Source organism: Marmota flaviventris, chromosome 1 (genome assembly GCF_047511675.1).
Source record: "Marmota flaviventris isolate mMarFla1 chromosome 1, mMarFla1.hap1, whole genome shotgun sequence".
NCBI lineage: Eukaryota > Metazoa > Chordata > Mammalia > Rodentia > Sciuridae > Marmota > Marmota flaviventris.
This window is the reverse complement of record NC_092498.1, coordinates 199,055,573-200,209,005: the sequence shown is the minus strand read 5'-3', so window position 1 is coordinate 200,209,005 and position 1,153,433 is coordinate 199,055,573. Positions and strand designations below refer to the sequence as shown.

General features: G+C 40.5%; 10 protein-coding genes, 1 long non-coding RNA gene, 1 other non-coding gene and 2 pseudogenes across 38 annotated transcripts; 6 read left to right on the top strand and 8 right to left on the bottom strand.

Moving 5' to 3' along the window:
- Positions 1-15,274: 15,274 nt before the first annotated feature.
- On the bottom strand, positions 15,275-26,881 carry Zbtb47 (zinc finger and BTB domain containing 47). 2 transcript variants are annotated; one of them, XM_071600186.1, is made up of 7 exons: positions 26,720-26,881; positions 26,177-26,187; positions 22,137-23,708; positions 20,639-20,786; positions 19,437-19,552; positions 18,743-18,887; positions 15,275-18,438 (listed from the first exon to the last, which is right to left on the bottom strand). In XM_071600186.1, the coding sequence occupies exons 1-7, from the start codon at positions 26,868-26,870 to the stop codon at positions 18,104-18,106; spliced, it is 2,478 nt and encodes an 825-aa protein (XP_071456287.1). In that variant the 5' UTR covers positions 26,871-26,881; the 3' UTR covers positions 15,275-18,103. The 2 variants fall into 2 exon arrangements, with proteins under 2 accessions (XP_071456287.1, XP_027788430.2); XM_027932629.2 differs by lacking the exon at positions 26,177-26,187 and having other exon boundaries at positions 26,792-26,854.
- Positions 26,882-35,350: 8,469 nt separating this feature from the next.
- Positions 35,351-79,238, bottom strand: Nktr (natural killer cell triggering receptor). 12 transcript variants are annotated; one of them, XM_071600137.1, is made up of 18 exons: positions 79,116-79,224; positions 78,874-78,951; positions 64,688-64,762; positions 63,462-63,569; positions 62,904-62,948; positions 61,091-61,178; positions 52,035-52,064; positions 51,356-51,501; positions 50,147-50,369; positions 49,563-49,718; positions 47,157-47,244; positions 46,519-46,664; positions 41,812-44,706; positions 39,381-39,476; positions 38,292-38,348; positions 37,523-37,549; positions 37,240-37,344; positions 35,351-35,512 (listed from the first exon to the last, which is right to left on the bottom strand). In XM_071600137.1, the coding sequence occupies exons 2-18, from the start codon at positions 78,929-78,931 to the stop codon at positions 35,425-35,427; spliced, it is 4,431 nt and encodes a 1,476-aa protein (XP_071456238.1). In that variant the 5' UTR covers positions 78,932-78,951; positions 79,116-79,224; the 3' UTR covers positions 35,351-35,424. The 12 variants fall into 12 exon arrangements, with proteins under 12 accessions (XP_071456238.1, XP_071456247.1, XP_071456243.1 ...); XM_071600146.1 differs by having other exon boundaries at positions 37,240-37,341; XM_071600142.1 differs by having other exon boundaries at positions 79,103-79,218.
- Positions 66,293-67,609, top strand: LOC114090117 (high mobility group protein B1 pseudogene; annotated as a pseudogene).
- Positions 79,239-91,896: 12,658 nt separating the features above from the next.
- On the bottom strand, positions 91,897-95,712 carry Ss18l2 (SS18 like 2). The gene is made up of 3 exons (XM_027932447.2): positions 95,543-95,712; positions 95,210-95,286; positions 91,897-92,877 (listed from the first exon to the last, which is right to left on the bottom strand). Exons 1-3 carry the CDS (start codon positions 95,609-95,611, stop codon positions 92,790-92,792), a joined length of 234 nt encoding a protein of 77 aa, XP_027788248.1. The 5' UTR covers positions 95,612-95,712; the 3' UTR covers positions 91,897-92,789.
- An 87-nt stretch (positions 95,713-95,799) lies between these two features.
- On the top strand, positions 95,800-128,946 carry Sec22c (SEC22 homolog C, vesicle trafficking protein). Of its 6 annotated transcripts, none has more exons than XM_071600130.1 (7): positions 95,800-95,979; positions 112,366-112,574; positions 115,955-116,118; positions 117,968-118,147; positions 120,655-120,773; positions 122,126-122,191; positions 124,147-128,946. In XM_071600130.1, the coding sequence occupies exons 2-7, from the start codon at positions 112,393-112,395 to the stop codon at positions 124,345-124,347; spliced, it is 912 nt and encodes a 303-aa protein (XP_071456231.1). In that variant the 5' UTR covers positions 95,800-95,979; positions 112,366-112,392; the 3' UTR covers positions 124,348-128,946. The 6 variants fall into 6 exon arrangements, with proteins under 6 accessions (XP_071456231.1, XP_027788245.2, XP_027788247.2 ...); XM_027932444.3 differs by lacking the exon at positions 95,800-95,979 and adding an exon at positions 101,133-101,424; XM_027932441.2 differs by lacking the exon at positions 95,800-95,979 and adding an exon at positions 101,675-101,762.
- A 7,267-nt stretch (positions 128,947-136,213) lies between these two features.
- Positions 136,214-176,728, bottom strand: Vipr1 (vasoactive intestinal peptide receptor 1). 2 transcript variants are annotated; one of them, XM_027932430.2, is made up of 12 exons: positions 176,653-176,728; positions 171,770-171,877; positions 149,037-149,143; positions 147,546-147,649; positions 146,970-147,102; positions 144,406-144,559; positions 143,835-143,895; positions 143,543-143,609; positions 143,106-143,197; positions 140,523-140,652; positions 140,238-140,279; positions 136,214-139,562 (listed from the first exon to the last, which is right to left on the bottom strand). In XM_027932430.2, the coding sequence occupies exons 1-12, from the start codon at positions 176,711-176,713 to the stop codon at positions 139,371-139,373; spliced, it is 1,251 nt and encodes a 416-aa protein (XP_027788231.2). In that variant the 5' UTR covers positions 176,714-176,728; the 3' UTR covers positions 136,214-139,370. The 2 variants fall into 2 exon arrangements, with proteins under 2 accessions (XP_027788231.2, XP_027788234.2); XM_027932433.2 differs by lacking the exons at positions 146,970-147,102; positions 147,546-147,649; positions 171,770-171,877; positions 176,653-176,728 and having other exon boundaries at positions 144,426-144,559; positions 149,037-149,062.
- Positions 139,172-142,466, top strand: LOC114090285 (uncharacterized). Its single transcript, XR_003582316.2, has 3 exons — positions 139,172-139,317; positions 140,809-140,934; positions 142,076-142,466. It is a non-coding gene; the product is annotated as an uncharacterized lncRNA (long non-coding RNA).
- Positions 176,729-219,026: 42,298 nt separating the features above from the next.
- Trnam-cau (transfer RNA methionine (anticodon CAU)) lies at positions 219,027-219,099 on the bottom strand. The gene has a single exon. It is a non-coding gene; the product is annotated as a tRNA-Met (tRNA).
- Positions 219,100-247,345: 28,246 nt separating this feature from the next.
- Lyzl4 (lysozyme like 4) lies at positions 247,346-253,293 on the top strand. Its single transcript, XM_027932042.1, has 4 exons — positions 247,346-247,484; positions 247,582-247,731; positions 249,694-249,772; positions 253,224-253,293. The coding sequence occupies exons 1-4, from the start codon at positions 247,346-247,348 to the stop codon at positions 253,291-253,293; spliced, it is 438 nt and encodes a 145-aa protein (XP_027787843.1).
- Positions 253,294-356,349: 103,056 nt separating this feature from the next.
- Cck (cholecystokinin) lies at positions 356,350-360,349 on the top strand. The gene is made up of 2 exons (XM_027932058.2): positions 356,350-356,563; positions 360,216-360,349. The coding sequence occupies exons 1-2, from the start codon at positions 356,350-356,352 to the stop codon at positions 360,347-360,349; spliced, it is 348 nt and encodes a 115-aa protein (XP_027787859.1).
- A 16,425-nt stretch (positions 360,350-376,774) lies between these two features.
- On the bottom strand, positions 376,775-490,805 carry Trak1 (trafficking kinesin protein 1). Of its 7 annotated transcripts, XM_071600105.1 has the most exons (17): positions 466,442-466,599; positions 458,715-458,909; positions 421,045-421,121; positions 415,133-415,249; positions 412,221-412,321; positions 411,249-411,357; positions 409,202-409,280; positions 408,087-408,217; positions 406,542-406,616; positions 405,728-405,865; positions 401,350-401,426; positions 399,559-399,795; positions 398,268-398,584; positions 391,517-391,735; positions 382,495-382,597; positions 381,612-381,704; positions 379,502-379,588 (listed from the first exon to the last, which is right to left on the bottom strand). In XM_071600105.1, the coding sequence occupies exons 1-16, from the start codon at positions 466,458-466,460 to the stop codon at positions 381,632-381,634; spliced, it is 2,067 nt and encodes a 688-aa protein (XP_071456206.1). In that variant the 5' UTR covers positions 466,461-466,599; the 3' UTR covers positions 379,502-379,588; positions 381,612-381,631. The 7 variants fall into 7 exon arrangements, with proteins under 7 accessions (XP_027788383.2, XP_071456191.1, XP_071456196.1 ...); XM_027932582.3 differs by lacking the exons at positions 381,612-381,704; positions 466,442-466,599 and adding an exon at positions 490,530-490,805 and having other exon boundaries at positions 376,775-379,588; positions 391,379-391,735; XM_071600090.1 differs by lacking the exon at positions 381,612-381,704 and having other exon boundaries at positions 376,775-379,588; positions 391,379-391,735; positions 466,442-466,601.
- A 92,389-nt stretch (positions 490,806-583,194) lies between these two features.
- Ulk4 (unc-51 like kinase 4) lies at positions 583,195-1,100,138 on the top strand. Its single transcript, XM_071600065.1, has 38 exons — positions 583,195-583,353; positions 583,987-584,093; positions 586,072-586,254; positions 597,621-597,720; positions 599,349-599,488; positions 605,617-605,779; positions 609,924-610,025; positions 610,576-610,659; positions 615,141-615,216; positions 618,372-618,464; positions 620,805-620,920; positions 621,060-621,129; positions 621,873-621,969; positions 626,444-626,548; positions 628,779-628,839; positions 632,214-632,395; positions 633,189-633,235; positions 640,733-640,811; positions 679,067-679,174; positions 683,936-684,019; positions 697,160-697,321; positions 711,725-711,907; positions 741,161-741,288; positions 766,264-766,397; positions 767,873-767,994; positions 768,160-768,216; positions 773,428-773,479; positions 773,576-773,670; positions 800,207-800,258; positions 800,356-800,500; positions 814,089-814,181; positions 839,470-839,518; positions 886,203-886,308; positions 948,429-948,595; positions 954,649-954,747; positions 992,977-993,162; positions 1,093,180-1,093,265; positions 1,095,995-1,100,138. Exons 3-38 carry the CDS (start codon positions 586,117-586,119, stop codon positions 1,096,071-1,096,073), a joined length of 3,840 nt encoding a protein of 1,279 aa, XP_071456166.1. The 5' UTR covers positions 583,195-583,353; positions 583,987-584,093; positions 586,072-586,116; the 3' UTR covers positions 1,096,074-1,100,138.
- On the bottom strand, positions 682,450-683,618 carry LOC114090116 (E3 ubiquitin-protein ligase RNF220 pseudogene; annotated as a pseudogene).
- Positions 1,099,594-1,134,525, bottom strand: Ctnnb1 (catenin beta 1). 3 transcript variants are annotated; one of them, XM_027932090.3, is made up of 16 exons: positions 1,134,328-1,134,525; positions 1,113,821-1,113,881; positions 1,113,159-1,113,386; positions 1,112,742-1,112,995; positions 1,112,374-1,112,612; positions 1,112,084-1,112,285; positions 1,110,700-1,110,844; positions 1,106,558-1,106,661; positions 1,106,141-1,106,479; positions 1,105,730-1,105,888; positions 1,103,816-1,103,935; positions 1,103,174-1,103,324; positions 1,102,957-1,103,078; positions 1,101,879-1,101,939; positions 1,100,701-1,100,921; positions 1,099,594-1,100,397 (listed from the first exon to the last, which is right to left on the bottom strand). In XM_027932090.3, the coding sequence occupies exons 2-15, from the start codon at positions 1,113,831-1,113,833 to the stop codon at positions 1,100,713-1,100,715; spliced, it is 2,346 nt and encodes a 781-aa protein (XP_027787891.1). In that variant the 5' UTR covers positions 1,113,834-1,113,881; positions 1,134,328-1,134,525; the 3' UTR covers positions 1,099,594-1,100,397; positions 1,100,701-1,100,712. The 3 variants fall into 3 exon arrangements, with proteins under 3 accessions (XP_027787891.1, XP_027787892.1, XP_034492183.1); XM_027932091.3 differs by having other exon boundaries at positions 1,099,594-1,100,238; XM_034636292.2 differs by having other exon boundaries at positions 1,099,594-1,100,921.
- Between the last annotated feature and the right edge of the window lie 18,908 nt (positions 1,134,526-1,153,433).

Here is a 1,153,433-nt window from a genome sequence, read left to right as displayed (position 1 = left end):
AGGAGAGCACCTGGTGTTTTCCAGGAACAGCAAGGAAGCCAGTGGGTTTGCAGCGGTGAATGAGGAGAGAGGGAGGAGGAGATTGGGGAAGAGGTGAGGGTGGGGACATCAGGTAGGGCTGTTATGGTTTGGATGTGAGGGTCCCCCAAAAGCTCATATGTGAGACAGTGAAAGGTTTGGAAGAGAAATGATTATGTTAAACCGTAACCTAACCAGTAAATTAATCCCTGATGGGATTAACTGGGTGGTAACTGGAAGCTGGTGGGATGTGGCTAGACGAAATAGTTCATGAGGGTGTGGCTAGGGGGTATATATTTTGTATCTGGAGTGTGGAGTCTCTCTCTCTCTCTGCTTCTGATCATCATGTGAGCCATTTCCCTCAACCATAGTCTTTTGCCATGATGTTCTGCCTCACCTCAAACCCAGAGGAATGGAGCCAGCCTTCAATGGACTAAGATCCCTGAAACTGTGAGCCCTCAAATAAACTTTTCCTCTTCTAAAATTATTCTGGTTGGGCCAGGCATGGTAGCACATGCCTATAATCCCAGCAGCTCAGGAGGCTGAGGCAGGAGGATCTCAAGTTCAAAGCCAGCCTCAGCAAAAGCAAGGGACTAAGCGACTCAGTGAGACCCTGTCTCTAAATAAAATACAAAATAGGGCTGAGGATGTGGCTTAGTGGCCGAGTGCCCCTGTGTTCAATCCTTGGCAGCCCCCCCCCCCACCAAATTGTCCTGGTGGGGGCTTTTAGTCACAGCAGCAAAAAATCTGACTAAAACAAGGGTCATGTGGGCCACTGTGAGGACTTTGGGTTTTTTTCTCTGAATGAAATGGAGATCCACTGTTTATTTTAGATTATAATTACAGAAAATGCAGAAACATATAAAAGTAGAGAGAATGGTATTCTGACATCTTGTGTACCTGTCACCCTGCTTCAGCAACTATGAAGTCATTGCTTGATATGTCCTTATATGTCCTCCTAAAGATTATGTTGGAGGCTTAGTCCTCATGTGTGGTGGTGGACTTTAAGAGGTGGAGCAGGGTGTAAATCATGGGTGGAAATGAGATCTGACCTTAGAGATTTTTTGGGAGGTGGGTTACAAATAAATCCCTGGTTTCTTTTTTTGGCTTTTTTTTTTCCCCCCGCAGTAGTGAGGGTTGAACCCAGGGCCTCGCACACATTAGGTGAGTGCTCTACCACAGAGCTACAACCCCAGCCACTCCCCTTTTATAATTTTATTTTCTGATTTCAAGACAGGGTCTCAATAAGTTGCCTGGGCCAGGCTCAAACTCGCCCTCCTCCTTTCATGGACGTAATGCCTTACTCATTTTCATGGAACCTACTCAACACTGCTTCTGACCTACACTCTCATTTGATAGAAGTGAAGAAAGTCTCCCAGTTAATGATGGCATATTAAATTCACACATTTCTTTTGCTTCTTCCTGGAACTTTACTACGATTAAAGTAGAGGAATCAAAAGAAAAAAATACATAATGGGAACTCCCAGGACTTACTAACCAGCAACACACCATGGACTGTGGAAAGTGGGCGATTTGTGAAGAGCAGCTTACCACCTGAGAGAGCAATGGAAACTCAGGTGCAACCCCTTCATTCATTAGAACCCCCAGAACAGATCCAGAGTTGGCAGCGCCAGAGCCTGAAAGTAAAGAAGGCTGAAAACAGGAGGATTGGTTTTAAGATATGTTAAGAAGCAGAGACACAACACACACCAAAGCACCTGGGCAGAGCTAGAGGTTTCATTTCTAGAGAAGACAAACCAGAGCGCTCTTGACAGACACCCAGGAGGGCTGGCGGTTGCCGTATCATGTGAAAACAGGGTGATCACAAGTGAAAGGCGAGTGACTCCATCAAGTGAGACAGAGATTCAACCAAGAGATTTATTGGGGGGATGCCCGGAAAGGAGAGGCAGAGGGCAGAGAGAGGAGAGGAAGGAAGAGAAAGAGAGTAGAGGAAGAAGAGGAAGAGGGCAGAGACAGAGAGCTTGCAAGCTTGGGCTTAAGAAGGGTTGCCTAGGTGACGTGGCGGGTGCTGATTGGCAGGGTGACTCAGGAACAGCGATCAGACACCGCGTCCTGCCGGGATCAGTTGAGAAAACTTTTGAATTTGGCGCTCTTGGGCTTGGCGTCCTTTGGAGAGAAGGGGGAGGGGTAAGGGATTCCATGATGAAGGGGGAGTCTCCCACACACCCAACAAGGAGCAACTCCATGTTCTAACTGGACAGCTCCTGCTACCACTTGGTTCCCCCAAAGCTGGCAGCCTGGTGATGCCCTGCAGACAGGGAATCGAAATTGAGTGATATGACTGTCCAAGAGGAAAACAAGAGAGAGCAAAAACTGAGGGATCTTTAAAAGACAACCTGGCCAGATCACCTTATAGGGATGCTGTCCCTTCACACATGTTGAATTTTCAATGAGCTTTTTGGTTCTCCGCTTTTAAAAATAATTGAAAAGACAACTTATATCTTAGACAAGATAATGTATGAATATAAACCGTAAAATAATGTCATCAAAGCATAACTCTGACAAGAGAATGATGAATTGGTTTGGGACCTGAGAAGGAAGGAACTACTCAGCAGCCATGTGTTTTACATGCCCCCCAAGAGAAGATGACCCTGATCCCCCCAACCTGGCAACAGAGGTAGCCCAGATAGGCTCATTTCGCTTGCAAGTTGAACAGGAATATTTCCAACAACTCCAGGCCAGTATCACCAACAAGGGGGATTAATCAAAAGCTCCACTAACAATAAGTAGCCATGAGAAGTGCTCTCCTTTCACACGGGACCAGAGACTTTTTCCCCCACTGGGAGACACTGGGCAGACTTGCCTAAGGAAGCTCCTTTGACCATCAGGCAGCACCAGCAGGAGCCAGTGTGAGCCACAGCACCCTCAGATAAACCAAGCAAGTGAAAGCAACATTACACAGGTTCTGACAATTAAATCTTCATTTGAATCTTAGCCCACAAGCATAGGCTGGGACCTGCATTCGACACTTAAGCAAGATGAGTGCCTCTTACAACAAAAGAATGACACGAGAATCAGAATTTCCTCACGTGATGATCAAAATGTCCAGGATGCAATTGAAAACCACCCATCATACCAAGAACTAGGAACACCACAATTGGAACATGGAAGAATCAATTGAGGCCAGCACCAAAATGAATCGTTAGAATTATCTGGAAAGGAATTGAAAGCAGCTGTCGTAAACTACTTCAATGATAATTTAAAGATTCTCCTAAAACAAAAATTTAAAAATAGAAAATCTCAGCAAATAAATAGAAGTTATCCAGAAGAACCCTATGGAAATGATAAAACTGAAAAAAATACAACAGAAACAAAATTTCCTGGATGGTCTCAATAGAAGAGAGGAGGTGACAGAGGATAAAATCACTGTGATGAGGGACGGAGCAATAGTTTCTTAATCTGAACAACAGAAAGAAAATAGATAGGTGTGAATAGAGTCTCAGGGATACAGCAACAAAGATCCAATGTGTGTATTATTGTAATCCAAGAAAGAGGAGAAAGAAAGTGGAGCTAGCTAAAAGAGTAATTGCAGGGGCTGGGGTTGTGGCTCAGCGGTAGAGTGTTCGCCCAGCACATGTGAGGCCCTGGGTTCAATTTTATTTTATAAAAATAAATGAGTAAAGATATTGTGTCCAACTAAAAAAGAGTAATTGCAGCAATAATGGCTGAAAAACATCCAAAATTTAAGACACAATTAAGCAGAATGAAGAAGCTGAACAAATCTCAAACAAGATCAACCCAAATAAATTCATAACAAAACATATCATAATTAAACTTCTAAAAGCTAAAGACAAATAAGAAATCTTTTTTGGGGGGGGGTACCAGATACTGAACCGAGGGGCTTTTTGTCACTGAGCCACATCCCCAGCCCTTTTTATATTTTATTTAGAGACAGAGTCTCACTGAATTGCTTAGGGCCTTACTATGTTGCTGAGGTTGACTTTGAACTTGATTCTCCTGCCTCAGCCTCCTGAGATACTGGGATTATAGGTATGCATCACCGCACTTGATGACAAATAAAAAATCTTGAAAGCAAGAAAAGCGATACATTACCTATAGGGTAGGAGTGGAGTTAGAAATTGCCAGTTCAAATGACAGCAGATTTCTCACCAGCAACTATGGAAACTAGAAGGAGGTGGCACAACATTTTTCAAAGACTGAAAGAATTGTCAGTCGTGGATTCTATATACAAGAAGACTATCTTTCAGGAATAAAGATTAAATAATCCAAGAAAGTTAATAAGAAAACTCTGGGAACTGATAAATGAGTTCATCAAGGTCAGGGGACTTAAGATCAACACAAAAATCAATTGCATTTCTATCTATTAATGATGAATGAGTAGAAACTGAAATTTAAAACAATATCATTTATTTATAGTCACTCCAAAGAAAATTTACACTAGGCATAAACTTGACAAAACACACAGGATCTATATGCCAAAGATCACAAAATGCTGATGAAAGAAATCATAGAAGATCTAAATAAATGGAAAGATATACAATATTCATTGGAAAACTCAACAGTGTAAAGATATCAATTCTTCCCAGCAAATTTTGTTATTGTTTTTATGATATTGCAGATATCAAACCCAGGGCCTTGTGCATGCTAGACAAATGCTCTGCTGCTAAGTTACATCCCCAGTTCTTGTTATTTTTTTTATTTTGAGACAGACTCTTGCTAAGTTTCCAAGCTGGATTCAAACTTAAGATAACCCTGTCTCTGCCTCAGAAGTGGCTGAGATTACAGGCATGCACCACCACACCTGGCCAGCAAAGTTCTTAATCAATTTAGGCAAACTTATTCTATAATTTATATGGAAAGGCATAGGCCCTATAATAAATACAATAATCCTAACAAAGAAGAATAAAGTAGGAGGAATCACTCTATCTGATATCAATTCTTCCTATATAGCTATAGTAATCAAAATTGTATGGTTTTGGCATAGATTAGACACAGATCAGTGGGACCCAGAAATCGAATTTAAATATGCTCAACTGATCTTGGACAAAGGTGAAAAAACAGATTAATGGAGGAAGGACAGCCTTTTCAACAAATGGTGCTAGAGAAACTGTAGACCAAAACAAACAGACTTTAATGCTAGATCTCACACCACATATAAAAATAAACTCAAGATGAGACATAAGCTTGAGATGTAAAATATCTAAAAACAATCTTGAGAAAGAAGAACAAAGTTGGGGGTCTCATACTTCCTCGTTTCAAGACTTCCTACAAAGCTACAGTAATTAAAACAGTCTGGTATTAATATGCAGACAGACATATGAACTGTGGAATAGACTTAAAAGGAATGGAATATAATAGAAAGCCACTAAATAAACCCTCACATGTATCATCAAATGATTTTCAGAAAGGATGTCAAGACCATCCAAATGTTCATCAATGGATAAATAATAAAACGCAGTATATACAAACAATGGGATATATTCAGCCTTCAAAAGGAAGAAAATCCTGCAACACAGACAAAACTCGAGTGCATTAGGCTAAGTGAAATAATCCAGTCACAAAAGGACCCATATCGTATGATCCCATTTATATAGTTTCCTCGAGTAGTTAATTCATACAGACAGAAAGTAGAACAGACATTGTCCAGGCCTGGAATGGGAATGCAAGGGGAAATTATTGTTCCATGGGCACAAAATCTCAATTTGGAACGACAAAGAATTCTGGAGGTGGATGGTGGTGACGGCGGCACAACATTGTGCATGTACATAGTGCCATAGAACTGTATGCTCAATCGTGATTAAAACGATAGGGCATGTGTGTCTTACCACAACTACACACACACACACAAAAAAAAAAAAAAACACGGCAGTTCTGGTCAGGGTCTGACTCAGAGAATTAAATAAATGAACATATTTTTAAAAAATGCAAAACATGATACTATAAAGCTTTTAGGAAAAAAACACAGGATCCATCTATTATATATAACTATAATACTCCAATTTTTTTAAAAAAGAAAGTTAACACATGATTAAAAAAACAACACATGAGAGTATATTTTTTAAAATTTTATTTATTCTTTTTAGTTATACATGACAGTAGAGTGTATTTTGACATATCATGCATACATGGAGTATAACTTCCCATTCTTGTGGTTGTACGTGAGGCGGAGTTACACTGGTCGTGTATTCACATATGAACACAGGAAAATTATGTTTGATTCATTCCACTGTCTTTCCTATTCCCATCCCCCTTCCCTTCATTCCCCTTTATCTAATCCAATGAACTTCTATTCTTCCCTCCCCCTGCTTATTGTGTGTTAGCATCCACATATCAGAGAAAACATTCAGCCTTTGGATTTTGGGGGTTTGACTTATTTTGCTTAGCATGATATTCTTCGACTCCATCTATTTACTGGCAAATGCTATAATTTCATTCTTCTTTAAAGCTGAATAATATTCCATTGACTATGTATACCACATTTTCTTTATCCGTTCATCCATTGAAGGACATCTAGGTTGGTTCCATAGCTTATCTATTGTGCATTGAGCTGCTATAAACATTGATGTGGCTGTGTCACTGTAGTATGCTGATTTTGAGTCCTCTGGCTATATACCAAGGATTGGGGAGTGGGATAATGGAGTCAAATGGTGGTTTCATTCCAAGTTTTCTAAGGAATCTCACAGGAGAGTATCTTCAGTGTTTAGGGATAGGGAAAGAATCCTCAGACACAACACCAAAAGTGTGACACGTGAAAGTGAAGTTTGACCGATAAAACCTCACCCATAGTTTAGCTTATAAATAATGCTGCAGTAAACTTGGGAGAGGAGGTATCTTTTTGGCATAATGATTTCATCTCCTTTGGATGTTTACCCCAAACTGGAATTGCTGAATCTTTTGGTAGTTCTATTTTCAGTTTTTTGAGGAATCTCCATACTGGTTTCCATAGCAGCTGGGCACATTTACAATCCCACCAAAATGTAGGAGAATTCCCTTTTCTCCACATCCTTGCCAGCATTTTGTTTTGTTTTGGTTTTTTTGATAATAGCTAAACTAACCGGGGTGAGGTGATATCTCATAATGATTATGATTTGCATTTTTCTGATGATTAGTGAAATTGAGCATTCTTTTCCACATACCTCTTGGCCATTTGCATGTCTCTTTTGAGAAGTGTCTGTTGAGTTCTTTGGCCCATTTTTTTAATTATTTTTTTTTTTTTGCCTTCAGCTTTTTTGGTTCATTATATATTCTGGATGTCAATCCCTTGTCAGATGTACCATTTGCAAAAAATTTCTCTCATGCTGTAGGTTGTCTCTTAATTCTATTGATTTTTTTCCCCTTTGCTGTGCAGAAGTTCCTTAGTTAAATTTATATAATCCGGTGCAGCCAATTTGGAAAGCAGTATGGAGATTTCTTGGAAAGCTGGGAATGGAGCCACCATTTGACCCAGCTATTCCCCTTCTCGGTCTATTCCCTAAAGACCTAAAAAGAGCATGCTACAGGGACACTGCTACATCGATGTTCATAGCAGCACAATTCACAATAGCTAGACTGTGGAACCAACCTAGATGCCCTTCAATGGATGAATGGATAAAAAAAAATGTGGCATTTATACACAATGGAGTATTACTCTGCATTAAAAAATGACAAAATCATAGAATTTACAGGGAAATGGATGGCATTAGAGCAGATTATGCTAAGTGAAGCTAGCCAATCCCTAAAAAACAAATGCCAAATGTCTTCTTTGATATAAGGAGAGTAACTAAGAACAGAGTAGGGTCGAAGAGCATGAGAAGAAGATTAACATTAAACAGGGATGAGAGGTGGGAGGGAAAGGGAGAGAGAAGGGAAACTGCATGGAAATGGAAGGAGACCCTCAGAGTTATACAAAAGTACATACAAGAGGAAGTGAGGGGAAGGGGAAAAATAATACAAGGGGGACAAACGAATGTCAGTAGAGGGGGCAGAGAGAGAAGAGGGGAGGGGAGGGGAGGGGAGGGGGGATAGTAGAGGATAGGAAAGGCAGCAGAATACAACAGACACTAGTATGGCAATATGTAAATCAATGGATGTGCAACTGATGTGATTCTGCAATCTGTATATGGGGTAAAAATGGGAGCTCATAACCCACTTGAATCAAATTGTGAAATATGATATATCAAGAACTATGTAATGTTTTGAACAGCCAACAATAAAAAATTAAAAAAATAAATAAATAAATTTATATAATCCCATTTGTGTATTTTGACTTTTGTTGCCTGTGTGTTTGGGGTCCAATCTGAAGAAAAAAAAAAAAAAAGATCATTGCCTTCAAGATCACGTCTTAAAGTGTGGAAAGGAACTGCTTACAGCCAGAATTCAAGAATGCGTCCCAGACTGAAAGAGCTCACCAAGTATCTAGCTTGATGGATGAGGAAAAAAACAATCCACACCAAGTAGAGCGTTGTGAAGGTTCATGAAACTGGAGACTGTAAGCAAAGATTCTGAGAACTTCCATGGGAGAAAAACAGGTCACAACAGGATAGGAGTGGGGTGGAGCAACAGGCCAACATACAGGATCCAGAATCAAAATAACATCTACAATGAAAGGAAAGTAATATCCAATGTAGAATTCTGTACCCAGGCAAACTCATTCCAGTGTCAGGGTAAAATAAGCAGTCACTATCTCCAGAAATTTAATCCTCTGAAGGATCCTAAGGAGGAGATAAGTTGTAGGCTTAGGAAAAAAAAAAAAAAATCAGTCCACTAAGCAGAAACCATAAAAGTTAAAGATTTCTGCCATGAATTTAAAAGGGTATAGTCTTAGCCAAGTGTTAACAGGGAATTGGCCTAGGAGGGTTGTTTTTAAGCAGTTTCTCAAGTTTCCAAATTTTAGCCCTCTTATTGTGCTGTTCACAAGTTATGATGATGGTGACGTTGCCCGTGGGTGTGGCTACTTGGCAGCTGTGTAACGATGGCTAGGTGCCTCCTACACCACTGTCCACGAAAGGATCAAACAAGGCACCAGTCTGGAGACTTGGGCCTGCCGGGCTGGGGAGCAGTCTACAGGTCACAAAATATACTCTAAACCTGCACCCGGTATATATGTGGCACAGTTTTTCTTGGCATGCCTGAGCCCCAGATCCAGGATGTGGAGTGGGGTAGGGACTTCTTTCTCCCATAGCCAGAGGCCCAGTCACAAGGAATTCACGTCCTTGTTTGTGTCTTAGACTCTGCTGATTGAAAAGGTCATGGTACCTGAGAGAGGACTGTTTTCTTAGGGAGCTCAAGCATCTTTCCATTTCTTTTGGAAGCTGAGACTGCCACTGGACCATTTGATTTGCAAGAACAAGCCAAAGAAGGAGTCTGGCCCCATCCTGAGAGACCCAAGACAACAGATTCTATTAGTCCGTCATAAAAAAGAATGAAATTCTGCTACAGAGTACATGCTAAGTGAGAGACATCAGAACAAATGGCTAAATACAGTGCGATTACATGACATATCCAGAGTGGGCAAACCCACAGCAACAGAGAACAGATCAGTGTTTGCCAGGGGCTGGGGGCAAGAGGGAATGGGGACAGGAAGTTTCCTTTCAAGGTGGTGAGAACGTTTTGGTACTGGAGAGAGGTGGTTCTTACCCAACATTCTAAATGCACTAAACGGTCACTGAATTGTTCACTTTAAAAAGCTTAATTTTATGTGACGTGAATTTCACCTTGGGTGAGCTTTCTGTCACTGGGACCAAAATACCCAACAAGAACAAATTAGAGGAGGAAACGTTCGTGTTGGCTCAGTTTCAAAGTTTTAACTCATGGTCGTCAGACTCTGGGTCTGCAGAGGAAAGCTGCTCATCTCGTGGCAGCCAGAAGGCAGAGAGTAAAAGAAGCCAGGGACAAGATAGAATCCCAGGGCCACACCCCCAGGGACCTACTTCCTCCAGCCACGCCCCCCAACCTACAGTTTTGACTCAGTAGTCTATTCAAATTATTAATCTGTAGAATGGATTCATCCACTGATGAAGTTACCGCTCTCATAATCGTATCATTTCACCTCTGAACATTCCCCCATTGCCTAACACATGAGCTACTTGGGGGAGGCCTCGTACCCAAATCATATCACATTGTAATTTAAAAAATTGGGGAAAATTATAAAAAGGTAAGCTGGTGACTAAAGCCACCCCCTGCAGGACTACTAGGGGTTCTTATTGTTCAAGCTTACAGAGTTGGGACACCCTTCCAGGTGAGTTCCTGTGACCATCCCAGGTGTGTTTCTCGGGGTTCTTCAGAGAATCAGAAATATATAAGGTACGTATGTGTATTGGGGGGGGGGGGGTTGTTATGGAAATTGGCTCACATGACTATGGAGGCTAACAAGTCCCGCATCCTGCCATCTGCAGACTGGAGACCCAGGAGAGTCAGGGGTATTTTCTGGGCTCAGTCTAAGGGCCTCAGAACCAAAGGAGCCAATGCCTTAACTCTCAGCCAAAGACCAGAGGCCTGAGAACCAGGACTGAAGGTCAAGGACGGAGGAGAAGATGGATATTCCAGCCGTGGCAGAGTTAGAATTTGTGCTTTTGCTGCCTCTTTTTAAATTTATTTTTTAGTTATAGTTGGACACAATAGCTTTCGCTGTAATCAATTAATCCCCTGAACCCCAAATTCAGGTAGTTTCAGGACGTTATACCCAGTGTGTAAGGGGAGGGGCTCAGAAGTTCACAATCTGTAGAAGTTCACATAAAAGCAGTTTTGTTTTTTTTTTCTGTCACTGTTCTGGGCAAGTAAACTCTTCAAGGACAACACCTGAGAAGGGGAGAGCTGCTTCTCCCCTTTCTTTCCTCCCCCTGCCAGCTGTTACCATGGAGCCCAATTGGTTACTTCTCTTATCTTAGAAATGTAGACATCTCTGTGAAGCTCCAATTCAAGGCCAGAGGCCTTGTTAAAGGATTTATCTTTTTATTATCACAGTTTGCATTTTTTTAATTTATTTATTTTTTTAGTCGTAGTTGGACACAATACTTCATTTCACTTATTTATTTTTATGTGGTGCTGAGGATCAAACTCAGGGGCTGGCGTGTGGGAGGCAAGCAAGCACTCTACCGCTGAGCCACACCTCCAGCCCTTGCTGCCTCTTTGTTCTGTCTGGGCCCTCAGTGGAATGGATGATGCCCACCCACATTGGTGAGGATTTTCTTTTTTCAGCTGCACCTCCCTGGGGCAACCGGGGCATCCCTTAGCTCTGTCAAGATGACAACTAAAATTAACATCTCACTGGATAAGAGTTAAGTGTTTATCTTGTTTTAAATTTTTTTTATTTGTTCTTTTTAGATATATATATGACAGTAGAGTGGATTTTGACACATTATACCTACATCGAGTATAACTTCCCATTCTTGTGATTGTACATGATGTGAGTTACACTGATCATGTGTTTATAAATGAACATAGTAGAGTTATGTCCAGTTCATTCCACAGTCTTTCCTATTCCCATCCCCCCTCCGTTCCCTTTATTCTCCTTTGTCTAATCCAATGAACTCCTATCCTTCCCTCACCTGCTTACTGTGTGTTAGCATGTGCATATCAGAGAGAACATTCAGCCTTTGGTTTTTTTGGGGGGATTGGCTAATTTCACTTATCATGATAGTCTCCAGTTCCATTCATTTACTGGCAGATGCCATAATTTCATTCTTCTTTATGACTGAGCAATATTCCATTGTGTATATATACCACATTTCCTTTATCCACTCATCTGTTGAGGGCACTTATGTTGGTTCCATAGCTTAGCTATTTTAAGTATTTATCGTAATGAGTTTTCTTTCCTCCTCCCTTTTCCCTTTTGCTTTATAAAGGGTCTGGTTGGTGGTGCTCACATTTAAATAGAGTCCACACATTTCTAAACACTGAAAAAGGATCACAGTTGAGCTAGAATAGGAGCAGCGATTGCCAGCAGATTCTGGGTTTGGAGATAGACACAGTTCGCAATGAGAAATTACATGGTCCCCTTTTGGGGAGAAGATGGATCTGTTCTTATTTCTATGAGGAAGGTTATTAGTCAAGAGCCCTTTTGGTGGGTGTGAATATTGTTCCTGTTGTATGGAGGAGGATTTTGCTGCCACTGGGCAGTAAGATGCTAGATGGTGGTTTCATGTTACAGTTCCTGGCACCCAACAGGTTGAGACAGCCTTGTTCTGATTGGGAATGAACTGCCTTGTGAGCACCACCTGTCCAAAGTGGAAGGCATAACTCTCTTTCCCACCCTGCCTTGCAGCTAGGGTATAAACATGTGACCTGGATCTGTCAATTAGATACTCCCATGTGAGACTTGGATTCAGATGGGGCAAGCTAAGACAGCTTCCTGTGTGCAGCCCATGGTACCATTACTTTCAAGTGGGCAAGGCACCTGCACCCCCCGGGGCAAGTCCTGGAGAGTAGTTTGGGTTTGTTCTTGACTATGTAATCCTGTTGTAGGAGACAGACGAGGCAGAGCACCAAAGATAGCAGGAAACAGTTTTATTTTGCTGCAGCCAGGTTCAGAGGGCATAGCTTTCGTTGTAATCAATCAATCCCATGAACCCCAAGTTCAGGTAGTTTCAGAACTTTATACTCAGTGTGTAAGAGGAGGGGTTCAAAAGTTCACAGTCTGTAGAAGTTCACATAAAAGCAGTTTTTTTTTTTTTCTTTCACTATTCTGGGTAAGTAAACCCTTCAAGGACAACACCTGAGAAGGGGAGAGCTTCTTCTCCCCTTTCTTTCCTCCCCCTGCCCGTTGTTACCAAGGAGCCCAATTGGTAACTTCTCTTATCTTAAGAATGTAGACATCTCTGTGAAGCCTCAGCTCAAGGCCAGAGGCCTTGTTAAAGGATTTATCTTTTTATTATCACATTTCGCATTTGCAAACACATTTCTACAAACTACTATACTGAATAAATGTTTGTGAAAAACTAATAAAGAGGCATTCAGCACCTGGAGTGCTGATTTCTTCCAGGCCAGTAGCCAAGTAAAATAGAGCAACAGGAAAATAGGAAGTTCACTTACATTGAACTCTTTTGTAGAGACTTTTTGCTGATGGTCCTAAAATCAATTATGGTGAAGATTTTTGGAGAAGCTTAGCTCAGATTTTCGGTGGAGGAGGAGGTGCCACAACACCCCCAGAGATTAAGTCTCTGGTTCTGTTCAGATTTAATTGATGCCTTCCATAAAATTGTTTTCTGCTTAAATTAGCTAGAGGGGCTCCATTGTTTGCAAACATCCCTGGTTCTCCTGAATACCACCATGGGCCCAGCTCTGTGTCGATCAGAGGGGAAGGGGCATTGTGCAGTGCCTAGAGAATGTGGCCTTGGTACCTGACAGACCTGAACTCAAGTCCTGGATCCACTGCTTTTTGAGGCTTTATTTCTCTGAGCCTACACTCTTAGATTCTGACACTTCCGAAGGTTGCAGGGTAAGGGGTGACTGTACAGTGTTCTCAGTCTGTGACAGCTGCTGTCTTTGGCAGAGGCCTCAGGGTGCATGGGGATAGGTTTGGCCACAGGGTTTTCCAGAGGCTCTATCTCAGCTGGATTCAGGCAAGGGTGAGAAGATAGGCTCAAGAAGCCGTCCAACCGAGCTGCTGCTTCTTCCCTGGAGATATGGTTAGAGGATGGATGGACCGTCCTCCTCCCTGCTCTGCATAGGCCTCAAGCCTGTCATCTGTGGATGAACCAAGTAGGTTCATTCCACCTCCAGCTGCCCAGAGCCTTGTTAGATGCTGCTCTTCTATTTTGTTGCTGACCCTCCAGAGACTTTAGAAATCTGCTCCACAGGCTGGTCACCTAGCAGCCTGGCCGCTGGAGAGCATGTTGCTGCTCATCCGTGTTTCCAGGATGAGCACTCAGCAGGGGTGCATCTCCACATCCCCTTGAACTGAGGCATGGCCATGGAACTTTAGATAATGATAGACAAGCAGAAGTGTTCTTAAGCCACCTCTGGATGGCAGCCCTGAAAGGTCAAGGTGTCATTCCCCGGCCTGTGTCCTCCCTGGCTCTAATCACTCTGTCAACATGATGGATCCACAGAGAGCTTCCTTGTAGAGAATTCCTGCTCTGGAGCTGCATCCTGAGCCAGGGGCATTGAGCCTCTGAGATGTGGAGGTAGTTTGTCACTACAGCAGAACCCAGCCTGACCGCTTCTTTACCAGCCATGGCTCTGAAAGCCACATAATTGGGGTGTAGGCCCAAGGCGGGGGGTGGGGGGGTGGGGGCACGTCCTTTCTCATGGCTGCCTACCATGCTTTAAGACAGAAAGTTCAACCTCCCCCAGGGGCCCTTGCTGTTCTCACCTAGGCTTCTGGGTGAGAGGGGTCTGTGAGCTGCGTGGACCCAAAGGGCAAAACTGGGTGAAGGTGAGTGTTCGAGTTATGCTGACCACTGCGGCCACCACTCGCAACCCACTGCCACCCAGCAGTCTCTGCCGTGGCCCAGTGAGAGCCCAAGGCTCTGTGGAATGTGAAGTTGGAACTATTGTGAAAATAGTAGCAGGTAGAAGGGTGAGGTCAGGGGCAGAGGACAGACAGCTAAAGGAAAAAAGGATGTGTAGAGAGACGAGAGAGGAGAAACACAGATAAAGAATCCTCACCAGAAGTTCCCAGGCATCTTGGCAAGCCTCGTTTTGAAGTTGTGGCTTTCAAACAAATGGGACTATGCAAAGGCAACATCAAGCTCTTGGGATCCTTTGCCTTCTCTCTGTCACTGGACCTGCCCACACGCTTCTCTCCCAGTCCCGGGAGGTCCTGTCTGACCCTGCTATATGTATCCAGGGGTTAGGGTCTCATTTACTGTATGTCCCCAGGGCCTAGGATTCCATTTAGCACAGAGAGCATGCTACATATATTAGCTGTGCAATAAAATAATCCTCAGAGGTCCCCAGGGACTGAAGGGACAAGAGAGGGATAGGTTCATATAGAGCACCCCTGGGGTTGAGCACACGGATGGGAGACACTGGTCCCTGCCATCCTGGGGCTCCATGCCTGGTGCTCATGGGAAACTACATGGCAGGGCCCTGGCTTCCTGTGGACATTGCCATTGTTGCTAGGACCTCAGCAGCCCCAGGACCTGTCCTCTTTCAGGCCCCTCCTTATCTGACCCAGCCCTTGCCTCAGCTCTGGGGTTCTGTGAAGCTGAGCCCATGCTGACAGGAGGGAGATGAGGCCCTCGGTGCTCCAGGGCACAGATGCCAGCGGAGCCTGCATGCCAAGCTGCTGGATGACGTGTTGCGTTTGCTCGGGGCAGCGGGGCAGCAAGGTGTAAAGAAAAAGGCCAAGGGACAGGAGTTGTACTGACTTTATTCCCCTTCGCTCTTCTCACTCTCACCCTGCTGTCCCCCACATTCTGGGGCTGCAGGGCACCCACACCTAGGCCCCTGTGAAGGGCACTGTGGAGCTTGTGGCAGCACAAGCCAGGGTCACAGGCTCAGGTTCTGAGCCCAGTCCTGGCTCCTAGAACTGTGGTCAAGGGGCTGGAGGCCCACCTCTCACGCTCACCATCCCCCACAGCTGGCCCAAGACCACAGTTCCCAGGGAAGCCGAGGCGGTGGCAGGCCCAGGCTCTGCCACCTGAGATCTGGTCCAACAGACTGGAAAAAAACCCAGCTGCACAGAGGAATCCCAGCAGTTCCACCCCAGGTGATGATCCCCAGCCTCCCTTTCCCCAGCCCCCTCACACCAACACCTGGGTACTCAGCAATTTGTCTTAAAAAGAAAACTAAAGGCTGATAAAACGAGAACCCCAATCCACACCGGCACTGCTGAGGTTCCATTATTGCTTCTGGCCTTGTGGTCTGACCGGAAAGGTGTTCCCCCTCAACACGGGCCCAAGATGAAGACAACGTTTAGCACCAGGAACACAGGGCCTCCCAGGAGAGGGGCTGGCCATGCCCACCTACAGCTACAGTGACCATTTTGACAAGTGCCCAGCCAGTTGCCTGGACCCCCTTGCCTACCTCTACAGAGGACACGTACAAGACCAGGAAATCCAGCTCCTGGCACACGGTTTCTCTGCCATTTCCCTGCCTTTGACCTCTGCTTGCTAAAATATGGCGGGACAGACTGCAGGTCAACTCAGGCTGAAGGAGGGCCATGGAAGACCCTAGTGCCAGTGATGAATTGGAGAAGCCATGGGGTACCTGCCTACAGCCCACATGGGGAGATCCACTTTGGGGGGGAAATGTGAGCCAGCTCTAAAGAGCTGCCAGGCACTGGGGCCAGAGGTTAGAAATAACAAGTGGGAGGGAAGGGGACCCTGAGGACATCACGGAAGCCCAGAGATCAAGGGGGATGGGGGAGGAAGAAAAGCTATGTAAAGCAGGAGGCTGCAAGGCTCAGCCCTGACTCTGCAAGTTGCTGGAACCTCATCCCCGGGAAGGGGCTTCTCTCCCAGAGGACACACAGGGGTGCCTGAGGGTCTATCTATAGACTCTGGTTGGTATTGCTCCAACAGCAGTCTCAGACTCAGGCAGGCCAGGGAAGGGCCCAAGCACCGGGAAGCTGCAGGAATTGCCCCTCCAAGCCCAAAATAACTAGCGTGGTGTGGCTTGGACTATAGATCCTCAAATCATTCGGGCACCTTGGGCCTGCCCACATCTGTACAGAATAAAGTGCTTCGTTTATTGATGATTAAAATGTCCCCAGCCCTCTGCCCCCCCGCGCCATGGGCCTCCAAGAAGGTCAGAGGGGTTCAGTTCCTCTACCAGTCCCTTGGGCCCAGGCCTCTTCCCACTCCAGCTGTACTGGGAAGGTGGTGGGTGGTGTGGGGGGAGAATTGGGGGTGTAAGGTGCAAAGAGTATAACAAACAAAAATCTAAGAAACACAATAGGAAAGAGCTTAACTAGGAAACATGTAGCTTATGGAACCTTCCTCCCACTTTTAAAGGTAGGAATAAAGACGTTAAATGACAACAAAAAAAGGTATCCTATTAGTAGTGCCTGCCTCCTGGGGCAAGCATTGGGCACAGGCTGGGCTCCCCCAGGGCCTGAACATGCAGGCTCCTCTCACAGGCAGGTCTGTGGGTGCCCACCCATCAGTGCAGAGACCCTGGAGGGGCATGGAGCCAGCTGGGCAGGTCGTGGCTAGGCCTAGGGAGGGGATGAGGCCTGGAGCTAGCCTTTGGGGAGCTGACAGACTCAGACATATGTGCACGTCTCCTGGTGTAGGTAATATAGCCAGGGTAGCTGGGAAAGGACAGGGGTGCTCTATGAACAGCAGCCCTCTCCCCTCCCCACTGATAGCACCTTGGAACCCTAAAATGTTTGCCTAAGCCTCCTGGGGCCCTGCCCCTGGGGTCTCAGCCATTTGCAGGGACTCCTTGACTGCAACCCCAGTGAGAAGGTGCTGCAGAAAGTCAGCCTGTCTGCCTACCCAGGGCCTGGCCCACAGCAACTGAGGTCCAGCAACTCTGGGACACCTCCCAGACTTGGGGCCCCGGGTGCAGTGTGGTGCAGGTTGGTGATCTCTGTGCCTGATAGCAAGGGTATAAATGAGTAAAGCAAATCCTTGGGGGCCAGCCCCCACCTGGCGTACTACACAGGGAATAGAACTGGGTCTGCACCTGGCTACTTCCCATCCCACATGCTCACAGATGTCCAGTCTCAAGGCCCTGCCTCTGTGTCCACAGCCCTCAGATCGGGTACACAACTTCTCCAGGGGGAGCTGATACTCCAACTTCTCCCCAAAGCCTCCAAGGTGATGGGGCAAGTTAGGGGCCCAGAGGAGGTGAGGATGAATTACTGAGGCTAACCTAGGCCCAGCCTGGCTCAGGACTCAGAGCCATGACCAGCCATACCTGTGGCTCATGCTCAGGCCCCTCCCTCCCACTGTACCTGCTGCCTCCAGCACCCCCCTCACCTGGAGGGGGTGCTGCAAACTATCTTTTATCCTTCACTTTCAAAAAAAGAAAAAAAAAAAAAAGTAAAGGCTTCAAAAAGTTGCAGAAAGGGGGGCACTTCGGAGTGAGGTGTCCTCCACCAGCTCTGGGGGGCTGCCAGCCTGCGCGCCCCTCGGGGTCAGGGCCTCCGGGGCAGCGGCCCCAGGAAGGAGGGGAGGGCAGCGGGGTCCCTCCTGGAGCAGCCCTGGGCTCCAGGTCCCGCAGGAGCGCTGGGTCAGTTGTTGGCGTCCACCCTGCCGCCGCCGTGGGCCGTGGTGGGGAAGAGTGGTGGCGGAGGTGGCAGGTGCGGTGGCCCCGGGAGGAGGGCCAGCGTGTGCGCGGGCGGGGCAGTGGGCAGGCCGGGGGCCGGGGACCCGTCGGTGGCCAGCGGGTGGCTGACACGGAAGCACTTCTCCTTGTGGGCCTTGAGCATGTTGGAGAAGCGGAAACGCTGGCCGCAGACGTCGCACGGGTACGGCTTCTCGCCCGTGTGCGTGCGCCGGTGCCGCTTCATGTTGGGCCGGCTGGTGAAGCTCTTGCCGCAGATCTCGCAGATGTAAGGTTTCTCCCCTGGGGTTGGGGTGGGCAGCACGGTGTCACGGGGGTGGAGGGGTGGTCGCCATGCCCAAGCCTGGGCCAGCTTCTCTGCCCCATCGAACCCCGGGGGGGGACAACCTCAGCACTCTCGGGTCCTCCCCACCTAGGATCATTTTTGTGCCAAGGCTCACACAAGCCTGGGCAGAAGGAAGGATGCCCTGCTGAGCCTCATACAGAATGGGAAACTGAGACCCAGAGTTGAGAAGAGCACGGCCAAGGCCATCTCAGGCATCTTGAGAAGGGGGCAGGTCCAGCCCACCCCTGGGGGCGGCCTCACCTGTGTGGGTCTTCATGTGCTCATCAAAGTACTGCTTCATGTTGAAGTCCTTGCCACACCACTGGCACATGAACTGCTTGTGGCCGATGTGGATGCTCATGTGTGACCGCAGCTGGTATTTGTACTGGAAGCGCTCATTGCAGTTCTGGGGGTAGGGGTGGGTGAGGCCCGGGGCAGAGAAGAGCAGCCTTCAGGGAGGGACCAGCTACCCCTGGCCCCAGCGCCAAAGACAGACATGGGGCAGGGGCTCCTGGCCAAGGAGGTGAGGCGCTGAGGCAGTACTAGGGGAGGCCAAGGGCATGCAGGAGTCGGGCTGAGATCAGGGGTCAGAAACAGCAGAGGGTCCCAGCCATAAAGCCCAAAGCCCCTCATCCTTCCTCTCCCAAGGGCCCGCATCCCACCTGCAGCTCTGCATCTCCATCTGTCCTCCCAGCAGGGAGGCTCCTTTCTCCACCTCTCCCCCAAGCCCACAGACTTCCAACCCCCAACATGGGCTGGGCCGGGGTGGGGAAAAGGCAAGGTGTGGGTGGAGCAGGGGAGGGGCCCTGCCATCAGAGGGGGGGCATCTCTGGTTCCTGCATTCCATTTCCTGTCTCCCCCCCCCCCCCACACACACACCTCTGGTATTAAGCTGCTGGGATCCCCACCCTCCTGGATGGTTCCTGGGCAGGACAGGCAGGAGACATGTGCTCACCTCACATCTGAAGGGCTTCTCCCCCGAGTGCTGCAGGGAGTGCACCTTGAGGGACATGCTGCGCTTGAAGGACTTCCCACAGGTCTCACAGGTGAAGGGCATGTCCTTGGTGTGGGCTGGAGGTGGGCACCGTGGCCGTCACATCTCAGGGGCCTGCCTGAGCACCCCCGCATTGGGCCACACCCCACTTCCTGGGGCATCCCGCACCACCACCCATTCCTGGGGACTGACAGTGGCACTGAGCTCCAAGGACCGCAGGCTTTACCAGAGATGGCATGCATCAAGGCCCCAGCCTCTGGACCTCAATAGTAACCCACCAAATCTGTGGATGGATGAGGTCCAAAACACCTTTCAAAGACGATCTGGGAGGAGGCAACTGGTGATAGAGAAGAGCCTCCACTCCCACCCTCTGAGCTCAGAGCTCACTAAGCCTCGTGGTTACCCAGCATGCTCCTGGCTTAGACCCTGGGGGTGAGGGGTACCTCCCTTAGTTCACAATGGAAGGCCCCCAGGACTCTCCAGTGGAGAAATGGAGCAGGGCCTGGCCACAGACCTGCGCTCCACCTTGACCGCCCTTTCTCAAACCCTGGGCCCAGACTAGTCAAGGTAGGGAGGGCCATATGGTCACTAGGCACCCAGCCAGGCCCACCTAGAGGGAGTGGGCAGCCTTTCCCAAGGCAATGGGGTGGCCAACACACACCCAAGGGGCCTCCTTACTGTGTCCAGGTGTGAGCCCTGGGGGAGGTTGCATTCAGAGAAGACTGAAGCCCTGTGAGGGCCAGAAGTTGAGAAAAAATCAGAGGCACAGCTGCTGTGAAACCGAGAGAGGACCTGTGCCTGTCCATGTGGCACTTTGTATAATTTAGAAAAAGGTGTTCCCTTCCTTGGGTGGACATAACCCCCTGCCAGGACACACAGCCTGGTTAGCAGCATGCCAGCTGGATTCCAGTTTTCACCTGCCATTTTATCCAACCATCCTGTGCAATAAGCAACCTGGCCAACTGTACATAAAACCCCTGGCTCCAGAGCCTGTCTAGGTCACAGCAGCCTCCCAAGCTTCCAGCTGAGAAGGGCCTCCTTACCCCTTCACATTATCCTCCAATTGGAGTCCTCCCATCCGCCTGGATGGAAAGTCCTGCCCAGCACACCTAGTAGCTGAGCCTCCTCTCTCCATAGCCTGCACCTCACCAGCCTGGACTTACCCACCATGTGCTTGCGCACGTGGGCCATGGTGTAGAACTTCTTCTCACAGATCTCGCACGAGAACTTCTTCTCCGCGTAGCCATGCACGATCTTGTTGTGCTCGTGAAGGGACCAGAGCTTTTTGAAAGCTTTGCCACACGTCACACACTGCAGGGTGAGAGGACTTTAGGCCCTGGGTCCCTATCAGGACCCTATGGGGGTGGACAAGATGCCCCTCTCTGGCCTGCATCCCACCAGAGCTGGGAGGCGACCCTGCCACCTGCTGGCTCACACCCCCAGGGTCACACCGGGCCCTCCTCCTTCCCTCAGTCACCTCTTCCAGGAGGAAACCCTCTGTGCTCAGGGGACAGAGCTTCTCTGCAGAGGGGAGATCCCACTGGCTGAAGGGCTGCCTGAGGTAGGCAGCTCCACAGCTCATGGGGAAGCCCCTCAGGATGCGACCCGACAGAGCTGAGGCATGATCACTGCTGGCCCTGGCTGGGACCTGGCTCTGACACCGTGGAGATCCATCCCCCAGAGGATGGGTCCTTAGGGGGTCAGCCAGGGAGGCCTGCCCGAGGCAGAGGCGCCAAGTCCTACCAGGCCACAGAGGGGCCGTTCCACTGGACCCTGCCCTACCCATCCCTGCAAAGCACCCAGAGCACTCATGGCTAGGCCAGGATGCTGGCTGTCAGGATCCCCAGGTGGGGAGGGGGCTCAGGTGTGCGGCAGGTAGAGCCAAAGGGCAGCCCGGGGGTAGGCAAGTAGGAACAGGTGCATAGGAGTAGGGCCAGGTCCCAGCTTCACTCCCAAACAGTGCTGTCTCCTCGGGGCACTGCAATTAGCAATTAGCACAGGCAATTAGTACCTACTGCTTCCTCTCCCCCTTCTGGGCCAGAAAAGGTAAAAGCCACGTGGGGGGACTGGGCTGTCCCTGTGCCACACCCACCCTAAGGAATTAGACTGGCACAGACTCATACTGGACAAGACCTGGCAACCAGCCCAGCTCTCCAGCTTGGCCCCAGCAGGCCTTGCTCTTCCCAAACTTCTTATCCCTTTTTCCTCAGCCGAGGAGCTGAGTACAGGTGTTTCCCTGGCTGGTCTGTCCCCTGATCTGCACAGTGCTCTACTGGACAAACCTTTCTTTCATGTGTACTTATGTGCAGTGCACAACCTGTGAAACCATATAAGACGGCCCGGATGGCCTTTCTGCAGCCCTCAGGATTTATTAAAACACTGACTCGATGCTCCTCAGACTTGGCTGTCCCATGGCCTCATGTGCTCAGTTCTCTGCTCACATCCTCCCATGTCCACATTCACCTTTGCTCCTCTGGCCAAGGGTACTGTCTATGCCTGTCCTCTCCATGTTAGAGCCCAGCTCTGCCCACCTCTCCCAGAAAACTCCCAGTACTATCCCTGAGAACCTGGGCCCTGCCTTCCTTCCTGGGCTGGTCTCCGCAGACCACCTGGGCAGTGCCGCCAGCAAGGTGGGGTGTGGGAACCCGCCCTGAGGCCCACCTGGATGTTGCGCTCACAGTCCGTCTGCCGGTGCAGCAGCAGCTCGCTCTCCAGCAGGAAGCGCTTGCCACACTGGTCGCAGATCTGCATGCGGCTGTGGGTCACGTTCATGTGTTTCTCCAGGTACCAGCGGTTGTTGAAGACCCGTGGGCACTTCTGGCATGGGTGGTGCTGCTTCTCCTCCAGCTTCACCTTGGCCCCCAGCCCGTCGGTGGCTGGTGACCCACGGGCGGGTGCAGGGGCCACTCCAGTGGGCTTCGGCCGCTTCCCACCCCGCCGCCCAGCCTCCTCAGGCTCAGCGGTGCCCCGGCGCCGGGCATTCTCCCGGGACCTCGTGGCCATTCGACTGTGGGCAGGGGGGTCTGCTCGGCTGCCCTGGCGCCCCCCGGTCCCCACTGGCCCCTGCCCACCTTCGGCCTCTCCTTCCTCCTCCTCGTCTTCCTCCTCCTCCTCTGAGCTCTCTGGATCCTGCTCACTGTGCCCTTCCTCTTCCTCCTCTTCTTCCTCTGGCTCTGTGTGCGCCTCCTCCTCCTCCTCGTCCTCCTCCTCTCCCTGGCTGCCACCCTCCTCCTCCTCCTCCTCTTCCTCCTCCTCTCCCCCTCCACTGCCACCACCCTCCTCCTCCTCCTCCTCCTCCTCATCATCATCAGCCTCCTCCTCCTCCGAGTGTCTCTGCAGCCTGTCCTCCCGGCCCAGCACCATGGTGGCCGGGTTTGCCCCAGTGCCCGGTTTCCCCTCGGGCCCTGTGGACACGTGCAGCGTCTGGTTGTTGAGGTTCACCTCCACGATGATCTGGGACTGCTCCTGGCGACTGTAGCTGCCAGGGCCCCCGAGCTCCTCCTCCAGCTCCTCACCACCCTCCAGCTTGCAGAGGCTGGCCGGGGGCCCTCTGGCCTCTTCAGTACCTCCCTCTTTTTCCTCCTTGAAAAAAGGCTGGGCTGGCCCAATGGTGGCGGGCACTGTGCCAGCAGCGGTCCCAGCCCCGTCCTCCACACGCACCGAGTAGGGGTCGGGGCCCTCACGGGCATAGATCTTGGGCAGGCCCGGGGTGTCAGCCTCCTGCTTGATGTCACAGTAGTAGGGTGGCGTGGCTGGGGTGCAGCTGGCCGTCGGCTGGGCGAGAGCCACGGTGCCTTGGCCCGGGGGTCCGAGGGAGCGGGCGTCCAGCAGCTCCTGGCAGGACGCGGCAATGTCGGCCATCTGCAGCAAGGAGGCGGCACTGAGCACCTCGTGGACGTTGGTGGCGTTGACCAGCAGCTTGGACGTGTAGATGAAGTTGAGGATCTGCTGCAGGCCGCCCGGCGCCAGCGCCTCCAGGGACAGCTCCACGCGCTGCAGCTGCTTGTTCTGGGTGAAGAGCGAGTGGAAGAACTGGCTGTAGGCGGCCAGCACGCCCTTGTGAGCCGGGAAGACGCTGCGCTGGGGCACCAGCACCAGGTCCACGTCACAGAGGTCGGGCTGGAAGAGCCGCTGCTCGTTCAGACGGCCCATCAAGCAGGCGAAGTGCAGCGCCACGTCCTCCACCAGCGAGAACTCCACCGCTGGTGAGTCGGTTGTCTTCTCAACCAGCAACTGCGGAGGCAGAGGCATGGCAGAGGTCAAGGGCAGCGGCCCCTGCCCACCCACAGCTGAGCCCGCTATCAGGGAGGGAGGCAGCCCATCTCCTGGCTCCACCCTGCGAGGAAGGAGTCCAAGCTGAGCAAGGAGGTGGAGGGCGGGTGCCAGCCTGGGCCAGCTGCCTGCAGAACTCAGACCCCCCAGGCTGAAGATGAGCTCCTGGGCCAGCCAGGAACTTTCCTGGGCCTGGGGGGCTCTTCCTCTGTGAATGGGAAGAGTCAGATAGGAAGGGAACAGGAGGAAAGGTGACTTTGGTGACACCCATTCAGGTTTGCAGGGCAGATGGGGTGTCCTGGGAGGCAGGACTTTGAGTGCTAGAACCAGGAGAGTCCCAGGCAAACCTAGAAGGATCCTGCTCACTGTGCCCTTCCTCTTCCTCCAACACACCCCTTCAGCCTTTCCTGAGCCTCGTGGATTCCCCCTCAACTACTCACACATGGGAAGAAAAGCCGGCCCAACCCAAGCACCTCGAGAACAGGAGTCAGGCGAGCTCGCTCACTCACTGCCCGGCCTCTGCTGACCACCAGGCAGCACCCAGGGCCCCTTCCCTTGCCAGTAGTGGGCCCAGGCCCAAGGGCTGCAGAAGACTTTGTGACGTTTCTCTCCCTCACCCTGTTCCTGTAGCCCTCCCAAGGAGGCTGGAGAGCTCCAGAGCTCACTCATTGCTCTGCTGCGCCCCTTTGCCCATGGCCCAGCAGCTCCCTGTCAGGGATAGCCCAGGCCCAGAGGCTCCAGGATGGCCCTACCTTGGAGGCCACCCACCTGGCGAGCCCTGGGGAGGCCCTCAAGGTCTGATAGGTCAGACTCTGAGGCCCAGGGAGCCATATTCAGAACATATGAATTACCCTGAATAGGAGCCAACCCACCATCCGTGGCCCCGACACAGCAGACTCCCCAGAAGATGGGGGTGCAGACGGACAGCCTGCCCAGTTCCAGTGCACAGCAGATGTTCCATTAGTATCCGCTGACTCCCTGCTGGGCAGACCAACCCCACAGATTCTAGGTTCTGACTGGCCTCGGGCCTTCTCAGCTGGGCAGAGCCTCCCTCATTTGAGGTACTTTGCCCCAAAGCCACAAAACCAGTAGCTCCTTAGAGGACCTGAGATGGGCCCTGCCTCCTGCCATCCTTCCTTGTCTGGGGCAGCAGCGGGTGGGCCCAGACTGGGCAGGCATGATGATGTCCAGCCCAACTCCACAGTCACCTGAATGAGTACAGCCTCGGGATGAAACTTAACAAGCTAGCAAGGGCCACCTGCTTCTAGCCATACCCTGGACCCTGCCCCCTGCAGCCACAGTCCAGAGCAGCATCCACGCTGCGCTCTCTCAGATCCTAGTTTGGCCAGGCCACAAGCCATGGACACCATCTTCCTTGAGTTCTCCCACCATACCCTTTCCCCCAGCCAAGAAGCCACCATCGCCCCCCCCCCCCTTTGTCCTAGACCTGCTGGCCTGTCCAAGCCTGGCCAATCTAACTAGGACGTGGCACCAAGCCCCTCCCATCTCCCTCCTCTGACTCATTCTGATTCATCTTCTGGGATCAACCTCTACTGCACAGATGGGGAAACCAAGGCTCAGAATGGCAAGGTCCACAGTCCAGAGCCCTGGCCTCCCAGCTTGGCCAAGCCATGTCTGCCTTGCTGGACGGGGCACTATTTCCTGTGATCAGATGACTGGCTAAGCAGGAGGAGGCTTCTCCCAGCCAGGGACCAGTGGTACTTCCCCAAACTCCACTCAACCCTCCACCTGCCACCTCTTCCCCAGAGCCACTGCCCCACACGTCAGTGAAGGGTCAGGGAACAATTTAGGCAGGGACAGGGTCTCCTTAGGGCCTCCAGGGAAAGCAGCCTGAGTAAGGGCTCCCCAAAGCCAGGCCATTTAGGGGTAGCCCATTTCAGATCAGGAGGCTCCATCCCTTCTGTTCGGCCATTATGAAACACCCTTCCGTGCGCCCCAGCCCTCTGGCCTCAGGAGGGAGAGGAGGGCAGTGACTCCATCCTAAGGCCGTCCGCCCAGTCACGATAGTCACATCCTGGGCACAGAGATGCTGCCGGAATCCCTAAGTGGCAGCCCCTCAGCAGGGCACAGCTGCTCCCTGTATGGCCCCTCCTCTGCGGTGGCCACCAGCTGTGCTGGCCTCCCCAGCCAGATGTGCCAGTACTCTGAAGCTGGGGATGCCCCTCCCCATCTGGCTGTGCCAGCTGCAGCCACACACCCCAGCCCCAGCCCAGGCCACTCTCCTGGCAAAGATGCAGGACCAGGAGGGTGGTCAGGCACCCTGGGGCCAGGGGATCTCATGCCCTTAAGCCCTTCCCAAGTCAGAAGACACCTGCTGAAGCTGCAGAGCTACACCTGAGGGGTACTGGCCTCACTTCCAGGAAGGCCCCAGAATGACACCTGGGGCATCCATCTGTGCCTCCCTAAGCTGGTGTCCACCCTTTCATCCCTGGGCAGCAGTGGGTGAGCCCAGGCTGAGCAAGGGGGCACAAGCTGGTGACCTCTAGGATCCTGCTTTTGGTTGTGGGGTGTCTATGCCAGTCTTCTTTGCCCTTGCCTCTCCTCCTCCCCTGGCAAGCAGACCAGAGAGGGCGGGGGACTGGCCCAAGGTCACACAGGAGTTTGGACCGGAGCTAGGGGCACCCCCAGCCCTTGGCCCGAGCCACCCTCAATCCCCAGGCTGGGCGGCTCCAGCGCCCACGTGGCCCAAGGCCCGGGCGGGAATCCGAGTCCCCTTCCCCCCATCACCCAGCCGGAGGGCGGCGCCGTCCCGGGCGCAGGGAAGCGCCCCCTCCGCCCGTGCCGAGCAAGACCTCAGCCTCTCGCGCCGGTGCCCCCACCCCAGGAATTTAACCCCCTCCCCGCCAAGAGCGGCGCGGTAGCGCTGCATTCCGGCCCGCGGGGACCCGGCAGATGGGGTCGGGAAGACCGGGGGAGGGGCAAGATCGCTCCAGCCCTTCACGCGAGCCCGCGGGCCGTGCGTTCGGGAAGGCAGAGCTGGCAGGTGGGCGGATAAGCGGGGGGACAGGCAGGGCCCTGCGTACCATGGTGCCGTGGCGCTGGGGGCTCACAGGGCCCCGCGGGATCGCGCTGCCCCCGGCGGCCGGGCCGGGGCCGCTCCATGAAGCGCCGCGCTGGGGGCCGCCCCCGCGCAGGGCCCCGCGACCATGGCCCCGGGGGCGCGGCCGGGCGGGCGGAGGCGCAGGGCCGCGGCGAGTCGGACGCCGAGCAGCTGCGGCCCGGAGCCTCGGGCGCGGCGGGCGGGGGGCGCGGGGCGCCGATTGGAGCCCGCGCGTCAGCTGGGGCCGCCGTCTGGACGCTTAAAGGGCCAGGCCGTCCTGCGCTCCGGCGGGGGGCGCGGACGCGCGTGGTGGGTGCTGTCCCGCGCAGCCCCCTCTGCCTCGGCCGCCGGCCCCCAACCAGGCCCTCCTGTTCCTATTCGAGCAGCTTGACCCCGGCTCACCCTCCCGCGCCGAGCACCCCCTGTGCCGGGAAGTTCGTCCCGGAATCTAACCTCGATGCCCTCCAGCTGCACCACGGAGGCGGGGCCAGGGTAGGAGGCTGCCTTGAAATCGGGAAGCTGGGCGCGCCTGGCCCCCAACTCGCCGCTGAAAAGACTTCCACCTGCTCCCCCAGAGCGATCCTACGCGGAGGGACCGAGCCCCGCACCCCAGCCTCGCTTGCCACCCCCATCCTGTGGCCTGGGCTGCTGACTTGGGGGTGAGTCTGGGGTCCCCAGGGCAGCCCAGGGCTCATTTTACTCTGTGCCTCCAGGACTTGTCTCTCCTTGATCCATACCTACCTGGTGGCCTACTCTGGAAGCAGCAGATGTAAGACCCCCAAGCACAGTTGCAGTAATTAAATCCTTTAAAGTGACTGGCCCAGAACCAGGAGGAGATGGTGGGACCAGAGAGGTGGGGGCCAGAGGCCCAGGCCCCACTGGGTCCCCCCAGCCTTGTGACCTGATCACTGCTGAGTGGCCTCCCTGCCCAGCCTCTGCTGGGGAGATGCAGCCAGGCTTGCGGAATGCTGCTCTGGCACGGACACCCGTGGGGGCAGGGGGCTGGCTGTTCTGCCAGAGGCTGCAAAGGAACCTTGCCAGACTGAGCAGGCAGCTGGGTGGGGACCATGGGGTACTGGCCCGGCAGAGTCCAGGTGGTGACTGGGGCTACCATTGTGGAGAGGAGGCCTCTATGGGCTTCTCCTTTGGCCCATGTCATCACTCTGATGCCTGTCTGCCCCACCCTGGGTCACCCCAACCCTCTCACACAAGTGCACTTGGTTCACCGACAGGCTTGTGCCAGCTGCAGCAGTATCCCCAGGGATTGCCACCTTGCTCATGGGTGAGCAGGGAATCTAGGGCCTGCCCCGGGATGATTTGTTCTGGGTGTTGGGAGAGGGAATGGAGCAGAGGCAGAGTCCTAGGCTGGCACCGTGAAATAGCCTGATGGCCTGTCCTGTAAGATAGCAAGGGCCAGAATGGGGAGACCCTCAAGAAGGAGGAGGAGAAAATGTCTCAGGGACAGAGATGGGGTCAACAGAATGCCCAGGATAAGGGGAGGAGTGCACATGGTCAATGGAGAGGAGAAGACACACTCACTGGGTAGAAAGAGATGAGATCAGAACGTAAGGGGCCCAAACTGGACATGCCCCTGGAGCTTGGGCATCTAGGAGGCCTCTGGCAGCTGGTTCAGCTCCAAGAGGCCCCTGGCCTACATTGTCTCTTCCCTCCCAACCCGCTTCCTCATCCAATTCAATGTGGATCCTTGCATTACTTGTGAGATGGCAAGGAAGGGGCTGCGAACTGTTTGGTTAGATGTAGACACTGAGGCAGAGTGAGATAAGTCAAGCAGACAGACATCAGGGTCAGAAGCTAAAGAAAAGTGGGGCTGGGAAGCTGGGCACCGTGGCACACACCTGTAATCCCAGAGACTTGGGAGGCTGAGAGGTAGGATTCCAAGTTCAAAGCCAGCCTCAACTCAGGGAGACCCTGTCTCTAAAGAAAAAAAAAAATACAAAAAAGGGCTGGGGATGTGGCTCAGTGGTTAAGTGCCGCAGGGTTCAATCCCTGGTACCAAAACAAAACAAAAAGGCTGAGTGCCACCTCCTGTGGGCTGGAAGGAGCCTGGCTGGGCTGCGTGGGACACTCCTAGACCCACATCCAGCCACAGCTTGGCCAAGAGTGGCCAGTGTGACCAAGGGAGGGAGGCTGGTCCTTTTGAGAATAATCTTGGCTATGGCAATCAGGCTGGAGGAGGGACTGGAGATTGGTGAGAAGGGAGATGGAAGTGCTCAGTGTCCCCAAAGGCTCCAGCTGCTCTCCTCTTGCTTTTTGGGCTGCAGGTCATCGGCTGGGGAGCCCCAGGCAGAGCCTGAGCTCTGTGGGACACTGGTGCCTGGGTACACTAGACCTGTCAAGAAGCCGTGTGAGCGGAGTCTGGTGGACCCAAAGGGCTGCTCCCCTCAGCTGTACTACTGCAGAGCCTGGAAGGAAACAGGGTATCACTGCAGGGAACTGGAGAGATGGGTGCAGTGGGGTCAACACACTCTTTGAGTGGGAGTATGTGGCTGGCGGACAGGCAGCACTGTCTTGGCCTGGTGAGGGACACACAGGGAACTTTACCTCCTGGAGGGGTGGGTGGGACTGAATTGCAGGGAGGAGGATCCTAGACCAGAACTGTGTGCCCCAGGGAGTCCGGAGTCTGCAGAAACACTCACTTGGCAAGGGCAGAGCTCAGTAAGCCACCTGGAGCTGAATGGTGGTGGTCAGTAAAGCCATGCCCCTGCCTCTGAAGTACAGCTCCTGGGATTTCTCGAAACTGCCCAAGTACCTAGCCCTTGGCTTCTCTCTCATGATAAGGAGGCTCCATGCCTCAGATTGTGCTTGGAGTATCCCCAGGCTTGGCTAGATTCACCCCTCCCCCCCAGAACCTGGAAAGAACAAGTTCTGCTTGCGGTAGGGAGGGCAGAGTGCAGGGCTCAGCCTCCCTCCAGGACGTGGAGCTGAGCTGAGGGAGGAAGGAACACAGCATGGGGCTGGTAGGGGCGGCAGGAAAGTTCAAAGCCACCCACTGGGAGCTGACCCAGGGCCTTAGATCTCCTGGGTGTGGGGTTGTGCCTGTGTTGTTCTGCATCGTCTGGGCCCAGCACTAATAGGCTACAGCTGCCCCAGGGTGGGGCCTAATGCAAACCAGCAGCCTGCCTGGTCCCCTTTCCTAGCATCAACATCATGACCTTGGCATTCCAGGCCTTCCTGGCAGCTTGTAGAATCCTCTCCTGCCCTGCTGGTTCAAGAGGAGACCCCAGACTCTCACTAGGGATTCAGCCTGGCCCATCCACCATGAATGTGGTGGGACTCCACGCTTCCTAGAGGTGGTGACCCCTGGGCCACTTTGATAGATGACTGGTTCTAAGCATTTATCCACCACAGATCCTTCAGGCATGAAATGTGAGGTCAGTAGGGTTTTTTCTTCAGCTTCCCCTAGAAATCTGGCCTGGTGGTAGACTTTAGTTGCTGGAGGACCTGGGTGACCTGGGGCTGTTGAAACACTCTGGGCCTGGCCTAATGGGAGGCAGGTCTGAGATGAGCACCCTTAGTTATCTATCACATCTGGTTGCAGCAGTCACACATACCCTTTTAGGGCTCATGAGCTAAGGGGGCCACTGACCGCAGATCAAACGTGCAATCAGAGGCCCAGGGTCAGGGCCCAAGATGCAGAGTACAGGAGTTTGTCCCTGAGACCTCAGGTCACTCCTTCCATGTTTTCACGGCTCTGCCTGGTTGAAGGGATCCCCCTCACTGGCCTGGGTCTTTCCTGCATGCTGTAGAGCTGAGCTAAATGGAGCCCAATGGGCCACAAATGGTGAGTAGTGGGTCTGGGCCTCCAAGAGGCAGAGTGCTTGTCCCTGGCCCCTAACTTGGCCACAAACTAGCATGGCCAGGCACAGCTTGGAAGCCACACCTCACAAGGTGGCAGGACTGGCTTCAGGTTTCCAAAACGACACTGGTTTTTAGTTGGTGTTGATTGCTGCTACCCATAGAGAGGTGAGCACCCACAGGGGGCCTCTGACCCACAAGGAGGGGAGGATGCAGCAGGGTGGCACTGTGCTGTCAGAACTCTGAAAGAAAACAGACCATGAAAGCCCTGGTCCCTGTGTGTGGCCACAAAGGCTCTTGCCTGTGCCTTCAGGCACTGAAGCCTCTCAGCACTACAGGGATCAGGTGTCTTCAGGGTATCCAGCTCCCTCCCAACACTAAAGAGACTGCAGCCTTCATAGTGCCTAGCTGAGGTCCCCCCACCCCTTGCCAGCTCACTCTTAAGCCCCTCCTGGGAATGTACGCTCTCACCTCTCTGTCTGCAGTAGCAGCAATCAATCAATTCCAACTGCTAAAACCAGTGTCTTTTGGAAATCCGAAGCCAATCCCTGCCACCCTGTGAGGCATGGCTTCCAAGTCTGCCACCTGGCCATGCTAGTTTGCAAAAGTCCTTCAAGGCTGAACACTTGCTGCTAGGCTTCTAATACCAAGCAGAGCCTCCTTTCTCTTTCAGTATTATGACTGCAAAGAGGGGCATTTTCCTTGAATTCTTTTTTTTTCTCTCCTACAAATGGACACATATCTTTATTTTGTTTATTTTTATGTGGTGTGAAGAATCGAACCCAGTGCCTCACATGTGAGAGGCAAGCACTCTGCCACTGAGCCACAACCCCAGCTCTCCTTGAATTCTTTCCGTCCAATTAATGCCTTCTGAATTAGCTAATTCAGAAGTCAAGACCAAAGCCCCTGACACATTTCCCAATATGGCCCAACTAATCAAGCTTATCAGTATCTCAGAATGTATATAAAAACTCACTGCAGGGCTGAGGATGTGGCTCAAGTGGTAGTGCGCTCGCCTGGCATGCGTGCGACCTGGGTTCGATCCTCAGCACCACATACAAACAAAGATGTTATTTCTGCCGAAAATAAATAAATATTAAAAAAAAAAAAAAAAAACTCACTGCAAAATAAGACCATGAAGAACTTCCTGAGGGGATTTCCCCACAGTTAACACACTCTACCGTTTTCTTTAAAATTTAAAGCAAAAAATTCAGATTTGACAATTTTTGGTTGTCGAACTTGGGAGTCCAGTGTTAATTTAGAACTCGATATCTGCAAGTGAAAAGTTATGCTAATTCACTAAGAAAACACATTCCTTTGAGCTCTGAGGAGAAAGTTAATTGTACTTGCCTGGGAAATTCTCATGTGTGTGTTAAAAATATCACCATGAATGCTGTCTCTGGAGGTGAGTGAGAATCTGCCCCTCGCTTGCTTGCTGGCTGCCTGGTGCTTGCTGCGCTGCCTGGTAAACGGCTACTGGGGAAGGGGGGGATGGAGAGTTCGTAAGTACACAGACTGTCCCTAGGCAGCAAATCACAGATGGGTTGGGCATCTTTCCTCCTCAGCAGAGACATCTGTATGCAGGTCACTTCAGCTGGATGACAAAGCCTAAAGGAAATCTGGAATTTCCAGAGGGAGAGCAAGCGCCATTGATGCCTATCTCTGTAGGGTAACAGCTCTGTCTAACATTCTCCCTGGCTCCATTTCTTACCCCACCACTAAATCGCAGCTAGAAGACAGTAAGCTGCAAACAGAGAGAAGGTCTCTTCACTGGCTAAGTCAGCCAAGATGCTCAGTGGTTTATTTTTCCCATTGCAGACAAACTAGTTGAAATCTGGGTGAGTAAAGAAAGATGAAACGGGGCTGGGATTGTGGCTCAGTGGTAGGGCGCTCGCCTAGCATGCACAAGGCACTGGGTTCGATCCTCAGCACCACATAAATGTAAAATATATTGTGTCCACCTAAAACTTAATACTTAAAGATGAAACATTCACAGACAGATTTAGACTAAGTATATATTTTAATTTCTACAAGGTCCCCCTTTCAAGTTTTAGGGAAATTGAGGTGTATACAAATTAGACATTGCTAGTATGTACAAAAGTATTTTCTATATTTTTTGAACAATACCAGCTATTTCATTTGCAGTAAACAGGGCGTTACAAAACCAGTCCAATAATGATTTTCTATTAAGAAGCACATTATATGACATAATTCAGTTTTATTAAAAAATAACTTCAAAATACAGAACAATCCCCTTTTAGGAAGAAAAGCTATTTCTGTAGCTCACTTCAGTAAACACACAAGTTGAACACTTGAGCAGAGGGCCATCCTTGTCTGTAGAGAAAACACACGAGGCTTCTACCCTTTTAGGATAAAATCCAACCCACAACTAAGGCGTAGGCAAAGTCACTGCCTCTCTGCCGTCTATACACTAGCAGCCCCCAGAACCTGTGAATATGATACCACTCCTTTTATTACATCATTTCTATGGCACAATTGACCTTAAAAGAGATTATATCTGGGGCTTGATCTCATCACCTGGAACTTAAAACACGAGGAAGGTAGATTTGTAGCATGAGAAGCAGGAGGACTGGAAGGGCCACTGTTGGTTGGAAAGTGGCAGGGCCTACACCAGCAGGAATGTGGGCAGCCTTAAAGGAGTCAAAAGTCCCCTTTCTGAGGCGAGCAAGAAACGTATTCTGCTAACAATCTGAACAAGCCTGAAGCAGAGTCTTCCTCAGAGTCTTCATAAAGGAAAGTTGCCCTGCCCACCCCTGACTTCAGTCTGTTAGACTTGAAAATCCAGCTATACCATGTTGGACCCGCAAGCTGCAGAATTATGAACCAAAAAAAAAAAAAAAGGGTGTTGTTTTAAACTACTGAATTTGGAAGAATTTGTCATACAGTAACAACTCATATACTGCCCAAGAGTAACTTTTCTGAACCTAATTGGATTTAGTAGTTTCTTTTTGGGTTCTGAATGCATTTTTTTCCCCCCACCGACTAGTGTTATTAAAACAGTATCCGCCTTTGAAGGCAATATTTGAAAATCTTTAATATGAATCAATCAAACATTGTTCTGTATTGTGTGATCAAGTACTGATTTTTTATTTAGTTCTGTTTCCTAATGTACTTCTATCTTCTGACTTGATAAATAATAGACCACCTAATCTGGTTTACCTACTTCCCATGGTTGACAGCTGTATATATTTTTTGGTGCTGGGGACTGAATCCTGGGACTCAGGAGGCATGCTAAGCACATGCTCCACCCCTGAGCTACACTCCCCAACCCTTGGACAAGAATTACAGTACCTCCAATGTGGTGAGTGAGCCCTCCCATCCATCCAGGGTTGTCATATCCCTCATCTGAGGGCTCTTTTCCACTTCCCAAATACACCAGGCAAGGTCTGGGGCAGGATGGCACAGACTTCTACACCAACATTCAAAATGAATTTGTCCTGCATAACTGGATTAAATTGGCACTAAGGTGATTAAGTACACTTGGGGGGAAATTCAAATTGAAGATTAAAAAAAAAAAAAATCAACACTAGTTTTCACAGGTCCAATTATTTTTGGAGGAACACCCAAAGCCTTGGAAATATGACATACAGTACTCTACAGCCCTCTCTTCTGGTTCACTCAGGTCAAGCAAGGCTTTACTGAACTAGTGGGTTGCAACACAAATGAGAAAAACATGCTGTTGGAACTGTTCTGCTGCCTCTGTGGTACATTCTTTACTTGAAAGACTTCAAAGTAAAACCCTGTAAAATGGCTCCAGGATGGTGGCAGCTAAGGTTCCAGTGTTATTCTTGAAGTTCCCTTTCTAATCCACTCTTCCACAAGCACACACATGTGTAGACCTAAGTGGCCACCCCACCACTTCCAATCCTGCCTGCTCCAGGGGACCCCAACCCACATATGTTTGAGAGAAGCCCCCCAATATTCAAAGTGAAGACAGCTCAGAAGAAACCATTTTCAGTGCCAGTGATTTAAAAAGAAATTCCTTATTCTCATAGTATTATTATGTGGAATATGTAAGAATAATGCTTAGAGAGGCACCAAAAGGTACCAAGCACCAAAGCATGAACTGGAATAGAATTGTTTTTTATAATCTAAACTTCTGATAGTCTTTATTAAAAAGCACACAAAGTACTAATTCCTTAGAGACAGTGCAGGTATTTATAGTTAAGGCTGATTTTCTCTTCTCAACCTTGTCCACCAGCCTGAAATAATGCAGACTGTGGGCAGTATGATGACTGCTTTCCTGATTGAGCCAGCAAAGAAGCAATGTATGAATTAAGAACCCCAGAGCCACACTGCCTTATGCTCCTGGTTACCATTGGTATGGATTCGGGTGGTTTGTTTTTACAAGACTGTACAACTGGTATATAAACATTTGGCCGCCTTTAACAGTTCTTCTTCACAGTTCTATGCTTGGCAGCATGTATGCTAAAACCTGAAAAATGGGCAAAAAGAATCTGTATTCTTAGGAATACATGAGATGGAAAGAAATAGTCTACCTAAAATAATATTGCAAATTATACTTACATAGATTTCGCAATTTCTTGATTCAAGAAAATGAAAATTCCAAAGTTGGCTACTGTAAAATGTGGCATAAAAATATTTCTAGGAGACATCTGTATTTTAAATTATTCTACACATGTAAATGAATAACAATTGTCTTTGAAATTCATCTCTAATACTGAAATAGAACAACAGACTGCCATTAAGTTTCTTAAACTTTTTTAAGTTATCAGATATTTACAAATACGATATAATTTGTATCAAAAAAGGACATTTTCAACTATATCTGCTGCTTTCACTGGGGCTGCGGTGATGAGAGTAACTTCGGTCACTTTCACTGTCAGAGCCATAAGATCTACAACTCCTGTATAACAAAACAAAACATACGAAAACCTTTTAACTATCCACCCTTTCAATTCCTCTTGGAGCTTCCTTTTTGATATAAGTGACTTCAAAACACTATTGCTACAGCAAGCGCAGGGGATAGACAAGTACAGTTCCGACTATGGCTTTTACTATGGACTTTTCAGGATGTTTAAAATGATATATGGTAGCAATATCAAGATTAAGATAAAATAAAGAACTAGGCACAATGGCACAGGCCTGTAATTCCAGCACTTGGGAAGCTGAGGCAGATGGATTTCAAATTCAAAGTCTCACAATTTAGCACAAAAAAAACTAAAAAGGCCTGGGGACGTGGCTCGGTAGTAAAGCATACCTCAGTTCAATCCCCAGTACCAAAAATCAAAACAAAAAACTTCAAACTTGTGACATTTACTTGAAATCCATTCATGCGGAGAAGCAAAATAATTTTCTGTGTTACCCAAAATGATCAATATTTGATTAGCTAGTCTAAGGAAGTTAAGTAGGGGGAAGATGCATAAATAGTTTCATTGAAGGAATGGACACCAAAATTTGGGCCCAATGAGGTGTAGAAATGGATCTGTACATGAAGGAGGCCACTGGGATATTGACTCAAGAGGACCTGGTCACAGGTCACCCTTTAGTTAAAAAAATATATTGAGTGTCACAGTAGGCATCAAAGGGGAGGTGGGGCAGGTGACTATAATATAGTTTCTGGGGCTCAAGGATAATATAGAATAGTGTGCAAAGCAATTAAATTAGAGGCAATGAGAACCCCAGGGGAGCAAAGTCTGCTTCAGAGGCACATTGGAGGGGCTGTATTTCCTGACTCCCAGGGGCAGTGGAGTTGCAGTAGAGACCTGCAGGGTAGGTGGGATTAGTTATTTTAAGAGGCAAAATGGGGGATGGTGGAGAGGGCACTTATGTCTCTAGGCAGAAAGAAAGGTTTCAGCACATCAAAGGAGAGACACCGGGATCAAGAGTCAGAGATGGTGTTCATAAGTGGTGGAACCTTGCATGCAATGACAAGGAGCCTGAGCCTAACTGAAGACAGCAATGAGTCCCTGAACCATCTTAGCAATAGAATGTCCAGATCACTGTAAGGAAACATTACAAAAGTCACCATAAAGACTTTTGCAGTAGCCAAAATACATTACATACAACATAATACATATGTGTGTGTGTGTGTGTGTGTGTGTGTGTGTGTGTGTATGTGTGTATTTGCATGAAAAATATATTTTACTAAATAATTGACTCTAAACCTCCATTCTGCCACTGGAACAAATGATGATTAACATTTCTTTCTTTTTTTCCCCTTGTGTCCAGTAGATTGAACCTAGAGGTGCTTTACCACTGGGCTACATCCCCAGCCCTTTTTTGCTGACTGTTGATTGAATGACCGATTGACTGAGACAGGGTCTCACTAGGTTACTAGGGCCTTGCTAAATTTCTGGGGCTAGCCACGAACTTGCAATCCTCCTGTGTCAGCCTCCAGAGTCATTGGGATTACAGGCATGTGCCACCATGCTTGGCTTGATATTAACATTTATTTTATTTCTTTGTTTTAAAAAATGACAAATTGGCTATTTCTAGCAAGTAACCCAACTTAAGAAAGTAGGACATGGTTTGTTGTTTTTTCCCTTTACTCCTTCTAAAAGAAGTATTTGTTCAATGATATTAAAAGAACCCAGTTTAGATTAAGAACTAGATGTGCTCTAAAGGACCCACCTGGACCGCCTGTTGTAACTTCTGCCTCGGTGGTAACTGTCACTCCTCTGGCTCCGGCTTCGGCTCCGACTCCTGCTGTAGTAGCTATCATAAGTGTAGGACCTGCTTCAACAGCAACAACACACACTAAATTTTCCCATTCAAATATTCACAGAGATTTCCATTTCTTTGTAAGTCTCTAAGAGTGTTTTAACTTAGAACACAGGCACTCAATGACAGTGTGAGGACACAGTTGTATAACAAGTACTAGAAACATTTAGTAATTGCCCTAAATCAGACTTACCATGTTAAAGAGAAAAATGTTTCTTTTCTGCATTGAAAAATATCACAAAATTAACACTGAGTTAGTTTGACTGAATCTCATAGATCTTATTAGGCAATTATATTCAACAAACACCTGGTATTACCATTTTATATTAGTTATAATTCTGACACTGAAGTATAATGGGCTGACAGATAAAAACTGTCAAAAAGATCTCATTTACAAATGGTATGATTACAGAAGACACATATACATTTAACTTCTTCAATAAAAAATACAATGTGACCTGGGCATGGTGATATGTCTCTGTAATCCCAATGACTTGGCAGGCTGAGGTGAGAAGATCACTAATTTCAAGCCCAGCCTCAGCAACTTAGCAAGACCCTATCTCAAAATAAATAAAAAAGAGGGGCTGGGGTTGTAGCTCAGCACCATGTATAAATAAGTGAATAAAATAAAGGTCCATCAACAACTAAAAAAATATTTTAAAAATAAATAAATAAATAAATAAGAGTTGGGGGACTTAACTCAGTGGTTAAGTGCCTGGGTTTAATCCCTAGTATAAAAAACAAAAGAACAAAAAAACCAACAACATGCTAGGTGGTGGGTATAGTTCGGTGGTAGAGCATATGCTTACTAGCATGTGTGAAGTCTTGGGTTCAATCCCTGACACCAAAATCACAACAAAACAAAACAAAAAAAAATGTCCACCACACTTTGAACTGAGAGTTTATAAAATGAAGCCTCTCCAATTTTCCCCTGTGGGTGGGTACCCAATACCTGTCCTTACCTGGAGCGACTGTGGGGATCATACGAGCTGCTCCTGGATCTGCTCCTGCTAGATGTCCTAGTATGAATCACAGGAAAGACCATCACCTTGTGGATCAGAGTAAGGCAGGCAATATAAAAATTCTAGACTATTTTTTTGTCCATCAAAGTGAAAATAGAGCAACATCTTGTAACTATATATTTTTAAATATTTTTTTAATTGTAGATGGACATGATACCTTTATTTTACTTTTTTTATGTGGTGCCAGGGATCAAATCCAGTGCCTCACGCATACTAGGCAAACACTCTACCCCCGAGCCACCACCCCAGCCCCAACTATATTTTCTTTTTATATCCAAGTACACTAGAATCTTTAAAAGCCATTGGTTTCTGAAGAAAGATTAAGTTTTATACAGTTCTTCCATGAGATGTACATAAAGTCACTGGAGAGGGTCTGTGAACTAGATGGGGAGGGGGAAAGGTCCAAATAGATAGGTCACTCATAAATGAAGTTACAGCAGTGGAGCACACCTCAGAGTCCAAAGGGGGACAGAAGCTGGTGAATTAGAAATGTGGCTAACACAGACTTCTCCCTCTTGGTCTACTCCCTATAATCCTATCACAATGCTAACCCCCAAGGCAAGGGGTGATTATAGCTAGAGACTACAGTTAAGGAGATGCATTTGGAGAAGGCAGAAGTAGTGGTCACAGGCTTCTTTTTTTTTTTTTTTTTTTTCTCATGCCTTACTGTGATAAGGTCCCATCAGAGGACTATCCAAAAGAATTCCATAAGTCTTTGAAATAAAAAGCTAAGAGAGCTGGGGTTGTGGCTCAGTGGTAGAGGGCTTGCCTAGCATATGTGAGGCACTGGGTTCATCCTCAGCACCACATAATATAAATAAATAAAATAAAAGCACTGTGCCCACCTACAACTAAAACAATATAAATAAATAAACAAACAAATAAATAAAAAACTAGAGGAGACGATAGGCCAGTCTGGTGTTCAGCAATGATAAGGTTCTTCTTAATGGCTACACCACTCTGCCTATGCAAACCCTTCAAAAGCAGTCCTGATAGAGACCACAGTGTGGGGCAAGACCACAAACTCACCTGTGACTTTTGTAACTCCGATAGGAACTGCTCCGGCTTCGGGTTCGACCTCTGCTGTACCATCCTCTGCTCCGACTTCTAGAATAGCTTCTTGATCTACAATTAAAACAAGTGAGAAAACACACGATTATATTAACTCATAATGTTAAAATTAATTACAGGTGGAGAAGGACAGGAATACAAACAAGAAGAAAGGTCTCTCACAAACTCTGCATAGTGGACATGACAGTGACATTGCTAATGGGGCAATCTGGAAATGAACCATAAAAGGGTGGTATGGATGTGTTCATAGGAGCCCCAGTTGTAATACCAAAAGAGGAGATGGTCCAAATCTCCATTACAGTTATGTGTATCAACAGAGATACAGGTCAGGACTACAACACCGAGTGAAAAGGGCAAGTATAGAACATACACATGTATAAAAGACTTTTATTTATAAAAAATTCTAGAACACATAAAAATAACACTGTGTGAGAATAGAAACATCTGTAATAAAACTGTAAAGAGAAAAAAATAAAACAATAACACATATTTTAGAATAATGGTTAACTCTAGGAGAGAGGAAAAATGCCCAGCCTCAGCAAGACCCTATCTCAAAATAAATAAAAAAGAGGGGCTGGGGTTGTAACTCAGCAACAACCAGAGGATGGTACAGCACTGGCACCCCAGAGCTCTATTTTTCAAGATGACAGGTACAAAGTTATACATTTTATTACTTTTATACTTTAATCATGTCTTATTTTTAATATTAAATATTTAATAAAATATTTAAGAACCTCAGTTCTTTTCCTCTGAATTCACTTGGCTCCCTACCTTCCTCCCTCTACTTTAAATCTGACATTCAGGAATAGTGTGTATAGCTACTTATGCAATATCTCCATAGATTTTATTCATGATGTACTTATGTTTTGGAATATACGACCTGCTTCCAGTTTATCTGCAAGAGAATGAATATAGTATGTTCTAATGAGATTCTAGTCAATTTATGCAAACAAAAATTACAGATAAATCCTATGAGGTGACTGAAAAAGAATTAAGACATAGTCTTCAAATTCAAGCAGTTTACAGCATAGTTGGGGGGCCAGGCCCAGGTGGGTAACCAGAAAGGAAGGGAGGGCAGTGCCCAGGCTTAACCATCTCAGTCTACTACCCACTGAGCAAATTCCTTAGCATTTTTATGCCTATTGTTTCCATTTATTAAATGAGATACCACCTACTCCAAAGTCAAGGGTAGAAAGGCAAATGAAGAAGAATGGCTTGCATCACCAATAGATCATAGCTGTCTAAGTAAAAATGGCAAAGCTGATCATGAGCAAACAGGAAGCTCGAGTAGCTGAACAGGCAGCCACCATCCAGTGATAAGAACACAGAGAAAAAAAGCCAGGATTCACCAGCTCTCTGGGCCTAGAAGGAGTCGGGACAGGAGGAGGGAGAGCCTGTGACACAGGATGAAATGGTCTGAGAAGAATGAGGAGAACTGGCCCAGGGCTTCCAGTAGGTGGGGAAATAGTGAGTTCAGGGAACAGTGTGGAGAGAAGGCACAGAAGACAGCAAGCAAGCAACGGAGGAGTGAAGTAGAGAAAGTCACTGTAGATGGCAAGTAGTGGCTCCTTTTATAAGAAGTCTGGGTGAGTAAAGGAAAAAGAAATGCTGATGAATACGGGAAAAAAAAAAAATGATCAAAAAACCAGTGCAGGGCTAAGGCTGGGGCTGAGCAGCACAGCGGTTGCCTAGCATGCATGACGCACTGGGTTCGATCCTGAGCACCACATAAAAATAAAATAAAGGTATTCTGTCCATCTACAACTACAAAAAAAAAATAAATTAAATTAAATCAGTACAAATGATACAAAGCAATCACAATATAATAGGGGATATGAATAAAACAGGTAAATCAATTAAATATTTCTATGGAAAAGAAAAGGCAATGTAACCACTTATTACCTCTTACCACCACCAATTTTCTTTTTTTGTTTTGTTTTGTTTTTAACTCTTTCTCTGCTCTCTCCTGTCTACACTAATGACAAAAAGTAAGAAGCAACCTAGAAGATGAAAAAAATCTAAAGATGATTTTGACATCTTCTTCCCTATTGCCACAAATAATTATTTATAGATGCATGTCTTGGTAAGATAACTTTTGACTCTCTGGCACTCACCTTCCCACTCACCTTGCCAGTAAAGTGGAAGTTAGGCAACGCATTTCCACTTTTGATAGTTTTCTATAACAATAGTGTTTTAAACTGAGACCAAATTTCTTCTGAAATGCCCTAAGTCCCATATTCTATGGATCTTGCAAAATAAGACTTTTTATTCCTTTTCAGATATTTGGAAATAGTAATCTCTTCCCTAACTCTTATGTTTTTCCCAGCTAAACAATAACAAACTCTCCTTGAAAGGGGAAAAAAAAAAAAGGAAAGAGAATACTGCTTACCGATAAGATGATGTAGAACTTCTTGATCGACTTCTAGAGTGACTATAGGAGACAGACCTTGTTCTGTGTCGTGATTTGGTTTCAGATTTACTTCGAGATCTACTTGGACTCCTGGACTGACTATCACCATCCCGACTAGGCGTCTGTTCATCACTTGAACTCTCCTGATTTCTTGGCCTTCGGTTTAGGCGAGCTGTCTTCCTTACTTCATCAAACAGAGACCCAGGCCGAACTTTATTTTTGCTTTTAATTTCTATTCTCAAGCCCTGAGGTTTCAATTCAGGTACAGCAGTCAACGCCTTTACTTCTATGGCACTAGATGTGGTGGCTGTAGGTGCTGCCAGGTTCCCCACACCTTGCAGGGGCTTCCATTTATTATCTGTGAGGTGGATCTGGCTCTTCTCAGCTACCTCCTTCTTCCCAGTACTTTCTACAGCACTGGGCAAGCTGACAGAGTTGCCGTCCTGTTTCCCCACTTCACCTAAGGTTTTGTTTTCAGACACACTGCCTTCTTGTTTTGTCTCCTCTGTTTCAGGATGTTCTATATGTATGTCTTGCTTTAGAACCACACTTATCTCTGGGGTGTCAAGCCTTGAATTTGCTAGAGGGGAAGACCCCTCTACCTTCGCTGGGGAATTCCTATCAGGAGTGCAAATCTCCATGTTATCATCTGTTTGAAGCACATCCTCTGTTCCACTTGGAACACTTTCTTCAATCTGCTGGGTGTTTGGGGGTGAACTGGCAGCATTTTCCTCAGCATTTAAAGCAGTGGGACAAGTGCTGGGCTTACTATCACCTTTAGTAAGCTGGTCAAGACCTGATGACGTAGTCATTGTATTATGTTTACCTGAAAGGCTGCCCTCGTCACAGGATTTATCAGTTTTTGGAATATGATCTTTTATGGTTTCACAGTTTTCAGAAATTTGGGTTTTTTCTTTTGATTCCTGAGTAACTTGCTTTTCATTAATCTCCTCCTCCTCCTCTTCACCAAATTCTAGTGGAGGCTGCCAGTGAAATGCCTGTTTTCGTTTTGGAGCCTTGTGTTTTTTTTCCTTTTTCCCTTTCTGTTTTTCTTTTGCTTTTTTAGTGTGTTCCTTTCTAAGATTTTCCTTTGACCCATGTTTGTGCTTCTGTGGCTTTCCTTTATTGTTTTCTGAGTTGGAACAGGACCCCTCAGAATCAGAAGTTGATGGCCGCCGTTTACTCGATTTCCAAGCACTGGTATCATCAGGCAGTGAAGTATTTGCTGAAGATTTTGTCTTGGGTTTTGCTCTGATGTGACTTTCACTAACCTCTGATTCAGAATCTGATGTGGCCTCACCTTCCTCCTTATCAGACGATCGTCGGGAATCGTTTTTACTGTTTTTAGTTCTCTCTCGCTCTGAATTTGACTCAGAGTCCCATTTACTCCCAGCATAATTCTTCCTTTTGGACTTACTGCCATTTCTAAAGTGATCAGAAAGATTCTCTTTCAAAGTTCTTTTTTTGGTACGAGGGCATTCCCGTTCAGGCTTGGGTTTCTCTTCATCTCTGCTTTTTTCCTGCTTGTCGTTCATTATTTCCATTTTGCCCTGCTTCTCTCTTTCTTGGACTGACTGTGTAACCTGAACACTTGACTGTTCACTGTCTGAAGAATAATCTAAAGATGACCTGCTTTCACTATACTTTCTCTGACATGAAGACTTCTCTCTACCTTTGACATATTTACTGCGAAGTGTCTTTTCAGAGCTGCTGCTGTGCCTTTTATTTGAAGTATTATTTTTTTTCCCATTGGATCTGAATTTCCTCTTGGCTCGTCTTTCATCATTACTGCTAACAGAAGTGTATGAAGATGATCTACTAAACGGTGAACGATCACTGTACTTACTTCGTGAATGAGATCTAGAAGATGGAGACCTAGACCTTGAATGTGAACTAGCTAGACTACGAGACCTTGTATATGATCTAGAATAAGATCTACTCCTAGAAGATCTGCTACCTGACCTTGGTGAACTTTCAGAACTTCTATCACTATATTTTGAATAAGCACTCCGATCACTTTCTGAATTTTTTTCTCTTTTACGGTAGGATGATGAACTACCAGTCTCTTTAATGTTTGCTGAACTATAAGTGCTTTGAATGGGCAACAAATGGGTTGCTTTTGCTTTCATTTCCTGAATTCGCTCATAAGAGGGCTTCCAGGGTTTCTGTCCAGGTTTCCACCTTGAAGGGGGGGGACTGTCACTCAACGGTATTACAGGAATATTTTCTGCTACCACTGTCTGTACTACTACATTTTCACTCTGTGGTACTGTTGCCCTTAAAGGTTCTGTTTTAACTGGTTTATTTTCACTTAACTGAGAAGCTGTTCTTCTTGGTGATTTTGATGCTGTCCTTTGGCGCCCTGACTTGGAACTTGACCTGGACTTTGATCTACTTTGAGAATGTGATGAAGATTTTGATGCAGTCCTTGATCTTGAGCTTCCTCTAGAATAAGACCGTGAATGAGACTTGGATCTGTAGGAATCTCTACTGGAATGGGTTGAAGTGCTCTGGTCATCCTTGTCAGATTTAGACCAGTCCCTCTTACATGAGTGATGAGATGAAAAGGAGGAAGATCGAGATCTCCTTTCTCTATCACAAGAGGACTTCATTTGTCGAGTGGAAGATTTTGAAGATTCAATGTCAGAAGGTACAACAACTCTTCTCTTCTTAGTCTGTTTGTGTCTTCTGCAATGTTTTTGCTTTTTTGCTTTCTTTTTATGCTTAACCTTTTTTTCCTTTCTACGTTTTTTATGGTGACCATCAGAGTGTCTTGCTGTACTAACATCTGAATAATATCCATTATAAGACCATGATCTAGATCTCTGGGACAAGCTTCTTTCATCCCATCGACTTGAACAGGGGTCACTCAACCTAGAGACAAGGCCATAATACGCATGTAGTTATTTATAAGCATATTTCTATGCTTTAAAACACATTTCCTGTTGACATCAAAGTACTTGACTCCATCAACACTTTAAACACATGTAAAAGCATGAATCAGAATTACAGGCCTTGTCTTGACCTTATACTTTCAGAGAAAAATAATGACAACTACTAACAGATTCACTTACAAAAGTTTTTTTTTTTTTTTTTAAGCTAAGTAAGGAATTTCCTATTTGATAGAAAATGTCTATGAAAATCAAACCATCAACCAACCATAGGAGCAGAGGTGACATACCAAGCTCCTGGCTGTAATCTACTCAACACTACTCTTCCACTAGGAGTAAAATTTTTGGGGGCGGGGGGGGCACTAGGGAATGAACCCAGGGATACTTTACTACTAAGCTATATCCTTGGCCTTTTTTGAGACAGGGTCTTGCTAATTGCTACGGCTGACCTTGAACTTGCAATCTTTCTGTCCCTGTCTCCCGAATCACCGGGATAATAGGGATGCACCACCAACATGGGCACCAGGAGCAATTTTTGAGGGAGAGTCAAACTACGTTCCCCAACATTTTTGTTGAGTCTCTGCAGATACCAGAAAGATATCTAATTTTTTTGGTGTGGTACTGGGGATGGATCCCTGGACCTCACAGTTCAGCAAGAGCTCTACCACTCAGTGAGTCACACACCCAGCCCTTATAGTTTTGTTTTTTTTTTTTAAGAGAAAACTCTTTTTCTTAAGCAGCTAGCATGACTTACTTTTTCTCTACCTCACAAAGGTAATCAAGACTATCCCCTAAGACTGTAATTAAGCTATGCAAGACAAAAATTAAGAAAAAATTATAAAAAAACGGACTGAGGCTTTACGATTTTAGTGGTAATGTCAGGGCTTAAAATTGAGAGCTCTGAGCTCCAGTGGGTTGCTCCAACATAGCAGGTGTTTGCCTTTTTCTACTTCTCCCAATGCAAGCCACTCTGTCAGATGCTTGCAAAGAAAAAGAGAATTTCCCACAAAGAACTGCACAGGCCGGGTGTGTGTGTGTGTATGTATGTGTATATATATATATATATATATTTTTTTTTTTTCCCCTAAATATTTATTATTTAGTTGTAGTGGACACAATACCTTTATTTGTATGTGGTGCTGAGGATCAAACCTAGCGCCTCACGCATGCTAGGTGAGCGCTCCACCTCTGAGCCACAAACCCAGCCCAGTATATTTTTTCATTAGCTATTACAGGACCAGCCTCATTTCTAACACAGATATTCCACTGTGATGTTATCTCTGAGATGAAGAGATAAGTATACTCCTAAAGATGCAACCATCTCTGGGGACAGAAATAAATGCACACACTGGGTGTAGGTTTTCCCATCAACCAATTAATTCATCAGTGACTCTAAAACACATGGCTAGGAAAGAACATGTTTTTGTTTTTTTGCTGTGAGCTTCACTTAAGTTGCTGAGGCTAGCTTTGAACTTGCGATCCTCCTGCCTCAGCCACCTGAGCAGCTGGAATTATAGGCATGTGCCACCACACCCAGCTAATATAATTTTGAAGTCCTGATTACTTCTAAAATTGAGTAAGGGTTCTTTAAACATTCAATAGAGAGAAGTCAGAATTTTGATTTAAAAGCTCCCAAAGCCATTCATCTCACCTAGTTAACGGCACTACTTTCACCCTCTGGTCACAGTCTAATTCTGACTACAAATCTTACTGAAAAGTCCAGGATTAGGCCTATAATTGCCTTAACATTTAAATAAAGCAGATACTGGATTGTGCTTATTCTCAAAGCTCTTACTTATCTCCTTTACTCCATTTTTCTCCACTAGGTGGTCTGTAGGCTCTTAATCTCTGCATTTCCTCTTTCCAGTGAGGAGGAGTTTCACTGCTGTCATCATTATCTGACTCAGAACAGGATCTTGATCTTGGAGGTGTGTGATAGCGCTTTAAACAAAAGAAGAGAAACTATTTTTAAAATGCCTCTCAATTACAATCTACTATAGGACAGAGACATGTAAAAGATCCAATCTCCGATTCCTTCAAAGGCAATCATGTAAGTACTAAAACAATGATCTGAAGTTATTTCAGACATAAGTCCTTGAGATGGGAAAGGCAGATGTTTACCTGTAAACCCATATGAAATCTTACTCTTCAAAGTCTTAACAGTTACATTCATTACCTGAGATTACTCAATATACTAAGATTTCTCAACATACTCAACAATTGTTTCACATGTTCATTTCATCCTTGTTTCATCCAAACACAGCCATAAAATTTGACCCAACAGCAGTACTTTCTCATAACTATGGAAACTACAACTAAGTCCTTGAACAGTTTTTGTATTATAATCAAAAATCAAAGCTAGGATTTTAATAGGTTAAAAAAAAGTTACTGTTTATTTAAGTAATTTGAAAAAAGAAGTCTTAACACACATACAATTGTACCCCTTCCTTTAATCTTCCGTCCAGACTTTGATACAGATGGTTTTTGATCACTTATAATGGGTGCAACATCTGGAATCTTCCTAGAAAAGAAGTTATGAAAATTAAAAATTAGCAAATGTTAGGCATTCCCCCCTCCATGTTTCAATGCAGAATTTATGCTTTTGTGCAGTTTTCTATTACTTTGTGACATGAAAAATCACCTGAAATTCTGATTTTAATATCCATAAATAAAAATTTATTGAAACACAGCCACTTCCATCTCTTCACCTATTTTTTCAGGCTGTTTCTAATGTGGTGCTCTCATTGTTTTACACTGCTACAAGGAGTGCTAGGAGTATGTCAGGCTAGGTGCAGTGGTGCACACCTGTAACCCCAACTACTAGGGAGGCTGACATGACAAGATAACAAGTTTGAGGCCAGGTTGGGCAACTTACAAGACCCTGTCTCAAAAAAGAAAAGAAAAAAAAATTGGGTTGAGGTGTATCACAGTGATAGAGTGGTTGTCTAGCATGTACAGGCCTTAGGTTCAATCCCCAGCAAAACACACACAAATACACATACACATACACACACACACACACATATCATAGGATTTCAAGTACTATGCCTATCACTCATGTGTATGAAAAATGTTTTCCAAGTTGAAATGTATAAAATCTCACTTCAAATCAGCATCACCAGATGAATGCTATTATCTACTTTAATAGGAAATTTTGGACCCTAATTAAGTGAAGTCACTCCCCCACAAAAGAATTCTATTCTTCTCATAAAAAAGACCTGCCTTAAAAAAAAAAAAAAGATACTCAGGCCAGCCATAGTGGTGCACTCCTGTGATCCCAGGTACTTAGCAGGCTGAGGCAGGAGGATCACATGTTTAAGAGCAGCCTGAGCAATTTAGCGAGACCCTATCTCAAAATAAAATTAAAAGGGATGGGGACATAGTTCAGTGGTAGAATGCTTACCTAACATGTGCTAGGCCCTTGGTTCAATCCCCAGTAATCGGAGCGGGGGAGATGTTAAGTTTTGTTATATTATATTTTGCATTTTGTTGATATAACATTTGCGGTGAGCAGGAGGGATAGCTCAGTGGTAGAGCACTTGTATAACGTGTGAGGCCCCTGAGTTCAATCTCCAGCATCCCTTCCTGCCCCATTTTTTTTTTTTTTTTTAGTTTTTGATAGCACCATATATAAATAAATAAAATAAAGGTCTGAGTATCGAACCCAGTACCTCACACATACCAGGCAAGCGGGCTACCACTGAGCCAACAGCCTCAGCCCTTGCTGCAATTTTTTTAAAGGAATGGAACAATAACCTTATGTGAAGACCTAACTACAAATAGGGTCACTTACATACATTCTTGGCTTTCAAAATAACTATTCATATAGAACTTACCAATTACACTAGCTATTATCTATTTCTGTATACAATGAATTCTTTAAATAATTGTTAATTCAAGCCTAATATACAAATACATTAGTATTTTTAGACCAAATCTAAAGCTTTTAGATTAGTTTTTATAATGCAGAGAAGTTATCAATGAGCCAATTTAATAACTGTAACAAATTTGATATTAAATTTTTTTTGTTTGTTTTTAGTTGTAGATGGACACAATACCTTCATTTTTATTTGTTTTTATTTTTATGAGGTGCCAGGGATCGAACCCAGTGCCTCACGCATGCTAGGCAAGTGCTCTGCCACTGAGCCACAACCCTGGCTCCTGATATTAAATTAATCTCCAATCACCATGTTATTACTTTTGCAGTATTAAAGTTAAAATACATTTCATCCCTCAGTTGGACCCAGAGTCCAACTAACCCTCTATTCTGATAACCAAAACCTCATCCCTTTAAATGAAAGGTCAAGGTAAACGATCAGTAATAAAATCTTTTCTAGATCTCCAATAAAACCTCTCCACTCTACCACTGAGCCACAACCCCAGCACCATCAAATGTGAATTCTAAAAGTTGAGGTACATGTCATTTATTAATCTGGCATCTCCTATAATATCTTCCAAAGTGTTCTGAACATGGATTATATTTAGTCAATGAGTGTGAAACTGTAATATGCCTATGAAATTTGTCTATCAGCGTGGGAAGAGAAGGAAGGGAGCATGGGGTTAGAAATGATAGTGGAATGTGATGAACATTATTATCCAAAGTACATGTATGAAGACACGAATTGGTGTGAATATACTTTGTATACAACCAGAGATATGAAAAACTATGCTCTATATGTGTAATAAGAATTATAATGCATTCTGCTGTCACATATAAATAAAATTTTAAAAATAAAAAAAATTTTAAAAGAATAAAAAGTTAAAAGCTAGGAAAAAAAAAAGAAAGAAAAAATTATCTATCAGAGAAATAAAAGTACAAAAGTTAGTCATCCTACTTACGGTTCAGGCTCCACAGTGACCACAGGCATATCTCTTCTCAGTAAAAATCTGTTCTCAGGCACTGGAGGAATCTCTTCTGGGCGGACTACAGGCTTTTCCCGTTTAGCATTTGAATCAACTGATCTTTTCTCATTTGTATCACTCCTCTCAGAGTGACTGTCAAGGATCAAACAAGTCACCAAATAAGATGAGTCATGCTTGAATTTCATAATAATAAAAGCACAGAAAACTAGACATTAATGGCAAAACTACTGACAGCTTACAAGTCTCAAAGGGTAGTATAATTTAACATATAAAACATCAACCCAGAGAAATACAATTCTGACAATAAAATTATTGAATGATCTTAACTTATTTTTCTTTTTACAAGTTTCAGGAATTATTTTCACCTGGAAAAACACAAATCTTGAATATAAACGCATATGCTACTCCAAGATGTCAGATTTCAATTTAGTTACAATTTTAAAAAATGCTATGCTTGTCATCCATTAGAAATAAACTGGATTTACATAGTCTCATGTACTTTGCCCATTCCAGGGTGAGTGTATGTTTTAGTTAAGACTGAATTGGTGTTTCATACTTACTCTTTTGGGCTCATTATATGTTTGCTCCTTGGTTCTTCTGAGCTGCTTGCTTCCTTTCTTCTCCTTTTAGAATGTTTAACTTTTGGCCTCCTCTTATGTTTCCTTCTTCTGCTTCTCCCATGTTCAATTTCACTTTCTGAAGATGATTCGGAAGATGAAGAGGAACTGGAAGAGGAATCCGAGTCTTCTGAATGTGTTGGTTTCTTCCTTTTTTTCTCAAAAACTTTTAATAAATATTAACAAAAATATTAGTAATGAATTCCTGTGTCTACCTTTAAGAGTAAAAAATTGATTACGTAAAATTATATGATAGTTTATAATAAATCACATACGATTCTAGTTGCTTCATGTATAGTAAACTAAAAAAGAAATTTAAATAAACTTTTTAACAAGTTGATAATACAATTGGTTGCAAGACTCTAAAGTAATGAAGTTGCTCATTCTCATGAAGTCTACATTAGAATGGGAGAGATAAGAAAATAAATGTGTATTATAACAACAAAAAAAAGCAGTATAAAAGGAATACAGAGAGTAGGGGGAATTTAAGATGACATCTGAACAGACCTAAAGGGAGGGGGTCGTGCATATCTTAACCAAGAGTGTTCTAGACAGAGAGAACAGCCAGCACAAAAACCTTGAGTGATTAGCATGTCTGAGTAAAGGTCAATGTGGCTAAAAGGCAATGAATGAGGAGGTCAAAAAGACAACAGAGGCAGATTGTCCATAGCCTTACAGACCCCTGCAAAGACTTCAGTTTTGTTAACTGAGAAGGCAACCTTTGGAGGGTTCTGAGTGGAAGTGGCGTGGATGTGAAATGTGGTTAAAAAGATCACTCTAGTTGCTGTTACAAACAAACCACAGAAGGATATAATCAAGGAGACTAGTTAGGGTACTGCTGCTGAGAAAAGATTACAAGAGAACATGGAGACAGAGGCAAGGTGAAAGATTAGGAAGCCATTGCTATAAATCCGGCATGAGACAGTGGTGGTTTGGATCCGGCTGGCAACAAAGGAAAGTAATAAGAGGAGGTAAGACTTGATAGGATTTGCTAATGGACTGGAATAGGGTATGATATAGAGGCCTCAAGTGTTATTGTTATGCCACTAATATGTTTTGTCCACTCCTTCAATCAAGGAGGTATCTTTAAATAAATTAGTCTTTATAGTTCTTCACTGCATCCTAGTCTCTTCCAGTCCCCAAAGCTCTTACCATCTTTTGTTGATTTTGTGGCGAGCACCCCACAGTCAATAACTCGCACATCTGCATAAGGTCTGCTTGCAGCATCAGTTTTCAGATTTTCAATTTGTTCTATGACTTCAAATCCAGAAATAACCAGTCCAAAGACAACATGTACCCTGTCACAATATAAATTCAAGAAATTATTGGTTTGGTGACAGCTAACCTATGAATAGTAATCAAGATAACTTGTTAATAAATGACACAGCCAAAGACCTGAAAATAAAATGAATGTATTTGATGCATGAAGCCACCAGAAGGGAAAGAAAACTTGAAATCTGTTTCATAAAAGGAAACAACGAAAAAATTTGGCCTCCATTAAACTGAGTCTGGGTTTTTCTCCCTTTCTAATAATGGCTCTTAACCATTTTAGGGTAAAAAGTCTGCACTCAATACTGAGAAACTGTCTTTCCAAGGATATTCAATACTGCATGGTTGAGAAGCCCATCCACAGACACAGGTTAAAGATTCCTTCCGTGACATAAGAGGCATAGTGCCTCAAAACTACTGCACCTTGTGATGCTTGAAGAGCAAGGTTATAAGAGATGACCCAGGCATCAAGAGTATCCACAGAGGACACACCTGAAGTCTAATGTGTCCTTATGACTGGCTACCCTAACCACCACCAAGATCATAAGAATGTAACTCTTACCCATCCAGGTGTGGAGCAGGTTTTGTAGTACTGTGTAATAAACATCAACACAAAGATGATGTCAAGAACGACGTGTTCGGGTGAAGAGAGCAGAAGGGTTTAAACACAGCATGTAGAGAACAAAGAAGTAAAGATAAAAAGATGGAGAAAAAGTTAAACATAATAAATAAATATCTAACCTTCAAGACCCCAAACCAGCAATAATAGCCACTTTACTAAGAAAAAAAAAAATCAAAGCAAGATTATAATGAATTATAAAATCATACCTATTAGATAATATGCATATATAGAACATATGAAATAGGTTTCATCTGAGTTATATCCACAAATATTAACATAAATACATATTAAAATTAAAAATACTTTCAAATCCAAAACAACAAAAAACAAACATTAAAAAAACCTCAAAACTTATAATTAAAAAAGGAAAAGCACCTATCATGTCCCCTATGGATTGCAAAGTGGGATCAACACTTGTCCCACACACTTAGATGAGTTCTTCTATTTATTATTTCTCATACTGAGTCAGTCTGCAGCTTTTAGGCAGGCAGATGGAGGAAGGCCTCAGGAGTCCTGTTTTCAGAACTTCCTGCCCCTTTCCTCACACAAGGTGAGATTCTGCCACTTACAGTAATTCCGAAAATGCAATGGGGAGAAAAATCTTCATCTAACAATTTTGATAGCAAAGTCATGATGGACACTATAGACCTTAAATTTCTATTGCTCAGAAAATACTCAATCAGCTTCTTCTACAGTCACAAACTTCTTGGACAGTCTACGGGGTATATTTGGTTAAGGAACTTTAAACCCAAGCTGATTTCCCATAGCATTTTCACAAATCTTCAAACTGCTTGAATTGCAGTGCAAAAATCCAAAAGCAGATAATCAGAATTATATACCACAAGTATCTTAGTTTATAAGAATGAAAAGCAGATATCTGAGAGAGAGGTCACTGGATATCAGGCTGCACTAAAGCAATGAATAATACTAGAAGCATCCATATAAACTTCTATGTTCATTTTGAGGAAGTTTAAGACATCTAAGTACATTAAAACACAAATTTAGCCTTTGCAACAATGCCAAACTTTACTGTAAAAGAAATTGTAATGCTTATACTTACATTAAGCATATTCAGTTCTGTAAGATGACTACAGTTATTTTTAAAAAAATTAAAATGTCAAAATTAAGTTTTAAACTTTTAAAGGAAATCTTGAGTTTTAAAACTAAAAGTCTCAAATATTCCTTAGAAGAACGAGAATTTAAAAATTCAAGCCCATGTAATTATAAAAATGAAAACAGGCAGCAAAAAAAAAAAAAAAAGAAAAGAAAATCTAGTGAATTGTGAGGAGCCACTAATGCCCCTAAATTATTAATCATTAAACTAGCATTAAAAATGGATAATTATTTTATAATAGAAATGTACTTCCCATAATTATAAAACTCTACCAAGCACACTAAAAATAAGAGACTACTACATAAGCTAGACAGATTCCAATATATAAAAGATGTAAAGAGTGCTTCTAAAAATGTAAAAATTTCTCAAGAGATCAGTCTCAAATACATAAAAATGAAAGCAATGAATGGATTGTTGGTTAGATACGTTCCTCTTCCTTACTTGATCCTTTCTCATAGTTCAGATATTCAAGTATTGGGGAAAGCCTACAGATTTTTCTAGAACACACAAAGTCCTATTCCATTTGCCATCTTGGCTAATAAAAAACCACCTTATGGCAAACCTTTGGTGAGATAAGACAACCTAGCAAACTACTGTGATGCAGTAACATACTACTTGAGAATAGAATACATATCGTTAAGACATTTAAGTTTTTTGTTTGTTTTTTGGTGTGGGGGACTGCACCCAGGTCCTCCACATACTATTCCACTGAGCTATACTCCCAGTCCCAAGTTTTGTTTTCAATTCAAATGAAAACTGAAGGATAAATAAACTTGGTACTTTTATTTGTAGTAGTGAAGAAAAGAAAGACAGAATTGCCTCTTTCTTTTGAAGACAACTTTCAGTCTGCCCATGGTGCCTAAAGTGATGTAAATAATTTAATTTACTCACATCTGCACCTGGGATCCAGAATTGGAATCCAGAAATGTAAATGTGTACTTTAACTGGGCTGGACTACATATTAAGAATTACCAAAAAGAAGCCTTCTAGGGTTCTAAGCCTACATCCCAGGAGTAGAAATCCCAAGGTAAAGTAGGCTGACTGGCACTGGGCTGAAGTCTATAAGAACGAACAGAGAACATTAACTAAATTACAAAAAAAGGGGTATAAGAAGACAGGGGACATGATTTTGTACAGTGTAGACTACTAAAACAGGCAAAGAGATCTTATCCATTAACTTTTTGTTGTTGTTGTTGTTTGTGGCACTAGGGATTGAACCCAGGGCCATGTACATGCTAGGCAAGTGCACTACCACTGGGTCACATCCTCAGTCTTCATCCCTCTAACTCTTAACTGTATTCATCTTTCAAAACTATAAAGCTCTTTAAAGAACCAAGTAGTAGTGACACACTCAGTAAGTGAAAACCTTAAGAAGGCCAGAGACTATAATAAATGTGTAAGTTTATACAAGCTTATTAAAACATACCTAAGGGAGAAACAAACACAAATAGCATTTCAGTTATAAAACCTTTCAACATATATACATTTCCATTTTCTCCTGTCACTTAGAATTTACTTAAAAATGTACATGGCAAGAGTTCATTTAAACCTTGTAAATCCTAGAAATCAAAAAATATCACTGTTACTCCAAAGAACAATCTACATTTTTACACTATTAGAGAATCCTTTGAACTTATGCAGAAATTACTAGTTCTGTACTGAAAGGAGACTGAAAACCATAATATAAACTATAATCCCTCTACTCTCCCACCAGAAGATGTTGTAGAAACAGAGTGGACAAGCCACCAATATTAAAATACACTTCCCAGGATTAACCATGAGCTATAAAACATACTTGTTGTACATGTAATGCTGCTTTACAGAACAAGCAGAAAGCTTTTTTATTTTTATTTTCTTAAAATGTTTCAAAGCACATAACAACAGGCTTAAAGAGATAAAGGCAAAGAAAGAGAAAGAGAGAGCCTTAGAGTAATGAGACATTACCTTTGGAGCGCACGGTGTAACACTCTTTCTGTAAATTTTACACAAAAATGGCAAGAAATAAATTGTAATACACTTTTAAGACAAGACTGAATCTATGTTTTAATATCAATATAACTTTGAAATTAAATATTTTAGAGTTTAATGCAAAGCAAGAAAGCTTTTTAAAATGGAGGGCTCTAAATTTTCTTTCACAAAGGATATTTATGTAGAGATGATTTATGCTTAAAAAATAGCACTGTGGTTAAAGCAGGAATCTGCTCAGATCATTAATAATCTAACATAAAAGTGCTGATAGATAAATAATGATTAACAAAACATTACATTTCCTTTCACAAGTCCCCCAAACTAAATAAGGCAACTAACATCTTCTTCAAATGAGAATAAAATTACTGAGTATAAGCATAAATATGCCCAGGAGCAATTAACACTAGTCAAAAGTTAAAAAAAAAAAAAAAAAAAATTCACTGGAAAAAACTGAGTTAAGATAATTCAAAATAAAGTTTCAAGGAACTTTTTACTAATTCACTTCTAATAATTAAAGAATCAACCATGTTTGTACAATTTGACCTTTTTGTCAGTTATATATCACAACAGACCACTTTCAGGAGGTGTTGAGTAAATGTAACATACACTTTTAAGTCAAGTCACTGAACATACTAATAAAAAATAATAAAGCAGCATAACTAGAATTTTAGGGATTTTCTCAGAGGATAAAAATGCAAGAGAGATGAAAGTATAAGAGTGTACTAAAAGGAGACTGAAAACCATAATATAAACTATAATCCCTCTACTCTAGAGGGATTATATAAAATATAAACTATAATCTTGGCTATAGTAAATAGTTTTCCTATCTAGTCTCTGATTTTCCACATTTTTCAAAGAACACACACTGCTCAATTTTAACTGTAAATGTATCTACTACTACTACTTAGATTAAAAAAAACAAACAAACCCTATTCTGCCATGGACAAAAAGCTTGATGGGTGCTTTAGACATATTAACTCCTGAAATATTTAAAAATAAGTTTTAATTTCTTGTAAATGATACATGGATTAGTGTCAAAAGAACATGTTTGAAAGAATGTGGGGTTTCATGAATACTGTAAAAAATAAGTACTCCACGTATAAAACAGTACAAAAAAAGGAAATAAAGATAACCTACTTCTAATTTAGCTTTTAACATGCAATTCTCTCGGTTCAACTCCTGAAACTATGACACTGAACGGAAGAGGCACCAAACTGTATCTAATGATGAAGCTTTTATTAGGGCAACAGAAACTAACATAGTCACCTCACAATGCTCTACCTATGTATCCCAAAGTCACCAAAATATAAGAGCTTTCTAAAATTCGGCACTAGTATTAAGGTAATCAAAACCACAAAAACTACTAGATATAAAATTTCTTCCATGTTGCTGATACATGTGCCACATAAACCCTAAGTAATATTAAGCCTGAATTTTAGGGATGATATTTGATAATCAGAGAAGCTGGCTTATAGGTTAAGACTCATATACATCTGACAAATAAAAAAGGAAAAAAAAAAAAGATTCACACACATTTTAGCTCATGAAAAACTCCAAAACTAACATGCAAAGGTTTAATCCCCACCCCCCAAAAAGGAAGGTTTAAAAAGCTAGAATTTCTCAGATTATTAACACTTACTAGCATTTTTTTCCTCACAAAATTAATGATAAGTGGGTAAAAACAACATTTCTATCCTCAATCTACCCCAAATGTTAACATAGCTTTAAAAAATACCTTAAAACCAACTGCCCTTACCTCCCTCTTTGCTCTGGTATCCTGAAATGATGAGCACTCACCTCTCATTCAGGTGGGTAGCCTCTTGCAAGTCTGTTTTTTAAATGATGTCAAACAATTCTAGAGCATCAAATTCCACTGCCCCAACACACACACACACACACACTCTCACACACACTCTCTCTCATTTTGTGACAGATAAAATGTAACAGGACTGAGGTGTAGCTCAGGACTAGAACACATGCCTAGCATGCACAAGGCTCTGGCTTCAATCCCCAATATTGCTGTCTCCCAAACTGTTTAAGGGTCAAAGCGTGGCTTTTCCATATTATCTTGTTTACTTATATTTTTATAATTATCATGACTACTGACACTAGCCAGCAAGAGGAACTGTTCTCTAAAGTTCTGCAGGTTTCTCTACTCCATGGCTGTGACATAAAGCCTACACAGACTAATATTCTTTAAGCAACTCATGGACTGCTGCTCCTGATTTAGATAAGATGGGCCTTAAGCTTCTTTGAGACACCTTTCAGACTGATGAAACTTAGGCAAATATAAATATTTCCTTCAGGCAAGACAATGTTTGCATATAAACATTCCACATATTCAGAAACTTGGGAGCATTTTACAAAGCATTTATTCCTTTTATGACAACTTCCACATCAAAATGTTTCATCTTTAAAAGTAGGAACAGATACTTAACAAAAAAGAAAAGTTAAAAAAGAACTCAAGGTATATAGGAAACAAAACATAACCAAGGCTTTTGATAGCTAGTGTCCTATCTAAGAAAGGTCATTTAATGACAAAATATAAGCTATGAACCTAATCTTAATTCTGTCTTATTCCACATCTTTACCTTTTCAAATAATGCATATAAAACAGTAAAAATTAGATCCATAATTATTACTAACCAGCAAAAAGGAAAAAGGTTTCCCCAAATATCACTTTCTCAGCAAAATGCTTGCTGTCTCTAATACTTAACTAAATTCAGAACAGAGACATTAACAAAATTATGTAGCTGATAGTGTGCAGCATTCTTTCCCTAACAATTTCTTTCATATTATGAATCAAGTTTCTATAATCTGGATTTTCCATGGTTCTTCTTCCTTATTTAGCATTACCTGTAGAATGAAAAGGTTGTTTTAGATGATTTCTAATTCTATTTCTACTCTAAGACTATGATTCTATGGCTTTTATTTATTTATTTTTGCAGAGCTGGGGATTAAACCCAGGGCCCTACACGTGCTAATTAAGTACTCTATCGCTGAGCTACGTGCCCAACCCTTTCTATTTTGTTTTGAGATAAGATTTCACTAAGATACCCAGGCTGGCCTCTAACTCGCAACTCCCAAGCAGCTGGGTATAGGTATGTGTCATAAACCTAGCTCGAGGTCTTTGAATTCCTTAAAAAAATGATTCAAATGAACAAATCATTGTTTCCTTAATGATTTGTGGAGACAGTGGCATATACCACTTATTTCATGTTTGAGAACTATCCCAAAAAGAATTAGTTTTCTTCTATATAAGCCTCCAAAAGCAAAAGTCATTAAGACTAACCAGCAGCAGATATAAGCAGTTACTGTAAAATGTACAAATAGCTTTATATAAAAATCTGACTTTCATCACATGTACAATTATCCCAGTCAAAGAAAGCAATATATGCAAAATTATGTTGAATAAAAATGACATATGCCTTAGAAGGGGAGTTGTTAACCGTGTAAAACAAGAATTCACAAAGCACATGAATCCTTGTGCAACACTGTGCCAAGAATCACACTAACAGCACCAAATTTAGCCCGTAGGAAATGTAGAACAACAGATTTATAACATAAGCTACACTTAAGCAAAAATATATGAAAAGTCCTCATTAAGCCTATTAAAACATGAACTATAAAGGCAGTCCTTTTCAACATCACTTCTTTAGCTATCCTTTATTTTTCAGATTTCAGAACTGCTGCTAAAGGTGTCCCTAGGAAGGGCTGTGGTAATAGGATAAAAGGCAGTGGGAAGCCATCACTTAGCTTTATGACCATCACAGCTATTATCTGTGATAACATAACACAACTTAAACACTGTACCATACACTTTTTTACTACTTTCAACTCCAAAAGGATTTGGGCTTGTGAACCATGAAGTTTCAAAGATTTTTTATGGGTCACCATATCCACTTTACCTACTCTTTCCACAAATGCAAAGATGTGTTTTATTCAGAAATGTGAATGTTAGTTTGATTTTATCCTGCATCTCATGATATTGGTATTTTCAGCCATCATAAGGAAACAGCACAAACACAAGTTTCTTAAAAAAAAGAAAAAAAAAAAAAGGTGGATGAGGATTTTGTGTACACGTGTACAAAATTACTCTTAACTGTTAAACTTTTTTCCAGAAATAAACTTCAGACTGAATTTTCATGAGATAATAATAAGCAGGAAATTTTCTTTTCTTTCTTCTTGTTTTTTTGTTTTTAATTTTTTTAATGGTAGTGGAGGAACCCAGGTGCACTTTACCACTGAGCTCTATCCCCAGCATTTTTTTTTTTTTTTTCAATTTTTGCAACAGGGCTAAGTTGCCCGGCTGGTCTCCCGGGTTGCTGGGATTACAGGCTTGTACCACTGTACCCAGTGAAAATTTTCTTTTGATCACAAGCTCATAGTGCCACATGAAAATGAGTTTACAATTTTTAATCCTAACTTATTGATGTTAAAAATTTCACTTGACAGTCCTCTTCAAAAATAGCAATCCAATGTAAAAGTAGGCCATGCTGAAAATAGTAATGGTTTTTACTAAACATTCCTAGAAAAGAGTTATTAACTAAATAACACAAAAATAAGATACTTCTATGTTTTCTGAAGAGAATCTCACAGACTATGTCTTAATTATTAAGTGAAGTGCAGCATCTTTAATTCACTTTGTAGACAAACTCATCTACATGTGATAATGGCAAGAAGCTGCTGCTACCTGATAAATCAAATTCTAAATGTAAAGATATAAAAAAAGGAAATCTAAAAGAAACTTTAGAGCCCTCAGATGGTAGCTTCTTGACCAATGAGTAGTTTTTCATGTTCAGAGTTCAGATAAGCTTAAAAATGGAAATGGGAAACCTCAGAGTAAACAGTTTATACATTAAGTCATTACAAAAAAGTTTTAAAAATATTTCTATTTTTTATTGGCCCTTAAGAATGTTAAGAATAAAAAACTACTCTAATAAACACATATTATAACTAATAAGCTATGGGATCAAAACAAGATACAGGAACAACTGTCTTAGGATTTTTTCCTGTATAACTCCAAGCATAATCATCTTTTATCAGCTTTCCATTTTTAGGACATTCTTAGGAATAGAATGTCCCTTATCTGAACATTATCAGATCATGTTGGAAATCTATTTTTTTAGACAAATTTAAAATATGAGTTTATATGAATAATTTGGTCCTTTAAAGACAGGGAAGCGCCCTTCATACTCATCCATTCAGAAAGATGTCAAAGAAAACTTTTTCTGATAAACCATGAATAAAATATTTCTCCAACGTATACAGGATAAGTGAGACTTTCAATCAAAAGCATTAAACCTCATGCTGCACACAACTATCTTTATTCCATATGATGGGATTGTAATTAAAATAGGTTTTAGAGTACATTTAGACAAAAATTTAAATTTTTTAAAATGCTGGTTCAATAGCAAATCACCTATTTCCATGACATCAGGAAATAATGGTACCTCTCTGAAAATTAGCTCAAAGAGCAACAGTAAGAGAGAAAAATAAGTATACAATGGTTTACTAAAACCAACTGCTTTCCATGCTGAAGGTACATCTATATGGTCCTATACTATGAAGAATTTTTAAATGTGCATCAATAGTTTATATTCCAATCCAGTTTTCATAAACCAAGTTATCAAATTTGGTAAGGGCCAAAGCCAATTTATTTTCTCATGTCAACAGCATAAATAATATATATCTTTAAGTTACATTTTTTAAGTTCCATTCTTCAAATCCAGGATGTATGCTGAATGCTGAGGTGGTTATTAGAGATTACCAGTTACTATATAACATTAGAAATTAATAATAAAACCCAAGTTGACAGAATTTTAGCATTAAAGTTGCTTTAACTATACCATCTTTCTCATGAACAGCGCTTCTCTGTTTAGGAAAAGCTCATCTCTGAATTATGCCTACTCACATGAAAAACTGGGAACCATTGGTATGTTTCCCTCGATTTGCCATTGACAAAAGGAACGCTCTGTCATGTTTGAGAATAAAGTTTTCATCTGTTTGAAGAAAACACAAATACGTCAGTCTCCCAATTATAAGACACTTTTAAAGTAATGCTCAAGTAATAAATAGAAAGCAAAGGATGAAATTCCTCTTCTGGTCAGTACAGATACTTGACAATATTTAGGAAAAAATTTTTCAACTAATCAAAAAAGAGCATAAAAATGCCAAAAGATACTAATGAAAGCCTTAAAGAAAAGAACATATATTTAATATTTTATACAAACAGCCTTAGAATAGTCACTTTTTGTAGTAACATACTTGGCTAAGCAGTACATAAGCTATTAACTTGCAGGAAAAACTAATAAGGAAATTTTTAGATAAATCTCTACAGTAAAATTCATTTCTTCCAAAATTTCCAATTAGCCTGCCAAATGTACTATATGTGGGTGTTTAATAATCCTTTTATTTGTTTAATTTTCATATGGTAAATTATTATTCAACTGAGTTGAAGTTATAAGAGCAAAAAGAATTAGATACTTTAAGTTTTAAGGACATGTCTAAATTAAGTATATGGATTATCAATCAGATCACAAAATTATCTAAGGAATTAACTTTTGTAAAAATAAAAACTGAAATGGCAAAATACAATTTTAAGATATAAAAGTATCTGCCACAAGGAACAACCACATTAAAGTGGCCTACAGCATTAAATTTTAAATTGCTAAATGCAGATAGAAGCAGCTAAAGAGCTGTTTCTTACTCATTTAGAGGAAAAAAATTCACCATAAAGATCACTTAGAGATCATATTAATTCCAGCAGAAACACCCTTATTAACTTAAAATTCCTTTTGACATTCATACAAACAAATCTTTCTTTAGAACAAACAGAAACATAGAAAACTTGAAAACATGATTACCTTGGGAACAGGCTTCTGAAAAAGAGTAGTAATCCATTTTCTCCCAAAGGAAATATAAAAGACTATTATAACACTGAAGCTTTTATAGCATTAAAACCTAGTAAGATTGGATCCCATTATAAATTTCTGCAACTGACTTTTCTAAGGCTTTTTGGGGCAAGTGCAATAGTTAGATTTATGCAAATGCTACTACTGTAGGAATAAAATACCATCATATATTTCTAGTATACAAAAGAAAACATACAAACCTTTGAGAAAGAAGAAAATACCAATTTTTATTCAAAGAAATTGCTTGGCTTAGGGGGAAAAAAAACAGCTAGATTCTTTCCCCTGATATGGAACGAATAACTCATTGGGAAAGGAAAAAAAAGATACACATACACTTATGAAATAACATAAAATTATTTTCCAAGTCTTCAAGCAATATAGAAATCCAGCCACAACCTGACCCAGACTGTCCATAAATTTATTAGGAAGGGTGCAAGGGAACAGAATTGGAGTTTGTGTTACTGAGCTTTGTTCTCTTACCTTTTCATTTTGCAAAAGACCACATTCTCTATAAACAAAAGAATATGTTGACAGTTTTAGGCAGGAAGATAGGAGTTTTCATGAATATAGTTGCCTAACCTCCATGCTGAAAGTCATGTTTAACCATAAAGTTAGCCTTAATTAATCTTGTCAATTAAAAGTTATATTACAATATAATTTATCCCCAAATTCATGCAAATAAAGTATTTTCATGCAGCATTAGTTTCATGCAAAAAGTGAACTATAAGTAAACCTCTTTTCATTAAAAGTATATGACCAAACTTGCTTTAATATCAGAACTGAAACAAAAGACCATAAAATATTAGGCCTTACCTTTAAAATATCCACCATAAATTGATTCTCCACCTTTTCCATTACCTGTAAATAATGAGCTATATTAAGCCATACTGAAAATTAAAAATGTACTAATACATATAGATTATTTTGAATGGTTTTAATTTGCTGAAGGAAACCGTGAACTTTATAAGTGGTGCATATAACCATAACTTAAGAGTCCTCAATTAACTTCATCTTTAAAATATTATAATATCATTTTTAAAAAATGACTCTAGGACCCACTTATTTCAAGCATTAATCACACCAACAAAATTCTAGAATAAATTCAATTGGACAGTACTTTAGCATTCATTTTAAGGGTATTTATCACATAATTGTAATATTACTAAAATAAACTACATAAAAGCAAGTTAAATGTCATAGTATCTTATGTTTTCATACATTTTGGATCCATAGCACCTGTCCATCCCACAACTATGCACCAACCATATATATAAAATTTCAATTATTCTGATATGATATTTCAATTAAAAAGTAATAATGAGATCTTTAAAAACTGACAGATGGAATTGAGAACATAACTTTTAGCTCTACCTTCACTGAAATCCCCACCCTGAATCATGAAGTTTTTAACCACACGGTGGAATGTAGAACCTTTATAACATAACTTCTTCCCAGTTGTTTTCCCAAGGCCTTTCTCCCCTGGGGGGAAAACAGAAAAAAAATCAAAGTTTAGCTACAAACCCATCCTTCCAAGGAAAAGAACCAACCAATTATTCCACTGCCAAATCTCTCCTGTTTTTAGTTGGTATTTTAAGAGATAAAAAAAATAAATGATGTGACAATTTAAAAACATATGTATACACGCAAATCAAAGTAAACAATACAAAGCAGTTGTTAGCTCACACTCTACATGCTACAAGAGAGAAAACTGGGGATGTTTATTTCTCTATAAACGAATGGGATCAAGGAAGTTGATGCAAAGATTGTGTGTGTGTGTGAAGAAGTACGAATTTTACATTTTTAGTTTGCTATTTCTCATTTTAAACTAATATTATCTCCATTTTTCTACTTATTTAGGACATAAATACAATTATACACAATAAAGAACAATTTTATTATGTTCTACCTCTCCATCTTCTAGCCTTAAATTTGTTTTTTTCTTTTCTTTCTCTGTGTGTATGTTTCTAGGGACTGAATCCAGAGAGCTCATTCTACTACTAAGCTAGACCTCCAACTCTTTTTACTCTTTATTTAAAGCAGGTTTCACTAAGTTTCCAGGGCTGGCCTCAAATTTGCAATCCTTCTGCCTCAGTCTCCTAAGTAGTTGGGATTACAGGTGTATGCCATTACACTTGGCTAGCCCTATATTGCTTCTGAAATCTGAAGTGCTAAATTTGTAAAATACTGAAATTTGTAAAGTTCTACCAAAACAAATCGATTTTAAATGTCTATTATTTTATAAACTACAATGTATAGAAGATTCCATCACATGAAGTAGATTCTCACTTTCTTTTTCATTTTTAAGACCATTTCTTTCTTTTCCCTCTTATGAAATGCTTTCTTAATTTCACATAGGTTGGTATGATTATGTTTTTGGTTGCAAAAGCCATTTCCAAAGACCTTTATTTTTTCAGGAAAATATCTATTCTGTTAAAGGTAATACTATGCTGGGAGGGGGAGGGGGAGGGGGAGGGGGAGGGACAGGGACAGGGAGAAAGAGAGAAAGAAAGAAAGAGAGAGAGAGAAAGGAAGGAAGGAAGGAAGGAAGGACGACATGCCTTGACTTCTCATCAGAAATAATTTAAAAATTCACTTACCTGAGCATAGGCAAAGGAAGTTTTTGCATGTTTTTGGACATATGTCTGAGAAGAGCTGAAACATAATGCGACCAACTGAAATAAAACACATGGGGAAGAAAAACCAATAAGCAAATTGATTATATATACCACATTATATATAGGAAAAAGAAAATAAATAATTTGAAAGCCCATTTTTTAAATTCTTTTTAATTTCTAAAGAGTTACTGGGGAAGAATTTAACTGAGAGATATCAAGTAAAAAGAGTTCCACTTTTTTTGTTTGTGGTGCTGGAGATCAAATCCATTTACTCTTTTTATTAGTAAGAAGCCAAAATCATTCCAGTCCTAAAACTATAGGATGTTAAGTGTCTTTTACCGGGGCCCTGAATATCATATCCCTTTTAGTACCTTACCTGAACTATGAACCATATTTAAGGCTTTTTTGTGGTGGTGGTGCCAGGGACTGAAACCAGGACCACATGCATGCTGGGCAGGCATTCTACTAGTGACCCATATCCCACAGCCACTTTTTTTTTTTTTTTTTGGTATCAGAGATTGAACCCAGAGGAGCTTAACCACTGAGCCAAAACCCCAGCCCTTCTTTTATTTCAAGACAGGGTCTCACTAAGTTGCTGAGGCTGGTCTTGAACTTATGATCCTCTTGCCTTAGTCTCCCTAGTTGCTGGGATTAGAGGCATGTGCCACTGCAACCAGTAGAATACTCCTTTTGTTTAAATATTTTTAGTTGTAGATGGGCATAATTCCTTTATTTTATTTATTTATTTAGTGGTGCTGAGGATTGAACTCAGTGCCTCGCACATGCTAGGCAAGCACTCTACCACTAAGCTACAACTCCAGCTCCCAGAATATTCTTAATTAACAGTTATATAACCTATAATTCCAGCAGCTTAGGAGAACTTGAAGTTCAAAGCCAGCCTCAGCAACTTGGCAAGGCCCTGTCTCAAAATAAAAAGTGAATAAAGGGCTAGGGATGTGGCTCAGTGGTTAAATAGCCTTGGATTCAATCCCCAGAGCCAGCTTCCTGAACTGTACCACCCACACTTAATATTCATATTCTATTCCCCAAAAAAGCAGAAAGAGAACAGATCATGTTTCCCCAGAAGAACTAATACTTTCTACAATAACTAAGAAATGAGAAGTCTGCAACTTTGATTTAACCGTGCCATAGAGAAATAGGTCACAAATTTGATCTCAGGGAGTCCCTTACATTTGGATCTTAGCCCAAAGGCTGAGAAGTAATAAATACTCCTTTAAACTCTTCAAAGCAATTGAGACTGTATATGTAGACTATGTCCGATGCTATTTATCATATTATAAATCCAAACTCAAGACAATTTTAGAACACAATACACAAGCACACATTCCATTCACTGTGAGAGCAGTGATGCCACAAGTTACAAGTGGTGTGATTGCTAGAAAATGGGAGAGAATGAGAGCTAATACTATCTTAACATAAAAAGTTTTACTTTGAAAGGGTCTTAATAAAATTGGAAAAGGAGTTTTAATTTATAATTAGTCTTCGGAGTCCCTTTCCCCCTTATTTAACAAAATCTTTTTCAGTATGAATATTTTTATTTATTCAGATTTAATAGAGTGAGTCAGAATGAATTGTGGGTCAAATATAAGTCATATTTGGTACAGACACGACATCACTTGATTTACTCTATGCATCATTATGGTTTTAATTTACTCCTGACCATCTCATTCAGTTACTTTAAGGACAAAACAAACATACTGGATTACAAATATCTCTAATGCATAAGTGGGATCATAAATGACATCATATGACAAGATTTTCCTCTGTCAACATTCTGAGCCTATAGTTTTAATGAAGCCAAAGTCCGAAGCAATTTCAAAAATTTGAAGCTGATCTTGAAGAAAATAATGGAGGAAAAGGGGAAGATTTTTAAGTTAGGAATAATGTATATAAAGTCATGTCAGAATCTTGAAAAATCTATGTATCTATATTAAATATCACTTTTATGTATATTTTATACCAGTATAACAAAAGTATTTTTTTTAGTTGTTAATGAACCTTTATTTTATTTATATGTGGTGCTGAGAATTGAACCCAGTGCCTCACCCATGCTAGGCAAGTGCTCTACCACTAAGCCACAACCCCAGCCCAACAAAAGTATTTTCATCAATCCTTATAATCTCTGGCAAAATTTCATCATACACGTTCTTTGTGCAAACATGTCGGGAGGAGCACAAGAAGCAGCACCCAGATGCTGCAGTCAACTTCTCAGAGTTTTCTAAATGCTCAGAGAGGTGGAAGACCACATCTGCTAAGACGAAACAAAAACATGAAGACATGGTAAAGGCAGACAAGGCCCATTATGAAAGAGAAATGAAAACCTTTTTCCCTCCTATAGGGGAAACAAAAAAGTTCAAGGACCCTAATGCATCCAAGAGATCCCATCAGCTTTCTTGTTCTAAGTAGCACCTAAAAATCAAAGGAGAACATCCTGGCCTGTCTATCCATTGATGTCGCAAAGAAATTGGAAGAGGTGTGGCATAACATTGTTGCAGATGACAAGCAGCCCTATGAAAAGAGGGCTGCTAAATTGAGGGGAAAATATGAAAAGGATATTTCTGCCTACCAAGCTAAAGGAAAACCTGACAGGGCAAAAAAGGGAGTGTTTCAGGTTGAAAAAAGCAAGAGAAGGGGCTGGGGATGTGGCTCAAGCGGTAGCGCGCTCGCCTAGCATGCGTGCAGCCCAGGTTCGATCCTCAGCACCACATACAAACAAAGATGTTGTGTCCGCCGAAAACTAAAAAATAAATAATAAAAAAATTCTCTCTTTTAAAAAAAAAAAAAACAAGAGAAAGAAGGAAGAACAGTAGACAAAGAAGATAAAGAGCACAAGGAGTAAGTTGGTTCTAGTGCAGGTTTTTTTTCCTTGCCTACAGAGTATTTAACCCCCCTGTATATAAGTCACTCTTTTTTTTTTTTTTAAATTTTAGTTGTACACAATACATTTATTTTGTTTATTTATTTTTATGTGGTGTTGAGGTTTGAACCCGGGGCCACGCACATGCTAGGCAAGTGCTCTACCGCTGAGCCACAACCCCAGCCTCTAAGTCACTCTTTTTAAAGAAAAAAATTAAAAGTGTAGGGCTGTATAATGTTTGTGTTAAAACTATACAGGATCCTTTTTTGTATACATACTGCCAAACGTGTCTTTAGATAGTCCTGTCCTGGTGGTATTTTTTCTTTTGGTTCTGGGGATTGAACTCAGGGATGCTTTACCAATGAGGTACATCCCCAGATCTTTTTATTTTTTATTTTGAAACTGGGTCTTGCTAAAATGCTGAGGCTGGTCTTGAACTTGTGATCCTCCTGCATCAGCCTCCCCAGTCACTGGGATTATAGGCACATGCCACCCTACCCAGCTTCCTGGTGGTATTTTCAACAGACACCAACTTTGTCTGGCACAGTATGCGCGTTAAAAACTAGCACAGAAATTTAAAGCACGTTCTTGGTGCACGGAACAAATTATGGGAAGCTTTTTCATCTTCAGGTATCTTTGATACAGCTTATAGTGTTGTTTTTATTAAATGAATACCATTCTGTAATTGAAAAAAAAGTTGTCACAGTTTTGTTGACATTCTGAATGTTTTGAAGTAAACACCATTTTTAAATTCAAAAACAAACAAACAACAATGACAAACTACCAAAATGCAGATCCTCGAAACAAGACAGGAAAAACCAAGATCCAGGTTTGTCAATCCTGATTCAACCACTAGGTGTCAGGAATAAAATCAGCAAGTACAAAGACCAAGTAAAACTGAATATCACCTTGCAATATTTTTTTCTAGTCAAGCAACTCTAGAATAACAAGGATTGTTTAGAAAACATCATAGTAGTCACATCACATGGCTTAGTGATAGAGCTAAGGCTCATATGCAGCTTTTTTTTTTTTTTAATATTTATTTATTTTTTTAGTTATCGGAAGACACAACATCTTTGTTGGTATGTGGTGCTGAGGATCGAACCCGGGCCGCACGCATGCCAGACGAGCGCGCTACCACTTGAGCCACATCCCCAGCCCCCATCATATGCAGCTTTACTAGTTGAGCCTATACTGTTCTTACTAGACATTAATAGACATTGTTTGCTTTTCTACAATCTGAGATGTATCTCTCATTTTTATTAGAGTAAAAGTATGTAATAAATAAATATTTTGAATGACTGAAGATATACAAGACTATTTCAAATTATTAAATAAATTGGATATCCAAAGAAAACATTACATTGTAGGACATGACATATTATATAAGGCAAGAAAAGCACACTGCCCAACTAACTACAAACAAGGATTGAGGATAAGAGCAAAGGTAGGAAAAGATCACACTGGCTAGGCAAAGAGCAAAAAAATAGGAAGAAATTAAGAAACAGGAGCAACATTTCAATAAAATCAGGCCAGTTGATCAAATAATTCTGTGTTATCTCAAAAAGTCCAACAGTATACAAGACACAAATTCCAAGGAGTTCACATTTTAGCTAAGAATGACAAATAGAAATACAGTTGCTACACAACATGGCAAGCCATCAGTGGGATGAACAAAGTTTCCTTCTGCATTCATAGATTCAACCAACCATGGATGGAAAATACACTTTTTTTAAAAAAATTTTTTTGGGTATTGAGTTGGTGCTCAACACTTGAATAACACTCAAAACAAAATTATTCAAGGGCAGAGATTTATAAAATAAAACTTTCACAAATGAAGGAATACTTAAATATACAGATCAAAAAGATCACTGACTACCAGGAAAATTATTACAAGTGGAGCAACACCAAACAAGGCTTAACAAAGCTATTTAGTTTCAGAGATATAAAGGAAAGAATCTTTTTAACACCCAGGCAGTAGAATCACATTGCTTGCAAAGAAAAAAAATGTAAGGCCAGTTTCAAACACTTTATAGAAGCTGGAGACAACAGAGCACTATCTGCCATCTTCAATGGAAGAATATGCTATGAACCAATAAGTTTATAACTAGCAAAGGAAATACGATAATCAGATTTTATCTCAAAGAATATATTTGAATATGTAACTTTGAGATGAGTCAAAGAACTAATGAATAAGAAAGAACTAGTAGGACAGGAGTACCATTGGGAACTGAGTCTACTGTAATACCAAATTAAACCTAAATAACTGAAAATTATTCAAAAAATATAGGGCTGGGGTTGTGGCTCAGTGTTAGAGCACTCACCTAGCATGTGTGAGGTACTGGGTTCGATCCTCTGCACCACACAAAAAATAAAGGTATTGTATCCATCTACAACTAAAAAAAAAAAAAAATCAAACAGTTCAGCTGGGCGCAGTGGCACATACCTAAAATCCCAGAGGATTGGGAGGCTGAGGCAGGAGGATCCCAAGTTCAAAGTCAGTCTCATCAACTTAGCGAAGCAACTTAGTGAAATCCCATCTCAATTTTTTTTTAAAAAAAAGAGGCCAAGGATGTGACCCAGTGGGTTTAATCCCTGGTGCCATAAATAAATAAATAATAAAAATCAAACAATCCAAAACGATATAGAATGAGAAGTCTTGTTGCCATTCCCATAAACAGGTATTTGCTTTCACTAATCTCATGTGTGTTTCCTCCAGTTTATTTTCATACACGAGAAAGTATTATTTATTTTTGTATTTCTTCCTTTTAAAAAAGCTGTAGTGCATATGTAATAAATTTTATTTAATAATAAATTTAATTTAAATAAATTTATTTACTTAATAATAAATCATGAAAAACTTATTTTATCTGCAATGTAAAAAATAAGTTAAATTGAAAGGAGGCAATAAGGACTCACAGTGTCAAAAAACAAGAGGGGGTTGAGTCTTTGCTGAAGATGACAGAATAAGTAAAGATTACACTTACTTAGACAAGTAACTACTTTTAGAACTAAAAATGTATTACACATTTTTCCAGCTTCTATGACTGAAGGGGAACCAACCTATAGTAAAATATATAAAATGAAGGAAATAAGAAAACAAACAAGAAATAAGTTAAGAGAAGACCAAAATAGCTCTGTAATTATTCAGCCAACTAAACTTTTTTCATGACTTGTCAATCAATACTGACTTTTAAAAGTATTTTTAGATGGTATAAACAAAAACTCAGAAATTATTGGCTCACATAATTAGATAACAAGGATATTTGTGCAGATTAGAGAATTAAAGATCCAGGATGTAAGGGATTAAGAGCAGATGTTAGAGCTGCCAGGTTTCAGGAGATAGTAAATATCATTGCTTTGTCCCAGTCAGTGCAAGAAGCCCAGAATATTTTCATTGGCAAATAAGACTAAAGATAAATTTAATAACTCAAGAAGATAAAGAGAAATAACAAAATTTGGGGAAAGAATTATACGAAAGCACAGATTATAACTCCATGCTAACACAGACTATAAAAGAAACCCAAGAAAGAAATTAAAATGGTTATTCAAAGGAGTGCTGTTAAATAACTTCAGATAATCATTGAACTATTTTTAATCTCCAAGTAACACTAAAGTGTAACTGCTTCAGAGCAGAGAAAAAGATGAAAAGCTTAACAAATATTATTAAACAAAATAAGAACTAAAACCAAAGACAATATATAAAACAAATTAAGACTTGGGTGGCTAAGGCAAGAGGATCACAAGTTTAGTGCCAGCCTCAACAACTTAGTGAGGCCCTATGTAGCAAGACCGTCTCAAAATTTAAAAATAAATAAATAAAAAGGGCCGGGGATGAAGCTCAGTGGTAACAGTCCCTGGGATCAATCCCCAGTACCAAAATAAAATAAAACCCCTAAACATTAATCTCATTTAAAAAGATATACCATTTATATTAAGAAATCTATTAATATAATTGAAATGAAGGAAAAACTTTATAAAATCTTATGATATAAATCAAAACAGAATTTAATGAAATTCAACAGTCATTCCTGGGCATAACACACATTCTCAGATACTCTTCAAATCATCAGCCAGTATCATATTTATTGGTAAAACACTAGTTTAGCATTAATTCTATTAAAGTTAAGAACAAGTGCTTGTTAGCATACTATTATTTAATGTTCTAGAAATTCTAGCCAACATAAATAGAAAAAAGAACAATGTGACTGATATACAAATTAGAAAGCATTTGTGTCACTATTTTAAGAACATTAAATGTATACCTGGAAAACTCAAAAGAACCAATTGAAATAGTAACAGAGATAATGAAGTTGTTATTTATCCTAAGACCAACAAGAACTAATCAAAAAACTAACAGAATAAAAAAAAATCACATCCTCTATAACCACAAAAAAACATTCTAGCTAGTTACATAAAAGTACAGGACAAAATTACAACAACTGAGAGGCTTTAAAGGCAACTTGAATAAAAAAGAGAAATACCTTCTTCTTGGATAAGACTCAAAACTGCAAGTATGGCAAAACCCCCCTAAAGTAACCCATTTTAATTTAATCACAACCTACAAAAATACTAATGAGATTTCTGGAGGAACTTAACAAAATTATTCTGAAGGTTTTTTGGGGAAAAAATAAACATGCTATTTCCTTCTTGTTGAACTTTTTTAAAAAATATTTTTTAATTGTTGATGGACCTTTATTTTATTTATTTGTATGTGGTGCTGAGAATCGAACCCAGTGCCTCATGCATACTAGGCAAGCGCGCCACCACTGAGCCATAACCCAGCCCAGCCCCCTTCTTTTAGAACTTTTTATTTTGAAAATTTTAAATCTACAAAAATGTTTCACCATATTTACTTTATTTCTCCCTTTCTACACATAACTTTTTTTTTTTTTTCCTGAAATAAACCAAAGGTTAAAGACACAACATTCATCCTTAATTACTTTAGCATATAGTCCTAAAAATATAGGTATTCTCTTGGGCTGGGGTTGTGGCTCAGCGGTAGAGTGCTTGCCTAGCATGCATGGGGTACTGGGTTCGATTCTCAGCATCACATAAAAATGAAATAAAGATATTGTGTGAAAGAAAGAAAGAAAGAAATGTAGAAAGGTATTCTCCTCTTAACCTCAATGCTATAATCACATCCAAGAAATGTTAATCACAATATAGTCTAACACATGTTGTAGCATTATTAGGAATAAAGTATTGGGGTTTTCCCTGGTTCCTGGCCAAGTGCTCCTAAAACCCTCATAATTTGGTCTTTCTCTCCAGTTTCTGATAAAGAGCTTCAAAATCCCTTGGAATTTTCTGGGTGATAGGAACATCTTTTGGTCTATAGAGACAATTCTTGGCACAGCTTCAGGAGCATTAGGAGGGTGACTGGTTACCATAAAGATTATGCCACAGACCCAGAACTTTTAGCCCCACTCCTAACCATCAAGAAAGGACAGGGGTTCAAGATTAAGTAATAACTTATTGATCTATTTGATGAAACTTCCATTAAAACACCTAAATAAGAGTTTGCAGAGTTTCCAGTTTGGTGAGTTCAGTGAGGTCTTCAAAGAGAAGGCATAAAAGGTCCACACACTCCCTACCCCCATACTTTGCTGTATGTATCTCTCCTATTTGGAAATTGCTTCTGAGTTGTACAAGTAACAACCTATTTGGTTGTTGGAGTAGGCTGAGTTGTGACCTGCTGTAGCAGATTATCAAACCCAAGCAGAGGGTTGTTAAGATTCCTTGATTTACAGCTAGTTGGCCATAAGCTATGTGCGGCCCAGAACTTGGCACTGGCATCTGAAGTCTTATGGGAATGAGTCTTTCAACTCTAGGTAGAGAACGTCAGAATTAAATTGAACTGTTGGTGTTAGAGGACTAGAGAATTCATTGCTATAGGAAAAAACTCACTGTAGTCCACATTCAAATTTACCCAACTCCCTCCACAATGGCCTTTATATCTTTTTTCTTTACTTTTTGTTTTAACCTTCTCATTTTTTTTAAATGGTTGAATGAATTTTATTGTTTGGCTAAACTGAATTTTCAACCAACCCTCACTTGATTAGCACTTGAGTTCCTTCTAGGTTTTTTAACTTTTTATTTATTTATACTTTTTTTTGTGGGAGGATGCTACAGATCAAACCAAGGCCTTTATGTATGCAGGCAAGCAAAGCACTCTACCACCAGTCCCCCCCACCCCCTTCAATGACAAATATACAACTACTTTTAAAATCCAGCACTCTGATCAACCATTACATTTTAATTTAATTTACATGCTTTGGACTCTTAATCTAAAATAGTCCCCCATCTCCATCTATTTTTTTGCACTCCATCAGGAAAGCCCATATCAGTCTGACCCATTATGTAATGTTAAAATATTAGCCAAATCATAGTTGTAAGGGTATTCACACCATTTTTAAACTACTCTGTGGGATAATACTTTCAACCTATGTGCATGTTATATTCCAAACAACTATTCACCAAATGGTGTTACATTCCAAAAAAGCTTTTCACTGATGATCCTTTTCTGAACTAAAGATTACACTTGGGGTTGCAAAATAATGATTCTTCTGATTCCATCATTTCTTCTATATTTATCCATCTTGAAATCTTCTATTAAGAACACCACCTCATAGTTGGGCAGGTGGCCCACACCTGTAATCCCAGCGGCCCAGGAGGCTGAGGCAGAAGGACTGGGATTTCAAAAAGGCAACCTTAGCAACTTAGCAAGGCACTATGTAATTCAATGAGACCCTGTCTCTAAATAAAATATAAAAAAGAAAAAGGGCTGGGGATGTGGTCAAGAGCCCCTGGGTTTAATCCCTGGTACCAAAAAACAACAACAACCAACAACAACAAAAAATTCACCACCTATCTGCTTCATGTCAAGATTAACCAAGAAGCAAAGAGTCTGGGTCCATCGACAACCCTGATATGCTGAGTGAGTGCTATGTCAGAGAAAAGTTAACACTTGCATCTTGTTTAAGTCACTGATATTTCGTCTTCATGTTAGCAACCAACCCTATCCTCCAGCTACCTTCCTATGCTACAAAGCTAATAAAAGTGGTTATATGATACGTAATTTATGTTTGATTATAAACACTGCGTAATTATGAATCAGGCCTCAATTGTGCAAGTATACATAGTTAAGGTGGAAAAACGGAACTTAAGATTTTATTCTGTAGCAATTAGTCTCTTGAACGTCAAGATATTATCTTAAAATATCTATATGTAACAAGGGATCTTGTTGTAACAAGATCTATATGTAACAAGGCTTACACAGGAGGCATTCACAATTAGGGGTTTTGAATGCAAGTTTTGACATAATTTTGAAAGTATTCCTCAGATCTAGACAACTTTGTCAGTAATAAGTCTTTCCCCCTCTAGCCTGATCTCTTTCTGCATATTTAAAGAAATCTTTTTAGTTTCAATCTGCTTTTATTCCCAGTAGATTAAGTATTTGCTAAACACCTGACTATCTGTGTAAGTACTGTGGTCTACCAAGAATTCAGGCTGAACTGTACACTCTGGAATGCCTTAAGACTCTCCAGAACAAGACAAACCTTGGTTTTCATTCTCCTCAAACTCTTACAAAATGATGTACAATTCCTATAAGGAACCATATTAGAAAGTTTGCATCACTAAAGCCATAATTCCCTTTGCAACAACCCTGACAGATGAACACCAATCTTTGTCAAAAAATAAAAGCACAGGGAGTCAAATAAAGAAAAGCAGGCATTTTATATTAAAGGTAGAAATGGAGAGAAATCTTTGACTATACATTTCACTTGGAGTCTTGAAAAAGAAAGGGGAAAGAAAAAGGAAGGTATTAAGAAGTAAACTTTCCCCTTTCAAAATTCCAGTAAAAACCTAATGTGTTTGCCTACAACACCCATCTCAACAAGTCTGGTGTCATTACTGGAATTCTCCAAGCCAGATTCTTTAAAAAAATTAAAAAATTTAAAACTCTTACAGAAACCTAAAACAAGCCTCTGCTTAACGTGAAGAAACAGCTTAATTAACAAGGGTCTAACTGCATAGAAAAGCCCTTCACTGACTTAGTGAATATGCAATAATTGAAGCAACTTTTGGAAAAAAGTAAAAAAACTTTAAAAAAAAAATCAGATATTGTGCTTAGGTACTTTACACAAACAGTATCTCTGCAAGAATATGAAATCAGAATTTTAAGAAATGCTGCATTATCAAAAATCATATATACAATTGAGTATATCCATGGGAAAATGGAAGTTGGGGAAGACAAGGGAATTTCAAGTTACAGTAAGAATTATTTCTCATTAGGAATATCAGTAATAAAGGAATGTTTCAGGTGTATGTTATAAAATCTGAACACTACTAGGAAAGTCCTACAATTGACTGCATCTCACTTGTGTGTGCCTCCTTTCCCCTCATGGTCATTAGCAAGCATAGTGGCCTTCAAATTACTGTATGGGTAAGAATGACAGTGCTGTCCAACTGCCCTTCTCTTCTCATGCCATTAGTATCCCATATGGATATCTGATTATGTTATAACATATAATAATTTGCTTAATTAAAATTGTGCTCATTAGTTAATAAATCCCATTTAAAAGAAAAAAACCTCAATCTATAAGACAGGTGGCTATTATTTAATAACTCTTCTCAACAACTTAATTATATAGGCACTATTATTACATAGAAATTCTATTTAACTCATGAGCATATAGAACAGTGGGAGGTCATTTAAATATAATAATACAAGTCATCACATCCACTATTCATAAACTTATAACACAAGGTAAGTTTGGGCAGGGAAATGCATTTCTCTTGTTCCTTTGGTACAAATCAGATCCAATAAGCCTCCTACAAAATCTTAACTATTTTGAATGTGAGTCTAAAGGTTAAAGGGTAATTGTAAACTGCCCTACTGCTATCTTTAGAATCAATGAAGACAAAAGTATATAGTACTTCCATTTTACAAGGAGGTTAACTGGCTCAACCAAGTCAAACACAAGTGGTACTAAAACATTCCTGACTACTACATTACCTTTTAAAACCAATTTCTTGGAATCATTTCCAAATACTTTACAATGTTTACTAAGGGCACATTTTGAGTCTGTGAATCTTAGTAAAGTAAAAACTATATTCAACTGTCTTCCCATTTTCATCTATTTTGATAAACTTTGAGGAAATTATGATATTACTCTCAGACCTATATAAAGAAAAGAAATTCCAAAGTCAAAGTTCTTTAAAGAAACGACCCTTTCATTAAGGTAGATGCCTGTAATCCCAGTGACTTGGCAGGCTGAGGCATCACAAGTTTGAGGGTGGCTTCAGCAACTTAGCAAGACCCTGTTTCTAAATAAAAAACAAGCTGGGGATGTAGCTGGGTGGTAGAGCACCCTTGGGTTCAGTCCCTAGTAGCAAAAAGAAATTAAAACACTTCTTTATAATTCGTTAGTCAAAGACTAAGTATCAAAGAACATATCAAAACTTGTGGGTTGCATCTAAATTTTCTTCTATAATTGTATAATTAAATGTTTATATTAGAATGCAAAGTATCAAGTCAATGATCTAAGTTTTCACTTAAACTAGAAAAAAAAACAAAATAAAGTAAGCATTAGAAAGGAAATGATAAAAAACAGAATTTGATGAAATTGAAATACACAAAAAATTTTAAAATCAAAATCTGAATATAAAAATGGTAAGTACTAGGCAAATTAACAAGGATAAAAGACAAAACATGTACAAATTATCAATATTAAGAATGAAAAAGGAAATATCAGTACAGCTGTGGAGAACCACTCTATGGACACTATGGACATAAATTCAACAACTTAGATAAAATGCACCAATTTCTTAAAAGCCACAAACTACTAAAACTCACTCAAGAAGAAATATTTATTTATTTATATGTGGTGCCTCACATATGCCAGGCAAGAGCTCTACCACTGAGCCACAACTCCAGCCCCAGAGTTCTGCTATTTTTAATTCTTAAAAAAGAGCAGTTACCTGGAGCATGGATTCACTATAAACAAGGATTAAGATCCCCCCTTCCAAAAAAAAAGATCCTGCAAGGCTCAAAATATTTGAAAAGAAAAAGAGAAGTAGGGCTGGGGGTGTAGGTCAGTGGTAGAGCTCTTGCCTAGTATGCATAGGATGGCCCTGGGTTCCATCCCTAGCAAGGGGAGGGGATAACAAAATTTCTGAGCTTATTCCTTTGCTCCAAACTTTTAATCTTCCCATCTCACAGTGTTAAAGTCCTACAGGTCTTTTCCTACTAACTCTTCCCTATACTCCAGTCACACTGAGCTCCTTGCTATTCCTTTAAAAGGCCAAGTACACTCCTCCTCAGGGCCTGTTAACTGTTTCCCTCTACCAGGAATGCTCTTCTTAAAGATATCCAGATGGTTCACTTCCTCATCTGTTTAAATGTTATCTTCCCAAAATGGCCTTATCTCACATCTCAGTACCCCTTTTACTAGTCACTGTATCTTCCCCTTAGTTTATTGTCTCTGACCTCAACAGAAAACAAACTACAAAAGAAAACGCCTTTGTTTTATTCACTGCTATCTCTCAATAGTCTAGAACAGGAACAGGGTCTCATAAGAATGTGCAGAACAAGATGTTGCACAACGATGGCATACACGCCTCCAATCAAAACCTGGCAGATACCAAAAAGAGCTAAGAAAACGGTTTAGAACCCTGCACGCTCTGCTACTTAGAATGAAACTGGCTACCTTTTAAACGAAAATACTTTAAAAAAGAAAAACCTAATGAATGGGTGTATTCCTAAAGACAAAAAATATTAATGCTAAGCGCCTCCATGCTGCAATTTCGCTGGCTTATCACACAAAACGATCCCTGAGCCATCTTTCCAGAAACTAAGAAACTCTAGGTATAAAGATTCTTAAAGGGAAATAGAAGGGGAGTTAACGAATTAATGATATATAGTGGCTAGGTAATACAGAATTAAAAGAGTCCAAACTTCGGAGTACAGAGCAAACTACCCCAAATCGGAATCTGCAAGGCTTGCCCCCTGGAGTCACTTGGAAGCAGAAATTTTCTATTTTGGGCGGCAGGCTGGGTATGAGGACTAGATCCGGAGGAGCAGGGGGCGTGGGGTTTAGGAGAAAGAGGCCCGAACTCCGAGCTGGAGGCTGGTGCTGAGCGGGGCTAGACTCCTCTCCTTTCATTTTCTTGCAAGAGAAAAGGGAAAGTTGATTGCGTCTCCCTGCTCCCCAAAAGGCCTGAGCGAGGGCTGGTGAGGCTGACCCTCCCCTTGCGCTAGCCAGCAAGGCCACGGCGGCCGGCTCACCCGGCTCACGGTTGATCTCGATGTCGAAGTGGCACTGCGGCCGGTCCTGAGCCCCCATCACGACGGCGGCGGCGAGAGCTGGAGAGAGGGGAGGAGAGCAGTCAGGGCGGGCGCCGGGGCGGGGCGGGGCGGAGCCGCGCCACCGTCGCCTCGCGCGGGCCGGTCGCGACCGCGCTGGAGGCCAGATCGGCCCTCCAGCCCCAGCCTCCCAGTTCCCAGGAGCGCGCACTTAGGCTCGTCACCTGGCTGGCTCCAGGCTGAACCACTCCGCGTCAGCAAAGGAGAAAATACTGCCGCCGCCGCCAGACCCCAACGCCACTAACGGAACGCCGCCTCCTACCCCGGGCCGGCCTCCCAGTGCCACGCCAAACCCCGCGAGAAACGGAAAAAATACCGCGAGAAGTGGGTGGATAACCGTACTGGGCAGCCGGAGGCGGTTCCGTACTGGGCGTGGCGGGAGCGCTTCGGAAGGCTCTAGTGGGCTCTCCAGTATCTGCGTGGATCCTTTCTGCCCCACCCTTTGGAACCAGTCGGCCAATCTGGGAGACTTGGACGCGCCTGCGCCCTTTACTGCTCCTTACTCTGGGGAGCGGCTGCGCTTTCCCTAACATCGCGAGACTTCCTGGTGGTAGAGTTCTGTGATTGTGCGGAGAAAATCGATGAAGTTTAATGAAGCAGGTGGCATTGTGGCCTGTTTTCTTTTTTCGCGAGTAGTGGTTATGACTGTATGGTACTGTTAGGTCGACCGGCCCACTTTAAAGGCCTTTCAACTGAGGAGTGCGTTCGTTTCTGCCCTGTCGGGGGTAGTTTCTGGCCGTACGCTCACTGAGAATTCTGCAGCTTTTGTGAATGGTCAATTCCAGTCTTTTGCCCATTTTTTTAAAATCTCTCTCTTCGTCTTCCTATTGAGTATAAAAATTCTGAACACAAATGTTTTATCAGGTGGATATATGTATGTTCCAGATACAAATCTTGTTAGACATATGATTGCTAATACTTTCTCCCAGTGTGGGTCTTGATCTTTCATTATTTTGACTTTAAGCTTTTAGTTTCGTTGCTTTTCTTTTCTTTTGTTGTTTGTGCTCTTTCTGTGCTCAGAATTCTGACTGTCCCACGTTTACGAAGATTATTTTCTCCTGTTTTCATGTGGAAATTTCAGTTTTACTTTTTATTTAAGCCTGCTGCCTCCCCACCCCACCCCTACCCGACCCCGGTACTGAGATTTAAACCCAGGGACGCTTTATTCCCACCCCTTTTCATTTTTTAATTTTAAAACAGGGTCTCACTAAGTTGCCAAGGCTAGTCTGGAACTTGGCGATCCTCCTCCTGCCTCATCCTCCCCAGTGGTTGGAATTACAGGCATGTGCCGTTGTGCCCGGCTGGAATTTTTTGTTTGGGTACTGAGGATCAATCCCAGTACCACACGCATGCTGTGCAAGCACTCTTCCACTGAGTCCCATACCCATTCCTTAGAATTAATCTTTGTTTATGGTGTCAGGTAGGAGTTGGAGTTCACATTTTCCTGGAGGGATATACATTTATTGAAAGGGCTATATTTTTTAATCCCTACCACTTGGGAGGTTGAGGCAGGAGGATTGCAAGTTTGAAGCCATCTTAGAAATTTAGTGAGATCCTGTCTCAAAAAAAGGCTGGAATGTAACTTAATGGCAAAGCGTCCCTGGGTTCAATCCCCAGTACCAAAAGAAAAGAAAAAGCTTTCTTTTATTTATACATTGAATTTTATTTATACATTGAACACCTTGACTTGTGGTGTATCTATTTCTTGACTCTTCCATAGATTCATGTGTCTATATCAGTGTCACGTTATTTTTGTAAAATTGCTTTTTAAAATTGTAAAGTATGCATTACAGAAATTTTAGCATTTTAACCATTTTTAAGTGTATAATTCAGTGGTGTTAAGTACATTCACGTGTGCAACCGTTACTACCACCACGTTGCAGAACTGAAGCTCTGTACCATTAAACACCTCCCCCTCCCCAGCTCCTTGCAAACACCCTTCTATTTTCTGTCTGTATAAATTTGACTACTGTAATTACCTCAAATGAGTAGAATCATACAGAACTTTTCTTTTGTGACTGGCTGATTTCATTTAGCAAAACGTCTTCAAATTTCATATATGTTGCTACATGTAAAAATTCCAGTTTTTGAAGTTATTGTGTTTATATACCAAATCTGTTTATCGACATTGAAGGATACTTGGGTTACTTCTATTTTTTTTGGGTGTTGTGATTAGTGCTACTATGAATGTGAGTGTACAAATACCTCTTCCAGCCCCTGCTTTCAAATATTTTGGGTATATGCCAGAATTGGGATAGCTGGATCATATGCTCATTCTATTTAAAAAAAATTTTTTTTTGGTACCAGGTATTGAACACAGGAGCACTTAACTACTGAGCCACATTTTTATATATTTAATTTAGAGTCAGGATCTCTTTAATTTGGACCTTAAATGTCCCTCAAAGGTCATGTGTTGAAGGTTTGATTGCTCGTCTGTGGTGCTATTGCAAAGTGGGACTTAATGGAAGGGAGTTAGGTCTTTTGGAGCATATCCTTGAAGGGGATATTGGAACTGGACCTTTTCTCTCTCTCCTTCCCCTGCCCCTTTATTTAAGCTAGGGTCTTGCTAAATTGCTGAAAGTCTTGCCAAATTTCAGAGCCTGACCTTGAACTTGAGATCCTCCTGCCCCAGCCTCCTGAGTTACTGGGATTACAGACAGCTTCCTGGAATTCATTCTTTTCTCAACATTTATAAAGTCTCCTTCCTACTATTGATACTATTGATTATTTGACCTGGGACAAATGACTTTGATCTCTTTGGAGTTCAGTTTCTTTACCTGTAAAATAAGTGAAATCACATCTAAGGTTCTGCCATACTCAGATTTTTTTAATTATGCCCTGTGAGAAGAAATAACATTTTAGATGATTTGAAGATAAAATATGTTATTTGGTGTGATGTTAAGTTGAAGAAATTCCTGGAACAAGACAGGCCTGGACTGGAATCCACAAAAGGACCAACTCCTCCTCCCTCATCCCTAAAGTGGTAGAAATTGGTATCTAAGGAATTTACAAACTTAGGCTTAATTTGCCCACAATTACCATGAAGGAAAACTCTTGGTAGTGAGAATTTTCAGGTACTGATTCTGGGTATCTAGCACTTGAGAGAGAAATCACATCAATAGTTGGAATTATGAATTCATTATTCATAATTAATTGTGAATTCATAATTCAGGCAAATTAATCAAGAATGCTATTGGTGAAATAGATGAAATAAGTAATTTTCTAAAGATGGAAATGACTAAAACTGACTCAGAAGAAAGAAAAGTTCTGAATAAATCAATAATCATTGCAGAAATTGATCTAATAATCTCAAATTTTTCTCCAAACAAATGTGGGAGACATTTTGAGACAATCAAATGGGAAATTTAATTGTCTTCTAGAAATAAGACCAATATATTTAATGTGTTAAATGTCATAATTGAAAGGAAAGTGACCACAACACTTGGAGCAACCAAAAGATCTTTATTGCAGCAGTGCAACAAAGAGAAAGGAAAGAAGGAAAGAGAGAGAGAGAGAAAAGAGAAGAGATGAACAGGGAGAGAGCAAGAGCAAGAGAGAGACAGAGAGCGCGCGTAAGAAAGATAAAGAGCAAGAGAGAGAGGTAGCAAGAGAGAGAGCAAGAGAGAGGGGGGCCTGGCAGGAGGGAGTTTTTATAGCCCAAATCTAATGGGGCCTCTGGGTCTGCAAGCTGCCTTGTTGGCCCAAGGGGGGGGGGCGGGTTAAGTGTTCAGTCTTAAGCAGGGTTGAATGTTCAGACTTGAGGCAAACAGGTGATAAAGGACCAGATAGAGGGGGGTTTGAGTGCGTGGGCTATCTTGCAGCCAACATCTGTTCAGCCTGCTCTGCACCCAACAATAATGAAATTTGGATGTATAAGAAAATATCCTTTTTTTTTTTAAGAGATGCTTAATGAAGTACGTAGGGACGAAAACCCGATATCTGGTATTTGCTTTAAAATTCTTCATAAAAGAAAAATAAAATAGCCAGGCATGATGGTGCAAGCCTAAAATCCTAGTGACTTGGGAGTCTGAGGCAGGAGAATTGCAAGTTTGAAGCCAGCCTCAGCAAATTATCAAGGCTCTAAGCAACTTAGCAAGACCTTGTCTTAAGATGAAAAACAAGAGCTGGGAATGTAGTTCAGTGGTTAGGCACTCCTGGATTCAATGCCAGCCCCCAAAAATAGAAAATAAAAATAAAATAAATTTTAAAATAGACATCGAGTGAAATAAATGTGTCAAAAATCTTAATTGTTGCCTCTAGGTGATTAAAAAAAAGGGGGGAGGTTTATTTAGCTATGTTCTCTATTTTTATATTGTTGAGAGCCACAGCCAAGTTGGAATGGCGCCTGGTATATTACCAGAAGGAGTGGTTGAGAGGTGATGCCAGGGAGCCATTAGGATGATGATAATTAGGTTAAGCTGTGTATAATTGCTATGACTGGATGATGCTGGATTGAAACAGGCTGTGTATTCAGTTGTATATGGACCCCTGCTGTCCGGCAATAGGACGGCTCCTGCTGCCTTGGGTGCCATTGAGTTCTCGTGGAGCCCGGTGGAGGGCGAAGGAAGTTCCAGGGGAGGGAGTTCCGGTTGGAGTGGTGTTCCTGGAAAGGCCGAGTGGGTGACTTTCCCGGGAGTTCCGGCAATAAAGTAGTTCCTGTTTGAATCTACAAGTGCCTTGTGGCGGCTCAGTTATTTTGTGCCCAGCCAGACTGTGGCATTATATATCTTTGAAATTATTCATAATAAAACCAGTAAGAACAAATATAGCCTCCTCTACAAAAGATAGGCCCAGATTATTTTATAGGTAAATTTTATCAGACCTTTAATGAATAATAATGCTTTTCTCAAAGCATTTCAGAAAATAGGAAGAGAGCTATGACACTTATTTTTGTGATATCAAGACCAAAGTCAGTGCAAGAAGGTTGTAGACCAATCTCATTATAAACAAGAATTTAAAATTCAAGTAAAATATTAGGAAGGCAAGTTTGGCCATATTTTAATCCCAAAATGTTCATGATCTAATTGGTCTTAGCTCAGGAATATGACTCAAAATACATCAAATAAATATATTCCTATAATTCCAGATTAGCATTTAAAAAGTTATACAATTATCCCAATATATGGTGTATTGGTTATCAATTTTTTGGCCCCTCAACTCTGAATGCACTCTTCATTATATATCTTCTGTTATATACTATTCAGCCTCAAGCAGGGATCCCTGATCCAACCGCTGTCCCCTAAAAGTAACTTTCACATGCTTATAGCCTGAGGAAAGGAGAAAGGAGAGAATAAGAATAAAATGAGAACATACCTGAACAATGTCTATTTTCTTACAGCATTTTGGAAATCAAAAAACTATCCTAGGTCTTAAGTAAACCAGTCCCCAAAAAACAAAGGCTGATTGTTTTCTCTACTGATCCATAACAGGGGTGGGGGAATGGGAGGAATGGAGAAATTTTGGAAAGGGCAAAGCGGAGGGAGGGCAAGGGAGGGGGCATGGGGGTAGGAAAGATAGTGGAATGAGACAGACATCAATATCCTAGGTACATGTATGATGACACATGTAGAAGAGAAATGAAAAATTGTGTTCCATTTGTGTACTATGAGTTGAAATGCATTCTGCTGTCATGTATAACTAATTAGAACAAATAAATAAATTTTAAAAAGAACTCATCAAAATGCAAAAAAAAAAAACCACAAAACTATCCTAGGTCTTATTTTTTAGGATCATGCAGAAGGTCTCTATTAATGTACATAATTGATCTGAGACGAGAATCTTCTGAAAGGTCTGATCCCAAAGTTAACCTTTGGCTGAAGTCCGAGAACTTGAATGGTAAATACTCCATTCATAAAACTCTCCCTTTGCCTAAATTATTTGTGCGAACAATATGGCTTAGACTGAACACCTGCTTTCCTTCTGGGAGTCTGGAATTTGGGTATGTGCTAAGCCGAGGACACATATACGTCCTGCCCCCAACAAAACATGGGCACTGTGTTTTAATGAATTTCATGGTAGACAATATTTCACATGTGTTATCACAATTCATCACTGCAGGAATTTCACATCCTGTGTGCCTGCACTGGGAGAGGACTCTTAGAAGCTTGCACCTGGTTTCCTCTGGGCTTTGCCCCATGCCTTTTCCCTTTGTTTTACTTTGTGTCCTCTTTTTATAATCTGTCATAGCTAAGACTATATACTGAGTTCTGTGAATCCCTCTACTGAACCGTCAATCCTGGAGGTAACCTTAGGGACCTATTGTTGAGAGCCACAGCCCAAGGGGCCCCAGCAAACTTTCAGACTGCCAGCTGATGATTGGCTCACAGCGGCCCCAGCAACTTCTAGCTGATTGGCCCCTCTGCGGTGATGCTCATTGGGCTGTTTCCCCGCCCTTTCAGATTACAGAGCTGCTCATTGGGGGACTTTTTTTTGGCTCTGCCCACGGGACTCAGCCAATTGCCTCAAGAGCAGGAGGAGTTGGGGAGGTTGAGAGGCTTGGGGGAAACCGGTGGTGGCAGTTGGGCTCTGAAGGTTTTTCCTCAGGAGCTGTTTTGTTTGGCGAGTGTGGTTCTAAAAATAAAGTTCGTTTCTTTTGACAAGTGGCTCCTGAATTATGCCCAGCCAGACATAAAAGTAGGGCCAGAATTTAGTTTAAAAATATATGTACAGCCAGGCATGGTTGCCCACACTTGTAATTCCAGTGGCTCAGAAGGCTAAGGCAGAGAGATCATGAGTTCAAAGTTAGCCTCAGCAATTTAGTGAGGCCCTAAGCAATTCTATGAGAACCTATCTCTAGATAAAATACAAAAAGGGCTGGGGATGTGGCTCAGCAGTTAAGTGCCCCTGGGTTTAATCCCTGATACCAAAAACAACAATAACAACAACAATCCCCCCCCCCCATAAATATATGAAAAATTGTGCTCCATTTGTGTACTATGAGTTGAAATGTATTCTGCTATCATGTATAACTAATTAGAACAAATAAATAAATTTTAAAAAAGAACATCAAAATGCAAAAAAAAAAAAAAAAACCACAAAACTATCCTAGGTCTTAAATAGGATCATGCAGAAGAAACCCCCCTTCTCTCTCTCTCTCTCTCTCTCTCTATATATATATATATATATATATATATATATATATACACACACACACACACACACACACACATAACTTTTGAAAATATACCTTAAATCCTTGATTTTTCCCCCTCTGTTGACTACAAGAATATTTGATGGGGTACAGAAAAGTATGTATTTTGATAGAAAAATATCCTTGTGGTGTTGATCAAAGTCAGATGTTCTTTCTGCATGGACACCAGGGAACACTGACATGGCAGCTTCAAGCATACATCTTTATAACCTAGCAATCTCAGGGGAAAGCATTTTTCCTGCCAGATTCAGTGAGGAAAAAAATCCTAGGGAAAGCTTCTGATTGGCTTGATCAGGTCCATATGCCCATCTCTGTATCAGTCTGGGTGATCAAGGAAATGGGCAGATACTATGGTTGATCAGCTTAGGGTGGAGCCAGTAACCAGGAGAAGGCATGGAGGTGTGGCAGAATGAGATGGTCACTGAGGCAATGGCTATGAACTAAAAAGCTACTTCAATTAAGAATACTACACCCGGCTCTGGAGGTGGAGGCAGGAGGATCTGGAGTTCAAAGCCAGCCTCAGCAAAAGCTAGGCACTTGGCCACTCAGTGAGACCCTGTCTCTAATAAAATACAAAATAGGGCTGGGGATGTGGCTCAGTAGTCCTTGAGTTCAATCCCTGGTACCCCCCCACCCCCCAAACAAAAGAATATTGGCCTTTTAGGTTAGTGACCTTTTTGCCATTAACTTGTTTTAAAGCATAGTTGTATTTTTACAAAAATGTGCTGCTTCATCCTTTTTAGGAGGGAGCATGGATCCCATAAAATTAAAATAAAAAGCCGACTGCAACATATACCTCTTGTCAAATGGGACCCTTACTCATTTTATTTTAACCCTACTTGTTTACTGGTTTCATTTCCCCTCAGTTCTTCTTTGAAATCTTGGCTCTGACACTTTTCCTGGACACAAGCCTTTGAAAGCAGGTTGGGTTTGGGTAAAAAATTGTTCAAGCGCTCCCAGTGATATTGGAAGCCAGGTTGGCTGAGCCAGTCCATCTTCGTCTACCCACCAGGAACGAGGCATTAGACAACTAGTATCTTGGTTTTGTTTTACTCTAGAAGTGGGCTCTGAGACAGTGACTTTAGTGCAGCTTGTTTATTTAGGAAGTGCTGAATGTTTGTGTCCTTGGAGGATTCTAACCTCCAAGGTGATGGTTTTAGGAAGGCAGGGTCTATAGAGTAGAGACCTCATCAATGGGATTAGAGTCCTTATAAAAGATTCTTGAAAGAGACTCCTTGCCCATGTGAGGATACAATGAAAAGAGGGCTGTCTGTGACCCAGGAAATGGGCTCTCACCAAATTTTCTGGGACCTTAATCTTGAGCTTCCTAGCCTCCAGATCTGTGAGAAATAGACTTTGGTTATTTATAAACTATCCCGTCTATGGTATCTTGTAATAGAAGTCCAAAGGGACTAAGACAGGAAGTAATCCTACAAAAGTACATTCAGGGAGCAGGGAAGTAAAAAAAAAAAGATAACCAATAGTGTATGATATTAAGCCAGCTATCACAGTGGGAGACTGGAGCGTCATCCTGCTGAGGAACTCAGGCAACCAGTACAAATGAAACACATCAGAATCATCCCACCAGAGGGGTGAGGGTGCTGAATATTCATATGTCATCTCCTGAGAGTCCTCCCTTGAGAGCAGCTCTCAGGAGGGATAATCCCCTGATTCTTCTGGCCTACCATGCCTCACAGCAAAGGCAGGCTTCCGTCTTCAGGAAATAGCCCTCAGGAATAGAGACACAGAAGCAGACAGCTGGGAGTCATCTGGAGCCCAGGTGTAGGAATGTTCAGTGAAGTTGGAAAAAAGTTCAAGGAATGAGAATGGGATGCTGACTGCTTCAGCTACATCTGACAAGTCAGCTTTTTGTTTGCAGACAAGGAAATGCTCAGGAATTGAAAAATCATGAGACTTTTCTATGACACACAAGAAGCACTTGATAATTTCCTCATGTAATTCTTTTCAGCTTCAACATCTGGGCAATTGCTCAGGCATCTCTGAATCTGCAGGGTGCCCTGTCTCTGCAGAGTGTAGGTCTTTTCTATATTGCCAGGTTTAGAGGTTCACCAAAGGCAGGGCCCAGTGTCCCTCCACCTGTTTTCCTCACTGGAGAGCCCTGTACAAGGCCTTGTCAAGTGAGGACTCCTGTTATAATTGAATCCATGAACACATAGGTATTGCTCTATAAATAGAATAGACACAGAGAGAGAAAAAAACATAATGGAGGATCTTTGTTAAGCTCTTGCCTCTGCTGTTCCCTTTGATGGTCATATGTCACTTTCCTTGTTTATATCTCAGCTGCAGTTTCAACCTCTTCAGGTCATCTTGTATTCCATAATCTAAAGTAACCAGCAAGCACTTTTGAGCACATTACCCTGTTGTAATTCTCTGCATAATAAAGCTGTTCTTATTTATGCTTATTGTCATTTTGCTTCCCGCAGGAAGCATAAAGAAAGGTTCCATGAGATCAGGGACACCATCTGGCTTCCTCACTGCGGTATCCTCAGCATAATTCTAGTTGATCAATAAATATTTTTTGAATTAAACAGCACAGAGATGGGAAAAAAACTTCCTTTGGGTTTAGAAAGGAAGAAGATCCAATAACTCAAGAGAACATTTAGATTTTGGAGGAATCTTTGGGACTTTGAAAACAGGTGACAAATTAACTCCTGAAAATTGTTTTCATTAAACTGGAATAGATTTTCCAGGCACAGTGGCGTGTATCTATAATCCTACTGACTCAGGAGGCTGAGGAAGGAGGATTGCAAGTTCAAAGCCAGCCTCAACAACTTAATGAGGCCCTAAGCAACTTAGAGAGACTCTGTCTTAAAATAAAATATTAAAAAAGGCTGGGGGTATGGATCAGTGGTTAAGTGCCCCTGGGTTCAATCTCCAGTACATAAAAAAAAAAAAAAAAAAAAGGAATAGATTTTAAAACAGTATCAGGTGGCACATGCCTGTAATTCCAGTGATTTGAGAAGCTGAGGCAGAAGGATAACAAGTTCAAGGATAGCCTGGGCACTTAGTGAGACTCTGTCTCAATTAAAATTAAAAGGGCTGGGGATGGAGTCAGTGGTAGAGCACCCCTGGATTCAATCCCCAGTTTTAAAAAAAAAGTGGTAGAGTAACAATAAAATAGAGATACTATGTATTCAGCTTAATTAATACACTCTGGTCATCTCCACTAATGGAGGTTTATTGCAAAGGTTCAAGGGCACATAAGATAGTGCTTAACATCATTTCCTTGCTAGTCATCATGACTAAGAGTCTCCAGAGGTAAAATTGGGATGTCAAGAGACCTCATGAAGTGGAAAAATAGCCTAACATTCTGTGAAACACAATTCAACCTCAAATTATCTGCTTTCTTTGTTTTAGCTGATACCTTCATCCGAGGAGTGTGATAATGACAAGTCACCACTGTTGTAAATCTTAAGAGGCAAGTTTGGGATGGTATCCCTAGAGAACAGACACACTCCTGGGCTATTGGAGATCAATCAGCTTAAAAATGTGAGTTGGAGAAGGGCTCAGATAGGTTGCGTGGCGGGTCAAGTCTTGAAGTAGGTCCTCTGAGAAGGGAGAGCGATTAATATAGTCTGATTAATATAGATCATTGCTGGGTCTTTTTTCCCCTCAATCATTTTTCACAGCCATATTGGTTCGTAGGCCCTTTGAATTTGATGGTGGCTGCTGTGTTTCGGATGGGCAGGAGTGAAGATAGCTATCTGGCCTGCACCAGCTTTTCCAGGGTATTTTCTGGAAATAGGTCATAGGTTAGGCTGTGGCCATGTAACCCCAGCCATTCTCAGAGGCTTGGGATTTGCCTAGTCTGTCTACAAATTAAGCATCCTTCCAAAAGACAAAAGGAGAGAAACACAGCCATCACAAACCTACTTCCCTTTGAGGGATAGCTGAGTTTTGTCTTCAAGACTATTTCTCTTCCCATGTCAGAAGCTGCACTTAATTACTATAGGCCACACTCTCTTGCTGAGCCCGTATTCCCCTGCAGAGGAGCCTCTGGTGTTTTGTCATAGACCCTGTCCCATCCAATGGGCTGCAGCCAGTATCAGATAATTCCTACAAAGTAAGACTCACTTTTTGCTGGCAGAGCCCAACTTAGAGGCCTGCCACGCAGCTCCTTTATTCTGTCTCCTTTGACATTCAGGGAGCCCATTAAAGCCTGCTTGTTGTAACAAGGGGTTAACACAGGTTGCCTCATCTCTCTCTGGTTGTCTCTCTGGGACATCTTGCATGCTTCTCAGAAGTTCCCACAATTGAACTTCTATTACCTATCACAGCAATGCAATGGCTTTTCTTCCTTCCTTTCATACTCTCCCTATGGCCTTACTCCTACTCCCTGAGATCATCTTTTAAGTAATCGTATTGCTCTCAAGGTCTTGTTTTGGGCTTTGCTTTAGAGAAGGCTCAAGTTGAACAGTCAGCCTGTGCCCACATCCCAGATGGAACTAGTCTGGTGGCTCCATGGGTGCCAGGTCCTATGTAAACAAATCAAGCTGCCTAGCAAAGAGGGACAGCTGCCATCCCACTCCAGCTGATGGTTACCACATATTTCTGCAAGCCCAGAACTGCTAGAAACCTAGGCTTTAATGGGAAATATTTTAAATGTTAGCAACAAATTCAAAACTAAAAAACAATGCACAGTCCCAACACATCTGCTGACCAGATCAGGCCCATGAGCAGCCCACTGTGCCAACTGGTATCAAGTATGGGCAACAACTTCATGAACAGTGAAGAAGACTATAAATGAGCTAAAACCATTAGGATAGCCAATTGAGAGGGAAAGCTAAGGATCAGGCTCTCTCCCAGATTTGAGAAGGCCTAGGGAGGGCCAGAGCCCTCAGATAATACATCTGAGCTAATACACCTGAGTATTTACTATGGCCCAACACATACTGGTTTATTTCAATCTCAGTCTTAGGAGGCAGGTAGTTTTTTTGTTTGGGGTATTTTTGGTACTAGGATACTTGAAGGATACTCTCAAGGATACTTGATCACTGAGCCACTTCCCCAGCCTTATTTTGTATTTTATTTAGAGACAGGGTCTCACTGAGTTGCTCAGTACCTTGCTTTTGCCAAGGCTGGCTTTGAACTCTCGATCCTCCTGCCTCAGCCTCCCCAGCCACTGGGATTACAAGCGTGTCACTGTGACTGGCTCAGTTACTGTTTTCATTATCACTATTTTATAGGTTGAGGAAACAGAGATCTCAGAGGTTAAGGAATAAAGCTGGGATTCAAAATTAGTTCTCTTCACCATTTGTTTTATAGCCACTCTGGGTTGCGATCCCAACACTTACTGTTTCTTCTTCATGTTCCCAGCAAAAGGAATAGGGACCTGGGCTTCTAACTGGGGTTCACTTAAAAGAATCTCTTTGCCTCATTTAAAATATAAATAGGGAAAAAGTTTTTTAAAAATAGAATTCAGTTAATAAAGGCAGAAGAAATGCCAAAATTATAAAATCACCACTATGCAATCTTTAATGAATTAAAAGATCCAAGCTGGGAAGATCATAATTTAAGCCAAAGGCTGTTGGGAACTTGAAAATAAATCAGGTCAAGTACTTATTATTTCCTATGATTTTTTTCTTGCCCCAAATATCAGAACCTGAGTCTGAATAAGCCTCTAGACCAACTTACAGGAAAAGTGGGTGACAGTTGCATATATTTAATGACACTACCAGGATACAACCGGATGAATCTATAACATGAGAAATTCTAGGCAAATCACCTACATTTTTTAAGAAGTGGCAAAGAAAAAAAGAGGAAGAAATATTAAGTATTTTTAAAAAATATTTATTTAGTTGTAGATGAACATACAGTATCTTTATTTATTTTTATGTGGTGCTGAGGATTGAACCCAGAGCCTCACACATTCGAGGCAAGCACTTTACCACTGAGCTACAGTCCCAGCCCCACTATTAAGTATTTTTAAAGTGACATCAACAAAGTGCAAAGTGTGAATCTTACTGGGTCCCAATTCAGACAAATGAATGTAAAGACATTTTGAGATAAAGAAAATTACACATCTTTTATTATCAGATGATACTAGATAATACTAAAGAATCACTATTAATTTTGTTGGCAACATATAACAGTAGTAATATAAAGTAGTATTGTTACATACCTTATGGTTATTAAATCCTTACAATTTTTGAGGGAACCAAATACAACACTCTACATGGAAATATCTATACCTTCATATCGTTCTTTTGTGGAAAAGCAAGCTTTATTTCAAAGTAACCCAAGAAGAGAAGAGGGGTCAGGGGGAACACATTTACAAACTGGATGGGAGCACACAGATACTGTATCCATTTGGCAAAGGCTCAGTCAGAAGTCTCAGCAATTCCTGCTGATCCTCCAACACCTACTCAGTTTCCTCTTCAGGCTGAAACTAAAGAGTAGTCTTGAAGATGCCCATGATGTCTTTGTTATCCAAACACACTCCCATTTCAGGAAAGAGGACACCTGGGGTCTACTTTCTGGGGGATCTGATTAATTATTAAAAATAAATATTTACATTGAGAATATAGTTAAACTAGTAGCTTCCTTCACATTTTCACATTTTAAAAAGAACCAGAGGTTTCATGTTTTAAGCAGTTGAGTTGGTAAAGATCCTGTCTCCATTTTATAGGAGATGGATTACATTCAATTACTTCTTACAACTGAAAGATCATTCCATTGCTTTTGAAGTACTGGATGGGCTGGCATCTGCGATGGTAGCTAAATAAATGAGATTTCTATGTAACACATGCTGGTACCTAAGAGGGAAAAATAAGCAAAAATTAGAGGCTTATTTTTACTGACCATGAGCAAAAAACTGGAAGAGAATCTACCTACTCTAGTAGAATGGCTTATCCACTGATTGGATGATTCAGTATTATCAACCTTCTTGCATAACATATTCAAGGAAAACATTACCACTTCTATACCTCTTCTACCTCTGTAGACCTAGCCACCATAATTTCTTGCTTAGACTCTAGGAATACTCTCCTAGATCTACCTTTGTGGCCCCATTTTATTCTTCAGCAGTCTGAGTGATCATTGTACAATTTAAGTCAAGATCATGTCATAAGGATTTAAAACCCCTCCCTTCTCATTCAGAGTAAAGCTGAATCCTTCTTATGCTCTACAAGGCCCTATGTGATAAGGGCCTTCAGTTACTTCTCTGATCCCATCTATGGCTTTTCCTTTGTGGCCTTCTTGTGACATGAAGGTATTCAGAGAACTCATACCAGGGAACTTTTCTACTTGGTGCTCTCTCTGCCTTATTTACACACACAGGTATGTGAGGGAACACATAAAAGAGTACAGCCCTCCCCACATTCCCTATTTTATTCATTTATTTTGCAAGCTGGGGATCAAACCCAGAGCCTCATTCATGCTAGGCAAGTGTACTACCACCGAGTTACATCTCTAGTCTTCTGCATTATTACCATTCAAAGCACTTAATATTATGTGCCTAATTATTTGTTGTCTCCCTGTAGATTCTAGAGTCTACAATGTCACCTCCATGAGAGCAGATTGGTATCTTTTTTTGCTAATAATTCCCCTACCTCAAGCACTGCCCTCAACAATTTTTTTTAATAAAAAAATTTTTAGTTTTTTTTAATATTTATTTTTTGATTGTAGTTGGACACAATACCTTTATTTTATTTATTTATTTTTATTTGGTGCTGAGGATTGAACCCAGGGCCTCGCACATGCTAGGCAAGCGCTCTACCACTGAGCCACAATCCCAGCCCCTTTTTAGTTGATAGATTTTTATTTTGTTTATTTATATGCAGTGCTGAGAACTGAACCCAGTGCCTCATGCATGCCAGGCAAGTGCACCACTGCTGAGCCACAGCCCTAGCACAACAATTTCCAAATCAGTGAGTCAAACTCCCCATTCAGGAAGACAAATCAGATCAGGGGTCAGGAAGCATGATCTTGTGAGAAAAAGCTCACTAGAAGATTTTGATAAGTTTCCTACCCCTGCATTAATAATTCACAGTATCAAAAAAAAAAAAAAAGTATTGCAACCACTTTTCATATAGAAAAATGAGAGGGTTTACTATAACCTGCCAAAAAGAAAAGTGCCAAATATCAGAGTCAAACATAAAGATTTACCCTTAATAGATTTCTCTACTATTCTATTGAGGTATTCAGTGAGGAATGTAGATGACTTTTTTGTTGTTGTTATTGTTATCAGGAATTGAACCCAGTTGTGCTTAACCACTGAGTCACATCCCTAGCCCTTTTTATTTTTTTATATTGAGACAGAGTCTTACAAGTTGCTTTGGGTCTTGCTAAGTTGCTGATGCTGGCCTTGAACTTGAGATCAATATCCGGTTGCTGGGATTGTAGGTGTGTGCCACCACACACAGCTTGTAGGCAATTTTTTTAATGGGTAAAGAAAGCACGGCACCCTTAAACATTTCTTCATAACAATAAGAAATGGGGCATAATTCCTGGACTAGATTTGGAAAAGCAACTCAGACTCTACTTTGTCTCATTTTGGTATTTGGCTAGAGAGCGCATTAAATTACTACGTAGAAGTTATCTTTGGTTTGGAAATCCTTTCTTGGTCTTCGACTATGTCACTCACAGATTAACTACAAGTCAGAAAGGGGAGGGAGTGGGCTGAAGATGTGGCTCAGTGGCAGAGTGCCTGCCTAGAATGCATAGCATGCACAGGACCCTGGGTTCTGAGTTTGATACCTAGCACCATAAAGAGAGAAAGAGAGAGGGAAAGAAATGAGAGGGAGTTTAGCAGCCAAATTGTCTGACTTTCTTACTTCACGAGGAGATGAAGCAATATGACCTATGATGATAAAGGGGCCATCCCCATCCCCATCCCCATCAAGGGAAGATGGCTTTGCAATGAGAATAATCAAGTTTTGGAGAGAGACACATTTAACTCCAGGTTCTACAATGTACTCGCTGTATACTCTTGGGCAAAGAAGTAACCTCTGTACCTCCATTTACTCAACTGTAAAATTTGGTTTTTCTACGATCCATCACCCAAAACTCCTAGTTAAGGACAGCTGCTGCATCATCATACTGGCTTCCCCTCCACTCAAAGTTCAGGGGCGGGAAGGAGATACTTACTGGACACACTCATTCGCTCGACCCTTGTTCTGATACTCCACGATACAGCGGATCAGCTGGTCATTCTCCTCCAGGAGCTGAAAGATCAGAAGAAAAGTCAGAGCAGTGTGACGTCAGGACGGCGGCGAAGCCTGCGCCGCCCCCCACCCTCCAAGCCAGGATGTCTTGCTGCGGTGCCTTAGACGATTTAGTTCCCATCCTACTCCACACCCCAGGCAGGTCAGCTCGCTAGGTGGACACAGGTCTCAACCAGGGTCGGGTCACTCCAGGAAGTTCTCCTCACCACCCAGTCCCTCTGGATCTCCACTCCTCTCAGCCCATGTAGACATTCACCTGCTGGATAGTCTCTTGATTGACTTCCGCCTTGCCCCTCATCCAGTCAGGTACAAAGGCCACCGACATCGCTGGGGGCCCGGGTCGGCACCCCACCTCGGAAAAAGACACCCACCGTGCGTCCAGATAGACGCTGTCTCCGCGCGGAAGTGCCCAGGGCGGGCGGAGCTACCCTCTTTCCCTTGACTGGGTCCTCCAGCCTGTGAGGCGGGACCACGAGGGACGTCACTTGTGATTGGACGCAAGGCCCACGATGGGCGGGGCTATGATATTGACGTTGATTGGGCCCTCCTGCTTGGGGCGGAAGAGACGTCACTTGTGATTGGACGCGCGAGACCTCCTCTACGGTCCCCGCCTCTAGGGCCCTGGAGCGGTTTGTGCTTGCTGGGACGGTGGTGACCTTCCTTATCTTCAGCTACTGGAGTTTTGAGCTCTGGGTGTGTAGTCTGCATGGGCCGATGTATCTGGTTCACTCAAGATTCGTGGCTTAAACCCATATAAAAGGCTCCAAGTAGCCAATATGGCCCTTTCGATATTGCTTTGGTGCCTCTGGAGCGTGAACCATGGGTATAGCAGGGCCAGGAAGATACCGGTGTTGCTTTTACTTTTTGCTGAGGAGAAACTCTCGCATATAACTATATTTCCCCCGGTCACTAGTAATGCTTATTATATTTACAACGCTAAAAAGCACCAGTATTTTCTCCATTTCACAGATTAGAAAACAGGTTAAGTAACGTGCTCAAAGTTCTTAGTTACTAATGGCCAAGTCTGTGTCTGAACACAGGCAATCTGGCTTTAGAACTCCCGTTTTTAACTACTACCCCGTACTGCCCATGCAGCATACTGTGAGGGTGTTTTGCTGCAAGATTCAACGAGGAACCTGGGCCTACCCTCCTGTGCCATGTAGCTGCTTTAAGTGACCACTAAAACTTTGAACTGATTGTATCTAGCCCATCCTTGGTGGACATGCTAACAAAGTTGGTTTTCCCTGAAGCACACAGACGGCCATGGGCACTGCATTTAGGAGGGAGATCTTAGGAGCTTATACTCCTCCAAGGGGGAACTTTCTAGAGCTCCATTTCTCTGAGTGGCTTTGCTGGGCTCTCCCTACAGAATCCTTGCATTCGACCTGTTTTTTTTTTTTTTTTTGGTGGGCACAATATTTTTATTTTATTATTATTTTATTTTTATGTGGTGCTGAGGATCGAACCCAGTGCCTCAAGCATGCTAGGTGAGTGCTCTACCAGTGAGCCACAATCCCAGCCCCTCGACCTGTTTTAAGAGTCGGCTTTCATCTCATTTCGCAGTGAGGTAAATTCAATGAGAAGTAGGATAATATACTTGAGCTGGGGCAAAATTAAGGGCTTCCTGGTTCCCAAGCCTGCACTATTACCCCTATATCAAGATCTCGCCTAAGGAAATTTCCCCAAAGATTGTACAGAACAGAGTGGGCAGGGAAAGACCCATTAGAGCAGGATGCACACCTTGCATAGTCCTGCTCAGCCTTATTCCTATTTAGACAAGTGAGGAATGATAATAACATGAGATGGTGTTAATATGGGACAGGTGCAGGGAACCAACCTGATCCAGCATACAGGGAACACCCTCCAGGAGAAGAGATGTCTTACTATGAAGAAGTGGAAATTACGCAGGTGGCAGGAGTCTAGCATCTGGACTCTTTTAGGAGTAATTGGAGCCTGAAGAGTGATGAAGTCAGAGATGTATCTCGGAATTTTCCTGGCTATAATATGGTAAAAGGTAGGTCGGGAAGCCAGATGAGAAACAAAAAGAGCAGTGAGAAGTGGTGTGCAGGCCAGTGATTGAATGGGAAGGGAAATTAAGGATAGCTCCATGAGTTTGGGCTTTGGCAACTAAAAGACTAGTGATGCCATTAGTGGAGGAGAAGGTGGACTGGAAGTGAGGGTGATACATTCAGTACAGTAGAAATGTATTGTTTGGAGTGACGTCATACAGAGATGTTGAAGTTCATAGTTAGCTATTTGGGTCTGGAACTCAGGGACAAGGGTTTGGATAGAGATATAGCTTTGAGAAACATCAACTGTGGGGATTGACTGGAACCATGTAGTGGATGGATAAGACTGCCCAAGGAGAGTGTGCTGATTTCCCTCATGGCAAAGGAAAAGAAACTGCAATAGAAACTGAGTGGAGAAAGAGATTAAAACCAGAGGAGTGTAGGGTCATAGAATTTAAGGATAAAAGAGCAATTGAGAAGGAGAGAGATTATCAATGATAAATGTTGAAAAGTCAAGCAAGATTAAGACTAGATCCTTGATGTCCTTGATGAGGGCAGTATAAGTAAAGAGGTAAGGCAGAAATCAAAACTGAAGGGGACTGAGAAATGATGGGAAAGATAAAGCAATGGAATGTTCAAACATAGACCACTTTTTCTAAGAGATTTGGCTATTAAGGGATCAAGGAAAGAAGATGGTAGCTGGAGGGAAGCAGAGTCCTTGGGAGCTGACAGATATCACGTTGATGTTTGCTCTTTCTTCAGTGTAGGAGGCACCTAGGAGAACAAAGAGGGGGTGAGGAATGGGAGATCTGGGGGCATACAGGAGATTTGGAATTTGGTGTTGGGGAGAACTAAGAAAGAGCAGACCTGTCAAACCTAGAACTGCTGGATGGCTCAGAGGATCTAGTTGAGGTTGGCAGTCTATTTAACACTGTGATTTCTGTGGTTGTAAGATTTAGTCCAACAGCATTGACAGCAAGGAGAAGGCTCAGAGAAGACAGAAGGTTGTCTGGAAAGGTGGAGCACCACCAGACAGGTGGAGCACTGCCAGGCAGGTGTGACCATGTAAGGGATGTAAGTATATTGAGAAGAATGTTATGGAATGATGGACCCTGGACTCTTAGCTGATGGGGAAGGAAGTGAAAACTAAAAGGAGTTGATAAATAGAACAAAGTAGAGAGACAACTGGACTGGAAGTTTCCACAGACCAGAGAACAGTAGGAGGAATTCAGAGATTAGCTGGAGGACAGGTCAGAGATCAGTGTCTGAAGTTATACATAATTAGAGATGGAGGTTTTTTTTGTTTTTTGTTTTTATAGTACTGGAGAGTGAACCCAGGGCCTTGCACATGCTAGGCAAACTCTCTACCACTGAGCTGTGTCCCAACCCTTTTTTTTTTAAATTTATTTTTTTAGGTGTAGATGGACACAACACAATACCTTTATTTTTATGTGGTGCTGAGGATTGAACCCGGGCCCCGCCTGTGCTAGACACGCACTCTACTGCTGAGCCACAATCCCAGCCCTTCCCTTTTTATTTTGAGACAGGGTCTTGCTAAGTTGCCTCAAACTTGTGATCCTCCTGCCTCAGCTTCCCTTAGCCAGGATTACAGGTGTGCACCACTTGCCCCACAAGATGGAGCACCTCTGTGGTGATACAGAGGTCCTCGGAAGAGAGGGCTGAAGAGGCTTTGGAAGGGAAAGCCTATGGAGATGACAATGGCCTGGAGCCAAAGTGACCAATTACTCGAGATAAGGGCTAGAACCAGAGCTACTACATTTTACTGCTCTTGTCCAAATCGCTGGTGTCTGGGCCACACCAGCTGCACCAGTCAAAAGTATAAGGGCCTATTCTAGAGTAATCACATCACAGGTTCTAAGCCCAAAGCTCCACATTTGAAAGCTTCAGAATTTTGTAGGTCCAGCACCTGTTTTCTCTCCTTATCTAGCCCTGGCATGTTCAATTTAGTCTCCTCCCCAACTCTGAATCACCTGTTTTTTTTTTCCTCCTTTGTGCCTGTTATAACTTAGCCCCATTATCACATGGTCCAGTTCTGACTCATTGTGGGAGGGGACTACACAGGAGGCAGTGATATCTGGAGCCCATCTTGGACTCTTAACACAAGTCTCTTCTGTTTCTATTTTGTAATTTGTCTCTCTGTAAGCTCTGTTTCCATTTCTACCCATGTGATAATGACTTTCGGAAGTCTATGTTCAGCTCAGACCTCTACACTGAACCTGTCTATCCAACTGCTATGTTGACACCTCTACTGGGGGTTCTCCAGAGGAACAGAATTAGTGGGCTATATATAGCTATAGGACAGGGATTTATTAGGCAAATTGTCACCCATAATTATGGAGGTGGAGAAATCCCATATATAAGATGTAGAACTAAGGAAGCCAGTAGTGTGGTTCAGTCAAGTCTATTTTGACTTGGACTTGGCCTTGAGTCAGGGAGAATGTTATTGTGTAATTCCTGGTCTGAGGCTGCAGTCCTGAGAAATTGAGGAGTCACTAATGAAACTACCAGAGTTAAAAGGCTGGAAAACCTGGAATTTTGATGCCAAAGGCAGGAGAAAAAATGATGTCTCAGTTCTGGAGGAGAGAGAGTGAATTTCTCTTTCCTTTGTCTTTTTGTTTTATCCAGCCTCTCAGCTGATTAGATGGTGCCCATCCACATTGAGTGAGGACAGATCTTCCTCATTCTTTCCAGTAATTAAAATGTCAGTCTCTTCTGGAAACACTTTATAGACATATACATAAATAAAGTTTTACCACTTTTTTGGGGGTATGTCTTAATTCAGTCAAGGTGACGTTCAAAATCAGCATCACAATATTCTACAAAGACGTCTCAAAGGTACCTGAAATTCAGCTTGTCTAAGACAGAGATTGTAATCAGTGTTCTTTTCCAAACCAGACTTCCTTCCAGCATTCTCCATATCTGTGAATGTCTCCACTATTTATCCCTCCCTCCAAGGCTGAACAGTGGCATCATTCTTGAATCTACCTTATCCATCCTTCACATACAGTTGGTCACCAAGGCCTGATGATTATGTTCTTCATTTCTCTGCAGTCTGCTCTGTTCTCTTCCTCTTCACCAGCATCCCATTTCACACTCCAACTCCATCCTTTCTTGCCCAGATGACTGAGGTTAGTTCCACCACAGCTTCATTGAGCCGTCTCTATTTTAATCTTAACTTTAGCAGCCAAAAGTGATTTTTTACGAAATGCAAATGTGGTTTTCTGCTATTCAAAACTTTCCACTGTGGCCTGTGAAAAGGGCCCCATGGTTCAGCTCCTTCTATTCTCTCTAATGGCTCTCATTCCTCTCCTTTACTCTGTACACTTTGGATGTCTTTTCTTGTTTTTTTTTTTGGGGGGGGGGAGTAGGGAAAAGGGATGTTAAATATACATAACATACATTTTGCTATTCAGTGAAGTTCTATGGCATTTAACATTTACCTTGTTGTGCAACCATCACCACTATCCATTTTCAGAGCTTTTTCATCTTTCCCAAATAAAATTCTGTACTATTAAACACTAAATCCCCATTATCCCCTCTCCAGGTTTTTTTCTCTCTCTCAAATTTGAGGAGCTCTCTTGCCTTCTACATAGATTTCTTTATACATGCTGATCTCTCATTCTGAAACACACTTCCTCTCTGCCTAGGGACTACTACTATTTCCGCTCTCCTTTGCCTAGTTACTGCTTGCTACTCGGGGAATCCTCCTGAGTCTAGGTTAGAAGTGCCTGCAAATCCCCCACCCCACCCCAAATCCTGCTCCTGTCAGCTGAGTAATTTGTATATATGCAGGTTTTAATTGTTTTGTGCTCTCACCTATCTAGTCATCCACGGGTGTCTCCGCCCCCATCTGGGGTGTGCCGCTCAGGGGTCGGACTTTGGCACCTCCTCCAGGCTGGCAGTGGGCCGTGTTCTTCGGTTTGCCTATCTCGGGCCTCCCGCCCAGCCGCGCAGACCGCATAACCCACGCCAGGGAGAGTCGCTCAGTCAGGCAGAGCCTTCCAGCCTCCAGACGTCGGTCTTGTCCGCTACCCGGCAGAATTCGAGCTTAGACCACGAAGCCTCCTCGCACCTTCAGAGGCGAGATTTGGACCTCAAACCCGCGAGGGTGAGAGTCAGGAGATGGGAAGAGAGTTGGGAAACGCGCGCTCCAGTCACGCCCCCTCAGCATTTGGGTCTCAGCCCTTTAAGAACGGTTCAATTCCGGACTCTGCAGGGACTGGGCAGTGAAGGCGCGCCAGGATTGGTCTGTTTGGGTGCGGGTGTCGCCTAGCAGTAGCGAATGGGAACTCGTGGATGGCGCGTGCGCACCACTGCCTACCTGCGCCCGGGCCACCGGTGTCCTGCGCCGGGTCCTCCCGATGGGCTAAGGTTGCCGAGGAGGCGGCGGGCGGCGCGGCCAAACTGTGGTGGGCGCCGACTTCTGAAGGCCGCCGTCGGGGCGAGGTGAGGGCCGCCGGCGGAGGCGGGCGCGAGGTCCGTTAGCCGAAAACAGGCGGGGTCGGGTGTGGCGCAGGGCGGGCCTGGAGGTGGAGGCGGCCCGGGCTCGCCCCGCCCTCTCTCTGGCTAGACCTCTCTCTGGCTCCGTGGGGCCCTTGGGGTTTCCCGAGTCCTTGGTCCCCTTTCTCCCGCCAGCGGATCTCTGGACCCCGTACAAATCCTGGCGCTCGCCTGAGGGTGTCTTCGACTGACAGATGCGCGCCCAGCCCTGCCCTCAGTGGGAGGAGTATCCTAGGAGAGGGAGGAGACGATTGTTTCCTTAAGTATCCACAAAGCTTATGCCCAGACTATTGGCTACTCGAATAGCAGACTTCCCCTTAGCGTGTCTTTAGAGTTGCACTACCAAATGCTGAATACCCTGGACCAACTTTTCGGAACATCAGGTGTAGGATGTTTCATTTCAGGTTTTGTGTCCATTACTTAGACCTCCAGAGCCAGAAAATTAGAGCGTTCCAGAGAAGCATTAGGTTTGGAGAAATCAAAGCCACGAAGGAATATCCCCGATGGTGAAACTAATGGGTGAAATTTGTGACATTATCAGGGAAAAAAAAAAAAATCACAATTTAGAACAATGGATAGGGTAAATCTTAATTTTTTTTTATTGGTGCGTTATAGTTGTGCATACTGATGGGATGTGTTACATATTCTTATATGCACACAATAGAATCTTAAGTTTTGCAAAGAATTGATTCTATTAAAGAAAATTTTAGTAAAATAAAATGAAAATAGTTGGAAGTGGTTTAACATCGCTAAATAAAATTAAACTGGCAGTAGTTTCCTCAGGAAAATATTTGTAAACAATGTTGTTAAACATCTAATTTAATTGTATTTACGACATAGAGGACGTCTTGAGGTCCCATTGTTTTTTAGTCCTAGAAGGAATTTAGAGATCAGCTGTATCCAAAAGATGACTAATGGTCAGAAGAATACTGACTAAGGGAATCTAGTGGGTAAGGGCAGTTCTTAATAAGTGTAATTTTAGGCTCCTTTCCTGCCAACAAGTATCACTGATTGTTGTTGTTGAGGGGTGTGTGTGTGTGTGTGTGTGTGTGTGTGTGTGTTTTGATGCTCTAGGAGAAAGAATTATTTAGAGAAATGGAGTAGCTGAAATGGAGTAGCTAAATTGGATTTAGAGAGGCAGGATGTGATGGAAAGATCATATGAGGCAAGTTTGAGTTTGAATCCTAGTTCTACCTCTTAAGCCTGAGAGCTGAGTTTTCCCACATGTCCAGTATAGTTTATGCCTGTATCATAGATAGTTATGAGCAGTTAATAATATTATCAATATAAAAAAGTTCCTAGCACAGTGCCTGGCATATGCAGTTGTACCTCAGTATCCTCAGAGGATTGTGCTCAATACCCTTATATAAAATGGCATATACAGTGTGTACAATTTATACACATTGTCCTGTATACTTCAAAATCATCTCTAGATTTCTTACATAAAATAATAAAACACTATGTTATATAGTACCATTTAGGGAATAATGACAGGAAGAAAAGTCTGTAAATGTTTAGTATACATGCAGTTTTTCATAATATTTTGCATCTGAGGTTGGTTGATCTGCTGAATTGGTACCCATGGATACAGAAGGATGACTATAATATTAATTCCTATCAAGTTCAGTTTCATACTCTTCTAAGTTCTTAATAAGTATCATAATTGACCTCTATTTTCCTCTCCATCCCATCTCCAAGTTACCCAGAGGATCTACAAATTAGGTGACCAGTATCCCAGTCCTGTGGCTATAGGAGAATCCATTTGGGGGTGACACAATTGAAGTTTTGTCTTCTATATGATATATTTGAAGAGTGGGAGATACACCTTATGGTAAATAATTTTAACAAATTTGTGTGCCAAATTAAACTTATTTTTCTAGTTTAAATTTCTATTTTGCAGTGCCCAGTCATCTCTCACAGCCCCTCTCCCTGTATGTGGTAGGGATTTAGGGGTAGGATTTTAGGGCAAAAAAAGGAGTGGGAATAACAGGAACAAGAGTGGCATAAAGTTCTTACTGGTACAATAGGGATAATCTATGAATAGATGATTGGAAGTGGTAGAGAAAATGCTAGAGGCAGATTAAAATACAAAACCTAGTAATATGGAAAAACACATATGGATGCTGTGTATTTGATTACTACTTCACATTTCTACCTAAACAGAATTCCATCTGTATAAACCTTTCTTGTTTTCTAAGTAGAAGATTTATTGTGGGAAAGTGTTCAAAATATAGTTCAGAATTATGGCAAGGGATGTGCACTCCTACATTTCTTGTATCAGTGAACAAAAATTAGACAGCCTTCTCATTCACTCATTTGCTTAGTTGTTTTGTCCTTACAGAATTTATACTATTCTTTCTATAATTGTGACCTGATTTTCCAGATTCATACCATTGCTTTCCTGTTTTAAATTCAGTACTAATTATCTTCAAGCAGCTTTATTTTATAATATCAAGTACTGATATTATATTATCTTCCAGTTTGAAAATGTCCTATAGTCTTAGAGCTGTTCATTATAAAGCACACCCTTCAATATCCATTCACAATCAGAACTACAGTGAATTAGTGGTTAAGACAATTATGATATTGGTGGAAATATTTTAAAATGATATATAAACAAAAATGAAGTATGAGTATTATTTGAGTGGCACATGAAGGACCTTAAGTTAATTCTGTTTTTTAACTTTTATTTATTTATTAACTTATTTACTTTTTGTGTTGCTGGGGATCAAATGTAGGGCCTCATGCTTGTCAGGCAAGAGCTCTACCACTGAGCCACATCCCCAGTCCTCAACTTTTATTTTAAAATAATTATAATCACAGGAAGTTACAAAGATAGTGCAGAGAGGTCCCCCAGACCCTTCACCTAATTTCCCACATTGGGTACATTTTATATAACTATAGTACACCATCAACTCCAAGAAATTGACTTCAGTATAAAGTATATATATCACACTATGCCATCTTATTATGTATTAATGCCTGTAATCACCACCACAATCCAGATACCAAATTATTCTGTCATCACAAAGATTATCCTTTTGCCATCCCATCATAGTCACGCTCATTCCCATCCTCCTCACCATCCTGTTCTCCATCCATGATTCTGTCATTTTTAGAATGTTACATAAAAGGATTCATGTACTATGTCATCTTTGATGTTGACCTTTTTCAATCAGCACAATGCTCTTGAGATCCATTCTAGTTGTATCAAAAATTTATTCTCTTTTATTGCTGCATAGCATTTTTCATGGTATGAATGTACTATGATTTAACCATTTACAATTTGTAGGGCATTTTGTTCAATTTCAGTTTTTGATTGCTACAAATAAAGCTGTAATGAGCAGTTATGCTCAGGTTTTTATGTAGGGGACATAAGTTTTTATTTCTCTGGGATAAATGCCAGAAGTGGAATTGTAGTGACATCCCTTATTTTATTCCTGACATTGATAATTTGGTTTTTCTTATTTTCTTGTTGTCAGTTTTGGTAGAGGTTTGTTAATTTTATTGATCTTTCCAAAGGGTCAGCTTTTTGTTTCATGGATTTTCTCTGTTTTTCTGTTTTCATTTTCATCTCTATTGTTTCCTTCCTTCTTCCTGCTTTGGATTTGTTTTCTAATTTCTTGACATGTGAGCTTAACCTATTGTTTTGAGACTTTTTTTTTTCTGTTATAAGCATTTAGTACTGTAGATTCTTCTCTCAGTATTGCTTTAGCTGTGAACCACAAAATTTGATATATTTCCATTATTATCCAGCTTTATAAAAGGGGGGAGTACTGGGAATTGAACCAAGGGACACTGTTATGGTTTGGATATTAGGTGTCCCCTTATCTCATGTGTGAGACAAGGCAAGAACATCAAAGGTGAAATAATTGAATTATGAGAGTCTTGACCCAATCAGTGAACTAATCCCCTGATTGAAATTAACTGAGTAGTATTTATAGGCTGATAGGATATGACTGGAGGAGATATGCTTTGGCAGCATGCATTTGGGGTATATAATTTGTATCTGGTGAATGGAGTCTCTCTCTGCTTCTTGGCCATGTCCTGGGTCACTTCCCTTCACCACACTGTTCCGCCATGATGTTCTGCCTCACCTTGAGCCCTGAGGAATGGGGCTGGCTGTCTGTGGACTAAGACCTCTGAAACTGTGAGCCCCCAAATAAACTTTTCCTTCTTAAATTGTTCTCGTCAGGTCTTTTAGTCACAGCAGCGAAAAAGCTGACTAAAATAGACACTCAACCACTGAGTTATACTATAGACCTTTTTATTTTTTATTTTGAAATATAGTGTCACTAAATCAAAGCTGGTCTGGAATTCACAATGCTCCTGCCTCAGGCTCTTGAGTAGCGGTTATTACAGGAGTGTGCCACCATACCTAGCATCATTGTATTTTTACAAATTTCCTTGAGACTTTCTTTTTGATCCCTATATTATATGTGTGTTTAGTTTTCAGGCATTTGGAGATTTTCATTCCCTTTCCATTGTTAATTTCTTGGAAAACACTGTGGTCGTAGGACACACTCCATATGAATTCTTTGAAATTTATTAAGGTTTATTTTACATCCCAGGATATGGTCTCTGTGGGTGCTTATAGGTAATTCTGCTGTTGTTGGAGGGAGTATTTTATAAATGTTGATTATATCCTTTGGTTGATAATGTTGTTGAGTTCTGTATCTTTGCTGATTTTCGGCTTAGTTTTATTTTGGGGGGGAAAGGTGTTGAAGTCTCTAACTGTAACTCTGGATTTGTCTAATTTTCATTTTACTTTGTCAGTTTTTACTTCACCTATATGCATCTCTGTTGTTTGGTGCATACGTGGTTAGGACTATTGTGTCTTTTTCATGGGTTTATCCTTTTATTATTATGTAATATTACTGTTTTTCCCTGGAAATTATCTTTGCTCTGAAGTCAGCTTTATCTGATAGTAATATAACTCTTGCATTATTATTACTGTTGTTATTGTTGTTGTTATTATTATTATTATTTATTATTATTATACTGGGGAGTGAACTCAGGGGTACCTTACCACTGAGCTACATCCTAGCCCTTTTTTATTTTGAGATAGTTTTGTCAAGTTGCCCAGGCAGGCCTTGAACTTGTGATTCTCCTGACTTAGGCTTCCAAGTCACTGGGATTACAGGTGGGCACCATTGCATCAGGATCTCACTTTATTCTTAAAAACGTATTTATTTGTGGTGCTAGGGATTGAGCCCAGAGCCTTGGGAATGCCAGGCATGCTCTCTACTACTGAGCTATATCCCTACCCCTTGCTTTATTTTGATTATTGCATGCTATATTTTTCTATCTATTTACTTTCAACCTGCCTATATTGTTAATATTTGAAGTTAATTTCATACAGATATTATAAAATTGGGTAATATATATCTACTCTGCAGTCTCTCTTTAATTGTGTATTTAGATCATGTACATTCAGTGTAATCAGAAATGTATCAGAGTCCGCCCTTTTATTTTTGTTTTCTGATCTGGTTTTTGTTGTTTATTGTTTCTCTATCCTCTATTTGCCTTCCTGTGGATAATTCAAATATATTATAGACTAAAACTTTTAAATATTTATAGTGTTTTATTTATTTATCTGTCTATGTATTTATTTTGGTACCAGAGATTAAACCCAGAGATGCTTAACCACTGAGCCACATCCCTAGCCCTAGTTTGTATTTTATTATAGACAAAGTCTCACTTAGTGCCTCACTTTTGCTGAGGCTGGCTTTGAACTTGCGATCCTTCTGCCTCAGCCTCCTGATCTGCTGGGATTACAGGCATGCACTGACCAGTGATTTTCTGTTGTAATTTGGACAGTTCAGATATTATTTTATGAGATCTGGATCATATGAAATGTAAAAAAATGTGGAAAGACCTACATGTTCATGGATTGGGAGAATTAATATTATTAAAATGCCCATACTAAAAGTGATCTAAAGATTTAGTGTAACTCCCATCAAAATACCAATGACATTCTTTACAGAACTAGAATAAACAACCCTAAAGTTTGTATGGAAGCATAAAAAGACCCAACAGCAATCCCAAGCAAAAAGAACAATGCTGGCAGCATCACAGTACTTGATATCAAGACATACTATGGAGCCACAGTAACAAAAAGAGGATGGTATTGGCATAAAGACAGATAGAGACCAGTGCAACAGAATAGAGGATCCAGAAAAATTCATGCATTTTCAGCCAACTGGTTTTTGACAAAGGTGTCAAAAATATACATTGGAGAAAGGACAGCCTCTTTAACAAATGGTGCTTGGAAAAATTGGGTATTCACATTTAGAAGATTGAAATTAGGCCCCAATCTAACCCTGCACAAAAGTGAACTCAAATTGGATCAAAGACCTTATTGTAAGATCTGAAGCCACTAAAAGGAAACAGAGGAAACACTTCAAGATATTGGCACAGGCAACAATTTCCTGGACAGGAATCCAAAAGCAAGGAAGCAAAAGCATAAAACAAATGGGCTTATATCAAACTAAAAAGCTTCTGCACACAAAGGTAGGAGTGAAGCAATAACTTAGAGATTGGGAGAAAATCTTTGCCAGCTATTTATCTGACAGAGAATTAATATCCAGGATATGTAAATAACTCAGAAAACTTAACATCAAAAGAGGTAATCCAATAAAAAATGGGGAAAAGATTTGAACAGACATGTCTCAAAAGAAGAAATGCAGATGGCTGAAAAATATAAAAATGTTTGATATCTTAATACATTTGGGCAATGCAAATCAAAACTACAATTAGATTCCATCTCACCCTAGTTAGAGTGGCTATTATTAAAAAAACCAAAAAGCAAATGCTAGTCAGGTGGAGGTTATAGAGAAAGAGGAACTGGTATGTACTGTTGGTTTGAATGTAAATTCGTATAGTTACTATGGAAAACAGTGTGGGGATTCCTCAAGAAACTAAAAACTACCATATGATCCAGATATTCCATTCCTGAGTTTATGTCTGAAGAAAATGAAGTCAGTTTATAAAAGAGTTACCTGCATACCTGTTTATTATAGCACTGTTCACAAGAGCTGAGTTATAGAATCAGCCCAGGAGCCCATCAACAGAAGAATGGATAAATAAAAAAGATTTATGTATAATGGATTATTGTTCAGCCACAAAGAATAATGAAATTCTGTCATTTGCAGGAAAGTGGATGGAGCTGGAGGATATGGTGTTAAGCAAAATAAACCAGATTCAGAAAAACAAGTATCAGACTTTCACATGTAGAAGTTAAAAAAAAAAAAAAAGAGAGAGAGAGAGACCTGAAAGTAGAAGAGGGACTGGGCGGGGGGGGGGGGGGTTACTGAGAAAGAGAGAAGGGAGAGAGCTGGGGGGAGAGAGGGTGCAGAAGGCTGGATGGACATGACCAATGCATAATATACACATGTGTGAAAACATCACAGTGAATCCCTTTAATTTATAATTAATATGTGTTTTAAATTAACCTTTGTTGACACCACTCTGGCAATGGTGAAATTCCAGGTTCCTTGCATGACCTTTATTGATACCTAGGGGAAAGGGGTTGCTTATTGCTAGGCAGAGATGGGCAGTTTATTGCTTTAATAATGCAGGGGGAGAGGATGGCGCATTACTGCCCTGTAGCTCCCCACTGGGCGTCCTGTCTCACTACTCCACAGGGTGGGAGGTAGAGGGCGGGCCACCTTGTTACTGCAAGGCGAAAGTGGGTAAATAGGCTCTTCACTGGGCCTTTGTTGGTGGGCCTGTGGTAAGTGTAGTTTTTTGTTTTTGTAGGTTTTCTTTTTTTAGTACCGGGTATTGAACCATGGAGCCACATCCCCAGCCTTTTCTGTATTTTATTTTTAGTCAGGCCCTCACTAAGTTGCTGAGGTTGGCTTTGAACTTGTGATCCTCCTGCCTCAGCTTCCTAAGCTCCCGCTGGGATTACGGGGTGTGTACCACCATACCTGGCAGAGTGCAGTCCACTCCCCCCCCCCAACCCTGTGGTGTTGGACTAGAATAGAGGGTTGTTTATCTTAAAATTTTCAGATTTGATAAACTGTACCTTTTTGAGGTTTGTTGTTGTGATGACTTTTTTTGGGGGTAGTGGTGGATATCTCTGCCCATTGTTGTTTCTGGTTGCTAGTTTCTCCCACACCAAGCCTGGGATGTGTGATGCAAAAAGAAAACCCACCAAACTCACATTCCTCAAGGCCCAAGGTCCAAACCAGGCTGTCATCTCCTCTCTACCTTTCAGAATCTGCATATTTATTACATATATAATACTCAGGGTTTGTAAATTGTATCTCTTGGGAAGAGTTGGAAAATTCTTCTACCTCTCTTTCCAGAAGCAGAACTTCGCTTTGTTTTTTCATAATCATCATCTCTTACTTGATTATAGCCTGTCTCATGATAACTCATAAATGGCTTCCAATAAAACAGAGTACCTGAAAGGAACTTGGATCGTTTAGTGAGGAATAGAAGTGATTCTTGGGATTACTAGCACTCAGAAATGCAACCTTTTTCTTCTTACTGGTTTAACACAACATTTGGCATGTGGTAGATACTCCATGAAAGACAGCACTACAGAGCTTGTTTGGGGGTTAACAGTTGGAATAAATGCACACTTGCTTTCATTTACAAGAGTATACAGTTTACTCTGTCTCCCAAAAGGACCTTTCTTATTTTGCTGTAGGGTGTTTCTGTCCTGTTCTGACTTTTGGTATATTATTAATTATCTTTTTTTCTTCTTCTGAGTGTCTTTATATCATGGTTTAAGGGTCTTACTGGAGTTATAAACCCTTGGTTTAAATTGATCTTGTAGTCTCTGCCTAACTCTCTTAGGACTTCATGCCATATCATTCTTTTAAAATTGTTAAATTAATATTTCGAACATTCATGAAAGTATAGCAGATAGCACAGTTAACTTTCATACTCCTGTGCCTTCCTTTTCTCTCTGGTACTAGAGGTCTCAGCATTGGTCAAGCAAGGGTTAAAGCCCATTGAACCTTCTGGCAGTTGGCCTGGGCCTGCTGGAAACTCAGTAGCTTTTGCACAGGGATGTATTTTTTTCCTGGGGCTTTTCACAGTTTTACTCCCCAAGGGGAGGTATGCAGAAAGAGGACAAATGGACAGTGTTATCACTGCAGCTTCTCATGTGTACAATGGAATAATCATTCATTCATTCCTCCATTGCAGATGTGATCTTTGTTCTTAGAACTCACTCTTAGGTGGTGGAAATGCTAAATTAGTACAACAGAGAAGTAGTGTCTTTAGATTCTTACAAGAGGGAGAGAGGGCTTCCAGTTGGACACGTCTGGGGAGGTTTTATGTAGTGGGTGAATCGAGACAACCCTTGATGTGGATTTGGATATGAGGAAATGAAAAAAGTGACATCATAGACCCAGGTGTAGACTGTGAAGAGGAGCAGAGGTGAGGGGTGGTGTACATGCTGGGGGCTCCTATATTTGAGAAGAGGAAGAATTGAGATGCCAAGTCAGGTTGCATCACTTGAGTTCTTTGGAAGACAAGTTCACCAGTATACCTATTAACATCCTATCAAGTAGAAGACCTGATAAACAGGATCTGTGAAACAGGATATGTGCACACTTGGACAGACACATTAAAATTATACTGGCTGCCTCACTAATCCTGCTGCAGGGCTGCCACACAAAGAAAAGTGTAGGTTATGCCGTGTAAGAGCATCCAGTGGAGTTGACAGGTGGGGCTTCAACCCAGTCAGACTCTGCCAGCTGACCTGGTGTGGGCCTGTTTCCACCCTGAGAGGCACCTTTTTCTAATTTGCCAAAGGCACCGTGAGGGCTTAGATCCATTTTATTTTGTTTCTTAATGTGTTCTATATCATAGCTAAATATTTAGTGTTTTACTATAATATAATTTGTTAAATGACTTCCTCCTTTAGCCATCTGTAGGGACTCAGTCATCATTTTGAAGACTGGCTCTGTATCAGACATTTGCAGAAATTCAGGAGGACATGCTTGCTCAGTCCCATTTTTGCCTTCTGCTCTCTTTGTCACCAGCGTTAGGTTAAATGCTCAGAATCTCTCCACTTTCCTCCATCTCCTTTAGGTGAGGATGTGGTAACTACACTGCTTAGCCCCCACCACCCTGGGTGACCTGAGTTGTGCAGATCATTAGGCTTCTATCCCCACCTCTTCAGTGTTAGGTACTTCCTGTCTCTGTAGGTCTGTCTGGCACTGTGTCCTACTGTTAACTGCTGCCACTCCTGGGGCTTTTCACATGTTTATTCACCAAGGGGAGGTGTGTGGAAATGAGACAAATGGACAGTGTATCACTGCCCCCTTGCTTCTCTATCCCATTACCCATCATGCCAGTTGGTTTAATGCTGGAAAGGGAGATATTCATTAATTGGAAGGAAAAGAAGGATTACAAATGAAGAAGAGACAGGAAAATTGGGATCCACATAGCTGTAGAGGGCAGAGTAATAATAATAAAAGCAACATTTGCAGTTATAGTGGGGCTGAGGGTGAAACAACATGGAGTTCATGTTTGGAGGGTGGCTGCATCTCTGGCACTAACAGGATGACCTTGCTTCCCTCAGGTGTCCTCATGACTTCTCTTGCGGACCATGTCCATGATCTTTTTTGCCAGTGTGGTACGGGTGAGGGATGGACTGCCCCTCTCAGCCTCTACTGACTTTTACCACACCCAAGATTTTCTGGAATGCAGGAGACGTCTCAAGACTTTAGCTTTGCGACTGGCCCAGTATCCAGGTCGAGGCTCTGCAGAAAGCTGTGACTTTTGTATACAGTAAGTGAACATATTCGCTTTTTCAGAACAGCAGCAGAATTTAGATTACTTTTTTCCACACATTGAAGTCACATTATGCTGATCACCGTGTGTGTTAAGAGTAGATATGGTGTCAGACAGTGGTCTTAGGTTGTATGTTTACAACAATGGAATTAAGAACGGTTTGGGTGTCCTCAGGGCCTCAAGCATTGCTGTTCCAACTGCTGGCTTCTGTCAATGGAGTGCTCACAAGCATTGGAAGACCTGAGTTCAGCCAGTTTTTCTGGCTTTAGGTTGTTAGTTATTTTTTGTTCCCCCTGTACTTAGATTCAGGGTAGGAAAAGGATAAGGAGGAAGAGGAGATGATAGATGAAAAATGTTAGAGAAAGCCAAGGAAATTAAAATACTTAATAGCTATTATCTTCAAGAGCTATTTTTTTTCACTTTAATTTTTTTAATATTTATTTTTTAGTTACAGGTGGACATAATATCTTCATTTTATTTTTATGTGGTGCTGAGGATTGAACCCAGTGTCTCACACATGGTAGGCGAGCACTTTTATCTCTGAGCCACAGCCCCAGCCCCTCGTTTTAATTTAAAATTCTTGTATTTTGGGCTGGGATTGTGGCTCAGTGGTAGAGTGCTTGCCTAGCAAGTATGAGGCACTGTGTTCGATCCTCAGCACCAAATAAAATAAATAAATGAACTAAAGATATTGTGCTCATCTACAACTAAAAAAAATATATTAAATAAATTTTTTTTTTCACATTTTAATTTTTATTATGTGACAGGATCCATGGAGTGAAAAATTAGTGAGTAGGTCTCTTGTTTTCAAACAACTTACAGTCTAATGAAGGAAGAAGAGAAATATATAACTGAACAGAATACAGTGGAAAAAATCCCAGTGGAAGTAGGACTCAGGTGGTCATAATAATCCTATAACAGGTAATTGTGTGGAGTGCTTTCCATATGCCAGGCACTGTTCCTGTGCTTCCTGTGGCTTATGAGGCAAGCAGCAGTATTACACAGAGGAGGAAATTGAGGTTAAGCCACTTAACCAAAGCTGTACTGTTAGCAAGCGGTGGAGCTAAGATTTGAATGCAGGCTGTTCAGGCACTGAGGTCAGTTTCTCACATTTTATTCTAGGACTCAGAGCAAGAAGCCAACTATTTTGTGGAGGAATCAGGGGCAAGACAGGTTTTAAAATATCAAAATTTTATAGATAGTTATAGACACTACATCTATGTTTTGTAGTATTTAGTCTTCTTTTACCAAGTCCATTTTGCTTTTCTTGAATCATAGATTTTTAGTTGATCTGATAATATGGAGTCCTTTTAGGGTAATTCAGATTTAGAATCATAAAAACAAAAGGGACCGTCCAGGCTAAGTGATGGTATCAGGTAAGAAGGTCTGTGTCCTATCGGCAGTGTCAGATGGCCAGCACCTACAGCTGTCACTTTGTGGTGTGGACTCTGAGTGCTCAGGCACAAAAAGCTGAGCTGCATGTGCCCACATTTGCAGCTCCTTTCTCTGCTTGCCTGAAAGCACCTGCCTTCCTTGACTGGCCCTTCTTCATGAGGCTGTGATGAGCTAATGTGTGCTGTGCCTCAGATAGGACACCTTTTCTCTGTTGAAGGTTATATTTCTCAGTAAAAAGAAGCCTACAGTTTCAGAATGAAATCTTGGGTACCTCAGTAGTTTTTTGGAAAAGGAATATAAAACATTCTACTCATTTGTATTTTGAATTGAATATTCACCATTATTTTCCCAGAGCTAAGACTTTCTTATCTTACAGGTGAGCAGTATCATAGCTTTTTTTAAAATATATTTTTAGTTATAGATGGACACAATGTCTTTTTGAAAAATATTTTTAGTTGTTTATTTAATTTATTTATTTACATGCGGTGCTGAGAATTGAATCCAGTGCCTCACATGTGTTAGGCAAGCACTTTACCACTGAGCCACAACCCCAGCCCTGGACACAATATCTTTATATTTATTTATTTATTTAATGTGGTGTTGAGGATCGAACCTAGGGCCTCATGTGTGTGAGGCAAATGTTCTACCACTGAGCTACCAATCCCAGCCCAGTATCATAGTTTTTTACAGTTGAAGGGTCATATTAATTTCTTAGGGCTGCCACAACAAATTAACACACACTGGCTTCAAATAGCAAAAAACAGAATCGCTTATAGTTCTGAAGGCCAAAAATCTGAAATCCAGGTATCTCAGGGCCTGCTCCCTCTGTAAGGCTTTAAGACTCCTTCCCATACCTCTGCTATCTTTTGACGGTTGCTGGCAATCCCTGGTTTCCTTGGCTTACAGATACATTATTATTTCATTGTCTGTCTGCATGGTCACATGGCCTCCCCTCTTTCCTTCTATAAGAGTGCCAATCATTGGATGGGGGGCCTACCCTAATCTAGTATAACCTCATTTTATCCTTTTTACATCTGCAAAGATGCTGTTTCCAGATAAAATCACATTCATTGGGAGTTAGGATTTCAAGGTATCTTTTTGGGGAACACATTCAACCCACAATAGGGGTCCTTTTTCATGTAGAAACACCTCTGTCCTAAAGAGGTTAGGCCCCTTCTGGAGAATTCCTTCTGACAAAAGGAGAGTCATCCTTTTCTTTAAGTTGAGGTCTTACGTAGAGACTTGTAGTTACAAAAGACAGAAAATGACAAGCCCCACAGTGGAGAACTTTGAGCAAAAATGATAATCCCCGAGGAGATATTCCATCATGAGCGACAGCTAGTAGACATCCCATATAGGTGAACTAGACCCTTTCAACCCCAAAAGTGAAATGATAGCATGGCAGTCTAAAAAGGAGTATAAAAATAAGGAATGGATTTTTTTTTTTTTGAGTCCAGAATAACTCTAATACCACAACCAGATGAAGTCAGCACAGGAAGGAAAATTGTAGATCAGTCTAATTTTACATAGACACAAAAATCCTAAATAAAACATTATCAGACTAAATCTAGCATGTGATTAATAATGAATATGTAGAAATGCACAACAAGGATTTATTTCCAGGAGCCAAAGTGATTTAACATTAGAAGATGTGTTGAGGTAGATTAAAGTAGGAAAACATTATTCTCAGTGTAGAGAAGTTGGAGGCTAATTCTCCCTAATAGAAAATGCATCCCTCATGCATGCATAAGTGAATAATCACACAGTGTTGGTGACTAATACTGTTAGACATTTTAAAGGAAGTCTTAAGAAAAACAATCTTAGAAACTGGTCTGGCTGAAGAGATAATATGTATGCCACAGGCAGCTATAAGACTGTTGGAGGCCAAGCAAGGGTAGAGGTGAGAGAAGGTTGTATGTGGGTATGCTATGAGAACCATGAGTCTATTTCCTGGTTATGCAGATGTTGCCCTTTTATTTCAGTTTTTCTTCTTCTGGGGACGTAGCCTGCATGGCTATCTGCTCCCGCCAGTATCCAGCAGCCATGGCCTTCTGCTTCCTGGAGACCCTGTGGTGGGAATTCACAGCTTCCTATGACACCACCTGCATTGGCCTCGCCTCCAGGCCGTACGCTTTTCTCGACTTTGGTTTGTAACCCTCTTTCATGTTTACTGTTCTCTCCTGTGGCATTTGATGTGTAGAACTTACAGTTGAGGTTTAGCTTTGATCATATAGAAAAGCCCTGAGAGGCACAAGCACCTGGCTCTGAAAAAGAGCCTCACATCATGAGATTTCACAGCCATTAAAATGGACTAGAAGGCCTTCAGGTTTAATACTCTGGCTTTTCATGTCTTGGGAGCCGGGGGAGGTCGAGGAAGGGTGAAACCTATGTAGGTTATTCACCACAGGCCTCTGAAGCTGGGATCATCAAACTGTGGCCCAGAAGCCAGCTGCCTATTTTTGCAAGTAAAGTGGGACACAGTCATGTTCATTCTTTTATGAGTTGTCTTTGGCAGTTGTCTTTTGCCCCACACAGCACCATTGAGTTGTCCTGACAGAGACCACAGAGCCCCCCAGCCTAAAATACTGTTGGGTGCTTGAAGAAAGTTTCGCCAACCCCTACACTAGAGCAGTACTACTCAGAGTGTTCTTCTTTCATGATGTAAGCACAGAAAATGAGAAAAAGTATTCAGAAACTTACTGTAATTTGACATTCCTGTGATTTTAAAAATGGTATTTTATCAAAAAGTATCAGTCTGTAACATTTGGAAGAAAAATATGGTCCTCCTCTCTTAACTTTGAGAAGCCCTGCTCTGGAAAGGATACTTCTTTTCTAGGCTCTGCTAGAAAGGTCCTGTGGAGGCTCAGGGGCTTTGGACTACAACATGATAATCATAGAGGGTGCTTGGTTTTTGTCCGTGGGTCTCATTTTGAGCTCTTGGGGTTGGGGAATATTCTGGGTCCCTGTGATGTTCTTGAACAAGAAGCTGGCAGCATCTGATACGCGTGGTCAGGCAGGGGACGGCACCTAGAAATGTTGCCAGTTGGGCTTTCCGGCTGCTATTGTGATAGCCTCACATTCCCTCTTGTTGCCTGCTGGCTTTTTAGAAATGGAACCAGCGCCCTCTTTTGGTGTCACTTGAAGGAACTGGGGAGCTTCCTAGTATGCCAGACCCACTCTGGTAGACCCGTGATAGGTGGAGAGCTCTGGCTCTTGCTCTTTCTTGAGGCTTTCAGTCCCACTTTTCCTTTTGAAGAGAACACACTATTCCCAACGCAGATCACAGCTGCAGCAAGCCTTTGGCTCTCCGTTGATTTGGAGTGGAGTGGAGTTGGGTTCTTCTCTTCCCTCATCTCTGCATGTGCCCTTCTTCCAAAGCAGTGTGCTTGATCTGATAGGAGCCCCTTCCTTGGCACCACATTTGCTCACTATTGAATGGGAGTGGAAAGAGTCAAAGCTCATTGATATTAGAATTGTACATTATTTTGTTTTGCCAATACATAGCAAGTTTCACTTCAAAAGCTTGTTAAGACTTGGTGATAGAGTAACGTAAAAGAATTAAAATCAATCACTTTCAAATATGTAATCCTAGTTTGCACTACATATTCATTTTCACTTGTACTTTCAAACAAGCTTTTTTTGAGATAATCAAGTTAGGAAAAACTGGCCCCATTTTCAAGGGTAGAGATGTTGTGTGAATCACCTAAGATTGTACTTTCTAAGACTCCATCCCCTTTCCACCTGACACCCTTGTCACTTTTGTCCTGTGATGCATTATTGCCTTCTCTGTAATCACTTTTTAATCATTCTACTTTGAAGAGATTGATCAGACTTATGTTGATATTTAATAATCATTTGACCTTGATGCATATATAACTTAACTCTTCAGAATCTGCCTGACTTACTAGCTTGCTTAGAAATGTGAACTTTGTTCAAATGTTACTAAACATCCATTCTTATGAGAATGCTCAACTTGGGTTGCTCTCTTTTTCCAGACAGCGTCATTCAGAAAATGAAGTGGCATTTTAACTATGTAAGTTCCTCTCAGATAAAGAGCAGCTTGGAGAAAATTCAGGAGGAGCTGGAGTTCCAGCCTCCAGTAGTTCTTACTTTGGAGGACACAGATGTGGCAAATGGGATGATGAACGGTCACATACCAATGCACTCGGAGCCTGGTAAGTGGCCTGATTTTCTCTGATATTGATGAATATGAAGTGATTCTATGTATTTCAAATAGATTTTTTTAATATTAGAAATGTATACTTGAGATGGGAGGATATATGTTGGGAAGAAATCAGACTGATTCTGTTTCCAGGTGTTCATTATATAGACCTTGACAGTTCTGATAGTGGGTAGCTTTGAGAGGATGCTTTCTTTTGATGAAATTCAAGAGTTGAGAAGAGTGACTTGGGAGGTTGTTTTCTTAATTAGGGTGAAATCTGTAAGTTTAAATTTTGCAAATGATATACCTTCTCTTTCACTAGAAGCTACTCATTGAATCATATGGATATATATATATATATATATATATATATATATATATATATATATATATTTTTTTTTTTTTTTTTTTTTTTAAATATTTATTTTTTAAGTGTAAATGGACACAACACAATACTTTTATTTTTATGTGGTGCTAAGGATCGAACTCAGGCCCCGCCCATGCTAGGGGAGTGCTCAACTGCTGAACCACAATCCCAGCACGGATTTATACATATTTTTACCTCATCACTTAATGAAATGTTGCAAATCTCCACTGAGAATCCCTGTGTACCTTCTTGGAGAGAGGGCTGTGGGAATGGGTGTTTTGATAGGTGCCAAGGCTCCTAGTGCTGTTGCTGTCTGGCTCTCCATGAGACCTGGAGAGCTCCCTTTGTCTCAGTGGATTTCACAGTCCTCATCTGAAGAATGTGATGTTAATGACATGATCACAGTGGCCCAGTACTTTGTAACTTTGGAATTAACACCATTAGCCACTTAGCACATAATGAAGCATGATTTTTTGCATTCCTAGTTTTGTAATCACATAAAGTTAAACTAATATTTAAAGTAGATATTTACTAAGGTATTCTAAGAATTTCATAATGATGTAAGAGCTGAATCCCCTGAGAGATAGAGCTGTCTACACTGTAATAGTCTAATTATTTCGTTTTTAACTATTTTGTACTAAACTCATTGCTTGAATTTAAAAAGTGGTGTATTAAAAATGTTCATGTTTTTGGCTTAACATTGTGTTTTGGTTTAATATGTTTCAACCAGTAAGTTCTTAGATTGGCTCTCATGCCAATCAGTAAGTTGTTCTAATTTGTATTGGGAGAACATTTAACTTTTGTAGAAAGAAGACTGGGTAATTGAATCCCAAGTTTCTCCCTAAACACAGGGATAACTTTATAATATATGTTTTGTTTTTTAAACACTTAGATAAGAGAAGCAAATCCAGAAAGTGTCAGCTTGCCTTCTTTCTAGGACATTTTTACTGTGGTTTGACTCATCTTATTGTCCTGAGGCTAGATCTTTACAGGTAGCATGTTCTGTTCTAATAGGAACTTTGAATTACTGAGTGAAAACTCTAACACACTAACAATAGGCATAAGTTGTGTTGTGGCCAGGGCTATGAGAGTGTGTGTGGGTGTGGTTGTGTGTGTACATGCTCATGAGCACACACATGCACACGAGTGTGAGAAATGTAAGGACAAGAAAGGATGATTTTAGAAGAGCATAGCAAGAGAATGGGTGGGACACCATTTAATTGTGTGAACCAGAATCCACTTCAACAGTTATCTTTCAGGAGAAAATGGAATATTTGTTCTAATTACAATTCCAGAAACAGCTTATAGCCTAAATAATCAATGTTTCCCTCCTCTTCCCTATTATTTTAGAATTAAAACCACATTTATTTGTCATCAGTCTCTTTAGATGCACACATTACCCTGAATATTGTCTTTATAAGAAGAGTGGAACATTTTACAAGCTGGGGGTTGAGGCATCTAATAAAAAGCCAGCCTTAGCAACAGCGAGGTGCTAAGCAACTCAATGAGACCCTGTCTCTAAATAAAATACAAAATAGGACTGGGGATGTAGCTTAGTGGTTGAGTGCCCCTGAGTTCAATCCCCGGTACACACCCCCACCAAAAAAAAAAAAAATCTATCAGAATTTGACACCCAATACAAACAAAGCCATGGTCCTCTCTTATAGCAGAAGTTGTTTAAAATCATAGTTTCTCCATCTATGGTCGATTGACATGTTTGTACCAGTCCGTTCTTTACTGTTGGGGGCTAACCTGTGCATTTTAGGTTGTTTAGAAGCATTCCTGGCCTCTGCCCGCTGGATGCCAATAGAAAATGTCTCCAGACGTTATCAAATATCCTCTGGGCAGCAAATCACTCCATTTGAGAACCACTGCTCTAAATAGAAAGGAAATAGGCACTTGAAAACCTGCACTTGCCTATAAAAGGGCTTACTGGAAGATACTCACCTCAGATTTCCAGGTCCATTCTGTCCTTCATTTCTTGCCTTTTTTCTTCTAACTTCTGCTGCTTTTAAAATTAGCATGTTTGTAATTTTGTGTTTAACATCATAAACCTATCATTAGTGGAGGTCTAGTTAATGGCTTTGCTTGTCTTTCTTTCATATAGATGTTATTTTCTCTATAGACACTTATTTTTTCTTTTCATTGTGAAGCTCCTAATTTCCGAATGGAGCCAGTGACGGCCCTGGGGATTCTCTCCCTCGTCCTCAACATCATGTGCGCTGCTCTGAACCTCATTCGTGGTGTTCATCTCGCAGAACATTCTTTACAGGTAACCTCTTTTTTTTTTTTTTAACAGTTTAAATTGAAGGACACATCTAAGAAGAAACTAGGATATATTTTATTTATAAAGTTATTATGCACTGAGGTTTAAAATTTTTAAAATTCAAATGAAAATTAAAAAATTTTATACTTTGTAGTAAGTTGAACATACATGGAAATTGCCTGCTGGGATATTAGTATAAAATGGACAACTCAATTCAAGGATATTGGACTACCTTGTTTTCCTTGGGAATACAGGTGTCTTTCCAGGGCATAGATTATTCACCTATGGCAAACATCTGATTCAGACTTTAAGGTTAAGTCTCTTTTTGCCCTGGGAGAAGGTTGTCCTACAGTCTGATTTGTAAAGACCTGTATCACTAGGATAGGATAGAGTTCTTTGTTGGCCTGCTCATCTCAAAGCAACTTTCTGTTTCATTGTTCTTTGTTTTGTCACTGGGGATTGAACCCAGGGCCTGGTGCATGCTAGGCAAGTGCCCAAACACTGAGCTACATCTCCAGCCATTTTTATTTTATTTTGAAATAGAGTCTAACTGAGTTGCCCAGTCTGGCTTCAGACTTTTGATCCTCCTGCCTCAGCCTCCCAAGTAGCTGGAATTACAGGTGTGCACCATCATATCCAGCTCATTGCTTTTTAAAATATGTTTTTGGATTTTGAAGAATTTCAAATACTTTTTAAAGGAACAGAATCACTATTAGTATAAGCAAATAGATATTGTTTTAAAAGATAGAGCTATAATGCTGATACCTTCATATGTGGAGGCCATAGTCTAAAGTGCAGTGGATGTTAGACCTCAGAGACTGAGGAGAGTGTGGAGAGTGGCAGCAGGCCTGTTACCAGAGTGGTATTTGCTTGATAACACATCTCATCTTTGACCAGTGTTTGGTGTGGTTTCCACTCTTAATTGTTTGATTATTAATAATCAGATATTTGCCAACTGTTTGTAAAACTAGAAGAGATGCCAATAAGATGGTTAAGACCTTGTCCCTGAGGACTCTTGTGGTACAAAGCGTAGTGTGGTGACAGCACTGAGGACGTGGCAATGGCTGGGGCTGGGAGGAATTAGAGAAATTGTGGTATTGACAAAAAGTAGGATTTTGAGAGGTGGAGTGATTGTGGGCTCATTACAGGTTGAGGACTTAGATCTGTGGGGACAGGAGGGCACATGGTTTATCTAGTTCATTGAAAATAGTTGCATGCCAGCCCCTGATCTGGTATATAAGAGGGACTTAGGTCTCATTGTGCTGTCAGCCATACCACACTGAATGAGGGTTAAAATGCTCTGGGTTATAGTGTTTCATCTAAATATTCTTTCCTTATGTTTCTTGTACTTATTTTAGGTTGCCCGTGAGGAAATTGGAAACATTCTGGCTTTTCTTATTCCTTTCGTAGCCTGTATTTTCCAGGTGGGTGAAGTGTTGATGGCCTTATTTGGTTGTTCTGGAATTATTGGCAAGTTTTAGATCCTGCTTTTGTTCTACCAAGGCCTTGGTTCAAATCCTGGACCGTACTAAGTGAAAGGATCTGTGGCCCATCCTGCCTAATTCTCTCATTTTAGAGGAGGAACTTTAGGCTCAGAAAGGGAAAGCCACTTGTCCAAGGCAACAGGGCCACTGAAAACAGCGGAATAGGAACTAGGAATTTGGGTTTGATTCTCTAGAAGGGAGGGATGAGGTTGCAGGGTAAGGCAGGATGTTACCCTGTGTTTATTCTTGGGACAATTCAAGTGCAGAAATATCCTTCTGTATAAGGAGCAGAAAGATGTGTTTTGTTTTGATTTTTTTTAAGTTGTTGATGGACCTTTTATTAATTTATTTATTTATATGCAGTGCTGAGAATTGAGCCCAGTGCCTCACACATGCTAGGCAATTGCTCTACCATTGAGCTACAACCCTGGCCCTGAAGATGTGGTTTTTAAACTTACGACTAGGTAAAAAACAAAAAAATTACAGGTTCTTTAATAGTAATACCTTCTGACTCAAATCTATCCCTAGGAAAATTAGTACATTAACTAGAGGGCTTGGATTATTATTTAGTTATTTTCATACCAGCTGAGTACTTAAAAGGGGTAGCATGATAAGGAGCTTTTGCATTCCTTGTAGACAGAGTTAATTCTAGCAAAAACCCAACTCAAATTCTCCATTCTTGATAAAATTTTAATACTTTCTTTACATTCTTAAGCTTTTTTTTTTGCTTTTGTTTTGTTTTTTAATTAAAATTTCTGGCTGGGCACGGTGGTGTATGCCTGTAATCCCAGTGGCTTTGGAGGCTGAGGCAGGAGGGTCCCAAGTTCAAAGCCAGCCTCAGCAAAGGCGAGGCACTAAGCAACTCAATGAGACCCTGTCTCCAAATAAAAGACAAAAAATGGCTGGGGATGTGGCTCAGTGGTTTAGTGACCCTGAGTTCAGTCCTTGGTACCCCTCCACCCCCGTGGGGGGAAAAAGTGTCTGTTCTCAGGGCACATCTTAGAATGTTTTTTTTTTTTTTTTTTCAAGAATTACTTGATTGTGCCAAAAGAAGCTTTCAACCCTAGATTAAAAATGCACTCACTTTTTAGGAATCTGGTCTCTAAAACCTTGGGTATAGCCAGCAACAGTTTTCTAGAGCTGGCATTTCAGGGCTGCAGGGACCTTACAGTTCCACCTTCATTCCTTCAGCTGTGCTCCTATCCTGGATCTCTCTCTCTCTCTCCCCTGCTGTAGCTTAAGCCCTGTTGATTGCTTTATGATCTGAGAATATGCTTTATTTTTCTTAAAAAAAGAACAAAAAAACTCTTTCCAGCTTTTGCAGAATAAGAATAGCCCCTTTTCTGTGAGGTCACCCTACATGAAATACGTTACTCTCTCTTTTGGGAGAACTTTCTCTGACTCAGAGATGCTTTTGAAGATGTGATTAAAAAAATGTGCCCAAGGGAACTGAGTTGTGACTCAGGAGAAACCAAAATAGTAAAATCATGACTTTCACCGGCTTGCTTGCCTGTCATGGCTCCCTGAAGAAAAACTTCCCTTGGAGGCTAGTCAGTCCTGCTGGGAGACCCTGGCTATCTGCCCACTCCCCACAACCCTCTCCCTCTCCTCTGCAGCCTACAGCCTGGATACCATTTTTTATGTCTTCAGCTTCTTTCCAGCATTCCTGCTGTAAACGTCTGTTTCACTTTCCTCTTTTTCAAATCCTGTCTTTCATCCAAAGATCAGCAGCAGCCTAACCAGGAAGTTCAAGCTTCACTGTAGTGAATATAATTTAATTAGTGAATGCATGTGAAATGATGCTGTTGGTGGCACCTGCAGGAGGTGACTCTTGCACCTAATCTTGTGGCTGTTTGATTATCTCTGATTGGTTGTGTTGTGTGGTCTCGTTTCAGTGTTATTTGTACCTGTTCTACAGTCCAGCTAGGACTATGAAGGTGGTGCTGATGCTGCTCTTTATTTGCCTGGGTAATGTGTACCTGCATGGGCTGAGGAACCTCTGGCAGATCCTTTTCCACATAGGAGTGGCTTTTCTATCTTCATACCAGATACTGACAAGACAGCTTCAGGAAAAGCAGTCTGACTGTGGAGTGTGAGGACACCATGGATCCTTTGATTTTCTTTGGAGAGTCAATCTGTGTTTCCCTTCTTGCTTCTCCAAGTTCACCTCAAGTTTCCATGCTTAACGTTCCTTTCAACTAAACTGGACTGAAAAACCGAGATTGGGGATTTCTAACAGGTGCTGTGGAAATCATGAGGTCACTCAATACCCACCTGGTCTTGGTTGTGTGCTGAGCATCATTGCAGAACCTCTAGTTGAGCATGTTTACTTAGGACAGCAGAATCCGAGGGCTTACATAGAAGGAGAATTATTGGAAGATCAGAATGGAAACATTTTGGTCTTTTAAATTAAATGATACAATAAACTACTAAATTCAATAATACTAGTTTTAGTAATTGGCACTTGTCTCCAAGCAACTACTTTAAAACGTAAATAGTGTAAATGTGACTTGGTTAGTTTTTTACAGAGGGTCAGTACAGGGTGAATTAAAAACTTAAACATATAGTTCATGGATATAAGCTAGGTAAATTTTGTTTACATTTTTGATAACTTAGGTTTGATATGCCATTGAAATATTTAAATATATTTTGGATATAAACTGAACTTCATTTAGGGTGAAGACAAAAGTAAGCCAAGAAAATGGTTAAGAAATCTGAGGTCACTTAATTTATAGATAACCTTTTATGGTGGTGGGACTGTGGGTACAGAAATGTTGTATATTTATTTTCAGGGTGTATCAAAATATTTTAAAAATTAATTGATTAATCAATACTGTTGAATCATAAGCTTATAAGCATGAGCAGACCATAATTGACCACAAAGTGGAGTAGGCAGATGGTGTGGATTCATACTTCTCAGCCCCAGTTGGCAGAAACTCCTGGCATCAGCCTTTGAAATAGCAGCTGAATGCCTGTCATTTTAATGGTGATGACTATGTGATCCAGTGTGCCTCTTCCCAAAGGCCCCCAAGTTAATTACTCCTCTACATCTTTCCTGATAATCTTACTTAGATCAAGAACCTCATTTTTTTTATTAATAGTAATGTTAACTTTTTAAAACTTTATTAAGCTATAACTGATACATGGTCTGGAAAGTTTATTTCATTGTCAAAAAAATTGATTGGTCATCATTTTCCTAAATATGGCTCAGAATGAGATCCATCCTTCAAGTCTCCAGAAATTTCAGCCTGGGTTGTCAGGCTCAAATGGCCCAGGAGGTCATTTGGGAGTTTGCTCTTTGGTTGTTTTGGTAGAAGTCTGGAATCTGAATAACTCAACCACAATTGCATGGAATACTTTGGGTTGAATTATGTAACTTGATAAGCTAAAATTCTATTTTGATAATTTTTAAAGTAGAAAACCATTGTGAGAGTGATTGAGTTGGTGGGGAAGCAAGAATGTAGTTTTAGAGAATTCAGATTTGGTTATTATTGGTATTGTTATTGAGCTACCTTGGTATCATTTTAAGAAACACAAGTTTATATGACGCTGAACTGGATTGGGAAAATGTTGCCATAGAAACTTTATTTTCTTATAATAGAATTTTCTATTTTTAACCAACTACAAAATATCTGGATATGAAAAGTATATGGGCAGCATCCTCAGACATAAACTTCAAGGTTATATCTCCATTGACTTTGCATCTTCAAAATTTCTACATACCTGACAGATAAATTTTCAGTTTTCCTGGGAGATAATTTTGAAGAGGCAGTTAAGATAGAATGGGAAGTCCAGAGGAGAGAAGAATCCTTTTAAATTAAAGCACACGCACAAAAAAAGCTTTAAAATTTGATAAGAAACAGCTTTAAAATATATTGTTTTTGAGCCAGTTTGATGTTGGTGTTGCTGTGTAGCCTGCACCCCATGTGTTTTGGGGTCTGAGACTGTGATGCCCATTTAACAAGCAATAAAGAAGCAGTCCCTGAAGATGAACCCTTGTTGGTGAAGCTCTGCGCCCACCCACCTGTGCACCAGTGGAGATATTATCTATACTTGATTGAATGTGGTCTTAATCAGGTAACATCTAGTCGGGGTTTGAGATTTATTTTTTCAAACATAAGGAAAAAGGTGTACTAGAAGAACAGTGTAAATAATGACCACAAGAACATTGTTTAACTGAAATCCCGCTAAAAGATACCTCAACCTGCTGGAGGGAGAGACTAATGACAGGAAAGAAGTCTGGTGATTTCCTCCAAGGGAAATCCCAGGATTGGGGTTGACTTAGCTCAGACTTGGAGATTTGTAGCCCTTTGTGTGATGCTGATGACAGAAAGCTGGTTCCACGTCCCAGGAGTTTTCTTTAGTCCACCACGGATCCACTGCTGTTCTGGCACCTTCACTGTCCCAGTATTTGATGCTACTCGCCTAACCATCTCATGGGGCCAGATCTAGCGACAAAGGAAGCAGTACTGAAAACAAAACCTTAGTGGTGTCTTCTGAGATCAGATGCTGTGAGAGCTTGAGCTTCAGAGAGTGTTATATCTCTCTGTAGCACCAGGGCAGGAGTGTGGCTCCGTGCTCTTAGGCAGGATACAGAAGATTCTGTTTTACTCTTCCTGCGGTTGGCCTTATTGTGCTGGTGGAGACAACTGGGGCCCATTTGGGGTGGCATTCCCTCTCAGTGCTAGCAGTGTGACCATAGACACCTGATTTTGCCTCTTAGGAGTGCACCCATTATCTGTGAACTCTGTTGACATGCCCTGGGGAACATAGCCCAACATTTTCAAGTTCCTTAAGGGATGGGGGAAAGGGTTTCTGGAGGAGTGCCAAAATGAAAGCAGTTAGTCATTTCAGTAGGCCTTACCCCTTAGCTCCTCTGTTCTTTCTTAGGTGCTCTGATTCTCCAACTCCCCTGCCTTTTTCCATCTCTGCCTACTACACTCCAGACCTAGGGATAGAGGTAGAACCAGAGTCTCTAAAGAGACAGGAAAGCCACTGAATTGTGATTGAGAGGGTAGGCAGAGGGACTTCAGAATGAGAACAGACTGCATTGAGGCTGGCCCTCTTAGCCTGCCTGAGAGTCAGGCCTCAGGGAGGATTAGTACTTTGGTGGTCAGCCCTGCTCAGAGTCAAAGATGATGGCTAACAGGCCACAAATGGCTGGCTGTTTGGGACAGGGGGGTTAGGGGAGCTGAACTGAGGGCTCTATTGTCTGCTGGAAGATAACAGCCACCCCTTGGCATGCAGCGGGTGCATGTTGCACCTTATCAAGGGATGCCATTTACTGCTCCTTAACTAGCAGTTGACTGCTAGTAACATGCAGGACAGTGGCTCTCAGAGAATCTGCTATATGCACAGTCTAGCACAAGTGAGGATAGGGATGGGAGTGATTACTGCAATCAAATGTGCCCAGCAAACCCTGCTCATTCATTGCTTATATTCCAGAATCCCAGGCAGAATTCTACACAGGTATGGGGAGCTCTGCCTGTGTACCCTGACTGCTAATAATAATGGTGGAGGAAGAGTATGTGGACATGCCCTCAAGGGATGAGGCGTTGGAAGGTGTGCATTGATCAGCTGACCAGATGACCTTGAGATTGGCTTGTTTCTTCCACTCAGTCCTACATCACAGTGGAAGTCCCTGCCTGTCTGGCCTCAGTTTTCTCTTCTGGGAAATGATGAAAACATCAATCTTCAATCCTGTATGCTGCTGTGAGAATCAGCAGTGGTAGTGGAGGGTAATACTGGGTGATACATTGTTCATGTGCAGGAGGAGGAGGTCTTTGAGTCAACCTGGTCCTGTAGGCTCTGGGTGCATTAGGCAGCTTGGCACAGCCGTGTCTTCTGACCTTTGCAAAAAGGCCTTTTATGAGACTGCAGTGCAAAGGACCTCATTCTTTCATTCCAGAAAGGTAGTGGCCTCTGTTCCCTTGGACCTCCTGCTTCCTAGGCACAGAGCTCCTGGTAGCATTGGCATTGGGTTTACTCCAGGATCTAAGGAGGCCCATTCTGTTGGTTGGACCAAACCTCAGTGTCTATCACCAACTCAAATTAGCAGACCTTTAATTCTCCTATCTGGGAACAGTGATATCAAACTTCTGTTGCTGGGGAAACCTCATTAGCAGGGAACGTGTGGAAAGGGGCTTGTTGTTAAAATCTGGGAATGGTTGGATATGGAAACATCTGCCCATGTGTACTGATGTCAGAGCTTTGTCTCACAAGCGCCTTTTATTTTAGGGTAAAATTATCAAACCCATTCTGTTCCTTTAACTTGTATGTGGTACATATGACCTTTAGCCCTTACATTTGTATAATTCTGGGATTGCTTCAGAAGTATTAGCTAATGAATTATTAATATGACTTAACCCCCAGGATTCAATTTTATTTAATGGAATTTTCTACTAAGAGCATAAAAAATTGAGGCTGATCTAGCCAGGGGAAAACCATTTATCTTACATACTCATTTCCAGTATTTGCTGTCCTTGTCATACAAGCTTCTTACTGTTTTCATGTAACAGCAAAGATCTATTTTGAGTACATCATGGGTACATTTTAACAAACTTTCACATAGTGATAAAACCTAAACTCGTGTCAGTGTACATACAGAATGTTGTATAGCCATTTATATACTATGTATATATAAATTAAATGAGGTGGCTTCAGAAGTGGGAGAATAAATCTAAGGTGTTTATTAATGTGTGTGTTTGTGTTTGTACTGTATGAACAATTTGGAGATGTAGGTCCTTTTTCCTATGTGGTATGAGGTGGGCCTGATGAATAGGAAGGGAGTATTGAGAGAAGTGACATTTTGGTTTTCTTGTCCAGTGACATCTGGACAGGTACAGTTCTTTGCAGGAGTCCCCAGCCAAGACAGCAGTCACAGTGCTGCCTTGGGGGCTGGGCTGCCTGCCTTCTCTGCAGACTCTGTCCCCACCTGCTGTGTGTCTGTAGGCAGGCATATCCCCTGCTCTGGGTTCTGGGCTTCTGTCTGTACTGAGGGTGATGGAAGTTTTCATCTTCTGGGACCAACCTGGTCACAAAATGACCACCAGGAGGCGCAGCTGCTGGCCTCATCATGGGGTTCCCAGCCAAGAGATGGTGTCCTTTTACAGATGCTTTCCTGCAGCAGCTGACAGAATTCCCAGAAAGGAAGCAAGTGCGCCATCCTCTCCTGACCATCTTTCGTTTAAACATCGGGGCTGGAAGTTCCAAGTATCCCTACTGTATCTATCTTGAGCCCAGTTCTTTTGGAGAAAGGCAAAGCTTCCAAAATAAGTATCAAATTATTAGATTTGGGATTTGAAGGTTAGCAAAGCCTTGTTGCTCAGGTGGGGAAGAAGAGACTTGTCCCCTGGGCTGGAACAAGGGACTGCACATAGGCTGGCAGCATTCTCAAAGAACAAAAGGGAATCTTAGCCCATGAAGATGCCCGTTCTGTGCTAGGAGGGCTGGGTGAGAAGTTCACGCTGCTGGGTTGCTTTTTTATTTATAGGCCCCACCCCTTGAAGGTCAAGAAGTGCCAAGCATCTTTGGGCAGTGCTGGTGGAAGAGAAGCTCAGAGAGGAAGGGGCCCACCTGCATGCACCCAGCAGGGAGGCCCTGTCTGGCTCTGCTGAGTCAGCTGTAAGACATTGGATCAAATATGCAAGGCCAGATCTGTACAGTTCATTGAAGAACAGGAAAAATATCCTTTTGGCCTGGGGTAGAAATGTTCTTCTTCTTTTTTTTTTTTTTTAGAGAGAGAGAGAATTTTAATATTTATTTTTTAGTTTTCGGCGGACACAATATCTTTGTTTGTATGTGGTGCTGAGGATCAAACCCGGGCTGCACGCATGCCAGACGAGTGCGCTACTGCTTGAGCTACATCCCCAGCCCAGAAATGTACTTCTTAAACAAAAACATCACAGGCACAACCCTTAAAGCAAAATAGTTCATAAATTTGTAAATCTTATTTGTAAGGTTTCATGGACAAACTTAATGGGAGATGATATTTATAATGCTTAAAACCAATAAGGGTTAATTTAGAAGCAGTTTTTGTAAATCATCGAGAGAGACAGAAGTCCTGATTTTTTTCTTAACTATCTTTATCTTTCTCTCTCTTTTTAAAAAATATCTTTATTTTGTTTATTTATTTTTATGTGGTACTAAGGATCGAACTCAGTGCCTCACAGGTGTGAGGCAAGAGCTCTGCCACTGAGCCACAACCCCAGCCCAGAAGTCCTGATTTTAAAAAAAAATAATCAATTTACAGAAGAGAAAACCGAAAAAGCTAATAAGTATATGAAGATATTCAAGATAATTAGATACAGATTAGATTTAAGATAATTTTCAATATACTTTAAAATCACAGTAAGATATCATCTTAGGCTTGTGAGTTTGCACCACGTGTTGGAGGGAATGTGGAGAAAGAAGGACCTTGTTGGGTGCTGGCAGTGAGAAGACAGGCACAGATCACTTGCAAAGCCATGGTGTTTTGTATCTCCCCCAAACTCATGTTTAAATCTTACCCCAGACCTCAGAATGTGCCTTTCAAAGATGTAACTAAGGTAAAATAAGTTCATATGAGTGGGTCCAAATCCAATAGGACTGGTGTCCTCATAAGAAAAGATTAGGAGGACACAGATACTGGGAAAAAACTTGTGAAGGACAAGGAAACAGCCATCAGACATCTTCATCTCAGACTTCCAGCCTCCAGAATTATGAGGAAATAAATTTCTGTCATTTAAGCCACACTGAGTGATGTTTTATTATGGCAGCTCAGGCAGACTGATACAGCCTACCTACCGAGTTAAGTGTGCACATGCCTTATGATGTGGAAACTTCATTCCTGGTTTTATGTCTCAGTAAAACTCTTACACAGATCCTTCAGGAAGCAGGTATGGAGATAAATGTTTATGGAAGTTTTATTTTTTGATGGTGGAATGTAACCTGTACAGCATCATGGACAGATAAGCTCAGGCTGCCCATGGAGCACCACGAAGCAGGCAGAAGCACTGGGTTTAGATAGAACGTCAATGTGGACGTTCACTCAGAGCTGAGTGAATAATAGTTTTTATATGGCTAGTAATATATGCACAAAATGATAAAATATTTTGTAAGAATATAGGCAAAAAGATCAAATAACATTCAAATGGTTGCGTATAAGGCCAGCATCATGGGAATTAGATATTGAGATAATAAGGAATTAAAAAAAAATTGCTAGAGTCAGCAGTCAGGTTTGAGAGTCCTGGGAGGAAGAAGTGGGCCTGTATTTTTCCTGGAGTTGACATGACAAGACAGAGAAGGCCAGCCTCCGGGGCTTCCAAAGCCTTGCATGCTACTGGATTATTTTAGCTTTCCGTGAGCAAGGGGAGGAACTGAACCAGAGGCCAGGGACTGTACTCATCAGGAGTGGTTTTCAGAGGCCATGAGGGATGCGGAAAGGGGAGAGAAGAGAGGAGGGGACTCCAGAGAGAAGAGCTGGTGAGTGGGAGCCAGTCTGGCCGCCAGGGACTCTCTCCTCCCTGGACTGAGGCCGCCTGACCAGTAGTTTCCTGGCCAAGATTCTTTCCCACAGGAGGCACTCAGCTGAAGGGCTCTCATGAGGACAAGGAACACAGCTGCTGGGGGACAGAGGTGCCTCCAAGGCTATTTCTTCCTCCCACCCCAGAAATAGCCTGTGCTAGCCATGGAGCTCAGATTGTGAGCCTGGGGTAGTGAAGCCTGAGATGGCTGGGGGTGGAAAGGGAGAAGGTGACCGAGACCACCATAGTCCTGGTAGAGAGGTTGTTTCAGACACATTTTCTGAGGCCCCAGGGATAAGAGCAAGGGCCAGACGCATGGAACGCAGGGCCAACATTAGAATGAACTTTCTCACAGAGCGGTCCAACAGGGCTGGGGAGCAGTGAGGTCTCTACCATAGAGGTGTCCTAGCGGAGATGAGATGGGACCTTGGAACATGTTGTTCTCATCTAGCAGACGTTGTCTTGTCCTAAATGCTGATATCTGAGGGGACATTTGCCTATCTCCCGGAGTGCCTCCTGTTGTGTCCATCCCACGGGTGAGCCAGACGCCGGCTACAGGAAACAGCTCGTGCCAGCTCCCATTTGAAGAGTAAATATTAGTCTTTTCAAGAGCTGCCTGTTCTCTGTCACTTGGCATGGAGGACACTGAGCCGAGGGGTGGGGGGGGGTAGTGGAACCTCTTGGTCCCCATGCCTAGATGGAGTCTGTGGTCTCTTGTCACTGCTGCCATAGAGAGCTCAAGAAACACACCTCATCCCTGCTCCCAATTGCTTGCCAAGCAGTGAGCAGCTGAACCCCTCCTAGGGGAGGTTCAGACCATGCTGTGGCCCTCAGCCTTAGCCTTGGCTTCTCCTTGGACACTGTCCAGCTGCTGCTGCAGAGGCAGGGGATTGGATGGTTTGAACAGGACCTCAAGGTCTCTGGGCCTCAGTTCTGGCATATGTGGCTTAAAATCGTCTGATCACCAAGAAGGGAAATGACCTGCTCTACTTGAGCCCCTTTGGGAGGCCTCCTCTGACCACCCGAACCAACAACATAGCCCCTGATTCTAGCCTCTCATCTGCTTCTTTCCTATCTGATCTTCCTCATTTACTACCTGTCTCCACAATTATAGCACCATGAGGGCAGGGGCTCAGCCTTTCTCCCCACTTTACCCTTAGTGTCTAGAATTCTGCACATGGTAAGCACCCAGTTATCATTTGTTGGATGACTATCATGGTGGTGATATATTGAAAACATTTAATAGACATAAATTTCACTCCTTCACTCCCGAAAGTATATTCCTCTGAAGCTACTCCACTATTATGACCTGGGGAGGGGGTTGCCATCTCTGGAAAGCAAGAAAGGAGATGGGGGAGGGAGGGAGGAAAGCTGGTGAAGAATGGGAAGGAAAAGAATCTGACATCAGTATCCTGGTCTCATTATCTGGGACAACATCTTGAAGGAAGAAAATGAAAGCTGAAAATAAAAAGTGTGTATGTCCCATTCTGTATTTGGAAGACAGACCCCCAGGCAGCTTGTGCTCTGCTTTCTGGGTAAAAATGGTTGAGTATAGATTTAACTGCAGGACAGTGTGAGTGAGCGACACTAAGCCACCTTTGGCTCCCAGAGGCCTAGAAGGGATCCAGAAGCTCCTGCATGCCACAGGACATGAGGAAGTTGGAATTGGTGGGCCTATCAGAGTACTGCCATGGTGAATGGTGGGGTGAATCTGCCATGGAGGTCCTGGTGAGGGCAGGTCACACCCAGGACCGGGCGGGGCACAGCTGAGACCAGAGGGGCCTGAGGGGCCAGAGAGAGCCACAGTGGTGCTGAGTCAGCTAGGGTAAAGTGAGACCAAGCTATGAGTACCAGCAACTAACTTCAGCAGCAGGGCCAGTGTGTGTCCATGAAGACCCTCATGTGCAAGGAACGTTGGGGTCACCTATATGGGACCCTCCATCTCATATCCTTCTGGCCTACCTTTGCTGATTTTCTGCTGGGGTAACCTGACAGCCCCTCACCTCAACCATGCCTCATAGCCAGCACTTTCTGCCCAGAGTTCCTCTGACGCCATGGTGTGGGATACCTACAGGAACCTGGACACTTACACATGCCTCCCCTGAAAGTGTATGGGGGTGGGTATGGGCACACCTTGAGCAATAGTTGATGGGATTCAGTGGCTCATGCTCTCCTTTTATGCCCCTCAGGAGGACAATTATGATGCATGTTCTGCCAGGTCCCCAGTGGCAATGAGTCCCCATTGTCCCAGCAGCGACCAGTTCAATAATTTACCTTTAGATTGGTTTTCTTCACTTCCCTGTTTCACTTTCTCTGTTTCCTGGTCATAGACCCTGCTTTCAGGGAACTGGAGTACAATACCATTTGAATCCCTGTGTTAGACATTATCTATTGTCATTAACTTCTTCTTTAGTCCCTCCCATGTTCCCCTGTGTTGCATGGGCTGGCAGCCTTAAGACTATGTTTCCTGAATTATGCAGTTTAGGCTCTGCCAGAGGAAGAAATACAGCCAAGAGAGCAGGCACAGGGAGGTGGAGGCAGCTCTTTCTGTAGGATGGTGGCTACTGGGTAGAACTGGCAGACATGAGTTTTTGTTGTTGTGATGATTTTTTTTTTTTGCAGTAGGACACTACATTCTGTACTTTTTTGGTCATTAGTTTAATGGATGTACAATTGGGACATTGGCAATGATTTTTCTGCAAGGTGGCAGCTATGGAGTGTGACCATGAGCATAGAAGTGTGCCCTAACTCCATTCCTGCAAGTCTTCCTATATCAAATTTCCTTCATTGCGTATCTCTGCACCAAACCCCTAGACTTTTCTGTCTCCTCACACTGAATCGTGACCATTTTGGCTCCCTCACCTCTATCACATATTTCTGAGTAGGATTAGGTGGAGTAAATCCAAAGATCACACACTTACCCAGAGATATCCAAAAACAAGCTGAGAACCAGATTCTGTTTCCTACTCAACAGTAGGAAACTAACTTCCTAACTTCCCTTATAGAACCCTGCTGTCTCTTACAGCTGGGGTTAGGTATGTTCCTAATCTGGGTGTAGGATAGTATGCAGAAGGTGGGTCCTGGATAGGTTATCTTCCCTATTTTTTCTTCCTGCTGGTGGACCAGGTTCTAAGAGAACATAAAGCTCGGGACAGTGACAGCCATCTTGCATTCACAAGGGAATAGTCTTGAGGAGGAAAGCCAACACACTGAGAATGGTAGAGTGGAGAGAGAGAGAAAATACTAGGTCTATGACAACATTATTGAGCTACTGAATTAGCCTGGGAACTGCCTCCTTCTCACTGGCATCACGCTGACAGGATCCTTTCTTTCTGAGGCACTAGAGGCAGACCCAGAAGTCACCAAAGTTTCTTCTATGTCGACATCCTGCAACTCAGGGATGCTGGGACCCCTGGGAACAGAACTGGGACTAAGGTGAGATAAGTGAGCAACTTGCCTCAGGTGCAGAATTAAAGAAGGTGGAAAAAACAACAATAATTCGGTAATCAAGGTATATAATGTTTTAATGCAATAGTTAAAAAATCAAAAGTAATGAAAAAATACATGATGAACAAAATATCAAGATTTTAAATACAGACAGAATCAGTATTGCTAACTAGATCTGCTCTTCTTGTGTTTTCACAACAGGGCATGCCCAAGGATCTCCCCTTCCCAATCCATACAATAGAAGAGTTAGGGTTCTGGGATGTGGAGAACAGGGTTCAAGGTCAGGCTCTACCAATGCCTTTACTGGTGATCCCAAGCATATCCCTTCCCTTCTCTGGACTTCATCTGTCATGCACGGAGGCTGGGGCTTTGCCAAGATGGCCTCCTGACCTGTCCTCCTTGTCCCCATGGCCTGTTGAAGTTACTGTCCCTCTTCCTGGGAGGCTATGTCTCCAGGGCCATTGACTCCTGGCTATTAATATCTCAACCATCCCTGCCCCAAGCAGGGTGTTTAATGACTGCCAGCTGTGGCTCCGGCCCCCTCCCCCAGGAGAGATAAGGGCAGTTCCTGTTCCCACATGCGGGGAGAAGGGGGACGCTGGGTCACTGCTCATTAAAAACAGGCCCTGGGCAAGCAGTGGAAATGTCAGAACTGATTCTGACTCCTCACCCCACTCCTGCCCAGCACACTGTGTGGGGTGTCTAGGGGTACATACCCCTGCACATGCTCCCCCATCATGGCCATCCACATTTCTGCCTCCTCAGGTCCTGATTTCAAAAGTTTTGGGGCTTCTCCCCAGATGTGCCACATACATTAAATTCAGCATGTCCCAAACCATGTCATTCTCTCCCAGCTCTCTTTTTCCTCCCTTGCCTGGTTGATGAACTGGAAACCCTCCCCAGATCTGCCCCTTGGGCCCTTTTCAGCAACCAGAGTGGCCTACCACAAATCCCCTGACTTCCCCTCAACCTCATTTGTGAACCCTCCCCTTTGTCTTGCTAGACAGAGCTCCCAGCATCTGCTCACCTGGATTTAGGTGTCCCTGGCGCCCAACAAGCCTATGGATTCGGAGATCCCTACCTAATCCTTAGAGACCACCTCAGTGTCACCTCAACTGAGAAACTGTTCTCCATCAATTCTGCTGGCAGACCAGAAAGCTTCGTTGGATTGCCTGTGCCCTGGAGTGGCAACAATTATCCACATGGTGGCCTCTCCGGCAGAGGGGATTGCAGCTCTCTGGGCTGGGATGGTGGGGGCGCCTTGACTAACCTGAGCTAACTGGCCTTGACTTCAGAGTCTGGGGTCAGGGCTCAGTAGGGAAACAGAGTCTAGCCTGTGGCCAGTCCAGAGGCTGGGGCTCTTACTTAGGGTTACAGCTGGGTCAGAGGCATGGTTCATGTATGGTAGAGGTTAGGGGCTTGGTCTGAGGGCCAGGCCCTGTGTCTCCTTAATCCCAGACTAAACCTGAGGACCAGTCCTGTGGCTATACAACTTCCTCTTTTCTTTTTTTTTTTACATCTCACTCTGAATAGAGCTCAGGACAGAGTCTACTTTCTGGGTCACTTGGCCTCCTGAAGAGGGACCTGCATGGAGATATTGAGGACAGCCTTGGTGAAGTCCTTGAAGCACCCACCAGGTGGCAATAGAGATGAGTTAGCCTGGCTTGACAGTTGCCTGACCAGGCAGGAGAGGGACTTGGGAACTAGGGTAACCCGAGAGGTGAAGGGAGAAGTTCCTGCTCAACTTCATGGCTGTTCTCAGCCTGGGGTGTCTGTGTTTTCTAAGCCTTTCGCCTGAGACTGTTTCAGCTTCTTCCCAGCTGGAATGCCCAGCACTCTGCTTCTCACCTCCTGTCACCTCTCTGAACAGGATCCCCAACTCACTTCTCACTTTTGTTGTCCACATCTTGGGTCTCTCTTCTTAGTTCACTCCCTACCTTCTTGGATAATACCTGCTTCCCCCTCCAGGCTTCCCTGCCTTACCCTGAAGCCATGAGAGGATTTCAGGCACTGTGGTGAATGGCCCAGGTCCAGCTCCTGCATGGGGCTCCTCCTGACCTTCACACAACTCAAGCAGTCCATGGGGTTCTCTCATTTGGTGGGATACATCTTGGGATGTTACTGAACAGGACGGGCTTTATAGGAAGCTTGTAGGCAGATCTGAGCCTTTGCCAGTCCTTTCTGACCTCTTTTTACCAGTTTGGCATCTGTCACTGGCTCTTCCAGCAAAACAAGCTCTTTGCAAATTTGCAGAGGTGGAACCCAAAGAGGTCAGCTTGGGCAACAGCTTTGGAGGTATCTCTTGCTGACAGATGTCATACTGTCTCTGGGTCTAAGCCTTTCTGTTAGTCATACTGTCTCTGTTCCCTGTCTCATGTTGGTGACATTTATTCTGTCCTCTATCTGCTCTTGGCTGAACCCTAGGTAATGGTTATATATATGATCATTATATTTCATGTTTCCTTCTTGCTTTCAGGAATGACTGTGGCCTGTGAAATTTTACCATTTCTAGGACCATGGGCAGCTCTGTCAGCTGTATTGTATTGGTCCAAGACTAAAATGGTCTCCCCTTGGGCTAGATTTAGGGGGTTGGAGTCACAATGTGGATGTGTAATAACTTTATTGCACTCAGAAAAAGAGAGAGGATACAACTCAAAAAGTGATTTGAAATCCCTCAAAATTTGTGCTCCTTAAACATGGGATTCCTATCAAAAACCAGAGGGATGGAGGCATCTGGCTTCACCTCTCTTTGGAGTAGGGGGAGACGCTGTAAATAAGAAGCCAGGCCACATAGGAACAACAACTACCAGGGGGAACCAAGCCAATTAAAGTCAACATTTATTGTTGCATGAGCCTGTTGCAGTTGGAAGGGATCTTCCAGCACAGGCTTGGATGAGAAGCTGCGTGGCCACATGGGTGAATGACAGACATAGTATACTCTGACCACCAGACTGTTGTGTCGAGACACATGGGCTAGAGGACTCAGCCACAGTCCATGAAGGTTGGGGTAGTGATGGGGATTCAGGAATAATGGCAATAACAATATCAGTGGTAATACAAAAAGCCAAGAAGATTTAGCTGGTTACAATACATAAAAAGGTAGTAAAGTAAGAGTCTTATGTTTTCACTTCTCCATCAGCCAGATCTGAGTTCAATTCCTGTCTATAAGACAGGGTGAGATACCTGCTCTCTCTGAGAGAGAGTCTCCCATCTGTGAAATTGGGAGATTAATTCCTGCCTGGCTGGGTTGATGTGAGCATTAAAGGGCCCATGAGTGCACATCTCTGAGCCTAGTTCAATAGTTGGCACATAGGTGAGCAGCCAAGGAGAAAAGATCTTGAATGCTTTGGTTGTGCGTAAGGCTGGTGTGACTGATCCTACTTTATAGATGAAGCCATGGAAGCTTGGAGAGCAGGTGGGCTTAGTGTTAGGTCTCAGCATTTGCTGATGCAGTCTCCTTCCTTCCCAAGGCCCCAGAGTTCCTCAGTCCTTGGGTTGCATTGCCCAACCTGATAGATGCTGGAACCCACTCCACTTCAGTGGGTCTCACAAAGATAGCTGTGCTCCCTAAACACAAACTCCAAACCACAATCTTATCTGCCCGAGGTAGAGAAACTCACTCACCTGGAGAGATGGCAGGTAAGAGGGCATGGGGGAGGTGGGGGGCACTGCCTCTTCAGAAAGATGCCTGCATGGCAATGCTTAACTTAAAGGAGTTTGACTGCAGTGGTGGAATTTCAGGCATCATAAGGGTTGTGGTGGTGGATGATCTGTAGGGACAAAACCTCTTTGCCCTCAGATGACAAAAACTTTGAGGATGGGTAGTTTCTTTGCTCCGATTCGATTTGTCAGAAAAGACCACGGGAGCAATCCGGAGGAGAGTATGCAGATTTCTTGCCTTTGATCGGCAGGGGACCCTTTGGAGGAGGAAGGAGTCTGATGATATTTCCATCGCATCCTCCAGGGGAGGAGCTCCCAGCTCTCCAGCCCACGTAGAAGTACTGCAGAGGTGCAAAAGTTCTACAGGAGTGTTTGAACAGGGCTCCAGGGCAGCCTTCCAGCCTCAGCCTGTGGCTGCCCACGTTCGGGCAGGCCTCTGTCCGGGTGCTGGCCATGGTGGGTATGAAGAGGCTGAAGGGGCCCGCCTTGGTTCCCCGGGCCTGGGGTGATCAGACCAGGGAGACTTCGGCCTGGAAGCTGGAGGAGCGGCGCGCGCTGGGGCTGACGCGGGTCAGCATAGAGACTTGCGTGCTGCACGTGGCGCCGCTGCTGCCTCCCCACGGGTTCTGGTGTTTGGGGTTCCATCCCAGAACGCCCTGCAGGTGCCAGCGTCGCCACTTCCGCCGCAGCTCAGCCTGCACCTAGGAGAGAGGAGGGTGGTCGGGCCCGCCACTTTGGAGCTTTCTCCACTCCACGGGCCAATTCTGCTGTTGTCTATTTAGGGTGCTGAGCCAACCAGTCATATCCTCTTTGGAAGTCTAAATTGAGACACCCAGATGCTGTTTCTCGGGCTCTGCAGAGTTGGGAACGTTTTGGGGCCAGGATCAAATCAGGACCTTGGAGTGGGGGGAGGTGGGAGGCAAAGAGGATCACAGAATGCAGCCTAGACTGCAATGGTGGAATTTCAGGCACCATAAGGGTGCTGACTGGGGGTGGCTGTACCCCGGTTCTTCCCATCGCCACACTCCAACTCACTGGAGCTCATCCATGAGGATGTCCCTGCTCTGTCGCCAGGACTCCACAGCAACTCCACCTTCCCTCGCTGCCCTACCCCCACTCAACTCTGTATACAGACAACTAGATGCCTCTCCAGCTCTGCTGAGCACAGCAATCAGCCCTGAACCCAGAGGAAAGGGTTAAAATGCAGATTCTAGGTCAGCAGGTCTGGGGTGGTCTCAGAGATCTGCATTTTTAACAGGTTTTAGGTTGACACAATTGCTAATAGTCTAATAGTGAGGTTTAAAACCTGTCCTTGCTCTGCATATAGCCCATCAGTGTTAATGGACCCTGGCTCTCAAGGTGTAGGAAGGACTTACCTCACCATTGAGAAAGCAGTAGAGGATGGCCACCACAAAACCCTGGGGAGGAAGGGGACAGCATAAGTGAGGTGGTCAGATAGCAGGAACTCCCAGCCCCACCCCGCCTTTGGCCTCACACAATCCCTGTGTTCCTCTGGTTAAGAAAAGGACTAAGCAACAAAGTAGATGCTCAACCAACACTTATCACAATAAGATTGGAGTTCAGTGGCAAGAGCCCAAGAGTCCAGGTTGAAATCCCTTAAAGCCCTAAGAAGAATGCATCCTGAAGTCAACGGTTCATACCTGGAAAGATCCCACGACGAGCTCAAAGACCATTTTCACTTCAGCCTTAAAGTTGTCTGGGAAGAAGGCGAACATGATGTAGTGCACTCCAAACAGGGGGATCAGCAGGAGCGTGGACTTGGCCAGCCTCCTGGGGACAGGGAGGGCCAGCTGTGGGCAGGTGTGTCTACTCATGTGGATACCATAGGGCCTGGTGTGGGGTTGCTGAGGCATGACATATGCAAACAAGGCGAGGAGGGACTGCTGGCTCCCCTACATGTCATACCCACATCTGTTCCTGTCCTAGATCTGCATTGCCACTGTCCTCACGCCCTTGGCCTCCAAGCCCGGAGGAAAGCATGAGAGAGAAAGTCCCTCTATTCTCATCTTTACAGAGAAGAGAATATAAAGGAGAGGCCAGTGTGGATGATGTGTAAGTGTGGGATTTCAGCTACTAGGGAGATGTTCTCAGGCAACAAGAGATCCTGGTTCTCCCTCTCCTGGTCTTTGGTTTCTCCAGTCTATACAATTAGGTAAATGTATGCACAACACAGTTAAGTAACAGAGTCGGGGGCCTACTGTAAACTCAGAAGTGCTTTGGGTGCTACAAAACAGTGCATTTTCCTAATTGGGAATGAGGACTTCGGGGAGGGAAAATCTTTCCAGCTGCAGTGCCATAGGTCCAAGGCCCCTTGGGAGTATGGCGAGTGCCCAAGTTTATGCCTGGTCACTAGGGTTACTCAGTACAGCTCTCTGTCTTCAGCTTTTCTGCTGTGTCCACCTCTCCAGGAGTTGCCATCTTCCCTGGGATTGCATCCCTTTCCCGCACTCCCCCACCTCTGCACACCAATGCACACGTTCCCAGTATGCTTCTCTCATGTTGCTAAGGACCAACTCCTTCTTCACCAGTGCTCAGCAGGGTCAGCATTCACTCTAAATTCTCTCCTCTCTTCCATGGCACAGGGCTCATTCTGTACCAGTTGACCTCACAGCTGGTCCAGGCAGTGTGAGCCCATGGTTTCCTGGATGGGGGAAGTCTGGGAAGAGGTTGGTAGGGGTTGTCTCTGCCCCTATCTTTCCTCTCCTGGAAGTCAGTCCAGGGGGGAGGGGCTATCCTGGGTCTGAGGTCCCCCAGTAACCTGGGAGCAGAGGAGTTGGCCTTACCCCCTCCCACTCCTTCCTGGGCTTGGCTCCCACCCATGCAAGGATCCAGAGCACTGCCCACCCTTCCTTGGCCACAAACCTATCCTTCACTGAGGCTGACAGATGGAGGCTTTCTTTAAATTGAAGGCTTATGGGGAGGTGGAGAGTGGGAGCTGACAGCCCCTCCTCGGGGAGCGCCATCTCCAGCTCTTGCCACCCCTTCTGCCTGATGACAGCTGTTCCCTTCCCATCTAGCTCACCCACACGGACCTGGCCAGGCCCAGCTCAGATTCTTTCCCTCAGATTCAAGCCCATTTGCGTGTTGGGGGAAATGAGGCTCCACGGGCACAGGAGAGGGTGAGCATGCACAACCGGATGTGCTGCTCCTCAGCAGATTGCAGACCCTCACTGGGCCTTCCCTTCTTCAACAGGAGGGGACGCTCCACCTACACGCCTGGCAGGCAGGAGAGGACGCGGTCACACCAGGGACGTGAGTCTTAAGTCTCATCAGAGAGAATCACACGATTCCAGAATAGAATCCTAAATCCAGCAGCTCGTGACATTATAGCTGGAATCTGGAGCCACAGCACACAATGTCGAAAGAAAAGCCGGGCCAAGAACATTCTAAGATCCCAGGACCAGAAATCCCATGTGGCACTGCCAGCTTTGTCTTGTCTGCACAGCACGGATGCTCAATCTCCTGTTCCCGTCTCTGGGCATGCAGACCCTACTCACCTTCCCAAAGCCCTTTTCATATTTTCACGTTTCTTTATTTCTGCTTTTCAATCCTGTTGCTCCAATAAAAACCTGCCTCTGTCTCTAGTCCTTGCAAGCACAGGGAACAGCCCTCATGCCTTTCCAAGCAAGGAACATATTTACTGTCCCATGGACATCATTCCCCTTTCTCCTTGCCTATGATCATGTGATCCCGAGCCCTGGAGAGCAATTTTACAGGGGACTGTGTGGATACGATGAGACAATACATGGAGATCCCTTAGTACATGTAAATTGCAGATGTCCTTATTATAATACTGAGTCTGAACATGGCTGTCACACTGGTAGACTGGGGACTCCCCTAGGGCTTTCATCTGCCATGCATTTATTGCACCCCTTTTCTGTACCATGCACATGCCAGGGACTGGGTACACAGTACGAACAAGACACAGGTTATCTCTGTCCTCTTGAGCTCTGTGGCTTGACAGCGATGTGTACCTGGGAACGACGCCAGGTGAGCTAGTGGAGAAGAAGCAGACAAGGGATTCTGAGGGCAGCCTGGTGAGGTGGGCAGGAAAAGGGACACTGGTAGGCTGAGCCAGGCCATGGAATGGTGGTGGGCAAGAGCAATGTGGTTTTTTTGGTGACTCTAGAGGTTCGGGACAGGGGTTCTTCAAGGGGATGCAAGGTTTTTTGAGGGCTGGGGTTAGAGGAGGTAGGGGACAAGAGCACTGGGGCCACACTCACGAGTATGGACTGCTGTCATTCTTCCCAATATCGGGGGGTCGCAGTTTCTGAACCAGGATTCGGATGATGCAAATAAATAGGACGAAATTCACCTGGTGGAATGGGGACATGGAGGTTGGTCACTCAGAGAGGGGATGTTTAGTCTTCCAGGCTGATGGCCTGTCTTTCTGGGGTTATGCTGCCCCTCACTAGCTCTTCCCTCTTTGGGATGGTCATCTAGGACCTCTACTTCACATCTCTAATGACCGTGCCTCCCAACCCATTTACTCTAGAGGAAGAGCTGGTGGCATGGAGATGGGATGAGCCCATATCAGGCAGCGGGAAGCCAACAGTTCAGCTCTGACCTAGACACTAATTTCCTGTGTGACCTGAGGGAAGTTGCATCTCCAATCTGGGTCTGAGTTTCTCCAACTCCACGGGGTGGGAGGAAGTCTTACCAAGATGGAGGTGAGGATGGGGGCCTTTATGATCCACCATAATGAGGAGTTGATGGTGTCCCAGCACCTGATCAGAGTATGAGCAGGGGAACAAGAGATGGTTCTCAGTCAGAGAGAGTCAGTAGTCACCCCCACTGTCCCTGGCTCTGTCCCAAGCCCTAGAGACAATGGGCCCAGAGTCTGTTCTTCCCTCCAACCTCCCCTCTGGGGGACACTGTCCACCTGCCATTCCACCCAGGGGATCTCACCCAAGTGATGGAAGCTGAGGGGTGGGGGCAGGGTGACCGCTCACCCATAATCCTCAAACTGGATCCTGATGATGGTCCACACCATGGTGAATGTGCTGGGCACCCCTGTCAGGGACAAAGGAGAGAGAAAGAGAGGAGAGGGCACAGGAAGCAAGGGTAGAAGAGCCAAGGGAGAGATTTAGGACAAAGAACCAGAGAGAAGGGGGTGAGAGAAAAGGGTGTGGTTCAGGGCTGCTGTCTGTGGTTATAAGGGGTTTTCCTTGTGCAAAGATGCTCAAGGTGGCAAAGTTGTGTGCCCATAGGGCTGTGGTCCCACCGTGAGGGACAGTCTTTTTCTAATTTTGATAGGCATCTTACAGATTAGCAGTGGCTCTGAATGTGACAGTGACTAAAGGGAAAATGGAAAGCTGATCTGTCCCTCAGAGTGACCCTAGTTGCATCTGCAGCCTAACGGCTCCTGTCCCAGGGTCAGATATTCCAGTAACTTTTATTATCCTTGGTCAAGATCCTTGTAGGCAGCAACTAAGACTGTGGGTTGGGCTGGCACCCCCCCAGTGAACTTCCCAGGCCTTGCCCCCTCTTTTCCCAGCCTGACAGCCCTCCCTGGTACCATACCCCAGCCGATGAGTATGTACCCCCAGAAGTACTTCCGCTCGGAGAAGAAGGAGACGGCAAGCAGGGTATGCAGGTAGAGGCCCTCCACCAGCAGCCAGAAGAAGTTGGCCATGACACAGTACTGGAAAAAGACCACGGCTGCCTTACAGCCCACCTGCAGGGAGGAGAAAAAGGGGGTTCATTAGGGCTAGCAGGGATCCCTTATTACCCATAATTCTGCAGGGACAAACACAGTTGTGGCCCAGCCAACTTAATCTCTTTGTTGTTTTAGAATGTACTTGATGGTTTTCCCACCATTCCTGATTTTAGATCATCTGATGCTTTGGGATAAATCAGCAATTCTTTTTTGGGGGGGAGGGTCCCAGGATTGAACTCAGGGGCACTCGACCACTGAGCCATATCCCTAGCCCTATTTTATATTTTATTCAGGGACAGGATTTCACTGAGGCACTTTTGCTGAGGCTGGCTTTGAATTCAAGATCTTCCTGCCTCAGTCTTCCGAGCTGCTGAGATTACAGGTGTGCGCCACTGCACCCAGCAAGTCAGCAATTTTAATTGTCCATCCATTTACACACCCATTAGACATTTGTCACCAACTCATCTGTTCATCTGCTGTCCATGCATTCATCTATCATCTATTCATCTTCCCCACCATCAATCCATTCCCTCACTTGCCTATATATCTCTCCATTCGTCTACCAACCTTACCCACTTACCCAGCTAGCCATCCTTTCACCTATCCATCCACCCATCACCCCACTCATGCATCCATTCCTCCACCTGCCTACCCTCCTACCCCTCACCCATCATCTCTTCAATCTTCCTTACTTAATCCATCTCTCTTTCTGCCTACTGAGCCACCCATGGACCCATTTACCATTTACCCATTCACCAACCATCCCATCCCCTTCCCGTCCTCTGTCCCCACGCATTCATCTTATTCCAATTAGGACTGAAAGTAGCTGGGAGAAATATGAGGGCAAAGTCTTGCTTGAGTTTTCAAGAGTCTACTGACCGCTTGGGGGTACAGGCTGTGGGCCGTGGAGTGGGGCCAAGGAAGTGTGGAGGAGAGACTGGGACTGAGAAGAAGGTAGAGGAGAAAGAAGTAGAAATGAGGAAAAGAAGAAGAGGGAAGGGGTGGTCATTTCTCTGGGGGCCAATGGAGCTACTGGACGAATGGGTTCCCCAGGGACGTAAGGACAATGAAGGAGTCAGGGAGACCCTAGAGTAGAGCAATCAGTGGATTCTAGGTGGCCCATCTGGCATGACTGGAAAGTCTTCTGGGCCTTTTTGTCCCCTCCCAGAAACAGTCTCTATTTCAGATGAAACCAAGATGCCTTGAGCCAGGGCTTAAAGCTACTCTCCTCTTCTACTTCCTTGTACCCAGAATATGGGTTCCCACCCTTCTTTCTCATCCCCTTGGTTTTGAGATATCCTCAGAGAGACGCTTCATATTCCCTCCCTAGGGAGGTGAAGTCCTTCCTTAGGCCACATTTCTGTCCCTCCAGCTGCAAGGTGTGCTTGCTTCCCTACCTTTCCCCATCATTAGCTTTACAACAAGCATACTCAGTTCTTTAACAGGACAATTTTCGGTGCTTTTCCTTTGCCATAGAAAAGCTTCACAAGGCTGCTAATAAAATGAATTGGGAAGACAGTTTTCACAATTATCCTCAGCAAGGGTGCTGGAGGCCGCAGGCCGCTCCCCAGGCTCTGAGGTCCCTACTGCACTTGGTCCCCACCTTGTGGAATGAACACTGGGTTTTCTTCCCCTCTTCTGGAGATTCCTGAGATTCAACCATCATAGGTTCATTCCCTGGGGGAAGGTATTGCTGACCCTTGATATCAGGTACTTTCTCTTGGATCATTCATGAAACAATGAGTCCTTGACCACAAGGGATGGGACAGAGCCAGGGCCACTGTCAAGCTCTCTGTCCCAGGACAGGGACACCCAGAGAGGGGTCTTTGGCTCAGAATCACTTGGAGATGAACCTCTTAGTGACGAGCAATTAATTCCCTAGAGGCTCCCTTGACCTCCCCTCCACAGGAAGGTCCAGAACTAGACCGAGGGCAGGGGAAGAACAGAAGAGGAAGGCTTCAGAACAGTGTTTGGACGGAATCCAGATGGCAAGAGGAGCGGGTGGGGAGTAGGAAGGGTGGCATGGTGAGCAGAGCCCTGGTTGCAGATGGGGAAACTAAGGCAGGGAATTTTCAAGGCCAACAGAATGTTAGCAGTGGAGGTAGGATGTAGGCCCTAGTCTGTGGCTGTGAGATATCCCACTTTCCACCTGTGTTGCTCACTGGTAGGAAAGGTCTATAAGAGGAAAGGCTGTAAGATCAGGTGCTGGGAGAGGAGTGAGATTTGAGGAGCTATCACGGAGTTGGGTAGAGGGGTTGGCCATTCCTGGAGAGAAAGAGAGAGAGAGAGAGAAAGAAGAGGGAAGGAGGGCAGGGTAGGAGGAGGGAGGGAGTGAGAAGGGAGAGGAGAGAAGTAGGGAGGAAGAGGAGATTCACATGATTAAAGATGAAGGCAAGACTGAGGGAGGGGGCCAGGGCAGAGTCCTCACCGAGCCCTCAGAACAGTGGTCTGAGTCCCCGCTGTCGAAGAGGGCCAAGTCTTTGATGAAGACGGCAGCAGCCCTCAGGATGAAGGATACGAAGAGATGCGTGTGGATGTAGTTCCGCGTGCAGTGGAGCTTCCTGCATGGGGCAGGCAGATAAGGGAGGCTGGAAAGACCTGGGACACTCCTCCCAGCCAACACGGACCTGTGCTCTGATTAAAGGGGTGGGGCTGAGAAGCATGTGGGCTCCAGAGTACAGGTCCAGCCTCCAAGGGGGTCCCATCCCAAACGGTGGGCCCAGCTTCAGGAACCCCACTCTCTTGTGCATCCGAGGAGCCTCAGCTAGGGTGCACCCAACCTCTGGTGCCATATCCACAGCTATAGGCCATCCTGTGGGTGACTAGGCTGCGGCAGACGGCACATCTTGACCACCTGCCATCCAGAGGAGGCTGGCCTCTCAGCCTCCTCTGGGGCAGGGACTGTGAACTAGCTTGGGGTTTGACAGTGCAGAGGCGGGGCTCAACCATGGGAATGATACTCGTTGGGACTGCTTTGAAGCCTAATGCCCAGGCGGGGTCTTACCTGAACAGGCTCAAGATTGCGGTGGCGATCAGAAGCGTGGCAAGGGACAGGCTGTAGCCGATAGTGTAGCCAGTCTTCACGGAGTGGTAGAACATTGTCTGCTGCTGCTGGAGGGAGGCAGGCAAGGATCTTGGGTGGGGGGGCGAGGTGGGCTCACCTAGAGGCTCTACACTCTGCCTGCCAGACCCTGGCAGATGAGGAGGCTATGGCCCAGGGCTCCTAAGAAGAGCTGAGCAGTGCCCTTTGTGCCACCAACCCCCTAACACTTCAGTTTCCAGGACACAACCATGTCCCGGGGTGTGGTGAGGGTTGAAGTCACTCCCTCTCTTCAAGAGGGATGTGTCAGTGAGGGACAGAATGGAGACCTCACACATTCCACTTGTTGATTCATTCATTCTTCAGTCATGTGTCTGGCCCTGCTGTGCCAACTCTGGGCTCAGGGCCCCAGGAGACCAAGGCTGCTGTCCTTTCAGACCTGCACATGAAGCCCTCTTTCTATGTAGCTTGGGGAGGCACACAGGGAGTGCAGACTGTTAAAGAAGACATGGGGCGTAATTTCCCATTTGGGGTTCCCAGTGGCTGGGGGCAGCAGGGTGAGAAAAAGCTAGCCTTTCTGTAGGAGACAGGACAACACTGGATCCCAAGGCTTCTCACTTGGCCCCCTCCCTCAGTGCCCTCCCTATGGACACACATGCAGAGTGACAGTCTCTTGGTAAGCCCCACTTTCTCCTCCATGACCCACATTGTGCCTAAGGAGAGGTAAGGGGTTAAGAGGGATTCTGGGGAGTTAGGGCTGAAGGCTCTGGTAGGCTTCAGAAGCCTTTTAGGAAATTACTGCTCCCTTCAAAGACAGGAAAGCTGTCTGATGGGGTGTCTTGGAGTGGGGCAGATGTCATCACAGTCCCACAGGGATGTTTACACCCCAAAGCAGTGAGGGGCTTCTAGCTAAAGACTACTGTTATCATCCAGCCTTCACATCCATATTACTAAGTGGTTCCTCAAATCTCTTCAGAGACCACCTGTGCTCTACTTGCTTCAGGGACAGATCCCTGTCCTCAGACTGAGGACAATGTGCCCTTTTCCTATCCTGTCCCTGATGTGATGTTGGGTATCTGGGGCTGGTTCTTTTTGCACCTCAATTTCCATCTGGACACAATAGGGTGATGGTATCTGCTTGCCGTGCCACCCCCAGGCTGGAACCAGGTTCCCTCAAGACAGTGGGGTGGCCTAGCTTGTGGTTACTGCTTCAGCTTCTTCTACTGGGGACAACTTTCTGTGTGCTGTCCTCATGAACCACCCTCCACCTGCAATGCACCCGGTCAGGGGGATTGAGGGGATGAGTCTCCAGAAACCCATGCTTGGAGAGGGAGTCTTGGAGGGCAGGTCCCAGGAGTCCAGCTCCTGCACACATGGCAACCTCATGGGAGGCCGAAAGGAGCATGGGTGGGCTGAGGTGAGCTGGGGGTGGGGGGAGGGTGCACTGAGGCCCACCTCATCCAAACTTGATGCCTTGTCATCCAAGCCACAGGCAATAGGGTAGGGGCCAGGCTCCAGCTGTGTCCAGCCCTCATCTGTGCAGCTGCGGCTCACGTTGCGGCCTAGATGGGAGAGAAGAGCAGGGAGGAGAGAGGCTGAGACCAGGAGGAGGACTAGTCCCTGGAGCAGGCCACAGGGGCCTGGCGGCCTCTGTGCTGGGCACGAGGCAGATTACAGTCCTATTCCCACTGACTCCTGATGCTGCCAGGCTCCAGCTGCTCTCATTCAGACCCTCAGGGCACCTGAGGCAGGGAGGAGCCCCTTCAGAGTGCCAGGGGACCTTCTGAACAGACAGCAGAATCAGATCACACAGTCCTGGGCTTAGTCCTACCCCTTGTCATGACCCACCCTCATTCCAGGGGAAATGTAAATTCTATTATTGTCACAGTCTCAACTGGATCATCATCACAGAAGGACCCCTGACCCTTGCCATGAGCTGAACACTGACCCTTGTCACTGGGCCAGAGCTCAGGCAGGAGGCCATATCAGCCTAGTCCTCCTTGGTCAACCTAGGTGGGGCTGTGAGGCCATGTCCTCCCACATGTTCAGATGTGCGTCTGGAGAGGGACCAAAGGTAGAGGTGGACAGGGTGGGGGGTGGAGGACACCTGATAAGGGTACAGATCTGAAATTCTCATAAATGCAGAAGTAAGGGGTTCCTGGCAGGGGAAACTGCAAGGCAATGCATGTGAGAGGGCACTCAAGCAGGGCAGCACTGCAGGATCTTGAAGCTGAAACAAGTTGTGGCTGGGGCGCCAGGGCACGCTCCATCAAGTCTCTGTGCAGCAAAGGGCAGGAATGCTAAGGGGGCATGTGAGGTTAGGGGTACACCAAAGCTCCCCACTCTTCAGGCCTAGGGAGGTGTCTTCTCCCCTCAGAGAGAGGGGAGGGGCTGAATAGATAATGGGGGGGACAGTAGAGTGCCCCTCTCCCACAGGACCACCATCACCATCACCATCATCAACAGCAGCAGCAGTAGCCTCATAGAATGGCCAGTTTTGACCTTTCCATGTGTCAGAGTTAAACAGAGCACTTTAATCCTGCACCCACCCAATGAGGAAGGTAACTCCATTTCACACTTGAGAAGGGGAGGCTCTACGGGGTTGGTACCTTGCTCAAGGTCACTCATAGGGCAGGGTGGAGCTGAGCTGGTCTGTTCTCCCAAGTCCTGTCAGGTAAGCTTGTCCCTCGCCTGCACTGAGGGGACCTGAGAACTTGTTTCCATGTCCAGGTGCAGAGCCACAGGAGGGGTCGAGCTGTCCTGTGAACTCAGGGAGGGTCTCTGTGCAAGAGTGTTTTAATATTTCTAAATTTTTCCCTGTGCCTGGAATACACCAGGTGACTCCATAGTCACTTTTTCTGGAGTAGGCTACAGGAGCCTCCTGACATTGCTTTGAAAGAGGTCCTTATCTTCCTACTTTATGTGTGGGGCCTTGGGCAGCTGGGGCTTGGGGAGGAGAGCCAGTGAGGAGCAACCCTGGATAAATGGCCTGGGGATTAGGTGGCTGGGGGAAGGGCATTGGGCCGGGTTTCCTGCCTTGGCAGCCTGTGCTGCCCAGGATTCCCAACCACACTGCCATGGAGGCTTGCAGGACTGAGCGGTCTCTAGTAGCCCCCTCTCAGCCCTCTCCACTTCCTGTCATTGTGGCTGAAGGTGGGCCCGGCCTGCAGCCTTCAGCAAGTCCCTTTCAAACTGCAGCTCTGCCTCACCCCAGTTCTAAGGATTATACCCAAGGCCCCGAGGCCATGCCTTCCACTCAGGATCAATTCTTCTGGAGACTCCACCTACTAGGGATTGCGTAAGTAGAAAAGAGGGACAGGCCAAATCAATCAGCCTTGAAGCAGGGGCATTAAAATGTTGGATTCCCTTTTCACCAGATGGATCAGGGCTCAAAAGGTCAGGCTCAAGGACAGAGCGGGCACCTGATATTATCACACTTATGCTTAGCAAGACTGGGTGACTCATGAGTGTCTACACAGTAGCTTCACATGCTCTGTGTGTGTGTGTGTGTGTGTGTGTGTGTGTGTGTGTGTGTGTTGGACAAACATTAATGTGTTAAGGCCAAGGATTGGGAGTTATCACTAGTCCTGCAAAAAGATGGGGAACCAAAGGCTAAGAGAGGAAGTAACTTGCTCAGTCACAGCAAGAAAGCTACAGTCTCAAGCCAGCCTGACTCCAGATCTATCTGGGCTCCTGGCAGTGGCCAAAGGGAGCCACCTTGTCCTCTGGAGCCATGGCCGCTCTAGGTAATTGGGGAAGGGAGAGCAGGCGGCCTCTTTGAGGAGCCTGGGAGAGTGGCCTAGGCCACAAAGAGAGCTACTCTTGAGGGGATTTCAAAGGCAGTCACCATGGGACCCAAGGAGCAGCCAAGTCTCTGCCATTTAGCTCTGTGTCTGCAGGGGGGATACAGGGGGTGGGAGGGAATGGCCAAGGGACTTTAATCCTGAGCTAACAGGGATGCCCCACATTCTGTTTCCTCCCACTCACCAATGGCTCTCAAAGCAGTCACACCCCTCTCCTCTCCGGGGTTCTCTGTCTTCTAAAATTTGCTGCTCAGTGACTTGAGCCAGAAATTAGGAAATTTTTGTTTCTCCTCTCCTCCTCCAGGATCCACAAGTCCTGTCCCAGATTCTTTTTCTTCAATTCTCCTGTATCTTGTCTTCCCTGGCTTAGGTAGGAGCCTCCTGATGGGTCTGTCTGCTTTCCTGAGCCTTCCAACCAGATCACTATCCTGAGATAGCTAGAGGGATAGTTCTAGCATCCATACCTGACCCTAGTACTCTCCTGTCGAGATGTGTCTAGGGTTCCCCATCCAGTTAGCAAGTGTAAACTTCTTAGATTGGGAATCAAGAACTGGGTAGGGGAAAGAGGGTGCCCACAGACTCTGCAGACATAGCTGACATAGACTGTGTATTTGTTTTTCAAACCAAAATAACCATCTTATTTTTTATTCTAAAAAAATCCTTCAAATATTTAAAGGTAAAAGCCCCACAGATGAAACAGGAGCAACAATGCATGCCTGTAATCCCAGCTACTCTGGAGGCTGATGCAGGAGCATTGTGAGTTTGAGACCAGACGGGGAAACCTAGAAAGACCCTATCTCAAAAGGTCTGGAGATGTAGCTCAGTGGTAGGATGATTGCCTAGCCTGCTTGAGGACTTGGGTTTCATCTCCAAAAACCAAATACACAGATATATGTATGCATATTACAAACTAAAGAAATAAACCACCATAAACATTTTGGTACCTTAATGAGCAATCACTTGCCTAGCCAGCCCCTCTCCCCCAGGTATTATATCCAGCCTAAATAGATGACTTCTAACCCACCAAGATTTTTTAATTTTATAATTTTTTTTAGAGAATTTTAATATTTATTTTTTGGCGGACACAACATCTTTATTTGTACGTGGTGCTGAGGATCGAACCCGGGACGCACGCATGCCAGGCGAGCGCGCTACCACTTGAGCCACATCCCCAGCCCCGCACCAAGATTTTTTATCTTCTATAAGCTTTCTTTGACTTTTCCTGTAGAACCAGGTCACTTCCTAGGGGAGTTATCCTAAGGGGCAGGAGAACTTCATCCCTATCCCACTCTTGCAAACATCCCCCTTTGGAATTTAAGGCCAGTTCCTCATGCCTTCTTTGCCTCAATGCCCAGATATGTTTTCAGTCCCAGCCACAGTCTCCGTCATTTTTAGAGTGAGGTCCTCTGAGTTAGCTGTACAGGTTGTTCACTGCATGTGACGTCTGGCTGGTGAATGACAGACTAAAATTGACTTCACGTTCAGCTTGCCACTAGGTGAGCTCTGGTGAGAGGTTGATTCCACCTGAAGAAGACCTGCTTTTTTCTCATTTGCACAAAGCCACCGAATGGGTCCTGTTGAGGCCAGCACCCTCAAGGTCAGCCAGATGGTGAACTGGAGTCTGAGTTCTTAAGCAAAGGAGCTGCCTGGATACATTCCGGCAGGGACAGAAGGAAGTAGCACATGGAGAGGAAGCATTTAGTTGATGCTTGGAGAAGGCTGATTGTCAGACTCTGCTCTTGGGACTCAATATGGGATCTGCCAGAGGAGCTCATCTCCTACCAGCCCAGGCCCTAGGTCCTCACTGGAGAAGGGCTGGATAAGGGGGATGCTGACCTGGAATAAGGCACACCTTACTGCTTCCAGATTCTTAGAGGGCGCTTCAAGGTCTGTCCTTCACAGTGAAGGTCATAACCCTTAGCACGGAGGGAAAACCTGGCATAGGCCAAAGAGACCATTGTTCTACCTTCTATCTCCACTTTACAAACAGGAGAACTAAAGTCCAAGGACTAAAGTCACCTGAAGTGAGGGACATCTGCTGAAACCTTATCAAGGCCCTGATCTTCCCCCCCCTCCCTCTGCCTCCTCAACCCTGCTCCACCTTTAGTCTTCCCCATCCAATCTGCTCTTCTCTCAGTCCTCTCCATCCACCCAGCTCCTCCATCACTCATACACCCTGATTCTCCCTCAGTCCTCTCAGTTCACCCTGCTGGACCCTCACTCCTCCTCATCCACCCTCCTTCTCCCTGTGTCTCCCACATCCACGCTGCTCCTCTCCTCCATCAGTCCTCCTCATTGACCCCGATCCTCCCTTACTGGCTCCAAACACAGTCCTCCCAATCCACCCTGCTCATCCCTTAGTCCTCTTCATACACCCTGTTCCTCCCCCAGTGCCCTCCACCCTTCCTCACACCTCTACATTAACCATGCTCCTCCCTCAGCCCTCTCCTACCCTGATCCTCCCCAAGTCCATCTTGTCCCTCCCTCAGTACTCGCCATCCAGGCTGTGCCTCCCTCAGTCCCCAACATCCACTCTGTGCCTGCCTCTATCCTCTGCCTCTTTCCTGCTCTCCCCATCAGTCCTACCACCTATCTGCCACCTCCCTCACTCTGCCTTGTCACCCTGGCAACTCCTTAGGTCTTCCCCATCCACACTGCTCCTCCCTCCGTCATCTCCATCCATCTGACTCCTCCCTCAATCCTCTGCATCCATACTGCTCCTGCCCCAGGACTACATTGATTACCCAGCACCTCCCTCAGTCCTCTAAATCCATCCTCATCCTTCCGACCTCTCCATTGTTCTGAACTCCCCTCGCTCCGATTCATCCATGCCCCTCCTGCCTCAATCCTCTCCATCCACCGTCCTTCACCCTACATTCCTCATCAGCACTCCACATCCAACCTGCTCCTCTTTCCGTATTGTCCATCTGGTCCTCGCCTCCCCCTCCTAATCCATGCTGTTCCTCCCTCGGTCCTCTCCCTTTACCATGTTCCTACCTCAGACCTCTCCAGATAGCCTGCAACTCTCTAAGGCCTCACACGCTCTCATTGAGAAGGAATGTCCATGTGCCCTCACCCCCCACACTGCTCCTCGCTCTATCCTTTGCATCTACCCTGCTGTTTGCACATTCCTCTCAGTTCAGCCGATTCCTCCTTCAGCTCTCTGCATTGGACTGCTCCATGCTCACTACTCTTGACACCTTCTCCAGTCCTCTTTGTAGACTCTGATACTCCGCTGGCCTCTACATCAACCCTTCCCTTCCCTCACTCATGCCAATCCACTTGGCCCATCCCTCATTCCTCTCCATTCACCCTGCTCTACTCTCACTCCTCTCCAATCTTCCTCCTTCTTCATTCCTCCTCATACATCTTCATTCACCCTCATCCTCCCTCCTCCTTCTTCATCCGCACACATCCTGCCCCTCCATCAGCCATAACTTGCTGCTCACTTCCTTCATATCCAACCTGCTCCTGTTGTGCTCCTCTCCACCCAGCCCCATTTTCCCCTCCCTCCTGCTTTCCTTCCTGGCTCCTCCTTCCCTCCTTCCCATCTATCCTCCTTCACCTTCACACTACTCATCTAAAAGCAATCCTGTTCCTCCCTCAGTCCTCTCTATTCAGACTGTTCTCCTTCATCCTTACCCATAAAACCTGCTCCTCCTTTAGTCCACTATACCCACCTCCTGCTCCTCCATAATTCCTCACCCACAAAAATTCTCACTGTATTCCATTCACAGTGATCCTCCCTCAGTCCTTCCTATCAACACTTCCCTTCCATCATGCCAACTCATAAAAAGAGCAACATCCCTCAGTCTTCTCCACTTGTTGTCCTCCTTGCTCAGTTTTCTCCATTCACATCAGTTGCCCTTCTCTAGGACCTTTCCATCCCTGTTGCCCCCCACCCCCACGTTGTCCTCTGCATCCACCTGATTTATTCCTCTAATTCAACCCTATGTTCCTTGCAGTTGTCTCCAGGCATCTGACTTCTTTGGTCCTCCCCATTGACTCTGCTCTTCCCTCGGTTCTTTCCCTTGAACCTCCTCAGTTCTTGATCCCGAATGTGGAAGAGTTAGGAGGCAGCATGGTGGATAGAGAGGACCAAGGTGGGAGTCTACCTGGAAAGAAGGTTGGAGATGTCTACCTGGAAAGAAGATTGTTGTGGATGAGGGGAAGTGAAGAAGGAGCAGTGTGTAAAGGAAAAGAGATGAAAGAGAAATGCGAATGAGGAAGAGGGGCATGGTGGATGAAGGGGACAGAGAGAAGCAGGATGGATGGAGAGGACAGAAGGAGAAGGAGAGCTATGGTGATGAGGAGAGTTGAGGGATCAGGATGGACAGAGAGGACTGAGGTGGGAGAAGGATGGATGGAGAGGAGTGAGAGAGGATCAGAATGTATGAATAGAACTTAGGTAAGAGCAAGTCCAGATAGAGAGGCCTGTGAGAGAAGAAGGGCTGTGGCAAGTGGGAGTGTTGGAGAAACAGGATGGATGGTGACTTGTCCATCCATTAGTCCTCTCTATCCCTCCAGCTCTCCCTCAGATCTCTTCAACCTCCACCTCCTCCCTCAGACCTCTCCTAACATCCCACTCCTACATCAATCCATCAATACCTTTGTTCCAATCTGTTCCTCTCCCAGTCATCTCCATCCATCGATATCCTCCCTCATTCCTCTCCTTCCATTCAGTTCCTCCCTAGTCCTCTCCTCCCAATGTGTTCCTTCACTCAGTCTCCTCCGTCCATCCTGATCTTACCTCAGTCCTCTCAATAAATCCTGCTCCTCCCACAGTCCTTTCTATCCATCCTTCTCTCCCTTAACCCTCTCCTCCCATCCTGCTCCTCCATTAGTGTGCTTCTCCCAGTCTGTTTCTCATCCAGTCCTTTCCACCCAGTCTGGTCTGCTCCCAGTCCTCTTCATCCATCTTGGGTCCTCCCTCCCTCCTCTCTATCAATCCTGCTCCTCCCCCAGTCATCTCCTAACCAATCCTCCCCTAGTCTTCTCTATCCATCCTGATCCTCCCTCATTCTTCTCTATTCATCCTACTCCTCCCTGAATTCTCTCCTCCCTCAGTCCTTCTCACCCCAAATTTCTATTTCTCCCTCATTCCTCTACATCCATCCAATGCTTCCCTCATATATCTCCCAATCTGTACTTTTTCCAAGTCCTTTCCACTCATCCTGTTCCTCCCATTGGTCTTCTCCTCCCAATCTTCTCCTGCCTCCAGTCCTCTACATCCATCGGGCTTCTCCTTCAGTCCTCTCCATTCTCCTTCTCATCACTCAGCCCCCTCAACCGAATCTACTCCTCATCCAGTCCTCTCCATCCTTCCTGCTCTTCCTTCAGTCCTCTCCTCCCAATCTCTTCCTCACCTCACCCCTCTCTATCAATCCTGATCCTCTCATTCCTTTCCATCTATCCTGCTTCTCAGTTTTCTCCTTCCATTCTGTTCCTCCCTCAGTTCTCTCCATACATCCTGCTTCCCCATCCGCGCTATTTTTCCATCCTGCTCTTCCCTTGGTTCTCTGCACCAATCCTAGTACTTCCTTAGCCCTCTTCATTCATTATTCTCCTCCCCCAGTAATCTTCTCTCAATCTCTTTCTCATCCAGTCCTCTCCACCCCCTCATTCACCCTCATCCTTCTTCATCCTTCTCCTCCCTCAGTCCTCTCCATCCATGCTGCTCAATGCTCATGCCCACTCCTCTATGTTTCTTTTCATATGATCCTCTCCAATCGCCCTGAAACAGAATGTGGAAGATCTAGGAAGAAACATGGTGGGTGAAAAGACTGAGGTGTGAGTAGGATGGTTAGGAAGGACTGAATGAAAAGAGGGTTGTCTTATTAGAGGAGCAGTGATGGAGGAGCAGTATGGAAAGGAAAAGGGATGGAGGAGCAATGTGATGAGGAGGCATGATGGAGGGTCATGGTCAGTGTAGAGGGGAGAGTAAGGAGTGAGGATGGAGCATTAGGGTGGAGAGGACTGCGGGAGAAGCAGGACTGAACTGAGGAATGAAAAAGGAGAGGGAGGGATATGATGAAGACGAATGATGGAGAAACAGGATGGATAGAGCGAACAGAGAGGAACAGGGCTAGATAGAGAGGACTGAAGAAGGAGGGCTATGATGATGAGGAATGATGGAGGAGCCAGGTGGAAGATGAGGAATGATGGAGGAGCCAGGTGGAAGATGAGGAATGATGGAGGAGCCAGGTGGATGGAGAGAACTGAAAAAAGAAGGTTATGGTGAGGAGGACTAACAGAGGAGAAGAATGGGTGGAGAGGACTGGGGTAAGAGCAGGAATGGATGGAGAGATCTGTAAGACAAGAAGGAGGGCTGTGGAAGTGAGGGGTGTTGGGGGAGCAGAACGAATAGTGAAGATGGAGGTGACCTGTCTATCCATCCAGCTCCTGGCCCAATCCTCTCCATTCATCCTACTACTCCTTACAAAAAATTTTCCATTTCTCCTGTACTTCTACACCCATCCTGGTGTTTCTTCAGCTCTTTCTTCCCAATCTATTCTCCCCACAAGTCTTCTTCATTTATCCTGCTCTTCCCTCAGTACATCCCATCCTGCTTGCTCCTCTCTCAGTCCTCTTTATCCATCCTCAGTTCTCTCCTTCCACCCAGCTTCTCCCTCAGTTCTCTCTTCCAATCTGTTCCTCCCTCTAGTACTGACATCCATTCCATTCCTTCCTCACTACTCTCCATGCATTCTGCTCCTTCTTCATTTCTCTCCATCCATTCTTTCTTACCTCAGTCCTCTTCTTCCAATCTTTTCCTCACCCCAGTCTTTTGCATCCTTCTGATCCTCTCATATTTCTCTTCATCCATCCTACTCCTCTCCCAGTTATTTCCATTTATTCTGTTCTTCATGGAGTCCTTTCATTTCAATGTATTCCTCCTCTAGTCCTTTCCTCCCATCCTGCTCCTCCTTCCCACTCCTCCATCCATCCTGCTCTTCCGTTAGACCTCTCTTTCCAGTCTGCTCCTCCCCACAGTCCTCTTCATCCACCCTGCTCCTCAGTCTTGTCCTCCCAATCTGTTCCTCCTCCAGTCCTCTCCATCCATCCTGATATTCCTTCATTCATCTTTATCACTTCTGCTCCTCCCTTAGTTATCTGTTCCTCTCCTAGTTCTCTCATTCTATCCTGCTCCTCTCTCAATATTCTTCTCACATCAGTCTTCAACACCCATCCTGATCCTCCCTCTCTATTGTTCATCTATTCTGCTTTTCCCTCAGTCCTCTCCTCCCAATGTCCCCCCACCCCCAGTCTACACATATCCAAAACTTTATCATTCCTCATCATCCATCCTGGTCCTTCCACACGTCTTTTCTTCCATCTTGCTCCTCCCTGAGTTTTCTCCACCCAACCTGCTCCTCCCTAACTCCTCCTCAGCCTACACATTTCTGTTTATTCCTCACTCCTGGCTATCTGTCTTGTGCTTCCCTCATTCTTTTCCTCCAAATCTATTCCTTACCATGAGTCCTCTCCGTCCATACTGATTCTTATCCACTCCTCTCCTTCTACCATGTTCCTCCCTCCCTTAGTACTTTCAATCCATCCTGCAGCTCCATCAGTCCTCTCCATCTCCCCTGCTCCTCCCTCAGTCCTTTCTATCCATCCAACTCTTCATTCAGTCCTTTCTGTACATCCTGCTACTCTCTGAGATGTCTACTTTCAATATGTACTTCCCCTGGTCCTCTTAATCCATCCCGACCCTCCCTCACTCTTCTCTATCCACCCTTCTCCTCCTTCAATCCTCTCCATCCATGGTGCTCCATGCTCACACTCACTTTTCTACACTTCTCCTCACATAGTTCTCCCCACCCACCCTGAAGGATGTGGAAGAGTTAGAAAGAAGCATGGTGGATGGAGAGTACTGGTGGGGCGGGGGAGACATAGGATGGTAGGAGAGAAGTGAGTGGATAAAGAGTTGTTGTGGATGAAGAGTAGTGAGGAGGAGCAGTGTGGAAGTGAAATGTGGATAATGAGAAGGAATGAAGGATCGTGGTCAACATAAAGGAGAGAAGAAGGAGTAAGAATGAATCAGTACAAATAGACAGGACTGAGGTAGGTGCAGGATGGATGGAGAGGGCTGAGAGCAGAACAAGGCTGTACAGAGAGAACTGAAGAAGGGAAAGGGCTATTTTGAGGAATGATGGAGAGAACTGATGTGAGGAGCACAATAGATGGAGAAGACTGAGAGAGGAGCAGGGCTGGATGCAGAGGACTGAAGAAGGAGGGCTATGAAGAGGAGGAGTGATGGAGGAGCAGGATGGACAGAGAAGACTGAGGAAAGACATTGAATGGAGAGGGTTAGAAGAAAAGAAAGGGCTGTGGTGATGAGGGATGTTGGAGAAGCAAGATGGATGGAGTGGCCTGAGCTGGCCTGTCTATCCATCTAGCTCTGGACTCATTCCTCTGCATCCATTCTGTTCCCCTCTCAGTCCTCTCTATCCATCCTGCTCCTCCTTCAGCCATTCTGCTTATTCTTTAGTCCTCTTATCCCAGTCTCTTCCTCCATCCACCCTCTCCAGCCATCCTGACTCCCTCATTCCTTCCTATGCATCCTGATTCTCAGTCCTCTCAACCCAACCTGACCCTCCCTCACACACCCTCACCCAAAATTTGTGTTTCTCCCCTATTCCTCTCCATCATCCATTCTCCTCCTCCTTCAGTCCTCTCTTCCCAATCTGTTCCTCATCCTCTCCATCTTTACTGATCCTCCCCATTCCTCTTCATCCATCCTGCTCTTCACCAGTCTTCTCCTCCTAATCTCTTTCTCATCCCAGTCCTCTCCATCCATCCTGTTTCTCTCTCAGTTCTCTACATCTAATATTCTCCTCCTCTAGCTATCTCAAATAATCTGTTCCTTCTCAGTCCTCTCCTCCCAATCTGTTCCTCACCCCAGTCCTGTACATACATCCTGATCCTCCCTCATTCCTTTACATCCATCCTGTTCCTCTTTCACTTCTCTCCATCCATCCTTCTCCCTCCATCCAACTTGCTCCTCCCTAACTCCTCCTCACTCCAAATTTGTTTCTCCCTCACCCTCAGTCTTTTCCTCCCAATCTTTTCCATAACCTACTCCTCTCCATTCCTCCTGATTCTTCCCCTTCCTCTTCTACCATCCTGTTTGTCCCTTTGTTCTGTCAAATCCATCCTACTCCCCTCTCAGTCCTTTCCATCCCTCAACTCATCTGTCAATCCTCTCCATTCATCCTGTTCTTCGATCAGTCCTCTCCATCCATCCTGCTGTTCCTTTCACCCTCTCTATGCCTCCAGATACTTCCTTAGATGTCTATTCCCAATACTCATCACCCTCATTCTTTCCATCCCTCCTCTTCCCTCCCTCCTCTCCCTCTATCCTGCTCCTCCCTCATTCCTCTCAATCATTCCTGCTTCTCCCTCGATTTCCTCTATTAATCCTCTCCAGTCATCTTCCCTATATCTTACCCTACTCCTCCCCAGTCCTTTTCATCCTTGTGATCCTCCCCCATCCCTTTCCATTTATCCTGCTTCTCCCTCAGACCTCTTTACTCATCAGATCCTCCCTCAGTCCTCTTATCCCAATGTGTCCCTCCCACAGCCCTCTCCTTTCATCTTCCTCTTTCCTCAGTCATCGCTTCCCAATCTACGCCTTCCCCCAGTTAATCCCCATACAACCTGCTCCTCCCATGGTTATCTTCTCCCAGTATTCTCCTACCTCCAGTCCTCTCCATCCATCCTCATCCTCCCTCAATCTTCTCCATCCATCATTATCCCTAGGTTCTCTCTGTCTGTGATGCTGCATTCTCATGCCCACTCCTCTATACTTCTCCTTATATGATCCCCTCCAACCACCCTGAATAAGGATGTGGAAGAGTTAGAAAAAAGCATGGTGGATGAAGAGGACTAAAGAAGGGAGTATCATGGTTAGAGAGGTTCTAGAGGAAGGAGAGTTGCTGTTGAGGAGCAATTAGGGAGGAGCAGTATGGAAAGGAAAAGGGATGGAGGAGCAATGTGGATGAGGAGAGGCGATGGAGTGTCACGGTGGATGCAGGGGACAGAGGAAGGAGTGAGGACAGAGCAGTAGGAGGAGAGGATTGAGGACAGAGCAGTAGGAGGAGAGAATTGAGGGAGGAGCAGGATGGATAGAGAGGACTGAGAGGGCAATAGCAGCAGGTTGAAGAGGACTGAGGTAAGAGCACGGCTGGACAGAGAAGGCTGTAAGACAAGGAGGTCTGAGGTTAGGAGGGGTGCTGGGGGAGCAGGATGATGGAGTGTACTGAGGCATCCTGTCCAGCCCTCCAGCTCCTGGCTCAGTCCTCTTCATCCATCCTGCTCCTCCCTCAGTCCTCTCCATTAAACCTGCTCCTCCCTCACTCCTCCTCTGCCACAAATACCCTACTTCTTTTGTCCTCTCCATGCATCTTGCTTCTCCTTCAGTATTTTGCATTCACACTGATCCTCCCTCACTACCCGTCAACCTTGATCATCTCAGTTCTCTCCCTCCAGCCCTGCCACTCCACCCTTCTTCCATATGTGTCCTGAATCTCTCCATGCTGCCCTCCTCCTTCCAAACTCCCTTCATTAATCCATTTCATCAACATCCTCACCCATCCTTCTCCTCCATCACATCTCCTGCTCCAAATCCATCATGTTCCTCCCTTTGTCCTGTACATCCAGAGAACATCTTCCTCCGTCCTCTCCTTAGACCCTGCCCTCCCCTCCTCTTCCTCATGATCAGTCATCCTCTCTCAGTCTTCTGCCATCCTCCTCCTTCTCCCTCCTCCCTGATCCTCCCTCACACCTTCTCCTCAGCCTTGCTCACCCCTCCAACTTTCATTCACCTGCTTCATTCCTCTGTCCTCACTCTCCTCGTCATCTCCTCACCCCTCTCCATCACTTCTTCTCCCTCAGGACTCTTCTTCCATCCTGCTCTGTCATCAGTCCTCATCAACTGACCTTTCTTTGGTCCTCTCCATCAACTTTCCCTTTCCTTTCTTCTGCTCATCTAAATGGCTCATCTCGAGCAGACCTGCGACAGACTGGCGGATCAGGCCCAGCGGCCTGCCAGTGTGGTACACACGTCACCCCAACTGGAGTAGGGGCAGAGCAGAGCCTTCGCCCGCGCCCGGATCAGGCCCCGCCGGTGTGGTGGTCACGTGACCCCAATTGGAGTGGGGGCGGAGCGGAACCGCCACCCGTGCCCGCAGGGTGAGCAGACCTGCGACCAACCTGCAGATCAGGCCCAGCGGTCCGCAGACGTGGTAGGAGGGGCAGGGCAGAGCCGCCGCCCGTGCCCGAAAGGTGGGCAGACCTGCGACCGACCAGCGGGACAGGCCCAGTGGCCTGCCGGTGCGACAGACACGTCACCCCATTTGGAGTAGGGGCAGAGCAGAGCCGCCGCCCGTGCCCGCAAGGTAGGCAGACCTGCGACTGACCGGTGGAACAGACCCAGCGGCCGGCCGGGGTGGTAGGCACGTCACTCCAATTGGAGTAGGAACAGAACAGAGACTTCGCCCGCGCCCGGAACAGGCCCAGCGGTCCGCGGGTGTGGTAGACAAGTCACACCAATTGGAGGGGGGGCAGAGCAGAGCCGCCGCCCGCACCTGCAGGGTAGGCAGACCTGCAACCGACCGGCGGATCAGGCCCGGTGGCCTGCCGGCGTGGTACACTCGTCACCCCAATTGAAGTAGGGGCAGAACAGAGCCGCCGCCCGTGCCCGGAACAGGCCCAGTGACCTGCTGGCGTGGTAGTCACGACACTCCAATTGGAGTAAGGAGAGAGCAGAGCCGCCGCCCGTGCCTGCAAGGTAGGCAGACTGCCGCCCAACCCTGCAAGGGAGACTTTTCAACTATACAAGAGCAATATAAATATATAGGGGAAAAAAACATTTCAAAAACACAACAGTTTCACCAAGCAGAAAGAAACGCAAGCAGTATGAAAAGACAAGGAAAGAAAGGACCACAAGCAATGCAGGTCAACTCAACTTTAGAAGAGGTAACAGCTGCAGCAGATGGAATGTCAGATAAAGAATTCAGGATATACATGCTTCAGATGATCTGGAGTATCAAGGAAGACATTAGACAGCAAAATCAGACAATGAAAGATCACTTCGACAATGAATTACACAAACAAATCCAGGAAGCAAAGGATCAACTATACAGGGAGATAGAGGTTATAAAAAACAAACAAACAGAAATCCTAGAAATGCAGGAAGCAATAAACCAACTTAAAAACTCAATGGAGAATACTACCAGCAGAGTAGAACACTTAGAAGATAGAACATCAGACAATGAAGATAAAGTATTTCAACTTGAAAAGAACATAGACAGCTCAGCAAGACTGTTAAGAAACCATGAGCAGAACATCCAAGAAATATGGGATAACATTAAGAGACCAAACTTAAGAGTCATTGGGATACAGGAAGGTACAGAACTCCAAACCAAAGGAATGAGCAATCTATTCAATGAAATAATACGAGAAAACTTCCCAGACTTGAAGAATGAGACAGAATCCCAAATCCTAGAAGCCTACAGGACGCCGAATGTGCAAAATCATAAGAGATCCACACCTAGACACATTATAATGAAGATGCCCAACATACAGAATAAGGAGAGAATTTTAAAAGCTACAAGAGAAAGGAAGCAGATTACATTTAGGGGTAAGCCAATCAGGATAACAGCTGATCTTTCAACACAGACTCTGAAAGCTAGAAGACCCTGGAATAACATATTTCAAACACTGAAAGAAAATGGGTTCCAACCAAGAATTGTGTTTCCAGCGAAATTAAGCTTCAGGATGGAAGATGAAATTAAAACCTTCCACGATAAACAAAAGTTAAAAGAATTTGCAGCTAGAAAACCATCTCTTCAAAACATCCTTGGCAAAACATTACAGGAAGAGGAAATGGAAAATAACAATGAAAACCAACAGTGGGAGGTAGGACAGTAAAGGGGGCGAAAATAATCAAAGAGGAAAACAAACCATGTTTAGTAACAGAAATAAACAAATATGGCTGGAAGAACAACCCATATCTCAATAATAACCCTAAATGTTAATGGCTTAAACTCACCAATTAAGAGACACAGGCTAGTAGAATGGATCACAAAACAAGACCCAACAATATGCTGCCTACAGGAGACGCATTTGATAGGAAAAGACATACATAGGCTGAAGGTGAAAGGTTGGGAAAAATCATATCACTCATATGGACTTCGGAAACAAGCAGGAGTGTCCATACTCATATCAAATAAAATAGATTTCAAGCCAAAGTTAATCAAAAGGGATAAAGAGGGACACTACATACTGCTTAAGGGAACCATACACCAACAAGACATAACAATCATAAATATATATGCCCCAAACAATGGTGCAGCTATGTTCATCAAACAAACTCTTCTCAAGTTCAAGAGTCTAATAGACCACCATACAATAATCATGGGAGACTTCAACACACCTCTCTCGCCACTGGACAGATCTTCCAAACAAAAGTTGAGTAAGGAAACTATAGAACTCAATAACACAATTAATAACCTAGACTTAATTGACATATATAGAATATACCACCCAACATCAAGCAGTTACACTTTTTTCTCAGCAGCACATTGATCCTTCTCAAAAATAGATCATATATTATGTCACAGGGCAACTCTTAGACAATATAAAGGAGTAGAGATAATACCATGCATCTTATCTGATCATAATGGAATGAAACTGAAAATCAATGATAAAAGAAGGAAGGAAAAAGCATACATCACTTGGAGAATGAACAATAGGTTACTGAATGATCAATGGGTTATAGAAGACATCAAGGAGGAAATTAAAAAATTCTTAGAGATAAATGAAAACACAGACACAACATATCAGAATCTATGGGACACATTGAAAGCAGTTCTAAGAGGAAAATTCATTGCTTGGAGTTCATTCCTTAAAAAAAGAAAAAACCAACAAATAAATGATCTCATACTTCATCTCAAAATCCTAGAAAAAGAAGAGCAAAACAACAGCAAAAGAAGTAGAAGGCAAGAAATAATTAAAATCAGAGCTGAAATTAATGAAATCGAAACAAAAGAAACAATTGAAAAAATTGACAAAACTAAAAGTTGGTTCTTTGAAAAAATAAACAAAATCGACAGACCCTTAGCCATGCTAGCGAAGAGAAGAGAGAGAACTCAAATTACTAGCATACGGGATGAAAAAGGCAATATCACAACAGACACTTCAGAAATACAGAAGATAATCAAAAATTATTTTGAATCCTTATACTCCAATTAATTAGAAGATAGTGAAGGCATCGATAAATTTCTTAAGTCATATGATCTGCCCAGATTGAGTCAGGAGGATATAGACAACCTAAACAGACCAATATCAATTGAGGAAATAGAAGAAACCATCAAAAGACTACCAACTAAGAAAAGCCCAGGACCGGATGGGTATACAGCAGAGTTTTACAAAACCTTTAAAGAGGAACTAATACCAATACTTTTCAAGCTACTTCAGGAAATAGAAAAAGAGGGAGAACTTCCAAATTCATTCTACGAGGCCAACATCACCCTGATACCTAAACCAGACAAAGACACTTCAAAGAAAGAAAACTACAGACCAATATCTCTAATGAACCTAGATGCAAAAATCCTCAATAAAATTCTGGCGAATCGGATACAAAAACATATCAAAAAAATTGTGCACCATGATCAAGTAGGATTCATCCCTGGGATGCAAGGCTGGTTCAATATACAGAAATCAATAAATGTTATTCACCACATCAATAGACTTAAAAATAAGAACCATATGATCATCTTGATAGATGCGGAAAAAGCATTCGACAAAGTACAGCATCCCTTTATGTTCAAAACTCTAGAAAAACTAGGGATAACAGGAACATACCTCAATATTGTAAAAGCAATCTATGCTAAGCCTCAGGCTAGCATCATTCTGAATGGAGAAAAATTGAAGGCATTCCCTCTAAAATCTGGAACAAGACAGGGATGCCCTCTCTCTCCACTTCTGTTCAACATAGTTCTCGAAACACTGGCCAGAGCAATTAGACAGACGAAAGAAATTAAAGGCATAAAAATAGGAAAAGAAGAACTTAAATTATCACTATTTGCAGATGACATGATTCTATACCTAGCAGACCCAAAAGGGTCTACAAAGAAACTATTAGAGCTAATAAATGAATTCAGCAAAGTGGCAGGATATAAAATCAACACGCATAAATCAAAGGCATTCCTGTATATCAGCGACAAATCCTCTGAAATGGAAATGAGGACAACCACTCCATTCACAATATGTTAAAAAAAATAAAATACTTGGGAATCAACCTAACAAAAGAGGTGAAAGACTTATACAATGAAAACTACAGAACCCTAAAGAGAGAAATAGAAGAAGATCTTAGAAGATGGAAAAATATACCCTGTTCATGGATAGGCAGAACTAACATCATCAAAATGGCGATATTACCAAAAGTTCTCTATAGGTTTAATGCAATGCCAATCAAAATCCCAACGGCATTTCTTGTAGAAATAGAGAAAGAAATCATGAAATTCATATGGAAAAATAAAAGACCCAGAACAGCAAAAACAATGCTAAGCAGGAATTGTGAATCAGGCGGTATAGCGATACCAGACTTGAAACTATACTACAGAGCAATAGTAACAAAAACAGCATGGTACTGGTACCAAAACAGGCGGGTGGACCAATGGTACAGAATAGAGGACACAGAAACCAATCCACAAAACTACAACTATCTTATATTTGATAAAGGGGCTAAAAGCATGCAATGGAGGAAGGACAGCATCTTCAACAAATGGTGCTGGGAAAACTGGAAATCCATATGCAACAAAATGAAACTGAATCCCTTTCTCTCGCCATGCACAAAAGTTAATTCAAAATGGATCAAGGAGCTTGATATCAAATCAGAGACACGCCGTCTGATAGAAGAAAAAGTTGGCTACGATCTACATACAGTGGGGTCGGGCTCCAAATTCCTCAATAGGACACCCATAGCACAAAAGTTAATAACTAGAATCAACAAATGGGACTTACTCAAACTAAAAAGTTTTTTCTCAGCAAAAGAAACAATAAGAGAGGTAAATAGGGAGCCTACACCCTGGGAACAAATCTTTACTCCTCACACTTCAGATAGAGCCCTAATATCCAGAGTATACAAAGAACTCAAAAAATTAGACAATAAGAAAACAAACAACCCAATCAACAAATGGGCCAAGGATCTGAACAGACACTTCTCAGAGGAGGACATACAGTCAATCAACAAGTACATGAAAAAATGCTCACCATCTCTAGCAGTCAGAGAAATGCAAATCAAAACCACCCTAAGATACCATCTCACTCCAGTAAGATTGGCAGCCATTATGAAGTCAAACAACAACAAGTGCTGGCGAGGATGTGGGGAAAAGGGTACACTTGTACATTGCTGGTGGGACTGCAAATTGGTGCAGCCAATTTGGAAAGCAGTATGGAGATTTCTTGGAAAGCTGGGAATGGAGCCACCATTTGACCCAGCTATTCCCCTTCTCGGTCTATTCCCTAAAGACCTAAAAAGAGCATGCTACAGGGACACCGCTACATTGATGTTCATAGCAGCACAATTCACAATAGCAAGACTGTGGAACCAACCTAGATGCCCTTCAATAGACGAATGGATAAAAAAAAATGTGGCATTTATACACAATGGAGTATTACTCTGCATTAAAAAATGACAAAATCATAGAATTTGCAGGGAAATGGATGGCATTAGAGCAGATTATGCTAAGTGAAGCTAGCCAATCCCTAAAAAACAAATGCCAAATGTCTTCTTTGATATAAGGAGAGTAACTAAGAACAGAGTAGGGACGAAGAGCAGGAGAAGAAGATTAACATTAAACAGGGATGAGACGTGGGAGGGAAAGGGAGAGAGAAGGGGAAATTGCATGGAAATGGAAGGAGACCCTCAGGGTTATACAAAAGTACACACAAGAGGAAGTGAGGGGAAAGGGAAAAATAATACAAGGGGGAGAAATGAATGACAGTAGAGGGGGTAGAGAGAGAAGAGGGGAGGGGAGGGGAGGGAAGGGGAGGGGGGATAGTAGAGGATAGGAAAGGCAGCAGAACACAACAGACACTAGTATGGCAATATGTAAATCAATGGATGTGTAACTGATGTAATTCTGCAATCTGTATATGGGGTAAAAATGGGAGTTCATAACCCACTTGAATCAAAGTGTGAAATATGATATATCAAGAACTATGTAATGTTTTGAACAGCCAACAATACAAAATTTAAAAAAAAAAGAAATGAAAGAGATTTGATTGACAAGAAGAAAAAAAAAATAAATGGCTCATCTCATAGTCTTCTCCATCCACCCTGCTCTACCCTCAGTCCTCTCCATCTTTCTCCTTCCTCGTCCATCTTGATAATCCCCCACCATTCTGTTCACTACCCATATTCCCCCTCTTTCCTCATCTGCATACTTCTTGTTCCTGTACCAGGCATCACCATCCAGCCCTGCTGCTCACTCATTCCTTCATATCCAACCTGCTCAGTCCTCCCCATCCAACCCTGTTTCCCCCTCACTCCTGCTTTCCCGCCCAGTTCTTCCTTCACTCCTCCCCATCTATCTTCCCTCACCTTCACACTTCTCATCTAAAGCCATCCTGTTCCTACCTCAGTCCTGTCAATTCAGGGTGACTGTCCCCCTTTCTACCCCACACAACCTGCCTTTCTCACAGTGAAGCTCCCTCAGTCCTCTCCGTAAACCGTGCTCTCTCCTTGCACCACCTCATAAGTGGTGTTCCTTCCTTGATCCTCTCCATCCATTTTTCCTCTGCACTTAGTTTCCACATTAACATCATTTTCTGTCATTCATCCTCATCAGTCATGCTCTTCCCTAGGACCTTTTCATTCCCTTTCCTCCCTTAGTCTTTTTCATCTGCCTGGTTTAGCCCTCTGTCCTCCTATAATCCCTTCGGTATTCTGCCTGTATCCAACTCCTCCCTCGGTTATCTCATTCCAACCTGCTCCTACTTCAGCCCTCTGGGTTCAGCCTGCTCCCTGGTGGCTCCTCCTCATCCTTCCTTCTCCTCCCTCAGTTCTCTTTATTCACACAGTCCTCCCTCTGTCCTCTCCTTTTAGTGCCGCAACTCTCATTCCTCCTTACCCTTCGTGTTCCCCTTTCTGTCTTGTCCATCTGTACTTGTTTTCCTTAAGTCCTCTCCATTCATCCATCTCCTCTCTTTGTCTTCTAGGTCAAGCTGGTTACTCCCTCAGTCCTCTCCCTTCACCCTGCTCCTCCCCTAATCCTCTTCATTTATGCTGCTTCTCGCTCAGTCCTCTCCATGCATGCTGTCCCACCCTCTCTCGCCTTCCACACTGCTCCTTATGTGGTCCTCTCCAACCATCCTGATCCAGGATGTGTAGGAGAGAGGAAGAAGCATGGTGGACTGAGAGGATTGAGGGAGGAGCAGGATGGCTGGAAAGGATGGCAGGAGAAGAGAATTGTCATGGATATGGAGCAGTGAGGCAGGATCAGGATGGTAGGAAAATCAAGATGGAGGAACTATGTGGACCAGGCAGACCTGGGGAGGCACGTGGCAGATGGAGAGGACACAGTGAGGAGGAGGAAGGAGCAGCAAGGATGGAGAGGACAGAGGGAGGAGCAGGATGGAAGGAAAGGATTGAGAAAAGAACAGGGTGGATGTATGGGTCCAAGGCGGGACCAGGGGTGGATGAAGAGGCCCGAGGAAAGAGGAACAGTGCTGTGATCAGTAGGAGTTATGGAGAAGGATGGATGGAGAGAACTGAGGAGACCTGTTTATCCATCCTGCTCCTCCCTCAGTCATCTCCATGTAACTATGCTCCTCCCATACTCCTCCTCTATCCTGCTCCTCTCTCAGTCTTCTCATTACACCCCTTTCCTCCTTCAGTTCCCTACACCCACCCCAATCCTTTCTAACTCCTTATCCCACAACCATCCCCTCTTTACTCAGTCCTCTCTGTCCATCATGTTCCCCTGTCTCTCTTCTCTCCATCCATCCTAATCCTTTACCAGTTCACTTCACCACATTGCTCTTCTATCCATTCTTTCCATATTCTCTCCTCCTCCCTCAGTTCTCTCCATCCATCCTGCTATTCTCTGGATCCTTCCTGCCCCCTTATAGCTCCTCCTACACTTTCATGCAACCTGGACTGGTGTGGAGTGCATGTACATTCTCTCTCTGTCCCCTCTCTCACCTCCACACTGTCATTACACAAACCTCTCACACTTTTCTCCTCCACCACAGTTTCTAACTGAATTCAAGCCACCATCAAATATTGTATGCCTTGTCACTGAGTCTTCCCATTTCCCTCTCAGAGAAACCAGAGTTTCCAACAAGAACCTAAATTGGACCATGCCTGTCCACTGCTCCAAATCCCCGATGGCTTCTCACCAGACTTGGGACAAAACTCACATAGGTCATCAATGCCCTGCAGAGTCTGTATCTACCCTCACCTCCTTCCTCTGAACTCCAGCCATGCCATCCTTCAGGGGTTTCCTTAAATATTTATTGTACAGTTAGTGATTCTCTCTCACACTTATCCCCTGGCTCAGGATCTCTGCCTAGTGACCCTTTCTCACCTCCAGGTCTTCACACTGTTAGCTGAAGCATCACCTCCTTAGAAATGCTGTTTGTAAACACCTGCCGTACAGTGCCCTCGCTCTCTTCTTTCTCCTTCCCAGAACTTCTGACCCCTTATGACATATTTATTTATTGCCACATTAAATGCCTCTCCAGCTAGATCCTTGCTCCCCCAGAAGGCAGGCAGAGGGTGGTTGTTTCTAGTAACCCCTTCATACTGTTGTCTAACCCTGTTCTTCGTGTACTAGCAGGTACTTCATCCACTGAAAGGAAGAACGAATGACCGTGTGTTGGAGGCTTCTAATGACTCAGGAGCAAGAAAACCCACTTCCTAAAGAGTTCCCTTTTTTAAAATTTCTGTCTCACATGTGAACATTCATTTAAGCAGAACAAGACAATGTGTGTAAGCAAAGCTGTGTGGCAGTTTCATGGAGCCCAAAAGACCATCGGCTCCAGGCAGCAAAAGACTGAATCACAACCAACCCAAGACAACAGGAACACGGGAGCCATAATTTAATCAAGCACCTGTCAGTCAATCAGTTATCAATTGTTAAGCAAATATTTAGTGAGCCCTTCCCACATTCTTATCTCTCTGTGAAGAGCTAATCAAATCCCCTGAGTCCTTCAAAGATCCAGGGTTGTTGCTTCCCCTGTCACCCCCCATCACTCCAACCCCTTTGTCTACGTCCCTTTGCCTTTCCCCTTCCTTGAGAAAGGGAGGCCCTACTCCAGCAGGCGCACATACACCACCATAGCTCCTGCCCTTCAGACCAGGATTCTTACCTTGAATGGGGGAGAAGAGCTTGAAGATGAGGGGGCAGGCCAAGACGACTACCTGGCCCCGAGGGGTAGCCGGCCAGCAGGTAAGGTTGTCCCACATCTTGCTGCAGCCTGTGTGGTGAAGGCAGAGGACACATGGGTCACCAGAGAAGCCCTGGGACCTGAGCTCACAGGTACCACTCTATTCCTCCTCCGGACAGTCTCTTACCTTTGAGGAGCTCCAGTCTGAGAGGGGAGGCACAGACTTGCCAAGGCTGTTCAGGACATGTCCTGACAGGGAGAGGGGAGAGAAGGCATGACTACCACTCCATGGTCCTCAGTGAGGGATGGAGTGCCCCTTTGGGGTGTTTTGAATGCTTGGAGGTTTTGTTTATTGCAGTGATGGAAGGCTTCATCTGGTATTTGATGGGCAGTAACCAGGGATGCCAGGCAGGTGACCTGGATGGTCCTACACAGTGATAAATCCTCTTACATTCTGCATGACTTTCAGATGTGCCACTGGGCATCTGTGTAGATGAAAACCTTTTGCAATGACCAGAGCTTGGACTCTTGCTCTATTTTACGTAAAAACGTAAAGTGCTTTTTGCACAGGCTTAACATGCATGAAGTTTTCTAGGAATGTAACCATTGAGAAAAGGGGGAGAGGAATATACCTTGTTTTGTTCTGAACTTTAGAGTCATTTGATGATTTGGGAAATCATGTTACCCACAGCAACACTGTTTGTGATATTTGAGTCACTGATATAACCACCTGCATATATCAATCTGCATTTATTGCCCTCACATTCCCAGAATTTATATTTATAGGTACAACCTTCAGACCATATCTTCTTATCTTTTAGTGCAATCATGCCTGAATGTGTACACAGCATTGTATTATAAGTTACTTTCCTTTTTGTTTGTCTTTCATATTATAGCTAGAACATCTTTTTTTGGTAGCACAATGACCTTTCTTTTTACGATTTTTGAGAAAACTGACATTTAGATTTCAAAAATGTATCACAAAATTCTCATCAGCAGCAGTTTAAGGAATTTCAACAATGGTGATAGATCCTTCTTTACTGACACAAACAAGACTTTTACGACACATTCAAAAAGCAAAACATGTCCCAGAAGGGCCGATTATAAACCCTAATTTTTTTTTAAAGAATGAATATGAGTGGATTGTGAATCTCATTTTATAATAGTAAAAAGAGACCTTAGAAAAAATGTTGTTATAAAAAGGAGGTGTTGGGTACAATGGGGTGACAAGTATATTAGGGTTCATCTAGGTTTTGAGACTCTGCATAAAGCTCACACATCAGAACAAATGTCTCCAGCTCAGTTGGGTTAGGAATGGTGATGGGGCATCAGAGAAAAGCCTGCAGCACAGGCTGTGGGCTTCACTGTGTAGCTATGAGTTTTGCAGGACCTGGCTAGTCAGGGGCATCTCCAGAGATCTGATTTACTAGGCAGATGCAAATGCCATAATTTTGCCTCTTTAGGATCAGGGTGCCCTTGAGTGACTACAACTACTCTGGACCCCCTCCCCTGAGGGAGGCTTAATTGTCTCTTTGCAATCCTGCCAGTCCCATAGATTTGCTCAGGAAACCCAACCCCTGAGCCAAAGTCAACGCCAGCTGGGCCAAGCCCAGCCCAGCCCAGGTCCGAAGGTTCACAAGTTCCCAAGAAGGGGGCCTGGGAAGAGGAGGTGGAGGGATGTCCCCACTTAGGGGAAGAGACTCTGAGTGCTGGATTGGGGCAGCGGTGGGAGTGGAGACTGGAGGCAGGGACCTCTGGGTTTGCAGTAGTCAGGTGGCACCTGCAGCTAAAGGCTGAAGAAGACACTTGAACCCTGGGGTCTGGTCGGACTAGTCTCCCTTCCTCGTGCGCTCCAACCGCTTCCACCCCAACCTACCCCAAGAGCACCTGCAGCCTTGGTCTGGCTGCCGGTTCTCCTCCTTTCCTGTGCCAGCCTCTCTTGAGGCCACGTAGAAGCCTGTCGGGCCAGTCAAATTCTGCTTATGGTTTAAGACCCTGTTAATATCAAACACATGTAGGCTTGGTATGTGCCTGGCACTGTTCTGCCCTCTTTAAAGGAATAGCTTATTTAACCCTTCCACTTCACATCTGAGGAAACTAAGGCATCATGATTAGGCATAGCTGAAGGTCACCTTGCTGGTAGGAGGTGCAGCCTATTCGCCTGTTCCCACTGCTGGTTTGAAGGGCTCCAAGACATTTCTCTGGGGATTTGGTTGCTGCTGGACTTTGTTTACCCTTCTCTGACAGTGCCTGCCACACCCTGTTTTGTAGGCCAGCTACTGTTGTCTGGGGTCCCCTCCAGACTTCAGACTCTCTGAAGCTCCAGCTGCCAGCACAGTCTGGGGAGCCGATTCAGAACCCGGCTTCTGGCCCGGAACTTGGCTTCACCAGAGGTGGATCAGAAGAGAGGGAGACTAGGCCCTGACCTCAGGTAGGTCACATTGGGCCTCAAGGAATCACAACCAAACAACTGGTCCTGGGGTGCAGGCCATCAAGTAAGGCAGGAAGCCAGGGAAGAGGACAATATGGGGGATGTGTTCGGGGAAGCCTCTTGTAGAAGTCAGGGTAGGACTGGTTGCTGAGGTAGCAGGGTCAGGGAAGAAGTGGAGGGGTCATAGCCATGAAAATGCTTGGTATGTGGAATGGCCTGTTGGCCTGGGAATATTTTTTGTGTGCCCACTGGGTGGGGTTGTTATCCCAATAGGAAAGCCCACCCTGAGGCATGAAATAAGGAATGGCAAGGCAGGGTGGCATTGGGCCTCTGCCGTGTCATTTTCTAGAAGTGCATGCACAAAGAGACACACAGAACCCCAGGCACGCGCACACACACACACACACACATACACACAGACACAGATACTTACATGGACATGAGAAGACTAGACACAAGCAAACAGGTACAGAGGGCCACACAATTCACAGAGACAGACATGCACAAGGACAGACCCATCTGAGCATACCATGGACATTTACTCGAATAGAAATGCTCACAAATTGACACACAGGGGTACAGGATACCAGGCAGATGCATCTAGCCATGCACAGGCACACATCCACGACTCCTGGGGATACTCAGAGTCAGAGCAACAGACCCCAGAGAGACAGACAGAACCCCAGATAGGTATGCACCAGAAGTGTGAACTCACATGTACAGAAACACACACCCAGTCCCACACAAGGTCACGGGCAGACTCACAGCCCATAGACCTACGCCTGCCCTCCCCTGGATCTCAGGCTGGCTGCCGAATGACAGGGTGTTGGCACTCAACAGGCACCAGGTGCCAGCAGTGATCTCATCAACATCACGAGGTGGCCTGCCCCAGGGCTGGGAAGGCGCTAAAGTGGGGCCTAGAGTCTGGGGTCTGGGTCTCCCAGGCCAGCCCATGATCTGGAGGCCTGCTAGGGCCTGTCTGCAGCCTGATCCTCCTCTCTACCCTCACAAGGGCAGTATGGGGCACATAGGCAGAGGGCAAGTCCAGCTACCCCTTGACCCAGCCTCAGTCCTGGACTCAGGAGACAGGGGCATTTTACCCTGTAAGGGGCAAGGCCCATCTGTGAGGTCACATACCCTCACTTATGTGTGCAAGAGATAGAGCTTGGGCATCAGAGCCAAGGAGCAGGGGCTCAGGAGAGGTTCCATAACTGTCAGCCTCAGGGCCATGGCTGGGGATCTGGAGAACCCAGCAGGGCAGAGAGGTGCTCCTGACTCTTACAGGCTGTCCCATCCCTGTAAGCCCAGCCTTGTGGAGATGACCTGGGACGGAGGCCCAGAGCAGATGCAGTTACTTCACTCTCTGCCTAAGGAACCAACTTCTATCCCCAGTGAGCCTTGAACCTGACCCGCCTGGCTCTCAACAGGCAGTCTGCCTTGGTATCCCCACTTTCCCAGCTTCTCTAAACCTGTTCACCCTCCAAAATCTGGCTCAACCTCCTGTTGCTGAGCTGTCCTGGTGGCCCTGTCCTGGGCAGCTGGGTACCACTATTCATACTACCAGGCTGGAGTTCTCCCAGATCCTTGAGGAGGAGCAGCAGGGACTCTCATGTGCTCAGCCTCTAGGGCTGACCTTGACTGGTCTACTAAGCAGGACAATGAACTGATGGTTCATTGGGCCTGCTGATGGTGGGTTGGGATGGGTAGGCCACTGTGTGTGCCTAAGGACTATTATGTATGGGCAGTGTCACTGTTAGTCCTTTGGGTGTTGTGCTGGCAGCATTTAGGGTTGGGAGAAAGAAGCAGGGCTCCAGCTTCTCTTATGATTAAGTATTCCAGATTTGTCCAGACTAGCCTAGTACTCCTTGCTCTGCATTTCCAAGATGGCTTTGAGCTTCCAGGTAGTCCCTGTGGAGGTCGCTGACTGAATGCCCCACTCTTCCTCCTGGCTCTAACCAAGTCCGTGGCTAGAGACTTGATTCAGTAGTGCTCCCATTGGGCAGCTACTCCAGCCTTTCTATGGGCTGGGCTGGGTGTCCTGGAACTTGCCTGCCTTCTTGTCCATAAGCCTCTATCACCTAGAACCCTGGACCTCCATCCTGGATGGGTCAGCAGCCATAAGTATCATCCCCACTCATTTTGAACCCCCCAAAGTAAAGTTGGATCCTCCACCAATTTCAGAGCCCCAAATCAGTAGGTTCTTTGTTGATCGCTGGGAGCTCCCCAGACCTGGGGTAGGGTGAGGAGAACAGGAAGACCTGTTCGACCTTCTTTCTCCCAACTTACCACCTAGCAGCTCTGTGGGGCAATCCCTGTCCCTTGTGATCTCCATCTAACCAAAGTGGAGTGTATGTGACTTGGACTTCAGCTCACAACAGGAGGAGACATGGGGCTCCATGGGGTCTGCGGCTCCTCTCTTCCCACGGGGCCTCACCTGCTGTCTCATTCTCCAGCTGGGCCTCCTCCAGGCACTCCTTGTGCTGCACCTCGATCATCTGCAGATAATCACATTCCTGCTGCAATCTGGCTGCCCGGCCGCCCTGCAGGGAAACAGATGGGGGACGGGGGGGAGGGGTGCTTGTCAGCCTTGTCCACAGCCTGCCTCTCATCCACGATTTCCAGGAGCATGGGACCAGGTAGGACCCAGTCAGGACTTCCCTGGGGTGATCCAAATACCATACTGAACCCCCATCCCAACCCCAGACTACATATCCATCCTAGGCCCAGACTGGACCCTGACCCTGACCTAGATCTGACCCCAAATTATTGTCCATTATTCCCAAAGTTCGTCTACTTTGAGAGCACTGTCATGGCTTCTAGGTGGCTCCCCAGTAACGCTGCTTTGACTGTAAGTGGTAGCATGACCCTGGCAAGGGATAAGAGAGCCTCTCCTTAGATCCCCAAGGTGGTCCATTGGAGTCTGCCATTCTCCAGCTTGGTTTGGGGTTCTCTACCCTTACCTCAGTCTCCCTAGATGGCTGGGGCTCAGCTGGCCTACCCTGTTCTGAGGAGCTGGATTCCAGCTTCCAATTTGTGTGGCCAGGCCTTGGAGGAATCCGGGAACAGAGGCATTTTGCAGCTTCTGATCCCACTCCAGGAGCCTGTCAGTCCCATGCTTACCAGATTGGGAAGGGGTGTGGTTCCCCTTGTCTAGACCTTACCTCCCGCCTCCTTAGCTTCTGGATGATTCAAGCTATACCAGATCTAATAAAGGTCAGGGAAGTTTAAGGAAGTAAGAGAGGCCCCTCTAGAATGTCTTGAGTTCCCACTAGGCCTCCTCTGTCTCTGGAAATTGGAGGGAAGGGGTGGAAAATCCTACACTTCTCTCCTGCTTTCCACAGTGCACTGGCCAGGGATCAAGGTGCAGGTAGGGCAGATCAGTGTGGCAAGACATTGGCACTTGGGCAGACATGTGAGTAGGGGGATGGCTGTATAGAAGCAACCAGAAAGGAAAAACAATAAACAAACAGTTTTTAGAAACTCTTGGGTGGGAAAAGTGGGTAAAATCTACCATGGAGGAATGACTGGGCTGGTGGTAGCTCCTGTCTGTCTCTTTGACTTTAGAGGAGTAGCAGCCATTCCTGGCAAACCAACAAGTTTCCTTTTTTTTTATGCCCAGGAAGGATAACATTGCATTAGCACATAGGAGAGGATCCAGCAAGACTTCTCCAGAATCAGAGATTCTTAGTGTCTCTAACAAGTTATTCTTCCCATCCTGGGACAGGCTCCTTACCTCCCTGGGGCCTCAGTTTCTCTTTAGGCAAAATGGACCCCAACCACCTCCCCTGCTGATTTGAAGTTTTCTTGAAGTGAGTCTGTGGGAAGAGCATAGGTGGGGGCTTCCTTTCATTTCCTTCCTTTAAGGGGGTCCCTATATGGACTGCAGGCACCAAAGTACACAGCAAGTTGACCACTGATCTAAGTAAGTCAACCCTGTGAAGAATGTGCATCCCAGGTGACAGTGGCTCTCCATTGTCATCAAGGGAGAAGGGTCCCAGCTGAGGCTGGACAATCCAATGCCTCTCAGGCTGCAAAGCTGAGACTCTTTCACACCAATAACTCTCTCATTCTTTGTTGAAGGCTTTATGGAGCTTTGTTGTTTGCAGCTCTCCTGTAGTCCAACTTTCCCATATGTAGTTGGCACCATGGCTGACCTAGTTCAGGTCCAAGGAAAGGTATCCTTGTCCAAGACACCTTTCAGACTCTCCCAGCATCCAGAACCCTGCCCATGTGCCACTGGCCTAGAAGCTAAACAGTGAACATGGGTCTCATCTTGGATCATTTACTTTGCCAGTCAGTTGGGATAAACACCTGAGCTGGTAAGTCATTTAAAACTTGGCATATTAAAACACATCTGTCATGGAACAGGATACAGTTATTTGCAAAACAGTTAAGACAGGAGACTTAAAGGAAACTGTGCCGAGGGATCCTCATTGGGGGGGGGGGGGGGTCACGAGCTTCCCCTCTTTTCCATGAGGGTTATTCAGGCTGAAATGCCTCACAATGCCGTGTCTTAAGCATTGTGCCTGGCTCATACTCAAGTTTGGGAAGAAGGATGGTCAAGAGGATCCCAGAGATGGTCTCTGAAAGAGAAATCCAGGGACTGGCCACCCTAAGCAAGATCACTGGTTTATCTTGCTTGTCTAGGAGCACACTTCTCCTGCAGGTACCTTGCCAGCCCTGTTGTCCACCAGCAACAGGGTTCTTTATGCTTTCCGGCCCCTTCTAGCCTCTCCTGATTGTCCTGCCCATTCTCACCTCCCATCACACTGTGACATGAAAGCTGGATGGAGGTAGTGGAGGGGACATCTGTTGTTTCCACCTTCCACCACCCTTTACTATTCTCTGGTGCCACATCCTCATCTCTATCTGGGAAGCTGTTTCCTTCCCTACCCCTAGTTCATGGGGTTACGATGAACCCTTTTCCAGAGGATGGACATATGCCCAAGACTTAAGTCAATCAGTGCATTCCCAGCCACACTGCCTGGCACGTGCCCAAGTCAGGCTGCTCAGAGCCAGAAGGCTCACTCCTGGGACTTTGGATTAAGCTACTAGGCAAGTGGATTTACTTTTCCCCACTGGATTGGAAACCTAAAGGAGGCAGGGGCTGGAACTTCCATTACCATCTTGTTGACAAATGGAACACAGTAATGAAAACCATACAACTGAAGGCAGAATAAAGAGATGGAGAAAAACCAGGTTTTCTGAATATCATCTAAGCCCTTGATTGAAGCTATGCCTGAAACCAGAACTGTTTCCCACAACATGAGCCAATGCCTTTATTTATGGCTTAAGCCAGTTGAGTTTTCTGTCTCTGGAACTCAAAATGTTTAATGTTATGGTCTGAGGACAGGAAAATGGATGCCCTTACTTTCTAGGTCCTCTTAAGCCAGGGCTATGATCTTTCAGTTGACCAAGAGATACATTCCCCTTGCCCAGACACCGTGGGGACTAAGATTCCTAGCAGCTTATGCCTGGAACTCTCTGAGAGTGAAAGAGAGTAAGGCCAACTTTGCTAACCAACTCTGCTTCCCCAGAAGCACAGCCACAGAGCCCTTCCTGAGAGGTAGTTTAGAGAAGCACTTTGGAAGAGAGGTGGGCATAGGAGTGCCCAGGGTAACCCAGGAGCTTGGGATGTCTCTGAATCAAGTCGGGGTGACCTAGAAGATGAATTCTTCCTTTGATGGAATATAATTGAATGATAGACCTCATCTGGAAAAGATTAGAGGAAATGGAGAACCAAAGAGGGACCTGAGGTCATCCAGAAAATGTGCATTCCCAGATGGGACCAAATCTCTGACTATTGGTCTGGACAGTATCAATTCTTTTTCATGGTCCTGCCTTTGGCCTTCTGGTCAACCATTGCCCTTTAAGGGCCAGGGCCAGGACAGCTCCCTGTAGTCCTTATCACTGAGGAATTCAGGCAGACTTTGGACTTCCTCTCCCACTTATTTCCCTTTTTCTAAACATCCTAATTATCCCTCCAGACTCCAGGTACACACAGAGAGTTGGAAAATTCGCTGGCCCAATGTAACCAAGTCTTTTCCAGGGCTGTACATAGCTGGAGTGTGGGCATCATACAGAATGGGTAGTAAAGCTTGGTCCTGGAGGATGTGTAAGAGTTGGACAGTTAGAAGTAGAGTATGAGCATCCCAGAAAGCAAGAGCAGTGTATGTATCAGCATGGAGGCATGACAATACCTAACATGTTCAAGTTGCAAGAGGCCTGGTGTGGCTGCAGCAAGCAATTCTGAAGGCATCGGGAGATGAATGGAGAGATGCAGGCAGGGGTGGAATTGGAAAGGACCTTGAATAACAGTTCAAAAGTGCCAGGCTACAGAGGACCCTCAAAGATTTGAAGCAGGAGAATGAGAATGGGGGGATACACATTTTGCTAAGATCCCTTTGGTTGCAGCTGGAGGGGTACAAGGGAACGTGAGTCCTTGTGAGGAGCAGCTATTCTCTGAGGGGGATATAAAATGCAACAGGAGGATTAAGAGAGTCAGGAGAAAGCATTTTCTGCCTGCAGATTGGCAGGCACTGGGAGCCAACCATGGATAATTTGGGCTTCTGAGGTTTGTCAAAGGTGGGAGTTCTTTTTCCTGCCTGGGACCATCAGAGGAGGAAGGGGAGTGGGGAGGAGAGGACAAAATGCTCAGGAGTGCTCATTTGTCATCTTTTCTGTTACTGCAGTCCTGTGAGGAAACCATCATGACCCCGACATTTATTTAAACCTTCTCAACTTGAAATCTAGAGGTCACAGACATTGAGGAAAACTGAGAACCCAGAGAGGAAAAAGCAGTGTGAGCAAAGGCACATGGGATTTTGTGTATGGCATTTTGTGTCTGAGACAGAGATCTTGTAGTCAGGGAGGTGGGGTGGGTGCCGGGGGGCGGGGGGGGGGGGGTGAAGGAGAGGAAGAGAAAAGGGCAGGAAGGGAGGGGGCTGGGAGTGGGAAAGCAAAGTAGATCATGGTACCTGGAAGTCACAGAAGAGAGGAGAAACATTCTCTCAGCTTTGCAGAGGGCACTAAAAAAGTTGATAATAAGATATTTATCTTATTGTGAAATGGCATGTGGAAGCCAGCTGGGATGACAGAAAAACGTGTTATCCTGGGTATAATGGTTTGATCTGGGAACTAGTCACACCATTATGCATACATATACAATTCACTGAGTTGTCACTTCAGATTTATACATTTTACTAATTAAAATCTCAGGGCAGCATGGAGCATGCCATAACCCCTCTGGAAGAAATAGCACTTCTTACTGAAGCAAAGTCCAGTTAAAAACCACAGCTTCTGGAACCAGACTTCTGCCAGCCTTGTCTATAAAATGGGGCAAAAGTACCACCAATTTCTAGGATTGTGTCCAAGGTCACTATTGGAGGATATCAGCCTGGCAGTAGGGGACTGCCTATAAGGATTAACAGTTATTGTCACATCCAGTCCCCAAGCCAGGTTGGCCCTGACCCCATCTTAGTGCTTTGCATAAGCGCAAGCAGCCTGAATGGAATGAGAACACGTGTGTGTGTGTGTGTGTGTGTGTGTGTGTGTGTGTGTTGGGGTTGAAGTGAGGAAGAAGGGGAAATATAAGGATACAGGTCTGGGCTTGGGAAAACAAAACAAAACAAAAGTTTCCAGAGCTCAGAGAGGAACCAGGATGAGGGCTCTCATAATTAGCAGAATCTAAGCAAAAACATGCATCCAGTTCCCATCTGAGAGTGCTTCTTAGAAGATTTCCTTTGGGACATGAAGTTTTTCAGGCTAAATATTCACTTTAAATCCTCTGCCCCTTGAAAGTCATCATAGGCACCCTCTGGGAAGTGGGGTTGACAGGATCTAGTTTACAAACAAGTTGTCTGTGAGCCATGCTGGTGTTGGGGCCATCTGCAGAAGGCTAGGCCCCTAGAACAAGGAGCCACCAGGCTGCATGTCCTCAGTACCGGGCAGTCTCCTCTGGTGACTCAATATACAGGAAGAACTTGTTTTGGAATTAGATAGGAGGAGGCACTTCCTGAGAGATATGGATCTTCATATCTTGAGCTACACAAGAGGGGGGATGCATGTAAGACTGATCCAACTGGGTGGAGCCCCGTTAGATGCTCATTGCCCATGCACCTGCCACTTTGCTTTCCAATTCCATCAGATACAGATATGAAAGCTCCTGGGATAGGACAGTTCCCTGATGTCACCACTCACTTTGTGGTGCTTCATTAAATGTGCTCGGGGATATTTGAATATTAGATATGAAGGACACTAACATTCGAATTTTGTTATGTGTGATAATATAGTTCTATAAGAAAATGTCCTTTGATTTTAGATGTGTATTTCAAAATAATATGGGGTTCAGGATGTCTACAATTGACTAAACATACTTTAGCAAGAAAAGCAAATGATGCAAATATTGTTATATGCTAATAATTGTCAAACCTAGCAAGTATTTGCATGCTCATTATACCATTCTTTCTACTTGTTCATACCTTGGAAAATTTCCACAGTAAAAATTGAAAAAAAAAAAAGCAGCTGGGCATGGTGGCATGTGCCTGTAAATCCCAGAGGCTCAGGAAGCTGAGGCAGGAGGATCTTGAGTTCAAAGCCAACCTCAGCAACAGAGAGGTGCTTAGCAACTCAGTGAGACCCTGTCTTTACAAAATAGGGCTGGGGATATGGTTGCCCCCAGTAACCCCCCACAAAAAAATCTAGTCTTGGGGGATGGTACCAGAAGACCTCAGAAATGACAATCTCCCAAATTAACAAGTGAATTACAACTCCATACAGAGAATGCATGGAATGTAGCCTTTGAATCACCTCTTTAAAAGTCCCCTGTTCCCCCATGGGCAGAATCACAGCCTCTGGGACAGGAGTCCCCTGTGCTTCCCTTTGCTAGCAAAGAAATAAAACTTCTTTTTTTTTTTTTTTAAAAAAAAAGGCAGCTGGGCATGGTGGCATACACCTCTAATCCCAGCTACTTAGGAGGCTGAGGCAGGAGGATCAAGGTCAGCCTGAGAAAGTTAGTGAGAATCCTGTATCAAAATAAAAAATAAAAAGACTGGTGGTATAGCTTACTGATAAAGCCCAGAATTTGGAAGTCCTTGGTTCAATCCCTAATACTAAAACAACAACAAAAACCAAAACTCATACTTGTTGTAGGGAGATTAATTTTTTTTTCTCCTTCAGAAAAATTTCTAAAGTACATCTTAGGTACTTAAGGTACAAGAGCGGGTGTAGACATAGTGCAATTTTGCTGGGCACAATGAATGAAGACCTTGTGCTGAGAATTCAAACAGGAGGGTAGATTCTGGGAGACTGAGAAAAGGGTAGGGTTTCCTTTAGTCTCTAGGCTTTGTTCATTCTCATCCATGGCCAGAGGGGCCACCTTAGGGGCTCAACAATGGCAGGAGGTTGGCAGGCTAGAGGTCCTATGTTGATGTTATGACCCAGTTTGGATTGCCACTGAGGCTGTCCCACAGTATGCATTACCCACCACCCAGCTCTCTCTGAGAGGGCCCATCATCTACCTGGAGCTGGAGCTTCACCCCCAGATTGGCCACCTCATGAGGAAACATCCCCCATTCCCAGAGCTCCTGGCTACCTTGGATAAAGGTCCATAGGTCTCCCTAGCTGAGGATCAGCACCATCCCTGGGATCCCTGTCACAGATAACACAACACTTTTGCCACCTTTACCTCCTTTGAAGCTCATAAAGGTCCTAATGGATGCCCAGCCGTATTTCACAGAGGGTCTGGGGCTCAGGGAAAATGCCCCAGTCAGGAGGGGGAGCTGGCTCTATTCCAGCCCTGTCTTCCCATTTTTCCTGCACACTGAACCAATGGTTCTTGCTTTCTCTTTTGAGATGAGGAAACAGAGGACCACCTGCAGAGATTAAAAATGTTTCCCAGGTCAACTGGCCATTGCTATAGATGGTATATGGACTAGGTTTTTAGTCCCCAATGGGAGCTCCCCATGGAATCCCCAAAAACTTCAAGGAAGGCTGAATCACAGGGCACCAGGATGAGAGGATGAAAACTTCCAAGAATAGCTTCTTCTTCCAGCATAGCTCCCTGGAATCCCTGAGCAGGCCTAATCAAGGTGTCACTTCCCTCCAGGGGGCAGCGACCTGATTCAGCTGCAGTCATGTCCCCCACCCCCACCCTTGTACCAGAGATTGAACCCAAGTGTGCTTAATCACTGAGCCACTCCCCAGCCCCCTATTTTTGTATATTATTTAGAGACAGGGTATAGTCATGTTTCCTAAAGCCCACAGGGTGGCCTGCTGGGGGCCAAGAGGCCAGGGCAGCTGTGGATAGCCCTGTAGTGTTTGGAAGCAGGTGGCCAGGGCAGAATGCCTAGGACAAAATGATGTCCCCAGAGCAGGTGGCCAGTCCCCTGCCTCAGCAGATAGAGGAGTCATGCTTTCCCTAAACCCCTGGCCATCCCACACTGAAGGGAGCTGGGGGAGTCCTCTTCCTTCTGGGATCAGGCCAAGAGAGGATGTTTTATGGTCTGGGGTGGAAGGTTGATTCATTTAGTTAATGTCTTCAGGACATTGTCCTGCTTCCTCCAGAGAGCCTTCCCTGACTACCCTCTCAGTGTCTCTGCCCCCAGTTCTGAGAGGCAAAACCCCAGGACCCTTCCTCCTGGGTTCCCCACCCAGGAGGGTGAGAACCTCCCAGGTTCTGAGAACATTCCCAGGGTAGGATCTGGGCCCCTGCCCCAGTCTTGTGCTGGCATGGCCCTGGGCAACTCTGCTTCTGAGGGAGGAGCCCGGCGTCTGCTGTCCAGGGGGCAGGAGCAGTGGAAGGCTTGACCGGTGGCCTTGGGGCAGACTTCCTCCTCTGAGACACTAGAGGTTTTCTTTCCTTTTTTTGCTTCCCTGTTCAGAGATTTCCCTTCCCCAGGCTGAGGTCAGGGCACCATAAACAGGAGTGATAAGGCTTTGGGCTTTCAAACTGAACTTTGCAGCTGCCATTTTATGACTCTGATAACTTCTCCCCACCCCCCCTCCCAAGTCCGACTGGAGCAGAATTGCCTAGTGTCCATTCCATGAGGGAGCAAGTATGAAGGGAGAAGCAGAGAGAGAAATGGGAACCTCTTACTCCAGCCCACCCTCAACCAGGCTTCTCCTTGCCCTGTGGACCCAGTCCTGGTCTGGGCTGTGAGGAACATGGGAGAGTGAGACACCCTGTCCCTGATCCTGGGGGATGGGCAGAACAGCCTGGGCTGGGAGGTGAGCAAGCCTGAAGGGTAGCTGAGGGAGGCTGAGTAGGCTAGAGCAATCGGAGAAGGTCCTCGGAGGAGTGCTAGGATCGGGCACCAAATAAGTAGTGGAAAGAGAAAAGAATTAGAATTGGAGGAGCCTGGTTTGGGTTGTCTCAGGATGCAGAGGGCAGATATGGTCTGGTGTGAGAGGCAGGCTTCTCTGAAAACATTCTGTCTCAGGGCACAGAAACTTCCAAGGATGAAGGAATGTGTTGCCAATGGTAGCCCAAGATCCTTGGCTCATCCAAAAAGATTTTGAGGTGGCTGGAATCCAGGGATGTGAGAACCAGAAGGTTGTTGGAGTAGCCTGTTGGGGTAGCCTCTGTGAGCTTGGTGAAGCTTGGAAAGCTTAGAAGGTGGGTCTCATGTCTATCAGTGTGAGGGGTAGGGGCTTAAGGCCAGCTAATGAGCTTCCCGTCCCCAAGGTATGCAACACACCAACTAGGTAGAAAATCAGATTCCTACCATGGGAGAGGATGGTTAGAGATCATGGGACAGAAGGGACTCGATGATTAAGATCACCCACCCTCCCACAGCCAAACTGGAGCTGGTTCCAGAACTGGAGTTCTCTTGCATTGTAGGTCCTGCTCCAGCAGCAACTCTAGGTTCCTCAAGGGATGGGGTAGATGTAGGGAAAAACAAAAAAACAAAACCAAAAACATCCTCTGTCCAGTTCTGCTTGGTGGGGAAAAGGTATGGCTCTGATGACTCTTGAGCTTCACTTTGCCCATTTTACAAATGGGCTTGGGTAGACTCAGTGAGTCTTGAGGATTTTGTTGTTCTTGGGGAGATGACCCAGCATCTGCCCTGTGGCCTTGAAGAGCCATCCACAGCCACAAGTGAGCACACCCGCAAGTGGGGCACAGGGGTATACATGGGTCAGGGGCATACATAAGCTTGTCTGGAGGAAGCAGAAGTAGGAGGAAGAGAGGGAAACCACAGCTTGTTGGCCATTGGCTCCCTGATCAGCTCTCCCCATGCATATGACTGGTCCCTCCTGTTAAAAACCACCCCTACACCCTCACTGCTCACCACCATCCTCCTTGGACTCCAGTATTTTCCTGCTCTCGTCGTCTGCCTGTCACCCACCTGATCCTAAGAGTCCCTTCCCAGGACCTGGGCTCCAACGCTGGGATCTGCTGCTGAGACCTCATCCCAAACGTAGCCACAACGTCCCAGGGACACCTCTACTCCGGCACCACACAGAGAGCAACCCTCACGGTCTCCCACCCGCAGTCTATCAGATCTTCCATCTCAACCCACCACAGCACCGACTCTGCCACTCTGTCTCTTTACTCTGCGTACACCATGCACTCAGAAGGCAAGTTCCGGGCCCTCTCTTCTTCCCAGTCTGTCTATCAATCCCGGGATCACCTCACTGTGCGGGTTCTGGGCTGCGCTGGGAAGGACTGGGCACAAACTAGACCCCACCTCTCGGGTCTAGATCCGGTTGGGGGTTGAGGGAGGAGGCGAGAACCTGGAGCTTTGTGCGCCTTATTCCTCACCGGGTGCCCCTCATCGACCTTACCCAGACGCGCGCACAGATGGCCCGGCTCCCGCCGCCCCCACCTCACCCCCAAGTGCGGGAAATCTGGGCAGCTGGGCAGACACTTACCGCGGGGCCGAGGGCGCAGGCGAGGGCTCCTGCCAACACGCAGAGCCAGCGGGCGGGCGGCGGGCTCGGCGGGCGCATGGTCCGCCCTGAACCCGCGGCGGGCGGCCGGTCGTGGGTAATGGGTTGGCGGGCGGCGTAGCTCGGAAGATGGCCCGCAGCCTGACAGAGTGGCGCTGGCACAGTGGCCCCAGCTCTAAGAGGCGCTGCTCTGGGGCTGGGGGCGGGCCGCGGGGGCTCGTCTGACGGGCGGCGGGTCTAGCCAATGGATCAGTGGAGGCGGGGCCGGCGCGCAGGTATGGGGCGGGGCTGGGGCGCCCCCGAAAGTGGGGAGTCCCCGGAGCTTCCTCTTCCAATCCCACGCGTCAGTTTTTCGTCGTGAGGCATTCATAAGCTTTCGCCCCTCCGGGCTCATCTCCGGGGATTCTCAAGACCCCAACACACCCCATTCTTCCTTGCTTGGCTCACGACTTCCCCGAGCTCCGGGATGCGGTGTCCCACCTCCGTCCACCCCCTCAGTTCTACTCCAGAGCTCATCACGTCTGCCTTTGGAGCCACCTTCTCCAGGAGGCCTCCCCGCCAGCCTCCCTATTTCCCACTTTTGCGCATCTTTGGTCTCTGGAACGTGAAACGGATTACAAGACAGGAAGTGCCACTTATTTTCCCAGGCCGAGGGCTGGGGCCCGCATTGGGTTCAGGGCTGGCAGCGACCGGGGGTAGGTGGGACGCGTTGTTTGGTACATTTTCAACTGACCGGTGTTCTCTGTCGCGCCGGAGAGGCTGGGCGAGGGCAAGCGAGCGGCAAACGATGCCCGATTCCGGGATCCTCGGTGCCTCTCCTGTTTTGGGGTCAACTGGCGGGACCTGCTCCGCACAGGCACAAGGCCCTGGACTATTGTACCCCGAGGGGCCCTGCTCCAGGGAGATGGGAGCGTCCGCACCCTCGTGCGTCTCGGCTCGGGCACCTCCCAAGGGAGGCTGGGCCGAAGTTCCAGCGCCCTCGCGCGGGGAGGGAAGGTCTGTTCCCAGCTCTCGGGCCCGGGAACTGCGGTTGACCTAAAAGGAACCAAGAAACCTTGTCCTCATCCCGCCTTCTTTATTTTACAGCTGGAGAGACTGAGGTCCAGAGAGGGTCCAGGACTCGGCTGCCTGCCTCTGGCGCTGCGCTTCCAGGCCCGTCGGTCGCTGGGTGATTTCGGGTTAGCCTCTCTCCATAGCCGGTGCTTCAGGCTCTGTTTATTCGACTCTAGAATGGGGCGCCCTCTGAGAGTGTCTTTCTTATGAAACAAGCTCAGATGGCTGCCTTGCCTCTTTCCGAGGGCTCGAACTAGCACCATAGAGACTAGAGGTGTGGTGGCAGCGGCCAGGATGGGCCGAGGGGAGTGGATCAACATGAATAGAAGGAGTGGCTGTGTCCAGTGGAGAGACGGAGAGGGCTGCGCGTCTACACAAGTGAAGCAGAGCTTGCAGCGGCTTGAACGAAATCTGATTCCAGGCGTCTGCTGACCAGCAGGTGCGCTGGAGTTTCTGAGGACCTGCTGGGATTTCCCTCCTTACAGCGCAGGAAGCTCCAGTTTCTGACTGCTGTTGGGGTGGGCTTGAGGAGAGCCGGTAAAGCATGAGCACTCTGGCCCCTCCTGGGTTCCTCTTACTTGTGGTGTACCCTGGCTGTCTACTTTCCCTCCTTTCTCTTTTCCAGCATTCCGTCACCCCTCACCTCCTCCTCTCCCCTCTTTTGTCGACCTTCTTTCAATGATCCTCTATGAACCACTGGCTATGCCCTGGATCCTGTGCTATGCACTGGTGGCATAGAGGTGGATACCTCTGAGGCACTCCCTTAACAGAGGAGGACCTGGCTAGTTATTGCTCTCCCTATAGTTTCCACCTCCGTTTTCATTAATCAGGGAGCTTCCCAACATGTGGGACTGGAAGTGTCTCTGCTCTGGTCTTTCTGGGGTTTGGACCCAACCACTCAGTGAAGGTAGTGTTTGAATGATTGCTGGCCAGTTCCTCAACTGTCAGTATTCCTGGGGGCAACACTGTTTGCTCAGGACTTAGCTTCTGCTTATGACCCTGTGTACCACCTTTCAGGCCTCAGTACCCAGCAGGGCAGTTGCATCATGTCTTTATTCTGAGGAGTCACCTCTGCTGGTGCGGCACCCAGGAGCCCTCAATGTGAACAGCAAATCTGTGCATCTTGGCTCTCATAACCACCACCACCCCTTTCACACACACATTGCCTAGCCAGCTGCAGGATGCTGGTATCTCACTGATGATGGGATATCCTCCTGGCCTGTTGACGTTCTCCTGTTCTCTCTGAGATCAGTGTTCTCAGGCACTTGAGAGAGTACTGAGAGGGATGAGGATTGGGGAATAGGGGGGACCCCACTTTGCCATGTGACCCTTACCAGGTGGCTGTTGGACAGGGTAAGAAGGGAGAGAGAGAGAGAATCTTAAAGTCATCAGTGAGAACGGGATACCCTGTCTACACGAATCCCCTCTTCAATTGAGGGCTGGATGGCCGTGCTGGAGCAGAGAGGGAGACTAATAGTGCCTCCTTGTGTCCTTGTAGTCCTCCTCCCAGAAAAGGGAAGGTGACTCAGGGAGAATAGTTTTGCAGTAGATTCTTTGCAATGAAAATCATTTCTTTGTTCTTTCAGAATTGTTCCTCTGGGGGATCCACCCTTTCTTACTATCTGAGGTCCCAAAACATATTCAGAAGTGAAAAGGAGCAGAGAAGAGAAAAATAGCAGAAATAAACAAAAACCTAAAAAAAATTCAACCAAGGCTAAACTTGACCATGCTTCCACTAATTGCTCCAAAATGTCTTGTCCTGTGTTCTCAGACACTGGGGAAACCAAACATGGACTCACTCTTGGGGAGTTCTGATGAGGAAGCCATTTTTTTGCTTACTCAGGTGACCTGAGGAGGCTTCTGAGAGGGGAGGAAGTGGAGGTGGGAGAGACAGGCTACAGGGAGTGGAAGTAGTTACGTGGGATGTCTGTTCCCCACCCTGCTACACTGTGCCAAGTCTGAGCTCCTCTAGTGGCCTTACAGTACAGACTGGGGAGGAGGGCCACAGACACCTCCTGCTCCCAGTCCCCATGTCCTTCTGCATTTTCTGAGCATTTTGTTCAGAGTTCTCCCCACCTGGATTCCTGGCATTTCCCCCTAGACTTTGGTTCAAGCTCCCGCCTCCCTCCTGCTTTTCAGAATCACAGGGGTTCAGAGGATGCAGGAAGTGGGGGAAAAGAGATGGAAACAGAATCACTTGCCATCCCCCGTGACAACAGGCACAGCACAAGGGAATCTGCAGTTACTCATTGGGAGCCTGCCTGGCTTCCTGCCTGCCTCATCCCTGCAGTGTGTGCCACCCTCGCCTCCTCCAGTCCTTCAGCCCCTCTCAGAATCATGCACACACTGTCTTAAAGATCCTGCATAGGAACTCAACGGTGGCAAGGTTCTTCAGTAGAGTGAGAAGGGTGGGGACCTAGAGTGGCCTTGACCTGCATAATGAAGGTCAGAGGAAATGACCTGACCAGGGGAGTCGCCACTCCAGGATTCTCCATCCACATTACTGTTAGGATACAGGCAAGCTTTGCCTTCTCTGGATTTCTGGACCAACACCTTAAAGTCTATATTCATGGAATGGGTCTGGCAGCTCCAGGGATATGGGGTGCTTACTACCTCCCCAGGCTGTTCCTTCTTTGGGGGCCATTTCTTTCTGTGTGTAGGTATATTTTAACTCCAACTTGTGGTTTAGTGGAGGGTAGGAGATCCCTTTGGTAATAGCATGGATTTTGTTCATTCATTCACCTCTCACGTATCACTTATCCTGGTCTGGCCTTGTGATGGGGCTAGGGATTTGAGAATAACTTAGACACATCCCCTTCAGGAGATTCTAGCATTGCTTGGGCAGGGGTTAGGGAGGAACTCTTGCTGTTGCTAAAGGTGCATTTAGGAAGAAAACAAAGTTCATGGAGTACAGGTGATAAAGAAAGAATTGTTCAGACTGCCAGATACAGAAATAAAGCCCAGGGACCAGTTCTAGAAAGGCCAATCATTGATCCTGAAAAATGGGACTTAGAGCTGTGTGGGGGAGAGGGAGTGTCAACTATAGGTACCTCAGTTTAGCTTGTCCTGGGAGCTTGTCCTGGAAGTTTATTGGATGGCAGGGGGACCCTATGAAAGATAGAGGAGAAAGAAGAATTGGGCAGAGAGATCCTTGGACGTTGTACAGATCTGAAAGTAAATTCCTGCCAACCCAATTGTGAGTCCCAGAACAAAGATTGCACATAGAAGCCTTAGTCACTCTACTGTGCTTGGTCAATGGTTGGGGTTGTCAAGAAGAACATAGTCATGGCTTAAATGCTGTGGTGGGCCCTGAAGGTAATATAGCTAAGGCTGTCACATGGCATGCCCTATAGCTAAATGGCACAGGAAATCCCACAGTGGGGAAACTGAGGCTTGGGAAATGAAACAGGGAGGGGAGATTCTGCCATGCTCTAGGGGATAAAGAGGAGAACTTGGTCTGCCCTTGGGAGCTCTTAGTATAGGCACAGAGAAGAATGACCTGAGAATTCCTTTCCTCACAATCATGGGCTCAGTTTGGTCCAGGGGTCAGCAGTCTATCACCAGGCAGCTTGGCATGAGGGTCATGGTGCCTTGAGTCTGGGAGACTGAAGAGGGAGGGACTGTTCCCTCCCATTTATTCTCCAATAACAGCCACAGACTCTGGTCAAATGGTTACTGCAGCAGGTACGAGTATGTCTATGCATGTGGGTGTGTGCATGCATGTATGCACGTGTATGCCTGTCCATATGTGTCCGTGTCTGTATGTGTCCTTGTGTATGGGCATGGGTCTGTACGGATTCATCTGTTCCCAGGTGGGAGTCAGAGTAGGGCTTGGCTGGTTCCCAGGAGAGTAGAGCTGGGGAAAGCTAGGGTCAGAGAGGGATGAATCTCAGAGATGGTGCCCAGGACCACAGACATCTCCAGACTGTTTCTCAGAGCTCATTTCTGGGGCAGTAGATTCCACAGGGAATGGCATATTCAACCATAGGGAAAGCTCAGAATGACTCCACAGGGGAGCTCAAAGTTCTCATTCACTTCCCTACTCCAAGGCCTGTCTTCCTGAGTTGGTATGTCATTGACCTTGGGCAGAGATTTGGAAGAGAGACATAATGTGAGTGTGACAAAATAGACATTGACTTTAAATAAACATAATGCCACCAGAGATTCGTGTGAGTTAAAAATTCGTAGAAGTACCTGTGAAAAAATGGCAATCTCCATGTAACTCCCAAATAACCAAAAGAAAAAAAAAATGAAACTTAAGAAAATACCAACAATCCAATAAAAGGTTGTGTGTATGGGAGGATAACCAAGAATACATGATATATAGAAGCATAAAAGCAGAATCAAGAATAACTGTAAACATTAATTATCATAGTCAAAGTAAATGAGAATTTTTAAAATTTGTTTTAATTAGTTACACATGACAGTACAATGATCTTAAGTAAATGAGAATTTAAGGTGGAAAACAAAACAAAAAAAACCACAAAGAGGACAATTCATATTATTAGAACATTCAATCTATCAAGAAGGTAACCCCAAACATCTATGCATCGAATCAAATAGCCTCAAGGCATATAAAACAGGTATTTTAAAAGGGAAGAACTGTCAAGTCTACAATGCTTCTCTCAAGAATTCTATTCAGCCATTAAAATAAATGGACAAGAGCCACACATCTCTCAATAGAGGTGTACATAACTAAAATAAGCTGTTGAACAACCAAAGCAGGTTGCAGAATGATATGTATGTTACAATGTTACTTAGGTAGATTTAAAATTCTGAGAACAATACTAAATAACTTTTATGGACACATCATAATATAGTGAAGGTATAAATAGTGTTCAGGCATGGTAAACACCCAAGCCACATTAGTGGTTACCTTTGCATAAAGAGGGAAGAGAAAGGAATAAAGTATATTTATTTTTAATTGCTGTGTAACAAATTACCACAAATTAGCAGCTTGAAACAATATTCATTTATCATCTCACATTTTCTGTAGTCAGATGTCCACATGTGGGTTAGCTGGGTCCTCTACTGAAACCAAGGTTTTGACCAGAGCTACAGTTTTGTATGGAACTCAGGGTCCTCTTTCAAGTTCATTCAGGTTGTTGGCAGAATTCAGTTCCTTGGAGCAGTAGGACTCTTTTTTTTTTTTTTTAAGCTCTTAGAGGCAGACTTCAGGTCCCAGCCCCATGACCCTCTCCATAGGTGTTTGTGTTTACCAGGCCAGTAAGACAGCACCCATTGTATCTTTGAACCTCTCTGATTTCTGTTTCCAGACTTTAGATCTCTTCAAGAAAGGCTCACCTGATCAAATCAGCACCCCCTATACTCAAGGGGAGGGGATTATACAGCTCCCCCCCCCCCACTACAGGAATCTTGGGCACTATCTTAGAATTCTATTAACCATAGGAAAGGATACACAGTGGGTCTCCAACAACACTGACTTATTTTAAAAAAAAAATCTACCGCAAATATGGCATTATATTTCTAATGGGACTAGGTGGTAGATACAGTGGATCTGATTTTCTTATTCTTTTGTATGTTTGGAAATATTTCACACATCAACACATTAAGTTTAATCTCCCCCATCCCTGCCGCCACTAAGTAACTTTTGTATTAAAGGAATAAAAATTGGGGGCTTTAGCTCAGTGGTAGAGTGCTTGCCTAGCATGTATGAAACACTTGGTTCGATTCTCAGCACCACATAAAATAAATAAATGTGTTCATTTACAACTAAAAATAGTTTTTAAAGAAAGGAATACAAATGAAATTATAAATTAACCTATAATTCCTCTAAATACCAATGAATATTAAAAACCAAGTGGTCTGGATATTATATAATTAGAGAAAAGTTTTAGCTTTAATTTCATACATTAAAAACACTGAAAAAAAATTTACAACTAAAAATTGTAGAAAAGAGCCAGGCAGGGTTGTGAGTTCAAAGCCAACTTCAGCAATTTATCAAGGTCTTAGGTAACTTAGAGACACCCTGTCTCAAAAAATATAAATAAATAAATAAATAAATAAATGAAAAGGATGTGGTTTGGTGATTAAGTGCCCCTGGGTTCAATCTCTGGTAAAAAACAAACAAACAAACAAAAAAACACCAACCAATCAACCAGCCAAAAACAACAACATAAACTATAAAGAAACAACAAATTAAGTCCAAGGAAAGAAGAAGAAATTACTAAAGATAAAGTACTGAAATAAAAATAAAATATTCAATGAATAACTGAAATAAATTTTTTCCTGAACAGAAGATCTTTGAAGAGACAAAGGGTTAGCAAATATGACCAAGAATAAAAGTAGAAACATAAAAGGGATATAGTTCCAGGAATAGAGTATTTTAAAACTATAAAAAAATGCTCTTTTTTATTCCAATATATTATTTGGACACCTAGGTGAAATGGGTGCTTTTCTAAAGAAACAGAAATTATTAAAATTATCCCTAAAACTAAACTCAGATAGTTTTGTAGGAAAAGTCTATTAACCTTTAATGGGTGGATAATTCCTTTCAAACTGCTCCAGAGTAGTAAAGAAGAGGTCATGTTTACCAGCATGTTCCATGAGTTGCCATGATGCTCATGATAAAACAAAGGATAGCACAAAAAGAGAAAACTGTAATTCCGTTTTACAATTTAATGCATACTAATAAATTCATGAATTTAACACATAATTTCATTAACATCTACTTCGCATTTCTGTTAATACAGAAACATAGAAGTAAAAATGAATCAACAAGGTCAATAAAATACGAAGTCATCATCTCACTTCCTGAGCTGAGGCAAGGGAGACAAACCATGGCTGCCCCACTGGGGAAGGGTTGGGACAGCATGTATGAAACACTTGCTGAGGGAGCGTGTTGCTGGCCACTGCCTATTGAGGTGAGGGCACCCGGGCAAGGAGGGGTATAAGGCAAATTTTATCTGCAAGAGGTAAAACCCTGCAGAAGAGGACCCTGACTGATAGCATGAAGGTTGCTCTTGATAAGCCAGATGTAAGGGAGGGCCCCAGAGTCTGGGCTTCTTCCATCACAGAGAGGGTAGAACCCAGCCCAGCCCTGGAAAATAACAGGCATGGTCTTTGCTCTGGTCCTTGCAGGGTAGAGATGGGAGCTGCCACTTGACTTCCTTTTTACCCATCAGCAGGACCTAGGATTTTACCTGGCTGGGGCTTTTTCAGCAGTCACTGTGTGATTTGATTTTCCAGATTGAAGGATGGGTTCTAGGACTGGGGCCAAGCTAATGGCTTGAAGACTGGGAGAAAAAGCAAGAGACCTGGACTAGGTTGGGAGAGCCTGACTCAGGTTCTGCCTTTGTCTTCTCAGGACCATGTGTCCTGCAAAGAGGCCTTGGAGTCCCTGGGGCCTGACTGTGGCCACAGGCAAATAGTGAAATGCTCCTTCTTGTCTCCTTTATTACTCTGATTGCCATCAGAGTCCCAGCTTTTCCCTCTCACATCTTTGGGAATGTGCGTCCACTCTCTTCATGGACACAAAGCCATTTTAGGATTGCAAGGTTGTCTCTAGAATAATCCCTGATGGCCACCCACAGGTGGCAAGGTGGGCTAGTGTGCTGCCACTGGACAGGAACTATGGTCTACAATATGGGGCCCCTATGAGTCAGAAGCCCCCAGTCTCTCTCCCAGTCTTTTCTTCATTTGGGTAGGAATCTCAGTCCACAGATTGGAGTTTCAAGAAATATATTCATTATTAGTTTTTAGAATTTAAATTAGTTTTGACTATAAAGACATTACGTCAGATGGTAGGAAATAGAAACTCAGCCTTTTTGTATCCTTGAGTGGTTTGGGCTGGGAAGGCATTAGGAAACCCCTACTTTCCATCCTCCCCTTGGTTGCTGGGCTGTGTTGGTTGGTGCCAAGATCCACAGTAGCTCAGCCTGGGTGGTCCTGGCAAGTCCAAGGGCTGAGGCTTTGGAGGCCTGGGAATCTTGGTGGAGCCTCATACAAGGTTCAGCCTCCTGTATACCCTCCAGTTTCCTCCTGAGGTGGGGAGCAGGTGCAGGAGGCAGTCTGGAGGAATCAAGAAGTCCTCCCTCCTTCCCGATTCCCAGGCTTGGCACTTGAAAACAAATGCCTGGACAGGAAATGTCTTGAGGCCACTTCTGCTTTCCTCCCAGCCTCAACCCCCCTCTGTGGTAAGAGATGATTTGCCCAAGAGAGGAATTATTTCTAGGGAGAAGAATGGCAAGGACTGTCCCATACTCCCAGTGCAAATCTGGGCCTTACCAGCCACCCCCACATACCCACCCTCACCTTTTCCCCAGTGGGGCCAGAACCGCTTTAGGCTATGGTGATACCTGCTCTGAGGATGGAGAGGCACCCCATCAGCACCCTGTTTCCTTTTTTGAGGGGAAACATGGAGGTGGTAGCCCTCAGCAAAGAGAGCAGCAGGAGCCTGCGGGGAGTGGTGATAGTGACTGGGTGTATCAAACTGGAGCTGCCTGGCAACCTAGCTGCCGAGAAGACCCAGATGAGTGTGACCACCTGTGCAAGGCTGGGAACTAAGCCAGGGTGACACTTGCTGAAGATGAATAGAGCTTTGAGGAAGAGAGATGAGGAAGGAAAGGTGGGGGAAGAGGGGCGGGGAGGAGGCATGGGGTAGAGGGGTAGGAGGAGGGAAGAAAATTTGGGAAGGAAGAAAGGAATGGGCAGGGGAGGAGGAGGGAGCCAGAGGAAGCAGAGGGAGGGAGCATCTTCTCTTGCAAACCTATCCCAGTCCCCCTCCCATTCTTTGCTTTCTGTCTCAGGTTATCTTTATCTGAGGCCACCTGCATACTCCAGTAGCTTGCTGAGGACCTCTGGCTTCTCCATGGCACCCCAAACTCCAAGCTCAACATCTGGATTGACTATTATTATTTTTTAATTCATTAAAAAAAAACCTCAAAAGGTATGAAGTGAATACAACACAACACTATAATGAACTCCTGTCCACCCACCTCTCGGTTTGTTTCTTCTTGTTTCCTCCCCAGTCACAATCATTTTGAATCAAATTACAGATCTATCACTTTTTCTGTATTTCAGTATGGACCTCTAAAGGTTAAGGATGTCTAAAAAAAGTAACCACAGTGTCATTACACACAAAGATCCTTTTCACACCCATTAAGAGCATTTCACACCTTAAGAGCATTAAATGATGTCATTATTTAATTTTCCTTCCTTGACTTATGATGTTTTTATTTTTTAACCAGTTTGTTGGAGTAAGATCCACACACTAGAATTTCATATAGAGACTACCCCTTGTCTCTCTGCTTATGCCTCTCTTTTCCTTCCATTTTCTCTTTTGAAGAAAATGGGGTCATTGGCCCCCTACATTAGCATTCCACAATGGGAGTCTGCAGGCTGCATCCCTGCAGTGTTATTTAAGCTATTTCTCTCAGAGCTTAGTTTAAAACATGAGTGAGATCTTGGTGCTCTATAGTGCACAGTGCTTGCCAGACCCCGAGTGAGCCCTCTGTCACTCCCCTTTCCCTCTCTTGTCTTCTGCTCCCTCTCCAGTCACACTGATCTCCTGCTCTCCCATGAACTTATTCCTAGACCAACTCTTGCTTTTGGGTCTGCATGGTGTTCCTTCTCTGCTTGGAATGCTCTCTCCCACAGGTATCCCATGGCCCCCTACCTCTTTTCGGAAGCCCTGGCTTCACCTTAATACTGTAAACTGCAAACTGCTCCCCCCTCCCCCCCCCCCCCCCGGACTCCTAAACTCTCTCACCTTACTTTTTTATTTTATTTTATTTTTTAAGCTCTGATCATCTTCTAAGGCACCATACCACTTGATTATCTGTGAGTTCATTTTATTACATTCATTATTTATCTCCCTCCCCTGCTAGAATGTAAGCTCTACAAGGGTAGGGATTCAGGACCACCTTTTATTCCCAGGATGTCTCAGGTTCCTGGAGTGGTACCTGACACACAGTAAGTCCTCTGTATGTTACTGAATGAATGAATCTTCCTAAAACCCAGGACAGACCCTGCCCTCTCACTTAGCTCTGAGGATAACTCCTCCAGGCCCTTCTTTCCTTGGCCTTGAGGGCTCTTCCTCCACTGGAGCCTGCAGTCCTCTGTGCACCCCAACCTGGGCTTTACCTTTCAGGCTTCTGAACCTTTGCCTGGCCTGTTCCTTCTCCTGGGAATGCCTTCCTTCCCACAGGTCCCAGGGGACCTTTGTCATGCCTGGGGCTGGAATCCATGTCCACCACCCCTCTGGGAGGACTTTGGGGTTCTTTGCTAGGGATGATAGGCCCTGAATCAGTGAAGGCTGGAGAAGTAGGAGAAATGACTAGGCTAGGAGACTTTTCTGCTTAAATCTATTTCTGACTCTAGGCCTGGCTGAGCCTTTCCTGTGACCCTAGGCTAATCCAACCTCTGATCCTGGGCTACCACCCAGAGTTACTCATGACCCTAAGCTGATTCCTGAGCACAGCCTGACCTCTAACCCTGATCGCAGATCTCAATCTAGACTAGCCCCAGATCCTGATCATAGGCCTCAGCCCAGTGTGACCTGTGACCCCAGGATGTCCTTGACTCTGATCACAGACCTCAGTCCAGCTAACTTCTGACCCCATGGTGATCCCCTAACCTTGAGTCCAGCCCAGTTCGCACTGTCTGGCAGGGGAGGACACAGAGTGGGGCCGGATCATAGCAGGCAGCCATGGAGCCTGGGTCCACAGCACCCAGAGGGGACCCAGGGCTTCAAGGCTGGGGAGCGACTGGGAAGCAGTTCTTATATCTGCCCTTTCTCTACTCATCACTCTTCTTTGGCTCCTGACCCAGTGGGCACTGCCTACCTGGGAAGGGACTTCTAGGCCAGGTGCCGGGGAAGGGAGGAACTGGCCAGACCAGCCCACGCCTCTGTTTGCACAGGTCTGGGTAAAAATAGCCTCAGCTACTTATGTCTCTCTCACTTCCTCCCTGTCCTGGGTCCTGCCCCTGCCCAAGTCACTTGCCATTTTTTTCTGCCCCTACGCTTTTTTTCCTGGGATGAGACAGGACCTAGAAGGATAAGGCAGGGTCCCCTCACAGCCCTCAGAAGAACCACCTCTTCTGTCAGTACTTTGATCTCAGATGTCAAGCCTTTAAAATTGTGAGAAAATGTGTTTCCATTGTTTAATCCACCTAGTCTGTGGTTCTGTGTCATGCCATCCTAGCAAATCTGTCTGTCTCTTATTTTCCCCTTTTCATAAGGCCCATTATCCCTTTTTAACTTAGTTACCTCTATGAAGACCCTATCTCCAAATGGCATCACATTCTGAGATACAGGTTGGGGGCAGGGTTAGGATTCACCAGGTGAATTTGGAGGGAACACAACTTAACCCATAACAGTTACCTAAGATAAACAAAGTACCCCGAAACTTAATGGTTTAAATAAACCATATATTTTTTTTTTGCCTCTTATGGTTTCTGTGGGTTGTGATTTTGGAAGCAATTCAGCTGTACAGTTTTGGTTTGAGACCCTCTCTTGAGTTTGCGATCAGATGACCAAGTTAGCAGTCTTCTGAAGGATAGACTGGGTTGAGGATCCATTTTCAAGGTGATGTGCTCACATGTATTAATCAGATTTCTGTTAACAAAACACCTGACAAGAGCAACTTAAAGGAGAACACATTTATTTTGGCTCATGGTTTAAGAGAGTTCAGTCCATAGTTGGCTGGTTACATTGCTATGAACCTGAGATGAGGCAGAACATCATGGAAAAAGAGTTTGGCAGAGGAAGGCTGCTCAGTTCATGGCTGCCAGGAAGAGTGTGTGTGTGTGTGTGTGTGTGTGTGTGTGTGTGTGAGAGAGAGAGAGAGAGAGAGAGAGAGAGAGAGAGAGAGAGAAAGAGAAGGAGAATGGATCTATCTCCTATAGTTTCCCACTTCCCAATAATCCATTCAAATGATTAAATCTACTGAAGAGGCCAGAACCCTCATGATCCAATAAACTCCCCAAAGCCTTACTTATGAACATTGCTGCTGCACGGGGGACAAAGCCAACACATGAAACTTTGTGGACACTTCATATTCAAACCATATCCCACGGCTATTGGCAGGAGGCCACCTAGAGCTCTCCACAGGGATGCTTGAGTGTCCTTCTACCATGGCTGCTGTCTTCCTCTAGAGCAAGGGACCCAAAGGATTAAGATAGCTAGAGTGCCTTTTCTGACTAGGCTTCTGCTATGTCCTATTGGTCACAGAAACCATTCCTCTCTGAGTATAGGAGAAGGCTCCTGGGAATACCAGGAGATAAAGATATTTGTCCCCATGGCCAGGGTTGGCTCACTCCTACTTCTGCTTTCCAGTTAGTAGGAAGCAGTAGAGGGGAAGAAGAGGGCATGCCCCTTCCTATTAATTGGGTTATCTGGAAGTTTCACAGTCACTTCTTTTCACTTGCCAAAACTTAGTCTCATGACCACATACACAGCTGACAAATGTAGACTTTATGCCCAGCTTAGAAATTCCAATCCTACTTGTCTTAGTTTGGGTTTCCTTGAAAGAAGAAGCTGGGACAAAGGACTTGGGTCTGGATCATTTATTTGTGAGAGGACCTCATGGGGGTTAGAGGAAGGGAGCAGTGAGAGGGCTCTTGAGGTCTCTACTTCAGGGGTGGGGGCTCAACTCAGCAAGGACCTCAGAAACCTCTCTGAGTGGGCTAGAAGTTGGGATCTTCATCCATGGGTCCCAGTCTGGGAAATTAACACCTCTGCATTTTCTGGCTATATCCCCTTCCAATACTCCCATGACTCTGCAGCTTAAAGATAACCTTGTTGATAATGTTGATAAGTAAAGGGAGAAAATTATATGCTCCTGAAGTGGAACTTTGAGATCTTGTACAGACCCATCTATCACAGCTGTGGCTATAATTAGAGGAGGTCCACTCCCTGAAAGAAAACACTGGTTATCTGGTAGAAGCAGCAGAGGTCAGACTGGGGAATCACCCTGCATGTCTGACAGAGGGAGTTTGCTAGTTTTGCCTACCCTTCCTCCTGAACAGGGGTCCAGGCTGTGAACTTTAAAGGCCTCCTGTCAGCCACTAGCTTCCCAGGGAAGGCAGTGAGGGTTCACTGTAGTTTGTGCCGAGGAGCTCAAACCCTGTCTCACTAGTCTTGAATGACAGATAATATGGTTGTTGTCCAGGAAAATCTTGGGACTTGGGCTCTATTATTCCTGGGCCTCCAATGGGGAAACTGAGGGCTGCTCTGTGGGTCCCTGGCCACCACTTAACACCTCAATTCAGAAGGCCACAGACTAGTGCCCGTCAAACTCTTTTTTTCTATTCTACTCTGCTGGGAACCCTCTTCTGCCAAGTTGCATGCTGGGCACAGTGGAAAAGTTCAGAAGTTGAAGCCAAAAATACAAGTTAAAATAAAGTAGAAAGAAGACAAGATGGAATAAAGTCCTTTTCTGGGAAGTCTGCCCAGCCCCTGCCCCAAAACAATGGTTTCTAAGATTCCCTGGCCCATTTCTGCAAGATTGAAGAGGACTCTTCTTAACTAGAGGCCACTCCTTCTCTCTTTCTGGGGGGAGATGTGTCTCTCCATGGCAGGGGTTTGGACTTTTTTATAGCCATGGATGTTTTGAAGCCTGTGGACTTTTGTTAGAATAATATTTTTGTTACTTATTTATTTATTTTTGCAGAGCTGGGGATTGTGCCCTCAATTTCTCAATAGGAAGCCCAGGAATGACTGAGTCCAGGTCCCAGGGCTCAAACTCATGCATGCTAGACAAGTGCTCTATCACTGAGCTACACCCCCACGCTGGGATAATATTTTCAAATATGTTAAAAAAAATGTAACCGGTAAAAAAGGAAATGCATTGAAACACATCTGTCAAAATACTAAAAACAAATCTGTGTCACAGTGATACATGGGCTTCTTTATTCACGTATCAAATCTCAGTACGTTTTAGTGTCAGGCCAAGTAGCCACAATGATGTTAAAATACAGTAGTTTCTTCTCCCTGGTTTCTCTTTGTGGTTTCAGTTACCTGTGGTCAACTGGCAACTGGTTCAATGATTGTCCTTCTGACTTATCGTTGGTTGATAGTGGCCTAGGACTACACCACAGTACCTATGTCATTCAATTCTCAAAACATAGGCACTGTCATCTTATACCATCCCAAGAAGGGTGAGTACTGCACAATGAGGTATTTTGAAGTAGAGCTCATTCCCATCACTTTTTTATTACAGCAATTTGTTACAAGTGTCCCATTTTATTAATTATTGCCGTTAATCTCTTATATGTCTAATTTATAAATAATACATTATCATAGGTGTGTACAAATAGGAATATAAAAAACATAAGGTATAGAGGGTTCAGTACTCTCCAGATGCAAGCATTCACTAGGGGGACTTGAAATGTATTCCTTGCTGATACAGGGGGACCACTATAGTGATGAGAATAAGTGACATTTTGAGGCATCTTCACCAGTGGTAGTGAGATGAAAATATCTGAGTTTTCCATTGGTGACACAGTCACAGTTCCATTGTGCTTCATTGTCTCATAGCAGAAGAAAACACTGGATTTCAGTTCAAATGGAATAAAGTAGACATTTTTCCCACCCAAATATATGAACTCCCTAAATTTCTATTCATGGATTCCATGGGGGGGGGTAGTGGATTCAGGGCTCTATCCTCTGACCTATGAGGAGCCTTAACTGGATCAGTTGCCTTCTCAGTCCACATGCCTCCACTTGGAGATGCTCTCCCTGCCTGGGCTGGTTGCTGTTGAGCCCTCAAGCTCGGGAGACCTGGCAGCAAGTGTGGCCTGTTTAGATATTCTGCATCCAGACTCTGGGGAACCACAGGAGACTCCAGCCTTCAGATATGAGCACCCTGGCTCCAAGGGAGGGTAGGGTGGGGCTGGAAGGGATCATCTGTCTCATGAGGAGGTACTGGGGGATACCTCCAACTCTGCCTTCAAAAGATACTTGCTTTCTCTTGATGGATGGAGAGGGTGAGTCCCTGATTGTTTCCCTGCAGTGTCTGCCCCTAGAAGGCTTTGACATGTGCTGGGGAAGCTCTGAATCCCAGGAGATCCCAAAGCAAGGTATGTGTGTATGGAGGGTGGGGAGACGTGGAAGCTGCTTCTCTGCATTCCAGAACTCTCACTATGGATTCAGGGTGGGGTTTTTCAGGAAGGAGGTCCTAGCTTCATTTCTAATGCACATCTTTTGCATTCTGAGTGGTCCTCGGTAGGCAGACTGGTGAGGATCCAGAGGATAAAAAGAAGGGATTCTTGTTCAGCAGCTACTCCAGGGCCCTTAAACTCCAATGTGTAAGAAGCTACCTCATTTCACAACTGAAATTATTTCTGATTTTTGCACACTGCTCTGCTGCACTATTAGAAAACAAGATTCCAAATAATTTTGTAGCCTATTACCTTTGGGGGACAGTAAGTTAAAACTCAAGGCTAACGTAGGTCCAGGCACTGGGGGTTCCCATGGTGGTTCAGTTCTGGGGGATTCCCTGCTGCCTCCAGGCTGTGTCTGTGGTCAGAACTTGCCTGGGGTTTCTGGCTGGGCTTGGGAATCGGGATCTGTGTGTGGGAGGGCAGGCAGTTCCTTCAGCAGGGCCAGCATATATCCATTCCCTCCTTGGGCTCCTTCCACCTCTCTTGGGGCACTGCCTGGGGAGTGGCCCAGGACACTAGGTTCTAGAGTTTCATGGACATTTTCTACTGCCCATGCTTCCTCGTTAATCTTGGTGTGTCTTCCTCAGGGACATCTGGCGTCATTTACAAGCCAGGGGGACTCAGACATTTCTCTGCTTTTATTCCATTGCCTCCTGTTTGATCCCTCTAGACACAGACCCTGAGACCAGACTTTGAGCACAGGTCATTTACTTGGAAGCGGTTTTAGAAAGTACTAGAGGGAGAATGGGGACGCGAGATAGGAGGGAGGTAGCCCACAGGGGCTGCTTAATGGCCAGGTTAGCCCTGTGGGTCACCAGCCCTCACTCTGCTAGGCCCTCTGGGAAACTGTGTAGGAAACAGCTCAGAGTTGTCTCACCTTGTAAATCAAGGAACATGGGGTTTCTCTCACCGAGTCCCATCTGTCACGAGTCAAAGGCTGATCTCAGGGAGGAAATTCCCCAGCCCATCTCACCTGCCCCACGCATTGTTCATACAGGTGCTGCTGCCAAAAAAAAAAAAAAAAAAAGCTCTCTGGCAGGGAAATGCAGGTGCTTGCAGTAAATTTGCTGGTGTATTTTGCTAGGATCAGTGAGTGCAGAGGGGATCTGGGCAGGTTGCCCTCTCTTTCACCCTCCTCTTCCTTGGGTGATAGATCCGAGGTCCACAGATTATTTGAGAGGAAAGAGAGAAAATGTCTGCTTAGGTGTTAAACGTGTCCCCCTGGGTGCAGGCCTCCTATAGGCTGCTTCTCCCCACTAGTAGTACTCTCAGGTCTGTACTTGTATGTCCCTGAATGGAACTCTGTAGGCAGAAGGAGGGACACTGCATAGATAACCAGACTTAGCTCTGACTGTAGGCATCTCCGTCAAGGAAGAAAGGAAACAGAAAGTGCTATTATGTGAGGCAAAATATTGTCACCACCACCACCAGAGAGGGACAAGAGGACTGGGGGCCTTAGAGAAGGGAGACATCATCTCCTATAGGAGGTGTAATGGAGATTCTGGCCTGTGAGAGCTGAGTGGGGTTTACAGGGGTGGTGGAGGAGAGCGAGGACAAACCAACAGGTTGCAGAGAAGGAGAAAGAGTGCCATGCTGGGGTTCAGGTTGGACAGGACTGGAAGGAGGTGGGCATGGCCATTCTGGAAGAAAAGAAGCAGAGTAGGCAGGCAGGCTGGACTGCAGCTCCTCTCTGCTGAGCCTCAGGCATTTCCTTCTGCAGAGGCCACTGGGAGAGCCGGTCCAGCTACCAGTCTTGGCTTTGGGGCAGCTTGCAGAAGTGCCAGCTGCCAGTCACTTCAGTTAGAAGCCACCGTCCTCATTAGCTAGCATGGGATCAGCTGCTTTGAAGCTCAGTGCCCTAAATGTTTAAGAGGTTTGAAATCACCAGATTAAAAAAAAAAATAATTGCAGCATTGGCCCTAAGTCTGGCTCATCTTTGTTGAGGCCCAGTTTTGTTTAATTTCTGGTAGGGGCTGTGGAAGCTGCAGAGACGGGCTCAGTGGGACCCTGGGCAAACCTAAGCCCAGAGTACATTGGGTGCTATACCCTGGGGAGTGCAAGGTTACGATTCCATAGTGTCTTTGGCTATACCCACCTGGCCTTTGTGTACCAGGCAATCACATTCTCCCTGAGTCCTCTGCCCAGGAACCTTTGGAGGAGGAGAGAAGAGCATTCGAGGGCTCTGGTCAATTGCCCATGGATTGGCTGGGGTCCTATGAACTGGAAGGCTCAGACCCTGTTGGCTCCACGGCTCCTTAAGGAGGAAGAACAGGTTACGGACTCATAGAGCAGAAGTACAGAAGTATGAAGGCTCAGAGACCATGGGCTCACTTTAACCCAGCCTTGGCCCCAGAGAGGCTGCTGACCATAGGTGGCTTTTTATCCTCATCTCAGTGCTGCCCCTTGGTCCTCCACTACCACCTGTCTATCCCAGGTACCTGGCTCTGAGTCTCCCCTCTGAATCCTCTATTCTCTACAAGTTCCACAGCCTCCAAGCCTCCCTATAACCTGCCCCCCAGTCTCCTTACTGCTTTCCAGTGGACAGTGCCACTCTCCTGTCCCCTGCTTGCGAGGCTGCCATTGCCTGAAGAATATAGCTCCTGAGACTGACATCCCAGCATCCTTCACTCTTGAAGGGGAATGGCAAAGACCTTTAAATAGGGGCAATGCATTTGGGCTTCTTGGTTTGAGTTTCAGGGCTGCCACTTATCAGCTGTGTGAACTCAGGCAAGGTGCTTAACTTCTCTGCACCTCCGTTTACTTGTTTGTAAAATGGGGACGATAACAGTTCCTAAATCCTTGCATTTGTGCGAAGGAATGAAGTAGCATTTGGGAAGCTTCCCTCCATGCCTTAAGACCCTCCTGGAAGGGCTGAGTGGCAAACCCACTTTTCCAGTAGGTGCTCAGCCAAAGGTAGCCATTATCATTTACTTCACACCATGCCCTGCCCCGACTTCTGCCCATTAGTTTGACACTTGACAGCCACCTTCATCTATTTCCAATGACCTGTATTATTATTATCTACTGTTGTGTAACAGATGACCACTAACTTATTGACTCGAAACAACCATCTATTCTCTTGCAGTTTCTGTGGATTGAAAGTCTGAGCATGGTTCAAGCAGGCCTTCTACTTCAGGGTCTCATGAGGCTGCAGCCAAGGTGCCATCAAGACTGGGGTCTCATCTGAGGCTCTGCTGGGGAAGGATCTGCTTCCAAGCTCATGGAGTTGTTGATGGAGTTAAGTTCTGGGTGGCTGCAGGACTAAGGACCTCGTTTTCTTGCTTGTTGCTGGAGGCTGCTGCAGGAGGACCCTGAGCTCCTTGTCTTGTGGGCTTCTTCAACATGGCTGCTTGCTTCCTCAGTGCTAGTAGGAAGGGAAACACAAGCAGGATGGGCACTACAGTTTTATGCAATATACGCATGCAATCACGGTTACATAGTCCCCCGTGCACACCTTGCCCTCTTTCCTGTATTCCATTGGTTAGAAGCAAGTCACATGCACTGCCTACACTCAAGGGGAGAGGGTGATAAGGCATTAACACCAGGAAGCGAGGTGAGGCCACCCCAGGCTTCAACTCTATTTCTGCACGTTTCTTCTTTTGTCTCAAAGGCTCTTGCTATAATTTCAAGATCAATCTTGCTCCCTCTGCTCCATACTTCCTGAGCATCTAATCCATGTCAGCCCCTATATCAGGTAAGACAGTAAATAAGACAATCCAGCCCATTGAGTTTTCCCTTCCAAAAAGCTCCCTGTCATTGCTCCTAATTCCCACTTCATCTGTCTAGTATGACAATTATTTCATCATTTGTGCAACAGCGTTATTTTTGTAAACACCCTGTCTCACTGGGTTCAGATTTCTTTTGGGATCCCAGCCTCAACACTGTTAGGTCTGAGTCTAGATCAAGGTCAGGGCTTGTTCTCAGATCAGGTTTGAGAATAGAGCTCTGAGGACATGCTAGAAAAGGTCTGGGATTTAAAAAATTGAAATGAGAAATGATCAATTTGTTTTCAGACACTGTCTTTTCAGAAGCTGTAGTGAGTCCACAGTTATCAAGACCCTGGGTTCTCTCCATGAAGCAGAGTGGTTGCATTGGGGGCAGAAGGAAATAGGGAACAGCAGGGGTTTATTTTTCATTCTCAGCAAAGTCCCTCTGCTTATCTGGGATAAAGGCAGGAATTGCTGGCTATATAGGCGCTGCTCAATCCCACTCCCACTTTGGGCTCAAAAAGAAGAGAGCATGATTTCTTCTGGGCCAGATCTTCATAGATGAGGCTGCTTCTGGGCCTGGTCATTGTTCCTTAATGATGAGATTGCAGGACTGCCTGAAAGAAGGGGGAGAATGGTCTGATTTTCTCTGCGGCATGAGAAAAGTACAGTGTGGGCAGAGGAGTAAACTTCCAAGCAGGGAACAAATGGAGCAGATGTTAAGGAGAGTCTGGGCTCTAGGCTCTGTTGTCTATTAAATGGATGGGGAAATTGAGTCTGGAAGAGATGAGGGACTTGGGGTAGGTCATATAGTGCATTAGGGCAGAGCGTTCCCACAGCCCTCAACCCTCTCCCATGCTGCAATGTCACAGACTTTAGGGCCAATATGTATAATTTGCGTTTTTTTGCATCATCCTTGGGCAGTGAGATACAGCTGAGAGATCTGGGGGATCTTGGGACTCAGGAGGACAACTGCCTTCTGGAATTTCCAGGTGTCTCTGCTTTGAGGAGGACTTGGGTCTTCAGACCAATGATGATTAGGAGGAAGGTTTAACCTCCCAGCCTGCATTCTATGGAGGCATAGGATGGAAAGATGATACTAACAGATGACATACATATTAGAAATAAGTGATTCAGGCTGGGGTTGGAGCTCCGGGGCAGATCGCTTGACTCACACATGTGAGGCTCCGGGTTCACTCCTTAGCACCACATAAAAATAAGTAAACAGAAATAAGAGGTGATCCCTATGCTGGTATGTGTTAGAGATAAGAAGCAATCCCTATATTGGTGGGGTAGATTTTTCTGCACACCTTTGAGGAAGCTGAAACCCAAAGATGACCCACAAGCCAGACAAGTACACAGAGTGTGACTGGGATGGAATTTGGAGTTCTTTCCCCATTTCTGACAGCCTCTCTAGAGGTGCAGGGACCCAGGACATATCCACAAAACCCAGATTCCCACAGGAAGGTTCTCTGCTGGCTGTTTGAGCCAGAGCAGGGCATGTTCTGGGTCATCTAATGGCCTGGTGCACAGAGAACTGTTGGACTTAGAGCTCCACCAAACCCTGCTGCCCTGTTGGATGGCTAAACTTTCTGTGGAGGTGGCAAGGGCCCCCTTTCACCAGGAATACCAATCTTTGCTCTGACGTGGTGATATTGAAGACTAGCCAGATCCTGGCCTCCTCTCAGGACTGTGGGCTGAGGCCAGCACTGGACAATGGCACACACACACACACTCAGACCTGAAGGGCAGGTGTCCTGACCTCCACCTAGTTCACATGCTCACAAGGCCTGAAGTTGCACAATGGCCTGAGGGAACTGGCAGGAAGCAGCAGAAGCGATTTAGGTGTGTCACAGGATGAGGTGTTGTTTCTAGCTGCTAAACACCCATCCGGAAGGAGTGAATGGCAAACCCACCATCCCAGCAGCCTTGTTCCAAAGTCTGGGCACTCCTCCCTGCCAGGGAAGAGTCAACAACCTCTTTGTATTCCAGAGTGGGAGAGGGGAGGCTGCCTGGGAGGGCTGCCTCTTAGACACCTGTAACCTGGCTCCTAGAGGAAACAGGACAAAGCTGGATTGTACAGGAACAGAGAGGGTGAAGACTTTGCTTTGAGAGTAGGGTGGGGGGTTGGTGGACCGGATTCCAGAAAAGTATTGGTTTCCTGGGGGGGGGTCTGAGAAAGGTTGGGGTGCTTCTAAGAGGTGTTGTTACCTGAACCTAAGGCACTGGCTGGGTCCCAAGGGAGTGGCCATTGGGTCTATGTGAAGTCCAGAAGTGAATGCCTTCAGGCTTAGATTTTTTCCTGCATCCATGGGGCTGGGTGATCCCACGTATTGGATGGTCCAAGAAGCAGAACCTTGAACATCAACTGCAATGGGCAGTGTGTTGCCACACTCAGATCCTGCTTACCAGGTGGACCACCCATTGCAGCTGCTGTAAATGTGGTGCTAACAGCTCTCAGCTTCTGCCTGCTCTGGAGAATTGCCCACTACCTGTGGGAGCCACATCACCCTGGGGTGGGTGGGTGGTGTCAACCTGCCCCCACCATCTCCCCATAATTTAGGACTGAAGTCCAATTGACACAGGGATAAAAAGTCTGACTCTTTGCCTCCAAGTGGGAATGACTCCGTGGGGTTAGTCTGAAGTCGTCTGATTGAGACCATCCTTGTTCATCTCCTGTCTGCATCCCATCTTGCTTGCCCCTAGTCCTCTTCTCCTGAGTCCCTCCCTCAATAAAAGTTGTCATAGGCTCTGCTTCTGCGGATCCTGACTCAAAGACACTGACTGTTATAAAATTTCTCACCCATTTCAGTGGGTAAGCTTGAGTCAGGATAAGAGTGAATCTGAATTTTAAAAAATAAAGAAATATGAAATTCCACTTAGAATGTCATGAAGCAAAAAATTTATGTCTTTATCAGACCATAGAATGATAGAAAGGACTTCCCAATGTAGATAGTCTGTTTGATCATGGAGATGGTGAATTTTTATTTGGGTAGGGGAGTTGAAATCATTAAAAAGGAGGTTTTCACTGTTGGAGAATGCTTCAGCCCTGGGTACAGAGTGGTGATATGCAGGGTGCAGGGGGCGGGGAAGAACATGCCATGGCCCTTAGCCCTCCCTGGGGCCAGGTCTGAGGTACATCAACTGGAATCTGATGGCCACAGTGACTTGCTCCAAATGAGAGTGAGCAGCCTGTTGAAAGCCAGGGCTGGCGAATCCCAATGTGGTGCTGTTACTCCAGCGCAAGGCTCTTCTGAGGGCTGCATTGTGTGCTGGCTCTGTGGCAATCCAGATAGTTCAGCCTCTGCTCTTTGTGAACCTTAATGTCCTCACTATGAAATGATAGTATTTAAGGGAAGAAGAAAGAGGAGAGGAGGAAGAGAGAAGGGGAAGGGTGAAGGGTCTGTTCAGATGAACCCCAGTTATGCCATCTATAGATTATTTTGGGTCTTTGACCTATTGGCAGTGTGGGAGGGGGTGGGGGGGAGGGCATACCCTTGCTTGTTAATAGGACATATCTGGTCTGGGAATCAGGACTCAGGACTTTGAGCATGTGGAGGAAGGGGTGGTGCCTGCAGGGTGACTGAGGGCTGGGCTGAAGGCTGCCCCGGAGCCATTGCTACTAATCAGCTTTCTGTCACTATCATTATATACCTGAGATAATTAACTTATGAAGAGAAAAGATTTATTTTAGCTCATAGTTTTGGAGGTTCTAGTTCAAGATTGGGCAGAACCATAGCTTTGGGCCTCTAGTGAGTGTGCTAGAAGGCAGTGATGGGGAGGGGAGTGCTTGGTGGAGCAAACTGCTTACTTCAAGGCCAGGAAGGAGAGAGACCTTGTTCCTATATCTGTCCTTTGCCCTGGGACCTGGAACATGGAATTCTGCCCTAGACCTGGATCTTGATTTTGAACATTGGATTAGGAACTCTAATCTAAGTCCTGGACCTGCACTTTAGACATGATCTTTGGATCTTATATCTACACTGTGGACCTGGATCTTGGATTTTATTTTGGCTTGGATACTGGGAAGACCTTAGATATGGAAACTAGATACAGACTTAGGTCTTTTACTTTTACTTTGTATCTGGACTTTAATGTTGGAATCAAAATTGGGACTTTTGATTCTGATTCTGAACTTTTCTTTCTTGTTTTACAAGTACAGCTGATTTCATTTAACTTGAAGTAAAACATACTTTTGAGAATAGTGTATGAGGCTGATCTTGTTAATACATTTTGGAGAACTATCTTTCCTGACACTTATCTGACTCATCTTAATTGGCTCTAACTTGCAAATAAGAATATACTTCTGTTAACAATGTGTAAATATGGACTCTACACAAATACCATTTTGATTCACTTTCACTCTGACTTGCAATGGGAAGTTTTGAGAACTCTATGTGAGTCTTAGCTCATTTTCACAAATCCTGCTAGGATTTATCAATGTAATTGGGAAGAATGTTTTTTTTTTTTTTGACTTTTGCTTAGATAATGTTTGTTTCTATTATGATTTATTCTACATGGAAATATGGAGGTTCGTATCTGAGGTTTAAGTTGTAGGTTTGAATTCCATTTTTTAAATTTCTAAGTCTAGCTCCAGGTCTATGTCCAGGGTTCTAATCCAAGTTCTAGGCCTGAGGTTCAGATCTAATGTGAGTTCAAAACAAGGTCCAATATCCAAGTCCAAAATCTATATCCAAGTTTAAGGTTCATGTCCAAGGTCTAGATGCAATGTCTGGTCCAATGATAAAGTATATGTGAAAGTCTAAAACTAAGTTTCATGGTCCAATTCCAGAGCAAAGTTTCATTCCTGAGGCCAGGTCCTACATGTAGTACAAAGCCAGGTCTAAGTTACAGGTCTAAGATTCATATACAGAGCTGAGACCAAGTTTTAGTATTCAGTTTCCAAAGTCTAAGTCCATGGTTAAGTCCAATGAGTCAAATTCCAGTTCACTATGAAGATCTAAGGTCTAGAACCATGCATGAGAGTAAGGTCACAGTCCATGGCCTAGGTTCAAAGTCCAAATCTATCTTCTACGTCTAATACTAAGTTAGACTTTAGCTCCCAAATAAATCCAAATGAAATTTGATGTTCAAGATTCTACAGTGAAGAAAATATTGGTGGTGTCTATTTCTGTAATAGCCATAGTGGTCATTTTTGCCTTCATGTTCTCAAGACCAATCCCATGTTCCCATGGCCCTAAACAGCCTTGTAGATGAGTTTTAATCTGTGGAGTGGCCTGGGCTTCATCCCTGAGGTATCTGAGCCTTTCTTTCTCTGTTGCATGGTGATGTTGTGGTTTTACTACGAACTTTTACATTGAACATGGCAGAGAAGCCCATGAGGATTACCTGGGTTCTAGTCATAGCCTCTGCTTCCATTATGCAAGATAAACATTATTCACCCCAAAACTTTATTTACTGCATTCTCATCCATTTTGTTAAATAAATGCTTTACAATTTATTGTAAGCTCTTCAGTATTCAGAGACTTTGAATGATTATCTTTGATCATTTAAATCCATTTAATAGGTATTTCTCTGTGGAATGGTTTCCCAAGCTCCTCACACTTCCATTCTGTTGTAAGATTCTATTTTATGTGTTAAGTGGCATCATATTACTAGAAGGCAAGTTAAAGAAATAATCTAAATCTCAAAGCAAATGTAAAAATAATGAAACAAAGAGATAAATATTAAATCATAAAATATATGTAATACGAAAAATGGTAGGAAAAAAGAACAAGGCACAGATTAAGCAAATAGAAGCCCAACTATACCTAAAATCACATTAAATGTTAATGGTCTAAGTACCACAATTAAAAGGCAGAAATTGTCAAACTTTATTAAAAAATAAGCCTACAAGAAAACACTTTAAATGTAAAAATAAATTAAGTTTAATGTTAAGAGGTAGGAAAAGTTGTTAATAATAATCAAAGGAAATATCAAAGTGAATTTCATAGCAAAGACTACTAATGTGAGTTCAAAGCAAGCTCCAAGATTCTGTAGTCATTAGTTTGACTACAGTGTATAGTGCTTTTGATAATATTAATTCTGCCTATCCAAGAGTGAGGTAGATCTTTCCATCTTCTAAGGTCTTCTTTGATTTCTTTCTTTAGGGTTCTGTAGTTTTCATCATACAGATCTTTCACCTCTTTTGTTACATTGATTCCCAAGTATTTTATTTTTGAGGCTATTGTAAGTGGGGTAGTTTCCCCTTGTTTCCTTTTCTGAGGAATTGTCACTGATATACAGAAATGCCTTTGATTTATGGGTGTTGATTTTATATCCTGCTATTTTGCTGAATTCATTTACTAGTTCTAGAAGTTTTCTGGTGGAGCTTTTTGGGTCTTCTAGGTATAGAATCATATCATCAGCAAATAGTGCTGATTTAAGTTCTTCTTTTCCTATATGTATCCCTTTAATATCTTTAATCTAATTTCTCAGGCCGGTGTTTCAAGAAATATGTTAGATAGAAGTGGTAAAAGGGGGCATCCTGTCTTGTTCCAGTTTTAGAGGGAATCATGATCCAAAGTTAGGATCCAGTTCAGGCTCAGGATGTAGATATAAGATCTAGATCTAAGGTCAAAATTCAAAATAAATATCTGGGCTTCAGAGACAAGATACAAAGTTCATTTCTAATATCCAGGTCTAAAGTCCATATTTATTTGAGTTCCAAGTCTAATATCCATGTCCAAGGTTTGAGACTCAGGTCCAAAATTTAGAGTTTGAGGATCAGATCCAAAGTCCACATTCACTACAAAATTTTCCCACATAAATCCTCAATCCAGTTCCAGGTACATGTTCCACATATAAGGTCAGTTCCAAGGACCTTGAAAATTCCATGTCCATGTCCAGACTCAAGGGCCAGGGCCAGGTCTAGGTCTGAAGTTCAGGTTCTGGTTCAATGTCCAAAGCTAAAGTCCAGATCCAATGTTCTGTTTCAATATCTAACCAAATAGAACTTTGAATGTGGAAATGTCACACGAACTTAGACCTTAGAGTGAAAGCTTGAAAACTAGCTCTGGCTCTGACCCTGTATAATGATCTGGTCTGGGACCTAGACATTGGAAACAAACCCTGAAGAATACTCCTTAAGGTAATTTGTGGACTTTTCACCTGAATCATGGAACAACCTTGCAATATTTAGTCTATCAGTTCCTTGACCTCCTCTCTTCCAAAAAAAACTTGTTCTCAATCCAACCTTTGCCATTCACTACTGTCTTCACACCCCAGATTTTGTCATTACACAAAGTTGCCACTCCCACATGATCTGAAAGTCAACATCCCACTTTCTGACCACACCATCTGCTAACTTTTATGCTCACACCTTTCAACACCCCAAGACCAACATGTTGTTAATCTCATCAGGATATTCAATCCATGGATCTGGCCATCTTTTTGTCTTTCACTTACCCTTTATGTCTTTGCGTCCAACCTTACCCAGCTTTTTTATTTCCATGATCATTCTTTAGAATCATTCCCTGGCAAATACCCTTAACTCCCTTGACCCTCCCTTGCTTCAGTGCCTGCACAAAGCTAAACCACAACCCTGATCAAATCCACCTGACCACGTACCATGTGTCTGTGCCCACATTGCCCACATAGCTGTATGTGGCTGGGAAATATGCACAACCAGGGGCTACTATGTTGCCGAGTTCACCCCTCTCCCGACTGCATGTGTCATCTCTCCTCAAACCTCAAACGTCTTCTTAGTTTCACTCTCAGCTTGTGACATCACTTCATATTTCACTCAAAGTTTGCGTAATCAGAAAACTTCCACAGATTCCAATCCCATTTCCACAAACACATCTGTTTGCATCTAAGCCCATGTGTTCTAGCTTCTTTCTTGTTACCAGCAATGAGCAGTCCATGTTCTTATCACGTGCCAACCCCTCACACAGACACTAGATTCCATAGGGCCTTGCCTTCTAAAAAGCACTGCGTCAGTAGTTCTTTCTTTTCCTTCATGTGTCATCCATTTCCTCTTCCTTATGAATCTTTTTCATCAGCATCCAAAACTTTTGCTATTTTTTTTTTTGGCCTTAAAGTTCATATTTAGCTATAATCCCAGGGCTCAGGAGGCTGAGGCAGGAGGATCGTGAGTTCAAAGTCAGCCTCAGCAAATTAGCAAGGCCCTAAGCAACTCAGTGAGACTGTGTCTGTAAATAAAATACAAAAAGGGCTGGAGATGTGGCTCAGGGGTTAAGAGCTCCTGAGTTCAAGCCTGGTACCAAATAATAATAATAATAATAATAATATTTAAATTTTTAAATTTTTGCTCTCTTTAGATATACATGACTATAGAATGTATTTTGACATATTATATATACATGGAGTTAAAGATCATTTTTGATATTAATTTCCTTTACATTTATTATACCATTTCTGATCTCTTTACAGAAATTCCTACAGACTTCTCTCTGCTAATACTTTCCAAATTTTTCTTTTGAATCTCTCTTGCACAACTTCATTCAGGATTTTATCTCCATTACTGCCCTCAAACTTCTGGAGTCAAGGTCTCTATGACCTCCTCGTTGCTCTATCCAATGGTTAATTTTTGGGCTATGTCCTATTTGATTTTTTTTCAAAATCTGATGTAAGTGGACACTTTCTTCTTTTGAAATTCTTGGGAAGTGGTACTACATTAGCCAATCTTAAGTGAAGATACCACAGAAGGGTACCAGCCTGACTCCATCTATTGGAGTTCTCACTACACACCCCAACGGATCCCAATGAGGTCATTGATGTTTGATTGGTAGATGGGCCCATGGGGATTGAAGGGGGCAAGCATCAGTGGTATATAGTGTCACCTTTTGAGAGGTGAGTGGGTGCGGATGGGGAGGTGATGTTAGATCTACTTACTGTGGTGAACTTACTCATGTAAACACTGGAAATAATGGAAATCTGAAAAAAAAAATTCAGGGTACTCTATTGATTGTTCTCTACTTGCCCCTAGTATAAACCTTCATATTAACATCAAAAATACTATGATAAAAATTTGTGTTCATATGGATATCTCCTTCACTAGAGTTTTAAATCCTAAAATAAGAGTAAAGACTTTACTCATGTTTATCATTGCAATTCCAGAAAATAGCATAAGCATCTGGCACATGTAAGCCCTAATGAGCTTTCATTGTTCTGATGAGGAAGGGGGTGCGGGGTGGGGGGGGTGGGGAGAGGGAATTTCTCTTGTGTTCTTGAGAGCTAGGTGATTGAAGATCTACACTTTAGAGGGGGAGAGAAAGGATTTAAAACTGTGAGTTTTCTAAAGTTATTGCTGTAAGGGTGCAGTGTTCAGGGCTTGTCTATTACCAGGCTTTGCCTGGAACAAAGAGTAAATTCTCCTTGCAGCGTTCAGCTTCCTTGGGTGTGCACTGCGAGGGCACTAGGGTCATCCTAGAGAAGGCCTTGAGCTGTTAGAAACTATGTTAGTGTTCAAGTGTTTGGGCGCGGAGGTGGGTGAAATTGTTTTGAGGAGTCTAATTTTTAATAGGCCAACGTTGAGGTCTCCTTGAAAAGAGAGCACCTAGGAGCCTGTCTAAAGTTTGGTCCGGTAGGAAGTCATTGTCACTTTCTCCCCACCGACTGGCTCCAGGTGGTAAGCAGGTCCTCTAGAAGAAGGCCCTGAGACTCCCTGGATTGGGGCCATCTGTTGGGGTGGGTATTCAGGAGAAGCCTGTGATGGACAGAGGCATGACAGGGAAGAAGTGAGTTTGCGTGAGTTATGTGGCTAGCTCCAGCATTGGTAGTGGGGCCTTTGAGCTGTAAATCTACCCGGAGTTGTTGTGTCTCCAGGACTGGCCTGGGGTCCCTCTCCAGCTGTTGGCAGGGTGTACATTGGCAGGATGGGGACTAGTGACCTCTGTGAAGATGGAGATGTTCCACAGAAGGAGTGCCGTTGGCATGTTAGCAACAATGCAACACATGGAGAGGGATGGATGCACCCACCCTGGTGGAGGGGAGCTGGCCTGGGTCCCCACCACATACAGATTAGGGCAGCCACCTGTACCTCCTCTGTTTGAGATCCTGGACAATCTGGCTTGAGATCTCTCAAATCAATTTCATCTTTCAAGGGTAGGAGCTCTCTGGTGAACCCCACTTGATTTGGGAGCCTACATCAAACCGACCAACTAGGGTCTGGAGGCCAAGCTCACTCACTGGCTTGTGTGGGTGGTAGTGGGAATGGCAAGAGCTTGGCTGAAGCCCCCAGAAGCATCATTCATGTGACAATCTATGGGGTTGTGCTCCAGGGATGCCAGTCACATAGGGCACAATGTGGAAAGGGCTCAGAGTAGATACCACAGGGCCGATAGGGGGCGAAGGACATTTTCCAGAAACAGGTTTGTAATATGAGCCGAGTGATAACTGTCCATCTAAAGTTTGAAGCTTCCTAGGGTGTGAGGTGGGCAGAGGTGACATGAGGCTAGACAGGTCAGAACATTCAGAGCACAAGAGGACTTTATAGTTCTCCTTAAAGATTCCCACCCACATTTTTCCACCTAAGTTTGGGAGTTGGTAAAACAACAACAACAACAACAACAACAACAAAAACCCGGCCCAGTGGAGAAAATTATAATGTATAATGGGGCCGTCACTTCAGTGCCCTAACCCAAAGCTGACCTCCTGGGTGAGGTCCAGTACTTCAAGCCTTTCTATTACATCTTCTTTAAAACCTGCCTGTCTGGGACCCATTCTCTTGGCCTTTCTTTTTTTTTTGGTGCAAGAGCTGTTCATCTGTTTTTTTTTTTTCTTAGTTTTTACCCCAGGCTTTGCGAATGTGAGGCAAATGTTTCGCCACTGAGCTACATCCCAGCCCAGGAGCTGGTTTCTTCTGGAAAACAGCTAACACACTGATGTGTTGGTGACACACGCAGACCTTGGTGAGCATTGATCTCCAAGGTCCTTTCTTCCAAGGAGCAGCCCCCTAGTCGTGGGAAGCCCAAGCCCTCTGGGGACAATGTTTCCAGGGAGGCTTTGGGAGCCATGGTGTTCCATTGGTCAGACCACTCTGTGATGCTCCTCTGTGCTGAGATGTCCCCAACTGTGAGGTTGCCGTCAGGATGAGTCTCAATCACAGGCCATGTGCAGTGTCACCACCAGGTGGCAGTGGCGCCATGTTCCTGACGCCCAGCTAGTGAGTTTTCCTGAGGTGCAGAGAGGAGGAGGTCAGAATGGAGCCCAGGTTCTGGAACCACTCAGTAGAGTGGAACTTACTGTTTTGCCACTTAGAGACTCCAGGCCTTGGGCAAGAGGCTGGATTTATACCTCCCCTACCTCCCCTATAGTGTGTTTGAATCACTGATCATCTCAGACTAAGAATTGGGTCACTGCGGCAGAGTTCAAGCTAACCCTCAACCTCCCGGGATCATAATTTATTGAGGGTTTATTATGATTCAGGTTTTCTCTGAGATCTTTACATATATGAATTATTTTGCTCCTCAGAAAATCCTGTGAAGCACATCCTATTATCATCCTTATTTTTCAGATGAAGAAACTGTCACAGAGAGGTCCAATGTCACCCAGCTAATATGAGGCAGAGCTGGGATTAGAACCCAGTGAGCTGGCTTCAGAGCCCCCCAGCCTAACTATTTGGCCATCACACCACTTCTAACTCCAGTAGTCATTACACTGTGTTCCCATGTTGCAGTCACTTGTGGCAGACTGTTTTCTGAGGAAGACAGTAAAATCAGAAGAAATGCAGTGGGATGCTTCGTCATCAAGTCACCCCAAAGCCTTGTCAGCTTTCCTGAGCTCAGGACCTGAGGTCCTAAGGTGATTGGAAGAGTCATCTGCAAAACAGTTCCCAGCACCCCTGCGAGTTCCTCTACTCTAGTTGACAGGGTCCCTGCAGCCTGGCTTCTTAGAGGTGGGGGCACTTGCAAGGGAGGGACTGTTAGCTTGCTTCAGGGGCCAGCGCTCTTCTTTGGGGCCCATCTTGAAGGTCTAAAACTCGTTGTCTAATCTCCTCTTGTATATCCTAGTGTGTTCCTGCATTTCTCTCAGGCTAGTGGTGGCTGAGGCTCCTCTTACTTTTTTGTGGTGGTGCTGGGGATTGAACCCAGGGCCTTATGCACATGAGGCAGGCACTCTACCAACTGAGCTATACCCCCAGCCTGGCTGAGGCTCCTCTTGGACCACAAGTCTGATAGTCATCTAGTAATGGCAGAGGGAATTCTGGAAGGAACATTTTAGAGCGGTCACACCGGTCCTGACTTGCCCACCTCTGGAATGTATTTTTAACACAATGGAATAAAAATCTCTATGTTTTAGCCAATGCTAATTAGGGTTTTCTGTTACAGTCACTCCCGACCCTAAAGGCTATGCATGGCCTGTAGATTGTAGAGGCTAAGAGTACAGACTCCTTAGGTAACCAGACAGCTGGTCTCACACCTGCCACCTGCCAGCAAGGTGAGTCTGGGACACTCACTAACTTCTTTGTCTCTGTTTCCTCATCAGGAAAATAGAAATAAAAACAAACACCTACCTTGTAAGGTTGTGGCAAGGATTGGAGGACAAAGGAAAATATAGTGCATTTAGAAAACATTAAGCATAAGATTCTGGGAATGGTCCCTGGTAGACAGCAAGTGCTCCTTAAGTGCTCTTATTGTTTTTGTGCAGACAGAAGCACATTGTGTATGTGTGTGTGTGTGCACTCACACGCCAGCATGTGCAACACAATCTGCAGGATATTACTGTCCCCATTGGTGCTGTCTGATGAGAAGGTCAACCTCCTGACCCCAAAGGCTTTCTTCCTGCATGTGACTGCTGTCTCTCCCCATCTGACTTCTGAGACCTAGTCCAGAAATGGAGTTGGACTCTCTCTGAGGTGCAGAGCAGTTTCCTTCTCCTGCCAGTGGCCATGGGGTGGTGATGCTCTCTGAGAATGTCCTAGACGCCGTGCCCTGCAGCCCTCCCTTGTCTTTACTATGCTGAGGGTGGGGAGGTGTTTTAGTTCCCCCAGGGAGTGGGGTAAGTAAGGCTGTCAGATTTACCAAATAAAAATACAGGCTATCCAGTTAAATTTGAGTTTCTTGTCAACAAGAAATAATGTTTTAGTAGACCCGTGTCCCAAATATTGCATTTTATCTGCCAACTCTAGGTGTGGAACCCTCTCCCCCATATCTGTTTGGGATCTCTGACATATCCTTCATCCCCTGCAGTTTCCATCTGATGGGTGGGTTAGGGGGTAGGTCTGTTTTTAGGGGACTCCCGGTGGCTGTCTCTCATGTGGCCCCTTAGCTTTCTAGTGCCTCTTCTCATCTCTGCTTTGTGAACCTTTTTCACCACTGAAGTGGAGAGAATTGGTACTAACCTATATCTTGGGTCTTCAAAGTTTCTAGATTTCATGTCCTGACTCCTTTGGATACTTAAACTCAAGCAGGACTTTAAAATTAAAAAAAAAAAATTGCCAGATGTATTGGTGCACACCTGTAATTCCAGTGGTTGAGGAGGCTAAGAAAGGAGGATTGCAAGTTCAAAATAAGCCTTAGCAACTCAGTGGGGGTCCTAAGCAACTTGGAGAAACCCTCTCTCAAAATAAAAAATGAAAAAGGGCTGGGGAGGTGGCTCAGTGGTTAAGTACCCCTGGGTTCAACCCCTAGTACCAAAAAATTTTTTTTTTAAATTGACAGATAATAATTGTACATCTTTATAGGGTGCAGTGTGATGTTTCAGTCCAATTATATATATTTGTACTACTCGAGATAGTTAGGGTATCTGTCATCTTGAACATTTATCTTTTCTTTTTGATGAGAACATTCAAAATCTTCTTCTCTTCTAGCAATTTCATAGTGTACAATACAATATGCAAAGTTGACTTTTGAAATTTAAAGTTGAGCCAAAATTTTGACTCCCTCCTTCTCCCATTCCTTAGGTCTCAGCTGCCGGGGCAGAAGAAGAATCAGGATGCATAAGCAAATGCAGCAAATGTTTCCACGTGTTCCCCAACGACACACAGAGGGGCTCCTTTAAATCTCCAGCAGTCTGGCCTTATTCCTGTCCAGACCCTTTGTTTCCATGGCCACTGGGATGCTCCTTGTTGCATTTGTCAGACTATTAAAGGACAGGTTACCTGGGCTGTTCACATCTCCCTCTCCCATGATCTGCCAGAAAATTTAGCAATCAGCAGTTTATGTGGCTTCCCAGAGGGGGACTGTCGTTGTGCCTGTGTTGTAAATCTGTGCCAAATACGTGGGCATCTGAGAGAATCCCAGCCCATCCATCTGCTATGTGATCAGGACTGAGCTGAGCAGAGACAGGAGACTATGGAGACTTTGGAAACTTAGTGCTTTGAAGTGGCCAAGCACACCTTCTGGCAGATGTAACTGCAGTGTCCCCACATCTTCCTGCCTGAGCAGCTGCTGAATGAGCTTGGAACTCATAGCCTGGCCTCTGCAGGTGTGTCCAGGGGACTGAAGAGACCTGGCATGATGTTACCTACATAGCACGGTGAACCTGTGAGACCAAGGGAAATGGGCGCTTAATTCTGGCCATGTTGGTTTTCTTTTTAGCCATCAGGCTAAAAATGTACCCATTTGTGTTAGTCACTGAAGAAAGTGAATGTGTGACGAAGAGAAGCGTCCTACACTTGGCAGACTAGCTATGAATTCACACTTCCTGATTCAAAGCCGCTGACATTTTTGGAAGATCCAAATTTAATCAAGGCATTCTCAAAAGATCCAAACTGAATCAGAGAGACGTGAGGCCCTATTAGCAGCACAAATCTTGACTAGTTGGGACTGCGTTTGCTAGGGAGGATACTTTCCACTAGAAGGGATAGGAAATTTGATTTCACGGGGCTTGGGAGAGGGGCCTGTTTTAAGTCACATTAAACTTGGAAAGAACATATTTGTGCCTGAGATGCCCTGTATACCCCAATGTGGAGCTTGGAATGTCTTGGAAACATAGTGGGTTTTTGAAACATGTTATTTCAGCCTTGAGAATTGTAGGTTCCAAAAAAATCTTATTTATTTTTCTACCTATTGTAAATATCAAATATTTTTTCTGCTCCAGAAACATAATCTTATGTAAATGCTAAATATGCAAAACATGAAAGTGGTCTGCCTTGCCCCGCCTGTTCCTCTCTGATGTCTACCAAGTCTGTCTGCTTATTATTTCTTGTCCCACTGGAGTATAAGCTCCATGAGGGCAGGGCTTGTCCTGATGCTCACCACTGCAACCCAGCACTTTGACACTGTCAAATATAGAGTGAGGAGAAGACCTCTGAGGCTAAGCAAAGCACATCATTCACCACTATTAACATTTCTGTTGGCATCCACTTGGGTATCTATCTTGTGCTCTAATACATTTATTAAGTAATTCCTACTTGGGATCTTATTCAGTCCTTATGTCACAGAGCTGATGCTTTCTGGGTAATTGTATGTGGTGCTGAGGCTCGAACCTGGGCCGCACGCATGCCAGGCGAGCGCGCTACCGCTTGAGCCACATCCCCAGCGCTTTCTGGGTAATTGAGGCAACACAGATAACCCCTCCCCTTCAAGCCCTAATTCTTGTGATCAAGTCAGAAAGATTCCAGACATGTCACTCAGAGTAACAGGCATGAGTTTGTTTGGGAAACGGGACACTGTCAATGAGAGAGTGGGTCCTCTCATGTCTCATCTGCACTCCAATTGATTGGGGATTCTAGAGAAGTTTCCGGAGAGTCCTGCTGACAGGAGTAAACATCAAGGATGAATAAACAACATGGATCAGAAGAGAAACTTGTTTGGACTTGTTTGGACTTGTTTGGACTTTGCAGTAACTCAGTGACTTTTTAGTGCTGGTCACAAGATGACCAGAGAGTGTGTCTATGTTAGATAAGTGGATGATATAACCTTTTTGAGTGTGGATGATGTAACCTTCTAAGTTGTGGTCATAGGATAATAAAGTAGTCAGGCAGTATGCTTATGTTAGATAAGTTAGGTGTGAACAACTTGTAAAGTATATAAGCGCGGGGGAAACTCCATGTAATTGCTCACAACTAACTCTCGTCGCCTGAGAGTAAGATCGTGCAGTTGTGTGCCAGCCACCTCGTGTATTGCTTTGTGTGGTGTGCGAATAAACCAGCATTTCAAAAGGCAATCGAGTTCGTGCTTGGTGTTCGCGTACGTCGCGGTCCGGGGTCCAGTGCAGATATCCGGAAGGGAACTCCTGGTAACCAGACAAGGCTGAGAAGCTGCTCGTGACACCTGCCCAGGTTCACCTTTTGACTTTTGACTGACATCAGGATGACATCAAACTTTCAAGTCCCCTCTGTCATGACAATTCTAGGTTACCTTGGCCCATGCTGACCAGTTCTAGTTGGACTCTTAACCATAAATTCTTACAGATTTTATGGTTAGGAGGAATTATCCTTATCTTCCTGAGTTCCAGAGTCTGTGGGTCTTCTGGGTTCCTCTTATTGACATTATTTTGGGCCTGCATCTCTCCTGAAGATAACCTGTAGTTTGCTGAGGAATGGGACATATCTTGTTCACTTAGGCCAGGCAGTGTTACAGGCAAACTGCTTCTTGGAAAAGAAAGCGTGTGGGTTTCAGCACAGAGGGCCATTTTATAGAATCATTCCTTAACCTCTTGTTCTATTCCCACCACACACATCTGTCTTTCCAATATCACTTACAACAAGCATATGCAGTAGGCACGTATATCCCCATTGTATAGAGGAAGACACTGAGGCTTTGAGAGGTTAAACAACTGCCCAAAGCCTCATGTTTGGTAGGTAGTGGAGTGAGTGTTCAACCTTGGCTCAAACCCTGTGATGTACCTCTCTCCCTCTCTCAATTATGGCTTAACTGATGTATAATTAATATGCCAAATAATTTACTTATTTAAAATGTACAGTTTAGTAGTTTTTAATATAGTCGCACAGTTTTACATCCATCACCACAATTATTTTTAGACCATTTTCTCCATCCCCAAAAGAAACTCACCCATTAGTAATTCCTGCCTATTTCTGTCCCAAGGCCGCAGGGTATATAGGTTTAGGATTGACTAGTCCAAATAATTTCAGCAGGCTCTGAGGTACAGGGGCTGTCCCTAGTTGCCTGGTGATCAGAGAGGGTGGACAATGGCCCAGAGTTTGAGAACTTGATAAAGATGTTAGTGGGGTAATGGGCTTTGGATTGGTTGGTTTGCATATGAACGCCATGCTCAAAGCCAAGTTGATTTTCTTTTAAACCACCTCTAGGAGTTGGCTAGCCCTGAGAGAGTGGTCCCTCGAGGGTGAGCAAGGCTGCAAGATGTCAAAGCACCAAAAGGAAGGACTAGAAGGACGTGATGACCACATCACTGGAAGGTGAGATTTCTCTCCCTGCTGAGGCCTGTGATTGCCAGCAGCCTTCCCTAGGGAAGGAGGGGTGGCTTCTGCTCTCCTGCCCCCTCCCACCTTTTTTCATTCAAGCTACTGCTTGGGACTCCACTAAGCCTAAGTAGATGGAGGCAGGATACAAGTGTTGACTGGCAGTGGCACCATCAGTATGCCACGGTCCTGGGTTTGCCCAGAGGCCTGCTATTTATGGCCCTCACCCACATCAGGTCCACAGGACGGACACACACACACACACACACACACAAAGAGTCTTGATTTCCTAAGTGAGAGTGAGACTAGGCCATGGTGCTGCATAACTCATAGAGCCTCAAGATGATCTCTGTCTAGCCCAGGTCAATGCAGGTAGCCCACCTAATCCTTCGAGGGGCCAGTTCAGCCTCCTCCAAGAAATCCCTCCTTAAATCCTCTCTCTTTCCGTACTGATCTGGTGGAAAGATCCAGTTGAGGGTGACCACTTTCTTGATAGGTCTGCCTGTGGGGCGCTGTGCCTCAAACTCCCATGCTACTTAACAGGGATGGGGAAGTATCCTCAGGACTGAGGCCGGAGAGGCTCCATTTTAACATCCTACTGCACAGGCACCAAGACCATGCACCTGCTTGGGGTTTCTTCTGTTCCTACTGCCTGATATTGGGCTTCAGGATGCAGAGAATTGAGTTCTGCTCTTTATAGTCGAATAGAATCACAAGGTAGCAAGATCCTGTTCTCCATAGACTTATGGAAAGATGTTACTAGAAGTCCTGTTGACAACTTTGCCCACCCAGAGAGCTGCCCTGGGGAGGCGCCAGAGCTGCTCAGATGGTAGGTAGCTGCCTCCAGGGACAGTCTGGTCTGGTTTCCCTCATCTTATTTACCAAAGACATTTATACACTTAAGGAGAGCCCTGGAGGGCTGGAGGCGGGGCTTACAGGAAGGCAGGTGGTTTGGAGAGACCTCTGGGGACATGAATTCTGGGTGGAGTTGAGGCTTTTACCTGAGATTTTTACCTGTTTATCCCTAAAAATCACAAATGCCCTCCTGGTGTCCACCTAGCTTGGAAGGTTGTATTTAAATCCACAAAAGCAGGTCTTATTGGGACTTTCTAACATACCTAGAGGTTGCAGGGAGGAAAAGTGAGTGGGGTTTAAAATAGAGCTTTCATGGAGCCACAGCCCTGAGAAGACATATTTCCTAATTGTCAGTTCTCCACTTTTTCGAAGATTTTATGCTTTTGTGTACACACACACACACACACACACACACAAAGGCATTTAATATTTCTGAAACCCAGAACCCTTAAAGTGTGTCTCAAATTGTGATCACAGAAGCAATAGGCTCCCTCTGGAGCTGAGCTTAGGGCACTTCATGATAAATTTATTAAAGCCACAGGAGCCAAATCTTTATAAATAATTCTGGCACCTTCATTACTCATGATTTGCCATCAGCCCACTGGGGGCAATTAGTTTCCATGGAAAGGAGAGGCTTTTCCCATTCACACACTTGTGCTCATAGCACTTTGATTTTTGTGGACATTTTGTTTCCTCAAACTCCAGATTCATTTTGCAACGTTGGAGATTTGACTTTTTTTTTTTTTAATAATGAAAACACTATAAAACAGTTGTGCTGCATTTGAATCTAAGGATTTATGTATCCAATTGGGGTCCTCTTCTAAAAGGTTGAACCCCCACGGCTCACTGGGCACTGTGTTAGGAACGGGGTGCCGAGACCTTGCAGGCACGTGGGAGCGGGAGACAGTCATAGAGGTAAAGATTAAGGAGCAGAACTCACTGGAAGCATGCTGCCACCCAGGCCCTGACAATCAGATAAGATAGGGAGAAGGTTTTAGTCAACTTTTGCATCACTGTGACCAATATACCCAACAAGAACAGCTTAGAGGAGGGAAAGTTAATTTGAGTCCATAGACAGCCAACTTCATGGTTCCGGGCCCAAGAGGAGGCAGCACATTATGGCGGAAGGGGCCAGTGGAGAAAAGCTGCTCAGCTCACGATTGGGGTCTGGAAGCAGAGAGAAGCCTCAAAGATTAAAGGCTTCCAAGGCACGTCCCCCAGTGATCCACCTCCTCCAGCCACACCCCACTTGCCTACAGTTACCACCCAGTCAGGCCATTCAAACTAGGATGGATCAGAGCTTATAGCTCTTCTCATCTAATCATCTCACCTCTGAATAGTCTTGCACTAACCGGAGCTTTTGGGGGACATCTCCATCCAAACCATATCAAGAGGATAGCAAGGACTGTTGGGTTTTGAAGGAAGACTCCTCGAGGTGTAGGGAACAGCATGTGTGAAATCTTAGGGGTCTGAACCATGCAGAGGTCTGAGAGCAGAAAGGACATTTCCCCCTCCTGCTGGATCCTGGGGAGACAGCTAGACCTTGGAGGGACAGTACAGTGTTTCTAGGCAGAAAGGGCTTTTGATGACTGGTGCTTCTGAGAGGAGAAATATGATCCTCAGTAAATACAAAAAGCTTAAAAAGCACTTTTTGTTTTTGCAAATAATAGGATCACATTAATAAAATTAAAGTGGAATGAAAATAAAGGAGACTGGTTTGAGGAAAATAGTCCAAAGAATAATTTCTCAAGTTAGATTTGGAAACTGTAATACATATGCAAGATATTACATATATTTTTATTTTAGACATACATAAACATATTTAATGTATACATATGGGGTGTGTATATGTATGTGTTGGTATGATATATATATATATATATATATATATATATATATATATATATATATATATACATATATTTATTTTTAAAATTGAGGTCTATTATATATGGTAAGATTTTAAAATTTTAAGCTTTATGAATTCTCACATATGCATATACCAAGAAACAGAAAACTTCCATCATTTAAGAATGTTCTCTCATGCCTCTTTCCAATCAATCCTTCCAGTCCAGTGGTCTTCTGTCCCTATAGATTACTGCTGCCTGTCCCTGAGCTTCCTATTAATGTCATTGTATAGTATGTGCTCTTGTGTGTGTGTGTGTGTGTATGTTGGTATATGTTTGCTCAAGTTTAAATATTTGAGAGTAAAATGATTTTATTGCAAACTTGATAGTTGATTCTTTTTCATCACTGAGTAGTATTCCTAGTACTAGTCTGTTTATCCATTCTGCTAATGGACATTTGTGTTGTTTCCAGTTTTTGGCAATTGTGAATAAATTAATTATGAACATTTTTGTACATCTTTTTTTTTTTTTTTTGGCTTGGAGGATACAAACTGATTTCTCTTAGATTAGGCATGAAACCAGTTTATGCTTTCAATAAGAGTGAATTATATATTTAAGGTGGATAATTTAGCATCAAGCTGCAATCCCTGGACACTCACATTTCTGGAAGACTTGGCAAAGGAGCCTAGGGCTGGAAGTTAGAATCCCTGGGTCTGAAGTTCAAGCCCTGCCACTCAGCCTTGTAGGTTGTGCTGATCACCTCATTCTCCAGTACTAAGTTCTTTGTAACATCAGTGTTTTGGATGTAGATGGCTAACGTCAGTAAAATACTGTGAGTGGCAGTATGATCATTAAATGTTGTCTCACATTTCCTTTCACAATCTCCAATCCCACTCCCAGTTGAGCCAGGAAGGCCATATGTCCTTCTTGGCCTCTCAAAAGCCAAACCAGGACGTGAGAGGAACTCATGCCTGAGTAATTGGAAGCACTACCTGATGAATAAAAGATCGCAGTTCTCTTCTTCATCCTGCCTTGCCCCCCATCCAGGAAAGGTTCATTGAGTGAGGTATGAGTAAAGGTGGAGAAGAAGAGAGGAGACAGTGATTTTTTTTTTTTTGCTGAGAAAGGGCAGCAGCTTAAAACAACCACCATTTTATTATATCTCACAATTTTGTGGGCTAAGAATTTAGGTAGGGCTCAGCCGGGTGATTCTTCTGCTCCGTGTGGTATGAACTGGGGTTGCTCAGGAGTATTTAGCTGGTGAATGGCTGACCTGGAGGGCCCCCGATGGCTTCACTCACATCACAGCATGACTGGAAGTCTGGGCTTAGCTGGGGCTGAGGATTGGTGCCCCTGTGCATGGCCTCACCATGAGGATGGACTTGGGGTGCCTGGTCTTCTCATATGATGGCTCAGGGAGACTGTTTTAAGGAGCAGGAAACTGCTAGATTGCTAGGTCTGGGTCCAGCAATAGATGCAAGTTAACAGTGTTCCTTCTCCATTTTCTGTTGTTCAAAGCAGCCACAAGCCCACCCATGTTCAAGAGAAGGGTACATAAATCTTACTTTATGGAGAGAAATGTCAAAGAATTTGTAACCATGATAATCTGCCACAAGGGACTCTGTCTCCCAAACCCCATGGAGGAGGAAGGACACAGGTGTCCCTAAATAGGTTTCTAGAGTATCAAAGCAGATTGGCACCACTTATGGTGTTGATCTGTTGGAAATAGCAAGACCCTGAAAAGAGATAGCTGTGCGGTGTGCATTACATAGAGTCCTCTGAATCCCAGCCTGGTGTGGGAGCAGAGGAATTACTGCCTTACATCCAGGTTCATGGAAGACACACATAAAAATGTTGGCAGAAGGCATCAGGGGATACTTAGCAGGGACCAGTGTGGAAAGAGCTCTGAGGACCAGATGGGATGCTGGTCATCTCAGTGATATTAGTGTAGTTCAACAGTATCAAAAAACTACATCATCATTCTTCCCAGATCCCACAATTACACCCTAACCTTGATGCTTTGGGTTTATGCAAGCCCCTGACATTAGGCACAACCTGGGACAATGGAATGGGTCCTTTTGCAGGTTGGGTTCCTGAGCATCAGATTCTGAGATGGAGATTAGCTTGCAGGATATTCTTTTAGGGTGTGCTCTTGGGACCAACTCCAGACCTGGGCAGAGAAACAACTTGAGGGGCAATGGAGTCCTAATGAAGACATCAGCCAACCCTACAGGCGGCTCTGGAGCTGAGATGGACCTGCAAAGCTGTTCTGACTTGGGGCAAGGGTGGTAAATGCTCCTGTACTGATCAGATCTTGGATGCAGCCCCAGGAAACAGGAACATAACCTTGGGTATGGAGGCTCCCTTCACCTAAGCCAATCCCCAAAGGATCAGACAGCTGAGGGCTCTCTGACAGCAGCACTCCAAGCAGCTGGGACAAAAATTTGTTTACTCCAAAAGGGAGATCTGGAAGGCACATCCTAGTACAGGACTTATTGGGAAAAAATTATGAGGACTCATAAAATAATGAAGATAGTTACATTACCTCACTACCTAAATTCATGCACTGTGATTCATGCCTCCAACACATGCATTCTTTCCATTATTCAAGAACAAAGTCCATATGAGCCATTACTCTGGTACATGACTGAGAATCTTCAATGTGCCTTTTAGAAAGAGGGAAGGCCCCTTATCTTCCTCCCCACAGACCTGGACATAAAACTGACCCACATAGCCATTTGCCAAATGCAGGAGGGATCGTTTCTCTTTTGTTTTCTCTGGTGAAAGGACAGAGAAACCCATAAAATAAGAAGTCCTTATTTCTTGATTTTCATAGATTCATGAATCAAATACTATAGGAGCCAGGAGCCTTGAATAATAACTGCTTTTAGCAATAAATGAGCCTTTTTGCCAGGTTGTCATTGAGATTGTGAGATGATTACCATGTGCTAATAGTTACTTAGAGTTAACTAATATGCTGTGGCTGAGACACCTTTCCATCTTCAAAATAGGAATGACTGGTTGTGAGCAAAACCAAAAAATGAACTGGGCATGAGGTAGAACAAAATGAGCCCAGCTAGCAACATATTGTGGTCATGAAAATCCCAGGATCCCTCAGGCAGGAACTCTGGGGAACTCCATCCAACAAGGAAGAGCAAGGATTTCTTCTTGAGGAATTGTCTTAGTTTGGGCTGCTATAACAAAGCACTTAGACCAGATGGCTTAGAAGCAGCAGAAATTTATTTCTCATGGTTCTAGAGATTGGAAGTATAGGATCAGCGTGCCAGGAGGGTAATTTTGGTGAGTACTTCTTTCAGGTTGCAGACTGACAACTTCTTACTATATCCTCACATGGTGAAAAGAGGGCTGGAGAGCTCTCTGGGTCTGTTTTGTGAAGGTACTAATTCCTTTCATGAGAGTGGAACCACCCAACAGCCCCATCTCCTAATACTATTATGTTGGGGGTTAGGATTTAACATATGAATTTCAGGGGGGCACAAATATTCAGCCTGTTTCAGGGGGCCATTGATCCTTCCATGCTGTTCAAATGAATGTTTTGTGATGATGAAGATGTTCTATATTGTTTTGTTCAATACGGTGGCCATTGAGCACTCGAAATGTGGCTGATGTGATGGAGAAGCTAAATTTCAAACTATTTAATCTGGCTTGTCTGCCGTATCAGACAGCTAGGTCTAGAGTCTTACTTTCTAAGCATGATCTTAGGAGAAAGAAGCAGCATCCACATCACTTGGGCATTTGAGAAACAAAATATAGACTCCCAGGTTCCACTCTGGACCTGTGACTCAGAACCTGCATTTCAGCAGGATTTCCATTGTCTAAACTGAAGATGACTTGTTTTTTTTGTTTTTTTTTTTTGTACTGGGGACTGAACTCTGGGACACTCAACCACTGAGCCACATCCCCAGCCCTATTTTGTATCTTATTTAGAGAAAGGGTCTCACCAAGTTGCTCAGCACCTCGCCTTTGCTGAGGTTGGCTTTGAACTCTCAATCCTCCTGCCTTAGCCTCCCAAGACCTGGGATTACAGGCATGTGCCATAGTGCCCAGCTCTGAAGATGACTTTTGAAGACCAGCCCCCATTCCAAATCCTCACATCCTATTATCATATGGTTAAAGATGGAGATGGGTGAACAGAGGATTGGAAAGGCATGGCAGGATCCTAGGGTTCAGAATGAAAGGGCTGTTAGAACCAGGTGGAGTTTCCTGGCAGGTCGTTGTGGGTGGAGGCAGGTCCTGTGAAGGGGCAGGCAGGGTGGGGGGACAGTCTCCCCTGGAGAGTTTGCTGCCAGCATTCAGGATAACAGCTGGGAACCCACTTAGAGATCCCGATTGCTCTGCAGGACAGCAGGTTCAGGTCCGAACATTCCTGGCGGTCCCCTGGCAGGCCTTTTAGATGGGTAGTGCCTGCCTGAAAGACCAGCCTTCTCTCTTTACCCTTCCTTTTGTCAAATTCAGAATCCTCTGAACTGACTGAAAAATATCTTTTGTGCTTTTCTTTTGGGTCAAACCCATTTTACCTTATGTTTTTGTGTCTCAGATGGTTTCTTTTCTCATCTCTCCCCACCCCACCTCATTTCTGCTTTAGTGTGAGCTGTCAAGGCTGTTCCTGCAACCCATTCTTACTTGTTTTAATTGCTACATCATGTTTTTGAGAAAGCCTAGAATTCCTGTGATTTCTGTCCTCCCCTCCCTCCCTTCCCTCACCAGGCTTATGTCTGTCTTTTTTAAATACACGCTTTGCTTTTCTCGCTGTTGTTCTTTCCCTGGGGGCTTTGTGGTTGTTTCTGTCTCCACATGGCCGTCAGTTTTGCTTTCCCTGTGTTCCTGCTATTTATGTGTAAGAGCTATGAAATCTGAGCAGTAACGCTTGCCGGCGATGGAAGACGTGCTCAGCCTTACTGCACTCTCCTGTTCTTTTTGAGTTTGCTTTGAAGAAAAGCTTACGAGCAGGAATCCTTCCCTGATGATCTCTCTGTTAGCAAAACAGCAAGACTTTTTGCTGCTCAAGCTGGGAGGTAGGAACAGGGGAAATGGATGGCATCAGGAGTACACAGAGAAGGGCCACTCAACGTGGGCTGTGGAGGAGACATTAAACACTTTTCCATCTGTTCAGTACATAGCCATTCACTGATTGAACACTGTGAACCTTGAGTTCCTGGTGGAAGCCACACAGAGAACTGAACCACCTAAGCCTGGGCCTCAGAAGCTCACAAATAATTATAGCAACTGGAGGTTACCAAACATAAATGGGGGCCTCATGGAACAAAGTTCATTGTTAATGTCTTCATGGCAAGAGTGGAGGAGTGAAACTTGTCCCTGTCCCCAAATCTGAAAATGGGGAAGAAGCCATGTGGCTAGAGCACTCACCATTTTGGAGTTGACCTTTGTGGTTTACCAGATGTTTCTTTAGGAAAGAGTGGTAGAAGGGAACAGGACAGGGAGGAGTCAGGAAGGGAGTAAAGGAAACAGGTGATAAGGAGTGTATGGAGGAAAGAGGCAAGTCACTCAACAAGGCTCACATGGGACACCAAAGGCCTTGGGGGACTCTATATGGAAACCCAGGAGGTGGAGGCAGTGAGGCCTCCATCCTGGTGGTGAGAGTGGACAACCTCTGGAGGACCAAGTTGGCTTTGAAACAACTCTATGAGTCTTTCCAGTTAGAACTGTTCTAACCTTGGGAGCCCAGGGATGTTTCAGGGAAAAAATGGGTTCAATTCCTGGTACCAAAAAAAAAAAAAAAAAAAAAAGAATACCATTATTGCATCTAAAATTTAAAAATTCCTTATTGTATATAGTCAGTATTTGGATTCAGATCACCTCAAATTTATTTTACAGTCGGTTCATTTCAGTTAAGATCCACATAAGGTCCATGTATTAAATTTGATTGTTATATATGTTTTAACCAGTAGATTACCTTTTGATCTTTTATTTGTTTTTTAAATGTTTGTGTTGAAGAAAAACTATGTTGTTCATCTGTAGAGTTCTTGTGGTCCTGATGTTGTGGAGCGTAAATACGATGATATATAACAGTTCCTTTACCCCTTGTAGTTTTTGAAAATTGGTGGTTTGATAGTGGTTTGACCAGATTCTGGTTCAGTGTTATCAGGGGGTGCTGTGTCCCTCTATTAGCAGGCACACACTGTCTGGAATGAGAGCAGCTGCTTGATGCTCGATGCCCAAATCCACTAGTTCATCAGGGGTTGCAAACTGGTGATGTTCTGATCCTATCATTCTTCATTTGTCAGCTCAAACTTTCCCCCAACTTTTCAGTTACCCTAATTAAGATACATACAGAGGAAGCATGACACATTTTTCCTTCTATAAGTTTCACAACAATGAGTACATCCCTTATACTTTTGGAATTGTATTTATGGGTGGCAAAGAGCTGAGCCTGAACTCTACATCGGAGGGTCTTACTCCCCTGCTTCACTCCAGTCTTTGCTCTCAAATTCTAATAGTTTAGCAGGAGAGGTATGAATGCACCCCCTGACTTTTTTTTTTTCTATCAGGGATAGAACCCAGGAGCTCTCTCCAACTAAGACACAGCCCTTTTTAGAATTTTTTATTTTGAGATAGGGTCTCGCTAAGTTACTTAGCTAAATTGCTGAGACTGACCTTGAACTTGCGATCCTCCTAACTCAGCCTCCTGAGTTGCTGGGATTACACTCATGCCCCACTGCACCTGGCAAATACACCCATTTTTATGAAGGAGGAAGTGAATACACAGAGGCAGCATGATTTAATATGTGGAAGAACCAGGATTTTATCCAAATCTGACTGCAGAGACCAAACTATTGCCTATAGGGAATTCACCTAATCCTGGAATCTAGCAGGCAGAAGATTTTTCTTGCTCTGGCATGTCAGAAATCAATAATCTGTAGCCTGAAAAAATGACTATATATATCCTTGAGGCTGAAGAATTCTCTTAATCAAAATTGCATTTTAATCACAATGATAGCATTTAATTGTTTGGTTTCAGAATACTTGTGCTGTTAAGTAGTTTCCCCCAAATTTTGACCTCAGGCCAGGCTGTTTTGATCAGATTCACATGCTTCACTTACTGCAATATGATATGATATCAAGATTTACAACTTTGTGTACATGACAAACATCACTAATAGAAATGAGTGAAGGATCTTTGTTTCAAAAGGGGTTTATCTATAAAGCGTCTGGAGTTAAAGCAGAGGCTTAGCTGTAGGAATGAAGAGATTAACTGAAACTGAAAAGATGATGAAGAACATTCATATAGTGACATTATTTGTTTAGTTGGCAGCTGCTGGAAAGACCATCAAAACATCCAATGTATTAATGAAGATTTATTCACTGAAGTGCTTTTTACTGCAAGGGACCCAAGCTGCTTAGAGCATGGGCTCATAATATTTATTTGCTAAATTGTCCAGGGGCAGATCTGACGGTACTCTAGGGCAAACATGCTGTGTTCAGGACCTGGATTCTCTCTCCATTTCTGAGCTCTACTTTGTGTTGAATACGTTCTCACAGGCTCTCCTCTGGGGTCCCAACGTGGCAGTTGCCAGCTCCTAACTCCTGTGGCTTGACTAGGAATCAGTGAGAGTCTTCATTTAATTTTCACAGAGTCATATTGGTTCCAAGTGGGTCGTGCGCCTATTCTTGAGTTAACCACTTTAGCCAGGGAAATAAGATCCACCAACTGGCTCAGCTCTAAGGCACCTGCTCCAACCTTGAGCACAGGGGCTGAAAGTTGGTAGATGCTAAAAGAAACAGGGATAGTGGCCAGGCACTGAGGTGTACGTCTATAATCCCAGTGACTTGGGAAGGCTGAGGCAGGAGGATTGCAAGTTTGAGACCAGTCTGGTCAACTTATCAAGATCTTGTCTAAAACAAAACAAAACAAAAGAAACGGTTGGCGATGTAGCTCAGTGGTAGAGCACCCTTGGGCTCAAATCTCAGTACTATGAGATATGGATTTTGTCAGGAGAATCCCATTTTAGTCTTACCTAGGAAACTCTGGGATAGGTTCAAGGAAGGGGTTCATTCAGGGCTCTACAGATTCTCTGAAGTTGTAAGCACAGATTGTGTTTTTATCCACTTCCTAAGGAGATGATCCATAACTTTGATTAGATTGTCAGAGGGGTCCATGACCCAAAAGAGTTGGCTATTCCGAGTTAATGGTGGACAGATAACCGGACTGAATTGCTTTTCTAAAACTTGAGACTTCATATATGTCCTGTTTTCTTGAAAGCTTTCCATATTGGATGTAGAATTTGCTCTTTAACTGCCTTTTGCCAATGGTGGTGGGCCCACCGGGATTACTAGAGAGAGTAAATGCTGCTAAGAATTTAGTTGATGTCATTTCTCCAGATTCTAGAAAGCTTCCAAGAAAGCTCCGTGGCTGGGGCTGCAACGTGCTGGCGTTGCCAACTCCTGAGATGAAGTGATGCTTAAGGATCATAACAGGGCTTGTCATTGAATCTCCAGATTGGTTGAGTCAGAAGCTCTGGAGGTGGGACCCAGCAATCTGTGTTTTGAGGAGACTTCCTGAGCATCTTTCCAGTGGAGAAATAGCACTCTAAGGATTGTTTAGCCTTTCACTTTGTCCACAGAGGGCCAGCTCCTGTCCTGGCTGCTCAGCTCACCTTGGAGCCTACCTCAGCAGCATCTGTTTGCCCAGGCTCAAAGACCTGCTCATTCTGGGTAAGAAAGGCCCTCTGGGAATTGTTTCCTTATAATAATTCCAAGGCTGATATTTTTCTGCAAATCCCAGGCCAGGGTCCAGTGTGTGCATTGTCGATACCAGATGATGTTAGTTTTCTGGCTGATACAGTGGCGGGTGAGCAAACATAGCGCAGCCGGCAGAATCCCTGACTTCCTGAACATCCACAATCACAGATTCATTGAAGTTGAAACACACAGAGACCTACTGCCCTTGCCCTTTGTGTTTGCCAGGAGATGAGGTTACCCGTAAGCGATCCTGGTAAATAGCCGTCCCTCATTTCCCCTTCAGCCTGCACTTTGGATTTTAATTAGGTTCAAATCCTGCTTGGCATTTTGCTTATTTTCCTCATCTATATGACTCAAAGGCTCGTCCGGGGATGCTTAGACTTTGGTGCACACGGATCTGATTCAGCACATCTGGGATGGGGCCTGAGATTCTGCATGTTAACAAGATCCCGGTTGACAGTGATGCTCCTACAAGGTCAACATGCCTAATAGCAAAGGGCTAGGTCAGTGACTTTCCAAACTGGCAGCACATTGGAGTCACCTGGGAAGTTAGTTATAGGAGTACTGATGGTTGTGTCCCACTCTAACATATTCAGGTTTAGCTGGTTTGGGTGTGACTTCTCAGGTGATTTTGATGTGCAGTCAGGGTAGAGAACCTCTGACCCTCACAGCCTTCAGCCTCTGCCCACTAGCTCTTCCCCACTTGCCAGCCTGGCCTGCCCATGCCACCTCTGTGCCACATTCCTGTATATTTCTCTCCTCTTTTGCGTTCATGGACAGCTTATTATGGACCAGGAACTTGCCACACAAATGGATGAGATTAGTACTACTTCCACTCATTTTGCACATAGAGTCACTGAGGTTTAGAGACTGATTTTTTTTTTTTTTTTGTCCTAGGTCACGCAGCTGTGAAGAAGCAGCACTAGGACCTATCCTAGAACACAAAAGTAGCAGGGTGTGGGTTTTTAAACCTTTTAAGGGTGACTTCAGGAGTCAGAGTTAGGATCCATTACTTTCCTGTGTGAGCTTACCTAGGTCCTGCAAGTATTGTCTTCCTGTAAAATGAGGGTGGTAAAAGTACCCACTTCTCAGGACTATCAGGAGCATAAAAGGAGACCCACATGGAACATGCTTCTGGAGCCTGGACAACAGGAAAGGTCATCACCAGCTCAATGCCACATAGTATCTCCATGGCACTCCATGGGTCCCTTGTCTGTGACACTGGGCACAAAGCCTAGACTGTAACTCATCTTTTCTATGCACACATTAACTCTTCAAATTAAAGGTAAAAGTATGAAATGGGTGTAAATGTGACTTTGTGTGTGTGTGTGTGTGTGTGTGTGTACCAGGGAATGAACCCAGGGGCACTTACCCACTGAGACACATCCCCAGCCTCTTTTTATATTTTATTTAGAAACAAGGTCTTGCTTAGGGCCTCACTAAGTTGCTGAGGCTGGCTTTGAACTTGCAATCCTTCATGCTTCAATCCCCAGAGCCACTGGGATTGCAGGTATGCACCACGGTGCGTAGCTACTTTTTGATTCACAGCCTCAGATGTATTTTCTTCACTCCATGGGGACTCACAGTGGGAGGCAGAGGATCACCCGAGTTGACCAACGGATGGAATTTACACTGTAGTCGATGGAGAATAATTGTGTAGGAACAGAACTTTTAGATACATGCAAGAAATTACTCCAGTGAAGTCATTCACTCATTGCTTTCCATTGACTTAGACCTCAAGGCAACTCAGCTGAATCTCTCAAGCCACAGGCTAGGCTTGTCCCCAACTTATGTCCCCCACGGGAGGAGTGTGGGGGCTGTACCTTGGGTAGATCTCATGTGTTCATGTGACTCCTTTCTATGGGCTCCAAAACCAAGACATTTCTGTCCAACACCCTGACAAAACCCTGAGTCCCAGATAAATAGGGACAATCGATCACCCTGCTACAGCCACATAGGCCCGGGGTGACATCCTTTCCTTTCTCGTGCCTGATGCCTCAGGGTCTTCCAGCCTTTCATCTTGGAAAGTCCTTTGTGGTGGGGTGGTCCTGCTGGTTTTTTCTCATCCCCTTTGTGATGTGGGGTCACCAGCTGCCCAGGACTAGGAATGGCATTCCTGCCTGCCACCATGCTGGGACATACGGATTGGATCGTGACGGGTCCCCTGCCTGCTCCCTGCACAATATTTCTCTCTGCACAGCCTGATCTCTTTCTCCATCCTTGCAATGCACTGTGGGTAGCCGAGGGAGGTAACAAGAAGAGTATTCACAACAGACGGGCACCTCCACTTCCCTCCGCCTTTACCTGGCCTTTGTCAGGGCTGTGAACACACTTTCCCTCAGACAATGAATACATTGAGTGGGGCTGCTTTCTTTCTGATGCCAGTTGAATATTTTTAAACCAGGCAAGCAGCGCCACAGCTAAGAATGCCTGGATTTGAAAATGAGTGTGTGGCAGATTTACACAGAAAACCCTTGCCTACATTAGGAACAATATGTGACCACAGGCGCTCACGACCACAGAGCTTTATCTTCCTTGCAAAGGAAGTTTTGAGGTGGGGGCTGTTGATATGGATTCAGGGGTCAGCAACGTCAGGCTCTGAACTGGTGCCAGTGTCATCCTCAGGGCCCCTCGGGGTCCAGAAATGACAGTAGCCACTCCAAACATCAGACCTTGCACAGATGAGAAGGAAGGAGAGAGGTGGCCTAAAACAGTCCCCTCTTCCTTGTCTCTCCTTGACAAGGGAGGAAATGATTGCCAGAGCCCCCTCTCACAGCACACATCCCTTTCCATCTTCCTGGTCAGAACTGGGCTGGATACCACCCAAAGGGTCTCTGTCCTATGCATAAGCAGTATTGGGACTCTTTTAGGTAAGAGTGGCTTTGACTGACTGACCAAAAATGAAGCCCTGAATTTTGGTCCTGGCCTTGTTATTGTCTTGTGCAGATGTATGAATATCATGATGGATGCCTTATCTTGAGCCTTGATATGGCCCCTAGGGCCACTTAGAAAGGACAAAACGGAAAGTGAGTCAGGAGTAAAGTTTTCTGCACGATATTGCTTTTATTAATAGCTTCACAGCAAGAGACAACTTTGAAAGCAGGTAAACTAGAATGTTTTTAAGGTGGACTTGTATCTCAGAGGTTTCTGAATGTCTTCCAGAGGCCCATGTGGGATTGGCCAGCCACCATTCTTTCTTGATGCCAGGCATTTTTTGCAGACACCATAGAGACAGAGATGCAGATATTGACACAGATACAAGTGTAATTATAGAGTGTGGTATCTGAGGATCTCTGCAGAGCAGATGGAGATCCATCTGTTAGGGAAGGTGCCTGAGTCGTCCAGTGAGGGCCAAGGGCTGGGGCAAACCGAGGATCCTTAGCCCCAGGAGAACAGTGAGACTCAAAGGTTCTGGGCTGCTTCTCATCTCCAAGTTCAGAAGTCCGGCCCCAGTTCAGGACTTCTGGCTTCTGAAAGGGACTTGGGACTTGAACTAGCTAAATCTATCTCACTGTTGAATTATAGCTGACAAATAATTTTAAAACAGAACAGAATTCCAAAGCTACGGCAGAACCACTGGCAGAGTGCCTTTTTGCCTTCATCTCTGTATTCTGGAGCTAAAGGCCGCCTTCATGCATATTCAGATGCTCTCCCCCTGTGAGGGGTGGGATCCCCTGAATTTTACTGGAGGACTCAGGACCAAAGAGGCTAAATCATTAGCCTCATGGTGTGTTCCCTTGGGTGCCCAAGCCTGGGGAACGGAAGATGGACAGCCAGGGGTTTGGTGACTGACAGTAGTCTGTCCTCTGGTATTTCCCAGGAAAGCTTAGAGGTAGGAGATCAGCATGGACATCACTGAGCAGCATCTGTTGAAGGCTTATTAAATGGGCTGCCTTTACAATATTGGATATAATTTCGGATATAACCCTGAGAGCTTTGAGATCAGACTTTTCCCCAGATATCTGTTCTGTTTTGTTCCCTTCCTAATCAAGTTGTATCATACGAATTGATGTGTTGGTCAGAAGCAAGACTCAAGGTCAACCCAAGTAAGGGATGGGGAACTAGACAACATGGCTTGATGGTGAAGGGGAAAGATACAGAGCACAACGGTGGCCTTTTTTTTTTTTTTTTTTTTCTCAGTCTCCCTCAGTGGATGAATAGGGTGTTTCTGTTTTGAAAAATCTTCCCAGAGACGGGAGTTGTGCAGATAAGATGCTTCCCGATTGGCCAGTTTCTGTGGAGACATATTGGTTCTCTGTCAATCAGCCTCCAGCTGACCCTTCTCTCGTACCCCACCTACATCTGGAGTTTTCCAAAAGATTCCCCTAAAGCCAGGGGCCCCAGTTCTCATCAGGAATGAGCCTGAACTCCAGATTCTTTCAGGCCCAAAGCAAGGAAAGACGGGGACTTTTGTTCCCAGTTCATCTGAGCATCCTCCTGGAAAGAAAAGGGAGTTAGCTAAGAACTTCACCCTGAGTAATTACAGTTGCCTAGGGTTGGACCCCACCAAAATGAATATGAACACCTGCGGCAGTTCCCTCTTGTTGGCCCCCGTTCTCTAGTGGCTCTGAGCTTTGTGCACAATGTCTTATTTTAGCCTCACTACAACCCATCTTATAGATGAAGAAATGGAGGCACAGAGAGGAGTAACTTCCCTAGGTCACACAGCTCATTGGTATAAACCTAGAATCACATCAGTATAGTAAAATCCATGCTCCAGGGGGTCAGTTTTTTTTTTTGTTGTGGTTTGTTTGTTTGTTTTTTTGGTAAAGGGCTGAATCATAAGCACTTTAGATGTTGCAGACCTCTCAGTATCTGTCTCCTCAACTCTGCTATTATGACCCAATTCGGTGATATGTAATTGATTAGATGTGACTGCTCTCATACAAAACTGTTTGTAAAAATAGTCAGCTGCCTAGATTTGGCTTGTGGGCCGTAGTTTGCCAAGTCCAGCCCTGCACCGTTCATTCCATGGCCTCTTTGCTTCAGCCTCTGTAACGATACATGCTTTGTGCTTCCAGTGTACACCAGTGACCCCCTTCCTCAGTCCAGTGCACACACCAAAGTCCTTCACAGGAATGGACATCTGCACTCACAGCACTGGGGTGTGGGGAAGGCAGAGGAGGTCTAGAAATCAGGCCAGCCCCGAAGGGAAGGATCTATGATCTCTTCCTCTGACTTGGGAGAAGAGACAGACAGACAATCTCACCATTTTTTTAAAAAAATCATTGCCATTCTCTATGGCTACTTTTAAAAAAAAATTGTTACTTTTAGTTATACATGATAGTAGAATGTATTTTGATATATCATACATACATGGAGTATAACTTCCCATTCTTGTGGTTGTATATGTTGTGGAGTTATATTGGTTATGTGTTCATATATGAACATAGAAAAGTTATGTTCAATTCATTCTACTATCTTTCCTATTCCCATCCCCTGTCCCTCCTCTTCATTCTCCTTTGTCTAATCCTAAGTACTTCTATACTTCCCTATTCCCTCATCCCCTTTATTGTGAGTTAGCATCCACACATCAGAGAGAACATTCAGCCTTTGGTTTTTTTGGAATTGGCTTATTTCACTTAGCACGGTCGTCTCCAGTTCCATCCATTTACCAGCAAATGCCATAATTTTATTTCTCTTTATGGCTGGGTAATGTTCCATTATGTATATGAACCACAATTTCTTTATCCATTCATCTGTTGAAGGGCACCTAGGTTGGTTCCATAGTTTAACTATTGTGAGTTGTGCTGCTATCAACACGGACGTGGCTGTGTCACTATAGTATGCTGATTTTAAGTCCTTTTGGGTACATACTAAGAAGTGGGATAACTGGGTCAAATGGTGGTTCCATTCCAAGTTTTCTGAGGATTCCATACTGCTTTCCAGAGTGGTTCCACCAATTTGCAGTCCCACCAACAATGTTTGAGTGTGTCTTTTCCCCCACATCTTCGCCAACATTTATTGTTACTAGTATTCTTGATAATTGCCATTCTGAATGGAGTGAGATAAAATCTCAGTGTAGTGTTTAATTTGCATTTCTCTAATTGCTAGAGATGTTGAACATTTTTAAAAAATTTATTTGTTCTAATTAGGTATATATGACAGCAGAATACATTCTGATTCATTGTACACAAATGGAGCACAGCTTTTCGTTTCTCTGGTTGTACATGATGTAGAATCACACCCTATGTGCAGTCATACATGTACCTAGGGTAATGATGTCCATCTCATTCTATCATCTTTTCTGCCACCATCTCTCCCCTTTGCCCAATCAAAGTTTCTCCATTTTCCCCATGTCCCAAGGGGAATCATATTTCTTCTGTGGAGTGCCTATTAAGTCAAAAGAATCCCTCTTGACTAAAGTTTTTCTGGAAGCCATAATCATTCAGGATTATCTTTAAAAAGCTATTAAAAAGTACATAAAGTAGAAAAATGTTCTAGGTAGTGAATAGTACTGGTGAGTTTTTGCAAATTTAGTTGAAAGGTTAAAGGAAGTAGAGATGTACCATCAGTACACATCTGTAAATTATAGGAATATAAAACTTAAGGTAAGGGGACCAACCATCCCAGACAAATACGTGTTGGTCTCTAAAGTTTCAGTAATAATCAAAACCAAGTAGAGTTCTTTGAGATAACTTGACAAAGGCGAATTATGAAAAAGTTTTTGCTGAAGGAGTAAATGTAGAATAAGTCTTTCTCTTAGGATCCTTCACTATATCATTTAAATCAATCAATAAATTGCCAATATTAATTAAGTCACCGAGATGCACTTTTGGCTTTCAAAAGGCCAATCACCTCAACATATCCTGACTTCTGGAGCTTGGAGGATCTTAAAGATAACCCAGTCTGATCACCCATGTCACAAATGAAGCTACCCAGGTCCCAAAGAGCATGTTCTTGACTATGGGCCCACTGTGAGAAAGGCTTCTTCCCTGCTCCACCCAGAAGGAATCCTATAGGGGCCCAGGAGAATCCTGTAGCTGGTGAAGCCCTGGTTGCTCAACAGTGTCCATGCCCCAAGCCCTGGAACCTCTGAATAGTTATTGGCAAAAGGGACTTTGTGGTTGAGGTTAAGGTCCTTGAGATGTAGAGATTATCCTGGAATCTGGTGACCAATGGAATCAAATGAGTCCCTGTGAGTGGGCGAGAAGTCAGAAGAATAAACCGGTGCCATTTAGATGGAAGAGAGGTCCACTCTTGCTGACTCTGAAGACAGAAGAAAGGAAGCAAAGTTAGGAAGTGCAGATAGCTCCCAGTAGCTATGCATGGCCCTCAGGTGACAGCCAGCAAGGAAACAGGGATCTCAGCCCTACAGCTGCAAGGGCCTTTATTCTGCCATTCAATGCAATGAACAAGAGAATGGGGGCTTCCCTAGAGATGCCAGGAAGGAGCCCGACCTGCCCACACCTTGATTTTTAGCATTGTGAGACCCATGTTAGGCTTCTGGGTGGCAGAACTGTAAGATAATTGACCTGTGTTGTTTTAGCCTGGTTGTTTGTTACAGCAGCAATTGAAAACCAGTACAATATGGTAGTGACAGACTTCTCTTTTTTTCAGAATATTCTGTTGTATTGAACTGATGTCATAGAAAAAAATTCTAGAACAGTCAGTCATAAAGAAGGACCAGTGGTTCAAATGCTCTTGGGTGTATTATTAAGAAAGTGCTATCTGAAAATTCCAGGGAACCCAGTGTAGGTAGAGCGAATTCCCTGCAATCAACATTAAAGTTGCTGCAGTGGCTACTCTTTCCCTCCTGCTCGGGGCACCGAGGGCCTTTGGAAACACTGGTGGACTGGTAAATGAGTATATAGTGGGCAGGAGCTGGGACAGGTAAGATGATTCCCATCTAGAGGAGACACTTGTCAGAAAATTCACTTTTTTTACTCATCCGATGATGATTTCGTTTGAAAGAGTCATTTGTGGATTCATTCATTCAACGAAAAGTCACTGAGCGCTAGGCCATAAGTTCTGGGTATAAAACAGAAAACAAAACAGACCTGGTTGTTGCACTCTGGTATGGAAGACAGGCAACAGGCAAGTGAACAAGGTCATTACTGATAACATCACAGAGAAAATTGAAACCTTCTTCTGTGATGGTGCAGGGGTCTAGAAATTCTCTTGGTAGTGGTGAACCATTTAAGTTGAGAGCAGGCGAAGAAAAAAATCAAGCCTTGTAGTGATTGGAGGAATCATGTTCTAGGCAGGAGGAACAGCTGGTGCAAAGTACCTGTGGTGGAAGGAGATTGGCCTGTTCAAGGACAGAAAGTGGAGTGAAGGCAAACAAAGGGGAGTAGTGTGGAGTCAGGCTGGAGAGCTGCTTGGGGGTTAGATCAAGAAGGGGCTTGTCAGCCAGGTGGAAGAGTTTTTTGATCCTGTTTAAAATACAGGGGAATCCATTGGAATTAAGTAATATGATTGGATATGTGTACCCTACTCTCCATCCCTGGTACTGGGGGTTTGAATCCCGGGACATTCTACCACTGATTTAATTTTATTTTGAGACAGGGTCTTGTTAAGTTTCTGAGGCTGGCCTTACCTTGCCATCCTCCTGCCTCAACCTCCTAAATAGCTGGGATTACATGTGCCACCATGCTGGGCTCTGGGTACATGTTTTTAAGAAGGCCTTTGAGCTGCTACCTGGAGACTGGGTTTAGGGGAAGAAGGAAGAACGTGGTGGAGGAGTATAGTTTGGAAACCTCCAGTTAGTCAGAGATGGTGGTGGTTCGGACCAGGATGGTGGCAGAAGGGATAGTGAAAAGTGGATAGGTTTTGGAAGAACACCACAAGACTCTCTTTTGGATTGACTGCTGAGGAAGAGGAAAGAGAGAGGACTCAGCATGCCTTTTATGAGTTGAGATGGGGCCTGCCTTGTGGGAGACAGACAATATTGGCAGAAAATATTGTTTGCTCTGTTGGGAAATGCAAACAGCCTTTTCCCACATGCATCGAAATTCAGTTCACTAACAACATGGGGTGCAAACAGGGCTCAGAAAAAGCTAATGTCCACAGGATATCTAGTGCTCTGTGTATTTAACTCATTTGCTCTTCAACACAATTAGGAAAGCACTATTTTAAACTGTCATGCATGAGAAAGTTAAGAGACAGAGAGGTTGAGGAACTTGTCTGAGATCACTGCTGGGATCAGCTGACATCCCCACTGCTGAGAGGAAAAGCTGGGATTTGGCCCCAGGCAATCTGAGTGCCAAGTCTGGGCTCACAGATGCCAGACCCTCCTCCAGAGAGCAGCTGGTGTGGTGACCACGCCTGCACCCAGTTACGCAGCTTGAAGCAAATAGTTGCAAGCACAGCTTTTATTGCTTATGAATGTACTCATTTCTAACTTTTACCCATATTGGAGATTTCCTTGTTCTCAATAGGAAGCAATTTTAGCCCTCAGAGGACATTGTGTTTGTCACATTGAGGGAAGGGAGCTACTGGCATCTGGAAGCCAGGTGTGCTCCTAAAGAACTCCAACGCATAGGTCAATCCCAAGAACAAGGAATTTTCCAGTGCAAGTGCCAAGGCTGAGGACCCCTGTGTGGGTGAATGCAACCCAAAGGCATGCACTCGTGTTTTTGGATAGTGACAAACAGGACGTGCAACTGATTGTCCAATTTATAGATATTGAAAAAGTGTTAGGGGCCGAGGGGGAGTTTCCAATTGCTTCTTTTTCTTTTTCATTTTGGATATCAGGGGTGCTCCACCACTGAGCCACATTCCCAGCCTTATTTTGTATTTTATTTAGAGATAGGGTCTCACTGAGTTGCTTAGCACCTCATTGTTGCTGAGGCTGGCTTTGAACTCGCTATCCTCCTGCCTCAGCCTCCTGAGCTGCTGGTATTATAGATGTGCCACTATGCTCAGCCTTCCAATTACATCTTGTGTGAGGAAAGGGACACAACACAAAACAGGTCAAATCATCTGCTAGATGTCATAGAATGGACTGAAGAAAATAGGGGCTCAGAGGAGAAAGGGAACTTTCACAAAAGATCCATCAGCCTTCAAGGAGTAGGCATGTGGGGTGGGAACCAGAACAGGAGCAACATTTGGGTAGGGAAAGGCAGAGTAAGGTAGGGCCGTGTGGATAGGGAAGAACCAAGCATGAGGGCACCAGGTAAGACCTAGCAGATGCAGGGCCAATGGGGAGTGGTGCCGGGAGGTGCAAAGAGGGAGCATAGTGAGAATTCTGGGTTGTCTGAATTGGTTCCTCCTGATAGAGGGTGCGCAGGGAAAAGCCTGGTGGTAGAGGGTTTGGAAAACCAAGTGTGATAAGGAAGAGGGAACCAGCAACGTTCCCTAAGTGATGTGTTTTGAAAAAGTGTTAGGGGGCTGAGGGGGAGTTTCCAATTGCTTCTTTTTCTTTTTCATTTTGGATAGCAGGGATCTTTTGTGAAAGTTCCCTTTCTCCTCTGAGCCCTTATTTTCTTCAGTCCATTCTATGACATCTAGCAGATGATTGACCTGTTTTGTGTTGTGTCCCTTTCCTCACACAAGATGTTGTGGTAGAAAACACCAGCAGCATGAGTTGACCCCAAGGCATGGAGACCAGAAGGCTGCCTGCAACTCAGTGTGCAGTGATAAGATGATAGGATTAGGTGGTGGCAACAGAAATGGAGAACGCTAAACTCAGAGTCAGTTCTCACCAGGCACTGTGGTGCACGTCTGTAATCCCAGCAGATTGGGAGACGGAGGCAGGAGGATCATGAGTTCAAAGCCAGCCTCAGCAAAAGTAAGGTGCTAAGCAACTCAGTGAGACTCTATCTCTATATAAAATATAAAATAGGGCTGGGGATGTGGCTCAGTGGTCAAATGCCCCTGAGTTCAATCCTCATACCCGTCTCCAGAAAGAGTCAATTCTCCAAGGCACCCCACAAATGACCTCATTCTGGAGATGAGGAAGCAAAGACCTAAGAAGTCAGTGAGTCATCTAGAGTTTCCCAGCTAATAAGGGATGGGTCTGGGCTGCATCTTGATGGGTCTCCTTCTGTAGACAGTCAGGAAAGAGCTCAGGAAAGAGCTCAGTGGAGTCTGGTTTGGAAAAAAAAAAATCTGGGGAAACGACTGTGCAGAGAGTAAGACCACAACTTGGGGACATATTTAGAGCTAAAAGGCATCCGTGAAACAAATTCAACATGGCAGAAGTGTTTGAGTGCCAATGGTGGAATCATGATATATGGTCTTCTTTTCTCTTTTTCTGTTTGCCAAACTGTGTTTGATGACTTTTACCATAAAGGGGAAGAAAGAAGCCACTGTATCTGATGTCGGAGTGAAGGGAGTGAGACACAGCCCAAGAAGAAGTCAGTGGGTTTGTTTGAGGGAACGAATCAGGGAGGAGGGGAGACTTCAAGGGTGCAGTTTCTTTAGAAAATAGGGGGTCAAATAAGGAGAAGAGGCAGAGCCTCAAGTGCCCCAGGCTTGTAGTGACACGAGGCAGAGAATCAGGATAGAAGAAGGGAAGGTCAGGAGAGTTTTTTTTTTTTTTTTTAACACACCGAATTGTACACTCCTTTCTCGGCCCAGTGCCCTTCTTCTCCTTGGAGGAACAGTGTCCTAGTGATCTTGGTAGGAAATTACCTGAGACTCCATCCACTTTCTTGGCTTCTGTTGTGCTGGGCTACCGGGAGCCAGGAGAAGATGAAGGCATCCGTGATGCTCTTCCTCCTTGGCTACCTCATGGTTCCAAGTGGTGCTCGCGTCTTGGGGCGTTGCACTGTGGCTGAGATGCTCTACAGAGGAGGCCTGGATTATTTTGAAGGTTACAAACTTGAAAACTGTGAGTAGGATCCCCAATCCCCCTCTGTCCTCCTTTCCCTCCATTCCCTGCCCAGGTATCCCCAGTTCCTCAGACCACACATTCTATTCCATCTTAGGGGTTTGCCTGGCTTATTATGAGAGCAAGTTCAACCCCTCGGCTGTGTATGAGAATGAGATTACAGGCCACACTGGCTTTGGCCTCTTTCAGATCCGCGAGGACCTGTGGTGTGACCATGGCAAGAATCTCTGTGGTGTGTCCTGTTCTGGTAGGTCACTTCTTTTCAGTCCATGCTGGCGCTCTGGGGGCTGCGGGGTCACACTTGGAGGTTGGCCTTCTTGATGACCAGAGTTCACACGCTGGGAGGAGGCAGAAGGAGGGTTCTGGGTTAGGCCATATCCACCACGGGGAGGCTGGGCATTGCCTTGCCAGGGTGGATGGTGAGAAAGGACCAGGTGAGTCAGGCAGCTAGCTGGGATGGAAAGATGGAGACCCACATCCTATGGGAAGAGAAACTGCTGCGTAGAGGAGTGCGGAGGTATTGGAGCCCACCCAAGACTGAAGGGAGGGAGCAGAGGGTTCCCTGTGGGCCTGATGTCACCCACACTTGACCATTATTCTGTTCTTAGGGGAGACGGATGCTGCCTAAAGCATAGGTTTAGTGGTCACTGTGTATCCAGGTAAGGACGTACATTGGAGACCTCCACACCAGGCCACGAAGCCAGATGACTGCACTATCAGGATAAAGTCCTGGAAGTGAGGACATTCTAGACAGAGAGGGAAGCAGTTTTTCCTGGGAATTTGTAACCACAGCCAATTAGGATTCATAAGCAAGCGAGTGACCACCTAGAGGGACAAGAGCCTGTGCCAAGCACTCCTGACAGTTCAAGAGGAGCCCTGTGCCTGGAGGCAGGGTGGGGACAGAAGGAGCGCAGGTTTTGAGGCCACTCAGAAGGTTGGCTCTGCCTCTTACAGTTGTGTGATTTGAGCCTCAGTTATCTGTGAAATGGAGATGATGGTAATAATACCCACCTCATGAAGCGTTTAGGCGTTTCAGTGTATGTCAAGCGCTGAGCACCATTTCTGGCACATCTATGGCATGGGGCTTGGGAACACACCTTCCCTTTTTTTCAAGGATGGGACGAGGTAGTTGAGATTAGGGAGTGTGTCTGCCTGCCTGCCTGTCTGTCTGTCTACGTGCCACAGGCAAGCGCTGACAAAGTGGCGTTTATTCAGAAGAGGAGAGCTGGCACATGGGCTAGTGGGCCAGGGAGACTTTTAAGGACTGCAGTTTGGGATGAGCAGATCTGGGTTGGGAGATGATCTGAACAAGGGGCAGGATCCCTAAGCTGTGGGTCTCCTGGGTGGAGCACGCTCCTGAAGGCCACCGTCAGTCTCCCACCTCAGCCTGTCCTGAACGTAGGGTTGTAGAAAACAATGGGATAAGATTATGGAGTGAAGGGGGGAGCTGGGCACCACTGGACTAAGCCAGGGGCTTGGGGTTCTGGTTTATAGGCAACTTGGAGGCAAGTGATGAAGTGATGTTTAAGGAAAAAACTATGAGCCTGGTTCAGGGAAAGGGGAGACTAGAAGGATGGGCAAGAAGACAGGTATTGCAAAAGTCCCAAGTGGGAGGTCTTGACTTCCACCTCAAGGAGGGACTGGTGCATAGACAGGTTGGTTCCTGAGAGGCATTGCTGGCCCCTCCCACATGCTGTTTCCTGTGCCTGGAACAATTTTCCTCTGGTGATTCCCTCAATCCCTTTTCCTTACCTGCCCCTTTAGATGTCCCATAACCCTTCCCTGGCCCTTCAAGTCTGAATCACGTGCCCCTGTTAATTGCCCACCCGTCAAGCTGCCTCATCCTTCCAGCTCCATGGATTACAGCTGCCTCTGACTCTCCTCTCCTCCAGCCTGCAGGTTCCATGAGGGGGTGGATGGCATTATCATGCCGGCCACTGTCACTCCATCGATTCTCATGGGACAGCTGACATATATGTATATTTTTAATGGACATATATGTATATTTTTAAGGGAAAAAACCTAATGGATTCGCTTTAAAAAATGACAACATTCTTCTGGTATTTCCTGAAAAACAGAATCTAGAAGTAGACTAACTCTTAGAATTACATGAAGCCTTTCTAGAGAGTCCTCTCTGCCTTCCCCACGTCATTCCGACTTAGCCGTCACATGGTGGTGTGATGTCATTCCAGTATATTCTCTCCTGCAGAGTTACTGAATCCGGATTTAAAGAAGACGATTGAGTGTGTCAAGAAAATCGTAAAAGGAAAACAAGGAATGGGGGCGTGGTAAGTGGCAGATCTTTACATGCCCCTATTAATGACTCTCCTGCGTTACCTTTCATCTTGAGCTCAACCAAGTCTTGGCTATTGCTCATCCCACCTCAAAGGCCGCAGAAGGAAGGAAAATAATTTTCTGACAAATTGCCTCAAGATTTTCCCCAAATCTCGTTCAGGATTATATAGGATGCCAGGATGAACATACTTAAAATAACTCTCTCTTTTTTTTCCATATTTTTTTATTTGTTTTAATTAGTTACACATGTCAGTACAATGATCTTGACATATCAATACATTTGAATCAGATGGGGTATAATTTCTCATTTTTCTTTAAAATAATTCTCTGTGTATATATATCCCTGATTATTTTTTTCTTATAAATTCTTACAAGATTTTTGAATACTTTTGAGGTGCTTTTTTAAAATTTTTAAGATTTTTTTTTGTTCTTTTTAGTTACACATGACGTAAGAATGTATTTTGACATATCATACATACATGGAATATAACTTCCCCTTCTTGTGGTTGTACATGATGTAGAGTTTCACTGGTCATGTATTCATATATGAACATAGAAAGTAATGTTTGATTCATTCTACTGTCTTTCTCAATCCCATTTCCCTTCTCTTCTCTTCAATTCCCCCTGTCCAATCTGGTGAACCTCCACTTCTCCCTACACCCAGCCTATTGTGAGTCAGCATCCACATATAAGAGAGGACATTTGGCATTGGCTTATCTCACTTAACATGATAGTCTCCAGTTACATCCATTTGCTGGCAAATGTCATAATTTCATTCTTCTTTATGGCTAAATAATATTCCATTGTGTGTATGTACCACATTTTCTTTATCCATTCATCTGTTGAAGGGCTCCTAGGTTGGTTCCATAGCTTAGCTATTGTAAATTGAGCTGCTATAAACATTGATGGGGCCAGGTCACTGTAGTATGCTGATTTTAAGTGCTTTGACTATATGAGGAGGGGTGGGATAACTGGGTCAAATGTGGTTCCATTCCAAGCTTACTTTTTTTGAGGTTCCTGATGTGTATTGTAAAATGCCTCTCTAGCAAGCTTGTACCAATTTGCATATCTGTAAAGAGTTTAGCAAGTGCCTCTTTACTGATCACAAAACCTTTGCCATTTGAAAGATGAATAATAATCATTCTTTTTTTTGGCTATATATGATTGATACCCCATTAGGTATTTCCTCCTGTGTTTTTTTTACAGTGATATTCTTTTGTGATTTTTTACCCTGTCCCTGTCCTTTGCCCATTGATTTGAAAGAGCTCTTTACAGTTCAGCATATTAACTAACTGTTGTATATTTGTTGCCAAAAATAACTGCATCTCTTAATTTCCCCTTTTGCCAGGTATTTACACAGGAGAGTCTTCTAAAATGTTCATGGTTGGGCCTGTGTCTGAATTCTCTTACTCAACATTATATTTGTTCATATTGTCACAGGTATTTCTTGGTCATAACGATATTCTCCTTTTTTTCCCTAAGAATTTTACTGCTTTCCCTTTCATACTTGACTCTACAACACCTTTTTTTCTTTTTCTTGACTTATTGCTTTTGCTGGGATCTCCAGAAAATGCTAAAATAGATGTGAGGATAGTGACATCTTGTCTTGTTCCCAATCTTACAGGGAAGAAATTCATATTTTGTCATTTATTACATGTGATGCTTTAAGTTTTCTGAGCTATTCTTAGTTAAATTGAGAATGTTCCTTTCCATTTCTATGTAGTTACATGATTTTTTTTGCTACAAATACATGTCTAATTTGGGTTACTCCACTTTTAGTTTCTTGGCAATTCTGTTAACTTATCCATCTTCTTTTTAAAATTCAAACTGCTGTCTTTCTTTCTAAAAGTATCTCTTTAGTTTTTTCCAGAGGTCATGTCTGGATATATCTTACGGAGGAGTTCAGTTTTATGAAATTTACTTGTGGATCCTGCGGTATGTTGTTTTCGGAAGAAAGTTCCTCCAAATTTCTTCTTATTTGCTCTTTTCTGTGTCCTGTAAATTAGGGACATCTCTGTGTGAACCATTGTTTTCAGGTTTGTTATTTGTATTTTGACTTTGTTTATAGTATTTTCACTTACACGAGTTTTATAATTTCACAAACTTAAATCCCTCAATCTTTTCTTTTGCAGCTTCTGGGTTTATATGACATTTCCTTCTTAGAAAAGTTTTTCATACTCTTAAGATTATAGAGAAATTGAGCCATATTTCCCTCTATGTTAGAACAATGCTAGACAAAACAAGCCCTATATTGAATTGTTTTTAAATAAATTAAAAATATGATTTTAACAATTTTTTGTTCTTATGCTTAAAATTTGGGCCCCCTTGAAATTTATTTGGGTATAAAAAAGGCCGGGATCCAGCTTTATATTTTTTTAAATGATCAGTCATTGGTCTCAACACCATTTATTCGTTAATCCATTTATACTCACTAACTGAATAGATTGCCTATTAAAGTGGATGTCCCCTCATTAAAGTTAACTGTTCCCTGAATGCTTGAGACACCTTTCATACATGGTCTTGACTTTCCAATTAATTGGTAAATGTGGCTGACCTTCTGGGGTAAGCGCTAACAAGCTAAAGTCATCTTTGTTGTATGTCCGGTCCTTACTTGCTCGGGCTCCAGGTGAAGTGACCTCTCATCAAGCTAATAGGCAGCCATGGTTTTCCCAAAGCTCAGATGGGGGCCACTCTTCAAGGTCAGGGCAGACAGGGGGCAAGTGGATCAAGAGCTGGGTGTCCCAGGAGTCCCTTCGGCATTGTCTAGCCCTTGGTGTTCCTGAAAATGAGTGTGTGTGTGTGTGTGTGTGTGTGTGTTTTCTATAGCTACAGTGGGGAGAGGGGGATGTGTTCCCTTCTTCCAGGATGGGACCCTCTACCCTGGAAGACCCCTGGAGGCCTGTCTGGCTGAGTTAGCTGCAGCTAAGCTGGTACCTCCCCAGCCTGTAGCTGGGTGCTAGCACTGGGTGGAGAATGAGACAATAACTCTTAGGGGCACCAGGAAAAAAAAGATTGGAGAAACTCAGTTTCTTTGTCCTAGGAGGATTGGGGAGTTGAAAGGTATTTAAGGAGTGAAGTAGGTGCACGGAAAGGTGAAAGGGGGCCTGGCCCAAGGACAAGTGTTCTGGACACACCATGTGACCAGTCATAGAAATTCTCTAAAGCTCATTTCAGAGAAGCTAATCCTTACCTTGAAGGATTGAGGAGAACTTTGTGGTTCATGGTTCAGGCCTCTCTAAACCATCTGGGGCTTAAGTTGCAAGGTGAGAGTGGTATGGACCCTGGGACAGGGGAAGCACCAGCCTTCATGTCAGAGTATGGTGTCTCCAGGGGCCAGGCAAGCAGTATGAATGGACTGGGCTGGGGTGGGAATCCTGGGATCCTGAGCACTCACTTTAAGGAGTCCTCCCTCCTGATCACTCTCCCTGACCTTCCTCTCTATAGGCTCAACTGGACCCGGAACTGCCAGTTTTCTGACACTCTGTCGCGGTGGCTGGATGGGTGCAGGCTGTAGCTCAGAGGTTCTGCAACACTCAGAAGCTGCATCTTGTGACAGAAGAGGCTTCTCTCTTTGCCGCTTCACTTAATCCTGATATTATCTCACCACTTGACAGCTCTGGATGGACAGGGGGAAAGTTTGCTTTATTCAGGGATGTGGGATACAGAATAAACCAAGTTTGTTACTCATCTTGGGCCCAAGGTCTCCAGTTGTGTATCATGATGCTTAGTGTGATCACCATGATTTGCCCTTTTCGTGATTTATTATTTAATCTCGGATGGAGGACTTGGAGGAAGGAAACTCTCTGGGAGACCAGATGTGTCCACAAATGCCAATATTAAATAGAGAAAAGAAGAATAGACACAGTGGAGAAAAAAGGAATCAGAGAAGAGAGGAAGAGAGGCTGGGGCAGGCAGGGCCTTCCATCCCATCCCTGGGACACACAGGTACAGGGAGGAGACCACGAAATCCTCTTTGTTCTTCTACGGAGAAAATCAAGAGACAGTTGCTTTCTTCCTCTAAAATTAAACTTCCAATAATTGTAAATAACACTCGTATTGGATGATTTTTAACTTATAGAAACATTAAAAAAGAGAAAAGTTCTCCTATGATTTCGATACCTCAAATAATCACTCTCATACTTTGTTTTCATTGGTTTCTGATCTTTTTTTCTGTATAAGGTTTTTATACTTTCTGAACAATGAGAGGTTTGTTTTTTCACTTTTTTTTTTTTTTTTTTGGTACCAGGGATTGAACCCACGGGCGCACTTACCCATTGAGCCACATCTCCACCCCTTTTTATTATTTTTATTTTGAGTAAGGTCTCGCTAAGTTGCTTAGGACCTCGCTAAGTTGCTGAGACCAGCCTTGAATTTGCAATCCTCCTGCCTCAGCTTTCAGAGCTGTTGGGATTACAGGCCTGCGCCACCACCCTGGCTTCTGTTCCTCCCTTTTTAGAAGGAAAACAAATATGATAACAAGCCTTCCTCCTCTGTGTCTTTTAATTTTAAGCAGAAAGAGGTCTATTTCAGAAGCCCAGGATGGAGCAGCATGTACCAGCTTGGGCTTTCTGGATATACCTACTAAGACCTGGTAGTAACTGCAGCAGCAGCCACAGAGACAACTGCTTATCAGAACCAGGTCACCCATGGGACCCAAGCCATGATGGGCTATGGAAAACATAATCCTTAATCATTCAGTCCTTGGACAGGAAGGAAAGTACTGGAATGGTGTTGAGAGGGTCTGTCTGCATCATCTGCCTCCTCATGTTGTCACAGAGTCTTTAAAATGAAAATGTATTGACAGTTACTATTCCGTTCTATGAATATACCATATTTCATTTGACTTTCTCCCTACGTTAGATTTTTAGGTGTTGCCTTTTAAAAGATCATTACAAAGAGCACCATGGTGTCTGTCTGGTGCTGCCATTTTATTATTCTTATTTTTTCTTTTCTTACGTTTTAAAAATCATACCAACAATGAAGAGAACTTGGAGAGCTAACTCGAAAGTCATAAATAAGGGAATTGAAAATACTATCACCCCCTACTGGAAACAGGAGTTTTTGCCTCATTTTTTGGTAGTCAAAAAAAAAAAAAAAAAACCCAACTTAGAGATGGGTAGAGTTAAACTGTATGTGCGCGCACACGCATGCAATTTTTCCCCTTATAAAAATGGACTACTGCTAACTAGTTTTATATCTTGCTTTTTTTTTTCTTTTTGCTTAATAATATATTATGGTCTAATCTTTCCATGATGACACCAGGAATCCCAGCACCATTAATGACCACCCACTATCCCATTATACGGACAAATTATACTGTAAGTAACCATTTATTGTTCCTCTTTTCAAGCTGGAGATAAACTAAGTTAGGGAATCTTACAGGTAGGCAGGGCCTAAAGCAAGTCTGCGCTTCTCTCTGGTTGCATTTTGGTCACTTTGAGAAAGGAGAAGAAATGGTTCCAAGTTACAATTTCAGGGGCAGAACTTTTATTCAAGTTCAGGATTGCTCCATCAGCTTGATCCAGTGCTGTTAGGTGGCTTTCTGTCCTCTCTAGAGGACAGGGTATGACATATTTTCCCCCCACATGACATAAGTCATGCAGTAAAATTCCTGCTGAAGGCAGCGCTTACTATGGGGGTCAGTGAGAAGCCTTTGAGATCTCGAGAGTGATTTTTTTTTTTTTTTTTTTTTACATTTTTGTTGAGTTCAGAATCTGCAGTGTTTCTGAGGGAGGTCTCAAGAGTGATAAGGTGCCTGATCTCAACCCAACTTTAACCCAGATGTGAATGACAACCTGTGACTGATTAAAACGCTATCTTCTCAAGAGCCAAATCCAACATGCTGCCGCCTCCTTCCAGCCCATTACTTCTGCTGCTGCTCATTGTCCCCTAATGGCCACTTGTGTCAACATGGGCGTGAGGCTCGAGGAGAAAACAAATGTTAATGTATTGATTGGAACCACCTCACTGAGTTTTCCCAAGGGCAGCTCCTGGCAGGGGGCTGTCCTCTCAAGCCCACTGGTGCTGGCCATGATGGTGAGGACTCAGAATCATATCTCCTCATCTGGTTTATAGCATGGCTAAAGCTAGATTAGGAAGTCCCAATAACAATGACTCCTGCTAATTTTATTTGTATTACCAGAAGCTACCGTATTCCAGTTTTACAAATATCACCCAGAAACCTTTACATACAATATTTCCAAATTTTGCAACAACCTCACAAGATCGATATGAATTATAACTATATACAGATGGGCAAATGGAGCTACATAACTTGGCTTCACTCCATGCTGCTAAGTGATGGAGATGGGATGGGTGTCTCCTTAGAACCTGTAACCTTATTTATAGTCCCCTTCAAATGCAAGGAGGTGTGTTGATGTTAACTCTCATTCCATCCATTAGCTAGAAAATTGAGTTTCCAGTTGTTTTTTTTTTTTAATTAAGATGTCACACTATAGAGATATTGGGCAACTAGCACAGGGCAATGGGTCATTGTCATGGTGTTCAGTCCCAAGACTGGGAAATGGAGGGAACTTTCTCAACAGTACAAAGTCAGTCAATAGGGAGGGCAGTGTGGTGATCTATAGCATCTCCAAATTTATGTCAGAATAAAAATCAGCTCATTAAAAAGCTCATTCCTGGGTCATGCCTGGACCAGCCAAATTGTGTTTGCAGGAGTGGGGCTCAGGAGCATGCATTTTCACCAAGTATCTCCAGACAAATCTGTCTCTGGGAGTCTGAGCACGGGGTTGAGGAGAGTCAAAAGCCACAGGGCTCATTCCTGGCTCTGCCACTTACTGTTGAACCACTTTACTCTCTGAGCTCAGTTTTCCTAGCTGTGAATGACCCAGGCGGGTGGTGGTATTGAGAGAGTGGCAGTCAGGTGATGGGGGTCTTCCAACACCTGAGCCCTTTCCTACTTCTCAGACCTGTGTTAAATTTGTATGGAAATCCACTGCTACAGATCTGCCATCAGGAGGGGAGGGCCTGTGTGTGTGTGTGTGTGTGTGTGTGTGTGTGGTGTGAATGCACACCCATTACTATCTTGTACTATTATCCTGAGAGTATCCTGGCCAGGTCTGTTACTGGAGTATGGAGACTATAACTGCCTCACCCTCAGAACACTGTTTCAGAATCCCCCTTAAATAGAGGGTGTTTTTTTCTTTTAATCTCAAATCCTACATACTTCAGGGGCTGGAGATGAACCACACAACCTCCTTCTCATTGCTGCTTTCTCCTTGCTCCAGAAAGTTCTCTGGCTTCTTTGAAGCAAGTGTTCCCCCTCCATTCTCTGTCCCTCCCCGTCATTTGTGGAAGATTTTGGCTCCTGACTCATGGTTTTTCCAGCCCTATTGGGGTCATCATTTTTGGTGCTACCAGCACCTTGGCATCTCAGTCCCTCAGGGCCATCACCTGCAAAGATTTTTATCTTCTACCTCATTTCAACCCCCACTCCCAATGCCATACCTTGGCCTTGTTGTTATTAATAACTCCACCATCTTCAAAAATCTCAGGTGTAGGTGCCCCCTCTTTGCGCATCCTTCCATTCCGTGAACGGTTGGCTAACTCCCCTTCCTTGACCCTGCTGTGGTCTCTAAAATGTGACGCTAGCAACCTCACTGTCCTTCACGTCCCTCACCACCTCACTTTTCTTCTGGCTCAAATTCCAAACTGCTGTGATAATGTCATGTGTGCACCCCACCCTGGTCCCTTCTCCTCTCTCTGACCTATTCACCTGACCACTCAATCCCAGTTAAGCCCAATTCTCTACCTACTCTGATTTGTACCCCAGTAGCTGTACATATCTGGAGAAGAAGAAGAAGAAGAGAAAAACAAAAACAAAAACAAAAAAAACAAAAAACAAAACAACAACCCCACAAAACCATGTGGAATGGTGTCACTTTAAATTTTAACAACCATCATCAAATGGACCTTTACATTTCCAATCTCTTAGATAAGCATTTCACACTTTTTCTCCTCTCTCTTTAAATCTCTAACACCTCCTCCCTCATCCACCCTCTTCACTGATGAGATTGCTTCCTATGTCACTGAGGAAACAGAAGTCATCAGATAAGACCATCTGCAGGCTCCTGTAAACACCTCTGCTCACCCACATACTCTGCCTACCTACCCCATCATCTTTATGGATGAACTGGGTTTAAATTTCTTTCTTATTTTTTTTTTAGCTGTAGGTGGACATAATACCTTTATTTTATTTATTTTTATGCGATCCTGAGGATCGAACCCAGTGCCTCACACATGCTAGGCAAGTGCTCTGCCACTGAGTCTCAACCCCAGCCCTAGGATGAACTGTTGATGCCCCGAATAAAAGGGCTCTCCTTTCACACCCTGGCCCCGTCCCCCTTGCCTATTCTCAGACTTGTCAAGAGACAAGTCACATGGGGTCACTTTCCCCTCCTGCTCGATTGATAACATTATCTAAAACATATTGCAATATCTCTCAACTTAAAAGCCTCTCTCTTGGCCTCAGATTTCTTGCCATGTCCTCAAAGGACTCCTCAAAAGAATTGTCCAACTTTCCTCTTGTCCCTTCCTGACCCTTCCATTCTCTCTCAGATCCACTTCACTGCAAGCATGTTTATTGGGGCCATAGGTGACCTACCTGCCCCCAAATCCTAAGGCCAACTCTCAGCCCACATCTTACTCTCAGCGGCATTTGACATGGGCGATCACTCTCTCTCTTCTTCTTTTTTTTTTTGTTTGCCATTTACTTTTTATTTTTATTTTGGTTAAAAAAAATGTACTAATCACACTCAGCAGCAACTCAGAGACAACATAATCACATACAAAATAACTTACTGTGAACCATATGACACCTTTACCCCCTGCATACATAAAAGTCTTCCTCACTTTGGGAAACCTAATCATTAATCAGCATGAATCTTTCCAAATTACCTGTTTATACCAGTGGCTATTGAGCTACAGAGTGCACATCCCATTAAGGTGACCCTAAGTCCTCACAGTCAAAGAAGCAAAACCAGTGTGATATGGCACAAGAGGGAACTGATGAATGCTTGTCCAGACATACTGGGAACATCAGCATTAGGATGCTACATATTAGAGAGACTCTCTCTTCTTACAACACTCAGTTCACCGACTTTGGGGACAGTATATACATTCCTGGTATTTGTCCTATCTCACTGCTCCTTCACCTTCTCTGTTGGTGTCCCTTCCTGTTCCTGGTCACTGTTAGGTTTCAGTCCTCAGAACCCTTTTCTGTTTGAATCTACACCTGACACTAAATAATTGAGTATGTTTTTTCTCTTCCCCAAAGTTTCCCCAGGCACTAAATTCATCAGCAAAAATACTCCTTCCGGACACCTGTACATATGGGACAAGAGCAGCAGAAAATAAAATTCAACGGGATTCAGCGATCTCAGGTACGATCTTCCTTGTCCTCACATTGCTGATTCCCAGGGGATGTCCCCTGTCTCTGGGCTTCACAGCAGCACAGTGGTGAAGCATATCAGGAACAGAGTCTGGTCATGGAGGTGTCTGACAGTGAGCTGGTTATGTAAGTATGTAAGCATGCTCCAACTCTATGACCAGCCATAACCATTGAAATCCCCTCTCCCAGGCTCCAACAAAACCAGGTGCAAATTGTCAGTCAAATTATTTTATTCAATAATGCCGGCAGGCTGGTTCATCTCATGCCAAAGCAACTTACCCAAGGGTAGAGAGCATCACTTTTATTTAGTTAATATGTCCTGTGGGTTCCTGGGGCACCATGCTGGTAGAAAGCTCCTATCAGGGTTTTCTAGAGGCTTCATGGAATTTGTTGCTGGCCACATTGGCCAAAGAGCTAATGGAGAAAAGTCAGTTGGCTCTAGGGTTTACTGCAGCAGCTCTCTCTTTCTTGTCCCGAGAGAGAGAGAGAGAGAGCTGCTGCCATTTCCAGGATGTCTAGTACTTGTGGGAAACTGCTGCCAACTTCCCAACCATTCAACATGCTCAAGTGAGGTGACCGGCAGGGTAGACAGAGTCTGCTGCAGAGTCAGCGGCTCAGAAGGCTGAGATAGGAGGATTGTGAGTTCAAAACCAGCCTCAGCATCTTCCGTAGGCCCTAAGCAACTCAGCAAGGCCCTATCTCTAAATAAAATATATAAAAGGGCTGGGGATGTGGCTCAGTGGTTAAGCACACCTGGGTTCAATCCCTGGTACCAAAAATAAAAAAACAAAAAATGGGGACTTGCGAGGTGTGGACATGCGCCAGCTTCTGCTGGGTGAAGCATGGCAATTGCCACCCTCTGTCTTCTAAATCGCTGTGAGTGTGAAACCTACACTGTAACTGAAACCAGGTTGGTACAGATTCCTCCAGGCCCCAGCTCCTACACCAAGGAAGAACACAGAAGCAGGTAAGCAGAGCTGAGTACCAGGGACAGTGTCCTGGCCATTTGTGCTTTGAAATGAATGAACACTGCAGCTTTCAGTCCCTCAATACCAGTACTCCCCAGCGGACAGGGTCCTCCTTGGATGGCCCTGGGGGCCTCAGGGGTGCACTCCCTTGCTTCACCTCTCTGCCACCCCCCTGATTCCCAGTGTCTAGTCAGGGCCACTGTCATGTTGCTTAGTGACTCACTTTTGCAGAGGCTGGCTTTGAACTCGCCACCTTCCTGCCTCAGCTTCCTGAGCTGCTGGGATTACAGGCGTGAGCCACCACGCCCGGCTCTACTGTCATTTTTTTACAAGACATTCACTGGTCATGTATTCATATATGAACATAGGAAAGTTATATCTGGTTCATTCTACTGGTTTTCCTATTCCCATCTCCTCTCCCTTCCCTTCATCCTCCTTTGTCTAGTCCAGTGAACTTCTATTCCCCTCACCTTTATTGTGTGTTAGCATCCAATATCAGAGAGGACATTCAGCCTTTGGTTTGTTGGGATTGGCTTACTTCACATAGCATGATTGTCTCCAATTCCATCCATTTACCGGCAAATGTCATAAAGTCATTCTTCGTTATGGCTGAGTAATATTTTGGGACAGATTTCACTCAGCCAGTGAAGCCAGGGAGACCCTTCCCACCTGTGGGCCACATAGCCTTCTCCTGTGACCACATGGTAGAGAGCACAGGCTGTGGAGGGAAGATGCAGTGGGAGACCTCTTCTTTCACCTCCTGGTTGGTCACCACCCAGGTAAGTGGGGCTCATTTGTGAGAGGAGATTGCCAGAGAAAACGACAAAGAGTAAGTCTGATGCAGGAAATAATGTGAGGATGAAATGCATGGTGGGAGTTATAAATGTCCCCCCTCACCCAAGGAGCAAGTAAAGAACATTTTCTGGAGCCCCCTGGAGCCCCCCTGTCCAGGGTACCAGATGGTATCAGACACCTCCACAGTTTCCCAGGAACCGTGCAAACCTGGATTTCATCCTGACCATCATGTACAACCACAGAATGGGATGTTATACTCCGTGTATGAATGATATGTCAAAATACATTCTACTGTCATGTATAACTCAAAAGAAAAAATAAAAAAATTAAAAATATATTTATTAAAAAAAATATGTTCCAACTATCATCTGGAGAGAGTCATCCTTCTGAAGTCATAAATAGGAAGGGATGCAACCAGAGGCCAGGCTGGTTGGGAGAGGTGGTCTCTGTTGGAAAGAAGAGGACCTAGCAAGGGAAGCAGGGAGGTGGTGATGAGTGTCACTGAGGTGCTGAGGCACCGTCACCAAGCTGGGAAAGCTGAACAAGTTTCAGGTTCTTGGTATGCTTCCTCTCCATCTTCCCTTTGATCTCTCTGAAAGCCCTCCACCCTATGCCCGTCACCTGTCCAAAAGGAAATCAGTGGAAGCAGGGAGCCAGCACCAAGCGAAGATGGGTATGGAAACTGGATGTTTCATTTAATGGGGTCCCTTAGGAGGCTCCAGGCTCCTTCACAGGAGAAGTTAGGCTCTATTCATAAGAGGGTATACTGCAGCAGGATCACACTCCTGTCCTCCACCTTCCACCATGGGTGGGTGCAGCATGATGGCCCCCACCAGAGGCAGCCCCTCCATCTTGGACTGTCCAGTCTCCAGAACAGTGAGCCAAATAAACTTCAGTTCATTAAAATGTATGCAATCTCAGAGACTCTGTTTTAGCACTGTGAAGGAACTAATAGATCTTCAAAGGCAGAAAGGTGTCAATAATACAGGAAGACTTAGGCTCAGAATGTTTCAATAACAACAAAGTTCACACAACTAGAAAGTGGTCCTCTGAGTATAGAATCATGTTGCAGCAAATAATGATTGTCTGAGTTCTTCTTTTCCTATTTGTATTCCTTTAATTTCTTTCATCTCCTCTAATTGCTCTGGCTAGAGTTTCAAGGACTATGTTGAATAGAAGTGGTGAAAGAGGGCATCCCTGTCTTGTTCCAGGTTTTAGAGGGAATGCTTCCAATTTTTTTGCCATTTAGAGTGATGTTGGCCTTGGGCTTAGCATAAATAGCTTTTACAATGTTGAGGCATGTTCCTACTATCTCTAGTTTTTCTAGTGTTTTGAAAGCCCTCTATAATGAAAACTACAGAACACTAAAGAAAGAAATTGAAGAAGATTTTAGAAGATGGAAAGATCTCCCATGCTCTTGGATAGGCAAAATTAATATTGTCAAAATCACCATACTACCCAAAGCACTATATAGACTCAATGCAATTCCACTTAAAATCCCATCATCATTCCTTATTGAAACAGAAAAAGCAATCATGAAATCCATTTGGAAAAAATAAGAGACCCAGAATAGACAAAGCAATTCTTAGCAAGAAGAGTGAAGCAGGAGGCATCACAATACCAGACCTTAAACTAGACTACAAAGCTATAGTAACAAAAATGGCATGGTATTGGCACCAAAATAGACATGTAAACCAATGGTACATAATAAAAGACACAGAGAGAAACCCACATAAATACAGTTATCTCATACTAGACAAAGGCACCAAAAACATACACTGGAGAAAAGATAGCCTCTTCAACAAATGGTGGTGGGAGAACTTGAAATCCATATGCAGCAAAGTGAAAATAAACCCCTGTCTCTTAAAATGCACAAAACTCAACTCAAAATGGATCAAGGACCTAGAAATTACACCAGAGACCCTATGCCTAATAGAGGAAAAAGTAGATCCAAACCTTTATCATGTCGGATTAGGTCCTGACTTCCTTAACAAGACTCCTAAAGTGCAAGAAATAAAATCAAGAATTAACAATTGGGATGGACTCAAACTAAAAAGCTTTTTCTCAGCAAAGAAACAATCAATGAGATGAAGAGACAGCCTACATTTGGAGAGCAATGTTTGGCACACGTATGTAAAATACAGAACTAATCTCCAGGATATGTAAAGAACTCAAAATACTTAACATAAAAAAACTAACAACCTAATTAATAAATTGGCTAGGGAGTGGAACAGACACTTCTCAGAAGAAGATGTACATTCAATCAACAAATATATAAAGAAATGTTCAGCATCTCCAGTAATTAGAGAAATGTAAATCAACATCATCTCACTCCAGTCAGAATGGCAGTTATCAAGAATACAGACAACAATAAATGTTGGTGAGGATGTGGGGGAATAATCACACTCATACATTGCTGGTGGGACTGCAAATTGGTGCAACCACTCTGGAAAGCAGTATGGAGACTCCTTAGAAAATTTGGAATGAAACCATGCTTGACCCATCTATCCCACTCCTTGGTCTTTACCCAAAGGACTTAAAATCAGCATACTATAGTGACAAAGCCACATCAATTCACAATAACTAAACTGTGGAACCAACCTAGATGCCCTTCAATAGATGAATGGATAAAGAAACTGGTATATATACACAATGGAATATTACTCAGCATTAAAAGAGAATAAAATTATGGCATTTGTAGGTAAATTTATGAGTTGGAGAATATCATGCTAAGCGAAGTAAGCCAATCCCCAAAAACCAAAGGCTAAATGTTCTCTCTGATAAGTGGATGCTGATCCATAATAGCGTGGGCATGGGGAAAATGGAGGAACTTTGATGGGGCAAAGGGGAGGGCAGTGTGGGGAGGGGGAATGGGGGCAGGAAAGATGGTGGAATGAGATGGACATCATTACCCTAGGTACATGTATGACTGCACATATGATGCAATGCTCCATTGTGTACAATCAGAGGAATGAAAAGTTGTGCTGCAATTGTGTACAATGAATCAAAATGCATTCTTCTGTCATATATACCTAATTAAAATAAATAAATTAATAAAAAAAGAAAGTGGTCAGAGTGGTACCTGAGACCCAGATCTTTTCAATTTCCATCCCCCCATACCCCTGGGCCTCCCATGGTACTGCAAGAACAGTATCTCTTCCTTGGTGAGAAGGAGATTCACTTATTTGAAAAGAGACAAAAAAGACTGTATAAATCTCAAGAGCTCTGATTTAATAAGGTTAATTTTTTATGTACTTATTGCAGTGGAAAACATTAAGTGAGTGCAGTTTAATTGTGTCCTTTAATAATTGATTCTTTCATCAAGTTATATAAGCTCATAATACAAAGAGCAAAATAGGTTTTGTAATGAAAACAAGTACACCTTCATCTTTCTTCTCAGGGAAAAAGAAGCATGTTCAACTCTTTGGGCTAATGCTTTGGGTATTTATCTCCAATTCTCTGAAGAAAATGCTCTTTATTCTACTTGGTTTGTGTGGAATTGGGATTGTCTTATATTAGGAAGATGGAGATTCAGCTGGCTCTGCCTCTGTCCTGTCTTCCTTCCAGTACAATCCAAATCTAATCTGGGTTCTGCTGATGTTCACCTTCATCTGGCTGTAAAAATGCTCTTCACAGACAAGCTCAAGTATTCCATGATTACTTCCCTTTCCAGAAAAGTCTGTTTTCCTCTTTAGCAATCACTGTTTCTGCTTGTTTGCTTGCTTGGTCTCTTATGTACTTACTACCCATTCAACCTTGACTTTGCTCCAGTGGTTCAGTTCTCCTCTTACGATGTTCATGCTATTTTTTTTTTCCAGTTCATCTTTTTTGAAAAAAATTCTCCCTCCTGGAGGTTCCTGACACTCAGGTCTTCCCTGATCTCTGCACCCCCCCCCCACACCTGCCATTCTGGATTCTCCCTTTATGACCATCCCTGTTGCTAACTCCTGGGTTAGAGCCCTTCCTTCCTCAACCTATGCCTCCTTCTTTCTTGGCTTACTACTTTGCTTTATTGGAACACATTCTCTTTAAACTTTTTAAAATGTATTTATTAGTGCATTAGAGTTATGCATAATACTGAGTTCATTATGACATAATCATATGTGCATGAGATATAATTTGCTCTGCTTCAGTCCCCAGAACTTCCTTTCTCCCTCCTCTCCTCCCTCCCTCTACTCTACTGTTCTTCCTTCTATTTATAGTTATTTTTAAATTAGTGTTTTATAATTCGTGCTGTATAGTCACACATAAAGGTGAAATTCACTGTGGTGTATTCATATATGTCCACAGCATAATTTGGTCAATTTTGTTCCACTGTTCCTCCCTTTTCCCATCCCTCCGCCTTCTCCATCAATTCCCTTCCTCTGTTCCACTGATCTACTTCTCTTCTTTGTTCATGGGAATCCCCTCTCTTCCCCCTCCCCTTATTTTGGAAAGCAGTATGGAGATTCTTCAAACAACTGGGAATAGAATTCCATGTGACCCAGCTATCCCGAGCCTCAGTATTTATCCCACAGAATGAAGGTCAGCATACTGTGATACAGGCACAGCCCTGTTTTAGCAGCACAGTTCACAATAGTCAGGTCTTGGAAACAACCATCAACAGATGAATGGGTAAAGAAGATAAACCATGGAGTTTTAGCCACAAAGAAGAAAGAGATGATAGCATTTGCTGGTAAATGGATGGAACTGGAGGGTATCATGCTGAGTGAAATAAGCCAGACCCAGAAAGTCAAGGGTCAAATACTTTTTAAGAAAGAATACTGGGGATTCTTTTCAATTTTTTTTTTTTAGAAATTTGATGTCTGTAGTGCCTATATTCCCCAACATTTAGTTGATCCATTGGTTGGATATAGAATTCTAGATGAAGAATGATTTCCCTTGAGAATATTAATTATATTACTCTTAGTTAGTCTAAAGCTATTCTGATTCTGTTTCTTTGCATATGACCTGTCTTTTCTTTCTCGGTATTTATAAGAATGTCCTCAACATTTTGAAATCTCACATTGACACACCTTACTGTGGTTCTATTTCCCCCAATATAAAGGGTATTTCCAACCTGGAAACTTATATACTTCAGTTCTGCATATTTATCTTGGATTTGGTAGATAATTAGTTCTTTTCTGATTTCTTTGTTCTTTTTCTGATTTCTTTTTCCTATTATTTGGGTGCTGTGCATCTTATATTTGTCATCAATTCATTCATTTAATAGTTCCTTTCCATCTCCCTCCTCTCTCCCTCTCCCTTTCCCTCTCTCCCTCCATCCCTCTCCTTCTACCTCTCCTTCTCCTTCTCCCTCTCTGGATTTTTCTACTTCTAGGAAATTTCCTCAACATCTTCTTTCAAGCCTTCCACTGATCATTTTCATGCTTTTTAATGTCCAAGGACTTTCATTATATTCTGAATGTTTCTTTCTCTTTTCCTCCCAGTATCCTGTATCCTGTACCTACTTTGAAGATGCAATGTTTTTCTTTTTATGATAGATTTTTGTTGCTGGTTTTGCAGCATAAGACCTTTCTTTTAAATTTGTTTCTTTCTAGTGATTTATAGTCTTTGAAATAAAGATGTCTGTTGACACTTGCTTGCTGGTTTATATTTATAAAGAGTAGGATACTAAAAAGTGGATTGGGAATTCCAAGGCTGTGGGTGGATTATTCTTGGAGGCAGTGGTTGGGCAATTTCCTTGAGGGCATCACTGATGTCAGGTCCTTAAGTCTGACCTCTTGGCATGGTCATATCCCCCAGATGAGGCTCCTGGAGCCCCTACCAGGAGAACATAGGCCTGGCTGCTTGATTCTTGGAGCCTGTTTATGAAGAAGGTTGAGGAGTGGTTTGGGTCTCAGCTTACAAGTGAATAAATATTTACTTAAACCTCTTGTCTTCACTATGGTACTCTTGTACTAAATTGTGCCTGATGCTCCCAGTTCAGAGACTCTGGCTTGGACCTCTCCAGGTTATAGAATGACAAATTTTTTCAGCTACAGTGGTGAGGGACGGGCATCTAGTTTTATGCACTGAGAAAGGAGAACTAAGGTCCAGGCTTTGAGCCATTTAGCCTCACCTCTACCCAATTCCCAGGCATAATTGCTGCCAGTCATTCCTGAGATTCTGGGGGCTTTGAGGGTCAACCCAGGCTGCATCTGATCTACTTCTGGCCAAGAGTCAGCTTTCTGAGTTCTGCTAAGTTTGTTACCACATATTTATCTGCTTTCTCACTTCCAACAATCTGTGCAATTAGCTCTTCTCTGTCCTTAAGAGTTTATGTACTTAAAAATTCATTTATGATAAAATAGAGTTGGTTTAGAGAAATTGTTTAGCACAGAGACCTGGGAGTTCAGTGGATATGTGTTCTACCTCCAGCCCTGTATCTTATTAGCTGTGGGAACCCCTGGAAAGTTGGTTATCTCAGTTTCCTGATCTACATAAACTGGTCAACTGATAGGGAAACTGGGAAATTAATATAATGATTGGGATTATATGAGGATTCAATGAGATGTACACAGTGCATAACATAAAACAGTCAGTAAATAATAAGTTGTATATCTCTATAGTGCAATAGTAGTTTTCTTGACAATTAATTATCAGTATGACATACAATCTTGAATAGAATGAAAGCATGGTTAACGATGATTTGTAAATGATGATTTGTCACACGCACACACACACACATTCTATATTGTCTATTATGGGCTAATTTGAGGCATTACATAATTTAGGAATCCCTTTCTAAAACTGTTGAGCAAGGGAAGAGAGGAAAGGATCAGTCATCGGGATGCCACACAGCCTGATTCACAGAAGCGGGCCATACATATTAACTACTGCTGTTAGTCAAAGATGTTGGATATGCAACATCGGGCACCCTTCCTGGCACACTGGCAGTGATTCATATGTAGGTGAATCATGGTATGATTCATACAAAGCTGGCTCTGAATTACTTTATTTTTTAAAAATTTGAATCTGTTCTTTTTCCTTCTCCTCCCCAGAATATCACTGACCTGCTCTGTTTTGCCACATTGGAGACTTTCAAAAGTTTTAAAGTACCTGTTAGAATACAGCGTGATCCCGAAGATTTCTTTTTCTTTTTCACAGAAAGCTATAGTTTCTAGCTTTCTGTGCTGTAGGATAAGAAGCACAAGTCAGAATATAATCCATTTGGATTCTAATGCAGGTCAGTGATTGAGACTAAGAAGGTTTCTCCACTGAATATTTTGAAGGTCAAATGTAAATAATAGTTTCCATGACTACTCCTTGGGGCAGAGGCAGATTTATTTCTGTAGAACTTTATATTCTCCAGTGATCTCCATTCCATGAAATGGGACCTGACAAAGAGGTCAGTAAATGGCAAAAACTTTCCCATGAGACCTGGTCTTTAATATTTATAATTTTGGATCACTTTTTGCTATTTTGGAGAGATTTTTTTTCCTTCCACATTCCAATTTCTTAGCAGTAAATTTTTGCTCCTCCCAGATGTGCTATCATTTCAATGTTTGGATTCATTTTTTCCAGCTTTGTTCCAAGTTCAGAATCATGTGTCAAGGTTAAGCCAGTTGGTTTTGATCACTCTACACAGCCAGCCAGGTTTATGGCCTCATTCATTCTTTCTTTTTTCTTATTATTTTTAAATAAAATTCTTAAATAATGTTTAAGGTTAGTTAATATTTTAGGGGAGGACTTTTTTATGAATTAACATAGATTGAAATCTTGAAATCTGGCAAAGCCAAATTCAAATTCTTATCAAGTCTTAGGATAGGCATTTAAAAAATAATGAGGCTCAAGGAATAATTTAAAGAATAGGAAAGAAGTGACCTTGGTCATTATACCAATTAACTCTTGCTACAACAATGCTGCATAGCCACCCACTGTAGTACTCACTAGCTGATGACAGCATTTGTTTTTCTCTCTGTGTCTGCAGGTCATCTGATCTAAGCTGGGCTCAGCAGGACTTGGGCTCAGGTCTGCTCCTTTGAGTTTTTCATTCTTCTGGAACCACTGAGCTACCCTTGGAAGCACATTTCACATCAGAAGCACGAAAACAAGCTCAACCACACCAGCATATTTCAGGCCTCTGTTCATGTCACATTGGCTAACATTCTATTGGTCAAAGACAACAACATGGTGTCATGGTTGAGATCTGGAAAGTCCCCCGAAAGTGCTTGTGTGTTGGAAGTGTGGTTCCCAGCAAGGTTCAGAGGTGGGGCTTTTTAAGGCAATGATTAGATCATGAAGGCTGTAACTTCATCAGTGAATTAATCCATTTGATGGATTAATAACTGGAATGGACCATTGGGTAGTAACTGTAGAGATATGGGGTGTACCTGGAGGAAGTAGGTCATTGTGGGTGTGGCCTTGGGGACTATATCTATCCCTGGCCCCTTCCTGTCTTTCTCTCTTCCTGATCCCCAGCTGCTACATGCTGAGCTGCTTTCTTCCATCATGATGTTTCAGCCAATTATAGACTGAATCCTCTGGAACCATGCACAAAAAAAAAAAAAAAAAAAAAAAAATCTTTTCTTCTCTAAATTGTTCTTGTTGGGTATTTTGGTCACTGCAATGAAAAGCTGACATGAGAATGTTCATATATACTCATCAAACTGGTTACTTTGGATATATTCACAGAAGTGGAATTGCTGGATCATATGGTAATTCTATTCTTAGTTTTTTGAGGAAATTCCATACTATTTTCCAAAATGGCTAATTTCCATGCTTACTAATAGCAAATAGGATTCCCATTCCTCAACAATACTTGTTATTATTTTTCTTTTGATGATGGTCCTTTTAACAGGTATGAAGTCATATCTCATTGGGGTTTCAATTTGTGTTTACCACAAATTGAATGAAAAGCTGACATGAGAATGTTGAGCATTATTTAGAGATGTTGAGCATTTTTTTCCCAGATATCTGTTAACATTCATATCTCACTTTTATTTTTGTCTTCTTCTTTCTCCTCCTCCTCCTCCTCCTCCTCCTCCTCCTCCTCCTCCTCCTCCTCCTCCTCCTCCTCCTCCTCCTTCAGATTGAACCCAGAGCCACTCTACTATTGAGATACATCCCTAGCACTTTTTATTTTTTTTATTTTGAGACAGGGTCTCACTAAGTTTCTGAGACTGGCCTCGAACTTGCAGTCCTTCGACTTCAGCCTGCCAAGTTGCTGGGATTACAGATGTGAGTCACCATGTCAACTCATACCTCTATTTAGAAATGTCTGTTCATATCCTTTGCCCATTTTAAAATTGAGGTTTCTTGTTTTCTTGTATTGAGATCATTCATATTTTGCATATTAGCATCTTATTGACTGCAAATATTTTCTCCCAACCCATGGGTTGTCTTTTTACTATGGCTTGCTGTGCAGAAGCTTTTGAGTTCAGTGCAATCCATTTTTCTATTTGTTGTTGTTGTTGTTGTCTGAGCTTTTGGATCCTATCCAATAGCATTGCCCCTATGTTTTCTTCTAATAATTGCCCAGTTTCAGTCTTATATTTAAGTTTTTAATCCATAGTTAGTTGATTTTGCATATGCTGAGAGATAAGAGCTCAATTTTATTTTTCTTCACGTGGCTATCTAGTTTTACCAACAGCATTTATTGAAGAGACTCCCCTTTTGCCCCCATGTGTGTCTGTGGTCCTTTTGTTGAAAATCAATTGACCATAAATACTTTGTTTTATTTCTGGGCTTTCTATTCTGTTCCACTGGTCTATGTTGTTTTTATGTGAATAGCATGCTATTTTTATTATTATAGTTTTGTAATGTATTTTGAAAGCAGAGAGTGTGAGATGCCTCTGTCTTTGTCTTGCCACTCGAGTGTCTTTGCTATGTGCAGTCTTTTTTTGGTTTCCATACAAATTTTAGGATTTTTTTATTTCTATGAAAAAAATAACTTTGATATTTTGGTAAGAATTATATTGACCCTATTATAGATCATTTCGGATAGTATGGGCAGCTTGACAATAGTAATTCTCCCCAGTCATGAACATAGATTTTCTTTCCATTTATTTGCATTGTATTCAGTTTCCTTCACCAATGTTTTATTGTTTTCAGTATACAATCTTTCACCTCCTTAGTGTAATTTACTCCTAAATATTTATGTTATTTTTTGATGCTATTGTAAATGGAGTCATTTTGGAATTTCTTTTGCAGATGGTTTGCTGTTAAGATATAGGGATGCTATTGACTTTTGCATATTGGTTTTGTAACCTGAAACTTTATTGAATTTGGAATATGGTGCATCTTCCAAAGATTCAAGAGCTGTAACGTTGGTCACCAGTGTGATATTGTTGAGAGGTGTTGCAATATTTAAGAGGTAGTGTCTATTGGTGGGGTAATTAGGACATGGAAACTGTGCTCTCAGAAATGAATAATGTATTTCTCATAGGACTGTGGTTAGTTCCTATGAGAGAGACAGTTGTTATTGAAAAAGTAAGCCTGGTCCTTGAATTTCTCTGGCTTGCTGTCTCACCATGTTCTCTCTTTCTCTTGCAGATATTACTACTATGATGCTGTGGGTCATACTGTGATGTAGTCAGAAGGCTCTCATTGGTGGCAGAAAAGATGTGGCTGCTTGATCTTGAACATTCACCCTACAAAACTGTGAGCTAAATAAACTTTTTTCTTTATAAAATATCCAATCTCAGGTATTTTGTTAGCAATAGAGAATGAATTGAGACATAGCTCAAATTTTGTGGGGAGAGTGAAGTCATCAGGATTTTCTATATAAAAAACCATGTCATCAGCAAACAGAAACACTTCACTTTTATCTTCTTTATGGACGCCTTTAATTTCTTTTTCTTGTGTAATTGCTCTAGCTAGGAGTTTTAGTACTATGTTAAATGGAAGTGGTGTGAGTGCATTCTTGTCTTAGAGGAGAATTTTCATCTTTGAGTGATGAATTAGGTTGAGGTACATCCCTTCTAATATTTTGCTAGTATAATTTTTTTGAGAATTTTTGCATCCATGTTCATCAGAGATACCGGCCTACTAGTTTTCTTATAGTGTTCTTGTCTGGCTTTGGTATCAGGGTGATGTCCCTGATATCAAATACTTCTAAATTAATTTTTAAATGATTTTTTGGGGAAAGTTTTGAGAAGGTTTAGTATTAGTTCTTTTAAAAATGTTTGGTAGAATTTAGCAGTAAAAGCATCAGGGGGCTTTTCTTTGATAGGAGCCCTTTTATTATGAATTTAATCTTTTTACTTGTTATTGGTATATTCATATTTCTTATTTCTTCTGAATCATTCCTGGTAGATTGCAATTTCTAGGATTTATCCATTTCCTCTAAGTTTTCAATTTATTGGTATGTATAGAAGTATGGTTTGAGGATCAATTGTGACATCTGTCTGAACTTGAGTTTTCCCACCTGTTAAATTAGGAGATAAATCGAAAAATAGTGACTTTTCATTAGGTTGTTGTAAGAATAAGTGAGATTATGCATGTAAATTATTTAGTGTAGTTCCTGGTGCAGTGAGAACAGAATCTATGCATGTTAACTATTTGTAGAGAAATGGATTTCAGGAATGTTCTGCAAGGTAGCATGACTTAGCACAAAGTACCAGCTGAGTGGAGATGGGGTAGGAAGAAATGAGGAGTTTTTGACCCCAGTATGGAGTGATGGCGATCCTTTTTTACATGTAGGGATTAAACAATCTATTAAACCATCTCTTATTGTCCTAAAGGCCAATTCACATGGCCAGTGGTGAAGCACTTGGAAACAGATCAGCAAAATGTCAGAATATTTCAGAGCTTAGAGATAATCTATAGACTTTCTGAAAAGCCTCAAGAAGACAAGCTCCAGGCAAGCAGGACAGGCTCCTAAAAGTGCCATCAACAGAGTGGATACATTTTTTTTTTTTGGCACAGGAGATCCTTATTCCCAACCCTCTGAGACCCCAGGAATCAAACAGTTGAGTCTTGCTTAATTTCAGAGCCCAGATACTCTGCTGCCTCTACTTGAGCACCTGATGAACGTTGTTTGCCCCCAGAAGCCAGAGGAGACAGAAAGACTTTTTTTTTTTTTTTTTGCACCAATTCCAGCACTTCCTGCCTGAACCCTAACGACTTTGCCAATACCAGACTGGCTACAGGTTCCCAGAGTCCTCTGAGAATGACTCATGGATCCTATGTGGAGGAGCCCTTGTGGGTGGGTTTTATCTACACTTCATGTCCCCACACCCTTGACCATCCTGGCAGGTTCAAGGGAAAACTCAATCTTGGCCACATGCCTTACATTTTCTGTCCTTGAACTGAGAGGCCTGGCCCTTGGGGAGCTGAGTCAGGTCAGTCCACCAGAGAGGCAGTCAGCAAACCGGCTGCTCAGTCCACAGACCCGCTGTGGCCTCCGGCCCTTCTCCAGCCTTGGGTTGACGTTTCCTTTTTACTCTCTGGGACATGATAGTATTTACCTAACAATTATGTATTGCTTTTGGCTTCAGCTCTCCACCCAAAGAAACCCAATATAATGGAGATTTTAATAACCCAGTAAACGACCCATCTCATAGGCACACAGTGAGGCTGAACGGAGATGATACAGCCAAGGTCACCACCAGCCCAGTGCCTAGACAAAGGAGGTCCTCGGTGTGCTCCTTCCTGTCTCTTGGATATGTATTCAGGGGACACATTTGTCACTGCAGAGGCCAGTCTGCTCTGGAATATTGTCGTACTGCTTCAGTATCCTGTGGCTCATTACATTTACATACCTAACACAATTTCTAGGCATGATATATAGTGAACAGCGATGAAATTTCTGGGAGATTTATCACATTCCCTAGTTCTATAGATTGGGGGTAAATTTTTTCATAAATCTTCACTGTTGTTGAACAATTTAATATGCCATTGTCTGGGCAATAGAATTTTCCTCAATTAGATTTTAAAACTAATCTGGGAAGGAACTTTCCCCCTTCCTCTCCAATAATATTAGGTAAAGCCATAAGTCCTGACCAAGAACAAATCTTGCTGGTACCTCATGAGCACCTCAAACTGGATTCTCTTTTGCAGCAGTACCACTTCCTGCCTTCTGCTCCAGGACTGGTGTCTTATTGAGGTGGCTGAAGCTCTTAGGGGCACCGAGGAGCCCACAGCCACGGTGGGTCCAGGTACGGGTCCTCCAGAGAGGACATTGATCTTAGAAAATGAATCACTGATGTGGGATCTGGCCCGGAGCCATGTAAGCTCAAAAATTCAATTTCTTAAGTCCCAGAAGTTATTGGATGCTTGAATAAACACAACCAGTGTGGGATCTGAGAACAAACTGGAAAGAAAATTTACTAATTTCAAGCAGGCCGGAGGTTCACAACAGCCAGATGAGCACATTTTCTCCCTGGAGGCAGTGCTTCTTGGGAAGCAAGGCATCCCACAGTGGCTTGGTAAACATGCACTCCGAGAACACTGGGCTCCAATGTACAATGGGTAGCCCTAATGGCTTCAGGCATCCCAGGGCCCAGGGTGGGCAGGCCCCTCCGCCAACCTGACTGTATTCTGACTCTACTTCTTCAGCCTTCTCTCAGGGATCAGCCTTCATTGAGGGGAAGGGTTGACTTCATGACAGACCTGGGGCTTGGCCTGGGGCCTCTGCACACCTTCAGAGTCCATCAGATTCCACGGCTTTGCTCTCAGGACATCCTTAATTCCTTCCTTTCAACTCCTGGGGGGGCAGAGACTCTTCTAGGCACCCCCATATGGGTAGAAACTTGACTCTGACTAGGCTTCAGGGTGGACATGAGTTCCAGTGGACTCAGATGGTAGATCTGGTGACAGGCTGGGTGGCGGGGCTGTTCTGAGCCCTGTCATGATGATGGTCCCTGTTTATGGAGTGCCATCCTCCACCTCAGGATCACCAATTTATTTAATCCTTAACAATAATCCCACGAGGAAAGTACTATTCAACTTCCCAAATGGCTACAGGGTGAATTGGATCAATTTACTTTTGTTTGGTTCAATTGTTTCGAGTTAACGGATGGGAATGTTCGTTCTGTCTTTACAACAGCACTTAAGAACATCCCACATCCTCCTCCACTTCCCATAGCTGTCAGTGGAACCCCAGGATAAAGAGAGCAGAGAGGGAGGGTTGGGGGAAAATGTAATATATTCTTTAATAAGGGAAATTCTTATGAACACATCCTTCAGTTGTGGTTTCTTATTCACAAAACTAGTCCATGTATGAGAATCTTCATTTTAAAGGACACATTCTCATGACCCTGTCTCCCTCATCCCTTTCCCTCAAAGTCTCCTTTTCTTGTGTTTTAATCTCCAGTTGGGATGCAGAGACAAGGGAAGAATATGCCATAAAATCTTGTTATGGATATACCATGAAAGCTGGCCAACAAAAACAAAATACTTAAAACAATCAAATGATTGATGAATCACCCATTTGTTCGATTGTCACTCAGTGTCTTGGACAAACCTGCCATTTGGCTTGGCTTTTGGCTATCTTGACATAAATGGACCTGGACTTATTTTCCAGATGAGGAAGCCGCGGCTGGAGAAGCCAAGGGAGTTGCCTGAGGTCACAATAACAAGTATTAGATGCACAATTTTTAAAAGTTCTGTCTGAAATTGAGCTGAGGTCTTTGTGCCATTCAGCAGGATAAGGGCACAAGAGAGAAGACAGGGTAAGATCAGGATGGCCCCTGGTGTGTCTAAAGAACATAGAACTCAAACATCTTGAGAGGCCAAGAAAAAATAGAAGTAAGTGAGAGTAAAGGAATTAGAAAAATCTAATGTACTTTAAGAGCAAAGTGTTATGTTGTGTGGCTCCTGTCCCTTGGCATGTGTGACAGAGGTATAGTGGGAACAGGTGGGGATCACAGTGAACCAGACCGGGAGCTGCCATCAGTTTTGTTGATCCTCTGATTTTTCAAAAAGAGGTAGAAATTCTGATTTTTAATATCAAGTATCCTGAGTTTTCAGTGTAATTTCAAATTACCTGTAGACACCACAGAGACCCATGTAGACAAATACTGGATCTTGTCTGTACATTTGCATTCTTGACATTTGTTTGTCATGGAACCATCACCAAATCCCAAGTTGAGTCAATAGTACAGGTGTCATGCCATGCTGCGGGGAACTGAGAATTTTGATTATGATGAGGAGTGGATGAGGAGGTCAAGAAATGTTACAAGGAAAACGTTTTACCAATGAAAGGAAATCAAACTGGGCATGGTAATATGTACCTATAATCCCAGCAACTGGGGAACCTGAGGCAGGAGGATCACAAGTTCAAGGCCAGCCTTACCAACGTAGCAAGACCCTTCGCAACTTAGTGAGACCCTGTCTCAAAAAAATAAAAAAGGGCTGGGGATGCAGCTAGCTCAGTGGTAAAGCACCCCTAGGCTCAATCCCCAGTTCCAAAAAGAAAAAGGAGAAGAGAGAAAAAATAAGGAGAAGAGAGAAAAAGAAAGAAAAAAAAGAAATGAATTTCAAATATATCACCTAGTTCTCTGAGTAAATAATTTAGAGGGCAGATGTTGGAACCTGGAAAATCCGGTGCTAAGTCCCAGTTGTTTTGCTTATCTTCTGTGTAGTGATGAGCAAATTAACTAACCTTTCCTCACATCTGAATTTTTGTTGCAACTTCAATGAAATAAGACATTAAATGTAGGAGAAGTGCCAGATGGGAGGTTCTCAAGACATGGGACTTGTTAAAATAGCAATAATGAGAATTATCATTATGATAATAATGATAGCTATTATTATCAGTACATACATTCATAAACCCCAGGGAAGCTCTAATGGGAACTCAGCTTCTAAGAGTTCTTGTCCTAGATGATTTTATCTATGAGGAGGATGAGACACTTTGGCGTTACTTTCTCATCTCATTATACTTGATTTTGAAAGTCACAAAGCCTAGCCCACCCCCTCGCTTTTTAAGTTCTGTCTGCACAGCATCATTCATGAAACTCAAGTAAACTATTCAAGCCTAAACTCAGTGAAAACTTAGACATTTTTTTTTGCTTTCTTTTTTTATTGGTTGTTCAAAACATTACAAAGCTCTTGACATATCATATTTCATACATTAGATTCAAGTGGGTTATGAACTCCCATTTTTACCCCAAATACAGGTTGCAGAATCACATCGGTTACACATCCACATTTTTACATAATGCCATATTAGTAACTGTTGTATTCTGCTACCTTTCCTATCCTCTACTATCCCCCCTCCCCTCCCCTCCCATCTTCTCTCTCTACCCCATCTACTGTAATTCATTTCTCTCTTGTTTTTTTTCCCATTCCCCTCACAACCTCTTATATGTAATTTTGTATAACAATGAGGGTCTCCTCCATTGCATGCAATTTCCCTTTTCTCTCCCTTTCCCTCCCACCTCATGTCTCTGTTTAATGTTAATCTTTTCCTCCTGCTCTTCCTCCCTGCTCTGTTCTTAGTTGCTCTCATTATATCAAAGAAGACATTTGGCATTTGTTTTTAGGGATTGGCTAGCTTCACTTAGCAAAATCTGCTCTAGTGCCATCCATTTCCCTGCAAATTCCATGATTTTGTCATTTTTTAGTGCAGAGTAATACTCCATTGTGTATAACTGCCACATTTTTTTTTTATCCATTAATCTATTGAAGGGCATCTGGGTTGGTTCCACAGTCTAGCTATTGTGAATTGTGCTGCTATGAACATCGATGTGGCAGTATCCCTGTAGTACGCTCTTTTAAGGTCTTCAGGGAATAGTCCGAGAAGGGCAATAGCTGGGTCAAATGGTGGTTCCATTCCCAGCTTTCCCAGGAATCTCCATACTGCTTTCCAAATTGGCCGCACCAATTTGCAGTCCCACCAGCAATGTACAAGAGTACCCTTTCCCCACATCCTCGCCAGCACTTGTTGCACAGTGATTGGTTCCCGCGTATTGAGAGGAGAAGCTTGGCCTGGTAGGCACAGCTCCACCTACTGGAAGAGAAGTTAATCAAACTCTAAGACTGCATTTATTAATTTTTTAAAATTATTTGGGTTTTTTTCATTTTCATTTTTAAAATTTTTAAAAATATTTTTTATTATTTTTTTAATTTTAATTTTTTTTGATTTTTTAAAAATTTTTTTCTTTTTTCTTTTCTATTTTTTTCTTTTGTCTTTTCATTTCTTTTCAATTTCCTTATTCCCCCTTCCTTGAATTCTACCTGCTTACTCTCATTCTCTTTAGTGACTTCTTCCCTTCCCTTCTAATACCTTTCCTCCCAAGCATCAAATAAATTTATAGGAGTAAACAGTAACTCAGCAGTCAAACAGAACAAGAAGTAACATAAGCAGCATGAAAAAGCAAGGAAGAAAAGGAGTACAAACAATGCAGGACAGCCTAAATATTCAGGAGGACCTAGAGGCATCAGAAAAATGGTCAAATAAAGAACTCAAGGAATACCTTAGACAGATGGAATGGAATCTTAAAGAGGATATGAGACAGCAAATTCAAACAGTGAAAGAACACATTGAAAATGAATTACATAAACAGATAAAAGAAGCAAATAAGCATCTTTATCAGGAGATAGAGATTATAAAAAAAATCAAACAATAATTCTAGAAATGAAGGAAACTATAAACCAAATTAAAAACTCAAATGAGAGTATCACCAAACTTAGACATTTATACAGCTTAATGCATCTCTGAAACTTCTATTCACTGGCTTTTAAGGGAGACTTTGCCTTGGGAGGATTCTCCCAGAATTCAGCCCCTTTCTCATGCACAGGATTCCTTAATTCTCTCATCCATCCCTTCCACGATGCCCATCTTTCATTGTGCTACTCAGTTTAGTCCAATCTGAAATTGCTGCAGGTGATAAGAAAAGTGACCATCCTTGAGGCTTTTCTCCCAGGACCTGCACACCCATGTGCACACTTTCTTCCAATCCCATGTTAAGGTTAGAGCTAAAGAGCTAGTTCCAAGTGCTGGGTAAGGATGTGAGTGTGCGAAACCAGGATCCTTGTGTTTTGAAAAGAGCGAGAAAGTCTCACTTGCTTAACCCCAGTTGCCTGAGGTCATCCCAAGAGTAAGAAAGCAGACCTGCCACACTGTATGTCAGCACCCAGGAACACCCAGCTTGGGGGCTTCTGGGACACATGAAGACAAATGTCCTGAACCCTCATCTTATTCTCAACTCCCTCCCCACCTTCCAGAACCAATTCCCCTCACCAACTCCCAACTTTTACATTTTGCATCCTGATTCTAGTCCAAACTCAGATCTGGCTTATCCTGATGAGCTTTTGGCCCTTGTAACAGAGCTAGACATAGCCGACCAGCTACCAGAACACCAAGTATCACACTGTAAGTAAGAGGCAGGACATTATCATTCAGGAACCAATTGTACTGAGACAGCTGGCTGCAGCCCACAGAGGCAAGCAGAACTATTAATTTATTTACTTTTTTAAAAAAATGTGGTGCTGGGGATTGAACCCAGTGCCTCATGCATGCTAGGCAAGAATTCTACCACTGAGCCTCAGAACTATTATCTTAAGAATCCTCCTGGGCATTGAAGAGCAGCCTTTGTGTCTGTGGAGGTTGGCACAGGGATGGCAGTGCCCTCCTCACCCAGCAGAAAAACCCAGCGAGGAGGCCTTCTAGTCTGCCATAAAGTTTCTATTCCCTATAATGAATAGAGAACTAAGAATCTTTTAATTCCCACTGTTTTCTCTATTGTCTGCATGAATTTGAGCATTTAAAAATATATATATATATATATAAATTGTAGGTGAACACATATATTTTATTTGAATGTGGTGCTGAGGATTGAACCCAGTGCCTCATGCATGCTAGGCAAGCACTCTACCACTGAGCCACAACCCCAGCCCATAAATTTGAGCTTTTTGCATCCCCACGCTGGATCTCAGCTTTTTGCATCCCCACGCTGGATTTCATGGGTGGGACATATATCGAATCTTGGAGCACAGACTGACATGAACCTATCAATTGTAGCAGGAATTATCAAGTGAATTTTAAGTATTGGATGCTTTGTTTGGACATTTTCCAATACTGTCTGATCTGTGGAAGAACCAACTTCCTCCTTGGATTGGGTAAATAAAATGGCGGCCATGTCCCACCTCAGATCCAAGGAAACACGTGACAAGCCAAAACTATTTCTATTATGTATTATACTGGTCCAGGATTCTAGAAGAGATGGATATTTATTTGTTCATTCTTCTATTCAAATAGCCAACAATCCTTTAAAGCACACCTTTGTTCTGGGCTCCGAGCTTGGATCCATGGTCACAAAAGTAGACAATTATAGGGATCTTGACTCCAGGTGTCAGGAAATGCTGGTGGGAAGTGATGAACATGATGAGTGTGCTTTAAAATGGTTTAAACTCTCTGCTATAGTCCCTTCCTCCCCAGAATCTCAGTGATGGCCTCAGTGAGTTCCTGCAGTAAGGGAATAATTCCCAACAGCATTGCTGAGGAAGACCAGTACCATCCAATCAAAGGGCAACTGCTTCCAGCATTGCCCAGGGGATGGGGGGAGACAACAGGGAGGATCAGGACAGGTAGGGAGTAATAAACATTGTATCAGTCAGGTAGTGCTGCAAGAATGCTGCTTAACAAACATCCCCGAGTTTCAGTGGCTTACAACAATAAACATTTTGTTTTTCTCATCTGTAGGCCTGGGTGTTGGCTGGGGTGGCTCTACTTCAGGTTAAGTTTAGATCCATGATAGATGACTTTTCATCCTTTCTGGAGCTTGTCTTTCCATAACAGTGGGCGGAAGAGTAAACTGGACAAAGAACATTTTAAGTCTTTCGTTCCTGCCATCCTCAGTAATATTCCATTGGACACAGCAAGTCCTATGGAGAAAGAGAAGGAAGAATAAGCAAGTAGGAATCCGCGAGGGGATGTTGGGTGGTGGGGTGGGGTTCAAGGAAAGGTGCTGTAATTTCCAAATCAGGACAGTTTTTCCCATGGGGATTACAACATTGGAGGCCAGCTAGCTATAGTCCCTTCCTCCCCAGAATCTCAGTAACTCCAGCTCTTCCTCACTTCTGTCCTGACCCCTTCTTGTGATTGACGGATGGAGAATATCTGGAAGAATAGATAACATCCCAGCCTCAGTGTGAGAGCTCTCAAAGTGTTTTACACATTCCTGCTCAGATCCAGGTAGAAAAGCTGAACTCCTGGGGATCAGCCCGCATGCCCAAATACTTGAGTGAAGTCTTGAGACCTGTGACTCCGCATTACTGACCAACAGCACTGGGGACCCAAGAGATCAGATCACTCAGGGTTGAAAGGTAGGGGGGTTTGGTCCTCCATTCTGAGTCCAAGTTCAAAGCAGACAACTTCTCACTACCCTTCAGTATGGGAAGTAAGGCTTCCAAGGGTGTCTCTGAAGCCATCCTTCCGCCCTAGCTCTGCATCTGAGCCTCCAGAGCCCAGGGTTCCTCTGGGAGGACAGCCTGGGCTGTCACATCTCATTAGGTGCTGTGTCTTTGGCTGCTCTAGAGTTCAAAGATAAAACTTTTTTTATTCCAACTGGTGATTTTCCTCTCTTGGCCAGGGCCGAAGCTTCTGTTTCTATAAGCAGAGCCCTGGTTGCTAGGTGACACCCTCACTCCTGGTCTCGGAGGCATCCGAGGCAGAAATGAACCAGAGATCTGAAGCTTCTACTTTAAAGAAAAAATATGCAACCCAAAAGAGGAACTACGACCCTACATTAATTGGAGGGTTATATAATGATCTGACATGCTTCTAATATCCTCCCCACCACTCTGCCAAGACCAGTGGGGTATGTTTAAATATATTTTTTAAATAGGAAAAAAAATAGGAAATTGAACTGATAAATATACTTGGCTCTTTTGATTGGGAGAGGAAACTTCTAATTACACAGCTTTTCTAAGCTCACTCAATCAGATCTACACCTTCATTAGCCTCTGAGTCATTAGTGGAACTTATTAAAACAATTAGATCTGCAGAGAACTGCGGCCATCAGCGTTTCTGACAGCTGCATTGGGGATTTAAACTTTTCATTAAAATTGGATGAAAGCTTTGCGAATCAATAAGAAATAGATGAACATTTCAAATGAAAAATGAGCAAAGAACAAGAATAGATGATTCACAAAAGAGACACAAATGGCCAATAAACAAATGAAAAAATTTCCAAATGCATGAACCACTGAAGACATACATTAAAACAATAATGAGAATAACCATTTTTAATCTGTCAAGTGGCAAATGTTTTTAAAATAATGCACAGATTGGGCAAATGTACAGTGAATCTGCTATTTCAGTAAACTTGGTTGGAATGCAGTTAGGGAAGGTCTTTTAGAAACCAATTTAGCCACATACTGAGAGTCTTAATATGAATACACCTTTTGGCTGAGCCATGTGGTGCCCTTATTTACAGAGTTGTTTGCATAGCATTATTGATAAAGAGAGAAATCTGAAAAAAAAATTAACACTGGGATACTAGCTAAATTGAAAAAAATCATTTATTACATGCAAAATTATTCCCAAGATTTTAAAAAGAACAACTCTGGTCATAAAACTGCATACCCATTATGAGTCCATTTTTGTGAAACGAAAGGGAAGGTGATATATACCTGTGCAGAATACTATAAATTGGAGGTTCCCAAACTTTCTCAGTTCATGAAAGCTTTAGGATCTCAGTGATTCTCTGATGGAGTCCCTAGCACAACCCCTTTTCCCCACACGTCAAATAAAAACCTGATCATTTCATTTATTAAGTATTTGGGTCCAGACAACTTAACAGTAGTAGTTTATTCTGCGTCCAACAGATATTGCTGTACTTGCACTGAATCTTTCAAATGCCCCACAAAGATTATTGCAATGCTATGGGGACCTCCATACTGAACTTGGAACTGCAGGTATAAACAAAAATGTACTAGTGGTTAAACAAGAAGGCTCTGGAAACCAGGCTGCCTGTGTTAGGATATGGGCTCTTTCATTTGCTAATGATGATCTTGCACAAATTTCTTTTCTTTCCAGTGTCTTAGTGTTCCCATCTAATAAATGGAACTATTGAGCACCAACCTCTTTGGATTCTTGTGAGACGTATACATGCTGGTGCCTGATTCATAGCAAGGGTCAGCTCACTCTCACAGGAGACCAAAGGTGACTTCTGTTTTTTTCCACTTTCCAAATGTTATAATAAGCACATATTACGAACTGGGGTTGTGGCTCAGTGGCAGAGGGCTTGCCTAGCACGTAGGAGGCCCTGGGTTCGATCCTCAGCACTACATAAAGATGAATAAATAAAATAAAGGTATCGTGTCCATCTACAACTAAAAATAAATATTTTTAAAAAATGCATATTACTTTCATTATAAATAATGTTTTAGTTTTAAATCAGAGAAAGGGAGTATCATAGCTCTGTGTACTGAGTGCTGCTGAGAGATGGGCCAAGGCAAAGGCCAGCCAAGTGCCCTGTTCCTGAAAATGGAGGTGGGTAGGAGGAGGAAGGCAGCCAGGGCAAGAGCATCCTTACTCAGCTGTGGTCAAGTCCTGGGTACATGGCTTGGAGCCTTCAATAAAAATATAATCTGCTAATTAAGCTAATTGTCTGAAAGGTAGTTTTTGTATAGTCATCAAAAAGAGGCATAAAATAATGAGCATGAAAATAAAGAGATCTTTCATTTTCTCATTCATGCCTTAGTCATCATTTCAAGTACCTGCCTGGTTGGTGCAATTACAGGCTATTGCTACAGAACTGAAGCTGGTTTTCCTGGGGACGCTGGGGTCACATCTCCATTCTGCCAGAAAGCTTGCCCAGTTCTGTTTGGAACTTGTGGAGTTAGGAATGCTTCTCTCCTAGCACAGATTTACCTGGATGCCCTTCCACCACTTACAGGGGGACATTTCACAACACCAAGAGACAGAGACCTGGGAGAGACCACCAACAGGTGGCAATAGAGAAAGAGGCAGAATGGGCACTTCAATTGTCCCAGATCCCTTGATAAAACCATCTCCAGGGAGATGTTAAGTGTTTGCTTGTATCTCCTGGGAGACCCCTACCATTGCAGGGCACAGGGTCAACCTGCCTCCCCTTAGACATCTTTGTTGAAGGGCTGATCTTCTGCAGCCCACTTTTCCTGCAGCAGGGAGAAACTGGAAAGAAGCAGGGAATTAACATCTCCCTAGGCCAGCTTTTAGGCAAGACTGGTAGATGTGAATAGCCCAGCTCTATCCCACCTGGGACCCTATTCTCCAGAGTTTCCTCTGAAGTTACCCACTGCAGTAGATGGTTTAATAATGCACATTTACTGTTTTCCTTCCCTGGATCAAATATCTTTCTCCTTCACTTACCCATGTTCTTCCTTCCACCTTCCAAATAAATGACTTGCACTCAAATTCTAGTCTCAGGGGCAGCTTTGGAGGGGACCTCAAACTAAGAGTCCTTGTATAAATCTTTCTGGGAGCAATTCTGCCCATAAACCAATTCACATTTGACCATGTGATTGATTGGTCCAAGCCCTCGGAGTCCTTGCTTACCACTCAGTCTTCTCACTTGGCATGTTTAACATCCTTGGAGATGGCTTTACAGCCTCTGTGAGCAGCGAAATAGGTGATTCTGGGATACCTCTGTCTTGCACCAACTCCAACAGTTTCTGCTTGAATTTGATCTATTTTGCATATGGCTTTAATCTGAAGAAAGTCTTCTGCCACTCCTGCTAGAAAAGGTGACAATCATTGAGCCCAAAGCTCCCTCTCAAGTGGGAATCTGGTCTTCCTGAGCTGAGCTGTTCAGGATTCTGGGCTCACAAGCCTTCACCATGGCTCCCACATATAGGGCCTCCTGGAAGCTGTCTGCCTGCCTTGTCCCTTGGCCATCACAACAACTGCCCTCCTGATTGCTGCTTGAGCAAGGGATATATGTGGTCCATCATCAAATATATCCCCTCACAAGAATCCAGAAAAAAAATTCTCTCCTTTGTTGGATTTCCAGTCTATACTTCTGTTTACATGAATTCCTTCCTAGGGTCCTCTGAATCTAGTTAAATGGACTGTTTCAGCTTCCTGATTTGCCAGGACTCTTTCCTTACTCGGAACCTGTGGTATGCAAAATAACCGCTTCCCCAAAAGATGTCTACACCCTAGTTCCAGGAACCTATTCTGCCTTACACTGCAAAGGAGACTTTGCAGATATGATTAAATCAGGATCTTGAGGTGGGAGAGCACCTTAGATCTTCCAGGTGGACCCAAGATAGCTACAAGGGTCTTTATGAATGAAAGAGGAGGCCAGAGAAAGATTAGATACAACCATCTGTTAGATGCAATGTGAGTTAGAGTTGATCATCTTTGCTGGCTGTGAAGATGGAAAGGGCACATGAACCAAACAATGAGGGAAGTCTCTAGGGACTGGAAAGGGCAAGAAAATGGGGTTCTAGAATTTCCATAAAGGAAGACAGCTCTGCTGACATACTGATTTGAGCCCAGTTGGACTCATTTCAGAATTCAGGCTTCCAGAACAGTAAGTTAGTACATTTGTGCTGTTTTAAGGCACTAGGTTTATAAAAATTTTTCATGGCACCAACAGAAATTAATACAGTGTGTGCTTTATGCTGTTCCCTCTGCCTGTACCCACTCCTTTCTCTTTTCTACTTTCATATCCATAAATCTCTCTAATCTTCAATGGATCTTTTGCCGTGGAACTGCATTAATTCCTGCCTCCCTCCCCAGCTGTCATACCCTTGGACAGTTTCAACTCAACCTCCAGCTCCCCCAGCCCCGGACCCAACCCTGCTCTTCTGCCCATCAAATAATGCCCTTAACAGCGACAGGTTATTTTTTTTGTTTTTTACTTTAGCACAACTGGTGCATACTGACATTTGCAATCATTTTACTAAAAACAAAGGAGAAAGGGAATGACTTCCAATAACACAAACTCGAGAAAAATTTATGATGTTTTCAGGTAAAGTTTTTTGATCCTAAAAATCCAATAGCAGCAGCAAAATGCTATATTGGTGTCCAGGGATTTCCTGTTTGGAAACACTGTCTGTTCTTTCTGTCTTCCTCCTTCCTGCCTGGCTCTGTCCACAGCTTCCAGATAGTATCTCATTTAGGAGGTATTTGAACCCTTCTGAGGCCTTGCCCATTTCTGGGCTCACATCTCCTACATCCCTTGGTTCACTCAGTCCCAATAGGAAAGTCTCAACAAGACAGGAGCCTTTGGAAGGACTATCCTTAAGGCTCACAATAGAAAGTGGGGCTCTATAATTAATTCACCATCCAAACTGAGATATTTTCAAGAGTGAAAGGGGTTATAAATAGTTGTGCTTGGGAAATGGGACTAACTCTATTTTTCCTGGACAAACTAGGAAGTTTGTTGACCCTGACACTTTCTGGCTTGGGGTTATTTGAGGACTTTGTGAGGCAGAACTGAAATATCTGAGGGGCTAGTATTTTTTTATTTGGGGAATTCCAGATCCCCTTCACTCAGGAATACTCCAGAGACAGGCAGCCTTCTCTGGATGTAGTAGGAAAGGCTTTCGGGAAGAGAGGAGTGTAGTCAGGCATGAAGCGAATGTATACTTGTACCAGGCAAAGTCAGGCTGGGGCCCCTGGTATCCTGAGTGATGGCTATTTAAGCAGTTGCTTTATTTTTTTTCCCTAAGAAACGCAGGGGATTGTAGTGCATGAAGTGATAACCCAGGGTGGAGTTTCCATCTTCAACCTCACCCTTGTACCTGGGTCCCTGATGATAAGCGTGCTTCTTATCACAGATTTATTATTATTGTCTTCCAAGCCAATGATGACAGCTATTTATAGGTGGTAGCTGATCTGAGGGTTGATTTTGCTTTGAAAGAGCCAAAGTCCCCGCCGTCTGTACATGGACAGTCTTCATCCATAATGCATGAGGCTGGAGACCCATAACAAAGACTATGTTCATTCACCGGGCTGTGGAAGTTGATTATTTACTCAGGAAAAATGAGGAACATTTTCTTCTGTAAGAATCAGCATTCATCATCACCCTGTTTCTGTCACTGACCTGAGCTTTTTATTCCTAGGCAATTTTATGCCTTCAAATGCTTCATGATTAAAAGCAAATCAAACTCAACTCATCATATCAATCAGGTACAGTCTATGCCCAAGGATTCCAAGGATGGGGCTTGCTGTGTGGTGGGGAGAACACTGGTGAGGAGATTGGAAGACCCAGGCCTGTCCCCAATTTTCAGCTCCTTGACAACACTGGGGTTTCGGATTTGGCTGTTTGTTTTTTAATTGATATAAGACATTTGAATGAGATTATAATAATCAAAGTCTTTGGTTTATCATTTGTGTCCAATACAACAGCATCAAATTTACTCACCAAGACTCAGATATACATAAAATGTACTTTTCTGCATACACACATGCACATTTGACCATACTTTGCTTTAGAATAATTTCCCTCTAAGGGCAGGAAAACACATTTACCAATTAAAGGTGATTCTGCCTCTTCTTATTTGAATGTCTCTTTTGTGTAAATAAGCTGAGCTTATTCTAAGCTCAGCTTTCTCTCTGGAATGGTGCTGCTGACTTCTCAAGGAGCGTCCCTACCACTGTTGCTTTCCAAGGCACTTCTCAGTGCAGGAGAAAGCACATGACTTCTCATGGCCTTGCAGGAAGGAGGCCTGGGCTTTGCATGTTGTCCTTCAGTTCTGCCAGCCTTCTCTGAGCTGCTCTCCACCCCTGCCCTGGTGGCTGCTTTCCCTACACTGGTGTCTAATGACTAAGCAATGGCAGCTTCTTCCCAAGCAGGGCTTCATGCTAATGGCTATGATACTTGTCATTGCTCCATCATGAGCTTCCTGTTGAAGCTCCAGGCTTCTCTGCACTTGCATGTCCTCTCTAGTGGCACTTGTGGCTGGAGGCTGCCTGGGGGCACCATTCCAGACCTACCTACTTGGACGGCTCCCTCCTCCAGTGCTGGCACTCCAAGTTGGGTCTGAGATCTTGTGTTCCTATGGTGTTGCCTTCCTGCAGTCCTGGACCTCTTCCTAGAGCACCCAGTATTGTCTAAACCTCCACCCTATCATCTCTCAATCTACAGAGCCCCTGCCCCAGCTCCACAACCAACTCCTGACACTGAATATTAGGTTTAGAGTGAAATTTAGTGTAATAACCTCCACTTTGCTTTGACATAGAAGCATTTGGTCCAAAGAGTTCAGGCATCCTAGGCCCAGGGCCCCTTTTTAAAAAGGAAAAATAATCAATCACAGATGAGGAGGTGGGCAAGGGGGGACAGATACATAGATACAACTTCTCAGATTTTGACTCCTGACCTGCAGGCACAAAGGTGATCAGGATGACACAGGAGGAAAGATATGGAGATAGGACAGAGTATAACACATGCAGCCACAAGGGCTGTCATTCCTGACCTGCCTTTGTGACTTCCCAGTGAGCTGCGAGAGATGTCTTTGTGACTTCTAGCCACAAGATCATTGCCAGCATGCTAGAAAGCCTGGCCAGTCTCCACTCACCAGAGCTTCCTTTCCTACTTTCCTCCCTTCTAAAAAGTCTCTGCTTGGCCTATAAGGAACATTTCAAACCAAACATGGAAATTAAACAATATAAACTCAACACTAGACAAAAGGTTAAATAAAAAAATTAAAAGAGAAATTAGAAAATACTTTGAGATGAGTAGAAATGCACATCATACTGAAACTCATGGCATGCAGTAAAAATAGCCCTTAAAGGGAAATTTATAGCTGTAAATGCTTACATTGCAAAAGCAGAAAGATCTCAAATCAATAGTTTAAACTTTCACCTTAATAAACTAGGAAAAAAATCAAACTTAATCCAAAAAAAAAAAAAAAGCAGAAAGAAGGAAACAAAAAGAGAAGAGAAGAAATAAATGAAATAGAGGATAGAAAGACAACAGAGAAAAATCAATGAAACAGAAAGTTTGTTCTTTAAAAAGAACAAGACTGACCCATCTTTACTTAGAATCATCAAGAAAAATAAAAGAAGACTGAAGGAGTGGACATTACTACTGACCCTACAGAAAATAATTATAAGGAAATATTATGGACAATAAATTAGACAACTGAGGAAATTTGCAAAAGTTAATAAGCAAATCCTAAATTCAATAGAAATTAAAGCTAACTAGAATAGTGAAAGAAATATTAAAAGGAATAAAATTAGAGAAGTCACACTTTCTGATTTCAAAACTACTCCCAAGCTATAACAATAGAATAAGAGAGTGGGGTATGGGCATGAGGATAGATAATGACTCTCAATGACTTTGAGAGTCCAGAAATAAACTCTCATATTTTGAGTCAACAGACTTTCAACAAGGGTGACAAGACAATTCAAATGGTGAAAAAAGAAGTTTTTTTTTTTCAACAAATGGTACTGGGACAATTTGGTAGCCTCATACAAAAGACTAATTTGGACCACACACCATTACCGTTTATAACAATTAACTCAAAATGTATCAAACACCTAAATGTAAAAGCTAAAAATCTTAAAATTCTTAGAAGAAAATAAATAGGTAAATATTGCCGCCCTCAAATGTGGCAATATTTCTTAGACATGATACCCAAACACAAGCAATACAGAAAGCAAGCAATTTTTTTTTTTAACAAAAAGGAGGAATTGGACTTCATCAATATTAACGCTTTTGTGCTTCAAAGCATACCATCAAGGGCTGGGGATACAGCTCAGCTGGGAGAATGCTTGCTTTGCATGCACAAGGCCTGGGTTCAATCCCCAGCACCACATACAAAAAAGTGAAAGACACCCCACAAAATGGGAGAAAATATTAATAAACCATATATCTGAAAATTTGTACTATGAAACTCTTAGAATTCAAGAAGACAAATAATCTAATTTTAAAATTGGCAAAGGATCTGAATAAACATTTCTCCAAAAAAAAAAAAAGATACATACATGGCCAATAAGCTATTTAATAGCTACCAGGGAAATTCAGATTAAAATAATGATGAGATATCACTTAGCATCCACTGATTATAACCATCATAATCAAAAAGGTAGCTAATAACAAGCGTTGGTGGGAATGTAGAAAAATTGGAGCCCTCATGGGATGCTAGTAGGAACATAGAACCGTGCAGCTACTTTGTCATTTTACAATGACATAGAAGTTCCTCGCAAGGTCAAACCCAGAATTGTCATATGGCTCAGAAATTCCACTCCTAGGTATCTACCTAGAGAAAGAGAGACATATGTCCACACAAAAGCTGGTATGTGAGTATGTACAGTAGTTTTATTCATAGTGTCAAAAGTAAACACAATTTTCAACAGATAATGTTCAACAGCTAATAACTAGATAAATAAGATGCTGTATAGTCATACAATCAAATATAATTAGGCAGAAAAAAGGAAGAAAGAACAGATAGATACTGCAACATGGATGAACCTGAAAACCTTAAGCTAAGTGAAAGAAGCCAGCCTAGAGGACATTATTTATATAGAATGTCCCAGAACAGGCAAATCTGTAGAAATAAAGATTAGATTGGTGATTTGTGTTGAGTTGAGGGAGAAATGAAGAATGATAATTAGAGAGGATGAATTTTGTTTTGAGGTGATAAAAATGTCTTAAATCGATTGTGATGATGGTTGTGTAACTGTGAATATATTAAAAGCTATTGACTTGAGCAAACAAACTCTTTAATATGTAAATTGTATCTCAAGAAAATATTACAAAAAAAAAAAGGATTTTTTTTTTTACCTCTGGTGTTCAGCTGACAGAATAAAAATTGCTAGTGATCATGTTTGCCTGTATCTAAAGGAAGCCAACACAAAAGGAGAAAGATTTCTGAAGATAGTATTTTAACCCCTGATCCAGCCATGCCTGAGGACATAACCCCTGGACTTTTTGGCTATGTGAACTAATTAATTTCTTTTTGTTATTGTTGTTTTTGCTTAAGAAATGTTATGTATCTGAGTGTCTAAGACATTTTTAAGTAAGAAGTGGTAGGAATTGGAATGGCTGCTACAAAAATCAGCCAATTCCTACCACCACTTCTTACTTAAAAATGTCTTGGACACTCAGATACAAACTGTAGAGTAAGTGAACTCATGAAAGTCATCCATCATTGGTTCTTGGAGCCAAAAATTTATACAAAACCCAGTTAGCTTCTGAAAAAGCTATGTGAAATTTATTCGAGTTATTCAATTTAGTAAAAGCAAGACCATAAATATAAATTTTTAAGCTGGAAGAAATCTAGACATCATCTGACTCAAGGGCTTCTGTTTTACAAACTGAGTTAATTAAGAAAGAAAAATACTTTCCTTCCTATTCATTTGAAAGAGTGATATTAAGTTTTCATTTCACTCCACATTAGCCTGGGTTGGCACTAGAAGTCAAAGCCATGTGGTTCGCTGTCTAAGATGTCATGGGATTGGCCATGGCAGTAACCACTTAGCAATCCATTTTCTTATTCAAGCCAAATACCATCATCTTATTAAAATTCACTTCTGAGCAGATTTGAAGTTGCATTTTCAAATTTGATTATACGGTTTGGGGTTGATGGAAGCGAGTAACTGAAGTAGAGGTAGAGATTCAGACAGACTAGCAGCAGTCAAGGTCAGAGAGGAGGGAGCAAAGGAAAGATGGCTGAAGTCTGGAAGGCACTAAGAAGAGTCCACGGTCAGTTAAGGGAAGGAGGAAGGAGGGCACCAAATGCATTAGGTCAACTTGATCCAGGACTTCAGACAAAGCAGGAATGAGGATGGTTGAGTAGGAGGCCACAGAATGAAAACTAGGGATCTGGGAAAAAGTCTGGGCTAGCAGAGGTCATGAAGTGGGATGGAGGGCCTTGGAACCAGGTAGAGGTCAAGGACAGCAGGAGGGACTGGGCTGGGAACCACCTGTCCTAGGCAGCATCCCTGGCTGGGTGGAGAATAAGGGAGCAACCTGACTCTTCTGAGATCTCTTTCTACCTTTATCCCACCTCAGACCTGACCCCATGTTCTCTCTTGCTGGGCTCTGCAGGCCCTGGCTTTGGATCTGGCACCAGCTCAGAAGTGGACACATGCCAACTGCTCTGCCTGTCAGTTCTATCTTCCACCAAAAACCCACTGCTCTTCCAGCCTCAGCCCCCACCAGATGGGCCTGCTCATTCTCAAGTCCTCCTTGAACTCATTCTGGTACACACCTCTTTCTTCTGGAGCTTCTGGGCATAGTTCCCATGACACTTCTAGAAGCCTGCCTGGCCCACTACAGCTGGAAGGCATGCTCAGACCCGTTCAGAGCTGCTCCTATAGCTCCCAGATTGCCTGTGAGTGTCACTGCTCTGATTTGTGTGCGGATGTCTTACTTCTTCATTACCCTGCCCTGGTCTTGCACAGTCTGGGTAGCTTAACTGAATTTTTAACTCTACTCTGATTTTACTTGCCTTTGAAGACAAGGTTCCTAAAGACCAGAAAATGCTCTTCAGGTGGGCTGCCTGCAACTGGTTGAATCTAAGATGCTACCAGAGTGACCGACCAGACAACGTCCTAGATGGTGTTTAGAGAGAAGGCAAGGGTCAGCTTCAAATATAAAACTATGACTAAGATTTGTCAAAAGACCAACCTCCTCCCGGATAAAGCCTTGCCCTGCTCCATGTTAAAAGACAACTCTCAAAGTAGGCTAAGATTAAGCCCATTTAACATCATGTCCAAGCCGGGCATGGTGGTGCACATCTGTAATCCCAGTGGCTCAGGAGGTTGAGGCAGGAGGATCACAAGCTTAAAGCCAGCCTCACCAAAAGCAAGGTGCAAAGCAACTACGTGAGACGCTGTCTCTAAATAAAATACAAAATAGGGCTGTGGATGTGGCTCAGGGGTCAAGAGTCCCTAAGTTCAATCCCCAGTATCAAAAATAAAATAAAAATAAAATCATGTCCAAAAAGGGTAAATTTTTACCCTAAAGATTACTGTAATCCAAAATAGAAAGAGTTATGGTATAGAACTAAGGGTTTGGACAATTGTGAAATGTTTGGGAAAGTAGTAAAGCGATTGTAGAAAGGAATAAAACTCAACAGAAGGAACAATTACCCTCTGGTCTCACTTTATATCTTAAGGTATCCCTGATATCTGAAAAACAGTAAAAAGATTAGAATTAAAACCTACTTTCACTTCAAGATTGGTGAAACTGGTCTTCTGAGAATTCAACAACCAAGAGTTGGAGACCAAAGCTAAGGAAGAGAAAAGGGCTAAGAAGACAGTGAATATTTTGGTCCTTGCCCTCCTGGGTCAGCAGGACCCAGGGGATCATGTGACCTCTCCAAAAGAACTCTGCAACTCTGTGAGTCACCTGATCTCCTGATAAGGGAGATCACAAGGACCCTAATGCATAGGAACTAATCAATGCACATTCTGCACTGGAGAGTCTTTGGAGAGGGGAATGACCCCAGTGATTCCAAGAGAGGCCATGTGGTCTACAAGACCGTAACTCTTCCCCCACAAATGATACATTTGGTTGAGAGAAAAGATTGGATGAGTCAAGAGTCTCCTCCCAAGGTCATATAATAAATCCCTGAGGACTTTTGGCTAATCTTAGCAGTATGAGGAAAAAAAGATTAATTTTTGACCAACATAGGGGACATCTGATTGATCTTGAACACCCAGCAGGGAAATATAACCAAAAACAAAGGTACTAAGATGAGGGTGAAAAAAATAATCAAAATGTACTTGACATGTACATAAGGGTCCTTATGGGTGATTGGCTGATACTCACTATTAAAAAAATAAACTGCATCAGAACACAACCTTGCACAGAAGCCATCACAGTCTTATATACAAAGTACTTCTGAGGACACAAGCCTAGTACCTGTTCAACCTCGTAGTGAGGTCACTTTGTTGATAATCTTTGTGGCCAAAGATTAATATTATCTTGATGGTCTGTAAGGTACAGAAAGCTTTGTCATTATATCTGATCACTATTCTTATTTAACCATCTTGATTGTCAGATAATATATGTATTTTAAGTCTTTTTCAGCCTTTTTCACTTTATCAGTCATTTTGGGGAGAGAAGGACCTCCCCACTAAGAATGGAGTAATTGTTGGTACCAATGGGCTCAGGCTTCTTGCACCTTTAGTGCCTACCAGGCACTCTGGGTCTAATGTGACTTCTGGAAGTCACTTGCCTTCAGCAAGAGAAGTCATTAAATAAATACTCTCACTTATGTTGACAAATCTCTGTAATAACTAAGAGGTTGATTTTCAGTAAAGTGAGTTCCCTGGTCTACTTCCCTATCCCACATTTAGAAGTTAAAAAAAATATGATTGCTATCTGACTTCACATACTAATAAAGGATCAGAGCAAAGGGGAACAGAATGAGATGAGCTTTGAAGCAGGGCGCAATCTGGGTCAACAGTGAAAAAGCAAAAAATCTTGCCAGCCATGAGAGGTCCAAATTTCCAGTCCCACTAACTCTTCTGAAATGTACTGCTCAGCCTGTCTTAGAATAGAGCCATTATGTTACTTTGACAAGCATTCTCTGATAAAGATTTGGCCTCTTGTATAGTTCTGCCTATAGAGAGAAAAAAAAAAAAAGAAAAAAGAAAGAAAAATCCAATGTAAATAGTCTAGTTACTGAATGTTCTTCTTTCTTTATTTTTTTTTTATCTTATTCTTTTTAGTTATATACAACAACAGGATATACCCTGACATAATTACAAAAGCAAGGAACTCAATCCACTCCAATTTGTTCTTATTTTTGTTATATAAACTGACTTCCTGTTGTCCACCTCGGTCTTTATACGTTTGGGTTATCTGAAGCCATTCTCTGCAAAGGTTTCCATGTCTGCAAAGCAGTGACCAGATTCTGGGACCTGGGACCTGTAATAGAAGTGGTACTGAAATATTTTAAACATGGTTAAAGAGGCCCCACCAAACAGCACCTGTTTTTTGCCCCTTTGAATCCCCTAATAGCCAGCCTTCTCCTCTTGCTCTTTGGTCCTTACATCTTCAATGGTCTGGTCTCATTGGAAGCCATCAAGTTAGAAATGATAGTTACTCAGGGGTATGGAGAGTGAGGCCTAGGACTGTGTGACAGCCAACTCTATTTAAGATTAGCTAGGAAAAGCTTTCATTCCTCTAAAGTACCTTTTGATGGCACCTGAGTTCAGCTTGAAGAAGTTATAGAAGACATAAGGCCACCCTTCAGCACTTCTCAAGAATACGGAATAAAAATAAAAAGGGAGGATTCGTTCCCCTGCCCTGGTCTTCTAGCGCCAGGGTGTTCTAGCTGAATTTTCACCACACCAAATCTTTCTATCCTTTGAGGATGGGATGTCTGAAGGTCAGAAGCTCCTCTTCAAGTGGGCTGACTATAACCACCTGGATTTGAGTAGTGCCAGAGTGAGCCTGGACCCACCTGTAACTTCCTTCTAATAACAAGCATGGGTAGAGTGCTCACCTCACATGGAAGGCTCTGGGTTCCATCCTCAGCACCACATAAAAATAAAATAAAGGTATTGTGCCCATCCACAACTAAAAAAAAATATTTAAAAAAAGAAAGCATGGATATTCCTCCCCTTAATTAGCCTATCCTCCCCCCGCCATGTCTTTTCCCCTCTATCTACAACCTCCTGACCCCAAAGGGTAGGAGGCTGATCTGTGAATTTACCTCCCACTTCTTCTATTATTGTTCAAGTCAGTCAGTGCTGGGTCTTGTTATTGGTTCCATAATTCTGAGAGGAAAAAGGATCCAGTCTTCGAAGTCAAAAATTGGGAACAAATTGGTGACTAGACTGTGAAGTGCTGAAGGTACTCTTATCACAGGGCTAGATACACATTCTCGATACCTAATATATGCTGCAATTAAATGAATGAGGCCACTGGATCGAGTTTTTCTTATTTAGCTGCCTCACCAGCCTGATAGCAGGAAACATTTTCTAACAGGCTGTTCTAAATCATGTTGGTTTTGTATTTCATGGAATTAGTTTGGGGGATGTTGGCAAAAACAAAACCCAAGGGTACCTTTTAAGTAAAGGACCCAGTGTTTACAATCCACAGTGAAAATACAATAATGAATACCCTGGAGGTATCTCGAAGGTAGGGCTAGAATTTCAAATTTGTTGTAATCATTTTCCATCCAGCGTGAGAGCTATGAAACAGCTCAAAATTTCCCTTAAATGTAATAAACAACCTCACATAAGGGAATAGAGGATGTCTCTGGGCCAGTATTGCACAGGGAAGGATATAAATGAGGATCCCACTCCTTGCTGGGAGTGGAGGTACTTCACCTCACGCAACAACCAGCTAATTCCAGGCCAGGGTGGGAAGAGAAAATAGATGGAAATGCTATCCTTGTTTGGTACAAAGACATCAATTAGTAAAATAACCAAAGATAATATTTCATGATATAAGACCACTTTTGAGAATTTTTCAATGTGATAATGGTATTGTGGTTAGGCTGCTAACATAAGAGATTGTACTGAATGGTTTACTAATGAAGTGATCAAGAGCTCCTGAATTCAATTTAAAATAAGGAATGAGGATTTGTTATGCTATCTTCTCTACTTTCATATGTTTGAAATTTTCTATAATAAAAAATGAAAATAAAATAACCGTTAACAATCCCAACTTGCTGACTGCTATGGTTCATTGTTGCTTCTTCAGAATTTCACCATGAACAGAAGTGGGGGCAGGCTTGGGGGAGGGCATCAATGTGGTCCCTGGGAGGAGGGTGCTGTTTGGGAGCCTGTGTGAGATGCATTTGTATAGCAAGGGAACTCTTAGATGGCTCCTTTGGAGGGGTTCATGTCAGCTAAGGTCACCTGCAGGAAGGGGAGAATACAAAGTCCCCCATGACTGTCTAATTCTGGGCTTAGAAACCAGTTGTTTCACTGGCTCCTACAGGAGGCAGGTCATAGAGAAGGAGGAGGAGTCAGTGAACCCCAGATGCCATTTCCCCACTTCTTGGACTGGTCTTATTCTGTGTAGACATGCACCTGACTCTGAGTTCAAAGAGGGTTTGACCAACTAAATGATTGACTGCTTGATTAATCAATTGATGGTTCCTGAGGAATGATGGCGGGCTTGTTGGAAAGCACGCACAGCCTAAGGCTGAACATTGTCTACAGATGCTCACCCCCTCCCTCTGACCTGAGCATTATTTACCCACAGAATACATCAAAACTGCATGGAGAAGTGCCTGGCAACACCATTTCTTTTCTTTGCTCTTTTCAGGTTCTGGTTCTAGTGCTTTGGCAACTTAAATTTTATGAGAGGTTTTTGCTGAGAAAGCCTCCTACTTAGATGCTGCCTAAATTCTGCAACCATGTGTTCATTCCTTAAAAAAAAAAAATTATACATAGTTGAGCAGTTAGCACAGCTCAGAGTCCTAAAAACACACAGCGAGTACTATTCACCTCTAATGAATATGGGACATGAACAACTAAAATCCCACTAGGTCTTTTACTTAACCATTCACAGTTTCAATTTGCATGTGCTTATAATTCTCTAATTCGCTTTCAAAGACCCAAACATATTTCTCAAATTCTAGGTCTGTATTTCACTGGTCTACTAGGTATCTTCATTTTGAGGTTTTCTTAAGAAAATTCAAATAAGCATTTCTAGTGTATGTTTCATCACCTTCCTCTAAACTTGTTCCTCTTCTTGTATCATCTGACTTGGGAATTGGCCAGGCCAGAATCCCTGGTGTCAGCACACTGGCCCCTTAATTTCTTTGTCCTCATGCTCAGCTGATTCTGTCCCCTGAACCACCTTGGGAATCTATTCACTTTTTTTTCCATCTGAAGTCCATTGCTGATTAAGACCCTCATAATCTCTCTCCTGTATCCTGAAAACACTCAGAGCCTGCATAGTTCCAAGTGAATAGATTTAGGGTATTTCCTTTAATCATAAAAGAATCATCTCAGGATGCTAGGCAGGGGTTAGCCATAATAGGATTTTGGTGCCAGACTAGGAGCTGGATCTTTATCCAAATTCTTTCCGCTGCCTTAGTAGAGGCGATACAAGGTTCTTAATCAAGTGGATAAACACCATGATGCTGTACCACAGGTCACAGACAAAGGAAGGGCCAGGCAGATCATTTTGATCCTTGGTTTCAGATAGTCTCAAATAGGTACCTTAGCTTCATTCACAGAACCTAGGAACAAACCCTAGCTTCAAACAAGTCTGAGAAGTATGTGTAGCTTTCCTGCAGTTGTAAGTCAGGAAGGCAAGCTGTGGGGGAGAGGTGTGCTGGGTACAGAGCACGCCTGTCTATAGTAACTGCTCCTATGAGTAATGGCTTGCCAAACTCTTCTAGGGAAAGCTTCATGAAAGAAAGGTAAGAGGAGAATGAAATAAACACTAAAAAAAGGTGTAGAGAATACAGCCTAAATCCACTTTCTACAATTCCAATATTTCTTGGACATCTCATATTTGATTTTAAAAATGACTGTTGATATTGCCTTCTACTTCATAATGTGTCTGTTTCCTTACATACAAATCTAGCATTTTCTCTTAAAAGTTGTCGAGGAAAATTGATTCTCCAGATAAAAGAAGTACCTTTATATGGCAACTTTTTCAATCCCTAAGACACTGTGGAGCACCACCTGGGTTAAAGCCAGAACTGCAGAGTTGGGGACATTAGGTCTCTGGGGCTCCCCCACAGTCCCCAACACCAGCAGGAACTAAGTCAAGAATTCCTTAGAGCTAAGATTTCCTAGGATTAGGAAATAGGCAAGAGGATCCCACAGAGAGGGGGATGTTGTGCCCTGATTCTTCTCAGAGGAGCTGGGGGATGCAGAGGAGTGTGAATATTTTTGTCACCCCTTCTACTTTTCATGTATAATTTCTACTGTTTCGCATAGCTCCCTATTGGTTTGCAAATTAATTCAATCTCTTTCCAAAACGGTGACCGCTTCCCATTTGTCATTCTCAAGACTTTATCCGCAAAGTATCCAGCATTTTTTATTAAAGCTTGTTTAAAGATGTCCTCTTTTGATAAAGTTGCAATTATCAGGTATACGGCTGGTGCCTCAGAATCATTTATCATCTTACAATCGATGCGATTGATTTAGCTTCTGAGCCCTAGGCTTCTGAATGCTTTCCAGACAACAGTAGCATCACCAAATGGTGACCAAATCATTTTTATAACAATGGGTAATAGATGAACCCTTGGCAGAAAAGGGATTCAAGAACATCTTGACTTCTAGAGTCCTTCCTTTCAGGCTTAGGATCATTAATGGGAAATAGTCCAGATCCTAAATTTGCAGTCCATATCTCTGCTCTGGGAACCAAGGACATTGTCTAATTGTCCAGGTACACTTTTTGAAAAGTATATATCTTGGATTAAGAGAACCATATGCATTTGCTATTTCTAATATATAACTCTAGAAAATTATGAAACTATATCTTCTAAAAATTCATAGCTATTTTGAAAAGCAAGATAGGTGCTTTTGATGGAAATCGTGAGGGATGCCTGAAAGTCAGGAGGCAAGAGAAGGAGTCCTCTCAGAAAAAAGAGGCAGGGGCAACTTCCCATTTGAAAAGGTAGGTAGAGATACCTGAAGGGGTTCTGGTTGGAATACGGCAGGAGAAGCAGCCTCTCTTCCCATGCCAAGAAAAATATGGCAGAGGGGTTGTGAGTATAGACACAAATTATCAAGAAACAGCAGTAACTTCCATGGCTATTAATCCATTAAGAAAACAGCAACCTCACATCCAGAAATCTGGATGCTCCCCACATAACTGCATGTTGTCCATGGTATAGGCTGTGGTAAATAATATCATGTGCACAGAGAGGCTTTCAGGAAGACCCTAATGCAGAAGTGAACACAAAATCCAAAATTCACAAAACACCTGAAGAAAATCAAGATTATAAAAGAGATACTAATGAAATAGAGGATCAAAGCACAGTTAATCAAATACAACTTCACATGGGTAAGAGAGAATTTCACATCAGGCAGCCAAAAGAGAGAATGAAGTCAATCTCTGTGAACTAATATGGTGTGATTGCCACAAAAAATGTTCAGCAGAAATGCAAATTCAAGCAGGAAATGTTTTAAGTTACATAAAAAAAATAAAAACCCACTTTGTTTTTCCTTTTATATGTCCGTATAGGACTGTGCTTAGGCTGTACTCTCCTGCCAAGTGTTAAAGACCAAGTTGGTCAAAACTGACCTTGTTCCTATCTACTCTTGAGAGCTGAGATTTCTCAGGGATCACTCCTGGGGACGTATGTGAACCCTCTTAGCTCCTTTAGCTTTCCTATACCAGGGGTGCCATCTGCTGGGATGGGTCAGGGTCTTGCTGACCATAGGTGACTTCTCTTACAAGCATCAGGGACATTTCCATCTCCAATGGCATTCCTCTTTGCAGAATGTGCACTGGTTAGTGAAGCAGGAAACATATTGTGCTGCCTTTCACTATAAGAAAGAGGGGGAAATGAGAATACATGCAATTTTTGATCATTTCTCTAAAAAGAAATAAAGGAAAGGTCAGAGGCTAATAAAAAACGGTTACCTATAAGGAAGGGGAGAAAGAGGTTGAGGTCACGTGGTTGGAAGGGAGAATTTTCTAAGCAGTTTTTCATGTAGCTTTCACTTTTGAATTGCATAGATGCTTTACATATTTAAAAAAACATGTTTTCTTTTTCCAGATTGCATTGCCAATTCTGGGTCCTTTGAATTTCCATATAAATTTTAGAAAATTTCTTCAAAAAAATCCAGTCACAAATTTGATAGGGGTTGCATTGAATCTGTTAATCAATTTGAGAACAGTAGTCCCTCCTTATCCTCAGGGGATGTGTTTTAAGACCCCCCTCAATGGATGCCTGAAGCCACAGATAGTACCAAACCATATATATGTATATATATATATATATACATACTGTGCTTTTTCTCCCTATCCATAGCTACCTATGATAAAGTTTGATTTTTAAGTTGGGCACAGAAAGAGATTAACAACAACAACCAATAATAAAATATTAAAACTATAACAATATACTTTAATAACAATTTGAGCTTTGTGGTCATTACTAAGTAAAGTAAAGGTTGCTTCAACATAAGCACTGTGATACCATGACAGCCCATCTAACAACTGAGGTGGCTACTGACTAGTAGGTGGTACTGTGGCTTTGGATACGGTTTGGGGGTGTTGTCCATGGGTTCATGTGTTGGAAGCTTGGGTCCCAGTGTGATGATGATATACCCAATGAAGTGGTACCTTTAATTTTCAGGGTCGAGCCTGGGCTTGTTGGGTCATTGATGGTATTACCCTCATAAAGACCTAAGGTAGTTCTCAAAGTCTTGAGTTGGTTTTTGCAAAAGTGAGTCATCATATAGAAGTAAGCCTGGCCCCTTCCCACTCTGACTTCGTATATCATTATGTGATTCTCACTCTGACACATGCTCCCAGTCCTGATGACGTCTATCAAATGACACAACAAATGGAGCCCTCACTAGAGGGCTTTCCACCTCTAAACCTGAGAACTAAATAAACCTCTTTTATTTATAAGTTGCCCCATCTCAGTTTCTTCAATACAAGAATGGAAAATAGATGGGCTGGATGATATAGGATTTTTATCACACTGTTCAATTTTAAACTTGTCAGAATCAATAAAAAAACAAAAATTATCAGTTGCTAAGTCCTGAAATTTTTTCATTTAATTTTTTTTTTAGAGAAGAAGGGGTGTTCCTATATTATCATCTTAACAAGTAACTCTTCCTATCTATGGTCATGGAATTTCTTTCCCCCATTTACTTAGATCTTTTTGATACCTTTTAACAATATTTTACAGTTTCCAGGGTAGATGTCTTGAACTCCTTTTGTTAAATCCATTCCGCAATTCAAAGCTGGCCTTTGAGTTGAGGCATATCTACTTTATCAGAACTTGACCTGACTTTTGAAGGAGTGCTTTTAGTTCAGGTAGGAATTTAAGAAAAACTGTGTTTTGGGATTGAATAAAAGACACAACAAAAATTTTATCATTTTTGATATTACTGTTATACAGACTATCTTTCCATATTTTTTTCAATCTATTTATGTATTCAAACCTAAACTGATGATGAATAATGATAAACATCTCATTTCCCCCAGGGATTTGAGACACTTTTCACGTGCTCTGGATTGACATACGTATTGGGTCTACTTTGAGTGGTTTTACTTTTGCTCCAGAGGTCTGTGTTCAAGCATCAATACAATATCAGTTTAATTATTGAGGAGTTGTAGTGTGTCAATATATGGTAAGGCTGGCCTGGATTCCCAGTATTTTTCCTCTTTTTAGGTTTTTTCTAGCCAAGTTTTTCTTCTTCTTTTTTTTTTTTTTCTCTACAAGAATTTCATTTTCATCATGTCAAGTTTCAAGTAGAAAATCTTTTTGTGCTTTTATAGGGATCACATTAATTCTTTAAATAGAGAAGTGTTGAAATTTCTGATTCTGTCTCCCTGTGCAAGAATATTTCATATCTTTCCTTAGATTGGGTCTACCTTTTGGACTTTCAGGTCTGTTTTAGAGTTTTAAACATTAACATTTGCACATTTCTTTTTAAATTTATTTTTGGATTTTATCTTTCTGATGCTTAAGGCTAGTGGCAATAGCTCATTCCTTGCCTTTTTCCCATCTTCAATGGGCATGTCTTCAGTATTTCCCCATTAAATAAGAAACTGGCCTTTGAGTTGAGACACGCTTATTTTATCAGAACTTGGCCTAACTTTTGAAAAGCACCTTTTAGCCAGGCGAGAATTCAGGGGAAATTTTGTTTTGATCATGTAAAAGACAGACACAACCAAAGAACTGTAAGAAATGTAACGTGGCAGGAAGTGGAATCCTGTTAGGGGAGAGGCAGGAAATGGAGATGGAGGTCACACGGGGCAGACCTGGAAGCCCTCACGGGCTGTGCTAGGGAACTTGAACTTTCTTCCTTTGGTAGTAGGAGACCATGAAAAGTGACTTAAAAATTGTGGAGTAAGTAGATCTACTTAGGACTAAACATGAAAACCATATATATATATATATTTTTTTTTTTTATTTTTATTTTTTTCCTGCTTCCAAAACCTGAGAGTCCTTCAAGGGAGACTCAACTCCAGATGCTGGATCTTCTTCCAACCCCAGCATGAGCCAGGAGTGTGCAGAATTAGGCAGGAAGAGTTCTACCTCTATCTGGAAGAGGCCTTCCAGCTCCATAGAGGAGCCTGGGGCTATCCTTAGAGCCAGCCCCAATTTGCGTCTAGTTGATGAGAATATGACTCTCTTTCCATTTCTCTTTTTCTGAGCGGAGTGCTGGAAACAGCCAAACACAAAGCATAGCAGAGTGGACAAAGAAAATGATGTCGATGTTCATGAAAAATTCAACCCTAATTATACTTCTGGAAGCCAGTGGGAGTTATGAAATAGTGTGCCCAGGATGTTCATCTTGTTAATAGATGCCAGCCACAGGGTATTTATTTTCCATGCCATTTATAAAGTCTTTGATGGGCAGAAGCTGCTTGCGTCTGTCCATAAAATTATAAGGTATAAAGGATATTATGCTAATTCTTTGTGATGACTTTCATTTAGTATCTGGTCATGAGGATGCCTGGCCTCCTGTTAGTGCAATATTCCAGCAAATGCAAGCATCAGCTTAGCAGGGTATTAGTCAAAAGTATATGCACTAACGGGAGCTCAGACACCAATGATAAATTTTGCTGCCATTTAAAAGTAATTATTTGTAATATTCTGTTAAAAATGGTCTTTAAATTTCATTTCTGACTCTCAATTTAGGAGTGATAGCTCCCAGATTTCAATCATGGGCTAAATGGCATACACAATGTTATGGTTTTTTACCCACCAGCGGAGGAAAAAGCTCAAAGGTAAGTTTTAGTAATTAAGGCAGAAGCAGATCCATTTTTCCAATGTGATAGCCCACTTTCCCAAAGCAAATAAGCAGCTCAGTGAGGTGAGCACAAAAAAGGGTAAAAAGAAAACTAGCTAGGCCTCTTTTATTTTTAGGAGAACAGAAACTATATTAGCAAGTTTTTTTTTTTTTTTTTTTTTGCGGGGGGTGGCTGAAACTGAGTTTAAATCTCAATCTTACTTTCACCCATATTTGTTTGGATTGAACCATATGAAACTTCTGCTACTCTATGTTTTTCATGTACAAAATTGGTTATTTCATATGGTTCAACCAAACGAATCCAGAACATCATGGTTACATCCTAGAACTTGGCATAACTGCCCAAACTCGGAAACTTCCTATCCTTCCAAGTCTTTCACTTCCTGGACTGGTTTACAGCTGTTGAGGCCCACAGAGCCACAGTCCCTTGGGCACCTGTACAAAGAACTTCCACAGACATATCAGCAAGAGGTTAAAATATATATCTACAAATTCTTTGAAATTGTTTCCTTTGTGAGGTGGAACAAGATGAGCTTCTGCTTTGTCTCCCGCAGGGTTGTTGTAAGATTCTGCATTTTGTATAGACACAAAAAGACCAGCCAGGGATTGAGCCGGTGGAAATCTCAGCTGAGCTTCACCCACTAAGGCTTTTCCCCTGAGAGGTCAGTTCTTTAATTCAACTGTCCAAAGTGGGGAACTTTAGCAGTATGTCTTCTCAGAAGGGTGGCTTTAAAAAATTCATTCTGTGTGCTAACTGGGACCTTGCCCTCCTGGCCCAGGAGGAAGGGACAATGCACCAGAGAAACTGTGTGGTCATTAGTACCTTCATGCCCTTCATCTAGGGTCAGATTAAAATTCCTCATCGGTGTAATAGCAGACAGACTGTTTTGAGGGAAATGTATCCAAAATGTATCCTCTTTTCCCAAAAGATAAACTGCTCAAACTATGGACAAGGAGAGTGTTGTCAGACCTCTGTTTTGGAAAATGTGGGGGTGTTTCCTTTTTCCAGCAGATGGCAGGGCCTGATGTCCTGTGGGTGGGAGGAATTTTCAAGTTCAACACCTGAGGTTCCTGATGTCCTGATGTCTATGGCATCTCCGTGGCTACCTTTCCGTATCAGCAGAAACAACTGGCCAAGCTAATGTGGACATCTGCCAGACACCTGCTGGGATTTTCCAAAGGGAACTGCCACACCTTTGAGAGATAATGCTCAAGAAGAACAAAAAAAAAAAAGAAAAAAAAAGAGAGAGAGAGAGAGAGAGAGAGAAAGAGCTAGTAGAAGTAAAGGACCTGGGAGCTTAGAGGGCCAGGAGAAGAAACTTGGCTTTGGACAGCCCAGCTGGGTCAAAGAGAAGATGGCTTGAGTGACAGAGGAGAAGCTGGTGAGGTTCACATAGCAGGACAGGGTAGTGACCAAACATATCAGGAAGACAAGTCAGGAAAGATGAAAAAGATTGATAGGGAAAGGTGGGGCCAGGCAGGGATCAAAAGTCTTGGGATCTTTATACCAGTCCCTGGGGTTTATGGAGGTGAGCATTACCCATTAGCCCCCCAAAAGATGGCCACAAAAGGTGATCATATGCCTGATTGGGACAGAGGAGCAGGTAGAATTCAAGACCTATAGAAGGACCTGCAGTGACGATGTTCAAGAACGCGGGCTGGGGTGCTCTGCACAGAAGGGATAGTTTCCCATGTGCTCTTGCTCACACATTTTCATTTGTGATACGATCAGTGATCCTGTAGATAAGGACTGAAATCCACATGATGGAAGGCCAAATATCCCCCTTGACTTCTAACCCAGCCCCATTTTCTTTCTTTTCTGCTATGTACATACCTACATTGTAAACTTTGACTAGAAGGTAAACCGCAAGGCTTGCAAAAATAATCATCGAAAAATACTACTCTGATGGTATTGAGATGGCACCAATGACGTTGAACCAATTGCACAAAAACAAGAACAACCTCTCATCAAGAATTTTGATTGAAGTTGAAAACCACTTCCTAAACCAAAGGCACAAGTTCATACATCCAGTCTTCCATGCTATAAAAATCTTGACCTTACTTTAATCTGGGGGCTACTTGACCTTTATGTACTCTCTGATGTGTTTCAAATGAATAAAGTCTTTAATTTCTATCTCAGTCACCTAAATTTTCTTTGGATACCTGATACTTTTGTGACTGGTGGGGTCAAGGTGAGGGATAGGGAGGCAGGATCAACCTCTCTCTAACATTGGACTTTGTCTAACAATACTCTATTGAGAACACTGCTGTATAGGTCAGAGAGAGTTTTAGACATATTATGAGTTAGATGGAGCACCAAGAAAAAGTGATATTCTGTTCACCTTTTCTTAGAAACCACCTGCAAAGAAAGAAGGTGTGTGGAATAGGGGCAGGAGAAAGAAATTTAAATGTCCTTGGGTGAGTAATGAATGCACATTTCAGCTCATGAACTAAGGAGCTGAAGAACTAGAACTTGCTTTATACTCCATGACTCTGTTTTTCTCACTCAAGTCTCCATTCTTCTGGGTTACAGAAAAAATATACTCAGTCCTTCCTGGGACCTCACACAATCTCTGAGTCTTGCCAAGGGACTGGGTTGGGGGAAGCTATTTGATCCTTAGTCATCAGTGCCCATGAGGGGGTCATGATAAAATCTGTCACCATGTCCTCTTGACTCTCAGGTTAGGTAGCTCTCAGCAATAATTGTACTGGGAACCTTTCTTGAATGTGACCCCTTTTGGGGGTCTTTCCACAGCAGGGCTGCCAGCTATCAAGAGCATTCCTCTCCACTCCTGGGATTGCTCACAGGCTTGCTCTTCTTTCCCAGCATGGGATAGTCTATTTTTAGTCTGGGGAAAATCCTTCTCCTTTCATGTTTCTTGAACTCTAATTAATTATTCTTAGGAACCCTCTTCTAAGTGCAAATATAAATCCAATGAGGTTTCTAGGGTAGTTCTATTTTCTGATGGGGCATGTGCTTCCTCTAAAGTAATGAGCACAAAGATGACTTAAATGAGGAGAAATGGAGGGGAAAAAAGAATATATATATTTCTTTTGGTTTTTATTTGCCTTCTATGTCTGCTCTATGCTGAGGCTGGCAGCCTGGGGTTTGGAATCTACTGATGGGGTAATGCTCCTTTGTGTTGATGGTTTGGATAGAAATAGACAGGTATCCTCCAAAGTGAGTATTACCATAAAAGAGGGGAGAGAATTAGGGCAGCAGCAAATGTATGGCATTCTTCTCTGACCTTTTGCCATCCCTTAGTGATTAGCTGTTTCTCCTCTATGCCTCCCAAACAGTTCTCTCTGCGGACACAGCGCACATCCTATTGCAATGACTGGCTTCACTCCCGCCTCCCTCCCTAGATAAGGAGCACTTGAGCTGAGGGCTTGCACTTACTCATCTGTGCCCCCTCAGTTCCTGAAAGGCAGAGACTGAATGGAGAGAGATTGAATGAGTAATTTTTTGGAACATTATGGACTCTTTGTGACTGGCAGGTGACCTTGCCATGGATGACCTAGGCCTTGCATATGGAAATTATGGATGGCACGAAATGGTGCTGCCCAACAAAATTAGAATCAATGGATTGGAAGCATGAGCCAAAGCAAGTCAGAGAAAATATAATGCTCAAAATGATAAAATCATGGACTTGAACTGCAAAACTCAGCTGATACAGAGATGATGTGACCAAAGAGTAGCACATACGAGGAAAATGTAGAGGTTTTGGTTGACTCTAAACTGAGTGAGTCAACTGTGTGATGTAGATGACAAAAAATAATAATAATCAACAAAAGCAAGCAATCTGAAATAAAGCTGCATTAGGAGTAATGCCATCTAAAACAAAAGATGTGATAGATCAAATATGGTGCAGCTACCCTGCACCATATCTACTGAAACACAAAGACCAATGAGAACATCTCCAGACAATATTAATCAGGAAGGTAGTACACCTCAAAACCTACCTTACCTTTCTCGTAACTGGTGCTGGATCTACTGAATATCTATGTGAGAAAAAAATGAACAAACACAAAATTAACTCACACAATACATAAACATTGACTCAGAATGGATCACAGATCTACATGTAAAACCTAAAACTATAAATTTCTAGAAGAAAACATAGGGGAAAGATGTTTGCGATCTTGGGGTTGGCAAAGGATTGTCAGAACATGAAAGACGTGAACTACAAAAGAAAGTCCATACACTGGACTTCAAAACAAAAAGGTACTCTTGGAAAGTTACCTTAAGATAATGAAAATGCAAGCCACAGACTGGGAAAAAATATTTGCAACATACATATGTGACAAAGAACTTTTATCCAAAACAAATGAGAAAATTTTCAACATAATAAGAAAACATGTAAAAAATGTAAAAGATTTAGGTAAATACTTTATATACACATACTCTATATCCATCTCCACAAAAAGGTGTTCAACATCTTTAGTCATTAGGGAAATAAAAAATTAAAACCACAACGAAATAGCACCGTAGATACACTAGAATGGCTAAAATAAAAATGACTCACTAGACCAAGTGTTGGTGAGAATATGGAGCATTCTCATATACTGCTGTATGTTTTCTGGTCTGGTGGGAATGTAAAACAATACAGACACTTTGGAAAACAGTAATGGTAGTCTCTTAAAACATTAAATATATGCTTACTATATGACCTAGTTATTTTACTACTAGGTATTTACCCTAAAGAAATGAATAATACATGTCCATAAAAAGATTTATGCATTTCATAGCAAATATTTATTTGTAACAATAATAATAAACCCTAGATGAAACCCAAATGTCCATTATTGGGTATAAACAATTTGTGACATATCCATACAGTGGACTACTACCCAGTAATAAAAAAGAACACACCATTCAGGCAATAATATGGATGAATCTAAAAATTATGATAACTTAAAGAAGATAGACAAAAAGTATATTCTGTATGCTTCCAGTTGTATACAATTTATATTTCATATACAATTATATATATGTATGTATATATATATTTGTGTGTACACACACACACACACACACACACACACACACACATATATATAGTCTAGATAATGAAATCCTATCTGTAATATCAGAAAGAAGATCAGTGGTTGCCTGGAAATAGATATGGATAAAAGGAGGAATTCTAAATGGGTTCAAGGAAACTTTTGGCAGTGATGAAAATTGTTATCTTGATTGGGGTGAGGTAGAGATAGATGGGTCAAACTGAACCAATTGTACAAATTAAACATACACAGTTTGGTAGACTTCAATTTTATCTCAGTGAAATTGGGGCTGGATTTTTGCAGATTTTATCTTGGAGGAATATGAAACAATTTCAGACTTTTATGGAACTGGTCTTAAAAATTCTAGATGTGTTGAGCCAAAAGAACAGGCGGGGAAACACCCAGAAGGTGAAATAAGCAACAGCTGGAAAGCTTGGCGCTGTCCACTGTGCTGAAATGCTGGAAAGAAGCAGGGCAAAGGCTGGAAAGACACTACCTTCTGCAGAGAGGGTCACCTGGCATGTAGGAGATGGCCCAAGGACCAGCACCATCTGTGCATTGTCACCAAACACAGCTGAAATTCAGGGAATGAGGCCACATGGGTCCTGCTCCACAAGGGATCAACCATAATTTGTTTTCTGAGCTTCATCAGAAAGTTTCACATTTGCAGGCACCAGACTAAAATTTTCTTTGTCAATTTTGAGTCTGGGATGGCTATAATTGGAGGGGACTTGGTGAAAACAAATGTTAGAGCAGGACACACATTGCTGCAGGGCCACTTGACCTTCTCCAGATGGTGCCACCAGGCCTGGCTTCTCATCACTCTTCAGCTGAGCATCAGCACTGTCAGCTCCTTTCCTCTGCCTCTGTCTTCACCTCCTGCTCTAATATGTCTTGGGGCAGTTTTGAGAGTTAGAACCATAACAAGACCCTTATTGCCACTGCCGATCAACAAGAAGTAGAATTTATTGAATACCTTGTTATCGATAAGATTGCAAAGTCCAACACAACACTATCCAGTCCTTTGTATGTGCTAAAACCATAATCTTAGAAGCCCTTCTTTCTACCAGGCAGAAATCAGGCACACCTTGTTGATCCCCTACCAGGTAACAACTAATTTGTAAAGCACTCTTAGTTGAGTGAACCAGTTGAGGCATTACTGATGATGCTCTTTCCACACATTTTCCTTCAAAACAACTGGAAATAGGAAGTAGTATTCTTGTAGTAGTAGTAGTAGTAGTAGTAGTCTCACTTCACACAGGAGGAAAAAGAGATCAAAAAGTTATGCAAAAACCTAGAAACAGGGGGGAAAACATAACATAACTTATCAATGTTATACTAAAACCATAGTCCAACCAGCCTCCTAATGATCATATGATTCCAAAAGGAATGTAATTTTGTTTAAATATGTAGTATGTAGTGTAAGTACTTACTCAGCATTTCGTATTTTAGCAAAATGGGTATATTGGTCAGTTTTCAGTTACTGTAACAAAAATAAAGGTTTATTTTGGCTTAAATTCTTATAGTTTAAGAATTTTCAGTCCCAGATAGGTGTGCCCTATTGCTGTGGGTCTGTGGCAGAATGTTATGGAGGAAGTTCTGGTGGGTGCACATGGTGGAGAAAAGCTACTCACCTTATAGTCGAGAAGCAAAGGAAAGGAAGAGGAAGGGGTTGAGGTCCTATAGCCCCTTAAAGGTATTCCCCAATCACCTAAACACCTCCCACTAGACACCACCACTTGAAGTACACTAATTGCACCACTCTGGGGGAACACATCTTTTACACATGGGCCCTTGAGGGACACTCCAGATCTAAACTATAGCAATGGAGATTTTTTGACATATTTTGAACTGGCTTTAGAACCTCTGTTTGGTTTTGTATTAACTGAACTGTTCTCCCTATAACACACCAGCTGAGTTAGTTCAGTATAGTAGTGAATTTGAATATTCTTAAGAACAAGTGGATTCAGGAAAGAAGGGGATTTACTCCCAGCCAAGGAAGCAGCCTGTGTCAAAGGAGAGGACTCCAGGCCTCCCAGCTCATTTGGAACCTGCAGCTGATCGACACAACTGAAGGGAGAGAATGAGTGTGTGTGTGTGTGGGGGGGTGAAGCTGGAGCAGGAGCAGGGATAAGTGAAGGGACTATGACAGCCAGGAGGAAGCCATGACAAGTGCATCAGGACAAGGGTCAGAGATTTACTGGAAAAGGAGTGACATGAAACAGTTAGGGCGGCCATTCCAAGTTTCCTCTGCATTACTCAAGGACTCAAAGTCACAGCCGAGGACGTGTCAAAGTATTAAACATTGGGCTGCTGTGAAGTAATATGATCTCCCCACACATTTCTTAAAAATGCTTTTTTTTTTTTGAAGTTGGAAATAGAAATCAATGCTAGCTCCCACTCTGGAGCACGCAGGAGAGAGAGAAGGAACTCACACACTGGTTTGCCAGTGAAGGGTGAAGAAGGCCAGAGGTAAGTCCCAGGAACTTCTAAATCAAATCTTATTTGACTCAATCCATTAAAATATCCATTACAAACATAAAACGACTTGAATTTTTAAACAACAATAGGGCAAAACTAATGCAGAGTTGATTAGATGTAATAGCAATTAGTATTTTTAAAATTATATATCTAAAAAAGAGGTGGTAGATAGTCTGAGAGGGTAATTAACCCATCTGCTGAATTAATTGCTGCTTCCCTTGTCATCTGGGCTAGTGGTGTTAGACAAGTGGGAGGAACATTGTTCGTCAAAGCAAAAAATATTAGAACTGACCTAAAAGTGTAGGTGAATAGTTAAATAAATTATTGGGGGATATTCTATACCCATTTTTCAAAATGAGGTGGAGTGCCTTGCTGTGTCCTAAGAAGGAATCATGGTTCCTCTTGCCTGGCATAGAGACAGCATCGATAAAAAAGTAATTATTGAATGAGGAAGTGGGTACATTGTTAAGTGAACAAAAATAAACAATACATAGAACATAATTTCGTTTATTGTTTTAAACAGGATATATGCCTTCAGATATATTTATTTTTCATATCTGGATAAACACAGAAAATATATGTATGAATACGTGTCAAATCACTGCAGTAGTTACTTCTGACCAAAGGGCTGGGAAGAGAGAGAGGGAACATTTTTACTTCAGAAAAAAATAAATCAGGTTCTAGAAGGAAAAAAAGCTCAGACATGTGAAATGATACAAGCAACATGTAAAACTTCATACCAATATAATCACACTTTTATAAGACATCTAGTACATATATATTTATTTTCAAGTATGTGCAGAAAACCAAACTCTTTAGAAGAGTTATGGCTGATTGTTGTTCTCTTTGATGCTTTTTTTGTATTTTCTAAAATGTCTATAATACAGATGCGTTTCTCTCATCATATACAGACCCACACTTCTTTAGAAAGAAAAAAATTAAAAGGAGCTTCACCCAAATTCAGTTTTGTTAATATAAAGGCATATTCCTTATACCTACAACTTAAGGGACATTTTCATGGATTCTCTATCTATGGAAAAAGAAAAAGACTCCCCAGTGGTAGGAGACAGAGTTTTTATCCATCAATTTACGGTCCTTGATAACTGATGTCCACAGGTGCCCAGACAACACTGGAACAAATCTGTGTGATTAAGCTCCCCAAGACTTGCTTGTTCCGTACTCAACTTAATTCACCCGTTGATCTCACATACTGAGGGCTGTCATGCATTTACTGTTTATGTCAAGCACTGTCCCCAGTCACAGTGATTTCTGATTCATTATGCTGCCTCCAATAGATAGAGGAATTAGTTAGCTTCACAATAAAATCAGGCAAGTTTTGTATAAATAGGCAAACATCACAAAATCTGAGTTCTGCATGTGTGTTTATGAGGAGAGGCAAGTGTCTCAGGAGACCGTGCCTTTGCATATTCACATATCACCGATAATGGGCTCTGCAGACAGGAAGCTTCTTCAGGCAGCTTTGCAGGCAGTGGGTGAAGACAAACCGGAAGAGAGAGGAATACAAGTGCACACGCCACATGTCAGTTTATGAGCAAAACAAGGCAACATTTTGAGGATGCTCCCAAATAAGTGAGGGGGTCACTTGTGATATCACGGGTTTAACAAATCAATAGGCATTTTATCCAAATTAGGCAAAATCTTCAAGCAAGAGGATCCAATCACAAAGAACAAAGGTTGGCACCTTCTTCTTTAGAGTGTCGCACTCCAGAAGGCAATGGCATGACCCATAGTGTCTGGAAGTGGGGAGGTACTGTGACTAAGAGCCTTGCCTCCAACAATTTTGTCTTTCCTGAGTAGAGAAAAAAAGATATTCTCTTAAAGTTTGAACTGACAGACAGGATGGAGCTCTGAAACACTCAAATTTGAATTGATGACGTATCAATGAAGGTCAAAGAGTCTTTCTCAGGGAGTTTTTCAAAAGACCTTAGTTTTTGAGTCTTGGAACTGGGGTAGCATATGTGATAACTATGTGGCTGTGAATGGATAAAACATTTCTCCAGTGAGATTTGTTAACTTTGGAACAAGAATTTTAAAATATGTATTCACTTTGATCTAGTAATTTCACTGGTAAGAAGAAAGAGAACGAATTCCTGAGCCAAGATTTTTTTATGAAGACACCAATTATAACAAAGAGAAATAAGAAATGTCATAAATATCCTGGAATAAGGGGTAGGTTCAATAAATTACAGTTCATTTATATGTAGTAGGCATGCTGAATATTTCTGGCCAGTTCTTCTCCTTTGAAACACAGGACAAGATTGGATTTCCTGGCCCTTTCAGCTTGGGTGCAGTCATGCAGCCTATTCTGACCCATGAATTGTAAGCAAAGTAACATGAATCCATTCCAATCCAAGAGTTTAATTATCAGGGATAGAAATCCCAGAACTCTCGGTTTGCTCTGCCACAGTAACCAGAAGTATTTTAGGTATGATTGTATCATAAGCCTGGATCTGGAAATGTTAATGCTAACAGTGGTAGAGAACAGCAGCATACTGTCATGCCACCTGAGTGAAAACTAAACAGGGTTTGGGATTGCTTATACTGCAGCATAGCCTGGCCTATCCTGACTAATATGAAGGAAATATGATGCAACCACTCTCTGATAAATATGACATAGTATATTTAATGTCAGGCAGATATTCACAACTTACTAGGACACCAAAAACAGCCTCAATAGGAGGATTGAAAATTCAAAGCCAGCCTCAGCAACTTAGTGAGACCCTCTCTTGAAGTAAAAACTAAAAAGGGCTATAGATGTGACTCAGTGGTTAAGCACACCTGGGTTCAATCCCTGGTACCTCCCCCGCCAAAAAAAGGCAGCCTCAAACATCTATGCAATTTGAACCAGTTTCCAATATCTATACAGAGCAAAAATACTGACGAATATTTTCCAAATTTTGCTGATTAATGAGTTGCTAAATTATGTAAGTCTTTGTTGTGAGTGCATATTGAGGGAAAACAGTTACTTCTTCATGAACAAAAGAGCCATACATTCTAAAAGTTTTAAATTCTGAACAAATCCTATGATTTCTTTTCAAATATGTATTTGAATTATCTTTCTTATTTATATTTTACCTTTTTATTTTCACTATTATTTTACTTGTTTTGAAAAAGTATATTTGAATACTTCTCAAATGTATAGTCTTTCATTTCTGATTGTTTTAATACAAGAACCTCTTTCTCCTATAGCTTTCAAAACAACTTCTGGAAAGAGGGAAAGAATGCTGTGTTATACTCATATATAAAAAGGAAGGGAGGTAAAATTTTCAACTACTTCTGAGGGGCAGAAACTCCCCCAGAGTCATATTTTTAAATATTTCGAGTCTGTGGTCTTATTTTTATAGCAGTTTTGCTCTATTTTTTATTTTTAATATAAGTCTGTATTATTGTTAAAATTGAGGGAAAGTTATACTTAAAAAAATTACTTTGGATGGACTCAGGACTCTGCATTTCAAAACAGATTCCAGATAATTTTGGATTAATGAACTTTGGATACCTACTCTTCTAAACCTAGTCTTTAAAAATAAAACTTTCCTTTTCCAAATTTCAATTAGGATAAACAAAGGAATGGAACTGAAAGCTAACAGAGGATATTTCCCAATCCCCAAAACCATTGGGAATGTCTTCAAGGTAGAGTGAAATGAGATCAAATTCAGAGGTGGACCGACTGCTCCCCAATCCATCACATCAAAGGAAGCACTTTCAGGAAAAGAGCCCAGGGGGACCCGCTGCCTATCAGAACCCACTAATATCCTCTGGCTCTCTGTCTTGGTGTTGTAGGAGTGTGGTTGCTTCAGTAAAGTCAGTTTCTAACAGTATCTTTATAATTTTAAGAAAGTTCCTTGTATTTATAGTTGGCTGAGGTTTTTTTTTTCTTTTTGGAATGAGTTGGTTTTTATTAAATATGTTTTTCACCATCTATTGAAATGTACACATGGTTTTCTTCTTCAACATCTCAATAAAGTTCCTTACATTAAAAATTTGCTCAAGTTGGATTAAGTTTGCCTAGTTGGTATGAATCCTGTTTTTAATATATTGCTTGATTTAATTTGCCTCCCCTCATCCCAAATTATCATTTTTATAAAGTAAGCTGGGTCTATAGCTTTCTTTCCTTCTCCCCTCTTTCTGATTTTGGTAGCAACACTATCTGTACCTTGCAGGATATATTGGAAACATTTCCATAGTTTTACTTGATTAAGTAAAATAGGACTTTTAAGTAATATGGGAATTTTTAATTCCTTACAAATTTGAAGAAACTTGCCAGGAGAATTGACTGGGCATGGTGACATTTGGGTATAGATATTAAACCAACCTTCCATTTTTACCTAGGCTTAATGTTCTTTCTAAATTTTCTGTTTCTTTTGTCAGTCTGATCATTTTATTTCTGGTAAATCTTGTGGTTTTTACCTCCTGACTTTCAAATTTATTTTTAATATTATACAAATTTCCCTTCAATTTTATAAAACTTATTTGCAGTCCTGGCATCTTTATCATTCCTAATGCTCATTAGTGTTTTCCCAAACTTCATCTTAACTGAACTTTCACAGCTTCTCTGCTTTGTATTTTCCACCCTCCAAAATTAAAAAAAAAATTTTGAAAAAGGAAGGAAGGAAGAAAGAGAGGGAAAAAAAAGGTGAAGAAAAAGAAAGAATACTCCTATGGGTTCTAGTGTTCCATTTAACTGATTTCTTCTTTTATATTTATTATTTACTCACTTTTTGGGATTGCTTTGGTCTTCTTTTTTTAGCATCTCTAGTTGAAAGCTTGGTTCATTTATTTTTTTTAAAGATCATATTTTCTAATAAATGTACTAAAGTTAGATTTTTTTAGTCTGACATTGGCTGCATCCCACAGATTTTTATATATAGTGCCTCTTGTCATTCATTTCTAATTAGTCCATAAGTTCAGTTTGATTTTTTTTCCTCTGCAATTAAAGTATTTGAAGAAACTATTTCTGTCCCACTTGAATGAATAGTTTTGAGGAGGGGTTAAATTTAGCTTTTTTTTTTTTGCCATCATTTGTTGTTTACCAAATTTTATGGCAGTTTTTCTTATCGGAAATGGTCAAAATTTACTTTTAGACCTAAAATGAAGATTTGAGGGGTTTTGTTTTGTTTTTGTAAATGCTTCACAGCTATTTATAAAGAACATGTTTTCTTTGATGTTGGCTACAGAGTTTTTTCTACAGCTGTTATATCAAGCTTGATTACTGTGTGATTCAAATCCTCTAGATTTACTTATTCTTTGCCTACTGATACCTGACAGAGATAAGTTAATCTCTGTATCAATTAGCTGTTGCTGTAGAACAAACAAGCTTCAAACCCAAGAGCTTAAAACATCTCTTGTTACCATTCATGTATCCATGGTCAATAGGAGTTGTGTTGCTTGTAAGGGGCGTGCTGAGTGCCTCCACTGCAGGCCATGGTGGACAGGACGTCTGGGTGGCTCTGCCCCTAACTGCAGGTGTGTGGATCAACTGGGGTGACTGTGGCTAATTCTGTTTCCTACTACAGGTCTATGGGTTAGTTGGAAAAGTCCTATGACACAATCTGACAGTAATTAACACTGCCCTTGTCAAATCAACTCATTGATCCAAGAATCAAGAGAGCATACACATATGTCAAGAATTCTGCCCTCTCCAGTTTTACTATCTGCCCTGAACCTGGTCTGACTTTTCTGAAGATTCACGTAACAGATTGAATAGTGTCCTAAAAAGATATCTCCAGGTCCTAATTCCCAATGGTTGTGAATGTGGCCTCATATGGCAATAGAGTCTTTGCAGATGTGATAAAGTTAAGGATCTCAATAGGAGATCATCCTGGATATAAAGATAAATCTGATGACCAAATGTCCTTATAAGAGACAAAAAAGAAAAGACAGAGAAGGTACTGTAAAAAATGGAGGTACAGATTGGATTAATGCATCTACAAGTCAAAACACAAGCTAGAGAAAGGCATGGAACAGTTTCTTCTTCAGAGCCTTCAGAAGAAACCAATTTTGCTGATTTCTTGATTTTGGACCTCTAGGCTCCAGAATGCTGAAATAATACATTGATGATGTTTTAAACCATCCAGTTTATGGTAATTTGTTATGAGAGTATCTTAGTCTATTTGGGATGCTAATAAATTACCATGAACTGAATCACTTGTAAGAAACAATTATTTCTCGCAGTTCCAGAGACTTGAAATCTGATTTCAGAATGCCTACATGGTTGGGTTCTGGTAAGGACTGTCTTCCAAATTTCAGACTGCAGACTTATCACTGTGTCTCCATATGGCATAAAGGACAAGCAACTCTCTGGTATCACTTTATAAGGGAAAAAATATCTCATTCATAAGGGATTCATGCACAAGCTGCTCCCAACATGACCCCACACATGGTCTTGCTGATACATGCAGGCTGTTTCTTTTGCATAAAGCTGTGCAGGGATCTGATTCTAGTTATTGGCCTGGAGGCAATGAAGAGTGGTGGGGAAACTTTTAAAGAAAACTGCTGTCTTCATGAGGCACCATTCAAATGAGGTCAACATGGTCCCCAGGCAAGGGTAAATTATACTCCCCTGACTGAGAGAAGAGGTTACTTTTGCAAACAGGGGAATTTGAGGGTGCTACCAAAATGTTCTCAGTCCAGGCCTCCCAGTCTCACTCTTTCACTATTAGCTATTTATTTTGGTATTTTGTGCAGCTCTGAATCATAATCAGATTCTGGGTCTAACTTTAAGCACAATCTGACTTGTGACTACAGCATATAAGCAGATAAGGATCTTCTCAATAGTAGCCATATAAGCTAGAAGTCAAAATAATAAGCTACATTTGGGAGGAGGAAGACAATGGTTGGAGGAAGGTTTATGGAAGGTTTAATTAGTGCTGGCAATTTTATATTTATTAATATGGGACTGGTTAGGTGGTTGTGTTAATTTTGTAGAAATTCATCAAAGTCTACAGTTATGATGTATGCACTTTTCTGTAAGTTATGCTTCAATGAAAAATGTTCTTTTAAGAAAGTTTTAAAAGAATAAAATTATCCAGTGCTGGGGGCCTGTAGCTCAGTGGCAGAGTGCTTGCCTAGCATATGTGAGGCCACTGGGTTCAATTTTTAGCACCACATAAAAAATAAAATAAAAGCAAACTGTCCATCTACAATATAAGTTAAAAGAAGAAGAAGAAGAAGAAAATCATCCATAGAAACTTTCTGGCATGAAAATTATATTGAAAGTGAACTTCACTGAGCCAGTCACTTTTTTTTCCTAAGTCTGTAGTGTTGCCATAAATAGCCAGACTAGTCCACATCCTTTTTAATTAATATTATTTCCATAGCAATTAATTTAATATACTATCCTAGTCTCCTAAGACATTGCCTTATGATGAGTTTTTAGAAACAAGAGACTCATTAATAAGGATAAAAAGTGACAACACTTTATTTGGGAGCTACAAGCCCAAAAGAATAAAGAAAAGGAAAAAGGGTTGTGAAAAAATTGGAAAATAAGTGAGAGAATGCAAGGCGACATCCTACTGCATTGAGCACCACTTCACAAGGAACCATAAAGAGACATGGCAGGGCTATAGCTCTCTCCCCCTGCCCCAGAGCTACTCTGATGTCATCACTTGGGATGATGGAGGAAACCCATTCAGCACTCATGTTGTGCAACCCGGAAGCACCCAGAAGTTAACATCTATGGACAATGAGAACTGATGGTAAATGCTCCCCTTTCATGCCCCAGAAAGGCAGTTCTGAGATGCATTTCACAAGACTCTGTAGATCACCCCACATCATTGGGCACCAGTCACCAGCCATAGTGGTCCAGCCTAAAAATGTGTCTTTGCATTGGTTTTCCCTCCTCCTTTGTTCCTCCTGTCTCTCACTCCTATTCCTTGTGATCACTTCCCAAGTGAATTATTTGCATTCTAGCCTTGCCTTTGGCTCTGCTTTAGTGGAAACAAACAGAGCAAAATCATTCAACAGGATATTTATCCAGCATGCATGACAGATCACAGCAGGAAGCACACTGGAGAGAAAGTATGCCTGGATCCCTTCCATCCCACATTTTCAGAGGGTCAAAACTTACCTCACAAGGAGACAATGCTCACCAGTGCTATGTTGTCATCTTGCTCCTTGTCAATCATTCTGGAAGTCTGATCCCATTTTGAAGGGTGACTTGATAGAGTAGGTGGAGGTAGGGGAGTAGATGGACTAGAGCAATCCAATTGGATGGCCAAGTTTACCGTTCCATTCGAGGGAGGAAACCATATTTGGAGAATCAGGAGAATCAAAAGTTGGCAGAATTAAGAGCCTGAGTTAGTCATCTCTGTGTCAGTGTGAAAAATACCTGAGAAAATCAACTTAGAGGAGCAAAGATTTATTTTGGCTGACAGTTTAGAGGTTTTATTCTATTTTTGGTTGGCTCCATTGCTGTGGGTTTGTGGTAAGACAGAGTATCGCAAGTCAGAGAGAGCAAACATGCTCACTTCATGGTGGATTGAAAATGCAGAAAGAGGGGAGGGGAGAGACAAGGTATAGTCCCATGGGCACACCCCAAAGATCCTCTACTTTCAACTAAGTCCCATCTCCTACAGTTTCTACTACCTCCCAACAGTCTATTCAAATTTTAAATCTGTCAACCCATTGATGACATTAAAGCCTTCATGATCCAATCATGTCCTAAAATCTCCAATTCTGAACATTGCTTCATTGGGGACCAAGCTGTCCACACATAAGCCTTTGGAGAATATTCCAGATCCAAACCATCACAGTCTATAGAACAGTCATATGGAGACTATCCTGAAGGCATTGAAGATCTATTCTAGAGCTCAAGGAGAGAGGTCAGAGCTCGAGATATGGATTTGGTAATAGGGCACAAGAAGCCAGGAAGCTAGGGTTAGCTTAGACTTCCAATCTATAACAAAAGGAGCAGAGAAGAGTCTGGATTAGAGCTCTGGTTCTGAGTGGGGCGGAAGTCGTGGAGGAAGAGAAGTCAAGGGGAGAGAACAATTTGAGTTAGAAAGAGAACCAGGAGGGTGCTCCGTTGTGGAAGCTAAAAAGGAAAAGTGGGGAAAAGACTGAGAAGGTCAAGCAAAATGAAGACTGAGAATGAATCTGTCCTGTCTGGCAGCTAGAAAATCATCTGAAAATCCTGAGAAAAATCTGCTTTGTCAGGAGTATGAGCACACAGGTCAGGCCTTAGTGGGTGAGGAATAAGTAGAAGGTGAAGTAGTACCAGCCCCATAGATGTACTCGGAGGATCTGCAGACGTCAGGAGGAGAGGGAAAGAGAGCTAATGTTTACTGGGCGAAGGGCTTCCATATTATGTCCTCACAGCTGTAGTCCACAATCCTGGGGCAGAGGGACCACCCTTGAAGGAGAGAAAAGGAAACGGGTTTAGCACAATTGCTGGATCAAGATCATAGGACTGGGTAGGGATGCGTTTGCAGCTGGGGAGTTGCACCCAAGATTGTTCAACTCTGATTTTTTATGCTCTATCATACCCTGGGGAGCGAAGCAAGGATCTGGGGAGGGCATATTAGGCTGTTCCCAGGCAGACAATCAGAGAGGAAGCCACAAGAAAGAAGGAGCTACAAGCAGACATAAGTAAATGAGAAGGCTGTCTCAAGGCAGTGGGAGGTAGCAGACCACCACACATACATAACCTGATGAACGATTCAACAAATAACAAAACAGTGAACATGGTTTTATCTTGTCTTGGGTTCCTCTTTACCTTCCACTCTCTAGGTTAGCAGACAGCTCTTACACTTCCTTGCCCAGAAATTAGGTCATGTTATTCACTAAAATAGCATTGGCCCAGGTGGGTGCAGGAGGCCCCTCACTTATAGTCCTAGACATGGAATATTTCTCTCTGGGAATAAAAACAGTATTATATAATGAGCAAGAAATAACAGGACTGCTGTGGAATTGGCAAGATAATTTAAAAGAAAAGGTTTCTTTTTCTTGCATATAATTATTTTAAACATATATATTTTTTAGTTGTAGATGAACACAATAGCTTTGTTTTTTATTTATTTTTTTATGTGGTGCTGAGGATCAAACCCAGTCTTCATGTATGCAAGGCAAGCGCTCAACTACTGAGCTACCACCCCAGCCCTTCGTTTCCTATAAGTTTGAACTTTTTAAAAAATAATTATAGATTTGCAGGAAGTAAAATAAATTATAAAATGAGACTATAAGTTTCCCAGTCAATGGGCAAAACAAATTAAATAGTTAATGTTGGCAAGGATAGAGGGGTTGGGGCTCTTTGGAGGACAATGAGACTGTGACTTTATAATTGAACACCCATGTAACACTCTGTCCTGGTCTTTTCAAATGGGGAGAACTACTTGTGCATCTGCATAAAGAGGCTAGCTGTCCATTGATGGGGACATGACACACCAATAAGTGCAATTCTATTCAGCCATTAAATAAAGATTTAAAAATGTGAGTTTGACAACATAGAAAGTTCAGCAAAAACACTGTTAACTGAAAAAAAATTCAAGTTGAAATATAGAAGTTTAGCACACTATGACATTATTTATTCAACATCAAATCAAACATAAACCAAGCTATTTGTGTCTTTATAGCTGCAATAATGTCAAAGGAGAGATATGAGATCAGTGGATAAGAGAATCAATGTGGAATTTCATTTGCTGATTCTGTTTTATTTGACAATGAGAATACATTCATGTATCATGTGTGTGTGTCTGTCAGCTTCCATCACTATAATGAAATTTCTGAGAGAATCAACTTGGAAAAGTTTATTATGATTCAAAGTTTTGGCGATTTCTAGTCCATAATTGGTTGGCCCCATTACTCTAGGATGGTGACAAGAAGCACATCAAGGTAGGAGTGTGTGTTGAAGCAAAACTGCTCCCATCACAAGCCAGGGAACAAAAAGATGGAGGAAGGGGTTGGGACCTAAGGACCTCTCACTAGATCCTGCCTCTCAAAGGTCCACCATCTCCCAAAGTTGCCACCTTAGGGACCAAGTCTTTAAGACCTGGGTCTTTGGAGGACTTTCAAGATCCAAACCATAGCAATCTGTATATTTAAATTCTTTTTGGAGAATGGATAAGAACTTCTAGCATGGTAATAGCTGCATTCCATAGTATCTCCCCTCTTCTCCTTACTATCACATAAAATCATGTTTTAAGCAAAACTAGACTCCTACTTTTCTTACCCTAAATTCAGCCATTGAAAATAAATAAATGCTCCTTATTGGTTGTTTGCCTTTGGTCTCTTCCACAGCACGATTGTTCTTAAATATTTTTGTCTAGTTTTGCAGTTGCTTTGTGGGGAGATTTGCTGATCTTTTCACTTCATCATCCCTGGAACTCAATCATTTTAATTTTTACCTGACTTTATGATTTGAGGTACTTTTGTTGTTGTTGTTCTGTTTTTTGAGGTCCTTTTTGCAAGTTAATGTTTTCAATTTTTTTTTACTAATCAAAAATTTTAGTAGAGAATATCTTCTTGTTTTTCCATTTGCTTATAATTTATATAACCTCACTGAAATAATACACTGTCTTCACATTCACAAAATAAAATGCTTTCATATTTACTACAATACCACTCTCCGAACTTTCATACCTACTATAAGAGAGGCAAATCACTAAAGACTTAAACACATATAATTTGCATTATTCTCAATCAACAAACCCACCAGGTACCCTTGTCCCAGACTGTGCCCACAGGCAATGGGATGAGAGGGCAAGAGGAGGGAAGACAGAAATTGCCCTTCCCCAGTAAAGCCATGAGCTTAGAGTCTCAGAGCTTAAAGTTCTTGGCAGTCCAGAGGTATATATTAGGCATAAGGGGCATAAGTAGAAACAGACTTTATGCAAAAGTTTACAGCATAACATCGTCCTCAGAGATCATTACAAGTTGCCTTAAACTTCAGCACTAAAAGCACTCCCCCTTAGACTAACACCTTTATAATGGAAAAACATGACTTTTATAAGATTTCCAGGAATCTCTTCCTCCTGAGTCTTTCCATTCCAGTAAAAGTGATAATAAAATTTATGAGAACTCTCCGTATCTTCTCACTCCCAGTGAGAAGTCTGGTCACTGGGGGGACCCAGGGCAACATCTGCCAGTGAAGAGGTGGCCTCAGACTTGGCACCCAGGCTCACGATGGCTTGTTTCAGGCACATTCTCCTGGGAGCTAAATCTTACTTGAGAACTGGATCGAGAGCTGAAATTCAGGCTGGTGAATGTTTTCATTTTCATAGAGTCTGCATTAGTCTTCTAAGGCTGTCACAAGAAGTCAACACAAACCGGGTGACTTAGAAACAACAGAAAGTTGTGCTGTCCCATTGAGGAAGGCAAGAAGTGTGACATTGAAGTGTGGGCAGGCCCTCCCTTCTCTGAGGGCTTGGGGGAGTGTTTTCCATGCCTTTCTCTTAGCTTCTGGTGTTGTTGGCAATCCTTGGAATTCCTCCAATCTCCGCCTCTGTTGTCACACAGCCTGCCGCAAGTGTATCTTTACATTATCTTCCCACTGAGTCTCTGTGGCTTCTCCTCTGCTCTTAAGAACACTAGTCCTATTGGATTAGGACCTGCACTGTTTCCTAATCTTAATTTGATTTTTATCTTGAAATTTACTTCCGAATATGGTAATGTCATATTCCCAAGTACCTGGGATTAGGATTCCAACATATCTTTTTAAAGGACATAATCCAGCCTGGAATAGAGTCAAATATATTCATCTTTTTTTTCTAATGGTGTCCATATTTTAGCTTCTGCCTAAGAAAAGTTTTCATCACTCTAAACTTAAAAATAAATATTTTTATGATCTAATGGCTTATGTTTAGGTTTCTGAGTCATCTGAGTTCTTTATTTTTTTTTCTTTTTGGTGCAAAGAATAAGAACGAGGTAAATATTCAACTTTTTCTTCTCTATTCTCTTAGATAATTGTTCTAAAACTATTTATTAAATGATCCATTTTCTCTTATTGCTTAGAAATACTGCACATCTGACCCAGGAATCGGAGGAGCAAAATTCAGTGGGACCTGGAGGAGCAGTGAGCCCCCTGGGGCCCATGCCTGTGTGGTTAGAAAGATTTGTGACAACTGGAGAAAGTCATGAAGGGGCCTCTTGTTCTGCATCCACCTTCCCAGCCTTCCCCAGGAAAAACACGGTCATTTGTTCACTTAGCCTTCCAAATCTTGTGTAAAATGTCTCTTGAGACCCATGCCAACCACAACCATGCGGAGAAGGGAATTCTCAGCAAGGTTGACAAAGCAGGGTTTAGGCAGAGTAACGTTGTGGTCTGATATTTTTTTCTTTAGTAGACTATTTTTTAGAGCAGTTTGAAGTTCACAAGAAAATTAGCAGAAGTACAAAGCGTTCCTTATACTCTCTACCCCTACACAGGAACAGCATCCCCCACTGTCACAAACATGTGCCACAGTGCTACATTTGTTGCAATTGATGAACCTACATTTGACACATCATTGTCTCCCAAAGTTGGTAGTTCACATTCCAACTTGCTCTGGAAGTTGAATTTTTTATGGGTTTCAACAAAGATGTGATGACATGCATCACATTATAGCAGTATACAGAGCAGTTTCACTGCCCTTAAAGCCCTCTGTGCTCTGCCTATAAGTCCTCTGCCTTCTCCCTAACATCTGGTGACTACTGATCTTTTTACTATATCCATGTTGAGTTTTCAAGAATGAACATAAATGTTCAGCTCCTTGGATAAATACCAAGGAGCACAATTGCTGGATCATATGGTAAGTGTATGTTTAGTTTTATAAGAAACTGCCAACCTGTGTTCCAAAGTTGCTATACTATTTTGCATTCCTGCCAACAATAACAAGAGTTTCTGTGTTATACTTGCCAGCATTCGATAGTATTATTGATTAAGATTTTGACCATTTTACGGGTATGAAGAGGTATCTCCTTATCATTTGAATTTGCATTTTCCCTGATGACATTTGCCTTGGAGCATCTTTTGATATACTTGTATGCCTTCTGTATATCTTCTCAGGTGAGATGTCTGTTCAGGTCTTTGTTCAGTTCTTAATCCAGTTGTGTTTGCTTATTGTGGAATTTTAAGAGTCCTATGTATATTTTGCATAATAGTCCTTTATGATATATGTGTTTACAAGTATTTCCTCCCATCCCGTGGCTTGTCTTCTCACTTGTTTGATGACTTAAATTTCTAAGGGAACACTCTCAAATCTATTGCAAAATCCAGCTGAGACATACTCCTTGGAGGTACTGGAAGTGGTCATATAATCAAAGTGTAAGATACTGAACTTGTTGAAGATGAGGTGCTCTATGAGTCAATGATAATTCCAAAGTTTTTAGCTGAAGCAACCTGAAGGGTGGGGCTGTCACTGACTGACAAGGGGAAACTGGGGGACATCTCACTTAGGGATACTAGAGTTAAGAATTGGGTTTAGGATATGTTAAATTTTAGGTGCTCAGATCTCTGACCTGGAGGTAGACCCAGTCCCAGATGGCCATTACACTTAAAGATGGCATGGACATGTCCCATGTGTGGGCAGAAGGGTTCAGGGAATCTTACGTGGGTTATAGCAAAGAATGTATGGCCATCAATATCCAGGTTCCTCTTCTTTTTTTAAAAAGAGAACACTTGAGTTTTAGCTGGGCACAGGGCTTCCCAACTAGAATTGACAATTCCCAGCCTTTCTTGAAGCTTCCTGCAGTCATGTGACTGAGTTGCAGCTTCTATGATGATAGCAGAAGTAACATAAGTCACTTTAAGTCACACCCTGAAAAAGAATGAGTAGTTGGCCTATTTTTACCTCTTAGATCTCAGGAGGCAGATGACAGGAGTTGAAGCAATCTTTTATTATTTTCCTTTTCCTTTTTTATTAGCTTTTATTTTAAAACTGTGTTTATATTTTTGATTGGTGCATTACAATTGCACGTAACAGTGAGATTCATCATTGTATATTCATACATGCACACAATGTGGACAATATAATTTGGCCAATATCACTCCCCGGCACTTCCCCCACCCCACCACCTCTCACCCTCTGGTCCTTTTCCTCTACTGATCTCCCTTTGATTTTGATGAGATCCACCTCCTCCCCCACACACAAACACACCTTTCTTTTCCTTTTTCCTCTCTAGCTGCTATACATGAAAAAAAAAATACAACCCTTGACCTTCTCAATTTTGATTATTTTACTTAACCTGAGTGTCTCTAGTTCCATTCATTTTCCTGTTAAATACAGAATTTCACTCCTCTTTATAGTTGAATAAAACTCCATTGTGTAGATATACCACATTTTTCTTTATCCATCCATCCATTGACAGACTCCTAGACTGCTTCCATAGTTTGGCTATTGGGAATTGTGCTAGAAGCAGCCATTTTAGATCATGAGGCAGAAGCCACGAGATGCAGATGGCACAATAACTTTATTTATTTTTATGTGGTACTGAGGATTGAACCCAATGCCTCACATGTGCGAGGCAGGTGCTCTACCACTGAGCTACAGCCCCAGCCCCAGTACTTACCTCTTTTAAGAAAAAATGAGAAGCTATGTGAACGTAAATGTAAAAATTTGGTTCATTCATTTCATTACTCAGTAAACATTCACTTGGCCCTTACTATGTAGTAGACACTGGGTTAGGAACCAGGAACATAAAGACAAATACGGTGTGTCCCCTGCCTCAAAGACCTTCAAGGGTAACAGCAAATACAGGCACACACACTCACAACACAATGTGAGAAAATCACAATAGCGGTGATTTCCCATATGTAACAATTTCAGTGTACTTCCCCCAGTACCTCCCCAGATGAGAAAGCACTCAGGAATTGGTTTCCAATTCATTTGACATTAATTTCTGTCATTAATAATTGCAATATGACTTTATGAAAGATAAACCAAATGATTTTCCAGGTAGTTCATATTGATCACCTCTAGCCCTGAGAGGTTGAAGAGACCCAAGATAGGGAAGATGGTATTTGTTCAACAATAGAATTGTACCCATCAAATTTTATTGCCTAGAAAAGGAGGTATGGGGGAAATTGCGCATGATTTATTTGTATACGCAAACAATATCAGTTTTAATGTGGTCTTGATACTAACTCTAAGCCTAAAATTATGTCCCAAAGTTAATTTACTTGGTGGCAATGGTGGGTCATGTTTACCCCACTGGCAGGGCCAGCCCCACAGCAGAGCTAGCACTCAGGTAGAGGTGTGTGGGACAGACCTGTGTCCACCATTGACAATCCTTCTTCAACAAGAGCACTTACCACCTGAAACCTCACAATGGAGCTGGTCAAGTCAGGCTCAGGAACTTTTAAGTTTTTACTAGTTAAGATACTTTTCTATAAACATTTTTTTAAAATATTTTAATTTTTAGTTATCCATGACAGTAGAATGTATTTTGGCGGAATATACATGTGTAAAATATTTTAAACACTTCTTTATGATTGAGTCAGACCTGGAGGAGAATTTAGGGTGACTTTAGTCTGGACCATGGTTATTTCAGCTCATAAAGATAAGATTTGCAAAAAAAGAAAAAGAAAAAGAAAAGAAAGAAAGAAAAAAGATAAGATGTGCTCTTTTCCTAAAAACAAAATGTAAAGTCCCAAGGAGCAACTTCATCATTGCTGTTCCTAATTCTCTTCCTTGTTCTGAGACGTAGCCATTTAAAGGCGACCTTCCCACCCGGCTTCAGGTTAAACTTTGTTTCTGATCTTGGCAAAGACAGCAGTGCCCAAGATCAGCCCTGTCCACCTCTCCACCCCCATTTCACACCATCCTCCTCTCTTCGCCTCGTCCTGCACTCCACCCCCCTAACACGTTGGGCTCTTCTTGGCGAGCGCCTATTGACTATAGTTTCCAGATCCTTCACCACCAGCAGGCTAACCTATGGCTGGTTTCTCAAAGAGTCAGGGAGAGAGAAATTTCTAGGAATTCAGAGCTGGGCAGAGAGGACCTCCCCTGTCAACTCCATGCCCTCAGGACAAGTTTCCCCACCTGCTAACAGATCCTGTCTAGTCACCATGTAAATCCACTTCAAAACTCTAGCAATTCTAGAAAATGGAAACTTACCTATCAGGACAGAAAGGAGATCAGTTATTGCCTGGGGACAGGGGTAGTTTTGGAGAAAGGGAGGGGGCACCTATTGAAACTTTTTTTTAATTAGTGCCTTTTAAAAATATTTTTTGTTATTGTTGTTAGACCTTTATTTGATTTATTAATTTATATGTAGTGCTGAGATTCGAACCCAGTGCCTCACCCACGCCAGACCATGGCTCTACCGCTGAGCCACAGCCTCGGCCCATGCACCTGGAAACTTTGCAGGGAGATGAAAATGTTCATTATTTTGATTGCAGCAACGGCTTCAAGGATGTATGGAAATGTCAAAACCGATGGAGCTCTGCACTCTAAGTATGTGCAGATTTTTGTATTTTAATTATACTTGAATGAATTTGGTTTAAACATTCTTATTAGCCCTAATTCAACTTCTTTCAGGCCTGGCCTAATTTCAGTAGACTTGGCTTTCTAATTTGAAAAGCCAATAGTTTCGTCTCCCCCACTCCAGAGCTGGAAACGGCAGTGGAAGCATCCTCATACTCGCCTTACTTTGTTAAATCAGCCTTAGTTTCTGGTAATGATGTAACCACTTCACTGTCAATGGTGCTCAGAGAAATTAAGTAGATGGCAATTTGTTCCTGCCAGAGAGCACCATGCTTGCAGTTCAGCTGTATGTGGGTCACCTTGTCACACTGGAGAGGCAGATCTTTCTCAGTACAATGGACATTTCATAGGTGAATATTCTAAAGACAGCATTCCACTTAATGTATGTGGACTATCACCCCCCAGCAGGAGATTTTCAAGACTATAACTAAGTATAATTCATTCTAAAAATTTATCAATGCAAATTGGGGTGTGCCAAGGGTTTCCTTCCTAGTGAAATCCCAACTGTGTTTTAAGAAGAAGAGATGTAAAACTCTCCTGCTCATCAGTCCCCATCAGACCTCTTCCTCCATCCCCTTCTGGGGGAGCAGTGAAGAGAGATCATGAGAGTGTGAGCATCTCACAACTCCAGAATCTTCCAGAACAAATCTCATTTAGCTCCAAAGCAAGGCAGAACAGAGCGGGAAAAGGTGATGATGAACACGTGTATCCACATCTGAACTGCCTTCTCCAAAGAAGGGTATGAATGTTTGATAAGCCTCCTTCCACCCAACAGGGGAAAATTCTTTCTCTATTCACCTGGATAGATAAGGCCAAGTTTATAGAAGTCAGGGTTCAAATGTAGTTGAATACAACATAACCCTGATTCAAACAAGCTTACATAAAAATAGAATTTATTGACTACTACAAATAGAAAATCCAGTCGTGGGTTTCTATTTAGGCACAGATGGATCCAGGTGTTAAAGGTTACTGATGATCTCTCTCTCTCTTTCCTTCTCCTTCTTTTCTTTCAGTCCTCTGGGTGCATTTTTATTTTTTGGTGGACAGATGATTACAAGATCCCCTTTTGACATAAAGTCAGAGGCAGCTCCCCCAAGGTTAATATTTCTAATCTTCTAGAGGAACTTGGCCTCCGCTTGTGTTAAGAGCTGATTTGTAATCCAGTCACCACAAGAATAGGATGATCTGATTGGCCACACCTAGGTCACAGCCCACCCTTGTGGCTAGGGCTGAGGAGTTGGTTAAGGAGAAGAATCTGAGTCTCCATCACAAATCATAGAGATTGGTTTTCCCAGAGTGAAGAAGTAAACCAGGTAAGGCGAACACAGTGCATGCTAGGAGGCTGTCCCATTCAGCTATCATAAAGAAAAGGAGAAAGAGCTGTCACCTCCAACCAGAAAGACTGTTGTTTGAAGAAAACTGCTCTCTTTCATTTGCTGCCTCCTGGAGGGTCAGAGAGCTTGTCTCCTCTCTCTGGAGGCCCTGTGGCTCTCATTCATTTGAGAAAAGGAGGTCCTGGATAGGTCATAGTCCTTCCTCTGACTGTGCTATCTTGTTTCTGCAGCAAGAGGAAGGGCCAAAGGACTGCCTTCCCCACACACAGAAAAGTCATGATGCCAGCTTTTGATATATTCAGAGTGGAGAGAAACTTGACCTTGACCCAGAAGAAAAATAACTGAGGGTGGGGGAAGTATTGGTGAATGAAAAATATCATCATTCTTGTCTTGACCTGTGAAATCCAGATATACAGTGATGGATGCAGGGTGGAGAAGGTCACCTTATTCACCTGGCATGAGTCTGAGCCTGTGTTCTCCAAAACTCTACAACTGGAGATTCTTTCTTCTCCCCACCCCGACTCAGGGCCAGTCTGCCTGAGAGAAAAGAATTTGAGCGAGCATCCTTGTGATTCAAAAGCAGGCATGAACTTGAGTCTTTGCTTTTATTATTGAGCAACACACTTCCCTGGTCACTGATCTGTTATTACTGACTCGGTGGCGCTGGGCAAGTATTTTCATCTGTTCAAGTCTATTTTCTCAAAGGCAAGTGGAAATAATCAGACCTTGTTTTGTAAGAAGACACACCAGAAAATATCCCTCAATTTATTTTCTTTCCCTAAAACCTAAGACATTTTTTTTTGGAACCTCATTTTTTAACAGATTTCACCAGTATCGTGAAACACATGAAATATACCAATGAAAGTTAATATCTAAACCACCTAGGATGTTCATTTGTATGCATTCTATGTTTGTCTATGCTATGCTAAGCATTGTGTTAGCAAATGCTTTTCTCAAATCCATGCACAATTGCATCCCATTTACACATCAATAGCACTGTGGCCATATGGAAGGAAATAAAGAGAAAGAACAGGGTGTGTGTGTGTGTGTGTGTGTGTGTGTGTCCCCATCACCACCCGTGTACATCAAATAATCTGGTGAGATACATACCATGATTACTTAGCCCATCCACCCCTGCTCATGAAGGAAGTATTCTGAGTTTCTATTTCCCTGAAAGTAGTTCTTTGGTTCTTCATTCCCATGAGGACCCTCTATCTCTGTGGGAGCCCAGTGACTCTATGGTGTGACTCTATGGTGAACATTCAATTACTCCTTGTCTCATACCTAAGGGAGGGGACATGTCCTTCTGCGAAGTTATTCTGCTCGTGAAAAGCAGAAAAGGAGAAAGCCCCACTTTCTTGTGTCCTTCCTTCTGCCCTATTCTGTACCCTGAATGCCAAGCTAACCCCAAATAAATAAATAAATAACTTAGGCTTGATTGGAGCAGAGTGTGAGGACACAGATTTAAGGACCACTTTAGGAATTCATTTTTAAGTGGCTCCTTGGGGAATCAAGCAAGCATTATGTGGCTTTCTTGGGGCTGGAAAGTGGCTACTATAGTGACCTGTGGGTACCACCTCTACTGCATCCCAAATGAAGTCACAATCTGCATGCTTTCTATAGGTATGATTTGTTCATAACCCTTTGCTGTCCTTGCCAAGGGACATGTATGCTTCCTTGTTCCACTGACTTTGAGCTTGGTCTTGTGACTTGGAATGTGAGTAGATGTGCTATATGCTTATTCAACCAGAGGTAGTAAATGTGCTTGCATGGTTTGGCTTGCCCTTATCAGCCATGAGAATAGCATGCTTCAAAAAGAAACTTCCCATCCAACATAAATGGTTATGTTGGGTCTCAACATAAATGGTGCTTGGAGAAAATTAAATTCAACCCACATATGTACAAACTGCATGTCTGATTATAGGTTGATTTTCAAAATGTAGAAGAAACATTTAAAACACAATAGTAAAAAAGAAACAAAGAAACCCTACTTACTCAGTTAAAAATGGAATAAGGACTTAAGGAGATATTTCTTCAGATAAGGTATACAAATGGCCAACAGGTATATGAAAGACGCTCAACCTCACTAATCATCAGGGAAATGCAAATCAAAACCATAGAGAGATATCACTTCACATCTATAAAGGTGGCTATTTTAAAACAAAGAATAGCAGTATTGGTGAGTTTGTGGAGGAATTGGAATCCTGGCACACTGTTGGTGAAAAAGCAAACTGGTATAGCCATTATGGAAAGAAGTATGGAAGTTCCTCAAAAAAATTAAGAATAATCCAATAATCCCACTTCCTGGTATATTTATAATAGAATTCAGGATCTTGAAGAGATGGTAGTACTCCCATGTTGCTGGGAGCCCTATTCACAACGGCCAAAATTTATAAACAGCCTAACTGTCCATTGCTGAATGGAAATGAAATGTATACATGCAATGGAATGTTATTCAGCCTTATAAAGAAAGAAATTCAATATGTGACAACATGAATGAAACTTGAAGCCATTATGCAAAGTGAAATAAACCAGTTACAGAAAGATAAATATTGCATGATTCCACTTATCTAAAATAGTCAAACTCATGGAAGTGAAAAAATACAGTTGTGGTTGTCAGAGACTATGGGGAGAGGAAAACAGGGAGTTGCTAAATAACAGGTATAAAATTTTAATTACTCAAGATGAATAATTTCTATAGATCTGCTATATGACACTGTGCCTATAGGTAGAAATGCTGCATTGTACAGTTAAAATCTATTTAAAAGGTACATCTCTTGTTAATTGTTAAGTTAAAAAGATTAACCCATAGCCTAAAGCAGACTTATCCCAACTTGGCTGCAGATCATTGAACAAGAAATCCATATCAATCATTGTAAACAACTGGGATTTGGGGGTTATTTGTTAGGCAGCATTATTATAGCAGCTCACTAATACAACAGGAACTACAAGTAATCAGGGATAGCTCCCATTGGTCCACTCTTCCAGAAAGATAGACCCATAAATAAACTTAGGTTTATTTACTCTGGAGTAGTGGGAGGTGACATGTAAATAATAGGGGACCTACTGAGTTTATCAAACACTTGCTCAACATAGAGTTGGAGGAATCAGTTATTACACCAAGGAAAGAGTAACCAAAAGAACACTTCATGCTGGGGGAACTAATCTGTCATCCCTGAGAATAGTTAAGGAAATGTGAAGCCTGACATCTTAGGAAAGTTTGGGTTCCCAGCTACCTTCATTGTGTGCACCCCTTTAGTTAGAGGCAGTCTCTGTTGGGAGTTGCCCTGGTTCCAAAGACTAACTTCCCCATCCCTCAAGAAGAGCAGTCCAATGGTGAGCCCTGCTGGCTCACATGATCCTTACCCACCAATCAGACTAGCCCTGCTGACTCACATGATCCTTACCCACCAATCAGACTAGCCCTGCTGACTCACATGATCCTTACCCACCAATCAGAAACTGACATAACTGCCCAACCACTGCTCTATAAATATGCAGAGCTGTTCCTTAATAAAGGGGCATTTTCTCCTACTAGCCTTGTTGGTTCTTTCAGTCTCCATTAAGAATGAAGTCATTCAAGCTGTGGGATCAGAATGGGTTATCTGTTTTTCCCACTGAGTGAGGGCTGCTTTTTTATTATCACTCTCCCTTCCTTTCTCTGTCATTGCCTGCTTCCAGGCCTAGACTGGTAGATTCATCTGCAGCCTCCTTGTATAAACTGTCCAGAGAGAGGACGCAATATAATCCTTGACTAGTCAGAGGCCAGAGCTTCCCTCTGGTGTGGATATACCAGGTGTGTGTGTGTGTGTGTGTGTGTGTGTGTGTGTGCGCGCGCGCGCGCGCGCGCGCGCTCGCACACTTTGTCTTTTTTTCTTCCTGTGTTACTTTTTGGTTTTATCCTTTAGAACTGGACTTTTGAATATTAGAGTTTGGTCTAGTAAATCTTTTATTTCAATGATCATATTTTTACATTTATAAGATTTCTAGTTGGTTCTTAGCTTATCTTCTTGGTCTTGTTTCATTTGTTTTTGTTCAGTAATTTCCAATTTCTCATTTACTTATCTCTTGAGAATTCTTAGCATTCTTAGTTTTTATATTGCTCTATTATTTTAGTTTTATCTGTAATAAATTAATCTCTTGGTTGTTGATTTTATTTACCATCCTTCTTAGAATCAGTTTTTCTCGTGTGTTTACCAATTTTTCAGTTTTTCTTGAACTGGTCTGTCTCTCCCTTTTTCTTTCCCCATCCACAGCTCATGACTTCCTATAACTGGTTTGCTGTCACCTCCACTAATCCTTCTACTGAGTATCCCAGGACACCCAGTCCTGTGGTGCTACTAAATATTTGCACAAACATTTGCCTAGGTTTGGGCCAGGTCTTGGCTGTAAAGCTGTCTGCTCACTTCATCCATCAGGGAAGGTAAATTAAGCCATAACTCCAGGAAGTCATGGGCTTTGACCCTTGCCCTCATCTCTTTTCCTGGACAAGGGAACCCCAGCTCAGTCTGTGGCTTCCGTTGGTGACTGTGGATCTGGTGCCTGGCCGGTGTAGAGCACTCTAACCTCTGCTGAATTCCTGCTGCTGCTGACCTCTGCACCTGGAGGCCCCAAGCCTGCACCTTCAGCCCCAGCTTAGTGCTTTATGTTTCTGGTCCATAGATGCATAGATTTTTGGCTTTCATTGCAGATACATCTTTTTAATTCCCCCCTTTTACATTTTATCTATCACTCTTTGGAGATGAATGAACTTCTTAAAGCAAAAATTTACAGAAGTAAATACAAAACTAACTCACCCAAGATCACACAGGTAAGAACCAGAGCCAAATCTTGGCCTCTGTTCTTATGATTTCCAAGTGATGGTCAATCGACATAGTCACAATGGCATCTTTTTCTTTGGGGAGAATCTGGTTGTTTTTCTATAACCACCTAAACAAAGATAATATTAAATTTTTAATGAGTCAAAAATCACTTATTTAGATAGATTTATATATCTCAGATGAATTTAACAGTCAGGGCATCCTTTAATTGGGAATCTAAATTACAACAATAAATATCATTTGCTGGTGATGAGCTGTCACATTGATAACTTGAAAAAATGACACTCATCTTAATTAATAATGATACTATTAATAAAGTTCTTTTAACATGCATCAATATCACAAAAGTTGTATGCTAAGCACTAGTATATGTTATAGGCGCAGAGATAGAAAGGGATATGGTCTCTACTCTGAGGACCTGGACAGGGAGTCTCTAGATTTAAAAAAAAAAAAATGCATTTAATGTTAAAAGATAATTGAAATAAAATGAGGGTCTTGGGTGATTTTGAAGGCTGTACTGTGTTGGTGGACGTTAAACCAAGATTTTAAGAAAATGGCAACTCCACACCTATCTGCACAGTGTATTTCATTTATTTTCATTGGAAAATTTCTGCCTCAATTGAGGAAATACTCTTACACAGTTGTTTATCCATAAACTAACATTTCTGCCTGGCTAAACAGTCAGTAACTTTATTAAGGTATGATAAAGCAGACTAACATTATTTTCTGAATCCTCAAGGCTAAAATACAGTCTCAGTTATTATTCTCAAATCGCGAATAGCATAAACAATGTGAACCATTTTAATTTTAAGGAACCTAGTCACTCAAGGCTCTGAAGTAAAGAAGCCAGTGAAAATTGAAACATTTATGCAGAAAGGAAAAATATCCGCTTCCCTGACTACTGGGGAAAAGAGAGGAATTTAGATTCACATTTTACATAATAGGACCTCCTCAGAATTGAAGTTGATACTCATGGTTTTTTATTTTAAAAACAACTGAAGGAGTAGAACTACATTTTAATTATGGCATTTTCTTTCTTTTCTCTTATTTATTTTCAGTACCATCACCATCACTTCTTGATATATACACACAGTCACCTAATCCTTACTCCCCACCTCTTTTCCTTGGAAGAAAATGAGATTTTGAACCAAATCAAAAACTCTGGATAACGTTTTCCACGGGTGTTTAGCCATTGCTTTGTCTTTTCCTAGTTCAAACAATACTTAAATCAATTGTCAAAGCATGATCTAAATTTACTAACATAATATAAGGGTCTTTCAAAGGCAAGAGGAAGGAAAGAGTGCTGTAGGAGTTCTGAGATAAGCCTATAAAAGTTGAAATAATTGGGTAGTAGTTAGTCTGTTTCACACATTGAGAAAAAGCATTTTACCGTTTTCTCATTTAATGCTCATGATAATCCCCCAAAGTTAGCACTGTTATAATTATCATTTTTTTGATTTATTCTTTTTAGTTATGTGTGACAGTAGAATGTATTTTGACATATTATACATACATGGAGTACAATTTCCCATTCTTCTGGTTGTATATGATGTGGAATTGCATTGGTCATATATTTATATATGAACATAGGAAAGTAATGTCCCATTCATTCTACTATCTTTCCTATTCCCATTCCCCCTCCCTTCCCTTCATTCCCCTTTGTCTAACTAAAAGTACTTATAATTATTATTTTCATTTTACTGATGAAAAATTAAGTATCTGAGAAAAGATTTTTTAAAAGTTGGCCCAAGGTCTCACAGTAAATAAGAAGAACCAGCATTTGTACCCAGATAGTCTGAGCTCAGAATCTGGGCTCTTAACCACTACACAGCACTGGCCTAGTAACCCAAGAAACCCAGAACTACTTTTTGGTTGCATTTTTCCATGTCCAGGTTACTGATCTACTCACTCACTCTGCAGTCTTTGTCTTAAGTCCTTAAATGTACTTTAATTATCCTTTTTAAAGTCTATCCTCTTACCCATCTGTTCATTCATCCTGCCAATCTTTTCTTTTAAATCCTTGAACACATTTTTAATACAGTCATGCACCACTTAATGATGGAGGTATATTCTGAGTGTCATTGGGTGATTTCATCATTGCTCAAACATCACAGAGTATACTTACACAAATCTTCGTGGTATAGCCTACTTACATACTAAGGCTACATGGTATATGTGTGGTCCATCCTTGACCAAAATGTTATTAAGTGGCATGACTGTGATTCCTTTAATGTTTTGTGTGCTAATTTCAACATTTGGGTTATTTCAGGGTATATTTCTATTTAGTATCTTTCTATTGATTATAAGTCTTATTTTCCTGCTTCATGTGTCTGATAGTTTTTTATTATAAGCTGGACATTGTAGATGATGCATTGTAGGAAGTCCAGTCTCTGCTGTTTTTCTTTAAAGAATGTTAGGTTTTGCTCTGATCGGTTCCTAAATTGCTAGTAGATGTTCTTGATCCTGTCAGGCTTTGTTTAGTTGTTAAGGCCAATTTCAACTTTTGCCCATAGTCTTAAAGTCATGGCCTTCAATTTAAGGTGTTGTTCTTTTAAATTTTGCCTTTTCTGAAGTGCTGGAGTGCTCAGCAAATTCTCTGACCTCTGGCTGTGTGGGTAATCCAATATTTCCCAGCATTGCACAACTTCTGATATTTTGACTTTGTTCACTGCATTCCATCATAGTCTATCTTTACACAAACACAGCCCAGACTCCTCCCCTTCATGTACTTGCTCCTCTTTAGCATCATGCTCTCCCAATCCCATTCATTCCAGCAACTCCAGACTCCATTCTCTGTCCTTTACCAGGCAAGACCTCTGTGTTCCTCTTGAGCTCAACTTTTCTGCTCCAGTCTCAAAAGTTTTCCTAGGCATAGGTCCAGGACAAATATGAGTTTCTCTTTTCTCAGGGATCAGTGTCTTCACTGCTGGCTGTCTTGTGTTGAAAATTTCTGCCTCATTTACTTTGCCTAGTTTTAAATTATAAGCAATAATTTAAAACAATAGTTTTCAGGAGAGGAATATGGAATTTGAATGGGGGGGGGGGTTAGGGGTATTTGTTTTGTGCCAAGCATTATACTAAGCATATTTTCCAGGTAATGCCAGACTTTGCTGCTAATGAACCAGTTATGTCATTTTTCAATATGCCATATCTCATGGACTCTAAGACTCTCATGGACTTGAATGCAAGATGCATTATTATTTTAGGAACACTAAAGGAAAAAAATGCTGCTGATTAAACATAATTCCTTGGTACAGGGAAGGTAATTCAGTGGTAGAGCAGGTGTTTAGCATATGTGAGGCCCTGCAGCCAATCCTCAGCACCTACCCCCACAAAAATCCCCATGATTACTTCATAATCATTCTGCATAATGCAAAACTCAGTCACACCCTCCTCTTGTTGCTTTGAAATTTCTTTCATCTAATCTTAGGAAATTGGCAATTTCTTTTACCTTAAGTTACATGGCTTGGTGGGTACTGAGCAATCTTCTTGCAAGTAACATGGTACAAAACACAGCACAACTTCATCTACTTGTGGATATCTTCTTTTTTATGACCGATCTAAAGCACTTGGTTTTTGTTGGCTGAGGAAATATGGAATCAGGATCATTTCTCCAGTAATGAATATTTAGGCTTTTCTGTTATGTTTTTCGGTGTTTACAGTGCAAAAGTGTAGTATCTTTTCTTTTCATTTCAATGCCAAATTATGGTGAAATCTTTTTGAAGATATTCAAGGTATTTAAAATTCATATATTTAAAGTTAACCTTTATAAGACTAATCATGTACATTATTGAAGTGATATCAATAAGAAGCAAAGTCAAGGTTTGCATCTGCAGCCAATGAGAACCACAGGCCACCTAATCTCCAGTAATTGTAGAATTTCATGGGTTGTGACACATGTCCTGAATCAGAAATGTTAAAAATGTGGGAACAAATTAAAAATTTTAGAATTGACAAAATCTGATAAACATGTTACACACACACACACACACACACACACACGACATAAAACCATATCCAAAGGAAATAATTTGCTCACAAGAGGTCTTCTAATTGCTGTTCCCATTCTGACAACTTCAAGCACACTTCAAAGTTGCATCACTATTAATCTGATAGTTGGCCTAGTTTTATAAACTGGACTATAATATAAGCACACTTCTCATAAAATGAGAATAATTACAGTGTGGGCATTCTGAAGGACATCCCTTCCTCTCACCACACACACCCAGCTGGGAGAGTATAAATCATACTAAATGTGTGTCCTTTGCTACGGGGACTGACTTTAACTGAGGTTCTCTTTCTCAAACTCAATGAGTAGTGTAGCTGTCCTTGCCCCAAGGTCAAGGGGAATAGATGCTGTTCTTGGATTTTCCCAGAAGAAAGACCACAGCAAGCACCCTGGGCTGGGTCCTGTGGGAGAGGCAGGGCAGGGCTCACACCTTCTTCCTCTGCTACAATGCCACAGGCCCTCCTGAACTCCTCCCTCAACCCTAGAAACATGGGAGTGATCCAGGCTCCATAAAACTGGCCTTCAGTTTAACCTTTCTAACCTTATTTCCTTGAACTAACCCCAAGGTATAGCATCTTTTGTTGTTGATTTTTGGCTTTTCGGTTTTCTAGAAAATGTGTGTTAAAGGCAGGAAATCCCAACTGTCAAAAAGCATGTTTTTAATTTTCAATAATGACTCTAACAGCTGACATATGTATGGTTCTATGTCAGAACCTCAAGAGCCTGATGGCTACTACAAGAAGCAGATACCATTATTAGGCTCATTTTGCAGATGACAAGCTAAGAACCGAGACGAATAACACAGACAAGGCCACACAGAGAATAGTAGCAGAGAGAGTGTTTAAGCTTGGGTCTGTTTGACACCAAAGCCCATGTCCTCTCCCAAGACCTCTGCTTCCAATCCAAATCTCTGTAGTATAACCTGCCATTTCCACTAAAAACCGTGGTCCATCAAAAGACCAAGAAAATGGGAAATAAATACTAAGTTCATACCCCAGAGGTCACAGAGAGCCCACAACTGGCTGCAAATGTCCCATCTTGGAGGAGGGAGAGCAGCCCAGCCAGCACCCCATTCTCCAAACCCAGCAGGACTGGTGCAGACCCAACTCATTTATGTCCCACAAAGTCCATGGATTCTCGGCTTTCCAGGACCCACTCAATTTCACAAACTAAAGTTTACTTTAAAAGGGTACAAAAATATGCTTTCAAGAGCTCTTGGACCACATTTGGCCCTAATTGTAAATTGCAAAACTGGAAAATTCAGCTGTGAGCAGGGAGCGGGAAAAGCTCCAAGGCAAGGGCACTCAGTCACAGAAATATTCCTTCTGAGATGATCTTACTGTGGTTTGGCCCCCGATCTTAGGCCCAGAGAGAGGACAGAGGCAGGCGGGAAACTGTGGGGTCAGGAAGACATGGAGGTCACTACCAGAAGGAGCTCCTTAGCAGGTTGTTATGTAGCAATAAATATTTAAATAAAAGAAGATAGGGGTATGAACTTAGCACTTATTCCTTTCCTCCTCAGTCTCTTGATGAGCATTCTTTTTAACTGAAATGGCAGGTTTTACTGGAGAGGGTTTGGGTGAGGATGGGGGAAGAGAGGGAATAGAAAATGGATAAAGTGAGGAGGTAGAGAGGTTGGGTCCAGGAGGCTGTGATAACAGCTCAGGCAGGAGCCAAGAAGGACCTGAACTACAGCAATTGGGAGAAAAGCAAACTCACTTTTTTTGGTGGTTGGCAGGGGGAGTACCAGGGATTGAACTCAGGAGCACTCAACCACTGAGCCACATCCCCAGCCCTGTTTTGTATTTCATTTAGAGACAGGTTATCACTGAGTTGCTTAGCACCTCGCCGTTGCTGAGGCTGCCTTTGAACTTGTGATCCTCCTACCTTAACCTCCTGAGCCGCTGAGATTACAGGTGTGTGCCACCACACCTGACACAAACTCACTTTTGATTTGACCCCGAAAGCCCAGAGTCTCTGAGGCCCAAAAAACAAATAACCCAAATCACCCAGCAGCCAGAATTCCCATGCCAAAGCCTTCCAAACTGGATAATCAACCATTGGGCACTGGGGCAGTTGCCCAGAAAAGGGTCTGTCTGTGACTTTTCCCTGGAAGGTAGAGTTGTTCTCATTTACAGGGATGGTCATGTTCCATCCACACAGGTTTCTTGGATGTCAGTGTCAAGTCTTCAAAGAATTGCACGCGAAGCGGCTGCTGTAGGGTAGAGAAGACAATCTAGGTGAGGGCAGCACTATGTAACAAGGCCTCTGGGCATCTGCATCCCTTCCTCCCCTTCCTAAATTTCTCCATTCTTTTTTCCCCTTTTTATAATGATTCAACAATCCATTTATCTTATGTGGATATAATCCTTCTCCCACCACAAGGAAAAAAAGTCTGGCTTTCCCAGGATACTCTTGGTGCTCGACACCAAGTCAGTTGCTTAGAAATAGTCTGAAACCAACTTTCTCCACCGCCCCCATCCCGCCCCGAATTCAAATAATTACTGCAGCCTCTCCATTTGAAAGCCTGTGGGGGATCCTCTGGGTGTCCTTTGTAGCATCTGTGAAAAGGGGAGGAAGCTGGCAATGAGCCCTGGGGTTCCTCCTTTCTTTCCAGCAGAAACAGGCTTTGAAGTGTTCACCCAATTATGCTCACCCTAAAGTCGAGTGTGTGTGTGTGTGTGTGTGTGTGTGTGTGCGAGCGCGCGCACTAAAAGTTACCTAACAGACAACCAGAAAGAATAACAGAGCACGTTTGCACATCTCAGTGGTACAGAGATCTCCAAAAGGAGTTGGTGTGGAGAGCCAAGCCCATCTGGATTTGTCCAGCTGAAGCCACCAGTCTCCACTCCAGGATGGGGAGAAGGGGGTCCAGTATTCTGAGCTCTTTAGTCCATTATTCTGATTTTGCATAAAAAAATCACCCGCTGTAGTGGACATTGTTGATGTCCAGCCCAGATGCCCGTGGATCTCTTGTATTGCTTCTGTCCTCCCTTCAGACCCCACCAGCTCTGCCTGTGACTGTATGAAGGGCTGACTCAGGTAAGGAGTCTCTTAGCAAGCACCTACAGAGAGTCAGAAATGCTAGTGCGTTCACCTGCCAGAGAACCTGTCCTGACTGACAGATGCAGGAGTATGATAGCCCAGCCCCCTTGCCTCAAGGTCCTGCAGATCTCTAGTGCGGAATCAGGCTGATGCCACACTCTGTGGCATTTCTCTCATATTAACCCTTCCTTGGCTTCCTCCATTTCTATCCATTCAGCTCCCAGGGTCCACCTCCAGAGGTTCTAATGTAGTAAATCTCAGATGAGGCCCAACACTGTCTTTTTCAAAAGCATCCCTGATAGTTCTAAACTAGGAGTTTGGTGGATGCCACACTGAAAACCAATGGTCCAAAATAAGTGATTCAGAAGAAATGTATACTTCTGGGTCATCATGTAGTTTTATGCTCCTAAAAAATATTATAAAGATCTGGATACTAGGATAAGTTCACCCCATGGTTACATTAGGGGCTGTGGAATATTCAGCAGATATTTTGCCAACTTGTCCAAAAGGAATGTCCTCAACCTAGCCAAGGTAAGTCCCAGTGTTCACATCCCCATGTCAACTCCAGCCCCAGGGAGAAATAGACTCTTCGTAGCTAACACCACTCCCCATTCACCACAGTACCCTAACCTAGATCGTGAAGGTCTCCTAGCCATGTGGGCAGAGTAGTATACACGAGGAATATTTTTTAACTCTGGAAGTTCGTGGAAGTCAAAAGTTCAACCATCACAGTTTGGGTTTTCCCAAAAGTAGACACCAAGCCAAATTTTGAGGGCAAGTGGTTTATTTGGGAGGTGATACCAGGAAACACAGGTGTGCACATGAGGAAGATAAACAGGGCAAGGAAACCAATAAAAGGTACCTGACTGAGCATGTTACCACCAAGGGCCCTTGGAGCTGAATCCTGCTGGGGAATTCCAGGGGCCAGGGTACAATATGGCCTCAGAGTGCCCCCACTCAAGAATAGGAGAGCTAGGGTGCTTGCCACCAATTCCCACTAGTTACTGGTTGAGGGCTGTTCCCAAGGCACATCGATTCCCCAGAACTTGAGACCTATCTCTGCAGAGCAGAGCAGTCTGACCCCACCAGAAAGAATACTGGATTAAAGAGTCACAGGGCTAGAGAAGCCAATCTGCAATGAACAATGTGGGAAGGTGAGTTCTTCTCAAATACTCTGCTTATACTATGGTCCTTTCCAGAGCAGGAAAGCAAATATTCATGGGTAGAAGAAAAAAGGAGCTGGGTGTGGTAGTGTATGCCTCTAATCCCAGCAGGTTGGGAGGCTGGGGCAGGAGGATTTCGAGTTCAAAGCCAGCCTCAGCAAAAACGAGAAGCTAAGCAACTCAGTGAGACCCTGTCTCTAAATAAAATACAAAATAGAGCTGGGGAAGTGGCTTAGTGGTGGAGTGCCCTTGAGTTCAATCCCCGGTACCCTTCCCCACTAAAAGGAAACACAACCATGTCTATGAAACCAGCAGTAACTTCTCTAGATTCTTCCTTTAGGCCTATTTGTATCTTCCCAAGAAAGGATTCCTTCATATGTTCCAGGGCTCTGGCTGTGAACAAATTCAACTCCTGGCTTCTGATTTTCTCGGCTGTGGTAGGGGACACGTGTGTTCTTTTAGCAGCCTGGCACTTCTTGCAGCAATCGCACCTCTTGTTACAAGAAATAGCTACATTTTTCCTTCCTGCATCTATAATTTTTCTTTAAAATTAGCATTTTGTTATACAAGGGGTCATTCACAGGCAGCCCAGAAAAAACCTCCTGCTACTCAACAGCTCTAGTAGGTTTGAGCTTTTAAGGCTGTTTTCCCTCTACTTTAACCTCAGTGAAGTTGTATTTCTCAGAAAGGAGAATGAGTGACAGAACCCAGGAGCCTAGGATGGATTTGGAGAACTCAAACAATCCCAAGATACCCTTCACCTCTCCTCTATCCTTTGTATCTCATTTTAAGACCCATCTTTGCTCTAAGAAGCAGAGAATGTGGAAAAGAACTGGAGATGCAAATTTTCTTATCCCCAAGGCCTCGCCTCGAACCCCAATGGCTTATCACACTGAGCCCTCACAGTTGTTCTAGGAAGCAATTCCTGACCACTTGTTTGACAACTGTGCCAATACAGGTCACAAAACTATAGTGGCTTGCTCTGGGTTGCAGATAGTGGGCAGGAGGCCTGGGACTCAGGTCTACTATGATAGTCACTAAAAATTTCCAGGGTCAGAAAAGAAAAACAATGTCCAGCATGAGAAAGAGGACATGTTTCTTGAACATTCCTCCAGAGCAATATATCTGTTCCTCCTGGTGCATGTGTTTTCCAAAGAACAAGAACCAGAGAGGTGTTTTCCATGAGGTTTTGTACTGAAGGGATGCAGGAGACCCTGTTGGTGCTTCTCCGCATTTTCCCTCAGCTCACCTGGTTCATCTGCCGCTGAAAGAGACGATTCTGCTACAGGCTGATGGCTGCCCACATGCATCTTTTCCCCCTGCCTACATCATCATTAGGTGCACACAATCCCCTACCTACCACCTGCCACAGTCACACTTAAACAGTAGGAGATAGAGCCAGGCTCGGTGGCGCACACCTGTAATCCCAGCTGCTTGAGAGGTAGAGGCAGGAGGATCATGAGCTCAAAGCCAGTCTCAGCAACTTAGTGAGGCCCTAAGCAACTCAGAGAGACCCCGTCTCTACATAAAATATTAAAAAGCACTTGGGAGGCTGGGTTGTGGCTCAGTGGTAGAGTACTTCTTAGCTGGGTTCGATCTCTCAGCACCACATAGAAAAATAAAGATATTGTGTCTATCTACAATTAAAAATATTTTTTAAAGAAAGGAGGGGATGCTGGGTTGGAGATGTGTCTCAATGGTTAAGCACCCGTGCATTCAATCCCTAGTACAAAAATAAATAAATAAATAGTAGGAGATAGAAATCATGGATAAATGCCCCAGTGGGACAATTCTAAGATAGTTTCTATACAGTTTCTTGGACAGACTTCAGCAAGACTGAGTCCCAGTTTCTCCCAGCAGTGACCACGCTGTCTCACTTCCTTACCTCTTCAGGCAAGCTCTCTGGGGTCTTTCCCAGATAGACCACCTGCATCCTGGTCTTTGTCTTGAGGTCTGTTGTGCATAGGTTTTGCAGGGTACACAAGTCAAGACAGGGACCCAAAATACAAACCACGATTTTTGTTTAAGGATTGAAATTTCTTTTTCCTTCCAATTCCAAGCTCCAGAAACTTACATAAGAAACACAATCTGGCAGATAAAAATCCTCTGCTCACTCCTCTGCAAGTCCTTGGTAGTCCCTGGGCATAGCACCCAGAACTTCCTCAATCATCTGGAGCCCGTCTGCTGCCAGCCGTCTCCAGGGAAGTCGGAGAAACTGGTAAACAAACTCCTTCCTTCACTCATCCTCCCAGGTGCTAGGAAAATATATGCACAGATCTCTAGTTTCCAAGATGCCAGTTTTTAGCATTTTGTAGCACATGCTGCAGGTTCAGGCTATTCCTTAAGGAACAGATGTTGTGAAAATCTAAATAGAACTTTCACTTTTATGGTAAAATTCCCACTGTCCAAATACAACTGCTCTTCAGAGTGAAATGTTCTTCTCTTTTTTTCTCTGGCTGCCATCCCTGTCAACAAGACTTTTGGGCACTTCTCAGCATCATTCCTTTGCAAAGTAGCCCCAAACTTGCTTTTTCCTAATCTCTGGACCTCTAGAGAGCCCTCAGGGCTGTACTGTCCACCTCCCTGCTGATACCTGGGAACTGCCTTTCCACCCTAGGATTTTTCAGGTGTATCCAAAAGAAGCTGAGTACAGATTGGATGGCCAATAAGTAACATGGCTACTAGGAAGAAGAAATAATCTTTATGTACCAAAAGTGGTACATAAGATTTTGGTGGTGACATCCTGGCTCCCTTCTCCCTTCACACACATACCCCATCTCAATGTCTGGAGTCCTACTTTTGAAACTTGCTCCTAACTTGATTTTTCTACTTTCGCCAGGTTGAGTTAGAATAGCAAGACACAGGTCTAGCATGATTAGGCCTTGGAGGCTCATGCTCTTAAAGTCTGGATTCCTCCATTTCATCTGACTCAACATTCCCTTTTAACAACAGATCTGTCATTCTCTCCCTTTACTGGCCTGAAATAACATTTTTAACTATTATGATTAACCTACTGATATACATTTTCTTTTTGACCAAACTGTAACCTGCTTCCTCTGAGCCCTTTCTCAATGAGGTCTCAACTGTGGCTTATAAAGAGTTAAGCAGACAGAGTAGCATCATTTCTAACAGCTCAAGGACACATCCTTGGGACGACCTTTAAAGTGTCTGCCTGCTAAAACCCATAGCTGCAAAAAGAACTGATTGTTTTATCCAGCATCTGAAGATAGTGCTGGTGTCTCCCAGCCTCTGTGGGAGAGTAGAAACCCCTTCGATAAAAACCAGTTAACGAATCCACATGAGTTTCCAACACCAACACTCTGCTTCCCACTTTTTATAATTTTTCATTTCTCCTGAGCACCCTCTCCTTTTCTTCCTATTTCCTTATTTCCTTTTAAACACCTGATCTCCTCTGTACAAATTGAAGTTGCGTTCAGTTCATGTTAAACGCTTTTCCATATTGAAATTACTGATTGAAATTTGTCCTTACCACTTTAACTAGTGCCCATCTTTGTTTATCTTAGACACTACATATATAATACTTTAAAAAATCATAAAGATGGGTGCAGTGGTACACACTATAATCCCAACCCTTGGCCGCTGAGGTGGGAGAAGCACAAGTTCAAGGCCAGCTAGGCAACTCAATGAGAACTTGTCTCAGAATAAAATTTAAAAAGGGCTGCGAATGTTGCTCATATGTAGAGCTCTTGCCCAGCATGTATAAGGCCCGAGATTCAATCCCCAGTACCACAAAAATTAAAAAAAATCAATATAATGCTGCAAATATATATAAATATAGAACATATTCTATAATAAATATAAAAATAATTTTACAATAAGCAATGTGTCTCTCAATATATAATTTTACAGACACAGCTAAACTAGAGGACACAGAAAATGGTCAGATGTATGCTCCTTCTTAAAATGTGTAAGTATGGATTTGAAACAAACAATAAAATTTGCCCCTGAGTTAAATAGAATTTTTATTTACATTGGATAATTTGAAATACAAGCAAATTAATATAAACACAGGATTCGTGAATGGGACAACTAGATAGACACTTAGTACAGGTGTGTCACATAGGGAACTCAAACACCACAAGCCACATGGGAACACATAACATGATCTTTTCAAAATGGCAGCCATCTCCTGTGAAAATTCCTACCAACACAACATGCAATCTTCATTTGACTTAAAAGTCCTCACATCCTTAGGAAATTATAATAAAACTGAGCAAAACTACTTTGGTTTTTGTAAGTTTCATGAAGTAAGCTTCCAGGCTTGGCTAAGTGCAGATGGGCTTCTCACCTAAGTGGATGTCCAATGGGGTTGTTCAATACCACAGGCTCACTTGTCCATCCAGGAGGTCCCTGGGTCTCCTCCCACCAAATGCCTGTAGTCATTCCCTATTTTTATGCTCATCCAAAAAAAAAAAAGTCCCTATAGATTTCCAAAAGATCACCTAGAGGACAGTACCAGCCACTCTGAAAAGCATTGCTGATCCCCTGCTCCTGCACACACAAGCTACAGAGTTTAAACTGAACCCGACTTCCAAGGTCAAATTCCAGCCACTCAGCAGGCTGATCTCCACCAACTCCAAGCTAATGCTCTCAGGTACTGGGCTTTGCTGAGGAGCTGAAGCTGAAGCATTAATAAACAAGAAAAGATTTAAGATGCTTCCTTGACTGTTGCATCGACTGCCATAGAGGGTAACTTGGCAAAATGTATCACCATTTTAAATGTATATACCAATTAGAAGTTCCATGGCTAGGAATTCATCTCAGAGATAGATTTGCACGTGTGTAGAATGGTGTCTGTTCCAGGAAGCATCAATTATATGTAGAAAATATTGAAAACTACTTAAATTTCTATGTGTCGGGCACCGGCCAGATGAATTAAGGCACATCCATATGATGGATTATTCTCCGATATTGATTTAGAATTATACTAACCATATAAAGTGACATATTTTGCTCAGTTTTGACATAACTTACCAAGAATATGAGGGATATTAAGTCAAGTGAATATTAAATGTTTTCTACTTTGCCTTATGTATTATATGCTTCTGCCTGGAGTCCACACACAAGTGTGTGTGTGTGTGTGTGTGTGTGTGTGTGAGAGAGAGAGAGAGAGAGAATGCACATTTGACATATATTTGATTGCCTTCTATGTGCATAGACTCTTTTTGGAAGTATTTACTAAAATCTCCTGCCTCTGGGAGGTGGAGAGAGGGGGGGGTGGAATTTCTTTGCACTACATTACATCCCTTTTTGTAGTTTAAGATTTGAAATATGTGCAGTTAATACCTATTCAAACCTGTTTGTTTTACTTTTTAAAACTATGATCCTTCTCCCGTAAGATTGTCCTGAGGAGCTGTGTCCAGATTCCTAAACTGGACTCAGGACATCAGGTGGGACGGGGGGGGGGGGGGGGGAGTGGCTCCCATTTGGCTACCTGGCAGGTTGGTGAGGTGGGAGATGTCTCTGCTGGGGACTGGGATCATTCCAGGGGAACAGACTTACCCCCTGCTGAGAGGGGAAGGTCAGGTTCAGAGGAAAGGGGATCCATAGAACTAGAAAGACTCCTAGACCACCCCTCAAATAATCAGTCTTATCATTTGTTGATTTTTCCTGAGTGGAGCCATAGTGGCTTCTTCTAAACCTTCCGCAAAGGAAAGAGAGCTGAAGGGCAGGCCTGAGAACACTGGCAGCCGGTTTCCCTGGCAACTACCATTCCTCTTGGTTTTTTTTTTTTTTTTTTTTCAGTATTAGTTTGAAAAGCAAAAGGAAATCTCCTTCTGCATGGAGATGGGCCAGCTGGGGGCTAACCTCTCCTCACTCCTGTCATCCATTCTTGAGGTGGTGACCTCCCATTGATTTCTGGTGGCTCTTAACATCCCTGGCTATAAGAAATGGCCCTAAAGACAATTCCTGTGATGATTTTGGAGTGAACAAATGGCTTTTCATTCACCACTCTACACCTTGTAAATCCAGTTAACTAAACGAACACTTTAGCTGGTAGTGTTTATTGGTCACTTGGCGTGTGTCCGGTACAATCCTTGCACTGGTGAATAAGTCACATAATTTCCGTTTTTTGGCATACTGTCAGATGGTATCCATAAAGATGAAGAGCTCATTCAACACATTTATTGAGCGACTTCTACGCACCAAGCACTGTTGTAGGAAATGAGGTCAAAACGCGGTGAGTTCTAACGTTGGGCATATGTAAGGGCTGAGGGAGTACAGCTGCTCTGTCGCTGCTCCACTCATACCTACTCAGGTCTTGCTATTGTTCTGCCTTCGGGCCTGGCTTCAGGTGCCAGCATCTGCGGCTCTTCCTTGGAGGGCTTGCCCTGGGGCCAGAATCCCTCTTGACCCCCACACCCAACTAGTCAGAAATGCTAGAGAATGAATGTCCCCAGGAACTGCCCTTGGCCAGTGACTGACAGGAGCTGATAGACACATATTCCAGCTCCCTGTCCCCCTCAGTGACAACAAGCAAGTGTTCTACACTGGGCCCTAGAGCACCCCAGGAGGATTAACCACTTAACCTTTATCACTGTTTTCATTTCTCTTCTCAAGCACAATCTCTTCACTCCACCAGGTGGTGTTGAATGAGAGGGACTTCAAGGTCCTTCCTGGATTTAGGATCCCCTTATTCCATCATCTTTACAAAAATGCCATTGGAAAAAAATGTAAACCCTTTTTCAGTGCACTGGTGTTTTCCACTCTGTTGTGGACTGAATGTTTTTGTACCCTCGGAATTCAGAGTTTGAGGTTCTACCCCACAGTGCGCTGGTATGAGGGGGTGGGGGCTTTGGGAGGTGATTTAGCTTAGCTGAGGTCACTGGGCATATGTGTGGGAGGGGGTTCTCATGATGGGATTAGAGCCCTTATATTTAGAAACCAGAGACCTTTCTCTCCAGCTTGCACTCATGCTTCACCCGTCCCCCTCCCTCCCATGTGCAGGACACAGTAAGAAAATGGTCATTGGCAAACCAGGAAAAAAAGTCCCCACCAGGTCTCGACCATGCTTCACCCTGATCTTGGACTTCCAGCCTCCAGAGCTATGAACAATAAATGTATTTGTTTAAGCCACCCATCTTGTGGTGCTTTGTGACAGTCTACACCAAGACGTGGTCACTGTTGAGTCCTGATCTTGTCCCTATAGCTATTCCCACGGTGGCTGCCTGCTTCTCTCTTCTCTGCCTGATGGTTTTCTGTGGCATTGCAGGGGCAGAGAGGCCTATCTGGAAGTGAAGGGGGCGTAACACCCCTTGGGGCAGCCTTATCCAATGGGAATGGGAGTCAGTGGGTAGATGTTGGACTCTCTTCCTGCCTCAGTTCAGCTGGATGAGGAGTATCAGAAGAGACCCCGGGGGAATCAGCTTTAGCAGTAACTCACCATTATACTTCAGCGTCTTCGCTCTTCCTCCTCCGACACCCCTGCTTCCGTGGGATCACTCCCAAACCCACCCATGTAACCAGACGCTTGCATCCAGCTCTGCTTTTATAAGAATCCAAACTAAGACAAGTGTCCTGAGGAAATCCATCAGCCAGTCTTTTCAGTCAAACCATTTCGGATAAAGGCCAATGACGTTGGCTATGTGGGCCTTTAGATGTTTCAAAACAAATGTGAGATTTCTAATACATGATCAGCAGAAGAAAAGACCCCAAATAGAAGCCTTCAAACCGATTCATTTCTGATTAGAGCAAGCGGCCTCCTGACCTCTGTTAAATGGGGACGGCTTGTAACAGGTTTAAGTTCTATGAATAATAAATTAGAAGGTTCCTGCATGCCCCTGGAACTCCACCAATTTTTCTTTGATACAAAAAAGATGTATATCTTTGAGACAATCCCATAATTGGAAAATCTTACCCTGAAAATATGATATATCTCTCAAGGACTGCATTTATGCACTTTGATGTATCATACATAGATGGGATATAATTTCTCATTTTTCTGAGTGTACATGTTGCAGAATCATATTGGTCATGTGGTCACACATATACATACAGTAATCATGTCTGTTTCATTCTGCTATCTTTCCTATCCCCACATTCCCTTCTCTCCCCTCCCATCACTTTCCTCTACCTAATCTAAGGTAACATTATTCTTCCCTACTGCCCCCCCCCACTTATTGTGAATTAGCATCCGCTTATTAAAGAAAACATTCAGCTTTGGTTTTGTGGGATTGGCTTATTTTGCTTAGCCTGATATTCTACAACTCCAGCCATATACTGGCAAATGCCATAATTTCACTCTTCTTTAAAGCTGAGTAATAGTCTATTGTGTATACATACCACATTTTCTTTACCCATTCATCTGTTGAGAGACACTTGGGTTGGTTCCATAGTCTAGCTATTGTGAATTGAGCTGCTATAACATTGATGTGGCTATGTCACTGTAGTATGCTGATTTTAAGTCATTTGGGTATAGACCAAGGAGTGGGATAGCTGGGTCAAATGGTGGTTCCATTCCCAGTTTTCTGAAATATCTCCATACTGCTTTCCATAGTGGTTGCACGAATTTGCAGTCCCACCAGCAATGTATGAGCAGCATCCCTCTTCTTTACTAGGACAGAGAAGTAAAAGCCATTTCTCCTTAGTGTACATAGCAAGTCCACAAACCAAAGAGCCTAATAGAGGGTCCTCAACCAGAGGTTGGCATATGTTCAAGTGAAGGGGCTGCCAAGCCCTCCACATGCCCTGTCCCTGCTTCCCTGTGAACTCATCCATGACCATCCCACATCAGTGTATTCCCACTATAAGAGAAGTACTATGAGCACAAGGATTTTGTGTGTTTTGTTCACTGTTGTCACCCTACAGTACCAGAAAGACAGTTGGCATCTTCAGTAGGATTATATTGAAATTAGACAGACTTGGGGGCCTGAGTTTTATTTGGAAGATGATGATCTAAGAAAGCAAAAGTAAAGAAATGAGAAGTGTAAGACAAAGAAAGGAAAAATCCAATTAAAAAGATGTTATCAAGGTCACTGCTACAGACAAAGGAACTTTGGAAAGTTTCCAGGAGCTTCTGGAATGGGCCATACAGAGGAGGAGAAACTGCTTCCATCCCACAGAAACTGAAGGTGAGTTCACACCCTTACTTCCAGGCTGAACCCAGCTGGGCAGAGCCTTGAGCCAGGGAAGTAGAGTGGGGTGCTTTGAAAGCTTGAGGAGGGAATATAGTTTGGGTATTTCAAACTCCCCAGCTCAGCAGCAGCTGGAGCCACAGGGGGGGTCTCTGAGCGGTGGTGAAGGGCACCAAAAGCATCTCCCTCAGGAAGCATTAAGCAAATGGATTCTCCTCAATGCAGATACGCATAGGTATTCCAGGAAAAAGTCAGGCCCCGGGCCCATTTTGCCAGAAAACAAAGGTCAGAATTATTAGTACCCTCTGATCCATTAAGAAGGAAAAATCATTACTATGGCCCAAAAGTTCAGACTTCTTTGGACTTTTTATTCTCTTGGCTTATCTTCCATAACAAGTTCCAGCTCAGAATTCCCATCCCTGGAGGGAAGTGGCTACAACTTTATTGTAAATGAAAGACCTGTTGCCCCAGCCCTCCTTCCAGCCTCTGAAAGTCCTTGTCCCCTTTGACTTTTCTTTGCAGCATTTCCACTCTGGGCTCTTGGCCACTCCTCAGGTTCTGCGCCAGCTCCCTTTCTTCCACTTATTTCTTCTTGCTGTTACTCCTCGGGGTCTGTCTAGAGGCATCCACCCGCCCCACCACTGTCCTGCTATCTGCCTTTCTAGACTCTACCTACACTTCCCAGATGGGCAGCTGTCACCCACATGTCACACTCTAGATCCACACTTCCAGTGCCCCTTCTGCCCTGAGCTCAGGACTCAGGTTCCCAACCTCCTCTAGGATGGTCCATGAACAAACAATAAACTCAATCTCATGCTGATCTCATTACCTACCCCAGCCCCACATTCCCAATCTGCTCTTCCTCCTGAAATTCCTGTCTTGGGTAACACTCCACCATCCACTCCACTCTTGTCTCCCAACCTAGAACTTCAAGATCAGCCTCAGTCATCAAATCCCCCCATGCTTCTACTAGTTTCTTGAAACAGCAAGAGGTCACTCCCTGGGCAGTTGGAAGGTTTACTTATCTCTACTTTTACTAATTTTACAACTTGCATGATGTTTGTCAAGTTTCATAAGAATTAACAGGTTTCATAATGGTGCATTGTCCTAAATATAAACCTACCTTTTTTCTCCTTGCTCCTCTGACATCCCATGGCCCTCCTAACCAGCTCTGGCTGCCCTTCTGTCTTTGGGACACCTTCCACATCACCATCAGACTCATCTATTGAAAATGCTAAACTTGTTTCTTCACTGAGCTCATCAGAGCATTTCTTCAAGATTATCTCCCACCACCTCCACCCCAGAGTTTCCAGATACATCAGAACCGTGCAGAGCTGTTTGTTTACTTATTTCTTGAGCTCCCCCATTGTACTGTCTGCTCCCTAGGGCCTGGCACAAAATAATGTTCAATAAACAGAGGGAGGGAAGGGAGTCAAGTAACTGGCCTAAGGTAAGGAAGTTCCATAGCCAAGTTCTCAGGCAACTTGTTAGACATACAGATTCCTGGACCCCACCTCAGACATGCAGAATCAGAAACTGCTGGCATTTGAACAGGCCCTATTACAATTCCAGACATGTCTTGACTACTGTCACAAATGAAACTAGTTTCCTCAACCGAACCATATAATTGTTAGCAGCCTCCTGGGAAAACCACTAGACAGGATTTAATCAGTTGTTCTGTTTCAAAAATGGTGCCTCTAGGTTGCAGAAACGCAGCTTCCCCTTCGGATTAGAAAGGCAGGCAGCAACCAAAGTTGACCACCAGACCCCCACTCCAGCGTTCCCACAATCCCTCAATCCGGACAGTCCACGCCTGAGTACAGATTCCAATTTTTAAGGAAACGTTTCTAAATCTTTTCTTTGAATTCAAGATGGATAAAAGGAAAGGAGAAGGGAGGGGTTGAGCGACCGGGTTAGGGGATGGCTGGGGATCCCTAGGCTAGATTTGGTGCACGCAGGCGGCGAGGGAATGGTGCTGACCCTCCGCAGGGCTATGCGCTTCCTCCCCACCTCCCCCCCCCCGCGCCCCGGGTTTGCTGTCTGTGAAATGGGGTTAGCAGTGCTTTTTAAGGAACTTAGCGAACTCATGCACCAGCCCTCGGACTCCAACCTAGATGGCTTCATGTACCGCGCTCTGAGCGGCTTGGGGCAGCCTCGCTACGGAGTCAGAGGAGCAACAGCGCAGGGAAGACGCACGGGTGCCGTGCCCCGGGTGCCCTTCTTCCCTCCTTGGGCAGGTGAATGACAAGGGGCAGCGGCAGAGTCCTTATCTCCAAGCCGAGCAGTCAGAATTCTGGAGAGGCGGTGGGAGAGGGGAGTGCGCGAGTACTCGCAGAAGGCGTGAGAAGCCGGAACTTGTGGGGTGCGGTGGGCTGCAAGCTCCCCAAGACACTCACTGGCGCCACTTGGCGACAATGAGCAGCGGGCGCCGCGGGTTTGTGGTAACTCTGCCCAGGAAGAGATCGAAGCCCTTTCTTAAAATGGATCCCCCTGAGCCAAGCCCCGAGGTGTCATTTCCATTTTACAGCTTCATGAAGAAAGGCCCAGGACACCAACAGCCAGCAGTGGCGGGATCCCTTTCCCGGACTGGGAACACTTGCCCTTGGAATCATCAAGGGCTTTTATTGCTCTGAGAAGCAAGTGAAGATTCTGACTTCCCCCTTCTCCCTGGAGAGAGCCCTTACAAGTCCGGAGACCAGGGCCTCAGGTGATCCAAAAGGGGGCCCACCCCCCCCACACACACACACACGCCCACTTTCAGAATTTCGCCTAGCTGTCAGTCCGGCCTAGGGTTCCCAAAGTTTCCTTGGAGGCCCAACTGGTTCCCAAAGTGAATTAAACTCAGGCAGTTTATCCAACCCAGAAGCTAAAGACTCCTGGGTTTCCCACCCTGGAAAGCGCACTGCACTGGAATGGGCCAAGGAGAGGCAGCGGACAGGGCTAGGGTGGAAGTGCATTGGGCCCCCGGGAGAACCCACACCGGGATCCCCGCCTGGGAGGGGCTAGCCCCCTTTTCTTGAGCCGTCTCCCCTCTTTTTCTAGAAGCCACTTCAATCGGTTGTCGACCCAGTGGCCGTCCTCTGAGCACGTGTTGCTGCGGGTCTGCGTCAGCGTTGGGTAAATAGATGACTGTCCTATAGCGCCGGGCGGGGCTATTTAAGAGGCAGCCACCCGCCCGTTTACCCTGAACTTGGCTCGGCTGTCGCAGCTCCGCTGGAAACGCTAAACCAGCTGCTTTCTAATCCAGAGGTATGTAGGTCCCTTCACTCGCCCACGCGGATACAGGTGTCCTGTGTCTTTGAAGAATGCTGTCTTCAGTTTTGTACCCCTTTATATTTTTTCTGTTTTCTGTGCCCCCCCATAGCTGAAAAGACATTCTTAAAACTCAGAAATAAGGGTGCTGGATTTAAAAATGAGGGCTGGGTGGGTAGCTGCCTTAGAGACTTTCACAAGCCTGTGTGGGTCTTTTTTGCACAAAACTTTGAAATAGCCATTTGCTAGGAGTCTCAGGCAAATTGAGATTTGCTAGCAGTTAAACAGAGGTGCGGAGAACTTTGCAATCTTTTCAAATAAAATACCAAAAAGTTTTAATATTTAAATCCATTTTCTAAATATTGCAGAAAATCCAGAGCTTTAAGAATAGAAATATGTGGATTTTCTATCTAATCACAGTTTTAAATGCAGTCAGTCGGTGCTTTGGCAATGGCTGAGAACTGAACGCATATTTCTGATTTTTAAAACCCTACCTATGTTTTGCGTAATGATTTATTACTAATTCCCACATACACCTCGAGGAAACTTTATAATTTTTTTTTAATTTATGGCATCCACAGTTTAAACTGTGTGTGTGTGTTTTTTTTATTATTATTATTCGTCATTTATTTCCGTATTAAAAGCTTCTTTTCTATCTGGAAAAGTCTTGCCTTCCTTCAAGGGTCTCATTTCTCTCTGCTGAGATCCCGTATTTTTCACACTATCTTTAATAGAGTGCTTTTCCAGTTAGAACAAAGACGCTCTACAAAAGCTTTCTCAAACTTAAGGCGAACAGGAGACATTCTTTCTGCTAAAAAGGGCAAAACACCAGTTCTCTCACCGATCCTGGCTCTTGGGTGCGGATTACCCTAGAGACAAGCCAAGCGCGCTTAGGCGCGCGCGCGCGGCTGTGTGTCACTCAGCTGGGGTCTGCGCTTGGTAAGCCCTAGCGCTTGCTCCAACCTAGCGGATCTGGTGCGCCGGCGCTGGACTGAGCCCGCTTCCAGGTGCCCGACTCTCGGCAGGCGCTGGCGGATGCCCAGCATTATTTTTTTTTTTTTTTTTTGACGCCCCCTCGACTTTGCTCTCCACAGCCATGAACCGTGGCGTTTGCCTGTGCGTTTTGATGGCGGTACTCGCTGCGGGGGCCCTGACGCAGCCGGTGCCCCCAGCTGGTGCCGCAGGCTCCGGGGTGCAGAGGGCAGAAGAGGCGGCCCGAAGGCAGCTGAGGGCTGTGCAGAGGACAGACGGGGAGCCGAGAGCGCACCTGGGCGCACTGCTGGCCCGATACATCCAGCAGGCTAGGAAAGGTAAGGATGCTGCCTTCTCCTCCCTCACTTCTGTCCCTGTTCTGGACTGTCAATCCTGGCCCTCTCCTCTAACGTCCACCAGATGAAGGTATCCCTATCCCTTTTGGGAGAAAACACAGACTAATAGGATTTCCACCTTCCTTTCCAGAGTTCCACTGCACCTGAGAGTACAGTTTTGAAGTCTTCTATAAGCAAATCAAAATGAGGTGTAGAGAACTTAATTTATTAGTAAGGAAAACGTTCTTAAAAATCTTTCTTTAAGCTAATTTTTGGTACAGTGTTGCTGATTAAGCTCAACACCATTTTATGCAAATGTTTTTTAAAGATAATTACTAAATCCTGGAAAGTGGTTCCAAATACACTAAACAACCTCTTCTATTAATGGAGCTGAACCAGGAGCCACACAGATGCAGACAGTTGGAAACTCTGTAGCAGGAAGTGAAGGATGCTGAAAATGCTTGAGATCTGACAAAAACAAGTGAGAATGGGTCAGTTTTCACTAAAGTATGTAACAGAAGGAAAGAACCAGGAATATTTTTGAGTTTTTTCTTGACAGTGAGTGAACTGAAATAATTACATATGAGGTGATTTAAAAAAAAAAACCACAACTATTGGAGAGATGTTTCCATAAGTCAGTTTCTCAGCATTCCTTTTTCCAGGAATAATGTGATTTAGCAGCTCCCTGGCTTAGTGCCCTTTTCCTGGGCCTGACTTTCTCATCTGCAAAATAGGAGGCCAGAGCTCCCTGGAGTCCCGGTTGGCTCTTTGTGTGATTCAGAAGGAGGAATCATGATTTTTTTTCTCCCAGCTTTATCCACAATGACACTGATGATGGACACTGACTAAGGGGCAGAGTGCTAAAGTGGATCAATAACTGAATTAAAAACATCCAGCAAACACTGCCAGGATGGCTGAGGGAAGTGACTTCCTTTTCTATGAGGTTTTACTCAATTGGATTTGAACTTTAACTTACGGCTTTGAGTAAAGAGGAAGAAAATGGAGGGCTTGGCTTTCTAGAGTCTTCTGAGGTTTTACATGAAGATGAAATTAGAAACTTTTTGACAAGGGCCTTCAGAGGGAAAAGGACAGAAGGTGATTTGTAGAATTGCTCAAACTACACCTTTTGTGTTCTTTCCTGAGAATTAAACTGAAAGAATGGAAATACTAGTCAGATGACAGAAAGTCTGACAGTTTGGAGAATTCCTTCTGTTTGCCTATCTGAACGTAATTTAGAATCTGCTCACAGATGTGGGCTGAATTTCAGCCAGACAGTCTGAGATATCCTAGGCTACTCATTGAAATGTAGATCTCTCTCCAGCTTTTGGAAAGACCCAAGAGACCCAGTTCTAGGGGTGGGGTGAGCTACTTGCCAAATTATTTCCTAGAACCAATACCCTACCAGTGGCTCTTACAGCATAAATCTTGGATGGGAAGTTCTTCCAATCCCCTCTTTCAACACCCTCCTGTCTTTGCCTTCAGGCTGTTGGGCCAAAGGAACCCTAGTGGGAAGAGCAATCACTTGGAAAATAAGCTGCCAACACCCAGGATCAGCAGAACTAGAAAACAATCATGTTCTTCTACTGACAAATACGATGTAGGAATAAATGTCCTTGAATATTTTATATATTTTGAGATCATATTCGATTTGACTTAACACTAGAATACATCAAAGGTTCTAAATGACAAAATGTGTTCTTTGAGAAGTGTGTAAGAGTTTATTATCAGGAACTCTTAATGGTTTGGGGAGAAGCAGTTCTAGTAGAGGGTGATAGGGGAGGCATCTAGTGGCATAGTGCATCTAATGGCATTCAGTACACACTTATCCATAACCAGCAAAGCCCCAGTGTTGCAGCTGTTGTCTCTCTCAGACCTGAAAACATCCCGGCACAGTAAGTATTATCATGCCCATTTTGCCCATAAGGAAGCCATGGCTCTAGAAGGTTGAATAATAATAATAGAATATAATAATAGAAGATGTGCAGATGTCTGCACATCTAAGCCGCAACAAGACTAAGGTTCTCCAAGCCCTGACTTCCCCAGAGTGTCTGGAAGCCATTTGGCTTCCCAGCTGTACTATCGGTTCTGGATGTTAAAGTTTAAAGAAGTCAGACCCTTCACTTTGACTCCATAAATCAGTTATAAGTCCCTACTCTGTGTAGCACTGGTAAATGAAGACTATGGTAAGTACACCCAGGTGAGGACAGAGCTCTATAGAATGACAGCTATACATAGTGCTCATCCCAGCAACCCTGGTTGCTTGCTCATATTGAAGCTGTCACTTTGCTTCCACTAGATGGAAATTTGGGTTATAGCATTCATCATCAGAGCAGGCAGGAGGACGGGTCATATTTCCATGTTACTGTCCATGGAGAACTGAGTCTGCAGGTCTTGCTGAATTTAAGGACAAATATTTCACCATAAAATGTCCTCAAGCAGTTAAACAGCAGGGGCCCTTTCCCTTCTGGATAGGCTAGGAATGTCTACAAAAAGGGCTCAAATGTGCTGTGTTGACTTAGCTCCCAAACTGGGAAGGGATGGGAGCAGAGACAGAAAGGATGGGCATGTTGTTATTCTGTGTGGTGTGTCTGCTTTAAATATAGCTGGTTAATTTCATTACCCATTAGGACAGGGTAACTGCCTATGAAGGGTCACTTGTCAGTAAATAGCACATATTTAGGCTCCATATGCAGGAACTAGCAAGGAGAGCCTCACCAATATCTTGAGAAGTGGAGACATGGTGGCCCCCAACACAGTGGCCACCACTGAGAGGTCCTCTATTTCTCTACTCAGGAATTGGCCTGGACTTTGCCCATTCATGGCCCTGAAGCGCCTTGTTTAACCCTTCGTTTGCACAGATCACTGTCTGTGATCTCTGAGAGGCACTGTGTCACATGCCTCCAAAGCATCTACCTTGTCATACTTCTGCCCACTCAATGTGGGTTCTAGGCAAGAATAATCCTGTTCCCAAGGACATGGCACCCATTCAATTTCAGTTATTGATTTTAGGTCAAAATCTCTGACTTCATTTACCTCTTTTATTCTCGCATCCTTCTTGGACTATTACTGAGATGCCAAGAGTTTAATCTGATAGTGTATCTTTTTCGGGTTATCTTTATTTTTAAGAAAAGAAAGTAGCTTTCAAATTAATAATTTCAAAACATTGTTTAATTAGCATTGGGACTTGACTCCATCTTTTAAAGCCATTTCAATATCAAGATATTGTGATTGCACTATCTTAAAGCTCTCTGGACAAGTTGGGTATGTCAGGGATGTTAAGCAATGAAATTTAGAAATGGGTAAGTACTAGGGAAATTCTTGCTTTCTGCTGAGGGCCATATACACAAGGAAAATACTGTTAAGAGTAGGGGAGACAAAGAAAAATTGAGGCAATGCCTCAGTTTGTATAAGGCAGGACAAAATGAACCCATCTAAATAAACTGTGAACACAAAACACACCCATAACTAGTGAACACCACTTTTATCCATTTATGAAGATATAGGTCTTTCTCCTCTTTCATCTTTGTCTGTAATACCTTTAAGAATATAAATGTATATATTTCATCTGGCCTTTTCTGTTGTTTGCCTTCACAAATTGAACTGGTTGTATTCTTAGATATAATGCTCTTCTCTTCTTCTTCTCTGTCCCTTGTAGCTCCCTCTGGCCGCATGTCCATCATTAAGAACCTGCAGAACCTGGACCCCAGCCACAGGATAAGTGACCGGGACTACATGGGCTGGATGGATTTTGGCCGGCGCAGTGCTGAGGAATATGAATATCCTTCTTAGAAGACCAGCCTCCATCCACCTGACTCAGAGGAGGCAGAATAAGAAAACAATCATGCTCATAACTCATTGTCTCTGAAGTTTGACATTTTAAGTATCTTATTTATTAAGTTCTCAATGTGAAAAATCCTTCTATTAAGATTGTCCTGTGAAACCACACACCTCAGCAGAATTGTGCAATTGAAGAATATGATGTTTCCTAACTTTGTGACTTTTGGTCCTAACATGTTGCTATGCTATTAAAGTGATTCCATTCTGACTGTTCATTCCTTGAATGTATTGAGGGTCCTCAGACCATGCAAGGAGGGAAGTCTGACCTGCAGTGCCCAGGGAATCCCCGCAGTAGATGGTCCCAGACACAGCTTGGGAAATGAGTACTAGGGCATGGAGCTGACCCCCTGCTGAGGCAAGGTGGCTAGCATAAGTGCCTTCTGTGGTCAGGTCTAGAGCCCAGCCCTGAAAACCCTGACTCCTGATCTCTTTTGCCAATCCTACTGCTCCCCCCATAAGTTTTCTTTAGAATTCTCTCTTTAAATAAGTTCTAAGGCAGTGCCTTACCCTGCCTTTGCAAGTATCTGATCATTCCGTGGCCTGTGGCACAGAGATTATTGTCCTTCCTTTATGGAAGAGGAAGCTGGCTCTGAGAGGTGAACATGATCAGTGCACCTATCAACTAGAGTCACAGACTTGAGGGCTTAATATTCCTGTGCTATTGGAACCTCTGTCACTCTTTGCATTTCTCAAACTCTGAAAGTGCAGAAGATTCACCAAAGGACTCTCATTAAACTGTATATTCTGATTTAGAAAGCCTGAGCCAGTTCCCGGGAAGCTCCCAAGTGGTCAATGCCACAGGACCCAGCATTTTTGCTGGTGTAGAGAAGATCCTGTGATTGCTTTCCCAAGAGTTCTGCTGTTTTTCAGTTAGTAAGCATATTGGGAGGACTCTGGTAGTTATCCAGAGCAGAAGTCAATCTGTCTGTTGGTCCTCTATAGCGATCAGTAAAGGGAACAAGTGAGTACACAGGGACACCAGAGATGATCTAATAACTACCACCCACAGTGTAGACAGACCTTCCATGCCTCCCAGCCGAGGCTCCAACAATCTCAGATCGTCAACCAGCTATGGCTCCAGGTCTGACTTAGAACATGGCAGCACAAAGGAACAGACATTGAAAAAAATATTGGCAAATATATAACAGGTCCCAGAGGGACTCTACCCAGACCACCATCACTGTGGATACTTAGTTCACCTTCCTTAAGGGTGGAAAGAGAATGGCAAGCAAGTCCTCAAAGAGGGACCCCAAAAGATCAAGGCAGTACGATTTTTAAATTTGAACTGAAGTTAGGATTCAGTGTAGACTCCAAATAGATAGCACTCTATACCATTCCCTGCTAAGGTTACTACTTCATTTATTTAATCCCTGCAATTTGGTTTCCAATCACCTCGTATGTTAGGTATCCAATTCCCATTCAGTCCAAAATATTCAGACCTGTGTTTTTAGCAACCCTCTCCAGCAAAGATCACTATTTTGTGGGCATGTAGAGGATACTGGGTATGTATGGGGATGACAGCATGACCCTGTGTGGGTACACACATGAGTGTGGATGTGTATTGTTTGTGTTTTATGGAGGGCATGATGAGGAACTTGGAATTTAATATAAAATCAGTGGAGAAAGGATGAAGAAGGTCTTATCTGAATTACTGATTTGTGAATCATCAAGGAAGTAGGTGTTACATTTTCAAAGGTAAAGTCATGGCTCATATAAATTTAAAATCAACACATGTCAAAGCTTCCATTAATAAAGGAACTAGTAAGATGTTACAACCATTTCAAAAGGAGAACTCAAGGACAGACACACACAGGTAGTCAGGATGGGGAAATGATTTGCTAATATACTCAAAACTGATGGGCTGGGGTTGTAGCTCAGTGGTAGAGCACTTGCCTCGCACGCGTGAGGCCCTGGGTTCAATCCTCAGCACCACATAAAAATAAAGACATTGTGACAATCTACAACTAAAACCATATTTTAAAAAAGAAAGAAAAGGTGCATATGGAATGCCCTTAAAAAAAAAAACGGGTTCATGACTATAGGTCAATAAAATGCCATATTTGGAATGTTACCCAGAACAGAAATTATTTATGTCTTCAAGGGACAGTTTTTCCTTATGTTTCTGTTTGCATTACTATCCATTTTCTAGGGCTTAACTAGTGTAGGTAGCTCAAAGACAGCTGTCAAGAGCACTGAAAGAATGCCCAGTAATCACCTCTGCCCTCTTCAAAGTCCCTTGGAAATTTTCCTAATGTGGAAAAGGGAAGGAGAGAACAATCCCTGGCCTCCTCTTAGGTACTGGACACTGTACAAAGAAACTCATGGGCATCAGCTCAGGAAACTGTCCCAATCTTCCAAGGTGATCATGATCCCGCTTCTCCAAGAGGAAACCAGAACTTCAAGAAGCTAAATGACTGATGGATCCATACACTGCCCACAAGTGGCAGTGCCAGGATTTAAGCAGCTTGTGGTTCCAGACCTCAATGAGGAGATGTGGAGCCTTGGAGGAGAGCTGGAGGCTTGTTTGGAAACTGTGCCTGCACAGAAACTGCTGAATCAGCATGAGTGATACTTTGTTGGGGCTTTGAGGGGACCTGATAGAGCCTCCTGGGCAGGGGTGGGAGGGAGCCTAAAGACTTGCTTCCCAATGCTTTCAGCACCACCTCTGGCCACCTTCTAACTGCAGTGTCCCTGCTCTCATCTCCATGCCACATGCTGTTACAGGGACCCAGGAACTGGCATGTCCTGGATCCTCCTCAGCCCTCTGCAGGGGGATCACATGGAGCTCCTACAGTTGAGCTGAGCAGCTCTCACAGAAGCCAACAGCTCTTCAAGCCCCACTTGAGAAGGATCTGAGGAACCCATGCCCACCAGAAAGCCCTGCCCTCTTCCCCTCCCTTCCTTCCTCCTTCTCTTCCACTTCCTTTCCTCAACCCCTTCCCCAATCTCCCTCACTTACTCCTCTCCACCCTGTATATTCCCCTCTGATATATATACCCCTCCTTGTGACCCAAACTATGGAGATCCACTTTTCTTGCTGTGGCCTATGATCATGCTTTTGTCAGTGGGTCTCCAATAAATTGCACCAGTGCAGTCCTAGATCTGCCTCTTTCTTTAGTCTCGCTGTATTTTGGGGCTGGTTTCCATACCCTGGAACCAGATTGTTCCAGAACACCCATGTAAAGTGTAAAGTCCTCTGTTCACATTATTTATCTATTCATGAGACGATATGAAAAATGAAGATAGTCGTGTCCAGGGTTTGGGGTCGCAAGTATTGTTCTTCCTCTTCTCCAAACTTTTTACAATATTTGTAGATCATCCTTCTAACAACTGTAGCTCATATTCTCCTCGTTGTGACAGTTTACAGAGAGACACAGAGTCATAAGAATGGTCCCCAAACTACTTCTTCATCCAAATTCTTTACTGAAGAAATACCCCAGTTCTCCCCTGATGATTATGATAATCACTGAGATTTGTCACCTGGGTGGCTACCCAGTGTCCACCATGTTCCCCTCCATGGCTGTCTCATTAATGCCATGAAGCCCCCTGAAAATACCACCTCTGTCGGCAGAGTATTCCATATGCTCTGCCCATCCCCAGGTTCTGGCCCAGTGTCTAGAGGCTTCTGGTGATTCCTTCCTCAGGGTGGGAGCCTGGACCACACTACTACCATTTTGTCTTCACAGCTTTGAAGAGTACTCTATGGGGCCTGAACACCATGGGACATTTTCCAATAAGCAGTTGCTTTAGAGACACTAGTCTCCCCAGCCAGGAAGATGAGCTGCCATTCTTCACTGCTGCTGGAATGTTTCCAAAATTGGCTTCTGAAGGTCACTTTGCACATCCCAAATCTCTGCATTTACCTTGCAAATTGAAAATAGTAGCTTGAGATACCTGAGTGGTCCTTTCTTGATGCCGAAGGGCCACCAGTTCAGCTGTGGGACAGAGTCCAGACATACCTTTCTGTATGAGGAATATGATCAATTCCTTTAAAACAGGTTTGTTCCTGTGAATTTTCTTAGTTTTCCTTCACCAGAGAATGTCTTTATTTTCCCTTCATTCCTGAAAGATATTTTTTGCCAAATTTAGAATTCTAGACTAACTTTTTTTTCCTTCAGCACTTTTAAAAATACTGTATTCCTTCCTATGACCTCTATGGTTTCCAATGAGAAATCTATAGTCACTCAAACCATTTTCCCACTAAAAACAATGCCATTTTTCTCTATTTTCAAGATTTTCCTTTGTCTTTAGTGTTCAGTGGTTTGATTGTGGTGTGTCTGGGTGTAGATTTCTTTTGCTCTGTTTGTGGTCTGTTTAGGTCTTAAACACATACACTTATATACATACATGCATATATACGAGCCTATATGTACATACATAAGTATATATATGTACATACAAGTATATGTGTGTGTGTGTATTTCTCTCTCTCTGGGATCTGATGACACAAATGTTAGACATCCCCCCCTTTTTTTGTCATCCCATATGTCAGAGAGGCTGTGTTCATTTTTTTATATCCTTTTCTTCCTCTCTATGGTTTATATTGGATAATTTCTATTTATCTTCAAATTCACTGACTCTTCCCTCTGTCGTTTCAATTCTGCTAATGAGTCCATCCAGTGACTTCCTTTGTTTGGTTTTGTATTTCTAAATTCTCAGATTTCTACTTTTATCTCTCATGTCTTTGCTGAGATTTTCTATTTTAAACTTTGTTTCAAGAATGGTTGCAATTGCTCATTTGAGCACTTTTATCATAGCTGCTTTAAGGACTTTGATAATTTTAACATCTGTGAAATTTCATCACCGGCATCTGTTGACTGTCTTTTCCAAGGACAATTTAAATGTTCATGTTTTTTTTTTTTTTGTACGCTCAGTAATTTTGATTTTATATTCTGGTCACTGTGAAAATTATATTATGAGACTGTCGCCTGTTTAAATCTTGTAAAAAAATGCTATTTTTATTTTAGCAGGTTATCCACCTGGTCAGGTCCTGGCATCAAGGACCAACCCACCCTTATAGGCTCTGATTACAATGTCAGTTGTTTTCAAAGAGTTTATACTCCTTGTTGGCTCCATTTCAGGCATACATCAATCACTCATTGGCCAGGCTGGGAACTGGATGGTGATCTCTCCATTACTTCAGTTCTCAGAGTCTTTGGTATGCTAGTTAGGACCAGATCTAAACATGTCTGGCTCCAGTGGAGTAGGGACAATAGGAAACCTTGGAGTTCATAAACAAAGAGAGGTCACTTTCCTCCCTCTTTAACCTCCCCAGTGCTTTGTGTTCTTTGAGGCTTCCCTTTCGGGCCCTTCACTTAGGAACGTGGGGTTCTGGTTACTCTGTTCTGCTTCACACTGCTATATTTGGGGCCATGTTCAGGTCTCTGTGGTAGGAGAACATAGAGAAAAAAAAGCAATGAGTTAACCCTCTTGAGATGGCAATTCTTCTGATCAAACAGCAGATTTGCCCTTCCTCAGAATTTTGGTTCTGCCAGTTCCATTACTGACTGCTGCCACCACAGATGTGCTCTTATCTAGAGAGTAGAGAAAGCTAAGAAAGGAAGAAAATCAGGAGCATTCATGCTCTCTCTCTGGGCATTAGTAGTCCCAAATTTCACTTCTTGAACCAAAATTAGGGGACTTCTCCCTGGAGCCCACTTGCAGTCTCCTGCTCTGCTATATTCAAACCAGGAAGACACCAGAGCAGGTGAAATATAAACCCACCACTGGCTTGATGTACTTCCTTTTCTGGTCTTCTTCCTCAATCTGCTTGCTGCTCTTTTCCTTCCATTGTCTTCAAATAGCTGATCTATGTAGTCTCTCCTGGAGCTATCATCAGCTGGAAGATGTGTGAAGTGTGCTTACTCTTATCTGGAACCAGAGTGCTCATGTTTTTTAAATATAGAAATTTCCCATAAAAATCCCAACTTCTTCTCAAAGTCTCACAATGATGAGCCTGCTTTTCGGCAGGGTAACAGTATGGAGGCCAACGGTTGGCATGCCCTCTCTCACAGAGCAACTTCACACGTTGTGTTATTTTGCAGCCCTGTCTTAGGGGAGATTGAAACTAATATTTCCAAAGGGAAGCTGGGGGCGTATCACCTGGGCTCAGCTGCATATCTGCCTCTTGGTTCATCAGACCTTTATGTTGCCAGCTCTTTCCTGCTTTCCCAGCCTCTAGACCAGGTTAATGTCTCTGCACTCTGGCCCGAAACCTCTTCCACTGTGCTCTGCCCCTTGTGGAGTCTCTGCCTAGATCTCCCTCCACCTCTCTCTGCTCCCTTTTATGTTGGTTCTCTCACTCCTGCTCCTCACTCAGTGCCTAGGCTTAACTCTGAGTGATTAAGTCCAGCTATGCCTGCTTGGACTCACCCTATGGTTATCTCCCTGTCACCTACCTTTGAGAAAGGCACCAGCAATGACTTTGGGGCCTACCCTTGGCTTCTCAACCTACCAACCAAGGCTTGGCAGGCTCTGCTGGGACTCTAAAATATTGATGAAATATTGTCTCAAGATGTGCTGAAATTTTAAACCCCAGTCATTCATGGTATCATGTTCTTCTCTAAGAATGGGTGGATTTTCTATTGTCTTAATTTTGTGTCCATTACCAGGACTCCCAAGATGCTTCTGGTTTGGAAATTCTCCAGAAGGAACAAGAGTTACTGACAAATGAAATAAGGCACATCTAAATGAATTCCAAGAATAATACCTTTTCTATCTTTTTCTTCTTGTGGCTAATATGCAAACAGGAACAGGTACAATTAGCAGTTGTTCAAGTCATACCTGTCCAGACTCCCCTGGGCTGCAGCCAGAATGATTTCAACATGCTTGATCTAAGTCCCATTCCGGAAAAGATTCAATTGCTCTCCCCTCTTAGCTCACAGGGACTGTTTCAAGCCCTACACAGGCTCAGCAACACACACTGAAATGTACCTGTGTGCCAGGCACTGCATTGATGTAGCTGGTACAGAGACACAGCCACCAGGAAGAGTCGGAAGAGCTGGCAGTTGAAATACAATGCAGCAAAAACTATGAAGGTAATGAGCAGAGGCGGGAGAAAGCAGAACAATAGGGCTGACTGGATGAAGAGGAAGCCAGCCAGTCTCTAAGGGTATCTAATCACCACTGTGGCTCATTGGAACCTGAGTGTCTGTGAAATTTCATGCTCAGTAACTTACCTAACCAGAGAAATGGTCCTTGGTTCTGCTCCTGCAGAAGACCACAGCGCCCCCAAGTGGACATTTTAAAACCACTCCTCCAGGTGCCAACTTCTTTCTGTTGAGGCGTCTCACCCTGTACACATTGAACTCCGCAGGGTCCAGGCTTATTTTTTCTTGCCACCCAATCAGCTGAAATATTAAAATCAGACAATTCAGGACCTGAAACTATTTTCTAAGAATGAATGGTTGGTTTTATTATTTTGTTATTTTACTTTTGAACTTTTAATATGGCTACCAAAAGACTCCTGAGTTAGGAAAATCATCCAGTGAAACTGAATATAGAATAAGGATGACTGACATGTAAAAATGCCTTTTGTAGAATTAAAACCAAGAGGGGGAAAAAAAGTCCTCTTCAAGACAATTTGAAGGCAACTTGGTAACTATGGTTACCTCTAATTAGTGAGCACCTTATGCTTTCCAGATTTGAGTGAAGGAAAAGTGAAAGGAAAAACAATCCCAAATAAGTAAAAATGCTAAGCTCCACCGAGTGCATGTAGTCTTGTATTCTGAACATAACAACAAGATCAAGTTGGTTAATATCAAATCAGCCTTCTCCATCTTCACCTTCACTTTCTCTGTCTCTCTCTGCACAACAGAAACTCATAAACTAAAATGGGGAGTTAAGAAAACCTCCATGAAGAAGATGACACCAGAGGTCAGGTGCAGGATAGGCAGCTCATTATAGAGTCACACTGGTGCAAAAGTCAGAGCTGGTTGAATTAAGGTGAAAGTATAGAGTGTCCAGAAGGGCTCCTCCTATTCTGTGCTGGACACCAGGCAAAGGAGGCACCTGGCTGTGGTCCCCTGACAAGTGTCCAACAGACAGTCTGTAATTACTTGGATTTGAACTTGAGCAGAGAGGGAAGCTCCCAGAGAACTTGTTCTAGAATGTTCTTCAGGTTTCCTAGGAGATGGGGGCACAACACAAACAGCATATCCACACACAAAGAAAGAAGCGAGGAGGGGGCATCTCCTGCTCCACCTCAGTCCCTTGGCCCCTCCTAGAGCTGAGATGTTGTCAAAGCCCTGTCTTCTGACTGAATAAGTCTCCAGCAGAATCCAGGCTGGGACACACTTATAAAAGAAGGGCAGAAAGCTCCTGTGTCTCTGAGAGGTTTCTCTCTACTTAGGGGAAGAAGGACTTCAACTTACAAGTGATGAACTAGTAAGATGGGTTTCCAGTGAACACTAGAAGCTGCAGTTTACAGAACCAAATGGTTATTCTCTTCCTGTCTGGAAAACAAGCATGGAGTTGGAGCTTGAATAAGACAAACTTTGGCCTCAATTGGAACCTCTGCAGTATACAATTTTTTTTTCATCCATTCACTCAAATGCTATTTACTGAGATGATTGTGGTTCAGGCACTGTGCTGCGCACCAGAGATGCTGAAATGAGAGTTGAAAGGGACTGACATCAGGCTTCCTCATTCTAGTGGGAAGTGATAAATCAAGTCAAAGAGCAAAGATTTGGAATCATTTGCACTTGGACACCTAGTGACATTTCAAAGTCAACTGTGCATACTTCAACTCATGGATTTCTCCTGAAACTTTATCCACCTAATACCTTCCCCAACTCAACTGATGGCAACTCCATCCTTCCAGCTGCTTAGGTCAAAAGCCCTGGGACGATCTTTGACTCCTCTCACCTTCCATCTAATCCTCAGCAAACCTCTTTGTCAGATTGGCTTCAAAATGCATTTAGAATTAACCCTCTCTTCACCTCTTCCTCCACCACCACCTGGAACGGAGCCACCAACTATCCTTCTCCTGGATTATTGTGCTAGCCCCTCAATTGATATGACTGCCTCTACTCTAGAGTTTATATGCATAATCATAGCAATGTGCTAGGGTCCTTGTTTCTAAACAGGCCTCAGGGCCATGATTTATCATCACGATTTCCTTCCTTCACTGCATTTGTGCCCCTGGAAAGCCCATCTAATAGGCCTGGCCACATATGGTTTGGATCTTGCTAAAATGAAAAATTTCATTACTCTCACAAAGGAAAGAATTTCGACCAACAAAGGACAAAGGGAACATGAACTAGGTGCTGGGGGAATGAGTCACAATTATCAACCAGTAAGAAGGACTGGCTTTTTTTCAACAGAGAGAATATGGGGAATTGCTTAAGCAGGGGATGGAAGATTGAAAAAGCAAAAGGGAACATTGGGAAAATCATAGTACTGATAACCACAGGAATCAGAGCCCCCACTTCTGTAAGACTTAGGGAGCAAAGGAAACAGGTTAGAATAAAATAAACTGAGAAAGCTGGCGGAGTGGGTCCTGAGCAGGTGAACCCAGAGCTCTGAGGGGAGGGTGCAATTCCACTTCCCTCCCTGAGCAGGAGGAAGGAGTGTTGTGGTGAGGCAGGTTTAGGATGTTGTTGCCAGGGTGGAGAAGCGCTGCTGAGGGAGACAGCTACAGGCAGGAAGAAACAGATCTCCTGCTTCTCCTTCTGCCCTCAGGGGTCTCCCTGTCTGCAGCACCTGACACAGAAGCCTCAGCAGGGTATATAATGGTGAATTCAGAGCTAAGAGACAGTAACTTAATAGTTAATTAGATTTTTCCCCTGATTTTTTTTTTGTCTAAACAATGCCACATATTTCCTTTGCTCCCCCAGTCCTACAGAATTGAGGGCTCTGATTCCCGTGGTTATCAGTACTATTGCTTTATCAATTTTCCCTTTTGCTTTTTCAATCTTTCACCCCCTATTTAAACAATTCCACAGTTATCACTACAATGCACCCACAGGTTCCAGTTCATCAAGTCAGGGTCAAGAAGGACAAGTATGGCCTGGAATCTCCTGCACTTCTGTTTGAAGAAGACCATGAATTTATGTTTCTTTGGATGAGGGGGTGGCTATATCGTTAAGCAGAAATGTTCATTGATGATGTTTGTTTTGAGGTTAAGTAAGGGAAGAAGGGCCCATCCCAAGGCACCAATTTCTCCCTACTGCTCTGTGCCTTGAGGGTGATTTTTCTAGAAGCAAAAATAACAAATTATGTTTAAAAGCTTCATCACTTAACCAGAAATTCATTATATTTAACAAAAAGGTGCTTTATACCGTAGAAGTTACCACACCAGCACTACCTGAAGAATGGTCTGAGGGCTCACATCAGTCTGCAAACTGTCCACAATGAGATAAGAATGGAAATTGAGAGTAAATGGTTAGATGCATTTTGGACAATTAACATTGTCACGAAGTCCAAGCACATGACCAAGCATGTGGGTCCACTCAAGTGTCATGGAACACTTGGGTTGAGTTGCAGGTGGCAGGAGCCACCAACTAATGATCACATTACAACAAGTGATGCTTTAAGGTTTGTTTGGCAATCTTTAGCCAAAAATGCCTAAAAATCTGAGCAACTGAAAGTGTATATTTATTTTTCTAATTTGTTTCTTTTACCATGAAGTTAATTTTTATTCAAGCCTTTCAAAATTTAAAGCTTAACTTTATTATCTAACTTGGAGGCATAAAAATTTGCATTGTGTATTCTTCAGCCTGAATTACAGGCTGGAAAACAAACCCCATTGGAAATTTTTTGTCAAGAAATTACTTTAGATATATCAGCTTCAATCAGGAGTGTTAGTAAAAGAGAGCTGAGAAGCTTATACATTATCCCTTGTAAATGGGACAGTTATCAACCTGAACTAGCTGAAAAAAAAATTAAATGAATCCTACTCATTTATTATATTATAAACCTTAATACTGATAAAACAGTATTCATTCAAAAGCGGGTCTAAGTGTTTAGTACAGAAAATCACCATTTACCTATCTTTTTACTTTTTGGTTAGTTACAGCTGCAGAACTATGAAAGGTGAATTTAACAGTGAGTCTCCATACTAAATGCCCTATGCACATTTTCAATGAATAATGTGTGCTGTCTTCATAATGCTTTTAGTTTTTCCTATGTTTGCTCTTATATTTTAAAATGCAATTTAATGTCTATTGAATCCAATTAAAATTTGATATTATGTTTTGGTTTCCTTTGCTTTGCATTTTATTTTTTCTCATAATTTGGTGTTATGGTATTTTATAAAAATATTGACTCATGATGAATTGATAAAAATGCAAAATATGACCAAACAGTTATCACTGAGAGTTGAGAAGTGCCACTCTATGTATCTGTAAAGCCCCCAGAGGCTTGGCTGGCTGTTGTCATCTGGCTGAGCCTTCCCTCTTCATCCCTGGGACAATTATGGTGGGTCAGGATTCCATCCTTGAGAGCACAGCCACTGACAGGGACCAGGAGCTAGACCACAGCTGATGGGCTGCAGGGCCTACTTACCTGGTTCCTGAGCCCTGCAACTTTACCTGCTTTGGCTGGCCAGTTCCAGTTTCTGCAGAACACCAGAACAGCTGAGAATACAGTACATTTGCTTTTTCCGAGGCCTGAGGGTGGCAGAAGCCACCACTGTTGTGATCAGGCACCCAGGAGAGGCAGGGGTTGGATTTTGCTGTAGCTATTCAAGGCTTTAGTGTCACAGGTAACAGAGGCCCCAGGGAGGACTGTGGGCTTATGTATTTTGGGGTGTAGAAGAACAACACATCTCTTTTCTGTTCTTTCTCTTTCTCTTTGGCTGTAGTTCAGAAATCTCCTCTTCCAATGGCTTCCCTGGAACTCATGGAAACCTTGATGGATTCTGCCTTGCCTTTCATGTCCCAGTTTCCTCTCTTGCTTCCTTTTCTGAATTTGTCACATCTGCTATGCATTGCTGAGCTGCTGGTCCCCAAGTTGCTGATCTAAGCTACAGGCCCAGATTTCCCTCACTGGCTCAAGTTCTTTGGGGCTCCAGAGCAAGATTAGCCTGGCATGGTGCATGCTAAAAACTATTCAACAAACATTTTAGTCCCGGATTCAATTACTGTGCTGGGCTTTATGGGGCTTGGAAGATACAGGCTAAATGTTAAGGCGAGGGCTGGGGCTGTAGCTCCATGGTAGAGTGCCTGCCTAGCATGCATGAGGCACTGGGTTCAATCCTCAGCATCACATAAAAATAAATAAAATAAAGGCATTCTATCCATCTACAACTACAAAAAAAAATTTAAATGTTAAGGAGGAAAAGGGTCATAATGCCTGTAACTTATTTGCAAATGTTTGGGGGGGGGGTAAAAGGAAGATGCATTAATTAGGTGGGCTAATTTCAAAAGGTGGGAAATACCCTAATAATACAGAGCATTTTGTACATTATTTTTTTAAATGCTTTCCTTTGATCCTGGGTATGGCAGGAGGGTGTGCAAGTTGTTTCCTCCCAGTCTGTGATGTTTCTTTTCTTATATGCACACCTGTGGGTAAGTGGTCTTCTTGGCCAGACATGCCTCCCTGAACTTCACCTGAAGGACATCAACCAGGCCTCACAACTTCCTGCCCCCAAAGCAGAGGGACTCATTCAGTTGTCCCCATGACCAATTCAACTGCCCACGCACAGGGAGGCCCTCTCTGGATCCCCAGAGTAGCATGGAACTGAGATCCGACTGTGTGGAAAGAGTGGGAAGAACCCTGAATCAGGTGGGAAGACGTGCAACCTTGGGAGTCCTTGCCGGTCTGGCATTGCCCACCTACCCCCAGGCAACTGCAGCCACTGACGCTCTAGAAAGGATCTGGAATGTGAGGGGCCGAGTCTCCTCCATTGGCTTTTCCTTCCACCGTGCACCCATGACAAACTGTTTCCTTGCAGGTGGTGGTGTAGAGGGGTTGGGAGGTTCAGCTCCTGCCCTGGATCTCTTCTTCTTAGGAAAGCAAACCCCACATACCTGATCTTGTGCTTCCATCATTAGAGCCAATTCCTTCAAGTTTTCTGCTGTCTCCAAGTGCCCTCTACTGGCTACAGGAAATATATTCTCCCATGATTTTAAAATTACACCACCCCCCACCACACACACACACCACCTCAATTCAATCTCTAATATGAGCCTTGCAATCAGTTCAGATAATTCAGATAGACTTTTCCTCTCCACCAACTTTTCCCCGGGTGGTATCATATCTGGGTGGAGGCACTTGCTAGAGCTGTGGGGGAGGCTGTGTTATTTCCTTTGTACTGTTTGCAAGGCCCCCTGGGACATACCTGCCTGCCTACCTGCTCCTAGGCAATGTATCGAAGTGACTCCCACACAGATCTGGGGCCAATACTTTGAGATCTCCTGGTACTTCCCTGCTGAGGCCCACCTGCTGCCATTTCTAACTTTCTCATTGCCCAATGTGGTTGCTGCCCCGTGATGGGTGAGAGTAACCCATGGAGGAAGGGTTCTAGAACATCTCTACTTTCCCAGGCTCCCTGCAAAACTAGCTCATCTGTCCTTGGATCCTCAGACTCATCCGGGGCTTCTCCTATAACCTTGGACTCAGCTCATGGACAGGGATAGGTGAAGGGCTCTTACATCTGATGTAAGTGGAATCCCTCTCCAAACTCCTCCTTCCCTTGTCTACTTGAAGAACATTTATCCAGTTCTTGTCCTAGGTGATTGGCAAGTGGGATTAGCAGGGTCAAATAAGCAAAGAAAAGAACTGGCTCAGCAAGTTTCCCTTCCAGATTGTTTGGTCTTACTCCAAACATACACTTAGGTTTTTCTTTCATCATAACCAGAAACCAAGAATTTGACATCTTTATTTTGGGGTCCTGGCAACAGTCTCTTTGACAACTTCCCCCTGGAGCCATAGCGTCCCCTAATTGAACTCTCTGGGCAGGGGGGTTGCTTGGGACACACACAAAGAAATTCAGCAGAGAACAGGAAAGAAACAGAACCATCTCAGACATCCTCCTGCCACACCCACACGACAGAAGAATGCACTTTGTAGACTGTGAAACCTCTATTAGGGTGCTTCCAACTTTTTACGATTAACATTTATTTTTTTGCATCTTCTTTTTGAAAAATCTTTTTTTTTTTTTTTTTTTTTTTGCTTTTTTCCAAAAACACTTGAAAGTGACTTGTGGACATGAAATTCCTTTATCTTAATTAATTAACACACATCTCCTAGGAAACAGGCCAGGCTCTCATATAACCACAGTATAAATTATTGAAATTTCATATTGATGTATTATTTTAAAATATGTGCTCTATATTCAAATTTCTTTGACTGTCCCAACATTATCTTTTAAAGCATCTTTTCCAGCTAAGTATCCAATTCAGATCATGAGTTGTTTTAGTTGTCTCTTTATCCTCCTTTAATCCAGAACGTTTCGACCTTTCTTTCACATCATTGCCATTTTCAAAAACACAATATTTTATCACCTTCATGATTCAGGTTTTGCATTTGTGGCAGGAAGAGCACAGAAATAATGTGCCTTCCAATATGTCACACATCAGGGGACACTAGTATCACTTTGTCCCATTTTGGGGTAATGAACCTTACATTTCATGATGAACTTAAAGTAGGGTGTCACAATTCTCTCCACTGCACAGATGCTAGCCCCCGCCTTTTGTAAATTAACAAACATTCTGTAGGAAGATATGACTCTCCTGCTCCCTAACAAATTCTCACCCAATGGTTTTAGTATCCATTCCTGTCTGAATTAGCTATGAGAATTATAGCTGCACATAGTAGGTCTTTTAAATTCTAAATTCCCACTTGGCAAATCCTGCCCATCCTTGAAGACCCAATACCAGGTCACCAGGCCTCAAAGCCTTGCCTGCCCCTGCTGAGCAGATAAACCACCCATTCTTTCTCTACCCTTCAAGCAAGTTAGAATGCAGTTGTCTGGCCTTCTCAGGGAGAGCCTGGGCAGGGAACCAGCCCTCCTGCACAGAACTCCCACCTTACACAGCAGTTCTCAAACTTCAGTGTGCCCTAGAATCACCTGGAGGGCTTTTTAAAACAGTTCCCTGTTCCCTCCCCTGGGGATTCTGGGACGCCCTCCAAAAATCTTACTGGTTTGACACAAACGCTTAGTTAGTTCTCTTTCAGATGACAGGTCTAACACAGGTTCATGGGGAATACTCGTCCACGTACTTGGAGATGCTGGATGATGGAGACTCCACCATTCCAGTGTGTGGCTTTGAGCTTTAACACACAGGAAGAGAGGAGCATGCAGAACCATACCTGGGCTTCCTGCTGCTCACAGCCCACTGGCCTGCTCAATGGCAGTGGCTGGGAAATATGGTGATCAGATGGACTCTTTGGTGAGTATCATGGTTTCTTTGAACCTACAGCATTCCATTATCCTACCAGCAAATGACCACTTGGGCCCTCTTTCTGTGATCCTCACTTTTCTATCCATGGGTCTTTGCACCAGCTCCTCTCTCTGCCCAAACACACCCAGGCAAATCTCACATGGCTGATTCAATGCCCCTCCCTGGAGAGGCTTTCCCTGATTGCCCAATCAGAAGTGGCTGCCCCTCCCTCACACCCCTCTGCTGTAATTCTCTGCATAGCCCTTCTTATTCTGTCGGGTGTTGTCCTTCTCCATTCGGTAGATTGCATACTCCATGACAGCAGGACTCCTCTTGTTCATCACTGTCCCTCTAGTACCTAAAACATCTGGCACATGATAAGTGCTCAAAAAATACTTTCTCAACTAATTAACCCAAAGGTGTGATTACTGTCCCCATTTCACAGATTCAAAAGGGAGGGCCTAAAGAGGACAAGTGGTTTGCCCAAGGTCACACCAATACCGAATGGTGGTACCTGGTTTTAATCTATGTGCCATGTCCCACTAGCGCTGACAGGGTTTCATGGCCTTCACCTACCAAGGTGGCAGAATAAGTTGCATCCGAGCCTTTCCTTCTTCTCTCAACTGCCCCTCGGTGGGCCTCCACTGTTCTTGGTTCTTAAGTCTCTTAACACGACTCCCCAGAAGGCAGTTGGTAATGTTTGTCTGGGAACTGGTTTCACAGATGTGCTCACATATGTGGGAAATCACATACATGCAAGCGATTTTCACTCCAGTGCTGTGATAGCGAAAGATTAGAACTGACTCCATGACCATCTGTACTGTTTGCACTGTGGTAGGTGTGCACAGTGGAACAGGGTGTAGCCCTGAGAGGGGAATCAGATTTTGACTGGGAAAGTGTCTCATCATAAGATATCTCATGTAGGAAGAAAGGGAGGCTATTGCAGCACGGGCAGTGTATGCCTTTCACTTTCCCCAAAAGAGATGAACACCCTCAAGTCTGAGAAACCCATCTCCTTGATGATGAGAAGACACTAGTCAGAAAACTAGGGTGGTTTCCATCATTTGAATTTATTTTATTGATACTCGTTCGCGAATAAAATTTTATTGATTTTTTGATGCATTACAACTCACTTTTTGGTAGTGGTTGCATAATGTTGATCATTTAATTTATTTACTATACTAAATACTGCAACCTCTGAATTGCCCATTTTTACACTGGTGTTCCTGATGGGTGGGTCCTCTCTGAATACATAAAGTGGTCCAATCAGTCCATGGTTTTTCATATTCCTTTGTTATTCAACCTACTGCTTTAAAATACATTCAAATAAAAAGGTGTAAGTTACTTGCAGAGTACGGACACACTAGGGTGAGGGGAAATTGAGAACATAACCAGTGCTCTCACAGTCAGAGGACAAGTGGTTTTGAAATCATGGGATCGAAGCTTGCTCCACCGGGACTTCCTCAAAGAATCCTTGGTGGACGTAAGGTTAAACTCACTCAACTGAAGCTCACATCTTTAGCTGGGAGGGAGGGCACAGGATGACAATTTCAGGTATAGAGGATATTATCCTTCCACAAATATCCGGAACAGGTGGTCATGGAACACCTTGGTGGGCAGTGTTCCCAGATTAGAATAAATAAATTATCTGCTTGGATTGCAATGCCACAGACACACAGACTGGAGCTGGAAGGGTATTTGCTTAAAATACGGCACACACGGGTAATAAATAAAAGTTCACAACTTACTCGGCTACAGCAACAAGACCAGGCTCTCTTGTTGGTTTGTGGTTCTTTTCATAAGCACCTCTAATCTCTCCCTAAGCACAAAAGGAGGCACAAGGAGACAAAGGGCTTTGGGGGGAAGAAACTATCTCATTGTGTTTTGAAACAAGAGGGCAAATGTGTGGGCACTGAATGGCGACCCCATGAGTAAAAGTGGGTTGCCCATTTCAGAGTGAGGGCTTGAGCCAGCCGAAGGCCGATGCCCGATTCCTGTCCTGACCAGATGGGTACGGTTTAGCTGGGTTTCTTCTCCTTTACCTTTACTGTTGAAAATTTTCTTGAAGAACCCTTTTTCCTATCCCCTTTCCTCAGTCCTGCTGTTAGAGTTGTCTTGGGTCTGGCCTTCAATCAACCTGCTTGTGACACTGGGTCCCAGAAATAAGCTGCTCTCTCATTAGCAACTCGGTGTGTTTGAAATCTGCATTTTGGTGTCATGGAACCAAACAGACAACAGACACTGCCGGTACCATTGCTTCCCTGCATGTATAAAAAAAAATGGAAAAAAATAAAACAAAACGTCACACAGAACACAGAGGGACTGCTGAACAAAGCGGTGGGAGTGTGAATACATTCTCTTCCGGGTCAGCCTTGTGGTCTGACAGCTGATTACAAAACACAGGATGACTTCAAGCTGAAGGCATGAAAAGAAAAGATCACACCTAGAAAAGGAAAACAACTGTCCACTGAGGCAGAGTAGTGACGGTCTTGAAGAAGCTGGGCCACCCGTAAAAAAAAAAAAAAAAAAAAAGAAAGGAAAGCTCTCGATTGTGAAAAGCTACAGCCAGGTGCGTGTGGCCAGGATGGAGGCCCCTTAGGCTCTTAGGGTGGGCGAGGCATCCAAGGACCCCCCGGGGCACCAGATGCATTATGACCTGGGCCGCTTGACAGCCCGTGGGGTGCGGTGGGGAGCTGTCAGACACCGGATTCACTGGTTCCTATCCATGGGATAAGAACACACTTGGGAGTTTCAGTGCTTCTCAAAAGTAAAGAAGAAAGGACACCACCATTCCCAGACTCCACAGGTAAAGTCCTCACCAGAGGACAGCGCAGGGACACTTCCTGTGGAACTGGAAGAAAGGGCGGGGCAGACACAAGGTCTCCAAGTCCTATGTACACACTTTTTACAAAGTTCCACTCTTCCCCCGTTAGGCACAAGGTTGATTTGTCTAGCTCAGGAGGTGGACAGGGACGGGAAGAGGGGGAGAGTGCACTGCAGGGGGAAGGGGAGGCAGGGAACAGGGTGGAGAATGCCCATCTCCTCCGGGGCACAGGTCCCCCAACCTCACCGCAAGCTAGTTTGTTTGGGGAGCTTAGCACCCATCAAGATGCCCGAGGTGAGAGTCACGGGGGCTTTCATCTGCATGCTGGATCCCACCATGGTGGGGAAGCTACGATTCCGTCGGATGCCACTATTGAGCTGCAGTCCACCGATGGCACTGGTGACGGTGGGACATCCGAGAGGCAGGCCCTCAGGTACCAGGCCTCCAGGAACAAGGGCTTGTGCTGGTCCTGGGGGCCCACAGAGGAGAGGTCCCTGATCTTCAGTCAAGGTGGGGACATGGGCTCGCCCTGAGTTCACCACTTTGGCCACCCCAAACCTCCTGACTTTGTCCACGAGGTTGAGGTTGGAGACGGACACGTCTGTCTGGCTCTCGCTGCTCCTGACATTCTTCTTTTCTCTCACCTCCCGCAGGATGGAGCTGGCTGGCTTGGAAGCCAGGAAGTTGTCGTAGGGAGGGCTCGTGCACTTGAACTCAAAGGAGGGTGGGGAGGACGTGGGTGTCTGCATAGGCGAATTCGGAGGGGTAGAGGGGATCACGGCCATCTTGGGAGTGTAGGAGTGCAGGAGGGAGCCCCGGGCGGCCCTGTCCCAGCTCTGTGGGTCATACACAGCCGCAGAAATGCCCCGCTCCTTTAGCAGCCACACCAGCCCCAGGGATGTGCTCATGGTGGTTGTGGACTCCCGGATGTTAGTGAAGGACTCGGCCAGGCTCAGTCTCCGTGGAGTGCACGGCGTGGCCACTGGTGTGGACTTCAAGTGGCTAGTGCTGCCACAAGCTGGAGTCGGGGCCGAGTTAAGGCTGAAAAGAAAAGACGACAGGTGGTGGCCCATCAGAAATGCCCGTGAGCACCATGGGAAGGGTCAGTGGTCATTCCACAAGGTGGACCTGGGATATAATAGGAGGACTCCCTGCAATGGGAGCCCCAGACACCTCTGTCCACATCTGTTCCTTCCTCTCACCCATGGAGGCTTGGGAATCCCTTAAGTAGGGCCCTGGTATGAGTTGATGGAAGGTGCCTGCGATTCCCTTTGCTCTCCTCTGGTGGGTGGTGTAACTGTTCCCCTTGCAGACCAAGAAACAGCCTCCAAGGTTAGGTGGCTTCTTAGTCACGCCTGGGTATTAAGTGGATAATCCCAGATTTAAAGTCTGAGTGACCCCAATGCTCTCAGATGGGGAAAGAAGTTGATTGGCAAAGAGGCCTTCCTCCCCCACCAAATCCACTCAAATTCCAGTGTTCCCTCCTAATCCCTACTTCTCCCTCAGGCAAGACACTAACCAGAACTATGGAATACAATGGCTTATTTTGGAAACAGCAAAAATGGCCCCAGGGGTGGGCCAAGGCCAGGTGGCGAGCACCTCAGCCTCCTGAACACCAGGACAGTGCTCTCTCCTCTGCACCTTGCTGCCCCTCACCACCTTCACATGCTGTCCAAACCCATTTTGATGAGCGGAGTTATGAGGTCAGTGGAAGGAAGCCATGCCCTGTATTATGGGACCTTCATCTACAGAGTTTCCCAGCTTCAGGCCCCCGAGTGACTAAAGGAAAGCTGAAAGACTCTTCCTTCACTCAGTGTCATGCTGAGGACCCCTAGGGGCCCAGCAGCTGGGGTCCAGCTGCAACAGCCACTAGGACAAAGAAGTCTACAGGAGGGGAAGCAGGGGGAAAGGCTTTTCTGTCTGCTTATGAAAACCAGGAAGACTGATTTTTAACAGCTGCTCCAGGGATTGGGGGGCGCAAATAGGCACGAGCCCTGCCCTGCTTCTGAATGAGCAGCCAAGGGCAAAGGAGTACCTCCTTCCAAAGGTCTCCTGGGACCTGCCCTCCGATTTGGCATAGGCAGGTCAGGTGAGTGTCCCCAGCCTGGCCAGGGGAGGCCCAAATACCATGGGCAGAGCACCAACCACGGAAAGGGAAGGTAGGGGACCCCTTCTGGAGCAGGTCCCTGGAGTGACCAAAGGGGCCCTTCCTGGGGAAACAGTTCAACAGGAAATACAGGCTGGAAACACCATGTGGCTCCACACTCAGGTGACCTCACCACTGGCCAATCAGCAAGGGCAGTGACCATAGAACAGGCCCATCTCCCACAAGCTAAGGAGGGAGTAAGCTGGCCGATCAGGAGTACTCTGAGAAATGTGAGATTAGAAACCACAGCATATTCCTGTGGTTGAAAATGTGGATTTTGTAAAGGCACAGGGAGAATTTTACAAATATTGATGTATCATTAAGACAGGGTTTAAAAAAAAAAATTCTAGACTCAAAACCTTGTGTGACCATCCTCAGGGAAATTTAATTGTGTTTCTGGCTACCTTTCTTTCCAACTCTGGTAAGAAAGCCCTTCCATACTCCTGACTTCCTATGGTTTTCCTGGTCTGGGACATAGCTGGGTGGTCTTCCAGATGAAGATCCACTTGGGTGCAGTCTGCATCCTGAGGCTGTAGTCAGAAAGGGCATCTAGTTGCCCTGCACCAGCCTTCACTGGGGAGCTGAGTTCTACGGCTTTAAAGACAGTCTCTTCCAAACACAGAGCCACAGGATGGGAAAACCAGGTTCTTCTGGGCCAGAGGGGAGATGGAGAAGACAGAACTAAAATTTAGAGATCCACAGGATGAGACCTTCGGGTTAGGCCTGTATTAGCACTGGCACTCGACTTGCTGGGGCAGTTTAGAGGGTTAGGGGTGTGGACGGTCAAGGCTCTGTTAGCCAGGCACAACCACAGAGACACATCCAAGCCTCAGTCCCCAGGTTAGTGGCGGCCACGCGTGCACACACAGCTCTTTCCATGTGACCTGCCAGGGCAGGCACTGCTGGCCGTGTGCTCACCCCCTGCCTCGCCAATGGGCTCAGACTCTCTGCCCTACATCTCCTCTCAGCTCAGCGGGGCACAGGGCTGCTTCGTGGTCCTCCTCACATGACCTGTGGAGAATTATTCATAGTTTAAGGTGCTCCTGGGGGTGGCTGCTCCCTCCAAGTTGGCCCTTCTCACCTCCCTCCCTTTCAGCCTTACCTTCCATAAACCTCAGGATCTTGCTTGATTGTACCACAGAGGGAATGGCTCAGGGGGGCATTCTGCTATGTTGGGGAGACCACTTTCCCTTTCACTGGAAGGTGTGGAGGGAAGTTGTGCAGCTGATCAAGCCAAACAGACCAACCCACGACATACAAGGCCTCTTGCCAGATGCTGCACCAGAAGGAATTGACCATGCTGGGCTCTGGCTTGGTCTTGGAGACTCCTTTTTATCATTTGGGTCATTATAGTCTGGCTGTGGTGCATGGTTCCTGGGGCCTGTTCCAGAGGTACAAGGGCTTCCACAGAGCTCCGTAACTCCACCATGAAAGAACGCCATGCTCTACTGGCAAGCTCTGGGGCAAACATCCAGCAGATTTGGCTGCAGGTCTGTTGGATATCAATTGTTCGCCTGTTAAGGAAGGGGCTGAGAATACATTCTAGGGCCAAGAAAAGGGCAATGAAAGGTGGGTTGAGGTTTCTCCACCTGCGCTGCATCTGAATCAACAGGAGCTTCAATTCAAAAGCAAAGATCTGACTCAGCACAGGTGACTATAAATGCTCCTAAAATGCTCAAGCTGGCTAGAGTTGGCTTTTGAATGAGCTCCTTGACCTCACTTTGCTCCATAGGAAGCCTTGCAGGAAAGGGAGTGCCCGGGTTCACCCCACCTCTGCCCACCAGGGGCCAGGGACCCTTACCTTGGTGTGACCCGCGTGAGCTCGTCTGAAGGATGCAGGATGCGACAGGTGGTGAAGGTGAAGGTGGAGTTGGTCTGTGACATGCACTTCCCAGGGTGGTGCGCTAAATCGGGGAACAAAACATATTCCTTGCATCCAAGTATACCACGGTAAAAACAAAACTCCAGCACAGCCCTGAGCAGATGCAAGAAGTGATGAGCTACCTTGTTAACTGGATCTGGGTGAGGAAGGTGGTCCCTCAAAAAACGACCACATTTTTGAGCACTGGTCTGCAGAACATCGGATCCCAGCTTCCGGCCCAATCCAGACAGGGTTCCTCATCATATTCCTGGGCCAGTAGTGGATCCAGTTCCAGGGGGAGGTACTAATGGGCCTTGGGGGTAAATTTGGTTTTCCTCCACAGAGGTCAGGATCTGCTTTCTTCTTTTGTTGCTTTACATGGGCAAACAGGTGCCAAAACTCGGCCCAGGGGAGGGGATGGAGCGGGCGGGGAGAGGCACTTGGCACCTGGCAGTTAGGCAAGGCTTGTGGTGCTCCCTTTTCTGCTCACACAAAAAGGGGCGCGGGAAGCTGGCTCCACTACTGTCCACCTGTGATTGACATGGTGGGAGGTGGCGATCTCAGCAGCCTCAATAGCAACCTGGCAAGAGTTCCAGAGATCAGGGCCCTCTGGGGTGCCCCAGCTCCAAGAAGTGTCTGACACACAGTGGTGCAAGTGGCATCACTGCTCCCTCCTTGACACCTCCCCCTGGCTCCTTTCTTGCCATTTCTAGGATGTCTGATTTCAAGTGAAGTCGAGAGAGCAACAAGGGTTCCTCAATTTATTTCCTTTTAATGTTCTAACAGGTTGTTGTTGAGGCGGCTGAAGATTGTGGTCTGGAGCAAAGTAAAATCACAGGTATTAAGACCATGCATCAGAAAGCTGGTGAAGGAACAAGTAGTTATGAGACATCATGATTGTAGAGGTCATCCTCATTCATAACTCAAGCATTAGGGGAAAAAAAGAAAAAGAAAAAAAGAGGCTGCACCAAAAAGCATGCACAATGATGTCCTGGGATGATCCCCCTGACCCTCCCCACCCACCTAGGCCCCTGCAGCAGCTCAGCCCCCCAGAGACCTCCTGGGAGAAAACGGATTAGGATCTCAGAGGCCATGAGGAGTCAAAGGCCAGGAAGATTCCAAAGGCTGTGAACTAGAAACTTCTAGCTCCTTATGGGACGTTTTCTCTCGGGTTTGACAAAAAAAAAAAAAAAAAAAGAAAAGAAAAGAAAAAGGCAAACAAAACATAATTGATTGGTGCCCCAAACCCTACAGATCCACACACAGCTGACTGTGTCATAAAAGAAAACCAGGAACCAGATGAAACAAACAACAAATGATAACCAAAAAAAAAAAAAAATGGGAGGCACATACATTGAAGGAAGTGAGGACAAAGCCAAAGCACAAAAATGGTGAGTGGGGCCAGAGGAGCAAGGCAAGACTGCTGGGCCCCAACTGTGGTCTGGTCGGGCTCTGTGTGTCAAAGGAGGCTCCCGTGGCCCCTGGCACGGCAATCAGCCCCACAGCCACTGGGAGCTCCAGGCAAATGGGAGGGAGAGGGAAAAATAAAAAAATTTAAAATAGCCTTTATGAATCTTTGTTCCTCAAGCAATAAATGCAATGGTTCAGGAACTCAGATAACCGAGAAATTGCTGCAAGACAAACAAAAATGGACGAAGCTATGAAGAGAAGGCAACCGAACAATCACGATTCTCTTGCTGCAACAAGGTCTAGAAACAGAAGCAGCAGAAGGCCTGGAAAAGCCATCCCAAATATCAGGGATGATGGGTTATTCAGGAAGGAGAGGGGGGAAAAAGCAGTCAACAGGTAGAATTAAGACAAAACAGTTGAAAGAGAGAGAACATTAAAAAAAAAAATCAAATAAGGCAAGGCTGAATTTAACATTAGAAATGTACCCCCATTGAAACACATGGCCAGAATATCAAATGAAAAGGTCACAAATGCACACTTTCTCCTCCACCCCATTAAGTATTAGATCTTTGATCACAACAGGTAGTATAAGGATGTTTTAGAGATACAGTTGCATCAACAGAAGCAAAACCCATCTTAAACAAATGGGTTTTGGGGATAAGAAAAGGCTGCTAAAAATTCAGAAGTCACCACTCCCCAGAGCAATGGATAGCTTTAGAAGATCAAGGAAGATCAATGAGGGTCAAAAGTGCCAAAGCGGGAGATTCGGCCCCTCCAAAATACCACTGGGATGCCTGGATGCGGGAGCTCTCCCGTGTCATCATGGATGGCCTGGCCGCTGCTGCACCTCCCTTCCTTGGGATGACACAACACAGAGACAGTGAGTCACCTGGGGATGGGCTTGCCGGAGCTCCTCGTGCTTGCCACAGAGAAGCAAAGGGATGCTTGCTACAGCCCTGGGTGCAGGAAGAGAGAAGATTCCCAAACCAAGAGACAAGTAAAACCTTCTTCTTGGCAGGCAGCAGGGGCTCAGGGTGAGGGTTCACTCTGGAAGTCACCAAGACTATTTCACACACCAAAGCCCCTGCCCCTCTAAACAAGTTCTTTTCAGAAAATGGTAATGTGGGTTCATCTCATGCTACTCACTTTGGGGACACGAAGGACAGGACTTCTTAGAATTAATGCTTTCTCTACTTAAATTCTTCCTCTCTCTCAACCTGACAAGAAGGCTTCTGGGTGCTACAGTGGATGAAGGAGGTATTACACTTGATCTCAGTCAAAAGGCTGAGATGCGATTAATGTGCAGAGATTAAAATGTATTAATTTACATTTACCAATAAAGAACCCCAGACTTTTCTTAAATTCAATTGCTTTTCCTCTCCCTGAATTCTGATGCTGATACAGAATCTGGTAAGTTTTTAACTCAATTAATCCTCGATTATTCAAACTCTTCTATGCTGGCAAACTGTAGGTAGTTAGCTTGCAGGTTTTTTCTTCTGAAAACACATCACACATAAGCAAGCGATTTTGGTGAGCAGCAGGTACACACACTGAGGGCTTTCTACGGCTGAGAGTCACCCTTCTCTCCTGTTCTCTGATGCAACTCTGGTGCGTTTTCTGCCTGGAGTAAGTGGCGCTGACTGCCCATGCTCCATGATGCCTGGTCCTGACTGGAGAACTGAGTAACTGGGATTCTTTGGCTGCCACCAGTGGTAGTAACACAGCAGTAGAGTTGCCATATAAATCTGGATGGCTGCTGCCTTGTGGAGCAATCAGGCCTCCTGAAGACTCAGGCTAGAAAGCTCACTGTCTCTCTACAGCCCAAAACAGAGGAGAGGAACACACACAAGGCTGGGGTGCTCTGGTGGGCCCAGAATCTCCACAATGGCTGAAGGACGACTCCATCTGCTTGCCCACAAAACACATTGACTCATACATTTTAATCAGTCCCAGTGGCGCTCCCCTCCCATCCTCTGGGAAGGGCAAATTTGAAACGTGCTAGGTTCAACAAAAGTTTTTTGCTCTCTAAAAGCCAACACAGAATCTAGTCCTTAAAAGAGCCCTGCCATGAGACACAGAGTTATGGAAGAGAGCAACTTCACTGGGTGTGTCTCTAGGGAGATGCAGCACACACCCAGCTGCTTCAAGAGAGGTCTTTGAGATGGAGAAATACTGGCCATGCCATGCACCCAAACCATTTTTTTTAAAGGCACATAAATAATTTCTAAAAATACCTGCGGTGCAAATTTCTTTTCAAATGCATCTCAAAATCTTGGAAAAAGGGACCCTGTCTTTGTGGTGCACGGAGGCCTTCTATTTTCTCTTCCCCACTCTTCATGGAAAGGACCAACTTATATGAAATGAAGGAAATGACCTTGAGCTTTTTTCCTTTTCTTAACCTGACCATGTAGTGTTGAAGCTGTTGTCAGGACTTGGGTCTTTGTAATTTCTATAAATTCATAACCAACATACGTATACGCTCCTCCCTGCACCGGTTATTCCAGTAGCTGCCACATCAGGGGTGGCACCCAGGGGCCAGGCTTTTCTATCCAAGCAAAAACAAAGCTACTGTCAGTAAAAGCCACTGTCAACCCAACGTAAAGGCATGGCTTGAACTAAGCCCTAAGAATATCAGTACATCTTTTTAAAATGCTTGGCTTGTAATGAATTTTGAATTTTGCTTAAGGGGGAGAGGAGGGGAGAAGAAGGATATCTCCCTGCCTGTCAGCTACATGAGAAATAGCTCCCTTTCCATTAACCTCTCCCCGCCAACAAAAAAGGCAAAGCAATGCCTTAGAATTTCTGCCTAAAAGACTAAAATACCAGGGCATAGAAAAATGCTTTAAAGATTTTCCTGCCACTTCATTATATAACTCTGCCTATGAATTTTTCTGGGGGAAAAAAGTTCCATGATGAATTCATACACAAAAACTTCCATAAACTCTCATGTGCCCAACAATCCATCATTAATACCGATATGGTAAGAGTGATCAATGTGGTTTCAACTGCATTTCCCTTGGAGTGGGGGATATTATGAAGAGTGGGTTCAGATAAAGTGGCTCATCACTTTAAAAAAAATAAGATAAAAAGTCACTTTAAACTAAAAAGTACTATACAACTATATAATGATACTTTTTAAGCCCTTGCGTTCCAGGCCTCACATGGGCCAGGTAACTCTTCTCTGTTTCTCAAACATTTCTTGGACACAGCCCTGATCTGGTCCTATAACTCAGAGGAAACTCCAGGGCCCCTGCTAGTCAGGCACATGGAGATTTTAAATCTCATCAACATAGAATCTTTTTCCAGTTTCTGTACAACTTATTCTTGGTTCCTGCAACATTAAAAGTCTAGTCATCCTACTCCACCAAGCTATCTACTGTCTTTCATCTAAAAAGTATGTGATTTAAGAGGTGAACAATTTCACAGCATTGTGCAGAGGGCCAGAAAATCTCTCAAATGCCCCTGGGGTATCATCTAGAGAAGAGATTTTTTTAGAATGCTGTTAAAATGTTAAAAGGGCAAGTACAAAAATCTCCATGGATCCTTTGGATGTCAACAAGCTGACCTGCATGCCCTCTGTCTTTTTGTCCTTCTTTCTGTGGCTGACACCAATAAGCAGGGGAGCTCGCCTGGCTGAGCTGTCTGGAGACCTTTCCGGCTAGCGTCTTCAAAGCCAGTCCAAGAGGGCACTCCTCCCTCGCACTGAACCCTGACAGGCGAGTGCTTCCACAAAGGCCCCTCCATGTAAGAAGAGTCAAGAGCTGATGCCCACCAGTCAGCACCCATGTGGGAGCCTCTGGACTCTGGAGGGACCTCCTGTGGTTCTCCCAGGTAAGGACACCCTAAAGAAACTGCTTTCAGCAAGTGCGCTCTGCTCTGGAAGTTCTAAGCAGGGCTGACTCTATGCTGTTGGTTTTCAATTCTCTCCTTCTTCATTATTCGACTTCCAGGCTACAGTTGGCTTTCTCCGCTCTGGCTTCCCATTCACGCTGATGCAAGAGCACAGGGGCTTCCTTCGTAGGTCCTGATGTGGGTGGGTGGGGGCAGACTGCAGTAGAGCCAGGCTGGATCAAAAAGCGCTTCCTCCCACAAGACACTGGGAAGGAACTTCCCTACACCAAAGACATCTGAAGGCCTGTCAACCAGTGTACCAGCCTTTTCTGTCTGGTTCTGCTGGGTCCCTGGGCCACCTTTCCTTCACGAGCTTATCTGGACCCACTTCTGTGGACATGAGTGAGACTGAAAGCAAGACAGGATACAAGCTGATGAAGGTGTACTGCAACTAGCCCCTGCCCTGTGATAAAGCTATAGGAACACATGGCTGCCAGAACTTTCTGTCTGGCTCCTTTTCCTACGCTCTGTAACTGCTCCTGAACGGAATTTGGACCTATGCATAAAACAAAGATGTGATGAAAGCTGATTCTTGGTTCTCACCTCTGGTGGCCAGGTGTTGGAGACTTAGGGAAATTCTCAAGGCCTGTTTTGACCAAGTGTGACCGCCTTCCAATACCAACTTCAGGATCTCAGCCCCAGTTATGACACATCTCCATTGCAGGGTCACTCACTACCAGATCAGATGCCACGGTCTGCATGATTCGTTTCTCCAGGTAAAATGGGCTCCATGTGTATAAATGCTGAATAGACTGACCTGCAACGTCTTCTGTGGGCATAGCTTTAATCCCACACTTTCTTCACCTTTAAGGATCAAGGCATCCAAGATAATTCACCTGAATGGTCCATCCGACCAGCCAACTACTGATGTAACTGTGTGAATTTAACTCTTAATCATCTGCCACATAGAGGCTCTTCCCTACACATGAAAATCTAAAATACAGAACACTGTCAGGACAAGATATGGACTGTTTCTAATCAAGGGCATTTTCTATGTGAATTAGAACAAAAAACATGTCACTGAAATAAAGTAAAACTATAATCTAAATATTGTTTAAAACAATCCATTTTAATCATCTAAATTATTTACAATACAATAACATGGATCCTTTTAAAGACATTGGATTTTTAAAAAAATCACCAAGTGATACTTCAAATAACACATTAAAAATATATTAATAAAATTTTTTCAGTGCTCAAAACTCCCCCCACCCCTGACGTGGGGCAGCAGGCTCTAGACGAAAGTGTCTAATATACAAATCTTCCCAGTTTGCCCATCACACCAGTTGTTAAGGAAAAAGATTAATCAACTTGTTTTTAAAATTTCTCCCTATGAAATTTTCCTAGACAGAATGGCGGATCCCAGGACTGTGGCTAAGTGTGGATGATGGACCAAAGCAGAGACCAGACCAGCTGGATACAAATCCCCAAACAGAGGATGCCCCAAGTCTTCCCACCGAGGCTTATCTGTCTTCCTGTGACTCACTGGTTGTATACAGAGAGTCACTTGGAGCCTTGAGGATGATTTATGTACAGAGTAAAATGCTTCCCGCATTCCAAACATCAAAATGGTTCTGTCATTCCCAACAGAGAAAAAAAGAGCCAAGTCAGAGTACATCCTTCCCCCTCTGATGAGCTTTTAGAGATGGGTCTTATCAGGAAAACAAGCTCAAAAGAACTCTAGGTCATTCAAACAATGAGACCGTCCCTAAATTACTTTTAGCCACCCAGATAATTCCTTTTTGAATTCACATATCTTGAGCCTGACCCTTCTATAGTTTCAACTATAATTGTGCATGCCTCACCTTAAATAACATTGCTGGGATGGATTTGCTGCAGGTTTCAGTAAGGAGGGCCTAGGAAGAACGGTCATTGCTTATGGTGACTTTTTAGTCCTCATGACTAGTTTCCTGGCTCCTTCCCACCAGGAGCTGCTCCCTTCCTTTTTACGTAAGCCAGTGCTTATGGTTGGGACTTTAGTCCCATCACCAGTTCCCTCTCTCCCTCTGTCCTCCAAGAGATGTTATTTGTCAACATGATAGCTTCTGTTCAACTTCTCGAAGATGCACCTAGTGATGGTCCTTGAACTTCCTGGATTCACTTTCTACCTGTAAAGCTGTGGGGAGGGCACTGTCTACCCTTTCAGCACAAGTCACTCAGACACTGTTCTTCAAGGACACCTGCCTGCCAGATGGCCACTATGACAGGGGTAGGATGGATAACACGGCCAGTTGCCCTTTGTTGACTGTGTAGATACTACATAGATAAGCATCTTCATTTTTGCACAAACTTAATCTGGTAACTTAATTGCTTTAAAAAAAATCAAACCATAAATAAATCTAAATGCTAAATAACTCTCAACTTTAACCTATGGCTCCTTGGAAGTTGACAACAAAGGAAAAAGAAAAGTCAGGCCCAAATCAAGTCTCTTGACCACAGTTACCAGAAATTAGCCAAGGGATGGGAGACACCACCAAGAACCTTGGTTCCTTCCTGCCTTGTGTTTTTGTGGGGAGTGTTGGAGTCTCTGCAGATGAAAATTGTGAATCACAAAGATGAATGTCCTTCCTTCAAACGTGGTGACTCAGAAATGTTACAAGGACGACAGCACCTTTTCAGTGTCTGTCCCCTTATCACACAGAGCTTTGCAGCATGTGGATCTGGGAGATCCAGGAAGAGTAAAGGGTAACTATCTGGGGCATATGGTGACCACAGACCCATGCTCTCAGGGCCCTGAGTAGAAAGCTTCCCATTCTAGGGGCAACTGAGATGTGGGTCATTCTACAAACTCAGTCTCACCTTCAGAGACTGGGGTAGGGGAGTGGGGAGGCAAGATCAGCTCAATGTCTTTTCTAGTTTCATCTAGAGACCTCTGGAAGAATTTAATGACATTCTGTTAGGGTTTATTTGGTTAATCACTTTGAAAAATTCCACTTTGAACATGTGTAAGCTAGAAAGAAAGTGACATATATGCCTTCATTGAAGTAATTAAAGTCAAAAGGCTGGTCTATCAAGTGTTGTCTGGAATCCTGAAAGTTTTCTGGGCTTCTCTTTATCTCAGTGCAACCCACAGGTAACAGATTCTGTCATTTGCTTTCAGAATGACCCAGAACTCACAATTCCCCTAGCACTGCCCAGGTCAGCCCCGTTCAGTTGGGAAATCACTCTAGAATCTGCCCCTCAGACATGGGGCGACACCGATAACAGGAAGAAGGGTCCTGATGTTCTTGGGAGGCCAATAACCCACTTCTTTTTAGCAGCCTCTCCTGCTCCCATTTAAAAATCCCTGCACCTCCAAGATGGGCAGGGGCTACGCCCATTTGTTACAAAAAGGAGGCATGAGACTCTGTATTAAAAAACAGAACGGCACAATGGGAATGCTTTAATTGTCACCCACACAGACGAGCGGAAGCTACAGACAAAGAGCCACTACAGATGATGCCCGGAACAGAAGTGAGAATGGCCCAGAACTCTGCCTCTGGTAAAGGTGCCAGGTTTACAGGACTTATTGTGGTGCCCTCACCAGACCCCTCCTCCTCCTCCTCCTCCTCCTCCTCCTCCGTGGCTGCTGGCATCTCCTGCATCTCCTCTGGGGAAGCCTGAGGCCGGCTCGGGTAACTTCTGCTGCCTGAGACAGTCACGTGTGCTCGGGACCTCTCACCTGAGGTCTCTGGGTGCTGAACTGGCGTGGAGGTAGCTAGGCCCGGGAGAGAAATGTGGTCACCTGTGTCATCTTCTTCAAAGTCGTTAAGGCAGTACACTTCATCCAGGTCAACATCCAGTGTCCGGAAGCCCTTGGTGACCACACCGGGCCGGGGGTCCAGGATGCCCCCAAGGTGAGGCTGGGCCAGCTGCTGCCAGTGGTGAAGGGTGGCAGAACCTTGCAGGAAAAAAAAAAAAAAAGAGAGAGAGAGAGAAGGAGGGAATAAGGGGGAGATTTAGGATGGAGTCTAAGACGCTGTGGCAAGGATAACAGCACTGGGACAATTCATCTTTTTCAGGGTCTGTCCCCTTATCACACAGAGCTTTGCAACATGTGGATCTGGGAGATCCAGGAAGAGTAATGATGCTTAGTGTGAACCCAGGGTACGGCCTAGCCTGCTCTGGGACTGCAGAAGGCACATCAGTATAGCTGCCTTAGCCCTTCCTGCTGTGAAATAGTCACTAATCCCCACCACACCCAGAGGGGGCACCAATTTAAGCAATCCACCTTTTATTTGTGGGGGGGTGGTACTAGGGGTTGAACCCACGGCATCACACATGCCAGACAAAAGCTCTAGCACTGAGCCACACTCCCAGCTTCTTAATTTTTATTTTGAAACAGAGTCTTGCTAAGTTGCCCAGGCTGACCTCAAACTTGCAAACCTCCTTCAGCCTCCTGAGTAGCTGGTATTATAGGTGTGCACCACCATGTTGGGCTCAAACAATTTTTTAAGTAAAATGTTACACTGTATGTCAAGGATGTTTGGTGATGCTCTTTATTTTAATCAACCAATGCCAACGCCCCAAACCAACACAGATCATTTTACAAATACAAGAGGGAAAAAACAAGGGGCTGGGAGTGTATATATACCAATTCCGTGCCAAATCCACCCCAGGAGACACACAGAGTAAAGCAAAAGGAAATTAAAGCACATGGAGGTAAGTGGTAGTCTGATTGTCACCTCCTTTACTTGGGTTTTCTGCATTCTGCCAGCAACCTTGAAAGGCTGCAGGGTTAGGGAGGGGGAACTGGGTTGAGAGAGGTGTGATTTAAGAACACGGTAAGTCTGCACAGAGGTCTAAAGCCGAGCAGCCAATCTCTTCAGTGACACCAGACCCTGGGACTCAGATGACATTGTGGAAGGTCTGTAATAACACCGGAGTGTGTCTTTGAGGACTTCAAGGTGTCCCAGGTGCGGTACAAAGATAAGTGTTCCAAGGCCAAGCATGCTTGGGAAACCTAGGTTCAGAGGTGTGTTTGGGGAAGAACATCTCACCACCTGCTCTGGTGGCCTGAGTTTCTGCCCAGCCTATTTGATAGAACAAGCCTTTTCTCCCCTTGAAACACTTAGTCATGCCTCATATGAAACCAGCACTCTGGGGCCAGCCTGGGAGACTGGGAGTTCTGGATCTACTATATAAGGACAGGAGTCACCCAAACATAGCCACATAAATAAATACCCAATGCTCAAGACAGAGATGTTTAGAGAGGCATTAAAAGTGCTCTTAGACACCCACCTCAAGATCTGCCCCAGCCGTAAATGTGCACAGGTAGGAAGGCAACCCACTTAACCTGCATCTACTGACTATAAATAAAAAATATTCTATGTGCAAAAAAGGAAAAAGATAACACAGAGGTGAACATAACAAAAGAAGTTATATCCCAGACCTGTCAGAACATCTAAAGCAGTTGTTCTCAACTGGGGACAATTCCGCCTGCCCCCCACCCTCCGCCCCAGGGAACAGTTGCCCAAGTCCGGAGATATTTTTGGTTGTCACAACTGTGAAGGGAGAGAAGGATGCTTATGACACCTCCTGGGCAGAGGCCAGAGATGGTGCTGAACATCCTAAAATGCACAGGACAGTTCCACCACAAAGAAAGATCCAGTCCCAAATGTCACCAGCGATGAGACTAAGAAGCCCTGTTCTGGAGCTGTGGTTCTTAATGTTCAGATCTCCTGAGAATCTGAAGGAGGCCGCAGACCCTAAAGGGAGCGCATGTGCCAGCAACGTTATGCAGATATGGTCAGGGATTCGGGGGGGATCCCAAGTCCCCAGTGCCACAGCATCTTGTATCTCGATACAAAGCTACCTTGTATCGAGACACATCTGCACGCCTGTCTCAGTGTTTTGACATGCATCACATCAACTAAATGGTTTTACATATAAGTCCATTAATTCACTCCTCAAAACCACCCTAGGCAGCAAGAATTATCACTCACTCACACTTGCCAGGTGGAAAATGGAGCATTCCTGAAGTTTGATGATTTTTCAAAGTCAATGAGTGATGGCAGAGCCAGGGTTCAGTGACAAAGGCCAGGTTCTTACACTGCCCCCTCCCTAATGTACAGGTCGGAGAACAAGCCAGGTCATCAGTGTTCGGCTAGGAAGCCGGGCAAGGTGAGCAGAAGTGGCTGGCCCCCAGCTGCATTAAAAAGTCAACAGCAAAATTCCCAGGTGGGTATCTAGGTCCCAGCAGGAGACCCACACATTCCTGTGGGGGCCAGGGGCTTCTCTGCCACTATCGGGACTCCCATTTATACTATCCAAGGGCCCACTGGCTGTGCCGGCACATTCCTAGCAATAAAACAGTACCAGGGAGAAGATTTAAGCCACTGTCATGTCTAACTTGGGACTGCACCCTAGGGTCTTAAATGATGACAAGAAATTCCCAGTACAACATGTCCATGTCTCCTCGACCTGTGGAAGGGAGGCCAAGAGACTCTGGAAAGTGAAGAACAGTGGAAAGGAAGTGTCACCTTTCCTCATTCCTCCTAAAAGGGCTCAGGATGCTTAAAATCCACTGGGAAAGGACTCAGGGAGGTTGGAGGTCTAAGCCCTAGAAAGAGCCCCATAGGCTTGGATCTTCCACCTGTTTCACAGGTTACCCCTCACCCACCCACCCATGGATGGGGCTCTAGAAATGAGGCTACAGTGGGTCTTTTGTTTGGATTTAAGGAGGCTACAGAAATGCATGGAATTAATTCATTCCCTGAAACCACATAGCCTAAGAAACTCAGTACAATTTCCCCTGAAATATGCTGAATGGTGTATCATACTTCAATTTTTACCCCACGCCTTGGGCATCCCCTATTCACATAAGAAAAGTCGACCTTTACTGACCCTTAAGTGTCAAACACTCTTCTGAGAGGTCTATGTCTATAACCTGTTTAATTTTCACGATAACCCTGTCATCTCTATTTTACAGACAAGGACACTGAGCACAGGGAAGTAAAAGTAACTTCCAGAAGGCACACAGGTGGCAAGCAGCTCATCCGGGCCTGAAACTGAGATGGGAAACGTGTCCATTCTCTTAATCATGTAGAAGGCCTCTCAGCAATGAGGCAGCCTCATATATGTAAAGCCTCAGGAGTCTAGAAAATAACGTCCCTGAATAGGCTCGCCAGTCCCCATGCAGGCATTTTATATGCTGCACAAGTGACTCCTGGTGAAAGCCATCTCCAGCCCAACTGTTCAATTTCAGATATGCCAGGCTGTGGGGCTCAGGAACCCTTTACTTCTTACTGGTTCTCAGGCTCCAGCAGGGGTTTGCTGAACCTAGCACCTGTGCAGAACACCTCCTACCTCCCAGCCCTGCCACATCCTCAGCCAGAACCAACACCTAGGAATTCTACCCATCTCCTGGCTGCCTGAAGTCCTTCATGTAACACAAAGAGGCATGAAAATTAAAGAGTACATATGAATCACATATTCAGAGCTGATCCCAGGTTGCAAATTTCCTAGGCTTCTTTTTTTTTTTTTTTTCCAGTTCACTACCCTGCCTAGCTTCCTTTACAGAGCAGGAGAAGCACTGTGCTGTTAGCTAATATCACCTAGGACTTAGGACCTGCTTAATCAAATGGGTAAGGAATGATCTGTCTAAGATCCTCATGATTACAGGCTGGGGAAAGAGGCAAACTTTGAGTTCCTGGTTGGCACCAAAACAAAAGAGTTCTACAGAACAAGGGTGTGGAGAGCAGGGAAAACATAATTATGGTCACGGCCCCCTTCCCTCTGTCTGCTTTCTTCCATACCCCACTGTTTTATCTGAAAAGTTCTCCTCTAAAGAGAAGAAAACCAAATCTACTATGTCAGAGGAGCATTGGGGCTTAAAAGTCAGAATAAAACCTGCAAGATAACACACAGCTTAGAAGTGTATGCTTTCCCTTATTACATAGTAAGTTGTTTCTTTGAAAGTATCGCCTCAGTTATAATGAATCAGAAAGAAGAACAAAACAGAGGGAAGAAATACCACCTTCCTCAGTCTTTTTAACACTGATTTATCCCTCTTTCCAGTTGGAATATTTTGTTTGTTCTTTACCTGCTTAAAACTCATAAGATGCAGACACAAGGGTGCTAGGCTAGCATTCTTAAACATCTAGCTCAGCTATTTTGGTTGACACAATAAGCAGATGGCAAGATTAATCAAATGGGTAAGGAATGGTCTGTCTGCTAAGATCCCACCTAGCATTCTCCAAGGGCTTCAGCCTAGATGCCTTCACCTAGGCTGGTAGATGGAGATCAAGGGAATCCTGTCAGGTTCTCATCTGGGTCAATGGAAAAGGATAATGTAGGAACATGATCCCAGCACAATGCTGGCCCAGGTCTCAACACTGATACCTGGGCCCTTGAGACCTGAGCTGCTGGAACTAGAGTAAATTTGAGGTGCCTAAGTTTTAATAAGTATCTGTTGGGTGCTAGGCACAATACCAAACACACTTCACCACAATCTATTTAACGACTATAAGCCTATTTCACAAATAAGGAAAACAGCTAAATAGATGGGTTATCTTATCAAATACTATAGTTACAGGGTACAGAAGCTAAGCGTCAGGCAGACTTCTATGTCACATCCCCCCTTATCAAATTAAACACAGTAACACAACAATTATAGAAGGAGTAATAAAATATTGCTTGTATTTTAAACAGCTAAGAAATCAGAGAACTACAAAATGGAGCCCAAAGGATCTTTATCATGAGGATGAGTTACAGGGTGTAGTGATAAGACATGACTTTTTAATGGTAGTAATTTAGCTTCTTGGGAACAGGGTGCTACAAATGAAATTTACCTTGCATATCAAGTGGAATTTTCTCTTATTCTATTATAAACTTATCACAAAAATATTTCTAAGTCAAAGGTTAGAAGAAATAAAGATGAATTGGTCAAAATAAATTTTTAAAAATCTCATTCTGCAATATACTTGGGAAATTAATCCAAAAAACATATTCTTAGATGATCCAATGAAACACAGTAAAATAAAGAAAGGAGAGGATAGAGATGATAACATCCAATGATCTTTGAGAGACAAAGGAAGGAAAAGAAAAGAAAGGCAGAAAGGAAAATTGCAGAAATGGAAGATTTTATTGAAATGAAAACAGACATAATTGAAAATCAGAAAACAATTGCCAAGCTTACAACTGAATAAATAATTTTTAAAAAAGAATGAGCCATCCCTTTTCTGAAATCTAGAAAGGCCCTAAATTATACAATTAAAAATTACCATGGAAAAGACAAAAAACAGCCCATTTTCTTCCCTCCGTTGGAAAATAAAGGATTTTGTCATGTCTTGAGTCTTTAACAAGCACAACCTAACCTTACAGCCTGCATTTTCAACAGGGAAAAAACAGATGTCTTTGAGGTGAGAAAAATTATACTCCTTTTAGGCACAGAATATATATTTTTATATTTGACATATATCTACATATAGATTATATATGGAGTACATAAATGATATTTCTGTGATATTAAAATTGCATGGTGGGTGCAATTAGGTAAAAGTGTCTAAAAATGGTTCTTAAAGAGGTAATAAATGTTGAGAAGTATTGATTCACAGAAATTTTGGCTTTGCATCAGAAATGTAATGCAGAATTCTAAAACACCTTCTCAAAGTCTCTGTGGGTTTCCACACTAAAGGAGTGAAAAATGAAAACTACAAACATGGTGGCTCTTGGCAGGTAGCAGTAGGCACAGGGAAAATGTTTTATAATACCCAAAGCAAAAAATGAAAAAAGGAGAAAGAAAACAAAAGCTGAGTTTTTCAATGAGTCTAATCAACCAAGAAGCCCTGACACTAAAAAGTGAACTGCCCCTGCAAAAGGGTGGCTTAAACTAGAAAGCTACAAAGCTCACTGGCCTACACAGCTACCCTTTCCTGGTCACCAAACTGCAGACTCTAGGAGTCTTGCTCAGAACACTGCATCTGTAGAAAGCCATACTCTTTGTATGAAGATCAAATCAGAACACATGAGCCCACAGATCATTTTCACGTGGTTATTGAAAAAGAAAAAAAATTATGGTAGTTGCTTGGCACTACTCCTTGATGGCAAAATGTCTAACAAGTGAAAGTGTGAGCTCCCTATATTCCTCAGGCATGGCTAATGGTTTTCGGGGTCTGTCGGCAGTGCCTCTGCCTCTCCAAAAGGTCTCATATCTAAGGCACTAAGGCAAAAGCAAGAGAATTAGAAGGCTACTGTGTGCATCTCCCTGGGGTTACTTCCGTGGCCCGGGCATGCACTGCCAAACCCACTGCGGCAGCAACAAGGCCAGGTTATGGGCCACCCTCAGAGGAACTCGAACCAGCAGCGTGGGTGGCTGTCACGGAAGAAAAAGGAGTAGGTGTGGCAGCGGTGGCCACGCCTACTGTGGTGGATGAGGGACCACAGGGAGTCGCTCAGGAGGACAGAGAGGGGCCTTGGCCCCTTGCGATCACCTTCCAGCGGCTTGACGATCTGCAGCTTCTCGGGCAGGTAGGAGCGGCTGCTGAAGGACATGCCCGAGAAGCCAGTGAACTCGGAGCAGCGCGAGTGCGTGCCCAGCGACATGATGCTCTCAGTGGGCGTGAGGGAGCCGCTGCGCAGCTCGCCCTTCTCCGCCAGCTCCCTCAGCTTCCTCTCCTGCTCCTCCTCGAAGAACCTCCGCTCGGACAGGTAGTTCTCCCGGCGGAGGGACAGCCGCCGCAGGGCCGTCTCCAGGTCATGGGAGCCGGGCGTGCCTGGTGTGCCTGGCTTCTTGCTCCGCTCCTCATTCCTGCAAGAAGAAATGCCATGAGGGTGCAGCGGGGCAGCAGCCGGCAGGGCTGTTGAGATGGGACAGACCCGAAGGACAGCTCCAGGGAGGGAGCTTGGCACTGCACGCCGGACCAAAGAAACCAAGGCCAGCGGCTGGAATGTAGGCAGGAATGGAGAAATAAATGCCTGTCGCCAAGAACTACTTCCCTCTGTGGGTTTGAATTAGTTTTTCTTTCAGAAGGGCCATGGCACTAGAGTAGAATGAAAATCTAAGTAAAATTCACCCCCTAGTAGCATCTCCCTCCTGAGACTGCAGGAAGAAACCTTCTATAGGCTGCAGAATGGCAGCCAGCAAGTTCAAGAGAGGTATCTCTTTCCTCTTGAATTAAAGGAGCTGAACTTTCAACTCTAAAGGAAAACAGCTCTGATCAAAGAGCTTCTCATCTGTCTTACCCTGTTGGTCCAGAAGAATCAGTTTTGATAAATAAGAGGACAAGGGTGTAGATAGTGGGCAGTGCAGGGTTGGGGTCAGGATCTGCAGGACTTCAGGACAGAGAGGAACTGACCACTGCACAAAGCGCCTAACCTGCAGACCCACAACATGGCAGATGTTTGCTAGGTGCCTGGGATGCTTGCATCCCACCTCCACAACAAACAAGACAGAGAGCCTGAGTCGTAAGCATTTTCAACATTCAACTACAAAGGGGTTCACAAAACAAATGTCAGTGATGATTAATGGAAAATCATATTTATCAATCCTCCTCTTCAACAGAAAAGCATCAACTTGTTACACCTCTTTCAACTGGGTAAAATATCAGTCTCAAGGATAAAGGATGAGCTTGGTGGGTTTGCAGAATGTATTTGGAGAAGTATAGGTCTAATTTTCCAGGCAATTCTCATCAAGCTCCCTCTGATGACTAATGAGCCTGTGGTTCAACCCATACTACTTCTCTTTTCTCCAAAACAGACATAGAAAACTCCCAGCTCACTCACCCCAGATCTGCTGCTTCAGTTTCCAAGATAATGCTGTTGGTCTTGTTATCAAGGACAACATTGCCAACATCACTGCCATAGAAGCTGGACCGGGGGGTGCTGACACAGCTGGACAGGAGGGAGTTCATGGCTGAGGACTGGTTGGAGCCAGGGATGTTCATGGGAGAAGGGGTCAGTGACCTCTGCTTGACAACCTGGTTGATGTTTCTCACAGTCTCAAAGACACGCTTCTGGTGACTGCAGAGAACACACAACATCCATGAGTAAGCAAAGGCAGAAATGACGTTGGAGTTAGATCTCCCACAAAAGACCAACTGATGGCCCACAAAGGCACCTGGCCCTCAAGAAACCCCTGAGCAGTCTACTATATCCTGTGCTTTCAACGTCTTTCTTAGGGTGTTGGGTGCCTCCTTCACAAAGTGAAACCAGAAGACTCAACACTCTCTGATTCCAAGACTGTAATGCACAGTTGTATACTAAAGGTGATACTAGCAAAAGTGACATTGCTTTTCATGTCCCGAAATCTTGACCTACAAGTAAAAACACTTAAGTATAACTTATGTTGGGCTGGGGTTGTGGCTCAGTGGTAGAGCACTCGCCTAGCACGTGTGAGGCCCTGTATTCGAGCCTCAGCACCACATAAAAAAAATAAATAAAATAAAGGTATTGTGTCCAGCTACAAAAACAACAACAAAAAAAGTATAACTTATTGTCTCCTAGCAAATTCTCTTCTTTCATAATATCCACTCTAAAGCAAGCTCTAGGAGGGCAGTGTTCACTGTTGAACACTGTGGCAGCAAAGTTATGGGTAGCCCATAACCTTGGCTATGTTATCCCGGTGCAGCTCAATAAATCTTTGTAAAAGGAATATTTATTGACCACTCCTATTTAAAAAAAATATCAAGACCCCAATCAGTCTTAAATTTCCAGAATGAAATGATAAATATCAGTTTTTTCTGTTTTCACAAACAGCTATTTCTAAGAGCAGAACCACACTTTGATGCTAATTCATTCTCTTTTGAGGAGAAAAGGGTAGATATGTTCCATAATGGCGTTTCCTTTGGGGCCACAGAGGGCTTCCTTCGCATGAGTACTGAAGTCCTTTGGACACTGACACACCCAGGGTCCCATTAGAGATCTGTCTGTGGAGTTTGGATACAGAGAAAACACCACAAAACCTGGTCTACAGGTTCCTTATAATAAGCACCTTGGAGCAGGCCAAGCACCAGATCTTAAGTTAGGAAGAGAGATGTTGAAGCTGATGTCCCTACATGCATCCAGAAAGGAAATTGAAGCCTTGTGCACACCACTGAAGAGCCCTCTGCACATAGTGGGGCTTGATAAATATTTGTAGAAGGAATATTTGTCGACTGTGCCTATATGCGCGTCAGGTCCTGGGTTTGATCCTCAACACCACATACAAATAAATAAATAATAAAATAAAGGTACAAAAAAAAAACAAGACTTAAAATTGATCTTAAATTTGTACAATGAGAGGATAAATATCCAATTTCTTTTTTTTTTAGAAACTGCTCTAAGAGCAGAATCATACTTCAATGCTTCACCTCTTCTTTTCCAACTTTCTAGAAGTTTGTAATATATCTTCACAACCTCTCAAGAGGAGATGAGGGATGATGTTAACTGCATTCTCTTATGTCCCTTTATCACCTGGGAAGGACCACAGTCATTGCTGTTGATACCTAAGACCCACACACATGCTAGTTTTTGAGCACCATGGGTCACAAATCATTCTCTGGGAGGTTTAGCGCTATAAAAGTGGTTTAGCCTTACGTGATGTCTGGAGACTCAGGCTCTTCCAACTGCAACTCCTTGCGCATCGTTCCCTCGATCTCTGCAGCCAAGGAGTCCTGAGAAAAGCCAGAAGACACATGAAAAGAGAGCAGCAATTCAAAGGGTCTGTCTCTATAAGAAGCTTGTAGCCAGGGGAGCCATAAAAGAGTAAACTGGGGCATCAGAAACCCACAGACTTTCTGAAACACAACATAAGGTTAAGAGCATTCTCCATGGTAAGAGACCCTGGCTATGCTATCACCAAGGCAGGTTCTGAACATGGCTGCACCATCAGGCCCTGAGTATAATGTCTAAAGTGCTGCTGAGTGTCTGAAAGATCCCATGTTCCCTTAGCCAAACCGCGGAGCTACAACTATGGCCACAAAGAAGAATAGAGAATTGGGGGGGGGGGGGGGCGCGGGCAGAGGGGAGTGTGTTCGGAACAGTGGGGACAGATGAATTTGAAAATACCCCCGAGCTTATAAATGGTTAGCTATGACATCACAGCCCACACGGGCCACACTAAGTTACTGTCCTCCCAGGCCACAGGGTCTGCTGCAGCCCCTTGGCTCACCCAGGGTTCTGGTACTGAGGTTGGATGAAGGCCCTCCAACTTTGCTTCCTAGGCAGGTACTCCCCACCTTTATAGAGCAGTCTGGTTCTGCACTAGATAGAGTCTCTTTGTAGACACTGGGTTGTGGGCACTATCATCTCTAGGCCTCTGTCCTTAACCTCCCCTGGCCTCCCACAAGGGAAGGCCCTCTCCCCACCAATCCACCCACCTTCTCTATGAAAGGCATGATTCCTATTCCACTAGGAGCCTTGCATTTCCTCCCAAGCAGACCCCAAACACAAGTTCTTGCTAGTTTTCTGAACAGCTCACTCATTTCTCTTTCCACCTAGGATGTGAGCTTTGGGATGAGGGAAGAGCCAGTCAATGATGACTTCTCACTTCCCCAATGGTCCAGGCTCCAAACTGAGACTCAACAATATAGACTGCCTGATGGAACCCCCCCTCCCATACCTCGCTATATGAGGAAGAACCTAACACAGTCCCTCCTCACATTGATGTGGCAGATGCCCATGGGGTCACATGTGTTCAGAAAAGCAGCTGAGCACCAGGGGAAGACACCGAGGTAGGACAACCTAAAGGGGAGGGCTAACTCCACGCTAACCAACAGAACTTTTGGCAGTGATGGAATGTCCTCTGTATTGTCCAACATGGTGGCCACTAGCCTAGCACTTGAAATGTGGCCAGTATGACTGAAGTCTGAATTTTTAATTGTACTTAATTTTAATTATTTAAATTTACATAGTCAGGTGTGGCCAGTGCTTCCCAGCGGGCAGTGCATGGAGTCTCCTGGGCATCATCTCCTGGGCCCCATGGTCCGCAGGGACACTCCAGTCTGAAGCTGAACCAAGTGTGGAGACTGCAGAGGAGCCAGCAGGAAGCTCCATAAGTAAAGGGCTAGTGAGCTTGTTTTCGATCCTAACTACAAATATGCCATTCTACTTCATAATTACACCCACAGATTGCCATAAGCATAAGCCTTGTTGAAGGGCTTCCCCAGGTGAGTCTGAGGTCTGATAAGGTGAGGATATTTTTCTGAAGACTTCTATTCACCATGTGGTTTATATCCAGAGTTCTGTGGAACAGAGAGAAAGAAGGGACCTTCGTATACACTAAGAAAAATGAGATACCAAACTACTAATTTCAAAACCATGCTGGAGCAAGTCACAAGCGGGCTCCATGACATTTTGGAGCCATGACCCCTCTAATCTGGCAATCCAGGGAAACCTATGGATGCCTTCTCAGAATACAGTTTTTAAATGAATAAAGTAACTAGGACTACAAAGAAGACAAATTATTTACTTATGTATGTATTTGGCTTCAGGACTGATAACTGATTTTGACACGGAGATTAGTTAGCATCACTGGTATTTTGAGGCATCTGTGACAACTGGTATTGCTATATAAATATCTATGATTTCTACTGGTCATAGACGGTGTTCACATCACATGTGGCTTGTTGCCTACCTTCATGGAGGAAGGAAATACTGAATACAGTCAGGGATTCATGAAAATAACACATAATTTTCCCTCAAAGTTCACAGGCCTCCTGAATTCCATCTGTGGATCCTAGATTAAGAACTCCTGCCATAAGGCAAAAGAACTGGGAACACCGTTACACAAACTACTACTCACTGTTTTATTCTACAATTAGAATGGCAGGGAGCAAAAGAGACAAAGCTGGGTGTTCTGCTCTAGAAACAGTCATGGTATGATCTTTAGAACTGTTTTAAATATCTTCAATGCATAATGCACTTTAAAAATAGCCATCTTCAAAAACTGGGCTTGCCAACAACTACAGAAAAAAGCAAACAAAAGCTTTACTTCAGCAAATATGAAAGCTGAGACTCCTTCCAGAAGGAAAAAAAAAAAAAATGAAGTACGTGTTTTCAATTCAACTTTTCCCTTACAATGGTTTGGTTTTCAAAGACAGATTTGTCCTTGAGAGCTGGAAAGGCAGTGGAGTGAATCCAGGTTACTTACAAAACAAAGCAGCCCCAGGAGCTCACTACATCAGACTGAGAAGCCAGGAAAGAAGGAAACCCAGGCAAGAAGCCTGCAGAGCTACACAGGCCAGGGGGAAGCCTTAAGCAGTTACTGCTAGATCAGGAAACTTGGGGGACAGAATATTCTTTGCTTTTATTAGGATTCCCGCGAACACTGAATCAGCCATCTGCCCCTTGGAAAGCCAACTCTTAACATTTTTCTTTTTGGTTTCCCTTACATGTCAATCAAGTTTGTTTTTCTTTTTTAATTTTTTTTTTTTTTTTTTAGTCGGAGATGAACACAATACGTTTATTTATTTTTATGTGGTACTGAGGATCGAACCCAGGGCCTCACACGTGCCAGGCAAGCGCTTTACCACTCAGCCCCAGCCCCAGCTCCTCAATCAAGTTTTTAAGAGAGAAAGGGAGAAAGGGTCTGAGGTTGTGCCTCAGTGGTAGAGCACTTGCCTAGCATGTGTGAGGCACTGGATTCGATTCTCAGAACCACATATAAATAAATAAATAAAAGATCCATCAACAACTAAAAAAATATTAAAAAAAAAAAAAGAAATAAAGAAAGGGAGAAAGGTCTAGTCTGACTCTAATATGTAAAAGCAAAGAAGAGAGATCAGGATTTAGGAAGAAGACCCAACAGAGTGGGGAATGGCGAGATAGTATCCTCCAGGGTCGGCAATGGGAGAGTAAAGGGAAAGAGCTCAAGAAAAGGGGGACCAAAACCAGAAGGGAATTGGTTTTACAAACTTATACAGTCATCCATTTTTGTCTCATTGAGGTGAGCTTCTTTCCAAATCTCTTCTCATCTCAGAGAGAATTTGGTATTTCAACAAATCATGAAAATGAAGCCTGAATATAAAGAAGTTCTTGATAGTTTGTTCTTTAGGCCTTCTATCTATCAATCATCCATTCATCCATCTATGCTTCCTTCAGCCATCATCCATCCATCCATCCACTGCCCATCCATTCATCCATTCATCATCTGTCCACTCATCCATTCCACCCACCCACCGTAATTCAGCATCTATTAAGGATCTACAATACTACCACATACAAATTGCTGTGCTTGGTACAGAGTATTAAAGAGAGGAAGGGAGAGAAGAAAATTACATATAAGACATTCCCCTCTCCTTCCAGGGCTTTATACTGATAGAAGATAAAATAAGTAAGCTGATTTCCCTGTAACCAAATGCCATGTAGAAATGACCAAACAAGGAGCTTAACCCTAACGCTGTCCAGCTTCTACAGAGAGATTAACCTCCTGAAAAATCCCCTTCTCTACCACATTCCCCCTAAAGCCCCAACATGAAACAAATTAAGTGGGGCTAAAGAAATAAGGTCATGTGAAAATAGTATGAAAAAAACAACAACAAAACAAGAAAAGTTGTTTAGAGATCACAGACACTGAGAGTCACCAAGAGAATGATTCATAAGTATACAGAGATCCAACAGAAACTGTATGACACTTTAAGAATTCTGGAATATACTTCTGGAGCCAAAAGAAATAACACATACTCCAATAAGGTCAGAAGAAAAGTCATGTAGAAAATACATCTAAGTAAATCAAGTTCATAGTAAATTTATGTTTTAATGGCAGGAGTAGGAAAGACAACAGATTTAGAGGGATGGAAAATAAAGCAGCAATCTGTCTTATGCAGTTAAGAAGACATCTGTTGGCCTCACTTGCCCTTGACTGTGAAATAAGAGGCTAAGTGTAAACGCCCAACTCCAGTGGTCACAATATCAGGCACCACAGCCATCCTACCCGACAAGCCTCCCTGTGGGTGGGAAGAAAGCACCAGCTCACCATGGGAAACAGGCCCAGCGAGTGGTAGCGCCGGGACGTGGTGTTGGGCATGGTTTTGTTCCTGAGGTTCTTCAGCTCTTCCTGCGCTTCGTGAAGCATCTCCATGCACTCTGCATACTTGTCCTCCAGCTCACGCAGCTACAGAAGACCAAGAAAGATGCAGAGGGTCAGGACCTCATGAGTAGTCAGGCGCATGCCCCCCACAGGAGCCAGAAACACACATGCAATCTAACCAGGCCTCCAGTGTGGAACAGCTGCCCTGCTGGCCAAATAGCAAAAACTCTCAAGATTGGTTTTTCTTTAACTTTTACTTAGAGTGAGCCTACAGTCTCAAAAATCTCCTAAAATACCAACAATGAGCAACGCAGATAAAACAACCTTAAATGAACAGAAAAGCAAACCAGCACACCCTGCTTCAAGGCATATCCTTGAACAGGCTCCTCTCAAGCCACATGTTGCACGGTTTACACTGGTGAGCATTTATAGAGCCAAGATTTAGCATGTGCCAGGCCCTGGGCTGGTGTGGAGCATGGCCTCCCTGTGCTCACAACCAGCAACAGGGGCAGCAGGCGCAGAACCGAGGTGAAAGCAATATTAAATTCAATATAAAAACAGTTGTTCCTCAGCAACTTAGTGAGATCCAGTCTCAAAATGAAAAGTAAAAAGGGCTGGGGATGTGGCTCAGTGGTTAAGCACTTCTGGGTTCAACCCCTAGTACAAACAACAACACCAACATGAACAAAGCCTGTCAAGGGAATATGCTCTACCTTCGCTGGAACCAAAAGCCCTCAAGAGGTAAGGGAGACACACCCACCTCGGCCGTGAGCTGCCGCTGGGCATCCTTGGCAGCCCCCAGGTGTTGGACGAGTTCCTCATTTTCCACTGCACACTAAAACACAGCAAAGACACGTAAGTAGACACCAGATAAGCCCAACTCTTCCCCTCATTACCTGATCCATTATGACTCCATCCCCTTTCTACAATGAAATGTGTTATCTCAAACTGGAGTAAAATTTTGTCTTATATAATTTTGAAGGCCTTACAGTCCAATTTCCACTCCCTACCTCCAATGTAAAGGCTGCTTTCTAGAAGCCAGTCTCTCTCCTTCCTTCCTTCCATCTTTCTTCTTTTTCTCTCTCTGCTTCTTTCTTCCCCCTTTTCATTTTTCCAAAATTATTTAGCCTCTCACAGCAAAGGTTTCATATGGGAAACAAAACTGTTTTTTTTGCCATTTTACTTAATCCTCAAGGGGCTACTTCTACTGCACCACACACTTGGTGCACTGAGTTGAAACAAATACTAGGCAGGTGATCAAATCAAATTTCAGAACTTCACATCAACAGCACCTTTTTATTTTATTTTATTTTCTAAATAATGTCCTCCTGTGGGATTTCTCATTGGCCAAACTACCACAAGGACAGTCATAACTACATTGTAAATTATCTTAGTTGAGTTCATTGAAAAATAAGAATTAAAATCCATTTAATTACAATAAGTGAGGAATGGATACACAACAAGTAATGTCTACAATAGTCCACCCTTTGACTACCCAACATCATCTGTATAACTCTTCATGACCATAGAGTGAACCCCCATCCTTACCCCCAAAGCTCATCAAAGTACTGAATCTACCTCAAAGTGGAGACCTCTGGATGAAGAGCACTGTGCTTCATCAGGTCTCAATTTAGATTCTGGGGAACTGGTAACTTAGACACTTTCAAATACATGCCCTGAGCACATCATATAGAAGTGCTGAGAAATAATAATAATAATAATAATAATAATAATAATACCACCTCCCATTAAGGAAAGAGGAGGAAGGAAAACATAGAGTGGCAGAAGTAGAAGAAAGTAGAATTGGGCAGGAAGAGAAGAATTTCTTATTTTGTAAGTACAGTAACTCTCATTACCCTGGCCTCTGGCCTCTGGAGGAATGTTACTTCTCTAATTAATTAGCATGGCCACATCTAGGGATGTCACACTCAGAGGAGGATGTACTCATGGAAGGCTGCTCCACTCTAGTAACCCAATTCCTGCTGATGTAAATTTGGGTGCTGGGATTGCACTAAGGACTGAACAACCACAGGCTATTGTCAAGCATAATTACTGTGGCCAGTATATTAGCTTATAATGAATTCCTGCAGCACCTTTTTTGATGAATTCTATTAATCTGTAGATTATTCTCAGGAGGTAAGAGGTTATGAAAAGACCCTTGGCCAACTCAGGGCCACAAGACATTTTATTACTGAATCCACTAAGCTTTTTCTCCAAAGGGGCAGCACATACTCTTCTAGAGTAATGGCCCCTTCCCATCTTGGCACAACCACTGTGGTGTTAGCCAGAGTGACAGAAGCCTTACAGCTTTTGCCTTTTTCTGCAAGTCAACGATCTGTGACAGCAGGTGCGTGATCTCCTCTTGCTGGCGGGCAGCATCTTCAGTCTTCTTGGCCAGCTCCTCGGAGATGCTGGCAATCTGCACATTGGCATCCCCTTTGACAAAGAAATGACAATCACAAGAGTAAGAGAGAAAACTACACACACAGACCAGAGAGAATGGTTTCCTGGTCTTCACACATGAAACCCCATCTTTATGGGGAGGAGTACAGAGGGTACATGATGAAGGGATGCAGTGACTGTGTTCTTCCATGGTGAAGCAAAATGGCTTCTCAGGACTCAGTCAGTCATGAGAAGGGACATGGTCTTCCCATGGGCTGTCATCCTGGGCTCAGTGTAAGGGCCTAACCCCACTGATTAAGACTGTCTTCTCAGAGCCAATCAGACAGGCACTGGGAGTGAGCTGGGAGGGGATAACCCAAACATATTGCATCTGGCCAAATCCCAACATTCCACACATAAACAGATCCATGTCACCAACAGGAAGCCCTGCTACATGCACCTTGTTCTAGAAATCCCAGTTGCTAATGCACAGTACAATTCCCTTTGGTTTTCATTCCTATTCAGACATAACCCATTTTATAAGACTTAAACATGGGGTGTGGTTCATTTGCTTAGTATTTTGATGAAATGCAAAAGATTCTATTTGCCCTTTTATCTTACCTTGCAAACGTACAATGGAGAAAATGGTAGGGGAGTACTTATTTGCAAAACTGAGAACTCAGGCCTCAATTTTCACAAATCAAATCATTAACAAGCAGTTTTCTTCACATCCTCAAGCCAGACTGCTGTATCTGGGCCTAGCTTTGGCATTTAATGATTCTAATATTATAGCAGAAAGCCAAAATTAAATATCCATCTCAGAAGAAAGTGACATAATGTATGGCTAATGGCCTAGAACCCAATTCATTAATGGGGAGGGGGTGCCACACAAGGTCAGGTCTCATTTCACTGATTTCAGGCTGGCAGGGAGCCTGCTCTTCATCAAAGGCGATACAAAGTCATTGGGTCATGACAATGTGAGATACAAGGAAGTAGGAACTGGGGTGGGGGTTGGGAGCAAGTGGGCAGGGGACATACTCAGCTCCTTTACACAGTCGTTGACCAGCTGCTGCTCCTTCTCTTCGTAGGTGATGGTTTCTGTCTTTAGCTGGCAGGCCTGTAGAAAAGGCTCAGGTCAGGGCCCAGCACTCACACTGCACTGTGACTTGCCATGCATGTGAGGGCAAGGCATGGAGCAGGGGCAAACCCGAGTCTGGGAAGTGCTGGTCAGTATCTCCTTACCTGTCATTAGTTAGACCCTCAAGTACAAAACATTTCCTACTTAGTTAAGGGAACACTCTCAAAGCAGAAAATTGAAAAACACATGCCACTAGAGGGCGCCACACAAAGCCAGAACCCAAGGGCCTCACACAGCAGGCTCTGTAAGATTCTGCAGGAGGGTCTGCCTGTTCATTTGTCTATCCAGCTCATAGATATGGACACTGTTGTGGCTCTCACAGTGACTAAGACCCTGCCCTGTCTATGGCAGGCATTCTAAGGATAACCACAGGACTGGGGCTGTAGCTCAGAAGTAGAGTGGTTGCCTAACATGCATAAGGCCCTGGGTCCAATCTCTAGTACCATCAAAAAAAAAAAAAAAAAAAAACAGCCAGGTGTGGAGATCCTAAGGATAAGGATAAGCACACATCATATGAAGCTAACGTACACTCTATCACTACTCTGTGCCACGCACTGAACTATGAGGTTCTGAGTTGGAGTTAAACATGCTGTGTTCAGCATATGGTCCAATACAGAAAATTTAGAGACCCAAGAGCCGTCCCAGGACCCTGGTCAGCTTCCTCCAGGAAGAGATCTGAAGGCCCAGTGAAAATGATGCAGTTTGAGAAAAGGTGTCTCAGAGCCCTCTGATCCTGGCCGAGGAGAGATATATACTACATTTTTGAGAACAAAGGCAGGACAGTGAGAATCTATAGATGGGATCAGATTCCCTCACTGACTTTAGGTAAGATTCTGACAGAGGTGGGATTGCTGGGTACTCAGAACTGGGGCATCTCCCAAGGGCTGGAAAGGCAGTGCTAGACTCAGAATGGGAAACACTGGGCCTGCAATTGCCTAAGCCACTGGCTGGCAGAGCACACTGGGGCAACCTTGGCAACTCAAGGTTGTTTTCATTAGGAAGTGAAGAGCTGGAAGAGGTGAAGTCCACAAGAATAGGTCTTGCAGAAAAGCATCTTGTTAGGTTCTTTCCAAGGCACAGCAATTTCAAGATGACAGACAGTCTGCCCCACTGAAGGGGCTCAAGGGAGTCTAGGGCCAGCTTAGGTGGGCACACAGCCTGAACCTGACATCATCCCTCTGGCTAGAGAACACAAACCCACTGCCAATTAAGCAAACAGTACTAAATTTTTATGCATCCATGTTTTTAGAGAAGGGCAGTAGGTGAAGAGGAAAAGTGTGGGCTGAGAGTCACATAAATATCCAAATCCTGGCTTTGTCACTTACTACAAACTTATAGGACCCTGGGATATCAAAACACTTAGCAGCCTGGAGCCTGGTTTTCTCACTATAAATGAGAATCAAAGTAAGCAACTTGCAGCCTTGTTGTAGAAGATTAAAAATTATAATAATAACATACGCAAAGTGCCAGCGTAGTACCTTGCCAATAAAGGGAACTCTCTAACGCAGAGTTTCCAAGTTGCCTCAGCTCAACCTTTTTAAGTCAACTGTTCAAGGAACATGTCTCCAGGCTCTGGGGGCACTGTTTCTTTGGAGCCAATCTGACTTCAGTAACGTGAAAACTGGCTTCACCTCCACTCTGGGTCACTTCCTACACATTGAGACCAGAGCTGAAGAACATGGTGGAAAGACCCCCTGGTGAAGGAGGAGAGGTTTGCACCTCTTCTCAGTCCACATGCTGCAGGATGCAGCTACTGGGAAGGCAGTGTCCAGTGCAGGGGTGAGGCCTGTCTGCTGAGTATGCCCAGCAAGCCCAGGCTCAGTGGTTCTGCCAGAGATGGTGGCCTCTGAGGACAGCACTGTAACTGTGGCTATTCTCGCCAGATACAACAAACAGGGCCACCACCCTTCCAGTGGGTGACAAGGACAGGGAGGGAGTGCACTTCACCTCGGATCGAAGTACGACGTTCTCCTCTTCTAGGTCCTTCAGCTTCTTTTGAAGAGAATCCAAATGAAAGTAATTCTGGACTGAGGAGGACGACTCATTCCTCTTCAGCCTGGGAGAGATACTGCGCTCACCATCTGGGGAGGGTGATGTCTCCTCCACTACCTAGCCAGCCCCATCTGGAGACCCAGAAGGGCTGCCTCAAAGAAAGTTTGTGAGGCTTGCAATCAGACTGCTCCCTAATGCTCAGGAAAATAGCACCCCAGTGTACCGTGTACAACCCTCTGTCCACAATTTGCAGTTGCTACATTACCTCAGAATTCAGAGGGATGGGATCTACAGAAAGCCAACACAATTCTGGAATGCCTGGAGGTTTATTTGATATTTAGGATGCACTTCTATGTTCTAAGAACTGCTTTAAGTATTTTGCATGTATTAACTTGAAGCTAGAACTTTATGACTTAACTGCTATTAGTAGCTCCATTTTACTAATGAGGAAACAGCACAAAAATATAAGTAACGTGGCCAGGAGCATGCAGGTTAAGTCGCAGAACTAAGATTGAACTCAGGCCATCAGGTTCTAGAGTTCCACACGGGGCTCTGCTGACTTTCAGAACAGCCTCCACACCTTCTGTCCCAAGGACCTGCCATGGCACTTCTGGCTTCAGAACCCTGTGTTCCTTTAACAGCAAAGCCCACCACCTTTTTTTTTTTTTTTTAATCTCTTAACATGCCAGAGCAAATCAAATGACCTGACAAGTAAGCAAAAGACCCAGTAAGAGGAAAATTTAAAACCTGCCCTTCTATGTCCCACAAAAATAGTACAAATCAATCCATCTGAGGCACTTAGAGATGCTTATTCTGGGGAAGGCTGACCTGTGCTGCTGGTGGAGGTGACCCTGCCTAGGTGACTCCAATGACATCAACAGCAGCCTGTGCCCTGGCCTCCAGAAACACAGCCCCCAGGTGACTTACGGGGTTGAGCAGACAGACTCCGGCTCGCTCTCCTCCGCAGCACTGGTGTAGAATTGGAGCAGCTCATCCTTCATGGACAGCTCATGGCGGAGCTGAGAAACCTGCACAGACAAGAGCCAGGCCCACCTTTTGCTTTCTAAGAGGTGATAATGTCCTCCTTGTACTCAGACACTTACTACTTAGAGACAAATTTCCCGTTGAAAGTGAAGGCACTAATGGATTATGTGCTACTCAACAAAATAGGGGTTTCTAAGAGTTGAGTCTGATCCCACTTAAGAAAAACAGAATCCATTGCTTGAAGGCAAAAATCTCCTTCTCTAAATTAATAATTTTAATTTTGGTATAGAAAAGGGACACGAAGGCTCTAGAATGATGATGGAGGACATGAGATTACTTCTGGGCTTTGGAAGTAGTTAGATGACCAGCTGGACACACTACCAAATGAAAGAAGAGGCCATTCACTTCTGCTGGAACCAAATCCAACTCAGAACAGGATCATGGAGGTGCCAGCTCTGGTGGGCTGCCATAAGCAGCTAGTCCACCCTACCTGGAAGCCCACACAGCCCCACCTGGTGACTGATACACTTTCATGGGGCTCCTGGCCACTCTCAGTCAGTCCTTGCTCTGTGCTCAACAATCACTAGACAGAAATTTCAGATACAGGAGGAAAAGAGCAACTATCAAGAACTGATCACACAACTACTGCTACGGTGGTTTTGCAAATCATGGAGACTTATTTCAGGTTTTAAAGTAAAAAAAACTTTTGCTATAAAACTCTTCATTTGCCCTTCCAATATTTAGTAGTGATGAACATGAAATCAGTACTAAAAAGAGTATGCAACTCTGTTTTCTTTCTTATTTAGAACTTGATGTGAGGTCTATGGTTAAGTCCAATTTCCGACCCAACACAGGGAGTGAACTGTTTCTCCCGAGGAGAAGCCAATTTATTATATACACAAAGGCTTCAACACCTAGACTGATCATTCAATGATGTACCAAAGAGGAACATGCTATACTTTGTAAATTCAAAGCTTTTTCAAGGCAGGGGAACAAAACATTTCCAATCCCAGAGAATAGGATATTCTTTGTATGTGGTAAGGAATTCCATGAAAGAATGGTAATGTGATTTATTGGTTCCTGAGTGGCATGTTCCTCTGCTCAGAAGGGGCGAGGTGGCTACTAGGGAGGCTGAGGGCAGAAGGATCACAAGTTCAAGCCCAGCCTGGGCAACTTAATGAGACTCTGTCTCAAAATTTAAGAAATAAATAAAAAGGTCTGGGGATATAGCTCAGTGGTAGAGTACCCCTGGGTTCAATCCCTCGTTTCAACAACAACAACAACAACAAAATTGCAGTCTGAAAACTATAGAAGCAGCCTAAATGTCCATCAATAAATGGACAAGGAATTGATATTTTAAAACGTGGTATATTTATACTATGGAGTTTTATTTAGCTATGAAGAGGAATGAAAATATTTCATTTGCAGGAAAATGAATGGAACTAGAGAACATGATAAGTGAAATAAGCCAAACTCAGAAGGTCAAGGGCTTTATGTTTTCTTTCATATGTGGAAGCTAGAGAGGAAAAAAGAAAAGAAAGTGGATAGAAATCTCACATAAATCTAAGGGAGATCAGTAGAGGAGAGGGTAAGGAACCAAGGGGAGGAAGGAGAAAAGGGAAAAGGGAAATACTGGAAAATGATATTGTCCAAATTATAGTGTTATACTGTTTGTATGTAAGAATGTGTTAACAAAAAATCCCATCATTAAGTACAAATATAATGTACCAATTAAAAAATGAAAAATTGTAAGAAGGGTCCCAGGCTAACCCCCACACTTTCTTCATGGTCACCTAAGAGAAGGGAGGACTTCAGGTCACGATGCTAGGGGCAGGGAAGACAGGGGTCAATTTTATTTCTCCTAGAACACAACAGTATTCTACATCACCATCTTTAAAGATAGCCTGGGATTAAATCTTTTCATATAGTATGACAACTCAACTTCATCTTATTAAAATTGCCATTAAACCCAGGTTGGGAATCACTTCAGTGAGAAGAAAATTTGATTACATCTTAGGGACATGGGTAAGGACGTACACTCCCAATAAGGAAGTTCCTGATAGAAAATAAGAGAGAAGCCTCCTGTTAAAAAAAAAAAAAAAAAAAAAAAAAAAACCTGTCAAAATTTCACAGTCAAAATTCACTGCGGAAATAGGGTGACAGGAAACAAGTCCCCCAGGGGGCCTGGCTCTCAGCTTCCTACTCCTGTTCCAGAAGCTAAGGCTGACTCCATTGTCTCCTTCCTCCTGGCCACACCACATGGCTTCAGAAAACAGGTGTGGATCCTTCTCATCCTCTTAGGATAAGTCTGATAAGTCTAAATGTTTCATGCCCTTCCTGTAGCCATTGACAGTCATCAGCCAAGATGGGCATCATGAAAATAACAGGGTTTCTTCCATGAAAACAATAGCTATTTTTTTGTTTTTCCTATACACACAATATTACATTACAAGGATGAATGCCAGTCACCACCCTCCCCTGCAGCAGGAGCTGGCCTTCTCTGGCCCAGCCACCTTCTGCTCACTTGCTGTTGTGTTGGCCTGTATGCGCTTCTGCTGAGCATGGAGCAGCTCTGAGGTTGGAGTCTGCACTTTGAGAGGGTGAGGACTGTGGCCGGTCCCTGCTGCCCAGCCTGCCTATGTGACAGGGTACTAAAGGCCTACCAACTAAGGACTGTGCCTACCCTGAGAGACCCGTCCATGATGTATGAAGAAAGAAAGAGCTGCAGGACACCAGCTTCCGGCCTCCAGGAGGCCACCTCTGACAGGAGCCCTGGCTCAGGTCTGGGTGCTCCCTCAGGGTGGCTTCTCCAACCCATCTCCCTCCACCTTGCTCCCAAGCCCATCGTGCCTCACCTCCTCCCTGATGTGTTCCACTTGCTCCTCTAGCAGCTCGTTCCTCTCAGTTAAGGTCTTGTTCTTCTTCAACAACGACTGGCCGATCCGCGCAGCCAACTCCAAATCCCGCTCTTTCTACGAAAGGCAAGAGGGAGAAGGAGGATTCAAAAATACCCGCGTGTCCTCAAGGAGCCATTAGGACTTGATGTCAAGTGAGGAAAACAAGGGCATCCAGAAATAACAAAAGAATTGATAATTCACCATCTGTGTCAGCATTTGACGCCCGTTAAAGAGGAGTAAACTCTGCCCACGAATGTACGAGAGCTACACAGACATGAAGCAACCAAAGGGAAGCCTGAAGATGTGATGAAAACAAATCTTTGTTCCCACAGGGGGGAAAAATGCTTCCAAAGATACTTCTGCACAACTGCTTTTGGTGTTTGTGCCATCATTGATAAAGCTTCTCTCCACCTGCCACTGGGGTGCTGTAATGCCAGGGCTCAGCACATGGAAACACCAGTAACTCTTTGTAAGAGGAATGAAGAAGTTCTAAAATGCTCTCACAATGCAGCTGAGATCTGGCACAGGGGGGCAGCCTCTGTACCATTTACCAGGCTGGAATGCACTGAGTTCCTTATTTTTGCCTCATGTGAAACAAAAACATTTAAAGTCACTCTGAGACACAACTACATCTGTTTTGTTTTGCTATTTTGTGTTTTGCTTAGGAGGGTTATGGAGGCTTTATTAAAAACAAACAACAGTCTTTCAAAATGCAGAGATGATGCACACATTTGCCCTACTTTAGAGGCAATGTGCTCAGACACAGGATTTTCTGATGGTTTGGTCAATGACCTCAATTAGACAGAGCAGCACACGCTGGAAAATCCTGTGTGGCACATAAAGACAGGGCTGTCTATGAGAGAAGAAAGATGTCCTGGATGATGGACAGATGGCTTCCCTGAGTGCACACTCATGATCCCCACAGCATCCATCCTTGCCTCTATGGTCATACTCCACCTGCTCACTACTAGGTGGGGACAGGGGATGGTGAGAAGAGGGGGCTCTGGGAAAACACATTTCTGTAGCAGTCTTACACTAATTACTCTGTTTGCCAGTATTTTAAAAGCATGGAAACATGTAGTTTGGGGGAGAAGAAACAAAGCTGGAGAGGAGTCCCAGGTTATGCTTCAACACCCACTTATTAACCACCCACGTGGTCTGAGGCAAATGGCTTTGGCTTCACCAGCATCAGGAACACTGTGGGTTAGTTGTTCCGAAACACATCTTATGACCCCTAGGGTGGGCTGAAATATCATTTTAGTCATCATTCAGTTACCAGAATTTTGTTTTGAATTCAAAACAACAGCACAAAACTGAAAAATACCAGAGTGCATGCACATGATAAGGGCACTATTTCATGTTTAAACTTTTGTTTATCACATGTTTACCTGTATGAGTACTGGGACAAAAACCTAAGACTCATTCCTTTTCTCTTTTCTTTGGTGCTGGGGATGGAACCCAGGGCCTGGTGCATGCTAAGAACTCACTCTACCCCTGAGCCACATCCTGGTCCCTAAGCTGTGTTTCTTACAGCAGGCACTGGTCACCAGTTTAACTGCTCCCAGGTGAGCCATCCTACTCTAAAAGTTGAGTACAACAGTTTGAACATCCCAGTGGCCCAATTCCCTGTCTGTTAAATGGAGGGTAAAGAAGGGGGCAGGCTAGCTGAGAGCGCCTTGGGAAAAAAAATCTAGCTTTATGACTAAGTTGTATGACAAAAGGAAAATACAGTTTTTATTTCTAGCATCTTAGAAATAGTTCCCTTACCACTGTTCCCTTACTACCTAGAGACTCAGCACATGTGGAAAGGACCCTCCCATGCAGCCAAGGGGACAGGGTGGTTCTGCCCAATCCATCTAGATGCTCATCTCTGTGCATTTATTCCTGCTGGCCACAGCATCTACCAGGAAGCTTCCTTATCTCACATTCCTTTGTCAATTCTCAGACTCAATAGTTGTGTTTACTTGGTATCTAAGGGAAAGAATTCAAAGAACTGTGTGCAAGGGAATAGGTGCAGAATTCCAATGTCTCAGCACCCAGTCCAAGTGGGTTTCAGCTCTTTTGCATTTGGCTAAAACTGCAGTACAAAGGACACTTCTCTGTGAAGCAAAGCATCCATAAATCTAACTTGAGTCTATTAAATTTCTCTGTTAGAACAAGCTCTTAGACTGAGTGCCCAACGGTGCTTAATTAACGCCCATCAGCTCACTCTCTGGCTCCCTGCTCTGCACTGCTTTCCAGGCTGCTAAGCCCCAGCAAGCACAGACCCTTTGCACACCTCAGCCACATTTTGTCTGCACGTTTCCCTGCAGACAAATTGAGCAAAAATTACAATGCTGAAGGCAGGTTAGGCAAGGCACTGCCAGGGCACCCAAAGAAGGAGGGATGTCTTCCTAGGGCATCGAGGGCCACCACCCAAGAGCAATAGAAACAGGCAGGGCGGGGGAAAAACAAGTGAACAAGGAAAGGCTTTTGCCCTGCATTCACACCTCCAACCCCAGCCCTTGGGCCTCTTGCCTCTCCTGGCCCCATGGAGGGCTGGCATCTGTACACAGGAAACCTTATCTCTACAGTCATCACAAAGAACATTCTCTGCTGGTTAAAAAAAAAAAAAAAAGCAGGAAGTTACAGTAAAAATATTTATGGATGAAATGAAAAACACTTTTATTATAGCATCTCTGGTCTTTTTTGCTCTAGTTTTACTAATGCATCAGGCTGGTTGAGTTTCCTTGGAGGGAATCACAAGATGGGGAAAAAAAAAAAAGCTCCCATTTCTTACTACCAATTATCATATGACAAATGTTTGCTTCTAAATTCAGGAAACAGCTAGGAAATGACTAGTGGATTAAACCATAAGAGAATAAGAGACTACAAATAATTTAGGCCCTTGGAAGTAGTAAATTATTAGAAAAACCTAATCCTCTTACCACGTGGGAAATGAGGCAAGGTGGAGCTTGCTCTAACTGCCTGCTCCCTCCCTCCTGTTGGCTATGCTTTGCTTTTGAAGACTGCTGCTTGGACTCAGCCTTTGGTCTTGCAACAAAACCCTGCACTGACAGTGCACCCACTAGAGAAGGAACAGCCTGCCTCCCTCTTGTAGCAGCTGACTCATCCCATTCACTAATTTTAGGATAAAAGCATGACTAAGGGAACAATGGAACCTCTCTCTCTCTCTCTCTCTCTCTCTCTCTCTCTCTCTCTCTCTCTCTCAGAACTGGGGAAAGAGACAAGCTCTACCCAAAGGTATATTCCCAACAGCAGGGAGGCAGGGTGAGCTGCAGCAGCCTCGTCCCCTTAAACCAGGAGCACAGTCCACATTCAAGGGCTGTGCTTCAGCATCCTGTGCAACTCCCTGGCACCAGCCTGCATGTGGCCGGCATGCAAACTAACACAAATGAGCAGAGGAAACAGAGGCAAAGGCCAGTGAAAAGCACAGCAGGGTGCAGCTGTCACATGACTTGTGCAGCTAGACTTTAACCCCGACTGCTTCCAGAGAAAGGCAGTAAATTCATCTGGGATTTTTATCAGGGCAAGAACAAAATGGTGTTGCTATATATAAAACACAGAGATAAAAACATGATAACCTGGGGCTGGAGTTGTAGCTCAGCGGTACAGCGCTTGCCTTGTACGCTTGAGGCACTGCATTAGATTCCCAGCACCACATATAAATAAGCAAATAAAATAAAGGTCCATCAACAACTAAAAAAAAATATTAAAAAAATTAAAACACGATAACTCTTTAAAAATAAAAGAAGCCACAATGAAACACTCATGTGAATAAATTACCCTACCAACATTCTTTCCAGCAACTCAATTTTTAAAAATATGAGACTATATTCTTCATATAGCAACATTCGGTCAGGAAATAAACTAGAGGGAAAGTGAATTACTTATTTATTTGTTTGTTTTTCCCTCTTGTGGTGCTGGGGATTGAACCCAGGGCCTTGTGCATGCAGGGCTGAGCTATATGCCCAGCCTCTGGAAAATGAATTCTTGATACTAAGTATCTACATAAAAAAAACTTATGTCCTTGGCTCCTTAGAAATGGTCCTGTGCTCTCTCTACTTTCTTGTGACCAAGGAGCTGCTTCTTCCTCTATTCCTTTCCATCATGATGGTCTGCCTCACCTGGGGCCCAGTCAGCCATCTAGGGACTGAGACCTCTGAAACCATGAGCCCTCCTCAACATATACACACACAAAAAAGAGAGAGGGCGGGGGAAGGGGGAGAGAGAGAGAGAGAGAGTAAAAAGAAAAAATAAAAGTGGTCCTTGCATGTCCTAGCAGAGAGCAGGGTCATGCCCTGTGGAGCATTTACCTACACAGCACTGCCAGCTCAGACAAGCCTCAGCAAGGACCTTGGCAGTGCACACCCAGAGGCTGCAGTGCCCTGGTCACATTTTCCAAGTAAGTGTCCCATGGACAACTGTATTAACAAAGACTAAATGGGCAAGCAAACAAAACCGTCAAGAGCGACAGTCCCACCAGGCAAGAGGGGCTAAGGGGCCGGGCTGGGAATCTGCCAAGTAATCTTGGTGCCTGTCCCATTGGATTCCGGCTCCTTCCATGTAAAATGGAGGAAACAGCAGTATCAACTTCTGAAAGCTACTACAGAATTAATGAGATGGCCTGTAGAAAACACTCAGCTCTCAGTTCAGTTTTATCCCAAATAGTAAGAAACAGATATTTTATCAAAGATCTATTATATCTAAGGTTTAAAAAGTCCCCTGGGCCCAACCATGTGAACCTGCCACATGGCCAATGCCACCACCAAGATGGCTGCAATTCTGGATGCCACCAGAAGGCACAAGGTCAGGGCCCCAAAATGCTTTCCCCCATGCCCAGTCACACAGAAACAAACCCTGACATCATTTATATGGCCCTGAAGAGTTTGCAACTTCCCCTTCAAGAGAACGAGACAGGAGTGTGTTGCAGGGCAGGTGTGGGGAGGCTGGTTGTGCAGAAGGGAGAAACACAGGAAGACAGAGACATGAAACAGGGAGAACAGAGAGTCACTGCAAAAGCTTTGCCCCACCCCCCAATACTGGCCCAGGTCCCACCCAGGTTTCAACCTTGACTTCCCAGTGCCCCCAAAATGGTAGCAATGATTTCTGTCTCCCATCCCTTCTATTCTTTTTCCAGGGAAGATGCGAATGAACAGTCATGAGCCCAAAGTCATTCTGGAGTCTAGAGCAGAAACACAGCTCTAAAAGCCAGCACCTGTTCACTAAAGGCTGGATTCAGTGGTGCTGGGATATTTGGGGCACTTAGCAAATGCTAGCTAAGACCCTACCTGCTCCAGCCTGGGAGAGGCCTATGGACGCGCGTGTTACGCTCCTTTTTCTGAGGCCTTCGGACCTCAATTCTCTGCCAACGGAATACTCAGAAGAAACTGAGAACCAGTCCTCAAGTAGTTGCCTAATCCTAGCAACTTCTCTAGATTTTCCTTGCCACACTTATTTTACTTCTTCCCACACTGACACTGTAATAACACACTAGCCCGATATAAGCAAAAACTTAAAATATGTTAGAAAGACAGGGATAATCATGTATTTATCTGACATTTGGGGGTAGATTTAAAATATATTTTAGTGGTTCTCAAATATTAAACTGGGTATTCTAGCAAGTATCTGAATGCTACCATATTTTGTGTCAATGGTATGTTCCTTTAAAAACCTAAAACACTTGCAGAAAACTGCAGCTACCAAGGTCAGCTACACAACTACTAGTTCAAAAAGTAAAGCCATTAAATTATACCCCAAGGAGGCCCAATCTCTAGGACTCCTGCTGAAATAGTAACGTTTGCACTAATCAATATAAATTACGATCGATCAATTATAAGCAACCTTTTTGCCTTCCCCTGAATACTTACCTCCTCAAGAAGTCGAGTAACAGCATCTATGTCATTGTATGTCTTAGTCATCTGGCCAACTCTTTCAGCACATAAAACTGTAAGAAACAGAAGTCACAGTGAGACTGTGGTGCCACAACCCCACCCAACAAATGGTACATGTAAAATACTGGCCCTGAAATTGTCTCTGCTTATTAGGCATAAAGGATAATGGATTTTGCTGGGTTCAGCCCACACTGTACTCAGCACCCCAGGGGTCTCATGTCCCAGTTCCAGTGAGGAAGCCCAGGTTTATGACAGGGAGAGTTGTCATGGAGTTCCTATGAAGCCCTGACTTCAAGGTGAGGTCTGGTGGTGGCAATGAAAGAGGGTCTGGCCTCATACAAACTCAGCAAATTGAAGGAAATGGAGAGGAGGTCAGCGGCACAGCTCCCATGAGTGAATTTCCATAATTCCCATAGGATCCAGAGCCTATTGACTGTACAGATTCACATGGAGAGAACGGGAGCTTTCAGGAAGCAGCAATTGGTTTAATTACTGAACAACAACCTTAAACTGGTAATTTCATAATGGCACAGGCCTCTTTTTCCCAAATGGCCTCAATTCTAAGCCTACGCAACCAGCGTTCATACCAGGAAACTAGGGTGAGATATATATATATATATATATATATATATTTTTTTTTTTTTTAAACACTACTATTATTGTTGCTGTTGCTGCTACACACACACACACACACACACACACACACACTGTGGTTTCATTACACATACACTTCACTGCGGTCACAGAGGTGGCTCACAAGCTGCTTTAGGACTATGTGTCTTTGTTCTCCTTCTATTGAAGAAAAGGGTTGTGCAAGGAAAGAAGTGTGCCAAAAAAAAAAAAAAAAAAAACACCTCAGAGTTGTTTTATTTTAAATCAGTGGCAAAGAATTGATTTGCAGTTCAACAAACACTGAGAAGGTAGCACAGGTTTGCTTCTACAGGGGACGGAGTGAATGTAAATGGATTCAGGGCCAAAGTGCAAATTTTTTGAACCTTGTCACTTTGGTGCTAAATAAAACTTCTTAGTAATGCTTCGTAACTAAAACACTGGAGAATAATTCTGTTAGGAGTGGATGGTTTCTTAGTGGTCCAGCCCATTCGGTAACAGCCCATGCAAGGCATTAGGAATTAAAGTGTTTAGTAACTCATATTCAGGGGCATTACTAATGGCAAACTGTAACTGGAATTCAATAGGTCTCTAAATATTTTATTAAATGCAAGTAGAGATCATCCTAGCAAATGAGCTCAGAGAAATCTGAACTGTTGGAATGATTTTCTAGCTTAAGGAGGAACCTTGAAATCTGGTCCTGAATCTGAAACCGATCAGACTGAGTACATAGAGCCAAGAGCCTGGCCCTCTGCCCCCTACCCTCCATCAGCACTTCCATGGCAGGATCCCTCCTGCCTGCTTCAGGGATGCTCATGGCCTGAGCCATTTCCCTTTCCCTTGCCTCACACAGAGTTGCCAGGGAGGGAGTGGCAAAGGACATTTATAAGAGTAGGTCTAAACCAGAATCTAATTTGATGTAGATGAAGTCCAGCTCCAATTGCCCTAGATAGTTCATCAGCTCCAGGGCACAAGAAATCCTTAGGTGAAGATTCCTACGATACCACCAGGAGTTAGTTTTCCTCCTGCATAGACGTGATGTTCTTCTAGAACAAGATTCAGAGCCGTTATTTCTCTAGCATTACATTAATCAGAGATTACACTTAAACCTTTAGAGCTCCATTTGTGAACCAAGATCACTGTAATTATTCATACAGTCAATCACATGTAACCACATGTAGTTGTAAGAAATTAGAGAGGGATCCCGCATACCCTGGAGTCAGGTTCCCTCAATGGTAACATTCTGCAAAATTATCACATGATACTACAACGGGAATACAACATTGACACAATCCATGCATCTTCCTCAGATTTCCCCAGTTTTACCTACACTGTGTGTGTGTGTGTCTGACCAGGTGTACATGAAGCTCTGTACAACCTTCAGCCTGTGCATGTTTACATATCTACCACCACAAGGATTCCTTGTGTAGCCCTTTTATAAAGCCAATTTCAAAAAGCTTTAAAATACCTTAGCAATTGAACCCAACAAAAATGCACAGCTACGCCAATGATCTTGCTAGCATCACTTTATCAGGCACCCACTGACACCACCCACATAGTGAAAGGAGGCTAGGGGTGCCCCTTCACACCCAAAATGGCACAACTGTAGCTGGGGGGAAGGGACAGGGTTCAGAGACCCCCATAAGTGCAAGGACCTTTGACTGAATCTAATTAGACAAGTCAGAGGTATAAGTGAAAACCTACTGCCTATTCTAATGCAAGGAAGTGTGTTATTATTCCAGTTATAGTTTTAAAAGTACATATTATACCAATTTGGGGGGACAGAGAAACGTATAAATTTATAGTATTCAGGAAAAAAAATTAAGGATAGCCACAAAGAAGCTGACATTTGGATACATTCACAAATTTTAATTTTCTTTTTATTCTACAATAACCATTGGGGGGATTACTTTAAATACTTTTCAGGGAAAATATATAGTCAGCCACAATATAAGGTTCTAGGGTAGTCTCCAAGCTTACTTTTAAGAGAAATTTATACCAGCAGCAATAGAACTTTTTTTTAACAATTGACAGATAATAAGTGTACACCTTCATGGGGTACAGTGTGGTGTCTTGTGCCTTTCTACATCATGTATGGGTCAACTCAGAGTGCTCAGGTTATCCGCCTGGGCAGACCCCACTGAGAATACGTCTATGGCCAGGTCATTCATAACCCTCTGTGTGGATTCTCTCTAGTAATCTTCAGAGAAATACCATGGGGTGGGCACTTTCACCAACACCATTTTACAAATGGGGAACTGTGGCCCAGAAAGAGGAAATAACTTGCTCAATGCCATAGAGCTAGCAATAGCAAATGCAAAATAAGAATAGTGTCCCCAGCAGGAGCATGGATAACACCTATGGTGCCCCTATGTCATCTCTTGGGACGTGATATTCCTTCTGATTGAACCTTCACAGCAACCCTGCATGGCAGGTGGAGTTCTAGTGGTGACTCCATAGATGTCAAGAACACAATGTCACAGAGAATGGGGAGAATGGGGCTGCACTGCAGGGACCGATCCTAGGCCTAGGCCAGTCTGTCAGAGAGCCACAAAGGACACAAGAGAGAGGCCAGGGATGGAACCAGTCAACAGTGCTCAGGATGTGTATGAACAGAGTAAGAAGCGCTGATGGTATTGGGGGAGGAAGAGTCTTGACTTTGAGGCTTAGATTTTCTTTCACAGGAGACAAAGACCAGGAGGCCTGGGCAGGTCTCTTAATGGCTGAGTCTTGGGTTTCCTCTTCCAAGAAGTAAGGGGGCAGGGCTAAGACCAATGAGGCTGGGAAAATAAGAAACCAAGCCATTAGAGTGTAAGATAAGTACAGGCTGTGCTTTTCAAGCACCAACTTTCTAGACACTAAATCTACAACAAACCGTGGCCAAGTTTTTCTCTCTGTAGGAAAAGTGTTTCAAATGGAAGCTCCTTTTCTGACCCAGAGCCAAGTAAACTCACTTCCAATGCCCCCAAACAAAACAAAAACAGAAGATAAAGGAACAGCCCCAAACCTCCATAATAACTAATACATTAACATTATGGTCTAAATCCTAGAAAAAGAAATTAAACGTGCCCTGTCTAGGTCATCAAGTAGCCACATGACACACTTATGTAGCCTCTAGTACTAGTGAACTCGCACCTAAACGGCATTCATTATCATCACCAGGCTCTATGCCCAATGAGTCGGGTCACCTGCCCTCCTGGGGTACAAGGGAAACAGGAAAGCCAGGGAGAGGTGTCTGGGGGTTCAGGGCCTGGTGAGCCTCTCTACAGAACTTTTATCACAGGACAATGAAAAGCCACTGCAGGGTTTTTCAAAGGGAAAGTGTGAGGTTTGTATTTCAGAAAACATTTTGATCTCATTGGGGAGCCATGGGGGAGGGGATGCAAGGCAATTTGCAGTGACCAGAGTCCGGACTGCTGGACTAATCCAGGAAGGTCCTGGCTGGCAGTGGAATAGAGAGAAGTGGGCTCTTTCCGTGAGATCAGATAAAGCAGGAGGTAAATCACAAAGTACAGGATCTGCACCTCTTGCCAGATGAGGGGGACAAGAGCAATCTACTTCCTGGGTCTGATGTCCCCCTTTGAGATGGGCACATGACAGGTCAGAAGCAACATGGAACTTGCCCAGTGAAACCAAGGGCATTGTGAAAGTCATATCACTGCAGGATGATGTGCCAGGCCCACAGGGCTGACCACAACCCATAGTGGCAGGACCCCTCCTTTCCTCCCACCAGCATCACAACTGGGTGCCACTGGGGCAGAATCCACTTTGAAATGAGGTGAGAATCAAGTGCTCATTTTTGGGAAGGCAGACAGAGGAAGGTATCACGAGGGCAAAGTGGAATGAGTAGGCCTGGGCTGGCTGACCAGAGGGAGGGAGATGTGTGATTGGGCTGTCACGGCTAACTGGGTTGCGGGGGCACCATTCTGAGAGGTGTTTTAGTCCAAAATCCAGTAGTGCAACTTGGATGAAAATTAAACCATGCCCCAAACAAATTGGAGAATAAATGCTGGCACCCATTTTCCACCTCCTACTCACTGGCATGAGATGATAGCCAAAAAAATTCTCAAGTATCTATGTGGGCAGGCCCTGAGTAGGAACAAGTCCCTGCCCCAGGCAAAGGAGCCCTGGCCAGTCGGAAGCTCAGGAGTGACTGAGGGTGAGGGCCCGGGTGCAATCCCACAAGGGAAGAAAACAACAGTGATGGGGAGACACTGAGGTACAGGGTGGGAGCCGTGGGAGGGCTGTCTGCAGCAGCCAGAGCTGAGACCCAAGCGGGGAACTTCAGGTTCCGTCCCCAACAACATGTTTTCCTAAGGGACCTCAGCTCCATGTCACATGTCATATTAACAGGCCTGATAAGCCCCCTTGATGCTTCCACCAACCCTATTTGTGGTCTTTAAGAAATATTAGAAAATCTCACTCCTCGTTCATTTTGGTAGAAGGAGCAAATAGCTCTCATCATCTCTTTTTTCTTTTTAATTGTTCTAATTTGTTACACTCCTCTCATCTCTTAAGCTAATTCAGATAATTCAGTTTTTCCCATTAATGTCAGTGTGATGCATCTATATATTTTTGAAGTGAATAAATAAGTCAATAATTTACTCACCATACATAAATGTATATGTTGTGTGTCTTTGTGTAAAAAAATAAAAACACCTCTGACCTTGTCTCCTCCTAACTCTAAGGAGACCCAGAAGCCATATCCACAAATATTCTTGACTGTCCATATATTTACATTTGGGGTTGTTTATATTCTGTTTGGCTTATAGGGTCATTACTTTAATTAAAAAAGATTTTCAATTTGTTTTTTAGAATCCAAATACTATCTAATAATTTTTCCTTCTATCATCTGTACCTTGGAATTTGTTTCATTTTATTAATTTTATTATTACAGAAAATTTTGTTTTCTATAGTTTTTATTATAAAAAATACATGCATATTGAATAAACTTTATATATATATATATATATATATATATATATATATATATATATATATATATATATCTCCCTAGGATTTCTGATATGCCCAGTCAAGGCAAAACTGGTAATTAGGTGTCAGAAAAATGAGTACTCCAGGCACAGTGGCACACACCTGTAATCCCAGAAGCTCAGAAGGCTGAGGCAGGAGAATCTCAAGTTCAAAGCCAGCCTCAGCAAAAGCGAGGCACTAAGCAACTCAGTGAGACCCTGTTTCTAAGTAAAACACAAAAAAGAGCTGGGGGTGTGGTTCAGTGGTTGAGTGCCCCTGAGTTCAATCCCTGGTATCTAAAGAAAGAAAGAAAGAAAAATGAAAAGTCCACAAGTCAGTGGAAGAGCCCTCTCTCACTATGACCGGCAGCAGCAGTTTTCAAGATGAAAAAGCATCATTCCGTGATGATGGGAAGACAACTTACTACTTACTGTCTGCCCTGTCACAAGGTGGAGGGTGGAGGTTCAGAACCTGAAAGCCACAGCTGAAAAGCTTCCCATAAAATCCTAAATGAGTCACCATTCAAGCCAAGTTTCCAGGCATTACAAAATAGATGTCCTTTAAAGTCTTGTCTCTGTGCTTTTGAATTTAACTAGTTCCTGTTCGGCTTTCAAATTTCCGCCCCTTCTTGCAAGCAGCAGCTTCAACACAGAGGCCATCTCTACCTGGCCTATCCACCCTTCCCACCTCCTCATCAACCCTCAGTCTATTATTTTGCACAGCTCAGTCACGCCTGGTGATGCCACTCTCAGGTGTCTGACTCTGTAGAAACAGTCTTTCTCCCACTTCTCCATCTGGAAATTTCCTATTCTTCCCATGACCCAGCAAGAAGAAAGTACTTATTCAAGTCTCCAAGTCTCAGTTATTCTAGCTGTTCTGCCCACTTTTGTAAAATTCACCAGGCTGATTTGGAAAAGTACTTTTTTTTTAAACTGGAGATTGAACCCAGGAATGTCCTCCCTTTGAGCTAATCCCCAACCCCTTTTGTGCTAAATTTTATTTTTAGACACACTGTTGCTGAGTTGCTCAGGCTGGCCTTGAACTTAAGATCCTCCTGCCTCAACCTCTCAAGTAGCTGACTGAATTGCCCAGTTAAAATGAGTGAGTTTTACAGTGTGCCAATTATGTCTGAATATTTAAAGTAACCAAATAACATGCAAATAAGCATGTCTAAACCACACTATATTCCAATCACTTCCCTGTGACAACATAAAAACATTCTTTTATTACCTCAGCCCCTGACTAAGCCTTGCTTGGGCCACAATAGTGCTGTTAAACAAATTGTTTAGGAATAACAAATCCTCCATTTAGGAACCAGCACAGACATTCATTTTGAACCAGACACACAGCTCATATTAAAAAAAAAAAAAAAAAAAAGGTGGGGGGTGAGATCTATTTTATTTGCAAAGAACAGCTCATTCCTAACCATCACTCCAGAGAAGGGTGGAAATCTACATCTTGTTATACATCTTGTCAAGACAAACAAGTGAGCTGTAGAGTCCCTCTCCCTGCCCTAAGGCTTCCTGCAAAAAAAGAAACCAACTAGAAGGGGACAATCAAGCTCCAGTCCAATGTGACATAAAAAGAAGAAACAGGAAGTTGCAAAGAAGGATGCATCACAGGATGCCTCCCTAAGTTTCTGTGGTATTAGCAACCAGCAGAGTCCTGACACCTGTCCCACCCCAGGTGGCTCTGCCTGTTGGCTTCCAGGAAAAGGCACCAAAGTTCTCTGGGGCAATGGTGCTGGCAGAGGCCAGTCCTGAGCCAGAACTATCCAAACAGTGGTCTACGGGGCCATCACCTACACCTGTGTGGTGCCCCATCCCTGCATCAGGCAGCAGGAGCACAGCACCACTTGCCAAGAACAGCGAGTAACGTGGTACAACTCTGGCTTCATCTTACTGCTTGGAGTGCCATTGTTAACTGAAGTTGTTGCACGGCAATTTTACTGGTTCACTTTCCTCAGCCTTGGTATCTGAGAGCAGTGTACCAAAGCAGGCTGTCTAGAAGGCAGAGAGGAATAAATGGAATGACTAGTACTGAACATCTGCTTCATGCTAACTCTGCCCTGGGCATTTTATAAGTACTACTTCACTTAAGACCAGAACAACCCCACAACTCAAATATGATCCCCACTAAACAAAACAGAGAGGCCAAGTGGCTATTCCAAGGACAGATGGGATATAACTGTGTATTTCCAGGTTGGCTGGATTCTATAATCATCTGTCCTGCCCCAGACTAAAACACCAGTGTTGACCTAAGGTGGCCATTTATCACCGAGACATTTAATGAGGTGACAGTCAAATGGCTCACCCTGAGCACACACCATGTGCCTGCACCTGGCTGAATACTGTATGCATATCATCTCCTTTATAGTTTACATGGTCCTGTGAGGAAAGCACTGCTATTGTCCCATTTTAGTCACTTGCCCATGGTCTCAGAGCTATTATGGGAGGGTCTGATCAGTTTGACCCCCAAACTGCAGCTCTTAATCGTTATCTTTTGAGTAAATAATGAATCCTACCCTCAAGGAATTCTTGACCTAGTTGAGAAGGTAAGACACCTGCACACGCTAGCACAGGATAGAGAAGCCACAGGAAGTGCGGTGCCACTGGGAAGTTCAGGCGAACAGAGACAGACCAGTGATGAGGAGATCAGCAGAGGGACCCTAAAATACAGAGATGGTGAGTAAGCTCGGCCCAGGGCCTGCTATGAGGTGATGCTTGTCCCCCAACTCCAGTAGGGAAACTGACATCACTGGGAGACCTGTGTGTACCCATGGACATGGACAATCAAGCCCTGAGTGGAGACCAGGACATTGAAAACCACATGCAAAGAGACCTTCGATTGTGCTGCAGTTGTAACTGAGAAACTGGGTCAGCTCCTTCCTCATCCATGATCCTCCAGGAAGACTTGCCCATCACCCTCCAGTATCACACACTGTTAACAAGACACCAGGCCACAGGCCCCTTCTCTGAGTGGATGGTCCCACTCCACAGCCCACAGGGGCCTGAGGTATGACAACCACCTTCAGGGCTAACACACCAATCACTCTTCATGGGGCCCAGCCCTCCCCCTGCAGCCCAGGAACACTCCTTTGAGTTGGATGAAGGTGATTTATTTGTGCCACTTCCCAAGGTTCACCTTGGAACCAAATGGAGAACTTACAGCCAGCAGGTGCTGCCACTGGGCATCTGGCCCAGGGCACTCCATCAGGCTCTGGGCTCCCAGCACCTGTGGGCATTTTTTTTTTTTTTTAATCTCTGTCCAGATTATAAACTCAGCATTAGAAAACTGCCCTTCGTGCAAAAGAAGGATGCTTGCCCACACCCTGACTGTAGGCAGGCACCCTACGGGGAGGAGATACATGCTGCAGTCTCAGGGAATTTCAACCACCAGAGTACTTGATAATTCCTAATTATTCCACATGCTCCATTTAATTCCTGCCTTCTCCTGAGTGATCCTGGAGGACAGGATCCTGTCAAAATTTAGCAACTCATCAAGCAATAGGACAACAGACTTGGACATGCCCAGGTGAGAAGAAATTAGCACACCAGGCTCCTTCAGGCATCTCCTGAGAAAGCCACGTGGATCTGCCAGGCAACAAAGCACCAGCTTCATTTTGCACCCGTCCTCCTCATTCCAGGGTGGCCCACCACTTCCTTTACATAGGTCAGCCCTGCTGATCTCACCCTGAGGAGAAGGGGCTGGGAACGCAACAAAGCTTCCTCCAAGCACGCCCCACGGCACATTGATTTTGATTTTGGCACCACGCAGAGCTGGAATATGTCCTCTCCCCAGAAAAAAGCACAGCCTTGCTGCCTGGTGGGTCAGGATTAAACGAGATGATCCGAGGGAAGGACCTAAGAGGGTCTGGAACTCTAAGTACAAGAACCTAGGTGTATAGAAGGAGGACCCCCCTCTACCACTGAGGCACCCTCGATAAGGCCGACCTGACTGAGCCTCAGGTGTTTTGATTGACAAAATGGGAATAATATTTACCTCAACATCTGTTTGTAAGATTAAATGGGTGATGTCAGCAAGTGCCTTGTACCCCACAAGGTGACTGGGAGAGATCAACAAATGCATGCTGTACCTGTAACTATCAGGGCAACTCAAGTACGAATTTTGTCCTTCAGTCTTCAAACAAAAGCACTTGGTTTAGATAAGTGGACAGTGAAGAAAAGCACCCCAGGAGCCACATCCTTGCGTGTGCTTTTGCTACTTGCTCCTCTTACACACGTGGGACCGGCTTCCCATGACTCAAGACAAGGTGGTGTAACTGTGATGGAAAACAGGGTCCTGCCCAGCTTGCTCTGGGATACACGACAGGCTTCCAGAAAACCTGACCATGTAACCAAACCTTTGGAGTTGCACTCTCCCTGAGCCACCTCACAGACCTCCTCCAGGCAGTTCTATTGCACACACAAAATAGAAGCATGTTGGCAATAAAGGGTTTTTCTCTTGAGATTACTATCCTGAAAATATTGTTATCATTTGACCTACAGGACAGCTGAAAGTATTTTACTAGAGAAAGGGGAGATATTAGATGGGAACTCGAGAGAAGAAAGAGAATATAACTGTTAATCATAACAGGACAAATGCAGGGCAGGTTCTCCCCTTGAACTCTATGACAAGGCAGACACGCTGGTATCTGAGATGTGGACTAGCACAGGACAATGTGCATGGAATCACCCAGAGGGTGTGTTAAAACTCAAGATTACTGGGCCTCACCCCAAAGTTTCTGATGCAGTAGGTCTGGGTTGGGTCTCAAGAATGTGCATTTCTGACAAGTTCCTGGGAGACGCTGACACGGCTGGCCAGGCACCCAAGTTTGAGAACTGATAACTGGTATCGTGATTAAAAGCAGAGAACTCTAAAGCCATTCTACATAGGTTGGAACCACTAATTAGCCATGTGACTTTGGTTGTTTAGCTTTCCTCCTATAAAAACCCTAGGATGGAAATTATAATTTGGTTATTAGATCTCATTAGGAAGCAAATTCTGGGTCTGGGGAAGGGCCCGAGATTCTGCCTTTCTAACAAGCTCCTAGGGTGACACAGGTGCGGGTCACATTTGGACCGGCATGGCTTTAAAGGATGGGAAGCAAACCAGTTAAATGTGAGCTGGCTCTATTTCTACAAGAGAAGACGGATGCCTTTCTTTTGGTTACTTCCAGGGGCCCAACAAATCCTTGTCCTCCTTAACCTTCAAGTCCCCATCAGCCTGCCACTCTGTTCCCCTCCACTGTCTCCTTCAGGGAAGAGCCAGGTAAGGGACCTGTCAAGCTCCAGGCCGCAGAACTGAGCCCCTTGCTCTCCTATGACTTGTCCCAAATTCTTCTTTTCTGCAATGAAATACACTTCACCATGCTGGAAGTGAAATGTTAACAATATTTTTGGAACAGTAACTTAAAAAAAAAAAAAAAACTTTCACCATGTGTCTGGTTATAAATAATTTTGAAAATAAATGTTATCCTGAGACCTGAAAACAGATCATCCTAAAGCAAAGTACTGAAAAGGTTTTCTGATTATTGTTCCTCCAGAGTCCTAAAGGACATCCAGGCAATCACTGCTTACTCAACCTGCTCCACTCCCAAAAGCCCCTTTCTCTGGGCTGTGGGTAAAGCCCCAGAAGTCTGACCAGGAACTCACTCCCGCATTTGGCCCACCTGTACTTAGGGCCCTCCTCCTCCTTGAACAGGGGCATCCCTCTGATGGGACTCTATAGTGACCTCCCTGGAGGTTTCAATGTCAGTCTCTGGGCTTTTCTGTTTGAATTATTTCTAAGTTTAAAAAAAAAAATCCTTATTTCAAATCTGTGATTAATCATTTTTTTAAATAAACACTGCTGGCATTAAAAACATGTTTTATTTAATAATGACTCATTTTCTTGTTCATTAACTTATTAAAACCCAGTCAAAATAAAACAACTGAAACTCTTAAAACAGAGTGCTTGTAATGCCACAAAGGAAAAAAACAAGGATGACATACATGTATCACGGATGAATTTCAAAGACCAAAGGCCTTAGTTAAGCTATGGAAAACAGACACAAAATAATACCCACTGCTGGATGCCACTAACATAGATCAGGAAGTGCCAAAGCCCATTCTAGGTGACAGAACTCAGAACAGTGGTTTCTAAGGAGGCAGGGGTCAGCAAGAAAGGGGTATGGGGACATTCTAGGGAGCTGCAGAAGCTGCTTCTCTGGGTGGGGGTTTTATGTAGACATCAAGCTGTTTACATATCTGTGCACTTTAATACCTCAAACTTAAAAAAAAATATACAAGAGGGTAGTAAAATCAGAACAATGAAGACTGTTGACATTAACAGAGAAAGGATCAAATAAGAGAAAAGCACAGAATTTACCCTCTTCCAAGCTGTCCAGGCTGTCCTGCCGCTCATAGGTGGTCTTCCTCTCTTCATCCCAGCAATTGTATTCAAAACATTCCTCTTCCCCTCCTACATCTCTCAGGGACATTGCTGAAGTTGCCCCAAAGCAGAAACATCACCCTAAGGGGCCACCCTTCGGGGAGCTCTTGGATGGCTGCCTGGAAAAGCCATCGGGGCCCAGGCCCAAGGGGCACAAGCTGGGCCCCGGCCTGGGCAGTGGACATGCCCTGGCTCAGCTGGAGTGGAGAGGTGTGCATCACCCGAGAGGACCCAGAAGGGGGTGGCTCCCACAAGCCTGGAGGAGGGGCAGGGTGGGGCGAAGCACCTCTTGGAATGGGAATGTCCTGCCCTGCTGCACACTGGGGTGACCTTGCCAGGTGCCCATGGCCCAGAGGGGAGCTGGCCAGGCAGATACAGGAACTTGGCCAATTCTCTGCCTCCAGATTCTTCTCCTCATATTTTCTCCCCCTTGGGAGCAACAAGAATGGTAGCTTCCTGGAAGTTTCATAGCAACTGGATAGCAAAATACAAACCACGCCACAGTAGGTACACCTGTCTAAAGGTGGGGTGCTAGTGGAGGAGCTGCCCTGGTGAAGGGTTGCACAACAGCCTTCAAATGAGAGATTTCCTGTGGGTGTGCTTGAGAATCTGAGATAAATCTGTGACAACCACCTGCTGACAGCGCTGATCAGGGGCAGGAAGTGATCCTTCTGATGTCTAGCAAAAAGGAAACCGTGCGGGAATGACTGCCTATGTGAAACTTAATTCATCCTAGTCCTTCTTTAGCAATAACATTGCATTTTCTCTTTACTAATCTGCATTTAAAAAATCTCACTCTCACACTAAATCCATTTCCACAAATTCATAAAGATCCTTTCTAACTACTGGAGCAAGGCAAGAAAAAAAAAAAAATCTTAAGCCTAACATCTTACAATGTTACCTGAGAAAGGAATCTACCATTTGTGTATCTTGAAACCATTTCCTCCTTACTGCCTGATTTTACCTGCAACAGTGAACAAAGCAGGTTCTCACTCCACTGAAAGGTGGCCCCCAGTGAGGGCATCTCAGGGTATTGCAGCTTATTCTATAATGTCTGGACTTCAGCCATCTCCTAGCTACACTGAGACAGGTCTCCCTGATCCCAAAAGCTACACCAAGAGACCCATTCTACCTCTCTGGCAATTCAGGTAACCTTGCAAGGTAACCAAGAAGGGAGATTTTAGCTGAGGTAAGATCATCACAAAGAATTCTCTATACAAGGTCATGGACTGTCTCATTCAGTCTGGAATCCTTAGAGCTGAGGATTCTGCTTAAGTAGCTAAAAACGTCTGCTAAATTGAATTGCTACTTCCACAGGATGGTACACAAGTGCCTTTAGGTAGACAGCCAAAAGATAATAAAGATTTTATTTAAAATTAAAACCTATCTGAAATGAAGATCTAGGTACACAAGCATTTTCTGGTTAAATTTTTGGAACCTGAAAAAGATTGCTACATTCTACCATGTTAAAGACATGGTCTTTGTAGGGAGGAGGCACCTTTTTTGAGAGGCAAGGAGTTCAAAACTACATTTTGAAAAACTGTGTAAGATTTAAATACAATGTTTATTTTAAAACACACTCAGTATGAAGAAATTCTTGAATTTCATCAAATGCTACTGAATTGGGCTTGTTAATTAAATTCTAAAATTCACAAATTCTAATTCATTTGTGAATCAGATCTTCCAAATGAAAGAATCGGTTATCCTGAACTCTGGGAAGGGGGCGGGGATCTCCACCTGTGCATGATTCATTCAGCAAGTATCAGACTGACTATGGTGTGTGCAGGATGCCACGCTGGGCCAGAAAGCATGTAGATGAAAACAAAAGGTGATTTCACACATTTGAAAATACTCCCTCCAGGAATTTTACTCATAATCCTATTGTTTCTACTCATCTTTTAATTCAAATTGAGGGTATTCTAAACAAATGATGTCCATGTTTCTTTCTTTCTAATCTTTCTGTCTATCTACCTATTGACATATCTATCTACCAGAACCATAATTAACACTTAGGACAGGGCATTTAACACTTTGCCCCCAACTCTTAATTATGAAAATATTTAAATATACAGAATACTTTTAAAGAATATTCCCATGAACACCTGTATACCTCCACCAAAACTGAATAATGAATATTCTGCATTCCTTGGTGATAGCTGAGAATTACAGAAATGCTAACATTTTATCACAGCTGTCTCCTCTCTCTCTTTCTGTCTACTGAAACAAGGTTATTACCTAACCCTCAGATCTTACTAAGATCTTCCTCAGTTGTCCCAATAATATCCTTTATGGCAAAAGAATCCAAGACGGACGGTGTGTTGCATTGAACTGACAGGTCCCATGATCCTTCTTTAATGTGGGACCATTCCTGGGTCTCTGTGTTTCGAGGCAATGATATTTCTGAACACAAAGGCCACTTACTTTGTAGACTGTCCCTTGCTTTGAGTTGATCTGGTGTTTTCTTATGCTAGATTGGGTTTATAAGCTTTCAGAAAGACCTCACAGAGGATCCACATCATGTACACCCATACAATGAGATCCTAATTAGAATAAGATATGCTCCATATATGTATAATATGTCAAAATATACTCTACTGTCATGTATATTTAAAAAGAACAACAACAATAAAAGACCCCACAGAGGCATGCACTTTCTCTTCGGTGCATCTTACCAGGAGGCACCTGCTGTGGGTTAGCCCCATTCCTGCTGGTGTCTACTGGGACCACTAGGTTCAGGTGATGTCTGCAAACTGCTCCACTATCAAGTTCCTAGGTTTCTTTCTGCAGTTAGAAAGCATCTGATGGTGGGGGCTGGGGTTGTGGCTCATTGGTAGAGTGCTTGTCTGGCACGTGGGAGGTGCTGAGTTTGATCCTTAGCACCACATAAAAATAAAGGTATTGTGTCCAACTACAACATTAAAGAAAAAAAAAAAAAGCATCTTGTGGTGACATACATTGAGACCACTAGTTTTGAAGATTCTTGCGTGAAGCAGTTATTATGATGAACAGCAAATGGTGAATTTCTCATTCCACGATTCCTGCATTTATGAGTTGGCTTTTGAGTGTTGGTAATGACCTTTCTCCTCTCCCACTCTTTAGTCATCCATTTTTCTATACCAGTGTAACAGCCTCTCTCCTCTTCACTCCACCTGCTGCTCTCTCCTCTCCCCATGTTCTCTGCAGCTCCCTCACATCCCACTCTGCACCCACAGAATAGGGCTGGCCCATGATGGAGGGTCATTTCCCCTTGACCTGGTTTATGCTCTTTAAATAAATAGAAACAACAGCTAAGTCCCAAACTCCTGGATTCTGGGCTTTCTTTGTTCCTCTTGTCAATTCCCTCATCCTTGGCTTCTAAGTCAGAGGGAGGACATTATCTCTACTGAGGAAAGTGATAAAACAGTTTCATTACAAAACTGTTTATGTTTCATTCTTTTTTTAAAAAAGAAATCACCTGAACAGCCATTTAAGAGAGTGCAGTGTCTGAAAAAGTTAAAATCAATCTCCACTTCTAAGGGTGCATCAAGCAATTCACACAAGATAAAAAAACAGAGGTCTGTTTCCACTGTATGACACTTGGGAAAAGAAGGTGCAGGAAAATTATGTAAATTGCCTCAAAACCCTAGGACAGCTTTGCATTTTATGCTTAAAATGCATTTAACAAAATTTCTCAGGAGACAACCACCCCCATCTTGGGTGATATTTTAGAAGTCACTGAAATCAAGCAAATAACCCCATGATCACCCTTTCTTGTGGTTATGGACTTCCACTGCAGGGTGAGAACTCATCAGAACAATCTTGGCAACAATCCATCAGAGTTTCCTATTTTGTAAAATCACCATGAACTAAACCTCATCTCTTGCCCCAACACTCAAATCGAAAACACTGTAAAAAGGGGCAGGGCAAGTGTGGATGTAGAACAAGTCTGATTATAGAGGTAACAGTCACAAGGAACAGGTGGTCGCAATACTGTACCTTGCCCCAAAAGCCATTTCCATTTTCAAAGGATTTTTTTTTTTAAAGGAACTTAACAATCTGTACTATTTCTGAGAAAATAAAAAATTAAGTCCTGGCCTGGCTGCCTCTTCACAATTTACAAAAGAGCTTTCACTTTACATATGTAATTTCTACTTTTCACAAAGGCTCCAACCAACTGACTCTTCCCATCTTCCAGAGGTGGATTCTGGGTTTAGAGAAGTTCCAGAGGTCCCAGGAGGCACCTAAACCACATGCCACACAAAGTGCAGAACAAGCTTCAAACACAGACTCCAGGCCAGGGCTCTTTCCATCACGCTATATCCTCCCAGAATAACTACAAAATGCAATCTGATTGTTTAAGGACATGCACTTGAACCCAGGCCTTCTGAAAATAAAAAGACTTTCACTCTTCATAAGCACACTTTTTTTTTTTTCAGGGACCCGTGTAGTTGATGTAAGATTCCGCAACTGACCTAAAGAATTATCTTCCAGACCCTGGTACCTGGGGTTGTTCTCCACTGACTGGCAGTTTTCCTGATATAAGAATCACTCAAAGCATTCAGATTTCCTAAGGTCTCTCCCAGTCTGAAAGGAGTCTGAGAATCTGCTTTCTCAGTAAGCGGGTAATGTTCAATGATCTACCAAGTTTTAAAGGTCCTGCTGTACAGAGGGAACATCAAATCTAAATAACTACAAAGTTTGACCCACCCCCCCAAGTTTAAACTGTAAATGTGTGCAAATCGTGTAAAGGCTACTGCTATATGTAGTCAATGGCTGGCCACTTTGAATCTCTAAAAATTACTTTAAGGTACTGAGCAATCAGCGTTCTCCATTTCTTATTATTTTAAGTCCCTGCTCCATGCCTTTTGTTAGTCTTACGAGGAGGTGGGGGCACAGAAATAGGTGCAAGACCACCAAAACTAAAATTGATGAAGGAGATGAACTCCTCTGGACCTCAAAGATCAGAGAGAACAACAGCCACCACTTAATTCCAACTTTTATAGAAGGGTCCTAATTGGCCTGCAACCTCTATTCCCATCCATACACCTTACTTTTTCATTGCTAATGGTGCAATTTAAGTGAGAGTCAGTAACTTTGAAATAAATAATGAGTTTGGATCTTTTTCAAAACATTTGAGTTGCCTTTGGTTATCAGTATGTATAGTTTCTCAGAAGTTTCCCTCCACACTGAGTTTACCTCAATATTGATTCAAATGCCAAATGATAAGATGTACAAAGCAATGCTGTGTGTCTATTATTTTGCAATTTAAAAAGACCCACATAAACAAGGGCAAATACTACTTCTAGGGCAACCTGCCTAAAACCAGGAAAGAATCCAACTAATTTGAAATGTATAAACAAATAACCATGAAATTACTATACACACAAAATCCCCCTTTTGTGAGTTTCCTAAACAATGATTTCTGGATTTCAGTTCCTTTTATCATATTTTGCTACCTATCTTTTAAGTGGGATTATGAAAGTGTCAGTTGTCCCTGTAAATTCTGTCCCAACCATTCTCTCCCCTTCATCCAACAATGGGATGGAGCTCAAGAGCAAGTGTTTTTGCTCAACACACATTCAGACAGTAACAGTAATCAATATCTATTAATCCCTGGATGAATGAACTGTCGCTTCCGTTTTCCTTTGCTCTTGGAAAAGGAGAGGTCATGGGGCCTCAGGGCCAAAACATGCCACTGAGGAACTGCTGGGTAAAAAATTCCTTCTGATGGACACTCAGAGAAGAGCAGGCCTCCTCTCAGTCTCCAGACTGGCTGGCTTTATTTCAGTGTGTAAAGAGAACAGTGAAGAGCCAGGTCCAGACATTAAGAAACCTTCTCCCCACTTCAACAGGAGTCACAGCCACACCCAGCTCACCCACAGGTCAATGACAGGCATTTCACTGGAACCAATACTCCCTGATCCAATGGGACACTGAGGATATATTTAATTGCTTACTTTAAAAACTTATAAAAGGGCTAATAAGCCACAAATCATCAAGGAAACTAGAAGGGGGTCAATGATGGCTTCCCCAAAGAAGTATCTCTATAATTGCCTTTTGGAGTTATAATTACCTCTTGGGAACTTGCTTCAAAAATTAACAGCCCTGCCCCTCAAAAAAAAATTCATTCACCCTTTCCTCTCAACACCCTGGAAGCTGTCCACCATCCTCATTACTAAAGATGTTTGAAGATGCACACAGACCCAACATGACAACATCTTCATGTAAAGCTAGGAGACAGTGGTAAAGTTTCTCAGCACATTTATATAAATGCCCTGAGAAAAGCCTCTTGGCCTCTCTCCTATAGTCCATAGTCAAAGCAAAAATCTGCAGATAAGAAATCATTATGCAGTTCTAGGGCTAACTAGGCCAGCTCCCAGCCTGTTACATCATTCAGGTTAATCAAACGTAGTCATGGCTGGAGCAATCTAAAACTTCCAATTCAATTAAAAAGCAGTTACCTTACCTATTAAAGGCTCATGGGAGACTGGGGACATATCATCACTGGGGAACAGACCCTCAGAGCAAACCTCTTAATTGTGTCTCTTGTAAAGATGTTTGGTTTAAGGGTCATTTTCAAGAAAAAAGTTCAAGAAGACAGATTAAGCGTGCAACATACATGCTGACGCCCAACACCATGGGAGCCGAGACCCCCTCCCTGTCCATGCCTCTCTGTGTTATTTTCCTGTGCCTGAAACCTCCTGAGACCCATCCAGCTGTACAAGTTGGCCTCCACGCAGTCTCCTCTGGAATGTGCCACACCCTCTCTGCACAAACTGAGACAGTGACAGGACACAGTCTCTCCTTGCCCATCCCGACACTTTCCCACCTCAATTTCTGTTGGATCCAACAAGCAAAATTCATTTGAATCACCCGGTAAGTGGGAAGCTATTTTTGCCTTTCCCCCCAGCATTCCCAGTGGTCCCCAGGTCTGGACTCAGGAAAGGGCAGATTCGTCCAGGCCTGCAATTAACCGTCCGGGAAGCCAGCTCCAGTCCAGTCTCTAGTTCCCTAACCCCTCTGAAAGCACGGACCACAGCAAACACATTTCTACTTGCACACCACACATGCATCAACAACACACTCACGTCTTACGCCAGGGAATTCAATCCATTAGAAGTACACCGCTTGCAAGCCCAGCACACCAAAGCCATCTCCTGTTTCTAAGCAAATCAATGTGCATACTGCAAAAGAAGTCTCCCACTGTCAAAAGCCCTGCCCACCTGCCATCTCCCCCACCATGCCTTCCAAATTATCAGAGCCATGCATGCCTGCCAGTTCCGGTGCCCCCAGCTTCTGCCTATCTCCCCGGAAAGGTTTCAGGAACCCCTCTCAGAGAGACAATACCCCTACACATCCCTGCTCTGGATTTCAGGGGCCATAATTACCATCTGAGCATTCTTCATAATACCAGTCTAGTTCATAATAATCCGCTTCGATAAATTTCTGCATAGTCAGTATTCTTGCAGAGGGAGGAACGGACTTCACAGCGCCATCGACATCAAGTGAAACGCTGCCATGCCTCCCTGCCCTTCCAGAATGCTGGGCAGGAGAGCATCCCGAGACACACCAGGATTAGGCTGTGCATTCTTAATGACAGTCTGGAGCCAAAACAGAAAAGGGGCAGCGGAAAGAAAAATTCTATGGGGGACGGGGAGGGGGACAGGGAGAGCAGAAAGGGAGGCAATTTGCAGAGCTATCGAGACTCTGGCAGCCCTGCTAATAAAGCGGCACTGGACAGCAGCCCTGAATGGGAGTAGCCAGAATCATCCTATCCAGACGCCCGGAGGGTGACGTCAGGGACACACACCACCACCCAGCAGTCTCACTCAAGCCTCGCCTCCTGCTCTCCACTCATCTTTCAATCTAACCGTTGCCATAGAAACTGGCCGTCTCTGAAAAATGATGCAGAGATGGAGGAAATGTCTTCCAAGGATGTTGGGAGCAGAGGCTGAGAGGTGCCACACAGGGAAAGAGAGGGTGCAGGTGGTGGGGAGGCTAGGGGCTTAGCACTATCATTGCCTCAAACAAAAGTAAAGATACTCATTTGCTCAATTCTGGGTCACTACAGAAAGTATTTTCTACATTTGGAAAATGCCCCCTTTTATAATTTGCAAACCATACTTTTGGTTTTCTTTCCTCCAACTGGTTCAAACCATTAAACAGTTCTTAAAATTTGTGACCAGCACCTAAAGGAAATGTAAGTTACTCAAAAATGGTAACTTCACTTAGATAAGAGCACTTATTCTGTGTTCATGCCTTTGCTCAAACTTCTGGGAAAACAGCATACAACATATAAACAGAGGAGAACGCTATTACAGAGAGCTCAGACAGTACAATATCCTGCTCCACGGACACCGACGTGTGTGATCAAAACACAAAAACTCACACATGAAAGAAGCAGCCCACCTTCAGGAAGGTGGTTGCCTCTGGGGAAGGAGTGAGGGAATGGGGCTTTGAAACTGGCCTCATAAATGCACTTGTGATGCTTTATTTCCTTGAAAAATAGTTAATATCTATTAGTTCTAAATGACTGACATGTTCCAAATGTCTCATAATAAAAATGAAACACCGGATTATTCAACAGATTTTAGACTTATGATAGTCTAAAATTTAATATTCAACACGTGGAGTTGTAGAAGGCTGCCCTTGGCATTGCAGTATGCTTTACAACATCTCTGAACCCCACCCACTAAATGCCAGTAGCTTCACCCTCCAACCCACAAATGTTTCAACCAAACATGTTTAAAGACATAGCCAAATATCCCCTGGATGCAAAGCCATCTGGCTGACAACCCTGCCCTAAACCAAACTACTTACTTCACTGACCAGGGTCTGTCTCTGTAGGTGTCATCAGCAGCACACAGGTTAACATTCATCCTTGGTATCCACAAGGGATTAGTCCCAGGACTCCATGAAAACCAAAAATCCTTAAATGCTCATCTCCCTCACATAAAACAGCACAGTATTTTTATATAACCTATGCATCTCCCCCTACACTTTAAATTATCTCTACACTATTTATAATAGTGAATACATATAAATGCTGTTTATATAGTTATTATATTACATTGTTTAGGGACTAATGATAAGCATAACACTCTGCACACGACACAGTTTTTAAAAAATATTTTCAATTCACAGTTGGCTAAATATGCAGATGCAGAACTCACAGATACATATGCATGTGAGTTGTGTGTGTGTGTTATATAATATACATAATTATGTGCTTATGTATATATGTGTATAGTGTAAAAAAAAAAAAAACCCTAAGAGGAAAAACTACATTATACACACACTATTCATAGTGTCATAGAGTCTTAGAATCTATTCCTTGTCCAAATATATCTAACCTTCCTAAATCAAAGGAAGCTAAAAAGCCTGTAGTGCTGCCCTAATGTTGGCTTCCTAGCCCCTGCCTCTTTTCCAAAAGCCTCTCACCACTGGGTGCCCTTTCCTTCCTTCAGGGCCATGTTGATTTATCACTTCCAGGCAGGTGACTGAGCCCAGGTGGCCCAGCCTTTATGCAGCATCCTGTCCACTTAAGGACTGCAAGATTTCTATCTCTTTACCACTATCAACTAGCAAAGCCTCTTCAAGTACCAGAAGGGAAAAGAGAAGATAAGGCAGGGGGCCGCAACCACAAGCAGGTAAGGAGTCACCCATGTGTGGACAGAGGCCCACCCATGACGGTGATGAATCTTGACTCAAGTTGTTAGCAAGTTTTTGGAAAAGTTAAAAAAATATATATATATAGGGGACAATGGAATGGCGCCATTCCTGTTCATGTTGTGTCCTCCAGCCGTCGCCCCCACTCTCTGGAGGCCATGTGATGCTCTGGCATCCACTACCCAACTCCAAACTCTCCCTGATCAAAGTGGGAAACAGACCCCACAGCCTCCTGCACTTAGATTAGTCGCTCTCTCTGACCCCAGCTCTTGGAGACACATTGAAAGTTTTCTAGGACATCAGAAGTCAGCAATGACTTTAATCCCCCAATAACTAGCCATTATCTGAATACATCTCGTCTCTTCCATTGGTTTTTTTAACACCTTTCCCCTGGCAATGTTGGTATTTCCTCAACAGCCCCACAGCAAACCACTGGGTGCCCTCTCATGTATTGTTCCTTAGAACAGGTGTGCACAAGCTGGTGTCCTGAGGTTTTCCAAGGTCTGTTTAATCAGAATTTCTGAAAAGATGATGACAGGCCCCACAAATAAACAAATTGCCAGTTAAGTCTCTTCCAAAACCAGGACATTCAACAGATTCGATCCATTATGTCTGGGAAGGAAGGTCCAATATTAATTTGGAACGTGAAGATTAATAAAGGAACGAGAAATACAAACTCCTCAAAGCATCCTATGAAAATCAGAGGAGGCCTTGGCACATTTACCTTACCATGCTATGAATTTCTTTAATATTTTATTCATACCCCATCACCCATAAAAAACAAATAAAAATAATGGATGGATGGACAGATGGGTGGATAGATGACAGTGTAATTTCACAGTTAAGAGCACAGGGTTTTGGGGATCCGATGGCCTAAGATTTGGTTCAGACTTCTCAATCAACATCTCTGCAACCCTGTGAGACACATCAGTCTCATCTGCTAAATGGGGATGATGACAGCACATGCTGCAGAGCGAGGGTGGGGCTTTAATTAATGCATGCACAGCATTTAGCAGGGGCCTGAGACAAAGTAAGCTGCAATAAATGTTAGTTGTGATCATCTTTGTCACTCTAGTTCTTTAGAAAAGGAAATAAGCCAGGGTCTGAGGTTGTGGCTCAGCGGTAGAGCACTTGCCTCACACGTGTGAAGCCCTGGGTTCGATCCACAGCACCACATAAAAATAAATAAATAAATAAATAAAATAAAGTTTAAAAAAATATATTATAAAAAAAGGAAATAAGCCAGTAGGAGCAATTAAAAAGAGAATATAAATTTCTAGCTATAATTAGGGAAAGGAGGAGAGACATCATTTATACACTTTTCCCAGCCTATCTAATTCAAAGGCATTGAGTTCATGAGCAGAGTAGAAGGACACGGGGGGGGGGGGGGGGGGGGGCTGTTTCTAAATAGTAACACATTCTTGATCAAAACTTACACCAAAGGCTGGGTGTGGGGGCATGCCTGTAACCCGAGCAGTTCGGAGAGCTGAGGCAGGAGGATTATGAGTTCAAAGCCATCCTCAGCAACTTAGCGAGACCCTAAGGAACTCAGTGAGATCCTGTCTCTAAATGAAATACAAAAAAAGGCTAGGTATGTGGCTCAGTGGTTAAGCACCCCTGGGTTCAATCCCCACTCCTGAAAAAAAGACTTACACCAAGTCCAAAGATTACGCATTCTCCGTTTGCTTTTCAAGAAAATGGTTAAGAAACAAAACCAAGTGTATAATAAACATAAAGGAAACAGCATCACTTATGGCCAATTTTATGGGCTTTGAGCAATTCTGAAGTAAGTGTCTATATCAAAATTTCCATTTTATAGGCTCAGAAGGAGAAAATAATCCATCCACAGCTCTGTGGAGATGATTCCAACGTTAAAATCCAGGGGTATTTGGCTGCAAATCCACACCAACAACCCCAACACTCCTCAGGGTTATGCCCCTCCCTTGGTCCAGGCTTGGACAACCTCCTCCCAAATGTGACCCTGTTCCCCAATACCACCTGTGCTAGACAAGTTCCTGGAGCAGCCCCAGAGGTACCTCACTGACCCCCCCGGCCTGCTACCTCTCGGTCTCACATCTTCACCACACCAATTACAAGTGCTGAAGGCATTCCAGGCATTCACTCCCTTAAATCCCACTGGATCCTCAGGCCCCTACAACCAACTCACCCCCACACCGTGCAGACAAGGACTAGGCCTCAGGTGGGTTAATCACTTGTCCAGGATCACACAGCAAATACCAAGAGCATTTAATATACACCAGGTGCAGAGCCCACCACCTGAGTCTTTCCACTTCCTCAATAAGTGATTGAGAAAACGTTGAAGGAGGAAAAAGAGAAGAGGTACAATTAAAGGAGATTAAAAACTTTGGCATCTCATAGAGAAAACAATTTGAAAAGTTTGGAAACAAAATTTAAAAATGATCAGAAAAGCAAGACTGAAACTGAAAAATATCCATGTGGCTTTGTGATGTTAAGAAGATAATACTAAGCTGGATATGGTTATACCTATAATCACAGCTACTGGGGAAGCTGAGGCAAGAGCATCACAAGTTCAAGACCGGCATGTACAACTTGGTGAGATCCTGTCTCAAAATAAAATAGAAGAGGTTGTGGGTGTAACTCAGTGGCAGGGCATCCCTGGGTTCAATCCTGAGAAGGAAAGAAAGAATATTATTTCTAGCTCTGTTACCCAAGTAGCCCAACAAAGATGCCCTCCACCCATCACCAGCACATCAACCACATTTGGGTTAGACTTTACCAGGGCTCCTTGGAGAGCTGCTGATTGCATATCTTGGGACAGGGAAACACCAAGATAGGCCCGCAATACCAGGTTTTGAGAACACAAAGACCATTCCCAAAAGTGTGGGTGGAAGTGATAGAGCACAGGAGACAGTTTAAGAGGAAAATTGCAGGCCAAGTTGTGACAGTTTGAATATGAAAAAAAAAAAAAAGAAAGAAAGAAGATAACTAATTATAGCTAAAGAGAACAAGTTGAGTCTGTAAAGGCCATGAATTCATAATGAATATCAAGACGAAAAGAGCAACAAATGAACAAGGCAAACCGAAATATAAAAGAAAGGAGTCTATAATAGGAAGTTGGTTCTAATCCATTTTAGGAAGTTGGGTAGGTATGTATGACTGCTCTGCTTCTGCCACTATTTTCTCCAAAGCCTTGTGGGAACGTGTCTGAGTAGGGAGGCTATGAATAAGCCAAGCGGATATGGAACGAGGAGGCAGGTACTTGCATTGTGGGCACAAAGTACACCCAGGTGGGAGGAGGATCAAAGCCAGGACTGGATTATCCAGAAGGCTCCAGAGGAGACCCGACTGCCCACACAGGGCCCCAGATTCCTGAGAAATGAGAGCTCAGTGTAACCCTATCACACTGTAACACTGAAACACTGACCAACCTCATGTTTCTAGACATGTCCCAGATGAATGTTTCATGAGGATGGGACCAAGTGTCATGGTAACCAAAGGGAAAGAAGTGGCCATCTCAGAAAAAGGCTCTAGGTTGAAAGTGGAAGACCCTCTAAAGGTATGTCCACCTGGAAGCTATACCTATGTGCAAAGGGGCTCTGTGGGTATAATCAAATTGGAGGTCTCAAGATGGCATCACCCTAAACTAAGGTGGGTCTTAAATCCAATGGGAAGTGTCCTTAGAAGAGGAGAAAAGACCAGAGAGGAGAAGGTAACCTGAAGACAAAAAGCAGAATCGAGTATAGAGCATGATGGTGTGTACTTGTAATGGGAGGCTAAGGCAGGAGGACTGTAAGTTTGAGGCCAGCCTCAGAAACTTATCAAGGCTCTAAGCATGTTAGCAAGAGCTTGTCTCAAAATAAAAATTAAAAAGAGCTGGGGATGTAGCTCAGTGGTAGAATGCCCCTAGATTTAATCTCCAGGACTGGCGGGGTGGTGGAATTGGGGGGTTAGAATAATGTATCTATAAGCCAAGGAATGATAAGGACCACCAACCAGCAGCCACCAGAAACTGCAAAAGAGGCATGGATTCCCTCCTTCAGACTTCAGAGCATCCATAAGGAACAAACCATGCTGATATTTGGATTCTGGGCTTCTGGTCTGCAGCACTGTGAGAGAATAAAACTATACTGTTTTAAGCCACCAGGTTGACAGTCATTTGCTACGGCAGTCCTGGAACACCAATAGAACTACTCTGAGAAGGTATGTTCTTCAATGTCTGTAAGGATGACTAGATCCATGAAAAAACAAAAATTAGGTTCAGAAGTCACCAAGAAACAAATCAAACCCACAGCACCAGTGCTTCAGTGGAAGTGTTAGACATTTTGCTGCAGGACCACACTGGGGGTGTCCCAAGCCTCCTCTGCAACACACTCCCAGTCTCCAGAGCTCTCCTCCCTTCAGAAAGCACAGCCACTTTGACCTCATACGAGGGCAACCTGGAGGCTAAGACAGAAGAGGACAGCCCCAAGGGGGCCACGGGGCGTACGTGAAATACAGCCTTGCAAGCAGGCCTTCTCTCACTTGCTTCAGAAAACTAACTAAGCAGGATGCTTCTGCATGGTTCTGGTTCTGATCTTTATTTTTTAAAACGCTGCCACTGCCAATCGCTGAGCACCCACGGCAGAAGGCAGGCTGCTAAGGAACAGCTTGCTGTCAACTACCCCTCCCAACCATCTCCCCCTCACTCCAGGCACAGGCACCCCCACTGCAAGGGAAGGTGGGGAACAAAGCCTGGCTATTACAAAAGCATCCATAAGCAAGCACTTCAGGGCACCATGAATCCAGGTCCCAATGCAGTCCCCATTAACAACAACCCTACATCTGAGGAAGACAGAGAGGAGAAACAGAGTTGACATGCGTCAGGATATCAGTACAACCTGCACAGTTCTGTGTCTGCCTCCTGTCAGCCTGGGAGGGCTGGATGAGAAATCTCATTCCTGTGACCAGCAGGTCACTTAGCAGATGCCTCAGGCTTCATAGCAAACAAACCAGAAGCTCAAACGGCCCCAAATTCTACTCCTGCCAAAACTCAGCTAAACCACAGTAGCCTGTGCCCATCACCAGGAGGAGCGGATGGCGTGTGAGCTGGGCTGTCAATTTCCCACCTGAGTCTGCTCCAGTTTTGTCTTCGACGTGCTGAATTAACATGAAAAGGAAAACAGTCAATCTGTAGGGAATTGCTTGCCAAGCATTTTTGTTCTTAAAAAGAAAATGAAGGGGAAGGGGATACTCAAAGTTGGAATCTGGTTTGATCAAAAACGACAACAACAAAATGAAAGCTGTCAGGTGACAGGTGACAAGGTAAGGGCAGGGCCACAAGAGAGGTATGCCCATCATGTGAGTATCTGACTGCCGGGCTCACCAGACACTGTGCCCGGGTTCCTGGTGCTGTCAGGCACTCTGACATGTGGCTGTTTTGATCACCTTCCCAGGCAGGCACCCTGAATCCCCCCAGTGTGGCTGCCAGGCCCACAGCTGGGTGTGGGCGTCACCACCCTGTGTGGTTCACGTGTGGGAAGTGACTGTGCAGCCAGGGCCATGCTGCTTCCATCTTTGATCCTGAAGACATCAGTGCCAGCCTCAAGTGGAGAAACCTGGGCCTAAGAAGAGTCTGCTCCCATGGGGCTAGAGCAGGAGGAGAGAAGGCACAGCTCCTGGGAACAAAAGGCCCTAGGTCTTAGGGATGGAAGAAGGAGCACCCCCAGTACTCAGCATCTGCATAAGAGAAATTCACGGCCATTTTTTACAAGGACATCATCACGTATACATTATTTGTGCTAACAAATGATATTGAAAACCTCTCCCTGGCCAATAAGTTCCCTTTCCTTCCCCAGCACAATCTGCACCCTACCCCATATTTCTATCCTTCCTTCATTCAACACTGCCCTGCCACTCTCAAGTCTGAGTGAGAACAGATTCCTCATTGTACTAGCAGGCTCTTCCCCTGCACAGATGAACGAACACACACACACACACACACACAATCTGTTTTCTCTGGGTCACCATCTCATAAAACTACTGCCATCCCCTCTCCCAGAATGTCAGCACTTTGAGCTATTTATCTATCAATTTGTGCATATTATGGTGCCCCAATTTTTGCTTCATTTTCATTAGGACGAAGGCAATTGTTGGAAGGTGACAACAGATGAAATGATCTTTCTATTCTTTTTTTACTTTCTTTTATTTGTGCATTATAATCATACACAATAGTGGAACTCATCATTACTATTTGTACATGCACACAATACAACAATCTAATTTGGTCAATGTCATTGAAAAACAAACTTTCCTACTTCCTATCTTTCTTATAAAAAAAAAAGCAAAATTTTAAATCCACATGTAGAATAGAAAGATCTCTTTCTCAAAAAAGGAGAAACACTGTTTGTTTGTTCTCCATTTAAAGGCACATTTTCTGTACTTTCTCTTACTTCAGAAGTATTTATTAAGCACCTGTTGACTGTGAGGTCCTGATCCACTCAAGCAGGCATGGGCTCTGCCCTTGAAGGCTTCATTCCATAAATATAGAAACTTTTTCAATAGTTTCTGATTTTTAAAAATTTACACCTTACATGTAGAAATTTTAATGAAAAAAGTCCCAGGTAATTTAGAACAAACTTAAGAGAGTTAGATAAATATTTCTATGGTGTTAATTTGAGAATTCTTTAAGATGGTCCCTAAATTATCACTTGAAAACAATTTAACAGTATTTTCACTTGAAAAAAACAAACAACATTATGATTTATAAAAATAAGAATTAAAAGTTCCAACTATTAATTCATATATATATGTATATGAATGACAGGAAAACTCAAATTAAGAAATTCAAAAAAACTTGGAGGATCCAAGATGGCGGGCCAGAGGGAGGCAGCATTCTGTGTCACTCCATGCTCTGGGACTCAAGTAGTGAGAATACTGTTTCTCAGTGAGCGATATTCCTGCTCCAGTGCAGGAATCACGGTCACCGGGCCATGCAGGGCTCCGGGCCTCAGCTCAGAGTAGGTCTCCCAACTACTCCCCCATGCAGAACTACTGGTTACCCAAGCAGGACCATCAGCATCAGCACCCGTGCAGAACTTTCCACCACCCACCTGAGCAGAAACTCAAAAAAACAAAAAGAACAATTTTAAAACGACTTCATTATAGAATACCTTTGACTAGAGGGTAAAAAATTGTCAAAGACACATTTCAGTGGTTCACAGAATGTTTAATGCTGATTAATTTCCAGATAATAAAAGCTAGTGCCAACGTAATCATGAGTAATTTGTTCAAGGGCAGTTGAGTTGGTTGGTGGCCTCTGACACTGCACTACTGGCACTCAAAATACTTTTCTCCCTATGTTGGCCAGCTTTCTGTCACTGTGATAAAATACTGGAGACAACCAACTTGTAAGGAAAGGTTTATTTTGGCTTGTGGTTTCATAGGCCTCGATTCACAGTTGCTAGGCCATGTTGCCTTGGGGCCTGTAGCAAGGCAGCACATCATAGCGGGGAAAGCATGATAGAGCAAACTGCTCACCTCATGGCAGCTGGGAAGCAAAGGGAGGAAGAGGAGAGGCTGGAGTACAATATCCCCTCCAATGACCTAACTTTCTCCCACTAGACTCCACCTCTTCAAGGTTCCACCACCTCCCAATAGCACCAAGGGCTAGAGACCAAGCCTTTACCACACGGGCCCTTGGGGAACATTTCAGATCCAAACCATAGCACTCTCTGAAGAACCAGCAGAAAAGAAAACCTTCACTAAGAAACAGAGGCCGCCCACACCTCAAAGAGACATCGCCTGCCCCACAGGGATTAGCTGTGCTCAATTCTCACTAAACTTCTACAGAAAACATACAGCGCTATTCATTCCCATGAAGTTTCCCTTGGTAAAAAGTTAGAAGTTGATCCCTTGAAGACACTTTGAGTTAGAAGAATAACAGCATATCTTGAGATGGTTTGGCACGCTCACATAAACGCCCATGTGAGCTCCTTTGCGGTCATTACCTAGTGTTATCATTTTCCAAACATTTACTCATGGAAAACAACCTATTCAAACTAAGAAAAAGGTTAAGATTCTTCCTCAGGTATCTTATAAGAAAATCTTAAGGATGTGTTCAGACTCCCTTAAAGACCAACTCTGGTGTTTGGGGGGCAAATGGCTTAGCAGTCCTACCTGGCCTGATGTCTAAGAGTAAAAGAAATGGGTTAAAGATGAGAAGATCCCAAGGTGGAGCTCCAGAGAGGTGTGCACCTATCCATTTTTAGTGCCTCAGAAGCACATGAGACCCTTCAAACCAGTAAATAATAAGAAAGAAAGAGGGATGGGCTACAGTCAGAGATCATAGTGTGGAAGAGAATAAGCTCAGGCCCTGCTGCTCACCCTTCCTGTGTGACTTTGGACAGACAACAAAGAATCCTCCATTTTTAAAATGAGGCTAAGAATAGCCTTCACCCCACGGCCTACTGACGGGACTAAACGTAAACACACAATGGATGTTTCTCTTCACTCATCATTAACCATTACCACCTACAAACCAGCCAACAGAAATTAGAGATGAAACCTGGAAAGGAGAATTCTCAACCCAAAGAGTAAGGCACTCAACACTATCCAAGTCTCCTCTGAACATTCTCAGGCGAGGAAAGCACCAGGGAGTTTCCTGAATCCTTCATCTCACAGAATGGTGCTTTATTCGTTTACCCACTCAGCATTTGCTCATTAGGTTTTCCTATTAACTTCACAACTCAACATGAGTTAGCCAAACAACTTTTATTGCACTAATTTATGGAAATATTTAACCTATATTAATAATGTGGTTCAAAGAGGCTTTCATGGTCAACCTGGAAGCCCAATAAATCAATTTCTAGAAATACACCTTAAGAAAATCATGGCGTGGGCAGACAAATGTCTGTACAGAAAGATGTTCACCCATGTGTTATTTGGGGAAGAATTAGAGATGGTCTAGGTTCCTAATAATAGACAAATGATTAGACATAAAATGCTTGAATATTAAGCAGTAGTGAAAATTGTGTTTTTCAAGAATTTCAACACCCAGGAAAATGGTCAACATCTATTAATTTAAAAAGCATTACGTTAGGCCAGGCATGCTAATAGTCCCAGCTCCTTAGGAGGCTGAGGCAGGAGGATCCTTTGAGCAGAAGAACTGAAGACCAGCCTGGGCAATGCAGCGTGACCCACACACACTCTACCCTCTCTCTATATAGAGGGAAACCAAAACTAACAGGACCTCTGCCTTCAAGGTGTTCATTGTCTAGTAGAGGTAAAATCCTACCTGGCAGAAAGAGCAATGGCAGCAGCAGAAGGACACTTTCCTAACTAATCCTGTTTTTCCAGCTTCCCAGAAGTCTGCATTCACCACAGTACCCCCACCCCCAGCAGAGTCCACTACCCAGTGCCCACACCTGCACCACCACCAGACAGCTGGCCACTTCTCTGTGCCCGGGCATCTGGGCTTCTGTGAACAGTACACCGTCCCCACCATGGATCATTTGTGTGTTCCCAAACTTGCTTATGCCTGTTTTGTTTGTTGATACAATTAACTGGGTTTATTTTTTTCATGAACATATAAAAAAAACAAGCACTTCTTCTAAGAAGAAAAAGTTTTACATCTTGAAATGCTCAATAAAGAATCAATTAAATAGCCAATTCAATTTGGACAAAACAATTATATCTGAAGAAGTCATTTAACACAAAGAGGATTATGTACTTCAAATCTAGTATGTGGGTCTCAGGGCACTCACGAACATAAAGCACTACGCACAACCCTGACAAACAGTAAACACTCAATAAATGTGACTCATCATTACTGTTATTGATCTTCACTATCAAGCAAATAGTTACAGAGTGATGAGAGTCGCCACAGCAGGATAAAGGTAGAGCCACAGAAGTGGGTGGACACCACAGATGGGGAGGTCTGGGAAGGTGCTATGATTTGGATTTGGAATGTCCTCCAAAAGCTCATGTGTTGAAGGCATGGTCCCCAAAGCAACAAGGTTCAGAGGTGGGGCTTTAGGGGAGTGATTGGATCATGAGGGCTCTGACCTCATCAGTGGATTAATCCATCGATAGCTGAATGGACTACTGGGAGGTGGTAGAAACGATAGCAGGAGAAGCATGGTTGGAGGGAGTAGGTATCTTGGGGTCTTGGGGACTAGATCTTGTCACTGGCCCCTTCTTTCCCCTCCCTCCTCACCTCCCTCCCTCTCTGTGTTTTCTAGCTGCCATGAGCTGAGCAGCTTTCCTCCACCACATCCTTCCACCATGATTTTTCTACCCTGGAGCTAGTTGGCCACGGACTAAAACCATTAGCCAAAATAAATCTTTCCTCCTCCAAGCTGATGTCAAGTGTTTCGGTCATGGTGATGAAAAGCTGGAAACAGAAGGTTTCTCAACGGAGGACACAGTTGTGCTGACAACCAGAGAACAGAAAAGAAAGGGGAGAGGGCACAGGGAGCAGCAGAAGCCTGGGGCAGGCGAGAGCTGTGCTCAAGGGCTGAAGGCACCAGTGTAACTGCCCGGGAAGTGGGAGGGCAAAGCGAGGCTCGATGGAGACAGAGCTAAAGCCAGGCCACAGGGTCTTTGAAGACGCCACATTTTATCCAAAGAGCCATGGAAGACAAAGGTACAGAACAAACCAACTGGATTTCTAGAAAACACAAGAGGACAGCAGAGAAGCAAGAGTGAGAGCAGCGAGAACAGGAGGAAGACAGTGGCCCAGGAAAGAGATGGCCATGGGTGGCAGCAGCAGGGTCAGAGAAGGGATCGGGGACACACCCAGAGGAAGAATCAACAGCACCACCGAAGGTCAGGAGAATGTGGATATGGAGTAATCAGTGTCATATTTATTTATTAAGACAAAAGGGCGTGGAGGAAAGGAAGTCTGCTTTTGGCAGAGTACACATGAAGCTCATGCCTACTACTGAGGCTGGGGAAATTGGGGGTGGGGGGAGAGGGGGGTCCCCAGCAATCACAGGCAGAGAAGGAGGCTGGGCTCACCAGCATGGAGCTGCACTTTATAGCTGCCTAAAGCAGAGAAGAACTACTTCTGAGGGTACAGCCTGGGCAGGAAACCTTTTTAAAGCTCTAGGTGCATCAGGGTTGAGAGCCACTGATGTGGAAGCACAGAGGGAGAGGAAGGACCCATGCAGGGGGCACAGCAGGAAAACCTGGAGCAAGTAGAGGCCCTGGAAGCCAGCCCAGAAGGGATCCAGAAGGGGTAGGTAGTGGCCACATCAAGCCTGCTCTGGTGACAAGGGCAGACGGGGACCTCCAGGTACAGGGGTGTGGAGTGGGCAGAGTCAGTGAGATCCCCCAGCCAGGGACTCCAGCTCTGCATGCTTACCCTGCTGGATGCCCCTCTGGGACGAGCCCTGCTGAGTGTACTGTAACACATCAGCCTTCTCATGAATTCTCACAAGTCTAACTGTACAAACACTCATGATGCCTGTGAGCATGGGGGACGCAAGGGCATGAACAAGGCAGAAACAGGTACAGCCTTACAGAAGGTAATGTTCCTGTACAGCCCAGAGTCCTGGGGCAAGCCTGGGGCACCCTGCACACGATTCCTGCTCCTCACACCCTGCTGCAGGAGCTCAGGATATCTCCATACCAGGCCTTAGGAGTCCTTGTGCCCAATTGTTATTAGACTAGATCAATAGTTTTTAGCTTCTTATTGAAATTGAAATTAAAAAAAAAAAAAAAAAACCAAAACATTAAAATGGCAACAGGAGCTGGCTTAATACGCATTCCCAAACCTGCCACAAGGGAGAATGAAGTCTCATCTCCACTTAAGCTATATCAGACCAAGTGACACTTGGGTCAGTGACCTTGAGCCATGAAAAGCAAGGTACAAAAACTCAATGTAGGATGCCAACAGAGGCCCGGGGAGCTGCCTGCACTGGTCCTGCCCAGTGCAAAGTCCCTGGGTTAGGTCATGGAAATAAATCAATAATGCAGAAATTGTTTTGATCTCCTTAGTAAGAAAGCCTCGGCTGAAACTCAAACAAGTCAAGTTCTCAAAGGATTACAGGGGTTACTGGCCACTCAGTCAAACCTGTTGGCAGATTCCTTAAAGGCACCTTAGAGTAAAAATCAATAGTGGAACAATATCTCAAAACTCTTGTTTGCTTCATAACTTTCTCTTCTCCTTAGGAACCTGCAGGTAGCACGATCAGCAGCTGAAACGCACGTGAAACAGATTTCTTTCCTCCCGATGTTCATTAACCACAAAGTTACATCAAATGCCCCTGGAAGAAGGCCCCAAAAGGAGTCACAGTCACCCACTAACCAGTGCAGCAACCTTCACGTCTCTTGTCTGTTGAACCCTACACGAGTGAAAGAGTCTACAGCACACCTCCCTGTCTGAGATGAGGGAAGCAGGATGTGCAGACCACAGGATGGAGGTGAAAAATCACAGGAAGAATCACATCTCATCTTCAAACTAAGCTACATCAGGCCAAGTGTTAGAGGGTCAGGGACATCCCCTTGGTCCATGGGAGAAAAATCAATTTCGTATATGTTAGACAAATATAAATCAACAAGCTACAAACATATCCTGAAACATATTTTTAAGTGTTTTGTTTTTTTCTTTTGTGTTTCACAAGATTAGCTTTATTCTTTTTTAAAATATTTTTTAGATGTTGATGAACCTTAATTTTATTCATTTATTTATATGTGGTGCTGAGAATCGAACCCAGTGCCTCACATGCTAGGCAAGTACCCTGAGCCACAACTCCAGCCCTAGCTTTATTCTTAAACTAGAGTTTTCCCCTTTTTTAGTGACTCTGAGAGACAGTGGTTAGTGTAGAGTCACACCTGACAACCTTGGTTTGAATTTCAGCATCCCCCTTTGCTAGCTGCATGATTTTGGGGAAGTTTCTGGACTTCCCTGAGTCCCAACATCCTCAGCTATAGAATGGGGCAGCAATAGGAATGAATTCAGAGGTTTCTGGCAGATTAGAGGAAAGACAAGAAAAGCACCGAAAGCAGGGCTGAGCACACAGTAAGTGCCACATGTTGACCATTGCTTCTCAAATGCCCTAAGTTTATGGACACATTTGTTTTGTGGGTCATTTTCACTTTTGGTGTTTCTCGGACTCATGGAGAAGTGCCGAAACTTTTCTGAAAAGGTCATTCTGCCACCTGGTAAAAGTGGAGCACCCATGGCTCTCTCCCTCCTCTCAGAAAACCAGCTGAAGGTCAGATTTAAAAGGCAAAGTATGGCTTCTCCACTCAGGAAAGGAAAGGAGTTTTATCTGGCTCCCTGGGAGCCATGCTATGTCAACTTGGTCTGGGCAGCAAGGTGTAGCTGGCCTCCTGCTCAGTGCTGGCACCTGGGAGCTCCCTGTCCCCACTGCCACACATCATAAAAGGCCACAATACCCTTAAAACAGAAAATAAGTCTAGACTGAAACAAAGAGTTACGCTCTCTTCTTACATACCTCACAAGTGACTCACACGTCTCCTGGGTTACACACGTGTAAACAAACACACGGAACCCAAGGAGGACACCAAGCTCAGGCAAGGGCTCCTATCCTGTGCCTTCTACCAACCCCTCCACCAGTTTGGCAAAAGGCTCACTGATCCCTCCTTGTAAGGAAGGTCTGCAGATGTACGATCAAGTACAAGTACAAGGAAGATGGCTGCACTGATGTAGTTACTAGACCTTGAAAAGGATCTGTGACAGGAACAAAAACCAACATCTGTGACATAAGTGCTTCTCTATTAATGCATCAAAAATGAGGTCTATCAGCATCTGGTGTAACTTCAGAGCAGTGATGAGTAAAGACACTATTTGAAGGGATTTGCCTCTGCTGTGGCATGACATGCAAACACCTAGGATCCCCACTGGTGACAAAGTCACTGTCCTGCCAGCACCGCCATGCTTTGTTGTCTGTACCTCATTTTGGTCAGAAGTTAATGAATATAAAGATGCCTACTTTTTTCCCTCTGTCAGTTCAAGAGCTCCCTCAGTTCTCCCTGCATACTTTGGGGCCCCAGGACCTTGATTTGAAAGCATCATTTAGAAGGTCCTGTGTTTCAATTAATTAATGCTTAGGGCTGGGGCTGGAGCTCAGTGGTAGAGCGCTCGCCTAGCATGTGCGAGAGGCTGGGTTCGATCCTCAGCACCACATAAAAATAAATAAATAAATGGTATTATGTCCGTCTACAATTTAAAAAATAATTCTTAAAAAAAAGAGTTAATGCTTGATCGTTCAATTAATATGACAAATAGCCATTCTGCGCTAAGCAAAGGAACCACGGGGTGGGAGGGATACAACAAAACAAACAGAAGTAAGGGGATACCAGGAAACAACCACGTTGTAAAAGCTTTCAGAATCTCTGCTCAATGTTTATTTCAGTTCTTCAATTTTATTATAGGTTATCACTGCCAAATTCACCAGGATTTCTTTTTTTTTTTTTTTTAATAGATAACTAAAAATCAAACTAACAAACAGAAGACACAATCTCTGTTTGAGTCTACTGTCAAGTAGACCTTACAGACTATGGATCAGTGCTACGGAATAGACACTGAGCTCACCATGCTTCCATTTCCTTGATAATAAAACCAGCCCTGCCCAACTATAGACATTTGATAGGGATGCAATGAGGCAATTAGTGTGAAAGGTCTTTGAAAACTGTGTGGTGCTGCTCTTGGATGGTGTTCCAATTATACCGTGTATCCAGTGATTATTCAGAGTTATGAGAAGGAACTTAGGGAGCCTCCCGTGGCAGAAACAGCCATAAGGGGTACTACAGAATCACAGGAGGGTCATCTATGGAAGAGTAAGTAACAGAGAGAGATTTCTCAAACAATAATTGTGTTGTGGATTCTACTGTGGATTTCACAGTTGAGGCAAATACAGAACACACCGAGGATCTTACTCTGGACTTGCTTTTCTGTGCACAATACCACATTTCCATGAGTAAGCTAGAATGAGCTTCGTAAACTCGACAAGATACATGAGTCATTCAAAAGCCTATGGAATATTCTATTTTTATTGAAACTGATTTTCTGCAGTGTTCACAAAGTAACTAGGATTTGCATCAGGTATAAAAACACAGGTCAATTTAAACAAATTTCCCTCCTAATACGAAAGTATCTAATAGAGAAAACCTGAAAATGGCCTCTGATACAACCTAAAAAATAAACCTGTAGTTCCAGCCTGTTTATTTTAAATGATCTCAAAACTTTAAGAAAATTAGAAAAACTGGTCTGCATTAGTAAAAAAATTTTAGAGATGCATCATAAGCTGGTTTGGAATCATGTTTTCTCCACATAAAAGCAGGACTGCTGTACTCTTTTTTTAAAGGCTGATGCAATGATACATCAATATGTAAATCACCCAGCTGGCATGAATTTCTAAAGAGTGAAACTGCTTCTAAAAAGCTACCTCTCTAATAAACTTCAGTTACCAAAATTAAGTATTAATTATTAATTTTTTTAAATTTGTCACCTTTTTTGAGATCTACAATACCAAGTGTCATCTCTTGTCATCCTGACTACTGAAAAGAGCTCTCCTAGTGTACTGCTCACCCTACCAGGTATAAGCTCTGCAGCCCGAAAGCATCAACGGTTTCCTGCTGCAACCCACAGCCCGACTTTCCCAAATACCAGTTCAAAGAGCTTCTCAGTTGTCACCCTTGGCACATGTCTCATTAGGTCCCTCAATGTCTCAAATACCTTTAATTTTAAATGAGACAAACTCCTTCCCCATAGGAGTTTCTACGTACTCAAGTGGTCCTCTGGTAAGAAGCAGAAATAGGAACATTTTTCAAATTTGTCAGCTAAAAGAAAGTGAGTTCAAATGAAAATCCTACTTGGTCCATGCTGATCTAAAACTTCAGAAGATTTAACATTCAGACCCTTTCTGTGGTTAACCTACAGCCACATCAACCTTCCAGAGAAGGCAGGCTGTGGGACAGTGTGACCAGTACCGGACCTCACCTGAGGTGGCGGCTAAGAGGGAGCTACATCAGAGCATCAAAGGGCAGCTACTCACGGAAGTATTTCAGCGTCTCCTCGATCTGCTCGGTGGTGAGGTCGATGTTGGCGTCTGGGGAAAGGAGAGGCGTGTGGAGCCAGTCGTCGTGGTCATAACCGTAGATGGTGTCGGCTCTTAACTTATAGTGGGGCAGCTGCTCCTCCAGCAAGCTGATGATCTCAACTTCTGGAAGATCGGTGCTATTGCACACATCTAGAGAAAGGAAGAGAAAGGAGACTGAGAAAGGAGAGTCCACTCTGGCTGAGGCCTTGCCACCATTGGTTAGCTACACTTGTGACCTGCAGTGGGTCTTTGGTCTCACCTACAGCACAGAGAGGCCAATCAAGGCCACATCAGACTTAGAGTTATGGGGAAGAGGTGTGGGTAGGACCTGGAATGTCCCCTAAAAGCTCCTTCCTTGAAGGCTTGGTCTCCAGTGCAATAATGTTCAGAGGTGGGGAAGTGACTGGATCATGAGGGCTCTTATGCTGAATGGACTATTGGGAGGGGTGGAAACTGTGGGAGTAGGGCCTATTTGGAGGAAGCATGCCCTGGAAGGGTATTTCTTGTCCAGGGTTTCTTTCTTATTCTCTCTCTCTGCTTCCTGTTCGCCATGAGGCAAGCAGCCTTGCTCCACCACACTATTCTACCATGATACTCCACCTCGCCCCAGGACCAGAAGCAATGGAGCCAGCTGACAACAGCTGGAAACCTCTGAAATCACGAGCCAAAATAAATCTTTCCTTTTTCTTTACCTTTTCTCAGGTATTTTGTCACAGCAACAGAATGCTGTGACACAGATTGCTAAAGGGTATAGAAATGCAGTTGGCTAGGAAGAATAATTTTGAATATTCTATAGTACAGTAGGAGGACTGTCAATCATAATTAATTATATATTTCAAAACAGCTAGAGGGGATTTTGAATGTTCCCAACATTTAAAAAAATGAAAACCATTTGAAATAATGTAAATTTCCCTGATCTGATCATTGCATGTTATATACAAATTGTATTGAAAAGTGACACTGTACTTCACAAATTGTACAATTATTATATATAATTTAAAACTGAAAAAAAAAATTTAACTTAGAATCATGCATGCTTATTGCCAAGATCTGCCCAAGACAATTGTTACTGTTAAGTGTCCACCGACTAAGAACGAAAGCCTAAATTTGTGACCTTCATTCTCTGGGCTAAGTCTTTCTTCCAACCCTTTCCCCTACTATCCTCTCCAAGTACCCTACATTTTAGCCAAACCAGTTATAACTTAACCACTATGCCTAACTTCTTCCTTTCATTCACTCTTTAACCATTCAAGCCTTCCCTTCAGCTGGAATTTGACCTTCATTTAATTTATCTGTTCATTCATCCACACTTCCTTTCATCCACCCATTCATCCATCCATCCATCCATCCATCCACGTGTCTCACAGGAGACACAATGGTGAACGCAGCAGTCCCGGCTCCACCTTCCTGACACGCTCTTACAGGGCATCCTTTAAGACAATGACAATGACAGCAACAGGAGCCTGCCCCTCAAGGCACAGTCTGCCAGGCTGGTGCTTGATCTTTCCAAACAGAACATTCTCTCTTCCCCTTTCCATACTCACACAGTATTTTGTCAGAACTTCTGTTACTGCACTTATTAAGCTGTATCTTCTGAGTAGTGTAGTATCCGACTCCTCTTGCTGTAAGATGGCAATCTGCCATACACAGCTGCCCTTGATCCACCACCTGAACCCTACAGTCCCGGGCCCAGGCTGAGCCCAAGGTGTACCCAACAATGCCTTCGATGTTGAACCAACTCACACAAAGTACAGAAACACAGCACTTGTGACTAAACTATAAACATGACAATGTGGCAGACATTCCTAGGACACAGACCCTACTTTTCCACCCCAGCACTTACTTATCAAAGGAAAAGTATGGAGAAGGAATAAAATGGATGGTAATGGGCGAATGATAATTTTCTGTCAATTCTGACATCAACCACTTTTTCTGCCCATTTCGCAGAGGCATTAAGGACCCACCATGCTAAGTGGCCCATGGGGCAGTAGTGGTCTTTTAAAATTTTTGAACACATATTAATTATACAAATTAATAGTTTCATGGTGATGCTTCCACACGTGTATACATTGTGCATTAATCACGTCTGCCTTCCCTCTACCCCCTCGCTCTCCTCTCTCTCCCTCTAACTTTGAATATTCTATATTCAAACCCAGAGCAGCGGTCTGGCCAACCCAGAGCTAAACCAAGCACCTACGGTGCACACAGGTGGAAAAGAGACAAGAGTTAATTCAGTCTTCCCTGCTAGAAATGAGTCTTCAACAGAGAAACACCAATTGAAAGATTAGACTACTCTGGGGGTCAGATCTTGATGAAGCTGTTGTACCACGTTCTTGCCTTAAGAAGAAAGCACAGGTGGGAACTGGGTGCAGGTGGAGGACCACACATGATTCTGTCTCCAGCCTTTCCAAAGAGAAAGGGCAGGGGAGAAGACACGCTCAGAATCAAAACATCCAACACCATAGGGAAATGGGGTAGCTGAGGAAGGACTGAAATTATGAGGTGTTCCCAAAACATGGAAGGTGGAATCAAACTAAAGGAGAAAGGAAGGAGGAAGTCAGGTCCTAAACACAGGCGCGGCGCCAATGACTGGTGTCCACAGTAGTGGGGGAGGCAGTTGTCAGAGGGAGCAGGAAGGCCTGGGGCCAGGATTCTCTGGAGAAACAAGGCAGGGACAGCAGGGGAGGCAGCTTCTCCCCTCCAGCCCCTGCCAGAGCCAACGCCAAGCAGACAGCAGAAGAACACAGAGAGGCCAGCGCCCAGAAGAGCAGCCATGACAGTCGCCCAGACTCCTGCCTCCTTTGTGTTTAACAGGAAGGTCACACAACAGGCAAAGATGGGAGGTGGGAGGAGGAGAGGGGGGAAGAACCACCACAGGGAAAGAGAACCTACAATTAGGGGTTGTCACCCTTTGGGCAGCAGCCTGCTGGAGACACTGCCAGCCCCCACATTCTCCAAAGCCCCACCAGCCCCTCTCATTCAGCTCCGTGTGCAAAGCTTTACTGCACAATGCTTTCATTCAGGATGTCAGTGTGGTTTTCCAAAGTGCTAAGGAGCGTTAATGATTAGAACAGGAGGACACTCAGCATTTTACTTGGCTTTTTAGGAAACAGTTCAATCCTGGAGGGTAGACTGCACCTGAACACTTGGGAAAGGTCACAGTGTGCACACTTGGCACTTCAACCAGCCAAAAACCAGGACAGACCTGCGGAAGCTCCACATCCTCCCTTGGACAGAGTGGTGGCCCCACTTCAAGACGATTTCTCTGGTTTCTTCTCATTTCCCACCAACAAGAAGACACCACCCAAAAGGTTCAAGACAGGCCCATGAGAAGTGAATAGTTTCTCTTCTCATTTCTCAAGTGAAGATGTTCCCACAGAGCTCAGCTCTGGGAGAGGACTTCCAGCTATAATACAACCACCATCTGAGAGAGGGGACCTGGGATCAAGGCATGTGGGTGCCAGTCACAGCATCTCTTGCCTAAACAAGCATCTTCTGACCAAACCATGCTCCACAGCAGCTCTGCAAAAGGTAGAGCCAACCTGTACCCAGGAGAACCAGGCAGGGGACCAGCACATTCCTGGATGACACACCAACAGGACAGGCGGTATCCTCTGGTGTCTGGATGCTGCGTGGTGGTGGGAAAGGAAACAGAGTCCAGAAAAAAATATATATCCCTTCTGAGATCAAAGTGTTACTTGTGAACACAATGTCATCTGCTCAAAAGCTGAGAGTTGACCTGTCCTTCCATGTTTCCAGGGTTGAAGATCAACATATTTACAGTGTGGGTCTTGGTGCCCCAAGAGAGGTTGTTTTCCTTTAAGCATGTGATGACGAGTGAGATAAAGTATCGAAAGGGAAGGCTGTGCCAAAATGCTCTGTTAAAAAAATTTTATAGTTGATTTTTCCATAATGTGGCCAGCCATACAAATGTCAATAAGTTTTCAGCTGCTTGGAAGGCCCAGAGAATTGGGGCACAGAAAAGATGACGCCCCTAGTGACTGCCCCAGGAGCTATCCTTGACTTTCAGAAGGCCCAGAGAACTCTTGTGGAAGTAGACACCACCTCAGCCTCAGTGAGAAGGTACACCAGCGGCCTGAGGTTGGGTGAATGTAACACAGGAGCTGTCAAGAATCCCCCAGGAATGCTGTTGACATGCCACCCACCATGCACTCTCGGCCTTCCTGGAAACGTGGGATATGGATGTTATTTGCTGGGTTTTACAGGCTGCAAAGCTGAAATTCACAGGAGCTGTGGACTGTCCTGTTGGTCAAGGTCACACGCTAGCTCAGTAGTGCATTTTGTCTGAGAAGTCTCAGCAGCTGACTGGAAGCCCTGCCATCGCCCTGGCACCTGCTGCCCATCTTCTGGGAGGGCGCATGTGAAACACTGGGCAATTCCAAGGACACTGTCATCAACAGGAAGCTTTTGTTCTCAACAGATAGAAGGCTTCATATGTGTGCTAGGGATGGTGGCTTAAAACACATGGGCAAGTTAGGGTGGTGCCAGAGTGACCTTCCCTTTCAGAACTCAGCAAGCAGAGCCAAGAACTGAAGTAACTTATGTACAGAATCTCGGAGGGCCAGTGGCCTGTGTAGGACAGCCCAGTCCCTCTCTTAAAGCTTATTAAAGCTGATAATGTGAAGGGACACTGCCAGCCCACATGAAAGAAAAAAAAAAACCCTTTGTGCTCTCTATGGTCATCATTTCCCCACAGCTCCAATTCACATTTTTAACAAGCTATAAAAATGTGTTCTCAGCCAGGCGTGGTGTGCACCAGTAATCCCAGCTACTAGGGAGCCTGAGGCAGAAGGATCACAAGTTCAAGGTCAGCCTGGGCAATTTAGGTGAGACCCTGTCTAAAAATAAATTTTTAAGAGAGCTGGGGTGTAGCTCAGTGGTACAGTGTCCTTGAGTTTGGATCCCAGTGTCATGAGAAATAAAAAACAAAAACATGTTCTTAGCTAAATCTCAAATGAAAGCAACAATTTCCTGATTGAACTCAAACCCCTATAGGTCTTTGCTTCTGGCAGATCTGTAGTAACAACAACCCCAAGCCCCACTGACCCCCACTCCAGCCTGTCAAGCCATCAAGCTCAGCAAGGCAGTTAGAGGAGACTGACCTCTCAGTGTCACCTCCTTCCCCGTGGTTAATTGCCATATTGCTGCTGGCACCATCACGGTAGGCCATGATTTAAAAACCTCCTTAGCTCCCTATGAAAGTCCTCATAATTCAGCCTGTGCCTTCCTAGAGCAGAGGCCACTGCCAGTTTGCCAATATCCAGTCTCTGACTCTTCCTTTTAGCAAAAATAACCCCCAAGGGATGGATGGCCCTTGGTCAACCCACTAGAAAATATATTTCCCAGATCTCCCTGCAGGAATGGGTCCCCACTTCCCAGTTACCAGGAATGAAACAGAGCTTCCAAGCCATGGCCTTGCCACCTGTCTAGCTGCAGAGCTGAGCTGCCACTGGAATCAGCTCTGCCCATACAAGCAAAGGAATCCCAGGGATGAAAATTCGGTGGAGAGGGCACTCCTGAAACACTCTGCACCTGAACTTTTAAGAGAAAAGGAAGTAACATCTACCTTATTCAGGCCACTATGCACAATCAGTTTGGTCTCTGGTAAAGCAGCCTTTTTTATCAGGCTAATCCTGTGCTATGTTCTCCAAATTTCCTTGATTTAAGCCAAACCAACTTCTTGCCATTCTCTAAACATGTTTTTTCACAAATCTGGGTTTTTACACCAGCTATTTTAACTGCCTACAATGCCCTTCACTGCCCAGCCAGCTCCACTCTAAAATATCACTCAAATGTCACCCTGCATTTGCAAAGCCTGGCTCAACCTCTCCCCTCTGGCTACCACAGCACTCAGTGCATAAATGATTCCAACACAATGTTAGCAGTGTTTTCTCCACATGTCTTCCCTACTAACTGTGAGCCCCTAGGGGGGAAAAAGGGCTCTGAAACACCCTTTTATATCTAGCCTGGCCCTTAGCACCTTGCTGAGCAAGGGTAGGACTCAGAAGTGCTGCATGCATACAGAGCAAAGGGAAGGAAAAGCAGATCCACGCTGTCCACCCCCACCTACTGCAGACGCCCAGCCTTCAGCACAAAGGAAGTGCTGTCATCTAGTGTCAAAGTTTTTCCATGCCCCTCCCAGTATCACCCTAGGTCTTTGTCCAGCATGGAGGAAAGCCCCGTAGGAAAGTGGATGGCCCCTCCATCCTCAGCAAATGCCAACCCAATGCCCACCATTCTTACAGCACCACTTTAGGAGCAGAACACAATTCTTCACCTCTTGGGAGCTATAACCTTTCTGAGGTTTTTCCCAAAGCAAAAGGTTTAAAATGGACCCTCCTTCCAAGATGAGGGCTTCATTAGTTCTGCCTGGGAGGCGGGAGAAAGTGCAGGAGACTGTGAGGCATCCAGAGTGTCTGGGGCTATAGTCGCAGTTCTGTCCATCCCATACCTGTCCAGGCTAGATCCTCAGCCATGGAGAGAGGCTAGAAGGAGGACCCTCCATCTAGGGATTTGTACTGATCAGGTAACATGCCAGATTGACAAACCTGTCAGTGCCCAAGACAATGCTTTCTTACAGCAGAGGCAGAATTCAAAAAATTTAAAAATCAGAGAATCTCATGTCAAACTACAAACCCCTGGCCTCTCGGAAGTCGGCACATCTAGGATTCCTGGCCCACCTCTTCTGAACCACAGTTCAAGTGGGTGAATCTGGATGGGGGCAGGTGGTTCTGATGGGGTTTCTGGGCCTATTCCTGCATGCCAGAGCTCTGGTCCCAGGAGAACAGAGAACTGCAAGTCCATGGGAGGGGGCAGAGTATGCAAACACCCCTGAATACACACCCAATCTGCAGGATATCCAAGAAAACACGGGGGCTGGGAGAGGGAAGGGGACAAGAAGAGCAAGAGAAAGGGTTTGGTGAGAGGAAATTCTGGCAAAAGAGAAGGGAGAAAGAGGAACAGAAGGGCACAGAGGAAAGGAGACAGAAAGCCAGGGAGGAGGCAGAGTGGAAGGAAGCCAGCACCCGGCCGCCACCTGCTGGAGATGGCCCTGACTGCCAGCAAGAGCACCAGGCTAGGAGTCTGGAGAATGGGGTCCCACTCCCTCATGCTGCCCTCACTTCGTCCTATAGCCCTTCCAAGTCATGCCTTCACCACCCTGGGACTCAGTTTCCTCTTCTGTAGAACAAAGGTATGAAGCTGAGGAAAACTCCCTTTCCCCTCTAAGTTTCTCTGGGCAGCTGGAGCACAGCTGCAGGTTACAAAGGTCATGTCTGAGGGCAGCCACCACTACAGCACTTCCCTGCTCCACGAGGAGACAGCCCCCGGGCCTCTACAGCACCTGGGCCTCCACAGCCCCCCGGGCCTCCACAGGCCCACTTCTGCTGAGACCAGGAACTGTATGTTTATAGGAAATCCTCTGATTTCTAAATGCTAGACACTAATTTAGAATTTTTTTTTTTTAATTCCTAAGAGGAAAAATATAGATGTGGGTTACCATGCCTACCCCATGCCTCACTCTGGGAGGAATGGGAGAACATCATGGACTACATTAAGGACAACACTCAACATGTAAGACCCTTCACCATCAAGTAAGGACACAAAACAGAGGCCCACCTTTTTTCCTCCCCATCCCTACCCGACTCCATTTCTTTACCCACCAAGTTCCCATTTGGCCATAGGGTGGAGAGCGAGGAGTGAGACCTGAGGCTCGCGTCCGAGGACGTTCTGACTGGAGGCAGCCGCCCTCTCTCCTTGCCCGCTTCCCTGGGCAGTGACTGCGAGACACAGCAATGTTCTAAAGGCTTCACAAGACTCCTCACCCACTCAGACACTTGCAAACCACTCTATACAGACTTGGAAATGATTCCACTTTCTGGAAACTGTAAGGATTAAAGGGCACAGACTCAAAGTCACACAGAGGCCATGTGGGTCCCAGAGACCTGTGTAATGCTCTATAACTGGTGTCTGACGGATCACCTTCTAGAAGATTCCTCTTCTAGAAGATTCCATGGGCTCATACAGTTTAGAGTCTCACCTAGGCATCTTCGGTTTTTCCATATCAGAAAAGTTGTGATTCCACAAATTACAGAGAGGCCATGAGAGCAAAATCACCCGGACTCAACCACCTCAGTTAGTGGAAAAGAACACCATGCTCAGAGAAGCTAGAAAGTGACCACGTATCACAGAGCAAACCAGCAGCACACGGGAGACTGTGCCAGGATGTGCTACAGGTCCCACCCAGCAGAGGCCTCTGGAAGCAGCACAGCTCCTTCAGATGCCAGTTCATTCTCACCACTTGCCCTGCTCCCAGGACCCTGCTGGCAACCACTAAGTGCTTGATAAGGATGTGCTGGGCCATGCAAAGCTCCTGGATCTGTTATTGCAGCTCACTTAATCTCCAAAACCAATAGGCAGTGCAGGATGAGGCTTAGGAACATATTCTATAAGCTAGGAAAGCACAGTCCAAAAGACAGAAGGGGAACCCAGCCCCTGTGAGATTCAGAGACATGCCAAAGTCTCTGCTAAGCAGCAGCAGGACTGGGAGCCAGGACCTCAGCTCCCACCTGTCCTCTTTAGCACCACCTCCCAGCTCATTCTCCAGCCAAAGGGGAATGGGTACAAAATCTCCCTTTTCTATTCCATTTCTGTGGCTCTCCGCTGAGGGGCAATTCCACTGTTCTTCAGAGAAGGGACAGAGAAACCTATTCAGAACTGAAAAAAAAAAAAAAAAGCCAACAGAACTATGCTTGAGAGACAAAAACAAACACTTGACCAGGAGTTCTCTGGAACAACTGTGGCCTTAATTACCACCAGAAGCCATTCTGTCTAAGGAAAGGCTAAACCAGTACACTGGTTCAGCTCCAGGCAGACTGGTGTCAGGCACCCCGTTAACTCACAGACCCTGGCTCCAAGGATACATACCCCAACAGCAGCAGCTGAGCAAAGGCGGCCAATCCACTCAGGTTGGGTGCAGCAGTGAGAAACAGGGTTTCCATCATGAGGCAAAAGGGCACCTTGTGCAACTGAACATGGCACAGTTCACTTGGGCACACGGGTTCATTGTGCAACAACAGAGGCCAAGCAGGGTCAGGGAAAAGTGAAGGAGGAGAAAGTCTGCTATAGAGGCTCCAGAATGTCAAAAGCAAAGTCTGTGTTTCTTAGAAACAGTAGTATAGGAATCCACAAAAGCAGATGATAATTATATTACAGATTAGAGTAATTCCAAATCTCTCAGCTATAAAACCAGAATTGTAGAGAAACTGATTGATTGATTGATTGATTGATGTTGGGGAGTTAACCCAGGGGCATAATACTACTGAGCTACATCCCCAGTCCTTGTATTTTTTATTTTACCACAGGGTCTCACTGCTTTGCTTAAGATTTCCCTAAGTTGCTGAGGCTGGCCTAGAACTTACAATCTTCCTGCCTCAGTCTACTAGGTCACTGAAATTACAGGTATGTGCCACTGCACCCAGCAAAATTTGTTTTAATTTCTATTTTTTAATTGATTTTATTTTTTAAATATATGACAGCAGAATATATTACAATTCTTTTTTTAAGAGAGAGAGAGAGAGAAAGAGAGAATTTGTTTTTAATATTTATTTTTCAGTGGACACAACATCTTTATTTTATTTTTATGTGGTGCCAAGGATCAAACCCTGCGCCCCACGCATGCCAGGTGAGCGCGCTACCGCTTGAGCCACATCCCCAGCCCACATTACAATTCTTATTACACATATAAAGCACAATTTTTCATATCTCTGTATATGAAGTATGTTCACACCAATTCATGTCTTCATACATGTACTTTGGATAATCATGTCCATCACATTCCACCTTCATTGCTAACCCCCCACCCCATCTCTTCCCCTCTCACTCCTCTGCCCTATCTAGAGTTCATCTATTCCTCCCCTGCTCCCTCTCCCTACCCAACTATGAGTCAGTCACCTTCTATCAGAGAAAACATTCAGCATTTGTCTTTCTGGGATTGACTAACTTCACTCAGCATTATTTTCTCCAACTCCATCCATTTACCTGCAAATGCCACGATTTTATTCTCTTTTATTGCTGAGTAATATTCCATTGTGTACATATGCCACATTTTTTTAATCCATTCATCTACTGAAGGGCATCTAGGTTGGTTCCACAGTTTAGCTATTGTGAATTGTGCAGCTATAAATATTGATATGGGTATATCCCTGTAGTATGCTATTTTTAAGTCCTTTGGGATAGACCGAGAGGGATAGCTGGGTCAAATGGTGGCTCCATTCCCAGTTTTTCAAGGAATCTCCATATTGCTTTCTATATTGGCTGCACCAATTTGCAGTTCCACCAGCAATGTATGAATGTACCTTTTTCCCCACGTCCTCACCAACACTTATTGTTGTTTGTCTTCATAATAGCTGCCACTCTGACTGGAGTGAGATGATATCTTAGAGTGGTTTTGATTTGCATTTCACTAATTGCTAGAGATGATGAACATTTTTTCATATATTTGTTGATTGATTGTATATCCTCTTCTGAGAAGTATCTGTTCAGGTCCTTGGCCCATTTATTGATTGGGTTATTTGGTTTTTTTTGGTGCTTAGCTTTTTGAGTTCTTTATATACCCTAGAGATTAGTGCTCTATCAGATGTGTGAGGGGTAAAAATTTGCTCCCAAGATGTAGGTGTGCACCATGATCAAGTGGGATCATCCCAGGGATGCAAGGTTGGTTCAACATAAGGAAATCAATAAATGTAATTCATCACATCAATAGACTCAAAGATAAGAATCATGTGATCATTTCAATAGAAGCAGAAAAAGCATTTGACAAAATACAGCGCCCCTTCATGTTCAAAACACTAGAAAAACAGGGATAACAGGAACATATGTCAGCATGGTAAAGGCTATCTACGCTAAGCCCTAGGCCAACATCATTCTAAATGGAAAAAATTGAAGGCATTCCCTCTAAAAACTGGAACAAGACAGGGATGACCTCTTTCACCACTTCTATTTAACATGGTTCTTGAAACACTGGCCAGAGAAATTAGACAGACAAAAGAAATTAAAGGGATACGTATAGGAAAAGAAGAACTTAAATTAGCACCATTTGCTGATGATATGATTCTATACCCAGAAGACCCAAAAAGATCCACTAAAAAACTTCTAGAACTAGTAAATGAATTCAGCAAAGTAGCAGGATGTAAAACATCCATAAATCAAAGGCATTTCTGTATATCAGTGACAAATCCTTGAGAGGAAAATGAGGAAAACTACCCTGTTTATAAAAGCCTCAAAAAATAAAATACTTGGGAATCAACTTAACGAAAGAGGTAAAAGATTTATATAATGAAAACTACAGAACCCTCAAGAAAGAAATCAAAGAAGTCCTTAGAAGATGGAAAGATCTACCTTGCTCTTGGTTAGGCAGAATTAATATTATCAAAATGACCATACTACCAAAAGCATTATACAATTCCGATCAAAATCCCAATGACATTCCTCATAGAAACAGAAAAGGCAATCATGAAATTCATCTGGAAAAATAAGAGACCCAGAATAGCTAAAGCAATCCTTAGCAGGGAGAGTGAAGCAGGTGACATCACTATACCAGACCTTAAACTATACTACAGAGCAATAGTATCAAAAACAGAATGGTATTGGCACCAAAACAGACTGGTAGACCAATGGTACAGAATAGAGGACACAGAGACCAACCCACAGAATTATAATTATCTTATATTAGACAAAGACGCCAAAAACATGCATTGGAGAAAACATAGCCACTTCAACAAATGGTGCTGGGAAAACTGGAAATCCATATGCAACAAAATGAAATTAAACCCCTTATCTCTCACCATGCACAAAACTCAACTCAAAGTGGATCAAGGACCAAGGAATTAAACCAGAGATTCTGTGTCTAATAGAAGAAAAAGTAGGCCCTAATCTCCATCATGTGGGATTAGGCCCCAACTTCCTTAATAAGACTCCTATAGTGCAAGAATTAAAACCAATAATCAATAAATGAGATGGATTCACACTAAACAGTTTCTTCTTAGCAAAAGAAACAAATTTATTTTATTTTTAAAGGAAAAAAAAATAATGTATCTAAATCCAGTCTAGAGTTAAACCTCCAGGAAAACACTCAGAAAATGGACTATTACTATTTCAATTTGTCATGCCAGTAAGTAAACACAAAGAATACTTTGGATTTCTAATTTCCTTGATGACTTCTCTTAAAAGTGAATATGTTATATATTACAACTATTAATAACCAGGGGGAGGTTATTTACATGAAAATTTTCAGTGTCGCTATGACTGCAATTAAAGTACTCAAAACAGAACTAGTGCCTAGCCAGATGGAGCCCGTGTAAATGGGAACAACACTTAGCGTAAACAGTTTGACAGCATGTTTGGAAAACCAAAAATCTGTCCATAAACCCTAAACCCACAATTGCACTTAGAACTAAATCTAAGAAAGGAATCCAAGAAATCTAAAGTGCAAAATACATAAGCCTAGTTTTGGTACACTTGATGAAGTAAAAAACATGCATAATAAGGTTCCTCAAAAAGTTAAACTCAGTCACCACGGGATGCAGCAAATCCATTCCTGGGTATAATTTAAAAAATAAAAAAAATGAAAGCAGGGACACAGATATTTCTACACCTGAGTTCAAGACAGCATTATTCACAACAGCCAAAAGGCATGATCGACCCTAATGTCCACTGGCCAATGAGTATATAAATTAAATGTGATAAACACATACAATGGTAATAACCCAGTATTACAAAGGAGGAAATTCTAACACATTATACATGGGTAAACCTTGAAGACCTTATGTTAAAACAGTCATAAAAGGACAAATATTGTATGACTCTACTTTTAGGAGGTATCTAGTGTAGTCGACTCATGGAGCCAGAAGTAGCACAGAAGAGCTGTGGCCAGGGACTGGTGGGGTAGGGGCGGGCAGGAGTGGAGCTATTATTTAATGGGTACAGAGTTTCAGATGGAAGGATGAGTGGTGGTAGTGGAGCTGAAGGGTGATAATCGTTGCAAAACAACGTGAATGTGCTTCATGCTGCTGAGCATTTCAGGTGGTTAAAATGGTCAATTTCAATTTATATGTATTGAACCACAATTTAAAACACAAACAATGCCATAATCCACATAGCCCAACATCTGTCCTCTCAGATCTCATTCCTAGAGAAATCCTCACACAAAGAACCATGAGATATTTTACAGGATGGCTTCTATAGCACTGTCTCTCACACCCCAACAAGGAAATGAGCTAACTATCCTTCAGCAGAAGAGGCAAATAAACTGTAAAATACTATATGGCCATTAAAATGAACAAATTAGATCCACATACTGTCAAGTACTGTGTAACAATGTTTTGGCCAACCACAGACTGCATGTACAATGAGGGTCCCATAAGATTATATTGCCTAGCAATGTCACAACCATCCTACATTTGTTCATGCGTGATGAAATTAGCTAGGGATGTATTTTTTAGAACATGTCTCATTAAACAATGCATGACTATATATCAACATCAAAGATATCAAAAGCACATTGGGTGATGAAAAATTGCAAAGGGTGTATACAGTATAAAACCACGAAAACTTAAAAATTGGCAAAATGCATATGGTGGGGTTTCTCGCCACACACCAAGCAAGTGAGCAATTCTGCAGTAGACACTAGCTGGGTGTCCTCTACTCCAATTCAGTTCTGCCGCTATGTGCTTGGGGACAGCAGCAGATGCCCCAAGCTGAGTGCTCAGTCCCCAAGGCTGCACACCCTCAGATGCCAAAAGCAAGCTTGAGATAGTTTTCCCTGTGCTTCTGACTCACTGACTATAAATCAGGGTTCCCTCAACCCTCTCCTTGGGTTCAATTAATTTGCTTGAGCACTCACAGAACTCAAAGACTTACCTATGTGTTCTGGTTTAATACAAAGGATACTACAAAGGAACAGATACATAGGGCATGGTGGGCTCGAAGGGTACAGAGTTTCCATGCCCTCTCTGGGTGCCCCACCATCTACATGTTCAGCTATCCAGGAAGCTCTTTCAACCATATCAAAAGGTGACTGGACAAAAGGGTCAGGATCCAGTGGACAGACCAGGCGGGGAAAACCAGCAAGGCCTGTCAGTCCAGATTCTTCAGCATTCTTTCCTTCAGGGTATGGGGCAGGATCCCTTCTGAAATGGAGTCTTATCATCTACTATCAGACAAAGTAAGTTACAGAATTTCTCCAGGGCCAGCTCCGAGGCAGGCAGAAGGTCAGTTTCTGTGGCCTGCCTCTGCCAAAAGAAATTCTAGCTTCTGTGTCCTCCCTTGGGGGAGAAGCCATGAGCCAGAAACTTGGATGAAAACACATAGATCACAAATATCACAGTTGTTAAATAGACATGGGGGTGCAATACATCTATAAATCTACATTTCTATATGTCAACTCTCATCTCTTCAATAAATGTTTAAGAGATGTTCATTGCATTGCCAAATACGACCTTCCTATTTAACAAAAGGGTGGTATTTAAGCAAATCACAACCATATGACAGAATATATAAAGCCACGAATACCAATTACTTGTTCAATTCTTGGGAGGGGCCATTCAGCAGAACCTGGAATGAAGACCTGGGGAAACAGGGTTCCAGACAGAGGGAATAGTAAAAACAAAGGAAGGCCTGTGGCAGCCCCTGTGGCAGGGGCCAAGAGAGGAGGAAGGTGCAGGACAAGGAGCCCCATCCCCCAGGAACTTCTAGGCCTGGGCAGGGAGTCTGGGCTACAGGAAGCTGCTCCTTGAGCATGCCGTGGCCTGATTCAAGGATTAAAAAATGACTCTGGCGGCTTGCAGGGTGGACAGACTGAAGGGGCTAAGAGCTGGGAGTTGGTGAGGAGGCTCCCACCACAAGCCAGGCCAGAGATGAGGGCAGCTCAGGCCAAAGAGCAATGGGTGGGAGAACTGGTTGAAATATTTGAAGATGGATATACAGGACCAGCTGATGACCTACCTGGGTAGTATTATAAAGACAACACAGCTGAAGAGAAAGATGCTTGTGATACAAAATTAAAAGTGGGAGGGGACTTCCTACATGGACTACAATCATGTAAAAATTATACACAAGCTGTAGTTTTTGAAGTAGGTTTTTATACAGAAGCCAGACAATTATATTAATCTACAAAAAATTTGTTCTGTGCCAAGGTTTTAAGTATGCTTGTAAAAACTCGATCATATTTCTCTAACAGATTTTTTTTTTCAAATTATGCAGAGACAGGAGTAGCTTTGGGGAGCATTAGGATGATATACAATACTTCCTTAAAACTGAGACTGTAAGATGCTATAATTGATCGTGTAAAAATTAAATACACTGGTGCTCACTCATTCAAACAAATATTGTGTTCTTCAAGGAAGAACTGAGAGGAGGGGTCAGGGTGCCCTCTGATTCCCAGAATTCCTTGGCATCCAGCCCACTCTGGAGTGGGGACTCATTGGTAACCACTGAGGACACACCTGGTACAGGAAGGTACTGGGAAAATCAGGACCACTTGGGTCAAGTCTCCTGAAAAAGAGGACAGATTCAAGGAGTGTCTTTGAAAACCTCTTTAAAAAAGGAAATATTGCAAGGTGGCCTGATGACATTTATTTACTTTTTGGTTGGGCTGTCATATAAAGTAACCTAAGAGTGACACCACCCAATTAACAATGATAATGTTCCTGAAGCCAAGCCCTCATAAAGACAATAATCACTTTGTTTTGTGAGCTGGTTTTATCAATAAACTGTGCAGTCTGACTGTCTCCCAACTCAGCCCCAGATAGAGTACTCAAAATAAAATTGTTGGTATTTTTCTTTCAATTGGTAGTGACAGAGAGGCAGGGGGTCAGTTTCTCGACTTCTAGATTTATTGCCCTCTGTTCACTTTCTCCCTTTATGAGGAAGAGAATTAAGAAAAAAGAAGGAAGTATCCCCCAAATTTTGGTTCTATCACCTTCAAAGATTCGCACTGGGCTGCCCTCCCGCTGTTGCTATTTCCAAAAGAGATGCAAGCTGTACCCCCTGCTCCCATCCACAACAGACCCAGAATAACATCAACCTGGCTGGAGCACATCTCTCCAGTCCCTCATTCCCTCAGCCCACGTTGCAAAGACACGCAGGTATGCCCTCCCGCTCCATGCCTCCACCCCTGCTCTTCTTCCCATCCTACCAAGGTTATGCTCCTTTGGCGGTTGCACCTCTGCTCACACTCAGCCTTCTACCTGGCACATTTGCCCTTACCTGCCAACCACGCCTGTGCCCTCAGATCCCAGACAGAGTAACTTCTTCAGGGCCACCTTCCTAGAAAACCTGGGCCAAAGCTGGCTCCAACGTTATCTTCTTTCTCAATGCCTGGCATTTTCCACCAATCACCATCCGCACTGGGTGACCAATGACCATTTGACTGGGGGATTAGAGCAACAGAGTAAATGCTGCAGAATGGAATGAGCAAGAACCTGTTCTTCACCAGCACCTCTGTGCTTTGCACTGGGGAAACCTGTCCTCTCAAAACACCGGGCAAGCAGTGAGGTCTATCACTGAACATTTGGGAGACCTGAGGCTTCCACCAAAATGCATAAAGACAAGACTTAGCTTCTGTGTTCTACTCCTTCACTCCTCCCTAGGCCTCAAAGGGCCTGTCTGTGAAATGACAGACAGAGCTCACACCCTACCTTTCATGGGCAAGGGGCTGAGCCAGGTCAAAAAAATACAACTTGTGACCCTGAACCAGGAAATAATTTGTTTTGCTATTTTTTCCCCACCTCTAACATGATTATTTAAATTTTTTCTTAGGGACATGTGACACTGTCCAGAGACATTTTTTGGCTCCCATAACTGGGAGGGGTGCTACAGGAATCCAACAGTGGAGACCAGGGAGACTCCCAAATTTCCTACAATGAACAGGACAGCCCCACAACAAAGATTTTCAGATTTAAAATGTTACCAGTGTCATGGCTGAGAAACTCTGCTTTTAAAGGACATCATGAGACAGTTGACAAAATCTGAATAAGGAGTCTGGGTTAGATCACAGCACTGTCAGAATTCATTTCCTAATTTCAGTTGTTACACTGCAGTTATTTCAGGGCACGTCCTTGTTACAGAACACCCACTAAGCATGTAAAGATGGTGGTCAGGGTATCCTCAACTTACTCCCAAAGGGTTGAGGCAGGGTGGGAGGAGAAATGAAAAGTGATAAAGTTAATGGAATAAAATATGAGCATTGGGAAACCTGAGTTGTGTTATAGTTTGTACAATATCTCTAAAAATTATTTAAAAATTAAAAATATTTGAAACGAACAAAAAAAGTCAAGAGGCTGCTGCCAATCCACTTTCTGCCTGGCACCTCTACGATTTCACAGATAGGGGTATGGGACTTCCTGAAAGAACTTCCCAGGTAAGCTTGCCACAGATTTAGAAGGAGGAAGAGGAAAGAAAAAAGGTCCGAAAACATTTAGATGCTGTCACTGGTCCCAAAGTCATTTTGAAAATCTCTCTTCTACTGCCTTCACTTGACTGCTTCCCCCTCCATATTCTTTGGAAAAGTCGCTGGGGTCAGTGAGGAGCATTGGAATAAACACCCTTCTTGACCAGATCCCTTCGTGTAGACCCAATTACTTCCTTAGAGAAAATCTAGAACTGAAATCGTGGGGGTGAGATTTGTGTTCGTACCAGGCTGACTTCGAGACAGGCACATGGATTCACACCCACACACAGCACGTGAGATTTTTCTGTGTCCTCACATTCTCACTGTACCTAGTTTTATTAAACTTTTTAAGTTCTACAAATTTGATAGGCAAACACTTTTTTGCTTTTATTCCTTGTCTAGTTTTATTTGTTTTTTTAAATATCTTTAATTAATTTATTTTTATGTGGTGCTGAGGATTGAACCCAGGGCCTCACCCATCCTAAGCAAGCACTCTACTGCTGAGCCACAACCTCAGCCCCCTAGTTTTATTTTTATGAATAACAAATCTGTACTTTCTTATTCTTATTTCTTTCTTAATAATATTCAAGAGTCCTGTACAGATACACTGGCCATTGGAGCTCTTCTCCAAGTTGCCAACACGAGTCCTTTTTCTTTTCTTATCCCTGGGGTCATTCACTATGTATCATTGATGTACAGAGGGGCCTCTTCCATCAAATGCTTTGCAGTTGTTTTTCCCAGCTTGGCAACTGTCTTGCCTGCCCTCTGCAGGCCTCAGCCTCTCCATGTTTGTGTGGCTTCAGCCACTGGTGGAGCAACCTGCCTGGTTACAAAGTTGCATAATTCCTGTTAATTTCAGTGTCTAGTTTTGCAGAATATGCAAGTTTTTCCAAGAACAAACATATCATATTTCAGTAAGAATCTCTGTACAAAGTTTGTTTGTTTTGTTTATTTATTTATTTGGCAGTGCTGGAGTTGAACCCAGGAATACTTTATTCCTGAGCTACACTCCCAACACTATTCTTTTTTCTTTTCTTTGGAGACAGGGTCTCCCTAAATTGCACAGGCTGGCCTTGATCTTGCAGTCTACCTGTCTCAGCCTCCCAAATCGCTGGGATTACAGGTATGTGCCACTGGGACAGCTAAAGTTTAATTTGTACACTCAAGCTGATGGATCACTTTCTTCATAGTTGTACCATGCTTACAGTTCATGCTGTGCTTAGGATGGCCCTCCCATGTCAGGATTATTAAAATGTCCAGTGATATTTTCTTTTAGAACTATTATGGTTAATTTTTAGATCCATTGTATCTTTGAATCATCTGGATTTTATTGAGTTTAAAGGAGTTCCATAGGGATTCAGCTGAACTTTTAAAATAATGATGGAGTCTTAGGATAAGCACGTGAGAATTTACATATATTAACTATTCTAATCCTCCCAGCATCTCTAAGTGTCAGAATTCTTACTGTCCCCCATTATACAATGGATGCATTACAACACTGAGAGGTAGAACAACTGGAGCCACATCATATAGCTAGCAGGTAGTGGACCCTGGTTTTTCTAAGCGTCTGGACCAGAGGCCACAGCCCTAACCACTACCCATGCTGCCTGCTCTTGGCCCTAGGAGACCCTTGAGCTCCTAGTAACTCCTCCTCGTTATTCTTCTTTCTCTCACTCCCAACTTCCAATCTCTCAAGTACTTTGAGAGTTCCTTAAACACAGAACGTAGCTAATGCTTCCCTTTTGACCCATTCTGACTTTGTCCCAAGCCAGGGCACCATGTCATGTGGGGTATGACTGATCTTGTCAGTGGTTCAACTTCTGAAGGACTTATTACATGACTGCCTTTTGCTCTGTAGGCTATGCTACCAGATTCCTTTCTCGTCTAGTGATTTAACATGGAGCTCTTCTTCTAAACAGTGCTGGGATTAGAGGACATTGGGCAGCCCCCAAGGTGGCCTCCAGCGATGAACCCCCTACACTGTTTACCTATTAGGCTTTGCAAGCACTATTATTTTCTCATAAGGGTCATGATGTGAAAGATAAGGGCACACTAATGTCCGAAGGTTCACATTGTACTGTTAATTGTGGTCAGGGAGGCAGAGTAGGCACTACTACTGACTTCCCATTAACTATACCCTTCTTAGTATCAAATCCCTGAGCCCCTGGAAAGACTACCAGTGTTAGCCACCCACCCCGGCAGCAAAATATGACCACGAGGCTAGGTTCTGGCCAATGAATAGAAGAAGAGGTATATAAGCTTCTCCCAAAGGTTCCCCTGCCTTGGGAAGCTTAGTCATGACAGCTGGAGTTTCAGGAGCCTTCTTAGACAGGAGGTGACCTTAAGGATGGAAACCATCATTAGAATGGTGAAACCAAAAGAAGGGAAAATCCTTGGCCCCTGAGGGCAGTAGGGCCACACCAGCATTGCCTGTCTCTGAACTTCATTTATATGAAAGAAAAATAAAGATTATCAGGTGAAGTCACGGTTCTATGCAGCAAATGTTAATCCTTACTGATATAGCTCCCTTTAAATGACTGGGAACTCTCATTCTCTAACTCTCCGTAGCAAAAACAGGATATCTCACTTGGCCTCCATCTTACCAATCTCCCTCCCATCTCTTGGGTTTTGCTGCTCTAGTCTGGGGTTCAGGTCATTTCCTATTTTCAAGTAATTAACTTTTACACTTACACTTGCGTTTTATCATCCCTAAGCATTCTTGCCCAATATTTGTGATCAGACTCTCCACGCTTCTGAGACAGCCTGAGCAGCTGTCAGAGTTCAGGACCCAAATCCCCCACAGTCCTCTCCTTCCCAAAGTGTCCCCTTAGTAGTAGACAAGGAAGGCCAGCTAGCATCAAGGGGTAAACTCTGAGATTCAAAAAAAAAAAAAATTTAAATTCCAAATCAGGAAAACTTTATTTTATTAATAGAGCAATACTTTGTGAATCCACAATGCCAATTCTGGCCCCACCTTTCAATGTGTTCATCTGTTTAATTGTTAACCTAAATCATTTCCTGGAAAGGAAACTTTATTTATAAATGAACAATAGTTACTTTTCCAAAGCCTCAAATGAGATCATCTGGATATTAAAAGATTTCAAAGTTATCCAAAAAAGGTCTATCTCCAGCCTTAGGATAGGCAGTTAGACAAAATAAATAAACCATACAAGTTAAACCTGACAGCAAAACGATGCCAGGCTACCTGAACTAGGTTTCAAATCAACAGGAACATAAATTTGGCTTGTCGAAAGTGACAGAGGACAAGCTACTCTAAAGCAAAATACAAATAAGGAAATACAAACTTGTAATAAGAGAAAAGTAGTAAAGTACCTCATCAGGTGATGCGGACACTGTGCATGAGCGTCAGGTGCAATCCAAGTGTCTAAGAAGTGCACACTTGAAGGGTATGAATAACCACTGAGGGAGGACCCCGCTCTGCTCTCCCAGGCTAGGAGTGAGCCTGCTGGGGTCAAGACAGTAGCAGCAGAAACCAAGAGGGTTCTGAAAACATTAAAAGTGCAGCCACACTGGAGGAGAGAGGAACGATCAGGTGTATGGGGTTTCTTTTGGCAGTGATGAAAATGTTCTCAATTGATTGTGGTTATGATTGCACAACCATGTGGGCCTACTAAAAACTATGGAATTGTAATATTTATATGGATGAATTTTATGGAATACAAATGTTATCTCTATGAAGGCAGTTCCAGAAAGAAAAAAAGGTTGGGGTGTGGCTCAGTAATAAAAGTTTTAATGAAACACAGTCTCACCTGTCCCCCCTACAATAAAGGAGACTCCTGACTTGCAAAGCTAAAGTATGTCCTCTCCAGCCCTTCACAGAAGTTTGCCAAGCCATGCTCCAGGCCAAAAGAGCCATGTCCCTCCCTGACCAGCCTCACCCCAAGTCTTCCAGCCCAGCAGGGCTGAGAGGTGACCAACACCAAGAGGCCTTTCCTGAAAGCCACCAGCACAGCTCAGCCATCTGAGTGCCTGTGACCTCAGAATCTTCTTGAATCCAGGTTCATCTGGTTCACAATTCCTCCTTTACTCCCCCTCTGTAGTTCACTGTGCACAACCATTTCATAACCCTGTGACTCTGGGCCAATGGAATGTAAATGGACATGACTTATTCCACGTCCAACCAGCGGCTCCGAATGTACTGTGTGATTGGGTGCGCCCTCTTGAGTTCCTGTCTTCTGCTGCCCCTTTAGGCCAAATCTCAAATGACAGATAAAAAGAAGCAAACCCCAGATGAAGCCTAGTCAATCCTAAGGTCACCTGTGACCGTCAGTAAGAAATAATTGTTGAGGCAGGCACTGAGATTTCAGAGTTGCTCTTGGCATTTCTACAGCAACGCCTGATTCAAAGACATGTAAAGCATAACATGTCTGATAGCTAGAAGAATAAAGTTCTCTCCTTACATGTAGACTAAGCAAGAAAGAAATGGTCACACTTGGCTTTAATAACACTCTGCCTTACAGGAACTACTTCTAGAACTAGCTCCAGCAAATAGAGCTGATAGGCACAGAATTAGAGTGCAGAAGAGAGGCTGAGAGGAAGGATTTCTTATGTTCTACACAATTAAAGCTGCCTTTCTTGTCAGACTACCCTGACAAGTAATTCCCTTTTCCTGCAATCTCTTTCAAATGCTGAAAACCCAGGGACTTGCAGGAATCTGGCCTTGGCCTTCAGGCTCCCAATTCCTGTTGTTAGTGCATCCTTACACCACTAGGTGGTGTTGCAGCCTCACCTGGACAGACCTCTCATTCTCCCTTGTCGAGGGCAGTGAGAATTCAAATCAAAATGCAAAGCAAAGGAGAATGGGCACCTGCAAATTTTTAGGTCCTTTCACAGTTCAGATTCGCTCCTTCCCTTTTCTATTTACGTCACATACCTACAGGGCACGCGCATACACACACACACACACACACACACACACACAGAAATAGCAATTAAAATAGCATTGAGCACTGGAATTGGAACCTACAGGTATAGCAATCTGAATGATCTGTTCAAAGGACTTTTCAATGCTGACAAGAGTATAATTATGTGTTTCTCTAAAAAGCTGACAACTACCGTGGGGAGCTGAGTAAGAACCAAATTCCTCCCAGGTAAAGAGATGGAATGTCAGGATCCCTCAGCACGGCTTGCCCTTTCTGCATAGCTGGAGGCTGGAGGGAAGGGCTGCTTCAGGAAGAGGACCCTGCCCACTGGCTTGGCCTGTCTTTCCAATCATTAGGAAGCAAAACTTTGAGCAGGGGTGTAGCTCAGTGGTAGAGCAGCTGCCTAGCATGTGCAAGACCCTTGGTTGGATCCCCAACATCGTGAGGACAAGAGGGAGAAAGAGGTTCTTGCAATGTTTGAGCAAGTAGGTACCTACACCTTCCATCCCCCAGTGGTCATCTCCTACAGAGCCCAGAGCTTTCAACCTTCCTACTTCATTTTATTCAAAGTTCCTCTCTCTCTCTCTCTCTCTCTCTCTCTCTCTCTCTCTCTCTCTCTCTCGTATGGGGATTGAACTCAGGGACACTCAAACACTGAGCCACATCCCCAGTCCTTTTTGTATTTTATTTAGAGACAGGGTCTCACTGAGTTGCTTAGCACCTTGCTTTTTGCTGAGGCTGGCTTTGAACTCATGATCCTCCTGCCTCAGCCTCTCACACCGCTGGGATTACAGGTGTACACCACCACACCTGGCCAAAGTTCTTCTCTTCTTGCTCATTTAACTCTAATAATTAAAAAAAAAAAACCTATGGTACATTGATCAACCACTAGGTAACACCTGTACTAGCTTCCTGCTTCTGGCCAAACCCCAGACCATCCCAAATGTGCATCATGATATATGCCTTTATTATCACAGAACCCATATTATGAAAGAGGGTAGAAAGGTACTTGTTACTCAGATGCAATGGGGAAAGGGCACGTTTATAACAGGCCAGCCTGGTCACATGTTGGGAAAGCATCAAAGGACATGAACCCAGCTTGGCCTGTGACCTTTCGCCTATATCTCAGTTCTCCTGAATGTTGCAAAGCTTCTAAAGCCACAGCCAACCTAGATCCACCTATAGCTGCACTATTTTAAAATGGAAAGAAGAAATTGTTTCTCTAGTAAAGAGGGAGAGGAGAAAGCAGATGAAGAAAAGGGCACAGGAGAGATGGAGCGAGGAGAGGAAGAAGAAGGAAAGTGGGGAGGAGGAAGAGGGGGCAGAAACAGGTGGGAGGAGGGGAGACATGGTTTGGGGAGGGGAGAGAAAAGGACAAGAGGAACAGAGAAAGAAAGGAGGAAAAGAAAACTAAAAACGAAGGTTATCCCAGAGACTCCTATGGAAACAGTGTGCCCAGGGGACCCTGGTGTTGCCACAGCTGCTAATGCTGCTGCAATTCACAAGTGATAAATACCTTGTAGCCCTTCCCAGAACAATCCCCAGAATTGTTTGCTCTGTTCTGCAAGATAGATGTCTGGAAAACTTAAAGACTAAAATCAAAAAAATGTGGTGATCCCTGGTACATTTATTATAAGGCACTCTGTAGGCCCAGAAGGTGACCCAAAGCACACTCCCTCTCTTTCAGAATTCAAAATCCAAGCCCAACAGGCAGTGAAAAGGACCCAGCTATGCAGCTGCTGCCCTTCCTCCCACTACTACATAGGAGGCGGGCAAGCAAATACTGTACCAGAAAATTCCAATGTGAACTGGGGTGGTTAGAAGCAGCTTTGGAGAAATTGGCAATTAAGTTTAGATAGAAGCAAAAATAGCTGCTAATGTTCCTTTAACACTGTCATGCACCACAGCACTAGGCTCTTCACAGGTATCATCTGAATCAGCGATCGTTTTCTTATGCCCCTTTTAGAGATGGAGAAACAGGGTCAGATACTGGATGAGCTGCCCAAGGTTACAAACCAGGAGTGCTACCACCATGAATTACATCCAGATGTCTCTGCCCCAAAGCCAATGCACTTGAGGCCTAAAATCTCAGAAAGTCACACTGCTTCTCCCTGGGGAATATCAATGGGGTCTGATCAGGCCAAGATATGTGAGTAAGGTGTGTTCCCAAAGGAGAGAGTTCATGATTCCTTAAGAAAGTATAATGGACCAGTGTTCAATCATTTTACACCCTGTGTACGTCCAATAAGGATTCAACAGAACCATAAGAATAAACATAAAATAAGAGCAACCTCTATACTTTATTAAAGAGAATAAGGCAGGAGAGTGCAAAGGAAAGACTTTACCAGAATAACTGCTCAATGAACACCTAAGGTAACTGTGCTTCCTAGAAGCCAAAGCAAAAAAGAGAAACAAGCACACACTTATGATCTAATAAGTGGAAGAAGACTCAAGAAAGAAATGAATAGTTCTAGCATGAAACTCAAATGCTCATCAAAAAACTTCTGAGATAAATATGGAATAACAACAGAAAGAATCTTTAGTCATTTTTTATGAATGATTCAGAAAGACTAATAATGTCTATAATCAACTAGTTTTTGATTTTCAAGTGGAGGTCATACTTTAAAGATCTATGAAAACATTTTAATTGAGAGTCAGTGCCTTTCAATAAACTATAAAAATGCACAGGGCTGTGCTTTTCAATATATTGCCATTAGCCACGTGTGCCCATTTAAATTAAAACTAATTCACATTGTATAACATGTTAAAATTAATTCTTCAATCACAATAACTGCACCTCAGGCACTCAAAGGCCACACATGGCTAGTGATAGAGATGTAGAATACTTCCATTGGACTTTACACAGAGCTTCAGAGGGGATATCTTTGAAGTATTCTCACAAAAAAAAAAACATCATTTGCTTTTCCCAATAAGCCCTTATTCCCATTTGATGGCTAGATAAACATATTCTGCCTCCCCAATAACTTCAGAGGCCTGCACAGCCTGCACCCCCTGCAGGCCACGCCCCATCACACCCAGCAGATTCCACTGCAAGTCTGGCCAGCCCTGACACTCCCAGCAGGACAAGCACAGAGAGGAGCCAGCCTCCGGGATCAGGGAGGGCAGGAATGGAACAAAAAGAAGGACTCCCTGGGAGCAAGGAAAGGGAAAGAGAAGAGTCAGCCTGGGGTAAGGAGAACCATACTTCTTCAGGACAGTTGCAAGCATGTTGATGGAAGAAAAAAAAAAAAAAACAGAATAAATCTGGGGCCCAGAATAGAGAAGAGAAAACCCTAGGGCCCAGATTCCAAGACAGCAAGAGAGACAGAGGAGAGGAAAGGAGCCTGTGAACAGCGACAACCGCAGGGCAAAATTCAAACAGCTCTGCAGCTGCTGCCCTTCCTCCCACTACTAACCCAGAAACAGACATCCAGGGTTTTCCTCCAGGCCAGAGAGAGATGGATGGAAGGATAGGCAGACAAATTGGTAGGCAGATGGACAAATGATTGCGAGACAGATAGACAGATAAATAGGTAGATCAGTAGGCAGGCAAGCTAAATTAAAAAGCAGTATGAACAAAGAAGCTGATTAATTAAGCACTTACTGTATGCTAATGGCCTAAGCACTCTGCATGCACTACATTTAATGCTCACAGCAATCTTGTGAGGCAGGCACTATATAATAAGTCCCTCTCTACAGCTGATAAAGAAAAAAATATATAAATAATACCTTGTTTAGAATTACAGAGGGAACCACTTCATGAGCTCAAAGTGGAGATGGTTAGAAAGTGATTTGTAGGGCTGGGGTTGTAGCTCAGCGGTAGAGCGCTCGCCTAGCACATGTGACACACTGGGTTCGAGCCTCAGCACCACAGAAAAGTAAATAAAAGTAAGTAAAGGTGTTGTGTCCATCTACAACTTAAAAAAATTTTTTTTTAAATAAAGTGTTTTGTTGTGTCTATCTCAAGTTGTGCAAAAGACAATAAAAACTGCTCTAGGACTAGGGATGTAGCAAGGCCCTGGGTTCAACCCTTAACACCACAAACAAAAAATTTTTACTCTAGGAAATACCACAAGATGCTCAACTTCTACACACAGAGACGAACAAAAATGGAGACCACAAGTGCCACTGTTTTCTACACCTGAACAGGCAAAGAATAAAGCATTGGATAATACCCGGGGTGCAGATGATGTGGCTCACATTCTCCCCGTGTTATCTGAATAATACACAAACTACAACCTCTGACAATATTCACCAAAACTGAGGTCCCTGCTCAAGGGAGTCTCACAGTTTCACTGCATGTTGGCTCGGATACGTGGATATCCCCCAGCCCTGTGTACAACTGCAAAACACTGGAAACGATCCACAGATCCATCACTGGGAATTCATTAAATGAACTGTGGCTCTTGGAAACAATGAACAATATGTCACCACAAAAGGAATGTGATGGATGTGTGCTAAAGGGAAAGGTCTCCAGTACAGAGCACAAAAAGCAACGGTATGGTGACTAATGTCCTCATTCGTAGAAAATTTTTAAAGGGAGAGGGACTATGCATACATTCGCATGCTCAGAACATTAACCTGCTCAGGGTGGAAAACCCCCAGGGTGCCTGTTTAAACTTCTGGGCTTTTTCTGTGACACACTTTTTCATGCTGAGGCAACTTAGGGTGGGCTCTGGGAAGCAGGACTTTTTTAAGTTTCTACAGAGGCAAGACAGAACAGTGCAAAACTCTTTCAAACTGCAAGGGAATATAAAAGCAATTTGATGAATCACAATTACTTTCTTTCTCCCCTGGAAGGAAATAGGACAGAAAACATCCAAGTGAATAGAAAGTAATAAGGACAAAGGTTATTTTGTGAAACTTCTGTTTGAGGTCTTATATATGAATATGAGGACTCACAGTATAAAACAATGAGATTTCTGGTTTTTTGGGTTGTTTTGTTTTGTTTTGTTTTACCGTGAATCACAGTCAAAAAAGTTCACAAAATATGGGGAGTCATTAAGAGGGCTTTAGTCCCTAAGACAGACTGCCTAGATTTTAAGCTTGGCTCCACCACTAAACTGTGCAACTTTGAACAGGTCACGTATGTAAGTTCTCTGTGCCTTGAATTTCCTCATTTGTAAGAGGAGACGATGGTAAGATATACTTCATAGGGTTGTAATACTGTGTGACTGTGCCTCCAAGATATCCACCCCCCAATACGCCCCACCCCCTGGTCCTTACCTGCTCTGTGTGGTGACCTTCCACACTGAATCACCACCACTAGCCCATAAGTCTAAGAAAATATGAAGGAGTGACTTTGTAACTTCTAAGGTTAGGTTATAAAAGGCCCTGCAGTCTCCACCTTGGACTGCTCACTCCTGGCCACAGTGCACCCTGTGTCCTCTCTCAGTCACTCTCAATCATAGGCCCTACGGGCTTAGCTGGGCAGGAAGAACTGGAACCAGGGGCTGAAGCCCAAGACTGGCTCCTAAGTCAAAAGGTGACTTTTTTTTTTCAATTATAACTTATTATTTACCTGTCTCCTAAAATGGCTGGAGGCAGGTGAAGACTGTAATACTCTTCTGTGATATAGTAGATATATTAAAAACTAGTTTCTAGTGCAAAACTTAAACCAATTAGAAGGAAGACAAAAATATACCACGCACCTGAGAACTATAGCCTCAATTACATGTCAAGAATCTTACCAATACACTATAACTACATTTTACAATTTACATCAAAAACCCTGTGTGATGCCGGGCCTGTAATCCAAGCTACTTAGGAAGCTTAGGCAAGAAGATGGCAAGTTCAAGGCCAGCCTGGGAAACTTAGGGAGACTCAGTCTCAAAATAGAATTAAGAAGGGCTGGGAATATAGCTTGGAGATAGAGTACTGGGTTTCATCCCTAGTACCGCCGTCCCCTCCCCCCAAGAAAACCCTTCCATGGTACTACATTTACCCACTCCAGGATGAGGAACACAAAAGAAGGAGCCAGCCAGTGGCCTCAAAAGTCATGTATACCATATTTAAAAAGCATCGTGAGTGTTTTGTGTTTTTGGAAAGATGTTATGTCTAGAAATCAGCATAACAGAACTCCCAGGACTCCCTCCCTCATTCCACTCACTTGCAAAACTGATCAACTGTTAAGCAGGGGAGGGCCCACAGAGAGAGAAAGCAAAAAAAAACAAAAACAAAAACAACAAAAAAAAACCTTCTGAATTACAAATGTGGAAAATACTTGCAATTCCCTAGTTTCTGAATTAATTTTCTCACTCTTCAACAAAGGGAGATTTTACTGTCCACTCTTTTCTGTTTATAGCCACATAAGTTATCACTCAGACTACAACTTTTCAATGGAAAACACTTCTTAAAAATTATACTGGGTGGAAACTGGTAATGCCTTACTTTAGTTAATAAAATGTACAAGTCCAAATGTTTTATTTGAGCATATTCTTGGAGGATAAAACATCAAGTTTGATGACTTAAATTAGTGATAGGAAAAGAAAAATTCCTAAATAGTGGCCCTTTGATGAAGAGTACTCCTGGGTAGAATTGCTATAAGCACCCTTTCCTAAGCAATTGTCTTTGGGTTTTCAGGATTACAGCCACTCCTTTATACCTCTGGACCGGAGAGCAAGAGCAGTTCTCTGGAATGGACCCCAGTAAAAAGCTGGCCCTGAACATCTGCTAATTCAAAAGGAGTGCAATAATAGCAAGACTCGTGCAGGTTCAAAATGACTTTAGGCTTATTCAATAAGATTTATATGTTTGGAAGCTAGGACTGTCTGGAATGGATAAGAAGAACATGTCTCTAAGGAATTCACTGGTTTCTGGCCCAGACAGCCAAAACCAAAGTGTAGACGGGACAGAAACCAGATGGGTCATCGTACCATCAGATTCCGATCACCTTAGAGGAAATGAGTAAAAAAGTCAGCCCCAAGCAAGAGTGACAAACCAAAGCAGACATGATCAGCAAGCTCTCCATCACCAGGGTGTGGGCTGGGACCACAGGGCCAAGAAGAAAAGACAGTGAGGAAAGGTGGAAGGGAGCGAGGGAGACACTGTCTAACTCAGTTCTTCACGAGTGAAAAACTCCTTGCTGGCCCAGGAGAGGCTCTGAGAAACCAGGAGGAAGATGCAAGATTAGAGAAACAGCCAAATTGGAAAGGCCAAGAGGAGACCTTAGCGACCTTGCTCAGCTGCCACAGAGAACTGTGAAGGGAAAGGGGGTCAGAGTCCAGAGAGCCTTGTCCCAACTTAGCCCTGTGCTCTTGACCTTCAGGTGCCACTGGCCGTCTCTGAGCCCAGACCAGGGGATGCAGTAAAGATATGCAGCTTCCAACACCCCTCACCCTGCCCATCAATCATTCAACATTGCAACCTCCCTACCACACAGCCACAGAGCAAGAGAGAAACAATTTCTCTGGTCTTTTCTCCTTTCTAGCCATACCACAAAGAAAACAAACAGCAGACACACCCGGAGAAAACACTTACCACAAGAGTTTGTCTGAATGACCTTCCCCGGGCAGAGTGCTGGCACAGGCTGGGCCTTTACAGGCTGCCCCAACTGAAAAACCAATGCCATGTGCAGAAAGAAACTCCAAAGGCAATTCAGAGAGAAAAGAGATCCTCCATGGGAGGCCAGCTTGGGTACGGCTGCTCTTCTGAGCCTTCCTCAGCAGTTTTCTGAGTTTGCTTGTTGGGACAAATCCTAAGATTGTGAGCTGCCCTGGGTGCACAATGCGTTACGTAACTCCAGCAGCCTGGGAACACTATCGGCTCATCTTGTTAAACCACCCCAAACAAAAATGACGCACCCCAAAATGTGATACCTCTAAGTTGTGGGTAGGGGAGAAGCAGGGATAACAGGGCTTTGTGACCAGCATTCAGTTTTGCCTAAAATTCAAAAGAGAACAAAAAGTCTGTTCATCTCGGAGCTCACAGGGAACTGGGGGTGGAGTGCCTGTACCAGAGGCTGGATACCAGGCAGTGTCCCAGGACTGCAGTGGGCAAAGCCTCGGGGCCACACACACATTCTTAGGGAAATTCAAGGTCTCTCAGAGAATGCTTTATTTCAGTCTATGTCTTCCTTTCAATAAAAACCATCTAGTAAGACTTTATCCTGAGCAGGTTCCGCATCATCTGGCTACCCAGAACCTCAAATGCCAACAGTGCCCATGTTTATGCTTCTGTTTACTGAGTCACTGCCGAACGTGACAGCACTGAGCTGTTCCTCAGCTCTCCTATGCTGCTTGCTACAGATATCCCAGCAAAGGACCTTGAGTTACAATGTCCTGTGGGGTTTGAGGTTTCAGCATTGCATTCTGCCATTTCTTTGCCCTCTGTGGTCACGTTCAGAAAAAGAGAAACTGGTTAAACAGGCTGGTTGTTTCCTGGATTTCATTGGTACAGACTCTGCTAAAATCCCAAGGGTAAGTTCACGTGTTCAGACAAATGAAGATGCAGCTGGGATATCAGCTCCTCCATGAAGCCACCTGGTCCTCCCCAGCCTCTCCCTTCTAAGGCTGCTATAGCCCCTTCCTCAGTGTCCTCCCCTGTGTTTCTGCCTAACACCCAGGAGATCCTCAAAGCCTAACTGGTAATACAGAACAATGAGAAGCTATTGGAAGCAAATGTACATATTTTAAAGTGGTACCAGGGCATTATTTCAAATAGGAAAAAAGCAAAAAGAAGACAAAAATGAAAAATAGAGCAAACTTCTATATGAATGCAACAGGTTTAACTGTAGTTTTGTTACTTGTTGCTGTTCTATACACCATCCCACACCACTTCCATTCCCAGCCCTCTCTTGGCACTAGCTCAAGGGCTTGTCTCAATGTTCCCCTGGGGAAAAGAAACAAGGAAGAGCTCCAGTACAAAGTGTGTGAACAGTAGATGCTACCAGTGGACCGGGAGGTGATTATTCAGTTCCTGGGACACTGGGAAGCTATGACTGACACAAGCGTCTGAAGAATGGATGTCTGTGCAGATCTGGATGGTCACTGCATGTAGAGGAAATACTGCATGTGGTTCTCTGTTTCTGCATCCCACGATGACACTACTATTACACCTACCTCTGTCTGAAGAAACAGCCTCAGGGAAAGAAGAAAGGGGACAAACTACACTAGCATCCATGATGGGCCATGCCCGCTGCCCAGGATTCAGTGTTAATATTTTTAACCATCATGACAGTTCTAGAAGGTGTCATCTATATCTCAGGCAGGTCAGTGACTGACACAAGTCACAGAATGGTTCACTGGCAAAGCAGGTTCTGGATGGGAGACCTCACAGTCCCAAAGCTCAGCCTCTTTTGCATTTTGGTGGTTCCACCCCACATTCCTCCCCTAGACCTGCTCCCCTGGCTGCATCCCTTCCCCAGTCTTCATTGAAGTCTGCCTCTCTCCATCCATTCCTGGCAGGGAAAGGGCCCCATACCGGTAATGGTGCAGGCATCCCGGTACACTCTGTCGCTGGGAGCATCTTCCACAGCTTCGCTTACATAGTGTTCTTCAGGGATGCCCGGGCTGCAGGCTAGGACTGCATGGTTGCACGCCTCCAAAGGGGGCACGGAGCTGGCCAAAGTGTCGTCGTGCGGAGCTGTGGCGTCCAGCTTGGCAGGTTTCAGGGGGAGGTGCCCACTGCCATCGGGGGCCCCGCTGCCGGAGTCTGGGGCAGTCAGGAGGACAGCCCCCGGTAGGTCTGGCACACCAGCAGGGGAGGCTTATAGAGAATCTATGAGACAATCAGAGAGAAGGATATGGTTACTTAGAGTCTATGAATATATCTAGAAAAACAAAATCTTTATAAAGTTAAGATGATATAGGTTCAGATTGCAAATTCTGAAAAAAGTTTCCTATAAGGCATCTCCTATTACATTCTTCAGTTTCAATAAAAGAATTGCAGTGAAGTTCCATTCAACTAAACAGGCTTCAATGCAGACCAAAATACAAAGCACATGGCTTCATTTACTTGTTGACATCTATTTTGAAGAGCTTTAGGAAATGAATAATCTGCACTACAGCTAGAATGTCCTGAAATAAGGACATCGGGGACACCTGGCAACCACAACCTGTGGGAAGAGCTGTGAGCAAGCATTACAAGGAACACAAACTGACACATCACTATAGGAATTATGTATATAATTATGTATACACAAAGCAAGGAGATGCTGTTATTTGCACACTAAATTGCCTAAGACTTGATGCTTCTCTTAAACTCTTCCAAGTATGATACAGTCTCAACTCTCTAAGAACTTTAAGGCATGTGAACCTTCGGCTACAGAGAGAAATGAGGTGATTCCTTTAAAAACCTGATTAAAACTAGATCTTATTCCAAAAAATATATGCAGTTCCAGGAAATTCAGCCCATTCATAGGTTCGGGGAAGCCAAGGAGCCCAGGTTGAGGCCCTTGGGATTAGTAGATCTAGCTCTCTCTAGAGGCCACTACAGCAACCTTGCAATTAGCATTTCCATTTAAAATCTGCCTGGGAATGGATGAATTCTAGATAGGAAAGAGGGGTGGGAGGGAAAAGTAGGGGGCAGAGGATTGCAAGGATGGTGGAATGTGATGGACATCATTATCCAAAGTACATGTATGAAGACACAAATTGGGTGTCAACATACTTTATATACAAACAGAGATATGAAAAATTGTGGTATATATGTGTAATAAGAATTACAATGTAAAAACAGTACATGTATAAAGACATGAATTGGCATGAACATACTTTGTATACAAAGATATGGAAAATTGTGCTTTATGTGTGCAATAAGAATTGTAATGCATTCTGCTGCCATGTATTTAAAAAAATAAAATCAATTAAAGATAAATAAATAAAATCTGCCTGGGATTAAGACAGGGAAAAGGTGGGGAAGAGAGAGTGTACAGCAGCAGCTATTAAGGATAGCACTTGCCCCAGGAAGAACAAACCTGCATGTAGGTGAGTTCGCCACACATTTCAGGAGAGCTCTAGGGCCTTGGAAGCTGACCTTTAATTCAACAAGGGCCCTCCTCTCCTGGCCTACAATACTGCTTGTGTGTGTGTGTGCACACACAAACACACACCTGGAAAAAATGTTATATGGAAGTATACAATGAATCAGAATGCACTCTGCTGTCATATATACCTAATTAAAATAAGTAAATTAATTTTAAAAATGTTCCATAAGAGCTCAATGAACAAGGCAGGATGCCTACAAAACATTCTTTCATACAAGGGATTTCAAAGTGTGGTCTGAGAACACCTGGGGCTCCTGAGACTGGCTATTTTCTAAGACACTTTCACACATGTAATGGAATTTTCCAGAGACTATATGATGGGTGATGATGCCATTGTTTTGAAGGCTAATTAGTGGAATGTGTGCTTCTGTATTCCTGTGGTTTAAAATCTTAAATTTAACTTCTAATGCATGAATCAGTATAACCCACAGAATTCAATATATACGAATCAACATAACCCACATAAATGAAAGCAGCTGGGAATGTTCAGTAACTTTGAGGGGTCTTGAGACCTCCCCAACAAAAAAGGTTTGCAACCCACTGCTTTATAAAAAATGATGCATTATAGTTCATTTGTGGGGGTGGGGATGTGGTAAAGGGGCTGGGGGTGCAGCTTGGTGGTGGAGTACATAGATAGCATGTGCAAGGCCCTGAGTTCAATCCCCAGCACAAAAATAAAAAGGGAGGTTAGCAGAAATTTCACCTGACATTTCAGTTCTAACAGAAAACATCAGCCCTGAATCTGGGGCATTTTTCCTCAATAAGAGTTTATTTACCAAAGTGTACCAAGAATTCCTCTTATAAATGAATTCAGCCTAAGAGACAAACTTCCTGCCCTCATTGAAATGGACAAATATAAAAATGGAAAGGGGCTAGGGAAGGCTGTGTATTCCTGGTAGAGAGGGAACAGTAACAAGAGAAACTTGGAGCCTCTAGGAACTTTTCTGTAAGATCACATGCAGGTAAAACTGGATCTTCACACCTCCATCAGTAATTCAAATACAAACAAACAGATAAAATGCTGCACAAGGAAGCCCAGGATCACCTAGCATAACCCAAAAGTATCTGGGCACCAGAGGCCTGAGTACAGGTAATTAAAAGAACTCCAGAGAGCCAGGATGGGAATTCCCTAGATGAAGCTAAAGGGACCGCTGCACAATGCCACAGCCTACCTGGTATGGGGTACCAAGGACCTTGCCCCAGGGCTTGTCAAGTTCTTATGCCTGGTCTGGACACTAACTTGTTAAAATCATTAGTGTGTGAAAATCCATTCAGCTGTACTCTTACAATCTACACACTTTTGGGGGAGTGGCGGGCATGGGGTAAGTAAATTTCAACAAAATAGAGAAAAGATTAGTGAATAAAGATATTGAATCTGTGAATTAGCTTCAGAAGTCATCCCTAAGATAAAAATGAAAGTTCCAGAAGAACCCAGAAAAGTCTAAAATCAAAAGGAACAAAGTACAAGACACACTAATGTATCAGTGATTTTCTAGAGCTGAAAACTGCCACCTTTAAATCAAGAGGTTCTACACCAAGATCCAGTTAACCTTCATGAAAAGAAATAGACTTGTAGACATAATCTAGAGAAATTTAAATTCAAAAGATACAGATAAAAATCTAATAAATGTGGGGATAAAAAAAAATCCCTACATCTCTCTGTACCATGCCAGTGGCTGGTAGAAAAAGTTCCTCAGATGTTTAAGTGAAAGACAGTCACGTAAGAGTTCTATGTCCACTTAGGCTACTGTTATACATAAAGACTACAATAGCAAGACATTATGAAATAAACAGAAATGACATGACCCTGACACTCCTGAATTCCAGGCAGGCTGACCACATCTCATGGGCTCTCATTACCAAACAGATCAACAGAAAGAACCCCCAAGTAAGGAAGACATGACAAAGTAAAATTGGCACTGAAATTAAACCAGGAATACTTAAAATTAATGTCTAAGTAACTTATAATCAATTTATAATTAATGCACATGATTCATGTGATTCACAAACCTAAAGCAAACAGCTCAAAAGGAAAATAAGCAAAGGATATGAAAATATCCTGCCCTCACCAAGAAATAATGCCCCCACAGGCCCCCAAACATTTTTAAAAACCTTAATAGTGATTTAAAAAAAAACCTCTATCAGACCAACAAAGATACAAGCCAGGCATGGTGGCACAATCTTGTAATCTCAGGTACTTAGGAGGCTGAGGCAGGAGGATCACGAGTCAACCCTGCCTCAAAAAGGAAAAAAAAAAAAATTTATATATACACACACATATACATATATGTATATATGTATACACACATGTAACAATGCTTAATTTGGCATCTGTTTTAGGAAATTCATGGTCTAATGAATTATTGTAGTAGCATGGGGAATAAATTCAGTGGGATAGCCCGGCAAAATGCATGTGGCTCTTTGGCCAAGTGTGGGTCAAAGAAATTTATCGCAGTGGAATGCTACAAAAAATGAACAACAACAGAAGATAGTCATTAATTATGATGCAGCTGGAGAGAAGTCAACTTTCTGAGGAAAGGAAGCTTCAGAGCAGGTATGAATTTAACAACATGGAAAGATATCCTGGGCAGAGAGACAGTAGATCATGAACAGGAACCTCAAAGGGTTTTAAAATGCATTAACGGGGCTTGGGTTGTGGCTCAGAGGTATAGCGCTCGCCTAGCATGTGTGAGGCACTGGGTTCAATCTTCAGCACCACACAAAAATAAATAAACAAAATAAATTTGTTGTGTCCATCTACAACTAAAAATACATATTAAAAATGCATTAACAAATTGAACTTTCACTCATACCTTCTTAAATCTGTACTTAGACATTTTATATGATCCTTACACAGAAATATGAAATACTTTCTTCTTTTGCAAAATGCAATTGCTCTACTGAAAGCTAAGTTTTTATTTAAATTGGCCTGATTTTTTTTTAAAACAAAGGTTCTACAACTTTATGTAGATTTCTTAACAAGGACTTCAACTATACATTATATAACTTCCTCTTTCATCATATACAATATAAGGATGATCATCTAAATCCCGATCACTAACCCTAAACCACTGTTTCTCCTCCTAGTATCTATGTTTTGACACATAGCTGTCATACACTTAACCTAGAAACACATGCAATCAAATGAATATTGCAAGTTAGTATCAGCACTTTCTTAAAAAACGAAGTTTGGGAGACACCATCAAAGTGATGCCTCAAAAGGGAACATAAGCCACAGTTCTGAAGTCCCCAGAACACTTTTCAGCAATTGCAAAGCTATTCAAAAGCTCAGGAGGCCCCTCTTGAAGTGAAAAGACCAAAATCTTTTGCCAACTAAAATCAAGTGGGGAATAACCTACATTTCTATCAATAGAAGAATAGTTATAAATTATGGCATGTCCAAACTTCTGGATTCTATAAAATAAGGTATCAATGTAAGGCATGATTACTTTCATGCCTGGCACTACTAAATTCTCAAAATGAGCATTATCATCAACATTACAATTTGCAGATTCTTAAGAATCAAGCGCATTTCTTGGCTCTACATAGCATTCATATGCCAGCACTTCCAAACCTTTCTCTACATAATCCTATTCATGTGGCATTTACTCTGTGGAGTCTGCTTGGGAATAGTCTCTCCATCCTAGATTCAACCTTCATTCTCTGTCCACACATCACCCCTTAACCAGGGCTCATCTCCTGCACAAAACTATGAATTCTCTGAAAGGATGGACTGGTCCTGGTACATATTAGGTACTAAGTAAATGTTTGCAGAACAAATAATAAGCAATGGAATAAGGTTTGGCTGAAACAACTACAAGGATCCTCTGAAGCTAAGAAGCTGTGGGTCTATGATCCACACAGGAACCAAAGGGTCTGAACTAATTACACAGGGCTAACCTTGAGGACTAATAGCAATCAACGGGGAACCCCTGAAACAATCCAGACATGTTCCATACATGTGGGCTGCACCCCATAGGCTCTCTAGGATGGCGTCAGTTTGACCTCACCACATCGTTTTCTCAATGCAGACCAATACACATCAAATGTGACTTAGGGGCCAAACATAGCAAATGACCCACATGCAAAAATTCAGGATCAGGAAGTCTTATTTACAGGCCCTTCCAGTTTCTAGCTTGAAGAAAGTCACAGCATATGCCCTCTGGGGAGACCCAAAAATTGTGGGGAAGTGGTAACAAACCTCCCGTAATGTGTCAGCCTGCTGAGTAGTACTCTGAAAGACTCTAGTGATTCAAAATTCCCACAACTGTGCATCAGCATTTGCACTCAGATCACATTTCTGCTGAGAGCTTGAGATCTCTAAGAGTTCAAAGATCAAAAATAAGCAAACACAGCCAAGCATTGAATCAGACACAGAAGAAAAAGTGGCAATGGGCTGCCCAGTACACAGGTCCCAACAATCCCCAGGCATCATTTGTGGAGAAGAGAGTGGGGCTCGGGCTTCCTGGCTGGTGAGACACTGGGCGAGTTCCTGCAGGTCTGGAGCTTTGGTTTCCTTCATACAGTAACAATTCCCACACCTCTGAGAATGTTAAACAGATTACTGACACAGACGCAAATAAAGCACCCAGCAAGGTGCTGTGCACACAGCAAACTCTCAGATATTAATCACCTTCCTCAAAAGTATTCATCTAAGTGACCCTTGATTGTTTCCAAAATTGCACAATTTCAAACACCAGTATACAGCACTGCACTTCTATAAATTCATCGTGCTACCAACTTTTATTGATGACTCAGTATGTGCTACCCACTGTGGCAAGTGCTTTGGAAGCTCTAACATGTACAACCCGTCACTACATCTTTTCTTAGCTAAATACTGTTATCAGCCCCACCTAACTGTTGAAGAAAAGAATGCTTGGAGAGGTTTAGTAACTTTCCAAAGGTCACAAAGCCAGCAAAGGGAGAACCCAGGTGTGAACTGGGACAAGTGATGGGAATCCAGTGGGAAAATGATTTGTGGTCCTTTGTTGCCACAGGCTCCGTGCTTCTTCCCTTTCCATCAGTGATTGTACACAGGCACTTCTGAGGTTTACACGGAGCTCAGGAGCAAATCAACCAGCACTCTGATCACTCTCTGGCTCCAGCAAAACCCTGGCACACCAAGCCAAAGGCTTCTTTCAGGCAGAGGAAACAAATGGGCCTCAAGAAACAAAACAGGGCTTAAGAAGAGTGAGTGGAGCGCCTCAATGAAAGCGCCTCTGTCTGGTTTCCTCAGTGCTGCCTGGGGAGACGCAGGGAGGCAGGATTCCTCCTAGCAGAGGAGTGAGAAATTTTGCAACCTGGTCAATTTCTCAGCAAAAGAGGTGCCACTGGGGGGAAAAAAACACACACACACAGAGGTAGTTCTGCAGTGGAGCTGAGGAGAATGCCCCTGCCTGGTGCCAGGGGGTGGTTGGCCCAAGTCCCCAGCCTGAACTTCACGGTCAGTGACTTCAACCCCCAGAGTATCTTAGCACTCGATGGAGTACTTCAGTTTGTTCCAGCTTGTTGCTGAACTCAACTCTGCTGATAGAGCGCATGTGCGTGAGCCCCTAAGAGTTTTCTCCTCTTTCCAGCCTGTGAGTTCGGTGGCTCAGAACCTGAACTAAGAAGAGCTGTGTGACACTGAGGAGGCAGTGTCACTTCTCTGGGCCTCAGAACCTCCCCCATTTGGACTAGGGAGTGAGGGAGTGAGCCTTGTCCAGCAGGCTGGGTATGGTGCTGAAGGAAACCAGTCATCTGGAATCAGAGGGCCACTTCAGGACCTAGCTCTCACTTGAGGTCAACTGGCACCTAAGGCGTGACCAGCACTAGGCCAAGACAATTCTTTTTCGTGCCATCTTACAGCTGTTTCTCTGAGCAAGCTGCCACCTGCTTAGAAGGTGATGAGACCAACATGTGCTATTTTAAGGTGCAGACAACCCCAGCACTCCTGGAATTGTAAAATGAGCTAGCTACGGGTCTGGCACTGTGCTTGGTAGTTTATATGTGACCTCGTTCAAGGCTCATAACCTATAAAGTATCATTAGCATCCACTTTTTACAGGACAAGAAACAGGCTCCAAGTGACTGAATAACTTGCCAAGGATTTGAGCCTTGCTTTGAGTGCCTCCAAAGACACTGCTCACTGTGTTATGGTTGGGAGTGATAACTCTGCTTTGCTTAAAGAACTTCCCACTCGGGCTGGGGTTGTAGCTCAGTGGTAGAGCACCTGCCTTGAATGTGTGGGGCACTGGGTTCAATCCTCAGCACCACATAAATAAATAAATAAACTAAAAGCATTGTGTCCATCTACAACTAAAAATTTTTTTAAAAAATGCTCCTTACTCTGGCTCTATGTGACCCCTGACCCCTGACTACTCTCCTCCATCTGTCCTCTAAATACATTCCTCCTGCCATAAAGGGGCAAAGGAGTTCAGCAAAGACCCCAAGAGATCACAGAAGCTCACAGCAGAAATACAGACACCCCAGATATGGTGACCTGCAGGGACATCATGGGTGGCGGACAGCTGGTGGGCAGCCAAGTGGGAACCATCTCCTCCTCTACTTCTCGCTCTTAACACTCTCCTAGCTCATATGACCTTCCTGTCACTCCCATCAGCCCAGGCCAGCTCCTTAAATAGCTGGACAAGTGGCTAAGTGGTGGGACCTGTCACGTAAAAGCTGAACAGTTGGGCAATGAGCAGATGAGCTGCAGCTCTACAGCCATGGTGCCAGGCTGGGGAAGCCGGGCCGCTGAGAAGCATTAGGCCTTGCAGCTCTACGCACACCATCCAGCTCTCTATGGGCTTTCACAAATGAAATGCCATCTGTCCTGCCCATAAAACAATTCTAAGTTAGAACTTGGAAGCACTATTCTCATTTCAAGAGGCAGGGGTCAGGGAAAGATTTGGGGAAAGGGTAATTGACCTGCTCAGTTTTACTCAAATAATGGCAGAAGCAGGACTGAGAAGCACTTCTATTACTCAAGAACGTCAACCAGGGATCCAAGATGGTGGGCCAGAGGGAGGCAGCATTCTGTGTCACTCTGTGATCTGGGTCTCAACTAGTGGGAATACTGCTTTGCTGAGAGCGATAGAGGACCCTTCCACAGCTGATCCTGCGCAGGAATCACAGCCGCCATGCTGCGCAGGGCCCCAGGCCAAAGCGTTACAAAAGGACTCTCAACTCCCAACTACTCGCCCATGAAGGACTCATGGGTGCCTTAGCAGGACCACCGACACAGAATTCCCAGACGTCACTCCCACAAAGGACACTCAGCCACTACCCACACGCAGGAACTCCAGCCAAAACTCCCATGTGGACCCCCATCTACCAACGTGGGACTCCCCCGGTACCCTCGACCTTGGGATTCGGTAGCTACTGCCATAGTCCCCTAATCACGGTAGCCTGCCTGCACCTGGAGACATCAGACTGAAGACAGCAGACAGCTGACAGCCGCAACACTGCCACAGAGCTCATCTCTGAACACATAGCACAATACATCGCATGGCTCCCTCCACCCAACCTGACACCCCATTGCTAAAAGCAGATGCCTCCACCGTGGGTCACCTCCATCACCATCTTTAGTCAGGGCAACTACCAGTTTGGAACACTGGATAGCCAGGTACCCATAGTTTTCTAATTCCCCCTAATTCCCAACAGCCGCTAACTCGGCACAGTGACTGCCCAATTCAAAACAGCCCTCTGTGACAAGTGTGCAGCCATCAGAATGCAACACATAAGACCCAGGAGAGAAAAGTTCCTGATTAGGAAGTAGAAAGGGTGAGGGTGAGGGAATTTAGAGACCGATTTAGAGGCCAGGAACTGTGAGGTCTACAGGCAAGATGAGGAGATAAGACCTGGTGCTCACATCACAGGAGCAGGCCCCAAAGGAGATCCTTGAGGTGCAGTCTCCCAACAGGACCAGCAGATGCCGTAGCCCATTTCCAGGTGCCCTGAACCCAAGACCAACCCTCACACCCTGGTAACCCCACCATCCTGAGGGCAGAGATACCAACTAAAAACAGACAACCCCACCTACCGGATGAGAAGGGAGGCAGGAAAGATACTGATCTCCAAACAGAACAATCCTTGATTCTTCCTTCATAATATTTTTTTCTTTCCTCTCCCTTTTATTCTCCTGCCCTCACATCCCCAACATATGTGAAACCAAGTACTTTGCATGAATTTGGATATTGAGGACTGAGATGACTGAATAATATAGTACAGTTATGTTATATATTATTTTTCTTTTTTTTCTCTCCAATTTTTACTATTTTAACATTTTTTATTTTTCTTAATATATATGTGGTTTGTTTTATGTACTCTACTGTCTTCCCTCTTACTTGTCTACCCAAAATTATTACCTCTCTATTCTAGCTACTAATCTTCTTTAGATTTCTCTTTCACACTTCCTAAGATATAAAAACTCTATATCCTCACCTCCTACCTCCTCAGGATATCATCCTACTCCTCACCCCCAGTTCTTTCTCCACCATCAGAAACTATAAACCCTTTTACAAAACTACTGATTATATTGGAGATAATAATTGAATTCACTATTTCTGTACATTGTGACCAAACTGTAAACATCTTAATAACAACTATTTGTTTTTAGGTGGTATTTTGTTTATATTGGGATCTGTTAACATTTTCCTTCTCCTCAAAGGGGAGGTATTGGATCCCTACAGGGGCACTATAAGCCTATAGGGTAAAAACAGTAACGCCTCGGATCCACAGAGCTAGAAGGGAAGACACATGAAAAGACAAGGGAAGAAAGTGCCCCAGATAAATCAAGATACCACATTATTAGAATCCATGGCCAGCACAGCAGATGAAATGACAGAGAAGGAGTTCAGGATGTACATAATTAAAATGTTCTGTGAATTAAAAGGATGATATAAGAGAGCAAATACAGGCAGCAAAAGATCATTTCGACAAAGAGCTACATAAGCAAATACAGGAAGTGAAAGATTACTTCAATACTTCAATTATTTCAATAAGGAGATAGAGATTCTAAAGAAAAACCAAACAGAAATTCTTGAAATAAAAGAAACAATAAACCAAATTAAAAGCTCAATTGAAGGCATAACCAAGAGATTAGACCACTTGGAAGACAGGACTTCAGACAATAAAGATAAAATATATAATCTTGAAAAGAATGTAGACAACACAGTGAAAATGGTAAGAAATCATGAGCAGAATATTCAAGAAATATGGGATAGCATAAAAAGACCAAATTTAAGAGTTATTGGGATAGAGGAAGGCATAGAGTTCTAAACCAAAGGAATGAACAATCTATTCAATGAAATAATACCAGAAAATTTTCCAAACATGAAAAACAAATTGGCAAACCAAATTCAAGAGGCCTACGGGACACCAAATGTACAAAATCACAACAGATCCACACTAAGGCACACTATAATGAAAATGCCTAGCATATAAAATAAGGAGAGAATTTTAAAAGCCACAAGAGAAAGGAATTGGATTATATATAAGGGGAAACAATTAGGTTACAATTAGGAAACAATTAGATTTTTCAACCCAGACTCTGAAAGCTAGAAGATTCTGGAATAACATATAGCAAGCTCTGAAAGAAAATGGATGTCAACCAAGAATTTTATATCCAGAAAAATTAAGCTTTAGATTTGATGATGAAATAAAAACCTTCCATGTAAACAAAAGTTAAAAGAATTTACAACTAGAAACGTGCACTACAGAATATCCTTGGCAAAATATTCTATGAACAGGAAATTAAAAACAACGAAAATCAGCAGAGGGAGGTATTACACTAAAAGAAAAACAAATCAAAGGAGAAACCAAGTCAAGTTAAATAACAAAAACAAACAAAAATGGCTGGGAAAACGAATCATGTTTCAATAATAACCCTGAATGTTACTGGCCTAAACTCACCAATCAAAAGACATAGTCTAGCTGATTGTAGAATCAATGGCCAGCACTAACTAACCACACTAACTCACCAATCAAAAGACATAGTCTAGCTGATTGTATCAAATAAAAGACCCAACAATATGCTGCCTCCAAGAGACTCATCTCATAGGAAAAGACATACACAGACTGAAGGTGAAAGATTGGGAAAAATCATACCACTCACATGGACTATGGAAGCAAGCAGGGGTTTGCATCATCATATCAAATAAAGTAGACTTTAAGCTAAAGTTAATCAAAAGGGACTAAGAAGGACATTTCATACTTTCAAGGGAACCATACACCAACAAGACATAACAATTATAAATTTATATGCCCCAAACAATGGAGCATCTATGTTCATCAAACAAACTCTTCTCAAGTTCAAGAGACAAACTGACCACAACACAATAATTCTGGGTAATTTTAAAACACCTCTTTCACCACTGGATAGATCTTCCAAACAAAAGCTGAACAAAGAAACTATAGAACTCAATAATACAATCAATAACTTAGACTTAACTGACATATATAGAATATTTCATCCTTCAACAAGTGAATACACTTTCTTCACAGCAGCACATGGATCCTTCTCTAAAATAGACAATATATTATGCCACAAAGCATAATAAAAATCTTCCATGTAAACAAATGCAAAAAAGTAGAGATACTTACCCTGCATTCTATGGATCACAATGGAATGAAATTAGAAATCAATGATAAAATAAAAAATAAAACTACTCTAACACCTGGAGACTAAATAATATGCTACTGAATCAACAATGGGTTGCAAAAGACATCAAGGAGGAGATTAAAAAATTCTTAGAGGGAAATGAGAACGGTGATACAACATATCGAAATCTTTGGGACACTATGAAGGCAGTACTAAGAGAAAAGTACATTGCACAGAGTTCATTCCTTAAAAAAAAGAAAACCCACATAATTACAGTTATCTTATATTAGACAAAGGTGCCAAAAACATACATTGGAGAAAAGATAGCCTCTTCAACAAATGGTGGTGGGAAAACTAGAAATCCGTATGCAACAAAATGAAATTAAACCCCTATCTCTCATCATGCACAAAACTCAACTCAAAGTGGATCAAAGACCTAGAAATTAAATCAGAGACACTGTGCCTATCAGAAGAAAAAGTAGCCCCAAATCTCCATCTTGTTGGATTAGGCCCCAACTTGATGGGATGCTGTGAAGGGAAGGAGCATCTCAGGAGGGGACTGTGTGACCACCCATAGAACAAGAAAGATTTGGAGGAACCCATATCAGCAACTACAACCAGGAAGTCGAATCAGTAGCAGGTTAACCAAAGCACAGGAAAGGAGGTGCCAAATGGTCTCAAGGCCAACTCCCAACTTCTTGTGCACTCCAGAGAGTGCCCGAGGACCCCCGAAAGAAAAGACCAGGATAGCTAGGGACTAGAGGCAACCACCATTACAGATTCTGCCAGTATGGTTTCCGGGCATCCTTGCATGTGGGTGGCAGTTGTAGGTAGTGCCTGTCACACATACAGTATCTGCCATGGGTACTGTATGTGCCTTTCATGTGCAACTGTCCTCTCTTGCTCTTACTTTCCTGGGCTTTTTTTTTTCTTCTTTTTTCCTCAGTAAAGGTTGGGAGATTTATTGGTTCCAATTGTTTAAGAAAATTTCTGTTGAATCATTAACTGACTACTAAGCTAACCGAGCACACATCTCAGTGGTCACACACAACAAAAATGCAGACTTTGGCTGCAGATGTAGTTCAATGGTAGAGCCCTTGCCTAGTATGTAGAGGCCCTGGGTTAGAAAAAAAGAAAGAAAGAAAAAGAAAACAATGGCCCTGGATATAGCTCAATGGCATAGTGTTTGCCTAGTATGCACTCAGGCCCTGGGTTTTTGTTTTGTTCTGTTTTTTCCTCCATATTTTTTGGTGCATTATAGTTGTATGTACTGGTGGGATCTGTTGTTACATGCACAAAATAGAACAATACAGTTTGGCCAATACTCCCCACCACTTTTCCGCTCCTTCCCTTCTTACTGCCCCCTTTCCTCTGCTGACCTCCCTTTCCATTTTCATGAGATTCCCCCACCTTTGTTTTCCTTTTTACTCTCTAGCTTCCACATATTTCACACTCTTAGACACACACACACGCACACAAATGCACACATGCATGAATCAAATGCCACTTTTAAGGTTATACCTTCCTCTGGGGAAAGTCAAAGCCCCCAAATAGTAAAGAAATCAGCATCACTCAGAGAAAATTTGCAGAACTCAAGCAACTGGAGAATTGACCCAATTCAATTCCAGAATCCAACTCACTCTCCTCTCTAACCCTTGTTCAGGACAGATGCAAACCCACTAACACACACACTACCCCCAATAAATGCCTATGAAGTAAAGATGAAAACATTGAATCGATCTGGGGCTCATGAATGAAAACTGCTGTCATGTGACTAAATCCCCGGTTCCAAAAATAATTCTGCTGCAATTGGGAGAACAGAAATGCCCAGCCACGCTGCCTTCTGTAAGCCCATCTCTGTCTCCTAGAATAAGGGAGAAAAAGAGAACAAAAATACAGCGCGCGCTCACAGCCTTACGTAATAGTCCCTGTCTCTCTCTAGCTGGCGGCAGCAAATTTTTTTTAAAGTGCCATAAATAGCTCCCTCTCCTGCCAAAGGAGACCAGGGGGAGAGGCTACACAGGGAGCCTGCTCCCAGCTTGCCTCTCTTCTTTCAGCCCCAGTGGAACTTTTATGTATCTTCCAGCACAAAGTAAGTTTAGTGGACAAGCTGGACCAGGCCAAGCACAGACATATGTCATCTGAGAGACTCTATAAGCTGCACGGGGCAGTCAAAATTTGACTGTCAATTCCTGAGACAGCACTCCCAGGCTAGTGTAGGGAACAGAAACTATAGTGTGTTGCTCTGCAGAGGGGCTTTCTCAGCAACCCAGGCCAACAGAATTGCTTATCTGGGTAAATAGTGGCCCTCGGACACTTAATCTTGCCAGCCAAGGGGCACAAGGCCAGCCTGATGGGCAGCAGGCAGAACAGAGGCAGTTCTCAGAGAAGCATCACAGTGGTAATATGCCACATCTTGGTGCAAGCCCCAACCAGAGAACCAGAAATTGTAGCTGGGCTCTCTTTACATTGAGGAAGAAGTTTGGAGTCTAGCCAAAGCCCAGAAGGGCTGCAAGAATGGTAACTTTATAACAAATCCCTGTAAAGAAACCTGAGATTCCAGGCTGAAAAGCTATTGCTTTGAAGAGGAGAATCTTGCCTGGGAAGGGCCAAATGCCTTAAACTAAGAAGCCCGGCAGCCCACACTGCACATGCCTTCACTTTGAATGGGCACAGGGTCCCTGGGAGAGGAAAAAAACAGTAGAATATGAGTTGAAATCCATGGGCAAGCACAGGAGGCCTTACTTGCCCTCCAGTGCACAGCCCTGAATTAGTAATGAACTTCACCCGGCCAACAACAGCACTGCTGAGCCCTCACACTCCAGGATAAAGCTGATATAATACCTAGAGTGAGAAAGAGGCCCAGGAACGTGGGATGGGGTGGGAGAGAACGGTTCTATTGAGATAGGGTCTTGCTAAGTTGCCCTGCTTGCCTAAAACTTGCAATCCTCCTCCTGCCTTTGAATAGCTGGGGTTAAAGGCATGGCCACCTTGGCTAGCAGGTTCTGGTTTTACTGCACTAAGAGCTTTTTTAAAAATCATAATAATGCTAATAAGGAAAAGCATATTATTGATTGCATTTACTGTGCAGTGCTCAGCAAGACCTGGGGTAATACCTGGGGAGTCCTTGCCCCAAACTCATGGCAGCTGTTGGGCCAGAACCATCACCCTGTTTAAGATGCTGATGGCGAAACTCAGGCTGGTAGTAATTTGCCTAGAGTCCTAAGAATTGAGAGGTGCGATGGGTGTTGAACTCAAGCCTATTTAAAACTATTGTACATGGCAAACATGCCTAAAAATAAGTGTATAAGGCAAATACTCACACAGTTTATTGTATTCTGCTCTTACCACTTACATAGGTTTGAAAATTTTTCATGACAAAAAGCTGGGACAATGACCTTACATGGAAAAAAAAAAATAAGATTATAAGATACTGTCTATTTCAAGACCAATGTACTCAAAGAAATTATGAAGATCTTTTCACACCAAAAAATGTTTAAATCTACAATAAAATATCTACATATGAATCTTTTATTAAAGAAGATACAGTAATAAGTTTTCAGGAAAAAATAGAACTAGTCATTAAATAAGTGATAATTAAAGTAAGTATAAGAGATTATGTTACCTATCAAATTGGCATGCTTTTATTCTAATTATAACCTGGTGCTGACAGGGACATGGGGGATGACCTCACACACACAAAGGCACATGTTGTCAAAATCAATTCCACTTCTACAACTATTTTCTAAGAAAAATCATAACCATGCATAGAGATTTAACTTTCCTCATCTTAGCATCTGCATAACACTTGTAAGTTGGAATATGAATTTCAATTCAATAAGGCATGGTCTGTCCAGATAACACATCTGCACCCTCCTCACCGTAATACCATCTCCAATGGCAATGCAGAAAAAGGATGCTCAGGGCAGATTAAGTGGGAAAGTGGTAGATTGGGAAGCAGGGTTTAGAATATGGTATCTTTATTTACATAAAAACAAGACAAATAACAAATGTAATTAAAGAACATTTCCGGTAGAATTTCATCATCACAGGCATTGGGTCCCCACCCAGGACTACACCAACAGTCCCCTGTTACTCCTCCTTATTATATCCTTGGCTGGCCTCCAACATGACTGTCCAGCCCTTCCGTCTCCATGGTTGAGTCACCTTAGCATTGCTGTACTATCCTACCCACCAGCACTTTTCAAATAACCTGGATGTGAGCACATTTCCTAAACGCGACCATATAACCACAAATGCATTTCCTGAAGTCCTTCTACTACAAGCTCAACCCCTTTGGGGACAAAAAGACATGGTCAGCATTAGAACTGTCATGTTCAGCAAGTTAAAGTCAGTTAACCCCTACGACCCTCCTTCTCATCAACAAAGTGGAAAGTAATAGCAGCCCCTAACAGTGCAGGGTCGTCATAAAGAATGAATAATACACTAAAGTGAGAAAAATGCACTCTTAGCAGAGTAAATGCTCAATGAATGACAGACAGCTCTGGGTCACTTCTTGAGATAATCCCACAGAAATGGAGGTCAGGCTGATGGAGAAATGGGACCCTATTCCACCGGCATTTTCCTACCCTAGACAATGCACAAACTTCCATGCTTCATACTATATGAGCAAAAACTGAATGAAGACTCACTTCTGCCTGTTTAGTTCACCCTAGTGTACCCTCAGTGCCTTGAACATCACAGAACTCAAGTGAATGAATGAATTTAATGACTCACCCTTTCTGCCTAAGCCCGCTGAAATAAGCCACACCAACTCTTCTGTCTTTACAGTGACCTGGCGGGTCAATCACAACTGCAGCAACCTATAAAGTACAATAAATTTCCAGTGATTCATCTGTCATATTAGGAAATGTTTGAGGGGCTTCCTGAATGACATGATCAAATGACAGTCAGCTAGGATCCCTTCACAGTCAACTTCTGAAATTAACCTGGAAAACTACAAAACCTGAAAAGGAGGGGTGGGGATCTCACCCACTCACCAAAAGAGAACAGGAAGTTTTTGTTTTAAAGCTTGTATTTTGAATAAAGCCTCATTTCTATTTCCATATCAGCTTCTCAGTGTGCACTCGACTACACTGAGATCACAGTCTTGTGTTTTTGAAAACAGATTCTGCAGCTATGGAAACAGAAGTTGTCACTATATTCTGACTTCAATGTGGGATCAAGTGGGAAGAAATATCTCAGCATGGATACAGCTACTTCCCTACAAATAGTGCCCCTTACAATAAATGTTTTAATATAATCAATAAATAAATCATTTGTGTTCCTAATTATTAAGACAAATTAGACTGCATAAAAATTCCTTCAATGAGCAAGTCATACTTCAGGCATATGTGGAGAAAAGTATCCCCTGATTTCATTAATTTTACATAACCCACAGAAAGGCAAATGGGGTTTTGGTCCACGTGAAAAATCAGATACTGGACTTAAACCAGTTTGATGGCAAAGGAGAAAAGTCTCTACAAAAGCATTAACACAGGCATCTGGAAAGAACAAGAGAATAACTGGAAAGAACAAGAGAATAACTGGAAACCACAGCTTGATTTGTTTATCAGCTACTTTTAGTAAGTAATCCAAAGCAGACCTCAGGCTGACCCAAGAAGTAACACAAATAATTAGGAATGTATGGTACTGGGGTAGAAGCCAAGAGCTCTGTACAAGATCAGCCCAGGAAACTGAGGTCAGGGGCTAGAGCTGCAGAGGGACTCAAAGAAGCATGTTCTCCAACTCCCCAAGAAAGAGGCACCCAAATAGGCTTTCTTGCTGAAATTGACAGGTTGTCACTAGGGAAGTAGTCAGAACAGTCCCTTGGAGTGAGTGGGCCATGATAAGCACAATGTATAAAAGCAAGAGAATGATAGGAAATGGAAAGAGGAAACTCAAAGGCGAGGGACTGGATGGATGGCAGGCAGGGGGGACTGAGTCAACCTTGCCAAGCAAGAGTACTCGCTCCTCACTGGTCCTCACCAGGCACCACCCCATGGCACCAACCACGTGTTTACTGCTCAGGACCTTGCTCAGAGGAGTCATCGTCCACATCAGCTTTGCTGAGCTAGGCCATCTCTTTTTCTTTCCAAGATCATTCATTCTGTTACAGAGCAAGCAGCATCTCTCCGTGGCTTTGGTGGGTCTGACACACTTCAGAGCTTCCTCTTCACGACCGAAAGCTGAGAAGCCAGTCCCATCTAAGACACAAGACACCATGTCAGAACCACCCCACCTGCCTGCACTCAGGAGAGCAGTTGGGGGGTCACATTTTTACAAAATGAGTTGTATTTGGCCTACAATGGGCCTCTAATTAATTGCTAAATCTTAAAAATCAAAAGTTTTCACATAAAAAAATTCTAGATATGAAGCCTCTAGATAAATTTGGAGATCAAGCAACATCAGGCTCATATTCCTGAGATGTTCCTGAGAAGGAGCATTTGGTCAGGAGTTATAATTTGCTGTCCAATTTGCCACAGTCCCCACCACTCGGTGTGTTCAGCTAGTTTTATCCCTTTTTTATTTGCCTAGCCTCTATTAGCATGTTACACAGAAAAATGGGCAAAGTTCTAGAATGGTTTTGCTTCCATAATCACAGAATGAAGTCTGATCTTGGCAGGTCCTCTTTCTTATATCAATGCCATTTTGCAATATTCCAGTTAAAAAAGAATGTCTGGAAAGAGATAGATTTTAAATAAATTTCTGGATAGTTTATTTTTTATACCTAAAATTACAGATATATAACCCAACATAAGTTTTTTTTGAATCCTTAGATTTCACACAATGAGAATTTTCTTCATCAAATTCTTTTGTCAATTTACAACTAGAATTTCACAGAGGAATTTTATTAGATATTCAATGACCAGATAATCCTAATTACAGGACATGAAATTAGATCATGAGACCTATCTAACCAGGAATATAAGGATGGTTCAACATTTTAAAGTTCATTAGTATAATCTACCATATTATTAGATTTAAGGAGCAAAACCTAGGATTATATTCATCAATACTGAAAAAACTTTAATAAAATTCAACACTATAGTTCCAAGAAAAATATTCCATAAAATTGAAATTGATGGATACATCCTTAACATGAATACACATCATGCCCCACGGACTAGAGCCAACCTCTTTCCCAATGGATAAATACCAGTGGCACTCTCAGTAAGATTAGAACAAAACAAGGATGCCCACTATCTCTACTACTGCATTACAATGCAGTGAGGATATCAGCACACATTAGACCAAAGGAAAAACTTAGCAGCATAAGAAGAGGAAAAGAAGCTAAATTATCCCTTTGCTAATAATATTATTTTATACTTGGAAACCCAAGAGAAATAATAAGACGACTAACTCAAACAATAAAGGCACTTAGCAAAGTTAAGGATATAGTACAAAAATTCTACCACTATGTTACACAAAAATCAATGACATTCATATCCTTAACAATAACCAGTTAGACAATCTAATGGAAAATAAAGTGCTATATTTTATAGCAAAATTAAAATATTCAGAAATATGCAAAAAATGGTAAAACGTTTTCTAAAACCACATAAAGTTATTTGTTATGACATGAAATGTAGGAGAGAAATACTGGCAGCAATCTTAATTATGCAAGAGTTTATTTAACCAAATAATAGAATGCTTTGCAGCTAGAGAGAAAGAAAGAAAAACAGATAGATAGGTAGATAGATGATAGATAGATAGATAGGTAAATAGATGATAGCTAGATAGATGATAGCTAGATAGGTAGATAGATAGATAGATAGATAGATAGATAGATAGATAGATAGATAGATAGATTGATCCCCATAAACTGGAATATATTACTAAGTGAAAAAAGAAAGACATTGAAGAGCTGGGGTTGTGGCTCAGTGGTAGAGCGCTTTCCTAGCATGTGTGAGGCACTGGGTTCCATTCTCAGAACACACATATAAATAAATTTTAAATTTTAAATAAATTTCTGGATAGTTTATTATTTCTCTCAAAAAAGGCATTGATGTTTTACATAATCTAGATACTAAGTCAATGAAGATGGAGAACCCCAAAACAGAATATAAACAGAAAGAAACAAACATAAATATAAAGAAAATTAGTAGCAAATCCTCAGAAGGAAAGAAAGTACCAAAGTCACTTTTCACCCAATACTCTGTGCACACTTAAAACAGTCAAAGGACTACAAAAATTTTTTAAATAAAAACTGCAAAAAGTCAATCTTGCATTTTATTTAATACGTTTGTTGACAGTAGTGGTAGGGGCACAGACAATTCTAAAATTAGTTTGGACAAAAAAAGTGTAAAATGTTCATAACCAGGAAGGTTTTTTCTTTTTTCTTTTTTTCTTTGTTGCTGGGGGTAGGTGGTGGGGGGTAAGTTGTTTAGTTGGAAAGGCCTGGAAAGCATTTCTGGCAGGAGTATGAAAATGTTCAATGTGGGTAGAGCTTAAGATTCAGCGGGGCTGGAGCTGGGGAGGTTACTGGGGGCAGATCTAGGCCAGCTTGTCAAAACTCTAGGAACGCCTCTACCTACCACTATAACCTGTGTTATAGTGGTTGTAGTTATAGTTGTAGCAGGGAGTCCGAGGCCTTGGCCTCGGACTCCCTGCTACAAAGAGCTTGGCCTTTACCTGGTGGGCAACTGTAGCAACATATCTAGCTGCAAAGCTCATCTGAGATGTCCAGTGAGTTAGATGAAATAATCAGTTCTGACATTAGAAAGTGTGGTGACCATGTATGTGGGCAGGCCTGCTCAGTGCACATCATAGATTCAAAGCTACAGAAAGACACATGCTTGAACACCTACTTCTATGACTTTCACTATCAGTGAACTCTGATCAGAATCAAGCAATATCAAATTGATCAGCCTTTACTCAACTATTTTTTTAAGTATAGCTACTTAATTAAGTATAACCCATGAATTGAAAATATACCCTTAGTATCATAGGGTAAAATCCATTCATAAATCATTTTCAGAAAAGCTTTTCATTTCCAGGAAGTCTAGTACAAATGTTTTAACTTCAGTTATTTTAGGAAACATTCTGTAAGCTACTTAAAATGTTTATTATACACTGATTTTCCATGACAAGTTCAAAATAAAGAAACATGTATTCTATGCTTATGGTATCTGTAAGATAGCTCTCCAGATTCTATTGGTAATATTTTAGAGTTCTTAGGAATTACATTTGGGTAACTCAGAAAGGGAGCTCAACTTTGTTTCACTTCTCAAAGTCTTCCAACACCAACATGGGAGGATCCATGTTTTTGTGATGTGCCACTACCACCCAACCCAAAAGGCATCTGAGGTCTCCTTTTGGGTCTTATCTCACTTTGAAATGTCTTGGGACATTTCATTTTATCCACTGATGTATAACAAACCGCCCCAAAACCTATCAGCAAAAACAACAATGGTTTATTATTTCCTCACAATTCTTTGGATGGAAGAAGCTCAGGTGGCCAGTCCTTCTATTCAGCCACAGATAAAATGCAAAAAAAAAAAATGGATGAGGCTGTATTCCAATAAAATTTTATTTACAACAGAGGGTGGGACAGCTTTGGTCCAGGGGTCACTTTGCTGAGCCCTGGTCTGGGAGAATGAGTACTGCATTTGGGACTGAAAACCAAGCCTGGAATTCTGACTTCACTACTCACAACTGGTGCAGATCTTAGTTGAGCTTCTTAAACTTTCTGTAGTATATCTTCTGAACCTAAATAACAGGAGTGATGTTATCCATCTCCCAAGGCAACTACAGGAAGAGAAATTCCACAGGTGAAAGTGCCCCTCGTTCCATCTGTAGAGCTAAAGGCTGTCCAGCTTCTCAGGACCAGCCACAGCGAGTGCAGCCAGGCAGGAGACGGGGCTGTTGGGCACTGTTTTCCCACGACATGAAACCTTCACTGATAAAAATTATATTTTGCAGCAGGCTGAAAGTCTTCGTTAAAGACCCAGCACTGTTACGCTCTTTCTCGATGGCAAAATACCTTGTTTTAAGGCCTATGGACAACACTGACACAACTGTATTTCACAAATAAATAGTATGCACAAGGGAGAAGAGAAAAACCACCAAAACAAACAAGCCTCCGAAGTGTTATTACTCAAAGTTTCTTCAGAGGCACAGCAATATAGTCACTGGTTTGGAGCTTCGGAAAAGTTTTAAAATAGTCTCTGGGGCAATTTTTTTGTAATACTAAAAGCATCATTGGAACTTTCTAAATATGTAGATGCAAGCTTTATTTTTCTAAATTGATGCTGGTAGAGAAAAATTTTTTCAAAAATTTGAAAAATCTATCCTTAGTCAACGAAATAAAAAGCTCAGATTTTTTTTTCTTTTTCTTTTTCTTTTTTTTTTTTTTTTTTTTGGTACTGGGGATTGAACTCAGAGGCACTCAACCACTAAGCCACATCACCAGCCCTTTTTTTTTTTTTTTTTTTTTGTATTTTATTTAGAGACAGGGTCTACTGAGTAGTTTAGTGCCTCGCTTTTGCTGAGGCTGGCTTTGAACTCAGGATCCTCCTGTCTCAGCCTCCCAAGCCACTGGGATAACAGGTGTGCACCACCATACCCAGCACACAGAAGGAATTTGTTTGCATCTACTGATAATGGCAATAGCCCACCAAGAGAATAAGAGATTTCCACAAGAATAACTTGTAGCATTGTACTCCTGTTTCTGGAAAATTCCATCTCATCCACAAGAAAGCAGACATACTAAAAAAGTGACGTGTCCACAGACAAAACCTCATCTGCTGTGGGATTCTCCTCCGCCATGGCTTGGCTTGCAATTTCAATGTCCCTTCTGCCAATTGAGCAGCTTAGGCCAGAAGCAGCTGCCTCACCATCTCCACCAGAGACAGCTGCACTCTGGAAGGATGGCGCCAGCATCCTAGAAGGGTGTGGGCTCCTTCCTAAGCCCCAAAATGAGTGCTGATGGCTGTCATCATTTGAATTTAATACCCCTTTCCAAAGCAACCTGGATCTCTTCCAGGGCAAAGTACTACTGAATAAAGCAAAATCCAGGCAGATGAATGGATATTGGGCCTATTGCTCCTGATTCACAAATTAACAAACTGGTATTTGTTGCTGGCCTTCTGATTTATAAAAAAGACAAGAAAGAAGTGAGATGACTTAGAATAACACAAACAAAAGTGAACATTCCCAAAGTCCCTTGTATTTTTACTTGAACAGAATGGAATTCTCACATGATAGCTGGGATGTCTATATTAAGTATCTCAGGCCGATCTTCTACTAAATAAAGTTCAAGTGGCATTGAGTTCACATGATCCTCAGAGCTCTCTTGACAGCTGATTGTTCTCCCCATATCTCCTGCTTTTGGAACTCTGGCTTCAAAGTAGCTCCTTGCCTGCTTTTGCCTGGGCCAGAGTCCAGTCTGTACCCAGAAGGGGTGTGTGTGTGATGAGCTATCAAAAGAACAGCAGATAACAGGGCTGCCTGCCTCACTGTGTGCATGTACACGTTGGGGTGTGGGTGTGGGTGGACACACACAACCCCATCACTCTTAAAAACCAAAGGTCAATGGCCATGTTGGATGTTAACATTAGGGAAAGCTGAGTCAAGGGTATATGGGAACTCTCTTTACTCTCTTGGCAACTTTTCTGTAAACCTGTAATTGTACCATAATAAAGAGTTTTCAAACATAAACTTAAGGTCATCTTCAAAGCTTAAAGCATACCTGAGTTTTTACAAAGTTCGTCCTCATAAGTCATTAATCCCTTAGAGGTCATTTATTACCCTGAAATGAAACTGATGAGGTCACCAAGGGACTGCAAAAACACCTGACAAGCAGGTGTGACATAAACGTGACAGTGTGCACATTCAGGCCTGTCCCCAATGACAGGCTGTGACTATAAGCTGGTAAGATGCTCAAAGAGGCCATGCTGAAGAAGGAGCCCTCACCAACTACTCTACTACAGGGGCCTGCAGTGTCAAAACTGCCCTGTCTTTCCTTCTCAAATCCAAGGGGACAACACTGATGTGTAGCAATTTGGTCACCCTTTTATAGTTTAAGTGCCCCTAAAATTATTTTTGTTTAGTTTTTGTGTAGTGGTCTACTCAATATTTTTTTTAAAAAAAGCTTCTCTCTGTTCCTCAGAACTCTGGATCTTCTTATTTTTATGCTTAGAAACTATCCTAATATACAATAATCTACTCATCTGTTTACTGACCATTTACCCTAAACAGAACATGAGTTCCACTGGGTTCCCCCAAATAGAATTTGAGTTCCACTGGGATGGGGCTTTTATATGCTTTGTCTACTGCTAATGGGATTTCTTCAAAACCTACTATGCATTTGCCCCATCTGTCTTACTGACTTTGTTCTCTGGGATGAAGAGACAAGAACAGAATATTTTAAAGAAATGATATTATTTATGCAGGAAAAAAATGATAAATGTCAACCAAATGCTTTGAATCACTGCTATATGCATATAACCTTGTCCTTCATGCCTTTGCTGCGTAAGTGTCCATACTAAGTATGTGTCACTTATGTAAGTTATTCATTCCTCACAAATCCATGAGAGAGAAGGAGCCAGCATCACTGTTCCCATTTTACAGAAGAGGAAACCGTAATGGCAAATATGAAGTCAGGACACAAATCTAAGTTACCCAACACCTTGCCTAGAATGGGCCTCTGCCCACCACAGCTAGCAGTCTCTCTGTGGGAGGAAAAAACACTCTGAAATTAGTCACTTCAAGATTTATCCTAGAACATAATAAACTTAATGAGCTGGATAATTTTTTTAAAATACAATACAAAAAGTAAAGACAATTATGCGTGATCCCGACACACATACTCTTGTATGAAAATACCCACAGGGAAACAAGCCAACAGCTGAAGCCTGTGAACAGGCAAAGCAGAAATGACCCCCGGTTCTCACCCCACCACTGTTTGCAAAATTTTTCTAGGATCTGTAAAGACTAGTACAGAACCTACTAATGAAGACAAGCTGGTATCTTTCTAAAATAGTTAACTTGGTTCCCACGGTGGGGGCGGGGAGAAGGGCAGTATAGAACTCAAATCTGTACATATAGAGAGGACATGGGAGCCTTCCCCAAAGTCCAAATCCTACTTACATCATATGTATGCATATGTGCATATGTATACACACACATACATGTAATATATACATACACACCTAGATTTCTTTTAAATTGAGAAAATGTGCACTCTGTCTTACAGTTAAAGCACAAGGAGCGGGTAAAGAATAAATCTCTTAAGATGATGCACTCTTTCTCCACTTTAAAATCTCTGAAATCAAGGTCTATCTTATAGTCAATGGTACCTTACCGTGCTAACTTCATAACATTACTTTTCTTATAGGTACATAAAGCAAATGATATCTTTTAACCTATGGCATGTTAACTTTTGATTACGTGCCTAGACCCATATTTCTTTAAAAGGAAGCGTGCTTTACACACAGTTTTGCACTTTGATTCTCCTGCCCAGCAGTAACCTGAGATCAGTTCTTATCATTGCTGGTAAAGATGCTTCTTTAGCTTTTACAGATGCAGACAAATCTGCTGAATGGACAAATCATAACTTGACCAGTTACCCTGTGGTGGTGATTTGGACTGCTTCAACTGTTTTAAGTCTTTAGCAGTATACTGTGAGAAACATTCCTGCACAGCTCTGAGCGCTGCTGGAAGCAGAGCATGGGTGCTTACATGCAGAATGTCTGAGTCAAATAGAATCACTTAAATACAGCCATGGGATGGAAGGTAGGCAAATTCAGCCTTACAATACAAATGGCCCAAAAAACAATGGGCAAGTCCACTCTGGATAGTAGGGGGAAACCCCTGAATCAGCCCCGAGATAAGTCAGGTTGATTTTAAAGGTTCCTTCCAGTCCACAGTCATCATAATATAGATTTACATGATAAAAGAACTTACAGGAAAGAGGTCACTTACAAACACACCTTATCTCAGTAAATCTCTACAGCAGACAGCAGACATGCATATTATGCACATTTTTGAGATGAGGAGAGAGGTTCAGAGCAATAATTTACCTAAAAGTTGGTGACAGGTCCAATTCCCAAATTAAATGTCCCCTGTGGCAGAGCAGCAGAAGTGTAAGCCAAGCCAGGAGAGCATAAATAAAGGCAGCCACAATAGCCCCAACCTGGGCAAAGGGCAGCTCTGGGAAGGCAGAAAGGAGGAAGAGAAGCTCAAACTCAGCCTTAAAAGGAAGCTCAAAGAATGACATGTTCTGTTTTATTGGCATTTAAAATGCAACTTTCTTTCAGTTGGTTGTATTTCCTGGATTCTTTGAACACTTAAGACTAAGAACACAACTATTCAGATGTGGGGTAGGTGGCAGGTTAACTGAGGTGAATTCTCAAGGCTACAAGACACTTTATGGAAGGGAGATGTGGCCTGCCCAAGAAGGAACCAAGCCCAGAATCCAAGTCCACCCCTCCCTTCTTGCTGGCCTCAAGCAGGGTTGTGTTCACCTTAGGTTCTCCTAAGTTCACAAGACAGGAGGGCAGCATGTACAGCCATGCCAGCATCTTGGGGCAGAGAATGGCAGTCTTCCCACATGTCTCCTTCCTACCCAATGGGGAAGACCTTCCTAGGCAGACCACAGCAGACCTGTCCTGATCACAGCAGCCAGTGTCAAAACTCAGCAGGAATGGGGCAACCATGACTGGCCTGGAGCAAGCAGAAGCCCCCAGGCCTCCTCAACCCCCACCCAATAAGCTACAAAGGAGGCCTAGAGTAGAACCAAATCTGGATTCCCTTAGGAGAGGGGAAAGCGTGGCAAAGGCCACACATGGATTGACAATCAATATCCAGTACTCCCACCATTCATTCATTCATTCACTCACTCATTCAAGAAGCACCACTTGAGCCTGCTGCCAGTCTTCTAGGAGAAAACTTATACCAAACAAGATGTCAGCCCTCCAGGACCATAAGGTCCAGCTACATTTACACAAGAATATTCCATTTTCCTTGATATCCAAAGCAGCACTGGGTATCTCAGGTGATCTAAATACCAAAGAGAAATTTTGAATGGTTTTAATTACTGTACCTTAAAATGCACAGGTGCCCTATTTCCATCTTGATGACTGTCTTTGCCAGGAAGTTGCTTCTTCCTGAAAGTCTCCACCGAAGGTGCCCTTCACCAGGCCCCTGTTCTATTAATAGTGGCTGTGAGTGACTCAGGTTACAGGTTGGTTCAAATCCACATAGAACTGGCTCCTCTAACTGAGGCAATTTTGGTACTTAACTTTGTGTGCCACAAAAGACTTTTATTTTTAAATCCCTAGTATAGCAAATGGAAAGACCAAGCTTAAAAGTATCAAAAAGGATACAGAGCAGTCTATGATTACAATCAAGGCCAGGGAAAAAAAAAAAAGTGTGCTGTGAATTTAAAATGTATACCAACTACTCAATATAGTATCCTAACATGGCATGTGCTTAAAGCTTAAAACACAAAAAACTCAGACTTTAATGTTGAGATTGGGACATTAAGAAGTGGGAATTTTTACCTTTTTCCTAGACTTTTGAGTGAACAAAGCATAAAAGAATGCATTTAATTTTATAATTGCTAGTATCTGCCTAGGTGAAATAATCTAGTATCAGTTAATAATAGAGAAGAAAAGAGCATGTTTCTGTTTATGTTGAATATTTTAAGAATATGTTGAAATTTACTTACCCAAGATATATTTCAACCTAATAATTTCAAAAGTCAAGAAGCACAAGAAAAAAATGTTCCACATCATTATCCATTGGGAAATGCAAACCAAAATCACCATGAGATACTACTTCATAGTCACAAGGATGTCTATAATCAATGAGACATGTAAGTGTTGGCAATCAATAAGTATTGGCAAGGACATAGATAAATTAGAGCTCTCGTACACTGCTGGTGGGAATGCAAAATGGTGCAGCTATTATGAAAAACAGTTCGGCAGTTCCTCAAAAAGTTAAATATACAGTCAAACACAATCCTGCAATTCTACTCACAAATATTTCATTACCAGGAGCAATGAAAACCTATGTGCACACAAAAACTTGTCTCTGAGCATTCATGGCAGCTTTATTCAAAACAACCAAGAAGTAGAAACAATCCAAAAGTTCATCCACAGATGAGTAAATAAACAAAATATCACGCATACAAACCATGGGATATTATCCAACTATAAAAAGGAACAAGTGCTGGTGCACTTAATACTAAGGGAAAGAAGCTGTGCATGAAAAAGAGCACATATTAGATTCCATTTATAGGAAATGTGCAAAAAGAAAAAATCTATAGAGATGGAAAGAGTAATTGCAAGGGCTGGAGAACTGGATAAAATAGGGAATAATAGCTAATGGATATGGGGTTTCTTTCTGGGGTAATAGATGTGTTCTAAACTTGGTTATAGTAATGGTTAACAATTCTGTGAATACACCAAAAACCACTGAGCTCTTTACACTATAAACAGATGAACTATGTGGTATGCAAATTAGGTCTCAAGAAAGTTGTTGTTTTTAAAAAGTTTTTACAAAAGTATATGGGATGGGGTGACAATAAAGGGATAGGCACAAGGCATTTCCTTTGGGATACTGAACTATTTTGTATATGCTTGTGGTGGTTATACAACTCTATCCATGTGTTAAAAGTCATAGAACTGTACATTTAAAAAAAGTATTTTGTTGTATGATCATTTAAAAAACAAAGTATTTGGTCAAAAGTCTAAGACTTTGGGCATGCACAGCTGATATACTTAAAAAATGTTCAGAGATAATCATGGCAATGATTAGTCTGCAGAAAGGGAAACGATTTATCTCTTGGTGACTTGGTCATATTTGTGAAAGTGAATAAAATAACTAAGTTATTTCTACTTTCCACCATACATGGAATTGCCACCATATATAAAATCCTTTCAAAAAAATTCAGCACACTCAAACCATATCCATACCATAGCACAAGATGAATTGTTTCTGATCTTCCTGACCTGCCCATGGCTTCCCATAATTGCTAAAACCCAAGTTTCCAATCTGTAAAAGGACAGAGCTCTGTCTTTCCTATTCAGTACCCCAAAGGCAACATTAACAGGAGCTCAACAGCCGCCCATGAAGCTAGTCTTAAACAACAGGGGAGATGCAAGAAGAGCCAAAATATTCAGAGAAACTTTTACTAAAATCAAAAGCAGACCTCTGCATATCCAAATACCTTTTGTCACAGCTTAAGCTAGTGTCAGGATAGGGTAGACTGTCTGCAGGGTCAGAGTCTGGGTCTGAATTGTGTGAGATGAGCAGTAAACCCATCCACAACCAGTCATGCAAAAGCAATGGGGCCCCTGGAGCAGAGGGGGACTGGGGTTTCTTTTTCACTGGGAGAGGGAGGAAAGGCAATGTCTTACAGATTCAGAATACCTCTGCACTTAGGCCAGCTCAGGCTGCATCTGACCAGCCAGGTCAGGTGGGGTCAGCTTGGCCTTGGCTCAGAGCAGGTCTTCAGACAGGTGACAACCAGTCTCTGCCAGCTCCTCTGGGCCTGGGGTGGGGATGGGGAGGCAGTGGCTCCTGCCATAAGGATTTCTCCAGCCTGGGTACCAGGAAGAAGCACATACCACACATGGGGGAACCACACAAAGTGGACCCGCAAAGCGGGGTACTCCTTCCTCATTCCTCATCCCCCCTGTGGCAGCCACTGACCCCAAGGGTTGTCTTTTACCCTCCTTCTTTGCTACCAACTTGATTCCTGATTCTGACTGTGGCTTTTTTTTTTTTTTTTCCCCCACACAGTGTCTTTTTCTCTGGTGCTGGGGGTAAGGGGGCAGGGATATCTCCCTTTTCTTTTTCTTCACACACACAAAAAACCCAGCTCACACTATCACACTAACTAACTGTAAACATTAGATAAAAGTCAACCAGACAGAGTCCATAAGGTCCATGGCTTAAACAAATGGAAAAGAAAAGATTCCATTGTGTGGGATATTGCCTGGGAGAAGCAAGAACTCATAAAAACAGCCATTGTTCAGGAAGAAAGAATCAGACAGCTTCATTCCCAGCAGCACATGAAAAAGCAACATTGAGCCAGCTTGCAGAGTCAGGGAATCTAAATGGCAATCCAGTGGCCCTGCTCAGGCGGCTCTCCCTGCCTCTCCCTCTTACCAGAGGTTCCAGATGAGCCAGTAGCACCAACATCTCCAAATGCCATGCAAAAATGACTTCTGCAGGACCTGTGCACCAGCCTGCCCCTTTCTCAGGGCACAGGGGCCCCTGTCAATCAGGACTCAAGTCCTGAAGCCCTCACCACTTTCAGTCCTTAGCACAATGGGGAGGGCACAATATAGAGCAAGGCTTACAAATGTGGTCGCAGCCAGGCTAGGCACTCGTCCTGCAAGCACACAGAACAAAAACTGGAAGGAGCCCCCGGAACGCCAACTGTCGTCATCGCCAGCATCCACATATTCAGATCCTGTTACTTCTTCATATGATGTGAAATAACAGAAGTTAGTTTCTCCTTCAAGACTGAATGGAGCTTTCTGATCCTGATTCTGATCTCCCAAATCAGAGGCTGAATCCACTCCACAATGGCGCCGGGTGCCTTAAACAGTGACACTGGAGGAATATTTCCCTGGAGAAGTCACCAGTGAAATGACCACTCCCTCCTTCCAGGCTTGGTGGGAGGAACCCCCCAACCTGGAAGGCTACACACACTTCTGTTCCAGTCTGCCAGGTCATCTAATCCAGTTAATGCACATCAGAACCTCTCTGGAGGCTTGTTAAAACATAGACTGCTGGGCCCCACAGCAGAGTTTCTGAGGTCTGGAGTAAGGCCCATGAATGTGCAGTTCTCACAAACTCCCTGGTGGTGCTGATGATGCTGGTCGGGGACTATACTGAGGGTCACTGCTCTAAACCAGCAAGTAATTCCAAGCCACATACACCTCAGATACTGATACCCTGAACTCGGCAGCACGGAGCTTAGGCCATTCCCCTTACAGCACCAAGAGGAGGGTATATATATCTATATATTTTTTTATTTTTATTTTTAATCATCTTTAAATTATTTGTGTGTTTGAACCACACTGATGACTCCTTAATTCTGATGGAGTCTGAAAACCAAAGCATTCAAAATCTGGTCACATGCTAAGTTATAATATCACAAGGGCACAGGGCAGATACAAATCACTAAGTGAGTCATCAGGATGTCACTGGGCAGTAGAGAAAATAAGACTACAAGAGACAGAAGTTTAATAAGAAAAATAATCTCAGCCTCACACATTTGGTCAGCCACCAGGACTGTCTTCTGGGAACTGGGGATGAAGCAGTCAGACCTCCATTGTTTCTTGTGACTTAAGGGACAGAGGACTCCCAATCTTAATGTCACATACATACCACCCACAATTCTCCTTCCCTTCTTTCTTGTAATGGCTCATCCCATGGCAAGGTGCAAAGGGCCTGTTCAGGCAGTCATAGGACTATGAGACAGACACTCAGCAGCTCAAGTCTGCCCATGAGTAGAGAGCAGAGCCAAAGCAAGCAAAGAGATATCAGAGGCTAGCCCAGGCTAAAGACAAAGCAAAGGGAATGTCCCCACAAGAGAGCACCTGATCTTTGAAAGTTAGGACAACCCTCCCATTGGTGGAAAATGAAAAGGCAGGGATTCTCCTGAGCAGGCTGTCCTCCTGCGCATCTCAGGCACAAACTGAAGCTGCCTAAAGAATTATCAAAGGAAAGACCAAAAAGGCTTGCAGTTGCCGTGGGGTTAAATGTACAATGTCAGCTTTACTTCTCTAAATCTCACAAGAGACCATGAGGGAAGTTTGGGGTTTTTTATTAATTTGTTTATTTTAATTAGGTATATATTACAGCAGAATGCATTTTGATTCATTGTCCATAATTGCAGCACAACTTTACATTTCTCTGGTTGTACATGATGTAGCCTCACACCACATGTGCAGTCATACATGTACCTAGCGTAATGATGTCCATCGCATTCCACCATTGGTATGAGGGAAGTTTTATAAAGATGTTAATAAACTCACCAGGGCAAAGAAAACAGAAGACAAGAGAAGATGAAAAAATTTAATGCATTTTTAGAAGATGAAAACCAGCTATATGAAACCTTAACTGCCTTAGTGGAACAAGAAATTTTGGGACTTAGAAAAACCACGCTTTGGAGGTGAGGAAGGGAAATCAGGCTTGTAGCTGATAATAGGGGACCAGCTAAAGGTTCATACAAATAAGCGCTGTGACACCATCCCAGCTCCCATGCCTTCTTCACCTCCCTAAACCTCAGGCATCATTCAGCAGAGAATGGAATCAAAGAGGACAAAATACAAAAGCTCTGGACTCTGGTACACCAAGGCACAAAAACAGACAAGATGGGGCTGGGAGTGTGGCTCCACAGTAGAATACTTGCCTATCACGCATGAGGCCCTGGTTCTATCCACCACACTGGGTAGAACTGGTGAGGGAAAAGCAGGACTGAAATTGGATTGAAAATAGAAATATGTGTAAATGTATATATACTCCATGTGAAGTCCCCGCATCCACAGCTCCCTTGCCCAGCTCGACTGGTAAAACACCAGTAAGTATCCAGGCAGGAGATTAGAGGGATTCCTCCTATGAAAGTCACCAGTCCAAGAGAAAAAATCTACAGAGACTTACAGAGTCCCCAGTGGAAAAGGCTAAGTTTCTTATCATTTATAACAGAGCCTTACAGTCACGAACCCCACTCTACATGCATAGCTTTAACCAGCTCCCTCAAATGTGGACAACCAAAGCCCACCAGACATTTGAGGAAAGCCTTCAACTTGCAGACAGACAGCAAAGCAAACAGAAAAGTGAACCTCAGGAACCATAGACAATGCAGGGAACAGAAGAAAACTTCAAAAAACTATCACTGATGCCTTCAGAGACAGAGGACACTGTATCTAGAAAATAGAAATAGGACACTACTCCAAAATAGTGGAGGGGTTTGTGGAAGCCACAAGAGAGACCTTTTGGAAACTGAAAAATTGATAGCAAAAATGAAAAGATTAAATTAAAAAGACTGAGAATAAAGATATGGATATGAGAGAGAGAGAGAGAGAGAGAGATAATTAGAATTAAAACTAGAGAAAAAAGAAAAATAAAGGATCAATCCCAGACGAGTTCCAGAATGAGAAAAGAGGAAAAGAAGAGAAAGAAATTACCAAAGAAATGATACAAGAAACTTTCCTAAAACTGAAAAGCATGAACCTCCAGATGGGAAGGGCCCACTGAATGCCCAGGGTAATGAATTTTAAAAGTCCCACAGAGCATCTTCAAATTTCAGATGTTTTTAAAGGTTTCCAGAGAGAAAAAAAAAAATGGCTGACATAAAACAGAACAGGAATCAGCACAGTGAAGAACTTCTCGACACCACCACCAAGGTTAAAGAGGGTACCTGGGGTCTACTCCAACTACCAACCACACACAATCAACACAATGTCCCATGTGCCAGGATACTATTTAGAATCACAGAGGCAAACAGTAGCTGCACTGTGGTTATGCACAAAGGAAAAGTTACTTCAGACTCGTGGTTAACTACAGGTCCAACAGTCAAGCTCCTCAGCAGAGAGATAACAAGGCAAAGTGATAAAGCGGTTTTATCATTTGGATTTGGAATAATCCCAAAGGCTCCTACGTTGAAGAGGGCTCCCAGCTGGTGGTGCTATTGGGAGGCTACTGGGAGGTAGGACCTAGCTGGAGGAAGTGGATCACTAGAGGTATATCTTTGAAGGAAATATGTGGTCCTCAGAATATCTTCCCCTTTTCTCCTTGCCCCTCCCTCCCGCTCTCTCTCTCCTTCCTGGTTGCTAAGAGGTGAGGAGCTCTGTTCTGCCATGTGCTCCCTGCCATATGTTCTGCCTCATCATAGGCCCATAGCAACCAGCCAAGTGACCATGGACTGAAACCATGAGCCAAAATAAACCTTTTTTGCTTAAGTTGTTCTTCTAAGGTATTTTGTTACAGTGATGGAAAGCTGACAAGGGGAGAACCTACAGATTAAAAGAGACTTAAAAAAATAACAGAGATATGACCCATTAGTGGTTTGTGACTAGGGGTTAGTCTTACAGGGAAAAAAAAATAGTTGTACATTTCTTCCTCCCAAGTCAAGTACTGTAAGTCCTAGCAGACACAGTGCCTTCTAGTCTAAATCCAACTCAACTGTAAACACAGATTCATCTTGCCCTCTTAGAAGGGCTCCAAGCACTCTAGACATCCTCTGAATTCCATCTTCCCAGGAACAATAATACAAGAGCCAGAGGAACTAAAGACTTCTGTTGTTTATGCTCCTGATTATGAAATAAGACAACTCTTCTAGAACCAGGTGAGACAGCAGAGGGGCCACCAAGACCCTCACAGACCCTCATTCCTCTAACTCCACCCTGCCTCAGAGACTCGACCCCTACACCTACCTTTCTCAAGCTACAGCCTTCTGAGAGTCAACCTGGAGTTCCTGAATGGTGCAAAAAATTATGTGTGTTTCCCCAAAATATGCTTTCAGCAAATTAAATCAACAAAAAAGAAATACAACTGCCAAAGTCACTCAGTTAAAACCCCGATTATGGAGACTGCAAAAGCTTCCAGTTCCAAATTCGGATCTGCCACCAAGAAGTCCTATTTCTGTTTGCCATCCATTTGGGGACCACTGCCCCAGAACACACACTGCTGGCTCAGAAGCTGATGTAGGAGAGAGAACAACAGTGGGAAGACAGCCATGTTCTGTAGGCTCCAAGATGTGTAGTCACAGGATACCTCTTCTATAACATAACAAATTGCTCAATTATCCAGAGTCCACACAATCAAAAAGCTCAAACAAACAGACTTTTAAAAATTATCTTTATATGCAAATAAGAAATTACAACAATGTCTCTGACTGGGAAGTCCCTCTGAATAAAGAGTATATTATGTAGGATCCAATTTACTAAATACAACAGCCTGATTTCTGACCCTTCCGGGTAAAGAAGTCTTGGGTAAGGGTGGAAGCCAGAAGGCCCTGCCTCAGGATCCCAGAATAACTGCAGACTGGAGGAAGAACTGTACCACCAGGTTCCAGGTGATCAGTGTAAGCCCCAACGGTGGCAGCAGACTGCATTTGCAGCAAATGCACCCTCTCCCACTCTCCGAAATCCAATCACTGTGCATGCTTACAGAAATTGTAATAGTCATGCTTCAAAATTGCTATATCCTATTTTCTGATGAAAACAAAAATCTTTAAAAAACACACAGGCATCAGCTGGTATTTTCTCTAAGTTGGTTTTGCAACTGTAGCTTCTGAAACTGGACTAACTTAAAAATCCCGAGAAAGCATATAATTCAAATGAAAAAAAAATGATCACCGGAAAGAAATAAAGAAAATTGGCAGCAGGCTCCTGGCACTCAGTGGTTGACCTTTGTGATTCAAACGTCTTAATAACTAATAGGTAACAGGTATTAATAAGCACTGGACCTGTTGCATAGCCCCACCCTCAACTCTGTGAAGGGGCACCCACGTCAGGGACATGGAGAGTTGTACAGACAGCCTTGAAGCTGGGCTGTCTGCCTCTGGCGCCCAGCCTCTACAAATCCAATTTATTGACTCTACTTTCTAGGAAAGTTGCCCTCTTAAACAGAGACAAGCAGTATTCAAACACCCTTAAAGAAAAAAAAAAAAAGAGAGAGAGAGAAAGAGAAATACTAATGGGAATAGCCTAGACACAGAAGCAGAAGCAAAAAATCATTATTTAAAATTCCAGTATGCATTTTAAGGTCCAAAATCTAAGTCAATTCAGGGCCTAGGGCCATCTGAAAGGTGATTTTCTAAGTCAGAGAGCCACAATGAGTGAAGTCAGAAACCAACTCACCTCCAGAGACCAGCATAGAGGACCACAACCAGCTTATGGATCCTTGAGTTTCCACTTACAAAATATTAAATTTTGACCCTAGCAATCATTATGCTTTATTTCTAATACACTAAAAAACAATTTAAAAAAATAAAAGTGGCCTCTTACCAACTAAAAGACCTTTCGAAGAGGAGGAGAAAGGTTGTCTGTCAGGTCATCAAGTGCTCTTAAGAGGCCAAAGAATTGTTCTCTTTCAAATCCCTGCCCCTTGGTCGGGGGCACTGGAGGGGTGGGGAGGCGGTCCTCCTGTCACCCTAACAGGCCACAGTGAGAACTAGGAAGACCAAGTAGCAAAACCAGGGGTTGGTTCAGAAATGGCCAAATATGCAGACAGAGTCTGTCTATGACCATGAAGACTGGGATCCCCTATACTCCCCGACCTCCAAGGAGAAAACCAGACATGAGGTCTGGAGTTGGGGAAACACACAGGCGAAAAGCCAAAGACAGCATCCTTCAGAAGCTGCAGAGGTCTGCTCACAGGGCTGGGAGCTGGGGGTAGGGCAGAAGAGGTCAGAGCAAGGACAAAGGATTCCCAAGACAAAGGGGGAGGGAGAGGGGACCAGGAGGAGAAAAGGAAAAGGGGCCAGGACAGAAGGGGGAGGAAGAGGTAGACAGAGGGGGCATGGGGGAGGGGAGGGGAAGAAAAGGGATGGGGGAGAAGACTGGGGGTGAGGGGAAGGAGGAGGGGGGTGGATAAAAGAAGGGGAATGGGAGAGGAAAGAGGGAAAAAGACAAACTGAGACTGGGACAGCTGAGTGTCTTGCAATGACTGCTCCGGTGATACCTGAGCTCAGTCTGGAGATGGCTGCAGTTCTTCTCATCCTTACCCCAAAAGGGGAGAAAAGATTACAAAGACCTGTCAAAGTCAGAGTTTCCAGGATCAAATTCCATGAAATGATCCCACCAATGTTTTTGCTTTTTTTTTTTAAACTGGGGATTAAATCCAGGGGCACTCTACCACTGAGCTATATCCCCAGCCTTTTTACTTTTCTAGACAGTCCTCAAACTTGTGACCCTCAGGCTCTGCCTTCCCAGTAGCTGGGATTACAGGTATGTACCACTGCACCCGGTTTCCAATGCATTTTGAAGGAGGCCAGTGTCCTCTGATAAGAAGCAGCCATGATCTTTCTCTTTAACAGATGAGAGAAGGAATCCAGTATGATTAGCACTATTTTCAGACAAGTCAGGGACTACTTAGAGATAGTAATCACAGCAGTGACAACAATAAATGGCCAGCCCTAGATAGGGGAACTGCCCACTCACCAACCACATTAAGAACTATATTCCTGTGATGTCTCTGGACCACAAACTGTGAAACAATCCTTCTTATGGGTTCATTTTCTTTTGGAAAATAAATGACAATTTGCAAGCAGAAGCAACTTCTACTCAGAACTCTCTATTTGACTGAACAGAAAAACTATTTTCACATAATGAAAGTCCTAGAAAAAGTAACATACAATGAATGAATGATGATATTAATTATACCATATTAGTGAAATAAAAGAAAAAAAATGTATGACCACCTCAATACATATAGAAAAAGCATTTGACAAAATTCAGCATCCTTTTAGAATAAAACATCCAACAACCCAGAAGTATAAGAAAACTTTCTTAACCCAATACAGAGGGTCTATGACAACCTCACAGACCACATCAAACTCAACAGTAAATCACTGGATGTTCTGCCCCTGTGATCAGGAACAAGACAAAAATATCCACCCACTCTTGCCACGTCTATTCAACATCGTAGTAGAGGTTCTGGCCAGAGCAATGAGGCAGAAAAAGAAAGAAAGCCACTCACATCAAAAAGGAAGAAGTAAAGTCACCTCTATTCACAAATACATGATATCATATGTAGAAAATCCTAAGGAACTCACCAAAAAAAAAAAAAAACCTAAATTAAAACTATTAGAATACACAAGTTCAGTAAAGTCACAGGATACAAAATCAATATACCAAAGTCAGTTGTGTTTCTATACTAGCAATACACAGTCCACAGATAGAATGAAGGAAACTATTCCATTTATAATTATCCAAAAAGAATAAAAATATTTAGGTATAAATGCAATCAAAAAAGTACAACACTTGTACACCAAAATCTACAAACACTGCAAAAAGAAATGAGTGTCTAAAGCAATGGGAAGATATCTCATGTTCATTAATATTGTTAAGATGTCAATATTCCTGAAATTTATCTACACAATCAACACAACTCCTATCAAAAATCCCAGATGCTTTATTTTTTATAAAAGTTAATCAGTCTTAAAATTCAAATGGAAATATAAGGGATATAATATAATAACAAAACAAATATAATAGCCAAGTTGGTGAATTCACACTGCCCAGTTTCAAAACTTAAAACACAGCCATAGTAATCAAGATAGTATGGTACCAGCATAAAGAAAGACAGATCAATGAAACAGAGGTGAGGGCCCAAAAATATTTCTCATAGTTATTTTGGTTTTCAACCAGGCAATTCAATGCATAAAGAATGGACTTTTTAACAAATGGTGCAAGGATAAATCAGATAACCTCCTGCAAAAGAGAAGTCAGACTCTAGAGACCTTACAAAAATTAACTTGAGGACTGGGGCTGTAGCTCTGCGGTAGAGCACTTGCCTAACACGTGCGAGGCCTGGATTCGATCCTCAGCACCACATAAAATAAATAAATAAATGTATTTTTTTAAAAAATTACCTCGAATGGATCATAGACCTAAATGTTAAGAGCAGAAACTACAAAACTCTTAGAAGAACACACAGGAATAGATCTTCATGACCCTAAGGTAGGCCATGATTTATTAAATATGGCACCAAAAGTACAAGAGATAACTTCATCACATTTTAAAATGATACCATCAAAAAAGTGAAAAGATGGCCATAGAAAATATATGCAAATCATATATCTGATAAATGACTTGTATCAAGAATACATAAAGTTGTGGTTGGGGGTAGACTGCTTGCCTAGCATGCCTGAGGCACTCACTGGGTTCAGTCCTTAGCACCACATAAAAATAAATAAATAAAAACAAAGGAATTGTTGTCCATCTACAACTAAAAAAAATTAAAAACATAAAGAATTCTTACAGCTCAATAATAAAGCACTGACTAAGCCAGAGTTCCTTCATCAGTCCTCTGAGCACAAGTGGCCTCAGTTACAGAATCTCTGTACTGCAGTTACAACTTTACATACATTTGTGAAACTGCATTCATGTCTGTCTCCTCAATCAGACTGCAAACCCCATGATGCAGGGGCTGCATCTGTTCACTGTCCCCAGCATTCTGCCAGCCTTTCATTCAATAAAAACACTGTACCAGACACTGTTAGGTGCTAAGCACCTGCAAAAAACATCACAGATGAGGCCTTGACCTCCAGCAGCTTCTGTTCCACTTAAGGAGAAAGCTGAAAATGAAACTCATAAACCAAGGAATACAATCATTAGAGCCAGTCTGGTGGTGCACACTATAATCCAAGTGACCTGGGAGGCCAAGGCAGGAGAATTCCAAGTTTGAGTTCCACCTGGGCAACTTAACAAGATCCTATCTCTGAATAAAATAGAAAGCGCTGGTGACTTAGCTCAGTGGTAAAGCACTCACCCAGCCTGTGCAAGGCCCTGGGCTTGATCCCCAGGACTATTTAAAAAAAAAAAAATTTCATTGGAGAAAATAGACAAAATTGGTACAGCATAAGTATTTGTCCAAAAAATGAGCAATAAGAACATTACCTAATTGTTACTTGAATCCTAAAATTACAAAAGCAGCCTCCATTTATATCATGCCATAGTAAGAGCATGTTTCTGTTCCATGGTCCCACAGTGCTGTCTTCCACACTGGGCCAGATTAAATCCAAAGTTGTATAAACTCCCTGGAAAGCTAAAAGGCATTCTGATGTATGCAGTCAGGCCTGGGTAGCCTTTAATTCTTAGGACTAGAAAGGGGCAGATTTCCCCAGCTGTGACAGGAGTCAGCAGCCAAGGCTATCTCATGACCCAGGAATTCTGGTGATTATAACTTGTGATTTTAAAAGATTCACAAATGAGTGAGGAATGAGCAGAGAGAAGCTGCAGAAAAAAAGTCCCCTCCAGTGTGCCAGCTGCCATGTCCTTCCCCCACCTTTTCATCCACCCCAGCAGAGGAACAGAGCACCTTACATTGGAGAGTCCTGAGGCCAAGCTCTGAGCATTATTATGAAAACTGACTCAGTGAAAATTGAAAACTTCTCTTTTGCTCTTTAGGCATTTGACAAAATATTTACTGAGCACCTAGTATATGCAGGTACTCCTGTGAGGCACTACGTGTGCTAAGAACACAGCAGAAAATGAATCCAACAAAAATCCCTCCCCTTGTGGAACCTACAATCTGTTGAGAAGAATGATCTCAACTTCTGCCCCATAAAACATAAGCAAGAATGGTCCTTGGAGTCAAGTGCCAAATGCCAGGTTGCCAGGCCATCTGCCTGTCCCTTACTGCCCCAATGAAGTCTTTTACAGATGCTCTCTGCCTTCAAGGGGCCACAGACAAAAATAGCAGTCAGGCCACTGTGAAAATTGCAGATACAAATGGGTCACCTGGGGTCAGGGAAGGCTTCCCTGGCCAACTTCAGGTCAGAACTAAAGGGTGAGTAGGAATTAGCTGGGCCATCAGAGCCAGCTGGGGATGCCAGAGAAATCTGTGTAGGGAAGGATCAGAGGGGCAGATTCTATGAGCAGAGGCAACAGTGGAAGCAAAGCCCTGGAGGAGAGGGAGAGAGCATGACCCAGTTAGGAAATTTAAAAGGTTCTAAATGGCTTTAGCAAGGGGAGGAGAGGCAGTAGCCACTTTGACCCCATGGGGAGCTCCTGAACTGGTTTTAAGCCGGGGAGTGATGGGATTCAGTTTTGCTCTTTAGAAAGGTCATCTCAGCAGCAGAATAGAGAAAATACTACAGCAACCCAGCTCAAGAGGGAGATCAGGGAGAAGGAGAAAGGAGCATTAAGAAGAGGTCCCAGTTCCTGCTGGAGCAGCTGAGGTCAATGGCACCCTCCATGTGGCTGGGCTCACAGACAGACCCTTTTCTTTGGAGGAGGAGGTCAAAGGAGCAGGTAGCAATGGTGGTGGTGAGCTGGCAGTGCCTATGCATCCTACAATGAAAGGGTACAAAGGGCAGTGCTGTGGTTTGGGTCTGGAATGCTCCACATGTTAAAGGCGTGGTCCTCAGCCCCTGGAGTTATTAGGAGATAGTGAAACTTTAAGAGAAGGGAACTAATGAGAGATCTTAGGTCACTGAGAGCATGCCCTCAGAGGGAATTATGGGACCCTGTCCCATTGTTCCACTATTTTGCTTCTGTCCATGAGGTGAGAGCTTCCTCTGACATGCACACCCACCATAATATACTGCCTCATCTTGGGTCCAAAAGCAATAGGCGAACTGACCGAGGACTGGAACCTCCAAAACTGTGAGCCACAATAAACCTTTCCTCTTTTTAAATTTATGATCTCAGGTATTTTATTAAAGTAATAGAAAGCTGACTAGCACAAGGAGGCAGGTGAGTGAATGGGTCCAGAGCTCAGAGACAGGTCTGAACCAAGATCTGGGTAGTGGTGGCAACCAAGACATAGCTCTGTTAGATCACCAGGGGCAGTCTGCCAAGCAAATACCAGGACCCACTTGAAGGGCACCAACATTCAAAGTCTGCAAGAGGCTGGGCGTAGAGGGTACGCCTGTGGCTCAGGAGACAGAGGCAGGAGGATCTGAAATTCAAAGCCAGCCTCAGCAATTCATCGAGGCACTAAGCAACTCAGTGCGACCCTGTCTCTAAATTAAATACAAAAAAGGGCTGGGGATGTGGCTCAGTGGGCAATAGTTCCTGAGTTCAATACCAAGTATCCCACAGCCTCCCCAAAAAAAGAAAAGACTGCAAGAGGGCAGAAGAGCCTGAAGTCCGCAAGGAAACCAAGCCAGGTGGTTGAAGCAGAAGGAAAACTAGGAATGTGAGGACACCCAGAAGTCAAGAGAAGAGTTTCAAGGAGGAAAGAATGAAGGTAATGCAGATCATTGCTGTCAGAGGTCAAGAAGGCCAGAATGGAAGGTGTATCATTGACTTAATACCAGATTCACCATGTTGCTGGTGCTGGAGTAATGGGCTCAGGGGTCTGATGGCAACAGGGCCAGGATGAGAAGGCAGAGGACATTTTGGTGAGACTGGAAAGTGCTATGGGGGGGAGTTGCAGGAAGTCTAGAGAGATGGCAGAGAACTGAGCATATTACAGGACATGGATTCCATAGGTCGGAGAGGCTGAAGAGACAGAGACAACCAATGCTGATCCTCAGTAGGGACACAAATCCAACTGGGTGACACAAACCAGCCTCAGAAAGAGTGTCCCTCCTTTGCTTAGAGGGAGGCAGGCCAACAGGACAGCACTTGCACCCAGTTGGGGTCCAGTGTTTCAGAAAGACATGGGAAGTCTAGATCAGTCATCATGCTCAAAGGCCTGAAGAGAAGCCTAAGCAAACACAAGAGCACTCCTGGGCAAAGCCTGTGACCTAGCTTTATTGGTTTATGGGGTCACCATGCTAGGTGAAAGGTGACAGTGTGATTTCTCCAGTTGCTCTTAGAAAGCAGGGGCAAAGTTCTGTCAAGTTCACAAAGGAAGGACAATGGGTGCTTGATGATGAAAGGACAGGGTGGAGGGGGAGAAGCCAGGAGCTTGGATGGGGCGAGGAATGTGTGCAGAAGGCTGGAAGGAGTGGAATTCAGACAGCATGGCAATTAGACTTCAGAGGTGGAACAGGCAACTCCAGGAGATGACATAGTCCAGGATATGCCTCAGGCAGTGGGTGAAGCAGGGTGGAGAGGACACTACTGGAGAGCCTGTGGTCAAGATGCTGGGTGAGTCATCAGAACCCAGTGTGATGTAGCAGGTGGTCAGGGGAGAATGATCTTAGGCCAGAATGCTCCAGTCTCCAGGGACAGAAGCTGAGAGTCTGGGTTCAAAGGGAGGATGAAAAACACAAAATAACAAAATGTCACCCTCCAAAGGAACGCACTCAAAGTTCCCCTTCACTGAATGCATGCAATGTGCTGCCAACAAGCAAGATATTTATTAACTTATCTAGTCCCCACAAGCAGGATACACAGGCTTCTTCTATAGAAGGGAAAACTGAGGCTTGCTGGCTAAGAATTTTCCCAGGATCACAGAGTCTAAACATGATGGATCCAGAATTCGTGATTCAGACTTCCAAATAGTAATGCTGCTCTGCCCCACCACACTCACAGACAGACAGGGTAGATTGCATTATTTATGCCCCAGCAATCACTTATCCCCATGCAAGACCTCTCTAATTGCGCCTCACAGTATTTCCAAGGAGGAGGGGTCAGGGGCCGCCAGCTGCTGAGTAATGAGCCGGCTGTCCTCCCTGATGCCGTGCTCCCTGCAATGGAGGCTGCAGTAATTACCCAGAGCCCATTAACAAACACCCAGAGTGCGATGCGCTAATAAGACCAGAACAAACACATCAAAATATCAGCTTTTAAGGAAACTCCAATGCAGAATTTATATTTCTAAAAAGGCTGACTTGATCATAACGCAACAGGAAAAATCCCTTCCTTCCCACATTTCCAAACAAAGCAGCCAGTGTTTTAATTCCAGAGACAATGGAGTTTCATTCTATGGAGACCAGCAGCTACCACACTTTAGGGTGTTAAAAAGTAGTGCCATGGTCTTGGGACAAAAAAGATAGGACAAAACAAGCCAAGGAGGTTATCAGCATCCATTTGATTTTAATAATTTGGCATTTATTTACTTGGATGTAAATAAGATACAATGGAAAGGCCTAGAAGAGTTAGAGATGTGGGAAGAAGTTTTTTCCAGGTTGACGCACTCTGGGTGTATTTGAGCAAATCTCAGAGCTTCCAAATAAGAAAAGAATAGAGAGTGGTCATCAGAGCCTGGGAAGAATGTAGGGCAACAGGGATGAAGAGAGGTTGGTTTAACAGGACAGGGAGCAGCTGGATAGAAAGAATAACTCCTAAGAATCTCTAGAACATCAGGAATAATTATGGTGAAAATTAATTTAATATCTCAAAATAGCTAGTAGAGAGGATTTTGAATATTCCCAACACAAAGAAAGAATAAATGTCAGAAATGATAAAATGCCAATTACTCTGATCTGATTATTACACATTGTATACACCTATTAAAGTGTCACGCTGTGCCCCATGTGACATGTAAATGTGTACAATTACTATGTGCCAATTAAAAATAAAATTATACATTTTTTAAAAATATTTATTTTTTTAGTCATAGTTGGACACAATACCTTTATTTATTTATTTATTTTTATGTGGTGCTGAGGATCGAACCCAGGGCCTTGCACATGCTAAGTGAGCACCCTACTGCTGGGCCACAATCCCAGCCCTAAAATTATATTTTTAAAAAATATTGGAGCTTCACATCATACTTGGGGACATTTCCAGGACCATCAATAGCAAGGGGGCAATGGGCAACCCCTGAGCTCTGCACAGAACCTGCAGCCCCTGCCTTGGAAGCAACAATACATTCAGAATCATCAGACACACCCTACTCACTGCAATCCTAAAATTGAGCCCAGCTCTCGTGCCAATTATTCTTACCATACTGGACCAGGAAGCAGCTTGCTTTTGTCCTCAAATACTTCAGACTCAAGAGAACTGCAAGCTCCAGGTTTTGTTTCGTTTTTTTTTAAATATATTTTTTTAGTTGTAGATGACACAATACCTTTATTTCATTTATTTATTTTTATGTGGTGTTGAGGACCAAACCCAGTGCCTCACAAGCGCTCTACCACTGAGCTACAACTCCAGCCCCTCCAGAGTCTTTACGGACAACCTGGGCCACATTCCCCTTGAAGCATCAGCACACACCTCAGGAGGGAACTTGGGAAATACTCCCGCAGGGGGAGCAGCTGGAACCCCACTCACTGCTCAAAAGTAAGAGTGAGTGAGGATTTTCTCTCTTCCACCCCGCCACCCCCCTGGTCCTCAAGGCCAGCAGCATTGCAGGGAGGGAACTAATCTCAGATCACTGAGGTAAGCAAAGGTGATAATGATGAGCCTCAGATGAGCTGTTTAATCTTTTTATAATCTCCCTGGTCCCTGAGCCTTATGAGAGAAGCTGCTATAACCCAAGTCATGAGGAAATTGGAAACACAACTCAGGCAACCATGCTCTAATTTACAACAGAAATTAAAAAGCAGTACGTTTCAAATGGGTCACTGTACTCAGACAGAGACTTGGCAAATTTCATAGCATACACAAGGGTCAAAGAATCCTCAGAAAACTTTCAAATTTGATAATTCTCATAGCTGAGGTTAACTATAATCAACTGTCACTGATACCAGGCTCTGAAGCACATGGTCCCTTTTGCTCTTTACACTCTGTTTGATGATTACCTTGGGCTCACTGATTTGGGGCGAAGTCTGAGATTTACCATCTTACTTCTGCAAAGTAATTTCTCAGCTACAAAAGAAAATAACATTCTCAATTCTGAGCACCCTCTGACTCTCCCTGTAGATAAAGATGCCTCCACTTGCTTCTTTGATACAACTGGACCCCAAGCAGTCCCTGGTAACTGCCTGAACAAAAAACAATTACGTATGACTATTAACACCAGCATTTTTAAATTGTGCAAATGTGCTCTAATTCTACAAAATCCATCAAGAATGTCTATAAGATCTAGGGTCTCAGGCAAGGCTCTCCCTACAAGGACTTCTCATATGTGCAGCTGTCCTGAGCCTCCACCCCAAGGGTATATCAGACCCTTCCACTGAGCTACCACCACTCCCCTTCTCAGACTTCACTCCTGCCTCGCCTCACCTGGCACAGATCCACATGGAATCATTTTTAAGTCAATCAATTGGCCAGGCATGGTGGTGCATACCTATAATCTCAAGGACTCGGGAAGCTGAGGAAGGAGGATTGCAAGTTCGAGGCCAGTGTAAGCAACTTTTGGAGATCCTCTCTCAAAATTTAAAAAGGGCCTGTGCTATAGCTCCGTGGTAGAGCACCCCCAGAATTCAATTCCCAGTAACCCCCCCCCAAAAAAAAAGTCAATCATGGATGGAATTCCCCTTGCTCAGCATCACCAGCAGCTTCATTACACAGAGATTAAAATCTAAACTCCTACCAGGCCTGGCAGGCTAATAGGATGTAAATACCCTGATCATCTCAGGGCCTCCCTCACATCTTTTCTCCTGAAGTTCCATACCCTCCAGCCAGCACTGGTCTTCTTGCAGAGCCTTCTGCATATGCTGTTTGCTCTGCCTGGGAAGCCAGGCCTCCATATTTTCCCATGGCTCATTCCCCTCTATTCAGTCTCTGTTGTCCCAAAACCTCCACAGAGATGCCTTGCTGCCACCACTCTGTCCTCTCCCCTAGTCACTACCTGGGACCACAGCCTACACTGGTTACTCATCCGTGTGTCTGTCACATCTGTGGTCAATGTTCCATTGTAATGACCGGCCCAGGAAAGCCACTCCACATATACTAAGCAATCATTCATCGACCCATTTTGCCAGGAAACCCCTGACTCCAACCAAAGATGGTTCTTATCAGCTGATGATCTATGAGGTCAGGATCACATGTTTTTTGGAATAAGCAGAAACCACTCAGCAAATACACCTGGATACCGCAGGTAACCGTGCTGCCCGGGGAAGCTGGGAGCTCTGGCGCCCACATCCACTAGTCTGTACAAGCAGGAGTGGCTGCTGATGCAAGAAAAGGCCTCCTCCTTTATGATCCCCCTTCTCCAGACAAAGCCAAGAAGTAAAGGGCTGTTCTTGAAGTAGGAGAGAGGAACTCTTGAATTCAGTTGCCCAGTTCAGGATCTCTCTTCTCATTCTGACCTTACAGTGTTAAATTTTTGGCTTGTTGTTGTTGTTGTTGTTTTCCCAATCTTTTTTTAAAACTGAGCAATGTTTTAAATCCAAAAGTATTTTTCCAAAAGAAATATTTAACTTTATTTTAAAGAAAAAATGCCCAGATTATAGAAAGTTTTCTTAAAAGGTGCTTCTGAAAGTTGCCACTTAGAATAAGAAATACCCCTAATGTATGCATATATTATTTCATTATTTTTGAAATATAAATATGATCAGGTAATTTTGTCATAGTTAGAAAATTAACATCAAAACATCTGCATTTCAAAATAAAAAGTAGGAAACTTTCCATACTAAAGCTGCCAGCATTCTGAGCTTTAGAGTATACACTGAGGTAATCTCACCTAACAGTCCATTTGCTGTAGAAATATAGTCCTCCAGAGCAATAATTTATATCAGTTTGACATTGATTCTACCTTGTGATTCTGAGACATGTGGTTACTCTAAAAGGGGGAAGAGAGGGTGAGGCCACATGGAAACTTTCTGATAAAGCTGATCAATAAGAACCAGGGCAACGGCAGCAGGAGAGGTGATGGGTCAACTAACAACACACAAATGGGTGTGCGAAAATCATGTGTGACCCAGGCTGGCTCACCAGTCTGTTCAGGTTAAAGTGGTCCTACAGGACAGCTGCCACTGCTTGTACAACTCAAACAGGTCCTTGTCAAAAAGATCACTGTGCATGCCACCCTCACTTACCTACACTCCTAACACTTTTTATGAAAAGGTCAAGATTCTCTTTTAATCTAAGATGGGCCAACTTTCTTCCTGTCCCACTATGTCCCGCTCTAGTTCCACATGGGGTTAAATGAAAATGCCCTTAAAGGAGAAAAGGAGGAAGTAGAAGGTGGATCCACAGATAAGAGTGAGAATACAGTAAAATAGAGGAAGAAGTGGGGAGGACAGAGAAAGAGGGGCTGAGGGGAGAAAGAAAGAAAAGGAAGAGAGGAGAGAAAAACCAGTCAGAGCCCAGGATAGAGGAAGAAAGAGAAAACACAGAGTGAGGGAGAAAGTGAAAAAACAGCAGGGAGTTTAATAAACACAGAGACTAGGATAGACACAAGGAAAAAAGCACAGAGAGTGGAAGGGAAAGTTCCTGGGGAAAGAATAGTGATCTATATCATGGAGAAGCTGGTGTTAGAGCCCCTCTTGTTCCATGTACTGTATTATGCCATATGTGGGAAGTGAACAAGCCTGGAACTCCGCCTAATAACATCTGCTGCTGACTTTAAGAGCCCTAATAATAGCACAGCTGGTGTCCTCTGCTGCATGAGCTCACCGCCCACGTGACTGCTCCTTCCTTGGCAGCTCCTCCAGAGAAAGGAGGTACCCGGGGAAAGTCCCGCCTTCCGCCTGCCCTCCCCAGCCTGGCTTTATTTCCCCCAGGGCCTCCATTCTTTCCTTCCAGAAACCACTCCCACCCGCTTTCCTGGGCTGAGTTACTCAGATTCAGCAGTTCCTCTGAATAGGCATCTCCTTAACAAGAAAGGCAAATATCAGAAATCAAAGGTGGGGACATCACTACAGATCTTACAGGAAATAAAAGAAGAGTAGTTATACCAATTAATTCAACCCTGATGACAGGGACAAAGTCCTTGAGATATACTACTTACCAAAACTAACAACTAGAAATAGAAGATCTGAACAACCCTTGATCTATTAAAGAAATAGAGCTCCTAATGAAAACCCTTTCCACAATACAAGGAGAGGCCAGTGAGCCAGTGTCCCCAGTGTGCCCTGTTGCCAGGGTATGGCCCCCTCCAGAAGCACAGGGAACTCCAGGTCTGGGGAGGCAAGTCTGAGACCCGGGAGCCTTTCAGAGCCTTTCAGATCTGAGAAGTGTTGCTAGGAGGAAAGGCAGCGCAGGAGAATAGGGAAGAAGGCGGGAGGTCAACAAAGAAGTGGTTCACAGGGCTGGGAAGTTTTAACCCTCACTTGTGCAAGTCTTGAAACAAATTCCTATCACGGTACACTTTTTTTTTTTAAGAGAGAGAGAGAGAGAGAATTTTAATATTTATTTATTTTTTAGGTTTTTTTTTGGAGGACACAACATCTTTCTTTGTATGTGGCGCTGAGGATCGAACCGCATGCATGCCAGGCAAGCGCGCTACCACTTGAGCCACATCCCCAGCCCTCACAGTACACTTTTAAAGGCCCGCTATCATTTTAAGAAACTGCACCTAAGCACAGAACGGGGAAGAATTTCAGCCTCTAAGGGGAAGCCGAGCTGGAAGTGCCAAAGGGAGACTCCAATTGGCACTGATGTTGGCTGTCTCCATAGCAATTGGAAGAGGAGCTGAGAAACCTGGGATCTCTCACTCTTGGTCCAGCAACACATCCTGACTGCCAGGAAGGGCCAAGTGGATATGAAACATGAGGCTTATTCACCAGAAAAAGACAAAGGTGGCCATACTTCAAAACCCACACTTGGTGACATGCAATAGCATGGATGGGTTTGTAGGCATGCAGTACTAAGGTTAACAAATTACTAAATTCCATTCCTGCCTGCAGGTAATTATGCAATAAAAAATCACACGAGAGTTAGAAGTGAGCAATCATTAACCTTCCCTACTGCTAAACACTGTTACATACTGAAAGACGGTGTTTTACTCCTTGTTAATACCATAATAATAAGTTACCTAAATGAGTTATGTAAACCTTAACAGTTCCAGGTTTTGATTTATAACATCAGCTGAGAATCACTCTTGCTATGAAAACTACAAAACTTGTGAAAATTCAAAGACAATGATTCCACTATTTAAGAGCTACCATAAATACTTCATATAGGTCATTCTCTTGAATGTTTAGTACACTGAGAAGATCCCTCTGCAAGACACCACACAGCTGTTTGCATTCATAAAACCCTGAAAGGCCTCAACATAATCAATCACAACTTCAGTCTCTGTCCTTCCAACCTTCTTTTCCCTCTTTTTAGGTCTCACATCCAGGTCAAGCCTCAGAGATTCCCCCAGCTTCATCTTCAGGCCTCTGCCGAACCCTGTTGGGTGCCTGAGGCAAAAGGAAAATACATAAATACTGATCCTGTCTTTTAATTTTTATATTTTGTTTATTATAGATTTTGTTAGCACTTGGGGGTTTTTTAAGTATTGTATTAAAATATTACTTATCTGAGGCTGGGGGTGTAGCTCAGTGGTTGAGCATGTTTACCATCAGCAAGGCCCTCAATTTGATCCCCAATACCACACACACAAAAAAAAAAAAAAAAAAAAAATTTAATTACTGAGTTTATGACACCCTCTCTTAAATTTTGTATCCTAGGTAAGTGCCTTCAATAGCTTCACCCTAGTCAAAGCCCTGGCCCACAATAAAAACAATACATCCTTGGGCAGACCGAAGACAGACGGACAATACCCAGGCTTCATTAACTACCCCAAAGACTGAACAACAGCTGCCTCCAAGACCATCTACCAGGGTGTGTGTGTGTTCTAAATGCCTTTAAGGGGTAAGCAGTATGGAAAACACAAGTCAGAGAATAGTGAAATTCCATGGAAGAAATATTTTACATCCTTTTGCATTACTATCTGATAGTTGACAAATCAGTTAGACCCTTCCATTTTCTTACACACTGAATGAACCCCATTAATTTTTATTTAACATATACATCTTATACTGTGGATGCACTTTCTACGTAACCACACTTCCAGCCTCCATCACCATAGGAAAGTTTTGCCTGTTTCCAAAGTCATATGTGAGTACTTCTGTTTATGGTGTCTTTTGCTTAACATTCTGTCTGCAACATTCATCCATTTATTGCATGCATTAGTGCTTCTCTCCTTTTCACTGCTGAGGAATACAACAGTATATGATTACATCACAATTTGTTTATAGAGTCACCCATTGATGCCATTTGGGTTGTTTCCAGTTGGGGACTACTGTGAGTAAAGTTGCTATGAACTAGGTATATAATTGCTTGTTTCTGTTGACTATTTGACCAGGAGAAGTCAGTAAATCTTTGGGTCAAAAGGCATACGTATGTTCAACTGTAATAAATATTAACAGATTTCCAAGTGGCTATTCTTTGTACGTGGTGTGTGACGCTTGTAGTTGGTCCACACCCTTCCCAGCACTTGGTGTTGTCAAATTTCTTGTTTTATCCATTCTCATGGGGACTGCAGAGGTCTCCTTGCTCAAACAAGCAAATTACAATTTCTCTAATTTTACCATGATCCAAGAATACAAACTATAAAACCTCAAGTAAGTCATATTAAAAAAAAAATCACAAAAAGGTACAGTAAACTCTCTATTCAGGGCTAATTTCAAGAATCCATAAAATATAAATATCTGTGAGAGACAGCATAGATGTGTTGGCAAGGAAACTTGCAAAATGTTACGAACACCACGAGAACTCCTATATTCAATAGGTTGCTATAAAATGGCTAAGCCAACATCTCTTCTGAACAATGGAAAACCAAGTGATACAACCACAAATATTTGCACACCTACTACATATAAACAAACTCAAAGGACATGTTAGCCTTTATCTCACTAGGCCTCCAGCAACCTGTTGCCAAGAGAACTGTCCCACCCCTGCCCCCACCCAACCCCCACCTCCACCCCCAGCATTTCTGATCTAGTCCCAGACTTTGCTCCCTCCTCTAAGTTTTTCTACTGTGACATCATTACAGTGTCCACAGTATGGTCCCCAATCCCTCACCTCAAACTTGGATCTCTTTTCCCAGTGTCAGTCTCAAATGTCCCACTACCCTGAACATCTCCACTTGGAAATCTCAGGAGCACCTCATGGCACATTTTAAACAGTGCCCTCTGGGTCCTTGCACCAGTACAACTGAGTTACTGCAGTCTGACTCAGAAACCTCAGTCTCACCCTTGGCTCTGCCCCTCCCTCATTCCACCGCCCCCTCAGCAACTGAGCCTCAGCTTTTCTCCTCAGTGCCACTCAAACACACCCACTTCCTTCCATCCACACTATCACTAACTCTCCCAATTGAAGTCACCACCCTGTCACCTTGAGTACAGCCAGAGTTTCTGTGGCAGGGCTCAGTCACAGAGGAGGTAAAGGAGGCCAAGCACCTACCATACACTGACCTGGGACATGTTCCCAAGGTGAAGACAGACACCTCTCCTAATGCCACCCAAACCTGCCATGGGCCTTCCCTTGGGAACTCTGCAAACTTTATCCCTTTTCTACCCTAGTGACCAAATGTGGATGCAGCTTCTGAGTTTGTGAGGGAAATTCTCAAATTTGCTGATGATCTCTGCCATGCTGCCTCCTAACAAACAGAGAATTCAGTATACCATGAAGAATTGATCATAAGATAACCTAAGTCCCAGAAATATTTATAATTGTCTTTATTCCTTTCTATCATTTCTAACATCAGGAGACCAGGTAACATTCAATAGTGGTTAAAACATTCCTCTTGTCCTAAAGTAATCTGTTTTCTTTTTATGTAAACTACTTTCCTATCTTCCAAGTACAGAATAAACACATCTATTGCCCAATGATTTGCTTTTTCACGCCTTTTACCCGCTGTTGTAATAATAAAAACATTCTACTTGTTTTTCTCAAACAGAGAGCTGTTTTCTCAAATATATAATAACAAACTACATTTTTTTCCCACAAGAGATCTTTGGAATGTCTTGAGATTTGTGTCCAAATATCAAGTACAAAGGGAATTTTCTAATGCCTTGGGACCACTGCAAAGTTAACCCTTTCTTCTGAGATCCAAGGCAGGGAAATTAGTCATCCAGTGAGCAAAAACCATAAGTCACACAATGCCTTAGGCCACAGGGGCTTTTCTGGTTAGTACTACAAAGGTAAAGGCCAGCACACTCCCCCAGGGCATGGCGCACAGTGATGCTCCAAAATTATGTGTGGATGAATGGATCAGAAGGAGCCCACTAACAACAATAATAATAGCTAACACAACATGCTTGCTGGAGCTGGTCACGTGTATTAATTCATGTAATCTTCTTAATAACTATATGAGGTAAACATACCAGCCAATGATTCAGGAACTGCAGAAAGAGGAGTTTGGGGGTTGGGATGTAACTCAGGGTACAGTGCTTGTCTAGCATGCGTAAGGCCTTGGGTTCAATACCCAGAATGGCAAATAGAAACAGGATTTGTTTGTTGTTGTTATTGTTTGTTTGTTTTGGTCAGGGGTTTGCTGGGTTAACACATCTAAGCAGCAATCTTCAAGGGGGAAAAAAGAAACACGCTTCATATATATGGATGGTGTGCTGCACTTCATCCAGACTGTTAAATCTGAAGTTTTTTATCTTTTAACTAATGAATGAAAACAAAGCTACAGCCCAGAACCATACCCATAATACTCAGCATTTTATTTAAAATATATTCTGAATGCAAAAGTTGAAATGATATACCCTCTGCCTGAGGGACACTTTTTTATTTTTTCTCCTCTATCCTGAAAGCCAGTAAACCAGCTGTCTCAGAAAGTCTGACTCCAGCTATGTCACTCACAGACCAAACTGGTGAGTCATACATACAGCAAATTGTTCCTTTTCCTCTTCCCACCCTCCCTCCAAATCACTATAGTGTGTCCTCAATCACAGGTTTGGTTTTTTGTTTGTTTACTTGGTGTTTTTACATCCCTTGGCACAATTTCTAACTTTGTAACATGACAAGAATCTTCCTGTCCCTTTAGTTTAAGTAAACCTCCCATTTTCTTCTCAGGATTGAATTTCTGCAGTGCAGATAAGGCCCACATCTTTAGACCTTTCACTTGATTTAAAAAAAAAAAAAAAATGGCCCTTGATATTCTCACTGTATTTCCAAATCTCTGAGATACCAAATCACCAACTCAAATTCAAAGTCCAACAGGCTAATCAAAGTTACTGTAAGAATTCTATATTCAGAATCATGAAATGTGGCTGGAGATGTAGCTCAGTGGTAAAGCTATTGCCTACCCTGCACACAGCCCTGGGTTCAATCCCCAGCACCAAAAAAAGAAAAAAAAAATCAATATACTGGTTTACTGAGTTACCTTTCTTTCCTCTTTAATCCATCAACTGACTTCAATTTAAACTATAAAACATGAGGGCAAAGAATGGAGGGAAAGACCTCAAACACTTGCAGCTTCTAGGAATCATATTTATTCACATCCCTCTGCACTTAATTATTAACATAAATTAAATGTGCTGCCCCAAGAGTTTAACAGTAATCAGAAGGAGCATGAGTCAAAGCAAGGACTCCTAATATCCCATTGCTTTTCAGGAATTTCCCCCAGCTCAAAGCAAGGCAGACTATGACTGGTGCTGGGAAAATACCAGGATGAAGGGAGAAAAGTGGTTATATTTCAAAAGAAATAACCATCTCACACCCATTAGGATGGATATTATTACACATACACACACACACACACACACACACACACACAGTATAAGTGTTAGTAAGGATGTGAAGAAACTGAAATCTTTGTGCACTGCTGGTGGGAATGTGAAATGATAACAACCATTGGTGAAAACAGCACAGCAATTCCTCCAAATATTAAACATAGAATTATCATATTATCCAGCAATTCACATTCTGGGTAAATGGCCAGAAGTGAAAGAAAGGGATTCAAATAGATCTCTGTAAACCAACATGCATAGCAGAATTATTTACAGTGGCCAAAAGATGGAAGAAACCCAAGTGTCTGTCCCTCAGTGGATGAAATGATAAACAAAATATGGTATATAATCACAATGGAATATTATTCAGTCTTAAAAAGAAAATTCAGGGGCTGGGGTTGTGGTTCAGCGGTAGAGTGCTTGCCTAGCATGTGCGAGGCCCTGGGTTCGATCCTCAGCACCACATAAAAACAAAGAAATAAAATGAAGGTAATGTGTCCTATTACATCTAAAAAATAAATATTAAAAAAAAAAATTCGGGAGCTGGGGTTGTAGTTCAGTGGTAGAGCGCTTGCCTCGCACGCATGAGGCCCTGGGTTTGGTCCCCAGCACCACATAAAAAACAAACAACAACAAAAAATAAAGATATTATGTCCATCTACAACCAAATAAATAAATAAGGAAATTCAGACACATGTTACAACATGAAAGAGCCTTAGGGACATTGTTAGGTGAAATAAGTCAGATGCAGAAGGCCATACTATACAATTCCACTTACATGAGGTACCCAACACAGTCAAGTTCACAGAGACTGAAAACAGGATGGTGGTTGCCAGGGGCTGGCCTGCAGAAATGGGGAGAGTTAGTGTTTAATGCATACAGAGTTTTGGTTGGGGAAAACTGAAGGTTCTAGAGATGGAGGGTGGTCATGACTGCACACAATGTAGATGGACCTAAGGCTACCCAAACTGTACACTTAAAAGTGGTTAAAATGGTCAATACTGATATGTATATGTTTTATCAGGTTTTTTTTTTTTAAAAAAAATGGAATAATAGACACTGCATTAGGGATATTCTGTTATCTCTCAGACTGGGGGACTTGGGCACCCCTGGGGCAAGAAAAGAAGAATTTAACAAAAACTGGTTACTTCTTCCATCTGCACAGTGTGGGGAATACAGAGGGGGCTGAGAGCTCTTTACCTGCTGGGAAGACAGGATGGGAGACATGTGCTGGGCTCAGATCTATTTATTCTCTACCTAGTTCCCGCTCTGTCATTCTGCGCTTGTGATCTCTCGAAATTAGGGTGAATGACCCAGCACTTCAGATCTGCTCAACAAAGAGTGGGTGGGTGGGTGCATCTACTACTAGAAAATGTCTATTCCTGCTCTGACATATTTTCACTAACTTAAAAATATCACCCAAAGTTTTGGGTGTGTGTTGAGGGAGGGGAGGGTGTACAGCTGATGGTGGAGACTGTTTTCCTCCCGACTGAATGACAGCGTATCCCTTCCCTCTTAGATCCTCCCACTTTACAGTTCACTGCACAGAATTAAAGGAGAGGGGATGGGGAGAGAATGGGTTCAGCAATCTTTTCTAAGAAGCCCTAATCCCTTTCCTTTCATTGCAGGACAGGAGGCTGAATGAAACACCCAGAACCAGCTCTCTCAAGCAGGAAAGGGAGCATGTGTGTGCTGCCACTTGCTCTTCCCAACATATGCAAAGTGGCTTTGAAAAGAACGCATCTCTGTACACACAAAGAAGCATCCCACCTGAGGACACGTTTAAAGTGTAGACTCAGATTTAGCAGGTGTGGGGGCCTGAGATTCTGCAGGCCTAAGAAGTTTCCAGGTCATGCTGTTGCAGCTGGCCCACTATCCCTGCTTTGAGTAGCTGCAATCAGCTTGACCCAGGACAAAGGGAACCAAAAGTCATGCAGAAACAGCAAAGGTCAAGGTACCCCCCCCACCCCATAAATACTGTAGTCTTCCACTGCTGTTCTCCCCAGAACACAGACACTTGATTCCACCATGAAGTTTTGGCACAAACAGATTAGCTGTCTTGTGGTCATTCATCACACAGATCCTCAGTCGATGCTCCTAGAGATCAAAGGAAATTGTCCTCCCCACTCCCCAAAAGTTTCCCAGTGGTCCTCAAATTCAAGGATGGTTTCTACATTTATTGCTCACTTGCTCCTCAAGGTCCAAATTCATGATTCCATAAGACAGGTGATGTCTCCTACATTCTAGGGAGACATTTTATCTTTGGTCACATTCAAAATGAGAAATTATTTGATAATGACCCACAATAAAAGGAGGCAAGTCTACACAAGGTCATATCTATTCTAGTTTTTTTTTTTGCAAAACTTAAGTTACCATTGAAAAATTCAGACTCATAGTGTGTGTTGTTGACATTAAAGAACCACTGGCAAGGACTGATTGATTTTTACCAAACCACCAAAAGAACCAGTGGAGAACTTCTAAAAATCTACAGTTCTCCATATGTATTCGTGCTTTTTCTCTCAAAACCCAGAGAAAGAAGAAAGAAAGAAAAAATAAAATCCCATATCCCTAGCTAATATCCATTTTAAGAGACACAAATAAGCCTGTGGCATTGTAACTCAATGTAGGATTTCCTAACTGCTAATCTGTGTGAACATAAGTCAGGAGACAGTGGCATTTTTTAATCAACATAAGCAGCTATCTAGTAAAGAAGTCTAGTCATTAAGGAATGCAATAAGAATGAAGTGCTTTGAAAGGTAAGCTAAAGAGATGCTATTCTGAAAATGTCAAACCATTTAATCCACGTTTTCATGGTTATTTTCAAATAATTTTTTGCTAAAGAAAGATTCTAAAGTCCCCTGAATACCCCTAGCATAATCTTACTTAACATTGAAATCCAGGCAATTTATATTCTGGCAGTTTTTAAATTTACTACTAGACCTATTTCCCCTCAATGTTGGAGCATCCTTTTCAGATATTTGTACAAAATCCAATTCCTCTGAGTAGATTGCCTTCTGCTTTTGAATGTCCTAATACATTCTGGAACTAGAAGAGACCCTAGAAATTGAGCTCCAGGATTCCCAAACTAGGGTGCACATACTCAAGCTGAGGGGCTCTCTCAGGACCTCAAGAAGACAAGGTGCATCTTCAAGTGCTTTTTGACTCTGACAGTAAAATATTTTCATATTAAAACAAGATATATCCAAGCTGGGTATGATGGTAGTATATACCTTAGTCCCAGCACTCAGGAGGCTGAGGCAGGAGGAGCCCCTGAGCAACATAATAAGACCCTGTCTCAATAAATGAATGAATGAATGAATGAATGAATGAATAAGAAGCCTTCATTCTATTCTTCAAAGGAACTATTCAGTTAACACTGAAAAGTGTTAGAAACCCCAGGCTAAGCTCTCAAAATTCCCTTTTCAGGTTTCCATTGCCCTGAAGGTAATAGGGACAAATTCAAGAAGCATCAACATAATCCATTTCACAGCCTCACACCCTGAGACCAAGAACTCTCCCAAGGATGTTAGTGGCCACCTGAGAAGTCACTGCCATTTGTCAGTCTTTATCAAATGGATGTCCATTGCTTCTTAGAAAAACTCTGATCACCAAACAGGTTGAGGGTGGGAGCAGTCCTTCCTAGAATGCTAAACCAGAACCTAAACAAGGATTTAAGAGTCCCCCTCCCTGTCACTCTCTTCCACTCAGGTACACTAACAATCACATAAGGAGCAGGGCTTCCCAATGAATAATGCCACGCAGCCCTTTATAAAACAAAAGCCTTTCTTTAAGAAGCTGCACATCATACCTCAGAGACATCCAGATGTATATACATGCTATTAAGTACGGTCTGTTCACTAAGATTTTGAACTTTTCAATACTGAAAGTGGCCTCCATTTGGATACACCTAATAAGAAGGCAGGTCAGAATAGGGATCATTGTTCAGAAAGAAGGAGAAAAGGAGAAGGAGCCCGTTGACAGTGTATCTATGTGTGACAGACACTAATCTAAGACTATAAAGTCTAAGAACCCACATGTCTCTTCATATGAAGACAGTTCCCCCTACCATCTCCATCTTTAAAAAGAAGCATGATTTTGTCTTCCCTCACAAAAGTCACAGTGCATACTGGATATAAATGAATACCCAGTTTCAATTTTCTAACACAAGGGTCACAGAATCATCTATTGAAGAGACTGATCATTATGACATTAACTTCAAGTTTATCAAACCTCCCAACCATCTAGTGTTAAAATGCAGTGTGCACAAAAGGCATGAGTGAGTATGTGCAACCTGCAGTGAGTTTAAGTAAACTGTTCGCCACCCAATGCCTTCCTCATGTGAGCCCTACAGAAGAAAAGTGGCCACCTGCCTGCTCACTCTCCCCAGCTCTCTCGTGCGCTTTATGAGGCAACAGAACAATTATGTCATCCACAGTGGATGAAGCAGAGGAACCCAAGATTCATGCTTCACCTTGGGAGCATGAAGTCCCCATGAAGATGGGGAGCCCAGATGGCTAATCCAGGAATGATCAAATAATCACAGAGGCCTACTGCATGCAAAGCCAGGGGCAGGGCCTCCAAATGCAATGACAGGAACAAAGGCAGTATTAGATGACAAACCATGCGGGGCAGTTATTTGGAAACTGAAAGTTTAGATCTCCTTTCAATGTGAATGATGCTCTATTATTTTCAAAGCCCTCTTGCGTTATCTGATTTGACACACACACACACACACACACAAACCTAAAAAGAAAAAAAGGTAATAATTACTCTAACACCTGCTTTATTATACCTACTGGTACTCAGAGAAGATTATTAAGTCACATAGTCCAGTCAGAATGAGACTCAAAAACCCTCCCAGGTCATTCAGTCAAATTTTTATGGATACTTTGATTTAAAACACTGTCTCCTTAATCCTTACAACACTTCAATTTGGTTTGTTGGGGGTTGAGGGAAGAACATGGGGCTAGTAAGGAAGGGGCAATCCAGAAGGGTAAAGAGCCAAGCTAGAGATATTAAGTTAGGGCCCAATATCACATACCCAGTAAGGACAGCAAGATCAAGGAGCTAGAATTTGAATCCCACTCCAAGGCCAGTGTCCTTAACTCACCGGAGTGAGGAGCAAAAGCAAGAGCTAGAATGGAGACACCCTCCATGGAGAGCTGAGCTCTCCATGGGAAACTGAATCCCACAGGTCCCTGGAGCATCAAACAGGAAACAACTCTGGTGCTGGGGCCAAGCTGAAACTCAGCTCTTGCCAAACCCCCTGCACCCAGACTTGGGCTTTCTAACCCAGCTCAGCATCACCCAGAGCCAACTCAGCTCCCCAGGGGCTCTACACTTGTCTGGGCTCCTCTGTGATAAAGCTGGAGTCAGAGATCAAAGAGCACTAAAACATGACCTAAGAGGGAAACAGCCATCTGTCACCCTAGGTCTACCTCTCCGAAAACCTCCTAGTTAAGCTCCCTGTCTTGGGAAATCCTCTCCCCTGCACACCCACAGCAGGGCTGATCAGCCAGTGCATGCAGTCTGGCCATCTCCCTCTTGCTGCTCTGGTGGTTGGAAATCAGAAAGAATACTGGAACTACTTTGTTTCCTTATAGTGTCTGCTCAGACTCACCCCCAGACCACCAAAAGACCCTGCAGAAAAGGGTACCAGTCCTGGCTACACTCTGCAGGCAGTATTGATAAGGTTTACACATTCCACTGAAGCAAACAAAGTTCTGGTGAAACACATCAGAAAAAAATAAAAATCAGAGGCCTAAACACTCATCTTTTGCAGGCTCTCAAAGTGGACGCTAATTTGCGTCTGAGCAAGTGCAGCGACAGTGTTCTCAAACAGGAAGGTTTAAGGGATAGGTCATCCAGTTCCTGGTTGCCTAACTTTGAAAGCTTCCCTAAACACAACTTTACCAAAAAATAAAAATAAACAATTCATTTCACTAAATCTGTTTTCACCTGCAAAAGGCTGACCTTGGAGGTTAGAAAGAATTTTAAAACTCGGGTCAAAAAAGTGACAAAGTGAACTTGTTAGTTCTCAGGATATCTTGGGGGACCCTATAAGGCCATATGTCTGGTCCCTGACATGTTCAGATGTAATTTGCATTAAGTTACGCTTCTGAGTGGAATCGGGGTGCTGCCGCGCTCTGGCCTGGCTCAGCCCTGGGCTCTTTGAAGGTCGCCTCACTGTCACCTCGAGAGTGCTAGCGTCCGGAATCCAGGCCACGCGTCGTGGACGACACGATACCCTAGGGGTACCTTTTTGGCCCCCAAGGACCTTCGACAGGTGCGGCCAATGCAAAGGGTCGTACCCGCAGGGGCCCGGGCCCAGCCTCTCCCGCCGCCACTTTCGGAACACCCGCGTCCTTCCCCACCCCGCGCTAGATGCGCCTGAAGCACCGGTCTCCAGACCCCGGGCTTACCCACAAGAAGCGCCCGGAACGCGGCCCCGAAGCAGACAAGGTCCCGGGGCCTCTGAAGCGGGCTATCCCAGCGCCGGGCTCTCCCAGCCGCTGCCTCCGCGTGGTGTTCGGTCCGGCCCGGCCGCCCGGCGGCTCCGGTCCCCTCCGCTGCAGCCGGCCGGGCGGCACCAGGACACCGGCGGCGGAGCTCGGCTTCGGCGCCGCCTCCTCCGGTCGATCGCTCGCCGACCTGGCGCTCCTGGGCTGGGGATCCCGGACTTGGGGGTCGACGGGGTGCTTGAGACTCCCCGGCGCGTTAGGGATGCACTTGAGTCCACCGCGCCACCCTCCCGCGCGAGGGCCCTCTCCCGGGGCGCCTCGCTCCCGGCGCGCGAGTGTCACGGGCTCGGGGTGCGCCGGGGCGGCGGCCGGGTGGGTCCGGGGGCGGCGGCCGGGGGCGCTGCTGCGGACTCGGGCACTGAAGCGGGCGCCGCGGCGCGGCCTCTCGCCATGGCTCCCCGCGGCCGGCGGCTCGCACCTCCCCTCCGCGCTGCCGTCACCGCCCGACGCGCCGAGCCCTCCCTTCCCCCGGCCCCGCCCGCCCCGCGCCGCCACCTGCGGGCGGCCCTCCAGGATGCCCCGGGCGCGTCTGAACCGCGCGCAGCCGCTCCCCTTCCGCCTCTCCAGGCAGCCCTCTGCCACCCAGGTGCTTTTTACCGGCGCCGCCGGGCACGTAGAACTGTCCTGGAAATATCTGGGTCGAGAAAAGCTTATCGCATCTTTCCTGAGCATTTATTTACTTCTGGCACTTCTCGGTGTCGATCTAAGAGTCAAAGCAAAGAATGGGACTCCGGCGACCTGTCCCGCGCTCGGGGTGTATGTAGTGAATGCAGTGGAAATCCGGACGCTGGGTTTCTGTAGGGTCGGCCGTCCCCAGGGAACGCAACTGTCAGGGTTACACCTTGGGAGTACTGACCCGGGAGAGGGGGAATGCGGCCCGGCAATCTGAACAAGATGCTACCAAAGAGTAAGGGTAAAGGTGGGGTTGGGCAGAGGAGGGGAGCTCAGGAAACGGTCCAGGAAGTGAGCGCTCCCAGGCCACACTCTTATGCAAATCACTTGTGGACGGTTTAATGGGAACAGCCCACATTAGATCATTTCCAGTTGAGGCTGCCTAGTCTAAGTCTCCAGCCTCATCTCTGCTCAGAGAATATACAGGACATTGGGAGGACTTGGAGAGGACTCAGACAAGAGCCTAAGACGCAAGGAAACTAAACCCTACAAAACTTAATTTCCCATACTGGAAAAAGATCTGAGATCAAGTAAATAGTAAAAATTGATTGTGGGGAGCTTAATAGATACTAACTCTAAGGAGAATGTTATTGAGAACTAGATTTTTGCCTGGAACCTGTCGACTTGCTTATTAGTAGCAAAGAGGAAATAGTAACTATGCAAAAGCGCAGGTGGACAACATCTTGACTGGGCAATTCAAGGTTAACGTTACCAATGATAGCAGATGGGTATCATGTCGTTGGGACACATCACTTCTGCAGTATACTCAGGAGAATGCATAGCCTGAATCCAATGATGATGAAACCTCAGAAAAACCTAAAATGAGGAACATCTACTAAAAGGGGGTGGGGGCCGTATTCTTCAGTGTCATGAAAGACAAAAGAAATCTTGAGAAGTGTTTCAGATTTTAAAAGTGCCAGAGTCTAACAGCTAAATGTGTTACCTGCACTAGATCCTGAATGGGGCAGGAGGAAGTGTTATAAGGGACATTCCAATTGATAAAATAGAAATCCATATGGTAGACTGAGGTATTGGATCAATGTTAAATTTACTAACGTTGATATCTTATACTGCATTTATATACAAAAATGTCTCTATTCTTAGGAAATACACACCAAAGTATCATTAAGGGGTGAAGGATCATGATGCAAGCAACTTAGCTTACATCATTATAGGAGAAAAGACATCTTGAGAGCAAAAGGTGATAAAGCAAATAGGCAAACTTTTATCGGTGCTCTGGATACAGGGTGCATTGACACATTTCTGTAAGTTCAAGTTCGTTTCTAAACCATTTTGAAAAAAAATCGAGTGGGGGCTGAAATTAGGTAAGAAAAAGGTAGGTGTGGTTATAAAAGGGATCCTGGGACTTTGGAACTAAGTTTCTTGATTATGGTGAAGTGATAAAATTGTGTAGAACTTGGACACATATGATTACAAATAAAACTGGAGAAATCTGAATTAAAAAGGTGAGTTTTATCAACATACTAATTGTGACATCATACTAAGGTTTTGCAAAATATAATCACTGGAGGAAACAACACTAAGCAAAGTATTTTTTCTAACAACTGAATGTGGATCTACAATTATCTTGAGAAAAATTTCAGTTACAAAATATCATCAAAAATGTGCTAAGTTTGTATGTAAACAGGTGTGACTGCCTGAGAATGTACAAGAGTAAATAGGCTAGAGCTGTCAGTTTCATAGTGGGATTAGAATAGACATGATGTTGTAACCAACAGAGAAGGTGTTAATGAGTAGAAAATAGACTATCTGAAATACACTGACAGATCAGATTCCTTCCAGTTCGGTAATTTAAGAATACTAAAGCCAGGGATGTCTTTTGAGACCATCTCATTCAACCTTCTCATTTTTAGGAAACTGTGGGCAGAAAAGTGGTACATGACCACACAAGAATAAAATTAGTGGTAAACCCAAACTACAACTCTTGTTCTATGCTCTTTGCACCTTCACCAGCTGCCTGTCACTTCCTATATATGCATTCAGTCAAGGTTGGTACAGAATGTTGAAGTCTTTCAATTCATTTGAGTGCCTGACAGTGGCCTTGTTCCAGCACAGGGTTCTGACATCTGGCTTCTATCACCAACTGAAGGATATGTAGATCCTACCCCTGAAGAGGAGGGGCTAGTTTCCCTCTCTCTCACCCCAGCTGGGAGGAAGCAGGTGGCAGGCAGAACCCTCTTAAGTGAGTGGCCCAGCTCTAAATCTGCCCAAGCTCAAGAGCTAGTTGGAGCGTCTGCTAACCTGCTGCTGCTGGAAGGCAAGGTACAGGGAACACATCCCAGGAAGGAAGCAGGATGGCTACATCAAAGAGAAAACAGTAATTTCCTTGGCATGTCCTGGCTTTATGCAACATCAGGCAGAGGTCTCTGCACCAGAAATGACAGGCTTCTCTTGAGCCACTGATAGCCACTGTATTCTTTTGTTGAATCAAATAAAAAATCAACATACATTTATTGATATTTGCCAGGCTCTGAGTTAGTAACCGTGGGAAGACACACAAAGTATATCTGATTGTGCCATTTAGGAACCTGAAATGCAACCAGGGACCCAAGGTGAAAATGAAGAAAATGACTCAACAAAAAGAGATACCTTGGGTTCCCCCCAAAGCAATACTGGAAAAGGACTTACAGACAAGAAGTTTCTTATGAGAAGTGAGCCCATGGAATAGGGGTGGAAAAGGGAATTTGATGCAGAAAGGATGAAATAGTGAAAGAGAGAAAGCCTATTCTAGAGTATATAAACTCTTTGAGCAACTGGGACTTAGTCCCATGGAGTTAGAATTCTGAGGAACTGGGGAGAATGCAAAACTGAATATGGAGTATTTATTTACCCACCAACTCCTGTCTCAACTGGTTGCTGAACAAAAAAAAAAAAAAGGGGGGGGGGGACTAAGATGAGACATACATCAAAGATACCTGAGTCACCAGCAAAAAAGCATCCTGTGGTCTGGGATTTTTGTCTACTTACTTCATTGCTGCATTCCCAGCACCAAATACAGCTCCTGGCTCATAGTAGATGCTCTGTCAGTAGACACAGAATGAATGAAATGGTAGTGTGGATCAATAACAGAAAAAAAAAATCATAAAAATTTGTTGCAGACATGGTGGCACATGCCTGTAGTTCCAGCATTCAGGATATTAAGATGGGAGAATCAGTTGAGCCCAGAAGTTGAAGACAACTTAGCAACATAGCCTAGACAACATAGCAAGACCCCATCTCAAAAAAAAAAAAAAAAGAAAAAGTTGCATAAGTTATTTTTCAACAATATTTTATATGTGTGCATCTGCTTATGGCAGGCACTGGAAGAGGCTAGGCTAATAGAATAGTGAACAAAACAGGTACGTTCCTGCCTATAGTGGGCCTTTTGTCCAGGAGAGTAGTTCCATAATATCATACACACACCCATATTCAATCAGCTTGTGAGAGGCGCTGAGAATAAAAGGATGTAGGCAGCATAAATAGGATAACAGGAGGATTATGATTGATTAGTGGATCAGGGGGACCTGTCTAAGGAGATGACATTTAAGATTCAGAGGAAGATCAGGAGCCAGTCATACAAGGAGAAAGGGTAGCATCAGACCCAGAGGCAAGAAAGACCCTCCATGGCTGGAGCTGTGGTGGGTGGGGTTTCAAGAAAGAGGCAGACCATGGGCCTTGATGGTATTAAAAAAAAAAAAAGGAAGGAATAAAGAGTTTTAGGTATAGGAATAACATGATCAAATTCACATCTTTAAAAGCCCCATCCAGCCAGGCTCGATGGCACACTCCTATATCCCAGTGGCTCCAAAGGCTGAGGCAGGAAGATTGCAAGTTCCAAGCCAGCCTCAGCAACTTAACGAGGCCCTCAGAAACTTAGCAAGACCCTTCTTTAAAATTAAAAAATTAAAAGGGCTGGAGATGTGGCTCAGAAGTTAAGCACCACTGGGTTGAATTCCCAGTACCAAAAAATGAACATAAAAAATAAAATCTCCCTTTGAATCTTGTGTGGAGGATGGACTCCAGTGGATTATCAGGAACAGCGAGTGGCTATGGGGGTGAGGAAGACCAGACCACTTCAAGGCCATCTCATACAAGGCTGGGCTCCCATGGCTTCCACCTCCATTGCTACTACTGCGACCAGTAAAACTTCAGGAACATGCTAAAACCCCACTGTAACATAAGTGGGCCCCCAAATGTCAATTGGTGAAGTGTACAGGCAGAAAAAAGAGATGTGGTCACAAGCCAAGGAATGCCATTAGCTGCTAGAATATGGAAGAGGTAACTTTGCATAACTGAAGGCTAATTAAAACCCATGTTTCTTAAACAATCTTAAGAGTTTCTATGTGGGAACAAACAGAGAAAAATATTTTTGCCAGGCGCGGTGGCGCATGCCTGTAATCCCAGCGGCTCCAGAGGCTGAGACAGGAGGATAGCCAGTTCAAAGCCAGCCTCAGCGAGGCACTAAGCAACTCAGTGAAACCCTTCTTTAATAAAAATACAAAACAGGGCTGGGATTGTGGCTCAGAGGTAGAGCACTCCCCTAGCACGGGCGGGACTCGGGTTCGATCCTCAGCCCCACGTAGAAATAAAAGCATTGTGTTGTGTCCATCTACACCTAAAAAATATAAAAAAAAAATACAAAACAGGGCTGGGGATGTGGCTCAGTGTTTGAGTACCCCTGAGTTCAATTCCTGGTACCTACATACATTTATATATTTTTAAAAATATTTTTGTAGTTGTTGATAGAACCTTATTTTTTATTTATTCATACTTGGTGCTGAGACTCGAACTCAGTGCCTTACACATGCCAGGCAAGTGCTTTACCACTGAGCCCCAGCCCCTATACTTATATATTTTATATATATTTTTTCTATGTATTTAATAAATTTTTAGAAAATAGACATTATTACAAATAAAGTATTAGTTTGAATTAAGGAACACTAATAAGTATCCTAATAAGAGAAGGGCAAAGGGAGATTTAAGACAGATAGAAGAGGAGGAAAAGACATAGAAGGTGATATAAAGGCAGAAAAAAGAGATGTGGTCACAAGCCATGGAATGCCATTAGCTGCTAGAAGATGGAAGAGGTAATAAATGGATTCTCTTCTAGAACATTCCGAGGGAATGCATCTTAGCCAAAGCTTGATTTCCGACTTCCAGATTTGTGAGAGTATAAATTTATGGTTTTCTAAGCCATCAAGTGTGGAGCAGTTGACTATGGCAGCCCTAGGAAACTAAGACACTTACTCAGGTACATCACAAAAATAATTCCCACCTTTTCTTCCACCAGTAGTTTTCCCTCTCTACTGGGCATATTCTCACCAGCAAACAAGCATATTGTTACTTTTTTCCTTGAAAAGAAAACGACTTCATTTCCATTTCCAATTACCATCCCATTTCTTGGCTCTACTTTATTGCAAAACTCCTTAAAAGAGTTGCTTATTGTCAGAGTCTCCAATTCTTCTCCTCTGCTTTCCCCCTTAAACCCAGTCCACCCAGGCTCTTGTCTGGACCACTAACCTCCCATTGCCACACTGAGGGATCCACCCTCTCTTCTCTTTTGGCTTGATCTTCAGCAGCATTTGACACAACTTCTGTCACTGGTACACTGGCGACACTTTCTTAACTTGGCTTCTAGCAAGTCATACCACGCTCACTCCAAGAGTGATCTCATTTAATCTCAAGACCTTAAGCGCCATCTATCTACAGATAACTTCCACATTTATATCTCCAGCCAAGACTCCCCCCCCCCAAACTCCAGATCACATAAGCAAACTTCCTGACACTGCCATTTGGATGTCTAATAGGTGTCTCTACCTTACCACTCCCAGACTGCACTCCAGGTCTTCCACCATGCTCTGCTCTCCCACAGACTCCTGTCTTCCAGATAGGCAGGCCCAAAACCCTACAATCTTTTAACATTTCTCTTTTTTTCCCCCCACCCCATATCTGATCTATCAGGGAATTCCTGTTGGTTCTACCTTTAAAATGTAATCCATAATCTACTTCTCACCACCTATGCAGCTTCCAATCTGGACCAAACCGCCATCATCTCTCCTGGATTTCTGCAAGAGCCTCCTAAATCCTTGCTTACTCCCCCTGATCCTCCCAACCTCAGTATTTTGTCAACATAGGAGCCTATAATACTATAAAATCAGAGTAAAATGAGGCTGGGTATGTAGTTGATTATGGCAGCCCTAGGAAACTAAGACACCTACTCAGGAGTGTGTACCTAGCACATGCAAGACCTGGGTTCAGTTATTTTTTTTTTTTTTATTTAAGGGTAAGTAATATGTACCTCCTCAGTTCAAAACCTTCCAATGTTTTCCCTTATAAGCAAAAATCTCTACAGTGGTCTAAGAGACCAACATGGTCTCCTTCTCTGATTCCACTGAGCTCATTTTCTCTTCTTTCCAATCCACTTCACCACACAGGAGCAGTCAAGAATCCTAACTCAAGGGAAACATGCCAGGGACACTCTCACCTCAGAACTCTTACCATGCCACTTCCCTTTGCCTGTAATGTTCTTTTTGTACATGTGCTATGGAGCTTCCTCTCACCTTCTCAGTAAAGGGTTGTTATGGTTTGAATGTGAGGTGTCCCCCAAAAGCTCACATGTGAGACAATGCAAGAAGGTTTGGAGAAGAATCATAGCCTTAACCTAATCAGTGACTTTATCCCTGATGGTATTAACTGAGTGGTAACTAGAGGCAGGTGGGGTATAGCTGGAGGAAGTGGTTCATTGGGGCGTGGCTGTGGGGTATACATTTTGTATCTGGAGAGTAGAGTCTTTTGTCTGCTTCTAGATCACCATGTGAGCTGGTTTCCCTCTGCCACACTCTTCTACCATAATGTTCTGCCTCACCTGAGCCCTAAGGAATGGAGCCCACCCTTCTATGGACTAGGGCCTCTGAAACCATGAGCCCTCAAACTTTTCCTCCCCTACAGTTGTTCTGGTTGAGTCCTTTAAGTCACAACAGACCCAAAACAGGCCTCCTTGAGCCATCTCATTTAATACTGATACTTCTTTCCCCCTAGAATTCCAAATGCCCGTTACTCTTCTCTAGTTCTTAAAATTTAGCACATTTTAATATAAATTTTTTTATTATTATTTTCTGTCTCCTCCCTCTCGACTCATGAAGTATTCATCTTCCTGGATGAGCCAACATGGTTCTAGCCCCAGTTTCCTACTGTCACATGTGTATATTTTGTTTCCCTTGAGTTGGGATTCTTCATTCTGTGTCCATGGAGGCTCAAGGGAGGCATCAGAGCAGATGCTCAGTAGGTGAACTAAACTGAAGTAACAAGGAAACCTAGAATGTAAGAGGAAGGTCTCAATACTGCTAAAGGAACAGTCCAGAGTGACTCTAGCTTGGTAGAGGAGCTCTGTTGCATACATTCATTCAAGGACTTGGGCTACTCATGGTTCTGCCATCTTAGTGACATGGTTCTGTCACTTTGGCATGGTCACCCCAATTTTAGATGGGGGAAAGAGCATAAAGGGACATGGACATGTATGAGGGGTTTGATGAGCCAGTACTTCTGGCTGGAGGTCTTAGTCACATGGCCACACTTCACTGTAAGGGAGGTTGGGAAATAGAGTCTAAATGAACAACTGGGAAGAAGGGGAGAGCAGATTTTGACATTCAGCTAGCATTGTTGCTATATGGGGTATGAGAAATGGACACACACACCTAATATATTTTGATTTATTTGGAAAATGTTTTATAAATAAAAATTGTTTCATCAGATCAGATTTTAAGATTATATTTTACTCTGCTTCATGCTTCACTGGGAAGCATGTGATTATATGATTGGCCCTGCTGGGTCATGCGACTAGTACGAGTAGGGGTTGGAGCCTATTACCAAAGGAAGATGCCATATATGGTCAGGGAAGGAACAAACATTACACCATGTTATGACATCTGAAATAATTACTTGTTGATCAGAATTGGGGACACTACTGGGGCTCTGCCTACATCCCCTGCAGCCATACAGTTGTGATGAGCAGCCAGTACCAGCTGCCAGCACCTGCATCTCTTTTGCTAGCATTCTCTGGTTACAAAACCCTGCTGTGCTCAAGGCAGTGGCCTGGACATTCTGGGGAACTGAAGAGCTTGTTCCAGAAGTCCCTGTTCCCTCACTCCTTCAGGAAACATATGTTCTATTGTGGCTCCCAGACTACCTTCATGAGATAAGATCTCAGTTATTTGTACTTGATAAAACACACTTCATTGGTTACCCTCCTTTTCTGTCTTGCTTCTCTGCTCCTCTGCCTGGGATCATTCCCAAATAAACTGCCTCATTGGCTACCTTCGGGGGAATCCATCCCTAACAGGATAACATAGAGGCCCATCCTGTTATTACCAGTATGTGTATTGGTCATTGTTTAGCTTTAGCACTCACCTGTGTTGGAAACTGTCAAAGCAAAGAGCAGAGCTTGTAAAGAAACTTTAGATATTGCTTTTTATGTCACACTTGGAGATGAGTGAGGACAAGCAGGGCCAGCTGTTTCTGCAAGGACCCTGAGAAGAAAACAAACGTAACAATCTTGTACTGCTCAGCTCCAACAGTAGAATATTTTTCTCCTGGTGTTTCTAAATTTATCACATTGAGCAAAGTAAATCCATTGACCCACTGTGAATAGACTGTTTCTCTTACCAAGGCTTAAGAATACATACACCAGTAAGAAATGGGTAGAACTTGGCAATGATGAGGCTGACTTAAATGAGGGAGTGGGAGGAACAGAGATTACTTTATTCCTGAAAAACTCATCCCATCTGGAAAAGCTGACTAGCAAACTCAGCAGCAATAGGCTCATAAACCAAGGTCTAGGCCCTATTTGTTAGCCAAGTTGATGAAGAAAGACTTTTCAGGAACAGGACAAAGTGCTTGTGTCTTTCATTTTTTGAATCACAGAATGTGATGGGACACAAAAGCCACCTCAGTCAACATGGATTGACATTTTTGACAACACAGCCAAGAACGAAGAGCAGGAATGCCTCTGTCTGATGATCTTGGACATGCTGCAGAAAGGGTTGGTCTTATTCCTGACAAGAACTCAAACTGTGCTTTCAGGCAGATACATCATCCCATGCTTCCTTCCAGATTGCACAGTGCCAAGCAAAGGAAATGATACACAAGTAGATGAAGCTTGATTAGATCATTGTTTCCTTCCCTGACCCTCCTTTTCTGAAATTTGTCAGATATGTTTTTAAAACAAAATTTAGCAAATTTAGTTTAAAAATCAAGTTGGCTTCTTTTAGTAATTCATGAGTCAGGCAGCATCTCCCCTACAGAATACATAAGTATTCCTCTGAATATGGCAGAACAGTTACTTTTTATAATGTACTAAGTTTGGGAACAAGGAAATAGAATAATACAAATAGTGGATTTGTTAACATTAGATTTCTTTCTATGTAAGGGTTAAAGCTGGTTCAGGTTGGCTGGGGCTCTTCTCATGGGTTGCTGCAAATCTCCTATTTTCAGGGAGAGTTTTATATCTTCTATTTGAAGATTTTTCTGCTTAATGTATTGGTCAACTTTGCATTACCACAACAAAATACCTGAGGTAATCAACTTAAAGAGGAAAGGCCTCCACATCATGTACAACTGCCAAAATGGGAAGTTATACTCCATGTATGTATAATATGTCAAAACACACTCTACTGACATGTATATCTAAAAAGAAAAAATTAAATTAAAAAAAAAGAAGAAAGGTTTATTTGGGCTCAATTTTGAAGGTTTCAGCCATGGTTGATTGTCCTGTTGTTTTGGGCTTGTGGTGAGGCAGCACCACTGCATGGCAAGAGAACAGAGTGGAGGAAGCCCATTCATCTCACCGATAAGCATGACCGGCTTCCCACGACGTCCTTTAAGCGCAGAATTCCAATGACCTAAAACCTCCAATTAAGCTCTGTCTCTTAAAGGTTTTCACTATCCTCCAACAGCACCTAGCTAGGGACTAAACCTTTAACACGTGGTCTTTGGGGGCATTCCAGATCCAGATGAAGCCCTCAAAGGGTCAGTATGATCAGGTGGCACTTAGCATGAGTGAACCCATTGTGGTCTGTTATGGTGGAGACTGTTAGGACTTGCTCCAAAGCAATGGCTCCTATAAATTTTATTTAACAAAACATATTTTATTGGTTCTTTTCCTCCACTCTTAACTATTTTGAAAGTTTTACAATTTGTTTCTATTTCTTTAATATTTACCCTTAAAAATTCAACAATTGTATGTTTCTTATCAAAATGAGACAGTAATATTGTTAACTAAGGGTATACACTAGGAAAACAAACTATAACCCAAATAAAGAGGCTAAAGAATTATATGCATGGCAAAATGATAAAATTCAAGATGAGCCTTGAACAGTTGATAGTGCCAGAAAGGAAAGTGTTGTTTTTTTTTTTTTAAAGGCATAATTATAGAGTTCATGTCAAAGGGACACAGAAGTCAACTGAAAAGTTCCCAGTGATCAAAGCCGGAGCAATTTGGTCAACAAAATAAAGTAATATTGGGTTACAGTCCAAAGTACAAAATAAACGTCTGTGAATCTATGTTGACATGAATAAATGTGAATGGATAACTAAAGAAATACAGGAGGAAGAAGAGAAAAATCTTCCATGCAGAAGAACTCCAAACTATGTAGATCTCTGTTCTCGAAAGGTAGAGTAAGTTCTCCCAGTGACTTCCTTCTGAGGAGTAGAGTATGGGAAGGGGGAAGAGTAACTTCACAGGTGAGAAGTCTGACAAACACTCCCTCAGACAGGTGGTCAGGCTGACTCAACAGTGGTGTCCTGTTAATAGTATGCTCCTTCTTATGATGTGTGGGGAATAGGACTTTGTGGTCTTCCTCACAAAACCCCATAACCACAGTCTAGTTGTGAGAAAAATATCAGACAAATGCCAGATGAGAGGTATTCTAAAAATAACTGATTGGTATTCCCAAAACTGTCAAGGGCTCCAAAGCCTGAGAAATTGTCATGAGGAGCCTAAGGAGACATGATTACTGAATGTAAGGTGGTATCATGGATGGGATCCTGGAACGGAATAAAGGATATTCGCTAGATCTAAGTAAAATGTGAGCTTGAGTTTACGATAATGCATCAATATTTGTTCATTAATCGAGACAAATATTCCATATTAATATAAGATGTTAATAATAGGGGAAACTGGATGTGGGGCCTATAGGAAACATTTGTCCTATATTTACAAATTTTCTATTAATCTGAAATTTTTCTAATGTAAAAAGATCATTTAAAAATGGCTGGAAGTATAGCTCAGTAGTACAACACATGCTTTGCATGTCCAAGTCTTTTCGTTCAACCCTAAACATCAAAAACCAAACAAAAAACCTGTAAATTCTGAAACCAGCATAAAGTGTAAATAATTTTAATGTTATTAGGATAGTTAATGCATTTATTATTAAAGAATTATTTAAGCATAAAAATAATTATTATTTTCAATGAAAATATACTATTTCCAAAAAAGTCTGGAATGTGATAAAAAAGGATGAAAAGGGCAAGTGTAAAGATTTCAACCTGCATAATGTATAAATATATGGAGAAGTACAATTTTTTTTTTTTTTAGATGTTAAGGGTTATTGCTAGAGAAATAGAAATAGCTACAGGACACCCAACTCAACACAAGGGAAACCGATAAAGCATAATAAAACCAGACTCTGAAACGTGACAAGAATAAGGCCAATGATTAATCCATGGTCACAGTAAATATTAAAAGGTTAAATCCCCTCCAGGAAAAAGAAGACTCTCAGAGTGGGTGGAAAGAAATGAGAAAAAAAAAATCCAGCTTTAAGATGTTTACAAAAGAGACGTCTGAAAGAACCTGATTTTTAAAAAGTGGAAAACAATGGCGAGTATACCAAACAATGGCAAAAGTATGCAGAAAGAATGTGTAATAAATTAAGACAAAAACAAGAAACCAGAGACAGGCACACTATTACTGAAACAGCATCCTCAGTTTCTCTCCGCTTGCCTTTCCCAGCTCACACACAGCCTCAGTCCCCATCAGCCCATTCTGCCCATTTTAGTAAGTCTGAGAATCTTGAAAAGATGTTTACACTTTTCAGAAGTCCATTCCATGATTCTTGTTGTGTTTTGCCTTGGGCCTGGGAATGACTCATTGCAGGTCTCTTTGCAGTCTATTCTACTTCGAGGCCCCCCAGCTGTCTGCCCAAGCTCAGCTAATATAAGGCTGTCATGTTTAATTAGAGTTGACTAAGACCCGAGGATAATGATTACATGTTAACCAAGTTAACCAGATGGAAAGACCCAATGTTGTGATATGTCATTTATCCTCAAGTGGATCAGTGAATTTTATATAATTCCCATGAAATGCCAAGAAAAATTTAAGGGAATGACACTGTATTCTAAAGTTCACATGGAAAGAAAAATCCATAAGAATATTTAAGACAGGGCTGGAGGTATAGCTCAGTGATAGAGTGCTTGCCTAGTACATGAGAGGCACTGAGTTTGATCCTCAGCACCACATAAAAATAAACAAATAAAATAAAGATATTGTGTCCATCTACAACTAGAAAAAAAAATAAAACATAAAAAAAGAATATCTGACAATTAAAAAACAACCAAGGGATACTAATCCCAACTAGAAACATAAAGTTATATAGAAAAATGAAGTTAGAGAAATGAAGGTATTATTTCATTTGTAGAAATAGACAAATACATCAACAACAGAGAACGGAGAGATGGAAAACAGAATAATGTGGGAGAATTTAGCTCTCTGGCTAGCAGGCCACATTTCTCCCTCCTTTCAGTATCTTAGGTTCTTTGTGTTCCTGGATAATTCAAATAGAAACGGTTTTTTACTAGAAGAAAATCTTAAGACGTTTTATTAATCATGGGGTGTCCACTGAGACATGATTTTTAGGCAAAATCCCAGAAACCGTTCAATTCAGAGAATGTAATTTCCAGAAGGATTTTCTGTGTGTTCCACTCTCTCTATTTTCTGCCTCGTTGTTCTTTCTCTTGTGAAAGAGATGATTCCGATATTATTTCTCTAGGGGACTTGTCTCATCTTTTGGGGTTCCAATCAGCAATATCAGCATATATTCAGCAAGCGATGCGTGCATGTGCATGCGCACCAGCACATGCATGCTAGTGCTAGGGATCAGACCCAGGGCCTCACGCATGCAGGGCAGATGTTTTGCCACTTAGCTATACTTTCAGCTGGCTTTGAATTTGCAGTCCTCCTGCCTCAGCTGCTGGGATTATAGGTATGTACCACCGCACCTAGCCCTTCAGCAGTTTTTCTTTTTTTAAAAAACATATTCTATTATGAAAAAAATTAAACATAAAAATAGAGAGAATAGTATATTATTCCCCATGTACTCATCACCAGCTTCAATGACTATTTATGCAGAACCAGTCTATTTCTATCAGTCACTTCCCATCCTCAGCCACTTCCCTTATTCCTGAAATTATTTTGGAGAAAAATCTCAATTGCAGATATCAATTTCATTCATAAATATTTCTGTATGTATCTCTAAAAGATAAGAAGTCTTTTTGTGACAAGTTTGCCTAGAACATACATATGATTAGTGAATCTGGTGTGAAAAAAGTCAGCATGACTTTGCTTGTTGAGCGGCCTGAAGATCTTTTGAAAAATTTTCCATTTCTTCTTTGGTTATTGATTTTTTTCTTGGTGGGGTACCAAGGATTGAACGCAGGGGCACTTGACCATGAGCCACATCTGCAGCCCTATTTTGTATTTTATTTAGAGATAGGATCTCACTGAGTTACTTAGCACCTCACCATTGCTGAGGCTGGCTTTGAACTCATGATCCTCCTGTCTCAGCCTACGGAGCCACTGAGATTACTGGTATGCACCACCGCACCCAGCTGGATATTGTTTTATTCTGATTTCTGATCTCTTTTTGAGGTCATAGGCTTAGTTTCAATTTTGCTAAAATATATCAATTTTTATTAAACTCATTTGGAGGAAAAAATTAAAATACAGTGAGTTAATGGCAGAGAAATGAACTGATGACTCAGGAGAAAAAGGGGAGAATTGAAGGAGCAAGTGCTGATCAGAGGAGGTAGACCAAGAGGAACAAGTGGAGGGGAACCCTACTGGTACTGTTATCCCCAAACTAGTGCCCAATCAATTTCCCCCAGCAGTCTGGGTATTTCCCTTTTTCCTCATACACTGTTACTGTGATGGGCGACTTAAATACTACTGGGAACACCCAGGAAGAAGATGTATGGTAAATTTCTTTATGCTATCATCATGTTTCCTCGTGGGCATTTGTGCCTCCCTTTCATTCAAAGACTTTCTGTTCTACTAAATCTTAGGTCTGGTACTCTGGGAAGGAGCCATGATGCTCTATCACAGCATCTCAAAGTATACCTGTTTTCCTTACCTCATTTTTTTTTTTTATACTGGGGATTGAACCCAGGGGTTACTCAACTACTGAACCACATCCCCAGCACTTTTTTTTTCTTTTTTGTATTTTATTTAGAGCCAGGATCTCACTGAGTTGCTTAGGACTTCATTAAGTTGCTGAGGCTGGCTTTCAACTCCCAATCCTTCTGCCTCAGCTTCCCGAGCCGTTGGGATTACAGGTGTGTGCCACCACGCCTGGCTCTTACCTGAATTTTTTTGTTGGGCCATAAAATCAATTATATCTTAGTATACTGCCACCTGGTCGAGTAATAAAAGCTACATATTCAAATAGCCAATACTAGATATCCCAGTGGGTAAGAATTTTATCTCTGTACCTGCTGGCTACTACCACAATCATGCCCACCTTGGCTCTCACAGTAAGAGCTGCTGTTGGTTCAGACCTTCCTGGGATCCTGCTGTTCCTCCTGAAATGAAAGAGTTCATTCTAGCCATAACGTTTCGCATTAGTATCTACAGCCTACAGAGAAAAACCACCCAAGTGCTTTAAAAAAGTGTTTATGCTCTTCTCTCAATCAATTTATTTCTCAAGACTTTGATGAAGGAAATTCTTTCAGACTCTAATTGTGGCACATATTTAAGCAGTGGTTAGAATCTTTCAAAGTCTTTGGAGAACTTTCTCTATATTCATGTCTTTCAAAGTGTGGCCCAGAGACCCTTTCAGGGAATGTATGAGCTCAAACCCATTTTCATAATAGTACTATGGAGTTTTTTGCCTTTTCTCTCAATCTCTCATGAGTGTTCAGTGGACATCTCAGCAAAGTGAAAACAGATGCAGGTAGGAGAATCCAGCTTTCTCTGATTAAGCCGGACACTAAAGAGATTTATAAAACAATGCTACTCTTCTTTTTTTTTATTTTGAAGTTATTTTTATTAAAATGTTTTATGCAAAAATATGAGTTTACTATTCTTTAGTTAAGTATTACTAAAATATTTTCAGATTTCTGTTTGAATTTCTAATATGACGAATATCTAAAGGTAGAGCACACTTGATCAAAAGCTCTTTAAGGTCTTCAGTATTTGAAGAGTGTAGAGACACCCTGAGACCAGAAAAATCGGAGAAGTTATGGTCTATGTTATATCCTAGAATTCTAGGATATAACATATTTAGAATAGGCCATCGTTGAATCCGGCTTTCAGTTAGCCTACTAAGAAAATAGGACTGTGAATTCAGCAGATGTGATTCAAGAGTCATACTATTCAACTTTTTTCTGCTTAAGCCTTGTAGTTTCAGGGGATTCTTTTATCAAGTCTTTGAGATTCCTTGGGTTTGAATCCATGTCTTAAATCAAGAGTTTAAGAACTTAACTCTCTCCAGATTCACTAGAAAGAGTAATCTCAACCTCTGAGTCTTAAATTCTTTGTGGTTTAAAAAACTTATGTGTATGTTCTTTGACAATCACTTATTGCTCTAAAGCATTTTCTTCCAATGAATGTTCATTCCATGTGACAATTTAAACAACTGTGATAACAATTTGAATAACTGTGTGTGTGTGTGTGTTTGTATGTGTGTGTGTTTTGCTGGGAATTTAACCAAGGGCTTTACACATGCTAGGCAAATGCTTTACCACTAAGCTACACCCCCAGCCCTACACAATCATTTTCTAACATTCTGTGAAAGGCTGCCAAATCCCCATACCTTAACATGATCTGGATTTCATTGCCTTTGTCCCCAAGCAGACTAGATATCTACTCTAAGTTTGCTCCAATAACTGAGGGCCTTTTGCCAGCATCTACTCATGGTAACAATTCCTGCATTAGTAAGGGTTCTTAATTGGAAGGAATAGAACTGATCATTGATTGATTTAAGCAAAACAAGAGTATATTGCAGGGGCTGGGGTTGTGGCTCAGCGGTTGAGCACTTGCTGCACACATGCAAGACCCTGGGTTTGATCCTCAGCACCATATAAAAATAAATAAATAAAATAAAGATATTGTGTCCAAATACAACTAAAATAAATAAATATTTAAAAAAGAGTATATTGCAAAAATTCTGGGCAGCTCACTGATTTAATAAGAAGAATTGAACCAGATAGATTCTCAGCCGAGTTCTACAAGACCTTCCAAAAAGAACTAATACCAATACTCCTCAAATTATTATATGAAACAGAAAAATAGGGAAGGAACCCTTCCAAACTCATTCTATGAGGCTAGCATCACCCTGATACCAAAACTAGACAAAGACACATCAAGGAAAGAAAACTTCAGACCAATATCCCTGATGAACATAGAAGCAAAAATTCTCAATAAAATCATGGTCAATCACATACAAAAACATATGTAAAAGATAGTGTACCATGATACCCTCTTTCACCACTTCTATTCAACATGATCCTTGAAATTCTAGCCAGAGCAATCAGACAGACAAAAGAAATTAAAGGGATATGTATAGAAAAAGAAGAACTCAAACTATCACTATTTGCCAAAGACATGATTCTATATTTAGAAGATCCAAAAAATTCCACAAGAAAACTTCTAGAAATAATAAATGAATTCCACAAAGTAGCAGGATATAAAATCAATACACATAAATCAGGATATAAAATCTATACATAACTGATGAATCCACTGAAAGAGAAATTAGGAAAACTACCCCATTCAAAATAGCCTCAATAAATAAAATACTTGGGAATCAATCTAACAAAAGAGGTGAAAGACCTCTACAATGAAAACTACAGAACACTAAAGAAGAAAATTGAAGAAGACCTTAGAAGATGGAAAGATATCCCATGCTTTTGGATAAGCAGAGTTAATTTTGTCAAAATGGCCATACTACCAAAACTGTTATATGGATTTAATGCAATCCCTATTAAAATCCCAGTGACATTCTTCATAGAACTCGAAAAAGCAATCATGAAATTCATTTGGAAAAAATAAGAGACACAGAATAGCCAAAGCAATCCTTAGCAAGAAAAGTGAAGCAGGAGGTATCACAATACTAGCCCTTAAACTACACTCAGAGCAACAGTAACAAAGACAGCATGATCTTGGCACCAAAACAGATAAGTAGACCAATGGTACAGAATAGAAGACAGAGACCAACCCATATAAATATAATTATCTTATACTAGACAAAGGCGCCAAAAACACACATTGGGGGAAAGGATAGCCTCTTCAACAAGTGGTACTGGGAAAACTGGAAATCCATATGTAGCAAAGTGAAATTAAACCTCTATCTCTCACCATGCACAAAACTCAACTAGGAATTAGACCAGAGACCCTACACCTAATAAAAGATAAAGTAGACTCAAATCTTCATCATGTCAGATTAGGCCCCAAATTCCTTAACAAGAGTCCTAAAGCACAAGAAATAAAATCAAGAATCAATAAATGGGATGGATTCAAACTAAAAAGCTTCTTCTCAACAAAAGAGACAATCATAGAGGTGAAGAGAGAGCCTACAGTACAGGAGCCAATTTTTACCACACATACATCAGATAGAGCACTAATCTCCAGGATATATAAAGAATTAAAAAAAAAAACTTAATACAAAAAAAACAAACAACCCAATCAACAAATGGGTTAAGGAACTGAACAGATACTTCTCAGAAGACATACAAGTGATCAACAAATATATGAAAAAAATGTTCAACATCTTTAGTAATTAGAGAAATGCAAATCAAAACTACTCTAAGATATCATCTCACCCCAGTTAGAATGACAGTTATCAAGAATAAGAGTGATGGAGAAGATGAGGGAAAAAAGGTACACTCATACATTGCTGGTGGGACTGCAAATTGGTGCAACCACTTTGGAAAGCAGTGTGGAGATTCCTCAGAAAACTTGGAATGGAACCACCATTGGACCTAGCTATCCCACTCCACAGTCTATATCCAAAGGATTTAAAATCAGCATACGATAGTGACATAGCCACATCAATTATACTAGCTGAATTCACAACAGCTAAACTGTGAAAACAATCTAGATGCCCATCAATAGATAAATGGATAAAAAACTGTGGTGTTTATATACACAATGGAATATTAATCAGTATTTAAAGAGAATAAGATTATGGCATTTGCAGGTAAATGGATGGAGTTGGAGAATATTATGCTAAGCGAAGTAAGCCAATCCCCCAAAACTAAAAGCTAAATGTTTTCCCTGATTAGTGGATGCTGATCTATGATGGAATGGGGGCATGGGAAGAATGGAGGATCTTTGCATTTGGCAAAGGGGAGGGCGGAGAGGGGTTATGAGGATAGGAAAGATGGTGGAATGAGATGGACATCATTACCCTAGGCATATGTATGATTGCACAAATGGTGAGTCTCTATACCATGTACAGCCAGAGAATTGAAATGTTACATTCCATTTATGTACGATTAATTGAAATGTATTCTGTTGTCATGTATGACTAAGTAGAACAAATAAAAATTAAAAGAAAAAAAGAATGGAGAACTGAGCTTAACAGAAAATATAAACAGAGCCATCAAGTTAGGGTTAAAGATACCACAGGGTTTAGGGCTGGGGCTAGGGCAAAGGCTAGGGGCAGAGGTATGTTTGGAATATGACTAAAATTAGGGTTACAGTGAGACAAGGAAGACAGACATGGTGGTGCACTCCTGTTATCCCAGCAATTTGGGAGGCTGAGGCACGAGGATTGTAAGTTCCAGGCCAGCCTAAGCAATTTAGCAAGACCCTCAGCAACTTAATAAGACCCTGTTTCAAAAACAAACAAACAAACAAAAAAAAAACTGGGGATGTAATTCAGCGGTAAAGTACCCTGGGTTCAATCCCAGTATCAAAAACAAACAAAAACAAAAAACAAGGGGACTAGGATTAGTTTAAGGGCTAGAGTTAAATCTGTGGTTGCAGGAGCCAGATTCAGGGTTTTGGCTTGCGTTAGGCTGAGGGCTTTTTATTTTTTTTTTAAACATATTTATTTATTTATTTATTTTTTTAGTTATTGGCAGACACAACATCTTTGTTGGTATGTGGTGCTGAGGATCGAACCCGGGCCGCACGCATGCCAGACGAGCGTGCTACCACTTGAGCCACAGGGTTTTGGCTTGCGTTAGGCTGAGGGCTTTTTAAATGTAAGTTCAAAGAGAGCCTTATTGCTTGAGCCTTGTTTAGTGCTACGGTCATGATCATGGTCACACAGCAGTGATAGGGGTTATAAGGTGAATGTAGTACAGGGTTTGAGTCTCACTATGTTTTCTTTTCTTATAAGTGGTTTATTTTATTTTAGTGTCATATTTTTATTTTTTAGAACAACACATTTATATATGACTTAAGTAAAACACAAGAAATTCCAATGTCTAAAAACTAACAAGAAGCCATTTTCTTGAAAAGCAAATAAATAAATACACAAAGATCAACAACTATATATCATAAAACCAAATAAAACACCAGGATATGTGTATAATAAAAAAACAAACAAACCCTGAATTTTCTAAACCTTACTCTTTTTAAAAAAGTATTTTTTTTAGTTGTATATGGACACAATACCTTTATTTTATTTGTTTTTATATGTTGTAGGGATTGAACCCCATGCCTCACGCACGCTAGGCAAGTGCTGTACCACTGAGCCACAACACTGGCCCTAAACCTTAGTATTCTAAAAACAATCTAGTTTAAATCTGGGGGGTATAGTTCAATGGTACAGCACTTGCCTAGTATGTAGAAGATCCCTAGTACCACAACACACACATATAACAACAACAACATCAGAACAAACAAAAAAAAATCTATTTGAGTCCTAATTTATCTTAACTGTTCCTTCCTTTTCTGAATTTCTTTCTTTTTTCTTTTTGGTGGTACTGAAGTTTTAACATACACTACCACTGAGCTATACCCCCAGCTCCTTTTGAGGTTTATTTTTAGACAAGGTCTTGTTAAGTTGTCCAGGCTGGCCTCGAACTTGCAATTCTCCTGCTTCAGTCTCCTGAGTCAATAAGATTATAGATATAAGCCACTGTACCTGGTCCTTCTCTGAAATTCTATAACATAATTCTGTAATTCATAAAATAGTTCCTTGTTTTGTCTATACAGTATTTATACAGATCTTAACTAATTATATCTCCAACTATACAGTATGCTCCATTGAAGAGACAGACTTTGAAATATCTAGCACTTGACATTGAATTTAACTAGCACACAGTAAAAATTAATTGATGCGTATATTTGGTAGACATCTTTTCACATTTCAGTAGGAGTGAGAAGGAAGATGTGTAATGATGGTAGCATGTGGAATCTAGGAGAGTAAGATATGTATTGCACATGCAGAAACAACATCTAATGGGTTGCTGCCTGAGCAAAGGGGTTGATATAACTTTCATTTAATTCTGAGAAAAAAATTACAGTATAATTCTTAACAACACAGTAATTTGATGGGGAAAAAGCATGCACAAAGATTAAGTAACTGTAAACACTATTTAACATCTTTGGAATATATAGGTAACAATCCACAATCAATCTGCTAAAGATATGGTTGTTGAGTGAGTCAAAGGCAATCTTCATATTGTGTTCCTGCTCCTTGCAATGACAGTCCTTAAAAATCTGTTCTTCTTGGGGCTGGAGTTGTGGCTCAGCAGTAGAGCACTCACCTAGCACGTGCAAGGCCTTGGGTTCGATCCTCAGTACCACACACACACACAAAAAAAAATAAAATAAAATAAAAGGTATTGACAACTACAACCAAAAACAAACATTAAAAAAAAAATCTTTGTTCTCTCTTCTACCTTCTTTTGCATCAAGAGTCCTCTCACACTCCTCATTTGCATGCTGCAGGTAAACAGACACACTCTGGTCCCTCACAGACTTCTCTAAAGGAGTCAACAGATCTTTGAGTTCCTTCTGCTGTGACAAGATAAAAATCTCATTCTTATTCTAACCTTCTCTGATTCAGTTTCACTTTTTCCACTTCTCCATGTAAAATAGTAATCTCCTCACTGCTCTCAATCAATGCGCAGTTTCAAGCATTGACCTGGTAAAGAAAATACTTCTGTTGATCCTCTAACTCAAGGCATCACTTATTTATCAGACCATCCAGCTGTCTGTATATCATAGTGGAGTTGTTATTAAATTAACAGTTGAAGTAAGGGATACAGAAGAAACACTGACTGGATCATTGTTATTAATCCCAGTTGATGTCAGTGGTCTTAGATTCGGGTTAAAGTCATTCGTGATTGTGATAGTAGCTATGGCAGTGACAGTGGTGGTGGTAGTTGTGGAAATTGTAGTAGATGCAATACGTGCTGCTCCACCCACTCCAGGGAACTTTAATCCAAATCCCAAAGTTATACCACCAAGTATTCTAGCCGAAGTTGTCGGAGTACCAAATGAGAGCTCCATGGCAGTTATTAATGTAAAAACATTTAATATTGAGGTAAATAGCATGGTAGGAGAACTATTAGTGGTGGCATCAGTAGTAGATGCTAGAGCCAAACCTTAGGAGCAGTTGCTGCTCACTATCCCACCCACAGAGTAAACGGGCTAGCCTCTGAGGCTGCGTAATCTCCAAAGTGGCAGACCTGGACCCTTCACCTAGGCTTTCTTTATCTGGCTAGTACACATCTCATAACTTTTCCTGTATTAATGGTGATAACCTTAGCTATGGAAATTAGGTTACTTATCATTAGTAGCCTTCAATCAATGGTTGACTGATTCAGGCATTCAAAAGTGACATCCTTGCCTCAAGGTGGGACGAAATCTGAAGTACAGTTTATGGTTCAGAGCTCCCAAAGGGTCTCCAGCTATACCACTTCCTTGCTTAGCTTTCCCCCCTGACCTGTCCTGTTTCCTTTACTCTCCTTCTTTTTTTTAAACATTGATTTTATTCATGGCAGCAACGTGCCCAGCTAAGAGATGATGTTTCTTATCATCCTTGCAGCTAGAATGGGCCCATCTTCCTTCTCTTAAGAACCCTTTTCCAATAAATCTCAAGCATGAGACTCTCCTAGGGTACTACTTTTTAAATAATTCAACCTCAGAAGTAAGTAATAACCCAAACATAAGAAGATTCAGGTTCTGAGATGCTGAAATTGACAAACATCCACAAAATAAAACAAGAGGCATAATTCCCATTAACTAAATATTCTGCTGCAGGGTCAACATCTCTCTCTACTTGCACGGGGCTCCTGGGAGCAGATCCTCTGTCTGTTCATTGCTTTAAGCTCAGGCTAATATAGTGTCTGACACATAGCAGGTCCTCAATATACCTTTATGGAACAAATAGAAGAGTAATACATAGGATTCCTCTGATTTTGCTGTTAGATTGCTGTGGATTTGAGGGTCTTGATGTGAGACTTTTCCTCTTGTAACAATTTGATGAGCTTTATCACACAGTCAGGCCATTAGTGCTACTAAGCACCTCAGTTATTAACTCTAAATGACTCCTTGCGCACACTCTGCACTCTGCACTGCCTTGTCTTAACCATAGCCCTCCCCTTTATGTCTTCATGGTCATCCTAGGCTCCTCTTTCTCTGTAGATTTTTTTTTTAAAGAAAGGACCTTCTTTCTATTTGGCCCAGCTGTCCTCCAACTCCCGGGCTCACACAATCCGCCTGCCTCAGCCCCAAAGTGCTGGGACACAGGCATAAGCCACTGTACTTGGCACTAGGCAAATTTTCTTCCCTTTTTATTATAAAAATTTAAAATCAAAATTAAAAACTGTCTCCAACTAGTGCAAAAATAGCTCCACGGAGCAAAATTAATGAGCTAGAAACAGACCTTAATGCGTATATTAAAAAACTGGTCTACAGTGAGGGAGATAACATAAATTCCTAAAAATGGGAGAATTTTAGTGCTGGTATAATTAGCTAATTATTCAGAGGAGTAATAAAGTTATATCCTAATTCCCAATTTTCACCAAAATAAATTTCATATAAATTAAATAATCTGATGTAAAAGATGAAACAAAGTAGAAAAATAGGCAAATATCTAACCTCCAAATAGAAAATGCCTTTCCAAGCTTAAAAATTATTTTTTAGGGCTGAGGGAGTAGCTCAGTGGTAGAACACTTGCTTAGCATGTTTGAGGCCCTGGGTTTGACACCCAGAGCTGCAAAAATAATCATTTTTTAAATCACAGAGGAAATTCTAAACTTTTGACATCACTCTATTACATAGGAATTTATCCTCAAAAATAAAAGCAAAGATCCTTGCCGAGACTGATGAATAAGAATGATCCTTTCAGTGTTACCTATGTATTAGGAATGATGAAAGGAAACTAGCTTTTATTCTGGAGGTGCCAAGAGAGTGTACCTCCCCTTCGATTCCTGCCTCAAAGTCTGTTAAGGGAGTTTAGCCTAAAAATTTGAACTCAATTTGGAAGAGAAAACTCTAAATTCGAATAATGTGCATATTTTTTGCTTTGTTAAAGGTCAAAAACAGAGTCCTAAAACACTGTCTTTAGAAACACTCCTTACTGACTCTTATAGGTGATGAAAGATTAGATCAGGTCAGTTCTTTCTAGAGGAAAGTGATTAATAGAGAATTAAGTGCTATATTAGACCACATGTCAGTCTTATGGCTTTTCCCTGAAGACAAGGAGAAAAGAGGGGTAAGTCCTGGACTGAGTAGAAGAGATGAGAAGGTAAAAATAGAAAGAGCTGCAGGCATAGTCCTCAGAGGCTTGTGGGAACTAGATTTGCCAAACTCCATTTTGTCCATTTAAATGTTTATGTATATAAGACATAGGTATGTATATACATACTATATTTTTACATATTTGCATGCTACATACATGTATATCATAATACACACATATAGACTGTATACACATATAATATATATAATTAAAAGTATACATTAATTTAAATAATATGATATGCAGAAAGACTACAGTATATGGTTCTAAATTCAAAATGTACATCATGTATCTCTTATACCTGCCTATTCTCCTTCTATCAGTAGTTACTGGTTTCTTTCATATACTTCAGGAAATGTTGGGAATATTCTTTGCATATATAAGAAAATACCTACATGTAGTTTTCCTTCTCTAGTTTTCTCTCCACAAATTGTAGTGTACTAAATGTTATGAAACTTGTTTTTTTTTTTTTTTAATTTTTATTTATTTATTTTTATGTAGTGCTGAGGATCAAACCCAGGGCCTCATATGTGCTAGACAAGCGCTCTACCACAGAGCCACAACCCCTGCTCCTGGTTTTTCTTCTTACTACCTTACCTTAGAGATATTTGCATATCAACACAAGAAGAGTAAATTTACTTCTAATTTGTCCCACCCCCACTTCACACTGTATTTCCCGGACTGACCCCAGAGCCTGGGCTCAAGTGGTCCTCTTGCCCTAGCCTCCTAAGCAGCTGGGACTACAGGCATGCATTCCCATGACTGGCTTGTTTCTAATTTAAATTGTCTCCTGCTGATGGACATTTGAGTTTTAACTGATTTTTTAAAATTACAAATGGAGCCACAATAAATACACTTCTGCAGATATAATTTTGAAAGGATAACATTATATCTATTGCATCAGGCACTATGGTACACACTTATAATCACAATTGCTTGGGAGTGGAGGCAGGAGGATCATAAGATCGAAGCCAGCTTCAGTAACTCAGAGAGGCCCTAAACAATCGTGAGACCCTGTCTCAAAATAAAAAATAAAAAAATAAAAAGGACTGGGAATGTGGCTTTGTACCTGGTTTCAATCCCTGGAGAGAGAGAGAGAGAGAGAGAGAGAGAGAGAGAGAGAGAGAGAGAGAGAGAGAGAGAGATATCTGGTTAGGTAAATATTCCTGGAAATGAAATTGATGACCATAGGGATTTGTATATGATTTGTGATTTTCTAGATACTGCTAAAGTGCTCCCTTATCAGTAATGGGCAAATTTATGCTTTCTAACTCTTTTACCACCACTCTATCTAATAGTTTTAAGTTGCTCCCTTTCTGTGCTGTAACTCCTATCTGTTATTGCCATATTTTAAGTAAAACTCCATTTCACACAGTGACTTGGATTTTAGAGAATGACAGTGGAGGAAAGTCCTGTTAGAAGTATCATTGAGGGGAATCAAAACATGCCATCTCAAAACATGCAGCTTTGGCATACTGATTACTTTGAATTAAAGGTGATTGAGAAACAGCAGATACTTGTAGGGCTTGTACCTGTATCTTTCTATCTAAAAATAGCATAAATTCTTGTGAGAAAAGTACTCTCCCTGTAGCAGGAAAAACATTCTTATCACTGCTGATGGGGAGTTAATGCCAAAGTGAATCTGTACCAATAAATCTTATTAAAATAATGTTTATCTTCCACTTCAATTCTTTCCTGTGAAGATCCTGATGTGCACATAAAAGAAATTAAAATATTAACATCAAATGAAATTTGCATGCTTTTCTCCCATTAATCTCTTTTGTCCCTCATCATTATACAAAATACATGTATGAAGATGTGAATTTGGTGTCAACATATCTTATATACAGAGATATGATAAATTGTGGTATAAAGGTGTATTAAGAATTGTAATGCAAAAAAAATAATGAGAGCTCATGTATAATGGCATAATTTGGCATGAACATACACAGAGTTATGAAAAATTGTGCTGTGAATGGATAATTATGATTGTAATGCACTCCACTAGAGTCATGTATGTAAGAAAAAAAATCTCTTTTTGTCCCCAATCACAGAATTTACAAATTTGGAGGACTACACTGTCAATAATGTGAGGGGAATAAGGCCAAGAGGCAAAGAGAATGTGCTGAAGATCACTGACAAGCTGGTGCTTGTAGAAGGATCATGCTCCTTCTAGGTCCTTCCAGAGCAAAGTGTTGCAGCAGTCTGAGGTTCCCAGACTCCAGTTTCTTTCTCAAGGCAAAGAAGTTCCCCAAGCTGGTAACTTCTAGCAGAGCATGCTATCTCCTAAGGATGGCTAGAGACCCGATCACTTCCTGGCCAGCTTCTGTCTAGTGCTGTGGGGAATTACAATCCAGAAGCTTACCAAAGGAAACTTATCTCCTACCCTCTGAATTTCTGCCTCTGCCTAGTGGATTTCCCAACACCCCTCTATCTCATTCATTTGTTTTTTTCTTTAGTAATGTTTTCCTTCTGTTTCTACTATGATCATTTTATTCTTATTTTTCATTGTCCTTGAACTAAACAAATCCACAATGAGCAACTTCAAAACACTTTTCTCAGGAACTGGCAGAGAAGTAGAAAAAAAAATCATACAAAGAGATTTAGAGGACTTGAACATATCAGTTAATAAGTTGAAAATATGCATATAAAAATTTAACCCCCCCCCAAATGTGAAAAATATATTCCTTTTAAACTTCTGCAAAACATTAAAAACTATAGTAGTCCCCTCCCTCCTTATCCACGGTTTCACTTTCTATGGTTTCATTTACTTGCAGTTAATTATGATCTGGAAATATAAAATGGAAAATCCCAAAAATAATTCATGAATTTTAAATCGCATGTTGTTCTGAGAAGCATAATGCAAGCTCACATCTTTCCACTTTATCCCACTCATGATGAGAATCATCCCTTTGTCCAGTGTATCTATTCTGTATACTTCACCAGACTGTTAGTAACTTTGTAGATATTTTGGTTAGATTAATTGTTGCTGTGCTTATGTTCAAGTAACACTTATTTTACTTAATAATGGTTCCAAAGTGTAAGATCAGTGATACTAGCAATTTGGATACTCCAGAGGGAGGCCATAAAGTACCTCCTTTAAGGGAAAAAGTGAAAGTTTTTGACTTAATAAGGAAAAAACGTGTGGGAAATTTGTTAAGATCTTAGTAAGAAGGAATCTTATATCCCTAAAATTGTGAAGGAGGAAAAAAATTGTGGTAGTTTTGCTATCACATCTCAAACAGCAAAAGTTACAGTTTCATGGATATTAAATGCTTAGTGAAGATGGAAAAGTCATTATATTTATATATGCATAGGAAAAAGCAAAGTGTACTTGTGTTCAGTATTATCTGCTATTTCAGGCATCCTCTGGGGGTCTTGAAATGTAGCCCCTGAGGACAAGAGGAAGCAACTGTAGTAGCCATTCATTAGGCCACAAAGAAAATTTTAATAAATTCCCACATCCAAATAACATGTAGGTCAACAAAAAAATCTAATTGCTTATTTAAAAATATCCACAACACTTAAGTATCTTGGTTTAAACTAAAGTGCAAACTATGAATGTTATATCTTATCACGTCTTTGAAGACATCAATTATAAGTTTAAAAGTTTTTTCATCTGATTTTAGCATTATTTTGTTTTTTTATAGGTTTGCTTATTTCAATCTCCTTCATGTTAGAGTCTTTCTTTACATGTCTTCACACATACACACACACACACACACACACACATTTATTTATTTATTTTTGTGGTGCTGGGGATTGAATCTAGGGCCTTGTGCATACAAGGCAAGCACTCTACCAACTAACTGAGCTATATCCCCAGCCCTTGATATTGTTGTCTATGTGTTCATATGCAAGAGTTAGGCCCTAATAGGCTCAGTATTTGTTGTATATTTAGGGAATTATGAACTTTCATTTTGTGGTGATGAGGCAGTGAGGTAGCTTTTATTTTTTTTTAAACTGCAGACTCTCCCTTCTCCCAGATGTTGGTATATTTTCATGTGTAAATCTCTTTTACCAACAAAAAATTGTAGTATTTTTTTTACTAGAGCTTTATAGTTATACATAGTGAATTCATCCTGACAAACTCATACATGCATGGAAATTGATTTCAGTTTTTTTTTAGGGATACCAGGGATTGAATTCAGAGGCACTCGACCACTGAGTGACATCCCCAGCCCTATTTTGTATTTTATTTAGAGACAGTGTCTCACTGAGTTGCTTAGCGCCTTGCTTTTGCTGAGGCTGGCTTTGAACTTATTATCCTCCTGCCTCAGCCTCCCAAGACGCTGGGATTACAGGCGTGCACTCCTGCATCAGCAATTTCAGTTTATTCTAGTCTTTTGACTAGCTGCCATAATTCGTGAAGGACAGGGGGCTAAGGAAAGGCCTCTTAGTTCAGAAGGCAGATTTGTACTCATTCTCCATTACCCTGACCTTTTATTCATGTTGCTTAGATAGTATTTCTACATTTTATCTTGTAAGCAAAAGCTATTGCAGGGAGCCAGCACCCCTGTAATCCCAGTGACCCAGGAGGATGAGACAGAAGGGTTAAAAATTTGAGGCCAATTTCAGCAAGATAGTGAGACCCTGTCTCAAAATAAAAAGGGCTGGGCTAGGGATGTAGCTCAGTACCTAAATAAATAAATAAAGCAAGTTACTGCATGAGCCACTGCCCTGGGTGATGAGGTCTCTTGATAGTGGAGATTGCATTCCTTTCATCCATTATCAAGAAGAGGATTAAGTGCTTAGGTCCTCAGATTTTTAATGGTGGAGTTGGGATTGCCTCTGCTATGGATCCTGTTTGGCTAAAAAAAAGTCCTTTCTGTGCTCCAGATGTGCCTCATAATTTTCATCTAAGGATGGTTCCCTTCTTTGTTCCTAAGTGCCCTGATGGTTTCAATCTCAATCATTTCAGTGAGGTTTTGGGAGCCTCATGGTAAATTCATATGTTCAGCTCCTCCTATTAAACTTCAAGTCCAAGTTATTTTCTGAAGACAATCACAGCCCTTCCCAAGTGTTTTGTTTTGTCTCCCTTCTAAGTGGAAGTAGAGTGTCTTTCTGGGGGCCCACTCTGAATACCTACAATCCTTCAGTCTTCAAAATGTATGTTTTGTTCTAATGTCTCTCCAGGATTCAAGTGAATTTTATGAGTTTATTTTTTGGCTCAAAATTTTTTTGATGACTTTAAATGCATTATTATTATTCATACACTCCTTTGTATGAATTAAAATAAATGATTTTTTCTCCTCTTATGCAACATCTAACACAGTGCTTTGTCCTTAAGAAATTCCTGTGTTGAATGAAGACATTCTATATGATAATCTAGAGGTGAGGAGGATGATGTATTAGGGGCTTCTGAGAAAAGAAGGTTGACTGAGAAACTCACCATTTGAAAACATATGACATTTTTTCTTTTTTGTTTTTGTATTGGGGATTGAACCCAAGGTCACTTTACCACTAAGCTACATCCTCATCCCTTTTTGTTTTTTGAGACAGGGTCTCACCAAGTTGTTGAGGTTGGTCTCCAACTTGAGATCCTTGAGCCTCAGCTGCCCAAGTAGTTAGGATTACAGGCAAGCACCGCTGTGCCCAATTAGTGAATTTAAGAAATTTAAAACATGTTTCAGCTGTTGACTGTTCATACTCAACTTTTTTTGGGGTGGGCGGTGGGGTACCAGGGATTGAACTCAGGGGCACTCAACCACTGAGCCACATCCCCAGCCCTATTTTGTGTTTTATTTAGAGACAGGGTCTGAGTTGCTAAGTGCCTTGCCATTGCTGAGGTTGGCTTTGAACTCCTGATCCTCCTGCTCTGCCTCCTGAGCCTCTGGGATTACAGGAGTCCGCCACTGTGCTGGGCTCAACTTTTTTTTTTTTTTTTTTTTAAGATTAGTTTGTTAAAGTCTGGACCAGAAGTAGCCACTGAGTCATGTCCATGTGTTTTTCAGCTTATCTTTTTGATACTGTCTTAAAATTATCTGTAGCAGGAATTCTTAAACCTTTCTGGGTTATTAGCACCTCTGTTAAACCCGTGGACTCTAGTCAGAAAAATGTACACGTTTACAAAAATTTTACCTGTCTTAGCAGGTTCATGAATTACCTGGAAGCATCCAAGGAAACCAGGCTAAGAGTCCTCATGATTTAATACTTTTTCTAACATAAACTCTTAGTTATCAAAACTCGGAATAAACTGAAATATTGTATTCGCTAATTTGGTAGTGGTCCAGGAAGAAATATTTTCCATACCAAAGTTGTTAAAATGCACAACATAGTAAGATTCTTGAGAAGGCAGAAAGGGTCTGAAGGAAAATAATACGAGACATGATTCACCTGAGACCAGAGTATGGCTATTGGCTTACAAAGTGTGGCCTTTGACTAGCAATATTGGCATCTCCTGATAATCTGATAGAAGTGTAAATATTTAGCCTCTAGATTTACAGAATCATTAGTTCTGTGGATGAAGCTAGAAAGCTGTGTTTTGTTAACTAGTGCTCCAGGTGATCTTGATGCTCAAGTTTGAAAATCACTGCGCTAACTTGGGTGGAAGGAGGCAGAAGAGGGGCAGGTGGTTCTCATGTGTCTGGTTGGCGGGAATTTGAAAGCGTGGAGCATTGTTTATTAAGCCATCAACTCAAGAAGAACTGGTCGGTTTCCTCATCTATAAATTAGGATGATAATCCACAGTCTTTTCTTGTCTCAAGGGTGAGGAACCCGCATCTGAGCGCTCAGTTGCACGGACTACGCGACACGTACACCTCTGCTCCTGGAGGACAGTGAAGGCAAGCCTCCACGGCCCCCAACTCTGGAACAACTGTCCAGACAGGTCAGATCTACCTGTACCACACCCCAGTTGCGCGACCTGTTAAGACTGAACACGCAGCGGGGCCTTGCAATTTCAGTCACTGGAAACTATAAGGCTCGGTCCGTTAGCGCCCCGCCTTCCTTCCGGCGTTTGCGTGCTGCCATGGATACGCGCGGTCGAATCTAAATGCTGAGGGGGTGGTCGGCCTGCAAACCCGTAAGCTGCCATTGTGAGTCCCTCCTTCTCTAGCATGTCTCACCCCGGTCTCGAGCCCGTGGTTTCACCTAGGGTAGCGTGTGAGGTCCTTAAAGTTAAGGGAGGCTTCCTGGTGGCCCCTCACTTCCGTGCTCCGGCCAATGGGAAAGGAGACTGAGCAGCCAGTGAGCTCCCTGCTGTTCTTCCGGCGTTCTGCATGCTGCCCTGGAGACAGCGCGGGCTAATCCAAATGCGGAGGGGAGCTGGGCCAGCGAGGCCAGAGAGTGCATCCGCACCTCCGTCATTCTTCGTTGGTTTTCCCCCCCGTAGTGGGCCAGTGGACTGCTCCAGGCCAAGGCCAAGGCGCGCCCACTACAGCAAGCGGTCCTGTGGCCTGGCGCCTTCTCCCGATCCAGCGTCCAGGTGCGTGAGGCGGTGGCTGTAGTGGCTGCGAGTCCAGACTAGAATTTTAGCGGACGTGAAATAGAGTATGGGCCTAGGGGGGCGCCGTTGGGCAGCCCTCTCCTGATCCTTCGCCCACCGCGACCACTAGGCCTCTCTCTGCTGTCTGTTTTGCACAGTTATTGAACTAAAATTCTACACAACTTCATGGGGCTTTGGTTCGGGTCATACGGGTCACCTGTTCCAGGACCAGGGTGCTCTTTGGTTTAGGCGATACCGGGACCACTTCATAAAATTCAGAGCGGTCGCGTCTTAATAGCACCTCAGCATTTCCAGGGCTCCAAACTGGCCTGCCTGGCTGATGTTCACCGACCTGGGAGGCGGGAGAAGCTGCTCGGGCCACGAGGGGCTGGTGATTACGTAGTGGTTCCAAGCCTGCGCTTAATCAGTCTGTAAAGGGCTGCGAAAAGGATCACCTGTTAGTGGTTAGCACAGTGGTGCTGCCTGTTAAGTCCACGTGTAAGGCTGATTCGCAAACCTGGGCATGCATTCGCCTAGAAGCTGTGTATTAACCGCCCTCCTGGCCTCGCCTCTAGAGTAGATGCTGTGCATCTGGGAGGCGCCCGAGGATTTGCATTTCTGTTGATTTCCCAGGTGATGCGGATACTTTCAAGTCAGGGAGTCAATACATTTGGTGAGGTGATTTTTACCTGCGTGTTCCCATCACGTGATCTGTTTCAACGTTCACTGAATGCACGTGTGTAAGTGGCTCTGATTTCTGGCTTCTCAGAAGTTTCCTGAGTGAACTTGTAGATCTAAGAAATCACAGAAGATGCACCACATTTTGAGGAAACGAGGAAGAATAAACTGTGGGAAGAACACGCTTGGGTGAGATTTATAAAGCAATCTAAGGAAGTGGAGGATGAAAGGGGAATGGTTACTTTTGGAGAACAGGTTGTGATTCGGATAGGCTAACTGAGGGGCTTCTTTTGAGGCTGGCAAGGTGCCATTTCCTTACCTGGGTGGTGATTACCAGGGTGTTCCTCGTAATTTATTAAATTATTTATTATGTTGTGGAGTTTTCTGCATTTTATTTTACATGTAAGGAGTTAACAGATTTTTTAAAAAGTGCATTAGGAAGTCTTCAGTGGGGAATGTTTTTGGACTAAGTCAGAATAACCTTAAAGTTTGAAATTTCAAACTTGCAACATAAGTTTAAAATTTATCTGATTTTTTTTTTTTTTTTTTAATTGAGATGGTTTCCCTGTGTTGCCAAGGTTGCCAGAAACTCCTGGGCACAAGAAGTAGCTGGGACTATAGGTGTAGGCATTGCCTATGATCAAACTCTTATATTACTCTAAGAAACAGCTCCAGAGAGAGAATTGCTTGAATGTTTTAAGCCACACTCAGAGGCAGAGGCAGGAGAATTGCCCAGTTCAGGGCCAGCCTTGGTAACAAAGGGGTTACAGGTGATACCACTGCCCTGGCTCTCACTTGATTTACTTTCACCAAAGATTAGTGATGTTGAACATTTATGTGTTGACAATTGGTTTATTGTCTTTGGAGAAATGTATATGCATATTTTTTGCCCTTGTTTGAATTTTTGTTGTAGGAGTTCATTATATGTTCTTGGTATTAATATCAGATATGATTTGAAAAACATTTTCCCATTCCCTGGCTTTCTGTTGATAGGGTCCTTTGAACAGAAATTATTTTTTTTAACTGCATTTTTTTTTTTAAACAACTGAGTCTTCATCTTAACACCAGTCAGAATGGCAGTCTTCAAGAATACAAACAATAAAATGCTAGAGAGGATGTGTAGAAAAAGGAACACTTTGGCATTTTTGGTGAGATTGTAAATTACTACAACCACTATGGAAATTAGTATGGAGATTCTGCAAAAAGCTAGGAATGGAACCACCTTGTGATCCAGCTATACCACTCCTCAGTATTTATCCTAAAGAATTAAAGACGTTATGCTATAATGGTACATGCATACCCATGTTTATAGCAGCACAATTCACAGTAGCTGAGTATAGAACTGGCCTAGGTGTCAGTGGACAAATGGATAAAGAAAATGTATGTATGTATACACAAAGAAGTTTTATTCAGCCATAAAGAATGAAATTGTCATTCGCAGGAAAATGGATGAACTTGAGAATGTTAAGTGAAATACGCCAAACTCAAAGTGGGAAATTGTATGTTTGTCTTACAGATGGAAGCCAGAAAGGAAAAAGTTTTTGGTGGGGGAATCTCATGACAAGGGAGATTAATAGAGGAAAGGGAGGGAGGAGAGGGAAAGTGGAAATACTGGGAAACAGTATTAGGCAAATTACATTGTTATATTGTGTGCATGTAGCAACAAATCCCACCATTATATACAACCATGATGTACCAATAAAAATGTGGAAAGTAAACATTGACTTGTACTTTGCATTGTACCAGGTTTTCATGGTAAAAAAGATATCAAGATATATTGGAGAAAAACATCCATTCTGAGTTTGTTACTTATGTTCAAAATGACTTATCTGCACTATTTTTCTTCAGCTCTTGTTGATAGAAAGTTGAATATTGGTTTGTGAATTTTTCTTTTATCTTAGCTTTTGTTTATTCTATAAAAGGTGAATTTTGAGTTTATAGAATTTAGGTTTACTAACATATATTATCCTTCAGTAATTATTCTGTGCTAATCATGCAGCTAGCTTGCATTTATAAATTCCATTTTTGTTTACTATTTAGGAGCTAAAGATGCTGTTTTATCATATGTAAGAAGTTGGACCAGAGATGGAAAACTTTATTCTGTATGAGGAGATTGGCAGAGGAAGCAAGACTGTTGTCTACAAAGGGCGACGGAAGGGAACAATCAATTTTGTGGCGATTCTTTGTACTGAAAAGTGCAAAAGACCTGAAATAACCAACTGGGTGAGTCAAGTGTGTTCTCATCTGTCTGAGGAGGGACGAAGCTACAACCAAGCAAATGTGGCATATGAATGGAATCTACTGAACTCCTTTTGTCAAATGCCACATTTCCCACCTGGATGGGTTGGTTACCTGTCTATTCAGTGCCACCAGTCCTGAAAAATGGCAATTAAACATAACCAGGTTATCACCAATTTAAGGCTTTTTGTTGTTTTTTGGTGCAAGGGAAGCTGTATTCTTCTATAGTTTAGTGTATGTATATGAAACTTTTGGAAAGGACATTGAGTCAAAGTGACTTGGCTTTGAAGTAACTGTCACTCTACAGCCTAGGCTTCTTGGACCCTACCTTTTAAAAAAATTGTATTAAAATATAAAGTTTACCACCTTGGTGTTTTAAATTTTACAGTTCAGTGATAAGTACATTCATATTGTTATGCTAGCACCATCACCATCCTCTTCCATAACTATTCATCTTGTAAAACTAGAACTCTATACCCATTAAAAAAATCAATTCTAGGACTGGGGTCGTAGCTCAGTGGTAGAGTGCTTGCCTCACATGTGTGAGGCCCTGGGTTTGATCCTCAGCACCACATAAAAAAAAGATATTGTGTCCATCTACAACTAAAGAAAAATTGAAAAATCAATTCTGTCCTGTCCTCCAGCTCCTCGCAACTACCACTCTATTTTATTTTGTCCTTAGGCTTTTGATGCCTGTAGGTACCTCCTATAAGTGGTGTCATACAGTATATGTGTGATTGATTCATTTTGCATAATGTCCTCAAGGTTCATCTGTGTTGTAGCATGCCAGAATTTTTCCTTTGTATATCAACCTAGTACATGCTGCATTTTGCTTCATATATCAATATCCATTTGAGTTGCTTCCATGTTTTAACTATTGTGGATAATACTGCTATGAATATGCATGTACAAACATCTCCTGCTTTCAGTTCCTTTACAAATATACCGAGAGGTGGTATGGCTGGATCCTATGGAAGTACTCCATATTTTGAGGAACCACTATGCTGTTTTCCATAGTGGATATACAGTTTAGCCTTTCATCCAACAGTGTATGAGGGTTCCAGTTTCTCCATATCACCACCAATACTTGTTATGGTGTTTTTTTATGGCCAAAACATTGTTTTGATTTGCATTTTTCTAATGACGAGTGATGTTGCATAGCATTTCACGTGATCATCGACTATTGTATTTTTTTTTTTTTTTGAGGGGTGCTGGAGATCAAACCTAGGGGCCTGGTGCATGCTGGACAAATGCTATATCATTGAGCTACATCCCAGCTCTATATTTTTAGAGAAATATTCTAGTTATTTGCCCATTTTATTTTTCTATTTTGTGGAACTGAGTGCTTGAATCCAGGGGTTGCTGAGGCTGGCTGGAACTTATGATCCTCCTGTCTCAGCCTCTCAAGTTGTTGGGATTATAAGTGTGTACCTGGTTCTTTGCCGGTGTTTTAATGTGATTAAGTTTTATGAGTTCTCAAAAAAATTGAGTGATCTCATCACATATGATTTGTAAATGTTTTTCTCATTTGCAAATGTTTTCTCTAGATTGAATTTTTCACTGTTGATAGTTTGTACAAAAGTTTTAATTTTTAAGAAGTCTAGTTTTTTCTTTCATTGCCTACCCTTTTGGTGTTATATTCAAAAATCACTGCCAAATCTAATGTTGTGAAGCTTTTGTCCTATAATTTCTTTTTTGATTTATATAGCTTTAACTTTTTAAAATTTTTTGTTGTAGATAGACAAAATACTTTTATTTTTATATAGTGCTGAGGATCGAACCCTGTGCCTCACATCTGCTAGGCAAGTTCTCTACCACTCGGCTACAACCTCAGCCCTAGTTTTAACTTTAGTGTATAGGTCTTTGATTCATTTTGAGTTAGTTTTCTATATGGTATTAGATAAGGGTCCCAATTTGTGTTTTTGCATGTGAACATCCAGTTTTCCTAGTATCATTTGTTGAAAAGACTGTTATTTCCCTCATTGAATAATTTTGGCACTTTTGTTTGAAAGTCATTTGATTGTATCTGTGAGAATTCATTTCTTGGCTCTGTACTATTTCATTGGCCTGTGTCTTGTTCTTATTTATAATTATAGCTTTGAAGTTAAGTGTTAATATTAGGAAGTATGCATCCTCCCACTTGTTCTTCTTTTGCAATATCACTTTGGTTATTTGGCATGCCTTGAGATTGTGTGAATTTTTGTTCAGGTTTTTGTACTTATGCAAAAAACCTGGAATTTTGGTAGGGATTACATTGAATGGCTAGGTTGTGTTGGCTAGTATTGACATCTTAAATCTTCTTCATGAACATGGGATATGTTTCCATTTGTCTTTTTAAAAGTTTGTTCAACAGGGCAGGGGTTGTGGCTCTGTGGTAGAGTGCTTGCCTAGCATGTGTGAGGCACTGGGTTTGATCCTCAGCACCACATAAAAATAAATAAAATAAAAAAATAATTTGGAAATATTTCTAAAAAAAAAAAAATTCAACAATGTTTTGCAGTTTTCATTATATATGAGTCTTACCTCTTTATTATTTAATACTTATGAAATTTATTTATTTTTTTTCTTTACAGTGTTGGGGATTATACCCAGGACATGCTAGGCAAGCACTGTCATTGAGCTATAGTGCTCCCCCAACCCCCCGCCATTTTATTCTTTTTGATGGTATTATAAATGGAATTGTTTTCTTTATTTTATTTTCAAATTTATTTGTTAGTGTATAGAAGTAAAGCTAGTTTTGGAGTGTTGACTTTGTACTGTGCTACTTGACTATGTTTATTCTGCTAGTTTTTTTTTTTTTGGTACAGGGGATTGAACTCGGGGGGACTCAACCAGTGAGCCAATTCCCAGCCCTATTTTGTATTTTATTTATTTAGAGACAGGGTCTCAATGAGTTGCTTAGTGCTTCACTTTTGCTGAGGCTGGCTTTGAACCCATGATCCTCCTGCCTCAGCCTCCAGAGCTGTTGGGATTATAGGCATGTGCCACTGCACCAGGCTCTGCTGGTTTTTTGTATGTGGAATTTTAAGGGCTTTCTACATATAAAATCAATTATGTCATCTGCAAGCAGAGAATTTTGTTTTTCTAATTAGGAAGGAAAGTAAAATTCTTAACTAAATATTCTAGCTGGGACTTCTAATACTTTGAATAAAACTGAGAATGGATATTCTTGCTTTATTCCTGATCTTATAGGAGAAGCTTTCAACCTTTCACCATTGAGTATGTTGCTTGCTTTGGTTTTTCAAATACAGATTTCATATGTTGAGATAGTTTCCTTCCATTCCTAGTTTGAGGTTTTTTTTCCACAACAAGTGTTAACTTTTGTCAAGTGTTTTTTTTTCTGCATTAAGTGAGATGATCCTGTGCCGTTTTTCTTCATTCCGTCAATGTGGTATGTTGTCTCGATTTCATATTTTAAACTATATTTGTTTTAGGAATAAATACACTTGGCTATGGTGTATAATTCTTTTAATATGTAGAATTCAGTTTGTTAGTGTTTTGTTGGACATACTGTTTTTAAAGTTTTTAAATTTTTTTTTAGTTATAGGTGGACACAATCTTTATTTTATTTTTATGTGGTGCTGCTGAGGATCGAACCCAGTGCCTCACACATGCTAGGTGAGCGCTCTACCTCTGAGCCACAACCCCCAGTCCTTTTTGGACCTTTTTGTAACTACAGCTTCAGGTATCCTAATTTACAAGTCACCTCTTTCAGGATACTCCTGGGTAATCTATCTAGCTAACATAGTAAAGTCATTTTTGTTAAAGTGTCATCCCTTTCTCTGATCACATTCCATTGGCATTTTGGAGTCCATCAGTGGCTTAATTTAGGGGTGGTGGTGAATAATTAGGAATTTTCAGAGACTACAGTAGAGCCATCAGGTGGGAAGATTTTAGGCAGGAGACTTTGTGACACTTTTGAAACTTATCAAGGTCCAGAATGAGTGCCACCTCTATTAAATCTCTTGACTCTTTCACCCTGGCAGGGGACCTGATCACAGCCGGGAGACAATCTTGCCAGGAGAATGCAATTTGTGACACATACTGCAAATGCCAGATGTGAAAGTGGATGCCAGAATCCCAGTGAAAACATGTTAGTAACTGGTGCCGTTCCAAGTACAACAAATGCTATTGAGAATTGTGCTGGATACCAGGAGGAGTGCTTATGTAGGGCTGGGGTTTTGGGGGTCTTGGGTCCTAGGCACAACTAGGTAGAGTCCTGGAGCCATGACTTAACTGGCTGGATGAACTTGGTCAAGTTGTCGAACTGGTTTAAGCCTCATCTTCAGTGGGAAAATCTAAAGTTTTCTTTATAAAAAGGGAAAATAGCAGTACTCACCTAAAGAGTTGAGAATTTACTGTGAAAATCTACCCCAAAATCTGTAATGTCATTTTTTTCCTTCCACATTAATTATTGTCATTACTCTTATTTCTGAGTCGACTAAGGATAAACTCTGATTTTTCTGTCAGTTCTTCCTAAGCCCTTCATATTTCTTTCCCTGGTGTTTCCACAGTACCTGGTTCCTGGACTCTTCTTTAAAATACTGCATCCTATCCATACTGGTTAATGAATGACTGAGTGCCTTGTGGGGCTGCCGTGGCCTGTTTCTTGGGACCTCTGATCCCACCCCCTGACATCACAAGTGGTCACCAGACACCTGGCCAGTGCCCATATCTGTGGCTGATGACCTATTTTGAACATCACCTCTTTCCGTAACAGGATTTATCAATTTTACTGTTTGTCTTCCCATGTCTGACTCTATCATAGCTCCAAGCTCACCATTTACACTCATTCATTCAACATGTACTTACTGGGTCCCTGCTCTGTTCTGGCACATTTCTAGTCCCTGGAGATTGAGCAGTGAGGAAGACAAAGTCCCTATCCTCAGAAAACTTCCATTTTGTTTGGAAAGATCTGTAATAGTTACTAGTGTGGGTTGCCAGAAGAAAAATAAAGCAGGTAATGGAAAGAATGATGATGGTCACTGCATAGTTAGGGCAGCTGGAAGGATCCTGAGGTGAAATGTGGGCAGAGGTGAGGAAGGGAGGGAGCCAGCCAAGAGAGTGTCTGGGGTGGAGAATGGGGATAACCAGGCAAAGGAAGCAGCAAGTGTGCAGGCCTGGAGGTTGGAGAAAGTTTGGTGTGGGTGAGGAACAGGAGAGACCAGTGTGGCCAGGACATGGTAGTTGGGGAGGGTCCCTTGCTGGTGGGAAGACTTACAGGGTTTTCAGGAGGTGGGTGACAGGCTCCTGAGTAAGTTCTCTCTGGCATCTGTATGGAGAAGAGATTGTGCAGATTGGGTAGAATTGGGGAGCTAGTTGGGAGACCATTGTAATTGGGGAATGGTGGTGACTGGGACTAGGGTGGTTATAGTAGAGATGGTGAGAAGTCATAGATAGGGTGTTTATTTACATACTCATTTAAGGTAGACTTTCAAAAAAATTTTTTTTTAATTTATTTTTAGCTGTAGTTGGACACAATATATTTTATTTTTGTGTGGTGCTGAGGATCAAACCTAGGGCCTCACATATGCTAGGCGAGTGTTCTACCTCTGAGCCACAACCCCAGCCCCTCAAATTTTCTTTCAAAAGTTTTGTCCAGTAAGTTCTTTGAGGTATTATTTGAGATAAAATGCACAGATCAGTCTACAATTCAATGGCTTCATTTTCCTCAGTATTGGAGAATAAACCCAGGGTTGCTTTACCACTGAGCTATGTCGCCAGCCTTCCCTATCACCCATTTTGATTTCGAGACAGGGTCTTGCTGAGTTACCAGGGCAAGTCTTGAACTTGAGATCCACCTGGCTCAAGTCTTTTGAGTTGCTAGGATTACAGGTGTATTCCACCATGCTCAGTTCATATTTGATGACTTCAATCAAACGTATACAGTCTTGTAACAAATCTCCAAGTCAATATATAGAGTATATCCCTCTTTCCAGAAAGTACTTCATGCCTCTTCACAAATATCTTGTTCAATACCCTTTTGTAACGACTACCCTTATTTCTGGCATTGAAGATTTTTTTTTTTCTTAAACCTCAAATAAATGGATTCCTGTGGTGACTCTTGTGTTGTGCTTCTTTTTATTATCATACTTTTGAGATTTATCTGTTATTGCAAGTATTAGTCACTTTATTTACCAAAAAGTATACATTTGTGTGCACGCACGCGCTTGGGATTGAACACAGGGGTATTTACTGAGCTGTATCCCCAGCCCTTTTTATATATTATTTTGAGACAGGGTCTCCCTAAGTTGCTGAGGCTGGCTTTGAATTCATGATGCTCCTGCCTCAACCTCCTGAGCAACTGGAATTACAAATTACAAGTATGCTCCACTGTGTCCAGCTTGAGTCTTTTTATAGAAGTAAAGCATACATGCAAAAAAGTATTCAATCATAGTTGTTCAAATCTTCCTGAAGATGTGCTTATGCATCCAGCATCCAGCCACAGAACATGAGCATTATCCTACAGACCGTTCATACCTTTTTTCAGACCCTCTCCTCAAGTATGATGACGGTCCTGACTTCTTACATTACAGATATTGTCTTGCTGGTTTTGAGCTTATGTGAACAGATAATTTTGCGTTCTCTTGTAAAGTAGAGCTGAGGGTTTGGATGATGAATTGGATATGAAGTATGAAAGAGAAACCAAAGATTATTCTACAATTTTGGGCTGGGGTGACTGGATTGATGGTGATGTCATTTCCTAAGAGGGGAAAGTCTAGGTACGAGGGTTCATTGGTCACTTAAATTTTGAGGTATCCATTTTTACATACAAACAGATATGTAAAGACAATGAGTGTTTGAGTCTGCATTTAGGGGGAAGTTCAGGGTGGAGTTGAATATTTGAGTGTCATTAGCTGGTAGGTATTAGGTGAATATGAGAAGATGGGTGAGCACTGAGGACCTTCACTGCAACACATAGCATAAGCAGAAGTAGCAAAGTAGTATGAAAGGGAGCATCCAGTGAAAGGAGAGCTGGAAAAGAATGGGATGATGTGCTGTGGACTGACTTGGTCATTGCCCATTCTGGCATGCTTTCTTGTTCTGCAGACTCGGGGAAGCTACAAACAGCAATTCTCCAGTTTATAGAGTTTTTGATGAAATTATCCCCTTTAGATGTACTAGAGGAGACTTGGTTTCCAAACTGATGTAAGTGATGAGAGAGGCCTCAAGGGACCGATTTGTCAGTTGGGCTGAGACTGGTGGTGCTGGATGTCTGTCTTAGTGGTGGCAGAGGTAACACACTAGCTGTCAGCTGTTTCTGGTTGTGGCTTAGTTTTATGGTGTGATTTTTGGGAATCTTCTGGAAGTTCAGCTTAGAAGCTGTCCAATGAACCTTATTGACAATTGTTTGAGTTTCCCATGCCCCTGAGGGGTTTCTTTTGTTGCCAGAGTGAATTCAGTTTTCTGAAGCTGAAAACTTTGGCCAAATATGTGGTGTCATGGAAATCAAGTAAAGAAAGTGATGCAGGGAGAAGAGAAATCAATTGTGTGAAATGCAGCTGATAAGGTGAGGACTGAGGATTTGACAACAGAGGCCACGGATGACCTTAAAGACGGTGGTTTTGGTGAATTGCTGTGGATAAAAGCCGGAACTGGTTTAAGAGGAAGTGGGAGGAGGTGGAGGCCACTCTTGAGTTTTGATGAAGCAAGGAGCAGAGAAATAGGGTGACAGCTGGATGGCAATATGGGGCATTAGGAGTTACATGTGACTCCTGATGAGAGACCTCAAATCCCAGGGCTTGAAGCAGATGGCCTGTTTTCTCAGGTGAAGGAAGTCTTGGATTTATAACCTGGTTTCACCAAATGCCTCTTAGCTATTGTTTGTCTCTTCTGTCTTTATTGCTTGGCTCTGTGTTTAAGGCCACTTTACAGTTGCTGGGTGACAATACCTTTAGCCATCATGCCAGTTTTCCTGGGTAGGAAGGGGGTGCTTAGGTGTTACTTGGTGTCTTGAATAAAACCCCTTTAAAGTTTCCTAGGAAATTTCAGCCAGTGACTTGACTAACATCTTGGTGCCTTTCCTCTGCCCCCTCACCTGTACAGAAAGTGAGGAAGTGTTTTTTTTTCTGTCCAGGCATGAAGCTGTCTTTGGCAATATAGGAACTCTGTATTAATCATGTAGGTGAAAGGGGTATTAGGTAAGCCACTGGAGCCTCTCCACAGAGATAATTGCAGGGAATGAGTCAGTATAAAGGGAAAATGAATGTAGGGTAGGGAGGAGATGGCTGTCAAAGTGAAGTTTGCATGGGATCTTGTATACCTGAGGAAACAGTGGCTTTTGAAAGGAGGGTGGACAGTTGAGAGGAGAATGGGGTAGAGATAAGGATGCTGCTTGATAGACCTGGTGTAGGGAGCAAGAGAAAGTCCTGAGGGATTTTGCTGTCTCTGAAATTAGCAGTCATCAATTAAGAGGTGGGAGGAGGGGAAGGCAGTATTAGAGGTTTGAGGAAAGAGGAGGTGAGAATAGCCTCTTGAAGGTCAGGTAATTGGTGGCCTTTTGAGATTGTGATCTGGTGGTTTGTGTCTACTTCAGCTGTTGAATATATGCAGGATTGTAGAAGGCTGAATTTAGCTGGAATTGGGATCTAGGACAAGGGAAAGGGAAGTGAGTGTGCTCACAGGCATGTGTGGTAGATTTTGGAGGTCATGATTTTTAGGGAAAACTAGCAACACTTCTCTCAAATATAATGGGGGCCACAAATATAATTGTATGTTTCCTAGTAGCCACATTGAAAAAGAAAAAAGGGACTGGGGGTGTAGCTCGGTGGTAGAGCACCTTCCTTACATGTGCAAGGTTCAGGTTTGAGATTTGATCTCGGGCAACACACACGAACACAAGGGTAAAATTAACTTAAATGTATTAAAACACAATAAATACAGTACCTTATTTCAACACGCAATTTTTGATCAAAACTTGGTCATTTCCATTCATTCAGGTATTAAGTTTTTAGAATCTGGTGTATATTTGACACTTAGAACATATCTGTTCATATTGGCTGCTTTGTAATTGCCCTGTATGGCAAGCAGCTCCTATATTGTATAGTACGGGTCTGCAGAGTAACTATGGGTAGTTGAGGTGGGGGTAGGCGGCAAGGTTGCCAGAGATGATGTGGCCCTGTAATGAACACCGGAAGAGTAAGTAGGTATTGGGTGGAAGTTGAATACTGGGGAGTGTCAGAGTGTGCTGAGGACTGAATTCTGATGGTGAATCTGTGGGAATTTCATCTCTTTCCATCAGGACCTCTGTGTTCCTGTGCCTGAATCAGTGGGCATCCTTAAACATGCTTGCTACATGGCCTTCACCATTCTTTAGTGGTCTTTTTAGTTTTATGGTTTCTTAGTCCTTAAATTCTTTCTTGATCACTCTGATTATTGTTTTTCTCATCTGTTTTCTAAATCATTTTCCTCTAATTGTGTTACACTATGAGCTTATCTAGTTCTGAGAGTGTACCACATATTCCATTTTTAAAAAGCTCTATTTCTAAATAAAGTGACAATAAGATTTGTGATCTTTTTTTTAAAAAAGAATCTGAGGCACTTTTGTACTTGTCAGCCATTCTAGGTATTTTCAAAGACTTCTTAAAATTGTATAAGTTTAAAATACAACATGTTTTCACTTACATCTACATAGTGAAATGATTACTACAGATAAGCAATTTAACATAACTGTCATTTTATATAGTAAAGATGTGTGTGTATGTAGAGCACCTACGATCTAGTCTCTTGGATAATTTCCAGTAAAACTACAGAATTAGCTATAGTCCGTATGCTGTATTTTTGGGTCTTTAGACTTATTCATCTTGCATAACTGCAATTTTGTGCTTTTTGACCTTCATCTCCCCATTTCTCTCCCCCTCCCACTTCTGGTTAGCCTCTTTCTATTTTGTATTTACATAATCCACTTTTTTTGGTAGATTATTTTCAATCCCCGGGGATTGAATCCAGGGATGCTTAACCACTAAGCTACATCTCCAGCTCTTTTCATTTTCTATTTTGAGATAGGGCCTTGCTAAGTTGCTGAGGCCGACTTTGAATTCGTGATCTTCCTTCCTCCAGAATGACTGGGCATGTGCCACTGTACCTGGTTTATAATCCACTTTTTAAAAAGATTTAATTCTAAGTCTTGATGATTGACTTCTAATGCACATAGCTTTGTGATTTTAGTTTTCATATTTAATGGAATTTTAAAGCAAAGCCCCTGAAGCAATTTAGTATTTTTAAATTGACAGACTTTTGCATTTTTGTTTTTAGTGCACAAGTATTAAGGTCAAATAAAAATATACAGTTTTAAGATCACTGTGTTCATTGTGATTTCTTTTAATAATCTGGATAAATTGACATTAGGACTCAATAAGAATATTTTTGAAAAAGAAGATTGTAAAATCCTGAGTTCTTTTAAATGTTATAAAAGTAATGCATACTCATAATAGAAAATCTGGACAATATAGAAAAATGGATAGAAGAAAAAAGGTGCACTGAAGACAATCACTGTTAGTTTTGGTTTGTCTTTGTTTTTTTCTTTGAGATGGGGTATTATGATGTTGCCCAAGCTGACCTTGAACTTGAGACCTTCTTACCTCAGCTTCCCAAGTGACTGGGATTACAGGCAAGCACCACCACAATGTGTGAGGTCTTTATTTTTTAGTATCCCATCATATCTATTCTCTGTGTATGTAAGGTGCAACAGTTATTAACTAAGCTTTGTGTTCTGAGTACCTTTAAGGTAGGTGAGGCTAAGCTATGATGTTCAATAATTCAGATCTATTAAATGCATTTTCTACTTACAGTATTTTCAATTTAGGATGGATTTATTGGACTACAACCTCATAAGTCAAGGAGCATCTATATTTCTACTAACAGCTGCATGTACATCTTCTAGTTATTAACCATAAATCTTGTACAATCTGTATTTACACAGATGCATATCTTTTTTTTGTTGTTGCGGGGCTGGGGATTGAACCCATGGCCTTGTACATGTAAGGCAAGTACTCTATCAACTGAGCTATATCCTCAGCCCCCAGATGCATGTTTTTTAAGGTTATACACTGTTAGCATTTTTCCATGTGACTGGCATTCCTAACCATTATTTCTAATGTCTGTAAGTAAATTCCACCACTTTTCTTTTTAATATATTTTTAGTTGTAAATAAACACACAGTATCTTTGTTTTTAATGTGGTACTCAGGATCAAACCCAGTGCCTCACACATGTGAGGCAGGTGCTTTACCACTGAGCTACAACCCCAGTCCATTTTCTACTGTTTTCTTATCCATGTCCCAATTACATAGTTAGGTGCTTCTCATATCTGAGTTTAAGAACTTCTTAAAGTGAATGCTGTATGTTTTATAGGTCCGTCTCACCCATGAAATTAAACACAAGAATATTGTAACTTTTCATGAATGGTATGAAACCAGCAATCATCTCTGGATGGTGGTGGAACTCTGCACAGGTAAGGCTGTAAGGTATGCTCTGAAGTAGTCCCCTGATGCAGTATTGAAACGTAGTGTATGTTTGTATTTACCTTTTTAAAAAATTTGGTGGCACTGTGGAATTGAACTCGGAGCCTCATGCATTACCACTGAGCTATATCCCCAGCTCCTGTTGCTTTTTAAAAATCATCTATTATAGATATTATTATGTTAATTTGAAAAGCTATTGCTTGATGAATATTAGGGAAGGGCAAAAGATAAAAGATGTTTGGTAAAAGGAAAGATTATATAAAAGTTTATTTGGAGTTTACTTTGTTATTAAATTACCTGTATAGAAACTTGATATTTTAAAGTGATGATTAACTTGTCAAGCAAGTTTTCACAATAAATAAAAATAAACGCTAGATGTTAACTAGTTTTTAATTATCTAGTACATTCATAAAGCTGTTATCCTTTGGCTTTATGAAAAGGATACTTGCACTTTATAAGAACTGAAGCAATGTGGGAAAAGTACAGAGATGAACCAATAATTCTCACTCCTTGACAATGGAGATGTTATAGCTGTCTACCCAATGTTTTGGGACTACATATAGGGAGGAAGGTGAATGAATACATTTTATCTGGACTTTTAGCCTTAACATTTTGAGTTTATCAGAAAAAAACTAATAAGCATCACCATTGGTGTACTTTATACCTTGATTAGTAATAAAGGATCATTGAATATTGATGTAATGTGATTATTTGCATTATGAATTTTGCTTGTCAGCAGTCAGAATTTATAAAACTTAAAACCAAATTACTTTTAGGGCTAATTTATATTTTTCTGAGTCGGTGTGAGGGGGTCATGGTGGGATTACCTTCATAGACATACACATTGGCAACGTGATCAGGGGATACCCCTAATGTTATTTTGACTTCAGCTGTTTGTTTCTGACCCCTGACCAGGTGTAATATCCTATCTTAAATTATACCAATGTTGGTTCCTCATCCACCAAAAGAAAATAAACCCAGAATACCTTTTTTTTCCCATCATAGTCATTCTGATTAAACTTTCACATGCCAGCTGAGACACTCCTTTATCAGAACTTGACTCCTGTTATAATCTTGATGCTTTAATTAAAAGTTTGCCCCTGGCACTTAGATGATAAGAGGCAGGACTGGCACCTTTGAAGGATAGAACAATAGAATTCACAGTGTGCTTGGCTTTGGCTTTTTGTCTCAATGGTGCCCAGTAAGGGTTGTGACAGCCACATTAGGGAGGGTGTCATCCTTTTTGCCATACAGCGCTTTGTGGAATGTGACCTGATGCTGCATGTGAGTAAACGAGCCTACGCTTTGTATGTTTAAGTGTACAGTTTGGGGTTAATGTTTAATTTTTGCAGCTGTTTATTTCCTAGGGGATTTGGGGGGATTATCCTCTCATCCATTTGCTGACTTAATACCATCCTTCCAGGTGCTTCCTGGGACTGACTCTAGGGTATGGTCACAGACATTGTTTACAGTGCAAAACCACTATGTATACAACTAGTCTATCAGGGTTTACTGTTTAAATCATATTTTAATGCTCACTGTCAGCCAGTATTGAACTTCTCAGAGACTTTGTGATGTTGGTGGGTTAAAATTGGTGATTTTAATCAACTTATTGCAGGTGGTTCCTTAGAAACAGTTATTGCTCAAGATGAAAACCTCCCAGAAGATGTTATAAGAGACTTTGGGATTGACCTGATTACTGGATTATATCATCTTCATAAACTTGGCATTCTCTTTTGTGACATTTCTCCTGGGAAGGTAATTTATGAGTTTTGATTTCCTAGTGGCTTATATCTCAATTTAGAGTGCTTTTTTCAAAGGTGTTACTTTTTTAAATGAAAGAAAATGTGTAGTACTACATTTTAGCTGCCTATTTAAGGAGTTTTTGGAATGTAAAGCCTCTCTTCCTTTCAGAGGTCTTTGAGTAAGTGCTTATTGCCACTGAGGTATATTGTAAATGATGAACCCAATAGGTAAGACTTTTAATTCTTAAATTATAGTACACATTTATGAACCATTATTTTAGCTTGGCAGTGGCATTCTTGGCAGTATATAGGCGATTCCTTATATCATGGATCAAATATTTTCTTTCTTGGTAAAATTGATTCCCATAACTAAATGTTCTTCAGTGTAAGTCATGAAACCTGCTTAGTTTGAGTTGCAGTCAATTTTTTAAAATTTATTTTAATTAGGTATATATGACAGCAAATGCATTTTGATTCATTGTACACCATTGCACCACAACTTTTCATTTCTCTGGTTGTATATGATGTAGCATTGTACTATATTTGCAGTCATATATGTACCTAGGGTAATGATGTCCATCTTATTCCACCATCTTTCCTGCCCCCATACCCCCTCACCTCTCCTTCCTTCCCTTTGCCCAAAGTTCCTCCATTTTTCCTCCCCCCCCACCCGCCCCACCCCGCACGCCATTATGGATCAGCATCCACTTATCAGAGAACATTTGGCCTTTGTTTTTTTGGGGATTGGCTTACTTTGCTCAGCATGATATTCTTCAATTGCATCCATTTACCTGCAAATGCCATATGTTATTTTCTTTAAATGCTGAGTAATATTCCATTGTGTATGTATAGCACAGTTTCTTTATCCATTCATCTATTAAAGAACATCTAGATTGGTTACACAGTTTAGCTATTGTGAATTGAGCTGCTGTAAGCATTGATGTTGCTGTGTCACCATAGTGTGCTGATTTTAAGTCCTTTGGGTATAGACTGAAGAGTGGGATAGTTGGGTCAAATCGTGGTTCCATTTCAAGTTTTTAAAGAAATCTCCATACTGCTTTCCAAAGTGGTGAGTTGCAAATCAATTTTGACACAGAGACTATGCGATCCTGGACAAATCGCCCTGCTTCTCTCTGCCTTAGTTTCCTTCTTTGTGATATGTAGATAAATATTTTCAGAGTAGTTAAAAGGATTATGTATTATATCTAGGTTAAACTTCTAGGGTGCTTTCTGGCAGGTAGTGTGTCCAAAATCAATGGCAGCTATTACTGTTTTATAAGTATAGGTCTGGAGGAATTGCACATGTTACAAGGCTGAGGTTTCTTTATGCTAATGAAGTGAAAAACTGAATATTTCATTTAAACTTTATTTTAGTAGGCCATCTGTATAAGAAAATTAAACCTGAAAAGAGAACTTCATGAAACTTTAACATGTAAAGAAGTTCTAGTTTGAATTATTCATATGCTTACCCCAAGCCTGCAGCCACCCAACTGTCATTGTAGTGCTGAAAACAGCTATAGACAGTGTGCAAATGCATGGGTGTGGCTGTGTTTCAATAACTTTATTTAGGGATTCTGAAATTTGAATTTCATAGAATTTTCACGTGTCAAATATTCTTTTGATTTTTTTTTTTTTTAATCCACTCGGAAATGTAAAACTACTTAGGTCATAACTGTGCAAATCCAGGCAGTGGCTGGATTTGGACCAGAGAATGGGAGTTTAATGAATTTTATCAGCTGTTATCTAAAATTCATGCTGATTTGTTAAGTAACGTGTGCTCTAGAGCAAGAGTTGGGAAAGGTTGGGCAGGATTCCTGTCTGTTAATAAAGTTTTATTGGAACACAGCCATCCTACACAATTCTTTAATAAAAATTTACTTAGTAGTCAGGACAAAGATACTCTGGTTTGCCAATGGTTCTCAAAGTGTGTTCCTTAGATCAGTATTAATATCTGGGACTTGTTAGAGATGCAGGTTCTTGGGCTTTACACTGGACTTTAGGAATCAAACTTTTGGGGAGTGGCTAATAATCTGCACTTTAACAAGTCCTCAGAGGATTCTGATGCTTGAGGTCCAAAAACCACTTTTGTAGACTAATAGACACGTTATAGTAAGTATTTATGACTAGAAGTTATGAGTTAACTTCAAGTTACTTTTAAAAACAGACGTGACCCAATCCATTGCAACCGCCTAGAAATATTCTTACTGACTCTAGAAGAAACCATGTCACTTCCCAGAATGTTTCTTAAAAAAAAATATGTATTCACAAATTATATTAGCAAACCTGAGTACTTATCACATGCTAGTCATAGTGATTAGCCCTTTGCTCGTATAAGTTCAAGTAACCCTTACAGTAGTCTGAAGACTTAGGTGTTTCACATTTTACACATGAAGTATCAGATAGCAAGTAAGTGTTGGGCTCAATTCTAGTTCTGTAAATTCAGAATTCTGGTTTTAACCTTTTATTATATTGCCTCTTGAATAAAAGACATCTCAGGTTGATGGATTTTCCAAGCCTCTTAGATGTCACGGAGGGTTGATAAATATAGATTGTTAGGTATCATCATTCCTAGTTAGCCAAAAGGGAATTAGTTTCAGGACCCCCTTTTGTTACCAAAATCCTAGGATGCTCAAGTTCCTTATATAAGATGGCATAGTATTTTCAACTTATATTCTCCTGCGTATTTTAAATCTCTAGATTACTTATACAATAAGTGCTATGCTATGTAAATATTTGTTACATTACATTTATTGAATGATGACAAGAAAAAAGCTGAACAGGTTTAGTGTAGACCATATTAGTCAACTTTCTGTTGCTGTGACACAACACCAAACAATTCAAAAGGAGGGAGGATTTATTTTGGCTCACAGTTGCAGAGGTGTCAGTCTGTGATCATTTGGCTCTATTGTTTCTGGACCTGTGGTGAGCCAGAATGTTGGTGGGAAGCTTGTGTTAAAGCAAAACTCCTTACTTCATGATGGCTAGGAAGGTGAGAGGAAGAGGTTAGGTGTAAAATACACACTAAGGGAGCAACTTCAATGACCTACTTCCTCAAACTAGGCCCCACCTCCTAAAGTTTCCACTACTTCCCAATAGCACACTAAACTCTGAATCCATAATTGGATTGGTCCATTCATGAGATCAGAGCCCTTATGATACATTCAATTCTCAAAGGCCCACCTCTGAAAACTGCACTGGGGAACAAGGCTTCAACACATGAGCTTTTGGGAGACATTTAAGAACTAAACCATAGGGGGATTCAAGATGGTAAATTAGAAGACTGTATTCCTAGTTGCTGTGTGGCTCAGGCTTCAAGCAGGGAGAGTACTGCTTCATAGTGAGGTGGGTGAAAGGGATTTCTCTAAAATTCAATATTGGACAGTAAGAGTATCTTGGGGGTTCAGAAATCTTGAGAATGAAAGGAACATCTAGATACAGGAGGCATTTAGAACCCCAAATGTACAAGAACAAAAAACAACTCTGACACATCATAATTAAAACATCTTATAGGACAAGGATAGAATTTTAAACGTCTCTAGAGAAATAGGCCATAGAGGCAGGCCAAAAGAATCATTTCAGGTTTCTGAGCACAAACTCTAAAAGTCAGGAGGGCTTAGGATGATGCTTGTGTATTGCATGTGTGTGTGTATATTTTGAGTGTGTGTGTGTAAATAAAGTGGATTTAACAGATATCTGTTGTATGTTTCATCCAACAACTGAATATACTTCCTTCTCAGTGACTTAGAGAACTTGCTCCAAAATAGATCTTATTTTAGGCTACAAGGCAATTCTTAGCAAATACAAAAAATGATCTAATTCCTTGAGTCTTATCAGATCGTAATGGAATGAAATTTGAAATCAGCACCCAAAAACCCTACAGAAACTAGATAACCACATGGATATTGAATAACACTCTTTGAATGATGAATGGGTGATAGAAGGAATCAGGAGAAATTAAAGTCTTAGACCCAAATGAGAATAGAGGTACAACATACTAGAAAAAACACTGTGGAGGCAGTTTTAAGAGGAAAGTTTACAGCTATGAGTGTCTACATAAAAAAATCAGAAGAGCCCAAACTAACAACCTAATGATACGTCTTAAGGCCATTGTACAAGAAGAAACCAATTCCAGAACCTATAGAAGGAAGGAAATAATTAAGATCAGAGCTAAAATAGAGAATAAAACAATGCAAAGAATCAATGAAATCAAGAGTTGCTTCTTTGAAAAGATAAACAAGATTGAGTAGCCCTTATCCAACCTAGCCAAAAGAAAGAGAAGACCCAAATTAAAATTACGCATGAAATAGAAATTACCATAGAAATCTGGAAGATCATTATGGACTATTTTGGAAACTCCAGTAAGCTGGAAAATCTAGAAGACATGGATGTTTCTAGACATGTGACCTGCCAAGATTGAATGGAGAAGACATAGAAAACCTAAACAGAACAGTAACTAGTAATGAATAGAAGCAGTAATGAAAAGCCTTCCAGCAAAGAAAAGCCAAGGATCAGATGGATCTTCAGCTGAATTCTAGATATTTAAAGAACTAATGTCAATGTTCCTCACATTATTCCACTAAATAGGGATGGGACACTTAAAAAATTCATTCTACGAAGCCAGTATATCTTACCAAAACCAGGTAAGGAAACATCAAGGAAAGAAACGCAAATACCCTTAACTTAAATGCAAAAATCCTTAATATGTTGTACATATTTTGCTAATATTTTGTTAAGATTGTACATCATAATCAAGTTTTATTCCAGAGATGCAAGGATGGTTTAACATAAACTAATAAATGTAACTCATCACACACAGAATTAAGGGCAAAATTGATCATCTAAATAAATGCAGAGAAAGCCTTTGACAAAATTCAGCATTAAAGAAACTAGGGATAGGGCTGGGGTCGTGGCTTAGAGGTAGAGCACTTGCCTACCATGTGTGAGGCACTGGGTTCTATCCTCAGCACCACATAAAAATACATTATGTCCACTTATAACTAAAAAATATTCAACTAAGGATAGAGGAAACCTCCAACATTACAAAGGCTGTAAGTGTAAAACTCCAAACCAACCTTACAGTGAAAAAGGAAAAACGGAAAGCGTTTTCTTTAAAATCTGGAAAAATAGAAGGATGTTCATTATTACTACTAGTATTTAAATAGTGCTAGAAATTGTACGTAGGGCAATTGGGCAAGAAAAGGAAATGGATAAAAATAGGAAAGAAAAGAGTGAAATGTTGCAGATGATATGATCCTATACTTAGAAGGTTCAAAGAAATCCACCAGAAGACTGCTAGAGCTAATTTAGCCAAGCGGCAGTTTATAGAATTGATGTGAAAATCAATAGCTTTCCTATATACCAATAATGAATATGCTGAGAAATTAAGGAAACAATTTCATTCACAATAGCCTTAAACAACAACAACAACAACAATAAAAAAAACTGAATCAAAAACCTAGGAATAAATCAAGGAGGTGAAAGACCGCTACAGTGAAAACTATAGGACACTGAAGCAAGAAATTGAAGACTCATGAAGATGGAAAATCTTCCCATGCTCATGGATAGGCAGAATTAATATTATTAAAGGGCCATACACCAAAAGCAATATTCAGATTCAATTCAGTCTTCATCAAAATACCAATAACATTCTTCACAGAACTAGAAAAAAAAAAAAAGTCCTAAGATTCACTTGGAATAGTAAGACCCAGAACAGTCAAAGCAATTTGAAGCCAAAAAAAGCAATCTGGAGCTATCACAATACCCGATTTGAAAACCTACAGAATGGGAGAAAATCTTTGGTGCTATTCTAACAGAATATTAATATCCAGAATATGTAAAGACTTCAATGTTCAACATGGAAAAAAATGAATTAAATAGATATTTCTTTAATATTATATACGTTATACTTTATTTTCCAGAAGTCTGAGGTTTCCCTGTGGTTATATGGTATCTGAGAATGGCCAATTCTATTTTTAAATTGTTGTATTTTTCAATAGCTTCTTTAAAAAATTTTTAGCATTTTTGAGTTGTGATGAAGCAAGAAAGCCAACTCTGAAAGTCTAAAGTGCAATTATAAGAAGTATTAATGGATATGCAAATTAAATTGAACTTGTTTCTAAAAACACATTTTGATCTTTATAGATACTCTTGGAAGGGCCTGGCACTTTGAAGTTTAGTAATTTTTGCTTGGCAAAAGTGGAAGGTGAAAATTTGGAAGAGTTCTTTGCCTTGGTGGCAGCAGAAGAAGGAGGAGGTGACAGTGGGGAAAATATGCTGAAGAAAAGCATGAAAAATAGAGTCAAAGGTATGTGGACTTGGAGAGCTTAAAGATCATAATTCTTGGGCCACCCAAGGTTTGTGTTTAGGAGATGGCATTGGTCTTGTGTTATAAACAAATCACATATTGAAAATAGAAACTACTGGAAGAAACCTGGACATGGGTATAGCTTTGTCCGTGGATTACAGATTTCCTTTTGGATCTAATATTTTTAGGTATGAGAAGCCTCTAATGCTATGTGGTAATTGATGTGTTACCAGCCACTCATTAGAACAGAAGGGACTCTTCCAGCTCTTTAGAACAGTGCCTGGCACACACTTGTAGTCAGTACGTATTCTTCAATATCATTAAGTGACTTATCTTCTCCATTTGGAACAGATTTCTAGAGGGTGTATTCTTGGTAGGTTACTTTGACAATGAAATGGGGTTGGGGTGTTAAAATTACTGTACCTAAGGGAGAGTTGAAGTGATATTTCTATTTATTTTTCTTTGTGGTATGAGAGATCAAATCCAGGGCTTCATGCGTACTAGGCAAGTGCTCTGCCAGTAACTTGCATCCCCAGCCCTTGAAGTGCTATTTCTTCTACCTTTTGGTAGAAATGGTGAAGATCTCTCCTCAAATTTCCATGTACAGGTACCTGAGACTGGGGCCATTGAAGCTCTGATACCTGCTGTGCCATCAGTTAAGTTGGGTGCTTGGGCTTGGCAGCCATGTGCCCTAGGGATGAGAGAGATGAGGGAAAAGTATGGAGAATAGCAGGGTAATTGTAGTCACCATAAATGTAGCCAAAGAAAATTAACTATTAGAGCCAGTCTTATATAGGAAAAATTTCATACCAACATCGCAGCTTTTAGGAACCTCAATTAGCTTTCCATATAATGACCAGCACTCAATGAAGATAATTATTGTGGGCTATATTAGTAGAATATTGAGTTCTGAGTTAAGATTTTATTATAGAAACCAAGAAAGGCTATTTCAGGAATGTATATTTGAAATATTCCCCTTTAGTAAGCGGAAGAGAGCTGTGTGAAGTAGTTAAAAGTTCTAGCATTGATGCTAGCACAGTCCTTGTGATGGGTCATGTCAGTGGAGAATGCCCTCATAACCAGCAGGGCAGAATCGGTCCTTGCCTTTGTGGGCTGTCCATGTCATAGCCAACTCGCCTTCACATTCTCTGATAATAAGCAAAACCACTTCTCTTTGGAGCTTTTGATAATTTACAATTTAAGTATGGTGATGAACAAGGCACATGAAATAACCTGACTTTTGACCTAGTAAGTGACTGGGTGTTGTGGTGGGGTTGTCAGTTGGTCAGCAGTGGTGTATAACCATCAAGAATCTGTTAGGAGTGAAGCTGATGTTGTGATGAAAGCTTTAGATGGTCTGTATAAAGGTAGCATTGCAAAGAGCTTCTAAAAGGACACCTGGATTCTCATTCTGACTCACTCCTCACTACATAACCTTGAGAATAACATCATAGCTTCTAGGATTTAATTTCCTGTTGATCATGGGTCCCAAACTTCAGGAACTGGAGGGTTATGTGAATGAATGAAATGGCCCAGTTTAAGAGGGGAAGGAGGTTATGTTGAGCTGGTCTCGCTCAGTTCTGCCTTGGATCAGTGTTGATTGATTGAGAGAAGCTGGGAATTTGAGTTGATTGATGAAATAAGTTTCAAGTTTAGAATTTCTTACCTACAGTTTAAAGTTTGGGTTTCCAGATCATCTGCCTATTTGCTTCTCTATTCTTGTGATGCCCCTAAAAGTGTGACTCATTCTTCAACTACAGGGAACATGATTGACCAAGGCCTCCTGTTCCTTGAGGGGCTGCTTTTGTTCTGAGGCAGTGCTCCCCAGAAGCCCCACAACCAGCATGGCAGGCTACTAATGCAGGCCTATTTCTGCGAGATGGTCTGATGTCAGTTTTGGTTCAGGGATTCTTGATGACTTTCTGAACCTCTCTCAGACTGTGTGGTATCTCACTTGGGGTCCATTATACACTGCTGTCTGACCAACTACCTCTAACTTAGAGCTTCCTGTAATACTTTCCTTGCACTGTTGATTTTTGACTTGGTGTCTGCTTCTTAGAAGACCTCGACTACCCCATCCCCCATGAATCCCTACCTTTTTTTTGTGGGGTGGGGTGGGGATGCAGTGCTAGAGACCAAACCCCAGGACCTTGTGCATGCCAGGGCAGTGCTTTACCTCTGAGCTACATCCCCAGCCCTCTCTACCTTTTGCTTTACATTCCATTAAAACAGCATGATTACAGTTTTCCTGCACACATCAGATGGTTGCTCCCATATGTCCTTTTTCCTTTAGTTTCCCCCTGTTCTTTTCTGCCTTCAGCTTTTTCCCAGATGACTACTTTTTTTGTCTAGGATTTTACTGGACCAAGTATTTAAGTATTGGTTATTTCCTTTGATAGTATTCTATATAGTTTATCATTGAATTTATCCATATATATCCATACACACACACACACACACACACACACACACACACACATTTATTTATTTTACCTGTTTGATCATGAATGTAGGGACTTCATATTCTTTTATTTGTTAAAATCTTTGATAATTTCATGTTTATTAATTTGACATTTAGACGTGTTCTAGGTCCTAGGAATATGGATGTGAATAAACAGGTAAAAACCTTGGTGCTCACTGAACTTAGATTTCTAGTGGCAAAAGATATACAGTCATTCACATTTAACAAATATTAATGAAGCACCTATTAAGTGCTGTGCAGGGTACCTGGGTGTCCCAAGGGTCCGATTTATCTTTGTTTCCTCAGCATCTAGGGTGGGCAAATAGGTCCTTCATAATATTTGTTGAAGGAATTTGTGTATGAAATGTGATAGCATACCAAGAAAATTCCATGGGAGAGCTGTAAAACCACACTTAGGAACACATAAGGCTGATGTTGTGGCTATAGTAAGCCGTGGAGGTAAAATGTGCTGGAAGGCTTACCTGAGTAGAATTTTGTTTCTGAATAATTGATGATTACTTCATGGGGAGAACATTCTCACTGGGGGTTGGGAGGTGGAGTGGATAGAATATGCACCAGGTAGAGAAGAGGGCCATGGATATTGGTGTGACTTGTGGGATTGTGAATACCCCTGTAACATCTCTCATCAGTGAATAAAGGAACTTTCAGGCTCTATTGTGGTGTTTCTGTGTAATGCTAAACTTGTATAAAGTATATATTATACACGTAAGTGCCACTCATCAAATATTTCCCATTCTCCTGAATATGTGGTAGGACTGCATCTTCTCCCCAGCCAAAGCCATTAAGGTTTGAGCAGAAGCCAGCCGAATCACTTGGAGGTGGGAATTTTAAGAGCCAGTGTGTAATTTGCTAATTCTTTTACCCTGCCTCCGAAACTGAGGATACATGGGTTGAGATGGAGCCTCCATCAGCCTGGGTTTTTGACAATGAGGATCAGAGTCCCTCAGTTGACTTGTGATGGACAAGGATTTTAACAAGTACCTTCATTGTTAAGCCAGTAGGATTTGGGGTTATGAAGACTGTCCAACAACCTTTTTTAATTATAATGGTATAATGAAGGTTTTTTTTTCTTTTGACTATATAAATTATTAAAAAGAGTATGTATGTATAAGAAACTGAAAGTTCCATGCCTCTCACTTAGGTGAATTTTCAAAATCTTTATATATATATCCTTTGCAAAATGTAATCTCAACAAACATGGGGCTGCAGTTGTAGCTCAGTGGTAGAATGCTTGCCTACCACGTGTGAAGGAGGTACTAGGTTCAATCCTCAGCACCACATAAAAGTAAATAAAATATAAAGGTATTGTGTTCAGCTATTACTTAAAAACAATATTTTTTAGTTGTAGTTGGATACAATATCTTTAATTAATTTATTTATTTTTATGTGGTGCTGAGGATTGAACCTAGGGCCTTGCCCGTGGTAGGCGAGCGCTCTACCCCTGAGCCACAACCCCAGCCCTGATAACTAAAAAATTAAAAAACAAACAAAACTGCCTAGACTATTGAAAAAAATTAAACATTTTAAAAAGGTGAAATACACATGAAGTTTTTATTCATGTATGTTTTCTTCCTGTCTTCTACCATCTCACTAGATCTCTCCCAGGTTGAGTGGGTATAATACAAATGCCTAATGGAGTTGTTCTTTATACTTTGTTTTTAGGATCTCCTATCTATACAGCACCAGAGGTTATGAGGGGTACTGACTTCTCTGTCACCAGTGATCTCTGGTCTTTGGGCTGCCTGCTTTATGAAATGTTTTCAGGTGATTACTTTCTGGTTTAATATAAAATCAAGGTTGGACTACAATAAATAAATAAAAAGCAGGTTAATTCTGTAGTTTGCAAATATTTTACCTATAAGATATAAAAAAGCTGGTTTTATTGTTTTTGTATATACCCGTTTTGGCTGAATTGCTTGATACCTAGGTGTATATAGGTTTTAGAATTTTTTTGACATGTAGGTAAATTGTTCATGATAATAATCTGGAATATCAAAATGTGTCTATTAAAAACTGATTGTTAGTAGAAATTCTTGTAAAGGTGCCTTGTGACAGAATTAAGATCTGTTGAGTAGCCCATGAAACCCTTGGATCATGGTAGTGATCTATAAGTGATTTTATATGTTGGTTAGAATAATAAATTTTGAATTAGAAGTATAAAAAGATACCATGTGCTTGATGTACATATTAGGTATCCACAGAGTAGTACTTGTTTTTCTCTATAAATTGTATATTTCTAAAGTATTTGTAGTTGAGATAAGTTTAGAATTGGTGATAGCAAACTGTTTAATTTTGCAAGTTTATGTGATTTCAGGAAAACCTCCATTCTTCTCAGAAAGTGTTTCAGAATTAATTGAAAAGATTTTATATGAAGATCCTTTACCACCTATTCCAAAAGGTAAGATTTCAAAAAAGTACAGTTAATTTATACCTTATACTGAGTATACCTTTCCCCAAATCTGCTTTACTGATACATAAACTTCAAAAGTACTTTACAAGTAATCCCAAGTTCATAATTTTTTCTTTGCCATTTTTTGATATTTAAATCGAAAAGAAAGTAATACTGTTTGATTTAAAAACATGAATTTTGTTCTCTTATAAGAAAACAGATTTAAAGATTTAAGACTCAATCATCATACATGTTTCTTGACTGTAATACTTATTTTTTTTTGTATTCATGTCTCATATGATTATTTCTGTGTTGTGTAGAACACATCAGGTGATTATCTGTCCTTAGCTGGATGAATAGTAATGCTATCCTGAGAAATTTTAAAAATCTTTAAAATTTAGATATTGTTCTATTTAAAAAATGTTGGATCTTGGGCTGGCGATGTGGCTCAAGCGGTAACGTGCTCACCTGGCACGCGTGGGGCACTGGGTTCGATCCTCAGAACCACATAAAAAAGATGTGTCCACCGAAAACTAAAAATAAATATTAAAAAAAATTCTCTTAAAAAAAAAAAAAAAGTTGGAACTTTAATTATACAAATTGTGGCTGACATAACAATCTACCATACATTTTAAGAAATGAAAAATAAAACATTATTAAATAAGTTAATCTTAAGACACATTTGAATATAGGATTCCACAAATATTTGTTGAATATTTAAAAGAAAAAAATTTCCGAAGCAATGAATGGAGTAAATAGAAATGCAGAATACTTTTGATATTTCTAGAATTAGGTGGAAAAAATGAAAAATCTTGATTGCCGCACTCTGGCTGGGCACAATTCAGAAGCCACTTGTCAAAAGAAACGAACTTTATTTTTAGAACACAAACACCACACCACACAGCTCCTCAGGAAAAACCCTCAGAGCCCAACTGCCACCACTGGCTTCCCACAAGCCTCTCCACCTCCCCCACTTCTCCTGCTCTTGAGGCCGATTGGCTGGGTCACGTGGGCGGAGCCAAAAAAAAGTCCCCCAATGAGCAGCTCCGTGGTCTGAAAGGGCAGGGAAACAGCCCAATGAGCATCACCGCAGAGGAGCCAATCAGTTGGCAGCTAGAAGTTTGCTGGGGCCCCCGTGAGCCAATCATCAGCTGGCAGCTGGAAGTTTGCTGGGGCCCCTTTCGGCTGTGGCTCTCAACATCTCCCCCTCTCTGTTTAAACAACAAGCATGTGGCTTAGGGACCGTGCCTGCCTTAGGTTGTCCAATACTACATTTGGTCCTTACCCGGTCGTCGGATGAGCTGACCTCAAGGCGTCAGCCTCCTGTCTTAGGTTGATACCATTGCAATTGGATCTTACCCGTCATTGACTACCGGTCCAGCATACAGCCACACCTGTGGATAGGTCTTTGTACCAGTGTGGGGGGGGTGAGGTTCTTTGCCTCACCTCTGTTGGCCCCCAAATTTTAGCTGAATGACCATCACAAGCAGAAGGGAGGAGGATACACCAAGCCAATTGACGGCTCCTTTTGGAAAAATTGTACCACCAATGACGCCATCAGCAAAAATACCCCAACACTACCACAAGTCGCTGCACCAACAGGTAGTTCACAATGCATACAAGTGAGTTCACAATGCATACAAGTGATACATAGTCCAGGCAAGTTCTGCAAGCAGTTCAGTGATGGCTATTGCAGAAGCTGTAGATTGGTTTTATCTTTGTCTTCACCGGCACTGGGATGAAGATAGGAATTCTGGCAATAATGGCTAAAGAAAAAAATTATGTAACATTCCAGAAGGCACTAAAAGAAAACAATTTTCTGAACAATTTACATTATCTTGAACAGAATTATTAAATATAATGAAAAGGAAAGGTGAAAGTAAACGAACAGATCTGTTAACCTCCTTTTTTGTTCACATATTAAAACAATCCTCAACAGCTGTTTACCCAATTTAAATTAAATCATTTAAATCACGTGAATAAAAAAATTTGGATCCATTTTTTCATGAGCGCTCATATGATATATGGACATACGTACATACAACATAAAACACAAGTGTGCACACAACACATAATAGTAAAGGCCTTATAACTTTTTACAGGTGAAATCTCCATTGCAATGTTTAAAAACTCTATAGTCAAAAAAAAGAACTGATCAGCAAAACATTAACCTAGGTCTGTATGAGCTCAAAAAACAAAATAGAACTTCATGATGTGGGAAAGGGTAATAATAAAATAGATATTGAAAAAAGCATCCTGGTTCTGTCGCAGATGTAAGGATAGCCAAACTGGAGTTTTGGATATCAACTGTTATGGATTTGAGCCAAATCATCTTCTTTTTGGTCTGTAGAAATCGCTTTAGTTAATCTTTCTGGAATCCAAATCGGCTGCTGTTCTCCCTGTGGAAGCACACAAACAGACCCCCGACTCCAGACAATCACTGGATCAGGACTTTAGTTAATCTCTCTGGAATCCAAATTGGCTGCTGTTCTCCCTGTGGAAACACACAAACAGACCCCCAACTCCAGACAATTACTGGGTCAGGACCTTTCCATTGTCCTGTTATAATATCCTTCCAAAGTACCTTGGGCTTATGTACATTTTTTGGACACACATGCCTTTCCGCAGCACTAAGCCCTGATGAATCCAAATTTAAAAAGTTTAGAGTAAAAAGTGTTATTTTAAGTTTATCTTTGGGGAATATATACCCCTTCCAAATTCCCTCTTTTTGCTTTAATAAGTACATTTTAATAGTTTGATGAGCTCTTTCAACTATGCCTTGTCCCTGTGGATTGTATGGGATTCCTGTTATATGAGTAATGCCAAATGATGAGCAAAATTGTTTAAAAGAGGTAAAGTATAACCAGGGGCATTATCTGTTTTTAACTGTTTTGGAACGCCCACAGTGGCAAAATTTTGTAAGCAATGAGCTATAATATCTTTAGTTTTTTCTCTGGCATGAAGGGAGCCCAAAAATCCAGAAGTAGTATCAACTGTAACATGCAAATATTTTAATTTTCCAAATTCTGGCAAGTGTGTGACGTCCATCTGCCAAATATGGTTAGGTATCAGTCCTCTAGGATGGATTCCAAGATTAACTTGTGGTAAAAAGGTTACACAATTTTGACATTGTTTTATTATTTGTCTAGCTTGTTCCTTAGTTATTTTAAAATGCTTTTGTAAAGTATTAGCATTGACATGGAACTTTTTATGAAAATTTGTAGCTGCTTCTAATGTAGAGAAAATATGTATGTCATGTGTAGTTTTATCTGCTAAATCATTGCCCAAACTAAGGGCTCCAGGCAATCCTGTATGTGCCCTGATATGTCCTATAAAGAATGGATCTTTTCTATCCCAGATTAGACTTTGTATAGTGGAAAGCAAAGAGAAAACAGTAGAAGAAGGGGAAATCCTACCAGCATCTTCAAGGGATACTTGATGCCTTGAAAATAATCTTTCTAGAATTAATCTTTCCTCCCATGCTCTCCTTCCCTACCCCACTATGAGTCAGCCTTCGGAGTAAGAGGGAAAGGAAGAGGGCAGGGGATTAGCAAGGATGGTGGAATGTGATGGACGTCATTATCCAAAGTACATGTATGAAGACACAAATTTGTGTCAACATACTTTATATACAACCAGAGATATGGAAAATTTGGCTGTATACATGTAATAAGAATTGTAATGCATTCTGCTATCATTTATTTTTTTTTTAAAGTCAATTAAAAATTTTTCTTAGAAGATGAAATTTTTTTAATAAGTATTTTCTGGTAAAAGTTACAGGTTTTCATGTGGGGAAGAGAAATCTGAAAAAGTGTTAGGGGTCAGGTCACAATATCACAGGTGGCCCAAGCTTAATTATTTAGGTGATCTTCATCAAACTTGGGCCACAGTGCACAGTGGTACCATCTGAATTGATTGCCTTGTCTCAGGGGTGTTTGGCTATTGTCTTAGGTAATTTCTTTTTACCTTAAACTGATGAATTGTCCATAATTTAATGCCCATCTAACTAAAAAGACAAAATTATGAGATTAATGAAGTTGGCTGGTTTTATAAACTTGCAATGTTAATTATTTCCCTGTTAACGAACTTCAAAATAAAGAAGTTATTACAAGTAGTTTAATGATAGTGGATTTGTAAAGCAAGGTTAGTCAGGATAGGAGTCCTTCTGAGAATAAGGCTTAACCAATTGCAGAAGGCAGAAGCATCAGTGTAAGGTTGGTGACTTTTATTGAGATTGTTTGTTGGTAAAAAGGAAGTTTAAAGGTTAGGTAAGACTTAGTTTTTGAGATTCATTATTTCCTGTGATCTAGAAGTTCGGTACCTTTGTGCTGTGCACCTCCCCTGTCCTGCCCCATTAAATGGAGGCTGTAATTGTTCTCTTAAAAGTACTTTGTAGGCTTAAATTAGTATTATTTTAAATATTATGATATAGGCTTAAAATGTTATTATTCATTACTTTTCACTTTTTCTTTTTGGAAATTTGCTTACAGATTCTTCACTTCCTAAAGCATCTTCAGATTTTATTAATTTGCTTAATGGGTTACTTCAAAAAGACCCTCAGAAAAGGTATGAACAGTTTTTAACGTGAATAATTGTATAATCTTTTTTTCTGACATACTTTTAAAATAGTGTTGTTCTTAATATTTAAATAACTATTCAAATTACTTTGTTTTTAAGAAGTCTGACTTTGGATTGTGTTTTCTCACTTTATAGGAGTTTTTAATCATGAGTTATTTCTAGTCAGTTCCTCTTTTCATGAATTAAATAGTTGCCAGTGTAGGGGTGTAGCTCCAGGGCCTAGCATGCAGGAGGCCCTGTGTTCCATCACCAGCATCATGTTTAAAAAAAAAAATTGCCTAGTAAGTTGACACATTATTTTCTTATGACTCCCAGACCCAAGGAGTACACTCCTTTCCATTGTAGGTGGCTGAAAGTGTTATAGACTATAGAACTAGGAATGATTCTGTCAAGAGAGTTAATTCTAAGTGACATTTCAATGTGATGTCTTTTATAATAATCCTGTCATAATGAAGATAGCACTGAAAAGGATAATAGGCATATGATGAATTTTTGGAGTTTCAGTGATGGTCAAGAAGTTAGAAATTGTTATAGTACTAGGTCGGGGAGGCTGGGGAGTCTCCTTAGTTTGAAAGTGTGTGTGGGGGCATGGAGCCCAGGGATCCCAGGGCCTTGTGTGTGCTAGGTAAGTGCTGTACCACTGAGCTACATCCCCAGCCCAAGAGCAACTGCTTTTCTGGTTCTGCCACTTGATAGGTGGAGGTTAGGGGGAGGGTTTAGTTAAGTATCTGGGCGCTCTCTTTCTGGGTATAAAATGGGGAATGTTTAGTATAGCATGTAAAATAATTCCCTACTTCTATCAAATATATGAAAAACACTGTAGAAGGAGATGCAAATGCTTCTATAAGCTGTAGGACTAAACCTCTTTTGCTTATATTAGAATACTTTAGGATTGGTGTTATTTTGGTGGCTAACTTTTCAGGCATTTTTTTTTTGTGTGTGTATTGTACCTTTATTTTTTAAATTTATTTTTATGTGGTGCTGAGGATCGAACCCAGGCCCTTGCACGTGCCAGGCAAGTGCTCTACCACTGAGCCACAACCCCAGCCCTCAGGCATTTTTTGATAGGATATAAATATAGATGATTTATACTCAGTGCTCTGTATCTGTAGGTTCTGAATCTATAGATCCAATCAGATGCAAATTGAAAATATTAATTTTAAAATATGTATTAGCTGGGCACCATGGCACATGCCTGTAATCCCAGTGGCTCAGGAGGCTGAGGCAGGATGATTGCAAGTTCAAAGCCAGTCTTAACAACTTAGGGAGGCCCTAAACAACTCTAAATAATGTATAACAAAGGGCTGTGAATGTGGCTCAGTGGTTGAGCATCCTCGGTTCAATCCCCAGTACTGGGGGGAAAAAATTGTGTACTAATCATGTATAGACCTTGTTCTTGTGAGTAGCTCCTAAATAATACAGTATAACTATAGGTACATGACATTTATATTATGTTTGGTATGATAAGTAACCTAGAGAGGATTTAAAGTATAGAAGGGGATGTGTGAAGGTGGTATGCAAATATGTCATTTCATAAGAAATTTGAGTATCCTTGCATTTTGGGGATATGTTGGTGGGATGATCCCAGAATCAATCCCCCAAAGACACTGGGGGACAGCTATATTTAGGATGGTATATCTGCAAATGCCTACATTTATATTATATAATTTTTCTTGTATACTCTTTTTGCTTAAACAATACTACTCCATAACCAACTATTTTCTCTCATGGTATATTATGGAATCTTTTTCCCCATATTAATAAATATATATCTGCTTAGTCATTTAAAGTGGCTGAAGAATGTAGGTGCAATAATATATAATAAAAATAGACATTTAGAGTGCTTCTTGATTTAGAATATTATAATAACTGGACTAGATATCCCTCTGGGTTTTTTGAGAGTGTCCACTTGGGCAATGATCTTTGTATAAATTTCTCAAAGCAGGATTGCGCAGGCTGGGATCAGTTTGGTACACTTGCTACATTTCCGCTGCCAGCGTATGTTAGCAAGCTCCTTGGCTTCATCTACAGTAGGCTTGCTTAAGTTTTTAAGTGTTTGCCAATCTGATGGATTAAAAAAAATCAATTTTCCTTTATTGACCATTTTTATTTCTCTAGTAAATTAGAAGTACCCTTTGCATGGAAAAAAATGTGTACTAATCATGTATAGACCTTGGGGTTGGGATTGGGGTTGTGGCTCAGTGGTAGAGAGCTAGCCTAGCATGTGCAATGCCCTGGGGCTGGGGTTGTGGCTCAGTGGTAGAGAGCTTGCCTAGCATGTGCAATGCCCTGAGTTCGATCCTCAGCACCACATAAAAATAAATAAACCAAAGGTATTGTGTCCAACTACAACTAAAAAATAAATATTTAAAAAAGGACACTTTGTGTAAAAGGATATTATTATATTTAGTTGCAAATTCTTTTGAAATTTTTTACTTTTAATCAAAGTGATTTTTATTTAAATTGATATTTTGAAAAATTTTAAAATTTAAAAAATTCTTTGTTTTTAATTTTCAGTCAGGCTTAACTTTTCTCCATCTAGTGAATTTAAATCAGTAGTAACATTTGATTCTTCAAAATTGAATCTGGGTTTTAGATGAGCCTAAAGTCACTTTAGTGTAAGTGAACAAGCTAGATATGATTTTGTCTCCTGATTAGGGGTGTAGCTGTATATAGTTAAGAAACAGATATTCCTATTTCTGAATAGGAAAGGTTAAATTCCCCAACTAGCAGGATAACTAAAATAATCTTGCTGCTCTTGGGATATAATGGGTGACAGAATTATAGATGGATAATATCTGACATATTTACTTTAAAATCGCAAATTGTTTGACTCCCTTTCTAGACTGGTTGGGACACCTGAAATATTTTCATCCAGCTCAATGTAATGTGAAACCTGAGACTTGTAATTCCTAGTTTCATTATGTACCACTTAAAGCTTCTGAAATATTTCTTCTGACTTTGTTGTCTAAGAGGTTAATTGAGTTCTGAAATGAAACGGTAAACTATAAAGCAATTTTAAAGGTACATTTGTATGATTTTACAAATTATAAAATCTGATGTTATATATAATTGGGAAATGCCCTGGGAATTCTCTGTGGTAAATCATGCTAAAATGGAGTTTTAATATTTGTTTTATCAAGATTAACTTGGACAGGACTACTGCAGCATTCATTTTGGAAGAATGCTTTCACTAGAGAAGACCAGGAATCCAACATGGAGGGTTTCAGCTTCAGGTAGTGTAAACTTATCTTTGTGCTTGGAGTGTAGTTATTGAACATATGTGCCCCTTACTGTTCTAATGATGCAACATCAGTGACCTGAATTTTTGTGCTTTCATAGAGAAAATACAGCATTTGTATAATTTAGGGTTGCTAATGAGTTTAGTCATATTTTTGTGTTCTTGACTTTGCTCATTTTCAGTTTTATTTTTTATTTCAATCAGTGATGTATTATAATGGTTATCAGTCCTGCTCGCCCAACATACCTGGCTTCCTGCCTTCCAAGTACATGGTAGAAAGCCATTTCCCCTTTTAAGTTAGGTGTGGTCATATGACTTGATTTGGCTGATGTGAGCAGAAGTGATGTTACTTCTGTATAGAAACTTCAAGAACTAGTGTGTGATTGGCCGCGTTTCTTCTTTCTGCTGGTGTAATCTGGAAGGAAAACGTCAACATGAAGTTTCTGTCAGCCTGGCTCTTGAGTAATAGTGATACACTTGGCATTCCTGCCAATCTTCAATGACTGCACATGAGTGAGATGCAAAGTAGTGAGATTCTAAGGCACCCAGATTTGATGTTTGGATATAACCATTGCATCACCTAGCTCATCCTGCCTAATGTACTTCATGTTTATTATAAAATCCTCTTAGTCTTGGACACTTAGCAATTGAGGTGTTTGTAAAAGAGCAATGTGTGAAAAGTAGCTGAATAGGGAGAAAGTCTTACTTGACTAGCTTCTCCCATCCCCAACTCATTTGCTGGTGAAGGATTGTCTGCTTATTTTTAATCTTGGCAGATTTAATATACTGTGCAGAGAAGTGAGAATTCTACTTATAATTTCTCCCAAACTTGAATTTCTGTGATCAGTCAACTATGTTCTTATTATTGTATTAGGCTCTCTGGAGCCACAGAACTTTGAGTTACAGCTTCCACCTTCCATTTGCTTATAATCTGGCACAGAGTTGGCATTTTAGAAAAGAAGAAAGGTGCATCAGCAGAGTGGGCTCTGGTTTTTGTTAGTGTCAGCAAGACTAGGGCACCTCTGATCCTTAGTTCATCATTTCTGAAACGAGTGGAGTTATTACTTTACCCAGAGAGTTGTAGAGGGAGAAATGAGAGACTGAAAAATGAAAACACTTTGAAAAATAAAGACTATAATAATAGCTACTATTAATTTTCTGCTATATCTTAGCATCCTTTTTTGTACATTGGATGGATATTTAGATCTGACTTAAAGAAATGAACTAATGTAACTTATTGTTAAGTATGTTTTGTTTCTTTGCATCTATTTAGAAAAGTTTGCTAATCAAGCAATGAAAGATTTTTATGTTAATTACGAGTTTCTTACATAGCCAATCATGTCCTCTGCAAATAATGGTAGTTTTATTTCTTCCTTTTGGATTTTCATACCTTATTGCATTTGCTAGAACTTTTCCAGTGAGAGATTAAATCAGGAATGATGAAAGTGGAAATCCTTGGTTGGTTTCTGGGGTTAGGGTGAAAGCATTCTGTCTTTTCCCTGATAGGTACGATGTTAGCTGGAGGTTTTTCAAATTGCCCTTTTTCAGTTTAAATGTAATGCACTGCTTTTTCTGTGTAATTTCATGTGATCATATGGCTTTTTTTTTTTTTTTTTTTGAGGCTCTTGCTGTGATGGATTAGATTAGTTGGTCTTCAAATATCCAGCCAGTCTTGTCCTTCCAGAGTAGACCCCTTAGTCATGGTATATTGTAGTTTTTATGTCTTGCTGGATGTCTTTGGATTTAAGAGGTGGGAAGGAGGAAGCAGAGTAAGAGGGATTTGCCCCATTTTCGTGGGGTCCTAGCTCTCCAAGGGTTCCTCTTTTTTCCTTAGCATTCCAGGCACTGGCCAGCATCTGCTTTTGTCCCCAATAAGCTGTTGCAGTATTACCTGGAGGCTGGGTAGGACACAAGGGGAAAAGAGAAAACACAAGAGGGGATTTCCTCTGCCGCCTTCTTAGGAATTCCCTTTTCTGTTCCTTGGAACAGAGATAGAGGGCTTTTCTTTGTACCTTGCTGCCTTCAAGTCCACGCCAGGCAACTGAAAAGGAAAAATAATGGGAAATTCATTGTTGGGTTTAGTTACTGCTTTAGTGTTATCTTAGTCTGCTTGCTACCATTCATTTTTCAGGGAAAGGGTTATAGACATCTGGGTATGACACTTTGTATATAGAAACTGCTCATTTTAACTATCTGGTGAAAAATATTGCTTTTTCTAACTATGACTTTCCAAATGTCATGCGTAATTTAATTACTTTTTTCAACCTTGTGCTCTACACATAAAACTGTAGAGTTTGAATAAGTTTGTGTTGATTTTTCTCCTCTTGATTGACAGAAATGTGATCGAGTGTTCAGAACCACAAGATTCCAAGGAGTTTTTGCAGAGCCCTCAGAATGGACAATCGAAGGGGCAGAAGGGTAGCCAAAGGCTAAGCCAATCTTTCAGACTTGGTGAGCTTTCATTCCAGTACATTCATATTGCTTTGGATTCTGTTTTCCTAATTTCAGTCTTAGCTTTATTTTCAAATCTCTGTTCTTTACTCATGATACTTTTATTTCTTTTGGATGATACCTTGTTTTTCTGTTTTAGAAAATCCAACTGAGTTGCGGCCGAAGAATACTGTTGGGGGTCAATTGAATGAATCCATATTTCTTCTTAGGTATGTGAAGTCCCAAAACAAGGAATCAGTGACAGATAAGTTTTCTTAAAGCACTTTTAAGAAAAAGTGCTTAAGTAACATGGTTTGCTGGCAAACCATGTTACACAGAGATGAAGAACACCGATATTAATTCCAGATTCCACTCTTCACTCTCCATTTTCAAGGTTGTAGTTAAGTGATGGCCAGGAATCTAGATTTTGCTATGAATTTTAAAAAATGCTTTTCCTATTTGTAAGATCAAAGCCTTTTCATTTTGTATTTTAACTTCAAATAAAAATGAATTTAAATTTTCAGAAGTCAAGCTATTTTATTTTTTTTTGGTGATACTGGGAATTGAATATAGGGGCCCTTTATTGAAATACAGCTAAATATTTTTCCATCCTTTGTAGAATCTTTGACTTATTATGTTAATCCTGCCTGTACTGGCGGACATTTAAAAAATTATAAAATGAATAAGTTTCTAGCTTTAAAAAAAAAAAAAAAAGAAACAACAAAAAGCTATAGCACAGAAGCTGCAAGTGAAAGAAATAATAAATTATCCAGAAATTGCTTTAATAACAGTTACAAAAATTATAGCATATAAACACAAATTAGAGTTTAAAATTTTGGTGAGATCATATGTAACCATCACGTTCTACCAGTTTTCATGGTATGTGCGTTCCCCCTCCCACCCCCCAGAAAATACTAAGCAGCAGATAAATTTTGTGAAATCTGAATAATGTTGAATTGTGTGTATTTTCCAGTTCTCGTCCTACTCCAAGAACTAGCACTGCAGTGGGATTGAGTCCTGGTGAGGATATGACTCACAACTCACCCCAGAAGACCTCTCCTTTGACCAAGGTGAGCAGTGACAGAATGTTTTCTATATAAGATATAGAAGCTCAGAAAAAAATAATTGCAAATTGATATTTGAACTGTGTTCATAATTGCAAGGATTATAATAGTTATTTTCTGTGATCATTTTTTTTTCCTAGTAGCTACTCTAAAGGAAATATCCCATTTTGTTGCTTCTTAGTTGTTGTTCTGGTAATGGCTTTGTGTGTGCATGTGTGGGGGGTGGTAGTGAGGATTGAACTGAGGGTGCTCTACCAGGACCTATATCCCCAGCCATTTTTATTTTGAAAGAAGGTCTTGCAGATTTCCCAGGCTGGCTGTGAACTTGGGATCCTCCTGCCTCAGCCTTCCTAATTGCTGGGTTTACAGGCAGGAACCACCCTTGGTAGCAGCTTTATTGAGATAAAATTGACCTGGGATAAAAGTAACCCATGTCAAGGGTACAAATCAGCGTCTTTAAGCGTATTCGTAGTTATTCAACCATTACCCCAGTGAATTTTAAGAACTGTTTCATCATCCCATGAAGAAATCCTGTAGCAATCCTCCCCCACTTCTTCCCCTCTCTTATCCTAGGACATCACTTATGTACCTTTTTTCTAAACTTATTATTCTGGCATTTCATATAAATGGGATCATACAATATGTGGTCTTTTATGACTATTTTCCCCCTCACTTATTAATAGGGTATTTTCCCAGATCTGTCCAAGTTGTAATATGAGTACTATATTCCCTTTAATTCTCAAAAAAATTCTGTTGTATATATACCACATCTTTTTTTTCCCCATTCACCAGTTTAATAGACACTTGAATTGTTTCTATCATTTGGCTATAATAAAAGTGCATTTTTAGCAGGCTGAGGTTGTGGCTCAGTGAAAGAACGCTTGCCTAGCATGTGTGAGGCACTGGGTTCGATTCTGAGCACTGCATATAAATAAATAGAATAAAATAAAGGTCCATCAACAACAATATGTATAAAAGATTTAAAAAAATGCATCTAAACATTTGTGTACAGTTTTTGTGAGGGTGTGTATTTTCATTTCTTTTGGGTATATACTGAGGAGTGTAATTGCTATGTCATAGAAACACCTTGTTTTAACTTTTTGAGGAACTTTCAAACTGACTTTCAAGAGTACTGTTGGACCATTTTACAGTCTCAAAAGCAGTGTATTAGGTTTCCAATTTTTACATATCCTCAGCAACATCTGTTTTTTGTTTTTTTTTTAAATGTGGTAGGGGCTGGGAATGTAGTTCAATGATGGAGTGCTTACCTAGAATGCTCAAGGCCCTCGGTTCAACCCACAGTACTATGAAAAAAGAGTTGTAAAAATATACATTACATTTATTTTACTATTTTAATTATGTCTAAGTGCAGTTAAATGGCATTATTTTCAAATTTTTGTACAATCATCCTCACCATCCATCTCTACAATGTTTTCATTATCTCAAATTCTACCCAGTGAACCCCCAAATCTCTGCCTTCAGGGTTCATCCATGTTATAGCATGAGCCAGAATTTCATTCCCTTTTAAGGGTGAGTAATATTCCCTTGTATGCATTTACCACATTTTACTTAGTCTTCATTTGTTAATGGACACTTGAGTGATTCCACCTTCTGGCTATTGTGACTAATGCTATGCTGGTTTTTTTTTTGATTATAATAATCCCAGTAGGTGTGAAATTCCGTATCATTGTAGTTTTGATCTGTGTCTTTTTTTTTTTTTTTTTCATTTTATTTATTTATACTAAGGATTGAAACCAGGGGTGCTTAAATCCTGAGCCACATCCCCAGCCAGCCCTGTTTATATTTTTGAGTCTGGCCTCTAATTTGCAGTTTCCTGCCTCAGCCTCCTAAATTGCTAGGATTAAGGGCATGCGTCACTGAGCCCGGGAGGCTGCACATCTTTCTTGATTTCATCCCTCCCACTGGTTCCACCACCTGGACCACAGTGCCATAAGCTCCTTCTGATTTTGCCATATAGGAGGATCAGGACGGAATGCAACTAGAAGCCAAAATTTTGAACTTCTAGGACTTTGGCTAAATTGTCCTTTTTCCTTCTCTGGAAAATTAGGGGCCCTGTATTTCACGTCTCTTCTTAGTTTTAAGACCAGAGGTCGCTCCCGATCAGCACACTTAACTTTGTTTTCTTGAGCTCTTTTCACTCCCTTCAGGGCACAGCCTCTCGTGGTCTGATTTGTGTATTCTTGATAGTGATGTTGAGAATATTTTCATGTGGTCATTGTCCACTCATCTATCTTCTTAAGAGAAATGTGTATTCCAATCCTTTGATCATTTTTTATTGGGTTATTTATGTTTATTATTGAGTCATAATTGTTGACATATTCTAGATGTGTGATTTGTAAACTTTTTGCCCATTCTGTAGATTGTCTTTTCACTTTCTTGATGGTATCTTTGAAGCACAAAAGTTTTTAATTTTGATGTAGTCCAATTAGTCTTTTTTGTGTATTTATTGCTTGTGCTTTAGAGAGCACATCTAAGAAACCATTGCCTCCTCCAGGGTCAGAGAGATTTGTGCTTATGCTGTCTTCTAATATCTTTTTTACATATAGATCTTTGATCCATTGAGTTAATTTTCTTATATGTCAGGAGGTGTGTGTGTTGGGGGGAGTCCAACTTTACTGTTTTGCGTTTGGATGTCACCACCACTTAGTTGAAAGATTCTTTACTTGTGTTGACACCTTTTGGGAGATCAGTTGACAGCATGTGTATAGATTTATTTCTGGACTCTCTTCCAGAAATAATGGAATAATGTTTTTTTGGTTGAATGTGGCAGATGGTTATTGTAGAGAATCATCATTTTACTGAATATTCAAGCAATATTGTATAACTATTTGTGTTTTATGATTTTTAAGCGATACTTTTCATTCAGTTAAAAGTTATAGAAAACTTGAAAAATGTCAGAGAACAAAGAAAATAGAAAAATCACCTAAAATCTCATTACCCAGAGTAAACATTTGTAATTTCAGTTAGATACACACGTGTATTTTCAAAGGAATAGTGTTATAACTTAATTTTTTCATACAATGATTTTGATCTCATTGCAGTTATTGATCACTTAGTAATAACAAATTTGTGCATATATTCAGTTTACCTGTAGGAAATTAATTTTTACATATAAATTTTCTAATTGATCTACCTAACAACTTTTATATTATTTCTAGTAATCCTTCAGTTGATTTCAGCTTCCTGAATGTTCAGTTACAGCATCTACATATAATGATAACTTAGTCACATTTTTTTTCAAGTATCAGCCTCTTTGCTCTGTGGACTAGTTACTTACTAGCAGTTCCTACAAGTGGCCGTCAGCAGGGATGCCCATCCCTTGGCTCTGGTGGTGACTCCACTCCTTTCCTGCTCCCCAGGCTCCCAGGACACCCTCCTCTCCATCAGGCTTTTGTTGTAACTAATCTCCTAACTGATCTCCCTAGGTCTTCCATGCCTTCTTCCAGCCCCTTCTCTGCTAAAGCTGGTGTGATTTTTAAAGAGAACTTTATTAATTACAAATGTTCTCTTTGAGCAGTGTGGGGTATTGTTATAAATGCTCTACACTTATTCTTCACAGTCCTGGAAGGTTTATAGTTTTAGTCTAAGATAAAATAAGGTTTTAAGATTCCATAATTAACAAGTGTCCATGTCAGTCCATCTCCATCTGTCTTGAAAGTTCATGTTTCTTTATTCTTCATATGTTTTTATAGATCTTTTGTCTACAGTTGTCAAGGCCCGTCTTGGTTTCTAGAAACTTTATTAGCTGTTTCTTTATCTATGTCCCTTAGTTTTAGATAATTTCTTTCCTCACTGATTTGGTTTTCTGTTTTATTCAGTTTGTTAGTCCTTGTTTCAGTTGAAGTTCATAATGCCTAGATCCTCTTTTTCCCCTGATGTTATAAACTAAGTCATAACACTGGGAATAAGAGTTCTAGTTAAGTAGAGCACAAAGAAACACCTCAGAGGAACTGATGGTGAACATCTGCTTATCCATTTTCCTTATTTATCAACTCTACTTTAGGTTTTTAAATATATTGATGTTTAACACCTTGGGCTGAAATACTGATTTGCTACCAAACTATAATTTTAGTTTCGTATTGAATATTCATAAAACAAATAATTAGCATTTTGTGAAAGATAAAGCCATGCTAGTAATCAAAACCAGTTCACTGCCTCACAGTTTAGAATATCCCACTATAGGAGGTCTATCTCCTAGTCCTAACCAGCCTTGGTGGCAAGGATTCCCTGACATGAACAAACCAAGCCTTGTGTTTTCCATCTGTAAATGAGAATAATAATACACACAATTCAGGACTTTTGTGAAGATTGGTTGAAAATGTGACAGTGCTACGAATAGCAATTAAGATCCATTGATACCAAAGACCTTTCACAATGATGTCTTCCTCAGCATCTTGTTAGGTCTCCTAAGCTTTTTATCAGTCATAGAAACAAAGTGTAATTTTTATTCTTATTTCAGGTGACAAGTGGACACCTGAGCCAGGAGGCCCTGGAATCCCAGATGAGAGCACTAATCTACACAGACTCAGATCTTATTGTCACCCCAATTATCGACAACCCCAAGGTGCGGAAAGATGTGTAACCACCAAGGGCTGGGTTTTAGGCTTCACTGAGGGCTGGAATTGGTGATGTTTTCATTCAGAATATTCTTTGCTATTCCTCTTGTCTGCTTCTTTCATTTGAGCGACTACGTCTGCCTTTCCAGCTCCCACCTGGTCTGCAACTCTCTCCTTCACTTCTACCTCACTGGAGTGGTGAGTTTTCTCCTCACTGTTTTGTTTTGTTTTTTAAATATTTATTTTTCAGTTTTAGGTGGACACAATATCTTTATTTTTATGTAGTGCTGAGGATCGAGCCCAGTGCCTCACGTGTGCTAAGCGAGGACTCTACCACTTGAGCCACAACCCCAACCCTTCTCCTCCTCCTCCTCCACTGTTTTTGATGTTGCAGCTCTGCCTCGTTACTGCAGTCTTGACATGTGGGGGTTGGCTGCAGCCCTCTACACCGCAGACCTTAGCTCTCAGTCCCTTTCTTTCTCTATCCATACGTCCTTGATTCACTCCAAATATCCTGGTTGCTGAGGTATTAAAAGGTGGCCATGGGTCAGTGAGTGGTGCTAACCAGGCTGAGGCTGAAGGTGAGCGGGTCATACAGAGACCCCTTTCTCTCGAAGGCTGTCAAGCTGCAGAGCAGATGTGGGAGCAACAGCCAGAGTGTAGGGAGTCATGGTTCACAGTGCACTTCTAACCCAGAGTGAGCTTTGTTTCTTCATGTGTTTTTGGATGTAATATTATGTTACTAAGGTGTGAATAATCACCTTTAAAATAATTACTTTCTTTGTACTGCTGTTTTTTATTATTTTTTTTAATCCAGACCCCCCAACACATTTCACACTTTACTTCCTGTTCTAATTTTATGAGTTCACATGTCTGGCAGAGTAACTGTGAATTACACTATATTTGATGGGTAATGGAGCATTTCCCTCAGTGAACTTTCTATCAAACTATTTGATTATATTGGACCATGTTCTTTTTCTTTGGTTTTATAACCCGACTTTTAGGACCAATTTTAGATATCTAGGAAAGGTTCAAAATTATAGTGGAGCTCTTGGGTATCAAAAGGCATTCAGCTTCTCCTGGTGTGAGTCATCTTATAGGACCACAGTACTATAGCAAATCCAGGAATTAAAGATTGAAACAGTGCTGTCAACTACCAGATTTATTTGCTTTTTTTCCCACTGTGCCATTAATGCCCCTTTTCTGTTCTAGGTTTGTGAATTACAGTTATTAATGTCTCCTATGATCTGTCCTTGTTTTTTATGGCCTTGTGATACTTTCTCAGTCTTTCATGACTTTTGCGCTTTGAAGAGTAACTGGCTAGGTATTTTGTAGAATGTTCTCAGTTTGGGTTTAAGGATTTCTCATGATTAGAATTTAAAGTGAGACCAGGAGATTATACATTTTTCTCAAAAGAGTATTACCAGTAAAGGGTTTTAAAATGCTATATGTAGAGGTTATGGAGAAGTTAAACATAGAAATAGCGAAATTTTCAATGAAAAACCTCAAGGTGAGTACCCCAGCTGTTCTGAAGTCATGGATCCAGCTATGTGGTTTCTTCACTTTTCTCTTTATGCTGTTCCATCTGCCTGGAATGGTTCTTCTCTAATACGTGAGGTCCTACTTGGCCTTCCAGAACACAACCTGCCTTCCACCTCTTTCATCAACCCTGTCCTGACTACATCAGCCTAGAAGTTTTTGGTCTGTTCTCTAAATTACATTTAAAAAATTTCTCTGAAATGTTTTGTTTATAATTATGTCCTGCATGTTTTGATTTGCTAAATATTTTGTATTGTATTTGTAGTTTAACAAATGTTTATCTCATGTTCCGACAAGAATATTGGCTTCCTGACAATAGGATCATGTCTTTTATTTTGTACCCACCTTAGTGCTTAGAATAGTCTCTCACTCTGGTAGATACCCAGTAAATATTTGTCAAATGCTGACATTTCTAACCTAGACAAATTAGTTGAAGAGTAATCCAAGGTAGGGCAAATCTTTTTTGTGAAGGTATATTTTATTGCAGATATCGGTTGAAATGATTTTTAAAAATAAATTGTTTATATTTTAATCTGAAATAGCACTGTTGAATTCTTTTTCTTTTTTATGATAAATTTTACAGCATTTGTTTTCCTCATTGATTTATATTTTGTAGGAAACATTTTAGGGGAGACACGTTTGTCTCAGAATCTCAAAATGCATCTTAAAAGATTTTTTATTTTTTTCTTATAACCACAGATTTTGAAGCAACCGCCAGTTAAATTTGATCCAAAAATATTGCATCTACCAGCACATTCAGGTAGGCTCATAAATGGCTTATCAAACATTCAAACTTTTGAATTCAGATTCAAATATAAAATTTATATGCAAATAAAATTTGTGTAGGAATAAATAAATTTCTATTGTCTTGCTATTTGGCTATGTCTTCAGGGCAGTGTTATGCAAATCATAAACCATCTGCAATCCATTCCTGCCAACTTTTGATGTTCCTCAGCTGGCTCTGTCTGTCCTGCACTCTTGTCGATGCGTTTTCCTATTCAGTGAATGGAGAGTCTTCTCCTTCCCTTCCCTTGGAGAGCTAGTAGAATTTCTTTTTTTTTTTTTTTTTTTGGGGGGGGGGCACAGTGCTGGGGATTGAACCCAGGGCCTTGGTGTTTGAGGCAAGCACTCTACCAACCAAGCTCTATCCCCAGGCTATTTTTGAACTTGAAGTCTCAAGTGATCTTCCTGCCTCAGCTTCCCAAGTAGCTAAAACTACAGATAATTGCTACCACACCAGCTAGTACTTTATTTTACATTTTTGGTGTTGTTAGTCTGGAGTTAGTCTGGACTGAACTCTCCAAGTTTTATTCCAAGATAATGTCTATTTTAATAAGTGTTATTATCCTATTTTTTTTAATTTATTTTTTTATTGGTTGTTCAAAACATTACAAAGCTCTTGACATATCATATTTCATACAATAGATTCAAGTTGGTTATGAACTCCCAATTTTACCCCAAATACAGATTGCAGAATCACATCGATTACACATCCACATTTTTACATAATGCCCTATTAGTAACTGTTGTATTCTGCTACCTTTACTATCCTCTACTATCCCCCCTCCCTCCCCTCCCATCTTCTCTCACTACCCCATCCACTGTAATTCATTTCTCTCCTTGTTTATTTTCCCATTCCCCTCACAACCTCTTATATGTAATTTTGTATAACAATGAGGGTCTCCCTCCATTACCATGCAATTTCCCTTTCTCTCCCTTTCCATCCCACCTCATGTATCTGTTTAATGTTAATCTTTTCTTCCTGCTCTTCCTCCCTGCTCTGTTCTTAGTTGCTCTCCTTATATCAAAGAAGACATTTGGTATTTGTTTTTTAGGGATTGGCTAGCTTCACTAAGCATGATCTGCTCTAGTGCCATCCATTTCCCTGCAAATTCTATGATTTTGTCATTTTTTAGTGCTGCGTAGTACTCCATGGTGTATAAATGCCACATTTTTTTTATCCATTCATCTATTGAAGGGCATCTGGGTTGGTTCCACAGTCTAGCAATTGTGAATTGTGCTGCTATGAACATCGATGTAGCAGTATCCCTGTAGTACGCTCTTTTAAGGTCTTCAGGGAATAGTCCAAGAAGGGCAATAGCTGGGTCAAATGGTGGTTCCATTCCCAGCTTTCCCAGGAATCTCCATACTGCTTTCCAGATTGGCCGCACCAATTTGCAGTCCCACCAGCAATGTACAAGAGTACCCTTTTCCCCACATCCTCTCCAGCACTTGTTGTTTGACTTCATAATGGCTGCCAATCTTACTGGAGTGAGATGGTATCTTAGGGTGGTTTTGATTTGCATTTCTTTGACTGCTAGAGATGGTGAGCATTTTTTCATGTACTTGTTGATTGATTGTATGTCCTCCTCTGAGAAGTGTCTGTTCAGGTCTTTGGCCCATTTTTTGATTGGGTTATTTGTTTTCTTATTGTTTAATTTTTTGAGTTCTTTGTATACTCTGGATATTAGGGCTGTATCTGAAGTGTGAGGAGTAAAAATTTGTTCCCATGATGTAGGCTCCCTATTTACCTCTTTTATTGTTTCTCTTGCTGAGAGAAAACTTTTCAGTTTAAGTAAGTCCCATTTGTTGATTCTTGTTATCAACTTTTGTGCTATGGGTGTCCTATTAAGGAATTTGGAGCCGGACCCTACAATATGTAGATCGGCGCCAACTTTTTCTTCTATCAGACGCAGAGTCTCTTTGATTTACAGAGCCCTTCTGGTTACACAGGGTTGGGACCATAATGAAGAAATGGAGTCTTACTCAGTGTACTGCTATGAGGATTGTGTTTGAATAGAGATACTTAAAGAATGTTTGTTATGTTTCCTTTCAGCTAATGAATGTCTTAATCTTGAGTGTACACCAGAAACTTTTACATACCTTCACTTGATTGAAGAAGCTGAACAAATGATACTTCAAGTTGTTAAGCTAAATTTGGAGAAAATTCTTTACTATAGTCATGTAGTATTTATGATTCGAAGTAAATTCAAAATAAAGTATTCAAATTTGAATAAACCAACTAATGCTTTATATAGGTCAACTTAACTAATAAAGCCCCCAAATCTCAAAGAGGATTGTTTTGGAAAGACTAAAATGAAGCAATATATTATTCATAGTGCTTTCAGTGCCAACGATTATTTATGAAATATTATCTGAAGTAATATTCTTCTTTCCCCTTTGAGTTATTTATAAATTTATTTTTCCAGTTTATCTTTCTTAAAGAGATCAGCTGAAAGTATGCACATTTTAATTCATTTTTTAATATGGAGATTGAACTCAGGGGTGCTTACTGCTGAGTCACATCCCACCCTTTTTAAAGACCAGTCTCACTAAGTTGTTTAGGGCCTCACTAAGTTGCTAAGGCTGGCTTTGAACTTGGAATCCTCCAGCCTCAGCCTCTTGAGCCACTGGGATTTCAGGCATGTGCCACCATGTGTGTCTGCACATTTTAGATGGTATCTCATTTTCTAGCCTTTGCCTTTTGTTTGTATAGGGACTTGGAGGTAGGAATTCTAGGTGATTCCAGCTATTGTATAAACCCCGTTATAGTGAGCAGTAATTTCATGGGCACTTTTTAAAAAATATTTTTTTTAGTTGTAGATGGACACAATACTTTTATTTATTTATTTATTTTTATGTGGTGCTGAGGTTTGAACCCAGAGTGTGAGTCAAGCACTCTGCTACTGATCCACAATCCCAGCCCTCATGGGCATGTTTTAACAACTGTACAACCTATGTCTTTTTCAGTATTTTAGGACTGGGCTGATAGAAAGATAAAAAGGCTATCTTGTTTTCTTGAAATACAACTTTATCTATATTTTGTTAAGTCCTAGGTTGCAGAACAGTTCTCCTTTACTCATCTGCCTGCCTTTTTGAGCAGCTTTCCATTGAAGTAGTTAAGAAGTTTCCTTGGGTAGATGGAGATGAAGACTTATAGGACAAAGAAAAGTAGTGTCGTCTGTGGACTGTTTTTGGTTTGACAGTGTTAAGGTTTTCTTTGTCCTCATCCTTGCTCTCAAAATTCTGTTTTATTTCTCATGTTTTCAGCAGTACTTTTTTTTCACATAATATATTACTAAAAGTATATATATATAATATATATATATATATATATATTTTTTTCCTCTGCAGTTGACAAGTTGTTATTTCTGAAAGACCAAGATTGGAATGACTTTTTGCAACAAGTGTGCTCACAGATTGACTCCACTGAGAAGAGCACAGCGGCCTCCCGAGCTAAGCTGAATCTCCTCTGCTATTTATGCGTGGTGGCTGGTCACAAGGAGGTAGCCACCAGGCTACTCCATTCCCCCCTGGTAGGTAGAGTGAGGCAAAAAGCCTTTTCTAGAGTCCCCACAACTTGCCTTCATGTGCTTAGCTGTTGGAGATTACAAGATCTTAAGTTCATGAAAATTATTCATATTTTAATTTTTGGCCTAAAAGCACTGGGTAATTGGTGATTTCAAGGTTGTTTTTTTTTTTTTTTTTTTTGTGTGTGTGTGTGTGTGATTCTCAGCTTTTGTTTTATGTAACTTAATTCTAAGAAATTTTTCACATATGCATTGAACTGTCCTTTGGAATATGGGGCCCCTTGACTGGGCCAACCTGGTCAATGCCAAGGCTTCTGAGATGACATTGAGGGGAGGCCTCAAGGGTCTAGACTTATTTTCTGTTGCCCCTGGAAATATTATTGCTTGGAATGTCTTGGCTTATTAGTAAACCAAGATTTGGCAGAGCTTTTGAAGTCCTCTTCTGGGAGGAATTACAGTGGTTTGGAGGTGTTTTTTGTAAGGGACCTCATGTGGGAACTAACTTGAAAAAAAATTAAGTGCATTTTGCATTAATACTATTAAGATAGTATTAATGATTTCTTTTGATAGTTGGTGTATCAGGTGGGAGTGGAATATAAAGTGGCAGTAAATGGTAAGAAAAACTTAAAGTACTTAGTTTTTGGTTTTACTTTATTCATGTACTCAGTGCTTTGCATATTTGTAAATTACTTTCTTGGTGTATAATTTACATTTTAGCTGTGTAAAGATCTGATTTGTTAACTTAGTCATCACTTTCTGTGCTGTTTCATGAATTAAACGTATATTTTTAAAATTCTAGTTCCAGTTGCTAATCCAGCATTTGCGAATAGCTCCAAATTGGGATATGTAAGTAACATTTATATTTTAAAGAGTTCTTTGTGGTTTTATGAAGTTATTACAAAATACATATTTATAACAAGTGCTGAGTCTAAATGCAATTTCTGGAGGCATCCTGATTTGTTCATTTAAAAAGATTTAAAAATAGACATTATCCTACTATAAACACAATTCTAGGATTATCTAAGTAATGTCTAGAGACTTTATTGACTGTTACTCTTGAGTATTCATTGTGGAATGGATTCTGTGTTTCCTGTTACACTCCTGTGAGTTTTCCCGTTGCTACTTGTTTATGTACTCCAGCACATAGTTTGCCTGTGATCTGTAAACTCCTGAGGGAAGAAGTGCAATTTTTATGGACTCTGTGTGCCAGAGTGAAAAGCACATTTGCATCAGGTATTAGAGGGCTCAGGGCTCTGGCTGCCAATGAGATGTAGCCAAATGCTGAAATCATCTTCTGAGTCTCTGCTTCCTGGGGAGTGTGCATAGGACAGAGGCAGACCTGGGTGTGGTGGATTCCAGATTTTCCCCCTGGAAAAATTGCTTCAACTGCTGACCCTCACTTTCCTTATCTATAAAATGGGGATAGTGTAACTACCTGATAAACTAAATATGTGGAAAATCTTTTACAGTGGGTACATTTTAGTGGGTGCTTAATATACATTGGGGGTGTGGAATTTGTAGTTCTTATTATCATGCATACTTATGATTGTTAGGAGAAACATATGAGAAAAGGGAGGTGAAGGAATTTTGTGAATTGTGGTAGTGGCATGATAGTAATTGTTTTTCCCTGCTGGAAAAGTGCACAAAATGCTTTAGGGTAATTAATCATCCTGATGCATCTTCCAATGTTACTCTCCCAAAGTAAAATTTGGTGTAAAGAAAAAGGTGATAGTTGAGCATTTAATATGAGATTTGTTGTATGTTCATTGAAAAGGAACCATTGAAATTTTTATTAATACTTTTGTTTAAAGCTTCTCTTTGAATGGAGTGCCCCCTAGTGACAATAGAGCAAACATTAGTTCTTTCCAAGTACTGCTTTAAAACTGTTTCTCATTTTTTAAATTGAAGTTTAACTGTAAAACAGTTTTGAGGAAAATGATAAATATTAAGGTAGACAAGTCCTCTGATTGAAGCCTTCTTTTTCAATAAGGAAACTGCTGCTTCTAGTTTTGTTCAGTTTTCCAAGTTTGTTCTGCATATAGGAAAACAAAATTAGAGTCACATGATACAATTTTAAAGTTTCTCCTCATTCTCTCTCTATATAGATACGTGTGTGTGTTACCTCAATTCTACTTTCTATATCTATGAATTTGGTTATTGTGTGTACTTATATGAGTAGAAGTATGAATATTTGTCTTTTTGTGTGTGGCTATTTCATTTAGCTTTGTTCTCAAGGTCCATCCAAGTTATAGCATGTGCTAGAATTTGATTCCTTTCTTTTTAAGGTCAAATAATGTTCTAATATTGTGTATCCTTTCATCTGTTGGACACTTGCATTGTTTTTACCTTTTGACCATTGTGAATCATGTTCTATGAATGCTGGTCTTTGTTTATTTTCCTGATTATAACTCTTCCAGTTGGAGATCATGGTTTTGGTTTACATTTCTTTTGTGACTAGCAGCTTTTCAGGTACTTGTCGGTTATCTGTATCTTCTTTGGAGAAATGTCTATTCAAGTCCTTTGCCCAATTTTGAATTGAGTAATTTATTTTTGTTCTTTATATATCCTGGGTATTAACCCTTATCAAATAAGAGATTTGAAAACATTTTCTTTCATCCACAGGGTTTTTTGCCTTCTTACTGTGCTGTAGTGATCTTTGATTTATAAAAGGTTTTGATTTTGATGAAGTTTGATTCAAGTAGTTTTTCTTTGCTTGTTTGTGCTTTTGGTGCCATATCCAGAAAGTCAGTGTGAAATCCAAAGTCATAAAGTTTTCTCCTATTATTTTTTGCTAATAGTTTTATAGTTTGTTTTGGAGTTTAGATCTTTGATATGTTTTTGAATTAGTATTTGTAAATGGTGTAAGTTGAGGGTAAAACTTGATTGCCTTTGTGTGTGGATATTGTTTTACCTATACTTATGTGTCAAAAGGTTTGCCTTTCCCCATGGAATGGTCTTGGTACCTTTGTGGAAAATTGTTTACACATATATGTGAGGATTTATTTCTTGGCTCTCCATTCCATTGGTGTGTATCTTTGATTTTATGCTAATACCATACTGTCTTGATTACTGTAGTTTTAAGTTTTGAAATTGTGAAAGGTCCAAATTTTTTGAGATTGTTTTAGCCACCTAAGTATCCATTAGGATATGAATTTTGGGGCTGGGGTTGTGGCTCAGTGGTAAAGCACTTGGCTAGCATGTGTGAGGCACTGGGTTTGATTCTCAGCACCACATATAAATAATAAATAAATAAAATTAGAAAAAAGTACTTCCCTAAATTCATTTTTTAATTTTTTTTTTTTAGTAATAGTTTTACATCTGAATAAGATGAGGTTAAATGCTCATCTTTTTGGAACATATCCTCCATTTCTATGATCAAATTCACTTCTTAGTTGATCAAATTTCATTATTCTGTAGGTTTGTTTTGTTTACTTTTCCAAGAAGGCCTCTCTGTGGCTCTGCTTCTGGAGTAGTTGCCTCCTTGGGTGTTTCTGTCAGACCCTGTAGCTCAGGGAGGTGGTCTTGCCCCTGGAGCCATTCACCTCCATGCCACAGTTTGGACTTATGCTGTCTTCCCCTGTGCTGACTTTAGCTCTGCAGGAACTGGGGCCAACGTCAACTTTTCTTCCTCTTGTGTGTATCTTGTTTGAGTTTGCTTTATTTTGTCTGAACTTTTCTTTTTATTCCAGTACAGGCAAGTTTTTACCAGACCATATGTAGGAATCTTTTTACAAACATGTTATAGCAGTTGCTTTACTAAATTTCTTAGCTCCTCCCAACATTTCATCCTTTTATGCTCCTGAAAATAGGAGCAGTATGGGTGTGGGATTTGTCTTTTTACTCTTCTCTCAAACTCTTTTGCTTTCTCACTTTGTCCTTTTTATTGTGGTACAGTTCACTATAAAATCAACTTTTTAAAAGTGTAGAGTTTGGGCTTTAGTACATACAAAGTTGTGCAACCATCACTGCTGTCTTATTTCAGAAGATTTTTATCTTCCAATGAAAACCTTGTACCTCTTTTGTTCCCCTAGCCTCTGAAAACCACCTACCTAATTTATGTTGATTTTTTTTTTTTTTTTGGTCCTATGCTGGACTTTGCAAATAAATGGAATCATATAGTATGTGGCCTTTTGTGCCTAACTTCTGTCATTTTGCAGGCTTATATTTTTTGTAGGTCAAGGTTAATCCATCTTGTATGTATTAGTTCGTATTCATATGCCAGTTTTTGTCTGAACTTAAATGTTTTCATCACAAATGTAACTAGTAGTTGAAATGCTGGCTTATACGCTGTGTTCAATCTTTTGAAGAACTGCCATGCTCTTTGCTTGCTGTTCAGTATCTGTCATCAAGCTTGGTATTTATCCTGGTTATTTTTTAGGATTTCTAGTGAATTTTAATAATCATTTTTGAAAGTTTTTATTTTTTTGTTCTCTGTTCTTTATTCCTTCCTACATTTGGTATGAAATATACTTTTTTTTGGAGATAAATGTTAGGATTGTTTAAAAAAATCCTTTGAGATATATTAGGATTAAATATAATAATTAATATTTAAGGTAAGGCCTTAGTATTATAAAACTTGTGCGCTTATCTCTTGAACCTGTAGGTCACTTCTTTTTCATTATAGTTCTGCTTTTTAATGCTGTTTATTTCTCAAATGCCTGATGATATTTTATTCTTACTTAATATGATCAAATGATGTATAATGTGGTAATACCAGTTTCCTCCATGCTTGTTTAGTGTTTCTCCTTTAAGGGAGGAGCCCTGTGTATCAATAGGTGGGATCTGTTGGCTGGTGGACAGGTGTATTTTCTTTTTCTTTCTCTTTCTTTTTCTTTTTTTCCTCTTTTTCTTTCTTTCTCTTTTTCTCACTCTTTCTCTTTCTATTTTTCTTTCTCTTTCTCTTTCTCCTTTCTTTTGCTCTTTCTCTTTCTCTCTTTCTCTTTTTCTTTCTCCTCTTTCTCTTTTTCTTTTTTCTTTCTTTCTCTTTTTCTCTTCTTTCTCTTTTTCTTTCTTTCTCTTTCTCTTTTCTTTTTCTTTCTTTCTTTTTGTTTTTTCTTTCTTTATACTTGGAATTGAACTCAGGGGTGCTTAACCACTGAGCCACATCCCCAGCCCTAGGGTCTCAGTGAATTGCTAGTGCCTGACTAAGTTGGTGAGGCTGGCTTTGAATTCTCAATCTTCCTATCTCCCCAGTCGCTGGAATTACAGGCATGCTCCGCCACGCCCGGCCTTAGGGGTTTCTTTTATTCTCTGTGTGATTCTGTTTGTCATCTGGGACTTTCTATTCCACTTTCAGCCCTTCTTTGTTTCTAATTATCATGGAGTTAAAATAATTTTTCTACTTTAACAGATTCTTGAAGGGATCAGTGTCTAGTCTGCTAACATGATTGTGATTTATGGAGGTTTCATTTTTTATTTACTGTATAATATACACAGAAGTGCTTCTAAATTTGCAGGTGTCAAGGCTTTTTTGCTTATCATTTCCACTTCGCTATTTTTATTATAATAGTGAATTCTATGTAATATTTCTGCTTTTGGGAGTGTTCTAATTTATCTTTGTGGTCTTGTATAAAATCAATTTTTAAAATTAGGCCACGAATATGGTCAATAATGGTAGCTAACCTGTTCAATTCAGACTCCAAGATAGTTTCTACATGTGGATCATATCCCTTGATTCTTACAACTTGATGGAGTACATACTATTAGTCCTTCTGAACTTATGAGGTAACCAAGACCCAGGCACATAAAAGATGAGTAACTACTCAGGGCACTGTTGCCCCCATTATTCTCACTGTGGACTCAAGACTATGCATAGGACATGTGGTTCCTAGTCATCGATACTGTCCAGTACAGTCTTCCATTGAGTAAGAGTGTTCATCTTTTTCCAGGGTGTAGAGTTTGGTATATACATGTGTTCCATTAGCCTTGTTGGTTTTACCATGGATGCTTGAATGTGTGTATGTTCACTTCTTATTGCTGAGCTTGGGGAAGAAGTAGATTGAAATTTCTGACTCCCTTTGGCTTTACTTTCATGCTTTGTTATTTGTTGTATGAAGGATCATACCTTATATTTTTTGTAGGTCATATAGTTTTTAGTTTATAAGAAAATTTCTCATTTAATGCTTTTAGCCTTGAATTCTGCTTTACTTCACTTCACTTTAGCCTTGAATTCACTTTCACTTCTGCTTCACTTCTGAATTCTGCAATGTGCAGCCATATGTTTTATCCACTCCTTTCCTGCTAACACATGTAGTAACTTAGTTTTTGATGATGTGATCATTTTTGTTTAGCAGACATTTAGAAAGGGCATACTTGTACTCCAAGCACTGGTCTCAGTGTTCACAATGGTGAACAGAACAAAGCTCTACCTTCATTGACTTTAAGGGTTGACCTTGAGGGAGGTAGATAATAATTGAGTAAACAAATGAACAATAACTACAAAAATTTAAATCAGCTCTATGCTCTAATATGACTTAACTAACTACATGTAGTTTGTTAAATTAAAATTCAATAAAATTTAAGTTCCTCGCTTGCACCAGGCATATTTTATGTGCATGATTAGTAATGTTTTCAGTGTATACTGCATTGAAGAGTGTGGTCATGGAACATTCCTGTTATTACATGGAAGTCTGTTGGACACTGCTGCCCCAGATGTTCTTGGGGATACAGGATGGTTCTTAGGAGACTGTGCTGAGTTGGGGAGGGGATTAGAACCTGGAGTGGCCACATTGAAGAAAACTGAATTCTGAAAAATGACAGTCTTGTGAGGGTCTTGTGTATAGAGTATTATTGTATGTAAGTTTTTGTTATAAACTGAGGACTACTGTCATTATTACTTTAAGTTTATAATTGAAAAGTATTAGTGTTTTTAGGTAGGGTATTTTCTCTGATTTGATTTGAAATTATTTCTGGGGAAATTAGAAATATTACCATGTTGTGATACATTTTTATTTTAGTTGAATAAATCTAGTAGATAATATTTAATTTTGTAGATTGAGAAATGATTTAATGTCTCATAAATTTTTAAAAAATTTTTTAGTTGTAGTTGGACACAATACCTTTATTTATTTTTATGTGGTGCTGAGGATCGAACCCAGCGCCTCACACATGCTAGGCAAGCGCTCTACCAGGCAGCCCCAGCCCCTCAAATATTTTTGAGCTTATTTTTGAAAACAGGTTTTGTGTTTCATATTGTCTAATTCATTGGTGAGTTTTTGATAACAAGCATTTGTTTTACAATTGTGAAAAAAACCCAACTAGATCTTAATGCAGCTACCTGTTTGAATTGCACACATGGAAATAAAGCAAGTGACTTGGTTGCAATTGCAGCTACTCAGTGGCCTTGTTTGTCAGCTTTCTGTTGCTGTGACAAATACCTCATTCAAAAAACTTAAAAGTAGTGCCACAGGCTGGGGACATTTAGGATCCAAGGCATAAAAATGGCAAACTGGAGCCTGGAAGCTTCTTTCTTTTGTAAGTTGGTATAATATCCTACCAAATCTTTTTCAAAATGATCACTTTTAAAATACAGTCTTTATATTCAGAGGTGGGATGATAATCATGAAATGGCTAGGACTTTTATCTGCATATGTTAAGAGAATTGAATTCCATAAGAATTATCTGTCAGAAGTGTCACTGCACATTTTCCCTGTGCTACTTCTGAGTAGCATGGGTCCTGGGAATGTTTAAGGAACTGTGAAAATTAGTGCATGCTGATGAGCCAGGAAACAGGCAGGTGTCACTAAATGTGATTCTCATCAACTTCCCATTTTCTTTTCTGGTGAAAAAAATCTTAATTTCCTGTATTTCAAACCACACTGAGGTCTGAAGTTCAATTTAGTAATTTTTTCAACTTCATTTTTTGCTAGATGCCAAAGAAAAGCATCATTAAAACTAAATAGGATTAATTAAAATACAAATAATCTTTTTAACGGTGCTCATATTATTTACCACCTATATAGAATTCTACTCACTAGCTCAGTAAAAGTGGAATAGAGACCTTAAGCCAAATGCCTGTGTACTCACATAAAAGGGTTAATGAGTATTCCTCTCTTGTCTCGGGTTAAGGCCTTTTCAAAAGTCCATTTTCCGTTTCATCATTAAACCATAGCTTGTTTAAATTTTGTCAACATAACAAATAGAATTACAAAGGACATGGTTATTCCAAGTTTTTCCTTATATATGAGGGATGGTTTCTTTGGACATTGTATGTGTGGAGTATAGGCCTGTCCTGTTACACTGAATTTTTATTTCATATTCTTATAGCTAAAGCATGTGGCAGCTAGTATTGACTTCCTTGGTCCTGACTCTTCTTTTCAAAGTTTGTATTCTCTCCATTTACAGACGGGCCAAAGTTGCTCGCGTAATTGGTTTGCTGGCTTCGCACACAACTGAGCTCCAGGAAAATACACCCATTATTGAGGTAATTTCTTTCATTACTGACATGTTATGAATGACAAAAAAGATTGTTTTTTTTTTCATGATTTAGAACATACAGCTTTATGTTGACCTTCACTTAATTTTTTTTTTTTTTTTTTGGTGGAATTGTGGCAATTGTAAAATGAGGATCTGGATAGAATTAAGCTCATTTACAACAGTTGTCTCTTACTGAAGATGGTGTGGCAGAATACAAGGCCTTTTTGAAGCATTCTGTATAATTCAAATTGAAATTCTTTTGGCTTTTTACCTTGATTTTGTTTTCATCCTCACTAGTTGTCAGTTATTTCTTGATAACTGATTCCAGTATTTAATGGTCATTCATGCACTAAGGATATTTCTAGTATCAATCAGTCATTTCTTTCAAGTACTGATACTGGGAATTTTTTCTTATTTAGTTAATAATTTTAAGTTCTGTGAAGTGAATACTACTATTGTAGTACTTATATGAATGTCTTTGAATACTGAAAATAGCTTTCTACCTATCCTGTTAATGTGAAGTATAGTCAATTGGTAATGGATTTTTATTCCTTGGGCTGGGAAAGAGTCAAGAGTCAAAATGCATAAAAAAACCCCCAAAGCTTTTAGGGTCAAAAACTCAGGGTAAGGAGAGGGGCTTTGGTATATCAGAAGCTGATGGTGTGGTATTGGAGCATTTAGAGGAATTATTTGTCTAAGTACTGTCCAAATGAACTTTCTGTAGTGATGCAAACATCCAAGCAGAGGCCTGAAGGAATTGAGGAAATGAGGTGAACTGTCTGGCAGAAGAGTATTTGAGACAGGGCGAATAGCATTTGCAAGAGGCTAGAGGTAAAAAAAAAAAAAAAAAAGTGTGGTTTGCCTTTTTCAAGGAAGAAGGAGGGGTGAATATAGGGCTGATGAGATGATTGGTAGAAGATGAAGTGTCAGGAACTAGATGATGTAGATTTGTTGTAAGATGTGATAAGAACTTGGGATTTTATTCAAAATAAAATGGAGGCCACTGGAGGATTGAGAACAGAGGAGTACACTGTTGTGCTTATGTTTTAAAAGGATCACCCTATTTCAGGGACAGGGTAAGGTAGACTCAGACTAGTGTAGAAGGTGAGAGGTGATGATGACTTGCATCAGGTTTTTAGTCACCTATGCATACTTGCATGTACTTACAAATATACTTATTTCCTGGATATACTAGAAGAGTGACAGATTTGCTAATTGCTATAATATCTGAAAGCAGACTTTAATATCCAAGAAGTCTGGCCAATATAAATTCTAATGTTCAATGTTCCAAATGCTGAGTTGTCATGGAAATGCAAATAAAAAGAAAAGTGAAGTGTCAAAATGGTCACCAGATGGGCAAAAATGAAAAAGTCTCTCAATCCTACATGGTTGTGGTAGTACTGGATAGAAGGAGCTCTTAGATGCTTCCAGGGGGAGTATGAATGAATGTAGCCATTCTGGAAAACTTCTTGGCCATGAAAACAAGCTGAAAACATTTCTACCTGTAACTGAGCATCTATTACCTTAAAACTCAATGTGCCAAATGACACAAGTAGTTACATACTGACAGCATTGTTTATAACAGCCCCACATTTAAAATAATCCATATCCATATTCCATCAACAGAAGAATGGGTGAAGGGTGTCACATTCAGTGCGCTAGTCAGTGCTGAATAGCATTGAGAGTGACGAACAGCAGCATTGGGCAACAGGCCCAAGTGAATCTCAGTCATAGACTATTGTTCTAGACTGACTGTAGGTCATTGCATGGGAAAGACTGATCATATATTCAGAACTATTCTGTGGGTTGTGGTTCCTTCCTAGAAGGGGAGCTCCCCTTGAGTAGACAACATGGGGGAGAGATGAGCAGGTGGGTGTTGTGGAAGGTGCATGGAAAGGAGAGTTGCCTTGTGGCTTAGTTAGGGGAAGACAGGCCAGAGGCCAAGGCTGTATTGTGATGCTGTCCTTAACCCCTGTGGCATCTTTATGCTTGGAACCCTCTGTAAGTGGCTGGGAAGTATGTTCTCCTGTGATAGGAATCCTCAAGGGTCTGAATAGAGGGCCTTTGCAGGAACTTGGGACCCGTCCATACCCTCGGTGATGTGATCTCCTCACCTGTGGCCTGATCCTCTTGGTACTTGCTTTTGCTGCTGCCTGAGAGCTGAACTGCACAGTGGTTTGTACTGTTAGCTAGAGTTCTTGGCTTGTGCTTCCTTCTCTTTGGATGCTGGGTACTTAGTATTTCAGTATTTCTCCAATTCTTGTTCCTGTCCCTCTCACACACATAGTATTCCTGATGTTGCCTCTGCTGAGAGGAGAGGCCAGGCACTAGTTTCTGAGGTTCTGTATATTTTATTCTTGCACTGTTTCCCTCTGGGCTTTTCACTGGTGTTTTGGGTGCAGATTTGGGAGAAATAATCATTTCATTAAAAAAAAGTAATACTTTATGTTTATCTAGTAAACTTTTGAATTCAGCATACTACATAGTGAACCAAATTTTATTCGATAATGAGTTTACATCATAAGTTGAAATCATGCCAGGTGTTCCTTTGTAATGCAGTCTTTATTATTATTTTTTATGCTGGGGATTGAACCCAGAGCTGTGCTCATATTAAGTGTGTGCCCAGACACTGAGTGACACTCCCAGGCCCCGTGATGCCATTTTAAATTTTATTTCTTTTTTTTTTTTTAAATTTTTATTATTGGTTGTTCAAAACATTACATAGTTCTTGACATATCATATTTCATACATTTGATTCAAGTGGGTTATGAACTCCCATTTTTACCCCGTATACAGATTGCAGAATCACATCGGTTACACATCCACTGTTTTACATACTGCCATACTAGTATTCTGCTGCCTTTCCTATCCTCTACTATCCCCCCTCCCCTCCCCTCCCATCTTCTCTCTCTACCCCATCTACTGTAATTCATTTCTCCCCCTCGTTTTTTTCCCCTTTCCCCTCACTTCCTCTTATATGTAATTTTGTATAACAATGAGGGTCTCCTCCATTTCCATGCAATTTCCCTTCTCTCTCCCTTTCCCTCCCACCTCTCGTCCCTGTTTAATGTTGATCATCTTCTCATGCTCTTCCTCCCTGCTCTGTTCTTAATTGTTCTCCTTATATCAAAGAAGACATTTTGCATTTGTTTTTTAGGGATTGGCTAGCTTCACTTAGCATAATCTGCTCTAATGCCATCCATTTCCCTGCAAATTCCATGATTTTGTCATTTTTTAGTGCAGAGTAATACTCCATTGTGTATAAATGCCACATTTTTTTTTTTTTTATCCATTCATCTATTGAAGGGCATCTAGGTTGGTTCCACAGTCTAGCTATTGTGAATTGTGCTGCTATGAACATCGATGTAGCAGTATCCCTGTAGTATGCTCTTTTTAGGTCTTTAGGGAATAGACCGAGAAGGGGAATAGCTAGGTCAAATGGTGGTTCCATTCCCAGCTTTCCAAGGAATCTCCATACTGCTTTCCAAATTGGCCGCACCAATTTGCAGTCCCACCAGCAATGTACAAGAGTACCCTTTTCCCCACATCCTCTCCAGCACTTGTTGTTGTTTGACTTCATAATGACTGCCAATCTTACTGGAGTGAGATGGTATCTTAGGATGGTTTTGATTTGCATTTCTCTGACTGCTAGAGATGGTGAGCATTTTTTCATGTACTTGTTGATTGAGTGTCTGTTCAGCAAAGTGGCAGGATATAAAATCAACACGCATAAATCAAAGGCATTCCTGTATACCAGCGACAAATCTTCTGAAATGGAAATGAGGACAACCCCCCCATTCACAATATCCTCAAAAAAAAAAAAAAATACTTGGGAATCAACCTAACAAAAGAGGTGAAAGACTTATACAATGAAAACTACAGAACCCTAAAGAGAGAAATAGAAGAAGATCTTAGAAGATGGAAAAATATACCCTGTTCATGGATAGGCAGAACTAACATCAAAATGGCAATATTACCAAAAGTTCTCTATAGGTTTAATGCAATGCCAATCAAAATCCCAACGGAATTTCTTGTAGAAATAGAAAGCAACCATGAAATTCATATGGAAAAATAAAAGACCCAGAATAGCAAAAACAATTTTAAGCAGGAAAGGTGAATCAGGCGGTATAGCGATACCAGACTTCAAACTATACTACAGAACAGTAGTAACAAAAACAGCGTGGTACTGGTACCAAAACAGGCGGGTGGACCAATGATACAGAATAGAGGACACAGAGACCAATCCACAAAATTACAACTATCTTATATTTGATAAAGGTGCTGAAAGCATGCAATGGAGGAAGGACAGCATCTTCAACAAATGGTGCTGGGAAAACTGGAAATCCATATGCAACAAAATGAAACTGAATCCCTTTCTCTTGCCATGCACAAAAGTTAACTCAAAATGGATCAAAGAGCTTGATATCAAATCAGAGACTCTGTGTCTGATAGAAGAAAATGTTGGCTCTGATCTACATATTGTGGGGTTGGGCTCCAGATTCTTTAATAGGACACCCATAATACAAGAGTTAATAACAAGAATCAACAAATGGGACTTACTCAAATTAAATTTTATTTCTTAAAGCACTTTTCAGTTCTTTTGTGAGCAATTGGATTTGACAGTTTAGCCACTAGATGTCACTCAAACACTGGAAAAATGTTAAGTAAGTTTAACAATTTATCTTGTGAAAGAAGCAGATGTATGGAAATTCAGCAGGTATTCAGTACAGTGTTTTCATGTTTTTAGGAGTTTCTTCTAAAAAACTTGGCTTCATTCTATTGGTGATTGTTACCATTTTTGGTTAATGAGATTAATGAAATCCAGGATATCCTCTCCAGAAAAATTCATGCAACATCTTATCTGCACACGATTTGAGGGGACTTGGGGACTATGTGGAGCCACTGGTGAACCTTCAACTCAGAGCTTTTGAGACTAGTTTTCTGTATAATGCAGTTGGGTGTTTATAGTTTTTTAGTAAATAATTCATTAAAAACTTCAGGTGTTTGATGAATTTTTCTCTAGTCATTTTAATACCCATGAATAATAAACATAGGTTGAAGATCCAGTAAGCATTTTAAAGTCATAAGAATCTTACTTTGTTACTCCTTTGTATCCCATAGTGCCAAGCCAGCCAGCCAAGTTGCATATGTATTTCAGGCACTCTGTTAATGCTTAAGGATTAAACAAATGATTAAAAGAATGATAAGAAAAGTATAGTGGTGTGTGTGTATATGTGTGTGTGTGTATATATATATGTGTGTGTGTGTGTGTATGTATATATGTATATATGTGTGTGTGTGTGTGTATATGTGTGTATGTGTATATATGTATATTTTTTTAAAACACAGAAGAAACCAATTAAAAAAAACTATTTTGCTATCCTTATGATATGCTCTATGTTTCTTTTCTTTCTTCATAGCTACATATAAGAACTGGTCATGATCTTTTCTTTCTTTTTTTTTTTTTTTTATAGAATTTATTGGCTTCTTTTCCATAGAAAAATACAGTCATCTTTAGTTTATTCTCCTAGATAATACATTTGCCATTCTAATTACTGGGGCTCTTTAAGTGTAATAATTTGTAGGGAATATTTCTGGTACTATGCTGCATGTCGTCTCAAGCATGCAGTGAATATATTTTAGGTAACTGAATATAGATGCAGAAAATTCTAGAATTGAAAGGAATATTGACATTAGGTTAGTCCCTTCATTAACATTTTTATTGTGGAATATTTTCATAATATATATGAAAGTAGAGTAGAATAATGAGGTATCATTACTCACTTCCAGAAATTATCAACACTTTTCAAATCTTGTTTCCCCTCTTTCTCTTTTTTGTTTCAAGAAAATCGCATTTTTCTCGCACTCATTTTTTTTCCTCATGAAAAGAACTTAAAAATATAGCCCCAATTGTATTGTCACACCCAGAAAAAGTACTATCAGACATTTCCCTATTACTTTTGGGTACCATTCATTTATTACAGAGAGATTTCCATTTGTCTTAGTTGAAAGTGGAATGTCAAACTTTTTTGTGGCTTTATGCTATCATTTAACTTAGTCCCCTATCACCTGCATTGCCTGAAAAAATTGGTTAGATGTAGCCCCTTGATTAGATTCAAGTTCACTTTTTTGGGTGGTTGTGATGGGAGTTAGAATTTTTAGTTGGTGCTGTGGTATTTCCCATTGCCACACAAAGAAAAGCATACATATGGTTGTCTCATTATTAGTGTGTTACGATTACTTAATAGTTTCAGATGTTAGTCTTACTATAAAATTATCTCACTTTCATTTAAAACATTTAGCATCGATTATCATTGTCTAGATGCATTAATTCTTGAGGACTACAAAGTAATGATTTTTTTTTCGTTTGGTAACTCCTTTTCCATTGATAGTTGCACGTTTTTCTTATAGGAATTTTCCTTGATCAACCATTTGATTATTCTAAAATGTGTTTAGTAAGGCAGGATATGTGCTTGTTTCCCTTTATAGGCCAGTTTTAAAAATGATAAGCTCATGTCTTTATCTCCAAATCATCCATTGATGTTTTTTTTATACTGAGAAATATATATAAACATACACACATTTATTTCCTTTGTGGTCATTAGTCTTTTTGTTGCTTTTGTTGGCCCACATCTGTCCATTGAGAGTCCTTTCAGGTTTACTCATTGGTCCTTTTGACGTGACCCTGCCACTGTCTCCAAAGATGTGCTTGCTTTCTGGCAGCAGCATTTCACAGGCCTGCTTGGGAATCATCATCCCCTAGCTTTGAAGCCACTTCTGTAAGGAACTGTGTTTACTTTGAGTTGGAAATACTGTTTAGAGAGAATACCCTGTGAAGGGCTGCTCACACACATGTATTGTACATACTTAGACTCACTCACACTTGCACAGTCATTCTTATTTGAGTATAAGTAAATGTGTAAGCATGTGTGTAAGCATTTAAATGAGTAAGCATATAAGTATGCAAGTGTGAAAGTATGTAAGGATGTAAGTGTGCAGACGTGTGTAAGCATGTAAGTATGTGAGCATGTATGAGTGTAAGTATGTAAGCTATAAGTGCACGTGTAAGTGTGTATGCATGTAAGTGTGTGTTGTAAGTGTAAGTACGTGTGAGTCTAAGCATGCAAGCATCTAAGTATATGTAAGTACTGTGAAAGTATTCAAGCATGTAAGTGTTCAAGCATGGAAACATAAGTGTGATGCGAGTACATGTGAGTGTGAATGTAACCGTGTGTGTAAGCATGTGAGTGTGCAGTATGTAAGTATGTAGGTTTGTGCATAAGCATGCAAGTGAAACTGAGTATATATAAATGTGTAAGTGTGAATGCAAGCATGTAAACGTAAGAATGTAAACATAAGAATGTAAACATGCAAGCATGTACTTGCATATACTCTCATACTTGCACTCATACACACTTGTATGCTTGCATATTTACATGGTCACACTTATATGCCCACACACTCACATGTCTGCACACCCACACACTTACATGTCTGCACACTCACATGGTCACACGCATATGCTTGCACACTTATATACTTACACATGCTCAAACACGTGCATGCTTGCACACTAACATGCTTATGTCCTTGCAAACTTACCTGTTTACAATCATATATTTACATGTTCACACTCACTTGTACACTTACATAACCACACACTTAAATGCTTACACACGGTCACACATTTACATGTGTATGCACTTGCACACTCACATGTTTACACATCTCCCCACACAACTACATGCCTGCGCACTCACATACTTACCTACATGCTTGTACACTTGCATGGTTGCACTTACGTACTTACACACACATGCTTGCACACCTAGACAGAATAGATAATAGAAAAAGTAAAAACGGATAAAATAATAGACAAAACCCAACAAAACTAGTAGTTTGTATTTTTGTAACTCATTAATCTTTTTTTGCTGCTTTGACCAAAAAACCTGATGAGAACAATTTTAAGGAGGAAACGTTTATTTGGGGCTCATGGTTTCAGAGGTGTCAATCCATAGACAAGTGGCTTCATTCCTTAGGGCTTGAGGTAAGGCAGAACATCATGGTGTGTGGTGAGCCGCTTCTGCCGTTTCTGCAGACTATGGTCGCCATTACAAGATGACGCTGGCTCCTCTGTGGTCTGTGACAAACAACTCCTTATCTGGGAGAGTTGGCACATGATTTTTCACCACCCTGTGAGAAAGCTCCACGCGGCAGCTTTGCATTGGGGCTTGGGATGCTTTATTAAGGCTGGGAGGGGCATCCGAGAGTTAGAAGAAGAAATATCAAGGACCTGAATAAACTGCTGAAAGAAGATTCCTGAGTTGCGTCTTCCTTGCGGGCAAGGGGTCGCGACAAGTGGTGCTGAGACCCGGGAACCAGAACTTTCAGCAGTCAGGGGTGGTGCACGGGTTAGTCCCAGGTAAGTGGGATCCGCGACCAAAGCGGGGTTAGTCCCAGGTAAGTGGGATCCGCGACCAAAGTGGGGTTAGTCCCAGGTAAGTGGGATCCGCGACCAAAGCGGGGTTAGTCCCAAGTAAGTGGGATCCGCGACCAAAGCGGGGCAGCTCCTCTGTAAAGAAAGAGAGCATTACATTTTATTGCAGCTGCACTGTGTACTTTCGCTTTTGTTTTCTGTGTTTCTTTTGTTGTGTCATTTCGCTTTTGTTTTTTGTGCTTCTTTTGTTGTTGTGTCATGGGTGCCACATCTTCAAGTCCGCTTCTCCTGGCCCTAGATGGCCTGTTACGTTCCAAGGGCCTGGAAGTGAAACATAGTACTTTACAGAGATTTTTACAGAAGATAGATATCGCTGCACCGTGGTTTGCATTTTCGGGCAGCCTTACTGTACCTAGTTGGGATAAATTAGGCAAAGATCTTGACTTTGCTTCTGAGCAGGGCATATTAGAGGGTGGGGTGATACCCCTTTGGAAAATGGTCCGTAGTTGCCTTACAGATGGTAAATGCCAAGAAGCTGTGAGTGAGGGTCAGGCCGTTCTTGAACAACTACATGAGGAAAAATCTGAAGGATCACATAGTGAAGTGGCAGAGAGTATCAAAAGTAACAGTAGTGAGAAGGCAAAAGAGCCTGAAGATAAAAATAGGAGAAGGCTCTACCCAAACTTGACTGAATTCAGAACGCCTGAGAACACAAGCGACTCAGAGAGTTCTGAGGACCTTGATATATTGTTACAACAACTACATAAGATAAAAATGAAAAAGAAGAAAAAGGAGACACAAGGCGCGCATGCCTACTGTAAGAAGGGGGAGGGATCTAATATTGGTCAACAGAATTCTGAGGAGGAGGAGGTTGAAAATTTAGAAGAAGATATGATGCCTGTTGCCCCACCCCTGTATGTGGGGGGGAGCCAAGGTTCCGGGAGGTCTTTTCATGCGCAAGTTTGGAGGACAGTTAATACAGATATGGGACTTGCATACCCTGTATTTCAGGACAATAACAGGGGAAGATATCATGAGCCTTTAGACTTTAAGATAGTTAAAACCTTGGCAGAATCTGTCCGCACTTATGGCATAGATGCCGCTTTCACTCTCACTCAGGTGGAGGGACTTACTAGATTTTGTATGACTCCCTCAGATTGGGCTAGTCTAGTCCGCGCTTGTGTTTCCCCAGGGAAATATTAGGAGTCCAAAGTTGGCTGTTTAATGTTTCTGGCATTACCCAAGACTCGGAGCGAGGTAGGAGGCTTAAAATTTTTGCAAATAATTCACAATTATCTAATGCTACATTACCCTCCGCAGCAGTCTGTCTCCAATCTCCGTTCCTGTTTCTTTTGGCTAATGTTACATTACAGGGGATGCTTAATTGTTCTAATGTTACTTGCTACTTGTCTGAGTGTTGGAATGGCTCCTGGACTATGGCAGTGATTATGAAAATTCCAACCTTTGTCCCGATCCCAGTTACTGCAGATCCAGAATCTTTTCCTATTGTTGAACTGATTAGAGCCCGTAGAGATTTTGGAATTACGGCAGCTATAGTGACAGCTGTGGCAGTGTCTGCTGCTGCAGCGGTTACGGCCGGAGTGGCCATGGCCAGTCAAGTACAAACTGCTGCCACCATTAATCAAGTTGTTCAACAAACTTCCACTATACTTGAATCCCAAAATTCAATTAATCAACATATTTTGTCAGGGATTTTAGCTGCCAACCAAAGAATAGATTTACTCCAAACTCAGGTAGAAGAATTGGCTGACTTGGTGCTTTTGGGTTGTGTTGACCAACGTGCACATTTATGCATAACCTCTGTCAGATTTAATGATTCCAGGAATGCCTCCCGCATCATTGGCGAATATTTGGCCGGAAATTGGTCCATGGCAGCGGAAGACATGATCCAGTCTCAACTAACCCAGATAGCTGTCTTGAACAGTACCCGTGTCGATCCCGTGACTTTGGGTCAATTCACCGATTGGATATTTTCTGCTTTTTCCTTCTTCAAAGAGTGGGTGGGGGTAGGCATTTTTGGTGCAATGTGTTGCTTCGGTGTTGTACTTTGTTTGTGGCTTCTCTGTCGCCTTAAAACTCGCCATGCACAAGAAAAGGCTATGATTGTACAGGCTCTTGCGGCCTTAGAAAATGGCAACTCACCTCAAGTCTGGCTTGCGCATCTTAAGCAGTAAACCTTTGACATGGTCGTTACACCCCAAGTTATTATAACATTGCACTGGGATCGACATGACTTTACTTGTCATTCTCTTAGTGTTGGAAAGCCCTTGCACTCTGCCGGTCTTACTGCCATTGCACGCAGATGGGTTTCCACACTAGTGCTTTTCTATCGTCTTGAAGTCCGTGCCTTTCTTTCAGGGTGCTGTCAACTTGTTTGTCATTATAAACAGCCACAGTTCAGCCTCAGCTATCCCCCTTCGTCCACCATCGTCACGATACAGGATGCGAGGCAAGGCACTGCACTTGAGTGATCCTTGACGTGGACCTCAAGGAGAGCATGTCCTATTGCATGCGGGTTAGACACGTCCACGCCCCGCCCCACGAAAAAAGGCGTCGGCTGATATGGCCTCGGATCTGGGGAAGGGCCCTCCTTAGGACTGAGTCATACTATGCAGCCACTTCTGCACAGTGGGATAGGACCTCTACTCTCGCCTGTATTGTTTTAAGAAAACAGAAAAGGGGGAACTGTGGTGAGCCGCTTCTGCCGTTTCTGCAGACTATGGTCGCCATTACAAGATGACGCTGGCTCCTCTGTGGTCTGTGACAAACAACTCCTTATCTGGGAGAGTTGGCACATGATTTTTCACCACCCTGTGAGAAAGCTCCACGCGGCAGCTTTGCATTGGGGCTTGGGATGCTTTATTAAGGCTGGGAGGGGCATCCGAGAGTTAGAAGAAGAAATATCAAGGACCTGAATAAACTGCTGAAAGAAGATTCCTGAGTTGCGTCTTCCTTGCGGGCAAGGGGTCGCGACAATGGTGGAAGAGTTTGGTGAGGCAAAGTGGATCAGGGCATTACATTTAGGAAGCAGAAAGTCTACGCTTACTCGCCAAATATATATCCCAAAAGCATGCCGCCAGTGCCCACCACCTCCAACCACACCCTACCAGCCTTCAGTTATCACTCAGTTAATCCCCATAAGGGGATTAATGCAATGATTAGGTTAAGGCTCTTGTAACAATTTCACCTCTGAATGTTCTTGCATCATTTCACACATGAGCTTTTGGGGAAATCTAATACCTAGACCATAATACTCTCCTGAACAACTTTCTGCCTACACACTTGGTTACTCAAATGAGTTAGAGAAGTTGCCTGTATATTTTCTGAATCTGATAACAGATATAGAGCTCCTCAGATTTTTCTGTATCTTCTAATAATTCATTAAAAATCTTTTCATAAAACAAGTTCCAGGCTTAGATGACTCCACTGATGAATTAATATTTTCTCTATCCCCCCAAATATGCATAGCACTATACATACAGGATACATAAAATACATTGATTTACATTTATATTCCCTCATTACTAATTTCACTTAGCTTAATAAGAAGGTACAAGACAGGCAACTTAACATTAGTGGTAATAGCAGAGGTCCTATGACATAGGTGTAATTAGTGAAAATCCAAGTCACTCTGCAATTGGGAAGGATGTCACAAGTGATGTGGCAGGTTGGGTATGGATCAGATGGTCTCAAGGAAACTACTATCTTTAAGATTATTTGATTCTTATTTATAAGTTTTGAGTGTGATCTACCTTCCCATCCATCTACCCATGCCTGCCTACCTTTACCTGAGTTATTTTAATATTCAGAGTACAAATCCTTGATCCAGTGTTTTGTTTTCAGTATTTTCTTAGCTTGTGACTTATCTTTTTATTGTCTTTAAAAGTTAATTTTTTTAAGAAAGTTATGGGTGCATGTTAATTATACAGAATAGTAGACTTCATTGTGGCGTTTCGTACATGCGTATAACAGTTTACTCAATGTTACTCCCCAGTACCTCTCTTTACCCTCTCCTCCTCTCTCCCCTTGCACCCCTTCTCCCCTAATGGTCTCCCTTCTATTTTTGTCATCTCCCGCCCCCTAGCCCTAGTTTCCACATAGAAAAACATGCTATTTGTCTTTGTGACTGGCTCATTTCATTTAACATGATGCTCTCCAATTTCATTCATTTTCATGAAAATGACATAATTTCATTAGAAGTTCTTAATTTTTTTTTGGTCTGGATAAAGTGGCTTTATTAGAGAAAGCAAAGATTACATAAGATTTATGAGATGACCTTGAAGCCATTCTTGCCAAAGATGGGTACAAAATTGACAAAGTACCAGTTATTCTGCATCTGCTGCATGACCCAGCCTGACTTCATTCTTCTGTTTGGCCACCTTGGGAATTGACCTCACACTTTTCTAGCATGGGTCAGGGAACCATGAATTTTACCTTCAAGCACATGGCTGACTACTTCCAAGGTGGTCTTGACCTCCACCCAACACTGGCGTAGGGTAGCCCCATCCTCCAGTAGCATGCCTGCCTGCCAGGAGCATAACTTGATCTTCTAGGGTGGTGCCCTCCAGTGAAGTTACATGAGCCTTAATCTGAGTGACCATCTCCTGGCTGGTTACTTCAAGAAAGTGTAGCTCTTGGGCGTGGACAAAGAACTGCATGTCAGACTGAATCACAGCCTCAGTTGTCACTACAGTAAAGATGGAGTTGAGAAGGAGCAAAATTCTTAATTCTGATTAAAATTAAGAAAAGTTTTGATAAATTTACCTTGAATAAATTTACCTTTTGATAACTTTACTTTAAGGTAGTTTACCAATTTGTTCTTTCAAGGATTATGGTTTTGGTATCTTTTTTCCAAAACAAACAAAAAAACCTTTGTCTAACCCAAGAATACGGTTTCCCCTCTGTTTCTTTCTAAAATTTTTTAGTCTTGAGTTTTGTATTTAGACCAATAATCCATCTTAAGTTAATTTTAAATAGAATGTTAAGTGTGGATCAGGTTTTTTTCCTCATCTAGTCAATAAATATTTAACAAGCACCATCCTTGAACTTAGTGATGGTCTAAGCACTGTACACAGTGATGAGCAGGGCAGACAGTGTGTCCTCATGGAGTTCTCTAATGGGGGAGGCAATCAAACAGGAAGTAATAAGGGAGACTGAAAAGGAATGGTGATGAGGTAGAAAAAAACTTGGGAGAGCTGCTTTGTTGGAAGGTAAGAGGAGTGTGTTCTACAAAGGAGAAAAGTCAACTTTTTATTCCGAGAGTTACATAAAGTAGAAAATGAACATTTCTGTTGCATTTGGTAAGGTGAAGTTTATTAGTGACTCACAAAGGACAATTTTTAAGGTATAAGCCAGATTGGGATGTCTGTAGAGAAAACTGGAAATGAGCTGTCTTTAAAATGTGTAGGAGGAAATGACCTAAAGTTATTGGCCTCAGAGAGGGGACATGTTTATCACTATAGCAGGAAAAAAGGATTACTAAGTGAATGCAGTGGAGGGTGTGGTTGGTGGTGGGAGAATGAGCAGTCTCCTATCCAACAGCTGCTGATGCTGGACTGCATGCAGCAAGGTCACCATTGGAAATAGCATAAGTGGCACCCAAGTGGTTAGAGGTGGAGAAGAGGTGACACTGTTGTCCCAGAGAAAGGGTAGGCTGCTCCCAGGGAAAGAGAAGAGAGCTCCATAGAAACAAATCTATGGTGAAGAACTTGAGGTGAATGAAGTCAGTCTGCCCAGTTGTGCGACGGTCTTAGATGGTTCAGCTTCTGGGGCCACTCCAAACCCTCTTGCATGAGACCCTATGATTTTGAGTCTTATACCCCAGAACCTAGTATGCCTTGTCCATGAAGGAAGGTTAGTAATAAAAGCTCTGAGCAAGGGTTGCCTAATTCTTGATCAGTGCAAAAAAAAAAAAAAAAAAATGCTAAATTGCTGAAAGGCACTGAAAAATGAAGTTTTAGAATATATAAGTGATAATTAGGTAATGTTTGAATTTGAAGTGTTAGAGATGTCAGGATCTTGGATGTGACTTTGTGGGTGAGTGGTTAAGCTGGGGAGAAGGAAAAGGTGAAGGAATGGAATGATGAGGTCAAGAAACTGTGTTCAGGGTGCTGGTGTGTCTTTCATGTGGATGTCAGTGGTGCTGAGTGCAAGGACAGGAACACCGCAGGGGAAAGTTGCATGAACAGGGAGCTACTGTCATCAGGTAAGGACAGTGAGTAGGGGTTGGAAGGTCAGGGCTGAGGAGAGGGTTGCAACATTCACACATTCTTTGGCAAGATGGGGCTTGGAAGCCTCAGCATGGGTGAGTACAGCAGCCTCACCTGCCCTCCAAATGCTTTGTGAATTAGGCTCAAGATGACATTTGCTGCTCAGCAGCGAATGGGAATCAAAGGCAGGCTTAGGCTTTCAGATGATGCCATATTGGAATCTCAGAGAAAATGTTCTCATTGGGTGGAGTGCTGTCTAAATGCATCCTGTCATGAGGTCTGGATTAACAACAGTGATGTGTTATATATCCCAAGAAGAAGCACTAACCATAATGTTATAGGCCAGAAGATCTTTTAGTAAATTAGCTGTTCTTGTTAATATTATCTGAAACCTATATCAAAGTAATGTGTTCTTGTTGTTGGCGTGTAGAAATTGAATGCTTTTCTGGAAAAACTTGATTGTTGGATTTGGAGGTGAAATCTAGTTTACATCTTTTCCCTTTTTGTTGTGTTTAATGTTTTCACAAAGTACTTTGTACCCTGCTGCTGCTTTGGTGTAGTTTTCTCAGTTGGTTTGTAGACTGTTAAAGGGTCATAAGATGCTACATGTCACATGAAACACTGTGCATGATAATTTCTGGATTTGTAGCCCTGAACTTATATCATTTTTTAATCACCTACATAATTAATTTCACTATATTTTCTGCTAAACCAACTTCTTTATTTTACATATTTATATGTATAAAATTGGTTATGTATAATTTCTTTTCATCAATTATACTTCAGTGATGCTGGGGAAAGAAAAACCTATTGAGCAATAAATACCATGAAATAAAGAGAGACATTCCAATTGCTGGGTGAAGAGACTGAATATGTAAAACTGACAATTTCTTCTATGTTAATCCATAAGTTTTAATTTCAGTAACAATCAAAATTTCAATCTTTTCTGTTTCTTTTTTGACAGCATGAAAGACAAATTTTTGTTGAAAATGATGAAGTGAAAGTTGAATAATCACCACATTTTTGTGTAGGATGAAGTGAAACATTTTCTCAGTTAAGCCATGATGCTCAAGTGCATATCATTTGGGGAACTGCCATATTTGAATCACTTTTGCAAAAAATTGAACATCTCATGTAAAATAATTTTTAAAAAGCATGCCTCCTAATTTCTTATAATGACAGTATTCATTTAATTTCTTATCTGACATCTTGTAGAACCATTTTTAGCTTCTGTGTTTGCTGACTTTATTTTACCTGGGGTGCTATGAATGTACCTTTGCTATATTTTTAGAGCAGCAGTTATGAGGCTTACATATTTGAATGCAATGTAATTTAGTAATCCTTGGGAACCTAGCAAAGCATCACATTTAATTTTCTATTAGATGAAAGAAACATGGAGAGTGAATTGGTGATGGAAAGAATCGCACAAAACACAACTAATCAGAGCTGATCCCTGAAGCAGAAAAATGCAATTTAAAATAAGCCTCTTTTATATTTCTACTATTTGAGGAGAGTTGGAGATACAACTTTTACGAATATAGTAGCAAGTAAATAACATTAGTGATATATAGCAAGCTCAAAGTTGTAATATTGGTATTATGTCCTTTGTGCCATAACTTTTAAATTACTAAAGCATCTAAAAGACTCAATTTTAATAATAGGACAAAGGTAATTTGGCTTCATCAGACAACATTTATGTAGTGAACACATTTATGTTCTGTTCCTACATAAAAATGTCTTGTGCTCCTTAATATACACGTATCATCTATGCGCCTGTAGGTTTTTTTTTTTTTTTTTTTTAAATTTTTATTGTGGAAATGGAAGGAGACCCTCAGGGTTATACAAAATTACAGACACTAGTATGGCAATATGTAGGTGTTTTTATTACGTATAGAAGAGGGGACTTGCCACAGCAGTATGCCATTCTCTTCCTACCTGGAATGGTTTCTTCATCTTTATCAGGTTGTTTCTGGTGATCAGAAGGCAGCAGAGAAGGATAGGAAGAGGTTATGTGTCACTTTCCAGTGTAGCTGCTAATTCCTGGCCATAGTACTCTGCATTGATAAAAAGGTGCTTGTTTTAAAAAACATATTATTAGTGCATATGACTTACGTACAATAGTGTATTTCATTGTGGTATGTTCATGCATGTAATTTGATCAGTTTAAATCCTCAGTACCTCCCCTTGCCTTTCCTCTTTTCTTCCCAGCCCTCTTTCTCTACCCTAATGGTCTCCCTTCTATTTTGATGAGATCCTTTCCCCTTTTTTCCTCACTAGCTAGAAAACATTTGATACTTGTCTTTCTGAGTCTGGCTTATTTAGCTTAACATCATGCTCCACAGTTTTATCTATTTTTTTTCAGATGACATAATTTTGTTCTTGATGACTGAATAAAACTCTACTAGGGGTGTGTGTTTGTGTGTGTGTGTATGTATATATGTGTGTGTGTGTGTGTATATATATATTTTCATATATATATATATATTTTTTCCACATTTTCTTTATACATTCAGCTGTTGAGGCTGGTTCCGTAATTTGGCTACTGTGAATTGTACTGCTGGAAACATGGGAATGCGTGTATCTCTAAAGTATGTCTTCTTTAATTCTTTTGGGTAGATACCAATGAGTGATACAGCTGGATCATATGGTAGTTATATTTGTATTTTTATAAAGAACCTCCATACTGATTGATTGCCATAATGTCTGTATGAATTGACATTTTCATCATGTCTAAGGGTCCCCACAAAGGCACTTGTTTGAACACTACTACCATTCTCATCATTGTTGGTAGGCTGTAGGTTGGGGATGCCTCTGCAAAGGGCAGGACCATTCTTTGTACTTCTGTTACATCACTGCCATTGGTGGGCAGTTTTGCATGGTGAGTAGTCAAGAATAGGAGATTGAAGGTCTGTTCTCTGATATTGACATGACATGGTTATATTGTCCCTTGAGATTCCAACAGTTTCTTCTTTTTTAATTTGAGTAAAATTAACTCAAAAGGATAAAGTAATAGTTTGGGAAAGCTTAAAAGCTAGTTTGGGAAAGTTTAAAAGGCTGAAGTTTTCTGGGTTTTCATTGATCACTCTAAGTTTATAATATAATAGAGGTGTTCACAAGGAAAGGATACATCCCAGGTATTATGGTGGATGCTTTTATTTCCAATATTGGTTGCACAAGCCAATAAGGGGAAAACGGAAACATGAACCTTTCATGGGCTTTTCAAAGGGGAATATATTAGTTTCCAATAGAGGGAATACTCAAATTGAGATAATTTGATAGTTAATTTACAAAGGGGTGGTACACTTGTCCAGGGTTAGTAGTAATAGTGGAGTTGTTCTTTCCTCTTGGCCCAAAAGGAAGGGGTAGGGTGAGGACTGTTATTCCTGGATCCAAGAAGGAACAGTGTTTGGGAAGCTGATTGGAAGGGACAGTATCATAGATGGTGGAGTTGGCAGAAGCCCAGGAAGCAGGGGTCTCTAATTCATCCCTGGAATAGCCATCTACTTCCTGTGAGGAAAAAATATTGCCCTCTTCATGATCGGACAGTTCTGGTATAATTCATGTGGACCCTGCAGGGTATGAAGCCATATCAGGGCTTGGTGTTGGCTTCTGTTCTTACTGGTTGGGTACCAGCAATGGCATTAGCCAAGTCAGCGTTGGTGAGTGGGGGCCCTTGTTGAGCCGTTGCCTGGCGTCCTTCCTACCTGCCTCTGTTTGGCTTTCTTTGTTACATGGGCTTGTTGAGCAATCCACAGGGTAATTGATGAAAGATGCATAGAGGATGGCTCCATTCTTTCAGGTGACTGTTGATATCTACTGGTGGGCATTTGTACATGTGAAATACGAATGTCTTTATACTGTGGTCTCATCTCAAGCTCCATCTGTGCCTTTCAATCCCAGACTTCTTTTCCCTTAAGTACAGTTTTTTCCCCCCTAAGTTTCTGATCTGCTGGCTAGCCTGTAAACCACTGCCTCTGAGCTGCTATGGATCCATCCCTGTGTCATCTCTTTCTGCTTAAAGTAAATGTGGATTACTTCCCAAAGTTCTGTGAACCTAGGAATTCCTTTAGCTGCTGTCTTTCTGGGGTGCCTTTGAGTGGGATTGCAGTGCAGTGTCCATCTGCTGATGCTGACGTACTATAAGACCATGTGTGAACCAGGCCTGTACTTTTTCCTCTTGAGAGTACTACAGGACTCCATGAGGTCTGTGGGTATGGGTTGAGGAAGGGGATGAGGTAGCGGAGCCAGCAGATAACACAGGAGTCTCAGCCACCTGCCCATGCAGTGAATTAATTTGTTCAACTTGGTCTCATAAATATCAATTTTAAAACTCAAATACTGCTGTGCATAACCAATTTTATGGTAACACTCAGTTCAGGATGGGCAGGTCAGTTTTCATAGTGTCACAAGGTCAATCATGCAGTCTCAACCAGAGCCTGGAAATAAGCCAAAAGCTACTTTTCAAATGGATAATGGTTGTTGGGGGGGGGGGGGTAAGGCCATCTTCCCCGGTCCTAGGGATCTGTGCTCTGTTTCTGCTGCTGGAGTTTGTTACAGGCTGTATGCAGCTCCTTTTTGCCCCAGACAGTTCCAATAGCATTAGGTCTGTGGGTCTTAAGACCCAATTGGAAGAACACTTTGTACTTCAGCATGGCTCTGCTGCAGGACTTGGTATTGGGCCCCTCTCAAATCTGGCAGCCTTATCAATTCTCAGAAAATGGGTCGAAGCCTGCAAAATTCAGAGACTGAATAATTCTATCTTGGTGGGTAATGCAAGGTGCAGCAACTTGCCTCTTACTTTGGAGGGAATATCTTCTTATGCCCCAGTATGCTGGGCTCTTAGGAACACCACCCAGATGGCAGACTAAACTTTTTCAGGATTTATCACTTACCCTTTGGCTTATAAATTAGGGTTCTGCTCACCAGGTCCAGTTAACATTCTGCCAATATAATGGAACAGTTTGTTCTGTATGTCATTGAGATGATCAGGGTGCCTTTGGGCTGTATTAAGACATAGCAGGACATTTGATATGGGGTAATCCAACAAGTAGAAACGTCTTCAGATTTTATGTACTGATCGGAATAGAAAGCATTAGGGGTGCCAGGAGCTGGGTTCATTTGTGTTAGTGAAGATGCCACATTTGAATCAGCAATTACAATAGGCATCTTTACCTAATTAAGTTTGCAATAATCTGTAGTAATTCTCCATGATCTATGTGGTCTCTGCACTGGACAGGCAACACAATGTGGTGGAAATCACCATCTCTGTACCTCTTTGGTCTTTATTGGTACTGATCTCTGAAGTTCCCTGTGAATATGGGATTGTTTGATTTACTGTCATTGAGTGGATAGAGTAAGAGTAGTAGTTCCAGTGGCTTTTGCCCAATGAGGAGGACCCTGTGTGGGAATTTTACCAGTTATTAAATGTTCTGGGACTAGGAAAATAACCTTGGGCCCCTTGGTTCTTGGGACAGATTTGAGATGACTTTGAGCTATGATTCCATATAGTATCTGAACTTAATAAGCTCCTAATCTGACAATAGGATTATAGTGGCATTTTAGGTTTCTCTAAATATCAGTCTAAGTTCATAGTCATTATCTAATAACTTCAAAGGGTCTGGGTATTTTTTTCCCTATTGCCCAGTCACATGATAAATGTTGAAGACTTTCTGTAAAATTCACTTAACACCTCTTCATAGGGGTCTCTTTCAATGGATTTGCCAGCGTAGTTGAGGAATTTTATAATTCTGTAAACCAATGTGGGTTTGGGATCTGGCTAAGAGGAATGAGTCTGTGAATCATTGATACAGGAGCTTGAGTTAATTTTTTTTCAATATTTTCTTATTAAACGTGAAGTGACAACTTAGTGAACTGATGTGATGGTTAGTTTACCATTGTGTCGGTGTCATAGGGTCAGAATGATCTGATGACGATGCTGTGTAACTCCATAGGGTAATTGTGCCAACTTTTGTCTCTGCAGTTAAGTGCTAATACTGTGACTGGTTCTGAAACATGTTATTCCCATTTGATCAGGGAACCCAATCACATTGTCAATGTTTTTCTTTCTTTTTTTTTTTTTTTGACCTATAAAGGATAGCTACCTTGAAGCTCTTAAGGGATGCTATCATCCCCCTCACCAAGACATATCTTCTAGGTCCACCTAGGAGAGGTAGTTTAGGGGATGGCTGGGTAGATTGCATTCTGTTGAACCATATCAGCATTTTCAATTGAGTGAACTTTCAGATTCTGTTCTCTAGCCCAGTGGTTCTCAACCTTGGTGACACACTGGAGTTCTGCAGAGTTTAAAAATGTTGATGTCCAGGCTGTACCTGAGACCTATTAAATCAGAATCTCTGGAGGTGGATGCAGGTATCTATAGTTTTGAAAGCCAGTGATTCTAACGTGTAGCACTACTGAGCACTTCAACAGTGATTCTGAAAGTGTGGTGCTAGACAAGCAGCAATGTCTTCGGAAAGTTTGTTGACAATGCATAATCTCGGACCTTTCTCTAGACCTACTAAATGAGAAACTCTGAGGATGGGGCCTGGCAGCCTGGGTTTTTGCAAATCTAGTGATTGTGATAGATGTTAAAATTGGAGAACCACTGTTCTAGAGTATGCTAGGGAAAAAATAGTGTTGTGACTTTACTAACTAGAGGCCATGTAGACCAGCCAAGCAGACTCCCAGGTATTTGAATCAATTCTCCAAAAAGAGGCATAATATGAGCTGTAGACCTGCTTTTTTTTAGGCCTGGCTTGATTCTCTGGGGAGATTTACCCCCCCCCCCCCTCCATTAATTTATTTAGTATCAATGATTCAAAATTCCTTGATATGCTTTCTTACAAGCTGGTTCATTTCTTATTCATGTATACTTGGGGTTCCAACTTAATATGAATGGTTTCCTATTTTATATTACCCTGTGGACAGATCCTGGGATTTGCCTCTTGTTCCATTTCAAAATGTCATTTCAAGGTCACCAGAATGCAGCACATGTCCCTTGGGTTACAGTATCCTGAGTGCTTACCTATCTCATTTCCTTTTTTTCTTTGTTTTTTCCCCCATTTTACTCTCCTTTTAGTCTTTGAAGTTTCCTAATTTCTTGACAGTTCAGTTGTGCATTTTATAAAGGATATTTTAAACAGCATTTAAAAAATGATTTTCAATGGGAGAACTTTCAGAATATCTTACTTGTCATCCATTACAAATGGACAAATAATTTTTGAGTAATCTGATGAACTGACTTATAGCAATGGATAGCCAATTTTTTAATCTGCAAGGCAAAATTGAGTACTGTGTTTTATTAGAAAGGCTTTACCTCAAAAGTAGGTTGAGTAAGAGGGACCTAGTAACTAGTCACCAAAACCCAAATTTCTTTTTTTGATAGAACAGTTTTAGGTTTACAGCAAAATAAGAGATAAGAGCAGAGATAGCCAATGTCTCTTGCCCCCACACAATGCATAGCCTTCTCCATTATCAGCCTTTTGCATCTGAGTGGGACAGTGGTACATTTGTTTAAAAAATTGCTGCATCTTCATTGACACCTCATTGTCACCCAAAGTTCATAGTTTACATTATGGTTTACTCTTGATGTTGAAAGTTGCTATGGTTTGAATGTATCCCCCAGAAAGCATGTGTTAGAAACTTAATCCCCAGTACAACAGTTTTGGGTAGGGCCTAGTAAAAGGTGATTAATGGTATTGTCAGTAAGGTGGGTGGGTTTTAAAAAAGGCAAGGTTGGTTCCCCGCACCCTCTACCTTTCTCCCTTCCTCTTCTGTTTCTCTCTGACCTCCCTCTGCCTTCTCTGATGCAGCATGAAGGCCCTTACTAGATGCAAGCCTCTCAGTCTTGAACTTCCTAGCCTCAATAACTATAAGAAATAAACCTGTTCTTTATAAGTCACCTATTGGTGATAGTCTATTACAGCAGCATAAATCAGTCTAAGATGTACATTTATTCTATGGATTTGGAGAAATGTTTGACAACATATATCCACCAATGTGATATATATTGTTACTGTTGTTACTGCCTTAAGAATCTCCTGTGCTTTGTTTGTTAATCCCTCCTTCCCCCACAATCCCTCTGGCAACAATTGATCTTTTTACTATCTTCATGGCTTTGCCTTGTCTGGATTATGATCTTCAGTGTACTTTTCATGGACTACTTTTTTAGTGATTAGTGTGTTGCCACCCTCGCGTCAGATCCATGACATAAATGTCAATGGCAGATCTTATCTGCCAGACAAATCTTCTTTAAGATGTGGATGCAATAGTTTACTGATTATTTTGTTAATGATTCTTTGAAAGTAGTAGAACTCTTGCATTATTACATAGAAGTAGAGTGGTCTCCTGGAACTGAATTAGTTCTCTCAGGATAGACAACCCTCTGTTGTGGCAATGAAGACTGTCAAAATCTGAGACTTGTTCTTTAGCTGTGGGGTGAGGGGCAGCTGACTTACGCATTACTTGCTACTTCCATTTTATATGGTATCTCCATCCAGCATAGTGTTTTAAAAGTTTCCAAGGTCAGATGGGTATGCAGTATACACTATATGATTTCAATTTCAGCCAATTGGCCAGAGCTAGTAACATGGTACCACCCAACTGTAAAGGATCTGTGAAATGTTTTTGTGTCCAGCAAGAGTGAGCAATAGCACTAGTACTATCTATCACTTCTGAAGGGTGACTCTGCCTAACTTAGGCATTTATGCTTAACTTAGGTGTTTATACCTAACTTAGATATTAGAAGGAAATGGACAGGATCAATGGCTCCAAAAGAAATTTTAGAACAAAAAGTACCCGGCAGCTCCAGAGGTCTTTGGACTAGGATTCTCCTGGAGACTTGCTTGGGGATACTGCTAGAATGAATGAGTGAACTTCAGCCAAATCTCTTATTCTGTGTCATTCAGATTCCTGAACCTTGCTGGCTAAAAGTGGCACTGCCCTTGATGGTACCACATTATGGGAGGAAAGATGGCCCCTGAAGGGAGCCAGGGATCCTTTTGTCTTCCTCATTTGGAAGGCTGAACAGACTAGGGCTAGTATTGGAAAGGATTTATCTCAAAAGGAGGTTGAGGAAGGGGGACCTGGTAACTAGTCACCAAAAACCAAATTTCTTCTGCAGTTGACATTTGTGGGGGAAAAAAGCAGAGGAAGTTGACAGTTTATTTAAACAGCATGTTCATACTTTTTAAATGACTGAAAAACTGTTTTGAGATATCTACTTACATATTTTATTTATTTTTGAGAGACGGAATCTGCCAGTGTACTCGTTGGTTGTTTAAACCTAGGGCTTCATAAAGAACTGACAAGATAGTTGTCCTTACTTCTGACTGATTATTTAGTTTTAGGAGATAAATGTAAATTACAGATGCAGTTTTAATGCAGTTAATTAACACGCAGAAAATTAGAGCTAATGTTAAAACTTTGATGTCCAGATGTCACCAAAGAGAGCTTCTTAACAACCTTGTCAAGGACACTTTCAGAGTTATTACATACAGAACAGAATTGTATTCTCTTCATTTTTATCTTCTTTCTGCATGTGTCCAGCCCTTATGTGTCCAGGGTGTTCATCCTCTTTTTTAGCCAACACTGAAAATGAGGGTTTGAAGTTTCACATCTGTAGATGTGATTTTTCTTGATAAGACTTGATGAGATATATAAGATCCAAAGAAGTTTCAGATTTAATATCAATAAAATTGAACATGAATGGGGACAAAAAAGGTATGAGGCTTACAGAATTAAGTGCCCAAGGGAATTTTGAGATATTAAAAGTGAGGCTTCAAGAAAGAAAAGGCTTGGACAGAAAATTGGCATTCTCTTCTCATTTGAAAAATTTTGGGATGCCTCTTATTTTAAGGGTTCAGGAAACAGTATTGGACAGTGTATGATTTAAAAGATTGTTAGTATAGGGCTGGGGATGTGGCTCAAGCGGTAACGCGCTTGCCTGGCATGTGCGGGGCACTGGGTTCGATCCTCAGCACCACATAAAAATAAAATAAAGATGTTGTGTCCACCGAAAATCTGAAAAATAAATATTAAAAAATTCTCTCTTGGACTGGGAAGATGGCGGCGAGGGGAGTGCATTGCCCCCATGTGCTGCTTCACTGTGTGGGAGTATGACAAGTCAGGATGGCTAAAGGCTATCTTGTTAGGAATTTCCAGCAATGGTGGGGTGCTCCGGAACCTGGAGGAAGGATTTCCATCGCTTGACGATCGGCTACGGGGACTCAAACGCGAGAGGTTTGTCGCACGGAGGGTAACACTGCTTATTCAGCAAATCGCCCCGCGGCTAGAGTTTGCAGCGCGCGCTGGGAAACGAGGAGATAGCGTCGCAGGGATACAGCGCTGCAGTTTCTGCCAGCTGTGCAAGCACCGTACTCAGGGCTGAATTCTGGGTTCGAGACGGGGGAAGGAAGCGGTCCATCTCGGTTCTCCACTCCGGTCAGACCACAGAGGAGGCCAGCGGCCACCATGTTGGAAAGCTGACGTCACCATCCCTGTTTTCGACTGACCGCAGCTCATTCAGCCATAGAACAGGTAATTTCAGGCTGCCATTCGCCTGTGGCTTGCAGACAGATTGCTTGGGCTCAGTGCCTGGGTGCTTCCTAGTGCCTGTTCTTATCGGAGCGAGCACCGAGCGCGGGGCGGCCGAGTTCCGGCTCCCAGAACCGCCCTGGCCCAGGGCTGGGGAGCCTGCGGAGGCTGCTTCTTGGAGTCTGCTCTTATCAGAGCATACACCGAGCACGGAGCGGCCGAGTTACGGCGCCCGGAACTGCCCTGGCCCAGGGCTAGGAGCCCGCGGAAACTGCTTCTCGGTCCGGGTCCTGCTGAGGGCCGGTCAGGACTCACCCCTTGCTTTGGTTGCCCGGCAAGGGGAACGAAATGCTGACATTCGCATAGGATACCAACATGGCAGTGATCTGATGTCATCAGAAAGCGGCGGAGGAGAGAACTTCATCAATACCAGCGGCGACAGAAACAGTTGGTCTCCTGGTGGGGGGGTGAGGCACAGATACCCGAGTCTCTCTCGATTTGTCGTCAAGCCAGAGGGGAGGAGCCGGGCCGCTGCCAGCGCCCTGAACAGGCCCAGCAGCTCGCCGGCGTGGTGACCGCGTGACCCCAATTGGAGAGGGGGCGGAGCAGAGCCGCCACCCGCGCCCGCAAGGTGGGCAGAACCGCGACCCAGTGGTACATGGGCGTGGTAGGAAGGGCAGGGCAGAGCCACTGCCCGCACTTGCAAGGTAAGCAGACCTGTGACAGACTGGCGGGTCAGGCCCAGCGGCCTGCCAGCGTGGTACACACGTCACCCCGACTGGAGTAGGGGCAGAGCAGATCCTTCGCCCTCGCCCGGATCAGGCCCTGCTGGTGTGGTGGTCACGTGACCCCAATTGGAGTGGGGGCGGAGCGAAACTGCCACCCGTGCCCGCAGGGTGAGCAGACCTGTGACCAACCTGCAGATCAGGCCCAGGGGTCCGCAGGCGTGGTAGGAGGGGCAGGGCAGAGCCGCCGCCCGCGCCTGCTAGGTAGGCAGACCTGCGACAGACCGGCGGATCAGGCCCAGGAGCCTGCCGGCATGGTAGCAGAGTCGCCGCCCGTGCCAGGAACAGGCCCAGCGACCTGCCGGCGGGGTAGTCACGACACCCCAATTGGAGTAGGGGCAGAGCAGAGCCACCACCCGGGCCCGAAAGGTGGGCAGATCTGCGACCGACCAGCGGGACAGGCCCAGTGGCCTGCCGGTACGACAGACACGTCACCCCATTTGGAGTAGGGGCAGAGTAGAGCCGCTGCCCGCGCCTGCAGGGTAGGCAAACCTGCAACCGACCAGCGGATCAGGCCCGGTGGCCTGCCGGCGTGGTACACTCGTCACCCCAATTGGAGTAGGGGCAGAACAGAGCCGCCGCCAGCGCCCAGAACAGGCCCAGTGACCTGCTGGCGTGGTAGTCACGACACCCCAATTGGAATAAGGAGAGAGCAGAGCCGCCGCCCGCGCCTGCAGGAAAGAAACGCAAGCAGTATGAAAAGACAAGGAAAGAAAGGACCACAAGCAGTGCAGGTCAACACAACTTTAGAAGAGGTAACAGCTGCAGCAGATGGAATGTCAGATAAAGAATTCAGGATATACATGCTTCAGATGATCTGGAGTATCAAGGAAGACATTAGACAGCAAAATCAGACAATGAAAGATCACTTCGACAATGAATTACGCAAACAAATCCAGGAAGCAAAGGATCAACTTTACAGGGAGATAGAGGTTATAAAAAACAAACAAACAGAAATCCTAGAAATGCAGGAAGCAATAAACCAACTTAAAAACTCAATGGAGAATACTACCAGCAGAGTAGAACACTTAGAAGATAGAACATCAGACAATGAAGACAAAGTATTTCAACTGGAAAAGAACATAGACAGCTCAGCAAGACTGTTAAGAAACCATGAGCAGAACATCCAAGAAATATGGGATAACATTAAGAGACCAAACTTAAGAGTCATTGGGATACAGGAAGGTACAGAGCTCCAAACCAAAGGAATGAGCAATCTATTCAATGAAATAATACGAGAAAACTTCCCAGACTTGAAGAATGAGACAGAATCCCAAATCCTAGAAGCCTACAGGACGCCGAATGTGCAAAATCATAAGAGATCCACACCTAGACACATTATAATGAAGATGCCCAACATACAGAATAAGGAGAGAATTTTAAAAGCTACAAGAGAAAGGAAGCAGATTACATTTAGGGGTAAGCCAATCAGGATAACAGCTGATCTTTCAACACAGACTCTGAAAGCTAGAAGATCCTGGAATAACATATTTCAAACACTGAAAGAAAATGGGTTCCAACCAAGAATTGCGTATCCAGCGAAATTAAGCTTCAGGATGGAAGATGAAATTAAAACCTTCCACGATAAACAAAAGTTAAAAGAATTTGCAGCTAGAAAACCATCTCTTCAAAACATCCTCGCCAAAACATTACAGGAAGAGGAAATGGAAAATAACAATGAAAACCAACAGTGGGAGGTAGGACAGTAAAGGGGGGGAAAATAATCAAAGAGGAAAACAAACCATGTTTAGTAACAGAAATAAACAAATATGGCTGGAAGAACAACCCATATCTCAATAATAACCCTAAATGTTAATGGCTTAAACTCACCAATTAAGAGACACAGGCTAGTAGAATGGATCACAAAACAAGAACCAACAATATGCTGCCTACAGGAGACGCATTTGATAGGAAAAGACATACATAGGCTGAAGGTGAAAGGTTGGGAAAAATCATATCACTCATATGGACTTCGGAAACAAGCAGGTGTGTCCATACTCATATCAAATAAAATAGATTTCAAGCCCAAGTTAATCAAAAGGGATAAAGAGGGACACTACATACTGCTTAAGGGAACCATACACCAACAAGACATAACAATCATAAATATTTATGCCCCAAACAATGGTGCAGCTATGTTCATCAAACTCACTCTTCTCAAGTTCAAGAGTCTAATAGACAACCATACAATAATCATGGGAGACTTCAACACACCTCTCTCGCCACTGGACAGATCTTCCAAACAAAAGTTGAATAAGGAAACTATAGAACTCAATAACACAATTAATAACCTAGACTTAATTGACATACGTAGAATATACCACCCAACATCAAGCAGTTACACTTTTTTCTCAGCAGCACATGGATCCTTCTCAAAAATAGATCATATATTATGTCACAGGGCAACTCTTAGACAATATAAAGGAGTAGAGATAATACCATGCATCTTATCTGATCATAATGGAATGAAACTGAAAATCAACGATAAAAGAAGGAAGGAAAAAGCATACATCACTTGGAGAATGAACAATAGGTTACTGAATGATCAATGGGTTATAGAAGACATCAAGGAGGAAATTAAAAAATTCTTAGAGATAAATGAAAACACAGACACAACATATCGGAATCTATGGGACACATTGAAAGCAGTTCTAAGAGGAAAATTCATTGCTTGGAGTTCATTCCTTAAAAAAAGAAAAAAAACAACAAATAAATGATCTCACACTTCATCTCAAAATCCTTGAAAAAGAAGAGCAAAACAACAGCAAAAGAAGTAGAAGGCAAGAAATAATGAAAATCAGAGCTGAAATTAATGACATCGAAACAAAAGAAACAATTGAAAAAATTGACAAAACTAAAAGTTGGTTTTTTGAAAAAATAAATAAAATGGACAGACCCTTAGCCATGCTAACGAAGAGAAGAAGAGAGAGAACTCAAATTACTAGCAATCGGGATGAAAAAGGCAATATCACAACAGACACTTCAGAAATACAGAAGATAATCAGAAATTATTTTGAATCCTTATACTCCAATAAAATAGAAGATAGTGAAGGCATTGATAAATTTCTTAAGTCATATGATCTGCCCAGATTGAGTCAGGAGAATATAGACAACCTAAACAGACCAATATCAATTGAGGAAATAGAAGAAACCATCAAAAGACTACCAACTAAGAAAAGCCCAGGACCGGATGGGTATACAGCAGAGTTTTACAAAACCTTTAAAGAAGAACTAATACCAATACTTTTCAAGCTACTTCAGGAAATAGAAAAAGAGGGAGAACTTCCAAATTCATTCTATGAGGCCAACATCACCCTGATACCTAAACCAGACAAAGACACTTCAAAGAAAGAAAACTACAGACCAATATCTCTAATGAACCTAGATGCAAAAATCCTCAATAAAATTCTGGCGAATCGGATACAAAAACATATCAAAAAAATTGTGCACCATGATCAAGTAGGATTCATCCCTGGGATGCAAGGCTGGTTCAATATACGGAAATCAATAAATGTTATTCACCACATCAATAGACTTAAAAATAAGAACCATATTATCATCTCAATAGACGCAGAAAAAGCATTCGACAATGTACAGCATCCCTTTATGTTCAAAACATTAGAAAAACTAGGAATAACAGGAACATACCTCAATATTGTAAAAGCAATCTATGCTAAGCCTCAGGCTAGCATCATTCTGAATGGAGAAAAACTGAAGGCATTCCCTCTAAAACCTGGAACAAGACAGGGATGCCCTCTCTCTCCACTTCTGTTCAACATAGTTCTCGAAACACTGGCCAGAGCAATTAGACGAAAGAAATTAAAGGCATCAAAATAGGAAAAGAAGAACTTATCACTATTTGCAGATGATATGATTCTATACCTAGCAGACCCAAAAGGCTCTACAAAGAAACTATTAGAGCTAATAAATGAATTCAGCAAAGTGGCAGGATATAAAATCAACACGCATAAATCAAAGGCATTCCTGTATATCAGCGACAAATCCTCTGAAATGGAAATGAGGACAACCACTCCATTCACAATATCTTCAAAAAAAATAAAATACTTGGGAATCAACCTAACAAAAGAGGTGAAAGACTTATACAGTGAAAACTACAGAACCCTAAAGAGAGAAATAGAAGATCTTAGAAGATGGAAAAATATACCCTGTTCATGGATAGGCAGAACCAACATCATCAAAATGGCGATATTACCAAAAGTTCTCTATAGGTTTAATGCAATGCCAATCAAAATCCCAATGGCATTTCTTGTAGAAATAGAGAAAGCAATCATGAAATTCATATGGAAAAATAAAAGACCCAGAATAGCAAAAACAATGCTAAGCAGGAAGTGTGAATCAGGCGGTATAGCGATACCAGACTTGAAACTATACTATAGAGCAATAGTAACAAAAACAGCATGGTACTGGTACCAAAACAGGCGGGTGGACCAATGGTACAGAATAGAGGACACAGAAACCAATCCACAAAACTACAACTATCTTATATTTGATAAAGGGGCTAAAAGCATGCAATGGAGGAAGGATAGCATCTTCAACAAATGGTGCTGGGAAAACTGGAAATCCATATGCAACAAAATGAAACTGAATCCCTTTCTCTCGCCATGCACAAAAGTGAATTCAAAATGGATCAAGGAGCTTGATATCAAATCAGAGACACGCCGTCTGATAGAAGAAAAAGTTGGCTACGATCTACATACTGTGGGGTCGGGCTCCAAATTCCTCAATAGGACACCCATAGCACAAAAGTTAATAACTAGAATCAACAAATGGGACTTACTCAAACTAAAAAGTTTTTTTCTCAGCAAAAGAAACAATAAGAGAGGTAAATAGGGAGCCTACACCCTGGGAACAAATCTTTACTCCTCACACTTCAGATAGAGCCCTAATATCCAGAGTATACAAAGAACTCAAAAAATTAGACAATAAGAGAACAAACAACCCAATCAACAAATGGGCCAAGGACCTGAACAGACACTTCTCAGAGGAGGACATACAGTCAATCAACAAGTACATGAAAAAATGCTCACCATCTCTAGCTGTCAGAGAAATGCAAATCAAAACCACCCTAAGATACCATCTCACTCCAGTAAGATTGGCAGCCATTAGGAAGTCAAAAAACAAGTGCTGGCGAGGATGTGGGGAAAAGGGTACACTTGTACATTGCTGGTGGGACTGCAAATTGGTGCAGCCAATTTGGAAAGCAGTATGGAGATTTCTTGGAAAGCTGGGAATGGAGCCACCATTTGACCCAGCTATTCCCCTTCTCGGTCTATTCCCTAAAGACCTAAAAAGAGCATGCTACAGGGACACTGCTACATCGATGTTCATAGCAGCACAATTCACAATAGCAAGACTGTGGAACCAACCTAGATGCCCTTCAATAGACGAATGGATAAAAAAAATGTGGCATTTATACACAATGGAGTATTACTCTGCATTAAAAAATGACAAAATCATAGAATTTGCAGGGAAATGGATGGCATTAGAGCAGATTATGCTAAGTGAAGCTAGCCAATCCCTAAAAAACAAATGCCAAATGTCTTCTTTGATATAAGGAGAGTAACTAAGAACAGAGTAGGGACGAAGAGCATGAGAAGAAGATTAACATTTAACAGGGATGAGAGGTGGGAGGGAAAGGGAGAGAGAAGGGAAATTGCTTGGAAATGGAAGGAGACCCTCAGGGTTATACAGTGGAGGGGGTAGAGAGAGGAGGGGAGGGGAGGGGAGAGGTGGGGAGGGGGGAGGGTGGAGGATGGGAAAGGCAGCGGAGCACAACAGACACTAGTATGGCAATATGTAAATCAATGGATGTGTAACTGATGTAATTCTGCAATCTGTGTATGGGGTGAAGGTGGGAGTTCATAACCCATTTGAATCAAAGTGTGGAATATGATATGTCAAGAAATTTGTAATGTTTTGAACAACCAACAATAAAAAATTAAAAAAAAAAATAAATAAAATGTCATGTGAAAAAAAACAAACAAACAAATAACTGGGTGTAAGTTTCCCCAAGAAATAACCACAAATAAATTACAAATAAAGAGAAATTTTCCTCACAATTTTTTCCCTACAAAGGAGATAGTGAGTCTGTCTTGGACCTATAATTCCAACAACAACAAAAAAATTCTCTTAAAAAAAAAATTGTTAGTATAATCACTATTGCCAAATTTCCCATTGAGTGTAAACAGGGTAAAACACCATATAAAAAATGTCAACTTTCTGGATCTGGAGCTTTCTATTTGTAACTGTTAATTACACATACATTACCTTGGACATTGAACAACTACATTTTGAGGGTCAAGAGCAGGCAAATTATTTTTGTACAAGTATCAGCAGTCTAGTTTTAAACTGTAGACCTTGTAAACTATTATGATCTTAATTCATCTGCTTCTCTTTTGGCCCTTGATTTAAGAAACTCAGTCCAGGGCATATGGAATTGAAGTGATTGACCTTTTTAATAGCAATTAGATGACTTTTGATAAAGCCAAAAGACCTGACTATACTTGATCACATTTGTTATAAAATGGGTTTGATTTCAAAGAAGTAGTTTGGGAAATTACTGTACGGTTTTAAATGACTGTCTGCATACCAGTCAACCAACTAATCATGCCTGTGGTTACAGAAGAACCATTTAAATTAATTAAGAATCAATAATGATATAGATAGGCCTCAAAGTGTAATAGTAGAAATAAGAACAACAATAAAACTATTAATTTTCTTTACTCAGGGTTTTTTTTTTTAAATAGACTTATCGTCTAAGACAAACATGCCTAAGAATAATACCCACATATTACATGGATTTGAGTTCAAAGAAGAACTAAATCTATTTTATCTATTTAGAATTGGCCTTTAAAAAATATCATTGTACCTAGGTCAGTAAAAACATTTTTTTCTCCTTAGTATTTCCCTTTTCTGTATTGTATTTGTTCATTATTTTTAGTTTCCCCTTTTAATATTAATATTTCTGTAAATTTTAAAGATAAATGGAAAACCCATACAAATAACATTGCAGGGAGCCTCTACCCATTGAGTCCGGTTTAATGTTATCCAAAGTTAACTTTTGCAAGTGGAATGAAGGTTGCTGTGGCATTGCTAGAATAAATTATATGATGCTTGTCTGTTTACAAGACACTGAGCTCCAAAGCAATTTCTATTATGCTGGAGGCAGTCCAAACAATTTTATCACTTTAAGGGTCTACAGCATTAAAATGTTTTAAATTTCCAGTGATGCTTACTGACAAAAAGGACCAGTGGATTATAAAATGGAAAAAATGCTGTAAATCCCTGCAACCAACTCTGAAGCAGAAAGCTGGATTTGAGTTTTGAGTTTAGCATGAGGTTCTTTTTAATTAAATTCTTAATTTTGGCATAATTGTAGATTCACATGCAATTGTTTAAAAAAAAAAACATGCAGAAAAGTGCTGGGTATGCTATGTCCACTTTCTCTAATGATAGCATCTTTGGGAACGATGGGATGCTATTACCACAGGATATTGACACTGGGACAGTTAAAGAAAAGAGAAATTTCATCACTGCTACGATCCTTCAGGATCTCTTTAATGCTCACCTTAGCCTCCCCCTACTGCACGTGATCCCACACTCCCACAACCTTCAGTATCTTTTTTCCATTTTTATATTTTTGTCATGTTTAAAATGTTGTATAAATAGTCATGTAACATGTAACCTTTTGGGATTTCTTTTTCATTCCTAATTTTTTTTGGAGATTTATCTAGGTAATTGTGTGTATCGATAATTTATTTTTTCCTCTTGAGGTTTTCTTGGGATGGTTTTGCCACAGTTGATGTAACCATTAGCTTATTGAAAGACATCTGGGTCATTTCAGTTTTGACATTTGCAAATGAAACTGCTATGAATATCCATTAACATTTTTTCTGTGCATGAAAGTCTTCCTTTATCTGAAATAAGTGCTTAGGAGTGTAGTAATTGAGTTTTTTTTTTTTTCTTAATTTTTAAAAGAAACTGCCATACCATTTCCGGAGTGGCTGTACATTTCTTACTTCCCACTATCAAGGTGGGAGTGATTCAGTTTCTCACCATCTTCAGTAACTTTTGATGTTTTCTCTATTTTTTATTACTATAGATGTATGGTGATATCTCACTTTGGTTTTTGTTCTCATTTCTTGTGCTGTCGAACATCTTTTCACTTATTTGCCAACTGTCTTCTCTGGTACAATGTCTCTATGCTTTTGGTGTTGATCTACCTTTTTTCCTTAGCTCTAGCCCCACATCCTGAGGATTTATTCTGTTTTTTCCCCTCCCCCATCCCTTGGAAGTTTATAGTTCTGTGTTTTATATTTGGTCCATTTTGAGTTAACTATTTGAATGAAGTGTTAGATTTAGGTTAAGTCTCACTTTTTGGTTTTCCTATGGACATCCAAATATTCCACCATTTTCTTTTTCTTTCTTTTTTTAAAGTTTGTTTTTTCTCCATTGGATTGCCTTTGCACTGTTGTCAAAAATCAGTTGTCTGCACTTATGTGAAGCTATTTCTGGATTCTCTATTTTGTCCCATTGGCCGTGTGTCTGTCCCATCAAAATTGCCATACTATCTTGATTACAATAACTATGTAAGTCATTTTAGTCAGCTTTTTTGTTCCTGTGACCCAAAATCTTGACAGTAACAACTTGGAATAAAAGTTTATTTTGGTCCAGTTTCCAAGGATCAATCCATGGTTGGGTGACTCTGTATCTCTGGGCCTGAGGTAATACAAAACATCATGGTGGAAGGGTGTGATGGTGAAGAGTAGCTCAGAATGTGGCAACCAGGAAGCGGAGAGCTCTGCTCACCAGGGACAAAATAAACCCCAAAGGCACAACCCCAACCTGCCTCCCCCAGCCACACCCTGTCTGCCTACAGTTATCATCCAATTAATCCATACCAGTGGAGTAATCCATTGATGAGGGTCTACAGCTCATAATCTATTTCTGCATTGTCTCACACATGACCTTTTGGGTCACCTTGCATTTAAACCCTAACATAAATCTTGAACTGTTGTCAAAAATCAGTTGTCTGTACTTATGTACATACATCTTGAAGTCAAATAGAATAATTCCAGCCACGTTGTTCTTTTTCACAGTGGTTTTTGAATGTTCTAATTCTTTTGAATTTCCGTGTAAATTCTAAAATCTTGTTGATACCTATAAAAATTACCAGGATTTTGATAAGAACTGCATTAAACCTGACTATCATTTTAGGAAGAATTAACATGTTCATTATGTTGAGTTTTCCTATGTGTCAACATAGTGTATATCTCTATTTAGATCTTCTTTGATTTACATTTTGTTTTTTAACAGCATTGTATAGTTTCACATACACATCCTTCACATGTTTTGTTAGATTTACACCCAAGTATTATATTTTTTATTGTAAATATCATTGTTTTTAATTTCGATTTTCATGTGTTCATTGCTAATATATAGAAATATAATTGTTTCTTGAGTATTGATATTGAATCTTATGATCTTGCCAAACTCTAACTAGGAAGATCACATTCCTAGTTGACATGTAAAGAATCATGTCATTTGCAAATAACTATTCCTTATTGAGTGAGTGGTGATAATTTGTGTTTGAGGAATTGGTCCATTTATTCAAGTTATGAAATTTATATGCATAAGGTTATAGTATTCCATTATCTTTTTGATGTATGCTCATTTTCTGTCTCCTTGTTTTATCAATTTATTATTTGTCAATTTAAAATTTTTTATCTACTTATGGTTTACAATGTGACATTTAACATGTATACATTATAAAGTGATTATATTAAGCAAATTAGCATATCTGTCACCTTCTATAGTTATTTATAGTGAGAATATTTAAAATTTTAACAGTTGTGTCATACACATTAACTGTGTCACCATTCTATTCAGTAGGTCCTTGTTCCTCCTGTCTAACTTTGTACCTTTTAATCAGCAACCTCCTATCCCTCTACCTAACCCACGGCCTCTGGTAACCACCTTTCTACTTTTTATTTCTACAAGTCTTACTTTTTAAGATTTCACATAGGATGATCATGCAGTATTTTTCTTTCTGTGCCTGAGAGAGAAGTGTTGAAGTCCACAACATTAACTGTGTATTTATCTGTTTCTCCTTCCAGTTCTATTCTTTTTGCTCCATATATTTTGTGACTTTCTTGCTCAGTGATACATATTCGTGATTAGCATTTTTTTTTTTTTTTTGGTGGGTGGTGGATTGATTTGTTTTACAGTGTTTCTCTTCTACTGATATTAACATAGCCATTCTTCCTTTCCTTTGATTACTGTTTCCCTGATTTACTTTATTATGTTTTTATTTTCAACGTACCTATATCACTATGCTGGTATGAGTTTTTTGTATGCAGCATATAGTTGGCCATTTAACAAATTCCACTCTGTTGAACTGTCTTTAAATTGCTGTATTTAGACCATTTGCATTTAATATAATTACTGATATATTTGATCTTAAGCCTGCTACTTTCTGTTTGCTTTCATTCTCATTTCTGTTTACTGTCTTCCAAGGGTTTGAACATTTTTTCAATTCCAATTTGACTCTTTGTATAGTGGTGTGTGTTTCTCTTTGCATAAATTGTCTGTAATCCTTGCTCCAGGTATTACATACACCTTATCACAGTCCACAGGTGTCATAATTTTACCAGTTCAAGTGAAGTACAGAAAATTTAACTCTTTTCATCTCTTTAGACTTACTCATTTTGTATAATTATCTTAAATATATTCTATAAATATATTTAGAACAAAATCACAATTTTTGGCATAATTGCTTTAACTATGAAACAGTTCAGAAAAATATAAGAAAAAGAAAGCATATTTATCTATACTTTCGCTTACTATGTTCTTCATTCCTTTTTGATATTCCAAGCTTCCTTCTTTCATCCTTTCTTCTCTCATATACTTACTTGATCCATTCTTTTGGGGTAATGTGTTGGTGACAGTTTGTCTTTGCAGGTAAAAACTTGAATACAGACAAATTTTAGATGATTCAGTGTAGTCCTAGTGGATGATCAGTGAAGGTCAAAGAAAAGGAAAACCGTGGAAATGACATACTGAAGAGGATAACGCGATATTGCATCATTCTTTGTTTATCCTTTGTTCTGGTAGGGATTCACTGCTTGTTAGTCATTGGGTAGTGAGAGCAACACATTGTGGTATATCCATACAATGGAATACTACACAGAAATGAAAAGGAATGAGCTCTTGGTAAGTGCAACAATGTGGGTGAATCTCAAATATATTACACTGAGTGAAAGAAACCAAAGAATACACAATATATGATTCCATTTATATAAACCCTAGTAATGCAAACTACTGATCAAAAGTATATTGGTGGCTGGTTGGGGAGGAGCCCAACAGAGGGAGGTCCTTGAGGACATTCTAGGGGATGTTAACTATCTTGATTATAGAGATGACTTCACAGGCATATACATAGTTATTGTATATATGTTCATTCAAAAAAGCTCTTTAAAAATACCTTGTCAACAAGTGTTCCTAAAATGTATGACTGCTGAATAGTTCTGTAACCCCACATGCATCTGCAAAACCCAGCAATTTCATGCTTGAATGTTGTGGCATTGTTGAGTTGCTCTGAAACTTTTGAAAGGCTCACTTTCAGTTTTTCAAGTGTCTTCCAGTGAATGATAAGAAATAGTCTCATCTGTAAACTGCATTCTGATTTTCATTGTTTTAGAGTAATTCACCCACAATATTTATAGACATTTTTTCCTTCTTAGTATGGGGTCATTCTGTATGTATCATTCTAAAACCATTCTGTCTTACTTCATTATTCAATTAACCTGTGTTCTTATGTACAAATTCAATATGTATGTGATTTTCTTAGTCTGACTCCTAGCAAGTTAAGCTGCTGAATTTCGGAGTAGATTACGTTGAAACGTTGGTATAACATTCCCCCTCGCAGACTTTTAAAGGAATCATGTAAAAGTCTGCTATACTGTGAGAACATTTCAAACTGTAGTGTGCTAGAGAAGAGCAGGGATGTGGTGTGTTTAAATCTGTGTCCTGGTGTCCCAGTGAATTGGATGGCCTGGTTTAGTTGGTGGAACTCTGTCAACCTCTGTGTACTTCTTTAAAGATGGGGAAGTGATTTCCTTGAATTCCCATACTTTGAACACAGTTTGGAAAGTAGTTCTACAAAATGGGAGATAAATTTGCGGCATGTTTTGCTTTTAATGTTATAATTTAAAGAACTGAGTGATACACCCGAACTAATATGCTTTTCTCTTTTCAGGCAATTGCTCTCTTAACTGAATTAATTAGGGAGAACTTCAGGAACAGCAAATTAAAACAGTGCCTTTTACCGACCCTTGGGGAGCTGATATATCTTGTAGCCACCCAGGTGAGACTGTCTGATTAACTCTGTTGCTGTTTGACATGTTCCGACACATCCTGGCTGACAAGTGTTAATATCCTACAAAAGTTTTTTGACTTTTCCCCTTAGAGCATGCCTAAGGAACTTAGGAGAAACTTTACTTCTGGGGAAGAGTTTCTCAGTGTCTTTCTCTCTAGCTGACCTTGTTTCTCTTCTTCCCTCCCTCTCAGTGCCTAATTCCCTTAAATATGTAGGAGATTCTCAGACCATATTTTAAAAATAATGAACTAAAAGTCTCCAAACTACTCCCTAAGTTGTTGCCATCTTTGACTCCTTTAGGTAGCAGGAGACCATTGTTTCTTTCAATATAAAGCCCCCTTTCAGTTTAAATAAAACACTACTTTGTGCAGGTTTGGCATTTAATATGACTAATATCGAATGGCAGGATTTGACTTCTTGTTTCTAAAGTTACAATATGGAAGTGCTATTGAACTCACCAAGAGAAAATTTAATATTCCACGAATATGTTTTATAAAAAAACATTATTGAATAGATATTGATAAATTATGGGTTAGTCATATCATGTGATACTCAGTTTTAAGCAGATACTGGTAGGTTTTAAATTAATAAGGAAATTCTGATTAAGTTTTTTGTTCTTGAACTTGCTCAAATGTTACACAACCTGAATATTATTAGATCCATATTAAACCAACTTTCTCAATAATCATCACTTTGAGGTAGCTACCAATTGTTATAAAATACGAATATTTAAAATTGTTTGGCTTCATAATTAGTGTTGATAGTACAGCAAATCTCTTTCTTGTTCTTTCTTTACATTAGTGTCTTGGCTATTCCTGGCCCTTTACATGTCATAATACATTTTTGAGTCAGCTTGTCTGGTCCGTAAATCATCTTTAAAAAAAAATGCATTGATTTTGCAGATAAATTTGAGGAGAACTGATATCTTTATGATTTTGGGTCTTCCAGTAAATGTTAGGACTGGTACTGAGTATGTGTAGCAATTAGGAAAGTATTTTGCTATCTTTGTGATATTTAGTACTCTAATGCACCAAAAGCAATGTTTCTACATACTTATACTTAAAAATAATTTCCACTAGCATTATTTCTTTCTATTCAGAAAGCTTTTTGTATATGTTCGGTTGAATATATTTGTATGTAAATTTGTTTTGAAGAGCAAACTCATTTATGAACCAGAAAGCTAGGAAGTAAGGTCAAGTGTACAGGGAAAAGTCTTTTTTTTTTTTTTTTCTATTTTTGTACCATATCTGCCTAGTTTTCAAAAAGAAACTTTATGAATACTTTCTTAAATTCAGAGTTAACTTTGAAAATACCAGCAAAAAGAGATGTATATTCTTATTTTGTCTCATTTTATATATAGGCAGAAACTTGGTGTTTTCTCTTTAAAGATATGAATAGTGTATGCAGGAGGACTGCAAGTTTGAGACTAGCCTCAGCAACCAAGACTCTATGCAACTAAGTGAGACCTTGTCTCAAAATAAAAAACTAAAAAAGGACTGGGTATGTAGCTCATTGGTATAGTGTACCTGGGTTCAATCCTCAACATTAAAAAAATATATAAAAATATATGGAGATACTTGCACTAGAGCTTTTGCTTAGTCATTAATATGACTAATATAGAATGGTAGGATTTGACTTCATTACACGGTCCTGTTTCTTAATCGGCACATGCAGCTTCTGTTTCCCTCTTCTTGTAAAGGAACTGTGTGATGTTCTGATGTGCCAAGTTTTGTGAAAGGCACTTTTCCTTGCAGCTCTTTAGGGATGAGGCTGAAGAGTTGATGTCCACTTTGCCATTCCCTAGGACTCTCAAGGCCTTGACATAAAAGCTCAAATTTATCAGGTTTTTCGGGCCCTCAGAGTAAACTCAGACTTCAGTACTCAGGATATCCATACTGTGCTTGGGATTCTTCAGTTTTTTATTTAGTCTTTATCTTCTTGATGTCAAAATAAAACCATTTATTTTCATTAGAAGATTAATCAGGTACGTAGTTTGTCATCTTGTCAGGAATGGGAATCTAGTTGTACCCCCACCCTTTCTCTCCCAGTTTAATGTATAATACTGTATAATGAAGTGATAGCAATTTGATAAATTTTGATATATGCACATATATCTGTGAAACTATTGCCACAATCAAAGATAATATACTTTTACCGGCAAGGTTCCTCAGCATACTTTGCTACTGCTGATTTGCTTTCTGTCATTCACACTAGAGTTTTACGTAAATATACAGCATCACATGTCTGTCTGTTTCTACAGTAGATCGGGAGAATGTTGTTTGTTGGTGTCTATTTTTAAACTGGATAAAGGGTAACCCCTTTTAATAAAGGGATGATTCTGTGGCCATGACATGACTATATCTTATAGCATACCAAAAAAGGAAGTTAATCCCTGGGTCTGTAAAAATAGCTTTTAGGGAGGCAACAGATTTTGTGGAATTATCAGGTTTTTGGTTATTTTGGTTTAATCCTTGTCAAGTGTAGTTTTTAAAAGCGAAAGGACAATTATTTTTGTATGGAATATGCAGGCACAGCATCATACTTTGGGGCCTTCAGGAGGGACACCCAGGGGTGCCTTCAACCAGCCCCCATTTCAGCCTCTGCTGCAGCTCAGGACCTACTTCCTAGGTCCTGAGAGCAGCCCCAAGAGCTAAGACTAAGGAGAGAGTCACGTCCCTCAGGGCATGTAACCCATGTCTGGGAGAAGAAATATATACCACTGAACATTGAGCACATAGGAGAAGCAGAGGCAGGCACCCCAAGAAGTGGATGGGCTGAACCCCCAACCAGCTGTGAAGGAGGTTCCAGAGGTTCTTTAAACAGCCCCCCAACCAACCCTGAACACAGCTTCCAGAAGTTCTTTAAAAGAAAGTCATACAACCAAAAGGGAGGGGGTAGAGGGCAAAGGAGTTGCCTCATTTATACACAGCATTGTAAGCATCCGTGGTCTATAGTACATGTGCTTCAGTCTAGTGTTTGCATGTGTGTGGGAACTGTACCTCTGGAGCCTTGCCCTGTCTACTCCCCACCCCCCACTCTACTGCCTGACCCTGGGAACAGAGGCATGGAAGGTATGTTCGTTACCCAGGCTTGGTGGGAGCTAGCAGGCAGGGCCTGGGCCTCAGCCTCCACTCTGGTTCCAGAGTCCTGTGTCTTATGTGTGTATGCATGTTCATATGCATACAGGGAAGAGGGTCATGGTCCCAGAGGCTGGGTCCAGGTGAAGCTATTCACTCATGGAAAGGCCTGCCTAGGTGGCTAGCTCACAAGTAGATCCTCCAAAGGTCTCCAGGTGCTGTGATGCTATTGCATCAAGCTTAGAGCTTCTTGACACCCAGGGTCTGCAGCCTGATCCTTAGTAGCTTATTTGCCAACACTGGATCGACGGGACATCAGTGTGAGCCCATACAGATAAGGCATTTGTATTGGTCTCCCCTAGATAGCTGCCATTCAAGCTCCCTGATTCAAGCCTTCAAGGCTTCAAACATAGTCACAACTGAATCTTCAGTGAGTTTCTCAATGTTGCTCTTAATGCAGGTCTTCTGCATGGCCTCCTACTTGCTGCTTTCACCATTGCTGGTAGGTGGCATCTTGCCACTGGCCCATTTAGAGAACTAGAGTGTGATGTGGATGCTAGGATGTCACCATTTAGGACTGTGCCCTGGAGTGCTTCTCTTTGTATCTTCACCAGGCTCCTTGCCTTGGGATCACACCAGTCTCCATGTATAGTGGCTTCCTATACTCCAGAGTGTCATCCCCATCCACATCCAAGTCAGAACCACTGTCCAGTTTCTCTTTGCTGCTGCATATGAGGAAACCAGAGCTTTGGAAGCCACCTTCCAGGAGAGTGGTGGCCTGCATCTGCTTCTGCCCATGCCACTTACACTCCTCAAAGTGGTGGTTATTCACATGCTTGATGTCCATGCATCATCCTCAGCCGTACAGGAGCCTCCCCTTTTAGAAAGGCAATGCTCCATCTGCCAACTCAGCTCCCACACCAAGCATGCCAGGGGCTGGTTGCACAGGGGACAGACATACCTGTCCTGTGTCTTGCTTCCTCTGTTTCATTTTCCCATTCTGAGCATTCAGGTCTGCCTGTTTAAAAAAAAAAAAAAAATTAGAACCTATTTTCCTATTTTTTTGTGCTTTAAAATTTTTTTCACCTTCCTGAGTGGCACCTGATTTACTTTGATAGGTTGCAGGAGTGTTCTTGAGGTGGTTATGGTAATTTGGTTAATCTTCTGTGGGACAATTGTGGTGATGTCATTAAAATCAGTGTCCCTGCTAATTACATTTGCTTATTTTTATTTAGCACATTATCTCACCTGGTAACTTATTGTCTTATGGATGTTACTTAAAGTTGTGTGTTCTCTGCTTTCAAATGATTCCGGATCTTGTAGTATGTTTTGGGTAGGGTTATTTATGCTATCATCTTCAGTTATGAATAGAATGGTTTCTCTGTTGGTTGAACCATATTCTCATTTTTCAATTAACTTTATTTAGCTTTTGATGAGGGGAATCTTGTCAACATCATATGTAAAATACTGGGAGATAGAAGAAATACTCAGTATATGCGCTGTAGTAAAAGACCCTTGACCTGATTGTAATTGTCAGGTATTAAGTATTAAATTAAATAGAATATTAAGAAGTTTTAGAAAGTTCATGCATTTAGAACTGTGCCTCTTTCTTGAATGGGTTAATATCTTTTGTGCTGTTAGCTTCACTGTCTTTCCTTCCACTTCATTTTAGGAAGAAAAAAAAAAGAACCCCAGAGAATGCTGGGCCGTTCCCTTGGCTGCTTACACGGTGCTAATGAGGTGCCTTCGGGAAGGGGTAAGGCTCCTTTGTTGTCCTCTGTAGACACGCAATTGTAATAACCCTCCAGGCACTGTGTGAGGATTGTAGCCTGCAGCAGTGCAGGAGCTTGTCAACCAAGTATTGCTCCTGAATTTAAATAATCTTGACAAGCCACCCCTAGCAGGTGACCTGCAATGGAGCAAGTATAAAAAAGAACTAGCTTTCTCACTCACTCGTTTAATGGCCTGATTTTAAAAAGATAGTAACAGATATAAACAACTAACTAGCTTTTAATAGCATGCTGTTAATTATGTACCCCCCTTTAAGTTATTGCTACAGAAGTTTGGTAAGCAAAGTATGTACAGAGAATTCTGTGAGCCTCAGGTGCCCCTTGATTATTTTGTCAGGTTGCCATTTTGAAGTTTAGAAATGTGGAAGCTTCCCACTAGTATCCACTGATTTGAATATTGAGTAGTATTTGTTATGTGATTTAATTTTTTTCAATTTATTCACTTCACCTCTCAAGTTAAGTATAACGGTCGAAAGCCAGCTGGCCCCCTTATATGCATGTTGCTCCTGTGTGTAACCATGTAAAGGACTTGATAACCCGCCTAAAAGGTTGGCATTCTGTTTGCTTTATACGACTTGACATTGTTTCACCCAAGGCAAAGCCATAGGCTAAAAACACTCCTTCAGGAATGAAAAAGACATATCAGGATAAACATCTTCCTTTGGCATTCATTACTTTACATATTATGTGATGACAGTTATGTTCCCATTGTGGAAAAGCCTTCCAAGGCTTCCCCCTAGCGGTTGGGAAATGAAGTGGGAACACTTCTCAGCCTATGGTTTTGAGTGCTTAGTCATTTGTCACTATGGGATATATGATTGTATGATAAGTCATACTTTATCAATAATACAAGAATTAACTTGTTTTCACTTACAGTTAAAAGATGTTTGGCCTCATCATTCAAGGCCTCAAGCTGGGAGCATTTATGTCACACAGATGAAGAAGGTGATTCTCACCTATAGTAGAGATGAGATAAAAATATAAATTGGAATATGTCAAATACATAAGTGCAAAAGGAAAAGAAAATCAGGAACACAAAGGATGAAGGAGTATTTTAGGGATCTCTTTAGTAGCATAAAATCTCAAAACTTTTTATGTTTAATTTTTAAAACTTGTTATTTCCTATTAAAAGATGATTATACTCTTTGAGGTTGTATCTTGTTTCCTCCCCTCCCACTATGTTTTCCAAGGACACATAATAGGAAGAATAATCTTTTATATCCGTGTGCATTGTTATTAAACAACTATTAATTGTGAAATATCGAAATAGTTTTATATTTTAGTAACACACTTGCCTTTTATTGTCTTGGTATGTATGAGAGGGCCCCTATATTTTTTAGAGGAGAAGTCTAAATTGTGTAGTCTATGAAATTTTCCATTTTCTATTTGAAAAGCAGTTAAATATGCATGTTGGCAGCATATATGCTAACACTGTTCTTACCAGACGGATAAGAGAGGGTGATTATTTTCCCTAATAAAGGATTTCTATCCTTAAAAAAATAATTTTGATTATAGCGAATCTTGAAATAACAAATTTGTCTAATGCATTGGGGGACCTAATTTAAGGTAAAATGATTTTTATGCCTTTTATCTTCAACAATTTCCAGTACTACTGGTGTTTCTGAATGTAATTTCTTATGAAATATGGCTCACATACTGAAGAGCACATGAAGTGTATATGTGTAGTTGGAAACACTGTCACATACTCACTGTCTTTTAAAAAAAAAAAAAAAAAGTGCTGGCAGCCTGGAGCATTCTTTTTTTGTCCCTCTTGGATTGCATCTTGTCCTCCTTTCAAGGACAATCAGTATTCTGACTTTGGTAAACATCCTTAAGTTTTTATGATGCCTTTATCTTTGAGAGTATTGCTGAACATGGAATTGATTGGTTCTTAATCCTGAACTCTAAATGGGAATGGCACCATGTTTTTTTGAGATTTAGTTCTTTTGCTTAAAAGTAGCTGAAGTTGATGCATGTTGATTGTATAAACAATAGTTCATTTCTACCACAGAATAGTATGTTGTCCTTGGAATATGCCTCAGTATATGTACCCAGGACATATTTATGCTCTTACGAGCAGAATATTGGGAATACCCATTAGCCTCTTTCTTATTCGAAATAGCCATACTTGCAGTTTTTTGTCAACCTGATGGGCATTAAGTGATTTCTTCAAGTAGTTATAATATGTGTCTCTGTGAATGCTAATGAGGATGTTTGTGTTTTTTTTTTTATTCATCTGGTTCTGTTTCCTGTTTTGAAAAGTGCTTATCATATCTTATACCAGTAGTTTCCCCCCACTCTGCTACTCTGTGGGACTCTGTACCCTTGCAACCACTTATTACTATAAAGTGTTTGAAACTTGAGAACAGGAGAGAAAACAGAACTGTAAAGATCACCTTTATTTTCATCAGCTAGATTCAACAGTTTTAACATTTTGCCCTATTTGTTTTGTTGTAATGGCATGCATGCACGCATATAATATGCTTTATTATTTTCATACTACTGGAGATTGAATTCAGGGGCACTCTCCCACTAAGCTACATCCCTAGTCCTTTAAATTTTTTGTGTTTTTAAATTTTGAGACAGAGTCTTCCTAAGTTCCCTTGGCAATCCTTGAACTTCTGATCCTCCCGCCTCAGCCTCCTGAGTAGCTGGCATTATGGGCATGTGCTCCTGTACCTGATGTGCATACACATTTATGATTTTATTTTTTAAACTGGTCAGTAAAAGTGAGATATCAATGGCACTTGACCCATAGGAATTTTGTATGTATTCTGCATATTCAGCTTTTGAGGTTTTGTGTTGCAGATACTTTTAATTTGTGATCAGTCTTTTCATTTTTTTATAGTATCTATGATAGGCAGAAGTTTTTAATTCTCTTCTTTTTTTGTTCTAGGGATTCAATTTGGGGCCTCATGCATGCTAGGAAAGTGTTCCACCACTGAACTTTATACCAGCCCCCAAATTTCTTTTAATGTAGCTAAATTTATCAATCTATTCCTTTGATATGTTCTTTTTTGATCTTCACTGATGATTCCCTACTCTAAACATCAAGATAGTCTATTATGCCAGGCACGGTAGCGTACACCTGTAATCCCAGCAGCTTGGCAAGCTGAGGTAGGAGGATCTGAGTTCAAAGCCAGCCTCAGCAAAAGCGAGGCTCTGAACAACTCAGTGAGACCCTGTCTGTAAATAAAATCTAAAAAAGGGCTGGGGATGTGGCTCAGTGGTTAAGAACCCCGGGTTCAATCCTTGGTACCAAAAAAAAAAAAAAAAAAGTCCATTATACTTTCCCTTAAATTTTATTTTTTTCTTTTATCGTTTAGAGCTTTTATCTAGTTTGTGTGTGTGTGTGTGTGTGTGTGTGTGTGTATGGTGCTGTGTGTGTCTAGTTTTGTTTTGAAATCAGTATAGATAATAACCCCATGTCACTTGGTTGAAGTCTGTCCTGTCCCTATTGCTCTGCAGTGTCACCTGCATCCTATCAGTGTAAAGTCTTTTCCTGGGCCCTGCTTGGTTCTCTTGGCCTATGTTTGTGCCAGGCTATCAAAATTAATAACTCTGAATTTTAGAGATTAAAAGACATACACAAGGAGCTGGGATTGTGGCTCAGCGATAGAGCACTCGCCTAGCATGGGCAGGACCCGGGTTTGATCCTCAGCACCACATAAAAATAAAGTCATTGTGTTGTGTCCATCTACACCTAAAAAAATAAATATTAAAAAAAGACATACACAAGAATTTTCACTTTACCAAGATCATCTTTTTTTCCCCCAAGAGTTTCTTAGCTGTTTTTTTACTCCTTTTCATTTGCACGTAGAGAATCAACTTTTTGTGTTTGCCTGTTAAGATGTTGATTGAGAATACATCTGTAAATTAATTTGAGAATTAATTGATATTGGCATTAAATGGAAGGCATAGACAATGAAAATACTAACAATGACAGATTTTATTTAAAAAACGAATTAAGATGACACCTGGTTGAAGTGTCTTTGCACTCTTCATCGCAGTCAACTAATCTATTACTCAAGTTAACTGTGGTATAGTCCAGCTTTTTTACAGCTGAATATTTAATGGGAACATTAATATATTATGCCTTGACTGGAGGCAGAATTTAAGCAAAGTTTAATTAAGATCCTGCCCTGTCTTCATGTATTCATAAACAGAAATGTTATTTTTTAATCCCTACTTCTGTACCTGGCTTTTAACTAATTTGTTTTGAAACTTCATTGGCTTTATTTCTTTCTGGTGTGATTACTAAGCCATTTAAGACTCTTCTTTATCTAGTATTAGTGATAGCCTATTATTTTTGAAATGTATTGTTATTTCACAGATAGTCTCTAGCTCTAGTTTAAAATTTTTCCTTCATGTAGGGTTGTTTGAGATAGATTCCAACCACCTGAAAAAGTTTAATCTATCACCTTTGTCCCCACTTTGTTAAAGAGCAAAGGTGCATTACCTTATAGTCAAGATTGTGGTCTATTCCATTTTTCTCTTTAAAAGTGTGATTTTGTGGGGTATGGTGATACATACCTGTAATTGCGATTTTTGTCTTATTCTAAAACTAGCCATTTCAACCATTCAGTGTACAGTTCTGTGACACCAGTATATTCATATTGTTGTGCTTTTTCTCTTGTTTTTACATCTACTGAGATATTCTTTGGCTTAATTTCTTTTTTTTTTCCCATTTAAAATCTAAATGTAATCTGTATAAAAAAAACCTATAAAAGTTCAAGATGATGGATAGCTACCCCAATTTGATCATTACCCATTGTGTAACAGTTGTACTTCATAAAAATGTGCACAAAATTATGTGTCAAAATAAAATTCAGGACTGGGGTATAACTCAGTGGTAGAGTACTTTGGCTTGCATGCATGAGACCCTGGGTTTCATCCTCAGCACCACAAAATGTGCCTCACTGAACATGAATCATTGATTCTTCTTTTAACCCCTTTTCCTTCTTTCTAATCTGATTTGGGACAAAAGCAGCATATAAATTTTTATTGATATGTAGACCTCTTAGAAAGGCAAAGTTACTTCTAAGTAATAAATTACTGTGTTCCTTATTCATAGAAAGCTAGCTTTGTTGTGGGATATTTATAAGCATCATATGAATGAAAGGTTTTCTAGCCAAAAAAGTTGGAGCACATTGGGTTAAGCCAGGCTGGACATGCTCATTTGTTCTTAGTACTTTTGAGAGCTTTAACTTGTACATCTACTCAAGGACCTGTAGGATAAAGTATTTTCAGTTGTTTGGCCACATACCTTACTTATCCTGTGTCATGTTGTAGGTTCTCTGTGGAGAGGAAGCTGTACCTTATTCAGAGACAACAATAAGCATGTTCAAATAATTTTCAGGAGCTTTTTTTTTTTGTGTGTGTGTGTGTGTGTGTGTCTAAGATATTATGACCTTATTTTCCAAATAGATCAATTTGCCCTGTGGTTATGATTTGTGTAACATGTGATAGAGGTATTAGATGTTTTTGTTCTTGTTTGAGAGAAATGTTAAGATAGAAGCGGGTGAGAACCTTGTGATCGAACACACAAAAAATTGGGAGATCTGATCCAACTATTCAAAAGAGTGGCAGTGTGGAAGAAAGGCATTGATGGTGCTTCTGACTCAGTCCCACAGCTGCTCTGGTATTTCAGAGACTTAGAACTGGGAGTCCACAGATTGGCCATTTTCTAGAGGTCTGGAATTGGCCAAGCCCAGGGGGCTGCACTTAGCAGCATTTCCTATTAGAGCGAAATAAAAGCAACTAAAACTAGTGCACAGGCCATGTGCTTCTGGCTCAGGCCCTTGAGTCTCAGGACTTTCTCTTCCATTGTCTTGCCCTTCCTGTGTGTATGTAGTAGCAAAGAACCGTCCCTCCTTGGGCTGATTGCTGTGTTGACCTCACGAATATTTGACGTTGTATTTGAATGACATATGTTGTATATGTGTGTGGAATATGGAGGCTGGGAAAAATTTGTTTTTTTAGGTATTGATTCCCCCCCCCCCCCCAAGGTAGCAGGTCACTCTACAACATAGAAGCTGAAAATAACTCCTAGAGAATTTCCACATGTTTAGAGGGGAAGAGTAATTTATACATTTGTTTCTAATCAGCCATATAGCTTGAGTAGTTGTCTATTTAATTATAGGTGCCAAACTGACACCTGGCATATGTTGTATTTAAAATGTGAGTTCATAACAAACTGTTGGCTTAATTATTCATTTCTGAACAATAGCTTATTAGATAATTTTGATGTAACAAAATTCCTTTAAGAGGAAATTTAATTTTCATTTGTTAATTAGAGCTTTGTTCTTTTTGAGAGAACCAGTTTTTATATTAGAAGAGACTATACTTGAATTAACAACATTTCTAGTATTTTTTTTATGTGTTCACAATATTTTAGGCACTAGTTATATAAGATAAGGAGAGAAATGAGTTAAAATTCTTATTTTTTGGCAAGTGCTGACATGTATAGTTGTGTATTTTTAATCAATACATTCTCTTTGTTCTTGAGAAATGTATGTACCAGGAGTATCTGGGTTTTTGCTGGGGACTCTCAGTTCCCTTTTACCTTGTATGTGGAAAAGGTGGGCCATGTTCATGCAATAAGATAATTTTTTTTTTCTTCTAGATATTGCTATGAACATGATAATTCAAAGTCATAATTTTCTAATGAAAAATGGTTTACCAGGTGTGGAGTTACCTATTGTGTTTTGAAGTGAACCTTTGAGGAGTCTATGTGGTAAACAGTTCTCAGGTAGCACTGAGCGGGTAGACCAGCTTCCAGAGTCCATGGGGGTGAGGAGTTAATAGCATGTGAGCTTTTCGTTGCAAGCCTGAGGTGTACCTTCTCTCCTTCTGCAGTGGGGGACATACAGGGGAGGCTTCAGACTTTGGCTTTGCTTGATTTGTTATTGAAGAATTGGTGAAATATCAGCAGTGACACCTTTCAGGCTTTACATGGGATGGGGCGCTGTATAAATTTTCATGTTCCTTTGACTCTTTTGCCCATGATATGCCTTGTACTTTTAAGAAGCAGAAAAGCAACAGACTTTCTTATGTAATACTTGCCCTTCTGGTTTTTCTTGTCATCATTTTGTTGCTATTTTTAGCTTAATGGTATTATGGTTAGAGAGAATAATGTATCCATACTTCCAGTCTTTTGAGATTTCCTTTTGAATTCTGTCATAGTGGGTGATGTAGTTTTTTCTTATTAGGTTAAACTTGTTAACTTGTTTAGATAGAAGATAAATCTAGATCTTCTGTGCTGATTTTTTTTTTTTTTTGGTCTACTTATCAGATAATAAGATGTTAATTTAAATTTTTCCTTTTGGTAGGTGTATTAGGGTTCTCTACAGGAACAGAATCAACAATATAAAATATATTGAGTGTGTGTGTATAATCATTGAGAGAGGATTTATTAGATTAGCTTACATGACCAGAAGCTGGGTAATCTCACAATGGCTGTCTGCTGGTCATAGAGCTGGAGGAACCTAGCTACTCAGTTTAAGAAGCTACAGTCTCAGAATAAAAGGGAACAATGATGCCTCCCCATTCTGGGACTAAAGGCCTGGAAAGTCACTGGGCAGAATCTGCTTTGGAAGAATGAAGGAGCTGGAGTTTGATGTCCTCAAGCAATTGCAGCAGCAATCAAGAATTGAGCTTGTGTCTGCTACTGCTTCTTCCTTCCAACTTTTTGTTCCATCCAAGTCTCCAACCTATTGGACTGTGCTGCCCATATTTAGGGTGGTTCTCTGCCTCAGTTTGCAGTCCCACATGCCAGTCATTCCTAGAAACTCCCACAGTGAGACATCCAGAAGCATCTTAATCTTAAACAACCCTAATCCATTTAAGTTGACAATTCAGATTAACCATCACAGTAGGGCTGCAATTTTAATCTTATTTCGCTTTTATGCATTTTGGGTGTTATTACCCGTATAGAAAAATTAGGTTCCCCCTTGGTAAATTGTAATTTTTATCATTATGGTATGACCTTAAAAAATACCTAATAATGCTTTTGCCTGTGTTGTCTGGAATTAATAATAGAATAGCTATACTGGCTCTCTTTTCTTTGGGTTCTGTATAATGGGCGTATCTTCTCCAGTCTTCGTTTTTCATCCTTTCTTTGACTTTTAGATATCTCTTAGTGTTCATTAAAGATTACTTTATAGTTATTTTTTCCTAATTATTTTATTCAATTTACGTTTATTATAATTTTTGGCATAATTGTATTTATAGTACCATCTTATTCTATTTGTTTATGATTTTACTTCATGTCTTTTGGTTTTAAAAAATTTATTTTAATCTGTTTCTCTTTTGAAATGTATTTTTTCTGGGAATGCAGTTGTAGGGCGATGGTAATTTTCAATTAGCAATTAAAGATGGAATTTCATTGTCTTCTGGCCACAGTTGTTGCTGCTAAAAAGTCAGCTATCAGAGCAACCATTGCTGTTCTGAAGCTGATACTCTGCAAATCAAATGAGGGCTGACTCTGTGTTTCATTTCCTGTGGGTTTGTCCTCAACCCCCAACTCAGTTCAGTAGGGAGTCAGAGATGGTGGAGCTATTTCTTTTTCTTTCTTTTTTTTTTTATTACTGAGGATTGAATGTGGGGTCTCTGTACATGCTAGGCAAGCACTCTACCACTGAACCACACCTCCCAGCCCTTTAAAAAAAAATTCTCATTTTGAAACAGGGTTTTGCTAAGTTGCCCAGGCTGATCTCAAACACGTGATACTCTGAGTAGTTGGGCCACGGTGTCTGCTGGGGGTTCCTTCTTGTTTACATGTATTGTACTCAGTTGTGGCCACTGCTGACTACTTGTGTTTGGGCCTGGGTTGGGGAGTCTTCATTGTATTTCCTACTTGCGAGGGACTTCAGCTTTGCCCTCACTCCTCTTGTTCACCTTGTCAGAGAAATAATTTTGGTACAAATACCAGGTTGAGTACCTCTGGGTGCTACACAATCACTGGCTTAAGAATTTGGTGCTAGTTTGTAGATGTTTTAAAGAAACTTTATTCTATTACATCTATCATTTTTGGTTGCTTTCAGAGAGGTAGTGTTACCAGGTTTCTTGCCCACTATATTGTAAGAAATGAAAAATCTTATGTTCTTTAAGGTTTGGAGAGTTACTAAAGCTATACTAAACTATGTAAAATAACTGCAGGTACCTTGAAACCTTTAGAGGGAAGATCATAGTTTTACTAAATCTATGAAAGTAAAAACAATGTCAATATTTTAGATGTTAATTTTGGCTCTCTTTATTGGAAAAGTAGGCATGTAATTAAAACCGGCAGCAAAGCTTTCTTTTTTGTTAAGATTGCATACAATACATTATATCTACTTAATACCATGAAACAGTACAGCTTTTCATTAGTAACCCTGATATTTTTCTAATAATCATAGCTTTTATTCTCACGACATTATGAAAAGAGGGCTTTGATTAAATGATAATTTAGTCTAGTTGGCCCTTCCAAAGAGTTAATGAGCAGAAAATAGCACTAGTCTTATTGCTTGTGTTACATCCCACAAGGGATTCCAGAGGGACTAGGACAGCTTATTTCAGGCAGTCACACACTGAATTGGCCTGACAGCCTCCGAGTTTATAGAGCACTGAGGTGACTCCGGACCTCTTTGCAACCTAGGTGCTAAAATAGTTGTGGTTTTCTAGGGCTAGGAATGAATCCTCTAGGAATTGACTGACAATTGTGATACAAAGTATATGTGAAGGTTCCCCCATAAATAGCATCTTTCCTTCCCACATTTGGGGAGAAGGTTTTAGAACCTTATGTAGAAGTAAAAGCAAAAGAAAGAACAGAACAAAGTATACAGAACAAAATGTCATCTTCATATATGATGTAATGAGGTCATAGATTCTGAGGGCAAATGGACTTCCTTATATTATATTGAACCGCCACATGAGGGCAGTTTAGTACCTCCCAGTTAGAGAAGCCTTTTCCTAGTGTTTTAAGTACACATTATATGAGAAGACAACTCGAGTATGAGTGAGTCTACCCCCAACAAGAAGTAGTAAACTGAGCACTTAGGCACATCCATTTCACTTTTTTTTTTTTCAAATTTGCTAAACAGGCAACATTTTTTTCTTAAATGCAGTGAATAAAGGAACAGAGGGAGGCTACAAGTGGCCTTTATTCTGTTTGCGTGGTAGGAAATAAATTGGGTGGAAGCATTCTCTCTAGTACTCTTGAAATATGCCAGAAGTTTGAGGAAATCAAAGTACATCGTAATTTTCTGTTCTGGCAATCAAAAGTTCATACGGTATGCTACTAGTAGTAATGGGAAGAAAAATTAACACTTATAGAGAACACGGTACTTTCCATGATCTGGATTGTTAAGGCAATCAGATGGCACAAACACTTATCAAACTGCCTCATTTTATCTTCGTTTTATAGATGGGGAAGCTGAGGCACAGAGGTGAATGTGCCTGAATTGTATAGCTGGTAGAATGCAAAGCCATGGCTTAGACTTAGATATCACTGAATAGTTTCTCTTTAAATTTTTTTTTTTTTGTAGTTGTACATGGACAGAATGCCTTTATTTTTATGCTGTGCTAAGGATTGAACCCCCCAGTGCTTCACACATGCTAGGCAAGTACTCTGCCACTGAGCTACAGCCTCAGGCCTCTTTTTTGTTTTTACACACAAAAAAGACATCATATTAAAGTAATGCACACATACTGTAACAATCCAAACAGTGTAAAATATGGGTGAAGTAGCATTGGTGGACTCCTTTTCCTGTGACCTACACCTGTTAGAATCATCATTAACAGTGTCATTTTTCTATGCTTTTCCTTTGGTTGTGTATATTTTAAACAAATGTGGGATTATATTATACATATAATTCTCCATTCAGTATTTTAAATTAAAATATACCATGAAATAGTATGCTTAGATATTTAATATTAGTGTTTTATAAATTTTCTCCCAGACTGAGAAACTGTGAGGCTTAATGTTGTCATTATGAGCAGAAATTTGAAATTATGAAGTTTAAAATATATATTTCATTCTTAGTGCCTCTTTGTCCTAAAAAGCTTTGCCTACTCAAGATAGTGTATTCTTATGATGTCTTGTAGAAGTTTTGTGTTTTTAAACTGTTATTGTTTGTTGAAGTTTGTCATTCATCACAAAGTCATTTCCGAGTATGGAATTTGCTGAGATGTTTTTTTTTTTTTTTTTAATTTTTTATTGTTGGCTGTTCAAAACATTACATAGTTCTTGATATATCATATTTCACAATTTGATTCAAGTGGGTTATGAGCTCCCCTTTTTACCCCATATACAGATTGCAGAATCACGTCAGTTACACATCCATTGATTTACATCTTGCCATACTAGTGTCTGTTGTATTCTGCTGTCTTTATGGTCCATAGCATGACCTAATCTGGTACTGTTTTGTGTGATCTTGGAAAAGTGTGTTCTTTTGTTGAGCAGAGTGCCTGGTGAATGTGAAGCTTGGTTGGTAGTATTAGCCGTGTCTTGGCAACTGTGGACAATGCTGCAGTGAACATGGGAGAGAAGGCATCTGTGATACTGACCTCAGTTCCTTTGGTTATGAGATTTCCAAATCAAATGGTAGTTCTACTTGTAGTTTTTTGAGGAACCTCCATGGTGTTTCCCAAAATGCCTAAACTAATTTACAATGCTTCCAACAGTCTACAAGGGTTCACTTTTCCCACATTCTTGCCAACAGGTATGATTTTTATCTTTTTGCTAATAGTCAATTTTAACAGATATGGAATTACTTCATTTTTTGTGGTTTTAATTTCCATTTTTCTGAGCACTTTTTTATATCTGTTGGCCCTTTGTATTTTTTTTTTTTTTTTTGAGAAATACCTATTCAAGTCCTTTTCCCATGATTTTAATAGGGTTATTTATTTTCTTGTTGAGTGGTCTGAGTTCCTTATATGTTGTTGATATAAGCTCTGTAGCCAATGTATGATTTATAATTATTTTCTCCCAATTGGTGGGTTGTCTCTTCACTGTATTAATTGTTACCTTTGCTGTGCAGAAGATTTTATTTGATGTGATCCCATTTTCTGTTTTTCATTGATTGTGTTTATGGGATCATATCCAAGAAATATCTTCCTTGACCAATGTCATAGGAGCTTTTCCTTTTTTTCCTAATAGTTTATAATTTCAAGTGTTTAAGAGTTTAATTCATGCTGAGTTGATTTCTTTATATAAGGATTAAGGTAAGGGTCTACTTTTATTCTTCTGTATTTGTATATCTAGTTTTCCCAGTACTATTTATAGAAAAGACACTTTCCTTTCCCCATTGTATGTTGTTGGCACTTCTGTCATAAATAGGTTGGCAGTGAATGTATAGGTTTATTTATGGGCTTTATTGTTTTCTGTTGACGAGTAGACCTGTTTTCATGCTATATTGACTACTGTAGTTTTGTAATACATTTTGAGATCTGGTAGTTTGAAACCTCCAGGTTTTCTTTTGTTCAAGATTTATTCATCTATTTTGGGGTCTTTTCTGGTTACACAAGAATGGGAGCTGGATTTTTTCTATTTCTTTGAAAAATGATATTCAAATTTTGATAGGAATAATATTAAATTTGTGGATCTCGTTGGGAAGTGTGGACATTTAAACAATATTCTTCCAATCCATGAACACAGAATACTTTCCATTTATTTGTGTCATCTTCAGTTTCTTTTATCTGGGTTTTATAGTTTTCAGTAAATAGATCTTTCACTTTCTTGGTTAAATTTACTCATAAGTGTATTTTTTTTCTGCTTTGTAAATGAGATTATTTTTCAGATAGTTTCAGATGTATAAAAATAACACTGATTGGGGCTGGGGTTGGGTGTAACTCAGTGGTAGAGTGTTGCCTAGTGTGTGTAAGACCCTTGGTTCAATCCCTAGCACTACCCTCTTACACCCCGAAAAGATAAATGCTGCTGATTTTAATGTTTATTTTTGTATCCTGCAATTTTACTGAATTTATTAGTTCTAACAGTTTTTGGTTTTTAACTTTGGTTTTGAGAGATATTATTATTGGGTAGAGATTTGTCTGAAGAAATGACATGCATGTATTCCTACTACTAAATAATAGTCTCTGGATTTCTCCTTGTTTGATCTCTCTAGGAAGAACGTGTTGTGAATCACATGGCTGCAAAGATTATTGAGAATGTCTGCACAACTTTTTCAGCTCAGGCGCAGGGCTTTATTACAGGAGAAGTTGGACCTGTTTTATGGTACCTATTCAGACATTCCACCGTTGATTCTCTTAGGATAACAGCAATTTCGGTAAGATGGAACATCTTTCGGGGACATATCTTTAAATGCCAAGTTTGAAGACATGTGCCAGAGTAAGAGTAAACTTAATTCAATTAGTAGAAAACAGAAATCTCAGAGGAATAGTTGGTGAAAGCAATAATTTGATTTTTCTTTTTTCCTGAAGTGGGATTTTAAGAACTGGAGCTGGAAAACCTTGGGGGCTATGAGGAAATTCCAGTAGGACTTTGTAGGACTATGACAGTATTTTAAAAGCTGTTTGGAGGTGATAGTGGAAAACTGTGGCAATAGGGCACAGGGATTTGGTTTGTCATATTTTTAGTGTTTCCTGCTTTTTCTTGTTAGTACCCTTGCTCAGATTTTGTGTTAAAAGATTTTATCTTATGTGGTTCAGAAAAGCTGAATTTAATGTTCAGGCATCTGTGGTCTGAGTTTTTATGCTTTTATTAGTTGTCTGCTCTTTTGTGCACATGATTATATAATAAAGGACAATTATGTATGAAGATGTGTTTGCATGGTTATATCAGTTTAATATTCTGAACAAATGCAAGTCTTTTTCATAGGATTTATGTAAGTACTCTTTTTGGTTACCAGTCTCATCTGGCTTTGAACATTATGTGGCTCTCTTACTGTACTTCTCTTGTCAGCTTCTTCTCTGTGACAGTTTCATACTTTCTTTCCTTAAACTTCTAATCCCACATTTCATCCTGTGTCCTCACTAAATGAAGTGTCCTTATTGCTCAGAGAAAAATGGGGACATCTGGTGGAAATTATTTGTTCTCAATATCTATTGACCTATTTATATGTACACCTCTCAATTCTTTCCCTCATAGTATAATTGATGAGCTGTCCTTGCTCCTGTCAGGGACAAACTTCTTCATGTTTCTCCAAATCATCTTCTTGGTTCCTCCTTGGGAACTTCACGTCTATGGCGACTTTTGTTCTTTTCCCAAGTCTTGAACTTTTCCTTCTCCACTGGATACATGTAGTTGGGATTCAAGTATTTTTTAATCTGTGCCCCTTCCCCTTAAAGCAAAAACAAACATAGCAAAAAGTACCTTCACAAGCATACTCTTCACAAACACGTGGCTTTAGAGTTTCTGCACTGTACTGTTGTTCTTTTCTGGCCCCTGTTTCCTCATCAGTATCTGGTAACTATCTTAAATGCTTCTGAACCTGATCTTAGGTCACCAATGACTTTCATGTTGCTGAAACTTGTGGATGTTTATGATTTCTTTTCAGTTCTTATATCACCTATGTAATCTTGAAGATCAAGGGCTAAAAATGCTGCTCTTTGAATATCGTTAAGAAAGGGTATATATTGTCCATTTACCCCCCCCCCCCACACACCACGCGCACACACACACACACACACACACACACACACTCACTCACTTACTCACTCCAGCAGAAACATGTTTTAAAAATTTAAAAGAAAACAACTCATTATGCTATTAATCATGGGGAAACTATCAGAAGGAGTTGGAGTACACTAGTGAATTTCCTCAAGGCATCTTTGAACTATAGTTTATGGGGTTTATGTTAGCTTTTCATCTTTATATTCAGCTTCGTTTCTTTTCTTGGCCAAGTTTTTCCAATTGTTCCCACCAAATTTTCATACCTTCTAGCCCTTCCTTTCTTCATCTGAGGCATCAAGCTTGATTTTTTTCATCTTGAGCTTCTTATACTCTGTTCTTAACATTCCTCTGAATCTAATGACTTTTCATTGAGATTTTGCCAATGGTCCCAACAGTGTCTTCTTTACTTTTCTGCTCCAGGATCCTATTCAAGTTCTTGTGTTGTATTTTGTTTTCATAGCTCTTTAGTCTCTGCAGTCTGAAGCAGTTCTTCAGACTGTGTCTTTCGTGACATTTATAATTTTAAGAAGTGTATGGCTTTTATTTGGTAGCATGAGGCCCCATTTCAGTCTATCTGGAGTTTCCTCATTATACCTCCATAGCATCCTTCGGTGGCTCCGAACTGTCCAAATGCCACATGATGGACATTCATTTGTATCATTTCTTTTACACCAGGGATTGCTAAATACTTTCTATAACAGACCAGATAATAAATGTTATGAGTTTTTTCCCCCCACATGCAGTCCCTCATGCATGTTTTTGTTTTGTATTCAATAGTCCTTTAAAAATGTAAAAACCACATTTCGTACTATTCATGAACTATATAAAAACAGGCCTTCGGTGTTAGTTGGTATTTTGTTTCAAGGCACCATTGCCCCTTCTCCCATGTGTGTGCATGTGTGTATATTTGTATCTATATCATTATGGACTCCTGGATTGCCACAATTTTCAGTACATTATAATGTAACACTCCTATGACTACTGGTATTGATGCTTCTCATTTTAATCTGATACTTTAGGATTCTTTCTAGTCTTCCCCTATGCCATGTTTGTAAATCCGGAGAAACTTGGCTCCAATAATTCCAGTTATATTTACTGATGTGTTTTATCAGTTAATTTACTCCCTTGATGTAATAAGCTTCCACCATTCTGGCCCCCTACTCAGTGTTACTCTTCTTTCTTCTGGCCACTGCTACTCTGTCTCCTCTGTCTCCTCCTCCCCTCCTTGACTCAGCACTCTGTTTCTTGTTGTCCCGCTTCCTTACAAGGTGCAGTTTGAAACTGGGAGGAGGTTAAGAAGGATAGGTTAAGGAGAGTGAGGGTTAGCAGTCATTTTTAATGTTCCCTTCTGTTGGCTCCTTCTGTGTCACTGTTAATAGCCTGCTAGTCAACCTGCCCCGTGATTCTAATGCAGATCTGTCTACCCCCCTCTGCAGCTACTGTGCTATCTTATAATTCATGACACCACTGTCTCTCACCTGGACCATTGGACTAGCTTCTTAAATGGTCTTCCAAAGGCCAATTTTATGCATTACCAGTTCTGTTCTCCACACACAGTGAACTTCATGAAATTGTGTCTCCTCTTCTGCTTAAAATTTCAAATGACTTTTCCCCTTCCCTCCAGAGGGATCCACAATACTTTATTTAAAGTAGTAGGTAGAAGTTATGAATTGATAAGTGCTTTCAGTTTTAGGGTAATATTTAAAGCAGTGAGCATACTTTGCTTAGCAAACTAGTTATGTTAGTTTATTTTATTATAATGTGTTATAGATAATGAACTCCTTGAAATCCAGAAATATGTTTTGTGCATCTTTCAGTTTGATGCCAGGTCTGCACATTAGGGCTTTTCCTGCAGAATTTGAGGGAACCTCCTCTCTCAAGTGTGAGTAGAGGGCAGGAGGTTACTTACATTAACTTTCCCTCTTTACTGGGAGGGGGGGAAAAGTGAAAATAATAGGGGAGAATGATCCTAATATCATAATCTTAAGAACATTTCACCTGTATTGTGAGCAGATTTATATGAGAATTAAAGACAGGTTATAGAAACTAGGAATCTGTGGGCTGGGGATCAGAGGTAGAGCTGTTGCCTAGCGTGAGCGAGGACCTGGGTTCGATCCCCAGCACTACATTAAAAAAAATAAACAAAATAAAGATATTGTGTCCAATTACAACTAATAAATAAATAAATAAATAAATAAATAAATAAAAAGAAACTAGGAATGTGTATTCTGAAGATACTTCACATACATTCCTGGCAAGAAATAACAGTTGCTTCCTCCCCTGGGGGCCTTGCTAGAGGCGAACTTTCTTCTCAATTATTTTTTCCATATTCACCTCTAAGGAATGTGTCATGGAGGTTAATTTACCTAGTTGGTGATGAAATTGAGCGTTCTTACCATGACTTTTCAAGATCGTTCATGGTTTTGCCACTGCATTGCATATTTTATCCCATCTTGTAACACTAGTTCCCTTACTTAGTATGGCTCAGTCAAGCTTATAATTGGATATTTCCTAGGATTTTTGCACATTTTTCAGTCCTGGGACCTTTCCCCTTTCTTTTGCCTGTACCTGGGATGTTTTCTGCTGGGTTTTCACATGGCAACTCCTCATTTTTCAGGTCTCACCTTATGTGTCACCTCCTCCATTAGGATGTACCTGGCTCCTCTTCCTTGCCATTGTGATTGGTTCTCTTCTTATTTTCCCCCTCACAGAAATGAACACAGCTGTATTCCACTTATTTATATATGGTTTTCCCTATTAGAGTGTAAAGATAGGAGCCCTGTTTTTCCTCTCCTGAACACATGGAAGGTGCCTCAGGATTGGTGATGTTGATTGAATGAATGAGCATTGGGCGGGGGATAGCATTGCTTAGCTCTGAGGCATGAACCTGCTTCTTGATCCACTGTAACTGTCCACATTTGCTGCCTCGCACTGATTTTCTGAGTCATTTCTCCTAGTGAGGTCTGGCCCCATAGATTCCCCTACATCAGTGTGGTCCCCAGACAAGCAGCATCAACATCAATTTTTTTGCACCCCAATTTAGATTTGCTAAATCAGAATCTCTTTAGGGAATGAGAGGTGGTAGGCAAGGATGAGGCACAGTAATCTGCACTTCAGTGGTCCTCCAGATAATGTTTAACCTGTTGAAGTGTGAGAACTAGTGCCCTGGGAGGGTACTAAAGACTAGGAGGGTTTCTGAGACCTTCTAGCCCTTAGAAAACACCAGTGTGCTTTAAAGTGAAAGATGACTTATTTCTTTTCCATAGTGGTGACATCATTCATAGACATTGGTAGTTGGAGGAAGTGGACCTGAGTTGGGGAAATGTGTTGAATAGATAAAAGTGAATCTTAGAATTATTGGGATTATAGGGAATCTCTTTATAGGAATCACAGTGGGGACTTGAGAAATTAGATTGAGTAAAATGGCTCCTATCGGGGAGCTGACTGGTGTAATCATAATTATTGAAGTGCTGAGATGAAAAGGTATCAAAAAATATGTGGGGTAGTGGTTCTCACTATTCTCACTAGAGGTATGGGTAGAGTGAGCACTTTTCAAGCAACATTAACTACTTTCTCTTCTCTCTCTTCACCTTGAATTTATCCTGATATATCTTAAGAGCTTTCAAGGCTCAGATGAGAGAGTGTATAGTTTGAAAAAGCTTTCAGGATAATATCATATGATGTTGAGAAATCATTTCAAAGACTGAAGAGAAATGGTTCTTTTCTTCCCTTGGTGACTCTGTTTGTAATAAATATGCCACCTTCACTTCTGATTTAGTCTATTTTTTAGAAATTATTTTATTAAAAAGACTAACAATTCAAATTCTGAGTTGTATCAAATTTTTATTTGAAGAAAAAAATTTTTTTTTCCATTTTAAATATCTTTTTTTTTTTAAATTTTTTATTGTTGGTTGTTCAAAACATTACAAATTTCTTGACATATCCCTACTCTGATCTTAGTTACTCTCCTTATATCAAAGAAGACATTTGGCATTTGTTTTTTAGGGATTGGCTAGCTTCACTTAGCATAATCTGCTCTAATGCCATCCATTTCCCTGCAAATTCTATGATTTTGTTATTTTTTAATGCAGAGTAATACTCCATTGTGTATAAATGCCACATTTTTTTTTTATCCATTTGTCTATTGAAGGGCATCTAGGTTGGTTCCACAGTCTTGCTATTGTGAATTGTGCTGCTATGAACATCGATGTAGCAGTGTCCCTGTAGCATGCTCTTTTTAGGTCTTTAGGGAATAGACCGAGAAGGGGAATAGCTGGGTCAAATGGTGGTTCCATTCCCAGCTTTCCAAGAAATCTCCATACTGCTTTCCAAATTGGCTGCACCAATCTGTAGTCCCACCAGCAATGTACAAGTGTACCCTTTTCCCCACATCCTCGCCAGCACTTGTTGTTGTTTGACTTCATAATGGCTGCCAATCTTACTGGAGTGAGATGGTATCTTAGGGTGGTTTGGATTTGCATTTCTCTGACAGCTAGAGATGGTGAGCATTTTTTCATGTACTTGTTGATTGACTGTATGTCTTCCTCTGAGAAGTGTCTGTTCAGGTCCTTGGCCCATTTGTTGAAGGGAATTTTGAATTGGAACAGTTATTTACAGTTATGAAATATATTTTCAAACTTTGTTTCATGAAGTATTTAAAAACCAAATCACTGAAGATTGAACTTGACATTGTTTTTGTTTTGATTCAGAAAGTACAAACACTATTGTGCTGAGACTCCACATCATCTCTGTTGCTCTGAAGCATTCAACTGAATTTAATATTCAGAAGTGACTAAAGATTGTCTTCTGTGTGAGCTTTTCAAAATGGAAAATTTTTTAAGCTTTTGAACAGCATTCTGAAGAGGAGACATTGAGATTGTCATCATGTTGTTTTGAATGCTACTTAAAAGATATGTCCGTATTCTATCAGGAAATTTCTGCATTATAATCAGGGATTTTATACCAATTGAAAGTCAGTTTGCTGTGTCAGCTTCTCTAAGAATTATTACAGTGTTAATGAGATTGTTTTGCTGCATTGAATCACTGTTGGGAGGATCCTAACTCTCTTGAAATATTTTGGTTGCAGTGTGATCTTTAAGGACATCATTTAAAATGCTCTTTAAACAAAAATTGGATTAAAAAAAAGAAATGATTGTTTTGGTTTCATCAGTAGCAGTTTTAGATTCATTACAAGTGAGCTTTTTCATTGGCACATGTTAATTACATGGAATATTTGGTTTAATTGTGGCATATTTGTATATGGATATAATTTGATCAGTTTCACCCCCTAGTACCTCTCCTTCCTTTTCCCCACCCCATTTCCTGATCCTGTTCCTAAACCTAATCGTCTCCTTTGTGCTATCATGCTATTCTCCCCAGCCCCCCCCCCCCTTTTTTCCCCACTAACTTCCATTATAAGAGAAGGTATGTGGTACTTGTCTTTGAGTCTGGCTTATTTCACTTAACATGATGCTCTCCAGTTCCATCCATGTTCTTGCAAATAATAATTTTGTTCTTTATGGCTGCATAAAACTCCATTGTGTGTGTTTATAAATCATTTTATCCATTGACTGTTGATAACTTGACTGTTGTGAATTGTGCTGTGTAAACATAAAGAATGCTGACTTTTTGATAAATACCAAGGAGTGCTATAGCTGGGTCATATGGTAGTTCTAATCTCAGCTTTGTGAGGAACCTCCATACTGATTTCTGTAGTGGCTATGCTAATTTACTTTCCCACCAACAGTGTATAAGAGTTTCTTTTTCTCTATATTTTGGCCAGCATGTATTATTTTTTTTGTATTATTGATTGTTGCCATCTAATGTGGAGTGAGGTGGAATCTCATTGTGGTTTTGATCTGTTTCTCTGGTGGCTAAAGGAACATTTTTTGAGAAAATTGTTGGCTGTTTGTACGTTTTTTTTTTTTTTTTAGAACTATCTATTCATTTCATTTGCCCATTTATTTTTTTGGTGGTGGTTTTGAATTCTTTGTGTATTCTGGGTATTAATTTTCTGCCACAAGAGTAGCTGGAATAGATTTTCTCCCATTCGATAGGCTGTTTCTTCATGCTGTTAAATGTTTCCTTTGCTGTGCTAAAGCTTTTTAATTTGATGCACTCTCATTTATTCATTCTTGTTATTTCGTGAGCTATAGGAGTTCTAATCAGAATAGGAAGCCATTTGTTCATAACCCACTTGAATCTAATGTATGAAATATGATATGTCAAGAGCTTTGTAATGTTTTGAACAACCAATAAAAAAAAAGGAAAAAAAAAAAAAAGAATAGGAAGCCATTGCCTGTACCTATATGGTGAAGTGTTTTCCCTTAACAGTTACAAAATTTCTGATTTTAGGCCTAGATCTTTAATCCATTTTGAGTTGACTTCCACAGAGTCAGAAATAGGGATCTAGTTTCATTCTTCAACATATGAATATCCAATTTTCCTAGCACTATTTTTTTTTTTAAAGACTATCTTTTCTCCAAAATGTTTTTAGCACCTTGTCAAGAATCAAATGACTATCTATGTGTGTTTGTCTTTGCTTCTGTTCTATTCTGTTGGTTTATATGCCTGTTTTTATGCCACTGCTGTGCTGTTTTTGTTCCTATGACTCTAGTAAAATTTGAAATTGGGTATTGTGAAACCTCCAGCATTGCTCTTCTTGCCCAAGATTGCTTTGGCAATTCGGGGTGTTTTGTTCTTTCATCTGCATTTTAGGATTGCTTTTGCTAGTTCTGTGAAGAATGTTATTGGCATCTTGATGGGAATTGCAATGAATCTGTGGATCACTTTTGGTAATATGGCCATTTTAACAATATTCTTCCTATCTATGAACATGGGAAGTCTTTCTATCTTATAGTATATTCGTTTTTTTTTTTCTTCAGCATTCTGTCATTTTCCTTGTGGAGGTTTTTCACCACCTTGGTTAGATTTGTTCCTAGGGACGGGTGTGTGTGTGTGTGTGTGTGTGTGTGTGTGTGTGTGTGTTTGGAAGCTACTGTGAATGGGATTGTTTTTCTGATGTTCTTTTCCATGGGTTCATTACTGAAGAATACAAAAATCTATTGATTTTTTTTGTATGTTGATTTTTTTTTTTTTCATCCTGCTATTTTGCTGAATTTGTTCATCAAAGTCTTCTGGTAGAGGCTTTAAGGTTTCTAAGTATAGGATTATATCATCTCCAAATGGGCATGATTTAACTTGTTCCTTTCCTGTTTGTGTTTCTGTATTTCTTTTACCTAATTGCTCTAAAATTTTGAGAACTGTGTTGAATAAAAGAATCTTAGTTCTTGATTTTAGAAGAAATGCTTTTCCCTCATTAATGTGATGTTGGCTTTGTCATATATATCTTTTACTGTGTTGAGGTGTATATATTCTTGATTTCTTAAGGATTTTTTTTTCTTATCATGAAGGGGTGTTGTATTTTGTCCAAGGCGTTGTTTTCAACTAATGAGATGATTATGTGATTTTTGTCCTTGATTCTATTTGTGTTATATTAGTTTATTGATTTGTCTATATTGAATCATTTTTAATATCCCAGGAATGAAATCAACTTGATCATTTATGTGTGATTTTTAAAAAATATGTTGTCAAGTACAGTTTGCTAGTATTTTTTAGTTGTAGTTGGACACGATACCTTTATTTACTTATTTTTATGTGGTGTTGAGGATCGAACCCAGGGCCTCTCATGTGCTAGGCGAGTGCTCTACTACTGAGCCACAACCCCAGCCTAGTTTGCTAGTATTTTATAAAAGATTTTTTGCATCTATATTCATCAAAGATACTGATATGAAACTTCATGTGTCCAGTTTGGTGTTGGTATCAGGATGATACCAGTTTTATAGAATGAGTTTGGATGTGTTTCCTTTCTTTATATTTCATGGAATAATTTGAGGAGCATTATTAAATATTCTATAAACATTTAGTAAAATTCAGCTGTGAATCCATATGGTACAGGGCTTTTCTTTTTTGGAAGGCTTTCTATTACTATGTTCATATTCTTGTTTGTTATTGGCCTCTTTAGGTTTTCCATATCCTTGTATGTGCTGGAAACCGGTCCATTTCTTCCATATTTTCCCATTTGTTAGCATATATTTTTTGGATATAATTCCTAATGATTCTTTGTCTGTAGTGTCAGTGGTAACATCTCCTTTCTCATAATTTTATTAATTTGGATTTGGTGCGTCTTTAGGTTAGTTTGGGTATTTATCAATCTTTACAAAGGACCAACTCTTCCATTGATCCTTTGTATTCTTCTCTATTTCATCATTTTTTGCTCTATATTTCTTTCCTTCTACTGGTTTTGGAATTGGTTTATTCTCATTTTTCTAAGATCTTGGGATGCATCAAGCTCTTTGTGATTTTTTTTTTTAATGTAGGCACTCATAATTTCCCTCCTAGAACTGCCTATGCTTTATCCCATAGATTGTGATATATTGTTTCTATTCTCAACTTGATTCTAAGAATTTTTAAATTTTTTACTAGATTTTTTCAATCACCCACTCATTATTGAAAAGTGTACTGTTTGGTTTGCATGTGTTTTTATAATTTCTGTACTTTTTCTTGATTTTGATTTTGAATATCATTCCATTATTATATAACCTGATAAGATACAAGGAATTCTCATTGTTTTTCTTGCCAAGACTTGTTTTTTGGCCTAATATAAGATTTCTTTTGGAGAAAGTTCCATGAGCAGCTGAAGAGAAACTGTATTCTCCTGTTGTTAGATGAAATATTTTGTACATGTCTGTTGAGTCCATTTGATTTAAAGTATAATTTAACTCTGTAGTATCATTATAGATTTTCTGTGTGGATGGTACATTGAGATCATTCCTTTTATTAGGGCCTGTCCGTCCTTTTGAGTAGTTTTATGAAATTGGATGCACTGAGATTTTGGGGGTACTAATACTTAGAATTTTAATCTTTTTTTCAGTTGTTCCCTTTACTAATAACACATAATGAACTTCTTTGTCTCTTCTGACTAATTTGACTCAGTATATGCTTTGTTAGATATAAGAATAGTTACTTCTGCTAGATTTTGGATTCCATTTGCATGGACTATCATATCCTATACTTTTTGAACTTCAGTTGGTGAATATTTTTACTGGTAAGGTATATTTCTTGCACATAACAAAATTAGGTCTTATTTTTAAATCCTGCCTGCTAGTTTGTTTCTTTGTTGGAAAATTAAGATCATTTACTTTTAAGTGGTTGCAGAGAGAGATACATTACTTCCCCTTACTTTATTTTATTTCTAATGTTTGTTTTATTCCTAGTTCTTATTTGATTGTCCATTCTTTTAATGAGCTTCATTCTTTCCCAGGCTGTCTTGTTGGTTTCTTCAGTGTGTAGGATTTCTTTAAGTATCTTCTGCTGTACTGTCTTAGTGGTCATGAATTCCTTCAGTTTATGCTTATCTTGGAAGGTTTTTGTTATTTGATTTTGAAGAATACCTTTGCTGAGTATCATTGTGTAAGCTGGCAGTTATTTTCTGTTATTTTGAGTCTTAAAATACATCATCACTTGCCCTCTTGGTCTTTAGAGTTTCTGCTAAGAAATCTATAGGCATTCAGATTGGTTTGCCTGTATAAGTGACTTGGTGCTTCTACAATTTTAAAACATTTCTTTGGCCTGAATTTTTGGCGTTTTAGCTATAATATGTCGTGAAGAGGTTCTTTTGAACTCATGTCTATTTGCAGTTCTAAATGTCTGCAGTACTTGCGTGTCCATCTCATTCCTAAGGTTAGGGAAATTTTCTGCCATTATTTCACTGGATTAGTTCTCTGTCATTATTCTGTATTTTCACCCCTTCCTCCAGACCTATGAGCCTTAAATTTGGTCTTTAAATGTCTCAGAGCTCTTGCATATTATGTTTCTAGTTGTTTCTTCTTCTCCTCCTCTTCCCCTTTCCCCTTTTCTCCCTCTCCTTCTCTCCCCCTTTCCCCTTTTCTCCCTCTCCTTCTCTCCCTTCCTTCTCTTCCTCCCCCCTTCCTCCTCTTCCTTCCCCCCTTCCTTCTCTTCCTCCCCACTTCCTCCTTTTCCTCCTCCTTTCCTCCTTTTCCTCCCCCCCTTCCTCCTCCTTCATCTCCTTTTTCATTCTTGTTAATGGGAATTTAACCCAGGGACAGTTTATCATTGAGTTACATCCCCAGCCTTTTTGTTTTGTTTTTATTTTTTATTTTGAGATAGGTTCTCACTAAATTGCTTAGGGACTTGCTAACTTGCTAAGGCTGGCTTTGATCTTGTGATCCTCCTTTTTTAAACTTCTGAGTTGTTGGGATTATGGGCTGTGTGCCCAGTTCATTTATCATTTTTATCACCATTAAAAAAAAATCCTTGGCATTTGCTTCACTTCAGTATTTATGAGTTTAGTTATTGGAAAGTTTTTGAACTTTTGAAGGCATCTTATTACCTTGTGTTCTCATGTTATCTGTGTTTCTATTTTGAAACTTGCTTTTTTGAGGGGGGATACACACACACACACACACACACATACACATACGTATATATAAAATATATATAAATTTACCTTATAATACATGTGCTATAAAATAATTAAAAATCATACATAATAAATATAAAAATCTATTGTTACATCAGTGTATTTTTAGCGAGATGCATTTTCATAAAGACTGGAAATAAGGGTTAGCATTAAATGAAAACATGTGCTTTAGAGTATTTTATTTTTGCAAAAGATTCAATTTTATACCAACCAACACTTGTATTCCTTATATTATCAATAGGAAAAAGTTTAAAAGGAAACTCATTCTTGGTGATAGAAAAAATATTTTCCCCCTGATTTTCCAGAAAATGAAATGGTTTTCAAAGTTCTAAAAAAAAAAATGTTTTCCTCATTTCCTCCCTTCCTGCTTCCTCTGTCTTCTAGACATGTTTCTAACAACTTGTCTTGTATTTGATCTTTTCATTGTTAATGAAAATTATAGACTGGGGTAAAATATAAATCAGGGAGGAGGAACTCATGTGATAGTTTGAAAAAGTATGAACAATCTAGCAACAGCTCTGGAGGGCTAACTTACCTGTGTTTGAATCCTTGTTCCGCCTTTTCCTGGCTCTGACATTTTGCAAATTACTTAAATACTCTAAGTGTTACTCTCATCTGTAAATGGGGTAACACTACCTTTCTTACATATGCTTGGAAGAATTTAATGATTTTTAGACAGTCTGAGATAGTGTTCCATATAGTAAACAGTGTTAAATATTAAATTTTATTAGTAGTTTTCAGAACTTAATGCCTGCACAAAGAATACATTTATTGTCTCCCCTGCCCACTTGGCATTAAGTTTTTTGAGCTCTTTATATATCATGAGGATTAATGCTCTATCTGAGGTGCATGTGGCTTTGGATTTTCTTCCATTCTGTAGGCTCGCTCTTCATGCTCTTGTTTCCTTTGCTGTGAAGAAGTTTTTTAGTTTGATATCATCCCATTTATTCTTGATTTTACTACTTGTGCTTTAGGAGTCTTATTGAAGAATTCGGTTCCTAAGCCAACATGATGGAGTGTTGGGCCTATATTTTTTTCCTAGTAGATGAAAGTTGTCTGGTCTAATGTCTAGCTAGGTCTTTGATCCAGTTTAAGTTTTGTGCAGGGTGAGAGATGGGGGTTATATTTCATTCTGCTACATATGGCTTTCCAGTTTTCCTAGCAGCATTTGTTGAAGAGGCTGTCTTTTCTCCAAAGTGTTTATGGCACCTTTGTCTAGTATGAGATAACTGTATTTATGTGGGTTTGTCTCTGTGTCTTCTATTCTGTTCCATTGGCCTTCAGGTATGTTTTGGTACCAATACCATACTGTTTTTCTTGTTATAGCTCTGTAGTATAATTTAAGGTCTGGTTAATTAATAAATGGTCAAAGGAACTGAACAGAACTTCACAGAAGAAGAAATACCAGTGATCAACAAATATATGAAAAAATGTTCAACATCTCTAGCAATTAGAGAAATGCAAATTCAAACTACACTGAGATTTTATCTCACTCCATTTGGAATAGCGACAATCAAGAATACAAATAACAATAAATGTTGGCAGGATGTAGAGAAAAGGGTACACTCTCATACACTGCTGGACTGCAAATTGGTGCAACTACTGTGATAAGCAGTATGGAGATTCCTTAGAAAACTACTATAAAATAAAAATAAAAATAGTAGTGGAACTACTATTTGACCTAGCTACCCTACTCCTCAGTATATACACCCAGGACTTAAAGTCAGCATGCTATAGTGACGAACCTGCATCAATGTTTATAGCAGCTCAATTCACAATAGCTAAGCTATGGAACCAGCTTAGGTGCCCTACAATAGATGAATGGATAAATAAAATGTGGTAAGTATACTCAATGAAATATTATTGTGCCACTAAAAAGAATGACCTTATGGCATTTGCTGGAAAATGGGATGGATCTGTAGACTTTTATACTAAGCGAACTAAGCCAATCCCCCAGAGCCAAAGGTTGAATGTTCTTATATGTGGATACTACACACAACAAGGAGGGGAAGGGGAAACATAGAAGTTCAGAGGATTAGACAAAGGGGAATGAAGGAAAGGGATGGTGGACAGGAAATAGGAGAGACAGTGGAGTGAATCTGACTTAACTTTCCTATGTACATGCATAAATACACAGTGAATCTCTGTCATGTACAACCATAAGACTGGGATCCTAATTAGAGTAAGATGTACTCCATGTTTGTATAACTATGTCAAATTATACTGTACTGTTATATATAACTAAAAAGAACAAAAATACATTTAATGTTTATTACTTAAAAAGGAAGTTTTCTTATAGACTTGTGAATTAGTTAACTTATTAATTTAGTGATTATTGTTGTAATACTGATGTTTTAAAACAACTTTAAATTTTATTGGCAGCTAGGCTACTGTTCTCCTTTTAAGTTTGTTTAAATTTTCTTTCTTGTGCCAAAATAAAAAATGAACAAGGTTAGTACTTCCTGTTTTTGCACAGGAGTGTATGTTTTCTTTTGGGGTAATGGTTAATAGGCTTTAAGTTGTCTGATGATCACAATCGCTCTCCTTTCTCTGCAGGCCTTGTGTAGAATCACTCGCCAGTCTCCTACTGCCTTCCAGAATGTTATTGAGAAGGTGGGACTAAACTCCATAATAAATTCCCTGGCCTCTGCCATCTGCAAAGTTCAGCAGTACCTGTTGACCTTATTCACTGCCATGTTGTCCTGTGGGATTCATCTTCAAAGACTAATCCAAGAAAAGGTTTGAATTGACTTCAATTTCATCCATTATTCTACTTTTAAAAGTTGTTTTCTTATATAGTTTTATTGGTTCAACAGATAATGTCATCTCTGTAGAGTTTATTCTTCATCCCAGGAGATCTTTTTGAATTTTCTAAACCTTTGTACCATACAGCATTCCTTTGAAGACATTATAAGAGCATTTTAGTGATTAAAATAGAAATACAATAAATGAATTCTGCCTGCTTGTCCCATTTTAGTAATGAAAAATGAGAAAATTCAAGTCGTTCCTATATGCTGGCATTTATTATGTCTTATCCACCTCAGCCCTAATTTTTTCCATGTCCTTTTCCTGCGTTGGGAGGGATCCCTTCACATTCTCTGCTTACTCTGACCCATTTTTATTCTTGTCTGATACTCTGCCAAACCAAATCACTTTTGGAGCCCCCTTTCTCAGTTTTAGTCTCTCCCTATTCCTTTGATGTTGTATTATCTATAGTATAATTTGTAAGTATTACATTCTTTTTAAAAATCAGTTAAATCAACCATATTTATTTTTCTATAGTGTCTCCATCACATAAGTTTATTTTGAACAACAAAGACGTTCCAAATCCAGTAACTGCTGGACATTCAGTGTTAAGTTGCTACCACTTTAAGTGAAGCCATACCACTTGCCCATTAGCCAATCCTATGAAAGCCCTCCAAATTTAAAGAGAAATCTGAAACAATAAACGAATCTACATTACCTAATACATAATATGTAGCAGATATGATGCCAACCCACCCTTCTCACATCTCCTTTCTCATATTCCTTTATATTATCATCATTCTTTTTTATTGGTTCATATTAATTATACAGAATGCTGCATTTCACTGTGGCCTATTGATGCACACATATAACTTGATCAATTTCACTTTCAGGTACATCTTACTCTTTCCTCCTACTTCCCCTCTGATTATCATCTTCTACCTTATTAATGTCCTTTCTACTTTTGTGAAGTCCCTCCCACCCATTTCCCCACTGCTTTCCACATATGAGAGAAAACATATGGTACTTGTCTTTCTGAATGCAGCTGATTTCACCTAGTATGATGCTCTTCAGTTCTATACATTTTCCTACAAATGACATAATTTTGTTCTTTATGGCTGAATAAAACTCCATTGTGTGTATATATTGCATTTTCTTTACCCATTTATCTATTGATAAAGAAAATGCAATATATACACATGTGATAAACATGGGTAATGCATGTATCCTTAGAGTGTACTGATTTTAATTCTTTTGGATAAATAGCAAAGATGCTATAGCTAGGTCATATGGTAGTTTTATTCTCAGTTTTGTGAGAAACCTCCATACTGGTTTCTGTAGTGACTGTACCAATTTACTTTGCACCAACAGTGTTTAAGAGTTCCTTTACCCCAGCTTGCATTTTTTGGCCTATATTTATTGTCATTTGTATTCTTGATTGTTGTCATCCTGTATGGAGTGAGATGGAATCAGTATGGTTTTTGAGAAATTCTTTGATGACTAAAGATGTTGAAAATTTTATCAGAAAATTCTTGGCTATTTTTTTTTTGTTTTGTCGGGGGAGTTACCTGGGATTGAACTGAGGGGCACTTTGTCACTGAGCCGCATCCCCAGCCCTATTTTGTATTTTTATTTAGAGACAGGGTCTCACAGAGTTGCTTAGCACCTTGCTTTTGCTGAGGCTGGCTTTGAACTAGCAATCCTCCTGTCTCAGCCTCCTGGTCTCTGTAACAGGCATGTGCCACCTTGCCTGGCTGTATTTTTGGAGAAGTCTGTTCAATCCATTTGATCATTTATTGGATGGATTGTGTGTGTGTCTGTTGGGTTTTTGGATTCTTTGTTCTGGATATTAATCCTCTGTTGGAAGAGTAGTTGGCAAATATTTTCTCCCATTCAGTAATCTTTCTTCATGTGGATATTTCCTTTGCCAAAGATTTTTAATTTGATGCTATTCCATTTATTGATTCTTGCTATCATTTCCTGAACTATAGAAGTCTTATTCAAAAAGTCATTGGCTGTGCCTATATGTTTAAGTGTTTTCCCTTTATTCTTTCCTAGCAATTGCAAAGTTTTTGTTCTTATGCTTAGAGCTTGGATCCATATTGAGTTGACTTTTGCATAGGGTCTATTTATATTCTTCTAAACAGGGATGTTTCCCCAGCACCATTTGTTAAAATGGCCATTTTTATCCAACATACATTTTTGACACCTTTCAAGAATCAGATGACTGTAACTATGTGGGTTTGCTTCATCTGTTGTGTTGATCTACACGTCTGTTTATAAAAAGAGTACTATTGTGGTCTGTGTATGAGGTGTCTGTCCCCCCAAAACTCCTATATTGTGACAATGTTCAGGGGTAAAATGATTAGATTTTGAGAGCTATAACCTAATAAAGTGGGTTAATCCATTGGATTAATAAATTGAATGGAGTAAGTGGGTGGTAACTGTAGGCAGGTAGGGTGTGGCTGGAAGAAATGCGTCATTAGGAGTGTGCCTTTTGGGTTTATATTTTCCTGGAGTCTACCATGAGGTGAGCAACTTTTCTCTCCTGTGCCTTGCTGCCATGATATTCTTCACTTCAGGCCCAGAGTGATGAAGTAAGCCAGTCACGAACTAAACTTCCGAAACCATGAGTTCAAAAGAAACTTTATCTGCTCTCAGGTATTTTGATTACAGTGACAAAAACCTAACACAGATACTATGCGTGAGTGTGCTCACTCTTGCGCTCGCCTTGGTATTGGTATTTTGATGGGGGTTGTTTTGACGCTCTTGATTATTTTTGGTAATATGCCACTTTAACAATATTATGTCTATGCATGATTGTGGGGGTAGTATTACATTCCTACCAGGGTGTCATAAACAGGTCTCTCTAGTACCCTTGTAACAAGTGACTTCTCTCACCCCTTGCTGAAGAGTGATGCATGTACCAGTAGCATCAGCATCACTAGGAAGTGTTAGAAATGCAGATTCTCAGGCCCACTACAGATCTTCTGGATCAGAATCTACATTTTAATGTCATCTCTAGGTGATTCCATTTGAGTTTTATGGTCTGAAAAGTCCTTTCTGAGAACATTAGTGTTCAGTGAAGTGTGTAAAGAGGTTTAAAAAAAAAAGTAATGGCTATACATAAGGTGGAAGGTAATGAGTCAAAGATATTTTAAGTTTTGGAAAACATGGTAGAAATAACACTATTGGGTCTCAAATGGGACCACTTAAATACATATTTTATGAAATCAGATGCAAATGGAGTTTTCTTTAGTCATAAGAATATTACGTCAGTTGCAGGAAAATGGATGAAACTGTAAAGCATCATGTTAAACAAAATAAGCCAGACTCAGAAATGCAACTGGTGTGTGTTTTTTCTCATGTGGAAGCTAGTGGGGGTTAAAGAAAGAATAAAAGGGCCATTATGAAAGCAGAAGGGAAACCAATAGGGCAAAAGAAGGGGATGGGGGAAGCGGAAAGCAAGGGGAGTTATTGGGGAGGGATATTAGTGAAATTAAATGTTATGTGCATGTACCAATATGCCACAATGAAACTTACCCTCAGATAAAGTATTTTTCCGACAATCTATGTGTCTAGTTTTTGCTATTAAATTTTCCAAGTTATTAAATGTTATTTAAAAAGTAACACTCAAGTAGTTTTACTGCATGAATTATGGTAAGAAGCCCAGTTTTGGAAGTTAATTATTTAAACTCTTAGCACAGATGGGGATTTATTAAACCTAAAATATCGTATTTTCCAATGGCAGTAAAATAAGATGTATTAATTCATATGATTTTTGTCTTATAACGAGTAACTGATTTTCATGTTCTTAAATGTTTGAATGAGGAATTAAACATATGGAATGATAAGTAACAATTTACTTTTGATCAGTATTGGCATTTTCTAAAGTTTTTTATTGTGGGAGAAAAACTGAAAAATTTATTACCTTAACCATTTTTAAGTTTGGAGTTCAGTATTAAGAATATTCATGTTAGTGTGAATCAGACCTCCAGAAGTTTTTCATCTTGCAAAACTGCAGCTCCACCTATGAGATATTTTGGGTGGTATTAAGTCTCTAGATTTTATTTAAATCTATTTTATTAGGCTCCCTCTGACACCAAACTGGCTGGGCAAAGGAGGGTGCTGCCTTGTTACTGCTGGGTTGGGGCAGAATTCCGGGTGCCCAGTGGATTTGCTCTGATACCTGAGCTGGTGGAAGAGCTGCCCACTGTTGCTGGGCTAGAGGGAGAGTTGAGACTTTCCGTTAGGCCTCCTCTGTTGGTAGCCTACCCTGGCTGGCATGGGGTTACTCATTCCTGGTGAAAGGCCAACGTGCAGGCTTCCTACTGTGCCTTTCCTGACACTGGCAGGGAGAGGGAAGGGAAGTGTGTCGTTTAGTGTGGTTAGAGATCTAGGCTTTTCATAAAGTCTACACTGACACCACAGTGCGGGGAGAGGGACCTGACTGTTGCAGAGTTGGGATGAAAGTCCCACATCTCTACTTGTTGTTTTCTGACACTGCTTTGGTCGGGGATAGTGTTGGGGTGACTTGTTATGGTCATGTGAGGATGGAAGTCATGGCATCCTACTTACCCTTTGCTGATGGAGCTGGAGTTTGGATTTTTCATGGTATTGAACTTGAGTAATATAACTATTAACTAAAGTTTTCTCTCTTCCTGTCTGCCCCTTTCTAGGTCCTTTGGTTTGAGAGAGCTGGTTTTCTTATGTACTTGTGTATGTGTATCTGTCAGTGTTTCCAAGGTCCTAGACTCTCTAGAACCCACTCTGGGATATGAGGCAAAAAGCTAACCCGAGGAACAGAAGTCCCAAGGCCCCTAGCTGTTCTGCTTCCTTCTCTTTACCTTTCAGTCATCTTGGGTTTGTTTTATGTTTATTATCCAGGAATTTTAGCTCCACTGAGTGGCTGGAATAGAAGTGCATCTTCTCTCTTCTAGTTTTTCAAATGTGCCTATATCAGCTCAATAATAATCAAAAAAACTCATTTAAAATGTAAGTTTTTATTTTTTATTAATTAAAACATTTTACCCCTTATTGGGCATTCACTCTGGCCCATGTACTTTTAGCAATTTGTAACTCTTTCACAAATGAGACTTTGTGTGTTGACTATTTCTCCAAGTTCATGGCAGATATAAGTACTGGATAGAAATGTTTATACTTTTAACAGGGCAGACGGTAAACAAGGAAACAAAATAACTGTGGGTGGTGCTAGTGTTCTGAAAATCATAAACAGTAATGGGACGGAGTGACTGACTGCAGGGATCGATGCGCAGCCAGTCTCCTTTAGTGTAGTTGGGTGTGAGGAGGAGTTGGTGAAGGCCTCCCTGAGGAGGTTATGAGAAGGAGCATGCTAGGTGCAGAGCTGGGGGAAGAACTTAGTGGATCAGCTTCCCTAAAATGTGAAACTATTTGGGGCAATCTTGAAAGAGGAAAAAGGCCAGCAGAGTTGAAGTACAGCAAGTGGGAATGAAGGGACATGGGTAGAGGCTGGGAAGTTGAAAGCAGATCTGGATCATGTAGGGCTGTGATATTGGCCCTCCACATGGGCTTTGTTTGACACAGTGGCTATTGTTTTATTTTTACTGAAAGAAGATAAAAGTGCATGCATCTGTACATACATATGTGTTTGAGGAACAGGTTTATTCACATTATTCTTGCTAAAATGAGGGTCCCCCTCACCCTGCCCCTGCAAGTGTTTGGTTTTGGTGGGTGTCGAGTGCTAGATGAAGGGATATGGGAGCCAATACAAAGTTTCTTTTGTCCTGCACATGTGGTTCTTCTGAGTAGACTGATGCCTAGAAAATAAGTTCTTGAGAGAGGTCTATTCCTATCTTTCTCAATAAAAAATTTTTGCTTATTGAAGACAGTTTAGAAGAAGAAATCAGAATCATCTGTACAATCTCAGTTATTTAGAGATAATTAATTTTATTTTTTGTCTAAATTTTAGTTTACAAAGTTAGGATAAAAATGTTGATTTATCTGTTTTCACAATATGTTAATGATATTAAATATTCCTTAAGAACATTTTCTTCTTCTCTTTCCTCTCCCACTTTCTTTCCCTTCCCTTCCCTTCCCTGAGCTAAGCATGTGCTCTAGCACTGAGCTATGTCCCTAGCCCAAAAACGTATGATTTGTTAGATGATGTCATTTTTGAAGCTCCAATAATTGGAATCTTCCCTCTTATTGAACTGTTTGCCTTCCATTGTTCGGTTCCCACTTGCCCCAAAACAAGTATCATCTTATTAAATACATCTTTGTGTTCACCTCTAATACGTTGACTCTACTGTTAATGGATTAGTCTCTGCACAGATATTACTAGATTGTTCTCTAGAAAGGTAGATGCTATAAATAACATTTACTTGTTATTTAGCTAGTAGTCATTTAAGCCAATGTTATTTTCTATTATAATAAAATCTAGAGTTCAGAAATTGTAAATTAGCAGTATACTTGAAGTTTTCATTGTTATTTGTAATTAGTGATTAATCTGTTTGAGATATGAAACCATAGCTAGGTTTTCATCTTAAACCACATTAACTAGATGCTATAGTTTGTTTTCCTCTGAATTATGCTCATTTTCTTGTGTGTATTTCTTTTAGGTATTGGTGGAATCTGTTCACACTGTCACCTGCATTAGCTACTGGGGTATCAGTGTTCTTTTACATAATCATTACCCAGCAGCCATTTGCCTTACTTGTGATGGTTTTGTTGTGTGTCATTATCTTCAACATGATCTGCTTGCCTGTAGTTGTACTTAAATGGCAGAAAAATCCTTTATACAAAACAAGTGTTCTATATATGTAATACAAATATACCCCCATAGTAACAGAAGACTCTCTTGATTCACAAATCATGTGTTTTCCATATTTCAGTAATTGGAAAAATTGGGCAAAACAAAAAGTGACATTTTTCAATGCCCCCCACCCCTCAGGAAACTTTCAAACCTTTGGTGAATGGCATTTACTATGTGATTCTGGAATCATGGTTAGATGTTAGGGAGCTGATTGTAGTGGTGCCCTCTTATCTGTAGTTTTGCTTTTCATGGTTCAACTGTGGTCTGAAAATATTGAATGGAAAATTTTGTATTTTTTTTTTTTTTTGGTTCTGGATCATACGTTTTTGGGCTAGGGACATGGCTCAGTGCTACAGCACATGCTTAGCTCAGGGGCACTTATCCACTGGGCCACATCCCAAGCCCTCCCCCCTTTTTTAAAAAAAATTTTGAGATGGGATCTCACTAAGTTGCTGAGGCTGGCTTTGAATTTTCCATCTTCTTGCCTCAGCCTCCCAAGGTGCTGGTATTACGGGCATGCACTACTGTGCCCAGCTTGAAAATTCTGTATTTTGAGAAAGAAGGACAACAATCACATAATTTCTATTATATTGTTATATTTATTTTATTATTAGTTATTGCTAGTTCCTTTCTGTGCCTAATTTATAAAACTATCAGTTTAGTTTGTAAATTAAACACATAGATACATGTGTATAGAAAAAAAGCATGTACAGGGATTAGTATTTCATGCATCTGCTTGGAAAAACATGGAAAAGGGGAGAGTACTGTTTCAACTTAAATTCTTAAGTGAATAAGAGGCTTCTGGAAAGTCTGATAAGGTTTAAGAAGAAACCATGCAGATTTGGTTTGAATGTATGTACTAATATTTACCCTATAAACTTTTTTCCTGGTTTACTTCATAGTTATATTTCTCTGGTTCTTCCAAGCTGTTTGGGTCCTGCAGACATGCAGTCATTACGAGATGGGGTTGAAGGAGCTTGGGAGTTCATGGATGTTTCTTGCTCTTTATTGGGTAGAAAGATGCTGGATGAGTCCATTGTGATATTCTCTAGTTATGACACCTCAACATTTAAAATATCCCTGGAAATCTAATGTAATTTTTACCAGATTTTAACTTTTAAAAATTTTAAGGTTTTACATATTCAGTATGGTAAATTCAGAATATGTAGAATACATAATACAAAAAAATTTAAAGTGCTTACTGTGCTAACCTCTGTAACCATTTTAATATTTATCTTTTCAAGTTCATATACATAGACACATTTCATTTACATGTTTTCCCCTTCCCTGCTGCCACACACATTACTAGAATCTTCTCACAGAAATTGGATCAACTGTATATTTGATAAATATTACTCAATGAGGGGTTAAGAATGTGTGTCTAGCTCAGTTACTGCAGTTCTTCAATATCATATTATTTATTTCCAATACTTTTTAGTTGTAGTTGTACATAATCTTTATGTGGTGCTGAGGATCAAACCCAGGGCCTCGCACGTGCTAGGTGAGTGCTTTGCCACTGAGCTACACCCTAACCCCTCGATATCATTTTAAAAGATTATTACATCCATTTTATGAAGGCATCACTCCAACAGTTCATTATTACACATTTAAATTTTCTGTCTTTAAGTCATGGAGAGCATTCTTATGGTTAAATCCTTTTGCATGGACATTCAGAGTTATTTTCTTAGGATAAATTTTTAAATAAAATTCCTAGTTTAGTCTTGCATTTTTTTTAAAAAGTCCCTTTTCCTGTGTAGTTTATATATAAAACACTATGGCTTTATGTATGTTGGCAAATAGCTACAGTTCCAGTAAAAATGATAACATTGTACCCTGAATATATATCTTCACATATGTCAAAAATTTTGGTTTAGAGCTTTATTAAGTCCATGGTTATAGTCCCTTCATTTCCTTCAAGTTACTTTTTTATCTTTAAGATTTTCAGCCAAGATATTTCAAGGTCACATGGTAAATTATGATTCTTTTTCTCCCCATAATCTTCATCTTTTTAAATTTGGTGAACCACAGTAAGTTATTTTGGATTGCTGGAATTTGTGGTTCTGTTTTACATTTTGACTCAGAAATCATGCCACTTGGAAAATGGGCTTCGTTGTCTGACCTCAGGGTATCAGTAGAAGGTGACTATTCTTAGAACTTAGAAAATCTAAACAGAACAAGAACAGAATCTGAAAGACTTCTGTTTCTGACAGTATAGCTGAACAGATGCCTTGCAAGTTTTTACTCTAAAAACCTTAGAGGTGCAGGCTGGGGTTGCGGCTCAGCAGTAGAGCGCTTGCCTAACATGGGCGAGGCTCTGGGTTTGATCCTCAGCACCACAAATAAATAAAAATAAAGGTATTTGTTAACTACAACTAAAAAACATTAAAAAAGAAACCTTAGAGGTGCTGGATGATTTTTGCAAAGACATACCTTAACTTGGAAAAAAAAAATCAGAAGCTAACTGTGGAGATGAAGTGAAAATCAGAATGATTGCTGTGAAACTAGTATGGTAGTCTTGGTTATGAAGGGATGGGTGGGTGTGTTCAAGACAAAGTTTCATGTATAAAGTTGAGAGAATAATGTAATTGCCCCATGTATACCTGCCATCAACACTTTTTTAAATACGTGGCTCATTATGCTTTATTTATATTCTTTCTTCATTTATACTTGGCACATAAACACTGGTCTTCCCTCTGCATTATTGTGAAGCAAAACCCAACATCACATCATTGTGTAACAACTTCATATGTACGTGTAATAGATGGGAATCTTTTAAAATAAATATATTCATGTCACTCAACACTAAAAAATTAATACTTTCCCAATATATTCTCTGACATATCCTGGCAGAGTTCACATTTTCTTGACTATCTCATAAAAAATGATTTTTAATAAAGATTATTTGAATCAGAATCAAATCAAGTTTCTTATTTTATTTCTTAAATATTTATTTTTTAGGTATAGTTGGACACAATGCCTTTATTTTATTTATTTCTACGTGGTGATGAGGATTGAACCCAGGGTGCCAGGTGAGGCTCTACCGCTGAGCTACAACCCCAGCCCCGTTAAGTTTCTTATTTTATGTTGATTGATCTCAGTTCTCTTTTAGTATTTGTGTTCCCTTATGTCTTTTCCCTTCTTTGTAATGAATTTGTTGAGTAAACTAATCATAGTTAGATTTTTTCCACAGCTATTTTTTGCTGATTGAATCTAGCAAACAACATGGAAAATGTGGTATCTTTTGACATACGACTTCTGTATTTGTAAACTGCTATTAACAGGTTTGAGATTCAAGTTGAATGGGGGGGAATACTTCGTTGATTGTATGTATAGTTGTATGTTCTTTGTATAATAGAAGACACATAATAATTGCTTGACTTTCTCTTTTCTGAGTTGAGTGAACAGTGGCTTCAGGAAGTTTCAGTGCAATATATTGATTATAAATTTCCCTATAAGCCTTTCACTTAATGGCTTTAGGAGTTATCAATGATAGTTACTTATGTCAATATATTATAATCATAATAGTATGTCTTTAAATTCTATCATTCTTTGTTCATTAGTTAGGATTCCTCTATAGGAAAGGGGTCTTACTTATGAACTCTGGTTGTACTGAGATACAGTTTATACAAGCAAAGGCAGGATAAATGCTTCATTTTTTGTCTGGTTTTCAGGATAATGCATTGATTTTTTTTTTTCCTACTATTTTCCAAAGATTGATTCTTTTTATGTACTTATGAACTGAAAAATCATGTATAACTAAAAAGAACCAATTAAAAGATTTTGATGTGTTTCAATCCATTGTACATAATATTCTTTTCCAGAAATTTGTGCAAGGTGCCTCCCAGGTTTTTTGTCTGTGTGAATAGTCTTTGCTTTCTTGTTACTGATACAACAGTAGTTGCACAACTCCTCTTGTGCATTTTCTGCTCTGGATCTGAAATCATCCATTTTTCTCAAGGAGTCCTGGTTTTTCTACTGCAAACTAGTATTTAGGGTCCATAGTCTGGTATGGGTACTCCTTACTACTGTTTTGGTTATTATCTCTACATCTTTGCAATGAACAGAGCTAGGAAATATGTATTTAAAGTATATTAACTGGGCTGGGATTGTGGTCAGTGGTAGAGTGCTTGCCTGGTGTTTGTGAAGCACTGGGTTTGATCCTTAGCACCACATAAAAATAAATAAAGGTATTGTGTCCATCTACAACTAAAAAAAAAATTAAAAATACGTTAACTGTATTTTTAAATACACTATATTATATTAGTATTTGTTTCTGTTAAATAGAAAATCTTAATGACATAATTTTTATAATATTTATATTGTATATTTTGAACAATAACGGTGTAATTAACATGATTTTCTGAACACAACTTATTAACTTTAATTTTTTTAGTTCTTTTGTATTTGGGTATTTCCAACAAATTAATTAATGCATTTAACCTTCTTTTATATAACTCTGTCTTATTAAGCCACCAATTTGTGTACACTTTTTAGGTATGACATATTTTTTTAAAAAAATTTTTGGCTTCATTTGTTTTATAACCATGTAAAACATTAACTTGGTTCCAATGTCATTTTAAGAGAAGACCAATTCAGAGAAGTCTGGTTTTCATCTTTATCTTCTACACTTTCTCCATTTTTCTTATTGAGTGTAAATATTTCTAGGGTGACATTTAATTTTCCACTTAAAATAGAGATATTTGCTTATATTTTATCTCCACACATAAAAATGTACATATGTTTCCCTCTTTATCTATTCATCTCTGCCTACTTCTCTCCCTATATAATGAAATCTTTTGCTTTTCTTTCTGAAAATGTAAATTTCGTCTCATCTTTAACTGTGTCTCTGGGAACCTGTGAAGATGAACCTGTTGTCTCTGTTACTAAGCAGGAATCCTTCTGGTTAAAAAATGGTCCCTGGTTGATAAGTTGCATCTGGACTGGGAAAATAATAAATACTTGGTAGGAAGCGGTAACTTTTGACTTCCCTAAATGCAATGGTTTTTATTTCTGAGGAGATCCTTTGTTAACTCTTTGGAAGATCTGCCCAGGGGGTTGTTTCTAGATGTTGGTACCTATTGGGTATGACCCTCTAAGTCAAGGTGGTTCCCATTCCCACACAGTATGGTTCTTTTCTCATGGCATCTGAGCTGTGCTGCCTGGCATCTGATGCTGCCTTGCTGGTAAGCCTTGGATTTTGAGCAAATGGGTAGAAAACATGATCTGGGATAGTCCGCTGAATCTGTTAAGTTGGCTCTGAAAAGAACCCTGGTAGGTTCTGCAGTATCCCTCCCTTCTTAGATGAAGGGTACACCTTTTATATATCTCTTTTTGTGGGTTTTTGTGGGGGGGTTAGTTAATATATCTCAGAGACAACTCATAGCTGTTTATAGAATGTTCCTCATCTTTTTTTCAAACAGTACTTCATGGTCTGCATGTACCACATTTCTTTCTTTCAGTTGGTTTCCTATTGATTTTTGAGTGTTGGATCTCTCTCCTTACATTATAGGAGTAACATGAAAAGAAAAACTTAAATATAATTTAACCAACTCTTTGTGACTTTGTTGTATGGAAAGCTTTCCTAAGGAATTGGTGTCCAACATAAAAAATGTGAAAAATAGTTGAATAACAACAAGAAAAAGATAGGACAAAGTGGACTTACATGTGAAGTTACTTCACAGAAGAAACAGGAATGGTTGATAAGCTTGAACTGGTGTTGAGAAAAAGATGAAAGTTAAAATGAGTCACTATTTTATACTCTTAGACTGGCAAATGTGTAAGTGTGACGATAAGAATTGTTGGTAAAGGAATGGGCCAGCAGAAGTTCTTTTAACAGTCGCTTTGGAGTGCAATTTTCTCTCTAGTAGAGGCTGAAGATGTACATACCATAGCAATAAATATCCCTATTAGGAATATATCTTTATACAGAAATATGTGTACACATAAATATGTGAAAATTGTTTAGCATAGTATTGTGTTCATAATAAAGTAAGATGGCAAACAATGTAAAAGTCAACCAACAAGAGGTTGTGTAACTAAACTAATGTATCTATGTGGTGCAGTATTGTACAGTAGTTAAAAATGAATAAACCAGCTTGAAAAGTATTAACACTGGTAAATCTCAGAACTTTGAGTGAAAGACAAACTGCAAAATATAATATATATTGGTCTTTTTTTAAAAACATTTTTTAGTTATCAACGGACCTTTATTTATTTACATGTGATGCTAAGAATTGAACCCAGTGCATCATGCATGCTAGGCAAGAACCCCTCCATTGAGCCACAACCCTAGCCTGGATACCGAAGTCTTTTTGTGTTTTTTTTTTTTCCCTCTTTTGTGTGTGTATGTGTGTGTATGTGTGTGTGTGTGTGTATATATATTTTGGTACTGGGGATTGAACCCTGGGGCACTTTACTAATGAGGCACACTCCAGTCCTTTTTAGTTTTCTAAGACAGGGTCTCACCAAGTTTCCCAGATTGGCTTTGAACTTGTGATCCTCTTGCCTCAGCCTCTGGGATTATGGGCATGCACCACTATGCCTGGCTCCAAGTCTTTATATTTTTTATGGTGCAAAATTACACAGTAAAATATATTGGTGCCAGCACTAATTCATCAGCTTCAGATATTTTGAACAGAAGTGGGGGAGAGAGCTGTGGACAGAAGGAAGAAGGTGCAATTGGAGAAGGTGCAATAGAGGTTTCACCTATGTCCATGTTAGCAATGTTTTTCAAAAGCAAAATTGTTTTTCAAAAGCAAAAATGAGAACTAGGGCTTATGTGTTTAAAATAAGATTTGAAAAAGTCACTACTTTGATAAAAATCACTACTTATTTTCCTTTGGAAGGGGAAGAGTTTTTATTTTAAAGCTCCTGATTTGCTTTTTTGTTCTTATTAGCAATGTTATTAACAACAAGAGGCACCCATCTTTTCATTTATTGGGTTTTGGGACCATTTGTGATCTCCAGTTTCCTTTTGTTTTTTAGAAGGATATTTGAAGATGGAAACACTGTGATTATCATTTTTCTATTTCTTAAATTTTACCTGAAGCCCCAGAATATACCAAATTTTCAGAACTTTATCCTTCATTGCAAATGATAAGGCTTATTAAACCCACTGACTTTGAACATTACCACACATGTTTGAATGGAAAAACATTCTGACAGATTAGTGATGTGGCATTTGTAAATGACAGATAGAATGTGATGGGGCTTTAGGGTGAGCCAGTGGGGTGAGTTGACTTCTCTTGTGGTAGTTGTATTATTAGCTGGAGCATCACATGTTTCAGATGCAAGAAAAATATTATCCTTTTAATTCTCTTATGAGTGACAGAATTAGGCATCTTCTTTCAATCTTTAGCTCTTCATGGATGATTGTTGCCATACTTGTTTAGTTTGGGGAAAAATCTGAAGTTAACTAAAAAACATATTTTATTCAGCTTTCAAAAATAATTATCTCTAAAAGTCTACTGGGTTCTTCCCATTCCATCTCTTTAGGATTCAGAAAGCATAAATGTAAATTTCACATGTAAATCACACAATTGCATAGGACAACCCTGGTAGCTTTAAGATTATTTTATGGGTGTGAACGAGGGAAACTTTTTTTTTTTTTTGATTGAACATTTGAGGGATGTAACATTAGATCTTTTTGCCTACCCATGATATGGGTAGGTTGGCTATGGATTTTCTGGGTTCTCTCTCTCTCTCTTTCTCCATTGTCTTGGTCTTTTGAGCTGTGGTCTACGTTTCAGATTAATGTTAGAAAGGCCTTGGTTGTGGGATGAAATATTTATTTAAAAATATTTGTGGTTGCTGACCTATCTGGGAATTCCATACTTCAGCGTACAGTTCTGTAATTGATTTTAGATTATAATTGCTTACTGGCAAGATTATTCAGATGAAATAATGAACATCATAGCCCTTCTTGCTTGTGAATTCTAATTAAACTGAGAAATACTAAAAACTAAGCATTATATAATCCTCTTGGGGTCAGATTTGGGGAGGAGAAATGCTGCTGTGTGTAATTTTTAAATCTCAATTATCTTTATAAAAAATGTTCAAAGTATTTACATAAACCCTAGGATATGAGCAGGTAGAGTGAAATCATGAATGTACATGGGATGCCAGCAGCTCTTTGGGAAGCTACAGAGGGAAGGAGAAGGTGAATTGTGGCAGTCCTGTAAATTGGAGAATCTAGGAATTTCCAGCAAGTGCTTACCCATTATAGGAAAATTGCTCACTTAAGATAGAAAACTTGGCACGCAGTTCTTAGAAAAGTCACTGAAACCTAAAAAGGGCTTCATAGCCTTACAGTGTGTTGGGTGAGCATAAAAAGACCGGTAGGGTAGGAGTAGGCAAGATTAACTCAAGGCTTTTAGAAACGCCCAATAAAAACTCCCTCCTTGAAGACAGCACCTTATCCTGGAAAAAAACAGAATTAGGAGACATATTAAATATGGTGAGAGCCCTGAGGGCAAAGGCGTGGAGGTGACCAGGAAGGTAGGCACTGGGAAGGTACTGAGGACCTGGCTCTTAGAGGCCATATTTGTATTTCATGGTAACAGAAAGAGCCTTAGCATCATAAAAATTACAAAGTTATCCAGATCTATCACTCCTTTCTGCGAGGGATCAAACTAGAACCTCTTTCCCAAAAGTACTGTAAAATCGATGTCATTTAAACACCACTAACATAAATTGGTTGTGGTTAAGCCCATAAACAGGTAGTATAAAAGAGTACAAGAAGTGGTTTTGAAAAACATGCTAGAGACCAGAAATAGATTTTAAACTTCTTGAATTTTGAAATATTTGCATATATGCATAATGAGAATCATTGGGAATGGGACCCAAGTCTAAACATCACATTGATTGATCTTCCACCTTTGAAAGTAATTAATGTCTGAAAGTAATTATATACAATATTTTGATTATGTCAGCTCCCATGAAGTCAGGTGTGAAATTTTACACTTGTAGCCTCATGTCAGAGTGCAAAAGTTTTTGATTTTGGAGTATTTCAGATTTTTGGATTAGCAATATCCAACCTATAATAAGATATTAGGAATAGAAGAAAAAAGCTCAAATTTTTTTTTTAATTTTTTATTGTTGGCTGTTCAAAACATTACATAGTTCTTGATATATCATATTTCACAATTTGATTCAAGTGGGTTATGAGCTCCCATTTTTACCCCATATACAGATTGCAGAATTACATCAGTTACACATCCATTGATTTACATATTGCCATACTAGTGTCTGTTGTGTTCTGCTGCCTTTCCTATTCTCTACTACCCCCCCTCCCCTCCCCTCCCCTCCCCTCCCCTCCCCTCCCCTCCCCTCCCCTCCCCTCCCCTCCCCTCCCCTCCCCTCCCCTCCCCTCCCCTCCCCTCTTCTCTCTCTGCCCCCTCTACTGACATTCATTTGTCCCCCTTGTATTATTTTTCCCTTTCCCCTCACTTCCTCTTGTATGTACTTTTGTATAACTCTGAGGGTCTCCTTCCATTTCCATGCAATTTCCCTTCTCTCTCCCTTTCCCTCCCACCTCTCATCCCTGTTTAATATTAATCTTCTTCTCATGCTCTTCGACCCTACTCTGTTCTTAGTTACTCTCCTTATATCAAAGAAGACATTTGGCATTTGTTTTTTAGGGATTGGCTAGCTTCACTTAGCATAATCTGCTCTAATGCCATCCATTTCCCTGTAAATTCTATGATTTTGTCATTTTTTAATGCAGAGTAATACTCCGGACTCTGAAAAAAGCTCAAATTAAGGGAGAAAATTAGAAGCATTAAAGTGAGTTTTAGAGAAGAAAGTGAATATCCCTGAGGCTGGGGATATAGCTAAGTTGGAAGAGTGTTTGCTTAGCATGCATAAGGCCCTGGGTTTAATCCCTAGTAACACACACACACACACACAAAAAAAAAAAAAAGAATCCAACATATAAAGAAGAAATCTAAAAGAAATGGAACAAGTATTGAAATCCGTAATCGATTAAGTATTTTCCTGAAGTAAAAAAAAAATTATTCTCTAATAGCAACACTAAGATGTTCTTGAGAAAAGCCTTTTAGACTTCTAAGCAAAAGGACCTAGCCACACGGAAAAGAAAAAAAATTATACTGTCATCAGACTTTTCTACAGCAATACTTGATGCCAGAATTCAGTGGAAAAGATATTTAAGATGGGATGGCTAAGTAAAAAAGATGTGAGTCAAGGATCTTACATTCAATCATTTTATGTCTTGTCTTAGCTTTTTCACTTCTGTGACTAAAAGACCTGACCAGAACAAGTATAGAGGAGGAAGAGTTTATTTCAGGGCCCCCAGTTTGAGAGGTCTCAGTCCATAAACAACTGGCTCCATTCCTCAGGGCTCCAAGGATGCAGAACAACAAGATAGGAGATGATGATAGAGGGAAGTAGCTCATGTCATGATGGGAAAGCAGAGATCTCTACTTCCAGATACAAGACACATCCTCAGTGACTCACATCCTCTAGCCACATCCCACTTGCCTTCAGTTACCACTCAATCCTGTCAGGTGAATAATTCACTGATCTGGTTAAGGCTTTCACAAACCAAACATTTCTTCTCTGAGCCTTCGTACATTGTCTCACATATGAGCTTTTGGGGGTCACCTCCTATCCAAACCATAACATGCCTTATGTTGCAGAGATTACAGATATGTATGAATAGAAGAGATCAGTTCCTCTGAGCTCTTCCTGAGGAATCAACCAGAAAATGAGCTTCAGATAACCAAGAAATATTTGAAAAAGCTATGACCTGCAGTGATCTATATTTAACACATACAAGAACGGGGAAAACATGAAAATTACAACAAACTAGTCAATTGCTTTGTAAATAAATCATTGGTGTGGCTTTAAAAAATGCAAGATTTTATCTCACAACTGAGTACCACACTCTCATTAGAAAGTAACATGTAAAACTCTTGGAACTCAGCTCTTCTTTATTTTAGCTGATTGAACTTAAAAAAAAAGTATAAACTACAGTGATTCATTTTTTTTCCTCTAAGGCATGTGACCTTGTAACTTCATTGCTGAATAATCAGTAATGCATACTTTAGACTTGATGTGTTTTGGAGGTCACTTCAAGATTTCAGTATTAATATTTAAAATGATTGTATTTAACAGGTCAATTTGTTGATACACATTGGTGAAATAGCTTCCTTGTAGTGTTATTGACATTGGCTGGTAACTCTATTGCTTTTTAAACTTTTTTCTTTGCTTATTAATTTTGACACTAGCTATTGTCCATTTTAATTTTAGCACTCTAGTTTTGGCTACGTAGCACAACAATGATTAATAAGTGTGAAGTCATGATCTCTGTATTATTTGGAATTACCATGGAAGATCACCAGGAAATTTCATGCATGTAAAATTATTTTGTGAAAAATTTGTATGTTAAATATACTGTTTTTTTTCCTTGCAAAATTACTAATCATTCACACTTAATGGTTGCTAATCAAGCATTTGCAATATGGAAATTATGCATCTTAATCAGATTGAGCTTAAAACATATTTTTAGTCTACATTAATATGCATTCTCTAAAAGACATTTTACTTGGGTAAACTCCTTTAAGGAAAGCATTATCAGAAACAGTTTCAGATTTAATCAATGTATTGTTTTTCATTTCCAACATTATTAAACAGCAAAATAGTGTCTGTATAGTTATCTACATAATTTCTCATTGTTTTTTCTTGAGGCTATTATCAATGGATGGCCAGGCTCTATTTCTTTATTTTTAGCTGACAGAGGGTTGAAGAACATCAGTTTTACCTCTTGAAATTTGCAGGAAATAATTTTGAAGATTTCTTCCTCATTGCTAGTTTAATAATTCTGTCTTTATGAGATATATAAGAGGAATATTTTACTATTTTGCTTAATTTTGATTAATTTTTTTGTTGATGAATATTTCATATATTTTGGACAAATTCCTAACATTTTGAATGGCTCACCATATCATCTGTAGTTAGAATAGATGCCTATTCTGAAATCACCAGTGAGCACCACTCACTCCTGGTGGTGAATGTTGGACATATACTTGTGCTGTGCTTTGAGTTATAGAACTCAACAGCTTCTACTGTGGTCAAGCAGTGGTAGTGGTCTAAGTTTTACTATTCTCACTGTATGTAATATTTAGGTATGTTGAGCTGTATGACAAGGTGAATTTGAATCAAAGTTGGATGCAGAGTGGATTGCAAGCTGTAGTGACCCGAGGCCATTTTTTGGTTCTGTAAAGGTAGTGTTGATTATTTATCTGTGACACTAAGTCTTAGCCTGCAGCCTGTAATCTTCCTTCCTCAAATGTTGTAAGAGGAATACTGTTCTAGAAGTATGGTGCCTGTTCTGAAGATTAAATATGGAGCTCTGGTCAATTAGTTGTAGAGGGTAAAAGTCATTACTTTTTATTCAGTTTTTTTTTTATGACTAAATGAGGATTTGTTTAGGGTAGAAGGCATTTTGGATTATGTTTAAAATTGTACTGCATTATCTTAAGTTATTCAGAGTTGTGTTATGAATAAATTTTATGTCATTCTTTTACTTCTGATATTTTTAATTTTTTTGTTGACTCCATAAGCATGGCACTAATTATGCAAGATTTAGTAATGGCTGAGTAATATACACTAATAAAAATATAATAGACATCATCATCACTTATTATCTGACCTTTCTGTGTTTTAAAATCTATTGCTGTATGAAAAATTTTTATACCTGGAAAAATTTCCTTTTTATATGCTTAAGTTATGTTTCATTTAGTTATTGCTATGTTATCAAACCACTGAAAAATGTAGTAACTTAGACAAGAACAGTGAGTTGTTATGTTCATGATTCTGTAACATGTGCAATGCTGTGTTAGCTGAGGTGGTACTGGAGAACTTTCCTCATGACTCATTCATGACAGACAAGTTGGTGCTAGTTGTTCTGTGGAAATTCCCTTGAAGTTTAGGGGTGGGGTCTGTGTGCCTTCTGTACGGACCTCCACAGGCTGTTTGGGCTTCCTCATAGCATGGTGGCTGAGTTCTAAAACAAAGTGTTCCAGGAAAACCAGGTGCAGCTTCATGACCCTTTCAGGCCTATCTGTGGTGTCATGTAGCACCACTTCTACTATTTCCTTTCCCCCTTCCTTCCCTTTGGGATATATCATTCTTTTTTTTTTTTTTTTTGGTGAAGAACACTAATCTGGGTATTAGATGATGTATTAGTTACAATTAAGACTTAAAAAATCACCAATTTTATTTTTACATGGTAAAATTGTTTTCTGTTTTTGTTTTATAACAATACTACTATGAGCATTTTTTAACGTAAAACTCACTTGTCATCACTTTGTCAGCATTTCTTCAGATACAATAGCTATGTTAGAACAAAATAACATTTGTAAGGCCTTTGAGAAATAATAAGTTCTTTCCTGCTAGCTATAAGAAGGAATAAGCATCTAGTGTACTGCCAGCTGTGTTTAAGATTTATTCATTTACTGGGGATCCTGCAGCACTAACTGCCACCCACTTTGATCTTTGCTAGTCTGCTTTGCGTAAAGCAGATTCTTATTCTAACTTTGCATTTCCCTGACTACTAGTGAGGACAACCATATTTTTGTTAGGTTTAAATCAATCTCTGTTACATGTATTGAAGCATTATCCTTTAAATACATTGTTTTTCAATTATTCATTTCTAGTGTATAAAAATATACCAGGTCTTCCTAAACTCATTTGATTTTTGAGGTTAGAGTTATAAGTTTTTTGCTTGGTTGTGTCACTTGGTGGTTTTATTTCAGTGTCCATGATTTTTTTTTTTATTGGTTAAAGTTGTTGATACATAAAGATACTGATTCTTGCAGTAACTTTTAAGTATTTCAGGTCTTTTCCCAATGTATCTATTCATTTTGACAGATACATAGTGTCATAATGTTGCTCCCCTCCTTATGTAAATTTTAACAACCTATTTGGAATCTTTGTAGTTTAGGAACTATAATAAGAGTATCATTTAATGACATCTTTTATTTTAATTTTTTAAATTCTTAAATACACTTGCATTTCTTTTTTGTATTTTGTCTTTTCCATAATAGTAATGTACTTCTTGCAGCTTTATGCTTTATGGTATTTTTTAGAATCTGGATGGACAAAAGCCTTCAGTCACTGTATCCAGCCTGGATATTTTCTTCACTATATTTTAAAGTTGAGGAAACCAGATCAGAGATTATTTTGCCAAGAAAGGTGGCCTTCATATTTAGGTTTTCTTGACACTGGATCTCAAGTTCTTTAACAACATCTTATGTTACCATTACATTTATTCAAGGGCTTCATTATCACTCAGTAAGAATCTAGTGTTTTTTGTCCTGCATTTCTCTTTTTAGCTTTTCCCTCATAAATGGTTTTTTTTTTTTGTTGCTATTAATCAATTTTTCTTTAAATCTAGAATGTTTAAAAAATGTTTATTTTAATATAAAACTGAGTAAGATCACATATATTTGGTGTGCATTAAACATTTTTAAAAGAAGCTAAAACACTTGTGATTTTGAAACTGGAGCTTTGAGATGAAGCTTGATTTTCTGTGCTAGTGGACAAGAATAGTTTTTCTGCTTCTGCTGGCAGGTGAGGTCTGCATAAGGTGCAGTTCTCAATGGTGGGCTGTGCTGCCCTCTGCTGTTGCAGCCGACCCCAGCAGTTCACCATCAATTTCTTCTTTCTGGGTTCTTGTCCTGTGAATTTGGAGAATGAACTCCACACACCAGGATGCGTGAGTGTAATGGAAGGATCTATTGAAGAACAGGAACAGAACTCTCTGTCCCCAAGAGTGCTAGAGTAGGGGTTTATATATCACATGGTTCACTGTTATTGGTCCACATTTATGCTAATTAGGTTTTGAAATTGTACTCACAGTGTTGGTTATCCCTGAAGCCCATTCAGGTTTGCTTTACTTTCATTTTCTCCCTGCTTGGGGAAGGAGGAGGTTGAAGTCATTGAATTGTGCATGCTCAGTGGGGTGTCTGTAGTTGTAGCATTGTGTTGAGTGAGCTTGTGTAGTGGGCATCCCCACTGTGTGCAAGCTGAGCTGCAGTGGCATGATGGGGTCAGCTTGCCCCAGCCTGCCTCAGTGCTGGCCCACTCTGCTTCAGGACCACTACACCTGCATAGCGGACTCCACACCACCACAGGCTGCGCTCCATCCCACCCTGGCTGCCACCCCACTGCTCTGCCACTCCACTGCTCTGCCACTCCACTGCTCTGCCACTTTCCTACCAGTTTTTGGCAAGGACCGTTAGGCTAGCTGTGTTGCTTGGCAGCCAGACAGCCATGTCAATTTTATTTTCTTTGCACTTGTTCATTTTCTTAGTTTCTTGCTATTTATACTAGTCTTCTGTTGTATTCTTTTGTGAAGGAGGTTTAAATAGATTTCCTTTTTTCATCGTCTTGAGTCTTTTTTAGTTCCTTATCAGTTTGGATAAGGAGTGTAGAATTTTGGATAGCTTTAAAATAAGGAATAGTGAACTTTCTGTAAAGTGCCATCTAAATAGGCCATTTGTGTTCATTAATGTAAGTTAAGTACTTACAAGGTATTCCCTCATTCTTCTTGAGATAAAAGACAGAATTAGACAAAAACAGGCAGCTGATAACAAGTGGTGGTGCAGATGTAAAGCTCTCATTTTGGTGGAGAGTAAATTGAGACTCTCTGAAGGTAGCAGTTCTACTCCAGGTACCTACCCAGAGAAATGGATGTGTGTGTTCATAAGAAGACATGTACAAAAATGTCCATATGGCTTCCCTAATAATAGTACCCACTCTAACTCAAATGTCCATGAGTAGAGTGGATACAGAAATATTTACATCTTCACACAATGGCATATATACAGCAATAAAACAGAACTATTTCCATACATAATACCTAGAGTCAGCTTTTACTTCATTCCATCAAACCCAGGCAATAGTTATTTTTTCATTCTTTTGTTATATCTTTGCTCTCTCCTCTTTTTTCTTTATAAATTCAGTGAGTTATTTTCTTGATGTTTTTCAGAGAGCCACCATTTTTAATTATTTTCCTTTTGTTGTATTTTCTACCTTAATAGTTCTGTGTGCATCTTTCCTATTTCATTCCTTTTGTCTCAGTTTGGATATTTTGTTTCAGCTTTTTATGTTGGGCATTTAGTTTAGGTATTTTTTTCTTTGATTTTCACTTAGATATCTATTTATACATTGTATAATTAATGCTTTTTTTTGTATCCCATAGATTCCGATATGTACTGTTTTTACTATGTTCTGCAATTTTGTCTCCCCTCTCCCCCACTTTTTAAGGTCACTTAACAGTTTTAAAACTTTTCAGATAAAACTTTTGGGTCCTTGATGTGTTTATTAATTTCATTTTTTATATTCTCAAAAATGATTTTTAATGGATTTAATTAAGGTTTTCTTTGTGACCAATTTAAAGGAACATTTCATGATTAGTTAAGAAAAAGGTTTATTTCCTTATTATGTTTCTAAGGAAAACATGTACATACACACAGATGGGTATGTTCATCCTGTTCTTCCAATGTGCTTTATAAATCATTGCTCATACAGCCTGTGCATACATGTTGGGGGTAGTGTGGAGGTATGTGTTTATTTTTTAGTCTGGTTGTAGGCTCCTTGGAGGTGTACTATATCATGTTTTCTGTTATCTTAAAGACCATTATAGTTCTTTGGTATGCATTGTCACATCTGTTTTTTTTTTAAATATTTTTCAAATTTGTTGTTGGACACAATACCTTTATTTTATTTCTTCATTTTTATGTGATGCCGAGGATTGAACCCAGCACCTCGAATGTACTAGGCGAGTGCTACCACTGAGCCATAACCCCAGCCCTGTTACATCTGTTTTTGAATTAAAATATGGCATTTCCCCCCTCTGATTAAAAAAAAAAAAAGGTTTATTTCATATTACTTGAGCATGAATTTTGATGTATACTCCTAACATCCAATCTGTTGTTTATATTATTTAGGCCTTCTATATCCTGTGTATTTTTGTTCTTTTTGGTAGGCTTGGACTTAGGGGTGTGATTAAGATTGTTACTTATCACATCTGTGTAGTTTTTACTTTAGAAAGGGGGGTTGTTGGACTATTTAGGGTACACCATTCACTACTGCATTCATTGCTGTAATAAATTTGTTAATAGTGGCCTTTGGCATTATACAGTGTTCTTTGTTTTGTGTACCATGTTTTTGTCTAATTCTGTCTTATATATCAAGAAGAATGATGGAATACCTTGTATATCCAAAATGTCCATCCTGTTTTTGCTTGAATTGGTCTGATATATGTATATATTAGTAAAATTTTGTATTGCTTTAGAAATGTACATACTAAGTGCAATTCACTGGGTTTTATTTTGTTTTTGAGTTCAGAGGAGTAACACCTGCAAGGAAGGCATGGTGGCACATGTTTGTAATTCCAGCAGCTTGGGAAGCTGAGGCAGGAGGATCAAATGTTTAAAACCAGCCTCAGCAATTTAGTGAGGCCCTAAGGAACTTAACAAGACCCTGTCTCAAAAAAAAGTGGAGGGGGCTGGGGATGTGGCTAAATGGTTAACCCTGAGGTTCAATCCCCAGTATAAACAAACGAACCAATAAACCTACATAGACTCTTGTCAGCACCGCAGAAGGGTATAGAATAATTCCCTCATCTCAAAGAATGATCTTGTGCAGCTCCTTTTTTAGTAAGACTTTCCCATCCCAATTTTGGCAATTACTGATGTGTCCTGTCTACCTTAGTTTTTTATTTATTCATTTATTTTTTTATTGGCTCCTTTTAGTTACATGATAATAGGATTCATTTTGACATAATTATAAAAGCATGGAATGTAATTTGTTTAGTCCCCCTTCCTTTTCCCTCATCCCTCCCCCTGTTTTCTTCCCTTATTCTACTGCTCTTTCTGCTGTTTAATTGGTGTTTTGTGTATGTATATGATGGTGAGATTCACTGTGGTGTATTCATATAGGAAATTTAGGTCAGATTCATTCCACTCTTTCCCAGTTTCATCCCTCCTACCTTACAGATTTACTTTCTCCATTTTTTTTTCTACTTAACATTACACACTTGAAACTCATTTGTGCTTTTTTTTATAGAGTAAAAATTATTGCTTAGTAGTATTTCATTATGTGGATGTATCACATACTCACGAAGGACATGTGTATTGCATTCAGGTTGTGACTACCATGAATAATGTGGCTATTAATGTTTGTGTACAAGTATGTTTTTGTAAACATAAATTTTCATTGCATTAGAATAAACACATATCGGTATATGTTTAATATTAGTTTTTAAACTGCCGAATTATTTTCCAGAATGTTGTACCATTTTTCCACTCCCATTAACAATGTAGAAAAATTTTAATAGTTCCATGCAGTCATAATTTTTCACTTTGGTTATTCTAATGAATGTATACTAGTATCTCATTGTGATCTTAATTTGCATTACTATAATGATCATGATATTAAGCATATTGAGCATCTTTTCAAATGGTAGTTGACATCCTTGCTGAAATGTCTGTTGAAATATTTTGTGCATTTAAAACTTCTTAATGCTGAATTTTGAGAGTTCTTCATACAAGTATTTTCTGCTCATATGTATCTTACAGTGATTTCATAGAGGAAGTTTAATTTTAATTAACTGTCAATTATTTTATGGACTGCGGTTTGGATTTCATATCTAAGAACTCTTCCTAATTGAAGATTATGAACATTTTTTTTCCTTTAAGAGTTCGTAGTTTTACATTTTGCTTGATTATACAGTCTGTTTTGGGTTAATTTTTGCATAGATGGTTTAAAGTTTAGTTAATTTGAAGTTAATTTTTTCCCATGTGAATATCAAGTTGTTCAGCATTTTTTGTTGAAAAGAATATCCTTTCTTCAAAACTGCCTTTGTACTTTTGTCATAAACTATTTGATTTTATTTCTAAACTCTGTCTTGTTTCCTTGGACTATATGGCTATCATTTTGTGAGTACCACATTGTTGGATTACTGTAGTTTTTGGTCAGAAAATCATTATGTGATTTTCTTTCTCACCTGAATTGTTTGATCAATTCTAATTCATTTTTCTTTATATATTTTAAAGTTAGCTGGTCTGTATCAATAAAATATCCTTCTGTCATTTTGATTAAAATTGCATTAATTTTTTAGGTCAATTTGGGGAGAAGTGCTATCTTTAACTTAGCTCTTTTACTCTATCACATAGAACGTCTGTCCTTAAACCTTTATCAGTCTTTTATATTTATGCAATTTTCAGTGTAAAGAATCTATTTTTGTCCTGGTGTGTGGCGCACGCCTATAATACCAGCAGCTCGAGAGGCTGAGGCAGGAGGATCATGAATTCAAAGCCAGCTTCAGCAAAAAGTGTGGTGCTAAGCAACTCAGTGAGACCCTGTCTCTAAATAAAATACAAAATAGGGCTGGGGATGTGGCTCAGTGATCAAGTGCCCCTGAGTTCAATCCTTGGTATATTTCTCCCCACCCCCCAAAAAGAATCTATTTTTGTTAGGTTTAAACCAGTTTGTTGTTGTAGCTATTGAAAGATGTTATTTTACAAACACTGTTTTCCAATTACTCATTTCTAATATACAGAAATATACCAGCTGTCGCTAATCCCACTTGTTGGGGAATTTTTTTTGGTGTATTCCTTGGGGATTTTCTACAGTCATATCTGTTAACATTTCTTCCATTCCAATTCCAGTGTCTTTTAAATATTCTTTTTCCTTGTTGCATTGGCTATAGGTTTCAGTAAAATATGGAATCATGGGTGAGGAGAGTGGACATCATTGCTTAATTCCCAGTTCCTAGAAGTATCCAGCGAAATGTGATATTAGCTGTAGAGTTTTTCTAGATGTCTGTTTTCAGATTGAGGATGGTCCCTTCTATTCCTAGCTTGCTGTGAAAATTTTCAAAAAATTGTAAATAGTTGAATTTTATCAAATACTTTTTCATTATCAATTGGTTATCATGTAAATTTTCTCTTTATATCTGTCATGTGATGTTTTACACTGGTTTTTCAAATGTTGAATTTGTCTTGGATTTCTGGGATATACCCCACTTGGTCATAATGACTTCCGATTTATTGCTGGATTCAACTTGCTTGTATTTTCTTGAAGAATTTTTGCACTTGTTTTTCCTTCTCTCTATGCAATTAACTTCCTTTTTTAAAAATCTGTTTTAGTTGTAGATGGACACAATACCTTTGTTTATTTTTATGTGGTGCTGGGAATTGAACCCAGTGCCTCACGTATGCTTAGGCAAGTGCTGTACCACTGAGCCACCACCCCAGCTCACATTAACTTCCTTTTCTTACGTAATTGATTTACTTGGATGTTTCTCATGTCTATAAGTGCTTGTTTAATGATGTTTCCTTAAGATTGATAATACAGTTTACCTGGGCTTCATCATTGGTTATTTTTTAAAATTTTGGATGGGTGGTAACTTATACCATTTTTAATGCTCTAGCCAAAATACCTCAGGCTGGCTGATGAATGAACAACAGAAAATTGTTGCTTACCGTTCTAGAGGCTAGGAAGTCCAAGGTCAAGGAGCCAGCAGATATGGTGTGTAGTAAGAATGTATTCCTCAACAATGCCACCTTGTACATGTCCTCTCATGGTCAAAAGGGCAGACAAGGTCCCTGGCACCTCTTTTATGGGGGTACTGGACCCTTTTGTGAGGGTACAGTCCATAAGACCTTATCACCTTCCTACCGTCCCAATACTTACAGAGTCATGGTGAAAATTTCAACCTTGAAATTTTGTGGGAGGAGAAAAACACTCAGACCACAGCAGATGGAGCCAGCTTTTCATCAGCTGAAATCTTTAGATTCTCATTTATTTTTGTCTTTCCATGAAATAGCCATTTATGAATGTTGCCTGCAGTGTTTTTGAAATGTGTTAATGTGATTCTATGTAGAAAAAAATGAGAGGTTCCAATTTTCAAGGGATTAGTTTTGTAGTTTCTTTTATTTTTTAGGTACACTATTGATATTTATGACAAGAAAATTATCCCTTTACTAATTTTTAACTAATGTACCAAAGCACATTCACTAGTTTTATGTGGTTCTTTTTTTTCATTTATTGCATTTTATTTCCATATGGAATTTAACATTCCCTTTTCTCACGTCTCTCACACTTTTTCTCTTTAAATAAATTGTTTATGAACATGTTCTCCACTCTGATAGATTTATGAATCTTTCTCCCTGCCCTTTTACCTCTTGTACCACACCCTTTCTTTTTAAAATTAGAGCATTATATATAGCAGTTGGATTCATTTTGGAAAACATCATACATGTAAGGAATTTTTCAATCCCTGTTTTCTTCCCTCTCCCTCCCCGTAGACTCCTCCTTCTCTGCTAATCTTCCTTTTGCTCTTTTTTTAAAATTTGTCTTTTATTGGTACTTTCTAAATATACAGAAAGAGTGAAATTCCCTGTGGCATATTTATATATGCATATAATGTGAGTTTGTTAAAATTTGTTAAACTTATTCCATATTTCCTCTCCTCTCCTGTCTCCTCTGTCCTTCTCAGTCTCCTCCTGCTCCACTAATCAATCTTCCCTATATCTTTGATATCTGAACTAGGAAAGGCCTGAGGTTTCTGATTTTTTTGTTTTTAGTTTTGTTTGGTACTGGGAATTGTACCCAGAAGTACTTTACTACATCCCAAACCCTTTTTATTTCTATTTTCTTTTATGTTAAAAAGGGGTCTAAGTTGTTATTTAAAAACACATTTATGATTGTAAATTTTTCCCACCTGGCAATAGAATATTCAGTGTAAAGGCACCAAGGCATGGCAGAAAAAAAAAAAAAATTGAGCTCCTCGAGTCTTCCGTAAGCACACAGTATTTATATCTCTGGTTTCTTCTATTTATTGACCGTGTGTGTGTGTGTGTGTTTTATATTTGTGTATCAATGTACACATGAAATAATAATACAGTTGCCTGTTAAGAGGGCAAGTAGCACTCTCAATAGCTATTCTACTATATGTTGTGTCTTAAGAAATGTTGGGTTACCTTCATTTTGTGTTTAAGATCTCAGATGTGGACTAGAGATATAATCTCTGCATGTGCGGGTTTGCTCAGATTGACATCTGAATGCAGATGTGACTGCCACACATGGAGTTGTGTGGTTAATGAGTCAAGAGGTGGGCTTTGTTACTCAGCTGGTCTAGATTCAAATCCAGCTCTGAATTTGGGTATGTTGCTTACCTCTTCAAGATTATTTTTTCTTTATAAAATAGGGATACTACTATCAATTTTTATGGCAAAACTTTAGGATTAAATGAGAGAATACATATCAAACTTAGTATGGGGTCTAGAACAAATTAAATGTAAAACAGTAGCTGATACTTTATTTCTTGCTGTCTATTTATTATAATCTATTTACTCTGGGAATTGAAGCCATCCTGGATTTTTCACATTTTCTCAAAAAGGTTTTTTAAATATCTTCCACAGGATTTTGTCTCCACAATTATACGTCTACTTGACAGCCCCTCAACTTCCATTAGAGCCAAAGCCTTCCTGGTGCTTTTGTATATTGTGATGCATAATCGTGAGATGTTGCCACTCAGCTGCCAAGCAAGGTATGATCTTCTCGGATGGCTTCATCAATAACTTCAATTTAGTTCATGTTTTATTAGTAGTTTTATATGCATTTTACAGGATATTTCTTGGCCTTTATGCATCTGGTATTGAAAACTTTTTTCTAAAAATTTCCAGGAGTTTAATATATGTCTTACAATCTCAGCTTAGAAACACAAAGAACCTGAGAAGATTCTAAATCTGAAGCGGGGTGTGAAAGTACCTGGGGTACTCTATCTAGATCTGAGCCCACTCTGAGGCAGGGTGTTAGAGTTGGTCCTTTGTACCTTAGGATTTTTAGAACCAATGGTAGGCTTTTTTTTGTTGTTGTTGTTATTGTGAGATTCTGGAATGAGTAGCTGTGAAGGCTCCAGAGGAGCAGCCTTGTAAGGTAGGAAGAAAGATGGGTGGGAGTTCCAAGGACTTACTCTGGGCTGGGGCTTGTTTTTTTTTTTTTTTCTCTCTCTCTCTTTGCATTTCAATTCCTTCCTATAAAAGGAAGAGATCACCCTGTGTGTCCCTCAAGTTCCCTTCAAGCTCTGATGCTTTATGATTAACTTTGAATAATCTGGTCCATGCTCTGTTGAAGCCCAGAGGTTTCCTGAAAATTTGGTTTAATGTTCACTTCTTCATCTAGGTTTTTACTTGTTCTGGAATAAGAAGAGAGTGTGCAATGCTGAGATTGATTTGGATTAGGAATTGGTACAGTTACTTTTTTTTTTCTTTCCTGTAAACATCCAGAGAATTCACAATTGGGCTTTGTGGGCAAAATGGAAAAATTTTGACTGTTATGTTGATATTTATATAACAAGGCAAATTCCCACATGTCTTTTATTGACAGAAGAAAAATAATGATTGAGAATGTTAAAAAAAATTTTTTTGGTAATACAGTTCTATTAATGAAAAAAATATTTTTTTATAGGGGAGATAACATTTAGCTTAACTGGTAGTCAAAGTTAGTGTCCACATCATGAAGTCACTTGCAGCTGTTCATCTGTTAGTGATGATCTTTGGTGTGAGCTTTGGCTAATCTTTGAGAATGTCTTTTCATACAGATAAGTGCTGACAAATACTAATATCAATTCATGACTATGGCTATAATTGAATATACTCTTCACATGGAAGGTATTTGCCTTATTATGATTTTTCTCTTGTTGTTTACCTTCTAGCATATCATTATATTATAGTTAATCACGTCTAATTCAAGGGTATTTAGAAGCGCTTAATAAGATTTCATTGTTTTTCATCTCTGGGGATTTACTACTTATATCCTTCTTTATTTTCTGCTTATTGTCTTTAAAGTTGATGTTTTGAATATTTTGTTTTAGATTGGAAGGTGAATCCTGTTGCTGTTAGTCCATAATAGATGGAAGTGGAGGTCACTTGTGTTCATTACTTTTCAATGGCCTTAACAGTGACTTTGCTGCCTTTGATCTCTCCTTATGTCTACCATCATTTTCTACCAGATGAACTAAGTTTCTCAACTTGTGTTCTTAGGTCATTTCTCATTCTCAGTCTGGTTTCTGTAGAGCAGCAGAAGTATGTACACACCGTGACTCATCTTCCCTGCTCAGACTCTTCTGGTACTACCCAGCCATAATAAAATAGTAGCCGGCTCCTCACCAGGACCCACTCTGCCCGGCCTCATCCAGTTCCTGCCCATCTCTTAGCCCTTGTTTTGTAGTCTTTTTGCTCATTTGCTTCCAGTATGCAGGTTTTCTTTTTACTCTTTTTTTTTTTTTAATTTTTAAGTTTGTTTTAATTAGTTATACATGACAGTACAATGCTCTTCTTACTCTTTGAATACACTAAGCCTGTTGTACTGCTTTTAAGTCTTTCCCTAATTGCATTCCCAGTGGCTGTGATCCCCCCCCCCCCCCCCCCCCCCCAGGAATCTAGCCGGGGGAACTGTGGTGATTCAGAGATCACTCTCTCTGAAACATTTTCTGCAACCCTAACTGTAAAGACTGTTTAACTGGGAGGAATAAAACCATTCAGATGTTCAGTGCCTGGGAACTCATGGCACATCCAGTCCTCCCAGGGAACTGCTGTGACTTCTGTGTGTCTCTAGATGAATATTTAGAAAACTTTACAAATGGCAGGAAACAGATGGCCTGAAGGCACATCCTGACGAGTCCATGTTGATTCTCTGGAGCAACATAGCCAGCAGGGCAAGTGTGGAGAGCGGATCTCACAGGTGGGCTGCATTCTTCCTGCACTGTGTGGCAGAGATGACACGCCTCTTCTTGAGTCCCTGATGGTGAATATTGACCTTGGAGCTTCTGCAGGGTTCTAAATGCAGATGCTTTCTCTGTGTGATGATTGGGGTCTGTAGTCCTATTCCTACTCCAGAAGTGTCCAGGACATCTGGAGTAGGGCTGAAAGAATTGGTGGGGCCAGCCTGCCCCAGACTGGGAGGCTCTGGGAAGATGACTTTACCTGCTTCCCTTTCCTCACCTGCTTTGGCGCACCTGTCCTCAACTGGTGCTGAGTAGGGGAAGAAATTAGTAGGTCAAGGTTTGCCCCAGGCAGTTTTGCAAGACATAGTTCTTGAAGGAGAAAGAACAGGAAGACCAGGCAGCTCTTACTGTGGCAGAACTAATGAAAGAGACAGAAAAGAATTTTAACAATTAATGAAAACACTATGGAGAGGCAGGTTTTTTGGAAAATCAACAGAAGAACTGAGAGACAATGGTCTCTGCTGGGGATGTCATTGCGGCTTTGAAAGTCCATATGAAAGAACACGCTGAACTGTATTGAGCCGACGACAAAGACATGGGAAATCCATGTGAAAACAATAAGAAAGATGGAGTGTGGGTCCAGGAGGCCTCACTTTGCAAAGCGCCAGGAATTCCAGGAGGAGGAGGAACAGATGGCGGATGATTTCTAATCAAGGTAGTTTTAGTAGTCATCTTCAGGTTCAACTTTATGTCTTCTGTATGTGAATGAGAGTAAAGGAGTTAAAAAGGCACAAGACAACAATGGCAGAGGGAAAGATGACTAAAAGTGGATGAGTGTTGTTTCCCCATAACTTTGTATTTTGGATGCTGGAAAGCTGATGGATAAATCTTTACTCATTTAGTGGAAGGAGAATGCTGAAATCTCTTATTGTCTGCAAGGGATGAGGCCAATATTAGACATGATTACTACCTGGTAATATTTGGAATGGTAAGGAGATGGGCTTACCAGGTACTTTGAAAGCATAAGTGAGAAATTGCTATGGAGATTTGAGCCATAGCTTTCCTCCTACACTGAGCATCTGGGAGGCTTCTCCTCTCCCACTGTAGCAGGGCTCTTGAGAGGTGTTCTGCATAGTGTGGCTAAGAGGGGATGAGGAGCTTGTGGAAAAGCAAATGACAGTATGAAAGTAAACTTACTCTGTGGGAGGGCCTTAGCTACCTTCCCATTCAAACTTGGACTGCTTGCAGCTTGACTTACCTACTGTTGCCCAGAGTTTGGAGCATCATCTTAGGGAAGCTCTTGGGGATCTGATAAAAGCCCCACAATGGCTGACATTTGAGTGTTCCCTACTACAGCCAGTGGAATTTTGTCCTACACTAGAGGCCATCTGTCATAAGCCCTATTCCTATGTACAAACTTCCAGCCACACTTCAGTGTCATTTAAAAAAAAAAAATCACCAGATATTTGAGGGAGACCTGTGACATGGAACACAGAAACACAAAGTAAATTAAAAGGATTGGACAGGAATAGACAAGAGTCCATGAACAGCCAGTTAATGGAAAAAGGAAAGCAGATGACCCTTAAACTTATGAGTAAATGCTAAATCTGCCTCATTTTAATTGAAATGCCAATTATTAAAACTACACTAAGATGCCATTTATCACTTAATGCATTGGCAATATTTGACAATGTATTCTCTTGGCAAGGCCCTGGAAACTGGCACTCTTTTACACTACCAGTATAAAAGATGCACAATAGTATAACTACTGTGAAGAAGAATCCGGAAATATTGGTTGAATATCCCTTATCTGAAATTCTTGGGACCAGAAGCACTTTTTTGGGGAGTGGATTTTTATATATACATAATGAGATATCTTGGGGATAGGACCCAAGTCTGAACATGAAATTCATTTGTTTCCTATGCATCTTACACATGTTGACTGAAGGTAATTTTATACATATTGTTAGTGTGCCTGCATTTTTGACTGTGACCAGGCACATGAGTCAAGTGTGGCAAGATAACTATTTCCTTTGTGGTATCATGTCAGTGCTCAAAAAAATTGCAGATTTTGGAGCATTTCAGACTTTGGATTTCTAGAGTAGGGATACTTGACCTCAGCAAAGGAAAATAAAAAACGTATTCATTTACCTTTTGACCTAGCTGTCTTGCTTCTAGGAGACTGCATGAGAAGTGAAATGATATAGCACAGGGCTAAACTACCCAAGCATCCAGCACCAGGAATCTAGCCGGGGAACTGTGGTGATCTCCATGTTAGTTTTCTATTTTTTGTTGAAACAAATTGCCATAATCTCAGTGACTTTAGATAATGCCTATTTATCTCATGGTTTTATGGGTTAGGAGGGTGGGCACTCTGTTACTGCTGACCTCCCAGGCTTGAAGTCATAGATATTGGCTGGTGCTGTAGCTCTCATCTGAGGCTCCGTGTTCTCTTCAAAGTTCACTAGTGATTGGTAGAATTAATTTCTTTCAACTATAGGACTGAAGTCTTCTGGATTAGAAATTCACAATGTAGCTGTTAGCTTTCTTCCTGGGTAGATCACTTCTCATGCCCTGAATTTGCTTCATGGTTCAAACATCTTTGTCCAGTTCCGCCACCCGTCAGAGGAAATGATCTGCTTTCAAAGGTCTCACCTGATTAGATTAGGCTGACCCAGATGTTCTCCATATCTCAAGGTTAACTGAACTGGAACTTCACACCTTCCAACTCCCATTCTCAGTAGTACCTACATTACTGTTTGGTTGAGTAGTTAGGAGTGGAACTCTTGGAGAAGGACCATCTTTAGAAATCTGTGTATCCCAATCCCCATAATGGAGGGGAAAAGGAACAGGGAATATCCATAACCACAGCCATAGTCATCGCCAAGATATATTACCTCCCCTCCCCGCCCCCAAAAAAAGCAAGGTGCAGAGCAGCATTTAGCATACTACATGTTATCTAGGAAAAAGGGTGAACACAGAAATAATAGGTACATTTGCTAACATTTTCAAAGAGGAAAAAATGGAAGGTTAAATAAAAAATTTGCAACAAGGAAGGGTAAATTAGTGGGTGGGAAGAGAATAGGGAGGCCGGGCCAGGGATGAGCTGTACATCTCTGAATGTATCTGTTTTATGGTCCAAATTTAATAAACACATACATGTTTTATATAATTAAAGATAAAAATAAAGCAATTTCTAAAAACTATATATATATAAAGTTTGTGGTATAATTCCCCAGAGAATATATATATTTAAGCTGCCTTTAAATCAGTGTTATCAGTATATTTCTTTTTATTGTAGTTATATATGGTAATTCGGTTCATTTGGACAAAACCAAATATGGAAGGAATTTGATTTTAAACACCATCCCTCCTTTTCTCCTCTCCTCCATCCCCCTCTTCTCCCTCCTCTACTGATCTTCCTTTCATTCCTTTATTTTTTAAAAAAATATATTTTTAGTTGTAAATGGACACAATATTTTTATTTTTTATGTGGTGCTGAGAATCAAACCCAGTACCTCACTTGCGAGGCAAGCACTCTACCACTGAGCCACAACCCCAGCCCTCACTCCTTTCTTTTTGATTGGTACTTTCTGCATATACATAAAGGTAAAATTCCCTTTACTACTCATATAACATGATTTTGTTAAATTCATTTCTGTTTCTTCCCCTTTCCCATCTTTCATCCCTCCCTGTCATTCTCCACCTTCTGCTCTGTGAACTGTCTCTGTGTATTTGTAATTTGATCCCCATCACCCACTGCCTTCTTTCCCTTATTTTGCTCTGGCTTCTACCTTCAATCCTTGATTTTTCTGAGTCTAGCTTATTTCACTAAGCATGGTGTTCTCCATTTCCACATATTTACCAGTAAGTGTCATTGTATTCTTCTTTTTGGCTGAGTAGAACTCCGTTGTGTACATATGCCACATTTTCTTGATTCATTCATTTGTTCACAGGTATCCGATACCATAATTTGCTATTGTGAATTGTGTTGCTATAAACATTGAAGTGTCTGTGTTGTATAGATGATTTTAGTTCTTTTAGATAAATATCATGGAGTGGGATACCTGGGTCATGTGGTGTTCTGTGACTAATCTTTTGGGGAGTCTCCATACAATCTTCCAGAGTGATTAATTTGCAGTCCCACCAACAATGTATGAACATACCTTTTCCCTCACATTCTCACCATCATTTATTATTTGTGTTGTTGATAATTGCCATTCTGACTTGGAGCAAGAAGAAATCTTGTATAGTTTTGATTTGTGTTTTCTGATTGTTAAAAGATGTTCAACTTTAAAAAATATATTTGTTGACCATTTTGTGTTTCTGCTTTTGAGAATTGTCTGTTTAGTTCTTTTGCCCATTTATTTGATTTTTTTTTTTGTGTTGAATGTTTTGAATTCTTAATATATTCTGGATATTAATCCCCTTTGAGGAGCAGCTGGTAAAGATTTTCCTCCCATTCTATAGGCTTTCTTTACTATTTCCTTTGCTGAGTAGAAGCTTCTTAAATTTGATGTCATCCCATTCATTTATTGGTTTTATTTCTTGAGCTTTAGGGTTCTTGTAAAGGAAGCCAGTGCCTGAACTTACATGATGGAGTGTCAACCCTATATTTTCATTTTTCTTTATGTCTGGATAATAAACCATTGTGTATATACACCATATTTTCCTTATCCATTCATCTGTTTATGGGCACTTAGGCTAATTCCATATTTTAGTTGTTGTGAGTAATACCGTAGTAAACTTTTAGTTTTTTGAGGAACCAACATGGTTTTCTCCATAATGGTTGTACTAACTTATATTTCCACCAACAGTGTGGAGAATTGCTTTTTCTCCATATGCTCACCTATGTCTGTTATTTTTTAAAATAATAGACATTCTAATTGGGGGTGAAACCCATTGTAATTTGGATTTTCATTTAGCTGATGGCTAATGTGAACATTTTAAAATATATCAGTTATTTGCTTTTCTTTTGAGAAATGTATTCAGATTATTTATTCATTTTTCATTGGATTTTTCTTTTTTCTTTTTGTACTGGTGATTGAAACCAGGAGTGCTTTATCACTAAGCTGCATCTTCAGTCCTTTTTATTTTTTATTTTGAGATAGGATCCGGGTAAGTAGCTGAGAGTTTTAATAAATTGCTGAGGTTAGACTTGTGATCCTCTTGCATCATTAGGATTACAAGTATATGCCATCATGCCCAGCTTGGATTACTTTTTCTTTAAGTTTTTGAATTCTTTATATATTCTGGCATTAACCCTCTGGCAAATATCTTCTCCCATTACGTAGATTTTCTTTTCATTCTGTTTCCTTTGCTATGCAAGAACTATTTAGTTTAATGTAGTCCCCGTTTGTCAGTTTTTCCTTTTGCTTCCTGTGCTTTTGGGGCCCAATTAAGAAAATGATTGCCTATACTAATAAGTTGAAGTATATCCCCTGTGTTTTCTTCTAGTAGTTTTGGAATTTCAGGTCTTATATTAAGGTAATGCATGATAATGAAGGTAATGTGTTCTCCTTATAGTTTTTGTTTTAAAGTCTATTTTGTCTGATATAGGTATAGCTATTCCTGCTCAGGATTCCATTTGCTTGGAATTTATATTTTCATTCTTGCAGTCTGTGTGTGTCTTTATTGGTGAAGCAAGTTTCTTGTAGGGAACATATTGTTGGATTTGTTGTTTTCCTTTATTTGTACAACCAATGTGTACCTTTTAGTTGGAGAATTAAGTCCATTTGTATCCAGGGTTATTATTGAAATGGTTGAATTATGCCTGTCATTTAGTTTTTTATTCTAGTTGTTTTGAATATTCCTTTGGTCTTTTCTTTGACTTATTCATCTTTGTTGTTTGATGGTGTATTGTATTAATAGTGTTTGGTCATTTTTCATTTCTCTTTTATGTATCTACTCTTCTAGTGGGAGTTGATAGTTTCACATGCTACCTTTCACTTCTGTGTGTGCAACTCCCTTAAGCATGTTTTGTAAAGCTGGTCATGAATTCCCTCAGTTTTTATCTTGGAAGTTCTTTGTTTTTCCATCCTTATGAAGAATGATCTTGCTCGGCATAATAATACAATAGTTATTTTATTGTTTAGTTCCATAATGGAAAGATGAAAGAATAACTAAAAGTACAAGGCAGCAAAAACTAGAACTTTTTGGAATATGTTCATTCCATCCCACTCTGCTGAGAAATCTGCTCTTAGTCTAAGGGAGTTGCCTTTTAATGTAATGTGGGGCTTTTCTTTTATAGATTAGTCTGTTGCTGAGATTTTCAACTGAATTGGACTTATTGATTTCCTCATTTCTAAGAATTCTCTTAGTTCTTTTTCAGAAGCTCTGCTGGATTTTTCATTCATATCCTGCACTGTTTTTCTGATTTCGTTTAACTGTTTCTGTATTCACTTGGATCTCATTGATATTTAAAAAAATATTTTTTTGAATTATTAAGCATTTCATAATTCTGATTTTGTTGGAATCTCTTACCAGAGAGTTATCTTTTGGAGATGTCATGTTATCGTGTTTCTTCATTGATATTTCTGCATTTGGTGTAACATATTTCTACATATCCTGAAGATGTGTTTGGAGGTTTGGGTTTGTTATTCAATACTGGCTTTGATTCTAGCTAGGCACCATAATGTGTGTTTCCAGTAGCTTCTTTGGTTGTGATTAATGACTTTGGGCATAGCATTTGTTGTGGTAGATTTGAAGAGACCTATTTCCTCTTTGGGCCATGCAGGAGTGGGGACAGTTTTGCTTTTAGGATATAGAAGTTTAATTGGGATGTACATTATGGGATTCTATGGATTTATCTTGTTTGGTGTTGGCTCACAGTTTCTTGAATCTGCAGATTTATATCATCTGGTAATTTTCAGTCATTATTTCGTTTTCATTTGCCCACTCCTCCCTTGTTGAGACCTGATAATACAAATATAAAGTGTTTTGTTACTCTACAGCTTCCAGGGACTCTGGTTTTTCTTGGTCTGTTTTATCTGTACTTTTTACATTTTATAAGTTAAATTTATTTGAACTTTTTCTTCTACCTGCATTCATTATTGAGCCCATCCAGTGAGGTTTTTAAATTTTGTTTATTTTCCAATTATATTTTTTACTTTATTTTTATGACCTGTCTTTTTCCTTTGGATATTTTAAGTGTTTTCACTGGTTGTCCACATTGCATGGAAATGTGAGTTGCTGTGATTTGTTGGAAAGCATTGTAGAAACACATATTTCTATTAACAATACCCATAAGTTCAGTTTAAAAGGTTTGCATTTGATATTTAGCTGCTAGAAATCAAACTATTAATTTTTCCAGATATATGCATGAAGGTATCCAATGCAGCTTTGTTACATGCATTGATATTGAACTGGCTCAGTAAATATGACATAGCTATAATATATATGACCTATTTGATTAATTTAGAGAAATGTTCATTAGATGAGTAAAAATAATGACAGGGCAGCTTTCTATTTTAATTTTGAAGACATTTTTAAAAACAACGTACATGGCAAAATGATTCTGTTGCATGTATTTGTATAAAAGTCCTTTTAAAAAAAAGGCAAAGAATAATAATATCAAGTTTATTATCTAAGTAGGGTAGGAAAAACACATTATTTATCTCTTCACTTGTGTGTTTAGACTATTATACAATGAGCTATTTCACTCTTATAAGAAAAACTAATGAAAAGAAAAAGAAAACTAAATGTTAGCAATAGGTACCAGTTGTTTTAAAGGTTTAAGTGGATCTCTAAGTCAGTGAAAGTTCAAAATTTTTCATACTTTTAGATTTACTTCAATAACAAATTGTTCCCAGAAACAAATATGGGTACAAGCAGTGGACAATGATTCGTTTTTGTTTCTATGTGTTTTGTAGCCCAGATATTATATTAGTGTGCATATAAGATGCAAGGTTGAATATAAAGATATGCAAAAGAGAGCAAGCCTGCAGGCTATAGAGAGATGTTAAAATTCTCTGTGATGAGTTTGTATGGAAACGTGCACTTCTTTTCTTTCTTTTCCCTTGAAACTCCACTAGCAGCTGGCTTTCTGCAAATCATGATGCTGCCCATCTGCCTGACAACTGAAGCCCCACATCAGGAGCCCGTGATAACCTTTGCTACATTATGCAGATATATTTTCCTGCTTACCATCATCACCAGTAGTCTTTTATGGATTAGATTTCAGCACATTTTCTATGATGTCAGCTCTCAAATCCATCTAGTGTAAGACAGGCAGTGAAACTGAGCTGTCAGGATCAGATAAAAATGATATGATAGCCCCCAAATGTCCACCTATTTCTTCAAATGGCTTCATTCTCATATTGAATATGACAGGTGATAAAATAGGGCCTTATGTGTCTCTAGAAATGATAACCCTTTTAGAGGATGAATAGTCTTGTAAGTTCATTGTATAGGTTTGCTGTGAGCCTGAAATGTCAGTGCCTCCTGATGAATCGGGTTTTCCTAGAGTTTTTTCTCCCCCTTTCCCCATGGCATTGCATTAATATGATAATCAGTGAAATAAAAGAAAATCTGCTTTGATCTTGAAAGATTTTTTTTAAAGAAGAAATATTTACTCTGGATAATTGGTTAACTGTGTGGGAAAAATTATTTTCTCTGCTTATACTATACAAAAGTCAATTCCAGATGGATTAAAGAATTATATACCCCAAAGAAACCATAAACATCTGGAAGAAAATATGTTTAAATATGGGCAAGGAAGGTTGTTCTGAGTAGAAAGGCAATGAAAGAAACCATAAAAGGAAATACTGATTGTTTGGCTACATATAAATTAGAAACTTGATCCCCTAAGAATCATAAATAAAACTTACATGCTAACAAAAACCTGTAAGTTTTTGCATCATACATAATAATCTCTGTACTGTGGAGAGATTCCTGATAGGAATAGATATTCAGCCTCATTAATAATCAGAAATACAAGTTAAAATGATAACCAAATACTGTTTCTACCCCATCATATTGTCAAAGTAAGAAAAACACAACCACTATCTTATATCCACAGTGCAGGAGGACAACTTTTGATCTACCTGTTGAGGCTTCTTGAGAGTGTTTTTGTAATGTGAATTAGAAATCTCTATGATTAACTATTTCTAGTACTGTAAATACTCTTGAATCATATCTTTGCACTTTACTAGGGATGTAAATTACCTCAAAGATCTGAATCCTCAGTGAACTAGACTTTTCTTGGTGCTGAGGTTTTCTCTCACTTCAGCTACTAGATTTTATGGTCATTCTGAGAGGTTCTTCAGAGAACATTTTTGTTTTAGTTGCCCAATTTCACTGTGAAACAACCACCAAGTTTTCATTGGTAATCAAGATGACGTACTCCAACCAGTACAGTAAGCCTCCTGTATCCCCAGATTGACCTTCTAGTTTAGTTGTTGTATCTTCTGGTGGAACCTTTTCTTCCTAGGAAACAACCCAGCAGAGCTCAAAGTCATGGTGACTGAAGGCAAAAATATTATAATCATGAGAGAGGATCTCTTCTGCTTATTGATTCCCAGAACTGTGTGGGGAGATAATACCATATTTTTTTGGTGCCATTTCAAAACATATACTTCATGTTTTAAATCCTTCATGTTTTAAGATAGAGCCCAGAGTTTTAGCATGATTTTTCCTCAGTTGACACCACGACTGAATTCTCCATAAGCCATTCCTCTTTTAAGAGCTGTGTATGTGATAGTTGCAGCCAAGACTATGAATTTCCTAGGCTTGAGCCCATTGCCAAGTTCTTTGATCAAAGGCATTGCTATTTTGATTACATGATTGTAAGTAAAGCATTTCTTAAGTCTGTACTTCATTTTATAGGTTGGTGAAGTTTGTGTGCAGGGATTTGTGTTTATTCTAGTGAGAATAGTTTGCTGCTGCTCCTTCAAATCAACCTGTTTTAGGCAACTGGTTGTTCTCCTGAGGAAATGGCACTACACCAAGTTCTCAGCATTGGTTTTCTTCTTGATTGGAGGGCCAGTATCTACATAATCATTGACGAGCATTCCTTTTGCAGAGCCCATGCATACACTCCATCTTTGCCACTTCCCATCCCCTTAGTACATGGACCTGTTGTACGAGCACTGGAGTGACTGGAGAAGGAATCTTGACTGCCATTTGCAGAATGTCATCTACCTGATTATTGAGGGCCTCCTCTGAAATGGATACTCTTTGACATCCACATCACATACAAATGTCTTCATACTTTTTTCCCATTCTCAGGTCTATCAGCAAACCTCTTTCCTAGAATTTCTTGCCACCAGTCTTATGTCCCTGACCATCTTACTAAACTGTTAGCCAGTGGCCATATCTCAGTTAAACACAGAGTCCAACAAAATCTGTTTTGAAATTCTGCTCACTGGAGAATGTTCTTCTCAGGTACGCTTTTGATTAGGTTTGTAATGTGACAGTCCTCTTTCATTTGGTGCCAGCATATCGTATTGAATCATTCACTAACCAGAATCAGAATTTTTCTTTTTTCAGTCAGCTGTTCATAAATAATTCTATTAAAAAAAAGAAATATCTTGTAGTTGAGATGGATAGCATACCTTTATTTTGGTTATTTTTATGAAGTGTTAAGCATGGAACCCAGTGCCTCACATGTGCTATGGAAGTGCTCTGCCACTGAGCTGCAGTCCCAGCCCACAAATTATTCTTAATCAGAATTGAGAGGAGGTAATTCAGAGGAGTTTTTTTGGAGAAATAGGAACCATCTTCTTATGTAGTGTGTACATTGTGGCCCTATCCAAGCTCAGTCTCTTATATTTATCAACCTACTTGATGATGGTTTACTGATGTGTATCCAAAACCTAGTGGCATGGTGAAGTGAGGTTAATGATATGTAGCTCAGATCATAAGCTCATTTGACGTCAGTGGTCACTTGCTTATTTTTTTTTTATTATTGTTCAAAATATTACATAGCTCTTGACATATCATTTTTCATACGTTTGATTCAAGTGGGTTATGAATTCCCATTTTTACCCCGTATACAGATACGTGCTTATTTTCTATGAGAAGCTGTTTCTAAAACAATAGTCATCCACAAATGAGAATGAGGTTCTGCTCTAAAAGCACAAAGATGGATTGTGATTGACCTGTTGGTACTTTCCTGGAGTTATATTTTCCGTAGCTACTCAGCGCCATAGATATGTTGGATGTTAGGTCTAGGTGGCAGAGCCACTTACATAGCAGCTTGGAATTGCTGCAGAGCTTTTAATCCAACTCCCTTTAAAACTAGCAACTTTAAGGCTCTTCATAAATGTGAGCGAAACAAACAGATCCAAAGATGGTATGTATTGCCTTCTAAATTCATAAAATCACACCACATATTGTGTTTCCTTTTTTTGTTATAATCAGACTCCCATACTTTCTGAACTTGCTCTAGACCACTTAATCCTAGAACTTTACTGAGGTGGTAAGCCCTGAATTTTTAATGAGGTTTCTCTTAAGTGACTTGCTAAGTCCTCCAGAATACTTGTTGCTGACTCTTCCTTATGTCATCAAAATAATATAGGTGTATGATACTTGGGGATAGATCTTTGCAGGCTGTTTTATGGTCAAGAGCAGGAGAGTTGGCAGAGTCTGCAGCAAGACAGTTAATATGACCCATTTGCCTTGATGAGTAAAAACAAACACATACTGGTTGTTCTTTCACTTATTGGTGTATTCTCTCAATCGGGGGTAAGGGTTGTCTTTGTCAGGTAAGAAATTTGCCAGGTCTGTGTTGATTTGCTCCAATAGAGATATTACATGTTAAATTGTAGCTGCAGTTATAATTATAACATGTTTACATCTTAGATAACTCACTGTCGTTCAAGATCCATTGCAAACATTTTCCAAGATTTTATACTGGGTGAATTGATTCTTTAAATGGAGCTGTAATAGATATTATCATCCCTGCACCTTTTAAATTTTTGTTGTTGGTTCTACTTTCTATAGTTTTTCTGTTGATACGATTTACTAGATTTACTATCTTGGTAGAGAGGGGAAATTCTATACTTGCATTTGTCACTTATAATGTTAGTCTTCATGTCTAAGGTCAGATAGCCAATGTCTGGATTCTGCTAGTTGCTAAGTATGTCTCTTCCAGTTACATATTTGGGAAGTAAAGAACTAATCCGAGAAGGCCCTTAGATATATTAGGATCACTATAGTTTGAATTTGGGCCAAAATTCCATTTATCACTTGGCTGCCATAAGCTTAGAGACAAAAGCTTTAATTACAAACAGAGGTATTGAATTGGACAATGAATTTGCTGAGGATTCTGGCAGGGAAATGGAAGAGAGGAAAAATGCATCCCATATTTAAAGCAAATTGTTCTTGTATGGGGAAAGGAAGTCAAAGAATCTGTAGTAGACTGATAAAAAATGAACTTAGAATGGAGTAAAACACTAGTGGGGTATTTTGATTCTTTGGAAATAGTGTATGGCTCAGTAAGGAACTAGTAACCTGTGGTGAAATTATCTAATGTGAATCCAAATAGGATGGATATCCATAATTTATATCTTATTCTAGTAGCCTACTGCCCATAGGAAGATATAAAGTAAAAATAGGCAATGGGGTAGTCCAATTGATAGGCAATAGAGCTCAGTGGCACTTGAAGGGAGTAGGAATGTTCTAGAAGGATAGGAATGGGGGAGAGCAGTGGTGATGGTGTCCTTGTAGAGGACTCCAGGTAAAGTCAAAGCAAGGAGCTTGAACTCTCCATTTCTAAAACCCATATAATTTACTTCTCATGGTGAAAATATGTCATTCTCTCCACGATGAACTACTTGAATTTTGTCTTCTACTCACACCATTTCCAGGCAGCCCATTTCTCTTTTATCTTGTGTTTTCTTTTTCTCCTTCCTGCCTGTGTACTTCTAACACGTAGTTGTCTTGCTTTCTCCCCATCTCAATCATTAACTGTGCTGCTCTCAGATGAAATTTCTTAAGGTACAATTCCTTCATTTATTTTTTCTTAACATTCTCTTTCTCTCTCTCTGATCCTTCTTTGTATTTAGCATTACCTTTGTCCCTGGTTTCCTGATACTTATTTTCTTTAAAAATTGTTTATAAAATTGAGAAACTTTCTTTTCTTACTGTCCTGTAAGTGTAAACTTGTCCTATTTCCCTGCCATTTAGGGCTTGAGGTGGTGCTGGGGTTCTGTCTGTTTCCCCAGGTAGCTTTTTCCTTCATGTGTGCTTTTGCCATCTCTTGATCCTCTTTTTTTTTTTTTTTTGAGAGAGAATTTTTTAATATTATTAAGTTTTCGGTGGACACAACATCTTTATTTTATTTGTGGTGCTGAGGATCGAACCTGGCGCCCTGCACATGCCAGGCGAGCGTGCTATCACTTGAGCCACATCCCCAGCCCTTGATCCTTTTAATCTGTACTTTCACCTTTAAGAAATTCTTTGAAAGTTCTGACTGTGAATGGTACTGAAGAACTTTCCAAGGGGAGTAGGTAAAAAAGGGGACATAAAGTGTTCGGATTCAATTTTCCAATTTGAATTGGAATTTACCTCCATAGTTTTAGATCTTTTAATAGTAACTTAACATATATTCATTGCTGTCTTCAAATCCTCAGTCTCTTAGCTGGCCTCCATTTTTTGCTTTATCCCAGATATTACACCCCCCCCCCAATATCTCTTTGATTATTAACCAAACCTGAGATAGAAGAGAACATGGAGATACAAACTAAAGGCATAAATAATATTTTCATTGAGATGGTTACAGAAGACTTCTCCCATATCAGAAATGACATAGATGTTCACATACAGGAGGCTTACAAGACCCCAAATAGACTTAGTTAAATAAGAAGTTTGCTGAGTCATATCATGATCAAAATGCCTAATAGGGAAGATAAAGAAAGAATATTAAAAGCTGCAAGAACTAAATACCAGGTCACATTTAGAGGCAAACTAATAAGGCTCACTTCTGATTTCTCAACTCAGACCTTAAAATTAAGGAGGGCCCAGAATGAGGTATTCCAAGCCCTAAAAGAAAAAAAGTGTCAGCCAAGGATACTATGTCCAGCAAAACTTGATTTAAAATTTGAGGGTGAAATAAAAATTTTCCAATCACCAATTAGACTAAAAGAACTCATGAGCACTAAGCCAGCACTATAAGGAATACTCAAAGATAAATCACAAACACAGGAACTAAAACACAATTCCCAAAGCTCCCAAACAAAAGAAGTTCAATAGAATGATTTCACTAAATGAGAATCAAGACAGGATAAACTATAACAAAACAAGAAAACCCATAATAGCAGGAAACCTCAAACACTTATCCATACTAATGCAAAATGTTAATGGTTTCAAACTCCCCAATTAAAAGACACAGATTATCAGAATGCATCTATTTACAAGATGCATCTGTTTACAAGAGATTAATCTTATAGGCAAAGACTTCACAGGCTGAAAGTAAGGGAATGGCAAAAAAAATACTCCAGTGCTATGGTTCAGGTAAAAGAAGCAGGAGTAGCTATTCTCATATCTGACAAAGCAGATTTCAAGCAAAGATTAATCAGAATGTAAAGGTCAGGCGAATGTCAGAGGAAAAGACCACCAAGATACTGTCTCATGCAACAGCAAAGGGTTTATTGGGGGTCCAGCATGCTGGGGCTCCAAGCCTACCTCGAAGAGGTAAAGAGCAAAAAGCCCCGAGAATAGCTTGAGCAGAGCTTATATACATTCTTTGAAAAGGGCAGGGACTTCACATATAGCATAACAAATCACCTCACGCCGCGGGAAAATCAAACAACAACTCTAAAACATGATTAGCACATTCACTGGCGGGAACAAGTTAGGTAGGGGTGATTGGTCAGTACAAAAGGGGTATTCATTTGAACTGATTGGTTTAAGCCAAGAGGGGTGTACGTGCTGAACTACATGGTTTTCCAACAGGTTATCAACTACCATAAACTACTGGGAGGGTTATCTGGCATCCCAGGTATTTCCCTGTCTCATGCTGATTGGTGGCTGCTAGGGGGCTGCTATGGATCCCCACCTAGCCTGACTGAGTCAGGGACAGCTGGCGCAGCAGATCTCTCCTGTAGATAAACAACTTAGCAGGGTGGGAATGTGCCTAGGAGTGCTCTGTGGGTTTTTCCAAGGACAAAGGCCATGTCCCTTCCTTGGACAGCTTTGCTCTGAGATAGAGGCTGGCTTTTCAAGAAGAGACACAGAAGTTCATTATATCCTAGTAAAGAGAACAATCCCAACAAAAAGATATAATAATAGTAGACATTTATGCCCCAAATTTCAAAGTCCCCAGTTACATGGATAAAACACTCCATGACATTAAATCTCACATATATCCCAAAACAATAATATCTGATGATTTCAGTACACCCATATCACCAATTAGGTCATCAAAACATCAAATCATAAATATATTTCCAACCTATACCATACTATAAATCAAATGAACCTAATTGACACCTACAGAATACTCCACCTCTTTCCAGCTGTGCATGGAACTTTTTCCAAAATAGATCATATTCTAGACTACAAAGCAAATCTTAGCAAATACCCCCCTGTTGAGAGCCACAGCCAAGTAGGAATGGCCCCTGGCATTTTGCCAGAAGTAATGGTTGAGAGGCAAGCCATTAAGATGATAATTAAGCCAAGCTGTGTATAATTGCTGTGACTGGATGATGCTGGATTGAAACAGGCTGTGTATTCAATTGTATATAGACCCCTGCTGTCTGGCAATAGGGCGGCTCAGGCAATAGGGGCGGCTCCTGCTGCCTCAGGCGCCTGCTACTTTGGAGTTCCCCATTGAGTTGAGTTCTCCCGGAGCCCTGTGGAGGGTGAGAGAGTTCTGGTTGGTGTGTGGTGTCCCTGAGAGGGCTTGGGTGGCATTCAGGGAAGTTCGGAAATAAAGTTTGTTCCTGCTTGAGTGGCTCCTGATTTTGTGCTCAGCCAGACTGCAGCACCCCACCCCACCCCCCCAAATCTATATAATACCATGTGTCTTATCAGATCATAATGGAATGAAGCTAGAGTTCAAGAACAAGAAGAATAGAAACTTTAGAAACACCTGAAGGTTGAATGATATTCTAAAATGAAGAATGGATCAAAGAAGAGGGGAGAATAGGGATCAAAATCTTAGAAATGAATGAGAACAGATATAACATCAAAATCTCTGGGACAACGTGAAAGCAGTTCTAAGAGGAAAATTTATAGCATTGAGTACCTACATTAAAAAAATAAGATCCCAAATAAATGATCTTATGCTCCATCCCAAGGCCTCAGAAAAAGAACAAATGCCTCCAAGCTAGTAAAAGATAGGATCAGAACTGAAATCAATCAAATTGAGAATAAGAAAACAATACACAGGATCAATGTAATGAGGAGTTGGTTCTTTGAAAAGATAGACATCTGATAAACCCTTAGCCCAACTAACCAAAAGAAAAATAAGAAAATGAAAATAAACAAGAGATGAAAAAGGAGATATCACTACAGACCCTTCTGAAATCCAGAGCATTATCAGGACCTATTTTGAAAATTTATACTTCAATAAAATGGAAAATCTGGAAGACATTAGCACATTTCTAGACACATTTGACCCACTCAAAATGAATCAGGAAGATAAAGAAGACCTAAACAGACCAATATCGAATAATGAAGTTGAAAGAGCAGTTAAAAGCCTCCCCCAAAAAGAAAAACTCGGGACCTGATGGATTCTCTGTTGAGCTCTACCAGACCATTACAGAAGAACTAACACCACTCTTCTTGAATTATTCTACAAAATTGAAAGAGAGAGAGTCCCAAATACTTTTTATGAAGCCATTGTAACCCCAAACCAGAGAAAGACACATCAAGAAAAGTACAGACTGAGATGATATCATTGATGTTCATACATGCAAAAATTCTTAATAATATATTAGCAAACCATTCAGAAACACTTCAAAAAGATAACTTACCATGATCATGTGGATTTCATTACAGGGATGCAAGGGTTAGTTCAACAGACATAAATAAATAAATGTGATTCATAACTTAAACAGGAAATCATGTGATTGTCTCAATAGACGCAGAAAAGGCCTTTGACACAATCCAGCACCCATTCATGTTAAAAGCACTGGAGAAGCTAGAGATCAAAGGAACTTGCCTCAACATTATGAAGGCCATTTATGACAAACCCAAAGCTAACATCATACTACATGGAGAAATCTAAAAGTATTTCTTCTGAATTCAGAAAGGGAAGGCTGTCCATTCTCATGGCTCCTATTCAAAACAGTCCTCAAAACCTGAGCCAGAGCAATCAGGCTCAAGATAAGCTTTCCTTTCTGTGACAAAATGCCTGAGATAGTCAACTTATGTGCAGGACAGTATTTTGGCTCAAAATTCTGAAGTTTCAGTCCATAATTTTAGTCCATTGCTTTTGGGTCTGTAGGTACTGCCTCATGGTGGGAGTGTGTGTTTGAGCAAAGCTGCCCACTTCATGTCAACTAGGAAGCAAAGAGATAGGAAGGAGCTGGAGTCCCAGTATCTCTTTCAAGGGCATGTCCTTAAGTCACCTAACTTCTTTCCACTGGGTCTCACCCACAAAAGGCCCCACCACTTTCCCATAGTGTATGCACTCAACTCCTGGGCCTTTGCAGGATGTTCAGAGTCTAGACTATAACACTCCCCATGGGATTTGTACCTGCTTGTTTCCAATAGTGAATTACTAGAGTATTAGTATCTCAGAGTTTCCATGGGAGTCTGTTATCAAACTTCCTGAGTTGTGAGTGTATGTGAAAGAAGAGATGTCATTTTAATGTATAGTTCTCTCATGAGAAGAGTGGAATATATTTTTGCTTGAGTCATTTGTATTCTGGGTATATTTCCTTTTAAAATTCTGTGTGCATTTGATTTTTCTTGCCTTTAGTCTTTTTCTAATTGAGAGATGTGTGTGTATATATACATTAACCTTTTGTGATATGAAATGGAAAACATTCCCCCAGTTTATTAGCCTTCTGATATTTCTCCTGGAATTTTTTTTTTCTAAGCAGATTCATTTGTTTGTTTTTTAACCTTTTATATAATCCAGTAGTATAAATTTTAAGCAAACATAACATCAAATATTAGAATTAAGAAAAGGGCCTAGGGAATAATAAAGATGAAGCAATTGCTATAGAGAGCTAGAGAAAACGGTAAGGCCATTTCAACAGCTGTATTTACCTATTCATCTAATATTTATTGAGTACTTAATTCGTGTCAGAAACTGTGCCCAGAAGGGGAAAGATGTGATTATCGGAATCAGATTTAGTCCTTTAAAGTTTACAAGGATGATGAGTGTCATCAAGTAATCAAAAAATATGTATTAGAAAGTTATAGTTGGGTAAGATTTTAATGCATTCTCTTCCATGATATAATGATATATAAGTATTTTATTTAGGGAAATGAGTGGAAATTGTAGGGAATTATGGCATACAGATGTAAATTTATTTGGAGGAAGTGGAGAGAAGAGCCATCTAAGTTAAGGTAATATCCTATTTCTGTGGGAAGTACTGAGTTTAAGAAACTAAAAGAAGGACATTGTGATTGAAGGACAGAAAAAGCATGATGAAGTGGAGAGGTAGTTGGGGGCAGATTTTGTAGGCCTTGTAGGTAACGATGAGGAGTTTTGAGAGCTGTCATGTTAAGAATAATGAGATGCCGTAGAAGGGTTTCTAATAGGGGAGTTGCTGGATGGATGAGAATAGATTAGATGTAGTGAGTACAGAGGCTAGATTGACAGAAACAAGCAGATAACCTACCTGGATGGCTGTTGTGGTAGTCTAGGACAAGGGAATATGGTAGATTGCACTTGGCTACAGAGTGGAGAATCTAAGGGTTTGAAGAACATTTCAAGATTGACTTGCTGGGTTTCTGGTTTCCTTTATAGGCTAAAGAACAATAGTCCAGAGTAGGATATCATAGTTGTAAGACAACCAGGTTTGGTGAGATAATGATGTTTATTTTGGTTGCATAGTGTTTGAAGTGTAGTTGAGGCAAACAAAAGCAGATATCATGTCAGTAGTTGAATATATTGGCTTAGGTTTTAGCTCCAGATATGAATTGGAAGGTGTCTGTTAATATGGCAGGTAATTAAAGTGGATGGCCTGGGTCAAAAGGATAGAAAGAGGAAAGTAATGGCCTAGAAGTCATTTTTTAAATAAACTTGAAGATTTAGGAGCACACACAGTGTGAAGGAACAACCAAAGAAGCTGGAGAAGAAAACTAGGAAAGTATGATGTCATGATGGATAGAGAAACAGGAGGCATGAGAACAGTATTCAATAACGTTGACTTGTCACGACAAGTAAAGGCAGACTAATGCCCATTGGATTTGAGGTGACCTTAGAGAGTGATGGGAGTGAAAACCAGATAGAGCAGGATTGAGGAACAAATATCTAGAAGAGTGGAGGTAGTATTTATAGGTTTTCCTTTTAAGACACTTGGCAGAAGATGAGACAGAAGGGCAGTTGCTAGAAAACCATGAAAGGGTCAGCATAGATGGAAGAAGGGATAGATCCATTGTTGTGAAAGGAAGGGTTTCTGTATGTTTTGTGTGTTCATACTTGGAGGCACAACACTCAATCTCAAGATAACATGGAAGATTGGTGGTTTGAAAAGAAGAAAATATTGAAAATAGACTTTGGGAATAAGGTGACCACTTGAATCATTGATACCATTTGGGTCATTCAACAGTGGAGTTAATGCATTTATAGTTGAATACATTTACTCCATTAGTTTACTTTAGCATCCTTCTCTGTAGAAAATAGATGGTTGGATGCATCCAGAGTTCATGTGGCTTTATGGGTGCAAAGAAAAGAAAGAGCAGCAAGAGTGTAGTCAAATAATAGATTGTGGGAAATAATTGGCTATGGTTTGGATATAGTTTTGGTGTTCTCCAGGGTTTCATGTATTAATAATTCCTATTGTGAGGCATTAGAAGAGAAAACTTAATCTGATCATAGTGTTTAAAAGTGGGTCCTTTGGGAACTGATTAGAATTAGATTAATTTATTAGGGTTGAGCTCCCATGGTTGAGTCCTGATGTTTTATATGAAGAGGGAGAGACCACACTTACACACACACACATACACACACACACACACACACACACGAGCTTTCTGTCTCTTGATGCATGATGGATGCTGTGTGGTGCCTCATGACTGCCAACAGGAAGACCATCACAGATGATTTGAGCCCTTAAATCTCCAAAACTGTGAGCTTTATTAAATACCCTATTCTTCATAAGTAGCTTGTCTCAGATATTTCATTATATTCATGAACAACTGACTAATCTGTAGTTCCAATCATGAAGAAAGTGAAGAAAAGCAAGGGCTAATGAATTGAGAAGAAATGTCACAGATTAAATTAATACAATTCCCAGGAAGTTGAGGAATGAATGGTCACAGTGGAAGTGCTTGATTTTAGCAAGTAGAAACGAGACCAGATACAGTCAGAGGGGGTTCTGCAAAAACCTATCTTGAGAAGTGATGTACTTAAATGCCATCTTTAATTTTGGAAAATCTGTCCAAATCTGACCATGGCAAAGCTTAGCAGAGAGATGTCAAGCAAAACAAGAAGAAGTAGGGCTGTCCTTCTCCTTGGTTGGGCTGATGGAACAGGTCCCAACTAATTAAAAGGTTTTTTGGAGTTACTGCCATTCTGTTAGAAGCTATGAGCCATGATGATTCTTCAGGACTAGGAACTCCAAGACGGCTCCATTTAGTACATGACAACTTACATGACTGATGTTTTTTATAGTCCATTTATCATAAAAGGGATTGGGGTCTTGCTCTTCTATGGTTATTCATTATCAGAAAGTTTTATGCTGCTACTTTCAAGTACTATTGATACCTTCCTAGTGATGCATCAATATTCTCTCGTATTTTAACCAGTGTCTTACATTTGTTAGAGTGTGGCAAGGGCTATCTATAATCAGTGACTAGAACAGAGGATGCTAACTGATGCAGAATCTAGACTAACTTCCTGTGTGTTCACTTATGGGGTTATAAATAGTAATAAACAAAGGCGAATGCATGGATAAATCTATTGAGAATCACATGAATGCTGTGTCAAGATATCAGTATACCTATGTATCTGTATTATGTACAAAACCACCTCTTTTCAGTTTATAGTGGGAATTGAGAAGCAAAAGTTCAGTGGGATGAGTAAGAAAACAGAAATGGAGAGATGGATGACTGGGAAGTTGTTGCAAAGGGACTTTTCCATGATGAAATCCATGAACTCATCATTTAGAGAGTTGCTGGGAATGGGAACTTGTGAAAATGACTGAGTTCATCAAACTCATTTGAGAAAAATTGGGGAGGGCCTCAGCCAGCAACAGCATCCTAAATATTTAAGGTCATGGTCTGTTTTAGCTTTTTCGCTGCTATGACTACCAGAACAACTATAGAGGAGGAAAAGTTTGAGGTCCATTGTGTTTTCAGAGGTCTTAGTCCATAGAAGCCTGGCTCCATTTCTCAGGGCTGGAGGTGAGGCTGAACATCATGGGGTGAGAGGGTGGTGGAGGGAAGCAGCTCAGGTCATGTGATCAAAAGACAGAGACTCCACTTGCCACATACACATATATACACCAAAGCCACACCCTACCACTTCAGTTAATCCCATCAGAGATCAGCTCTCCGATTAGGCTAAGGCTATAATCCAATCATTTCTCCTCCACACCTTCTTGGATTGTCTCACATGTGAGCTTTGGGGGGGGGGTTACCACATCTAAATCATAATATGATTTATTGGATATGGAACATGAAAAGCACCAAAATAGTGAGGCCTGGGAAAATGGGCTGGAAACAAAAGCCAGATATTGATAGGTTTCATCTTTCTCAAGGTAAATCCCTTTCAGATACTGGCTGCAGGCAGGAAGAAATTGTTTCATCAAACCTAAAGTGATAGCCTCTAGGAAACACTAATCTCTTCTAAGATAACTCTTCTCCAGGTGCTGGCCATGGACCCCCAGCCCCCAAACTCAAATTCCTGAGTGTCCAGACTACTGACATGCTCACTAAATCACCTACAACCTATAAAAGCCCAGTCCCCTCCTTTGTTCAGTGGCTCGTTTTCCACCAGGAAAGGGGATCCATTACCATAGATGTAGTTCTGTTTCTGAATAAAGGCTGAAATGATCCATTGAAGTTTGCATCAGGCCCGGTCTGATACATGGTCCATTGTGTTTTCTAGTTCTGAGTTGGAAATATTTGATTCAGATACTGATGTGGTTTGCTGTGGTTAAAAGATATTATAAAACTAGTAGAGAGACATGTACAATCCAGATGTTTAGACAGTACCTGCTGTCTATATAACCCAGTGTAAAATGAAACCTTTTTTTTTGCATTTATGCATACAGTTTACTAAAAGAATAGGAATTCATATGAATTGCCTGGGGTTCCAATCAAATTTAATGCTGATGATCACCAAAAGTGCAGGTCAACTTGTGGTTATGCTTGGAATCTTTGGAACACAAAAAGCTCTTATGTGCAGACATCTTTGTTTGCCTTTCATTTATCATCTGGAGAATAATGTTTTCTTCCATTGACCAAAGGCGAATCAAATCAAGGCATTGTTTTGTAATACCCTAGGAGACAGATTCAAAGTTGCCTGATATTCTTTCTGCATAAACATTTTGAACTTTCTAAGGCAGAAATTGACTATCACTATTGTCTCTGCTTGAAAAATTGGTGAATCTAAATGTCCACATGATTGGGACCAGGTCCTCTGGAAACCCTTGCCTTGGCTGCTTTTTGGGATAGATGTTAGTAACTGTCTTATCATGAGAGGTGATCTGTGCACTTTCCCATTTGTAGGCTGGTGATGTACATCGAGAGGGACAGCAGAAAGACCACTCCAGGCAAGGAGCAGCAAGGCAGTGGTGAATACCTCTCTAGATGCCTGGATCTTCTCATCCGTCACATCGTGCAGGAACTGCCAACAATCCTCTGTAAATTGTAGTCTTGTCCTTAGGCCCTCTTGCTGCTTACCTTTCTGTGACTTAGCTTTTAGGCACTGTCTTATCTGTTTTTACAGGAGAGTGCAATGACACTCTCCTTAAATGTAGTTTCAAGATTTATCTGTCTTTATAATTATTTGGCATTAGTGATATTTTTGAGATGTGAGCAGGCTAAATGTTACATTGAGGTGTTATCTGAGGTAATCTGGGAATTTTAGAAATAAACAGAAGGAAACATGTTAATTGCTTAAAATTGGACTTCTATGATTATTGCAGGTAACTTCTCAAAAGTTATTCCTGCCTAAATCTGAAGAAAATAATTTTCTCTTAAGGTTAGCGCCATAGTTAAGCACAGTGGCACATGCCTATAGTCCTATCTACTCAGGAGGCTGAGGCAGGAGGATCACTCAAAACCAGCCTCAGCAATTTAGCAAGGCCCTAAGCAATTTAGTGAGAATTGTTTCTAAATAAAATATTAAAAAAGGGCTGGGGATGTGACTCAGTGGTAAAGTGCTCCTGGGTTGAATCCCTGCTTACCCCCACCCCCCAACCCCTAAAAAAAGAGTAGAGGCATAAATTAAAATTGATAAAAGAACTTGAACATATATAGAATTTAAAAAACTGAAATGTCAAAATTTAATATTAAAGAATTTTGACAGTATTGGTTTAAAGTTCAATGTTTAAAGATGTCTTTGGTTTGAAAAACTATCCTTAAGGTAAAAATATCTGATAATGATTTGTAAAGAATGTTTATTACAATTAAATCACTTTTTTATTTGAAGAAGTTTAAATAAGGAAAATGTATGTGTAGTTTAAATCCCTTTGCATGCTTTTCCAGCAGATGTAGCTATTAACCAAAAGTGTTTAAAATATAGTTTGCTTCAAACTGTTACGATAAAGTATACTTAAGAAATAGAGATTCAGAACTTCAAAATAATGAAAATATCTTCATGATCAACTGATAATAACTTTTTGCTCTTTACTAAAACATCAGGAGAGGATTTTTTTTTTTTTTTTTTTTCAGTTGGTAGCTGAGTTCAGGGAGGTGTTTGGGAACTGATCTCTTTTTACTATATATATCCTTTGGTTTTTAAAAGTCATGATCCATTATCTGTTCACTTAAAAACTTAAAGTAATTTTTCCTATTTATAAGAGTAATAAGCGATCATAGTTGAACTTTGGAAAATACAAAAAGATTTTCTAAAACCAGTGTGTAATAGTTATTTGTAAATTCTATTTTTAATTCTAGATGAGAGATTGAGTTTATTTGATAGCTTTTATGCAGAATATTACATTCTGTCCCTAGTGGCCATGGTGTCTTCTAAACTCAGTACCTGTGAATAAAAAGAACACAGCTCATACCATTTAGACCCATTATTTGGAAATTAATTAGTAATCAAGCAATGACCATGGGCACCTCCACGTGTGATCTTTGACCTCTGCGCCTGCTCTGGGATGCTTCACAGGTGACATTCTCAACGCCTTGGCTAATGTCTCTGGTCGTAAACACCCATCCACAGTTCAAGCAAAACAGCTGAAGATGTGCCTCCCCCTGATGCCTGTAGTACTTCACCTCGTCACTTCTCAGGTACCTTACCATCATTTTAGGGAAAAGAAAATATAAATTGGCTCACTTCTTTGTAAACTGAAGCTGAGAAACATCAATTCAGAAAAAACATTTTTATTTGTGTCTTGAACAAAATCTGTTCATGGTTTTCGGGATTTAATCTGTGGAAACTCTCATTACACACAGGTATTTCGACCTCAAGTTGTAACAGAAGAGTTTCTTTTCAGTTATGGAACTATTCTTGTGAGTAGCACTTAAGTTTTTCATGTTCTTACTCAAAATGTCTTATCCTTCTGTTTGTGGAATTTGATGTCAATATGAGGTAATTTAAAAATTCTTGTGGCATTTATTTGTCTCCAGGGAAGTGACCTTTTTATATTTTTAATCTGTTGACTGTAATAAAATTTGACATTTGGAGAAAAATATATTTACTCCTGATAATGTATTGTGTTCAGACATCACCCCAAATAGGGTAAGTTAGTCCACAGAAATACTTTCATTGATTTTGGTATTAAACATCATGAACAAATTTAAAATGGTGAACATGGAATGCAAAGAATATGTACTCATTGTTATTCATTTAGGCTTACATTGTCCAATTGTGTCACATCTTTTTGTGTTGGCATTTCTCTGAGTTAAACTCAGCTTAGTTTTTTCTTTAATTTTGATGTCATGACATAGGTAGAAATGAAAACTAAATCATTGTACTATCTTTTTGTTTAGGATATAGTTTTGAGTTATCTTTTCCCTTGTCTATTGTAGTTACAGTGTGTATTGTTGAATAAAATGAGAAAGCTGTACACAAAGGAAAAGCCAAGGTACTTGTCAGATAGCATCTCCAGTCTGACTTTGATACTTGTAATAAACTGAACTGAGATTTTCAAAATGCCACAGAACGATCTAGTTAAAATGAAGTAGGCATCTCAGCTTTATTGTTATTTTGGAATAAAGAAATTACTGCCACCCACAAGTGAGAATATGATTTTCTAGAGGTTCATCATATGGTGAAGTATGATGTTTTTAAGTACAAGTGTTGAATGGATATTACTGACAGGAAACAGTGGGTTCTGGCAATGCAGTAGAGATCATTTTGTGTTCAATTTCAAATCTTTATCATTGTAGTCTCTTGAAGCCCAGATTCTATAAAGTATGTGGTTTTGGTAGTTCACTGGTGAATTTGCAAATTATTAATTACAGCGGTCATCTGTAGACAACTATCTTTAACTTGCTTTTTATTGGCTCTTCTTAAGTAGAATATGGGTACCATATTAGCACGATTATAATTCTAAGTGTTTATAATCCTGTTGCACCAGCACATCGCTGTCAAGAGTAGTTTTGTTCTTTATAGCTTATTTTGGAGTATTTTGGCATCATGTTTGTTCAGGTACAATTATCCTGTGTTCTTTCTTCTTCCTTAGTTCTTTTTTCTGCCCACAGTACATTCTCAAGGAATTAACAAGTGTCTAACCTAAAAGTCTTTATAGACTTTCAGGTATTATACCTGTTCCTTGCAATACTGTGTCCAAAGAAAAGGGAGTTGGCCACCTTGAGGAAGGGAGGTGTGGGAGTACTCTTGAGTATTCTGTAGGGTCATCTTAGTACATGGAAAATAACTTTCCTTGTTCAAACATCTCATCATGATTTTGAGAAAAAAATTTTAGCCCTATTCCCTCCCCCTCCCATTGTAATCTCACCCAAATAAAGGGAATTTAGAGAAATGAAATGGAGATGGGTCTTTTGGCTCTGTTCAGGTCATTTTCCTTGTTTGAATCAGGGCTAGTTCCAGAATTTTTTTTTATTGTTATTGTATCTTGTTAGCTTTCCCTGATTTTCACCTTTCTTATACTCAGTGTTGATGGCATTGATGAAATACTACTACAGAGAGTAAATTATTGATGGAAATTCAGGACCTGGATTTATTTTTTCTTACACTTCTTGTGAATTTATTATGAACTCTTGAGAGTTGGACATTGCTTCTGTGAGTTAATTCATAATCTTTTCAAGATGTCATCAAAACTGTTACTCAAGTGATAGATAATGCCCTATCCATGTCATAAGACATGGGTAACTCATCAGACACCCTACTAGAAGTAAAACCTCTGGAGTTTTCTGCCTTAAAATAATTCTTTTATAATTTTGATTAAGCAAAGAATTCCTAAACATATATTAAAATTGGGAAGGGGACATGGGAGGGCTATACAACTGTGAATGTTTTGTAACCCAGTACTCAGCCCAGTGGCTTGAAGCTTTCCAGATCACAGTGTTTCTTTGGGGCTGGTAACATGAGGAAGTAGTCCATTCATGTTTGCATCCATAGCATTGTACTTTGAAGGCCTTATTAGTCCATCTGGAGACAAAAAATATTTTTAATATTTTTTAAAATAAAAGTGGTCGTTACCATGTAGCAGGTATGTTATCATTTTATATTTTAAAAATGTGCCTTAATTTGAGGTCTTCATTCGTAGTGTACCTTAAGAGCTGTGTCCAATAGCGACAAGATGTTCCATTGAAGCAGCTCTGCAGGAGATGCTGGCCTGCATGAGGTGGGCGTGGAACAAGCCATCGATGTCCACTGTTTCAAGGGTCATAAGGAGCAAGATAGAGAGGGCATTGGAATTGTGCTTCCCACACTGGGTTCAGTTTGCATAAAGGCACCGGAGCACAGATTGCCTGTTTGACCTGAAGGCATTTATCTTTGGGTTTTGTTTTATTTTTATGTTTTTTGGCAGAAAAATTCTATACTAGTATATGGAAATATGACTATAGAAATTTGCATTTTGTAGACTCCCCCCCCCCCCCTCAAGTGAAACAAAGTTTTGGTCTTCTTATATTTTAGATAGACTGCTGTTTGGAAATGGTTTAGGAGGGTACTCTTAAACCAATATCAATCTTTCAAAGACTCTGGGCTAAAGAGTACTACTTAGCTGATAATTGCTGTTTTCACTTCTTATTGGTAGAAATGAACAGTCATCATAACTCTTTTTTTTCTTCTTCAAGTTTTAGTAGTCAGTCTTTGGTGAGCTGCAAGGAGGAGTGTGCATTTCATACTTGTTTTGGGCCTCCATTGAACTGGGCTTGGAAATGGGAGATAATGACAGAAAATAGGGAACTTACCATGTATATTAACCTAATGTTCATTGTATTTTTGGTCTTTTTGAAAACACGCTTGATTAACGAGCTAAAGAAAAGGATTTTGTTGTATTTTCTTCAGTTCTGGCCTTATCAGTTTATAAAAGTACATAATGTGTTAATTATGTATTTCTATCAAAAAAGGACACACTTTGTGACCTCTGTAGATTTTTTATTATCTGTGAATGTTGGTTTGGTAGCTTTTGGTTTCTGTTGTAGGTAAAGCAGAGATGGAACACTCCTTTATTTTTATTTTTTTATTTTAATTTTTTTAGTTGTAGATGGACACACACCTTTATTTATTTATTTTTATGTGGTGCTAAGGATCGAACCCAGGGTCTCACACATGCCAGGCAAGCACTCTACCACTGAGCCACAGCTTCAGCCCTCTTATATTTTTAAAAGAGATAATACAGCTTGAATTATTCTCACCCTGAATACATGACTGTTTGTCTTAATTGAGCTCTCCCTCAGACTTGTACATCTCGTTTATTTTCTTAGTTTATATACTTTGACGCTCACCTTGATGACTGTTCATATCTTCTCTCCTCGAATCTCCAATGCCTCCTAACCCATTCTCTTACCTCATTATGTTCTATTACACTAAGAATGAAGAAGTATATTAAAAAACATTAAAATTGGTAAATTAATGAAATATCCAGTAGGAATACTTTTAATTAAATAGGAGAAGTATAAAGAAGTTATATAAGAAACCCATAATATCATCATGTTGATAACCCTCATTGACACTGGAAAAAAAAAAAAAAGAAAAAGAAATGTGTGCTTAGAAAATCCCAAGAGTACAGAAAAGGAAAAGTGGCAGCACACCTCCCATCTCGGGCTCTGAAAGAAACTGATGCCTGTCCTTTCTGTGATCTCCTTCTGGAAAATTAATGTTAATGTCCTCAGTATCTGTATATTATCTACATATTCTTTCAAAGTAATTACATGAGAAGGATCATGGCATTGACAATGCTATGTGCCTGTCATCTACAGTAAGACTTAGACCATTAAGTGGGTTTATTATAGCCAAAGGTACCTCCAAATATTTTCTTTAGCATCAAATTAATATTTATTTACAAAAGTAATGTCCCATTTTGGAATTTCTTGAAACTATTTTAGCCAGATTATTATTATGAAAAGCTTATAATTATCTCCCTTTTAAAATATATATTTTAGTCTGTTTTTTCTTTGTTTATTCATAGATAGAAAAAGAGAATTCAGAATATCTGGAATTTTCAGTTTTCATTTCCTAGATTGTGATTTTCTTTATAACCTGGAAAGTAAATATGTCTTTAAGATTTTTTTCTTGTTTTAAGAGTAATTTATGCTTATTCATTTAAAATATAAAGTGCAGCCTTGTTAGAGAAAATGTGGAAAATTATAGTGAAATATGAAAAAAATAAAATCACAACTCTACACCCAGAAATAACCACTGTTAATATGTTGTTTCCTTAATATTTTATTCATATGTATGCATTTGTTTATAGAAGAAATTATACCTATGACATATGTGATTGAGACTGTGTATATACACACAGTGTGTTTGTGTGTGTGTGTTTCAATTCTACTTTTTGAATTTAACATAAGTATTTCAATTCTTATCCATATATTTTTTTAAAAAATATTCTTTTTCTGAGCATTTTAATGGCTACATACTTTTCCATTTGTATGAAAGGGATGCAGTTTGAGTAAATGCCCATACCAACAATGTACTATTTAGGGATATGTGAATATGCAGCAAAATGTTTAAAAACATGAATAATATCAGTTGGGAGAGTGGGGGAGAACCAGGCAGGTGGGCTGGAAGAGCTCTTGGAAGGAATGGGGTGTCATTGTTACTAATATCCCAGGTATTGAGAGTAAGTGTGGCATGTTGCTGGAAGTGATTATGGATCAGTTGGATCATTCTTACCTTTTCAGTTGCTATTTAATGTATTCTAGCATTAAATCTCATTGATGATGATTTGTATATTTAAAAATGATTATGGGCTGGGGTTGAAGCTCAGTGGTAGAGCATTTGCTTGGTACATCTGAGGCACTGGGTTCAGTCATCAGTACCACATAAAATAAATAAAGGTATTGTGTCCAACTTCAACTAAAAAATTTCTTTAAAAAATTATAGTTTATAACTTTTAGTATTACAGTCATGTTTTAAAACTATGATTATGGTGTTCATAATATGTAGAGTGTATTTAATGTTTTTTAAGAGTTGTTTCATTAAAAATGGTAGATACAGTTTTGGGAGGAATATTAACTACCTAATTTTTTTAAAGTTATTTTTAAACTTCCATTTATTAAAAATTTTTATTTTCTATTTTTCAGAGTCATATTAAATCAATTGACTCGGGAGAAACTAACATAGATGGAGCTATAGGTGAGTAGACCACACAACATGCAATGTTTGAGGCATTTCGATATTGTGATTTAGAAAATAAACACCTTTACTAATAATGATTAAATGTGTTCCTAGGGCTGACAGCATCAGAAGAATTTATCAAGGTCACGTTGTCGGCTTTTGAAGCAATAATTCAATATCCTGTTTTGTTGAAAGATTATCGCTCTACGGTCAGTTTTCGCAACTTTTGAAAAAAGCTCTTTTTCATTTCCTTGGTAATTCTGTATAAAGGGGCCTGCTTTCCGTATTCTTAGCTCAGATGGGTTCCTCGTATGCAGTAACCATCTCGAAAAGCAGGACAGACCTAGGAAATCTGTTCCTTTTGTTATTGACTTTCTTGTCATGCTCTTCTGGTTACATCTTTATCCCAGCCTCTTCCTCCTCCTTGCCTGATTATTTATTGTAACCAAATATAAACCTTTGCAAGAGGGTTTCTCAACCTGGGCACTTGGGCATTTTGGGATGGACAGTTTGTTGTGGAACCGCCCTGTGCATTGTAGGATGTTCAGCAGCCTCTGCTCAATCGGGGCAGTAGCTTTCACTCCATGGATCCTCAGATGTGACCACCACAAATGTCTCTAAATCCTGACCTACGTCCTCTCAGTGGCAAAATTGCCCCCACTTGAGAACCTCTGCCTTAGGGAAATCCTTAGGAGAGCTGGGTGCTGCTGACATGAGCAGAGGGAAGGAAGGCTTCCTCTGCTATTTATCAGAAAGCACCCCAGGAAGACTAGCCAGCTAGTCTGCAGTGCAAGCAGCAATAGCAGTTGTTTCAGGGAGTGGCTGTTCTTGGAACCTGCCTTGGAGCAGAGACATGGTCTCATCCTCCCCTTCCTGTCCCCCACTCCTGCTCCTCCCACTGCAGCACTGGTGATTTGTACAAGGACCCAAACCCTAGTGACTGCTTTTGGATAATAGAGTATACCCTGGTTTTGCTGGGCAAAACCCAGCAAAGGTTTTGATTTGAAAATATTTCTCAAATTGAAAAAACCCAATAGGCAAAATTTTAGAGAACAGTCACTTAAGTTAGGGAATGCCTGTAATGAGGATGAATGAAAGTACTGAACTTAGAAATTAAAATTGTACTAAAGAAATTATAAAGAAACATTATTTTTTGACCCCTTCATAGTCATTTAGATGGCATTGTAGGATTTAATTCTGGAATTTATTTCTTCACATTATCCTTTCATATCCTCCCCCAATCCCAGCCCTCCCTTTTTGCATTGAATGCTTCATTTAAACAGTGCCTTCCTTGGCTTGTGACATCTTAGAATTAGTTCATTTCTGATTTGGGCTTATAGTATATGCATATTGAAAAATCAAGATTTTTAAAATGTAGCTTAGAATGCTAGAAAAGGAGTCTGTATTTTGCTTTCTTAATTAGGAATTATTTTTAAAATCAGTGGAAGAATGTTATTTTGGAATTTTAGTTGCTGGTTTTCTCAGTTATTGTCAAATGGTATTTAGAAGAATGTTTTAACTCCTCACATATTGTAATGTGAGTATGGTAATGCCACTAACTTCCCAGCTTCAAAAGTGAACTGTGTGTGTGTGTGTGTGTGTTTTGTACTGGGGATTGAACTCGGGGGCACTCGATGACCGAGCCACATCCCCAGCCCTATTTTGTATTTTATTTAGAGACAGGGTCTCATTGAGTTGCTTAGAGCCTTGCTTTTGCTGAAGCTGGTTTTGAACTAGTGATCACTCCTGCCTTAGCCTCCTGAGCCACTGAGATTATAGGGCTGCGCCACTGCACCGGGCAAAGTGAACAGTGTGTGTGTTTCTTATGTTCAGTAAGTTTATCATAACTCCTTCATGAAGTTTGTTCTTTCTTTTATAGTTTTTATTCAACATTTTTTCTTAAAATTGTATCCTTTTGCATATTAAAGAATTTTCCTGAACATTTTAACAAGATAGTATGTACTTTAGTGGTGGTTACAGTGAGGTCAAGGGTGGTGATGGTTTGAAGTATCAAGCGGTTCTGTATCTGAAATTTTAAGGCTTGTTTAGATGTGTTTGAACTCACTGTGTTAGAGAAAGTTGTTAAAAGATCATCGGTAAATGCCAGCACCGTAATCTTTTTTTTTTTTTTTTGGTACTGGGGATTGAACCCAAGGGTGCTTAACCACTGAGTTGCATCCCAGCCCTTTTTATTTTGTATTTTGACACAGAGCCTCACTAAATTTCTGAGGCTGACTTTGAACTCCTGTTCCTTCTGCCTCAGCCTCCTGAGCACTGGGATTACAGGCATGCACCACGGCACCTAGCTGTAATCTTTACTCTCCATTTTTCTTCTTATTTTAGCTCTAGGAAGGAAGTGTGGAATCATGGCAAATATGAAACATATAAACACATCACATTTAATATCTAACTGCTCTGGGTAATCCTTCAGTATTAATCGATTGCCTTGCCTTACTAAGGACTACTTCAGGCACAGGGCAAGGATAGAAATGAAACAAAGTAGTAACCCCTATAGAACCTATAAGTAGAGAGAGAGAGAGATGATAAATATTCAAATAAATTTTAATACACCAAGTGGTAGGATGTCCTATGAAGGAAACATGAAAGTGTAAGTGGGTGAGTTAAGTGATTTTTATAAGTAGTTATTTTTCTCTTCAATAATGGATGTTTGGATAGACAAGTGATAAATCTGGGGGAAGAAGTTTCTAGGCAGAGGCAGTAGCAAGTATGAAAACACTCAGGAGGAGCTGTGCCCAAGGACTAGTAACTTGGTTGATGATTCAGCTGGGCTAGAGCAACCTTCTAGAAGATGAGAGCTGACCAGTGGGGCTGGGAGAAGTAATGTGTTGCATGAGGAACTTGGCCATGGTAACAGTTTTGGAGATTAATGATTATTGATCTTGGTTCTTGCATGGTCCCTTTGCTATTTCACAAAGATTTTCAGATGTAGTTTTGAGAAGTAGGAGTAACAATTTCCTGTGGTTTCAGGTTAAATTTTTGATTGGTGTATAGTATAGTTCCATAGTATGAATATGTGTATACAATATGTTAAAATATCCTTGGACAGGCATTATGTTGCTTCTAGTTTGGGGCACTTATCCATGGCATTTTGTGAATATTGTTATGTATTTTGGTGTACTTATGCACATGTTATTTCTAGGATACATACTCATTGGTTATGGGGTACATGTGAACTCAGTTCTCCCTAAGGGTGGTCATTCACTTTCAGCAGCATAGTACCTGGTGCTTCTCATCCTGCCTAACTCTGGTTATTTCAGACTTTTTAACAGATCTGTATAGTATTATTTCACCATAGCTTTAATTTTTTTTCAGGACTTAATGAAGCCTTTTAACATATTTAGTGACCATTTGGATAAACGTTAGTGAAGTATTCATCCAAGTATTCTCTTGAGTTGGCCTTTTATCATGAAATCCTTTATACTTTCTGTCCCCTGATGATAATTATACTAATATCATACTAGACCTCTGAAGATTATTGCTTTTGTCAGGTTTTGTAAGGGGGGGAAAAAGGGACATGACAGGGCTGAGGTTGTGGCTCAGTGGTAGTGCGCTTGCCTAGCATGTGTGAGGCACTGGGTTTGATTCTCAGCACCACATATAAATAAACAAATAAAAGATCCACCAACAATTATAATTAAAAAAATATTAAAAAATAGACATGACAGCGGAAGGGAAGGGACTTGGGAGACTGGGATGAGGAATAAGAGAGGGCAGTGGAGTGAATACAATCCGAGGATGTTACATGTGTGAAACTGTCACCATGAAACTCATTTTATTGTATGATTAATAGGTGCTAATAATTATAAAAATAGGGGTGTGTCCCCTCTTTTTATATCCTTTAAGAGTGGGAGTTATTTCATTCTCTAATATTGCTAGCATTTTCCTGTGAAGCTATTAAGACATTTGTTTTAAGGGAAGAAGGGGGTCATCTTTGTAGAATAGTTTTCTCTTAATTTTTTTCTCTATTTAGTTTTTTAAAGTATTTTTAAATTGTCAATGGACCTTTTATTTTATTTATTCATTTATATGCGGCACTGAGGATCGAACCCAGGGCCTCTCACATGCCAGGCAAGTGCTCCACCACTGAGCCACAACTCTAGCCCCTCTATTTAGTTTTGTTTCTCTATTTTTTAATATGGTTTTAACAATTTATTGGCATGAAGAGATTCATATTTTCTTCCTGCCTTTAGTGGCAGTGTGATCTAGTATCACGTGTTTTTTAATATATATATTTTTTCCCTGAACAAGCTAACTAGAATTATGTTAGCTTTATTAACTTTATCCAAGAGCAACTTTTCAATTTTGCCAGTCTCCTCTTATGTTTCTATTTCATATTTCTGCTCTAATAATCCTTATTTGTTTTTTCTTTAGATCTTTTATTATTTTTCAGATAAATATTTAGATTATTTGTTTTCAATTGCATTAAAGATAGTTTTTTTTGGATGAATATAATAAAATTTTATTGATTAAAATATCAACTGTAGGCATTATTTATGGAGTGCTTGTTATTTCCAAGCCACTATATTAAATTAAGGCAGGGACCGCTTAAGGGTAAGGAAATCGATCACATGCAGTCAGTGATAGAGCCTGGCTCAAGAGTCCATTCTCTAGTTAAAGTTACAGCATGCTCAAATTCTCCCCTTCTCCACAGCTCTCATTTTTCTTCAGTTATGGTTCCAAACTCTTTGCTCCCCAACATACTAGACAGATTTTCATAACTAATTAGCACAAACCACTTCCTTGTCCCACTTACAATTTTTTAAAAAATGTTTTTAGTTGTCAAGGGACCTTTAACCTTTTTATTTATTTATTGATTTAGTTATTAATTAATTATATGCAGTGCTGAGAATTGAACGCAGTGCCTCACACATGCTAGACAAGTTCTCCACCACTGACCTATAACCCCAGCACCCCACAGCCCCATTTCTTTTTTATTTTGCAATTCTATAATAGCTATCTTCTTGTTAAATATTCTTTTTATTTATTTTTTATTCTAATTTGTTATATATGACAGCAGAATGCAGTATAATTCATGTTACACATATAGAGCAAAAATTTTCATATCTCTGGTTGTACACAAAACATATTCACACCATTCGTGCCTTCATACATGTACTTAGGGTAATGATGAACATATGTCACCAAAAGATGGTTTCTTTTTAAATACTGTTCTTGCAGCATCTCATAAGCTTTGATATAGAATTTTTTTCATCTTTTGGTTAAGATATTTTCTAAAAAAAATTTCTTTCCTTGACTCATGGTGTGTTTGCATATAAAATATGTATTTTAAAATTTCCAAGTATATAAGCACTTTATAGTTATTTCTATATTTGATTTCTATCTTAATTATTTTGAAGTTTGGAAATATACTCTGTGGTTTCAATTTGTTCATATTTTTAAAGACATCATAGCCCTATTTTTTTGTAGATATTTTGTATGTGAAGAATGGGTACTTTACCAGGTATTCAGTGCAATATTCAATATATGTCTATTAGGTTATATTTATTGATTATCTTGTTTAAATCCTTCCTCTCTGTGTTTTCAGATTGTTGTCACTGTGATAAAATATCTGAAACAACTTAGAGGAGGAAAGATTTAACTCCCAGTTTCAGAGGTTTCAGTGTGTGGTCAGCTGGCTCCATTGCTGTGAGACTGAGATGGGACAGAAACTTCCTGACAGAGGGTACAGTGGAGGAAAGCTCCTCACCTCATACAGCCAGAAAGCAGAGAGGGCACAAGGGAGGAAGGGTCTAGGATGAAATATACCCTTTAAGGCACACCCCCAGTGACCCCACCTCCTACAATTTCCACCACCTTCTAATAGCACCATCAACTGGAGACCAAACCTTCAACTCCTGAGCCTTTGAGAATATTCCAGATGCAAACTCTAACACTCTCCTTACTAATGTTGATCTGCTTATATTATAAACTTTTAAGAGAAGTGTATATAAATCTCATTACTATTATTTCTTCTTATAGTTGTGAAAGATTTTGTTTTATATATTTTGAGGCCATATTAATTGTATACAAATATGCAATTATGTCATCTTTTATAGTTGCAAATGACTTCCTTGATCTCTACTGATGTATTTTGTCATAAGTCTATTTTGTCCCATCCTAATATAAACATACAAGCTTTCTTTTGGTTAATATTTGCTTGATAATTCCTGTGTCATTTTACTTCCAACATTTCTTTATTTTTATATCCATATACATTTTATATAATTTTAAAAAAGTTAATTCGTATAAATGTTGACTTATAACTGGGCATATACTCCATTTACACGGTGCGATTATTAATATATTTGGATTCTACTGTCTTCTTTCACACTTTTGCCATAAATGTTTTCTTTTGTCCCACCTCTACTTTCTAGTCGTATTGACGTCCCCCCCTCCCATGTAAGGTGGTATTTATACACTGTTATTTTACCTCTTACCCTAAAATTAATATCATGTATGTGAACTTATTAAAACCTGAACTTGAAACTTATTTTCCTTAATTAATACAGCTCAACCTATTTACCTCCATTTAGTTCCCTCATGATACTTATGTTATTGTTGCATTTCCAAGTCTTTGTTTCAAACACTCTCATCAAACCTTAACATCGCCACTTTAATAGGAAGCTCATTTATTCTTGCTACTTCCTTTGTTCTTCATTCTCACCTTGTCTTTTCACTGATTTTTGACTGAAATATACCCTTTACCATTTTTTTTAAACCTTAGGTGAGTTGCTGCCAAACTGTCTGATGAAGTCATTATTTCTTGAGGGATATTTTTTCTGAGTTTCCAGTTATTTTTGCCATAATTGTTAAGCATTGCACAGATACTACTTTATAATCTTATGATTTGGACTGTTGTTGGAGAGGATCAGCTGTAGTCTTCAGGTTTTTTTCTGAAGGAATCTTTGTCTCCTTGGTCTCATTCTAAAACTCTTCTTTTGGTGGGAGGTATCTTTGGTGTTCTGTAGATTGACTATATTTTAACTAAATGTGAATTTCTTTTAAAAATGTATTCTGAGATTTTCTGTGCCTTCAGACTCTGTGGATTGTCCGTTTTCATCAGTCTGGAAAGTTCTCTGCCATTAACTCAGCTTATTCCCTCTTTTGTTCCATTTTTAGCAATTTAGATCACATGTACGTTAAACATTCTCTATTTTCTAAGTTTCTGTCTTTCTGCATATTTCATCCTCTCTTTCAGTGGTATATTCTAAATGATTTTATTGGTTCTCTGTGTTCAAGTATAGCCATTCAGATTTTAATTTTGGTTATTTTTCACTTGTATTTTGTCATTTCTAGAAATTCTGCTTGTCTTTTTTTCTTTTCGAATGTTTACTGCTTTTTATAATTTCCTGTTCCCTGTAGATATTCTCTTTGTGATTTATTTATTTACACTTTAGAAATGTAGTTTTCCTATACAGCATGTCTGATAATTCCCATGGAATAAGATAGCAAAATTCTTCGTAGTCTGTGGTATCTGTTACATCTTGTTTATGCCCAAATCATTATATTTATATGGTGGTTTGATGGTTCACTCCTTGCTGCTCATTGTCCTTGACATCCATTTGTGGGCGTTCCCTGAAACCTAGTTTCACATTCATTCCTCCAGAGAGGCTTTGAGTTTGCTTCCGCCAGCCATCTAAGTGTTCTACCAGTTGGGACCTTGCCTCACACTCAGGTTATCTGAGTATACAAATTCCTGAGAATCCAGGTCTGAGACCATGATTCCCTAGGACACACTTTTGTTCTGGAACACGAGTGTGTTCAGGTTTGGTCCCTCACTTTGAGAGCTGAATCCTCTCTCGGCAGGTACCCACTCAAAAAGCTCCTATCTTGGGAGGAATTGGCCCCACTGACCCCACGGCAGCCCTGTGTCGGTATTGTTGGCAGCTACCTCCTGGCACCATCTGGCTAGGCTCTGCTTAAGCTTTTGTCCAGAAATTGGCCTGAAAATTCCCTCAGTGTTTTTAACACCTTAACTATTTTTAGGATTTTGGTTTTTTATCTTGCACTCTTCATTGTCTGCAGTGAGTGTTAATCCAAGTAACCACACCCATCATACCTAGAAACCCTGTTTGACATGGTGATTTTCACAGCAATGAATTTTAAGTCTACGATTGAGACATTATTTGCTGAGATGTTGCTATTGATTCCTTTGCTTAATGAACAGTAACCTCATGGCTAATTTGTTAAGATCCAGTGTTTATAAATATCTGAATTGCATTTAAATAGAAATTTAATTAGTTTATTTTCTACTCATGAAATGCAAGCATACTAATTATTGAAACTGCAACCTCTAGTATGATAAAAAGGTATCATTACAATTTACAGCCTCATAAAAAGTATTTTTTAATGCCATAACTCATGGGACGTCTTCTAATTATCTCTTTTTGAGCATGACTGGAATATATGAAGATCCATACCCCAAGGAGCCTAACATTGTTTGAAATTTGAGCACACACTGTCTTCAAGGTTCCTGATCAATACTGTATTATATGGAAGTGGCTGAATGCACTTAACTCTTCCTGAGCACAAGTGTTTAACTGAGATTTTTCTGAATTTCTAGACCATTTAGTGCCTCAGAGTTGGAAGTCACTAGTCTGGCCTACAGAGTAGTCAGTAAACTATAGGAATTTTATTTGTACATAGAATTTGTTTCCACTCACAATGCTTTCAAAAACATTAAATAGCAAAGAAATAAAGATTTCTTTATTGGAAAAGTCTAATGATATAATTTGCCTAAGATGCAGTTCTATTTGACATTAAAAACCAAGCTAAACCTTATTATATAGCATTAATTTTTTTTAACTAAAGGGTGAAGGTTAATATTGAGTCATTTAAGCTGATTATTTGAGTTCATAGTATTGATGGGGATGTAGAAAAAACATAACTCTCAGAAACTGCTAGTCAGAGTATAAATTGGTACAATCAGCTTGGAAAACTGTTTGGAAGAAGCTGATCATGTGTATATACTATGACTTAATAATTCAGTAGTTTCACTTCTAAATATGCATTTAACAGAAATGTGAACTTAGCTTCACCAAAATATGTATGCAGGAATGTTCAGCTCCAAAATTGGAAACTATCAAAGTGCCTATCACCAGTCTATAAAGAAATATGTTATGGGACAGTTGTAAGCTGGAATACTATACAGAAGAAAAAATGAATGAGTCTATAGTTACTCTTACCAATATGTATAAATCTCACCAACTTAATATGAAACTAAAATTGTACAAAGTTTAAAAACAGCCAAAAATTTGTTACAGGTCAGTATAGTGGTTACCCTCCAGTGGTCACTGTTTAGGCAGTGACTGGAAGAGGCTACAAAAGGGTTTGTGATACCCTGTTTCTTCATCTGGTGCTACTTACTTCAGTGCGTTCAAATTGTGAAGATTAACTGCATGTTAGTATCTTATATTTGAATTTAAAAGTTTTCATAAATATGAAAAGGGTTATTTAGAACTTGGTGAATGTGAGCTATATATTCACAAGTATATTTAATTTTTTTTCTTTTGCAAAGTTATTTAGTATGAATACACATCTTCACTATCTTTCATTGGTGTGAACTCATGTCAGTATTAGTTTCCTATTGTTGCTATAACAAATTACCACAAATTTAGTGGCTTTAAACCACCCAAATTTATTATCTTACAGGTCTGGAGGTCAGACCCTGAAATGAGTCTTTGGGGCTAAAATCAAATTGTCAGTATAGCTATGTTCTTTCTGGATATTTTAAGGCAAGAATCCATTTCATTCCCTTTCCAGCTTCTAGAGGCCACCTGTATTCTTTGGTTCTTGACTTCTTCCATCTTCAAGCCAGCAGAGTAGCATCTTCACATCTCGGTCTCTACCTCTGCTTTCAGTGTTAAATCCTCTCTGATTCTGACTTTTCTAGACCTTCTTACAAGGATTCTAATAAAGATAATCTAAGATAATATCCCCTCTTAAGATCCTTAACTTAAATCTGCAAAGTCCCAGTTGCCATGTAAAGTAACTTGGAGGGGGCAACATTTTGTCTACCACTCTTTCCTGTATTTATCAGTGGCTTCATTATTGTTTAAATTATTTTGGTGCTGAAATTCACAAGATTTGATCAGTGTAAGTCCATTTGAATTGGCTTCTGTATCCTTGTGACACTGCCTATCCTTTTTTTTTTTTTTTTTTTTAGCATTTCCTTACTTTCTGGCACAATAAGTTACTGTGGCCTCAATTTGTTATTCTGTCCTGGCCTTAGAATTAATCATTTCTCTGAGGATCTCTGGTTTCCTTTAGTGTGAAAGAACATTACAGACTAAGATCGGAACACTAAGTGTGCTCTGGTCTGTTTCTTAGAATGTCTTAGCTCCTAGACTTTTCCAAGAAATGGAACTAAGAAATATATGTGTGTATAAAATGCTATTATTGGTAATGCTTTCAATTTTAAACGTACTTCCCCCCTTGTTGATTTTAATGTTTTAAAACATGTAGAACATTGACAAAGTTTGAAAATCAAAACTATCAAAGATATATTCAGAGGAACATCATGCCCTTCCCTTGGGTATATATAGAGCCTTTGCACTCAACTGATGCTCTGTCATGTCCTCCCTACCCTTGTGAGTCACCACCTTTGTTGATTTCTGGCTTACCTTCCAGTGTTTCTTTTTGTAACGTGAATGTATATGTTCTTTTCCCATTTTTTTCCTTATAGAGTTGGTAATACATATTGTCTTCTATGTTATGCTTTTTCATATAATAATGTTGGATGTTATTTCTTATCAGTTCATATTTATCTTCCTCTTTATTAGAGCAGTATAGCACTCGAGTTTGTATTCATACCATAGGCTATTCAGCTAGTCTGTGTAGAACTTTAGGTGGTTTCTAGTATTTTGCAAATAAAAACAATAAATAACTTTGTTCATATGCAGTTTCCTATTGTTGGAGGTATATCTTGATGGTTAATTCCTTGAAAATATTTTGCATCCAATTAAAAAGGTAAATGCATATGTATTTTTGTTAGATATTGCCAGCATTCCTTACATTGTAGTCTACTGATTATACTTTCCCACCAGCAACACATGAGCATGCCCTTTTTTTCATAGTCTTGCCAGTAATCACTTTTTTGAATTTTTGTTAACCTGATATGGTCTTGGGAATTCTTGCTATCTACTAGCTATTTAATATTATAAAGAAGATTGTTGAACCAATGTTTTGTCTGGTTTTCTTAGCTGCTTGAGATTGCTTTTCTGAGTGGCCTCTTCTAGAAGTAGAGGTAGATGTTAAATCTGGTACCTCATCCTGTGTATCTGAGGCAGCCTCTGCTGAGAAGAGGCTGACAGTTGAGGTGGCCGCGTTAATGATGGTGCTATCAGGTATTTCAGGTTGATTAGGGTGTCCTAAAATGGAAGCAGTGATGTCATTTTCAAATGTAGAATAAGAATTCAATTGACTACTTAGAAAACTTTTCAAGCAATTTACTTTCATCAATAAAATCAACGTAAAATAAACTTGTTTATAAAAACAATTATGTAAAACATACTTTCATTGTAAATGATTACCTTTTAGAGGTACATTTTTCAGTAAGTTATGAGATTATTGCGTTTTTCTTTAAAAGAAGGTAGCTTGAGTAGGGTTGCATGGTTTTTTACAGCTTAAAGCTCTTTGACATTTCATAAAATGGAAAATGTTAAATTATAAACAAAGAATCATCTTGTGTATTAATAGCTTGTTGAAGAAAAAACGAGATTTAGTGCTATAAGTGTTTGCATAATCCAAGTTAGTTTGTTATTTTCTGGGTTTGTTCCAGAGCCATCTTTAGTGTCCCTAAATTGGACATTCATCTCATTTGGGACATGCCATTGAGGATCATTTTAACAATAACTATTTTGTGTGCACTTTCTCATTTAAATGAAGATTCTAGTTTTTGCGCAAAGAAATAAAAAATTTCCTAGTCTTCAGTAATTTCTATCTTTAAAAAGAATTCAGTAGTATTTTGTTTTTAGGACATGTCCTCAAATTAACTTTGACATTGCCGAATGTTTTTAAGAAATTGCTAACACTAACATGAAATATTAAAATTCCTTAGGTTACTCTTTATAGGTATGTTATCCCTACAGCTAAAATAGTGACAATGGAATTTTGTTAGAAGTCATTGGTGCAGTGGATTCTAATTAGAATTTCAGTGGTTAATGGCATTTTTTTTTTTTCTGTATTCTGTGGAATAATTTGGAAGGGCAAAACATTGAAGAAAAAAAATTTCTAACTCAGCCAATGTGTGCTCAGTCTCTCCTTTTTGATAAGGAGACCTGTTACCAACAGGCAAAGCTATGCCAATTTGAAGGTCTAGGGCATGCTGTCTGCCATATCTTGTGTCAGATTTTTCATCATGGTTTCCTCACTGTCACTCAGAAGTGACTTGGCAGAGAGTTTTTAGGGTTTCATCTTTTTTTTTTTTTTTTTTTGTGAGGGAGGTTTTCCATTATTGTTATGCTGTATTGCATTTTTTAAATTAAAGAATACTATTTTAACGTAACTTTTTAAAATACTAGTTGAAGTCCACCATGAATCACTCATTATTATTTTTTTTAAAGAGAGAGAATTTTTTAATATTTATTTATTTTTTTTAGTTTTCAGTGGACACAACATCTTTTATTTTTATGTGGTGTGCTGAGGATCAAACCGAGCCCCCCTCGCATGCCAGGCAAGTGCTCTACCACTTGAGCCATATCCCCAGCCCCACTCATTATTTTTTAAAACAAAAAACATCTGCAACATGATTAATCAGTAAGTGTAATATTCATTTATTGTGTTGATATGATATCAGACTTGAAATTTCCCAGAACCTAAGGGAACTTAGCCACAGTTTTAGATAAAAATCAGTGGATATTGAAGGAAGAAAATAAATACCTACTGTTTAAAAGTGTGTTTGGAAGAGAGTGACCCCCCTGGGAGAAGATGTCCACTTGGATCCTAGGGGGCCAACAGGTGCTCCTTCCCAGGACTATGGTCTGGTGGAAGGCAAAGAAGCTACTGTGAAACACCTGCCTGGCCTTTTTATAGCTATTAGGCCTAGATGTATCTGAACTGTGTTTCAATTTCTTTTTTAGGTAGGATTAGGGAGTGGCTGAGAAGACAGGTATAAAGTACCTAAAATTTGTCTTGTTAGGAAATGAACAGCTATTCATTGGTGGGGGAAATAAAAGAGGACAGGAGGCAAGAACAAAGAGGGATCCTAGAAGCCAACAAGTCAGGCAGTGGGGCACAGACTCAGAGCTGGTAGAGAAAGATTGGTGGAAAAGGTAAATTTTTTGCAGGTAATTCAAGATGATTAATAATAAGGATAGTTAATATTCAACTTTAAATTGCTGGTGTCGCTTTCATAATGTCTCCATCACTACAAGCTCTCAGTAAATTCTAGTATACATAGCAAGACTTGTGAAATGTTTGCACTTAATCCTTAAAAAGAAACTGTTTTATGTCTACAGAGGTGGGTGCAATCCAATAAAGACCAGCCAAATGGAAACGCTATTTATTTAGAGCTTGCTATAGCAAGGGAGTCAGCCATCTTTTTGCACTCAAAGGAAGTAAAGAAGTGGGCGGGTTAAACAGTGAAAAAAGGGAAAACTTCAGGTATGTCCTGACTGGGGGCCATTGGCATGGAGAGTCTAGAGGTGGTCTAAGTAGACGTGGGCCATCTTATGCGATTGGATAGGGCAGTGTATTGGCTTTCTCTGTTGTGCCCTAACTTGGAAGAGAAGTGGGCACAAAGCATAGTGAAGCAGACTGATGGCTGCAGAGCTTTGATTTGGCTTCCCTCTGGTTTCTCAGAGGATGGGGGATAGAGTTCTGTTGCTGTCCATGACAGTGGGTCATTGTAACTTTGTATATCCAGTCTCTCAGAAGGAAAGAGCAGGTTAAGGTGAAAAACAAATATAACAGTAAGTGAGGTAGAAACAGAGTTGGCAGTGAGCCATGGGAAAGTAAAATAAGCCTCTGCAAGTTCCCAGGAAACTTGGGGAGGACATTAGATTGCTTACAGCATTAAGGGCTGAGAATTTTATTTAAACCGCAGAATTCAGTGTGACTTCAGCTGATAACTAGGACACAAAAGCAAATTGGCATCCTATAGAGCAGGCACTTTTATAGATTTCAATACTTTTTCTATTTTATTCATGCTGAAGGGTAAATTTATATGAATAGAGTTACAGCAGTGGTCTAAAAAGTGGCCTCAAGAAAAAAATTTAAAGATCTGTTTTGCTTATATATTAATCATTTGTATTTTCTGTTAACACTGTAGCTATTAAATTTCAATAGTGGAGGTGATAGAATCCCCTTACCTCCATCCTATCTGCTCATCTGAATAATTCTCTGTGTTGTGTACATGCTTGCGCATGCATGCACTCTAACTAATGTGACCCTACATAGAGTTCATATTGGCATAAATGTTAAGATATATTAGTTGCGCTAATGTTGTGGCTCAGTGGTAGAGTGCTTGCCTAGCATGTGTGAGGCACTGGGTTCGATCCTCAGCATCACATAATAATAAATAAATGTATTGGATCCATCTGCCACTAAAAAATATAAAAGTTAGTTGTACATATTTCCCATCTATTTTCTTGAGAGTTGAGAAAATAATACGGTCATATGTTGGTATATTTTCTTTTTTTTTTTATTGGTTGTTCAAAACATTACAAAGCTCATGATATATCATCTTTCATACATTTGACTCAGTTGGGTTATGAACTCCCATTTTTACCCCAAATACAAATTGCAGAATCACATTGGTTTCACACTCACATTTTTACATAATGCCATATTAGTGACTGTTGTATTCTGCTACCTTTCCTATCCCCTACTATCCCCCCTCCCCTCCCCTCCCATCTTTCCTCTCTACCTCATCTGCTGTTGTTCAATTCTCTCCCTTGTTCCCCCCCCTTTCCCCTCACAACCTCTTATATGTAATTTTGTGTAACATTGGGGGTCTCCTACCATTTCCATATGCTTTCCCTTCTCTCTCCCTTTCTCTCCCCCCACTCGTCTTGTCTTTAATGTTAATCTTTTCCTCATGCTCTTCCTCCCTGTTCTGTTCTTAGTTGCTCTCTTTATATCAAAGAAGACATTTGGTATTTGTTTTTTAAGGATTGGCTAGCTTCACTTAGCATAATCTGCTCTAATGCCATCCATTTCCCTGCAAATTCTATGATTTTGTCATTTTTTAATGCTGCGTAATACTCCATTGTGTATAGATGCCACATTTTTTTTTATCCATTCATCTATTGAAGGGCATCTAGGTTGGTTCCACAGTCTAGCTATTGTGAATTGTGCCGCTGTGATCATTGATGTGGCAGTATCCATATAGTACACTCTTTTAAGATCCTCAGGGAATAGTCCGAGAAGGGCGATAGCTGGGTCAAATGGTGGATCCATTCCCAGCTTTCCCAAGAATCTCCATACTGCTTTCCAAATTGGCCTCACCAATTTGCAGTCCCACCAGCAGTGTACAAGTGTACCCTTTTCCCCTCATCCTCACCAACACTTATTGTTGTTTGACTTCATAATGGCTGCCAATCTTACTGGAGTGAGATGGTATCTTAAGGTGGTTTTGATTTGCATTTCTCTGACTGCTAGAGATGGTGAGCATTTTTTTCATGTACTTGTTGATTGATTGTATGTCCTCCTCTGTGAAGTGTCTGTTCAGGTCCTTGGCCCATTTGTTGATTGGGTTATTTGTTATCTTATTGTTTAATTTTTTGAGTTCTTTGTATATTCTGGATATTAGGGCTCTATCTGAAGTGTGAGGGGTAAAAATTTGTTCCTAGGATGTAGGCTCTCTATTTACCTCTCTTATTGTTTCTCTTGCTGAGAAAAAAACTTTTTAGTTTAAGTAATTCCCATTTGTTTATTCTTGTTATTAACTCTTGGGCTATGGGCATCCTATTAAGGAATTTGGAGCCCGACCCCACAGTATGTAGATCGTAGCCAACTTTTTCTTGTATCAGACGCAGTGTCTCTGATTTGATATCTAGCTCCTTGATCCATCTTGAGTTAACTTTTGTGCATGGCGAGAGAAAGGGATTCAGTTTCATTTTGTTGCATATGGATTTCCAATTTTCCCAGCACCATTTGTTGAAGATGCTATCCTTCCTCCATTGCATGTTTTTAGCCCCTTTATCAAATATAAGAAAGTTGTAATTTTGTGGATTGGTTTCTGTGTCCTCTATTCTGTACCATTGGTCCACCTGCCTGTTTTGGTACCAGTACCACGCTGTTTTTGTTACTATTGCTTTGTAGTACAGTTTGAACTCTGGTATCGCTATACCTCCAGATTCACACTTCCTGCTTAGAATTGCTTTTGCTATTCTGGGTCTTTTGTTTTTCCATATGAATTTCATGATTGCTTTATTTCTACAAGAAATGCCGTTGGGATTTTGATTGGCATCGCATTAAACCTGTAGAGAACTTTGGGTAATATTGCCATTTTGATGATGTTAGTTCTGCCTATCCATGAACAGGGTACATTTTTCCATCTTCTAAGATCTTCTTCTATCTCTCTCTTTAGGGTTCTGTAGTTTTCATTGTATAAATCTTTCACCTCTTTTGTTAGGTTGATTCCCAAGTATCTTATTTTCTTTGTGGATATTGTGAATGGAGTGGTTTTCCTCATTTCCATTTCAGAAGTTTTGTTGCTGATATACAGGAATGCCTTTGATTTATGCGTGTTGATTTTATATCCTGCCACTTTGCTGAATTCATTTATTAACTCTAGCAGTTTCTTTGTAGACCCTTTTGGGTCTGTTAAATATATTATCATGTCATCCGCAAATAGCGATAATTTAAGTTCTTCTTTTCCTGTTTTTATGCCTTTAATTTCTTTTGTCTGTCTAATTGCTCTGGCTAGTATTTCAAGAACTAAATTGAATAGAAGTGGTGAGAGAGGGCATCCCTGTCTTGTTCCAGATTTTAGAGGGAATACCTTCAGTTTTTCTCCATTTAGGATGATGCTAGCCTGAGGTTTAGCATATATAGCTTTTACAATGTTGAGGTAAGTTCCTGTTATCCCTAGTTTTTCTAGTGTTTTGAACATAAAGGGATGCTGTACTTTGTCGAATGCTTTTTCTGCATCTATGGAGATGATTGTATGGTTCTTGTCTTTAAGTCTATTGATGTGGTGAATAGCATTTATTGATTTCCATATATTGAACCAGCCTTGCATCCCAGGGATGAATCCTACTTGATCATGGTGCACAATTTTTTGATATGCTTTTGTATTCGATTCGCCAGGATTTTATTGAGAATTTTTGCATCCATGTTCATTAGAGATATTGGTCTGTAGTTTTCTTTCTTTGAAGTGTCTTTGTCTGGTTTCGGGATCAGGGTGATGTTGGCCTCATAGAATGAATTTGGAAGAGCTCCTTCTTTCTCTATTTCTTGAAATAGCTTGAAAAGTATTGGTATTAATTCTTCTTTGAAGGTTTTGTAAAACTCGTCTGTATACCCATCCGGTCCAGTGCTTTTTTTGGTTGGTAGTCTTTTGATGGCTTCTTCTATTTCTTCCTTTGTTATTGGTCTGTTTAAGTTGTGTATGTCTTCCTGACTCAATCAGGGCAGATCGTATGACTTAAGAAATTTATTGATATCTTCACTATCTTCTATTTTATTGGAATATAGGGTTTCAAAATACTTTCTAATTATCTTCTGTATTTCTGTATTGTCTGTTGTGATATTGCCTTATTCATCCCGTATGTTAGTAATTTGAGTTCTCTCTGTTCTTCTCTTCGTTAGCATGGCTAAGGGCCTGTCGATCTTATTTATTTTTTCAAAGAACCAACTTTTAGTTTTATCAATTTCATTGATTTCTGCTCTAATTTTAATTAATTCTTGTCTTCTACTACATTTGCTGTTGTTTTGCTCTTCCTTTTCTAGGTTTTTGAGGTGCAGTGTGAGTTCATTTATTTGTTGGTTTTTTCTTTTTTTGAGGAAAGAATTCCAAGAAATGAATTTCCCTCTTTAAACTGCTTTCATTGTGTCCCATAGATTCCGGTATGTTGTGTCTGTATTGTCATTTATCTCTAAGAATTTTTTTATCTTCTCCTTTATGTCTTCTGTAACCCATTGATCATTCAGTAACATATTGTTCATTTTCCATGTGATGTAGGATTTTTCCTTCCTTCTTTTATCATTGATTTCCAGTTTCATTCCATTATGATCAGATATGGTGCATGGTATTATCTCCACGCCTTTATATTTACTGAGGGTTGCCCTATGGCATAATATATGGTCTATCTTTGAGTATGATCCATGTGCTGCTGAGAAGAACGTGTATCCACTTGATGATGGTTGATATATTCTATATATGTTGGTTAAGTCTAGGTTATTGATTGTGCTGTTGAGTTCTATAGTTTCTTTATTCAGCTTTTGTCTAGAGGATCTGTCTAATGGCGAGAGCGGTGTGTTGACGTCACCCATAATTATTGTGTTGTAGTCTATTTGACTCTTGAACTTGACGAGAGTTTGTTTTATGAACGTTGCAGCTCCATTGTTTGGTGCATACAAATTGATAATTGTTATGTCTTGTTGGTGGATGGTTCCTTTTAACAGTATATAGTGTCCTTCTTTATCCCTTTTGATTAACTTAGGTTTGAAGTTGATTTTATTCGATATGAGTATGGCCACTCCTGCTTGCTTCCGAGGGCCATGTGAGTGGTATGATTTTTCCCAACCTTTTACCTTCAGCCTGTGTATGTCTTTTCCTATCATATGAGTCTCCTGAAGGGAGCATAGTGTTGGATTTGTTTTTTTGATCCAGGTTACTAGCCTATGTCTCTTGATTGGTGAGTTTAAGCCATTAACATTTAAGGTTACAATTGAAATATGATTTGTACTTCCAGTCATGTTTATTTATTTATTTATTTATTTTAGTTTGGCTAGTTTTTACTTTTTGGTTATTTTCCTCCCCCTTTACTGAGATACCTCCCGCTGTTAGTTTTGGGCACTATTTTTCAATTCCTCTTCTTGTAGTATTTTGCTTAAAATGCTTGGCAGTGCTGGTTTTCTGGCTGCAAATTCTTTTAGCTTTTGTTTATCATGAAAGATTTTAATTTCATTGTCATATCTGAAGCTTAATTTTGCTGGATACAGTATTCTTGGTTGGAATCCATTATTTTTCAGCGTTTGAAATACATTGTTCCAGGATCTTCTCGCTTTCAATGTCTGTGATGAAAAATCAGTCGTTAACCTAATTGGTTTACCCCTGAATGTATTCTGCCTCCTTTCTCTCGTAGCTTTTAATATTCTCTCCTTGTTCTGTATGTTGGCTATCTTCATAATTATATGTCTTGGAGTTGGTCGATTACGGTTTTGAATGTTTGGGGTCCTGTAGGCTTCCAGAGTTTGCCAATCCATTCTATCTTTCATCTCTGGGAAGTTTTCTAGAATTATTTCATTTAATATGTTGTCCATTCCTTTGGTTTGAATCTCTATGCCTTCTTCTATCCTGATGACTCTCAAATTTGTTTTTTTTATGACATCCCATATCTCTTGAATAGATTGCTCGTGGGATTTAAGCATCTTTTTTGTGTTGACTATATTCTTTTCAAGTTGATAAACATTGTCTTCATTATCTGATGTTCTGACTTCTCCTTGATCTAGTCTATTTGTCATATTCTCGTTTGAGTTTTTAATTTGGTTTATAGTTTCCTGCATTTCTAGGATTACTGTTTGATTTTTTTTTAAGATCTCTATCTCCTGGTAAAGCTCGTTCTTTGCCATTTGAATTTGTTTGTTTAATTCATTTTCAAAATATACTTTTATTGCTTGGACTTGCTGTCTCATATCTTCTCTAATATTCCTTTCCATCTGAGTTAGGTATGCCTTGAGTTCTTTCCCTATCCATGTTTCTGATGCTTCTAGGTCCTCCTGTAGAATTAAGTTGTCCTGCATTGTTTGTACTCCTTTTTTCCCTTGTTTTTTCATGATGTTCACTTTACTTTCCAGCTATATTTGATTGCTGTGTTTCTGCTCTCTTCTATAGATTTGTTTTGGTTTTGTATATCTCTGTTGTCTCTCCTTTGTGTTGGTAGACTATGCCTGCTAAAGTGGATTCCGCTGGAGAGGAATTCCGACGGCCGAGCTCCAGTGACGTCACCTCTCTGCTATGGTGGGCCCCAGGCTCCTTGCCGTGGTGTCCGAATGGGGGGGGTGGGACTGGACTGTCTCTGGTTGGTTTCAGCTCCCAGTTGCCGGCGGGCGGGCGGACTCTAGCCGCCCAGTCATGTGGGCAGACGGGCGGTCTCCAGCCGCCCAGTCGCGTGGGCAGCGGGTGGGCTGTCGCTGCCGGGCGGGTGGTCTCCAGCCGCCCATTCGTGCGGGCAGCCGGCGGGCGATCGGTTGCTGGCGTGCGTGCGGTCTCCAGCCGCGCAGTCACAGGGGCAGTGGGCCGGCTGTCGCTGGTGGACGGGCGATCTCTAGCCGCCCAGTCGCATGGTCGGTCGATCCCCAGCCGCCCAGTCGCACGGGCAGCCGGCGGGTGATTGGTTGCCGGCAGGGGGGCGGACTCCAGCTGCCCAGTTGCGTGGGCAGTGGGTGGACTGTCGCCGGCGGGCGTGCGGTCTCCAGCCGCCCAGTCGCGAGGGCCTGGCCTCTAGTTCCCTGGTATTTCCTGCTAGTCCTGGTTTCTCCTGCTAGACCAGATTTCCCCTGAGTGATGCCTCTCGGCAGTTCAAACTGTACTCTGGGCCTGCCGTTTGTTGGGTGTGGAGGGTGGCTATTGGGATCCCCGGAACTCTATTGTTTTGATTTTTTTCCGCTTGACCCTCCCCCAGCGCTGGCAAGACAGGTTTTGTTTTTGCCGCTGATGGGAGGGGGAGTTGAAGGTCAGGTGTCTCTAGTTTTCCCCGCGTCTTTATGCAGGCTCGCTCTGATAATCCCTCCCCCGGAAAGCCTAGGAGAGATTTTATGTGAATTCCCTGCTGTGTGGGAGATTAGCTGAGAAATACACACCTGTTTTATTATTGCAATCTGTCGGAGAGTGGCGGTGGTTACTTCAGCTCTCCAAGATGGTGGCCGCTGGTTTTCTTGGTGGAGTTTCCGTTGTGGGGGATAGAACTGTACCGCTTCCTTCCCCGTCTGAAATCCCGAACTCAGCCCGGGGCTCAGTGAGGGCTCAGCTGGCAGGATTCCACAGAATCCGTAGCAACGTTTCTCCCTGCTTGCTGGTCGCTTCTCAGCGGCGCCCCGCCGTCTGTAGCCGTGGGGCGGGCAGTGCGGATCAGTCAGCCCGGATCTCTGGTCGCACAGTTGGCTCGTGTTTGAGACTCAATTACTGGACCTCGGTGCTGGAAATCCTTCCTCTAGGTTTCGGTGCACCCCCATTTTGCTGTAAGTTCCTAACAAAATAGTTTTTTGTCGTTCTAACTCGTTATTCACCTGCGCAGTGGCGCGGTACATAGGGTGTGATGCACTCTATTCGCGGCCATCTTGGAGTCCGGTATATTTTCTTATATTTATTGAATTTATTTATTTTGCTTGAAACTAGTCCAGGAACCAAATGTTTCTTTGTCTACATCCCAAATCCCTGAAGTAACTAACATTTAAATTTTTATGTTCATGGGTTTTTTTTTCCTAGAATCTTTTTAAGTGCACATTTTGCCAAAAAGACACATGATCTTCTTTTTCTTATTAGAGTCTTAAAAACCATAATCTTTTCTTGAAAACTATTTATTATTTTGATCTATGTAGTTATTGAATGGAATATGAAAAATATTGATTTGGTTTTTTTTAGTTTTATTTTCTTTATCTAGCTCAGCTTGCTAAATATGCATTCTTATGTAATCTTACTTTTTCAATTTATTTCTTACTGGGTGGGTAGCCTTCTTTTTATAAAGTAATTACTGTCATTAGCTGTCAGTACTCAACAAATAGGAGCTAGTCAATCTTCTATACTTTTTCTGTTCACTTATATATTGAAAAAGCATTCAATTCCCACATTATCATCTTCTATTTGTTATTCCTAAAGGATTATCCCACTTGTGAGGATTAAATTTATATCACATGGGGTGGGTACCATTTTAATTGTCTTGAGTTATTCAAAGAAAAACTGTTAGTTGAAAAGTTAAATGATGCCGTAATTAGATTTCCTCTTTTAAAATGTGGAGAATGACACAGATGTTTACATTTGGTTTGTATTCAAGGTTACATGTATTCACTCTTTAGATTTATTAGTACTGTTAGCCATTCATATCTGTAAATTCTGCATCTATGGATTCAACTAACCATGGATTTAAAATATTAGGGAAAAAGGGCATCTTTACTGAACATATGCAGACTTTATTCTTGTCATTATTCATTAAATAGTACAGTGTTAACAGGTTAGTTAGAATTTACATTGTATTAGTTATTATAAATGTAGAGATGATCAAAAAGTATATGGAAGGATGCACAGAGGTTTTATACACAAATACTATATCATTTTTATGTAAGGGACTTGAGCATCATTAGATTTGGGTATGTAAGGGTTCCTGGAACTAGTCTACTTTGAATGCCAAGGGATGATAATACTGTGGTTTGGATGTGGTTTGAGTGTGAAACCAAAGATGAATGTGCTAGAAACTTGATTCTCAGAGTTTTCAGAGTAATGATGTTGAAAGGTAGGAACTAGTAGAATATGGTTAGGTCATTAGGGGTGGTGCCCTTGGAAGAGATTATTGTAGTTCTTTCAGGACCCCAATTAATTTCCAAGAGAGTGAGTTGTTATAAAAAGAGAAAGCCTGATTCTTGAATCATTCCGACCTCTTGCTCCTATTTCTGCCATTATGATGCCATCTGCCATGAGGCACTCAACATAGACTGAGCTGATTGGGCCAAAACTGAGCTAAACAAACCTTTTTTCTTTTATAAATTACTCAACTTCAAGTATTTTGTTACAGAAACAAAAAACTAAGATAATATTCACCTTTTAGTTTGTCCTTTTTAGGTATCAATTAAAAAATCCCTTTCTTATTCTAATATCATAAATTTTATTCCATATTTTCCTATGAAAGTTTTTCTTTTTGCCATTAGCTCTTTAAGCTCTCTGTAAATTTTTAAAAAAGTTCTCTGATTTTTAAAAAATAAAGTACATGGTTCATTGTACTTATGCTCTCAAGTAATACCCTGACCCCTGCTATTGGTAGTACTGTCTTAGCCACTTATAAATTGCTATGTGTTTTGATTTAGATGTGAGGTGTCCCCCAAAAGCTTATGTGTGAGACAATGCAAGAAGGTTTAGAGGTGAAATGACTGGGTTATGAGATTTTTAACCTCATCAGTGCTTAACTGAGTGGCAACTGTAGGCAGGTAGGGTGTGGCTGGTGGAGATGGGTCCTTGGGGATATGTCTTTGGGTGTTTATATGTCTTTGGGTGTTTATTTTTATCTGCTTCCTGATCATTATGTGTGAGCCTCTTTTCTTGCATCACGCACTTCTGCCATGATGTTCTGCCTCACCCAAGCCCAGAGGAGTGGAGCCAGCCTTCTGTGGACTGACAGCTTTGAAACCATAAGCTCCAAAGTAAACTTGTCCTCCACTAATTGTTCTTGTCTGGTTTTTAGGTCATGGCAGCAAAAATCGAAAACACCATGTGTGTCTGTTTCTAGACTTGCTTTTCTATTTCAGGGATCTCTTTGTCTAAACCTGTGCTTGCACCACTTTATTTCCATCATAATAAACTCAGAAATTTGATATGATCAAACATGCTTGCCCCATGCTTTTTGTTATTTTTGACTTTTCACTTTCCATATATATTATAGAATCAATATGAGGAGTTCTTAAAAAGCCTTGTTGGGATTTTGACTTTTGATGCATTGGAATTACAGAATAATTTGCAGGAAATCGACCTTCATTAATTTACTTATTTAATAGTCCTCTTTATGTAGATGTAAGTTTCTGCCCTATTTCCCTTCTCTGTGAAAAACAACTTTGAACATTTTTTTTTTATAAGGCAGCTCTACTGACAAAAACATTCTTCCCCTTTTGTTTGTATGATAATTACCCTTGGTATGAGATTCTAGGTTGGTTTTATTTTACTTTCAACACTGAATATTTCATCCCAACATCAGGTATTAGACAAAATGAACTGAGGAAAATGGGCCTTTTGTGTGCAATTTTATGGTTATCAAAGGCTGAGCTCGTCTGTGTTTATTGTCTGATAGCTGTAGGTTTCAGAGGCTAACATTTCCTGTAGTGTTCCTTGATTTTGTTTTCCTCTTGTCTTTGGGTTTTCCTAAGGAAGTCTTCTTTAAATGAAGTCTTTGTCTTGGAGCTTTTCTCAGTTGTAATGCTGTTTAATATAGGAGCCTGGTAAGATACTGGGTTAAGGGAAATGTTCTTTAATTGTTGGACTAGGTGTCACTCTTTTGGTGAGCATATGCTTCTGGGTTTGGGCTTTCACAAGGATTTCTCTGCTTTTACTACCCTGTAGAAAAGGCAGAAAGGCCAGGTCAGTTAAGTTCTGTCAAAAACAGAAGGCTTGGCTCTGGTAAAAGAGGTCCCTTGAGTCTGGGTCTTTGTTAAGGAGAAAAGAGTGCCCTGGGCACATTTCAGATTCCCCTGGCCCCTGCCAGTAGCTTCAGGAGATTCTTACCTGGTCTTTACCCTGACAATTTGGTGGAGCTTTAGAGGTCAGACTCCCCAGAGTGTGAGGGCTTCCCTAAAACTTTTTTTTTTTTTCTTCTCTGAAGTTGCCCTCCATTAATGCACAGTCCCCAACAATTAGTCAGTTGCCCTTTAATTTTCTGTTGTGGCTCCAGTGTGTTTTCTGCCCCTGAAAGCTTTGGTTTCCCTATTTGCCTACCCCTCCAGGTTTAGGGATGATAGTTTACCCCATGACTTTAGTCTCAGATATATCTAAGACAAGTTGTTGATTTTCAGTTTGGTCACCTTCCCCATCCACTTCTTTCCTCATTGTAAGGATAGTCATGATGGTTTCCAAGCTCTTTACATCAGACTGGAAGCCAGAAATCCATTAGTGTCTATATATAGTACCTGCCAATTTTAATTTTTTGTATGTGTTTGTGTCTTTCTATGAAGGCTATATCATAGGTACTGTTTTAGTCAGTTTTTTCATGGCTATGACCAATAAGTCCTGACAAGAATAATTTTGGAGGCTGAAATGTTTATTTGAGGGCTTATGGCTTCAGAGGTCTCAGTCCATAGATGGTCAGCTTCATAGATCTGGGTCCAAAATGAGGCAGAACATCATGGTAGAAAGGTATGGAAGAAGAAAGCAGTTCAGGACATGGCAAAAGGAAGCAGAGTTCTGATCTCCAGGAATAAAATATGTACCCCAAAGGAATGCCCCCAGTGACCTACCTCTTCCAGCCAAAACCTGCCTGCCTATAGTTACCACCCAGTTAATACCCATCAGTAGGTTAATCCACTGATTAGGTTAAGGCTCTCATTACCCAATCATTTTACCTCTAGTACCATCTCACACATGAGCTTTTGGGGCACACCTCATATCTAAACTGAAACAGTACCTTAGAATTCTATTTTTATAAATGGTATATTTTTTCCAGTTATTTTGGTTGCTGTAGGTAAACAGGAAACTGTTACTTTTTATATATTCATTTTTTTTTTTTTGTCGATCATAATTGTTCTTCAAACCTTGAGATGGACACTTCTATCACTTACTTTAGTTCCACTCCTCTCTCAATATATACTCTTAAACCTTCAACATAGGTGTTGATCATTTTGATATATACCAATAATAGGATATATTTCTTTTCTTTGTAAGTTTCTGCTTTTTGAATTGGAAGTTTGGAGTTCCCCAAATACCTTAGGTGGAGTGTGACATCTGTGCTTTGAGTGATGTCCATTACTTAGTGGTAGAGGGTGAATAAAATATCCCTGGTTCTTAGGGTCCCTAAAAATATCCAGGTACAATGTTACATGTAAACACAGGTGAAGTGGAGATAGAACAGGTTCATACTTATGGGCCACCTAGCGTGTGTGGAGAGTCATCACCTGTGTGGAGAGTCATCACCTGTGCAGGGCATCAATACATTGGTTTAGACCAAGGTGTTGTGTGCCTGTGTATAGCATAGTTTCTCCTGCCTGCCAGTGTGGATAGGACAAGTGCACAGCAAAAGCAGTCCATCAAATGAGAAATTAGGTTTCAGGATTAGATTGCAGTAATGATTTGTCATTTCTTCATTGGTATTTTGGAGGAAAAAAATATTTTTAAGCTTTTGTGTTAAGTTTCAAACCATATTTGAGTGTCCTGTGTCTACTGTAAATGGGAATTCATAGGGTGCTTTATATAGCATATTTACATCTCTTGAGCCTATTTCCAAAAATAACCGTAATAAACTTGTCATAGTCCTTTGATGTATTTGATAAGACATGAATTAGTATTTCTCTTTTTCACCAACATTTTGATCCTTGTTTAGCTTAAACTTAAGTAATGATCAACAGTTTATGCATATAATTTGGTGGTTTAATACCAATCTTTGCCAGCCAGATTTTGCATTATACACTAAAAGTTCCTTTCATAAGCGCTGAAGGTTTTGAGAAATTACTGTTTTGATTTTCATAGTGTCATTTTGACCTGAGCACTTTTTCAAAGTTAAATGAGCTTGGTGGTTTATTAAATGTCATGAAGGGTTTTAAGTCTAGGATAAATTTAGCTGTTATTTTTCTCTCTCTTAGATAGTGCTTTAGATTGGTTTTGTATTAATAGAAGTTCTCAACCCAAGTCTTTCCCATCCTTTCTTTTAGGTTGTTGATTATATCCTGCCACCCTTGGTCTCCTTGGTTCAAAGTCAAAATGGTAAGTGAGACCACATTAGTAGAATCTTCTCAGTTGCATAATCTGTTTTAATTTTTTCTCAGTGTAGTCATTCTTGACATTTTTCCCCTCTTCCAAGTGGAGTGGAGACTCTTCAGCTTGCGGTTGCTGTCAGAAACCACATCTCTACTTGTGAACCAGGAGGATGGGAATGGCGAGGAGGAAGTAAACATTGATTCTGAAGGCAATCTTCTGGCTCTTGTGAGAGACGTCTTACTTCCCCAGTGAGTGTTTTGCTGCTGCACTCATGTAGAGAAGTGTAGGCCATCCTGGAAGCTTCTGTTAAACTAGGTCCAGTGATGGAGTTGGGGTTCTAAGTCCTTATATTTATGAACATATATTTGTATATTTAGTGTCAAAGAAGTCTAGAGACAGACGGTAACTGTTAAACTGTAGAGGACCCAGAACAACCTCAGTCCATCTCAAAAACATTCATTTAGAGTTTCCTATATTTTCTGCCAGACACACATGACTCTGAAGTTTTAGATTTCAAGGAGGTCCTGGCTTGGGATGAGCTTTATGATTCAGGTCAGTGTTGTAAGACATTGAGACTTCTGGCTCTACTCAGAAACAATAGAGATGGAAGGAAGGCTACCCTTTGCCCAAACTCTTTAGTTACAAATAGGATGTTTTGGGGAGTGTTGAAAGAGTTGGTGGGACAGGTGATGAGTTAACAGAGACAGATTATTTTTTCCTTTTATTCTGTTGTTCCCACAACACAATAGGATGGGTTACTGAGAATTCCCATGACAAATGTGGAACACTACAATGATGTAGCTCAGGAAACAATGAATCTTATCAAATCATAATTTAAATACAAAAGTATGTCACATATCACTATTAAATGATTTTTTTTTGCAAAATTAGTATTTAATTTATGTATTAGTATTTAAAATTAAGTATTTTGTATTAGTATGAGTGCCTGTTCATGGTTTCTTTTAAGACCTAGGATGCAGTCTCAGTTTGACAAGTTTTCTAGACTAGCAGCCTTACCTGATGCTTTCCTCTTCTTGTTCTACTTCACAAGATCTATTCTCATTTAAGAAAAATAATTATCACAATATAGATACCAGATGTACTTGCATTCTGATTTTGGTAATTGTTAAGAATTTCAACTATCTTTTATAAAATTAAGTCTATATTAGAGTTATTAACTCTAATTCAGTGCTCCTGTATTACTCATTTGAGCTGAAATATATAATGCATATTTCCTTTATTGTTTGTCTTTTTCAAAGATGAGGAATTAAAGAAGAAAATACAAATGTAAACCATATGGCAGTTCAAGGACACAAATAATGTAGAGAAATTCAAGTTTTTATTAAACAACTTTAAATGCACTTCAAGTAGTAGTATGGAATTTACCAAGATGTGGTGTGGATGTCTTCAAACTTACAGACTGATTCTGATGTGGAGCACAGGTCTGGACTGTGCATTTCAGTCTCTAAGCCTTAGTTTTCTCATCTGCAGATAAAGCCAAAGATAGTACCTACCCCAAAAGATAATTGTGAAGATTAAATAGGATCCTTCTTGTACAGCAGTATGGTATGTGGGCTGTAGTACACTCTTGACAAATGTTTAACACAACTACTGTTTTTATTAGGCTTATTATTTTAATCTCTCCTATTAATCTTTAAAATGAAGATTGTAATAGAAGAAGAGTACAAATAGTACATACTTTATAGACATGAAGTGATCATTAAAATAGATAATGCTTATTCTGCTTACTTGGCATATATAGTAAGGACTCAGTAATGTTTTGTAATTTTTTTCAATGAAATACAAGTAGCACATTAGTTTAGCTTTCTTGACTCTGGAAAACTAGAACCTTGGCAAAGAATTTGGTTTTTGAAGATGAAACTCTTGATAATTATGTTTAGAAATGTTAATACTGGAAAATTCATCTTCTCTACTAGGTATGCAAATATAATGGCTTAATTATGAAGTTTCCAGTATTCATAGGAGCTGATAGCATCTACTTGAATTTGGCAAGTAGAAATAGTGATGTTGATACTTTTAATGCTGTTAAAGTTTTAATCCTCCTTTGACCTTAAATAGTATTTTAGATAAAGCCAAAGTGACAGTCTTTTCATGCAGATTATTGTAAGCTCCTTAGTTATTACATGAAAGTATTGTGTTAGTCAAGATTATTTTATTTGAAAACGATAATATCCAGTTTAAATTAACTTAAAAAACTATTTGCTCACATAACTGAGAAATCAAAGGCTTGTGCTGGCACCAAATACAGCTGAATTCAGGGGTTTGATTTATGTCTACAATACTCCATGTAGGTATTTTTCTCCCCTTCTCTCTACTCTGCCAACACCTACATGACTTTGTTCTTAGATAGGCTTTGTGCTTTTGGGGGTTAAATGGCTCCTGTGATGTAGAGATACCTAGAGAAAGGTTGTTTCTTTTCTAGTAGCCCCTGACAAATTCTCAGGAAGGAAACTAATTTAACCTTGGTATGATGCCTAAAAGAACCATCAAGGCTTGCCATCAGAGAAAATGCCCATTTATTGAGGAACAGCTCTGCATATTTATAGAGCCAGGGGTGGTCTGACAGTTGGCAGGGGGTATTTTTTGATTGGTGTGTAAGGATCAGGTGAGCCAGCAGGGTTAGTCTGATTGGTGAGTAAGGATTATGTGAGCCAGCAGGGCTAGTCTGATTGGTGGGTAAGGATCATGTGAGCCAGCAGGGCTCATCATTGGACGGTGGGATCATGTGAGCCAGCAGGGCTCACCATTGGACGGCTCTTCTTGGGGGATTGGGAAGTTAGTCTTTGGAGCTGGGGTGACTCCCAACAATGCCTATGTTCTTATCAGGACTGCTGAGTAATATGAATGAAAGATCAATTGGAAGAATAAACATCATATTAGGATCCTCCTGAGAAACAGAACCATTAGGATATATGTATATGTACATATGTAATATAGACATGTATAAGAATTAGCTCACATGAGGATGCATGCTGAGAAGTCCCAAGATCTGTGTTCAGCAAGCTGGATACCCACGAGAGCCAATGGTGTGGCTTCTGTCCCCAGAACTGGTAGGCTTGACACTGGGGAAGAGATATTGTTTCAGGTCTAGTTGGAAAGGAGGGAATGACTTCTCTGTCCCAGCTCCAGGGAGCTCCCTCTTAGCCTTTGTGTCATATTTGGGTCTTCAGTTGATTAAGGCCCACCCACATTAGGGAGGACAGTCTGCTTTCCACAGTGTACTGATTCAGATGTTAAGCTCATCTCGAAGTCCCTTCACAGACACATGCATAGAGTAACATGTGACCATATGTCTGGGCACTTTGTGGCTCAGTGAAGTTAACATAAAATTAATGATCACAAAATTGTCATCAATACTGTGAACGAATTGCTTACTCTGTAAATTAATGAATCTGAAGGAACCATTACCTCTTCCCAGTGTATATTCTTTACTTTTTAAAGAAAGGAACTTTAGTTACTTCTTTAGTGCCTACTATATGCAGATTACAATATCATTTTTAGAGAGTAGTTCAGTCAGATTTTGAAACTTCAGTATGGATGAAAAGAGAGGGATGGGGCATTCCAGGCAAGAATGCAGTTTACAAAGGTATAGAAGAGGCAGAGTTCTGGGTAGTTTATAGAACTATGTGAAATAAGCTGTGGAGAAAATGTTTTCTCTCTCCATCAGCCCATTTGCTTATCCAAATACTATGAGCAACTATGGCATGTAAATATTTCTAGTTGTGGGGATTATGAATAATTTACTCTTTGACAAAGCCAAAAATTTTTGGAATTTTAATTGAAGAGGTTTTTAAGTCATGTAAATAAAAATGTTGACCAAAGTATTAACTAAACATGCAGACCACCACCTCTACCACCACCACTGTTGTCGTCGTCGTCTTTTTTTTTTTTTTTTTAAAGAAAACTGGGGGTCTGCACGTTGTTAAACAAATCCAGAAGAAATGTGTTCTTTTGCAACTGTGCTTTTGAGTTCACCCATTTTACTTTCTAAAGCAGAGTTTTCTCAGTATTCTGTGACTTTAGGACTCTTTCCCCACAGCCTCCCTGTTAACATCTCCCAGAACTCTAGTGATCCTTCCCTACTAGCTTTGGAAGTACTTCATGAAGGACACTGTCATTAAGGTCAGGAGCAAGACAAGGATGCTCACTATCAAAACTCTTAACATAAATTTGGATTGTAAAGATTAACTGATGTAATAATATAAGAAAATTGAATGCTAAACATTGTTTTCTATTGATGCATAGCAAATTACCACAAACCTAGTTGCTTAAATCCATGTGCATTTATTAGGTCACAGCTCTGTCCCAAGTCCTAGGAGGTGACCGGATTCTCTGCTAAGGTGCAGTAAAAGGGGCCTAGCCAGCAGACTCTATCTGAAGACTCTGGGGAGGATTCTGCTTTCAACCTGTTCAGGTTATTTGCAGAATTCAGTTTCTTGTGTTTTTTTTAGCTTCCTGCAACAAATTAATACAAACCAACTGGTTTAAAACACAAAAATAGATTCTTTTAACAGTGTTAAGAGACCAGAAATTGAAATCAAGGTATGGGAAGGTGTCGGTTGCTTAAGGAAACTCTGAGGGGAAATCCAGGCCATGCCTCTCTCCTAGCTTCCGATGGCTGCAGGGATTTTAAAAATTGTTATTATAATTATTTGGTTCTATTAATTGTTATTATAATTATTCAGTCCTATTAATTTAGTCCTATTAAGTTAGTGGGTTTCACTTTGACACTTCCATACCTGTACATACTGTGCTTAGATCAGGTACCCCTTCTTGCCACTCTCCCCTGGAGCCTCGGTCAGATTACTCCAGTCTGTGCCTCTGTCTTCACTTGCCCTTTTCCCATGTGTGTCTTTTCCAGGGTCCCCTCTACCTTTTTCTTGTGAGGACACCTACATTGACTCTAGAGTTCATTTAAATCTAGGTGATCTTGAGATCCTTAACCATATTTGCAAAGATCCTTTTTCCATGTAAGGCTACATGTTAGGAATTGGTCATATATTTTGGGGGGTGACTATTCAATACAATAATTTTATGACAGTAGGCATTTAGCATTCCTCTCCTGGGTGGCTCTACATAGTTGTAGGACCATAATATTCATATATTTGCTGCCCTATGTCCCTTAAGACATGCACATTTCTTCTCAAGAGCCTCCTCCATCTTTAAGCCAGCAACAGTTTGTCAAATCTTCCTCATTCTTGAAATTCCTCTGCCTTCCTCTTCTGCCACCAGTTTGAGGAAACTCTGTACTTATTAAAGTTGCTGCTGTTGGCCACCGGAAACCTGTATCTCTTGTGGCTAGTATATTTGGATTCATATATTGGCCCTGCCATTATCTTGGTATGTATGCCCTTGCTTTCTCCTCCCTTCTTTCAGTTTTTCCTCCTTTCTTCAAGGTAACTGGAATGCCAGAAACTTAACTGAGATTGTCTATATGATTAATGAGGTTTTCTTTTTTTTTCCTCTTCTGGGAAGAAAGATACCACATATACTCAGAAAATTATCATGATTTTTATTCAGCTGAGAGACAAGATTTAATTTTTAAAGGTTTATGCAGAAGAGGCAAGGCAGTAAGTATTTAATGGAACTTAAGCCCAAATTGACCTTTTTAATTAACATCAGCACCTCTCAGAAGTTTATCAAAGTCATTATCAATGAAATCTTAGTACTGAAAATATTCTAATGCTGACTGTTCGAACATTTTTTCCTGAGATATGTTACATAAGGTGAGGACACATCTCTTTAATGTTTAACTAGGACTAGGTCCTTCAGAAATACATCTTGGCTATTTTTTGGGAGAGGAAATTTTAATATTCATACAGATGTAAATACCCATGGCCTGACTTAAGATGCTGACTTAATGATTTTTTTGACTATGATAAATGAAAGCAATGTACATTCAGTAGAAACTGTACTTGGAATTTTGAATTTTGATCCTTTCCCAGGTCACTCACTGATAGGCAATATGAGGCTGTCTTGTGATGCTAGGCAGCTGGGGAGGCAGCAGCAGTGGAGACCCGCATCTCCATCTCAGCTGTGCAATCTCCAGGGGAAACAACCATAACTCTGGTGTACTTGGCTAAGCTAGTGTGTTTGGCAGGGTAGATGCAGTAAACGCATTTTCAGCTGTTTTCACCTTACAATGGGTTTATTGAGATTTAATTTCATGCAATTGAAGTATCTGTTTTCTAACTCATTGTGAATTATGCACATGCAGATTATGGTGCTTCCTTTCTTCCTCTCTCCCTCCTTTCTTTGTTAGTTCATTCAGCAAATGTATGTTGAATGAACTCTGCACCATGCTCTGCGGATACAATGGTGAACAAGGTTGAAACTGTGCCCCTCAGTGAAGTACATTCCTGTGGAGGGGGCAGAGCATTAAGCAAATAATTATGTAATATGACTTCAAGTAATTATTAGTAGTGAGAAAAAAATAGAAGATAAAACAATATAGAGAGATAGTGAATGATGGGAAGGGGAAAAAGAGAGGGGCTGTTTGGATAGGATATTCAGAGGTGTTAAGTGGTGTAGCAAGCCATGAGAAAAATTCGCCATTCTCTTTGCCTTTGTAGGCTAGAGCTATTTCATCCATGTGTATTTTAGTTTCAGCTTTTGAGTGTTTTATATTGAAAAGAGATCATGCTGCTATAAATATGCTTATAATATTTTTATGACAGTATGGCATTCAGCATTCTTCTCCTGGGGAAAATGATTATAGCCTTTCTTTTCTTATAATTCTCTTGTGACCTGTAAAATCATCAGGGCCCTAATGACTGCATGAATTATTAAGGCTTTGTATTTTGGAATCTGAGAGGGGAATATATTCCTTACACATTAGAATTGTATTTTCCTTTAGAAATTGGAACTTAGAAATTGATTTTGTTAGTGGCAACACACTGGTTAGCAAAAATCATGAGTTTGATGATCTAATTTTGGTTTATGATTCAAGACAGCTGGAAGATTCTATATTGCATCTTTGTCTCCTTTGGTCACAAGAATTCTATGTTAAAATAGATATAAATAAGTATGAACTTGGTCATCTCTGGAAGTCAGAATAGAAGGACTATTTCATTTTTGACCTTTGCTCGGGTAATTTTTTTTTTCCAAATCTAACTTGTAAATATTTTACCTCAGAAAGAGGCATCATAATGTTCTATATTTCCCCCTTTACTTAATGCTTTTATCATGTTTTGAGTCTGCCTAAATGGGTGCATTTTACCCTCTAGGGGTATAACCTACAGGAATCTAAATTAGGATAATTTGGGAATTAGAGTCAATAATCGGACATAAACATAATTTTGTTCTCTCTGAATAAGGATAGTTCTTTCACTCCAGTTCTTTGTGTATATTTTGTTTATTAGAATCCTTTCTTAAGACTTAATACTTGCTTTTCATCTGATTAGAGAGAACATGCTTACTACCTGAAATTTTATTTAATATTTATTTTAAAATTGTACCTTTCTCTTATTCTAAAAATTACATGTGTGTATCTAGATAATGTGTGTACACACACACACACACACACACACACACCCCTCTCTGTTGACCCTCCCAGTAGACTGATGATGATTGTCTATTTCTTTATCAACATGGACATCCTTTTAACTCTGGTATTTATATATATATGCCAAATGCTAAAGAATCACAAACTCAGAGCACATAAAAAATCACACAACTAGTAAGTCCTTAAGATAATAACTAATTGTTTGATTTATATTCTATCATAAACTTTGGGGGTTGATTCAAGATGTCATCTGGTTCAGATTTGGGATGGGACTATTAAAAATGCCAGAAATAGTAAGTTATTTGGCCCTTTCTCCTAGCAGCTCATGGAAGATTCTTTAGCCTTTTTGAAAGATTTTTACCTTAAAACCTTTGCTGTAGAGAGAGAGGAGAAAAGTAAATAAATAAAAAAAGATCTCATGAAAATAGGAGACCAAGAAGAGAAAGGGGATTGAGAGGGAGGAAGGAAGGGCATGGGGGAAGAAATGAGAAATGAAATCTTCCAAATTATGCTATGTCCATGTACAAATATATCACAATGAATCTCACTATTATATATAATTAAAATCCAGTAATTATGATAATAATAGAAGAGATACTAGTAGAGAAAATAATGGGAAAGGGAAGGTAGAGGGGAATGTGATTGATGTTATATGCATGTATAAATATGACATAATGAATCTACTATTATATATAATTATAATGCATCAATTAAAAAAAACTTGCTTTTTTGTGGTGTGGGTGTTACCAGTGATCGAACCCAGGGGCTCTTAAACACTGAACCACATCCCCAGCCCTTTATTTTTTGAGATAGGGAGGGCCTCACTAAGTTGCTGAGGCTGGCTTTGAACTTGTGATCCTCCTGTTTCAACCTCCTGAGCCATTGGGATTACTGGTGTGCACTACCATGCTCGCTGGTGGCATCCTCTTTATCTAAACCCAGCCATTTCTTTCTTCTAAGCTCTCAAGTTCCAGAACTATCTTACATTATTAGATTTACATTTTAAGAAACACTCTCTTCCTCATAGCATTCTCTTGTTTAGAATTCTTTTATAGATTGTAGAACATTGCAGTATTTACTCAGCTGTTCATAACTGTTTGTTTTGCTCTTTGTCTGCCATTTTGAGTTAGTGTTTTCCTGTTCCACTGTATGGTTTCTCCATTCCTAGGAGATTTACTTAATACTTTATGAAAGTTCCTGTTTGTAACCTATCTCTCTGCCCCCCACTCCCAGTCATCTTATTGTAAATATCTACATTTGTGATTGTATCTTGGCTACTTATATAACAATATTTTATTGGCTATCTTGTAATCTGCTTGTCATCTACATCTACCTTTATAGTTGTACTAAAAATCATCTGAACAATTCCCAGTTAGGGAACTTCTAGTAACTATTTTTCCAGTATTTTACTGTCATATAAAATGCTACAAAGACTATTTTTATGACTACGTCTTTGAGCATGTTGTTATTTCCTTTTGTTGACTCTCTAGGGGTAGAATTACTGTGTTGAACTTTATATATAATTCAAAGACATTTGAAATGTTTTGCCAATTTTTTTTTTCAAAGATGGACAGTTTATCCTACTAGGTTTCTATTATGAAATTGCCCATTTTGCTGTTCCCTTGTTAGTTCTAACACATATTCCTTCAGATATTAATGAAGTAGACCATTTCACCCACATTTCTTGGTCATTTTAATTAACCTTACATGAATTTTGTCCATTTGTTCAGTGGTATCTTCGATGATTTTCAATAGTTCTTTAAATAGTCATCACTACTGCATGATGTTACTATCAATGACAGACCACATATCCAACGGTGGTCCCATAAGATTACATCACCTGTTGACATTTGTAGCTGTCTTAGTTTGGACAAGTAGATTTTATGATGTTCATATAAGGAGGAAATTACCTAAATATGCATTTCTTAGACTATATCCTGCCATTAATCAACAAATGACTATAGTAAGAATATTACCAATATTTTACCAATATTCTACAAATAATTTCCCCTTATGATATTTGAAGTGGTTGTGCTATTGAGAAATATTTAACTTTTAAAAACTTCAAAATTATAAACATTTTTGTTTTCATGCTAAAGAGGACTGCTTACTCAGGAATACATTTTTATCTTCTCATGAAGTTTAAATTTTTTACTTGCGTTTTTTAATCTATTGGAGATACATTTCCATAAGGTATCGCCTGACGTGTCTCACTCTAAAATTACTCTTTCTTGGCCAACGTTAGGTGTCACCTTTCTTTCCTTTCTGTTAATATGTATATTCTTGATCCCACTCTAAGCTTAATCATTATTTTGATTTTATAATGTACATTATTAGCAGGATCTTCTTCTTTTTCTTAAATATTTTTAAATCACTTTTTCCCCATGTCCCATTTCTGAGTATACTCCGTTGAGATTGAAAAGTGAATTTGTGACTTAATCTTTGTGGAATCAACTTCTCTATGATACAGTGCCTCCTTCCTCTACTCAGTGAAATTGAAGACACTTCCTTTTGGCCAATTCTTTGGTCATATCCCTCAGAAAAGCCTCTCAACCGTGATCCAGAGTTATTTGGATGGCGTGTTTCAGTTTTTTCCCAGCCTACCTAATTGGGCCCTATTTGAACCAGGCTTTGGACAAGATATAGATTCATTTCTTTTAGGATTGGGAGTGAAGAATGAGGAGGAAAAGACATCCCATACTTTGGCTTTTCACCTTGGTCAAAAATATGTGGTTTTTAGGAATGTTCTCTCCAAGTGGATATGAATTTAGTTTGAATGGCTTTTCCTTCCTGGATTCTAGTTGCTTGGCTCCTTGGTTAGAGAGGATTCTGGAGGTAGAGGGATGGGATCCAAGGACACTACTGCTCAGGGTGCTGTTTGTCAATTATGATAGCGACCTATAGCCAGGCTCAGGGAACTTGAAGTGCTCCTCTGATTCTTGAAACCCTCTGAGGCAGTTTAAAGAATCAGGGCTCATTCCTTTTTTTTTTGGCCTAGTTGCACTCAGAGGTGTGTGGCAACCATCTACTATCAGCTGCTTATCTGTCTTTGGAAGATAAGCTTAGTAAATTGTAGCATGCTTTTGGCTAGATCTTGCTGCTCATTACAAAACTATCTGATTAAACCAAAATATATTTAATATTTGTATTTTAAATATGTCTGTTATGAACTTTATTCTTTCCCCCCCAAAAGGAGTTAATAGAATGATATTCTCTGGGAGAATTGTCTCACACAGGCTTGTGCTGCTTGAGGCCCCCAGGCACTCCCCCTCTTTTTCAAGGTCAGGTGACCTCAGACAACCTCAGGACACTTAGAAAAATTTCACCGCTGTTTTTAAATGCAGTACTACATGTTGCCTGTCAAGACTGTTTTAAAGCATGTTTTTCAGCCTGTGGGGAATGTGTTTTTTTCTATTATATTTCTAAATCACTGTCCTTATTTTCTCCTATGCTTTCTAGTCAAGCATGTAAGTAGGAAAATCATTTGGAACCTTTTAAAAAAAATTAATGGGGTTTTGACCTCTTCCCTCCTTGATTCAATATTGTCTGGGGTTGGGCAAGGGGCTAGTTATCCTGGGTATGTGAATCATTTTTTCAGAAGCTTCTCACCTTCAATTTGAGAGGCCCTGGCCCTTGGTTTCCAAATACAAGTATCCTGTGGAGGAGGTATTCTTTTATTTTTGATCTCAATGTCAGTGCCTCTCAGTTTTAACTATGTGTGAATCAAAGATTTAACTTAGAACGTGTTGGGTGTTTAAACCCTGGACCTCATAAAGAACTGGCTCTTGACTGTCTCCTGGGAGATGACTTACTGGTCTTTGGAACATCCTGCCTTATTAGAATGTCTTTGTATACCTGGAGCCCGAGCCATGCCACATAATGTATGCTAAGGATGTGATATAGTGGGACCCTTGACCTCTGGAGGCGCTGGAGACTGAGTAATTAAAGTCAGCCACATGGGCTGTCCATGCCTAGTAATGGCCCTGGTCACAAAGGCTCAGGTGAACTTCTTTGTTTGGTGGTACTTCCTACACTGTCCACATTGTCACAAAGCAGATCAAGCACTTCTGTCCCACTGCACTGGGAGATGTGGGAGATGACCACTGACAGCTGGCGCCTGTCTCTCCTGCATTCTGTCTTTTGTCTTTGCTTATTTTAATGTGTCCTTTCATTGTAATGCGTCATAACTAGCAGAAGAGGTTTACCAAGTTCTTTGAGTTCTAGGAAATCATTGAATCTATGAGTGTTCTTGGGTACCCCAACTTGGGATAAGAGCAATTTATTTAAGAATACTTAGAGAAGGGAACAGATTATTTCTTCTGTCTTTCCTAGGCCATTTTTAAAGAAAATGTGTATTGGTAGCTAAAGTTTTGTCAAATGCATTATAACTTCTAAAGAAATTTACTTGATTTTATTGCTGTGAGAAAATATTTTCTGTTTTTTTCTTGACATCACTCATACTTGATTTTGCTGCATTTTTTTCTACAAACATTAAATTTTTAAAAAATGGTGCATTATACCTAAAACTGGAATTTCCTGTGATGTGTTCATACATGCACATGACATAGTTTGGTTAATTTCATCCTGTGCTATGTTTCTTTTAACAATGCTGTTTTTGACCTACTATGATGTTATGAGTGGTTAGTATTTCATCTTTATAATATATGGACAAATCTTATAAATGCTGTGATTAAAAAAAAATTAAGCAACCATTCTAATATATGGTACTTCCTGTGTCCTTAAACAGAACACTCTTTCCAGCATAACATTTTCTTAACTACCCCCATTTTGAACATTGTAGTATGCAGCAGGCCCTGGGGCCCCATTGAGGCAGCTTCTCCGTTAAATGCTCCCCTGTCTGCTCTCTGCTTGGAGAGTTGGGATTGCTTTGTTTCCCCCTATGCTTTAGTCCTGTTTCTTGTAACTCTCAGATTGTTTTTCTGTAATAGTCCCTCTCCTCCCTTTTCTTGGCTCCTTTTTAATGACTGTGGGCTTAGAGGCTGTATAATTAAGCTTGTTAGATAATAATTTCCAAAATGAGAGTAAATAAGCTCTGAGTAAGAGCCTGGGGCCATGTTCTGTAGATGAAAATCATCTGTTTCATTTGTAGGATTTTTAAATATCCATTTTGTATTTTTAGAGAGTCCTCCCCAAGCCCTCTATTCCCTGCTTTTTAGTTGTTGGCTACTCCAGAGAAATAAGTCATAAAGTTGATTGGTTAGTTTGTTTTTTCATCCATTCACTCACTCTTTTGATGCTTATTTACTGAGTATCTACACAGTGCTGTTCACTGGATCACTGGACTTAAATAGGTAAGATGTATACAGAGCAGCCTCTTGCTTAGCAAAGAACATGGGGGAACAGTCTGCATTTTGTTGTAGAAACTTTTGATGAAGGCATTTTGAGTTTTATTTTCTTTGATAACATTGTTTTAATTTGGTCAAACTTTAAAAGTATTAATTGTAAGAGTGTTCTGCAGAAGAGTTAACATACCCAGCCTGAGACCGTTAACTACATAAAGCTATCCACATAAAGCTGGGCATCTTGGAAGATGGCTCTCAAAGTGCTCCTAGGCCATACTTAGCTGATAAGTATAGTTTGATATGTCTGGATGGGGCACAGGACCTGGCTGTGCTGAACCTCTGCTTTCCTTCTGGGAATCTGGAATTTTGAGACATGTCAGAGATTGCCTGTGCGAGCAAACCCTCATAAAAACTGTGGCCACTGAGTCTCTCATCTGCTTCCCTAAGCAGAAACATCACACACATACTATATTTTCAATGCTTGGGGAAAATTTGTGCTGAGTGTAGCCCCTCATGGAAAGGTGGGTTCTGGGGAAACAGAACTTGCTTACATGAGAGAGAGCAAGCACTTGCATACTCTCAGTACACAGAGAAACCTGCATATGGAATCCTTCCCTTGTGATTCAGCTGTGTGTCCTTACTGTGTTGTATGCTACATCTTAGCCATGAGTGCAACTATGTGTTGTGTGCCAGGAGACCCCTAGTGAATTTTGAAATGTGAGGGTATTCTGTATTCTTTTATTATGTGGCAGGCTTAGTGCTAGATGATCTGAAGGAATATTCCTGACAACCGTCTTCTATGAAGTAGGTCAATGTCATTACCATTAGGAAGTGAAGTCTGTGGAAGCTTTCTGAGTTTGAGTAACCTGTATGTCCTATAGCTCATAGTTTTATATCTATTTTTCTCAGATGTTTGTACCTTATGGTCTCTTTTTTTCCCTGTTATTTAAATGGGGCATTTAAGTGAGGGAAACTACTGAGTGTTTTTTAATGCCTTTGTCACTTCAGGTATGAGCACATCCTCATGGAGCCAGACCCAGTACCAGCATATGCTCTCAAACTGCTTGTCGCGATGACTGAACACAACCCGACTTTTACCAGGTACTGTAAGTTCAAATCTCTTGGTCTTGTTTCTCATCTATAAAATGTGTTTTATGTGATCTGGAAATGTTGTTACAGATGATGAGATTCTAAAATACCAACATTTGAGCTGCCAAAGTGGTACTTTTTCATATTTCCTGGTTTGTACTATCTGTCATGTATGCTGTGCTGGCTCTTGTGCTCAAATTTTTAATCCCTTACCCGAGTTTGCATCCTGTAAAGTGCATGATGCTTTCAAAAATGATAAATTCTTTAAAGGGAAAAAACTATTACATATAGTTTTAGAAAATTGGTGCCACATTTTTCATTGAATATTGTTAAATCTCAGTAGTACTTATTGACTCTTCGTTGCTACCATTTTATTCAATTGACATACTATTCTTTAAGTGGTGGGGAAATTTTGCTGTTATTGAATATACTGAATAATGTCAGATTGCATTAGCACTGGTTGCTAGAATACTTTTAGTTTTGCCAGGCATAGTTCATCTAAGAATAACTAGGGCCACAGAAGGGAAACACAGGAGGAGGTTTTCCGGTGCTTTCAAACAAGAAAACAAGTAGTGTTGGGCAGGCGATACCTGAGGTCTTTCTGGGCTTTGAATACCATCCATAGGAGTAGTGCACCTCCAGAGTCACAGGTTCATTTTAAATGAAGAGTTAAATCACACGTTTCCAACCACCTGTGTTTTTTCTTGTCTGCTCTCTAATCACAGAAATGCTGCATTTTCATGCATTAATATTTACTAGTTGCTACTAGTAAATAAGAAAGGCTTTTCTACTTTAGAGAGTGGAAAGCTGGGTGTGTGGGAGTACCTGTGTGTGCCATGAGTCACCATTGCCATGTGTTCTTGGTCTTGTCCATGATGCTGGGGCTGTCTAGCTCGCAGTCTGGCTACCTTCCTTTATCCATTTCCCGAAGGTGCCATATAAATATTACCTGGTCCTCTCTGGGTGGTGTTGCAAAAGAACTCAGGGAGCGCAATGAAAACTCCATGTTCCTGAAGCCTTTTAGAGTCTTCCAAAAGGTGCTGGCCATGGAACTCCCAAGTTCCTCACTTGGAAAGCACCATTTTCTCTTCCTCAAGAATTAGTTAATTCTAAAGAGTAAATCTGTCTTAGAAGTTGAGTAGAAAGTCAGATAGTTTCTTCTTTCCTAGGCATTTGACATCAAGTACTAATGCTGTATGCTAATTTTATCTTCTCATGAGATTGAACAGATTGCATTTACTTTTTTAATGTCGACTTTAGCTCATTCCTGTGACATGTTTTCTGTACGCCTTTTCCTTCTTGCCAACTCTATTAATTCAGTTAAATTTCCTCATATTGGTGCTTGAGGAGAATTCTAGAGAAGTAGAAACAGGTAATTGATAGCTTCTATAAAACCATTTTTATTTTAAAAATGATCATAAAATAGGCTTAAAAATTAATTTACTCTTGTTTTTATTCACTAAGAGTTTACAAACAGAATTCAGTGGGCTAATTTATATTTTTGTTTTATTTGAGCAAGTAGTGTTTTCATATGTTGTCTTTCTCTTAAATTCGAAAAGTAGAATCTGGAGATTTCCTGGGCTTTCCTATCTCAACCCCCCTGTCCCCCAACTGCCTCTTACACTTCTCTTCCCTTAAGGTTGATGTTGTTACTGTTTTAGTGTGTGCTTCCTAAACAATGTCGCACTACTTAAATTTTATATATATATATATACACACACACACACATACTCTGCAATGCTTTTTAAAAAATATTTATTTTTTAGTTGTAGTTGGACACAATACCTTAATTAATTAATTAATTAATATGTGGTGCTGAGACTTGAACCCAGGGCCTCACATGTGGTAGGCGAACACTCTACAGCTGAGCCACAACCCCAGCCCCATCTGAAATGCTTTTAATGCAAGTGTTTATTTGTATTTTTGCTAACTAGTAAATAAAAATGGAACTTTTATTTTGCATTCCCCTACTGTTGATAATATTGAATCTCTTAATGTTTATTCACTGTGTCTAATTAAAGTGTAAAAGGTGAATAACCTTCAAACTTCAGTTCTACTTCTAAGAATCTGTTCTACAGGAAAACTCCCATATGCACAAAGATTTCTCCTGAGGCAAATTTTTTTCCAGTACTAGGGATCAAATCCAGGGGTGCTTTACTATAGCTACATCCCCTAAGCCCTTTTATTTTTGTTTAATTTTGAGATAGTCTTGTTAACTTGCTCAGGGTGGCCTTGAAATTGTGATCCTTTTACCTCAAGTGGCTGGGTTATAAGCATATACCACCATGCCCAGCCTGAGGCAAATAATTTTTAAAATGTGAAAATTTTATACGATCTATATAATTTTATATGAATATAAATTGAATTATGTAATCATAATATAGAATACAATATAACTATTTAAAAGAGCACAATCAATTTTGAATACTGATAGGCAAAGATACCTAAATCGTTTTGTTAAATGGATTAACTGCCTCCCCATGCCAATTTTACTTTACATGGGGTCTTTATAGATTCTGTTTTGCCTGCCTGTTTTCAAGAAGCAAGGTGTTAAGATACAGTGGCACCACGTGTTTTGGTGCAGGCTCCAAGGGTCAAGAGCAAAGCATTTAATTCTGGTTATCTTCTAGCTCCCACTTACTTTAGGGTGGTCCTTGGTCCTGGGACCCATGTGAAACATGACAAGTTCATGCACCAGCCTTAAAGGTTGGGAAGGGAAGAATAACCAATAATTAGACTTTGGGGGTTTGTTTTTATTTCCCTACTAGAATTTTTAAAAATATATTTTAAGTGGAAGATTTTGGAATGGGTAATACTTCCCCCCCCACCCCCGGGGAAAGAGAACAATGTAAAAAGACATTGAAAAGACTTATTCCTTTCCTTGTTTGTCTCATTTCCTAGCATGACCTATGGTGCGCTGCTTTTATTTCTTTCATGTCCAAATGCAAGCTAATGTGAAGGTATATTTTCTCATTTCTTCCTTTTACACCCAAATAGCATTATGTACGTTTTTCTGTCCCTTGATTTTTTTTTTTTCACTTAACAGAATAGTCTCAAGATTTGCATCTTATATCAATATGTAGAGAGCTTCCACATTGTACTTTATAGTGGTGAGATTTTACCTTGTGTGTATATATCATACTTTATCTAATTAGGTTGTAATGGATAGACTTATTTCTAATCTTGTGATATTGCAAACAGTGAATAATGTTATATATAACATACACTGAACTCTAAAGAGATGGCTACTATTAATTTGTGTGTGTATTATTTTTCACATAGATGATAGCATGCCGACTACCCTGTTTTTCACCTTATTAAAAACTATAGCTATATCCCCTAAGCTTTATTGGAAGGTATTTTACAATTTTTCCTCTTTTTAAGATATAATATTGCATTTTATGAATATTCCATATTGATTTAACAAGTCCTCTTTTGGAGAATATTTATTTTTTCTAACCTCTTGATATAATTAATGACATAGGTTACATGTGTAGATATATGTAGGGTAAATGATTAGAAGTGGAATTGCTTCAACAGTTGTACAATATTTGTACATTAGTGTCACCTGGGAATTTGTTAAAATTTCTAAAGCCCTGGTCTTTTCTGGCCAATAAAATCATGATCTCTAGGACTAAACAACAGTTGCTCATTTTTCTTAGATGATTAAATGCACAAATACCATTGAGAACCTCTAGACTGAGCATTTCTAATTTTGAAAGATGTTCCCAAATTGTCCCTAGTCTAATTTGTGCCAATTTCCTGTTCCTTAATTTTCTGTTCTGTTCACTATGTATATAAGAGTGGCAGTTTGTGTGAAACCTGTATCAAATTAGTGTACATGACTTTTGTCATTTTGATATATGAAAATTGAGTTTTAATATTCACTTCTAGTTTATTGTATTGTGATTATCACTGTATAATATTTTTCTTCCATTTCTGGTTTGTATCTACTTTTATTTATATACTAATATATGGTCAGTTTTATAAATTTTCCATATTTGCTTACTGTAACCAAAACAGAATAGTCCAGTGCTGAGAACTATCACCCTTATTTTGGCAAGGATCTAAAATGCTAACTCATCTCATTTATTGATTCTTGATTTTATTTCTTGCTCTATAGGAGTCTTATTAAGGAAGTTGGGGACTAATCCGACATGATGAAGATTTGGGCCTACTTTTTCTTCTTCTAGGCACAGGGTCTCTGGTTTAAATCCTGGGTCCTTGATCCATTTTGAGTTGAGTTTTGTGCGTGATGAGAGAGATGGGTTAATTTCATTTTGCTGCATATGGGTTTCCAATTTTCCCAGTACCATTTATTGAAGAGGCTATCTTTTCTCCAGCATATGTTTTTGGCACCTTTGGCTAATATGAGATAATTGTATTTATGTGGATTTGTCTTTGTGTCCTCTACTCTGTACCATTGGTATACAAGTTGATTTTGTTCCCAATACCATGCTGTTTTTGTTACTATTGCTCTGTAATATAATTTAAGGGCTGGTATAGTAATGCTACCTGCTTCACTCTTCTTGCTAAGGATTGCTTTGACTATTCTGGGTCTCTTATTTTTTCAGCTGAATTTCATGATTACCTTTCTATTTCTATGAGTAATGTCATTGGGATTTTGGCTGGAATTGCATTAAATCTGGATAGTGCTTTTGGTAGTATGGTCATTTTGACAATAATAATTCTGCATATCCAAGAACAAGGAAGATCTTTCCACTTCTAAGGTCATCTTTAATTTCTTTCTTTAATGTTCTGTAGTCAGTGAGGTGAATAGAGAGCCTACAGAATTGGAGCAAATTTTTACCACACGCCCATCAGATAGAGCACTAATCTGTAGGATATATAAAAAACTCAAAAAACTTAACACCAAAAAACCCAATCAATAAAAGGCACAAGGAACTGAACAGATATTTCTCAGATGGTGATATACAATCAGTCAACAAATATATGAAAAAATGTTCAACATCTCTAGCAATCAGAGAAATGCAAATAAAAACTACTCTGATTTCATCTCACTCCAGTCAGAATGGCAGCTACTAAGAACACAAATAACAATAAGTGTTGGCGAGGATGTGGGGAAAAAGGCATACTCATACATTGGCTGCACCAATTTGCAGTCCCATCAGCAATCTGGAAAGCAATATGGAGATTCCTTGAAAAACTGGGAATGGAACCACTGTTTGACCCAGCTATCCCACTCCTCGCTCTATACCCAAAAGACTTAAACACAGCATACTACAGGAACACAGCCACATGGATGTTTATAGCAGCACAATTCACAATAGCTAAACTGTGGAATCAACCTAGATGCCCCTCAATAAATAAGTGGATAAAGAAAATGTGCTGTATATACACAATAGAATATTACTCAGCAATAAAAGAGCATAAAATCATGACATTTGCAGGTAAATGGATGGAGTTGGAGAATATAATGCTAAGTGAAGTTAGTCAATTCCCCAAAACCAAATGCCGAATGTTTTCTCTGATATAAGGTGGCTGATTCATAGTGGGGTTGGAAGAGGGAGAGAAGATTAGACAAACTCTAGATGGAGAAAAGTTTTGGGAGGGGAAGGGAGGGGGCATGAGGGTAGAAATGATGGTGGAATGAGATAGACATCATTACTCTAAGTACATATGTGAAGACACAAATGGTGTAACTATTTTGTGCACAACCAGAGACATGAAAAATTTTGCTCTATATGTGTACTATGAATTGAAATGCATTCTGACTTATATAACAAGTTAGAATAAATAATAAATTTAAAAAAATAAAATGCTAACTCATTAAACTCAGAGATCTTTCCCATATACTAGCAGTGGTTTTTAGGAAAAAGCTTGACTGCAAAATGTATATCAAGTACAACGACCTGTTTTGTGCAAATAGATTTCTAATATACAAATAACCATGACCCACTTCTCTAAATTTAACTTATTAATTGAATCCATTAGCATCATGTTCTTTGAAGGGTATAGATCTTAATGTAGCTGGAAATCACTGAGTTTAGAATACCAAATAATAACCATTGGGACATTAAGCTACCCTGTGTCAAGTGAAGCATTATCATTTTTAGGTGGTTTTTCTGATTTTATGGGAGTATTCTTGGATAAGGAAACCCTCAAAAACCTTAGTACCATTAAAGGTTTATTTTTCCTTTTCAAAATAAAGCAAATGCTTGATCAAATCTACATTGTATATTTCTATGGCTCCAGTGTGTGCCTGAGAGTTTGTGCAGCAGTATGGGTTGGTGTGGCCTCATGGGAGATGCTTGGGCCATGGGGGTGGGGCCCTCATGAATAGGCTAATGAATAGGTTAATTCCTATGAGACTGAGTTAGTTACTGTAGGAGTTTTACTGCCTTCTCTCTCTCCTCCACATGTCTTATGACTTCTGGCATGTTATGAAGCAGCACAAGACCCTCACTGGATATGGCCACCTAATCTTTGATTTCCCAGCCTCTAGAAATTCTAAACAAACTTCTGTGATTCTAAACAAACTTCTTCCTTTTATAAATTTCATAGTCTCAGGGATGCTGTTAAAGCAAGAGAATGTGGGCTAAGACATATATGACGTGTTTAAAACAAACAAACAAACCAAAAACACTTCTGGTTTGGCAAATCTAGTTTATTGCGGAGTTTATAGCAGAGAGGTAAATTGTTTTCCACATTAGTGCAATTTTACTCTCGGAGGGAATCTGTTAACTCTCCTGAGCTCTGCCCTTTCTTTCTTTCTTAATTTTACAGTAGGTTGCACCAAACCATTCCTCTTTGAGAGAGCATTACTCCAGTAGCTTGTTTCCATTAAGAGCTAATTAGCTTTCAGCAAATCTCCCTCCGTAAAGAAATTGAATTTTAACTTTGAGTTCTTTGGAGCAAACTTTAGCTATTTTTCTGAATTGCAAAAGTATTGTTTATATTCTATACCTAGGAAAAATTGCTATCATTTTAGTTTCCTCAAAATGTTAAAGCCATTTCTTTTATGGCAAGATCATAAAAATGCTTTTTAGAAAAATAAAATTTTTAGGGATCTCTTAAATGAACTTCATCGTGAATCAGTGGTGTATCCTTCAGTAAAAATATTCTGGCCTTATGGTCTCCTATTTCCAAGTAATTTCCCTCTTTGATTGATGGTTCATTTGTTGACTCCTTGATTCATTGATTTATTTAACATCTTATCAGCATCTACTGAATGATGACAGGGATAAAGAATATGATACAGTTTTTACCTTAAGGATGCTTACCATTTAATGGAGGTGACAGTTTTTTATATTTGCTTTTATTAAATGTTGAAATATTTTCAGACAGACCTGCATGTCCCTAAGATTATGGCAGCATCTAAATGACTGTAACACAGCTAGCTGTGTCATTTTAGTCTAGTTAGTCAACCTGTCTGTACCTAAGTTCCCTCCTCTGGAAAATAAAGAGTTTTTACCATTGGATCCATAGACAGTACTTTAAAAGTGTTGCTGATACCCCAGGCCAGAGGCCCTGCTGGTTTCCCATGACCTGCATTTAGTTACCCACCTGCATAAGCAAAGGAAAAATAAATTTAATTTCAGTGTGGCCCAAAGTGGGAAAGTAGCTAATCTACTGCGGTAGGTCCTAAAGAAGCCTTACTATTTTTAGAAACAGAAGCCAGGATAAATAAATATATATATTCAGCCAGCTGAGCTAGCCAGAGTGTACATACAGTGTATGATAGAACTCAGGTTTTCAGCCCTTACTAGTGTCTGCTCAGGCTTTGGGGCCATTTCCTCTGTCCTCATTCTCTTTCATCATGATGAAGTTCAGCTGCAGAAAAAGTTTATCAGGAAATTTGGGAAATTAGGGCTTTTAATTTTAAAGTGTCTCTGTTAAAGAAGAGTTCCCTTTTTTCTCCCCCTTCCTTCTCTCTTCCTTCTCCCTTCCTTCTTTCTCCTCTTCATCATGATCAGAGGAAGAAAAATTGAAGGAGGTATTCCTAGAAGAGGTGACCCCCTTTGACAGAAGGTGGAAATGTTTGGTGACAAGAATTCAGACCACATCTCTAGTACCCTATAAAATAGTGTAAACAAATTTTTCAATAGTTGAAAGAAACTGCATGGGGAGGGGCCATTCTTTTAGGATTTATCTTGGGGTTTATCTTTTAACCTGCTCTTTCCTCTTTTGTGAACTCATTTTGAACACTCCATTCATGAGTTTGCCTTTCCATTTATATATATTAATTTGGCTTTATCATATTTTGATGTAGATTTAAAATTCTATACAAATTTCAATTTCAATTTCATAACTGGTTAAAATAAAGCCCAAATCCTCAGAAATGTTGGCTATGTTCGAGATGTTTTTCTGTTATTAAAATAAGCCATTTAGAGTGTTTTCTCCTCCTCATTTAGCTCAATTTGTACAGCTAAAGCATTTCCTTGGATGAAATGTCTTTGAGTAAAATAACTACTAATGCAAAACTTCACTCTTAAAATTAGAACAAATTGACTTCTCCAGAAACAACATGTTGCTTCTCAGGGTGCCTTTGGATACAGAAAAGCCTCATAAGGAGAAGCAAGCCAGTCTCTGAGGCTCCCATTTCCATTTTAGGGTCACTCTTTGTGTGGTTCCCTACTTATTCCTCACCAGCACTCTGCAGATTAGAGGGTTTCTCCAACAGGGGCTGCACTCTTGAGCATCCATTTTTAACCTGCTCTTTCCTCTTTTGTGGACATAGCCCATGTTCCATTGTTCTCAGCACATAGGGTTCGCCTCTATGCTTCTTACTAAAGTTAGAGGAATTTCAGAAGATAACGCAAGTGTAAAAGAATCAAAATTCTGGTCTTTTTTTTTTTTCCAGTGGTGGGAAGGGGGGCCATAACAGGGATTGAACTCAGGGGCACTCAGCCGCTGAGCCACATCCCCAGCTGTATTTTGTATTTTATTTAGATATAGGGTCTTACTGAGTTGCTTAGTGCCTCGATTTCCTGAGACTGGCTTTGAACTTGTGACTCTCCTGCCTCAGCCTCCTGAGCACTGGGATTACAGTTGTGCACTGCTGCGCCTGGCAAGAGGTTTTCTTTTTTTTCTTCACCCACTTTCTCTCCCTGCCTTGATTTTAGGATTAGTGTTGTGTACTTGTCCAATGTGTATTATTGATATTAAAATTAGGAAAAATTTGGAAATAAAAATTGTCCTAATTGTTGGCTTTGCTGGGGTATTTTGTGTTCTTCCACTGAAATTGTCCTTTTTATAGATCTTAGCATAAACCTTTATTTTACCCTTGAAAAATTAGCATTTTGGGAATTTTTTTTTCTTTCTTGGTTTAATGAATTGTGGTCTTTAACCATGTTTGAAAGCTGTTAGTTAAATAGAACCTCCAATTCTAAAGCAAGTGTTGATGTATTTAAGTTGGATGTGTTTATGTTATCTGGTTCTAGAGGAATTTACAAGTTGCAAAAGTATATTCAGAGGAGACATATTGTGCTTGCTGTGGTTCTCTGGATTTGTGAACCTGTTGAAGTTGTGTCTACTGGAATCTGGCCAGAGTTATTTCAGGTAGTTATTTCAGGCAGTGATATTTCCTCATTGTTTTCTTTCAGTGTAGATGTGAATTCATTGTCATGTGAGCACTTAGCAATTATTTCTGGGTTAGAAATAATTTTTTTTGTCCAGTGTGAGATTTACAAGGAAACAATTTGGAATTTATTGTACAAATATTGATTCCCCAGTTGTGCATTGTACAGCGGTTTTAAATCTGAGTTCAGAGTCAATGATGCTTTTTGGGTTTTGCAAGCCATCCTAAGGTCTGTCAACTTTCCCTTTTTCTCTAATGCAAGGATTGGCAGGTTGTGATCCAGAAGGCCAATAGGCTTGCAGCCTATTTTGTATGGCTTGTGAGGTAAGAGTGGTTTTTACATTTTTAAAGCATTGTAAAACTTACAAACCGAGATACAACTGTGATACAGAGATCCTTATGTCTGCCAAAGCCCCACATATTTACTTTTGAAACTTTTCAGAAAGTGCCAACTCTTGGTCTAAAGAATAAAACGATATATATGAACATAAAAATATCAGCTGTTTAGAACTTTATGGAACTTTGGAGATCATTTAGCTGTTTTAAAATGTAGATTTTATTATTCAGGTAGGGTAAAGCCAACCAAAATGAGATGACTGACATTGAAAAGATAGTCTATTAGACTCGGATCCCAAGAGGAGGGAGCACCACGATACTGGGAGCAGAAGGGGGTAGCATCAGGGTAATCAGGAAGCACAGGAAGATGTGGATAGAGACCTTTATTGTGGTTTATGTGGAAAAGAACAGGTAAAACAGTAAATAGGTTTAGGATTGGCTGGTTTGACAACTTGAGTGGCTCTGAGTTGTAAGGGCTGACCCTACAACCTGTATCTGTACCTGTCTCTGGAGGGATTATGGCAGATGAATAGTGGCCAAGAGTTTTCAAAGCTCAATTAAGGAGGTGTGTAAAGGTAGGAGCTCTGGATTGGTTGGTTTGCATAGGAAATCTGCTGAAAGGTGGGCTGTTTGCTTTCTCTAGGAATTGGCTAGCCCTCGGCTGTATGTTTCCTCCAGGCCCCAAGATGCAGAACATCCATTGTACAGGGTAAAAAGACATGGTTAGGCCAGTGTCTTCATTTTATGCAGGAAGAAAATGGGGGCTCTAGAGGCAATTTGTCCCATCCCCCACAATTCACTTGAAGCAAGATCAAATTAATCATTAAATTTAACAATTTGAGCAAATTAGTGGACCTCTTGGTCCATTGTTTTTTGTTCTACTCAGTAGAGCTGCTTTTATTTTGGAACACAAGTCACTATCACAGTGGACTTTAAAGTCAAACTCTGCTGTAAGTCTCATTGTGTCACATTTACATCTAAGAGCAATTCAGTTTCTCAGCACAGTTAGCCTTAGTATCATGTGGATAATGACAAAAGCATGTTTCTCCTTCATTTCCCTCTGCCATCATCCATCTTGAGGTTCTGGCACCTTCTTTGCTTTTCACCATCCTGCAGCTCCTGCTAGAATTGGATTCATGGTGTGATTCTAGTTCCTGGATCAGTTCTACCTCTTTCTTCCCCGTCCTTCCAGGATTTGAGCTCTGTTCTGGCTCCTGATTTCACGTTGAATTAAGTTCACTGGCAGCCTCCTCAATCTACAAAGTGCTAAGAAATGTCTTAGTTGTGGGGTTTGTGCTGACAGAGAGCTGTGAGTGGTCTCTGCATCTGTGGGACTTCCCTGAGTGTTAGGATGAGGATGTCAGTGCGGAATTGAAGACGGCAGTCATGGTGGCATTGATGAAACTCAAACCTTCACAGGCTTTCGTAGGCGATTAGCCATCCAAATGTTGATGTGTTTTGATGAAACACTTGGTTTCTTATATGTACACAAGGTTTAGTATTAAAACAATACACTTTATTCTTATACTGTTCCATTTCCTCTTCTAGACACTATAGGCATCAATATTTTCAGAATTTAAAAGGAATATTCTTTAAATTATTTATTTAACATCAGATTAACATCTTCACTTCATTGCTTAATTTTTAAGGAATGTGAAAAGGTGACAGTGGCATTGGATCCAAATAATGACGTAGGGACAGTTTGTTTTAACTGATACACATGTTTTTCCTTGCTTGGTGGGAGTTTCCAGTTTTTCTTGTTAGCTTTTTTGAATTTTGACTGATCAGTTATTACCTTTTGGTTATTTTCTACTGGTAATGAAGATTTATTTTGCTTCTGATGGTGTCAAACTGTGCACCACTGCAAACAGAGGCAGAAGAAAACATTGTCTCAAATTAAAGCATTTCTGTGACACCCATATATTTTGTGTTTGGTCATCGAGTCTAATTCAGCAATCATTATTTATTTGTATTTACAGCCTGCAAAACCATCAGTTTATGGCATCCTGACTCTAGAAATGATGGCTGAACAAAGTTTCTTGATGCCATCTGTGTATCTCCTGAATTCTGAAAGAATAAATTTCTTATTTGGCAAGTTGTAGGATGGCAAGCTCTGTTCCTATGTTTCCACACCCTTTTGGTGATTTATCAAGGTGATCTGCCATTTTGGAATTAACAAAGTACTTGTGCTGTGAATTCTTTCTTGTTTATTTACTCTTGATAAAGTTATACATTGTTTGAATATTGCATACACCTGCCCCTGTCAATCAGCTTGGTGAAGATGAGCTGAATGGAATGTAATGTGAGGTCTAACACACAGACCCTTGATACATCAGTCATGTCTCAGTACCAAACCTCTCCCATGTCAAGAGTCTTCTAATTCTGTGTGGTGACAGTTATTGGTCAGAATATATCAGTGTTTGCTGTACAGATGGAACCTTTGTGATATAATTAAAGAGAGCTGCCAGATTAGACAGTGGTCTGAGTGTCAAATAACATTCTGCGACTTTCTTGGGACATTTTTAATACCATCTTGAACATGTGTTGCCACTTAGCATTCTTTGCTGTGGCATATTATTACATAGGGGGGAAAAAACCAGGCAGTCAAGTCGATTAGTCACGGTTCTTCAGAGAGGTAAATGCTGCTGAGACATTTCATACCCTCAGAATATACCACGTTTTCCTGCTATTTTATTTTCTCAGCCTCATTGTATATCCTGCCTAACCATTCGGGCAGGTTGTAGGGATAGATTTCATTGGGTTTTCATGAGATTCAAACATAGCATAGGCCCAAAGGGAAAATAGAAAAGGACATGAAAAGCCAGTTCCTCACAATAAACATGTGAAAGACTTACCTCATTAATAAGCGAAGAAAATTATGTTAAGATAGCAAGTTAACTGAGAAGGAAAGCCACATCATTTTTTTTTAAAGTACTTGAGAGTCTAATGAAATATGAAATTCACTTTCATATACTGCTGCTTGCCTTTTAAATTAGTATATCCCTTAAACCCCAAAGTAGAGGCAACAAAAGCAAAAACAGACAAACGAGAGATTACATTACACTGAAAAGCTTCGTACAGCTAAAGGAAACAGTGATCAGAAGATAAGTCAACTTATAGAATAGGAATAAATATTTGCAAACTAATAATGCATCTGATAAGAGGTCAGTATCTAAAATATATAAGAAACTCCAATTCACAGTAGGACAGCAACCTGATGAAAAAAAAAATTGGGCAAAGGACTTGCATAGATATTTCTTAAAGGGAGACACATAGCCAGGTGTAAGGGTGCAAATCTGTGATCCCAGCTGCTTGGAATGCTGAAGCAGGAGGATCTTCAGTTTGAGGCCAGTCTTGCAACTTAGCAAGACTCTGTCTCAAAATAAAAAATGAAGAAGGCTGGGGAAGCGGCTCAGTGGTAGAGTACCCAGTACACTGAACCCCCCCCCCCCAAAAAAAAAAAAGACATACAAATGGCCAGTAGGTATATGAAAAAATGGTCAACATCACTAATCATTAGAGAAATGCAAATTAATATCTGTCAGAGTGGCTATCAAAAAGACAAAAAGATTAAATCTTAAATATCTTTGATTCTACTTTTAGGAATACATCCTGAGAAAATAGTAAAAAGTACATATAAATATGTACTTACAAGAATGCCTCCTAAAACATTATTTGAAATGATAACATTAAAAGTAAAGACAGCCAGTATCTCTTTTTGGAGGACTTTTTTTTTTTTTTAATGTACCAGACAATGCTGAAAGCTTCACTGGCATGTGGTAGTATTGCATGTGGTGAAGATAAAGCTCAAAGTTTATGTAAATTTCCAGGAATACAAAGCTAGGGAAATTCAGAATTGAAATTCATTTGAAGTGATCCCTTAGCCCTACTACCTTTATTTTCATTCTAATGTATAAGAATAGATCGTGTAAAACAGTGTTCCATCCAGAGGGGGATGGAACACTGTTAAATAAGTGGATAGTTTAGAAAGCTGTAAATATAGAACAACTCATATTTTATATGAATATTTAACATCATGGAAACTTGTTTTTAAAATGTTAAGAAAATCACTAGAATTTGGACTTTTCTCCCAATTCCCATCCCAATATGATGTATTTTATAGGCTCTGATAGTGGCAGATTCCAGTTCTAATCTCAGATTCATGACTGACTTTGCAGGTTGAACAAATTGCCTCAGCAGCCTGTGCCTCAGTGTCTTCCTCTGTAATTGGACAAAACTTCAGAATTCATAGGTGTTGAATGAGGCAGGGATGTTCAAGCACAGAGCTCAGTGCAACACAGAGTTCATGCCCAGTGAATGGTAGCTGCTATTTTGAAGATAGGTTTGATACTGTGTCTTACATGGATAGAGAAAAAGACAATGGTGGCATTATATATTTTCATTGTAATACTTTTTCCCCTAGATAACATTAATGAAATATTATATTTATCTTACTATACTTATATACATTTTATGCAAATAACATTATATAGTTATATAAAATATTTAAAAATAATTATTTGCTGTAGTTGGGACAAAACTGGAAATTTGCTCCACACACACACATACATACACACACACACACACACACACACACACAGGGTCTGGTGGTTCTAGGAAACATGAGCTTGAATGATGATCAATCACCCATCTGTGGTTTCATAGTCAGCAGAATAACATTAGTTCAGTGGTTTCAAGTTGATCATTGCTCTCTATTCTTAGCACCATAGAATCACAAGTTGATCTAAGAAATAGCTCCTAAAATGAGCTTAGGGTTGCTAAAGTTAATAATAATGTACCTACAGGAATAAGGAATCAAATCTAAACTCTGAACATCAAGAGTGATGGGGTCATAGCTCAGTGGTAGAGCGCTTGCCTAGCATGTGTGAGGCACTGAGTTTGATCCTCGGCACCACATTAAAATAAATAAATAAATAAATAATAAAGGGCATTGCATCCATCTACAATTAAAAAGTGAACAGGGTGTTAAGCTTTATTATTTTTTATTTTCATTTTTACTCTCTTCCATTCTACTGCCATTGACATTCCTTCTTCCCAGCTCGTGAATATTGTGACCACTGCTTTTTATTTTATATTTTCCTAGTAACTTTTTAAGTATTGATATGTCTTGGGTTTCTGCCTTGAGTCTTTCACTCCTCTTTTCAAACTTAATTAATCTCTTATCCAAACATGCTGTTCCTCTGTATATTATCTTAGAACAGTATCTCAGAGCAGTTAAGTTTTTGAACTCTGAAACCGTTTGGTTGTGTTACCTTGAATAAGGTTCAATGTGAGTTTTTCCCCTTTGCAGGGTCAGGTTAATTCCTGCCTCACAGGAAGGATTAAGTGACTCAAAGTACTAAGCACAGTGCTTCCACACATAGGGAGCTCCAATAAATGAGATTGCTTCTTGTGATGTTTATTGTATCACTCTTGGTGGCTCCTGGGAGCACAAATCAAGTACTTGGAATCATTCTAGATCTTTTTCCTGTATCCAATAGTTTTCTTGCTACAATCTCATTTAGTGTATCTCATCTTTTCCTATAGATTCTTACGGATTCCTACTTTGACTGATTTATCACCTCTTATCTTGAGAGTACTCCTTGTCTGCTCACTGATCCTGTTTTTCTCCAGGCCATTCTCCCGATTGGAGACATAAAATGCTACTAATGATATCACTTTGCCTTATCCCAACCCACCATGACACCCAGTCACCTAGAACAGAGCTCAGTAAACTTCCTGTAAAATGCCAGGTAGTAAATATTTTAGGCTTTGCAGGCCATATGGTCTCTGTTGGAGCTACTCAGTGCTGTCATGGACAGTGTGTAAAGGAAGGATCATGGCTATGATTCACTAAAAATTTATTTCTAGAAGCTGAAATTTTAATTTCATATAACTTTTATATATTACAGTCTAAAATTTTTTTTCTTCAGCTATTTAAAAATCTCTAACTGTTTTCAGTTTGTGGGCTATACAAATACAGGTAGCCAACAGCATATGGCCTGCAGGCTGTAGTTTGCCAATTCTCACCCAGAGGATCATGTTCAAGCTTCTCTGCAGTATTCTTAGCAGGACCTGCACTCGCCTACTCCTCCAGCCTGATCCTCTTATTACCTCGTCCACATATGTAATAAACTTGCTTTCCATTGTGCTTACTGAGCCATGGTTTTGCTTTTCCATGCTGCGGCTTTTTCCCAGGACATACTTCATTGCTCTCTGCTTTTTTCCCCTGCTTACCTGTCCCTCTGTCTCTGTCAATAACCTATTTCTGGAGCTGGGGTTGTAGCTCAGTGGTAGAGTGCTTTTCTAGCATGTGTGATGTACTGGGTTCGATTCTCAACACCGCATGTAAATGAATAAAAATAAAGTTCTGTCAACTAAAAAAATATTTTAAAAAATAACCTATTTCTGTATACCTCAAGCAGTAACCTATATTGTGGAATGTGAACTCGCATTTAAGTTGCCTTATTACTTGCCACTTAATCCATTTATTCAACTTCTTTGTACTTCCATTTCTCATCTGAAGAAAAAAGGACTAATAATGCCTCTGAACTGTAATGTTCCACATAGTAGCTGTAATCCCTGTTTGTTACCATTGTCATTATTGGTTTGGTTGCACTTCGAAGCCCTTACCCCAGCTCTTCAGAGGATTCTGTTTCCTTTTCTACTTTTATGGAGTTTTAAAAAAAATATTTGTTTTTAGAAGTAGTTGAACACAATACCTTTATTTAATTAATTTATTTATTTTTATGTGGTGCTGAGGATTGAACCCAGGGCATCGCACGTGCTAGACGAGCAGTCTACCGCTGAACCACAATCCCAGCCCCCTTTTATGGAATTTTTTTGGGGTGGGGTACTGGGGATTGAAATCAGGGGCACTTGACCACTGAGCCACATCATCAGCCCTATTTTGTATTTTATTTAGGGACAGAATCTCATTGAGTTGCTTAGCGCCTCGCTAAGCAAAAAGGTGAGGTTGGCTTTGAATTTGCGATCTTCCTGTCTCAGCCTCCCAATCCCTTGGGATTATAGGGATGAGCCATGGCGCTCGGCCCCTTTATGGATCTTTAACTTTAAATATCAATCATACAACTTATAATACTTAATGTTGCTCTCATTTAGCCAGAGCATGACACTAAGAGGCACTAAATACATATTTATTGAATGAATGGGAGAAATCTCAGTCTGATTCCAAATAGAATCCAAAACAAAAAAATTTTGTTTTCATTTCATGAAAAGGACAAGAAAGACTATAACAAACAGATTCATGACATTGAAAGCGATATTTAAAATATCTCATTTGATATGAACCCAATAATAAAGAATAGTAATTATATCTGTAGGAGGAAATAAAATCTGACCATATATACAATTGGATGATTCTCTTAGGGACTTGCCTTGGTCTGTGCTACTATTAATCCTTTTATCTTACTGATACTTTCTCTTTATGTTAAGTCTCCTCCCCATTTTGGTGCAAGAATGAACATGCCTCTTTTGCTGTAGTTTCAACATGAGCTGTGAGATGGATATAGAGTCACATGTTGCAGAGAATGCCAAGGGTTCACAGAATCCTTAGAGAAAGGAGACCCGCTGCAGAGCCACAGGCTTCAGAAAGACAGGAAGGGAAGTGGTGAGGAGGTTCTGGACCCAGGTAGAACTGAAAGCACTGGCAGGATGTGGGAATGAGGGGCCACAGCCCTCTGCTGGTGATCAAGAGCATTGCTGCCTGTGTAGGGGCAATTCATGTTAAGCCCTGGATAAATAGGACTTTCAGGTATATGCCAGTGTCTGCAGTTTGGAGGCATCAGGGATACCTTGAAAAAAAAAGTTCTGCATGCTGTGTGGAGATCCTCTTGACTACAGTACACTCATTTCACTTTCTGTGTTTTCTGTGATAGTTACACTTTGTAGTCCTGTTTCGTTCAATAGATGTGGATTATCACAGGACCGTATTGAGCATCTGTTGAGGTATTAGGTGTAAAAATATTTTGCAAAGTAGTGTATGCAACATAAAATTCTTCTATTTCTGCTTAAAATATTCTTCCTGTTGGAAAACACTTGCTTTTAATCTCACCAAAATTTTTCTTGCTAAAATTCATCTTTTTCATGCTATTTTAGGCAGTGGGAAGTTTCTTTATGTAGGAGGTACATTCTAATATATCTTCATATAGTAACTTAATTCTGGGACTTTTTTAGTGAATGAAGCAGTCAGCCTTATAACTTGAATTAAGTTATTTTGATATGTTTTGTGCCTTCTGGGATATAAACATCCTCAGGGAAGAATAATAATGTCTGCTCCTAAGATACTGTAGATCTTTGTAAAATGGCTGGATCTAAAATTTATTCGTGCAAAACCTAAAATATCAACCCTTCCCGTTTTAGTATGTGTGAAAAACAATTCCTAGTATATATTATTCCATTTTTGTTAAAGTGTTCTGCAATTCTGTGTAAGTGGATTAGCAAGCATTGCAGGCAAGGGCAAGCATTTCAAGGAGAAAAGCTGCAAATGTTATTGCTTTCAGGGTAGACATAATATCATACTATAAACATTAGGAAACCATTTCTTTTTGAAGCTGGTTCACTGAATCAGTAATTTGAAATTCAAGTTGATTTTAGAGATTTTTAATTTAAAATGACTGTCATTGGTCCACTAGACTGGTAAATTATGTAAACACAAAAGCTATATTTGTAGTATAATGCTCAGTCAGTTATAGAACAAATATGAAATCTAAAACTCCTAACCAGTAGTGTTGGAAAACTAAACCAAGTCCAGCTTCTGTTTGGGGTCGATATGCAAGTTGACCAGAAATGGCTTATTCAGAGAATCAAATATGAATTAATTTTAGGAAGGGAAGCAGGGCCAAGATCGAACTGGATTGGGGAACAAGTTTAGACCTGAAATAGACAGAATTCTAAGATGGCCTTTAAGATTCCCAGCCCCTGGTCCTTGTAACCCTTCTTCTAATTATTCAATTAAACATTAATTTAGTGCTGTTGTGAAGGGTTATTATAGATGTAGTTCAGGTCCCACATTAGTTGACCTTAAAATATAGAGAATATCTGGCTGGGCCTGACCAATCATAAGAATCCTTGAAGTCTGGCCTAGTGTTCAGAGATGGAAAAGCCAAAGAGAGTTGAAGCTTGAGAAGGATTGGACATGGAAGAGAGCCTCCTTTCCTGGTTTTGAGATAGTGGAGTCAAATGGAAAGGAATGAAGGAGATGAGAAGGGTCCCTAGCTGGCAGCCAGCAAGGAAACAGGGACCTCAGTTCTCCTACAGGGAACTGGTTTTGCCAACAAGAGGAGGCTGAAAATAGATCCCTTCCATACTCAGCCTCCAGATAGAGCATGGCTTAACTGACACCTGGATTCTGGCTTTGTATGACTGTGAGAGGTTAACATAGACATCTGACCCACAGAATGTTGAACTAATAAGTGTGTATGACTTTGTTTTGTGATACTATAATGCCCACAGTTTCCCCCCTTATAGCATTTTAGTGACCTATTAACTGGTTTCTGACTCTCTAAACTAGAGTTGTTCAGACTGTGGTGAAGAAATATTTTAAACATTTTCTATTTGTTACAGACTGTTTTACAAAGATGGCCATGAAAATATCTCTTATCCTACACTCTTTTCTATAAAGAGACTATGCCACATCTTGCCAAGAGTTTGAGTCTAGTTGCCTTCCACTTGATTCTGGACTACTTTAATGACTCACTTGTTCCCACTTAGAACCCAGAGAAATCAACACTACATGACTTCCAGGCTGGGTTAGGCAAGGCCGTGTGGCTTCCCTCTGGTTTTCTTGGAGTGCTCACTCTTCAGACACTCTCTGCTCAGAAGCACCCTCTCAATGCCAGCTGTCATGCTGGAGTGTCCAAGGCCACAGGGAGAGGGCAGCAGTAGACCCTCAGGCGAACAGTTAATGGAGCTTTCCTTTACTTATTCCTGCCTAGCCAGACAGAGGAGCTGTGGTAGGCACCCCAAGCTCTTGTCTTCCCAGCTGAGGCCCCAGACATCATGAAACAAAGACAGTTCATCCCCACTGTGCCCTGTCCAAATTCATAACTCGTAGAATCCATAAGCATTGGAAAATGGTTATTTCTTTATGCTAATAAGTTTGCAGTTGTTAGTTATGCATCAAATGGTATTCAGACTATTTTTTAAAAGTTTTTATTCTCACTTGTTATGTATGACAGAATGCATTACAATTCATATTACACATACAGAACACAATTTTTCATATCTGGTTGTATATAAAGTATATACACACCATTCGTGTCTTTATACATGTACTTAGGGTGATGATGTCCATCTCATTCCACTGTCTTTCCTACTCTCATTCACCCTCCCACCCCTTTGCCCTATCTAGAGTTGGTCTAATCCTCCCATGCTCCCCCTCCCAACCCCACTGTGAATGAGTCTCCTTATATCAGAGAAAAATTTGATTTTTTGGAATTGACTAACTTCACTTAGTATTATGTTCTCCAACTCCATCCATTTACCTGCAAATGCCATGATTTTATTCTCTTTTATTGCTGAGTAATATTCCATTTTCTTTATCCATTCATCTGTTGAGGGGCATCTAGGTTGGTTCCTCAGTTTAGCTATTGGGAATTGTGCTGCTGTAAACATTGATGTGGCTGTGTTTTTAAATCCTTTTGGGTATAGACTGAGGAGTGGGATAGCTGGGTCAAAAGGTGGTCCCATTTCCAGTTTTCCAAGGAATCTGCATACTGCTTTTCATATTGGCTGCATCAATTTGCAGTCCCACCAGCAATGTATGAGTGTGCCTTTCCCCCCACGTTCTTGACAACAATTATTGTTTGTTTTATATTCTTTTTTTTTTTTAGTTGTAGTTGGACACAATACCTTTATTTTATTTATTTTTATGTGGTGCTGAGAATTGAACCCAGGGCCTCGCATGGGCTAGGTGAGTGCTCTACTGCTGAGCCACAACCCCAGCCCTGTGTTTGTATTCTTAATAGCTGCCGTTCTGACTGGAGTGAGATGAAATCCTAGAATACTTTTTATTTTCATTTCTCTAATTGCTAGAGATGTTGAACATTTTTTCATATATTCGTTGATTGATTGTATATCACCTTCTGAGAAGTGTCTGTTCAATTCATTGGCCCATTTATTGATTGGGTTATTTGTTTTTTTGGTGTTTAGCTTTTTGATTTTTTTATATATCCTAGAGATTAGGGCTCTGTCTGATGTGTGTGTGTGTGTGTGTGTGTGTGTGTGTGTGTGTGTGTGGTAAAAATTTGCTCCCAAGCTATGGGCTCTCTGTTCACCTCACTGATGGTTTCTTTTGTTGAGAAGAAGCCTTTTAGTTTGCATCCATCCCACTTATTAATTCTTGATTTTAATTCTGGTGCTATAGTAGTCTTATTAAGGAAGTAGGGGCTTAATTCGATATGATGGAGATTTGGGCCTACTTTTTCTTCTTTTAGGCACAGTGTCTCTGGTTTCATTCCTAGATCCTTGATCCACTTTGAGTTGAGCTTTGTGCATGGTAAGAGATAGGGGTTTAATTTCATTTTGTTGCGTACGGATTTCCAGTTTTCCCAGCACCATTTCTCCAATGTATGTTTTTGGAACCTTTGTCTAATATAAGATAACTGTAATTATGTAGATTAGTCTCTGTGTCCTCTATTCTGTACCATTGGTCTACAGGTCTATTTTGGTGCCAATACCATGCTGTTTTTGTTACTGTTGCTCTGTAGTATATTTTAAAGTCTGTTATAATGATGGCACTTGCTTCACTCTTCTTCTAAGGATTACTTTAGATATTCTGGGTCTCTTATTTTTCTAGATGAATTTCATGACTGCTTTTTCTATTTCTATGAGGAATGTTATTGGGATTTAGATTGGAATTGCATTAAATCTGTGTAATGCTTTTGGTAGTATGGTCATTTTGACAATATTAATTCTGCATATCCAAGAACAAGGGAGATCTTTCCATCTTAGGTCTTCTTTAATTTCTTTATTTAGCATTCTGTAATTTTTGTTGTAGAGGTCTTGCACCTCTTTTGTTAGGTTGATTCCCAAGTATTTTACTTTATTTTTGAGGTTGTTGTAAATGGGGTAGTTTTCCTCATTTCCCTTTCAGAGGATTTTAAAAATATTTTTTTAGTTGTTGATGGACTTTTATTTTTATTTATTTATATCCAGTGCTGAGAATCAAACCCAGTGCCTTAGACATGCAGGGCAAGTGCTCTACCAATGAGCCACAACTCCAGCCCCTAGAATAAATATTTTTATAAAATACTATAAATGACTTAAAAGAAAATTCAGAAAAAGATATAGAGAGTATAGGATGAAATCACAAACTATCTTTTCTATGCTACTGTTAGTCAAAGCAGTCACAATTCTGCCGAGGTTTAAAGGCAGAAGACATAGACTCTTCCTCTCAAAGAGAAGACTCAAAGAAAAACATTTTATTTTGTAATAGCTTTATCTATACAGAAAAGTTGCAAAAGTAATTCAACGAATTTCTATCAGCCCTTCAGCCAGCTTTCATTATTGTCAGCATCTTATAGAGCAAAAGCAGTGTACAAAGAGTCTCTTCAAATTTTTAGATATCAGATGTTCATCTACAACTCACTGTGAAATAAAATGAATAAATAACCATTTTTTGCCCCTGTCCAGCATACTACAGATACAGAACAGTACTAGGTTTGGCACTTCAGGATATTCTTTGCTTCATTTTTAATTTTTAAGTACTGATTAAACCCAGCATATTCATCTCATTGTCCACTTGTTAATCACTTTCCACAATTTTGAAAAATAGAGTCTTCAATAGTTGTAAAGGTTTGCAGACACCCTGGTTCTTTATTTGCTTTAGAGTTACATGTAAGGTTAGTTCATAAATCATAGAAAACAATATAGAATTTTTAATGACATTTTAAAACTTTGCTTGAGTTCCCTTTTAATTTACCAGTGTGACTCTGAATTATGTTAAATCAAGGAACAAAATTTGTCATTTTTGACTGTTCAGAAGAACGTAAAGCCTGGAGTTTTACATTTTAGAGGGGACTTTGAAGACAATCCAGCCTGCTCATTATGCAGAGATCTGGAGAAGAATGTATTCTAATTTTTAAGTATGAATTATGGTAGTTTAGTTTGGTTATAACTTATTATATTTTTAAATGAACAGGTTGGTCTTGTGAGTGCACGCTTCTATATCTGAATGATGCAGCAGCCTCTAATAAATAGAGGGGGACTTGGACTTCTAGTTATCACTGGAGAATTAGTGGTACCTTTGTTCTTGGGACTTTCTTGGCCTTAATTGCTAGGATAACTTTGAGATATATGCCCTTGGATATTTTATCCTGGACCTAATGATATTTTATATCATGAAGACTTAAGACAAAGTTAGTAAAATAGAGAGTTAACATTTAGGAAAGTGAGAAAGAAGATGATGAATGTGCTGGACCTGAAGTTGTGCTTGGTCTTTAGCTTGTGCTTATCTCATCCTACCCAGGCTTAGTGTGAGGTGCTACATCCTCACATCTGAGACTTCCATTGCCCAGGAAAGTGAGAAAATATACATGAATTTACAACTTGTAATCAAAACCTTTTTCCCCTTACAGAAATTACATATTTATTTTAAATATTTTGTTATTTAAATTTTATTTTATTTAAATTGACAAATAATAATTGTATACATTTGTGGGATAAAATGTAATTTTATGTTATATATATATATACACACATCATGCAAAGATTAAATCAGACTTATATATTCATTACTGCATATACTCTTTGTGGTAAGAACATTTAAAATATTTTAGAAATTTTGAAGTAGAAAATATATTGTTTACTAGCATAGTAACTGAGCTATGCAATATTACACAAGTACTTGTTCCTCTGGGCAGACTGAACTTTGTACACTTTGACTAATGTGTCCCCTTTCCCTGTCCAGTTCTGGCCCCAGCCTCTCTGGTATCCACTGTTCTATTCTCTACTTCTATGAATTTGACTTTTTAAAGATTCCACAGATATGTGAGATCATGTAGTGTTTTCTTTCTGTGTGGGCTTATTTCATTTAGAATAACATCCTCTGGATTCATCTATGACAGAATTTCCTTCCTTTTAACAACTGAAAATTATTCTGTCATGTGTTTACACCACACTTTCTCTATCCACTTATTCATTGTAGGCACCCAGGTTGTTCCTATATCTTGGTTATTGTGAATGATGCTGCGGGGAACAGTAATCACATTTAATTTTTGAAATAGGTCTCTCTAACTGCTTTAGTCATTGGGAAACCTCTCCATCTCTTACCTTGACACAGATTTGTAAACACTGATATTTTTAATGGTTAATCTCATAGGCATTTCTTTTATCCATGTGTTACTGTGAACAAGCTACTGGGAAACAGATGATAAAATTGTTTCCACCTGGTATTTTTTGTAAAATAGACAAACTGCACATATCTACAACAAATGCAATATGCTCATCTTAAGCTTTGTAGTTTATCATACGAAGTTAATTCTAATAAAATATTACAATAGAGTGATTTTTTTGTTAGAAGTAGGAGCCAGCAAGCTTGTGGCCCCCAAATGGCCCATTGTCTGTTTCTTGTAAATAAAGTTTTGTTGGAACATAAACATGAACTGTTTCTGTATTATTTATGGTTGCATTCACATTGTGATGACAGATGAGTAGTTGCTATAGAGACAGTGTGGCCTGCAAAACAGAAGATATTTACTATGTGGACTATTGCAGCAAAAAGTTTGCTGAACCCAGGATTAAAGGACTATTTAAAGATTGAAATATTGTTCTTAATAAAAACTGACTTTTGAATTGTTCTGGTGTTATCAAGGCTAGTTTCTCTTAAATTGCATGAAAAAATTATTCTGTTACAATTGATGAAAATTTATAACTAGATTTGATGAGGGAGAGTGCCTAGAGTGTATTGGATGATTGGTGTCCAATTTTTTAAAAATTAAAGGCCATTAAAATTCATTGTACATTAATTCATTAATGCCGAGAAGACAGCTAATGAGGCATATATAAAAAATTACAGTGTCACATGCTTATAATTTAACTGTAGTGAGGATTGGTTACATTCTTTGAACTGGCAAATCTTTTTGATATTCTTTATAATAATTGTGAATTTTAATTAATTTTCACATTAAAATATCAGTCTATTTAAGATTTCACTTTTATAGATGAATAAGACCAAGATAGTAGTCACTTTTAAAGAAGACTCATATTTCTTGTATTTAATAGCTATAGTTCAGTGTATTAAAAGCGAACATTTAATCATAATGTTTCTTGGTTACAGAATTTAACAGTTAAACACAGGGACTTCCTTGTTCCGCATCAGGGCAATAGCTTAAATACATATATTGTAATGTATAGTTTAAATATACACATTGTAATGTGTGGTTATCTTTTTTTTTTTAACAGACTTGTGGAAGAAAGCAAACTGATCCCACTCATTTTTGAAGTAATTCTGGTAAGAAAGGAAATGGGCTGTGAAATTTTAAAAGTCTAAAGATTTTTACCAAGCTATCTTTTTTTTTTTTTTAAATCCCAGATTCTAACTCAAAGAATCTTCTTTATCATCTCACTTAACCTCATTAGATCTCTTAGATTTCTTATCTGTAAAGGGATGATATGCTCTGAAATTGTATAGAGACACTATTTAATGACCTGCCCTTTCACAAGTCATTTGCATCTTATTTCCATTGAATAATATGTGTTTTCAGCATAGAATGCCTTATTTGAGTTTGGTTTGTGGAGAGAGGGCAGGATGATTATTGCCATACTTGGTATTAATTTTCTGATGCTCAATATGAACATTACTGAGTACCAAACCATCAGTTTTATGCCTGGTTAGAAAATTGTCTTCTTTAGAATTTAGAATAGCTTAGTTTTCTTATACCATGTTTTTTCTATTCATTGAATGCATCTTAAATATCATCTATGGCTCCTATTTGTAGAGTCACTTCTAATAACTCCCTATTTAGATCCCTATTCACCCCCAGAATTAGGCTGAAAATGTAGTTGGTGTTTAGAGCAAAGGAGTGCCCTTGGCAAAAGGTTCTTTTGTTCATGGGTGTGTTATCTCTGTTTACCAAGTGTGTTACCTCCAGAACTCAATGACAGAAAAAGACACAATGGTGGGTAACTTTCTGCAGCCAGGTCAATCTAACCTACCATGGCCATCAATGGAGCATTAGCTTCATTAGCTTTGTCACATGATAAATTTTCTTGAATCATCTTCAAATACTAGAACAAAATTTTTTTCTATGCTATTATGACTATGTCATAAAAACTGCATTTTTTCTTAGCTACAGGTGCCCCTTTCCCTTTCAGGAATGCTGGCTGGGTTATCTTGAGTATCTTTGTCCATTTGCACTGCTAATAAACTTCTACACACTGGGTAATTTATAAAGCAAAGAAACTCATTTCTTATGGTTCTAAATGCTGGAAAGTCCAAAATCAGTGTACCAGCATTTGGCATCTGGTGAGGGCCCTCAAGCTGTGCCTCACATGGCAGAAGGTGGAAGGGCAAGCATGCATGATGCTGTGTGAAGCCTCCCACTGGGGAGGGAGGAGAGCTCATAGCCTAAACATCTCCTGAAGCCTCACTTCATAATACTGTCACATTGACAATACTTGAATTTTGGAAGGGACATCTTCAAACCATAGCACTCAGCTTTTGACATTGGATGAGGAGTAAGGGTAGTAAGGGGCAGCATTCTCAAAGTATGGCTTTGGTGACCAGATGGAATAGAGCTGCCATGCTGAATGGAATATACAAGACGAGAGCCTGGACTGAATACAAGGGGGGTTTCAGGCAGTATCAGGAGAAGGGATATAGAAAACGGAGATGGAGAAATGTGATTGGGAGCTGTCTAAAGCAGAGTTTTAGGTTTTGCCAAGTGGTATACTAATAGACACCTTTAGTAGGAAGGATGAACAATACTTGCGGATTTGTTTTGGAGGATCGTGTACAGCAAGGTGCTAAGTTTGGCCACATGGTTGGGAGTGGGACCAGCCACCCAAACCATCCAGACCACCACATTTAGTATGCATTTGAAAAGTAACCAGTGTTGTAGACTTCTAAAGCCAGAATGGAGTTAGGCACAGTGGTGCATACCTGTAATTCCAGCAACTTGGGAGGCTGAGACAAGAGGATCACAATTTCAAGAGGAGCTTGGGAAGTTTAGCAAGTCCCTGTCTCAAAAAAGAAGGGTTGGGGATGTTGCTCAGTGGTAGAGAGCCCCCCGGTTCATTCCCCACTACTTTCTCCCTTTCTCCACCCCCAAAATAAGTAAGTGTGTGTGTGTGTGTGTGTGTGTGTGTGTGTATGTGTATTTAGAACGGATAGATGTGATTCATCTTTGTGGCAGGAGGCTTTCTAAACTGCTAAGGTTAATTCATCTTTTGTGAGAAGAAATTTTCATTCTACCCTTTGTCTATCATCTCAAGGTCTAAAATTCTGATATAGAAAATTCTTTCTTGTAGGTTACTTAAATATATTAATGTTTGTGTACTGAGCACCTAGCAAGTGCTTCATATTTTACACTGAAGTGAAAGTTTAATTAATTAGTCACTGCCACAGTTTAAGCCCTTGTCATGCGATTGTGACTGTGGTAGGGAGTGAGTAGAAAGGGACACATCTGTTCAGGTCAGGAGTTAAGCTGGTCCTAGCCCCATAGATGTGTCTGGGAAGATGCTCTTACTCTGAACAAAACAGCCCCATACTCAGGTTTCTTGTAGAAAGAGATCTTCATGCTAAAAAGTAAAGAATAAGGGACTTTAAAACACTGCTCATGGATCAGCACTTTGATGTCCTTGAAGAGCATTATTAAATTCCTATTCTACTTTTGTCTTTCTTGAGTTAAATAATCTTAGATTTTTTTTTCTGTTTAAGTACATTTTTAATCAGTGGAAGGTCTTCGTAGCCATTATCCCATGAACTATTACCTTGACTTTTTAAACTTTTTATCACTGAGCCATACATAACAATATTTTATTGATTCTATGAATCACACATTTTTCAGAGTTTAACATTTCTGAAACTGAGGTATACTTTCCAAATCAATGGTGTTTTACAATTGCTTTCAGTGAGGTGACCTGGTTGTCATTGCCTAAACCAATTTATTTCACTTTTATTTTCCTTGTTATAAATGCCTGAGAGTGATATATTATAAAAATCTGTCTGAATACATCTGAAAGAGCTCTTTCAATAAAAAGAAAATAAAATTCCGAGTAATAAGAAACTGTGTCATAGTTTAATTGGCAACATTTTTCTTTCTTAGCACTTGATAAAATAACGGTGCATCTTAGAACTGACGGGTTCCTAGAGTCAAGGAAACACAGTATGTACTTCAGTTTGCTTTCTAAGTTTGAGGGTCTAGGTGTTGTCTAACATATATATGACAGCTTCTAGCAATGCTGTGATCAGGACAAGGAGTAATGAGGAGATTGTGTGGCACCCTGCATGTTTGCTACTCCTTATGCCTTCTAACTGCCCATTAACAAAATGACAAAAGAGCTTTTCACTCACTCAGATTGTGGTCTACCTTGAACCTTGATGACTTTTTTCTTTACTCCCAGCCCATAACTGTTCATGTTTGATGTGCTTACAAACTTCTTACAGGCTTTGTAACTTCTTTGTTCTTTCCTAAAGTCCCCGTGTGGTATGCTTTTACCAGCAGTACATCTCCTAGATGTTTTTCATTAAGAAAGTAAGCCTGTCTCTTCTGATGGGCAGAAATTGCTGGCAGCTTCTGTTGTTTTTCCTGCAGGCCTGGAGGCAAGTGCAGAGGCACGGAGCAGAATGCTGAATTTGTTGAACTGTGTGTAGAGAGTAGCCATGTGGAAGTCTCAGGGACAGCAGGCATTATATGGTCCACCAGGAGTTCCAGGGATGGATTCAAACTGTTAAATGGCCAATTAAAAGTATTTTTTGTTGTTTTGGAAAGGAAATAAAAGCAATCTCTAATTGTAATGGCCTACTCAGGAGGCACAGTGCTTCTTCCTGTCTGGAAGGCTGCATACAAGGCCTTCTACAATAATGTTGCCAGGAAAAAGCGATGTGTAGCACATCATTGGAGGAAAGAAGTCACAGCTGCTGTCTCACAGAAGTAGTGACCTTTCTATAGGGCCTCAGGACAAAGGAGTTTTCTTGAGGAAGGGGAAGCACTGCAGTTTGAGGAAAGGGAAAGGCAAGATCAGCACCTGGCATGGTGAGTACTGAGGCCTCAGTATATGGAGCAGAGGTCACAGAGAAGGGGTTATGTAGTGAGGCTAAAGGATATTCTGGGTGAAATCCTGAAGGGTCATATACTACGTTTATTTCATATTTGTGCAAGTAATTTAGGCCCTTTAAAACCAGACACTAGCCTCTACCTGGAGAGAGAAGGGGTTGGGGTGATTCTTTTAGAATCCCTGTCCTCCTGCAATGTGGAAGTAGACTGATCAGTCACAGGTTTGGGATGTGGAGCAAATTTGGCTTAAGGTCATGGGCATATACTGGCAACTTGAGTGTCCCTGCATCTTTAGCCACCACAGGATGAAAACAGGAAGCTGCAAGTGAGGCTTTTAGGGTCAGCCAAAGGAATTGTGGGGAAGGGAGCATGGAAGACAGAGCTGGTCTGAGGTCTGATCCAAAGTCCCAGGAGTTCTGATAACATGACAGAGCAGAGTGGGCAGCATTTCAGTCAAATCTGTGTTTCAGCTGGAAGTTGCCCTAGTTTTAGCTGGCCAAGCAATGGAGAAAGGTGGGAAAGGTGATTGTCCTGGGACCTGGGTAACACTTCCGCGGCAGGGCCTACCAGCTTTAGAACTCTGAATTTTCTTTGGCAGAACCAGTGTTCGGCAGGGAATGAAGGATGAAGTAGCATGCATTAGAATAAGCTGAATTGGTTTCTAGTGTATGCAATCTTCTGGGTCCACAGCACTAAGGCATCCTGAATCTGCTTAATAAATGTGTGTTCCTGAAGAATATGAGCCCTCAGAAGCATCCTGATGACTTGGCTTTTATGTGTAGAATTGCCAGATGAGTAGGATGAAGGATGTTCTTTTTTCCACTTTGCCACTTTCCAAAGCGTAGAAGTTGCTTTAAAATGTGTTTTAAATGTGAATTTGGATGTATCAGTCTTTGAATGTTGCTATAACTCTAATCTCTCATTTTATTTCAGTGGTTTATGTTTTGGCTACTTCAGTAAATCATTTTAATGCCAAGTAATATAGGCAAACTCTATTTTATTGGAAAAAATCTTTATTCATGGCAGATTTTCCAATATGTGCCAAAATATCGCTGTCATGATATTTTATGAGTCTGTTCCAAAACAAACAATTGAAGAGCAATTTCAGTGGCAAATGTTAACAATAAAAATGTGATTAGCAATACACTAGTTTGACAATAATATTGTTTTAACAATTCTTGAAAATAGCAGTTGAAGCAACTTTAGTAAATCTTTCAAGTGAACTGTGTCTTTAGAAAAGAGTTTCTTTATGGACCCTTGGAGCCTAAAGAATTTAATCACTGGGTCATTAAGGTTGTGTGGAATGGCAGCTATATTGCATTTAAGAAAAGTTTTCAATCCTGTGCTTCAGTCTTTTAAAATTTTTTTTTGCTCTATTCTAGTTGCAACTCAGCTAATGTGAGTTAGTTCTTGGAAGCAGGTCAGAAAGTTTCTTATAATTTTAAGAACCTTCATGCTTGTGTCCAATATGCTGTTAATAAGATTCTGCCTTGCACATTGGCAAAAATGTCTGAAATAAAATGATTTTTGATTAAAATATCAGAACACTTGACCTAAGAAGATACTCTGAAATTTATGCAGACTACCTATTATATGCAGGATAAATCTCATTCTTCAACCTACATTTGCCCCTATTAAGGGCTTTTGTAATTTGCGGAATGGAGCTGTATAATGAATTTCTATTGCATACAAAGATGACTTAAAACACACAGAAAACATATCCAGTTCTGGAAGCTTGTGTCATAAATATATATTTGGAAAATAACTTTGTAGGGCTAGGGTATGATCTGTTGATACTGGAGTGAATGAAGTGAAATTGGTCATATAGCATCTGAAAAAATGACTAATTTGATCAGTATCATGTTAGCTGAATGGGCTAAAGTAAAACTTAGACTAGCACACCCGGGCTAAAGAAGAACTAGTTTCTACATAATCAGTTCAGCTGGTTTGAAAGAGGATTGCTTTCATTAAAACTATAAATTATAGCCAATGAAAATGGCTAAACTAGAGCTTAGTATTAATGTTTAGCCATCCTCAGGGCACAGACTGAAAATATGTTACTCACATATGGCTTCTCCCAAATAGTGGGATTTTGAGTATTTCCGTTACTGTAGTTTGGATCTGAGGTGTTCCCAGCTATGGTACTATTGGGAAGAGGTATAACCTTTAAAAGACAGAGCCTCCTTGGAGGAAGTTAGGCCACTGGGGGATGCTCTTGAAGGGGATATTGGCACTCTGGCCCCTTCCCCCCTTTGCTTCCTGGCTGTATGAGGTAAGCAGCCTTACGCTACCACATATTCCTGCCATGATGTGCTGCTGCCTTTCCATAGGCCCAAATGCAATTATGCTAAGCAACCATGGACTGAAAACTCAGGAACTATGAGCCAAAATAAGCCTTTCTTTCTTTTTAAGTGTATTTATCTCAGGTGTGTGTTGTTGTAGTGGAAAGCTGACTAGCTCACTCATCATCATTCTTGTTTCTAGACTTGCTTTAAGTCTTTCTCTCTCAAATTTCTAGACTTGCTTTAAGTCTTTCTCTCTAAAGAAGTCTAGTTAAGAAGCATAGGAGACAAGTAAATGAGTGAGTAAATGTTAAAAATGTACTTTCCAAGACTGTAAGCTTTTGTAGTTTTGAGTTTTTATTGTTGATTAATTGAAAGATGAGATAGTAGGAAAGGCCAGTGTCCTTCAATGTGATGCACTTACACAAGATGGTTTGCTTGTGGCTCCCCTGACGTTTGGGCAGGGCAAGTGTTACCATTCAACTTCTTTCCTGACTCTGGACTATCTAGAAATGCCCAGTCATTGGACACTGGCCATGTTGGTTTCAGACTTGTGTTCAAAAATAAAATGCTTGCTGCGGTCAAGCTTTGTCCAGTCACATGACACCAAAAACATGTATTCAGAGCCCTGTCATAGCAGAAAGTAAAATGACTCAAGGTAAATGCAAAGAATTGTTGGAAGAGCCTCGTGTAAAATGGTGATTATACATTCTCAGTATGTAATCACTGAATATTATTTTTTCTAAAAATTCTTCAGAAACATAAGATCCCATAAAGTTCAGTTATGAACAAAACAACTGAGAATACCTATGTTTTTTTTTTTTTGGTATCAGGGATTGAACTCGGGGTCATTTGACCACTGAGCCACATCCCCACCCCTTATTTAGAGATAGGGTCTCACTGAGTTGCTTAGCACCTCGGATTTGCTGAGGCAGGCTTTGAACTCTCAATCCTCCTGCCTCAGCCTCCTGAGCCACTGGGATTACAGGTGTGTACTGCTGCGCCTGGCATACTTTAAGAAAGTAGAAACGTCAGTGAAATGATACTAGTTTTGATTAAATAAAATGGCAAACATCTCTGAACATTTGCCTTTGTTTTCTTGGGTGAACTTAAAAAAAAAAAAAAGATTTATGTGCTTACCCAGAGCTGCAAAGGATTTTTAGTTTGAGCCAGGAAATCTGATGTACTAAATCAGTTTACAGATTTATGGAGAAAGTACAGTTTTTTAAATAGCTCTAGCAAGTGAAATTGCATTTTGGATTTATTAGAGGAACCAAATTGGAGAAAGACTGTGATGCAAAGCCAGTATGGGCAAATTACTACATAGGATCTTTGGTTTTATCTTTTTTGGTAACAAAAATAATATATATTTCAAAGAAGTTTAAATAATACAGACTTGTCTGCCATATCATGTGAAGGTCTCTCATCATTTCATAGCTTACAGCTTGATGCATGTCCTCCTGGTTGTTTTTTAAACATGTGTCTGTCTCATCTGTTTTCAGAAATGAGACATTACTAAATTTTCCAACTTAATATTTATCTCAATGTTCTTGGCAACAGTGTATGTGTGGGGTACATGCATGTATGCCCATATGTATTCTTCATCTTATTTAATGACCATATAATATTTCATTGTGTTAGCAAAGTTTAAAAAAAATTGTAGTTGTAGATAAATAGCTTGCCTTTATTTTACTTATTTTTATATGCGGTGCTAAGAATTGAACCCAGTGCCTCACACATGCTAGTCAAGTGCTCTGCCACTGAACCACAGCCCCAGCCTTAGCAACATTTTTATCTTGCTCACTCCTTGTTGATGGACATTCACGTCTGGCCTTCTGTCCCCAATTTTCTGCCAATATGAAAAATAATGAGCAAAATATCTTTGTCATCTCTGTATGAACTTGTGTGAAAGTTTATGTTGATGTATTCTATTCCCCCACCCCATGAATTCATTGCAGATCTTTAATCTCCTTGGTTCAATTTATAACTATGTATTTTATTATTGCTTTGTTTTATTATCAAAGAAATTATTTCCTTAAATTTTTTTCACATAGTTTACTGTTAGTGTGTAGGAATACAAGTGCTTTTTTCAACATTGATTTTTGTATCTTGCAACTTTACCAAATTCATTTATTAGTTCTAAAAGCTTTTCACTAAAACTGTCACCTGCCCAGCGAGATAATTTTACTTCATCCTTTCCAATTTGTGTGACTTTTATTTTTTTTTCTTGCCTAATTGTTCTGGCTAGAACCTCCAGTAATGTTTTAAATAGATGTGGAGAAAGTAGGCATCTTTGCATAGTTCCCGATTTTAGAGGAAAAGCTTTTAGCTTTTCACTGTTGAGTTGGGTGTTAGCTGTAGTCTTACCATAGGTGTTCTTAATTATGTTGAGGTACATTCCTTCTGTACATAATTTGTTGAATGTTTTTGTCATGAAAGGACGTTAAATTGGGTCAAATGCTTTTTTCTGTATCTATTGAGATGTCTATATGATTTTTATTTTCCATTATTTCGATATGGTGTATTACATTTATGTATTTGCATATACTGGACCATCCTTGCATCTCAAGGCTTAATCCTATTTTATCATGATGTATTATCACTTTTATGTACTTAATTTGGTTTCCTGGTTTTTGTTGAGTTTTTTAAAAAATTTCTGTTTTTCAGTGATATTGGTCTGTAATTTTCTTGTAGTATCCTTGTCTGGCTTTGGAATAATGAAATGAGTTTGGAAGTATTCCCTCCTACTTTTTTCAGAAGAGATTGAGACAGATTGGTATTACTATTCTTTAAATATTTGGTAGAAATCCCCAGTGAAGCCATCAAGTACTCTGAGATTTTCATCGTTGAGAAGTTTTTATTTATTCAGTCTCCTTAGTTGTTTTGGTATGCTATGATTTTCTATTTCTTCATTGTTTAGTCTTGGTAGTTTGTATATTTTTAGGAATTTATCTACTTTTTCTAGATTATTAAATTTCGTGGCCCATAATTATTCATTGTAGTCTTTATATTATATTTACTTATATTTTGTATTTTTGTGATATTAATTATAATATTTATTATCTTATTTGAGACTTCTCCCTTTTTAAAAAGTCTAACTAAAAGACATTTAGTTTTATGTCTGTGGTGTTGGGGATTGAACCCAGGGTCTCGTGCATGTTGAACACATGCTCTACTACTGAGCTATACTCCTAGCCCCAACACTTTATAATTTCATCTTTGCAAAATTTCAATTCTTAGTTTTATCAATCTTTCATATTGTTTTTCTAGTCTCTATTTCATTTATGTCTGTTCTAATCTTTGTTATTTTCCTCCTCCTTCTAATTTTGGTCTTAGTTCTTCTATTCCTTGAGGTATTAATTTTGGTTGGATATTTGAGATTCCCTACCTCCCATATTGTAGGCATTTATAGATACAGACTTCTTTCTTAAAATTACTTTTACTACCACTCTTAGGTTTTGGTGTGCTGCATTTCCATTTTTGTTAACCTTGAGATTTTAGAACATTTCTTCTTTAACCCATTGATTGTTCAGGAGTGTCTTGATTAATTTTTACATACTTGTGAATTTTCTAAGTTCTAATTACTGATTTCTGGTTTCATAGGGTGTAGTAGCATAGGATATTTGGAATTGTTTGAATCTTCTTGAATGTGTTTAAACTTGTTTTGTGACTAAACACATGATATATCCTGGAGAATGTCTCATCTGTGCCTGAAAAGAATTTGTATTCTTCTGCTAATTAGATGGAATGTTTTGAATATATGAGTCCTGAAGGTGAATTATCCCTTTTGTTATTATATAAGGACTTTCTTTGTCTTTTATGACAGTTTTGGACTTAAAGTCTACTTTCATATTTACATGATGAAAGACAGTTTTGGACTTAAAGACTACTTTCTTTCATTATGTAAATATAACCACTCTTATTTTCTTTTGGTTACCATTTGCTTTAAAAGAAATATATATATATATATATCCCTTCGCTTTCAGCCTATGTGTGTCCTTAATGGTACACACATAGGCAGTTTGTAGTAGAAACTTACTTTTTAAAAATCTACTTATTCTTGTGTTTTGATTAGAGAGTTTAATCCATTTTCTTTTAAAGTAATTATCAGTAGGTAAGAATTTAGTATTGCCATTCTGTTCATTATGTTCTGGAAATTCTGGTAGTTTCTTCCTCTCTTTGAGACATGATTTTTTATAGTGAATTGTTTTGATTCCTTTTAACTTTTATCCACCTACTATAGTTTATTTTTCTCTGTAATTGCCAGGAAGCTTACACAAAAATCGATTAGTTATAACAGTATATTTTAAATGGATTGCAACTTAATTTCAACCACATTGTTAACTTCTCTTTCTTTCCTCCCTCATTTTGTTATTGATACAGTAGTTTATATTTTTTATATTATATTGTATCATTAACAAGATAGTATAATTATTTTAACTTTCTTTTTAACTTTTATTCTAGAATTAAAATGAATTCAGCACCATTTAACAGTAGCAGTACTCTGAATATGACCATGTATTTGCCATTACCAGTTATTTTTTACCTTCATGTACTTTCCATATTGTTAGCATCCTTTCATTTTAACTTGAGGATTTCTCTTTAGCATGTCTCATAAGGCAAGTCTACTGGTGATGAACTGTCTCAGATTTTGTTGTCTAAGAAGTCTGTCTTTCTCCATTTCTGAAGAACAGCTTATAGCTTTGTCCTGTATAATATTCTTTATTGGCATTTTTCCTTTTTTCAGTGCTTTGAGCATATTATGTCACTTTCTCCTGACCTGTAAAGTTTCTGCTGAGAAATCTGATAGTCTTTTGTAGTTTCCCTTGTATGTGATAAGCTGTTTTTCTCTTGATGCTTTCAAAATTCTCTTTGACTTTTAAAGATTTTATAATAATGTTTCTCAGTGAAGACATCTTTATTTTTAATCTATTTGGGATTCTTTAGGATTCGTAGATCTGGATGATCATTTCCCCATACAAAATTTGGGAAATTTTCAGTCATCAATCGTATGAGAAAGCTTTCTGCCTTTTCTCTTTGTGTTCTTTTGGAACTCTCAAAATATGTACATTGGTTTCCTTGTTTCTGTTGCATAAATTCCACAAGATTTCAGTCCTTTTTTCCCCTTTTCCTTTCTTATTCCTCTGAATGGATAATTGCAAATGATTTGTCTCTGACTTGATTGATTGTTTCTTCTGCTTGATCAAAGCTGCTGTTAAAATGCTCTGTTGAACTTTTCTGAAAAGTTCAGGTGTTGCTTTCTTCAGCTCTGGAACTTTTGTTTGGTTATTTTTTCTTTGTTGAATTCATTTTGTCAATGTAATGTTGTCTATGTTCCTTTGTAGCTCACTGAATTTCTTTAAAGTTGATTAATTTGAATTCATTTTTGGGAAATTCATAGAACTCCATTATTTTGTGTGTGTGTGTCAACTGCTTTAGCCTTATTTTGTTCCTTTGCTGGTGTCATATTTCCTTCATTTTACATGTTCTGTATTGTCTTTGCATTTGAAGTGGTATACATATACTCCAGTTTTTACTGATTGGCTTTGGAAGAGAGACTTTCACTATATCTGTCTAGTTAGAGATTTTAGGGGTCTCCCTGATCTTTTCTATGGGTGCATCATCATTTCATTTTCTGAATGTAGAAGTCTTAGGGTTGTATTTCTTTCCTTGATCTTTTAAAACCAGGAGTGGTACTGAGAGTCTCTTTGTCTGTTTTCCTTAGAGCAGTGCCCCAAAGTGTGTAATGTTGTGCTCCTTATGTCTGTCCAATGGAGTGAAATTTGCTTCTAATATTTATACCTGCTTTTATATATCTCTCTATATATTATTTATATCTATATCTATCTATCTATATATATATTATCTATACCTTCTTCTTTGATATCTGTATACTATTTGCAGAGATTCATGTGGGCTGTGCATTGGGATGTGTTATTCATAGTGAGAAGAGCTCCTTTTAGTGGTCTGTGAGCCAGTTAGCAGGATCCATGACTGGTTATTGAGAAAGACATGCTGGTTGCCATGCTGACACCCAGTTCCTTTCTCCCTGCTTCTAGCTGCCTTCATATAATTCGTCTGTGTGGATCTCTAAATATTCTGAGTGGAGTGGATCAGGCCCTAAAGGCCTTTTGAGTAGCATTCTTTAAGGATGGCGAAGGCAGGCACTCATTTTACTCTGACTTTCCCTCAATGGGAGAAATTGTGGGCCATGAGGGCTTCTCTCTTGCACCAAGCTATACTTACCTTCTTCCCCTTTCCAATGTGTTCTCTCTCAGGTTTTTTGTTCCTCAATGTGCTGGAACTCTCAGGTAGACTTTGGGTCCTCCACAAATGTATTCTTATCTAGGAGTGATTACCATCATTAGTGACTCTGTAGCAGTATGAGAGTTCGTAGGAACTTCGTATTCTACCATTTTACTGACATCACAGTACTGTCTTGCATAATTGCTTTCTGTCATTGTAGTTAGCTTGCATTTTCTAAAATTTTCATAAACTGAATAATAAGGTACGTACTCTGTCTTGCTTGGCTTCTTCCCTTGCATATAGTTAGTTTGAGTTCATCTGCATTATTGCATGAAAAGTTTGTTTCTTTTCTATGCTCTTGTGTGCATATACAAAATTTATCTATTCACCTGTTGATGGGTTTTTTTTTAATTTGGGGGCTATTTTTTTATTTGGGGGCTATTATCGCATGAAAAGTTTGTTTCTTTTCTTTGCTCTTGTGTGCATATACAAAATTTATTCACCTGTTGATGGACATTTGGGTTTTTTTTTTATTTGGGGGCTATTTTGCAATGAACAATTGTGCACAATTTTTTTTTTGTCTGAAAATATGCTTTCTTTACTCTTAGATAAATGCCTAGGAATGGAATGTCCAATTTATATAATTGGTGTATATTTAAACTTTATGAAAATATAAAACTGTTTTGAAAGCTGCTCTGACATTTTTATTTTCCATTAGCAGTGAGAAAATTACAGTTATTCCCCTTTCTTGCTAACACTTGGTAAGATTATCCCTTTTAGTTTTAGACATTCGTATGGATTTATAGTAGTATATCTTTAATTTGAATTTTCCTACTGTTTCCTATTAATGGACTTATTTGCCATATGTACATCATCTTTGGTGAAGTGCATGTACAAACTCCATTTTTGTTTTCTTGTTCACTTGTAAGGGTTCATTTTACATATAGATACAAATATTAGTTTAGATGTATAAGCAGAATATTTTTCTAGAGCTGTGGCTTGCATTTTCGTTTTTGTAATGTCACACATAAAGTTATATTTGACTTCATCAAAATAAAAAATTAACTTTTGCTTACTAGATATTTTTGTGTCCTAATTTAAGAAATACTTGTCAAACCTAAGTTCACAAACTGCTCCTCTTCTTTCAGAAGCCAAATAGTTTCTATTTTTTTTTTTTAGAGAGAGAAAATTTTTAATATTTATTTATTTATTTATTTTTAGTTTTCGGTGGACACAACATCTTTGTTTGTATGTGGTGCTGAGGATTGAACCTGGGCCGCGCACATGCCAGGCGAGCGCGCTACCGCTTGAGCCACATCCCCAGCCCCCTAATAGTTTCTTTTAAATTTAGATCTATGATATACTTGAGTTAATTTTCATATATCTTATGAAGTGAGAATTCATTTTCTTTCCTGAAGCTATCCAGTCTTCCAGTATCATTTGCTGAAAAGATTGTCCCTTTAGCATAGACATCTTTGGTCAAAGATTAATCACTCATATACATGTGAGTCTATTTCTGGACTCTGTTCTCTGTTCCATTGTTTCATATATCTTTGTGTCAGTATCATACTGTTTTATTATTGTAAACTCTCTAAATGTGTTCATTTTTAAGTTTTTGAGCTACTCTAGGTTCTTTGAATTTGCTTATAAGTGAATCAGCCTATTTCTCTTACAACCTTGTTGAGGTATTTATTGGGGGTTTTGGTCTCTATATGTAAATTTGAGGAGAATTGATATCTGAATAACAGGGTTTCTAGATCCATGAAGTTGATATGTGTCTTATACATACCTTCTTTCATATTTGTCAGCAATATTTTGTAGTTTGCGTTGTATAAGTCTCATACAGCTTTGGTCAAATTTAAGTATTTAATATGTTTAAGTGGTATTTTACTTCAATTTTTGATTTTTCATTGTTAGCATGTAAAAATGCAATTGATTTTTGTATACTTTTTGTCCTACAATCTTGCTAAGCTCACTTTTTGTTTCTAATTGTTATATAATACAATTATAGAATTTTCTTTGTAGATGATCATGACTTTGTAAGGTAAGATAGTATTACTTTTTCCAAAGGTATGTGTTTTACTTGTTAGAGCTTCTGGTACAATATTATTATTGTACAGGTGTGATGCTCAGAGTAGATATCTTAGTGTCTTGTCAGATCATAGGGGGAAAACATTATGTCTGATATAAACTATAGTGTTTTTTTGATACAAGTCTTAAATAGATGGAAACATTTCCTTTCATTTCTACTTTGGGAGATTTCATCATGAATGGATTTTTTTTTTTGCATTTATAGAAATGATCAGATAGATTTTATTTTTTAGTATTATGTATTTATTGATTTTTAAATGTTAAGCCTAAATTATATCTGAGGTTAAAGCCTATATATTTTTTATGTTACTCTTTTAATATAATATTCAATTTGATTTAGTAAAACATTTAAAAATTAGGAATTTTTGTGAAGCGTATTGGTCTGTAGTTTTTTCTTGTAATCTTTTTTCTTATTTTTGTGTCAGGACAATGTTGGCTTCAAATAATGAGTGAAATGTTTTCACATCTTTGATTTTCTTTGGGATTTTTTATCTTTGGGATATTATATATAATAATATATAATAAATATATACTAGAAACATACACACAGAGTAAATAATATATAATAAATATATACTATTATACATAACATATTACATATTTATATAGTATATATTTGTTAAAATAATCATATGTTAATATATATCACACATAGAGAGATGTTGAGATACAGACACAAAGTATGTGTGTATATATTTATATATATTTATTTTTGAATTGTTATTTTCTCCTTAAATGTTTTGTAAATTTATTAGCAAACCCATTTGGGACTAGAATTTCCTTTGTGACAGGGTTTTAAACTAAAAATTCATTTTTGCCTATGGATATAGAGTTATTTAATCTTTCTTCCTACCTTCCAATTCCTTCCTTTTTTTTTTTTTATGCTTAGGATTTAACCCAGGTCCTAACATGCTAAACACATGCTTTCCTACTGAGCTACACCTCCATGCCCACATGTATTTATTTTTGATGTCTTTCAAGGTATTTATATATTTTACCTCATTTCTCTGATTTATTGGCACAGCAGTGTTTATTATTAGCATCATCTGACCACCTATAGTGATGTCTCTCCTCTCTTTCTCATACTGCTTAAACAATAATAAGAAATTGAATATTTATATTTTCTGTTCTCTTTTCCCACTTAGTTTGACCAGAGGGTTTACTTATTTACCTTGTTAAAGAACTATCTTTTATTTATTTTTTTCTTTTCATTTTGTTTTATTAATTTCATTCTTTATTATATCCATTTTTGTTTCCTTTGGTTTCGTTTCTTGCTTTTATTCTAGTTTTTTAATGTAGAATTGTAAGTCACTGGTTTCAGACTTGTATTTCTAATATAATGATTGTTTGGCACTATAGATTTCCCCTATAAACACTGCTTTAGTTCCAACTCACAATTAAAAAAAAAAATGTTTTTTTAGTTGTAGATGGACACAATACCTTTATTTTCTTTGTTTGTTTTTATGTGGTGCAGGGGACCAAACCCAGTGCCTTAGGCATGCCAGGCAAGTGCTCTACCACTGAGCCACAACTCTGGCCCTCCAACCCACAAATTTTAATAAGTTGTTTTTTGCCTATTCAGCCTAATTTCTAATTTCCATTTGATTTCATCTTACATTCATTGATTATTTACAAGTATTTTTAAATTTTCCAATATTTGTGGGAAATGCCAGCCTATTAGTCTGTTTTCTATTGCTATAACAGTATACCCAATTCTGTATAATTTGGGCTCAGAAGTCCGAGTTCCAAGTTCATGGTGCCAGCATCTGCTCAATTCTGGTGAATTGCATCATGACATGAATCTTGCAGGAATATGTGTGAGAGGGAGAAACAACATGGCAAGAGAGTAAGCCAGAGAGATTTGGGGGCCAGGTCTTCTCTTTATAAAAGCTTGTTCTTGAGGGAATTGTCTGGGATCTGGAGAGAACTGTGTTAATCCCTTCCGAGGGCAATGCCCCCTAACTACCTTCCATTAGCTGCTTCCTACAAATGTGCCATCAACTCACACTGAGGACCAGGCTCCCAGCATCTGAATCCTTGAAGGGTATACACAAACTATATCTAAGCCATACTACGCGTGCATGCACGCGCGCACACACACACCCAAACACACACACACACACACACACACACACACAGATTTCAATTTAATTGCATTATGGTTAGAGAAGATAGTTTGTATGAGTTGCAGCTTATATAATTTCTTCAGATTTGTTTATACCCACTATATGGTCTATTTTGGTGAATATTCCCCATATTTTTTGTAAAGAATGTGTATCTTTTTGTTGTTGTTGGAGTGTTCTCTGAATGTCAATTAGGTCAATTTTTTGTCACTGTAGTTCAAGTTCCTTATATCTTTATGGGTTTTCTTTTTCCCTGTCTGTCACTTAATAGAGTAGTGATGGAATCTCTTGACTACAATTGTGTTTTTATTTCATTTGTATCAGTTTTGTTTTCTATTTTGAAGGTCTGTTATTCCATGTGAAAATTAAATGTAAGATTGTAGCAGTCTCTATGAATGGATTCCTTTATTGTTGAAATGACTCTATTCCTGGCAGTATTCTTTATCCTGAAATTTATGTGATGTTAATATCACCCTTGGTCATATGTCATATTGTTTCCCATACCTCAACTCTTTACCGATTTATGTCTTTATATTTAAAGTTGTTTTCTTGAAGATAGTGGGGCTTACATTTTTATTCACTCTGACAATGTAAGTCTTCTTTTTAACGGGTTTGGAACATTTCCACTTAATGTAATTGTTGATGTTTTTGTATTTAAACTTATTGCCTTACTATAGTTGTGTATCATTTAACAGGGTTATATTGAAAAAAGTATCATTAGGTGATTTCCTTGTTGTGTGAACATCTGTGTGTACTTAAACAGACCTAGGTGGTATGGGTCAGTCGCACCATGTGGTCTCATGGTTCTGTCAAGGGATGTGGTAACCAGAAGATGTATGAGACTACTGATTGTGTCATAGGTGTACTGCTTTACAGTAAACTCCTTTTTAGTAAGTAGGAGTACAGTCTAATAAATATGTATAGTATTGTTAATGCATAATCCAGTAATAATCTCTTTGTCAAATATTATGTACTTGACATAATTTCTGTGCTATACTTTCATTTGAATGGCAGTGCAGTAGGTTTATGGTTATGCAGTAAGTTACTGGCATCACCACAAACATAATGCATTGCACTTTGGTCTTATGGTGGTTACTGCATCACTAGGTGAGATTTTTCAGCTTCATTATGATCTTATGGGATCTTGTATGTACAGTCTATCATTGACCAGAACATTGTTATGTGGATCATCATTATCTAAGTTTCCTGTATTTAATGTTTTTTTTTTCCCTTTGCCTGCCTTCTTTTGGATCAATTATTTTCCTTCTCAGTGACTAGAGTAGAACTGACAATATGTATCTTCAATTTGTGCCAGTCTGCCTACTATCATGTAGATAACTACCTTGATATAATAGTGACCTCTAAATAAGCTTTCAGAGTATCTGAGAGCTCATTGAATGTAAAGAGTCCCAGATCAAATAAGTAATCTCACATCATTTGATTTACAAAATCGATCGATTACATGCAGTGAGAAGCAATGCATAGGGTGAGGTGCAAGCAGGTTGAAATACCTGAGTTCTGGGGACCCATATGTTCATATCTACCTTCTCTCTTTGCTGCATCAACCTTTCTCAAGTAGAAATTTGAGAAAGAAGGTCCACAGATGAAAAGTATCTTGGATCAATAACACATATTGGCTGTATAAGAGAGACAGAGACATGGAGTTGGCCCTTGCTGTAGCTTGACAGTGTTCTTTCTAAGTATTCATGTGTTTTGTGTTTGTTAAGTAAAGAACATATAGGGCTTAAAGAGATGTCAATAATGTGTGGCTTTATTCAAACTAGGTAGGTACTGAATATTTTCTGCTTTCTATTTCTATTTCTATCATGAATATTTAGGGCCCAGATGTCTCATGTATAGTTAATGATGCATGAATATTAGGTCTCTTCTGATTCTTTCATCTATTTCTATTCATGTTTATCCCACATATGTCCTATCTATACATGGCATATTATTTTTCTTCTATATCAGAATGAAATATGCTCAAGTTATCTAGAAGTGTACTTTACACCATGTCTTATATAAGAAACTTACAGCAGTGTACTTCTATTTTTACTGACTTCTTATTACTTAAAACACAAAACCCAACCATTGTGAAAGCCTACCTGATGCGACTGTGGCTGCTGCTCACCATCTCCTGTCATCCCTGTTCTCCTTTTCCTGACTGTGCTTTAATCACAGTGAACTACTTACAGGACACAAATGAGCCTACTTTATTCCTACCTTACGACCTTTGCTCTCTCTTCCTTCTCACCTTCCGTGTGTACTGAGGCCCTTCCTCTCTACCTCATCTTAAATAGTCCTGTGAGGGTGAGGGGCCATGTCTGTTGCCCCAACCTCACCTGTCATCTGGAGCATGGCAGTCTCAGGGATTGGATAGCCACTCACTACATATCTAGCGAGTAATTACATGTGGAGCACTCATCGTTTTTAAGGTAATGCTGGATTTAGTATGCAAAAATTTTAAAAGGAGTTTAGAATATTTGTAAATGAAATTGGTCTGTCATTTTTTTGTGTCATCTACTTTTAAATTTTATATTTTGAAATATTTGTAATTTTACAAGAAGTTACAAAGATAGTACAGTCAGGTCTCATACTGTATCCAGATTCCACTGATGGTTGTAACATATACCATAGTATAATATCAAAACTAGAAAATACATATTGGTACAATATGTGTGTATAGGTACATTTTTGTGAAATATTTTGAGGTTTGTTTCATAGCCCAGGATATGGTCTATTTTCATTTATATTTTGTGGATGCTTAGAAAAGAATGCATCTGGTACTCTTCATAACATTGTATAAATATTGATTAGATTCTGTTAGTTGAAGGTGTTGTGGAGTTATTCTATGTCCTTGCTGATTTTCTTTTTAGTTTTTCTATCAATTTGTCTCTCAGTTTGTGCTTCAATGTTTTGTTACTTTGTTTCTTGGATTACACATGTTTAGGGTTTCTGTGTCATCTTGGTGAATTGAATCATTATGTAATCTTATCATTATATACTGTCTATGATCCTGTAATTTTCTTTCCTCTAAAGTCTACTTTTTTTATATCTATATTGCCATACTTTCTTCTTTAATTTTTTTTTTTTTTTGTACTAGGGATTGAACCCAGGGCCACTCACTGCGCCATATCCCTAGCCTTTTTTATGTTTTATTTAGAGACAGGGTCTAAGTTGCTTAGGGCCTTGCTAAATTGCTGAGGCTGGCTTTGAACTTGGATTCTCCTGCCTCAGCCTACTGAGCCACTGGGATTACAGGTGTGTACCACTGCACCTGGCTCTTGCTTTCTTTTGATTAATGTTTTCATGACATATCTTTTCCCATATTTTTAATGTTCAACCTGTATTTTATCATTGTATTTATTTATATATTTATTTGCTACCAGGGATTGAACTCAGGGGCACTCAACCACCGAGCCACATTCCCAGCCCTATTTTGTATTTTATTTCGAGACAGGGTCTCATTGAGTTGCTCAGCACCTTGCTGTTGCTGCCGCTGCCTTTGAACTTGAAATCCTCCTGAGCCACCATGCTGGCTATCATTGTATTTTAAAGGAGTTTTTTGTAGAGTGTGTGGTTGGGTCATTTTTTCCCCCTTGATCTACTACTCTTCAAATCTCTTTTTTCAATGGTAAATTTATGTGTTTAGATATTGTCTGCCATTTTATTTTACCACCCTTTTTTTGTTTTATTTTTTAAAATTTTCTTGTGAATTACTTGAGCATTCTTTAGAATTTCATTTTGATTTGTCTATAGTGTTCTTAATGTATCTCATTCTGTTGATTTGTTAGTGGTTACTTATAGTATAAAATATATACGTGAGCTGGGGTTGTGGCTTAGGGGTAGAGTGCTTGCCTTACAGGTGAGACACCAGGTTTGATCCTCAGCACTAAATAAATAATAAATTTTTAAAAATAAATAAAATATAGGTATTGTGTCCATCTACAACTAAAATTATTTTTAAAAACACACAAGTTAGAGCATACTAATGTCACTATTTTTTAAAGTATAGAAATTTTATCTCCCTTCACAGAAAATTTGTTTAAAAGTTAGCTCTGAAACTATGTGGCTTAGTTCATTTTTAGGAGATTCTATTTTTTTTACCACGTTTTTAAAGAACAATTTTTTTAGTATAGCTTTAAATGATTGATAGAGAAGTTGCAAAGGTAGTATAGGTAGGTCCTGTATCCTTTCACTCACTTTCCCCAAGTTTTTACATTACTATGGTTCATTTATCACAGTGAAGGATTCAATATTTTATTCAGATTTCACTAGTTTTCTTTAGTGTCCTTTTTCTCTTCTGGGACACACCCAGAATACTATATTATATTTATCATGTCTCCTTAATTTTCTTTGGTTGTGGCAGTTCCTCAGACTTTCCTTGATTTATATGACCTTGGCGGTTTTGAGTAGCACTGCTATTCTGTAGATGGTGCCTAATTCAGGTGTGTCCATTATTCTTTTTTTCCTGAGACAGGTGTTATGGATGTGGGGGAGGGAACCTATGGAGATGAAGTACCATTCTCATCACATTATGTCATTGGTGCCTGCAGCCAACATGACCTGTCATTGATGCTATTAACGTGGACCATGTGGCTGAGGTTTGGCAGCCTCTTTACTGTGAAGTTACCTCCTTTCCCTTTTCTGTACTTCACCCTTTGGAAACATGTTTCTAAGCACTTCTGACATTCAAAGGATGAGAAATTAAGTTCTACCTGCTTGAGGGCAGAATATTTACATAAGCTATTTGGAATTTTTCTACAAAGGAGATTCATCTTTTCCCCCATTTATTTATGCTTTGGCAACTTTTAAAATTTCTTTCCCAGTTATAGTCCTTTAAAGTTTTCGTCATCTTTATTTTGGAAATTTGATTTTTTTTCTCTATAGTACCTATTCTGTTACTGGAATAGCAGTGTATGAATACTTTAATATGTGTTATTATTTACCCTGTTTTCCTCCTAATTTGATATATATGTGACTTCTCCGTTTGATCTATATTAAAATAACTAGTGTTTGATTTAAAGTTTTTTTTTTCCCCCCTTTAAGAACTTGTTTTTGGATACTTACCAATTTTATTGATTTTATTCTATTACATTAATTCCTTAATAAAACTTCTTTAATCAATTCCCATTTCTTTTTTCATTAGGGTTATTTTATTCTTTTCCTGATCTCTTGATTTAAATACTTATATCCATTTGTCAATTTTCATTGTGATAAACAACAGGCATCTGTTTTTATCTTCTCAGCCAGATCTACCTACCTTTATGTCCTTGGACTATGTCAGGGAGAGAAGTAAATGGAAATCATTATCTTATGGAGATTTTTATTTGTTTGTTTGTTGAGTTGGTGATGGGATCCAGGGCCTTGCACATAGTAGGCAAATGCTGTGTCATTGAGTTATATCCCCCATCTCACATGGAGGTTTTGTTTTGTATATGATTTCTGTTAATCAATCTGTTAATTATTGCTGTTCAGTCAACTGCTCTTTTGGGCAGTCTTGGAGTTAGGGGGAAGAATGGCTTCTTGGCTTTAGTGAGCTCACACTGTGTTGACAGACATAAGTCAACAAATATAATACAGTGTAATGTCAGTTATAACAGACATGCAGTGGTGCAGTTCTTTGGGATGCTTGGATTTCCCTTTCAGGAGGAAAATACTTGCCATTTCAGTACTTGCTGTTTCCTTCCCTAAAGGGCATTATGTGCCTGTCCTTTGGCTTGTAAAAGTCTTTCTGCTATCCTTTGAACATCAGCCCCCAAGATCTTCTGTGCCCTTAGGCATCTCTTCTGGAGGATCATCTAGACTGACTGGGTCAAAGATACCTTTGTCACAGGTGCGCAGAAAGTCCTGATATCTCAAGAATATTTGTCAGTATTGTGAAATTAGTGTATTAAAGTCCAACACTAGATAACTGACTTCCTGTAACAGGAATTGTTTCATATTTGGTCACCACTGTGTTCTGCACTTAGGTTGCTTACTAGCAGTAGTAGGTGCTCGCTAAATGCCTGTGTGAGTGAGTACATGCTCAAGGACAATTGGTGGTGAGGCCAGCCTGTGATGAGCTTCCGGTTCATGATAAGGAGTTTGGACTTGACCTCATGTCTTCTCAAGAAGAATGTTAAAGAAGGATTTGATCATTAGATTTACATTTAGAAAGATCTACCTGAGAGTCATTGGTGTGGGGAGTACATTTTGGAACATGTGAGTAAAGCAATATTGAGTAATAAATTTTTACTTTTGTAGATGTTGACAAGTAGTTGTTGTTCAGTAACTTCTCTACTTTATAAGCACCTTTTCTGGGCATTCTTCTTATATGTTGATGTTGATTCTCCCTTGTGGTATGGCTAGGGATTGTTTTCAGAGTTTGTACCTGTAGCAGGCAGAATGATGCCCCCAGCCCCCAAATGTTCATATCCTAGTCCCTGAAACCTGTGAATATATTACACAACACTGGGTTTATTAAGGTTGAAGGTAGAATTAAAGTTATTATTTCACTGACCTTAATATTAAGAGATTGTGCTGGATCATCCTGTGTGCCCAACATGATCTTGAGGTCCTGTAAATATTGAAGAAGGAGGTGACACAGTATGTTGTGAAAAAGGTTCAAGTGGCCATGCAGGCTTGGCATTGGGAGAGGCCAAGGAATGCAGCAGCTACTAGAAGCTAGAAAAGGCTAGAAAGTGCATTTTCCCCTAGAGCCTCCAAAAAGAAAGGAAGCTTTGCAGGTACTTGAATTTCTAGTCCAGTGAGACCTGTGTTGGATTTCTGACCTCTAGAACTGTAAGACAATGAAGTGCATTGTTGAAAGCCTTGAAGTTTGCAGTAATTCCTTATAGCAATAATAGGATATGAGCACAATGCCACTTTTTTTTTTTTAAATAATAAGTCTACCATTTAAGTGGTTGAGAAAAACAATACAAAACAGTCTTTGGAGAAGCAGCAACTGAGATTAAATATGAAATCTACTTGGGTCTTTTGGTGTGTATATCCTATGGGCCAAAAAATATTCACTTATGTTTGATGTTTCTTAGATTAAAATTCATAGCATGGTTCTTGATCTAAATTGATTAAAGCAGAAATAATGTTCTTTTCTTCTAATGCTGTCCCCACATGATTCACATGTGAATAATTTCTGCTTTGCTATATAACTATGGCAATTTCTAGATTTCATTGTAAAAATGATTCATTTTGCTCTCCATGATAGGTTTTCCTTTGAAATATATTACTCATAAGCTCTGGGAGATTGCTCACATATGTCTCTCTATCTGTCTGGTCTCTTGAGATGCTCTGTATCTGTTGAAGCACTGGATTTTTATTTTATTTCACTATAAAACATTTTATAGTTTTTCCATAGCTCCAGTTAAGCTACTTTTACACAATTAATATTTTAGAGGGTTTAGTTTGCAAAGTAAGCAGTGTTGAAACCCATTTAGATAGATGGCAGAGCATAGCAGGTTGAAGTAAAGTCAGGTCTTTCTATTTCTTCCTCGGATAACTTCCCAGGAGAGAATGGAGCTGGATAGTCAAGTCTAAGACTTCTCTGCTTTGATCAGTTTTGCACATTAGGGGATCTTGTAATGTTCAATGGGTCCATGCATCCCTAAGGGGCCTTAAAATTTTATGGCTTATTAACTTGAGCCTACCAGGAAGTCAGAGACTTCCAGTAATGAAAGATGTGTTTAGAAATGACTTTTTTTCAGAATTTTTTTAAATTCAGAAAATTACATGTTAGGAGGGCTCAGTGTACCTGCTGTGTTAAGGAGTTGGTTGTTCTTTTTTCTCCACCTGGTGTGATATGAATGGTAGACCTTACCTTTGAGATCCTTTACCATGCAGAGCTTTTGCCCTCTCAAGAAATCTCTATATTTGTGTTTTCAAGATTCTGTGTTCTGTCTACTTCTGATAATATCCAGCATAAACCCTTCATCTTGGGGCAGTAATTAGAAAGTCGTGATTGAATATGGGCAGTGGTGTGTCATTAGGACCTGCGCAGAAACCAGATTCTGCCTTGGGTTTTCCCATGTGACTAGTCTCTGCTATTTACTCCAGTTCCCCGGCAACATAGTTTGGATTTCTGTTACCAAAGTGAATCCAAAGGACAGCTCAAGGTACTACTATACAGAATTCATTATTTGCTTTCACTAGGGGTTTAGTTGTGTGGGAGGGGAGATGGACTATCTGCCTAAAAAAAAATTCAACCTGGGATATGATATGAGGAAGGGGTGGACAGAGGGGAATTCAGTCACAGAACCAAACTGTAACGAGAAATAAAAGTTGTACAATTTTACATGTCCTGATCATTTAGGTTTTGAGTCTCAATTTAAAAAATCCATCAATGTATCTCCAGTGTTGAATTCTATGATGTAAGATTATTAACTATAGTCACCTTCTGTGTAATAGAATTCATAGTTAACATGTTAGCATGTGTGCATCTGAATTATTTCTATATATACATGTATATGTACACATTTATCTATATGTGTACACATAAAAAACAATTATAGGCAGACCTCTCTTTGCCTGCTTTCACTTAACATGAATTTTAGTTTTACCATGGCTTATAATCAAATAACTCCAATTCTCCATCAACATAGTCTAATGGGGGCTCCCTTAGATGGATTCATTGCTTTTCTTCTGTAGTTTTGAGAATTATTTAAGAATCTTTTCTGGTCATGTCTATTGAGCTTCATTATACTCATTCTTTTAAATTCTTTACCAGGCGTTTCATCCATATTTTCTTTGGGATTTATTGCTAGAAGAGTTATGTGTTCTTTTGGAAGTGCCATGTTGCCTTAGTTTTTCCTATTCTTTGTGTTCCAGCCTTTATATTTACACATCTAGTGCATCAGTTCTCTCTTCCACTTTTATGGAGTGGCCTTTATGGTAAATGACTTGCTCCTGAGGATGTATATGTCTCAGGTGTCAGTTTAGAATGTATTGCTGGCTTTGGTTCCAGCTCCAGAGTGTTCTGTAATTTCTTTGGCTGTAATAAATGACTTGGGACACAATGATATGACAGAGTTGAATAAACTCACTGTCTCCAAGGGCCACACAGGGAACACTTAGGCAGTTGTGGCACAGATAGCAGTGAGTGTGAGGTGCTCACTGTGTGGCCACCCCAACAATGGGAGTGGTGGCACCAGTCAGGCAATGAAATTTTTCTCAGGAACTTTCAAGATAAGCTGTTTCTCTTATAGACCTCTGGCCCTGAACACCTAAGCACTGGTGGGAAACCTGAAACAACTCCAGTGGCCTGAGCCCTCTGACTATGTGTGGAAAGGAGGTGGTTACAGGAACTATAGCACCTCATATGTGGTGCTCACACTAAGGTCCAAGAGGAGCAAGAGCATGACATGGTGGGGAGCGGGCAGTGGGAGCCTCAGCACTCATTCTCAGCCTGTGTAACAGAGCATACCCAAATGCATTACGTGGCTATGGCAGCAGTAACTGTGGTGCTAGCTCCTGGACTCAATAGTGTCATGTGCTCAGATGTGAGCAGTGAGGTGAGTACAGGAACTGCATGGACACCTGCTTGCAGTCCTGACTTTGTTGAGTGTTCACCTGTGTCTGATCATGCATTTGGTCCCAGAGCACAAGCACCTGATCTTGCTGTTCTTAAAGGCTTCCCTCTGTACTGAAACACCCACCCATCTTTCATAACGCAGGATACTAAGTGGGGTTGGTTGCTGGGCCATAGTGACTCTAGTGGGTTAAGTTGAGTTTATGAGGCTACAAGTGTGGTAGAATGTTTGTGGGGGAGATGAGAATGTGCAGGGAATTTCTGACCCTTATATAATATGAATTTGGACAATGGCTCCCTTTTCAGGATGGCACTTAGTTACAGCAGTGTGCGATCTTGGGATTGTCCGATTATGTCAGAGATCCTTTTCTAAAGCAAAGCTACTGCATAGACTCCAGGTTACACCCCCAAGTGGGCTTTAAATCTGTGACACTGGAATCTGTGCTAATGAAGTTTGTGGGGGGCCTGTCTTGTTCATTATTACCACTCCAAAGGGGAGTCTCCCCTGCTCCCTGGCTAGGGAACTCTAGATGGCAGTTCCCAGTGTGCTTTGTTCATCTTTCTGTGTTGTTTTACTAGGTCTCTGAGTTTTAAATAGTTCCAGTCTTTCTTTGACTGAAATCTAGCTTTTTCCCACCTCAAATAGAGCTGTTTGCCTGTTACTTCAGTTCTTCTTTGTGGAAGAGGAAGTGAATGTTGCATACCTCTGTTCACATATTAATTGCACAAATTGGGTTTCGAACATTTCCATATGTTCATTTCTACAAGGTGGAAAACTTCTAGAGATTCATTGTAAAATAATGTGGTCAGAACACATAAATGACACTATGAGGATGTAGTCTGTGGGAATTATTACAGTAAAAGCAATTTTAATTTCTACAACAAGTAAATCAAAAAGAGGGAAATACAGAGTAAGGGAACTTAAAGAGTGTAACTAATATGAATGTGAGCAACTTAAACTGAAAAATATTTTTGCAAGAAAATAAATTTAAACAGGGACCATATATTTGATAATAATTTATTTAATTTTTAAGGGCAAGAAAACACAAAAACAATATCCATTTATTATCTGTTTCTATGGGTTTGAATTCCAATCAGGCCCCACATGATCCTCTACCTAGGGTCTCACAATACTGAAAGTATTGTATTGGCTAGACTGTGCTGTTATTTGAAGTCACAGTGGAAGTATCCCATGTTCATCCACATTGTTGACAGAATTCCTTCTTTTAGGCTTGAAGTGTTCACATTCTCACTGGCTGCTGGTTAAGAAGCACTCCTGAAGGCTACTACTTGTTCCATGGATCCTTCCATTATGAATAGAATTATCTAGCAGTGCTTGTCATATTTTGAATGTTTCCAATTTCATCTTCTGCAAACCAACTGAAGAAATTGCTCATCCTTTTTAAAGCTCATGTCATTAGGTTAGACCTGCCAGCATAATCTCCAAATCTTAAAGTCAGCAGTCTAATGATATAGTTACCTTTGCAAAGTTCTTAATGGCATGTAATGGGGTCTTAGAATTCTGCTTGCCATGCTAATGAACAAATTGAACTTCACTCTTAGGTAGGTATATAGTTTCAATAGAGTGAAAAAGAACTATTAGCTTATAGGTAATTAGATTAAGGCAGTGAAACACCAGTTGATACATTAGTATCTTAGTTGTCAATAGCATTAGTCTACTTGATTTCAGCTTGATAAACTCAACTGAAGGCCAAGCCTAGCTCTTACTTATCTTGGCAGTCCTAGTACCTAAGACCTTGATGGTACCATTGTTTACATTTCCTCCAACAGTGTAGAAGGATTCTAATTTCTGTACATGCTCACCAAGAATTTTTTTATAATAATAACAACATTTCTTTAAATTTGTTCTCATTAGTTATACATGACAGTAGAATGCATTTTGACACATTATACACAAATGGAACACAACTTCTCCTTCCTGTGGCTGAACATAGTGCAGAGTCCTACTGGTAGTGTAATCATACATGTATATAGGGTAATAATGTCTGTCTCTTTCCATTGCCCTTCCCATCCCCTAACCCTCTCCCCTCCTCTCACTGCCCTCTGTCTAATCCAAAGTCCCTTCATTCCCCTCCCCCCATTATAGATCAGCATTGACCTTTGGTTTTTTGGGTTTGGCTTATTTTACTTAGCATGATAGTCTTCAGCTCCATCCATTTACTGCAAATGCCATAATTTTATTCTTCTTTAAGGATGAGTACTATTCCATTGCATATATGTTACACATTTTCTTTATCTAGTCATCTGTTGAAGGGAACCTAGGTTGGTTCTACAGTTTAGCTATTGTGAATTGAGCTGCTCTCAACATTCATGTGGCTGCCTCACTATAGTATTCTGATTTTAAGTCCTTTGGGGTAAGCCAAAGAGTGGGATAACTGGATCGGATGGTGGTTTCATTCCCTTTTTCTGAGGAATCTCCATAATGGTTGCACCAATTTGCAGTCCCACCAGCAGTGTTTGAGTGTACCTTTTCCCAACATTCTTGCCAACACTTATTGTTACTTGACAATTGCCATTCTGACTGGAGTGAGATGAAATCTTAGTTTTGATTTGTATTTCTCTAATTTCTAGAGATGATGAATTTTTTCTATGTATTTGTCGATTGATTGTATTTCTTATGTGAAATGAAGAACAAATTATTATAGGTAGCTATGATTATAAGTGATGGAGCTATCTCAAATTGTTTCCTCCAATTTGTTTTTGAGATGTAGGAGTTTCTTATTTATCCTAGATAATCATCCCTTATAAGACATGATTTGCAAATATTTTTTCCCATTCCATATGATGTTCTTTTCAGTGTACTGATTGTTTCCTTTGATGTACAGACGTTTTTATTTTTCATATTTTAAAACATCAAATTTTTTATTGCTTTTGCTTTTGGCATTATATATAACATATATAGCCATTTCCAAATGTAATGTCTTGAAGCTTTGTTTTCTTTTATAATTTTTGTAGTTTTAGGTTTTAAGTATTTAAATCAATATTGAGTTCATTATTGTATAGGATATGAGTGAGGAAGGAATTTTATTCTTTTACATGTGGACATTTTAACAATATTAAGTATTCTAAACTATGAACATAGGATATCATCCCTTTATTATTTATTCTTCCTGCTTTTTTTTGATATTGGGGATTGGACTCAGAGATGCTTAACTACTGAGCCACATCCCCAACCCTTTTTATATTTATTTAGAGACTGGGTCTTGCTTAGGGCCTTGCTAGGTTGCTGAGGATGGCTTTGAACTTGTGGTCCTCCTGCCTCAGCCTTTCAAGCTGCTGGGATCACAGGTGTGCACCACCATGTCTGACTTATTTATATATATTTTTATTTTCTCTAGCAATGTTTTGTAGTTTTTAATGTAAAGTCTTTTGATATTAATACAAATTATGAGATTATTTTCTAAATTTCCTTTTCAGATTAATTATTTTATATGCTGTGGTGAATTTTCATACATTTTTGGTATATACCTAAAAACTGTTCTTTTTATAGAATTCAGCATTTGACTTCTGCCTATAAGAAAGATCATAATGAGCCTGTTGTTCAAGACTTCCTTATCTATACTGATTTTTCGATTCATCTCTTTTAGATTGAGGGAGGTGAATAAAGTACCCTATTTTTAGTGTGTTTTTGCATATTTATCCCCATATATCCTGCTTTATGAAAATTGATGCTATTAATTGATTTATCCATATTACTAATCTTATTTCTTTACTAAATGTTCATCTCCCAATCTTTTCTCCTCCCATTGATACCATTCTTTACATGTGAGAGATTTTCCTCATTAAGTCCTCTAGTTTCTAATCTGCTCAGTCAAGATTTGTCCAGAAACCCATTAAAATAGTGAATTGCAATTTCAGTTAGTCATCACAACTTTCCCTTTATGACATTTTTCAGAAGCAAACATGCTTTGGAAAGACTCTTTAAAATACAACCTGCATATATGACAGGTGCTCATGTTCTTAGGAGTGTGAACAGTTTCCGCCATCTTCCTCTGCTATATCCTTTGTCTGTGTTCCTGGACAGATGGCAGGATGGTCTATAATCCACCATGCCATGCCCTAGGATTCACATCGAGATGGCTGTGCAGGAATATCCTGCTGGAAGCACATAACCCAGCAGTTTGAGTCAATAATCACCAAGTGTTGCAAACACGGTAAAAGTTCATCGGAAAGTGGGAGGAAGATGAGAAAAATGACTAAGGCCGCAGGAGGTGAGGTGTTAAGACACAACGGCACATGAAGAGTGCATGATTCTGGCTGCCTTTTCAAGGCTGGTACAGGAGTTGCCAGGTGCTATGTTACTGTTAAATGAGACTGTAATTATGGTATAATGCTTTCCTTACAAATATAAATATAAAACAAAGTGTTCATCTTCCTGAATGCATACTTCCTGATTGTAGAATGGGTAAGATTTTTAGATGATCCATCTCTTCTTATTAATCCCACAGGGTTTCATAGTGGAAAATAAATGAGACTTATTTGTGCTTGCAAATCAAATTGCCATAAAAGGTTATTTCAATAGACAGAGGCAAAATCATAATAAAATAATTTAGTAAAAATGGGAGCTAAGAGTATGCTTAATGGAACATGATTAGATTTAATTTTCTTACTGTTTCCATCATTAAAGCTCCATTATCTTTTCTGAGACCTCATTTGGGCTTCCTGCCACACTGCAGTTCTGAGGCATTTCTTGGGCACATATAGAAGCCTGTGAGTTCCATTAAAAAACGAAAATAGCTAATAATATTCTGTTCTTTCATTTCCACTATTTGATATCCGTGTCTCACATCCAGAATTTCTTATATTCTCCTCACCCCATCTCTTGAAAGCCATAAATATCATTATCTAAGAGCTTACATCGAAAAGAAGTTAGATTCTAAAGTTGAAAACAAAACTGAATTGTACTGACAAATCTCTCTAAAGTGCAGAGGCTCTGAGGGTACTTCAGAATTCATCTAGTTGTTCCTTAGCATATCCACAGCTGCTAAATGATATTTGCAGGTAAGAACAAAATTGGTAATCAGTAATAGCACTTGCTCTTTACATTTTTCAGAACTTTGTAGATCTGAATAGTTAAGAATCCAACTTCTTAAAAAACTTCCAGAAGACATTGCCCCTTTGCTTTAATGTAGTTCCAGAGAGGGTGCTGACCTTCCCAGCTCGAAGTAGAACCTACTTTATTTAGATTCGGTCTAAAGTCAGTGCACAGAGGCCCACAGGGCCACTGAAAGCAGAAAGGGAAGTGTGGAGGTCAGGTGATGACAGCCTTGTCAGAGAGGAGTTGAGATGCTCAGAGAAGCTGGCAGGAGCAAGGCTTTGTGGTGCTCCCCCTTGAGGCTGTGCAACTCTGCTCCACCCACTCTGAAGATGACATAATTGATATCGTTGTGACTTACTTCTAGTTTGTTTTTACTACTAGGCACTTGTTTATTGTGAAGATTTAGTGTGGATTCCAAAAATCTTAGCCAGGAATTCAGAGTAATTCTTTGCAATGTCTCCTTCCCCGTCCCTCAGCAAACATGCTCCCATGTCTCCTCTGTTCTTTGGAAGCCATGATCTCTTCTCCGCCTCTCTCCTCCGCCTCTCTCCAGTCTGTTGCTACCTTCTGCCCAACTCCATTCTCATCTCCTTCCTGAGTTTTATCTCACCCAGCCCTCACCCTCTGGCCTGCCTTGGTCAGCACACTGCAGCACCTCTTACCCTGAGATGTTTGTCTGTCCTGTCTACCCGTTGGGTGGACATCTCTCCAAGAGCTGGTGTCTGGGTGCCAGTTTTGGACACTACAGAATCTGAGGTAGGCCTAGCACATGCTGTTCTTTATATATATATTCAGTTGTGTGCAAAGAAAATTATCTACTTTTCCCTTTTCAGAAAATAGTGGATTTTCTATAAGACAAAGATACAGAAAATAAGACAAAAGACTTCAGAAAAACTACCCAAAATGATGACTATGTGAACAAATTGTTCACATATTATTTTGCAAAGGCTTAGTGTAGATCTGGATGTCCATGTGTATTTGTTTTGGAAACATTAAAACCTCTTTTAATGTGAGAGCTTAACTACAAACCATTCACTATGTTCAAATTGGTTCTGTTTTCAGTTTTATAAATCCCTGTGATTGAAAAGTGATAACTCATAATTATACCCTTCTCTCTCTCCCCACCCACTCTTGCTCAGTATTTGTTTGATGAAGTTGGACTAACTCAGTTGGATTCTGAGACTGGGCCACTGGAGTGGATTGGACTATAGCAGGCAGCGAGCAGGAGCACTCAGGATCTGAAGACCACAATCAGTCTCATGGTCCTGGTTCTAAGGCTAGCAGAATGACATTATGAGGCTTATGCTTGTAAGGAAGTGTTTTGCTATTATTAGTTGGAGGTCAACAGTGGTATGTGTAGGTGTAGGTCTCATGCTCCTCCTGGTGGATACACTGAAGGGAGCCCAGCAGAGACTTGGTGCCCTTTCCATGAATGCGAGGCTACACCTGCTCAGGAGGAGACACTGAGAAGACCCTACCTAGTGCTGTTTGTGCTCTTTGAATCTGCCAAAGTTATGAAAATGAGAGATAGTCTGTGGGTGTCTCAGAAAGGCAGGCTTCTGAGAATTTGTTTTCTTTTAATAATAACACAATTTGTTCTTGAGTCAAGTAGTGTGTATTCTCATAAATGAGTCAACTTGTGCTAAAACTTGCATTTGATCTTTGCCACAGTCCACAAATAAATGAGACTGTGTATTAGTTAGCTTTTCATTACTGTGACCAAACTGCCTGACAAGAACAACCTAGAGGAGGAGAAGTTTGTTTGGGGCTCACAGTTTGAGGTTCAGTTCATGGTTGCCCAACTCCATTGTTCTGGGCCCAATGTGAGGCCAAACATCATGGTAGAAGGGCATGACAGAGGAGTTCTGCTTCACTCCACTCGTGGTGGCTTGGAAGTAGAGCAGATACAAAGGGGAAGGAGCTGCAGGAAAGATGAACTCTCCAGGGTATGCCTGCCTTCAGTGACCTACCCCCTCCAGCCATGCTTGACCTGCCTACAATTAGCCACCCAGTTAGCCCACTCAAACTAGTGTGGATTGATTAGTGTGCTTCTTGTTTACCCAGGTTTCAGAATCTGATCATTTCACCCATCAATATTCCTGCATGAACACAGGACCTTTAGGGGACATCTTATATCCAAACAATAACATTGTACAAAAATTTAAAAAATTTTAATACAGTCAGAAAGCTTAAAAAAAGTTGTAATTTGAAATTTTTAAACCCCACTTAGATATTCTCCCTTTGATTTCTTTCCTGGGAGTAATTGGAAAGACATAGCATTGGATTTAGCATCAAAGAATGTTAATACAAAAAAGTACCTTGAAAGTCGCCTTGAGGCCCCAACAGATCACCTCTCATTAAGCATCATTTCTCCATATATAATCTGCAGCATCTTATGCTGTTTGTGTCTGGTTGAGCTTCCAGCTGTGCAACTGTATGATGCAGCTGGGTGCTGTCAGTTGCTTCAGGGGAAAGGCTGGCTATCATCTGCAGAGTTTGAAACAAAATGTTTCCAGCTACCTGAGCATGTACTCCTTTCCCTGCCCCTAATGGTGATAATCTAGTGATTATCACTAGTTCTGGTGATAATCTAGACATGGATGCTATAGCTTAGGTCTTTGCTTTCTCTCTGGGTAGATTCTCTAGCCTGGTATAGCAGAACCTGCTTCTAGGCATAGTGAAATGGTTCAGAATTGAAACTGTATTAATGTTGCTATAGAGATTATTTCTTGTATCTCCAAAACAAGTGTTTTTGTTGTTGTTTGTTTAGTTGGTTGGTTTATTTAGCTTCTTTTTACCCTGAGAGGTGACATTTTAAGATATTTGATAAGACTAAGTAATAATAAAGTCCACTTCTCCATGAATGGTATATGTATATTCCAGAAGCTCAGAGGCCTTTGTTAAAGACCAGTATTCCTTCTGTGCTCACTCTACACAATACAAGCTCATGGCAACCATCATGTGTACCTGTTCATTGTCATGCACACTAACAGGATTCTGTGCCAGCCAGTCAGCCTTAGAGGACTACGTGTTTAATCAGCGGCAGCTCATCAAAATTCATGTGCAGAAGGACCTGTGACATTATGACTCTATGTACTCACAGGGACCAGCCAAGTAAGAGTGGCAGTAAGAAAGCAATACTGACATGTATAGTCCATGAATCAAAAAACAACTTGGTGTTTGGAGGTAAAGAGAATCAGAGAGAAAGACTGTGCTTGTTTTTCTGCTCCCTGCCTATGGAGAATGGTGTGGGTCACAGTGGGAAGACCCTCAGCAGTGCTGAAGCATAGATTCAAGAGCTGCTGTCTCTGTGCACATTTCTTTGATGATGTTCAGCAACTGGAGGTGCCCAGTGGCTGGCCACACTAGGTCTGTCAAGTCATGCTTAGTAAGAAATGGCAGCTTTAGAATCAGGTGAATTTTGATTGCATTGAAGATCTTGTGATTTAGCACCTGTAGAAAACATGCACTGTACCTGAGTTCAGCCTCACTATATTTGAATATAGTTTTCTTTACAAGAGAAAGCCATCTGTTCCATCTTCCTTCTATCCTATCCTTTCTTCCTTCCTGGTCTTTCTTGCTTCTATTCTTCCAGTGTCTCTTCATTCTTAACACTTGTTTTTCTGAGTTTTCTCTTGGACTGGCATGAGGAAAGTTTAATAAAACCTTCTAGAAATCTAAATCTATTCCTAAAGCTGAACCTTGTTTTGGGGGGGATATAACAATTAAAAAATATGGAAACACTAAAGCCTTCCCTTTCTCTTCCTTCCAATTTCTGAATTCAGGGGAATGCTCGTGGACTGGTGGAACTGCTGCTTTGATGCAGAAGCAGTGGATATGACCAAATGGACACTCAGATGAGTCTTGGACACTTTGCATATAGCTATGATACCCATTGGTATTTGATCCAGAGGAGATATTGAAGAGCATGGTTGGATTTTAGCTGATGTCTCAAAGTCCTTAGTAGACTCCCAGCCTGGCTTAGCCTAAATAATTGAAGCTCTCTCAAGTTCTCTTCTGGATTTGAGAAATGGGGACAGGCCACTATATGGTCACTTTCTCCCTTGGTGTTATTGATCAGTCTTCTGATTCCTGGAATCTCCTTGTGCTTCTTGTTTACCCAGCATATACCTGGCTTATACACAGGGTCTGAGTGTATTAATTCTTTCTCTCTAAACCTTACACATCACAGGACTCTTCATTCTCTCTCTGGTTGTCCAGCATGAAACTTTTAACATCTTTATTGACCCACATTAACATGCTCAGTTTATACATATATTTAGGCTATTTTCTAATTCCAGTTAATAATAATAAATGTCAGTAAATATTATCTGGGAGTTGAAAAATTCCTGGGATCATTTGTCCTATCACACCCAACATATTCTCCAAGATGGTGTAGTTACTGTCATTGTATGGTCGAAAATGAGTTTGTTGAATGTTTCAAAGAGTAATTATTACAAATATAACTGTTATTATCTAAGAAGAGCCTAAGAAAAGTGATTGCCCTCGGTTATGGAGATTAAGAACAGAAATGTGATCATGCATAAAATACCAAATGCAGCAAATTCTAGGGTGAGTGACAAAGATCCAGGCTGCCTTACACTGCTGATTTTTGAAGACACAATGTACGTGCATGCAGTTCCCCTGGTGTCTGATTTGTCATTTTCTCAGAATAATTTATTGGAAAAAGGTGCTGCTTGTTTAAGATTTCATCTTACTGGAAGATGGCTGTCACTTCCTAAGAGACAAGCCTTTTTTTTTTTTTTGTAAAAACTGTTTCAAAAATCCTATCAAATCCAGAAAATATTTCTTTTGAGGCATTGAGTTCAGTGGGCATTATATTGAGGTGTTCCCATTTACTCAGGGAAAGCTGACCGATCCCTTACTTTTGGCAAGTAAGAGTGGACCTACTGGAGCAGGTGTTAAGAACAACCAAATCTGCAGCTCCGGTGAACAGCATTTACAGTATTATTCCAATGTGGGGACATTTTAAAAAATCATTTTTAAAGTCATGTCCTTGGCTCTGTATGTCCTGGTGTGATTTTTAGGCAATGAACCGTGAGGGGCTGTGAGGTTGATGAGAAAGGAATGTACACTTTTGAGTTATTTAGTCCTGGCCTTTACTCCTTACATTGCTTTCTCAGAATTTCAATTTCTTTATCTTCCAAATCAAAGCTTTGCACTACACAGGTCTCTGAGATTCTTCCAGGGTCTGGTAGTCTATGATTCTTGCTTTTGCACCTTGTTTTTTGGCTGGTTTGGGGCAAATCACGGCTTGGAGCTCTTCAGTCGTTTTGCTCTGCTGCTCCATTCCTTTAGGCTCACCAAACCTCAGGTTTAAATAAACTTCTAGCCAGTGCCCACTGAGGTTGTCTTTCTGCAGAATTTACCAGGGCCTCTTCCAGACAGGAGCTGTGGGCACCAACACGAGGGATTACTCCCATTGCCAAATGTTGTACGTTCCCACAGTAAAAGACCCCTGTGATTGACAACTGTCTTATGACAGTTGTAGATATTGTCTTTTCATTTTCACACCACTTATAGTATTTTTGTTTAGGAAGAAACACTTCTTTGTGAGCCAGTTACAGAAAGTCACATTAAAATTGTGCCAGTGTTTCAGAATTTTAAGAGCGTGGTTTCCCATGCTGATAAAAGTGCCTCATGAGTACATGATGATTTTAGCATGTCAGTAATTTTACATGTTGCAAGTAAAAATATCAGAATTTATCATTTATTGCACGTTATTCAAAAGCAAATAGATACTGTTTGAAAACTTTGAGAAAGGCCATTTTTATCCTTTTATAGTTCTATTTCACACTATTATGTAGGAAATTTAGGTGTGCAGTACATATTAATTGCTGGATTGAAGGCAATTTCTGCTTACCAATTAACTTCCTCAAGGAGCCTCTTACAGACTGTCTGTGCCCCTCCCTGCAGCTGCATTGGCCTAAGCAACTTTGAGCAAGATTGTTCTTTAATTTTTAATTTTTCTGAGGCCACTGTGCCTAGGCCCTGGGGACATGGTTGACTCCTAGTTCTGCCCTCCTGGGGCTCAGCTTTGGGCAACACTTTACTGTACTCATGTGAAGGGCTGCACTAAAGGCAAGCCTAGGGAGGTGATGAACACCCCACCCCACACAAGAGGGGCAACCTTCCCATGCCCCCAGAAATCACAGTTGGCCTGAATTTTTAAGAGTGATTTTAGTTTAAGATTTTATTATTATTTACCATTATTATTTTACTTTTGGATACACAGTGGCAGGGATATAAGGAGAGGGCTGGGGGAATTTTGTGTCAGAATGCACATTTGTATTTAATCATTTGTCCTCCCTACCTTGGGCTGGGTCTTAGCTCAGGGGATTATTGTGCAGTTTGGTCTGTCTTTCAACACTCCAGACAGACACACGAAAGGTGCACAGTCCCTCCCTAGGGATGCTGGTGCTGGCAGCCTCCCTTTGGCTGTGTTGCCAGACTCTCCTGTCTGAGCAGCGTTGGCTCCGGCCCAGTGCACCTGCCTTGAGGCACAGGGCCCTGTCAGGAGCCAAGAGGATGGAAGCTTCCTGCTAGAAGCCTAAGTAACATGAAAGGGTAGGGCTGGGAAAGCCAAGCGACACAATTAACCTGCCAGAAGGGCATTCACAGCACATTGTTGTTGCCCTTGACGGAGGACTGGGATCCTAAAAACGAGCTCAGCATACTGATTGGCAAATGGTACCAGTTGATCCAAACCCTCCCTGCTGTGCCAGCTGGAATGTATCACTAATTATAACTTGTAATATCTGCTGCTAGAGGGCCTCTGTCAATCAAATTTTAAAATAATTTAAAATTCCCTTGCGTCTTTAATCAGAAAGTGGAGGGAGACCTTCAAATGATGATGCCCCAAATGAAAGAAGAGACTTATTCCTGTACCCAGAGACTCATGGTGGGAGAGCATCATGCAATTTTGGCTCCAGATGAGAGAAAAGCATGTGACTAGGTTCTCCCTTAGCCTCCTCAGCTCCTGCCGGAGCCTGCTGAAGCCCCAGAAACCCTGACCATGTTGGCAGAGGAGCTCAAAAATGACTTTGCAACTGGTATAGCAAATGCCCAGTGGCAATTGCCCCAGCCTCAACACCATCTAACCCAAATAGTCCCACTTGGGATCCCCAAATTCTTTGACCTTTCTTCCCAAGAAGTCCCACCTATGTATTTATGAGGTGAATAACTGAATCAATTTAAATTACCCTGTGTTCTTTCAGTTTAATTCAGCTTGCTCCTTTCACTCTTCTTTGCCCCTAGGCCCAATAAGTCATGAGACTATTTCCAAAACCATAGAATGATATCCTCTGTGGGACTGAAAACACTAGGGCAACAGTATCCTTGTTTCTGCCACCCCATGACTCTTGTGGCCTCCCCTTTTTTCAGGACTTTAAATGTCACCAGGGGTTTAAACACAAAGTAGACCATGGGAACAGTCATCTTGAACCTACTGTAAATTTACCCACCGCCCACCCTCCGCAGTTGGCCTACAGCCTCCCAGATTTAAGCCCCAGGAATGAGAACATTCTCTGCTGCATTAGAAAAAAGAGTCCAGTTGAGGAGGTGTGCTGGGAAGTAGGGACTCTCTTCAGGGGTTGTGATGGTACCAGCCAACAATGATGACTGCTCAATCTCAGGCAGTGACAGTGGGGATATTGTGGCTATTTGTAGGAGTGAGGCAGAACAACAAGAGGCAGAAGTCCAAATGATTTAGCAGTCCCCATGATTCCCACAGTAGCTGGGGAGGCTATGGGGCTTTTCACTGAAGAAGGAATCATGAAAGAATGTGCAAAGGCAAAGGAGGCAGTGGGCTCAGTTTAGATCCCCTTGATTGTGAGCTGCCTCTGGAACTGCCTTGTGAGAAATCAGTAACCTGCACAAGAGTCCTCTTTCCCTGAGAGAGAGTTCTTGAAGTTCTGTGAAGGCTGTCTTCCGAGCTTGGTATTCCTATATCGCGGAATTTAACCAAATAGAGTAATTGCAAAGGACAATGAGGGGGCACACCATCACATCCTGGTGCTGCTGTACAAGTGTGTGGGTGGTATGTTAGCATTCTTAGAAAAATATACTTTTTTTTTTCCTTTAGGAAATGTAATCTAAATATATGCTAAATAGAAAGTGTTATGTGTTTCTGTCCAGGCGATCATAGATATTTATATGCATAATACTTCAATGCGTTTTTGCTCTTCTTTCTGTCTGGATCCTTATCCCCAGGCTAAGTTGTAGTTTTTAGTTGTTTTCTTTTAGATTCTGACCTACACCAGAGACAGAAGAGAGTGACCATAGTTCATTGTTAGTTTCAGTTGACAAAAGTTTTTCTACCTTGACTACTTAGACCTTGTATGTACCAATTTTTTTTTTTTTTAAATTGGTATGTATACTTGAATTTTACAGCCTGATGTATGGGGATACACATTGATTGTAAACCATTACTGTAGTGAATTAGTGTAACATTAATTATCTCACATAGTTTCTTTTATGACAAAAGCAGCAGAAATGTACTTAGCTGGGGAGGTAGCTCGGTGGTAGAGCATGTTCTTTGCATGCACAGGGTCCTGGCTTCAAGCCCCAGCAGCAACAACAACAAATTCACTTATTTCACAAAACCCCCCAATATGACGGAGTGTTATTAACTGTAGTCCTTGTATGTGCAGTACATATTTACTATTTGGTCTACTTTGACCTACATCTCTGCATTTTCTCCCTACCATCTCCATCTGTGGTAACCATTGTTCTATCCTCTATTTCTGTATATTCAGCCTTTAGTTTTTAAAGATTTCATGTAGAAATGGTATCATGCAATATTTTTCTTTTCGTGCCTGGCTTACTTTAACTTAGCATATGATCCTCCAGGTTCATCTGTATTGTGGAAAATGGCAGTTGTCTTTTTAAAGACTGAATAATATTCCATTATAGTCACTATACATGCATCACATTTATCTGTTTTATATGCACTATATGCATATCACATTTATATCGTGTCACATTAATATCATATATGTATTTCTATATTTTACCTTTTCTTTGTCCATTTGTCAATGGACACACATATGGGTTGTTTCTTTATCTTAGCTATTTTGTGAGCAATGCTGCAACAAGCCTATCATACTTTCAGATTGATATGTGAGGTCTTTCAGTAGTCCTTACACTATCAGGTATTAGAATGACGTGTAAGGCCCTGTCTACAGTGGGGCCACTTTGGAAGGGCTAGTCATTTTTTACTGGCATTTCCTTGCTGTGCCCTTGGTATTTCAGAGCTGTCCTCTTAAAGCACTGAAGCAATTAGTGTTGAGAAGGCTGATTCTTCAGGGTCCAGTGCTCTCCTGCCTTTCATTTGCTGAAGCTGTACATTTTAATGAAGTTGTTTCATCTGTGTTGCCAAACACTAGAATTTTGCTCCTTCAATTCTAATTATCTCTGCTGGCAAATGCTGTATTTTATTAGAGCTCTCAACTATTCTGTTTATTAAATGTCCCCATACTATGGTGATAGGCACACAAATTGGGTCAGCTGTGCTTATTGATGGATTATGGATAAAGGAGTTAATCCATTTTGTCCTATTGTTAAAAGATGTGTAACACTTATAAAAACTTAAATATAGTAAAATATATTACTGTATGTTATTAATTAATAAAGCTCTAGATTATGATTTCCAACTTATTTTAATGCACCTGTGTAAATTTCATTGAAGTATTTGCAGAATTGAAAACTTGAGACATTGTGAGTTAAATATTTTCGTCATGAAGTACAACAGAATTGCTTTTTCTGGGGCATCAATAATGCCTGTTCTGTGAGCTCACCTCACAGAAGATGTAAGAGCATCCATCAGCCAATGCTAATACAGATGTTTGAAAATTGTGCTATTAATGATGGTTCTGGTGTGTGTTTTTATTCTTTTGGGTAATATGATGATTCATTCTTTACTGCAGTTGCTAGTACCTATATTGTAATTCCTGGGTTGTATGTTTTCCAGCATAGTGATAAACAATAAGGGCTCTTTTGAAACCAGAAGATCCTAGTGGTATAAGGCATGGCACATTGAGGCATGAAAGGAAGAAAGACAAGTGTTTTCATAGCAGCCTGAAATCAGTACTTCCTCTGTCCTTTCCACCACTTTACTCCAGACTCTTTTTAATTCATCCCAAATAATATGGTGGAACCACAAGTGGTTTTGGTTACCTGAGTGTACTAGTTGCCCTGGTGACCTCCCCGCATCCCGAGGAGCCTCAGTCCTGGGGTCATGTGGCTATTCTCCATGGTGATCAGGGCATAACTTCTGCCATCCACAGACAAAATCCCAGCATTGCCCCTACAGAGCTTCACAAGTTTTACTTGTCCTGACTACCTTAGTCCCTATCTGTAAAAAGAGGAGAACTGTAACCGTGGCCTTGCTTTCATAAGTATGAACTGAGATGATGTAGGGGAGTGCTGGGGTACAGGCCACAATGCTCAGAAGATTCTCAGTGCATTTTCAGTGCTGTCTTGTCTCCGCCCAGGCCCATGTGACTGCTCTCCTGCCACATGACAAGAATGACCCTGTGCTGCCAGTGCCTTAAACCCTGTGTTCTGAAGGTCCTGTTGTAGGTCATCACTTGCTTCTGTTGTCTCCTTTCCCTCCCCCCATTCTCCTTAAACATATCAGGATACCAGTGCTGTGGACTCCATGCTTTATTAGTGAGCTATGGGGATTGGAGAGGGGAAAAAAAAGGATTTTACTCAGCCTTTTGTTATTGTCCTTTACCCTGGGACTCGGGCGTAAATTTGGAGGAGAGGAAGGGGCTGTCCCAGAGGAGCATCTAATGATGACACAGTCTTTGATCAGAACCATCCCTCCCCTTCAACATTAGCCTGCAGTCTTTGAACCAAACTTATGTGTCCCTTATCTCCTTCCACCAGTCTCTCAGTCGTGCCCAAGAGGAACTCTGTCCCACATATTTACTCTCATGTTTCTCCCTTTGTATAATCTTCCACTCTGACTTTAACAAGTAAATGTGGTGCTTTTCAATGCATAATTTATCCCTTGTAGGCTAATATGGTTGTGAACAAGAACAAATCTTATTAAAGTTGCTGAGAGAGATAAAATAACTCAATTTGATAAAAGTTAATAGAAGTGTGCTTAATTCACATTTACACCTTCTCAACTGCTCTTCACATGTATTTAGCATTCTTTCCGGGGAAATTATGATCTAGTCCTTAGCAATAGCAGCCTTAGTTCCCCTAGAGGACCATGTCCTCATCTTGAGCAGGAACAGTTACTGTGTTCTGAAGTCTCCCTCATCTGTGCTGTTTAGAATAATGGATGCTTATAAGAGGAAAAGCAAGTAAAGGTGATTCTGTAATTTTTTAAATAGAGTTCACTTTATGCTGAATAAAGTTCAGGATCTATGAATGGTTTAAAACCCAACAACAACAAAAAATAATATTTTAAATAATGTCTAGGAAAGGAAACCAGTTGTGGTTTGCAGGATGATTAATTTCTTCTTTATTCTGTGCATCAAATTCAGATAAGACTGAGATATAAATTGATATTTTTTGGTACTGATGCACAGAATACCCCTAGTAATAACACTAGTGGGGGTGCTGGTGACCAGGGCATGCCTCAGTGTCATACACCTCTGTAGATCGAGTGGGTTGGCAGCAGCCTTCTATCTGTAGTCATCCAAGATTTTCAAGCCAGCAGCCAGGACCTTGTTTGCTAGGATCTGATCCTGGGTTCTCAGTGTCTGAAGGCAACAGCTTTCAAGGGCTTTTATACCAAAAGAAAATACCTGTATCAATATGTGGCACTCACCCCAAGAACACAGGAAAAGTATTGGCTTCAGAATGAGTGAAAATATTGTCAAGAGTATCATGGAAAAGGCACATTTAGTCATAAAAAAACCCATGTTTATCAAATGGGTTTATCTCCAGTGAGACTGACCCATGTTTTCTGATAGAAGGGCCTTTAAATAAGGAAGAGTATGTGTCATTTTACCAAACAAGACCAAAAATAAAAGATTTATTAGCTTTACTTTTCTTCACAAGTATAAGTTTCCTATGTATCATTAGTTACTTTATCATGAATAACATGTAGTGTCATCTTGGTGCTTATTAATCACCCTTTCCTTCCAACCAACTGTAAGAATAATTAGATGAAACTCGTGGCAGACCATTGCTTTCACATTAATCTTCCTAAGCTGGTGTCAGAGAAACAGTCAAACATTAACATCCACTATAAAAGTGCTCTTAAGTGGGTGCTTCTAAAGCTAGAAGTTTTTAGGCATCAGTATTTGGAAAGAACCAGCTGGTCTTATATTAAACCAAGATGTAGGTGGTAAAACCCATATGAAATCAAGTAGCTCTCATCAGTGGGAGGTACAAGTCAGTTGAGAGAAGAGTTTCAGAGCCATATGCAGTATTGGCATTTTTGTAAGCTCTGGAAACCAGGTGTCTATTAAGGGGCTCCTGGCCTGCTTCATGTTCTTACTCTGGGAGCCAGGCTGTTGGTGACTCTAGGTTTTAGTCAGTTTTTTTTTTTTTTTTTTTGCTGCTGTGACTAAAGGATCTGACCGGAACAATTTTAGGAGAGGAAAATTTTATTTGAGGGCTCATGGTTTTAGAGGTCTTAGTCCATAGAAAACCGGCTCCATTCCTTGGGGCTCAAGGTGAGGCAGAACATCATGGTGGAAGAGTGCGGCAGAGGGAAGCAGCTCACATCATGTGAGCAGAGAGAGACTACACTCGCCAGATTCAAATATATACCCCATAGCCATGCCCCAATGAGCCACTTCCTCCAGCCTCACCCCACCTGCCTCCAGTTACCACTTAGTTAATCCCAGTAGGAATTAATCCACTGATTGTATTAAGGCTATACCAGTCATTTCTCCTCCAAACCTTCATGCATTGTCTCAAACGTGAGCTTTTGGGGGACACCACATCTATACCATAACATTTTACCATCTGGAAGGTCCCAGGAGCAAGAGGAAAGATAAGATGATGATGCCCTCACTGACTTCTTAGAGCTTCTGCCCAAATGAGTTTAATTGGCCAAAGGAAGTCTCATTGTCATTTCCAGTTACAAACAGGCAAGGAAATGCCAGCCTACTGTATACCTCAGAGAGAAGGGGGACATTTGTGGACTTTCATAATGACTCACTCAAAGCAAAAAATGGAAAGCATAAAATGGAAAGATGGTTTCTTGAAAAGTCCAATAGTATAAACAAAGTGTTGATGAGTCTGATCCACAAGATAGTGGATATGATATTAAGGACAATATAAATAGGTTTTAGAGAAGATTTGTGAAGGTATAAGTGAAAACTATATGTGATTTTATTATAATGTCTTTGAAAACTCAAGACATTATAGATGATTTTTTGAGGAAAATGGATTTAACCCAAACTGAGGTAAGGTATAGACAAACCACGTAGAAGATTTTTAAAAATTTTAAAGATCTACTAGCAAAGATATACAGAGCTTTTATGAATGAGTTCTTCTGCTAAATCTCTCAGATTAGGTGTACAATAAATACTTATGCAATAAAATGGATGGACAAGGCAGGCATGACGTTGTACTAAAATCAGACAAAGATGTCACTCATGGGGCAATGTCACTTTAGAATACAATCCTAAAACAAATTAGCTAGTATACCTAGTTGTGTATTAAAAGAAAAACACCACCCCTCCCTTCAAATCTTGACTCAAATGTTGTCCTCTGAAGGAGCTGTGCTTGCTTGCCGTATTCAACAGCAAGCTTCCCTTCAAACCACCTTTCCCCAGACTCCTTTTGCTGTTCTTTCTCCCATAGCACCCATTACCTTCTGACATATCATGTAATTATGATGTTTGTTGTTTATTGTCTTCTGTTTCTGCTACAGAGTAAACAATAGGGGAAGAATTTTGGTGGTTTGTTTTCTCTGTTTTGTTTACTGATATAAGCCAGTATCTAGAACAGTTGGCACCTAGTAAATATCTGCTGCAAAAATGAATTAACCCCAGAGGCAACATGGATCCTGGATTGGATTCTGGAACAGAAAAGGACATTAGGGAAAAAGTGGTGAAATTTATTTAGAGTCTGTAATTTAGTTATTAGTACTATATGTTAATTTCTTGGTTTTATGGTTAGGTAAGATGGTAATATTGACTGGTATCAGGAAATCTTTGTGAAGATCTGTGGAAACTGCATGCTATCTTTGTAACATAATTATAAAGTTATTTTGAAAGAAGTTTATTTAGCATGAATTAATCCCAGCACTTCCAAGATGTTTTAGCATGTATAAAAGATAAAATTTTCTTAAAAGTGACAGTTTCTTAGTCTCACCTTGACCACCCAATTTAAAATCATGGACTGCCCCACTGCCTTCTCAAGCCTATGTTCCTGCTGTCCCTTTTTTGCCAGATCATTGTTGCCTTCTCACGCAGTGGACAATTTATTTATCATATTGTTTTTTGTGGTCTATTATGTGAGAACAGGTGATTTTGTTTTTGTTCACTGGTATATCTCCATTTCCTAGAACAGTACCTGGCACAAAATAGCTATTCATTCATTAATTAAATGAATTAATAAATGTGATTTATATTTTTTAAAAGCAGAGTAAACCATACATTTCTTTATGTATGAGGAAGAAAGAGAAAAATAGGAAAAGGCTTAAATAGAGCCTACCCAATTGGCCTACTTGTTACTTCTTGGGATGGGCCTAGCTGTCAGTAGAGGGGTCACAGGGCAGGGGACCAGCTAGGCTTCTGGAAGTTCTCAATGAATACTTGTGTGAGCCTATATGTGAGGGCTGCCTGAGTTTTGCACCTTGTGCATCTCAATGCCTCATCCTACTTCTGGAGCTTAAAGAATTTTTCTTCATTTTTGAATCATGAAAAATTTTAAATCTAATTTAATCTGGTTTTAATTCTTAAAAAAGAGGAATGAAAAAGGGAACAAAAAAAGCAAGGTGTTTTTTTTTTTTTTGCTTCTTTACAAACTACTAAGAAATTACCTTATTTGTCCTTAAATTGAGGAGTAGAAACTGAAGAATTACTCAATTTCCACATTCTCTTAAGGACCTAAGTTACTCTCTGCAGTGAAGAAAAGTGTAGTGAAGAAAGCAAAATCTACTCCTTAGGTCCCAAATGTAGTTTATTGCACCGAAGCCGTAATAAAATAAGTCATATTACAACATGGATGTACAAGGCTAAAGTGGGCAATTATCAGTACCAGGATAATCTGGAAAATGTGGAAATACTTCTTAGAGTAATTTTCTTTTATGATCTCAACCTCACTTTCAAGTATGGTCTTCCAAATTCCGTATGCTTGGTTTTTGTTCACTTATTACCCACCTAAAGCACAAAGGAGCATGTGGCTGTTGCTCAGCTCTTGGGCAAGGACTGCATGCATACCTCTGGCTGATTTTTGAGTGATTTACTCAGCCTCTCAGCTCACTTAACTTCCTGATGGCAAAAGTCTTAACCCAGAAGGATATGAGTCATTACAATGCAAAAAATAATTCTTTAACCTTGTGGGAAGAATGGAGGTATTGAGCTCATTTGTCTTTATGATGATGTAATTTTATTTCTATGTGGTTGTAATGAAGACTATAATTTATTACAGGAACATCAGGAGAGCATTCTGGGTAATACCATGCAAAGTGTGATTGCCCTACTCAGCAATCTGGTTGCCTGCAAAGATTCCAATATGAAGCTACTTTATGAACAAGGTAACTGTTTCTTAGAATTAATCTCTAATCCTGTTGAGTTTTGTCCATTGGTAAGTTTCTTCCTCTTGCATAGCAGAGCATCAAGAAGTACTATTTAAAGTTGGTAAGTCAAAATACATGGTAAGTATCTAGAAATAGTAATGATATGGCCAGCAAAAATTCACAGTGGGGTTCAATAGGGATACCACTCCTGGAATGAAGGTGATAAACCAAGAAATAGTTTTTAGACTTACTTCTGCCAATCAAAAGAGTCTTGAAAAATGAGACTGGATGGGTTAAGAGTATGTTTGTTTTATATCTTATGCAAATCTGTACAATATTTTAAGTCATGAGAATGTTTTGCTTTTTGACCAGTAAAATATTTTATTAGAATATTTCACAATAAAACTCAGACAAAATCTGTCAATGAAAAAAATGATTCAAAATTACTGTTTAGACATTTGCCCATAAGAATTTCGAGTTTTATTTCTATGTAGACATTATGCTTAAATGTTGATAATTTTTTTCCTTCCCTAAGAGAACTATGCACTTATTTCCAATAGTAAACATTGCCAACAATTGTGGAGTTTTGTTCATAGACATCTTTATTCTTTTACACTGCAGCGTCTTATTTTGTTTTATGAATATAGCATAATTCACTAAATTGGATAATACGCAATCTTTTGCTATTATAGACAGTTGTGCAATGAATAATCTAATATATACATATTCTCAGATAGGAGCAAGATGATATCTAGGGTAAATTCCTGAGGTTGGAGTTATTAGATCAAAGGGTGTGTGCATTTGTAAGTTGTGGCAATAATTACAGGTTATTCTAAGTAATGTGCCAATTTATGCTTATACCAAGCCGTATTGAATCTAAAAGCAAGTTATGTTTTCCTGTTTATTCAGGACACGTGTGTGCTCAGTGATGTTTTATAGTTTTCTTGGTTTAGACTTTGAGCATTTCTTAAGTTAATCTTTTCTTAGTTATTTTATCCTTTAATTATTATTTAAAATTAGGACTTTTTTGCTTATGTCTTTTTCAATTTAAAAAATGTGTTTGAAAGTTTTTGATTTCTGTGTATTTTGTACCTAATTTTAGAATTTGTCATAATAGTTTTTAGATGATTCTTCCAGTTTTCCAGTTACATAATCATCATAATTGTTAATAATGATAGTTTTTCCCTCAATTTTCATAACTCCATGTTTTCCTCTCATCTAATTGCAAGAAACAATGAGAATGGAATAGAGAATATTATCTTGGTTTTATCTCAGAATTTTTTCCCTCCGGATCAAGAATACTCATCCATTTTAAATTTATCTGTTTTCTTTTGTAATCAAGAATAAATAATGACTTCTCTCAAATTCTTTTTTGGCCTCAATGAAAACTATCAAATGATTTTTCTTGAATCTGTTCATTGGATGGATTATATTTAATAGATTACCTAATATTTAATTCATCCTAGCTCATTTATGGCATATTGTTCTCTAATTGTGTTCTTTGCTCATGTTTTGGGCAGTATTTCCCAATCTCCATTCTTAAGTGTGACTGGTTGTAGGTTTCTTTGTTTGCTTTTGATGAGGAGAATGCATTCTTTCCCATGTTTGGTCTTAATGATGGCTTATTTAATTTTTATTTTAAAAGCATAAAATTCCCCACCCCTACACTTTCTAAGCTTTTAGAACTGTTCAAGTATTGAGGACCCCTGACACACATGCTTCATGAGTTTCAGGGCATATCTACCTATGCTCCAACTCTAACAAGTTATTGAATATAATTTTTTTTCATCTTGTAGCATGACTTTCATTCATTCATGTTGAGTCATCTGAAATGATATCTGAAAACATTGAAATAATCATTAATGTAGATGGCTGAACAAAGTCATTTCAGTGTATACTCAGTTTCCCACAGTTAAATCACTTCAATATAGCCTCATGAGAATTTCCCACACTAAAACAGTACTTTATTTTGAACACAAATTTTCAGTCGCCACCTAGATTACACCTTATAGATAATCCTTCCTTGCTTGACTTCTTAGTGATCCCATGTGATCCCATGCTTTCTTGTGTCATTAGCCTTACATCTCTATGGTCTTATTTGTAGGTATCTGACTCCTCATACACTGTCTCAGCTAGCTACCAGGGATACTCGGTATCTTAACAGCATTATTCGCACAGTAACCTGATTGTCTGCCAAAGTTATCATGGACAATGTTTGAAGGAATTAATGGGTGTGCTTTTGTTTATTGGAGTAAACATCAGTGGCTTATAGGAAATAACAATGTTTTCAATAGAACCATATTACTAGAAGTACACCAGTGGGGGCTAAAGACAGTGACATTGCTTTTCAGAATGCAAAGAGGTTTCAAGGCCTCCCAGAATTGTATGAACAGAATTGGGCTGAGTAATTTCCTCATCCACAGATATAGTTCACTCTTAGGGAAAAGGAGGAATGATTCAGATGGTAGAAGCTAGAGCCAGAAAGGAACATTCTCAGGGAGCAGAATTTTGTCCAAAGCAAAGAATATGTTCCCCCTTGGCATAAAGAGAACTAAAAAAATGTGTCCACCAAGATTTCAGCTTCTAGTTGCCTCCTCCTCCTCCTTTTTTTTCTTTTTAAGTGAGTGGGTCTGTAGTATTTTCTTCTTTCTGTGTCTCATCATTACAGTCTGAGAATATAGAGGAGCAGATAATTTGTGTTCAAAGTTCACAGGGCTTCAAGATTGAAAGAAACTATTCAAGAAGATACATTGGGAGAAATATACTCAATGAACCTCATGTATGTCTAGACTAACTTAAATGACAAGATCCTTATCACAAATCCTTAAACTGATCTTTTCTCATACGAGATTTTGGATAATTTTATGTCTATGTAGCTGTACTTTCAGTGTGCAAAGGACAAAATTTTTAGGGGCTAGAGAGTACGCTCTAGTTTCTAATCTCTAAAGATGGCCCCTGGGTTATTACAGTCAGTAAACCATACTTGCTTATATCCATATGCTTTGTGGGTTTTTTAAATTATAAAGCCAATCTCTTGATCATAAGTATATTTTCTATTTCTTCATGAGTCATTTTTAATAGTTTGTCCTTCTAAAAATTCCTCTACCTTAACTGATTTATTGGCATGCACTTGTAATTTTATTTATTTCTAAGATCAGTGAATTTTTTATTCCAATTATTGTGCTGTTCAACTTTAGAATTTACATTTGATTCTCTTTCATAATTTCTCTTTGTTGTTACTTTTTATTTAGTGAGAGACATTTTTATTGTTTCCCTTAAGTGTTTAGATATGGTTTTCTATAATTCTTTATATATTGCTGTTTTAAAATCTTTGTCCAGTAAGTCCAACATGTGCGTCTTCCATAAAAAGTGTTTATGCACATTTTTCCTGTGTGGGGGTCATATTTTTCTAGTTTTTGTTTTTGGGAATGTTTTATGATTTTTTTTTTTGTTGTTGTTGTTGAAAAGTAGATGTCTCAGATGACATAATGTGTCAACTCTGGAAAGTAGATCCTGCCATAAGGCTATTTTGTTATTGCCTTTTTTATTGTTTGTTTGCATAAGGACATTTTGGCATTAATTTGGTAAAGTCTATATGCCCTGTAGTATCTGGCCACAGAAGTTTCTGTTCATTTAGCTTAGTGGTCAGCTAATGACATTTTCTTGAATCATCATGTCTCCCAGTCTTTGCCAAAAGACTGTATGTGTTGGAGACGTGCCTTCAATATTAAGGCAATTTACATGTCTGTGCAGGGCATCAGCCAGAGGAAAGACTGGCCTCTGGTCTTTCCCAGTCATGTGCATAGGGCTAAGCACGCATACAACCTTGTAGATTCCCTCAAGAATATGTCTAAGTGTTTGAAAGTCTGATATATAGGTATTTCTTTCCACAGATCTTCCTTTTAAGTTTCTAGATGATTTTTAATTTTGCCTCAATTGATATTTGAGCCTCAGGCAACTGATATTAAAAAATTGCCAATGATTTTTGTAACAAATGCCACGGATATGGGCTTTTTCTCTCAGATGGGCTCCCCGCTCCAGACCTGACATGGGAGGTATGATATAAATCAAACTGTGGTAATGCTCTGGAATGGGAGTTTTTGAGGAATTCCAAACTCCTTATTAGTGCCAGCTGCTGATGCTTTGGACAGTATGGTTCTTCTAATAATGTTAATTTCCTGTAGATCATTGATGGCCACTCCAATTAAAAAAAAAAAAAAAGACCACCATGAACCCCTTCAAAACAATCTCCACTCTGCCTCTGGCACAGAAGCAGGATATGCAGAATAATGCTGTTTAGACTCTGAGTAGCTCTGCTGGCTAGCTGAGACAGCATATGAGGAGTCAGATGGCTGAAAGTGAGCTTACAGAGGTGTGAAGCTGCTGACCCATGAAAGCATAGGATCACATGGCTGAGGTGGGACAGAGGACTAATCTCTGAGGGCAGGAGCTTAGGGAATTAAGAGGTCAGGAAGGATTGTCTGTAAGGTGAACAAGGTGGTTCCTGACATTTGTATTGAATGGATTTTTAAAGTCAGAGAACCCAGGGGAACAGAGGTGAGTTTACCCTACAGCTGTGAAGCTTAGGGCTCAGGGGCTCAGGGACAACTTTACATTCACAAATTTTGTTTTCTTCTTATAGTCCCTCCCCTTCCCCTAACCATAACACACTTCAGTCTCAAAACCTGGAGCATAAAGTGGAAATCAGAAAAATAATTATGGTAGGAGTAGCATTGGAGAGAGTAACAGTGACCTTCAGGGAATTAGGTGAAGTGATGTGTAGTGGTCTGGGATGATGGCAGTTGTGGGTGAAGTAGGTGATGCAGATTACTGATCTGAGATTCAGTAAACTACAGCCTATCATTGTCTGCTTACTTTTACAAGTAAAGTTTTATTGGAACATAGATAAGTCTCTTCATGTTGGTATTGACTGTGGCTGGTTTTGTGCAGTAATGGCAGTATTGAGTAGTTAAAATCTATGTGGTCCACAAATGCTAAAATATTTTACCAAATGGCCTTTTAAGAAAGTTTGCTGTCCCTTGGTCCAATAGCACTGGTGTGGAAGAAAGGAACATCATAAAAGCTCTGTGGTAAAAGCAGTGAGGCAGGGGGATTCTCTCACTTGAAGGCCTGCAGAGGAGACAAGGTTCTCTGCAAGGCAGTTTTCACATAAAGTCAGAAGGTAAAGGGATATGAAGAGAAGTGGACAATCTGAGGGATTTTTCTGATAACTGACTATGAACTCCAAGCGGAATATGTAAATCCTCTTGCTGCTTAGACTGCAGGAGAGAAAGAAAGAGGATGACCTGGGAATCCTCCTGCCTCAGCACAAGTAGAGACAAAGGTCCTGATGAGCACAGATGATCTTGAGCCTGAGAAGGGTGGTGGGGCTGTGAGTGTGGTGGAGCAAGGAAGAGTAGGGGCTTCTGGGATTCCAGAGAGGCCAGGAACTCCATCCTGCCTCTTGCTGGCAGACTCCAGGAGGGAGGGGATGGGAAGATTTGTGACCTTAAAAAAACTATCTGATCCTAGTCCTCAGAGTGCCCAGATCTGACTTGGCTTCATGTTATCCTGCTCTCAGAACCCCCTAGCTGCTAAATGCAAGGGTTTATTTTTCCAAAGTTGGTGAAAGATCCTATGAATATTTGTAAACCTTGAGTATGTGAAGAGTCAGTGGAGTATGGTCACGTGAAGAGTCTCAGACAATTTGCTGCCTTATATATTTGATGAAGTTTTTTGGTGAATCTTTGTTTCTGTTCAATTCTGGCTTCCTCATTGGTTTATATATTTATTACATTTTGTACAGGATTAAATTTTCTATTTCCGAACCTGCAGGACTAATTCTAATTCTGATATTCTAAAAATCACCACAATATAAGTGAACTGTAATATAAAGGAGAAATGATTATTTTCTGGACTTAAGTGTCTCATTACAACATCATATCAGTCAGTGTCCAACTGCACCAACACAGCAACAGCAAGGGACAAGTAGCCATAAGGATGAGTTCTAAGGCACATGTTTCCCCACCTCATATTGAGGTGTTTCTGAAATCAGTACCTCAACCACTGCAGCCCACATGGTGGTCCTGACATAGCTACTGCTGCTGCCACATGCGCATTATACCTTGCAGAATGGGGTGAGCACCCTGGATGGAAACCTGGAGACCTCAGAGTACTCTGGACATGCTCTAGTACTCTGGAGAAACAAAAGATGTTGGAAGATATGAACATTGACGGTTCTGAGTTGAAAATGAGAAGCATCAGGTACTAAATGGGAAGTGTTCTCTAGAACATCTTAGCCAACTAATTTTACTCTTTATGTGAATATAGAGACAACATATGAACAAAACTTCTATCAAAGTCTCAAAATCTGCATTAAGCATAAATTGAAGTACCAAGTAACAAATCAGGTGACATAAACATACAATAAAATACATTCTTGGCCATGTGTGGTGGTGCACATCTGTAAACTCAGTACTTGGGAAGCTAAAGCAGGAGGATCACGAGTTCACCCAAAGTGAGGTACTAAGCAACTCAGTGAGATCCTGTCTCTAAATAAAATACAAAAGAGGGCTGGGGATGTGGCTCAGTGGCCGAGTGCCCCTGCATTCAATCCCTGGTACCCCCCACCAAAAAAATATATATAAACTAATGGTGCTCTTAAGTTTTAAATTCTTTTTAGACATACATGATAGTAGAGTATATTTTGGGATATTATACACTCATGGAGTATAACTTCTTATATCCTAATTAGGATCCCATTCTTATGGTTGTATATGATATGGCATTTCACTAGTTATGTATTCACATATGAACATAGGAAAGTTATTGATCATGATATTTAGAATTAGTGAAGCATGGCAGATAACATAGGAGGGGCTCAATACCATGCCTGCTGCCTGCTAGGCCTGCCACAGTGTGCACTAATACTGATGAGTAGGTGCACTGACATTATCACCAGCATGCAACTATAGTATGTTACTCAGTTTTTTTCCTAAAACATTTTCATTTTTAAATGAAACATTTGGGGAAAGAATTATAAAACCAAATAGAACCTTTTGTTTGTATTTGAAAAATATCAGAGTTATTAACATTTTAAAACTGGCTGCTGGCTCATCCCTGTGCAATGACCTTTCAATAATGGATATTAATTCCAGCTTCAGTTTTATCAGCAAAGCTGTCAGGACAATGGATTTACATGACACAATGCAGCACCAAAAAAACTGCAACACCTCCACAAAAACATTTAAAGCAGTTATGTTTGTCTTCAGTGGTTTACGAAGTGCCAGAAATTAAAATAATCATTTCATCAAAGTTTTATTATTAAACTATCTAAATCGGTGTTTACTCAAATGACGAGATAATCACCAAGAGTTGGGTAAGTTTTAAGAAAAAGAAAGCACACTTAATAGCTCTTAGATTTCTTTCCTTTTAAGACTGTCTTTCAAAATGAGGTGTACATCAAGGACTGACAAACTTTTCCTGCAAAGTACCAAATACTAAATACTTTAGTTTTGGAGGCCATAAGGTCATTGTTGCTATGAGTCAGCACTGCCAACATGGCCTGAAAAGAAGCTGTAAAGATCTATAATAAAGGAATGGGTAAGACTGTTTCTATAAGTTCTGTTTACAAAATTAGTGGTAAGCCCATCCAATAGCTAACTCAAACTCTCTTAGGTGGACCCTCAAATCCCTACAAGTCAACATACTTGTAAAATGTAGTTATTAAACTGTGATTCAACTCAAGAAATAATAGACATTATAATATAAAATAATAATAATGAGCATGCTGCCCTCATAGTAGTATGAAGATATATGAAGAAGGTTAATTAACTAGTCTTTAATTAATAAAAAGTCTTATCAGTGAATTAGTTTTTGCCAGATAATCTAGTTGTGACTTAAAAGAACGGTGCTCTCATTTACGCCCTCTTCTGAGGGTTGGCCCTCAGCTAGGTTCTACTGGTGTCAACTAGACTCACACACATGGCTGGAGCTTTGGGGTTGAGGCCCTCCCTCTCCACAGGCCTCTCATTCTCAAAGAGATTCACTCGGGCTGTTTGACATGGTGGAAGCATTCATAGATGGTCTGAGGGAAGCTGCAAAGCTTCTTGCTTTGTAGCCTTGGCAATCTCATGTTGCTTCCATAGCATCTAATAGGTTGAAGGAAATCACTAAACCAGCTGGGTCAAGGGTAGGGAAAGAGATTTGACCTGTAGATTAGAATTGCAAAGAATATGTGACCCTATTTAATCTGTCCTCTTTAATCTATCAAGGTCGCCTAGATTTGGAATCAGAACTTTACATCACTTTCTGTAATTCGTGCATCAAGTTCAGTCTAATTATCCAACTGGGAAGAGTCACAAGAAACCACACACAATCAGTGATTTAGAAATTTGAATAGAGTCAATGATGGATGTCATTGACAAAGGATATGCAACATAATAATTGGTGCTCTTACAGAAGAGGACAGAGGAAATTGAACAGATGAAAGAAATATTTACAAATAGAATAGGGATGGGGTATGTAAACCAGTGGAAGAGTGCTTTCCTAACATCCTTAAGGCCCTGGTTCAATCCCCAGCACCAGAAAAAAAAAAAGTGACAAAAAGAGAAGAAAATGCTCCAGAAATAAATTTACAGATAAAAAATAACATTTATCCTAGGAAAATGTGGTGAAAAATGACTTTTTCTGGTGATAGTATCAACCATCAAAAACATATAAAATATTATTTGATGCCCATACTGAAAATATCATGGGCAAGACACAGGGAGGGAATGGGGATGGGCCCTGAGCTGGGAACTGCACAGAGAGGGCTGCCAAACAGGAACCAGGACCTTCAGGGGAGAGGCCCCGCTTTACTCTCATGCACCCTTCAATCTCCTGCCAATGGCTGCCTTTGGCTGAACCTTGTGGGAAAACAGAGGGCAAGAGAGTTCAATGATGCCACCCATACAGATCAGATGCTGGGTGGCGAGTAGGCCAGGAAGGAAACCTGAAAACATTCAGTATGTGAATCGCCATCATTTTTCTTACTATTTAGTTGAAAAGTTGAAGTTGTCTTGGACTTTATAGGAAAAGGCAATGCTACAAATTAATAATCATAGGGCTCCTTGCTATCTTACTCTTCTAGTAATGCATTAGAATATTAGTCTTACTGAGGTGCTACATGAGATGTGGGACACCTGATGTCTCGCACTTATTTCACTTGCTGAGTTGACGAGAGACTCCCCTTGTTGTGAGTATGGTTTATGGATAGAGAGAATAGAAAAAAATGGGGAACCAAAGCATCTGCTTGAACCTTGTATCTTCCAGAAATGCTCGCAGTCTTGCCTTTCTCCTAGTTTGGCTATGGTGTTCATTTCATCCTTGGTCTGTTGTCTTAGGTACCTTTATATCTCTTGCCTACTTAAGGCTAAAGTGCGGGGTTGTTGGTCCCAGTTTCCTATATAGCTCTAATCCTGAGTACTATGGGGTTCAGGAAGTACTGGAGAATGACAAGGGCCAATTTTGTGAGTATGGTTTTGATTGTTTTACTCCACTCTCTGCCCCCTATACCCCCGCCCCCCTGCAATTGCTGGATTGCAGTTGACTTGTTTCTGAGGTCCCTACTGGGCATATGTTTGAAAGTCCACTCAAAGGAATAAGGATTGAAACAAAGAATAGTGAGAAAGGGGAGACTATATTTGAGTAAATGATATTGCTTAGTCCTGCACTTTGGCTACTTTATAGTCACTGTTTTAATTTTTAATATAGTTTTAGTATATACTATAAAATTTACCCATTTAAAGTATACAATTCAGTGGTTTTTAGTGTATTCAGAGTTGTATAACCACTACAAAATTTTAGAACATTTTTATCACCTCAAAAAGAAACCCATAATCATTAGCAATAACTCTCCATGTCCCTGTAATTTCTTTTTCCCAGGCAGCTAAGAATTATCTTTATAGATTTGCATATTGTAGTCATGTCATACAAAAAGTCATCTAGCCTTTTATTGATTGGCTTGTTTCATTTTTGTATAATGTGATTTCATTACATAAGTTATTTATTATAGTATGCATAACTTAAAATTTACCATTTTAACCATTTTTAATTGTAATAGTTCAATGGAATTAAGTGTATTCACATTATGCATAATGGCACCACCATGCATATCCAGAAGTTTCTTCATTCTCTCAAACTGAAGAAAGGAGCCTACCTATCCCATACAGCTACATCCTCTGCACAGTTCCTCCTGTGTCATAGTTGCTTAGTAAATACTCAGTGACTATGTAAAATAAATCAAATGTTCAGTGTTCCCTTTCTAGATAAATACACTGTTCACAACCTCAGTCACAAAATGCCCTGTATATGTGTTTTTTGGCCTTTAACTTCATCCATATGATGTGCTTCACATATTTCTTCCTTCTGTGCATATTTATTTAGAATCTGTTCTGTGTAAGACATTATACATTAGATTCTTTTAAGGCTGTTGAAATGAATAATATTTGAAATGTTGCTTGATTTTTTGAAATAGGTTCTCAGTTTCTCCTGTGATAAGGGCATACTCTTGGGACCCAGCTGGCTAATAAGCTCTTATGTGCAGATGTTATCTCACTGGAGCATGATGAAAATCACTGGCAAAGACTGAGACCACAATCTTAAATTTAGAAGACCAATTTTGGAAAGTTGAAAATTTTCATGCAGTGATCTTATTTTTTCTTCAACTTTTCTGACCTCAGTTTTGAAATGTGGTGAACCATGTATTTGTAATAGGTCTTTCCATTTTTCTGTCTTTACCATTTCACTAGGATAGAATGGACTGCAGAGATACACCTCTTCTCCAGAGCCTCTGCACTAGTATTCACTTAGGTTTCTTAACTGATAAAATAGCTTTGATAGTTCAAGAGCATTTTAGACATTATCAGAAAGCATTTCATTATAAAAGAAAATATTTAACAAGCTCTTTTACTAGATCAGATTAAATACTTAATGAAAAAGAGTAAGGAGGGATATTTAAAAAGTGGGAATCTATAACAGCATCAAGGACTAGCACACAATTAGTTCTGCCTCCTATAGATATCACAAAGAGTTCCTGAAAGAGCATTTTTTGAAGCTGTCTTCCAAAAAAGAGGCTATAAGTCCATTATTTAAGGAAGAATTCAGATATTAGTATGTGAATAAAAGAAGGTAATATGGTAATGATAATTATTTGGGCTTCAACCTGGAGTCTACAACTTATCTGCTGAGACTCTTTGGGTCTTAATATCTCTGGGGATAATGGTGCTTATTCCATATGTTTATTTTGAAAATTAAATGATAATATATGCAAAATTTCAAGCATAATTAATATAGTTAGCATAAGTATTTAAAAGTACATACTAAAAATAGCTGATTCATCTCCACATGGAATCATGTAAGCAGATAATGAAAAAAAGAGAAGGAAAGCCCCAAATAAGTGATTAGATTCTAAAACAGTATCTCCTATTTTAAATGATTTAAACTTTACCTACACAAATAGATTCCAGTACAGAGTACATAAAAATCCACAAATATGATCTTAGAGCCACTGTTTTTAAAAAGTTACAAAGAAATATAGGTGCCTATGAATATGGGTAGAAAATATCTCATTTTAAAAGTAAAAGGTTTCAGTGCTATAGATAAATGTCTGCCTAGATTAAATGATAATACTGTTAGCATATAATTGAATAAAGAAAAGTCTAATTCAGGAAGGTTTGAGGCCATATTTAATGGACACTGAAGGAGATGAGATCTGGAAAATGGAAATCATGGATTCCTAGATCATACAGTAAGAAATATAATGTACATTTGGACAGAGAATCCTCAGGTTGAATAATCCTAGATAATAGAAAAAAAAAACTATAATTATAGTGGATTAGCATAAAATAAATTATCAGTTACATGTCTGTAGTATGGCTTTCTTTTATGTAACACCTGTCCCCTGAATTTCATGACTCTGTTATTCTCTATGGTCTTGGAATCCTCTGCATTTAGCAGGCAGAAGGGTAAAGTAAAAGAGAAGGCATACCTACCTGCTTCTTTAGAATCCCAGCTCATGGAAGAAATATTTATAAATTATATATGTGATGAGAGATTATAATGCAGAATATATAAAAACTTCTAAACTCAACAAATGGAATTCAAACAAGTTCAAAATGTATAAAGGACTTGAATATATATTCTTCTCAAGAAGATACACAGATGGCTAATAAGCACATGAATAAAAGCTCAGCTTTATTAGTCATTGGAGCAGTGCAAAAGAAATTCACATTAATTCAACCCCCAGCATCAAAAACAAAGAACAAACCACCCAGTAGTCACAATGAGACTATTTCACATGTATGATGATATGATTATTATTAAAAAATAAAAAGAAGGGTTGATGAGGTAATGGAGATATTGGAACTCGCAAGCATTGCTAGTGGGAATGCAAAATAGTACAGCCACTGTAGAAAACAGTAAGGTGGCACCTCATAAACCTGGAACTACTATATGATCCAGCAATTCAATTCCTGTAATATGCCCCAAAAGAATTGAAAACTGGAACTTAAACACATATACAAATGTTTATTGCAATATTATATACAATAACCAAAAGATGGAAACTACTTTTGACTTCTGATGAGAAGATAAATAAAATATGGTATATGTATTCAATGAAATGTTAGCCATAAAATGGCATAAAATTCAGAGACATGAAGAATGTGGAAGAAGCTTCAAATCATTGTTAAGTGAAAGTAGCCAAACACAAATGGACAAATTTTATTTGATTCCATTTTTGTCAGGTACCTAGAAAAAGCAAATTCATAGAGATAGAGAGTAGAATGGGGTTTATAGTGCCAGGGGAAGGAAGACTGGGAGTTAACTGCTTGATGAGTGCAGAACTTCTCGGTAATGAAAAAAATTCTAGAAATAGGGATGGTGTTATACAGCATTGTGATTATACTTACTGTCACTGAATTGTGCATTTAAAAATTGTTAAAATGGTAAGGTTTTATGTCCTATATATTTTACCACAATCAAGAAAAGGAATGCAGTGGGGAAATGATTCACATCCCTTTTGTTCACATTCTGCTGATCAGAAATTCTGTCTCATGGCCACGTTAAGAAGCAGAGAGTACATGACTAAGCAACAGATTCCCAGCATTATTTCCACATTTTGGAAAGAAGCATAATACTTTATGGACAGCAAACTATTTCGACCACAAAGACCACATTTAAATATCCCCCTTAGTATATATGTAGCTTGTAAGACATCAAATCAAATTTAGAAGCAATTCCTTGAAACTGTAGAGTCAGAAGTTCTTGAATATTTCCTATAGAACTTGAGTCAAAGAAATATTAAATTCCCATTTTAGCAACTTAAAGTGAATAAAATGTTAAAAATGAATAAAACATTTAGTATGTTATGGTGATAATGTCTTAACTTAAGGGTTTTTGTTAATTTATCTTGAGTATCATGGCCCTGCTTCCTCCACATTTTTATCTGTGTTCCATATATTTCTGCTCTAAGTAGCTCCAAAGAATAGAACCTTGAGTTCTAGTGAAAGTTTTGGGTCAGCCACTTTGTGTTCAGCCTAAGAAAGACATTTTCAACAGGTGGAAGTCTCAAATGAGCAGGGGTCAACTTCTGGACATTGTGAGTGCTCTGTTCTGAAAGTACCCCATGAGTTTGGATACTCATATTCTTTGTTTTTTCCTTTAAATGACCTACCACATGTTTCAAGAGGGAAGTACTGGGTGTTCTACCAACTGTGGGACATCAGTCTTCTCATCCCTAAGAGGAAGAATGTCAAGTATACTTGTGGGTAAAATATCTTAAGCATTGCTAATGAAACTGGACACTACTTATCATTGGGCATTCATGATAGGAAAGTGGGAGCCATTTCTCCTGAGGAGTGGTGGAAGAGGCTAGGATGACTGGCTTTTAGGTTAGATGAATAACCACATCCCTGAGAGATGTCTTCAGGGATGTGTCTCTCTTTCCTGTTGGCAGGGAGGACGTTAATGCTAGGAATAGTTCGAGGAGGCAAGACCTGGGATTCTAGTGAAAGTTCCAGAGCAGCCCACTTTGTGTTCAGGATAAGAAAGACCTTTTCAACAGATGGAGACTCAACTATGTAGAGGTCATTTTCTGGATACAGTCAGTGCTCTGCACTGTGAGTGCCCGGGAATCTGGAAGGAAAGTATAACAAAGGCAATTCCAGTGGGGTAGGAGGTTTTCCAGTGGCCCCTAGAGTGCTCGTAGTGCTAAGATTCTGTGATTCTTATCCTTGCCAGTGTTTATAAACATTCCTGCAATCTCCAAGATGAAATGCAGGGGAGAAGTTAATGTAATGAAAGAAAGCTATTAAGATGTAGATTGTTTTCTCTGTGAGTGCTTTCACAAAGTGCTGAAACATACATTCACTTTTATTCCCTTATGTTTGGGCTGCTGACACTTAGGAACTAGAGATGGAAATGTGGAATCAAGCAGGTTATACTTGTGCAAAGGAAGAAGCTAACATCTGGCTCTTGGCTTTTTCCTTTAAATTATAGAATTAGTGCTGTGGAATGTCTCTAACGCCTTCTCTTTTATATCCTTAGTTTTAGAGGAAAAAAAACTAATGTCAGGCAGTAATAATTGCAGCACATTGCAGCCATATTCAGCAAACAGTAGAACATTTAATGTGAAGACAGTTATTAATGGGATTAAAACAGTAATAAAACTTTATAGAGGCATTTAATAACTCATTTACAGATCATGAAACAAAGCTAATAGTCCACCTTCATGGGTGAAGTGCTCTATTTGTCTTGTGGTCCACTGCTTTGACTTTTAGTCAAATGTCAAGAGATCACTTAGATTTCTAATGTCTCTGTATGCATTTTATTGTTAAAGCCTGTATAATTTTGAACTGTTAAAAAATCCCCAAAGAGCAATGATCTAGCATTAACATTTTTTAATAAAAAGTAAGATATCAGTGCTTTCCACTCATATGCATATATAATACACACACACACATATATATACACACACACACACGTATATGTGTATTAGTGAATTGCAGATAATAAGATCTTTACTTTAAAAGCACCAAATTTTGAATTTGTTCCAATCTTCTTCTCTAGATAGCTCTGTCACCAGCTATGAATAACTGAATAAATCATATGTCATTTATTTCCATTCTGTTAATAGTGTTCAGCTTAATTATTCTGGACATTATAGTTGGTCACCCCCCATGTTCCTAATTGTACCCATAGAATTTTCTTTCCTGTTGAAAATAGTTGTTCTGACCTGAATTTTGTTTCCTTCAACTTTATTCAATAAATCATTTTTGAATCATGGAATATTTAGAGTTGGAGGATTCTTAAAAATAATGTGTTCAAGTACTTCATTGTACAAATGACAAAAACTAGACTAATGAGGTCCAGAAACCAGCTCAGGTTACCCCAGCGGGAAAGGGCTCAGAGATACAGAATTTCCAACCTAAGCATCCTTCCTTCCCTGTGTTCACACCAAGAGTTGACTCACCTCTTTCCAGAATACTGAGTGCTTAGCCAAGGCACCATTAGGCATTTCTTTCTGCTTCTCATAACAGGCTTTTTTGTTTGTTTGTTTGTTTGTTTGTTTGTGTAATGGCCTAAGAACACTGTCTTCTCTTTAAGGCTAATATTACTGATCATTCAAGATCCCCCCAACCCTTTATAGACACTGTTTATTTTCTTCTCCCTTGATTTGCTGAGTGGCCAGTGGCATACATTTTTATTTTAGACAATTGGCTAGTGTTTAGAAAAGTTATTTTTATGCATGGACTAAAACCATGCTAACCCACCTCTCAGGAATTTCAGTGGGACTTGCTTTCTTTAATCTTGGGCTTCCACCAAGTGCACCTTCCATATGGAGATGATATTCGCTCTACCTCTCTGACATGCAGCTGGCATGGAACACCTGAAACCAATTTTAAAGTTAAAGTTCAAAAGTAAAGACAGGATATTTGTTATATCTGAAATAAGAAAGGATAATTGGAAGTGGTTCCATTTTATGAGATGAAAGCATGACCATACAATACTCAATCCTTCTAACCATATCTTGACCAACTGGTCATCCAAAGAGTTTTATTCAATCCACATAATCAAGTATTTATCATTGAGGTACTCATTCTAATTTTATTGTCACTTTTGCTTCATAAATATTAGGAGTGCCAGAGTAATAATGCAGTAGAGTAAGAACCTCCAGTGATCCTCTCCAAGGAATCCCACAGTGCCTGACACTGGCTGGTGACTGGGCATTAGGGTGTCTGGGAACAGACTACATTTTTTCAGCCACTCCTCCAATTCATCTGAATGACATACTGACTGTAGACTTGGGGCAGACTCAGGAATGGGGCATTCTCTAAAGTGGAGACTGTGAAGACACATCAACCACAGACTCATCACAAACCTGGGTCTAGAGTGCCACTTAATGCTGAGATGGCAGCAGTGATTACAGGCTCAGAGAAAATGAGCTATCTTCTTAGAGTTCTTGGAAGGATAGACACAAAGCCAAATTATGAAGAATGGAATAAATACCTATTCCTTCATTGTACAGGTGTCATTGTCATGCCCCCCTCCCCGCCCCCCCCCCCCCAAAAAAAAGCATCAAGAACTTTCAGATGATCTCATCTAACAGCTGAATAGGGACCAATATATATAAATGTTTGGACAGAGAATTTAAAATAGGGGTTTAAAGGAAACTCAATAAACTTCAAGAAAATGGTGAGAAACAATTCAGTACTTTATCAGAGAAATGTACCAGAAAGATTGAAATAATTTGGGGAAAAAATAAATCCCTGAGTTGAGAAGTATATTAAGTGAAATGAAAAATGCATTAGAAGGCATCAGTAGCAGAATAGACCCATACAGAAGTTAGCTTGAAGATAGGTTATTTGAAAATATACAATCAGATGAAGAAAGCTTATTAGAACTTTGGGGGAAAGCATTAAAGAGCAAATATCTGAGTTATTAGGATTCAAGATGGACTTTAGAATGTAAAAGGGGTAGAAAGCTTTTTCAAAGAGATAATAACAGAAAACTTCCCAGGGAAGGATGGAAGTATTCACCTACAAAAAAGTCAAAGGTCATCAATCAGATTGAACCCAACCTATCTGCCTCCAGATGTAATCAAGCTTCAGAAGTTTAAAGACAAAGGGTCCTCAAAGCATACAGTATATTCTGATTTGCTGGTTATAAACTTCTCAAGAGAAGTCTTACATATCAGGACTGAATTACATGATATTTTCAATGCTAAAGGAAGAAAACAAACAAACACAGTTGCCAACCAAAAATATTGAACCCATCAAAGCTATCCCTTAGAAATGGAGGCGATAGAAAGACATTCCCAAACACTGAATTTAAGACAAGACCTGTCTTTTTTTTCTTCTTTTTATATGGGAAGTTGAACCCAGGGGCATTCTACCACAAGCTACATCCCCAGCCTTTTTAAAAATTTTTTTTGAGGTAGAGTCTTGTTAAATTTCCGAGGCTTGCCTCAAACTTGTGATCCACCTTCTTTAGCCTCCCAGGTAATTATGTCTGCAATTAGGTCTGAACCAGGTAAGGCGACACATGACTCTTTGATTACAAAACCAACTCCTTGTTTTCATTCATCTTTTGTATTTTTCAGTCTTTATTTCTCTCCTATTCTTGGTTATTTCTTGTATTTTACATTTTTTTCTTGTATTTCTACATCCTTGAGATGTATCATCAGGCTTTTAATGACCTTTCTACATTTGGATATGTGCAAATGTTGCTATAAACTTGTTACTATAAACTTTCCTCTCTGTACTTCTGCTTTTGCTGAATCCCACAATTTTGGTATATTGCATTTCTGTTTTCATTTATTTCATGATATTTTTACTATATTTTTGACTGACTTAGTGACCCCTCTGTTCATTCAGAACATGTTGTTGAGCTTCTGTGCATTTGTATAATTTCTAAATTTTTATTTCTATTGACTTCCTGTTTTTCCTTTGTGATCAGAAAAGGCAGTGTGACTTTTCTGAATTTGTTAAAAACTTCTTTTATAGCCCAGTAAATGATGTATTCTAGAAATGTCATAAACTGATTGGAAAGAAAGTGTATTCTGCAGCTGTTGAATGTTTTGTAAATGTCTGCTAAGTCTATATGATTTGTATTTTAGTTTAATTGTGATTTTTTTGTTGAATTTTTGGTCAGAATGATTTGACCATTGAGGAAAGTAGGGTGTTGAAATTCACCACTGTATTTGTATTGAAGTGCATCTTTCTCTTTTGGTCCATAATATTGTTTGTTCTTATAAAAATTGGGTGCTCTGACATATGCATTTACAATTGTGACATCTTCTTGAATTGATACCTTGATCATTATATGATAACCTTCTTTATCTCTCCGTACAGTTTTTGTCTGAAGGTCTGTTTTGGTAGATAGAAGTGTAGCTATTGGTTTGGATTCCCATTGACTCAGAAAGTCATTTACCATTTTTTTTAACTTTCAGTCTGTGGGTGTTACTGGTGACCTACATATTGTTGAGTATTTATTTTTTAATCCATTAATATAGTCTGTGTCTTTTAATTGGGGAATTTAGTCCACATATTCAAAGTTATAGTTAAGGACTGTTTCTGTCTTTTTGTTGACTTTGAATAGTTGTTTTGAATAGTGTTTGTTCAGTTCTTTCTCTCTTGCTCATCTTTGGGGGTTGGTGGTTTACTGTTTGATTCTTTTCTTTTTAGTATTTATTTTTTAGTGATAGTTGGACACAATATCTTTATTTATTTATTTTTATGTGCTGAGAATCTAACCCAGGACCTCACACGTGCAATACAAGCGCTCTATCGCCTAGCCACAACCCCAGCCCCACTGTTTGATTCTTTTCTACTTCTCTTAATTGTATCTACTGAGAGAATGTATACTTTCACTTGCTATCTTTCTTCCACTTCTGAGATTAGAATTCTCTTAAGCAACTTTTGTAGGGCTGGTCTAGTAGTCATGAATTTCCTTAGTTTTTGCTTGTCTTGGGAGTTACTTATTTCTCCTTAATTTTTGAGAGGTAGCCTTGCTAACTAGGTATAGTAATCTTAGTTATTTTATTTGAGCACTTGGGGTATATTATTCTGTGCCCTCCTGGCCTGTAGTGTTTCTGCTTAGAAATTTGTTCATCTAACGGTGTTGCCATTAAATGTGATTTAGCAAATTTCTCCTGAAGATTTTGGAGTTTGTTCTTGTCTTATTCTTTTGACAGTTTTACATAATATGCTATAGTGTAAATCTTTTCTTGTCATTTCTATCTCAAGTCATATAAATCTCCTATAAATAAATGGATATCCATTTCCCAAGATTAGGGACATTTTCTATTATTTCATTCAGTAAGTTTTCTATGCTTTTAATTCCCCCCCTCATCTTCAGGTATTTAAAAAATGTGGATATGTGTTCCTGTAATAGTGTTTCATAGTCTTGAGTACGCTTTCTTTGCTTTCTATGCATTTTGTCTAACTAGGATATTTCTTTTGAAAATTTATTCTAATTTTTATATATGATGGCAGAATGCAGTTCCATTCATATTACACATATAGAGCACAATTTTTCATGTCTCTCGTTGTATATAAAGCATATTCACACTGTTCATGTCCATCTCATTCTAACGTCTTTCCTACCCCTATGCCCCCCTTCTCCTGCCTCCCCTTTGCCCTATCTAAAGTTCCTCCATTCCTCCCATTACCCACCCATCCTCATTATGAGTCGGCATCCTCATATCAGAGAAAACATTCAGCATTTGGTTTTTTTGGGATTGGCTTACTTCACTTAGCATGATATTCTCCAACTCCATCCATTTACTTGTAAACGCCATGATTTATTCTCTTTTAATGCTGAGCAATATTCCATTGTGCATATATACCACATATTCCCTATCCATTTATCTATGGAAGGGTATCTGGGTTGGTTCCACAATTTAGCTATTATGAATTGTGCTGCTATAAACATTGATGTGGCTGCATTCCTATAGTATGCTGTTTTTAAGTCCTTTGGGTATAGACCGAGGAGTGATATAGCTGGGTCAAATGCTGGTTCCCTTCCCAGTTTTCCAAGGAATCTCCATACTACTTTCCAGATTGGCTACACCAATTTGCAATTCCACCTGCAATGTATGAGTGTGCCTTTTCCCCTGCATCCTTGCCACCACTTATTGTTGTCTGTATTCTTAATAGCTGCCATTCTGACTGGAGTGAGGTAAAATCTTAGAGTAGTTTTGATATGCATTTCTCAGATTGCTAGAGATGTTGAACATTTTTTCATATATTTGTTGATTGTATATCACCTTCTGAGAAATGTTCATTTATTGATTGGTTTACTTGTTTTTGGCATTAAGATTTTTGAGTGCTTTATATATCCTGGAGATTAGTGCTCTATCTGATGTGTGTGTGCTAAAACGCTCCAATTCTGTAGACTCTTTAGTCACCTTACTGATAGTTTATTTTGCTGAGAAGAAGCTTTGTAGTTTGAATTAATCCCATTTATTGATTCTTGGTTTTAATTCTTGCACTATAGGAGTCTTATTAAGGAAGTCGGAGCCTAATTTGACATGATAGAGATTTGGGCCTACTTTTTCTTCTAATAGGTGAAGTATCTCTGGTTTTATTCCTAGATCCTTCATCCACTTTGAGTTGAGTTTTGTGCATGGTGAGAGATAGGGGTTTAATTTCATTTTGTTGCATCTGGATTTCCAGTTTTCCTCGCACCATTTGTTAAGAGGCTGTCTGTTCTCCAATGCATGTTTTTGGCACCTTTGTCTAATACAAGCTAACTGTAATTATGTGGGTTAGTCTCTGTGTCCTCTATTCTGTACTATTGGTCTACAGGTTCTGTTTTGTTGCCAATACCATGCTCTTTTGTTACTATTGCTCTGTAGTATAGTTTAGGGTCTGGTATAGTGATGCCACCTGCTTCACTCTTCTTGCTAAGAATTACTTTAGCTATTCTGGGTCTCTTATTTTTTTTCTGGATGAGTTTCATGACTGCTTTTTCTATTTCTATGAGGAATGTCATTGGGAGTTTGATTGTAATTGCATTAAATCTGTAAAATGCTTTTGGTAGTATGGTCATTTTGACAATATTAATTCTGCCTATCCAAGAAAAGGGTGAACTTTCCATCTTCTAAGGTCTTCTTTCTTTCTTTAGCATTCTTTAGTTTTCATTGTAAGGTCTTTCCCTCTTTCATTAAGTTGATTCCCAAGTATTTAATTTTTTTGAGGCTATTGTGAACAGAAATGCCTTTGATTTATGGGTGTTCATTTTATATCCTGCTACTTTGCTGAATTCATTTACTAGTTTTAGAAGTTTTCTGGAGGAATTTTTGTGTCTTCTAGGTATAGGATCATATCGTTGACAAGTAGTGATATTTTGAGTAATTCTCTTCTTATCCATATCCCTTTAATTTCTTTCATCTGTCTGATTGCTCTGGCTAGAGTTTCAAGAACTATATTAAGTAGAATTGATGAAAGAGGGTATCCTTGTCTTGTTACAGTTTTTAGAGGGAATCTTTTCAATTTTTCTCCATTTATGATGATGTTGACCTGGGGCTTAGTGTAGATAGCTTTTACAATGTTGAGATATCTAACTGGGATATTTCAAAAGACCTGTATATATTCTACTTGAGCTAATCTGTCGTTGAAACTTTCAACTGTACTTTTAAATTTGATTTATTGAGCTCTTAGTATCTAAGATTTCTGATTGGTTATTTTTCAGAATCTCTATATTTCTACTGAATTTCTCATTCATAACCTGCATTGTGTACCTAATTTACTTAACTGTTTACTGTATTTTCTTGGATCTCATTGAGCTTTTTATTTTATCATCCTTTTAAATTCTTTATCATGTATTTCATTCATTTCTATTTCTTTAGAATGTATTGCTAGAGAGTTATGTTTTTTGGAAGTGACAGATTACATTGTTTTTTTTTTTTTTTTACATTTCTTGTACTCCTACATTTAGAACTTTGCATCTTATTGGACAGATATCTCTACCACTTATATGGGGTAACATTATTAAGCAGTTTTCTCTTGAACATGTTTCTTTGGGTGTTGGTTTGTTGTACAGTTTTGGTTTTGATTAAAGCTGAGCATCATAGTATAGTTTCCTTATGCTTTGTGCTTAATGACTTTGAACACAGCATGTAGCATTACAGAGTCAGAGAGACCCACTTTCTCTATGGATCATGCAGTAGTGTGGAAAGTAGCAATTCAGGCAGGTGCTTACTGTGTGGCTGCAACTACAATGGGAATAGTGGCCCCTATCTGGTGGTAGGGGTTTCCTCAGGCAGTGTGGATGCTAGCTCTGCTACTAGCAAAGGCCTCAACACTGGTAACCCCAGCAGTGATGAGAGGCCTCACACTTTTGTTCTCTGACTAGCCAGTGCTTTAGGCTCATACAGTGCATAGGGAGAGGAGATGGCTGGAACTGTAGCATCCCCTCTGTGGTACTCACACCCAGCCCTGTCAGCAGTGTGTGCTCAGACCATGTGCAGGGACAGAGTGGCAGAAAACATATAGGTGAGATAGCTATAGGAGTTGTATTATTATTCTCTATTTCTTTGGTTCCTCTTGGTACCCTCTGTGGTCATCACCCCAAGGGGTCTCTGCTTTCTTCATTTGTAATGCCCATCTGGGAGTGAGCAGGAGTGGGACATAGCCAGGGCAAGCCAGAGTTGCTCTTGTTGTCCCTTAGCTATGTGCTCCCAGAGTTGAGGCAATGGCTGGAGCCATGGAATTTCACAAGGCTCCTCAGCATGTCCCTGTGAGCATGATAGAAGAAGGGACTGTAATATTCCTTTCCTGACCTGTCAGTAACACGTGCTTGAGTGTGACACAGGGATAGGGGCAGATGGAACCTTGTAGCCTCCCGCCTTCAAACCTGGCACTGATGTGGGTCCATGTGCATCTGGTTCATGCCCTCAGTCTGAGAGGACAAGTGCCCTGATCTCCAGTTCTTGAGGACACTATCCTTGGTTTCCCTCTATGTCACAACACCAATTCCCTCAGTGCAGGGAACCAAGTGAGTTTAGGTCACAGTTGTTCTTCTGGTTCAAGTTGGATTCACAGTATCACTACCCCCCAAGCCAGTGCAGTGGAGAGTGTATATGTTGTTCAAGAGATGGGAATACCCAGGGGTTTGTGACTTTCAGAGCCATCCAAATTCAGATGGTAGGTTCCTTTTCAAAATGATTCTTGGCTACAGTAATCAGGGTTCATTGGAGGATGGTATGAAATCCTTTTCCATATAAGGCTACTGTGCAGATTTCAGGTTTCTTAAGTGGGCTACATGTCTGTAAGGATTGTGAAACTTCAGCTAGGATTGCATTTGCTTTGATGGTTTTTCTCTTTCACCCTTAACCCTGCAGAGGGGAGACTCCTCCCTCCCCTGGCTGTGGATCTGGGGTGGTCTGTGACAGCATATTTTATTTTTCTTAGCATGTTGTTGTGTTTCCAGTTTCTCTTGATGATTTCTGGTATTCTCCTATATTCACTTATCTCCAAATCCAGCAATATACCTTTTACTTTGGTTATTCCTAGTGGAGGAAGAGGTGAGTGGTGGACATTTCTATTCAGCCATTTGAACCTCCTGTCATTTTTATTTTATTTTGCTACTTTCCTTAATAACTATTATAACTAAAAACTAAAACTCATGAACAATGCATAGATCTGAGTAGAAAAATGTACCATTGAGGTGCTTCCTAAATTAGGTGTATTTTCAATCCATATACCAGCTATGCAAAAATTTTTATTTTTAAATAATTAGTAAAATATTTCCCCAGTATATCACTTCTTCTTGCAAACTATTGGAACATGATGTATTTCTATCAAGAGCTACTGAGATTTACTTGGAAACTATTTAAATCAATGTGAAAATTGTTTGATTCTTTTATTATTTTACTTATTTGAGGTTTAACATACATGTAACACACTAATTTTGAGCATGCAACTTATTGAATATTAAGTTGAATATAGAGATATATACACATACAAAATCAACACATGGATCAAAGAAAGGAGCATTTCATACCAGAAAGTTCCAAGTCTCCCCCTCCCGCCACCAATGTTCCCACCCAGAGCTGATCAGTCTTCTGATTTCTATCACTGTTGATTAGTTTTGCCTGTTTGAAGGCCATATAAAAATTATAAAATGTGCCCTTCATGTCTGTTTCCTGCATAATTTCTGTGAGAGTTATTCATATTTTCTCTTTTTATAAGGTTTTTTTGTAAGTTTTTAGTATATGAATATTTTGTAGTTTATCTTTTTTGTTTAATGAACATTTGGCTTATTTTCAGTTTGATTGCCATTGGTATTCTTTTACATGTTTTTTGAGGACCTATCTCTTCATTTATTTTGGATGCATTCACACATATGCACATAGACACACACACACACAGATCTAGGGTTGAAATTATGTAGTCAAAGCTGAGTATATATTAGACTTTATAGATTTTGCCAGATAGTTTTAAGTGGTGGATTAATGTGCATTCCAATCAGCAGTGTGTGTAAGAAAATTCCAGTTGCTCAACGTATCTGCTATTTGTCCTTTTTAATTGTAGTTTTTCTTGTGGTATCCAGTACTGTTTCATTGTATTTTCATACAACACTTTTTTATGTGGATATTCTCTTTTGTGTCTGTATATGCATTTTGATCATTTCTAAAATTGTTAAGAAAGTGTGGGTTTATATTAGTTTCTGCTAGATAGCATACTGACAACTTTAAATACAAAATCTTAGAATCTTAGTGTAGAAAAACTGCATGTCATCTTCAAGTTTAGCATCAATTTTAAGACTTTAGCCATGATCAAAGTGGTACAGGTTGTGTTTTCCCCCCTGATCCTTCTATGTCTCATTATAAAATATTTTAAAGATTTGCCTATATTTGAAAGATCTTGGTTTTGTAAAACTAATCATATCATTGCCTTAGTGATTGAGAGTAGCTACTATTGGCCCAGATTGTCTGGCTGTGCAGCTTATATCCACTATGACCTCAACCAAGTCTTAACCTTTCTTTGCCTCAGTGGCCTGACCTGTAACAATAGGCTTAATTATTATATCTAACCTAGGAAGTATTACATGAAAATGAGTCTGAATATATCAGAATGTTGTCTTTCACAAAGTTAGTACTTTATAAATATTATCTGAGTCTATAGTTATGTATGTGTTTATTTTTGTTTTCATTTTTTCCTCTAACACATTGTGCATTTCTGCCATTCAATGACCCTTTTGCATTAGTTTGTCAGTAAATGATGCTAGGAATAAATTTTGCATGTGGTGTTAACTTTGTGACCTTAACATGAGAATAATTTTTTAAAAATTCAAATTGAGGCAGTTATTTTATCAGTAGTTTTATTTATAGAGGTTTTACTAAGATACATTTTTAGTAAATAAATGATTTGTTCTCAAAATGTGTCTTCAGCATATTTTTAATTGGCTCATAGAAAACATAATTATTTGAATATTTCTTTATAGGGACAGAATCTGGAAGTCTGAGTGGACTTATGTTTGAATTAATTGTACTTGGTCTAGTCTGTCTCAATATAGTTTAATACTTGCTGCTTCAGATTATTAGCAATATTTTCTAAAAGTTACCAGTGATTAATTGATAACAATCAAATTTCATCCATTTTGGGATGTTGTTATATATTATGTCATCCACTTTTTTTGTATAGAAGAAAATGTTTTGCCTAGTGATTTGTGGTTTCCTGAATTTTACTGTAAAATATTAAACCTCACAGAGGTTTCTGAATATTTATCATTAAGTTTCTAAAAATGTATGGCATTACTGGATTGAGTACTATTTTTCCATTGCAGAAACTTAGTTTTAAATTTTATTACTAATTATTATGGCTTCACATAATTTCTTGCTAAAATATCAAGGTAAAATACATGGCAAGATTCATTTAACAATAGTTTTTATAGTTTCCAGTTTTTTAGCAGAATTCTTTCCAGATATGATTAGCTTATCATCGTTTTTAATATCATATTGTGGCTGAGGAAAACGAAGGAGCAAAATTGCTCTGATTTTTTTGTTTATTCTTTTTTAAAATTTTTGATTCTAATTTGTTATAAATGACAGCAGAATGCATTACAATTCATATTACAAATTAGAGCACGATGTTTTATATCTCTGGTTGTATACATAGTATATTCACACCATTTGTGTCTTAATACATATACTTAGGGTAATGATGTCCATCTCATTCCACCATGTTTTTTAACCCCTTGCCCCCTCCCTTCCCCTCCCTCCCCTTCTCCCAATCTAGAGTTCATCTAATCTTCCCATGTTTCCCCTCCCAACCCCACTATGAGTTTGTTTGCTTTTGTTTGTATTATTAGTATTCCTAAAATTTCATTTCCCCCAGGAATCTATAAGGTATGTGTTTACTTTTTGATAACCTAGTTAACGTTAGATAACATAATTGGTGCACTCATTTAGACTGGCAGACATGCTTTGTGCCATACATACACACAGTGTTATACTTTTGCAGAGAGTTCTGGCATCCTCCACTCTGCCTCTCTTGGGTCATGCTGCCTGACCTCTTTCTTCAGGTTAAGTAGCATCACCCCTTCTGTTAGGCAGGGTGATGTGTTGGTCCCATGAAAAGAACAGTTTGGGATTTTCGTTTTTTGTAAAAATAACTGTGGAATACATTGTAATATTTTAAAATCACATTCCCATGAATCACTTTGGATTACTGTGGTCTGAACAACAAAACACTTAAGTAACAGAGAATAGGAAAAATTATTCACTAATGCCAGACTAATGGTTCCAAGGCAAGAAGAAAACCAAGAGGAAGAATAATTGATGAGAAATTTATAGAATTGTAAAGAAAAATTAAAAGAGTCCAAAATGGAAGGGGGAAAACAACAGTGAAAGCAGCAAGAAGAAAAATGACTGTAATGCAGGATTTCCTCAAAGCCCCTGCCTGACTCAGAACTTGGAAAAAAAAAAGGGTGCATGAATTATTGTCCACTTGTACTCTTCTTCCTCCAGTGGATGTTCATCCTAATTCTACACTTAGGAGAACCATCTACCCATCCTCTCAGATTGATTGGATCACCTGAATTCCTGTCTCTGGGGCCAGAGGATGGGGTGAGAAAATAGATGCTGCAGCCTGGTGTATACTGCTGAGGCCTGAGGTTTTCCATTCATTCCTCTGTTTGTCTCTCTCTCTCTCTGAACTAATCCCTTGTCTATTTGATGTAGATCCTTGTTTTGTTGACAAAACTGATATAAAAATAGGTTACAAATGTACTAATTTTCTTCCATTTTGGGGTCTCTGATTATATGAAAGTATCTAGGTACACAGACAAACATATACATACATGCTGTACACAAATTATAGAAAGCAACAACTCCAGTGCACTTCAAATTATGATTCGTGATTATATTGAAAATGACCCACTTACACATGAAATGTTATCTTCAAATATATGTTCGTAGTTTACGTTGAAAGACCTAAGTAGAACTATATATCCATGTGGCTAAATTCAGATGTAGAGAGCAAAGTTACACTGAGCATTTTTTACAGTGACATTGTGGCCATATATTTTCCTCTCTAAAAGCTATTATGTATAATAAAACATATGATTAGCTACATTTATCTGCTATAGATGATAGGTTGAGATCTAATAATGATTTTTCTCCCATTGCAGCTTGTCAGATTTAATCAGTAAGTAATCAGACATTGATGGAAAATGAAATTCAAAATTATGCTCTACACTTCCATATTAGCATACATCAATCTGAAGGCCTGAAGCATTTTATAATCCAGAATAACAGAAATGGCTTTTATTTCCATTTGCTTAGTCATTCCATATTCATTTATTTAAATATTTGTTGAGAGCTGACAAATTTCAGCCACTGTTTTGGATACTGGTCACAACATGGCATAAAACGAAGGCCCTGTATTAACAGTGCTTGTATTCTAGATGAGAGAGACAGTAACTAATCTGTGTAGTAAAAACATGTCATCTGGTGACATGAACAGTAAGAGGGTAGCACTTCAAGGGAAGAGCTGTATGCAGAGTTACTTGGGAGGGCCTCTCCTGTCATTGGTGCTAGTTGAGCAGAGAGACATGAAGGGAGGGAGGCAGGGTCAGGTCACTTCAGTGTGTTGGGGAGGAGCCTTCTCTATCTGACCAAGGGAGTGCTCAGCCTTAATTAAAAATCAAATACTCGAAGTTTATAGACCTCTTATTTCTCTGGGGTGCTTTTTAATTTTTATTTTTTTGCTTTGTTTTATGTAGTAGGACATAACCAAAGTGTTTTTTTTTTTTTCTGTTGCTGAAATCAAAACACTGATCCAAATAAATTGTTCCAAGAGCTGAAATTCTGAAATTAATGATTTCTAGTGTTGCTCTTTTCAAGGTCTTTGCTTATTTTAAAAATATATTCAATTGTTTAAGTAAGATTCGGTTCTTTTCTTTGGCAATGCAGTATTGTTTTAGATCATTTCAAGACATTGAAATGTCAGATATTAATAACCAGGTTTCTCCTTTTTAAAAAGAAAAAAATTATTGAGAAAGCATCTATGATAATTACATATGTTACATTTGTCAGTTAAATTTAACTGAAAAAAGACATCAGTATTTAGGTTAATTTTTTAGCCAGTTCAGAAATGACTGTTTGTAATATTTTTTAACATTCTAACCTAAATAGATGATTTCTGAAAAATTTAGGTATTCTTCAGGAATCTTAGCGTGAACAGACTCTAGAGCTCCTTTAATCTGACTTTTCAGTGCTTATGTGGCTGGAGGGAGATGGGGTATACTGCTGAACTCCTGCTGATGCTGGAGTCTGCAGAATAGTTTGGTTTTAGGTTGACAGAATGGAAGTATTAAGGAAGAGTTGGCATCAGTCAGGCTTATTTGTATAATAAGGACTAAAACCTTTCATACATGTTGAATTTGTTAATTATGTTTTGGCCTCTTGTTGAGGTTGTTGGTTTTCATGGCGCTTCCTAGAGCCATCAGGCTTCCACTGGCAGCCCTGCGGATCTCCAGTTAGATATCATATGTCCAGCTTCCTGAAATAGTTTTTATCATAATCTGATTTGCTATGAGCATTTGAAATTAAATTTGGTGTGGTGAGAAAAAGCATTCCTTTCTTCTAAAAGATGGAAGATTGCTGGTGAAGCTATGGATTCTAGTGAACAGTATAAATGGAAGTGTACACCGACAAGCTGACTTTGGATAACAGTTTGGCTTTATTTTATAAAATTGAACATTTTTGTATCCAATGACCAAGTAATGCCTTTTTTACAAATATATCCTCAGGAAACTCTTACATAGATGGGGAGAAATGTACAAAACTATTTATAGCATCATAAACATCAATAGAATGATGTGCCAAAATCATGCACAGAATGTTGTCCATCAGTAAAAATGAATGAATCAGGTCTGTGCAGCAATATGGATGAAGTTTAAAAACAAAACATTGAGTGAGAAATAAAAGCAAGCCCCTCTCCCTGATTCTATATGTAGTATGATAACTAATTTTGTAAAACTGAAAAGCAAAAACTAGGTAGTATGCGAAGCAATATATTTTTACAATAATACTGTGGAAGCAAAGCAAAGGAATTAAACACTTAAAATTCAAAATGACCAAAATATCTATGGGGAATTATTCAGGGAGATTACATGGAATTGATGGTATTCTAATTTTTTCAGTTGAGTATAATATTGGGTGTTTGTTTTATTATTGTGCTTCATAATTTACTTATATACTGTCAATATTCTTTTGATTCTATCAAAATGTCATGAAATTAAATAATAAAAGGAAATCAGAACTACATTTACAGAGTATATAGAAAATAATATATCAGAGGGAACTGTGTGTCCCACCGTTTTCAGTTAACCTCTTTTCAGATTAAAGTTAATAGGTTTGAAATTATTTTAACAGGTAAGGAAAGGAAAGTGAAGATAAATGGGTCCTATATACCACTCAGGAAGTTCAAATGAAAGCAGGAACAGAATGGAGGAATTAATATGTGTTTTTGAACAACAGGAAAAAATCCTCATGTTTAACCACCTTATGCAGAAGTTAAAACCTAGTCTCCCACCCTTACCATTATATAATAGGTTATACCCAGGATATAAGCTCACTGCAGATTTTGTGCTAATCAATAAACATTTGCCCAGGTATCCTGCTTTCAGCACCCTACACATAGGATAGCAGCTGACATTCTGCTAAGAAATACTGGAATTCTATTGTGGTACTTTGGAAGTTTCACAGATATTCTTAACTCTGGCTTTTCTGTTCTGTTTGGTCTACTCCTGATTGCCTAGGCTACTTTAGAGGAGGTGGTTTTCAAGGGGCAATCACAAGCGAGACATCCTTCTCGTCATTTCATCAGAGCATCTTTATTCTCATCAATATGGAATACTGGGGTTCTTCGGGAGGAGTTCTACAAAAGGGTTTTTATCAATTAAAAAAAAAAACCTTTTGAAAACCATTGTTCTATTGTACTTATTAGAATTGAGTTCTAGCTCAGTAAAAGTATTGGCAAGAGAATAGGTAAATGGTCTCTGTAGATTTATCTTTTCTAGACATTTCTCATAAATGAAATCATAGTCTTTTGCATCTGGCCTTTTTCACTTCCCACAGCATTTTTGAGGTTTATATATTTGTAGCATATATCGTTATTTTATTCCTTTCTATTGCAGAATGGTATTACATTGTATTTATTTGTGTTTTTCCTCTTTAATATTCTTATGGATTTTATAAATTTTACTAGTTTTAAAAGCATCAGTTCTTTTTTTTAAAAAAATTTCGTTTATTTCTGTTCTTTTCTCAATTAATCCCTTTCTTTTTCCTTGGGACTTGCTGCTGCTGCTGCTTTTGTAGATTTGTAATGTGGAAATTTATAGAATTTAAGTTAAAGCTGCTGCTAGAGTGTTTAATGTGACAGATTTCTTTCTGATCACTGTGGTATTTCATTATTGTTCATTTTGTGATCTTTTCTAACTCCCTTGTGGTTTGTTCTTTGACCCTTGAGTATTTTAGAAGTATGTTCTTTCATTTCCAAACATTTGTGAATTTTGTAGTTAGTTTATTGGTATCGATTTCTGATCTATTTCCAGTTGTGTTGAAAGAACGCACTGTAAGATTTCAATTTAAAATATTTACTGAGACATTATTTCAGGCAGGCATGTAGTATCTCTTGGATATTTGATGTGTAGTTGGAAATAATGTGTATTCTGCTGTTGTTGGGCATAGCACTTTTTAGAAGTCATCAATATCAGGGTGGTTGAGAGTACTATTTAGATTTTTCATAGCTGATTTTTCTTTTTCACTGAGTTAGGGTTTGTTTTTGTTTTTGTTTTTTTTGTTTGTTTGTTTTTGTGCAGGGGGATTAAACCCAGGGGCACTTTACCACTGAGCTATATCCCCAGCTCTTTTTATTTTTCTTTTTTGACATGGTCTCACTAAATTGCTGAGGCTGGCTGTCTTTGAGCTTGTGATCTTCCTGCTTCAGCCTCCCAAGCCACTGGGAGCCTGGGAGGCATGTGCCACCACACCCAGTTTATACTGAGATTTTCCCGGTGTTTCTATCATTGAGAGAAATGTTTAAATCTCCAGATAATACAGATTTTCTTTACTTAAATCACATTTTGCTTTATGCATTTTGAAACTTTGTTATTAATTGTGCTTATATTTAAGATTGTTGTGTGTTCCTGATGAATTGACCTTTCAATCAATATAAAAGTCTTTTATCTCTGGCATAGCATATTTGACTTTCAGAAATTTGTCTATTAATGTGTCTAAATATAATCTTATTTACAATTTTCTGTTTGAGGTTTACTGAGTTCCTTGAACTTGCAAGTATATATTTTGTTTTTCCTAAATTTGGCAAACCACGACCCTTATTTCTTATATCTCCATTCTCTCTTCTTTATCCTAAACCCCAGTTATTATGTATATAAAATGTTTATATTAGTTTGTTTGGCATCATCCAGCAGATCACTGTTGCTAAATTTTTAATATTTTTTCCTCTTCAGAATGGAAAATTTCATAGCTTAATCTTCAGGTTTATAGGCTTTTTTCTGTTGTTTCTAGTCTATTCTTCATCCCAACTAGAGAATACTTCATTCAGATAATATACTTTTTAGTTTTAGAATTTCCATTTGGTTTATAGGTTTTATGTCTGAAAGAGTTATAATTGTTAATTCATTATGACCATATTTCCTTTTATATCTCTCCATATACTGTCACTAGTGACTTTAAACTACCGGATAACTTAGGGTTATTTTGCTCTGTTTGATTCATTTTTTTCCTAGTTACAGTTTACATTTTCCTGTTTCTGTATATGAATACTAATTTTGTATTGCAAGTTGGCAGTTCTGCAGAGTATATTGTGAATCTGTATTTTGTTATCTTTAGAGAATGTTGAGTTCTTTTCCAGTTGCCATTTAGTTAATCGTGGTTTAGCTTGAATCTTTCCAAGCTTCTTTTTAATTTTTGTTACCATGGGGTCTCAGTTAAATACTCAAATATTTGGCAAAATATTTTCCCTTTGGTTTGTCAGAACTTGTCCCCCAGATCTGTGAGATCTTCAGACTCCATGCAGCTTACAACTTTCAGGATACTGCTCCTTACCACAACTCCTGTAATCTTGTCCACATCTTAGTACTTGGTCTGACACTTTAGGGTACTACCCTGCAGATGTCCTAAGCTCCTTTTCTGAGCATCTCCACCCTCTTCATTACTCTACCTAGAAAACCTAGTTCTCTAAGCAAACACTAAGTCCAATCTCCAACTTCTCCACAGCAAAGTAAGACTGCCATGCTCTGCTTGGGACCTGCCACCTATACCTTAGTCTGGAAAGTTCCTTCAGATAAAAAGCCAGGGAGAGTATGGGGCTCATTTCATGTATTTTCTGCACAAGAGTCAGAGCCTTGAACAGCTTGTTGTCTGACATTTGAGAAGCAGTTCCCTCATATATTTTGTGTAGGGTTAACATTGAATTCTTTACACATAAATGAAAACTGATCCTTGTGATATGTTATACAAAGATTGACACTTTGTTGTTTGTCTTTTGAGTTTAATGTTTTATCTTATTACAGAAATAGGATTTTTATTAAATATTTGTAAGTCTTAAATTTAATTTATAAGTTTCAAGTTTGCATTGCCATAGTTTCTGCTTCCAATTATTTTAGCAGTTTTCTTAGTATTTTGTTTTCTAATTTTTTCCATAATAATTTTGAAATAGCTTGCTAGTTAAAAACCATATTGAGGGGCTGGGGTTGTGGCTCAGTGGTAGAGAGTTCGCCTCACACTTGTGAGACCCTGGGTTCCATCCTCAGCACCACATAAACATAAATAAGTGAAATAAAGGTATTGTGTCCAACTACAACTAAAAATAAATATTTAAAAAAAATTGAATTCTATTTGGGATTTGATGTTATATTTAAATGCTTTCTTAACTCAAAAATATAAAATGACCATTGTTTCTTCTACTAATTGTATGGATTCAGATTTGATTATTAGATAGTTGATCTACCTGCAATTTGTCTTCAGTATAGAAGTTATTATTTTATGATTGCGCATTTTTAACAGTACTCAACTTAACAGTTCATCTTTTCTCCATTGTCACGCTTTGATACTGATTTTTTGCATAGATTTTAGGCTTCATTTTTTTCCTTTAATTTGATTGTACATGTGTCAGTGAGACTCTTGAATTTTTGCAGTATGGTTACGTGTTTTAAATTTTCTTTTTTTAAAATCTTTTTTTTTAGTTGTAGATGGACACAATATCTTTATTTTACTTATTTTTTTTTAATGTGGAGCTGAGGATTGAACCCAGTGCCTCACACATGCTAGGCAAGCGCTCAACCACTGAGCTACAACCCCAACCCGTGTTTTAAATTTTCATTGCCATAGTTTCTGCATCCAATTATTTTAGCAGTTTTCTTAGTATTTTGCTTTCTAATTTTTTCCATAATAATTTTGAAATAGCTTGTCTAGTGAAAAACCATATTGACTTCTATTTTTCTTGCTATTACTTTGAATTGATAGATTAATTTAAGAATTGGTAGTTATTTAATACTGAGTTTTCCTATCCTATTACTTTCTTAATTTTTATCTATTTTTCTGTTCTTGATAGTGTTTTAACTCTTTATATAGAACTTGTAGAATTCTTATTAAACTTATTCTTAGATATCTTTTGTTGTTGTTGTTGCTATTACCAGTAGAATCCTCTATCTTCTGAGTGGTTAGTACTCATTTTTACTGATCTTTTTCATTTTGCAAAAATTCTAATCTGTGATATTCATAACTTTTACCTAGATATTCTTCCCCTCCTTTATCTACTTTTTTCACTATCATTCACACAGACATCTTTTGAGTGCTGGTGGGTGTTAGGTACTGATGTATACTCTGGGTAGAATGATGTAGAAGTCGTTGTCCATTCCTTTTACCGCCAGAAGTCTCACAGTCTCTTATCTAAGTCAATTTCCTTTACTGAGGCTGGGGTTGTAGCTCAGTGGCGGAGTGCTTGCCTCATGAGGGTGACGCACTGAGTTCAATCCTCAGCACCACATAAAAATAAATAAAGATAGTGTCCGTCTACAACTAAAAAATTATTTACTAACACGTGTATTCCAGACTATGGTAGACATTGCAGATAGTGCTCAAAAAGCACATTCTCAGTTCAAATATATATATTCAATATTTTTAAATGTGTTTTTTATTCTACAAGTATTTCTTCCTTTGAGGAACTTGCAGTTTAGATGGGAAGAGGCTTTTTTATGTGAGAGGATTAAAAAATGAATACAAGATGATCGAAATTGAGGATATGAACAGAAGTTGAAAGTAAGGAGAAAGGAGAAAGTAGAACACCTTGAACTGAGGCAAAGACTGTGGGCAAAATATGCAAGCCCCTCTCAGCTGGAGGGAGCGGTGGAACAGAGCACCGAGGCAGGACTGAACATGGGGAAGGTGGGTTCTGGCTGGAGGTGTGGTCTATGGTGGAACTAGTGGAGGGTTTTGAATGCTGGGCAGGACTCGTACTTGCCCAGGTAAGTGACGGCACAGTGCTCAGGCTCTCGTAGTAGTGAGACAATATCATGTCATTGATAATGAGCAAGATTAGGCTTACCCTATTTGGGGACAGAAAGCAGAGGTAGAAGGAACGCTAATACAGTAAATTTGGCATGTGGTGTCCAATATCAAAACTGGAACAGAAAAGGAGCTGTAGCACACAGTCGTTTTAGAGACACGGAAAAGGAGACTGAGTAACAGACATTTGGGTTGAGAGGGAGAAGATGGTATTACCACCAAGATTTCAAATGATGGCTTTGGAACAGGAAAACCTCATCATGGCTTTGGCCTGTTCCGAAAGGTCCTCTGCAATTGGTTAGTAATTAAAGTAAGGAAAGAGAGAATTCATATGTGATAATTTTATGTGTTATGTCCTGTGTAAATTATTATTAGTGTGTTTTGGGCTTTATGATGCTTAGAATCTAGAGATTAGAATTTTTCTGGTCAAGATTGGCAGGAGGTGACATCTGAGGGAAGTTTTCCTGATTGAGATGAATTGAGTAACTGAACTATAACAGAATCTGTGTGTACCAGTGTACCAACTCTTAGGGTGTGTTAATGCTCACTTCCTTGAAAATACAACAGCACAGAGGGTACATTTCCTAAATAGAGAAGAATCGATTTGTAGTTAGTGTGTGTATGGGATGGAGAGGGGTATGAAGCTTAAGGAGAAAGCATTCATTCTTTTTCAGGTAGTGTCATGAGGAGGCAAGATTATGCCAGGAATGGGGATATAACTGTTCTTCAGCTCACTGGGCTTTTAGTAGGATTTGACTCTCTTACTAGAGGTGCTCCATTTTACTGATTGTGAGGCACTGAGTGAAGCAAGAGAATGAGAGCATGAGTTAGATCACGCCCTCAGTCAAACCACTGCCCCCTAGACAATCAGTCTTCAGAAGGCCCAGTTACCATTCCTCCATCCATAAGGACTGTGTTTCCAGTCAGTTAGTGATGAGCAACAGAGAACCCAACAAAAATGTGAGAAACAGGCTGCAGTACAACTAGAGATATGAAAAATTGTGCTCTATGTGTAATATGAATTGTAATGCATTCTGTGGTCATATAAAACAAATCAAAATTTAAAAAAAGAAAAATGAGAAATAAAAAAATAACAATAAGATAAAGCAAGGAAAAAAATGAATAAAAAAGAAGAATGCACCATATGAGCCACTCAAGAGATGCGTGTTGAATACCAAACACACCATCACGACAGGAGGATGCTGTGCTGAGACTATAAACCACACACTGCTGCCTCCTTTTGTGTTAATAGCCTCCACTCTCTTGTCTGGCCTATGACCAGTTTTCTCATTAAGTTCTCTGGGCTCCTTATGAAGACATTGACTTTCTTTCCACTTGAACTACTTGGGTAAATGAAGGGAGAGAAGGAACCATAAGGGACTTCTGTGGCTGCTCTCATGACTCACCTTGTTGACACATAGTAACATCTGGACCACCATTTATCTTTTTTTTTTTCATGTAAATTTTTTTATTTATATATGGTAGCAGAATGCGTTACAAAAATTCTTATTACATATATAGAGTACAATTTTTCATATCTCTGGTTGTATACATAGTATATTCACACCAATTCATGTCTTCATACATGTGCTTTGGATAGTAATGATCATCACATTCCACCATCATTAATTACCCCATGTCCTTTCCCTTCCCCTCCAACCCCTCTACCCTATCAAGAGTTCGTCTATTCCTCCCATGCTCCCACTCACTATCCCACTGTGAATCAGTCTCCTTATATCAAAGAAAACATTCAGCATTTGGTTTTTTGGGATTGGCTGACTTCACTTAGCATTATCTTCTAACTCCATCCATTTACCTGCAAATGCCATGATTTTATTCTCTTTTATTGCTGAGTAATATTCCATTGTGTATATATGCCACATTTTTAATCCATTCATCTATAGAAGGGCATCTAGGTTGGTTCCACAGTTTAGCTATTGTGAATTGTGCTGCTATAAACATTGATGTGTCTGTGTCCCTGTAGTATGCTGTTTTTAAGTCCTTTGAGTATAGACGGAGGAGAGGGATAACTGGGTCAAATGTGGACCACCATTGATCTTGACCTCCCTTCCCTGGAAGGGAACAAGCAGGGTTCAAGTCATCCTTGTGGGATTCCAGCTTATGTTCCAGGTTCCAGCTGATTGGTGATCTTCCCTTTCTAACTGCTTACCCTGAGGATCTAAGCTCTCATGTTAGAGACAACAGCCCACAGCCAAAATAAAAACAAATGCTTTGTAAAATAAAATAAAGAAGAAATGACCTGGAGCTTGGGTTGTAGCTCAGTGGTAGAGTGCTTGCCTGGCACATATGAGGCACTGGGTTTGATCCTTGGCACAACATAAAAGTAAATAAATAAAATAAAGGTATTTTGTCTATCAAAAACTGAAAAATAATTAAGAAAAAGAAAAAAGGAATAAATAAGCAGATCTGAAGTGTAAGCTGGTAAAATAACCTCTGAAAATTCTAGTCATACCTTTAATGGTGCAAAAAATAAAAAAGGGACATTTGTCTACATTGTTAGTGAAAGGAAGAAGAATAGGATGATATTTTAAGGGGGCACCAAGGCCAGTTGATTTCCTTAGGAATTGAGAAATTGGAATATTCTCAGATAAAAGGGAGAGATGAAGGAAACTTATAGGAAAGTCGGTAACTTAGGGAAAAGGGTTTGTAGGAGGCTGAAGGGACTGAGATGAAGTCTAAGTGGGAAGGGTGGCTCCTGAAAGAAATGAGATCCCTCTTACTGTGAGACCTCCAGGAAGGATCACTCAAGAATGTCCTTTCTCAGCTCCATGAACCAAATTCTTGATTTTCACATTTTTGCCCCTGAGCCGAAGCCATCTCAGTTAGATAAGCAAAACCAGCACTTTAGTGCCCCACAACCAGCCAAGTCATACTTCTTTTCTTGCTATCTAGCTCTCTTACCTCAGACACTTGAAACTTTCTTGAAAACCTCACGAAAGTATCAGAATGCAGTAAAAGTTTCATTTGGTATTGTAGAAGCTCAAACTGAAGCCTTACTCCTTAGCAAATTGAGTTTCTATCCACAATTTAAAAATGCTAAAGTACTGTCAATCATTCTTCTTTTTAATTTTTCAAGATGTAAAATATCTGTATCATTTCCAATCACAAAAGCAATGCATATTCATTATAAAAATTTAAATAATGCAGAAGTGGATGAAGTTAAAAGTGAACTTATCTCCCCAGAGATGACCTGAGTTACCCATATGTGTAGCGCTTACTAAGCAGCATTAGGTTCTGAGGCAGAATCAGGTCTGGAGGTAGCTTGCCAGGGTTTGTGACTTACTTCCAGCTCTGAACAAGCTGCTTTCTCAAAGTGGTGGAAATAATAGCTGAGTGCCTTAGGAGCATTAGATAAAATAATGTGTGGCAAAGACACAGTGCTTGAAAAATAGGAAAGATTCAATTACAAAAGTTACTTTCAAATGCCTGTAATATATATGCCAAAAAAGCAAAAATGGATTTTTCTAACTTGATTATCCATATTATGTTTTAGACATATTTCTTTATTATAAGTAGTTCTACATCATCATTTATAATGGTTTCTTGTCTCTTTATTCACTTGCTCATCCAAGTAGCCTTCTTTAATGGATAAAATGAGCACTTTTCATAGAATTATTGATCATTTGTATTTATTTGGTAAATAGCTGTCTTATGCTTTACTTGTGAGTAAATGGGCTATTTATCTTTTCCTTGGCAATTTGTAAGAGCTCTTTGTGTATTATGCATATTAACACATTTTCATAAGTTAAAAAATGAATTAACTTTATTGAGTCTTTTGAAATGTAGTAATTCTAAACTTTTCATTGTCCACTCCATCAATGTTTTCTGTCACATTTTTTGATATCCTTCCCCACTTGAGGGCTTGGTTTTTATATTTAAAGCTCCAATCAGACTGAATCATTTATATGAATAGTGTGAAATGTAGGGTTTTATTCCTGAATTTTTAAAATAGTTAAGCAGTTATACCAGTACTATTCCTTCTAGAATTTAAAATTCAAGTGTTGGGGATATAGCTCCATTGGTAGAGTGCTTGCCTTGCATGCACAAGGCCCTGGGTTCTAATCCCTAGCACCACAAAAAAAGAAAAAAATAGAATTTAAAATTCATATTTTCACATCCTTGTTTATATAAGAACTCACATATTTTTAATGCACATTCCTGATTATCTGTATCTGTACTCTGTTTTTGCCCCATTGGTAAAGCTTTTAATTCCTGTATTGGAATCACAATATTTTAATTATTGTGGTGTTGGAATATACTTTGATGTTTGATAGGGTAGGGACTTACTCTCTTTTTTAAAAAAATCTACCTATTCTTATATATTTATCTTTTCAAATAAAATTTTTCTCCAAAAATCCTAGTAAGATTTTGATCACCAATATTAATTATATGCCAGTCTGTATTATATTTGTGTCTTTATGGATACTTTCCATTGAAGACCATATGCCTTTCAGTTTATTTAAGTCTCACTTCTCACTTTGAATCTTTCTGTAATGTGTTACATTTCTTCTTTATATAGCACTTACATAGCCCAGCCACAGAGGGCATGTACCTAATCTTAAATATCTTTTTACAAAGTTCGAAAAGACAGTCAGAACTAAACCTCAGCTGCTGGAACTTCCCATTTATATTTTTACATCAGCCCTGCTCTGACAGTACATCATCCTTTTCTCTGATCACCTCAGTGGAGACAAGGCTTTCCATTTCTCATTAATAATTTTTTTCTTAACCTTTTCCATTACATATGTCTGTATGTGTGTGTTCTTGTTGCTCTGATAGACTCGTGTGTGTGTGCGCACACACATGTCTGCATGCACATGTGAATTTTTTTTTCATATGAATTGCCTTTTTTTCCTCATCTCTTTGTTACTTAGCCTTGTTTTTACTTTGGAGGATAAAATTTTATGTGTGTTTGTTTTGGTTTGATTTTTTATTTCTTTGTTGGTATGTCTGTTTTGGTTCCTCTTATTACTCCTTATTTCTCCCCCCTCTAATAGTCAAATTTTCTTGTTCCTTCTTCCTTTCACTCTTTAATTTTAGTTTTTTTTTTTTTTTTTTTTTTTTTTGCTTCTCCTCTATAGCCATCACCTGCTACTTCTCTACTGCGTCTCCTCTGTTCACTTTTAAATATTTCAAATTCTTTTGCCTTCCTACCCCATTTTCTCTTCATATAAGGATCTCTAATTTCATTATCTGATAGAACTATTTAGTTTATATAGTTTCGACCCCCAACATTCAGGTTGATGTGCTTATTAATACAGTGGATAGCATAGTAGACACTGCCATTTAATGTTAGATTTAGTTCATGTCTACTTATCGTTGATGCTGACCCCCTATTTCTCTTCAAGTGGCAATTAATGTTATAATTGTATGAACAACTGACATTTATTTTAAGGCTTATTTGGTTGTTACCATTATTCCTATTTCTTGCGCCCCCTTTACTGAGAGGAACTTGGAGAGGGTTGAGACACTACAAATTCACAGGCTAGAGATCCTGCTGTTGAACTACACTCACAACTCAGCCATATTATGAGGAAATCCAACTCTCTGCACAAACTAGCCCCACTCAAGCTCCAACCACTTCAACTTCAATAGGAGGTGCAATAACCAACACCAACAACCAGGCACCAAGATAGAAACAGCTAGAATGGGACTTTGGGTCACACTACTGAATGTCTACCGATATAGAAAAAAACTGAAATGTCCCAAGAATAGAAAAGATAACTAAACACTGAAGGATATATCCTAATAAGAGTAAGAATCCATCTCAACAGATGTGCAAGTCTAAGACCTCTGAAAACATGAGGAAAAAAACAAACCAACAAGTTTTTCCCCAAAATTTACAGTTCCACAAAAAAGGAATTGACTGATATGAAAGTAGATGAAATTCCATAGAAAGACTACTTAAAAGGCTAATTATTATGTTCTATGAGCTAAAAGATCATCTAAGGAACAAATTAAGAGAGCAAATACAAGAGGTAAAAAACTATTTTAATAAAGAAATAGAGACACTGTAAAGAAATCAATCAGGACTTGGAAATGAAAGACACAATGAATCAAATTAAAAATTTACTTAAAAGTATCACCAATAGATTAGATTATGTAGAAAATAGAACTTTAGGGCTCAAAGAAGGAACTTTGGGCCTTGAAGGCAGAATATATGAACTCAAAAACTCAGTATACAGTCGGGAGGAAAAAAGATCATGATCAAAATATACAAGAACTCTGGGACAACATCAAGAGGCCAAATTTGAAAGTCCTTTGGACAGAAGAGAACATAGAGATAAAGCATCTCAATGAGATGTAACAGGAAAATTTCCACATAATAGAAATAAGACAGACATATACATACAGAAGGCATATAGGACCCTAAATAGACAAGATCAAGAAAGAAGCATCAACACCAAAATACCAGTGAAAAGCATTGGGTCAGCCAGTAGAGTTCACTATAGACTTTTCAACTCAGACCATAAGATCAAAGAAGGCTTGACATGAAATTTTCCAAGCTCTCAGTGGCCACCCAAGATTGCTATATTCAGCAAAGCTATCTTTCAGAATTAGAATAAAATTTTTTCATGATAAGGATAAAACAAAAGAATTCAGGACCACTAAGCCAGCACTATAAAAATATTTTAAAATACACCACATACAGAAGAACTCAAAAACAAATCCCAGAGTTCCGAAATGGATGAAACACTCTAGGATAGCAACTAGCTAAATGAAATTTGAACCAAATTAAATACAGCAAGTAAACCAAAATAGGAAATACAAGCCTCTATTCATATTATCATCAATTATAAATGGTCTTCTGAATTAAGATGTAGTTGGCAGAATTGACTTCAACAAGAAAACAAATTTGAGCTATATGCTGTTGGCAAGAGACTTATTTCATGGGCAAAGATATTCATAGGCTGAAAGTAAAAGGATAAAAAAAAATCCATGTAAGTGGAGTCAGAAAACAAGCAGGAGTAGCTATTTCCATATCTAACAAAGGAGATTTCAAGCAAAAATTAATCAGAAGAAATGAAGGTCACTATCTACTGGTAAAGGGAACAGTCCAACAAGACGATATAGCAATTGTAAATATTTATGTCCCAAATATCAGTTCCCCTGATTACCTAAAAAAGACAATAACAAAATACTGCTTGACGTTAAGTCCTGGATAGATCCCAATACAATAATACTGGGTGATTTCAGGAAAACCTTTTCACCAATAGTATGTTATCAAGATGTACTATCAATAGATACTTCCAACCTAAATAATACTATAAGTGGACTGAACAGTCACCCAAAATCTCATGTGTAAGACAATGCAAGAAGGTTTAGAGGTGAAATGACAGGGCTGTAAGAGCTTAATCCGTGAATTATTAACAGGAATTAACTGGGTGGTACCTATAGGCAGGTAGGTTGTAGCTGGTTGAGGTGGATCTTGTGTCAGTGGTAAGGGAAGTCTCAGTCTCTCTCTCTCCCACCCCTCCCCCTCTCCCAGTGGGCATTTCCTGAGTTACTTTCCTCCACTGCACTCTTCTGCCAGGGTATCCTGCCTTATCTCAGGCCCTGAGGAATAGAGTCAGCTATCTATGGGCGGAGACCTCTACAACTGAGCAAAAATCTCCTCTAAAGTGGTTCCTCTAAAAGACCAGGTCTTTTGGTCACAATGACAAAAAAAGCAGACTAAAACAAACATCTATAGAATATTTCACCCCAAAACAGCTAAATTCATTTTCTTCTCAGTGGCTCATGGAACCTGTTCGAAAATAGACCCTAGGTCATAGTGTAAGTATTAGCAAATATTTTTAAAAATTGTGATTATCCTGTGCATCTTTTCAGATCATAATGGAATGAAATTAGAAATGAACAGCAAGAAAAATGATAGAAACCACATACACACTTGAGATTGAACAATACTCTTAGATGAGGAATGAATCATGGAAGAAATAAGAAATCAAATTCTTAGAAACAAATGAGAGCACAGATATAATATCAAATTCTCTGGAATAGTATGAAGGAAGTTCTAAGAAGAAAGATTATAGTGCTAAGTGCCTACATTAAAAAAAAAATATCCCAAATAATTAAGTACTATACCTCAAGACCCTAGAAAGGAAGAAGAAACTTATTTTTCAGTAAAAGACAGGAAATAATTAAGATCAGAGCTTTAATGAATGCAATAGAGAATAAAAGTCAATGCAAATTATAAATGCAACAAAGAGTTGGCTTTTTGAAAAGATAAAAAGTCAATACAAATTATAAATGCAACAAAGAGTTGGGTTTTTGAAAAGATAAACAAGATTGATAAACCTTTAGCCTAACTAACCAAAGAACAAAACAAAACAAAAACCCCAAAATACTAAATAAAATTAGAGATGAAAAAGGAGATTTCACTAAGACACTTCTGAAATCCAAAGAAGTATTAGAAACTATCTTGAAAATTTATACTCCAGTAAATTAGAAAATCTAGAAAACATTGACAAATTTTTAGACATATGTGACCTGCTCAGATTGAACCAGGAAAATATAGAAATTCTCAACAGTACAATATCAAGCAATGAGATTGAAGCAGCAATTAAAAGCCTTTCAACAAAGAAAGTCCCAGGACCAGATGAATTCTCAGCAGAATTCTACCAGACCATTATAGAAAAACTACCACCAGTCTTTCTCAAATTATTGCATGAAATAGAAAGTGAGGGAATATTCCCCAAAACATTCTCTAGGCCAGTATAACCCTAATGCCAAAACCAGACAAGGACATGTCAAGGAAAGAAAACTACAGATCCATATCCCTGATGAACATCCTTAATGCAAAAATCCTTAATAAAATAATAGCAAACCACATTAAAAAACACCTCAAGAAGGTAGGTTTTATTTATCTCATGAGTGCAAGGTTGGTTCAGCATACACAAATTAATAAATGTAAATCTCCCTATAAATAGAATTAAAGACAAGAATTATGACCATTTCAATAGATGCAGAAAAGGACTTTGACAAAAACAGCACCCATTCATGTTAAAAATGCTGTATAAACTAAGGATAGAAGGAACATACCTCAACATTATAAAGGCTATGTATGACAGAATCCAAGCCAACATCATAATGAAGGGAGAAAAACTGAAAATATTTCCTCTAAAATCAGGGACAAGACAAGGGTATCCACTCTCACTACTCCTATTCAGTGTAGTTCTTGAAACTCTAACCAGAACAATCAAGCAAGAGAAGTAAATTAAAAAAATTAAAGTCAGATTATCTTTTTGCTGATGACATGATCTTATATCTAGAAGACCCAAAAACTTCACTAGAAGACTTCTATATCTGATAAACAAATTCAGAAAGAAGCAGGATGGATACAAGATCACCATTCATAAATTAATACCTTTCCTATACTCCAATAATGAATATCCTGAGGAAGAAATCAGGAGAACTATCCCATTCACAATAACCTTAGAAAGAAAAAAGAATTAAAAAAATAGAAAAACTATAGAAGATTGAAGAAAGAGATTGAAGATCTTAGAAGATGGAAAAACCACCCATGTTCTTGGACAGGCAGAATTAATTTTGTCAAAATGGCCATCTTATCAAAAGTGTTTTACAGATTCAGTGTAATCCCCATCAAAATACCAGTGTCATTCTTAATTAGAAAATCAGTCCTAAAATTCATTTGGAAAAATAAAAGACCCAGAATAGCCAATGTAACACTAAGCAAGAGCAGCACTGGAGGCATCACAATACCAGATCTCCATTTATGCTACAAAGATACAGTAACAAAAATAGCATAGTATTGGCATAAAAAATGACACAAGGACCAATGGAAATAGAAGACATAGAGACAAACCCATATAGTTGCTGTCATCAGATACTTGCCAAAAGTGCCAAAAATATGGTTGGAGAAAATATAGCCTTTTAAACAAATGGTTCTGGAAAAACTGGATTACCCATATGTAGAAGAATGAAACTAGCTTTCTATCTCTTACCCTGTCAAATCAAAATGGGTCAAAGACCTAGAAATTAGACCAGAAACTTTGCAACCAAAAACACTCCAACATATTGGCATCAACACTCCAACATACTGGTATAGGTATCAACTTCCTTATCAAGAGCACTAAAGCTCAAGAAATAAGGAAGACTTAATAAGTGGGATAACATCAAATTAAAAAGATTCTGCACAGCAAAGTAAATGACTGAGAATGAAGGGAAGCCTACAAAATGGAGAAAAAAATCTTTGCCAGCTACTCCTCTGACAGGGAATTCATATCCAGAATGCATAAAAAGCTCAAAAAACTTAGCACCAAAATCAAATAAGCTAATTACTAAATGGGAAAAATAACTAAACATGCACTTCTCAAAAGAAATATGAATGGCCAACAAATATATGAAAAAAATGTTCAGCATTCCTGGTAATCAGGAAAATTAAAATTAAAACTACATCGAGATTTTCTCACTTAGGTTAGAATGACAATTAGTAGTATAAATAATAATAAATGCTGGTGAGGATATGGAAGGAAAAGATATGCTGATACCTTATTGGGACTGCAAATTAGTACAGTTGCTCTGGAAAGCAGTATGGAGATTCCTCAAAAGACTAGGAATATATAACTGCCATACGACCCAGGTATCCCACTCCTTAATATTTGTCCAAAAGATCTAAAATCGGCTTATTCCAGGGATGCAGCCCCATTTGTGTTTATAGCAGCACAGTTCTCAGTAGCCAAGCCATGGGACCGGCCCACATGCCTGTCAATAGATGAATAGATTTAAAAAATGTGGTATATATACACAATGGAGTTTTAGTCATAAAGAAGAATGAAATGATGACATTTGTTAGTAAATGAATGGAACTGGGGAACATCATGATAAGTGAAATAGCCAGACTCAGAAAATCAAGGGTCAAAAGTTTTCTCTCATGCGAGGAAGCTAAAGCAAAAGAAGAGAAAATTAAGAGGGAGAGGTGCATATACCATGAAAAAGGAGGGAAAATCATGGAGTAGAGGGAGGAGATTGAGGGGGAGAAAACGGATGGGAAAAGGGAGAAAATGCAGAATGAAATTAATAAAATTATGCTGTGTACACATATGAACACAACACAGTGAATTCTACCTTTATGTCTACAAAGCATCATTTTGAAAAACAGTAGATAAGCCAGTATGGAACTGCACACCTGTAATCCTGGCTGTTTGGGAGGATGAGGCAGGAGGATGTGAGTTCAAAGCCAGCTATAGAGATTTAGTGAGGCACTAAGCAACTGTCTCTAAATAAAATAGTAAATAGGGCTGGGGATGTGGCCCAGTGGTTAAGTGCCCCTGAGTTCAATCCCTGATACCAAAAAAAAAAAAAAAAAAAAAAAAGAAAGAAAGTAAGGAGGATATCAGTAGGGTAGAAGAGAGGGGACTATGGGGAGGAAGGGGGGAAGGGAAAGACGAACACTAGAGACTAAAATGGAGCAAATTATATTCTATGCATGTATGATTGTCTGAATGAACCTCACTGTTACAATGAGTTAATAAAAAGTTTAAAAATATTTTACATGTTAAAAAATTAGGTAGTTCTATTGGGCATTGTCTATATTAAGGAATGCTATGCATTGACTGGTAACAGTTTCTTTTTATTTCTTTGGGTTCACAAGTACATCATCTATAGATAATGATAATTTTAACTTTTTTTGGTATTTTAGTTTATTTCATTTCCTTATTGCTTTGGCAAAATTAAACCTCCATGATTTTGAGAGAAAATTTGGAGAATAAGCTTTATTTTCTGTTCCTGACATTAATGGATTTTCGTCTTGTGTTACCCTTGAGAGATAACCTACAAATAGATATGGCCAGATGATAAGTGAGAGTATAATTCAGATCTGCAAACTCCATAGTGATTGGCCCAGGAAGCCAAACCACCACCTCTGTAGCAATTCCCCAAGGTAGTCACATGACTTGGTCAATGACTTCAACTTACTTTATAACTTTTTCCCCAGCTATCAGCTTGGGACCAACCCTAGAAAGCCAAATATGCTCCCATGTTTGGAAAATTAATAAAAAGATGCTGTGCTTCTAGTTAGGCTACCTACCTCTAGCCTCCCCATGCCTATAGTTTCCATTCATAAGGTCAAAAGGCTTCCTGTCTTTTCTCTTAAAGCTGTTCTATTCCTACCTGCCTCAAGTTTCTGCCAAACCCAAGTGATGATACCAAGTCTCCTACTCTAGCAACCTCTGAACAGCCTCTGCTTGTTCTCCTTTGGGTGACCTTTATTCATTTCTGCACATCTCCTAATTATAATGGGATTTCTTATGAATAATCAACAAGTTCCTAGAAGAAGCCCTCCTTTGGTCATGTTGTCAAGTCAATAACTTGGCACATGTTACTTAAGCACATACTATACTATGAGTCTTAATGCAAAGTTTAAGTGATACAGAAGTAACCCAAATTGATATGTTTCCTGCTCCTGTAGAATTAATGGTTGAGGAGGAAAGTGGATATTCACCAGATGAGTGAACATATACTTGATTAGGGGTGAACAGGAGGAAACTGAGAAGGAGTGGTCAGTGAGGAGACCAGTAGAGTAGTGTGTCCAGTAAGCTAAGGAAATGCAAGTTTTCCAGAAGGTTGAATATGCTAAGAGCACATAGGAATCAGGTACAAGGAGATAAGGAATAAGGGCTGTATTATTCTTGTTTGCTTTTAACCACATTTTCCTAATTCTTTTCCCCTGTGTTTTTATTTCAGCCAACTTCATCTTTTACATTCATGTTTAAGTGAGCATTTAGAAGTCTCCTTATAACTTGAATTGATTTTCAGTGTAACTTCAAATTCTTTGGAAACTTGATATGTAAAAGCTGCATTTCAGATTCTTTGTAACTAATATTTATTTTCTCCACCAAACAACTGAAAATGAAATGTGCTCCCTGTTGATTGTTGTCATTTTCTTGACAACACTGGTGTTGAATATCTAATGTGGTTCTGCATCTCCTGCAACATCAGCCAGCATGGGCTTGCTGTGACTGGCACCTGTTAATTAACTATTGCAGAAAGATGCCACTGAAGTAGAATATTGTCATGGGACGATACACCTGCTGTGTACAAATGTGAAAATAAGTTTTGCAAAGTATGATTTCTATGAAGCAGATTTGTTTTTAAGGTAGAATGCCTGGTGCCATAGTGATTCTGTATCCCTTCTTTTTATTTACTTTTGTTTTTTTTAAAAGTCCTGTGTTTCTCTAATGATGGGAGAGATTTGGCTTTTCAAGTGAAGCCCTCTCCTTTATCTTTCATATCTTTTTCTGTCATGGATTTTATTTTTAAATACACATCTGATTTTTTTTTTTTTTACATTCACACTTCAGACTTACTAGATAATCTTAATTTCTTCCTTTTCTATTTCTAGTCCTTTTAGTTACAGAAAAGCAATCTCACATGGTGGGCACTAACACACACCATGGAGCCACATGGCTGTGGCAAACTACCTTTCTGAGCCTGAATTTCATCCTTTGAAATGGTGTTATTGAAGGATGTGGGTTAAGTCACTGAGAATAATAGCTGGCACCTGGTAAGGATCATAGAGGTATTTGCTGTTATTAAAGTTTCTCTGTACTGCCTTATTGCAGTGTCTGTGTTTAGGTTTTGATTACTGATTTACAAATGGTAGTCACGGTTTCTTCTGTGACTTTATTGAAAATATATAGAAATAGTTTTTAATATAGAGTTGTAACAGGCTTAAAGATAAATATAATTCAGTTGTCACATTGTTTTTTACAATAATAAAATCAGAAATCACATGAAGCTTTTTTTTTTTCAAATGAGGAATGCTATAGTTAGTATTTTGAAAATCCCACAAAGGCCGACATGTTAAAAGTTTGGTGCCCAGCCTGTGCTGTGTTGGTGGTGGTGGAACCGTTAGAAGGTGGGACCTAGTAGAGGGAAGTTGGATCATTGGGGCTATGCCCTTGAAGGTAATTGGGACTCCTGCTCCTTCCTCTCTCTCTCTCTCTCTCTTTGCTTTCTGGATGCCATGAGATGAACAGGCCTTCTCTGTCTCCTCCTCATGATGTACTGTGCTATCACAGGCCCAAAGGCAATAGGACCAAGTAACCACAGACTGAAATTCTGAAACCACAAGCCAAAATAAACCTTTTTTCCTTATAAGTTGATAGCTCAGATGTTTTGTCACAGTAATGCAAAACTGACTAACACAAGGAGATTGAAACTCAGTAGCACAGGTTGTTGTAGTGCAGGATCGGGGTCTGCATCTCTAGGCTCCCAGTCCAATATGATTTTTTTTTTAACTATAATTTGAAAAATGCTGTTTTCTTCCTGTTTTGTCCAACCAAAATTTAGCCTATTTGTAAAAATTCCTAATAAAACAATATATTGAATATGGAATGTCTCCAGTATTATCAAACTGCTTCTCTAAATTCTCAGTTTATCAGTTGATGCCAAATCAGAAGTACATCTTTTTTACTAGGAACAGTAGCTAAGGACTGCTTGGTAAAGATGGCAGACCAAGCCAAGGCAACTGCTTTTGTTTCCTCCATAGTTCCCTGTTGCCATAGTAACAAGGCCATAAATTTAGTGGCTAACAACACAAAAGTTCTCTTATGGAGTCAGAAGATTAAAGTCCAGGTGTCGGCAGGATTTCATTGCTTCTGGAAGCTTTTTGTTTCCTTGCTTTGAAAAATCAAGTTGAAAAATTTCCAGGGACACCTGCATTCCTTGACTATTGTCCCTTTCTTGCAATACTCAAATTTCTCATCTCTGTCACCACTCCTACTGCTGCTCATTCTGATCTCCTGCATCCCTCTTATGAGGACCCTTGTGATTCGTTATGAACACTTAGATAATCCAGAATAATCTCCCCATCTTGAGATTTATGATCATGTTTTCAAAATCCCCTTTGTCATATAAGATCCTATTCAAAGGTTCCAGAAGTTAATGTGTGGATACATCTTCAGTGGAATGATTGGTGGGGGTGGGGGGTGGACATTTTTCAGTCTTCGTGCTGTCAAAGTACCATTTCAATGAGTTTTATGAATTATTAACTCCAGGGAGGATAAAAAGTAAAAGCATAAATAATCATAATTTCCTACATTATTTATTTGGGAATAGTGTTCATATAATCATATCAATATAATTACTAAATATTCATCTGATCAAAAGTAAGAGATAAGCATAGTGAGGAGGTAGGATTGGGAACTGTGCACTTGTGAGATAGGAATGGAGAAAGAGAGCAGCATTTTCCTATTCCATAATAGGAAGTCAACGGAATATGCCTGAAACTAAAAAGAATATTGATAGAGCATTGCTAATATATTAGAAGAAAATAAGATCGAGTAAAAAATGTGAACGATGTTGCCTCTGGAGAAGAGGAAAGAGATCAGGGACTGCTCTACAACTTTGGACTCCTATAAAAATGATAAATAAATAACAGATTGAAAGAAAAGGAAGGAGGGAGAAAAAATAATGTATGGAGTCAAATTAAAACTATTAAACTGGAGACTGTTAATCTCCTTCATTAAAAGAAGATTTAAAACAACAAAAAACTTTCCAGTTCATTGTATTGTTTAAGACTCATACATGCATATATCAGAAACTTAAACTGGCCAAGTTTAAAAAAAAAAAAAAAGTTTTAGTGCAGGCAAAAGCCTTTCTTGAGCCTAGATTGGCTGGGGCTGGGCCTGGGCCTGGGCCTGGAGCTGACACTTGAAGCCCCTCTCCCCCAAGTCTCCCTTCTCTGGCCATCCCTTCCTTTTTCATTCTTGGTACAGCCCAGCTCCTGGAAACTATCCTTGGGATGAGGCATCATCACTTCCATTTGTGGTTTTCCAATGTGAGATGGTGTTTCTCAGAGCAGTGCCCTCTTTTCCTTCTTTATACTGTGTCTGGAACTCCAGGGAAGGAATTGGTGGAATGTTTCCTGCACAATAACCACACGGTGGCTGATCTTCAGTTTTTCCTTCTAGGGATTGTTAATGATATTATGGAATTTTATTTTTAAAATAAGACACTGCAGTCCTTTGAAACAATGAGTTAGCCATGCATATATGTGTATGTGTATATAGCAAGATGCCTTTGATATATTATTCAGTGAGGAAAGTAAGTTGTAAAATATATTCTGTGCATGATGCATAGTCTGTGTATTTACATATATTTCATATGCTTAGAAAGAAACTGTAGCAAACTGGTGAATTTGAGGAAAAGATGTCAGCAAACTGTTCATTGTCTATATCATACTTTTACACATAAGTGCATACATTTGCATTGTTTGAATTTTTGAGTATGATAAGAACAAATGAAAATGGGAATTTACCTATAATGAGTATATATTGCTTTTATAATAAGAAACAACAGGAGAAATCTTTACCAATTTGCATTGCCTACAGGATAAAATCTAGGGCCTTCTATCCTGAAAGAGTCTCAACAGTCTGAATACCAATTCACTCTACTCTTCTGCCCTAGCCTCTTAGCTGTCCTTCACAGGTCTTCTACTTGAGCCTTCCTACAAGTTGTCTGAATAAAGCATATTCAAATTCCAAATAGAAATCCTTCTCACTGTGTATTGAACAAACCCAGGGTATCTTTCCTCTTCCCTTTGGTAGTCCAAATCCAGATGTCCGGAAGTCCTTTCTTCCCCACAGGTACTTTCCCTGCCCTCCTTTTGATCTTCATTTCCTCCGACAAGTGGCACCAACCTAGTACCTTATTTGAGGTGTTGATGTCTTTAGGCCCTGAAGGGACAGAACCATTATTAAGTGTTGTAGTTTTTCCATTGTCCAGTATTGTAAAATGAGCATTATCTGCTCAGCATATTGAGAATTAAGCAGTGAATGAAAACAGTTGCAGGGTTTTTCCTAGATGTTTACCTGCCATCTCAGAGATAAATGACAGAGGAGGTTCCAGAGGATGTGCAAGAGCTGAATTGAAGTCAAAATTAAATTAGACAAAGCTTGCAGGCTTTCAGGGCAGAACCCAAGCAGTATTGCTGCTAAGGGATCCTCCCCACCAGAGGATTTCTTTTCCTGCCTCTGCACCCCTCTCATTTTTTTTTAAAGAGAGAGAGAGAGAGAGAATTTTTTTAATATTTATTTTTTAGTTTTTGGCAGGCACAACATCTTTATTTGTATGTGGTGCCGAGGATCAAACCCAGGCTGCATGCATTCCAGGCGAGCATGCTACCACTTGAGCCACATCCCCAGCCCCTGCACCCCTCTCATTCTAGTGCTTTCCTGAGTACTAGAATATATGATCAATCATTTATTACTCATCCATTCCTTGGCAGAAGTGGAAAAACAAGTTTGTATACCTTTGAGTTAATAGAATTTATCTTTTTAATTGATCATGAACAACATTATGTTTTAAATTTTAGATGTGAAATTAGTGTCCACTTCTAGTCAGCACAGTTGTACACACACATAATCCCAGAGATTCAGGAGGCTGAGACGGGAGGAGTGCATGTTTGAAGCCAGCCTGGGAAATTTAGAAAGACCCTATCTCAAAATCAAACATAAAAAAGGAGCTAAGGATAAAACTCAGTGGTAAAGGAACTCTGGGTTCAGTTCCCAGTACCTTTCCCAATGAAATTAATAATCCACTTCTCACAAAATTGTTTCTATATTCTCACAAAATTGTTCCAGGTATATTTAAGGCAGTCCTAAGCCACTTTAGCTGAGTAATCAAAATGAGTCTGTCTTCAGTGCAAAAAATACCTTGTGTGTTAACAAACTTCTCATTTTGGGATTTTATAATTGAGTTCATTCTCTAAAACTTTTTATTCTCAAGTATGCAACTCAGGCCTCTTTCTGGCCACAGAGATTTCATGTCGTTAAAATTGAGGGACTCTGCTTAAACCAGAAAAGGGCATTGCAGTCTCTTAGGATAGGTACCCAGAATTCATTATATACTTGGAATAATTCAATATAATATATTGGGCTCATCATATGATTCCAGGGATAGTTGTGCTATCCGAAGGGAGCTGGGCCAGTTTGTTTTCTAAAATACTCTCATGTACAAAGTTTTGTTAGGAAAGTGATTTAAATAAAAGTTCTGAATACAGAGGTCCTTTGGGTTGGAAGAAAATAATTAAAACGTTAGCCTCAGGCTGTAGTCAAGGAGCCCATGATCCATGAGATTCTTTCATATTACATGTCCAGTGAGTTGCTTTACTTGTGAACTAGCTAGTCACACTCATGGAGCTAAACTTGTTTGATATCCCGCCCATGACTGGGGAGAGGCAAACTCCCAGCCCTGGTGCTTGGCTGGTGGGGGGGGGGGGCGGGCGAGGCCTTTAGATGAAGAAGCCAAAACTCCATGCTACAGAAACTGCAAAGTGGGAAGGGAAAATATGTGAAAGGCATCAAAGCCAGGGACGTTGGCCTGGCAACAAGCACAGTGTGATACCTGTGGCCTCTTACGAAATGCCTCAGCCAACTGTGAGAGCATGTTGGACATATGCTTAACAGAGCTGGAATAGCGGACACAATTATCTACTGTGAAATGGCTTGGAAATTATTAATCCTCAGGGATATTTGGATGTATTTTCATTTGGGTCATTTCTGCTCATGGGCCTTTGACCAGGAGAGGTTGAGTGCATTTGGATGCTGCACGACTCAGAACCCCACAGCTCACCCCTGCTTCCACTTAAATCCTATTAGTGTGACCAAGAGGGGCATTGGCACTTTCACCCTCCAAGTTTTTCTCTGCTTTTAAAAGCAGACTTTTAACTCAGCTGATTTAATGTAAGTTCTGGTTTTGGTGGTTAAGCATTGGTCAATGTGGATAAGAATGACTTACTTACATTGAATTTTACAGATGCTTTTATATTCCTTTTCCAGATGTTCTGCTTAGGTTGACTTTAATGATCCCTAGAAGAAATGACCACATGTTTGCATAATGTAAATGTAAAATTATCCAAAAGAAAGATTCTATTTTGGGTGGTTACATTCAGATTTAAAGTATAGTGTTCAAATCATTGACGTTACAAACGTGAAGTACTTTCAAAAGCTTAGTTCAAAGTATACTCTTAAATTAGCTCTCTACTCCAACACATTTTGAAAAAAGTAATAATATAAAAAGGACACAGTGACCGGAGCTGGGAACAACTCATGCACATTAATATTCCTGGAACATTAAACACTTGAAAATAACTTATGGGGATGATTCCTTTAGGGATTTGCTTGTAATTAATACAAAATAATTCTTGATTTTTTTGATGAGTTAGTTATAATTAATGCAAAATCATTCATGGGTTCTTTGACTTAATGAATTTCTTTAGAAATGTTGGGATGAAGTATTAAGAAGTAGTTATGATGGCACTTGACCAGGGGACTTGGAGTACTAGAATGCTGTCACATATGCCTTTATACCATGTCTGAGGGGGATGACAAGTAAGCAAGGCACAGAATCCTATTTTATTATGCTGGTCTATGCAGAGTGTTACTTTTAGCTACTGGAGACAAAAGTTGGTCTTCTGGTCTGGAGACAATTTTGGCTGAAGCTTACCCTGTTTATTTGCCTCAGTGTTTAAGCTTCAGTCTTGGATCTTTACAATATCATGCAATAAAGGGTACCTCTTACCTCAAGTAGGTATGCATTATTTAGAACCAGCAGAAAGAGGCAAGAGGAATATAAAAAGGGGCTGTGCCTTTACCAGGGTCTGAAGCAGAGCTGACCTAAACCATGAATAGTTACTGCACCCCACCTCTGACTGAATCTAATCAAGAGAGGAGAGAGAGAAAAGGGGGATTAAAAGAAAAATAAAAAAAGACTGTCTTGGTCATTCCCAGGGAGGCAGACCTGGCTATGCCCTGACATCTCTAGCCTTCTTAATGGAAGACCAAGGTGAAGGATTTGTACATCCATCTCTGCTGCCATTTTGATTCCTTGAACAGTTTTCACTCTGCAGAGTGCAGCCTGCTTAATATCCTTCAGCTTCACAGCATCTCTTTGGAGGGTGGAGTATCTTTCTCTTGATCTGTGGAAAAGAATAAAAAGTAGTATGGGGACTGTTACTGTCCCCTACCCCACACCTTCAGATTAAAGGTTGCTACTTTGATTGGCAAAGCTTCATGTTTAGATTTATTCCTTCACTTGTGTAAAATACATCATGTATTAGCCTGTTCACCAACTTTGTCAATGTTAGCAATCTAATCCTTAAATCCTGTGAGGCTTGGCAAGGGAACCTTCTTTAATTCTTTAGGAACTGTGGATCACTGGTGTTGTTGGCCTTATGCAAAAGTAGGTTCAAATTCTCATGCTTTCCTTCCAAGAATCTGTATTTTCTAACTTCTTTTATAGGCAAGTTCTGGAAAAAGAGCAAATATGTAAAAATCTAGATGGTATATGGAAAATTGCATCAAAGAAGTTCTGGCAACTTAAAGTCCAACTTCAGTTCATAATATCTAACAAGTTTTATCAGTGACAGTCTTCTGTGACCTGAAAGTTTCCAGATCAGTGAACTTTTCTCAGGCTTTGAATTCTCTTATGTAGACATTCTTCTTCTTTTTTTCTTTAATTAAGAAAACTAATTGTAAATGGATATCATGGTTATTTATATGTATGGGTACAAAGTGATGTTAAGACTTATGGATACAGTGAAATCATTGAATAAGTTACTTAATATACAACTTCTAATACTTTTTTGGTAATGAGATTATTTAAAATGTACTTAATGACCTTGAAATGTACAATAAATTATTTCCTTAATTCACCATTGTGTTCTATAAAGATGAAAAAGCTTTATTTCTCCTGAGTAATTAAGATTTTGTGCTTTTGGGCCAGCATCTCCCCATCTCCCAGGCTCTTGTATCCACACCACTCTTATTCTTTGCTTCTTTGAGTTCAGTTATTGTAGATTACACATTTGACTTTCTGTGCTGACTTATTTCACTTACCCATAGTACTTTCCAATTTTGTGTTGCAAATCAAGAAATTTGTTATTTTTCTAGTATTACAGTGTATACATACATCACATTTCTTTATTCATTCTACACACACACACACATTCTTATTCATCTGCTGGTGGTTACTTGAGTTGATTCTATAACTTGACTATTGTGAATAGTGGTACATCAAACATGGCAGTGCAGACATCTCTGATATATTAATTTTAGATGTTTTGGGCAAATACCAGGAAATAGAATCTCTAGATTATGTGGTAATTCTATTTTTAATTCTTTGAGAAATCTCCATACAGTTTTCCATAATGGCTGCGCTAATTAACATTCCTACCAGTATACTAGTACAAGGGTTTTCTTTCTCCATATTCTCGCTAACACTGATCTCTTTTTTGATCATAGCCATTCCGGCATATATAAGGGTCTGTTTTTCTTCCTCTTATTGAATCTCTGTTATACATTTAGGCCTCTTGATGGTCTCCCATAATTCTCATTTGCTTTATTCTTTCTCTTGTTGTCTTTTTTGCTTCTCTGATTTGATCATTTCAAATGTTCTGTTTTCAAGTTCACTGATTCTTCGTCTTGATCTAGGGTTTTACTGAATCTTTGTATTGGATTTTTTCTAGCCTCATTTTGTGTCTTATTTTCCAAAGTTCATGTAGTTGTTTAAAAGAAAACTGTAAACAGTCATGCATTTCTTTATTTTGGGGATACATTCTAAAAAGTGCATCATTAGGCAAATTTTGTGCAAACATCACAGAATATATTTATACAAACCTAGGTAGTACCACACAGGCAGACAGCATAGTATAGCCTATTGATCCCAGGTTGTACTTAATATTGTAGACACTTGCAACACAATGATGTATGTGTAACTAAACCCGTTAAACATAAAAAATACAGTAAAATGTATAAAACATAATACATGGCATACCTGTCTAGGGCACTTACCATGAATGGCGCTTATAGAACTGGAAATTGCTTTGGGTGGCTCTAGAAATAGTAAGTAATGTAAAAGCCTTGGCATTATTGTGCATGACCATAGGATTTACAAGCATTGTACACTTAGGCTATACTATATCCATTCAAAGCTTTTTTTCTTTCTTCAAATATAAATTAGCCTCAGATTATAGTATCTTTTTATTTTATAAGCTTTGTAATTTTTAATTTTATGGCTCTTATATTAACATTTAGCTTAAAATGCACATTGAACAGTTATACAAAAAATGTTTTTATATACTTATTATATAGTATTTTCTAGTTAAAAACTAAGACACAAATACATTAGACTAGGCTTATATAGGCCCAGGATCTTCAGTATTATTGTCCCCCACCTCCATATCTTTTCCCACTGAAGGTCTCCAGGGGCACCAACACAAATGGAGCTGTAATCTCCTAAGGTACCAATGCCTTCTGGGATTCCTAGTGAAGAACATGCCTGAGGCTGTTTTACAGTTAACTTTTTTCTATAAATAAAAGGAGCCCATTAAAATAATAATAAAGAACATACTATAGCAAATATATAAATCAGTAACATAGACATTTATTTTCTTTATCAAGTATCATGTACTTCACATAATTGTGAGTGGCTATACTTTTGTACTCCCATTAGTGCTTTAGGTTTGTTTAAATCAGTGTCACCAAAAATCCATGAGTTATGCATTGTGCTGAGATATTACTATGGCTGTTATATCACTAAGCAACAGAATTTTTCAATTCCATTTTAATCTTATGGAATCACTGTCATATTTATAGTGTATAATGAACATATTATGTGGTATATTACTGTATTCTTTTTAAAAAATATTTATAGTTGTAGATGAACACAATACCCTTGTTTTAGTTTTTTATATGCAGTGCTAGGCAAGCACTCTACCCCCAGCCCATGACTGTATTCTGGTTGCTCATTGAATATTAGAGAATCATTTTAAGTCATTGTGTTGTTTTATATACCTCCTTTAGGGTCTATTGTTTGAGTTCTGTTGGATTCTTTTGGAGGCATCGTGGTTTCCTGCTTCTTTGTAATCCTGTTTCTTGCATTGGTGTCCACACATTTGAGGAGATAGCTACCTCTTCTTTTACAGGTGTTCTTTGGCAGGGATCTTCACTTTTTAGTTTAGCTGTGACTCTGGATGGACTAAATGATAATGACTCTATGCAGTCATTGTATGCTTCCAGTTTCTCTAGTGTGTGGCCCACTGCCTTTGCTCTGAGTTTGAATGGTTCAGGTGGCTGGTCTCTGCTATCTGACTGAGCTCTGTAGTCAGGCTACAGCTGCCTCTGATTGAACTTGGCCTCAAAGCATATTCTCTAGCTAGATGGTTTGAGTTCATTAGTTGGAAAGGGTTGCAGGAGGTGCCCTGAGGTTGGGTGGACTCACTGATTGGGATGGATGGGGCCAATTGCTATCTTCAGTGGATATGCATATTTGAGGTTTGCCTCCCTGCCTAGGCAGGGCTTGAAGGTGGGCTTTGAGGCTGGGTTGAACACTTTTAAACTTTTTGATATGGCAAGTCTAACCCCTGCTCTTTGCCAAAAATTGCTGCTATAGTTTTCTCCCTCCTTATGTGGAGCCCTAGGTTAAGGTTCAATGATGGTCCTGCAGGCTTGATATTCAAAGATTCAAGCCAGGTAGAAATCACCACTTCTAGTACTGACCAGTGGAGTTTTTCAGATGGGCTCAACTGTCAGCATATACTTCTGACTGGGCACTATGCTGGCAGGTACATAGAACTACCACCAAGATCTGCATGCTAATTACTGTGAAGTCTACCTCCTTTCTTTGTTTCCACTCTACTCCTGGTGGTCTAACCATGATATTTATCCCTGTGTTTCCCATTAGGTGGGATAGGTGGGGGCTTCCTGGGAAGCATCTCAAAGAGGTAGAGGAGCTGGATTCCACCTCTGGTTGTCTCTGAGAGAATCTTCTTTGTTGGACTCTGTGTCCACTTGGAGAGGGAGCAGGGTGATGCACAGTGAGACCATTTCCCTTACCCTTTTCATGCAGTTTTTATTCAGTTCTGTGGACCATAAGGTGTCTCAGGCAGATTGCTTGTCCCCCCACACACACACTAAGGTGTTCTCTTGGGATAGTTGCTGTTTTGACTTTCTATGGGGTAGTGAACTTGGGCCTTCTATTTTTCTATTTTACTGATCTTCAGTTAGAATTCTTGACATCTCCTTTTCTTTTTTAAAATCTGATCATTCCTTGATATTCATGGCCTGACACAATCCTGATTCCTGCTCTAGCACCTGTGCCTTCATTTCCTGTTTCCCTGACCATTTCTGGGATTTACTCAGTCCTCAGTCTTTGCCTCTCAAACTTGCCTGTCTCTTCTGAACTTTTTTGTTCTCTCCAGTCATCTCCTACCTCCCCTTTCCCACTATGAACTGCTACTTAGACTTTAAGGCTTACTTTCCAACTGCCTTGGCACATCAACACTTTGGATGCCCTTCTGTTATCTCAAACTCAGCATATTTTAAAAGCTAACTTAGTTCCTAAAAAATTTACTTCTCCATTTCTTCCAGTAAGCATATGTACTACCAGACACAGCAAGGGCTCAGTTAATGTTCCTATTGTCCCAGGGCAGACCACACACACCTCTTCATTTATCTTCTCAAACATTGCTCTTGTATATCACAATCTGTTTTTTTTTTAACTCTGCATTTAAAAATAATATGTAATAAGTATAATTTATATGCAGTGAAAAATGCTAATCTTACTTATAAAATTCATTTAATTTTAAAAAGGCATACACACTTGTAACCAGCACCCCATCAAATACAGAACATTCCTGTCACCATAGAAAATCCTATTCTGTGCCTCTCCCAGAAGCAACTGCTGTTCTGATATAAATCAACAAAGATGGGTTTTCTTTGAAATTTTAAACAGATGTGTTCATATCACTCAATTTGTAGACTTTTTCTTTGTTTCTAGGGTCTGTCTCTCAGCATTGTTTTAGAGATTCGTCCATTATTGTTGTGGGAATCAGCAGTTCATTGCTTTTTATAGTATTCCATTGTATAAAAGAATCATTTTGAGACAGTTGAGTTTTGAACATAATGTATTTTGTATATTAAGAAATAATTTTATTAGGTGGTAATGACAGTACAGGTCAAACAGTTTTATCTGTTGAGCTATACTAAAGTATTTACAGAAGAAATAAGGTATCTGATTTGCTTTAAAATAGTTTTAATAACAAGTAGATAAAACAAGATTGACAAAATGTTGATAATTGTTGAAAAAAGGGTTCATTTTACTGAACTGTCTCTGACTTTTTTGTTTTTGTAATAAATAGTTGAGACGTGAAAAACATGTATTTTGACCCTAAGTGAGAGTTCTGGCTCTGAAGAAAACTAAAAATATGGCTGAGATTGGTCACCTAAAATCATATTGGTGGTTCTTTCTGGCATTATCACTATTGTGAAAAAGATTTTTGCCTCATACTTCTAATCTCATTTGAACACCTTCCCTGGGGAGCTGGTGACTTCAGTGTGCAAAATCAGAGCTGGGCACTTCTTGCCTTATTTTTTTCCCGTAGCAGGCTGGAAAGTCTTCCCTTCCCAGAAGGGATTTGATTGCATTCATCCTTTTAAGGAAGGATGTTCTGATATAAAACTGAATGAACATGGGGAGAACATTGTGGCCTGCCAGTGGTTTACTCTGATTCAAGCTGTATGTAGATGGCTGCTCATGGGTCACCTCTGCTTTCTGAAGAGCCACTTCCTTCTCTGCTACTCCAAGCTGGACACCACCAGTTTTCTGTATGATATGCTATAAATTCCTCAGGAACCCCAGAAGGGATACACCTTCTCTTGCAGTACATGCTTACCAAATACTTCATTTTAAAGTCTTTCTACTCCATCTGCATCTCAGGGATGACAAGTACTATTTCATAGCATGTACAAAAGTGATGCATAATAGCTGTATGGAGAATGCCTGGTCATGCCTGGTTTCTCTGCACTTTGTCATTGGTGATATGTGCTATAAGACTTTGTCATTTAATAAAGAGACTTTGACAATAATTCATTCTACTTTCTCTTCAAGTGTATTTATCTTCAACCTTAGGGCTCAGTTTTTTTTTTTTTTTTAAAGCATCTTGTTAATTGTGTCTTATACCTGTTTTTGCCACAAGGAGTACAGTTTTGATGACTTTGTAATTTTGGTGTGTCTTTGCCTTTAATGACAACTAGTTGCTTTTATAGTCTAAAAACTTAGGTATAGTTGACAAGAAAACTAGATTGGTTTGCTGGAAGCGACAATATACGCTGTCTGGAAGAGATGCCAAAGCTTGAATGGCTGTGGCTGGCAGGGTTTCCATTCATTTGACCTGGCGGCTGGGGGCAAATGGATTGTGGATCGAATGCCATCCAGCTTTCAATACATGTTGTATTTCTTTACCATTCTCTCCCATAATCTGCTTGTGTAAGACATTGTCTTTGGGAAAAAAAAATTTAAAGAACATTTTGATTTATGTTTCACTGGTGCCCAAGGTCTTATTCATATTTAGGTTTACGTCATTTTATTTTAATCACATTTATATCTCATTCATTTTTATAAATTCAAAGGCTAATGCTGAATAATAATAACAATAAAAATGCCAAGTTAAATGTAAATAATACTGTTACCAAAATGTGAAAATCTATTTGTTACGGCAGATAACATCAAACTAAAAGTTGATGAGAACCAGCTGTACTTTTAATAGGTTTGCAGAGTCAAAATGATAGGACATGGCAATTTCTAAATTTTAAATTTCTTAAAATCATTATTAATCTTACATTGTTGAAATTCATGAGAAAAAAATTGCTTTATTGCATTATCTTCTGGAAATAACCCACTTACTACCTATAGACCTCATGAGATGATGGGTCCCATCATGGTCCCTAATTTGTTAATTGAAGAATGCTGACCTCCAATGGGGAATCTGGGGACAGCATGTTTGTGAATAACACTTTTTCCTTCAGTGTCAGAATCCTCTGATTATTCTCTAAGTGTGTTTTGGGAACCCTTGCATCAGAATCACTTGCATCTTAAATAGCTTGCCCAGTGAATATGGTAAGTGTACTGCTTAGGATTGGAAGTTTATGCAACATAGAGTAAGAATGCCTCTCTGTCTGGTTCATGTGACACATTGTTTTATGATGAGTGTTTTTTCCTTTTTTATCCTCAGGACTTGTCAGTCATGTCTGTAATCTATTCACTGAAACTGCCACACTATGCTTGGATGTGGACAATAAAAACAACAATGAGATGGCAGCCACACTGCTCTTTTCCCTGCTTGATATTTTGCATGGCATACTGACGTATACATCCAGCGTTGTACGCCTGGCTTTGCAGGTAGAGAATCACTTTTCTTACATCTTGAGCAATCCTACTCCAAGTCACGCTTTCCTCTTTGTTGTTTCTGATGAGTCTTTATTATTTTTTTAAAAAATAACATTTTATTCAAGACTACTAAAAGCCAACTTGGGATGACCAATGTTGAGAGGATTTGATCACAAAATCCTAAGGGAAGGCTCTAAGAGAGGCATAGTAAGCAAAGACTTAGCATTAGTTGGGAAATTACTTCTGTCCAAGGAAAGCACTTCCCTGAGGTGCATCCTAGGGCAGGCCAAGTAGGGTGCAGACTTTCATGTCCAGACTTCATCAGCAGGAGGGGTTAGCTTTCTAGAAATAATGGATTGGAAGTTTTTGCACGCACACACATTTGATGTAATAAGATACATGTAAACATGTATGCATATCATATAAACTTTCTCATTTGCTTTCCCTTTTAACTGTTAACATGGAATTGTGAGATGATTTGAAGAATCAGAGGTATATTCATTGGCTATAGAAAAATTCAGTTGGGCCTGAAGTCTAACCTGTGCTTACTTAGTATCATGTTCTAAGGACAGAAGGAGATGTGGTCTTATTGAGTACTTTCGTGTGATATGTCTCCACATGCCTAATTCATTTAATGTTCTCTCCTAGCCAACTGACTCAGCTGATTTCTTAGATCAAGAGAAAGGCATATAGCCAATATGAATTCATTGTGGTGTTTAAAAGCCTGGTAAAATTACAAGAGATGTATATCAAATAGTAGCATCCTAGCTCAGATATATGCAGGAGCTAAAGTTGAACTGAACTGTTTTGATACCTTGCCAGGAGTCAGAGTAGCAGAGCCAAGAATGAATCCCTAGACCCTGGGTTATCACTATGATATATGGTATCTTTTATGCACTGTTAAGCCAGTCAAGTATTTGGCTTGTCGAGTATGATTTAATAAATAATTCCACAATCCTTGGAACAAATCTGGTAGTTACTAAGTGTTCAACCCAAATTATAAAGCCAGTAAGTTAACATGGCCTTCGTATTATCTTGTTATTTTTATTTGCTCATCTATAATCATTTTAAATTAACAGTAAAGCATTTTAAGTACTTTGGGAATCTTGAGTTACTGTATTTTTTTCTAGGTTTTCCTTTTTTCTACAGAGTCTGTCTTCAGAGAATATAAACTACAGTGGTAGTTTTATGGAATTCTTCAAGAGATAAATACCTTGGTGATATCAGTCTATAAAAGACTATGTCTTGTAAATTGTAGGTTAATAAAAAGGATCAGAAGTTAAAAAACCCAGATAATAGAAATTCTCCTTTATCACAAATGATGAGATATATATTTAGGGGTATTTAAAAGAAAATTCCTTAATACAAATGTTTTCTAATTATCTTTTTTTCCATTGGCTACTGTGCCAATAGATCACTGGTTTTAATTTTTTTCATAATCTTTAACACTGTCTTTTAATGCTATCATCTTTCTGAATCCTTCCTTATAATATCTGTCACATATTGCTTTGGCCTTGACCTCTGGCTTTGATCTCCATGATACCTGGCATCAGTCTGAAAGAGGTAGAGTCCTTGAGACTGAGTTAGGGGAAAGAAATGGAGTGCTCATCAAAGGCATAGCCACCTGAAACACGGAGCTGTAAGTACTTTGCAAAACCATCAGTCACCTTTTCCATTTACAAAATACACTGCACTAGGGATTCTTCTGCACTCAAAATCTCTATCTACTTTATACAGAAACTTCTTTAAAGTAGAATTGAAGAGTGGCAGTGTGTAAATTATAACAGTGGTTAGATTTATGAAGTACTTTTCTTTTCCAAGAAAGAGAGTGGTTTGATCCATGAGTAGTGAGTGTAGGCAAGTGTCAGAATCTCCATCTAGAGTAAAATCACTGCCCCCAAGTTTCCCTGAGATTCAGCATTGGCTCAATTTTAACCCTCTGAGTGTTATGTGTGACATATAGAGAGGTAGACAATAATGTGCTTGAGATTCACTGGTGTGGTGAAGTGTTGGGCCTTGCAAACTGGAATATCTTCCATTCAAGTGCCAAGCACACCTGTGTGGGCCTGAACAAGTCACTTTACCTCTTTGAGTACCGCTTTTCTCATCTGTAAAGCAGATATGATAACTACTCTGCAGAGTTGTGGTGAAACTCAGTATGTATGTAAGTGTCTTACATATACTTGGCTCAGGAAGTTAGCCAGTAATTGGTTGCTGTATCATAAACAGCAACAAGAAGAAAGGTACTCAATTTCTTGTCTATAATGAGCTTACTGTGGACCATGACTTCCTCATTTCTGTGTCCTGCTGTGTGAGAGGGCCCTTAATTCATTTTTGCTGATTAACTCCTAGCAGGCTTGTGAGTTATTAGTTTGGTGATTTATTTTGTACTTAGGAACCTAGCATAGGGCTAGGCACCTATAATTTAAGTAGAGGTCAAGAGAGAAGGGTGTTAGCTGTCAGGGAGCTTACGGTTTAGTAGGGAAGATGGTCAATACACAAATAATAAGCCAATTTTCATTTTATTTTATTGTGAAAAATGCAACAATTGAAAGGTACAGGGTGCTGCAGAATGACTAATGGGAGATAGGCCAAACTCAGTTTTGAGGCTGGGGATGGCCTTTCTAAGGAAGGCAAATATTTAGTAATATAACCCAGGTTACCAAACTTTCCATTCCTAGGTTTTTTTCTGTCATTTCTGAAGTGGGTGTAGGAAAGCTTTTTACATTATTCTTTAGTTGTCTGTTCAACTGTTGATAATTTGCAAGTGTATTGTAGTGAGTGTAGGCAAGTGTCAGAACCTCTATTAGAAGACTGAGATAGGGTCACTGCATTTTAGTCTCACATGCACATAAAGCTTATCTATGATTGGGGAGGCTGTAGTTTCTATTTTTAGAATCTCTTGGAATTATCCAGTTTGACTCTTCTGTGGTCTTCCCCTTGTAGCTCTTCCCCATGAATTTTCCTGGCCCAGTTGTTGAGTGCAGGTGAAATTTTTCTGCCGTAGCCCATGGTCCTGATCATATCCTTTCCTTTGAAAACTTCAGTGACACCTCATTATCTATGACATATATTTACGACTCTCTGGGGAGGCACTCAGGGTCTTGTTTGGTTCAGCCACATGATGTCTCATCTGCCAGGCTTCTATGCTGCCCATACCCAAACCAAGCATTCCCATCACCATCTTCTAGGTGGATCCTGATTCTTGTTACTCCCTTGCCTTTCCTCGTGAAATCCCCAACATCCAAAATTCCATACTCCATGTAGAATTTATTCCACCATCCAAATGATGAAGTCATCTGTCACATTATGCCACCCAAACTTTGTTTTTATTTCTATTGTAGAAGTTTTGTACCGTCTTTTGTGAAGTTGTTTGGAAACTGGTTATCTTTTAAATTTAATTGTGAATTCCTAGAGAGTAAAGACTGAGTCTTGGTCATCTGTGCATCAAGAGCATGCACATGAGAGCATCTGGGGAGCACAATGAGTGTGGAATTGGACTGATCTGGTCCACACCATGGACAGTTGTGCTGTAGCATGTGCTTAAACCTACCAGCAACTGCATGGGTAGCAAACTGTCTCATTCTGTACAGATGGCCTCCCTTTGTGTTTATCAGTAGACCTCTTGGAGCACTTGCTTCTGTGCACTAGGTTCATGTAGCAATGGTAGATATCACAAAACTGTATTAGTCCCACACATTTTTATGCCAAGAAGTTGGCTATATTCTATCTCATATTATATCCTGTTATATTGCTATTTAATAGTAAACATTTAATAGTAAATATTGACATCCCCAGGTTTTATATCTTAAAACTGTTAGATTTGTTATTTCTACCCAGAGTTCTCAGGGAGATCCATACATATGTACAGCACCTTAATTATTGTGACCATCCCTTATCCCATAGTCCATAACTGAACTCAGGATTTGTCTTCCAAACCCATTCCCCTGCCAGCAAGTCATGCCACCCTCACCCTGCTGTGCAAACAAAAACCTGGGCGTGCATCTTAAAATTTTAATTTTTCATATTCCACATATAATCTGTCACCAAATAATATAGATTTTACCTTAAATATCTAACATCCAATTACTCCTCTCAAACCTTAACCTAGACCACTATCTTCTCTCGCCTGGACTGTACCAGTTAGGTAGGTCAAGAATATCTGACGGCTAGTCATGGGAAAAGTTACTGTATAGCAATGACAAGTGACAGTAAGTTCTAGAAAGGGGTTTGGAGAGCAAAGAGGCTGACAGTGTAGAGACAGGAACCCTGTGCAAGATGCACCCAAAGAGCCACAGATCTGGTTGTCAGAAGGCTCACTAGAGGAAGCGTGATTCTGAGAAGTGAAGACGTATTGGGAAGAGAGCAAACCTGGGCCTCTGCATTTGTTTGTTGGAACCTATGTTTTCTGTTCCACATAGCCCTTGCTGCACAGAGATTCCATTGTGTGCTGACACTTTTGTGAAGAGACTTGAATTTCTAAATGCATTCCTGTCATGCAATTCTCTGTGCTACAAAGCTGCAACATGCTGTCTCTGGAACCCATGACAATTGCTGGGCAGAGTCTAGATGTTTCTTGGCTCTAGTAATAAACAACTGTGCAGCTCTTGGAGGATCCAGAGCACTACCAAACATCCTGGTGGAAAAGTTCCCCGTTGTGGGCTTGCTCCTTTGCTCCATCTGCTTGCTTATGAGGTTTGGAAAGGAAGCAGGGACACCATGCCCCTTGCTGTTGCCTAGGTCCTGATTTGCAACACAGCCTTAGCCTTACCAAGAGGGAATCAATTTACTTTAAAGGAAGACATGTTAAATGTTTAGTCTGATAAGGCCAATATTCCATGTCAGACAATGCTTAAGAAGGCACAGGACCAACGGCCAAGATTCAAGAAGGTTCAGGCCTCTAGGACAGTGCAACACATTTATTTTCTGGGAGGAAGCTCTGCCTTTCCAATAGTGAGGTAGGTAAGAGGGAAGCTCCAAGCTTCCGAATTAATGATCACTATTGTTCCCCATAGCTGTATATCACTAAAAGACAAGTATCTCATTTTAAATCAAGTCATTTTGAACCAAAAAAAAAAAAAAAAAAAAAAAAGGCAGGCATCTGAAATTCTGTTCACAGGTCTGAAGTGCAGAAGCAAACTTGGCATTCATGAGAAAGATCTTGGAGTCCAGGTTAATGATCCAAGGCTGGGCAGCCTGCTCCTTGAGTTCAGGCAAAAGTCATCTAAAAGTGGTTTGTTTTTTTCTGAATAAAAGTAAAATCAGAGAGAAAAAGTATGAATGAAATATATACATCCTATGGCAAACACAATAAATATCAATGTTACTTTTCAATATAAAACAATTCATCTCTATTATAGAAATGTCCTTTGGAATATGACAGTTCTATAAAACTCCTGGGAGATGATGCACTTTAAGAAATGAGTGAATGGTTTTTACTTTTTCTCAGGTAGTTTAAGCTTATATGTCATAAGAAATGTAGATCAGTATATGAAGCCTATTCATTCAGTGGTAAATATTCTAGAAGGTGTTCTCTCTGTAGGTGTATGCATGCATGCAATGAAAACATAGAAAAATTAATTTTATATATATACATATATATATCGCATAAAAATTCTCAGAAGATTAGTATACATGAGTTGGAATCAAATAGCTATGTCACCCATTATCTGTGGGACTTTAGACAAATGACATAGTTTCTCTAAACTTCAGTCTTCTCACCTAAGAAATGGGGCTAAAGCATGTCATCTCAGGAAGTAGGAAAGATAAAGTGCTTATCCTCTTCAGCATGTAGAGTGTCACCGTCCTTCCTCCAGCAGCAGTTCTTGTTATTTCTTTATCTGTGGGCTCACTGGTCTGCTTCTGTATCCTGAACTGGTGGCAGTGGCAGCATGTGCACTGTTTGTCATGTTATATCTCTTCTGGAGCCTCTATGTCCTGTGTCAGGGACCCAGGCAGAATGCTTCTCCAGACCCTTACGTCTGCTAATCCGAGTGGATCTGTCTCCTATAGCTAAGCTGACTAATCACCAAGACCCATTTTTATTTATCTTCCCACTCTTCTAGGCCCAGAAGTCTGGTTTAGGAGGGGACACTCAGGCTGCCGAAGACCTGCTAGTGCTCTGCAAACCACTGACAGACCTCATTAGCCTGCTTATTCCACTGGTAAGAGCTCACCTGTTTATGTGTCTTTCAGAATATTGCTGAGGTTGAAGTAATTTTATTTGAATTTCATGAACTTTTGAGTTTCTATGCTATTTTAATCCCCTTCAAAACTGGAACCAAAAGAACTTTGAAAGGTTTTTTTTTTTTTTTTTTGCTCTGGAAATACTAAATTTATGGTTTAAAACCAAGAAGCTTATCATTTATTTAAATAGATATTTAAGTAAGGCAGACTCTCAAATCTAATTACTTTCTTAACGTGAGGTTTAAAAGAATTGAACAAATGAATTCCAAGAAGGAAGAGTAAATCATTATGGAAATCAACTCCCTTTCCAAAGGAGATTTTGGAATTACACTTGGCTTGCAGGACTCTCCAGAAACTTGAAAACACAGACATAGACCTTGGGCACCTTCTTTTTCAACCCCAACAAAAATGGAACAATTAAAATAGGTGAAATTAAATAAAAATGGGTGAGACTACACAAGACCACTGAAGATATGAAAAGAGCCCAATAGAAACTCAGAATTTGGATCACTGAACAGTTTTGAACAAACTTAAAGAGGACCCAACATACAGTACTTGCCCTTCAACAGAGCAGCCAGCCAGAGGGCCTGTGGATGAAATTCCATAAAAACTCCTGAAGAGTGGAGGCAGCCTTGTGGCTCCAAGGATGACAGCACAGACAACCCAAGGAAATGCATCTCTGTGGCTGCCACCCTTCACAGAGGCAGGCAGCTCTGAGTGCTGGAAAAACTGCTGGATTTGGGTTTTCCTGCCCTGTGGCTTCAAGGAGGACAGATGCAGTTTCGATGAATAATTCTGCAGACTTAGTTGTATTCAATGAGTAAAAGTTTGTTTCAACTAAGGGAAATTTTAAAAAGGGAAAAAATCACTACTGTTTTATATTAAATGATATAAGGGATAGAGCAGTCACCAAAAATGTGGCCCATAGGCTTACAATGAAGTGAGGGAAGGACACAAAACCCAGGGAACTAGACAGATCTTTGGTATAGAATGTTGCGGAAGTTACAGGACAGCAGCAAAATTGCTACATCAGGGAACATCAGGGCTGAATCCTGTGCTCTCACAGAAAAAGGAAGGAAACAAAGCAGGCTTCTGTGAACAGACAGGGAAAACTAATAAACTACACAGCTTAAAGGATGTATAAAAGATGTAAAAATGCCCTATTGAAGATAAGTAAATGGACACAATATGTGATATAAGATAATACCTACATTTATAACAAAAAGGTTAAAAATAGTTTAAGAAAGACTGAAGGGAAACTTTGAGTGCACTCTATTTCACATGTATGTTTTATAGATATGGTTTCAGTGTTTGCCCTAGTCTGAGATTTTTTTTTTCCTTGTAATAGGTGAGTTTATTCCAGTTGAACTCATTTATTCTTAATGGACTTATTGAAACTTATATTTGGTCTTTATATTGTTCTTTCTAAGTGTTTCCCTATCTTAGATACAAGGTATAATGCAAAAAAAAAAAAAAAAATCCCCTTTAACAGGAAAAGAGGGATTGTATAAAGAATAAAGTCCATAAGAAGATATAACTGCTATGAACCTTTTTGTATCAAATGTGTGGAATGGTATAAAATGAGAAGAACTAAAAACATATAGGGAGGAATCCATTTGTATTGAACATATGTTTTTCATTGCCTGACAGAGTAGGGATTGGCCTGTGGGTTAAATCTGTTCTACACTCTGTTTTTGTAAATAAAGTTTTATTGGAACACAGCTACACAATTCATTTACACATTGTCTATGGCTGCTTTGCCCCCTAATGGCAGAGTTGTAACAGAATAGTTATAACAGAAACCTTATATCCCATAAATCTATATTAATTACTCTCTAGCTCTTTAGACGTTTGTTGGAAGCTGCTATAGACAATATGAGTACTTTAGTAAGATTGATCTAATAGGAAAATATTCATCTCCATACTCTGAAAATAGAGACTATACCATCTTTATTTTCTGGGAAGCATCTTTTCAAAGTTGACCAAGTATTGTGTTAAAAGAGTATCAATAAATTCCAGTATGTAGTAATTGTATAGGCTAAAATCTTTACCCCAAAATATAATAAAATTAGAAGGAAAAATAAAGATAATGTAAAATGCACTATTAGTAAATACTACCCATAAGTACAGGAATAAAATGTTATTATTATGTCATTCTGAGCCTAATCAGGATACAGAAAGCACACAATGATTTAAACAGAAAAATTTTAATATAAAGAATTATTAAGCTATGATAGAATACCTCTAATATTTTAAAAGAGGTACCCTAAAACTGAGGTGAAAGGGCAAACTTGAAAGGCATAGATCAGACTTCAATCGAGAGAGCAGGGTGCAGCCCACAATACAGTGGAGAAGTCTGTTGGGTTGCAAAACTCAGAGCTGCCCACAGTCCACAAGAGAGCAGAAGACAACCCCCCAGGGATCAGGAGAATCAGAGCCAGGGGCGGGCATGCAGATGAGGGCAGGTGTCACTGTGGCCAGAAGACTTGGAGTGCTCAGTGCCTGTAGGAAGGTCCACAGAGAGTGGCACCTTTGTAGGATGCAGGCAGACAGAAGGAATTAGGGTGCTAGTGAATGTGGGGAAGCTTGGAGTGCACAGTATCCTTGTTGGGAAGGCAATAGGATAATAACCTTGGCTAGGACTGGGGATCCTTGAGGGACTTTGAGTCCTGGGCACATCGTGTAGGCAGCCCATGACCAATGCCATTACACCCACACTTATTAGTGGTGTGGTCACCAGAACCAGCAAGAGAACCCCTGACTCCTATAATGTGCCTTAAATGCCCTCTATGGAGGAAAGTAACAGTCTTACTCTGAAGGAGGGAGGCTTTAAGGAAATCTGCCCATCATCACGGAACATGTACTGAAGGATACATATGGAACCAATGGCAAGCAATGAATTTCTGGCACAGTGATCAAATTGAGCTCACTCCAGAAAGTAAGATGACCCACTGTTAGGAAATCTAACATTCTCCAAAGTCAAGTGGCTTTTATGTCCTTCCAGCAATGGATGAGAGCTCTTGTCCCAGATATTATCAGTTCTTTTTTAAAAAAAAAATATTTTAAATATTTGACCATCTTAAAATAGTGTGGTAATGCCTCATTGTGATTTCAAATTGCATTTCAGTAATGATGAATAGTATTGAGCATCTTTTCATGTGTTTATTTCCCAATATTTATATTATTAAAGATATTTTTGTAATCTGAACTTCCTTCTTAAAATGAATATATTAAAAGTAAATTGAGTTACTTTTTTAAAAACTTTTAAACATATCATTTCAGTGCCTATAAAATTTCCCAATGTTTTTAAGTCAAATTGTTGTTCCCTGGAATAACTTTAATTAAATTAATTTTAGCTTTATTTTTTTTTTTTTTACCAATTAACTCCAAAGTCTTTTTATGTAAAAAGTACATTCAGTCACCCTTTATCAAATGAAACTTTCTTTTGTTATCTACATTCCATGCAATCACAAATTCAAAATGACATGGAAGATAAAATACAAGAAGTAGGTAAAAGTAAAATAATAATAGCAGCAAGGAAAGCCAGTATTACATGGAACTTCTGGGCACAAGTGCCACCTAGCTTTGCCACTTACCAATTGTCACATTGGGCAAATATTAAATAGCAATACTTGTTATTTAATTTATGGATTCCATAGTTTCCTCACCTTTAAAATGGGGTTAATAATACTAACTAGACAATGAGGATATTATGGGGATTAAGTGAACAGTACCTGACACATAGTAAGTACTGAACAAATAAATCTCCTATGAAAGTGATTTCATATTTGCCACATGGTATCCTGTGCTTCAGTGAGCTAGGTTCTGCTCTCAGTGCTTTACCTTTGGTCTCATTTAGTCCTTCCTTGTTTATGATGAAGGGCCCATCCTCACATTACAAATAAGAACCCTAAAGCTTACATAATATATAACACAGAATAATAGGGCTAGATGTCTGATCTCAAAGCCCACGTTTTCCCCACTACAATTCTAGTTGTCCTATGGATTAACTTCCAACTCGTACAACTCTTAGAAATACTCTCATTGAAACATAATCTACTGGATTAGAAATCCATTCTGCATTTTTTTTTTAAGTTTTGAAAAATGCCCTTAGTTAGGAGTCATCTCCAGATGCAATTTGCATAGTTTAGGGAGAGATTCTGAATGAGGCTACTTTTGCGTTTTGTCTGGAAGACAATGAGAAACACATGAATGAGGAAAAGTGCTTGTAGACTTAATAAATCATTTTTTGTTTAGGAAGGATAAAAGTTACCTTAACACTTCTATTTTACGTAGTCATATCCAATTCCTTAGAGTTAATTGGGAAATATAAATGATTAAGATGGGCTTTCAAAATGCAGGGAACAGCCTCACCCAGTAGCTGATGAGCTTGACTCTGACTATACTTGTAATAACTGCCCTGTTACATGGCTCATTGCCGAGTTTGAGTGATTAAACTTAAATCTCAAAAGGGAGTAGGCAGTCTCATCTCCTGTCATGGAGGAATTTGCATCTTTCAGAATTGTTTGTTGAACAGGTGTCTATCCCAGGTAATTGAATTTTAACAACCAGAACAGGCCATGATGAAAAATTCTTGGAGTGTTAAAAGTAGAGACTGAAGCTTACAATGCAGACTTGATGCTTCAGGGGCCTAGGTGCTGCTTGGGGAGTTTTCTATTGATTCTGAGGTCATTGAAGGGCAGAAAACCAGGAACTTTGAGCGGACAGGTGATTGTCTGCCGGCAGCACAGGTGTGTTAAACAGGGTGATATGCATCTGCCATTTTCAAAATCAGAAGGTTTTACCTGAAGGCTGACTTTCGGAGTTCCCGTGATAAAGGAAGGAGGTCAGCTTAGAACACATGACATGGTCTTTTGTGTTGGTATTTTAGGATTTTTCATTTAAATATTTAATATGCTTTATGTATTCTTCCCCCATCCTTTTCCTGCCTTTTGTAAGATTGAAGCACAACTTTGGGTTCTACCTTTGGGGCTAATGGCTTTTTTCTTTCTTTTAAATGCCTTTGTGATACATTGAATTACATAAAAATGCCAGTATCTGGCCATTGGGGCTTTACAAAAGTGGCATTTCATTTGGTTCAGGATTAAATTAGGATTATGTGACAACTTTTATTGGTTTGTACTACAGCTAGTTCCTGAAATTCATGAAGCCCATTTCCATACAGTTTTATCCCCCAATTACTTAAATTGGAATGTGATTCTAGGCTAGAGGTTGCCAGGTAAGTGGAGGCACTCTGGACTTGGAGTCAGAAATCAAAAACTCAGTGCCTGGCTCTACTGCCAGCCAGCTTGTATGATCTTGGATGAGGCACCTTTGATTCTCACCTGGGAAGATTAAACAAGGTGGTATATGGGAAGGTACCTAGCAGGGTCCTGGCTGCATTTCATAAGCGAATTGCTTTCTTTTCTCACTTTGGCAGTTGAGTGTCATTTCTGTGAAAATTTTCATTCAATCACATGTTATCCTATATGTGAATCTACCCTAATCCTCTGCTTGCTTTTTTTTTTTTTTTATGGCTACTCTTTCCTTCATTTAGTACTCCTCCTCCTCCTATCTCTCTCTACCCAGCTGGCCTGAGACACGACCCCTCTGCTTAGCTCAGGATCTTTACTCAGCAGATTCTGGAACTTTTTTTGTGGACTCCCCCCACTGGTGTTTACAGATTCTTCCCAAAGGCCCCTCTTGTCAACTCTCTTTTTCCAATTTTTCTTCTGATTATTTACTGTGAACATTTACATATGTAAAAGTATGTAGTCAGATTTGCTTGAAGAGTGTCAATTCCTATAGATCATCCTGATTTTCCCTGGAGTTCTCCTGGAGCAGCCTCTTACACTGTTCATCTTAGATACCAGGTGTCTCATGGCGATGCAGCCCTGGCATCCAGAGTAGGTAATTACCCAAGGATAAAAATCATTCTCTGAGATATTTTTCCCAGCTCTGTGGGACAGTGCCTCTGTAACAAGTAACTTGATCATACTTAGGTTCTTGTTTATTGGCCAGGCGTCTGCCTAATGTATGTGAGCTGTATTGTGTATATCCACATTTATTACTGGAGCCATTAGATTTAAAAATGGCCTGTGACAAGAACATTGCCATGTATCTTTTGTGGGAAAGATTAACAAACGTTTATAGCTGTATATAAAGTGAAGAAAAATAGTAATAAGGCCATGGAGGACCTAAACTAGAGCACATCTAGATCAAAGATAAATTTTACAGTGGTTGTTTAAAAATATAATAGGTTACAGGATGAGGTGCTGGAATTGCTTTCCTGTGGGAAAAAAATAAACAGACTTTCAATTTTCATCTTTCTTGGATAATTTTTGAGGCTTTTGGCTTACAGACAGAAGAGTGAACTTGCTAGTTTTTGAGGTTCTTTCCACATATGGTTCTATGAAAATAAACTACTTATCTATCCTTAACAGAATATGAAACCTATCAATCCATAGTTTATGAATCACAGTCTATCTCCCTTGTCTGTGGAAGATAAATTCCAAGACTGCCAATGGATGCCTAAAACTCTGGGTAAACTGCGTATATGGATGCCCCCCAATTATGATGACTTGACTTGGAATTTTTTGACTTTACTGTGGTTTGAGAGTTATATGCATTCAGTAGAAATTGTACTTTGAATTCTGATCCTTTCCCAGGCTAGCAATATGCTAGTGATAGTCTCTCAAGATGTTTGTTGAGCTGTGTTGCTTTCTGTAACGTTTGGTAGGTTCGGTGTATTAAAGGCATTTCATCCTAAGATACTTTCAAATTACGACGAGTTTATCTGAATGTAACTCCATCGTAAATCATGGAGCATCTGTACTGTTTTTTTCTTATACATGCATACCTTTGATAAAGTTTAGTATATAAACTAAGCACAATAAAAAATGAACAATAGCAACTAATAATAAAACAGAGCAATTAAAACATATTGTAAAAGTTATGTGAATGTGGTTGCGCTCTCTCTCTCTCTCAAAATATCTTATTATACTGTACTCACCCTTTCTTTTTAAAAAAATGTGTGATGATACAGTGCCTATGTGCCAAGATGAAGTAAGGTGAATGACACAGCTACTATTGACTTTCCCTATGAATCCCCAGGATGTTGTTCTGAGTAGTGTAATGAAATTTCCCAGTCTAGCTCCATCTAAGATCATGAATCTTCCCTTTGTCCAGTGTATCCACATGTATATCCTACCCCACCTGTTAGTCAATTATTAGCTATTTCAGTTATCAGATCAATTGTAGTGGTATTATAGTGTTGGTGTCCAGAGAACCCTCAGAATGGCATGCAGTTTAAAATTTATGAATTATTTACTTTTGGAATTTTCCAATTAATGTTTTGCCTATAGTTGATAATGGATTGCAGAGTGGACACATTGTAGGAGAATCATAGTGAACTGTATGTAAAAGAAAGATATCCTTAGTCTACTTTGAGAAACTGATGATTCTAGACTCTCTGCCCATAAAAATGCCCAGATCCAGACATATGCAAAGTTCTGCACATAATTGATAATTGATAATTTCAGGAGGAATTTCGAATTCTCACATGGCAATCATTATAAACTATAACTAATACAGGTTATAATAAGCTGAAATGATGCGGTAGCAAAATCACTTATATATGTCTTCCTCCCCCCACTAGACTGTAAGTCCTTTGAAGGCAAGGGCCATATCTATTTGCTTCACTTTGGGACCTAGTATAGAGAAAGGATTCAGTAAATATGTTTGTAGGAAAAGAAGTGAAAAGCTAACATGTACAGTATATTTTCTTAGCATAACTGAGAATAGACCAAATCTAGTAAGACACAGAATCAAGTACAAATTTATCCAGTTTGTCTGCACCCTTGCTCTTCTACCATACCTGAACTAGCCCCTCAAGAGGTGGTAATGATTATGGCTAACCAGTTCATTTGCTTTCAAATCACATCATCTGACTTCTTTCTAGAGGTTTCCCTATTGGCAGGTTATTCTCTAACATTCACTGGGCAGCCTGATTTCTGCAACAACCTATACCCCATCTTTGATTGACAGAACATGAAAGAGCAGTTAGCATTGCCCAGGGACTCATGTATTTCTGAAAATTGCTATACTTGTAGTAACTGCGGTATATAAAAACCCATCCCTAGGATCCCAGCAGCACTAGTGATCATGGAAGCCTCTAAGCAGTCAAAATAGATGCCACAGCTTCAGTACCCTTTTCTAACAGCAGTTCCCAGGGCTCTGACATTCAATATTTATATTTGGGTAGTTTTAGGGAAACAAAGGCCCCAGAATTGCAGGTGCGCACTCTCCCATTACTTCTTACACCTTTGTCTTGAAATGGTGGTAATGTTGAAGTATGTTTTTTTTAATGCAATTTTATTTTTTATTTTAACTTGTTATATATGACCGCAGAATGCATTAAATTCATATTACACATAAAGAGCATTTTTCATATCTAATTTTTTAAATAGCATTTTGTTAGTGATCCAGGCTGCCTGCTCTAAGCTGAGTAGGAAAACATTCACTTCTGTGATGTAAAGGAGGAGTGCCTGAGGCACCTCCTCTAGAAAATCACCCCCATTGATGACCTACCCAACATCCTTCCATTGACTTCTTTTCAAGCCCCCTTTCAAGTAGTAATGCTTTAATGTGGATGTGTTTCCCTAACATAACAAGACTGGACAGAGGAACAGACCAAAGAGAAAGAGGAAGTGAGAGTAGTATGGAAGAAAGACTTGAATGTTGAACTGAAACATGCATGGGTCATGTCGAAAACAAAGTCTAGTTAATTAAAAGGATTTTAAGGATGCACTTTATTTTTTATTCCCAGTACACTTTCCTTGATTTTAAAAATCTAGGATTATGATATTTTTGCATCACTAATGCTTGAGTTTTTATGTGCATCATTGAGGAAAGTGAGTCTTAGTAATTGCACTCTCATGCAGGTAAAGTTATAGAGGTTAACAATTAGGACCACATCAGAATACATCCAAATTTTAGTATAATTTACACATGCATATCTCACATATTGTGGAAGAATTGATGATGATGGTTAACTACCCATGGTTTTTGGAGTTCTGGAACTCAAAGTTGGAAGCCAACTATGGAATGAAAGTTGGTAAATTACAAGGTAAATTGGTATATATCAAGAGTCTTAAAATTATTTATACTTTTGAATTTATACATTTTAATTCTACTTCTAGAAACCTTGCATAGGAAATAAACACAAAAATACAGAATTGATTGTGAAAACAGATATATTCGTGGAATTATTTTTAGTATGAAGAATTTTGTTAATAACCTATGTTTACCAATTGTAAATAAATTAAATTTCATTTTTAAGACAGAATCCTATGATACCATTAAATATGATTTTTCCAAGCATGTTAACAATGTGGAAAAAATATTTTAATATAAATTTAAATGAAATATCACAATATTTATTAATCATGATATGCCAATTACAAAATAATAATATTAAGAACAAAACAGCCATGACAGCACATACCTATAATCCCAGAGACTCAGGAGGCTATGGCAGGAGAATCACAAGTTCAAGGCCAACCTCAGCAATTTAGTGAGGCCCTAAGCAAAGACCCCAATTCCAAATAAGATCACCTTCCAAGGTACTAGGGGTTAGGATTTCAACACATCTTTTTAGGGTACACAGTTTAAGCCATAATATTATCCAATGTAAAATGCCTTTGACTCGGCAATAAAAGGGTTAGAAATTTACCCTGAGGAGACACATTGGCAAACAGCAAAGAATTTCTGGGTAGGATTGTTTTTAGTAGTGAAAAATTAGAAGTATCTTGGCAGTCAGTTGTGTATTAGTTAATTATGTTTTCTGTATAATACAATGAAACTAATAAAAAAGAGATGTAATTCAGTATTTATTGCCATAGGAAACAATTACAACATATTAAACAAACGAAGTAAATTATAAAGCAACATGGAGCAGTGCCCCACACCTGTAATCCCAGTGACTTGGGAGACTGGAGCAGGAGGATTGCAAGTTCAAAGCCAGCCTTAGCAACTTAGAGAGGCCCTAAGCAACTTAGCAAGACACTGTCAAAGTAAAAAATAGAAGGAGCCAGGTGTGGTGGTGCATGCCTGTAATCCCAGCAACTCAGGAAGCTGGGGCAGTAGGATCACAAGTTCAAAGCCAGCAAAAGTGAGGCACTAAGCAACCCAGACCCCATCTCTTAAAAAAAAAAAAAAAAAAAAATATATATATATATATATATATATATATACACACACACATATATATATATACATATATATATATACACACATATATATACATATATATATACACATATATATACATATATATATATACACATATATATACATATATATATATACACATATATATACATATATATATACACATATATATACATATATATATATACACATATATATATACACATATATATATACACATATATATATACACATATATATATACACATATATGTACATATATATATACACATATATGTACATATATACACATATATGTACATATATATACACATATATGTACATATATACACATATATGTACATATATATACACATATATGTACATATATATATATACACATATATGTACATATATATATATACACATATATGTACATATATATATACACACATATATATGTACATATATATATACACACATATATATGTACATATATATATACACACATATATATGTACATATATATATACACACATATATATGTACATATATATATGTTAAAATGAGAGAGAGAGAGCGTGCATGCACCCGCGTGTGTGTGTGCTGGGGATGTGGCTCAGTGGCTGAGTGCTCCCGAGTTCAATCCCTGGTACCCCCACCCTGAAAAAAAAAAAAGTGGACTGGCATGTTGCTAGTGGTAAAGTACCCCTGGGTTCAATCCCCGGTGCACAAATATATAAATATTATCTATATTATAAATATATGTATACATTTTTATATAAATATATATGTGTGTATGTGTACATATATACATACACTTAAATATATATAACTTGTATTTAAAGTCATTTAATAACTAATAACATTCAGCATAATTTACAATTAATAGGCACATACACAGAGGTTGTCCTTGCTTTGCATGATTCTGCTAGGCCTAAATTCCAATTAAACAATATCAGTCCCCTTAATAACATGGTCCAAATTTCATTTCCCATGGTATATTAATTGGGAGTAAGGGCATGAAGTACAAACTTTGCTACCAGTTCTTCAGTCAGTAAATCACTATGTAATTAACAAACATGCATCATCATAAATGACCAATCATGCCACCTATTTCTAAGTCCATTACCAGTTGATTACTGTGTACCTGTTTTTTATTTCATACACAGACTCCAAAACATGTGATTCTGTTGCTTCTTTGCCCCCTACTGATAAATGCAGATACCATTTTACAAAAATGAATAATGGAAAGGAGTCATTCAGCAAAGATGAAAGTGCACCAAAGAAACAAGTGATAATGTGGGGAGAGAAATTTGAATGGAAAGTAAATGGAGTTATAAAAGAAACAGCTGACTCTAGATCGGGCAGAGGGGTGGGAGAGTATGGGAGTGGGCAGGAGGTTAGCAAGGATGGTGGAGTGCGATAGACATCATTATCCAGAGTACATGTATGAAGACACGAATTGGTGTGAACATACTTTATATACAACCAGATATGAAAAATTGTGCTGTATATGTGTAATAAGAATTGTAATGCATTCAGCTATCATTTATTTTTAAAAAATCAGTTAAAAAATTAAAAAAAGAGAAACAACTGCAGAAATGTTGGCACTGTTGCCCTTCGAGTGGCTGTAGATGCATAGCCTGAGGAACCTAGGGAGAATTTATCTATCTAAATGAGAAAGATGGTTTTCATGAAAAGGATGAGGTTGCACCAGAAGAAGTGGTGCTTACCCACCAGTTTCAATTGTAGGAACTCTTAGAGATGTTTTTACGACATTGAAAATGCAAAGGATGGGCCTGGGGATGTGGCTCAGTGGTAAGTGCTTGACTGGCATGCATGAAGCTCTGGGCTTTATCCCCTGCACCATGCACACGTGCATGCGAACAAGTGCAAAGGATGAAGTGTTGGGAGTTGATCCAGATTTAGAAAGAGGCATGGAAAGGGTGTCTGTTCTTCACATTGAAACTTTTAGTACAAGACAAGGACTATTCAGACTGTTCAAACAACTCTTGATAAGTGGTTGGTTAAAAATATATATTTTTTAGTTGTAAATGGACACAATGACTTTATTTTATTTATTTAAAAATATTTTTTTAGTTGTCAATGGAGTTTTATTTATTTATATGCAATGCTGAGAATCGAACCAGTTCCTCACATGTGCTGGGCAAGCACTTTACTACTGAGCCACAACCCCAGCCCTTGATAAGTGTTTTTAAATAAATAAAACACTTTGATTTTCAATGTTTCAAATTAGTGCTAAATAAAAGGTTTCCTTTTAAATTCTCCTAGATGTTTATAATAAGAGATTTTTAATGTTTTGATTAAAAATTTTAAGAAACAGAGCAATCTTAATTTTCCCATTCATTAAGATCATTTGCATGGTTTTAGTCTGCATGGTCATTTTTATGGTCCATGCAAAGAGAGGACTGCTTCTAAAAATAATAGGACACACACTGAAATGCTTGCAGTGGTTTACTCTGGGTGATAGAACTACAAGTGATTTTTATTTTCTTCCTTATTCCATCTTCTCTATGTTTCGGATTTTCTCTCTTTTTTGGTACCAGGGATTGAACCCAGGGGCACTTAAACATTGAGCAACATCCTCATCCCATTTTTTGTTTGTTTGTTTGTTTGTTTGTTTCCTGTGACATGACCTCCGGTGCTTAGGGCCTTGTTAAGTTGCTGAAGACTGCTTTGAACTTTGGATCCTCCTGCCTCAGCCTCTCCAGCTGCTGGGATTATAGGAATGGGCCACTGCATCTGGTGTGTTTCAGATGTTCTTAACATTTATCACTTTCTATGGTATCTATATTTCCTTAGAAAAAAACAATTTATAATATTTCTACCTTCTGTCTTGTCCCAGCTTCCCAGTACCTTCTAACAAACCAGTGGTATCTCTTTCCCATAAGCCAACAGTTCACTTTAAGCTTTTCCCTCCCATTTGTGGAATAAAAAATCAAGACCAACTGCATACTGCCTACAGGAGACTTGCCTTAATATAAGAGGCACAAGTTGGTTAAAGGTAAAATCATAAAAGAGGGTGAATTGTGCTAATGCTAGTCAAAAGAAAGCTGGCACGGTTATTTTAATATTAACCAGAGTAGATTGTATAACAAAGAATATTACCAGGAATAAAAAGTCATTTTCTAATGATAAGTTGGACAGTTCATTAAGTAGACATAACAGTGTGGAACAAGCTAAATGAAGCAAAAAACGTGTTATAAACATAAGGACAAAAAGACAAATTTTCATTTTAATTAGAGTTTAGTATTCCTCCCTTGATAATTGATAGAACAAATAGAAAATGGGCAAGGAAATGGTAGATTGAAGCAGCAGTGCTATCCAATTTGACCTGATTGATATTCATAGAACAACCAACAAAAGTAGAAAATATGTTCCTTCAAGTGCATGAACATTTTATGAAGATGGCTCATATTCTGAGTCATAAAACAAGTCTCTAAAATGATTCAAGTCATATAAAGCATTTGAAAACTTATAAATACATAAAAATTTTATGTAACTTTTGTACTACATGGTAATAATATTTTATAAATATATAAAACTCACCATGATGAGTTTAAATTTAAAAATCAATAAAAAGAAGCATATTTAGAAAAATTCTCAAATATCTAAAGTGGTGGACATTTCTAAATAAGCATGGGTTAAATGAAAAATAAAAAATTAGAAATTTGAACTAAATGAAAATGTTATCAGACTTTTATCCAGCTGCTTCACATACCACAAGCCAATTCATTGAAGAGACAAAGAATTCATGCAAGGAAGGTGACTTTATTTGAAAAGCTGGCTGATGCAAAAGATGGAGGACTCTTGTTCAAAGTCCATCTTGCAGGGAATCAGATTTAGGAGTGTTTTATATAGGGTGTGATGGTTGTTTGTAAACCACAGGCACCTTCTCACAGCAAGACAAGTTTGATCAGACTGTTGAAGGATCAGATGATGCACATCTGATCTTAATTGCCTAGTCACAAGATGTTTTTCAGTTCTGCAAATATTAAGAGAAACAACTATTATTTTTGTTTACTGATTAGATTGCTTGTGTGCAGTTTCTGATATATCACACAATTGACAGGCTAGAGGAAGTAGCTGCAAAGAAAAAAGACAAGGGTCAGATGAAGTTAAATATGGAGTGCTTAATGCTTGGCATTAAAAACACTACACAGCAGAATTTGTGGGATGCTATTAAAACAGAACTTATAGGGAGGGAAATTTATAGCACACAACTCCTAAGTTAGAAAAGGAGAAGAAAGGTCTCCAGCCAGTGACCTCAGTTTCTACCGCAAGAGTCTAGGAAATCAAATTAAACCCAAATAGAGTAGAAGTATATTTAGGATAATCTATATTTAGGGGGTGTGTGTGTGTATCAATCACAGCACAAGTCAATGACAGGAGAACTGTAGAGAAATTAAGCCAAAACTCAGTTCTTTGAAAATATAACAAAATTAATAAACTCATTGACAATGAGAAGAGGAATCTGGAGAGACATTCTCAGAAATTCTACAGACATTAAGAAGTTAACATTCTGGACAGGTTTATGCCTATCAACTAAAAAACTTAGATGAAATTGAAAAATTCTTTAAAAACAGAAGCAAGTGAATCTTATTTAAGAAAAAATAGATAACTTGAGTAGCACCTTATCATTCATAAAATTAAATTTTTAGTTTAAAATGTTTCCATAAAGAAATCTGCTGCCCCAGGTGAATTCAGTATTAAATTCAACCAAACAATTAAGAATTTTATAAAAACTTTCCTAGAAAATCAGAGTAGTTCTATTTCCTCTTTCTATATGGCCAGCATTACCCTTATACCAAAAAACAAAGACATTACAAGAAAACTGCACACTAGTATCTCTTATGATCATAGAGCCAAAATCCTTGACAAAATTTAAATAAATTGAATCCAACCTTATATTAAAAAGATACATGAAATAGTAGGGATAAATAGACAAACCATATGAAAACTATAAAACATTGCTTAGAAAAATTAAAGAACCTCTGCATGCATGGGAAGTTAACTGAGTTGAAAGACTCAGTATTGTTACAGATTCTTCCCAAATATAAACTCAATGCAACCCCACTGAAAATCTCAGCAGACTTTTGTAGAAATCGGCCAACTGTTTCTAAAATTATATGAAATACAAGGGACCTTAGAATAGTCAATACAACTGTGTTAGTCAACTTTGCATTATGATAACAAAATACAGGTTACTTAGGAAGTAAAGAGAGCTTTATTTGGCTCACAGTTTTGAAGGCTCAAAATTCAAATATTCTAGTGTAGTCTCAGAACTGACCTTTGGTTGCATCATCAAGTATGGATGTCAATGGCAAGAAATTATGTACTGAACCAGAAATATAGAGAGCAAGAGAGACTGGGTATTCCAAGATACCCATTGAGGGTATGCTTCCAGGAACTTAAGGAGGTCCCACTAGGCCCTACCTCTTAAAGATTCTCAGCACCTGCCAATAGCACTATCCTAGGAAGCCAAGCTGTTAACATATGGATCTTTGAGGGAAGCATCTAATGGTTCTTGTATTTGGTGGTTCTCTTTCTCCATTTTAGTCTTCCTTCCTGTTTAGGCTCATCAAGAGTGGAAGTTGTTTGTGTTATGTGATGCTCTTATTTCTTTTCTCTTTACCAGCTGACCCCTGGTTTCATAATTACCTCAGCTCTGCCCTGGGTCCTCCAATCTAGAAATAGATGAGAGGCCCAGATTTCAATCTCACGGAGATATTTGGTATATCACAAATCCAGATACTAAGCCTGCAGTAAACCTGTTTTCCCAGGTTCTGTTTATAATATTTTTTTAATGTTTTTTAGCTAGACCTTTATTGTTTATTGATTTACATGCAGTGCTGAGAATTGAACCCTGTGCCTCACACATGCCAGGCAAATGCGCTACCACTGAGCCCTAGCCCCCTGTTCATGATATTTTCAACAATAGAGCCACCTTGTTTAAGGGGACCCAGAGCTGGGATAGCTGCTTCATTTCTTTATGTGGACACAGAATCCCAGCCCTCACCTCACACTTTACACTTAGCTTTTATCTTGCCACACTAGAAGTGGTGCTGTTATTACATTGAAGATCCTGTTTCGGGAGAGCTACTTATGGCTGCTTTTTGAAATTCAAGCTGGTTATATGTTTGTTCAATTTCTGGTCTGCAGAGATATTTATCTTGAAAAGTTCTTATTTTGGTTGTTATGTGTGTATATGAGAGGAGGGGGTTACAATTTTTGAACTCGTGCATCTCTTGATTGGAAGTCACATACTTATTCAGTTCCCAGATTTATCCTTTAGACGTTTTCAACATGTTCAACCATGGCAAACTCTCAACAAGTAAACATTAGCTGCATGAATGAGTTATACTGTTAGAATCTGGTCTGATTTATATCATATTCTGTGTATATAAAGAACACAAAAAGAAGATTGGAGAAACACGAAGGGATTGATAATGTATTTCTAGACAAATTTTTATTTAAAAAATGCCTTTCTGTGCTGTTCTCTCTATTTTTGTTTTTCTTTCTCAATAAAGATGTACTTAAAATTTAGAATACACTAAAGTTGTTTTAATTTTGCAAAGAGTAAGCAAATGAAAAAGGTCCTGATGCTCACCCCTCTGACTTGGGGTCCTTATGCCTTCGTGCCCCTCCCTTCTCCCATCCTGGAGCCTCAAGTCATGTTTGCACATGCTTTTCTATAACCCTCCCCACTGGCCTTCTGTTCCTCCAGGACCTAATGCTTTCAGGTGCTCTACCAGGATCAAAAAGGTTTGCAAAAATAAATAAATAGTTTCTTCGCCATATCCTTCAAAAAGTTGCTGCTAGATACTTTTTGATACTCTCAGAATTAGAAAATACGTGTTACTATTTGATATTCCTTTAATTAGAATCAGAAAAAGAAACATGTCTGAAGTATGGATTTCTTCTCTGGGAGAGTTAGCACACTAATGTCTAAGCATCTGTGGAAGTCGGCAAAGGGATTCAGATCATTTCTGCTTTGATTTGGGTGTGGGAGATAAAACAGGTTTAGTATTCCTGAAGCAGGGCAGGACACATGGCAGTCAGCTCCAGCCTTGGAAACTTAGAGGCATTGCTCATCCTGTATGAGTGGGAACCAAGGTGTTCTCTTGATCTGCTCAGAGTACAGTGTGTATGGCATGGAAGCAATAACAGCTAATTGCCAATTCCTTCCATTCTAGAGATATCTGATGTTCTTCCCATCAGATGGAGAGAAGTGTCTGCATTGTAATATACCTTATCATTTTTAGTAAACAGTGAAGTTTTCTCTAAATTTAGGATGTGAAATTCCAGAATCAATTCTGCCAGGTAAACTACAAGCTGCTTAGATGATTTAGAAGTACACCTCTCTTCCATCTTTCCTGACAGTGGCCAGTGTAGTAAGAAACTTGATAAATATTCAACAGCTCTGCAACTCTTGAATTTCTCATAGTAGCTGTTATCATCAAAATTCACTCTTTAATTCTGCCAGCAAAGGTCAGCATCCTGTTCTATTGAGTGGAGATTAAGAGCAATTTGGTTGACTTTCCTGTGGCAAAAGCAAAAAAGGCTCTGTAGTACTATAAGAAATATTTCTTTACTTCCAAAATAAATAGCTGCATACAACTTAGTAGAGCATAAAGTTTTCTTTTTTTGTTTTCACATCAATTTTAATAATATATTTTATTTAACCCTAATGTCAAATACATTATTGTTTCCACACGCTGTCAATACAAAGTATTATTGACCTATATCACATTCTTTTTTCTATTGAACCTATCCTGCACTTTAAAAATGTTGCTAGACCTTCTACTTGCAAATGTGGCATGTTCCAAGTTTTGGCACCTACTGCTACATTCATGAAATGTTAAAAATAGCAATTATTTTAAGGAAAAATGCAGATGAGGGGTTTTGTAGGTATACCACCTGTAACATTTGTTAATCTTCATTAATTCTCATTGTCCTTCCTGAGGGAGCTGAATTGTGTCCCTCTGTTGCAGAGGACTTGGGGGCTTTGGTTTCCAACACAAGCAGCAGCCCTTGGGTCTGCTTTCTAATTATTATCAAAGAACATGGCCACCTGGTCCCCATCCCCATGCAGTCAGACCATTTTGGGATGTGGCCCCTACTACATTCATATCCAGTGACCCCATACATCTGATTGACATAATGCATAAAGGCTTCTTTTTCATCCCGTTTATTGAAAGATTTACCAGGGAATTGAAATGACGGTTTTCTGCCTCCAAGCCAGTGGTTGGATTAGAAGATCTCTGATGGCCCCTTCAAATTCTTGTAAAGTTCATTTAAGAGATATTGAAGTATCTAATAAATAATGAAATATAATTTATAAAAAACTAGTATTAATTTTAAATGAAGCTATATACTATTATATAGTATAGTGTTTCTTTAAAACACATCAACAAGGAATATTCTTAAGTTCATTAACGTGCAGTTTTTCTATTTCCCTTCCATTAAAGTCACTTAAGTCAAAGAGTAATTGATCACATATTTAGTTCAAAGTTACTATTATTCTAACATGGAACTTTATTTAGCAATTTTTGAGTTACTTTGGGCCTTGTCTACATGATCTGCTAAAACAAGTGGAGGAAAATCAGCCTTAATTGATTTGACCTCATCAGCATCCTTTCTAGAAATGGGTGTATTGTTAATTTGGACCATTAGTTTGTATATAACTTCTAATAGGTATTTGAATTTTCTCTTTGATTGGATAGTCTGATCATTAGTAAAGTTTCTAAAATTTCTACCTGTCCTTGGAATTAAACTGTCCTTAGGTCCTCAGGTCTTTAGGACACCACTAAACACCTGAGATATGTGATCCATTCTCTGAGAGAATGTTCTACCATCAGGAGCACATCTCTTGAACCAAAGACTTTAAATATGTAGTAGACAACCACCCATTTTACAGAGAAATAAATTTAAGTGTAAATTGTTTGCTTAAACTGTATTTATCTTTCTTTTTGTCAGTGTGAATTGAAGGGGAAAAATTTTTAACTCATAACTTTTTTATAATTATGGCTTAGCTTATAACTAAAGATTCACTTGAGGCAAAAGTGGGAAACTCACATTTCTTATAAATGATACCTCAAAGCTGTTTGGAATGCAGAAGCCAAGATAATTACAAAATCCATCATGCAGAAACACTGCAAATACAGAAAATTCAATGTTTAACTCAGTGATCAGTTTCCCTTAATTTATCATTGAGAGAAAAACAAATTGACCATTTACGAACCAAAACTCATTTTTTTCCTGTAAGTTATTCTTTCATTTAGTTCAAACTAAAACACTTTGACCATTAATACTGGGAAAGCATAGTAAAATATCAAAATATAAAATAAGGTAATATATTTTCATGCTAGGACTTCACATATGTGGTAATAGAGTGCAAATGAAAAGTGAAAAACTGGTCCTACTGGTTATAGGCAGGTAAATTCTCTTATTGATTTCCATTTTCATGATTGCATAGTTTACAGAATTTTACTTTTTTTCTTTCATTTATATTTATTATTTTTTTATTTTTACACAGTACTGGGGATTAAATCCAGGGCCTCACACATACTAGACAACTGTTGTAGCACTGAACTTTGCCCAGCCCATCTCTAAACATTTTGAGTGTTTAACAAATACATTTTATATGCTGTTGTTTTTAAAATTAAAAAATTCTCTCTCTCTCTCTCACTCTCTCTCGGAGATTATATATCCATATGTAGTCTCCAATAAAAATTCTTTGTATGGATGAATGTATGTGTGTGTGTGTGTGTGTGTATACACACACATAGATGCATATATTTATATGCATCTATGTGTCTGTACACATATAATATGTATAATATAATATGTATATTAAGATTATTCCTTGTTGATGTGTTTAAAAAAACACTATACTATATACTAGTATATAGGTTCATTTGAAACTAATATATGTATAATTATGTAAAAATAATTCAAACTCTTTGGAAGGGTTAAAAGGTAAAAAATACATACATATATATCTTGGTTCATAAAAATAATGTTTGTTTTCACAGTTATATGTATTTATGTGTGAAATGAAAATATATATGCCCCTGTTTATACAATGTGATTATAGTATACATACAGGTCTGTAATTTGCTCTTTTCCCCTTTCTCAGTATTTTAGCAAAATTTCTTATTATTTTCCTATAATTGAAACTATTTTAAAATTAAGTTTTATTGGTACATCATAATTATATGTAACAGTGGGATTCATTGTGAGAGATTTCTATGTGTACATAATATTGCGTCTGTACTGAACAAGTGCAGATTTTTTTTCTTGTCATTTTTCCCTAAACAATATAGTGTAACAACTACTTAGTGTTTATATCACATTTGGTATTACAAATAATCTAGAGAGGATTTAAAGTATACAAAAGGATGTGCTAGGTTATATGAAAGTATTGTGTCATTTTATAGAAGGGACTTGAACTCTGCAGATTTGGATATCCTTGGGCATCCTGGAACCGATTCCTCCATGGATACTCAAGAAATGAGTGTGGCAGCCTCCAAGTGGGAGAGCTATTCTTGCATATTTCCCAAGGGTCACAAAGAAGACATTGTTTTTATATTGCATGCTTTTGCAGAGAAAGTGAAATTTTCAGGACTGGTCCCCCTCTGGAAAGACACCTTTTCTCCATTGGCTCATCAGAGAGAAATAGACTCCAGAGATATTATGCTGTTTCTTTTGGGGTAATAAGGAAGATTTCATTTAAAGTTGGAGTGCTGATGGATAATAGGTATTTTGCCATGCTTTTTTTTTTTTTAAGTGTTTTAAGGTCATACTGATTGCAATTCACCTTGTCATTCCTGGTCTTCAATACATAAACTTGATTTTTAAACTGTGGAAACTACTGCTGCTGTGTTATCAGCATGGATAATAGCATAGTACCGTGGAAATGCACATTTACAGGTAACAAAGAAAGAAATGGATGCATTTTAAAAATTGGAGACAAAATAATGTTACCTGACTTATCTGACATTCTGTATGAAGCCACTTGGCAGAAGATGGTGGCATTTCCCTGAGTCACATGGGTCAGCCCTGAGCACCCATTTGTTTAGCTGCATAAGATGACTTCAGTGGTTACCACATGAATGACCACGTGCAAGTTAATAAGGCTCCTTTTCCACCTCACAAAAGAGAGGAAATTGTAACAGCCCACAAAGTTGCTGGGAGGAAGAAGGAGTAATGCATGAGGAGCTCTTAGCATAGCCCTTGGTGCATGGCAAATGCTCTGCCCACTCACTGTTTGCCTCTGTCTCTGTTGTATTATTGCTGGTCATATAATATCTTTATTATTCAGTAGTACAATAAAATGTGGTGAAAAACCATTATTACTACAATTAACAAAATTCCCAGGTGTCTTCAAAAGTGGACTATATTTAAGGTAAACAGCAAACTCAGTGCATTTCCTTTGTTTTATATTATTTATTTGCCACCGCCAGAGGAAGCCTAGTTGATGGTTTGTGAACTCAGAAAGCATGCCTATGCATCATTTTTGAAACAGGAAAATAATGTGGATATTTAATAGTGTGGATATTTACCCATAACTGTGATACAGTAAAGTTAGCAGTTTTGATAATGATGTTTGGCTTTTTTGTTTTGGTTTAATGCCTGCAAAATTACCCTGCCTATGGCTCCCAGAGGCCCTTCCCATACAGCATGTTCTGTAATCATATTACGGATCTAATAAACATCCATCTCTTATTGTAATAAACACTCTTTGTGAACAGCCTCATTAATGTGCTAAAATAATGTACCCAAGGGTATTTCCAACAATTTCATTGCAGCTCTAAAATTAGCTACCCTAACAGCTCTATTGGTGCAAAACCTGCCCTTTCAGCTGAAGGGTCAAGTCCCCTGCAGTGCTGTGCAGATCATGAAGGTGCATGGAGCAGAGCTCCCAGGAAAGGCACTTTGTGGGCAACAAAGTTCTATAGCATAAAGCTTTAGACAAAGTCTTGTTTTAATTTTAGTTCTGGATCAGTCACTTTGAATAAATGAACCATTCATTTAGAAAACTGAGACTTTACCTTCTGGAGTTCATGATAAATGTTTAGATAATAAAGCCTTAACTACCTTTAAACAATTTTATATAGAGAATTTTCTTCTAGAAGTTGTAAAAATTGCCTGGTTTGACAAATTTTTACTGTTAGAAGGAGGTTGACCTTATTTTATTAGCCTCCCAATTTTGCTATATCTATTTTGAATAGAAATAACCTTTTCTAAGAAAAAAATGTGTTATCTCCATTCTTTTTCTTTCAGAATATAGTCTCTACCTCAAATCTAGTCTTTAAGATAGGAATTATTTAGAAAGGAATTATTTTAAAATGAGGAGGACTTCATGTATTTTTTAATATCCTGGAGTTTTTAAATGGTAATTTTAATAGACTTCTAAATCATATAATTTTTGTAATATACTTCTGAATCTTAAAAACTAGAAAGTAACATTTCCAAGTTTCCTTGTTGAGAACCACAGGAAATTTTGAAAGTCTGTTCCTGGAGCTGTTGCAGGCAGGCTGAGCCCCTCCTGTCTTCTCCACCATTCCTTTTGGTAAGCCAGGTACATGTCACTATTGACACTACACAGCATGCCTAAGAAATCCTACCCCTTCCCTCCTCCTTTTAACATTTAGGGATAAGAAAGGCAGATTTATTTTCAGATATAAAATTTTAATTACAAACAGTACTTTGAGTACATTGTAGCATTTGGAACAATTTAGAAATGATTAAAGTAAAACTAAGCCTTCTTCCTCCCCCTGTATCCACTGTTTACATTTGACATGTTCATTCTTTTCACTGCTTATAATTGCAAGTACTTAAATCAGTGACTTTCATTTTTGAGTGTTTGCTCTCATTTCTATAAATAAGACTATAGTAAACATTTTGTAATATTGTGGGTATCTTTTCAAGTCATTGTTTATAAGTCATTTTCATTCTTTTTTAACAGCTGTATAGTTTTTCATGGTGTGAATATACCATTATTTTTTCAATTCAAACACCTCCTGATTCATGGTCATTCAGGTTGTTTCTAGTTGTCTGCTTTTATAAATGTCATACAGTAAATGTCTCCACTTTGTTTTTGTACTTCTCATTTTTCTTTTTAAATAAACTCCTAAAATGAGATGGCTAGATAAAAACATGATTTTATTTTAATAAATATTAATTACTATATAACTCCCTAAAAGATTCTAACAGTTTACATTCTCTTTAAAATGTGGAAATGTACCTGTTTTCCTATATCTTTTATCAGTGCTGCGTCTTCTGAGTCTTTTTAAAAATTTCTTGTGCAGAGGTAAAAATGACATCTCATAAACATTCAGTCTGGATTCTGTGGCTACAGCATTAAGAAACAGAAATGAAGTAAAGCCACATAAATGCAAAATATGTGTAACATCAAGGCATTATATTTGGATATGTAGAGAAGTAGATTTTTTTAGAACTGTGTAAATTATTGAGTGTAGCATCAGAATAGATAAAAAAATAAAGTTTCAACAGTTGTTAAAATTTGATCATCTTTAAAAATAAGAATCCACAGATCTAATTTTTTTTATTGCAGTGGGTAGAAAAAAGTGAAATGCCAATTCAACAAATAAATCTCATAAAGTATTTATACCCCGTAGAAATTCAAAGATGTCAATATACATATGATTATCAAAGCAAACATTGCCAGGCAATTCAGCCAGTGAGAATTTTTTATGTTTTAAAGTTAAATGTTGATTTCATAGGTATCTTAAAAGATATCCTTAATTAGAAATAATATTTCTATGGACTGTTTAATGACAGAATAGAATCAGATTTTCTGCACCTGAGGGAAAGAGGAAAACTTTTGCTCTTTATTTTCCTGCTAACATTTCTTTCATAAGCAATTAGAATGACTGTCAATTTGAAGAATAAATATTAGAATTCCATTAGTTACTACCAAAATCATCTTATGGAAAAAGAAAAAACAAAGTGGATTGTGATATTATGACATTCTGCATCTTCAAGAGCTGTCATTAAGATGATGCCAGGTCTAGATGGTCTTACATGTGAGTTCTAAATTTTCCAAGGAATAGACTCCTCCTGTGTTCCCTAAATGACTCAGAGTGCAGGATAATATGGAAAGCTTTCATGAAGTTGTAATAAGAAGTCTTAGAAAACATGTTAGAACACCTGAAGATTACTTTCACTTAGGATTGTAGGTAAGAAGTTTAAAAAAACAAAAAGTAATCGATTTTAGCAGTACGTCAAAGTACCCGTATAACCCAATAGAGTTTGACTGAGGAATTCATAAATAGTTCAAGCACTAGAAAAACATGATTTAATATTTAAGAGTTTAGAGAATAAATTGATACTACATGTTCAGCTGGCCATATTTCATTTTTTAAACTCCATTTGAGATGGAATATTACTTCAAACATGCTAAAAATTATTTCCTAGAAATCAATAGTAAACATTTTAAATAAAGGAGACTAAAAGCTTTTTCACTAAAATTGAAGAAGAGGAGCACCTTGTACTGTCACTAGTAGTCGACAGTGATAGGCAGTGGGTTATAGGAAATGCTGTGAGTTAAGAGAAGTAGGTCTTCAGCCTAAAAGTGATCATTGCTTGCAACTGGTAAGTTTTTTTTTTCCCTAGAAAAGAAGAAATTGAAATAAAAAATAGGTTGCTACTATAAAACAAATAAGATGATACGTAAGATCACATTGCACAGAAATCAATGTCTTTTCTTTTGATTGGCATTAACTTGAAAGCAAAATGAAAGAAAGTCCCTTTCACAGAAGTGACTAAAATCATACTATAAAAAGAACAAAAATAATCGTTAACAAGAAAATGTTTAAAGGACACAAAGTGTGACCTAAATAAATTCAGAGACATGTCAGATACCTAGTGTAAAGATTTATTACTATTAAAAAATTCTAAATTAAGATACAAATTAATTTTAACAATAATTCCATCCATGTGAGGGACGTGCCAAGAAAGTCTTGAACAGAAAGACTTCTTATGGCTTTTTCCACACATCCATCTTCTGTGTCTCACAAGACTTCTGCAAAGGAAAAGTGCAGGAATAAACTTAAAATAATGAATAAAGGGTTTGGAATCAGTAGCAGATTAAGATTTTGGTGTACTTCTCGTGGACAGAGGCAGATTGAAGCCTGTAAACAGTTAAGCAGGACTGAGGAAACCCAGCCCAAAAAACCCCACAGGAGGCTGCCATAGTTACAGTAGGTACTGACCTTGTACTGAAACCCACGCACCTCTGGCTCCAGGGGAGGTGAGGACAGTGGGGAGATTTTCAGAAGTCTTCACAAAGAGTAACCCCATCATCTGATCCCTCTTGTGCTCTTCACCAGTTTCTGCATGGCAAAGACAAAGCAGCCTAGGATGTATCCTTTGTCCCCTAAGGTGGTGCCAGGATTTTTCCCTAATGCAGCTGAAGCTGAAGAGAGAAGCTTTCTTTTTCTGCAGTGCAGTGGTGATGGAAGTGCTGGTGAGGATTCCCCAAGGAAAGCTTTTCAGATTCCACACCCCACTGTAGGGCTGTGCTACCTGCTGCCCCCTCCACAAGGGACCTGCAGTGGCATGCCTGCCATGGTGCTTGTGCTTTTTAGGAGTCCTAGATTTAGAACTGTAGCTGCAACCTGTACCCTGCGTTTCATACTTGTATATCCATGGCCTTAATCTCATCTCCAGGAGAACAGCCACGGCAGCTGTGGTGAGAGCAGCAGGACGACCATCTCTTTCAGGCCCTGTCATCTTGCTCTCCTCCTGGCCTCATTTTCTAGCTTCTCAGTCCTGCTGCTTCCTTGCTGCGCCTTAGAAATACCAAGCACAGGCCCGTCATGGGGCTTTTTCCCCCCCTCAACATTTTTATTACAAAAGTTTTCATACAGAGAAGTTGAAAGAATTGCATAGTAAGCCCTTATATAACCACCACCTACATTCTATAATTAACATTTTTCTATATTTTACCATTTTTTTCATCTATCCATCTTATTTTTTGGTACATTCTAAAGTGATGGCACAAGGTTTTTGAACTTGGCATTTTAACCTTGAAAGCCTCTTTCCCCCAATGCTAACCTGGCTCCTGCCCTCACTGCATTGGCCATTTTCAAGGGGAATTTCCTCAAAGAAACCTTTTCTAACAGCCCTGTCTAAAACAGGACTTAACCGGCCTGATGTTCTGTTACATGCCCATGCACTCATGGGCTACCTATCTCCAGCAAGGGCTGCAGGATAGAGGGACTACCTGTGTTGTGCATGCTGTTCCTTCAACATCAGGACCTTCTTGACACATGGGGTGCATGTAGCAGAGGCTTCAAGTTGTACACCTACATCCACTCTCCTTGTGATGCCATAGGAGTGACAGAGCTCCACCTCTGTCCATAGGATTCCACCTGGACCTGAGAATTGACATAAGGTAGATAAATAAGAGAAAAACTTTTAAATTTATTTAATACAAGCTTTATATTGCACAGGAGTCCTCTAAGGAAATGAGGCCTGGAAGAGGCCAAGCAGGTTACATCTGTACTGAAATGGACAAGGACAGTAAGTTGGGAAACTGTAATAAAGCAAAGGGGCTTGGGATAAGATAGTTAATTGGGTAGAAAAATAGTAAGGTAAGGGATAGCTTAATAGGGCTTGTTTATACCCAATTCCCTCAGCCTCAATTTTCTGTCTTTGCCAAAAAATAGTGTCCCATTTTTCACATGGGAATTCATCTGCTTTTAAGAAACAGCACCAAGGTCAGAGAGACCTTTAACTTAAATAGTGAATATGCTAGAGTGGCTTGTTAACTCCTTCAGCACCAAAATAAAGACTCCATTTTTCAGGTTCCCTTCCAGCTCAGTGGAACCATATGTTTGACCAAGGTCAGGCCAGTGAGAAGTGAACAGAGGGGATATGTGTCTCTTCCAGGTTCAGCTCCTAAAAGAGGCTGTGTGTATGCTTACCTGCCTTTCCCCCACTTCCTGCTGCCTAGGTGGGAAGAGCCCCCATGCACCTCAGGTTTGCAGAATTGGCCTCTGCAACCTAAGTGCAATTCCTTACCCTCCTTCTCAGAGAAGTTCTCCGCCTTCTTGGAGCTCTCTCAGAGGGAGCCTTACTACTCAGAGACGTGTGTTTTTCTACAGCTAGACTAGCTTGGTCCTTCTGTGAGTTCTTCATACCTATTCACAACCTCTGCCCAAACCCACGTCTCCTCGGGAAGTGATGTGAATCACATTTTCCTTCTTTTTTGTTTAATAATCTAAGCTGTTTAGTCACTGTGGCTTTCTTGCGCCACCAAGCCAATTCCCATTTCTTTCTCAGGCTGTCCTCCCTGACAGTCTCACTGCTGATCTCTAAGCCTCAAGATCCCTAAGCACTTCAACTCATTTACCAGTAGAAAGTGTTCTTTCCCTTCCAAAACCATATCTGAGTCTGATGCCTTCAAGTGTCTCCAACCAGAATATTTCATTGCATAAATGTACCCTCTACTCCCTGCTATCTCACATGCATAGAGACATGTTAACTGTCATGCCATTCCACTTCAAATGGAGCTCAGGAGGGGCTGTAGCCCTGGCATTCCTGGCATGTACATTTCAGTGCACTGTCAGCAGATCAGAGAGTGCCCATCAGAATGTTCTGTCCCCAGCTCTGTTTCATAGGGTGCTTTGTAATTCCCTATTCTAGCTCCAGTCTTGTCCATGCCCAAGTGCTGTCTTATTTGAACAAATTCTTTTCCCCCTTTCTCTCTGGCTTGTCCTCCTGGGTAATTTGCCTCAAGATGTTATGCAAATCACAATATGCCTTCTTTATCACATGGGATGCTTCAAACCTGTTTTGTAGCCCCATCTTCCTTGCTACTCCAGACATTCCTCCTTTTCTCAGGTTCTGTTCCTATCAAGTTCATTGCTGATGCCATTTCTCCTTGTCTTTTTCCTTCTGACACAATTGGAAACCTGAACAGTATCAGGAAGCATTATCTATGTCACTCAAGAAATCAAATCATTTTTCTGTTGTTGTCGTTTGAGGGTACAGCAATTGACAAACCATATGCTTAGAAAGAGGCACTCTGTAACCTGAGGGCATCATTCTAGAAGTGAGGAATTTAGTAGGATGAGGCTCTAGAGAGCTCCTGCCAGACTCAGTTCAGTGGTAGACATGAGTAATGAGAACCTGCCCTCAACCTGCCAGAGGAAAAAAAAATGGGAAGTTTAGGTTTTTACATGAGATCTTCCAATTATTAAATTTTGGAAACTTACAGTAAGTATTTAAAATGCCACTGATCGAATAGTACAAGTTGGTAGAGACCAATTTTTCTAAGGGCCTACCATTTTACATCTTTTCTGTCAGGTCTTTAAGCTCTTGTCCTACATCTATAGCTACTTTCTTTTCATTTCTGTGTAATGGCTTATGTCTATTTTAGTGTTCCTGTTGTTACTATCTCATCAAATTATTATTTGCCTGGAAATGTATGACTGTCATTGTGTTTTCATAAAGATCATATGTTCACATTTTCCTCTACAGAATAGTTTGTTGTCAAAAATCATTGGGACAGTAATATTTGGCGTATAAATGCTTACATTATTTGTAGTTTACATTACTCAAGGATATCTCTGTATACTCTTCTTGTCTTTGGGTGTCTTGCCAATGCAGCATGTGTATTGGTACATTTATTTAGCACATGTTTACTGGGTGTCTCCTCTGTATCAGGTTCCCAGAAGAGGTCAAGTCAGCTTTTATGGGCTGAGCCAAATGAATGGGTGTGCTCATTTCTGAGAGTGACAGTTGGTCTGACTAATGAAAAGAGAGCTGTTCTGCAGAACAACAAAGTGGGTTTGATGGTGAGAAAGGCAGTGGGAATAAGATGAGGGTTTTTTGGTGTGTGTACTGGTGGCCACAGAGGACTCTGAGATGGTGGCATTTGGATCGAGCTATGACTTATGTGGAACTGCTGTTGTGAAAATAGACAATGGACAGCAGACCAAGGAATTTGCAGATGCAAACACCTTGCATGGCACCATGCTTGGTAGGCTTAGTTAAGGAAGCCCAGACTGGTTAGGGCATAATGGGCAAGTGCAGTGATGGGCATAGGAGCACAGGAGGAAAAGCCAGGGCCTGGGACACGGAGGATCTTGTGGACCATAGCAGTGTCTAGTGTGTTCAAAATGCAACAAGAAGAAAATAGAGGCTTCAACAAGGAAGTGATGTAATCTAAGTTTTCAAAAAGGTTTCTGTGGCTCCCATGTGGAAATGGATTGCAGGGGGGCGTGTGTGGAAGCATAGTGGGGCGTTTGGTTACTTCTTGGGTGGATATCTCAAAGCTACATCTCATCCGAGAGAATCCACCTGAACGTCTAAAATAGTGCAGTAAGTGACATGATCAGGCCAAAGCTTTTCCATAAAATTTAGCATCTTAGTGTTCACTTTTAATATATTTATCTTCTGTTGTTCTTAAACTTGGCCACTTCCATATAACTGTTTAAATATTCTTCTGCCTTTATGTTTATGGCTTTTAAAAGGAGCTATGGTTTTCCATATTTTAGTTCCTGACAAGGAGACCATGAAATACATTATGAAAGTTAGGACAGTATAGGAATCTCAGAAGTCAAGGCCCATTTTTCCTATTTGTAATTTTTTATTTGTTGGGGAATTTTTTTAAAAAATCCTGAATGCAACATACAAACTTATGACCAAATAAATAAAGGTAGTGGCAGGTTTTATTTTAAGTTTCCACATTTAAGAATGTAATACGCCTGGAGGTCAAAGGAGACTGAGGTTTCCCTATTTCTCAAGGGAAATAGGGACAGTAATATTTCCGTGCATTGTCTGGAATTACCACGTTCAAATGTGATGTGAATCACATTTTCCTTCTTTTCTGGTTGATAATCTAAGCTGTTTAGTCACTGTGTCTTTCTTACGCCACCAAGCCAATTCCCATTTCTTTCTCAGGCTGTCCTCCCTGACAGTCTCACTGCTGATCTCTGATCCTCAAGATCCCTAAGCACCTCAACTCATTTACCAGTAGAAAGTGTTCTTTCCCTTCCAAAACCATAACTAAGTCTGATGCCTTCAAGTGTCTCCAACCAGAATGTTTCATTGCATAAATGTACCCTTTTCTGCTGCCCCTTCAGCTAAGTTTGGCAAGAGTGATACATGAAAATAAAAAGGAACAGGACTGATGGTCTAATGTGAAGGCTTGTTAAAGATGCCCTAACAAACAGAGGGATTCCGTTCTTCAAATGCTTTTAGGCAGCATAAAAAGGGCAGGAAATGTTGTATTATTATTTTTTTTTCCTTTTTTGTTAATATATTCTCTTCTTTGAAAATAAATATCCCCATGTAATTTTTGACAAAACACTGTACCAGGCAATATTTTAAAAATAGACTGCATAATTAAAAAGATTTTAAAATGCATGGTATTGCATAAATTGAATAAAGGGACTAGTAAACACAGTACAACTGTGATTTTAGATTACTATAAAACAGTTCTTAAAATTCAAATGTAAGTTTACTTAGGAATATTTCCAAGTCGTACATATGCATGTCTGTATTCATATCTCATCTCTCTCACTTAGTATTTGAGGTGGCTAATAAGAATGTTTGCAAGAAAGTTAGCATCAAAAAAATACAGGATAATAAAATCAGAGAAAGTAAAGGATGACAAATGGGAATATCCAGCCATGGTTTTGGTTTTGAGAGTCTTGGTTGTTAGACAAAAATGGGAATGCAGTCACTTATAAAATGTACATTTTCTAGAAGTAGGGAGGGCCACAGTTTTTTAGGACTTTTGTTCAGAAAGAATACTTTTCATTGGTCCTGCATTAGAGGGGCATTTTGTGATGGTATGTGTTTTTGGTACTACCTATTATTTATTAAGCATATTATGAACTGAACCTTGTCTTTTGAAGAACAGATGTTTTAAGTCAATATCAGCTTTCATCAGTTTTTCCTCTCAAAATTATGCTTTAGCAGCCATATCGGAGAAATATTTCCTCTACCTAAGGTCAAAAGTATTTTTTTCCTGTCTTCTCTTAGAAGTCTATGGTTTTAGCTTTTTTTAGAGTGCTAACTCTAGGCTTAGCACTCATTTTGAGTTCATTTTGCTAAATGATGCAAGGTATGAATCAAAATTTTCACATTGTTTATTTGTCAAAAATGTGTCCTCAACTGCATTGTCATTGACCTTGGTCAAAACTCAGTTGCTTGTGTTCATCTGAGTCTATAAGTGTGCTCTTCTTCAGATTTGTTTTGGCTGTCCTTTTGCATTTTCATGTGAAACTTAGAATCAGCTTATCAATTTCTACCAAAAAAAAACCCTTTGGCATTTCAGCTGAGATTATATTGAGTCTATGTATTAATTTGGGGAGAATAGTCATCTTAACAATTTTGAGTCACTTGGCTGATGAGCAAAGTGTATTCCTCCATTATTTAGGTCAATTTTAATTTTTCTTACCAATATTTTGTAGTTTTCTAAGTATAGATCTTTTCATCTTTTCTCAGGCATATCTCTAAGGATTTCTAAATTTTTGATGCTGTTTTACTGGTACTGTTTTAATTCTAATTTCTGATTGTTGTTTACATGCAAAATACAATTAATTTTGTGTGATGCTTTTAAACCTTTTAATTTTGTTGAACTCACAGACACTGGTAGTTTGTTTATAAATTACATGTGTTTTTTTTTTAATACAGAGAATCATTCTTCTTCAAATAAAATAACTTCTTCCTTTCCAGTATGGATATTATAGGGCAGAGGTCTGGATGGGAGGGAGGATGCACTGATTTCACTGGCCAGAATGTCCCAAATAATGGCCAGTAAAAGTGGTATGAAAAGGCATCCTTTTTGTCTGCCAGATCCCAGGGGAAAGGATTCTGTCTCTTACATGCCATTTATTAGGTTGAGGAAGTTCCCTGCTACTCCTAGCTTGCTGATTTTTTGTTATAAATAGGTACTGGTTATTGTCGGGTATTTTTTCTGATGAGATGGTCATGTGGTTTGGATTATGATGTGGCAGGTTAACTTGTGTCTTCCAAAAAAAGATAATAGTGAAACTCTGACCTCCAGTATTCCAGAGTGTCCTTATTTATGAACAGAGTTCTTGCAGATAGAATAAATTGAGGTCACACTGGAGTATGGTGGGTCCCTCATCCACTATGACTGAGACAAAGACATGAGAGAGAGGCCCTGTGAAGTTAGAGGCAGTGGTTGGAATTATGTGGTTACAAATCAAAGAAGAGCTGGGGCTCTAGGACTGTGAGCTGTAAGAGGCAAAGAAGGGTGCGTCCCCAGAGGTTTAGGAAGAAGCAAGGCCCTGCCAACACCTTGCTATCAGATATCTAGTCTCCAGAACTGTGGGACAAAAAGTTTCTGTTATTTTAAGCCACCTAGTTTGTGGCACTTTGTTAGGGACGCTCTAGGCAATGAATAAATATGGTATGTTACATTGATAGGTCTGGGTGTTTGTGTTTTTTGAGATGGGGTCTTCCTGTGTTCCCTGGCTGGTCTTGAACTTGTGGACTCAAGAAGTCTTTTTTTCTCAGCCTCCCAAGTAGCTGGGTCTACAGGTGTGTGCTGCTGTGCCCAGCTACATTGATAAATTTTTGAATGTTGAACTATACCTGCATCCCTAGAACATTCTACACTTAGTTGTAATTATTGTTTAATATAATGTTGAATTTTATGTGTTATGATTTTATTTAGAAGTTTTACATCTATATTCATGAGGGGTCTTGTTCTATAGTTTATTCCTTCTGTTGTCTTTGGTGGTGTCAGAATGTCATTGATCTAGGAGAATAAGTTATAATTAATTCCTTCCTCTTCAGTTGGCATGGAGACTGTGTAGAATTGGTATTTTTAGTCGTTTCATTGAGAAATAATTCACATACCATAAAATTAACCCTTTGAAAGTGTATATTTCAATGGTTTTGATGTTTATTGTGCAACCATTATCTAATTCCAGAATTTTTTGATCATTCCTCAAAACAACCTCAAACTCATAAGAAATTAGTCTCTATTCCCTCCCCTTTACAACTCTAATCTATCACTAATGTACTTTTTGTTTCTATAAATTGGTCTGTGCTATGTGTTTTATTTGGAAGTATATAAAATGTGATGTTTTCATCTTTCTTTTAGCCTAGTGTACCAAGCTCATTCATGTTTGTAGCATGTATAAGTACTTCATTCCTTGCTACTACTGAATAATATTCACCATGTAAGTGTACCATGTTTGTGTGTCCATTCTTCAGTTGATGGAGTTTTCAGTTGCTCCCACTTTTGGGGCTATTATGAGTAATATCGCTCTGAACATCTGTGTACAAATTGCTACATAAATATACACTTCTTTCTTGTGAGTATCTGTCTAGGTTATATGTCAAAACTGTGTTTAACCTTTTGAGGAACTGCCAGACTATTTTCCTGGGTGCCTGCTCCATTAACATTCCCATTAACAGTGTATGAGTGCTCAAATTTCTCCAAATCCTAGCCACCTCCTGGGTTATTTTCTATTTTGAATATAGTGGAGTAGTATTTCATGATGGACACAATTTATTTATTTATCTATCTATCTATCTATTTATTTATTTATTTATTTTCTGGTGCTGAGGATCAAAACCAGTGCCACATACATGTAGGTAAGTGATCCACCACTGCCCCACAACTGCAGCTGCTGAGGATCAAAACCAGTGTCACATACATGTAGGTAAGCGATCCACCACTGCCCCACAACTGCAGCCCTTTTTATCATAAAAGGCCACACTTGTAATCCCACCAGCTCGGGAGGCTGAGGCAGGAGGATAGCAAGTTTAAAGCCAGCCTTAGCAACTTAGTGAGGCCCTATAGCAACTCAGAACCCCCAAAATAAAATATAAAAAAGGGCTGGAGAGATGGCTCAGGGGTTAAGTACTCCTGGGTTTAATCCCTGGTACAAAGTAAAATAAAATGTGCTGAGACAATTTAAGGAATCCACCTCTGATCCCTCTGTGTTCTTTGCTCTAAAAACCCTATCAAGTCTCTAGTCTGACCCTATTTGTCTCCCATCTCTCAGGGATCATTACCAGGTGTCTAGTAGTTTTACTTTTAGTGCATTAAAGTTATACAAAATATTGGGGTTCATTTTGACTATTCAAAAATGCATATAACATGATTTTTCTCCATTTAATCCACAGTATTACCTCCTTTCCTCTTCTCCCTCCTCCAATCCCTTTTCTCTATTCTGGTATCGATTTTATTAATTAATTGATGCATTATAATTGCATATAAAGTTGATATATATTGTGTTATATTCATGTGCACCCAGTGTGATTTGGTCAACTTCATTCTCTTCCTCTTCCCCATTCCCACCCCTTCTTACTTCCCATTGATCCCCTGCTTCTGCTTTACTGATCTTCCTTCTATTTTTTGTGAATTTCCATTTTTTTATTCCTTTTTTCTTTCTAGCTTCTGTATCTGAGACAAAACATTTGACCTTTGACTTTCTGAGTCTGCTTATTTCATTTAGCGTGATGTTCTACATTTCCATCCATTTAACAGCAAATGGCATAATTTCACTCTTCTTTGTTGTTTAGTAGAACTCCATTGTGTATATTTACCACTTTTCTTTATTCATTTGTCAGTGGGCACCTAGGCTGGTTTCTTAATTTGGCTGTTGTGGATTGTGCTGCTATAAACATGGGTATGCATATATCACTATAATATGCTGATTTTAGTTCTTGTGGATAAATACTGAAGAGTGAGATAGCTGGAACATACAGTGGGTTCTATTCCTAGTCTTTTGAGGAATTTCCATACTGCTTTCCAAAGTGGTTGTACTACTTTGCAGTCTCATCAACAATGTAAAGTGTACCTTATTTCCTCCCATCTCTTTGCCAACAGTTATTGTTGTTTATATTCCTCCTCCTTTTTTATCTTTTGTAATGGGGATTGAACCCAGGGATGCTTTGCCCCTGAGCTACATCCCCAGCTCTTTATTTTGAGGCAGGGTCTCACTACCGTCTTTTGCCTATTTTATGAGTGGCTTATTAGTGGACTTGGTGTTAAGTATTTTTTAGTTCTTTATATATTCTGGATATTAACCCCCTATCAGAAGAGTTGCTGGCAAAGATTTTCTTCCATTCTATAAGTTCTCTTTCTTTTTTAAATTTTGATATGTGTAGTCTTTTTAAAATTTATTCTAATTAGCTGTACATGGTAGCAGGATGCATTTTGACATATTGTATCGAGCACAACTTCTCATTCCTCTGGCTGTTCATGATGCAAATGTAAGCTCTCTCTTCATGCTCTTGTTTCCTTTACTGTTCAAAAGCTTTTTATTTTAATGATATTCCTATTCTTAGTTTTATTTCTTGAGCTTTTAGCAGTTTTGTATTAAGGAAGTTAATGCCCAGGCCATTGGAGTGTTGCCTCTGTGTTGACTTTTCACAATTTCATGTTCCTGGTCTAATTCTTAGGTTTTCAATTTACTTTGAGTTTTCCCAGTGCAGTTTATTTAAGAGGCCATCTTTTCTCCAATATATGCTTTTGGCACTTTTGTCAAAGATTGGATGACTGTATTTATATGGATTTGTCTCTGTGACTTCTAGTCTATTCCAGGGGTCTTTGTTTCTATTTTTTTTTTTTTTTTTGCCAGTACAATGCTATTTTTGTTACTGTAGCTTGTAGTATAATTTGAAATCCATGTATTGTTATACCTCCAGCCTCACCCTTGTTGCTTAAGATTGCTTTGGCTATTCTGGGTTTTTGATATAAATTTTAGGACTGTTTTTATAATCCTTTGTTCTGTGAAGAATGTCATTGGTATTTTAATGGTGACTTATAGATTACTTTTGGTAATATGGCCATGTCGGTGGTATTAATTTTACCATGAACCTGGTAGACCTTTTAAGGTCTTCTTTAATTTCTTTCTTTAGTGTTTCATAATTTTCATTGTGGCGATCTTTCACCTCCTTAGTTAGATTTATTCATAAGTATTTTTTGAGATTATTGTAACTGGAGTAATTTTCCTCTCAGCAGACTCATTTTTGGAGTATAAGAAAGCCGTTGATTTATGAGTGTTGTTCTTGAATCCTGCTACTTTGCTGACTTTGTTTATCAGATCTAGAAGTATAGAAGTTTGTTGCATTGATCCTTTGTTAGGGTTAGGGTTAGGGTTATTAATTATATTATTATTAGGTTATTATTAGGTTATTAGTCTGCTTATTTCATTTAGCGTGATGTTCTACATTTCCATCCATTTAACAGCAAATGGCATAATTTCACTCTTCTTTGTTGTTTAGTAGAACTCCATTGTGTATATTTACCACTTTTCTTTATTCATTTGTCAGTGGGCACCTAGGCTGGTTTCTTAATTTGGCTGTTGTGGATTGTGCTGCTATATGTTGCAAAAATCATGTATATAAGCCCTGAATTAAAAATGATAAATGAAACTTCATCAAATTTAAAATATTTTGTGCTTAAAGAATGCTATTAAGACAGTAGAAGAGAACCTGCAGAATGGAAAATTGTTTTTCTAAAATCATATTTAAAACATAAAGAACTATCAGAACTCAATCATAAAAAGTCACATGCTATATTGATTTTTTTTGCACATGATTTATTTTAAAAATGGGCAAAGGATTTGCACAGCTATTTCTCCAAAAAAGATATACAAAAGCCCAATAAGCATGTGAGAAGATTCAGCATCATTAGCCATTAGGAAAGTACAAATGGAAACCATACTCCATAGCTACTAGGAGGGCTGAATGCAGAAGTCAGATAATAACAGGTATTGGTTAGGATGTAAGGAAACTGGAACTCTCAGACATTGTTGTTGCAAATTGCAACTTCAGAAAACAGCCTGGCAGTTCTTCAAAAGGTTAAATATAGAGTGACCACATGACCCAGCAATCCCACTCCTGGGTATATACCCCAAAGAAACAACACAGGCTTGCACAAAAATAGGTACACAAATGTTCACAGCAGCATTATTCAGAATAGCCTAAAATTGAAAACTCTCAATGTCCACCAGCTTATAAATATGTAAACAAAATGTGTTACTTCCATTCTATGGATACATGCTACAACATGGATGAACCTTGAACACGTGATTCTAAGTGAAAGAAGCCAGTCACAGAGGATCACATTTTATAGGATTTTTTGTATCTGAGATATCCAAAATAGGTAAATTCATTGAAACAAAAAGCACAGGAAAAGGGGGGTAGCAAAATCTTACTAAAGTGTATAAGATTTCTTTTGGGGATGATGAAAATGTTCTAAAATTCATTGAAGGGACTGGATATATAGCTCAGTGGTAGAGTGTGTGTTTAGTGTGGCATGGCCCTGGGTTCAATCCAGAGCACCAAAAATAATTTTAATAGGTTTGATTGTATTAATGGTTGCATGATTGTGAATGTACTAAAAACTGTTGAATTATACATTTTGGGTGAATTATATGGTATAAATATTACATCTCAATAAAGATATTGCAGATAAAATAAAAACTAAAAAATAGATTAAAATGTTTATAATATGATTACTATTTCATGTTGTATCTTTTAGTGTACATAGAACCAATGCTCTGTAGAGTCAATGATGATTTGGATGCAGAAAAGGCTAAAATATTCCTTAATATTCTCTAAAAAGTGGATTTTCCCTAAGCAAGTTACAGGTAAATGAGAATCTAAAGGAACTTGCCCCTGAAAAATCCATCAACACCTTCCCCCCATAAATAGAGATGAATCCATGCATGTGCCAGATGTAAAATACATCTCCATCCTCTACTAGTTCTGCTCATTTTTTCCTTTGGTTAAAAAAAGGACTTCTTTTGATTTTGTGCCATTAGCCTTGTGTTTGAGCTATCCTATAACTTTACAATAGATTCATTTAAAAAAATATTCAATTAGTCAAACTTTCTGCTCAGACAGATGTTCTGAGCCAACTTTTACTGTATTTTTTGAGGAATACCAACGTTATCTTCAATGGAATTTAAAGTATCCTATTTGTTACTTTTCAGCTTCCTAGTGAGGATCCTGAAATTTTTGAGGTTTCATCCAAGTGTCTGTCTATACTGGTTCAGCTGTATGGAGGGGAAAACCCAGACAGCCTGTCCCCTGAAAATGTGGAATGTTTTGCTGATTTGCTGATGTCCAGGGAGGATCCAAAGGAGCAGAAGCTTCTGCTGAGGATTCTCAGAAGGATGGTGAGTCCAAATGGAAATCAGGAGTATGATGTTGGCTTCCATGTCAGCCTCGTGAACTGGGAGGAGTTTCTTAGACCTCATTTCAAATTTCCAGAAAAGTTGGAAGAGTAGTAAAACAACTATCACTTATCTTTCTCACAGTCACCTATTTTTAATATTGATCATTTCCTATTTGCATACATATGCATTTTTTCATAAACTGCTTGAGGGTAAGAGGTTGCCTTCATACTCTTGAATTCATAGCATGTATTTCTTTTTTAAAAAAAACAATATTCTCTTAACTATACTAGTATTCAAAATCAGGAAATTTAACATTGATTCAGTTCTTTTACTACTCTGACATCCATATTCTAATTATGTCAACTATTCTAATAATTTATGTTTTTTTCTAATATTAAATACAGTCTGGGATTCTATTTTTATTTTTGTTGTGGTACTAGAGATTGAACCCAGGGACACTTTACCAGTGAGTTTCATCCCCGGGCCCCCCTCTTTTTTTTTTTTTTTTGAGATAGGGTCTCCTTAGTTGCTGAGTGCCTAAGTTGCTGAGACTAGTCTCAAAATTTCTATCCTCCTGCCTCAACCTCCACAGTTGCTGGGATCATGGCTTGTGGCCATCATACCTGACCAGGATTGTGTATTTTAATCTGGAACAATCTTACAGTCTTTCTTTGTCTTTCATGACATTTTTAAGAATATAGGCTGATATTATGCAACATCTCCTTCAATTGGGGTCTGTCTGATGTTTCTTCATGATTAGATTCATGAATACCTCAGTAGTGATATTGGTCCACCACATCCAGAGGCTCATGATGTTTTCCCCTTACTGGTGATGTTAATTTTGATCACTTAGTTTAATCAATGTGTAGTTGTATTTTTAATTTTGAAATGGTTACAAAATGGAGATTTCTAACCTCCAACATTTCCAACTCCCAGTATGCTACTCTAAGGAAGAACTCTCCCTTGTATCCAATTTATTTTATTTTTACAAAAATATGTATAGATGATATCTATTTGAAGGAACTTTTCAATACTGACATATTTTCTTTCTACAATAAATCTTACTCTACCAATTGTGAAGGCCATTACTTACAGTGGCTAGTGAAGTTAATAAAGGATAGAGGTCCTGTTTGTCATTTCATTGGTCAGTCTGTGTTCACATCTAGGTCCTATTGTTCTGAGGTGTCCTTTGACAAGAGGAGGCTGTGAATGCTCCAGAGAGTTGTACTCAAAATTACTTTGGTGCCAATTTGATAAGTAAACAGTTGCAGCAAGTGACCACTGAATCCAGCTGACAGGCTTTGAGTGACAGAACAGAAAGAGAAAAAACAATGAGCCCTCTTCACTGCTATGTTATGCTTTTGTACAACCATGTCCCCATCCCCATACAGACTTCCTCTCTCAGCAGAGTTGTTTCCTGAGTATCAGGACGATGACAGTCTAGGCCAGTTTCCCAAAGCATAGGATCTTGGAGATGGTGTGCTGGCATGGCACAGATGACACTGAGTCATATAGAAAGGTAGTTATTTCTTTTTCAGTTTTCTTTTGAGCTTTCTGACAATTTGAGGCAAAGATCTCAGTTTCATTCTACTCTGTCTTTAACACCTCTCTATTCGATCAGAATCTCACTCTTTAACCAGAGAGCAGACCTCTCAGACCTTCAACTTTTGCAGTGGATATAAGGCATTTCTTTAAAAGGTGTGTTATTTAAGAAAAAAGGATCTGAAGGCAAGTGCAGTAGTCCCTCCTTTTCTAGTACCTCTGTGGATGCCAACAACCTTGGATAGTACTGAACTTTGTAAATATATGTATCTATTTCTTATATATACTTGTCTGTGATAACGTTTAATTTATAAATTAGGTACAGTAAAATATTAACAATAATAAAATAGAACAATTATGACAATGTACTTGGTAAAAGTTGTGTGAATTTGTGCGCTCTCTCTCTCTCTCTAAATAGTTTATTATACTATATTCACCTTTCCTCTTGGGATGATATGAAAGGAAGTACTTTGGCTTCTATTTGGCATATCTGAATTCCATCACTGTTCTTTCGCTGTGGGACAGTACTGCAACAGTGGGTCTAATATGCTAGACAGCTGCCAAGCAACTAACTGATCGCAAAGACCACATGGATATGCTAGATGGGGGTAATTCACACCCCAGGCATGGTAGCACAAGATTCCTTTGTGCTACTGAGCACAATGTGCAATTTAAAATTTATGAAGTGCTTATTTCTGGAATTTTCCATTTAATGTATTTGGACCACAGTTGACTGTGGGTAACTTAAACCATGGGATAGGAGAGGAAATTGGATAAGGGAAACTACTGTACTAGAAAGTACGATAATACAGGTGATATGTAAATGTAGCAAGAGTGTTGATTTGATAGAGAATGATAAAAGCTTGAAAAATATGGCCTAATGTCTGACATGATTAAGTTTGTAAAGATCCACAATCCCTCCTTTGAAACTCTTGGGCCCAGATTTGTTTTGGAATTCAGAAGTTTCAAATTTTATTTGGCATAATTCTCACACAGTACGTGATACCCACAGGGAACACCCAGACAATGCCATTATGAAGCACATATTTCTGCAGCAAAATGTATAAATTTTTACCCATGTGTTAAAACTATACCATACACGGGGCCCATATGAGTTCAGGTCAAATACCAAATATGTTTTTGAACCACACGTTTATCTTTTTATTTGCTGTATAATTTCTAAAAAGTGAGGTGCAAAAATGTTCTGATTTGAAATTATCATGATAATTTATTTCCTTAATAAGAAAAAACAGACTGAATATTTCCAGTGAAAAAAATATACTTTCCTATTGACTCCTGGAGTATGCCCCTATAAGTCAGCCTGATCCCTTAATGTTTCTAATTCAGCTATTCAAGAGTACCTGTAACGTGTGCAGCCATCTGTGATAAGTGCTTTGAATCCTCTGAAAGCTCTCTAAATTACTCGGTCAGTCTTATTGGGTTCAAGTCATATAAAACACACAATGAGAGATTCTAGGGCCCTCATCAATTCAGTTGTGGCCTTGAATTCGCCCATCCTGAAGCCCAGTTCTACTTCAACTGAGTATTGAACTGAGTACTTTTGGAGAGAAAAAGCAACAAGTTATCCAAAGAATAGTATAATACCCGCATACACTTTTGAACCATTCCATTCCTCTTCTACTTCATCCTGCTACTCCCTATCTTTAATTCTTCGGCAGCCATTATTCTGTAACTTTTGGCTTAGTTTCTGTTCTCACCTTCACATTCCCCTTTTGTCAGGGTACTGATGTAATCTTATTGTCAGTAAAAACTTGACGTCTGACATTGGTTTCCACTGAGTGCTAGTCCTTGTGTAAGGACTTTTGATACACAGTCTTATTTTTATATTCACAGCAGTCCTAGAGATCACCCCCAGTGCCTATTACCATTTTATAGGTTAAAAACCAAGGCTCAGTGAACGGAAGCAATGTCCCAATGCCAGTAGCTTAGGAAATAGCATCGCTGGTATCAAGCCCAAATTGGATTGCCCATAGTCCATCCTCGTTCCAAGTACCCAGCTTCTGTACAGCTGCTCTTAGTACTGATTTGGATTCTACAGGTATTCATCAAACCAGATTCAACTAAACTTTGATCTAGAAGGCACCTGAGAGATTCATTCTTTTCTTCATGAGAAAATAATAGCTAAAGTCATTACTGTGTTCAAAGTATTGCACTGGAGATACTAGAACAGTAAGGTCTGATCTTCCTGCTCCCTGCCCTCAAGGATCTCTGCCAGGACAGATTCAGAAACAGTCAACTGAATTACAGAGTAGAATGCAATCACTGCTGTACTGCAAGAGCCAGCAAAGTTTCACAAGAACAGTCCCTTTGGGGAGGAAGTTGGCAAGGATGTGATGTTTAAACTGAGCTTAGAGGGATGTGGAGAAGGAAGCAGCACTTCCTGAATAAAGGCCCAGAAATCTATGGAGCCAGTTCGGGGAGACATCAGAAACAGGACAGGGGCTACCAAATATGAGCCATGATAGCATTTGGAGTTTGGACATTGTTACTAAAATTAGGAAATTCTGATCTCTGAAACAAAAGGGTAATGGCATCATCCCAATTGAATTCTAGTTATCTTCACTATGAAGTAATGCTTCACCATAGTACCTGGCATGTAATGGGTATCTAGTAAGTATTACTGAGCTGAATAAGGAACATCCACAGAATATAATTTTGTCATTGGCAATTGTTCATATGTGCTCTTCAGTCTATATTTTGACTGAGAAGGACCTTAAAAGGCATTTAATTAGTCCACAAACTAGTGCTTCTATCTTCTCTACAATGTCCCTGCCAAGTTTTTGAGCAATGGATGAGATTTGATGTGCAGATAGGTAAAGGACAGAAACTTGAGTGGCATAAGGAATGCTAGTGAAGATTTCCTGTGACTTTGATGATACCCGCCCCTCAGTCTCTGCTCACGGGAACAGAGGAACCAGATTCCACAGAGCCAGGGGCCAATCCATATTTATTACCTGGTGTCAGTAATTGCATGAAGGGGGCCTGATCAATGCATTCTCTTAGTTGTAAGAAGTTAAGAAAGGAAAGACAAGCTACTTAAGGACCTACCTCAAAACAATCATTAAGTGTACACTCCTGCAGGAGCACATCTAAAGAGAAGAATGTTCTCAACTGGTGGAGCCGTCTCTTATAAATCCCTGATGGAGGAGTACCCTTCTGTTCCCAAAGCTGAGTCAACCTGGATGGAATCAGAGAGAATGTGTGGCCCCATAATTTACAAGGCCAGGTAATAAACGTATCAGTGGTGAGCCCTGGCTATTAGTGAGGCATTGTTGGGAATAAGGTGGCAGATCCCTCCAGCTGAGTTCTTGACATTTCTGTTTAAAGTTCCAATCTTGTGACAGTAACTTTCTGAAACCATGGTTTTCGATAAGGAAGAAACATGTTTAATTTCTGCTAATGAGTTGGGATGTTTTGCCCCTTGGGTCCTCTTCATAGTCTGTATTTAGAACATTCAAAGAATGTTGGGGGAATCTAACAATTTAATTATCTGTTGTAATTTACAGGAAGTTGGGAGATATTATAATTATGCTTTGTACTTTAGCATTAAAATGTGATGGGAATCCTTCAAGAATCTCTCAAGTTTACTTATTCCTTAAACTTGATATGTGGGAATTTTCCCAGGGTAATGATTGTAGATTGGTTACTTGTCTCTTAATTAAAGCTAGCTTATGCTGACACTCAAAATATTTGACTGCACATGAACCATCACTAACCCATTTGTGCCTAAATTGGCTTAAATGTATACTACTCTATGAAAGCAGAAGAGTGATTCACGGGAGGGTGATTGGGATAAGCTGTTGTTGCTAATTCCCAGTCACTTTCAGCCCATGTACCTGGTGCAGCAGAGGTGGTAGGAGTGTGATATGGGATAATTCTGAAGGTGATTACAATTAAAGATGTATTACAAATATATATTCCTTGGAGCCTCTTTACCCTATGGCCTTCAGAAAATCTTGTTGTGCTCCCCATCATTTTCTTTCCAAATGCTCACATAAGACACTTGGTGTTTTTCATTCTACAAGAGAACAGACATGCTCTGTTAGGGAAAATGAATGTAGCCTAGCATTTCTTCATACAGAGAGTCTTTAAAACTTTAGAGAGATCAAATAAACTGGAAATTCTGTAGCTACTCTTTGTCTATTTTAGGGCCAATTTGGATTGTAAAATTTAGAATCATTTGTAGTCATTTAGTGTCATTTAGAGTCATTTGTAGCCAGTCCCTCTCAGGGCTCAGTCTTCTATGTGTTGTCAGTAAAATAAGAGTGCCTTGACCCTAACTTCTGCTAGAAAAGTAAGGAAATATTCTTTGAGGTGTGATAAATAAGCAAAATGATGTCTCTCTCACTTCACTCCTGCCCAGTTTTCTTGTAGTTAAGACCTAGTTTTATTGGTGGTTGGTTGGTTCTGGTTTTCTTTCCTGCTTATTATTTTTTAAAGGAAAAAAAGAATGGGGAATGGTGTGAATCCAGTAAAATTTGTAAGAGAAACATTATATAACAACTTAGTAAAATGTAAATATAATCATTTTTTAATGAAATCTGGTTTTTTGAACAATTTTTCTTAAACTCTGAGAGGATACTCTTAAGAGGTTCCCAGAGAGCTCTTGCTTTGAATCCATACATTCCCATTTATACTTAGAAAATATTCTCTGCCAGTGGTTGCCATAGAGTTTGCAAGCTGGCTCTGGAATTCATTGAATGATTTTGTTGTATCTTTCCAACACAGAAAAGAAATACCTTACTCAAATTTTCACTTAATTCTCTGAGGAGACATTCCTGAGATTTTGCGTAGGACAGGCAGAGAAGGCACGTAGCTAGTAGAACAGAGTCATTTGTAGCCAGTCCCTCTCAGGGCTAGTCTTCTATGTCGCTGTCAGTAAAATAAGAGTGCCTTGACGAACCATGAGAAACTATGTTGAGCTCCACCATAGGTACCCCAGGATGTGCATGTGACAGAGAAAGCTTCCTGAAAGTCCACTCTGAGGATACTTCATTTCCCCTCCAACATCAGCTCCTTGCTACTCTCCACCCAACCCATAGGCTCCTCTTGAGGGCTGCTCCCCTTCCCTTCCTCAGTCTGATGTTCATAAACCCTGGGCAGTATAAGTTTCCTTCTATTTTTGACTTCTGATCTCAAGAGAATCAGATCATAGATCAGATCCCCTGCCCCTTCCTGAAATTCTGGGTGGTAAAATACATTCCTGCATTCTCTATGAAGCCTTTCTCCTCCTTTAGGTCCCACTGCCATTGATAATATTTTCACCCTCCTTTTTATTATAAAAAGTTTAAAACCACAGAAAAGTTAAGAATGGTATGATGCATGAGTGCATAACCAAGAATTGTTATTTTAACATCTTTCTCTGTTATGTGTGTTTTCTAAATCATGTGAAAGTAAGGACATTGTGACATATGGCTCCTAACTAACCACAATATCATTATCACACCTAAGAAAATGAACAGTTTCATAATATTGTTAATATTTAGCTCACCTTTAGTTTTCTCTAGTTGTCAACAGTGACTTTTATAGCTTTTCAAAGCCGTATCCCAACCAAATCTCACATGCTAAATTTAATCAATGTTTTCTTAATCTAGAATAGTCTTTCTGCCTTTTTTCCCTTGTGATACTGAATTTTTTTGAAAGCCTTATCAGTTGTCTTGTAAAATGACTCACATTTTATAAGAATCTGAATGTTTCCTCATCACATTTTGGGTCAGACTGTCTCATTAGTAGTGTGCCCTCATGTTGTATCACATTAGGAAGCATACTATGCCCAGCTGTCCCACTCGGGTGATGCTAAGTTGAGTTGCTTGTTTGAGGAGCCATCTGCCACATCTCTCCATCATAGGTGCATGCTGCTCTTGCAATTACTAAGTAATCCTTGGAGAGATACACTGACACTGTATGAATATCCCTAGTCCCCACAATGACAACTTTTTAAAGGAAGAGGTAAAAATTATAAAAATAGGATAGTGTTCATGAAGCAAAAGAAATAGTCCATTTTTAAGCCTGAGGGAGAGAACATTTAAAATGTGGGAAGGGCCAATCTACTATCCTTGGTAACAGATATAATATTGCTCAAAAAGAGAGAAGAGCTGCAGGAAAACTGCTTCCTTCCATGGCACTAATTCATTGAGACTCCACCCAATGTAAGTGAAAAGCTGAGTCCCTGGAATTTGTTTTATGTTCTGTTGCCTTTTAACAACTTTAAAAAAATAGAAAGAAAAAGAGAAGACTTACTATTAGGGGTCATTTATTTATTCAAACCTTGAATATTCCCATTTGGGGGGAATTTTTTTTGGTTCAATTTATAGTGATTCTAATTTACTATGGCACTTTCTTGATTCTGAGTTGGTCATTTTAACCATCATCAATTTCATGGTGTGGCTTTTGCCTTGCAGAATGCTGTAGATGTCCCTGGTAATTTGGGATTTCTTTAAGGATGTACTTTTAACAAAACTTCTCAAAATGATGAGTATTCAAAACATGTTAAGTATTAGGATGAACATTTTTGAAAAATACTTCTTTGTGGTTGCAAACAGCAATGAAAATTGTTCTGGAGGCCCTTCCCTTATGGACACCTATATTAGATGTTTCTAATTCTTCTTTTTATGATTAATGTTTTAAGTAGAATTTTCCATTTTGTATAATTATAATTAATTTAAAATATTCTTTTTAATTTTTTATTGATTTTTTTTAAAAAAATAAATAACAGCAGAATACATTACAATTCTTATTACACATATAGAGCACAATATTTCGTATCTCTGGTTGTATATAAAGTATGTTCACACCAATTTGTGTCTTCATACATGTAATTTGAAATAAACAATAGCTAATGTCTACATTATATTCATAGGAATATTGTATTTGCCCTTAATAGGATGGTTCAAAGTGGATAGGCCACATGTTAAAGCAGAGAACTAGAGTTGAGTTTTGGGTCTTCAGTTTTTAAATGACCATAGAAAAAGCTGAAGATAAACGAATATTGCAGTTGATATTTTAAATATCTATCTTAGAGACTGTTGTAAAGTTAAGCTTTTTTTTTTTTTTGCATTAAACTAATGTTCTTAATTCAAAAGAAATACTTGACCTGAATTAGCTATGTGGTTTGTAAAATGGGGATTCCTTTTCTGATTCAGAATAAGTGATAATGGAAAATTAGCCACTTAATGTAGATTTCTTAAACTGACTACCTATTTTAGTCAGTAATGACTAAATGTTTGGTTGGGATTTGTTCTTAAAAAAATGAAACTAAAATTTATTAAAATAAATTTGTCTTTTAACAACACTATGAAGATATTTTACTAGTGAGTTATTTAGCACTTGGCTGACATTCAGTGCCTCCTATGTGGCAGACATTGTTCTAAATGCTGGGGATACATCAATGAATAAAACAGAACAAAACAAAACCTGCAGTAGAGCTTACTGGGGGAGAATCAGATGATGGCCACATTTATCGATTGAACTGTGTTGTAGTTTAGATAGTAAAAGCATGAAGAAGGAAAGAACAACAGGAAGGACAGTGGGATATTTTTAACTTTTTGGTAATGTGACCAGGGATGGCCTTACTGAGGTGACATCTGAATAAAGACCTCCAGAGTATGGAGGAAGCAGCCAGAGGGTATTTGGAGCAGAGCTGGACTGGTCAGGGGAACAGCAGTTGCAGAGACTACAAGGCATGTGCCCATCTGCTATGTCCTAGGAACTGTCAGGAAGCCCATGTGTGCAAAGCAAGATGAACAAGGAGGAGCAGCGAGGATGAGATGGAGGGAGAAAGTCACCAAGGTCCTCTGAAACCTTATAAAGACCAGCCTTATTCTGAGGGAGGTGGGAAACTTTGAGGGCTGTAAGCAGAAGCATGAGATAATCTGGTAACTGTATTTGAGAACAGTCATTGAAGAGGGTGAGGGGTAAGGAACGTAGTTAGGAGGCTATTGTCATCCCAGAGTCCTGATTGAGCTTGGGTAGGGTAAGCAGTGGTCATATTTTGGAAAGATCTTGAAGCTGGAACATTGAAATTTGCTGACATATTGAATTGAGGCCAAGAGACAAAGAGAATAGTCAAAGATAATTCCATGAGAACCAAGGAGATTCTCTGGATTCAGTGGTTCAAGGTGTACTAGAGTCACCTACACAGGAAGCATGTTTTAAGAGAAAAACCTGGTTTGAGCAAGAGAGTAAAGGGAGCATTCTGGAAGAGATTGAAGATATAGATTTTGCTGGTGACTGTCAAGGAGCCCAGGGGAAGGGGTTCAAGATGAGGCATGAACAAGGGAGTCAGATAAAGGGGTGAACACAGCCTCATAGGGGTGAGAGCCCAGGGGAAGAGGGCTGGCCTGGGGACCTAGGCTTTTCATAGTGGTGACATAAACAGGATGCAACATGTGATAAGACTGAACCTAGCTGCCCCAGGCAGATGTGATTGAGAGGAAGGGATCTTGCTGGAACCTGCAGAATTCTGGGACTCTTTCCAATGCCAGGTAGGATGCAAGTTATCCCACCCAGAGTGTTATGTTCCCATATCCCCCTCCCATGGGAGTCAGCAGAGGAGCAGCCTTTCTCTGATGATACAGGTTCCATATGAACCCTCAGAAGACCTATAGAATGGCCCCTTTCACTCCATCACTTGGGGCTCTACCAATGATGCTAGAATTTTTGTCAAAATTTCACATTATCGAAATTACATGATGGCACATTATAACATTATTCATATTTAACTTGCCATGGCACCATAAAAATGTTAACATAAAAAATGTTCCTTTTTGTGAAATTATTTGTTTTCGTCAATTTTCCATTGCTGTTCAAATTAATATTCCCTTTTCAATTGCCTGTTCTATCTTCACCCTTGAACAGATTTCCTCTTCTTCAGCTGTTAATCATCCTGTATTGTTTCCTGTGTGTTCAGAACCTTACACATTAAAGGTTTTTTATGTGACTCTTCCACCATCACTGATTTCATGAAATTCCACATTTCTGCAAAATTTGAGTTTGTTTTTTTTTTTTAAACTTTTGTGCGTGGGTATATGAGAGCCAACCACCCATCAATTTATCAGTGAACTTCTTCATGCCCCTGAGATTTATGCTTCTTGAGTCAGTGAGTGTTCCTGGGAAACTGGATGCTAAAAAGAAATACTTGGGTAATAAGGATCTTCTGCCACTCTATAACTACCTGTTAAGCATAGCAAACCTATGATCTCATATGCCTGCATAATTTTTATTCAAGAATGCCTTAAATATCCACTATCACAATAAATGACCCGTTTAATCTATGTTTGTATTTTTGGTATGGGGGATTGACCTCGTCAGGGTCTTGTGTGTGTTTGACCTTCTTCCATTTAGGTATGTCACCATTATTTTGCTTTTTAAAAAAGGTATTTTGATTTATAGGGTTGAAGAGTAAGACTAAGCTAATCACATGATCTCCTTCCACTATTTCTTCTGAGAATAGTTAGGAGATGGTTAGAAGAGATTAGGGGGCCTGCATCTGTGCAATAGAGACATCAAGTCTGATTGGCATCTTGGTCAGTTACCAAATATCCTAGGCTAGCATCTCAATGATACATATGAAATTGTTATTGAAGCCCAGCACACTTTTTCTGTTTCAGTGATTAGCTTTTTCTAACATCATTATTAAGGGAAATGTTTTGAAATTGTTCCTGAGAATTATTTCCTGTTGCATCTTGATTTCCTATTTTACTTGAAAGCATGCTGCTCTCATGACCCTTCTTGATGCAAATCATGATTGGGGCTCTCATTTTAAATTATCCTTGCTTCTATTTCTGATATACACAACATATTTGTCCCTTCTTCAAAGAAAGTCTCAAAGTTCCATGTATAATTTTTTCAGGATATAAATAATTTTATTTACTATAAACTAATAGTACTTTCTTTCTGTGAAACACCTCTAGAAACATTACAGATTTCAGTCAACATATTTGGTATTAAGTACCACAAAGTTTTGATGCCCCTGTTTTTTTTAATTCTTCATTATTATGTCAAGAACCTAAGCCTGTTTATAAACTCCACATGGGCCTTTTGTGTAATGGTTATGAGTAGGTTTTAATGAAATTTGAGAGTGTCTCTAGAGATCATAGATACTGGGGCCTTTAACATTGTGGCGTTGCTTAGCAACCTGGAAGTCATTACCTTTCCAGGCTCTGTAATAACATGATATACTTTTCTTTGCTAGTCCCTGATGAAAATGTAATGGAAATAATCCCTTTCTAAGGGTTGCGTTCTATGAGTGGGCAGCAAAATAGGTTTTCCCCCTTTTTTCACAGCCTAGCAGGTTTCAATTCAGCACACAAGTATTGTTTTCTGAGTATTGTATTAAGAGAATGAAATGTATTCAAGATGATATTCCTAAAAGGAAGGCCTGTCTTCTTAAATAATGGTTATAAGTACTATAGGCATCGTTAATTCATGCCCGTGTCTTGTTGGAAAAAAAAATTGAATTTACTAGTTGTTCACCAGTTAATGCAAGAATGTCTACTTTTTAAAGTTCATTTTTTTTTAAAGAGAGAGTGGGAGAGGGAGGGAGGGGGGAGAGAGAGAGAGAGAGAATTTTTTTAATATTTATTTTTTAGTTCTTGGCGGACACAACATCTTTGTTTGTATGTGGTGCTGAGGATCGAACCCGGGCCGCATGCATGCCAGGCGAGCGCGCTACCGCTTGAGCCACATCCCCAGCCCTTAAAGTTCATTTATTTTATCTAGGTATTTTCAGATACTAGATAAATTTTAAAAGTATAATAAAACCATATACTTTATGGTAGTAGGAGAAATGCAAATCCAAATTACTTAAGAGTTTGGCTTATAGACTATTTTTAAAATGTTTGTAATGCACAATTTGTACATGAAATTCACAGCAGCAGTATTCATAAGAGCAAAAATGTAGAAACAAATGGATTGGGATGTAGCTCAGTGGTAGGGTATTGATGTAGCATATGCAAAGACCTGGATTCTATCAGCAAAAAGGAAAATAATATGTAGAGACAACCCAAATGATCATCAGCTGATGACTGGATAAATAAAATGTGGCACTTCCATGGATAGACTGTTATTCAGCCATTAAAAAGGAATAAAGTTGGGCTGGGTATGTGGCTCAAGCAGTAGCGCGCTCGCCTGGCATGCGTGCGGCCCGGGTTCGATCCTTAGCACCACATACAAACAAAGATGTTGTGTCCGCCAAAAACAAAAAAAAAATAAATATTAAAACTCTCTCTCTCTCTCTTAAAAAAAAAAAAAAAAAAAAAAGGAATAAAGTAGTGACACATAAAACAGCATAGATGAACCTTGGAGACAGGTCAAACACCAATACTGTATACTTCAATTAAATGAAATACCCCGAATAGACAATGCATAGATGGACTAGTGACCTATGGAATCTACAAAGCTAAAGAAATATTAGGATTTTCAGGGGATAGAAAGGCGGGGGATAAGATGTGACTGTTAAAGCATCTGGTTTCTTTGGGGGATTTACAAATTATTGTGGTGATGGTTGTACAACTCTGAGTATGCTAAAAAACACTGAATTGTACACTTTAAAATGTTGAATTTTATAATACGTGAATTTGTTTTAACAAATTGCAACATTGAAAAAGAGGGAAGGATCAATAACTAGGGAAATATATAAGAGTAAAGAAGAAGAAAATAATGTCATCTTTAAACTAATAACCTATAAATTACCATAGTTAATATTTTGGTTTATTTCTTTCTAGTCACATAGATATTCAGAGAAACATGTAGGCATGTACATGTGTGTACATACATAAGTATGTTAAAATATATTTCTTTTTCAGATTTTTATTGGTGCATTATAATTGTACATAATAGTGGGATTTATTGTTATATATGAAACATATTTCTACATGGGATTTTTAAATTGTAATGGTGAAAATTTCATGTGTCTTCCCAAATTCCATCAAAATGATCAAAATATAAAAATAAGTAAAAAATGAACAATCTCTCTGAAAACAGGGAAGAGTATCAATAAGATACTTAATTTGAGAAATTTCTAGAAGACAGAATTGGTTTGACAGGAAGAAATTCAGAATTTAGGAGAGTTCCAACCACCACAGGCAAGAAGCAGGTATACTGAGAAGCTCTGCAGAATCCTGGCCTCAGAAAAAGCAGGGGCCCAGAGAAAGGATGAAGCATAGGCCCAGTCCTACCCTGGAAGCTGCTCTTAGGATCTTTCCTCTTGTGGGTTGGCACAAGAGGTACTGGATTCTGAACTAGGCTGCCCTAATCCCCCAGAGCCACTGCCCTCCCCCCAAAGGACATGCTCAAACCTCCATCCCTTTTCCTCCCTGAAGTCTCTTCTTACTTCTCATTCATTTCTCACTGACTGACTACAGGCAAGACTGCCCACAGTTCTCAGTTCCCCAAGGAAATCAAAGCAAGATCCTAAAAATTGCCAAAGTAGCTCATCAGGCTGCCCGGTACTCACTCCCATAGATCTTCCTTTATTACCATGAACAGATAAGGAAGAATTGCTGGGCATTTGAGGAAGGTCCATATCCAGAGTGCCCGCAGAACAACACAAGAGAATATGAGAAACAAGACTTTTTTTAAAAAGATCTAATTAGCATCCTCATAGAGACTTGAAAGATTATTGCATCTGTAAAACAAAATGTGACTTTCAAATTTAAAAATCCTATAGAGGGATTGAATAACAGAATAAACTCTGACAAAAACCAAGTAAATTATTTATAAAACCAATTTGGAGAGTTGTTTCTGAGCAGAGTATAAAATGCTAAGAATTGTGGCGAATGGATCTGAGAAATCCAAGAACCCTTCATGGGAATAGTATGTTGGTATGACAAGTCTAGGGATCTACAAAATTAAGTACCCTCCTGGCATCAAAAAAAGGGACAGAACTCAACCTTGGCATGGAGATTGTTCCCCCCATATCCTTCCCATGTAGAGCATCTGCGACACATAATACAGTAAACAGATATACAGACTGAGAAATGAACACATGGTACAGTAAGTATACAGTTGTATAATAGTATCTTGTGGACATATATAAATAATAAATGTGTTACACAATAAATATATGTGTGCATACATATGTGTGTGTATGTGCACCTCTGTTGTATTCAGCCATATTTTCCAAAGATAGGTATTTGGGGCATTTCATTTGGAGAATCTGCTGAGCTAAATATTGTCACATACAAATGTTCTTCAAGTTTCATCCCAATAAAACTATTGTAAACTGAAAATATCTTAGGTCAAAATGCACTGAACATATCTATGAAATATTATAATTTAGTAAATAAAATAGTGCACTACAGAGTATAGGTTATTTCCCCACATGATTGCATGGCGGACTGGGAGCAGCCCACTGCTGCTGCCCACTTCTGCTGCCCAATGTCTCAAGAGCATGCTATGCCACATATTGATATCCAGGAAAAGAAGAAAATTTAAAGTATAATTTCTACTGAATATCATAGATATTCAATAGAAATTTTTTTAAAAAATCTGAACTAGAAGAGTTACATGTTAGGGATCATCTGTATTTACTTTAGACCAAATAATATGACTGTTTTATCCTGTTTAAAATACAAAGTATATTTCACTCCCCAAAATACATGTTTTCTTGGGAATTACTCTATATTTCCAATATTATGATATATAAATAAAAGACCATCCCAATCCATACTTAACCTAATTATTGTCCCTCTTTGTTTATTGAGCTTATTAAAAATCACCACAAAATTATTAGCCTTGGGTTTCCATTGAAGTGAATCTTAAGAAAATGTTGAGAATCTATGTGCTCTTGTAGTGAGGCCATTTGACTGGGACTCCTTCTAAGCCCCCAAAGGTTCTCAGCCATGGAGAGGCGAGTTACCGGATGCTGCTTGCTATTGGCTTTGGGGACATTTCCCATCTTTGTAATGGTGCCATTGTTAGTATGGTTGTGAAACTATACTGTTTTTTCTGAATTGGAGGATTTAACCCATGAAGCTGTCAAGTGTGTGTAATTAACAGATCATCCTTTATTGAAATAAGCAGGGAGTGTATCCAAATGATTCCTGAACAATTTACTTCACAATATGGAATATTTGATTTAAAACCACATGTTTTAATCATGAAAATCAATGGTCCTAATTTTATTTTCTGAAAGCCCTTAATTTCCTTGTGGTCTTATTATCATAAGTCTTTACATTGAAGTGGATGAAAATTTAGTGCTGCTTCTGCATTTGAAATCAAAAGAGCTCATTTAGCATAACTAACCATAAAGAGCAGTGGTCTGGGGGAGGCAGTCTTGGGTTCCTCTTTGATCTTTTATTTGGTAAACAATTGGATAACCTATCCTCATTGAGACTCAGTTTTCCAATCTAAAAAATGGGGAAAATTATATTTCTCTCATAAGATTGTTGTGAGAATTAAATGAGGTAGTATAAGCAATGAGCTTAGCATGGGTCTGAAACATAATTGCTTGACCATGGCAATTGTCACTGTTGATCATCAGTGTGCCCATCATCATCGTCATTGCTATGTTATATTGATTTTCTGGCTGCATAAAAAAAATGTAGTTGTCTTACTTCCTAAATAAGTAAGTAAATATATATATATATATATCACTTTCTTCCCAGTTAATTGTAAAAACATCAGGACATGGAAGATAATCTGGTTATTTGAAAGTTATTTTGAATTTGCTATTTTAAATTTGTATCAAAGTTCAAAATCATGAGTCTGCCACATATTGTCAATTTTTGCTTATTCTCTTCCTCCTTTTAAATGGGAATTTGTGACTTTTTCAGTGTGACTTGAACGTCTATTCATGTCATACGCCAATAGGACAACTAGATTTTCCAGATCAGATATTGCAGCAAAATGAACTGGTGGGTTCAGAATCCAGGGTGTAATAAAAATGATGAAATAGTGCCATCTCTGGGATATTCAATGATGTCACAGAAATAATACCTGTAGCCCTTTATTCCCCCAAATGTGGTCCCTGACCTATAATTACATCATTATTTGGGAATTTACATGAAATGCATAATCTCAGGCTCCTGCCTGCTGAATCAGAGTGCATTTTAATAAGGTCCCCCAGATGGTTCAGGAGCATGTCTTTATGAAGTATTATGCTATAGGCTGCTCCTGAAAATCCAGAATGAGTGGTTATGGAAGCCATAAAAAAAAAAAAAAGATATGAGTCTGTGAGGTTCCCTCTTCAGAATCTAGTCCGTCTCTAGCCATTTCCATATACTTTCATGTATGTTTGCTGGAGAGAAGACTGGAGTTTTAATTCATGTCTGTCCACTTGTTTCTAGAAGATTTGTTAACATCCTTCTTTGAACATCTTTTATTTATTTTCCTTTTATTTGAAAATGATAATATCATTCAAAATTGGCATACCTATTTATGGTCCTCTGTCTTGTTTGTCTAGTAAAGAATTCACAAGTAGACTTTGAGTAGCACTAGAAGTATTAGGAAAAGAATATTGATTTAATAAAACTGTGAAACAACTAGCCAGAAGTACAGGAGTTATCTTATTTGTTCAAATGATAATACCCACTTGCTAATACATTAATAATGTAGTAATTTGTGCAAGAGGCCCCACACAGGGTCTCATGGAGGTCAGGTAGGCCATACTTGTTGCAGATCGATCAGTTCAGGAGCAAAGGCCCAGAAGTGGAGTGGGGGGAGTATTAAGTGCGCCTCTCCAGTCAATCACCAGCGACTGAATTAAGACAAGAGACTTAGGCGTGGCTTTCAAATCTTCACTTATTCCTCACCTGCTGTGTGTCCTTGGGCACATCACTTAACATCTTAAAGCTGAATCCTAATTTACCTGCCAGGGCCCTTACTTGAGAACTATAGGGGATAGTTAGCAAAGTATGCTTGGCACAGAAAAGGCCATTGATAAAAGACGAAAATACACATAAACCTGCACATGCACACAAATATACCCTGTGAAAATGACAATTATCATTATAATGTTCAAGACCCAGGTATATGTCCTTCTACATTACATACTTCTATCCTTCTTGTTTCCTCAGTAAAGGCATATTTCTGTTTGAACATGCACACCTTTCCTGTCAGCGGTCCATAGCTTCTGCTAAAGAATGCAGTGATAGGTAAACTAGCACACACCCTGCATGATGCACATATTTTTATTGCTTGTGTCTGCAAGAACCAGAGCTCTAAAGTCAGCTTTATTGGAACCATAGGGAGATGTGGGCCAGCAGCAGCCTCGCAGCACAGGAGCGGCCTCTGTGGCCTGCTTCACCAAACCAGGGATTGGCTTTGCTGTGTCTCACTCAGGAGAGCTCACTGCAGTCAATAGAGCTGCTTATGACTTATGCATGAAGATAGGTGATTCCATCTGGCCTCCCTCAAGGCCTTGACCCTTCCCTGGCCCTTCCCTGCTGCCAACACATAATCCTCAGCCTCTGGGGAACCAGAGGCCTGTTGCCAATTACTGTGGGCATCTCTGTGTACCCCCCGGGGAGCTCCGTGTGCCTTGTTAGGCTTAATTACATGGCCACCGAGAGCTGGAGCCCCTGGCATTGTCTCACCATTGGCCCCAGGGCATCCTGGGGATGGGCAGCATGGTGGGGAGAGCCCACTGTGGAGTTGTGCACAAGCTTGCTGCCTCCATTATCACTACAAAGGTTGGACACTGGCCAGCTGCATGTTGTGGTGAATGGTACTGGAGGCTATGTCATTGCACAGAAACGCTTCAGCAACAGTGCAGCTGGAATGGGGCTCTGTTCTCTTGGTACCCGGTTCTCCTGAGTCTCTGAGTTGTCATGAAGCTGGATTTGCTCTCTGCTGCTAAGTGCTCCTCCCAGGGATATTCTGTTTATTATCACTAACTGTTAATTGTGGAACTCTATGGACTGGAAAACAGCTTTCCTCAAAGTTATTGTGTTGATCATTGTCTTAACGATGATGTAAAAGCCAGCACATATTGAGTTGTCTGGGTTGGCTGTTGAGCTGAGTCACTGACGTGGATAGTTTCCGAACAACCCTAAGAGGGACTAGGATGTCACCCTCATTTTACAGTTGAGGAAACCGGAGCACAGGAGGCCAGGTAAGTAAACGGTGAAGACAGGATGTAAACCCAGATATTTTAACGTAACAGTTTAACCATTATAAATATCATAGTGTATCGTATTTACCCCAAATAATGAAGAATTGGCAAAATCCTCTGGGGTTTATTTTGAGAATCATATTGCTAATTTGAACGTTCTTAATTGATCTCTGCTTCATGAGTACCTCAAATATGTCAACATCTAGTTCAGTCACAAACTGGTATTCTGGCTTCTGTTAAAATAGTCTTTTCTTAAAAAAAAAAAAAAGAAAGAAAGAAAGAAAGAAAAATGACAGTAACATCATACCTAAGAACCTTCTGTATACTCTAGAGTTAGTGTCTTCTCTCTGACATGGCTACACGGGGGCCCCTCTGGTTGACAGAGGCATCTGTCTGATGGGGCTCCCAGGAAACTAGAATACAGTAAGATACGCTTATCAGCAAAATTTATTTCAACAGAAATTAATCTTTGCTTGACTGTTTAGAACTCTTCTCTGAAAATAGATACCCATGTGATATTATGAATAGCAGAACACCCAAGTATAGGCTTACTCAGCTATACTGTTTTATAAGCTTGCTGTAGCTTTTACTTTGTTAATGATATATAACTACAAAGATAACCACCTTCCCTAAAAACACCAAAATATTAGAATCTGTTAAAAAATGATGTTGTCATTTTATTTATTCATTAAAGATGTTATGGCAGAAACCTGCACTTCATATCAAAATTTGAGTAAAATGCCATATTTTGTTTTCATTATGAATATTCGTCACACAAAAATTATGAGTAATAATGAATACTTGGGTAACCCACCACCCAGTAAAAAATTAAAATTGCTTTTAAAAAAATGTTCTGGTTAAACAAAATAATAAGCACTTAAATAATCCACCACCCAATAAAATTCTGCTTTAAAAAAAAAAGTCCCAGTTAATGGCATTACAATTGGAAAACTTAATCTCATAGTAATGCTGTAATATAAAATCATCTCCAAATAATAATGTGTTCTTAACAGCATGGTTGAGCTCCTAAGCACTTTTATGGAGTCCAACAAGTTCTGGATCCAGTCGCCTACTTCCACAGGGAATGGCCCATCTCATGTCTGATCCTAGAAAAAGTTGAGTTTGTGTCTGAGAGTACTTTCAACAACAGGTTGAGAAATCGGTAATTGTGATTAATGTTGCATGTTTTCCCTCAGTTTTATCTTATCAGATTGGAGTTTTCCCCCAATCAAATCTAAGTTTACAACTTTCTATTTAAATTTTTTTTTTTAGAGATGTCCAAACCCACCATCATCTCTCTCAGCTGGTGAGCTCTCTACATATTTCACAGAGGCAAAGCCCTCGGTTTCTGCCCCAGACTCAGCTCCTCCCTCTTCCTCCAGGACTCGCCCCCAGCACATCTCCTTGTTCTCTCACCTATAGTCTCAGAGTACCCTTTCGTAGGTCTTTTTTATCCTAATTCAGTATGCAGATATATCCCCATCTTTTTGATTAAGTCCTCTCTTGACCTACATTCTTATCTAGCCCTGCCTGGCTCTGCCCTATTCCTCTGCTCCTGTCCCCAACAAAACTCCTTGGGCGTGTTGTCTGGACTCACTGTCTCCACCCAGCCAGGCTCTGGTACCCACAGCTTGTCTACCAGTAGCTGGTGAATGATCAGCTCTCAATCCTCTGCTTACTTGGCCACTGTGACACCAATGACTCTTCTTTCTGGAACATTCACTCCCTTGATTCCTAGGACACCAAGCTCTCTTGCTTCTCCTTCTAACATACCAGTTGATCCTCTAGGACTTCTTTGCTGGTGTCTCTGTTGAGTGCTTGAAGCCTCAATCTTAAGACCACTTCTCCTCTCCATAGGTGTTCACCCCTCAGGGAGCTCAGCAGTTCCTTGCCCTTATTAGCATCTTTATACTTGGGACTCTATGCTTGTACCTTCAGTCTGCCCAGGCCCCCATACTCGAGTCTGATAGAACCACAGCCTATTCCATATCTCCCTGCCTGCCTGACTCATGGACACCTCAGACTTATGCCTTCCCCAAGCCTGCTACTCCATCGTGCCTGCTGTCTCAGTCATGGCAATGTCACACTTCTCAGGTCAGACCTTGTATCAGTAGGGAATGCTTCTGCAGCAGGTGCCCTGTGAGCAGTGGCCCAAGACAGTGAGGGGACACATCAAATGGTCTTGAACTCTTCTCTCTCCCTCCCACTCCCATCCATCCACAGATTCTGTGACTCTACTTTGAACATTCTTTAAGAATTGGATCATTTTTTAACCTCCACCTCTAGTATCCTGACCCATCACCTCTCAGGTAAATCACTTGATTGCCTTGAGCTCGTCTTCCTGCTTCACTCCTGCCTCCCATCCTATAGCCTCTTCTGGACACAGCCACAAGTAAGATCATGATGTTGAAGACCTTACCTCGGAGGGAAATCCAAGTCCTTACCTTATCTACAAGGCCCTTGAAATTTGATTTCCACCATATACACATCTCACCACCACTCCTATGACTTTTCTTTTTGCTCACCCTAGTCTAGACATACCTGCGGTTTCTCAAACACACCAAGCATGCTTGTCTTGCAAGGCCTTTATATGTGCTGTGCCCTCTTGATGAAAGATTCCTACACATACCCACATGGCTTTCTTCTTTGATTCCTTTCTGGTCTTTACTCAAGCATCACCTGTCAACTGGTTGGAGACCAGTGTGCAGGGAGTGGTGCCTCTTGCCCTGCTTCTGCATCTTCTGCCTCCTGGTTTGGCTTTCTTTCTCCCAGGTACCACCATCTTATGGTGTTGTGTCTGTTTGCCTTGTCATTTCATTCCATCTTCCTTCCATCCTCCCCTGGCCCCTCCTTGCAGTGCTGGATTAAACCTGGAGTCTCTCCCATGTCAGGCAAGTGCTCTCTCACTGAGCTTCATTCCCAACCCCATTTATTTATTTTCTATTATTTATCTATAACTCTAAGATTATAAGCACTGTGATGAAGAAATGTGTTCATTTCTGTCCTCATTGCTGTCTTCCTGGCTCCTAGAATTGTACAGTGCATGTAGTTTGAAGAAATGAATTCTCTTTGCAAACTTGTATTTGCTCCTCCCTGATGGGCTGTAGCCTGTCTGTTCATCAGAGCCTACTTCCTGATTGCCCCAACTGTCCCATGGCTAGAGATCATGAGAGGCATTGTGGCATAATTGTGAAAAGCATGGACTCTAGAGTCAAAATAGTGGGTTGAACCTAGGTTCCAGAACTTACTAGCATAGGTTACTAAGACCTGTCTGTGCTTTCAGTTTCCTCATCTATATAATGGGTGTCTAATAATACTCTTCTTGGATGGAGCAGTTGGGAGAAACAGATGAGTTACTTCTATAAAAGCCATTGGAATGGAGCGCAGTACATGGTAGGTGCAAAGTGTTAGCTTATGATTTTTAAAAAAATATGTTGTTTTAGTTGAAGTTGGACATAATACCTTTATTTTATTATTATGTGGTGCTGAGGATGGAACCCAGTGCCCTGCACATGCTAGGCAACTCTGCTGCTGACACAACCCCAGTCCCTAGTTGGATGATTTTTATTCGTCTCCGGATCTGCCATGACATCTGCTGCAATAGGCACTCATCAGATCCCCATCTTCTTGAAAATACAGACTAAAGAGGAGTTGGGTAGGTTTTTGGGTTGGCAGGCTGCAGATTTGTACCTAAGCCATTACATTTGTAAGTGCCTACTACAAACATGTGAGCCCTACTACGTGCTCAACTGTATGTGTGGCTCTATGCTTGGTGTTGGACAGTGATGAGCAAACACACGTGACAGTGTTTAGGTTCAGGGAGTACTTAACCACACCTTCCTGAGCTGTGAGACCTTGGTGTCCCACTCGGAGAACCTGACACTGAGGGACATTTTTCATCTTCAGCTCCACCTACCCTGAGGCTGTGGTGGCTGAGCTACCTGCCCAGCATCTTCCCACACTCAGAGAGGCCTTCTGCCCATGTGCCACCAGCGCCTTCCCACAGGTGGCTCAGCCACTGATGAGCTGCTGCTTATTCCTTGCAAGATCTCTTTCATGACAAGGCAGGGTGTTTGTGTCAGGTCTAGGTTTCAGCCTCAGCTCTGCACTGGGCAACCTTAAACAAGTTGCTTAATTTCCTTCAACATTTATTAATGAATGAAAGATTACATACCCTCCGCCTCACAGGTTTCTGTGAGAATCAAATATTTACTCAAATGTTTTCACATACTCTCACCTTCTAGGGTCACCATTTCCTTCCATTTCCATTCTGTTCTGTGGTTGCAGAGGATGCCTGCAAGCAGAAAGGCTTCATATCTCCTGGTTTCATGGATCCCTAATTCTCACTTGCTGCTCATCATCTCACCTTGTACTGCTGCTGTCCCCTTTTCCCTTGCCTTCTTCCAAAGCATGGGCCTAAGTCTTCATCCCTCAAACTCAAAGTTCCACTCCCCCAGGTGCAGGGAGGGGCCGTTTTCAACCTGCCACTCGAAACTGCCAGGCTTTATTCCATCTGGACAACACTTCCCAGGCTGCTGCCTCCCTTGGATCTCCTGTCCCCTCTGCCTTGATCCTACCTAGGACTTGCTATTGCCACTCAGAGCTGCTCCCTGAACTCCTGGCTCTGTGGACTTTGCCTGGTTTTACCTGACTTCCACCCTGATCCTGCCTGCCTTGTGGACACACAGACCACAGGAGCATTAATTTTCTTAGCAAATTAAATCTTTGTTTTCATTCTAATTGTATAAGCAGTACATGAAAACAATTCAGACATTACAGAAATGACTGGGAAAATTAAGAATTCCAGAAAAAGCAGTCATACCACCCACACTGTCCCAAAGCTGTCCCTTTGTGCTGCTTTGTAGGGCATGGACTTTGAGATCTGATTATTCTACCATTAGTTAGTAGTAAGGATATAGTTTTTGGTGCTGTAATTTAGAATGTCACCCCATCCTTGGGCCTCTCTGAGTGATTTATCAGAAAAGAAACATTAGGATCACTGGGGATTTAAAAACAGGAGAGACTATCAAGGGACAGGGCAATAGATGATACACACTTGACAACGGCAAATCAAACATATTCCTGCCAGGCAGCTCCAGGTCTCCTCTCTGTGTCTGAAACATCCCAGTGACTGTCACATCTCAAATTCCTAATAATCAGACTTGATGGTTTTTGAATAATTCTTTTTCCTTTATAGAAAAACATCTAGAGTCACAGAATAGCCAAAGAGCAGTTTGGCATGGAGAAACCAGGGGAAATAGGTCTTTCCACAGTGGCCTTAAATATGGAAACAAATTTAAAGGCCATGACCTATGTTTCATCTCACCAAGGTCAGAATGATTTACAATTTAAGTTACCTAGAAGGAGAAATTATGTGATAATTAAGTAAGATATCCAGGTGTTTGCCTGCAAAAGTTGGTGGAATGAGCCATAGGGCCTAGAAAGACAGTTCACATAGAATATTTGTTCCCAAGTTTTCTGTTTTTAATTTGATGACATTTTTAAGCTAGCTATTTCATTTTAGCACACCCAATAATGAAATAAACAAAGTGTGAAAAATGAGACAATGCTAGTTAAACATTTATACCAACCCTACCCTGTCATTTCTTGAAACTATAAAAATGTAATGTTTTTATATGAAATCATTATGAATTTTTAACAAGTCTAATCTGTGGTGCTACACCGTTCCATGGACTGTGAATTATTGTTCTAAATTTTGGATGGCAGATGCTTTCTCTGAGCAGTCGTGCCGGGATGATTAGTTCCTATGATGTGGTTAAGAATATATCTTCTAATTTGCATAAAACACAGATCCTGATTATGCAGTTTGATTTGAGACCTTCTAAAATATTTTCCCCAACAACAATCTTGACAGCTCTGTTACAGTAAGGAGGGTGATTATGAATACTGCCCTGAAGACTTTCTACCTCAATATCTCTATTAAGAATGTAGTCATAAAAAAAAAGAATGTAGTCATAGAAAGGATAACTCTAAAAAAGTAATCACTGAATATTCAAGACAGGTAAAGAATTATAGAATAATTCCTCTAATAAGAGAAGTTATGTTCTGTGGGGCTTTTGCTAAACCCAAGAGTGTTCTTAGGTTTGAAAGTTGAGATTCAACCCAGGTCCAATCTTAGGTGTTGGAGGACCAAGAATTACCATTCTGGGGTGATTGAAGAGTGCTAGCATTTTTTTATGTACTTGTTGATTGATTGTATGTCCTCCTCTGAGAAGTGTCTGTTCAGGTCCTTGGCCCATTTGTTGATTGGGTTATTTGTTATCTTATTGTTTAATTTTTTGAGTTCTTTGTATACTCTGGATTTTAGGGCTCTATCTGAAGTGTGAGGAGTAAAAATTTGTTCCCATGATGTAGGCTCCCTATTTACCTCTCTTATTGTTTCTCTTGCTGAGAAAAAACTTTTTAGTTTGAATAAGTCCCATTTGTTGATTCTTGTTATTAACTCTTGTGCTATGGGTGTCCTATTAAGGAATTTGGAGCCTGACCCCACAATATGTAGATCGGAGCCAACTTTTTCTTCTATCAGACGCAGAGTCTCTGATTTGATATCAAGCTCCTTGATCCATTTTGAGTTAACTTTTGTGCATGGCGAGAGGAGGGGATTCAGTTTCATTTTGTTGCATATGGATTTCCAGTTTTCCCAGCACCATTTGTTGAAGATGCTATCCTTCCTCCATTGCATGCTTTTAGCCCCTTTATCAAATATAAGATAGTTGTAACTTTGTGGATTAGTCTCTGTGTCCTCTGTTCTGTACCATTGGTCCACCCGCCTGTTTTGGCACCAGTACCATGCTGTTTTTGTTACTATTGCTCTGTAATATAGTTTGAAATCTGGTATCGCTATACCGCCTGATTCACACTTCCTGCTTAGAGTTGCTTTTGCTATTCTGGGTCTTTTATTTTTCCATATGAATTTCATGATTGCTTTATCTATTTCTACAAGAAATGCCATTGGGATTTTGATTGGCATTGCATTAAACCTATAGAGAACTTTTGGTAATATCGCCATTTTGATTATGTTAGTTCTGCCTATCCATGAACAGGGTATATTTTTCCATCTTCTAAGATCTTCTATTTCTCTCTTTAGGGTTCTGTAGTTTTCATTGTATAAATCTTTCACCTCTTTTGTTAGGTTGATTCCCAAGTGTTTTATTTTTTTTTGAGGATGAGGACATACAATCAATCAACAAGTACATGAAAAAATGCTCACCATCTCTAGCAGTCAGAGAAATGCAAATCAAAACCACCCTAAGATACCATCTCACTCCAGTAAGAATGGCAGCCATTATGAAGTCAAACAACAACAAGTGCTGGAGAGGATGTGGGGAAAAGGGTACTCTTGTACATTGCTGGTGGGACTGCAAATTGGTGCTGCCAATTTGGAAAGCCGTGTGGAGATTCCTGGGAAAACTGGGAATGGAACCACCATTTGACCCATCTGTTGCCCTTCTCGGACTATTCCCTGAAGACCTTAAAAGAGCGTACTACAGGGATACTGCCACATCAATGTTCATAGCAGCACAATTCACAATAGCTAGACTGTGGAACCAACCCAGATGCCCTTCAATAGATGAATGGATTAAAAAAATGTGGCATTTATACACAATGGAGTACTATGCAGCACTAAAAATGACAAAATCATGGAATTTGCAGGGAAATGGATGGCACTAGAGCAGATTATGCTAAGTGAAGCTAGCCAATCCCTAAAAAACAAATGCCAAATGTCTTCTTTGATATAATGAGAGCAACTAAGAACAGAGCAGGGAGGAAGAGCATGAGGAAAAGATTAACATTAAACAGAGACACGAGGTGGGAGGGAAAGGGAGAGAAAAGGGAAATTGCATGGAAATGGAAGGAGACCCTCATTGTTATACAAAATTACATATAAGAGGTTGTGAGGGGAATGGGAAAATAAACAAGGAGAGAAATGAATTACAGTAGATGGGGTAGAGAGAGAAGATGGGAGGGGAGGGGAGGGGGGATAGTAGAGGATAGGAAAGGTAGCAGAATACAACAGTTACTAATATGGCATTATGTAAAAATGTGGATGTGTAACCGATGTGATTCTGCAATCTGTATTTGGGGTAAAAATGGGAGTTCATAACCCAGTTGAATCTAATGTATGAAATATGATATGTCAAGAGCTTTGTAATGTTTTGAACAACCAATAAAAAAAAAGAGTGCTAGCAATCCCCTTCTACTTCAGAGTTTCTTTGTCTCTTGGGTACTTCCTGAAAGTTATCCTCATTTTCTACAATTCTGCCATTGGAGATCTTTCTTTGGGGAACAAGCCTCAATAACAGACAGACATTTTTAGATGATGTCTTTACCATGAGCACAGTGAGTGTCTTGGCAAATAGGAGTTTCCTAATTGCTTTCCAATGTGTAAATGAGTCAAGAGCAACTCCTTCAAGAAAGATGAACAGAAGCATAATGGTGCTTTTGATGCACATGTGGGGGAAGGAGAAAGAAGACAGCCTAGATCAGTAGGGGGAGGGGTGTCCACCAGTACAGGTGAGGTCACCAACCCATTCTGGGCTTTCATAATGTAACAGAGGCCAAGTGCTTAACCTAGAGAAGATTGCACAGTAGTGCCCATCTGCAGTTACATGATTCTGTAATAAATACAGATTTGGAAAAACAAGTTGTAATCTAGTAAGCACAGCTTCTTCGGTGAGCTGCCTGAACCTGGCAGTTTGATTGCCCTGAGTGAGACCTTCCAGGCCTCTTTTGTAAGCTGGCAAGTGTCAAGCTTCTTCACATCCCAATTCAAGAGCAGAAAGCACAAGGAGTACTCTGTTGTATCTTGTCCTCAAAGAGCTCCCAGTCTAACAGGTAAGGGACCGGGTACCAAAGACACACAGTGTTTGTGATAAGAAACTAATACTAACTGAGCTAACTGAAAACATGCCTCATATATAACATAGCCAGTGGAAAACCAGGCTCCACTGAAATTCTGAAACATCCATGCAGGCTTGATTCATAATGAATGCAGTCTATGAAAATGGCAGCCAATGAGGCTTGGGGCTCTGTGGTCCTGTGAGGCCCTCCCCACGAGTTCATGATCCCAATACAGCCTCTGCTCAGCTACTCTGGACTGATGGCAGTGACAGAGTGGCCAGTGATAAACCAAGCATGGTGTTGCTTGTAACCGAACTTCACATCCCAGCCTCCTCTCGTTCAGGTTCCACCAGTGGTGTATGAGCACAGGTGTGTGACTTCTGAGTTGAGTTTCCTTTGGAGCAGAGGTGTCTTTTCAGCCGTCCCTTTGCTCACTTGATAACTATATACAAAAAGCTCTGAGACTTCCATGGGACATTGGAGCCACAAGATGGAAGGAGCATCAGTTTCTGAGGCACCATGTAGAAAACAACCTCTGAAATGTTGAACTATATCTGTAAGGGAAACAAGAACTAAATGCTAATGAATTAAGTTATTTAAGTTTGAGGTGAAGGGAGGAATGGGTCACTATTTGTTACTTCATCCAACATTGCTAATCAACTAATATCATGGGTGCACCCTATGGAAATAAGACTAGGAACACTGAGTGCATGTTCTCATCTGCAATTAGACATGTCTGTAATGAATACAGATTTGGAACCAAGTTATAATCTAGTAAGCATAGACTTTACTTTTTTTGCTTTAGTTATTATTGACTTCATGTTATCACTCTTCTATTTCAAAGAGTTGATCAAATATGTTAGTACAGTTTTTTGCCCATTTCACTGGCCCTCTGATTAGAGCCCTAGCTGATCTATAGTCAGGGAGGTAAGTCAATGCCTAATGGATACATGCCTGCTTATTCTAAGAGCCAGTGGAAACTGGATGTCCAGAGAGGGCTTTAAGATGGAAAGACCCATGAGCAATAGATACGAAGCTTTAAATTTCTACGGAGTGAGCAAGAGCATCCATAGGATACACCAAAGTCAAGTCCTTTCATAGATTCCCCAAGCCCAAAGTGGAAAGCTACCAGAGAGTGCTGGTCTTGAACAAGAATCCACAGTAAAACTATGAGAAGAAAAAGTGAGAAACAGATTCTAAGAAACATGAGTACCATTCTGAAACCCAAGAGAACATCGCATTGTTCTCTTTTGCCTTGAAATTTGAAAATGCTTGTGACCTGTTCTTTTGTAAAGTGGCCTTGTCTGACTTTAAGGGCTTGCATATTTCCTGTTAACCAGTTCCTTAGATTAGGTCCTCTGAGTCATTTGCATTCCTGCATGCTAAGCAGTCTCCTTTTTAGGCTTTGAATTCTGTGGGGATGAGGAATCTAGTCCAAGGGAGAAGATTAATCAAAGAGGAGCTGAACTGTTCTGCTGGGCAAATCCAAAGGACACTGTCCTGTGGGGGTGGTGGTGATGGTGGTGGTAGTGGTGGTATGGTATAGACTATTTTTAGCTTCTTGTAGGTGGCCAGAAGGGTCTAGAACCAAGAGCATGGGCAGAATGAGTTCTTATCTGAAATAAAGGGGTCAACAAAATGGAGTGGGGGAATCTCCCAGTGGTGCAATCTAGTTAAGAACTTTGGGGAACATCAAAACTTGATGCAGAATTTTATGTTTTCTCTTTGGAATTACAAATCCCTTCTGATTCTGTCAATAAATACTGTGGTGAATACAGTCAGTAGTGTGTTGAGGATGAGCCCTTGGCAGTAGGCACTGTCAGGGGCGTGTGGTTCTAATTGCTCTTCAGTAGCTACAATGATGTTTATAGCATTTACAAGGGAGGGGAGTCAGGGGTCTCCAAAGCCATGTGGAAATCAGGAGCCAAGAGCTGAGTAAGGAATAGGAGGCCATGGTCAAATATCCTAAGAACAGCAAAGAGACACCCCAAGTCCCCTTCTTAAGTATACTTTAGCAGTGCTTGTCAACCTTTCCATTATGCACCCAAAGAACCTTTTCAGATATTTTCCCCTAATTCTCTGTATAATATTTTGATATGTCTATGTATTGTAGTCATGTGGAGGTACATAAACCATTATAGTATCTAACCCCCATGTACACCCCTTTGGGAGCAACAGCACCCTGTTGAGACCATATGTTATTGAATCAGGTGACAGAGAGGAGGGAAGATCAGCTCCCTGGCCCTGTGGTTGGAGATAAGCCCAGAAGTCACTGGGGCACCTACTACTGGATGCAGCAGACTAAAAGGAATCCTTTCTGTTCACCTGGCCTAGAGCCTCGCCAAGCAGTGGGGATCTTCTCTGTCAGGAAGAAGTTCCATTTGGAAAGTTGTCCCCAAGGGGAAACCTTCTCTTAGGCAACCAATAAGCATCTTGTTGTATTTCAGAATGGATGAGGACTGCAGTTGTAGGACTTGTAGCTTGAACAAGAAGAAAAAGAATAAAGCAGTGCCCGTCAAATATTACCCATTGTAGAATCCCTGGGGTTTCTCACTGTCAGATATATATATATATATATATATATATATATATATATATATATATATATATATATATATATATCCATCCATCCATCCATCCCAGAGAGATAGACAGTGGTCTCGCTTTCTTTAGAATGCACCTGGGTGAAATTCCTGGAGCATTTCCAGGAAACCAGCCTATGACTAATGTCCATCAGATGCATACTGTTGCAGTCAAAGAGCCCCAGACTTAACTGCTTTTGAGAAGGAGGCACCATTACCCTCTACTGCTGTACACTCTGGCACCTGGCTGTTGGCAAACAGTCCCACAGGTATTCCCACCTTGGTAGTGAATCCTGTAAAGACAGCCAAGGCCTTGAATGGCCACCTTGTTCAGGGATTTGTCAAGCATGATGGAGGGTGCGAAGTCCCAAGACACCTCTGGATGGGGTGGAAAGAAAATCCATTCTCAGAATGGTCTGCATGGGGGAAGTTTATCATGTGACACACTTAGAAGTTCTGTTTCCATTTTTGTCATATGAATGAGGAAGATCCTTCCTGACAAGGTCCTATAGTCCCTATTATTGAAATTATGAGACATCTTGATCTTTCATTCTAGGAGAGGAGAGTAGAGACCGTTTTATAAACTTCTCCATGTTGGAAGAAGAGGCCCTGAAGGTTAGTTTCCAAAGGACAAAGCCTCCTTAATTTCTTTGCAGAAAGAGAAATGTGTGCTTCTGGTAGCACCACCCAACTCCGAGACTTCAGGGTAGCAAGTTGGATTTTTGCATCTTTTCTGTGATGACAGAGCAGAGGCAGCCCAGTGAGGTAGACCTTGCCAAACACAGTGACAATTATTGAAAGGCACAGTAAAGAGTAAGCCTTGAGTTAAATACAGGAGTCCTTGATGATTCGGGAATTGTTTGATGCACCTGATTTTGTTTACTGTTAACACACACAAGCACATGCACACGCACGGACACACACAGTCAGAGACTATGCCAGAGTTTCAGCTTCCTATGCAAAATAAACAATAATTAAGTCTTCAGGTTGAAGTTTACTCCCAAGCAGGATTACTTTTTGGTTTATATGCATAATAAACACATAAAAAGGATAGAGAAAGATATATAATTGTCTATAAAGATTATTTCTACCTTCTGTTTGTTAAGGAAACAAATTCTAATGAAATAAAATCAGTTATATGAAAACTTGTTTTTTTCTGTTCAGGCATATTTTTCTGGAGGAAGCATCCATAATTTTTATTCTTAATAAAAGGGCTAATGATTCACAAAACAAAAACAAAAAACAGATGATCAAGAGCATGCTACATTCTATCTCTTGTAGCAGAGACAGAAGCAACCAAGTTAGGATTTTATGAAACTGTTTCTTCAGCTTACACTTTTATTGTCTTCTTAGGTTAAATATGAGAATGCTAAATTTGCTAAATATCAGATAGACGTAAACTATAGAAAATATCTGTGTTAAGATTCAACTTTCACAAATCACATTCTCATAATGTAGAATTAAATTATAAAATATATACCATGTGCCTGGAAAATGTATCCATGAGATAATAGAGAATTTATGTTCATATTAATAATGGCAAGATGGACAAAATAATCCATGTCTTATTTTTCAGAAAGATGTGTGTCCTTGAGATTAGCACCAACATGATAGTTCCTTTTCTTTACAGGGGAAAAACTACACAAAAGCTTGTTATGTCATTGAAAGTTGGAATAAAATGCCCTGGGCCCTGAATTCCATAGCAAGATTCCTTCATAGAGAAACGTATATGCTTTCTTTTTGTGCCCCAAACTCCAAGGAGAAATCAGAGTCTTGTGTTTATATTTGACAAAGGGTAGTCACAAGTGTCTCTACCTTCTGGGAGTTATGTTAGATAGGTATGAGAGGATAGATGGATTTTTATTGTGAGTGGTCAGTTGGGAGTGGAGCTGTGCAGTGAATTCAGTAAGAGTTCATCCTTCCATCTCAGGTGACCTCTTATATGGCCTGAATGCTAGAGATGCCCCTGTCTTCCGAATATGTTCAGAGATGGAAAGATTGCAGCAGTCCCATCTGATTGGACCTGTGTCTCAGAGACTGTGAACCATTCAGACCACTGCTTCTCAAGGTTCCTCAGGTCATTTAGAGACAGGCCTAGCTCTGGGTGACATTACAGAAGACCATCAGTGCTCAGGAGTCACTGAGCTTTCTGCGTCTCCCAGAAGCTGAGAACTGAGGACTGGCTCACACTGGAGAAGGGCAGCTGTATGCTGCTAGTTTATTTCTCAACCATGAAGATAATGCCAGATCTAATAGGCAAGAGGATTCATGAAGGCAGAAGTTCTAGGAAATAGTACGCAGATAGGTTCTTTGAATTTTTTCCTGGTTTAAAACTAGCTTCACTTAAAGGAGTCTTATACACATATTTACCCCTGTTTTACTGGACTCACTGTGCATGTCTATATTTCTCTTTCTTAGAACATAAAGTTGTGGGAAGACTTTGGAGGCAGAAGAGTTTTCAGTAGTTGAATCTCTTTTAGTTCACTCATTTCCTTTAACCCCAGTTTCTTCCTATGCAAGGCAGAGATATATACATTGTGGAGCTGTTTTGAAAAATAAACAACATTAAGTAAAACATTTGCCCAAACCCAGGCTTTTTCATAGATGCTAAAAATGATAGCCTTGACTTTGTCCTCCAGGACACCTTGTTCAGGGACCCAGAAATGCCAACTTGTAATTTGCTGGAGGTGAATATACCTGTTTTAAAAATGCATCCTTTCACATTTTAGACTTTATGCTTCTTCTGCCATTTCTCAATTTACTTACTTTTAACTTGGCAAATCTGTGTGTTCATATACCTTCCTAATACCTAACTGCTCATGCAGGTAACAGGTACTGATGCCTCTTGTAAGTAAAGCAGTACACTAAGTATTACCCTGAGGTTACCCCACTCTCAGTGAGCCCAGAGTAGACAGCATGATGCAGGGTGACAATTGGCCCAGACATTCCCTAGGAAGGAGAGGCCCATCTTCTCTGGAAATAGTGGGGCAAGTTTCATAGAGAATGAGGTGCTAGAGATGAGTTTTGAAACACATGATTTGGACATGTGTATATTTAGAGGGAAGAACATTCTAGATTCAGGGAATAGCATGAGTAGTATGGAGGCAGGAAAGGGAGAACCATTTATGAAAGAGAAAAAGAAGCTTTTAGAATGGAATGTTGCATGCATGAGAGGGAGAAATGAAGTTGGCAAGATAAGCACTTGCCCTGGGAGGAAATCAACTGTCTCTTAGTTTTTGAGAGCTGGGGAGCAAAATACCTGTCTGGTTTGCTAGGGTGTTATGGACGGTCTTGTTTCACAGTTTGAGACTATGGATTCTGAACTGGGAATATTTAAACTAAGGATTCCTTATTTTATCATTTTTTTCAAGCATGAAGACATTTTTTGCATGCTAACGACTTAAAAAAGCAATATATACATGACACGTCTAGTCAGCACATGCATGACTTTGGACTGAGTTGATCATTGGGATAAACTTGAAAGCTATTGCAGTGTGCCTTTGAACTCAGCTAGAACTACAGCTTTTATTTAGTGCCTGTTCTATTTTTTAAAAAGGTATAAATTTTTACTTACAAATCCTTTGGATTTTTTTTCCCCTAAATGTTCATTCCTCTGTCTACAGAAGGGGGATTTAGTGACTAAATTCTGTAATTGACATTCTTTGAAGACAAACCCTGAGTAATGACTCATGTATTGTAGGTTATTTTTAAGTCATTAGAAAAGTTTGAAACTCATCAGAAGAAAGCAGAGTACATACGTGATTGAGCCCTCAAGTCCAGTGACTGTCCCATTTTCTTGTCACGTTAAATGGTCCAGACCTAAAAATACTTGGAAAACAATTCCTTAAACTAGTTGTTTTAGAGGAGGAGAACTAGAGATAGAGTATCTACGTACTGTCATCTTTTTCAATTGTTTTACTTCAGATTTATTTTCTGCAACACAAAAAATATACTCCCTTGTTAATTGTACAGTTATTATTAAAAGTTGTTTATGACAAAAGTTCACATAATCTAAAAGCAAAAGTTTGAAAATATTGAAACAAGTCTAAAGGAACTAAATGGTAGGATTCTTCTCCTTCCTTCTCCCTCACTCCCTGCTTCTCCTCCTGTCTGCCGGCCCACTTACCTCTTGCCCTCCGGGCAGCCCAATCTGGGTGCTGGGGGAGTGCTAGGCTAGTGTTGCTGAGCTCATTCTGCACAGAAGTAGAATCAGGAACTTCCGTATGCCAAAAAGGGTAGGACTAATGTTGTCAAAGAGGAAATTTAGTGTTACTTGTGAGGCAAGTGAAAGAAGGAACCCCATCCTTGCCACCCCACCCCACCCCCCCCAAAAAAAACGGATAAAATTAAACTCCAGGATTTTGTGCTTTATCCAAACAGAAGTGGTAGGAAACTGAAGAGGTAAGAAGAAGAGAGTCCCAGGGAGCAGGAGCTGTGTCCTCCATGCATGAGGCAATCCATGTAGTCAGTGCCTAGTGTCCATTCACGAGAACACTTCCCTGTCCTGCTGAAAGACCAGACAGCAATCCCACTGCCCTCAGGAGGAAGCCTGGGGTCTTAGATGTGGTTTAGGAAGTCCTTCCTGACTTTTGCTTCTCTCTGGTATCTCCTACACCTCCTCTTCTATACCTGCCAGCTCTTCAGGCCCCTAACAGTTCCCTCCATCAGCTGGACTCGGACACCACTGATCTGTTCTCACTACTGGAGCAATGTTTCCTTCCCACCCTCCTCCTGTCCTTATCTATTCTCCTGGCAAATCACTGCTATCTATGTATGTCTCCATGTAGAGCATTTTCTGATGAGGGCTGGATGACCTCCTGTCTCACCCCCACTATAGCATTTCATGACATCCTTATGTCTAGTTTCTATATAGAGATCAGAGTTCAGAAACTGCTTGTTCACTCCCCACTAGCATTGAGCAGAATGCGTAGGATTTACATAGATAATAGACACAGGGAGGACAGAAGGACAAGAGGAAGGAGAGGAGAGAAGAAGAAGTAGAACTGAATGTCTGTAAGGGATTGTGCGAGACATTAGGATTAAATTTTTTTTTTTAAATCTCCTTGCCTACAAGGAATTTTGTAGCCCACTGGGGAAGAGAGATTCAAATTACATTACTAAAAAATACAGTACAAGAAAGTATATACCAGGGTTGCAAACCAAGTGCTCTGAAGTCATCCAGGGCAGCTACTCACCAAAGCCTTTCTGTTGATCTCAGAAATAGGGAAGGGTCATAGGACTAGTGGGACCAGGCAATTGGGTGATGAGCTTGCCCTGGTTAAATACTACCAGAGTAGTTGCGATTTGCAGCCCCAGGTGCCTACTAGACCCTCCCCACTTCCTTTAGAGGTGGTTAGACAAAATCCATGCTTGGTGCAGGGGCACTCCAAGGAACTCCAGGGCTTCTGTGCTCTAAACTGGAGACAAGCACCAAGAGCAACCCCCTGGGTCCTCTGGGAGCAGGAGTCTCTCTGTTACTGAATGGGTGATGGTACTTTCAGCTTTATTATTGCTCTGATGAGAGTCCTAAAGGAAGAAGGCCCACCCTCTCCCCAGAGCTTTCCAAACCAATGTTCTAATGATGCTGCTAAAGTGAAGAACATGGAGGGGCAGCATATACAAGCTTATCGCACTGGAACATTAATGAACATGATCCTGTTTTCAGTGTTGAAAAATATAAAGATAACAGAGATGCTTAACGTGTTGTCTAGGTGAGTCATTTCTTTTCAAATAAATTGTGTAAAACCAAAGAGAAGGGCCCATCAGCCCTGCTGCAGCTTCTGGGTCCCATTTATGTCCCCGTCAGTAATCACCTCACGAGGCCTGTGGTAGAAAATAGAAAGATAATTAGCGTTAGTTGGAGGGAGAAGCTTCCACGGCGGCAGAGGCTTATTCATCCTTATGTGCGTCTACAATGCGATGGGAACTTGTGAGGATTCAAATTAAAACAAGACCACAGCTTGTCAGCCGTTTACTTTTTTTGTTCATTTGATTCTTTATTAGGCAGTAGCTGCCTATGCATTTCTTATATGACTTTAGCTCTAATAACAGTAGCAACATCCTAATTATTAGAGGCCTCTAAATCAGCTTTGATTGCAACATAGACAAGGAAAATCTATTAGAAACCTCAGGCTCAATTGAAACTCAAGATGGAAGCGTAGATTGTAGTGCAAGTCCATTAGTCTTCTGGGCATCCCTTTTTTCCTCCCCATTCTGATCTCTTTCCTGAGAACATGAAGTAGCCCGTGGCTGTGCATTTCTGTTGTGACTGTATAGGTTTGCTTCTTTCCCTGCATAAAAATTTAGATAGAGAAGCTTGATTCCGAACCATGGACACATTAACTGACTCTCCCCATATGCTTCCATACTCTTCCAGACTGAGACCTTCATCAGAGGGAGGGACACTCAGTAAACCACCATCGCATTTGGTTCTATTGCACCTACACTGAATCTGTCACAAGCTGTATTAAAAATTTTTTAAACCCCAAATTACTTCATTACTTCATCTAACATGTCTGTTGCAATTTTATGCTGCCTCGACTTTTAATATATAAAAATTTTTATTTATGAAACCATTTTACAGTCACTTCAGAATGCATTCCATTTCTAAAGCAATATTTGAAAAAAAATCTAAAGTTCATTTTTGTTGTTCAGTTAGTTGTTTGTCTTCTCTGAGGGACGGACATCATCTTGATTAGGAAAGTGAAATGTAGGAATGGGGTCCTCATGGGGATGCTTAGCAGGGCTTTCTTTCCGGGAACTTTCAAGATCAAATATGGCTACCCTAAAGTCACTTGCCCTGGTTTCCTGATTGCAAGCTGAAGCCCCCACATTTTCATTTCCCTTGTCCTTCACCCTTCTGGCTGCTACCAGAGGATGCAGCCAACCTCCTGCAACAGAGTTTCAGCCCTGGGTCCAAGGGGCAGAGATAAGAGGTGGCACTTGCCGCACCTTGCCTGATTCTGGAGTGTGGGAGGGCATGATGGGGTTCATGTTTGCCATTCATGTGTGTGTTCATCTGCTCTTCTGTGCCAGACATTGCTATATTCTAGTGATTTCATGCCTTGGGGTCTCTGATGATAAAGTTGATGTGAGTGAAGAGAGAAAATGAAGGTTCTCAAGGAATGATTTAATTTCAAAGTTTCCCCTTTACCTTTCCATTATAGAGCACACAGAATTTATTATAGAAGCAAAGAATGTACTTGATGAAGATGACTGGGAACGTATACATTTTGTAAAATCAAAGTTATAACATATGGTGGTTCTAACATTTGCATTTCTCCCTCAGTTGCTGTAATGCTTTTAGTAGACTTCCCATAGTGTAGGTGAACATTGACAAATAGAACTTTAGTTGTCAATGCTGATTTGGTTTGTCTTCATCATGCTTAAAGTGGCATTGACTGTCCAGCTCCTTCAAAGAACTCAGTTGTCCAACAAAATCAGAGTGTCAAATGGTGTACTTTTTCTAACCAGGACTAGCCACCCTTTTTTTTTTTTTTTAACCATCTATAATGGTTATCCATTACCACAAGAATGTACAACATATCCCAAAACTCTGTAGCATATATCAATAAGCATTTATTTCTGGATCATGTGATTGTAGGTCATCTGAGTCCATCTGACCTAAGCTAGGCTGAGTACAAAAGGCAGGTTGGCCGATGGACTAGTCGGAGCAAAATTTTCTGAAGGCAGTGGCAGAGGCACAAAAAGACTCAAATCCAACCATGAAAGTACATCCTAGGCTTCTACTTGCATCATATCCATTAACATCCCATTGGCCAAATCAAATCACAAGATTAAGTCCAAAGCAAGGAGATAAGTATCTTTATCCACCATAATACTAAAGTAAGATGCATGATCAAGTTCATGTGACTATCTTTTGGAAAATAATATAAATGATCTCACCATCACAGGGCCTGGCTACAAATAGTGAATCCCATATAAATCAACTTGTTCCCTTACTGTCAATGCTGCAACATAATCCTGCCTATTTTTCTCCTTGTGTGCAGTACTGGGGATTACACCCAAGGACATTCTACCACTGAGCTCCATCCCCAACTCTTTGTTTTATATTGAGACAGGATCTCACTAAATTGACCAGACTGGCCTCAAACTTGCAATCCTCCTGACTAAGCCTCCCAACTAGCTGGGATTAGAGATATACCTCCATACCCCACGCCCTGAAGCCTTTTAATCAAGAGGAAATACCAGATATGTCACCAGCCTGGGATGCTTCAGAGGTGGGAGAGACAGCTAGGTTACCATTTGGAAAAATTGAGGAAGCTGGTTCTATACTCACCTTAAGAATTACTCTCTTATCTCCATGCCTGCTTGTACAGTTTGCACATGTGTCTTCTCCTTTTCTGGGTTCTTAATTTTTTTCAAGAGCATAAATGGGCCCCTTCATCCCCTGTGTACTCACTCCTGCCTGTCCAGTTCTGAAACACTCCCAGTGAGTGCATGTAAAATGGCAGGCACTTCAGCTTGGCACTGAGAGTGGTTTCCTGTATGAACCTGGGCTCATTTTCACATTATTAAATCACACATTAGAGATGAAAGAACCTTTAGAGATCATCTAGTTCAGCATGCCCAGTAGAACTTTCTATGATGATAGGAATGAGTTGTGTTTGTCCTATTCAGTACAGCAGCCATTGGCCATAGGTGATTATTGGACACTCTTAAGTACATCAGTGCTGAGGGCCTGGATTTTAATTTTGTATGATTTTAATTAATTTAACAAATTATATAGCCATGTGTGGCTAGCAACTTCTATATTATACCTTGGCAGTCTAGTTAATCCCTTTTTAGCCCAGAGTAGACATTAAAAGTTATTTCTTGAATGAATGAATGAATGAATGAATGAATGAGGAAGAGAGAGATGACCCCCCAACCCAGTTCACATGGCAAATAAAAATCTGGAACCACGGATAGACTGGCCCAAGCATTAGCTCTCCATTTCCCATCTCCTAGAGACTTATATTTGCATTAGTTTGGTCTTAATTCTGTACTTGTAACCTTCTAACAATATCTGAATGCCTCGTGGTCAAATAGGTTAGGGAAAAAAAAGAACAGAAAAACAAAACTATTTTTCTCTCTTTAGTAATTTGAAGAGTGAGCATTAAAAACTCAATCAAACATCAAATAATTTTTATACAGTAGAAATAATATGTACTTTCCATCCAAATTAAAACACACGCTTCCAGCAATTTAATTATGCAAATGTGATATAAGCAGCGGGGAAACAGTGTTAAAGGGGAAGAATGAAGATTGATAAGCAAAAATTTCTGGTGACATTTTCCTTTTTAATTTCCTCTTTTGGTTAATATTATGCTGATTTTTCATGCACTGCTTAGGTGGATACTTTGTTTCTTTGTATTAAGTGCTTCTAGAAATTTATGCAAATAATATTAATCACTGTTGAGGAAAACAACAGCCATTACCGCCCCCACTGTCCACAAGTGTTAAGCAACAGTAATAGATGGGTCTTTAGGTGTGAATATGATTAAACTCACTGGTAAGCAAAGCCGCTGTATTCAAAAAAAGGCTCTTTTTTCTCCGGCTATATGGACAAGTCTGGATTCTGCAGTATAATTCCCACTATTGCTAAAGGATGACCCCAAAGCAAAAAATTGGTGGGTAGAGATCGTCCCATCCCCATCTCATCAAAAGAGCCCTGTTTCTACTGGTCCTTAGCAGTAGGCACTCCGTATTAAGGGGGTCCGTCAGAAGCAGACCCAGAAAGAAAGAGCTAGGTGCAAGTTGTATACTGTGAAAGTGCTCCAGCAGACCTACAGGGAAGTGAGACAGAAAATGGGAAGAAGCCAAACAAACGTACTCTCAGTATGTCCAGAGGGTGGCTCCATCCTGATTGCACAGGGGATACTAGGTATAAGATTATGCCTCAGAATTTGTCCCTACTCAGGTCTAGGAAACAAAGCCTTCATACATGATGTTCACGCCAGTCATTGTCAAGGGCAGCCTTGCAGGAGCGAATTCCCAGGTGCAGTTGACTGGCAGGCCAAGAGCAATCCTCTGTCTAGATCCCCTGGTGCATGTCCCTGGAAGAGGGTGCCAACCAGAAAAGAGACCCAAGGAGACTGGGCAGAACTCTGGCAGTGTCCTCAGAATCTTACCCTGGTCTCTGCCCCCAGTTTACAATGCCCACTGTGCTGTTTGTGGGGGTTGATTTATGTGTGAGCCTGAGTAGGCTGAGAGGTGCCCAGATAGCTGGTTAAACATTAATTGGGGGATGTCCATGAAGATGTTTCTAGAAGAGATTAGCATAGAATCAGTAGACTAAGTAAAGCAGATGGCCCTACTCAGGGCAGGTGGGCATCACCAATCCACTGAGGGCCTGAACAGAACAAAAAGGTGGGAGAAGGGAGGATCCAGTATCCTTGCTGTATGAGCTGTAACATCAGTATTCTTCCCTTGGTGTTTCCTGGTTCTCAGACCTTTGGACTCAGACTAGAATCTATACCATCTGCTCTCTGGCTCTCAGGTCTTTGAGCTACACCACCAGCTCTCCTGGTCTTCAGCTCACAGACAACAGATTGGGGACTTTCTACCCTCCATAATGGCATGAGTCAATACCCCATAATAAATCTCTACATGTATTTATATACACATGTATGCATATGTACTCTCACTGTCCCTTAGTTCTGTGTTTCTGCAGAGTCCTGATACACTACTGTACCCGCCACAACACACTGGATCTCTTCCCTGGCATCCCTTCAGGAAACTGGAGAGCTTCCTGGTAAATTATGTCCCAGCAAGTGGGATTTTTAATACATTTTTTAAGTTCCATCTGATCCCGTTAGGATTTTAAGGGCAGTCTTTAACATTTTAAAGCAAAAGGCTAGGTGAGTAAAGAAGGGAATTTGTAGAAAGGTCAGTGGGGAATGTCTTCAAATCAAGAGGTAAGGCTAAGTAATAAGGAACCCACATAATCCAGAAAGTAATGTTTACTTACTTCTCTTAAACACCTTGGAATTCCTTTATGAAGCCTGAGAGCATGGCAGTGACATCCACCTTCTCAGAGCAGGAGCGCTCAGGCCTCCATTATGCAGCAGGGTAGTCTCCTGTGGGCCCTCACTCTGTGTGTCCACAGCTGCAGACTCCCCACACCTGGGTCACAGTTGGGGGAAGGGAAGCTGGATTCCCAGGTGCCAGACTCCGTTATGTCAAAGCACTCCAATCCTGTTGGAGAAAAATTGGAGCTACAGACACTTTCTCTCTTCATATTTACTTCCTCCCTTTCAAAGAAGGTGTCCCTCTGAAAGGCTCTCTGCAAAGCAGAAATGCTATTTTGAAGGTGAACATAAAAGCTTTCCTTGGCAAAGAAATTGCTTTGTTCCATTTGAGAAATGTCTCTCCTTTGAGAGGAGAGTATGAGGCGATGAGAACTTGATTAGCTCTCATCATCTTTCTCTCTGGTTCTCAGAGAAGAGGACAGACAGAAAGGTGCTCAGCGTCCATCTGTCGTATGGATGCCAGCTTGTCCCCTGATCACAGAACTTCAAGGCTGCCATATCCAGAGCTGCCTGACATGCAGGGTTCCCATAAGGATGGGAAAGCCAGAGGGCTGTACTTGGTTCCCGGGCAGTGGGAGAGGAGTCAGGTTTGGATTTATTGCCTGTGGTTGAGGCTGATTCTGCTGCTAACAGGCTGTGAAGATTGTGTTTTGTGAATGAGAACTGTAACACTTTACACTGTGGGAAAGGTGAATGATAAATCATCAAGTGTCCTGCAGTCTTGGTTGTAGGTGAATTCTGCGCTTGGGTCTCATAATTCCCTGTGTGTGCATGTTCTTCTGTTGTGTGTGTATGGGCATGCATGCTTTTTCCTGTCCTAGCAGGTGTGGCTGATGTTAACATGCCCCTCAGGTACAGCCCTCCCCTTCCCTCCTGCCCACTCCTCCCTCACATAGGCCCTTCCAGACAGCAACAGTAACAGAGGGAGATGGTGACTTATTCCTGATCCTCAACCCTACCTTTTGCAAGGAGCTTGTCAAAACCATATGGATTTGAACTTTTAACGCTCAAACTTCTTTTTTTATACAAATAATATAATTAAAAATAGTTGTCCCTTAGTATCTCTGGGAGATTGGTTCTAGGACACCACCGGCTGCAGAACTTATATAAAATGGAGTGGTATTTGCAATAAGCTATATACATCCTCCTATAACTTTAAATCATCTGTAGATGATTAATGTACCCAATATAATGTCAGTGGTTGAGATATTGTATTGTTTAGGGAATAATGACAAGAAAAATCTGTGTATGTTCAGTGCAGACACGGCGTGGTAAGTCTAACTACACAGTACATGAAGGAGGTGTGAGGCAAAGGAAGCTCAGATGACGCCCACTAAGGAATTGAGGTCTGGGAAGCCACAGGGTGGCATGCTATCCACTGCTTCAATCACAATTCCATGTGGCTGGAGGGATGGACCATGGGCATTCGTAGAGGAGGGAGGGTGGGTATAGATTTTGAGGTGAAATAAGTTTCAGATGTTGTTTCCCCTCCTGCATCTTTGAATCAGCCCCCCTCCCCATTGCTAACCTGTACCTTAGTTCTCTCCTTAAGCCTTAAAATACGTGGACTTCACCCTGAGAAGTGGACTTATAGGCTTATCCACAAGTGACACAGGACAGAAGTCCACAGGGCCCTCCTGACATACTTTTCTTCCCCTCCTCCAGACCCCAGTAACACTGGAGAGCTTTCAAAAGGCCCTAGAATTTCTCCCACCATCTACTTCTGTTAAGATTTCTTAGAAGCTTTAAATTCAACATGGGAAGACCCTTTCCTGCATGTGGGCTCTCTCTTGCTGCCTCCCTTTGCCCAAGAAGTGTTTCCCTGCAGAGATGTTCCATCTCTGTGTTCTGGTGACGGGAATGGGTCCTGCTGAGAGGGCCAAGGCTGGGCCTCAGCAGTTTGCAGGGGACAGTGAGCTGGGCTCTCATTTTTGCCCTCATCCCCTAGCCTGGCCTGGTTCCATAATAGGTTTAAAAAGACTTGTGGCACAGTTTTTCCTGTTTTTAGGTTAAGTATTTCTTTTATAGAAGGCAGAGCATTTTTTATTTGGGTTGCTTTGTGTCGATATGTTCCATTTTTTACATATTCCCTTAGAGACTTGGGGTGGAACTTTTAAATATCTATAATAAGAATAGTTTGAGGTAAGAATTTTGGTGATATTCAAAGACCAAGTCCATCCTTTCTGTCCTGATGCCACACACCTCCAACTCCCCCGATTCCCAATGCCTCCAGTACACTTGTTTATAATTACCTCCAGGGTATAATTACCTCCAGTTTGACATCATGCAGAGGACTCTTTAACACATGGCACAGGCCATGATTTTCCTATATCTTATGTCATTAGTGGTTGTGACTTGTTTGCAAAGTGGAGTCTAATTTTATCTGTTCTCTTTTTAGTCTGTTTCTAAGAGACATTAGCCACCATTGAGATATAATTTCAGTAATCTCCAATTCCATAAAACTTGATGAGGACAATGTGAAGATGGCAATATTCTTACTAGTTAGGAATTTGTAATCGAAAGTAGAAATTGATAAGTATGTGAAGATGCTGATGATTTCTGTCATCAGCCCTTAAATCGCAGGCTGTGGAATGTGATTCTTGACACTGTGCTGGTGAGCTTTACCATGTTTACTATGTTAAACAACCTACCTTAGTTCCCAGCACAGCTTTTGAAAAAAACTGACTTAAAACGTACTCTATGTAATACTGTTATTTCATGACTTAATTATCCACTCTACTTGTCTTTCAAAAAACACTATTATAAGGCAGGCACCTACAGCAGCTCTGAAGGCTGAAACAGGAGGATCACGAGTTCAAAGCCAGCCTCAGCAACAGTGAGGTGCTTAGAAACTCAGTGAGACCCTGTCTCTAAATAAAATATAAAACAGGGCTGGGGATGTGGCTTAGTGGTCGAGTGTCCCTGAGTTCAATCCCAGGTACCAAAAAAACAAAAACAACCCACTATTATAAAGGTGCCATTGTTAAAAGCACTTTTTAAAAGTCAGTTTAGAATCCTAAGTTTTGTTCGGCACATTTGTGTAAATATCATTTTACTTTTGTTCACCTTTCTCCCTTTCACCCTCAACATTATAACATTTTTATCCTGTTTTAAATTCTCTAACCCTAGGAAAGGGGCCCTCATTTGGCAGTCTCTTCTAAGTGTGATCTTGTGACACTCTGGGCGTCTCTGCCCCATTCACTTCTCCCTTCCCCTCTCCCTTTGTCTGAGTCTTTATCTCCACTCCTTCAAAGGATGGATTAAAACAGGAGTTAATTGAACATGTGACATTTTTACTATTTGTAGTTCTTTTCCACAAAGTTCAAATATATTCTCACATATTAACACATACATCTCGGATATCTTTCTTTAAGCAGAGCACTTCAAAGGCTCGGAAATCTTTCTTTGTTTAACTGATTATGTAGCTTCACACGGGCACTTCCAGCTGCCCCATTTGGAGAGCCCTGGAAGCAGAGGGAGGGAAGTGGCAGCCAGCAGAGAGGAGTACCTGCAGAGCCCACGACAGAGATGCTTCCTGTGGCTCACTTTTTATATATATTTATGGATATGCTTTAAAGAGAATGCACTGATCTTTTTCTCCACGGCCTACACAGAGAACTAGCCCATGAAAAACTTCTCCAAAATCATAAAGGCCCAGAAATGTAGAGCTAGAAGGCGTCTGGACCATCAGGTGGGACACCCTGTCTTTATAGCTAAGGCTTGGGGTGCCCTAGGGCTGACAGGAAGAAACAAAGAACCTGAGTGGCTAACCGAACCATAAGTGGCTCTACAGGCCTGCAACTGAGAGCAGATGAGGCAGCCTGTCCACCCAACGCCCAGGAATAAGGTTAAGCCCCCTTCGATAGGCAACCCCCTTTTAAAAGCCCTCCATGTTCAGCCCTCTTCCCTTCACCATAGCAACACATATCTCATAATAAACAATTGAGGAAAAAGAAGCAATTCTGCAAATGTGACCTTGTCCTATCCTGAGTTTTGTCACCCTGATGTTTTTCTTAGTTATACTGTTTTTTTGTGAATTTTTATTCTCCTCTAAAAATCTTGTCATCTTATATAATAAATAGCACCTAACCACTAGGTAGGCCTGGCGCTTTATTGATTTGTCACTGTTTTACTTAGCTTAGTGGTTCCCCAGTACCAGTCCACAGCTCTGCTGCTTTGGAGGCGCTTGGCCCATAGTCCACACCAAGTGAATCACTGTCTTCTATCGTGGTCCCCAGGAATCTGAATTCATCATATTCCTCATTGATGATTCTGTGCTATCAGGTTGGGCCAGTTGTGGTTTTTTGTTTGTTTGTTTGTTTGTTTTTTGCTGTAGCTTTCCTGAACAGACAGCATTCCAACCAGCTCTGATGGTTTAGATATTAAGTGTCCCGCAAAACCTCATGTGTGAGACAATGCAGGAGAGTTTAGAGGTGAGATAAATGGGTTGTAAGAGCTTTAACCTAATCAGGGAATTAATCCCCTAATAAGGATTAACTAAGTAGTTACTGTAGGCAGGTGGGTGTGGCTGAAGGAGGTAGGACTCTGGGGGCATGCCTTTGGGGTTTACGTTTTTGTCCCCAGTGAGGAACCCTCTTTGCTTCCTGGCGCCATGTCTCTAGCCACTTTTCCTCCACCACACCCTTACATCATGATGTTCTGCCTCATCTTGGGCCCAGAGCACTGGAGTGAGCTGGCTATGGACTGAGACCTCTGAAACTGTGAGCCCCCAATAAACTTTTTTCCTCTAAAATTGTTTGTATCCAATCTTTTGGTCACTGTGGCAAAATAAATAAATAAAAAACAAAACACCCGCATAAAGACTACCTAGCAAACCGATGAAAAATAAAACAGGGCTATTTAAACAGACACACACTTTTACATTTTACTTAATCTTTAGCAATTATTTACTTTAACATATGGAAGGCACAGAAAGACAAGCAGAAGGAAAGAAATTACACTGCAGTCCCAAGGAAACTACTAATTACAATTATGGTTTATTTCCCTCAAATACTAGATCTACTCATTCTATCTTAACAAACATTTACTAATCACTTATTCTATATAAGGTGCTAGGAAGAAGCAAAAGTTATTAATAGTCGAATTATTAGGAAACACTCATTAAATAATCCAAAAAGATAAAAGAAAGTGTTAAGAAACTTGCCTCAAACACCTTTAGAGATTCTGTGAATTTAGTGAAATGTTATGGAGTGATGAGGAAAGTAGATTGCAGAAAGTTCATTACTACCTTGAATCTGTAAAATTCTTAAGAATATATCTAAACAAACAGAACAAATGAGAAACTGAGGGATCCTGAATGGCATTGAGACACTTGATACTCTGGGGTTTAGGAAGTGTACAGGAAATGAAGAGCATAGGAGGCATAACCTTAGATGGACATTTTTCTTCTTGTTTTCACTTTTTTTTTCCCCCCAAGGATCTAAAGGCAAGGACTTTATATTAAACATTCCAGTATTATTCTATAATTGCACATGTTATTATCCTAGAACACTCCATTTTCTTTAGGTACTTGGAGTAGATTGCTGTCAGGAACCCCAGAGTACAGGCCAGGTTTGGATTAACTTGCCCACAAGTTGCTGTTCTCTTGATGAATCTCTTACATGTATCCCTGCTGGGCCACTTCCTCAGGTATTGGCCCAGAGGAGCTCCCTGCCCCCAGGTGGACAGACTTGCCTGATGCAATCCAGACTTAACTAGAGATCTCTTATGCTAATGAATCGTTACAGTCCAGAGCCAACAGATACCTGAGTCAGCTTGGTGACCGTACTCTCTATTCAATCAAATGGTTGCTATAAGAGTTCACTAGGGTGATTCAGTAATAGACCAGTAGTGGGGAATTTGAGACCTCTTTGGTGTTTTTGTGAGGAAGTCTGTGTGTTGAATGAGCAGACCCTTCAGACTTTGGGAAATTACAATGCCAAGTGTTAAACTGCAGATCTCACATAACTCCCTGTAAAGATGTCAGAGATTGGCCACTCCGGCTTGCCTCTTGTACCGTCCTCTGACCTCCCCAACTTGTTTCTCTCTGACCTCTGCAGCCAGTGTGAGCATGACCACATAACCTTGGCTAGACTCTTCCCGAGCCTCAACTCTGTTCCCCAGAAATATTATGAAGTCCAAGTGAAATAAAAGGACTTTTAAAACACAAGTGCTGTTAGTGAAAGGTTTTTTGGATTTTTTTAGGTGGCTTAGATGTAAACATGACTTCTCTGCCCGTGACTTGACTCTGAACTTCTGCCTGCTGTCATCTGAGTAATGCATGTGCTTCTTACAGTATCATTGATGCTTCTGTAACTGCATTTCCATGTTTCCATGGGACACCTGGTCCCTGATTTCTGGATTGGATTTGTAGGAAAGTAGTTATCTGTAACCTAATTTTGATTTTGCCTTTTAAAATTTCCAAGGTAGGGCTGGGGATGTGGCTCAAGTGGTAGCGCGCTTGCCTGGCATGCGTGCGGCCCGGGTTCGATCCTCAGCACCACATACAAACGAAGATGTTGTGTCTGCCAAAAACTGAAAAATAAATATTGAAATTCTCTCTCTCTCTCTTTAAAAAAAAAAAAAAAAATTTCCAAGGTAAGCACCGCCTGAGGAATTGGCATAGCGTGTGAGCAGTGGGCAACCTTGGCAGATGTCCAAATATGCTCTGATTGTCAGATAATTTGTAAAACTCATAAAAAGTCAGTATAGGGTCAGTTTTTTTTTTTTTTTTTGGAAAGTAAACTTAATCCTCAGGAGCTCGGGGGAGATCAGTTGATAGAAGTTGATTGAATGCAACAAGGAAGAAATAGGCATGAGGGTTTCGTAGAGATTCAGAATATCCTTGTGCTGGCAGTTTCCAATCTCTTTGGCATTGACTCCAGTCAAGTGAGTCCAGGAAGCTCAAATAAGGTAGGACTGTAAAGTCTGTGGCAGGAAGTAGCTCTGACCTTCAGGGGAGAAACAGGTTAACCAGGCCTGTGGAGATAAGGCCAGTTAATGCAATATTAATCAGAAACATCTTCCTGCTCATGCAAGTCAGGAAACTTTAATTTTGATACTTAGGTTTCAGTAATTCCATATAGTTTTGTACTTTTATTCCCTGATGCAGTACCATTGGTCAAATCTTACATCCTTTCCCATAAGTACCCTTTCTTACAAAAACCTTTTTTCATCATTGAAATGATTTATAAACCCTAAAATACATAAGATAAAGACGTTTATTGCTACATGATTGGTGAAAACTTGGAGAAAATGTAAAATGTTCATCAGTAGATGTTGATTACATAAATTTTGGCCCACCTCTGTAATGCAGTGCTACACCATTGTTAAAAAGAATGAGATAGAACTAGATGTATTGATATTTAAAAAAGCATTTATGGTATTGGGTTGTACAACTGTATTTATGGTAAGAGCCAAATTTTATAAATATATTTTGAATATTATATGGTCATATAAGTTTAGAAAATGGATTATAAAGAATAGCCACCAAACCATGAATGGTGTTTCCCTTTAATGGTGAAAGCCGTGGAGACAAAAACTCCTTTTCTTATTCATGTATGAATGTAGTGATATGAGGCATTTAGTTTTTTTGGTGAGTATACATTTTTTTAGAGTTAAACTTTATTTAAAATTAAATACCAAAAGAAAGAAAAAGAATATTAGAGGCAGGAGATAACATAATTTCCTTACACTTGATTTACTGCTACCCAGATTGAGCCATAAAAGTTTGGAAAACCTTAAAAACAGATTTCAGAGTATCCCAGTGATACTCCACATAGTCCTGTTTAAGAAGCTGAACTATTGGAACCTGCAGCAACTTGGATGAATCTCAAAGGCACCATGAGACAAGCCAGTCTCAAAGTTACATAGGGCATGACTCCATTTGTCAGAAATTCTTGAAATGACACAATTATAGGGACAGAGAAGAGATCAGTAAGGGTTTGGGGAAAGGGGCAGCCCAAGGGAATTATATTCAGTGATGAAAAGATTTACGTCTTGAGTGATGGAAAGATTTACGTGTTGGTGATGAACATGAAATTAACTATCTAAAAGTTGAGAGAACTATATATACAAAAAGCTCAATTTTATTGTATGGTAATTTAAAAAGACTTAAAAAAAAAAAAAGATCAAAACCAAAAAGAATAAGGATCCAAGGAAGATTGTATGGCTGGCACCATAGAAGAACAAGGCTGCAGTTTCCCTATGTCCACCCTGGCTGCAGGGTTTACTCTTCTTGGCAGGGGCAGCCTCACCCTCACTTCTGTCCGGGGCATCATTTTCTTACCCAAGAACTATAAGGAATGGTCCAATTTCTATTTGAGCAAATCACATAGGAGGAGGCCTAGCAGCTTTCACGGCTTTATATTGGGCTTACATATGTCTTCTATGGAGACACAGTTCCTCCCTAACTTCTAACAGTGGAATCTAATTTTGCTCATGGGCAAAATTAGAATAAACCCAGCCCAGCCAGGCATGGTGGCGCATGTCTGTAATCACGGTGGCCCAGGAGACTGAGGCAGAAGGATGGCGAGTTCAAAGCCAGCCTCAGCAAAAGCAAGGTGCTAAGCAACTCAGACCCTGTCTCTAAATAAAATACAAAATAGGGCTGGGGATGTGGCTCCATGGTCAAGTGCCCCTGAGTTCAATCCTGATACCCCCAAAATCATCATCATCATCATCATCCCAGTCCTTCTTCTGTAATACCACTCTAGGAATACCTGTATATAGCCATCCTATCTCTTCTGTTTTGCCATCCCCAGCTGTTGTCCTTTGGATGTAGAATGCCCTCCCTCCCAAAGCCCATGTGTTGGTAGCTCGCAGCTTGGTGCTGTTGGGACATGCTGTGGACCTTCGGGAGGTGGGAGTTCTTTGTACACTGGGGGCATGTCCTTCAAAGGGGATGGTGGGGGCTGGGGTTGTGGCTCAGTGGCAAAGTGCTTGCCTTGCACATGTGGGACACTGGGTTCGATCCTCGGCACCACATAAAAATAAATAAAGATATGGAGTCCATGTATAACTAAAAAAGGGGGGGGGGGGCGGTGGATCGTGGGACCTCAGCTGTTTTCTCTCTCTCTTTGCTTCCTCACCATGAGTGAATGGTTTTATTCAATACATCCTTCCACTCTGGCATGCTGTCTCATCACAGGCTCAAAGCAACTGGGCCAACTAATCATGAACTTGAACCTCTAAAACTGAACCAAGTTAAACCTTTTTTCATTATAAGTTGATTATGTGAGGTATTTGTTATAGTGACAGAAAGGCAACTAACACTATACTACCTTCTCTTAGCTGCTGCTTTTCTGATCCCATCCCATTCTAATTTTCAGATCCTCCACTGCTCTGGCCTCTTTTGTCTATTGTCTCTAAAAATGCATTGGCCAGAGGTGAATGTGATTCTCTGTCCATGAATAGAAAGAATGGAACTGGTCACCTCCCTTGCTGACAGGTTTTCTCTTGATAGCACTTAGGATCACATCCCTGCCCCTAGAAGTCACATCACTTGAAGTGTTCAGATACCATTTTCACACATGTTGCTGCAAAGCCTCATCTTCCCCATCATGTTCAGCACAAGTTAATTGTCTTTGTGGAAATCTGCATTTATCCTATTTATTTCGTCTTGACCATCCCGATCTATCCAGATCATTTTGCATCTTTCAGGGTTCATGCCAGGTCTTCACCTAAGTTAGGAGTTAGTTCCTCTTCTTAAAAGACTTTAAGAAGGAAGGGAGATGTTTGCATTTCATTTTGCCCCTCACCTCTGACTCACTGGGATAGCCTGTTCCACAAGAAAAGAGTTGCCAGTGTGCTTTAAGGTTCTCTCTGCCTGGATTTGTTTCTTGCTGAAAAGACTCGAATGTTGTCACTCTTTACTTGGGACTGTTAATTGTATGCCTTGATGCTAGTTTAGGTTGCTGGGGCAGGATGGCGCCGCATAAATACAAGTTATCGTCCTAATTAGCATCATTGCATACTTAAGCAGGTTTGAAACCTTGTGGCCTCCCCTGGCACTTCATAGGTGTGTAGTTATTAAGAAATTACCACACATCTGGATGTCTTATTTCCATAATTGCTGCACTTGAAAGGTGACTATGGGCCTGTTCTAGAATGAAAAGGTGTTAATTATATTAATAGTCAGGAATTCTGAAGCAGCTTCTTTCAGTGGATCCTGGAGGAGTGTGTGTCCTGGAAACTACGGAGAAAGCAAATAGCCAGTGACCTGCTGCCCGTGTAAGGGCAAAAGGACGGAGATGATAAGAAGTAGAGATTCTATAGTGAAAAGTGAGAAAATCAAATTATAAATGGCCATGGAAGCAATTTGTTGGTGTGATTAAAAGGTGCACTTGATATAATGAGATAAATTAAATAGGCCAGCGACTCAGGATCATTTGCTCCTGGACAAAGTGCCCTATGGATTTTCTCCAGCAGGATACCTTCTTCCAATAAATTCTTAGGATGTGATGGTAAATGAAGACAGTGCTAGATTGTACCTTTTATTTCCTCTTCTAGAAGCCAGAGGCTAATTTCCAAACTTCTTTCTTTTGTTTTATTTTCATTTCACCAAAATAAATAAAACAGATCACCTTAAAGCAAAAATTCAGTGCTGTTCTATCAAATCACAAACTTGGAAACTCCAGGGAGCAGCCTGGCATACATGCAATGTCATCAGACACTGGTCTTTTCTATGTCATTCTCCCTAAAGCGGTTGGTTAAGAGATTGTGTTCAATTTGAAGCCCTTATAGAAAACCTTTTCCTCAGTGTCCCCTAGCACTGCTCTGGATGGAAGAGAAGGGGGTCTGTCTTCTGCCTCTGATCGCTGGTCTGACTAATGCTGTCCCTATCTTCTGGGCCTTTCACTGTGTTTCTCCTAAAACATGCCATGTCATAGAGGACCATTTCTAAATGGCCTCAAAATAGTTAAACTGTTCATCCTTCAGTCCAGGTGATGTGACTAAAACAGAGGAAAAAGAAATGTCATTGAAAAATGCTTAATATTTTTACAAAATGGACTTTACAGATGACCACTGAAATACATATTTCACTTGAGTTTTTTCTTTTATTCAGAAATCTTCAGTTTTTCCCCTATTGACTACCAGCTTCTTTACCCTTAAGTCTGCCATTCACCTAGTATTTTCTTTTTTACTCTTTGTTAGCAGAGGAGGTTATCTACAATATTACTGTATCAAATATGTATTTTTGTATATATACAAGTATGTAAATATAACTTTCTTTAACTTAACAGTTAACACATTTTCCAACAAATGCTGGGTAATCTAGTTAAAGAAGAGAATTGGGAATTGTAGCAGGCAGGCATTTCAATCAAAGATTCTAAATTGCACTTCAGTTAATAATGAAATTCTTGCAGGAATTAGCTGCAAACTTGTATTCAAGAATCAAATTTGAAGAGTTGTCCGTATTGATTTGTGAGGTACGATGGTACTACTCGTGATTGGAATACTGTGTACTTGCTACCTGCCAAAAAAAAGAGTGCAGATCAGAGCAGTTTCTTCTTGGGAGCCCGAGCAGCAGACAAGGCCACACTCACAGCTCATGTAGTGTTGCCCCAGCTAGTGGGGGATCCATGGGCCCAGTCACTATCCATGGTGATCCTCCTGAAAGACGTTGAAGATCTGGTTTCATATTATTGAACATACGTGTGCATTATTTAGGTGTATATTTAATTACAAACATATATATGTGAACATGTATAATTTATTTACATATTGTACGTGTTTTATTTAGAAAATAAAATCCACTTTTTAATTGCAAATACCCTCTTCAGTGCCAAGAACATCTTATATGCAATTTCAGTGTCTCTGAAAACTGTTTTCACCTGAGAGTCCAACATGTATTCTGGAATTTACTGGATGCATAAGCATTTGTATCAGAAGTACCATGTATTACAGAATAACATGATGTCTGCTTTCCTGTTTATATTTAATTGGCGTTTAACTCTTTCAAGAAACCAATGAAGAGATTAAATTTTCAAAAACTGACTCTGTCATAAGTTCACCTCTAGTTAATCTTAATTCTTCAAATTCCCTGAGACTCCTCCAACTCCTGAGCTTCTTTTAGTGTTCCCACTTTTCTGTGTAACCAAACTGATACTGTTATTTTTCTAAAAAGAGAAGGGTTTTACCTTGAGAATTACTGGGGAAAAAATATCTCCATTATACACACTTTGTAGTCTTTAGGCATTCACTGTATGATGTCAAGCTGTACTTTAAAGAAAAACATATCATTTAAACCATCAGAAAATTGTAGGCTGCACTGTGAAGAAATCAGGGACATTCTCACCACCGAAACAAGCCCTACTGGTCCTTGCCTGTCTCCCTGCTAGTGTAAATGATCTAGTTTGGGTGGGTAATTATCTCCTTCAGAAAGTCAACCATTTGATTTTACTCTTGTGGCTCTTATGTTTTTCCAAGGAAATGTTAGAGTATAACACTTCCTCCTCTCAAGAATGCAGTTTGTGTAGTTTGTCACGAGATGCTGGTTGGAAAACGAGAAAACTGAAGGAGACTCTCCTAAGATCACAGTGTATGAGTTGAAGGAAGGAAATGCCCTCATGTTGCCTTTGATGAAATGGAGAGGAAAAGGCTGCCAAGCGGAGGCCCAGAGAAAAGTGGCCTCCACCTCAACCTTATGCTTTTGCTTATTACTCCACATTGTTGTTTCTGCCTGTCCAAACCCCACCCATCCTTCAAGGCCCCTTGCCATTTCTGCCTGCCCTCTGCTGTCTGTGCCCCACGTGGTTGCCCCCTTATTTGGCAGTTGATCCTCTATACCTGAGGGTAGTTCTCTGCGCCTTGTTTTCTCTGATTCTTGACCTTTAGTTAATTTTTTTAAAATCTTTCCTCTCTTCCCCAGTAAGACTTGGGTATTTTTACAGTTCTGTGCCTTTGTTTAGCTCTGAGCATAGAATACACAGGTCTTTGTACGGTTCTAGACACAGAGTGCACACTTCATAAATGCACTGTATTTGATAAAAGATCTTATAAAGGAAACAGGTGTTCAACAGTCCTCCTCAGTCAGTTTATCTTTCTTATTCTGCAGACAGTTGACTAATAGCCATTGGATAGTAGGTGTATTGACACAGCCAGATATCTTGTCCCCAAGGGCAAGACCTGCATCTTCTTGTGTCCTCTTGGTTGCCTACCCTTAGGCGGGGCACACCAGAGATTTCAAAACCTGCTCCATGAATTGAAGTAAGAGAAAGGGCTGCCCTGTGATTCTAAGGCCCCAGCTGAAGCCTCTTTGACCTCAGAACCCTGAGCTTGGGCTGACAACATTGGCTTCTTAGTGGGCTTAAACTGCAGTGACAGGCAATCATGATTCCTCAAAGCCAAATAATGGAAATTCTGCTAAATCATGGAACGGCTCAGAAACTCAAGGTGCAAGCTTGCTGTCTTCTGAGTCTATGACTTCCAAGAAAGTAACTGCCCTACACAACCCACAAGGAAGAAGGGAAAAAATATTTCAATTCTGTTTTTTTTTTCTATTTATCTTTATTCCTTGGTTCTTTTGAATTGCCCTTATTTTGCTTGTTGCTTTTTGTTAACTTAGGAAAGACATCCTTAATGCAACCCCTGCCATCATGTCTGCCCTCCACCCATCTTGTGGGACTGAGGTTTGAATAGGGTAGGAGAATCTCATCAGACTTGCAGGTGTGATTGTCGCCAGCCTCACCTGCTAGGCAGTCAGCAAGACCGTGAGCCTGGCTGTGGCATTCCTGGTCATCAGCTCCTGGCCAGCTGGTGAAGAATTCACTTTCTATGGTATAATGGTGTTGAGACCACTTGGTTTTAGTCAATAGTATAAACCCTAGTTATCAAAAGTTTATTTCTTTGTCTGAATTTAAAGCTTTTCTCTCTAGATAGATATACTATGCACCTGTTTTTTGTTTTGTTATTATTGTTCAGCTATAGGTTAGGATTTAATATTTTTTCTCTCTAATACCTATCCCCCTCATTCTTATGTATTTAATGTGTGTCCTCAACCTGCATCCTTGATATGTGTATTTACATATTGCACCATGAATGGAGTTTGAAAGTCTATATACACAAAGCTATTGTGTATGTATTAGTGCTCTTTTAGATATGTAGGTGTATTTTTTATTTATACAAATTAAATTATTGATCTTGTTCTCTTTTAAAAAACATTTTTAACCTAACATTATACTTTTAAACTTCATTCATGTTGCCATATGTTCTTTGCCTCTAGAATATATATCCAGAAATGGACTTGCTGGGCTTAGGGCACAGAAATACTTTCTTTCAGTTAATACTGTCAGATTATTTGACAGAGTGGTTTTCCTGGGTCAGATCCTCTACAACAGTTCCTGAAGTTTCTTGGCTCCTGCACATCCTTGCCAGGCATTTATATCCCTTCTGATGGGTATAAATAATATCTCATAAATCCAATTTGACTTTCTCTGCAAATGTTTCTTCAGATTTTCTCTTTATATCCTTTGTCCATTTGTCTCTTGGTTTATCTGGCTTTGTCTAGTTGATTTACAGGCATTGCTTATATATAGACAGATGCCTAAATCTAGATCCAAAGGTGGCAAATATCATCTCCTAACTATCATATCTGTCAATTTTACCTACAGTGTCCTTCATTCACCAGAAAAATATCAACTTTTTGCCTTTAATTTGTACTTTCAGAGCCTTGCTTGAAAAGTTTTTCTCACATCCCCATTCATAAAGATAACTTCCAACAATGTCCTTGTTTGCACCTTAATTTTGAAATGTCATCCAGTAAATCATTGACACTCACTTATTTCTGATTTTGCCTAACTTGAGTGAAGCAAAAATCTTGAGTGTAGTGGTAATACATTTGAGATATAGCCTAGGTACCAGTCTATTCTGAGCATTAATTTGACTGGACGTACGCATTGATCATTTCTTATACCAGTGGTTCTTAGACTTTAGTGTTTTTGATAACCACTAGAGAACTTTGCAGAAATTCAGATTCTTGATTCCTGCATGAGATTCTACTTCCTCAGATCTGAAATGGGGCTGAGAAATCTGCTCATCCAGAGCAGGTGGCATGCAGTTAGTGCTTCGAGTGATGCTACTTACGTAGGCCAAATTGTGGTAGATATACCGTCTACACAATCCAAACGAGGGGCTTTTAACAAAGAAAATGCAATGGAAGCGTTACCTGCAACGCCCGCCCAGTCACTGGGTACAGTAGTCATCTGAGTAAGGATTTTTCTGGGTGCAGGAAATAAGGCTTCTATAAGGAAGAGTTGTTGAATATTTTATACCCCTAGTTCTTTTCACACTAATGCTGAGTTTCCAACCAAGACTGATTCTAGATACTAGAAAAAGGTATTCAGAGGCCATCACCAACCTAATTAACACTGCTCTTCTCTTAAAGGAGCCTCCTGAAGTAGCTAGTGGAAATGTAAGATCTTAGGAGGAAGCCCCTTCCCAGGGTATAAGTTTGTTGCATTTTAAAGAGAATAAGTAAGAATCAGACCTGGCAATTAAGATCTAGAGACAGTTTTCAGGCTTAAAAAAAAAAGAAAAGAAAAAATAAAAATAGTAGTAACATGTAGTTGCATTAAAGTACTGAATCTTAAAACTTGTTCCATAGCAGGCTAAGTGACTTATTTAAAGCAGGGGCTCTGATGATCAATTTAGGACAAAGAGAAGGAATCTTGTCCAGGACAGTGGAGCAATCTTGTTCTCAGTGCCTGACCTAGATTATGGGGCCAGGAAAGGTTAGGGGTACCCTCAGTCCCATAGAAACAGGAGGAATGTATGTTAGGTTTATTAGGCTGCTAGGGATCCCATCACTCTGCTTGTCTTTGAAAATTGTGTTGTGGTCCCAATAATTGGCTTGTATTATCACATTCATCATCACTGTGGGGCAATAATAGTGACATCCCTGCATTTTAGTGTGTGGTCTACATGGAACTTCCTCCTAGATTATCTCATCATGCTGATGGTTGCCCTTTGTCAGGTGCCCTGGAGCAAGAGAGTGCTTCCTGTGCAGTGCCTTAATCTTCTTAGGAAGATTAAGGAAACAGAGCTCAAAACCTTCAGAAGAGTTTCCATTAATTCTCATAACCAGTAAGCAGCAGGACTAGAATCAGAATTCAAGTAGCAAATTTTCCAATCGTATGTAGCCTCTCCAGGAATTTTTTTAAAAAAATATTGTTAATTGTTTATTTACTTTTATTATTACACCTATAAACAAAATAAAAATATAACATTTATGTCATTACTAAGTTTTCTGAGAATGTTTTATAGCTGTACACATGAAGAAAATGGTATGGAATCAATAGATAAAAGCCTGGGCTCTTCATTTATTCCAATGACTCTAGCCTCTACCATTTTTAATTCACTGATTCTGGGAGAGTTATTTAATCTTTTTGAACCTTAGTTTCTGGATCTATTAATTGCATAGAGTAATAATAATTAATTTCTGTAATTTCTATAAGGATACATACAAAGTATTTAGGAAAATGTCAGGTGCATGGTAAACACCCAGTGAATGTTTCAAAAATGAATATGATGACTTGATGGCCTTTGCCCTGGCAGATTAGAGACAAGGCATCTTGCTCTGTGACCAGGATTTGTCTAGTCTAATAAAACAATACACACAAAGGTTTCTTCTTAATTAATAGAACTTAGAGTTTCAGGGAACCAGGTTCTCCCTTTTGATCTAAGTGCTCCTAAAACTGACAACACTTAAACACTTTGTTCATTTTTTTTTTTTTTTTTGGTTGGGGGAGTGAGTGGGTGGTTCTGGGATTGAACTCAAGGCCTTGTGCATGCTTGGCAAGTGCTCTACCACTGAGCTGTAGCCCCAGCCTCACTGCCTTGCTCATTCTTGATGAGTTGTGATAATCAGTCATATATGATATGAAAAGTATTTTTAAATATTCTTGAGTCATTGAATCTCAGTGGAAAAGAAGTCCTAACTTCTCTTAGGATGGCAACTATCTGTTTTGAAGAGTATGAAGAGTACAGGCTTTCACTTATCTCTGAAATGCTTGGAACCAGAAGTCTTTCAAATTTCAGAATTTTTTTGGATTTTGGGATACCTATATATACCTAATGAGACATCTTGGGATAAGATATCTGGTGATATCATTTGTGCCTTATATATCCCCAATACACATAGCCTGAGGTAATTTTATACACTATTTTAAATAATTTTGTGTTTCAATAGCAAGCTGTCACATGAGGTATAGAATTTTCCACTTGTGGCATCCTGTTGGCACCCAGAAAACTTCAGATGTTGAAGCATTTTGGACTTTAGATTTTCAGATTAGCGATACTCAACCTGTATAAATTGCAATCACAAGTCCTTCCATGTATTAGTCTTCAGCACTCCATCCCAGAGGAGTTGTACATGTACACTTGAGAGAGTAATGCATCCTGTAAATTCACTACAATGGTGTAATTTTATATTTAAGTAAGAACGTTATTTCTAGAAATCATGCAAGAAACAGCTAAACTTGTTTTCATAGTCCTGTTAGGCTACTCACATCTTTTTAGACACAGTCCTTTATTCCCGGAAACCCACCATAATATAACTTGCAGTACTGATTCCTCCATGCCACAATTCTTTTTTAAACCAAATTAACATACCCTGGAAGTCATATTTGAGTCTCTGGATGTGATTGTTTTCTTCTTCACGTTATGGGGGATGTTGCTGATTAAGACCTCTACATTCCAAATATAGCCCATTTTCTTTGCAAGCCATGGTTGGAAACACAAGGGTCCATCAATGATGTCTGAAGTGTTGGTCGAGTTATTCTGACCTCAGAGACTATACTGCTGATTATCTGTTGCTGATTCTAGTGGCTGGCTGACCCCTCCCCTCATCAGGATTTCCTAGTGGGCACCACTAGCCCTGGGCCTCTCTTCTTACCAGCACTCTGCATAGTACCCTAACTATAGAGAAGATCCTCATTAAAATGTTTTAGAATAGTGGCAGCAAATCCAAAACACAAATATTTCTTGTAACATTTATTCTAAATTTTTGCCTTTCAGTACTATTGTGTTTTTAAAAAACTAAAGTTTTGAACTAAAAACTAGGTAAAACTATGCCAACTAACTGAATTAAAAAGACAAATCCAATTATTCATTTTTATTAAAATATGCAACTAACCATTTTAAAAAACTATCCGGACAACCCAGTTCACACCAATTTGAACTTCTTACATTAGAATATCAAACTTTTTACCCACTGAATTTTTGAGTCTTAAATTTTAAAAATATTTTCCCAACTATCTGTGCCAGAGAAAATTTCATCTCTTACTATTTATGTCTCATAACACTCATGGAATTGACGAACTAAAAAAAACAAGTAATTTTTTCTCTTTTTTTTTTTTAACCTACATTTCCCCCCATTAGGATTTTCTCAAGAGGTTAAGATAAAGAATTGAGAGCAACTTTTGCCTTTAGACTCATTCATAATTTACCTTAATCCCTGAGACAATAGTGTTGGATATACCTATTAGTGAAAGGGTCAATAAAATGGTATCAACAGGAAGAGGGAGTTCAAGTGACTAATTCCCCACAGCATCTGTGAGTTAACAGTAAACATATAAAAGCATAAGAACTGGCAGCAGCTTTCCCAACCTCAGGACCAGAAACTACATCTTTCTTTTCTGTAATCACTGTAAGGTATTCTAGGGAATGACATAGCCCCAGTCTGTGGTTTGCATAGCCCTGTGCTACAGGATACATCAGAACACCATCTGGAATATTTTAGTAAATTTCTCCATCAAAATTACAATTCTACTCAATAGTAGCTGTTTATCTTAACTTTCCCATTATAATAAGGAATTTGTTGTTCAGAGGGATGTATTATTTAACCAAGAAAAAAACAGTTATTGTATTTCAGTAAATATATGTGGGCAGGATGTGAGGGAGAGATGTGGGAGAAGGGTTAGGGAAATATCAGGCTGCAACTGCCTCCTATCATTTCCTTCTTTCATAGAAGTTTCCCAAATCCTTAGGTGGGAGTATTTATCATTCTCAATAATCAGCTGCATAGGAACTAAAAATTTAAAAAGGTAAATGACAGTATTTCAAAGTCAGAATAAATGAGTTTGAATTGCTGAGGACATAGATGTAATCGCATATTTTACATTAAAATTTTCAATCATTAAACAGTGTAAGAAGAGTTTTAATGTTTTGGGGAAATGCCTGACATAATATTAATTTAAAATTGTGAAGAGAAATATATGAACAAAGAATGAAAGACTAGAGGGACATATTCAAAATGAGTATTAGTCAGATTTCCACTACTATAACAAGTGCCTGAGACGACAGACTTATAAAGAGAAAGGGGTTATTTTGGCTCTCAGTGTTGGAGGTTCAGTCCATGATTGTTTAACCCTGGTGCTTTTTAAACTGTGGCGAGACGGCAGATTGTGGTAGGGGCATGTGACATAGCAAAACCACTCACCTCTTGGCCAGGAAGCAAAGAGAAAGGAAGGAGTTGGAGGCCCACTGTCCCCTTCAAGGGTACACCATGAAGTGACGTGTAGAACTCCCAGTGGATTTACCTCTTAAAGGTTCCGCAATTGGCCAATAGCTCCAAGCTGGGACCGAGTCTTTAACATATGGGCTCTTAGGGGACATTCCAGACCAAAACTATAGCACTAATTCAATTAAAGATTTCAATGCCCATTAATAGAACCTACAAGACACTATTTTAGATGCTGCCATACATGATGATTAGTGAACCATATAAGAAAATGCAGGAATGTCCATGGGCTTTACACAGCTGTGAGGGATGGGGACGGGACAATATATCAGTTTTTTAATAACAGTTTTATTGAGATAAAATTCATATGCCATATCATTCACATTTAAAAGTATATAATCCAATGGTTTTTAGTATATTCACAGTTGGGCAACCATCACATAATCAATTTTACAAATTCTTATCACTCTTAAACCTCACGTCCATTAGTAATCATTCCTGCTTCTCCCTCTCTCAAGTCCACTAATTTTTGTTTCTATAGTTTGCCTGTTCTGAGTAGTCAATATAAATGGAATTATACAGTAGTGGCCTTTTTTGATTCTTTCACTTCATATAATGCTTTCAGAGTTTATCCATTTTGTAGTATTCCTTTTTTTCCCCAAATAATATCTCATTGTATGGACATATCTCGCATTTTACTTATCCATTTATCAGTTGGTAGTCATTTGAAATTTTCACCATTGTGCTATTATGAATAATGCTGCTCTGAAAATTTGCATATATTGTTGTTTGGATACGCTTTTGTTTTTCTTGGGCTCATACCCATGAATGGAATTGCTGAGATCAATTGGGTTACATTTGGTAACCCAATGTTTAATCATTTGGGAACTCCCAGACTCTTTTCCAAAGTGGCTGCACCCTTTTATATTCCCACCAGCTGTGTCCTACAGGAGTTCTGATTTCTTCACAATTGAAACATATCCTTGTTAATGTTTGCCTTTTATGGTCTTGGCTATCCTAGTGAGTGTCAAGTTGTATCTCATTGTGATTTTAATTTTTATTTTGCTCATGTCTGGTGATATTCAGCAGCTTTTCTTGTGCTTTTGACCACTTTTATATCTTCATTGGGGGAAATGTTTATTCAGATACTCTGACCTTCCTTTAATTCAGAAAAACTAAGGAAGATACAGTCAGGAAAGGCTTTTTTTCTGATAACTAAGAACTGAGCACTGAGAAGGAGCTGGTTATGTAGAATACTAGGAGAGTGAGTGTTCTAGGACTGGACCAAATGCAAAGGCCCCTATAGGGAGTTGAACTGACTTGCTCAAGGAATAAGGTTTGATGAGGTTAAAACATGGTGGACAAGGGGAGAATGATAGGAGACGAGGACAGAGAAGTAGACAGATACCAGAGCAAGTGTCACTTTGGTAGAGTTTAGATTTTAATTACAGTGGGAAACCCTCAGAGGATTCTAACCAAAGGAATAATATGATTTTGATTTATGGCTTCCATGGGAAGAAAGGGCTGGAGTGGGAAAGAGTGAAAGAAGGGAACTGGTTAGGAGACTCCTGTACCAGAAGATGTACAGATTACGGTGAACTGATATGGTAGGAGTAGAGATGGAGAGATTGGACTTGAGATGTACTGTCCAGGTTGTACATAGAGGACTAGCTCTTGCATTGGAAGTAGAGTGTGAGGGAAAGAGATGAAGAAGGACTATGGGGTTTTGGCTGTGTCACTGGTTAAATGAACATCAACTGGAGAAAGATGAAATTTCAACTGTTAAGTGAGAGTGTTTCTTGGTTTTGTAGGTAGTGATTGAGTCTGGACAGGGTTCAGCCATTGTTCTTTAAGTAGTTTTTCTGATCCTTTCTCTCCTGCCCTGGTACTCCCACTGTACACATGCTGGTACACTTGATGGTACCCACATTTGCCTAAGGCTTTGTCCAGTTTTCTTTATTCTTATTTCCTCGGTTCTTTTGATTGCATAACTGTATCCACATATTTTCAAGTTTGCTGATTGTTTTTTTTCCCTTTCAAATCTATATTTGAGGGTCTCTGATGAATTTTTCATCTCATCTCTTAAACTTCTGAACATCAGAATCTCACTTTTATAAAAAGAAATCTTTTAATATTCTCCATTTGATGACACAGTGTCATCATGCTTTCTTGTCCTACTTTAAACATGATTTCTATTAGTTATTTGAACATACTACTTTGAAATGTTTTGTCTGTTAATTCTAACATTTTGGTCCTCTCATAATCAATTTCTGTCATTACCTTTTTTCTTTCTGTGTGTCAGTAATATTTTCCTATTTTTTGACTACTAGACTTGCAGTTTATTATGAATGGATACAACTCAGGAACAGCCAGATGAGAGAATTACATAGGGGAAGGTTTGTATGTGTATGTGTAGGTTATGATTTCCAGTTGGAAACTGGACAATTTTTTAGATAATGTAGCAACTCTGGTTACTGGTTCTCCTTCCCCAGGAGCTTGTTATTTTTTATTTGCTTGGTGCCTAGCTGGATTATTTTAGTGAAGTCTGTTCTTCTCTCTGCCCCCACCCCTTCCCTGCAGTGAGTGCATCCTCCCGTGTATCCAGTCACCTGGGAAGATCATGGCTTTAGCAGGGCTCTGTGTCTCTTTCTGTGATCTCTGATAAGACACATGGCTCTTTGGTATCACATCCAGCTGTTCATCTTTACTACTTGCTGCCTCATTGCTGTAATTGTTTTCAAGAATGTTTTAGGGCAAAAATTGCCCTACTATCTAATCTAGTTGAATTTGTGTCTCTCTGCATTGTAGTTTTTGAGATAATCTTTCAGGTTTGTTCTGATACCTACAGGGCTCCTCTGAGCATTCACGCTAATGCTCCTTCTTTTTTTTTTTTTCTCTCTCTCTCTCTCTCTGGTGAAGAAGATGGGCTACATTTTAGCATGTTGCCCCCCTGAAACCAGCTTCCCCCAACTTGTTTATATCTTTGTCTTTGAGAAAGTATCCTTGGGCTCCAACTTCCTCATGCCATTTCAAAGTCCGTTCCTTGAGGAGAATATTGGTAGTTCTTTGTTCTTAAGGCCTGCCTCTTCCCCTGGGGAAAATCTAAGCTGTACCCCTGGAGCTGGGTGAAGGGACTACGGTCAATTTGCCTCAGAATGATGTCCCTGCTTTATGAACAAGGCGCAGGGTGGAGGTGGGAGCCTCTATCCTTTTTGAGTTCCCTCTTCCAGAACCTCCAGCATGGATGGTCCTGCCTTGGGAGCCAACTGTGGTGAGGGTTATCAGGGGACCCCATCTTGGTATGCCACACCTGAGCAAGAGCATCTATTCTCCGGGAGCTGGGTGGAGGGAGGGAGCCTCCAGCCTCTTGGCTGTTCTCGCCTGGAATATATAGTTTCTTAATGTAGCCAGGGGCTCCCCAGAACGTGGTGGCTAAGGTCTAAGGATACCATCTCAGGAGCTCCAGAGCCGTGCAGAAGCTGGCTTCAGAAGTAGCACCTTCTATCCATTGGAGGTCAGTCCTGAGGCTGATCTGTATACAAAAAGAGGAAAATTAAGATTTATTATTTATTGGTATGTTTATGTATAGTACTGGAGATTGAATGAAGGAACATTCTCCCTCAGAGCTACATCACCGGCCTTTTAATTTTTTTTTTTTTTTTAATTTTGAGACAGAGTCTCACTAAATTGCCCAGGCTGACCTTTAGCTTGCCTCACACTTAATAATCCTCCTATCTCAGCCACCCGAGTCACTGGGATTACAGGTGTGCACCATGGCACCTGGATAGATCCCATTTTTGATGGGAGGAGTGTCAAAAGAATTTGAAGGCATGTTTTAAAACCAATATGGAATTGAAGAAATAGCATTATAAAGTTTGAAGCAAAACTTAAAAACTTTAGCTAGAGAAAAAAATTAGCAGTAACCATGAATTTTAAAACAAGAAACATTAAAAATAAATGTATTGACTGAAGCTTGTAAAAAACCAGGAGAACAAACAAAAATAAAGCAGGGGAAGAAAATGCTAAATATAACGGGAGAAATTAGAGGCATAGAAAACAATAGAAATCACAAAAACCAAAAGCTGTTCTTCAAAAAGAGTAATAAAATAGTCCATCATCTAAGGGAAAATGGACAAAACGATATAGAGTTAGCACTATATATATTGGTTTTTCTTGCCATAGATGGATCCAGGCATATTAGTTAGAATCAACCAGGTTAATTCTCATAGCAGTCATATTAGATTGATTCTTTGGATACCCCTAATCTACAGAGGATGAGATCAAAGTGGTATAGAGATTAAATAACTTGCCCATGGGACACGGAACCACTAGGGCCTTATTGCGTCCATCTCTGCTCTATCTTTGTTTATGCTCCTCTTTTCATTTCTTGTGTTGTTTCTTCTTTTTACCTTGAGCAACCTTTCCAGAGATTTGTTTACTGTATCCATCTTTTCTAAGAATCATCTCTTGGCTCTGTGTGTGTGTGTGTGTGTTTGCGTGTTTGCTTCTTACTATGTTTTCTGCTATATTTGTGTCCTTTCTTTTATTTTCCTTGGGTTTACTCTGTTTTTGTTTTTCTACTCTATTGATTTTTATGATGCACTCCTTACCTGTCTACCTTTCTTCTTTTCTAAGTATCAGTACTTAGGGCCGTACATAACTCTCTTAGGGTCATTGATACCACCAAAGTTTGATATATACAGTTTTTATTCTCATTCAATTCTAAATTCTTTAGCAATTTAATCTCATCTCTGAATCCTAAGTCATTTATAAATATAACCTTAGATTTCCAAACCCATGAGTTGTTTTGTTCCGTGACTTCTAATTGAATTGTGTCATGGTCAGAGAATATGATGTATGGATTCTGTTTCTTGATAATTTTTGAGACTTACATTATGGCCTGGTATGTGATCACTTTTTATGAATGTTTAATACGTGCACTGAAAAATATGTCTCAGAGTCTGAGTGTTGGGAGTAAAGCTCTACATATGTCCATTAAGTTGAGCTTGTTATTCATACACACATATTTAAATTTTGTTTCTGCTTTATCATCAGTTTCTGAATCTGTATGTTTCTCTCTATGTAGTTCTCAGTTTTTTTCTTACTTTTGAAATTAGTTTACCAGATAAATTCAATTTTAGAATTGTTTTATTATATTGATGGATGAAACTTCTAATTTTATGTAGTGGTTTTCTCTATCTTTAATGATGGTTTTTTATCATTTTTATTTGTTTATTTTGTACCAGGGATTGAACCTAGGTGTGCTTAACCACTGAGCCGCATTCACAGCCCATATATATATATATATATATATATATATATATATATATATATATATATATTTATTTATTTATTTATTTATATTTATATTTATATTTATATTTAGAGACAGGGTCTGGCTGAGTTGCTTAGGACCTTACTAAGTTGCTGAAGCTAACTTTGAACTCATGATCCTCCCAAGCCACTGGGATTATAAGCATGCACCACTATGCTCAGCAATGGTTTTTATCTTAAGGCCAGTTTTTTTTTTTAAATTAATATAATTATGTTAGATTTCTTTTTCCTAGTAGGTCTTTTTCCATAATTTTAACTTTCCCATATCTCTGTGTTATTCTTTTTCTATAATGTTTAGCCTTTCCATACCTATGTTTTAGAAGTACTTCTAATAAGGAGCACCCAGCTGGAATTTGTTTTGTTTTGCTATTGCTTGTCTAACTTTTTCAGTTGCACATTTAGCTCAACTGTTTCCTTAATTTAACTCTTTTATTATAAAATTTATTTTTTCCTATAGAAGGGTATGCAAACATCACTGTATAACTTAAAGAATCATCATAATGCATACAGCTGAGCACCTAGATGCAGTTAAGACACAAAGTTCCTGGCGTGGTGGTAAATACCCATAAGCTTGTGATCCCAGCTACTGCAGAGGCTGAAGCAGGAGGATCACAAATTGGAGGCCAGCTTTAGCAACTTCATGAGAACCTAACTCAACATTAAAAATGAAAAAAAGTAGGGATGTGGCTCATTCTCTGAGTTCATTCTCCAGTACCCCCCCCCCCCGCAAAAAAAGTCAGAAGCATAACACTGTCCCTTGGTACCCCTTCCTCATTACATTCTGCTCTCTTTCTGTAACTTACAGTTGAAACTAAGAACCCCAAGTGTTATATTTATCCTTGTGAAAAATCTCCATGTTTCTACTGAACTAACGTGTCCAAGTTCTTTGTTGGCTTCATAGGCTCATCTATCCATCACTGTCCTAAAGGCAGACCTCTCCTTTGTCTGTCTTAGAGATGCTAAGTAGCTCCTCACCAGGAAGAAGGGAGCCCCAGGCCCATTTTGTGTATAATACTGACTACCTCACATTTTCCAGTCTTCAAAGGGCTTCCATTAGATCCACATGCAATAGGGATTTCATCTCTCCAGCCTCATCTCAAATACCTCTGAGAAGTCTTGGGGAACTTTGAGTACTTCCTGGTTATCACCTTTCATCTTCTGCTCCACCATGCAGCCCTTGGGTTCCATGCCAGTCACTTCCACAGGCTGCTGTCCTCCCACACATAGCTTGCCTGTGGCACAGGGATACTCCCAGGGCACACTGCCCAAGGTGACCCTGAGTTACAGACTAGAGTATGTCAGAAGTAAATTACTGTGCAGAAAAAGCAAATTTACAGCTGTGATCTTAAAGATCATAACTATTCCCTGGCCCAGGAAAACCCTTATCTCAGAGGACACGGCTAGACATGTATGCAGCAACCTCCTTCCATTAGCGAATAACTGAGAATTGGTTGTCTGTATTTTTCTGTGTGAAGAAATAGAGAGAAATCAAGCTGAGACCTCACTAACCTCACCAGATCCGTGGGGACATTTGTATGTTATTCCTGATGTGCTCTAATATAAAGGTGGCGGTACATGTCTGCAGTCACAACATTTTAATTTTAATGAATACCACTTCTCCCGTTTTCTTTGGCAAGTGGAATTAACTCTCCAGCATGAACTAGAAATGCTAAATTGTTAATAGCCTCCCTAGAGTTTTACTTCCTGCTCTGACACTTTCAGTGATTTAATCTTAATTTGGGCAGAATAAAATATCTCAGTATCAGCTCCTGAGCTTGAAGCTCTTTAAATATTCTTCGAAAATAGGAAAATATTTTCTTCCAAACTCTGAGAAAAGGACTGTGTCAACATCAGTAAAAAGCCAAATAATTATTATCAAAGGCAAGACTGTGATTTTTAAAACATAATGACCTAAAAATAATTATAACATTTGCATTTGAATTTTGGCATTTCATGACTTTTGAATGTTTATTGATTTTGTTCTTTCTGACATAAATGTACAATTCTTTCAATCTTTTGCCATAGACTCTTCTAGGATATTCCATTTAAGAAATGTTTCACTTATTCTTTAATATTTTGAAATTCCCTTATGCCTATATTGAATTAGTTAGAGATAAATGATTTAGACTTTTGAATATTTCCACGTGTTTATCTAAAATCAACATGTATAGAGCCAAAGACAGATTTTTACTAACATAGATTCTTGAAATGTTTAAAATTCTCCATAATGCCAACAGGTATTCATTGTGAATTTTGTATTTGGAATCAGGAATTTTTATTATTTGCCTTCATTTAAAAACTGTCTGCTCAAATTTAAGAACTTGAGGGATAATTGGACAGCAAATATACCTGTGTCACAACCGGGCAATATTCTGAATGTTTCAAGTGCTTTGCAAATAGTTATATTAATGGCTTATTACAACATGCTGAGTTTTCATAAAATCACCTCATTAGAGCTCAGATTTGGTCATTCGGAGAATAATCTGTCACTGCTTTGTTCCCACCAACCACCCGTTCTGCTGTGTTCTTTCTTCAAACGACTACCCAGACATTTAAAAGCAGAAACGATAGCACAGCCTTCCCTGGCACACCTTTTCTATCTCTTAATCCTGGCTTCTGTATGAAAACCCTGATTACTAACATGCTTAAACAATTTCATTAAGTCTTGATTCAGCTACTACTTTGTTTCTGCTCAATAATGACTTGAGGAAAACGCCATCTCTTGAGAGGAAAGTTAAACACTTTAAACTGACAGTCAACATTTTAACATATCTGTTCAATTTTCTACTGGCCCAACATTTTTTTTTTTTTTTTTTTTTTGCAGTGAGAGTGTCTGTATATCTAGATAGATACATATTCACACACATGCGGCATGCACATGCCTGCATGCACACACGTGGTTTTTTGTCATTCCAGCAACTTGGGAGACTGAGGGAGGAAGACCTCAAGTTCAAACCTGGTAACTTAGCAAGATCCTGTCTCAAAATAAGAAAGGACTGGGGATATAGCTCAGGGTAGAATACTCCTGGGTCAGTGGTTTCTGTAAGACATTTCCTTCTTGGTGCATTTGTTTCACATAATAATTTTCCCTTGCTCTTGTCAGACTCTTACCATACAGTATCAGTTAGGTCTGGACCACAGTGTTGATGTTAAATAGAAAATGTTAAGTATATTAAATATTACAAAAATATTTACTAATCAGGAAGCCAGGATTATTTTAGAACCTAAAACTGAGTCTTACTATAGATAATAAACATCAAATATCTTTTAGTAATAGATGTTAAATTCATCACAGATTCAAATTGACTTATTTTCATGGGCATGTCTTGTCTTTATAAGTATCTTTCTTATTAAATGGTTTAGCAATAACATGTCTGACAGTGTACATGGACTGATAGTCCAGCTTCTTGATTTTGTTTGTTTCTTCATGTTTATTCATTTGTATTGGTAGATGTTTAAAATAAAGATACTTAAACTGCATCACTTAAAGTAAATGCATTTAACTCATACATAGTACACCAGAAAGCCTGTTTCTGCAGAAAATAATGATCAGCCATTCCACTCAGTACTTAAGCGATTGTCTGGTTGAAAGTTAAATAAATTAGGATTGATGTGAAATCTTTTCAGCTGGCTATATACATTAAATAAATTAGTGCTGATGTGTTATATCAGTTCACAATATATAACTTAGAGCTAATTAGAAGATATCTTGGGTCCTGGGAAGATTCAGTTCATTTTATTCTGTCATTATATTGAAATGCACATTTCCCCTAGTCTTAAAAGATTGAATAGCATTTTTCATTTTAAAATGAAATAAAATGCAAGCCAGTTAAAAGAGGGGGGGGAGCCCTAGTTAGTACAATATTCTCCATCAGTGGCACCATCCTTGCGGCATATTGATTTCTCCCCATCTTGCTCAGCTCTCAGTCTTGACTAATGAAGGCAGCAGGCGATGTGGATGATCCTTAGGCAATAAATGATTCTGAAACCATGGCTTTTCATTTTATACTGAGATACAACAGCCTCCTCTGACCCTTTCTGGGCTTTATCCACCTCCATCCAGAGAAGCTGTGAGATCTTGGACAAGTCCCTGAGCCTAAGAAATATCACACAATTTTGCATAGCCCCCTTTTACAAATCTGAATTTAGCTGCTTCCCTATTCTGATTTCAGGTCCTGGGTATTCTACATCAGAAAGAAATCAGGAAAAAAAAAAACTGTGAAATGATCAAATTGGGTTATAAAAGAGAAGGGAAGATGAACTTTTTAAATAAACTTCAGGGCTTTAACTGCTATTAGCCAGAGGTCTCTTGTACCAGGCCTGGGGAGGTGTCCCCACAGTGTTCTCCTAGCTGGGATCCATGTGGTGCTTTTGCACAATTCTCTGGGTGTGCTATAGAAGGGCACAGGAGCCTCACCAAGCTGTGCCATGACTGACTGTGTGTGTGTGTATTGTGGAGTCTTAACGTAAAGGTTCACCCAGGTGTAGTCATGTTGTTTGGGTAGTGTTCAGCAGACTAACTCCAATAAAAATATCAGTGAAAACTTATTGCAAAATCCTATAGAGTCTGTTGTTGAGTTATTTTTATCCCTTCAATGTGATTGTTAAGTAATCACCCATATAAATATACATTTATAGGTAGTTTATACATATTCAAATATTATGTGCATAGTAATGAGAGTTCCTCTTCTAAAAGATCATTTTAGGAAAGTAACCACTGGCTTCTACAATTTAGAGATGCTGTAGATGTTCCAGAAGTAAATATCTGAGAAGCATTTACCTCTTCCTTAGTTCTTTGCATTTTCAAAATTGTATGCCAACCTCATTTCTCCAGTGGTATATAAATCAGACAGCTCCATGATTGCTCCAGGCTTTTATCCATTCAAATAAATGTAACCAAAGCTCTTATTTTTCAATTTTTTATCTAGTAAATTTGTACCTCTTAAAAATAAAATATATCCAGTTCTGGAAAGTGTTCTATGAAACCAATGCACTTCCTCTGCTGGTGTCCATGAAAATTGGTTCAGCCCCTGTGAAAAGTGTCTGATGGCCTATTGCAAGAGCCACATTATTGTTAATAACTTTGACCTGGTAATCCTGCTCCTAAGAATCTGTCCTAAAGAAATCATCCAAAATATGGAGTATGTTATATATGTAAAACTATTTATAATTCTCAGAAATTGTAAGCCATCTAAATGTCTACCTACATGGACATGAGTAGATGAATTATTTAATATGCCTTCAGTGGAATATTTTATAACCATTAATTTCATTATAATAAATACAAGTTAGCAATGTGGGAAAATATGGGCTATAGTGGTTGGAAGTAAAGCAATACAAAAGTAGTAATTTGATTGGTATTATAAATTTCTCCTTCTGAGCAAAGGATAATAGAACATAGAGTTTCCTCATCCAAGTTTTTAGAAGACCCTCCACAACTGTTAGTTAAATATTACTGTATTAAGAAATCACTCTGAAACGTATTGACTTAAAACAAGAGCCACACATATAGCTCATGATTCTTCAGGTAGCCATGTAGGCTACAACCTGCTAGAGAGTCTTTGGCTTGTCTTGATTGGTCTTCTCATCTGGGCTAGGACAGCTGTAAGTCAGGTAGGCTTTGCAGATCTCAGCTGGGTCTTTCATGTGTCTTGGGGCTTGGCTGGGACAACTGGCCCAGTTCTGCCCTACATGGCCTCTTATTCTCCAATAGGCTAGCTCAGGTTTTTCACACAGATAGAGGTCCAAGAGGAAGAATGGAAGTGTGCAAAGCTTCTCAAGTCCTAGGCTTGGAGCTGACACAACATTGCTTTTGTCACATCCTGTTGGCCACAGCAAGTCACGAGGCCAGCTCAGATTCAAGCATGGGAAATAGACTCTGCATTTCAATGGGAAGAGCTACAGTGTCAGGTGTGGATACAGAGAGGAGAATAATTGCAGCCATTTTTTGCAAATATTCTACTCCTAACTCTACCTTACTCATTCTAACTCAATGAATTATTCCATTTCCTTATAACCTTCAGTGATTCTCTAAGAAGTTCAGGTATTCCAAATCTGATGCTTTTCTCCCGGGCTGACATTCACCCAGAACATCACAGTGTGCATTGCTTTGGATTGGTCATGGTGCCCATTCTGACTGCTCGGTCTCATGCCATGCCAGTTCTTAAGTATTTTGAGTGTCTCTTCTGTTTGACCTCTATGATTTGAGGATCCCCAGTAAGCATAAAAGGACTTTAGGACACCCTTCCTAAAGTCATCACTCTTCTAATATGCTTCAGAGAACATAATTTTTTAGTGATTTACTCGTTGCAGCAGAGGATATAATCATGGTTGTTGGGATCCGTATTTCTTACATCTAGGTCAAATCTCATTTTCTTTTTTGATTGAATAGGGGGGAAACAAGAATAGGAAGATCTAAATGTTTCTAAGTAGCACAATCCTGCTGAATTTATTTTTTTTTAAATCAGGAAAATACTCGTGGACAGGACAATAGTGGAAGAGTATTGAAGTTTTAGAGGACTGATTTTGGGGGACTGGCTGATTTGGGAGTGAATAGTGATTCTTAAACTCATTTTTAAAATATTCAAACTCTTAGAAAAAGTTAATGCTTTTTTCCTTTGAATCATAATGTTGTATCTTCTTATTAACAGAAATAGTGAAATAGGTCAACCATCAGGAAATCCAAAAGCCAATTTTGAAAAATTTGCAGGAAGCTCTCTGGTTGAGTTTATATATTATCTTGTAAGCTGAATTTCTTACACTTTAAGCTGGGTTGTCATTTGCTATAAATGGTGCAGGATATTATTGGGGTATCTGAGTCTCCATTCATTGGAAGAATCACATAATAGATACAGTACCATCAGTGATTATGAGCACTTTTCACCTGCTGTAAATCTGTAGGCAAAGTGCTGCCTGGTCTATGGTTGACTGAGGACCTGATTCTCTGGATTGTATGGTATCATGGACAGAAGAGGATGGAGTCAAGCTTAGAAGAAGTATTCAGAAACCATGGCTTATAAGGATCACAGAAAACTACCAAAAAAAAGAGTTTTCAACTGCTACTGCTACTGAATTCTCAGGAAGAAGCCTAGAAGCCACTAGCAAACTCACATACGTTGCATAATAATAGTTTCTCTTGCCTGCCTTCCAAATATTCTATGATTGATCTCTCCAGCAGAATCTAATCTGGAACCTACTGGCAAGGGAATCTGGGGATTGTAGTTCCAGGGTTCCTGCATATAGGCAAGAATATAGAAAGACGGGGATGGTCCAAAGTTTCAAGAGATGATATTCAGCCTATGAGTTTCACAGGCCTTTCCCACAGGAAGCTCATAACCCAGAGGTGTCCCAATAATTCTGGACAGCATGTATGGACATCTGCTTTACAAAGTTGCTTTAAGTCACTTGACACTCAGTAATGAATCAAGTCCAGCTCCTTGACACCTCAGTAATGAATCAAGTCCAGCTCCTGGGGACTCCCTAACCTCACTCCCAGTACAAGCCACTAATACTACTACCACCACACAGGTAGATAGGGCTCATTGAGGATGGAAGCCTGTTGAAGATGACCCAAGTCTATGTAACCTAAGAGTAAGAGCAGAGCTTTGAAACCAGACTGAGAGTTCATATCGCAGCTCCTCTGCTTTTCAGTTGGGTAGAAATTATTTAACCTCTGTCTCAATTTCCCATTTGTTAAATTGTGATGATAATAGTACTTCCTCATCCATTTGTTGCATGATTATAAAGGCACATATAAAGTACCTGGCACAGTAAATCTCAATAAACTTAGTTTTCATTGTCATCGTCCTTATAATATTATATGACAGAGACCTTAGCAGGACTTATACCAAAATAAAGTTCATCGAATGAGAAGATACAGGGTTCAGGTCTACTGTCTGATTTGAGAATGACTCCCTTCCTTCATCAGTTCCCCATCCCCCTTTCTGTCCTGAGTTTTCACTTTCCTCTATACAGTGAGGAGAGTTTAGATGAATGTGCCCCCAAATTCCTCCTGCTCTACCCACATGGACTCCGGAGCCACTGCCAACCTGAGAGTCTGTGGATGCCCCAGAAAACTAGTCAGGCTTTTATCATTGTGAAAGGTGACTTCCACCTCTGCTTTTCTCAGCCTAAGGTGCTTGTGTTCAGGCACCAAAATCATTTTCAACTCACCTGTGTTTTGTGGATATTTTCAATGCAGCTAAATTTCTAAGGGAATTTCATGACAGTATTTATGATATTGTCAGTGGGTATTGGGTCCAGGTGATTGTAAAATCGAATTGAGAATTCCGAGTGTACCGAGTTGCCCTTGGTGATTTATTCCAGTCATTTTAGTGTTTGGTGTCCTCTCCTGCTGATATCTGAAATGGCCACCTCGGTAAACAATAGCTGTAATTTAAATGTGTTCAGTGCATGCAGATGATGGTGTGTTATTTCAAAATTAGGAACATTTTAAGTATGTGGTTAATAATTGCCTCTACAATAGCAATAACAAAACAATTCCAATAGGTTAACTAAATTATTAAAAATGTATGGGTGATCAGCTCTAGTAGAAAACAAATTCAGAAAGGTGGAAAGCCTCAGGAGTTGGCAGCTGATTCTGCTGCTCTCTCTGCAACTCTCTGACATGGGTCTGGATCCCACAGTCAGATGGAGACCCTGCGTGGGGATGTCTGCTCTGCTGTGAACCAGAACAAAGGGGGTCCCTAAGGTTCACCATCTTCGGCCACCATGTTTTAAAACTAGGGTGAATATTTTGGCTTTTTAAAAAATTACTGCAAGGAGCAGTTCTTCCCTGAAATAACATGGCCACTGGACAAGCTCAGCAGTGGACTTGGCAGGTCTTTCTCTTGAGTCCTGAGTACTGATACACTAAATGTATCCTTCAAAGTATTCTTAAGGCTGCATATTAGTTGTTATATTATCAGAAAATAACAAAAATAGCATGCCAAATTGTTTTAAACTGTGTCTCATGAAAGAATCCAGAGGTATAGGGTGTTCCAGGGCCCTGACTGGCTCATCTTTCTTGAATTTCCCCTCTTCCTCACATGAGCTGCTTTCCTGGACATGGCAGAATATTTGTAGCAGTTCCAGATGTCAAATCAAGACACAGTCTCCAAAGGGTCTCCATGACCTGCTTGGATCTTGGAGAAGAAAGTCTTTCCCAGAGGCCTCCAGCAGACTTCCACTGTTTCACTGAAGACTTATTGACTAAATAAGAGAATCACTTTACCAGGATTATCTCAGACCAGTGGGAAACTACCCTGGTGCTTAGGTGGGTGCATCTTCCCCAGGTCAAACCATGTCGGACAGGAGCCGATACCTGAATGAAATTGGATTCTGTAAGGAAGGGAAACGGGGGATATGAATTATTTCTAATAGCCACAGAGATCTTCATACCTGCTGTATTTCCTTTATTTCTTTTTCTTTTTTTCTGTTTTTGAGATTTCTTGAAGTTTAGTTTCCCCACAAAACAATACATAGATAATAATTAGACTCAAACTGAAATTTTAGTGTAATTTTCATCCTGTCAAAGAAGTCACTATGTTCCTGTTAGGTATTTTCACACCCACCTCAGGCTCATTTAACCCAATCTGGTTATATTTATACAGGATCATGAGATCAACATCCAAAAGAACTTTCAGCCTCATTTAAGAAAGCAAGCTGTGCATGCCCCATCTCAAATGTCCCTGTGTGTAATGTCCCCTGGTAGACAACAATATTCATTGGGCTGAGCTTTGATGACCAAACCTGGCTTCACCTTCGTGCAGTGCCTCCCTGGGAAAGTGTTAATATCATCCCATAAGGATGTGAAGTTCTTACTGTGATAAATTCCACTTCCACAAGACCTCAGTCACTAGCTGGAAAATCGGCTGTTTGAAGAGAGTTCAACCCTTCCACTATAGTTTGAATGTGTCCCCCAAAGTTCATGTTCATGTTTTAGAAACTTAATCCCCAGTGCAACAAAGATGAGAGGTGAGATTTTAAGAGGTCATGAGGGCCCTGCCTTTATGAACGGATTAATGCTGTTATCACTGGAGTAGAATCCTGATAAAAGGACAAGTTTGGCCCCTCTCTCTTCCCTTCTCTCCCTCTCCCTTCTCGCCCTCTCCCTCCTGTCTGCCTCTCCCTCCTGTCTCCCTCCCTCTCCCTCTCTCTTCCATGTTCACCATGGGATAATGCAAGAAGACTTTTGCATGAGGAAGGCCTTTCAACCTTGGACGTCCCAGCTTCCAGAACTGTGAGAAATAAATCTGTCCTTTATAAATCTCCCGGTCTTGGGTATTCTTTTATAACAGCACAGAATGAACTAAAACATCCCAGGAGTGTTAATGTCTCTGGTGAAAGGCAAATTGGGACCATGCCCTTCATCAGCCATAACTTGGAGTGCTGTTGTTTGCAGAGCAAAGTTACACAACCAAATTTCATCCATGGTGGCCCCATTTGTTCTTATTTTGCTTTTCAAGTTTGGATCAAGAAAAGTCAATATAAAGATAAGCATCATATCCCATTCACAGCCAAAATCCATATCCCAGGGGCAAAAAACCAGGGGAAGCTCTGTTTTCTGTCTTCAAATAATTTCTGTTCTTGAGCCAGCAGGAAATTGTATCCTTCTCTCTGCTGCTCAGTCCTATTTTCTTTCCATGTACCAAGTTAAACAAAAGCAATTTCTTTCTTCCTGCATGTTAGAAGAAAAAAGCCCCTAACCCCTTTACATACTTGGCCCTCACGAACCCTGTGGCCTTGCCTCCTGAGTGATCCTCATTTCTGCTCTTGGCTCACCTTATTTTCCCCCAACCCAGTCCCCACTCTGATCTTGCCATTTTCCATTGAGTTTCTGCCATATACTCCTAGGGTTACTGCCAGGCTCTTTGATATGCTGAGATTGATGATGGGGATCCTTCAAAGCCTTCTGCATTATTCCCTCTGCTGTCTGCAATAAGCAGTTTACATGGACAGCATAGTACAAGATGTAATCGCAGCATCCTACCACCAAGACAGACATGGGTTGAGCTTCTGAAGCCCATTGACTTATGACTCATGAAGTGCAATTGGTGTTGAGGACATCCCCTGGAGAGAGGCTTAACCTATTCAGGAGCAACTTCAAATCTAATCTGAGCTCTCAGTTTGTCCCAGAATCAAAGTTTTGGACTGTCCCTTGCTGTTCCTGTGGACCCTCCCAGGTCAAAGCTCCAGCCCTTGTACCCATTTGGTGGACAGAGGAGGTCACAGGATAATAGCAGGTGATAGAAGAAAAAGAGAAGATTAAGACAGGCTGACCAGAAAGCAAATCTCACATGAATAGGTTAAGCCTCCTGAACAACTGTCACTATTCAGGTGAAGAGTCTTGCCAGAAATACTGGAGCCAAGAGGCAAGTAGGGACCATGTGAAGAAAGGAAGCTCTGAGTGTGGAAAAGGAAGAAGGTACTCTGTGGTTTCAGCAGGAAGCCGTGCTTTAAATTCATGTTCCTGTCTACTCTTGAAAGCAAGCCTGGGGCCATGTGTCTTCACCCGACCCCGGCTTCCCTTTCTCCTTAGCCACAGCTGTGGAAACAGCTTCTGGTGTTACCAGGGCTCTGGAAAAGCTTTTATCACATGTTCTGCCTCCTCCTCCTAAAGGTCTAGTTGTTCCTGAATAGGCCTCAGGGCCTTATATATGTAAACCTCTGCTGGTCACCCCAGTCTTAGCCTTTCAGCTGTTCCCTGTCCCTCAAATGCTTCCTCCCCTGGCTTAGAGTGGGTTTATAGCCCAAATCCTGGGCTGGGAAAGTCTAGAAAAAAATGCAGCTACCTGGTTCACTTCTGGAATTTCATTCTCTGGCCGATGAAGGTTGTCCTCTAAGCCCTAAGCCTCGCTCCACTGTCAGAAAAAAAGATTAAGACAATGCTCATCTCAGAGAGTGGTTACAAGAATTCAAGAAGAGAATGTGTGCAAGACCTTCACAGACTCTAATGTACCATAATTATCTTAAAGGAAATTGTTATGTATTGATCTCTGAAGATTCAGCCTGACCTATCAGCATGTCTATCAAAAAGAGTCCCCAGAAAAGACATTCTTTCTCCAGATATTGACAGACGTGTCTAGCTGTATGGCAAGTTTCAATCAGTAGAAAGAATATAAAATGAGCATTCTCCCATCCAATCCCTTCGTTAGCCACCAAATTCTCTGGAGAAGGCCTTTTATCAAAAAATTAATTTTCTGCATATAATCCAAGAGATGTTTTATATTGCAAGGAAGTGGCAGATATTCATTCTCCTCCCCCTTTTACGCAAGCTTCAGCCATTATCCATTCCACACCTTTTCTTCCCATTCTCTCCTCCCTTGCTTTGTCTTTGCTAATCAGATAGATGGAAATGGCATCTTGCTGTTCTTCTCATTACTTACCGTAAGTGAGCGTGAACATAGTTTCCTGTCTAAAAACCTTGGGCACATCCTTTCATATGCACTGTGTTTTCATGTATTCTGTCCAGTTCAGTTTGTTTTTGTGTTTGAGTTAACCTCATACTTACTGATTTGTAGAAGCTCTTTAACTAGGGAAATAAGGCTTTTGTAATAAATGTTGAAATTGTTTTCCCAGTTTATTATTTATCTTTTGCTTCTGTTCATATTGCTTATTTCCATGCAGAATTTGATTTTAGGTAGTCAACTTTCTATCATATTCTTTGGGAAGGAAAAAATATGAAATTTGCCTTCTGGTCAGCCTGTCTCAATCTTCTCTTTTTCTTCTATCACCTCTATTATCCTCCCCTGTCAACCAAACAGGTTCAAGGGCTGAAGCTTTGACCTGGGAGGGTCCACAGAAACAGCGAGGGACAGTCCAAAACTTTGATTCTGGGACACATTGAGAGCATAGATTAGATCTGAAGTGAAGGTTTTGGAAAGGTCCAGAGAACCAGAATATTGGGACTTCTCAGCATTCTGTCAAAAGAACTCTTATGTTAAATTGGGCATGTGTTACAAACCTGTACCACATTTGCTATCATCAGCTAGCTACAGGATAGCGAGAGATTTGAACCTAGTCAGTGAATTGAAACCTGTGCAATTTGAAATTAGCTGTTGTGGCAGGTGTCTGAGATTCATAAGTACACCTTCCCTAGCTCATTCCTTCCTCTAAGATGCTAAGTCAGGCTCTTGTGCATCAGTGTGAGTCCAAGCTGTTACATTCTGTCATTGTCTGGAATCAAGAGCTGCCAAAGGGACTGATTCCTGGTACTTTGCATCAAAGTCCCATTTTGTGTCAATTTTCTGGTCTTTAATGCACTCATAAATAAAGTCAGGGCCCAACGGGACAGCTCATTAACCATTTGCTCTGCCTGGGGCCAGTAGGAGCAGCAGCTGGGTCTGTCTTAGTTGGAGGGCATGGCAGAGCTACACATTTCCTGGGCAGATTGCATCACCTTGGACCCTGCAAACATGAGGAAAGATTCTGAGCAGATTCACCAACAGTTGGGTTGTTCTCTCAGGAGCATTCAGACATATGACTGATGTACCAACTTGTTAGGACTAGCAACTGAAAAGTTTGCTCTGCGTGCCATTACTGATTTCTCTCCGCCCCTTATCTCCCCACCCTTTGGCCATTCTTTAAGAGCTGGATTCTGATCTTTCTTTGAAAAGAGCATTTCTCAAAAGAAATGTTTGCTCCCTCTGCTCTATGCTCCTGTAGCAAGAGAGGATGAGCTGAGGCTTTGATCCTGTAGGCATTCTTTTTAAGTTTGATCTTTTGATCTAATGTTTTGTTTCTATGTACTTAATGGTTTGCCTCAAAATCACCTAAATATCAGGTCAAATAAGACAAATACTTTCAAAAGCAAAATCCATACCAATGCTTTATTGTAACCCCTAACAAAGTGCTATAAAATTGTTCTTTGTAACCAGCAAATTGTTTCTAACCAGAGGTGAAGGGGAGAACATCTAGACCTCCTCTGTAATGATAGATCACCAACCTAGGTGATCCCCGAAACCTGAATAGCAAATCACATGTTAGTAGCTCTGCTTTGTCACTGTCCTAACATTCTTTATAGAAAGTAATAAATAAATTGCTTCTTCTAGGGTGTTTACCAGACACCAAGGGCTGTACAAGATTGCCTGTGTCTTTGCACAAGGATGGTAGAACAATCCAGTTTATTCTACTTACCCCACTGGCATGTGGGCCTCTGAGCCAGTTTAGAAATAGTGCAGAGTACAGGCATCTCAGGTCACCCTATGCAGAGTTATTAGTGACAGAGCACTGAACCCAGGCACATCAGAGTTGTTTAGCTGTGATGAAGATATATTGTTTAATAACCCTTTATCTTCCCTGCCACCATGTAAACAGGACATCTGTAAATAGGTGTCACGAGAGTCCATGGAATGCAATACTCAGAGAAATGTCAATTATTTGGAGCAGTATCAAATTGGAACATAGCTCCATAGGATATAAATGACTGTACTGGTAGTTTGAGATATCTGTGCCAAATGTTCTTATGAACAATTGAATTTAAGATTCTGTAGTTGCCACCCATCTTTAAATTCATGAATCAGTCCCTAGGCCTTTTTAGAAAGTTAATTAACCTTTATTTCCTGAAAATATTCTCACCATGACTGAATTGATGTGTGGTGTTGGTTGGCTATGTTGCTGTGCAACTTTGGAGTATATATAAACTAATGCATATGCACATAAAAAAATAAAAAAAATTGGAAACATCTCACATAACCAACAATAGAGGAAACATTAGATAATTTTTGACATGTAAGCATTGCAAATTAATACAGGAGGAGTTCTGCTTCTGGTCAAGATGAATAATAGGGCCTTGATTTTCCTGCCAGCCTGAAATAAGCAAAAAAGAAGAGGTGGGAGAGGAGGGGGAGGGAGAGGAGGAGGATGAGGAGGATGAGCAAACATAAAACAATTATTTTTAAAATACTAAACATCAGGCAGGAGAAAGATTGTGACCCTGAGAGAGCAAACAAAGAGGTAATTGCCACAGCATTTGGAGGGGCACTGAAGTGGGGTGCAGCAGATTCCCTGACTTGAGAAGACAGAACTGAGAGTCAGGGGAGGCCAAGGCAACTAGAGCTCCCAGGACACAGCACTGGAGAGGAACCCCAAGATCGACAGATGGTCCCCTGAGTATTAAGCAGCACGAATGAGCACCTGAGTGAGGCTGGGGAATAACCATAAGAAGGAGTAAAGGCACAGTGCCCAGGCAGTCACACACTGCCTGTACTCACAGTTCACAGGGCATCAAGTAAAATGTTCAGAAATTAGTGGAGAATAATTAGCCCTAGACTGAGTGGGCACTGCTTCAGACTCACCTAGCAAATTAGAAACACACGACCCCAAAGGATCAAAATGTCTCCAGTAGCCATCTGCATCCCAAAACAAAAACTAAGAATATTTTTAGGAGTACAAAAATATCACATACCCAACAAGGTAAATTTTACATAGTCTGGCAACAAAGTTTAGAGGGCACATGAAGAAGAAAAATCAATCTAATGACGCAGACTCAGAATGGATAGACGTGAGTGTTGATAACTATATTCTATATGTGCAAAAGGTTTAGCAGAGTCATAGAAGACAAAAAGAGAAAAACTAAGAACTTATAGAGGTGAAGACTATAGTGTCTGAGATGAAAAATACACAGGATGGGATTAACAGCAGATCAGGCACTATAAAAGAAAAAAAATAGTTTGAACACATGGTTATAGAAGCTATTCAAAATGAAATACAATTTCTTTAAAGAAAATAGAACTATTGGATAACTTTGGCCTAATGCATGTATGATTGGAGTCCCTGAGAAAAAGTGAAGAGGAGAGTAGCAAGAGTACTTGAACTAATGCTTGAATTTTTTTAAAATTAGGTAAAAACTATAAACCCACAGATCCAATATGCTCAAGAAGCATGAAGATGACTACACCAAGGTACATCACAATAAAACTGCTCAAAATTAGTGACAAAAAGGAGACCTTTAAAACAGAAGAAGATGTAGCATTATCAACACAGGAACAAAAGTAGGGATGGTGGCACATTCTCATGATCAATACAAGTGAGAAAACAAATCACATCTTTATTGAAAGGAAAACTGTCAACCTACAATTCTATAACCAGCCCCCCCTCCCCCCGCCACAAAAAAAAATCTTCTAAAATCAAGGCATAAAAGAGTTTTCAAATATACACAAGCTGAAAGCCCTTCAGTCAGAAGGAAAGAGATGCCAGCTTGAAATCTGGATCTTCAAAGAAATGTAGTGCATCAGAAATACTAACTCCACTCTTACCATGTTCTCATATGAACAATGAGAATTCAGAGTGACCTTATTTATAGCCCAAATTTGGAACAACCCAAATGTCAGTCATTAGGTAATCAGATACATTGGTCCATACAATGGAGTACTACTCAGTAATCAGAAGGAATGAATCATTGAGTTATTGATACATGCTATAAAATGCATGCATCTCAACTTGAGTGAAAGAAGCCAGACAAAAAAAGCATATGTTGTATGATTCAATTTGTATAAATTTTAGGGAAATGCAAAGTAGTATGTAGTGACAGAAAGCAGATCACTGGTTTCCTTGGAGGTGAGGGTAGGTATAGAAAGGATAGATTACAGATGGGCACAAGGAAATATTTGTGAATGATAGATATGTTCAGCATGTTGATTGAGGAGTTAGATTCACAATTATACACCTATGTCCAAACAACAAATTGTATGAATTCCACTTGTCAGTTTACTATAGGTCAATGAAGCTGTTAAATTATTAATATATGAAGATGGAGTAGAATGTGAGAAAACAATAGAAAAGTGTAGAAAACGGTTTTGTAAGTTCTATAACAATTAGATAGAAATTATGTGTGATATAAAAGGTTAAAAAATAATTTAGAAAGATGGTTATTTTTAGGAAAAAAGTTATCGCAGTAGTTTTGCCAATTATTTTAATAATACAAAAACAAATGGATAGAAAACCAAAAATGTACTTAATTCTTAGACACTGTCATTTTTATGAGATTTGAATTTAATTTACTTTGTTTCATGTATTTTTCTTAGAAACTTAAGTTTTCTGTTCTGCAGTTTTCTCATACATAAAATGAGGACATTACTAGTGTTTAACTCTTAAAAACTTATATCAGCTAATTTATTTGTAAGTGCTGAGAACAGAACTGGCATATAGTAAGCACTCAATATGCGTTAGCTCTTACCATTACACTAACAGAAAGCTACCTTGATTCCAAGAAAGAAAGGCGGAAGGTTGAACTGCTGATTCCGCCCCCCACCCAGTTTCTGTGTACTCCTGGAAAAACAACAAAAAGTTAAAATGGATTAGGGAGGAAAGGGAGAGTCTCAACTTTATTTCTGATTTCCAACTCTAAGGACCAAGAACCCCCACAGGTGTGCAGAACAATTCTTTGGGTCCCTTGTGGAAAGAAGAGGGTGGCAGTGGCTGTGAGCCAGCCTAGGCTTGTTGTAGGCCATAGGCCCTTGGGTGGGTGGGTGGGTCTGATGGATGAAGTGAGTTCCCAGCCTGCGGTCCAGCCCCAGCTGTTATACCCTCTCTCTGTTAGATCTGTCTCCTCCCTCATCTGACCATGCCTTATTGCCACCTCTTTTCTCTGGACTCTGTGTTCCCTGCCCCTGCAGGTAGATTTTATATTGTATTACAGTTCTTACTCTCTGAGTGATCTCTTACCCTTAAACTTTAGCAACAACCTTGTGTGGTATTTGGGCAGTATACAGTTATGTATGTGTGTATGTGTTGCATGTGTGTGTTATCTGTTCTACTATAAGTGTATATTTTCTAGCTAATACAAAAAAAAAACAGTTTCCTTTATAATCTTCACACATAACAGTTCACACCAATGAACAGTCTTTTCATTGCACCTTTAAACTAGAGGTAGAAGATAATACATCACCAATGTTGCCTGGGCTCCAAAAAGTGACAGGTTTTCCCCAGCCCACTTTCAACATGATCATGTGCACATTCTTTATTATAAACTTCATTAAGATATTTAACTTTATAGGAAACTAACTGTAGAACCAGATGTTTATAATTTTTAAGAGACATGGAGATTGTTCTATTTAAAAGAATACCATGAAGGAAGGCCCTTTGGTTCTGTACATAATTTACTTTTCATAAGAATTGAGATGTTGCATTCCATTAAAGCAGACCTTATGATCTTAATCCATTTCATTATTAATGCGTGTATCTCCTTGAGGTAGCAGCTGACTCACCGTGCTAGTTTGTAATGTCGTGAAGTGGATGTAGACTCAGGGTGTCCCTCGGTTACAGGAGCGTCTGGATTGTGCTGTACTCTCCCGCCTAATCCAGATATTAGAAGACTGTGCACTTACACGGGACCATGAGTTCCTGGGGCTTGTTCATCTCTCCAGGCCAGGTCTCTGTTTCCAGGATTGTTTTTTGTAAAAGGACATGTTGAGTGACATGTCAGACTCCTATAGTCTGTAACCTTTATTCTTTTCATGGATTTATATTGAAATGATTAGTGAAGTTAATGGAGATGGATGGAATTATCCATTCCCAAGGAATACATTTGAGTGACTATATCCTAAATGTGAAATAATGAAGACCTGGGGCTGGGGTTGAGTCTCAGTGGAAGAGCACTTGCCTAACATGTGAGGGCCTGAATATTATTCCCAAGTACTGAGTGGGTAGGGGAAGTTCTGCTCATCACACATTTTTGTTTTTTGCTTAAATTCTGATATATTCTAAAACTCATACAGAACTAATTTCATATGAATGCAGTAAGACTTGCTTCCAATTCTCATTCAAGTGGGTCATCTGGGAAAAAGAACTACCTGATGACATCTGAGTGTCCACTGGTCAGGCTATAAAATGTCTGCTGGTTTGGTTGGATTCATGTAACCAGTGAGCACTTTGGTACAGAGCTGAGGGGCCGGCCGGCCCCTGCACACTGCTAAGGTACTATTCCTCGGCTGGCCCTGAAGCTACACTCAGAGCCTTCAACTAGAGATCTGAGTCTTTACTGGAGCTACTTGTGGGGATGGTGGGGTGCAGGGCCTTTAAGGATGATCTGTCAGAGCCTCTCTGCCTTGGGAAGCTCAGAAGGACCTTGAAGCCCAAGTCAACCCTGGAGTAGAATTCATCCAAGCAATGGCCAGTGGCCCATGTGCCACCGAAGAAATGCTGCTGCAAGATTCCACCTTAGGATGGGGGAAAGGAATGGTGCGTGGAGGTGGGTAACCTGAAGAAAGACACTGTACACATAGAGTATGACATGAGAGCCACCAGAGTCTGATCCAGCAAGGATCTGGGGGTCTACCCGGTGCCTCAACCTCAGCACTGTCTACATCTCGAGTCGTGTAACTCTTTATCCCGGGGGCTAGCCTGTGCTTCTGTCCACTAGGCCTTAGTAGCACCTCCCCTTTGCCCCCAGTTGTGGCAACCAGACCTGTCTGTCTGAACTGAAAATTGCCAAATGTCTCCTACGGACCTAAATCACCCCAAGTAGAGGAACACTAATGTGAAGTAGTAACCTAGGCCATGGAGCCACCAAATCGGCTTTTCTCCTGTGTCATGGATGATCTTGATCTTGTTTGCCTCTTGGCTTCCGCTCCTGGCTTGAAAGTCCTGCACTCCTTCTCAGGGTTGTTAGATGGTTGAGATCAAGTATTCTAAGAGAGGTCATGGCTGGTCACTTTGCCTCTGGAGGTAGCTATTTCCTCCTCTGTGAGTAAGAGTCGTGGGATTCATGGCACTCTGAGGTCAATTGGGTTATGCATGCAAATGACATTTCACTATGGTGGTTGTCATATGAAGACCTAAGCCATGCAGGATGTATAGTACTAAGGTAGGGGAGGCAATAAGGGTTAGAAGACTGAGGCAGAGGCAGTCACATCCTCCTGTCACCAATTCCTTTGCTCTTATAAGCGGGTTGCTGAGCAGAGTGGGTTTGTTTGCTTGCTTTTAATTGACACATAATTAATTGTACATATTTATGTACAATTTTGCACTGTTAAATGATCAAGGGACCATGGGAGTAAGAGGCTGTTTGTGGGAAGGTAGGAGAGCTAGCACTTGGGTTAGAAGGAAGAATAGCATCCCCCTGGTCTCCCCTCTGTTGAAATCCTTTTGTAGTCCAAACTATTTTCCTACCTTTGTTCAACGAAAACCTCCGAAGGATACTTTTGTGTTTGAGCTGGCGTCCATGAACTGCTTAAGTTATTCGCACTCTAGGTAGTCCAAAGGCACCTGAAGTTCTTCTGGTGTCACCTTCTTAGGCTTCTGAGGGGTGGAACGTATGCTCTGAGCCATTAGGAACAATGTGAAGAAACAGTGATAAACCAAACAGCCTGTCCCTGAGAACTCCCTGTGGTTGCTCACCACGCAGGAGGGAGTCCCTCTGGGCCTCAGAACCTGGGACCTTGGCTCTGAGATGCCGCTCTTCATGTGTCCTCTCTGCTCCTCAAGGATGTGAGAGCCGTCTGCAGCCAGCCTGAGGCTTTTCTGAAGCTTCGGCTCTACCCACTGGAGACCTTGGACCAAAACTTTGGTGTCTCTATAGAAGTGCTGGAGTTTCACAGGAGGTCACATGAGTGATTGACACATGTAGTCACAACTCCTCTCAGTCCAGGATCCTCAACCCTGCCCTGCCACCAGCACCAGCCACTCTCCCCACTTTCCCTGTCCTTGCTGGTCTCCATGAGGACAAAGGATAGAGGCCTGTGGAGGTTAGTCTACTCTGCCTGTCAAGAGACTTTTACAGAGAAATATTTGGGCTCTTTGAAGTAGTCCTCTGCAGCCTCTGAGACCTTGCTTTAGTTAATTTTACCCCAAGGTCAATCTGACACTTGGGCAGGAAGTTGTCTCCCATGCATACAAATTTTGCTGGGTCCTAGTGGCCCATCAGACTTTCCCCAGAGCAGAGAGTGTGGGTCAGCAGACTCCGTTGTGAGTTTTTCAAGCCCCTGCCACCACACACACACACACACACACACACACACACACACCCCTGTCACCACCCAGTCCTGCATAATGAATGCTTTGGGGTCAGCTGGCAGCTGCCCTGTCTGTCTGAACTGAAAATCTAGCAATTTCAGGATTGCCCTTTCTGCTTCCGGAGCCAGGCCTCACCGAGAATGTCCTCAGACTCTGCTCCCACCCGAGGGAGGGCAGGGTGAGATCTCTCAAAGGGGCTCTTCATTTTCTCAAAATGGTCGTTATTTAAACGTTTCCAAATGGAGTCTGACAGTATTTGATCAAGTTCCTTGACAAAAATAACAACCACCATGGGAGTTTTCATCTGTCCGGCAGTCAGTACAGGCCTAAATTTTGACTAATTGGTGCCTGACAGCTTTAATCGTGTAAACCAAAGTGTGTTTTAATTTTAATTCTCCTTCCTGTTCTATATTCCTCCCAGTTTGGTTAACGTGAGGGAATTTCAATGGTCCCTCATGTTCCCTTGGAAAGTCACAGAAGTACATACAAGGTGGAGTGAGGAGGACAGAGCAAGGTCAAAGGAGGACTGAGGGGACTCCTAGCTCAAGTGGTTCCACCAGCTCCTGCTTCTGGGGCCCAACTGTGTTCAGCCTCATTCTGGCATGTGTTGAGGGAGTGCCAGGTCAGGGTGACTGCCATTGAGTCCAGGGACATGTTGTTCATTCCCAAAGCTGGCCTCTCTGTGGCCTGCCTACCTGTGGCTACAGATGTGCTAGCTGGCCCAGGAGTGACCCCTCCAGACTGGAGGCTCAGGGCCCAGCCTCCAGTTTCAGGCCTCACCACTTGGAGCCCTCCTGTCCCTCTGACACTAGGGCCCTCTGTCCTACACTACAAATCCCAACTTGATACCCTTAGGGTTTTTGAACTCAGGCTCCTCTGAGGGCCTTGAAGACCCACACTGGGTCCCAAGTCTGTGTCGTCTCCTCAGTCTCCCTTCCTTAATTGTGGATTCACTGCAGCAAAGATGTTTTTGTCAATAGAGCATGTCAGTATGAGCAGAATCCACGCCAGCCATAACCAACTAACTTCCTCTGTTACCATGTGTTGCAGGAGGGGGTTGAAGACTTCACTCATTTAGGTGACAATTTTGCCATGTATTAGAAAGTGGTGACTTACCCCCAAATTCAAATGTTCATATAATAATTCTGTTGAAAAGATGACTAAAAATGGTCAAGTAGGTGATCACCCCTCCACTCCTATGTTGCCTGTTTTCAAATGTAAGTTTTGTGTGCCCATCCGTACCTCCTCTTCTCTGAAGAGTGCTTGCGTTTACTTTAGTTCTTATAGAAATCTCTTCTGTTTCCCTGTCATGAAGAATGAAGACCTTTAGGGCTGGGGACATAGCTCAGTTGGTAGAGTGCTGGCCTCTCATGCACAAGGCCCTGGGTTCCATCCCCAGCACAAAAAAAAAAAAAATGCAGAGTTCTCTCTCTCGCTCCCTGCCCCCTGCCCAGGGACTGTTTGGACACTTAGCCCTACACCAAGGGCCTGCAGCACTCTACTTACCGACCTCCTCATCTGTCACCTCAGCTCACAGCTCCACTGGGGCGTCCTCTCGCCGTGGAGGGTGAAGGTCCAGGTTGCACCTCACTGGGGAGTGGAGGCAGGGAGGAGGACCGAGGTCAGCATTCTGGGGACCCGGTGCTGGGCCTCACCCTCTTTGCCTCTCATCCTCCTACAGTCCCTGCTTCCACATCCCAGGCTCATTGCTGCCTCGGGCCTTCGTGTTGCTCCTGTGGTCCCTCTTTGGAGTACAAATCCCCCAGGTGTTCTCATGGCTGCTTCTGCCTCATCATTCTGTCCCCAGCTCTGCCACCTACGGACACCTGCTGCCATCTCAAATTACTTCTTTACTTTTTAAGGCTGGAGATGGGCACCGTTAAGCTACTTCTCCACTCTACTTCTCTCTCTCTCTCTCTCTCTCTCTCACACACACACACACACACACACACACACACACCCCACTCACAACACAAAGTTAGTGACTCCACTGTCAAATAGACACCTCAGTTTGGCCTTATGCAGTATTTCTAAGGACTGGCTAAGATGTGTTTGGGACAAGTTTGCAAAACTCACATGATTCCTCTTTTTTTCAGGGCTCAAGTTCTCACATTTATCAGATCACACCAGGGTTACCAACCCCAAGCATTTTCTCTTGTGAGAAACAGTTTCAGCCACATCCCTTGGTTGATGTCCCATTGCCACTACCTTGGAAATCTATTTTCTCATGCTTTTCTTTCTAAGCACTTGGTTTAGGTCTCCCTGGGAAAAATGGTATGTCCTGATCCTGTATTTCACTAGAACTTTCTTTGGGTCAAGTCTAGTTTATTCTCATATTCACAAGAGGTCCACAACTATAATTTTTTGTCAATTAAAACTGTTTTTTCCTCACTTATTTTGGACCTGGCTGTTGTAGATAGTTAGTTGGATCAGCCCTAAAAGATTTCCCTGACCGGCTATATTATATTCAGCACTTTAAACTTACCAGATTTAATGGCTAGAAACTGATGTAATTATGAACAGTTTCTAAGCAATAAGGGCATTTTTACTGCCCTGTGGAGAGCTGAGGGAATTGGCTGGCCTCAAATGAAGGAGGAGGCAGCTATGGATAATTTTGTTCTAGAAAATAATAATGTCTTATGGGGTGAAAAAGAAAAACATTCAAATCCTCAGTATGTCACTTTCATGGCCTCTGATTTAGCAGGGGCCCCCAAGTATAGACAAGAGTGGGCAGGAGAGGAGAATGGGGGTGTCAGGCAAGGTTGAGAAGCATCCAGACACCAGGAGGAGGAGGAAAAGGTCAAGAGAGAGAAGAAAAATTTTCAACTCTAGTGTGTTCTCACTGATGTCTGCTCTCCCATGCCACTTGATCATTCAGATTCATCCTTTGAACACTTCTCTTCCAAATCTGGAAATGTCCTGTGGAGACAGCATTACTCCCCACTTTGACCCAGCTCCAGAAGCTGATGTCTTAAATTCTGCAGGCCAAGTTGTTTCCTCAGGGACCTGGGCTCCCAGAAGCTGGGGCCGGCTCCCCCCACAGTGGAATGTCAGCCTCTTCCCTACTCTTAGAAGGTGCCAGCTCCACCTTCACCACACACTGGCCCTGTCTGTGTTGGTTGCTGCTGCAGCCAGACCCTAATGAGTGGAGGCAAAGGCCGCATGGTAACTGGGCTGAGGGAAGGCAAGACAGTACAGCCACAGGGTTGGCAGCAGGAGAGTCAGCAGATCCGGATCCAGCTCCACTAGTGACCACCCCCTTCACCTACCTCAGACAGAGACCATAGAAGACCTTCCTCATAGGGTTGTTGTGAAGAAGACACAATATAATGGCCCACAATGACTCCCCAGTGGACCATAATTCACTTCCCATCACCAGCAAGGACAGACTAGACTATCCGAGGAGAGAGGTGACAAGCCTTCTGGTAGTCAAGCTCTGAGAGAGTTGCCAAATGAGTCTTGGTCTCTGTATGAGGAATAGTTTGCTGAACGGTGCATATGACCTACAGACTCCATCAGTCAGGACCAGGAACCTCTGGTTCTATGTGAGAGAGGGACTCCAAGGTTCCTTTTCCTGCTGGAAATGATGAGGATCAGCAACAACGGTCGGCAGTAAAGGGCACATCTCTCTTCGTCCCAGTTCTTTTGGAATATACAACATGAAGATTCATGGGTGCTCTTGAATAAAATGTGATCTGCCATTTTCTCTCTCTCCTATCCCAACCTTCTTCAACTTGAGGAACCACTATATTCCAGATGCCAATACTTCCCTGGGCCTTGATGCTGCTTGCAGCTCTCCTAGTGAGTTAAAGCTAAACTGCTTTGTGAGAGAATGGAAGAATGCCTCCCATAATGGTCTACCTGGACACCAAGATGGCACCGCTTAAGCTGAGATACCGTTCAGGGTGTTTTTTTGCAATATCTTTGTCTTCCACCAGGGAACCTGCATTCATGGGGGTATAGGCTAAATATCAGGCCTACCTCTTTCCTTGAGCTGCCCCAATATAGGCTCCACCAGGACCTCCACACTTCTTGATTATCAGTGGATCCACTGACAGGAACCCTGAGAAGATACCTCTAGATTTTTTTCCAGATCATTTCCCTGCTTACCAGCCCTGGTCATTAGGGGCCTCATTTGTTTTTGCTAAGGAAGATGAAGTTTCTAAACGGACTCCAGGAAAGGCACAGATGAGGCAAGGCAGCTGAAGACTGTGCATGAAAATACTCCATTCAGTCTCAGGTGCCCTCAGCATCCCATGGAGGATGTGATGAGCACATGGGCCCAGATGCAGAGCAGCATGTGTTAAAATGGCATTGCTCTGATCTGAATACAGAAGATGAAAGGTTGGCATCAGCTATGGAAGTTTCTAGAAAGACCCATAATGCACACTGAAACATCAGGTAGAAAGTAGGAGAAGGAATGCCAGATTCTATCACACTGACCAGATTCTTCTCCGGATTTCATCCCGGTGTCGGATGGCAAGGAGACGGCATGTCTGAAGATGTCAGAGAAATGGCTTTGAAGTAGCATGAAAACCCCAGCTGAAGAGAGGGCAAAGTATATGTTGAGGGAACAATATAAAGGGAATGAATGCATAGGTTTATTTTTGAAATTGAATCTCTCTGAAGTAGAGTTGTCATAGTTACCTGCTTGTTTTTACTTGTATTTATAAGATCTGAAGCCCACAGAATTAAAATAATCCTCCCCTGTGTGAAGTGTGTATCTGTAATAACAAGCACCACGGAGCACCTGGGCTGCTCCCACTGATGTCAGCTTCACCCCCCTGTTTCTTTTCTAGTCCGTCAGTGTTGCCTGGGCCTGTTGGGAGGAACTCATGATTAGAAAGTTAACTTGGCTTCGTTTTGCCACACACATTTCAGGATCACTAAAGGCATAGACAGATGTTATTACGTACTCATAAGTGCCACGGCCTGCCCATGTCTGACTCAGTCGCAGCCAGCCGCGAACCTCTCCACACCAAAAAGCACTTATAAATGCAGAAGCCCACACTGGAGCATTTTATGAGCTTCATGAGAATAATTTATAAGCATAAATTCATGATGTGCCATGGTGATAGGGAACAGAAGTACATTCTGACTTGCACATTTTTGAAGGCCTTAGAAAAAGGGTGCAGGATCCAGGCTTGGATTTGTCCCTCAGTGGCCACTGTGCTTTGGGCAAGCTATTGTCCTTTCTGCTCTCATAGTCTTGCCTGCAAACTGAAGGGGCTGGCCAGGGTCCTGCCACTATTAGAAGGCATAAGGTGGCTCCTCCTGCTAGCTTGCCTTTGGGAAGGCTGAAATTGAGAAAAGAGCCAACCCAAACTCTGTACTGCAGGGTGTTGTGCATAAATCCACTACCTTATGATTTGTGTGCCTGGTAGGGGACTTGAGGGATTATTCTGCAGGACACAAGCATCTCTTCTCAGTGTCTGGGATATACCAAATGATGCATGAATGCTGTATTAACACAGCAGAAAGTTGAATAAAGCTGTGTATTTACTCAAAGTGTGTTATCTGGTATTATGTAACTACACTGTGTGTGTATACATACACATATACCTAGGTTGAGCATCCCTAAACTAAAATTTTAAAATCTGAAATGCTCCAAAATTTTCAATTTTTTGAGCAATTATATGATATCACAAGTGGAAAATTCCATACCATGAAACTTAATTCACACACAAAATTCCTAAAAATATTATATAAAATTACCTTCAGGTTATTATTACAAGGTGTATATGAAACCTAAATTTATTTCACATTCAGAATTTTCATGTTCTCATCCCAAGATATCTCCTCTTGTATATGCAAATATTCCAGAATCTGGAAAGAATCTGAAATCCTAAACACTTACTATCCAAATCTTGCAGATAGGAGATATTCAACCTGTATGTGTACACACACACACACACACACACACATCCTCAACTAAACAGAAATAGAGGGATTGTCTTTCCAGGTTGATTTTAATTCTAAGCTCACATTGCCAGCTCTTAGGATTTATCCCTCAAAGACCCTATATTTTGCACAAAACCTGTCTACAAGGTGAACTTCATGTATTTAATATAATTCCTGCTTCACTCTGATTGATTTTATTCATACGTCTACCAGGCAGATGTCTCAGCAGCATTAGATAAGGACTAGCACTTCAGACTTGGCGAGTGCGTCTTCATAATTAAGTAGAGAAATGTAAGACAGGCACGACTTTGTTTTCAGGCAATGGGTGCCTGCCATTTGACATGTTGAAGTATTGAAAACCACTCATGGACTTGGAGCTTCAGCAACCTCTGTGATAGTACGTTATTGCAAAATAAAACTGAGTTTGCTTATCTTGGCTTGTATATTAACTGAGTGCTAGTAATGAAAATAGTAACTACAGGAATAAGGTAGTTTGTGGACACTCTTTGCCAGTCCTCTTTTACATTTGTTTTCTAAAGAATCAATGCAGGGGCTGGGATTGTGGCTCAGCGGCAGAGCACATGGGAGGCCCTGGGTTCGATCCTCAGCACCACATTAAAAAAAAAAAAAAAAGTAAAATAAAGATATTTAAAAAAAAGAATCAGTGCAGCATTTTTTTTCTTGATTGCTATCATCACAGCCATGAGAATTTCTGCAGTGGTCACTTAGCTACGAATTCAGAATCAAAATGGACAAATGTCCCTTCTACCTCACTTAAAATGGTAATATTTCTCTGTGGGTCTCGGTTTGTTTAGGAAGCTCAAAAGAGAAATAGGTGGGATGACTTTGGAGCAGATTAAGTATTGAGAACATAGAATGTTAAAAGTCAAGTCACCTTGTCTGTTAAGATATAGTGGAATGCTTCTAAAAGAAGCTTGGTTCCCATCTATTTCATAACCTTCAATGGTTTAAAAGGAGACCAAATTCTGGAAGAAAGGAGCCATTCAGTTTTAAGGATCATTGATTTCAAAGTAATTAGGAATTTTAATATTTCAGGTTTGGCTATAGAAAAAGGTTTGGTGTCATGGGACAAAATAATTTAGGAAGACGAATTAAAACTCTCTTCAAAAGTTACCTGAACTTACTGATAATCTCGTTTGAAAAAAATCAGACTGCACAGGTGTGCTTGGGTTCTAAGTGACACATGAATGACTTCCTTGCTCTTCATTTCCCTGTTGAAGAACATCATAGTTGCTTTCACATTTTGGTGATTATGAATAGAACTGCTGTGGACTTCTGCATACAAGCTTTTGTGTGGCTCCAGGTTTTCATTTCACTTGAGTAAATACCTAAGGGTGCAATCACTAGGCCACCTGGTGACTGTGTTTACTTTTACAAGGAATTGCCAAACTGTCTTCCCAAGTGCTGTACCATTTTGGATGCCCACCAGCAGTGAGTAAGCGTTTCTGTTATTTTGCATCCTCACCAGCATTTGTTGTTAGTTTTATGAATCGTGGCCATTCTACTAAGTATTAGTGGTATTTCATTACAGTTTTAATGTGCATTTCCCTGAGGACAAATGATGTTGAACATTTTTCTCTTTTGCCACCCATGTGTCATCTTTGGTGAGTTGTCTATGCGGAATTTCTGCCCCTTTAAAAAGTTGGTTTGGTGGTTCTCTTATTTATTGTTGAATTTTTTTTAAGTTCCTTATATATTCTGAATACAAGCTCTTTATTAAGCTGTGGGATTTGCAAATATGTTCTCACAGTCTATGGCTTATCTTTTCATTCTCAACAGTATTTCAAAGATGAATGTTTTTAATATTGTTAAGTCCAATTTGTTAATTTTTTTTCTTTTCGGGATCATGTTTCTGAGTTTAGAAACTCATTGACAAACTTGATTTCACATAGATTTTTCTCCTGTATTTTCTTCTAGAAGTTTTATATTTTGCATTTAGATCTATTTTGCATTACATTTTTAGGAGGTATAAAAGTGTGTCTAGTTCATGTTGTGGCAGATAAGCTTCTCTTTGTTCTAGCATCATTTGCTCCAAAGACTATTCTTCCCTCATTGAATTACCTTTGCACCTTTCTCAAAATTTTGACAATATTTGTGTGACAATATTTCTGGTTTATTCTCTTCCGTAGATCTCTGTGTCTGTCCCCCTGCCAATTCCACACTGTCATGGTTACTATAACCATATAGTAAATCTTAAAATTGGGTGGTGCAACTCCTCAAATTTTATTCTGATTTTTCAAAATTGTTAAAGCTATTCTAGGTCTTTGCCTTTCCACACAAATTTTAGAACTGGTTATTCTATATCTACAAAAATTCCTAATGGTATTTTGATAAGAATTTTATTAAACCATATTTTGTGAGAATTCATATCTATTGTATGGAGCCTTCCAATTTTTGAACACAGTATTTTCATTTATTTGGTTTTTCTTTCATCCACATCTTATAGTTGTTATCATTAGAGATTGCGACATATTCTGTTGGATTTATAGCATTGAAATTTGTCAGAATTTGCTTTAAGTCCTTTGGGTATAAGATCCAGGAGAGAGATAGCTGGGTCAAATGGTGATTCCAGTCCTAGTTTTCCAAGGAATCTCCATACTGCTTTCCAGATTGGCTGCACCAATTTGCAGTCCCACCAGCAATGTGTGAGTGTGCCTTTCCCCCCACATCCTCGCCAACATTTACTGTTGGTTATATTCTTGATAGTTGCCATTCTGACTGGTAGATCATTTTCATTTAATATAATTATTACATGTTTGTTTCCATTTCCCTACTTTCTCTGTTTTTTGCTGCCTTTTATAAAGCTACTTGAGTATTTTTAGTATTACATTTTTATGTATCTACTGTTTTTTTTAACTATCTCTTTGTATAGTTTTTTTTTTTTTTGATGTTTGCTCTCTGGATTATAAAATGCTTCTCTCAGTGTTCTTAAGATAATATTTCACCACTTGAGTTGGAATATGCAACCTGGCTACCTCATTGGTTTCTTTGTCCTCCTTGCTTCATGTTCCAATTGTCTTTTTTCTTTTTTTTTTTTTTTTTTGGTACTGGGGATTGAACTCGGGGCCACTCAACCACATCCCCAGCCCTATTTTGTATTTTCTTTAGAGACAGGCTCTCACTGAGTTGCTTAGTGCCTCACTTTTGCTGAGGCTGGCTTTGAACTTGTGATCCTCCTGCTTCAGCCTCCTGAGCCACTGGGATGACAGGTGTGTGCCACCACACCTTGCTTCCAATTGTCTTTTATGCTACATGTACATATACTGAAAATCTCATAATTCTTGCTATTCTACCATGAAAGGCAAAGAGAACATTTTGTTACATTTACCATTTCTCTTGCTCTTCCTTCATCCTGAAGTTCCTTTCCTTATGATATTTTTCTCTGAGGAACTTCCTTTATTTTAGAGCAGCTCTGCTTCTGTTATTTTTTTTCTTCATCTAAAAATGTCTTTATTTCACCGACATTCCTGAATGATAGATCATTCCTGAGTCATATTTTCTATATACAGAATTACAGTTTGATAATGCATTTATTTTAGCATGTTAAAGATACTCCACTTACTTTCTTTTGGTCTTGATGGTTTCTCATGAGAAATCTATAGTAATTCAAATCATTGTTACCCTCGAATTCATGCATCTTGGTTTTTCTGTCTGCTTTCAAGATTCTTTGTCTTCAACAATTTTGGTTATGACAAGTTTCAATCCTGATTTCTGTGGATTTTTCTTGTTAGTGATTTACTCAACATTGTTTGATCACTAGGAATAGTTTTCGCTTTGGTTTATTCAAATATTTTTTTCATCCATTCATTCTTGGTCTTCTCATTCTGTAGCTCCAGTGGTACAAACTTTTTGTCATTGCCCCACAAGTTCGTGACAGGCTATTCATCTGTGGCTACAATATCTTTCCTCTGTGATGCTCAGATTGGGTGATTTCTATTCATCCATCTTCAAGTTCCCTAACTCTGATCTCCATGTTACCATTCAGTCAGTGTAGTGAGGATTTCCTCACTACATTTCCAGTGTAGTGAGAACTTTAGTTCTCAAATATCCATTTGGCTTATTTTTGCACCTTCTATATTCTCACCGATACATTCTCTTCTAATGCTTCTTTTAAGAGTACCAGTGCTTGTTTGCATTTTTATAACAATTTAAAGTCTTCATCAGGTAATTCTAACATCTGTTAGTGTATTTACTGTGTTGAATTGATTGCCTTATGTGACTGAGATGTTCATGGTTGTTCAAATGCCAGTTAATTTTGAATTTTACCCTGGTCATTGTGTGTGTGTGTGTGTTTTCTTGTTGTTTTGTTTTTGTTTTTTACAATGCTGGTTATCAAACTCAGGACCTTGAGCATGCTAGGCAAGTGCTCTACCATAAAGCCCTGTCCCAGTCATTTTAAATATTGCAGTATAAGACTCTCTCATTGAAACCCCAATGAGAATATTGATATTTTTGTTTAAGCAAGCAATTATGCTGGTTAGTTTCAGCTGCAGGTTGGAACTGCCATTTTGAATGTTTCACAGGATTTGCAGTGCTGTGTGCCTCTATCTAGTATGTCCCTTCCTCAGGGGTCAGTCTGGGATGTGGACAGATATATCTGTTAGGTCAATTCTGGGTCTGCCCTTAGGATCTGTTTCATGCATGCCTAGGCTGCGGATGAACCCAGGGATTCCATACACAGTATTACTGGGTTGCATTCCTAAGCTCTTCCTCAGGAATCTCCCCAGTACTTTCTGGTTTCCTGGGTCTCCCATTTTCTGTCTGGGGAGAAACCTTCCCTTTCCACAATTGCTCCATGTCTGTTACTAACACTGGAAGAGCAGAGAGGAGGAGCTCTGACTTCAGATTCCTGTTGCTGGTTGCTATTGCTGCCACCAGCTGCCGCTGCAGCCCCCGTAGAATTGCCCAGGTCCTAGGGTAACCACAATGGAGGAAGAGGAGCAAGGTGTGGGGGTTCGTCTACTCTAGGAGCTCTGGGGAGTCCCCTTTCCACTCTTCCAGCTGGGTTTTCCCTGGAGTGGTGTGTCTGCCCACTCTTGCCTCCCCTCTGGGCTGTGGGTTTGCTGAGGCTGGGCTGGCCTGCACTGGAGACAAGTGGTAAACTCTCCACCAGGCAGGTGCTTTGAACTCAGGGTTCTCCCCAAATTGGCCTATTGCTGTTGACCATCTGGCATTCTCAAATAGCTGGCCTGTGCATTCTCCCTAGGTTTGATAGTTGCATTCAGAGGGACAGACAGGGTGGCATGTGTTTTCTCTGTCTTACGCAGAAGTGGAACCTGATTGATATAATTTAAAGATTTTATTTTCTAATGTGCTTTTTGTACACAGGACAAGAGTTGATGTTTAACTGTAGAGTTCAGCTGCATGGTCAGATCACATGGTTTAGTGCTTGGGGCTCTGTTAATGCCTACGTTTATGACACTGCATATGATGCTATTTTGGTCTCTTCCTTGGATTGCACACTTCTCACCATAGTTTTCTGTTGGCACCTTGTAACCAACCTTTTGGGTAAAAGTTCTCTTATTTCTTTGAAAATTGTAGGGTGACTTCCTTGGAGTGTGGCCTCTGCACACATTCCTGTGGCAGGCCTGGCTGGGTCCAGGAGCCTAGGTGTAGCTCAGCTGAGCTGTCTGAGGCAGTCTGAGAAGTCAGGTGGGAATCTACACAGAGCTCTGATGTGCAGTGCACCTTCAATATAGGTTTGTGCTTACCTCAGACTTCTTGAACTCCAGATGACATTTTCAAACAGCAGTCTTCTGAACTCACCAAGTTGAGTGTAGATTTCATAACAAATTTACATGCAGTTCTTTTAAGATGCAAATATTTGCAGAAATCACAGCTGATGCCAGTTGAACTGGTAGCTGGTCTCTGGCACACTCACGAAGTAGGAAAGGATCTCGGGGGAGGTGCAAATTCACTCACATGGAGTTCAGGGTCCATGTTAAGGTTTAATTACCCTATGATCTTCTTGAGAACAAGGGAGATGCTAATCCAGCCTAGGTGGCTATGATCAAGTGGAGAGACACAGAACACTTGGGCAGTGAGGTCAGCTGAGGCCAGTCAGGGCCAGCTTCATGGGGAGAGGATCAAGTGCATGTGCATTCCTGTAGTGGGCCCTGAAGTTCGCTAGGCCTACATTACCTGATTATCTAGAAAACATGGCATGTACTCACCTTGCAAGGTGAGGCTGCTGAGAAGGTTAAATGAGAACATTTGGGAAACTGCAGAGCCCTCTGAAATGGAAAGTGCCACACAGTGTTTATCACAACAGTATTAAACTAACAATCAAAGATCGAATTAAGAGGAGCAAGTCTTGCGGGTGTGGTGGTGCACACCTGTAATCCCAACAAATCGGGACACTGAGGCGGTAAGATTGCAAGTTGAGACCAATCTCAGCAATTTAGTGAGACCCTCGACAACTTAGAAGTTGAAAAAAATTTTAAAAGGTACAACATAAATAAATGAAAAGGCCTGGGGACACAGCTCAGTGGTAAAGTGTCCCTGGGTTCACTCCCCAGTAACAAAAATCAAAACAAAGGATCAAGTCTAATAGTAGAATTAAAGGTTCCACCCTAAAGCTTCTGTCTCAGCCTCACAGGAGGTGGACTTGTTTTATGTAGGGGCTGAATTGAGGTCTGTGGGTGCCAAGGCTGGGTCAGTTCCCATCCAAGCCCCTTCCAGCCCTGAGAGTTTGTGACCCCCACAGGTGGGTGTAGCCGAGTCAGGGATGCCAAGTGAGCTGTTCCCATGACTGGTGATGAGTTGGGCACACTTCCTGGGGTTTGGTTGTTTCCTCCTCTCAGGCTCCTGAGATCCCCAGGCACTCAGAAGTATGATCCTTGTGTCCACATGAAAGGGATCATGTTAGGCTCAGAGCCCCAAGGGCAGATCTCCAGTTAGTAGCTGGCCTGCTGGGTCCCAGCACTGACAGTGGAGTTTTGCTTTAACTGGAATGTTCAGGCTTCCAGACCACAAACCATCCTGAGGGACCCACCCTGAACTGGTCAACTCCAGTCCCAGTGGACTCCCTTGTGCCCACCCCAGATTCTCATTTTCCTGCCTATATCCTCATGGTCAGTAGCACTCTGGGCTCCAGGGTTTGGTGCGGGGGGGGGGGCTGCAGACTGCCTGGAGGCCCACTCTCCAGTGCCACAGGCAGCCTCAGCACGACGTGGGCCTGACACTCAGGGTGCCCATCCATGAGGGCGAGTCAGGATGGACCAGTTGGTTACTCTCTTCTCCTCACCTCCCTTGCAGATCACCTCCAATGAGAAGCACCTAGAAAGCCTCAAGAATGCTGGCAGCCTTCTGCAGGCTCTGGAGCAACTGGCTCCAGGTGATAGGTACGTGGGGCCCAGAAGGAGTCGAGCAGCCTGCACAGGGTTGGCAGATGCTCTCCACCACCCCTCTCCCCTCGTTTCTTCCTATATCAGGAACCAACACCTCCCACCGAGCCTGTCCTTGCCACTGAGACACTTCAGTGGGGAGGAGCTCTGTGCCCTCTACCTGTTGGGAAGCTTCACTATAGTGGAAAGAAGGGGGGAACAGGGATCAATATGGGGAAAGAAAGCCTAAGCTCTGCAGAATGGCGGTATCCCCACCACATGCCAGGAGGTTGGGTGGACGGTAACCAGGTGCAGATGCAGTGAGCCTGATGAGAGGCAGTGCCTGCTGGCCTCGTACACATGCCCCCATGGCACCTCAGCCAGAGGCATTGTCATCAGTACCTTGTGGCTGACCTGCAGGCCCAGCAGGCCTGGGGCAGAACTGGCAGCTCAGCCTGCTTCACGGCACGAGGATCAGCTGACTCTTGCAGGGGGCAGACTGGGAACACAGGAACAGAGCAGTCCACACGCAGAAGCTGAGTGTGGGGTTAGGCCAGCCTCCTGTGCCTCAGCTGGACAGTCCGTGGGTCTAGAACATCCTAGAAGTAAGGTCCCTATTAGGCCAGGGGTAGGTCTGTCCCCGAGGAGCATGTGACACACTGAGGGCAGGCACTGGCATCTCAGCCCAGGGTAACGCTGACACTTGGACATGAGAACGAGTCACTGGAGGACCATCCTACAGTAACATACAGCTGCCCCCACTGAACTTGCAGGGGGTGGCGTGGGAGGGGTGCCCACTTTCACTGTGGTCCAGCACCCATCCCTTATCAGCTGGTGCCGTGCAACTGGCCTCACTCTGAAGTCAGTGCCTCAGCATGGCCGGGGTAGAGGTTGGTGAATGCAGCCTTCCTCCCTGTGGCCACTGCCCCCAAAGCTGAGGGAGGTGGCCAGAGGTTGAACAGGCCAGTCTCCTGATCCCAGCTGCTCTCCCCACCCTGGGGAGGACCCACGCCCTAAGAGATGCCTGACCCTCATTCAGTGTGTGCCGTGGATCATGGAGTCAGGCATTTCCTGTGGTTTCTGTTTTCTGAACCGCAGGGTTCTGTGAACTCCCTGCTCGTGTTTCGGGTTGGTACTCATTTGAGTTAATACATGGCCGCCGTGTTGTCAAGATGAGTCTACACAGTGGCTCTGTGGCAGCCCGCCTGTCCCATTGAATGCTGGATTGTGGGGAGGAGGACACCAGTTCTTGGCCTGCCCCAGCCCCTTTTCCTCCTCTGCAAAAAACAGATCAGTGGTTTTTCTCCAGCTTTTCCAGTGAGGTTAGGAGAGGCTGGCCTGGAGGCAAAGGGTCCCTTCCCACCTTGCTGGGCCCCTGTGGTGTCAGGTGTGGATGGACTTCTGGGGCTGGGCTGCAGGCCTGCTGTGCTGGTTTGTGGGTATCCATGGATCCTGGCCTTCTGCAGAGTCGTGGTGTAGTCACCCCAAGCAGGGCACTGGGGGTGAGGGGAGCCATTGAGGAGTGGAGTTTGACAGATAGCCCCTGAGAGCTCCCAGCTCTCCCATGTCAACCTTTGTGGGGCTCCTCACCTAGCAGGGCCCTCTGCCTGCCCTTAAGCCAAAGCTAACACATTGTACTGGACCAATACAGGGGAGCTAGACCCAAATGTGCTTTAAATTGTCCAAATAAGGCTTAGCACTCCACAGGTGGTGGCCTCTCCTGCACCCACACACATCACTCTAGCAACCAAACATCGACACCAGGTAAACCTCGCCTTCTTTGGACTTGGCTCAGATGGCCCAGCCAGAGTAGGTGGCAGTTCTCTCAGTTCTGATGCTGCTCTGCGCAGGCTGATCTGCTTTCCTGGCCAGCCCCTCTGGGGCTGCTCTGGCAGGCGGGGTGGCAGTCTGGCCCCACCAGACCAGCCTGGGCTCAGCCAGGAGCAGGCCAGAGTTCAAAAGCATTCCCGCTGTTCCCCGGGGCCTTTGATGCACAGAGCAGGAATTCATGGCACCATGTCCTGGTTGCAGCCCCATCCCACTGCCACCCGTCTTTCATGTGGCACCCCCACCCAACCGTTTATGTGGTAACAGCTCTATTTCTGTGCTGTCAAGAGTATGCCATGAGCTAATTTTACACTTCAAGGGTCAGTGCTATGTGAATGTCATTCTTTTCTTTGCTAACAGTTGCTAAATCATAGGTTCACAAGTGTCTCAAACAATGTGCTGGGGGTGACCAAGTTTCCACTTTAAGTTTTTAATTGCGCATCTATACCTCTGAGAGCAGGAAACCCAAAGCTCCTGGCTGATTGGCCAGGAACTGGCAAAATGGAGCAGGACAGGCCAGTGAGGATGCAGAGTGGCTCTAGGACCCACAAGTCTGCTCCAGGAAGGAGCTGGGAAGGTCCCCTGAGGGTGCAGGCTCAGCAGTCTGGCTGCTGTCAGGTCCTTATAGTGCAGTATCAGTGCTCCTGGCAGAAGCTGATTTGATGTGAGAGAGTCAGGGCCTAACTTAAGGACACCAGCATGGCCAGATCTGAGCCCCACCAGAGCTGTGAGCAGCAGGATTCTCACCTCACAGCTCGGGAACAGGGGTTCTTATTTCTGCTTTCCAGAGAGGTCATGTACAGAGCTCTAGGAAGCTGCTGTCCCACTGAATGCTTAAATGAAAAGGACAACCCCTTTGATCAAGGCCTTTCACCCCACACATGCCTGTTAAGTCTTGTCTACTTTGGTCTTTCTCACAGTTTATCTGTTGACAGTGTGGTGGCTTCCTTGGCCCTGGAAATCCTCCAAGCCGTGGGCATGAAGCAGGAAGGCACTTAGTGCAGGCCCACTTTGCAACACCAAGCCTTGGCTGCGTGGGTAAGGTCCTCTCCCAGACATTTGCTGCATCACCAGCCACAGCTGGGCCTGGACCCAATAAAACTCAGCTGAACCCAGAACCTGGGACTCAAGTTCTCTCACTAACTCTGGGCCCTAGACAACTGGTTCAGAATGGACTCGTTGGCTCTTGTAGGGAAGCCCAGGTTTGCTAGCCATGATCAAGAATTCTCTCCGTGTGGGCTGAGTAGGCTTCCACTAAAGTAGGCCCTGCCTGTGCTACTAAAGCAGGGTCAGAAACAGTTCTGGGTCTGCTTCTCTATGGGAAAGATCTTTTACCCAGCTGCAACTCCAGAGCAAGCCTCTGGAAGGTAGTTTCAGCCCCTTGTCTTCCTCCCACTTTACCTGTCAGGACTTTTTTGTTCCAGGGACAAACTGATTTCAGTAGTCCTGGGGAGGACTGGGCAAGATTTACTAACCAGAACAGATAGGTTGAGTTTGCCTACAGGAATGCAAAAGGCTCAGGAATGCTGCCTTCCTAGACAGTATGCCCAACTAGATGGGATGATGGCATCAAGATCGTTTTCCCTTACTGTTACCACCTACCCACCTTATCCTGGAAAGCTTTCTAGCTTCTGCCTCATATTGTCTTGTCTGTTGGGTCCAGAGAACAGACATGGGTCTCCCTATTTTCCCAGCACACCTCCACCCCTTTATTTGTTCCTAGGGGGAACTGCCCTAGGGTTCAGGGTGTGGAGTCTTCCCAGAAGTGTTTCAGAGCAATGGAAGGTTCTTCTTTCCCCTTTTTATTTAAGCAGGGAGTAATCTTCAGTGTTGTACACAAAACAGGGAGGTTTTTTAATTTTCCTGCAAGTCAAGTGCAGTTATTTGGTGTGCACTGTGGAAGGATGCAGGACTGCTGTCCTGGGGAAGGCTTACTCTTGAATCTGGAAGGTAGGGTTGGATCTTGGACAGCTTCAACAAGTTGAGGCCATCCCTTGGCCTCTCTGAGGCCTCATTTTCCCCATCTAAAAAATGTTCATTACCTTATTCAATCCCCAATACAGCCTGCACAGCAGGCCGCCTTAGCTTCATTTCATAGATGAGAAAACACTCAGGGGGCTGCTGTTTTACTTGCCCACAAGGCCGCGCAGCTTGATTGAATTCAAGACTGTGACTCTGTACCCTTGTGTCCATCAGTAGGTATTCAGAGCTTGATATGTGACTCAGTGTATTCTGTGTCCCACCACAGGCAGTTTCCTTTGCCCTCTCATAGTCTACTTCATGTCCACGGTGAGAAGGCCTCAGGATTTAAGTCCTGCTGTGCGAGATGCCTATGGTTCAGGCCTGCCAGAGTATGGGATCTTGCCAGAGTACGGGGTAGTTAGTGGAGCAGCCAGAGGCCTGGATCAGCTTCAGGGGCTCTGCCTGTTGGGTGCACAGAACAGATACAGGTCTCCTTGTATCTGTCACCCCTCCTTTTATATTTGTTCCTGAGGGAACAGCCCTAAGGTTCAGGGTGTGGAGTCTTCTCAGAAGTATTTTGGAGCAGTGGAAGACTCTTTCCCCCTTCGATTTAAGCAGGGAGTAATCTTTGGTGTTGCACACAAAACAGGGAAGTTTTTGGTATTTCAGAATCATTTTGTCCAGTGGACCACTCCTGGCCAGAGCTCAACATTGCTGGCTGCTTTATTCCCTGTCTTCCCCAAGTCCCACCATTTCAATTTACAGGAAAGAGCCTATGGCACCTCCCCCTCCCCAGGTTAAGGACCATTCTGGGTTTTGTAGTCATCTAAGCACTTCATAATTTTTTAGTCTCACCATCTATGAATTCTTTCCTTAAATAGCTTGTTCCCTTCCCCCTTTAACAAAATTAAGTTCTATAGCATGCATTAGTAAATTGCTTTTGTTCAGTATTGTATGAAAGAGATCTTGTAATGTACCCACACCCATATTGTGTGAAACTGTGGCTCTTTTACTATATAGTATGTGTTTTGTGTGAACAAAGACACCAGGACACATGGGCTTGCAACATGGGGTATCACATCATGCTCCACAGACATCCTGGAGTTTTGAGGCAAAACCCAAACCAGTATTGGTACCACCTTTATTTAAAACCCTGATATTTTGTGGTAATGGTTATTTTTCTGGCCATCTAATAGTTAGTTCTACAGCTTTATGAAAGTTTTCCTCACTGACCTATGCTACTTCCAAAGTTTCTCTGAGTGCCTACATCCTGTACACATTTCTGGTGCTGTGCCAACAACAGTGCTAACTACCTCTTTATAAAGTTAGGCTTGACAGCTACTAGAACAAGCCTTCCTCTCTTTCTTCCTAAATATTTTGGTGATTAACTGCCCTTAGTGCTTCTAAGTACATTCCAGAATACCCTGCTGATCAGAGTGTTTTAAATGGAACTTCAAAAGTATAGCAGTAGGCAAAAGTTCTAAGATGTTGTCTAGCTTATAAATCCTTTAACCCATTTTATAGGTGTTCCACATCTATAACAGTCTAAACACAGTCTACATAAATACTATTAATATTGACATGTAAGCTCTAGATTGTCCTTCATCCTATTTTACTGCACCTATGTCAATATATTTAACTCAGTCCCCTAACAGTCTTTAGTGTTAACCAACCTATCAGTACTGGCTGATTCTGTCATGCATGAGGCACCCTCTTTCAACTCCAATAACATTTTGTTTTTATGAAAGAAATATTTACAAAAAGTCTTCCCTAGATGAAGTTGATCTGAATGCATGTTTGTCAGTCACTATGTTTTAAACATAGTAAACCAACAGGTTTCCTTAAGCATGAAACAGTTTCACTTTAAAAGACTAAAATCACAAGTCTTTACAAGTCTGTCCTGAGCAATGAACCCTGTCAGACCTACCACCAGGATGACTGGCTCATCTGGCAGATGGTGTGGAAGAAGACCTGTTCGGGCTCTCTGATTATGTTCAGATAGATAGACATAGACACTTAAGCATGTTTAATTATCAGTTCAAAGTGGAGCTGAAGAAATTCCCTTCTCTGAGTCACGCTTGGGTAAAGGTTCTTGAAGTTCAAATTCGTATACTTTTAAAAAATACTTGAAATGAAACACCATCTAAAAGAGGGTGATTATTTGGCTTTCAGCTTTCTCGACTTTTAGCTTAGTGTAGCTCAAAGACAAGTACCCAGATACCTTTGAACTGGGGAGGCCTTTGATTACCTGAGCAAGATCAAGATTAAACCCATAACTACACCAAGAGGCTAGGGTGAAGGAGTACTAGTTCTTTAGTTAGAATCACAATATTTTAGGCTGAAATACACTGGGGGTGGGGGGTAGGGGGGCGTTTTAAACCCAGGGCCAAGTACTAAAGAAACTTGGCAAATAATCCTATGCAGAGGGTAAGGTCTTCTCTCTCATTACAACTTAAAATTATTACTTTCACTATGTGAATTTTGCTCGGGGTGAAGGTAGTCTGGGAAAACTTAAGACTCCTGTAACACTTAATGTCAAGGAAAAAAGGTGACACAATCGAATGAATTAAAAGTTTAATTCTGAACCATTTTTATAACCGTATTTTCTCTTGAAGCATTGTATCACAGCAGGTTACAACAACTTTGGGATAAAAGGCAACTGGTAAACTGTCCAAAACAAGGTTCCAAATAACACCTCTTACTGATTTACCCTACCCATACATATCCCAAATAAAGTTTTTGATCAAAAACATGAAATAGATCCACCTGCTTATTTTAAGCATATTAAAAAGGAAACTAATTGGACCATTTCTATTTGTCTATTTTATACAAAAAAGGCTACACAATGTTACACTTTCTTCAGATTACAATTAGAGTGATTATGAATTAGTGTTCTACACCATTACTCAATTCTTAAAAATTAGAAATTGCTGTAGCAGTATTCACTATAACATAACACTACAAGAGACTTAAAAAAAACTAACAGTTACTGCAAAAAAAAAAAAAGAAAAAGAAAAAAGAAAATTAAAGAGCTACTTCAAAGCAAGCATAGTCAGTACCATTACAGATATTTAAAAAAAAAAAATTTTTTTTTTTTTTTTTAACAAGCAAGGCTAGGGTTTGATAAATTCCATCTTGTGATCCATTCTTGTGCATTCTTCACTTCTTGAGTCACTCCCAAAATCCATTTGTATTGTTACTCCTCGACCAAAAAGGACCAGAACAAAAAGTTTACTTCAATTGTTCCCATAGGAAACTCAGCTTGGTTAGTGTGTCAGGCACTTTCTGAGATACCAGCCCACCCCTCGAGCCCTCTCAGCAACTCTACAGGCCAATCACAATGCAAGTTCAGACAATACAGCTGTATAAAGAGAGAAAGGCTGCTATTAATGTTTAAAACAGCAAATGTTACTCATTTGAGTATTAAGTTGCAAAAGCTGTGGCAAAAAACATTAAAGTTAATAACTTCCACACATGATCACATAACAACCAGAAATCTGAGAACATCCAAATGTTCCAAGACATCTCCTTTCAAAGTATATATCTTTGTGGCAGATTTACAAATAGGCCTAAACCACTCCCACCCTACCAACCAAGTCTTTTCTGAAGTTCTGTAGGCAGAGTAAAAGTATTTTACCCAAACTGGCTTTTTTAAACTTCTTACCTAAAGGATGATTTACAGGTCAGTATCAAACCAGGCCAGCTGATTGCTGTCACCTGGAGGCAGCCCATCCATGAGGTCCTGGGCATGTCCCAGATCTGGCAGCCCATCAACTGGATAGTCAGCACCAGGGTGATGGCCACCCATCTCATGCTCCATCATGGGGTCCATACCCAAGGCATCCTGGCCGTATCCACCAGAGTGAAAAGAGCGATAGCTGGGATCTAGAAAATTTGGGGTGGCAACAAAATGGGAGAGAAACACACAGGTTGACATTGAGGTTAGGGCAGCCACAGTTTAGTAGCAAACTTGTCAGAAAACAGTCCTTTCCAACCTCTTGAACCTCTTTCTTGAGCCAAGCAGTGACTCACTGTAGGCCTCAAGAGCCAGGCCACCCGTGAGACTACATAAGCCGTGTGTTTCACTAGAAGCACACCAGCGGTTTCAGTCATACCATCCACATACTCTTGAACACTCTGCTTTTACCCTGGAAGAGACTTAAGGTGCCTGAGGAAAAAAATGGCAATCCACTGTGTGGCCTCTTAGGCATTGATTAGGGAAATAATAACAAGGCAGTGTGATGGGGTGAAGTTTTGGTTATACCCACAAAAAACAAAACTCAAGACACTCTTTCCAATGACACCTTAAAAAGGGTTGACATTGATCTGCCATGGTAAGAAGGCTATGAGTTTCAGAGTTTAGGAATTAGGTAAAACCAGATGAGATCATGAATTTAAGAAGGTTCAGAGTTATTAGTCTACTCTATCCTTCATCTTATCAAGATTCAAATTAGCTTTTCAAAACTAACTACATAAGTACTGACACACACATACCCCCCCATCTGAGCTTATAGATAGATTTGCAGACAAAGGTATTATGGGTTCTCTGACCAAAAAGAATAAAAAGCCAGGCAACTGGAACATCCTACACAGCACAGATCCAGAAGTGACGTGTATTTGGTGGTGTGATCCTGCTGCATGCTCAGTGTGTGTGGTTCAAAATTCCCTATGCTCAATTAAAAAAACAGTATTGCTGACTCTGGAATTTAAGAACTGCCTTTAATTGCAGCCACTACTTTCTTGCCAACACTGGTTTCCCAGAAGAGCAAACTGGCTCTGTCATAAAATTTTATAACTTTATCATGGTCTGGAGTTAAATATGGAGAAATATGAGAGACATACCATCTTGGCGATATCCAAGGGGCTCTCCCTGGGCACCAATATCAAGTCCAAGATCAGCAGTCTAGATAAATGAGTACAAGGTAAGAAAGAATACAAGGAAAAAATGAAAATTCTCAACTTATACTTTCTTGCATTCTCTGACGATTACAAAAGTCATGGAAGGCAATATTACAAAAACACTTTAAAAAATCAGAGTCCTTTAAACATCCCTCCCTCAAAGATATTATTTTTAATTGTGTGCAAAGAGAAAACATTTAACTAATTCTTTCAACTAAACATACTAACCACTTACTATATGCTAGACACTGCACTTTTGGTGCTAGAGATATAGCAATTAACCCAACGGGCACAATGCCCCCATGCCCCCTCCAAGGAGCTGCTGACAGAATGTACTGTAGGAAAGAGATGATTTTTAGCCTGAGCAGCTGGAAGAACAAAGTTGCCATTAACTAAGACAGAGAAGACCTATGAGAATAGGTTTGGCATAAGGATGGGTGGCTCAAGTTGGAACATGTTAATGTCTATTAAAAACCCAACTAACACATTACTCACTGTTAAAAAAAAAAAAAAAAAAAAACCTTAGATTGCCAATTTTTCTTTCCATTCATTCAACAAATATAATTCACTGTATGACTATGTTCTGTAGTTTATTATTATAGGGTGGGTAAAACAGACTTCCAGGTTGGCTTTAATTTTGTTTACTACAGTGTTTCAATGAAATCCTGCACTGAAGAAAAATTCGTTTCTACTTTTATTTGTTATAGATATGAAAAACTGTTTTTAAAAAAGTATCAATAAATTGACTTGAATTAACTGCTTAACACACTGCCTCTGCCTCTTTCCTATATACCCTTCCTCAAAAATATCTTCCTTATGAATTCTAAGGGACAACTTGTTTAAATGATTCTGAACTGGTTACTTCCTTCTTCCTCAAAGCAGTTGCTGAACAGCATAAAGACAACCAACACTCCATCCAGGGATACCATCAATGAAAATGAACATGTACTGAGTGCTGCAAACAACAATCTAGCAATCTGCTCTAGCAAACTACCAGATCAATGTGAACACATTTGCCTACCTCATTCCAAGCCATAGGCTCTGTTCTGAAGAGGGAACTGGTTAGCTCAACTGAGAGCCGTTTCTTATAATCCTGTGGCTTATCCTCAGACATTCGAAATAGAACAGCAGCTGCATACGTTGCTGGGAAAGGAAGAGAAAAATGGCCATTGAGGAAAAGCTGAGGCTTTACTGTCCGCACATATCCACTAAAAGGCTTTTGTTCCTTTTCTACTTACCCACACCTTCATTCCTAGAGTGAAGTAATTCTGTCAGAGGAGCTGTGGCTCCCTCTGCTTCAATAGCTTCTGCAGCCTCCTTGTCCTGAGCAAGTTCACAGAGGACCCCTGCAGCTACTCTTTGGATATTTTCAATGGGAGAATAAAGCAGCTAAGGAGAAAACACATAAACAAGACCTAATTAAATCTAAAATTAAAAGCATGGCAAGCACCCCACTGCGGTGCAAACATTCCCAATTGGGAGTGTGAGCAGCATTTATTGGTTTCAAATCACATTCTCTGAATAATGCTCTAGAACACTGGAATTCTATCTAGAATACTCTTGAGTTACAAATCCTTTCTTCAGAGGCCATTTGAATCTAAGATCTAGAAAAACCAGAGCTGGTTGGATGCCTGTGCCCTGGCAGCCCAGGCCAGCTTCCATCCTCCAAACCTGAGCAACCCTAAAAATGTAATGTGAAGTTTCTCCCCTCTTCTTGAAGGTTTAGTCACAGTGTTTCTCCTTATAATGACAAAGGAAAATGAAGGACATTTTCATAAAATTAAGTATTGGTTGTCTCTATTTTGGTCTCTTAATTTTCTGAAAACGTAAGAACATATAAAATCTAGATCCAGAATACCTCACTTAAAAACGAAACATACCTGCACAAACAATGGAATGGTATTTAGTCCTCTGATTACAATTCGGTTGTGAACATCCCGAGCTAGGATGTGAAGGGCTCCAGTACAACCTTCAACTATTTCTTCCATGCGGACACCCTCCTATCGAAAGAAATATGGTTAACAAATAGGGTAGTCTTCTCTCTAAAGTTTATAAAACTTGAACAGCTTTTCATTCTGAGCAGCAATTACTAGACTATAATTATTCACTTATATACCCAAAGGTCCCCATAATCTACAATTAGTTCAGGAATGAGGGAGGATTCCATCATGTGAAATGTCACTGAAAGGAGGCGCCCCGGCAGCACTAATTCCAAGCAGCACCCCTCCTCCATACCCAGGGCTGTGCACAAAGCAAACAGCCCTCTATATCTATGGGTTCCACATCTGCAGATTCAACCAACCACAAATCATTAGTATTTGAAGTGAAAGAACTGGGCCTATACTGAACACACATAATTTTTGCTTGTCATTATTTCCTAAACAGTATAATATAACTATATTATATGTGCACTATGCAAGGGGTAAATGAAAATGCAAGTCCCCGGTAGTACCACAACAAAACCCTAGGGACACCAATGACCAATTGTGCAATTTCTGTATGCCTTGATTCCCAAAGGTAATTCTCTTATACTAAGATACCAACCATGCTAGGTAAGAGGGTTTGAGATGACACACAGAATAATGCTCAGACTACCTCTTGCTATTTTCCCTATTTTTGGACATCTACATTTATTTGGTGAAATACTTACTTAGTTAATCTACTCTTCATGTCTACCAAGACTATTTTAACAACAACTATATAGGAGAAGGAAGTTAGCTTTTGTAAAGTATTTATTATATGCTTTCTGTTTCTGGGTTAATTTTTTTGTTTTGTTATGATTCTGCTTTCAGTGGCTTTATAAACAACTTCCTTCTTTGAAATTTTAAAAAAGGTTCCCATCCGCATTCTATTAAGCTACTCCATGGAAATGGGTCAATAACAAATAAATGGAGAAAGGAAAGCCACAATATGAGTGAATACACAGAACAATTAGCAATATGGGAATCCTAAGATCTTTTCCAGTAGGGTTTGTCTTTGTTTTAAAATAACCTAATTTAACCCAATCCCAAGTTTTCTATATTCTGTGATTATTGCAATGAAATTGACACAGGTACATAATATAATCATACTCTTACTATTATATAAGCATATATTACAGAATTATACATAAATGTATTAAGTTTTTATAGGTGTGTTCCACATCTGGGACAGGGGACAAAAATGGGTTAAATAAGAAAACTTTTTCAAGTTCTGAATCTTGAAGGGCTCAGGAATCAGAAGTGTTTTTATCTTTACAAGATTATACACTTAGTTTTAAGACACTAACTTGACACGAGAGCTTTAGGATGAGAATATTATGGGTAAAGATTTCAAAAATCGTATTACTTATTCTTGAACTCTATATTATATTCTTAGGTCTGAAAACAATTTAAAACCTCACATGGAAGACACAGTAAAAAGACCTGTAAAGCATTTATAGCAAAACTTATCTTTTAGTGGAGGATAAGAAGCTCTAAAATCATACAGACTGGTATTCAAATTAAAGCTCTACTGAATTTCCTAAGTAGGTAAGCCTCTGTATGCATTAAATGACAGCACTCATTAAGTGTCTAACCCTACAGTAGCAAATTATACTCCCACATTCTCTGCTTAAACCATGCCAAAAACATGTCCTAGAAAATGTCACTAGGGACCACTTTACTCTGTATCTTCTTTGCAGCCATAGAAACATTTTAGTTTTTTTCATCATCATCAGTCCTGCAGTTAGAGGTTTGGGAGAGCCAATAACTGAGGAAGTTTTCAATGTATACATTCCTTTAAAATGCCAGATATTATAGTAAAGATTTACCTACCACAAACTGCTGCTGTGTTCCACCCATGGAAGTACGACGCTGGGTATCCTGATGTGCACGAACAAGCAGCTGAACTAGTCGTGGAATGGCACCCTGTTCACGCAAAGGTGCATGATTTGCTGGACAAAGGGCAAGATTTCGAATCAATCCAACAGTAGCCTGTAGATAAGAGGGAAGAAATGGCATACAAATCAACAAAATCATTTTTTTAGCCTATAATTATCACTAAAACGATTGGCATTAACTAAAAAGCAATAATAAACTACACAAAATTTCAGAATCCGAACCTCATTCCAGCCACATTTCTTAAGGAATACAATTCCTATTTATCAATCCCTATGCCTAGACAGTCATCTAATAGCTAAAGGTGGTTCATTTTCAATTCTGACGGCATTCTATTTGACAACATACCTTTATCAGAGGCCAATGGGATGGTGGGTGTAGGAGTTTAACGACAACTGGTAGTCCATAGTGAAGGCGAACAGCATTCTGGGCCATCTCTGCTTCCTGATGTCGGCTAGTCAGATGACGAAGAGCACAGATGGCAGGCTCAGTTATGTCCTCCCTGTCACCAGCACGAAGGACAGTACGTACAAGAGCCTCTATGCCACCCACTTGGCACACCATCATCTTGTTCTTGTAATTATTGCAAGTGAGGTTAGAAAGAATTCCAGCTGCACAGGTGACCACATTTATATCATCTGAACCCAAAAGCTGAACAAGAGTCCCAAGAAGACCTTCCATCCCTTCCTATGGAGATAAAAACAGATGCTTAGTACATATGCATCTAAATCCTATCACCAAAGCACCAGCTGCCTCAGAATTTACCTGTTTAGTTGCAGCATCTGAAAGATTCCTAAGAGTCCAAAGACAGTTCTGAACAAGACGTTGACTTGGATCTGTCAGGTGAAGTCCTAATGCTTGCATTCCACCTAGAAAATTACAAAGGATATAATGCAACGGCCATTAGCTATACATTCCTGAAAGTTCTCAATGTCTTCTACAGTCACATAAATCTCCCTCTTTATTTTCAAAGTCAATCTCCCCACCTCCTTGATACTTTATTCCTGATTTTCCAGGGTGTACTTTGGTTTTTCTTTAACAATTCACCTCACTAGTGACAACTTCTGTGAAATATCTATAGTTCCTTCTTTTCCTATATGGAAAATGTCTTCATTATCTTCATTGCCCCCCTGTAGGTAATAGTTCTATTACTTATTTCTTTTTATCCATGCAGTCATTTAAAAAATATTTATTTAGTACCAGACCCTGTTCTGAGCTGCACATACACTAGTATGAGGGAGGTAGCAGATACCAAATATACAATTAATAAATTAAAATACAGGTATTAAGCACTACAAAGAAAAACAACATAGGATAATTGGAGGGCACATTGCAATTTTAAGTAGGTAATTAGGTCACTTCAGAGTGAGAGTGACATTTGAGCAAAGTCTTGAAGTAACTATGTAAATTCCTGGGGTAGAAACCAATTCTGAAAGGTGGCCATATAAAAGTCACTGACGGGCCTGGTGTGGTGGTATGTGCTTGTAGTCTCAGTTAATCGGTAAGTTGAGGCAGAAAGATAGCTTGAGCCAGTATGAGCAACATAGTAAGACCCTATCTTATAACAAATGTCACTGACTCCAAAATATATTAGCCCAAAGGTTCACACTTTCCTTCATTTATGACCTTTAATGGGAGAAATTTATTCTGGAAAAGGCATATAAAATGAAACCCAATCCTCCATACTAGTTTAACTTCACCATCTCTCTTGAACTAATAACATTTCTGAATGCAGCGAGAGACACTTTCCCTTGTTCATCCGTCAGATCATCTCTCTCAGATTCTTTCCTCGCAGTAGCTCCAGCTACAGTGATCTGCATAAAATTGATGCTCAGAATTTGTTAAATGACAACTTTCTTTTCCACTAAGACTTCATTCCCTCCCTCTACACAGTTATTAACACTAAGAGAATGGATCTTGCTCATCAAAATATCTCAAGAGACTTTAAAAACATACAACCATTCTGATTTGGCAGGTCTAAAGTGGAAAGTCCCAGGCAGATGACTTTGAGACACTGTCCCCGACCCTCTCCACTTTTCTTCCTATCTTAACCTTCATGGACTAAAAGAACTTCTAAAATTTCTAGTTCTGCCTTCATCTGCATCCTGGTACCATATAGTTTACCAGATACCTACTTACACTCTGAATATGTCAGCTTCTTATTTTAAGAAAAAGAAGAAAAAAACAAGCAATCCTTCTGATAGTTTCATTTATCTTCACAGTACCTGTGTTCTCCCCACCACAAACCACTTCTGATTGCTCCCTTAGTCCCTTACCTATTATATTATGTGAATCTTTCAGAAGTCTCAAACATTGACAAATTTGCCATATATCTCTAAAAACAAAGTATTTCATTCCTATTATAACATCTCAGTGATCTGGTCCTCTTAAACTTTTGGTCACACTATTGATCCACACAATGTTGGTATTAATATTCCAAACACATTGCTCTGGTGCTATGCCACTGTTCAACAACCAAAGTTTCTTGTTAGCTTTTTTTTTTTTTTTTTTTTCTTTTGCAACAGGTTTATACGGAGATTTTTAAATAATTTGAGGCAAATGGCCTATGGTAAGGAAAGAAAAGCTTGTGTTTATTTGGTAGGATCAGTAATTTTAGGTAGAGAGTTCTCCTTTCTGTTTTTATTTCACTGGGCTGAAGAGGTAAAATCCCACCAGGGGCTATATACAAAATAGTAAATTTTATAAGGCAAACCCAGAGACCCAAATTTAATATATATCAATATTCTCCTGGCAAAAACTGGTACACTAAAAAAATTGTTTCCCTGGGGAGAGCTAAAATGCTATTTATTACCTAATTTATGATTCTGTTTATGATGGTTTCCCTCTACTTTTTAAAAATTTTTTAATTGATTTTTTTAAAAATGACAGCAGAATATGCATTACAATTCTTACACATATACAGCACAATTTTTCATATCTCTGGTTGTATATAAAGTATGTTCACACCAATTCGTGTCTTCATAAATGTACTTTGAATAAGTGTCGATCACATTCCACCATCCTTGCTAACCCTCTATCCCCTCCCTTCCCCTCTGCCCTATCTAGAGTTCATCTATTCCTCTCACGCTCCCACTCCCTACCCCACTATGAATCAGCCTCCTTATATCAGAGAAAACATTCGGCATTTGTTTCTTTGGGATCTTCTCCAACACCATCCATTTACCTGCAAATGTCATGGTTTTATTCTCTTTTATTGCTCAGTAATATTCCATTGTGCCACATTTCTTTTATCCAATCATCTACTGAAGGGCATCTAAGTTGGTTCCAGTTTAGCTATTGTGAATTGTGCCACTATAAACATTGATATGGCTGTGCCCCTTAAAAACAGCATACTACTAGGACATAGCCACATCAATGTTTAGTTTCTTATTATCTTTAAGATAAATATAACCTTAGGGAATCCTTTAGAATTCAGATCCCACCTATTCTTCCAAACTAACTGAAGTTACACCAAAATTGGAATAAAGCACACAACTCCAGAAACAAAAGGAGCCTAGAAAGTCCTGCATGATATTGTCCTGCCTAATTCATCAACCACTGGGACATTCACCCTATTACCAAATTCTATCTATCTACATGTTCTTCTTCAGCACGTGAAGCTCCACGATCTCTTTCCTACTCATACTACACATTTCTTTCTTTTCTCTACCTTCAAAGCATTTACCACCACTACCCCCATTTAGACAGTAGAAAGGGCTCCTTCTTACCATGCAGTCCCATTTAATATTTCCTTTGTAGTAATGCCCCTTCCAATTAGCCAGTTCCCATCACCATTAATTCTGTTTTCATTATTTGCTATTCATTTCTCACATAACATGCATTCCAATTTATTTTTGTCACATTCCCCAGAATGAGAATAAGCACAGGAACCCTATGTGTTACCCAAGGTATATCATGTGCCTAATCCGTTGCTTAAAATACATTAGGTGCTAAGTATGTTCAGAGTAAACAAACATTAGAATAACTTAGTGGAAATCTTAAAAAAAAAAAAAAAGAATAGAATATTCCTAGGCTTCCATTCCATAAATTTTAAGCTACCAACAGACCTTTTGTCATTTCAAATAAGTTGTTTATCTTCACTTAAAAAAAAAACATTTTAGGGATTATGATTAAGTTAGCCTAATTATCTGTACTTTTAAACAAATAATACGGGTGTCTCTGGAAGAGCTTACAGAATTTACATCCTCTTGTTCTATGAACTCAGCCATACTTGCCTAGCTCAAGCTTATGGATCCCACTGTCAGCAAGCCAATCCAGGCAATCATAATCCCCTTCTTTCCCATAAATTCTCAAGTAAAATTACTATTAACAAACACAAAGTGTGTTACCAACTCTATATCCCAACATTTTCTTCTATTAAATGCCTTTATATTTTTCCTCTCCCAGTAGTGATCTAAAGCTTGGTTTGAGAATCTAGGTAGATGATACTAGGTGGGTTATAGAAAGAAGAAAGGACGCTAGATAGCTGAAAAATAACAGTTTACAAGACTTCTAACGAAAGACCCTAGTGCAAACCATGTACTCTTTTTTCCTACCGCCAACATGTACACAATATAAACTAACACATACAATTTTTGCCTCATTAAAAATACTTACGGGGAAAACAACAGAGGAACAGTAGAAACAGTAAAAACTATTTTTCACAACAGACCAACAGCTCACTGACAATACAGAATACCAAAGCAAAACACTGTATGTGAGTTTAATTAAATTTAAATAGCACCAAACCTGGGACAAGAAGAACGTACCCTTTTTTGAATGTGATCTTGGCTATAAATTCAATAGGACTATCTACTTTCAGTTGGTAAATTCCCCTTGTCCTAAAGTAAGTAATCTAATCAGAATTACAGACACTGTACACAAGATCTTGAAATACACATACTTACCAGCTTCTACAATAGCCGGCTTATTACTAGAGCAGACAGACAACACCTTCAGTACTCGGCTTGTGGTCCACAGTAATTTCTCATAAGTGTAGGTTCTCATTATATTTACTAAAGCTTGGGGTCCACCACTAGCCAGAATGATCAGCTAGAAAGATGTATACATATTGTTAGTCATGGAATCTTGGTCAAATGCGTGAGAAAAGCCATATTATTAACTTATTACACCAGAATATAAGCAGCGTGCCTTCAGACTAAAATGTATTCCTAGACCCTAGAGGTCTAGGAATACTAGGGCTTTATCTAACCTCTCCTGCTATGGCATTGCACTAAAATTCAGGAATCCCAGTTCTCCCAAGACAACATCAACTTTGGTCTGATTTCCTTCTTCCTATGCTGTTTATAGCAAAAGCAAAAACAAAACAAAACCATGTTGGTATGCACTAGCGATGAAAGTTGTATCAAAACTGATTCGTTGATAATTTAAACCAAAATGGATATCTGAAATTCATCTTTGACATTCTAATTTTCTTTATCATATCCACTTTTAAGAGATACCGTAAAATAATCATTCATTCTGGTTCTTTACTTTCCTGTATATTTCTACCTCCAGACCCTATCCCTAATATTCTACAAACAAATCCCATCACCTTATGCCTCTGCTGAAGATTATGGTTCCCACTTTACTTTTAATAATTCCTACAAAGCACTGCAAGATCTATGTCAACAGTAGCCTTACTTCAAACGGTTATTCCTTTTTACTCTCTATTTTTGTTATACTGGGGATTGAGCCCAAGGGCACTTTACCACAGTTACATTCTCAGACTTTAATTTTTAGACAGGGTCTCATTAAGGCTGGCCTCAAACTTGTGATCCTCCTGCTTCAAACTCCCATGTCACTGGGAGTATAGGTATGCCAGTATGCCCAGTTATGTACTTTTTAAATTCCAGAATCTACATCCTCCTCCCTCCTTAGGAGTTTGAAAGATGCCATTTCATCACCTAACCTTCACCTAGTCAATACCTTGTCATCTTTTAAAGCTGAATTCAACTATCACTTCCTCCCAGGTCTCCTAAGGTTTATTTCATTTCTTATGTGCTCTCATAGCTCCTCTTCTTCTTAACACATGAATTAGTAATTAGTTCATTATTTCAATGCCTCTCTCCTACCCATGATTGAAAACTAAAAAAGAAGCTTGCCTGCTATACCTCTAGTACTTAGCATAGTGCTTTACACATATTCAAAATATTTAAAGAAATAGAGATGCCCAATTTGTCTAGGATCCATACAAAGGGTGAAGAATACTATGAATTTTCAAGGATCTGTGTTATATCACACTGAAGGTCTCCTATGCACCATGAAAACCACAAAACAATTTTTTTTTACCTTGCTTTCTTGATTACCATAAGCTAAAATCTGAAGGCAGTCTGTTGTAATAGCCAAGAATTTAACATTTGTTTTGTTGAGCAAAGCAACCATTTTCTGTAGTCCACCAGCTAAACGCACTGCCATTTTAGCTCCTTCTTGATGTAATAAAAGGTTGTGGAGAGTTGTAATGGCATAAAACAATACAGAATCCACTGGTGAACTGGGAAGGAGAAAAAAGCTTCATCAGAAATGTTGTGATTGCATTCTCTTTGTGTCTTAGTTTCAAGTACCCTGACATATTTTCTTACCCAAGCATTTTCACCAGGGCAGGAATGCCTCCAGACTTAAAGATGGCCAACAAGCCCTCACGGTGATGGGAAAGGTTGTGTAACGTCCCAGCAGTACAACGAGCTGTTTCCACATCATTTGTATTTTGCATGGTACGCACAATGGCAGATACCATCTGAGGAGAACGCATGATGGCGTGTCTGGAAGCTTCCTTTTTAGAAAGCTGATGGACCATAACTGCTGCCTTATTAACCACCACCTTTAACACAGGAATTAAGAGACATCATTAGTTTTCAAATACTGATTCTGAAGAACTATTGTGAAACTATTCCCTTGAGAATTTCCTTTAAGGCAGATTGAAAAGCTAGCTATGTGATTGACTGATTACCTGGTCCTCATCATTTAACAGTTTTGTCAATTCTGGGATTGCACGTGTGGCGAGTTCTGCATCATCTTGATAGTTAATCAAGTTTACAACTGCATGTTTCAGCATCTGTGACGGTTCAGCCAAACGTTGGACATTAGTGGGATGAGCAGCATCAAACTGTGTAGATGGTATCTGCATACCCTCATCTAACGTCTCAGGAAACATGGCAGCTCGTACTCTCTGAGCTCGAGTCATTGCATACTGTCCATCAATATCTGGGAAAGGTAAATTCAACACTTACTATCCAAAGTTCAGACTTCACCAGAATTACTCTCTTTTCACCATACCATTCATTTTATCGAAGCTATCACATCCTAATTTTCCAAGAAAACTTTCATTCTAAACACTGCATTCTTTCAGTAAGGCATTAATATTTACCAGCTACTTGCTCTTGAGTAAAGGACTGAGAAAATCCTTGTTCCCACTCATATAGGACTTGGGAGGTGTCCACATCCTCTTCCTCAGGATTGCCTTTACCACTCAGAGAAGGAGCTGTGGTAGTGGCACCAGAATGGATTCCAGAGTCCAGGTAAGATTGTTGTTGCCAGTGACTAACAGCTGCTTTTCTGTCTGGCTCCATGGCCATGTCCAACTCCATCAAATCAGCTGTAATAATGAAACCATATTAGTACACTGAAAATATTACCTTAATTTGAAAAAAAAAAAAAAATCTGTGATATGACCTTTTAATTACTTTTAGAAATAAAGTTAAACCTGTAAGGCAGCCAAGGAAAGCAGAATGATAGGATTAGCTCAGCGATGAAATTATCTATGCCCTTAGGGGACCACCTAACAGTTACTCACTGAATCAGTGGAAGAATGGTACTGCATCCAGACTCCAGAAGCAGTCATCCAGACTAGATTCCTGCTGGTGGCTTGTTTGTTATTTCACCAAGCCATTAGAAGTGAGCAGAAAATGGAGCAAAAGGTAGCCTGACAAGTAAGCAGGGAGAGAGGAAAGCAGGGGGATCTGAGCCAGACTGGGTTAATGGCAATGAAGCAGAGCCCCAATTCAGTAACTAAAGCTTTATGACACAAACCTTGAGTAGCCATTGTCCACGCAGGATTTTCAAAGCAGCTGTACACTATACTTCAAATACCCTGAAAAAAGTTAATTAAAAGTCATTAGGATTTAAACATAGTTTGATTTTAATACTCAGAAGTCACTAAGATATCTACCTGATAAGTGTCAAGGACTATGCCCACCTGCACAACACGCACGCCAACACACAAAAAGAAACTAAACATCTATGTAATTTAGTAAAACAGAAACCCCCAAAATCTCCTCCAAACACACCAACCAGAGCTCCATTATTGATGAACTTTTTAATTAAAGCTCTTCCTTAACTGCCACCTCTTTTTAGTAGAAAAATAAATTATGGCTATTCAAGATATTGATGAGAAAGCTTAGTAGTTCTAATAATGAAAGTCAAGGGGTAGGGGAAACTACTAAAAATAAAAAAATAAATAAATAAACTTCTGTGGTAAAGATCTCTTCTATTTTAACATTTCACACACAACAACAACAACAAAACAGAGATCCCCTCTGGACAGAGGAGGCGGCCCAACAGGTTTTAAAAACACGTTATTTGTTTTCTTCTCTGATACATTACAATGTCACCTAAAAGAACTTCATAAAACAGATTTTGGTGAGTGGATCAAAACAGTGATTTTTAGGTTTTTTTTTTTCCACTAAGTAAAATGACTTTGCAACACAAAATCAGGTTTACTAGTAAAATTTTTCTAAATTCAAATCTTCAGCAATGATTTGTTATAAATACAAATTCTGCCAACTCGGATACTACTGTAATCAGTATCAAAAATAATTGCTGCATATATATAAATTTAAATGATGTCTGAATTTTAGCTTTACTACACAATATTGATGTAAAATACTGAATCACACAGGAACTCATTTTCAAATGAGAACAGTTACAGAATGGACTCTAGTGACAGAATATCCTTAATTATAAAGTAAGCACTAGAAATTAATATATTGAATATTTACAAATTAACGTATTGGGTGTGTAAAGATATGGAATAAGACATTTTTTAAGCCAATTTACTAATGGATTATATGTTTAATATTGTGATTCAGCAGAACTGAAGGGGATTATAGAAACCTTTTTCTTTTTTTTCTTTTGAGATTGTGGATTGAACCTAGGGCCACTTTTCCCAACCCTTTATTTTGAGACATGGTCTCACCAAGTTGCTAAGGCTAGCCTCAAACTTGCAATCTTCCACCTCTGCTTCCTGAGTTGCTGGGATTACAGGTGTGTGACACCATGCCTGGTAGAAACCTTAATTTTTTAAATGAATGTTTTAGGATGCAGTATATGTTGTGCAGACCACACTTTGAGAAATACCGTGCTGGGCACTCAAATTCTCTATACATGGATGCTGTGTTTTAGCTTATATTTTTGCTTATATTTATGACTGGCTACTTTATCACTCTCCACCCCACCTGGAAAATACGTTCCTCACTCCAGCTCCCAGTATATTTTTGGGAAAGGATATTAAAAACATTCTATACTGAGCTTCTCCTTTGGTCAATGCCAACAAACTCAGAAACCAACTAGCAGTCATGTCAACAGGTTATGTGCTTCCATACATCAGGCTTCACTGAAATATAGGATTTGATCTTCACTGTTGATGCAAGTCAAAATATTTTAGTCATGGTTACTAGATAAACTTTGTGGGCTGACGTGATAACTTGAATATGATTTATATGATTTTACAGAAAAAAAAGTAAGTTTGTGTTTCAAACTTACAAAATCCGTTAGTAGGCTGGGGACTTCTCAACGCCTAAGAATTGTTCTCACTCTTCATTGCAACCCTGAGATGAGGGTGGGGTAATGTCCATTAGCAAGTATTAGTAAAAATCAGAAGTAAAAATGGGGAACTACAGAGTTACAGCATAGGTCCCCTCACTCCTACAATGTTCTGCACACAGATCCAAATAAACCAAAAATCCGAACATTATTCACCAAAGAAACTGAAGGGACCATCCAGGGAGAGGTAGGGCAGAGTCTTGCCCTAAAGGAAAAACCTTCCTCATTCTTCCTCTAACCAGAGCTTCCAGGCCAAGGCCTGGCTCTCCTCCACCACACCCTGCCAATTATTAAAGGGGCCAGGCCCAGAGCTTACAAGAAGCCAAGACTTACTAATCACTTCAGAACAACCTTTAACATCATAGTAAAAAGCTCAAGAAAAGCCAACAAAAAAAACTCAACTCTGCAGAAACAGACAAAACGTAAAAATTTGGGGGTAAAAAAATATTTTAACTTTGCACACACATACATTAGAGAGAATAAATAAACTATCTAATAGAACTTTATTTATGCTTCCAGAGCATAAAGGAGAAAGACAAAGACTATCGATGCAGGAGATCAAAACTCCAACTAACAGACATTTCAAAAAGATTTATAAGAAACAAAAGTGGGAAGATCTACGTACCAACTAAGATGGGCAGGCAGGTACTTAAAAATCATGAAATACTAAATGCTCTTACATGCAGATGATCACTAACTCCATCAGAATGCTTTGTGTTTAAAAGCTGTATTACTACCAACTTACTATTTTCCCCCCAAGTTATGTTTTGACAAAGAAAGAAGGTGCTGGTGGACACATGCGTCCTTCACTTTGGTCTTCTCTGCTATGTAAGTATATACTCTTTCCAATTAAATGTTTTATAAAGAATACCTCAAAATTCATCTTGCTATTTGATTTATATTCTATAAATTCTCCTGTCGGAGTCACATGAGAATTCTAATACAACAAACTTGGAATTCACCTTAAACTTATCTTTCCAGTTATCACCAGGATAACATTATCTTAATTATTAAGTTTTTTTAAAAGGTACAGTACTACTAACTGGGAGTTACTTTACCATTTAAAATTAACGCAGGTGTTATAAAAATGACAGCTTTATACTGGCAGTTCATACTAACAATTCACCTTTCCCATAATCTGTACTAGAACAAAGGCAATCATTTTTTTCTCTATTAAAATCTTCTCTATTTCAGGAGTTATCAGAAACTTTTGATGTATCTCCAGGGATTAAAAAAGTTATAAGTATAATTTAATTTGTACATCTAAAAGCACATGCATGTGCATTTTTACCAACTGTCCCTGACGATGCTTTGCCGTTGCAAAAATTAATTCATTTTCCCAAAATCTTCCTGTTTTAAAAACTTTTCACTGAACAATAAGTTTTTAAGTCACATTTCACTCTAGGTTTCTTTCTGTTTTTGCTCTTTGGCTATGTATGTGTCTTGGGAGTCGTCTTCCTGGAATGGCAGTAAGGAACAAATACCAAAAGACCTTTGCTTCTCCAAAATACCTAAAGTTTATGTGCCTTTGGTATTGTCTTAGTGCACAAGTGGCTATTAGAAATATAAAATGTCTTTGTGGCAGGGAAAATAAAGATGCTCCCCCCAAATGATCTCTTCCTTCTTCCCAATAACTGTTTTCCCTACCCCAGCATAAAATAATATATGCTCAGTCTAAAAGGTTTCCTGGTCATTTCCATAACTTGGTAAGACCAGCACATAGTTAATGATGGCATTTTAGTTATAGTGATATTACATTCAACAAAGTAACTGTAGAACATGTATCTATACATATATACATATAATATAGATACAGCATGTGTCTATATTATAATTTAAGCTTTCCTCCCACTCTTGGATGTTTAATTTGTCCATCCCTCATTTCTTCCATTACCAGAAATTCTACAAGTAGTACTACTGGGTTTAAGGGTAAGAACATTTAAGTCCCTTGACACATAGCTCCAAAATACTGAAATAAGTATTTAAATAAGTACTGACAGAGCATAAGTTAATATAATTTTCACAGAAGGCATCATTCAAGTGACCAACCTACCCAAAGTCTTGTCAACTTTTGAAAGTTGTCTGAAATTATAGTTTTGTCCGCCTATCTAACATATTTATCACATCAACACCATCCACCCTAAAAAATGTTTTTAACTTTTATGCAGATTAAGTGCTTAAACTTTTTTTTTTTTTTAACTTTCTGGCTACATGTATTTTTTTAGCATGATAAATGTTTAATGTAACCCTTTTTTATTTTTATGGAGTACGTGTACATATTATATAAAAATAATTCCCTTTATTTTTTATTTTTTGGGGGTACAGGAGATTGAACTCAGAGCACTTGACCAATGAGCCACATCCCCAGCCTTATTTTCTATTTTATTTAGAGACAAGGCCTCACTGAGTTGCTTAGTGCCTCGCTTTTGCTAAGGCTGGCTTTGAACTTGTGATCCTCCTGTCTCAGCCTCCAAAGCCGCTGGGATTACAGGCATGCTCCACCACGCCCAGCAAAATAAGCCCCTTTATAAACACATGCAGTCAATTCTGTCTCAGAATATAACTTTACTATTTAAAATAGTTGGATCAAGATAATATCCTTTACATTTATTAATTTATTGTTAATTTCATCAATGAGTAACTTCACACAGAATCTGGATTTATAACAATTTTATAATAGTACTAGTCCTCTGGGAGGGGGGGGTTAAAATAATCTTTTGCTCCACCTTGAAAAACCAATTAATACAAAAAGCAGACATTGTTTTTCTCCAGTATACTGCTGCTTGTTAACAAAAGCAAACAAAAAGATTGATATTTTAGAACAAAGCTATTCAAAGTACTTTACACATACAGGCTTGATCTATATAGGCACATTTTCATAATTTCCAAGATATAATTTTATGCGAATTATATTTAAAAGCCCCAAAATAATGCCTTATACTTTTATGTAGTAAAAAATACAAAGAATGTGCCATAGCCATTTCATACTAAGGGGAGAAGCAATGGAAATGGGATAGGAAAGGGTATCAAAGATGGTTTTAACTCTTATATAGTATTTTGTTTTTGTTAAAAAAAAATCAAAAAAATCAGAACAAAACTGCATTAACTACAAAATGTCAATGTGGTTGGTGAGCGCATAGGTGTTCTTTTACATTATTTTGTATACTTTGTATGTAAAAGTAATGGAATGAAAATAAGAAAATAGCTATCAGCATTTCAAACACAGTTTTAAAATAAAAATATCTGTACATTAGTCTTTTTAAAATAACTAAAATTGAGCTATTCAGGAGATATGATTAATAGTTTTAGTAGAAACTGGTTTGTTATTCTAAAAAAAGTTTTTCATTCTTATTTACTACATTACATTTCATCAAATACACACACAAAAAAAGAGAGAGATATAAAATTTGGGTAAATATAGGAAAAAAAAAAAAAAGGCCATGGTTAAGAAGCCCAATCAATGTTAAGTGAAACTGAAACTTTGAAACCAAAAAGGAATACACAATGTATACATATATACATAAACCCACACAGACACAAACACACATTCATTTTAATTCTGGACAAATAATGTGATTTTTAAAATAATATATTGGAACATGTAAAACATGACTAAAGGCCAACATCCATAGTACAAAAAAAAAAAACTGGGACAAATGAATAAAAAAATACATTACAAAGAAAGAAACAGCATTTCAAAGAAAAATAGAAAGTGAGCAATAATGTTTACAAACAATGTTTAAGCCCATGTACCTTTTTTTTTTTTTTGTAATTTTTTTTAGTTGCAGATGGACCCATACCTATATTTTATTTATTTTTATGTGGTACTGAGAATCAAACCCAGTGTCTCACATGAGTTAGGCGAGCACTCTGCCACTTAGCCCCAGCCTCAGCCCCCAAATCCATGTACCTTTTGCTTATCAGACTGGCAATGATTGCTGAGAAGGATACCACTAAACTAGCAGAAATTTTTTAGAGTAAGCTGGCACTATTCGCTGAATTAAGTTTAAGTACTTTGTAACTTAAAAATATTCCATTTTTCTAACAGATATGTATCCTGCAGGAATGTTCATAGAAGCATAACACAAGGTCTGTACAGTGAAATACTCATAGAGAAAAAGGTAGAAATTACCCATATGTCCATCAACAAAGGCTGAATAAATAATAATTTACTCATTACATGAAATAACATATTCATCCACTGAACCAATTTTAAGTGCCTTTTATGTTACTGGCATTGCAATAACAAAGAGTAAGAGAGTCAAGGCCACACTTTAGTAAAGCTTATATTCTACTGTTAGAGAACTACACAATAAAAACAGGACAATTTAAGAGAATGAGAAATGTTATAAAGAAAATAAACAAGGTGAGAAGAATGTCACTGGTAGAAGAGGAGTGCCATCTAACCAAGAGTGGTTGGTCAGGGAAGGCCTCTCTAACTAAGTGACATTTGAGGAGAGGAGGAGCTCACCAGGTAAAGATAGGCAGAATTACTCCATGTAGTGATCAAATGCAAAGCATAGAATATATTTAGGGTGGAAAAGGTCACTCAGACATGATGGTGCGATCTGTAATGCAAGTGACTCAGGAGCCTGAGGCAGGAGGATCAAGTTGAAGGCCTGCCTCAACAACCTAGCAAAATCCTAAACAATATTTTGCCTATGTTACAGAACTAAATATAATAACATTATTTTAAAAAGTATTGGTCCAAGAAGGTATCTTGTGAAATTGTTTAGCCCTACACTTTTAGCCAAATATTCAAATACAAAGCTAAGGATATATTTTCTAAGCATTATAACTAAGTTGCCTATGAAAGAGACTATGCAAAAGACACATGGAAACTAAGTCAACCATCTTGCCTCAATGGCAAAAACAAATTGCTAAAAATAAAATATAATAAAAAGTGATATATTCTTGGAAAAATAACCTACATTTTTTTTCTAAAGCAAGGAAATAATGTTTACTGCAATTTTTTATGTTTAGATAAGTCATTTATTAAAGATTCTCATTCTTTCATAATTTTTATCCTATAAAAGCCAGCAATCTAAGACTCAAATGCATTATAAAAGCATGCCAAATTTCTGATGATGTCACCATCATGTCCTAAATCATTTATAGCATAATTTGAAGATACTACCAGATATCAACTTGAACACTCAATTTTCCCCTAACATACTAAAACAAGGCTACATAATTAAGGCCACAACTTCAGTTCTGAGCCTAGTCTATTTATTTCCTTTAATCTTCCTAGCAACCTCATAAAAGTAGGGAGGCATCATTCCCCCAAATTATCACATGAGAAAACTAACTAGCAGCAGTCAATACAGGAGTACAGCTAATGAACTGCTCAGTTAGAATGCAAATCCAGGTCTTCAGGTCTCTCTGTAGCTTAGTCACATGCAAGTTACTGATAAATGGTAAGATCAGTGTTGCAGATAAAAGTAAGGTTAGTTAGCAATTTTAGATATAGGTATCCTCTGAACAATAACCACAGCCAAATTATTTTTTAAAAAATCCTTTAATCCTACCAAGATCTGAATTGCTACATATTCCCTACTATTGACGTTGTACCTACCTATACAATACTAGATATGCCCCCCCCCAAAAAAAGGGGGAATATTTTACTTCAAGAAAGTTTCCATGTTAATCTGTTCTATGTCTAGACTACAGGCAGAATTACTGGCAGGGACTCAATGGCTTCTAGAAGTAATTTAATGCATCTGCTTTATAGTACATTAAGGATAACATTCCTCTTCTCCAGTTGTTACAAGTTTCCCTTCCCTATCAAAATCACACAACTGATCTTAAAAAAAAAAAAAAAAAAAAAAAGCTCAATGAATGATTTCCTATGAGGGTTGAGACTGTTTCTTTAGTTCCCCACTGTTTTCAAAGTATTTAGCATATATTAAGCCCTTAAACATTTGATAAACTGTTTGCCAATTAAAAAATGCTCAAAAAGCAGACAGTATCACACACAAAATGTAATATAAAGGCTTAGATGTCCAACAATTATATATAACCTAAGAGGTTTTTAAATGCCTCAGATCCATGAAGGTTTCATTTATGAAGAACTAATACATCTAGAACAAGGATGAACAAACTTTCTGTCAAGTGCCAGACAGTAAATATTTTAAGTTTTTTGTGGGCCATAAGTTCACTGTTGTAACTACACAATTCTGTGACTAAAATTTGAAAGTAGCTACAGATAGCTATGTTCATTAGTATGATACTATTTTCCAATAGAACTTCACTCATGAAAACCAAAATATGAATTCCATATCACTTTCATTATGTTGTGCAATATTATACTTCTTTTGACTAGTTTCCATCCATTTAAAAATGTAAAAAACATTCTTAGTTCACAGGCCATACAAAAATAGAAGTATGCAATAGTTTGCCAACTCCTCATTTTATTATACATTTTAAGTAAATGAATTTATATTTTAAGTAAATATATTAAGCCTAAATGTGAAGGCCTGAACAGAAAAGAGTTTCAAGTGGGTTAACAGGTTACAAAGAAAGGTCACAATGTTTGCTTTTTCTTCTAAAACAGGCTGTGTGAAAAACACAAAACTGAACCCAATGATACACCAAGACTATTTGAGAAAAACATTTCCAGTCATTAAGACTAGTATATAATAAACCAGAATGCAGTTTCAATATATGCATGACTTTTATTTTCCATATAAAGTTAGCTCAAAGGTTCCCTTAGAACCGGCAGATCCTTCCAAGGTATTAATCAGGTTAACTAGGAACATCTAAAATTATAGATGACTAAGCAGTTCTTTATTAGAGGGGCTGGTATATGGTCCTGGCATTACACTTTTAAGTGTCATAGGTTGCTGCTGCTGCTACCCCCAGCTAAATAGTATGTTATAAATTATAACATGGTCGAAGCTCTATGAATAACATTAGGAAGTAATTCAAGGTAAAAAATAAAAAGAGCAAAAACCCCAAAACAAAAACCCCTGACCCCAAAGAGTAACCCTAACATCAGCTCCCTAAGAAACATGTATTCATTAAAACATAGATTCCTATCTTTAGCAACCTTCTGTCCCCCACCAGGCATGTTAAATTTATGTTATTCCCCTAAAAGAAAGACATTTTTCTTCTGTTGAGAGCCTTACCCTAGGTTCTCTAATATTTGGGAAGAGAATATTAAGGAAAGTACGGTGAGCTAGGAAGCTTTTATTTTAAAAATGTAACTGCTTTTTATTTCAATATAAATATCTTTAATAAGAAATAGCCCCTAATCTTTGTTCTATTGTGAATCCCAAAATAAACCAGTAAATGAGTCATAACCTGGTGCTACACATGAATATCCCAATGGCATATTTTTTTCTCAATTTGCCAATTGTTGCATATTCAAAAGATTTGTTTGTTCCAAAGAAAGCTTTCCCATGTTTCCTTTATTTACTCAATAGTTTCAGGAAATAGCAATACTAACAGCATAATGCAATGTATAGATTTCATTCATTTATTCAACAAATATTTATCCATCAGCTATATGCTGGGAGAAACTGTTAACAGATTCTAGATATAAGGTAATTAAAACAAACATGGTTCTTGCATTGAGAGGGACAGACAATAACTTAACAATTACAAAGAAAGAGTGATTAACTAAGCAACAAAGTGTCAGAGGAGAATAGAATGACCAAGCAGAAGATCTCACTAATAACCTGAGACTTCTGAAGGACAACCTTCAAGCAGATGCGATTAAGATGCAAAAGAGCCAGCCTGTGAGTAAAACAAAAGTAAAAACATTCCAAAAGTAAAAAATACTATGTGCAAAGGTCTGGAGTCATGAAAGAACTTAATCTTTTAAGAAGAAATCTTCAGATCAGAGTGGTTTGATTATACAGAGAGGGGTGAGTGCAGGGAGATGAGGCTGAAAACAGCCAGATTATATGGGGTACTCTAGCCTTTGGGAAGGAATGTTTTTCTCTCTTCTAAGTATCATCAGAACTCATAAAAGGTTATAAAGTACATGAATGAACAAGCTGTCATTTGCACTCTAAAAAGCTGGTTCTAGCTATAATTTGAAACCTGGAAGGAAAACATACAGAATAAATACCAGTACAGCAGCTAGAGCAACAAATAGTCCAAGTGATGGGTATTAGCTTAAGCTAGCATAGCAGTGCTAGGCACAAAAAATAGCTAGACTGTAGTAATACTTACTTTATCTGTGACGATGAAATGGATATAGTAGATGAGAGAAATTAAAGTAGATAAGAGGAATTAAAATGACTTCTAGGGCTGGGGATGTGGCTCAAGTGGTAACGCGCTCACCTGGCATGCGTGGGGCACTGGGTTCGATCCTCAGCACCACATAAAAATAAAAGATGTTGTGTCCACCAAAAACTGAAAAATAAATATTAAAAATTAAAAAAAAAAAGATTACTCCTAGGTGTCTGGCTTGAGCAGTTAGGTCTAGTAGTGATATGTAAGTAAAAAAGAGGTGTTTTTAAAACTGCACTAGTCATGTGGCTATTAACAGTTAAATTTAATTTAGTATTAAAAAATAAGTTCTTGTCACACGGCTACATTTCAAATGTTCAACAATCACATAGCTGGACACTACCATATTGGACAGCACAGATAAATATTTCCACCAATAGAAAATATTTTACTGGACAGTGCTATTCTAAAAGGAAAAAAGTACAAAATGCACCAGATGCTGAATGATCCAGCAAATCTAAAGTAAAAAAGTATTCATCTGATTAGACAACAGAGGTTCAGCAGTGAACTCAACAAAAGCATGTTCACTGGAATAAGAACACAAACTGGAATGAGGATGAAAACTGGAGACCGTGTATATAAGATATCTCTTTCAGTCTGAGCAAGGGAGCAGAAAATTAAATGGGGCATTAGCTGAAAGGAAACAAAAGCTGGTTGGTTCTGGAATATTCATTCAACAAACCTTCATTGAATACCTATAAATTTCATACACTGTTTTGGATACCAGGGAATACAAAGCCAGGAAAAGAAGCCTGTAGAGGGAAAATAACAAGCAAGTAAACACCTGTTACACATCACAGTATGATTAACTGCCAGAAGTTAAATACATGAGTATAATAAGAGTGAAACTGAGTGAACAAAGATATCTCACTGTGGAAGTGATATCTGACATCAGTCCATGAATGTTTGATCAATTTAAGGAAAAACAAAAAAGTCAAATGGCAGCAAGAAGAGAAAAGTAATACCTACTGATGAAGGTCATGGTCTGAACACATAGGAGCTTGTGCTTTTCCTGAGAGGTAAACCTCCTAGAGATTTCTGAACAGAAAAGTTACATGATCTATTGCTTTAAAAAGGATTACAATAGCTACTGTGTTGACAATGCACTTAAAGGAAGACCAATTAGAAAGCCTTTGCAATAATCCAGGCAAAAGATTAAGACAGCATAGCTATGGTTGATTTTTGGATATATTTTGAAAGAAAAGCAGACAGGATTTACAGAAAGAATTTTGGAGGGTGGGAGAAAGCTGAGTGAGGAACTGCAGTCTTAAGCCTGAGTAACAAAGTTTTATCTAAAAAAGGCAAAAAATATATAAATCTTTGGGAGAAACTAGGTCAGTTTTAGATTTATTAATATAAAAAATGTTAATGAGAATGTTAATATGTAGAATATGAGAATGTTAGAGTTAAGAAGCAACCGAGGCTAGGAATAAAAAAAAAGGAAGTCATTAGCAAATAGCTGTAAACATCATTTACTTAAAGTTAGATAACAAATATGGACAACCAGAGGTCACAGAAATGGATGAAAAATCAACGAAGCAACAGCCAGTAGGGCAGAAAGAAAAACCTACCTAGACAGAGTCAAGTGAAACAAATGTTCCTAGCAATTGGGCTAATTGCTACAAATAGGTTAAATGATATGAAGACTAAAAATTTATAACACTGGCAGGGGTTCAAAAAAAAGGGGGGGGGGGGCAAATAGCACATATATGCAACTATTTCAAAGTGTCTGCCTTAAAGAGAGACAGAGACTAGGGTGGTGAGTGAAAAAAGAAATGGTAGAAGAGAAAAGATTTTTTTTAAATGGGATAAATAATAGCACTTTAGTGTGCTTATGGGAAGAATCAGCTGAGAAGTAAACTACCAAGGATGCAAGAGAAGGGAGAATGAATGAAAGGCAGAGTAATATTCTCGAGAGCAAAAAGGGAATGTCATCTAGTATACAATTAGAGCAAATATTGGAGACATCCATTCACAGCATCAGAGAAGAATGTAAAGGGAACAGTCACACATATGGGAGCCATAGGAATTCTTCCAATTGCTCAATATTCTTAGTGAACTGGAAAGTAAGGACATTAAGTTAGAGTGAGAAAGTGGAAAGGAAGTATTGGACATTACATTGTAGAGGGAAAAGTACAAGATAGTCACAAAGTGAACTAACAGATTATGGATCACTGGGCATTGTCCCATGGAAGGACAAGGTTGTTGAGCATATATAAAGGACAATGATTACAATTAAAAATGAAATTTCACTTGGATATAAATTAGAGTGACTGATGGGAAAGTCTGGGTAGACTAGGTTCCAGTGGGGCTGTAGAAGGGCTGTTGGAACTGAAGTATTTACTAAAGGAATAAGAGAGTGGAGTGCCTGAAATGAGATGGGGAGAGAGGGCAAAGTTACTGGTACAAAAAATGTATTCTAGGATATGACAATGGGGATGTGACAGAATTAAGGTGGAAAATAAGATTACAAGAGAAGAAATCAGAGAACTAAGCGGTCAGGATACTGGAAGCATATTCTACATCAATGTTACTCAAAGTGCCAAAACAGAGTCTGTGCCAGATTGTAAATCAAAACACTGCTTTCTTCATCAAAAAGTCTTGCTTAAAAAAAAAAAAAAAAAAAGCCAGTTGAACTCAGTGAACTTAGTGACAGGTAATTCACGTTTTGAAATAAATTTAATACAATTCGTACTGGCAATAAAGAGTTCATAAACCAGATTTGAAATTAGCACTGTTCTATATGGGTACTGATATTACCAAGAATTAAAAAGGAGAGAGTGACAATGAGGACCTAATAAAGTGTTCCAGGAAGGAGAATGACCCAGGAAGATGTCTGAAATCAAGACAAGTAGTGGGTAGTAAAATTTGATACCATTAAAATCAAAGCTTGGAACTTTGAGAATGACCAAGAAGTAATTCTGGAATGATGCATTCCAGAAGTCATAATGAATGGATTTCAAAAGATGATGGTAAGTGGGAGATGGGAACTAAAATAGATTCTTGGGAGAGCAAGGTATAACTAAAGTAACAAACTCCTTGAAAAGGCATGCACCAGGACTGGCCTCTGACCAAAATGCAATTCTTCCTTCATTGTAAAGATGCACCTTTTTAATACAGCCTGATGATAGGAAGGTTGGGGTGTGAAGTAGGTTCTAGCTTCTAGTCAAGGAGAAAGAAGAGGCATTAAATCGTACTTTGCCTTAGTCCTTTCTAGACAAATGTTTAAGGATTTGGGATATAATGACAATAAGGGCAAACCTAAGACCCATTAGCATATAGTCAAAGTATTCTTCAAGTATGATCAATAGTACTGTGTAACAACAAAAACAACAAAACAATCCCATTTTAGTGTTCCCAGCTTCCCCATATTAAACAATATTATTTTAACTATATTCACTCTGCCTCAATAATGACCACCAATCTTCTGGTATTCCTAGATGTCTAATCTCTATAAACTTCCTAGCCTTTTATTTCTCATCCATAATTCAGAACCCAAAAAAGTGATGGCAAAATTAAAAGTAGGGATTAATGATATATGGAAGACAACTCAGATATAAAATAACATCAGTTGGGCTAAAAAGCTAAATGAACAATAGCATTAGGCAAAATGCCAGAAAACTGACACATTAAATTTGCAATTCTATTTAAGTACAGCCTTATCAAGCATATTATTTTTCCTAAACAACAATTTTTCATCTAAATGAATTATAAGGTATAGATAATATACCTTATTTGACATCATTTCATTCTTTCAATCATCTCAGAATGGAATTCAGTGTTTTCCTATACAAGGGGACTGGAATTCCATTTGGAAGCTTCCAGGATCAGCTACACTGAAAAATGTTACCAAGAATCCCTTGTTCCTCCCTTATACACATGGCATTCATCTAGTACATGAAAACTTCAAAGACAGACTCATTCCCTATACCCTTACCCCCAATCACTTTAATTATACTTAAAAAAAAAGAGTATAGTACTTAAAGTCTGTTATAGCTCTTCAATCAGTTTACTTTGTATTAAAGGGAAATTGGGATAACTTTGCGACAACCACTTCTCAGTGTATCAAATTATTCAGATTATCTTCAAATTGCACTCCCAAGAAACTCTGTAATAAATTTAACTTCTCATATTTTTATATGAATAGTGTCCAATAGTGTTACATAACATACATATGTATCACCGTTATTTCAGCTATCACAAAACTGTTAATAAAAGCTCATTAAATTCATCTTTCAGCTTTTGTAACACTTTTACTTCCAACTCAGGATCAATTACTTGCATTTAAGATAAAATTTATTAACTAGGGCTAAGGTCTAAGACATGAAGGCTGATGAACTTGAAAGAACAAGTCAGCTAACCACACCCCCTCAATTTTTTAACATATCCATTTCAAATCAGTTAAAAAGAAAGTATCAGTCCAGCAACTCATGAATCATTAAATCACAAGCAAAATCATGGAAACATTAGTGAAAAAATTTTAAAATGGGGGAGAAAATGACAAATGTTATGAAGCAGTTTCACCCCATCATCATCCAGCTGTTCAAGCTCTTCAAAGTGTCAGAGGAAGAGGGGGAAGCTTTTCCAAAAATTCAAAAGAAATCAGAGTTAAGAAAACTTCTGAAATATTATAAAAGAAACTTTAAAATGGCTCCATAAAATCACTGGGAATTGTGGGATAATCAAGGGGGAAGTGAGGCACCTCTGAGATTAATGCTTTATGAAAGGTTCACTGATCAGCTTGCATTTTGTACATACTTTATAAGAATTACATCCTACAGCACTATTTTCAGGTAATGTTTTTTAAAACCAATGTTGGCTTATGATCTGTGAAGACTAAACAGTCAACTTTTCAAAGTCTGGAAATAAAAAACCTTGTTAGAATAAAATGTTTAACCTAAATCTATTAAACTGTTGCATAAAATTTGTATTGACTAAAAAGGGATTAAGTAAAACACATTCAATTAATTAAAATTTTGAATCTAACATAACACCAATAGTTATGCTTAGAAATGCTAAGGCTTCTTCTGACTAGGACATGATTTAAAGTGTAAAATTTGAGGTTGACAGAAATTGTGTTCATACAGAATCTTTCCAGCATTAAGTGTCTTAATAGGTTAAGTTTTGATACTCCCTTTAAAATGATAATAAAGAACTGTATTTAAGCTGGTCAGGTAACGAAATGAGCAAGTTATTTTGCCCCTTCTTCCTTGAATCAAACTATCTTAATTTCTAATTTAAAAGTGTGGATCTCCCAGACTTCACAAACAAGTTAATAATATGAATACTGTTTCTTAAGTTCCTTATCATCAATTAATAGAAGGCATTTTCCAAGTGCTTAAATAAAAACTTACCAGTTATTTGCTAAATTACATAAATTCAAGAACCAGTCATTTCAAAATATCACCACAAAAACCTATATACCAAATAGTACTACTACAGATAGCAGTACTATATACAAATTAGCAGTATTCTGCAAGAGATGCATTTTATTTGGGCTGAAGAATGTCTTAACATTTGAATTTCATATGCTAATATTTGCACATTGAAAGATGTATATTAATCCGGATTTCCTACTTCTTGTAGGCCAAAAAAAAAAAAAAGATGAAGAGGATGATGATCTGGCAAAATAAACCATATTTTCACATGATGGCTGGTGCTGCTTACAACCAGCTGCTTCGATGAGACATGGTGCTCTCCCATTAGAGGTTCTGAGTGGTCTGAGATACCCAGCATCTTCCTGACCCTAGAAATACCTGAGTAGCCATATCCACTGCAATGTAGTAAGACCAAATTCTATATGGCTTGTGAAAGCAATCTTACGGAATCATATTTCTTGAACATCCAATTGCTGTGTGTTATATTAATGAAGGAAGTAATCAATTTCAAGAGATAAATTTCTAGTAAGATTTTTTAATAAGTTTTGTGTGAATTAAAAAGAACTTTCAAATCTACTTTCATTTCTCATAAAAATCTTAAAAAAAACAGAAGCCTGCATGCAGCGCCGTTTTCAGATGATGCTTTTAAAAACAAATGGTGGTCTATGGTTTGCATTTTTTCAGTCCAGTCACAGTAACATTTAAATATGGAGACTAAATACCCAACTTTCCAAACTCTGGAAATAAAAAAAGCTTGCTAGATATAAATGCTGCAAATACTAAGCAGTTAACTTGGACATCCCAAGTATGACTTTATGGAGGAATATTTAACCCATTTTGAAATAACCATTTACCTAAGGCATTCTTGTCTTAAACACTCAACTAGATATAATAACTATAGATTTCTTATAGTCAAAAATCAATATTTCCACAGAATTATACTGAATGCCAAAGGCAAAGCGGAACAATCAGTGATACTATCATTTTCCTCCCCTACACTATTAACATTTTAATTTCATTTTAACCGCAGTCTCGGAGACAGCTTAAAAAACAAAAACAACAACAACAAAAAAAACCCTAAACTCTTTGAGATTTTTCCATTAACTAACCATTTGACTTCCAAATTCTAATCCAGAACAAGCTTCATTTCTGTTAGTAATCAGACTCTGATTTGAAATAAGTATTTTCAGAAAATAATGTTAGTAAGAGAAATGCATAAACTTCAACTAAGGAGCCTAGAAAAAGGTCTTCACTGAAAAATTCAATGGGTTATGGCCCATAACTCTGTACCAGAGACCCTACAGTCCAGTTGCTACAGCACTGTATTTTAGTTCACATATACTGACTTATCTAGTTCCTAATAGAGCACTTATTCATGTTAGACAAATTAGCAATTCCCATCTTCATTAATGTTTTGAGATTTTTTTTAGTTTTTATTTTTTCAATGACTAAAAATGATTATCTCCTAAAGCATTTAAATGAGTTTTTGGTTTATTGTTATATTTTAAACAAAGGGATCTTAATTTAACTATTCTTCAAATATTGGTAGCAATGACATTTACTCATACCAGTCTTTTAATTAGTAGTGTTTATAAATTATTCTAGAATTCATAAGGTTTCAAGTTGGTTCTCTCATCAGAACTATTCATAAACACATTACACATAAACTTTGTTGAATAATAATAAAAAAAATCACAAGCATTATATTATATCCACTGGAGGGCACTCAACATGACCAAAGCATGCAAGGAAAACATGTTCTAACACTACTTCACTCTATTGCCTCAGGACTCAAGAGACTTTGGGAGTAGGAAATGTGTCTTTAAAAAGATGCCCATAACACAAGTCCAAAAAGGAGGTAAAACCCTAAAAATGGGTTTCTAATTTGTTTGACTTCTCTCCTTAAGAGCTTCTTTTTCCTTAGGGAAAAAACATTATATGCATATTTCAAGGACAGCAGAGTTCAGGCCTCAACAGATAAATCTAGGTTTCAAACCAAGTCAAGCTGAGTCTTGCAGTAAACACAAAGGCAACTTTCTTAAGTAAACAGAGGAAATAGAGAACTTTCTCTAGAGTATAAAGATGAACCCCTATAGGAGTTAATGCCTAACTCATTTTAAATTAATACAAGGCACATATTTCCCTTTTGTGAAGCCAGAGGACTATGTATTTAATTTAACCTATTGGCCTAGTTATCTATCACAGTCAGTATTGGAGAAATATTATATAAACAATAGTCTATTAAAAGAGAATTGACTCTGAAAATGAGTATCTTGTCAATAGGGTACAGGAGGCAATGATCTGTATGTGATTTGTACAAAGCAGAAGCAGCTCCTATTTTTACCATTTACTTTTATGGAATAAAAATATTTTCAGTAAAGTTGTTTTAACAATAGTTTAAAAGAGGCCAACAAAAAAAGCTAATAATAATATTTTCAAAACAATCAAAAAAACATGCAGCACTACAAAGGAGTTACCAGTATTGTTTATTAGAAGTATGTCCAGTTCTAAAAACATTCATACCTTCTGCCTTGGATTAAAGTCATACTTCTGACCAATGTCAAAAAGTTCTCTTAAAATTTACCACCTATTAATCTACAATTATTATCAGCCTAGATTATGGAGAGAAATAAAATCACCTTTTGATTGATTAATATAGTACCTCAGGTTAATAACACAAATGTTCCATTTGACTGAATATACATATGTAATCCATTTTAGGGTTTTAATAACTTATGAGCTCTTCAATCTGTTCTATCTTACAACAACAAAAAGGATCTCTGCAAGTTTTCTAATTGCCACATTTCAAAGTATACTTATAGAAATGTTTGAAATGTGGCTCCTGGTTTTCCCTTTCTATTTTAGTAGTGTTTTGAAAACAAGCATTTACCCTCATTTACAACAATTTTTATTCCTGTCATCAATTAGGATTAAGTTTGATAAATTTTAATATTGGACTGCACATTTTCTACAATAATCATGGTAAAGGAAGTAATCAAATCACAGACAGTTCCCAAACAACACAAAACAAAAAACCAACATCTCTTGGATACTTCTTGACTCCTGAACACTGTTAAATGTTTCCCTTTTTTAATTAACCACTTTTAAAAAATTCGGTTTTTCCTATAAACTTTTAAATAACTGTTCTGGTCTTTTGAGACTCTCAGGCCTAGGACTCTACAGGACTTTAAGTTATATGCAATACTAAGTAACCTTTCTAACACAGTTTTTCCCCCTCCTCAAGGACTTAAGACTTGAATAGTCTCAGCATTCCTTTAATCCTATAGAAAAGACTTCTGCAAGTTTTTCAAGTTACTGTTGCAATCACTTCAGGGCCATGTCCTTGTACATGGCCTTCAGAACAAAGATTAGGTCAAAGTAATGAATATGGGGGCAAATTAATCAAATTTTGTCTACTGTGAAAGGACATCCTCAAATCTTAAGTTGTTTTTTGTGGTGGTGGTGGCGGTGGCTATTTTGTTTTAAATTCGGAGATTTGGATGGTTTGAATGTAAAAATAAACGTAGCAAAACAAAAAGCCTCCAAAGTATAAGTTTATGTCACTAATTTAGGCAGACAGCAAACACCAATATAAAGTAAATAATACCTCGATCTATAATATTTCTTGGAATAAAGTTAACACAAAAACATCTAAAGATACTGAATGTTCACCAAATAACAAATAATGGCTTCATAAATTCCAGACAAAATAATTTACAACTTAGCGATCTGAGAAACATCAGCCTAGACTTTATCAAAGAAAATGCTGCCGTCTCTTCAAGTTGATGTCTCGTCTAAGCCACCATTATTCATGATACAAAGCTCTTATTTCACTAAAACCACTCCTCGATTTCCTTTTGCCGACCTCTGCATACCAGCAGCCTAGTCTCTCTTCATTCACTACTCACAAACTCGGGGGGAGGGGAGACCACAGATGTCTGGAAGATACAAAGTATGAGACAATGCTCCCTCCAAAGGGGAACAGAAAATGAAGGAAAAAAAAACCCTACACCCCACCGCCAAAGCTTTCGAGCTTGGCGGATTCAGGAGCGGGCTATGGGAAGGAACTTAAACTTCGAAAGTCTAGGTTCAAAGTTCTCTCTCCAGACAAAACACTGAAACAAAGTTGCAATGCCTGAATTTTATTTATTTAGCCAATTTGGAATCAAGGAAAATTTTCGTTTCTCCCAAAAGAAAATGTCCTCTAAAAATCAAGTTTAGCTGCCATAAAACTACTTGGATTAACATATTTCTAATTCTCCCAGTCAGAGGCTGAATCTGCTCACTTGGTAAGAAACAGTAAGCGAGTCACCGTTCGCCCCCACCCCCTCTCTTTTACTAGGGTCTCGTCTCCACTGCCACAAACCCAAGACAACCAGTATAAGTCGCTTTGCTTTCACTCATCTGCACCGTACGAGAAAAATAGAGGTGGAAGACACGATTTCATCTGTGCACACCCTACTGACGCATCGTGCCGACTGCACTAAGAGTTTGGTTACTCTAAGGTTTAAAGTTGCTTGGATTCAAACTCACATAGCCAGAGCATTAAGAAAATATTACCAATTCTCTTATTTTCCTTAAGAACGAAAGAGGAAACCTGCTAAGTCTCCCGGACCCATCCCCTAAAGCGGACCGGACCTAGGGTGGTGTCCCCGCCACCGCAAGGAACCCCAACTCGCCGCGGGCTGGAAGGCGGAGCCCCCGGCCCCACCCCGCCCCCCACCCGGCCGGCGCATCCCGAGGCGTAGGGTCCCTCCCCCAAACTCGGCCGCGACCAGAGCCCGGACGCCAGTGGTGGCCCCCACCCCCACCCCCACCCGCCGGCCATCCGGGCTCCGGACGCCCCCACGACACCCCCTCCCCAACAGCGGCGCCCCCGGGGCAGCGCGGCCAGAGCCCGGGCCCGGCCACCGCCCTCCGCGCCCCGGGCGGGCCCGCCCCACTCCTCAGTCCTTGCCCCCGCTTCCCAGCCTGGGCCTCCGAGGTGCTCCGGGCCCGGCTCCCCGCCCGCCGTCGGGACCGCGCGCCCGCGACGAAGTTTGGCTCCGAAGAGGGAACGGGAGCAGCCCAGGAAGGATAAGGAAAGGAGCACCCAAGCACCTCAGGGGAACAGGCTCCTCCCGCCGCGGGAGTCCGATCGTCCTCGGCCTGCGGTGGCGGCTCGGCGGGGACTGGAGCTGCTCCTTGGACCGTCCTCCGTCTCCGCCTCCCCTCGCTCACGGCTCCCGCGGACGGGCTAGCGCGGCTGCCACAGACCGAGAGGCTTAAAATGGCGCCTCACAAGGACCTCTTATAAGTCGCGCAGGATCCGCTGTATCCTGCCGCCCGGCGCAGCGCGGAGCGTTCCGCCGCGCGAGGACAAGGGGCGGGGCGCGGGCGGGCGCGAAAGTAGTCCCCGTGCCCCGCGGCCCGCCGTCGTCCGTCGGCGGATGGGGCCGGAGGCGGGGCGTTTGCGCGTCCCTTGGACACTCCCCGGGTGGAGGGTGACGGCCGCTCGGCTCTGCTAGCTTGGAGGGGGGATCCGTGAGGGCCCAGAGGTCGGAAGCTGAGAAGCCAGGTCCCTGCGGGCCGCGCTGGAGGAGGGTGGCTCAGGGGTCTTCTGCTGTCCCGAGCTGCACGCCCCTCTCCGCGCGTCCGCAGACTGAGAAAGCAAACGCGGAGTCGCCGCGCGTTTTCCGCGGTCCGCAAGAGGCGGCACCTAGATCGCGGCCCCTGGCCGGGTGGGACAGGTTCCCGAAGGGCGGAAGTTCGGGGTCGGGCGGTGGCGCGCGCGCTGTGGTCGGGGCCCGCCCGACTTTAAGCGCTGCTGGACGCCGCCGCCCCACGTTTGGGTGGGGGTCTCGCAGACATTGCCGTCGGGCCACAAGCTCCCTGCAGGACGTGGCTCGCAGCCCAGTCCCGCCGCGCCCAAAGCCTCTCCCCCTGACGGTCCGGGTGGTGGATCCCCCACCTCACCCGCCACTCAACCAGAATCCGGATGGGAATCGCCGGCAGAGTTGCCTTCCATTCCCACTCCCTCCCGAAGGCGGTGAACTCTCGGTGGACTGGGCACCAAGCCTACAATTCAACAAGTCTTTTGAGTACCTACTGTGAATAAATAACTAATGGAAATGGATTTACTCCAGAGCAATGTCAATTAAGTTAATTCGTATAGATTCTATTTTTATCTGGTTCCACTGTGTCACTAGGTATCCATAGATGTATTTGTGAGGATTTTTCTTAGGGGCGGGGAGGATCTCATTCCTACGGTATTACTTGAGAAATCCGAGTATGATGTTTATAGAAGCAGCTATAGATTCGGCAACCTCTAATTTTTTGAAACTAATTTTCTGTTCTTCAAAACCATTTTCTAATTCGTTTCAATAAAGCTGAAGTTGGTTCTTAATTTCCCTTGGAAATGTCTCCATTGTAACTCAGCAAGATTGGCATTTGTCAAAACCGGAACAATTATGATCAATTCATTTTCTAGTCTATTATTCTTGTTTTTCTTCCAAAACAACAGGGAGAGTACAAGAAGCAACAGTGAAAGTTATCTCAGTGCTTTCATCCCAGGACTATAATTAATGCGTGCAAACAATAGGTCTTTATACATAAATACAGGCAGGAAACCTACTTACTCATTTATTCATAGAGGTAGTGTTTGTACTTTTTGGCAGAGCTGATGCTTTATGGCCAACGTATTTTTTTATATAACTTATTTTTCTGTCTTAGGGTATTTTACTACATATAGTGATAATGCCAACTGCTGTCTATCCCCATAGCACATGTGAACCACTGCAGTGAAAAAAGTCCACACATATGATGCTCAGTGGAACCCATTGTCTAGAAAGACTTTTTCATTTGTATCTTTGCTAGTAATTCTGTAAAATTTAATGCTGCTGCGGATTGTGGTTAACTTGGTCATAAATTAAACAGATTGAACAGAAAAGGGTATTTTATCAAAGCAATGTTTCTAGTAGAAACTCAAAAAGTGTAAATGGCATTTCCAGGTACTGACCTCCAATTTTAATTATCAAAAGCAGAGTTAAAGAATACACTCGAAATTCAATGAAAGTCATGCATTTAAAATCAAATGGCTGGTTTACCCCTATGAGAGGAATATTTTTAACAGATTTTTTTCTGTGTTTAGTTAATTTTGCTGAATAAGGCACACTATTAAAACTGGTTAGGAAATATCTGCATCTTTAGAAGGTATAAAGGCTAAAAGCACCTCTATATTTATATTTCTTTTTTCAGTTGCCCAAATAAAGCATTTTTCTATAATTTGAAATTTTAATCTAAATTTAGAATAAAAAATTTTAAATCCCTATTGATGGTATTAAAGGAAATGTAAAATTTGCAACAATGCAGCATGTTGTTTTTCCCATTAAATTCAAGCATACTAGAATTATTGGGTGAACCAGAATTAAAACAAGTCAGTTGAATTTAACAAATTGCTCAGAATTTTTGATTCTTTCATAAAACAAATTGTTCCAGTTGTCTCACCAAAAATATGAGATGGATAATTTATGTGAAATTAAGACACATACTATCATTAAACCAAAGAGAAATACAGAATCAAGATACCTAATGAGTGATTTTGTGAAACTTAAAAAATTGACCTTCAGCAATATATTTCATAAAAAACACTTATCTTTGGTGTAAAATGGGTGTGACAAAAATTAATTTTCTGAAATGGTGTCAGACAAATGGTCCTAAATTTTAGGCTGTGTTCCTAGAAACCAAAAGTGTCTCCAGCTGATTTTAAAAGAGAAGATTTTATTTGTCAAGGTATCAGACCACTGGCACATCAATTGTTGGCTATATAACCTGAGCGTAAAGCATCCTTTCATCAAAACATATGCTTTTGAATTGCCTTTGGGGAAAAAATAAATAAATGCCCAGTTTGTTTTTGCATTTTGGGTAAAAATATTAATCAAGTTAGCATTAAAGAAAAAGAAGGTCTGTTCCCTTAAGTCTATCAAATCTATTAATTAAACATTTATTGAGCACCTAAGACAATGAGCTTCCTTTAGAGAAAAGAAAACGGTTGACTGTCTCCTTTTGATTAGGTCACTTAATTTAATGTAAAATTGTAACTGTTAGTCAATCCTACTTGAAAATAAGGAGAAATGGTAGAAAACAAGCTGCGAAGCTAGGGTGTGGTCCCCTTTAGACTGAATCCCCTTGGGAAAGATCCCCTCCTAGCAGAAAGGTAACACTAAGCGAAATCCTATGCATTTAAAAACAAACCTGACTCTAAGATCTTTTAAAAATATTTCTTCATGGCAATGTGAAAATACTGGACAAAAATAAGGATCAGCTTTTCATTTAGCAGTTCATCAAGTGGGCTATTTATGGATTGGGACTTTTGATTTGCAATACATCATCTCAGAGTTCAGTGTTATCTTTTGATTTCTTTCCAGCTGAACAGGCTAAGTAGTTGTAAATACCTCTTGTCAGACTACATGGTTGGCTTTTCTCGCTCACAGAAGTAATCTAGGAACCCACTGGGCAAATTCAGCGGAAAGCCACTGTGGAAAAGCTTGCAGCTAATGTGCACTGCAGAGCAAGGGAGGGGTAGTGAAAGACAGAGCCGATGGCCATGGTGGTGGCCGTGGCCTGGTCCCTTAGTTATGCCAGGAACGCCCTTCATGCTTGGAGTTTTGTGTTCTCAAGGCCTTCATTGGTTTGCCATACTAAGGAAGTACGTTTTAATGGCTACCATAGAAAGTGTGAAGGAGAAGCAATGGAGGCATCATCCATGATATTCAAAGAACATGGAGATATATGTTTCTCAATGTCTGTAAGAACTAAGACAAATACCGCTGCATTGCTAAGAAATCATGCTTTGGATACACATACCCCCCCAACACCCACATGCGCTCGAAGATACACACAACCTCTCTATTAAAAATTTCAAAATGGTTGCAGATATTTCATTCACAAGAAGGTTAAAGGCGTTTCCCATCGCAAGAAGGATTAACTTACCGGAGGATTCTGGGACTGCAGATGTATACTGCGGCAAAATCCTAAATTCATCGAAAAAAATCATTTCTGGACTCCAGCTGCTAAAAATAATAGAATTATAGTAAATCATGGATAAGATTAAAACTAGCCATTTTCACATTCCAAAGTGTTCAGAAAAAAAAAAAATGATTCTTTTCTTTTAACTCATTTCTTAAACAATGCAAATTTTAAAGTAGCTTTTCTTTCCAGAGCACGCAGCGCCATGAAATCGATAATTTTTGATCTTTCGGTTAGTAGGCAACATGGTGAGCTATTGCAGGGACTGCAGGCAGCAGACATGTTCTTGTCAGCTAAAAATTTTCATATTGTTTTTGAATCCATTGAGATTTGTAGATGTAATATTACCAGTTTTTTGTTTTAGCTTGCACTAGGCTATAGGGGGACGCAAACTCTCAGTTTATCGACATATACATGTCTATTGCTTTATATATATTAAAAACAGGGAGTCTTACTGGATTTTAAACAAAAAATTATGTAAAAGGAGTGGCTGGTGTGATTATAATCCCATCATGCAGGGTCCACGGTTCCCATTTAGTGAAATTTCGCAGAGGGCAACTTCTTAAGAACATCCCTGCTGTGCAGAGTGAAAAGCATGAACAAACCAAAGACAGAATTCATCTGTGTTTATATTTTACAAACAATGAAAAACCTACTCTTTGTATGCCTTTTTTCCCCCACCTTATTATTTCATGAAAACTGCAGCATTGTCCCCGCCCCCATCCAAACACTCACCACCCCAGCACTGCAGTATTCCGTCCCTCTTTTGCTTGTCCTTCGTCTTCTTTTTCGCTTTCACAAATTCTGCACGCGCCATCTTTGTGTGGGGTGATTCTTTGCTAATTTCGGTTACCCATTCTCTCACAAATCAGTTCAGAAATAGAAAATTACAGTGCGCTTTGGGGCTTAATTTGCCTGAATTTCTTTCAGTCTTCCCTTCTGACATAGAAAAAAATGGAAACGACAGGGGGGATAGCCCAAAAAGAAAGAGATATTTCTATTATTGCCATAACCTGTTGTATACAGTGGTGATAAAAAAAATATATTATTAACATAAGAGCAACAGCTGCAGCCTAAATAGAAGCTATGAGATAATTAATGTGCTACAACAAATTAATTTGCTGCAGGTGCTTCTGTTGTGAACTGAGTCACCCATACCATATAAAGTCAAAATACAATTATGATCCCCCACACACACTCTAAAACAAAATACAGAGCAAAATGTCCTGTTTAGTAAATATGCCTATTGTAAAAAATAAAAAAAATTAAAATCCTCCCCAGTCCTTTTCCCCTGCCCTCACCATCTCATCACAAATGGTTTAGTCATGAGTGGGTAAGTTCCATCCCGCATGTGTATGTGACTGTGTATGTCCTGGGGTGGAGGGTATGGCATTTTCAAACACATGGAGGTTTATGCTGTGTCTCAGTTGGAAAACATATGGATCAGCTACTGAAGAAAAATATATTGTTGAGTGGTTACCTATCTGAACTAATTATTTTTTTAAAATCCTGTGTCTTATCAAAGAAGGAAATGTGTTTCTAAGGTGGCATTCTTCCTTGATATTAAAAGAGATTTGTTTTTGTTTTGTTTTGTTTTTACTTTTACTTGCTGTCAAATTGAGTGTTTTTGGAGAATGATTGGTGGTTTATATCACAACTGTGTGCCAGAAATACATTGTATCAGGGTAGCACCAGCAGGGGCCTGGAGAAGGTCACAGTGCCAGAAGCAAATGTCCATTTTCTATTTTGTATCACTCAGCAAAAAAATAACTTAGGGCCTGGAAAAGAGGAGGAACATAGAGATTGATTTTTTTTTTTAACTACTTGGCTAAAAAAAAAAAAATTCTCTTACAGAAAGAATACAATCATTTCTGATGTGTTTCTCAGTAATGCTACTGAAAGAAATGACATTTCTGTTTGCATTGCTACCTTAATGTTTTGATTGTTAAAAACCTCTATCCATTTATCTATCTACCTACTTACCCACCTATGTTTAGTTTTATCATGGTCAAATTTTCAAATTTATTAGTTACTAAGGTTTATTCTATTGGATGAACTTAATATTTAATTCTAAATCTTACAATAGGTAAGTTTCATATACAATGCACATATTTTTAACACTTGTATGGGTTTTCTTTAACATATATTTTATTTCATATGCTCCTTTTAGGTGGATAAGCAATGATGTGCATAACCACCCTTCTATACAGAGGTACTGCATATTTATCAAGATTTCTCATGCAGTGTTAGACTTGCATTTTATTCTATTTTCCTTTTGTTATATTAAAGCTTTTTCTTCATCACCTATTTTCAAATCTGTTTATATTTTGAATTTATAATTATAGAATCTGGTGGGGGGAGAAAAAGAAACAAAGACCATATTGGTTTCTTTCAAAAAGAGAAACAAGAAATAGTCAATTTCTTTGATAAAAATAAGAAAAGTTGACAAGTATGAAATTTATATATCTCCACTGGGACTTTCCAGAAATGTCTATGTCAGCCTGTGTCATTCCCACTCTGAATTCATATAATTTTATAATTGTGAAATCAAATCAATTTAGGAAAAGAAGAAGGTGCTTGAATTTCTGTTGCTTCAAGGAATCACCCATTCAAAGCATTTCTTCTGCCACTATAAATCATATTAGAACCAGACTGTAAGTAATCAAGGGAGAAAATACTTAACATACATATTCCTTTTTCTTATTAGTGTGCTTCTTTTATCACCAAGCCAATCCCAGCCCCATCCCTTCTTCAAAGTACTTGATTTTCATGACCCTTATTCTTAAATTGTCATTATAAGTGACATGGTATAGGTTCTGAAAAATAAAAAAATATGATAATTACTGAAAGATTGTTTGTTTTGGGATGGTTTGTTACGTGGAAAAAGTGTGCTAATAGGGCAGAGATGATTCAGTCTTTTTGGCTTAATTTTAATAATCACATCACCCTGCAGGTTTATCCTGAGTCTTAAATTAAAATTTCTAAAGATTTTTAACTGTTTCAGTCTTCTTAGTAAAATAATTTTGTGTAGATACCCGTTAGATGAATATTCAAACTATATATGTGTACTGCTGTCAACAGCTTGATTTCTTTCTTTTGTTCAAGGTAAAAAGTAAATATGGGGTTTTAGTATTTTTTCATTCCAGTGGATCTGCATATGCTATATGAGTTATATTTATTCCACACAGGATCACTGTTCTAAAACTCTGGATCTTTCCCATAATATGCTTTAAACCATTTTTTTCTCCCATTCTCAGTATGTGCAATTAGTTTTTAAAATTAAACTCAGAGCTTGGTTTTTTTCTGTAGTTGCTGATTATTGCAGAATCTTTTAGGGAATTATACCTTGTGTATTCTTGTGTCACCATTGAAAAATATATATTTAACTCTTTTGTGTGTATTTGTAAATATCCTGTGTCTTTCCTTTCTTTTATACTGGTTTCAAAGGGAAGTGTTAACAATAAGGATAAAGGATGCCTTTTCGAAATTAAGACTATGAAATGCCTCAATTTAATAATAGTTGTACTTTCAGTATCTGTTGATTGAGGATCTACATAATGACAAAAAGCTGCTATAAATTCTGTATTGCTTTTAAACAAAATTATCTTTTACCAATCCCTGTGGAATCTATGTCAATATGAATGTTACTTGCAACATTGGTGGAAAAATCCACTTTTCAGCACACAAACAATGCTAAGGCCCTAATGGGATCTTGGAAAAGCCACTGCTATAATGAATCCAGGAGATTCGGATCCCATTCTGCTGTGCACTAGCTGTATGATGGACAGGCTTTTCAACCTCTCTGAGCCTTGGTATCATCTCTGTGGTAGCAGTAACAGCAGTGGTAGTGGAAGTCACAATATCCCAAATGGTGGTTTCCATTTATTGAGCTTCTGCCAAGTTGAAGCTTTGCCCTTCACAACCCTGAACAACATCTTTCATATTTGGGACCTCTTAACAGCCAGTGGAAAGGAGAGCATCATTTTCCGACTGCACACTTATGGAAATTAAGGACTTCAAGAAATTAAGGAGTTTGCTCATATTTATTTGCTCAATAAACAGAGCTGGAATTTGAACTCAGATCTGCACTGTTTGGTCAAATAGCCCTGAACCACATGTGGCTCTTAAATTTAGATTAAATTAAATTCCTCAGTTTCATTTTAAGCACAGCACAGACAGCATCTCCATGACCATGGGTAAGTGCCACTGGACAGGGCTGAACAAGGCTGATGGACTGCTAAGCCTGTACTTCAACCACTGGGTTTAATTCTTCTATACCCATTCACGCCTCTACTCATTCATCCCTTCAACAAATATTTATTGAATACTACTATGATCAGGTCACCATTTGGAATGCAGAGAGTTATTGCATTGTTGACAAGAGAAAATGAAAGAGCTTTTCAAGTTATAAGGTTCTATATACAAGTGAGATGCTTTGATGCTGTAGTTGCTGCAGTGGAGGGAGACCACTTGGTTGAGGGCAGAGTTTATGCCACTCTTCTTGGAATCCTCTCTTCCCTCTCTTGTGCTCTCTTAGTTTGGTAACATACCCATCAGAAGCCAGGCATGGTGGTGCACAACTGTAATTCCAGTGGCTTGGGAAGCTGAGGCAAGAGGATCCCAGGTTCAAAGCCAGCCTCAGCAAAAGTGAGGTGCTTAAGCAACTCATTGAGACCCTGTCTCTAAATAAAATACAAAGAAAGGGCTGGGGATGTGGCTTGTAGTCAAATGCTCCTAAGTTCAATCCCCAGTAGCCCCCCACCTCCCAAAAAAGGAAGTAGCCATAAGATCCTCTCATTCTAATAAGAATCCATCTTCCGAACACTTACTCTGAGATTGGGGGATTCCCCAAGCAGAGCTTTTTCAGCAACTGGATATGGCAGATGAGACATGGACTTGAGGTCTCAGTGCTACCAATCAGATGCTTCTATTTGGGGCTTTCACTGGAGTAGATGACACAAAAGAAACTGAGAAAATTTAAATGTTTTAGTGACTGCAGCGATAATGTCTCTTTTCTATGCAATTGTCAATTTACTGTAATTGGGACTGGTGATCTTAAAAGCTACTTTATATTTGTCCACCTCATCCTGCCTTACCTTTATGTTTGCTCCATAAGGGTGGTCCTGAATGTCCATGACTTTCCTGGTCTTTGTCAAGAAACATAGACCTGTGGTTACTAAGGCGCAAAAATACCACCTCTATTTATTAACCCATACCTCTATTTTCAGTTGGAGGTAAAAATTCTCTTCCCAACTAGGGTGAGTTGATGTCTTCCTCTCTCTATCAGATCCTCCCCATGGACTAGTTGCTATATATTTTACCCCTTTGGGGTTGGTCCCATGAAGACGTGTAAGAGGAATGCAACATTTATTACCTGGCTGATTACTGCTGTAAACTGGCTTTTGCTCTCTGGCTCCAGCCAATGTTTAAAGGTGGCTCTGTTGGGGGCATTTTGTGGATTCATTGGCAGCTCCTCTATTGGAACTCTCTGACTTCCTTTCCCTGGGGCATGGAGGGAGTCCATAGTAGCCCTTCTAAGGTCCTCTTCAAGGATCCTCTTCCAACTGTCCTCTCATCCCTTTGATGTCTTCATTATACCAGATTTTGAGCCATCTATTCAATGTTTCAGCCTGGCAACCTGCCTCACATCTCACTTGAACCTATAAAGACCATCATATCCTGGTATCTCATTGAAATGTCTGTTCTGACATCTTGTTTCCCTAGATATGGGAGAGGTGGCCAGGGTCAATAGGTGAGATGGCAACAGCATCCTCACCAGATGGTTCTGCGGTTACAGCTACCTAGCTTCCTTGGGTTTCTGCTTGTCTTTCAAGCCCTTGATTTTTTTCTACCTTCCTGGTGATTCTGCGAACTATCCCATATCCTTCCAAGAAATTTATTTTCCACTTCAGTCATCCGGATTCCTATAGATCAACACCTGGCTTGATAAGCCCCCCATTTTTATTATTTTCTACTCTTCTCTCTCTTTCTAGTATGTGATTTAGTTATTGCATTTCTACTATTTTTTTCCAGATTGCAAAATATACACATGTAAATTTCAAGGTTGTATACATGTAAAACATACTAACAAATCAAAAATATATGACAGAGAGTAAAAAAGTGCATCATATCCATGCCACTAGACATCAATTGGTATCATACATTCCTTTCAGATTGAGACGCTGAGCCAGACTCATTAACTTGACTGGATTGAGTTGATATAGACTTTCCCTTTCTTTCTTTTTGCTATATATTTTTTCTAGTAAAACTATTTTACTTGGTTATTGTATCTATTTCCAACAGATTGAAATAAAAATTTCCATGGTCTTCAATTGAAAGTTCAATTGAATTTTCTTTTAGAATGTTCTTTTTTTATTGACATAATTTCTACACTACTTTATTAGCTCAACATTGAGTTTAGCCCTCAGATATGGGTTTTTGGAAAGGCTGCAAGTCACTAGCTGTATAGAATAGAGAACTGGTGTTTGTTTTAGAAAACTCTTCAGGTATTTATCCAGGAAAAAAAAAATATATATATATAATACATTAAACCACCAGGTACTAGCAATTTCCCTTTTCACCTTAAGGTTATTATTAACTTCTTCTGTATCATATCCTTATATTGGTTTCTCTATGACAAATATGGGTATCACTTTCTTGCACTTTATTTTTGTCACCTAACATATCCTGGAAATTGTATCACATTAGTACCCAGAGTGCTGCTTTATTTGTTTTTATAACTGCATGGCTTTCCATGATACTTTAATTGATTTAAAGTACCTTCTCATTGTTTTCAAGCATTTGCCATTACAAATAATTGTGTATGAATTTTGCACATGTGTCCTTTATTATATGTGCAAATCTTACACACACACACACACACACACACACACACACTACATACACTAGGAGAGAAGAATCCGCATGATACTGTCAAAGAACCAATGTCTCATAGGCACTCCCAATGATAACAGGTGGTGTAATAATTTCCATTCTCACCAGCAATGTGTGAGAGGGGCTATTCTCTGGCAGTTTCATTAGTGGAGGGTGTGTGAAAACACTGTGGTGTCTCAACCATACCCTCTAGACAGTCATCTCTGAATTACAGCTGCAAACCTCTTCCCCAGAGCTTTTTTTCTGGTTTTAGAGAGCAGGTTTGGCCTGTGGGTGAGCATGGAGAATGGATGGGGCAGAAATGCCTGAGAGTAATTTCCCCACAAGCAACCATCAAATGGTAATTGACGGGTGTTGGTAGGTACATACCACTGCTTTCTTGATAGCAGGGGTGAGTCTGAAGAGCATTCTACACTGTGCCACTGATTCCCACCTGAGCTCTAGGTACTCAGAGTGGCAATTGGCTTGATAACACATCCTAGCTTGACTTCTTTCTCTACTGCTGTTTTCCTGAGATCACTTCCCAAATAAACTATTTACACTAAGATCTGTGGTAGAACCCGATCTAATACTGCATCATCAAACTTTTGGAATTTTACAAATGATGTCCTTGTAATTTGAACTTGCATTTACCTTTGAATGAAGGTGAACATATTTTCATACATCTGAATATTTTTTCTTTTTACTTCCTTGAACTAATGATTATATATTTTACCTATCGGTCACATAAATTTTTATGAGATCTATATTAGGAAGATTTGTTCTTTGTGATATGATTTTTTTTTTACAATTTGTCTTTGCTTATGATGTTTTTGTGAGGTTTTCTTGTTTTTCTCTTTTCTCCTCTCTTCCCTTCTTTCCCCCTCATTCTTGTTATTTCTCCTCCTCCTCTGAGACTTTTATTTTTATGTAGAGAAAGTAATAAACTTTTTATTTTGTATCTTCTATATTTTGAGTCATAGTCAGAAATTCTTTCTTATGCTTCAAGTTATAGAAGAAGGCTTTAATGTTTTATAATAACACTATTTTTATTTTTACATTGTTATCTTTAATCTATTTGGAATTTATCCTGAAGGAGGCTCAACAGCTTTCACTTTCATTGTGATTTTTTTTGTTCCATAACCTCTTCCAGAATCACCTACCTCTACGAAAACTGCCCTTGGATTACTTTGAGCGAGATGTCATATTTCACTGCCTAAACCTATTTCCTCTTGTAAATGATTATAAGTCTCCTGGCTTTCCTCTTAACTTGGCCTTCTCTACCCTTGTAGCAGAAGAGTTTCCTCTGCAGTATTTCTCTATCTGAAATAGACTTTCTGTATATTTTTACTTTATGGAGTCCATATTTTATGTCAATAAATTTTATCTCTCAAAGTGTATATATTTTCCCTTTCCCATAGTTATTCTTTTTTTCCCTGCTCAAAATGACAGAGCAACTTGTGGGCCATTTCCATATGGCATTAGACCCACTCTCTCCTAAATTGGCAGCACATTTTTAATTTCAGGCTCAAAAACAAAAACCAGTGAGAGGTCCCTAATGATTTTTTAAAAATCTGATTTCTGCAACTCATCACACTACTGGATATGTTATAAATCTATTTTTGTCTCGATAGTTATTTATTCTTAGGGAGAAAAAAATACCCAAAATAGATAGATGATAGACAGATAAACAGACATGCATGACTTTATTCATCTCTAGAGTGTCATAAACCATCATAGAAGTCACATCTCTGAATGAACTTGATTAAATTCAGTTGTTTTGGACCAAAACAGATTAAATCCTACTAACTGGTAGGATTAACCTTTTTTTTTTTTTTTGATATGTTACTACCGATCAGTGTGACAATCCTTTAGCTTTTAAAAATACTTAATTTGCTCTTGCCTTTTTGTGAAATCCTGGGCCAATTCTACCCCTAAATGTGGGTGAATTGTACTTGCTAGTCTTTGTCCTTCTTTTAATTGGGTAGCATCCACAGAGGCATAATCTCTAAACAAGAATGAAAGAAGTCCTTCAGGTCCTATTGGTCTGGTTAGCTATCTAACCACTGGATTTGATACGAGGAAACCAGCCACTTGTTCCTTCTTATCATTTGTGTTTTAAGCTCCTTTTGCCTACATATGACACAAAGAAAGCACACAACCCTTACCTGTTTACTCAACAATGGTCTCTGTAGGAACAAGCCTCTGCTTGCTTTACCTGGGACAGGAATATTCCTGCCTGTTACAACTGGTGTAACAGTAAGCTCTGTTTCTACGAATACTTTCAACAGCTTTTCTTATACCATTTTTTTTTCCTTACATGAGACCAGGGGAGTAAAACTGGGTGGAAAAATACCTGCCTGCCTTCCATTCTCTCTGCAAATTTTCAGTGTAGCCTCTGTGGAAACTTCCATCACCAATGTCTCCCAGGCGCCCCCACCCTCCTCATCAGAATACTCCTCCCCTGAGTGTCACCAGCTGTGGGATTGTAAGGCACCATTATAATAAAGGTGACAATGACAGATCTCAAGGAAGTGGAGCTCCAAAGTGAGGGAGGGAGACACATCAGAGAGAACGGGCTCCGTGAGTCTGATAATGAGCATGGAGAGGACTTTTTCTGCTTATGGGTGAAAAAGACAGGGAAGTCTCTGTTTGAAGACAAAGCACATAATAATGTGATCACAGAGCCCTCTTAATGTGGCCAATGTGATGTTCAGAAAATGTATTCCTTTTCCTGCCTTATTCTTCTATTTTGGTGGAAAAGGTCTTCATATGAATGTTTATTTAATGCACCCAACTCGGTGACTCTAGCCACCATTTTTATACAGCAAAGTTACACACAGGTAATTATGTTTAATTGACTTAACAACCTTGAGTCTCAGAGATGACTTTTTCTTGACTCCTTGCTTCAGTTGAAAAAATAAAAATATTTTGGTCAGCTAGAAATCTCTTAGTAGTGTTGTCAATTTATTTCTAAAGGGTTTATAACAGGCAGAGTGCTCCCTTGCCTTTTTCTTCTCCCAAAAGGTAGGGAGGCTTTTACAGAAATTTGTAACTTGGCTCAGCCAGGACCATGTAGCACTGCCAACTTCCTGTATAAGGAATGCTCTGCTTTCCCCAATTCAGGATTGGGAAATGCAGGCCTTCTGTAGGGACCCACCTGACATCCCGTTGGTGTTCAGGAAGGAAACCAGGCCACTCCCCTGCCTAGTGTGCAGGAGACTGCTGCTCTCAGGGTAGAGAATCGTGCAAACCCTCACATTCCTCCAGCACTGGGACATGGGGCCAGCTTCATTAGCCCAGCTGCACTGAGTCCACATAGACTTTCTTTTTCTGTTGATTTGCCAGTCAAAAGAGCCTGGTATTCAGAAAGGCACTCAAAAGCTGTAGCTCTCCCAGGCAAACATGGATAATAGGAGACTTTCCAAAAAGATTCTTTCCAGAAGATTTTCTATATGGTTTCTGGAAAAAGGAACAAGAAGGATGGCTCCCCAGCCCTATTTACTTTTTTACCTAGGGCTGGAGATTTGAGGAGAAATGAGAAATGACTGTAAATGGGTATGGGGTTTCTTTTTGGAGTGATGGAAATATTCTAAAATTATTTGTGGTGATGGCTGCACAATTTTGTGAGTATGCTAAAAACCATTGAAGTGTACACTTTAAATGGGGAGATTATATGGCATATGAATTATACCTCACTAAAGTTATTATAAAAGTTATTCATATATTTTATTGTTCACAATGAATCCTATTCTTCTGGAGTCCTATCCTTCATGAAAGTCATGATGTCATGATGTGCACTTCTCAAGAGCAGTATGTAGTCACCTGTGACTAAGTGCAGGTGTCCAAATATATGAGCAGAGTTCGTATAAAGTTTATTTCTGTGACAGACTCAGAAACTCCTACAGTTCTCATAAATATTGTGTAATTTATTCATTAGAAAATAGGAAGCTGATTTTTGTATCATGCACTATGATAGACTAACATTAATTTTTAAAACATTAGGTAAACAAAATCTCAGAAATATGTAGTATCTTATTATTACCCCTTATTATCATCACCTGATACTTCCTCATTCATTGGCCAGAAGAATCACACACGAACATTCCCAGTGACACTTTGGAGTCACATACTTCAGTATGTTATCAGGGCTGCTGCAGGTAGGTCTGAATCCAGGGTGTGAGCTCTACCACATCTTAGATCACCTGTATCATTTTGTGACCCCCTTCCTGACTTTGGTGTTCACCTCCAAAAGCCAGCATCTGCATTTCTTATTAAAGAATTGCTGGTCTCCTGGCACCCCCTCTGTCTACATGCACAGAGAACCAGCTGGCTCTGAATGTGTGTGGATGAAGGGAGGAATTTACATGCTTACCCACATAGGGAGTGGCTCTTAGTCAAGGAAGACATGCAATGCCAGCTCACTTGCCTCATGTCCAGACAACTGTGAGGTGTAGTTCACACTCCAGGGCTTCTTATGGGATCAGGCTGAAGCCACTCTCCAAGGGACATACCTTGCTTGGTTTCCTCCCCTCCCCGGTCTTGCTTCCCTTGTTTCCTCCCAGGTCTCCCCTGGCACCAGTACACCAGTCTTTATCTTAGAGTCTGCTTTTAGAGAACTTGACCTAAGACCACAGTCAACATATCTGACCAATCAGTGTTTTCAGTGTGGTCAGCATGCCTGGGCATGTTGTAGGAGGAACTGGTCTGTGCATCTTGACTGGCAACCAGAGAAGGCTTTTCTCTCTGCAGCATTACAGTGCTTGGGCAAGTAAGGGAACAGCTGGAACTTGGCATGGTTCCAAGACCTCCTCAGAAGTCTTGATGAAGTTCAACTTCTCAGTCTGGGATTGTGGTTCTGGAACAGCCTTGACCAGGGTAGAAATGAAAGATGTAGGCTGAATCCTTTTGGCCCCAAAGAGAGTGAGTCTACCCCTCCCCTCCCCTATTCTGGACACTTTATGCATAGGTGTGTAAGGGTGGGTTGCAGGGGAGATCTGCCGGTACTTGGACTTCAACCTGGACCCCAGATGATACCTGAGTGTCCTCCTGGTCTCCCATCGTGCCAATGTCTTAGAAACCCTTTGCTGGGCATGGTAGCACAGGCCTGTAATCCCAGTAGCTCAGGAGGCTGAGTCAGGAGGATCACGAGTTCAAAGCCAGCCTCAGCAAAAGCGAGGCGCTAAGCAACTCAGTGAGACCCTGTCTCTAAATAAGGGCTGGGGATGTGGCTCAGTGGTCAAGTACCCCTCAGTTCAATCCCCAGTACCTCCCCCCTAAAGGAAACCCCTGATTGCTGAAGATACCTGCTTCTACTTCACAGCCTTTGCATGGTGAAGGCCACTAGGAGATTTCCTATCAGCTGAGCATTCCCAGTGTGAATTTCTGGGAGAGTTTAGATTTAAGTCCATCCTTTATCACTGTCTGACTGTGTGAACTTGGGCAAGTCCTAAGTCTCTCTCAATCTCTCTGTCTTCATCTATAAGATGAGGAAGCCCCTACCTCATAGGGTAGTCATGAGAATTAAATGAAATACTCTATACAATATATTTAACACTGTGTCTAAGAACACCAAATAAGTAGCACCGTATAACTATACATTGGCTGTGTACTTAAAAAAATATATTTGTAGGGCCATCCGTGTTCAGATGGTTGGAGTTTCATGTGATTTACCAAATTTAGAAAATATGTTCTTTACGAAATAAAGTATAATCAATGTGGCCTAAACAAAATTTGCTCTGGGGTTTCCAAAGGCTCTTCATAAAAAGGAACAATTACTTTCCAGAGCAGGAAAAAACTGAGAAACAATTAGCCTGAGATCTAGCTGATGGAGAAAGATTTCAGGATGGGGAAAACAAATAATAGTCCAAACTAATATGAACTCTCTAACAGATAAACAGGAGTGGATGTAAAGTCAAACTGCTGCTTGCTCAACAATCCTATATGCTTTTCAGGTTGAGTGGCATCCGAAATTTAAAGTTAAAACAAAGGCAGCATCAGCTAGAATTTAACATACAGAAATAATAACATATTGAAATAATAAAGTTTCTCTACGCAGATTCTGAGTCTTTGTGGTTACATTTGGAAGCAGAATGTAGCAGGCAATTCAACTGATCCAGTGTCCATTCTGCCTTTCCTTGTACTGAGATAGGTTAGGCTCATTCCCTGCCTTTCTCCAGATGCAACATAGACCAGTGAGAAACAAAAAATTTACTTTCTGGAGACTCCAAGAAAGACTTAACTTTCTTGATTAAAGCAATAGAGAAAACTGGCACCGTGTCTTTGCCCCTTTCCTCCTGTCTTGAACGTAGATGTGAAATCAAGAATCTAGGCAGCTATATCATGACCACAAGGGAGAGGTCAAGACAAAGTCAGAAGCACTGACCCTGAAATCTTGAAATTTGTTATGGAAGGGAAAAAAAGGTGACTCCTATTTATTTAAGCTGACGCAGTCTTCTTTGCTACTTGCCGCAAAGAACATTCTAAATGGATACAAAGGATCTGCCTCTTCTCCTGCTTCCATCTTTGGGATTTAGCCCAGGATGAACAGGAAGTTAGCTGAGTATTGATCATAACTGTCTTTCTGGCTTTATAGAGGCTGATAGTTCTGAACTGCAGGTATTTAACATTTATACTATTTTATTACCTTTGACCTTTTTGTTATACAAAGGAAATGCCATAGTGTCTATAAGTATCCCTTGATAGCGTTATGGGAAAAAGAGGTACCATGGTCTAATCAGTTCAGAAAACACACAGACAAAATTAAATAGGTTTCATTACTATGGGAATTCTCAAAGCCTTTAATGTGCCAATATGATGGAGAAGCAGCTGAATTTTTTCCTGGACCCTTTATGACATACATTGTCCTGAACTGGCCTGTGGGGAATGCTGCTTGATAGACCTGAGATGAAAGCATACATCTGGTTATAGTCTGCTTTTCCCCAGACCAACTGAGGGGCTATGGTGTTTGGGATGATGTACTAGAGGGCTAACAACATAGAGAGATTGTCTGCTACATTCTCCAGCCTCTAGCATCCTAATGAGAGCATGAATGAATGTACAATTTTCAGCATATTAAGTCATGGGGTATCATTTATTCACACAAATCTCTACATGTAATGATCCCTTTTTCCTGATTATTCAAATCTTACCTATATCTTCTCCACCATAAAACCTTTCCTAACCGTATCAACTGTGCTCCTACATGCTCTGATCATATAGTATTCAGGAGCACTAAGAGCCAGAGAAACCTTGTTTTCTCTATCTTCTAAAATGGACTATGTTAGAATAGGTTGTGCTTTGCTATAGTAAGAAACAAAGTCAGACATCTCAGTAGCTTATTTTTAAAAGGTTTATTTCTTGCTAATGTAAGTATAATGCAATGCCAATCAGGCACTTCCACCACCTTGTAAATGTGGCTTCCAAGAGGAGGAGAAAAATAGAGGAAAGACGCTAGCTTTTAACTAATTCACAGTCCATGACTTTTGCACAGGTCAAAACCTAAGCGAAAGGAAACTGGAAATGAGCAGAGCATGCATTGAACATTAAACTCTCTCTGTCACATTTTCTTAAGGGGTCATATTTCCTACTGTTCATGCATACTTGGTACAGTGGTTACCTCTGTTGCTTACCTGCCCTCCATCCATTTTTTTTTTTCTGGGGGAGGGGGTGGGTACCGGGGATTGAACTCAGAGGCACTCAATCACTGAGCCACATCCCAGCCCTATTATGAATTTTATTTGGAGACAGGATCTCAAGGAGTTGCTTAGTGCCTTGATTTTTTTTGGCTGAAGTTGGCTTTGAACTCCTGATCCTCCTGCCTCAGCCTCCTGAGTTGCAGGGATTATAGGCCCATTCTTATTCCTCCTCCACTCCAAGGTCACAGGGCTCTAGAGTAGGGATGGCTTGACCTTCCAAAATGGGTATGTGATAGGAGCTTGACCAGTTACAACAAATTCTGGGTTTCTTTTGGAAATTTTAAGAAAGGGACCCTTTCTCTGTTGCTCTTAAAGCTTGGGATTCCTGGGGGACACCATGCAAAGAAAGCCAGCTTGAAGACGTCAACACAGGAAAAAAAAGCTGAGCCAAGAGGTAGTGATAAGGACTTTGGGGTCCTGGTGACATTGTTTGAGCCCCAGGCAGAGCTATCTTTATGGACATGCAAGCTGTGCAGTTGCATAAGGCTCTGAGCTTAGAAGGGTCCTGTGCATGTTTTAATGCTCCTACTATGTCATCTTGAAATTCCTAATAATTTTTGAAAAGGGACCTTGGACTTTCATTCTGCACAAGGCCCTGCAAATTACATAGTCAGTCTTGCCCCCCAAATG

Bases quoted from the DNA above. Each gene is read 5' to 3' on its own strand.
- Zbtb47 (XM_071600186.1), bottom strand. From the start codon at position 26,870: ATGGAGCGGCCCCGGCCCGGCCGCCGGGGGCAGCGCGATCCCGCGGGG. The intron at 18,888-19,436 runs GTGAGCACATGT...CCCTACCCCCAG, and splicing joins AGAAGCCCTTCAGATGTGAG to AACTGCAATGAGCGCTTCCA. The intron at 18,439-18,742 runs GTGAGGCCGCCC...CCCCAACCCCAG, and splicing joins GCACATGAAGACCCACACAG to GGGAGAAACCTTACATCTGC.
- Nktr (XM_071600137.1), bottom strand. From the start codon at position 78,931: ATGGGGGCTCAGGACCGGCCGCAGTGCCACTTCGACATCGAGATCAAC. The intron at 52,065-61,090 runs GTGAGTAGGCAT...TTTATTACACAG, and splicing joins AATGGTTCCCAGTTTTTCAT to TACTACAAAACCTGCTCCAC. The intron at 44,707-46,518 runs GTAAGAGCTTTG...CCTTGTCTCTAG, and splicing joins AAATGGAGTAAAGGAGATAA to GTTGAGTGACCCCTGTTCAA.
- Ss18l2 (XM_027932447.2), bottom strand. From the start codon at position 95,611: ATGTCGGTGGCCTTTGTACCTGACTGGATGAGGGGCAAGGCGGAAGTC. The intron at 95,287-95,542 runs GTGAATGTCTAC...CTGATCTTTCAG, and splicing joins ATCAAGAGACTATCCAGCAG to CTCCTGGAGGAGAATGACCA. The intron at 92,878-95,209 runs GTAAGTATCTCC...TTTCCCTCTTAG, and splicing joins CGAGCGAATGAGTGTGTCCA to GTACCAGCATGTGTTACATA.
- Sec22c (XM_071600130.1), top strand. From the start codon at position 112,393: ATGTCCATGATCTTTTTTGCCAGTGTGGTACGGGTGAGGGATGGACTG. The intron at 116,119-117,967 runs GTTTGTAACCCT...CTCTTTTTCCAG, and splicing joins GTACGCTTTTCTCGACTTTG to ACAGCGTCATTCAGAAAATG. The intron at 120,774-122,125 runs GTAACCTCTTTT...TACTTATTTTAG, and splicing joins TCGCAGAACATTCTTTACAG to GTTGCCCGTGAGGAAATTGG.
- Vipr1 (XM_027932430.2), bottom strand. From the start codon at position 176,713: ATGATCGAGGTGCAGCACAAGGAGTGCCTGGAGGAGGCCCAGCTGGAG. The intron at 140,653-143,105 runs GTGAGTGTGGCC...CCCTGTCCCCAG, and splicing joins AATGACAGCAGTCCATACTC to GAGGCTGGCCAAGTCCACGC. The intron at 140,280-140,522 runs GTATGAACCGTT...CTTCCTCCCCAG, and splicing joins TCGTCGTGGGATCTTTCCAG to GGTTTTGTGGTGGCCATCCT.
- Lyzl4 (XM_027932042.1), top strand. From the start codon at position 247,346: ATGAAGGCATCCGTGATGCTCTTCCTCCTTGGCTACCTCATGGTTCCA. The intron at 247,732-249,693 runs GTAGGTCACTTC...TCTCTCCTGCAG, and splicing joins CTGTGGTGTGTCCTGTTCTG to AGTTACTGAATCCGGATTTA. The intron at 249,773-253,223 runs GTAAGTGGCAGA...TCCTCTCTATAG, and splicing joins AAACAAGGAATGGGGGCGTG to GCTCAACTGGACCCGGAACT.
- Cck (XM_027932058.2), top strand. From the start codon at position 356,350: ATGAACCGTGGCGTTTGCCTGTGCGTTTTGATGGCGGTACTCGCTGCG. The intron at 356,564-360,215 runs GTAAGGATGCTG...TGTCCCTTGTAG, and splicing joins CATCCAGCAGGCTAGGAAAG to CTCCCTCTGGCCGCATGTCC.
- Trak1 (XM_071600090.1), bottom strand. The intron at 406,617-408,086 runs GTAAGGCTTCTG...GCTGTGTTTTAG, and splicing joins TGCAGAAAAAGGCAAAAGCT to TGTGCAGTGGAAAATGAGGA. The intron at 379,589-382,494 runs GTAAGGGTCCCT...TTTTCTTTTCAG, and splicing joins CTCACGCGGGTCACACCAAG to CCTTAACTCGGCCCCGACTC.
- Ulk4 (XM_071600065.1), top strand. From the start codon at position 586,117: ATGGAAAACTTTATTCTGTATGAGGAGATTGGCAGAGGAAGCAAGACT. The intron at 628,840-632,213 runs GTAGGCTCATAA...TTTCCTCTGCAG, and splicing joins GCATCTACCAGCACATTCAG to TTGACAAGTTGTTATTTCTG. The intron at 1,093,266-1,095,994 runs GTACGTGGGGCC...TCTTTCTCACAG, and splicing joins CAACTGGCTCCAGGTGATAG to TTTATCTGTTGACAGTGTGG.
- Ctnnb1 (XM_034636292.2), bottom strand. The intron at 1,103,936-1,105,729 runs GTAGGTAAATCT...TTCTTTCGATAG, and splicing joins GAACACAGCAGCAGTTTGTG to GAGGGTGTCCGCATGGAAGA. The intron at 1,100,922-1,101,878 runs GTATGTCTCTCA...CAAATTTTCTAG, and splicing joins CCTTGGATATCGCCAAGATG to ATCCCAGCTATCGCTCTTTT.